General features: G+C 43.8%; 1 protein-coding gene, 2 non-coding genes and 1 pseudogene across 5 annotated transcripts; 2 read left to right on the top strand and 2 right to left on the bottom strand.

Moving 5' to 3' along the window:
- The first annotated feature begins 57,901 nt into the window (after window positions 1-57,901).
- On the top strand, window positions 57,902-58,019 carry LOC126214010 (5S ribosomal RNA; annotated as a pseudogene).
- Window positions 58,020-145,330: 87,311 nt separating this feature from the next.
- Window positions 145,331-1,066,081, bottom strand: LOC126213235 (insulin-like growth factor 2 mRNA-binding protein 1). Of its 3 annotated transcripts, XM_049940885.1 has the most exons (12): window positions 1,065,415-1,066,081; window positions 867,798-867,861; window positions 751,158-751,211; window positions 210,088-210,258; window positions 197,027-197,290; window positions 193,513-193,650; window positions 188,531-188,647; window positions 183,225-183,360; window positions 173,745-173,936; window positions 170,137-170,328; window positions 166,496-166,756; window positions 145,331-153,624 (listed from the first exon to the last, which is right to left on the bottom strand). In XM_049940885.1, exons 1-12 carry the CDS (start codon window positions 1,065,587-1,065,589, stop codon window positions 153,430-153,432), a joined length of 1,959 nt encoding a protein of 652 aa, XP_049796842.1. In that variant the 5' UTR covers window positions 1,065,590-1,066,081; the 3' UTR covers window positions 145,331-153,429. The 3 variants fall into 3 exon arrangements, with proteins under 3 accessions (XP_049796842.1, XP_049796843.1, XP_049796844.1); XM_049940886.1 differs by lacking the exons at window positions 751,158-751,211; window positions 867,798-867,861; window positions 1,065,415-1,066,081 and adding an exon at window positions 398,737-398,997; XM_049940887.1 differs by lacking the exons at window positions 751,158-751,211; window positions 867,798-867,861; window positions 1,065,415-1,066,081 and adding an exon at window positions 218,916-219,210.
- Trnat-ugu (transfer RNA threonine (anticodon UGU)) lies at window positions 483,454-483,528 on the bottom strand. The gene has a single exon. It is a non-coding gene; the product is annotated as a tRNA-Thr (tRNA).
- Trnas-cga (transfer RNA serine (anticodon CGA)) lies at window positions 987,239-987,313 on the top strand. The gene has a single exon. It is a non-coding gene; the product is annotated as a tRNA-Ser (tRNA).
- Window positions 1,066,082-1,092,004: the final 25,923 nt, after the last annotated feature.

The raw sequence follows: 1,092,004 nt of genomic DNA, 5'->3' as shown, positions 1-1,092,004 counted from the left end.
TATGGCACCTATTACATAAACACAACACACACGAAAATAAATATAAAACCAACAATCATCTCACCCCAAAATTATAATCAAAATAACGGGACCAGCGCGGGACATTGGGGGTTTTTGGGTGGGAGCAAACTAAATACAAACAGCTACACACACACACACACACACACACACACACACACCACGATCCCAAGCCACACAAAACGACAGTATAAAAACACCACAAAACTCCCAAATTCCGCTACACTCACAACATCGACAGAAGTCTGTCACTTCCCTTCATCTACATCGCTCAACCGCAATTGTCGATACCACAAAATAAAAACCAACTACTCCAAAAATTATAATCAAGCCGCAACTATCGATTCCACAAAACCAACACGAAAAAAAAACAAAAATTGGAACCAGACACTTCAAATGGCTCTAAGCGCTGTGGGACTTGACATCTGAGGTCATTAGTCCCCTAGATTTAGAACTACTTAAACAGAACTAACCTAAGGACATCACACACATCCATGCCTGATGCAGTATTCGAACCTGTGACCGTAACAGACACGTGGTTCCAGACTGAAACGCCTAGAACCGCTCGGCCACAGCGACCTGCTCGGACACTTTCCTTGACCTACTCAGGTCAACTGCAGCTCACAATACCAAAACACACAGCTACGACGACACATTGGAATCAGACACTTCCCTTGACAGCTGCTCGCGATATCAAAACAGCTACAACACAATGGAATCAAACACTTCCCTCGACTTATAATGTCAATAACAGCTTATGATATCAAAACATTGCTACGACGACAAGTTGGAATCACTCACTTCCCATGAACTATATAGCTGAAATACAACTGATGATGGCAAAAAAATTGAAATCGAGTACTTCCCCTAACATAAATAAATTAACCACAAATGCCGATACCAAAACATCATCCACCAACACATGCAGTAAATAACACCGATCCAACGCATAAAAACCCCACCGAACATTATAACACACGAATAATAGACCCTAAAAAACGACTACTTAACACAAAGAAGTTCTGGCGCCACACACTAGATCAGCCACCCCAATCTCTCACACACACACACACGCACAAGAACCCAAAACCCAGCCAAAACAAACCCACAACTAGCATATTCTGCTTGCATACGCCGCATTTCACTATCTCCACCATAAGCCCAAAAAGTTGCAGAAACTTAATGATGGACAACATGTCCTCCCCCATTTCAGGCCACATACGCACACTATTAAACTTAGAAGTCATATCCATACCTAACAAAATAAGCCAAAAACTGAATTACAAGACTTACCGCGCTACAAACAGCAAACCAATAACATCATTCGACACTGCAAAAACGTGAACACAACGAATAATTAATTCTTAACTCACTGAAACTAATTTCCGTTTTTCTATAACAGTCATGACCTATAAATGCACACTTAAAGAGCGGACACCCAAATGAACCCAGTAAACCAAATAATACACGGACCATACACACACCACCAGAGGACACCACCAACTGCAACAACTACAAACACAACACACTCATAAACTAAACCCCATGCCATCATGACGTCACACACTACAACACCCTTATGTCACGGGTCAAAGCCGACGGGTGGTATCAGACACCTCTGTTGACCCAAATTTTTTTTATTTTGAATTGTTACTTCACAATATTTAGGGTAAGACATAGGTTACTTAATTATTTTATAATAAAACATTATCTTGCCAGTGAACGTCCTCCACTTTATCCAAATATCTACCAAATTTTTCAGTAATATCCACTGCTGTAATACTCGCATCGAGAAATCGCCCCCTTTGCAATGGCGAAAGATCTGTGCTCACTCGATATGTACCTTTTATGAAATTGCCAGTTATATGGTCTTCAGTGGCTACCAATCCACGCAGATAGCTTGCCGGAATTACCTGGATAATTTAGTTGTGCGGCAGACAACAGGTCATGTAATGATATTTCAGGCTCCGTTTGGTATATCTACTACAAATATTTGGATAACATTACAAGGTACAGCAACATTTATTATAGAGTTTTATTTGTTTTTTTCTACAGGTATTTGAATTAGATGAAGACGACAACATCATAGTTATTTTGTGGTATGCTGAAGAATGGGATACAACTCAGAGAACTCGCAGACCAACATTAAACGAGAAGCACATTTCCCGTGTTAAAAAGATGGAAACACGGAGCGATAGCAGCATCCCAGGTGATGAGGAGATGAACTAAAGAAAATGTAAACATCTGGGTCGTGCCCTGTGTAGACTATATAGTATTTTTTTGTGCTTTTAACTTTACTAATGCAGATCATCTGAACTTTCAAAGTTATGTTATTGGCCAGCATAAGAATAAAACAATTTAAACGTAGCTAATGTACCCTTCAATCCATCAGTGTTTTTAACTCACCTTTATCACAATACTAAAGTGAGTGGAAGTATATTTAATCATCAGTAGAGGCAGGTTAATTTGAATAATTCATTAAAGTACAAAAAGGAAATCCTGATTTGTTTACTTTATTTTAATATTTTGCTAACCTCAATGCAAATTCAGTTGACTGGAAGAAAAACACCTATATCCATACACTGTACAGGTAATACAGTGTTGCATTTTCCTTGAGACATGTAGGTGAATTTATAAACAATTAAGTTCCTGTACTCGACACGTTGTCTCTCTCACATGCTTATTTTTAACAGCTTGTGAAACTATCCTGTTGGACATTTGTTCAAAAATGGTTCTAAGCACTATGGGACTTAACATCTGAGGTCATCAGTCCCCTTGGACATTTGTCACCAGGTGTAAAAAAATGCCCTCTGTCATAGCTTTACAACAGTAACTGGTATAAAGATCTGATTTTTACATGTGACAAACTGCTGCTGCATGATTTTCCCATGTGCTCATCACAATAGTAATAAAGAAAAATTCATGATATACTTACAGCAGTATTACCCTTCAAAATAACTTTCATTTCGATGATTAGAAATACTACACTACTGCACGAAAAGGTACTGCTTAGCTACTATGTCTTCAGTAGAAGTGGCTAAAGCATGCAGGCTTACTTGTTATCTAATATTTGTCACAACCGTACGTCTATTTCAGGAAACTTGTATTATTAACAACAGGCTTACTGCAAAATGTTTCTACATCTTAAATGATGTGTAAATGCTTCAACATGAAAGCAGGCACAATATCAAGGTTGACAGAAAAGTGTCACAGATAGGAAATGGGGATAAAGGCAATTAACTGAAAACAAAAATTAAATACAGCATTTTTATTTTTGAAGCACGCAGTAAGATTTATCCCTGAACTGTCAAACAGCTTTAAGCTTTTTATTCAATTTCTGCTTAACCACATTTATTTTATTACAAATGGTGTTTTTCGAATCTCTGGCATACTTGTAATCCAACATTTTTTTAATATATACTCTTCAGGGAAGTGGGCTTTACAAAATGTTGCCCCTTCTGAGAATGTAAAGAGTGGATATAATTTATCTTCCAATTTTTCCAGTTACCCATATTTATCTAAAAATACTTACAACCGACTGTCAACATTTGTTAAAAGGTCATTAGGCTGTTACCTGAATACAGTAATTGTGTTTAACATATCAAATTCCCTAAAACTTGTAAATATATGATCTTCTATGCATGTAGGTGAAATCAGAGTTGTTTTTCAATCATCACAGTTGGTTTCAGGTGTTCCACCCATGTTTTGGAGAATATAACCGAGTATGTATGCCAAGTTTGTCATTCCTTACATCAGCCTCTTAACCACCACTGTCATAACCACCAGCTGCATTGTCAGTACAGAGACTGCATAAAACATTTTCATCTTTTTTAGTGCTGCTTCGAACTGAAAGCTTGTGCAACAACATAATGTTGTTCAGGAAAGAGTCTCACAGACCTGAACACATCTGAGTAAAAACTGTGAATGTGAGGACATCGTAACTTAATAAATCCAGGCAGCGATAGGCAGGTGAGGCCTGAGGACAAGTTGCAGTGTGAGTGGAAGGAAGACGTTGTAATCTCCCATTTCCTTTCTTCTTCCACCCATTGTCCACAGTAAACAATCTCCAGTCCAAGTAATCAAGATTTGAGAGGAGTAAAGATTACAATAAACTTTCAAGTTTACTTAGCTTGTCATGCTGAGATGGCTCCAGTTCTTCTTGTCTATGGATCTGATTCTTGAAGCTGAAAATCTAACATCAAGTCTTCACGGTTGGTTTGAACTGGATAAATCTGAAGATTGTTGCAGAATTTTGTACATAAATATATTTTCCACTGATTTTCTCACATTTTAGTATATCATACAGTATTTTGATTTTTCACATTAACAAAGACAAAATTACATAGTTCACATCTATTATACAAAAATACATCCAATCACATAAGAGGCAAGCTTATAACTTCTGACTCCCACACACTGTGGAAATAACAATATTCCAAAGGGTTTACAATTTTTCTTAACAACTGAATTACTGGTAGTTTTTGTTACCATTATTAATTTTGATTATTATTTCATAAATGACTCCAGAAATAAAAATAGTAAACATTACAGGAGTGTGTAATTAATAAAAGAAATGTTTAGTGTGAAAATAGTTTGTAATTGCAAATCTTTCTAAAAGAAGTAATTTTAACTGTACCTTCAGAAAGAGTACTTACTACTGCTTATAACATTGAAACTAAAATATTTTATAACATAATCCCTTTTCATAAATTTTAGCTTTAAATGTAACATACTGTGCATAAAATTATATATTAAAGTTTTCAGAAAAGCATCTATATCTACATCTATGTGATTACTCTGCTATTCACAATAAAGTGCCGGGCAGAGGGTTCAATGAACCGCCTTCGTGCTGTCTCTCTACCGTTCCACTCTCGAACAGCACAAGGGAAAAATGAGCACTTAAATTTTTCTGTGCAAGCCCTGATTTCTCTTATCTTATTGTGATGATCATTTCTCCCTATGTAGGTGGGGGCCAACAGAATGTTTTCGAAATTGTAGGAGATAATACTGACCTGTTCAAAATTCGAAAAATAATACTGTTGAAGAAAAGTGGAAATGGAAATGAGTGTGTCAGTGGCCAGGAGTTCTCAGTCGGGAAGTTTGGCCGCCAAGTGCATATCTTGTTGAAGGCAACGCCACATTGGGCGACTTGCACGTTGACAATGGGGATGAAATGACGATGACGACAGCTCAACACTCAGTCCTTGAGGGGAGAAAATCTCCCTCTCCAGCCGGGAATCGAACCCAGGCCCCCTGCGTGGCATTCCAATGCACTGACCATTCAGCTAATGGGGCGGACTACAGAAAAGTAATGCTAGAGGATGTCTCATTATAATGTACAACAACACTGTAACTGGGAACAAATTGTGAGGCCAGCACATAAGGTAATTTAGCACAGGGTGGGATTGTAGGAATATGTGTTAGCGGGAAAGCTACTCTGCAAATTATTTTTTAATCCTTTCCACTCCAATTGTTTTGCCAGTCATAGTCTCCCTATGTTTGATATTTTAGCTGGAAAATAGGTTAATGTATTACTGGAAATAATATGGTATTTTAAAATGAGAAAGACCTGAATATGAGCTCTCTTGATGATTTTATTTTCTACCATATTTTACTTGGTATTATGGATGTGTTTTTGGCTATAATTACTTTCTGCATGATACTTTTTTGGAGTGTTCTCCAGGATGGAGTCCAGGCTTCCCCATGCATATCTCACAATAAAAAAAATGGTTTCCTTCCTCCCATTTTTTTTTTTTATTTTGTCTGCTGCAAATGAAACAGCCTTTTGCAGATTTCTTTCTGTTTTGCATTATAAATATCATATTCTTATTCAGCCTCTCCTTAGCATCAGATGATGGTCTTCCTGTCTTCCTTGAATGTCTATTCCTAAGTAAGCGTCTTATCAACTGATCACCTCTTGTGATCATGTTAACTGAATCTTCCATCAGTTCTTGTTAGAACAACATTGATCTTTTGATCAAGTGGTGCCACAGATTTCTTATCTCCTCAATTCTATTCAGTACTTCCTCATTAGTTATGTGATCGACCCATATAATCTTAAGAATTCTTCTGTAACACAACATTTCAAAAGCTTCTATACTCTTTTTATCAAAACTGTTTATCATCCACATTTCACATCTATATGTGGCTACACTACAGACAAATGCCTTCAGAAGAGATTTCCTGACACATTAATATATATTATATTATATTATATATTATATTATATGAATATATCCAGTGTTAACACATTTCTATTCTTCAGAAATGCTTGTCTTGCCATTGCCAGTCTACATTTTATATCCTCTCTACTGCAGAAATAATCAGTTCTTTTGCTGCCCAGAGAGCTACTTTGTCTTATTTTCTAATCTGTTTCCCTTAGCATCACTTGATTTAATTTGACTACATCGAATTATCCTTTTACTGGTTTTGTTGATGTACATTGTATATCCTCCCTTGAAGACATTTTCTATTCCATTCAACTGCTCTATCAAGTTCTTTGCTGTCTCTGACAGAATTACAGTGTCATCAGCAAACCTCAAAGTTTCATTTCTTCTCTCTGAACTTCAATTTCTATTCCAAATTTTCCTTCGGTTTCCTTCACTGCTTGTTCAATGTGAATATTGAACAATATCAGGGATAGGCGACAGCCCTGTCTCATTCCCATTTCAAGCACTGCCTCCCTTTCATGCCCTTTGTCTCTTATAATTGCTGTCTGGTTTTTTTTTGCAGAAGCTGTAAATAGCTCTTTGCTTCCTATATGTTACCACTGCTGCCTTCAGAATTTTGAAGAGCATATTCAAGTCAACACTGTCAAAAGCTTTCTCCAAATCTACAAATGTGATACCTTCTTTTATGGATTCAAAAGAGAAAGATAACCATTGGAGCTGGACAAGCTAGAACGCAATAGTTCTGGTGTAGTAAGCAGCTGAGTACAGTAGCTAAACAATTATTGGTTTACCTAGTTTATACATAGGCAAACAAAGCTATACACAAAACTCATACTTTTTCTTAAAACATTAAAAGCAACAAATTTAAAAATTTAAAATTATCCAAGGTATTCTTTGTAAACAAATAAGCTTAAGTTTAGAAACTTTATCATGTTAGTGCACCATAATGGCCATAGGGACACTGACATGTGAATGACTTAACACTAGTTCAACCAATCCGGTAGTGAGAAAATGAACATTACGGTAGTTACAGAAGAACCAATAACAAAATTTAATTACAATTCACTGAAGCATAACATACACTAAGGAGGCCACACACAAATCAACTTTCCATCAGAATGAAAAATCCCCAAGACTGGCAAAGGTTTGCAGACGTTCGAAATATAGTGCGTACTTCAGTGCAAGATGCTTTCAATAATTTCCACAACAAAATTCTGTCTCAAAATCTGGCAGAAAACCCAAAGAGATTCTGGTCATACATAAAGCACACCAGTGGGAAGACACAATCAATACCATCATTGCATGATAAATATGGTGAAGTAACTGATGACAGTGCCAAAAGCAGCGTTATTAAACACAGTTTTCCAAAACTCCTTCAGCAAAGAAGACGAAGTAAATATTCCTGAATTCCAATCAAGAACAACTGCCTAGATGAGAAACATAGAAATAAATATCCCAGGTGAAGCAGCTTAAATCACTTAATAAAGGCAAGGCTTCCAGTCCAGATTGCACACCAGAGTATGCTGATACAATAGCTTTTTACACTGTAACAGCCGAGATGTTATTGCTTATCGTACATTTCAGATATGTGAAGTGTATAACAGAGATTGTGGTTCATCTTACTATATGTCTACAATGTCGTTCGATCTTAGGACAAGGAATCATCGTAAAGTAAATGAATCAGAGTCTGTGTCTGTATGGGTTAAAGGGGCACTGAGTTGTGCCAAGATTAAAGTTGATGGTGATGTGACATATTACTATAGAAACTGATACAATAGCTCCATATTTAGCAATTATGTACAACCGCTCACTCACAGAAAGATCCGTACCTAAAGACTAGAAAATTGCTCAAGTCACACCAATACCAAAAAATGGAAGTAGGAGTAATCCATTTAATTACAGGCCCATATCACTAATGTTGATATGCAGTAGGGTTTTGGAACATATACTATATTTGAACATTATGAAGTACCATGAAGAAAATGATTTATTGACACATAGTCAGCATGGATTCAGAAAATATCATTCTTGCGAAACATGACTAGCTCTTTATACTCATGAAGTAATGACGGCTATCGACAGGGGATGTCAAATTGATTCCATAGTTTTAGACTTCCAGAAGGCTTTCGACAATGTTACTCACAAGTGTCTTCAAACCAAACTGTGTGCCTATGGAATATCGCCTCAGTTGTGCGACTGGATTCATGATTTCCTGTCAGAAAGGTTACAGTTCATAGTGATAGATGGAAAATCATCAAGTAAAACAGAAGTAATATCTGGCGTTCCTGAAGGAAGTGTTATAGGCCCTTTATTGTTCCTGATCCATATTAATGACATAGGAGAACATCTCAGTAGCCATCTTAGATTGTTTGCAGATGATGCTGTCATTTACCATCTTGTAAAGTCATCAGATGACCATAATGAATTGCAAAATGATTTAGATGAGATACCTGTATGGTGAAAAAAGTGACAATTGACCCCTAATTTAAAAAAAGTGTGAAGTTATTCACATGAGTAGTAAAAGAAATCTGCTAAATTTCGATTGTGCAATAAGTCAGACAAAAATGAAGGCTGTAAATTCAACTAAATAATAGATCTAAAAAGAAAGAAAGTGATGAGACTTACCAAACAAAAGCGCTGGCAGGTCGATAGACACACAAACAAACACAAACATACATACAAAATTCTAGCTTTCGCAACAAACGGTTGCTTCGTCAGGAAAGAGGGAAGGAGAGGGAAAGATGAAAGGAAGTGTGTTTTAAGGGAGAGGGTAAGGAGTCATTCCAATCCCGGGAGCGGAAAGACTTACCTTAGGGGGAAAAAAGGACGGGTATACACTCGCACACACACACATATCCATCCGCATATACACAGACACAAGCAGACATTTGTAAAGGCAATTTGGAATGATCACATAGATAATGTAGTGGGTAGAGCAAACCAAAGACTGAAATCCATTGGCAGAACACTAATAGATGCAACAGGTCTAATAAAGAGACTGCTTACACCACACTTGTCCGCCCTATCCTGGAGTATTGTTGTGCGGTGTGAGATCCGTATCAGGTGAGACTGATGGATGACATCAAAAAAATACATAGTCTGAAGTAGGGGAGATAGTGCCACAGACATGATACATAAATTGGAGTGGAAATCATCAAAACAAAGGCGTTTTTCGTTGCGATGGGATCTTCTCACGGAATTTCATTCACCAGTTTTCTCCTTTGATTGCAAAAACATTCTGTTGGCACCCACCTACATAGGGAGAAAAGATCATCATGATAAAACAAGAGAAATCTTGGGCTCCACAGAAAAATTGAAGTGCTCGTTTTTCCTGCACGACGTTTGAGAGTGGAACAGAAGAGAGACAGCTTGAAGGTGGTTCATTGAACCCTCTGCCACACACTTTATTGTGAATAGCTGAGTAATCACGTAGATGCAGATGTAGTATCAGATACATCAGTACATGGCTTTCTTTACTATAGTCCCAGCTGAAGGACAAACTGTGTAAACAACAAATTATCACTGTCAGTCTTAACCAACTTTACATCCAGTCTGCCTCTTGAATATGAGGCAATTTGAAACAATACAGTTAAACATTGATGGAATTGATTGACAGAAATTAATAAACTCCCTTACATGCAAATTTCGGCCACTGGAACCTGAGAACATGTACCCACAATCATGAAGTGCCTTGAAGCTGACATCACTTCTCTAGAATATCATGTACACAGTTCTACATGATTTACACACCCCAGAAAGTCTGCATCAGAAAGGCATCTGATTAACCACACATACATGTAAATTTGCAGAACACTACAGTCAATGATAATGCCAATGCACTCAGCACAACATCCAATTTGACGTGTCCCAGAGGAAATAGGAAAAATTTTCCCGAGGCTTGCCACCTGAAAACAGTTGAATTTACAGGATGAACCTGCATGTGGCTGGAGTGGAACACAGACAGATGAACTACTGTTCCAGCCAAGCAAATGACCCAGTTCAAATTCCAAACTGAATGCTGATGCCCATCAAAATCAGTAGGAGTGTGAGGCACTAGTTCTGTTGTGCTGCATTCCCTGCCATCTGCCGGCTAAACAGCAACCTCTGGGCTACTGCCCCATCACTCGTACGATGCCTTAGCAATTCCTGCACTTCCCGTGCACAATTAGCATGTGACCAGCTCTCACAACATGGCTTACACTGCCCTCTATCATCCAGACCACAGTCTCCACAGGTCACCCGGTGCACGCTTAAAACCGCTATCCACACCTGGTACCTCTGACCACAGAACAGTTTATTCTTGCATAAAGACGGGCAGACAGCAGAAACTGATATGGTTCGATGTATGCACCTCAGAAGTATGAACTAAAAAATCGTATGACCGTACCAACCTCCCTGCCTTAAAGCAGAGTGTGGGTAGTGTAGGATAGGTCAGGAGTCCACTACATGCAGCAAGCGGCTACACGGGTAGCAGGGGTTGTGTGGTGTGGACTGGGCAGTTTTTTAGGTTAGATGGCCTCGGGCAAGTACAGAAAGGGCAACAGCCTCAAAGGGTGCGGGGCAAAGTCAGGACATGTGGGGACCAAGCAGCAATCGGTATTGTAATTGTAAACTGTCGAAGCTGCATTGGTAAAGTACCGGAACTTCAAGCGCTGATAGAAAGCACCGAAGCTGAAATCGTTATAGGTACAGAAAGCTGGCTGAAGCCAGAGATAAATTCAGCCGAAATTTTTACAAAGGCACAGACAGTGTTTAGAAAGGATAGATTGCATGCAACTGGTGGTGGCATGTTTGTCGCTGTTAGTAGTAGTTTATCCTGTAGTGTAGTAGAAGTGGATAGTTCCTGTGAATTATTATGGGTGGAGGTTACACTCAACAACCGAGCTAGGTTAATAATTGGCTCCTTTTACCGACCTCCCGACTCAGCAGCATTAGTTGCAGAACAACTGAGAGAAAATTTGGAATACATTGCACATAAATTTTCTCAGCATACTATAGTCTTAGGTGGAGATTTCAATTTACCAGATATAGACTGGGACACTCAGATGTTTAAGACAGGTTCTAGGGACAGAGCATCGAGTGACATTATACTAAGTGCACTATCCGAAAATTACCTCGAGCAATTAAACAGAGAACCGACTCGTGGAGATAACATCTTGGACCTACTGATAACAAACAGACCCGAACTTTTATAAAAAAAGGGAGGAAGGTTTATCTGTTTAGCAAGAGTAATAGAAGGCAGATTTCAGACTACCTAACAGATCAAAACGAAAATTTCTGTTCCGACACTGCCAATGTTGAGTGTTTATGGAAAAAGTTTAAGGCAATTGTCAAATGCATTTTAGACAGGTACGTGCCGAGTAAAACTGTGAGGGACGGGAAAAACCCACCGTGGTTCAACAACAAAGTTAGGAAGCTACTGCAAAAGCAAAGAGAGCTTCACTCCAAGTTTAAATGCAGTGAAAACCTCTCAGACAAACAGAACCTAAACAATGTCAAAGTTAGCATAAGGAGGGCTATGTATGAAGTGTTCAGTGAATTCGAAAGTAAAATTCTATGTACCGACTTAACAGAAAATCCTAGGAAGTTCTGGTCTTACGTTAAATCAGTAAGTGGCTCGAAACAGCATATCCAGACACTCCGGGATGATGATGGCATTGAAACAGAGGATGACACGAGTAAAGCTGAAATACTGAACACCTTTTTCCAAAGCTGTTTCACAGAGGAAGACCGCACTGCAGTTCCTTCTCTAAATCCTTGCACAAATGAAAAAAACGGCTGATATCGAAATAAGTGTTCAAGGAATAGAAAAACAACTGGAATCACTCAACAGAGGAAAGTCCACTGGACCTGACGGGATACCAATTCGATTCTACACATAGAGTACGCGAAAGAACTTGCCCCCCTTCTAACAGCCGTGTACCGCAAGTCTCTAGAGGAACGGAAGGTCCCAAATGATTGGAAAAGAGCACAGGTAGTGCCAGTCTTCAAGAAGGGTCGTCGAGCAGATGCGCAAAACTATAGACCTATATCTCTGACGTCGATCTGTTGTAGAATTTTAGAACATGTTTTTTGCTCGCGTACCATGTCGTTTCTGGAAACCCAGAATCTACTCTGTAGGAATCAACATGGATTCCAGAAACAGCGATCGTGTGAGACCCAACTCGCTTTATTTGTTCATGAGACCCAGAAAATATTAGATACACTCTCCCAGGTAGATGCTATTTTCCTTGACTTCCGGTAGGTATTCGATACAGTTCCGCACTGTCACCTGATAAACAAAGTAAGAGCCTATGGAATATCAGACCAGCTGTGTGGCTGGATTGAAGAGTTTTTAGCAAACAGAACACAGCATGTTGTTATCAATGGAGAGACGTCTACAGACGTTAAAGTAACATCTGGCGTGCCACAGGGGACTTGTTATGGGACCATTGCTTTTCACAATATATATAAATGACCTAGTAGATAGTGTCGGAAGTTCCATGCGGCTTTTCGCGGATGATGCTGTAGTATACAGAGAAGTTGCAGCATTAGAAAATTGTAGCGAAATGCAGGAAGATCTGCAGGGGATAGGCACTTGGTGCAGGGAGTGGCAACCGACCCTTAACATAGACAAATGTAATGTATTGCGAATACATAGACTGAAGGATCCTTTATTATATGATAGCAGAACAAACACTGGTAGCAGTTACTTCTGTAAAATATCTGGGAGTATGCGTGCGGAACGATTTGAAGTGGAATGATCATATAAAATTAATTGTTGGTAAGGCAGGTGCCAGGTTGAGATTCATTGGGAGAGTCCTTAGAAAATGTAGGCCATCAACAAAGGAGGTGGCTTACAAAACACTCGTTCGACTTATACTTGAGTATTGTTCATCAGTGTGGGATCCGTACCAGATCGGGTTGACGGAGGAGATAGAGAAGATCCAAAGAAGAGCGGCGCGTTTCATCACAGGGTTATTTGGTGACCATGATAGCGTTACGGAGATGTTTAGCAAACTCAAGTGGCAGACTCTGCAAGAGAAGCGCTCTGCATCGCGGTGTAGCTTGCTGGCCAGGTTTCGAGAGGGTGCGTTTCTGGATGAGGTATGGAATATATTGCTTCCCCCTACTTATACCTCCCGAGGAGATCACGAATGTAAAATTAGAGAGATTCGAGCACGCACGGAGGCTTTCGGACAGTGATTCTTCCCGCGAACCATACGCGACAGGAACAGAAAAGGGAGGTAATGACAGTGGCGCGTAAAGTGCCCTCCGCCACACACCGTTGGGTGGCTTGCGGAGTATAAATGTAGATGTAGATGTAGATGTAGAAGAAGATGGCCACAGAATGGAATTTACATAAGCTTTTACCCTGCCGATGCCGTTTATGTCACCCTGCTTAATCTGGTTCAAATGCTCCCTGCACCAGTGTTTAAGAAGGGTAGTAGGAGTAATCCATCTAACTACAGACCTATATCATTGACGTCGGTTTGCACTATGGTTTTGGAGCATATACTGTATTCAAACATCATGAATCACCTCGAAGGGAACGATCTATTGATACGTAATCAGCACGGTTTCAGAAAACATCGTTCTTGTGCAACGCAGCTAGCTCTTTATTCGCACGAGGTAATGGCCGCTATCGAAAGGGGATCTCAAGTTGATTCCATATTTCTAGATTTTTGGAAAGCTTTTGACACCGTTCCTCACAAGCGACTTCTAATCAAGCTGCGGGCCTATGGGGTATCGTCTCAGTTGTGCGACTGGATTCGTGATTTCCTGTCAGGAAGGTAGCAGTTCGTAGTAATACATGGCAAATCATCGAGTAAAACTGAAGTGATATCAAGTGTTCCCCAGGGAAGCGTCCTGGGACCTCTGCTGTTCCTGATCTATATAAATGACCTGGGTGACAATCTGAGCAGTTCTTTTAGGTTGTTCGCAGATGATGCTGTAATTTACTGTCTAGTAAGGTCATCCGAAGAGTAGTATCAGTTGCAAAGCGATTTAGAAAAGATTGCTGTATGGTGTGGCAGGTGGCAGTTGACGCTAAATAAAGAAAAATGTGAGGTGATCCACACGAGTTCCAAAAGAAATCCGTTGGAATTCGATTACTCGATAAATAGTACAATTCTCGAGGCTGTCAATTGAACTAAGTACCTGGGTGTAAAAATTACGAACAACTTCAGTTGGAAAGACCACATATATAATATTGTGTGGAAGGTGAGCCAAAGGTTGCGTTTCATTGGCAGGACACTTGGAAGATGCAACAAGTCCACTAAGGAGACAGCTTACACTACACTCGTTCGTCCTCTGTTAGAATATTTCTGCGCGGTGTGGGATCCTTACCAGGTGGGATTGACGGAGGACATCAAAAGGGTGCAAAAAAGGGCAGCTCGTATTGTATTATCTCGTAATAGGGGAGAGAGTGTGGCAGATATGATACGCGAGTTGGGATGGAAGTCATTAAAGCAAAGATATTTTTCGTCGCGACGAGATGTATTTACGAAATTTCAGTCACCAACTTTCTCTTCCGAATGCGAAAATATTTTGTTGAGCCCAACCTAGATAGGTAGGAATGATCATCAAAATAAAATAAGAGAAATCGGAGCTCAAACGGAAAGGTTTAGGTGTTCGTTTTTCCCGCGCGCTGTTCGGGAGTGGAATGGTAGAGAGATAGTATGATTGTGGTTCGATGAACCCTCTGCCAAGCACTTAAATGTGAATTGCAGAGTAATCACGTAGATGTAGATGTAGATGTTTCTGAATATTTTCCATGGGGAAGCTGACTGGGGATAAAAGATTCAGCACCTTACTTCTGTGCTCTTACACTGTCACCAAAAATTCTTGATATATGTTACATCCCCAACAGCCACAGATGCTGCATGTCTGCCTCCACTATAATACCATGTTTGCCTTTTATGAGCCATCAGAATATTTTTACAGGCTGCTTCCCATCTCTCGCACAGACTCTTAGGATCGACATAGTCGGCAGCAGATCATTTAGGGACTACAGATTACTTAAGGGTGAATTTATTTCATATTCCAACATCAATTTGGCTGGAGTTGTTTGATGGGACTCACAGTATGCAGTGTTAAAGGCCGAGCTTAACCAGCTCAATGAATGGTCCCACTTATTTTGCAGGAACAGTAAATAATCAAGGCAGATTCCAAATTGTGATCCCTTCAGCAAATGAAAGTTGAGGGTAATATATGCTTAACTCCCGGATTGAAACAAAACCTCCAAAACACACAGGAGGTATATGCTGAGGCATTGTCACTAACCATTTCCTTAGGAGATCCGAAACTTGCAAAGATGGATGCTAACTGCCGGATGCTGGAATTGGTCGTGGTACCTTTACTTGTTAACAACCACACAAACCTAGTAAATGCATCTACAATGACAAACACACATTGATTGCCATTCTTCATGCATGGAAGTGGACCAAGATAATCTATGAATAATTTATCCATTAGTTTAAATTCTTTGGTGTAACATAAAACCCTTTTTTTATACGTGTATCTGGCTTAGCCAACATACACCGCTTGCATTTGGCTACCAAACTCTTTATCTCAGACACCATTCCTTTCCATGTTAGCTGTTCCTTTATTTTAAGTTTGGTCTCATGCACACCCAAATGGCCTCTGCATGATGGAAGTACGTGAAAATGGCAGGCATCAGTTTTCATGGCAGGCAAGTCTTTAACCTGTTGCCATACTTAGTAAGGTAACACAAGAGCTGCTTTTGCAAGGAATAACCTTCCATCTCATGTCCTCTCCTCAATTGCTTGATAACTGGATTTAAGTCCTGGTCTCTTACTTGTTCCTTCCCTAAATCTCCAAACAACTTGGGAAACTTGGTTAAAATAGCCATTGCCACTCCCCCTTGCCGCTCTGCACAGCTTCCACAGGCGGTGGCCCTGAAATAGTCTGGCTTGACCCTTACGTAACAACATCCTCAAACATATGATTCAAGATATCTGCCACCTAATTTTGGGTGCCCCTAATATATTTAACATTGTACTGAAAGGCTGAAATTCAAACTGCCCAGCAGGCTACTCTCTCAGTCATATGCAGCCGTACCAGGATCCAGCTTAAGTTTTGGTTATCTGTTTCTAAATGGAATCTTCTATGCTCAAGATAAAACACCAACTTCTCTAAGGCACATAAAACTGCCAAGGCTTGAAGTTCATGACAGAGTAATGAGTCTCAGGTCTCGATAACACCTTCAAGGCATAAACTACAGGCTTCCCTTCTCCCACTTGATCTTGCAGGAGAATGGCACGATGCCAGAATTAGATGTGTCAGTTTGAATGATAAATGACAAATTGAAATTAGGAATACCCAACACAGGGACATTACTCAAGGCACATTTCAATGCCTCAAATGCTGCTTGCTGGTACTGCCCCCCTTCAAAACTTGTGTCCTTCTGACAAAGTCGGTTCAGGGCAGTAACAATTCGTGGAAAGTTGGGTAGAAATTTACCATTCCAATGAAACGAGGTATGTCTTTTTTGTTCCATGGTCTAGGAAACTTGTAAACTGCCTGCATTCCAGCTTGGATGACCTTCAGCAGACTCAACAGGCCTAGGAAGAAAATTTCTTATGCCCACATGACCTTAGAGGGCTTCACAGTCAATGTAGCTTCCCTAAGACAACTCAAAACTTATGTGAGGTGTTCCAAATGCTCTTGGAAGTCTGAATTGTATACTACTATGTTTTCCACATAACTGAGGATGCATCTAACTTGAGATATCCTAATACCAAATCCTGTGGACAAGCTGAAAGGTACTGATTAAATTCAAAGAGATTATTAACAGGACAAAATACTGTTAACTGCTTAGAATGTTCATCTGAAGGTATCTGATAGTATGCTTGATTTAAATCAAGAACAGTGGAGCTCTTCATCCTGCTAAACAAAGTAAAGCAGTTGTATAGGTCAGGAAGAGGTACTGACTCCAGCGCTACCTTTTTATTCAGATCCCTATAGTCAACTACTGGTCTAGACCCAGAGGCATTAGGCCTAGACATGAGAAAGACAGGTGCTGCATAAGGTGACACAGAGGGCCTAATCACGCCATCTTTTAACAACTGATTGACAATTTTGCTCAATTCCTGCATTTTGGCATGAAAGCCAATAAGACAGCCGTCTCACTGGTATATTATCCATTAATCGGATCTTGTACTGTATTTTATTAGTTACCCCCAACCAACCAGTAAGAACCTGTAGAAACTTCTTCAATAAATAAATTAACTGCTGAGCCTGGTTGGGCAGCAAATGCTGAACATCAAATAGACTTTCTTTAGTTTGAACCTGCCCCACCACAAATGAAACTGGCGAGGACAGAACAGAACCCACTCCTCAGGCCAAAATTTGAAATACAACCCCCCAATGGCATAATCCAGACAGCACTGGGTTCCTTTTAAAACATCACTTCCCTGTATCACTCAGATAGAAAGTCCCCCCACTACAAGAAATTCAACGGGCCAAGAAAACTCCCAATACTAAGTTTACAATGTACCTGACCAAACACCTTCAACATTTCACCCGATACAGACCTACATGCTTTGTTTGTTCCTCATAAGTGTGGCAAACCCACCATTTTTTTATGTCTGTTATAACAATTTAAATCAATTAAGAGTGTCCTACTACCAGAATCTATCAGTATGCACACAGGTTCCCACCCCACTGTGCCACACACAAAGAGGACCTTTGCGGCATTAATAGCACAAACCCTGCGACACCCAAGTGGAGGCCAGCAATAAAAAATCCAAGAGGGGACATTATGTTCATATGCTCCTTACAGGGCTCTCTGCAATCCTTAACTAGATACAGTGAGCGCCCACATTGGAAACACTTATGCTGTGGGTATGTTTCCATACTAGCATTCAGCAAATTTCCTATAATTCCTATGGTTTTCCATCTGGAAGGCATAACTTACTGATGTTTGTCATCACACCATCTCACATCTTCCACATTATTACAACCACCTTATCAAGTTCTGAAAAGTGTTAATGGCTTATTGAAGAACGTGACACAAGACTGATTCCTTTGCGGAACATCAGCAATCACTCTACATAATTGAGCATCCGCCAATGGATATATCTCCTGGAATATCAACCTATGGTTCACTTGCAACATTTTGGCCTGCTCCTGTAATCTGCATGTTAACCACAAGACTTCAGTTATGCTATCAATAGAGCTCACTGACAAAGAGCAAATACCCTGAATGACCAGCAGGGGGGAGTTCGCCAATTTATCTTACTGACTTGACATATTTACTTGTAGGTTAACTTCCCCTACCTCATTACACACATTTCCCCCATCTACTTCACCTTCCTCAGATATGTTAAGAAAGGACTATTGCCGTTGCAAGGCTTGCTCTTAAAACTTAGATATAACTTCCATATTTTTAACATCCTCTTTTACCGAACAGAAATTAATCCTATTGACCACATGATATGCTAGAGCATGCAATCACATGAGCTGGGCACAAGAGGGGAAGAAGCCTTCCAATACCTTCCTGAATGATGGCAAGCAACGACAAACATGCAGCACATGTGGCACTTACCTCCTCAACCATCTGCAACGTGATGTTTACAGGATTCTTCAATACCCCATGCAGCTGCTGGCATTATGCCACAGTCATGGCCTCCTCGGATGCCTGTCTAATCCAGAGCTTGTACTACAAGCAATCCTTGCATAAATACTTCAGACCCAGAACACCTCATTATTCCATATTAAACCAAAGTTGAAACCACAAAAACAGTGAACAGTACCAAAATACAATAAAACACTTCCTTAAAATACTAATACAAATTAGCTAAAACACATCAATATATACATGTGTACAAATTTGTAACCATGCTTTGTGCTAACATTTGATACCTTCTCTTACAGATTCAAAAGAGAAAGGTAACCTTTGAAGCTGCTCAAGCTAGAACCCAATGGTTCTGGTGTGGTAAGTGATTGAGCACAGTAGCAGAACATTTTTTGGTTTACTTAATTTATACAGGCATACAAATGTATACAGAAAATTCATACTTTTTCATAAGTTGGTATCTCTGACCACAGAACAATTTTTCTGTCCCCGAAGGTGCACTGTTGCCAGAAATTGATACAGTTGCATGTATGAATTGCTGAAGTTGTTGTTGTTGTGGTCTTCAGTCCTGAGACTGGTTTGATGCAGCTCTCCATGCTACTCTATCCTGTGCAAGCCTCTTCATCTCCCAGTACCTACTGCAGCCCACATCCTTCTGAATCTGCTTAGTGTATTCATCTCTTGGTCTCCCTCTATGATTTTTACCCTCCAGTACTAAATTGCTGATCCCTTGATGTCTCAGAACATGTCCTACCAAACGATCCCTTTTTCTAGTCAAGTTGTGCCACAAACTCCTCTTCTCCCCAATTCTATTCAATACCCCTCATTAGTTATGTGATCTTCCCATCTAATCTTCAGCATTCTTCTGTAGCACCACATTTCTAAAGCTTCTATTCTCTTCTTGTCTGAACTATTTATTGTCCATGTTTCACTTCCACACGTGGCTACACTCCATACAAATACTTTCAGAAATGACTTCCTGACACTTAAATCAATACTCGTTGTTAACAAATTTCTCCTCTTCAGAAACGCTTTCCTTGCCATTACCAGTCTACATTTTATATCCTCTCTACTTCGACCATCATCAGTTATTTTGCTGCCCAAATAGCAAAACTCCTTTACCACTATAAGTGTCTCATTTCCTAAGCTAATTCCCGCAGCATCACCCGACTTAATTCAACTACATTCCATTATCCTTGTTTTGCTTTTGTTGATGTTCACCTTATACCCTCCTTACAAGACACTGTCCATTCCGTTCAACTGCTCTTCCAAGTCCTTTGCTGTCTCTGACAGAATTACATTGTCATCGGCGAACCTCAATGTTTTTATTTCTTCTCCATGGATTTTAATACCTACTCTGAATTTTTCTTTTGTTTCCTTCACTGCTTGCTCAATATACAGATTGAATAACATCGGGGAGAGGCTACAACCCTGTCTCACTCCCTTCCCAACCACTTCCCTTTCAAGTCCCTCGACTCGTATAACTGCCATCTGGTTTCTGTACAAATTGTAAATAGCCTTTTGCTCCCTGTATTTTACCCCTGCCACCTTCAGAATTTGAAAGAGAGCATTCCAGTCAACATTGTCAAAAGCTTTCTCTAAGTCTACAAATGCTAGAAACGTAGGTTTGCCTTTCCTTAATCTTTCTTCTAAGATAAGTCGTAGGGTCAGTATTGCCTCACATGTTCCAACATTTCTACGGAATCCAAACTGATCTTCCCCGAGGTCCGGTTCTACCAGTTTTTCCATTCGTCTGTAAAGAATTCGCGTTAGTATTTTGCAGCTGTGACTTATTAAAATGATAGTTCGGTAATTTTCACATCTGTCAACACCTGCTTTCTTTGGGATTGGAATTATTATATTCTTCTTGAAGTCTGAGGGAATTTCGCCTGTCTCATACATCTTGCTCACCAGATGGTAGAGTTATGTCAGGACTGGCTCTCCCAAGTCTGTCAGTAGTTCTAATGGAATGTTGTCTGCTCCCGGGGCCTTGTTTCGACTTAGGTCTTTCAGTGCTCTGTCAAACTCTTCATGCAGTATCGTATCTCCCATTTCATCTTCATCTACATCCTCTTCCATTTCCATAATATTTTCCTCAAGAACAACGCCCCTGTATAGACCTTCTATATACTCCTTCCTCCTTTCTGCTTTCCCTTCTTTGCTTAGAACTGGGTTTCCATCTGAGCTCTTGATATTCATACAAGTAGTTCTCTTTTCTCCAAAGGTCTCTTTAATTTTCCTGTAGGCAGTATCTATCTTACCCCTAGTGAGATAAGCCTCTACATCCTTGCATTTGTCCTCTAGCCATCCCTGCTTAGCATTTTTGCACTTCGTGTCGATCTCATTTTTGAGACGTTTGTATTCCTTTTTGCCTGCTTCACTTGCTCCATTTTTATATTTTCTCCTTTCCTTGCTGAAGTATGAACCGAAAATCATACAACCATATCAAAATGCTATAAATGTAGATTTGCTTTTCCTTAACTTATCTTCTAATATAAGTTGCAGTGTCAGTATTGCCTCATGTATTAATACATTTCTCTAGAATCCAAACTGATCTTCCTCAATGTTAGCTTCTACCAGTTTTTCCTTTCTTCTATAAAGAATTCATGTCAACAATATTATGAAAAGGAAAGTTACTACTCACCTTATAGCGGAGATGCCAAGTCGCAGGCAGGCACAACAAAAGACTGCCACAAATAAAGCTATCACACACACACACACACACACACACACACACACACACACACACACACACACACACACACACACACACACACACATGACTGCAGTCTCAGGCAACTGAAACCACACAAGCTAGTATTTTGCAACAACGACAGTTCGATAATTTTCACACCTGTCAGCAAACGCTTTGTTTAGAATTGGAATTACTACATTATTTCACTTATCTCGTACATCTTGGGCACCAGATGGAAGAGTTTTGCCATGGTTGGCTCTCCCAAAGCTATCAGTAGTTCTGATGGAATATTGTCTACTCCCAAGCCACTGTTTCAAACTTAGATCTTTGTCAATTTCTGCTCGCAGTATCATATCTCCCATCTCATGTTCATCTATGTCCACTTTCTTTTCTATAATTTACAATTCCAGCTTCTACAAATTATAAAAATAATTTTGATTTTTCCCACCTTTTGTACTCATTCCTTGTAAATATGTAACAACCACATTTCATGCACATTACATACATACATGTCCAAAGAAACATTACATCATGCTTCTTAATAACACAGGCACAGTTATTTTGAATTTATTCACCAATACTAATTCATCAACTCCCAATAAATACATCCTTCCTGGACGGGAATATATGTAATACGTAAGTTCAGGTTGTGTCACTTGGATGATGACATACAGAGGATTGGATCTGGCTGTGATTTATGCATGGATAGCCAATGCAGTTAAGGCAACCAGTCATGTAAAGTGGGAAATCTGGGTTCTGGTCCCAGTCCAGCACAAATTTTCAATGTCGTCATTCCAATATACGGACAGTGATGGTACGTATTCACAACTGGGAATACATTTTCTGTACTCACATTACTGATCAGTCCTCTCCGCTCCTTCCATACACGCACTGTATATTAAAATAACTGTAGGTTGTTTCTTTCTGTAACCAATGATCAACATTGTTTCAGCACCAAAGAATGTACACAGCACAGCCACTAACCTCTTTGTCAGGGAAAGATGTACCATCTTTCACATATGAACACAGGTCAAGCTGCTTCTCTTTTTCAGATAAGGTGGAAAATTTTTCATACAGGATGTAACAGATTTTGTTGTACTAATTTTTATTTTGTGTAGTTCCCAAGGAAAACATTGTTTTGATATAATAGGAAATGTAAGAAGACACATAACTATTTCCTGAATCACAGGGATGAAATATTTGAAGGACCCACTTAGTAAACTTCATTGTATTATTGCACTTGAACTGTATCCTGGACTTGAAACCAAGTGGGCTTTCATCTAGAGTCACATTTCTTCCTGGAACAAAAGATTAATTTACATTTATTTTCGATACATTCACTAACAAACTCCATATTGCCCATTTTAGTATCATACACCTCTTCATCTAATTATGCCTTCAAATTCAGAGCCATGTTCAATATAACACCAACAACTTTGTCCTTTCTTCTGACAAGACATCTTTCCATAGTGCTACACTCAGTTGTTTCTCACACTGTGTATACATTTGTTGCAATCACAATTTTCCTAATGAAACTGTCAGTGAAAAATAGTTGAAAATATTAACATTGCATTGTTGGATATGCATTTCAAAGAAGAGCAAATCCATGTTGTCAAACAGGGTTTGAGAAACTGATATCATCACTATCATGATATCCGCAGCTCGTGGTCTAGCGGTTAGCATTGGTGCCTCTGTAAAACAGGGTCCCGGGTTTGATTCTCAGCTGGGTTGGGGATTTTTCTCTGCCCAGGGACTGGGTGTTTGTGTTGTTCTCATCATTTCATCATCGTCATCATCATCATCATTTATGACAGTGGTTAGATTGGAATGTGAGAAAATTGGACTGTGTGAAAATTGGGAATTTTTACAGGTGCTGATAACTGCACGGTTGAGTGCCCCACAAACCAGTCATCATCATCATCATCATCATCATCATCATCATCATCATCACTACCATGATAAAGGAGATTTCGCAGTGGTTGTCATATCACATCATGTCAATCTCAGCATCATTGCATCAGGGTGTATTCACACTGTCTATCACGTCATAATTCACTTAACTCAGTGCTGAGTACATAATTCACTTAACTCAGTGCTGAGTACATAATTCACTTAACTCAGTGCTGGGTAGTGAAAGTAAGATTGACTTCCAATGTTAGCAGACAATGATGCCATCCAAACATTCTTTCCAAGAATTTACAATGAAATGAACACCCTTAGCTGCTTACAGGCGTTGACATACATCAACGGGGACAGATGAAAATGTGTGCCCTGACCGGGACTCGAACCCGGGATCTCCTGCTTACATGGCAGACACTCTATCCATCTGAGCCACCGAGGACACAGAGGATAGTGCGACTGTAGGGATTTATCTCTGGCACGCCTCCCGCGAAACCCACACTCTCAACGTATTATCCTGCACTACATTCGTAGTGCCCCTGCCCATTATACTCATTACTCGCGGCGCGTTGATGATTCCCGTAAGAGTTCGGGCACTGTTTGTGCATTCGCACAGAAGAAGAAGATGGTCAAGTGGCTGGTGAGCCTTAACTATATATATACTAAGATGGTATATGTTCTTTCGGACATGTCCGAAAGAACAGATACTATCGGTGACCAAGCAGCTCATTTGAATGAATTTACAATGAAATGAACACCCTTAGCTGCTTACAGGCATTGACATACGTCAACGGGGACAGATGAAAATGTGTGCCCCGACCGGGACTCGAACCCGGGATCTCCTGCTTACATGGCAGACGCTCTATCTATCTGAGCCACCGAGGACACAGAGGATATTGCGACTGCAGGGATATATATATATATATATATATATTTCCCCCTAAGGTAAGTCTTTCCGCTCCCGGGATTGGAATGACTCCTTGCCCTCTCCCTTAAAACCCACATCCTTTCGTCTTTCCCTCTCCTTCCCTCTTTCCTGATGAGGCAGCAGTTTGTTGCGAAAGCTTGAATTTTGTGTGTATATTTGTGTTTGTTTGTGTGTCTATCGACCTGCCAGCGCTTTTGTTTGGTAAGTCTCATCATCTTTCTTTTTAGATATATTAGATATTCTTTTTAGATATATTTTTTCCACGTGGAATGTTTCCCTCTGTTATATATATATATATATATATATATATATATATATATATATATATATATATATATATATATATATATATATATATAAACAAAGATGATGTGACTTACCAAATGAAAGTGCTGGCAGGTCGACAGACACACAAACGAACACAAACATACGCACAAAATTCAAGCTTTCGCAACAAACTGTTGCCTCATCAGGAAAGAGGGAAGGAGAGGGAAAGACGAAAGGATGTCCGGGTTATCTGGATACTTCCCACCAACACCAACGTATCCGAACTCCGGAGATGGGAACTTGCTCTTCAATATATCCTCTCTTCCCGTTACCCACCAGGCCTCAATCTCCGCTAATTTCAAGTTGCCGCCACTCATACCTCACCTGTCAGTCAACATCATCTTTGCCTCTTCACTTCCGCCTCGACTGACATCTCTGCCCAAACTTTAAATATGTCTGCTTGTGTCTGTATATGTGTGGATGGATATGTGTGTGTGTGCGAGTGTATACCTGTCCTTTTTCCCCCTAAGGTAAGTCTTTCCGCTCCCGGGATTGGAATGACTCCTTACCCTCTCCCTTAAAACCCACATTCTTTCGTCTTTCCCTCTCCTTCCCTCTTTCCTGATGAGGCAACAGTTTGTTGCGAAAGCTTGAATTTTGTGTGTATGTTTGTGTTCGTTTGTGTGTCTGTCGACCTGCCAGCACTTTCATTTGGTAAGTCACATCATCTTTGTTTTTAGATATATTTTTCCTACGTGGAATGTTTCCCTCTATTTTATATATATATATATATATATATATATATATATATATATATATATATATATATATATATATAAGGCTCACCAGCCACTTGACCATCTTCTTCTTCTGTGCGGATGCACTAACAGTGCCCAAACTCTTATGGGAATTGGCAACGCGCCGCGAGTAATGAGTATAATGGGCAGGGGCACTACGAATGTAGTGCGGGACAATACGTTGAGAATGTGGGTTTCGCGGGAGGTGTGCCAGAGACAAATCCCTGTAGTCGCACTATCCTCTGTATCGTTGGTGGCTCAGATGGATAGAGCATCTGCCATGTAAGCAGGAGATCCCGGGTTCAAGTCCCGGTCGGGGCACACATTTTCATCTGTCCCCGTTGACGTATGTCAACGCCTGTAAGCAGCTAAGGGAGTTCATTTCATTGTAAATTCATTCTAACGATCTGCTTGGTCACCGATGGTATCTGTTCTTTCGGACATGTCCGAAAGAACAGATACCATCTTAGTATATATTCTTTCCAAGAATGGTATGATGTGATGGTCTGTTGATGACCAGTGCAAATGCCTTCATTTGAAATGCATTGTGGAATGTTTTGATGCACATTACGTGCTAGGTAGTGTGAAGTAACCTTAAACCTGCCAATCACATGTGTTAGGTTGCACATTGTCATCAGCACATTTTCTTCATTACTACTTTCAGATTCACTGCACTTACATTATTACACACAGGAATAGACTCTCCTTTTTCACTCCCATCACTGAACTCTGCTTCATCATCAGTATCTTCCAAAGGCTAGCTCATTATTTCATTGTCACTTAGATGCCTTCTGCCTTCCATTTTAATCCAAGGAAAAACTGCATGGTAAACACAAAATCAATTGCCCACTTTGAAGCACAAAGCCTACTGTAAAACACTGTACAGCTTCTGCTGTCTGTTGGCCAGAGTTGCTATTATGTGACAAAGTGCAGAGAGGAGAAAGAACCAACAGAAATGGTATGTCACACCACATCCAACAGTGGAGCAGCTGTACTTACAAGAAGATCCACCATTAGAGTGGAAACGTTAAAATTTCTTTGTGCACAAGCTATGAGAATCTCTGAAAATTTGAAAGGTATTCATAAAAAAATAGAAATATCAAAAACAATGCAGTGCATGTGGAATTGTAGAATAACTTTTAATTGAGACATCATTTTTTTCACTTTCTTAAAGAATCATTGGGGGCCTTTGCTTGACTGATGGTATCAATGAGGATCATGACCAAATTTCAAAATGAGTGAAACTGAGAATATTGTAAGCACTCTCATTGCTAATGTATAGCATTGGAGTGAAGAAAAAAATGTCTTTGCCTAACAGGCGAATGTCAGGAATACATTAAATTGAAGTAAACATACATTGTGAGTTTTCTGGAACTTAGCACTATTAGTAATTTTCCAGTATCTTTTTGTTACTGTTCTGATTGACATGGGCTATTTACTGACTGTTGTGAGTAGAACTGCTTAGATGAGCATAAATAACACAAGTGAAATTGTGTGCCCTTGTCTCAGCTCAGTGCTTGCCTCAAAGTTTTCAGTTCCACCTGCTGGTGTCTTTATACAACCTAAAGTTTCATCTATACACATTTTAACCAATCTGATTGAATTTGAGATATTTCAGATTCCCACATTATGTTTATGAGTAGCAGTGTATAACATGATATGCTTTTTTTCTAAATATGGGACCAATATGTAGACATCTACATTGAATTCCCATGGCTTATCAGTAATTTGCCTTATAGTGAATTTGCCTTATGTATATCTGTTTCTGTGGAAAACATGTCAGTAGTTCGCATTTAGCTTTCAGTTATGGAGATCAGCATGTTTAACAGGCAAACCAATAGGATTATGTAGGTGACATCAAGAAAGCATTTCCTCCAGCATTTCCTCTGAAGTAATCACACACAATGAGGTCATTTTTTTTTTTAATGAAGGGCATGTAGCTGTTTTCATATCTTCAGGTATGTTTCTGTCTTTCAAATGGTTTCTGTTAAGAGCCCTAGCTCTGATTGCAGATGTGATCCTCAATTTATAATACTTCAGCATATATCTGGACTTCACCGCTAGACTCACAATGTGTTTCTCTTTATTGGCTGGTGTATTTAATTTACTGATGGGGTAGTGACTCGTGCTTCAACTGTTATCTGGTCCTTCAAATGTGAAGTAACACCATGGATCATTACAACTGAGTAGTTGTGAAAAATATGTCTCCCATGTTTTTTGTTTGTGCCTTTTGTTGGTCAGTATTTTTCCAAGTTGATCATTTGTAAACTGGTTCCTTTCAGTGTCTTTCCTGGAATATTATTTTCATATTTTGATACATCTACCTTGTCCTGTGATGCCTGAACTCACACACTGCTTCTGTTGACATATTGTTGCAGTATTTCCTTTTCTCTTGGCTTATAGTTTGTTGTGTTTTCTGGTTTATTATACAGTGTGTCTTATATACTGGTACTGCATTTTTACTTCATCATAAAACAGTTCCTTTCTTAACTACCTGATTCCCCACTTTTTTGTTCTCCAACTCTATTTCTGAGCACTTCATGTTAGACCAAATTTCGTTAGGGTGATTTCTTTTTCTTACAACTTTGTAGGTCACTTCTTGGATACTGTTCTTCTGGTGTCCCCATCTGTTCCTTGTGGGACAGTCTAGTTTTTGTTTGACTACTTTACAATTTTTTGCAAATTTTCCATTTTTTCTTCCACCAACTGTTTAGGTTGTATCTAGCAATTTTAATCTACTTCTATTTTGTTCCCTTTTGAGCTCCATTTTCATTTGTACAATGATTAGCAAACTGTCTGTGTCATGTTCTGCTTCTCTAGAGGTTCTAACATCTTCAATATTGTTTTGAAAACTTCTTTGGATAAATACATGGTCATTCAGTTTCTCTACTTCTCCATCAAGTGATATCCATAATAATAATAATGCAGCCAAATGCTTTGGACAAATAAGCTAGCTTAGCAAGGGTAAGGATAATGAGAGCAGCTGTTCAATTAACAACAAACCTATATAACCAAGTGAGGTAGTGCAGTGGTTTAGCACACTGGACTCACATTCAGGAGGACGACGGTTCAATCCCACGTCTGACCGTCCTGATTTAGGTTTTTTGTGATTTCCCTAAATTGCTGCAGCCAAATGATGGAATAGTTCCTTTGAAAGGGCATGGCCAACTTCCTTCCCCATCCTTCCTTAATCCAATGAGACTGATGACCTCGCAGTTTGATCTCTTCCCCCACACAACCCAACCCAACTCAAACCTATATACAGTAGAGCGTTGATTATCTGAACGTTGGTCAACCGAATGACTGCTTAACCGAACTGTATACTCGCTCGCACCTGTTACTCTCCCACCCTACCGTCCATCATCCCCCCTCACTCCCAAACCAAGTTTCCCACAGTAGTCGCCGCACTGGGCCACTGCTGGCAGAACATTGCTTCTAATAGGGCCTTCAGAAGACACTGCTGACCGACTGAGCCACCAGTCGCTGTGTTTCAACAATCGGCACACTTCTGTCGGCTCGGCACTGGCAGTAGAAGTAGTGGCAGTATCAAAGCTGTTCACAGCAACAGCTGCGCCAGCTTAGAGTTGAGGCGTGCCGCTCCACGCATTTTGAAGGATTGCGCATCCCCGAGAAGAGCTTCTCACGGTTCAAACAGCCACCTTCTGTTCTCTGTTACAACCACTTGTGTGCTGCTGCGTGAAGAAGTCCACTTGACGATACAAAATGCTTAAACGTAAACGTGTTGTCCTTTCTATGAGGGACAAGTACGAGATTATTAAAAGGTTAGAAGAAGGTGAATCTGCAACCACTTTATCCGATGAGTACGAGGTGGGGGAAGTCGACAATTACGGATATAAAAAAACAAAAGAGGGGCGTAGCAAATTTTATTTTTGTTTAATAAACTGTGCCACATACTATATATTCCTACTGAAGTTGCCTTTGTATGTTACTTTGTAATACTAAAAGAGATGACTGTTTTTATGAATAAATTTACTGTACAGTACTTCTTTTTGGCAAATAAACATGTACAGTTCGATTATCCGAACAAACCAGTTTTCCGAACACCCATGTCCCCCAATTACTTCAGATAATCGACGCTCTACTGTAATAAGAAATCATTCATAAATGCAGAACACTGACACTACAACACTGCCTTTATGCTTCGGAACAGCTTTCATTAAATATAGCTAAACAATTATGTGAAATAGAGAGAAGGAAAGACAAAATAAACGGGAAAATAATGGGTCCAAAACATGACACTGGGAATTATAAATAACCTTCCCATGAGACACAGCTTTATCAAAGGCTCCTTCAGTGCTGGGTGGGAGGGTTTCATGCTCCAGTAAAGCTGAGGGCTGTGCTGGAGGTAACATAGCTGCTGGCAGGGTCACACAAGCTGAACAGGCCTTGATAGAGGAGCCAGACATATTATGCATGTGTCATACAGGGCAGCAGGGGCTCTATGGTCATAGGGAAGCCAACCTCCCTAGGGAGTAAATCCCAAGGGAAAATCCTCGTTCTCTAGATGTGGGACCAAAAAACCCCATCTCACAAAATTGAATCATTGCAGATACTGCACATTGGCCTCAGAAGGATATGGATTACATGATGATGACATGGCAAAGAAAAAGTTTAATAAGGAGGAAAATGGACATTGTGCTAATCACCTGGAATGCAAGAACACTTTAGAGACCTGGCAAACTACAGGACATTAAAGAGGAAATGGATAAGAATAAAGTGAAAACAGCTGCACTACAAGAAACACAATGGAAAAGACAGGGACGATTGCATCGGTGGAACATATACCGACGTATAGCAGAGAGCATACAGGCCATCGGGATACTGCCTTTCTTATACACACCTCCGAGAAGGCAAATATAATAACTTTTCAAAGCAAATTAGTAACAGAATGTGTTGTTTGAGCGTTATGGAAAAATTTTTCAGTGTTACAATGATGTGTGTCTAAGCCTCTATGGAGCAATCAGACAAAGATAAGAAGGGTGCATTTCACTCCAAACTGGAGAATGCAATCAGCAAAGTTGAAATGAGGCACCCAGAAGCAAAATGCAGTTAGTGTACTAGAACATTTTTTTCAGGAAATGAAAATAACTTCTTACTTAATTCATATGGCAGATATTCGAAATTCCTTTTCATCATAGATTTATACTTACCTAATTAGTATATTTCTGACAATCCCTGAAATATTTGGCTTTTATTTTGCTAGTTATTACCTAAAATAATTTGTATTCACCAAGTCTTGCTTCTGTTCCCCGGGATCTACAGAGTTATGCTTCTGTAGAGAATGATGTGCATATATCATCATTACATTAAAATAAAAAGACTCCTTAATACTGTTACAAAAGATTTTATGACCAAAACTGAATGTGATTACAAAGTATGTGACATTAAACAATAGTTTGAAAGTAGTTAATACAAAGTATGTGACATTAAACAATAGTTTGAAAGTAGTTAATACATCACAAGCTATCAATTCCTGTCCCGTCCCCTCTAAATTACACTGGCAACTCATTGTCCTCGGACGAATTTCAAAGTCTAAATCTTCATCTGCATTGTTCCCAGCTGTCTGACAATGGATTACATTCTTGTACAAAGCAAGATTTTCGTTTTCTTCCCAAGTGTGCCCGAAATGCTTTTTGAGCAGGAAATCAATATCCCTCACTTTAGCTTCCTTTAAGCCTCTTCCAATTCTGATAACATTTGGCTCCATGGACGAGTAGGCTTTGCCTCCTCTGCATATCCTTCTTCCTTCACCAGCGTCCATTCTATAAGCCACTTAACCTCTTACTAGTGCATTTCCTTGTTTGCTTCTGGTGATCACAACCCGTTTTATAGGGGCAAATCTGAAGTGCCATTGACGAGGTGGCTTAATGACATCAGCAACTACATCCTTCCAACACAGATTGTTGACATCTACTAATTGCAAAACTCTTCCGTGATCTTCAAACACTTCATTGTACTCACCCAGTGAGGTAATGGTGACTTTAGACCTGTGAACCTTTTCTATTCGGCCAAAAATTCTGTCGGGATAGAACACCTTCACTTGTTTCACTTTGACAGGAGCTTCTTGTGTTAGACAATAACACAGCATACCCAACATCATCTGCTTTTTGTTTAGCCCTCCACAACTGTCTGATGTTAGCCGGATGGTATGGATGTCAGTTAGGTCTGTAGATGTTAACCTGTGATGTACACAAGACACAATTTCATTGGATCACTTTGCAAAGTCTGTTTCTTTCCATGTGTATATACATATGTTCTCCTTGTTTTTCCTGGAGCCAGATGGTCCTTGACAGATTGTAAAATTATACACGTACATCTGACGTGTATAATAAGCACTTTGATCTTGCAGTTTAGGCAGTGGAAGGTTTTTCTGGTAGTCAAATGTCAGGGTTATTTCACCATTGTCCTCCACTTTCAGTATATCATAAAAATCATTTGCCTTAGCTTTGTGAGAAAATTACCAAACTATCAGTTTAATAAGTCATGGATGCAAAATACTAACGTGGATTCTTTACAGATGAATGGAAAAACTGGAAGAAGCTGACCTCGGGGAAGATCAGTTTGGATTCCGCAGAAATATTGGAACACGTGAGGCAATACTGACCTTACAATTTATCTTAGAAGAAAGATTAAGGAAAGGCAAACCTACGTTTCTAGCATTTGTAGACTTAGAGAAAGCTTTTGACAATGTTGACTGGAATACTCTCTTTCAAATTCTGAAGGTGGCAGGGGTAAAATACAGGGAGCGAAAGGCTATTTACAATTTGTACAGAACCAGATGGCAGTTATAAGAGTCGAGGGACATGAATGGAAAGCAGTGGTTGGGAAGGGAGTGAGACAGGGTTGTAGCCTCTCCCCGATGTTATTCAATCTGTATATTGAGCAAGCAGTGAAGGAAACAAAAGAAAAATTTGGAGTAGGAATTAAAATCCATGGAGAAGAAATAATAACTTTGAGGTTCGCCGATGACATTGTAATTCTGTCTGAGACAGCAAAGGACTTGGAAGAACATTTGAACGGAATGGATAGTGTCTTGAAAGGAGGATATAAGATGAACATCAACAAAAGCAAAATGAGGATAATGGAATGTAGTCGAATTCAGTCGGGTGATGCTGAGGGAATTAAATTAGGAAATGAGACACTTAAAGTAGTAAATGAGTTTTGCTATTTGGGGAGCAAAATAACTGATGATGGTCGAAGTAGAGAGGATATAAAATGTAGACTGGCAATGGCAAGGAAAGCTTTTCTGAAGAAGAGAAATTTGTTAACAGCGAGTATAGATTTAAGTGTCAGGAAGTCATTTCTGAAAGTATTTGTATGGAGCATAGCCATGTATGGAAGTGAAACATGGACGATAAATATTTTGGACAAGAAGAGAATAGAAGCTTTCAAAATGTGGTGCTACAGAAGAATGCTGAAGATAAGATGGGTAGATCATATAACTAATGAGGAGGTATTGAATAGGATTGGGGAAAAGAGAAGTTTGTGGCACAACTTGACTAGAAGAAGGGATCGATTGGTAGGACATGTTCTGAGGCATCAAGGGATCACCAATTTAGTATTGGAGGGCAGCGTGGATGGTAAAAATCGTAGAGGGAGACCAAAAGATGAATACACTAAACAGATTCAGAAGGATGTAGGTTGCAGTAGGTACTGGGAGATGAAGAAGCTTACACAGGATAGAGTAGCATGGAGAGCTGCATCAAACCAGTCTCAAGACAAGACCACAACAACAACAGCTTTGTGTAAATCAAGTTGTGTTGTCAATTCTTTTTTCTTCACCTCATCTCCAATTGTTCTGGTTAATTGCTTTATGTGTTGTTCTAAACTGATGCACAATGAGCAACAGTCGGTTGCTGGGAAAGTGAAACTGATATTATAATCAGATACAAAAACAGATCTGAAAAACTTGTATGTAACTTTATCCACAGTTTTCTCTGGATCCACATTAAACATTTCCCAAAGCTTTGCAATCGATAATTTACTGGACATGAAGAGTCTCCTGATGTTTTTTTCCATGGCAGTAATGTGATTGCACTGGTTTCAGCTTCTCAATCAACTCCTTAACCTCACCTTGTTTTCCTTGGTAAATATTCACCATTTGGTCTCCACCTCATCTTTCAATTGGAGCTTCTCCTATCTGTGAGTACCGCCTTCAGATTCTTTGTATTCTCGATGCCGATATGCCAAGAACACTAATAAACATCTTTTGGCACAAGCGTAATTGCTGAGTTTGGTTTGCCGCTTTCAGATGGGGCAAATAGTGTCTGATTGAAGTATTTATGTTTTTCCTGGAATCCGTTGCTTCCATCCAACACGTCCACAGAGATTCGACTGATGTGTATATATAGTTATAAACTCGTCCTGTTTAGTTTTGTCTGCAACTTTATAAAAGGCCTGATGTGATCTCCTTACATCCTGCATTGATACTCTTGCACACTGGTATACTGATGAAGCTGCATGCTTGCATTGGGGATGAACTGGAAACCCACTTGTGGAATACCTACCAAAGAACAGTACTAATAAGGAGAAAGCTAGGATAATGCACTAAAAAAAAATCATATGCTGTACTACATTTTCCTAAACAAATGATTATAAAATCAATGGTAAACTGTTCATTCAAGGAAATCATTCCTGTCTGCAGCCATATGAAATGACCATAATTTATATTAACATAAGCCTAAAACATCACAGTGTAACTTACTGTTTACAGCCGCTGCTTTTCAGGCACCCCCGATGGACGCGCTATGAGGCAAACAAACTTCCGGTATCAAACCTGTCTCTTGGACTGCTCCAATGCTAGAGGCCTTCAAGGTTCTGAAGACTTCTTTAGCTCCTGCTGTGACACTAGCCCACCACGACCCCTCGGCTGAGTTATTGATCACTACGGATGGCAGCGACATCACGGTGGGGGCAGTGTCGCAACAATGCAAGGGTGACATGATTTCTCCCCTTCATTTCTTCTCCAAGAAACTATCTACGGCTCAGAGAAAATATTCTACATTCCATAGAGAGCTCCTTTCTGTTCATGAGGCAATCAAACATTTCTGCCCCGACATCGCGGGACGTTTGTTTTTCATCCTCACTGATCACAAACCACTGACAGAAGCATTCTGAAACCCACCTGAGGACCCACCCCTCAATCTTACGCCACTTTGACCTGGTTTCTCAATTCACAATGGACGTCCGTTACATCAAGGGTGCAGATAACGTCACTGTGGATTTCTTCTCACGGATCAGTGCTGTTTCCCACATCGTTGATGTTTCCGATCTGGCCTCCCCACAAGCTTCTGACAAAGATTCTCAGGCTCTCCTACAAGACCCACAAACATCACTCGTTTTCACAAAGGCTAAATTTCCTGGCATTTCCAACGAGTTGTGGTGTGATTCTTCGACCAACACCCTACACCCTTTGCTCTCACCAGGGCTGCGCTGACAAGTTTTCGACGACCTGCATAACCTAGCCCACTCGGACATTCGAGCCACCACAAGTCTCGTGGCAGAATATTTTGTTTGCAAGAATATCAAATGGGACTTTCAAACCTGGGCACGCAGCTGTGTCACTTGCCAGTGCAACAAGATCAGCCACCACACCTCCCCGCCTCTGTGCAAGTTTGACATTGACCTGAGCAGGCCTCTTCCTTCTTCAGAGGGTGATAGATATATCTTATCAACTATCAGCCATTTTTCTCGCTGGGTCGAGGTTGTTCCTCTCCCTAACATTACTGCCGAGACAGTAGCCATGGCTTTCATTGGCTCGTGGATCACTCATTTCAGGTGCTTGACCACTATCACCACCGATCAGGGTCAACACTTCAAATCCTCCCTTTTCACCATCCTCTGCAATATTTGTAATATTAAAAAAAAAAAAAAAAAAAAAAAGCAATGGGTTGGTGGAGAGATGGCACCGCACCCTCAAACGGCCCTTCGATGCTGTGATTGTCTCTGGTCGGAAGCTCTCCCATGGGTGCTACTTGGTCTACCCTCGACCTATAAACCTGACCTATGGGGGACTATATCCGAATTTGTTTTCATGAAGAATCCGGTCCTACCAGGGGAACTTATTCTGCCCCAGGTTAGTGAGGATCTTCTCCCCTTGCCAGATTTCATTAGCCGGATGTGCACTCATGTTTAACATACACGTTTGCACCCACCCATCAGTCACTCACCACCTGAGACTTATGTTCCCACCGCACTTTCTGACTGCTCCCACGTCATGCTGCGTGATGACGCAGTTAGGCAGCCTCTTCAACCTCCTTATCTCGGCCCACACGAGGTCCTGTGGCGGGGGGACACGACTATTGATATCGAGATTGAAGACTGCACACAGACAGTTTCTCTGCATCGCCTGAAACCGGCTTTCGTCAACCCTGTGGTCTCACTTCGCCGCAGTCGGACTCTGCAGATGATCGATCCGTCCGTGATTGAGAACAAAGACGTGCTCCCACCAACCTCACCACCCACTTCTTCTGCCGAATATTGTTTGTCACTGTTCGCTGTTTTCCCAACCTCGCCCCCTGTTTCACACTGCGCAGGTTTCGCACCCTCACCTCCAGTGTCGGAGACACACACACCTACTATCAGTTTGTCCTGCAGTGTGCCGCCATACCGAGTGAAAGATGTTTCTATAGTGATGTTCGATGACCGAGTGCTCATTGTTTTGACTGATACCGAGGTCTCGCCATCGGATGGTCCCTTACACGTCAACATTGCACACGACCTCACACTCCCACTAGAGTGTGACCGAGCATCTCTACGTGCTTTCGTTTCTACGGATGGCTCGATCCACTTAAGGGCCACACACGCCTCCACAATGCCGTCGGCCGCTCCGCCCACTTACTCCTGGGCCGGCCACCGTCTCATCTGGCCACGGTGGCTGACTGACTACGAAGTGGATCTGCCTCTCGTCGCTCTGCCTGCACGACCCACCTCGTTTGAGATGGAAGTACCTGTGGTATGCCTGCCTACGCGCACGATTTCCACCGATGTCAATGCCCGAACACCCTCACCCTTGGACATCTGTAGTACTCAATACTGCAGGGGTGGGGGGGCGCGGGGCGTCGACAGTTCGTATTGACCATGAAACTTAATATGTGTGAACTCTAAGTGCTCTGTCGAGCCTCCATCTTAACTTTACTTTAGTCAGTTCTTTGTTACACTTCATTCTGTACAGACACAGTGTCAAGTGTAAATATACATGAGCTACAACGTATATGGGAATTAAGTTTTCTATATCCCGATTACTGATCACGTTCCCATAGAGGTTCTGAAAGGTACAAGATCTTTGTCCGCCAATTGTGGAAATATGCCACAGAGGAGTTAGGACAAATTAAAACTTATACAATGCACTGAGTTTTAACTAAATTTCACATCTGGGAGAACATTCTGTAATTTAGTGACTGTTTTCAATGATAGACTGGACAGCAAATGCTTACTGCGACAGTAGGATCAGAATATGAAGAGTACTACCTCCAAAAGTTACTGACTTGTACATAGTTTGCTTACACAGTCAACTGTTAGATTTCAAGGACAGGGTTTTAAGAATTTCAGACAGTGACTGTGTTAATTATAAATGTTTGCCATAGATGAACTTTTGTGAACATTTAAGTCTATGTTAGGTTACTGAACTTGAACAATCACATCATAGGACGTAGCCAAGTGTAGTATGTGGCTAACCATTTATCTGTGCATAATTATGGTAGGACATGTTCTGAGGCATCAAGAGATCACCAATTTAGTATTGGAGGGCAGTGTGGAGAGTAAAAATCATAGAGGGAAACCAAGAGACGAATACACTAAACTGGTTCAGAATGATGTAGGTTGCACTAGGTACTGGGAGATGAAGAAGCTTGCACAGGATAGAGTACCAGTCTCAGGACTGAAGACCACATCATCATCATCATCAATTATGATAGATGAGACACAATTTGGCCATAAATTGTAGGTTATTTAGCACCAAAGTGCAATTACAATGTTTAGACTGTAAACTTGGTGTGTACAACATCATTTAAAATAGCCTACTTTAGACTACTAATCTTCAGCCAGATTTAACAGAAGTACAGCTACTGATACAGGTTAATATGGTTCTGCTTCAGACTGTGATCAACACATTCACAAGCAATTCAAAAAACTAATTTTTGAATAAACTTTGCTTCTTTTCAAGTATTCAGACTGGAGTTATGTTCCTTGGCCAAAGATATTTAACAAGCTCCCATCAAACACAAAGCGTGAAAATGGGAATCTTTCCCAAATGATAAAGTAATTGAAAATGTGGCTCATTATTCAGTGCTAAAAGTTATCTGAATATACAGGATGATTTTGATACTTGGATACAAACTGCAGGAAACAGTCCCTGAGAGCATAATGAGCAAAAATGCTCACTGGACATATGAGTATGGCTAGAAAAGCATTCGATGGGAGCTGGAGACCCCAGTTCAGTTTTGCAAAGGGTACTCCATGGGATTTACCCCTTACTTAGCTCATACTAATAATTAACCACTCACCCAGGGCAAAGTCCTGAGTGATGAAAAAAGTGCAGGTTACACCTGTATACAGGATGACTCAGGAAAGGTGTACAACTAACAAGGCATGTCAGGTATACAACAAGGGTTAGTAATCACATAGGAACCGGGCCTCACAAAGACCACTGAGGGCTACTAAATGGCATTGTGGTTGTCACATGCTACAAATGGATGCTCACTACAGGAGATGCTCAAAGTTTTATCCAGGTGCATTTAGACACACCTGACATCAACACCGCATTGAACGGCACACCCTTTCAAAGATACCTGATGTACAGGGTGAGGCAGTGAAACGGCACGATTTCGATAGTGGTTGTCGGGCACGGAGGGGGGTTGCGAGAGTGGGGGAAGTGACCTTGGGCATCTAGAGTGGTGGAAGTTTCAGTAGCCATGGAGCGTTGGTCGAGTGCACAACGTGCATATGCCGTAAAGGCATATTACAAAAACGCGGATAGTGTGGTTGGTGCTCAATGCGCCTTTCGTCGTGAATTCAACCTGCCGCCACGGGCTCCCGTGCCATCAAGGAAAGCCATTCTCCTTTGGGTTAAAACCTTTGAAGCTACTGCTAGCACAACAAAGAAAAGAGGCGGCAGCACAAAAACAATCCGGACACCCGAGAACATTAATCGTGTGTGCGAAGCGTTGGGACGAAGTCCGCAAAAATCCGCGAGACGGCACAGCGCAGAACTTGGTCTCAGCAATCGATCAGTAAGATGGATTTTGAAGAGTGACCTTCACTATCATCCATACAAAATGCAGGTAGTGCAAGCCCTTAAACCTAATGACTACAATAACCGTATACGCTTTTGCCAGTCAATGCTTAACGTTATTGAACGAAATGAAGAAAGAGTGCATAACTTATGGATGAGTGATGAAGCCCACTTTCATCTTAGTGGGTACATAAATAAGCAAAACTTCAGATATTGGTTCTCAGATAACCCGCACGAACTTTGTGAAAAACCTCTCCATTCTGAAAAAGTAACAGTCTGGTGCGCAATGTCATCTCGTGGAATCGTGGGGCCCTATTTTTTTGAAGATGAAGATGGCAACACAGTGACGGTAAACTCTGGATGTTATGCTGACATGTTGACCATTTTTGGTCTGCCTGGAATTGATCGACATGATCCAGATGCTGAAACACTCTTCCAGTAAGATGGTGCAACAAGCCATACTGCTAATGTCTCAATGGAATTGCTCAGACTTGCATTTCCACGACGTCTAATCAGCAGGAATGGCGATTTCCCCTGGCCTGCCCGTTCACCAGATCTGACGGCACCAGACTTTTTTCTTTGGGGCTACCTCAAGTGCAAAGTCTTCCAGGAAAATCCACCAAGAACAAAAGAAGACCTGAAGGAGGAGCGAATTCGACAGGAAATTAACAACATTCCAGTACAGATGCTATGAAATGTCATGGGACAATTTCATCTCAGGCTTAGACAATGTGTGCAAAACCAAGGACGACACCTCACTGACACCATATTTAAAAAATGATTGTTTTTAAGTTAAATCTTTAATTTCCACTCTTGTACTTGAGATCCATGTTCAACTATTATGATTTTACTTGTAAATAAATCTTTGGTGGTTTTACAAAATCGTGCCGTTTCACTGCCTCACCCTGTATCACATAGACATCATGCTGCCACAACAGTCCTGTCCAGCAGATCCCCCTGTGATGTAACAGGTGTTTCATACATGAGGCCCTTCAGAGACACCCCTGAGAAAAGATCGATTGGAGACAGATCGGGTGACCACAGCGGCCATCTGACTGGCTCACCGTGACCAATCCAGAGGCTGGGAAAGGTTGCCTGCAAATGTGTCCTCACCTATCTGCTGTAATGATGGGGATTCATCATGCTGAAATGAAATGCAGCAGCGAATAGGGGTGGGAACATCATTTAGCATGTCTGGAATAGCCTCTCGCAGGAATATGAGATACTTTTAACCGTCAAGTCAGTCTGGGAGAATGTACGGCCCAATTAAACAGTCTCTGATGATGCCAGCCCACATGTTAATGGTAAATTTGTAATGTGAGGCACGTGTATGTGTAGCATGTGGGTTCACACCCACCCACGCATGCAGGCTGTGAAGGTTCATCACACATTTGTTTGAGAATGCAGTCTCATCAGTAAATAGGATACTAACTGTGGAACTTCAGTCTCGTAACTTTAGTGCCTTCTCATGGCAGTTTGAAACCCTGGTTGCTATATGATTACTGATTCTTGTTGTATGCCCATTGTGAGAAGCCATTTTGTAAACATTTTTTTGATTCATCCTGTATAAAAAGGGTAAAAGAACACTTTTGAATACATTATGGGCACAGCAGTGATCAATGTCTTATAAATAATTACTATTAAAAACAGTCTTGATCACGATTTATTTAACAAGGTGACCGGTTTCAACCACTACTGTGGTCATCTTCAGACCATTGAGTAGGAACCTCTTTTTGACCACAGTAGTGGTTGAAACCGGTCACCTTGTTAAATAAATCGTGATCAAGACTGTTTTTAATAGTAATTATTGGTAAAAGAACAGATGTGCAAAATTTCAGATCAATATCCCTAACATTGGTTCACTGCAGAATCCTTGAACATATTCTCAGTTCAAAGATAATAAATTGTCTTGAGAGTGTCAAGCACATGTCCATGAATGAGCATGGTTTTAGAAAGCACCACTCACACATAACTCATCTTGCCCTTTTCTCATATGATATACTGGAAACTATGGTTGAAGGGCAGCAGACAGATTCCATATTTCTAGATTTCCATAAAACATTTGACATGGTGCCCAATGTGAGACTGTTAACAAACGGACAAACATATGGAATAGCCTCCCAGATATTTGACTGGCTCAAAGACTTCTCAAGTAATAGAACACAGCACATTGTTCCCAATGGCAAGTTGAAACGTAACAGTCCATTTACACCCACTTAAAACATACATTTTCCAGATGAATTCGGAATTACACATGCATACAAAATATGTAACTGGTCTAGAAAAAATTATAACTGCAAAAATAACTGTTTTATTTCCTCTACCACAAAGTGCAGAAGCTCTGTAAATGAAGGGAACATTTTCCATGAAGGGAGCCTCAAGTAATTAACGAGATATGTAAATGCATTATTGTAATTATGTATTTGAGAAATTATACTTGAACAGTATCACAAATACAACCCAACAGAGAATTGTACTTGCTGTTCTGGAGTAAACATATGTTTATATATGTATTTTCAGTTTTTATATGTTAATTTTATTTGTTAGTTAATCAAAAAATGATTCTAAACAATGCTGAGGAGTGTGTCTGTATATGTGTGGATGGATATGTGTGTGTGTGTGCCAGTGTATACCCCCCCTTTTTCCCCCCTAAGGTAAGTCTTTCCGCTCCCGGGATTGGAATGACTCCTTACCCTCTCCCCAAAACCCACATCCTTTCGTCTTTCCCTCTCCTTCCCTCTTTCCTGACGAGGCAACAGTTTGTTGCAAAAGCTTGAATTTTGTGTGCATGTTTGTGTTTGTTTGTGTGTCTGTCGACCTGCCAGCACTTTCATTTGGTAAGTCACATCATCTTTGTTTTTAGATATATTTTTCCTACGTGGAATGTTTCCCTATATATATATATATGTGTGTGTGTGTGTGTGTGTGTGTGTGTGTGTGTGTGTGTGTGTGTGTGTGTGTCTGATGTCTTTAAATATGTCTGCTTGTGTCTGTATATGTGTGGATGGATATGTGTGTGCGTGTGCGAGTGTATACCCGTCCTTTTCTCCCCCTAAGGTAAGTCTTTCCGCTCCCGGGATTGGAATGACCCCTTACCAAATGAAAGTGCTGGCAGGTCGACAGACACACAAACAAACACAAACATACACACAAAATTCAAGCTTTCGCAACAAACTGTTGCCTCATCAGGAAAGAGGGAAGGAGAGGGAAAGACGAAAGGATGTGGGTTTTAAGGGAGAGGGTAAGGAGTCATTCCAATCCCGGGAGCGGAAAGACTTACCTTAGGGGGAAAAAAGGATGGGTATACACTCGCACACACACACACACACACACACACACACACACACACACACATATCCATCCACTCATTCCACGTAGGAAAATATATCTAAAAACAAAGATGATGTGACTTACCAAATGAAAGTGCTGGCAGGTCGACAGACACACAAACAAACACAAACATACACACAAAATTCAAGCTTTCGCAACAAACTGTTGCCTCGTCAGGAAAGAGGGAAGGAGAGGGAAAGACGAAAGGATGTGGGTTTTAAGGGAGAGGGTAAGGAGTCATTCCAATCCCGGGAGCGGAAAGACTTACCTTAGGGGGAAAAAAGGACGGGTATACACTCGCACACACACACATATCCATCCACTCATATACAGACCAGTTATGGTTTGGAAGTGGGTTACGTATTATTGAGTATATATAGGCGGGATAAAATTGTATAGTAGATTATGGTAAAAAGGGGAAGGTGAATACAAAGTGAGACTACTGGTAAAAACAGAAAGAGAAAATAAAGAGAAAATAAGACGACAGGAAAGATTTTGAAATGTAACAGCGACAATAACAAACGTAATTGTTGGGTTCAAATTAATGATATGATTATAATAGAGGGAAACATTCCACGTAGGAAAAATATATCCAAAAACAAAGATGATGTGACTTACCAAATGAAAGTGCTGGCAGGTCGACAGACACACAAACAAACACAAACATACACACAAAATTCAAGCTTTCGCAACAAACTGTTGCCTCATCAGGAAAGAGGAAAGGAGAGGGAAAGACGAAAGGATGTGGGTTTTAAGGGAGAGGGTAAGGAGTCATTCCAATCCCGGGAGCGGAAAGACTTACCTTAGGGGGAAAAAAGGACGGGTATACACTCGCACACACACACATATCCATCCACACATATACAGACACAAACAGACATATTTAAAGACAAAGAGTTTGGGCAGAGATGTCAGTCGAGGCGGAAGTGCAGAGGCAAAGATGTTGTTGAATGACAGGTATGAGTGGCGGCAACTTGAAATTAGCGGAGATTGAGGCCTGGTGGGTAACGGGAAGAGAGGATATATTGAAGAGCAAGTTCCCATCTCTGGAGTTCGGATAGGTTGGTGTTGGTGGGAAGTATCCAGATAACCCGGACGGTGTAACACTGTGCCAAGATGTGCTGGCCGTGCACCGAGGCATGTTTAGCCACAGGGTGATCCTCATTACCAACAAACACTGTCTGCCTGTGTCCATTCATGCGAATGGACAGTTTGTTGCTGGTCATTCCCACATAGAATGCATCACAGTATAGGCAGGTCAGTTGGTAAATCACGTGATTGCTTTCACACGTGGCTCTGCCTTTGATCGTGTACACCTTCCGGGTTACAGGACTGGAGTAGGTGGTGGTGGGAGGGTGCACGGGACAGGTTTTACACCGGGGGCAGTTACAAGGATAGGAGCCAGAGGGTAGGGAAGGTGGTTTGGGTATTTCATAGGGATGAACTAACAGGTTACGAAGGTTAGGTGGACGGCGGAAAGACACTCTTGGTGGAGTGGGTAGGATTTCATGAAGGATGGATCTCATTTCAGGGCAGGATTTGAGGAAGTCGTATCCCTGCTGGAGAGCCACATTCAGAGTCTGGTCCGGTCCCGGAAAGTATCCTGTCACAAGTGGGGCACTTTTGTGGTTCTTCTGTGGGAGGTTCTGGGTTTGAGGGGATGAGGAAGTGGCTCTGGTTATTTGCTTCTGTACCAGGTCGGAAGGGTAGTTACGGGATGCGAAAGCTGTTGTCAGGTTGTTGGTGTAATGGTTCAGGGATTCCGGACTGGAGCAGATTCGTTTGCCACGAAGACCTAGGCTGTAGGGAAGGGACTGTTTGATGTGGAATGGGTGGCAGCTGTCATAATGGAGGTACTGTTGCTTGTTGGTGGGTTTGATGTGGACGGACGTGTGAAGTTGGCCATTGGACAGATGGAGGTCAATGTCAAGGAAAGTGGCGTGGGATTTGGAGTAGGACCAGGTGAATCTGATGGAACCAAAGGAGTTGAGGTTGGAGAGGAAATTCTGGAGTTCTTCTTCACTGTGAGTCCAGATCATGAAGATGTCATCAATAAATCTGTACCAAACTTTGGGTTGGCAGACCTGGGTAACCAAGAAAGCTTCCTCTAGGTGACCCATGAATAGGTTGGCGTACGAGGGGGCCATCCTGGTACCCATGGCTGTTCCCTTTAATTGTTGGTATGTCTGGCCTTCAAAAGTGAAGAAGTTGTGGGTCAGGATGAAGCTGGCTAAGGTATTGTATACAGCGTGTCCCATTTATCTTAACCACTCTAAATAACTGTTTGTCCAGATGCAAATTACAAAATGTTTCAAGCAAATGTTCTCTAGCCATCAGGGGGACATCAATCAGCATGATTGCCTTCATTGTAGCTTTGTTTTTTACAAAGATATGAACAGCGGTATGACTTTTTTAAATGGCACCCTGTATTTTTTATTTGGTAATTCATTTTCTCTCTGAAAGACCTATTTTAAAATGTATCACAATGTACGATTCACTGAAACACAACATTTGCTTGAAACATCCATACAATATTTATTGTCAACGGATGGATAAATAAAATTAATTAATTAATTAATTAATTAATTAATTAATTAATTAATTACGTAACACAACACTGACATTGATGCTCCCAGCGTTTAGTGCAGGTACTCGGAGTAATAGAACACATCAACATGCTGACGTTGACAGAGGACAAATGTAAACATAAGTAGAATGCACACCCATCATTGTGTCAACTATTGTCAGTTGAAGAGTTGTGTGAGTAGAATGTACACCAACGAAGAGAAGGTAAGTTAGCAGAACAGTAATTGCAATACTGTTTTCTTATGTGCAGGTACATTTAGTACAGTAGTTTTTTACTTTTAAATACTGTTGTGTAGAGTAGGCATACAGTAAAGGCTGTCCTTCCTACAAACTGCATGACATAACATTTCTTTTATTGTTGTTGTTGAAGGTTGGTGAAATGCTACACAGGCAGCGGAACTGTACAGAGAACAATATCCTGACAAGAACCCACCTTCCCGACGGACGTTTTTCTTGTCTTGTTGTGACGCTTCAGGAAACAGGAAGTTTCAACCTACGACAATGCAATTGTCGTAGCACTCCCACAGATGAAGCTGCCGAAGTTACTGTTCCTGCTTCCGTTGCTATGAATCCACATGTGAGCACATGACACCTTGAACATTGGCATTCCTAAAACCAGTGTACATCGTATTCTTACACGTCACCAGTTCCATCCTTATCGTGTATGCCTACACCAAGAATTGCATGGGAATGATTTCCGTAATCGTGTACAGTTCTGTCAGTGGGCACGGCAGCAAATCCTCGCCAACCCGAACTTCTTCTCCAATGTTCTATTTACTGATGAATGTTCCTCCTCAAACAAAAGACAGGTAAATATGAGGAACGTGCATTATTGGTCCAGCGACAACCCACGATGGCTTAGACAGTGGAACGTCTGCATCAATTGAAAGTTAACATCTGGTGTTGGATGCTTGGTACAACAATTACTGGCCCTTATTTCATCAATGGTAGTCTAAATGTCACAGTGTATACCAACTTCCTCAGATGAATTCTTCCTCCTCTTCTGGCTGAAGTGCCACTAAGAGCCAGAATGCTTATGTGGTACCGAAACAATGGATGTCCAGCACATAATGCCTTGCGTGCACGTGGTGTTCTGAACAGGAGGTATCCTGCCAGATGGATTGGTCGAGGAGGAACAGTTACTTGGCCTGCTAGGTCTCCTGATTCAAATCCTCTGGACATTTTTCTTTGGGGATGTATTAGAGACATTGTCTATCGTGATATTCCAACAACTCCAAAGGACATGCAGAAATGTACCGTGCTTGCTTGTTATTCTCTTTAGCAGGCAATGCTGGAAGCAGTAAGTAATTCTTTCATTCAACGAGTGAACCAGTGTATTGGTGTCCAGGGTCAACACTTTGAGCACCTTTGAATGTTCGACTCCTGAGCAATGGTACAAGAGAGTGAAAGTCAATTTTGTGTTATGTTTTTACTTGGTTTTCATTTGTTTTCTGACAACTCCAGCAAGTGGACCAGTTTATAAGCCCAGGCTCAAAGTCAGTGTTGTTTTATGTAATTAATAACGTTGTGTTTCAGTGTATGGTGCACTGTGATACATTTTTGAATAGGTCTTTAGCAGAGGAAATGAATTACTAAAAAAATACAGGGTGCAATTTAAAAAAGTCATACCGCTGTTCATATCTCTGTAAAAAAAACAAAGCTACAATGAAAGCAATCATGCTGATTTATGTGCCCCAAATGGCTAAAGAACATTTGCTCAAAACATTTTGTAATTTGCATCTGGACAAACAGTTATTTAGGATGGTCAAGATAAATGGGACACCCTGTATATGCAATTTTATTTAATGATTTACCCTCATGATTTATTTGTAATGGTGTGGTTGAGGCTTGTGAAGTCCTGAACTGCATGTATTGCATTTTCTCTAAATTCAGTGATAGGCCATTTGCAAAAAAACTAGTTATTAATTTTTAAGTAAGTATTATTCATTTTCTTCATCTGCTGAACTTAACACCATTAGGTTTCATTATAACACGCTGTTAGCAAAGAGAACTCTTTCTGCTTCTCAAAGATATGATAGAAGGTCACTTTTATACAAGATGATGCAGCTAAGACCTTCACCTCAGGTATTTCCTAACTGTTTGAGGTATTATAATGATATTTTCTCCAAAATAAATTCTGTAGAGTTCCTCATTAAACAACATATGATCTGTTCAAAAAACGTAATGGAATACAGCTGGGTGTCACCATTCACAACTGACCAACTGAGGCAGTTACGCTTTGAATTTGGCACGGTACGCTCCTGACGAAATATCGGTGGTTGTCAACGATGTCACCCACTGCATTCCTGTAAGTTATTTGAACACTGTATAGGCAATGTAAAACTCAGGTCTCACAACATATTGTCTCTTTTTGTAGCTATTTTTCAAATGGAACTATACTAATTTCTTCTGCTAGTATTGTAATTCTAAAAGGGACGAATTCAGTGGTGTTTCACTCTTCAGAACCTGATTAGTGATTCCAGAGATATTACAGTATTTATAACATAGGGTTTATCTGTTTTGAATGTAAAACCAGTTTCTGTCTTACATAGACATTGGTGCTGTGACACTGAGGAGCCAAAGAAACTGCTACACCTGCCTAATATTGTGTAGGTTCCCCGTGAGCACTCAGAAGTGCCACAGCATGACATGGCATGGACTCAACTAATATGTGAAGCAGTGCTGGAAGGAACTGACACAATGAATCCTGGAGAGTTGTCCATAAATCCATAAGAGTATGAGGGGGTGGAGATCTCTTCTGAACAACACTTCACAAGGCATCCCAAATATGCTCAATAATTTCCATGTATGGGGAGTTTGGTGACCAGTGGAAGTATTTAAACCCAGAAGAGTGTTCCTGGACCCACTCTGTAGCAATTCTGGATGTGTGGGGGTGTCGCATTGTTGTGCTCGAATTGTCCATGTCTGTCAGAATGCAGTATGGACATGAATGGATGCAGGTGATAGGACAGGAAGCTTACATACATGTCACCTATCAGACTCACATCTAGACATATCAGGAGTCCCATATCACTCCAAGTGCACATGTCCCACAGGATTACAGAGCCTCCACCAGCTTGAACAGTCCCCTGCAGACATGCAGAGTCCATGGATTCACGAGGTTGTCTCCTTGCCCATAAATGTCCATCCACTCAATAGAATTTGAAACAAGACTCATCCAGCTAGGCGACATGTTCCCAGTCATCAACAGTCCACTATTGCTGTTGACAAGTCCAGGCGATGCATAAAGCTTTGTGTCATGCAGTCGCCAAGGCTAGACAAGTGGGCCTTCAGCTCCAAAAGCCCATATCATTGATGTTTCATTGAATAGTTTGCATACTGACACTTGTTGATAACCCAGCACTGACATCTGAAACAATTTGTGGAAGAGTTGCACCTCTGTCATGTTGAACGATTCTCTTCAGTCATCATTGGTCCCATTTTGCAGGATCTCTTTCTGGCCACAGCAATGTCGGAGATTTGACGTTTTACAGTATTCCTGATATTGACGGTACGCACGTGATATGGTCATACCAGAAAATCCCCACTTATTGTTACCTCAGAGATGCTGTGTCTCATCGCTTATGCACCAACTATTAACACCTCGTTCAAAGTCACTTAAATCTTTATAACCTGCCATTGTACTACCAGTAACCAATCTAATAACTATGCCAGACACTTGTTATCTTATATAGGTGTTGCCAATGACAGCACCATATTCTGCCTGTTTACATATCTCTGTATTTGAATACACATGCCTATACCAGTTCCTTTGGTGCTTCAGTGTATATGTAAGGGATGCACCTAACAGAGCCACATCTAAGAGCACCTGCTAATAAGAGTGGAATAGTGGGGAATAATTAAATCTAAAACTGATACTAACCACACTTGGCTACATGCGGCTGGGCCAACACACCAGCTGGAAGGCAGAGGATGTATCATATAAAGATAGTTCAGGAGTTAACTATGGTAACAAATGGTTCAAATGGCTCTGAGCACTATGCGACATAACTTCTGAGGTCATCAGTCCCCTAGAACTTAGAACTACTTAAACCTAACATCACACACATCCATGCCCGAGGCAGGATTCGAACCTGCGACCGTAGCAGTCGCCCGGTTCCGGACTGAGCACCTAGAACTGCTAGACCACCGCGGCCGGCACTATGGTAACAGTTCAGCTCTTGTTTCTGTCAGAGACTTCAAAGAAAGGTGTGCTTCAAACATGGAATGGGTTTTTAAAGCAACAAATAGCATGTGTATAGTGAAACAGATGATGTTAAATGAAATGAAGTAACTCTTTTTTAATCAAAAACATGTTACAGTATTTACGACTATCGGTAGCACTTGTAAATATGAGTATATAAAAGTAATTAAGGATGCCAATTTGCACCAAATTTGATCCAGTTCAGTTCTACCTGTAACATGCAATATCTATATAAAAAAAGTTGTTACAATTTCTTGTGGCAGAATTAAAATAAAACTATCCCTCACCACCAGTCACACACACCTGTTGATAATAAACAAAGGTGGTATATCACTTTCATAACCTCACCAGGTGTATGAACTAATATTTCATACCAATCTTAGAAAAGTATTATTTGGAAATCTCTTGTTTGATGCCCCATATGATTGTACTTTATATTTATATGCACGCACACACACACACACACACACACACACACACAAACACAGAGGGAACTGCCAAAGAGACAGACTGCAACTCAACAAGAAAATCATGTAAACATATCTACAAATCTTTTTTTTACAGTTAAAAACTGAGATAATGAATTAAAATACAGTAAAAATGACTCCTTTGGATGATTAAAACACAGATCATGATAGTGAATGTGACATAGTGTTCAGACATAATTTTGTTTCTTGTAATTAAAAGAAAAGGATTCAATCTCTGTGAGGTTTTGTTTTCATTTTACTCAAGGAAAAACACACACTCCACTCCTCTCCTCTCCTGAGACAACATTGACTCTGCACTTTTCTGTGGAGTACCAGGCAGCCAGAAAAAAATGTGCAGGAGAAGCCAACAGGTCTGTACTGCAGCTCGCATCTTCCTGCTCCCTGCTCTCAGTGGTATCCGTACCGAGATGGGCTAGCTGCTCGCCATTGCCGACTGCTCCTACCCTCACGCGTGACTCATGCAAGCTACATAGAGTTGGTCATATGCAGAATCCTCGCTAGTACATCTGCTGCAATCTAACATTCTCGCAGAAAAACACGATGTAACTGACGGGCACAGAAGAGTGTGTGACAACTTAGATTGTGGGAACACTTTGTCAAATCAATTACAAAAACACAATATATCTAAGTTACTTATAAAGTAGCCAACAGCCTCACCACAGTGAGAACACCAGTTCCCGTCAGATCACCGAAGTTAAGCACAGTCAGGCTCGCCTAGCACTCGGATGGGTCACTGTCGGATCTGCCGAGTGCTGTTACCGAGCGGGGCATACTCAGCCCTTGTAGGCCAGTTGAGGAGCTACTCGATGGATAAGTATAGTGGAGCCAGTCACGGAAACTGATGACGGCCAGAAGAACGCTGTGCTGACTGTGCCCTTCCGTATCCGCATCTGGTGATGCCTAAGGGCTGAGGATGACGTGGCAGCCGGTCGGTACCGTTGGGTCTTCGAGGCTCGTTCAGACGGCTTCAGTTTCCTAAAGCTGTATGACCTAATTCTCAAAAAAGTCATAAAAACTGCCTTTAGAGATTAGAATACTTCCAGATGCTGTTAAGTATAAAATATATTTCATTTACTGCTGCAGACAACAATGGGTAAAAGAGTAATCGAATAGGAAAGTCACTGACTCAAAACTCACTACCAGCAACTCCCTCCTTGTTTTTATTTTCATTTTAATTCCGTACTCATTGTCAAATGTAAACATTAATCAACAAATATTTAATCATAATTTTTAATAAAAATAAAAACTATTTATTATTATTGGTAATATGAAAATAAATTAAAATTTGTTAAATGTAAAGAGTTTTATTTGTCATTCTGGTCTGAGCTGTTGGATTTAGTGGTCACGTGTGCATGAGGTGTGCATTCTTGTGTCAATGAATGGTGTCTGTTTCTCTTTCTTTTTCTGATGAAGGTTGTGGCTGAAACCTTATGTGTAAGTGTCTTTTAATTGTGCCTGTCTGCAACTTAATGTATCATCTTTATGGTAAGTAGCAATCTATCTTTTCCTGCATTGTTCTTGCATCAGTAATGGTGTTCAATCTCTAGAAATAAAAAAGGTTTTATTTCCTACACAATGTTTCACATTGTACCAAATATTGATTCACAGTGAATATTTGAATTTTTTTATGGAATTAGTGATTAAAAGTAAAAGGATGTGATTTTTGTTTAAGAAATAGGTAAAATTTACATAGTGGACTAACCCATTAATCATGGGAAACACACAACAACATAATGTCAGAATCATGGGAAACATCACTCTCACTGTCATTTGGTTACATTGTGCAGAGCCAGTGTTTTGTTTGATATGTCCCTGTCGCCATGTGACATATGTCATTGTTTGTTTGCAAGTAACATCAATGGTTCCAGTGATCAGTACAACCATTGCAAGCACCTGCGTTACTACACAGAGTTAACCACAGACTTGCCTCGTGCAGTGGCAGTGCAAACAAATGCAGAGATGGCAGACCCATTTGATGTACGGATTAGCCAACACCGATGGTGCCCGTGCTCAACATTTGTACAGGGAGAGATTTCCAGGATGAAGACCCTGGACAGCAAAAAGTATGAAGCCATTGATCATCATCTTAGGGAACACGAGGCATGATACTCACAATTGGGGGAGCCCTAGAAGGATGAGGAAACTGCGTTGGGAGGTGGCCATTCTTCATCCAATTGACGATGACCCCAGTGTCAGTTGAAGAAATGTAGCTGCAACACTGAGTGTTGACCACATGACTGTCTGGCAAATGTTACATGAGGACCAGCCGTATCCGTATCATTTACAGTGTGCGTATGCACTAGCAGCACCTGGTTTTTCTCCACAGGTACTCTTCTGCAAATGGTTTATTCAGTGAAGTGTCTACCCTAATTTTAGTGCAATGGTATTGTTCAAACATGAGGCATCATTCCAACAAGATCAGATTGTCTGGCATGCACAGGCAGATGACAATCCTCACAGAACTGTCAAAGCAAGTCATCTACATCTACATCAATATTCTGCAAACCACTGTATAGTGCATGGTGAAGGGTACCCTGTCCCTGATTAGATTAGATTAGTTTTTCGTTCCATAGATCCGTGCTAAGGAGATCCTCGTGGATGTGGAACATGTTTTTTTTTTTTTTTTTTTTTTTTTTTTTTTTTTTTTTTTTTTTTAAGGAAAAGCTGAAATAACAATACTAATAGTATGAATATATACAATACGTCATTTGTCTCTATTAAAAATTCGTCAATGGAGTAGAAGGAGTTGGCCACTAGTAAGTCTTTCAGGCTCCTTTTAAACTGATCTTTATTTGTAACTAAATTTTTCATGTTTACTGGCAAATTATTGAAGATGAGTGTTCCTGAGTAGTGGACCCCTTTTTGAACTAAAGTAAGTGCTTTTAAGTCCTTGTGCAGATCATTTTTGTTCCTGGTATTGTATGTATGAACTGAGCTGTTTGTTGAAAAAAGAGATATATTATTTAGGACAAATTTCATTGAGGAGTAAATATACTGAGAGGCAGTAGTTAGTATACTCAGTTCTTTGAAGAGGTTTCTACAGGATGTCCGTGAATTTACTCCACAAATAATACGTATTACACGCTTTTGGACTCTGAAAACTTTTGTTTGACTTGAAGAGTTACCCCAAAATATTATACCATATGACATTATGCAATGGAAGTAGGCAAAGTATGCAAGCTTTTAGATTTTTATGTCGCCTATGTCTGCTAACACTCGAATTGCAAATACAGATTTGTTAAGGCGTTTCTGCAGTTCTGTGGTGTGCTCTTCCCAACTGAATTTATTATCAAGTTGTAATCCCAGGAATTTAAGACTGTCAACCTCTTCTATCTGCTCTTCTTCGTATTTTATGCATATGCTAGGTGGAAACCTCTTACAGGTTCTGAATTGCATATAGTGAGTCTTGCAAACAGAGCGAGGGAAAAATGACTGTCCATATGCCTCTCTGTATGAGCCCTAATTTCTCAATCTTATCTTTATGGTCCTGATGCACAATGTGTATAGGTAGCAGTAAAATCATTTGCCATTCAGCTTCAAATGTCGGTTCTGCAAATTTTCTCTAGGGTTTCTTGAGAAGAACTTTGCCTTCCCTCCAGGAATTTCCATTTGAGTTCTGAAAGCATCTCCGTAAGACTTACAAATTGTTCAAACCTACTGGTTACAAATCTAGAAGCCTGCCTCTGAATTGCTTCGACATCTTTCTTCAACCCGACCTGGTACAGATCCCAAACGGCAGTACTCGAGAATAGGCCACACCGGCACCCTGTATGCAGTCTGCTTTACAGGTGAACCACTCATTCCTAAAATTCTCCAAATAAACAAAATTTCAACAATTTTCATTCCCTACCACAGTTCTCACAGGTTTGTTCCATTTCCTACCCCTTTCCAACGTTATGTCGAGATATTTAAACAGCTTGGCTGTATCGAGCAGGACACTAGTAATATTGTAACCAAACATTACAGGTTTGTTCTTCCTACTCATTCCCATTAACTTACATTTTTCCACATTTAGAGCTAGTTGCCATTCATAATATAAACTGGAAATTTTGGCTAAGTCATCTTGTATCTTCCTACAGTCACTCAACTTCAATGTCTTACACACAGCACAGCATCATTAGCAAACTACCACACAGTGCTGTCCACTTTGTCTGCCAAATCCTTTTTGTTTATAGAGATCAACAGTAGTCCTATGACACTTCCTTGGGACACTCCTGATGATACCCTTGTCTCTGATGAACACTTACCGTCATGAACAATATACTTGGTTCTATTATTTAAGAAGTCTTCAAACCACTCACATATCAGTGAACTTATGCCATACGCTTGTTCTACATCTACATCTACATCCATACTCCACAAGCCACCTGACGGTGTGTGGCGGAGGGTACCTTGAGTACCTCTATCGGTTCTCCCTTCTATTCCAGTCTCGTATCGTTCGTGGAAAGAAGGATTGTCAGTATGCTTCTGTGTGGGCTCTAATCTCTCTGATTCTATCCTCACGGGTAGGAGGGAGCAATATACTGCTTGACTCTTCGGTGAAGGTATGTTCTCGAAACTTTAACAAACGCCCGTACTGAGCTACTGAGCGTCTCTCCCGCAGAGTCTTCCACTGGAGTTTATCTCTCATCTCCGTAACGCTTTCGCGATTACTAAATGATCCTGTAACGAAGCGCGCTGCTCTCCGTTGGATCTTCTCTATCTCTTCTATCAACCCTATCTGGTACGGATCCCACACTGCTGAGCAGTATTCGAGCAGTGGGCGAACAAGCGTACTGTAACCTACTTCCTTTGTTTTCGGATTGCATTTCCTTAGGATTCTTCCAATGAATCTCAGTCTGGCATCTGCTTTACCGACGATCAGCTTTATATGATCATTCCATTTTAAATCACTCCTAACGTGTACTCCCAGATAATTTATGGAATTAACTGCTTCCAGTTGCTGACCTGCTATTTTTTAGCTAAATGATATGGGATCTTTCTATGCATTCGCAGCATGTTACACTTGTCTACATTGAGATTCAATTGCCAATCCCTGCACCATGCGTCAATTTGCTGCAGATCCTCCTGCATTTCAGTACAATTCTCCACTGTTACAACCTCTCGATACACCACAGCATCATCCGCAAAAAGCTGCAGTGAACTTCCGATGTCATCCACAAGGTCATTTATGTATATTGTGAATAGCAACGGTCCTACGACACTACCCTGCAGCACACCTGAAATCACTCTTACTTCGGAAGACTTCTCTCCATTGAGAATGACATGCTGTGTTCTGTTATCTAGGAACTCTTCAATCCAATCACACAATTGGTCTGATAGTCCATATGCTCTTACTTTGTTCATTAAACGACTGTGGGGAACTGTATCGAACGCATTGCAGAAGTCAAGAAACACGGCATCTACCTGTGAACCCGTGTCTATGGCCCTCTGAGTCTCATGGATGAATAGTGCGAGCTGGGTTTCGCATGACCGTCTTTTTTGAAACCCATGCTGATTCCTACAGAGTAGATTTCTAGTCTCCAGAAAAGTCATTGTACTCGAACATAATACGTGTTCCAAAATTCTGCAACTGATTGACGTTAGAGATATAGGTCTATAGTTCTGCACATCTTTTCGACGTCCCTTCTTGAAAACGGGGATGACCCGTGCCCTTTTCCAATCCTTTGGAACGCTACGCTCTTCTACTGACCTACGGTACACCGCTGCAAGAAGGGGGGCAAGTTCCTTCGCATACTCTGTGTAAAATAGAACTGGCATCCCATCAAGTCCAGCGTCATTTCCTCTTTTTAGCGATTTTAATTGTTTTTCTATCCCTCTGTCATCTATTTCGATATCTACCATTTTGTCATCTGTGCGACAATCTAGAGAAGGAACTACAGTGCAGTGTTCCTCTGTGAAACAGCTTTGGCAAAAGACATTTAGTATTTCGGCCTTTAGTCTGTCATCCTTCGTTTCAGTACCATTTTGGTCACAGAGTGTCTGGACATTTTGTTTTGATCCACCTACCGCTTTGACATAAGACCAAAATTTCTTAGGATTTTCTGCCATTCCTTCATTAACAGCCTACAATGGCTCACTGTGTCAAGTGCTTTCCATAAACCCACAAAAATGGAATCTGCCTGTTTCCTTCATCCATAGCTTGCAATATATCATGTGAGAAAAGGGCAAGCTGAATTTCGCACGAGCAGTGCTTTCTAAAAGCATACTGTTTCATCGACGTAAGCTTCTTAATCTCAAGAATGTTAAATATATTTGAACTGCATCAAACAGAAGTTAGGGATATTGGTCTATAATTTTGCAGATCCATTCTCTCACCTTTCTTATACAACAAGATTTTTTTGTCAATGTTTGGGCCGGCATTGTTGGTGACTGGTATAGCCTCACTTTCTTCCATCCAGGCTCAACAGACAAAGTTATCATAATCTCATAGAGAATATTCTACCTAAACTGTTAGCAGATGTGACATTAGATGTGCAACAAGACATGTACCTCATGCATGATGGAGCACCTCCTTATTTTAGTCTTAATGTCCATCGGCTTCTAAATAACAAGTTCAATGACAGCCAGATAGGTAGAGATGGACCAATTGGCTGGCCTCCATGCTATCCTGACCTAAACACACTGGACTTTTATTTGTCAGTGCATTTGAAAGCCCTCATGTACAGAACCCCAGTACAAGATGTTCAGAATCTATATGCCCCGTATTATGGAATGCTGTGAAACTGTACCAAATAGTCCAGGGATACATCGGCGCATCCAAGATTCACTATGACAGCAGATTAATGTATGAATCAATGGCCATGGAGAGCGTATTGAACATCTCCAGTGAGAAAGAGTTGCATGTGGTATGCTGGTGCATTCTGTTAGTGAGTTTCCGATGATTAATGAATTGGAGAAAATAAATTGTAACCCATAAACATAGTGTTTCCAGACCCATGTTCATACAATATAATTTCTTTGTTTACGTGTGAGGAATGCATCCTGCAATTTGTGCCATCCATTTTTATTATACCCCATGCATGCCCTCCCATGAATCATGGACATTGCCAGAGTGGGGAGACTTGAGTGCTTCAGCCGTACAGATAGCTGTACCATAGGGGCAACCACAACAGAAGGGTACTTGCTGAGAGGCCAGACAAACATGTGGTTCCTGAAAAGGGGCAGCAGCCTTTTCATTATTTGCAGGGACAAGGTCTGGTTGACTGACTGATATGGTCTTGCAACATCAGCCAACACAGCCTCGCTGTACTGGCATTGCAAATGGATGAAAGCAAGGAGAAACTACAGCCATAATTTTATTTTCACAAGGGCATACAACTCTACTGTAGGGTTTAATAGTGTCGTCATCAGATTCTTTGGGTCAGAGTGTGCAACATTAGATGCTTTAATCAAGTAGGTAGGTTAGATAATTTAAAAAGGGTGAAGCGGGATTGAGCAGGATTGCCATTTACAAGTTAGTGGTGCAGGGGCCAGATTTATTGCTGCGCCTACACACTGCGCCCAGGGTGTAAGACATGGTGACAATAATTGACCAAAAACATGTCCACACAATGAAACCTTTATTTGTGGCGTAGGAATACATACTCAGTTAACAATGTTTTCTAATAACAATTCTGTGCTCTCGCGATCATACGGTCACAATAACTGGCGTTGCACAATGGACTTGCTTGAACACTTTTCCTGGAGGGTGTACACTGCTCAGTGATTGAGCATGTGGTCTGATCAATTAACTGCAGGGTGCGATTTGTGCTTTTACCAGTGGGGGGGATGTCGTAGGGGGTTAGTAGAATTATATATGTTACTAGCTTGGGCCGTGGCATTACGCATGGTTAAACAGCTATTTATAAATAGATGTTAAAGCCGAAACTCACTATTCATGCATATGCTCTATCAGAAAAGCCATCCCTTGTTATATCTTTAAAAAGTACATTATAGGTACAGGTTATTTACAAAATCATCTACATACAGGTATACGAGGGGAATTCAAAAAGTAGAGGCACATTTGTGAAAAGCTGTACTTACTCTGATGACAGAAAACTGAAACATATTAATAGTAAGACTTATTAAAAACTTTGAGTGTTCGGCTCCACAAATTTAAATTATATGTAAAGTTTTATTCCAGTGTGTGGAAAATAAACATCCCAGGTTGGGATGCATAAACTAAAACCAGAGGAGGGGATGGTCTGATGCAGAGGGGGGGAAATCCCCCCCATCCCCCCCTGCAAATCGCGCGCTGATTAACTGTGGGAAGAAGAGTGGATGCTTGAGTGGACAAAACTGATAAACGTCTTCTGACCTGTGCAATGCAATGTACTTTGCAGACACAGCATAATGAGATGGATGAAAAGACAGCGCTGTGTAAATAATCCAGTATGTGCTGTGGCGAGCTCACATTAAGATCAACTCACATGGCCCAGAGAAAGCTGAATCATACATCTGGAGATATGTCTACACGGGCCCATTGCTTAGCTCACACTTATCTCTGCTTTTTTGCATGTGCACATCACACCATTGCCAAAATTTGTCCTTACAGTAAATCCGTGGCCATGCTTGCAGATGCCAGACACTAGCTTGTGCTGGTTGTAGCTATGGCTCACACATTTCTCAGCATGGCTGCCACAATGTGAAAAGATGAATTCAAGTAAAATATAGCAGGAATTAGTTGAGTGTAACAGCATGAAGAGGCCAACGGCCTTGCCGCAGTGGTAACACCGGTTCCCGTCAGATCACCGAAGTTAAGCGCTGTCAGGCTGGGCTAGCACTCGGATGGGTGACCATCCGGTCTGCCGAGCGCTGTTGGCAATCGGGGTGCACTCAGCCCTTGTGAGGTGAACTGAGGAGCTGCTTGACTGGGAAGTAGCGGCTCCGGTCTCGGAAACTGACATACGGCTGGGAGAGCGGTGTGCTGACCACGTGCCCCTCCATATCCACATCCAGTGACGCCTGTGAGCTGAGGATGACACGGCAACCAGTCGGTACCTTTGGGCCTTCATGTCCTGTGCGGGAGGAGGAATGGCATGAAGAACAGTACATCTGTTCGGGTCAGTACAAGGTTATCACTACAAAATCATATAGGAGTAGAGCAGGAGACAGGAGTAGACCTAACAATGAATAAGAAAATGAGAATAGGGGTAAGATAGTATGGACACCACAGTGAATGCATTATCATAGCCGAGATAGACATGAAGCCAATATCAATCACAATAGTGCAAGTTTATATGCCGTCTAGCACTGCAAATGATGAAGAGATTGAATTAATATATGATTAGACAAAGGCAAGTATTCAGACAGTTAAGGGAACTGAAACATTAATTTTGATGGGTGACTGGAATTCAGTCGTAGGGAAAGGAAGAGAGGGAAAAATATTAAAATATGGACAGGGGGAAAGGAATGAAAGAGTAAGCCACCTGGTAGAATTCTGCACAAAGCAAAAGTTAATCATTGCTACCAGTCAGTTTGGAAACAGCAAAAGAAAACTGTGTACATGGAAGAGCCCTGGAGAAACTGGTAGGCTCCAGATTGATTACATAATGGTAGCACAAAGATTTAGAAATCAGGTTTTAAACTGTAAAACAATTCCACAGGTAGCTGTCCACAACCTCTGACCATAATTTATTCACTGTGGCCACACAGCTTGAAGGTGAAAAAATTGCAAAAATGTAGGTAATTAAGGAGATGCGACCTGGATAAAGTGAAGCAACCAGAGGTCATTGAAAGTTTCACGGGGAGCATTAGGCAAAGTTGGAGTGAAACAGGTGAAAGGAAGGAAATAGAAGTTAAATGTATAGCTTTGAGAGATGAGACAGTGAAGGCAGCGGAGGATCATAAAGATAAAAAGGCAAAACCTTGCAGAAATCGCTGCATTAACTGATGAAAGTAAAAAATATAATGATACCGCTAATGAACCAGGTGAAAGAGAATACAAATGTCCAAAAAATGAGATTGCCAAAAAGTGCAGAACGCCTCAGCAGGGATGGTTAGAGTACAAATGCAAGGATGTAGAAGCATGTGTAACTAGGGGAAGGAGAAATGCCACCTATAGAAAACTAAAGAACATATGGAGAAGAAACACACAACTGTATGAATATCAAGAGGTCATATTTCAAACCAGTACTAAGCTAACAAGAGAAAGCTTAAGGGCAGAATGAATGTATAGAGAGTAAAGAGAATAGGAAGCATATGAGAATGCAATGTGAGATACAATACTGTGAGGAGAATTTCACAGAGCACTGGAAGACCTACATTGTAACAAAACCCCTGGAATATATAATATTCCCTCAGAATTACTGAGATCCTTGGGAGAGGATTGCCCCAATTTAATTCTCATACCATTGAAAATATGAATGAAATTACTCTTAATGTCAGTAGTGTTGAGCAACTGCTAAAATTGTTAAAATTGATTAAAGCTCCAGGGCCCGGTGGAATCCCTGTCAGATTCTATACTGAATTTCTGTCTAAGTTAACCCCTCTTTTAACTATGTCATAGACCCTTGATAAAAAAAAAACTGTGCCAAGTTCTTGTAAAAGGCACAGGTCACACAAGTCTATAAGAAGGACACTGGAAGTGATCCACAAAACTGCCGTCCAACATCCTTGACATCGATTTGTGTAGAATCTTAGAACATATTCTGAGCTCAGACATAATGAAGTATCTTGAACAGAATGGCCTCCTTGATGCCAACCAGCCCGGGTTTTGATAACACTGATCATGTAAAGTCCAACTCACATTTTTATCACGTGGCAAACTGAAGGCTTTCAATCGAGACAATCACGTAGATGCTGTATTTCTTGATTTCTGAAAGGCATTTGACTCAGAACCACACCTATGCTTATTGTCAAAAATATGACCATATGGGGTATCAAGCAAAATTTGTGCTGAATTGAGGACTTTTTGATAAGGAGGACAGAGTATGTTATCTCGGATGGAGAGTCATCGTCAGACGTAGAAGTGAGTTTGGATGTGCCCAAGGGAAGTGTGGGGACCCTCACTGTTTATACTGTATATTAATGACCCTGCAGACAATATTAATAGTAAAATTAGCCTTTTTGGTGATGATGCACTTATCTATAATGATATGTGAGTATCTGACAGAAGCTGCATAAGTATTCCGTTAGCTTTTGGTAAGACTTGAAAATGGTGCAGAGACTGGAAACTTGTTCTAAACGTTCAGAAATATAAAATTTTGCACTTCAAAAAAAGAAAATAACATAATGCCCTTTGATTATAACATCAATGACTCACATCGGGCAACTCACACAAATACCATAGGTTCAGTCATGAGTAAAGCAGGTAGTAGTCTTCAGTTTATTGGTAGAATGCTGGAGAAATGGAATCAATCTAAAAAGGAGATTGCTTACAAACAAATCTTTGGAATGAAGACCAAATCATCCTGTGTGTTATAACCTTTAATCACCAATAAATTGCGAGGATATACAAACGTAGAAACACTAGCAAGTTACACGCTAACAATTCCATATCTGTCACTCAACTGCCGTGCCGTGACGTGCGGCCGGTGCCGTTCATAGCTAGGTGGCACTCCCGCGCTCAGCCGAGCTGCGGAGCGCCTCTATCTCCGTGTTCGCGTACTGACGTAGCGGCACTTTTAAATCTCGTGGCACTGTCACAACACTTTTTGCCCCTTGAAAAAAAAAAACACTCACTTGCTTGGAGACACGGACAGTGTGGAGACATCCATGGGCTCTCGGGAGGCCCCGAGAAGATCCCACGGAGAGACACGAGAGTGTGGTCAAAAATATCCAGGACGGAAGCTCGTGCGTGGAACATGCCTCCTGGACGAGATGATGGGTGAAAACTCCGGAGCAGCATCCATAGGCGTCGTGGACCTGGGGGTGTGCTCCAGCGAGATGGGTCCCGGAGAAGGCGGCGTCGCGACTCAGAAGCGGTAGCGACGTCGGCTGCAGCAACACGCACGGAAGATCGGCAGCAGCGACAGGACTGGCCTCTCGGGCGGGTGGAGGCGAAAGAAGGGGCAGCAGCACCGGCGTGGCCACCACTCGTGGGCGCATCTGGTCGTAATAGCGAACAACCGTGCCGTCGTCCGTACGTATTTCACAAAGCCGGCGGCCGCGAAGAGCCTTGACCACCCCTGGAATCCATTTAGGGCGAGATCCATACCCTCGTGCCCACACGTCGGCACCCACCGAGTATTTTCCCGCACTAGGGGACACAGTACAAGGCCTGACAGGGTGAAGCAGGTGCAGTAGAGTGCGCGGTTGGCGGCCGTGCAAGAGTTCAGCAGGGCTGCGATCACCCAGAGGCGTGAAGCGATAAGAACTCAGAAATTGCAACAGAGCGTCATCTGTGGAAAAATCACTAAGGAATTTTTTCATCTGGCTTTTGAAAGTGCGGATAAGGCACTCGACCTCCCCATTCGACTGCAGATGGAAGGGCGGTGCTGTAACATGATGAATCCCTTGTCCAGTACAAGAATCACGGAAGGCCTGCGAAGAGAACTGAGGGCCATTGGCCGTGACAATCGTGGACGGAAGACCTTCTAGCGCAAAGATTTTGGACAAAGCCAGCGCCGTCGCCGCAGTGGTGGGCGACGGACATCAAACAACAGACGGAAACTTCGAGAAGGCATCAATCAACAGTAGCCAATAAGTGCCGAGTAAGGGGCCGGCAAAGTCAGCGTGCACCCGTTCCCACGGCTGCGCCGGATCAGGCCACGGAGAGGGCATAGCACGGGGTGCAGCCAGTTGTTGAGCACACTGACCACACGCAGCGTCCATGTGGGCGATGTCCGAATCAATACCGGGCCAATAACCGTGCCTGCAGGCCAGAGACTTAGTCCGAGAAATCCCCCAATGGCCTTCATGCAATAGTTTGAGAACATCTTTGCGAAGAGAGGCTGGCACCACGACCCGTGGAGATGCGCCATCCGTGGCCAGAAGAACAACACCCTCACGAACAGACAGACGAAGGCGCAAGGCATGGTAGTTGCGAAGGGGGGGATCCGATGCATGGCCCTTGGTCCTGTCCGGCCAACCCCGTTGAACAAAACCGATCACCTGACACAGGACCGGGTCCCGCGCAGTAGCCGACGCGACCTGCGAACCTGTAAGTGGAAAACCCTCAACCGCACGACGTTCTTCCTCATCAATGTGGAAACAGAGTAGTTCATCGCGATCGAAAACCGGGTCGGGGCCCATCGGCAATCGCGACAATGCGTCAGTGTTGGCGTGCTGGGCCGTGGGGCGATAGTGAATCTCATAGTGAAAACGAGACAAGTATAAGGCCCAACGTTGCAGGCGGTGAGTTGCCTGATCCGGTAGCGATGCCGAGGGGCTGAACAGAGAGACCAGCAGCTTGTGGTCGGTGATGAGGTGAAACTTAGAACCATACAAAAAAACGCTGAACTTTTTTAGAGCATAAATGATAGCGAGCGCCTCCTTTTCGATTTGAGAGTAACGCCGTTGGGCATCGTTGAGGGTCTTGGAAGCGTAGGCGATGGGTTGTTCCGACCCATCCTCATACCGATGGGTGAGAACAGCCCCTAGGCCATACTGTGACGCGTCAGTCGCCAGAACCAAGTGCTGACCCGGACGGAATGTGGCAAGACAAGGCGCCGACTGCAAATGCGCCTTCAGGCGGACAAAAGCCTGCTCACACTCGTCGGACCAGCAGAAAGGAACGTTTTTGCGTAACAGCTGATGCAGAGAATGAGCCACCGCCACCTTAGATGGAATGAATTTGTGATAATAAGCAATCTTGCCTAGAAACGCCTGAAGTTCTTTGACCGTAGACGGCCGGGGTAGAGCGGTATTGGCCACAACGTGCTGACGTAGAGGACGTATACCCTCACGGGACAAGTGGAAACCAAGATACACAATGGAGGGTTGGAAGAACTGTGACTTGTCCAGATTGCACTTCAACCCAGCCGAATGTAGAACCCGAAACAGGGAACGCAAATTGCGAAAGTGCTCCTCAGTGGAGGCCCCCGTGACAACAATGTCATCCAGGTAGTTGATGCAGCCGGGAACGGAAGCCGTGAGCTGTTCCAAAAACCACTGAAAAATGGCCGGCACGCTAGCAACGCCAAATGGTAACCGCCGGTACTGATATAACCAACAAGGAGTGTTGATGACGAGAAATTCCTTGGAAGAAGCATCCAACGGCAACTGATGGTACGCCTCCGATAAGTCAAGTTTGGAAAAGAACTGGCCCCCAGCGAGCTTGGTAAATAACTCCTCAGGACGGGGAAGAGGATAAGTGTCAATGAGGCTCTGAGCATTGACAGTGGCTTTAAAATCACCACACAATCGCAGACTCCCATTTGGTTTAGAAACCACCACGATTGGCGATGCCCATTCGCTGGAGGTAACAGGAAGGAGAATCCCTGAAGCTGTTAGCCTGTCTATCTCAGCCTTGACAGGCGCACGCAACGCCATCGGAATAGGGTGTGCCCGGAAAAACTTAGGGCGAGCTGTAGGTTTAAGAGTAATGTGGGCTTCAAAATCCTTGGCACGACCCAGACCAGCAGAGAACACGGAAGAGAATTCAGAACACAATCCATCCAGCTGTTGATACGGAATATCCTCAGATATGAGGTGCACATCATCATCAATGGAGAACCCGAACAACTGGAAAGCATCATAACTGAACAGGTTTTCAGTGCCCGCATGATCCACCACATAAAACGTGAGGGGCCTAACAACAGACTTGTAGGCAGTGGAAGCATCAAACTGACCAACGATAGGAATTTTCTGCTTATTATAAGATCACAGATTTCGCGTAACGGGAGACAAGGGTGGAGAGCCCAACTCCAAATACGTGCGAGAGTTAATGAGAGTTACTGCAGAGCCAGTGTCCACTTGCATGTGAATGTCTTTATCCAGAACACGAACAGTAACAAACAACTTATTCGTTTGAGAAAGCACACAGTTAACATCCATGTCTGATGCCTCGTCCTCACCGACAGGAACTTTAGGGGACTGACACACAGAAGCAATGTGGCCTTTTTTCCTATATGAATTACACGTGGCCCAACGTTTTGGACACGCAGCCCTGTCATGCTGTATGAAACAACGGGGACAAGAAGGAAGTGCGGAACGAACCTGCTTCTGTGGTTGCTGTTTTCGCTGCGAGCGTGGCGGCCCAACACGACATCGTTGAGGCGAGTGAACCGCCGCCACATTGTCGTTCCCCTGCGAAACAGGCAAATCGTCCGTGTCGAAAGTGGTCTGTACAGCACCTACCATGAGTCTATTTGCGCACCAGCAGCATGAGATACTTCAAAAGATTGAGCGATGCTTAGAACTTCCGACAACGATGGGTTTGGCAGTTGTAAGGCACGTTGCCGAACCTCTTTATCAGGAGCAAGCCGTAGAATAGCATCCCTAACCATTGAATCAGCATAAGACTCATGATGAGTGTCCGTGACGAACTGACATTTGCTACTCAGACCGTGTAGTTCCGCCGCCCAAGCCCGGTAAGATTGATGGGGCTGTTTACGACACCGGTAGAACGCCACGCGGGCGGCAACGATGTGGGTGTTTTTTCGGTAATAGTTAGACAATAAGTCACACATTTCTTGGAAGGACAGAGAGGCAGGTTCCCGCAGAGGGGCTAACTGAGATAGTAGCTGATAGATCCGTGGGGAAATCCAAGATAGAAATAACGACTTACACATAGGAGCGTCAACAACGCCGAAAGCCAAGAAGTGTTGCCGCAAACGCTTCTCATAATCCTCCCAGTCTTCAGCGGCCTCTTCATAAGGAGGGAACGGAGGTGGAGAAGAGGAAGACAGACGATGAGTAAGCGATGTCGACAACGCCTGAATAGCAGCCATCATCTGTGTTTGTTGTTCAATGAGCACTTGCAGAAGCTGTTCCATGTTTGCCCCGACACGAACACACAAGTCCACAACTGAGGAAAAAAAATATCCGACCTCGTCGCCAAAAAGTGTTATAACCTTTAATCACTAATAAATTGCGTGGATATACAAACGTAGAAACAATAGCGAGTTACATGCTACCAACTCTGTATCTGTCACTCAACTGCCATGCCGTGACATGCGGCCGGCGCCGTTCATAGCTAAGTGGCACTCCCGCGCTCAGCCGAGCTGCGGAGCGCCTCCATCGCCGTGTTCGCGTACTGACGTAGCGGCACTTTTAAATCTCGTGGCACTGTCACAACACTGTGCATCAAAATATTTGCCAGAGACTTGTTCATTAACTAATTCCTAATCTATCAACACCACCTGATTTAATTCATCTACATTCCATTGTTTTAATTTTGTTGAATTATCCATTATGTTCAGCAGCTCTTTCAGTTCCTTAGCTGTCTCTGGCAGAATTGTAATGTCATTGGCAAACCTCAGAATGTTTATTTCTATTCCCTGAACTTTAATTTGCTTTCCAAGTTTCCCTTCTGGTTTCCTTTGGTTGCCCAATGTACGGACTGAATAATATCAGAGATTGGCTACAACCTTGTCTCACCCCCTTCTCGACTATGGCTTCCCTTTCACGTCCTTCATCTCTCAAGACTACAGCTGGTACAAGTTGAAAATAATATTCTGATTTCTGTTTTTTATCCCCATTGCCTTCAGAATTTAAAAGACTGCAGTCCAGTCAACACTGTCAAAAGATTTTTCTAAGTGTACAAATGCTATAAACATAGGTTAGTCTTTCTTCAACCTATGTTTTATGATAAGCCACAGGATCAGTATTCCCTTTCATTTTCCTTTATTTCTCCAGTACCCAAACTTATTTTCACAAAGGTTGTCCGCTACCAGTTGTTTCAGTCTTCTGTAAATAATTTGTCTCAATATTTTGCGACCATGACTTAAAATGATGTTTAGGAAGTATTCACAGCTGTCAGTATGTGCTGTCCTTAGAACTGGAATTATTAAGTTCTTCCTGAAGTGTCAGAGGGTATTTTGACTGTCTTATATCATATATCTGGTATGTGAGGCAGAATAGTTTTTTCATGGCTGGTTCACCAAAGGATACCAATGGTTCTGACAGGTTATCAACTCCAGCAGCTGTGTTACAACTTAGGCCTTTCAGTGTTCTGTCAAATGCTTCTCACAGTATCATATCTTCCATTTTGTTTTCACCTACTCCTTCTTCCCTTTCTAACCTTGAAGTTAATTTACCTTGTTTAGCCCATCTGTGTATTTCTTTTGTCTTTCAAATTTCTCTTCTTTGGTTTTCTCTCTGAGCTCTTGATACTCATACCTTTTCTCCAAAGGTCTCATTAACTTTTGTGTAAATCGTATGTATCTTTCCCCTAGTTACACATGCTTCTACAGACTTGCATTTGTCCTCTATCCATTCCTGATTAGCCATTTTGCACTTCCCAACAATTTCATGTTTTATAAGTTGCATTCAATTGTTGCCCAATGCTATATCTGTAATTCTCAACAACCTTTCCTTCTTTCAATCTGTCTAGTTTCCATGTCCTTACTTTCCCACCTTTTTGTAATTTCTTCAGTTTTAATCTGCAAAACCAATAAACCATTACCAAAGTCCACATCTGTCCCTGGAAACATCTCATAGTTTAAAATATAATTTCAAACTCTCTGTCTTATCATTATATAATCAATCAGAAATCTTCCAGTATCCCCGGTCCTTTCCATATATACTATCTTCTTTCATAATTCTCAAACAAAATATTAGTGATAATTTAATTATGCTCTGTGGTAAATTCTACCAGATAACTCTGTCTTTCATTCCTTTCCCTCCATTCGGTCTTCTAATAGTTTTCCTACTATTAAATTTCAGTCACTCATCATAATTAAGTTTTTGTCTCCCTTAACTATTTGGATCAATGGAAAGACCCAATTCTGCCTGCTTTGACTCATGGCATAACTGTATTGTGTTGTGTGACATCATTTAGGTCCAGTGTGTTTGAAATGGGTTGCGTTTTCAGAAGGCATGTTGGTGTAAGAGGTTGTGCACTCTAGTGTAGGTTGTTTCTTTGTAAATTATTGATGAGCAATGTTAGTGCAGCACTGGGCTTAGTGTTAGGTTTGTTACTCCATGTTTGTGGAGTTTGTTTTTGTTGCTTTGGCAGTGAGTTGTTTTAATGTCATATTGTAGTGTGTTCCTTTATTTAGGTATTTTCTTTGAGATGTAGGTACCAAAATTTGTTGGCATAGTTTTCTTTGATTTTATGGGTTTGTTAGTGATTGAAGCTCGTATTTAGTAGTTTATAGTAGTAGCTATCATGGAGTGTGTTGGACAGAAATCAAGAACTAAAAGTTTGTGAGTGATGAGAGAATATTACTAATTAATAATCACTAACTGACAGTTCTGCTAGATTTTGATTCTTGGTATCATGACTTTGTTTGACTTTTACAGGTCAATTGAACTTTGTGATACTTGTTTTTATTGTTGTGCTTGCAGTTTTTGAGGAAGAGAGAGGGACAGAGAGAGAGATTTTTTTATTATTTTATATACTTTGTTCAGTTTATTCTGAAGAAATTTTTGTTATTTTTAAGTTTTGTTTGTTTTCAGTTGCATATTTAGCTTGTCCTTGCCCTAAACCCTATACTTCCTATGGTTGTCCCATTAGATTCATTTTATTGTTGGAGTGGAATAGTTTGCATCATTTGGTTCACAGGTACATTTAGTGACATTACAGTCACCATATTGTATATACTGGAAATAGGGTGTCTGCCATTTTTATGACATCACGGGTCAAAGCAGATGAGTGGAATCATACACTTCTGTATTGCCACTGTGCCAATTCACAGTAGCTTACCTGTACTCTCATTTTTGTATTCATTATTAGACTTACTGCTTGTCACCCCTAATTGAATTTTGTTGATAAAGCTGCACTGACATGGCCAGAAATCATCTTCATCCAGCCACCACAGTTCACTAACTAACACTACATCTGATTTCAACCTATCTGGTTCCCTTTGAAATTCTCTAATCTATCTATCTGATGAAGGAATCGTCCACACTTCAATGCATAGAATGGGTTTCTTTCCTCCTGATGACGACACCCTCCTGAGTATTTCCAACCAGAAATCTGAATGGGGGACAATTTTACCCACTGAATATTTTACAAAAGAACGACATCATCATTTAATCATACGATACAGTTGTTTGTCCTTGGAGAATATAATGGCTGTAGTGAAGCTTAAAAATTTCCTAGAGAATTGAATGTTCAAACATATTTTGGGCGTCCAGCCAGTTGACATTGAATTTGTTGCATGATATTTTGACTGAGCACCAGCCAGTCATCTTCAGGTGAACATCTACATTTAGCAGAACCTTCTTTTACTGTTCATTTGCTCAGAGATATAAATTTTTAACTGTAACTTAGAAAACACCAGCAAACAACAATAACCAACTTCACTTTTAATTATTGAAATCTTGCAAAACAGAGGCTACTTGAAGCCATTTTAGAAAGCCTGCAGAAGAACATGAAATGAGTGTTATCTGTGTCCAAAAGTGTACCACAAAAGAGGCAGCACAAATTACAGCTCGTACAATGTAATGAGTTTTATTTAAATTTCACATCTGGGATTCACTCAGTAATGTTGTGACTGTTTTTAATGATGTACTGTGAACTGGTAATTAATCTTGAGAACTCTGTTCATCTTCAATAATGCATTCTGCAAACTGTGAGAATGATTTTGAATTGTTTGTTTTATTTCCAAATTATACTTACTGTCAACATTGTTTCCATTTTAATATGAGTGTCTACTTGAAAGGACAGTGTAACTAGGAAATGTGTTAATAATTTACTTGCCAGACCTTAATAATTTTGCTCAGTGACATCTATGTTAGGTTACTGCACTTGAAGAATCACATTATAGGACAACACAAGAGTGTAGTATGTGGCTTTCCATTTATTTGTGCATATTTTATAGTAAATGAGACTTGACCTGGCGATAAACTGTAGGTTATTTAACATCAAATTGCTATTAAAGTTTTTGAACTGCAAACCTGGTGTAGACATCATCATTTGAAATACCTACTTTTGACAATCACTTTGCAGCCTGATTTGATTGAGGTACAGCTACCAGAGATATATTAGCACAGGCAAACATGGTAATGTTACTGCTTTAAAGAGCTGTACACACAGTTTTTTTGTGACTTCTATTAAATTAAAATACAAATAACCAGCTTTAAAATGGAGGTTTAATATAATCATAACAGCTGATACAGTTGCTCCTACTCTTCATATTAATGGAGCTACGTATATCATCTTCATGACTTTGTTGCCTTAAAATGCCATTTTAAATACTGCGCAAAACCAAAATACCTGTCTTGTAATGTGGAGGTTTGTAGCTTGTTTTTGATCAACTTCAGTTTTGAAAATGACCCTCGACTCCCATTTCTGAGCACAAGTGACAGTTGCTACACAATCCTTGAATATATTCTCAGTTCAATAAAATAAATTTTCCTGAGACCGAGAAGCTTATGTCCACAACTCAGCATCACTTTAGAAAGCACTGCTTGTACAAAACTCATTTTTCCCTTTTCTCACATGCTATACTGCAATCTATGGATGAAAGGCGGCAGGTAGATTTCATATTTCTAGATTTCTGGTAAGCATTTGACACGGTGGCACATTGCACACTGTTAAAGAAGGTAAGAGCATATGGAATAGGTCCACAGATATATGACTTGTTAAGTTACAGAACCCATTATGTTGTCCTTGATGGTGAGTGCTCATCAGAACAAGGATATCATCAGGAGTGCCCCAAGGAGGTGTGATAGGATGCTGTTATCTCTATATATGTAAATGATTTGGCACGCACAGTGGGCAGCAGTCTGTAGTTGTTTGCTGATGATGCTGCAGTGTTCAGTAATGTGTCGAAGTTGAGTGACTGTAGGAGAATAGAAGACGATTTGGACAAAATTTCTACTTTTAGAAAAATGTCAATTAATGTGTATGAGTAGCCAGAACAAACCTGAAATGTTAGGATACAGTATTAGTAGTGTCCTGTTTGACCTAGTCACATCATTTAAATATCTGGGTGTAATCTTGCAAAGCTATTGCTGTGGGATATGTGTGTGAGGATTGTAGTAGGAAAGGCAAATGGTTGACTTTGGTTTATTCAGAGAATTCTAGGAAAGTGTGGTTCATCTGTAAAGAAGACCGCATATAGGACACTGGTGTGACCTATTCCTGAGTACTGCTCGAGTGTTTGGGATCCGTCTCAGTTTGGATTAAAGGATGATGTTGAAGCAATTCAGAGGTGGGCTGCTACATTTGTTACTGGTAGGTTTGACCGACATGCAAGTGTTACGGAGATGTTTCAGGATCTGCAATGGGAATCCCTGGAGGGAAGGTAACATTCTTTTCAAGGAACACTGTTGTTGTTGTTGTGGCCTTCAGTCCTGAGACTGGTTTGATGCAGCTCTCCACGCTACTCTGTCCTGTGCAAGCTTCTTCATCTCCCAGTACGTACTGCAGCCTACATCCCTCTGAATCTGCTTAGTGTATTCATCTCTTGGTCTACCTCTACGATTTTTACCCTCCACACTGCCCTCCAATGCTAAATTTGTGATCCCTTGATGCCTCAAAACATGTCCTACCAACCGATCCCTTCTTCTAGTCAAGTTGTGCCACAAACTTCTCTTCTCCCCAATCCTATTCAATACCTCCTCATTAGTTACGTGATCTACCCACCTTATCTTCAGCATTCTTCTGTAGCACCACATTTCGAAAGCTTCTATTCTCTTCTTGTCCAAACTAGTTATCGTCCATGTTTCACTTCCATACATGGCTACACTCCATACAAATACTTTCAGAAACGACTTCCTGACACTTAAATCTATACCCGATGTTAACAATTTTCTCTTCTTCAGAAACGCTTTCCTTGCCATTGCCAGTCTACATTTTATATCCTCTCTACTTCGACCATCATCAGTTATTTTACTCCCTAAATAGCAAAACTCCTTTACTACTTTAAGTGTCTCATTTCCTAATCTAATTTCCTCAGCATCACCCGATTTAATTTGACTACAATCCATTATCCTCGTTTTGCTTTTGTTGATGTTCATCTTATATCCTTCTTTCAAGACACTGTCCATTCCGTTCAACTGCTCTTCCAAGTCCTTTGCTGTCTCTGACAGAATTACAGTCTCATCGGCAAACCTCAAAGTTTTTACTTCTTCTTCATGAATTTTAATACCTACTCGGAATTTTTCTTTTGTTTCCTTTACTGCTTGCTCAATATACAGATTGAATAACATCGGGGAGAGGCTACAACCCTGTCTCACTCCCTTCCCAACCACTGCTTCCCTTTCATGCTCCTCGACTCTTATAACTGCCATCTGCTTTCTGTACAAATTGTAAATAGCCTTTCGCTCCCTGTATTTTACCCCTGCCACCTTCAGAATTTCAAAGAGAGTATTCCAGTTAACATTGTCAAAAGCTTTCTCTAAGTCTACAAATGCTAGAAATGTAGGTTTGCCTTTTCTTAATCTTTCTTCTAAGATAAGTCGTAAGGTTAGTATTGCCTCACGTGCTCCAACATTTCTACGGAATCCAAACTGATCTTCCCCGAGGTCCGCTTCTACCAATTTTTCCATTCGTCTGTAAAGAATTTGCGTTAGTATTTTGCAGCTGTGACTTATTAAACTGATAGTTCAGTGATTTTCACATCTGTCAACACCTGCTTTCTTTGGGATTGGAATTATTATATTCTTCTTGAAGTCTGAGGGTATTTCGCCTGTCTCATACATCTTGCTCACCAGATGGTAGAGTTTTGTCATGACTGGCTCTCCCAAGGCCATCAGTAGTTCTAATGGAATGTTGTCTACTCCCGGGGCCTTGTTTCGACTCAGGTCTTTCAGTGCTCTGTCAAACTCTTCTCACAGTATCTTATCTCCCATTTCGTCTTCGTCTACATCCTCTTCCATTTCCATAATATTGTCCTCAAGTACATCGCCCTTGTATAAACCCTCTATATACTCCTTCCACCTTTCTGCCTTCCCTTCTTTGCTTAGAACTGGGTTTCCATCTGAGCTCTTGATATTCATACAAGTGGTTCTCTTCTCTCCAAAGGTCTCTTTAATTTTCCTGTAGGCAGTATCTATCTTACCCCTAGTGAGACAAGCCTCTATATCCTTACATTTGTCCTCTAGCCATCCCTGCTTAGCCATTTTGAACTTCCTGTCGATCTCATTTTTGAGACGTTTGTATTCCTTTTTGCCTGCTTCATTCACTGCATTTTTATATCTTCTCCTTTCATCAATTAAATTCAATATTTCTTCTGTTACCCAAGGATTTCTATTAGCCCTCGCCTTTTTACCTACTTGATCATCTGCTGCCTTCACTACTTCATCCCTCAGAGCTACCCATTCTTCTTCTACTGTATTTCTTCCCCCCATTCCTGTCAATTGTTCCCTTATGCTCTCCCTGAAACTCTCTACAACCCCTGGTTTAGTCAGTTTATCCAGGTCCCATCTCCTTAAATTCCCACCTTTTTGCAGTTTCTTCAGTTTCAATCTGCAGTTCATAACCAATAGATTGTGGTCAGAATCCACATCTGCCCCTGGAAATGTCTTACAATTTAAAACCTGGTTCCTAAATCTCTGTCTTACCATTATATAATCTATCTGATACCTTTTAGTATCTCCAGGATTCTTCCAGGTATACAACCTTCTTTTATGATTCTTGAACCAAGTGTTAGCTATGATTAAGTTATGCTCTGCACAAAATTCTACCAGGCGGCTTCCTCTTTCATTTCTTAGCCCCAATCCATATTCACCTACTATGTTTCCTTCTCTCCCTTTTCCTACTGACGAATTCCAGTCACCCATGACTATTAAATTTTCGTCTCCCTTCACCACCTGAATAATTTCTAAGAAAATTTGGAGAGCAGGCTTTTGAGGCTGACTGTTTACAGTTTTCTTTTGCGTGCAACATACATTGCACATAAGGACCATGAAGATCAGATACAAGAAATTGGGATTCATATGGAGATATATAGATAGTCACTTTTTCCTTGCTCTGTTTGCAAGTGGAACAGGAAAGAAATGACTAATAGTGGTACAGGGTACCTTCCACTATTGGTGGCTTGCGGAGTATCGCAAGGTTGAAAGGGCTGGATATTAAGGAAACAATCTTCGACATTTTATGGGCCCCAGTTTGGGTGCAAAAAGACATGGAAGACATCAGTTTTTCATGGAACTTCACTCACTTCTGACACGCCCCCCTCCCAAATTACATTTATCATTTTATTAGGAGTCTCAGCAGTTTTGCCAACTAGGCACTTGGTGAGGTGACACCCAGAATTTGACACAAGCAAGCCTTGGGTTGGACATGTGACTGCCTCTTAAGCCCCATAAATGTTCATCTCCACCAACCTTCTGATGTTTACTTGGTGAATTAAACAGTTAATAATGATTTGTGACAACATTCTCGAATTTAGTTTTTAGTTCACTTACCTTTATTGTTTTAAACACAGTGCAATGAGCTTTTGAGCAGTAATTTTGCCAGGTGGTATAAGTCTGGTGAGCTACTCATATAGTCTATGAGTGCCCACTCAGATAACTAACACCTCGACTGCTGAAGCACGACTGCTGACTGGATGAACAGGATGAATGACATAGCATTTCTGTTGGCTGACTGACAGGGAGCATTACACACTGATTACCAAATGTTGGCTCACAATCAGGAACTGTAGACTTCAACTACTCAGGCACAGCGGACTTCAGCTTTGTGCCTTTATAAAGATTATGTACAGAAGTTATGAAATTGGAAAAGTCAAGACTATCACTTATTAGATATTAAAATAAGGGCAACAGAAGTAAAAAAATACAGAAATGCAATAGGGAGTGAAGTTACTTTGATTAACTCTACACTGCGTAATTAAACACTGGCACTGAGATTTTCAAAGCCTCTCGAGAAATTTCTGAAAAGTTAAATTTTCTTATTAACAAAAATTGTTAACTAACACATTATATTTATTAAAGTGTTCGTTTTTGTAACTAGAATCAACAGCACTACAAAACTGTAACATTGGAATTTTGATACAATCTCATTTTAAAATTTGAACAGTCTGAAATGTGATAACTTTGAGTAACTATAATTTTTAATTGTGCTCAAAAATCAACTCGGTTATACCATCAAGTTTAGAAGCCACTCTGGAATGGACAAGTCCTGTTAAAATTGAAGCAGATTCTTCTTCAGTCATACTTTATCACCATAATTACAAAGGGCCTTGAAACATGCACAGCAAACAAACATGTTGTTGTTGTGGTCTTCAGTCCTGAGACTGGTTTGATGCAGCTCTCCATGCTACTCTATCCTGTGCAAGCTTCTTCATCTCCCAGTACCTACTGCAACCTACATCCTTCTGAATCTGCTTAGTGTATTGATCTCTTGGTCTCCCTCTACGATTTTTACCCTCCACGCTGCCCTCCAATGCTAAATTTGTGATCCCTCGATGCCTCAAAACATGTCCTACCAACCGATCCCTTCTTCTAGTCAAGTTGTGCCACAAACTTCTCTTCTCCCCAATCCTATTCAATACCTCCTCATTAGTTACGTGATCTACCCACCTTATCTTCAGCATTCTTCTGTAGCACCACATTTCGAAAGCTTCTATTCTCTTCTTGTCCAAACTGGTTATCGTCCATGTTTCACTTCCATACATGGCTACACTCCATACAAATACTTTCAGAAACGACTTCCTGACACTTAAATCTATACTCGATGTTAACAAATTTCTCTTCTTCAGAAACGATTTCCTTGCCATTGCCAGTCTACAATTTATATCCTCTCTACTTCGACTATCATCAGTTATTTTACTCCCTAAATAGCAAAACTCCTTTACTACTTTAAGTGTCTCATTTCCTAATCTAATCCCCTCAGCATCACCCGATTTAATTTGACTACATTCCATTATCCTCGTTTTGCTTTTGTTGATGTTCATCTTATATCCTCCTTTCAAGACACTGTCCATTCCGTTCAACTGCTCTTCCAAGTCCTTTGCTGTCTCTGACAGAATTACAATGTCATCGGCGAACCTCAAAGTTTTTACTTCTTCTCCGTGAATTTTAATACCTAATCCGAATTTTTCTTTTGTTTCCTTTACTGCTTGCTCAATATACAGATTGAATAACATCGGGGAGAGGCTACAACCCTGTCTCACTCCCTTCCCAACCACTGCTTCCCTTTCATGCCCCTCGACTCTTATAACTGCCATCTGCTTTCTGTACAAATTGTAAATAGCCTTTCGCTCCCTGTATTTTACCCCTGCCACCTTCAGAATTTCAAAGAGAGTATTCCAGTTAACGTTGTCAAAAGCTTTCTCTAAGTCTACAAATGCTAGAAACGTAGGTTTGCCTTTTCTTAATCTTTCTTCTAAGATAAGTCGTAAGGTTAGTATTGCCTCACGTGTTCCAATATTTCTACGGAATCCAAACTGATCTTCCCTGAGGTCCGCTTCTACCAGTTTTTCCATTCGTCTGTAAAGAATTCGCGTTAGTATTTTGCAGCTGTGACTTATTAAACTGATAGTTCGGTAATTTTCACATCTGTCAACACCTGCTTTCTTTGGTACTGGAATTATTATATTCTTCTTGAAGTCTGAGGGTATTTCGCCTGTCTCATACATCTTGCTCACCAGATGGTAGAGTTTTGTCATGACTGGCTCTCCCAAGGCCATCAGTAGTTCTAATGGAATGTTGTCTACTCCCGGGGCCTTGTTTCGACTCAGGTCTTTCAGTGCTCTGTCAAACTCTTCACGCAGTATCGTATCTCCCATTTCATCTTCATCTACATCCTCTTCCATTTCCATAATATTGTCCTCAAGTATATTGCCCTTGTATAAACCCTCTATATACTCCTTCCACCTTTCTACCTTCCCTTCTTTGCTTAGAACTGGGTTGCCATCTGAGCTCTTGATATTCATACAAGTGGTTTTCTTCTCTCCAAAGGTCTCTTTAATTTTCCTGTAGGCAGTATCTATCTTACCCCTAGTGAGACAAGCCTCTACATCCTTACATTTGTCCTCTAGCCATCCCTGCTTAGCCATTTTGCACTTTCTGTCAATCTCATTTTTGAGACGTTTGTATTCCCTTTTGCCTGCTTCATTTACTGCATTTTTATATTTTCTCCTTTCATCAATTAAATTCAATATTTCTTCTGTTACCCAAGGATTTCTATTAGCCCTCGTCTTCTTACCTACTTGATCCTCTGCTGCCTTCACTACTGCATCCCTCAGAGCTACCCATTCTTCTTCTACTGTATTTCTTTCCCCCATTCCTGTCAATTGTTCCCTTATGCTCTCCCTGAAACTCTCTACAACCTCTGGTTCTTTCAGTTTATCCAGGTCCCATCTCCTTAAATTCCCACCTTTTTGCAGTTTCTTCAGTTTCAATCTGCAGTTCATAACCAATAGATTGTGGTCAGAATCCACATCTGCCCCTGGAAATGTCTTACAATTTAAAACCTGGTTCCTAAATCTCTGTCTTACCATTATATAATCTATCTGATACCTATTAGTATCTCCAGGATTCTTCCAGGTATACAACCTTCTTTTATGATTCTTGAACCAAGTGTTAGCTATGATTAAGTTATGCTCTGTGCAAAATTCTACAAGGCGGCTTCCTCTTTCATTTCTTCCCCCCAATCCATATTCACCTACTATGTTTCCTTCTCTCCCTTTTCCTACTGACGAATTCCAGTCACCCATGACTATTAAATTTTCGTCTCCCTTCACTACCTGAATAATTTCTTTTATCTCGTCATACATTTCATCAATTTCTTCATCATCTGCAGAGCTAGTTGGCATATAAACTTGTACTACTGTAGTAGGCATGGGCTTTGTGTCTATCTTGGCCACAATAATGCGTTCAATATGCTGTTTGTAGTAGCTAACCCGCACTCCTATTTTTTTATTCATCATTAAACCTACTCCTGCATTACCCCTATTTGATTTTGTATTTATAACCCTGTAATCACCTGACCAAAAGTCTTGTTCCTCCTGCCACCGAATTTCACTAATTCCCACTATATCTAACTTTAACCTATCCATTTCCCTTTTTAAATTTTCTAACCTACCTGCCCGATTAAGGGATCTGACATTCCACACTCCGATCCGTAGAATGCCAGTTTTCTTTCTCCTGATAACGACGTCCTCTTGAGTAGTCCCCGCCCAGAGATCCGAATGGGGGACTATTTTACCTCTGGAATATTTTACCCAAGAGGACGCCATCATCATTTAATCATACAGTAAAGCTGCATGTCCTCAGGAAAAATTATGGCTGTAGTTTCCCCTTGCTTTCAGCCGTTTGCAGTACCAGCACAGCAAGGCCGTTTTGGCTAATGTTACAAGGCCAGATCAGTCAATCATCCAGACTGTTGCCCCTGCAACTACTGAAAAGGCTGCTGCCCCTCTTCAGGAACCACATGTTTGTCTGGCCTCTCAACAGATATCCCTCCGTTGTGGTTGCACTTATGGTACGGTCATCTGTATCACTGAGGCACGCAAGCCTCCCCACCAACGGCAAGGTCCATGGTTCATGGGGGAAGCAAACAAACATAATGACAACAAACTGCGAGCTGCAGAAACGAAGTTCTTATGGGCTGTGGCCCAGAAAGCAAGGAAGGATAGGGCAAGAAATGAAAAAATTAGGGAAGATGATGGAGTGTACATATGGAGTCTTTATTAACAGCTGTTGACTGCTGTTTTTAGCTGGTATGGCGATGTTTTTACTGCCTGGGCAACATCTGTTCTAGACTTATTACTGCGTGCAGCTACACCTAACACTGCCACCTTTACAGTCCCCTGTTAGATTGGTGCAGAGATTCAACCTTAAAACTCTTGTGATTTATCTCAGGGTCCTGCTATGCCATGCCCTGTTCTTCCTCAGCAACAAACTTCTTTCTTCTGTCCAGTGGCTATAAAAGAAAACAATGATTCACTACTTAAATAAAATGCAGATTGACTCCAGCTAACTCTCTGTATTGTCACAAACTTTCATATGTGGCTACACATTAGATAGAAACCAACTCATATTGTGTCTCAAAGACCTCCCATTAACCTTTCTATGAATAGTATAAAGCAACAATCACTTATATACATCATACTTGTCTCCCAGAACCAACTCATACCCATTAACCTTTCTATGAATAATATAAAGCAACAATCACTTACATACATCATCTTTGTCTCCCAGAACCAACTCATATTACTGTCTCAAACACCTCCCATTAACCTTTCTATGAATAGTATAAAGCAACAATCACTAATATACATCATATTTGTCTCCCTTGGTGCCAGAGGTCTTCCACGGTATCAGAGCTCCTTCATTCCTCCTAGCTCCATGGCAACTGCAATTGCTCTCCAGCAGGTAGATTTTGCACATGTCAAGTAATAGTTTCTCACAGCATGTGGCCCAATGTTTACAAACTGAGCTGTATATTTGACGTCTCTGATACCTGTGCTTCCACTAATGGCATAGATCGCTCAAGAAGAAGATGAAAAGGGCCTGTCTGAGATGATTTGGTCATGTCAAATAAATGGATGAGTGAAAGATAGTGAGACAGTGATTATTCACAGAAGTGATTGGTAGAAGAATGGTGGGAAGACTGAGGAAGACATTGCTGGACCAAGTAAAGGAAGGTGGTGTAGGAACACAAGGAGTCATTTGGGATACAATCGTGACAGAAGAATGGTATAAGGAGAAAGCACTCATAAACCATACTCAAGTGACTAAAGTAGGAAACCAATGATGATGAAACTGCCCAGAACCAGTAATTACTTCATTCCAGAGTTTTAGTCAACACCAAAACAGTAATGAGTTTCTTATCCTAAGGTACCACAAGAGCTGCTGTTTTGGACTTTATCCCACCTTGGTGTTGTTGTGGTCTTCCATCCAAAGAAAGCATTGGCTACAGCTCTCCACGCTACTCTACCCCATGGGACATCTTCATTGTCAAATAAGTAATGTGACTTACTTACTTCTGAATCGGCTTACTGTATTCATCTCTCGGTCTCACTCCACAATTTTCACCCTCCACACTTCCCACCAATAATAAATTGGTGATCACTTGATGTCCCAAAATGTGTCCTATCAACCAATCATTTCTACTATCCACATTGTGCCACAGATTTCTTTTCTCCCCAGTCTATTCAGTACCTCCTCATTGGCTATCTCATCTACCCACCTCATCTTCAGCATTCTTCTGTAGCACCATAATTCAGAAGCTTCTATTCTCCTCTTATCGAAACTGCTTATTGTCCATGTTTCACTTACATATATCGCTACACTCCATACAAATACTTTCAGAAGAGAACTGCTAACACTTAAATCTATATTTGATGTTCATATATTTCTCTTCTTCAGAAGCGCTTTTCTCGCCATTACCGGTCTACATTTTATATCCTTTCTACTTCTGCCATTATCAGTTATCTTGCTTCCGAAATTACAAAACTCGTCTACTGTTTTAAGTGTCTCATTTTCTATTCTATTACCCCCAGCATTACCTGATTTAATTCAACTACATTGCATCATCTTTTTTTTTCTTTTTTTTTATTGAGGTTTGTCTCATATCCTCCTTTCAAGACACTGCCAGTTCCATTCAACTGCTCTTCCAAGTCCTTTTCCATCTCAAAGAGAATTACAATGTCACTGGCAAACCTCAAAGTTTTTCAGGTTGCCCTCCATAGGGTGGGTGCACGCAATGACTGTGGTTATATTGGGTTAGATAGAGCAGCAATCAGTCGTAGAATTAAGTTGCTTTAATATGACATTTATAGTCAGGTCATTATCAATGCAGTGCACTGCTGACACAGGTCAAAATATGATCTGTGTTGTGACTATAAATGTCATATTAAAGCAACTTAATTCTACGACTGATTGCTGCTCTATCTAACCCTCAAAGTTTTTATTTTTTATTCTTGTCATTTAATTCCTACTCCAAATGTTTCTTTTGTTTTCTTTACTGTTTGATCAACGTACAGATTGAATAACACTGAGGATAGGCTACAACCCTGTCTTACTCCCTTCTCAACCACCACTTCCCTTTCATGCCCCTAGACTCTTATAACTGCCTTCTGGTTCCTGTACGATCTGTAAATAACCTTTTTCTCCCTGTATTTTACCCCTGCTACCTTCAAAATTTCAAAAAGAGTATTCCACTTGACATTTTCCAAAGTTTTCTCTAAGTCTACAAATGCTATAAATGCAGGTTTGCCTTTCCTTAATCCATCTTCTAAGATAAGTTGCAGGGTCAGTGTTGCCTCATGTGTTCCTAAATTTCTCCGGAATCCAAAATGGCCTTCACCAAGGTAGGCTTCTACTAGTTTTTTCAGTTCTACTGTAAGGAATCTATGTTAGTATTTTGCAACCATGACATATTAAACCCCACCTTTACACCACCAAAATGCTGTACTTCATTGTTCACAGGAGTGTCATCTACAATGATGTTGTTTTGACCTTCAGTCTGAACACTGGTTTGATACAGCACTCCAAGCTAGCCTATCCTGTGTAAGCCTATTTGTGTCCAAAGAACAGATGTTGCAACCTACATCCTTCAGAATCGATGACATGGTCTCTCTCTACAATTTTTAACCCACACACATCCATCCATTAGCAGATTGACAATCCCTTGATGTCTCACAATGTGTCCTATCTACAGATCCCTTCTTTTTTCCCCCAACTGAATTCAGTACCTCTTCATACTCACTCAATGGACCCATCTAATCCTCAGCATTTTTCTGTGGCACCACATTTCAAAAGCTTCTATTCTCTTCTCGTCTGAACTGTTCATTGTTTGCATTTCTCTCCCATAAACGACGAAAGGAGAAATATCATCGGTGCTCACTCCCCTGTTCTAAAGATTATGACTCTAAATGTGCAGTGCCTTAAGAACAAATATTGTGAAGTGGAAGTAGCAGTAAGTAACACCCAACCAGATGTCTTGTGTATTACTGAACACTGGTGTAAGGACCATGAAATTAGTAGTATTCATATTAATCCATTTAAACTGGCAAATCATTATAGTGGGAAAATTGCAAAAGGTGGCAGAGCCCCAGTATTTACCTTAGACAAGAGTTAGAATTTAAAAAGAGATGTGAAGCAGAGAACTTAAGTATTGAAAAGTTTTTTGAAGCAGGTGCTGTCCAGCTATGTGGCCTGATGAAAAAGTTATAGTCATAACAGTGTATAGGTCACAATGTGGAAACAAAGAAGTCTTTTTGGTAAATTAGAATTGTTGCTAAATACTTTTTACAAAAAAGAAGCTGTGATTATTCTTTGTGGTGATTTCAATATTAATCTTCTAGTCAACAAAAAAGGCAATTTTTGGACATATTAAAGAGTTTCAACATGTCACCACACATAAACAATTCAACTAGAATAACAAACACCTCCAAAAGCCTCATAGATAACATTTTCTCAAATATGTCAACAACTGATGTAGAGGCAACAAACATAGATTTAGGATTGTCTGACCACAATGCTCTCACCATTGAAATCCCTTTAAGGCCAAAGGAAGATAAAGATGTAAATAATATTTACAAAAGAAACTTCTCTGTGGACATCTGTCATCAGTTCATAAGTATCATAGAAAATGAAAATTGGTTAGATGTTATGAAACAAACAAGCACAGATGAAGCGTATAGTGTATTTGAATTGATTTATATAATGAACTTTGAGATGTGTTTACCAAATAAACTGACCAGAATCAAGTCTACTAGACCCATAAAGTCAAGTTCTTGGATGAGTCTTGGCATTAAGAAATCATGTGAAAACATGAAAAAACTGAATTCAGAGTTGAGGAAGTGTGCAGATACAGATCTTATAGAATATGTAAAAAGATATAGGAAAATATACTGCAGAGTAATTGCAAATGCAAAGTAATGACATGGAAATAAAACAGTCCACAAATAAAACTAAAATAGCATGGGAAATTGTGATAAAAGAAACCAGGGTACCTATCAAAGATAAGGAAATTATTCTAAAAGATGAGGAGAATAAAATGGTAGATAAATATGCCATGCATAATTATATAAATAATTACTTTTTAAATATAGCCTAGACATTAAGCAGGAATTTTGGGGAGCAGATTAAGATGGAAGAACCCAAGGCAGCCAGCAGTATGATGGCAGTTCCAACAAACAAAAAGGAAATTTTAAAAGTGATTAAAAGTCTCAAGTCCAAGATGTCAGCTGAAGTAGATGAGGTGCCAATAATACTAGTAAAGAAAACAGCTAATCAAATAGAGAAACCATTGGCGCACATAGCAAACTTGTCAATGGCTGAGGGCGTGTTTCCACAGAAACTGAAAATTTCTAAAGTCGTTCCCCTGTTGAAATATGGTGATAAGCTTAAAATAGAAAACTATAGACATGTCTCAATTCTCCCAACTTTCTCTAAGGTTTTAGAGATACTAATGAAATATAGAGTCACACATTATCTTAATATACACAATCTGATAAACAGTAATCAGCGTGGATTTCAAGCTGGGAAAAGTACCGAAATAGCTGTACTGAAACACACAAAAGAAATAATCAGTAAATTGGAAGAGGGAAAAACTGTAGTCAGGATAAATCTAGATTTGTCAAAAGCCTTTGACACTGTTGACCACAGAATACTTTTGGAAAAGCTTGAAGCTATAGGTATCAGAGGACTGGTAAAAAAGTGGTTTGAGTCGTATCTGGAAAAGAGGACGCAGGTCGTTGAAGTTACAGCACCAAATATTAACCAAAAAATTAAACTAAGATCAGATGCAAGGGAGGTCACAGTAGGAGTACCCCAAGGAAGTGTATTAGGCCCCTTGCTGTTCCTCATTTACATTAATGATATTCAGGTGTTAGAGAGAAAAGCTAGAATCATGTTATTTGCTGATGATACTAGTTTAATAGTTAGTGATATGAAGCAGTCATTGCACAGTACTGTGGACCATGTCCTACAAGATATACAAAAATGGTTTAGTGCAAACAAGTTAACACTGAATGCAAAAATAAAAACTAATTATCTGCAATATGGAAAAATAAGTGAACATGACGACCTAAATCCCACCATGGGGGAGGGGGGGGGGGGGGGGGGGGGCAAACAACTTAAAAGAGTACAGGTGCAATATTCCTGGGTATGCACATTGATGAGAAGATAAACTGGAAGGACCATGTGGTCAGCTTAGCACTACAACTAAATTCAGCATGTTTTGTACTTAGAATAATTTCAAGAGTTTGTAGTAATGACTGTACCAGATTAGTATATTTTGGCTATTTTCAGTCAATTGCATCCTATGTGATAGTATTCTGGGGAAAAACAAATTGTCGTCTAAATGAGATCTTCAAATTACAAAAACGCACTATTCGGATAATGACCCAGAGTACACCTCAAACACATTGTAGGCCCTTTTTTAAGGCATTGAAAATTTTAACGATTCCATCATTATACATTCTGAAATGTCTGTTGGTGATCAAAAGAAATCAGGACAAAATGAAAACCAATACAGACTACCATAATTACGATACACAGCAATCTAAAGATCTACATCTACATCTACATCCATACTCGGCAAGCCACCTGACGGTGTGTGGCGGAGGATACCCAGAGTACCTCTATCGGTTCTCCCTTCTATCCCAGTCTCGTATTGTATCCTCACGGTCTCTTCGCGAGATATACGTAGGAGGGAGCAATATACTGCTTGACTCTTCGGTGAAGGTATGTTCTTGAAACTTTAACAAAAGCCCGTACCAAGCTACTGAGCATCTCTCCTGCAGAGTCTTCCACTGGAGTTTACCTATCATCTCCGTAACGCTTTCGCGATTACAAAAACGCACTATTCGGATAATGACCCAGAGTACACCTCAAACACATTGTAGGCCCTTTTTTAAGGCATTGAAAATTTTAACGATTCCATCATTATACATTCTGAAATGTCTGTTGGTGATCAAAAGAAATCAGGACAAAATGAAAACCAATACAGACTACCATAATTACGATACACAGCAATCTAAAGATCTACATCTACATCTACATCCATACTCGGCAAGCCACCTGACGGTGTGTGGCGGAGGATACCCAGAGTACCTCTATCGGTTCTCCCTTCTATCCCAGTCTCGTATTGTATCCTCACGGTCTCTTCGCGAGATATACGTAGGAGGGAGCAATATACTGCTTGACTCTTCGGTGAAGGTATGTTCTTGAAACTTTAACAAAAGCCCGTACCAAGCTACTGAGCATCTCTCCTGCAGAGTCTTCCACTGGAGTTTACCTATCATCTCCGTAACGCTTTCGCGATTACAAAAACGCACTATTCGGATAATGACCCAGAGTACACCTCAAACACATTGTAGGCCCTTTTTTAAGGCATTGAAAATTTTAACGATTCCATCATTATACATTCTGAAATGTCTGTTGGTGATCAAAAGAAATCAGGACAAAATGAAAACCAATACAGACTACCATAATTACGATACACAGCAATCTAAAGATCTACATCTACATCTACATCCATACTCGGCAAGCCACCTGACGGTGTGTGGCGGAGGATACCCAGAGTACCTCTATCGGTTCTCCCTTCTATCCCAGTCTCGTATTGTATCCTCACGGTCTCTTCGCGAGATATACGTAGGAGGGAGCAATATACTGCTTGACTCTTCGGTGAAGGTATGTTCTTGAAACTTTAACAAAAGCCCGTACCAAGCTACTGAGCATCTCTCCTGCAGAGTCTTCCACTGGAGTTTACCTATCATCTCCGTAACGCTTTCGCGATTACTAAATGATCCTGTAACGAAGTCTTACATGTATGCTGGAAAATGAGGATAAATTTAAAACTATTATAAAGAATCACATGCTTGACAAACGTTATTACAGTGGAAGTGGATTTCTATGCTCAACTGTATTAGAATATAAAGAACCACATGCTTGACAAACGTTATTACAGCATAAGTGAATATCTCTGCGCAACTGTATAAGAATATATGTCTAAGTTAATGTGGCAAATGAAATTACATCAATGAATATGTCTGTCAAGCATATAAGAAGATTGAGAACCACATGCTTAACAAATGTCACTACAGTGTAAGTGAATAGCTCTGCTCAGCTATATAAGAATATATGATATCATAAATGAAATCACAATATCAAGGAATAGGTCTGTCAAGCACATAAGAAATTATGTTATAAAAACACTTATTAGTTGTCTATTGTATTGAACATAAGATAGATTCATATGAATTCAGCATAGAAAAAAATTTTGTAAGTATATTATATAATTGTTAAAATGTATCCTGACAAATCCTATATCACAAATGTGATCATTGGGATTATAATAAATAAATAAATAAATAAAGGGCTACACTTCAGACAAACACATCCAAAAAAAAGACTTCCTAACTTTCGTAACATTTGAAGTTAACAAATTTCTCTTTTTCAAAAATGCTGCCCTACTGCCCTCTTCATTTTATACCTGCTGTACTTTGACCATCATCAATTATTTTGCAACCCAAACAAAAAGAATCGTCTACCACTTTTAGTGACTCACTTCCTAATTTTATTTTCTCAGCATTACCTGATTTTATTCGAGTACATTTCATTACCCTTCTTTCACTTTTGTTGACATTCGTCTTAAAACAGCATTATCCAGTCTGTCCAACTGCTCTTGCAAGTCCTTTGCCATCTCTGGCAGAATCACAATGTCACAGGCAAACCTTGCTACACAGGTGAGTAGTAGGGAGCAATAAACTGGATGATTAATGTGCAGAATGACTTGTCAACATTTATTACCTAATACTACAAATACTAAGACCCAAAATGCCCATACATAAGTTACATTCTGGCTCAACAGTTCCCATTAATGCAATTAAGACCTGCCCTCAGTGTTTAATAACAAATGCTCATCCACAGCTTACAGGCCATCAGCTAGGGCTGACACTTCTTCAGCACCAAATTAAATACAATACACAGATGGATGCTTTTGCTCACCTGAAAAACAGAACACATTAGAACAGGGCCACTATAGGAAAGCTACAATACCTATACTTAACATGGTATGACGTGAGTGATGGGCAAATTAAATTATTTTCTTTTTACCCACACACATAAGATGTATTAATTTTTTTAATAAGAGAATATTTAGAGGAAAAACTTAGACATAGCAGAGTGGAAGTAATTCCATTTGCTAACATTCTATGCCATTAAATAACAATTTTTTTTCTTTTGATTATTAAACTGCTAGTAGATGTACTTTGTTTGCCAAAAATGTCTGAATTCCTATCTAGGCATTGCTACATTAAAATTCATAGTTTGGAATATTTGAGTGCTGATAATTCCAGTGGCATAGTTATGAAATCAACTCACCAAGCAATAGCAGCAGAACACATGTACAAAGTACTTAAATTTGCAAGCTTTCAGAGCTACAGGCTCCTCCTCCTGGCAGAAGGGTTGAAGGGGTTGAAAAAGGGAGAGTTCAGAAAAGTCACCAGAACACCAGGTCAGAGGAGACTAACCTGATAGGGATCCAAAGCAGATACCTTCCCCGATGGTTTTCATTTACACTTTCTTCAGCGAGCTAGTCTGTAACTGAGATTAAATGACATTGTTGATTTGTGAGTGACACAACCTCCCTCCCTGCCACGTGACTTTCCAGATGCAGTTCTTAGTCTGGCACTTGGCTGCCCCAACTATCTAATCTACATTGAACCTGCTAACAAACACCTACAACAATGTAAAACAAGAAATATAGTCTTCCAAACTACTGTGAAATGTATAATATAAATATTAGATTAAATGGAGAAAAAATTAAAGAAGTAAGCAACACAACATAATTACGAACTTTCATAGATAATGTATACATACAGACTGAAGTGATATATGAAGATTTGTACAGAGACCGATAAGTAAAGTGTCATTTCAGGAAAAGGTTTTGGAATCAGAATGCTTATCTGCGATCCAAAAGGACGAACTATACTACTTGTTGGAACAATATTTGCCAGTTTTCAGTAAACATCCTCGTGTGATTAAAGATTTTGAATACACTATAAAGATGTATCTGCACAAACGATTTTGTCATACACCCTATTCTATACCTTGGACAAAGAAAGAGGTAGTAAGAAAAGAAAACAATAAAATGTTTGAATGGGATATTATTGGGCCCTCAGATTCCGAATTCAGTAATCCCCTCTTGGTGGTAATTAAACCCAATGGTGACATCAGATTGGTGTTAGCCGCATGGGAGATAAACAAGATCATTATACCTGAATCAATATTTGAGTGAGATACTCACTTTTTGCTCTGTTTGTTCCCTCTATGTTTAGCTGTAAGAGCCGGAGGGTATTCCCTAAGTCCTTTGTCAGGTAGTTCTTGACAGAACTGTTTTGCTTCATTGCTATGTATCCTCTAACAGCCTATATCTGTAGACTATTTAGCCGTAACTTAGTTACGTTGCCCGGGGTACACCACTTGGAGGCTAGTCTACTCTGAAATCTGGTAAAGCGGCTGGTTGTGATGGTATATACCCGGAGTTCCTCAAATATGCTGGCCAAGGTGCAGTGCAGTGGGTAACTGCACTGTTTAATGAAATTCTCGCAACAGGAAGACTGCCAAATCTTTTTAAGAAAACTAAAATAATTGCCATCCTGAAACTGTCAAAATCTGGTAACAATCCTGAAGACTATAGACCCATTGCACTTCTAAGTGTCTGCTATAAACTGCTGGAGAGAGTACTCTATAATAGAATTGCACCATCTATCCTGAAACACATTCCTGTAGAACAGGCTGGCTTCAGACGCGACCGCAGTTGTAGCGATCGAGTGCTAGCGTTGGCAACATACATAGAGAAGGGCTTCGAAGACCTGAAGAAAACAATGGCCGTGTTTATTGACCTAACATCAGCATATGATACAGTGTGGCGGAAAGGCTTCTTAAGTTCTTAAGAATAATTCCATGTAAAAGAATTGCACAACTACTCAATAACATGCTGTCCAACAGGAAATTCCAAGTTCACCTAAAAGGTCAAGTAAGCACGGTATACGATTTAAATGACAGACTACCACAAGGATCAGTATTGGCCCCCTTAATTTTCAATTTATATGTCGCCGACTTGCCAGAAACGAAAGCAAGAACATTTATCTATGCTGATGACATAGCCTTGGTGACGCAGGCTAACGATTTTACAACTTCAGAAATGACTCTCACCCAGGATCTGCGAAATCTAGATGAATTTTTTAATGGATGGTGACTCAGAGTAAACAGAAATAAAACTGAATCCTCCACCTTCCATCTGAGTAATAGGCATGCTCACTATAAACCGCAAATTTCCTTTAGAAATCAGTTGCTGTTATATAACCCATTCCCAAAATATCTCGGCGTGATCTTGGATCGTTCGCTAACATATAGAAAACACTTAACTGAAACAGCTTTAAAAATGAGAACCAGAAACAATATATTACACAAACTCTCCGGAACAAGCTGGGGAGCTAAGGCATCAGTACTCAAAACAACTGCCCTCACACTTGTATACTCTGTTGAGGAATAATGCAGCCCAGTACGGCTGAACAGCGCTCATACAGCCATGGTAGATACGCAGCTGAATGTAGCCATGAGAAGCGTATCCGGGACAATAAAATCCACACCCACAGAATGGTTACCTGTTCTGTCTCATATCGCACCACCGAAGTTACGACGTCAAGCAGCGTTGAGAAAGGAATGGGAGAAATGCTCCAAGAACCCCGAGTTACCGCTACACCAGGACTGTGATGCCACTCAAAGGCAACGTCTTAAGTCCAGGAAACCCTCCTGGAGACTTGGAAAAAGGCTTACTTCTGAAGGATTCCGACCAGAAACAGCATGGCGGGAAGAATGGTTCGCAGCCAATCCCGATTCTGCAGGTCTCATTGCTGATCCTACACGAGTCCCTCCTGGATTCCACTTACCTAGGAGGTCGTGGACCACCCTAAATCGCATACGCACCAAGCACGGAAGATGCCAGGACTTGAAGCATAAGTGGGGAATCGCCGAAAGTGCCAAGTGTGACTGCGGACACCAACGACAAACAATAAACCACGTAGTCACATAGTGTCCCCTACGGAAATATGCTGGAACTCTGACCAGCATACATGAGGTCTCTGAGGAAGCAACCTCCTGGCTGGATACTTTAGATACTAACCTATAGTTTTTATTACAACTTGAAGCTCTGTTTGTCAATATTACTGCTTATAAAAACCACATTTTCTCTTTTACATGTAACTCATCCTAGTGTTTTTATCCATATGTATTGATGTGTTGGTGAATGTGCCAACACCTTGTAGATAGAGGAGGCCGAAATGCACGCTATCTAACGCAGATGGGCGTGAATTCTGGAACAGGATAAGTAGTGAATTCTAATAAGAAAAGTATGCAGCTCCTCGAATACTTAACTTTTATTTATCCTTGTTGTGAATACAGCATTCTTGATGAGACATTTCATACGATAACTATCAAACTATGTAAGTCTAATGGCGCCTTGCTAAGTCGTAGCCATTAACTTAGCTGAAGGCTATTCTGTCTCTCGGCAAATGAGAGCAAAGGCTTCGTCCGTACAGTCGCTAGCAACATCGTCGTACAACTGGGGCGAGTTCTCGTACGTCTCTCGAGACCTGCCGTGTGGTGGCGCTCGGTCTGCGATCACACAGTGGCGACACGCAGGTCCGACATGTACTAATGGACCGCGGCCGATTTAAGCTACCACCTAGCAAGTGTGGTGTCTGGCTGTGACACCACATGTATATTATTGATTTATCGATCTAATCTAAGACTTTTATTACCATAAATGAATGTAATCTATTTTAGTTGCAGTATATGCATATTGTGTTACCAGTAACATCATTGCTGTTCAATTCAAGTAATGTATCCTTGATGCCAAACGAAATAATAAAATTATACCTGAACAAACCAGACCTGTAAACTTAGAGGTATTGATACAGAAACTTCATGGTGCCCACTTCTTAACTTCCTTGGGCATACGTAGCTCATATTGGCAAATGAGAATATCAAAAGAAGCTAGAAAATATACTGTGTTCGTTTTTCTACGCCGGAGTTACCAGTTCACAGTCATGCAATTTGTATTGAATATAAGCAGTGGTGTTTTTATATCTGAATTGGATACTGTATTTGGCAGAGACCTTTTCGATGTTGTTGTTGTTGTTATTGTTGTTGTCTTCAGTCCTAAGACTGGTTTGATACAGCTCTCCCTGCTACTCTATCCTGTGCAAACTTCTTCATCTCCCCGTACTTCCTGCAGCCTACATCCTTCTGAATCTGCTTAGTGTATTCATCTCTTGGTCTCCCTCTACGATTTTTTCCCTCCATGCTACCCTACAATACTAAATTGGTGATCCCTTGATTCCTCAGAACATGTCCTACCAACTGATCCCTTCTTCTAGTCAAGTTGTGCCACAAACTCCTCTTCTCCCCAATTCTATTCAATACCCCTCATTAGTTATGTGATCTACCCATCTAATCTTCAGCATTCTTCTGTAGCACCACATTTAGAAAGCTTCTATTCTCTTCTTGTCTAAACTATTTATCATCCATGTTTCACTTCCACACGTGGCTACACTCCATAAAAATACTTTCAGAAACGACTTCCTGGCACTTAATATGCTCAATGTTAACAAATTTCTCTTCTTCAGAAACACTTTCCTTGCCCTTGCCAGTCTACATTTTATATCCTCTCTACTTCAACCATCCTGTTCTGACAGAATTACAATGTCATCGGCAAACCTCAAAGGTTTTATTTCTTCTCCATGGATTTTAATTCCTATTCTGAATTTTTCTTTTGTTTCCTTTACTGCTTGCTCAATATACTAATTGAATAACATCAGGGATATGCTACAACCCTGCCTCACTCACTTGCCAACCACTGCTTCCCTTTCGTGCCCCTTGACTCTCATAACTGCCATCTGGTTTCTGTACAAATTGCAAATAGCCTTTCGCTTCCTGTATTGCCACCTTCAGGATTTGAAAGAGAGTATTCCAGTCAACATTTCAAAAGCTTTCTTTAAATCTACAAATTCTAGAAATGAAGGTGTGCCTTTCCTTAATCTATCTTCTAAGATAAGTCATAGGGTCAGTATTCCCTCACGTGTTCCAATATTTCTATGGAATCCAAACTGATCTTCCCCAAAGTCGGCTTCTACCAGTTTTTCCATCCGTCTGTAAAGAATTCACTTTAGTATTCTGCAGCCGTGACTTATTAAGCTGATAGTTCGGTAATTTTCACATCTGTCAACACCTGCTTTCTTTGGGATTGGAATTATTATATTCTTCTTGAAGTCTGAGGGTATTTCACCTGTCTCGTACATCTTGCTTCCCAGATGATAGCGTTTTATCAGGACTGGTTCTCCCAAGAAAGAGGTAGTAAGAAAAGAAATCAATAAAATGTTAGAATGGGGTATTATTGAGCCCTCAGATTCCGAATTTAGTAATCCCCTCTTGGCAGTAATTAAACACCATGGTCACATCAGATTGGTGTTAGACACAAGATAGATAAACAAGATCATTATACCGGTACAAACCAGTTAGTGTTACGAGGCCAGATCAGTCAATCATCCAGGCTGTTGCCCCTGCAACTACTGAAAAGGCTGCTGCCCCTCTTCAGGAACCACACGTTTGTCTGGCCTCTCAACAGATACTCCTCCATTGTGGTTGTAGCTACGGTACGGCTATCTGTATCGCTGAGGCACGAAAGCCTCCCCTCCGACGGCAAGGTCCATGGTTCATGGGACGGGGAGGGGGGGGGGGATTAAGTTCTGGATAAAGGTACTTTATATGTGGATGATTTATTAAGAACACCTGGATTTATTAAGAAGAGTTTTTGCAAAATCTTTAGAATATGGAGTTACTGTAAATTTGAGCACATCCAAGTTTGCTCATAACCAACTGAAGGGATAAAACCAAATTCTAAAAAGATATCCATATCCGAAGAAAAGAAAAGAATTAAAGTCTTTCATCCACTTGGTTTCTTTTTTTCGACAATTTTTACCCAATCAGCTAGTCAGCCAAGACTGTTATGGCTGTTAAGGAAAAATGTCATTTGGAAGTGGACAACCGAACGCACACAAGCTTTTGATAACACTCGCAATGCGTTGGTCAGTGCTCCACTGTTGCATTATCCAAGACTTGGTCAAGATTTTTATATTGCTGCAGAAACTGGATTAGGTGCCACTTTTTTCCAGATGGACAATCCAAAAGATATCAATCCAATCAGAATAATTGGGTTTGCTAGCAGAACACTTTCTAGCTCTGAACGTGCGTATTGTACTTTCTTGAAGTACTGGCTGTAGTCTGGTCCCTTAGACTGTTATAGAGAAGAAAACCATCAAGATGACATTTGGAAAGTTTTTATTCCGAGTGAATACTTGGAATCAATAATTTGGTATACTCACTTAAAATGGGGTCATTTTGGTTCCGCAAAACTTACAGTCAAATTTGCGCAACACTGTTATCATTCGAATTTGGGACGTTTAGCTACGGATATTCTCAAGAAGTGCAAGATATGTCAGAAGGCAAAACCCGTAATTTACTTTCATAAGATGGGACTACATCTGATAATTCCACAGCAGCCTTTGATGTTGGTGTCCTGTGACATCTGTGGGCTGTGTCCTACGACATGTGGGTGGTTCAGATATGTTTTGGCATTCTATGATGTTTTTTTTCAAAATATGTGAAATTATATCCTTTGAGAAATCTTCATGTGCGACCAATGTTACGCAAATTTATTAACAACTATGTAACTGAGCTTGGTAAACCTACGATGATTCTGACAGATAATGCTGCATATTATACAAGTAAAGTATGGAGAAACACTATGAAAGAACAAGGAATCAAACATATTTACATCTCACGATTTTACCCGTGTGGTAATCCTGTTGCAAGAATATTCCAAGAGCTAAATTAATTCCTACGTACATACATACCGAACCAACATTATTAATGGATCGACTGGATTTATGAATTTAAAAAAGTGTATAATGACTTACCTCACTTATCGACAGGCTATTCACCCAACCAAATAGTATTTGGTAAAAGTAGCTTGCCGGAATGGTTGAAGGAACTACCTCAAGTGGGAGGAAAGAATATCAAGAGAGAAGATATTTTGAAGAAGGTTTATGAAAACCTGAAGCACCAAGCATGATTGAGAAAGGCAACGTTTGATAAAACTGTGAAGAAAGTAGTCACATATGATGTAGGAGAAGAAGTTTTATTGAGAAATCACCAGAAAGCATCAACTAAAAAGAGACTGAATAAAATGTGGCAACATTTGTATACAGGTCCCTATAGGATAATTAAAATACCACATGGGGTGAGCTACATCCTAGCAGATTGCGACACTGACATGTTTAGGGGCTTGTTCCCATACATAGACATTAAGAAACATTATCAATGATGAAAGAGATATGGATTCAAGAAATATATAATAAACCTTTAGGACACTGTTAGTAGAATTCAACCACATGTCAACTGTAACATGTGAAAGTATAATTTCAGAGGAAGAAGAAAAGAAGATGCTGAATATAAGATTATTATGAATAAATAATAAATAAATGGACAGTGAAACAGAATGATTATTCAAGTTTGTAAAAGAAGAACTTCCCCCATGAACCATGGACCTTGCCGTTGGTGGGGAGGCTTGCGTGCCTCAGCAATACAGATGGCCGTACCGTAGGTGCAACCACAACGGAGGGGTATCTGTTGAGAGGCCAGACAAACATGTGGTTCCTGAAGAGGGGCAGCAGCCTTTTCAGTAGTTGCAGGGGCAACAGTCTGGATGATTGACTGATCTGGCCTTGTAACATTAACCAAAACGGCCTTGCTGTGCTGGTACTGCGAACGGCTGAAAGCAAGGGGAAACTACAGCCGTAATTTTTCCCGAGGACATGCAGCTTTACTGTATGATTAAATGATGATGGCGTCCTCTTGGGTAAAATATTCCGGAGGTAAAATAGTCCCCCATTCGGATCTCCGGGCGGGGACTACTCAAGAGGATGTCGTTATCAGGAGAAAGAAAACTGGCATTCTACGGATCGGAGCGTGGAATGTCAGATCCCTTAATCGGGCAGGTAGGTTAGAAAATTTAAAAAGGGAAATGGATAGGTTAAAGTTAGATATAGTGGGAATTAGTGAAGTTCGGTGGCAGGAGGAACAAGACTTTTGGTCAGGTGATTACAGGGTTATAAATACAAAATCAAATAGGGGTAATGCAGGAGTAGGTTTAATAATGAATAAAAAAATAGGAGTGCGGGTTAGCTACTACAAGCAGCATAGTGAACGCATTATTGTGGCCAAGATAGACAGACACAAAGCCCATGCCTACTACAGTAGTACAAGTTTATATGCCAACTAGCTCTGCAGATGATGAAGAAATTGATGAAATGTATGACGAGATAAAAGAAATTATTCAGGTAGTGAAGGGAGACGAAAATTTAATAGTCATGGGTGACTGGAATTCGTCAGTAGGAAAAGGGAGAGAAGGAAACATAGTAGGTGTATATGGATTGGGGGGAAGAAATGAAAGAGGAAGCCGCCTTGTAGAATTTTGCACAGAGCATAACTTAATCATAGCTAACACTTGGTTCAAGAATCATAAAAGAAGGTTGTATACCTGGAAGAATCCTGGAGATACTAATAGGTATCAGATAGATTATATAATGGTAAGACAGAGATTTAGGAACCAGGTTTTAAATTGTAAGACATTTCCAGGGGCAGATGTGGATTCTGACCACAATCTATTGGTTATGAACTGCAGATTGAAACTGAAGAAACTGCAAAAAGGTGGGAATTTAAGGAGATGGGACCTGGATAAACTGAAAGAACCAGAGGTTGTAGAGAGTTTCAGGGAGAGCATAAGGGAACAATTGACAGGAATGGGGGAAAGAAATACAGTAGAAGAAGAATGGGTAGCTCTGAGGGATGAAGTAGTGAAGGCAGCAGAGGATCAAGTAGGTAAAAAGACGAGGGCTAATAGAAATCTTTGGGTAACAGAAGAAATATTGAATTTAATTGATGAAAGGAGAAAATATAAAAATGCAGTAAATGAAGCAGGCAAAAGGGAATACAAACGTCTCAAAAATGAGATCGACAGAAAGTGCAAAATGGCTAAGCAGGGATGGCTAGAGGACAAATGTAAGGATGTAGAGGCTTGTCTCACTAGGGGTAAGATAGATACTGCCTACAGGAAAATTAAAGAGACCTTTGGAGAGAAGAGAACCACTTGTATGAATATCAAGAGCTCAGATGGCAACCCAGTTCTAAGCAAAGAAGGGAAGGCAGAAAGGTGGAAGGAGTATATAGAGGGTTTATACAAGGGCGATGTACTTGAGGACAATATTATGGAAATGGAAGAGGATGTAGATGAAGATGAAATGGGAGATAAGATACTGCGTGAAGAGTTTGACAGAGCACTGAAAGACCTGAGTCGAAACAAGGCCCCGGGAGTAGACAACATTCCATCATAACTACTGACAGCCTTGGGAGAGCCAGTCATGACAAAACTCTACCATCTGGTGAGCAAGATGTATGAGACAGGCGAAATACCCACAGACTTCAAGAAGAATATAATAATTCCAATCCCAAAGAAAGCAGGTGTTGACAGATGTGAAAATTACCGAACTATCAGTTTAATAAGTCACAGCTGCAAAATACTAACGCGAATTCTTTACAGACGAATGGAAAAACTGGTAGAAGCGGACCTCGGGGAAGATCAGTTTGGATTCCGTAGAAATATTGGAACACGTGAGGCAATACTAACCTTACGACTTATCTTAGAAGAAAGATTAAGAAAAGGCAAACGTACGTTTCTAGCATTTGTAGACTTAGAGAAAGCTTTTGACAATGTTGACTGGAATACTCTCTTTCAAATTCTGAAGGTGGCAGGGGTAAAATACAGGGAGCGAAAGGCTATTTACAATTTGTACAGAAACCAGATGGCAGTTATAAGAGTCCAGGGGCATGAAAGGGAAGCAGTGGTTGGGAAAGGAGTGAGACAGGGTTGTAGCCTCTCCCCGATGTTATTCAATCTGTATATTGAGCAAGCAGTAAAGGAAACAAAAGAAAAATTCGGAGTAGGTATTAAAATTCATGGAGAAGAAGTAAAATCTTTGAGGTTCGCCGATGACATTGTAATTCTGTCAGAGACAGCAAAGGACTTGGAAGAGCAGTTGAACGGAATGGACAGTGTCTTGATAGGAGGATATAAGATGAACATCAACAAAAGCAAAACGAGGATAATGGAATGTAGTCAAATTAAATCGGGTGATGCTGAGGGGATTAGATTAGGAAATGAGACACTTAAAGTAGTAAAGGAGTTTTGCTATTTAGGGAGTAAAATAACTGATGATGGTCGAAGTAGAGAGGATATAAAATGTAGACTGGCAATGGCAAGGAAATCGTTTCTCAAGAAGAGAAATTTGTTAACATCGAGTATAGATTTAAGTGTCAGGAAGTCGTTTCTGAAAGTATTTGTATGGAGTGTAGCCATGTATGGAAGTGAAACATGGACGATAACCAGTTTGGACAAGAAGAGAATAGAAGCTTTCGAAATGTGGTGCTACAGAAGAATGCTGAAGGTAAGGTGGGTAGATCACGTAACTAATGAGGAGGTATTGAATAGGATTGGGGAGAAGAGAAGTTTGTGGCACAACTTGACTAGAAGAAGGGATCGGTTGGTAGGACATGTTTTGAGGCATCAAGGGATCACAAATTTAGCATTGGAGGGCAGCGTGGAGGGTAAAAATCGTAGAGGTAGACCAAGAGATGAATACACTAAGCAGATTCAGAGGGATGTAGGCTGCAGTACGTACTGGGAGATGAAGAAGCTTGCACAGGACAGAGTAGCGTGGAGAGCTGCATCAAACCAGTCTCAGGACTGAAGACCACAACAACAACAACATCTATCAGTTGGTATGGAGAAATTGAGATTTGGGGGATTTCTTTATATATTTTTGCGTGATTAAGTCCCGACGCTATGCAAAGCTGTCATTTAGTTACGTGCGAAGTGCGATCTGTTATGTGTTACTTTCCGATAATAAATCATATTTTTTTCTGATTATCGTTAAAATATGATGACGATAAATATTTGAGATCATTTGGAATAATATTTTAATAATTTTGTAGATGACGTGATGTCATTCGTTTACTCTCAGAAAAAAAAAAAAGTGTTGATTGTGCGTTTATGGACGATCAGTGTCGGGATCAGTGATTACGATTCCAGAAATAATTGATTGGGCAAAGTTCAATTGCATACAATCGTGTAGGGCGAATTATGACCTTGAAATTGGTTGTAGATGTATGCAGATCAATTTCGTGACAGGCTAGTAAGCGTTTTGTCGCTATATCAAGACTGCTTTCGCGCCGCCGATGGTTTGCTTTAAACTCGCGAAAGTACAGTTTACGCGAATTCTTAATCATCGTGGAAGGGTAGAATATTTGATGAGCCAATTTCGAGGACGTAAGTTTGGATAGAAAGATCATTTTCAAAATCCAATATAAATCATGTTGATCGAAGTAGCCTAGCAACCCAAAAGCTCATACGTGGTTATCAGCAGAAACAGTGTACTATTTTTCATGCACACATTTGCACTCTACATCGAGGTTTGGATGATTTGTGGACGCGAAATAACCATTTGAAAGCATTTGACTAAATAAAAAGGAAAAATATAAAGAAGTTTATTCGTATATCTTGTTATTTCATGAACAGTGATATTTTCTTATAGTGGCGTAGAGTCAGTCTTACGTATGATTAATATTGAGACAGACTGATCGTAAGTGCTCTCGTTACAAGTCGAGTTTTGGGCCTGATTAAGAGTAGCCGGTTCTTGAAGTCTCAAACTCACCTACCTTGGCCTCACCATTGACCGTCACCTCACCTGGATCCCTCATCTCCGCTCCATCCAATCCAAAGCCCACAACCGCCTCCGACTTCTCAAACTCCTCTCCGGCCGGACATGGGGGTTGCACCCCTCTACCATCCTCCAAACCTACAAATCCTTAATCCGTCCCATCCTCTGTTATGCCAGTCCTGCCTGGATATCTGCCCCCCCCCCAAATTCTATAAGTCCCTCCAGATCCTTGAGCGTCATGCACTCCGCCATGCCTTCCGTATACGCCTCCCGTCCCCCACGCGGATCCTCTATGATCTCATTCCTTTCCCCCATCTGCTCCTATTCCTCGAACATATCCGCATCCTCTACACCTCCCGCCATCTTGAACCCCCTCACCCCCTGGTTGCTCCTCTCCTCTCCGATCCCCGCCCCCTGCCACGTCTTCACCGTTGTGTCCCCCCTACCCTCCATCTCTACACCCTACATCTCCTTCCCCAAGGTGGCTTCCATCAACTCCCGCTCCCGGATGATGCCCTCTCTCCCTCCATTTATCCCTCCTATCAACTCTGATCCTCACTTCCCCTCCTGTCCTCTGTCCTTTTCCCGGGCTCCCTCTCCCCCCCCTTCCATCCTCTTTCTTCGCCACCTCCCCTCTCTTTGCCCCCTTCTCTCTCTCCCGCGTCCTTTTACATTTCCCTCCTCTCATTCCCTCTTGCGCCTGCCCTTCTCCCCCTTTATTAGTCCTCTCCCTCCTTGGTTCCCCCCCCCCTTTTCGTTTTTTTTCCTCTCCTCACTCCTTGTTTTTCCCCCTACTGCAGGCCCCCCCCCCCCACCCACCCATCTGCCTTTGGCTCGGGAGTGTCATCTTTGTGCTGCCACTTTCGTGCAGTGTTCTCCAGTGAGTGTTCTACAGTGCGTGTTTTACAGTGAGTGTTCCGTGTTGTGTTTTTTGGGCCTTGTTGCGAACGGCCATCATACTGTCGCTGGGTGTGCCTTTTATCTCTTGCGAACAGAAACCAGACTGTCGCCGTGTTTTTTAATTGTGTGTCTACTATGTTACTTGTCTGATTCCTGTGTATTTTATCTACATTGCCAACCCCTTTTGCTTTCTGTTTTAACTTTCCGCATTTTTACGCCATTTTACACTTTAAATCACCATTTTATCGCCTGTTTTACCTTGTTTCTTTCTTCTTCCTTTATTTAAAAAAAGTCTGTAGGCTGTAGAGCAACGTAGTAAGCTGCTGCCAGCCCGCCCCCTTCGGGGGGAATTGAAAAAAAGAAAAAAAAAAAAAAAGAAGTCTCAAAGCTTAATTGAAGGATAATAACACACTTAAATAACGCTGCATCGAAACCCACTATCTTTATACTATATTAAGCTAGCTATTCCGGTATCAGGAGATACCGTGGCCGTGTAGCTGTGTGTTGTCGACAACAAATAGGTAAACACTAACATAAACATTTCTCATGCTCTGGTATCTGGAAGAGAAGACAATGACGACATACACGTATACATATACGAACGGTATACGTGGCGCCTTACAATACAACAACACAACGGACGAGAAGGTATATTGGAACCAGAAAACTATGATATTGTGTTCGCGCAAACAAGATAGACACTCGGCACGTTGGCTGATGGGAGCGACGATAAATGGGAAATGACTTTACGGTCGCTCCCATCAGCCAACGTGCCGAGTGTCGGCAACTTTGGTTGCGCGTGTAGTAAGCCTACAGTGTGTAAACAACATTAAGATCTGTAGTCGACATATTAATGAACAGTTACTGTACACTAATTGCGTGAAAATGTAACTTAAAGTGGCAACTGAAATAAGATGTCAAAATTAAGTGGAACGAAATGTTATAATATGACATACCAGATAAGTACTGGACATTTCTGTTTTGCTTACGTCAACAATTGCAGTAAACAGCCTTGAGTTCCATACTTCTGAAAAATGTGAAATTCTGGTAATAGGTAAGTATGCACGGTTAGCTGTTCTCGAGGCAATTACAACGAGCACAGTCGTTTACTAGAAGGCAAGAGTAACACTCATCACACCGCCTAATATTCTGAAAGCCATGCATTCACACATTGATGTAACCTATATATTCTGTCAATAACCTAGATCTATCATATATGATCTAGGTATCAAAAAATTTACTTCAAATTTGTTATTGATTCACGTAAATAGCACGTTCCATCCTATATGTAGTTTATACGTTCATTAGAGCAAGTAAGTTTGAAAACAATCATGTTCGCAACTTACAAGTACATTCATTTTATTGGATAATTTTCTCAATTAAATTTATGATTACAAATGAAAATTATTTCGTATGTTTTCTTCGGCCGTCACGAATATCGAAATGACAATTTATTCTGCTTCTGCAACCAACAGCGCAGCACAGCCTACAGCGCCATAAAGTGGCAGCCGACTCAACTAGCTGTGTTAGCATCGTCACGCTGACAGCTGGTGTGACGTAACGTTTCGTTGTGGAGAACCAGGCTGTCAGGAACTTGCAGGAGGTTTCGAAAACCTCTCGTCTGCCATCTGCTGGTAGCAGTGCGTACTGCTAGCCACCACCGGCTGCTGCTGTTCTCTCGCGTCAATCCTGTGTACTGCGGGGAGCCGGAAGAAAGGGAAATCGTCGCCACCCTCTGCAGCTTTCTGACTACCTGGTCCTTCACAACAAAACCCGACGTAACACAGAGCCCGGAGAAGAAGTGCACAAAAAAGAAGCAATGGTGCTTCTTTTTCCTCGCCTCTTTCATTTCGGATACGCTTTTTCCCCTGTTATTCACAATCGTCAACCGTGCGTTTCAAGGCAGAAACCTGCAGAAACGCATGGAACCCTTTTCAAGGCTAACGTTCATTTTCTTGGTGCCGATCCCAATTTGCGTAATAACAACGGAAATTTCATACGAGTAAATCAGTCCTTTCATTCCGAGTAAATAGCACTTAAAAATACTGGTACTCTTGTTGTGACATTCGAATCGAAGAAGTTCTCTACGCTGCTCTTGCTGTGCGAAGCCTCTTTCTTCATCATCTAATAAACTACTGCAACCCATATTCTTCTGAACCTGATTACTGTATTCATCTTGTAACTCTACCACCCTCTCTTTAATAGAAAATATCCAAAAGTCAAACTGATAGGTCTAAGGGGTATTTCTACTGTAACAAACACAGATTTTAACACTCTGAGTGGTATCGAGATGAGTGGAACTTACGCTATAACGACACATAACCTTTTGTTTTTGTTGCTGCCTCCACTTTGTCGAATTCTTCTTCTGTAATTTCCCTGATTCTGTATTTGCATGCGGAAACTATGTAAATAAAAGATTAGGTGTATATTCAATTTTATCGTCATTTATTTGTTTTCCAGATGATATAGGCAGCATTAACAAAAGACCAACTGTCCAAAGCACATCAAGTCAAAACACTGAGATACAGCGCTGAGACTGCGACAAAAAAACTGGGACAAGGCAGTGCTGCTGCGTTTCTTTACATAGAATTTTAAAAATGAATTTCAAAATAACCCATTATTAATTTGGTACGATTTCGATGCTATAATTAAAATTTACAAAACGTAAAGAATTTGATAACACAGTCGAATATGGTATAAAATACTAAATCGAATGACATAATTTTTATAGTGTCATCTGTGATTTTAAATATGAAAATCACTCTTAACTTCAATTGCAATAATGCCTTTCATATTATTTTAATTTAGTAATTAGTTACAGTCTGGATTTTGTTCCTAACATTTATTGACAGTGCAGAACTCATGCTTTATCTGACTACATACGTAAAACTCACAAATATAGCTTCAAACTATAGAAATAGGAAAGTTGGGTGGTGTAAGCAATGGGGAGTTAATTAGAAGTGTAATTACAAAGAATATTAATTACGAAACAGCACGTAAAAATAAATAACGAATGAAAATACATCGCTTGGTAAGAACTTTTTAAGCTGTTTCACAAAAGTCATGATGTCTGTTACCGATATTGGGTTATTCTATTACCATTTTGTTAATTAGAAGTATTGATTTTTCATGCTAAGGTTTCTGCAGTCTCTAATTATTTACTGTTGAAGAATGATAACTACAATTTTGCGAAATGACGACTAATTTGGCATAGGCACAGATTCTGATTAATGGTGTCAGTCAGTTAACAATTAGGAATGTACTTGGTGACGGAACTGGAATGTTTACCATTTACTTATGTAGACTTTAGGATATATAGAACTATCCGATACCCACTTAACTATACAGATAGTATATGAGATTGAACTGGTATCGTAATGTTAACTTGAAAGTTTGACTGCACCAATATAATCTCACATCCCCTCTCTACGATTTGTACCCCCACACTTCCCAACTACACTGCATTGTTGATCCTGTGATGTTTCAGAATGTGTCGCTACCAACCGATTCCTTCTTTTACTCAATCTGTGTCACAAATTTCTTTTCTCCCCATTTCTGTTCAGTTCCTGCTCATTATTATCGTGATCTACCCGTCCAATCTTCAGCATTCTCCTATAGCACCACATTGTAAATGTTTCAGTTCCATACAAGACCACACTCCAGACGAATACCTCCAGAAAATACTTCCTAAAATTTATATCTGATTTATAAATTTCTCTTGTTCAGAAATGTTTTCTTGCCATTGCCAGTGTACTTTTCATATTCTTTCTGCTTCAGACATCATCAATTATTTTACTGCCCAAATAGCAAACCTTATCTACTACTTTGTTTCCTTTACTGCTTGCTCAATGTTCTGATTGAATAACACCAGGAATACGCTACAACCCTGCCGCACTTCCCCTTCATGCCTGTTATAAATGCCGTCTGGTTTCTGCACAAGTTTTATACATGCTTTCCCTCTCTGTATGTTACCCTTGCTACCTTCATTATTTCAAAGACTGTGTTCCAGCCAACAAAGTAAAAAATTTTCTATAAGTCTACAAAAGGTGTAAAATTAGGTTTTTGTAGGATACGTCATACGGTCAGTATTGCCTCCCATGTCCCTAAATTTCTCTGGAACCCAAACCGATCTTCCTCGAGGTCAGCTTCTACCAGTTTTCCCAGTCTCCTGTAAATGATTCGAGCAAGTTACAAGAAAGGAAAGTGTGAAATTTGTCACTGGGTTATGGTTTCCTTGGTAGAGAGATTCAGACATTTCAGGAAATGATGAAGTTATGTGCAATTATCAGATGTGTTCCATCAGCCAGATCTTGTGACCTTGACATCTGTGTTGACTGTAACTCTCCCCAGACTGCCATATGATTCTGATTCTGGCTTGTGACACAATTTTACAGCTGTAAGATGGCTTCACCATCGGGGAAGACATACATCGATGACTGATGCAGGTGGTCGAAAATAATTTTAAGTGCTCCATCACTGGAATGGTGCCTTTGATACCCACCACAGATACCATAGGAGCTAACGGGAATTTCCGCCACTGCACAATGCTGTCCCCACTGGCCTGCGTCTATGAAACGGTGCATTTTTACGAGGATGGTTTGGTAAGTGTGGTAAATTTTCGTGAAAGAATGGAACATTTTTCTTGCACATTCCTGGCTGGTAAGCTTGTTTATTCCAAAGATCGTATGAACAATTTCGACAATGTACAGCAGACACTTGGTTGTTGACATCTGTGCATCACTATAATTGAACGTGGAGAAAACCGACTTTCGCGCTGTTATAAAATATTTTTATTTGAAGGGTTGGACTGCCGCATGAATCAGAACAGAACTGGGTGAAATTCTCGTGTGATTCTGCACCTTCAATGAAGACCATCTGCTTTTGAATTAATGAATTTAAACATGGCTGAACATGCAGTGAAGACGAAGCATGCTGCAGCCACCCAATTATCACCACAAAGGAAACCAATGACAAAATCGATGATATAGACTGTCAAATAAAAATTCGTGAGATTGCAGGCATCCCAACTGCGCAAGTGCATAATATTCTGCATGGAGAATTGCCTACGAAGAAGGTTTGTACGAGGCGGGTGCTACGATTGTTCATCGTGGAACAAAAGAGTATCCCACACAATATTTCGACACAATGTGTGGCGATGTTTGATTGTCATCCACAAGATTTTTTGCGCTGATTTCTGACTGTTGATGAAACCTGGCTCCACCATTACACACCAGAATCGAAATGACAGTCCAATCAATGGACAACAGCCTCTAAAAGTTGCACCGAAGAAGCCAAAGGCCATTTCGTCAGCCAGATGGCTATTGTTTTTTGGGATTCCCAAGGAATAATCCTCATATATTACTTAGAAAAATGCAGAAACGTAACTGGATTCTATTATGCTTCATTGTTGATTCGTCTGAAACTTGCATTGGCTGAAAGAAGACAAAGGTCGGCATCGAAAATGTGCTCAGTCGTCACGATAACACACATCAGCGATAACAATGGCGAAAGTGCATGAATTGGGCTTTGAATTGATTCCTCATCCATCCTACTGAACAGTCCCAAGTGATTTATTCTTGTTTCCTAATTCTGCAGAGTTCGACATGCTCTATTTTTCAGATGATGTGTGAAAGCTAAAGGATTGCTCGACAATTTGTAGATCCCTCAGAGGAGACTCTGTCGAGAAATAAGGTGAGTTGTTTACGAAACAAACATTTTTTCCTCGTTTTTTTATCAGATTTATTAAACCACCCTCATAGAGCAACAGTTCATTTAGGAGTTGGAGTATCCTGTTATGACTATCGACATAATCTAACAAGAAATGTGGTTCATCTGAGCAGGCAAAACGTTTCCTTCGATTCACGGTCCAATCTTGACAATCCAATGGGCACTGAAATTGTAACTGACAATGTTGTCAGATCAGTATAGGAACATGTAAGGGTCATCTGCTTCAGATCCGCACAATCGACACTATGCTCCAAATAATGTGCTCCGAAACCACTGGCGTTACGCTCTCCCGTCTGATACGCCACATATCGCCGCGTATCCTTCTGTACATCGAGAGCAAGTAACATGTGGCGGGTGTATACCTAGACCTGGAAAAAGCATTTGATTGTGTGCATGTTGACATCCTATGGAACATGGGCATTAGAGGCACTGCTTATGACCTAATAAAGAGTGATATGAGCAATAGAAAACAGTTTGTACTGCTTAAAACGGAAAGTGGTGTCTACAAATCAGAGATCACTTACATAAAATATGTGGTGTTGGGCCCCCTTCTGTTCTTGATGTACATAAATGATATTAAATACTGTACTATAAATTCCAAAATTGTTCTGTATGCCGATGACACATCCATTGTGTGTGAAAAGGCATCATGTGATGAACTAGAGGCCGAGTGTAATAATGTGACAAAAGAAATTGTTCAGTTTTTTAATGAAAGCCACTTAAATGTAAGCACCAGTAAAACGTGTTTGTTGGAGTTAAACAAAAGTAGTTTGAATAATGAAATTAAATTATACGTTGGCAACGAAATGGTAAAGAAAGAGTCTAGTGTAAAATTCCTTGGCATAACAATCCAAAGCAACCTGAAATGGGACACACATATTGACTCCCTAGCAACTAAGTTGTCAAAAAATATATTTGCAATCAGTACTATCAGCAAGTTCTGTAAAGACACTGTAGGTTAGGTTTAGGTTAGTGGTGTTTAACGTCCCGTCGACAACGAGGTCACTAGAGACGGAGCGCAAGCTCGGGTTAGGGAAGGATGGGGAAGGAAATCGGCCGTGCCCTTTCAAAGGAACCATCCCGACATTTGCCTGAAACGATTTAGGGAAATCACGGAAAACCTAAATCAGGATGGCCGGAGACAGGATTGAACCGTCATCCTCCCGAAAGACACTGTAGTTCTAAAGACTGCATACCATGCACTTGTCTCCTCTCACTTCAACTACAGTACTGAAATTTGGGGGGGGGGGGCAACAACCAAAGGTAATCTACATAAGCTACTCATTCTTCGAAAAAGGGGTGTGAGAATAATCTGTGGAACAAAATATAGGGAATCTTGTCGCATTTTGTTTCCAAAAACAGGGGTGTTAACTGTTATAAACACATACATTCTAAAAGCCATATTGCTTGTGAAAAGACTGCACCCAAACACTTATTCAGATTTCCACCAGCACAATACTAGCAAGAAAGAAAGATTTTACATTGGCTGCCACAGAACAGCACTTTACGAAAAGGGGCCTCAGTACACAGGTATACAATTAGCTAATGCACTGCCTAGTGCAGTCATGGCTCTTCCTACAATTAAACTGAAACATCAGCTTCAGAAATTTTTAGTAAAACACCCTTTCTACACATTAGAAGAGTACCATACTTATATGTAGAACAATAAATGCTTTGTGAAATTGAATAGAAATCAGTAAACATCTTATTGTAATTTTGTTGTAAATTAATGACGTATTCAGAAGAATGTGTCTTGTGTATTGTACAAATAACTTTAATCATTACTGTTTCTTTGTACATGTGCAGTGTAGCATTCGATGTTGAATAAAGCTGTTGTTGTTGTTGTTGTTGTGGTCTTCAGTCCTGAGACTGGTTTGATGCAGCTCTCCATGCTACTCTATCCTGTGCAAGCTTCTTCATCTCCCAGTACCTACTGCAACCTACATCCTTCTGAATCTGCTTAGTGTATTCATCTCTTGGTCTCCCCCTACGATTCTTACCCTCCACGATGCCCTCCAATACTAAATTGGTGATCCCTTGATGCCTCAGAACATGTCCTACCAACCAATCCCTTCTTCTGGTCAAGTTGTGCCACAAACTCCTCTTCTCCCCAATCCTACTCAGTACCTCCTCATTAGTTATGTGATCTACCCATCTAATCTTCAGCATTCTTCTGTAGCACCACATTTCGAAAGCTTCTATTCTCTTCTTGTCCAAACTATTTACCGTCCATGAATAAAGCTATTATTATTATTATTATTATTATTACAGACCGGACAAGCCTCTGGCCTCCTCGTTCTGTGATGAGGCACGGACGCCCAACATCTTGTCGCCTACTCATGGTTTTTCTGTCACCTAACCACTTTCTTCGAATTCTCACGACAACATCACAAAAACAGCCGACCAGGTTTGCCATTTCTGAGATACTCGCTCCCAGGCTCTGGGTCACAACAACCCGCCTTCTGTTAAAGTCACTTAGGTCAGAGCATTTGCAGCCTGTTAGTTGCTAGAATGATTCCTCACACATCTCTGCTCTGTTCATTGAGATTGGTACAGGAGGTAAAGAACACCAAAAGAAATATATTTCGATAAGGAAAACAACAGTCTCTGAAGTCAACTTGTAATATGAGAGAGATATGTAAACGTGCATAATAGGGCGCTGCAGTTGGAAAAGCCTATATAGGACAAGTGTCTGGTGCAGTTGTTAGATCGGTTACTGCTGCTAAAACGACGGTTATCAAGATTTATTAAGTGAGTTTGAACGTGATATTATAGTCGGCACTCGAGCGATGGGACACAGCATCTCCGAGGTAGTAATGAAGTGGGGATTTTCCTGTACGACCATTTCACGAGTGTACTGTGAATATCAGGAATCCGTAAAACATCAAATCCCAGACATTGCTGCAGCTGGAAAAAGATCCTGCAAAAATGGGACCAATGACAACTGAAGAGAATCGTTCAGTGTGACAGAAGTCCAACCGTTCTGCAGATTGCTGCAGATTTCAATGCTGACCATTCAATGAAACATCATCAATATGGGCTTTTGGAGCCGAAGGCCCTACCATGTATCCTTGATACCTGCTCAACACAAAGCTTTGTGCCTTGCCTGGGCTCGTCAACACTGACATTCAGCTGTTGATGACTGGAAACATGTAGCCTGGTCCGACAAGTCTCATTTCAAATTGTATCAAGCAGATGGGTGTGAATGGGTATGGAGAAAACCTCATGAATCCATGGACCCTGCATGTCAGCAGGGGCCGTTCAAAATGTTGGAGACTCTGTAATGGTGTGGGGTGTGTGCAGTTGGATATGGGATGCCTGATATGTCTAGATACAAGTCTGAGAGTTGACACATACATAACCATCCTGTTTGATCATCTGCATCCATTCCTGTCCATTGTGCATTCCGAGGGACTTGGGCAATTCCAGTAGGACAATGTGACACCTGATACTCCCAGAATTGCCACAGAGTGGCTCCAAGAACACTCTAACAAATTTAAACACATCCACAGCAACCAAACTCCCCAGACATATCTGGGATGCATTGCAACGCGCTGTTCGGAAGAGATTTCCACTTCTTCATACTCTTATGGATTAGGTTCAAAATTAGTGTTTAAGTGGCAAAAGAAAGTCATAAGGTGCTCAGCACAACTTAGCCCATATGAATCATGTCGAGATTATTTTAAGAAACTAAATATAATGACAGTGCCTGGTCTGTATATTTACAACTGCCTTGTATTCATTAAAGAGAATTTGAGTAAATTTGACTTAAGGAGAACAGTCCATGACCATAACATAAGAAGTGGACATACAATTAATATGCCGTATGCTAGGCTTGCAAAGAGACAAAACAGCTACAAATTTCTTGGTCCTGTCTACTTCAACAAATTACCTGAAAATGCCTACACAGTGCCAGTAAATAAATTTAAAACTAGTCTTTTGAGGTGGATAAAAAGAAAAGTAATTTACTCTGCTCAAGAGTTCCTTGAGCCAATTTCCTTATGAGAATGAATTATAAATTAACTGCAGACTATACATATGCCACATTGTGCTACTATTTTATTACTGTTTCATGTACTAATCATTAGGCCGGCCGTGGTGGTCTAGCGGTTCTAGGCGCGCAGTCCGGAACCACGCGACTGCTACGGTCGCAGGTTCGAATCCTGCCTCGGGCATGGATGTGTGTGATGTCCTTAGGTTAGTTAGGTTTAAGTAGTTCTAAGTTCTAGGGGACTGATGACCAGAGATGTTAAGTCCCATAGCGCTCAGAACCATTTTTTTTACTAATCATTAGTTATCTTTTTGATTATTTGTTTGTCATTCACTGAACTAAGTAGTTCATTTATCTTGTAATTGATCTGTTAGGAAACGTCTTGCTGTTACTGACATTTGCACAAATATGTATTGTATCCATCTTGGATTATTATATTGTAGCTAACAACATTTCTCATGTTGAAGTTTATATTATTATTATTGTTATTATTATTGTGTTAACACTGGCAATACCAATTGCGTGTAAATATCCTCAACAGTGGAATAAAAGATTTGTATTTGTATAGACAGCCCTGCAGGATTTATGGTGTAATTTCCCTCCAGCACTATTTCAGACTTTAGTTGAGTCCATGCCACATCATATTGTAACACTTCTGAAAGCTATCAGGGGCCCCACATGATATTAAGCTCTTACACCAGTTTCTTTGCCTCTTCAGTGTATTATGGAGAATTTTGCTACTGGTGATGATGTAAGCTGTTGTGTTGGTGTTGCTTACTGGGAATCTCTACTGACATTCAAAACTGCTCTGTATACAGATGGTGGACTCTGAGGTCTGCTCAGAAACACGTCGATTCATTTGGTAGCAGCACTGCTTCATGACAATGACGACTGTAGGTGACTGGACTGTACAGTCTTTCACTCGGCATAAACAGACAGAATTACCGCAGCTTCCTGGAATATGTATCCTCAGAACTGATGGAGGATTTACCTTTGAATGTCAGGTACAGGATGGGTCACCAGCCCTTTTCAGAACTGAAAGCAGTCGAGGGATCAGCCGAGGTGGCCCTGTGGCCTGACCATCCAGATCACCTGACCTCACGTGTCTGGACTGTTTTCTCTGGCCCCGTACAAAGTCACAGGTGTAGGTAACACCTGTGGAAACAGTAATAGACCTCAAAACTTCCTGGCAGATTAAAACTGTGTGCTGGACTGAGACTCAAACTCAGGTTCTTTGCCTTTCGTGGGCTTGCTCTACCATCTGAGCTACCCAAGCACAACTCACGCCCTGCCCTGACAGCTTTACGTCTGCCAGTATCTTGTCTCCTACCTTTCAAACATTACAGAAGCCCTCCTGTGAACCTTGCAGAACTAGTATTCCTGAAAGAAAGGATATTGCGGAGACATGGCTTAGCCACATCCAGGGGGTTGTTTTCAGAATGAGATTTTCACTCTGCAGCGGAGTGTGCGCTGATATGAAACTTCCTGGCAGATTAAAACTGTGTGCCAGACCGAGACTCAAACTCAGGACCTTTGCCTTTCATGGGCAAGTGCTCTAACAACTGAGATACCCAAGCATGACTCACGCCCCGTCCTCACAGCCTTACTTCTGCCAGTACCTCATCTCCTACCTTCCAAACTTCGCAGAAGCTCTCCTGCAAACCTTGCAGAACTAGCACTCCTGAAAGAAAGGATATTGTGGAGACATGGCATAGCCACAGCCTGGGGGATGTTCCCAGAATGAGATTTTCACTCTGCAGCAGTGTGTGCACTGATATGAAACTTCCTGGCAGATTAAAACTGTTCCGGACTGAGACTCAAACTCGGGACCTTTGCCTTTGCAACTGCAGAGTGAAAATCTCATTCTGGAAACATCCCCCAGGCTGTGGCTAAGCCATGTCTCTGCAGTATCCTTTCTTTCACGGATGCTAGTTCTGAAAGGTTCGCAGGAGAGCTTCTGTGAAGTTTGGAAGGTAGGAGACGAGGTACTGGCAGAAGTAAGGCTGTGAGTACAGGGTGTGAGTCATGCTTTGGTAGCTCAGTTAGTAGAGCACTTGCCCGCGAAAGGCAAAGGTCCCGAGTTCGAGTCTCGGTCCGGCACGCAGTTTTAATCTGCCAGGAAGTTTCATATCAGCGCACACTCCGCTGCAGAGTGAAAATCTCATTCTGGAAACATCCCCCAGGCTGTGGCTAAGCCATGTCTCCGCAATATCCTTTCTTTCAGGAGTGCTAGTTCTGCAAGTTTCGCAGGAGAGCTTCTGTAAAGTTTGGAAGGTAGGAGACGAGGTACTGGCAGAAGTAAAGCTGTGAGTACCGTGCGTGAGTCGTGCTTCGGTAGCTCAGTTGGTAGAGCACTTGCCCGTGAAAGGCAAAGGTCCCGAGTTCGAGTCTCGGTCCGGCACGCAGTTTTAATCTGCCAGGAAGTTTCATATCAGTACACACTCCGCTGCAGAGTGAAAATCTCATTCAGTAATAGAACTAGTCGCTAGAATTGCCATAGTTTCTGGTACCACTGCATACGTGCCAGGAATCTTCAAATGTAATACAGACAATGGTCTGATGATGTACTATGTGCTATGGTCCTGCATTCCAGCAGTTCTGTGAATCCCACTGCCATAGTTATTATGCTAAACTACCTTGTGTTTAAATTGTCCCATCATAAATTGCTAAATATGTTTTGATGTTCTGTGCTTGTCGTATTAATTTGCATGAATAGTTTCAGAATGCCCTGTGTAGTTTACTTATCACATCATGTGACCAGAAGACCACCAGATGGCGTGCAGCCTTATTGGTACATATACGAGGTAAAAGTTAATAAAGCCAACAAATTGCTGGGACGGGTTCCTGAGTGGAAATGGAGGAAAAATGTCCTATGAATATTTGTTTGTTTGGAAATGGAAGGTGTGTGATCCAGAACACAGTACAGAGCTTCATTGCATCCAGTTCGTACCAGATGTTCGAAGCGGTCTCTGTGCGATTGCAGATGATAGGGATAGTAATGATTGGTCATCTTAATATCCTGTAGAAGCTGGTCTTACAAATCTGGTGTACTCACAGTCCAGCACCTCCTTGCACATTTGTCTGTCTGAAATGATCCGTGATCACACAAATTCCCAGAATGGCTTGATATGTGAGATGTGGTTGGCATCTGTGAGGGCACTTATTTTGGTTTAACCGTGCTACCTCTCGACTGTTTCCAATTGCATGGCCGTACACAAACACCATCTCAGCTTGTTCCCGACACGAATACCGGACAATTCTGCTGCTTACTGTATGATTTGTCAGTCACACAGCCTGTAACATGCAAGGAGTATATGGCACGGGGTCAAAGGACCTTTCATTCATCAGCGCTGTATATCGTGGCATAAATTTTGGCCTGATTCGTTTTGTAAATTATAAATTCCACCTCTGAAGATATTTTTGTATATATTTGATCACTAAAACACTATTTTCCTGATAATTATTATTTTTCATACATTTCACAACATTGATTTTGAACCACGAAAATTAGTAATTGCAATTGCCAAATCAAATGATCCAGGAACTACTTTATGGTAAATATAATATTAATATGCTTCAGTATTCATACAAACAAAAATTCTGTTTTCATTCATAATTTTTCTAATTTTACTGCTGACAATGAGGGCGATATTTCACAAAGATAGGAAGCTGTTAGTTTTCAGATTGTCAAAATTTGCAAACTTTGTTATTAACTTTAGATGTTTCCAGAATGAAACATTCCCCAGGCTGTGGCTAAGCCATGTCCCCGCAGTATCCTGTCTTTCACGAGTGCTAGTTCTGCAAGGTTCGCAGGAGAGCTTCTGTAAAGTTTGGAAGGTAGGAGACAAGATACTGGCAGAAGTGAAGCTGTGAGGATGGGGCATGAGTCGTGCTTGGGTAGCTCAGTTGGTAGAGCACTTGCCCGCGAAAGGCAAAGGTCCCGAGTTCGAGTCTCGGTCCGGCACACAGTTTTAATCTGCCAGGAAGTTTCAACTTTAGAAAAATAAATCTTCACGTAAATAATTATTTCAAGAAAACATTATGCAAGTTAAATCTGAAAAGGAAATTCAAATGAAAATCAGAATAGTACTAAATGGAATGCATTCTGGTTTAGAAGGTACTAAAAGCTATGTACGTAGTGTATTCATAAAAATTTTGCCACCAACTGCATCAGACAGCTCCAGACAGCCTTAGGTATGTACACTTATTTCCCAAGCAACAAAATCTTTCCGAGCAAACATTCTCACTGTTGAAATCAGGCACGGCACTCAATCCCAAAAGACTCTGCGTCAATATCTGTGATCGAAAGTATGCCAATTGGCATCAGGAAGGCATTCACGATTCTTACACAAATGTCATGACATTTCACTTTCCTGTTGGCCAAACCATCGTAATCTACATTTTAATCACAGTCTAACACAGACTGTGGCTGTAGTCACAGTGGCACCATTGTTGGTGGACTCTGCCAATGACCGACATCGGCCAAAGAGGTTGATCTCTTCAAATAAGTATGCTGGAATATAGAGATCACTGGCATGAACGTCCCATGTCTTGTGCCTTTATCTCTAAAGACCTTTTTGCCTCCAACTTTCCTTTGTTTTTATGAGACTAGGTGGAACCAACACCAACGTTAGGAGTGAGAATTGTGTTAATACTGCAGGAAAGAGTATACTATTACACAGCTGTTCCTTATCATGCACCCAGTGTCAGGGATCAAAGGACACCAGGCTAGACAGCAAGGCAAGGAAACTGAGAGTAAAATAGTAGTTGAGAGTCAAAACCCAAGAAGTCGCAATTATGAGGCACCTGTCTCCTCCTATTCCCACCTTATCTGCCACTTGCAGTTAATGCAAAAAGTGTTCTGTAGCTTCTTATAGCTACACACCACTATTCTCACTGGACATAATTACCCCACCAGCCTAGTTCAAAAGCAGATTTTCCAGGCCATCACATTCAATCCTGGTACTGCTGATCCCCCCAAAAACAATTTGTATTATCCTGACCTTGAGTGGATTGATCAGCTACTTTGACAAGGCTATGACGTCCTAAAATCATTCCCTGAAATGAGGTCCATTCTGTCTCAGATTTTTCTCACCACGCCTGGAACAGCTTATCATCACCCTCCTAATCTCCACAGTATCCTTATCAGACCCTACACTCCTGCACCCATCTTCTTACCCCAATGGCGCCCGCGCCTGTGACTGTTCCTGCTGTAAGACTTGCCCCAAGCTCTCTCCTACCACCACCTACACCAGCCCTGTAACTGGCAAAACACATATTACAATGAAATGAACACCCTTAGCTGCTTACAGTCATTGACATACGTCTACGGGGACAGATGAAAATGTGTGCCCCGACCGGGACTCGAACCCGGCATCTCCTGCTTACATGGCAGACGCTCTATCCATCTGAGCCACCGTGGGCACAGAGGATAGTTCGTCTGCAGGGACTTATCACTTGCACGCTCCCCGTGAGGTCCACATTCCCAACATGTCCACACCACTACATTCGTAGTGCGCCTAATAGATGTTTGCCCATCATACTCATTACTCGTGGCAGATTAATCTACCAAGTCCCGTACGAGTTCGGGCATAGCGTGTGCGCTCGCACAAGAAGGTCAATGGCCGGGAAGCCATATTTTAACTATATATATATTACGGTAGTATCTGTTCCCGAAAGAACAGTTACCGTTGATGACAGATACTACCGTAATATATATATAGTTAAAATATGGCTTCCCGGCCATTGACCTTCTTGTGCAAACGCACACGCTATTCCCGAACTCGTAGTGGACTTCGTAGATTAATCTGCCACGAGTAATGAGTATGATGGGCAAACATCTATTAGGTGCACTACGAATGTAGTGGTGTGGACATGTTGGGAATGTGGACCTCACGGGGAGCGTGCAAGGGATAAGTCCCTGCAGACGCACTATCCTCTGTGCCCGCGGTGGCTCAGATGGATAGAGCGTCTGTCGTGTAAGCAGGAGATCCCGGGTTCGAGTCCCGGGCGGGGCACACATTTTCAACATGTCCCCAATGAAGTACATCAACGCCTGTTTGAAGCTAGGGTGTCCATTTAATTATCATTTCATTTCTAGCAAAGCTGCCTGGTCATCAACGGTAACTGTTCTTTCGGGAACAGATACTACCGTAATATATACATATTACCTTACTACAGGCCAATGATCAGCAAGAACAAATCAAATTAAGCATAAGTACTATCAAAAACCAGTTACAAGTTAAACACATTTTGAAGTTGAAGTTATAATAAAACTACAACATATTTCCATTTTCATGAAAGGTAAAATTGTCAAGGCATTAGTCCACCTGCTTAGCTGGATAGTAACGTGCTCGCCTCCCACGTAAGCAGGCCCAGGTTTGATTCCCGGCCGGGTTGGAGATTTTCTCCACTTGGGGACTGAGTGTTGTGTTGTCCTCATCATCATTTCATCATCACCACCAGCATGCAAGTTGTAATGTGGCGTCGACTGAAATAAGACTTGCACTCCGTGGCTGAACTTCCCCGGATGGGGCCTCCTGGCCAACGATGCCAAATGCTCGTTAAGAGATTAGTGAAACTCAGTTAATTTGCAAATATCCTATGTTCCACTGTAAAAGACCTGCTGTCTGAAGGTAGACAATGATGGATGACCGGCAAAGTATGACTTTACCATACACATGTTATATACCTAGTTTTAAAAATATATAGAATTCTACTTGTCATAAAATTCTGTATCTGAAAAATTAGCAATGTATTCCAAGTAGCTTTAATATATTATACAGAACTTAAATGTGTAGCACTCAAAGTATTTACAAACACTGCACAAAACACAATTCTGTGTCCAGAAACAACAAAAAGTGTAGAAAATTGCATAAACTGCTCTCGGCAATCTCTAGAGCACATTTGTTCATGTGATTCCGATATCAACCACTAGACTGAAGTATCAACCATGTGTTCCTAGGTTCATTACTCTCCAGGTGTAGCATTCTTCCCCCCTCCCCCCCCCCCAAAAAAGCATTATTATTTGTTATATAGATTTATAACAAGCACTGCTACTTGCCACATAGCTTACATAACTTTTCCATCCCGATAAACAATCTGTAGAAAGAATGGCTAATGAGACGTGTTTTTCAATTTTCTTTTGAACTGGTAGGGATTCCAAACTTCTTGCTTTATGTTAGGCAGGAGCTTGTCGGCTATGTTACCGCTACAGTATATAACTCATTCTGAATCCTGATTGAGGAGGCAAAGTCTACATGAAAATTATTTTAATGTCTTGTACTGTGACCGCATTCATCACATTTCATTTCCAATTAATTTTAATTATCAGCAACAGAAATCGTTAAGGAAAAAATGTGCTGGGAAGTGAGTATAAGAATTTAAAGATCCTAAAAAAGACTTTAACAAGGTGTACAATTATCTGCTTTACACTACATTCTTATTGTCACTTCAGCTGAATGAACTCTTTGTTTACTTTAGGTGTACTGACCCGATAATACTGTATTACAACAGCAAATAAAAATAAGCAGAACAAACCAACACCCTTGTCTTTAAATCAACACATAGAGAGATGTTTTTAAGGGAATAAAACACTGAACTGAGTTTCTCGATTCGTTTACCTGTGCATTGATTCCATTTTAGCTCATTATGAAAGAATTTTATGTACCGTGTTTCATTTAATGTATGACCATTAATGTTTACTTCTGGTGCTGAAAAGTCATTACTGCTTGTTAGAAACTGCATAATATGAGTCTTTGTGAGGTTAAGACTTAAACCATTTGCTGGGAACTGCTTGTAGGCCTGTTCAGCTGTCATCTTGAACTCTGTTTGTTTCAAACTTTGGATAATTCATTTGCTACAATCCATTCACGATAGTAATAAATGACAGCACGTTGAGCTTTGTGTATTCACTCGGAACAGGAAGAGGGACCCATCCAGGTAGTCGCACGCATTAATGTGCGTCTTCCGGGATTTGTAGAGCCTGGTGGATTAACTAAGAGAACTGGTGTGTGGGCCAGCTCGGATGTAGTTTTTGGGAGGTTTCCCACATGTGACTAATGGTGAGTGAATACTTGGCTGGTACCCACGTCCAGCCTCAGTTACACAATTCGTAAACATTTTTCGGAAAAGTTCTGACACTTTCCACATGGGGTTACACTAGTCGCAGACAGGCGGGCTACACAAATTCCATACCGGTGCGTGCAAGTGATTTTGGAAGGGGGAGAGTGGGGGGAGAGGGACATGTGGTAACAGGATGGGCATCTGGCCAGCCTCTACCACTAACTCTGCAAAATCCAGATCAACGAGCTAACCCTGTGCAGCTAGGAAAAAGAAGAGATTGTGACTGTGGAGAGGGAAGATAAATTCTTTTAACTTACAGTGTTCAGTGATCAGCCTACATTCCACTTAAGTTGAAAATTAAACATGTACGAAGTAAGAATATGGGTAACACAGCAGCTGTGTACCATAGGCAAGTATGAGACAGGCTCTTGTGGTGAACCAAGCGCTGTATCATTTGAGAGATACAGAGGCGAGCGAGTGTGCTGGGATTCACCCCAGTTCACTGCTAGTAGCTTCACGTCAACATAACGCGTCTGTGCATAGCACGTGAGTATTGCACCATAATTAAGAGTGAAATTAAAAGTTAAAGTTGCCTTTTCAGACTTTGTCAACATATGCTTTGGTGTAATAATGTTTAAACTGTCAAGTCTCAGATTGATTAGGTCAATATTTTTACCTAAATACATCGCTTTAAGATAAAAAAATAAGTGGCACTAAATAATAAAGCCAGGAAGCCAGAAATTGGTCACAATGTGCAGATGTATGTCAAAATTAACTGGTACAAGTCTTAACGTGATTAAAGCAATATTTTGGTCAGAATCCACAGTTTTAAGAAAAATTGAAGACGCTAAATATTACACTTAGAAATGTGAAAATTTGTATGACACTTCAGTTCAACATAAAAATAATAACTACGTGACTCCATTAAGCTACCTCTAATAGTTTTTGAGTAATTTACTGAAAACTAAATTTGGAACAAAAACGTCCTTATTTGTAGTAGATTAAGTATCTGTTACATTAATGCTAGAAAGTTTTGGTTATAGCACATGATGAGATCTATTAAATAATACAGCTATAACAAGTTTTAGGGCTTTGATGTTAATAACAACCAATAAAAGGTATCTTAAAGTTGTAGTTCAGAGGTCATGTTCTATTGTCAGTTCCATTCTAAAAATTCTAGAAGGCAAAGTTTTAATGCAGGCAAGCTAAAACTTTTTCTGTGATTTTAACCATCTTATCTACATGCATTCAAAAATTATGAGGATTCTAAATTGATTCATAACATTGTTATTAAATATTGTGTGTCCAAGAAAACAGCCATTTAGTGACTGTTGTCGTGAACAAAGGGCGGATCACAGCAAGTGTTCCCATGGCCATCCGCTGCACCACATATATAAATACAGCCCAAGAGGAAATATGAGGCTTCACTTCACACCCAGCCACCATAAGATCTGCATCAGTCAAATGCCGGAGTGCACACTGCCTCAGATGATGTCCAAGACAAGCTGTTACAAAACACTTATTTTCAGTAATAACAAATAGTGAACAGTATATACAGTTCCACACGGTAAATGAAATGACACCATTAATACATATAGACTTCAATCAGAAATCGGTAGCTAAGCTAGAATATTCAAAATTTCTAGGTGTATGCATTGATGAGGGGTTGAACTGGGGAAAAAAAAAAAAAACACTGAAGATCTGCTGAAACGTTTGAGTTCAGCTACTTATGCTATTAGGGTCATTGCAAATTTTGGCGATATACGTCTCAGTAAATTAGCTTACCGCACCTATTTTCATTCTCTGCTTTCGTATGGCATCATATTCTGGGGTAACTCATCATTGAGTAAAAGAGTGTTCATTTCACAAAAGTGTGTAATCAGAATAATTGCTGGAGCTCACCCAAGATCATCCTGCAGACACTGTAGCCTCACAGTATATACTCGTATATTCACTTATGAAATTTGTTATTAACAATCCAAATGAATTCAAAAGTAATAGCAGTGTACATGGCTACAACACTAGGAGAAAGGATGATCTTCACTACTCAAGGTTAAATCTAACTTTGGCTCAGAAGGGGGTAAATTATGCTGCCACAACAGTCTTTGGTCACTTACCTAATAGATCAAAAGTCTGACAGATAGTCATATAGCACATAAAAGGAAATTAAAAGAATTTCTTAATGGCAACTTCTTTTACTCATTAGATGAATTTTTGGGTATAGTAAGTGGGTAATTTCCCCGACCCCCACAAAAAAAATTAAAAATTTTAAGTGTCATGTAATATTTTGTGTAATGTAATATCTTGTATACACACCTTTTATTAACCTGACACGTTCCACATCATTACGAAGTGTCGTATTCATGATCTATGGAACAAGTACTAATCTAATCTCTAATCTCACAAGGCCTGTACACCATTCTGGATCACTTAGATTTCACAAAAGTAACTGTTACTGTGACACCCATAATGTTAACAAATCCATGTGCCAAGTGGTGACAATTATTTTCCACTTTTTTGGCGAGCATTTATTTTGATTATCAGTAGTCGGGGCGAAAGACAATTTAGTAGGAACTTACCATAGAGGTTGCCTCTGAACTGCTCATAGTGCTGTTTAGGATAGAGAGATTTACTGTCAGTATGGACCTAATGAATATTACAATGTTGTGCATGGGAAACTTTACCAAATATATGTATCAATTAGTACTCAAAATCTTCATTTATGATCATAGTCCTGATCCCGCTGAGCAAATAGAGAATAGAAATATTTCTTTCAGTGGTCTGGACAAGAATGTGGACTTGCAGACTGGGAACTGTAGTCAGTAGGTTCTTCATTGCTTTCTGGCTGACCACAGAAATAGTTACTAGGCTCTTGTAAAAGATGGCCAACAATATTTACAAGAATTCCAATTTCCTCCTATGACTAATGATTTTTAGTATGATGAACAACTTGCAGCCCCACACTTTCCAAAGCTTCCTATGTTTCACACAGTCTACCAGTAAAAAAATTTAAGGCCTTTTTGCAATAGATGATCACAGGAATGGTGTACCTGGACATGTCAGAAATCTGGTATTTTCCACTATAGTGGAAACATGGTGACACTTCCTTTACCTGCATGTAAGACCATTTCTTAACCTCCTCAGGCTTGAGCTTAAATTATGTGAATGAAAAATTTATATTGGTGGTCAATGGGTTGTTTTGGTACAAGATAAAGACTAAAATATTAAACTTAAAAACCTTTTGTAATCCACCAGAATGCTAGGGTATGTAGCATTCACGCTACATCAAGACTCAAATATGTTTTTTTATCCTTGTAATAGCATATCTTCAGGAGCTCCTTTGATGGATTTTATTTATAATGTGACAACTAAAATACATAAATGTATTTATGTAAGCACCACAAAATTTATGTTATTGCATCTGAAAATACAATCATAATTTTTTTATAATTTTGCTACTTTATATGGAACTGCAGAAAACAGGTCCTTTGTCTCTGACAAGGGGAGGCTGCCAATTGTGAAATTCAGATTCGATTCATACTGCGCATAATAAAAGCTCATGGCCAGAGGTGTAATGTGGCAAAGCACCAAGATGCACTTCTCAGCCGTTATCGAGAAAATCGACAGTTAAAAGAAACCGTTGCGGTGAAATACTCTCTACGACTAATAATTTTCTCCAGCGTTGTGGTGCAGCGGTAAGCGCTCGCATTGGTAATCCAAAGGTCGCCGGATCGAATCCCGCGCCATGCAATTTTTTTTATAATTAGTTTTTTGTAATTCAAATACTATTAATGAATTGCTTATGCATGTTGGTGAAGGCGGATCGCTCTCCAATTGTACTGCCTCCATTTTTCCATTTGTTTAACAGGGTGTACCAAAGCTCTCCCGTCCGCACTGATTTTCGACGATGTTATAAGTTGCGCTAGGGACTGCATCCACCTTCTTTCAAAGTTAGCAGGCAACTACGCTAGTTATGCGGCGGCTCGTTTCGGCCCATTCAACATCTGTTCTTCAAGTGTAACGAGCGAGTAATGGAGTTTATATTTCATACCTGCCACAGCAAATTTGTGTTCGTGGGGTCTCTATTCTAGTTCGAACGTTTGACTTACGCTATACGTATTCGTTTCGGAATATCGTTTCTATGTCTTCTGTTAACTATACGTGGTTAACATTATGAAGACAATTAATAACATTTGTGAAATACAACTTTGTTTGCGGAAAATATAATGATGTTCGAAGTCGCCAGTTTTTCCACGACAAATGACTTTCAACAACTTATTATATGCATAATTGTTGCAACTGATTGCCGGGAATTATATACATATATATACATTTGAATTACAAAAAACAAATACTAAAAATAAAAAAAAAAAGGTTGCGTGGCGCGAGATTCGATCCGGATTACGCACCCGAGCGCTTACCGCTGCACCACTATGCTGTAGGAAGTTATTAATCGTAGAGAGTATTTCACCGCAACAGTTTCTTTTAACTGTCGATTTTCTCGACAATGGCTGAGAAGTGCATCTTGGTGCTTTGCCACATTACACCTCTGGCCATGAGCTTTTATTATGCACAGTATGAATCGAATCTGAATTTCACAATTGGCGGCCTCCCCTTGTGAAACAGAGATGTACAAGAGTTGGACAAAAATATGGAAACACTATAAGAATGCATGCTTGGACATAAATGCAGATGCTAGCAGTTTGCAGTGCTGTAACCGACAAAAAAAGAGAACTTTGCAATGTCCTCAACATGTTTAAAGTGTCAGTTGTGGGCAGAACAGTGTTCTGTGTAGTCACGAGTGCATTATCTTGGAGTTAAGTGAATTCGAATATGGGCACACTGTTGATGGTCGTATAGTTGCTGCTTCTGTGACCGAGAGTACCAAAGCATTTGGTGTTTCTGGTGGTCCCATATTACTGATTTATACCAAATTGCTCTGAGCACTATGGGACTTAACATCTGTGGTCATCAGTCCCCTAGAACTTAGAACTACTTAAACCTAACTAACCTAAGGACATCACACACATCCGTGCCCGAGGCAGGATTCGAACCTGCGACCGTAGCAGTCGCGCGGTTCCGGACTGAAGCGCCTAGAACCGCACGGCCACACCGGCCAGCTGATTTATACCACATACGTGGAAAGGAGAAAAGCATTATCCACTAAGCCACAACACTGACAAAAATTTATTTTCTTTGATTGTGACAGACAGCCGTCGAAGATGATTGTGACAAAATAAACACATCAAAAAAAAAGTTTTGCATCACCTCAGTCCCGAGAGTTCCAGAACCTGTACAGAAAATTGGAATAGAGTTCAACATAAACATCGTTTCTGTCCTTTTTATTGCTCTCGAAAACCATACATTGCACGTTGTAGCACTGTACAAGGAGACCTTCAGACGTGGTCCAGATTTCTGTACACACCAATACCTTTAATACGCAGTAGCACATCTTCTCGCTTTGATGCATGTCAGTATTCATCGTGGCGTACTGTTCACAAGTTCATCGAGGCACTGTCGGTCTAGACTGGCCCACTCCTCGACAGCGATTCGGCGTAGATCCCTCACTGTGGTTGGGGGGTCACATCGTCCGTAAGCAGCCCTTTTCAATCTATTCCACGCATTTTCGATAGGGTCCATGTCTGGAGAGCATGCTGGCCACTCTAGTCGAGCGATGTAGTTATCCTGAAGGAAGTCATTTACAAGATGTGCATGATGGGGGTGTGAGTTATCGTCCACGAAGACGAATGCCTTGCCAATATGCTACCAATACAGTTGTACTATCGGTCGGAGGATGGCATCCACGTATCGTACAGCCGTTACGGCGCCTTCTGTCACCACCAGTGGTGTACGTCAGCCCCACATAATGCCACCCCAAAACAGCAGGGAACCTCCACCTGGCTACACTCGCTGGATAGTGTGTCTAAGGTGTTCAGCCTGATCAGGTTGCCCCAAATGCGTCTCCGACGATTGTCCGATTGAAGGCATATGGGACACTCATTGGTGAAGACAATGTGGTGCCAATCCTGAGCGGTCTATTCGGCATGTTGTCGGGCCCATCTGTAGCACACTGCACGGTGTCACGGTTGCGAAGATGGACCTCGCCACAGACGTCGACAGTGAAGTTGCATCGTGCAGCCTATTACGCACAGTTTGAGTCGTAACACGACATCCTGTGGCTGCACGAAAAGCATTATTCGACATGCTGGCATTTCTGTCTGGTTCTTCCGAGCCATAATCCGTAGGTAGTGGTCATCCACTGTAGTAGTAGCCCTTGGGTGACCTGAGTGAGGCACGTCATATCATTGACAGTTTCTGTCTCTCTGTATCTCCTCCACGTCCGAACAACATCACTTTGGTTCACTCCGAGATATGCCTGGACACTTCCCTTGTTGAGAGCCCTTCCTGGCACAAAGTAACAATGCGGATGTAATCAAACCACGGTATTGACTGTCTAGATACGGTTGAACTACAGACGTCACGAGCCGTGAACCTCCTTCCTGGTGGAATGACTGGAATTGATCGGCTGCCGGACCCCCTCCGTGTAATAGGCGCCGCTCGTGCACGGTTGTTTACATGTTTGGGCGGGTTTAGTGACATCTCTGAACAGTCAGAGGGACTGTGCTTGTGATACAATATCCACAGTAAACGTCTGTGTTAGGGAGTTCTGGGAATCAGGCCGATACAAAACTTTTTTTGACGCGTGTATAAGAAGACGACAGCTGTAAAAATCACTGCAGAACTGAATGTCGTACTCACAAACTCTGTCAGCACCAAAACAACATGGAGGGTCATTCAGGAGCAGGAAATTACACGGTGAGCAGGAATTCCTAAAAACACTTATCAGGGATACAAATACCCATAACTAGAAAACATTGTGCTGAAGCATAAAACCCGGACTGCGGAGCAATGGAAGAATGTCACTTTGTCAGACGAGTCCTGTCGCACACTATTTCCAACTTCTGGCCGAGTTTAAATCCCGACAGTAAAATACCGTGGAGGTCGAGTCACGATTTGGGCACCTGTATCACAGTATTCCACGGGCCACACAGTTAAGGACAAGTCACCCTAACCGTCATGCCACATCGTGTCCTGTCCCGTCAGTGGATGTGAAACGGTGGAATCCACACTGGCCACCTCGTCCCGCCCCATACTGTCACATCACGGCACAATTAAAGTCTGTCGGGAAGAAAGTTCTGACGGCCGATGATATCTGTCCGTCGTCGGTCAAGTGAACCCCGAGCTCATTTGTGCCCGATGCTCGGTGTGGTGTCTACGGAAACTGCTTACTGGGTTCGCCAGACAAACATTCGAACAAATCGTATTAATGAGCTTCATTATGAAAAGAAATTTACAAGTTTTATTGTGAAAAGAAATGTACAATGCTTAACTTTTGCAATTACACAGATGTGTCACAAGCAAAGGCCGACATACGAAATAATGAATTTTCTTCAATATGGCAATTCCAAGTCTGTCCTACATATAGAGTACAAGCGAAGTGAATAGAGCTGACGCTGCTATACAAAAAAAGTGCCTAATCTTCAAGCTGTTCTTCAACTGGCATCACCAGTCAGTCTCATCGCTTATGTCCTCTTCACACAGGGGCTGCTCCTCCTGGAGGGAGGTTCAATCGGCGTGCGATTGCCTTACTTCTCACAGCCGTCTCTTCTCTTTAGTTACTGACCGGTACGCCGGCACTCGACTTTACGCTGTAACATTCCTCCCCACCGAAGTGACGGACCGTCTTCAGATAGGGAGCACGACAATGGGAGGAGAGGCAGGAGCGTCGATGCTCAGACGGACCGGAAGCTGCGGTTGCAGAGGACGTCAGACTTCCGGTCGTACCCCGCCGTCCGGCCTTCACTCTTATGGAAACGTCCCCCAGAAGGGCACGTGCCCATCTCCAGAGGCCCATACAAAGATGTAGAAGATAGCACTTGCTGCGAAGTGGGTGGGTCCAGAGGAGGCAGAGGGGACGAAGGCTCCGTCTCCACGGTGTCATCCCGCAGTGTCGTGATGACACCCTCTGGCGGCTGCTGCGGTCGCACTGTCCTCGGGCTCTGTGACTCGGGGGGAAGAGATGCAGAAGGATCGCCGTGCACACGACAGTGGCGACTTTGACTGTGGTGCCAGTGCTGCAATCCGACCGGGCCCGAAACGGGATACACGCACGCATTGAGTCGACGGAGGATCTCGCCTCGTGCCCACCGTCTGTTGCCGCTAAAAAGCCTGAAAAACACAATATCGTGCAGCACGGAGTGATACTTGTGGCCTTCCTTTGGCACAAGATGCTACGGAAGGTGGAGCAGTGTCCGACGGTGGCAGCCGTGAAGCAGTTCTGCCGGTGACGGTCCATCTCGTGGATGCGAACGATAGGAGGTGAGAAACATTTGCAATGCTTGATCCCTGTTGTGTGTGTGGTGCAAAGTTTGGCCGTCTGCTACTTGAAGGTTTGGACAAAATGTTCCACTTCACCATTTGAATGTGGATGGAACGGTGTACTAGTTAAATGCAGTATGCCATTGCATTCACAGAATGTTCCAAATCTGAAACTTCCTGGCAGATTAAAACTGTGTGCCTGACCGAGACTCGAACTCGGGACCTTTGCCTTTCGCGGGAAAGTGCTCTACCATCTGAGCTACCGAAGCACGACTCACGCCCGGTACTCACAGCTTTACTTCTGCCAGTATCACGTCTCCTACCTTCCAAACTTTACAGAAGCTCTCCTGCGAACCTTGCAGAACTAGCACTCCTGAAAGAAAGGATATTGCGGAGGCATGGCTTAGCCACAGCCTGGGGGATATTTCCAGAATGAGATTTTCACTCTGCAGCGGAGTGTGTGCTGATATGAAACTTCCTGGCAGATTAAAACAGTGTGCCCGACCGAGACTCGAACTCGGAACCTGTGCCTTTCGCGGGCAAGTGCTCTACCATCTGAGCTACTGAAGCACGGCTCACGTCCGGTCCTCACAGCTTTACTTCTGCCAGTATCACGTCTCCTACCTTCCAAACTTTACAGAAGCTCTCCTGCGAACCTTGCAGAACTAGCACTCCTGAAAGAAAGGATATGCGGAGACATGGCTTAGCCACAGCCTGGAGCAAGGTTCGCAGGAGAGCTTCTGTAAAGTTTGGAAGGTAGGAGACGTGATACTGGCAGAAGTAAAGCTGTGAGGACCAGGCGTGAGCCGTGCTTCGGTAGCTCAGATGGTAGAGCACTTGCCCACGAAAGGCAAAGGTCCCGAGTTCGAGTCTCGGTCGGGCACACAGTTTTAATCTGCCAGGAAGTTTCATATCAGCGCACACTCCGCTGCAGAGTGAAAATCTCATTCTGTTCCAAATTTGTTTGATGTGAAGTGAGGGCCGTTGTCTGACACTATGAGTTCGTGCAAACCTTCGAGGCAAGAAATAGAGGACAATGCTCGAATTGTTCTACGTGAAATTTCTGAGTTTATTGGCACAGCAAAAGGAAACTCGCTATAAGAGTCGAACACAATCGACCGACAAGTGTTCCGAAAAGGTTCCGCATAGTCTACGTGCACACGCTGCTGTGGTGATTGCAACTTAGGCCGAGCAGAGAATTTTGGTGGCACGACGGACTGATTTTCCGCACATGACACTGTGATGTCATCTGCTCTATTTGGGTATCCGTACAGTGTCCTTGCACTACTTGTTTTGTACGAACAGTCCCCCCAGTGTCCTCGGTGAAGAAACGGCAATGCTTCTTTTTGCAAAGCTTTGGGGATCGACATGCATGTCTGTCCACTGTCATTCTGAACAAGAATCCCACCTCGCTGTACGGCAAGGTTATGCTGGCGTGCAAAATATCGGCACACTCCGGTGTTCTTTCTGCTGTGCAGTGAGCGAGAGCAATGTGTGTGAATGTATTTTAGCAAAACATTCAAATCTCAATCAGTTTCTGTTACCTGTGCAATTTTCCTATAGTTCAGAGGAAAGGTCCGAAGTAATTCAGAATCTCGAGCATTGCTGTGGCAACAAGAAGCAGCAGAAACATCAAAGTCTGCAACAGACTTAATTGGAAGATGTGAAAGTGCATACACATTATCGTGTCGAGCTGTCGGGCAGTACACAATCTCGTACTAGTATTAAGACAACAATACGGCCCATCTTTGCAATTTTTGGGCAGTTCGTACAGGAACCGGCTTCTTCAGATGAAACAAGGGCTGCATTGGCTTGTCATCCGTTACTAAGTAGAATTTTCTGCCATACAAATAGTGCTGGAATTTGGTGACACCGTGCACAATCGCCAATGCCTCTTCCTCTATTTGTGAGTAGTTACACTGAGATTTGGACAATACTTACAGTGTGAAAAAATAGGCCTGTCTTTATCACCAATTCTGTGTGAAAGCAATGCACCGATTCTGTAAGAAGAAGCGTCAACTTGCAACACGACGGGTTTGTTAGGATCAAAGTGAATCAAGCATCGATCACTGGGCAATGCATCTTTAAGTTTTTGAAAATCTCCTTGGCACTCGTCTGTCCAAAGAAAGGGGACATTCTTATGACACAAGCAATGCAATGGATCTGCGGTCTGTGCAGCATTCAGTACGAATCGAATATAATAGTTCATTTTCCCTAAGATTGATACAATTCTGTGACATTGCAAGGAACTGGCAGGTCTCGTATGGCTAACAAATGTGACTGATGAGGATGTACACCTCGACTGTTCATGACACGACCAAAATGCTGTAACTCAGGTTTTAAAAAATCACACTTGTCCAGTCTACACTTTAGTCCTGCATCAGACAACACACAAAACAAAGCATGCAAATTTGCAATGTGTTCTTCAGGTGTACAGCCTGCTATGACAATATCGTCCAAATAGTTTGAATAATTTAATACTTGAGCAGTCAGTTGTTACAAATACCATTGGAAAATGGTGGGTGCAAAAGCACTGCCAAAAGGCAAATGCAAATATTTGAACAAGCCCAAATGAGTGTTCACAACACACATGGCTTGAGATTCTTCATATAGTGGTATCTGAAGATATGTGCTACGCAGATCAGGTTTTGAAATGTTGCCTAATCTGTTCATGGGATCTTTTGGGCATGGCAATGGATAAGTATCAATCACAGTTTGCGGCTTGACTGTAGATTTAAAGTTAACACAGAGGCGAATGTAAACAGAATGTTCGGGGAGCAAAATCAGTGTACTTGCCCATTGACTAGCTTTTATGGGCACAATAGCTCCACTATCTTGCAGTTCTTTAAGTTCAGCAGTGACTTTTTCCCGTAATGTGATGGGAACAGTTCTGACCTGGCAAAGTTTTGGTTGAGCATTGTCTTTCCCAGTAATATGTGCAACAAAGTTATTAGCCTTGTCTAAACCACCAGAAAAGAGTTCAGGGAATTCTTTCAGCAAGCTAGCTACACTGTCTTTGGTATTGAATGCAGTCACTGACAACACATCATCCTGAATTTTAATGCCAAACAAATCAAACAAATCAAGGCTAAATATGTTCTCACAATCGCATGATTGTAGCACAGCGAAAGTCACAGTTCGCGTATGCGAGCGATACATGTCAAGCAAAGTACTTTTTCTGAGAATGGGAATGTTTTGTCCATTTTAAGCCATCAGGTCCATGCTAGTTTTAGACAGGCATGAGAAGCCTAACAGTTCGTATGTTTTACGATTCAGCAATGTAACAGAGGCACCCATGTCCAACTGAAATTTCACACTTTTTACACTAAGATGCAAATGAATGAATAGTTTGTTGGACTGGTGTAGCACTGAAGAAACTGTTCACTTGCTAGTTTTGCTAGTGCCTGCAACAGGCTTTGAATACACTGCATTGATTACATGGGCCTTGTGACTAGGTTTGGGTGAGTGGGCAGAATTCGTATGTTTGTTCTGTTGCTAACATACGGATTGTAGGTGACCTGTCTTTCCGCAAGTGTAACACTGTGCTTGTCTGGACGGGCAATCTCAGCATTTGTGTCGTGAATAGCACCAACGGTATGACTGAATTCTGTTTGCTGTTTAGAGAACTGTTTACGTGGCTCGATGCGTGCATGCTGTTTCTGCCTGCTGGGCCAATTGTAAGCAAGGGACGACTCAACCCGACAAACTGGAGACTGCTCAAATTTATCAGCCACTACGGCACCTGAATCATAATGATCCAGAATTTGCACTACATGCTGGAATGATGGATCAAACTGTTTCAAGTTCTCCCAAGTTTTACATCAGTTGCACAGTACACGATTGCATCATGCAACATCACATCTGAATATAGAGCACCACAAGCACATCTGAATTTGCATTTCCTCGTCATACCCTGCAAATCTGTTACCCACTCACGATAAGTTTGTCCTGACCTTTTCTTGCAATGAAAGAACTGGTACCCAGCTGCTACCACATTCACTTGTTGGTCGTAATAGTTAGAGAATCTACAACCTGACCGTAAGAAAGTTCACTTGGAGTGGCGTTAGGGAACAATTTCTGAATGAGGCGAAAGACGGCACTTCCTACCGTCGACCAAAGGTAATGTGGTTACACAGTACCTGGTACATTGTGAGCAATGATGTGGGCTTCATACTGTTGCAACCACTCAAGCCATTCCTCTTCTTTTTCATTAAACTGGTGAAAAGACAGTATGGCACTCGGAGCTACAGTTGTCTGTGGCAATGCATTTGTGGCTTGAGTGGCGAGTAGCTGCTGAACTGTGTTTACTAGATTAGCGTAATGGTTCACCCTCCTCTAACATTATCTTTTTTTATATAGAAATAACCAATACCAGTACATTCTTGTACAGGTGAACATTATATCAGCTGTCTAACTGAATGAACTTCATATGATTTTGTATACGATGCGTCATGTTTCAAGCTAAAATATGTAAAAAGAAATCAACTTATTAGTACTCCGTACATACAGCTAAAATTACTCTTCTTTTAAAAATATTTGAAATTGCAAAATTTCTGGTATACATAAAATTCATATTATTAATTACACAATCCAACACAAATTATTAAATTTATTTCTGGATTCACCTACAAAATAATGATATATTTTAGTGAAGATTCTTCATTCATAGCAACAGGCAAAGCTTTACCAGTTATTCAGTTATCAAGAACCTGTTAAATCAAAATCTCAGCCACAAGAATATATCCCTAGACACAACAAGACTTGGAGCCAACAACAACAAGATACTGAAGATAAGTAAAAAGTTTTTCTTTTGCATATCTTACGCCTCTTGAAGCTTTTGAAAGTTTTTTAGACAGAGAAGTATAATGGTAATGTGTGAGACGGTAAGATTACAAATGTGGGCGTCAGCCATGATCTGTTGACTGATAATGAAGTTTTGTCTGCTGCAGAAGAAGAAAGGACAATTATTTGTGTATTTTTACATAAAAATGTAAATAAACTTCAATCACTCAATGAAAGAAGACCCTAGAACTGCCCAACATAGTCATATCAACAGTGACGAGATAATATCAACGATGACAGACTGGATCAATTGAAAGAGGACTTAACAGCTACAACAAAGGACATCAGAAAAGATAAGTACAAACCATTTGTAAAATTATTTTCTTTTTTACTGGACTCGTGTGACTGCTAGGAAAATGAAGAGAGACAAGCACAGTGGTGATGAAGTGAAAGCTGGAGGACGTAGCCTAGACATGTTTGAAACAAGTGAAAGTGTAGTCAGCAAAGAAACAGTGAAAAATGAGATTTTGCAGTTGATTTTAGTAAAACTAGAGGAAATGAAGATGGTCATTACTTCACTACAAAGACAATTGTTCTTCAATATAGCTTTAAAAAGAGATGTGAGAATACTCAAACTGGTTCAAAAATGGTTCTGAGCACTATGGGACTTAACTTCTAAGGTCATCAGTCCCCTAGAACTTAGAACTACTTAAACCTAACTAACCTAAGGACATCACACACATCCATGCCCGAGGCAGGATTCGAACCTGCGACCGTAGCGGCCGCGCGGTTCCAGACTGTAGCGCCTTTAACCGCTTGGCCACCCCGGCCGGCTACTCAAACTGGTACCTGCTGGGGTCCTCCAAGAAAGCGAAATTAACGTGCTGGCATATGTAGATGACATAGTGCTCATTGGAAACAGTGAAATAGAGATTAGGCAATTATTCGTGGAGCTTGCAACAGAAGCATAAGACTTGACCTGAAAGTAAATGATGAGAAAATGAAATACATGATAGTTCTAAGATGTGGAGATCAATGGTATAACCAATCACATCTAATAATTGGTGAACACAAATTTGAGCATGTTGAAGAATTCAAATTTCTGGGAGCAGTGATAAATGAACAAAATCAGAGACAGGTAGAAATAAAAGCGAGACTGCAAAATGCTAACCGAGCCTATTATGCAATACAAAATCTCTTAAGATCCAAACTGCTGACTAGGAAAACTAAAATAAAGTTCTATAATACAATCATCAGACCAGTTCTAATCTATGGAGTAGAAACATGGAGCCTAACGAAAACAGAACATCACCATTTACAAGTGTTTGAGAATAAAGTTTATAGAAAAATCTTTGGTCCATACTATGACAATGAATCACAATGCTAGAAGAGAAAAGACAACATAGAAATCCAAGAGCTATTACAACAACCAATGATAGTAAACATAATAAATCTAGAAGACTGCCATGGGCTTGACATCTGATGAGAATGAAAGAAGATCAAATTGTGTTAAGAATATTCAGGGAGAATCCATATGGCAAAAGACTGGGGGCGGGGGGGGGGGGGGGGGGACCCAGGAGTACTTGGTGAAATAAAATTTACTTCATATGCGAAAGATTGGGAATAAATAACTGGCAAGAGGCAGCACAAGTCAGGAGCATCTGGAGGAATCATGTGAGATTGGTACGGGAACTTCGAGTCCCTCAGAAGCCTACTACTACTACAAGGACAATTAAATGACCTAAAAAGTGAAAACAGTGATAAAATGGACAGGGTACAATACCAAACAGACCAACTAAGTAATCAGATTTTGGAGCTAAAAAATGGGTTGTCAGATGGATTACAAAAGTGTGTATGAAAAAGTCGATGTATTAGAAAATATATTTATTGTTTTCAAAAATGAATTAGTTGCACAGTATGCAAATCAGGAGATGAATGTTAATGTGGTCAGAGTTTAACAGAAGGCCATAGAGGATAAAATGGAACAGAACTCTGGTAGTTTAAATTAAAAACTTTTAAATGTTGAAAACAGTTTGCTAACTAATGTAAATGTTTTACACCAAAAAATTTCAGTAGTTCAGGAAAATTGCATTCACAATAATATGTGTGCAAATAATGGTATTGAATGGTCCAACATTCCAATCAAAAGTTTTCTATCAGACAATTTGCATCCAGCAGATTTTCTGCACCACTGTAGAGATAGTTCTGTCAGGCAGAGTGACAACCAAAAGATCAAATTTGTTAAAAGATGTCTAGAATGTGAAGCTCTGTCTTGGGTAAATATAAATTTAAGTCAGAGGGAAACATACTAAAGTTTCAAAAAAAGTTTTTTTAAATAAAGTTTGGTTGGGAGCTGAACAAGGGAGAATTAAAAGTGAATTTTTGAATTGTCCAAATTATAGGAATTGGGATGGTACACTGAAAGAATTTTGTAATAATCAACTTGAAAAATTAGAACACCTTCACAGGCCATTTGATGAAACAACATTGATTGATGCACTAAAAAGGAAATTATGAGAGAGGTTGCAGTGGGATTTAGTACACAGACCTAACGAGTGACTTGAACCATTTTTATGATATTTTGATAGAATGGATAGGTCAGTAGAAAGAACCATGTACCATAACAATCAAAATGATAGAGATCACAATGGTAACAACTACAGAAACAGAGATAGTGGTAATTTCTATCAGGGTCAAAATGGTAACAGAGACAGAAATTTTGAACATCAGCAGAATAGGAACAATAACTATGGGTAGTTTAATAGGAGAAACAATCGTAGAGATACCTATTCAGAAAACGGCAGTCTGCCTCAACGGAGGTCCACAGTTTTTGGGCAAGGAAACATAACAAGTACAGGACCCCCAATTTACACTTACATTTAGACAATAATAACAATATTAATAATGTAGCACAGGTATCTGAAGTTGAACAGAAGGAACATCGGATTTCTCATTTATATTTTGATCAAAAGTTTTGGAATATTATGTTTAATTGCATTGATGTTGGCACTAATCACAAACCAGAATGTGAGAGTAATGAGAATTTTAATGTAGTGTGTACTACCAAAGATCCTAAACACTTTCGTTCTCCAAACGACCTATCGATGTATTCGTTCGATAGTATAGTTTTCCCTAGGCCAGACCCAGCATATAAATACAAATAATATTTACAAAACAAACCAATTCTACATCGACATAAATGCATATATATACAAATAGTAAAACAATTACAATATACAAAGACACAGAAATGTTATATCTTGAGGTAACAAAACAAGAAAAAAAAATTATAGTGCAATAGGTGGAAATAGGAGGATATGCATTTCCGGCGTTACAAATTGATGGAATGAAGTGAAAGATCTAAATAGGAAACGTAATTTTGGCAGTAATATATTTTATGTTCCTTCTGTAATAAGTGATGTTGGTTATGCTATGGAACCGATTCAGCGTATTCACTCTTTACCTGACAACATGTGTAACAAAAGTAATGCTATGATACCAGTAAGGTTGATAAACCCCTGCAAAAGCAGTGTGGATGTAGCATTTCATGGAACTGAAACTGACCTCTTACATGAAGTGCCTAATATCAGAGATGATGATTCACATTTTGGATGTCCTCACATTAAGATTAAGATTGATCGGTGGGAAGGGAACTGTTTGATTGATATAGGTAGCCCAATTTGTGGTATATCTGAACAATTTAGAGACAAGATCCAGTATAGTAAGAATTTTGTGGTAACGCCCATTGTAGGTGTAAAGATAAGAGGAGCTACTGGTAAGCAAAGCAAGTATGTAGAATGCCAAGTACTGTTAACATTTAGTATAGAGGACAAGATATATGAACATGCATGCATAATGATACCTAGCCTAGAACAAAATATTCGCTATGTCTGTAGATTTATAATACTATGTAATTGTGTTTTGTTTGGCATGAATGTAGTATGTAAGATCATGTAATTTCTAGAGATCTATCTTATGGCTGAGTTTAAATCTATCTGTATGTGCATAAGACTAGACATCTGTGTTTTGTTTGTCTGGAAGGAATATTATCTGAGCATATCTGTGTGTATTACCTTATTAGTCCATTCCTTTCATTGCATCTAACTCTGTTTATTAATGTTTCATATGTGAACATTTTTTAATTGCACCTGACATAAATCCCATATAATGGACTGTGATAAATGACTAAGGAGAACATATCTCATGTGAATAAGGTATTGAACAGTGTATTTAGTACACAAAACAATGTTTCAGAATTTGATTTGAATGCTAGACAGGAAGTTACGTATCTGTTGGAGCATGTGATGAGAACTCTAAAGAGGAAGTTGAAAGATGTGGGCAGATCCACTCCCCACACTGCTGTATGGCTGTACCTGCTGGACCAGTCAGCTTATAAGAGATCGTGGGTGCTGGGTAATGTACTCGAGCATATGTCAACTAGATCTGTGTTGTGACTGAATTTGTGAATTATTAGCCAAGAGTGCTAAAGACAGTGTTATTCAGCATAAGCGCATGTAGGGGGCTTGACTTTCCAATACATTATTTAACTTTAAATCAGTATGTGTTTTTTGTTATTTTTATCAATTGTAAATTAATCTTCTAGGTCTTTATGTACATAGGTTAGATTGTATAGACTATTAGCAAATAGTGTGGAAGACATTTACTAGTATGAGCAATATAACAAGATGTATTCATGTCTGCTTTCACACACAGATTTTGGTTCTCGAGCTACTGGATTGCATCATCATTCAAAGCTATTTATGACTATGTTAACCTGTACTTATCCGGAATATTGCAATATTGTATCTGATTGGATCTTGAGATGTAGAAATACTCAAGCTACTGGATTGCGACATCATTCAAAGCTATTTATGACTATGTTAACCTGTACTTATCCGGAATATTGCAATATTGTATCTGATTGGATCTAGAGATGTAGAAATACTCATGCTTAGTTCTGTTTTGGGTGCCCCTAGTCATCGCTACGGTGAGAAGAACCTACATCCATTGACTGAGGCTAGATGCTTCTTACAGTTACTCTTTGCAAATAATCGGACTTATTGATATGATTATGAGCTTTATTCGCTTTGTTGTGTCAAAACATTTTTTGCTGGTTTGTACCCGGTGTGGCTTGGATTCGTGGGTCAGCCCCACATCGTAAACTCGGGCCCTAATAATTTTCCATTAGTTTTTTCTTTCATGAGTCAACATATCCGTAAATACTATGGTTTATATGGCTCATAGATTCCTACTCATGACTGTACCGGGCGTTCTGAGTTTTTCGAGTCGGCTCACTCGTCGTAAACTTAGGCTCTGAAATTTTCTCTCTTCTTTTTTGAAGATTTTGAAGGTTTGATTGTATAGATCTTAACTTAAAGTTCATAAATTCTGATAATTTACATTGTCTCTGTAAGTATTTCTATAGTTTAGTGCTGTATTCTTGTAGTTTTGACCTTGTATTATTTGTCTTGTGACCGTATTTTCTACAGATCTGAATGCTATATCCTTATATATGTATAGATTATGATTTATATAGAAGATGTTTTTCTTATGTTTTCTGTAAAATGTTATGTATTGGATACTTCTATACATCTATCTGCTATCCTGGGCATCATTTTGTACACCGTTTGGCAAATCTTATAGTCTGTCACAAAATATTGTAAACATTCTGTTTCCAAATTTTTTGAGGGGGATATTGTAATGGGTCACCCTCCTCTAACATTATCTTTTGATATATAACCAATACCATGTATACTACGATTCTTGTATAGGTGAACATTACATCGGCTGTCTAACTGAATGAACTTATGTGATGTATATGACGTGTTATGTTTCAAGCTTAAATATGTAAAAAGAAATCAATTTATTAGTACTCTCTACATACAGTTAATATTACTCTTCTTTTAAAAATATTTGAAATTATGGAATTTCTGGCATACTCAAAATTCATATTATTGATTGCACAATCTAACACAAATTATTAAATTTATTTCTAGATTCATCTACAAAACAATGATGTATTTTAGCGAAGATTTTTCTTTACTCAAGAAAGTTTGTAAACTCTTTTGTTTTGTAAAATCTTTGGAATACTGTGAGTGGCGCGGAATATAAGTAGTGGTGGTCGTGCCTCTGATGGAATCAGACATGTTTTTGAGTGTGACACTAATAATGTAATTTATGGTGTGATAGAAGCGAAAATTGTAAAGTAGGTGTGATTTAGAAGAATGGGATAAAACAAAAAGATATTCATAGCAACAGGCAATTCTTCATCACTTATTCAGTTATCAGGAACCTGTTAAACCAAAATCTCAGCCACAAGAATGCACCCCTAGACACAAGACTTGGAGCCAACGACAATGAGATAATGAAGATAAGTAAAAAGTTTTTCTTTTGTATATCTTACACCTCTTGAAGCTTTTGAAAGTTTTATAGACAGAGAAATACAATGGTGATGTGTGGGAGGGTAAGATTACAGTAGCTATCTGCTGCGTCTCAAACTGAAACATCTGTGTTAGCTGTGTTGCATCTATCGCTTGCATCTGTGGCTCCTGAGCAAGGGGTGGGAGAGATGGGTTGCTCATTGTGGAATAGGCAAATGCAATGACAGACATAGCCGAAACACTATAAGAGACATTATTAAAAACATGTAAACACACCCTGTGAAGAAAACACAAGATAGAGTTAAGGCACCAGCAAAATACAAAAGCCTGAGACAAAAGAAAACTGTGACAGCTAGGTTCTGGGTTGTCACTGTGGTATTTGTCCACATTCTCGTCACCAAATACGTGGTGTCTAGGAAACCTGCTTACTCGATTCACTAGACAAGCATTCAAACAAATCATATTAATGAGCTTTATTACAAAAAGAAATTTACAATACTTAACTTTTGCAATTACACAGATGTATTGCAAGCAAAGGGCAACCTATGAAATAATGAATCTTCTTCAGTACATACAATTCCAAGTCTGTGCTACATAGAGAGAGCAAGCAAAGTGAATAGAGTTGTTGCTGCTATACAAGTGCTGCTATTCAACCGGTGTCACCAGTTGGTCGTGGCACTTGTCCTCTTCACATAGGGGCCGCTGCTGTCATCCTGGAGGGCGCTCCGGTCAGCATGCAATTGGCCGACTTCTTCTCACAGCCATCTCTTCTCTATCATTTCCGACTTGCATGCCGGCGCTCGACTTTACGCCACAACACTCAGTCGTACACAGATCTCCCTATTTCTTTTCATTGTGGTTTTTGTGGTTAGTATCAGTTGTTGTTTGTTATAAATTGTTTCGTTTTGTTATTTCTTTTGTTGAAATTCATAATAAATGATGAAAGATTAATGGAAGCAAAGATGCAGCAGTCCGATTTGCACGACAGGAGCTTACTAAATTGCTTGCCCTCTATTGCACTTACAAAGTGGATTTTCATACATACCAGTACAGTATTTAATATTTTACAATGAAATGCATTGCAGTATGGCTGCAACTTGATGTCAGAAAAGTACTGTGTGTAGAACGAGATTGATTAGTAGATGGAATTTATTTGTACATTGCCATACTTTTGAGGTGACTGTTTCACAAAGAAATGAAATCTTAAGACACTAAAAATTGTTTGTTTAAATGCGTGTTTGTGGCAGGCTTATTTATTGTTAAATAGCTCTCTGTATGTGTGTGAAATAGTGTGTGAACAGGCATTAGTAGTCAATATTTATGTGGTTTCACTACCTAAACCAGTACAAATAAGGCACTTGAACTATTAAAAGCGAAATACTAGCTGCAAAGAAAACCTATAAATCTTGAAGAAATAGATACTGAGGGAGATATGACTATCGCACAAAAATTTGCACTGGACTGGCAACTAAACTTAATCGCAAACAGAACAATTTTTTTACAGGATGTGATGCCAGCTCATCACACTGTGTTCCATTTAGTAATTCTGGTTGTCCTTTAGCTCCTTGTATAGTGAGCAAAATTCCCCTTCTGTATGATTAATGACATTTTTTGGATCCACACTTTTGTGTTGTTTTGTATTTCTGGTTTTTTCTTTTCTTTTTTATTTCTTTCTTTCTTCTAACAGACAAGCTATCCCTGCAAGATTCAAACCATTTGAGTCAAGTAAATGACATTTCTGTACAAATGTGGGCTCCAGCATCCACATATATATTAACAAAGACAGAAAACGTAAAATAATAACAGAAACAAGACAATGTTTAATTTTGCTGTTTTAAGGATATCCTTAGATTGACACAAATAATAGTTCTGTTTTATGGGGGTGGAAGTTGTGGCACACACCTAGTTCTAAGAAAGCTCACCGAGAATTATGTGGAAACGCAAATTGTGTAATTTCAATATTTTGTTTGCACGTTCACTGCGACTGACACAAGCACTAGGCTAGTGACTTTTGTCGATGCTTATAGCTGTCAGCAGCAGTGAACATTTATTGTTCTAGGACAGTTATACATTTTTGGAAACAGAAAAATCGCATCTGCAAAATTGTAACATGAATTCTGAAAGGATTTCATTAGTAGGATAATCACACCATACTGTTAAATCGTCATGTAGTTACTTCTGATTGTGGTGGAACCACCAAATGTACAAAGTTTGTGGTCTCTGCCATCAATGTATTTTCATTCCTCGGTGACATCGGTGGCCTCACGAGACTAGGGATAACCAGAATTCTTCGCCAGAGAGGAGGAAGAAAGCCACACGTGAATCTCCGTGTAAGTTGACAGCTGTGTGGCCGATGCCAGCCAGAACAAAACTGCACGAGCTTGTGGAATCAGTGGCAGCAACAGTAGATCCTTGACCCTAATATTATGTGCTGGGGTTGCATGGCAGTGTCTCAATACAGGCACCAAATTGAGGATTTTTCATTGAATTTTGGGCGTGTTCAGATTCTGTAAATAACATTGTGAAGGCATATCATACATGCAGACACAGATGTAAAAGAACTCCCCATTTCTAGTCTGTTTTTCACAGTTTTTTTAGTAAAAATTATCATTGAAAACTCAACAGACACTGTATTCAGAAGTGTGGATATAAATTTTATTTGGAATCTTAACTAATATTTGTGTTGTCATTTTTCCATGACATTTTGCCTCGGCCTAATGGCTTGACCCTGTAAAAAATATTTCCATCGACAGTAAGGTACTAGTATGTGTTGGAGGAATATAGTGTGGTAGCTATCTATTATTTGTATAAAAACATCACCTGCAAAAATTTAAAGAATGAAACCTTATGGATTTATAAGCTTGGGTTTTCAAATTAGAGGCGCTTGCAGGGGGAAATATTGCGAACATCACATGAGCTGGTGTACGTGCTAACACATTGGCTGCAAGAAACTGTATTGTCAATTCTGTTAGAAATGTTATATAAACCAATTATTGCAGTTGTTTGTGCTTACTTCTTTCACACATCACGTTTGGTAAATCCTGTAGTGAAGGTGAACAAGCCAATTTGTTTCACAGATGGAAAAGCCACTGCAGGCTACCTGTCTAATGTACAGTCTGCTTAAAAAAAAAAAAAAAAAAAGTTTCAAAATTTCACAGGACTAAGTCTTCTACACAGATGAAACTAGGAACTTAAGATAAATTTATGGCATATGCATAAGAGACAACAAAGATTTCATTTTGAAAGAGTTGTCTTATTTCACAGGCATATATCTATGAATGCACATACTTTGATAGTTTTTGGAGTTATGTTGTGGATCAAAGTTCTCATTTACCCTCCACCGGAAGCATGACAAACACTGTGACACACAAACTCGTCCTGTGCTTTTGTGAGCACGTGTGGAGTTACTACATTCATTTCTGCTGCTACGCAGTGTTGCTGTTCGTCTGAGGTGGTTGAAGAGGAGGCTCAGAGACTTTCACAAATGCTGAAAACAGCAGTAAAAATCACATACCTGTGAACCCCATAGCACAGATGCGTAGTAGAGGAAGCTTGTCAACTTCATGTGTCCTTGGGTAGCAAATGTGCTGCATCCAACTTCCACTCTTCCTTTTTTCCCCCTTCTAGCCCAGGCAATTAACTAAACGTTTGGCACCTGATGGTAGCATGTACGTATCACTTGTTACTCTTTCCACAAGCTCACAGTATTTTTCTGCACGTTATTGAAGAAAGCTCTTTGTTGTTTGTGCTTACTTCATTCACACATCATGTTTTGTAAATCCTGTAGTAAAGGGGAATAAGCCGATTTGCTTCACAGGTGGAAAAGCCACTGCAGGCTACTTGTGTAATGTACAGTCCGCTAAAAAAAAAAAAAAGTTACCAAATTTCACAGGACTAAGTCTTCTACACAGATGAAGCACAGCTTCTTGAAATAAAGATAACTACTTCTTTTTAGTAATATTGCACTAGAATGAGTTTAGAATGTGCTAATAAAAGTGTGTGGATAATGTCATTGAAATTCAAAACAGCTTCCAGTCACCTTGGAATGGATAAATACATGTGCTGTATCATTTTCAAAGGAATCTTATACCTTTCTTCCAATAAAATAGTGACAAATTCAGGTAACAGTCACAGACCCTTCTCTCCAAAGTAGACTACAAAGAATCAATAATATTGCGATCTGGTGCCCTCGAGTTTGTGCGCTGCAATCCTGGACGATGTGACCTGTGGCACCTAGGGCCCTGTCATCCTGGAACACAGCATCATGACTGGGAAACAAATGTACCATGAGATGGACCCTACAACCAAAATGGTCACATAATCCCTGGAATTAATGTGACATTGCAGACTAAAGGCCAGCTCACACTGGCCATCACGTCACGGAACTGTCATGTCGAGGTGTATTCACACAGTCTGTCACGTCACAGCACATCCAAGTCAATTCAAGTCAACTGATCTCAACTCCCATGGTTTTTACGAGTGACATAGCTCAACTCCGAAGCGGATCCAGATGCACCGGCACATACGCGAGGGATTAGTGCTGCATTCGTATATTTCTGACTGTGTACAGTAAATACGGAAACTTGAACCACGATAAAGTTATTACTACATTCATCCAAACAGGGCAAACTCAGTTATTCTTTTCTTGGCTACCAAAGGACAAACACCTGTAGACACCCATCATCAAATGAAGAATGCTAATGTGCATGGGGCAGCACATCTGTCGAAAACCACTGTTGTGAAATAGTGCTCAAAGGGATGTTGGTGCTTCATAACAATGCATATACCCATATCGCAAATGTCGTACTGTGCATTATCTCAAGTCGGAGACACTCGATCACATGTCCTACTGTCCCGATCGCTTCCCGTGCATTTACCACGCATTCGGTCCCTCAAAAAAGGCCTCAAAGTGTAGATTCCTGTCGGACGAGGATGTGCAGCAGGCAGTTACGCACTTCTTCACAAAGCAGGACACTGTTTTGCCGAATGGGTACCTTCAACCTAGAGTGTTGATGGGACAATTGCCTCAGTGCTTGTGGCAGTTTTGTCCAGTGAGCATGCCAACTCTGGACTGCAAGGCCTTCAAGCAGAAGCTTTTTGATTGCCCTTTATATTTATGTCTGATGGCCAGCAAATACTGTAACAGTTTAACTGTTTGTTTATTGCCACGTTATAACACTTCCATCCATTTGGGCAACACAATACCAATTTGTGGAAACACAGTGAACTGCCTTTCGGTGCAACAAATAGTGCGTAACTAATGTCCAGTCTGAGAGAAATTCTTTGGATTGCTCCTTTGAGAGTCATAGATTATTAATTAGGAAGACGACAGTTCAAAAAAAGTTTTTTATAGAAAACTTCACTTCTGTACATAAAGTCGAAGAACACTCAATGATTTATTGTACAAGAACCAAACTCTGCACAGATATCATACATGTCATTTTGAAGAGAGACCCTGAAAGTATTTTTTCATGTATACTGCCACAGTGTAGTTTGGTAATTTGTCGATAGTCAGCGCTAGGCGCAAACATGGCGACTTCAGGTACGGAGTGAGCATTGTGTGTGTGTTGGAGTTCGACAAAAATAAGTGTGCCACAGTTGTTCAATGGATGTTTGGAACTGAGTACGGCAAGAAGCCACCAACAAAGAAGGACATTTACTTCTGATACAGCAAATTCATTACTACGGGTTGCTTGTGCCCAGCAAAGAGAAGCAGACGTCCCAGTGTGAGTGAAGTGAAGGGGGAGCGTGTACGAGAGACATTAGTAAGGAGTCCAAAGAAATCAGTGTCTCGTGCTGCTCGTGAACTCTAAATGGCTCCAATGACAGTGTGGAAAGTCCTGTGACAGAAGCTGTCTGTGAAACCATTCAAATTGGAGCTAGTGGGGAAGCTCAATGACGATGGCAAAGACAAGCATTTCGAGTTTTGTTCACAGTTGCAACGACAGAATGAGGATGGTGATGGCATTGTTGAGCGCTTAATTATTAGTGACGAAGCCACTTTTCACACTAATGGGAAAGTGAACAGGCATAACTGTCGAATCTGGGGTAAAAAGCATCCACAAGAATACATTGAATACGAGTGTGATTCCCCAGAGGTAAATGTTTTTTGTGCCATGTCATGTCGAAAACTGTACGGGCCATTCTTCTTCGCAGAGAGCACTGTCACTGGATATTCCTACCTAGACATGTTGCAGCAATGGCTGATGCCTCAAATGTAATCGGACTCTCCATTGATCTTTCAGCAGGATGGGGCTCCACCCCATTTACATCGTGAAGTTTTACCTGAACACGGAGCTGCTGCATCGGTGGGTCGGCCGTGCTACAGAAGGGGACAGCTGTTGCACGAAATGGCCTCCCTGATCACCATATCTCATTCCGTGTGACTTTTTTCTGTGGGGACACATTAAAGATCTGGTGTATGTACTGCCTCTACCCTGTGACGTAGCAGAGCTCCGGGAGAGAATACGGGAAGCGACTGCCACAGTCGACGATGCCATGCTGGGATGGGTATGGCAAGGATTCGATTACCGTATTGACGTCTGCCGGGTCACTCGTGGTTTTCATATCGAATGTTTGTAAAAAAAAAACTCAGTTTTTCTTAAAAATGCAGTATCTATGACATCTGTACAATATTTAGTTCTTGTACAATAAATAATTGAAAGTGTTCCTTAGCTTTATGTACATAATGTATTTGTCACTATAGGTCTTGTGTAAAATCTGCTTTCAGTCGACCAACCAGTAGATAAAACCTCTGAAATTTGTTGTGATCACAATTAACTGCAACGAGCTACTGTTAATGTATCTGCAGCAAGCAGCACACAGTTCCGTGGTGTACCCTGTACTGATGATAAAGGAAATAAATATCCTGAATGTGTCTGCCATCACTCTAGATATTTTGTGAATGATGCAGCCTGCATCACTTAATATTTATGTCAGTTTGGCTACTGTCATCATAAGCTCTACAACAGAAATCAAACATAAGAATGAGGTGTTTATTATAAGTTATCAGGCTACAAAATGTAAACGCAAAAATTTTTTTTTAAATGTTCAATCATATTTTGGAAATTTTAAAACAATGTTGGTTACAGTATCAATGAAGCGTATGCTCAAGTTGGGCGTGAATTGTCAACTCTGCTCAAAAAAGTTTTTGAAGATTAAGCACTTGCCTAGAGATGGCACTAGTGTGAGGGCAATGCCTTTACCTTTAGCCCCTTTGCACATCACAATTCAAAAATGACCGTTTTTAAAACTATAAACATTCAAAGCTAGCTAACTAACCATAAACCACAAACCAAATGAATAAAGATGCACATTTAAAAAAAAAAAAAATTCATGCAGCAACAATGTCATGCAGGGTTCATCAGAATTGAAAAATACCAATTAAATTTGTTTTACAGTCATATATATACAACAGCCACCTAAAGTCTGGTATTAAATATCTTGCCTCAACATGTAAACAGGTCCATCTCAACTAGCACTTACACATTTTTGAAAAAAATTTTAGGAAAGTCGACCATGAATGGCCCATTTGCTCTGCTGAATGAACTTATTAAAACATTTTTTCGTCTTTTAATTTCTCACCTCTTCTAGTCTGAGACTGTGTAACAAATACCACTCACCTTTAGGTTCTTTTAATTCCTGAAATAGGTCTTATGGTGACAGTAGCCAAATAAATAATACAATAAGGTAAGTGATATAGGTGACTTTATCCATGAAGTCTTCTGAAACAGCACCTTCACTAATTTGAAACAGATGTTAACGATGACAAATGTGGCAGTATTTCACGAGGCCTGACAATTTCTGTGATTACGACAGAGTTCCTCAGATGAATTATTTGGAGTGAGTTGTTGATACCCCTCCTTGATAATACTAAAAATGAACTGTCCAAACATTGAGCTGAATCAAGCTGTGCAGCTTGTTTATGGTGACAATGAAAAAAGTTCTGAGCTTACTCTCACCATCACAGAAGCTTATAACACCACCATCATTAATGATGATCATTTCCTGAACTGAAATTTCTAAGACTGGTTCAATTAGCCACTGCTTTTTCCACTACGATTGACTGCATTTTTCCACTCTCCTGACATGACTGTCTTAACAGCTTTGTTGGATAAGTGCTTTAACTGCGAGCCAAGTAATTTATTACAATTACTAATGAAAAAATAATCGTCTATTTAGCCCCATATCAATTCAACCAGGTTGAAATGGCAGTGGCAATGAGCCAGTGTGTTTTGCCAGCTATTTCATAACTGGGAAACCGCGGTTTATGGAGAGACATTAATTCCACAAGCTCAAACATTTTAGGATCACCACTTTCTTCTACATTACAGCACACTGTCACAGTTGGCATCTGTCAGTAACAACAGAATGATTGGGAATGGAACAACTGTCAATGGTGTAGGCACGTAACAAGGAAACTCATTTCCCTTTACTGACCTCATAAAGCAATCCCTTAGCAGAGATAGGTCTGTGGAACTTTTCAAGCAAAAATTACATTCAACAAAGTTGCTTTTAACATTATTCAGTATCACACAACAAACAATAGTAATAACAGATGAATTATTAACTAACAGAAACAACCAAACAAAATCTTAGCATGCAATGAACGATCTCTTAGACAACAAGCTGCCTAAGGCACTGTGCCAGGGACAAGTCTGGCAACCCTGTTGTTGCTGCAGCCACGTCTTGTGCGATCAGCCAAATGCATCGAATGCCTCACACTTGCCTCACCACACCACGCCCGTCATAACTGTTGACCCCAAATTAATTTTGAACAGATTATAACTTTTCTTACCATCCATTTGCCAAATAAGATGTTCTGCTTGCTGGAGAGTAAGAAACAGCTACAGACCATTTAGTGTAACACAATTTGACACGATTTTTTAAAGCTAACAGCGAGCTCAATATTTGGTTTGTCCGTACATTTAATTCCATTTAATATCGCCTTCCAGCCTCTGTAAAAATGAATAGAATGCATGTGATACCACCTACAAATGTTGACCGACAGGCAGCACCACAATTTCTTCAGTGTCAGGAAAACTGGCAGGTGGGAAACAGGAGGTGGTACCGGGAAGAAAGTGGCCAGTTGTGAACAATCAAAACATTTGCAAGTTAACTAGAATAATTTAATATTTCTCTTTATGGTAGAAAAAGGAAAAAATGCAGGCGTGTTCAATGGACCACTTGTTTACAATTTTAATACAATATCTATTCAAACTGATTTTAAGATATTTTACTTTTTTAAAATTCCTTTTACAAACTCTCAATCAAACAATCATTCCAGACAAAAGTGTACAGCACCTTTTGTTATAAAAATGTAGCAGGCAGGCAAGAGACTTCCAACACTGTGAAAATTCACACGGGGCGACAGCCGCGAGTTGCCTGTACGAGAGAGCTTCCAGACGAATATGGATAGTCTACGAAGGCTATGGTACATTTCTTGTTGAACCTGATTGTTTAATTGGATGTTACGACACTTTACACTGAAGTATTATAAGATCGGTAAAGAAACCCAGGAGCACGTCTACACAATTTACTGTCAAACATAAAACTTACGTGTACGGTGACATCCAGGTAAGAAAGCTTGGAGGGAACAACATGATATTTAGACACAGATAAAACATTTCCAGATTTGCATTTGAGCAGCAGTACAGAAACAATGTAGATATATCTCAAGATGTGGGCCTCGACAGATCTCCAATTAATTTTCACTCAAATTTCGAATACAATTTTCCAGGTCGCTACACTCTTGCTGCCAGTGTACTCGCTACACAAATCTAATTAAAAATAACTGAGGCACATGCGAGTCCTGCCCCACACGTGCGTAGTCAGGTTTCAAACTTTGTTCTTTACTTGTTCAGCTAACAACCACTTTAAGAAAAAGTTGATAAAAATGACATCACAGCCAAGTTCTTACAGCCTCTTACAACATACTTGCAGGGTCTAACACCCATTACACAAAATTTTACAAAATTCATACTTAAATCCCACTGTCATTCCTCTCACACACTCAGATCATGACACACCTTTTTACCTACGACAGGTCGAGACAGCACCCAACCAGTACGCCAAATCAAAATTGTGCAGCAATGGTTTCTCGGTATACAGAATTGAGGAACAAGGTTCCAAGTACGCAGAAACAAACTGAACAGAGAAATGATTCTAAGCATTTCCGCACACAATTATTTTCAAATATCGGACCCAAACCCTGAGATAACTGTTTCTTTACAAACTGGCTGTCTGGTAAAGCAGACAAACATTCGAGCAATTTCTGAGCAGATAAGCCAGCAAACTGGGGCACGGCAGCAGCTCGCAGACTCCCTGAAGTGTAATGAGGTAGACAGGCAACCTTCCACAAACTGCAGCTCGTGCAAACTAAAGAAAAAGTGCATACGGAGTGCGAAATCTGGAAAATGTGGCACGCAAACTGTGCCCAAATTTCCGTGGAGCGTACAGTTCCACACCTTAAATCAACTGTGCCCAAAACCTTTTGTCATCTGCCGTACAGTCCGATCACGTGTCCTCGACGGAACTGTCGTGCCGGACGTCAGGCACGAAGCGGACCTCACGTCGGAGAGAAACTGTACACAAACGTATTACAATATCAGCTGCCCATAAAGCGCCAGAAGATACACGTTTCAGCTCTCAGACCCCACAGCCAGAAAGCATCTCACAGACCGACGACTATCACAGTCAGCGAGCTCCCACGCCCCGGTCAGCCGGGAATGTGGCCGGAGTCAGCTCGCAAGTATCACATTGAATGGGGCTTCCAAAAAGGCACAACTCGCTTTCCGGCGCGGGTCCGCTCGACCCGAAGAGCAATGGCAGATTCCCCACCCTTCCCAAATGGCCGGTGCGGAATAATCAACGAGAAACAAGAGACCGCAACGGTGGTAAGAGACACGGCGAATTCTGAACTCGCCCTAGTGGCAGCGTCAACACCTCAAAAAATATTTACAGTAAATGCGCCACTCGGGTGAGGCAGAGGGGGCGGGAAGGGAAACTGCAATAGGAAGCTGGGCTTCGAGAAAAATACTGGCACACTTTCGGGCAGCTCCTCGGTTTCGATGACAGACAGTAAACCCACGTGCAGAATTCACGGGATAGAGTGAAAAAAAATTTTTTTTTGCTCAGCCAAAAAGGTGAGCTCAGTGACACGTGCATTTCATCTTGTACAGTATTGATGAAATGGGTTCAAACTAGTATTTGCACCCTCCAAGACTTTACTTTTTATGATCCTGAATATAGGGGAAAAAAAGGGGGGAAATGAAGCACACAGTTGCACTGTTAATACGGAGCTTACATTGTGAGAATTTTTATCACAGGAATCGTTACTGTTAGGGTACAAGAATTGAGAGTACTCTGAAGGGAGTGCTCGACACACACAACTGGCAACACCGAATTTTACAATCTAGCCAGCTGGGGGGTGTGAGAGGGCGAACGGGAGCCCCGAGCACTTTAAATGTGTAACCGCACACATCCTCACCTCACAAATACGATCGTAATGATAAGATTATGTAACACATTAACAGCGCGTAACTGCATGTGTGCAATCGCTGCACACAATACTCTATGGAGGTTTCACGTTAATTTGGGAAACTCGACACAGGGAAAAATTTACTGAAGAAATACATTTTAAGTTTATCGGTACAACTAAAATGCCTTAATTCTGAACTGTAATTACCTGCATATCAAATCCCTGATCTACATAGAATACTAACAGAATTGAGAAAAAGAAATGGCTCATTCTATGGATAATAGCAGTAAATACAAGCATACAAACAGTATTCTGAGTATGGTACATTATGAATACAGCTTTTAAACTTTTGTTGTTTGCGTTACCAATGTGAAAGCATTTTTGTTTTTCTCCGAGTCTACAATTACAAATTTGATTCACCAAACACTACATTCCCAAACGCACTAATATCGTATAATTTTGGAAAATTTTCTATTGCGCTCATAAAACTTGCTCATTTTGATTTGTAGTTCTGGAAGCAACATTAAACAGACAAGATTTCAGAAACAAAATTACATCGATACATTTAAAAATGCCAACAACATAAGAAAAATTTAGTACAGAGGATCAACATCCTTTATTCGTACCAAATAAATTCCAAAGTTTAAAAAAAAATTCTAAATGAGGTAATAGAGGAGAGCTTAGTTCTAAAAAGAACCTGATTTACATTCCTGAGTTAGTTTGTACGAACAGCACCTTACAATATTTCTTTTCGTACATCCTTTCCAATTCTTAACATATTTCAGTATGGCACCTCCAAAATTGCTTGAAAAAGAATGAAAAATACACTGGTGGGTGCGAAAAATTCTAAATAACAAAAACTAAAGCAGATGAATTTTTGTTTCCGAAAATTAATTGTTGCCATAATTGCCCTGGCAGTGGAATGACAGACCAGCACAATCACTAACAAGCATAGCAACTACTAGAGTATTACATTTGCATCTGGAGCTATAAATATATTATTTTTCTTCCAACAATGCCCGTGTCAAAAGCCAGTTCGTTATGCCACTGCCAAATTTTCGACCCTAAGTTACATCAGAAAGAGGAGCATATGAAAATTTTCCTTTACAGCAAACAACAAAACACATTTCTCTATTAACACTTTTATATCTTAAGGAATAAAATCAATCATAAAAAAACGTGCGGGGTACATTGTTTAGTTGAGTGCAAACAAGCAGTTTTGACATTACATTTTCAAAAGGTAAAGAATTCATTTCAACAAAGTCAAAACTGCATGCTTCTTATGTGGACTTTGCTTTACAATTACAATTAACACATATGTAACGAACCAGTTACAGAATATTTGGAAACAAAAACACTAATTAACTGTACCTCGAGAAAGGCTCTTGTCAACCAAAACACGGTCAAATTCGACAAAGCAGCAACTGAACCAGAATTGCTTTTAGTTACATAATCACTTACATTTCTGTTTGAAAAACTGGATACTGCTTTGTTTCACTTTTACTATCAAGTCATCAAATCAATTTGTACCGAACGTACAGCTCGAGGTAGTGTCAATAGTCGCACCCTACACACTAACTAGTAAGGTACACTGTCTCGAAATATTTTCAGAAAAAAGTGGATAACTGAAATAAGTTCACTGAAAACTACACAAAAATACAAAGTGTGCCACAGCAAATTCTGTTCGGGAACATTTTTCGTCTATGGTATTCTTTACTCCAGCTATTGATTACAAAATTATTCCAGCAGAATCTGCCTGCTGTGGAGGCAAAAATATTCTTATTTAAATCTGTACTTATTACCTATGCAAATACCCCACTGACAAAACAACAAAAAGTATATATATATATATATATTTTTTAAAGCGCCCCGTTTGTCACCATCAAAAGCGTGGAAGCTTTCCGAGACGTCTCCGTCATTGTCAATGTAAAACAAGTAATACTTTAGCAAAACTGAAAATGCCGCTCGAAGTAAGTCCTACAAATGAAAAGGCTCGCACACGAAGTGGTTTCGCTTCCGCTCGCACCGAGCTGCGGACGGTCAGAAAAGCGTAGCTACTGGCAGGCACCGAGAACATCTCGCATGAGGTACTGAGAGGCATTTTCCAACGGAAAAGCTCACCTGAGTGGTCATTACACAAGAAAACCGTCAACAAACAAAATATTGTTCTGCTACATATATTCAACAACAGTTATAAGCTAAATATATAATCTTAATATATATATTATGTGTATGTGTGTGTATATAGATATATATTATATTCATCCTCATTATATAAGTACACAGAAAAAATAATCTGTCGATTATTGTACACAAATCTGACCGTCCGATTCTACATACGAGGTGCTGCCCCCAAAACCACTTTACATCTGCGTCTACGGCAGACAAACGGGATGCTTGTTTCGGAGCATTTAACTATTGTATTATTTTATAACCATTAAAGTGATAACTGCTTAAAAGTTCTTTTGCTTTTCCTTTAACAGCTACGGAATATAAATTGAGGTATAAACCACTGAACCCGTCGCCACTAACAGGTGGCACATGGTCTTTGTTAAACATTTTCCACCAGGGGCAAAACAAAGAGGACAGGAACTGAAATGTCAGATGTCGGGAAAAACCTGTCTCGTGTTAACAAATAAAAGAAAAACAGTTGGTGGAAGTAACCGAAAAGCTATCTGAAATGTAGGCAGAAAATGGTTCTCTTTCATACCCTAACAATATTGTTTGGTTCTGTAATGAGCCATGGGTATATAAATGGATAAGGTATAAATGGTTTTTCTTTTAAACTAAGGTACATTCTTCCCCACTGTATTAATATCCTGCAAACAAAGAAAAAGCTTCTATCTCCCTTTTCTCCCCTCCTGTGAAATTCACTTTTAACTATTTATCTATATTAATAATTACTACTATTTTACTTAACCACTGCAGTTTACACATCGGCAATCGATTATAAAGTTCTCATCTCAAAAAAAACTTGCAACGGATCAAGAAAAACAAAGAACAACACTATAATTATTTGAGTTAATGGTTTTTATTCTCTTAACTGTGGCAGGGCAAATATGAAAAACTTAATTCCCAGTCTTTTACTGTTTCATATCGCATTGTCGCCTATGAAGTTAGCATTCCCTTTAACTTTTACATTTTTCTTCGGGGGGGCTGGCTATCATTTCATCTTTTTTTGTTTATTTTTTCTTTTTTCCTCAAATATATTTCTGCTTGTGTTTGTGTGTGTGAATGTATTTATGCACAAATGTGTATACATATACTTGTTCCATCCTGTGTTACTATTTTGCAAAGAGTGCAAGGGTACTGTTTTGTTGATGTAGTTTCATTTCAAACATTGTAAATAGTGCCCACCTGCATTAAAACATATGCCCATGCAAAATGCTATTGCAAAATATTTTCAGTAGTCCTAATCTGGGTCAACTTACAGACATGCTGATGCTCAGTGAAAAAGAAAACAAACTCCCCAGCTTCTTACACTGTTCATGAAGCATCATCGGTCAATAACTGCTTTTTCTTTGTTCTAATTGGCTGTCACTTCCAACTGTGGAGGCTCTTAACTTTTGTACAAACTGGAGACTGGCGTAATTTGAAATGCTATATGGGTAGCTGGAGAGGTGCAACTTTTTTGCTACCAGTTACAAATTTTGAGTGCTGCTCCACAAAGGAAACCGAAGTCCATTTATCTCTGCCATCGCGACAATAGTGAAAAGTGGAACTGTCAACTCGCGTTCGTCGCAGACATTTTCCTTCGCGAATTTTGTAATGCCGTCACTTTTCTGCAACTGGAGAAGGTTTGTATTTCACTGCGTGAAGTCCACTGCCATATCTAATCAGGGGAGGGATCGAATTTTCCCGGGAAAGTATTAGTCGGATGCCAGAAGCCAGTTTTGTCTTTCGTGAACTGTTGAGGCAGTAGTGAATACGAGACAAATGAAGTATTAATGACAGAGCACTAATTTGACACTGCTACGCTGCACAAATGATTTAGTAAAGACGAGTCATTTGCTAATAAACAGCTTTTGCTTTTCCATTCACTCTCCATTTTCCCTTCCGCACACAGTCCAAAAAATTCGGACAATGCCGGCAATTTTTTTATTTAATAATTATTATATTAAAAAATCTAACAAAATTTTTATCCAACAATGTATCAAAAATAAAGACTTTGTTTTAAATAACTTTCAGTTTTTTATAAATGAAAAAGAAATTAAGATCACAATATATTATCACAAATTGTGACCATTATTCTGTCTAAAATGTCATTACTTTTTCATTTTTGTACTAATGAAAGGTGACACAGGTCACATTCCCACCTCCACTTTGAAGTCTGACCTTCCTCGTTTAATTCTCTCTACACCTGTCATTATCCACGTCTCCGTCCGTCGAAAGCATTTCTCCTCCCCCACAACACGCCTCACATTCGGAAGGAGAAACGTGCGTGTCGCCAATAGTGGGTCAAAAGTGTGTGCGCACAGAGCCACCCCTTTTTTTTTAAAGTCCTGTTCGTATAAAAAGTTGAATATGTAAAAAAGAATCTAAGGAAACTAAAAGATTTAAAGTCTCGTCGGGACCGACGGATTACGTTTGCCGCGACCGGAATGACTCTGAGGTATACTTTTCCTCCGCGTCTGGCAGTCCTCGGTCCCAGAGGTACAAAATGCCACAGAGCAAAAATGTCCGAGGCTCCAACGTAGTGAGAAAAACTCTCGTTTCCCTCTAATGCCACAATGGAAATATAACACGGTACCATATACAAAGTAAGGCAGACAGCGGAATTTTAAATCTTCCTAATTTATTTTCCAAATATTCAAAAGGAAGATCGACGGACCAAAGGCAAAGCTTCACCTCCAGATGAAGAAATAGGTCTGTACATCAATTCCAGACTGTCACGGGACACAGAAACACACATCCCGAACACAACAAGAGCGGTTGGCAAAGCACGATTTTGTGACTGGGATAAATTGGTAAAGCCGTAGAGGATGGTTCGAGAGGTGGCACGCCACTGTATATTACCTTTGAGCCCCAAGTCCCATCCTTCCCGTTTCCACTCTCCATTTACCTCGAAGAACAACAGGTAACAGGTAAGCAACATTACCTAACTAAGTCTGCACTCCGGGGCAGGTAGCCGTCCGAGACCGGTGGCGCCACGAAATACAAATATTTAACAGTGAACGTAGCACGCGTCTGCCGGCACGGAAGGGCAACCGGGCCCGGAGTGCAACCGAGCCGAAACATCACGATTCGGTCTGGCAGGGAGAACCCCGCCACAAAAAGGAGTAAAAGAAAACTGCATCAGACGGCCACACCGCCCACTCGATGCGAGGTAAATTGGCAGACGGCGGAGTGGACACCCGGGTCGGACCGGATGGGAAACGGACAGACAGAACGCACTCTCCTGCGGACGGCACCACCCGCACTCCCACTGTAATGTTAACAGGTGCTGACGTCACACTCCTTAAATCACTAATTCAGTTTCAGGAACTCGGGTCGCCGCCACGCCCCCGTGGCGACTCAAAGTCCGTACCCCTCGCACGTCCTCTCCCTCTCCACAGTCGTCGTCTCGTCTTTCTTTGGTATATCACAACACACGTACACAGTCACACGCTGCCTGTCGGCGCGTCCGCGTACATCCCGTCGCTGAGGTATATACGTTGTATCCCCGCCGCCGGCCGACCCCCCCTGGCGACAGCCCGACCCCCCGCCCACGTGGCCCCCGAGGCCGGGGCCGCCACTACTGCTGCTGCTGTTGTTGCTGCTGCTGCGGGGGAGGCTGCTGCTGCTGTTGCTGCGGCGGGGGTGGCGGCCCGTCGCGGCGCTGCCCACCCGGACCCCCGCCCCTCGGGGGCATGCCGCCGCCTCGGGGCTTGCCGCCGGGTACCAGTGGTTGGGCCTGCATCACCATCGCCCGGATGCGGCGCTGAGCCGACTGAAAGAAAGGTACATGTTAGTGGTGTGGAGGAGGGTAGCACTGATACACACCTTTTGTTCTTTAATTTTTAATGAATTGTCATCTTGTCAAATGAAAACTGTGACCTTATAAATGTTTATATAAAAATTTACACCGATATCACCGCATTACTACAGTACTCACACCTCCAGATGTGACGAAGAATCCTTAAACAATTCGATCGGGATACGTAAATTCAAGCTATAACATCACAATATGATATAAAATACAAAATATACCTGAAGTCATTAAGCAGTGTGAGAAACCGTTTCCCAATGTTCAATGTAGGTATAACCCAATTTCACGTATTGTGATGCATCTATTTGTGTATTAATCATGACAACTAAAGATGGGAGACAGTAATGTGAATACCACAGCAATTAAACAACCTCGATGTAATAAATAATTATACACTTTTTCCTACTGACTAAAGACAGTGGCAATGTCCATTGCCGTAAAGTTCACAGAGCAAAATAAATGACTTATTCCCTTCTCATGTATTTACCCACTAAGCTGCACATACTGTTTTTATGTTGAGTTTCTATAGATCCCAAAGCCCTGTAGTCTCACACAAGACCCTTCGTGTCTAACAGTGCAGGAATTGACGAGTCTCCAACACACACACACACACACACACACACACACACACACACACACACACACACGGCTGCTCAGAAAGATGGGACCACTTTAATTAATAATTATTCCACGAAATACAACTTGTACGTGAAAAACCAGCATACGGTGGTAACAATTTTATAGTTTATGAACACTGGTTATAAATGTTGAACTTGATCCCTGAACAAGAAATAAATATAAGGTAGCCAAACTTGTCCCGTATAATCGATACCACCAGTCGTGCAGTTCTGCAGGTCGGCCAGCGGTGTCTGTGGAAGCGGGCCAACTTCACGAGAAAAAGTCAGATGGTGCGATATTGTAACAACTCGGCAGCTGGGATGTAATGGCCTACCTTCTCTTCAAAAATGCAGATGTTGAGGTGCTGATTGGGCAAAGCCCTGTGCTGTCAAAAAATGAAATCTTCCGAGTCTTTGGTACGTTGAGCAAATAGCTGCTTTCTTCAGTTCATCTCACACGCTCTTCTGACACACAGTTGGCCCCCACGCTTTGTCCTTTGCAGACATCTCGTTCACCCAAATTGCTCGAACCAACGGTCACTTAGGTTAGGGCATCAGGGAACTACAGAAAGAGCGTCTGTCTAAAAGGGGGCAGGTAAAACACAGTAAGTTGTAGAAACTATCGGTATTGTAAGTTGCCGTAGCTGTGTTGGAAAAGAACCAGAGCTCCAAGCCCTAATAGAAAGCACTGAGGCTCAAATAATTATACGTACAGAAAACTGGCTGAAGCCAGAAATAAGTTCAGCGGAAATTTTTTCAAACAATCTAACTGTGTTCAGGAAGGATAGACTAAATACAATTGGTGGTGGAGTATTTATTGCTGTCAGAAGTAGCTTGCCTTGTAGTGAAATTGAAGTAGGTAGTTCCTGCAAAATAGTACAGGTGGGAGTACACTATTAATCGGATTGCTCTACCGACCTCCGACTCTGAAGATATAGTTGTTGAACAGTTCAAAGAAAACGCGAACCTCATTTCAAATAGGTACCCCACTCTCACAATTACGGTCGGTGGTTACTTATCAACCCTCGATATGCTGGAAAAATTATATGTTTACAGCCGGCAGCAGACATAAAATGTCGTCTGAACTTGTACTGAATGCTTTCTCAGGAAATTATTTTGAGCAATTAGTTTACGAGCCCACTAAGCATAAATGGTTGCGAACGCATACTTTACCTCTAAGCAACAAATAATCCTGGGAAAATAGTGAGCATCTTGACGAATACAGGGATTAGCAACAACAAGGCAGTAGCTGCTAGGCTAAATACTGTAACTTCTACAACCGTCAAAAAGGAACGCAAAGTATGTCTATCTAAAAAAGCTGATGAAATGCTCTTAACACCATTTTAAGAGGCAGTCTGCACTCCTTCCGATATGATCGTGTAAGCGTAAAAAAGTTGTGCAATGATTTCAAAGAGATAGTATCGACAGCACTCCAGAGATGTATACCACAAATTAATGAGCACGGTACTGATCCCTCATTGTACACAAAAGGGTCAGATCGCTGTTGCAGAAGCAGCAAAAAAAGCATGCCAAATTTAAAAGAACACAAAATCCGCAAGATTGACAAAGTTATGCAGAAGTTCGGAATATAGCGTGTACTTCAATGCGAGATGCTTATAATAATTTCCACAACAAAATTTTGTCTCAAAATCTGGCAGAAAACCCAAAGAGACTCTGGTCATACATAGCACACCAGTGGCAAGACGCAATCAATACCTTCACTGCGCGATAACGGTGAAGTCACTGATGACAGTGCCACTAAAGTAGAGTTATCGAACACGCTTTCCCGGAACTCCTTCGGCAAAGACGACGAAGTAAATATTCCTGAATTCCAATCGGGAACAACTGAGAAATATAGAAATAGATATCCTCGATGTTGCAAAGCGGCTTAAATCACTTAATAAAAGCAAGGCTTCCAGTCCGTACTGTATACCAGTCAGTCACGTACCTCTCCCCGAGTATGCCGATACGATAGCTCCATATTTAACAATTATATACAACCGCTCGCTCACGGAAAGATCCGTATCTGAAGACCGGAAAATTGCTCAAGTCACACCAACACTCAAAAAGGGAAGTAGGAGTAATCCGTTGAATTACAGGCCCGTATCACTAATGTCGATTTGTTTGCAGTAGGGTTTTGGAACATGTACCTCTAAGAAAACGATTTATTGACACGGTCAGCATAGATTCAGAAAATATTGTTTCTGCAAAACTCAACTAGCTCTTTATACTCACTAAGTAACGAGTGCTATTGACACAGGATGCCAAACTGTTTCCGTATTTTTAGATTTCCAGAAGGATTTCTACACCGTTCCTCACACGTGTCTTCTAAGCAAACTGCGTGCCTACGGAATATCACCTCAGTTGTGCGACTAGATTTGTGATATCCTGTCAGAAAAATCACAGTTTCTAGTAATAGACAGAAAGTCGAGTAAAACAAGTATTATCCGGCGTTCCCCAAGGAAGTGTTATAGGCTGTCTGTTGTTCCTGATCTATATTAATGACATAGGATACAATCTCAGTAGCCACCTTAGATTGTTTGGAGATGACACAATCACTTACCGTCTTGTAAAGTCATCAGATAACCAAAACAAACTCCAAAATGATTTAGGTATCTATATGGTGCAAAAAGGGACAACTGACCCTGAATAAAGGAACACGTGAAGTTATTCACGCGAGTACTAAAAGAAATTCGCTATAATTCCATTACGCAATAAGTCACACAAATCTGAAGGGTGTAAATTCAACTAAATACTTAGAGATTACATAGATAATGTTGTAGGTAGAGCCAAGCAAAGACTGCAATTTATTGGTAGAAGGCGCAACAGATCTACTGAAGAGACTGCTTACACCACACTTGTCTGTCCTATTTTGGAGTATCACTCTGTGGCGTGGGATCCACATCGGACGGGACCGACAGATGACATCGAAGTACAAAGAAAGGCAGCTCGTATCATTTTATTGCGAAGTAGGAGAAAGAGAGCCACAGAAACGATACACAAATTGGAGTGGCAACCACTGAAACAAAGGCGTTTTTCGTTGTGACTGGATCTTCACGAAATTACAATCACCAGTTTTCTCCTCCGATTGCAAAAACATTCTGTCGGCACCCACCTACACAGGGAGAAATGCGTATCGCGATAAAATGAGAGACGTCGGGGCTCGCACAGAAAAACTTAAGTGCTCATTTTCCCGTGTGCCATTCGAGAGTTGAACAGTAGAGAGACAGCTCGAAGACGGTTCACTGAACCCTCTGTCGGGCACTTTATTGTGAATGGCAGAGTAATCACGTAGACGTAGATGTGAGAAACAGAATTATAAACAGAATGGCCTCCGCATTAAAGTTGGCGTCTCACTACTTCTGAACTCGAGAACGGAATGCGGCAAAACTTTTAGTGCACGGTAGCTACCTTACTGTCACAAACTGGCTATATGTCGAGGTGAGCCCTCTAGTGGGGGTTTACACAACTGTCAGTGCTCTGGTGGAGGTAACTGAAACATTAGTAGTTCTATTCCACTATGTGCAGCTTAGGCAGTTTTCCAGAGCTTTAGTAAAGGTTCGGAAGTTCATTAGGCAACACACTACTGTACTTTTTATGAGTTTCATAAAAATAAGTAACCTGTGTGCAGTTCCTAAACTAAATACGATTATTTTCAATCTGTCCAGCAACTTTCACTGAAATTAACACCACACAACTAAATCATTCAGAATTCTAACATACAGTTCCAGTGTCAACTTTCACGTCCAGCAGAATTACCACAGACTCGACAAAATAAAGCGTATCTTCTGTGAGTTAACTACCACTAAAACAAAAAGACAATGTGACAGATTAATTTGTGAGCGAAAGCATGGACCTTGAAACAAGACTGAACCAGTTTGCTGTCTTATTTTTCACAGATTATATTAATGCCATTCTTTCCATTTCTGTATCTACTTTTGGACTACAGCTGCACAGTAAATACCGTAATTACTTCACAACAGCACTAGGCAAAGGACAGACTGATACTCACCATACAGACGACACAGTGAGTTTCAGACACGCACAACCGAAAGACGTGTCGCACACTGAGCTTTCGGCAAACGGCTTCTTCGGGAAAGAAAGAACAAACGTGTATTACACGAACGAGCACACCACAGACGTACACGCTCACTAGTCGGAGCTAGCAGTCGTTTGCACGAGGTGTGCTCGCTTGTGTGAATGCGTGTTTTCTGAAGAAGGCTTCGTCTGGAAGCTCAATATCTAACAGTCTTTTCGTTGTGCCTGTCTTCACAATGAAAGCAATCTGTCTTTTCATAATACTATCAACATTTGAACCTGGACTTCCCATTGTTACAATTACTTCACAGAAGGTTTTTCCAACTTTTATCATTCGGACAGTGATTCAGAGGTTCTGCCGATTCCTACGATGTAGTTTGTTTCGTTATGAAATTTTTATTTTACAGAACTTTTTTCCTTCTTCTTCAGAGTACTACACTCATTAAAAACAACCCCACTAAGAAACTTTTGTTGGAACATTTCCCTGTATCGAGTTAAAGATATAGATATCAGTTTTTTCTTAATATGCAATAATTTGGAAGTTATTTTAATTTTAAATTATAACTTCATATACAGGCTGTTAAAGAAAAAATTATTCAATATTTCAGGGAATGACTGTGTGCATCAAAACAAGAAAAATGTATCTTATAACCATGGGTCTAACAAAGCACACAGTCTGAAATATGACCACTTGTTCACACGAACTGCTCAACACGATGTCCATTTCTCTCAATGTACGCCCCTTCCCTTTGGCGTAAGGTCTCTCGTGCTCTTTGCAATTGGCCCGGTCGGTTCTTAATGTGCCGAGATGCACAGAAGACAATTGTGTAGTGTCTGCATACCATTTATTGGAGTGGCACTGACCGAGTGCTTCACGTCTCCTAATAAGAAGTCTAGTGGATTAAGGTCCGGGGAACGAGCAGGCCGAGGTATGGGACCTCCGTAGCCAATCCACCAGTTTTCAAATTTCCCCGTCAGGTGCCGAAGTACAATGCAGAGAAAATGGGCTGGTGTGCCATCACGCACGAACCACGTCTGTAGTCTGTCCTGACATGGCACATCCTCCAGCAAGATTGGCAGTGCATTCTTCAGAAGTGCTGATAATGAGCCCTCGTTGATCTCTGTGGTAGCAGAGATGACCCTAGTAAGAATGCCGATCCGTACACTGATCGAGAACTGATCCCGATGCCTCGTTTGGGGATTGTCATTGGCCCACAGATGCTATTACGGAAATTTATAATGCCACCTCGTGTTAATTGTGCCTCATCAGTAAATAAAATCTTGGAGGCAAATTGTGGATCTGCACCACAGTGACACAAGAACCATTGGCAAAGCTGCACTCTGGCAGGGCGGCCTCGTGTCCTAAAGGCCTGGACATGCCGAACACAGTACAGACGTAACTGCTCACGAAATACTTCCCTGACCAGAAGATGACGAAAACCTTCAGCTGCTGCTATTCGTCGCACACTGGTTCCGAGATTGTTGCCCACTGCACCTAGAACACGCTCCTCCATTTCGGGCATGCAAACTGAACAGGGCCTCCCACTACTTTGTTGGGTGCTACGGGACCTGTTTCCCCGAGATGCTGGAACAATCACCTAACTAGCTTAACAGACGGTATTTTGCATGCCGGATATCGTTCGGTGTACAGGTTACGGGCTCTCAAACTCCATCTGCTAAACCGCAGCAGTAAACCGTGTACGCCACTTCCCTCGTGGAATACAAAGCCTCCATTACTAGGTCGTCTCAAGAGTATCAGCAAGAGAGAAAACATGTTGTAATGTACCACAAAAATCGCAACAACATGCACTTTAAACGTGACCTGTAAGTAGGCCGAACATCACAGTACACAGCCGGAGTTAGTTAGAAATCTACGAGAACGAACATATGTAACTATACTATAGTACAATAGCACTACATAAACGGAACAACTCACTGAAGGCCACAGAGCAAACTAATGTTTACATCAATACTGCACAGTAGGATCCCAGCACGCTCAACCTCGGTACGACACGGAGCTCTGATGCACCGAAGGCATTCGGTATCTGCAACCACACGTTCGTGATGCCTTCCTACCTCACAATATTCCATGCCAGGGGCTGTAATTAACATTAATTATCAGGGAGACATCTGCAGTAGGACAAGCAGTGCATTGACATGGATGAGATCACAAGAGCACTTCCTATGGACACGTGTTCATATGGCATATGTCACAGTGCATGCTTTGTAGGGACCTCAGACGTTTCTATCTTGTTTTGATGAGTATTATCATCCCCAGAAATATTAGATGATTTTTTTAACACCCTGTATAATGCAATAATGATGACTGATACATTCCACTCCAAAAGCATAGGGCCTAAATAATATTTAACAAGGCATACAAATTATCAAGACGTAGAAGAACACACCTCAATCACATCGTAGTGTTATACACTATGAGATACTGATTCCAATATGAACAGGCTCCAATTTGAGACACTTTATAGAGCTCTAAAACACAGTGAGGTGAGAGTTTTTATTGTTAGTAGCAGCAAGTAACATTCGGTACTTGGCACTTTCCACAATTTGTTAAGATTAGGTGAAAACTTTCCGTTAGAGTTCTGCGTAACAATCTTGTGATACCTAATTAATATTGTTGTTTTCAGCATGTAAGGGTTAGGACAAACAACCTATGCATTCATTACTGAATAAATGATTTTTCTGAACCACACCATTATCACAAACAATGAAATTTATTGACACAATGAAATTCCAACAGTAACTGAAATGTTTGGCCAGAACATTAGAAACTGGCACTGGTAAGTTTTGACGGGCATTCCTACCCTGAGTGATTCAAATAGCTACTGAGGGCAGGGTCATGTGTGGGTGGTCGTTACATCACTGTGTGGACGGTGGACAGTTGTCATGCTCGGCAGCAGAGAATGGTCAACAGTTGTAGTGATGCCAACCGGCTGACAGCCCGTGATGTCTTGCAGTGTTGTATTAGGCCAATTTTAATGCTCCCACTACCTATTCTATGGCACTATTTCCAGATAGAAATACAACAGTCTCTGTTCACTTCTGGAAGTCTTGTCGGTTCATTTTATGTAATGTAACGTCAATAAAATAATTATTTTAGAAGTTTAATGTGTGGAGTGTCACATTAGATTTTCAAAACAATTTTTGTATACTAAATTTTGACTAACAGGGGATTTAATGAATGCAACTAATATGGATTATGTAATTTTTAGGGACAATATACAGTAATTCCACACTACTCCACTATAGAATGAAAAACTGTAATTGAAGTGGCTTCACAATTATTTGCAATGAAGTCACTAACAGTGGGGAGCCAAAGTTTACGAAGAAAAATTCAAATTGTAAAGACAGTTTGTGGAAACTGAAATTATTCCCTTCTGTGCGATGTAAGCATTTTGTGCTGTGAAATGCCGTCAGTAATGTTTAATGAGTTACATAGTGTTTTACCTACTATTATTCTGAGTCAATGGGTGCTACAGTACACAATTTGCATCACTAGCATGAGAATGAATAGGAAAGCCACTTTTTTCCACTGAACAGCTGTTATATAGTGATTGTAGCAGCTGATCTACAACCATTACTGAACTTACTCATTCGTAGCCAACACACTGGGTCTCTCAAGTTTCTAATGATGAATTTTTAGTACGTGCTTTAGTGGCTAATCGGTATAGCATCTAACCGTCAACAGAGCTCTGGTTCCGTCTTCCATCAGTTCACTTTTCGTAGTTCACTGTTACACATTACTACTACCCTGTCACCAGAAAATATAAATGTTTCGTTTTCAAACATCAGCAACAGTGAAATTGTTTTTCTGATTATGTTTCAGCTTTCCTAACTATCAGTGCAGAAATATGTTTTCAGTATTTCTCCAATGTAAAGATTTTTGAGCACAATGAGTTATACAAAATACATTGATGTTCAAAATTAAAGCAACAAATGGAAATTTTGTAAGGCTGCATTCATTTTGCCACAAAACAGTGTAAACACATGACAGTAAAGTACAAACAATGTAAAGAATACATAACAACATCAACTGCAACATGAATGATGATGATGATAGCTTTTTCCCCAACAAACGAATTTGCACAAACATTCTGACAACTGGTTAATGTGCTCAATATAGGATGTGACTGCCTTCGGTACCAATACAGGCCTAACAACAGGACTTGCTGTGAATGATGTCATCAATCTCGTATCGAGGCAATAGCGTGCTTTCTTCCGGCATTATATTCCATCAACACGAAGTCTGGGCCCACAGCACCAGTTACAACCGCGCACGAGGTCCCAAGATTTCTTCGCGGTACACGACAGCAGTACAAGCTTGCCGATTCACCTGTACAATTTCCCGAAGAGGTGCGAGTGGTCAACATAATCCCTGTCGACACCATTAGGAACCCGCCTCAATATCAGTCTCTTTCCACGTGCTCCCCAGATGCAAATCCATCGAGTATCCCTCTCCAGATCAAACTGGGACTCTTCTGTGAAAAGAACACTGGCCCAATGTTCGATCATCCGTGTGGCATATTGACAGCTCCGCTCTAGACATTCCCCTCTGTGAAGATGCCAGAGGTAAACAGACAGCAGGTCATCAACAATGAAGGCCACTCTGCTGAAGGTACAACATTTGCCATCAGACAACATGTCCAGGGGATGCTTCAAGGTCAGATGCAGGTTGCAGTAAGGCAGTACCTTCATACCCTTACAGCCAAATAATGATCCACTCTTCCGGATGTCACGTACGGTAGGCCCTGTCCCGGTCTCCGGGATACAGTTTCAGTCTCTATAAACTTTCACCTCACCCGAGAAACAGAAGGATTCGCATTAGCCATCGGGTCACATCAGTTTGTGACTCCTGCTTCAATTCTTCCTATGGCCAGAGCCCGGTAGGCGTCTTCTCTGTGTCGTACTGCACTGTCCGAGACTGTATACACCACAATTGTGGATGTCTTACTGCTCTGCAAAGACTACCCCTTCGATAGGTAACCTGACATCACTGCTGGCACGGTTGTCCGTTGATCAGAATGACATCATCTGTGCAGAACGCAATCTTAACTAAATCTGACAGTTTGTATGATTATATCATGAATTAGACACGGGATGGAAATACGAGTTTGCTGCTATAATTTTGGAAACCAGTAAACATTATGTGGAGACAAAAACTATATTCAGAGATTTGATTAAACTAACTTCTAAGATGAATATTCCTACAGGAAAAACTAAAATTGCTTAAATAAAACAAATCAAAGTATACCTGCAGAATGTCGAGAAAGCTGTAAAAATTGGTGTATGTCTGACATATACACTACTTCACATCACTGTTCACTATACTTCGCATTAAATGTACAGCCACACACGAATGGTGTTTGCTTTAGCTACATACCAAATAACACTTTAAGTACTACTTTGGTGCTGCTTATCAGATCAGTGTCTCGTTATAGCCACTAGGCCACTACTTCAAATTTGTACACCCCACACGCAGTCTGGAAAAATCTTTGTGGCCACCCGATGACTGCCCACCCTCTCCCTATACAGGCTCTGTAACGGTGACAAACCAAAGGGTAAGTGGATTCATTTGTCGGTGTTACGGCTTGCCGCAAAAGCACAGCAGTATACACAAATATTTTTTTCTCCCACTTTACTGAGAAATTTGTTGACAATGAGTCCTCTAGCTGCTGCTGCCAAGTTAGTTTGTTGTCCTTGATCACTAACCTGGTGCTGAGAGTTCTAGGTGTACTTGCTACTACCAAACCCCAACTACTGCAATGTACAAACACGGAACTACACAATTAGATCAAATGGCGTGTACCTTTGTGTGTTACATTTGCAACACCTGTCTGTCTGACAAGGTCAGTGCCCTGTTCGCCTAGCTAGTTGGTTACAGCCAGAAGAGGTAGCCACCACACAGTATGTTTACTTAATCGGCTCCTCAGTATGCAAGCTCCCAAATACCTCACATCAGAGAAACCCCACAATACTGGGAGAGAGGGTTATTTTATGCCCACATTTCGAAAATATTGCAATCGAGTCATGCACTTTATATCTTAAAATTTTTAAAAATGTTTATTTTTAATTAAGTCTTCTATCAAATTCCTTAAGTGTTTGAAATTTTTCAGTTAAACTTGACCCAAATTTTTTTTGTCTTATTAGTAGTGTGACCTTTTACAATGAAATCGTATTCAACAGGTTCTGGTTTAGGACCCTCTTTGAAATGTATGCTGTGAGTAAAAAAAAAATTAACAATTGCTAATGTAATTAGTGTTATTTAAATTTTTTCTGCAGTGGTCACGAAGGCACCCTCGGTACTACATGTTACTGAAAGTGTTAGTATTGCTAAGAGAGTGCTAAAAGGTATTTTCACGTTCTGTATTCTATTTGCACACCAGACGTCAACAGTATGTTGGTAACCCTTTCACTGCTGTGGGTGTACATAAACAACCCCTCAGGTGCTGTGGACACACACACATGCACTGCTTGTATTTCTCCGAGTGTTATGGATGTCTGTACACATCCTGAGCTGCCGACTCGTGAACGAAAAGTTTTGAGTGTTTATAATACGTGTACTCACTGTGTGCTACCATTTGCAAAAGAACCTCGTTTATGAGCTACAATTGTTACAACCACACAATACGCGATGTGCAAGGACGTGAACAGGTGCATCGCATACAACCGTCCTTCGGATATAAAACTCGACAACTATAAATGGAATAAGATATCCTTCTGCTCTCAATTCTAAAGAAAATTTCGACATCTTACCTACATTTCATTCACTGCAATGTGCGAGCTAAAATCAGCCACACGCTAAGATCACACAATGCTTTTTACCTCTGAAATACATTTAAAGTTTTGGGCAACCTTTTATTTAATTTGGTGCAGCGCAGTAACTACAGCATGTAATGTAAAGAAATTCAGTCCTCTATCGAGTGAAAGCATCTGACTGAGATCAAAATTTTTCCCCCGATCTTTTCAAAAAATCAGGTAGTAATTCATATCAGACAGAAAGCTGCCTCTCAACAAAGGCATCAGCATCTGGCAACAAGTACAGCCATAACACAGACCACCACCAGTACAGACTGCAGTGAAGATGTCCATAGCAGCAAAAGGGTTAATATCAGTTAATAACAATCAACGATTGTTCTTTTTACTTTTTTAGAGTGGGCAGAAAGTAAAAATTTGTGTTACTTACAATGCTTTGGTATTGCTAGGGATAAGTACTACTCGTATCGTCGTAATCTAAACAGGTCTCACTTCACTGGTATCCTAGCTATGCCCATTCATAAAAAAAAATAAAATAAAATCTCAAAAATTTCTTTACTGTTGCTGCCCTGCACTCTGCTCACAGTTCAATGCCTTGCAACTTTCAAGAGGCTGAATCATTTTCTTCTTACTCTCACAAAGTTTTATCAATTTTTAGTCCAATCTCCACACCCCGCCCCCCCTTCCCGCCATCCAATGACATGATCTCCCAATTACACTGCGTGCCACTTTCTTTTCCCTAATCTTCGTCAATTGTGATTATTTTATCTCTCCCCCCACCCAAAACAATTGCTCCTCACCTGTCCACTGCTGCTAGCACTCACAATTCATATTCACTTGCCTGAAATTCATATTTATTGTTGTATCTGTCACAAATGACTATCTGTATTACTTATGTTACAGTAATTTCCAAAATGCTGGATTTTTATACAAAATTTTAACACTTAACGAATGCAATATAAAATATAGATTTAAGAGTGTGCCAGACTGACCAAATCTTCTAAGGATAAGTAAAATCATAATACTTTCCTCAACCTCCTCCTCTACACATTCCTCATATATTACCTCCTAAAGACTAATTTCTCATCCATCTCACTTCCAAGAACTTCATTTCACTTGTTCACACCTATCTTTTTTCACATTTTCTGTATTCCAAATTTCTGCAGCATACAAAAAGGAAAGCGTGTACAGTTCACGGGTGAGGTGTAGTGGAAACTACATCACCACACGCCAATCTGGTGCATTAACGGATTGTATTTACACTGCACATACTGGCTATTTAGTCAAATGTGACACGAAGGTCGAGGCTCGTGGCAATTTCTCGAAAACGACAGTGAAAAATTAGCTAATGCACACACAATAAATACGTTACAGCCTACGATGACATTTTCTCCCTGGAAATGTACCTGGACCGAGAAGAAGGGCCCGATGATGTGGACGGAGATCTCGTCGTCCGGGCCAGGTGGCGCGCCGCCGCCGCCCTGCTGCTCCGGCAGCTTCACCACCGAGCCGGTGACGCGCTGCAGCTCGCGCACGTTCTGCCCGCCCTTACCGATGATGCGCCCCACGTGACCCGCAGGCACTAGCAGCTCCACCGTCAGCCGCACGTCGTCCGTGCCCGCCACGAAGCCCTCCTCGCGCATCTTCTCGAAGATGAGGTACTGCGCCTGAGGGACGGGAGCGGGAAAATCGGTCAGGCGTCTGGACAGACTCGGGTCTAAAATTCTGTCCGGTAACCCCGAGAGATAAATCGACAGAGTTAAGTCCGGCAATTTACAGTGTTACAAATATGCAAACGATAAATGCTACACTCTCGTATCAACTGCGGAACACGATCCACTACGTCGATAAGTAAATCGATCCAATAAAACTTAGTACAGTAAGCTATATTATTGTATAATATTATTTACACCACATTTACATATCGAATAATAGATAAACGTGTGTGAAAATTGTGTTTGCACTTAAGTTATGTTCATTCACAATTTGCTACGCATATTTTCAGTTTGTGCAACTGATTGTATCTGCAATAATTGTTGTTACCGATTACTGAAATATTCGTAAATGCTAAATTAAAACTGAATTTTACATAAAATATCACATTGGGTGAGATCGGGACTACACGCCAGGAACTCTCGGCCCTCCCACTTCTGTCGGTGTAATTTCTGCATTACAACATTTGCAATATAGGGACTTGCGTTATTACGAAGAGAGCAGCAGCCTTTGTCACACCAGCTTTTGTTGCCTGCAACAGTGTTTTTAAGGAGCATCAGGTGCTATACGTGAACAGCCAAAGACGAGGCCGGCCTCCCAGATGGGCCGTCATCTCGTGTCGAATCGCGACCGTCACGGAACTTGACGCACCGTTTTACTATATCGGTTTTCGATAGAGGTACTGCCACTGAACACTCTCCAATCTCCGACAGATGTCTACCGGTGTTTGTCATTTGGCAGCCGAGAAAAGAATACCGGCACACCGGACCCATTTGAAAGCTTTTGGTAATAACGTCAACGCAGTTCAGATTTACCGCACACGAATGCTGTGCCAATTGCCAGTCTACATGTCACTACTTACATGCCTGCATCAGTCTCACTACATTGCATATACGCTGCAGCAACAAGCTCAAACAGAAACATTTTGATTTCCCCGTATACTGCCAGATAGTTCTGAATCTCGACATTTTAAATGGCCAGGAAGTCTGACGCCGATGAATTAGTAAACACTAAATACAGTACCGACATCAGTTGATAGGAACACTGTCAACTTAACAGAAGCCGCACTCGGGAAGTGCTGCTTCTGGATGCCCCATCTGATGCTCCTGTCAATTTCTACCTTTCAGGAAGTGTGAGGGAAGCATTTACAGATAGGGCCGGAAGCGTGTGTGGCGAAGCACTACGAAAAAGTCTCGACCCACGGTGGACGACGCTGGCAATGCCTCGGCAGCTGTCTGCGACGGCCCGCTCTGTTGGCAGACTCGTCTCACAGCCAAATGGCAGCTGTGTCTACAGTGACACTGTGCAGGCCACAGACTGCCATAAAATAGGGCACCGTAAATGCACTGGTACTGATAGGTGTCTGAAGTAGCAGTTGTTTTCCTAGAGTGCTACTCGGACAAAAGGACACTGTAGAAATGTCACAGACAACAGCACCCATTTACAGGAAGTTCTTGATGGTAGCCCAGCTCTGTATGGCCTGGAATCTGTCTTGCAGGTGCAATCTTCTGAAGTCAGACAAAGTCCATTTTCATTTAGGCCATTACAGAAATGACCATAAATGGGCTCGAGTACATCCAGTCAACTGCAACAGCGTCTATTACACAGAACCGAAGTTATTTTAACATTGCAACCACTGTGTCGTAGCGTAAAGGGCCCTCAATCTTAAGATTTAACGAGACTTCCCGTGCTGAAATCTGATCGTTACGTCGACTGGTCGGACATTTCTAACTCTGTGGCTTGATGTGCTTCTCAACAGGATGGAGCCACCTCACACGTGGCCAGACAGCCTACAGAAAAGTAAACTGTTCCCAGAATGAATTTTTTGGTTTCCAGCAAAGTGCACACCAATATGACATTTCTAACTCTGTGGCTTGATGTGTTTCTCAACAGGATGGAGCCACCTCACACGTGGCCAGACAGCCTACAGAAAAGTAAACTGTTCCCAGAATGAATTTTTTGGTTTCCAGCAAAGTGCACACCAATATGAAACTTTCTGGTATATTAAAACTGTGCGCTGGGCTGAGATTCAAATTCGAGACCTCTGCTTTTCACCCACAAGTGCTCTGACAGCTACATGAGCACAACTAAAGACATGTCCTTACAGCTTTACTTAGGCCAGTACCTCGTCTACTAAACATCAAAACTTGCAGGAAAACTATTCCTCTAAAGCATTTGTCTGCAGACTGCACAATTTTGAGGAAGGCTAATACCTGTCGGCAGTCTTAATCTATAGACCTTTCAACACGTGACTCCTTTGTATGGGCTAGAACCCTAGCTCAGTTCAATATACTGAAGTGAAAATAGTCAGCATCCCACACGATACAGTGCCACACTACGCAAAACTCAGTGACGAGTTGCTCAAAACATGCGGCAAAATTGACAACATTTAACTTATGACTTTCAACCTTCATTTCTTCCTGATTATTTAAATATCTCCCTTATCCAACAGAGCAAATACCACAGAAGTAAAACTAAAATTAGAATTCAGAATGTAAAAAAGATACATTTTGCACCGTCAAATATTTTAAAGACAAGAAAATGATCTAAGAAAACCAAAATATGTATCTATGAAAGTCACATAATCATTTCTAAAATACGCATGTGAAACCTCGACTCACAGCATGCCGAGGAAACCCTCAAGATATGCAACAGGAAAATAACTGTGCAACTTACTCGTAGATTCAGATGTGTCTAAGATGGGAGCTGCAACGATTATGTGATTTGCTTACATAATGAGATAATTAGAACATGTGTGAAGGCTGCAGTAGAACAGAAGAAGGAAAGAAGATTACAGTTACATCCCCATCATCAGTGCAACTGTTACAGACAGAGCACGAGCTCAGATTGTTTTGGGAATGGAGAAGGAAACTGGCCACACCCATTGCACAGGAAACATCCAGGCATTTTCATGGAGCAATTTAGAGAAATCATGTAAAATCTGAAACTAAGACCAGATGGGGATATCGACCATCATCCTCCCGAATGCAAGAACAGTGTGCACCACCCCACTTTGTCCCCAAAAGATTACCAGGTTTACCAAAAAAGAGATCTCTAGATCGTGTGGGAATGGACCTATAACCTTCCAAAATTTCTTCTTGGAGACAACATGCAATATCAAGCTAGTTTGTCAAAATATTGTCAAATTGGCGGCAAAGAACTTCCGTAGCTTTTAACAACAACTTAACAACAAGCTTTAGCAACAGCTCTTACACACAAAAAACTGATAGATGGGAAATGCATCCAGAATAACTTTTCCCCCACAAGCAATAAAGCACAATGATAATCTATAAACTTCCACTGCTATAACAAAATGCTTTGCAAGCTTACTAACCTTCCACTGAGACTCCGGCGAACCGATGATTGTTACCCTGCGTTCCGTCAGCTGGTCAACCGGTTTGTCATGTTCGAGTGGGGCGATCTTCACAGAGGCACCAGAAAAGCGGATGATGTTGCGGATGTGTGTACCTTTCGTTCCAATGATGGCACCAACAGCATTATTTGGGATGTAAAGGTAAGTTGTTTCCTGCAGAGCAGTAAAAAACATGTCAACTAACTTCTGCACTAAATAATAAGCACCATCCATTGGCGCGCGCACACACACACACACACACACACACACACACACACACACACACACACACACACACACACACACACACACAAACCAACGAAAACGTATAATACATTGACATACAGGTTCATTATATCCATTCCACACAAGGATTGGTTTTCAAATAAAATTGTAAATGAAGGCTTTCACAATGGTTGTCTTAATCGGTGGTGAATCATCTGGGTCATATTGTCATGGTTATTATACCTAGCAATAAATTTTAGATGACCAACTTGCAAAGTGGGATAGCTCAACAAATTGTTATTTTTGACAGGGCAGCAGCAGCATCAAAAATGCAGTAGGCATGCTAATGACGATTTAATGAAGATATAAATACATACTGTATTTACGCGACTATAAGACCGTGGTTTTTCCCAAACTAGTCATTTGAAAAATACGGGGTCGTCTTATATTCGTAGATTTAACTATTACTGCCGAGATAAATGTTTTCACAGTGTTTAATAGATTAATACAGGGGTCATCTAACATTTACAGATAAAACTGGCTACTGACGTTTCACACAAATTTATTTTGAAGGGTTCCGAAAGGTAGAGATCAGCAAACGATACTTTAATTTGAATAGGCTTGAAATTTCCCAATACACAGAATCACTCAAAGTATCTATCTTCTATCAGTCATGTGACATTTGATTAACAGTACTAGTGCAATGGGTGGGTATGTGAGAAATTCTGAACTAGGCACTACAACAATCTAATGCTCTTCTTAAAACATTAACAATCTGGTGAAACAGAAGAAAACCAACTCTCAAACATTTGTTGTCTGAATAGGTTTGCTATTTAAAGTACTCATACAGGTATGGGTACCATATACATTTATGTTGCTTTGCAAGTAAAGGTAACACTCAAAGTTGAAAATATTGTCCTTCAAAACCCATTACACCATTCGGAACCCAAGTTAGTATCTGCATCACAGGTGAAAATTTGGTAGCTGTTCACATATTAGTATATTGGGGGTAAACATTACCAGCATTTAATGAGCTGTAGAACCAGGTGGTAACAGTCAAGCGAAATGAGAAAGAAAATTAATCTAGAATTAACTGTCTAACAAATTAAAATTTCATAAAAGTGATTCCAATTGTTATTGCAAGAATAAATAATAGCAGAAAGACACGATGTGAAGATAATACCAACAGACAGCACTAAATCGCAGGGTGAGCAAAAGATCGAGAATTGGACTCAATTGTGATTGGGGTCCTTTATTTATATATTTGTTGTTGTTGTTACGTATGTCCTGCACCCTACAAGAAACGGACATCCACGTTTGGCTGTCGCTCAAGCACGACACTACAGAAGGCCAGAAGGCGGGCAGTGACACGAACTCAGCCGAGAACTACGAGTGTGGGGATGCGAATGGTGAGTGGGCAGCAAATTTTGTCTGACTGCCACCCGTGGGAATCTATGAAAATACACCACGTTTCAACTGCTGTTTGCCGGAATCAGTTTGTATTCAGAATTGTATCAACTTTAAAACTGGCCGGATACTCGACAATAGCATACCTTTCTGCTCAAGGTGTTAAAAGTCTAGACCGCGGCCAGTGGCATTTTTTCACGTTTCGTGCAGTAATGTTGTCGACACTCACTGAAGTACGTTGCAAAGGTTGAGGGTGTGCCAGCTGCTGGTTCTACACAGCCAATGAGATAGGCAAGCAGACGATGATATGTTGTAACAGAAGACATTTTTAACATTCTCGTATCAGTGCAGGAGTGAAATCCAGTCCCCACCACAACCAAAAATTTAAAAAACAAATAAAACTAAAAAATATCAACATACTTTGAAGAAACAACCAAATATTTTTAACAAAGCTAAGTTTCACAGCTCCCCTGTTGAGATTAAGGTAATGATTAAAAAATGTACTACAGATAGGCTAAACAAAGCTGGCAGTGAAGATAAAAATTAATGCAAACAATTTCTTCTTGTTTATTTTATTTCTCGTTATATTATCAAAACAGTCAACCAATAAATGGCGTAAGTTTAGAATTGGTGTTATGGTAACATTTAGGCAGATCCTTTAGTCAGTAAAAGCATCTAATTTTCATTTGTCAGAATATGTCAGGAAATAAATATTTCTGAAGGAGCTTCTTTATAAAAAGGGGGGTTTGTCTTATACTCAGGGCCATTTTATACTTAGTAAATACATTATTACACTAACTTAAATGAAATTATCACAGGGCATTACCAGTCAGAAGACTCCGTATGGGGTGCTCCGACACTTATTGCAAGATTTTCTGTTTCATGCCAAATCGGCAATTTGTGCACTGATGAAACCGAGAGGAAATAAAATGATTAGGGCAACACAAACACCCACCCAGGAATCAAATCCGACATCCTGCAATCTGGAGGAAGGTGTCAAATGAGAGAGACAAACAGAATTAAAGTAAGTAAACTGTTTATTGTTTCAAAAGTAACTGCCATAACTGTTAACAAATTTATCCCAGTGAGAGAGAAGACGGTCCACACCTAAGCAGAAAAATGTTTGCGGTTGTCTCGGAACCATTAGCGGGCTCACACGTCGCCGAGGTTGTTTCGACTATACTGCAAAAGCTTTGTCAGCGAGCACTTACACATCCTCTATACACTCCCGATTCTCGGAGCCCTGAAGAAAGCAATTCGTGGCCACAGATTTGTTTCGGACGAAGAGGTGCGTACCTGAGTAATTTCATCAGTCTGTAGGCAACCGGAAATATTTTTCTGTAAAAGCACTGACAGTTCTGTTCCACAGTGCAATAAATGTTTTACAGTTACAGTGATTGCTTTTGATATAATAAACAGTAACTTCCTGTTTTACATTTGTCTCTCTCATTTGACTACTACTTATAAATTGACATTACTAATGTAATATGTAAATAACCTGATCAGATAGTTTAGACAAGAAGAGAATAGAAGCTTTCAAAATGTGCTACAGAAGAATGCTGAAGATTATATGGGTGGATCACATAACTAATGAGGAGATAGTGAATAGATTTGGTGAGAAGAGGAATTTGTGGCACAACTTGACTAGAAGAAGGAATCAGTTGGTAGGACATGTTCTGAGGCATCAAGGGATCATGCATTTGGTACTAGAGGGCAGCACGGAGGGTAAAAATCGTACAGGGAGACCAAGATGTGAATAAACTAAGCAGACACTCAAGGATGTAGGTTGCAGTAGGTACTGGGAGATGAAGAAGCTTGCACAGGATAGAGTAGCACGGAGAGCTGCATCGAACCAGTCTCCGGACTGAAGATCACACCAACTAGCAGCGGCTAGGTCGCTTAAGGTTAAGGAGGAGGGACAGATCTCTCATAGCCGAGTACGAGAGAAGCTGACTCACCGTGCCGTCACCGGCCGCTCCGGGCTGGCCCCCCGGCTGGGCAGGCACACCTCCCGGGTACATCGAGGGGTACGGCGCCGGGCCCGAGCCGTACAGTCCCCCGGGGAAGCCGGCACCCCGGGCGCCGTACCCGATGCCACTCGTCGCCATCATCGCCATCGGGTGCAGTCCGGGAAACATCACGCTCTGAGGCTGGAAGTAAGAGTGGGAGTTAAATGCTGGGTCTGACTGGATGTGTTTGGGACACTTTTGAGATAATGCTTCAGACACACAACTGTACCATCTGTAAAATTTGGAGCTCTCTCTTAATACTGACCGCAAAGTCATTCGTTTGACCCATTCCGTAGATCCCTCCGACGAAAACCTTCGGAAATGTGGCACGACTCTAGATATACATTGACGCGAGACGAGGAAATCTTAGAAACTTGGTGTGTACACAATAAACCGTCACTGTGCCACTTTATGTTATTCACACTTATACTACCTAAATGTAGTCGAGTAAACCAGTGTTGCCAAATGCCTAAAAGAAAATACTGCTGGAAGCACCACCACCTAGTGGTTCCGACACCACTCTTTGAAAATTCTCTGCTGATATTGTCAAGACATTTTAAATTAACATGCGAGTACTTTCTGCTCGTGTATACATTAACACGTGAGAAGGTATGTCTTCTTACTAATTCTAGTCAAAATTAGTGCCTCTATCGGAAACTCCCGTACTCTAGCTGTCGATAAATGAAGGAGTGTGACGAATTTCACATACGGGGGAAGTCTGTCAGAAGTTAGGTAAGATCATCATCTGAAGAATTAAGGTTACCTTTATTTTCTATCAATGTTACTTGAAATCACATTCTATTTTTCTCTCAGATATTCATTTAGGCCTTCGTGTGGCAACGAGAGCAGAAGAGCCACGCCCGACATCACGAGCACAGCAGAAATACCGCCGGCCCGTAAATTAGGGAATATTGACGACCCAAATGTACGACAGACAATGTCGACTAAATTGATATTATTTTTAATTGCATTTGTTTTATCAGTTAAATGTCAGACTGTCAAAAATCAGAATTGTCGTATGTTAAGAGGACTAAATTGTGAATTCCATTCATTTTCAACTTGCTGGACTACTCCCTCAGTAGAGTCAAAAATTAACAAATAACAAAGGAGTATCTGTCAGGAGTTGACGTCATATTCTAAATACAGAAGTGTGCGAGTCACAAACTTCTGCACAGTGAGTGACCACTGAATGTCTAATCGCTACCGAGGGAGAAACTTGCTGCTGGGACAACACTACGGACCCGTAGTGAGTCAACGTGCAGAATACCCTGTTATGTAATACAGCTTCTTTCATGTCAGTCTCCATCTGGACATCATCATCTTATTGTGTCAGGTGTTTTCACACCTTTACCACTTCCAACTGAAAATCTTTTATTCCTTCACACACTTCTAAAGTATTGAACTTTCTTATACAAAAGAGCTTCAAATGTTATGTATCATATATTTTAATTTAAACATTTAAGTGAGATACATTTTAGGGAAGGTTTGAAATTATGCTTGGAACTCACGAAGTTTTCTCATTCTCTAATACTGGATGCATGTAGGGTGAATATTTTGCGCACCACGAGTTATGCTGCCTCGACACACACACACACACACACACACACACACACACACACACACACACAGTTACTTGACAGCGCTTGAAATTTTCAAATACCGTTAACAATAATACAAAATAGAGAAAATCAAATTTTTGTTACCCTAAGAGGTGTTAGACAGCCAACCAGCAACTGCATCGGGTTCTGCAGTCACTTAGTAACAGACTAATTTAAGAAAAATGCTACACTGTGATAAAGGCTGCATAGCTGATTTAAGATTTACTTGATTATACTGGCAGTTTTCATGGAAAATCAGTTTTGTTTGTAGGACATTACTACTTCTCAATTAGCTTTATAACACTACCAGTTTCTAAATACGTAAAACTGTTCCAGCCCTAATCTCTATACTGAGGTAATTCGTACAAAGGCCAGTTAATGGGTAATGGTTTTAATTTTCTTTCAAATTGCTATGGCTACCCAATTACTTCATATTAGAAGCCACTTGCAAAACTTCCTGCCAGAATGCATAATATTACTACAAAATATGATATGCACCCCAACCTTCTACCTTCTTCCAAAAATCCACAAACCCAATCATCCCGGCCGCCCCATTGTAGCTGGTTACCAAGCCCCCACAGAACGTATCTCTGCCTACGTAGATCAACACCTTCAACCCATTACATGCAGTCTCCCATCCTTCATCAAAGACACCAACCACTTCCTTGAACGCCTGGAATCCTTACCCAATCTGTTACCCCCGAAAACCATCCTTGTAACCATTGATGCCACTTCCTTATACACAAATATTCCGCACGTCCAGGGCCTCGCTGCGATGGAGCATTTCCTTTCACGCCGATCACCTGCCACCCTACCTAAAACCTCTTTCCTCATTACCTTAGCCAGCTTCATCCTGACCCACAACTTCTTCACTTTTGAAGGCCAGACATACCAACAATTGAAGGGAACAGCCATGGGTACCAGGATCGCCCCCTCGTACGCCAACCTATTCATGGGTCGCTTAGAGGAAGCCTTCTTGGTTACCCAGGTCTGCCAACCCAAAGTTTGGTACAGATTTATTGATGACATCTTCATGATCTGGACTCACAGTGAAGAAGAACTCCAGAATTTCCTCTCCAACCTCAACTCCTTTGGTTCCATCAGATTCACCTGGTCCTACTCCAAATCCCATGCCACTTTCCTTGACGTTGACCTCCACCTGTCCAATGGCCAACTTCACACGTCCGTCCACATCAAACCCACCAACAAGCAACAGTACCTCCATTATGACAGCTGCCACCCATTCCACATCAAACGGTCCCTTCCCTACAGCCTAGGTCTTCGTGGCAAACGAATCTGCTCCAGTCCGGAATCCCTGAAACATTACACCAACAACCTGACGACAGCTTTCGCATCCCGCTACTACCCTCCCGGCCTGGTACAGAAGCAAATAACCAGAGCCACTTCCTCATCCCCTCAAACCCAGAATCCCCCACAGAAGAACCACAAAAGTGCCCCACTTGTGACAGGATACTTTCCGGGACTGGACCAGACTCTGAATGTGGCTCTCCAGCAGGGATACGACTTCCTCAAATCCTGCCCTGAAATGAGATTCATCCTTCATGAAATCCTCCCCACTCCGCCAAGAGTGTCTTTCCGCCGTCCACCTAACCTTCGTAACCTGTTAGTTCATCCCTATGAAATCCCCAAACCACCTTCCCTACCCTCTGGCTCCTATCCTTGTAACCGCCCCCGGTGCAAAACCTGTCCCATGCACCCTCCCACCACCACCTACTCCAGTCCTGTAACCCGGAAGGTGTACACGATCAAAGGCAGAGCCACGTGTGAAAGCACCCACGTGATTTACCAACTGACCTGCCTACACTGTGATGCATTCTATGTGGGAATGACCAGCAACAAACTGTCCATTCGCATGAATGGACACAGGCAGACAGTGTTTGTTGGTAATGAGGATCACCCTGTGGCTAAACATGCCTTGGTGCACAGCCAGCACATCTTGGCACAGTGTTACACCGTCCGGGTTATCTGGATACTTCCCACCAACACCAACCTATCCGAACTCCGGAGATGGGAACTTGCCCTTCAGTATATCCTCTCTTCTCGTTATCCGCCAGGCCTCAATCTCCGCTAATTTCAAGTTGCCGCCACTCGTACCTCACCTGTCTTTCAACAACTTCTTTGCCTCTACTCTTCCACCTCGACTGACATCTCTGCCCAAACTCTTTGTCTTTAAATATGTCTGCTTGTGTCTGTATGTGTGGATGGATATGTGTGTGTGTGTGTGTGAGTGTATACCTGTCCTTTTTTCCCCCCTAAGGTAAGTCTTTCCGCTCCCGGGATTGGAATGACTCCTTATCCTCTCCCTTAAAACCCACATCCTTTCGTCTTTCCCTCTCCTTCCCCTCTTTCCTGATGAGGCAACAGTTTGTTGCGAAAGCTTGAATTTTGTGTGTATATTTGTGTTTGTTTGTGTGTCTATCGACCTGCCAGCACTTTTGTTTGGTAAGTCTCATCATCTTTCTTTTTAGATATGTTACTACAAAACCTAGACAAGGAGCCAAACTAAATTCAAAAATTATTTTCATGTTTCATACCATGTCTATGTAAATTTCTGATGAGCTCAACGAGATTTTTAATACTAGCAACAAAAACTATTAAGGAGTAAATGTAATGAAAAGTGAGTAAGACTTCCAAGATCCTAAAACAGCTTTCTGCGACTTGTATGGTAATCCACTGGAGTGGCTATGCGGGGGAGGGGGATGGCAAACCAGATTTCCCAATTAAAAATTCACTTTTTGCCACCGGAAAGTACATTTTTTTCTGTGTTAAGTGAAAACATACTTTCCTTCAGAGTTGAACACTGAAGGTTTCATCCAACAGACAGCACTTCCCAGCACTTCAGCAAATGAGACCCAGCAAAAATACACATTATGTGAAGATATTTGATGTGCGACAACATTTACACTGCATATTTGCGTATTATGAAACTAGAAACACAAATTCCACCAAATACTGCACAGCAGCTTACGAAGCATCGAAATCACTATTATGACACGCTTTCGTCAGTCAATTACAGCTGATGTAAGATATTCAGGGCACAGGATATGTGATGTACTCAGCAACATCGCTGTTGGATATGTGACGTACTCGATAACATCGCTGTTAAGAAGTGTTAACACACAAATAAGAAAACTTAATGGTTTAAATTAATATGCATACAGTATAGCTCCAAGAAAAGCTAAGGTTTCACATATAATATATTTCTGACAAGCACAATTTCAGATTTCACTGCTGTACACTGAAAATTTCGTGGATTAACTGGCTTCAAAACATGTTCCATCAAGCACTTACTTTTCCATAGAAAGTCCCATTATATGTGAAACTGCTAATGAACTCACTTCACACCATTTTTTTAAGGATAATTATGCTTTTTGCTATCATTATTGCACAATTTGTAAACTATGAAAGAATTAAAACAACAATGAAGAACTAATATGAAAGAATTAAAACAACCATGAAGAACTAACCCCTTTTTAGCTTGTGTTACCCTTTATATCACAGACAAAGATACTACTAAAATTAAGTAGTGAAAAAATTTTTTAATGAGAGTCTAAAGCTCCATAATTTAAGAAATTCATCACACATTCTCACACTTAATATATTTCATCTTGTATAATGGAATTTATTTTTAAAATAATGTTTCCAAAACCACCATTCACAATATTTTCCCAAAACCTGTTAACAGCCCCGCACACAAGCAACGGATCGCAATGAACTGTCACTCGCAATATCGCTCGTCACAACATCCCACAAATGAGCAATCCGCCAAGCAATTGCTATCAATATCATTAGCATTACTGAGTCGAGAAATTCTACTGTGGAAAATGAACTATGTTTCCAGCAGTTGCAGTTGATTTCTGTACGACCAAGAACACTTGCAAAACATAAATTTAAAACAGACTATAAATCTTGGATCTATACGTTACTTTACAGTATATATTACATTCTCCACAATACGTTTCAGCTCTAACTAGTCCTCATTCCTTTTTTATTCGTTAGTCTTATTGTTTAATTGCAATCTATAGACCTACACAATTCACTCTATGTTTCTTTAGAGATGATGTCAACAGCAGCAATAGTGATAACTACATCTCTTGTTATACATTGTATGAAGGAGAACTGGGTTACACAAAATGACACAGGAACTGATTATAACTGTATAATACATGTACACTCAACATTTAAATTAAAATGTCCTTAACATTACAGTAGGTACATATGTCATTTCATTTACAAGTTAAAAGCTTTAATAATGCACGTAATTACTTCATAAATAACACAAATGAGCAGGTTATCATTCCTTCTCCCTTCTCCTTTGAGTCCCCTTACATACACTATGTGATCAAAAGTATCTGGAACGATCTTTGTTTTCTAACCATTTCTCTATAGTACACAGTACATAATACCGTAGAATGTTCGTATCCTTTAACATTTAGTGTTTCCTTAAGCATGCGAAGTAGACGACACTAACCACATAAACCACCCCATACCGTAACATCACCTCCTCCGTACTTCACTGTTAGCATTACGCGCAATGACAGTCGAGGTCCTCCTGGCATTTGGCAAACCCAACCCTTTTCATCACACTGCCACAGGATGTAGAAGCAGTGATCACTCCAAATTGTGTGTTTTCAGTAACTCCGTGTCAATGTCATTCTTTACATCACCCCAAGTCACAGAAATGTGTGGCTTATGTGGAGCTGCTTGACCACTGCACCCTGTTCTTTTTAACTCCTTATGCACAGTCATTGTGCTAGCTGGACTTATAGTAGTACGTTGGAACTCACGAGTGAGTTGTACCACTGATTTCGTGTGATTTTCGATGTTCCGTACCAAAAATCGTTAAAAGTGAAATCCTTACAAGCTCACATTTTTTGTCCATCTGTCTGTCTAGGCTCCTTGTTCCCCTAGAAAAGATAGAGGTATCAAACTGGAATTTACATAAACTACCAAAGTCTACAATCCTTAGGAAGTGTATAAAATTTAAACATCTAAGTCAATGCAAATATATGGCCTTATATGTAACTTTTTTTTATACTCTCATGCTCACTCAAAACCTATCCAAGTAGTTACATATGTGACAAGCCTGGTGGTTTACTAGCAAATCGCACAGAGGTTGTGAGAACTAATCTCAGCCAGGCCACAGATTTTTCATTCTTTGTTTTAACTTAGTCTTCACCTCTCAACAACGAGGAATCACCAGAAACAATATGCGATTTGGATTCCTCATTAAACTGTAGGTTAAACAGTTGGAAACTGGGGTAGCTCAGGGAAACGCAAGTCACCGAAGTGGGATCCAATGAACACTCGCACAGGGCCACTGAGCCGCACAAAATTATTATTCTTGCCATGCCATGACATTATTCATGTCATGGACAGAGTTATTTCAGTTGCCTGAGACTGCAGAGTGTGTGTGTGTGTGTGTGTGTGTGTGTGTGTGTGTGTGTGTGTGTGTGTGTGTGTGTGTGTTTTATTAAGGCCTTGTTGGCCAGAAGTTCAATTTCTAACAGTCTTTTTGTTTTGCCTATATGCGACTCAGCATCTCCGCTATATGGTGACTACTACTGGTGACTTCCAATTCCCACGTCAGTTCTCAGCTACTTATACTTGAGAACATGAAAATTTCGCATTTGCTTTGAATGCAAATATAGATGTGGACTCACCACAAAATTCGAAAACATGAAATTATCTAATAAATCCTATTTTTAGCAAAATTTTATGCAGATAAACTATTTTATCAAAACATAAGCAATTTTCAGGTACCAGTATTGCAGTGCAGTTTGGAAAAATGTGTGTCAGAAGTTGTTGGCAAAAATAAAGAACACACCTGTGCATCAATGCGCAGACACAGTGCACTCTAAGCTCCAGTGCCACATCAGCTGTAGGCGACTGGACCGTGTCTATAATATATACATCACATACGGCAAGGTAGGACACTAGCACGGAACGTAGGATTTAGAACAGAGAAATGTGTACTTTTGTCTGGCAGTTACACATCAAAATTTGGTATAATGTGAACACATTAATGTGGCAATCTTAAAACTGCTGCAGGAATTGGGCCTGAACTACCTCTTTTACAACACTGCCAATGTCGGCAAGCTAATACACAGTAGTTGTTACTGAATACTTTGTATACTCTGCATTGCTTCTCACTCTTCTTTCGAAGTGAGAGAGAGACTACTGCTAGTCCGTAGGAGTCTCATTACAGCAGAATTGACCATACTGCTTTTTCAGGTGCTCAGAACATGGGTCTAGGTTGGCAACACTGATAAGTATGGGTTGAACAGCTATGAATTTCCACAAAAGATGAAGATCTCACAGAAGCAAACATTCCAGTCCAAAATCCATATTATGTAGAGTAAAATCAACTTCTCTCTTCTTGTTATATTCCCGCTCATAACTTTTGACTCAATTTGAATAAAAAGAGAGCAATTTCAATAACAGTAGATGTCACTCTCAATAAAAATAAATGTCATTTTGCCCAAAATAAACATACAATTTCATGTCCCTAAGTTTACTGTTTTTAATAATTGGAGAAAATCTGATATGCATTCTACATTGATCTCTGTTGTGAATATTGTCATTGTCAATTTCTAGGTGGTTGATGTCATACTGAACTACAGTTGGAGACACAAACAATGACAGTCGAGTCTGGACTCTTTTGGGCACCTACATCACGCATTCTCAAACAGCCAAAGAGCATTCAGTAGTGTTCTGAGAGCTCCGTTGTGAATGTCATACCCAATGCAAACACTAAATGCGACCGTAGCAAGTTATATAGTTAAAAGTGAAATCCTTACGAGCTCACATTTTTTGTCCATCTGTCTGTCTAGGCTCCTTGTTCCCCTAGAAAAGATAGAGGTATCAAACTGGAATTTATATAAACTACCAAATTTGTTGTGAGTTGTCATGGGTGATGGTGGTGGTAAACGAAAAATTCTACACAAGCAAGTGAGACAATTCGCACTATGCATGATTACGCCAAGCACAAAGCACATATATGCATGCACCACAACTGTTGCAACAATGCAAGCCCTCAATGTTTCTTGACCTGCACAAACCACCACCATTTGTGGATTGGATTACAGCTGTGTCCACTTGCGTTAAGATGTTAGATGCTCTCCCCCTAGACACTGTTGAAAATCCTTGATGTGAGTTTACAGCTGATCATCCAATCTTTGTACAATGAAGTACTCTAATAATATTTATCAGTATAAGGAGACTATTAATGACCTTGGTCTTCAGTCCAAAGGCTCATTTAATGCATCTCTCCACACTAGCATATCCTCTGCACGTCCCTTCACCTCTGCTTAACTATTGCTCTCTGTATCAACTCAAATGGGCTTATGTTCAAATCATAGTTTTTGTCAGTCCCTCTTCGATGTCTCAAATTAACTGAATGTTTCAGGATGTGTCCTACCAACTGATACCTTCTTTTAGTCAAGTCCTGCAACATGCAATAATGTTCCACTCTCCCAGACCCAATTCAGTAAATCTCTATTAGCTATCCATCTACCCCTCTAAATTTCCATGTTTAACTTTCAATCTCTTCTGTTCCACCACATTTCACAAGCTTCAATTATCCGTACAATTTATTGTGCGTAGATTAAATCAGTCATTTAGTTGTTAGTATACTTTACAGAAACTGCAAGCAGCGGCCACTTCTGCCTGTTAACATACACTGACTCATTTCACGACTCTTTCCACACGCCCGAAGATTTCCTCCATTACAGCATTCAAGCAACACTTGTGTGAGTGAACAAAAGGCTCTTAGATATCTACATTAGGTTCGATTAAATCAGGGACTTACAGCCATCGCCTGCAGGTCGTTCTCGTAGCTCTGCCGCAGTTTGGCGCTGATCATCGCCTCCGCCTTCGACATGTTCTCAATCGTACCCTTCACAGTTATTATCCTCTCCAAGTTGAAGCTGTTTATGTCATTTATGCTGGAAAACAGAAGAAACATCATACATCAGTAAATACAAACTGGAGAAATACTAAAGCAAATCACAGTAAGAAGCCAGCCTAAACATAATATGGAGCTAAACCAAACATTTTCATGAAACTGGCCTAGTGGGAATACTAACAGCACAATGTGGAAATGTTGTGACACTAACAGTTACAATTTAGCAAAATAGGCTCTTCCTTCCTGAAAAGTTAGCATCAAAGTGAACATATACTTATATTTTTCCTGCTTGCAATTTATTTTTGTACAACAATCCTATAAACCTGACATGCACAACAGATGCTATGTCCCAAAATACTAATTATAACAGTTATTAGAACTGTTTCTTGTTCTGTTCACATGTGGAGTGTGAACTTGTCTTCATAAGCCCTACAGGACTATTACGTAGGAGGTCACAGTACATTCCTCCATTTGCCATTTTAAAGATATTCCTTGAAACTTATGTTTTGCTTCTATCTTCAAGTGTCTGCAGTCCAGTTCCTTCAGCATCTCTGTGACACACTCCCACTGGTAATAGAAACCTGTGACCACTTGTGCTGCCCTTCTCTGCCTATGTTCAACATCCCTATTTCATATGGGTCCTACACAGTTGAGCAGTATTCTAGAATGAGTCACATGAGGATTTTTTGCACAATTCATTTTCTAGGCTGGTTGCATTTCTCTAGTATTCTATCAAAGAACCAAAGTCTGCCACCTACTTTACCTACAACTGAGCCTATGTGATAATTCCATTTAATATCCCCACAAACTGTTACACACAAGTATTTGTATGTGCTGACCGATTCCAGCTGTGACTGACTGAAATGGTAGTCATAGGATACTATATTCTTTTTTGTTTTGTGAAGTGCAGAACCTCATATTTCCGAACATACAAAGCAAGTTGCCAGTCTTCATACCACTCTGAAATCTTATCATGATGTGACTGTACATTCGCGCAGCTTCCCCCCCCCCCCCCCCTTCAGAGTAATGCACTGTACGTAACCGCATCATCTGCAGTAAGCCCAGGGTTACGCCCATGAATAGCAAGGGTCTCAACACATGTTCTTGGGGAATGCCTAACATTAACTTCCATACCTGTCAGCAACACTACAATAATGTGTGTCCATTGTACCAAGAAATTCTCAACCCAGTCACAAATTTCACTTAATACCCTTACAATTTTACTCCTACATTTACATCTACATCAACTCCACAAATCACCATGAGGTGCATGGCAAACGCTCCAGTTTTTTAGGCTGTCTTCCTGTTCCACTGAATGCCTTTGTGCCTGTAGTAATTATTCTAATCTTATCTCACAATCTGATTGTACTTCCCAGTATTTTACCAATAAATTAAAGTCTACTGTCTGCTTATTCATGACTGAACCTATGTGATCATTCCATTTCATATCCCTACAAAGTACTATACACAAGTATTTGTATGAGTTGGCCAATCCAACAGTGACTCACTGATATTATACTCACAGGATACTTTTTTCATTCAGCGAAGTGCAAAATTTTACATTTATGAACATTTACAGCAAGTTGCCAATCTCTACACCATGTTTAAATCTTACCAAGATCTGACTGAATATCTATGTAGCTTTTCTCAGATAGTACTTCATTATAGATAACTTCATCTGCAAAAAGCCTGATTTTACTATTAAAATCATTAATATCCAACATGAACAGCAATGGTCCCAACACACTTTCTCAGGGCACACCCGAAGTTACTTACACATCTGACGATGGTTCTCCATAAAAGATAACATGCTGTATCCTCCCCACCAAAAAGTCCTCAATCCAGTTACAAATTACACTTGATACCCCATATGATCATGTTTTTGACATTAAGCACAGGTGTGGTACTGAGTCAAAAGCTTTTTGGTGTTTTTAGTCAAAAGGAATAAACATTTTCAGTTTAAAAATATTTGGGAAATCCATCTTTGAAACACATTTGAAAGGGCATGCCCATTCGATTACACGTTAAAGACAACCTTCAGATTGTACACATTGTCAACAAAGGAAATAACGAATTTGCTTTGATGAACTTTGAATTTACATCCAGAACAGCAGCTCACCATATATCATCCACAATGAGCAACCAAACCTAGCAACCACCAATCATAAAACTTTTGTTATTAAACATTGTGGAAGGGCCAGAAACTTAAGATTTGATAATTCTTTATTTAAATTTGTCACAGTTGTGTGTAATTTATGCTGACCATTCATTTTCAAACCAGACCCGCGCTAAAGGTGCTTATCGAAGCAAAATTCCAATGACGCAATTGCGCAATGTCCACAATGCCCACACAAAACAGTCTTACTAGGTCTGTTCAAAAAATTCCAGAAGTTTGTCCGCAAAATTCTTCTACGCTTACCTTTTACTTATTGTGCATGTCTTCCTCAAAATACTCTCCTCCACAATTGATACACTGCCCCCAACACCATTCCCACTTCTGGAAGGAGTCTTGGTACACCTCTTTCTGGACAGCATGAAGCACCGTCTGCAAATTTTCTTTGGTCTCTTCTATCGTTGCAAATCATCATCCTTTCAACGGGGTTTTCAACTTTGGAAACAAGAAGTAGTCTGCAGGGGCCAGGTATGGAGAGGATGGAGGATGAGGCAGCACACGGATTTCATTTTATGTGTAATAGTCACGCACCAACAGATATGAATGTGCCGGTGCATTATTGTGATGCAAGAGCCACAAATTGTCTCACCACATTTCAGGCCTCTTTTCTCACAGGCATAGAAACACCTTCCGACAGTAGCATTGATTAACAGTTTGTCCCTGTGGCACAAATTCATGATGAACTAATACTTAAAAGTCAAAGGAAACTATCAGCATGGATTCAAAATTTATCCTGACATGAGTTTTTTTTTTCCTTCCTGGCCCACTGTGAACCTTTGTCTCAACATCACAACTATAGACCCAAGTCTCATCATCAATTATGATTCTCTTAAGGAACATTACAAATTGCAAGGCAAAGGTATTTCTGGTCTCAACTCACGAGCCGTGGGACGAACTTGACAGCAACACTGTGCATTACAACATGCTGTGTCAGGATTTCATGGTGATCCAACTGAAATTTTACATTCTTCTGCAATTTTACATTCTTCTCAGACACGCAGTCTTCAATTGGCATGCACAATTTCACCAATGCTCCTGGCACAATCGACATCAGTGGAGGTCGAAGGGTGTCCCGAACGAGGGTCATCTGTAACTTCTGTCCGGCCATCCGTGTGAACCATTCGTAGCATCGAGTACAGATTAATCACTTGTTACCATAGACTTCCTCCATCATTTAGTTTGCTCTGTAAAAGTTTTCTTGATTTTATAGTAAAATTTAATGCAGACACTTTGCTCCTCTAACTCTCAAAATTCATAAACTGTGCACCACTACATTGTACTCAATACAGCACTGAACAATAACACACATACAACAATGAAACTTCCGGCAGTTACACACTGAACACAGGCGTGTGCAAGGATGCCAATTGCATTTTGCTCCAACACACCATTGGCGCAAAATTACAAATGTTCCAGAATTTTTTGAACAGATGTATACATCAGATACACAGTGATCTTATTACATGTTTGATACATTCAGAGGAAACTATTAAACGTATCAAGCATGTAATAAGATTCCTCCATATCTGTTGTATGACTGTTGTGTAGATGTTAAACATGTGTTCAGACTGGAATTTCCCTTTGACAAGCACTTTTAGGGCATGTCTTCTTTGAGAATGAACAGGTATGTGTATGTTAGAAACCAGTAGCCCGTATAAATTACACACTACAGTGGTGAATTTAAATAAAGAATCCTCGAAAAATTCAATTTCTTAATACACATTACTTTATATTACCAGCCCCATTTATGACCATATTTTTAATTTGCTTATATAGCAGATAATGAACTGAATATTGTTCACTTTGAAACAAAACAAAAACTGTCTTTTCCTAACTACCAATAAGAGAATATGTAACACAGCAAAATACACTGACAGTGAATATATTTGCTGCTTTTTTTCCGAATTGGCCTTTGTTTTCTTCATCTGGCTGTATTTAAGTTTTCAACAAATGGTCAGTCTGTTGAAAAGAAGCCGATGAACTGAACACATCTCTGAATTGAGGTCTGCATCTTTTCCCACCCAATTTGATGATCACATAAAATCATCGGAGTATTAATTTCGACCTCTAGTGGCCATTTTCATGACCGTGCCACCCACACTTGAGAACACTACAGTTAGAAATGATAAGCCACTTGGCTATGCTGCGAGTCACGTATAATTTGTTTCTTTTCCTTCACTTTCATCTCCAAAATGATGCTGACTATTATAAATCATAATAAGAACACGTGTCCACGAATCTTAAATGGATCATTTTTAAAATGCCTTACTCTCATTCCACGCGAGCCATAATGCGAAAAGACCTGAATCTGAAAATTCTTTAATCAGCAATTGATGTTCCTGTCATTTTATTACAAATTATACCAATAATTATTTGTTCTCAATACATTTGACATGCTGGTGCTTAGAAACAGCACATATTCTTAGAGTGTAACATATAACATAAAACCCATCGAATATGAGCTTCTGATGAACACGACAAATACAATACCTACTCAAACTTTGTTACTTGTTATTAAATTTTTTGGCCATAAACAATACTGTAAAGACGCTCTCACTTCCAATTTGCACATACGGCACATGTGACCCTTCTGTTCCCAAACGTAAGGAAAATCCTAAATGGCTGTCATTTTACAAGAACATATGAGTTTAAAAAAATGCATAACTGTAAGAGCTAAAAGCTATCCGAAAAACCAAGTTCCTGAAAGTGTTTTAGGGACTGGAAAAATTGCTGTCATACGTGTAGTATCTAATGCGAAGTATTTGGCAGAGAATAATATTGGCACAGACAAATAAACTGTAAAAAAACCTACACTATTAGTATTTTTCTAACAACTTTAATAACGTAGAACAACAAAATTTGTATCTGAATACTCTACTACCTCCGTGGGGGAGAGGCAAGTATCATGACTAATGTTCTGAAATGTCAAAGTGAACTGAGGTTAAAATCCAATGAAAATAATTATCATTAGTAGCAGTACTTGTCATGAAATTTAATTACTGACAAACATCAGAAGGTATAAAGCTCCACAACTCACCTGGAGACGGTAATCTTCGTGTCAGTGTCTTGCATTATTCTCTTGATTGTGTTGCCACCCTTCCCGATGATTCTGCCGATAAGGTTGTTGTGAGCAAGGATTTTCAAAGAAATTTCCCTGCAAATCCAATTCGAACACACAAAAATTAAAACACAGCTAGACTTATTAACACCCAACAGAGTACAGTAAGATCTCAATCTGACATGCTCCGAGATCTGTCCGTGCCGGATATCGAGGTCAGTTTCAAAAATGGGGATATAAGCAGAACCTACAGTTTTAACGTAAAAAATAACTTAATTATTTAAAACTACAGGAAAGAGTACAGTATAAAAAATTGAAAGTATGTATTACTGCTCTGTAAAGACAAAACTGAATCTAAAATCTAAAACCTAATACTGTACTGCTATATTAAATCAGTGTAACACTCAGTTTCAGGAAAGTTCAATATGCATAAATAAGTTTTTGTATGCCAGTTACAAAATAAAGTAAGCAAACCTGATTTTAAAAGATCTAATGCCTTGTGAAAGTAACATATAACCTGTTTATAGCTCTCCCTCTGCGCTCTTAGCACTGAGCCACTTACACAAAACTTCATCTACAGTTTCTAACTTAAGTGTTTTAGCGTTTGCCAAACATCCAGATTTTTAACTGAAGCAGATTGTGATATAAACTTCCTGTGGTTTTTGTTTTTTAATATTGTATGTAGCTGAAGATGCAATATTAAATTCCTCATAATATTGATTCAGTTCTCATCTGTTTCATATATTATGATGTCCAGTTTTTGACACACTGTCAATGTCATATGTGTTATGCCTTCTTAGGGACATTTTTATTCCGTTTGGAAAACATATTCCCTATGCACGTGAACTTTTTCGTCTACTGTAGTCGATCTGACAATCTTACAAGTAGCTGAATAATGATACAATAAAATGAATTTATTAAATAACTACTAAATAAAACCACACAGCACTGATGCAAATTTAATTACTGTAAATTTCGGCCTAGTGAACAAAGAGTCATTAATACTATCACAAAGCTAACAATGCAACTGGCTTATCTTGGCAAGAATATAATCACAAAGGCAGATAATATTGTTACTGACCACACGCCATGCCAAAAATTTCTGATGTTTCTCAAAGGCACCAGACTGTACCGTCAACAGCACTGAACCAAAAAGATGGGAAAATTTCTGACGTGTGCTGGACTATTGCGCCTGCTGGATTATCCACTGCTGTACTATCATAGTTTTACTGTACCACACTGCATGGCACACAAAAATTTTGCAAAATATAGCCCACAAATTTATTTAGAAGTGATTTTATTATATGCCTAAAATATTGTAATCATTAATGAAAGTTAGCATAAACTGCACTGTTTCACACGTGACCTCACTCCGTTCTGCGAAGACAGAGAGACTGTGGCATACTGGGGAAAAGAAGGAAGAGAGAATAGAGATTAATGACCTGTTGAAAATGGGTCGTTACAAGTTCAGATTGATGGACAGGGAAAAGAATCGGGAATGTGCTTTTTGAAAATACTGTAACAGTATTCACCTTAAGCGATTCAGGGAAATTGACAAAAATAAAAATTATTTTGGGTGTGAAGTTAAACATAGGAGAGAGAGGGACACAGAAAGAAACTTGTGAATTGTCAAACAACATGTGATATTGTACACCACACTTTAAAAATAAAGTGTAACTGGAAACAAGATTAATTATAACAAAAACATAGGAGACAGTGACAAGAGAGCAGATCTGTGGAATGAGCTTACTCAAGAATGCAAAAATGGGGTCAGCTTCCAGCAATGGAAGTGCAAGCATCTGATGCAAGAATGTGAGAAAGATGCAAACAACAGGTGGAAACGTGTCAAGACGGTGGAAGTAGAGAGTTCCAACAGCAGATTGGTGATATATCGCTAGATAAAGAAGTGTGGAGATCCACAAAGATGAAGGAAAAGTCAAAACACAATGTGCCGCACGCTAAACCTTTGAATGGTTTAGGCTCTCACCCATGTCCGATATATCTTTACAGAAAATGTAGCTGGTGAGAATGTACTGTGGTTGGAGACAGGAAAAAATCTTTTCATTTTATGAGAAAAATCAGCGTTTTTAGGTCAGATCAGTGTTATTTCTTGCCACATTCTGCTTTTTCTTAGACAAGTTTGGTGCTATTTGTTTCAAATTTCAGTGCTACTTATGAAGTCATATCACATTCAGTTACACAGGAAATGAAATAAAATTTAAGAGCAGGCATATACACGAACCTCAACTTTAAGGAAACAAGAAGTCAAGAGAATCAATACCATCAGATACAAATATTGGTACACTGTCACCCTCACATATATAACTTGATTTGTGTGCTTTTTTGTGAAAATTTGTTGTCCCTAACTACAACAAAAGACTGCTACCATTCAAATCACAATTCTATTGTTTAATAAAACCACTATATTAAAAGAAACGTTTCTATCTATAGAAAACTACAACTTCGCAATCAACACTTCAGTGTGGTACCGAAGTATTTACTCATTACTCTGAAGTAAGATGTAGTATAGAGTAATTCAAACAAAATGTCACACGGATACAGCTGATACAATGCAACCGAAACAAACACAAGGGGCATCCAGAAAGTAAGTCTTCCGACATTGTTTCCTTGAAACTAGACTTACGTAGCCAGGAAAACTGCGAATTGTAACAGATCTATGAGTGATAAACGGTGTGTCTTATTCGTTCTCTCAACACCTGTTAGGTTCGGTCAGTGAGAAGGTTCCGTAATGCACAAAACGCACCACCCGTGAAAATTCATCAGCTCTGTCAGGTCTAGAGGCCAAACATCACGAGCAAAGTGTGTCGGCAGTATAGGTATTTTTCTAAAGACCACCAAATTGTCCACAGTTAAGAACACAGTGGGCAACCATCCCTCGCCAATCACCACCACCCCGCTGAGCTGGTGCGGCAGTGCACCCCCTTCACGATTACGCAAGCTCACCAGCCATTTTCTGGTGATATCGCAATGCTTGTTGCACGAAATTGTCCCTAAGCACCTGCTGTTCAAGAAATTGTGTGCCAGGTGGGTGCCAAAAAACTTGACACTCTAGCATAAAATGAAATGCTTCAGTGCAGCACTGACATTTCTGCAGCGGTATCGTGCAGACAGCGAGTACCCAGTGATTTCCATCTTTTCTTGCACCTCGAGAAATTCCTATTGTCCGGCCAGAGTTTCGACAATGACAAAGGGCAGAAGACAACTGTCACACGCTAGTTCCATTCACAGAAATACAAAAGTTGATTCCATAATATGACAAGGGTCTCACTTCCTCTGCTGACTATGATAAAAAATAGCTCAAACATTGCTCTACCTGTTGCCAATCAAGTTTTCCAAGTAACGATATTGTCTTTAAATGCAGGGAAACTTACTTTTTGGTTGTATCTAACACTCTCATGAGGTGTTAAGCAAAGGTAAGTCCAAAACTAATTTTCTTTCTTTCTACTTCAGACACTGACGAACTCCAGACAATAAATTGGTCTCCGACATTTACTTTTTCTTTGTAGACTTCACGTTTCAGTCACCCTCTCAGATGAAAATGCTCGGATAGTTCGGTGGCCGAGAAACTTCCACATTTCTGCGAATCCACAGACTTCACGTTTCAGTCACCCTCTCAGATGAAAATGCTCGGATAGTTCGGTGGCCGAGAAACTTCCACATTTCTGCGAATCCACCTACTGAGGAACATTAGGTTTACATGACGTGTCACTACGACTAGAATGTGTGATGGCCTCATCACGCTAGTACATTCCCGTCCTTGCAGCCAAAGAAATCTCTTGCATTTATACTGGAATCTCATTTTCAAGAAAGTCTAGACAATATTCCCAAAAACTTAACACCAGATATGAGCAAAAAGCAGTCTTCAAAATGCGTTCCCATAAGCCACACGGGTATGTACCGCCAATGAGAGTTAAGAGCACTATCGATACTGTCAAGAGTGAAAATGGCTTCGACAATCAACAGTACTAACATCCATTATTCAGCAATTTGCAAGTAGTCAATGACAAAATTTCAACTGTCCGCCCTCATCTCCTTTTCAAAGGTCTCTGACTTCTGTAAACTCCCAGGGTAGAGGCCACGCATACAAAAGGCTCGCAATACTTGGGTGTGTCTAACACAGATGTCGACTTCCTGTGTGTGCTTATTGAATGTCTTATACTTCACCTCATCCTGTTCATCTGCACATTCTGTGGGGACTGCACCAGTCACACGGTTTAACAAAAATGAAAGTAAACAGCTCTGAATCTAGTACTCTAATTACAAATAGTCTATTGTATTCTTTACAAAAAGCAGCAATGTAGCCATAACAAAGCCTGTGCACAAATACATCATTCTCAAGGCACATTTAAATGATGCAGTACAATTGGAAAACGAACCACACTCACAATTGAAAATTTCAATTATGTCAACTTTAGCACATTTTCACAACTTCAAAACAAAAATGACAATAAATAAATAAATCTCTAGAACTAGAGGAGCAACATACAAACTAAACTTATCTCTGCAATCCCCTGTATTAATTTAACCAATACAAACGGAACATATGAAATGTTTCATTCTAATTATTCTATGCTACAATGTCCTAAAATATTTACAATTCCTTTGAAATAACCTGAACATTGTTGAGATCTGCTGCACCTTTTCCACATTTTCTGTTTCTCTTGTATATAAGAATAACTAGGAACAGTCTTACTCAAATGAATCTTTATATTTTTTTGACCTAACATATTTCACTTAATTATTTAGCTATTTTCAGCAGTAATATAGTGAAATGTGTTTCTCAAAGGCAAAATATATATATATATATATATATATATATATATATATATATATATATACACACACACACACACACACACACACACACACACACACACACACACACACACACACACACACACACCAGTGAGGAGAATAGAGGAATGTGTTGAAAAACAGACCCTTTGTTGGTGTTGTTGGCTTCCTGCTGCATTACTTCCAAGATCCTCCTGCAGGCGTTTGTGCAGTTCTCCGGGTTGCCGTAGATAGTTATCGCCTTCTCCAGAGAACCAACATTGTCCTTACGGTGAACATCCACGCTATACAACAAACAATGAAGAACAGTTATAACAACATATTATGCACCAACAATTACAAAAAGAAAAAAGAACTGTAATTGGAGGGAGACCAATCTTCCCACACAGTAAACAAATCATTATTTCAATTTCAGATAACACTAACATATCCAATTGCATATGCAGAGCAGTGGAACTGCTTTCAAAAAGGAATAGATACTACAAGACAGCACCCCAACCTGTCACTTAACCCACGAAATTTTAACGTTGCCACAGGACAACACTGGTTTCGAGTAGCCGCTGTACAGACTGTGCAACATTATTATTTAATGGGTACCCATTGTACAGGCACTGACACCCAAAAGATTTCAGTCAGTAGTGTTGCTCTGTCATCCACTGTCTACATACAGTGGATAATGTATGCCAACAGATGGTATGTGACAGAAGCCATTCACACAGGTTTGGTCAGCTCCCTTTTACAAAAATTCTTCACAGATTAAAACTCTTTGCTAATCTGGGACTCAAGCCCACAACCCTTCACAGAGCAGACAATTGCTCTACCGACTGAGCCCTCCTGGCACTTTCCACGACTTGCGCACACAGCTTTACCCCGAATCCTCATTCGATTCCAACTGCACCAAAGGGCAAAAAGTGTTTTTACTACTGCCGAATGGACTGTCACGTAGTTCTGCAACAAACAGGACAAATACATCAGGGAAGGTAACCACACGGACACTGTCGGGCAAAATACTGTCAAATAAGGAATCTACTAAAGTTAAATCACGAGTGCATTCTTTTCTAAGACTCAATACATCTAAAATAATTCTCAGCCTCTTTAGGGGTCTCCTCCAAACTCAGCACAAAACTGTATCAAAACATCTCTACACAGAAGTTGTCAGCGTGTGCCCGTAAGGGCTAATTGGTCACTATCAATATTTTTTGTACTGTACATCATCATTCCCTGACGTTAAGCAATGGCATACCAGATTCAGTACACGAATGGATACAAAGGCACCAGTCACCAGCTCCACAGGTTTATAAGCACACTTACAAGCAAACTGTCGCCAGCGCTCGTTTAATACCCTGTCGCTACTGCTTTGGAGTGCAGTGGAGACTGTGCATGGAACGGATTTGCCAAATTCTCACTAGGTTTCCAGAGGTTTGTGGTACCAGCTGTCTATGCACCGTGTGGAAATGGCACCAGACAGCGCGACAAATGTGTACTGTGTTCGGTGCCCCACAACGATGCTACTGTTACCTCAGAAGACATACTAATAGCAGTAACAGCAACAGCAAAGATGGTCAAAACACTACCACAAGGGACAACATTCTGTTATTCAAAGTTGTCAGGCAGAACTTCACCAACTGCCGTTCAAAATAATGCGGGACTGGAAGAAGCGGATAAAGACGAGAAGATGTCCGTGTAAGGCCAGTTCACGGAGCTGCCTGCCCCTGAAGACAATACGCCTCCGAATGGTACAGTAGGCACCCTCTGAGGGGGCGAGGGGGTAATCCTTACTGTGAGATTCTACATTTGGAAGCCCGTATTACACACGATTAAGTAAAGTATTGCAAATCTGAATTTGAAACTCCTATCACACAAATATTTATACTATCATACATTATATTAATTTAATCGTCTAGTGATCTTGGATTCACACTTTTTTTAAATCTCGGTTTGCTTCAATCTGCAAAAACTTCATTCCTAGAGGTAATGAAGTGAAATCACACTTCAATGCCCTATGCAGGTAACTTTATTTCAATCTAGAAACCAACCATAATTGTAAATGAAAATCATACAGTGAAATAGCTGTGCATATTTTTATTACACGATGATAGTAGTTTGAAATAGCGTACGTAACTAATGGGTGATGCGTGTGCATGGAAAGCTTATTACACAGTTGCTTACAGGACAGGAAGATTTTTGAAGGTGGAGTTTCCTATAAGCATGCTGAACAATGGTTCAAACGAAAAAGTTTCAGTAACAGCAAGTAAAGGAGATTATAGAATCAGCCGGCTGCATATTAAGGTAATTTATACAGAATTAAGAATGCTGCATTAATAAATTCCAACACTGTACTGTAGTTAACAGGGCATTTTATCAAATACCCCAATCCACTACTGTTATTCATAACCACTAGACGACTGTGATGAAAGAAAGGAACAGATACAGTAAACCCCTGCCCGCATCCGTACAGAGGGTGAACTGCAACAAGGGCAGCAGCCGGTGTTCACTTGTTGTGCGAGACTATACATATGCTTTCGCATTCCTAGCCGGCGGTGTCATCAATGGCTCCGAGTAAGAGGGGCGCCGAGAATTTCAATGGGGACCCAAAAATAAATTAATCACTTTTATGTTAAACAGAACTTTGATGTATGGCCTAAGGATAAGACATAGTGTATCAGTAAGTGTTAATGTTGGATGTTTGGTTAAACTACTTTGAGTTTTAATTATTGCGATCTGTCATTGTGAGACTTGAAGACTTTAAATATAGAGAAGTGCAAATACAAGTGAAGTTTATTCAGTGGCTCGAAGTAGCACTCACGATCTGACATTTCAATATAACCCAAAAAGGATCGAAATCCAGAAGAAAAGCAAGTTCATACGAGGCAGTGGGATGGAGTAGCTCGTGCAACAGAATTTCTGAAGGCAGTCATTCGTCAGCAGATTTATAACAGGTAATCCAAAACTGTAAAAATGTAACAAGTGCATACAGTAGCTTAAGTAAGTCGGTAAGAAAAAACCCACATTTCCATTGACGTACACAATGAAGCAGTGGATCCTTCATTGGGCCAAACACACAGAATACTGAAGGAGTGAGATCCGGGCTGTAGGGTGGATCGGGAAGAACAGTGCAATGAAGTTTCATGAGCTGCTCTCGAGTGCACAGACTTCGAGACTGTACACTGTCACGGAGATGGAGAAGTTAGTTTGCATTTTTGTGACAACGAACACACTGAAGTTCGTTTCTTCAGTTTCCTAAGGATAGCACAATACACTTCAGAGTTGATGTTGCACCACAACAGAGCACACCAAACACGGGTTAGCTGTTCAGTAACACAGATATTTTGGGCCAACTCGTCACTGTAGTACAGAGCGTATAATTAGGGGAATATGTGGTGTCCACTGCAGCACAGCTCTCAGATTGCTATTTAAATAGTTTTACATACTGACAAAAGCTTCACAGTTCATTTACACTCTTATGAAGTTTGTTGTAAACAGTCAATTTGGAAACTAGAGTAACATTTGTACACGTAATACTACAAGGAGAAATGACTTACACTACCCACCACTCAGCTTCAGTGCACAACAAAAAGGATTGCAGTGTTCAGGCATCTACTAAGTGCAGCTCGCAATTTAACGGATAACAAAATAACAGTATCTCATTTCCACACTGACCGCGCACGTGTCTGCTGCGTGATCTGGCGGATGGTCGATCCCTGGCGGCCGATGATGGCGCCCACCATGTCGCTCTGCACCAGCATACGCAGCGGGAAGTCCGCCTGGCGACCGCCGCCCCCGGGCCCGCCGGGGCCGCCCCTGCCGCCGCCGCCACCCCCCCTGCCCCCGCGCCCGCCACCGCGGCCCCCTCCCCGCTCCATCGCCAGGTCCGCCCTCAGGGTACAGCCCTGGATCTCGTAACCATTCAGTTGCTGCACAGCTCTGGAACATAACAACAACGGTACGGTCAGTATCCCAGTCGAAAAGTGTCGAGACTGCAATTCTGACACTACAATAAAAATGACCACGTTACTGTAATCTACACACGTCGAGGAGGAGATCGTTTACAATTATTGAAAATTTTTGAAATTATGGAAACTCCAGATTTGAATATCAATGGTGTAGGAAATGACAGATTGCTACTTACCATAAAGATCAAATGATAATTAGCGAACAGGCTTAATTAAAAGACCCTTACACATAAGTTTTGGGGCACAGACTGTCAGAAAAAACAAAGAGACACACACAACTCATTCACACAAGCAAGTACACCTCTAACAAACTCCAAGCTGCCAAGGTTAGTGGTTGTGCGCGCATAAGACGGGTTTGCTTGTGTGAACGAGTGGTGTGTTTTTCTCTTCCCGATGAAGGCTGTGCCCGAAAGCTTGTGTTTAAGTGTCTTAATTATGCCGGTTTGCAAACAGTAACCTCCAATCTATCTTTTCTTACATTTTTAATGATCTTTATAAATCAATAGCTCCACTTCACTTCTGGGACAGCACATATCTAATTTGAAATTTAGACCTCTTAGTGTCAGATGTTTATTATGTCTCATTGCTTGTATGTACCCACACATTAAATGAAGTACAAACACTATCACACTCTTTCAATGCAAGGGTCATTTGTTTTTCAGATTTCAAGCTAGCAGTATTATGAAACTGAGCTGTCCGTAACAAACTTTGATGCTAGAAAGTTAAGCTGACATCACTGTAACGGCTTTAACTGGACAGGCAACAATGCTGTAACACATTTTTAAACATGCACATGCACACACACTTCTCACTTTTTCTGGCAGAATTGTGTTTTTTGTTTGTGTGTTTACAAACAGTGGTTTAAATTACAATATGGAGATATAATGGATTCTCCAGATACAAAATAAAGAACATTCTATTACATAAAAGAACAAAGCTTTTAATAAAGAACTGTCAAACCAGTACTTACTTTCATGACCAGAGCCTAGGTATTTAACTAAGACTTGAGTTACATATTATTAATCCTATGGCATAAACCTTGGAAGGGTCCTATAGTCCCCTGTCATCATCATCTTATTTGCTTCCCAGAGCACATTGCATCCTACAGACTGAGCTATGATTCAATCTAGCCAAAGCCTATTTCTTTCTACAATTTAGAAGCATCATATGGCTGTTATGTTGGTTCTTTTCAAACTTACAAATGTGTCTATAACGCCTTTATAAGTCTTCCATGTTTTTATATGTAACCCAACTCATGACTATGATTCCATAATATGTTTATCCCTTGTTCTCCTATTCCAAAACTCTATGGCATACGTGAGTGAATGAATGTTGGTGTGTTTCATTAGTCTGCTGCAGAGAATCAGCGGTAGCCTTACAGAATGGCCAACCATAGCAATTTTCAGGTAGGGAAAGGGGTTTGTTCTCCTTGTGTGAAAGTTACCGGTGTTAGCTTGGTGGCTGAAGCCTCATCTCTGGGTTTTCCTGGCTGCGGGGTTGGGCGGAAGAAGTTTTAGTGTGAAATGGGCAGTCTGCTTCCAACTCTCCAATGGTCTGCAGCCACTCTTTGAAGAAAGGCGCGTCGATTTAACCGCACGGCACGATGTCTCAGCGAGAGGGGAGCTTTTAGCTTTTGGCCTCGCATTTTCTCTTATAAAGATTGTTTTGCTGTGTCACAGCAAGGAATGCAAGGCTTTTGCAGACTTTCAGTTTGATTCCTAATGCAGTCTTTGGTCCATAAGAAGAATGTAGCACAACGGTGATGCTTATATTGAAGTGATCTCACACAAGAAGTGTGCCCTCGGTTCAGTGTGCGCCTGCTAATGCGTGTCTATACCTTCTAATCTTTTCTGAAACTTGATAATTTTTGCCTCTCTGTGAATTTTCTTAGTTTCATTACTATACGTCCGTTAGAAATCATCAATGTGGGTTAATATTAGAATTTGTTGGCCCTCTGCCATTACCCTTCGTCTATTCAAATGCGTCCCCTGTAAAATGTTAATTGTTTGCAGCTGCGTGGTTTAATGTTGCTAAAATTTGGGCACGGTACTTAGAAACTGTGTTTCCACGAACCACGTGGCCATACGAGTTAACTGTGAGCCTAACTCTCCTGTGGCCCCCCGTCTCTGTCCTAGAGTTTACTTATTGCTCTGAGCTTGGAATATTAAATATATACTGTCCGGATTATTCAGTTGTATTTGTGGTTTGTGATTTCATGTTACGCGTGTGTGCGCGTGTCCTTGTTGATACCGTTTCTCCAAACCGAGGTTCAACTTTACATGCAACCACGATATTCAGATTTACCCTTTTATTTAACCATTTCTCGACACAGCGGAACAAATCTCCTACCTTTGTTGCATGTTGGTGTTGGGACCGTCCTTGCCGTTCTTCGAGTGAATGTGGGACTGAATGTGAGTATTAAACCTTTCCCGTCCCCCTCTAATAACAATAGCGATTCTAAATTAAGAGATTCTGTTGTGAATCGTATAGCGTTTCACAAGCAATCGTACGTAGTTACCAGGTAACAGCAATTATATATGGTGCTTCATATCCATGTCTTAAGAAATAAATAATTTAGTTTCAAGTCTTATCCAGTGTACCGATGTTGTGTCTCCTTTACCTACGCCATTCACTTTTTAGTTTCCTTGTCAGCCCATCCACAGTGTTTCATGCACACAGGTCCAATCATCAGTGTTCTCTTTTTATTTAAAACAAATTCTTTAGACTAGATTCCCCCCCCCCCCCCCCCAGGAATGTTGCTGCAAGCTGCTCTTATTCACAGTTTTCATACCCTTTTAACTTTATTTTAATATTTGAGTCATGTGAACAATCCCTGGATCATACTGATAACTGCATCCCATTTTTTGTGAGCAACATTACAATGAATGTTCTTTTAGGAGTTTCCTTCTTATGGCTAAATTAATTAATTTTCCAACTCAGTCGAACCTCTCGTTTGTAGTGTGGCTATAGTTGGTGGCAACCCAATTTTTTACTTTGATTTTAATGTCAGATAGATTTCCATCTGCATCTGGTTCTTTTAGCCATCTGGATATAGCTCAGGGCTCCACTCATTTCATCAACACCACTTAAGTGCACATCACTTACAGCCAAATAAGGTATTTAAGTAATATCAGTTACCTGAAATAGATGACTGCGTATAACTGTTTCGAGCACTCTTTCTTCTGGCAAAGATGATAAAAGTAGGTAAAATAAAAGCAGCACATTCCAGTCACTTTAACAATGGTTTCTGGAGTTTCACCATTACACCGGGTGGTTATAATTTCAATGCAGCTACTTACAGAGGTCCAGTGTGGGTTGTAATTTTTGTACAGCAGCAAACTTAGAAGATATTCAACCACATTAGTGCAAAACTGATTTACACTGGAGAAAGGAAGTTCCAATTTTGGGACCAAGTGAAAATCTGTAGAGCGCCCACCATATTTGCACCTGCTGGGCAAAATCTGAACTAGCCTAAATCAATTCCGCATTAACGCGCCAGCATTTCTACCAAGTTTTGCTGCCGTATGATAACTACAGCCCATACTGGACTTCCGTGAGTAGTTGCAATTTAATTATAACCACTCAGTATCTTTCATTTAATTTTTCCTAGTAAAAAAAGGAAAAAAAGATTAATAGGCTCCCATCCTAAAGTCAATGCATACATGCCACCAGTAAATATCCCAAGCTTAACCTACTTTACAACAGTATAAGCTACCATATCTAAGATTTCAGGGTTTAGTCGAGGTTTTAAAAATGGAAAACCTTGTTCCTTGGGACAAAGAATCTCAACTTCAAATTTCATAGGTTGATGGTCCTTTACTAGCAAGTAGCACAAGCTCCTTGAACAATTTTTTTAAATACTGAACAGGGACAGCAACCTTATTCAATTTTGCTATTACAGTATTCCATCATTGCACATCATAAGAATTGGGTGCCACAAATTGTTTCTTAGGAAGAAGCTTAAGAGTTGTTCGAGTGTTGTGATTTCATTTTGAAACTGCCTTTGTAAACGTGCTTTGGTTCAGTAGGTGGTCTCCACAGTGCCCCACATCCATAGCCAGCACTTTTACCCTGGGTGGTAAAATCATGCCACTGCACATCAATATTAAAATCAGTCTCGAGACAGCACACATCAAGATTTTTTCTTTTTTCTGTTAGAATGTGCAGCAGGCACTGCAATCTGGAAATCTTGTTTTTAAATTAAGTAATTTTTCTTTGAAAGTGAGAACAGCTTTTACCAGAAAACATTAAACACAATACTGTATTGTTCTAAGCAGTCGGGACTGTCTCATCTTGTACTGCAAATGAATAATGTTCATCAAAAGTTTGGGGAAGTTATGTGTCTTAAGGCAGGGGCGGGCAGGAATTCTGCACGTGTGCGGTGCACATGCACGTGTGCAGTTAACATGTGTTCTGCGTGCACACAGGGGCAAGCTGGCCACCCGTTTCTCTCCACTCCCCCCACCATACCGTCTCTCCGCTTCTTCCTCTGTAATGCGTTTTGTTTCCTGGCCTGCTTTATTGAATGAAGGAATAAGGTTAGTAGGAGTGCTTGAAAGTAATCATCGTTTGAAAGAGTACCTATTACCTACGATACGTTTTATTTAATTATCACAGGTGGAGTTTGCAATACGTTTAATGTCTGGAACAACATTTCTACATACAGACAAACGCAAACAGTTACGCAAATTTTCATTACTGATGTTTGCTCTTAACCGAGACTTATTAATTTTCATAACAGAAAAAAATCTCTCACAAACGTATGTCGAGCCAAACATTGACATTATCTTCGCGGCTTCACGATGGAGACGAGGAAACTTGCTGTGGAAAGTCGTGATAAAAATCTATCACACGTCTTGCCAAAAGGAACCTGTCTCTCAGACGAGAATTACACTGTAGACCAATTAATTCCATTTGCAAACTGGGATGAATATCATCTACAGAAACAGCAGAGTGTCTCGAGAACTATTCAAAACCTTGGGATAAGTAATATATATCCCCAAATCGCTTGAGAAATTCCTCTTTTATTGCACTAAGAACGGCAACATACTGAAATTTATTATAATGGCGTTCAATATTAAACTTCCGCTGACCAGCGAGAATACTGTCACATATTATACATTTCCAATTTTCACGTTTTTGCACAGAGAAAAAATGATTCTCCCATTCCTTTTTAAAAGATAGCAAATCTCCAATTCTCCGTTTCCTTGATTCACTCTGCATTTTCTGGTTATTGAAATTCACTAAGTAGTGGTTGCTTCGCTTCAACGTCCGCAGCTTAGCCTGGAACTACACTGCGGCAACCTGCCGGCTGCCGCCACTGCTCCGTTCGACGATTGCACGCGAGCGGCACACGTGCAGCGCTGTGTGCTCATGAGCCGCGTGCAACGTTTGCCCTCCCCTGTCTTAAGGTATCTTGTATAACCTGATAACTATTTCTATACTAAACATGAACAAACAACAAACAGATATCAATAATTTTCAAAAGCAGCTTCAGTGATGACTGATGCCATCAGAAAGCACGTAAACAACTTCACACGTGCTCAGCAGGTTGAGAGTATCTTTCATACATTTTACATGCATTAATATCTGTACATATTACAATGGATTAACTATCATCAAATGGAAGAACAAAACTTACAAGTGTGTCTGAAAGAACAGACACTTGACCGTCCACAGTTGTACGAAATACTTTTAAATCAATTTGCTGTCTTAGATATAGAATTGCTACCAAATAGTGAGACAAAAAATATGTGCCGAGCGGGAACTCTAACCCCAATTAGTAGTCTCTGATATAAGGACGTAGACTGAGTGACAAGGAATTCTGTGTCAGTCTGGAGAATGTGCACAGATAGCAAAGCAGTTAAGGTGACTGCTCACGATATGTGGGATATCCGGGTTCGGGTCCCGGTTCGGCAGAAATTTTCGTGTGCAATACTGGATAGCAGATCTACACCTAGTACCACTGACGTCAAGGAATTCATAGTCTGCAAAAATGATTTCGAGGTAGAATAAAAACAACAAAAATTCCATACTTGTTAATTGCTGATCATTCCCTGCAGCTGAGCTGCTACAAAAATTCATATTGGTGCAAGTAGTATGAGATTTGAAATCAATTTTCCTTTTTTTCCAAATTTTATCAAAGACAAATTTCTTTTGAGACTAAATAAAAGATGTTTACATCAAAACAAAATATTTGGATTTTCCCCAGATTTATCTCATAGTAATTTTTTTTCCAATTGGACAGAAAATTAAAGCACAGCTGGTAAAGCTTCAATATGATGTCAGAATCACTTCTGTGGCTTCAATAGTTTCGTATTTGTACCACAATCCACTCCCTCAAATATGTGGAAATAAGTTTAGTATAGACAGACCCTCCTGTATTAAAATTGCAAGTTTCAGTCAAACAACAGACCACGGCAGGAAGCTGATCACTAATTACAGGCAGCACAGGTCCTACTGATGGGGTGGCAAGATGAGCCCACACCGTCAGTGCAAGTACAGAGGTAGCGGAAAATTCCAGCTCTACACCACCACCTTTGTGGGCTATTTGGTAACGACCGATGGCTGTGTCGTCGTCCACCAAATGCACCACTCAAATGCAGCTAGGACAGGGTTACTGCGCTACACTCCCGGCAGTTATCAGCTTCGAAATCTCCGGCTAGTTCTCATTCAATTAACTCCTCAATTGCAAGTGGACACAATTCCAGTCCTCCCACTGAGGCAAAATCCGTGACAATACTGGCAATCAATCTATAGCAATCTAACCCTGGTCCTATGTGCAACAATCAGTAGGGACCAGAAAAATTCTCGCTTTGCAGATAATGAAAATATAGAAGCAAATTTTGCCTCAAAATGCAAAATTCCCCGATACACCTTATTTCATAGTGAATTGTTTCAAGATTGACTATATCCAACAAAATAGTTTGAAACTGCATTAACTTATGCAAATAAATATCAGAAATATACACAATTTTCCACTATTGTTATCATCCATCATCCGGTGAAGTCCAATTTGGAAAGAATGTGCACAAACGTGCACGAACACTGTGACATATCGGTGCGCTTGATGCTGTGGTGCTGAACTTACTACAAATGGTCGAATAGTCTGCGTAAGATAATACTACAGGCTAATGGCTCCGAGTGATTGTGAAAGGAGGTACAAATTAGCCATCAAGCTCATAATCATGCTAATCAGTATAAATGATAGTGTACCTTATCTACTGCTTGAGTCACTTAATGTTGCAGTTCTGTGGGAGTTTCACACACATTTGTTTGTTAGCTAAGTCCAAAAACAGGTAAGCCTGGGACACTTCTAATGTGGCAGTCTTAGGTGATGGGTGTTTTGAACTGTGTTCGTGTCAAATATCAACCGAGGTCGGGCCTGGACTACCCCATTTACAATACTCTGCAAACCTCAACAAGCAACTGTGCTGTAGCCAGTACCAAGTGCTGTGTCATTTTGATTCTGACCCTCACAACACCAAAAGGCACCAACCAATCCCTTTGAAAATGCACCAGTCCTAATTCACAAAACCCAAGTGCAGGTTGCTGTACAGCGAGAGGAAGGCGGGGCTAGTTTTTCCGCACCATTAGGCTCTCCTCTGGCTGTCACAGTTCTAGTTCGTTTGCGCTCACAGCCATTTGCCAGTATATAGTATCTGCAGTGTGCACTAAAGCGAATGGGAAACAAAACCTGTCACTTATTTTGACCCCGCCAAAATTTTCCCTTAAGTGCCTCGTCAGTTCTATTCGTATTGTCATTTACAGGTTATACAGTAAAAAAAAAAAAAAAAAAAAAAAAAAAAAAAAAAAAAAAAAAAAAAAAAAAAAAAAAAAAACAGAATGTCGAAATTAATATTCTGCAGATTTTGTAATCCTCAGATTGGGTGGTAAAAGAAAACTAAAGCCAGGAAACACACTAAATCAGAGATGCATTCACTTCACCAGTTCTGCTTTCTCTCCACAGAAAAACAACTTTTTGGTAGTTCAAATACAGCCAAAAGAAGAAAAAGGCCATCTCAAAAAAAATCTTGCAAAAGCAAACATCCCAGCCAAAGTTTGCCATTCAGCACTTTTTAAACAGTAACATAGCATGGAAACTGTTCAATTTTGTGAATCTAATCATTTTGGGCATGGGGGAAAATGCATATATTGATAAAAATATATGTGAATTTTGCCAAAAACAGATGTTACATTTTCCAGACCCTAGCAATCAGACACTCACCACTTAGCTACTGGGGCAAACTAACTGGAAAGAAGCGACTAAGAAATGTCGTTTGAAAATTAACTAGGCGAGGTGCTCCTGTGATCCTACCATTCATTTCCCATCTTACGCCCGTAAGAGGAATGCTTTCCCTCGGCTCGCAACTATGAATCTGTACAGTCATCACAGTGTCATTTCATCGAACTAGCATCACATAGCAACTGCTATCGAACAGATGTCTATTGCCGACATGTTTTGTGTGTTAAGACTGCACTCGGGTCACACAGCTGCGACTTACACATATCGCTCACATACAACAAGTGTGTTCTCACCAATAGTTTGGATAGTACTATTGTACGATCTCGAAAGTCATCGAGAGGCTGTCGTATGACTGAGGGGTTCCGATTTCTGGCAATTTCTGCCCACTGAACACTGGAGAGATGTTACAGTGGAGAAAGAGAGCAAAGATGGTGGAGAGGGATGTTTTGTTTTGTTTGGTTTTAGGGGACAAAAACAACTGGGGCCATAAGCGCCCAAGTCAAAACTATAGAAGAACACGAGGATAGCAAGGAGCTAAAAAATGACGATACATCGATCCCGAGTGATTTAAGATAAGACAACTAAAAACAGGGATTTGCAGAAAGGGCTGAAACACTACATACAGAAACGGAGGTCGAGAACTAAAAATTAAATGACATTCGCCATACTGCTACGGCAGATAAAAAGTAAAATGCAGTCGACTGTCCGTGGGTCGTACGTTAAAACTGCCAATAACTCAAGACAGCAAACCCAAGCAGGAACGTAACTGATTAAGAAATTGGCATTCTGTCAGGAAGTGTCAGGCAGTTAAAACTTGGGCGAGGGAGTGCCACTTAAATGACTATTGTTACAAAGGCAGTTCCCAATAAGCAACCTAGTTAAAATTACCTCCTCCCAGTAAGAGGGTGTAGAAGAGTTAACCCAAGTCACTAGGAGAGGTTTAATAATCTGGAGCTTATTCCCACGAAAGGAGGACCAATGGCAATGTCAAAGTGACACCACCTGCTGACAGACGGCAGCACAGAGATCGTCGGAGGGAATATAGGAATTAGTGGGCTGAGGTACAAGCGACTGCAGCCTCGTTTGCTGGGAGACCGACATCACCGGGAACCCACATAAATATCACAGTGGCTCCATAAAGAGAGAGCAAGTGACAGTTTTCCCGGACCCACTGTACTAAGGGATGTGCGGTGGACAGCGCACAGGGACTTTGAAGGGTGCTGAGAGTGTCAGAGCAGAGGACACAACTGAAAAGCTTTGCCCCCGGATGCAAAGAGCTCGGCTGTAAATACTGAGCAGTGCGCCGGAAGCAGATATCTAAAAACGTCGGCACAAATGACAAAGGCACAAGTGACACCATAGACAATCTGAAAGCCGTCAGTGTACACAAAGGTACTATCGCAAAGTTCCATACGAAGATTGTGAAATTGAAGGCAATAGAGGCTGGAATGGTGTTTTTAGGATGTGAATGGAGGCCGAGGAGAACACGGGTCACCGAACGAAGCCAAGTTTGTGAAGGGTTCACACCCACCGCGAAAGTTGCAGGTAGTGTGAAATTGAGCCACCGGAACAAGTGCTGAAAGCAGACTCCAGTAGGTAACAGAGAAAAGGGATACACCCCATGGAAAGGTATGTGATCTACTGACCCCACAGACAGTACTTCTGCTGTTTTGATTGGCACAACATGCTGTTCAAATAAATAAGAATTCAAGAATAAGCCTCCTGTGCCTTACAGGAAAAACAATGCTTCATTTTTATTAAACCTACATACAAAGTTATTGCATTCCTTAATCTGCATTGAAAAATCTTACATAAAGGCAGTTTTTAGTCATTCTGGCAAGAGTGCAGTATCACTTGGTTGTTTCCATGTGTGTCCTACTGGATTTTTTGACACTGAGCATGCTGTGCATGTCTCCTCTTCAGATAGTCATGCCTGTACAGAGCACACTTATGGAAGGCTCTTATCAGGGAGGTCACATGTTGCTTCTTCCCACAACGAATTTTTTTATGTAAATAATTATTGCAATAAAGACTGCTTCATACAAAATACTTTCAAAGTTAACTAAAAGGTATAAAGTAATTTCTCCTAGCCACATAGATAGTCCTGCATTTTGTGCTTATGAATTTTTCATAGGTATGACAATACCTGCAAAATTTAAAATAAAAATATGGATTGCATGCAATACAATTGATGCACACATAGTTCACCCTAAGTCACTAAAAATTTTTCTGCATCGCACGTGATATGAACTGTTGAGATCTTTCTCAATGACAGCTTCTCATGACCAGGCGCAGTTCTAACTTTAGATCACATGGTCTTCTACATGTGAAATTTTTCAGTCAGTTTCAAGCATTTTGATGAGATTACAATAGGGACATGGTAAAAAGACCTTATAGACAAGAGAGCGACCTAACACAAACAGATCAATATGTGAAGAGACATCTTTCTGGCACAGTTGTTAGATTGCTTATTGCTGCTACAATGGCAGGTTCCCAAGATTTAAGTGAGTTTGAAGGTGGTGTTACAGTTGGCGCATGAATGATGGGACACAGCATCTCCAAGTTAGTGATGAAGTGGGGATTTTCCCATACGACCATTTCATCAGTGTACCACGAGTATCAGGAATCCAGTAAAACATCAAATCTTTGACATCGCTGCTGCTGGAAGAAGGTCCTACAGAAACAGCACCAGTGATGCCTGAAGAGAATCGTTCAACGTGAAAGAAGTGCAATCCTTCTCCAAACTGCTCCAGATTTCAGTTCTGGCCCATCAACAAGTGTCAGCATGTGAACAATTCAATGAAACATCATCGATACGGGCTGTCGGAGCCAAAAGGCCTACTTGTGCAACCTTGACGACTTCACAGAACAAAGCTGTACACTGCACCTGAGCCCATCAACACTGACATTGGACTGTTTTTGACTGGAAACATGTTGCCCGGCCAGACGGGTCTCATTTCAAATTTTAATGAGCAGGGGGACATGTACAGGTATGGAGACAACCACATGAATCCGTGGACCTGCATGTCAGCAGTGGACTGTTCAAGCTGATGGAAACTCTGTAACAGTGTGAGGCGTGTGACAACAAAGAAAAAGCTTCCACATTGGTTTGCTATGGTGATGGTACTTTTGCTATACCACCTCACGGAGAAAAATGGTGTCAAATTCTAAATTTTAAGGGTGACATTTATTCCAAAGTTCACTATGGAAAATGAAAAAGGTCAACTCTCGCACATAAGAACTATAAAAAGAAGCAGTAACATCCTACTTACTGTACACAAGAGCAGCTACCCGTGAAAAACAAATCGGCAGTAACAGATTATACACAGCGAGAGAAAATTCGTTTCCCCAATACTACGTTTTTACCATGTTTCTATGAGTACAGAAAACACACGGATATTCAAAAGCACAAAAACAATTTAACAGCAATGGAGGATCAAAATTATAAAAGTCACTGGTAAGTCAAGCAAAGAGCACCAAATCTTCACCACTACAACAAGCTTGGTAGCAAACGTCAGTGCACTTTGGTCCTAAGTAGTCTGATGACTTTGTGAATTGACTTTTAAACAGATCAGCTTGCTGATATAAAGTCAAAGCTGTTACCAAAGTCTTTATTGCCCCTGATCATATCTCCAGCTGCTGTTGCTGCATCTGGAGGGCACTCAACATGTGATGATCACCACTCTTACACTGAAACTGTGAAGCGGATTGAGCTGCAGCACAAGAAATGAGGATAGTTTGAAACATAAGACTACATATTCTCCCTTGTATTCCTTTTTACATGAACACACCCATTCCTCTGAACGGTAAAATGGAGCAGTCGAGTCAAGGCAGACCATTACGAACAATGATATCTGATCTGGACAGCCGCTACGAGGTAAGTCCAGAAAACAAGATCGGTGGGTCGTAAAGACAGAAACTGGATGAGCCAGTCGTTCTATAACATGTTAAAAGCTTCGACCTGAGAGCTTAGGTAGAAGAGAAGACAAAAAACAAAATTGTGAAACACACGTCACATTCAGCTCATTATCACCTAAAATTGAGGGCAGATATGTTTTTAACCACACTGAACCCTCTTATTATATAAAATGCAGTCAGCTAAAATGTAGTGAGCCATAATCGGCACACCACATGCATCACGAACATGCAGTTCTTCACGACTGAGAAGGAAACCATGGGTCAGGGGAATGTGACATTTGAAGTCTGATTACACAGCATCACCTCTAACTTGTCAGAAAGAGGTACACTGTGGCCTCAGTCCCCTTTATTGAAAGTCTCCAGCACTGGAAGATGAATCACGAGGCAGAAAAACATGCACCAGGCTACATCCTAATGCAAAACAGAAACAACAACGACCTTGCGAAAGCCCGAATTGTACGATAACGTGATAAGACTCGGGAAAAGACTCCCTTCCAAAGGAATCGCCGAACAGAAATCGGTAAATTGTGGACCTGCGAACAACAAAAAAGTAGAAATATACACATATTTTGCAAAGAAATGTTGCAAGTGGCACACATCCTCACCCCTGGGCTTGCTCGTGGGTGTCGTAGGTGACGTGCACGGAGAATGTCGTACCATCCCTCGAGGTGCCCACCTTCTCCAGCTGCTGGACGTTTCCAAAAGGCACGAGCAGAGGCTCCACGTCCTCGAGGCACAGGTGGCCGGGCAGGTTGCTCACCACTACCTTACCAACACTGCAACACACACGAGTGACCAATTAGCAACATCCCGAAAGGTCCTATGAGAAATTTGATGTGTGCTGCAAAATGGATGTAGCTCCCTTTATACAGCTTTTATTAAACAAATACTGCCTTTCTCACTTCCACTGAACTCAACTGATACTAATGGAGCCTCACACAGGGTGACTAACTATACGAAGAACATGTAAATCGGTTATAAACATTTAGATGTCACTAAAGATATTCATACTTATGTTACGACACACTCGATATGCCAGTCATCATAGGCAACGATGTGGCACAGACGAATAGTGACATTCTCCACGACCTGCCGAAGTGTCTCAATATTGATGCACTCTACGACCTCAAGAGTGGTCGTTTTCAACTTGCCAACGGTTATTACTGTACACCTTGTCTTTAACATAGCCCCACAAAAACGAGTCGTGTTTACACAGCCGGAGAATAGGGTGGCCAATCGAGGCCCTTGCCAGTGGCCTCTGGGTACCCAAGAGTCAGAATGCAGTTTCCAAAGTTCTCCTCCAGGACACCAAACACTCTCCTGCTTCGATGGGGTTGAGCTCCGTCTGTCACGAACCGCATCTTGTCGAAATTAAGGTCAATTTGGATAATCGTCTTCCAAAACCTTCATGTGCCGTTTGGTAGTGTCCGTGTTATCGAGGACTACATCACACCGATTATTCGGTGGCTGGACATTGCACACCACAGTCACCCGTTTAGGGTGAAGAGACTTCTTAATCACGAAATAGGGATTCTCAGTCCCCCTAATGCACCAATTTTGCTTACTGACAAACCCATCCAGGTGAAAGTGGGCTTCGGCACTAAACCAAAAAATACTCATTTCCATCATGCCCCACAGCCAGCAGTGCAGTTTCAACATCCTAACACAAACTGTTCAGAATTTTGTTCCCAATTTTATTAAAAGAATTTAGTATGCACAGTTTTCCGCAATCCTGCATATAAAGGTTTTTACTTGTGAATACAACCACAAGGTTCATGTATCTCCAATTATGCCGTTCTAAATTCTGTCCGTTAACTATTCATCAATTCCTCACGTTTCGTCTACAGCCACGAGGTTTAAAAATTTTCTGCATCCTCCCAACAGGAATGCAGTTGGTGTTTGCACCATTTTTGATACAAAATAATATCTTCCACACCAACAGGAATCCTCGTGTAGCCAGAACCAGAATTAGAGAGTCTTTCTCGATCAATATTCTTTCAAAAATTATAGTAATATTTTTCTTAGAACAGAAACAGTAAGCATTAAAAACATTCCATCTACATAATATTTCTCGGTACAAGCTGTTAGCAGTCTGATACGACAAAGAGGTAACTCCGCGAGCTCTTATGGGATGGAGAAATCATTTTCGTAACAATTGTTTTGTTGATTAATGTATACTCCATCCCTCCTCCCTCTCACTGTCTGTTTTTTCTACACTGATAAAGGAGTTTGATAACTTAATAATACCCAAAAGTCAACTTACAGATGTGCCCGTCTGCCATTCAATGCCCCTCTATTTGGTGAACAACCATCTATATTACGAAATGGCTAAAATGATGCAAATTCCCAGTTGCAAGCTTTCTCTCAAACAGCTTTCATGAGCAACTACAATTTTTTCAATGTATCATATAATAGCTGACGAAATTTCGAAAATTTAAAGTACCGTCAATCTACTAATTAAGAGGTATCCTTACATTAAAGACTTAAGTCAAATATTGCTAGAAACACTCTCTCTCTACCGAGTGGCATCAAACAAACATTTATATATAAATTTCAAACCTTTCTGAAACAATTTCTGACTAACACCCCCACAAATCATGGAAAGAGAAAAGTTTACCAACTACTACATTCTTGCTATTGGTGCAGTAAAACTTCAGCTTCAAGCATTACTTCAGTTAGTACAAATCCTATTTGCAACACAGTTTACCAGTGCCCACATATATCACTTAATGCATCTGCTATTACTCTATCCTGGAGTTTTCATTGCCTGATATGTTTACAACTAATACTGTGGTTGTTAATTTTAGAGTTCATCTGAGTTAACCCTTCTCACTGACCAAGATGGAGCATAGCTAATGGCACAAGAGTGTAAGAATACCTGTCTACCTTAAGAGGGTTCTGCAAGATGTTCACTCAATTTTTTACAATATTCATAATGCACACTAAAGAATATTCAGATGTACTGCAGGCAAACACAATGAAAACAATCTAGTGACTGCCCATTAATCTGTAAATTACTTTTGCACATTTGGAATTCCATATATTTGGTTTTAAACGATTAAGAGAAATACGAGAATATGCTCGCGGGCCAAACTGACAAGACAGGGGAATACAGAGATTTTGGGGCAGAAAACTCAAGAATATAGATGGGGCTAAACTGTAATACATTGCTGAAAGCAAATTGCATACCAAACTGTCTACCTTCAACTGACTCTCTGAACAAATTAAGTACATAAAATACAACAACTACCCTATCCCAGAATTGGGCTCATTCTTTACCCAGCTACACAAATGTCCCAAAGAATTCGACACTCTCGAGTGATCTGGGCTTTGCTATATCTCAGTTATGTTTTGACCAATGACACCACTGTTGGCACGAATTTTTTAAACGGAGGTTGTGGTGACTATGTAGCACGTCGTCTCAATAAGGCTTAAAGATAAAGAGTTTGGTTTAGAGTAAGAGAAGCCAATAAATGTGTCAATATTTTTTTTTTTAATTTTGTGCATTCTGTGATACAAGACCAAAGTGCGCTGCTCTTGTCTCATTTGCCAATATTGGAAATCCTTTGATGTCAATTGTTCCCAATTAGATGGTAGTATACATCAGCTAATGAGAACCACAAATCTAAGATACAAATTAATTCCACTTCTTTTCGACACCAGTGGGAAAAGAAACTAAGTGTGCCGACACACTGATCTGTAGCATACCCGAGGACTAGCTTGGGGCGGAATGCGATAATTTTGCCGAGACTTGGTGAAGCCAACTAATCTTAACACAAAAATTCAATTGCCGTGATACATTTGTGTCCAGCTTAGCCCAAAATATATGTTCATCATAGCAATAACATACTTATATGTATCATGCCCGTGGCTCACAATTCAGTGATTAGGCTCACTGCCTTGTTCATGGGGTCCTGGGTTAAAGTCACAGCTGGCTTGGGGATCTCTTCACTTGTGATTAGGCGTCTGTGTTGTCCGAAACATTTCATCTCATCTTCATCAAAGCACGTCTCCAAAATGGCATCAAATAGGAAGAGTTGCACTAAGCACATGAACAATCCCAGGCAGGGTCTCACAGTCAATAAACTCATTTTTGGTATGTCTTACCAATTTTGATGAAAATTAAAACAACGTGGTAAAATTTTGAACCAACAGAACTTTATTTACAAAACTGCATTCTGGGTGACTGCCAACACCTGACTCACAGTTTGTCGTAATCAGTTCCTATCAATTTAATGGTAAGGGTTGTTCACAGCATTGGCATGTGATCCAATGGTCACGAGACACCATATAAGTGCACTTTGACTGTTGCACACCTGTTTCTATTATTTTGGTATTTCATTTTAAAGTAATTTCAATACATTAGAAGCTGTAAATAACACGAACATCCCCACAAAAAATCCCTTTATTCCTCCGTGAGCCTCGATACTAGACGATTAAAACATGTGTGGTTGGACAATGTTATACATGCTTAGTCTTTTTGTTACACTAATGGATTCAATGGAAGTGTCATTGGGCTAACCCGAAGGGCTACAAGGCATTCTCACAATTTCCATTAAATTACAATAACCATTCTGATGTGCATATTTGCGCACAATGGTTCCTCTATACTACAGCTTCAAGACAAAGGGTGAGGAATTGAGAAGGCTTTCTTTTTTTTTATCGAAATTTTCACTAGCAACACAAATACTAATTCTCAGTTTTATAATTAATTCTTTTTAGCATTAAAGACTAACAATTCTTAATACTTGTTTCAATAGTTGTGTGACACATAAAATGAAAGTTATCACATATAAGTCTACTGTTCCATGATGTAAACAATGTCAATGCTGTAAACCTAATAAATCTTTGCCCTAGGGATAAACAGAGTATGGACTTCTGAGAAGGTATATCTTAACCTATACAAATTATAAAAGCTACTTCCTTCCTGCACTTGTGAACTTACGAAATTTCATAGTTCTGCTATACCTTCAAGGGCAGATTCCACACAGTGTGAGATGCAAATGCAAAACTTGGCAAAATATTTGCAAGAACAGAATTGAAAGAACAATGTTCAAAAAATTTATAAAGCACCTTGAAAAAACTACAAGACAGAGCAAAAATTGTGGCAAGGAATAACTGAGGCTACATAGCAACCTTAACATGGGTGCAAGCACCACCATTTTTGGGAGCATTACAGGAAACACGTGGGTAAAAGTAGATTATAAAATAATTAAGGGCAGGAGCCAATTTTAATACAGTGGTCAATGTTATAATCTATATAGAAACTAAAATAACTACGAAGACAATGTACAGAGGCTTCACAAAGAGACTGGCTTGTATCTAGTTATCAGTTTACGCAAGAAACAGAACCACACGTGCCAACCTCACAACACTTTAGTGCACGCAATGGTCTGGGTTGATCTTTTGGGCAGAGTGGGTAAACATGAGTAAAGGTATACAGACAATTTTAAAGCTAAGGCAACCACAGCTAAAGTAATTATACATGATTGATCAACCATTCGTGCAGAGTAATGCAGGTGAGAAAACTTAAATATAAAACTGAATGAGAAGTCCAATATTCCACAATAGGTGTATTTGTTGAAGTCAATTAGAGACACTCACACCTGGTTTCGCAACTTTTAACTTGCATCTTCTGGTGTATATGTCTGTACAGAAATTTTATAAATTAATACCTTAATAATGGGGAAAGAAAGTTATCCACAATCTTTTCAAAGTGCTGATTGAACAGATGTAAATAAGGAAGAAATTATTATGCATCTGGTTAAGAAACTACAGGTGTGGATCACATATGCACAGCCAAGAACAGACCTATTCATTTATAATAAATAAGGTTCATAATTTCATACCAAAAGATGGTTACTTATAATGCTGTCACAAGGTATAGGGAGCAATCACAGAATGCCACAGAGTAACAACTAGCGTGGCTGCAAAGTTCTCAGCCTTCAACTGGTAAAAACCATCATCAGTGATGTCCAGTCTATAAACACAAAGGAATGGAATTAGGAATCTGAAAGTGACTAAAATAGAAGAGAGATTGGAGCTGTCCCATTTAACATGAAACAAATGACACGAACAGGACTGGTGTGTGTTAATACGTTGATGAACTGCCATCACTTGACTGATTAAAACATGTTCCAATGGGCCCATGTCAATTAACGGACAATGTCCCTGGTAAGTGTTATCCAGGAAAATATTGGGTCCTGGAGTGACTGGAGAATAAAAATAAATGCAGTTAATTATGAAAACTAATAAAATTAATGTGTAAAACCACACTGAATAAAATTATTGTTAATGTTTTGCACCCACCACTTATTGAAAGGAAGAAGATTATGCTGTCAGTTGAACTTGCCAGAAGCTGACATGCTTACATGTGTTTCTCACACACCAGCCTAATTCAAGAATCTTTTCTTAAGTTATTGCACAGAAATTAACACACACTTAAAAATAATTATGACTTTAGTCGAGCGATGTGTAAAACTACATTCAAAATATTAATTTATAATAATTTCTGTATACACACCAGAAGATGCAAGTTAAAAGCTGTGGAACTGGTTGTGAGTTTTTAATGCAATAAATACAGCTATTGCAGACAATTGGTCTTTTCCATTCAGTTTTATATATTAATATAATTATCACCTTTGTGTAAACATCTGCATGTTATAGTGTATGAATGATTTATCCGTTTGTAAATGACATACATCAGCTATACCTCAATACTGCAGGCATGAGACTATCTAGGCTGTGTGAGAGGTAGAGATAAGAGAAAACATTCACCAAAGGCTTGTTTGTTACAAAATTTAGGTTTATGTTTACCCTGGAATTTTAGCTTTTATAACAAAAAATGCATTTAATACGGTGAGAACGCAGGCATCAGGCTACGCTACAAATCAATCTGTTACCACGATCTTTACCCCATGTTCACATTTATTGGTTGCTTCAACTCACAACCAAGCAATCGCCTTGCAAATCTGAGACTTCCACCTATGGTGTAAGTCAGATCAGTACACAGTGGGCTGGGGAGTACAGTACTACACTGTAGCCTACCTGCTGTGCTGAGCTACTCAACATACAAGTCACACATATTTGGCAGTTTGTGGTTGATGGCCTCAAAGTCTGCTCTCAAGTTACTGTACAGAACTCAAAATAATTGTGATGTAAGTCAAGTGATAAGCAAAACTGCAACCAACAGACCATACAAGCATATTTTACTGATCATTCTTTATCACTACAAACATTAGATTTTGTGATCTCCAATAAATCACTTCACCTTAGAATCCAATCAAAATGACTTAACAAGGTAGTGCACAGTTAAGCATTCACAGACATAAGAAATCAAAGACTCCATGTTCAAAAGACTTTGCAGTAATTTTTTGATACTGCAGCACTGCAAGATTTTGGCAACAGCTCAATATGAAATGGATAACTTACTGAAACTGGTTGTCTAGCATTGTACACAGCAACAACAATTGCCCAACAGAATTTTATTGAAACACTACATACTAACTGCAGCAGTACACAGAAGCAAGTATTTTTATAGCACCTACATCTATTCTTATTGTCATGCCTCAGGTAAACAGAGACTGATCATTGGTCTCCCACAACAGTGTAAAATTTGCCTTTTTTCCTCAAAAATACTACAAGTGTGTCTCATCTCACCACCATAATAGCACATACAAAGCAAGAGAACACTTCCAATAAATCAACCTACCCCATTTCAAAACACACACACACACACACACACACACACACACACAGGTTGAATGCTATTAGGAGTGTAATGTGATACAAATTTAGCAGCATTCAAGAAAGTCATTTTCTGCCCATCTCCTTCATCAGAAAAATAAGATTTTAATTTCTACCAATCCTAGAGGCTAGTTTGAAGTTTTACGGATAGAATTAATTTAGAATTCGTTATCACTCACAGATCATAAGAAATAATTCTATGGGGGTGGACATGAAGTGTCATTGTCATTCATCAAAGCAGAAGGAAGTAAAACTTCTTAACCACAGCGAGGTTCTGGGAACATTTTAAAGTACCCATATCAAGAATGCCAGTGATTATTAAGTAACAGATTTGTGATAATAGAGCCACAATTACCCACGGGCAATTAAAGAATTATCAAAATCCATAGAACTGAAAAGGCAGTTAATGTATATCTCTTAAACGTATACTACCAGGAAAGGGCTATTTAAAAAGCGAAATAAAGGGCTGGTAAAAAAAGTGCTGCTAACTAAAAATACATGTCATCCCGTTACAATAAGTGAGACTCGCCGCTGTTTTCAAAAACTTAGGACTGACAGTCGCTTCCCTGCAGTCAATGTCTTCTCTTGCTAAATGTTTTCTATAGGAAAACTGTACGCCTGAGATCTGCGATGGAAAACGAGAACATTTCTGAATGTCACCACAAAGGATGGTACGCTGATGTCATTCTTTCAGACTAATGAGAGCCAGCAAAATTTAATGGAGAGCTGACAAGTTTTGGAATTCTGTAGACATAAGTATAAGCATGCACGTTCCATAACTTATGTTTTATTGATGTATTTAACTGATAGTGTGGATGAATGAATAGGACAGCCCCCGGTACAACCCATGCACGATGCCAGTATGAAAAGCAATTAAGGGACACTAGGGCAAAGTGAGGACTGATGAACCGGCATGCCAACTTCCTGTTACGTAACGGCGACGAGTTCCTTGACCTCTAGTTGAATTCCAAAAGATGCCGAATCCATTCAAAGCCCCGCCCATACCCTGACTACCGGCACATTGTATACCTTGCACCACCCGAGGCATTGCCTCTTGCTTCGACTACCATGGTGCATATAAATATATATAAACGATGCTTCATAAACCGTGTCGGCTGTACTTTTACATCGTATAACTATTGCAGGCTGCAAGAGAAAAATCATGAAATGTAATGAGGTCTGCAGATAAGTTACTTCATTGGTGAATTCGCAGGGTTACGTTACGTGGCAATGAAAGAGATGCATTATCAACTCATTAATGCTGCAAAATACGTCAATGACAATTATTAAAAACGACAACGTGCTGCAGGAAATGCATTTTTCGAACGTGACAAAAGACACATGTCCTTCTGAATCAGCGTTTTATGTTCTAAAGCAACAGCATCAAGGTCACGCCCTTTACGTAACGGAATTCTTTCCCGATACCAGATCTCCAGGCACTGAAATTTATGTAAAGTGAAGTGTTTCCATTCAGTTGGCGGAGGCAAATGTCCAAGAGATATAATACAGCATCATTTGCAAAACGAGGCAAAGCTTTCAACATTTCCTGAAACACGCCAGTGGTCTGCTGAACGCTAGATGGCCACGTGACAATCTTACACCAACATGCAACTACACAAATGCCTGTAAAAAATCTTGGCAGTTACCACACGATAACATGCATAAACAACTTAGTCCTCTTAGTTACCGTGAGAACGAATTCCACATCCCGTTTCGTCATCGCCCTCCAAAGAGGTCCGAAGAGAAAAACATAAAAAAGCAGCAGGCACCACGGCGAGATAAAGAAAGAGCCTGGCACCCATACGCACAGTGATGTACAAAAACTAACACAGCACCCAACAAGTGAACACTTTACTGGAAATTTACATCCCCTAAGAATGCTCGTACAAAAACTAAGTGGTGCTGTCGACGTGTAGAAACGGCGAAAAATATAACCTATAGCCGGCAGCAACACAGGACGGAAGGCACTTAGCGAATGGCGTGGCGCCGGCAACGCCGGAAACAAAGAGCATGGAAGGCGCAGACCGACCGCACAACCGAGAAACTCGCGCTGCGCTGGCTTGTGTGCTTTGGAGTGCCGCGGCACTGGGCCAACGCAGCGTTCTAGTAGGGAAGGTAGCCCAAAACGCACCTGGACCGTTTCGGTGGCGATGACTATTCCTTGGAGCGACGGCCCTGCGTCCCGTTCTCTCTTCTGAGCACGTTGCACGCATGCACTCACACACAGTCACACACGCACACACACTTGCACGCCCAGGGTCCTTGCACAACTCCCGCCGCAAAGTCTGAATAGCAGGGCTGCAGGCGGGACAGCCAGACGAGGGGAAGGGGTGTCGGTGGTGGGAGGTGGGGGCAAGGTGCCAGAGTACAACCCCGCCGCGCTGCACACGTCACAAAAGCAGCGTCAGCCGTCTGTCATTGGTGCACCATCCGACCAATCCAAAACGCGCGCGGGAATACAAGTAGCTTTTTTTTTTCGCATTAATGGTATTCCGTATATCGCATTAAAAGTTTCATTAGTACTTGCTAAATTAAGAGCGTGTATCCACTAGCAAGTAAAGTTCTGCTAATCGCATGCCTAAGCGACTTCTGTACGTTCTTTCATGTGAAGCACTCCCAGTTAAGTAGACCGCTAAGGAAATATAACTGTCCACCGCCGACAAGATAGTGTGAAACATATTTACCGATTACTTTGTACTAACAGAAAGGAAAGTTGAATGACAGTACAGATGTCTTTAAATTCTACCGATATTTTCATATTTGCAGAAACATAAATACATTACATTTATAATAAAACTAACAAATGCTGTTTGCAAAAATCGAAGAGTAATTAAAAGATCGGTGATATAGTTTGCCGCATTTTTGTATCCTATTTTCGAATATTTGACTGTACAACAGAAAAGAGATGTTCGAAACTTACATATGTTGCTGTCGGAAAGTTTTTAATCCGAGCAAAGTTCTCTGATTTTACTTCGTTCAATAGTGTCTTTTGATAACTTAAATGTGTACGCCTCTGTAACCACTATTTCACCCAAGCATTTCTTCTTTTCTTAACTGTGCTTTTCGTAACTCACCTAGCGCACGAAGCATGTAGTATCCAGTAGCAGTTAACTTTTACGAGTACTTGTTAAGATGTTTATATTAGAACAAATTCCTGCGCAAATTTACTTCTGCAAGTCGCTTGGGAAGCCGGTGTCTTTTGTCACGTTCGAAAAATGCATTTCCTGCAGCACGTTGTCGTTTTTAATAATTGTCATTGACGAATTTTGCAACATTAATGAGTTGATAATGCATCGCTTTCATTTCCACGTAACGTAACCCTGCGAATACACCAATGAAGTAACTTATCTGCAGACCTCATTACATTTCATGAAGTAAGTGCTTATCGAAGCGTTCTCACTATAGAGCTCCATCGTGAGATAGTCAGGTGGAAGTTTCCAATATCGTGCCTAGAAACCAGATTATCTGTCACTGTTGTCGCATTATTATTATTATTATTATTATTATTATTATTATTATTATTATTATTATTATCAATGAAACACTATTACGCAAAACCAAATTTAATAGAAATTTAAAAAAAAACTAATAAATTTAATGATATTTAATGGAAATAAGTGTTTGGATGAAGAAGTGGGTATAGAGGTATACATCTTAAAGTTTCAAGAAAAGAGAGCTCAGTTCGGGATTTTTTTCCTTTTTTTTGCGTATTTCGGGATTTGTTGCCTCAGAATCTGGTGCAGCATTTTCCAGCGTGTCCTGCCTGACAGCACCATTCTTAAAATCGACCTGCTTCGTATCCCAGAACACTGGAAAGCACTCTACTTTCTGAATTAAGAATTGCATTCTTTCACTGGTTCGGTATTGAACGCACAAAACTTCTGCAAGTTCGAGAGAAACTTCAGTAACAGCCGAGTTCGGAAAGTAAACGCAGCAAGTTGTAACAAACTGTTTTCACTAACTTGTGGAAGATACTTCTGGAAGTTGCCAAAACTAGGGGAAGTCAAATTGCTAGAGGCGTTTCCACGTCAAAGGACTTACAGACTTGCAGAAGTAGCTTCTACAAGTGGCTCGTAGCAGCTTACTAGCTAACGGACACACACATTTACAATTAAACGTGAGCACTTGTAAAGAGCGCTTCTTATCCTATAGCTTGCGCAGACACCAGGCAGAAGTAATAGGAATCGAATAAAATGACAGGGTTCTTGCATATCGCCACCCCTCCCCCTCACATCATTCTAGTTTTACAGTGAGCAAATAGTAATGAGAACTAAAAACAAATATGGAAAGGAAATAAAAGTTCAGGGGGTAGAAACAAAAAATTCGGTATAATGATGGCGTAATTCGGCAATAGACTTGCAAGATCAGTTGAACGGAACAAACAATGTTTTGAAAACAGGTTACGAAACGGTCATCAATAGGTAAAATAAATGTAACGGTGCGTCGTCGAAGTAAATCAGGTGAAGCCGAGGCAATTAGACTGGGAAATGCAGCACTAGAAATAGAGTTTTGCCATTTTAGGAGCAAAATCAATGGCAGTGGGAGATGTAAAGAAGGCATGAAATTTCGGTTGCCAACAACAAAAGCAAAAGAGACATTTGTAAGGTCCAAAAAAATATAGGTTTTAGTATGTCTCTTCTGAACGTATTGGTATGTAGTAGACCAATCTATACTAAAGCGTCAAAGAAACTGATATAGGCATGCGTATTCAAATACAGAGATATGCAACAGGCAGAATACGGCGCTGCGCTCGGCAACGCCTATGCAAGACAAGTGTTTGGCGTAGTTGTTAGTTCGGTTACTGCTGCTACAAAGGCAGATTTAGATGAGTTTGAACGTGACGTTAGAGCCGGCGCACGAGCGGTGGGACACAGCATCTCCGGGGTAGCGATGAAGTACGCTCGTTTTACGAGTGTACCGTGAATATCAGGAATCCGGTAAAACATCAAATCTTCGACATCGCTGAGGCTGGAAAAAGATCCTGCAAGAACGGGACCGACGACGACTAAAGACTAACGTCCAACGTGACAGAAGTGCAACCTTTCCGCAAATTGCTGCAGATTTCAATGCTGGGCCATCAACAAAAGTCAGCGTGCGAACCATTCAACGAAACATCACGGACACGGGCTTTCGGAGTCGAAGGTTCACTCGTGTACCCTTGATGACTGCACGACACAAAGCTTTACACCTCGCCTGGGCCCGTCAACACCCATACTCAAAATGTTCAAATGTGTGTGAAATCTTATGGGACTTAACTGCTAAGGTCATTAGTCCGTAAGCTTACACACTAGTTAACCTAAATTATCCTAAGGACAAACACACACACACCCATGCCCGAGGGAGGACTCGAACCTCCGCCGGGACCAGCCGCACAGTCCATGACTGCAGCGCCTCAGACCGCTCGGCTTATCGCGCGCGGCCAACACCCATACTGGACTCGTTTCAAATTGTATCGAGCGGATGGACGTGTACGGGTATGGAGACAACCTCATGACTCCATGGACCCTGCATGTCAACAGTGGACAGTTCAAGCTGGTGGAGGCTCTGTAATGGTGTGGGGCGTGTGCAGTCGGAGTGGTATGAGACCTCCGATATGTGTAGATACGACTCTGACAGGCGACACGTACGTAAGGATCCTGTCTGATCACCTGCATCCATTCGTGTGCATTGTACATTCCGACGGACTTGGGCAATTCCAGCAGGACAATATGACACCGCACACGTCCACAGTTGCTACAGAATGGCTCCAGGAACACTCTTCTGAGTTTAAACGCTTCCGATGGCCACCAAACTTCGGAGACATGAACATTATTGAGCATATCTGGGATGCCTTGCAACGTACTGTTCAGAAGAGATCTCCACTCCCTCACAATCCCTCCAGCTCGACTACCGAGTCCATGCCACGTCGTATTGCGGCACTTCTGCGTGTCGCGGAGGCCTTACACGACATTAGCCAGGTGTACCAGTTTCTTTAGCTCTCCAGTGTACATTTACAGCCAGTCTTCATTAACCACCACAAGGTGCGTGGAGGCGGGTACCTTGTACCACTACTGGTCGTTTCCTTCCTGTTCCAGTCGCAAATGGAGCGAGAGAAAAACGACTGTCTATAAGTCTCCGTACCAGACCCAATTTCTCATGTCTTGTACTCATGGTGCTTCCATGGAATGTTCGTTGACGGCAGTGGATTCGTTCTGCAGTCGGCTGCAAATGTCAGTTCTCTGTTTCTCAACAGTGTTTCGCGAAACTTAACGTCGTCTTCCTTCCTGGGATTTCTATTTGAGCTCGCGGAACATTTCCGTAATACTCACGTGCTGACCGAACCTAGCGGTAACAAAATTAGCAGCACGCCTCTAAATTGCTTCGTTGTTTTCTTTTAACCCGAGCTGGAGGGGATCCCAAACACTCGAGCAGTATTCAAGAATCGGTCGCTACAAATGAAGTGGCGATTTCCTTTATACATGAGCTACACTTTTCTCCCAATATACCGAACAGCTACTGAGAGTTTGTCGGTGGACTTCTGCTTCGTCTTATAAAGTGCGTTGAAGGCAGCACAGCGTGATCACACGGAAATATTTTTTGTTTGCCGTTGTAAACCTCTACCATGACAGTAATACATCATCCATGAACTAATAATAAGCAACGAGAATGATCAGATGTTTCGCACATGTTAACGGTATTCTGCGCATTACATCCACATGCGCACTCGATTACTTTCAAGAAAATTTATTGTCCTTTTCCTTTTAAATAAAAAGAATTACAAATATAGTGATTGTTCATTTCATTCCCGCCTGATCCATACATCTCGTGTCCCCAATATGACATTTCAGTGCTTTGGCCATTCTCTAAAAAAATACTATTTCCTCTCCTTAGATATTTGTGCTGTCGATCTCTTGAATCCCAGAAAACTGACATCTATATTCTTTCATCGGCAACATTACATAATTTTCAGATCATTCAGTCGCTAACGCAACACATCAACAACAGAAGAAAGCTTTCTATACTGCTAGCACTGAAGCGGAGAGGAAGCGAATTTACTTTGGTGGTGCGCTAAGAGACCGTCAAGCAGCGGAACACGCGGGAAACAAGCAACCGCTCGCTCGCCGAAAGACCGAATCTCAAAACTGAAAAGTTGCACAGGTCACACCAGTATCCAACAAAGGAAATAAGACTAATCCGATGAATTAGATACCTATGTCAGTAAAGTCGATTTGCAGTAGGATTTTGGAACATCATGAATTACGTGGAATAAAACGATTTATTAATACACAGCCAGCACGGATTCAGAACACACCGTTCTTGTGAAACACGAGAAGGGTGAAACTGACAGGGAATCTCTGACTGATTCCATATTTCTTGGTTTCCAGATGGCTTTCGACATCGTCCTAACAAGAGACCTCATTGCGTAGCGATGGAGTATCAGCAGTGATTCGTGATTTTCTGTCAGAAAAGTCGCAGTTCGTGGTAATGGCCGGAAAGGGATTGAGTAAAACAGAAGTAATATCTGGCGTTCGCCAAAGAGGTGTTATAGGCTCTCTGCTGTTCCTAAACAATATAAACGATTTAGGAGGCAATCTGAGCACCCATCTTATATTGTTTTCAGATGAGCTGTTATTTACCGTAAAGTCACTAGAGGATGAAAATCAACTGCGAAATGATTTAGATACGACATCTGCATGGTGCGAAATATGGCGATTGTCTATGAATATTGAAAAGTGTTAAGTCATCCACGAGAGTACTAAAAGTAATCAGCTAAATTTCGGTTACACGATAAATCACCTACATCTAAAGACAATTGGTAAACGGTCCATTTTAACACGCGTAATTTATCACGAAGCAAATACCGTCCGCACTGGCGGAATGTTACGTGATACCACGTACTTATACTTTTCTGACTATTACAGCGCCATCTATCACAAAGCGAAAAAAGTGGTCCAACTAAAACATTCATATTTCTTTACGTACTACACGAATATGTAATAACAAATGGGGGTTCCTATTTTTAAAAAAAACGCAGTTGATATCCGATTGACCTATGGCAGCGCCATCTTGCGGACCGACCATAGCGCCATCTGGTTTCCCCCTTCAAGATAGACAAGTTTCGTCCTTTGTAGTTTTTTCGTTTGACGCTTATTTCGTGAGATATTTGGCCCGGTCACGATCAATGTACCACCCTGTATACAGAACCTGGATGGAGATACCCCTGTTTACTTTGCACTATAACGCTGGAATGTAAATGATGCGCCGGCCGGAGTGGCCGTGCGGTTCTAGGCGCTGCAGTCTGGAGCCGAGCGACCGCTACGGTCGCAGGTTCGAATCCTGCCTCGGGCTTGGATGTGTGTGATGTCCTTAGGTTAGTTAGGTTTAATTAGTTCTAAGTTATAGGCGACTGATGACCTCAGAAGTTAAGTCGCATAGTGCTCAGAGCCATTTGAGCCATTTTGTAAATGATGCGCGTACCTGCCCATGCAGTACACGCTTCGTGCCAATTTGACGTTTGTGGAATGTGAATGGCTAGCAGTAAAAAATTTAACAGGAAATGAGAAAATGGAGCTGAGTTGGTGCTGCCGTGGTGGTCACGGTGCTTGAGCACTGTTTACAGCCACGCGGGGCGTTTCTTGATAAGATAAGCGCCGGGCAGCCAGGTGCTCCTGTCTGTGTGGCTTCTGATGCTCCGGCACTGCCGCACTCAACCAGACTGCTTGCAAAGCGCTTTTCTTCTCATTACTGTTGCACAATCATACAGGGTGTTTCAAAAATGACCGGTATATTTGAAACGGCAATAAAAACTAAACGAGCAGCGATAGAAATACACCGTTTGTTGCAATATCCTTGGGACAACAGTACATTTTCAGGCAGACAAACTTTCGAAATTACAGTAGTTACAATTTTCAACAACAGATGGCGCTGCGGTCTGGGAAACTCTATACTACGATATTTTCCACATATCCACCATGCGTAGCAATAATATGGCGTAGTCTCTGAATGAAATTAACCGAAACCTTTGACAACGTGTCTGGCGGAATGGCTTTACATGCAAATGAGATGTACTGCTTCAGCTGTTCAATTGTTTCTGGATTCTGGCGGTACACCTGGTCTTTCAAGTGTCCCCACAGAAAGAAGTCACAGGGGTTCATGTCTGGCGAATAGGGAGGCCAATCCACGCCGCCTCCTGTATGTTTCGGATAGCCCAAAGCAATCACACGATCATCGAAATATTCATTCAGGAAATTAAAGACGTCGGCCGTGCGATGTGGCCGGGCACCATCTTGCATAAACCACGAGGTGTTCGCAGTGTCGTCTAAGGCAGTTTGTACCGCCACAAATTCACGAAGAATGTCCAGATAGCGTGATGCAGTAATCGTTTCGGATCTGAAAAAAGGGCCAATGATTCCTTTGGAAGACATGGCGGCCCAGACCAGTACTTTTTGAGGATGCAGGGACGATGGGACTGCAACTTGGGGCTTTTCGGTTCCCCATATGCGCCAGTTCTGTTTATTGACGAAGCCGTCCAGGGAAAAATAAGCTTCGTCAGTAAACCAAATGCTGCCCACATGCATATCGCCGTCATCAATCCTGTGCACTATATCGTTAGCGAATGTCTCTCGTGCAGCAATGGTAGCGGCGCTGAGGGGTTGCCGCGTTTGAATTTTGTACGGATAGAGGTGTAAACTCTGGCGCACGAGACGATACGTGGACGTTGGCGTCATTTGGACCGCAGCTGCAACACGGTGAACGGAAACCCGAGGCCGCTGTCGGATCACCTGCTGCACTAGCTGCGCGTTGCCCTCTGTGGTTGCCGTACGCGGTCGCCCTACCTTTCCAGCACGTTCATCCGTCACGTTCCCAGTCCGTTGAAATTTTTCAAACAGATCCTTTATTGTATCGCTTTTCGGTCCTTTGGTTACATTAAACCTCCGTTGAAAACTTCGTCTTGTTGCAACAACACTGTGTTCTAGGCGGTGGAATTCCAACACCAGAAAAATCCTCTGTTCTACAGAATAAACCATGTTGTCTACGGCACACTTGCACGTTGTGAGCAGCACACGCTTACAGCAGAAAGACGACGTACAGAATGGCGCACCCACAGACGGCGTTGTATATCTTTCACATCACTTGCAGCGCCATCTGTTGTTGAAAATTGTAACTACTGTAATTTCGAATGTTTGTCCGCCTGAAAATGTACTGTTGTCCCAAGCATATTGCAACAAACGGTGTATTTCTATCGCTGCTCGTTTAGTTTTTATTGCCGTTTCAAATATACCGGTCATTTTTGAAACACCCTGTAGAACATACACCGGAGTGACAAAAGTCACGTGATACTGTTATGGTCACACTGAAATGACACTGGTATCGCGTACACCTGGTATAAAAAAAGCCATGCGTTGGCGGTGCTGTCATTTGTAATCAGGTTATTCTTGCGAAAAGGTTTCCGATGTGATTATGGCCACACTACGTTAATTAACAGACTTTGATCACGGAATGTTACTTGGAGCTACACCAAATCGGAAATCAGGGAACTCAGTAATCCGAAATACACAGTGTGAACTCTTGCGTTGTCCGTGGTGAGAGGTAATGGCATTCTGGCACAGAGGCTGACATCCTTCACTTAACGACCGAGAGCAGCAGAGTTTGCATAGAGCTGTCAAGTGACTTGGAAGTGCAACAGAGTGTAATGGAAAGATTATAACATGAACGCCAACGAAAGTAAAACAAGATTAATGGAATGTAGAACTGAATAAGGGCGTTCTGAGGGAATTAGATTATGAAATGAGACACTAAAAGTAGAAGGTAAGTTACTCGGTAATTTTTTTTTTTTTTGACACAACTTAACTAAACGAAAGCGCTATAGACAGTTTGCTTCCCTCAGGTAGTACTCGGACGATAGTTATCGTCTGATAGTTACTCGCGAGCACTTTCTGCAGCTGTCTCAGAGAACTGCGAGAGATGATGTCGAAGCGCTTTTTGGATAAGAGAGTGGATTAGGTGGCGGGATCATTTTCAAACATGCAAGAATCTCTCTGCAGAGGCTATGATACATTAAGACGACATTACATACGTTGCTGTAGCTCGACATAACTCTGGCTAAGACTTGTACATCGGACATTTTTTTTATGTTTAGCTGTAACCAACATTTGCGTTGCTGGAAACAGAAAAGTTTGAAAAACTTAAGTTCTCCATTTTTAAAATCTTCATCGGCGGTGGCTAGATACGAAAAAAGTCCGTACTGTGCTCGAAGTTAGCAGTATTTAAATAGTATGCCAGCTTCAGTCACAATTGTGACTTCAACCGAGGTCCAATGCTTTTCACATTCAGAGCCGCCGGCAGCGCACTGCAGGTGAGTTGCGTTCGCACGTGCAGGTGTCTCAGGTGGTTCACAGGTGTCTCGCAGGTCTATGCGCGCTCGCGCACACACACACACACACACACACCGTACAACAGAACTGGTATACACCCTGCATTTTGGTATATGTGAAAACTTACACGACTACATCTACGCTATCAAAATTGATGGACTATTCATATAGAAACTTTAGCATATTTACGGATGCAAACACAGTTTCGGTGCCTATTGAAAATGCTGCCGAACTCACTTTCTTTTCCATGTAGGAAAATGAAGCGATTTTCTTTAGCCGCACTCTTTCAGTTCAGTAGGACCTGAAACCAAACAAAATTATATCGCTGAAACTAGATTGCTTGTGTAAAATGATCACCTTTAATTCGTCTGAAGATACGTTAAGACTTTCTGATAAGGAGCCGTATCGATTTTTGTTTTTTTATCATTCAGCCAAATTTCAAACAGTCAGCGTTGTTACTGAACACCCTATTTCGTAGCAAAATTAATAATACAGTGCAATAAATTAATAAATTTGTTTGGAAGCAATATCATTAAAAAAAAAGAAGAAAAGTAATTCTTGGTAATTTTGTACATTAGCAACGTTCCTAATCGAAACTGTCATCACTTTTATTTTTTTACCGACACTTCGCTGAAATTTACTGTATCGTGCGCATTCATCGCTACAGTAATCACAACGTTTAAATATGAAGTGTAGGAGAAGGAAAGGATGTGGGGAAAAATAGTGACAGCTAGCCGCACGAAAGTTGCAAATTTGTACTAGCACGTCATGATTCCCGCAGCGGTCCGAACGCTATTTGTGCATTCTCGCCGAAGAAAACGTCGAGAAGCCTTACCCTCTTTTTCGGAAATATATACTCACAACCCTGACAACGCCACTAGACGTTTATCGAACATTTGGTCGCGGCGTCTATTTTGCGCAATGGATAACGTGCTTGTCTGTCATCCGAATTAACGTAGGTTACAGTGTCCTATTTGATACATTTTTCCCCTTTTATCACTTCTGTATAACACCACGGCGAATCATAAAGTAAGTTAAACTTCCAAAGTTATGACAATTTATTAAACCACACACGAAGGCAACACGGCTATGACATACAATGTAAGATCACATTTTCTCCAAGAGACATCTCTATTCCCGATGCGTGGAAATCACCTCCTGCGTTATGAAACCACCAGGATACAGCTGCTTTCACCACCTCATCGTTTAGGAATCATCGTCAAACGAGATCCTCTTTTATCTTACCGAACACATGAGAATCGCATGGCGCTCGGTCTGGACTGTATTGCCATTCCTCCCACTCGAATCTGACGTTTCACACGACGAGAGCGGTGTTGCGTTATCGTGTAACAAAATCACACCGGCGCTCAATGTTCCCAGACGCTTTTCTTTAATTGCCTAACACGACCGGTGCAACGCTTGACAATACGAAGCGGAGTTGATTGTCGTGCCTTTCGGCATAAATTTCACGTGAAAACTGCCGGCGTCACCTTTCCTGCTGAATGTTGGACCTCGGCCTTCTTTCGATGTGGTAATGTCGTATGCATCCATTCCACCGATGTTCTCTTTCTTTCGGGGGTGAAGTGGTGGAAACACATTTCGTCCCCTGTGATGATTCGCCGCAGAAACTCGTTGCCCTCCACAGAGTACCGTTCCACAAATGTGACGGCTGGACCCGTTGTCCCTTATGAACGTCCGTGAGCAGCCATGGGACCCATCTGGCACACAGTTTACGATATCCTAGGTGCTAGTGAACAATGTAGATCACACTGCCATACGAAATGTTCACCGTGCTGCCAATTTCCTGCAGTGTTATGCGCCGATCCTCTCTAATGATCACATCCACACGGTGTACGTTTGCAACGGTAGCAGCCGGCAATTGTGACCGAGCGGTTCTAGGCGCTTCAGTACGGGACAGCGCGCCTGCTACGGTCGCATGTTCGAATCCTGCCTCGGGTATGGATGTGTGTGATGTCGTTAGGTTTAAGTAGTTCTAAATCTATGGGACTGATGACCTCAGATGTTGAGTCCCATAGTGCTTAGAGCTATTTGAACCATTTTATAACGCGCATCTCGTGGTCGTGTGGTAGCGTTCTCGCTTCCCACGCCCGGGTTCCCGGGTTCGATTCCCGGCGGGGTCAGGGATTTTCTCTGCCTCGTGATGGCTCGGTGTTGTGCGATGTCCTTAGGTTAGTTAGGTTTAAGTAGTTCTAAGTTCTAGGGGACTGATGACCATAGATGTTAAGTCCCATAGTGCTCAGAGCCATTTTGAACCATTTTATTTGCAACGGTAGTGGACGTTGCGGGTCTGCCTCCACGATACTCGTCAGTGAGATCCCACTTTATAATATCTGAGGAGGTATATCCATAGGAGGTATTAAGTAGAACTGAAGAGAAGAGGAGTTTGTGGCACAACTTGACAAGAAGAAGGGACCGGTTGGTAGGACATGTTCTGAGGCATCAAGGGATCACAAATTTAGCATTGGAGGGCAGCGTGGAGGGTAAAAATCGTAGAGGGACACCAAAAGATGAATACACTAAACACATTCAGAAGGATCTAGGCTGCAGTAGATACTGGGAGATGAAGAAGCTTGCACAGGATAGAGTAGCATGGAGAGCTGCATCAAACCAGTTTCAGGACTGAAGACCACAACAACAACAACAACTTTGTCTGGGCGAGAGACGGCACGCTCACCATATCAAGCAATGATTTCACGATGAATTTCCGTGCAATTGAGCCATTTAGCGCACAGAACTCTGGTCGTTCCATGCACCTCCAATTTGGAGTGAACATCCAGCTGACGCACCATTTAGCCTAGCCTGATCTGCAAACACGACAGGATGGGGTACCCCATCACGCGTCCTATCGGTCGCGTTAGCACTTACGCCGTCGGCACACGGACCGTGCATCCGAACGTTGAGCGTGCCGAGTTTCTGACTTCATAGCGTGGAATAGCCCGTTCGGGAGTCTTTCCGAACGTGCCAGATATTCTGAGCATGCGCCCGAGCGTTGACCAATGAGACGGCACAATGCCACCTACGTCACACGCACGCCGTCTCCGTTCAGTACAGAGTTGTGAGGCGCCATATTGGCATTCATTTCAAGCCTATACGTATATATGCCGTTTCTGAGCACCAGCAATTTGAGAATCACTGGAAAACCCGCTGTTAACTGTGTGATTCGTTCCAATAAAAAAATGAGAAACATCATATTCGTGGCAAAAGGATTATTGTAACTTGCGTATTATGAGAGTATGCTATTTGAAGGCAGCGACACACTGAGGATCCACCCAAAACGCATTGTTCTTGGTACATTTGATATAACTAGATTTCAATTAGTAACATATGTACGATTAAGGTTTTCAGCAAGTGGTAAGATACTATGTTTGCACACAACTACCGTGTTGTCGGTTTCTGTAATGAGTAGCGTCACCGATCCATACCGTGGTTGCTTGTTAAGGCGGTGGTTCGCGTCTGGACACTTCCGAAATTTTTTCCTAACATCTGCGTTTTTATTAGGTTCTGATACTTTGTTATTAGTTTAATACAAGTATATACTTTAACATTTGATGTTATATAAATATAATTTCACCTTTTCTTGAGGGGTGACTTTGTTCGATTGGCTTTATCTACAGGACAGCTTGCGCTACTTGAATAAAGAAAATTTGCTCCTTTTTCTTTTACGCTTCGTAGTTCACATGTTGCAAAGATTCTGCTACTGAGTAGGAACAGTGATCAAGTGAGCTAGGGCTTTTACTAAAATGTGGGAATGACGATATAATGTTTATCTTATGCGGAGAAGTATTCCAAATTTGTACCGCACTGTTTGTAATATAACTTATGTAATGCTGTGCCGCTACTGATTGGACATTATTTCTGAGTGTTCATCAGCACGCTCAACGTTGACGTTCAACAGCACGGTCCGTGTGCAGACGGCTTCACCGTCGCGTGCTACACATTAGCCACGGACACGACAAACAGCATGCTCTCGCGGCGAGCTATAAATCCGTTCACCATGAGAATAAACCTGATGTAAACATTGCATTATGTATTCTTGCGCGTTTGCTGGAATCTCACTGGATTTCCGTTTCACGTGGGACTGCAGCCAAGCCGTCTCGAGTACTGTCAAGTAAGATAATAACGGAGCGTTTTGTGCTCTGCTTTACTTGCGCATCGACGCAGCGATATGCGGGACAACAGCTTTACCGGCGCATTTAACTTGGACAGCACTGGCCGTTCAGGTGGTACAGCTAGCCTGCAGTGGCGTGGCCAGCTGCATTTCACACGTAAAAAGGGAAGAGCGGAGAAGCAATACAGCTTCGAATGCCATTTAACTTTTAAGCAGAATGAAATAATACAGTGCAAATCTCACACAATACGATCCTTAGACGACTAGACGAAAATCGCAACACGTTACCGTTTTTCGCTAACGTATTATTGTAATTAAGGGGCTCCGGAACGCCCTATACTTGCAATGTTAAAATAACGCTTATAAATTACATCTTTCCTCACAAAGTATTTGAGGTAGGAAGTTGAACTTTTTACAGATTATTTATTGTAATATGGGCTACAACTTAACACAGGGATTTTACAAAATTTTAGTTCAGTTATTAAAGATGATTTTTTTTCAATTGTAATGAAAATTCACATTTTTTTGCAATTTTTTATTTATATATTCAAAAATATACAGTTTTTTGGAAAAAGGCTGTGTTAAATTATGCAGAAGGTACTGTGTAACATTTACTGAAAGTTTGAAACAAAACAGCATCATACACACCAAAGTGAAGTGTTTCTATTCCAACAAATACAGTCTTGGGGATTCTCGACCATATAACACTATTTACACTTTCATTGGGGTTTTGAGTTTTTCCGTGAATACACTTTTTCAACAGTTCAGGTGCTGCTAAGTCTCTGAAAATAGGTTTTATCACCTCCATTATTGCATGAGGCAGACTATGCTTATGAGTGTACACTTCACCAGTTAGCAAGTATTTTCTTTCCAACTTTGACTGCTATGGGCAGGTGTACTTGAGAGGTTAGATTCACTCACTTGGTTATCGTCTTTATTGTTTACAGTAATAACACATACCTTTGGCTTTCCAACATTTCTCCTTTTCTTAAAAGCCTTCAGAGGATTTCTAATAACTTTACTTTTACTCATTATTATATTTCAACAAAACAGAGACTCAAGAAACAGAATTAATTACGAATATTTTCGAGATAACGACAGAGTAAATAAACATGAAACAATCGACAATCACACCAGCGATATATATTGAACCATCACAGGTTAGCCACAACACATACTTTATCTCACATCACTAAAATGTACCTGATGAACACGGACGTTAATAATAACACCATTTGACAGCAGTTTAACAGCGCCACAGTGGGTCACGCCCATATAGAACACATTTCAAAAAAAATTTAAAAATAGTTGGTCTTCGGAATTGAATAAATTATATATCTATTAAAAGGTAATAGTCTGCAGATTCAGAAAACGTAAAAAAGTAAAAATTGAACTTTTCATCATTTTGAGCCTTTCCGGAGCCCCTTAACCTCCTTCCTTATCCGATACAGAGAAATACATTTCAGTTCTGAAAGTGTCACCTGCTACGTTGATAACGAGCCTATCGACAACAGAATCCACAAAGTCAACCAGGAGCGGCATTTTCTCTTCTTCTTTTATGACGACCATTCTGTATCCCGGCACCGTTCGGCAGTGACGTGGGAAAAAGCAGTTCCAGCACATGTGGCAGCTTACAGCCTCGTTACTTCTTGGCTTCAGATCAGTTCTGTTGGGTTCATATCGTAATGATACATTAGCGAATGTAAAAATGCAGCGTTTCTACGATGTGTTCGATGCTGTGAAAACGATTGTTTTTCATGTTTCTACCTCTGTGGTAAAAAACGAAGGACATAGTCCTTTTTCATTTTTGCTTTAAAAATTAAATTGTTATGTTTTCTCAATTTCAACAACTTTTATGAACAGTCTTTCATAAAACAAATTAAGAATTTGTATTGGAAATGGAAACGGAAATTTCGCGTGCAATATGTGACTAGAAACAAGAAGTTGCGCATTATTCATAAAAAATGGTCATAAGTTTTATAATTACGAGATATAGTTATTTCAAACTAAACGAGAAAAAGAAAATGATAGCATGTGTTCTGAAACACAGGATGAACAACCTCTGATGTATAACAGTCTATTATGCCACCCACTGCGCTACACTTCCACGGCAAATTTTGTACTCCATTGTATATAACACTGAGAATACTTCAATGCCGATTATCTTCGTAAATTGATGAAAAACATTAAGAACAGCCTATTTGTCGGCACTTCTTAACCGTGTTCCATGTGCGTGTTTCACTACGGAACAGAAAGCAGCCTCAGCCATTTTCACGCTGCAGTGCTGGTAACTGTATTTGAATATCTTGACGTTTTATTTAACGGAACTTAGTAATAAGATGTCTAAAACATAAGTAGGACCTACTTCCAACAGCGCAACAACACCAGTGTATGTGTGTTACGGCTTCTGACCAATCATTGCGTTTGTGTTTCTTTACATCACGTTGAATTATACTGGGACTTTTTGATTCCCCTTCGTATGTCCAAGATGATCTCGTATTTATACGTTCTTTGCTCAGTTGCATTGTTTAAGTCTAGAACTTTCGAAACAGGCCAATTGCTCGTCTTATTCGTGTAGGAGGTCAAAGAGGCGATTTCTTCTCTCGGAAACATGTCACGACCACGAATTAGCCCTCAAAAGTAGCAGTTTCGTGAGTGCTTTCATTTTATGTATGCATGACTACGGCAAAATATCTTATCAAGATGTGGTAGCGTAAAAATTGTGAACCACGGCATAAATTGTGGAGACAATATGATCGCTCAGTACTGACCGACTACCAGCTCTCCCGACAATGCCGGTTTCGAGCGAAGGAGGTTACCGTCTTCACGATAGGTGTCGCAGAGCGTTACTGTAAAGCCCCTATTACGCGATGCGCCTAAACCGTGGATCTATGGTTCAAATGGTTCAAATGGCTCTGAGCACTATGGGACTCAACTGCTGTGGTCATAAGTCCCCTAGAACTTAGAACTACTTAAACCTAACTAACCTAAGGACAGCACACAACACCCAGCCATCACGAGGCAGAGAAAATCCCTGACCCCGCCGGGAATCGAACCCGGGAACCTGGGCGTGGGAAGCGAGAACGCTACCGCACGACCACGAGATGCGGGCGTGGATCTATGCACCAGCGATCCAAGCGTGCATATCTGTAACTATAGTCTGGTTCACGTCGGCCTATTATACCATCCACGCGGGATACACCTGGCGCACATGGGCATTAGACGGTAACAAAGCACGAAACACAAACAGAACTGTCTGATTTCTTGAAAAAAAGTCTTCTTTCTAACGCGCGAAATACAAGGGCAAACGTGAGATATAACGACATTCGCTCAAATTAATCCTGTGAGTTATAGGTTACTATTTCATAAGAAATTGTTTTTTATCATTATCAAATGGTTCAAATGGCTCTGAGCACTATGGGACTCAACTGCTGTGGTCATAAGTCCCCTAGAACTTGGAACTACTTAAACCTAACTAACCTAAGGACAGCACACAACACCCAGCCATCACGAGGCAGAGAAAATCCCTGACCCCGCCGAGAATCGAACCCGGGAACCCGGGCGTGGGAAGCGAGAACGCTACCGCACGACCACGAGATGCGGGCATATCATTATCTATTAAGTAATTGTTATCTCACATGTTGGTGACTACTGTCCTGAATTACAGACTCAACAGTTAGTTTTATACTACGACCCTTGGTTACACGAGAATATGTATATCTAAGTTTACATTTATACAGCATTTTGCACGCGGAGTACCCAGTTGTTTTTGGAGCTACTGCTCTGCCAGTAAATCTTCGGACTGGGGCAGAACGACGACGGAAACGAAAAGCCAGAATTTTGACCCTGGCTGAAAAGAAGGCATGAAGGCAGCGGAATATACTGACTGCTTATGAAAGAACTGAGGCCCAAAGATCCGCAAGAATTTCGGAACTTCGTGAGGATGGACATGGCCTGCTTCGAGAAGCTGCTGCCTGTGATAGAAGATGGACTTAGCAAGTGTAACACAGTCATCAGGGAAGCTGCCTCACCTTCTTTGAAGTTAGAATTAAATCATATGAAACTTCCTGGCAGATTAAAACTGTGTGCCCGACGGAGACTCGAACTCGGGACCTTTGCCTTTCGCGGGCAAGTGCTCTACCACTGAGCTACCGAAGCATGACTCATGACCGGTACTCACAGCTTTACTTCTGCCAGTACCTCGTCTCCTACCTTCCAAACTTTACAGAAGCTCTCCTGCGAACCTTGCAGAACTAGCACTCCTGAAAGAAAGGATATTGCGGAGCCATGGCTTAGCCACAGCCCGGGGGATGTTTCCAGAATGAGATTTTCACTCTGCAGCGGAGTGTGCGCTGATATGAAACTTCCTGGCAGATTAAAACTGTGTGCCCGACGGAGACTCGAACTCGGGACCTTTGCCTTTCGCGGGCAAGTGCTCTACCACTGAGCTACCGAAGCATGACTCATGACCGGTACTCACAGCTTTACTTCTGCCAGTACCTCGTCTCCTACCTTCCAAACTTTACAGAAGCTCTCCTGCGAACCTTGCAGAACTAGCACTCCTGAAAGAAAGGATATTGCGGAGCCATGGCTTAGCCACAGCCCGGGGGATGTTTCCAGAATGAGATTTTCACTCTGCAGCGGAGTGTGCGCTGATATGAAACTTCCTGGCAGATTAAAAGTGTGTGCCCGACCGAGACTCGAACTCGGGACCTTTGCCTTTCGCGGGCAAGTGCTCCCAGGCTGTGGCTAAGCCATGTCTCCGCAATATCCTTTCTTTCAGGAGTGCTAGTTCTGCAAGGTTCGCAGGAGAGCTTCTGTAAAGTTTGGAAGGTAGGAGACGAGGTACTGGCAGAAGTAAAGCTGTGAGTACCGGTCGTGAGTCGTGCTTCGGTAGCTCAGTGGTAGAGCACTTGCCCGCGAAAGGCAAAGGTCCCGAGTTCGAGTCTCGGTCGGGCACACAGTTTCAATCTGCCAGGAAGTTTCACATCAGCGCACACTCCGCTGCAGAGTGAAAATCTCATTCTGGAATTAAATCATATATTTATACGTTTTGTGATCATACCAGCCAAGTCACATAAAATTCCGGTAGATGCCCTGTTATATTGCAGGGTTGTTGGTTTTCTGGCGACTGTGGAATCTTTTAAGTCTGGCTTTTAGCCAGAATCGCACAGCCCCCCCCCCCCCCCCATTTCAAAACTTGGTGTGGATGTACGTACAGCAATTTACAACTCTCTTTAAAGGACGAGTACTTGAAGGTGCGCTTGGGTTATTTTTAGGTGTTTGGAATATATATGTGGCAGTCAGAGTTTTGCAGTCCTCATGTGTCGGACTGGGCGAAACTGCGGTGCCTCCACTGCCAGTTTCTCTTTCCTGGCATGACGAAATACAGCAACAGATGCAATCAAATCAACCATGAACTTTAGTAACCTAAGGCATTACGATAGAAATCGAAAATCACCCTGTAACGTTATATGCATATTATTCAGAAATGAACGATTGTCGACGTAACTTATTATGATACAGCGTGCGTGCGGGTCATACATACACCTTTCCTCCCTGTATGCCTGATTTAAGACGCCTACGCCCCTTTGCTCCATTTCTTTTACGAAGCAATCAATACCAAAAAAAATTCTTTCACAAACAACTAGTATAAAAGTGTCTACTGGACACAAAAAATCCGCAGTTATAAAAAATTACTTAAATCTCGAACCCGATAATCTGAAATAAGCTACCAGCCATCTAACAAAAACCAAATAAAAGTCAGAAAGCACTGTGGTACCCCCTTCTACGCATGCGCGAAATATCGCCACCTAGTGCGCGTCCATCAGAGAGTGGTACCGAAAGTACCCTCCGCCACACACCATTAGGAGTATGATGAAGATGTAGAACTGAGTGTAATGATGACTAGGTCCCGGATTTTAATGACAAGTCATATTTTTTTCTGAACTATAGGGTGAATTTTAGAACAATTTATACACAAATCTAGGCATTTTAGTGTCGAAAAATGTATTTTGATTGTGCATATAAAGTCATAATTAAACAAATTTTAGTAATAGGTCATATGCGGCTAACTTTTAATATAATAGGTCATATTTCCGTCAACTTTTGCCAAAAATGCATATACCGTTTTTCTCGCATCTTACGGGACACACGAATAAGAAGATGAATGTTGCTCACGAGACAATATTTAACGAGCTATTATTAAGATAAACAGATAAATTAGTACACAGCTTTATTTCTCGGGACTAGCAGAAAATCGGTGTACCACAACAGTCGTTTCGCGAACATAAAACATTGTTGCGCAGAGTCGACAATACGCTCTCAGAGCCAACAAAGGCGGCTTCTGCCGTAATAATCCGGGCGCTGATAACCTCGCTGTTGTGCGCCCTAAAACACTAATAATCATCATCCTCATCCGTAATAATCATCGCAGTAACCTGTTTGAATACAGCCTTTGCCTTGTTCAACATGCCTAAAGCAAGGTGCTCCGACAGCGTGAAGTTGCGAGGATATGTTCGAGAATTTGGAAAGAAGTTCTTTAGTACTGATGGGAAAATATTATTTTGTGAAGTGTGCAGAAAAGCGCTTTAATGTGCAACAACACTGTAATACCGAAAAACACAGCAGCTGTGAGAAACGATGTGCTGAAAACAACAGCAGGCAAACGCTGTTATTTGAACACACAGGTCAATCGCCAACCGTGCAATCATTCTGCAAGTATTTGAGTGAGATGATGGTGTCCTGCAACATCCCACTGGAAAAGCCGAAGAATCCACGCTTCAGACGCTTCTTGAAGTACACAACACATTCAGTTCCAGATGGATCTTGTAACATTATGTGATTGCCTTATCATTTTGAATCATTAATTAATCGAGCAGTCGCTCGGCAACAGCTACAGTTAGCAAATAATGTTGCGAGAATGTAAAAGGTGAACGACTTGTGACGTAACTTGTTTATTGTCGAAGCGCCGTCAGAGATGCAGTGAGTTATTGACTTTGAAAACCGCGGCGCGAAAAACGGACAGAAGAAGAACACTTTTACACATTTTTTTTTTTTTTTTATGTACGAGATATTTTGGATGTACAGTTACTCATTCTTCTCTTGTCTCCTGTAACTTGTGTCGGACGCGCATGTCTTGCCGCCGTATTATTATTGTTAAAAATAATAGTTCTAGTGTAAAGTAAATGTGTAATACTAAAAGTGCCTAGCAGTAGATTTATTGTGCGACGTGTATGTGAAAACGTCAAAGGAATTGTTTTTATTACGAGAAGTGCCAGTCAAAACGGCATCCATGTTAAATCCTTCATTGCAGTGTAAGTTCGTCTATTAATTGCCATAAATTCAGAGTTAAATGGAACTGGTGTATGGACTATTCATTTACTATAGAATCTATGTCTCACTTCTTCATGAAATTATTTAATTTTCTATATGTTTCTGCCAAATAGAGAGTTCACAGTCACGAATTCTTTCGTCGAGTTCGGACGGAAGTTGCATGCGGCGAAATATTTTCTCCGCGCCATATTCTACTGGTAAATGCATGATAAACTACGGTCCCTTAGGAAATTCATGTTGAGCTGTCCAAAATAATTATATTTTGAATAGGCATTTACTCTCCTCTGCAATGCAACTTCGACTGATCAGACGATCCAACAAGAAACAGCCGCACACGGTCGGCGTTCGCAAATATGTTTCCACCGCTGATTATAGCTATATGTTACAGCACAAAAGTAGCATATTGTTATAATTAGCGACTACGAACGGGGACATTTATGTCTTGCCGCCGTATTATTATTGTTAAAAATAATAGTTCTAGTGTAAAGTAAATGTGTAATACTAAAAGTGCCTAGCAGTAGATTTATTGTGCGACGTGTATGTGAAAACGTGTACTGTATGTTTATGTATACACATTACGTAAACATATCGTTATAATCTACACTGAGAAAGAACTATTTATCCGTATGCTACAACGATGTGCTCAACAAAATACACGGTTTATTTTTCAGTAGTAAACCATGATTTTATCGATAAAGTATGTTCTCTTTTTTTATGATGGACTTGTGGTAACCCTAGACCAACAGCATCAAAGCAGTCTTTAGACGGAAAAACGCTGCATCGTAATAATCACAGAAATTTCGGGGTTTTGGCGTATTCAGTAAAATAACTGGCGACTAGATTCGAGGAACTAAAATGAAGAGAGGGGTCAATTGCACGTGGTTGTCCGCTTTGCTTAAGCAGAGTTACAGCAGACAGAACGCAATGCGCGCCAACACAGTGCAGCAGGGACGGTTTACTGCGTCCATAAACATATTATTGCTCGACCCGCTACGAAGCGCATCTGGGACAATGCGTCGTTATCACACCTGCCGATATCAGTTTCGCACCACGTGGCGAACTAAGCATTTCTAGATAGTGGAGTGGTTCTGAGCACTATGCGACTTAACTTCTGAGGTCATCGGTCGCCTAGAACTTAGAACTAATTAAACCTGACTAACCTAAGGACATCAAACACATCCATGCCCGAGGCAGGATTCGAACCTGCGACCGTAGCGGTCGCTCGGCTCCAGACTGTAGCGCCTAGAACCGCACGGCCACTCCGGCCGGCATAGTAGAGTGTATCGAATGACCTTGTTCAATTACAACTTGCTTTAGGGACACGCGCAATGGCTCTGGTTCAAAATGGTTCAAATGGCTCTGAGCACTATGGGACTCAACTGCTGTGGTCATAAGTCCCCTAGAACTTAGAACTACTTAAACCTAACTAACCTAAGGACAGCACACAACACCCAGCCATCACGAGGCAGAGAAAATCCCTGACCCCGCCGGGAATCGAACCCGGGAACCCGGGCGTGGGAAGCGAGAACGCTACCGCACGACCACGAGATGCGGGCAATGGCTCTCGTAACTGCACGTTTGTAAGGAAATGCAGAACGACTTACGACAGTATTTCCACTCGGTGTACCGAATACAAACTCTTCTTGACTGTACATGAAAACAAGATAATGACGGTAAGAAAGAGAAAGACCCCGATAGCATCCAATCATCAAGATCTACAGCCTGATATATCGTCTACATCCCCCCGGAGTATACTTACGATGGAATACGAAATGGATGGAGCCAACAGGAGAAATAAGCGGTAGCGGAGGTGGAAGACTTACCGTAAAATACTATTGGAGGATTCTGGTTAAGCGCGGGACAAATGGCTCTGAGCACTATGGGACTCAACTGCTGAGGTTATTAGCCCCCTAGAACTTAGAACTAGTTAAACCTAACTAACCTAAGGACATCACAAACATCCATGCCCGAGGCAGGATTCGAACCTGCGACCGTAGCGGTCTTGCGGTTCCAGACTGCAGTGCCTTTAACCGCACGGCCACGCGGAACATCTATAAAGGAAACTCATCTATACATACAAAAATGAAAAATTGTATTCACAAAATGAAAAAAACGTAAATCCTAGGACTATAATATCAAAGAGTCACTGCTGAAATTAGCCAACTCACACAAATACTTTGGTCTAACACTGTGTAGGGTATGAAATGGAGTGATGACATAGGCTCAGTTGTGCGTAAATCCCGTGGTAGATTTACGTTCATTGGTGGAATACTGGGGAAGTACAATCAATCTGCAATGGGGAATGCTTACAAATCACTCGTGCGAGTCATTCTAGCATATTGCCTAAGTGTGTTGGATCAGTACCAAATAGAACTAACGGGGGATATTGAACGTGTACAGGGAAGGGCAGGACGAACGGTCACAGGTCTGTTTGATGTGTGGGAAAGTCTCACAGAGATACTGAAGAAACGAAAGTGGCAGACTCCTGAAGACAGACACGTAAATTACCGGAGAAGGTCTGCTAACACAGTTTTAAGGACCAGCTTTAATTATGATTTTAGGAATACACTACAGTCCTCCACGTATCTCATTTTGTGTAAGACACCCCTAGTAGGTATCGAAAACTAGGTCAATGTACCGACTGTTTATGTGCAACCGGTTGGCTTTTTAATCCTATTTGTAAAACTTGTCGGTAATTCTAGTAACTGTGGAAAGAGCGTACAAAGTACTCGCCACGTTCTTTTCGAGACAGATACCGGTAATTCACACGCATTTTCAATAGCAAAAACCGCAATTCAATACTCGTCTCCAAGCCCAGAGACGTCATGGCATTCATCGCGCCCAAAGACGTTAAAATAGATTGTAGCCTACTAAGTTTTAATCTGATTTAACCTTTCATCACGCCATGAAGAGAGTCTGATGTTTTCAGCTGGACACACGTGGCAAAGGCTAGAACGTCATATTTTACTTTCGACACGAGCACAGCTGCTCCATATCCTGACTATTGATTTTTAGCAATGTGATTTTACGATTTAGCAACACCTCAGTTCTGATGAAGACACCCGTAGTAGACGTCGAAACCTAGGTCAATGTACCTACCGTTTATATGCAACCGGTTGGCTGTTTAATCCTACGTCGAAACTAGTATAAGGTTGCTGAATAACAGCCGTGTTCAAAACTGGGTGAGAGAAACGTTTTATTACATAAACGGAAAGATTCGCGGTAACATTGAAAATCAATATTACAAACACTCTGCGCAACTTCAAACAAATCCAGCAGACGTAATTCAGTTAACCTTCAATGACTGCGATTAGGCATATATCAGAAAGAAAAACATAAATTTTAGAACAACGTGCTCTGAACAATGCACTGAAAATTGGAAAGACATACACTACATTTGCGAATCATCTCAAACAACAAATCTGCATAAAAACGCCAATAAGCAGTAATAATAATAAATATATAACTGATGCCCACCTACCACCCCCAAATAAGATCTTCAAGCATAAGATACACCACCTTTCTCACTGGAACAAATTATTTCCTCTTCACGACTAAAATTTCCGATAAACTTAAAGCATATGATACGCAACCTTCGTCTTATGGACAAATTATTTACTCTTCATGACTAATATTTGCGATAAAGAATTGGTCCGCTTGTAGTGTTCAACAAAACTGCAACTTCAGTTCGTAGATTCCGAGCTAGATCCCGATTATAATGTTTTTCGTCCTCAGGATGCCACAGATTCCTTTCTTGGGTTAAACTCGCCAGTTTCTAACAGTCCATATATGAGAACATCGGCCGACTCGAACGAAGGAAACAAACTGATTTGAATTTCGCCGATTGACACACGTACTGGCGTACTGCTTTGAAAAGATCTACCCCCTTCGGACGATGTCGGTCGTCGGCGGAATCCCTCGACTTCGTCTGCACTGTGACCGCTGCCTAAAACTGTGACAATACAACATCGCAGGTTGCATATAATAACTGCATTTAAAATTTTAAAATGCTCTCAAAACCAGTTTATTAAGAGGTATAATCTTACGTTAAACGTTTGCAATATGACAGGTCAAATATTACAGTTATAAACGATGTATGTCTTGAGGTAGTGAAGTCACAGCGCGAAAATTACCCGGACTAGAATCATTCAGTGTTTAAGAAAGAGAGCACTTAGCGACTCCTATCGAACCTTACACACCATCTCAAACCTTTTTGAAACTTTGTCTCGTTAACAACCCTCATAAAACAATGACAGGAAAAAGTTTATCACTGTTCACCTTGCATGGCGTTTTTTTTGTTACTTCTGTACTACTAATTTTACTCACAACACAGTATCCACATATACCACTAAATATACCCGCAAATATATATTATTGTACGACGCATAGTTCAGAAGATATGACGTCATGAACACTGAGATGTGTGGAAAACCTTTTACATGCTTAACGTCAAATGTTGTTCAAATGTGTGTGGATTCCTAAGGGACCAAACTGCTGAGGTCATCGGTCCCTGGACTTACACACTACTTACACTAACTTAAACACACACACCCATCCCCGAGGGAGGACTCGAACCTTCGTCGGGAGAGGTAACGTCAAATATTTAACACATTAACTCATTAGTAAAGTAATGGGACGCAGTAACTCTTTTATACATTAGAGTTCCACTGTTTATCAGGAAATCGAGGTTAGGGATGTTCCTTATACTACAAGAAGTTCGAAAGAGCGGTGCTGCAGCTGGTGATGGGGGGGGGGGGCCGTACCGACGGGTCACTAGCGCCTCCCCCCCCCGAATCCCACCCCACCAACACCAAGCTTGGAGTACAGAATTTTTGTTCATCGCATAATGGTTCAAATGGCTCTGAGCACTATGGGACTTAACTGCTGTGGTCATCAGTCCCCTAGAACTTAGAACTACTTAAACCTAACTAACCTAAGGACATCACTCACAGTCATGCCCGAGGCAGGATTCGAACCTGCGACCGTAGCGGTCGCGCGGCTCCAGACTGCAGCGCCCAGAACCGCTCGGCCACTCCGGCCGGCTCATCGCATAATGTTTGCGTTTTAAGTATCAAACTATCTACTTATAACAAATACTGAGTGGATAACCATAGGTTCTCTGGGGTATCATCTTTTTGAGTCACCTACAAAATTAAGTTTTTCTGGCTTGATACGTCTCGAAACTGACCAACAATTTCTTTCAAACATAGCCATTTTAGAGTCATGCTCACTGCTAACTCCTTGGTTTCCATATTTTCGGACGAGGCAGTATGGTCTAAAACAAGAAAAAAGTCCGGTGAATGTGGGCACCAAAATGCATATATCAAGAACTACAGTCACTTGTTGGAAGAGATGTCGTTTCACAGTATCGAAGATGGAAGTGCTCACAGCTCTTAAAGTAAACATTTTATATAGCCAGTTTAATACACATTTTTCTTGTTGTGTCCCAAACGACCTCCTCCGAAAATATGGAAAGCAAAGAGCTTGAAGTATAAGAGATGTGTTTCAGAGACTGAAGTGCTCGTAGCCCTTAAGGTAAACATTTTACAGCCCTAGTTTAGTAGCCTTTTCTTTCTTGTTCTGGTCCGTACTACCACCACTGAAAGTTGCCTACACAGCAGTCTTAGCAACAACAGTCCAGTACGTGTGTTCCACTGTCAGAGGTATCGAACCGTTTGTCACTTATAATTTCCGACTCTGTTGGAGGAGGAGATTAGTGTTTAACGTCCCGTCGACAACGAGGTCATTAGAGACGGAGCACAAGCTCGGATTAAAAAAGGATGGGTAAGGAAATCGGCCGTGCCCTTTCGAAGGAACCATCCCAGCATTTGCCTGAAGTGATCTAGGGAAATCACGGAAAACCTAAATCAGGATGGTCGGACGCGGGATTGAACCGTCGTCCTCCCGAATGCGAGTCCAGTGTGCTAACCACTGCGCCACCTCGCTCGGTCCGACTCTGTTGGATCAGGGTCTCTTACCTCATATTGATACACTTACCCTTCTCCATCATTGCTGAAAGTTTGTAACATCACCCTATATAAGGTATGAATATTGAGCGGGTTTCTCACTCAGAAATCATATTTGACTGTCGCTGAAAGTTTGTAACATCACCCTATATAAGGTATGAATATTGAGCGGGTTTCTCACTCAGAAATCATATTTGACTGTCGGTTGTCTGTGGGAAGTGTTATCCCTCGTTCTCTCCGATGTTTGTGCTCGCGGTGGTCGGAATTCCGCAACAGTCGTGCGTTCATGGAAGCGACGGACTTTTCAACGGCACATTCGACGCCACACAGAATCTCGAAGGTTCCATACGAACAGCGCTGGTGAGGACTGAAAATTCTTTGGTCGGCGGTGCAGGATGGTTCAGCCACGTCCCGTACCGTGAATCAGGAAATGCGAGACAAGTATCATCAGGACACTGGACTCGTATTCGGGAGAACGACGGTTCAGATCCGTGTCCGGCCATCCAGATCTGCACTGAAGAGCCAAAGAAACTGGTATAGACATGCGTATTCAAATACAGAGATGTGTAAACAAGCAGAACACGGCGCTGCGGTCAGCAAGACAAGTGTCTGGCACAGTTGCTAGATCGGTTGCTGCTCCTGCAATGGCATGTTATCAAAATTTAAGTGACTTTGAACGTGGTGTTATAGTCGGCGCACGAACGGTGGGACACAGTATCTCCGAGTTAGGTGTGAAGTGGGGATTTTCCCGTACGACCATTTCACGAGTGTTCCACGAATATCAGAATTCCGGTAAAACATCAAATCTCCGGTAAAACAACGCTGCTGCCGGAAAAAGATCCTGCAAGAACGGGACCAATGATGACTAAAGAGAATCGTTCAACGTGACAGAAATGCAACCCTTCCGCAAATTGCCCCCGATTTCAATGCTGGGACATCAGTAAATGTCAGCGCGCGAACCATTCAACGAAAGATCATCGACATGGGCTTTCGGAGCCCAAGGCCCACTACTGTACCCTTGATGACTGCACGACACAAGGCTTTACGCCTCGTCTGGGCCCGTAAACACTGGCATTGGACTGTTAACGACTGGAAACACGTTGCCTGGTCGGACGGATCACGTTTCAAATTGTATCGGGCGGATGGACGTATACGGTTATGGAGACAACTTCACGAATCCATACACCCTGCATGTCAAGCTGGCGGAGGCTCTGTAATGATGTGGGGCTTGTGCATTTGGAGTGATATGGGACCCCTGATACGTCTAGATACGACTCTGACAGGTGACACGTACGTAAGAATCCTGTCTTATCACCCGCATCCATTCATGACCATTGTGCATTCCGACAATTCCAGCAGGACAAAGCGGCACATCACATGTCCAGAATTGCTACAGAGAGGCTCCAGGAACACTCTTCTGAGTTTAAACACTTCCTCTGGCCACCAAACTCCGCAGATATGAACATTATTTATCTGGGATGCCTTGCAACGTGCTGTTCAGATGGCATCTCCGCCCCCTCGTACCCTTATGGATTTATGGGCAGGCCTGCAGGATTCATGGAGTCAATTCCCTCCAGCACTACTTCACACATTAGTCGAGTCCATGCCACGTCGTGTTGCGGCACTTATGCGTGCTCGCGGGGTCCTACACGATACTAGGCAGGTGTACCAGTTTCTTTGGCTCTTCAGTGTAGGTTTTCTGTGATATCCCTAAATCGCTTTGCCGGGATGGTTCCCTACCAACGGCACGGCCGATTATTTCAACCTCCTTGACACAATCCGAGGTGGGCTCCGACTGTACTGATATCAGTGTCGACGGAACGTTACATCCAATCTTCCCTGCATCCTTCTCCACGGACAGCGCGACCACGTTTGGGACAGCATGGCGACCTCAGTTGCGGCTTGCCACCGACGACTTGTAGCACCACGCCGCCAGACGCGTCCCGTGTCTGCGTGCAGCATCGCAATAGAAAGAACCGTGTGTGGGGGCTGAAATGAGGACACATATTACCAGAATGTATTCGTCATCGCCGTAGGGGCACAGCACGGCGTGACGGCAGCGGAGACCACCTGAGTACACAATACAATCACCTGTCGCCCGCACAGCCTGTAGTGCGAAGTGTAGGCGTCGCATATCTAAAGCCGTCGGCACGCGGGCCGTGCTGTCGAAGTCCACGTTGAGCGTGCTAAGTTCAGCGTGCTGCTGAACGCTCAGAAATGATGCGACTCGTGCCTACGGTACGTGGGCCCCACGTGGTATACGCCACCACAGCGCACTCCAGCGGCAGTTGCGGGATGTTTCTAGTTCGTGAATCACACTGCTTACGAAACGGGCGCACGTAAACTTCCCACTTTAGCTCTATTAAAACGCACATTTCCTCCATCGTCCACGGAAAGGAAAGTACCATGTCCAATCAATAAGGATACAGGCTTATAAAAGTTCCATTACAAACAGTGTGATACAAATTTGCAATACTTCTCCACATAAGATAAACATTATTTCATCATTCCCACATTTTAGTAAAAATCCAAGGTCAGCCTTACTGTTCCTACCCAATAGCACAAGCTTTGCAACATGTGAATTACGAAGCGTAAAAGAAAAAAGAGCAAAATATTTTTACACAAGTAGTAAAATATCTTTATACAAGTAGCGCAAGTTGTCCTATAGATTAAGCCAATCGAACAAAGTCGCCCCTCATAAAAAGGTGAACTTACATTACATAACATCAAATATTACATTAAACTAATAATAAAGTATCAGAACCTAATAAAAACGCAAATGTTAGGAAAAAAATTTGGATGTGTCGAGTCGCGAACCACTGCCCGAGCACGCTACATTATACGATTCAGTGAAGCTACTCAGTTTTTTTTAACTGTACTTCGCTAAACCAACAACGCGCTATTAACACTCAATCATAGCTTGTTACCACTTGCTGAAAACCTTAATCGCATATAGGATACTAATTGAAATTTAATTATAACAAATTGTACCAAGAGCAATGACTTTTGGGTGGATCTTCAGTGTGTCGCTGCCTTAAACTAGCATACTCTCGTAATACGCAAGTTACAAGAATTCTTTTGCCACGAATAAGATGTTTCTCATTACTTTATTGGAACGAATCCCACAGTTAACAACGAGTTTTCCAGTGATTCTCAATTTGCTGGTGCCAAGAAACGGCATATATACGCATAGGCTTGAAATGAATGCCAATATGGCGCCTCACAACTCTGTACTGAAGGGAGACGGCGTGCGTGTGACGTAGGTGGCATTATGCCGTCTCATTGGTCAACGCTCGGACGCACGCTCAGAATATCTGGCATGCTAGATATTGCTCTGCACGTTCGGAAAGACTCCAGAACGTGCTATTCCACGCTATGACGTCGGAAACTCGGCACGCTCAACGTTCGGATGCACGGTCCGTGTGCCGACGGCTTTAGGCTGCGGTCATACAGGGTCTTTCAAAAATGACCGGTATATTTGAAACGGCAATAAAAACTAAACGAGCAGCGATAGAAATACACCGTTTGTTGCAATATGCTTCGGACAACAGTACATTTTCAGGCAGACAAACTTTCGAAATTACAGTAGTTACAATTTTCAATAACAGATGGCGCTGCGGTCTGGGAAACTCTATAGTACGATATTTTCCACATATCCACCATGCGTAGCAATAATATGGCGTAGTCTCTGAATGAAATTACCCGAAACCTTTGACAACGTGTCTGGCGGAATGGCTTCACATGCAGATGAGATGTACTGCTTCAGCTGTTCAATTGTTTCTGGATTCTGGCGGTACACCTGGTCTTTCAAGTGTCCCCACAGAAAGAAGTCACAGGGGTTCATGTCTGGCGAATAGGGAGGCCAATCCACGCCGCCTCCTGTATGTTTCGGATAGCCCAAAGCAATCACACGATCATCGAAATATTCATTCAGGAAATTAAAGACGTCGGCCGTGCGATGTGGCCGGGCACCATCTTGCATAAACCACGAGGTGTTCGCAGTGTCGTCTAAGGCAGTTTGTACCACCACAAATTCACGAAGAATGTCCAGATAGCGTGATGCAGTAATCGTTTCGGATCTGAAAAATGGGCCAATGATTCCTTTGGAAGAAATGGCGGCCCAGACCAGTACTTTTTGAGGATGCAGGGACGATGGGACTGCAACTTGGGGCTTTTCGGTTCCCCATATGCGCCAGTTCTGTTTATTGACGAAGCCGTCCAGGTAAAAATAAGTTTCGTCAGTAAACCAAATGCTGCCCACATGCATATCGCCGTCATCAATCCTGTGCACTATATCGTTAGCGAATATCTCTCGTGCAGCAATGGTAGCGGCGCTGAGGGGTTCCCGCGTTTGAATTTTGTACGGATAGAGGTGTAAACTCTGGCGCACGAGACGATACGTGGACGTTGGCGTCATTTGGACCGCAGCTGCAACACGGCGAACGGAAACCCGAGGCCGCTGTCGGATCACCTGCTGCACTAGCTGCGCGTTGCCCTCTGTGGTTGCCGTACGCGGTCGCCCTACCTTTCCAGCACGTTCATCCGTCACGTTCCCAGTCCGTTGAAATTTTTCAAACAGATCCTTTATTGTATCGCTTTTCGGTCCTTTGGTTACATTAAACCTCCGTTGAAAACTTCGTCTTGTTGCAACAACACTGTGTTCTAGGTGGTGGAATTCCAACACCAGAAAAATCCTCTGTTCTAAGGAATAAACCATGTTGTCTACAGCACACTTGCACGTTGTGAACAGCACACGCTTACAGCAGAAAGACGACGTACAGAATGGCGCACCCACAGACTGCGTTGTCTTCTATATCTTTCACATCACTTGCAGCGCCATCTGTTGTTGAAAATTGTAACTACTGTAATTTCGAAAGTTTGTCTGCCTGAAAATGTACTGTTGTCCCAAGCATATTGCAACAAACGGTGTATTTCTATCGCTGCTCGTTTAGTTTTTATTACCGTTTCAAATATACCGGTCATTTTTGAAACACCCTGTAGTAGTTCCGATATTGGTGGATTCCGCCGATGACCGACATCGGATGGAGACAACCGATCTTTTCAAACCAGTACGCCCCTCAGTGCGGTGTCACACTATGTTATCTCCCGAACGTACAGTCTTCGGGCGACGATCGGTGAAATTCAGATCAGTTTGCTTTCTTCGGTCAAATCGACCGACGTTCTCGCACACGAATACGGGCATGAGAAATTGGTAAGTTCAGACCAAGTAAGAACGAGTTTGCTGCATCCTGAGGATGAAAATATCATAATCGGGTTATACTTCGGAACTATGGACAGAAATCGCACGTTTATTGGAAACGTGAAATAGGCAAAATCTTCATTGGAAATTTTAGGCACAGATTATAAACGCTGGTAAACCTTTCGGAATGTGGAGTCGTGGTCCAAGAAATTCTTCTGTTCCTAAACACTACCTCACACCCCGAAAGGTTTACCAGCAACTGTCATCTGGTCGTGAAAGCCCTTATTCTGTTAATAGATTATAACCTCAAAAAATAATTTGTTCAAGTGAAAAGGATGGCAAATCTTATATGATTATAGCTACTGTAATGGATCTTTTTTTGCGGTAGGTTGTCATTAGCTGACAACAAATTAATATTACTGCTTACCCGCGTTTTATGCCAGTACGGTTTGATTCCGTTGTGGTGTACAGTATGTATTCCCACTTTTGAGTGCTTTAGGTTTTTTTGAGTACCTCATTCTACACTTCATGCTTGTCTTTTACTCGTGTGATAAATGACAGTCATTGAAGGTTAACTGACGTGTGTTGACACAACTTTAAATAAACACGGCGAGAAAAACGTGGTGTCATTTTTTAGTTATTGTCGATTTTTGTGGCATTACTTACACTCCCTATTGTAAAAAGCTATGTTGAAGACCAATATGAAGGTTAATATTCGCAATCATCCGAAATCGTATTCAGTAGAGTTGCTTGCTGGCCGCTTGGGGCGCTGCTATCACTGTGGGTAACAAAAACGAGGTAGAGTATCGCGAGAGTTAACATTTTTGACTGTGACTACTGTCGATGTTCCGATTGTTGCAGTACGTGTTGTATACATAGTTGGACGCTGAAACATCGTAGGTGCACTGGCGGAGTACGCTGAAACAATTAATACTTCTATTTTCTGCCGCCAGGTGAACATACCTCGCTGTAAGCAGTCAGAATGTGGTGCGGGTGCAGGAAAATGGGAGGAACGATGGAACACATCGGTGGCTCCGGTACACTGGATATAGTTACAACATGTGTTCAGTATAGTTTCCCGTCTCACCAAACTGCTGCATCTGGATGCATCCCTGATAGACGCGATCTTTCTCCACAACCAAAAGTTGGTTGGATTTAGGCCGGGGATCTGGAAGGCCACACCTCGAAATTGACCAGAGATGATACCGTCATTACCGAAGGTTGCTCGAAGCACATCTATCACCTGGCAAGCGACATGTAGACTCGCCCATCTGGCATGAAAACAGTGGTGTGGTCACAGCTGCGTTATTGCAAAGCTGGAATCACGTGGTACACAAGGAGGTGTCACTGTACATCTAACAGGCCCACAAGATGTCATCTCCTCGAAGAAAAACGGATCGAGAATGAAGGAGCTTGTGAAACCACACTACACGGTCACATAAGTGGGTGTTCCTGCACAAAATGTGCTAGGGTAGAACCCCGTATGCGACAGTGCTATGCATTTACGGTACCGTGCAGAATAAAATGTGCCTCGTCTGTCCAAAGAATATTCCCCAGCCACATGTCATCCATTTACACGTGTGCCAAGAACGAAGGGCCAAGTCACGGCGCTTTAGCCTGTCTTGTCGCTTCATTTGGTGCAATTCCCGTGACAAAGCTCGAGCACTGGCTGTATAACTTGAGGCATGTGCAGCGCTGTCGGCTCTAGCTACAACTAATTCATCATCAATTGCCATGGAAATGGGACTCCTTCCTCTCCTTGCTGCACCACCTAATTCACCTGTTTCTTCGACTTGCTCGATCGTATTGTTTAGCCCATTTACTGACATGGGGCCTCTGAGTAGCTGTTTCTGTCGGCGCAATGCAGCGCAGCTAGTCCTGCCTTCTCAGGGTACAGTCTTTCTTCTCAATCGCCACAGCGACTTCACAAAAGAAATCAACATGTGTCGCCAAGCGAGTCCAAACAGGAGCATTTCACTGGTATGTATCCATCATTACTCCACTACTTAGACTTCATCAGGCATTGCGCTTACTTAAAAAAGAATGCATCCACAAAGTCTGATTTCTCTTGTTGTTTCTAACTTTTTCTTGTGTTATATAAAAGCAGTAGCACTCACTTCCATTAGCTCGCGTTCTCCTCTCTGTGGCAATTGTGTGATCCAGAGTAAACACTTCTGGCCCGGAATGTATTGGCGCCAACATTGCCGGGCAATAGTGGCCGGTGATGTAGAACATGTGGCTGCAGCTTTAAGTGGTTGGACAATATTATCGGGATATATCTCGGTAATATGCGATCTTTTTGACCCATGTAAACGTGCATTTAGGATTTTCTGTCGAGTAGCTAAAAAGATTTGTATAAGCATTCGAGCAGTTTAGTGTCACGCTCCTCGCGAATGAATTAATTATCCAGCTGTAAACCCAAGAATTTGATGCTGTGTACGTGTGAGTGTGTTTGGGGACGACGGCGCCGGCGTGCGTCGAGTGTGCCAGCGCGGCCCATTTGACTGGCTGAAACACTTGCTTCCCACGAGGCCGGCCCGCGACCCCTGCGCTCATGGCGCGGCGTGTTGCGTAACTTCCGGTCGTCTCGGAGCTGACTCACGCGCCGCCTGTAGCCGACATCGGCGCGTCCTGCCAAGGACGACTGCCTCCGTTTTGCAGGAAAGGCGTGGGCGATTCTGTGTACGGGCTGCGGTGACATATTCGCACCCAGCGAGAGTGTGTCTATATGTAAACAAAAATTGGCGAGTCAGTATTAAAACCTCAGAAGCCACAGGACACCGAGGCCCCTGCAAGTATGAGTGCCAGGTGTCGCATTTTACGGCCGCGTCGGGCCAGATATACAGGGTGTTACAGAAAGGTACGGGCAAACTTTCAGGAAACATTCCTCACACACTAAGAAAGAAAATATGTTATGTGGACATGTGTCCGGAAACGCTTACTTTCCATGTTAGAGCTCATTTTATTACTTCTCTTCAAATCACATTAATCATGGAATGGAAACACACTGCAACAGAACGTACCAGCGTGACTTCAAACACTTTGTTACAGGAAATGTTCAAAATGTCTTCCGTTAGCGAGGATACGTGCATCCACCCTCCGTCGCATGGAATCCCTGATGCGCTGATGAAACCCTGGAGAATGGCGTATTGTATCACAGCCGTCCACAATACGAGCACGAAGAGTCTCTACATTTGGTACCGGGGTTGCGTAGACAACAGCTTTCAAATGCCCCCATAAATGAAAGTCGAGAGGGTTGAGGTCAGGAGAGCGTGGAGGCCACGGAATTGGTCCGCCTCTACCAATCTATCGGTCAACGAATCTGTTGTCGAGAAGCGTAAGAACACTTCGACTGAAATGTGCAGGAGCTCCATCGTGCACGAACCACATGTTGTGTCGTACTTGTAAAGGCACATGTTCTAGCAGCACAGGTAGAGTATCCCGTATGAAGTCATGATAACGTGCTCCATTGAGCGTAGGTGGTAGAACATGGGGCCCAATCGAGACGTCACCAACAATGCCTGCCCAAACGTTCACAGAAAATCTGTGTTGACGACGTGATTGCACAATTGCGTGCGGATTCTCGTCAGCCCACACATGTAGATTGTGAAAATTTACGATTTGATCACGTTGGAATGAAGCCTCATCCGTAAAGAGAACATTTGCACTGAAATGAGGATTGACACATTGTCGGATGAACCATTCGTAGAAGTGTGCCCGTGGAGGCCAATCAGCTGCTGATAGTGCCTGCACACGCTGTACATGGTACGGAAACAACTGGTTCTCCCGTAGCACTCTCCATACAGTGACGTGGTCAACGTTACCTTGTACAGCAGCAACTTCTCTGACGCTGACATTAGGGTTACCGTCAACTGCACGAAGAATTGCTTCGCCCATTGCAAGTGTCCTCGTCGTTCTAGGTCTTCCCCAGTCGCGAGTCACAGGCTGGAATGTTCCGTGCTCCCTAAGACGCCGATCAATTGCTTCGAACGTCTTCCTGTCGGGACACCTTCGTTCTGGAAATCTGTCTCGGTACAAACGTACTGCGCCACGGCTATTGCCCCGTGCTAATCCATACATCAAATGGGCATCTGCCAACTCCGCATTTGTAAACATTGCACTGACTGCAAAACCACGTTCGTGATGAACACTAACCTGTTGATGCTACGTACTGATGTGCTTGATGCTAGTACTGTAGAGCAATGAGTCGCATGTCAACATAAGCACCGAACATTACCGTCCTTCAATTGGGCCAACTGGCGGTGAATCCAGGAAGTACAGTGCATACTGACGAAACTAAAATGAGCTCTAACATGGAAATTAAGCGTTTCTCGACACATGTCCACATAACATATTTTCTTTATTTGTGTGTGAGGAATGCTTCCTGAAAGTTTGGCCGTACCTTTTTGTAACACCCTGTATACAAGTTCGGCATGTCCGTCTTCTGTTAAGCTTTTCAGCGATTAGGTAGATAACGCACAACTACAGGCCCAGTAAACGATCAACCAATTTGTCTAATTTTACTATTTAAGCTAAATATTTGGCCGTGTACGGTGCTGTTTGAAGTGTTTGTCAACATAGCGCGTGTTTGCCAGAAATTTTGAAGGGCGGAAAATATGGCAAGACGGCGAGCGTTGTTTATGTTGATGTATCGTCGCACATGTGTTGTGAAAAGTAGTTTTCTCGCAATTTACCTCAGTATAACGGGAGTTTGCACAACTATGGAAATTGCGATCGATGATAAAAACAAAACAGCACCGTCAGTTACCAAAACGGTAGAGAAGTTCAAATGGCTCTGAGCACTATAGGACTTAACATCTGAGGTCATCAGTCCTCTAGAACTTAGAACTACTTAAACCTAACTAACCTAAGAACATCACACACATCCATGCCCGAGGCAGGATTCGAACCTGCGACCGTAGCAGGCGCGCGGCTCCGGACTGCGCGCCTAGAACCGCGAGACCACCGCGGCCGGCCGGTAGAGAAGTCACAGTAATCCTACCCATATATTGCGCAGGAAGAGGCGAAGAAGCAAATCAATATTCTGCACACAATGTACAAGCATGAGCGCAATAAAATAAAAAAAAAAAAATCTACGTTCCCCACTTCTTCGCGGACGATGTAGGTTATATGTCACCACATTATTTTACTTTAATGAAACGACATTAGAAGACCAAGTAGAAGAGAATAAATTTTTGCATACATGTGCCTTGTTTTCCAATGTGAGGGCGAAGTAACTCTAAACAGGTTGCTGTCCATCCGCAGAAAGTAGATGTAATCGTCAGGTTCTGAGTGTAATACTTTCTTTAACAAGTTTTCATGTGCATATTTCTCATTTTAAAAGCACAGCGCCAGAGTCAATGTTAGAAATGCTTTTATCTTCATTTGTAACCATTCCTACTAGTGTCACAACACAGCATACACGAACAGTGAGATTAAATTAACAAGATTTGTTGGTACGTGCAAGGGATTGTTTGACAAATGCATGGCAAGATAAGAGCAAATTCGACAAACATCTCTGATAGTTTACGATGGTCTTAAAACCTGTTCCAAGCTAACGACGTAAGTGCAAAGAATAATTTTAAGCAGGAAAAAGAACATATATCGTAATAGTTTATAGATATAGCAACTATTGTTATTCTAGGAAAAACGTAAGTAGCAAAATGTCACGAAATTTAAGGAATAAAAAAAAAGTAGGAGGGAAAGAAAGGCGACTCTGTCTTTAAATGCTTTTGGCTAATGAAAACTGGACATGTTATTTCAGGTCACGTAATAATATATGATTTTGTTCGGGATTACTAACGTTGGCAGAATGTTACTTCATACCCATGATGGCAACATCGCAAGGGTGTGCTCTTTCGTAACGCCCAACGGACAAAGGAACGGAATAAGTTGCAAATCGACGCAATCTCAAAAATAATGTTATTGTGCTATTTAGAATCACCCTTTCAAGAACTGTACAAAATACCTTTCAAGAAGAATAACGTTCTTGGCAAAATTGGTTAAAATGAAAAATGTTATGACTTAACGACAGATTATTGTATTTTCCCATGCTCTTCCAAGTCCTTTGCCGTTCCTGACAGAATTATAATGTCGTTGGCAAACCTCAAAGTTTTAGTCCTTTGACTGGACTTCACTAAGTAGAATCATTATAGTACATCAGAAAATACTGCGAAAAAGGGTTTGTTCGTTTAACAAATGTAGTTTTTTAATTAGTAAAAATGTCAAGCTCTTCAAAGGCGTGTAAATGGCGTCTTGCAAATCCTTTGTTGTCTCTGACTGACAGAATTACAATGTCATCCACAAAGCACAAAATTTTTCTCTCTTCTCTCTCTATTTTAATATCCTTTCTAAATTTCTCCTCGGACTCCTTTACCGCTTGCACAAAGTATAGATTCAGTAATATCGGATAGAGGCTGCAACCCTGTCTCATCCCCTTTCTAAACTGTCATTTACTGTCCTTCGACTCTTACGAGTGCAGTCTAGGTTTCTGTACGAGTCGTAAATAACTTTTCGCTCCCTGTATTTTAACACTACTACCTTCAGAATTTCAAAGACTGTATTACAGTCAACATTCTAGAGTGTAGTAGAGAGAATAAATGATTACTACTGAGTGGATACAATTAAACTGAGTGCTGCTGTCTACATACATCACAGGACGCTGAAACATCGTAGGTATGTCCCCTTCGTTATGTCCATTAATTGATGCGCTCGCGGAGTATGCTCAAAAAATAATAGTTCCACTGTCTGCAACCAGGAGAAAATATGGCGCTGTAAGCAGCCATCAATAATATCAATATAGCATCAATAATATGAAATAATGTATTACATAAAACCTGATTTATGTACATTCACCGAGCAGTAATGTGATCTATGCAAATGAGTGTTGTAAACCGATTCTTTCCCCTCTGATGATGTGTGGCGACAATAGCCTGAGATTTCTCATTGCACCTCTGCGTTTTCTGACAAGTTCGTTGCTTTTTAAATGAAAAATATTTAACATTTTTCGCAATTATTGCACAACCGTGGAAATTATTTCATTTGTGATCTCTCTAAGGTACTTTACCATACGTTAATTTTTTTTATTATGAATTTGGCCAGCTATGGACCGCATACAACTTAAGACTTATGGTGTTTCTTTTTCTTCCGTTCTTCCCAGTACTTCTTCATTTTCTCGCCAACTGCTCGTCTCTGCTCATCTGTCCACACTCTTTGGGTCGAGGTTTTGGCGCATCTTCTTCATAGTCTGAGTTTTCTATAAGTAGCCTAAAGTTATTCCTGTCACGTATTATTTCTTCTGTAACACCTATTTTGTTGGCGTCTTTCTTTACTGCTTCTATCCATGCTAGTGTTTTTCAGGTTACTAAGGTAATTAAAAATTTTCTTTGTAATCCGTGTTTCTTCCATTCTTTTTAAATGTCCATAAAATTTTAGCCGTCTCTTCCTCACTGTATCTGTGATCTTTTCTGTATTTTTGTACAGGTCTTCATTTCTCCTTTTAATCCACCTGTTTTCCTTGTTTTTCTCAGGACCTAGAATTTTTCTTAATATTTTTCTCTCTCTTTTTTTTCTAGTTCTCTTAATTCGCCTTTCTTATTCAATGTTAGGCACTCTGATCCATATGTTGCTTGTGTCCTAATAACTGAATTATAATGTTTAATCTTTGCTTGTATGGATATTGACTTCTTATTGTAGTAGTTTTGTGTTAATTTATATGCAAATTCCAACTTTTTTATTCTTTCTTTATTTGTTGTGTTATCCAGTCCATTGGCTTGGATCCATTCCCCCAGGTATTTGAATCTATCAGCTCTTTTAATTTTTCCATACTTTGTTTTCATGAACATTTCTGTATTAGGTTTATGTTCTATATACTCGGTTTTTTCGTAGTATATTTTTAGCCCAGTCTTTTCAGCAATCTCGTGTAACATATCAAGCATAACTGTTGGTCTGTTCGGTTTTCAGTTATCAATGCCATATCATCCGCAAAGGCTAAACATTTTACTTCAAATTTGTTCTTTCCTTGGCCCATGCTTATACCCTTTGTGCCTCTGTTTTTTAATGTGTTTTCCCATGTTTTTACTACTTTATCTAAAACCAAGTTAATGAGAATTGGGGACAGTCCGTCACCTTGTCGAACTCCTGTTTTGATTTTGAATGGTTCAGAAATTTCGCCTTGAAACTTAATTCTTGATGTTGTAACTGTGAGCGTTTGTTCAACAAGTCTTCTGGTGTTTTCATCTATCCCTGATTCATAAAGTATCTGGAATAGTGTTTGTCTGTCAACTGAGTCATAGGCCACGTTAATGTATATCGTGTATTCTTGTTTTCTGCAAAACAAGAAGTGCGCTGTGATTCATGTAGAAAAGTTGATCCATCCAAATACATGCATACCCCGCAGGAGACTACAATACGAAGCGTACCAACACTAACCACTCCCTATGCAATTCCGTTAGCAAATAGAGCGATGGTAAATGGTTTTCTTACTTTACTTTTCTAAACATACTCCCATAATATCTCGCACTGGTCAACATCTTGCACTGTCATTATATTGTTAAAGCATCCTTTTGGATATCCTTGAAAATATTTACTGAGTAAAAAAAAAAAATCAGCAACAGCAACAGCTATTAAATGAACAGTTTCCCATACCAAACCATTTTTCAAGTATTTTTTGATCTGTTATGATGTTATGAAAGGAGGATATTAGATGAACATCAACAAAAGCAAAACGAGGATAATGGAATGTAGTCAAATTAAATCGGATGATGCTGAGGGTATTAGATTAGGAAATGAGGCGCTTAAAGTAGTAAATGAGTTTTGCTATTTGGGGATCAAATGGTCGAAGTAGAGAGGAATAGATCAACACACTAAAAAGATTCAGAAGGATGTAGGTTGCAGTAGGTACTGGGAGATGAAGAACCTTTCACAGGATAGAGTAGCATGGAGAGCTGCCTCAAATCAGTCTTCGGACTGAAGACCACAACAACAGCATCATGATCCTACATTATATCATATGTCGGAGACAAAATACAGAGAGGGAAAGGCTATCTTAAACTTCCACGGTAAACAGATTCCCATTATGGGAGAAGATGATGATGAAAGGAAGGCAGTAGTAACGAAGGGATTGAGACAGGGCGTTAGTTACTCTCCAAGTATAAGTTTGGAAAGGAAATTAAAGTTCACAGAGAAAAATAATTGTTTTGATGTTGGTCGATGAAAGTATCATTTTGTCAGTAACGGCAAAGGGCTTGTAAGAGTAGATGAACGCAATGAATGCTCTCCTGAAAATAAGTTATAAGTCGAATGTCGAACAACAGTAAAACAAACCCCAGAGCTTTACAGAACTCCACTCCTATGTACGTCACATAAAACGTCATATCTCTTCCACTCTGTATCGTACAATGATATAATTTTGCAAATACATATTATACTGCGTGCAAAACGTGTTTCGAATAGACCCAACAGTAAAGAAGTAATAAATTAAAACGTAATGCCTGATGCTGGAGTTTTACTGCGTCAACAGAGAACATATACACACACAAAAAAAGCGTTTGCATCAACTCGGTTCCGAGAGTTCCGGAACCTATACAGAAAGTTGGAATAGAGATCAACATAAACATCATTTCCGTCCTCTTTTATTGCTTATGAAAACCACACATTGCATGTTGTACCACTATACAGCGAGACCTTCAGAGGTGGTGGTCCAGATTGCTGTACACACCGGTACCTCTAATACCCAGTAGCTCATCCTCTTGCATTGATGCATGCCTGTATTCGTCGTTGCATACTATCCACAAGTTCATCGAGGTACTGTTGGTCCAGAATGTCCTCAACGGCGATTCAGCGTAGATCCCTCAGAGAGCTTGGTGGGCCATGTCGTCCATAAACTGCCCTTTTCAATCTATCCCAGGCACGTTCGATAGGGTTTATGTCTCGACAACATGCTAGCCATTCTAGTCGGGCGATGTCGTTATCCTGAAGGAAGTCATTCACAAGATGTGCACGATGGTGGCGCGAATTGTCGTCCACGAATGCATCGCCAATATGCTGCCGATACGGTTGCACTACCGGTCGGAGGTTGGCATTCACGTATCGTACAGCCGTTACGGCGTCTTCCATGACCACCACCGGCGTACGTCGGCCCCACATAATGCCACCTCAAAACATTAGGGAACATCCACCTTGCTGCACTCGCTGGAAAGTGTGGTTCAAATGGCTCTGAGCACTATGGGACTCAACTGCTGTGGTCATCAGTCCCCTAGAACTTAGAACTACTTAAACCTAACTAACCTAAGGACATCACACACACCCATGCCCGAGGCAGGATTCGAACCTGTGACCGTAGCGGTCGTGCGGTTCCAGACTGTAGCGCCCTTAACCGCGCGGCCACTCCGGCCGGCGGGAAAGTGTGTCTAAGGCGTCCAGTCTCCGACGATTGTCTGGTTGAAGGCATATGCAACACTCATCGGTGAAGAGAACGTGATGCCAATCCTGAGCGGTCCATTCAGCATGTTGATTGACCCATCTGTACCGCGCTGCACGGTGTCGTGGTTGCGAAGATGAACCTCGCCAAGGACGTCGGGAGTGAAGTTGCGCATCATGCAACCTATTGCGCACAGTTTGAGTCGTAACACGACGTCCTGTGACTGCACTAAAAGCATTACTCACATCATGGTGGCGTTGCTGTGAGGGTTCCTCCGAGCCATAATCCGTAATTAGCCATCATCCGCTGCAGTAGTAGCTCTTGGGCGACCTCAGCGAGCCAATCATCGGGAGTTCCTGTCTCTCTGTATCTCTTCCATGTCCGAACAACATCGCTTTGGCTCACTCCGAGACGCCTGGACGCTTCCCTTGTTGAGAGCCCTTCCTGGCACAAACTAACAATGCGGATGCTTTCGAACCGCGGTATCGACCGTCTAGGCATGGTTGACCTACAAACACGAGCCGTGTACCTCCTTCCTGACTAGAACTGATCGGCTGTCGGACCCCCTCCGTCTAATAGGCGCTGCTCATGGATTGTTTACGTCTTTGGGCGGGTTTAGTGATATCGCTGAACAGTCAGAGGGACTGTGTCTGTGGTACAATACCCACAGTCAACGTCTAACTGCAGGAGTTCTGGCAACCGGGGTGATCCAAAACTTTTTTTGATGTGTGTAGTGAGCGGTAAACTTTTCTCCATACTTCAATTTGTGAGGGGTTTCTGCGAGAAAAAGATTTGTAAATATTTGAAACTACGCGTTAAGTTTGTTGAAAGTCGCTAAATGCCCTGATTCGCAATTACTGGATGAATATAGTCTGGGAAATTGGCACGCTGAGAGTTAACGGTGCCAAATGCAGACACACTGCTACTAACTTTAATACTTGATTTTATATAATCCATTATGGAGTCGAGGTAGCAGTTGTCGTTATACTGATTATCACTGCTAGCATTCAACCGCGATTCTTATATATATTTTAACAACGCGTTTCAAGAGACAATGCTCTCATCATCAGGTTGTAAAATCTATGTCATGAATTAAACGGACTAAAAAGACCAAATATCATCACCAATAGTGGGGAAGTCCATAGAGTAAAACAGAATTAAAAGTATATTGGACTGTGAGTCCTCGTCTTACATTAAAGTTGTTGACACAAGTCAATGGCCGTCCCATAGCTACCAAATTTTTGTCTGAAGCCTTTTACGCAAGATTATACCTCTTAATGAGTATGTTATGACAGAAATTTAAAATTTTAAATTTGGCCAATGAAATGAAATGTCACGTGGCTATGGCCTCTTGTCGGGTAGACCGGTCGCCTAGTGAAATCTTTTTAGATGCGTCACTTTGGCGACTTGTGTGTACGTGAGGATGATACGATGATGAAGACAACACAACATCCCGTCCCCGAGTGGAGGAAATCTCCCGCCCAGTCGGGAATCGCACCAGGGTCCCTCGCATGGCGTTCTGCCGCGCTGACCACTCAGCTATGGAGGTGGACTAATTTGGCCAATAATTATATGAAATACTGAAAGTCAAATTTTTGTTGCCTTTGGAAGCCGTTAGATAAGGAAACAGCAAATTGCGACCGTACACCGGGTTTGCCCTTTAATAATAACCTCGCTCAGTATCTGAGGTTACGCTCTTGCTTTCACCTTTAATACACATTTCTCGCTTTCTGCGCCTGCTCTTGAAACCCACTGCAGTGGCCGTGCATCTTCCTGCAGAATGACGCGCCTCAGGGCAGAGCGCGAGATGAGGATTTTTTTTATGCGCCCTTTGGCAACCTCCGAGGTCGTCGACCTTGCGGGTTGCGGAGAGCTGTGACGTCGGCGCGGGGAACCCCCCCACCCCGCAACACTCGCGGCGGTCCAGCGCAGCCTCGCCCGCTATCGATTCTCGCCGCGTCGACACCGCGGCGCCACGAAGAGGGGGTGGCGGGGAAGGGTAAAGGACGCAGGGTAGGGGAAGGGAGGGGAAGGCGCATTGATAACGGCGCGCCCGTCTTGCACGTGGCGGGCTGCCGTCTGGCGAGTACGCGGTACGCGCCGGTGCAATATTTACTGCACCGCCTAACTTCAGCTATAGTCACCCAGTTACATACACCGTCCGATCAAAACTGCTCGAACACCCCTATATAATGCGGAATTTACCAGTAGATGTCGGAGGATGCTAAGTTCACCGGACTTGGATATGATGTGACGTCATTATGACGTATACACGCTACATCGAAAACGATAGAAACCGTATATCGACTATTCGACTTTTGTGAACTTTCGAGAGATTGTGACAGGGTAGCGCTGTGCTCTGCGCCATTCGTTTAAATGTGTTTTGCGTTTAAATCGTGTATTGTACTGTGTTTGTGTCCTGTGCGTTGTTTTTTGTTTGCTCGTCTCTAATTATGTGTTCAGCATACGAGAGACGAATGAGAGAAAAGCTTACCACCATGGAATGCTTTGACACTGCATTCAATCATTTCATACGTCAATCAGTACTACACACTAACCTTTGGTTAAGATTACATTGAGAAATCCACTTCCCCTCGTATTTCATCTCCGGTCGACGATTTTTCTTCAACAATGCCTCATATTTTTCTTTTTAAGTTCGAAATGCGATCATTCTACACATCAGTCATTACTGGACACGTCTCTGCGGTCCGAGTGTAAAATTGCTTGGAATTATGGTTGATAAAAGACTATCTTGGGATGGACATATAAATTACTTAGCTAACAAACTTGCACGAGTTCTCTTTCAGCTATATAAATTAAGAAAAAAAAGTCAGCAAGAGTATGCTGTTACAATCTAATATGTACTGACAAGACCAATTGTATGAAACCATTCTAAAATGTTGATAATAAATAAATATTATTTTCGGCGTAAGCATTCAATACAACAATCACACAATCTAATCTGGTCGGGACATAAGAAGACTTCACTTTTTTACGTGATGTTTTCAAGGCCACGGTCAGGAATATTTCTATTAGTATCCAGCTCTTTTATTTTGGCGAAATACATATACGCTGCCACACTGAGCTGTTTTCAGAATCGCACGTGTCAAAACAAACCACTAGCTGACGACAGTTTAGAATCTCGAACGTTCGTAAAAGTCGATAGGTGTCTTAATCGACTATAGCGTATATACGTCATAATGACGTCACATCATATCCAGGTTGGGTGAACTTAGCATCCGCCGTAGATGTAACGAGAGCCGGAAAAGGGGGCGTGGAGCATTGTGTTGTCCGTAAAGAAGCGGTAGCAGCAAAATGGGTTGGTGAGTAAAGCTCAGTGACTCCGAATGTGGACTAGTCATTGGATATCACCTCAGTAGCAGATTCATTACGGACATATCAACCCTTCTAAATGTGCCCAAGTTTACTGTTGATCATGTCATTGCGAAATGAAAACACGAAGCGACAACCATTGCTCAGCCTACACCACGATGACATGACAGACACACAGGGACCGCTGAGCACTCAAGAGAATGGTCGTAAAAAATCGCATTAACTCTTGTGAAAGAATCACTCGTGAGTTCCAAAGAACTACCAGCAGTCCAGCTAGCAAAACGATTCGGAGTTAAAAAGAAAGGAGTACGGTGTTCTAACAGCACCTCACAAGCCACATGTTTCTCTAGTCAAAACTAATAGCCGCCACAGGTGGTGTAAAGAGCGATGCCAATGGACAGTGGCTGACTGTAAATGTGTGAATTGCGGTGATGAATCACCCTAAACCTTGTGGGAACCCGATGTAAGGCTTAGTGGTTTGGCGACTGCCTGGAGTAAGTTACCTGCCATCGTGTGTACCGCCAACAGCGAAGCACACAGATGATTTGTTGTTACGGTATGGGGGTGTTTTTGTGGTTAGCTTGTGGTCTCCTTAATGCACTTAAGAAAAAGCTCAATGCTGAAATATGCGAACACATTTTACAACAATGTGTGTCGAGTACAGTAGAGGAACAGTTCGGAAACGATGCTCGATTGTATCAGAATGACAGTGCATCCAGATATAAAGCGGCATGTGTGAGGCAATCGTTAATGGACAATAACATCCCTGGAATGGAATGGCCTGCTCAGAGTCCCGATCTGAACGCAATGGAACACCATTGGGATGAGTAAATACGACGACTAAGCTCCCAGCATCACTTTCTTCTCTGGCTTCCGTTCTTGAGGATGAATGAGCTGCCATTCCTCCACAGGAACTTTATTGAACGTGTCCCCTGTAGAGTTCAAGCCGTCATAAAAAAGCGAAGGGTTGACACACCCCATAATAATGTCCACTTTTTGTCAGGTTATGAATTACTTCATGTATTTCAAACCTTCTATTCAAGTTCTAAAAATGTGCATTTATATCATGATACGCGTGTTACCACCTTCAGTTGGGACACCTTCGGTTTGTTTACAATTTGTAAAACGGTGACTGTGGCAAAGTCTGATAATTCTAGTGTGTGAAAGCAATTTCAAAACTTGCATAGTGTTTTCCAAAGTGCACACAACAATACACATTTGCAGAAGCTATTAACAAAACACAACGAGCCTCACAAAGCTAAAACAGAAAAGCACTGAATGTGTGAAGAGCCAAAGAAAGTGGTACACCTGCCCAATATCAGGAAGGGTCCCCGCAGGCACGCAAAACTGGCGCAACACGACACAGCATGGACTCGACTAATGTCTTAAGTAGTGCTGGAGGGAACTGACTCCATGAATCCTTAAATCCGTAAGAGTACGAGGGGTTGGAAATCTCTTCTAAACAGTACGTTGCAAGGCATCACAGATAAATAGTGTTCATATCTGCGGAGTTTGGTGGCAGCGGAAGTGTTTAAACTCAGCAGAGTGTTCCTGGAGCCATTCTGTAGCAATTCTGGACGTGTGTGGTGTCGCATTATCAGGCTGGAATTGTCGGAATGCACAATGGACATGAATGGATGTAGGTGATCAGACAGGATGCTTTCGTCGTATCTACACTCCTGGAAATTGAAATAAGAACACCGTGAATTCATTGTCCCAGGAAGGGGAAACTTTATTGACACATTCCTGGGGTCGGATACATCACATGATCACACTGACAGAACCACAGGCACATAGACACAGGCAACAGAGCATGCACAATGTCGGCACTAGTACAGTGTATATCCACCTTTCGCAGCAATGCAGGCTGCTATTCTCCCATGGAGACGATCGTAGAGATGCTGGATGTAGTCCTGTGGAACGGCTTGCCATGCCATTTCCACCTGGCGCCTCAGTTGGACCAGCGTTCGTGCTGGACGTGCAGACCGCGTGAGACGACGCTTCATCCAGTCCCAAACATGCTCAACGGGGGACAGATCCGGAGATCTTGCTGGCCAGGGTAGTTGACTTACACCTTCTAGAGCACGTTGGGTGGCACGGGATACATGCGGACGTGCATTGTCCTGTTGGAACAGCAAGTTCCCTTGCCGGTATAGGAATGGTAGAACGATGGGTTCGACGACGGTTTGGATGTACCGTGCACTATTCAGTGTCCCCTCGACGATCACCAGTGGTGTACGGCCAGTGTAGGAGATCGCTCCCCACACCATGATGCCGGGTGTTGGCCCTGTGTGCCTCGGTCGTATGCAGTCCGGATTGTGGCGCTCACCTGCACGGCGCCAAACACGCATACGACCATCATTGGCACCAAGGCAGAAGCGACTCTCATCGCTGAAGACGACACATTCGTCCCTCCATTCACGCCTGTCGCGACACCACTGGAGGCGGGCTGCACGATGTTGGGGCGTGAGCGGAAGACGGCCTAACGGTGTGCGGGACCGTAGCCCAGCTTCATGGAGACGGTTGCGAATGGTCCTCGCCGATACCCCAGCAGCAACAGTGTCCCTAATTTGCTGGGAAGTGGCGGTGCGGTCCCCTACGGCACTGCGTAGGATCCTACGGTCTTGGCGTGCATCCGTACGTCGCTGCGGTCCGGTCCCAGGTCGACGGGCACGTGCACCTTCCGCCGACCACTGGCGACAACATCGATGTACTGTGGAGACCTCACGCCTCACGTGTTGAGCAATTCGGCGGTACGTCCACCCGGCCTCCCGCATGCCCACTATACGGCCTCGCTCAAAGTCCGTCAACTGCACATACGGTTCACGTCCACGCTGTCGCGGCATGCTACCAGTGTTAAAGACTGCGATGGAGCTCCGTATGCCACGGCAAACTGGCTGACACTGACGGCGGCGGTGCACAAATGCTGCGCAGCTAGCGCCATTCGACGGCCAACACCGCGGTTCCTGGTGTGTCCGCTGTGCCGTGCGTGTGATCATTGCTTGTACAGCCCTCTCGCAGTGTCCGGAGCAAGTATGGTGGGTCTGACACACCGGTGTCAATGTGTTCTTTTTTCCATTTCCAGGAGTGTAGTCGCATCAGGGCTCCATATGACTCCAACTGCACACGCCCCACACCATTACAGAGCCTCCACCAGCTTGAACAGTCCCCTGCTGACATGCAGGGTCCATGGATTCGTGGGTTGTCTCTATCCCCGTACACGTCCATCTGCTCGATACAATTTGAAACGAGACTCTCCCGACGAGGCAACATGTTTCCGGCCATCACCAGTCCAATGTCCGTGTTGACAGGCCCAGACGAGGCGTAAAGCTTTGTCGTGCAGTCAACAAGGTACACGAGTGGGCCTTCGGCTCCGAAAGCCTATATTGTTGATGTTTCGTTGAATGCTTCGCACGGTGACACTTGTTGATGGCCTAGCACTGAAGTCTACAGCAATTTATGGAAGGGTTGCACTTCCATCACGTTGAACGATTCTCTTTAGTCGTCGTTGGTTCCGTTCTTGCAGGACCTTTTTGCGGACGTTGCCATGTCGGAGATTTGATGTTTTACCGGATTCCCCATATTCACGGTACACTCGTGAAATGGTCGCACTAGAAACTACCCACTTCATTGCTAGCTCGGAGATCCTGTGTCCCATCGCTCGTGCGCCGACTATAACTCCACGTTCAAACTCACTTAAATCTTGATAATCTGCCACTGTAGCAGCAGTAACCGATCTAACAACTGCGCCAGACACTTGTTGTCTTATATAGGAGTTGCCGACCGCAGAGCTGTATTCTGCTTGTTTACATATCTCTGTATTTGAATACGCATGGCTATACCAATTTCTTTCGCGCTCCAGTGTATGTACCATCTGAAGATGAGCTGCCAGGCAACTCGAAACCGGTCACGGTTTACCGAAATCCTAACGCCAGTTGTCACATTTTCGCCTAATTTTGCGATCTTCCAGGTAATCGTGTATTCGGCACTGCGGTTTTCGACGTGATTTCACTTTGGCTTGCAGCATTGCAAATTTCCTGACGTAAAACAACAAAACACTGTATAATACATTCTCGGACTTCCTGCAGCTTCAATTCAGAATAAAAGCCTGAGCTTTCGCCGGTTACCTCTATTGCGTTCGTCAGGGCCAGCTGCCTGTCCAAACTGCTGCTGTGGTGGCCTTTTATAGCCCATACACGGCTTCTGATTGGCAGAGAATTACGTAATACCGTTCCAGATGGTGTCAACGTCTGCGCTCGTGGTGCTACCGCTCCCGCTGTAGGGTAAACATTGCGACGAAGAACCCTGTCTCTTCCCTACATCGAGAGCACGCTTTCATGCACCGCTAACATTATATCCGCTGCCACTGTTGACGAAATGGATTCTGTAATTAAAGAGGCTGTAGAAATATGAATGTGTGAGAAGATCTTCAACTGTGAAGGTGGATATAATCTTAGTGGTGCGTGGAAGAGAGATCTCGAGAAGAGCCAGAGATGTTTGTCGCAATTTTTCGCTACGGCGCCACCAGCGCAGACGTTGATGTCTTACGTAATTAGCTACCAATCAGAAGCCGTCCATCTTAGGGCACCACAGTGCAGTTCTGACCGTCAGTTGCTCCTGACGAGGACGATAGAGGTAATCGTCGAAAGCTAGACGTTTTACCCTGAACTGACGCGGCAGAAGTCCGAGAACGTTTTATGTAATAGAGAAACAATCTCTTTTCATTGCAATACCACTGTTTATTTCCTAAAATATGTAGGTGACGGTGTGAAATTTAGCGCTATTCTCGCAATCCGAGCTGAAACTCGGCGATGGGAACGACTGCGAATAGGAAATGTGTTTACAATAGCTCCCATCAGCCAAGGAGCCGAGTGTTATTCTTGATGTCGCGAATAATACACCCTCTGGCAACGAACAATAGTTCCCACCCGTACGGCGTAGAGTCGAACTGCTACATCAGTTAATCAATCGTTGTGACTGGCGAGTGGTAGCGTCCCACTCTCTTGGTAAATGATGACGCGACGATTTCATTGTGTGAAGGCTGAGTAAAATAAACAACAGTGGTGAAATATTTCGTCGTGAAGTGCCGAAGGTAACGCTAAATTAGGCTAAAAAATATCAACTAAATATATAAGAATTATAATTACGAACAACTTAAATTGGAAAAGGACACAGAGAAAAATGCGGGAAATTCAAACCAAAGACTGCGTTTCATTGGCAGAACACTTAGAAAATGTAACAGATCTACTAAGGAGATTGTCTACACTACGCTTTTACGGCCTCCTCGGGAGTACTGCTGGGCGGTGTGGGATCCTTACCAGGTAGGATTAACGGATTACATCGAGAAAGTTCAAAGAAGAGCAGCACGTTTTGTATTATCGCAAAATACGGGAGAGACTGTCGCTGACGTTATGCAGGATTTGGGGTGAACACCACTAACACGACGGCGTCTTCCGTTGCCGCGGAATCTTCTCACGAAATTTCTATCAGCAACTATCCTCCGAACGCGAAAATATTTTTTTGACGCCGACCTCCGAGCGCTGTTCGAGATTGGAATTATTTTGTAGGTGGTTCGATGATAATTCTGGAGGCGCAGAGTACGCATACAGATATAGATGATGTAGATGAATGCCAAACACAGCAATATCTGGGAAAAGTGCATGCTAACGACAACTACACGTGTTAGCGAAAATCAGTCGAAAAGGCGACCACTAATTATGTTTTCAATACAAGTGAATAAAACGAAACGCGTATAGTTACATAAATACACACTATTTTTTAGTATTTTCAAGGATGGACTTGAAATAATCCAAGCAATCATCTACATCTATATGTACACAAGCCACCTGAAACTTTCTGGATCACGGGATCCCAGATTAGATTCTCGGTCGGGTTGAGAATTTTCTCTACCCGGGGACTGGGTGTTCGTGTTGTCCTTATCATTCCACCATCATCATAATTCGTGATAGTGACTAGATTAGACAGTGTGAAAAACTGGACCGTCGAAAAATTGGGACTTTGTACGGGCGCTGACGACCACGCAGTTGAGCGCCCCACAAACCAAACATCATCATCATCATCAACAACATCTTTCCGTGGCGTCGTCACTGTCCCCTTCTCCCGTTCCACTTGCGAATGGTCCGAGGGGAGAACGATTTTTGGTCAGCCTCTCTGTGTAACTGTACTTCATGGATTTCTCTCAAAATATACAGCGTGAACTATATGAAATAAAATCGTCATAACTTCTGAACGGTTTGCATGAGGACAGGGTGGTACGAGATCTGTTAAGACATCACGGAATAACAGCCATGGTACTATAGTGAGCTGCAGAGGACTAAAAGTGTAGAGGAAAACAAATATTTGAATTCATCCAGCAACTAACTGAGAACCTAGGCTGCTACTCTTAGATGAAGAGGTTGGCACAAGACAGGAATTCGTGGTGGGCCTCATCACACCAGTCATAAGACTAATGTGCGTTGTGAACAAGGGCTCTAAAGTGCATACCTTAAGGGCTACAATTACTTGTTCGTCTTCGTTACTGTCAAACACAGCTCTGCAACTGAACAAGTGCTCATATCTCTTAATGTAAACATTTTAAAGTTCACCATTACTACACATTTTGTCTTGCTTTGGTCCATACTACCACCTCTGACAATTTGTCGGTGAAGTGATGTGTCTCTTCTGAGAGTCGTCAGGCGCATTTTCTGTGGTGCTTCGCAAATACTTTAGTTTTGTTTTTGCAGGGTGTAGTTGGAGTCAGCCCAAACAGATACTGCTCATCATGTCTTTCAAGCGACGCCAATTGTTACCGGAAACAATCTGTTTCCGTCACAAAAAATAATCTTTAAAGCGGAATTCGATAGAGCGGTCCCACATTAGACTTGCGCGATGTTCCAGCAGGGACTGGCTCTCCCTGACTACTACAAGCACGGCGCCGCTCACACACAAACCTCCACGAGTCAGACGCTCACATCTGTACCGAACGTGGTATGCCGACAGAGAATCAACCAAAACTCCGACTTGGTTCGTACCATGTGCTGCCGTCCACCAGAACGGGAGTAAAAGTCAATTACAAGTAACATCAGAACTACGCACCTTGAAAGCGTAACTAGAAATCATTAACAGTAATGGATTCCGTGCGTGAGTTGGTAGAGACTGTAATCGTAGTGTCTAGGATACTGGGTTCAAATCCCACTAATGATAGTTGTTTTTAACTGTTTACTCGTGAAATTGTTATATGGGAGAGTGTTTTCCTGACATGTAAAAAGACTTTTCGGATTTTGTAGAAATGTTCTTTTGGCAGTCTGTTTTCGCTTCGTCAGTTGAACGTAGCAAACTTATGGAGTACACTTGTATACAGGGTGGTCCATTGATCGTGACCGGGCCAAATATCTTACGAAATAAGCGTCAAACGAAAAAACTACAAAGAACGAAACTTATCTAGCGTGAGTGGGGAAACCAGATGGCGCTATGGTTGGCCCGCTAGATGGCGCTGCCACAGGTCAAACGGATATCAACTGCGTTTTTTAAAATAGGAACCCCCATTTTTATTACATATTCGTGTAGTACGTGAAGAAATATGAATGTTTAGTTGGACCACTTTTTTCGCTTTGTCATAGATGGCGCTGTAATAGTCACAAACGTAGAAGTACGTGGTACCACGTAACATTCCGCCAGTCCGGACGGTATTTGCTTCGTGATACATTACCCGTGTTAAAATGGACCGTTTACCAATTGTGGAAAAGGTCGATATCGTGTTGATGTATGGCTATTGTGATCAAAATGCCCAACGGGCGTGTGCTATGTATGCTGCTCGGTATCCTGGACGACATCGTCCAAGTGTCCGGACCGTTCGCCGGATAGTTACATTATTTAAGGAAACAGGAAGTGTTCTGCCACATGTGAAACGTCAACCACGACTTGCAACAAATGATTATGTCCAAGTAGGCGTTTTAGCTGCTGTCCAGTGTAGGAAGACTGTGTAAAACACCTGAGCCGTTAAAACTACCATCTAGATGTTTCTCTATTTTTTATTGATCCAGTCTCGAAATGTTACACACTGTAATCTGTAACATGTCCTGCATCGAAAACTGACAGAGTAGATCATACCGAAGGTACCAATCCATATACAATATATGATCAAAAGTATCCGGACACCTGGATGAAAATGACTTACAAGTTCGTGGCGCCTTCCATCGGCAATGCTGGAATTCAATATGTTGTTGGCCCACCCTTAGCCTTGATGACAACTTCCACTCTTGCACGCATACGTTCAATCAGGTGCTGGAAGATTTCTTAGGTAATGGCAGCCTATTCGTCACGGAGTGATGCACTGAGGAGAGGTATCGATGTCGCTCGGTGAGGCCTGGCACGAAATAGGCGTTCCAAAATATCCCAAAGGTGTTCTATAGGATTCAGGTCAGGGCTCTGTGCAGACCAGTCCATTACAGGGATGTTATTGTCGTGTAACCACTCCGCCACAGCCCGTGCATTATGAACAGGTGTTCGATCGCCATCCCCTAATTGCTCTTCAACAGTGGGAAGCCAGAAGGTGCTTAAAACTTCAATGTAGGCCTGTGATGTGATAGTGCAACGCAAAACAAGGGGTGCAAGAAAAAAATGGCTCTGAGCACTATGGGACTTAACATCTATGGTCATCAGTCCCCTAGAACAGAACTACTTAAACCTAACTAACCTAAGGACATCACACAACACCCAGTCATCACGAGGCAGAGAAAATCCCTGACCCAGCAGGGAATCGAACCCGGGACCCCGTGCTCGGGAAGCGAGAACGCTACCGCGGGACCACGAGCTGCGGTCAGGGGTGCAAGATCACTCCATGAAAAACACGACCACACCATAACACCACCCGCTCCGAATTTTGCTGTTGGCACTGCACACGCTGGCAGATGACGTTCACCGGGCATTCGCCATATCCACACCCTCCCATCGGATCGCCACATTGTGTACCGTGATTCGTCACTCCACACAACGTTTTTGCACTGTTCAGTCGTCCAATGTTTACGCTCTTTACGCCAAGCGAGGCGTTACCGGCGTGATGTGTGGCTTGTGAGAAGCCGCTCGACCATGAAATCCCAGTTTTTCTCACCTTCCGCCTAACTGTCACAGTACTTGCAGTGGATCCTTATGTAGTTTGTAACTCCCGTACGATGGTGTGGATAGGTGTCTGCGTATTACACATTACGACCCTCTTCAACTGTCGGCGGACTCTGTCAATCAACAGACGACGTCGGCCTGTACGCTTTTGTACTGTACGTGTCCCTTCACGTTTCCACTTCAGTATCACGTTGGAAACAGTAGGTCTAGGGATGGTTAGTAGTGTGGAAATCTCGCGTACAGACGTATGACGCAAGTGACAACCAATCACCTGACCACGTTCGAAGCGCCCCATTCTGCTCTCTCGCGATGTCTAATGACTATTGAGGTCGCTGATGTGGAGTACCTGGCAGTAGGTGGCAGCACAATGCATTTAATTTTAAAAGCGTATGTCTTTGGGGGTGTGCGGCTACTTTTGATCACATAGTGTAAATAAAAATCAATTGCCACATGTATGAAAGATCATCACTTGAGAAAGGTTGGACCGATATGGTCCGTTGTTCGTAACTGTCAGGACAACGTATTTATGAAAGAAAATTTTTCATAAAACCACCGGAAAAGACGGAAACTTGAATGGTATTTTGAATGAAATTCTCAATGAAAGAAATGTGACGATCAGTTTGACAGTTCTGCTGTTGCATGTTTTCATAACAACAAATTCCGCACTGAATACTGATTATTTGCTTTTTGGTGTTTCCGTGGTAATTTGGTGTGTTGCAAACATTAATTCGATTTTAGTTCGTGGTTTATTTCTTTGGAAAGAGATGCATCTCACTAGAGAGGCGTCCAACATGGATCGGCGTGCGCGCAGAGCAGGACAACTACTTGACCGCTGAGTCAATGAGACTGATGGAGAGCGTACGCTGAGTTTATATGCAAGAATTTCTCAAGCCCGATCCATTACGAGTCCGTAACAATGAATTCCGATATTAAATTTCACAGACATGTTATACACTAAAAATTACTTTCTGTTAAATCGATCGCGAGAAAGAACATGCTAAGCGGTGCTGCATAAATGTGCGGTTTTATTTGCCTTTCTCAGTAATTTTAACAGGATAGCAGTGTTTATGTCTAATATTATAATGTCACCTATTTTAAGATTAAAACCATGCCAAATACTGTCATTACAAGCAACTATCCTCACACATGTAGCAGCTGGAAAGGTCACTCTTATACCGCACGTACTAATTATCCCAACCGATTTAGCCTTTCATTTCGACTGCTATTCCCAATCAAGGGCCCGCATGGATGACAGTAATGTCCCAGAGAGGATTGACGCGGAGACGGATAGAGAAATGGTTCAAATGGCTCTGAGCACTATGGGCACTATGGGACTCAACTGCTGAGGTCATTAGTCCCCTAGAACTTAGAACTAGTTAAACCTAACTAACTTAAGGACATCACACACATCTATGCCCGAGGCAGGATTCGAACCTGCGACCGGAGCGGAGAAATGGATGGAAAGAGGATATGAAGAGAGAGATGAGGGAGGAGGAGATGGATAGCGAGTGTGTGGGATAAGAAATTTACAGGGAGCGGGGGGATGTGACGGACAGAGATAGGGTCGGAGAGTAGGAGTTGTCTGGTAAAAAAAAAAAAAAACTGGTCGCGATGGGTCCATTACGAAAAACTGGACATATCCAATCGCCAGTTTCGTATTTTTGAAGATAACAATTCCTCTTTTCGCAACAGCGTTCTGCCCGCAACCCCCGGCGGCTTCTGGCGGGGTGCCCGCCCTTCACCTGTTGCCGGGGGCTGGACGCGCATGGCCACGCCCCTAGGGGTCCGCGATCGAGCCCCGGTCGCAGCACGCGGCTGCTCGCAATGGCCGCCGATTCCCGCTGTCTGACATTTACGTTCGTACTTCGGTGGCAAAGCGGAGTTCGCAAGGCCTGCCCGCATATCCGAGTGTTCCGGCGAGCAAATATGGACTCACCTTTCTACGCACTCTACGTCTACGTGGAATCTTCAAAAAATACGTTACACGTTAGTATGGCAGGCCAAGTAACTTTTGTTGAATACTGGACTTCAAAGAGAAACAGATACATGGCACTACTTTTCAACATGGCCACCAAGTCTCGGTCGGAACCCCTGCCAACGGTTTCGAGAACAGCTTATGCGAATGTTCTCATCCTTGTAAAATCTCTCCCCCTCGCATGAACCACCTTTGTGACCTTCGTTGACCTTACTGTTACACATCAATAGATTCGTCTCGATAGCCGCTAACAGAAAATAAGTACCAAACTATAGCATCCCATATATATATATATATATATATATATATATATATATATATATATATATATATATATATATATAACGTAGTAGACCTCCATATCTCTGACGCGACCCCACCTAGCAACAAAAATCCAACGTCATACTGTGGCCCCCGTAGTCCCATGCAAAATTTGTTCCACAAACTTTTCAGCTACTATCATACTGTTTTGGAACTATTTATTAGTGCTACATCATCTGCATAGGCGAATCTTGTAATGTTCACATCCTGTAGCTGGATCCCTTGTGGACTGGTTTTAGGAAATTCTCTATCGATCTTCTATAGGACAAGGTTAAATAAAATAGGTGTAATGGCATCCCCTTGCCTCAGTGTACACTGGACTGTAAAAGGGATTTGGATTTGCCAGGGACGCGGTCGAGGAAGGGGGGCGGGGGGTTGATACCAGAAATATCCTCCGCCACACTCCACAAGGTGATATGCGGAGTCCAGAAAAGCAGACACTGGCGAACAAAAACATTATGACAACATACTGTTACCATGTCTGTTCCTTCACAAATGCGTGCGTGTCTGAAGGAACAGATTTTGTAATAATAAGTATTATAGCCTGGCCGGAGAAACGACGATAATACTACCGTTGAAACACCTTTGTCTCATTAACGCTGTTGCGAGAATACAGGCAAAGAAAAATTTTGGAAATTTGTGATAAGTTCCTATGGGACTGCTAAAGTCATCGGTCCCTTTGCTTACACACTACTTAATCTAACTAACTCACGCTAAGGACAACACACACACACACACACACTCACATGCCCGAGGGAGGACTCGAACCTCCGACGTGGGGAGTCGCGCGAACCATGGCAAGACGCTCAGGACCGCACAGCTACGACGCGCAGCAATCCAGGTAAGCTGCGTGCGATGGGCGCGCATACACTGTAGCATATGGAAGTGTGGATAGACCCTGGAAGCGTGCACGGGAAGCCCAGATTGTTAACGCAACCGCCCGCGATAAGCAGGAAATCCGGATTTGAGTCGCGGTCCGGCACAAATTTTCATGTTTCACAAACAGCTATGATTTCCATGCGTAATACAGCTGATGTAAAAAAATTTCGCAATTGCGACAAAATTTCTTATTATGATCACTGCTCAAACGGTTCAAATGGCTCTGAGCACTATGGGACGTAACATTTGAGGTCATCAGTCCCCTAGAACTTAGCGCTACTTAAACCTAACTATCCTAAGGACATCACACACACCCATACCCGAGGCAGGATTCGAACCCACGACCGTAGCGGTCGCGCGGTTCCAGATTGAAACGCCTGGAACCGCTCGGCCACACCGGCCGGCTACGAAATCATCCACAACAGACTTGGGTTTCATAAAGTTTGTGCAAGATGTGTCCCAAAACAACTCACACAGTTACATAAACAAACGCGCTTGAACATCTGCAAAAAAAAAAAAAAAAAAAAAAAAAAATTGCCGGCCGCGGTGGTCTTGCGGTTCTAGGCGCTGCAGTTCGGAACCGTGGGACTGCTACGGTCGCAGGTTCGAATCCTGCCTCGGGCATGGATGTGTGTGATGTCCTTAGGTTAGTTAGGTTTAAGTAGTTCTAAGTTCTAGGGGACTGATGACCTAAGATGTTAAGTCCCATAGTGCTCAGAGCCATTTGAACCATTTGTACCAAAAAAAAAACATTTGGATCTCTATGGTAACGAAGGGGACAACTTCTTAGACAGGATCATTACTGGTGACGAAACATGGATCCATCATTACGAGCCGGAGAGTAAACGCCAGAGTATGGAATGGAAACATCCAAATTCGCCGTGCAAGAAAAAGTTCAGGGCCCAACCACCCGCATGAAAACAGATGCTTGCGGTTTTTTGGGACGCATAAGGTCCAGTACTAGAACATTATGGGGAAAGGAGCACAACAATATACAGTGAGATGTTTACTGGCTGGCTAAAGTCTGCAATGAGAAGCAAACGCCGAGGATTGCTGTCAAAAGGTGTTGTGTTGTTGCACGACAATGGCCGTTCGCACACTGTTGCCCACACTACTGAAACGCCCCAGAAAAAATTCAAGTACTGGATCATCCTCCATATAGTCCCGATCTTGCCCCTTCTGACTACCACTTGTTTGGTCCACTCAAACAGGCATTAACGGGCCGTCGATATGCCTCGGACGAAGCGGTGCATTCCTGGCTCGCAGCTCAACCGAGAACCTTCTTTTATGAGGACATCAAGGAGCTTGTACAACGATGGACCAAATGCGTTGAAACGCAAGCAGAGTATATCGAAAAACGATGTTCTTGTAAGTTTCCTATTTGATTACAATTAAGTTTTATAACTACTTTGCGGATAATAATTAACTTACCCTCGTATTAACTATTTAACACGTTCCACGTTTAATGACTATATGTTTCTGTCTGCACTATGGTATTTTCTAAGTGCTGTGAATTATAGCATACGTGTCGTAATATACGTAATGTAAAATATATACAATGACTGATCAGATGTAAGAACGGCACTGATAGCCCTAATCTTGCCGAATCAAATAAACATAGTCTCCGAAGGGGCAACCTAAACTGTTAATTACCAGTGATTTGTGCCCAAAACCTATTAACTGTGTAACAGGTACTATTTAGCTGCTGAAGTTCGCTGTAACCTGCGAAAGAAGAAAGCAAAACGCGGAATGTGTACGAATGTAAACTTATTTTACTCGAAAGCGTCTACTTAGCATTTCATACGTAGAAGTCTGAACATAGTTAAAGTTAACAAGGTCCCTGGTGTATACGCTGTCCCCTCAGTATTATTGACATCCTTGTTTGAGCCCGTCAAAAGAAAAATACTCCTGTGTGCAAGGTATATCGCCCGCATCTCGTGGTCGTGCGGTAGCGTTCTCGCTTCCCACGCCCGGGTTCAAAAATGGCTCTGAGCACTATGGGACTCAACATCTTAGGTCATAAGTCCCCTAGAACAGAACTACTTAAACCTAACTAACCTAAGGACATCACACACACCCATGCCCGAGGCAGGATTCGAACCTGCGACCGTAGCAGTCCCGCGGTTCCGGACTGCAGCGCCAGAAGGTTCCCGGGTTCGATTCCCGGCGGGGTCAGGGATTTTCTCTGCCTCGTGATGGCTGGGTGTTGTGTGCTGTCCTTAGGTTAGTTAGGTTTAAGTAGTTCTAAGTTCTAGGGGACTTATGACCACAGCAGTTGAGTCCCATAGTGCTCAGAGCCATTTGAACCATTTTGCAAGGTATATCAGACGGGCGCAATGCGCCTAAACTTCAGGAGGAACAGAATAATTCCTGTTCCAAGGAAAGCAGGTGCTGACAGGTAAGAGTATTACCGAACGATCAGTTTAACATGTCGTGGTTGTAAAATAACGAAACGATGTACTTAGAATACTGGAAAAATAGATTGAAGTCAGCCTCGAGTAAGATGAGTTGGGGGGTTCCGGAAAAACGTGGGAACGCGAATGGCACCCAACGACATTCATTAGACAATAGATTCAAGAAAGACAAACCTACGATTATACCATTTGTAGATTTAGAGAAGCTTTTGATGCTGTTGACTGACCTACACTATTTGATTTCATGCCCGAGGCAGGATTCGAACGTGGACCGCAGCAGCAGCGCGGATCCGGACTGAAGAGCCTAGAATCGCTCGGCCACAGCGGCCGGCGATCACTGTTCACCTAGAGATTAACTGCTACCTCGTTGCGTAAAGAAAGTATGCAGGGTGTTCGGAAATTGGTGTTACAAGCGAGTGAGTACATAATATTACGAATAGGAACCTGTCATCCATCGATGCTACAGACCGTCAAAGTTAAAGGCGCTGGCGCCAGTGAAATTATGAAGTTAAAGGCGCTGGCGCCAGTGAAATTATGTGTATACTGGGTTATACCGTGATGGCGTTATAAGCTTTCAAGGATGACGAAAAAGTGCTTATACCTCCTCAAGTATGCATCTTTGAGTCCATGTTTACTACACAAGTTTTGCTTCTTTTGTTTAATACTACCATCTCCGAAAGTTGCCTACCCTATAATCTTAGAAAAAACATTACCGGTACATGTATTCCACTGCCACAGTTACCAGAATGATTTTAGCTTGTAACTTTCACTCGTTCGTCTCCGAACCAGACCCTTACCTCAAATTGATACATTTATTCTTGTCCGTCATCTTTGAAAGTTTGTAACATCACGAAATCACCCTGCATACAGGGTGGACATGAATAAAGCGGACAATCTGCAGGGCCGGATTCCAGATTGGAAATTGAGGAAAAAATATCCTATGAACACGTGCCCGGAAGTGGACGGTGTGCTTGCAACGACAGAAAATCGTCCTGAAACACAGTACAGAATTGCATCCACGTCACAGCAGATGTTCAAAGTGGCCTCCAAGGGTTTGAATGCACGAATTTTCTGTCTAAATGGAGTCATGATCATACAAAAGCCCAAAAAGGGCTTGAAGGCTGTGTAATGCGGTTGGTGTCTGTGAGGCTACTTGATTTGGTATAGCCGAGGTGCCTTTCGACCGTTTCCACTAGAGATGGGCACACTCGTTAATCCTTGAGAACTAGTTCGCTGGTGATCGCTCTTTTTTGGGAACCGTTCATTTTACTCGTTCACCGTTAATTTGTGCTTGGTATACGGCTCCTATGAAAAACCGAAAATTAGTAGCATAGGTGACTCAAGCTGGAACGCGCCAAGAGGAGCCAGTTGCCTCCGACTTGGAGTACAGAGTTTTTGTTCATAACAGAATTCTCACAGGCTTGTAATTTTAGTGATTCTGCAAAACCTCTCGTTTAGCCAACTGTAGCGTTATGTGGCTGACTGCAGTGAAATAATATAAGGTGGTGCACTAAAAACCGGCCCCGAGTATAGAATGCCCGCCAATCACGCAGAATTTGTTGACTGCTACGAGCAGAATAGATAAGCATGTAATAATTAGGCAATGAAGAAATAACAAATAAGCTAATGCAAACAACTTCGAAACAATAGACAACGATTGGTGGGCCAGTCTAGTACTCGGGGCAGATTTTTCGTGCGCCATCCTGTATCACTGAAATGATAATGTAGGAGTTATCACGTTCCCTTTACAAAATGTGACACCGGACACTCGATTATGGAACGCGAACTTCATTCGGTTGTAAGTCAGTCTGCCTTCCATAACAATGAACATGCTCTTTTACCTTGGATCAAAAAAAGAAAATGGCCACTCGTGTGTGTCGTGCCGACTTCCATTGCATGGCCGGCCGAAGTGGCCGTGCGGTTAAAGGCGCTGCAGTCTGGAACCGCAAGACCGCTACGGTCGCAGGTTCGAATCCTGCCTCGGGCATGGATGTTTGTGATGTCCTTAGGTTAGTTAGGTTTAACTAGTTCTAAGTTCTAGGGGACTAATGACCTCAGCAGTTGAGTCCCATAGTGCTCAGAGCCATTTGAACCATTTTTCCATTGCATGTGTAATAAAAAAATCTTGCCTTTTTACAAGTATTTCTTCTGCTGCTTAAAGAAATAGTGAAGTAAGCTGATACGCGGTTTTGTTACCTGATAAGATGTATGTGTTACATACCACGTAATTTTATGTAATTTACGCAATTATAAAATACATTTTAATTACCGGTCATGGACGCTGAATATAATACGAAAAGAACCAGAAGTTCAGAGTTCAAAAACGTTTGAAACTGATCTAGAATGGGCGCGCGCAGCGAACGAAACCGACAACTCGATACTTAACTATGAGCAGTCGGCAATGGAACTGCGACGAGTGGCCACGCGAAAATGGACGAGTCCGGCCGAGCGAGACCGAGACCGAGACCGAAACAGACGGGAACGGGACCGAGGCTGGAACGAGACCGACCGTGATCATTTTGACTGGTCTGGTTGGGACCGATGACCTCAGCAGTTTGGTCCGATAGGAACTTACCACTACCATCACTAGCCACGTTCTAATGAATCATGACCCTTTTTTCTATAAAGTTAACCGATACCATGTAAACCATCGATTCTTGCATAGGTTAAAATTATCTCAACTGTTTCATTAAAAGAATTCATATGATTTTGTGTACGACGTATTATATTTCAGGCTAAAATGAATAAAAAAGAAATTAATGCATTACAATCGATATGTACTAACAGTTAAAACTATATTTCTATTTAGACTAATTGAAATTACACAATTTGTGGCATACTTAAAATTCATATTATTAATTGCACAATCTAACACTAATCATTAAATTTACTTCCGGACTCAGGTATAAAATAATGTTATATCTTGGTGATGATTCTCCTGTTGTAAAGAAAGTTTGTAAAGTCTTTGGAATGTGGTTAGTGCCGCGAAATGTAAGTAATGGTGGGCATGCCTCAGATGTAAACGCACATATTTTGCTAAACTTGTCGACAACAATGTAATTATTGGTTTTTTGAATGTGAAAATTATAAAGTTGATGTGATTTAGAAGAATGGGATAAAATAAAAAGATACTTTCAGCAACAGGCTAATCATCAACAGTTCTTTAGTGCAACAAGAACCCGTCAAGTTAAATCAAAATTTCCAGTAGCAAGAATGTATCCCTGGACAAGACTTTGAGACAGCGACAACGACAACCAGATAATCAAGATAAGTAAAAAAGTTAATATTTTGTAATCTTACTCCTTTCGAAGCTTTTGAAACTAGTGAAGATACCAAGATAGTGAATTTAATAGTGATGTGTGGGAGGGTAAGATGGAAATGTTTGTTTCCCATTGGCGATGCTGTGTTCCGAGAACACAGAGCCCCTATTTACATAGTTCGCACCGTCCAGGACTGGTGTTGTGAGCACGAGAATCAATTTTCGCATCTGCCCTGGCCCCTTCGGTCACCGGATCTCAATATTATTGAGCCTTTGTGGTCTACCTCGGAGAGAAGGGTGTGTGATTTCTGTCCACCTCCATCATCGTTCCCTGAAATTGCCACTATTTCGCAGGAAGAATGGTATAAGATTTCCTCGAATACCGTGCAGGACCTGTATTTATCCATTCCCATACGACTGGAACCTGTTTCCTACACCGATAATGTGTTGAGTCTGGTGTTTCCATATTTTTGTCCACTCCACGTATATTCCAAAGGCGGACCGAGACGCTGTTAAGCAGGCCGTCACAGTCATCGGTGCACGCCGCTGTGGTGGATGTATTCAGCAGAATTCCCGTTTGGAAGTCTGAGAAGTTTCACAGGCCCAGCGGTACACGGTGCAACTCGGCGGGGCTATCAGGTAGCGGTGTATTATTGTAGCTGGCAGCGCCCGTTACGATTTTGGCAAGAGCCGGTTCCCGAATTTCAGACACCCCTCTGCAAGGCGAGCACAATGGAAGACGTTACGGCCGGGCTGCACACTTCAGCCAAATCAAAATTCCCCCACGAGGGGCAGGTTCGTGTTGAGCCAGGCCAGCGAATATGCAGGGTAGCGAATTAGTGGCTAAACAACACTGCGTTCTACATCTACGGCCATTCTCTGCAAACCACTGAGAAGCCCAAGGCAGAGGGTATTTCCCATTCTACCAGTTACTACGACATCCTTCCAGTCCATTCATGAAGGGAGTGCTCCGCTTAAACGCCCACCTGCACGGTGTAATTTGTTTGCATATACACTAAAGAGCTAAAGAAACTGCCACACCTGCCTAATATGGTGTAGGGCCCCCGTGAGCATGCACAGGTGCCGCAAAACGACGTGACATGGACTCGACTAATGTCTCAAACAGTGCTGGAGGGAACTGACGCCATGAATCCTGCGGGACGGCCCATAAACCCGTAACAGTACGAAGGAGATCTAAACAGCAAGTCGCAAGGCATCACAGATATGCTCAATGGAGTTCCTGCCTGGAGAGTTTGGTGGCCAGCAAAAGTGTTTAAACTCAGAAGAGTGTTCCTGGAACCACTATGCAGCAATTCTGGACTGTGGGGTGTCGCGTTGTCCTGCTGGAATTGCACAAGTCCGTCGGAATGCACAATGGGCATGAATGGATGCAGGTGATCAGACAGGATACTTACGTACGTGTCACCTGTCGCAGTCGCATATAGACGTATCAGGGCTCACACATCACTCCAACTGCACACGTCCCACACCATTACAGAGCCTTCACCAGCCTGAACACTCCCCTGCTGACATACAGGATCCGTGGATTCATGAAGTTGTCTCCATACCCGTACACGTCCGTCCGCTCTATACAATTTTAAACGAGACTCGTTGGACCAGGCAACATGTTTCCAGTCATCAACAGTCCAATGTCGGATTTGACAGGCCCCCGCGAGGCGTGAAGTTTGTGTCGTGCAGTCATCAAGGGATACGAGTGGGCCCTCGGATTCGAAAGCCCATGAATGGTTCGCACGCTGACCTCGTTCATGGCCCAGCATCGAAATCTGCGGCAGTTTGCGAAAGCGTTACACTTCTGTCAATTTGAAAGATTCTCATCAGTCGTTGTTTGTCCCGTTCTTGCAGGATGTTTTTCCGGCCGCAGCGATGTCGAAGATTTGATGTTTTACCGGATCCCTGATATTCATGGTACACTCGTGAAATATTCGTACGGGAAAATCTCCAGTTCATCGCTACCCCTGAGACGCTGTGTCCCATCGCTCGTGCACCGACTATGACACCACGTTCAAACTCACTTAAATATTGATAACCTGCTATTGTATCAGCAGTTACCGATCTAACAACTTCGCCAGACACTTATTGTCTTATATTGGCGTTGCCGACCGCAGAGCTGTATTCTGCTTGTTTACCTATCTCTGGAACCGCGTGACCGCTACGGTCGCAGGTTCGAGTCCTTCCTCGGGCATGGATGTGTGTGATGTCCTTAGGTTAGTCATGTTTAAGTAGTTCTAAGTTCTAGGGGACTGATGGCCACAGCAGTTAAGTCCCATAGTGCTCAGAGCCACCTATCTCTGTTAGAGCCACCTATCTCTGTTTGGCTGTGTACCATTTGAATTCGCATGCCTGTACCAGTTTCTTTGGCGCTTCAGCGTACAAGGGGCACTCAAATGAAAACAAGGCAGATGAAAAAAGTGGGTAAAGTGCTTATTATTTCAAAAGTAATCGCAGTAATTGTTAATAGTGTACGTTTGTCCCACTATGAATCAAGACAGCCTTCATGCAAAAATGTTTGCGGTTGCCTACTGAAATATGAGTGTATACAGGCGTCCAAAGCAAATCGACGGCCAGTAATGTATTTCTTCCGGGCACCAAAAATGCGACAAATCGCGTGGGGAGAGATCTGGACCGTATGGAGGACATTTAAGGGCTTCGCAGCGAAACTTCTGCAGCGTAGTCGAAAAAACCTTGGCAGCACGTGGGCGGGCATTATCACGCAACAGTATGATGTTGTCCGCCAAAATTTCGGAGTGTTTGGACTTATGGTGCGCTTCAGTTTTGCTGAGTGTACACGTAACGCTGTGCGTCAAATCTGGCGCCGTGTTTCAGAATCTCAATGAGCAGCGGGCACTTGCAATCAAAGTAAAGCGTTACCGTGGGACAAGAGGATATGGTGTGCTTGTTGTTTCGACAACGCTGCAGAGGTTTCGCTGGGAAGTTCTTATACATCCTCCATACAGTCCACCTCCCGCCCCATGCGATTTACCGAATGTTTGGTGCCCTGTAGGAAGACATTCGTCGCCGTCGAATTGCTAGGTATACAACGAAAACGTTTTTCCACGAAGTCTCAAATGGTTCAAATGGCTCTGAGCACTATGGGACTTAACTTCTGAGGTCATCAGTCCCCTAGAACTTAGAACTACTTAAACCTAACTAACCTAAGGACATCACACACATCCGTGCCCCAGGCAAGATTCGGACCTGCGACCGTAGCGGTCGCGCGGTTCTAGACTGTAGCGCCTAGAACCGCTCGGCCACCCCGGCCGGCTCCCACGAAGGTACTGACCATCTTGTCTCATAGTGGGATAAATGTGTTAACAGTTATGGCGATTACTTTTTAAATAATAAAAGGTTTACATAATTTTTCCCATCCGTCTCGCTTTAATTTGACTGCACCTCATATATAGTCCAAAAAACTTTTAATTCTTCTTTTGTGTGGCAATAGTGCCCGTAGTTGCTTTACAATTCTTGAGGGTATTTTGTTTCTGCCATTACAACTACAAAAATGCGTGATTTTTTTGACCAAGCAATATTGAAACAGATATGCATCTCATAAAAATCAGTAAAGACAGACGCCTTCTTCCTTACCAAGAAAAATTCCACACGCAAAAAGCATTGACACAAAATAAACAGTTTCTCAATGACCAAATAAATATTGGAAACCAGACTATATATCACCGAAGTTAAGCGCTGTCGGGCTGGGCTAGTACTTGGATGGGTGAGCATCCGATCTGCCGAGCGCTGTTGGCAACCGAGGTTCACTCAGCCCTTGTGAGGCAAACTGAGGAGCTACTTGATTGAGAAGTAGCGGCTCCGGTCTCAGAAACTGACATACGGCCGGGAGAGCGGTGTGCTGACCACATATGCCCCTCCTCATCCGCATCAAGTGACGCCTGTAGGCTGAAGATGATTCGGCGGCCGGTCGGTCCCGTTGGGCCTTCCAAGGCCTGTTCGGTCGGGGACTATATAAATAATTGATGAAATTACATGAAAAAGAGAAAAGCCTTTTCCATCCTCGACCCCTTCCCACTCTCCCACAACCCCCCCCCCCCCCCCACTCAGAATTTCATTTCACTTTTTGCCCCACACCATCTTAGCTCACACTCCATCACACTGCTATACACTTATGTCCATTCATCATAGTTTCTCCCTCCCCTATACCGAAAAAAAATTCATCCATAATTACTCCTTCCCTACCCTTATACAGTATTTAAATACACAGAAACATAATTAAATAGAATTACACACATACAATAATAAATAAAAAAGGGTTGTAGGTCCAAGACAAAGCAGTGGAATGGTCATGCTGGCAACATAACAAAACACAAACCACGACACACATTTAGAAGTACGAAAACAAACCGAATACAGTGGTGTGCATAAAAGTGTGTTGTGAAAAACATAAGAAATGCATAGCGCTACAGAACATCTAACTATTAGACCAAAATTATCAGTCTCTAACGCAGAAAAGCAACGATGTGTTAGCAGATGCATTTCCCGAGGTAAGCGAGAAATCAAGCGAAAGTCTTCTTAAGTACAAATCAACATATGCTTAACGAACTGTTTTTTCATCTAAAAGCAAATCAAAATGTGAATAATTTAATTACAGACCACTGATGATGCTTTACCTATACCTCAATAAAGGGAAACGCGTCCGATGAAAAAAATCACCCATTTTTGTAGTTGCAGTGACAGAACAAAAATATCCTCAAGAATAAAAAACTTTTATTTGTGATTACTTCCACTCAAATTCCACTCTCCACATTTGCTGGAGCCCGCCCCACCACACACAATAACACACGCAATAACACACTCGAACAGCAAACGATTACGAAACTAGCGTCCCAAAAAGGCGTTAAAACTTGATCTGCTACCTGCCAGACAGTTTATGTTGTTGGACAAATGATCAAAGATTTTTGTGTTGCTGAATAATGTGCTCCTTTTTGAGCAACTGACAGCTTCGATAACGGATAGGAAAGGTCATTTTTCCGTTCTTCGCTAATTGAGATGGATTCAAAAAATGGTTCAAATGGCTCTGAGCACTATGGGACTCAACATCTTAGGTCATAAGTCCCCTAGAACTTAGAACTAATTAAACCTAACTAACCTAAGGACGTCACACACACCCATGCCCGAGGCAGGATTCGAACCTGCGACCGTAGCAGTCCCGCGGTTCCGGACTGCAGCGCCAGAACCGCTAGACCACCGCGGCCGGCCAGAGATGGATTATTCATAACGAATTTCATTAGCGAATATATGTACTCTGATGGTGCAGTTAAAATATCTAACTCCTTGAATAGGTGCCTACATGACGTCCTTGGGTGAACACCACAAATTATTCTCACTGCTCTTTTTTGTGCAATCAATACTTTGTGTCTAAGTGGCGAGTTACCACAGAAAACTATTCGGTAAGACATTATTGAGTGGAAATACGCAAAGTACGTTAGGACGCTGATCTGTTTATTATCAAGACTAGCGATTATACGAGGAGCGAAAGAAGGAGAACTTAACTGTCTGAGAATCTCAGTGAAATGCTTCTTCCAGTTGTCATCAATGTGAACACCCAGTCTCCTGACCACGTTCGTAGTCCTTGAGTTCCGCAGAGCGTCCCATTCTGTCCTCCCACGATGTCTAATGACTAATAAGTTCGCTGATATGGAGTACCTGGCAGTAGGAGCCAACACAATGCACCTAATATAAAAAACGTATGTTTTTGGGGGTGTCCAGGTAGTTTTGATCACAGCGTGTATGTCCATGAAAACTTTTATGAGTTAAGCTACCATCTGCAACAAAGCGCATATCTGTAGTAACATAGTTTCTTAGAAATATTTTAATGTAATCATGGAAAGACTTTATGTTCACCCTATATTAATGTCCAATGAAGGCGCTTGATAAATAAAAAGGAGAAAAACGCGTGTGGCACAAAAAAGCCTTTTATTTATTTGCGTAGGCGGACCACATCTTCAAGGATATGCAGAAGAACCTTGTTTATCTGGCCCTCACTAGCCCGGGTTTCCGGTTTATCCGCACTAATTCTTTGTTTTCTTTTGATTTTTCTTTTCTTAATGCGAAAAACTGGTGGAGAACAATAAATGTGGATACTGAAGGCAGCTACTGGGGAAACTGAAGAAGAGCGAGAAGGTGTGATTTCTGTATTGAAATCGGTAAATATCGAGGATGCGGTTTTTATAGTCGCATCTTCGTGGGATCAAAAATCAAATGGTTTAAATGGCTCTGAGCACTATGGGACTTAACATCTATGGTCATCAGTCCCCTAGAACTTAGAACTACTTAAACCTAACTAACCTAAGGACATCACACAACACCCAGTCATCACGAGGCAGAGAAACTTCGTGGGATCAAATCGACTCTGAAGTCATGGAAAACGGTATGGCCTGCTATCTACATCTACATCTATACTCCGCGAGCCACCTTACGGTGTGTGGCGGAGGGTACTTATTGTACCACTATCTGATCCCCCCTTCCCTGTTCCATTCACGAATTGTGCGTGGGAAGAACGACTGCTTGTAAGTCTCCGTATTTGCTCTAATTTCTCGGATCTTTTCGTTGTGATCATTACGCGAGATATATGTGGGCGGTAGTAATATGTTGCCCATCTCTTCCCGGAATGTGCTCTCTCGTAATTTCGATAATAAACCTCTCCGTATTGCGTAACGCCTTTCTTGAAGTGTCTGCCACTGGAGCTTGTTCAGCATCTCCGTAACGCTCTCGCGCTGACTAAATGTCCCCATGACGAATCGCGCTGCTTTTCGCTGGATCATGTCTATCTCTTCTATTAATCCAACCTGGTAAGGGTCCCATACTGATGAGCAATACTCAAGAATCGGACGAACAAGCGTTTTGTAAGCTACTTCTTTCGTCGATGAGTCACATTTTCTTAGAATTCTTCCTATGAATCTCAACCTGGCGCCTGCTTTTCCCACTATTTGTTTTATGTGATCATTCCACTTCAGATCGCTCCGGATAGTAACTCCTAAGTATTTTACGGTCGTTACCGCTTCCAATGATTTACCACCTATGGCATAATCGTACTGGAATGGATTTCTGCCCCTATGTATGCGCATTATATTACATTTATCTACATTTAGGGAAAGCTGCCAGCTGTCGCACCATTCATTAATCCTCTGCAGGTCTTCCTGGAGTACGTACGAGTCTTCTGATGTTGCTACTTTCTTGTAGACAACCGTGTCATCTGCAAATAGCCTCACGGAGCTACCGATGTTGTCAACTAAGTCATTTATGTATATTGTAAACAATAAAGGTCCTATCACGCTTCCTTGCGGTACTCCCGAAATTACCTCTACATCTGCAGATTTTGAACCGTTAAGAATGACATGTTGTGTTCTTTCTTCTAGGAAATCCTGAATCCAATCACAAACCTGGTCCGATATTCCGTAAGCACGTATTTTTTTCACTAAACGTAAGTGCGGAACCGTATCAAATGCCTTCCTGAAGTCCAGGAATACGGCATCAATCTGCTCGCCAGTGTCTACGGCACTGTGAATTTCTTGGGCAAATAGGGCGAGCTGGGTTTCACATGATCTCTGTTTGCGGAATCCATGTTGGTTATGATGAAGGAGATTTGTATTATCTAAGAACGTCATAATACGAGAACACAAAACATGTTCCATTATTCTACAACAGATTGACGTAAGTGAAATAGGCCTATAATTATTCGCATCTGATTTATGACCCTTCTTGAAAATGGGAACGACCTGTGCTTTCTTCCAGTCGCTAGGTACTTTACGTTCTTCCAGAGATCTACGATAAATTGCTGATAGAAAGGGGGCAAGTTCTTTAGCATAATCACTGTAGAATCTTAAGGGTATCTCGTCTGGTCCGGATGCTTTTCCGCTACTAAGTGATAGCAGTTGTTTTTCAATTCCGATATCGTTTATTTCAATATTTTCCATTTTGGCGTCCGTGCGACGGCTGAAGTCAGGGACCGTGTTACGATTTTCCGCAGTGAAACAGTTTCGGAACACTGAATTCAGTATTTCTGCCTTTCTTCGGTCGTCCTCTGTTTCGGTGCCATCGTGGTCAACGAGTGACTGAATAGGGGATTTAGATCCGCTTACCGATTTTACATATGACCAAAACTTTTTAGGGTTCTTGTTTAGATTGTTTGCCAATGTTTTATGTTCGAATTCGTTGAATGCTTCTCTCATTGCTCTCTTTACGCTCTTTTTCGCTTCGTTCAGCTTTTCCTTATCAGCTATGATTCGACTACTCTTAAACCTATGGTGAAGCTTTCTTTGTTTCCGTAGTACCTTTCGTACATGATTGTTATACCACGGTGGATCTTTCCCCTCGCTTTGGACCTTAGTCGGTACGAACTTATCTAAGGCGTACTGGACGATGTTTCTGAATTTTTTCCATTTTTGTTCCACATCCTCTTCCTCAGAAATGAACGTTTGATGGTGGTCACTCAGATATTCTGCGATTTGTGCCCTATCACTCTTGTTAAGCAAATAGATTTTCCTTCCTTTCTTGGCATTTCTTATTACACTTGTAGTCATTGATGCAACCACTGACTTATGATCACTGATACCCTCTTCTACATTCACGGAGTCGAAAAGTTCCGGTCTATTTGTTGCTATGAGGTCTAAAACGTTAGCTTCACGAGTTGGTTCTCTAACTATCTGCTCGAAGTAATTCTCGGACAAGGCAGTCAGGATAATGTCACAAGAGTCTCTGTCCCTGGCTCCAGTTCTGATTGTGTGACTATCCCATTCTATACCTGGTAGATTGAAGTCTCCCCCTATTACAATAGTATGATCACGAAACTTCTTCACGACGTTCTGCAGGTTCTCTCTGAGGCGCTCAACTACTACGGTTGCTGATGCAGGTGGCCTATAGAAGCATCCGACTATCATATCTGACCCACCTTTGATACTTAACTTAACCCAGATTATTTCACATTCGCATTCGCTAATAACTTCACTGGATATTATTGAATTCTTTACTGCTATAAATACTCCTCCACCATTGGCGTTTATCCTATCCTTGCGGTATATATTCCATTCTGTGTCTAGGATTTCGTTACTGTTCACTTCCGGTTTTAACCAACTTTCCGTTCCTAATACTATATGCGCACTATTTCCTTCAATAAGAGATACTAATTCAGGAACCTTGCCCTGGATACTCCTGCAGTTTACCAATATTACGTTAACTTTTCCTGTTTTTGGTCTCTGAGGACGGACGTTCTTTATCAACGATGATAATGTTCTCTCTGGTAAGCCGTCAGGTATTTTATCGTTTCGCCCAAGGGGGGGTCCCTCTAACCTAAAAAACCCCCGTGTGCACGCCACACGTACTCTGCTACCCTAGTAGCTGCTTCCGGTGTGTAGTGCACGCCTGACCTGTCTAGGGGGGCCCTACAGTTCTCCACCCAATAACGGAGGTCGATGAATTTGCAACCATTATAGTCGCAGAGTCGTCTGAGCCTCTGGTTTAGACCCTCCACACGGCTCCAAACCAGAGGACCGCGATCGACTCTGGGCACTATGCTGCAGATATTAAGCTCAGCTTGCACTCCGCGTGCGATGCTGGTTGTCTTCACCAAATCAGCCAGCCGCCGGAAGGAACCAAGGATGGCCTCAGAACCCAAGCGGCAGGCGTCATTCGTTCCGACATGTGCTACTATCTCCAGCCGGTCACACCCAGTGCGTTCAATAGCTGCCGGAAGGGCCTCCTCCACATTACGGACGAGACCCCCCGGCAAGCACACCGAGTGCACACTGGCATTCTTCCCCGACCTACCCGCTATTTTCCTGAGGGGCTCCATAACCCGCCTAACGTTGGAGCTCCCTATAACTAATAGGCCCGCCCTCTGTGACTGTCGGGACCTTGCCGGAGAATCGGCCACTGGCCCAACAGGCGAGGCATCCTGTGGTGGCTCGGAAACGATGTCATCACCACTAGGAAGCACCCCGTACCTGTTGGAAAGGGGTAAGGCAGCCGCCACGCGGCCAGATCCCACCTTCGCCTTTCGGCCAGGCACGCGCGAGCCCACCACTGTCCGCCATTCACCCTGGAGTGATGGCTGACCGGTAAGATGCTCACTGCCGGAAGACGCAGCGACATCAGGGGTTCCATGTGATTCCAAGCCCACCGAAGTAGGCATAGGTCTCACCACAGTTGCCCCAACGCCACTACGAGCTGACGCCTGCGCCTCGAGCTCGATGAGCCTAACAGACAAAGCCTCCACCTGTCCCCGAAGAGTGGCCAATTCTCCTTGCGTCCGCTCACAACAACCACAGTCCCTACACATGACTATGTTTACCCTACTCTATACGGTGACAAATTCCCAAGATAATCTTCTGATGAGCTACTCTGATAATCAAGAAACACTCACTGAAATACGAGACGCGAAAACTACGCTAGGTTTTCCCAGAAAAACTATTTAAAAGCTAAGCGCAGCAAATAAGTACAAAAACACTGTTATTGAAATAAAAGGTTCTACCTAGTAAGCACTCGAACACGCAAGAAATTACAAAAATAAACTAGTAATTACACAGATAACTGAAAATAAGTCGCTGCTATTTGTGATTCCACCGCTGAAGTTTGTGGAGTTGTCAATTCCTCGAAGTGTTAGCAAACATTACTGGTTGTCCGGGTGTAGACGATACTGATGTAGTTGCCTGGTTGCAGAATGACAAACATGCTGCTACGGAATGATGGCGAAATCTGTATTGTCGCCCGCCTGTTGTACTACCCCGAGAGACATGGTGAGGTGGGCAACGAAAACTCCAACCGAACGTTTGCAAAATGTCAATGCGATCGTGGTCCTCTCAAAAACCACACTAGTTTGAAACAAAAGAAATTTACACAGTATTTCAGTAAATAACCATGTGTAAACTACAGTAACTATAGAGTTTAACTGCCAAAAAGCGTTTCTTGAGAGTGCCAAAATAAAAAATTAGTATTAAGGAGACCGGAGAGTTTCTGTGCAAGTCGATATTCGTTTATCATTTATCAGCTCATTGCGTACTTCAAGGTCGTGCCAAACACAATCTATAGGTTAGTAGGACTCGTTTACCCGGAAATAATTATTTTCTTCTAGCAGTTTATAATGAAATGGCCACCCAATACCCAGAAAATATACATATATGGCATCGTATGCTTTCTGACCTTCTCAAGGGTACTAACGCAACGGCTGTTAGCAAAGACATTTGTCATGTTTATCCAAATGCACTAACGTTGGTAAGTGCCAAAGGCGAACAACTTTAGACAATGACATTTTAAGGGCAGAAACGGAAGCAAATCCGTATTAGATAACCGAGGAACTGTCAAACACTCTTAACCAACTTTGGTCAGCGATCCAAGAAGATTTGTAGCGGACTGGTAAAGAGAAACAAGCTAACTGACCCACCATATGCAACTTACTGGTACAGCGGCACTATTCAGAAACGCATTTTGATCACTTGTTGACAGGTGAAAAATTACAGCAAAAAACGCAAAAGGCTGTGGCTCTCTCCGAACGAATCGTCACGAGGTACAGTTAACTCATGTTTAGAACCCAAAAAGGCGTTTGAGTGTTTGGTGGGGTATTTGCGGGGACGTTCACTTTGCTCCCGAAACCTGGACATATTGCGAATGCGGCCCTCCACTGTAAACAACTGAATCAAGTACATCGATCTTCAATTGAAAGGCGCCCAGCGACTGTCGACAGAAAAGGCGTTAATCTGCAACAGGATTATGCAAGACCGCACTGCGTAAGACGAGCCCTAGAAAAAAATTAATGAACTGGAATGGAAGGTATAGCCTCACATAGCATACTCATCCGATATTGCGCCATCGCATTTCCGTTTATTCCGATTGCTACGACATTCTCCAAGTGGGAAGAAACTGAAAATGTCCAAAATGCCATTTCCAGAGATTTTTGTCAAAAATCATTTGAATTCTATCGATCCGGCATTGAAAATTTGCAAACTAGACGGCAAAAGGTTGTTGATAACGATTTAAAATAAATATTTGTTAATACTTACCTATTTGAATCTAATGTAGAAAAACGATATTGCTTTATGGTTCCGCTAATACATTCTGGCACATATACATATTTTGCGCGTGTTAGAATATTTCCCGACTAGGCATGTTTTCGGTAATTCGACAACGTCTGGTACCACCTATTCCGGATAAACGAGGTTCTTGTGTAGTAGCGACTGCGATACGACAGCAAACATCACGAAGTCACGAGCGCGTCCATATTTCTGTTCCAAACTTAGTAAAGAGTGAGTTTTGAAGGGTGGCCTACGCCATTTAAAAGGAAAACAAGTTAGTGTGTGCGCGCCGAGGCATGGTACGGGGTGCGGGGTGCGGGGTCTGAGCCGGCCTCACAAAGCGGCCTTTGTGAGCCATTTCGGCAGACCCCCCTCGCCTAACGGAATTCTGGCATCTGCAGCTCCCGAAGCCCGACAATTGTCTGCTCCACGCATATGGGGCCGGCTTCGCTACATCCGCATCCGCTCGCCCAGCCCAACGCGATATATTTCAACACGACAGGAGCAATGGAAACTGTAGACGGCTACAACTTATCACAAATACTCGTTTGCCTTACAAGTCCAACATTCGTCGTTATGACTGTGTCAGTACTTCCACACGTTAAAGTGCTTATTATAAATACTTAAGCATGTTGTTGTTGTTCTGGGCCCGCATCTCGTGGTCGTGCGGTAGCGTTCTCGCTTCCCACGCCCGGGTTCCCGGCTTCGATTCCCGGCGGGGTCAGGGATTTTCTCTGCCTCGTGATGGCTGGGTGTTGTGTGCTGTCCTTAGGTTAGTTAGGTTTAAGTAGTTCTAAGTTCTAGGGGACTGATGACCATAGATGTTAAGTCCCATAGTGCTCAGAGCCATTTTTTGTTGTTCTGGTCTTCAGTCCTAAGACTGGTTTCATGCAGCTCTCCATGCTACTCTATCCTGTGCAAGCTTCTTCATCTCCCAGTACCTACTGCAAACTACATCCTTCTAAATTTGTTTAGTGTATTCATCTCTTGGTCTCCCTCTTCGATTTCTACCCTCCGCGCTGCCCTCAAATACTTAAATTTTTGATCCCTTGATGCCGCAGGACATGTCCTACCAACCGTTCCCTTCTTCTAGTCAAGTTGTGCCACAAATTCCTCTTCTTCCCAATCCTATACAGTACCTCCTCATTAGTTATGTGATCTACCCATCTAATCTTCAACATTCTTCTGTAGCACCACATTTCGAAAGCTTCTATTCTCTTCTTGTCCAAACTATTTATCGTCCATGTTGCACTTCCATACATGGCTACACTCCATACAAATACTTTCAGAAACGACTTACTGACGCTGAAATGTATACTCGATGTTAACAAACTTCTCCTCTTCAGAAACGCTTTCCTTGCCACTGCCAGTCTACATTTTATATCCTCTCTACTTCGAACATCATCAGTTATTTTGCTCCCCAAATAGCAAAACTCATTTACTACTTTAAGCCTCTCATTTCCTAATCTAATACCCTCAGCATCACTCGATTTAATTCGACTACATTCCATTATCCTCTTTTTGCTTTTGTTGATGTTCATCTTATATCCTCCTTTCAAGACACTGTCCATTCCGTTCAACTGCTCTTCCAAGTCTTTTGCTGTCTCTGACAGAATTACAATGTCATCGGCGAACCTCAAAGTTTTAATTTCTTAGCCATGGATTTTAATTCCTACTCCGAACTTTTCTTTTGTTTCCTTTACTGCTCGCTCAATATACAGATTGAGTAACATCGGGGAGAGGCTACAAGCCTGTATCACTCCCTTCCCAATTACTGCTTCCCTTTCATGCCCCTCGACTCTTATAACTGCCATCTGGTTTCTGTACAAATTGTAAATAGCCTTTCGCTCCCTGTATTTTACCCCTGCCACCTTCAGAATTTGAAAGAGAGTATTCTAGTCAACATTGTCAAAAGCTTTCTCTAAGTCTACAAATGCTAGAAACGTAGGTTTGCCTTTCCTTAATCTATTTTCTAAGATAACTCATAGGGTCAGTATTGCCTCACGTGTTCCAACATTTCTATAGAATCCAAACTGATCTTTCCCGAGGTCGGCTTCTACCAGTTTTTCCTTTCGTCTGTAAATAATTCGTGTTAGTATTTTGCAGCCGTGGCTTATTCAACTGATAGTTCGGTAATTTTCACACCTGTTAACTCCTGCTTTCTTTGGGATTAGAATTATTATATTCTTCTTGAAGTCTGAGGGTATTTCGATTGTCTCATAGATCTTGCTCACCAGATGGCACAGTTTTGTCATGGCTGACTCTCCCAAGGCTATCTATCAATAGTTCTAACGGAATGTTGTCTACGCCCGGGGCCTTGTTTCGACTTAGGTCTTTCAGTGCTCTGTCAAACTCTCTATATACTCCTTCCACCTTTCTGCTTTCCCTTTAAGCAAACAACCACTACTATTAGGAACACAATCCATTTGGGGTTTTCGCTGCCTAAGATAACGCTACGCAGGCCCGCACACAGGACTTTTTCGGGGAGGAAACTCGGAAAGCTAATTTTACCTAGCGTGTCCTTTTATATTACAATATAATTACAGATTCGCATTTCTCATAATTATTCCAGTGGCTGGAGATGCTATGGTGACCCTGTTTCTATCTACGGTACAGTTACGTAAAGATGCAAATTACTGAATACGGCCGAGCGGTCTCAGGCGCTGCAGTCACGGACTGTGCGGCTAGTCCCGGCGGAGGTTCGAGTCCTCCCTCGGGCATGTGTGTGTCTGTTTGTCCTTAGGATAATTTAGGTTAGGTGGTGTGTAAGCTTTGGGACTGGTGACCTTAGCAATTAAGTCCCATAAGATTTCACACACATTTTTTTATTGAATGCGCTGGCGTACCAAACTGCCTACTTCATTGATAACATACACACGTTACACCGAACAAGCTGAAAATTTACTTCCAGTAGTTAACTGGACGTTATAGCGTGAGCGATGACAAATCGCTAGTTAAGTGACTATGAGCTAGTGTTTTCGCCTGCTTATGTGGTTTGGGGTGCTCAGTTTGATATGACTGAACAGAGGCTTAAGATCACTCTCGCTTTAACAGGTCCATTCCACTCCACGTGACGCTTTTTTTTCCCTACGTGAAAGGCATCTGTTTACTTTACCCAAGTAACACTAACTTTGGGTCTGATCTGTACTATTCCGAAACAGCCCAGACGCAGCCATGTTGCACGCAAAGTTTTGCTTGTGTGGCTAAGTATGGCACAGAAATACTAGACACAGGAAGCTAATTAGCTCAAACTAATCCTTAAGGCCAAACATTCTGGTGGGGGGGGGGGGGGGGGAGGCTGTGCCCACCGCCCTGCCTGCGGGCCTGATCCAACATAAACATGGACTTCAAAAACAGACAAACTAAAAATATAAAAACAAAAAAAAATTATACGTTAATTGGTGTCTTTAGCAACTCTTACTAAGACCAGACGCGTTTCGGTTTATTTTTAAAGCACGTTCAAGTGGCCTCTCTTACACTTTTGTTTGTTATGATCATTAACAGTTCGCGTGCTTTACTTATTACCATGAACAGTTCTTATTCTCTTCGTTACTCACGATTTCTTTGTTGTTGCTGTTTATTACGTTCTTCTTCGTCTTCCACGTGTATGTGTTGAATTTTTGCACACAGCACGTTCCCTGCACTTAACACATTTACATTTCCGTGTTGGGAAGTGTACCTGTCCTCTTGCCATTTTCCGCTGGTGGTGGGAGCGTCTGCTATCGCTGTCAGTGATTATATTTTCCAAGTGGAGAGAGAGAGAGAGAGAGAGGGAGGGAGGTAGGGGGAGGGGAGAGAGAGAGAGAGAGAGAGAGAGAGAGAGAGAGAGAGAGGGAGAGAAGGAGGGGGAGAGAGAAAGTGTGAAGTATGTGTGTGTGGAAGTGAGAGAGAGAGAGAGACAGAGTATATATATTATTTTTGCTTATTTTTTTATTTATCTATTTTTATCTTAAGGTGGGAGTCTAGGAAGTTGACATTTCGTATCTATTGCGTGTATAAATTATTGCTTTACTACGGTATAGCCGCGCGGGATTAGCCGAGCGGTCTCAGGCGCTGCAGTCATGGACTGTGCGGCTGGTCCTGGCGGAGGTTAGAGTCCTCCCTCGGGCATGGGTGTGTGTGTGTTTGTCCTTAGGATAATGTAGGTTAAGTAGTGTGTAAGCTTAGGGACTGATGACCTTAGCAGTTAAGCCCCATAAGATTTCACACACATTTGAACATTTTTTGAACTACGGTATACTGGTGGATGATCTGGAGTGGGAATACTGCAGAGTGTGTGACTATTTTATGTTATCTATGGGGCTTGCCCTTTCCCAACAATATATTTTATTAGTTCAGACAGCGCCTGGTTGCTGATGTTTGTCTGGTTATTTATTATGTGTTTAGTCTCTATTATTGCTTTTTGAATTTGAAAGTTTTATTGTAGGTGCAGCAGATGTTTCTTGTTTCTCAGTCTGACTATTGTAATGTCCTTTTCTATTGTGGTAGGGTGACGGTTTTCTTGTCTGAGGTGTTCTGATAATGTCGAATGGCTTCTGCTATATTTCCATGACCTTTTGTGTTCCTGAATAACCGTCAGTAACGAAAAGAATAAAAACTGTTCATAGTAATAATGAAAGCTTGCGAACTGTTAATGACCGTAACAAATTATATGAGGGGAAAAAAACATATTGTTACAGTTACCACTTAAAGATTCTTTAAAATAAAGCGAAAGGCTTGTTGCAGTTGCTAAAGGCGGCAATTAACCTATACAAATTGTATATGAGCAACTTCGAAATGCCGGCCAGTGTGGCCGAGCGGTTCTAGGCGATACAGTCTGGAGCCGAGCGACCGCTACGGTCGCAGGTTCGAATCCTGTCTCGGGCATGGATGTGTGTGATGTCCTTAGGTTAGTTAGGTTAAAGTAGTTCTAAGTTCTAGGGGACTGATGACCTCAGATGTTAAGTCCCATAGTGCTCAGAGCCATTTGAACCATTTTTGAACTTCGAAATAAAGAGGACTAAAACAAAGGAGGCAACATGCAAATAAAAATATTTGGACACTACGCCCGCGTTTTACTACAAACATAGCAACAACAGCATCCGCTTATCCATGTTTACCGTCCATCCACCAAAGCGTTCCTTCCCCTAAAGGCTAAACATCTTGCCTCTCCGTACACCGCTGTTTCGTAAACACGTACACGGCCCTGACAAACTGCAGTTTCTGTAAAATTTTCCCAAATACGCTACAGGGGCGATCTTCTTATCCCTTACGGTTTCCTCTTACCGTTTCTTCTTGTCCCTACAACTACGACGATTTATCACTTTTACATCGCACCCGTTATTTACTCCTTTCTGTTTAATAACGTTTAATTCGTTTGATCTATCTGCTCCACTCACTGGAGTATTATTGGTTAAATTCACCAAGCTTGTAAGCCGGGCGTTGTGGCCGAGCGGTTCTAGCCGCTTCAGTCTGGAACCGCGCGACCGCTACGGTCGAAGGTTCGAATCCTGCCTCGGGCATGGATGTGTGTGATCTCTTTAGGTTAGTTAGGTTTAAGTAGTTCTAAGTCCTAGGGGACTGATGACCTCTCAGATGGTAAGTCCCATAGTGCTCAAAGCCATTAGAACCAAGCTTGTAAACACCGCGTCTTCATAAATTTGCGGGTGGAAGAGTGGTTGGGAATCACAACATCTGTTGCGGCTCGCTTTCTGAAAATCTTGATAGCATGCCTCATTACCCCAAGTCCCTAGAACGAAACACAACTATCATATTTTTTCGTGGAATCGTGAAGAGGGCTGTTTACCGCTTTTCGGAAGGAACGCTTTGGTGAATATGTGGTAATACGGAGCAGAGAATCTGGTGTTGCCATTTTTAAAGTAATACGAGTATTTCGTGCTCAGATAATTTTGTTTCTTTTGATACTTTGATCTTGTGTGCAATTGACGTGCATGTTTATGTATGATTAAATTAGGTGTCTGACTCCCGAAAAGCATAGCCGAGGATTACGTTCCAATATTTATAAGCTCCGGTCCTTAAGATGGAAAATATTAGATTTGGCAGTTAGGGTGATTGCAGTCACACAAGTTACGCTGTATCTACTTCATCAGCACTGACACATGAGAAATGCACGCAGTCCAGTTTGCGCCCAGCGTTGCTGGAAATTACACGATCACTAAGTCACGGCCTACCTGCACTCCCAGACTTCTCGTCCAGCCTTTTTCTGTTTTGTTCATCACTTCCATTAGCTCTTCAGTAATATCTACTCTAAGTTTCTTCTTATGATAACGGCTACCTAATGAATGTTTGGTGCTGTTGTATGTATTGTCTTCAAATATCGAAGTCGTCAGAAAATCTCGGACGTATATTCGAAAGAATGAAGTTAAAATTGCTTCCAGAACAACACATACACTCCTCAGCCAGAAGATTGTGACCATCGACCTACTGTAAGTCTGCAGGCTTTCGTGGCCGTTGTCACTGAAGTTAAAATCTTCTGGGTTACTAGGCCGCGTCACGTTTCTTCTAAAATGCAGTAGTGGACACCAAAAGATCCTGAGGAAGATCCCAGCAGAACATTTTAGATGAAACGTGACGCGGCCTAATAACCCAGAAGATTTTAACTTCATCGACCTACTATCGATATAAACCCGTCCAGGTGACAGCAAGGTCACCCGCCGAGGAATGACTGCTAGTCGGACACACGCAAAGTGCATGTAGTATCAGTGGGCGTGCTGACCGTGTGGCCGGCCGCGGTGGACTAGCGGTTCTAGGCGCTCAGCCCGGAACCGCGCGACTGCTACGGTCGCAGGTTCGAATCCTGCCCCGGGCATGGATGTGTGTGATGTCCTTAGGTTTAAGTAGTTCTAAGTTCTAGGGGACTGATGACCATAGATGTTGTCCCATAGTGCTCAGAGCCATTTGAACCTGACCGTGTGTAGAATGAGGAAGGCGCGCGCTCTATCTGAGTTTGGGCGAGAGCAGCTGTGGTGGGCCGGAGGCCACTGCAAGACCTGTCGGGTGTTCGAGGAGTACTGTGATGAGTGTCTTCAACACGTCCAGACGTTTTGAGGTTGGGCGGCCACCACTCCTGTCGGACGTCGAAGGCTGGGCAGAAGGATAAAAGAGGACAGGTGGCAAACTGTGGCGGAACTAACATCAGACTTTAATTCTGGGCAGAGTACAAAAATACAGTGCGCCGAAAATTTCCTAAAGATGGGCCTCCGCAGTCGGCGAAACGTGCGTGTGCCAATGTTAACACCTGCGACTTAAATGGGCACGTGACCTTCAGTACCGGACGTTGCCGCGGTGGCAGAGCCCTTCAAGATCTGATGAACGCGGATGTCTTATTAATTATACCGATGGAAGGTCAAGAATCCCAAGTCTTTCAGGGGAACCGCTCCTCGACATCTGTACTGCGGGACAGAGAAAAGTTGCAGGCGGCTCCGTCTGGGAAACATTCACGCGGGTGTCTGAAGGTCCAGTGGAAAAAAAATGGCTCTGAGCACTATGGGACTCAACTGCTGAGGTCATAAGTCCCCTAGAACTTAGAACTACTTGAACCTAACTAACCTAAGGACATCACACACATCCATGCCCGAGGCAGGATTCGAACCTGCGACCGTAGCAGCTTATTTCTGTGCATACAGAGGCGTCCCTGCTTTTGTACTGTAACTCTTCACGCAGTATCTTATCTCCCATTTCATCTTCATCTACATCCTCTTCCATTTCCATAATATTGTCCTCAGGTACATCGCCCTTAGAACTACTTAAACCTAACTAACCTAAGGACAACACACACATCCATGCCCGAGGCAGGATTCGAACCTGCGACCGTAGCGGTTGCGCGGTTCCAGACTGTAGCGCCAGAACCGCTCGGCCACCAGCGGCCGGCGAAGGTCCAGTGGAGCTCGTGCGAGGCACGACGACCCCAAGGAGTATCGTACATTGGTTGCAGACCACGCACAGTCCTTCACGGCGAACACGTTTCCCGACGGCGGTGGCACTTTTCAACTAGGTAATGCGCCATGCCACAAGGCCAGCAGTGTCACGGAACCCAGTGGCGAGTCCCAATTGATGTGTTGGCCTTCCAACTGGCCAGTCGTGAACCCGATCGAAGACATACGGAATGTGATTGAACATGCCGTCAGAGCTCATCACCCCCTTCCAAGAATTTATGGGCACTGGGAGACTTGTGTGTGCCAAAGAGGTACCAACTCCCTCCAACGACACATCAAGGCCACATTGCTTCCATGTCAGAAGGCGTCACCAGTGTTATTCGCGCCAAAGGTGGACTACCGGCTATTAGGTAGGTGGTCAGAATTTTCTGACTGATCAGCGTAATTTTAAAGAGCGAATGTATCGCAATTTACAACAAAATGAAGATACATATCAGGTTCTGGGGTTACAAAATATCCTGTCGTGATTGTGACATGAGCTAAATTGGTCAAACAAGAAGACGCTTCAACCAATGATTTAAGGAAAGTGCCAATAATATCAACAAAGCTGCATTAGGTCAGCATTCTGTTAAGAAGAAACTTAGCATAGTTGACAGTGAGGAGCGAATGAGAATTAAGCACAGAAAAGAGAAAGGCAGACGACTCGACGTTTTAGAATAACTGGAGATCTACGTTGCAAAAAGAAAGGAGCTAGACAGACTGCTCAATGAGCAAAATGAACTTCTTACTAATGCTTACTTTGACATTTGTAATGATCTGCTCGGCTGATCCAGCTGTTTCAGTTTAGTGCTGTTGTTGACTGTGCCGCCATGTTAGTATTAGTGGATGACCACCAGCGTCCGACATAACGTTGTACAGTATGCCCTGATCCGTATGCACATTGTACTGGATCTAGTTTTTATAACGCTTAAACCCTACTTTTCCCCCGTTTCCTGGCCTTTACGGGGTCGGCATGTCAATTTTGGGATTTGGCGATTTTAGTGGTAGATGCTGATCTGATGCCCTTCCTATGGCCACTATTCGTCCTCTTCCTCCCCCCCCCCCCCCCCACCACCCACCAGTCCGCAATCCCATGACGGAAACTGCGTACCGCACTTGCTCGTTTCTAGGTATCTAGTGGTGTCACACGTGAAAGTGTACAAACCGTTTTTAAATATCTACGAATCGTGCAACTGGGGCGATAGGTCGGAACCAGTCCCGTGGCATTCAGCTAATCGGATGAGGGAAACCGCCTAAAAACCACATCCTTACTGGCCCGGAGCCCCTGCCGGCCGATGTGGCCGAGCGGTTCTAGGCACTACAATCTGGAGCCGCTACGGTCGCAGGTTCGAATCCTGCCTCGGGCATGGATGTGTGTGATGTCCTTAGGTTAGTTAGGTTTAAGTAGTTCTAAGTTCTAGGCGACTGATGACCTCAGCAGTTAAGTCCCATAGTGCTCTGAGCCGCTATGAACCGGAGCCCCTCCCCGAATTCCGGAGGCGGCGTGCTAATGTGTACCGCTACCCGGGGCTTGTGATGCATTCTCCGTCCTAAAATGAAAAATCGTGTATTATATTGTTACCTGAACAGGGTCTTTGTTTGCTATTAAGCTGATTATTTTATGATGCATATTCTGTCCTCTTAAAACATATCTTACTTAATATACAATAGGTTGACGCATAAGTTCGTAACGTTTCTGGTTTGCGTGTTGGTATTCTGGATGCTACATAATTATTTATTGATTGTCACTTTTTTATTTCTACTTCACTGTTGCTATTTGAGTTTACATATTGCAATTTCGTCATTTGCAGACAGTGAGTCAAGCTGTGGACGCTTGAAAATGGAGCGACAAGTGGACACATTCTTCTGTTTGAGTTCAGTAGAGGGGCAACAGCAGCGAAGGCAGCCAGAAGTATTTGCCCCGTGTATGGGTACAGAGCGCGGCAAGAAAACGGTTTTCTCGTTTTATGAAGGATCGTTTTTACATTAAGACTCTCCACGCTCAGGAAGACCTTGGCGGCTTGACGAATGTCGTTAACAACGCATTAATCCACAATGATCTATGTAAGTGTACTCGAGAACTGGCAACTGTGATGAACTGTGATCATTCCAGCGAAGGTTAAACAATCGGGCTTATGGATACCACATGCTCTAAACCAAAATCACAAAAATCAGCGGGTGGCCATTTATGCATCTTTGCTTGCCTGTTTTGTTACTGGTGACGATGGATGGTGCGTTTATGCTGTCGTAAGGAAAGGAATGGTATGGTTGAGTCCGAACGAAGCAGCGACTCCCCGTATAAAAACCAGCGCGCATCCTCAAAAGACAATGTTATCCATCTGGTGGAGCAGCGACGGTTTGGTGTAGTAATAATTGCTTCCCCTAGGTGTAACCATCAATGCTGACATTGATTGTCGACAAATGAGACGTCTTCCAGACGCAATCGGAGAATAACGATCAGGGAGACTGCGTGTAGTGATGTATTCAACGATAAAGCCTGCCAGGCATTCTGCTAGACAGTCGGCGCACGAGAGATGGGACACAGCATCTCCGAGATAACGATTAAGTCCAGATTTTTCAGTACGTACGACCTTTTCAGGAGTGTACCGTGACTATCAGGAATACGTCAAGACATCAAATCTCCGACATCGCTGCGGCCGGAATAAGATCCTGCAAGAACGGGACCAACGACGACTGAAGAGAACCGTTCAACGTGACACGACAGAAGTGCAACCGTTCGCAAATTGCTCCAGATTTGAATGCTGGGCCATCCACAAGTGTCAGCGTCCGAATCATTTAACTCAACAACATCGATATGGGATGAGCCGAAGGCCCACTCATGTACCCTTGATGATTGCACGACACAAAAGCTTTACGCCTCGCCTGAGCCCGTCAACACCAACATTAGACTGTTGATGACTGGAAACATGTTGCCTGGTCAGACGAGTCTCGTTTAAAATTGTATCGAGCAGATGGACGTGTACCGGTATGGAGAAAACATCATGAATCCATGGACTTTACATGTCAGCAGGGGACTGTTCAAGCTGGTCGAGGCTCTGTAATGATGTGGGGCTTTTGCAGTTGGAGTGATATGTGTCCCCTAATACGTCTACATACGACTCCGACAGGTGACACGTACGTAAGCATCGTGTTTGATCACGTGCATCCATTCGTGTCCATTGTGCATTCCGACGAACTTGGGCAATTCCAGCATGACAATGCGACACTCCACAAGTCCAAAATTGCTACAGAATGGGTCCAGGAACACTCTTCTGAGACTAAACACTTCCGCTGGCCACCCGACTCCCCAGACATTATTGAGCATATCTGGGATGCCTTGCAAGTTCCTGTTCAGAAGAGACCCCCTAGTAATCTTACGGATTTATGGACAGCCCTGCATGATTCATGGTCTCAGTTCCCTCCAGCACTATATACTGTATACTATACTGCAGGAATTCTTTCTGTGTACGGTACGTATATTATACTGTAGGAGTTCCTTCTGTGTACGGTACAAGTTCCATCGGGCTACTCGTATTTTATTTGGCAGTTATTTCGTCCGTATGTTTTGTACACCAGTATATGTAGAATCCCAAAGGCATAATGAACCTAAGATTGCCAGATGAAATAAATAAATTCCTAGTATTGAAACGCTACATAGTTAATTACGAGTAACAGGCGCCTGAAACCTATTAACTATTCAACATGTTTCACATTAAGTGACTGTATGTTTCTGTCAAAACTATCGTATTTTTCTAAGTGTAATAGTCTACCTTAGCTGTGAATTATAGTATACGTGTCGTAATATACGTAATGTAAAATATATAGAAAGACTGGTTAGATATAAGAACGGAACTGGTAGCCCCAATCTTGTCGAATTAAACAAATATATTCTTCGTAGGGACGAGCTAAACTATTGAGTAGGGGCACCTGTTTAACAGGTACTATTTAAGTGCGCTTTAAGCTGTGAAACATGAAAGCAGAACGCGGAATGTGTACGAATGTAAACTTAATTTACTCGAAAGCGTCTACTTAGCATTTCATACGTAGACGTCTGAACATAATTAAAGTTAACAAGGTCCCTGGGTAGACGCCGTCCCCTTAGAATTATTGACATCCTTGTTTGAGCCCGTCAAAACAAAAATACTCCTGTGTGCAAGCTATATCAGACGGGCGCAATGCGCCTAAACTTCAGGAGGAACAGAATAATTCCTGTTCCAGGAGAAGAAGGTGCTGACAGGTATGAATATTACCAAACGATCAGTTTAATGTATCGTGTATGTGAAATACCGAAACGATGAACTTACAGAATACTGGAAAAAAAAGTGGAAGTCAACCTCGAGGAAGATCGGTAGGGGAGTTCCGGAGTAATGCGGGAACGGGAATGCACCCAACGACATTCATTAGATAATAGGTTAAAGAAAGACAAACCTACGTTTATATCATTCGTAGATTTAGAGAAAGCTTTTGATGCTGTTGACTGAGCTACACTCTTTGATTTGCTGTTTACTGGGCTACACTCTTTGAAATTATGAACGTAGCAGGGTGCAAATGGTTATCTACGAGGTGCATTCAAGTTCTAAGGCCTCCGATTTTTTTTTCTCTGGACTGGAAAGAGATAGAAACATGCGCATTGTTTTAAAATGAGGCCGCGTTCATTGTCAATACGTCCCAGAGATGGCAGCACTGTACGGCAGATGGAATTTTACCGCCAGCGGCGAGAATGATAACTTTCAAATACTTAAAATGGCGACGTTTACCTTACTTGAACAGCGTGCAATCATTCGTTTTCTGAATTTGCGTGGTGTGAAACCAATTGAAATTCAAGTTGAAGGAGACATGTGGTGACGGAGTTATGGATGTGTCGAAAGTGCGTTCGTTGGTGCGACAGTTTAACGAAGGCAGAACATTGTGTGACAACAAACCGAAACAACCTCGGGCTTGCACAAGCCAGTCTGATGACACGATCGAGAAAGTGGAGAGAATTGTTTTGGGGGATCGCTGAATGACTGTTGAACAGATCACCTCCAGAGTTGGCATTTCTGTGGGTTCTGTGCACACAATTCTGCATGAAGACCTGAAAATTCGAAAAGTGTCATCCAGGTGGGTGCCACGAATGCTGACGGACGACCACACGGCTGCCCGTGTGGCATGTTGCCGAGCAATGTTGACACGCAACGACAGCACGAATGGGACTTTCTTTTCGTCGGTTGTGACAATGGATGAGACGTGGATGCCATTTTTCAATCCAGAAACAAAGCGCCAGTCAGCTCAATGGAAGCACACAGATTCACCGACACCAAAAAAATTTCGGGTAACCGCCAGTGTTGAAAAAATGATGGTGTCCATGTTCTGGGACAGCGAGGGCGTAATCTTTAGCCATTGCGTTCCAAATGGCACTACGGTAACAGGTGCATCCTACGAAAATTCCTTCCTGCACTGCAACAAAAACGTCCGGGAAGGGCTGCGCGTGTGCTGTTTCACCAAGACAACGCACCCCCACTTCGAGCTAATGTTACGCAACAGTTTCTTCGTGATTACAACTTTGAAGTAATTCCTCATGCTCCCTACTCACCTGACATGGCTGCTAGTGACTTTTGGCTTTTTCCAACAATGAAAGACACTCTCCGTGGCCGCACATTCACCAGCCGTGCTGCTATTGCCTCAGCGATTTTCCAGTGGTCAAAACAGACTCCTAAAGAAGCCTTCGCCGCTGCCATGGAATCGTGGCGTCAGCGTTGTGAAAAATGTGTACGTCTGCAGGGCGATTACGTCGAGAAGTAACGCCAGTTTCATCGATTTCGGGTGAGTAGTTAATTAGAAAAAGAATCGGAGGCCTTAGAACTTGAATGCACCTCGTACATCTCGCAGGGAAACCAGACTGCAATTGCAAGAGCCGAAGGACGTCAGAGGGAAGCACTAGTTGGGAAAGGAGTGAAGCAGACTTCAGCCTATCCCCGATTGTCAACAGTATGGACATGGAAGAAACAGCGTACGAAATCAAGGAGGTGTTTGCAGGAGAGAGATCGAGGTGGAGAAGTAAAACCTTTGAGGTTTGCGGATGACGTGGTAATTCTGTTAGAGACGACAAAGGACACGGCATCGGTTGAACGGATTGGATAGAGATTACTAGATGAACATCAATAAAAGTAAAATTAGTGTAATGAATGTAGTCGACTTGAGTCGGGCGATGCTAAGGGAATTAGATGAGGAAATGACGCTAAAAGTAGTCAATGTGTTTTGTAATTTGGACAGAAAACCAGCTGACGATAACTGAGGCAGAGAGAATATAAAATGCAGATTGACAAATTAAGAAAAGAATTACTGAAAAAGAGAAATTCGTTAATACAGAATATAAATTTGAATGTTATGATGTCTTTTCTGAAGGTATTAGCGTGGAATGTAGTCTCGCACGGAAGTGAAATGTGGACAAATGGTTCAAATGGCTCTGAGCACTATGGGACTTAACATCTAAGGTCATCAGTTCTCTAGAACTTAGAACTACTTAAACCTAACTAACCTAAGGACTTCACACACATCCATGCCCGAGGCAGGATTCGAACCTGCGACCGTAGCGGACGCGCGGTTGCAGACTGAAGCGCCAAGAAATGTGGACATTAAGAAATTCAGACGAGAACAGAATAAAAGCTGTCGAAATGTGAAGTTGCAGAAGAATATTATACACTAGATGCACAAAACACAGAACGGGGAGGTACTGAATCAAATAGGGGAAAAAAGAAATTTATGTGAATTTTTTATTTATTGACTTTTAGGGTGATCCCATACAGCTATCTACCTACCTAAAATTTTTAATTTTTAGTACTTCTTAGCATGTTTTAGCTGGTTTACGTATGTCAGATAGAACACTATAAGATGAGATATAACTAATTGGAAACGAAGGTTCTAAATTACAGTAATGTGGTACTCTGTTAGGTCAGTTAATACAAAGCAGGGAGTATAATTTGGGACGACTCGGCTCAACGGAGGAGTCAGTTGATAGCACCCATTCCAATCATGGAATTGTCAGTTTGGTAATGGAGGAAAGCAAGAACCGTAAAAATTGTAGAGGGAGACCAACGGATTAATACTGTAGATGGTTCAAGTGGATGTGTATTACAATAGTTATCAAGAAATTTGCACATGATAGACTAGCATGCATCGAACCAATTTTCGGACTGAAGACAACAGCAATGGGTTCCCGAAGCCTGCCAATTGTTTTATAGATTCTACGTAGGCCGTGAACTGCCCTGGAAACAATGAAACGCAAAAACAGAACACAAGATGTGTATGACCGCTGCACATTTGTAGCGTGTCCTTAACTGCACATACATAGACGTCTGAAAATTATGAATGTCATGAGCCCGAGGCGGCACTTTCACAGCAAGTTCCTCACAGTAGCTTTTGTAGTATGCTGTTTGCTCACAAAGATAACACTGCATTTTGCTGCTTTAGTCGATTATTGATAAATACCCTGACAACTAACTACGAGGGTCGTTCGACAAGTAATGCCCCATATTTTTTTTCTCAGAATGTATTTATTGTTAGGAGTCAGAATTTGGTGACAATATACATCAACATGTCTTGTCCATGTCCTATTTTCCTACGTACTCTCCATCACTTTCTATGCCCGTACGCCAACATTGTGGAAGAGAATGTATTCCCTGCTGGTAAAAGCTCTTGTGCTGTGGGCGTAGACATTTTTTCACTGCATGACTGACACCCTAGTTATCTTCAAGCTGTAGCACCAATTGTTGAGTTGTGATGCGCTGGTCGGTACCATAATGATATCCGCACGATTCAGCATGTCTGGAGCAGTGGCTGTGACAGGACGTCCCAAGCGTGGCTGATCATGGAGATCTGTTTCTGCATTTCCTGAGGCTGTAACTTTCTTTACCCATCATCCAGCTGTACTCCTATCAACTGCAGCATCGCCATACACCGCACACAAACGTTTATGGATGTTCACCACGGATTCTTTTCTGCACACAATAATTCTATAACAGTCCGCTTGCAACGTGAGTCGTATGTAGGCGCCATTTTGACGCTGTACTACGACCCTGCCATCTGCCAGAACTGTTCGCAACTTCAACGGCGCACAGAACAAACATGAAATGTGAAGCGCCAACAAGGACGTTTGTCTATGTATAGTAATAGCTTTTTTTAAAAATGTGGAGCATTACTTATTGAACGACCTGTAAATTTTCTAAAGGTTTTCAGGAATTGCTGCAAACCAGTAACCTTTCGTAATGGTAGAATTATTATTTTCCCATTACCGGTTTAAAGTCGCCCAGCGACTCATGATGAGATGGTAGTTCATAGCATGGTACTGATCGTTGTTTAGCTGCGGCAAGCCAGAAAATAGACGGAAACAATTTAAGTACTGAATGTGGTGATATCATGAAATTATGTTTCCGCCATTTCGTGCCATAGCAAAGCAATGTCGAGAAAAAACAGTTTCTCACCCTGTGCGGGCATCACGGAAATATAGTGCGAGCACAAGGGAGAGTAGACACCAGGACAAATGTAGATTTAGGCCTCTCTTGCAAGCGTTCTCGGGTAGCCGAAGTGGTTAAGGAAAATTCAGGTTCGAGTGCCAGTCCAGCACAAGTTTTCATTTGTTCTAAAATACTCTACACCTGTTGCGTAACCATAATCGAAATTTGCGAGATCATTCATACTTTTGTTTCTTTGCATGGCTATACAAGGGGATTTCAGAAAATAAGTTATATATGTTGTCCCTGCTAAGACCACTGCCCAACAAGAGTGGCGCATTGTCGGAAGAGGATACATGTTCATATTTTTCCTGTAGACAGAGTTCTGTAGTAGTAACAACTGGAAACGTACTCAAAAGTGGAAGTACGTGGGGCAGTACGATTATTGTGGGTAAAACATCTAAACTGTACAAAAAGTCACCGTGACCTTCTTGCGGTGTACGAACCAGATACAACGTCGCGTCCATCCGTAGTGAAATTGTGTCAATAATTTTACCAAGGCCACACAGATGTGGATGGTGCCCATTGGAAAGGAACCCATCGATTTCGTCCACAAACGACAAATTTCAGGCACTCGAGTAAGAACATCTGGCCGAAAAGGGATTTTCCAAGGATGAGGATCACATAGTAGTTCTCGAATGGCACAATGTTCTGACTGTCGTTAACAAAGACTTGAGACTGTGTTGTGTCGTGTATTTGTATCATTTTCAAGACTTGTAATAATGGTTACTTGTCCTAACAAATAAACGTGTAACTTACTTTTTGAAGTCCCCTTGTATATCAATTTTATTTCTTTCCATCTTAATCTTAAGCTTAATAATAACTGATACAAAAAACAAATTAGAATAGATGTCTTTGTCTGTGGAATAACATAACTGTTAAATTAGGTAATCAAGTCGATCACATACCTCCCCAAATTCAGTGCTTATTTGTTTCTGTCTTCTTTCTGTCTCACCACAGTTGCACAACGAGCTCCACACTGCTATGAAATACTATTAAAAATGCACCATTTCATAACGAGTGCTAGGCGACTTGAAATCGGTAATGGGAAAATCAAAATTCTACCATTATGAAAGGCGACTGGTTGCAGTCATATCTGAAAACCCCTTATTTATCACAGTGGACGTGTTCCACGTTCATAACACTTTTCTACAGGACATTACATCTGGGTATTGCAAGAGTACAGGAGTACTCACAAAAGAATCAAACACAATTGGAGCCTCGAACGCGTCACGGCTTCTGTGAGAGAAAGGTGGCTCTGTTTGTGCAGTCGAACGCCTCGACAAGCCCCATTTGACTGCTACCCGAGAAACGAATACGTTACGACTCGACAAGCCCCATTTGACTGCTACCCGAGAAACGAATACGTTACGACTCGACAAGCCCCATTTGACTGCTACCCGAGAAAGGTGCGCGAATAACATCCGGACAGCACGCAGCTACACCAATTAGCCGTGCACCTTGACGGGAATTACAACTTCAGTGAGGATGCACACTATGTCCGAACACTTGCGGGACTCATGTAAAGCTGCGAGCAATCAGTGTAATGGACACTGGACGCTACATGTGTAGTGTGCGACAATTTGAGAATTTGGTTGGACGGGAAGCGCGCGCGGATAGCCGAGGCCCTAACGGCGACCGTTCGCGTAAAGCAGGAAACCCGAATTCTAATGCCGGTCCAACACAAATTTTCACTTGCCGACAAAGAATATAATTTAATGCGCAATTGCGGCTGAGGTCTGTCTTGCCCTTAAATAAAAAAAAAAATTAAAATGAAAAGGCTAACAGCCAAAGATAAAAGAAAAATTAAATACGTAAATAATACATGTTGAAAGGACAGTGGAGCATATTAAAAAGGAGCACTGCACATTCGCTAAAAACCTGAAGAACCTGCACTGCGGAAAGTTATCTTGAGGAGAGGAAAACCAGTGGGTTTTTTGTAGGGAGAAGGGGATGGGTGTAAAGATGGAAATCACGGTATGTGTTCTGATGGATAATGTGAACACAGAAAGAGAAAAAGAGTTTAGTGGTGGGCAGGGCCGTAGAGTCGAGAGGGGAAGGGATTGTGGGAGATGGAGAAGGGAGATGGACGGGGGAGCCATGATGTGAAGTGGGATAGGTGGGCAATTGTAGTTGGTAGTACCTTTAATTAAAAAGCAGCAAAAATGTTTGCAGATAGTATCTATACATGTATGAGAACTGCTCTTCAAATACAAGAGCTTGTAAAATGACAGGATTCAATGCCTTTGCCCCTTGCGTTTCAAAAATTGCAAAATTTTAAGCAGATCTATAGCTTGTTGTCAACATCTACATCTTCATGATTACTTTGCAATTCACACTAAATGCCTGCCACAGGATTCTTCGCACCTTCTTCGTGTCATTTCTCTACCGTTACACTCTCTAACAGTGCGTTGGAGAAAAGAACACTTAAATCTTTCTGTACGAGCTCTGATTTCTCTTATTTTATTACGATGATCATTGCACCCTTTGTAGATTGGCGACAATAAAATATTTTCACATTCAGAGGAGAGAGCTGGTGACTGAAATTTCGTGAAAAGATTTCGCCGCAACGAAAACCGCCTTTGTTTTAATGACTGCCACCTCGAGTCGCGTATCATATCCGCGACATTCTCTCCGCTATTTCGCGATAATACAAAACGAGCTGCCATTCTTTGAACTTTTTCGATGTCTTCCGTCAATCCTTCATGCTACGTAACACACGAGGAGAGGACAGACATGCGTAGTGTAGGCACTATCTTTAGGGGGCCTGTTGCTTCTTCTAAGTGTTTTGCCAATAAAACGCAGTCTTCGTTTCGCTTTCCCCACAACATTTTATTTGCGTTGGTTCCAATTTAAGTTGCTCGTAATTGGAGTACCTAAGTATTTAACCTTTACACTTGCATGAGTCATCGTGTAACTGAAATTTAGGATTCCTTTTAGTACGCACGTGGATTACTTTAAACTTTTCATTATTTAAGAGTCAGCGCCTCTTTTCGCACCACATAAGTGTCTTGTCTAAGTGATTTTGCAATTCGTTTTGATCTTCTGATGACTGAGGGTTGCTCATATTGTCTCCTAAATCGTTTACGTAGATCAGGTGCAGCAGAGGGCCTATAACACTTCCTTTGGGAATGTGAGATATCGCTTCCGTTTCATTCGATGATTTTCTGTAGATTACTACATACCTTTCTGACAGGAACAGTATCCAGCCGCACACATGAGCGATACACCATAGATACGCAACTTGATTAGAAGTGTCTTCTGAGGAAATCTATAAATATGAAATCAATTTGAGATCCCCTGTCGTTAGCAAATATTACTTCGTTCGAATAAGCCAGTCGTATTTCACAAGAACGACATTTTCCGTTACCTTAGAGATAATTCATGAGGTTCCTATACAGTGTATGTTCCATAAACCCACTGCAGATCGACGTCAATGATAAGGGTCTGTAACTCATCGGATTGGCGCTACTTTCCCTCAGGAGTATTGGTGTGATCTGTGCAACTTCCAGTTTTTTGGTATGGATCTTTCGTCGAGCGAGCAGCTGTATATAATTGCTAAGTATGGGGCTATTGTATGAGCATACTTTGAAAGCAACCTAATTGGTATATTATCTGGACCGGAAAACTTGCCTTTAAGTGATTTAAGCTGCTTCGCTACACCGACGATATCTATTTCTAAATAATTCATGTTGGTTAGTCGTAGATTGTGTTCCAAAAATGAACAGCATAGAGACAGAAGTGATGACACTTTCTGCAGGACCTGACCATCATTTTGCAGTTCAATGGTGAATCACGTACAGTGCAAGCTGGTAGCGTTCTCGCTTCCCACGCCCGGGTTCCCGGGTTCGATTCCCGGCGGGGTCAGGGATTTTCTCTGCCTCGTGATGGCTGGGTGTTGTGTGCTGTCCTTAGGTTAGTTAGGTTTAAGTAGTTCTAAGTTCTAGGGGACTTATGACCACAGCAGTTGAGTCCCATAGTGCTCAGAGCCATTTGAACCATTTTCTGCAAGCTGTTACTGATCTGTTTGACTGATGGGGCTGCTAAGTGCTATACCGCCTACTGCACTCCCCTGACTTAAGCCCTCGTGAGTTCAACTAGATTTCTAAACTGAAGGAAACAATTCACGGCATTCGCTTCAGAACTGCTCCAAATTCGTCAAGCAATAGTTCGCGCCGCTCGAACTGTCAATACAACTGGCACTGCTAAGAGTATCCGACGACTTCCACATCGCTGGCAACGGGTTATACACAATGCTGGTGACTACTTTGAATGTCAGTAAAACTTTGAAACACGTATCTATTTTGTACGAGCTGTAAATAAATAGTTACCAACCTCGTATATGTGTAAGCGACTCCATTTCGTCAAAATCTCAACACCGTTCCGACAGAAGCATAATGTCATCGAGGGTTTCGTGAAAACTAGTCCGAAAAGTCGTTCATAAAATGCCTTTTTGATGAAATGCGAGAATTTTCAAAGACTTGAGGGCGGTAGTGGAAAGAGATAACGAGTGACTTTTGGACGCGAGGGGAGCAACAAGTCTATGAGTCAACACGGATGACGCCTCCAGTTTGCTAAGGCCCAACTGAAAGTGGATAACCAGTGCGGGAGTTCATGTAGACATTGTGGCGAAACCACACCGTGGGCCCAAAGTGCTCTAGATCGAAGTCCATGGTTGCAACGCCAACTGCGATTAATCCTTTACATTGCCTGTGCTTCGTGGGAAAAGAGTACGTCCTTTTATTGGCGACAAGGGAATGGTACAAAGTGATCAGCTACCGATTCAGAAATTTTTATATTTATAGATTTGGAAACACGACGTTCAACATGCGCGTTGCCAACTTTGCATACTGTTTTGCTAGCCGATCATTACGAGTAATCAATAGACTCGTGATCTCGCGGTAGCGTTCTCGCTTTCCGAGCACGGAGTCCCGGGTTCGGTTCCCGGCGGGGTCACGGATTTTCACCTGCCTCGAGATGACTGGGTGTGTTGTGTCGTTTTCATCATCATCATCACTCATCCCCATTACGGTCAGCGGAAGGCAACGGCAAACCACCGTCATAAGGACCTTGCCTAGTACGGCGGTGCGGGTCTCCCGCTCTGTCAAGAAGCATGGGACTTCATAATCAATCAATAGACGCTATTCCGGTACCGCTCACTCTCTTACTCTGTCATGCGAGAATCAATAAATATTATATGAGAGGGTATTTCAGGGGGAATACTTAATATTTTAGGAACCGGTAGGTTATCCTACAATAGCCTCACAAACTTTTTATTAAACATTTTAACCTCCGCAGACAGTTATAAGCTGCCATATCATATTTCCCCACCAACATAATTTTGTTGAAATAATCGGCTGTAGTGCTAGCAGCCACATGTTGCTGCTCTATGCTAAGCTCAGCGGACGAAAGATTACTAATAGTCATAAAATGGTAGGTAATGGAAATCTTGAACTCCTTCTGTCTGCGAAAATCTGGTGACTCCAGTAACCAGTACCTCCATTATAAAAGAGAAATTTGAAAGTGCATTGATTTCTCTAATCCGTCAATAATTAGGCTCCTACCACATAATAGTGACACATGTAGCAAAATTACCTGTATCATTTTATACCATGTGTAGAAGTATGAAACCGGAATTTGTTTGCAATACTTACACGTCCGTTGTTTGAAACTGATAAACAATATTTTATTCAAAATAATCTCCATTGCTACTTATACATTTCTCCCATCTCTCCGGCAGGTTATGATTGCAACGCAAAAAAAAAAAATTCTTCTTTTGAAGCGAACCAGTCAGCGAGCCATTTTAGTAAATTTTCATACGAACTGAATTGTTGTTCAGCGAGATTGTGTTCCAGTGATGCAAACAGACGATAATCGGACGGAGCCAAGTCTGGAGAATAAGCCGCATGCCCTACTATTTCCCATCTGAACGCCTCGATTGTTTCCCTGACCCGTTTTGCTGTATGTAATGGGGCGCTATCATGGAGCAACATCGTGTTGCGTTTTTTTTCCATATTCCGGTCGTTTTTCACGTAATGCTCGATTTCACTCGATCATCTGCTGTTGGTAGCGATCGGTGTTAACGGTTTCACCAGGTTTTAGCAGCTCATAATATATGACACCCTTCTGATCCCACCAAACATAGAGCATTGTCCTCTTTCCAAAGCGATTTGGTCTTACAATGTATATAGGTGGTTGGGTTGGATTCACCCACGATTTACGACGCTTAGGATTCTCAAAATATGTCCATTTTTCGTCAGCTGCCACTATTCGATGGAGAAATTTCTTTAGTATCTGGCGAGCAGCATTCCACAAATGGCCTTTCGATTTGCTTGCTGTCTTTCATTCAGTTCATGCGGAACACATTTTCCCACTTTCTGCACCTTTTCCATAGCTTTCAATTGTTCCGCGAGTGCCTGTTGAGTTCGAGTGTCATCTTCATCCAACAAGACCTGCAATCCATTGTCTTGGGACTTTTTCGGTGATTTCCCGCTTGTTGTTTGTCACGTCAAAATCACCGCTTTTGCATTTTTTGAGCCCTCGAAACACTGTGTTTTCCCAAGAGCATGTTTGCCGAAAGCTTCGACAAGCATTCGATGCGATTTTGCAGCAGTTTTCTTCAAATGATAACAGAAAACCAACGCTGTCCGCAAATCGCAGCTCATAGGCACACAACTCAACAAGTTTACGAGTTTGAAACAGATACCGATGTTTGGAACTTGAGTTACTGTGTGTTGACATTCGTCGCCAGTTGTTATAGGAAGCACATGGCGCTTCAGAGGCTGTCTCACGGGCCCTACAATGACGGCTAGCACCATCTATGGGGAAATTCCGGTTTCATACTTCTACAACTGGTATATTGTATACGAAACCGTTTCTGCTTCTCCTGTAAAATATAACAAAATGAAGTTACGACGTTTAAATTACCTACCAACAAGATGCTGCTGTCTGTCTCCCAAGCTCACCAGACTCCTCTAAAAAGAGTAGGTGATAACTGTAGGTAAGGCAAACTCTCGACTGCAGGCGGTCATGGCAGAGTACTGGAGTGTAAAAGACTGTCCGTTGTAATCAACGAGAAAGATCGACGTGACAGAATGGTAGAAAAGAGCCAGCGTGTTTCGAAGTACCCATGACCATACCGTGAATGAAGTATCATAGTTCACGGTGTATCAGCCCATCATACCCCATGTATCTACAAGTAATGGAGTAGTGTAACATCTGCATCTACGTTATTACTCTGCTATTCACAATAAAGAGCTTGGCAGAGTGTTCAATGAACCACCTTCAAACTATCTTTCTGCCGTTCCACTCTCGAATGGAGCGCGGGAAATCGAGCACTTAAAATTTTTCTGTGCAAGCCCTGATTTTTCTTACTTTATCGTGATGATCACTTCTCCCTATATAGGTGGGTGCCAACAGAATGTTTTCACAATCGGAGGAGAAAACTGGTGACTGAAATTTCGTGAGAAGATTCCGTTACAACGAAAAACGCCTTTATTTTAATGGTTGCCACTCCAATTTATGTATCATGTCTGTGGCACTATCTCCCCTATTTCGCGGTAACACAAAACGAGCTGCCCTTCTTTGAACTTTTTCTGTGTCATCCGTCAGCCCCACCTGATGTGGATCCTACAGCGCACAGCAATACTCCAGAACAGGGCGGACAAGCGTGGTGTAGGCAGTCTCTTTAGTAGACCTGTTGCACCTTGTAAATGTTCTGCCAATAAATCGCAGTCTTTGGTTTGCTCTGCCCACAACATTATCTATGTGATCGTTCCAATTTAGGTTATTTGTAATTGTAATCCCTAAGTATTTAGTTGAATTTACAGCCGAGTGTAATGCGTTTGTAAAATATGTTTCATATATGTAGTTACTTCATAATATTAATTGCAACATTTTTTTGTTGTTTTGTTCTAAAAAACGTTTTTTTTTAAATACTGACGAATTATCTTACCTTAACCTACCACCCGCAGCCATGTAAACGTCGTAAGAACAATAGTCGTGAAAAGATCTACATCGATACCCCACAACTCACCTTAAACGAGGTAAAAATTATGTTTCCGTATGAGCCCTAATTTCTCGAATCAACAGAATCGTTCTGCAGTCAGCTTCAAACGCCAGTTCTTTAAATTTTCGTAACAGACTTCCTCTAAAAGAATGTCGTCTTTTCCCCAGGGATTCCCATTTGAGATCTCGAAGCATCTCCACAACACTTTCATGTTCCCAGAACCTACCGGTAAGAAATCTACAAGCACGCGTCTGAACTGCTTCGATGTCTTCCTTTCATCCGACCTGGCACGGATCCCAAACACTCGAGCAGTAGTCAAGAATAGGTCACACTAGTCCTTCACAAGTGACCCACACTTTCGTATTCTCCCCGTAAACGGAAGTCGACCGTCCTCCATTCCTAACACAATTCTCGCTAGCACGTTCCATTCCCTGTCGCTTTGCAACGTTACGCCCAGACTTTTAAACGAGATGACGACATTACTAATGCTGTATCCGAATATTACGGGTTTGTTTTTCCTACTCATTTGCATTATTATACATTTTTCTACATTTAGGACTAGCTGCCATTCATCACAACAAATAGAAATTTTGTCTAACACGGGGAGGCCGCCAATTGTGAAATTCAGATTCGATTCATACTGCGCATAATAAAAGCTCATGGCTAGAGGTGTAATGTGGCAAAGCACCAAGATGCACTTCTCAGCCGTTGTCGAGAAAACCGACAGTTAAAAGAAACCGTTGCGGTAAAATACTCTCTACGATTAATAATTTTCTACAGCGTCGTGGCGCAGCGGTAAGCGCTCGGGTTTGTAATCCGAAGGTCGCCGGATCGAATCTCGCGCCATGCAACCTTTTTTTAGTATTTGTTTTTTGTAATTCAAATATATATATATATATATATATATATATATATATATATATATATATATATATATATAATTCCCGGCAATCAGTTGCAACAGTTATGCATATAATAAGTTGTTGAAAGTCGTTTGTCGTGGAAAAACTGGCGACTTCGAACATCATTATGTTTTCCGCAAATAAAGTTGTATTTCACAAATGTTATTAATTGTCTTCATAATGTTTACCACGTATAGTTAACGGAAGACGTAGAAACGATATTCCGAAACGAATACGTATAGCGTAAATAAAACGTTCGAATTAGAATAGAGACCCCACGAACACAAATTTGCTGTGGCAGGTATGAAATATAAACTCCGTTACTCGCTCGTTACACTTGAAGGACAGATGTTGAATGGGCCGAAACGAGCCGCCGCATAACAGCGTAGTTGCCTGCTAACTTCGAAAGAAGGTAGATGCGGTCCCTAGCGCAACTTATAACATCGACAATCAGTGCGGACGTGAGAGTTTTGGTACACCCTGTTAAACAAACGGAAAAATGGAGGCGGTGCAATTGGAGAGCGATCCGCCTTCATCAACATGCATAAGCAATATATATATATATATATATATATATATATATATATATATATATATATATATATATATATATATATGAATTACAAAAAAACTAATAATGAAAAAAAGTTGCGTGGCGCGGGATTCGATCCGGCGACCTCCGGATTACGAACCCGAGCGCTTACCGCAGCGCCACGACGCTGTAGAAAATTATTAATCGTAGAGAATATTTCACCGCAACGGTTTCTTTTAACTCGATTTTCTCGACAACGGCTGAGAAGTGCATCTTGGTGCTTTGCCACATTACACCTCTGGCCATGAGCTTTTATTATGCGCAGTATGAATCGAATCTGAATTTCACAATTGGCGGCCTCCCCTTGTAAGTCATCTTGTATCCTCCTACAGTCACTCAACTTCGACACCTTGCCGCACACCGAGACTTCATCAGCAAACAACTGCACATTGCTGCTCACCTTGTGCGCCAAATCATTTACGTATATAGAGAACAACAACGGCCCTATAACACGTCCCTGGGGTACTCCTGACTATAACCTCGTCTCTGACGAACACTCGCCGGCGATGAGAACATACTCGGCTCTATTACTTAAGAAGTCTGCGAGCCACTCACATGTCTGTGAACCTATTCCCTATGCTCCTACCTACATGGACAGCCTGAAATGGGACACCGTGTCAGTCGCTTTCCGGAGATCTAGAAATACGGAATTTGGCTGTTTCCGTTCATCCACAGTTCGCAATATATCATGTGAGAAAAGGGCAAGCTGAGTTTCGCACGAGCGATGCTTTTTAAACCATGCCGATTCGTGGACATAAACTTCTCGCTCTAATGCAAATTTATAATATTGGGACTGAGAGAATATTTTCAAGGGTTCTGCACCAAACTGATGTGGGGTATGAGCTTATAATTGTTTGGTTCCGTTATTTTTCCCTTCTTATTCACCTGCACTTTTTTCCAGTCGCTTGGGACTTTTCGCTGGACGAGAGACTCGTGATAAATGAACGCTAGGTAACGGGCCGATGCCGTAGGGTTCAAATGGCTCTGACCACTATGGGACTTAACATCTGAGGTCATCAGTCCCCTAGAACTTAGAACTACTTAAACCTAACTAACCTAAGGACATCACACACATCCGTGCCCGAGGCAGGATTCGAACCTGCGACCGTAGCAGTCGCGCGGTTCCGTACTGCAGCGCCGAGAACCGCTCGGCCACCGCGGCCGGCATGCCGTAGGGTACTCATTGTAAAACCGAACTGGGCTTCCATCCGGACCTGGTGACTTATTTGCTTTCAAATCTTTCAGTTGTTTCTCTACGCCAGGGATGCTTATTACTATGTTGTCCATACGGGAGTCTGTCCGATAGTCAAATGACGGTATGTCTATAACAGTCTCTTGCGTAAACGGTTTCTAGAGTGTGAAATTTAAAACTTCGTCTTTATTTCTGCTATCTTCAACTACCACACCAGACTGGCCAATAAGTGACTGGATGGAAGCCTTAAAACGGTGGCATAAGATCGTAAAAAGGTACTAACAGCGGTCGGAGTGTCGCGAGTTGTCAATGACCAGCAGTTCCTAAACAGATACCAATTGCAGTTGTTAGTGAATGCAGGTCCATCTCGACCGTAACACTCAGAGTCAACTGCACGGAAACCTCGCAAAAGGCCTCTGCTCACAGCGGCGCATAGCTGCGCGTCTTCTGTGCGCCAAATAAGACAGGAACTGGACAGTAGCTACCTGCAGGCGAGTCGCCATTTTGACCCTCTTCAAACCACGTGAGGCGCAGTGAGGCGTTTGTCAACGTGGATTACTGCCACGTCCAACCCGTACGCTGGTTCGATTCCCAATACTGCCACCGAGTTTTCCTTGGTGAGAGAACTAGTACGGGGCGCACTGAGACTCGTGAGACCACGGACTCTGCCGATTGTTAGCGGTTTCACGTCGAGAAACCCAGGAGAGTGGTGTGCTGACCGCACGACCCTCCGTACGGCATTCGAAAAGGCCATTAGCAAAGGATGTCACGATGATCGGTGGTCTGGTCCCTCTATGACCACAACATCGAACTCCCACTCTTCTGTCTAGTGAGACGTTTAACCCCGTAGTGTTTGGGGAGTGTAGGTCAGGTCGGAGTTGCTTCTGTTACGTTTTCCTGGATGTTAAGGACGTTTTGGCATGGTCCGAGATGTTTGGAAAATTCAACATAAAAGTCGGATATTAATATTATTTGCCGCATGTATGAAATATCTTAAGAACGATTCGATAGATTGATTTTTGTCTTGGTTGTTTTCGTAATTGTCAGGACAAGGTTCCTATGAATGAAAAGTTTCGGAAAATCCACCGGAAAAGTCGGAAATTAAAACATGTTATGAAAGATCATCACTCGAGAACAGCTCGACCTTTTGGTTGATTTTTTTGGTTGTGTCCGTAATTATGTATAGGTATGAAAAAGAAAATAATTGCGTTCAATCTGACAATTTATACTATATAGTTCTGCAAGGTCGCAGAAGAGCTTCTGTAAAGTTTGGAAGGTAGGAGACGAGATACTGGCAGAAGTAAAGCTGTGAGTACCGGGCGTGTGTCGTGCTTCGGTAGCTCAGATGGTAGAGCACTTGCCCGCGAAAGGCAAAGGTCCCGAGTTCGAGTCTCGGTCGGGCACACAGTTTTAATCTGCCAGGAAGTTTCATATCAGCGCACACTCCGCTGCAGAGTGAAAATCTGGAAACATCCCCCAGGCTGTGTCTAAGCCATGTCTCCGCAATATCCTTTCTTTCAGGAGTGCTAGTTCTGCAAGGTTCGCAGAAGAGCTTCTGCAAAGTTTGGAAGGTAGGAGACGAGATACTGGCAGAAGTAAAGCTGTGAGTACCGGGCGTGAGTCGTGCTTCGGTAGCTCAGATGGTAGAGCACTTGCCCGCGAAAGGCAAAGGTCCCGAGTTCGAGTCTCGGTCGGGCACACAGTTCTAATCTGCCAGGAAGTTTCATATCAGCGCACACTCCGCTGCAGAGTGAAAATCTCATTCTGGAAACATCCCCCAGGCTGTGGCTAAGCCATGTCTCCGCAATATCCTTTCTTTCAGGAGTGCTAGTTCTGCAAGGTTCGCAGAAGAGCTTCTGCAAAGTTTGGAAGGTAGGAGACGAGATACTGGCAGAAGTAAAGCTGTGAGTACCGGGCGTGAGTCGTGCTTCGGTAGCTCAGATGGTAGAGCTCTTGCCCGCGAAAGGCAAAGGTCCCCAGTTCGAGTCTCGGTCGGGCACACAGTTCTAATCTGCCAGGAAGTTTCATATCAGCGCACACTCCGCTGCAGAGTGAAAATCTCATTCTGGAAACATCCCCCAGGCTGTGGCTAAGCCATGTCTCCGCAATATCCTTTCTTTCAGGAGTGCTAGTTCTGCAAGGTTCGCAGAAGAGCTTCTGCAAAGTTTGGAAGGTAGGAGACGAGATACTGGCAGAAGAAAAGCTGTGAGTACCGGGCGTGAGTCGTGCTTCGCTAGCTCAGATGGTAGAGCACTTGCCCGCGAAAGGCAAAGGTCCCGAGTTCGAGTCTCGGTCGGGCACACAGTTTTAATCTACCAGGAAGTTTTATACTATATATACACTGAAGAGCGAAAGAAACTGGTCAACCTGCCTAATATAGTGTAGGCTCCCGCGAGCAAGCACAAGTGCCGCAACACGACGAACTCGACTAATGTCTGAAGTAGTGCTGGTGGGAGTTGATACCATGAATACTGCAGGGCTGTCCATAAATCCGTAAGAGTACGAGGGGTTGGAGATCTCTTCTCAACAGCGCGTTCCAAGCCACCCAGATATGCTCAAAAATGTTCATATCTGCGGAGCTTGGGGCCAGCGAAAGTGTTTAAACTCAGAAGAGTGTTCCTGGAGCCACTCTGTAGCAATTCTGCACAAGTGGCGTGTCGCGTTGTTGTGCTGGAATTGGCCAAGTCCGTCGGAATGCACAATGTATGCAGGTGATCAGACAGGATGCGTACGTACGTGTCGCCTATCAGAGTCGTATCTAGGCGTATCAGGGGTCCCGTATCACTCCATCTGCACACGCGCCACACCATTACAGAGCCTCCACCAGCTTGGAACAGTCCCCTGCTGGCACGCAGGATCCCTGGATTCATGAGGTTGTCTCCATACCCGTACACGACCATCCACTCGATACAATCTGAAACGAGACTCGTCCGACCAGGTAACATGTTTCCAGTCAACAGTCCAATGTCGGTGTTGGCGGGTCCAGGAAAGGCGTAAGGCTTTGTGTCGTGCAGTCATCGAAGGTAAACGAGTGGGCCTTCGGCTCCGAAAGCCCTTATCAACGATATATCGTTGAATGGTTCGCACACTGACACTTGTTGATGGCCCACTGAAATCTGCAGTCCTGTCACGCTGAACGATTCTCTTCAGTCGTCGTTGGTCCCGGTTTTGCAGGATCTTTTTCCGCACTCGGCGATGTCGGAGATTTGATCTTTTACCAGATTCCTGATATTCCCGGTACATTCGTGAAATGGACGTAAGGAAAAATCTCCACTTCATCGCTACCTCGGAGATGCTGTGTCACATAGCTCGTGAGCTGACTACAACACTATGTTCAAACTCACATAAATCTTGATAAACTGGAATTGTCGCAGCAGTAACCGACCTGACATCTTCGCTAAACACTTGTTGTCTTATAGAGGCGTTTTTTTCTGTTTACTGTCTCTGTATTTGAATATGCAAGCCTATACTAATTTCTTCGGCGCTTCAGCTTTCTTCTTCTTCTTGCGTTACGGCCTCTGTAGGACCACGGGTAGCCACTTCGTGGACTGCATTTTCCTCCTCTTCTCCCAGAACCTCTTCATTCTTTCTGTTCTCCACTCCCGCTCTTCTTCCGAGATCTTCAGTTTCCGTTTCTCCTGGCGGCTCCACTGGTGACATTCTCATCTTTTCCTGTATTCTTCTCTGTCATTGATCTCCGGCATATTTGTCGGTGTGTATTTGTTCCTCCAATTTTCCTTTCCTTCGACCTTGATCTGCAATTCCAACCAGTCCTTCCGAAGTTCAACAATCCACTTGGTTCCTGTCTTTCCCCTTGTCCTACCTGTTGTTTCCCACACTCTCTTCGTCATTCTGTCCATACTCATCCTAACTACATGCCCAGCAAACCTTGCCCTTTTCAGTCTGATTTCCCCGGATATTGTTCGCATGTTCCGGTACAATTCTTCCCTAGGTCTTCGCATCCACCTCTCTCCACCTCTTTTGGGACCTAGTATTTTTCTCAGTATCTTCCTCTCTTCTTTCTCTAGTTGCTGTGCCCCATTTCTTCCTAATGTCATCGTCTCGGCAGCATATAATACTGCATTCCTCACTGTTGCCTTGTAGTGGCTTATCATTGCCTCTGTGGATATATTCTTTTTATTGTATACCTCTCTCGTCATGCAGAAGGCTGACATCTTCTTTATCCTCTCTGTTATTCCCTCCTTGCTCCTGTCCCTTCCTGTTATAAATTCTCCCAGGTATTTAAATTTGTCCACCATTTGCACAGTGCCTTCCGGTGTTTAATGTCTTTGTCTTGTTATAGGCGATCCTCAGTCCCACCTTCCTGGCTACCTTCCTTAAGTTGTCGAGTTGTGTCTTTGCGTCTTCTTCCGTCTCACTTACTATTGCTATGTCATCTGCAAAGGCAGGCAGTCCACTTGAGCCCTGTTGTCCTTTTTGTCCCCCACATGGGTCTTTGGTATTCCCATTTCCTCGTTTATTGCTCTCCACTGCCTGATCACTTCGTCCAGTGCTATATAGAACAACAATGTTGACAATCCATATGTAAATACATATGTAATATATAACGGGGAAGCTGGCCAAGGTGGCCGAGCGGTTCTAGGCGCTACAGTCTGGAACCGTGCGACCGCTACGGTCGCAGGTTCGAATCCTGCCTCGGGCATGGATGTGTGTGATGTCCTTAGTTAGGTTTAAGTAGTTCTAAGTTCTAGGGGACTGATGACCTCAGAAGTTAAGTCCCATAAGTTCTTGAGCGGTTTATTGCTAATTTTTATACTATACTCTAACATACCGACGGACATAGGCTATATTTTTGTCTTATGTACTACATAAGTTACGTTACATGGTCCGCTATGGATGACTAATTTCTTGCCCTGTGTCCTACCGGTAAATTAATATGGCCCAACATCTGTTACATGAGTTAGTGTACGGAGGTCTAGGGCAGATAGTGTATTTTGAGATAAGATTTAAAGAGAAGCAAGCTGCAAGTGCGCGAGGACTTTGTACGAGCTGCATTTATGAACTCACCGTGGCGCCAAGCAGCGATTAAGACCAGCATTTGGACTCACCTGCAACAAATAAAAGCAGAAAGTTAGTTGAGCTAGAGCACGTCCGAATACGAAATGTTATAACAACTCGCATACCGCGAGCACATTAATTCAGCGCGATGCAAAAATATTGTTCAATGTACGTTTATCTGCAGGTAGAGGACTCCCTAAGCCAACGGAGTCGATTGGTGGACATCGCAAGCAGTCTCAACCCTACAGTGGTCACATGGAATTAGAAAAATGGCAACTCCAGCCTTATGTCATGCTACGAGAACCATTCCATGGACACTGGCCACTGCGTCATACTACTGGGATTCAGTGGTCAAGGAAGTTGTGGAAACACAATTAGCAGACAACCTCCTCGACCGAGACGAGGGTTTCCAGCATTCTATTTCTTCACTACCTGTCACTCCAACATATGCCTTCCATAGTAATCAATAATTATCAGGAGAACCAAAATGGATCGGAGCGTGGAATATTATATCCCGTAATCGGGCAGGTAGATTACATAATTTAAAAAGGGAAATGGATAGGTTGAAGTTACATTTAATGGGAATTAGTGAAGTTCGGTGGCTTGAGGGATAGAGCTGCTAGTCAGACGAATACAGGGTTGTAAGTACAAAATTAAATAGGGGCAATGAAGAAGTGGGCTTACTAACCAGTAAGAAAATAGGGATGCGGGTAATTACTGTGAATAGCATAGCGAACGCATTTTCGCAGCCAATATAGACACGAAGCCCACATCCACCACAGGCGTACAAGTTTATATGCCAACTATCTCTGCAAATGATGAAGAGACTGAAGAATATATGATAAGATATAAGAAATGATTCGAAGAGTTAAGAGAGACAAAAATTTAATTGGGATTGGGGACTGGAATTCGATAGTAGGAAAACGAAGAGGAGAAAAAATAGTAGGTGAATATGGTATTGGGGAACATGAACGACAGAGGAAACCGCCTCGTAAAATTTTGCACAGAGCATAATTTAATCATCGCAAACACGTTTTTTCAGAATCATGAAAGAAGGTTGTGTACGTGGAAGAGGCTTGGAGACGCTGGAAGATTTCAGATTGTTTATATAATGGTAAAACAGAGGATTCGGAGCCAGGTTTTAAACTGCAAAACATTTCCAGGAGCAAATGTGGACTCTGACTACAATTTATTGGTTATCAACTGCAGATTAAAATCAAAGAAGTTGCAAAAAGGTGTGAAACTACGACAGTGTGACCTGGATAAGTTGAGAGAACTAGAGGTTATTGAAAATTTCAGAGAGCGCATTAGGCAACGGTTGGCTAGAAGAGGGGGAAGAAAAACAGTAGATGACGAATGCGTAGCTTTAAGAGCTGAAATAGTGAAGGCAGCACAGGATCAAATAGGTAAAAAAACGAGGCCTTGTAGAAATCCTTGGATAACATAGGAGGTACTGGATTTAACTGATGAAAGAAGAAAATAGAAAAATGCAGCAAATGAAGCGGCGAAAGGGAATACAAACGTCTAAAAAATAAAACTGACAGGAAGTGCAAAATGGCTACGCAGAAGTGCCTAGAGTCCAACTGTAGGGATTGAGAAGCATATTTTATTACGGGAAAGACGGACACTGCCTACATGAAAGTTAATGAGGCCTATGGAGATAGTAAGAGCTACTCTATGAATATTGAGGGCTCAAATGGGAAAAAGCTACTCTATGAATATCGAGGGCTCAGATGGGCAAACCAATCCTAAGCAAAGAAGGGAAAGCAGAAGGATGAAAGGAGTATATAGAACGTCTGTAAAAGGGAGATGTATTTGAGGGCAAGTATTACAGAAATGGAAGATAACCTATATGAAGACAAGATGGGAGATACGATAGTGCGAGAAGAATTTGACGGAGCACTGGCAGACCTAAACAGAGCCCTGTTGGGAGACGACCTTCCGTCAAAACTAGTGAGCTTTGGGAGACCCAGCCATGACAAAACTCTTCCATCTGGTGTGCAAGATGTACGAGACCAGTTTAATACCCTCAGACTTCACGAAGAATATAATTCCAATTCCAAAGAAAGCAGATACTGACAGATGTGAATATTACCGAAGTATTGGTTTAATAATTCATTGTTGCAAAATACTATACGAATTAATTACAGGAAAATGGAAAAACTGGTCGAAGCTGGCCTCGGGGAAGATCAGTTTGGATTCCAGAAAAATGTAGGAACATACGTGGCAGTGCTGACTGTACGACTTCTCTTAGAAGAAGCTTTTGACAATGAGGAGTGGAATACTTTCTTTGAAATTCTGGATGAGACAGGGGTAAAATACAGAGAGCGAAAGGCTACTTACAGCTTGTACAGAAACCAGACGGTAGTTATAAGAGTCGAGGGGTATGAAAGGGAAGCAGTGCTTGGGAAGGGAGTGAGATTGAGTTGTAGCTCGTCCCCGATGTTACTCAATCTGTACGCAGAGCAAGCAGTAAATGAAACCAAAGAAAATTTTGGAGAAGCAAATTTCGCGGAGAAGAAATTAAAACTTTGAGGTTTGCCAATGATATTGTAATTTTATCAGAGACAGTAAAGGACGTGGAAAAGCAGTTGAACGGAACTGATAGTGTCTTGAAGATAGAAGATGAACATCAACAAAAGAAAAACAAGGATAATGGAATGTAGTCGAATTAAATCAGGTGATGCTGAGGGAATTCGATTAGGAAACGAGACACTTAAAGTAATAAAGGAGTTTTGCTATTTGGGCAGCAAGACAACTGAAGATGAGCGAAGTAGAGCGGATATAAAATACAGACCCGTAATGGCAAGAAAAGCGTTTCTCAAGAAGCGGAATTTGTTAACATCGACTAGAGACTTACGTGTTACTAAGTCTTTTGTGAAGGTATTTGTCTGGAGTGTAGTCATGTATGGAAGTGAAACATGGATAATAAACAGATTAGACAAGAAGAGAAAAGAATCTTTTGAAACGTGGCACTTCAGAAGGATGTTGAAGACTAGATGAGTAGATAAGTAACTAATGAGGAGGTACTGAACACAACTAGGAAACAAGAAATTTATGGCGCAACTTCACTAAAAGAAGGAATCTATTGATAAAAGACATCAAAGGATCACCAATTTAATACTGGAGGGAAGTGTGGGGAGTCAAAATCGTAGAGGGAGACCAAGAGATGAATGAAGTTCAAATGGTTCAGATGGCTCTGAGCACTATGGGACTTAACATCTGAGGTCATCAGTCCCCTAGAACTTAGAACTACTTAAACCTAACTAACCTAAGGACATTACACACATCCATGCCCGAGACAGGATTCGAACCTGCGACCGTAGCGGTCGCACGGTTCCAGACTGAAGCGCCTAGAACCGCTCGGATGAATGCAGTAAGCACATTCAGAAGGATGTAGGTTGCAGTAGTTATTTGGAGATGAAGTGGCTTGCTGGGGATAGAGCAGAATGGATAGCTGCATCGAACCAGTCTTTGGACTGAAGACCACAACTTTAAAAATGTGTATTTAATGAAAGAAACATAATATAACCTTCTGTTATACATCATTACAAAGAGTATTTAAAAAGGTTTTTTTTTTCACTCAAAAACAAGTTCAGAGATGTTCAATATGGCCCCCTCCAGACACTCGTGCAATATCAACCCGATACTCCAACTCGTTCCACACTCTCTGTAGCATATGAGGCGTAACAGTTTGGATAGCTGCTGTTATTTCTCGTTTCAAATCATCAATGGTGGCTGGGAGAGGTGGCCGAAATACCATATCCTTAACATACCCCCATAAGAAAAAATCGCAGGGGGTAAGATCAGGGCTTCTTGGAGGCCAGTGATGAAGTGCTCTGTCACGGGCTGCCTGGCGGCCGATCCATCGCCTCGGGTAGTTGACGTTCAGGTTTCATAACTAACCTTTTTCGTAGGACTCTCCATACAGTTGATTGTGGAATTTGCAGCTCTCTGCTAGCTCTGCGAGTCGATTTTCCTGGGCTGCGAACAAATGCTTGCTGGATGCGTGCTACATTTTCATCACTCGTTCTCGGCCGTCCAGAACTTTTCCCTTTGCACAAACACCCATTCTCTGTAAACTGTTTATACCAACGTTTAATACACCACCTATCAGGAGGTTTAACACCATACTTCGTTCGAAATGCACGCTGAACAACTGTCGTCGATTCACTTCTGCCGTCCTCAATAACAAAAAAAAAATGGTTCAAATGGCTCTGAGCACTATGGGACTCAACTGCTGTGGTCATCAGTCCCCTAGAACTTAGAACTACTTAAACCTAACTAACCTAAGGACATCACACACACCCATGCCCGAGACAGGATTCGAACCTGCGACCGTAGCAGCAGCGCGGCTCCGGACTGGAGCGCCTAGAACCGCACAGCCACCGCGGCCGGCTACTCAATAACACAAAAAGCTTTCTGTTGAGCGGTCGCCATCTTAGCATCAACTGACGCTGACGCCTAGTCAACAGCGCCTCAAGCGAACAAATGTACAACTAAATGAAACTTTATAGCTCCCTTAATTCGCCGACAGATAGTGCTTAGCTCTGCCTTTTGTCGTTGCAGAGTTTTAAATTCCTAAAGTTGTGGTATTCTTTTTGAATCACCCTGTATAATCAATAGCATTCCGTTAGCACTGTGGATCCGCTAACACAGCGGTAAGTTTGTTATGCTCTTAGACGCATACGTTTTATCTATGAGTGACACTCCTGTTACCATCAGTGTTATCTCTCACGCGTGCACGTTTACTCCACTGCGTATAGAAGAATTTGAAAACTTGCAATCAACTCACCTTGAGAATGGAATATTTTGGAAATTTGTAGTAAGTTCCTATGGGTGCAACTGCTGAGGGCATCGCTCCCTAGGCTTACACACTACTTAATCTAACTTAACTTACGCTAAGGATAACACGCACACCCATGACCGAGGGAGGACTCGAACCTCCGACGGGGCGAGCCGCGCGAACCGTGGCAAGGCGCCCAGAGACTGCGCGGCTGTACCGTTCGGCCTTGAGAATGGCTGAATGTTTGGCAACCGATATATTGTAAGAATATTTAAAAATATCTCGGATGCGCAGCCGAAAAGGTATAGAATATCCGAAACGGCGTTTCCCTATATACGGTAAAGGCAGGATCGTCGTATAAAGTACCAATATACAGGGTGATTCAAAAAGAATACCACAACTTTAAAAATGTGTATTTAATGAAAGAAACATAATATAACCTTCTGTTATACATCATTACAAAGAGTATTTAAAAAGGTTTTTTTTCACTCAAAAACAAGTTCAGAGATGTTCACTATGGCCCCCTCCAGACACTCGAGCAATATCAACCCGATACTCCAACTCGTTCCACACTCTCTGTAGCATATCAGGCGTAACAGTTTGGATAGCTGCTGTTATTTCTCGTTTCAAATCATCAATGGTGGCTGGGAGAGGTGGCCGAAACACCATATCCTTAACATACCCCCATAAGAAAAAATCGCAGGGGGTATCAGGGCTTCTTGGAGGCCAGTGATGAAGTGCTCTGTCACGGGCTGCCTGGCGGCCGATCCATCGCCTCGGGTAGTTGACGTTCAGGTAGTTACGGACAGATAAGTGCCAATGTGGTGGCGCTACATCCTGCTGAAATATGAATTGTTGTGCTTCTTGTTCGAGCTGAGGGAACAGCCAATTCTCTAACATCTCCAGATACTGTAGTCCAGTTACAGTAGCACCTTCGAAGAAAAAGGGACCAAAAACTTTATTGGCTGAAATGGCACAGAAAACGTTCACCTTAGGCGAGTCACGTTCATACTGAGTTGTTTCCCGCGGATTCTTAGTGCCCCGTATACAGACATTGTGACGGTTGACTTTCCCGTTAGTGTGGAAAGTTGCTTCATCACTAAACACAATCTTTGAAACGAAAGATTCATCTGTTTCCATTTGAGCATGGATAAAATCACAGAAATCGATTCTTTTAATCTTATCAGCTGCAGACAGTGCTTGAACCAATTTCAGACGATAAGGTTTCATAACTAACCTTTTTCGTAGGACTCTCCATACAGTCGATTGTGAAATTTGCAGCTCTCTGCTAGCTCTGCGAGTCGATTTTGCTGGGCTGCGAACAAATGCTTGCTGGATGCGTGCTACATTTTCATCACTCGTTCTCGGCCGTCAAGAACTTTTCCCTTTGCACAAACACCCATTCTCTGTAAACTGTTTATACCGACGTTTAATACACCACCTATCAGGAGGTTTAACACCATACTTCGTTCGAAATGCACGCTGAACAACTCGTCGATTCACTTCTGCCGTACTCGATAACACAAAAAGCTTTCTGTTGAGCGGTCGTCATCTTAGCATCAACTGACGCTGACGCCTAGTCAACAGCGCCTCAAGCGAACAAATGTACAACTAAATGAAACTTTATAGCTCCCTTAATTCGCTGACAGATAGTGCTTAGCTCTGCCTTTTGTCGTTGCAGAGTTTTAAATTCCTAAAGTTGTGGTATTCTTTTTGAATCACCCTGTATACTTTTAATAACGAACGATCTTCCTTAAGGGGAATAGGACGTCAAACGGGCCGACTTGGAGTAGGAGAGGCACCACAGGACATTTTAATTTCCACTGCCTATACTTTTACAAATAAATTCATAAAACTTTGTCAGCATGACAAGGAAGGATTCAGGATTCACACTCATAGCAGTGGAACTTAAAAAACATAACAAAATAGCGTTTTAACATGTGAAATTTCATCATTTTTTCACTTACCATTGACTGCATTCGTTGCTATAGGTACACTTCTCTTCCTAAGTAAGAGAGATTCTCGAGTTTTGCACAGCATGCAAACCATACTTACAGGTGTATGAAACTCTAGAATTTATTTAATTCATGAAAAAATGAATGAAATGTTCCATTTTACACTTCATGTTTAGAAAAAAACTCAAATTTTATAGTTAATTATCTCATTTTTACAACAGTTTTTAACAGATTTGGAAAATTCTAGAGTTTTGCCTTAAGGAGTTTGTGTTTAATAAACAGTGCAAAATTCATCGAAGAGTCTCTCTTACTAATGAAGAAAAGTGTACCTATAGCAACAAATGCAGCCAATAGAAAGTGAAAAAATGATGAAATTTCACATGTTAAAAACTTTATTTTCTTATGTTTTTGAACTTCCACTGCTACGAGTGTGAATCCTGAATTCTTCCTGGTCATGCTGACAAATTTTTAAGAATTTATTTGTAAAAGTATAGACAGTGGAAATTAAAATGTCCTGTGGTGCCTCTCCTGCTCCAAGTCGGCCCATTTGATGTCCTACCCCCTTAAAAGATGTGTAGAACTATACTTCCATTATTTGATTATTTTGGTATCAATGAAGCTTTGCAGAGCATCCTTGCGTGTATAGCTATGGGTGAGAACGGGCAGGGGCGGGGGAGCAGCGGAGCTGATCCCCAATACTCAAAAGCCCCCACATCCTACACCCACGGCGAATCCGCTACGGACAAGATTTCTTCAACAGACTGTCGGCCGTGCCACCCACGTTGGACATTGTATGTGGGAGGAAGTGAATGTTGTCCGACTCTTCCCGGAAAGTACTCTCTCGGGATTTCAACAGTAAACCTCTCCGCGACGAACAATTCGTCTGTATTAGTGTCTGCCGCTGAAGTTATTGGAGCGTCTCCGTAACGCTCTCGCGCCGATTAATCGATCCCGTGATGAAATGCATCGCTCTTCTTTCGCCATCATAACGGTCTGAATCTGGGATAGTTTCAGTGAGATGTGGAGGACTGACAGTCAATTCTTCCTCAACAGCCCAAACTAGAAGTGTTGGATGCTGCGGTCTGGATCGATGTTGACGTTCTAACACATCCCAGTGATGTTCCACTGGGTTTAGTTTGGAACTGTGGGCATTCCAGTCCGTTCCGGGAATATTACTGTCCACAAACCATTGTCTCACAGATGCTATTTTTCACAGGATGCCCTGTCATGCCCACGCAGTCATCTCCGAACTGTTCACCTACTGTGTGCAATACACATTTCTGTCGCAATTTTTCATACCCTTCCATATTTAGCTTTTCCTTAAGGGCAATAAGAGGGTGAAATTCTACGCACGAAAACCACCAACATACCGTAACGCCACCTCGTTTGTACTACCCGTGATGGCAGGTAACATTCTCAAGGCATTCGCCAGTCCCGCACCCAAATCCTTCCGTAGGATTGCCACAGGGTAAGCAGTGATTCATCACTCAAAATTACTCGTTTCCAGTCATCCACTGTGCAATGGCGTCTCTCTTTACATCACGTAATGGTGTCCGGATATTTTTGATCAGACAGCGTATCACTGAGGAACAATTTTGGAGGTGATCGCAGTGAAGTAGACAAACAAACAAAAATCTTCCAAACAAATGTTTTTTGACATATCTCCTATACTGTGAGGACGCCACGAGAATATTAATTTTTCCTCCAAAAGAAAAATTTCCTTTACTTTTGAGCACACGTCCTGCATTGTGTAGGCACTAAGAGGAGGCGAGATGTTAAAGGCGCGTGCAGAGGCATATACTATAGACGGTCATTTTTCCAACGCCCGGTACGCAAGCGGGCGCAGACGAAAAACAATAATATCAGTCCGCTTTGCAGTGTGCTGCTCCGCGTGGCGGACGCGTGTTGGTAGTTGGAACGGCCGAGCGTACGACACGCCGCGTCCCACCGTATTGATTTTTTCGCGAGACAGTCTCCCCCCCCCCCCCCTTACCACACTCGACCTGGACGCGCGCGAAAAGCGTGCCCCCACCTCGCCACCTCGGCGCTACCCCCACCACTGCTCCCAGACGTCACGGCGCGCTCGTATTCTCACACACCAACAGCTGGCAAAATTCCCGGGCAAGGAATGCGGCGTGGTGTATTTTACGTCTACCGGCGTACACTGACCAACGCTTCAGCAAATCGCGATGCCCTTCTGTGAACCTGGGACGGACACAGACACCCACAAGGTGAATGCGTGCGAGTTCGTCTCTTTGCTCGGCGTTCCTGAGGCTGTATGCGCGCACTAGGTCAAGTCCGACAAACACAGGGTGGGCACGAAGTTCCGTCACGGCTCTGAAAGACGGACATAATACGACATAGCAAACGTGCAATGCGTTTCCCTTATATTGTTGCAGATTATGTAATATCCGCGAATACACCACTGAAAAGACGTCTCCTATTCGCGGTAGGATTTCTGGATAAGGTTAGACGCAGGCGGGTCACCATAGCGAGTTCAATTGAGAGTCTTCAACCAGGCCGTTGACCCATACAAAATTCATGATTTAAATAATGAAAACTGCATCAGATACTTATTTTCTGCTGCTTAGCACAAAACATTTCGAGAATTTAAAGCTTATGTTCAAGTGTGTTTACATGAATATGCTTCATGATGTCTGCATGTATGATTTTCTGCTCGTTTGCGTCTTTTTGAAGTTAGACTGCAATCGGACAAAATGACTCATTGAGTGTTTTCAAACGGTTATGTTAGAAATGGTATTTTTGTTTGATTACTTACAAATAGTGTGCCTCCTCCATTATACAGAGTATCACACACACACGCAAATCGTCACATACACTCTTCGTTCACAAAACATGCTATAAAGACATTGTGACACTGTGGCGTCACAAAGAATTTGTACACTTTCAGAGTTGTTACAACGTTACTGGATTACATTAAGTAAGGTTGTAAATTATAAAATATATTTTTACAACTATTAACTACTAAATTATGGATTACTTCTTTTTTCTAATGACGAAATGTACATGATTATGAAAGTTGTTAGTTATCACATACAGGACAAACATTTGAATGACACAGTTGCAGTCTTTCCTGAATCATCTAATATGATGAACGAAATTAACAAACCAAATTATTATTTAATAATTGTAATTATTACTATACGAGGGCGTACTGAAAAGCAACACCTCCGAATTTCTTATGCGAAAACTCTTAATGCTTTTTAAATACAACAAACTTTATTAACATTCTGCATCTTTGTTCTTCATGTCTACATTCTGTATTGATTTCTCAACGAAAGACACCCTGGCGACGAACACATTTCACCCAACGAGAGACCAGTTTCAGATACCGTCACTGTAGAATGTTTCACTTTGTGGACGGGACCACGACCTCGCCGCTGCCTGCACTGCTTCATCATTACCAAAGCGAAGTCGTCGAAGCTCGAAGGTACAAATGGCTCTGAGCACTATGGGACTTAACATCTATGGTCATCAGTCCCCTAGAACTTAGAACTACTTAAACCTAACTAACCTAAGGACAGCACACAAGACCCAGCCATCACGAGGCAGAGAAAATCCCTGACCCCGCCGGGAATCGAACCCGGGAACCTGGGCATGGGAAGCGAGAACGCTACCGCACAACCACGAGATGCGGGCGCTCGAAGGTACTCTCCACGTTTTGGAAACAGACAAAAATCGGATGGGGCCAAGTCCGGTCTGTAAGGAAGACGATCGATGATAGTCAACGCAAGCTACCGAACTGTTTAGATGCTGCAGCACTCGTGTGCGTTCTGGCATTGTCGTGCTGAAGGACGAACTCGTCTGCGGTTATAAACTCGATTACAAGACACTGTTTCTGACTCGCCGACATAGTTACACTCTACAATTCGGAGCCCTCTAGAGCGGCAGAGGATTCCAACTTGCGTCAGCGATGCGGGAAAGTTGACGGAGTAACATGCACGACATGTAATACGTCAAACGATATTGAGAACAGAATAAAAAATTCGGAGGTATTACTTTACAGCACGCCCTCGTATTTGTCACGTATTGGTCAAATCCGGGCATTCGACTGCATACAGTCTAGTTTCATTACTGTAACACAGTGCCGTAACTTTTATATTCGAGAAGAGATATATGTCTTACTGTACACATCTTTAGTCAATTAGAAGGCCATTTCTATCTTCCTTGCTCTAAGATTATTTGTCTGCCCTTTACGCCCGTTCTTCTGTATTACCTCACCGAAATAGAGACTATTGACTTTTTTTTCATATACAGTATTCATGAAATTTTGAGCATCTTTTACATTTGTCATGCGTTCTCTATCTGCGTTAGATGCCTGATGGCCCATGATTTTCATATTTCTTTTCAATACGATGATTTTTCTCGTTACCATTACTACGTCTCAGGGCAATAATGCACCCACTGAATTCTAAGATTATTGTTTTCATAGCCCAGACGCACACGGTCATTCACTCCATTCTCGGAATTCTTCTTTCCATTCTCGGATTACATTTTGCGGCAACACAACTGAACAAAATGGAGAATAGGTCAATCTCGTTGTCTTAACACCTCTCAACATCGAAAACTTGACATACTTCTCATAAAAATTTTACTTTACGTGTTGTGTCTATTGGTATTGGCCGTATTGTGGTTCTTGTTTTATCATACGTGCCAAACTCCGTCCACAGGTCGTGGTGGGTCATGAATACCGACCGACCGCCGTGGCAGTACATTGTCCTCGACGGCGAGTGTTCACCGGAGACGAGAGTGTGATAGTCCGCTCTTCTTTTCCGTAGATATAAACGATTTGATGGATGGGGTGGGTCGCAGTCTGCAACTGTTTGCTGCTGAGGCTGTAGTGTACGGGAAGAGTCGCTGTTGAGTAACAGAATTTCTGTTTGGTGTGATGAATGGCAGATTGCTCTAAATGTGGAAACTCCGCCTGATGCCTTCCCAGACGGCGATGGCATTTTCCAGCAGGGCAACTCTCCATCTCACAAGGCCAGAACCGTGCTACAGTAGTTTGGGGAACATGACAGTCAACTCGCGTTGACATCTCGCCGCATCTTCGCCAGATGAAACACATCTTCGACACGACCGAGCACCAGTCGTACGACGACAAACCTCTGGCGCGAAATTCGGCGGGATTGCGTGACCGATGTGTGGACACTGGGTGTCGCACTCAGAACAGCTGAGCCTTGGCTGGAGCGATGGCGTATTAAAGTAAACGTCGACAAGTGCGAAGCAGTTCTGTTCACACGCAGACCGAAACTACTGCGCAAACACCAACACTGTAGACCGATAACACTACATACACGCCCAATACGTTTCCGAGAGAAAGTCAGATACCTTGGTGTCTGGCTGGACCGGAAACTTACATGGGGGGACCACATTGAATACGTTGCCAACCGAGCGCACGCGAGGCTCAAACACCTCTACCCAATGCTCAACAGGGAAAGCACACTGAATAGGAGGGTGTCGAGGTCCTTATACACGACACTGATTAGACCTCTGATGACGTACGCAGCTCCCGTCTGGGGATATGCAGCTCCCACACGACTGCGCCGCCTGCAGATCATACAGAACAAGGTGCTACGAATCATTAGCAATGCTCCACGCTACACACGCACCGTGGATCTTCACCGTGAATACCGCCTTGATACCCTCAAGGAAGTATTCAAGAAACACGCCACACGACTATACAGGAACTCGAGACACTCGAACAATCCGTTCATCCTCACTCTGGGAAACTACGATCACAACCACAGGTGGAAACACAAGCGGCCAAAGACACTGCTTGCTAGGGCATAACCACCTATGGTAAACTAACATACGCAAACAGCGACAAACGTCGGTAAGCCCCTGCATATCAGCAACACTGACTGGCAACTACCAGCTGCTATTAGAGCCGACCAACAGGCCACAGCAGGGACACCGACAAGCTCGCCCACAGACGCACGAACAATCTCCCAACACTCCCTCACACTGTGCCTCCGGTATAGAACCATCGGACACAAGACCGATAACAAAACTAACTGTTGCAGGTTGCAGGACGCTGAACGAGGACTCTGTACCAGCACCCAGCGCCAGCCGCCGAGCAGCACAAACGCACAACGTCAAGGTATCGACATGCATGATACCCACTACTAACAAAGCCTATCCTTGCACAACCTATCGCAGGCAGCAAGACAACCGCTGCTGCTCTTGCCGCCCGACCTAACTTTCGCAGAGCTTTTTTTTTCCCTTGGCTCTTGCCTTGGCACTTTTTTTCCTCTGCCCTTCAAACCGCTACCCTTCGTCAGATTTCGACCAATCTATCTCCAGATGAGCGCGTATTAATGGTTAATCCTAACCAGACGTACGCAAGCATCGCAGTACCCACATCCTGCGACACCTCACTTTAGTGAATACTAACCCTTATGCAGAGATGGCAGTAGACCTTTTGTGTTGGCCATCATGCCGGTGTGGGCGTGGAGGGGCTCCACCTCTTCTTAAAAAAAAAAAAAAAAAACTGGGTGTCGCAACCTGGGTGCCCGCTGTAAAGAGGAAGATTCATTCTGGAACAGTTAGGGAAGTTGCAGTTCGATGAGGAGTCGGAAACTGTGGCATTACAGATGTCGCGCAATTGAGGGAGGAAAATATGGCAGATATCATCCGCCGTAGTGCTGGCATGTTTTGGGAGGCTCTCTCCTCTTTCACTTGTTTTTGAGCTGGGCGCGCCACAAAGGCGCGTCGACTGCCAAGGCTTCTGAGAACAGGCGCCTCGCATCCCTGCAAGCTCTGCCGCACGCCACGCACCTCCCTCCTAGTTATGGAGAACAAAGGCCATTCTCTTACTCCTTTTTCTAGTTGCTAACCGTAAGTGTCGTACAGATAGCACAAGAGAGGACGTTGGCGTTAACAACATATACACTGCCTAACAAAAAATGCAACGCATCCAGACGAAACATGTGGCTGTCAATGTAAGTTCGTACATGTACGCGCCATCGGCGGGTGAACGGCCACCAGAGAGCGTGTTAGCGGGACTGGTAGCGGCTTGAACAACGTCAGATGTTGAGTGATAACTGTGAAAGACTCGGAAACGCCGCGTACTCGCATGAGACAGCGTTATCAGCGTCATTGAAAAGGGCCTCGTTTGTGTGTATCCATTTGGCCATGTTGTCGAATCGAGCGATATCCGGATCTGTGGTGCAGTTGGCCACGGTTGACCGCCAAAAGGCAGGATCGCCATATTGTGCGCCAAGCACATAACAGCCCCACCACATTTGCACTGCCATCCGAGAACACGCAATGTACACATGGCGACAAGCGAAGGTTAGTAAAGATTCGTGCGTCTCTGAAAATATCCATGTGCGAAGCATTGTAATAACTTAGCAAAAAATCTGGCAGAGAACCCCAGAAAATTCTAATATTCCTGAATGATATTCTCACTCTGCAGCGGAGTGTGCGCTGATATGAAACTTCGTGGCAGATTAAAACTGTGTGCCCGACCGAGACTCGAACTCGGGACCTTTGCCTTTCGCGGGCAAGTGCTCTACCAACTGAGCTACCCAAGCACGACTCACGACCCGTCCTCACGGCTCACAGAGCTTCTGTAAAGTTTGGAAGGTAGGAGACGAGGTACTGGCAGAAGTAAAGCTGTGAGGACGCGTGAGTCGTGCTTGGGTAGCTCAGTTGGTAGAACACTTGCCCACGAAAGACAAAGGTCCCGAGTACGAGTCTCGGTCCGGCACACAGTTTTAATCTGCCACGAAGTTTCAATTCTAATCTTATGTGAAATTCCTAAGCGGGTCCAAGGCTCCATCCAGTCCCTTGCTGACCAGTGTGGTGCGGCAGTTGAAGATAGCAAAACGAAAGCTCGAGTTTTAAATTTCGCGTTCAAGAAATAGTTCACGCACAATAATCGTACAAACATGGCGTCATTTCACCATTTGATCGACGCCTGTAAGGATGACATAGTAAGAAGCAACCCTAGCAACTGAAGGGTTTGAAAGCAAATAGGTCACCCCGTCCTTATAGAATCTCAATTCGTTTTACAAAGAGTACTCTACGGTACTGGTCCCTTACCTAGCTTGCATTCATCACGAATCTCTCGCCGAGCGCGAAGTACCAACGGACTGGAAAAAAAGCGCAGGTGATTCGAAGGATAAAGGAACGGACTCGCAACATTACAGACTAATATTCCTAACTTTGGTTTGCTCCAGAATTCTAGAACGTATTCTCACTTCGAATACAATAAATTTACTTGAGACTGAGAAGATTGAGAAGCTTATGTCCGCGAATCAGCATGATTTTAGAAAGCATCGCTCGTGCGAAACACAGCTTGCCCCTTTCTCACATGATATACAGGGTGTTTCAAAATGAATATACGAGTTTTAAGACTGTTCCATTTGTTACATTCAACTTACAATTACAAAAAATGGTTCAAATGGCTCTGAGCACTATGGGACAACATCTGAGGTCATCAGTCCCCTAGAACTTAGAACTACTTAAACCTAACTAACCTAAGGACATCACACACATCCGTGCCCGAGGCAGGATTCGAACCTGCGACCGTAGCGGTCGAGCTGTTCCAAACTGAAGCGCCTAGAACCGCTCGGCCACTACGGCCGGCTACAATTACAAATAATACATCAAATTAAAGAGCAACTCAAACAGTTTTCCTACAAGTGTTAAATGCGAGCAACAATCGCCACACGTCGAATCGATAGGCGAGTTCTTCCCAAACTTCGATCAGCGTGTCTGGAGTAATTTTTGCGGCAACGCTGTTTCTAAAGTCGGGTAGTTCAGTTGGTAGCGGAGACACATACAAGTGATTCTTTACAAAGAGCCAAAGGTAAAAGTCGCATGGCGACAGAGAGTGTGTGAACGTGGAGGTCATGAAGCTCTTGACATCCGGCCCCTTGCGCCACCCAGCGGTCGGGTACAACGTCGTTTAACCAATCCCTTACTGAGGAGTTACGTCAGGGAGGCGGTGCACCATCTTGCTGACAAATGCAGTTCTGTGGTTCAGTTTCTTCCAGCTGAGAAAGACCCATAGTTATAGTGCAGCAAGATAAGAAGCACCACTTACAGTTGCTTCACCGAAAAAGAAACGTCGGTAAACTTTCCGCCGGTATATGACACAAAAAACATACATTTTACGGGTCTCTCTTGCGAATGTACCATCTAGTTGGGATTTACTGACCCCCAGATGTGCACATTATGTGTGTTCACATTTCCAATTAGGTGAAATGTCGATTCATCACCGAGGACGACGCTACCCTGAAAATCTTCGTCGTCATACAGCAACATTTCGTTTGCAAAATTGGCGTGTAAACCGGAGTCTGTAGGTTTTAGAACTTGTAGCAGCTGTAAACAATAAGGATGTAGTTGTAAGCGTCTCCTTGAAAGTCTCCACACAGAAGAACTGGAACTGCTAATTCACGACTAGCCCTCCGAACTGATTTCTTGAGGCCACGCGCGAAAGACTCACTCACTCAATATGTTCTTCAGTCACTCTTGGTCGTTCCATAGTCTTCCCTTCGCGCAGAGGTATACAAACAAAACTGTTTGGGTTGCTCTTTCATTTGATATGTTGTTTATAATTGTAAGTTGAATGTAATAAATGCTACAGAGCCTTAAAACATTTTGAAACGCCCTGTACTGCGAACTATGGATGATGGGCAACAAGCAGATTCCATACTTCTAGATATCCGGAAAGCGTTTGATACAGTGCTCCATAAGGAACAGGTTCACCGATATGTCAGTGACTCGAAGACTTCGTAAGTAAAAGAACGGGCATTGTGATGAAACAACGGCACATCACGGCCATCCTTAGACCTACAAGGCAGTACGAAATACGATCTATGACCGAGGGACACGTGATCAGCATGTGGCCAATTCCTCCAGCCGTTACTGTCTGTACATAGCTCAGCCTCTCATTTGGCGTCACGAGCCTAGTTGGACACCTTTCCAATCCTTTCCTCAGAAAAACCCGTGGAGGTACATAGAATAGAACCCTGGTCCTTCCGCACCGAAGGCGATGACGTTGGCAATTGAGCTACAGAGGCGATATGCTTACTGTAACATACGCAAGGCGAAATACAGGGTGTACATAAAGTCCGGGAACACTTTCAATTATTTATTGCACAAGAACTAAACAATGTACAGATGTCATACATATTGCATTTTGAAGAGATACCCTGAAAGTTTTTTTTTTTTTTTTTTTTTTTTTACAAACATTTGATCTGCGAACCACGAGTGACCCAGCAGACGTCAATACGGTAACCGAATTTTTGCCATACCCGTCCCAGCATGGCATCGTCGACTGTGGCAGTCGCTTCCGTATTCTCTGCCGGAGCTCTGCCACATCACGTGATAGAGGCGATACAAACACCAGATCTTTAATGTGTCCCCACAGGAAAAAGTCACACGGAGGCAGTTCTGGTGATCGTGGAGGCCATTTCATGAAGCAACTGTCCTCTTCTGTAGCACGGCCGATCCACGCTTCACGCACTAGCTCCAATTTGAATGATTTCACAGACAACTTCTGTCGCACGACTTTCCACACTGTCTTTGGAGGCGTTTCGAGTTCACGGGATGCACGACGCACCGATTTCTTTGGACTCATTATGAATGTCTCTCGTACGCGCTCCACATTCACTTCACTCACAATGGGACGTCCGCTTCTCTTTGACGGGCACAAGCAACCCGTCGTAACGAATTTGTTGTGCCAGTGATAAATGGCCTTCCTTGTTGGATTCCGCAACATTACGGTCTCCAGGCTCGCATTTTACAACTAGACCACCAATCCCGACATAGACGTTGTAGCGACAAGATTCTACATATACGCGTTTCGTTAAGTAGAAAATCTTAGTTCACTGAGCTGCATGACACAAACACTCGTCATTAAGTGCGCCGAGCAAATTATTGCAATCGGCAGGAAGTTCAGTACGAAAACAAAGTTTCACAAATGGTTCAAATGGCTCTGAGCACTATGGGACTTCTGAGGTCATCAGTCCCCTAGAACTTCGAACTACTTAAACCTAACTAACCTAAGGACATCACACACATCCATGCCCGAGGCAGGTTTCGAACCTGCGACCGTAGCAGTCGCGTGGTTCCAGACTGTAGCGCCTAGAACCGCTCGGCCACTCCGGCCGGCCAAAAGTTACATAATGCGTACCAGTGTGAGAATATTCAGCTTCGTCCAGAGAAACATTTTCCCATCTTAAAAGGAACGAATGCGTGTCTTTTTCAATCTTGCGTGATAGAAAAGAGCGCATGTCACCCCCGTTTACAAAACATAAAAGTATCAGACGTACAGAATTCTAGCGTATTCTAAGCTCCAACTTTATGACGTACCCGAAAGAAAACAATCTTCTCTCAGTTCTTGACCACGAGTTGTGGAAAAACCGCTCGTGTGCAACATAGCTTGCTGTAGCGATACACGACATCTTGCAAACAGATGCAGGCTGGCGCACTGCCCCGTTTGACCATGTACACGCAGAGTAACCAGTAGGCTGTCACTGCCCCGTTTGACCGTGGAGACGCAGAATAGCGAGTAGCATATCTCAACCTGTTGCAGCAGCGAGTGATGACCGAAACTAATTCAGTTACAGAGGAATCACCTCAAGTAAGCTGTATTGCTAAACGGTACACGGCTCCAGCTGCAGTTTTCAGGGACAACAATTTGACTTTCAGTATTTTACATAATTATTGACTGAATTTAAGTTTTAAAATGCTATCGTAGTCTACTCATTAATAGGTATAGTCTTATGTCAAAAGCTTGGCACAATAAAGCAAGTACTGCGGTTAGAAAGCGTGTATACATCTTCGGGCAGTGTAACTTACGCTGCGCAAAAATACCCAGACTATATTCATCAAATATTGAGACTCACAGTACTTAGCGTCTTGCAACAAACTTTACACATAATTTCAGACCTTTAACAAACTTTTTCTTGCTGACGTCTCCCCCCCCCCCTCCACCCCAAGTACACATAAAATGAAACAAAAAGTTCGATGTCCGCGCAGAACAGCAACATCAGACATGATGGCGCGGCGTATCTTCTTTACTTCTAACTCAATTTGCAACAAAATTTGCGCAGAGTATCCACAAAGGTCTTCTACATCAAGAATAAAATGTAACTCCGGGCATAATTAAGTTGGTAAAAACAAATTTGTCTTGTCTTTCGAGTCACAATAGATACCGTATCTATGATAAATTCAGAATTTTTACTTGATTTTTTTAAAGCAGATATAGACATTTAACTTCATGCTTGAATACTGATTCATTTGAAAAAGGAGACGCTTTTTTTCGCATTTTTTAGATAGTACACGCAATGAGACACAACTTTGGAAAGTTGTGTTGCAAAGCGAAGTATTTTGATAATCGACGGAAAAATATAAGTTCAATAATTTACAGCTATGACGTGGTACGTTTGAAGCTGTTTCCGCGATTAGAAATTTCCACCCGTTTCAAAAACAGTAACAGTATCCCAGCGCTAATAAATATTAAGAACTGATTTTTTATGCTTAAAGACTCTATGTAGATCTGTTACATACGTGAATTTCAGTTTTACAGGATCTTTAAAAGTTTAAAAGTATTTTTCTATCGCCGAGTGAGCATAGTGTTGTGGAAGATGCCTGGAAGACAATACTTCTCGCAACAAGTCGCAACCTTGAAACGCCAGGTGCTAATTAATTTACGCTTGCTGTCTAAGATAAAATAGTTTGCGATTGGCTTGAGTATTTATTGGCATGCAGCACGAAGGATATTACCTCCGATGAACCGTCGTCGACAGACGGAGAAGTAATTTCGCGTGTGCCCCAGGGAAGTTTGTTGGACTGTTGGCTGTTCGTATTGTATGTTAATGACTTTGTACACAATATTAACAGTAATTTCACTATTTTCTCAGATGAGGCACTTATCAATAATGAAGAACAGTATACACATATATTCAGAGGGATCCTGATAAATTTTCCAAGTGTGGCAGAGATTGGCAACTTGACTAAAACGTTCAGAAAAGTAAATTTCGCACACAAAACGAAAAAAACGAACATTGCATCCTTTGACAACTATATAATTGCCTCACTTTTGATGTGGGTCAACTCATTCATACACCTGTTCTTAGTGCAACTATTTGTAGGGATATTAAACGGAACCCGCACGTTGGCTAGGTGTAGGTAATTTTAAGTAATCGTTCTTCCTGCGCTGCACGCGGGAACTGAACGAGAAAAAGTTGTAATTACGGGAACTGTGGGAAGTACCTTCTGTCGTGCACTAAACTGAGGCCTGCGAAGTACGGATGTAGATATATATCGAAGCAAATACATTGTGACGTTAATCACGACTTAGTATGCGAAGCAATGTTCAGTAACTTTAAAGATATGGCACAGCTGAGGATGACAAGACACTATTCCTTTTTGCAAAATTACAAAAAATAATTAAAAGTGACTCACAAAGGGCGCCTGGAGCTGACGTCACGAGGAAGCGCGACAGCCACGGTTCCGCCACTGTGGCGAATAAAACGAGTCGCCGCGGTCAATAACACGGCGGCGGCCGGAGCGCCGCGACCGGGACTCGAAGCCGCTCCTTCGCAGAACGAGAAACGAGTCGGCGCGCTTCCAAGGCGCAGGGCAGTCTCCGCGATTCCCGGAATGCACCCCTCCCCCCATCCCACAAACAAGCCACTTCCGCCACGCACGTCGCACGTGCTGGCACGAAGTAGGACGCCGGCGGCGACGCGCGCGCCATCTGCTCGCAGGCACGCCCACCAGCGGTAGCGCCGTTTCGAAATGCCTGCCGCCAGATGGCAGCATTGTTGCCTACCACCAGCATGGCCGCCCCTTCAGCGTGTTTGTGCATTTGTACGAACTCATCTGCGACAGTATTGATTGCCACTTTCTTTTTTTATTATTATTACAATTTTTTATTACATCGCCTCTCCCAGCCTTATGGATTCATCCGGTGATAAACGAAAAAAGCTGTCTACACCTACCCGGCATCAAACATATCGCGACATCCGCTCCAAACACACAATCTGACGAATCGAATGCGCCGTCATGTTCGCACAGGGGACACTTCCTCTGGACTACGTATGTTGTCACGGCGCGTGGATATTGACTCCGAGCGCGCATCCCCACCGAAACGCTATACTCCGCGCGTTTCCGGTGTCGATAAGGCAGTGTCAACACTTCCTCATTAGTGACGGCCGAGCTTCTGTGTTACCTGAACAATACAGAGAGATAGTAAAGCAAAACATTCTGGACAGCCGATACAAAAAAGAAAAGTCGCAGATACTTTATCTTCTGTCTCTTCACTGCTAGATGTGGCGTTGCTCATCGCTAGCACGTGTTTGCAAGTATTCACGTGTCGAACGCGATTCTACCCCTGCCACAACAAAAGTGTTTGTGTAATACGTGACTTTAGTTTGTGGATGAATAGATTGTGGACAGTTGTCAGAATGAAGTACAGCTGGGACACGGACGGACTCGTTTATTGTATTCTTCTTTTTACTGATTAATAAAGAATAGACAAACATAGCTAAACATTCTAAATTAAAGATAGGCAATTTAGGATAAAAAATAAGTATTCGTCTTCCATACTGAAATGAAACTCTGAACATAGAATGTTATGATTAGTACTTATTAGGTCTTTCTTTTCTCTTCATGATCTCTTGCATTCTCCTTGGCATGGATTTCACCAGAATTAAATTATTTGCACTTAAATGTGATTTGCTGAGTATCCATGTAGGTGTAGAATTTTATGCCATCTCTCTAGTAGAGCGTTCATTAGATTTCTATTGGATTAATGTCTGCGTCGACATACAGCGGGAAGTGCAATTCCACTGCCGCAGCCCTGCATCTGGAGCTGAATGTTTTGGGTCATTACCTTGTGGGAAAATGTTATCCCCAGAAAGACCCAACTTATTCACACTTCCGCATGTATGTGTTTCTAGGATGTTTATGTAAACGACGTGGTTCATAATTCCATCAATAAAACACATATCCTCCAGACCGTTTGCACATGTGCAGCCCCAGACAGATACTAATATTCTTCCATGTATAACTGAGGCTGTTATACTTCTCTCTGCGAATTCACAAGTATTTTTTCTCCACACTATTACTGGCCCACTTAACTCAAAGAGCTCAAATCGATTCTCGTCAGTAAATACAACGTTCTTCCAGAAATCAAACCCATCGGATTCATGTTCTCCTCCAAATCCAACCATCCTCCTTCTGTTGATTTTACTAATGGATGCTTCGCTACGGGCTGTTGGACTTAAGAACCACCGTCATAAAGCTCGTTTCTTGCAGTATGTGCTAAACAGTCTCCCCCTGTGCGCATCTGAACTGCTGTAGCAAGCTTTCGAGAGCTTAGTTTTGGGTTTTTCTTCATTTCGCTGAGTAGCTGGCGTTTTTCCTACTCAGAACGGGGGTAGACTGCTTCGCAATTGGTCTTCGTACGTTCTGTTCTGATTAAACCTGTGTATTATAGTCTTCACCGTACTGGCAGGTCTACAAATAGTTTTTCCGATTTTTTGAAAAGATTTTCAATTTCCAAACAACCTGGTGCAGATTCCTCTCTCTCCTCTTTTCCAGTTTCGAGACGTTTTCGATCCACAAACGAAACGTAAGTATGGAACATCAGTCAATGGTTTTGAAAACATAGAGGGAACTATTGACTAAAGTGGACGAAACACAAACGCACAATGAGAGAAAGAGGGTTTGATTTCTGGAAGAAGATTGTACTTATCGAGAGTCGATTTGAGCTGCTTGAGTCAAATGGGTGAGTAATAGTGCGGAGGAAAAAGGCTTGTGAATTCGAAGAGAGAAATATAACAGCCCCAGTGAAACATGGAGGAGTATCAGTATCTGTCTGGGGCTGTATGTGTGTAAACGGTCTGGAGGATGTGTGTGTTACTGATGGGAATATGAACCACGTGCTTTACAGACCTGGTATGTTGTTTACCAGGCGAATACTGAGGGATGATTTTAAACGACGTGGATTTGTTTGCAAATTAAACAACATATGAACCCAAGCAGCGTTTTATTTGTAAATGTAGGTATAAACCCACGTAAGGAATTAGCTATATTTTTACGATTGTGCTTGTTATATTCTACACGCTATTGTCGGACGAGTACTTTTCCGAGTCACTGTGAGTGCATCATGAAGTGCACATTAGGACCTACACCCACCGTGGCAAAGTGAACTTCTCATTATACACGGTGCTCCACAATTCATGTTACGCTCTTCCACAGGTTGTAGAGGGGACTTAGTAGATTAAATTTTATATAGGACCCATCTTCAGAAATCTCAACCAACGATGCTGCAGAGCGTTAAAGTTATAGGCGCTGGCGCCTGTAAATTTATGTATATGATTCCATAATGATGCTGTAAACTTTTAAGGATGATGGAGAAGGACAAATACACGAATTGGAGGTAAGAGTTCCTGTACCGGAAACGAACAAGTCTAAAGTATTACGCAAGTTCTGATACCGCTGACGGTGGAATACATGTGCTGGTAGTATTGAACCATCTTCGCTTCTGTGAAGGTTCGCAATTTAGAGCCTCGTTGCATTACATTTCCGGATACGTGTTCCTACGTAAGACGTCATCTCTTAAGACCCATCTACAACCTCTAGAAGTCTGTAACATAAATTGTGAAACACCCTGTATCAGTTATTAGTTCATCTTCCCGTTCAGGTATGGAGCACGGGAAAAACGAGTGCGTAAACACCTCGATGGGCGCTGTAAGTTGACTAATCTTTTCTTCGCGATCCGTATGGGGCAGACACGTAAGTGGTAGTTGTATGTCCCCAGATTCTGCACTTAATACCGGTTCTTGAAACTCTGTTAAATGATACTCATGGCATTGTTGGCGACTGTTTACAAGGGCGACACTCTCTCCCAGGGTCAAACAAGCGTGCGAACATTTGTCCTACCGTTTAGTCTTGTATCAGTAACGCCCCCCCCCCCCCCCCCCCCAATGCTCCGGCGCAATCAAACACTGGAGTAGAAAATTCTGGGCTTCTGGGTAGTTTGCCCTCCGTTTCAAGAAAAAAATACATTTTCACGCATCTCAGTGTTTATCACGTCGTATCTCCTGACCTACGTGTCGCCCAATGACGTAATTTTGCAGGTATATTCATTGTTATATGTGGATACCACCTGCAAAATGTGCTGCAAACAGAATTAAGTAGTAAGGAAGTAATAAATTAAAAGGTCATGCCCGAAGATAAAGATTCACAGGGTGAACAGGAATATTTAGTAAGTGGTAATCTTCTTCTCCTTTCATTATTTTGCGAAGCTGTCAAGGAAAAAAAGTTCGAAAAAAGCTGGAAATCATGTAGAAACTTTGTTGGAAGCTGCACAGTGAGTGACGTCACTCTCAAACGCTGAATAAATATACTCTGGGTAATTTGCGCGCCGTGCGTTACGCGCCTCAAGCGTTGCTATCTTTAATACTCGTCTCACTGTGTTAAACCATTAACAAAATAAGGTTACGCATCTCAATGAGTAGATTATAACAGCCTTTAAAATTTTTGAATTCGGTCAGTAATTAAATGAAATAATGAGAATCGAATTTTTTCCTCTGGAATCCGTTAGATAGGCTACGTGCCGTGTGTATTTAGGAGACCGTTTTAGCCGTTTTGTGATACAGATCGTACAGATCCCACGTGGGGTTTGTAAGCAGTCTTCTTTCTAGACTGAGCGTACTTCCCTGCAACTGACGACTGCCATCTAATGTCCTTACGATTCAGCCTACGTGATTTGTCTGAGGCTTAAAAATCGTTACATCCACGTACGCCGGCCGTTGGTGGCCGAGCGGTTCTAGGCGCTTCAGTCTGGAACTACGCGACCCTACGGTCGCAGGTTCGAATCCTGCCTCGGGCATGGATGTGTGTGATGTCCTTACGTTAGTTAAGTTTAAGTAGTTCCAAGTTCTAGGGGACTGATGACCGGAGATGTTAAGTCCCATAATGCTCAGAGCCATTCGAACATCCACGTATTTGTATGAGCTGACCGATTACAACTTATTGATACTGAAGTCGCAGGATACGCTTTTTCGTTCCAAGAAGCACACAGTTTTACATTCACCCGCAGTGCAGCTTTTTTCAGAGAAGTATTTCATTTGAGATAACGGTATCATGTGCGAAAAGTCGGTTACTGTTAATATGGTCTGCCAGGTCATTGACACACAACGTGAACAGTGAGAGTTCCAACATACTTCCCTGGGGCACTCCTCATCCAAGATAACAAGCTGCATCCTCCCTGCCAAGAAATTTCCAGCCGTGTCACAAATTTTGTCTGGTACCCTATACGATCGTACATTCTGTAATAAGCTTACGTTTTCGAAAATTGATAAACATTACATCTTACGGTATACTGAAAATTTTTACTTTTGGACCGTATATTTACAAGTGAATTAAACACAATATTCGTGCCATAAGCGTTTCGCCTTTATTCTTGGTAAGGCCTCTTCAGTGGCCTGGCATATGTACATTCTCTTGTTTTTACTATTTAGTTTTCATTACGGCATATTGAGAATTTTTACTTTTTGGACAGTTTGACAACAACTGATAGACGGTCCAAAAAGTAAAAATTACGAATATATAGCGTAATATTATACGCAACTGAGAAAGACAGGACTACAAAAGTTGTTATTTAGTTTTCATTTTAGGACAATGTAATTAGACGTTCCAAAAGTAAAAATTATCAACATACCGTAATATTGCACGCCGACTGAGGACGAAAGGACTACAAAAGTTGAAAATGTTAAATATTACATGTATCTGACTGCCTTGAGCCGACCTCTGTGACCGAGCGGTTCTAGGCGCTTCAGTCCGGAACCGCGCTGCTGCTACGGTCGCAGATTCGAATCCTGCCTCGGGCGTGGACGTATGTGTGATGTCCTTACGTTACTGAGATTTAAGTAGTTCTAAGTCTAGGGGGCTGATGACGTCAGATGTTAAGTCCTATAGTGCTTAGAGCCATTTGTACCATTTGACTGCCTTGATCCTCGGTTTTCGAATATCATTTGATGAAAGCGCGAGATGAGTTTCACGTGATTGATGTTTTTCGGAATCCATGCTAGTTGCGATGTCATTATTGTGCTATAAAAAAGTTTTGTTGTTCGTTGCGTCCTCTGGAACCCGGGGTAGCCCATTGTGATCGGGAAGGCGAAGGCGAATGTTCGGCTTCGGTTTATTGGGTGAATTCTGGGAAACAGTGTTTCATCTCTAAAGGAGACAGCATATAGGTCGCTGGTGCTACCTATTCTTGAGTACTGCTCGAGCGTTTTGCATCTGCGCCAGGTCGGATTAAAGAAAGATATCGAAGCAATTTGAAACGCGGGTTGCTATATTTGTTACCGGTAGGTTCGAACGATCACGATAGTACTACGGAAATGCTTCGGGAGCTCAAATGGGTATCTCTGTACGGAGGCAACGTTCTTTTCCAGGAACAATATTTGAAGGTGACTACAGAACGATTCTACTGCCGCCAACTTACAGATCGCGTAAGGACCACGAAGATAAGATACGAGAAATCAAAGCTCATACGGAGGCATACAAACAGTCGTTTTCCTTCGCTCTATTTGCGTGTGGAACAGGAAAGGAAATGGCTAGTAAGGGTACCCTCCGCCAAACACCGCACGATGTCTGGCAGAGTATGTAGACGTAGATCCAAAGACTGAGCTTTCTTCTTTTACTCCCCTAACATCTTAATTACTTCTCTTCTTCTCACGCGCTCTTCTCCCGAGATCTGAAGAACTCACTCCTCTTTCCTGCTTCACTGCTGACTATATTTTTTTCCCTCTATTCTTCTCTGTCGTCGCTCTCTGTCGTGTACTTGCTTCTGTATTTTCCTTCTCTTCCAACTTGCTCCCCAATTCCGACCAGTCCTGCCAGAATTCAACAACCCACTTCACTCCTGTCATTCGTCCAGTCCTCCCGTCGTTTCCCGTAACTTTTTCGGCATTCTGTCCGCCCCCGTCAGCGCGGCGACATGCCACGCCAAGGCGCCCGGGTTCGATTCCCGGCTGGGGCAGGAGATTATCTCCGCTCAGGGACTGGGTGTTATGTTGTCATCATCATTTCATCCCCATCTCCGACGCGCAAGTCGCCCAATGTGGTGTCGAATGCGATAAGTACTTGTCTTCGGCGGCAGAACTTCCCCGAATGGGGGACTCCCGGCCCACAATGCCGTACGCTCATATCTTTCTTCGTCATTCTGTCCATATTCTTCCTGATGCCCAATTTCCGGAAAGCGATCGACACAGTTCTTGATTGCAGACAACTAACGAAGGTTGGAGCATGTGGAATAGGTTCACAGATAGGCGAGTAGCTCGAAGACTTCTTAAGTAACAGAACCCAGCACGTTGTCCTGCAGGGCAAGTGTTCATCAGAGTGTGATAGGACCCGCACTGTCTTTTGTATACATGTACGATCTCCTGGATTGGGTGAGCAGCAATCAAATGGTTCAAATGGCTCTGAGCACTATGGGACTCAACTGCTGAGGTTATTAGTCCCCTAGAACTTAGAACTAGTTAAACCTAACTAACCTAAGGACATCACAAACATCCATGCCCGAGGCAGGATTCGAACCTGCGACCGTAGCGGTCTTGCGGTTCCAGACTGCAGCGCCTTTAACCGCACGGCCACTTCGGCCGGCTGAGCAGCAATCTGTGATGTTTGCTGCTGAAACTGTAGTACACAGGAGTGTAGTCGTTGAGTGACTGTAGGTGGATCCAGGAAGAGAATTTCTATTCGGTGTCAAGAACTGCAATTCATTTCTTGTTCTAAATGTAGAAAAATCTAAACTATTGCGCATGAGTACGAAAAACAATCCTGCAATGTTGGAATACAGTACTAGCGGCTTGCTGCTTGACACAGTCACACCGGTTAAATATCTAGGAGGATTCTGGAAAGCGACATGAAATTGAACGAGCATCTAACGTCGGTAGAACGGAAGGTGATTGGTCGACTTCAGTTTATTGGGACAATACTAGGAAATCGTAGTTCATCTGCAATGTAGACCGCATACAGAACACTTGTGCGATCCATTCTTGAGTACTGTTCCAGTGTTTGGGATCCGTACCGGGTCGGATTAGATGAAGATATCGAAGTAATTCGGAAGCATGCAGCTAGATTTGTTACCGGTAGGTTGGATCAGTAAGCGAGTATTACGGAGATGCGCCGTGATCTGAAATGAGAATCTCAGTTTGGATTTTAACGAAGCACTATTGAGAAAGTTTAGAGAACCGGTATTTGCGATAGATTTCAGAATCATCTTACTGCCACCGATATATATCTCGCTAATGGTTGGCAAGAAATGCGGGCTCGTACGTAAGCATATTCACAGTTGTTTTGCGTGCCGAATGGGAAACGGAATGGCCAGTGATGGCATTCTTTTATCTAAATGATGAGCAATGAGCCAGTTTACAGGTTATGTATACATGATTAGTTTTAACTTTAGCACACATTACTTCCCATATCTACTCATCGGGGGTTTAAAGTCACAGTGACGTATCTACAAAATTGGCCATTTTAACACGTCTGCTTCACTACTGTCTTTTATGTTAAAGCTAGGATTTTATGTTAAAGCTAGGATTTTATGTTAAATCTTGGATTCTGAACACACTCCAAGAACCATGAGGCACGCAATTATCAGCAATATGAGTTTGGTGATATGACTGATAGTGTTTCCGCTGCTGCCAAATTTCTCTTGCCTTCATCTCAAAACAACCACTTTATAGATACGACTCTAAACGCCGGCATGCAACTAAAATTAACTACAATCATTTTTTGTACAGGTTACCGCTTTTCAATTAAAATTTGACCTGTCCATTTTCAGACAAGCACCTAATAATTCTCCGAAAAATGTAATTTTCCTGTTCGACAGCGGTCGTGATCTTAAACCTCCTCCGATAGTGCACCGTGTGGTGGCCTGTCCAGTACGTACGTCCCGCAAATTTCGTCCTTTTCTCCTGATATTGTTCTCATGCTCCGGCACAGGTCTCCCTCTTCCTTCTCTAGTTGTTCATCACCATGTCTTTCAACTGTTACCGTCTCGGCCGCACATGGTACTGCATTACGCTCCACCGCCTTGTCATGTCTGACATTTGCATCTGTAGATATAGGGTGTTTCAAGAAAGATAGTAAATATTTTAGTAGGTGGCAGCACAGACTAACTCAAATAAGTCGTCGCACATAACATTAGTCCAACAACGGTGATACTGCTAATCACAGAGATAAGTTGTCATTTCACATGCTGCTACCCTAACTGATATTTATCGATTGTCATTTTTATTAAGAAGTTGCGACTTTATTATTGACTTTACGTAACTGAATTTTAGTATGTGGTTGTGATTGTAATTTGTTGATAAATTCTACTGTAACATTTAAGTATCATCTTACAGTGTTGCGGTATCTAGACTTATTTGAAAACCAGCTCTCAGCATTACTTGAAAAGGTTTCTTGGTTTACAAGGATTGTAAGTACTTCCAGCATGGTGCCCCCCCCCCCCCCCCTGCCACCTCCATATTCTAGTCGCCAGGTGACGATTATCTGAGCCTAAAATTCCCCGGAAGGTGGTGTGGCAGAAATGAATACGTTTCTTGGCCACTAAAATTTAAATGTCGTGTGAATAGGGCCTCCCGTCGGGTAGACCGTTCGCCGGATGCAAGTCTTTTGATTTGACGCCACTTTGGCGACTTGCGCGTCGATCGGGATGAAATGATGATGATTAGGACAACACGACACCCAGTCCCTGAGCGGAGAAAATCTCCGACCCAGCCGGGAATCAAACCCGAGCCCTTAGGATTGAGATTCTGTCGCGCTGACCACTTTTTTTTTCATTTTGTTCGTTGTTAATCGTTGTGTTTGTTCGTTGCGGACGTCACATGACATCCGTTCAAGTTCGTTGTTGATCCTTCCACTCAGTTTTTTTTACTATTCAGATTAAGAACAGTAAAACGTAACCTCCGCCCACAAGCCTTGGCGGGGACCGACCGACCGCCGTGTCATTCTCACTGCATACGGAGTGAGCACACCGCTCTCTCGGCCGTTGTCAGTTTTCGTGACCTGGAGCAGCTGCCTCTCACTCAAATACTGCCTCAGCTCACATCACTACGATTCGATAGAGCGCTACCGTTTTAGTCTTGTGCGATATTCGATTCACCGATATGTATTACCAGGAACTGTTTTATTTTATTTATTTATTCTTATGGTTCCATGCAGCCTAAAATACATGTATATACTATTACTATACATATATAACGAGAATATAGAAAGACAAAACTTCATATAAAACTAACTAAATGTCAATATCTAAGTTCCTAATCCATATAAGAACTGTATTATTAACTTTTCTTTGGTCGCTCCAACTCCTCTGATGGGGACGCAACAGACATCTGGCTGTTCTCACTGCCGTAACGGTGGACTTCTCGAACGGAGTATTTCGTCTTGGTATATCTTCCTGTATGGGTAATTTCAGGTTCTCCTGTAGCTTGCGGTATTCCCTAAACAAGGCGTCGAGTTGCGAGAGGATAGATGTTGCTCATCAGAAGACGCCAATAAATGGGTGATGGTCGGATTGTCCGAGTTATTAACAGCATATTACGGTTCAGTTGGACATCGACGGGAGACTCAAGTCACACAACATTTACATTTATAGGAAGAAATGATTTTAGATTAGATTAGATTAAAAACTTGCTTCACCGCCAGATACTTTATGTTATTGGCCAAATGATGAAGGAACTCTTTTCTCAATTACTGACAGCTTTAGTAATGAGCAATGTGCGTAATAGTCAGATGTTATAGGTCTGGACATTACTCTTTTTCTCAAACTGCGGCACCCTGCAATCACCTCTTATCAACTGAAATGGGGATTGATCTGACCAGCCCACTGTTTCCGGTCGTCTAGGGCGCAACTGATGTTGCCACGAGCCCAGGAGAGGCGCTGCAGGCGATGTCGTGCTGTTAGCAAAGGCACTCGCATCGGTCGTCAGCTGCCGTAGCCCATTAACACCAAATTTGGCCGCACTGTCCTAGCGGATACGTTCGCCGCACAGCCCACGTTGAATTCTGCGTTTATTTTCACGCAGTATTGCTAGCCTGATAGCGCTGACAACTTTATGCAAACACCGCTGCTCTCGGTCGTTCAGTGGAGGCCGTCGGCCACTGCGTTGTCCGTGGTGAGATGTATTTCCTGTAATGTGATAATGTTGTTATCTCGGCACACTCTTGACAATGTGGATCTCGCAATATCCAGTTCCCAAATCATTTCCGAAGTGGAATGTCCCATGCATCTAGCTCCAGCTAAGAGTTAGTTAATTCCTTTCGTGCGGCCACAATTACGTCAGGAACATTTCAAATGGATCACCTGAGTACGAATGACAAAAAAATGGCTCTGAGCACTATGGGACTCAACTGCTGAGGTCATAAGTCCCCTAGAACTTAGAACTACTTAAACCTACCTAACCTAAGGACAACACACACATCCTTGCCCGAGGCAGGATTCGAACCTGCGACCGTAGCGGTCGCGCGGTTCTAGACTGTAGCGCCAGAACCGCTCGGCCATCAACGGCCGGCTACGAATGACAGATCCGCCAATACACTGCCCTCTTATAACTTGCGCACAAGATGCTACTGCCATCTGTATATGTGCATATCACCATCCCGTGACTTTTGTCACCTTTGTGTAATTTAATTTTCAGTATTGGTCGTAATTACTGACCGAATTAAAAATTTAAAATGCTCTCAAAATGTACTCACTATGAGCTACAACCAAATGTTAAGGGTTTAACACAATAAATCAAGTATTAAAACCGGCCGGTGTGGCCGAGCGGTTCTAGGCGCTTCAGTCTGGAACCGCGCGACAGCTACGGTCGAAGGTTCGAATACTGCCTCGGGCATGAATGTGTGTGATGTCCTTAGGTTAGTTACGTTTAAGTAGTTCTAAGTTCTAGGGGACTGATGACCTGAGAAGTTAAGTCCCATAGTCCTCAGAGCCATTTGAACCATTAGAGTGTTATTCTGAAACAGAATAAACCTGATGAAGAAATTGATACAAACAAGAACTTTGCTCTGATGATCGCACCCGGTAAATTCGAAGTTTTAAATGTAATCACGCGGCGTTTATTATGTTGCTTGGTGGTATACTGAAGTGCTCGCGCTCGCACTTCTTCCTTTTTTTCCCGTGGCCTTTATGTCTCACGACAAAACGCCACCTACCGGCGTATTATGCAGTGGCCAGTTTACGAAGTTCGTACTCATAACATGTTGCAATAGGCTCCCAACACTTCCCTATTTGACTACACGCATCAAGAAGCGAGCCAACCATCTCATTTGACTGCCCCATTTGACTACACGCAGCACAGGGGCTGCATAGACCACACCCATAGGCGAGATGCGGCCTATCCCAGCAACGGGTTCGATCTGCCACGCCTATGCGGCCGACGCGCTGCGCTGGCTGACGCACTTAGTGCGACCACAACCGCGGCACGAAAGAGCGTTTCCTTCCGCGTGCTGGGGAACAGTTTTTCTCTAATGTAGACATCACTTGCGTACTATGATACGAGGGGAGCTTCCTTAGACGTTCGATGCACGAGGGAGACGTATAAACTGAGGAGATACCAAAAGAGATATAATAACAAATTTAGCATACAAATAAACCGTTTCTTCTAGTCGTAAGACCCTAACGTGAAAAGTAAAAAGTATGTGCTTTTGTTTCGATAATGAAGTTATAGTGCGATCTCCAGCATGTGACCAGAAGAGAGGAAACGCATATGCCGACCAAAAACGCGAAGATCTATTCCACTGACGATGTCTTAAAGTAAAAGGCGAAACGCGTCTGGAATACATAAAATACACTGTAGCAAGAAAAAGCGGTTTTTATTTACAAAACGAATATTTCCTTGAAGCGTTGTTTATTTGACTCTCAAGCTTGTTACAATTGCGTATTCACGCACGAATGCTTCTCGTGCCTTTTTTATGACATTGTAAATAGTGTGCTGTGTTTACCTGAGCCTACGGGCTCTTTGTTAGGCATATGACTTCAATGGCACCCTTTTTTTTACCCCTTCCTTTTCTCCTCCTTAAACTTATTAGCTATTATGTTAACTATAGTAATGAATATGTACTTTTGATATCACACACGCTGCTCATTGCAATTACGTGCATACAGGACGGCCATGAGCGCTATCTGCCAGAGGCTACCGAAAACTAGTGACTAATCTTCAGCCAGTCGGCGCAAGTTACTAGTTCTGTACGTGGCATACAGGATACGATGCCACATTACGTATATACAGGGTGGTCCATTGATAGAGACCGGGCCAAATATCTCACGAAATAAGCATCAAACGAAAAACTATAAAAAAACGAAACTCGTCTAGCTTGAAGGGGGAAACCAATGGCGCTATGGTTGGCCCGCTAGATGGCGCTGCCATAGGTCAAACGGATATCAACTGCGTTTTTTTAAAAATAGGAACCCCCATTTTTTATTACATATGCGTGTAGTACGTAAAGAAATATATATGTCTTAGTTGGACCACTTTTTTCGCTTTGTGATACATGGCGCTGTAATAGCCACAAACGTGTAAGTACGTGGTATCACGTAACATTCTGCCAGTGCGGACGGTATTTGCTTCGTGATACATTACCCGTGTTGAAATGGACCGTTTACCAATTGCGGGAAACGTTGATATCGTGTTGATGTATGGTTATTGTGATCAAAATGCCCAACGGGCGTGTGCTATGTATGCTGCTCGGTATCCTGGACGACATCATCCAAGTGTCCGGACCGTTCGCTGGATAGTTATGTTACTTAAGGAAACAGAAAGTGTTGAGCCACATGTAAAACGTCAACCACGACCTGCAACAAATGATGATGCCCAAGTAGGCGTCTTAGTTGCTGTCGCGGCTAATCCGCACATCAGTAGCAGACAAATTGCGCGAGAATCGGGAATCTCAAAAACGTCGGTGTTGAGAATGTTGTATCAACGTCGATTGCAGCCGTACCATATTTCTATGCACCCGGTGCTGCATGGCGACGACTTTGAACGTCGTGTACAGTTCTGCCAACGGGCACAAGAGAAATTACGGGACGATGACAGATTTTTTTGCACGCATTCTATTTAGCGACGAAGCGTCATTCACCAGCAGCGGCAACGTAAACCGGCATAATATGCACTATTGGGCTACGAAAAATCCATTATGGCTGCGACAAGTGGAACATCAGCGACCTTGGCGGGTTAATGTATGGTGCGGCATTATGGGAGGAAGGATAATTGGCCCCCATTTTATCGATGGCAATCTAAATGGTGCAATGTATGCTGATTTCCTACGTAATGTTCTACCGATGTTACTACAAGACGTTTCACTGCGTGACAGAATGGCGATGTACTTTCAACATGATGGATGTCCGGTACATAGCTCGCGTGCAGTTGAAGCGGTATTGAATAGCATATTTCATGATTGAATAGCATATTTCATGACAGGTGGATTGGTCGTCGAAGCACCATACCATGGCCCGCACGTTCACCGGATCCGACGTCCCCGGATTACTTTCTGTGGGGAAAGTTGAAGGATATTTGCTATCGTGATCCACCGACAACGCCTGACAATTGTTAATGGATGCGCGAACATTACGGAAGGCGAACTACTCGCTGTTGAGAGGAATGTCGTTACACGTATTGCCATGCATTGAGGTTGACGGACGTCATTTTGGCATTTATTGCATTAATGTGGTATTTACAGGTAATCACGCCGTAACAGCATGCGTTCTCAGAAATGATACGTTTACAAAGTTACATGTATCACATTGGAACAACCGAAATAAAATGTTCAAACATACCTACGTTCTGTATTTTAATTTAAAAAACCTACCTGTTACCAACTGTTCTTCTAAAATTGTGAGCCATATGTTTGTAATACAGCGCCTTCTATCACAAAGCCAAAGAAAATGGTCCAACTAAAACATTCATATTTCTTTACGTACTACACGAGTATGTAATAAAAAATGGGGGTTCCTATTTAAAAAAAACGCAGTTGATATCCGTTTGACCTATGGCAGCGCCATCTAGTGGGTAACTGCTGGTTCCCCCTCCAAGCTAGACAAGTTTCGTTCTTTGTAGTTTTTTCGTTTGACGCTTATTTCGTGAGATATTTGGCCCGGTCACGATCAATGGACCACCTGGTATACAGATATCTCAAGTGGCAGGATCCAATGTGGAATGTGAGATTTTAAAAAGTTACAAGACGAGGCTCTACAGTAGAGAGCTACTACTTTTAAATCATGTGTTTTAGATGGTGATTGTGGATAACACCCACATGTACTAGATAGAGTGAACAACTCCCACATTGGACACAGAAAATGCGATTCCACATGAGTACGCTTCGCTAAAGTTATTAATAAGCAATTCCTGTAATTTTGTTTATTTTAACTATATCGTATCTGTTCTATCTGTTCTCTCACGATGTCGTAATATTTGTTAATAAGTACAATACCTTTTGAAGAATACAGTTTTAAAACCGTATAAACCATGGTCAAGGTTCAATAAACCTGTATTTTTCAACTGGTTGGCTGTTACTCCCAATCCACTGAAGCTAATCCTCGAATGCTACACGCGGTTCCTTAGTATGTAATTCCACATCGACGACTTGAGCGTTGATAAAGATGAGACGAAATGAGGAGAAAAAATAAAATCTATTCCCCGAGAAAATCTCCGATCGGCCTGGAATCGAATCCAGGATCCCGCGATCTACAGGCAGGGACGCTAGCCACTAGATCATGATCTGCGGACGTCTTGGCTGTGGAAGATAGTGGGCCTGTGCCCTCAGCAAGACGAGGGAAACTGCCACATCGCGGAACAGACCATGTCACAAGAGACTCTGCTGGTCGACTCGTGTCTCGCAATGGAAGCATAAACTCGTTGACGCAGTCAGAGGACCCTCTGCCTCTTATCTTCTCCTTTGCAGTTTTCTCAAGGGCAGTGTCGCAGTCAGCGGACCCTCTGCCTCTTATCTTCTCCTTTGCAGTTTTCTCAAGGGCAGTGTCCACAGGGCCAATGGCCTTACCGCAGTGGTAACACTGATTCCTGTCAGATCACCTAAATTAAGCGCTGTCGGGCTGGGCTATTACTTGGATGGGTGACCATCCGCTCTGCCTAGCGCTGTTGGCAAGCGTGGTGCACTCAACCCTTATGAGGCAAACTGAGGAGCTCTGATCTCGTAAACTGACATACGGCTGGGAGAATGGTGTCCTGACCACATGTCATTCCATATCCGCATCCATTACGCTTGTGGGCTCAGGATGATACGGCGGCCGGTCGGTGCCGTTGGATCTTCATGGGCCGTTCCCACGAAGTTTAGTTTTTAGTGTACACAGGACTTTTGCTGCCCTTAAACACAACATTAGCCTGATGATCTGCGAATCTGGCATAATGTTATTCAACATGTGCTGCGGATTCGTTACTATCAAACGTGTCTAGTGGGTATAGGCCTAATGGAGTCGTGACTATAGGTTGTAAATTGCTCAAATGATTCAAATGATTCTGAGCAATATGGGACTTAACTTCTGAGGTCATCAGTCCCCTAGAACTTAGAACTACTTAAACCTAACTAACCTAAGGACATCACACACATCCGTGCCCGAGGCAGGATTCGAACCTGCGACCGTAGCGGTCGCGCGGTTCCAGACTGGAGCGCCTGGAACCGCTCGGCCACACCGTCCGGCTGTAAACTGCTACGAGCATTTCAGTTGTAACACCATTATTAAACAAATACGCCGGTGTATGAATGGGTACACTACTTTTGGGACACACTGTAGACACAAATAGCAGCAGCTCGCTGACCGTTAGCAGATGACGCTATTTGGAAACCCGCGCTAAGCAAACGACGTCATAACGGTATATGGCAAACCACGCGATGAGTAATGTTCATCAGGCCGGACTCGTCAGTGAGATAGTGCGCAACTTCATCATCACTGAATTACGGCTCCAGCCTGACGTACCATTCTCACAAAGCATTGTACGTGTGTCGGTTGCGGGTTTTCGATGGCCTCTCATTCCAATCGCGAAGCAAGTTAAAATCCAGAACATTAATTAGCCACGACCGATACGGCCTGAAGACTCTCTCTTTATAAGGAAATGGACACACATATGTTAGTGACTGAATTCCAGTAGCTGCTATACCTCAAGACCTCATTCTGTAATGACACATGCATAACATTTCAAGGATTTTATTAAAGGCCGGCCAGTGTGGCCGAGCGGTTCTAGGCGCTTCAGTGTGGAACCGCACGACCACTACGGTCGCAGGTTCGAATCCTGCCTCGGGCATGGATGTGTGTGATGTCCTTAGGTTAGTTAGGTTTAAGTAGTTGTAAGTTCTAGGGGACTGATGAAATCAGATATGACCTCCCATAGTGCTCAGGGCTAACCATTTTATTAAAGTACGCATAAGGAAATGTAGTTAATGAAATGAAAAATATACAGAGTAATTCAAAGAGGACTTTACATAATGAGATGTTCACTCTGCAGCGGAGTGTGCGCTGATATGAAACTTCCTGGCAGATTAAAACTGTGTGCCCGACCGAGACTCGAACTCGGGACCTTTGCCTTTCGCGGGCAAGTGCTCTACCATCTGAGCTACCGAAGCACGACTCACGCCCGGTACTCACAGCTTTACTTCTGCCAGTATCTCGTCTCCTATCTTCCAAACTTTACAGAAGCTCTCCTGCGAACTAGCACTCCTGAAAGAAAGGATATTGCGGAGACATGGCTTAGCCACAACCTGGGGGATGTTTCCAGAATGAGATTTTCACTCTGCAGCGGAGTGTGCGCTGATATGAAACTGCAGGGTTCGCAGGAGAGCTTCTGTAGAGTTTGGAAGGTAGGAGACGAGGTATTTACAGAAGCTCTCCTGCGAACTAGCACTCTTGAAAGAAAGGATATTGCGGAGACATGGCTTAGCCACAACCTGGGGGATGTTTCCAGAATGAGATTTTCACTCTGCAGCGGAGTGTGCGCTGATATGAAACTGCAGGGTTCGCAGGAGAGCTTCTGTAGAGTTTGGAAGGTAGGAGACGAGGTATTTACAGAAGCTCTCCTGCGAACTAGCACTCTTGAAAGAAAGGATATTGCGGAGACATGGCTTAGCCACAACCTGGGGGATGTTTCCAGAATGAGATTTTCACTCTGCTGCGGAGTGTGCGCTGATATGAAACTGCAGGGTTCGCAGGAGAGCTTCTGTAGAGTTTGGAAGGTAGGAGACGAGGTATTTACAGAAGCTCTCCTGCGAACTAGCACTCTTGAAAGAAAGGATATTGCGGAGACATGGCTTAGCCACAACCTGGGGGATGTTTCCAGAATGAGATTTTCACTCTGCAGCGGAGTGTGCGCTGATATGAAACTGCAGGGTTCGCAGGAGAGCTTCCGTAGAGTTTGGAAGGTAGGAGACGAGGTACTGGCAGAAGTAGTGAGGACGGGGCGTGAGTCGTGCTTGGGTAGCTCAGTTGGTAGAGCGCTTGCCCGCAGAAGGCAAAGGTCCCGAGTTCGAGTCTCGGTCAGCCACACAGTTTTAATCTGCCAGGAAGTTTCAGGACTTTACATCTTTGGAATGATATAAAATGCATTGAGATAACTTACAGACTCGGTAGATGTGTCATTTTGCAGCAAACAACCTCAAGTTTGATTCACGTAGTGCATTAGTACCCCATTCCGACGCCGGGAGCGTCAGCGTAGTGCACAGTTAAAATGGCTACTTTCACTGGTGCGGAGCGCGCTTGCATTTTGTTTTGGTGTCATGGAACGAACTCTGCAACGTCTGTTCGGAGTAAATTTCGCACTGAACATGGTAAAGAACCTAAAGGAAGCCTACAATTTACTCTTGACACAAGAACTTTGCTGAGACGTTGGTCACACCGACAACGTAAATCATCTTTCTTGTTCACGGAGAAAACTGTCGCTGGTATTGTGTATCTGGCTATGCTTGAAAACTTCTTAATTCCACAGATCTACGAAGATGACGACTTGGGATGGTTTACTACCAGCACCACCTCACGGAAGTTCGAGGTTTCCTCCATAATCGCTTTCAGGTCGGTAGATTGGCTGCGAAGGGCCAATCGTATGGTCACCTCGCTTCCTAAACTCCACTGGATTTCTTTTTCTAGGGTTCCATTGACAGTGTGTATCTTCCTCCCCTACCAAACAATTTGGCGCCCTGAAAAAGAGAATCTACGCTGCCGCTGCACACGTTACGTCCAATTTGCTGCAACGAGTGTGGGAAGGAATTGATTACAGGTGGGATGTTTGCCGCATCATTAATGGTAGTCACACGGAACCGAAATGGCGCACGACACTGTTAAGTGAAAACTGATGTTGTTTGCTACAAAATGACACATCTATCGATTCTGTATGTCATCTCAATAAATTTCTATACTACTCCAAAGTTGTAAAGCCCTTTTTGACTCACCTTGTAGAGGCTACTTGATAAAATCTGCTATATGAGGTGTCCCAGGGGTAATGGTCAGTATTCATGGGTATGACAAGAACGATCATTCGAAGCAGAAAAGTCTAGTAAACATGGGCTCTCAAATGCGTACCTTAACGTCTATGAGTTCTGTTTCACCTTCGACACTGCTAGCTCTTTGCGTTCCATACTTCGAGAAGTGATAATACGGACCAAAACAACGAAAAAATGTCCGGTAAACATGCGCTCTACCGTGCATACGTCAAGAGCTATGTGCATTTGTCCATCTCCACTATCATGAAGCACGTCTATTCAACTGAACAAGTGGTCATAGTTCTTAAGGAACGCATTCTACAGTCAATATTTACTAGACACCTTTTTTGGTCCGTACTACTTCTTCCCAAAATATAGAAAACAAAGGACTGACAGCAGAAAATATTTCTTTCACGATGAAGTGCTCACAGGTAGTATAGTACGGTATGGGCCTTAGAGCCCATGTTTACTACACTTTTTTGCTTCGAATGTTCGTTCTTGTCATATCCTTGAATACTGACCTTTCCTTGTGGGACACACTATGTAGTTTGAGTGAGGGAAAACTATTTTCCTTTCCCAGGTTATTTCGTGGTCTAGTGGTTAGCGTCGAGGCCCCGACATCTCGGGGTCCCGGGATCCATTCCCGGCCGCGTAGGCGATTTTCTTCGTTCGTAGACTGGGTGTCTGCGTTGTCCTGACCATTCCATCCTGCCTTCATCGACGCGGCACGGTGTCAAATGGAGTGACTCGCACCAGGGGGCCAAACAAACCCGGGCAATAATGCCCTATCATTTCATTTCATTACGTAAAAAACCTCTAACATGATAGATAAGCCATGTACTTACAGCTACTACGAACGTAAGCAACGAGAAATAAGGATGTTTAGTGCAATTTTTTTTATTTTAATTGGTGTGATTGAATCAATTCAAATAATAGGTAGATATTCGTACTTGCTTACTTTTCAAGAAATTTATAGTGCTGTTGCTGTTCAATAAAAAATAAATACAAAGCTTGTGCGTACTCAATTCATTCTCGCATGACGGAAGCATCTACTGAATTTATCGTCTTTCTCACGCCTCCAGTTGGACCTTTGAACCCTTGGGCAGTTTACTAACAAATTTATTTCTTCTTCTTCGCAGTTTGATACCTACACTGCGCAAAACTATTAAATCATCACTTTACGAAACACCGTAATTGTTGCTCACTGCGACGTACAAGTTTGAAATTTGGCCGAAAGGTGTGTATAGCCCGCCTCTGTAGTGATGCAAAAACGATGTGATCCTCGGGTTCGGCTACGCTCCAGATAGAAATGTGTCGACATAGGCCATAGCTCAGAAGCTCATGCCAAGTGTAAGGTGAGTTAATGAGGTCACATTGTCACCAAATTTTACCACAATTCACCGTGGACGTGTTGCATGATGGGAAGGTCGTCGCACCCCCTCTTACCCACATTTCACCATTTCTTTTGGCGTCTCTGGGAGGAGGTCAGAACCGCAACACCCAGCGCTGAAATCTGTGGGTAACGAAAACATTTCAGACACGCCAACGCTCAGAATCGACACTAAAAGGCCTCAGGAGATGGCATAGAGGGCGTCAATGAAGCCATCCCTTCTCCTAAGGCCTCGATTCGCATACATTTTGCGGTCGCAACGGACAATTCCCAGAAAGATACTCCTGACGGTCTTGACACTGCCCACACTCCACGGACGCTTCAACTCAGAGCGCATCCTCGACCAGTAATCCCACGAATGTTATCCCACCCATTTGGAGTGCAGTGCGACTCAACGCGAGCCGAAGCAGTAAACAGTGCTTTTGCTGAAACTTCCCGGCAGATTAAAGCTGTGTGCCGGACCGAGACTCGAATTCGGGACCTTTGCCTTCCGCGGGCAAGTGCTCTACCAACTGAGCTACCCAAGTACGACTCACGCCCCGTCCTCACAGCTTTACTTCTGCCAGTACCTTGTCTCCTACCTTCCAAACTTTACAGAAGCTCTCCTGTGAACTAGCACTCCTGAAAGAAAGGATATTGCGGAGACATGGCTTAGCCACAACCTGGGGGATGTTTCCAGAATGAGATTTTCACTCTGCAGCGGAGTGTGCGCTGATATGAAACTGCAGGGTTCGCAGGAGAGCTTCTGTAAAGTTTGGGAGGTAGGAGACGAGGTACTGGCAGAAGTAAAGTTGTGAGGACGGGGCCTGAGTTGTGCTTGGGTAGCTCAGTTGGTAGAGCACTTGCCCGCGTAAGGCAAAGGTCCGGCAACACAGTGTTAATCTGCCAGGAAGTTTCATATCAGCGCACACTCCGCTGCAGAGTGAAAATCTCATTCTAGAGCTTTTGCTTTTTCAGCTCTCCTGTTCACGCCCTCCTAAGGCGTGATCGAGCAGTGGGCGACTTTGATGTGTGAATAAATCGGGAAAGGATCCCTCTAAGACCCGCCAGTTCCTATGGAACCAAACTGCTGAGGTGATCGGTCCCTAGACTTACAAACTACTTAATCTAACTTTAATTTGCGCTAAGGACAACAGACACACCTATGCCCGAGGGAGGACTCGAATCTCCGATAGGTGTAACCGTGCGAACCTTGGCAAAGCGCCTTAGTCCGCGCAAATAGCCAACGTTTCGATAGCTCACAGTGTCAAACAGGAGTTTTAACAGGGTTACGGAAAGTGGCCCGGACAGTGTTTTTCCCGTCCGACGACCGTACAATATGTGGACGTGGCTCGCCACTACGGAGACTGTGTCTGCATACCTGAGGACGATTCGAACTGGTATTACACTGACGTGCGAAACTTAAGGACGAAAGCTGTTCCTACGTTAAGCCTGCCGGGGTGGCTGAGCGGTTCTAGGCGCTACAGTCTGGAACCGCGCGACGGCTACGGTCGCAGGTTCGAATCCTGCCTAGGGCATGGATGTGTGTGATGTCCTTAGGTTAGTTAGGTTTAAGTAGTTCTAAGGGCGATGTACCTGAGGACAATATTATGGAAATGGAAGAGGATGTAGATGAAGATGAAATGGGAGATAAGATACTGCGTGAAGAGTTTGACAGAGCACTGAAAGACCTGAGTCGAAACAAGGCCCCGGGAGTAGACAACATTCCATTAGAACTACTGATGGCCTTGGGAAAGCCAGTCATGACAAAACTCTACCATCTGGTGGGCAAGATGTATGAGACAGGCGAAATACCCACAGACTTCAAGAAGAATATAATAATTCCAATGCCAAAGTAAGCAGGTGTTGACAGATGTGAAAATTACCGAACTATCAGTTTAATAAGTCACAGCTGCAAAACACTAACGCGAATTCTTTACAGACGAATGGAAAGATCAGTTTGGATTCCGTAGAACTGTTGGAACACGTGAGGCAATACTAACCTTACGACTTATCTTAGAAGAAAGATTAAGAAAAGGCGAACCTACGTTTCTAGCATTTGTAGACTTAGAGAAAGCTTTTGACAACGTTAACTGGAATACTCTGTTTCAAATTCTGAAGGTGGCAGGGGTAAAATACAGGGAGCGAAAGGCTATTTACAATTTGTACAGAAACCAGACGGCAGTTATAAGAGTCGAGGGGCATGAAAGGGAAGCAGTGGTTGGGAAGGGAGTGAGACAGTGTTGTAGCCTCTCCCCAATGTTATTCAATCTGTATATTGAGCAAGCAGTAAAGGAAACGAGAGAAAAAAATGGAGTAGGAATTAAAATCCATGGAGAAGAAATAAAAACTTTGAGGTTCGCCGATGACATTGTAATTCTGTCAGAGACAGCAAAGGACCTGGAAGAGGAGCTGAACGGAATGGACAGTGTCTTGAAAGGAGGATATAAGATGAACATCAACAAAAGCAAAACGAGGATAATGGAATGTAGTCAAATTAAATCGGGTGATGCTGAGGGGATTAGATTAGGAAATGAGACACTTAAAGTAGTAAAGGAGTTTTGCTATTTAGGGAGCAAAATAACTGATGATGGTCGAAGTAGAGAGGATATAAAATGTAGACTGGCAATGGCAAGGAAATCGTTTCTGAAGAAGAGAAATTTGTTAACATCGAGTATAGATTTAAGTGTCAGGAAGTCGTTTCTGAAAGTATTTGTATGGAGTGTAGCCATGTATGGAAGTGAAACGTGGACGATAACCAGTTTGGACAAGAAGAGAATAGAAGCTTTCGAAATGTGGTGCTACAGAAGAATGCTGAAGATAAGGTGGGTAGATCACGTAACTAATGAGGAGGTATTGAATAGGATTGGGGAGAAGAGAAGTTTGTGGCACAACTTGACTAGAAGAAGGGATCGGTTGGTAGGACATGTTTTGAGGCATCAAGGGATCACAAATTTAGCATTGGAGGGCAGCGTGGAGGGTAAAAATCGTAGAGGGAGACCAAGAGATGAATACACTAAGCAGATTCAGAAGGATGTAGGTTGCAGTAGGTACTGGAAGATGAAGAAGCTTGCACAGGATAGAGTAGCATGGAGAGCTGCATCAAACCAGTCTCAGGACTGAAGACCACAACAAGTTCTAGGGGACTGATGACCTCAGATGTTAAGTCCCATAGTGCTGAGAGCCATTTGAACCTTCTTTGTTCCTGCGTAACATCAGCGCCGGCACGTCGTCCTGGAACCCCACAGCAGTGATGACTGTGAGACGACGCCAGCCAGTAGTCCGCTGACTAGGGCGACACCACGACAGGAGCGGCACCTATACGAAGAGGATATAAGCGCCGCTGCAGCTAGCCTCACCCGCACTAGAAGAGCCGCATTAGAACGATTTCGTTGCTGCCTATAGATCACGGGGTCCCGGGTTCGATTCCCGGCCGGGTTGGGGATTTTTCTCTGCCCTGGGACTGGGTGTTTATGTCGTCCTCACCATGTCGTGATCATCATCAGTGGCTAGATGGGATTGCGTAACAATTTGTCTGTGTAAACATTGGGAGTTTGTACGGGAGGTGACGACCGCGCAGTTGAGCGCCCCACAAACCAAAAGACCATCATCATCCCCACGATTTAGCCGTGGCTTGTGATCTATATTAATTGCTTGCATGGAAATTGTATATCTAGAAGGACACTGATTATTTGAATGTCGCAATTTGCTTGCGACGCATATTTGTAGAAACGCAAAGTATTGTCCATTTAATTTATTGTAATAAACTCCAATAATAAGATTTGATTGAATGTTGTCTGGCTATCCGAGAAAATAGCTTGCTAGGCACCCTATAGTAGACGAGTGGGCAGGATCCGGCAAACGTAACTTTCGCATGATGTGTCACAATCGAGTAACAGCTCGATGGAACTCGCACCTGACGTAGAAAGAACTGGAACAGTGTAGTAAAGAAGGTAACGGAAAGAAGTACGCAATGGAATGAAAAGCCGCGTGGGATTAGCCGAGCGGTCTAGGCCGCTGCAAAAAATGGCTCTGAGCACTATGGGACTTAACTTCTCAGGTCATCAGTCCCCTAGAACTTAGAACTACTTAAACCTAACTAACATAAGGACATCACACACATCCATGCCCGAGGCAGGATTCGAACCTGCGACCGTAGCGGTCGCGCGGTTCCAGACTGTAGCGCCTAGAACCGCTCGGCCACCCCGGCCGGCAGGGCGCTGCAGTCATGGACTGTGCAGCTGGTCCCGGAGGAGATTCGAGTCCTCCCTCGGGCATGGGTGTGCGTGTTTATTATTAGGATAATTTAGGTTAAGTAGTGTGTAAGCTTAGGGACTGATGACCTTAGCAGTTAAGTCCCATAAGATTTCACACACATTTGAACATTTTATTTGGAATGAAAAAAATTACACTTTTATCTGAAGACAGTCATTATACTAAAGTTATTGCGATTTATGGTGAGCCCCTGGATATTACCAAAGGTGGCACAAGGTTCCGAATAGTGTGTGTGATCACCACAGAACGAACGCATGTTCTGCAACGTGCTCCCATGCTGGCCAAAAGGATGGTAAGGTGTTCTTGTGCTATGGTGTTCTATTCCTCCAACAGTGCGGTTCCCAGATATGTGAGCGGCTCGTAGGTGTTTTGAGTAATAGAAACCAGTACGTTTCCCACGACGGTGAGTGTTCATCAGAGACAACGATACCGTCAGAGGTGCCCAGGGGAGTGTGATGGTACCGCTGCTGTTCTCTATACTCGTAAATGGTTTGGTGGATAGAGTGGGCATCAATCTGCGGCTATTTGCTGCTGACGCTGTGATGCGATCGTTGAATGATTGTAGGAGGTTACAAGATAATTTATACAAAATTTCTAATTGGTGTTGGAACACGTGCGGCAATACTGACCCTACGACTTATCTTAGAAGATAGATCAAGGAAAAGCAAACCTACATTCTAGCATTTGTAGATTTAGAGAAAGCTTTTGACAATGTTGACTGGAATACTCTCTTTAAAATTCGGAAGGTGGCAGGGTCAAATACAGGGAGCGAACGGCTATTTACAATTTCTACAGAAACCAGATGGCAGTTATAAGAGTCGAGGGGCATGAAAGGGAAGCAGTGGTTGGGAAAGGAGTGAGACAGGGTTGTAGCCTCTCCCCGATGTTATTCAATATGTATATTGAGCGAGCAGTAAAGGAAACAAAAGAAAAATTCGGAGTAGGGATTAAAATCCACGGAGAAGAAATAAAAACTTTGAGGTTCGCCGATGACATTGTAATTCTGTCAGGGACCGCTAGGACTTGGAAGAGCAGTTGAACGGAATGGACAGTGTCTTGAAAGGAGGATATATGACGAACATCAACAAATGCAAAACGAGGATAATGGAATGTAGTCGAATTAAGTCGGGTGATGCTGCGGGAATTAGATTAGGAAATGAGACGCTTAAAGTAGTAAATGAGTTTCGCTATTTGGGGAGCAAAATAACTGATGATGGTCGAAGTAAAGAGGATATAAAATGTAGACTGGCAATGGCAAGGAAATCGTCTCTGAAGAAGAGAAATTTATTAACATCGAGTATAGATTTAAGTGTCAGCAAGTCGTTTCTGAAAGTATTTGTAAGGAGTGTAGCCATGTATGGAACTGAAACATGGACGATAAACAGTTTGGACAAGAAGAGAATAGAAGCTTTCGAAATGTGGTGCTACAGAAGAATGCTGAAGATTAGATGGGTAGATCACGTAACTAATGAGGAGGTACTGAATAGAATTGGGAAGAAGAGGAATTTGTGGCACAACTTGACTAGAAGAAGGGATCGGTTGGTAGGACATGTCCTCCGGCATCAAGCGATCACCAAGTTAGTATTGGAGGGCAGTGTGGAGGGAAAAAATCGTAGATGGAGACCAAGAGATGAATACACTAAGCAAATTCAGAAGGATATGATGAATGTCAGAGGGCTCTCAATGTAGAAAAAATGTAAGTTAATGCAGATGAGTAGGAGAAACAAACTCGTAATATTCAAATAACATTGTGCTTGACCCAGTCACGTCTTATAAATATCTAGGCGAACCAGTGCAAAGCGATATGGAATGGAACGAGTATGTACGTGTAGAAGGGAGGTGAATGGTAGGCTTCTGAGAATTTCAGGAAAGTGTGGTTCATCTACAAAGGAGACCGCAACTAGGACACTAGCGCGACCTGTTCTTGAGTACTGCTCGAGTGTTTGGCATAAGCAACAGGTCGAAGTGGCCGTGCGGTTACAGGCGCTGCAGTCTGGAACCGCAAGACCGCTACGGTCGCAGGTTCGAATCCTGCCTCGGGCATGGATGTTTGTGATGTCCTTAGGTTAGTTAGGTTTAACTAGTTCTAAGTTCTATTGGACTAATGACCTCAGCAGTTGAGTCCCGTAGTGCTCAGAGCCATTTTGAACAGGTCGGACTAAAGGAAGACATCGAAGCAATTTAGAGGTGGGCTACTAGATTTATTACCGGTAGGTTCGAACAACACGCAAGCATTATGGAAATGCTTCGAGGATTCAAATAGGAATCCGTGCAGCGATGGCGACTTCGCCGTCCGGAGTGGACGAGTGGTTCTAGGCGCTACAGTCTGTAACCGTGTGACCGCTACGGTCGCAGGTTCGAATCCTGCCCCGGGCACAGATGTGTGTGGTGTTTTTAGGCTAGTTAGGTTTAAGTAGTTCTAAGTTTTAGGGGACTGACGATCTCAGCAGTTAAGTCCCATAGTGCTCAGAGCCATTGGAACCATTTGTAGGTGACTTTTTTTTCCAGCAACAGAAAATTTAGAGACCCGACATTTGAAGCTGAGTGCCGAACGATTCTACTGCCGTCAACATACATTTCACGTAAGGGCCATGAAGACAGGGTAAGGGATACAAGGTTTCCTACGGATATATATAAACAGACGTTTTTCCCTTGCTCTATTTGCGAGTGGGACAGGAAAGGATGTTGTGGCGCAACCTCAAGCGCCGGAACGAAGAGGAGGAGCATAAGACCAGGGAAGGCGGTGAGGAAACGCCAGCCAATAGCCCGCTGAAAGGAGTGAATAAAAGCGCCGCTACTGCCAGCCTCGGCTGCTCAGATCGGACGGTATAGGAACAGTTGTAGCCGGGACTCAGTATCACAGATCAGTTAGCAGTGACGTGCGTCAACTTGCAGGAACTTTGTCTATAGCGACGAACATTACTGTTTGCATGTTACATGCGACACTGATGTAACTCCGAAGTTCAAGCATTGTCAAATCTGTTTTATACAGGGTGGCGCACGAAATGTGTTACCAATTGTTTCTTTCACAATTTACGACGCACATTAGATATCCCGTTGGGATCGCTACAGCAGTACCAGCAGAGCTTGGAAAAACAAACGAGTTACGAAATGGCGTGTAATTCACGATACTGCCGCTAGGGGACTAGTAAGCAGCAATGGCTGACAATGGAAGACTGACGACACAGCAACGATCGGCAATTGTGTTACTTTTTCATGAAACGAAAAGCCTTGTTGTGACTCAGAGGCGTTTTCGACAACAGTTTAACACACGACGGCTCCCTTGCAAGAAGACCATCCACAGGTTGTACGATAAATTTGTACAGGAAGGAACAGTATTGGAAGCGAAGCGACCTCGGCCTAAGCCCGTTTGTTCGCCGGAGAATATTGAAGCGGTACAGAGAAGTCCCGGGAAATCGTGTAGAAAGGCAGCAGTGCAACTGGGAACATACAGACGCTCCGTTCAACGCATTCTTAAAAGTGACCTCCATATGTACCCGTACAAGATGACCTGTGCACAGAAGCTCACTGAAGAACACAAGCAGCAGAGACTACTGTTTGCTCAGTGGGCGGAGGATAGGGAAGAAACTCTCAACAACGTTTGGTTTTCAGACGGGAAGCGTTTTCATTTAGACGGTGTGATTAACGAACAAAATGTACGCTTTTGGGCCACTGAAAACCCACAAGTGCTTCATGAACGACAACATTATGCTCCGAGGATTACAGCGTGGGCAGCAATTTCCAGTCACGGACTTATTGGACCCTTTTTCTTTGAAGAAACTGTGAACAGCGAGCGTTATTTGAGCATGCTTCGCAATAGCTTCATTCCACAGCTTCTTGCTACTGCCTTGCCCTTCGACACGCAGTGGTTCATGCAAGATGGAGCAAGGCCACATACTGCAAACACTGTGTTAGAGTTTTTACACGAGCATTTCGACATGCGGATCGTTTCATTCAGGTTTCCAGGTCGCTTCAATGACTGACAAAATTGGCCCCCCAATAGTCCAGATCTCAATCCGTGTGACTTTTTTCTTTGGGGGTATCTAAAGGAAAAAATTTTCCCGAAACGTCCACGTGATTTAATGGAGCTCAGAAGACTTCTTCTTCAAGCTTGCAGTGAAATTACGGAAGACATGTGCCGTAGAGTAATCACTTATTATTCAGTGTTCGTTTGAAGGAAGTTAGGAAATGGTGGACATATTGAGCATGTGCTGAGTTAGAACAAATCTCCATGGACAGCTCTTCATTGTAGTATATGTTCCTTTCAGATTGTATTGACAATAAAGTTTATACTCAAAAACGAATTGGTAACACATTTCGTGCGCCACCCTGTACGTAGATAACAGCTTGATGGTCGCTGGTGCACGAGGCCGTGCTTCAATACGTCTCCGCAACATGTGTCACATTTGCTCGATGGGATTTAGGTCGAGGGAAGGGGCAGGCCAGTCCATTCGTGTAATATCCTCTCGTTCCTATTGCTCCTCCACCTGCGCTCTTCGAAGCGGTCGTGCAACATGAAAGCAGGGACGAGGTAGAATCTTACGTTCACAGTTTAACACAATAAGTCAAGTATTAAAGTTAGAAAATGTATAGGGGAGAGTTAAGTGCTGACTACGCTCGGAAGTACTAGCATTCGCCATTTCTGGCAGTTGTAGAAAACCGCCATTAGCGGACGCCTTTCTCTTTCCGTCTAGGCTTTTTATAGTTAATTTTCTCCGATGGCGCCCTTCTTGGAGAAATATTTTGAAGAGAAACATTACCTGATAAGAAACAGGTAAGTACGAGGGGCGTTCAGAAAGTAAGCTCCGATCGGTCGCGAAATGGAAACGACTATGAAAATCCGATAAAGCTTTGCACAGATGTGTTGGGTAGTGTCTCTAGTATAACCCCAGTTAGCATCACGTCGCTCTTCTCATTTCTGAGCTCGCAGTGAGTGCGTAAAGATGTCTAGAAAATAGTGTCTGCCGCCAAGTACGAGGGCCTGGCGAGAAATTTCGCCTGGAGCTATGCAGCTAACATTACATAACTGTCGTGCTGTTTCTTCTTCAAGACAATTCTCAGCCGCATTCTGCAGGGGCAATGAAGATGCTCCTGCATCGTTTTCAAATGGAAATGTTCGATTACCCACAATACAGTCCGCAATTGTCTCCCCCTGAGTTTCATCTCTGGTCACATGAACCGCTGTCTTTGAAGACAACATTTTGACACAGACAACGAGGTGTAGGCCAGCGTGGAGAATTGGCGGAAAGCACTGGCGGCTGCCTTCTATGATGAGGCTATTGAAAAGTTGGTACAACGCTATGACAAAAGTCTAAGTCAGAACGGCGACTACGTAGAGAAGTAGCTGAAAGGTGTAGCTAATTGTTACAAGTAAAACATTTCTGATGTTCACTGTGGTTTCAATTTGGCAATCAATCGGAGCTTACTTTCTGAACAGGCCTCGTAATTAATTCGATTCAGAGCGTTTTTCAGTATATTTCAATGTTCGTATGATGAACATAATGTGAATGGTAACTTTCCCACGCCAGGTTTTGCCTATGTATCTCAACCTGACACCCAAACCTCCGGACACTCAGATCGGTACCAAACACTGCGTGTCGAGGGGTATCGTGCCAAATTTTGTCCAACTAGTGCATTAAATCATCAAAATCCCTAGCTCGTTGGAGGACACCGCTCGTAATGCTCTCAGCGTCTCAGCCGGAGAAAGATCCGGCGACCTTTGCTCGCCAGCACGAAGACATGTAGTAGAAAGTCTCGCCGTGTGCGGGCGGGCGTTATCTCGCTGAAATGTAAGCCCAGGACGGCTTGCCATGAAAAGCAACAAAACGGTGACAGCCAAAGGGGACTTCTTTTGAAAAGAAATGGCATTCCAGGGCATCACTCCTGGTTGTCGGCCGTATGGCGGACGACAGTCTTGTTGGTAGCCCACCCCTGTCCGGATGGTCTCCAGGATCTCATTGACTGGAGGAGATTGTCTCCATTAATGAGACCCGCTTCGAACTCAGCCCCGATGTGGCCGGAGATACCAACCTGACTGTTGCCCGTCAACCAAGACTGAACTGGAGTGTCGTTTCTTTTCATAGCAGAGTCTCTTTGGTTGCATTCCGCGGCACCCTTATAGCACAGCGGTAAGACGGCGATATTCTACGCTCCGTTTTGTTACCCTTTATAGGAAACCATCCTGGGCTTACATTTCAGCAAGATAATGCCCGCCCGCACACGGCGAGAGATTCAATTGCTTGTCTTCGTACTTGCCAAACCCTACCTCGGCCAGCAATGTCGCCTGATCTCTCCCCAACAGAGAACGTTCGGTGCATTATGGGGAGGAGCCCTAAAACCGGCTCGGGATTTTGACGAAGTAACGTACCAGTTGGACAGAATTTGGCACGACGTCCCCAAGGAGAACATCCAACAACTATACCAATCAGTACCTAGCCGAATAACTGCTTGCTTATGCGCCGGAGGATCAATGCTTTACTGCCTTGCTAAATCTGTAGAGTTCTTTCTCTCGAACAAATCACCCTACTTATCTGTAATCGTACTCAATTATTTACCTCTACATGTGATCACACATCTACCAATTTCCGATTCGCCGAGCGGTCTAAAGCACCTTGCCACGGATCGCGAGGCCGCTCCAGTCGGAGATTCGAGTCCCCCCTCGGGCACAAGTGTGGCGTAAGTTGGATTAAGTAGTGAACTGATCACAAATTCCCAAAAAATTTCCGTTTCATTCGGATAGGTCCTGAGTGGTGCATCGTCGTTTTTCCTTTTTCATTACAATGAGAAACATATGCACTGTTCTGGGGCAGCATAACTGAATCCGCGCGAATAGCCAGATTATATTCACCCGGTACCGGAAAATGAGAGCATGTAGCGACTTCCAAGGAACTTTGTACATAATTTTAAACTTTTACGAAAATTTTTCTCACTGACACCCCCACAAAATAATGAAAGGAAAAAAAGGTTTATAGCTCACTAAAGTTTTGCTGCATCAGAGTTTTAGTTTCTTATTTGTTGAATGCTGCATCTGCTCGCCACACATTTTGCAAATGTTCAAACGTGTGTGAATTCGTAAGGGACCAAACTGCTGAGGTCATCGGTCCCTAGGCTTATAAACTACTTTAACTTATGCTAAGAACAATACACACACACCCATACCCAAGGGAGCACTCGAACCTCCGGCCATCCGTGACATGGCGCCTCAAACCACGCGTCCACTCCGCGGGCACACATTTTGCAGACAGTATCCAAATACACCACTGAATGTATCTGCAAAATTATATCATTTTACGACACACAGTTGTGGATGTAGGACGTTTTATACACGTATGGCGGACGACAGTCTTGTTGGTACCCCACCTACTCTGTAGGAATCAACATGGGTTTCGAAAAAGACGGTCGTGTGAAACCCAGCTCGCGGTATTCGTCCAGAGGACCATAGACACGGGTTCACAGGTAGATGCCGTGTTTCTTGACTTCCGCAAGGCGTTCGATACAGTTCCCCACAGTCGTTTAATGAACAAAGTAAGAGCATATGGACTATCAGAACAATTGTGTGATTGGATTGAAGAGTTCCTCGATAACAGAAGGCAGCATGTCATTCTCAATGGAGAGAAGTCTGCCGAAGAAAGATTTCAGGTGTGCCGCAGGGGAGTGTCGTAGGACCGTTGCTATTCACAATATACATAAATGACCTTGTGGATAACATCGGAAGTTCACTGAGGCTTTTTGCGGATGATGCTGTGATATATCGAGAGGTTGTAACGATGAAAATTGTACTGAAATGCGGGAGGACATGCAGCGAATTGACGCATGGTGCAGGGAATGGCAATTGAATCTCAATGTAGACTAATGTACTGCGAATACATAGAAAGAAAGATCCCACATCATTTAGCTACAATATAGCAGGTCAGCAACTGGAAGCAGTTAATTCCATAAATTATCTGAGAGTAGGCATTAGGAGTGATTTAAAATGGAATGATCATATAAAGTTGATCGTTGGTAAAGCAGATGCCAGACTGAGATTCATCGGAAGAATCCTAAGGAAATGCAACAAAGGAAGTAGGTTACAGTACGCTTGTTCGCCCACTGCTTGAATACTGCTCGGCAGTGTGGGATCCGTACCAGATAGGGTTGATAGAAGAGATAGAGAAGATCCAACGGAGAGCAGCGCGCTTCGTTACAGGATCATTTAGTAATCGCGAAAGCGTTGCGGAGATGACAGATGAACTCCAGTGGAAGACTCTGCAGGAGAGACGCTCAGTAGCTCGGTACGGGCTTTTGTTGAAGTTTCGAGAACATACCTTCACCGAGGAGTCGAGCAGTATATTGCTCCCTCCTACATATATCTCGCGAAGAGACCATGAGGATAAAATCAGAGATATTAGAGCCGACACAGCATACCGACAATCCTTCTTTGTACGAACAATACGAGACTGGAATAGAAGGGAGAACCGATAGAGGTACTCAAGGTACCCTCCGCCACACACCGTCAGGTGGCTTGCGGAGTATGGATGTAGATGTAGAAACCCCATTCGTTAAAGAATCGAGAGCAAGGAGTTTGCTGGCCAGTTCTACACCGTCTGCCCTATGACGCTCTTTTTTCCGGGTAGCTGATGAAGACACATTTCTTCCGTGGAAAACTCGAGACACAGCAAAGCAAAACTGAGATTTCATAATTACTCGTTGATAGCGAGATGACGCGGCCATCTGCGTGATTCAAACCGGCGTCCCCTTATCTCGCGATAGGCGGACACGCGCGTATCACGACGCCAGCTGCAACTTGAATACACGGCACACATGCAGCCACACGTTTCCCTGTAGCGCATGGGCTCTCAAATCGTCAATCGGTGCAAGTCAACAACCTAACTGCGTGAGGAAGCGACGTCTGCGCCTGCAAGTAGCTCTGCAGCGACCCTGAAGGCACAGGGCGGAAGAATGAAAGAAGTTGGTGTTTTTTCCTTCTTCTTCTTCTTCTTCTTCTTCTTCTGCGACCGCGCCCCATGTGGCCGAAGCGGGTGGGCTGTCAGCGGTGCATGCAACTCAACCCGCTCTTCAGCCATCGGACAAAGAACATTTGACGGAAGAACAAGAAACAGACAGCGGAGATACGAGTATACAGCGTGGTCCATTGATAGTGATCGGGCCAGATATCTCACGAAATAAGCATCAAACGAAAAAACTACAAACAATGAAACTCGTATAGCTTGAAGGGGGAATCCAGATGGCACTATGGTTGGCCCGCTAGATGGCGCTGCCATCGGTCAAAAGGATATTAACTGCGATTTTTTAAATAGGAACCTCCATTTTTTATTACATATTCGTATAGTATGTAAAGAAATATGAATGATTTAGTTGGACCACTTTTTTCGCTTTGGGATAGATGGCGCTCTAACAGTCACAAACGTATAAGTACGTGGTGTCGCGTAACATTCCGCCAGTGCGGTATTTGCTTCGTGATAAAATAGACCGTTTACCAATTGCGGAAAAAGTCGATATCGTGTTGATGTATGGCTGTTGTGATCAAAATGCCCAACGGGCGTGTGCTATGTATGCTGCTCGGTATCCTGGACGACATCATCCAAGTGTCCGGACCGTTCGCCGGACAGTTACGGTATTTAAGGAAACAGGAAGTGTTCAGCCACGTGTGAAACGTCAACCACGACCTGCAACAAATGATGATGCCCAAGTAGGTGTTTTAGTTGCTGTCGCGGCTAATCCGCACATCAGTAGCAGACAAACTGCGCGAGAATCGGGAATCTCAAAAACGTCGGCGTTGAGAATGCTACAACAACATCGATTGCACCCGTACCATATTTCTATGCACCTGGAATTGCATGGCGACGACTTTGAACGTCGTGTACAGTTCTAGTACTGGGCACAAGAGGAATTACGGTACGATGACAGATTTTTTGCACGAGTTCTATTTAGCGACCAAGCGTCATTCACTAACAGCTGTAACGTAAACCGGCATAATATGCACTATTCGCAAACGGAAAATCCACGATGGCTGCGACACGTGGAACATCAGCGACCTTGGCGGGTTAATGTATGGTGCGGCATTATGGGAGGAAGGATAATTGGCCCCCATTTTATCGATGGCAATCTAAATGGTGCAATGTATGCTGATTTCCTACGGAATGTTCTACCGATGTTACTACAAGATGTTTCACTGCATGCTAGAATGGCGATGTACTTCCAACATGATGGATGTCCGGCACATAGCTCGCGTGCGGTTGAAGCGGTATTGAATAGCATATTTCATGACAGTTGGATTGGTCGTCGAAGCACCATACCGTGGCCCACACGTTCACCGGATCTGACGTCCCTGAATTTCTTTCTGTGGGGAAAGTTGAAGGATATTTGCTTTCGTGATCCACTGACAACGCCTGACAACATGCGTCAGCGCATTGTTAATGCATGTGGGAACATTACGAAAGGCGAGCTACTCGCTGTTGAGAGGAATGTCGTTACACGTATTGCCAAATGCGTTGAGATTGACGGACATCATTTTGAGCATTTATTGCATTAATGTGGTATTTACAGGTAATCACACTGTAACAGCATGCGTTCTCAGACATGATAAGTTCACAAAAGTACATGTATCACATTCAAATTTTCTGTTTCTTTATTGTATTTCGATTTCCCCCGAAGTGGGCGGTCTGGTAGCAGCTTAGTATGCCGCTCTTCAGCCTACAGACTTTGTTTAAAAAGGTGAAGATAATATATAATAAAAAAAACAGGCGATAAAGTCGAGGACTTAAAGGGTAACATGGCGAAAAAATCGTGGAACTTAAAACATAGAACAAAGGGATGATGATGCTAATAAAAATACATACGAAGCAGTCACATTCAAACGTACCTACGTTCTTCTTTTAATTTAAAAAACCTACTTGTTACCAACTGTTCCTCTAAAATTGTGAGCCATATGTTTGTGACTACTACAGCGCCATCTATCACAAAGCGAAAAAAGTGGACCAACTAAAACATTCATATTTCTTTACGTACTACACGAATATGTAATAAAAAATTGGGGTTCCTATTTTTAAAAAACGCAGTTGGTATCCGTTTGACCTATGGCAGCGCCATCTAGCGGGTCAACCATAGCGCCATCTGGTTTCCCCCTTCAACCTGACAAGTTTCGTTCTTTGTAGTTTTTTCGTTTGACGTTTATTTCGTGAGATATTTGGCCCGGTCACGATCAATGGACCACCCTGCATACAATGAATTTAAAACTTTTAAAAGGTAATAAGGAGTCAGTTGTTGAAAAGGCAAAGGCCGCCAGGCGAAGAGGTAGGTATGTGTCGATGTAAGGATGGAGGACTGGTACATTGGAGCGATGGGTAGGAGTACCGTTGAGACAGAAGAGGGGGTGGAGTAGAGGGGGAAATTGGTGATACTAATAGCTGTTGGGAGTAAGTGGGTAAAAGGGGGTGGGGAAAGAAAGGCAGATTGTGGGCGATGGGGGGGGGGGTACAGAAATGAGGGGTAGGGGGGAGAGGAAGCTCTGGTAAGGTGGATCGGGTGCGGTGACCTATTGCTGGTAGAATGGGTAAATGTCTAGGCAGAGGTCATGATCTGGGAGGGGGAGGTGGTTGAAGTTTCGTTGGGCGAGCATGTGGAGGGTAGGGGTGGGGGGTCCGATGAAAGTTATCCAAACAAAGTACAGGGTGTATCAAAAAGAGTCATCCGAGTCATCCGTTTGGCACGTCTATATTTCTGAAACTAATACACATATACAATGAATTTTGTTTTTTGATGAACGGGAAACTAAAAAGTTTTTTTTTTCATACGTTTTAGTAGGTGTTCAATATGCCCCCCTTGTGATACATGTCATATGTCAACACGGTATTCAAATTGTTTCCACATTGCAGAGAACATGTCTTAAGAGATACAGCTTCCACAGCTGCTGTTATGCGAAGTCTCAGTTCGTTCACTGTTGTTAACGGAGGCACATAAACAGTCTTTTATGAACCCCCACAAGAAATAATCACATACAGTCAGGTTCGGTGACCTTGGAGGCCAGTAATGTAAGGTTCAATCATTTGGTCCAGTGCGACCGATCCATCGTTCAGCAGTCCTTTGATTTAAAAGTTCCCGTACTTCCAGATGCCAGTGTGGCGGTGCCCCATCCTGTTGGTAAATGAAGTCGTTCGAATCAGTCTCCAACTGTGGGAAAGCATATCGAGATATGTGCTTCCTGTAACAAGTGTTCTCGGCAAAGAAAAATGGACCATGCTCCTTTTCACATGAAATTGCACAAAACAACTTAAATTTTGGAGAGTCTCTCCCATGCTGTACAACTTCAAGTGGTTGTTCCGCACCCCATACTCCCATATTACGACAGTTCACCTTTCCATTTAAATGGAATGTTGTCTCATCACGAAACACTAAGCGTGGGAGAAAACTGTCAACCTCCATCTTGCCAAGAACGAAATTATTGTTAGTTACCTTCACGAAGAGCTTGGAGTAGGTGAATTTTGTACGGTTTCATGTGCAAACGTCGACGCAACACGCGCCAGACGGACATTGGGGTCATGAGCTGTCGAGCTGCACGGCGAACGGATTTGTTGTGAAACTAGGCCCGGCGATTCTCGGAATTACGAGGTGCATTCAAGTTCTAAGGCCTCCGATTTTTTTTTTCTCGGGACTGGAAAGAGATAGAAACATGCGCATTGTTTTAAAATGAGGCTGCATTCATTGTCAATACGTCCCAGAGATGGCAGCACCGTACGGCAGATGGAATTTTACCGACAGCGGCGAGAATGAGAACTGTTTTACTTAAAATGGCGACGTTTTCCTTACTTGAACAGCGTGCAATCATTCGTTTTCTGAATTTGCGTGGTGTGAAACCAATTGAAATTCATCGACAGTTGAAGGAGACATGTGGTGACGGAGTTATGGATGTGTCGAAAGTGCGTTCGTGGGTGCGACAGTTTAACGAAGGCAGAACATCGTGTGACAACAAACCGAAACAACCTCGGGCTCGCACAAGCCGGTCTGACGACACGATCGAGAAAGTGGAAAGAATTGTTTTGGGGGATCGCCGAATGACTGTCGAACAGATCGCCTCCAGAGTTGGCATTTCTGTGGGTTCTGTGCACACAATCCTGCATGACGACCTGAAAATGCGAAAAGTGTCATCCAGGTGGGTGCAACGAATGCTGACGGACGACCACACGGCTGCCCGTGTGGCACGTTGCCGAGCAATGTTGACGCGCAATGACAGCACGAATGGGACTTTCTTTTCGTCGGTTGTGACAATGAATGAGACGTGGATGCCATTTTTCAATCCAGAAACAAAGCGCCAGTCAGCTCAATGGAAGCACACAGATTCACTGACACGAAAAAAATTTCGGGTAACCGCCGGTGCTGAAAAAATGATGGTGTCCATGTTCTGGGACAGCGAGGGTGTAATCCTTACCCATTGCGTTCCAAAGGGCACTACGGTAACAGGTGCATCCTACGAAAATGTTTTGAAGAACAAATTCCTTCCTCCACTGCAACAAAAACGTCCGGGAAGGGCTGCGCGTGTGCTGTTTCACCAAGACAACGCACCCGCACATCGAGCTAACGTTACACAACAGTTTATTCGTGATAACAACTTTGAAATGATTCCTCATGCTCCCTATTCACCTGACCAGGCTCCTAGTGACTTTTGGCTTTTTCCAACAATGAAAGACACTCTCCGTGGCCGCACATTCACCAGCCGCGCTGCTATTGCCTCAGCGATTTTCCAGTGGTCAAAACAGACTCCTAAAGAAGCCTTCGCCGCTACCATAGAATCGTGGCGTCAGCGTTGTGAAAAATGTGTACGTCTGCAGGGCGATTACGTCGAGAAGTAACGCCAGTTTCATCGATTTCGGGTGAGTAGTTAATTAGAAAAAAATCGGAGGCCTTAGAACTTGAATGCACCTCGTATTCCTGCCATCGTCTAATGCCCTGTGCTATAGGACGACCCACACCATGTCTAGTGCGAAAATCACGCTGGACAATTATTACTGACTCGCACTGCGCAAAACATAGAACACAAAACGCTTTCTGTTGTCCCGACACCATTTTTTATTAGAACTGTAGTGGGCGTACACTGCTGCTGCCTAGCGGGAACCGTGTAAAATTCTCTCCAATAGTACATTGTTCACGAACGTATCTCAACTAACATAATAGATGTGATTTTTTAAAAATCGGATGATTCTTTTTGATACACCCTGTATTACAGAGCCATTACTGTTCACAAAATACTGAGAGGAGCTAAAACATTACGATCACCTGCTTAACATTCTGGAGACCAAGCCCGAGCATAACTCAAATTAAAACTTTGTGTTAGAAAGACCGCGCCCGAGTACAACATGGGCCAAGTTTTTTCGGCGCGCGAACCCCAGGTCTCTTGAGAACTGGACTCGTTTCGAATAAGAACAATGTACGAACGTCTCACGACCTACGCGTTGACTGGCGCTGACTTCTGTTGTCAATTTCTAGAATTATTTTCAAAAAAGCATTTGCGAGCGTAGCAGCTGCGGTCGTCAATGGCTGTGCCAATATGGTCGCATTGACGTAATTTCGTGCATGTACTCGTTAGGTTTCGCAGTTTGTTGTGATTCTGCTACAAATCCGTCACGTTTGTTGAATGAGCAAGAAAAATTTGAAGCGCGAGAGGAAGAAATCGTGCAACAACACACCTCGCACATTTTTCTTGGGAGGATCGATACACTTCGTGTCTTCGTTATTTCAAAATTTGTAATCTATCAAAGAACTAGAGTAAATATAAAAAATGAATCTGAAAACTTGGCCTTTTTTTAGTATTATTCTTCAAGACTGATCAGTTAAATTTGGCAAAACACAATGGAATTAATGACAACAGCTGCCAGTGGGCATTGATCTAAATCAATGGGGAAAGTTGAAAATTTGTGCCGGACCAGGATCGAACCAGGGTCTCCTGCTTACCAGACAAATGCCATGCGGACACAGTGATTACTGTAATTGCACGGACTACTCTAGCACGTCTCCCGTCAGACCCTAATTCTCAGCCTGGCCACACACGAGTTACGTAGTGCCCCTTGCCCATACGTGCCAGCAACGCCTTAAATAACGGCATAAATGGCCGCATACCTACGCCCAAGATTCTTCTAAGTGGCCGGTCTCCAATACGTTAATCTACATCTACATCTACATCTATACTCCGCGAGCCACCTTACGGTGTGTGGCGGAGGGTACTTATTGTACCACTATCTGATCCCCCCTTCCCTGTTCCATTCACGAATTGTGCGTGGGAAGAACGACTGCTTGTAAGTCTCCGTATTTGCTCTAATTTCTCGGATCTTTTCGTTGTGATCATTACGCGAGATATATGTGGGCGGTAGTAATATGTTGCCCATCTCTTCCCGGAATGTGCTCTCTCGTAATTTCGATAATAAACCTCTCCGTATTGCGTAACGCCTTTCTTGAAGTGTCCGCCACTGGAGCTTGTTCAGCATCTCCGTAACGCTCTCGCGCTGACTAAATGTCCCCATGACGAATCGCGCTGCTTTTCGCTGGATCATGTCTATCTCTTCTATTAATCCAACCTGGTAAGGGTCCCATACTGATGAGCAATACTCAAGAATCGGACGAACAAGCGTTTTGTAAGCTACTTCTTTCGTCGATGAGTCACATTTTCTTAGAATTCTTCCTATGAATCTCAACCTGGCGCCTGCTTTTCCCACTATTTGTTTTATGTGATCATTCCACTTCAGATCGCTCCGGATAGTAACTCCTAAGTATTTTACGGTCGTTACCGCTTCCAATGATTTACCACCTATGGCATAATCGTACTGGAATGGATTTCTGCCCCTATGTATGCGCATTATATTACATTTATCTACGTTTAGGGAAAGCTGCCAGCTGTCGCACCATTCATTAATCCTCTGCAGGTCTTCCTGGAGTACGTACGAGTCTTCTGATGTTGCTACTTTCTTGTAGACAACCGTGTCATCTGCAAATAGCCTCACGGAGCTACCGATGTTGTCAACTAAGTCATTCATGTATATTGTAAACAATAAAGGTCCTATCACGCTTCCTTGCGGTACTCCCGAAATTACCTCTACATCTGCAGATTTTGAACCGTTAAGAATGACATGTTGTGTTCTTTCTTCTAGGAAATCCTGAATCCAATCACAAACCTGGTCCGATATTCCGTAAGCTCGTATTTTTTTTCACTAAACGTAAGTGCGGAACCGTATCAAATGCCTTCCTGAAGTCCAGGAATACGGCATCAATCTGCTCGCCAGTGTCTACGGCACTGTGAATTTCTTGGACAAATAGGGCGAGCTGAGTTTCACATCATCTCTGTTTGCGGAATCCATGTTGGTTATGATGAAGGAGATTTGTATTATCTAAGAACGTCATAATACGAGAACATAAAACATGTTCCATTATTCTACAAGAGATTGACGTAAGCGAAATAGGCCTATAATTATTCGCATCTGATTTATGACCCTTCTTGAAAATGGGAACGACCTGCGCTTTCTTCCAGTCGCTAGGTACTTTACGTTCTTCCAGAGATCTACGATAAATTGCTGATAGAAAGGGGGCAAGTTCTTTAGCATAATCACTGTAGAATCTTACGGGTATCTCGTCTGGTCCGGATGCTTTTCCGCTACTAAGTGATAGCAGTTGTTTTTCAATTCCGATATCGTTTATTTCAATATTTTCCATTTTGGCGTCCGTGCGACGGCTGAAGTCAGGGACCGTGTTACGATTTTCCGCAGTGAAACAGTTTCGGAACACTGAATTCAGTATTTCTGCCTTTCTTCGGTCGTCCTCTGTTTCGGTGCCATCGTGGTCAACGAGTGACTGAATAGGGGATTTAGATCCGCTTACCGATTTTACATATGACCAAAACTTTTTAGTGTTCTTGTTTAGATTGTTTGCCAATGTTTTATGTTCGAATTCGTTGAATGCTTCTCTCATTGCTCTCTTTACGCTCTTTTTCGCTTCGTTCAGCTTTTCCTTATCAGCTATGATTCGACTACTCTTAAACCTATGATGAAGCTTTCTTTGTTTCCGTAGTACCTTTCGTACATGATTGTTATACCACGGTGGATCTTTCCCCTCGCTTTGGACCTTAGTCGGTACGAACTTATCTAAGGCGTTCATATTTGGAACGCAACTAAGTAGCGATTCTAAGTGGCGTGGACTGAACGGATTCTTGGTAGGTTTATGCCGCCAGATGTCCACGCACAGATCACACATTTCCTGCCTACGTTTTGCAGCAGCGGAGTTGGCCCCCCATAGCGCCCCACTGTGTTCCATCGGGTTCAGATCTGGCGAATTTGGTGGTGAAGGCGTCAACGTGAGTTCACTGCCATTCTTCTTAAATCCTTGTAGCACGATTCCGACCTTGTAGCACGTACAGTTAACTTACTGGAATATGCTATCGTCATCAGAGATGGCGTCAAGCATGATGGGATGCAGGTGATCCGCAATAATATTCGTGTAGTCCACAGACGTCATACCCGCATCCGATGACGCCTACAGGCTCAGGATTACACGGTGGTCGGTCAGTACCGTTAGGGTCTTCCGAAACCTGTCCGGGCGGAGTTTAGTTTCAAGTTTAGTAGTCCACAGATGTGATGATGACGATGATGATCGGTTTGTGGGGCGCTCAACCGCGTGTTCATCAGCGTCCGTACAAAGCCCCAATTTTTTACACAGTCCAATATAGCCGCTGTCACAAATGATGATGAGGAGGAGGACAACACAGACACCCAGTCCCCGGACAGGGCAAAATCCCCTACCCCGCCGTGAATCGAACCCGGGACCCCGTGATCCACAGGCAACAACGCTAACCTCTAGACCACGAGCTGCGGACGACCACAGATGTCTGGTACCTTCGATTCGGGGAGAATCGTGGAACGTACGCCAGCTTACAGCACTGGCCACTACTGTAATTTTCTTGGCTGCTCAGTCGTGTTCCCCGGCCGTGTCATCAGGATTCGCCTTCCCCAGGAATACACTGTTTTTTCCGCAGAACTTCACGCGGTCCTGAAGGCATTGGAGCAGATACGGTTTACTCGGGGCCAACACTTCCTAATTTGCTCTGACTCACTGAGCGCATTACAGTCACTGCAGAACCTGTACCCAGCGGAGAAGCTGGAACAGCTGATTTACGACCAACTGTACATCCTCCAACGACAGGGCAAGCAAGTGTCCTTTTGCTGGGTGCCAGGACATGTGAGCATACGGGGAAATGAACAAGCTGACAGAGCTGCCAAGGACGCCTGCAGGTTACCGGAGGTGACACAATGTTCTATTCCTTTGCAAGGTGTCGTTTCTGTGCTGCGGCGGAAATATATGCAATTGTGGGAGGAGGACTGGCTGGCGGTGAGGGAAAATAAGCTGCGGTTGGTGAAACCCACCATCCAGCCGTGGTGTTCCTCCTGCCGGTCACCTAGGCGTGACGATGTGACCCTTACACGTCTTCGCATAGGGCACTCTCCTCTTACGCATGCCTTCTTACTACGGCGAGAGGAACCCCCTCTGTGTGATGCCTGTGGCGTACGAATCACTGTACGCCACATTTTAGTTGAGTGTGATTTATATCGTTTTGTCAGGGCGGAGGTTAATATTAGTGGGGATCTGCCCTGGATTTTAGCCGATGACGAGGCGAGTGTCAAGAAGTTTTAAGGTACTGTGATGTTTCTGGGCTTCAGCCAAAAATTTTAGGTTGGAATTTTTAGTGTGTTGCCGAGTGGATTACCACTCCTTTTTATTCTTCTAATAGGCCAGTTCCAAACATGTGCTATGTGTTTCATTTTAACCCCTTCCCCTCCGTTCTCTTGCAGTTCTCCTCATTATGTGCTGCTTTCCTCTTTGCTACTGTTGACATGCAAACTGCCTCTGTAGACTTTCACCTATAATTTTAATCCTATTTTTGCATTTGCTGCATTTTAGTGACTCTCGTCCGTTGTTGTTTCCGTTCGGGCGCTAAAGACTACACTGTTGAGCGCCCATAACACCATATCCATCCATCCATCCATCCTTTCCGCCTCCAGATGAGTGTACAGAAACAAGAAGCAAACTTGTGTATCCATGTCCACTGGAGTCGGAATCTTCTTCCTGTCTTCAGGGCTTTGTCTGCTCTGAGTGCTGGATACTGTTGCTGTAGCGCTTACTCCATGGGAAAAGTTTTGAGTCCTGTGCTACCCCTTTCTAAGGTACGTGATTGATTTCCTTGCTATATTTCGGATATCTATGTTACACTATGTGATCAAAAGTATCCGGACACCTGGCTGAAAATGACTTACAAGTTCGTGGTGCCCTTCATCGGTAGTGCTGGAATCTAATATGGTGTTCGCCCATCCTTTGCCTTGATGATAGATTCCACTCTTGCAGGCATACGTTCAATCAGGTGCTGGAAGGTTTTCTGGGGAATGGCAGCCCATTCTTCACGGAGTGCTGCACGGAGGAGAGGTATCGATGTCGGTCGGTGAGGCCTGGCACGAAGTCGGCGTTCCAAAACATCCCAAAAGTATTCCGTAGGATTCAGGTCAGGACTCTGTGCAGGCCAGTCCATTACAGAGATGTTATTGTCGTGCAACCAGTCCGCCACAGGCCGTGCAGTATGAACAGGAGCTCGATCGTGTTGAAAGATGCAATCACCATCCCCGAAATTGCTCTTCAACAGTGGGAAACAAGAAGGTGCTTAAAAAATCAGTGTTGGTCTGTGCTGTGATAGTGCCACGCAAAACAACAAAGGGTGCAAGCCTCCTACATGAAAAACACGACCACACCATAACACCACCGCCTCCGAATTTTACTGTTGGCACTGCACATGCTGGCACATGACGTTCACTGGGGATTGGCCATACCCTCTCTCTGCCATTCGATCGCCACATTATGTACCGTGATTCGTCACTCCACACAACGTTATTCCAATGTTCAGTCGTCCAATGTTTACGCTCCTTACACCAAGCGAGGCGTCGTTTGGCATTAACTGGCGTGACGTGTGGCTTATGAGCAGCCACTGGACAGTGAAATCCAAGTTTTCTCACCTCTCGCCTAACTGTCATAGTACTTGCAATGGATTCTTTTGTGATGGTCTGTATTGATGTCCGCCTATTACACATTACGATCCTCTTCAACTGTCGGCAGTCTCTGTCAGTCAACAGACGAGGTCGGCCTGTACGCTTTTGTGCTCTACATGTCCTTTCACGTTTCCACTTCACTATCACATCGGAGACAGTGGACCTAGGAATGTTTAGGCGTGTGGAAATCTCGCATAGAGACATATGACACAAGTGACACCCAATCACCTGATCACGTTCGAAGTCCGTTAGTTCCACGGAGTGCCCCAATTTGCTACCTCAGTGTCTAATGACTACTGACGTCGCTGACATGTAGCACCTGACAGTGAGTTGCAGCAAAATGCACCTAATATGAAAAACATTCTTGAGGGTGTCCGGATACTTTTGATCACATAGTGTATGTAAGGAATGACATGTGACAAGCGTTTATGGTAATTTCTATAAAAGATCGGACAGCATGAGTAGATCTTACAACATGTTTGTCCTGCAGGACTGGCCAACCGTTTAACTTTCAGTATCGGTTAGCAGTAATTTCCATTTTGAATTTAGTTTCCTACTTCTTTCTTATTTTCAGATTGAAATGGCGGAAAATGAGAAAAACGTAAGAGGAAAATTCAATGAACAGTGCATGAAAATGGCTCTGAGCAGATTATGTCCAACAAAATGACCACGAGGGTCTCAGCTGAAGCGTCTTCAACAATTAGAAAAGAAAGAAATCGCCATTGAAGAGGAGAGATTAAAATCTGAGAAAATCTGAAAAAGAGTCGAAGAAAGCTGAACTGTTGGTAAATAGGGTCACTATGGAAAGCGAATTACAAAGTGGCGAAGAAAGCCAGAATTTACTGGAATAATGATTCAACAGAAGAGACTGAAAAAATGCATTATGTGTCTGGAGTCATTTGAAGAAAACTGGCCGCTGTGTACCAAGTGCTGAGGCTGGGCACATTTTGGATGTAGGGATCAGGAGAATAATCTATATATTTCCAGAGTGAAATTTTCAATATGCAGCGGAGTGTGCGCTGATATGAAACTTCCTGGCCGGTTAAAACTATGGGCCGGGCCGAGACTCGAACTTGTGACCTTTGTTTATCTTTCGCGGGCAAATGCTCTACCCGATGAGCTACCCAAGCACGACTCACAACTCGTGCTAGCCGCCGGCACTGTAGGTCAGCATGTTCGGTCAGAGACCTGGCTAGTCTTTGTGATAAAAAAAAAATGAGTGGAAGGATCGACAACGAACATCAATGGAAGTCATGTGACGTACGCTACAAAAAAAAAAAAAAAAAGGCTGGTAAAGCACTAGCCCGCAAAAGGCCAAGGTTCCGAGTTCGAGTCTCGAACCGGCACACTGTTTTAATCTGCCAGGAGGTTTCACTTTATATATATTACTTAAGACAGCTGTAAAATGTGAACTAAAAGATGATGAATTGAGCTGAAACACTAAAAATAAGTTCCCATGATTACGTGTTCTACACTCCTGGAAATGGAAAAAAGAACACATTGACACCGGTGTGTCGGACCCACCATACTTGCTCCGGACACTGCGAGAGGGCTGTACAAGCAATGATCACACGCACGGCACAGCGGACACACCAGGAACCGCGGTGTTGGCCGTCGAATGGCGCTAGCTGCGCAGCATTTGTGCACCGCCGCCGTCAGTGTCAGCCAGTTTGCCGTGGCATACGGAGCTCCATCGCAGTCTTTAACACTGGTAGCATGCCGCGACAGCGTGGACGTGAACCGTATGTGCAGTTGACGGACTTTGAGCGAGGGCGTATAGTGGGCATGCGGGAGGCCGGGTGGACGTACAGCCGAATTGCTCAACACGTGGGGCGTGAGGTCTCCACAGTACATCGATGTTGTCGCCAGTGGTCGGCGGAAGGTGCACGTGCCCGTCGACCTGGGACCGGACCGCAGCGACGCACGGATGCACGCCAAGACCGTAGGATCCTACGCAGTGCCGTAGGGAACCGCACCGCCACTTCCCAGCAAATTAGGGACACTGTTGCTCCTGGGGTATCGGCGAGGACCATTCGCAACCGTCTCCACGAAGCTGGGCTACGGTCCCGCACACCGTTAGGCCGTCTTCCGCTCACGCCCCAACATCGTGCAGCCCGCCTCCAGTGGTGTCGCGACAGGCGTGAATGGAGGGACGAATGGAGACGTGTCGTCTTCAGCGATGAGAGTCGCTTCTGCCTTGGTGCCAATGATGGTCGTATGCGTGTTTGGCGCCGTGCAGGTGAGCGCCACAATCAGGACTGCATACGACCGAGGCACACAGGGCCAACACCCGGCATCATGGTGTGGGGAGCGATCTCCTACACTGGCCGTACACCACTGGTGATCGTCGAGGGGACACTGAATAGTGCACGGTACATCCAAACCGTCATCGAACCCATCGTTCTACCATTCCTAGACCGGCAAGAACTTGCTGTTCCAACAGGACAATGCACGTCCGCATGTATCCCGTGCCACCCAACGTGCTCTAGAAGGTGTAAGTCAACTACCCTGGCCAGCAAGATCTCCGGATCTGTCCCCCCATTGAGCATGTTTGGGACTGGATGAAGCGTCGTCTCACGCGGTCTGCACGTCCGGCACGAACGCTGGTCCAGCTGAGGCGCCAGGTGGAAATGGCATGGCAAGCCGTTCCACAGGACTACATCCAGCATCTCTACGATCGTCTCCATGGGAGAATAGCAGCCTGCATTGCTGCGAAAGGTGGATATACACTGTACTAGTGCCGACATTGTGCATGCTCTGTTGCCTGTGTCTATGTGCCTGTGGTTCTGTCAGTGTGATCATGTGATGTATCTGACCCCAGGAATGTGTCAATAAAGTTTCCCCTTCCTGGGACAATGAATTCACGGTGTTCTTATTTCAATTTCCAGGAGTGTATTATTATTCAATGAGTGTCAGTGCAGTTATCATTAACAATAGATGTTGTTGTTGTTGTGGTCTTCAGTCCTGAGACTGGTTTGATGCAGCTCTCCATGCTACTCTATCCTGTGCAAGCTTCTTCATCTCCCAGTACCTACTGCAACCTACATCCTTCTGAATCTGCTTAGTGTATTGATCTCTTGGTCTCCCTCTACGATTTTTACCCTCCACGCTGCCCTCCAACGCTAAATTTGTGATCCCTTGATGCCTCAAAACATGTCCTACCAACCGATCCCTTCTTCTAGTCAAGTTGTGCCACAAACTTCTCTTCTCCCCAATCCAATTCAATACCTCCTCATTAGTTACGTGATCTACCCAACTTATCTTCAGCATTCTTCTGTAGCACCACATTTCGAAAGCTTCTATTCTCTTCTTGTCCAAACTGGTTATCGTCCATGTTTCACTTCCATACATGGCTACACTCCATACAAATACTTTCAGAAACGACTTCCTGACACTTAAATCTATACTCGATGTTAACAAATTTCTCTTCTTCAGAAACGATTTCCTTGTCATTGCCAGTCTACATTTTATATCCTCTCTACTTCGACCATGACAAAATCCGACACTGCAAGACACATTCTACAAGATTTGTAATTGTAGCTCATATACTTTCGATATAATTACGTACTATAAATAAAAAGTAAGAATCATTACACTGTGCTATTTACAGAACATCCCTGAGGCGAGAGACTAGTATATCAATATTCCGATCAACTACCACAGTTACAGTTTTCCGGCCGCTCCTGCACGACTCTTCCTGCTACCAAGGTCCCATGGGAGCCCATTTCATAACACAACTTTCGCCGGCCCGTAACGGACGTTTAAGCAACCGTTCACTGGGTGACGGCGTATCCAACCAGGCTACACGTTTCCACTGATCCACGGTACAATCTCGATGCTCCCGCGTCCACCGCAATCGTAATAGACCACTTTGTTAGGCCAGCATGAGAACGTATAGCGTCTGTCCGTAGCAGACCCCGCGCTCAACAACGACCTCCGAAACACTTGCCTCTGTATTTCTGCTAGAAATAATCCGCACTGGGTATAGAATACTTTTTATTAAAAGTCACGACCGGTTTCGCGCCTCCAGAAGATTTCAACTGATTTTTACAAATAATACGGAAAAATACTTTTACAGAGAATCATTATCAATGGTGTAGAAAATAAAGGGATACTGAATGGCAGTAGTTGTGTTTAAACAGTTCTCATAAAGATTTTTTTTAGCAAGTTACCGCCGGAGGATAACTTGCCTTATAGCCACTCCCCATCGTTCACGTCAAGTCGTTAACAAATAGCGAGCTGAAAGCGGTAGTCAATATTTAAAACGGAGGGGATAGCAGAAACTACAAAAGTAAAATCTGGATGAAAACTAAACTATTTCGCGGTATGCACCCAGTAAACAGGAAGAGTCTTACTGCAGCAGGAAGGAGAGTGATTGGCAGCAGGTAAGGCTGTACTGACCGCAATGCAGTGGGGGGAGATATTTACAGGGAATTTGTATTACCACTCACGTTTTATTAGTATTTTACATTTTAACCAGACACTTTCAGTATATTTATAAACTGTATTGGTGAAAGAGAGAATTTATATTATCATTGAGGTTTTATAAATATGGTGCTCTTAAACTGTCCATTTTCAGCATTTTTATAAATGGCACTCAAATTTAGCACATGTACAGCCACCCCACCCCCCACCCCCTTTTTCACACCCTCCCTAGTGATCGTTTTCTTCCTGTAGCCTCTGATGCCATCTGTAAACAGAACACTGAAGAAAATACAAAATTTAGGATAGCAGTTGCAAGAAAATACTTGCTGATAAAGATAAATATGTTTGCATCGAAAATAGATGTGTTAAGTGTTTGGAAGTATTTTCTGAAAGTCGTTGTCTGGAGTGTAACCTCATATGGAAAACGAATGCCACAGACAAGAGGAAAAAGCTTTTGAAAAGTGGTGGCACAGAAGAATGGTGAGACTGGATGCATGGATTAGGTTATTAACGAAGAGCAGCTGAATCGAATGTGGGAGAAACGTGATGGGATATCCTGTAAACATCAAGGAGTAACTAACATGGTAATGGCAAGAAGAATGAGAGGTAAGCCCAAGGTCTGGCTACAATAATCATAGGTATTGCAGAAACATGGATAGATGAAGGGACTTGCTAAGGACAGACTAGCAAGAAAAGCTGCTGCAAACGAGGAATTAGCCTGAAGGCTAGAATAACAACAACAACTGCAATGTGTAAACAAATATCTGGCATCTACTAGAACAACTGAAAAAAAAACAAATTGTGTGGAGAAGAAGCCAGAACTGGAGAAGAAATTAGTTATATTTCGGAAAGTCACTGAAAAGAGTTTCAGCACAACAATATACAGGAAGATATGTTGGAATGTCCAGTCTATTCATGAGATCTGGTATCCCTGATTCCACCTATTCCAAAGCCAAGACAACTTTGTCTGGCAAATGTTTAAAGAGTCCAATCGATAGTTGTGGCAGCTTATCCATTTGTGGCTTGTCATTGGCAGTTATTACTGACGGTTTATAACATTCGCCTCTGCCACAATGTTCTCTATCAAAGGCTCCTGGTTCCATGGAATTAATCCTCCATCGCCGGCCGGAGTGGCCGAGCGGTTCTAGGCGCTACAGTCTGAAACTGCGCGACCGCTAGAAACGCAGGTTAGAATCCTGCCTCGGGCATGGATGTGTGTAATGTCCTTAGGTTAGTTAGGTTTAAGTAGTTCTAAGTTATAGGGGACTGATGACCTCAGAAGTTAAGTCCCATAGTGCTCAGAGCCATTTGAACCAATCCTCCATCTTCAGGCATGTGCCTGGTTATATGTGTAGATTGACTGTGCAATCAGCTCTTGGTAGAATATTTTAAACATTATGAATGAAACAAACACAACACTGGTGTAATATTCCTGAATATTTATTATTTGTTACACAAACCGGTTTCTGTCTGTTACGTTTTCAGCAGTTACAAAGATAAGTATGTGCTGGAGTAACAAGGTGAAACACGAAGTATTACATCACATCCATAAAGGAAGGAAAGTGAACTATCTCGAAATAATGGAAATTCATACACACATGCCCATCAATCCAAGCTTAGTACCCTTACTCGCCACTTCAGACTGCAAATACTACTCATAATCCCATCCACGCCATGTTGTAAATTACCCATATTACTTACACGCCTCATTTTCCTTTATTTTAGTTACTGTACTTTCTTTTATTGTGTTAAAAAAGTACTTTGTTCAGACACAGCTACTTCACTAACCTGCCTAATATCACTATTATATCTTATCTGTTTATAATTTAGGACTTATTAAAGACAAGATTATACTGTCCAACCACAACTTTGGAATTTATCATCGGGGTTTATTGTCAAATTATTTTCTTCTATGCACAACTGTTGGAATTTGTCTATAGTTCATTAGTTAATGTGTCACATATTTCATTTTAGTTAAATAATCTTACATCGCATTTATACTGAAATAATCCCTCTTGTTTTATTCCTAATTCTAACATTAATATTTTTCATAGCTGGAAACAAAGATATTCACAAATAATAAATATTGTAGTATTACACCAGTGTTGTCTGTGTTTCATTCATAATGCATATGTTCATAATTGTTCACAGTGAAATATTTGAGGACGAACGATAATCCGAGTTGCAGCGAATACCCCATTCGACCGGCTCACTTAGCCACCCCATTTAACTGGGCCGCTAAGGAACTCAGCTGCCCCATTCGCTTGGCTCGCGCAGCGGCGTCTCCTACCTTGGCCCTCGTCCGCCGTCGTATCCGTTCGACTCCCGCGACGAGTCGCGATGCTGCTGCTGCTGCTGCAGATGTTGCTGCTGCTGATGTTGTTGCTGATGGTTCTGATGTTGCTCCATCATGGTGATCCCACTGCACGCACGCTCGCCCGCACACACACTCACAGACGCACGCAACGAAACGTAAAACGGGCAGGGGACAACTCAGAAGGTTTGAAACAAAAATATGTCCAGTCGCGCCCAACACTGCCAACAAAAAGAAAATCCAATAAGTTTCTCTCCTACACGTATAGCTAACCACGATGGGTCCACGTGTGCGCAGATGTAGGAAAAACTGTAGCGCTAGAGGAAATTAAACTCCTTTCAGTAGCTCACTTTACAAATATCTGCTCTCAAAAAGTGTGGATTGCATTGCGAACAGTGGTAAGGAGCATTCTGGGAACTACTAGGATGACAGGTAAAGTAACAGACTGATCAGGAATAACCTGCTGTAGAAGGTGTATCCATTGCTGTAATGAAAATGAAATGGAAGTAGGTAGAGTGTATTACCGGATGGACGAATGGTATAGGAGCAATAAGAAACAGAAGAAATGGCCTAGCAGAAGATGACATTACAAAGCATATAGGAACAACACAGCTATGTGCAGCCTATTTGGAGGCGAGTGGGAGAACTGTGTCGACACAGTGCACAACTGTCAACATACAATCAGCTTGGCCTCTGGCTGTCCATTACGAAACCACTGCAATATATCGTCGTAGGGCGCCTCCTACGCAGTGAATGACTACAGGAGGGCAGCCAGCCAATAATAGGACACGCTTGTGCAGCAAAGTCTTGACTGCCCTGTCGACTGCATAACAAGGAGGATCTGAGCGTCTTATAATGCTCACGGTGGAGTACACGGTTATTTACGTTACCTAGCAGAAGAATTCGATTTCATAGGTATGTTCGTTCGAACAGACCGGCTTTATTTTGAATATACACTTTTTGTACACAATATTTGAGTGTTTAGAGAAAACAAAAACATACACGTTATTTATGCGACAAAAATTTTACATGCGCGCTAGCGTTACATGAAGGCTTTGACGCTGGTGACATTAAGAGATGGTGTTTAGACTGGCGTGTGATGAATACTGCTGTGGAATATGTCTCTCTTTGTGGGAGGATGGAGTATTTGGTGTACGAGGCACCGATAGACACTCCACAAGAGCTGCTTACTGCTTGGAGATGCCGGCTGTGCATTAATGGAAACGTACATTTTCACCGACGGCTCTTAAACAATATTTATGACCTGGCAGTTTGAACACCGTCTCCAAACACAACTCGAGTCAAACCTTCACGGACCCAAAGTGACCAAGGTGCGCACTTGTTATACTTTTGTCAGATAATGAATTATATCTTTTTATCTCCTCTAAGCATTCTAAAATTTTGTACATGTAGTTTTTGTTATACCTTATTCATATTTCAGTGATAGAATTCACTGATACAATTGCGATCCTCGGTTAAAGTGAGGAATGGAATGAACAATCTAATGAGCATACACTATGGAATGGGAGTAATCCAAAAACAGGACGAAAGTAATGAGGAGTAGCAGAATTGCGATTAGTGAGAAACCGAAATTCAAAATTGGACACCACGAAGTAAACGAGGGAAGCGATTCTGCTGCCTCGGAAGCAAAATTCCACGAAACAAGGACGACACAAAAAGCATACTCGTACTGGGGAAGAGGGTATTCTTGGCCAGAAGAAGTCTACTAATATCAAACATTGTCCTTAATTTGAGGAAGACATACCTGAGACCGGGTGCGACTGGAGCCTAGCGGCGCATGGTAGTGTAACATGGACTCTGGGAACGTTGGAAAAGAAGCGAACTGAAGCGTTTGAGATGTGGTGCTACAGAAGAATGTTGAATATTATGTGGATATTTGAATACATCCAACAGATAATTGAGGACGTAAATGCCAAAACGACCCTCCTTAAAACGAGAAAACATTTTTTTTCTTTTTTGCCGCGCTCTGTCCAATGGCATTATCCTCCAACACGGCGCAGATGTTTCTGGCTGCCTCCGGCGCTGTCAACACGATTTTTTCACTTGGCACTCCGTTTTCTAACATCGTCGACTCCACGGAGTATATCCAAAAGACAAAATGACAACATGTAAACTCAAACAGCAACAATGAAGTACGAACAAAAAATGGCGATCGATACACAAACCTTTAGCAACCGGAATACATGCAAAACAAAAACGCTACGAACTTATGCACCAACCTAACTGTTGTACAGCAGCGGATTTTTTTTTTTGTGTATACGCAAATGTTACATTTATACACGTTCAGCGTTAACTATCAGTCGCTGCACCACTTATTTATCCTCTGCAGGTCCTTCTGTAAATCGTTACTGTCATCTGGCGCTACATACTTACCGACAACCGCATCATCTGCAAACAGTCTTAAAGAGCCCCGACCTATTTCACTAGATCATTTATATACATTGTAAACAGTAGCGGTCCTGTCACACATCATTGGGGTACTCCCGAGATTCCCTTTACATCTGTCGATTTTGTTCCGTTAAGAGGGACACGTTGAGTTCTCTCTGCAAGGAAGTCTTGAATCCAGTCGCAAATCTGGTCCGATACTCGGTTATCTCGTACGCTTTTTCGATAAATGACAGCGCGGGACAGTCTCAAATTACTACCCGAGGAACACGGCATCAACCTTTGCGCCAATGTCTACAGCGCCGTGGATCTCACGCAGGAACAGAGCGAGTTGAATATCACAAGTTGTCTGTCTGGAGAATCCAACTCGATTTTTATAGAGATTTTACCCATAGTGCATTCATCCACCGTTTGAGAATGAGAGGACTTAGCGACTTCCGACAAAGTTGATAGATGCACTACTGCCCATTAAAATTTCTGCACCACGAAGATGACGTGCTACAGACGCGAAATTTAACCGACAGGAACAAGATGCTGTGATATGCAAATGATTAGCTTTTCAGAGCATTCACACAACGTTGGCGCCGGTGGCGACACCTACAACGCGCTGACGTGAGGGAAGTTTCCCACGGATTTCTCATACACAAACAGCAGTTGACCGGCGTTGCCTCGTGAAACGTTGTTGTCATGCCTCGTGTAAGGAGGAGAAATGCGTACCATCACGTTTCCGACTTTGATAAAGGTCGGATTGTAGCCTATCGCGATTGCTGTTTATCGAATCGCGACATTGCTGCTCGCGTTGGCCGAGATCCAATGACTGTTAGCAGAATATGGAATCGGTGGGTTCAGGAGGGTAATAGGAACGCCGTGCTGGATCCCAACGGCCTCGTATCACTAGCAGTCGAGATGACAGGTATCTTATCCGCACGGCTGTAACGGATCGTGCAGCCACGTCTCGATCCCTGAGTCGACAGATGGGGACATTTGCAATACAACCACCATCTGCACAAATAGTTCGACGACGTTTGCAGCAGCACGGACTATCAGTTCGGAGACCGTGGCTGCGGTTACCCCTGACGCTGCATCACAGACAGAAGCACCTGCGATGGTGTACTCGACGACGAACCTGGGTGCACGAACGGCAAAACGACATTTTTCGGATGAATCCAGGTTCTGTTTACAGCATCACGATGGTCGCATCCGTGTTTGGCGACATCGCGGTGATCACACATTGGAAACGTGTATTCGTCTTCGCCATATTGACGTATCACCCGGCGTTATGATACGAGGTGCCATTGGTTACACGTCTCGATCACCTCTTGTTCCCATTGACGGCACTTTGAACAGAGGACGTTACATTTCAGATGTGTTACGACCCGTGGCTCTACCCTTCATTCGATCCCTGCGAAACCCTACATTTCAGCAGGATAATGCACGACCGCATGTTGCAGGTCCTGTACGGGCCTTTCTGGATACAGAAAGTATTCGACTGCTGCCCTGGCCAGCACATTCTCCAGATCTCTCACCAACTGAAAACGTCTGGTCAATGGTGACCGAGCAACTGGCTCGTCACAATACGCGAGTCACTACTCTCGATACCGAGCGAGGTGGCGCAGTGGTTAGACACTGGACTCGCATTCGGGAGGACGACGGTTCAATCCCGCGTCCGGCCATCCTGATTTAGGTTTTCCGTGATTTCCCTAAATAGCTCCAGGCAAATGCCGGGATGGTTCCTTTCAAAGGGCACGGCCGACTTCCTTCCCCGTCCTTCCATAATCCGATGAGACCGATGACCTCGCTGTCTGGTCTCCTTCCCCAAACCAACCAACCAACTACTCTCGATGAACTGTGGCATCGTGTTGAAGCTGCATGCCATCCGAGCTCTGTTTTACTCAATACCCAGGCGTATCAAGGTCGTTATTACGGCCAGAGGTGGTTGTTCTGGGTATTGATTTCGCAAGATCTATGCAGCCAAACTGCGTGAAAATGTAATCACATGTCAGTTCTAGTATAATATGTTTGTCCAATGAATACCCGTTTATCATCTGCATTTCTTATTGGTGTAGCAATTTTAATGGCCAGTAGTGTAATTTCAAATCTTTTTACGCCGCACAAAATAATGAAAAGCGAACAGTTTATTGCTTACTGAATGTTCCTCGTTTAGGTGCTAAAAGTGCAACATCAATCACGACGTTTTAACATATTTTTTAAAGTAGAGCTGTGAGGTGGAGTCGTGAGTTATGCTTAGGTAGCTCAGTCGGTAGAGCACTTGCCCGCGAAAGGCAAAGGTGTGAGATAGAGTGTCGGTCCAGCACACACTTTAAATCTGCCAAGAAGTTCCATTTCAGCACACATGTCGCTGCAGAGTAAAAATTTCATTCTGGGAACATGTTATTTCTTTACTACTAACTCTATTCACATCAAATTATGCAGACAGTATTCTCATATACGATAGAATGTACCAGCAAAATTATAGCATTGTACGACCAATAGCTCGGGAGATACGACGTTTCATATATGGGGATTCGGTTCTTTAAACAGCGGTGGAGAATTTTACTGCAAATATCGAATGAGGACTGAAGGAGGATAGCACTGATGTAGACGAATAAATATAATTCTTTTCAGAAAACAATATTTCCGGTCTTTTTTTTGTACACACCTCGTATTTGCGGATGTGGATAAGGAACTTATTTTGTGGGCGGGTTATCTCACAATTCTTATTCGCTCAGGCCTCTGAAAATGATGAAGTATCCTCCGCCTTACAGCAGAGGTCGCTCGCGGAGTCTGTAGATGTTATTTCCCGAAAGAGTGAGAAGGCTTCAGTATCAGGTAGCGGGGGGCGAGCTTATCTGGCAGCTATCGCGGAGTCTGCCCTGTTTGCTCTCCTTATCCCGGCACAAACGTTTCGATAGCACTCGCCGGCGATCAACGCTCTTCTCGGGAAATCTCCGGAGCTACTGCGGGCTCGGACACAAACTAATAATCTGCGTCCGCTTTCCCGAGTCTAGCTCCTACGACTGGCTGATGCAGTGTTCCAATACTTCCGGTTAGTCTGCGCAAATAGCGTGCCTGTGAGTATCGTCTCAGTAGCGCGATTGCACCTGTGACTTCCTGTTGGAAATATCGCAGTACGCAGTAACTGAAGGGAAGTCACCGAGTGAAACAGACGACGTATCTGAGGTTCCCCGAGTAAGTGTTGCAGGCCCTCTGCCGTTCCTAATCTACATGAGAAGCCAAAGAAACTGGTACACCAGCCTAAGATCGCGTAGGGCCCCCGCGAGCAGGCAGAAGTGCCGCGACACGACGTGGCATGGACTCGACTAATGTCTGAAGTAGTGCTGGAGGGAACTGACACCAGGAATCCTGCGGAACTGTCCGTAACTCCGTAAGAGAATGAAGGGGTACAGATCTCTTCTGAACAGCACATTGCAAAGCATCCCAGATATGCTCAATAATGGTCGTGTCTGGGGAGTTTGGCGGCCACTCTGTAGCAATTCTGGACGTAGGGGTAGTAACATTGTCCTGCTGGAATTGCCAAAGTCCGTTGGAATGCACAATGGACACGATTGGATGCAGGTGATCAGACAGGATGCTAAGTACGTGTCACCTGTCAGAGTAGTATCTAGACGTAGCACGGGTCCCATATCACTCCAACTGCACACGCCCCACACCATCACAGAGCCTCCACTGGCTTGAACAGTCCGCTGCTGACATGCAGCGTCCATGGCATCGTGAGGTTGTCTCCATGCCCGTACGTGTCCAGCCGCTCGATACAACTTGAAACGAGATTCGTCCGAGCAGGCAACATGTTTCCAGTCATCAACAGTCCAATGACGGTGCTGACGGGCCCAGGCGAGGCGTAAAGCTATGTCTCGTGCAGTCATCAAGGATACACGAGTGGTCCTTCGGCTCCAAAAGCCCATATTGATGATGTTCCGTTCAATGGTTCACACGCTGCCACTTGTTAGCCCAGCATTGAAATCTGCACCAATTTGCGGAAGCGTTGCACTTCTATCACATGGAACGATTCTCTTCAGTCGTCGTTGGTCCCGTTCTTGCAGGATCTTTTTCCGGCCACTGCGATGTCGGAGATTTGATGTTTTGCCGGATTCCTGATATTTACGGTACACTCGTGAAATGGTCGTACGGGAAAATCCCTACTTCAACGCTACCTCGGAGATGCTGTGTCCCATCGCTCGTGCGCCGACTATAACACCACGTTCAAACTCACTTAAATCTTGATAACCTGCCTGTAGCAGCGGTAACCTATCTAACAACTGCGTCACACACTTGTCTTATACAGGCGTTACCGACGGCAGCGCCGTATTCTGCCTGTTTAAATACACTCCTGGAAATGGAAAAAAGAACACATTGACACCGGTGTGTCAGACCCACCATACTTGCTCCGGACACTGCGAGAGGGCTGTACAAGCAATGATCACACGTACGGCACAGCGGACACACCAGGAACCGCGGTGTTGGCTGTCGAATGGCGCTAGCTGAGCAGCATTTGTGCACCGCCGCCGTCAGTGTCAGCCAGTTTGCCGTGGCATACGGAGCTGCATCGCAGTCTTTAACACTGGTAGCATGCCGCGACAGCGTGGACGTGAACCGTATGTGCAGTTGACGGACTTTGGGCATGCGGGAGGCCGGGTGGACGTACCGCCGAATTGCTCAACACGTGGGGCGTGAGGTCTCCACAGTACATCGATGTTGTCGCCAGTGGTCGGCGGAAGGTGCACGTGCCCGTCGACCTGGGACCGGACCGCAGCGACGCACGGATGCACGCCAAGACCGTAGGATCCTACGCAGTGCCGTAGGGGACCGCACCGCCACTTCCCAGCAAATTAGGGACACTGTTGCTCCTGGGGTATCGGCGAGGACCATTCGCAACCGTCTCCATGAAGCTGGGCTACGGTCCCGCACACCGTTAGGCCGTCTTCCGCTCACGCCCCAACATCGTGCAGCCCGCCTCCAGTGGTGTCGCGACAGGCGTGAATGGAGGGACGAATGGAGACGTGTCGTCTTCAGCGATGAGAGTCGCTTCTGCCTGGGTGCCAATGATGGTCGTATGCGTGTTTGGCGCCGTGCAGGTGAGCGCCACAATCAGGACTGCATACGACCGAGGCACACAGGGCCAACACCCGGCATCATGGTGTGGGGAGCGATCTCCTACACTGGCCGTACACCACTGGTGATCGTCGAGGGGACACTGAGTAGTGCACGGTACATCCAAACCGTCATCGAACCCATCGTTCTACCATTCCTAGACCGGCAAGGGAACTTGCTGTTCCAACAGGACAATGCACGTCCGCATGTATCCCGTGCCACCCAACGTGCTCTAGAAGGTGTAAGTCAACTACCCTGGCCAGCAAGATCTCCGGATCTGTCCCCCATTGAGCATGTTTGGGACTGGATGAAGCGTCGTCTCACGCGGTCTGCACGTCCAGCACGAACGCTGGTCCAACTGAGGCGCCAGGTGGAAATGGCATGGCAATCCGTTCCACAGGACTACATCCAGCATCTCTACGATCGTCTCCATGGGAGAATAGCAGCCTGCATTGCTGCGAAAGGTGGATATACACTATACTAGTGCCGACATTGTGCATGCTCTGTTGCCTGTGTCTATGTGCCTGTGGTTCTGTCAGTGTGATCATGTGATGTATCTGACCCCAGGAATGTGTCAATAAAGTTTCCCCTTCCTGGGACAATGAATTCACGGTGTTCCTATTTCAATTTCCAGGAGTGTATGTATTTGAATACGAATGCCTATACCAGTTTCTTTGGCGCTTCAGAGTATATAAACGATTTAGGAGACAATCTGAGCAGCCCTATTAGATTATTAGCAGATGAGTCCGCACCGGTAGCTGAGTGGTCAGCGTGACAGACTATCAATCCTAAGGGCCCGTGTTCGATTCCCGGCTGGGTCGGAAATTTTCTCCGCTCAGGGACTGGGTGTTGTGTTGTCCTAATTATCATCATTTCATCCCCATCGACGCGCAAGCCGCCGAAGTGGCGTCAAATCGAAAGACCTGCACCAGGCGAACGGTCTACCCGACGGGAGGCCCTAGCCACACGACATTTCCATTTCCATTAGCAGATGATTCCGTCCTTTACTTTGTAGTAAAGCCATCAGAAGATTAAAAACAATTTTAAAATGATTTAGGCAAGATTAGACCTGCACCGACAGCCGCGCGCTTTAACACGCCGCTTCTGGGAGGACCCGTCGACCACGGACCAAATCTGTGAATCACAATACACAAAGGAAGAGCTCGATCATTTGAGAAGAAACGACTACTCTGACAAACTAGTAAACAGGGCAGCACATTCTCAAAGATCTGGAGCTGCTGATGAGAAAGAGCCAGCTAGAGTAAAATTTTTCCTTCCATTCGTAAAACCTGTTATCAGTAGAGTACTAAGACAGTACAGTACCAACAAGAAAGGTGCGCGAATATTTGTACACTATAGAAAACTCACCCCCACCGCTTGCCACAGCAGGGGTATAATTAAGTATTCTGTCATGATGATACAGACTTTCAGGGATAATGGAGAAGGGTAAACGTATCAATCTGCGGTAAGAGATCTTGGTCCGAAAACGGCAGAGGCGAAAGGTATAAACTAAAATTGATCTGATGCCTCCGACAGTGAACCTCCTCTGCTGCAAGCTCTTTTGTTTTCCAATTTTTGAGGGGCGGTTGTATAGAACAAGACAAAACTGGGCAGTTGTGCACAGCTTACGAGCTCTGAGCAGTTATTCATCTGTTTTATTGTTAAACACATCTCAGAACAAGTGCTCATAGCTCTTAAGTTACGCACAACGGCCTATGTTTACTGGACATACTACGGACATTCAACCCATTGTTAAAATTCAGATTCCAACAATATAACAAGAACGTCTGCAGTAGAGATGGGCAAAATGAAACACGTAACTGTTTCGAAACAAATGAAACAGTACGATGTAATGTTTCGATACGCTGTTTCGAAACAGTGAAACAGTTTGTGTTTTGTAATCTAATAAGTGAGTTGCTACTCTCATACCGGGCGCCTCCCCAGGTGGCGGATAGGGGAACGCTCATCAGATATGATGGGCACTGAGGAAATAAAATACTCAGGGCGGACCAAAAGTAGCAAAACAAGTCCAGGAGCGACAGTTCCCAGAATGGGCGACTTCCAGGACAGCCAAAATCCACCAAGCGACTGCCTTGGATCAAGCGGCTTGGCGGTCAGCGTCTGTTCACAGATTGTGCGGCTGAATCACCTTCCTCTACAAATCACATTTGTAGTTGTAATCTCGGAGACTTGTCTCCACACAGGAAAGATACATCCTTGAAAGTTCAAAACATGGAAAGTTCTTTTAGTCAAAATTCCCCGCCTGCCAAAATAAGACAGGAAAGATTGCCATCGGATCCGGGGGGCAATCAACCAAAGGAACTTACGGATGAATCGGAGCATCTGAATACACCGAAGCAAACACTGAGAACCAACACCTTTACAAACTTCGCCACGATAAACATAAACTCACTAGCTAAGGTTGGAAAACTCAAAACTCTACTGGACACTGCCATAGAGCAAAGGATAACAATACTCGCCATACAGGAGATGAGAAACACAATGCGGGAACCATACGAATCACAGGGATTCAGAATCTACCAAGGAATCCCTGGAAAGAGAGTAATGAAAAATGTACCACAATTCGGAACAGGTTTCATAGTGAAAAACACAATAATAAATTCTGTCAAGGAGTTCAAGGCCTACACGGATAGAATAGCAACTCTGACCATCAGGTCCGCAAACAAGACGTACACGTTAGTCAACGTGCACGCACCCACAAACGAGAAGAACAGAACTGACCCGAAACATGTAGAGGGATTCTGGAATCTGCTAGACCAAGTCCTCACTAATGTTCCATCAAACCACACTAAAATCGTAATGGGAGACTTCAATGCGCAGATAGGAAGAGAGAAAAGGTTCAGGAACATTGTTGGGGACTGGCCGGCACAAAAGAAAACTAGCACGAATGGCAGAAGATTGATAGAAATTTGCAGAGAACACAGAATGGTGATTAAATCGACCAGATTCAAAAGAAGACCACACAAGAAGAAAACGTGGAAACACACTGATTGGAAAAAGGGCGAATACCAACTTGACCATGTCTGTATGGACAAAGACCATCACAGAGAAATCTACAACGTTAAAGTTCTGAGGGGAAAGGACCTGGGCTCTGATCACTACCTGTCCAAAATAAAAATCAAGATAACACCGGCTGGAAAAAAGAAAAAAAGAACCAACCGGTTGAGACGAACCCACGACCAAGCAAAAATACAAAACAACACACAATACGCAATGAAAACAAACACAGTCCAATCAGACACGGAACTGGAAGAACTGACAGAGAAGTTGAAAACAATAGCCGCAGAAATAGCACAACCCGAAAAGAGAAAAAAACACCAGTGGTGGGACAGAGTGTGTGAGGAGGCAGTCGACAAGAGACATGAAGCGTGGAAGAAATTCCAAAATAACAAAACTGACGAAAATTTTGCAACGCTGACCCAACAAAGGAAAATAACTCAAAGAACGTTAAGAAATAGCAAAAGAAAGTATCATCACGGACTGCTGGACCAAATAGAAGATAGCTTTGCCAAAAACAACTCACGGCAATACTATAGAACATTTAGGGAAAAAACCAAAACCTTTACACCACCAACCCTCATGCTCAAAAACAAAGAAGGAGTAACGGCACACAACGATGAAGAAAATGCCAATATTATGGCGGAAAGCTTCCGAAATCTTCTGAACTGCGAAGACCCGATCAATATACTCGACATAAATACTAACACAGAAGTCAGGACACCGGAAGAGAACATACAAGCACCATCAATATCAGAAGTGGAAATAGCAATTAAACAATTAAAAAACAACAAAGCTAGCGGAGAAGACCAACTAACGGCAGAGCTATGGAAGTACGCCGGAGAAAACGCAGTGGCCAGCCTCCACAAGAACATTCAAAAGATCTGGAAAGAGGAGAAATTACCGACAAGATGGACAACAGCGATAATATGTCCCATCCACAAAAAAGGGAGTAAGACAGACCCAGGCAATTATAGAGGGATCTCCCTACTGGACTGTACGTACAAGATTCTCTCCAAAATAATTTATAACAGGGTCAGAGACCAACTAGAAAAAGAACTGGGAGAGTATCAGGCGGGATTTAGACCGGGAAGAAGCTGCCCAGAACAAATATTAAACCTAAAGCTAATCATCGACTACTACAAATCAAGAAACAAACAACTAGTGATCTCTTTCATCGATTTCCAAAAAGCCTACGACAGCATACATAGAGAATCTTTGAAGAAGATACTGAGAAATTTAGGCTTACACCCCAAACTGATCAAAATGATTGGGCTTACACTGGAGAACACAACCTCTAAAGTCAAATTCAGAGGAGCAACCTCAGACGCGTTCGAAATTAAAACAGGATTAAGACAGGGGGACGGGCTGTCCCCAATTCTGTTTAACTGTGCACTGGAATATCTGATGAGAGAATGGAGGAAGATTAATCCAGAACTAATAAAAGTAGGAACAAAAATCAAAGTAAACTGTTTAGGTTTTGCGGACGACTTAGCGCTATTAGCAAACAACATAAAAGAGGCAAGAACGCAAATTGAGACACTAGAAGAGATAGCTGGGAAAATTGGACTAAAAATCTCGTTCCAAAAGACCAAAATCATGGTCAGGGATCCTCTCTGCGTTGATCACATATCAATTTTCAACACTAAAGTAGAACTGGTGAAAAAATTCAAGTATCTAGGGGAAACAATAACACACAACAATAACGAGAAAATAAACTGGAAAGAAAGAACTGACAAACTGAAGAAGTCTCTATTCACAACTCAGAACATATACAATAAGAGATGCCTATCAACAAAAACCAAAATCAGACATTACCAGACGGTGATTCTCCCGGAAATACAATACGCATGCGAGACAATCTCCGGACCGTATAAAATAGGAGAGATAGAAGCAATAGAAAAAATAGAAAGAAGGATAGTAAGAAAGTGTATAAACAAGAAGAACCTAGTGGAAGGCCAATGGAGAATAATCCCAAACGAAACCGTCTACAAAACAATCACTCCACTAACAGAATTCTTCAGAAGGAAAAGGATATCATTCCTGGGACACATACTGAGAACGGAAGACACTAGACTAGCTAAACGACTGATCGACTTTTATTGGAATAAAAAAATCAAGTCAAACTGGGTGAGAGAAGTGCAGAAGGACATGGAAGAACTAGGAATCTCGAAGGAGGATCTTGTAACAAAATCACAGAAATACAGCGAATGGGTAAAAACAAACACAATAACACTCACGCACAAACCAAGGCAGAGACGAAATGTGGTGTATTCAGAGGAGGAAAGAAAACGAAGATCGGAACGGCTCAAAAAAATATGGGCTAAAAAGAAAGAAGAAACAGCCAAACAAATGAAACGGCTAAGGACGACTACAAGATTTGAACTAAAGTGATCCAATAGGGTCGTAAAAGCAATAAATAAATAAATCTACACATTTTATCATCTTGAATGTCTACTGTATAAGTATGTCCACATAAACATAAATGAGGTGCGAGAGCGCTAATCATACCGCAGAAAGTATGAAACTACCACTTAGACGTCTTGGCAGTTTCGTATTTCCTTCAGCAAATGCGCTGCTTTCGTGACGTGTGACTTTCATACTTTTCAATTGGCTGAGGACAGCCTTAGCTGAAGACAGAAGAACCACCACGAACGGAACTGGAGGTGGGAGCAAACTGCAGAAACAACGGATATGCTACTATGATTCCCACATTCCGTTAGTATGGGTAATGTACCCATCTTGCTAATTTCCACGCACACAAAGGGAATCATTGTGGATAATAGGCAGTGACTATAGACTCACAAATAATGCCAAATAATTCGAATAAATAACAAAATATAACAAAAAAATTGTCTTTCAAGGTGTTTCGAACCGTTACTATAAATTCACCATGCTTCCCAGCCCTTCCCGTTCACCATTACACTATCAGTGATATGTCAAACAGATTGCATGCAATTATACCTACATCAAATTTATGTATATGTCTAATAACTGTCACTCTACGCCCTTTTTTATTCAAAATGTTGTAGGCTTACTTGCGTTTCTTAATATGATTACTGTGGATGACCAGAGAAACGTATGTTATGAAAAAAGTGTAATTTAACTGAATGATTTTCACATATTTATTATTTTGAATGTGAATAGTATACGTTGTTTTATTGTTTGGTTAGTGTTTATAAAGCAGATGTTACGCCATTTCGGAATGGGACAGTCAAATAGAAACGAAGCTTTATTTTCGGATATCTTAAGCTTCATGCTATTGCATGTCAAAAAGATTTCGACACTCTTGAAAGTGTTTCACGAAGTGGTATGTTGTGTTTCAGTACCTGTGCCAAGCCCGAATCTCGTCCGACACAGAACGGAATGAAACATCACTGTTTCGATACAATTAGTCCGTTCCAAGCACAGGTGGACTGAAACAGCCTTATTTTGAAACAACGATACAGTTTCTGTGTCTGGCTCGAGATCGAATCTGGTCCGGTTGTCCGAGACAGGGGCGGAATGAAGCACCACTGTTTCGATACAGTGAACCACAGCCGTTCCGAAACACTGAAACAGTTCCACGTATCGATACACTGTATCGAAACATGGAAACAGTGGCCAAGTCTAGTCTGCAGAGTCGTAACATACAGACATGTTGCGATATTGTGTCATCATTAGCGTCTATCGTGAGGCCACAGGCAGTACTTGCAAAACGACGGACATCGATGTTTCGTTTCGACTGCGTGCTGTCATTGGATTCTTTGTTAAACCGGGAAAGTCTGCTGCAGAAATTCATGACAGCCTTCAACGTGGCTACGGCGATGCCTACTTGGGTGCTAACAGTGTTAGTAGATGAGTGAAGCATTTCGGAGATGGGAAAACGAGTATCCGACATGAGTCTCGTCCGCGAACTGCCTCCACGGAACGGGGTTGCAGTCTGCCTGACTTGCTTGAACGTGGACAAACTGTCTACATGCAGACACTTCGGAAGCTCCGTTCTGCACGGCGCGATAAGCGCTGTGGAAGGAAGATCATCCAGCAGCAGGATAATGCGTGTCCTCACACTGCCTGGAGAGGATCAGAACATTTGTGTGGGAAGCTCTTCCACATCCTCCCTTGGCTCCCTCCAAGTAACATTTCTGTGTTCTGTAAACGAACACCCGCGAGACCAACACTACGAGATAGTGGAGGATATTCAGAAAGCAATGCGTCGGTGTCTTCGTGCAGTTGGAACAGAGTTCTATCCTCACGGTATTTTCAAACTTGCAGAACGATGTGACAAATCAGTCCACACAAATGGAGACTAATTTGAAAACTGAGAAAAAAGTCTGTAGTTTACGATGATATACTTGGTTTCTCTAAAAAATAAATATTTAGATATATAAATCGTTGCTCACTGCTTGCAACGTGATCCTCAAAAAATGGTTCAAATGGCTCTGAGCACTATGGGACTCAACTGCTGTGGTCATAAGTCCCCTAGAACTTAGAACTACTTAAACCTAACTAACCTAAGGACAGCACACAACACCCAGCCATCACGAGGCAGAGAAAATCCCTGACCCCGCCGGGAATCGAACCCGGGAACCCGGGCATGGGAAGCGAGAACGCTACCGCACGACCACGAGATGCGGGCACGTGATCCTCCTATCTTGTTTCGGTTTATACTACCTTCTCCAACAACATGGAAAGTAAACTGGTTGGTCTACTAGAGAAGCACTCTCAGATGTATATTAGAACGATTTCCGGTTAAAGTTTCGACTCGGTCGTTTCCGAACCAGGGTTCCTTACCTGAAACACATACATTTTCCATCATCCATGAAAGCTTGTAAGATAATTACGGAATCACCGTATATAAAATCCCTTGCATTTGCAGCCTGGTGTACATGTAAACTACAATGACGCATTAACACGCGTCTTTAGGAGCATAAGAGCAATTGTTTGGAAAATACGGATAAATCAGCAGCATCAGATCAGCAAATGGCTAGACAACAGATGCAAGGATTTAGAAGCAATTATCACTAGATGAAAGCTAGGTACCGCCCACAGGAAAATTAAAGAGGTCTTTGGAGAAAAGAGAAGCAGTTGTACGAATATCAAGAGCTCAGATGGAAAACCAGTTGTCAGCAAAGAAATGAAAGCTGGAAGGAGTTTACGGAGCGTCTGTACAAGGGAGATGTTCTTGAAGGGAGTATTATAGAAAGGGAAGTGGACGAAAAATGTAGATGAGATGGGAGATATGATACTACGAGAAGAATTTGACAGAGCTCTGAAAGACCTACGACGAAAGAAGGCCCCATGAGTCGACGATATTCCGCCGGAACTACTGATAGCATTGGGAGAGCCAGCCATGACAAAACTCTTCCACATGGTGTACAAGGAGCCAGGTGAAATACCCTCAGACTTAACGAAGAATATAATAATTCTGATTAAAAAAAAAAAAAACAGTTCCTGACAGGTGTGAAAATTACCGAACTATCAATTTAGTGTCATCGTTGCAAAACACTAACACGAATTCTTTACAGAAGAACGGAAAAACTGGTAGAAGCCGGCATCGGGGAAGATCAATTTGCATCCTGGAGAAATGTGGGAACACCCGAGTCAATACTGATCGTACGACTCATCTTAGAAGATAGCTTAAGGAAAGGCTAATCCACGTTTATACCGTTTGCAGACTTAGAGAAAGCTTTTGACAATGTTGCGTGGAATACCCTGTTTGAAATTCTGAAGGGAGAAAGGGTAAAATACAGGCAGCGAGCCGGCCAGAGTGGCCTAGCGTTTCTAGGCACTGCAGTCTGGAACCGCGCGACCGCTACGGTCTCAGGTTCGAATCCTGCCTCGGGCATGGATGTGTGTGATGTCCTTAGGTTAGTTAGGTTTAAGTAGTTCTAAGTTCTAGTGGACTGATGACATCAGCAGTTAAGTCCCATAGTGCTCAGAGCCATTTGACAGGAAGCGAAAGGCTGTTTACAGCTTGTACAGAAACCAGACGACAGTTGTAAGAGTCGAGGGGGATGAAAGGAAAGCAGTGATCGAGAACAGGGTCAGACAGGGTTGTAGCATATCCCAGATGTTATTCAATACGGGCACTAAGCAAGCAGTAAAGGGAACCAACGAAAAATTTGCAGTTGGAATTCAAGTTCAGGGAGAAGAAATACAAACTTTGAGGTTCGCGGATGACACTGTAATTCTATCAAAGACGGCAAAAGACTTGGAGGAGCAGTTGAACGGAACGGACACCGTTTTGAAAGGAGGATATTAAGATGGACATCAGCAAAAGGAATGTAGTTGAATTACATCAGGCGAGGCTGACGGAATTAGATTAGGAAACCAGACACTTAAGAAAGTAAACGGGTTTTACTATTTTATTTCTCTCTACTTCGGCCATTATCAAAATAACTGATAATGGCCGTAGCAGAGAGGAATAAAATATAGACCGGCAGTGGCAAGAAAAGCGCTTTTGAAGTAGAGGAATTTGTTAACTTCGAATATGGACTTGCGTGTTCGGAGGACTTTTCTGAAGGTATTTGTGTGGAGTATAGCCATGTATGTAAGTGAAACATGGGCGATAAACAGTTTAGACAAGAAGAGAATAGAAGCTTCTGAAATGTGGTGTTACAGAAGACTGCTGAAGATTATATGGGTATATCACGTAACTAATAAGGAGGTAGAGAATGGAACCGGGGAGACACGAAATTTGTCGCAGAACTTGACCAAAAGAAGTGAGTGTTGAAAGGGACACATTCAAGACATCATGGGACCACCTGTTCAGCACTGGAGGGGGGGGGGGGGGGGGGCAGGCAAAAATTGTAGAGGGAGACCAAGAAATGAATACACTAAGCAGATTCAGAAGGATGTATGTTGCAGTAGTTATTCGGAGATGAAGAGGCTTCCACGGGATTGAGTTGCGTGGAGAGCTGCATCAAACCAGTCATCGGATTAAAGATCGCAACAACAGATCAGAGTTTGCTTCGTCATTTCCGAGTCACTTCTGCGGCCTACATCCTTGTGAATCTGGTAAGTGTATTCATCTCCCTCTACGATTTTTACCCCCCCCCCCCCACTTCCGTCCAATACTAAACAGGTGATCCCTTGATTTCTTAGAGTGTGCCCTATCGACCAATCCCTTCGTTTGATAAAGTGGTGCCACAAATTTCTTGTCTCTCCAGTTCTATTCGGTGCCTCCCTATTTGTTACGTGATCTACCCATCTAATCTCCAGCAGTCTTCTGTGGCACCACATTTTAAAAGCTTCTATTCTCATCTTGTCTGAACTCCCTTCTCAACCACTGCTTCCCCTACACGACCCTCGACTCTTTATAACTGCCATCTGTTTTCTGTACTAGTCGTAAATAGCCTTTCCCTCCCTATATTTTACCACGGTTACCTTCAGAATTTCAAAAAGAATATTCCAGTTAACATTGTCACAAGCTTTCTCTAAGTCTGCAGAGGCTATAAACGTAGATCTGCATTTCACTATCAAAATATATGACATAAACGGCAGTACGTTTTGATTGCAGTGGCTTAAAAAGCTCAATTTTTATGCACTACCTAGGGACAACAGACCATACTATTTGGCATTAATTTCAACGCGATACCTTTATCGTAACTGAGGAAAACGGGTCTCAACAGATAGGCATACGCATAACAATGTTATCCTCTAGCGGCAGACATACGGACAGCAAAGTCATCCTATAATGGTCCCATTTTTGTCGACTGAGGTACGGGATCCTAAAAATGATGCGCGATGTTCGAAATTCTGAGAAAAAAGGAGTAAGCTGTAGGAAAAGACGGGAAACGTACAATGTGTATAAGAGCCAGGAGCGTACAGTAAGAATGGAAGATCAAGAACAAAGCGTGTAAGACAGCGACGAAGTCTTTCGCCTCTAGTATTCTGTCTATACATCGGATAAGCAATGATGCAAATTTGAGAAACTGATTAAAGTTCAGGGTGAAGGGAATCAGAGACAAGTTTGGCTGATGATGTTATCCTCAGTGAAGGTGAAGAATTAGATAACATATTGAGTGGAACGAACAGTCTGACGAGTACAGAACATGGATTGAGAGTAAGCAGAAGAAAGTCGAAAGTGTCAGGAGTGGCGGAAATGAAGTTAGCGGGTAACTGGACACCAAATTTGGAGACCACGAGGTTGATGAAATGAAGATTTCTGCTAACTAGGAAGCAAAATAAAACATGATGGGCGATGCACGGAGGACATAAATAGCACACTAGCAAAAAATGGCTCTGAGCACTATGGGACTTAACATCTCAGGTCATCAGTCCGCTAGAACTTAGAACTACTTAAGCCTAACTAACCTAAGGACATCACACACATCCATGCCCGAGGCAGGATTCGAACCTGCGACCGTAGCGGTCGCGCGGTTCCAGTCTGAAGCTCCTAGAACCACCAGCGGCCGGCGCACCCTAGCAGAGACAAATATAGCGTTCCTGGGCGAGAGAAACCTACTACTACCAGACACCGGCCTTATTCCGAGGAAGAAATTTCAGAGAATGTATGTATGGAGCACAGTATTATGAATCACGGACGTTGGGGAAACTGGTAAAGAAGAGAATCGAAGTGTTTGAACTGTGGTGCTAGAGGAGGATTTTGAAAATTAGGTTGACTGGGAAGGAATGAGGCGGTTCTCCGCAGAATTGCCCAAGAAAGCAACATACGGAAAGTTGTTAAGGGGAAGGGACGGGAAGATCCGACGCGTGGTAAAATATCGGGGAATAACTTCCACGACACTTGAGGACGACGTAGAGGATAAAAACCGTAGAGGGAGACAGAGACTAGAATACAGCCAACAAATAATTGGGGGCGTAGGATTCAAGTGCTATTCTGAGATAAAGGGTTGGTACAGGTGAGGAAATGAAAATGAATTTTTTTGAAAAAAACTGTAACGATATGTAAATTGTCACGTCCGTCTTGAATGTAGGACAACGCTGAAACCATCACAACACCGGCGAAAAGGCACAATTTCCCGTGACCACCCGTACCCATCCCCGCGGACTGTTGTGCACGGGAGTTACGATTGCAGCCAAGAACGCGCCGGTTTCAACATTCTCGTCCACTGCATTAGTTTTCCCTGGTACGAGTCTGTTTTAACTGTATCGATTTCTGCTATATACGATCCGCAACCTAACATATTTACACAACGTGATGCTGGATAATCGGTGACGTAACCTCACGGAACGTCGACCTTTACATAACGAGGTACTACACTACCGGCGTAAACATGAATGGAAAATTGGACGCCGTACATTACGTGCTGCGGTTTGCCAACCGTATAACGCGAAGGTCGCACGATGCGCCATTTTCTCGTCCACCCGGCAGACGCTGCGCCCTAGCGGAGAACGCACAAATCTCGGCCAGCACAGCGCCGCATCGCGTCCGTATGCGAAAGCTTTGCAGCACCCTCTAAAAAAAAAGAGCAGCTATACAGTGCGTCTTGTCTGGGACCTATTAAACGAATAAGATGTTGCTGCTAATCTAGTTATTTGCAACCTAGGCGTAAATGTCACGTTGGAGAACTAAGGATTTTTTTTTTTTTTTCTTCCAGGGATACGAAGTCTATATTATTAAGCGACTACACCGGAATTCGATACCAGTTGCAGGCAGAAAAAAAATTTCATTTTATTATTTCTGGTGTCAACAGCCCTTTTTCTTAATACATGCTAATCTGCAGGGATGAATTACGTATCGTTAGAAAGGTTTTCTAACCGGCGTCTGATATTGCATACTAATTTTGCGCTAAAATTCACAATTAGTGGAAAATTTTAACATAATAGACTTTTAACTGTCATCATGGATGCCAGTTTCATACCTATATTTCATTAAGTTAACTTATAATCATGAAGTTAACTTATAATCACGAATGAGAGACTCCCTTTTCGTATCATTTTATTACAAATGCCATTTCATTTGTTTTAAAGTAATTATTAGCTGGATAATTTGTACACAGCATTGTCATAGATAGTAATCATAACCTCTGCAGTAGTCCATTCTCTCTGGCCATCTTACAAGCTGACATATCTAAACGAATATACTTTCCGAGACGCCGGCCGGAGTGGCCGAGCGGTCCTAGGCGCTGCAGTCTGGAACCGCGGGACCGCTACGGTCGCAGGTTCGAATCCTGCCTAGGGCATGGATGTGTGTGATATCCTTAGGTTAGTTAGGTTTAAGTAGTTCTACGTTCTAGGGGACTGATGACCTCAGAAGTTAAGTCCCATAGTGCTCAGAGCCATTTGAATTTGAACTTTCCGAAGCGACAAACATATTTGTCAGTGTCCTCCTGAATTGTGATTTATCTGTTGGTTGTTGTTGTTGTGGTCTTCAGTCCTGAGACTGGTTTGATGCAGCTCTCCATGCTACTCTATCCTGTGCAAGCTTCTTCATCTCCCAGTACCTACTGTATCTGTTGGTACAACGACAAAACGTGCTTACATAAAGTACGAAGTGCAGATAATATAGCAAAATATAATCAGAGGCTGTCGTGGCTTAAGTGATACCAGGTAGCAAACGAACACTACGTTACAGGGTATGCATTTCGCATTTATTTGCTTCTTTGTATTTTATATTCGTATTTCTCATTAAACTTTTCTTCAACAACAGATAAATGTAAATATTACGGTAGGAAGCCAGATATTACAAGCAATAATCCATGGAAATGTATACACAACGACGTACCATAATTCATGATTATAATTTGACATAGTTCTGTTCATTTTTAAAGGCGTTTTCTATTCATTTGCACAACTACTCTTATCCCGACAAATACACTTGTTCAAAATACTGTCATTATAAAACTATAAAAGTGCGAAGGTTTCGCACGGGTCCTCTGGTATAGAGTATTGCGCGTGATTATTCACCGAATTTTAAAATTTCGAAATACTGTCATCATCTATTCATTAAGAGGTACATGGACGGCACGCAAATATTCGGACTTCATTATTCCGGTATTTGAGAATGACAGAACCTACAGATTTCCCACAAACGTTTTGAATAATTTCAAACCTTTAAGAAACTTTTACTCTCTGACGTTCCCCACAAAAGGATTAAAGGAAAAAAGTTAATAGCTTACTACGGTTTCGCTGCTCGTACAGGAAAATTCATCGCCTGACATGACGTTTTAATTTATTACTTCTTTACTAGCAACTCTATTGGTAACACGCTTTGCAGATAGTATCCACGGTATCACTGAATCTGCCTGCAAAATTATATCATTATACGACAAATAGTTCGGGAGATATGACCTCATAAACACTGAGGTGAGTGAAAAAATGAGTCATGGATCTTGCCGTTGGTGGGGAGGCTTGCGTGCCTCAGCGATACAGATAGCCGTAACGTAGGTACAACCACAACGGAGGGGTATCTGTTGAGAGGCCAGACATACGTGTGGTTCCTGAAGAGGGGCAGCAGCCTTTTCAGTAGTTGCAGGGGCAATAGTCTGGATGATTGGCTGATCTGGTCTTGTAACACCAACCAAAACAGCTTTGTTATGCTGGTACTGCGAACAGCTGAAAGCAAGGGGAAACTACAGCCGTAATTTTTCCCGAGGACATGCAGCTCTACTGTGTGGTGATAATGAGGTACTGAATAGACTTGGGAAGAAGAGAAATTTGTGGCACAACCTGACTAGAAGAAGGGATAATTGGTACGACACAATCTGAGGCATCAAGGGACCATCAGTTTAGTACTCGAGGAAAGGGTGGGAAGAGAGGGGGGGGGGGGGAGAGAGAGAATTGTAGAAGGATTCAAATGGCTCTGAGCACTATGCGACTTAACTTCTGAGGTCATCAGTCGCCTAGAACTTAGAACTAATTAAACCTAGCTAACCTAAGGAGATCACACACATCCATGCCCGAGGCAGAATTCGAACCTGCGACCGTAGCGGTCGCTCGGTTCCAGACTGTAGCGCCTAGAACCGCACGCCCACACCGGCCGTCAATTGTAGAAGGGGACGAAGAGATGAATGAAGCAAGCAGATTCAGGAGGACGTAGTTTGCAGTAGTTACTCGGAAATGAAAAGGCTTTCACAAGAAAGAGTTGCATGGAGAGCTGCTGTATGGTGCGAAAATTGGCCCCTGATCCTAAATAGCGAAAAGTGTGCCGGCCGCTGTGGCCGAGCGGTTCTAGGCGCTTCAGTCCGGAACCGCGCTGCTGCTACGGGCGCAGGTTCGAATCCTGCCTCAGGCATGGATGTGTGTGATGTCCTTAGGTTAGTCAGGTTTCAGTAGTTCTAAATCTACGGGACTGATGACCTCAGATGTTAAGTCCCGTAGTCCTTAGAGCCATTTTCGAACGAAAAGTGTGAGGTCATCCACATGAGTGCTAAAATGAACCCGTTAAACTTCGGTCACATGATAAATCAGTCAAATCTATGGGCCGTAAATTCAACTAAATACCTAGGAATTATAATTACGAACAACTGAAATTGGAAGGAACACATAGAAAATGCTGTGGGGAAGGCCAACCAAAGGCTGCGTTTTATTGGCAGGACACTTAGAAAATGTAACAGATCTCCAAGAAGACTGCCTATGCTACACTTGTCCTTCCTCTTTTAGAAAACTGCTTCGCGGTGTGTGGGGCTCTTACCAGATAGAACTGACGGAGTACATCGAAACAGTTCAAAGAAGGACAGCACGTTTCGTATTATCGCGAAATAGGGGAGAGATAGTCACTCAAATGATACAGGATTTGGGATGGACATCATTAAAACAAAGGCGTTTTTCGTTGCGGAGGAATCTTCTCACGAAATTCCAATCACCGACTTTCTCCTCCGAATGGGAAAACGTTTTATTGAGGCCGACCTACATAGGGAGAAATGATCCCTACGATAAAATAAGGGAAATCAAAGTTCGTACGGGAAGATATAGGTCTTCGTTCTTTCCACGCGCAATACGAGATTGAAATAATAGAGAATTGTGGAGGTGGTTTGATGAACCCTCTGCCAGGCACTTAAATGTGATTTGCAGAGTATCCGGGTAGATGTAGATGTAGAACCAGTCTTTGGACCGAAGACACCAACAGTAACAGGAAATTTTTCTTCGCTAACGTTCCCCACAAAAAGTTAAAAGGAAACAAGTTTACGCTTACTACGTTTTCGCTGCTCGTACACTAAAATTCAGCATCAAACACGGTTTTACTTTATTACTTCTTTACTAGCAACTCTATTGGCAGAACAGTTTGCAGACAGTATCTACAATACCTCTCTGAATCTGCCTGCACTAGTACATTATTGTACGACAAATAGTTGGGGAGATATGTCCTCATAAACACCGAGATGAGTGAAAAACTTACGTTTGCTTAAAACAGAGCGCAAATTACGCACACTATATGCATCTAGTGTTTCGTAATAAGAGCACTATGGGCTTCCAACAAACTTTAAGCACAATTTGAAACCTTTTCGAAACTATTTCTCGCTTACATGTTAATATCTAACATAATAATTCATTTGCAAAATAATCAGACGTTTGAAGCTCTTTTATACTCGTACATGGGACTACGATTCTTTAGAGGATCGGGGGTTTACTGCTTTTTTCACTAAACACCACTACATGTCGCCACTGAGATATGAAAAATTTTCCAATTCGTTATTTGCTATCGTTAAAACAACTGCTACTCAGAAATTTGCCAAATAATATATTTACAGCGAACGTTAAAAGAAACAATGTTGAAAACGGTGGATATTTCACTTGAAGCTTTTCCTTCGTTAGTTATTTTCTAATTTCTTAAATATTAGCTCAATAACCTTTCCTCGAATTGTTTACTTCAGCCACTGGTTATCAGTCACATTCAGCAATTACTATTTCTCACCGGTTTACAGAATTTTGCGGTAGTCGTAAATACTGTTTCTCACGGGTTTACAGAATTTTGCGGTAGTCGTACTTTCTTCGGCGCTGGATTTCATCAAGGTCGATTAAAATCGGTTGTTCTTTCAAATGATACGCGCAGTATGATTGAATAGTTTTCGAAAGAACAACATGATTTCACACACGACTGCTAAATGCCACCTGCATTTGCTAATTGCCAATTTTAGGTTTTATGCCACTGTTAAGAAGCAGTTGTTAGGTGGCGTGGACGCAAACATAGCAACTGCTGCTTGACAATGGCATAAGAGCCGAAATTGGCAGTTATTAAATGCAAACATCTTCTACGGCCGTGGGTGAAATCTTGTACTTTCGAAAAAATTTATACGACTGCGTTACCTCGCAGAAGAAAAGTAAACGCGGAGGAAGATCTATACTCTCAACTATCTGATACAGGATTCACAAAACTACTTTCAGACTATTTCTCGACCGTTCCACTCTCGAATGACACGCGGGCACATTAAAACATAAATCTTCGTGCGGGCTCTTTCACATTCTGACCAGGCAAGATTCCCCATACCGTAGCGTAAGCAGTATTCTCGCAATAAAAAGTCTTACTTTCACGTTACCTGTAAGTTTTCATTATGATGGGTCCAATTTAAGGTGTTCGTAACAGTAATCCCCTGGTAGTTAGTTCAATCGACAACCTTAAAATTATGTGATTCATAGTGTAAATAATAATTGAAGGAATCTTTTTAGAACTGATGCGGAGAAACTCACTGTTGTTACTGTTCCGGGTCAACTGCCATCTTTCACACCATGCACATACGTTATCTAATTAATTTTGTAATACGTTTTGATCTTGTGAAGGCTTTACTAGACGGTAAACGACACCATCATCTGCAAAAAAAGTTCCTACATCGTTTATAGGGAGAATCGTTTCTATGAACTCCAGATACTACTTTTGTGTCATTCGAAGACCACCTGTCAATCACTACGAACCATGACCTTAGAGACAGGAATTCACGAATCTATATGACTTATCGTGAGTTCATTCGTTTATCGTATCAAATACTACAGTACTTCCGTCTCTGAATGAACATTTCGCTGATGACAGAAAATTCGATTGGGAAAAAGTAACCTTCGCAAATAATGTAACAGGAGACAAAACCGAGATATATTAATACGAGCCGGAAACCGTGCAGCAATAAACTATTTGTATGTTCCAAGAATCAAAAGCAACTAAACTCCTTGGCGAAGCACTTCCGAGAAAGCCATGTCTTCCTCCTTTGATTACGATGGACTTCTGACACTACTTTCGCGGATCGAAAAACAGTTAACGGTGAATTCTTTTGTTACAAGTCAGCGATGAAATCAGGAAAACAAGCGTCATTCTAACCCGCGGCCAAGCACCAGTTACGCGATTGATTATTTGCCGGATAAACAAGGAAAGATTTTATCTTAGAGACGCACACACTGTTTGTAGGTTGAGAAACAGTTTTTGACCAAGACAATAGACACTTATTGTGGCAAATTATGAAAAAAGACTTCCCAACACATCTAATTAAATTCTTTGAAAGCTCTTTTCAAGTAGACCAAAACGATGATCGAAGACTGATGTAACTCGTGTACACAATATGTGGCCTGTCACCAATTCTGTTCGACACCTACGGAGGTCACCTAGTCGGGGCTTGGAAACAAATTATCCTCAACGGAATTAAGATCAACACGGAAAAATGATTTAATACTCTGCCAAACACACATGATTAAATAATAATTCAAGAAAATGAAAACAATTTTCAAAGAGCCATTATCACTAATCTGTTGTCTTCTTTATACAACATGAACATCTCCCCTAACAAAACTAAGGCTATGGAATTCATGGGAAAATCGTGTTTAAGATCTAAAACTATAATAAATAATGTAACACTAGAATCGACCAGCCCGGATAGCCGAGCGCATTAACGCCGCCCTTCCGGGATTCAGAGAGAAGCTCCGGCTCCAGAGCGAATCCGCCCAACGGATCAACAGAGAGGACCTGTGCCCATGTGGTTTTTAGGTGGTTTTCCACATCCGACGACGTGAATAGTGGACTGGTACCTACGATTCGCAGAAAGATGGGGTATGCAGTATCTCGACTGTGACTTAGGACGAAATTTTGACAATGAAATAGACAACGAGATCGTAATTTAACTCATTCTGCCAAACAACTAGAAACACGCTTAAAATTTTTTGCGAGATTGAGAGAGAGAGAGAGAGAGAAACAGATGAAGTTTTACAAAGTCATGGCGATGTCTGCTAGGCTCTGTGAGTCTGAAACCTAGAATCTCACGCAAAAGAGCATGAGCGGGATCTAGACTAACGAAATGAGATTTCCCGGCGGTGGTAAAGAGTGCATTAGACATTAGAAATGAATTACAAGTTGATTCAGTTCACAAAAAAATAGATTTAAACAGAAACAGATGATGGGAACATGTATATGGAATGCACGAAAATAGACTTCCAGAACAAAATCTTGCATACAAAGCTAGAGGGACAAGACAGGTGGGCAGAGTGCGGGAGCGATTTCTGGATCTTGTTGACCGGAAAAGGAGGAATCACGTAATCCACAAAGGAGAAGAAAAAGAAAAAAATAGAATTAATGCTGAAATATCCGAATTCACCTAATGTACGAGGGTCAGTCAATCATTATTTAGTTATATTTTTGTTTATTTTGGTAGCACTGTCGTTTAACGTTGATGACGCATGCTTTGTTTATTTGTTGTTATATCTTTGCTATTTTCAAGCTGCTGGGTTATTTTCGTTTTCGCTGCCGTGCTGTTAATCATGGCTGCTCCACTGTCTATTTGCACCAAAGAAGAGCAACGTTTAGCGATCAATTATTTGTGGTCGGAAGGCGTATCAGGGGCGGAAATTCATCTAAGACTTTCGGTACAGTACGGAAAGAGTGTTTTGCCACAACGGAGTGTCTACGAATGGATTGAAAAATTCCGAAATGGTCGCACAAGTGTTACGCACGATGGAGGAGCCAGACAATCGTTTACCGCCATCAAATGAAGAAACCATTGAGTTTTCACGCGAAATGATTCTCTTAGACAGACGATTAACTATTGACGAAGTGGCACATCGCCTGCAAATTAGTCCCGGTTCTGCCAACGAAATCATCCACAACAGACTTGGATTTCATAAAGTTAGTGCAAGGTGGGTCCCAAAACAGCTCACACAGTTGCATAAACAAACGCGCTTGGACATTTGCAAAAAACATTTGAATCGCTATGGCAACGAAGGGGAAAATCTCTTAGACAGGATCATTACTGGTGGCGAAACATGGGTCCATCATTACGAGTCGGGGAGTAAACGGCAGAGTATGGAATAGAAACATCCAAATTCGCCGTGCAATAAAAAGTTCAAGACTCGACCGTCCGCAGGAAAACTGATACTTAGGTTTTTTGGGACGCACAAGGTCCAGTACTGGAACATTATGGGGAAAGGGGACAACAATAAACAGTGCAGTTCAAAAATGGTTCAAATGGCTCTGAGCACTATGGGACTCAACTTCTGAGGTCATTAGTCCCCTAGAACTTAGAACTAGTTAAACCTAACTAACCTAAGGACATCACAAACATCCACGCCCGAGGCAGGATTCGAACCTGCGACCGTAGCGGTCTTGCGGTTCCAGACTGCAGCGCCTTTAACCGCACGGCCACTTCGGCCGGCAAACAGTGCAGTTACAGTGAGATGCTTACTGCCCGGCTAAAGCCTGCAATTCGAAGCAAACGCCGAGGATTGCTGTCAAAAGGTGTTATGTTGTTGCACGACAATGGCCGTCCACATACTGCTGCCCACACTGCTGAAACGCACCAGAAACTCAAATTTGAAGTACTGTATCATCCTCCATATAGTCCCGATCTTGCTCCTTCTGACTGTCACTTGTTTGGTCCACTCAAACAGGCATTAAGGGGCCGTCGATTCGCCTCGGACGAAGCAGTGAAAGAAGCGGTGCATTCCTGGCTCGCAGCTCAACGGAGAACCTTATTTTATGAGGGCATCAGGAAGCTTGTACAACGATGGACCAAGTGCGTTGAAACGCAAGGGGACTATATCGAAAAACGATGTTCTTGGAAGTTTGCTATTTCATTACAATAAAATTTTATAACTACTTTGCCAATAATAAATGACTTACCCTCGTAACTTCTTTTTGTTTCCTTCAATCCTACAACCTACTGTTTTTATCACCTAAAAATGCAGTCGAATAATTTCAAAAACGTTTGTTTTCCAGATATTCTAGCAGCAGCATAGTGGAGAAAAAGTATCACGTATTGTATTCGAACGCGTGCGACTATGCATACGTTTTGAAGGTGAGCATCTTGAGAAATAATAAAACGATTGGCATAAAACTGTTGTTTCCTTTGTTTTTGTGAAAAGTATAATGGTTATCATTGTAAAAAGATGGATGACTCGTTAACGATTCATGTAGAAAAATACTTTTTAGACAGTTCAAATAGTATCATCACTTCTCCGAGTGAGCCTTTATTTATTAGATGTTTAAACGAGGGCGATGGAATGTAGTCAAATTAAATCACGTGATGCCGCGGAAAATTAGACACTAAGGGTAGTAGATGAGTTTTGCTACTTGTGCAGCAAAATAACTGATGGTAGTCGAAGTAGAGAGGACATTAAATTCAGACTATCAAAAACAAGAAAAGAATTTCTGGAAAGGAAAATGCAAAGGCTCAATCTAGACATAGTAGGGATCACTGAAGTGAAATAAAAATATGACAAGGATTTCTGGTCAGATGAGTATAGGGTAATACCAGCAACAGCCGAAGGTGGTAAACGGGAGTAGGATTCGTTATGAATAGGAAGGTAGGACAGAGATAGGGTTTTTACTATCACAATCGACAACAAACCAACACCGACAACGACAATTCACTTATACATGCGGAAGCCGCAAGCTGAAGATGAAGATAAGAGAAAGTATATGAGGATATTGAAAGGGTAATACAGCGCGCAAAGGAAGATTAAAATCTAACCGTCATGGAGGACATGAATGCAGTGCCATAGGAAGCAATATTGGTCATAACTAAAACAATAATCATACAATGTAAGCTTTCACGGCCGGTATTGTCTTCTGAGGATGTACGTCTGGAGTACAGCATTGTATGGCAGTGAAACATGGACTGTGAGAAAACCGGAACAGAAGAGAATCGAAGCATTTGAGATGTGGTGCTATAGACGAATGTTGAAAATTAGGTGGGCTGATAAGGTAAGGAATGAGGAGGTTCTACGCAGAATCGGAGAGGAAAGGAATATGTGGAAAACACTGATAAGGAGAAGGGACAGGATGATAGGACATCTGCTAAGACATGAGGGAATGACTTCCATGGTACTAGAGGGAGCTGTAGAGGGCGAAAACTGTAGAGGAAGACAGAGACTGGAATACGTCATGCAAATAATTGAGGTTGCAAGTGCTACTCTGAGATGAAGAAGTTAGCACAGCAAAGGAATTCGTGGCGGGCCGCATCAAACCAGTCAGTAGACTGATGACAAAAAAAAAAAAAATTGTCTTCACTTAAAACTTCCGGGCTGGTAGGCCGTGGTCGAAGTATAAAACTCTCTCCTGACGTTTCGTCTCCGACTGCGGGAGACATCCTCGGAGGTAAAGCGGCGAACTGCGAAGAGAACTCGAGGAAGCGCTGATTATACAGACACTACAGAGGGCGCCACTGTCCATCACGTGGCTTCGGCTATGAGATTGTCTCTGGTAATGCCGACATTCTCGATTGAAAGTAATCGATCGTCACGCTTGCGGTGCAACGCTGACATCCAAGTTTTATCCAGTTTAACAACTTCGTCTTTCTTGTTAAAATTATTACGGTGTTTATCAATCTCGATAGCCTCTCTATACAAGTGTGCATAATAATGCGAGGTTTTTGATATGACGCTCATCTCGCTGAATTTTATTTCATGATCACCTTCCTGGTAAACATGTTCCGCTACGGCCAATCTATCCGTGTGACCCAGGCGGCAATTCCTCTTATGTTCAACAAGACGGGTGTTCACACTTCTCTTTATGGAGACTTTTGAACAACGGGCGTTGCAGACTGCCAGTAAGTCACCAGCCAGATGGTATCGCTATGTCGATGACACGTTCGTAGTATGGACACACGGAGCAGAGGAGTTGGATGCCTTCCTGACACATTTAAACAGCATAAATTCGAAAATCCAATTCACTATGGAGACGGAAAGAAATGGGCAATTGAATTTCCTGGATGTGTCTGTGATTAAACGACGGCACGGAACGTTGCGCCATAAGGTGTATAGAAAGGCCACACATACTGATCGTTATCAACACAAAGATTCAAACCACCACCCTAGACAAAAAAAGAGGTGTAATGAAAACTTTGGTAGACAGGGCGTACAAACTTTGTGAACCTGTTTATTTAAAAGATGAGATTGAACATCTACGGTCAACTTTCGTGAAGAATGGCTATTCTAGCAAGAATATAGACCGAGCACTTCGCTCTAGGCAGAGAATCAGGAGTAACGACGAACAACAGTCGCCCAAGGGCAAAGTTTTTCTTCCGTTCATTAGTAAGGTCACAGATCGCACTGGGAAAGTTTTAGGCAAGTATGAGGTGGAAACTGTTTTCAGACCCACAAGGAAAATAAAAGAATTTTTAAGGTCGGCAAAAGATGCACGACACCCTTTGACTACACCGGGGGTATATAAAATTCCTTGTAGTTGTGGACAGGTTTACATCGGTACCACAAAGAGAAGTGTGAACACCCGTCTTGTCGAACATAAGAGGAATTGCCGCCTGGGTCACACGTATAAATCGGTCGTAGCGGAACATGTTTACCAGGAAGGTGATCATGAAATAAAATTCAGCGAGACGAGCGTCATATCAAAAACGTCGCATTATTATGCACACTTGTATAGAGAGGCTATCGAGATTGATAAACACCGTAATAATTTTAACAAGAAAGACGAAGTTGTTAAACTGGATAAAACTTGGATGTTAGCGTTGCACCGCAAGCGTGACGATCGATTACTTTCAATCGTGAATGTCGGCATCACCAGAGACAATCTCATAGCCGACGCCACGTGATGGACAGTGGCGCCCTATGTACTGCTTGTATAATCAGCGCTTCCTCGAGTTCTCTTCGCAGTTCGCCGCTTTACATCCGAGGATGTCTCCCGCAGTCGGAGACGAAACGTCAGGAGAGAGTTTTATACACTCCTGGAAATGGAAAAAATAACACATTGACACTGGTGTGTCAGGCCCACCATACTTGCTCCGGACACTGCGAGAGGGCTGTACAAGCAATGATCACACGCACGGCACAGCGGACACACCAGGAACCGCGGTGTTGGCCGTCAAATGGCGCTAGCTGCGCAGCATTTGTGCACCGCCGCCGTCAGTGTCAGCCAGTTTGCCGTGGCATACGGAGCTCCATCGCAGTCTTCAACACTGGTAGCATGCCGCGACAGCGTGGACGTGAACCGTATGTGCAGTTGACGGACTTTGACCGAGGGCGTATAGTGGGTATGCGGGAGGCCGGGTGGACGTACCGCCGAATTGCTCAACACGTGGGGCGTGAGGTCTCCACAGTACATCGATGTTGTCGCCAGTGGTCGGCGGAAGGTGCACGTGCCCGTCGACCTGGGACCGGACCGCAGCGACGCACGGATGCACGCCAAGACCGTAGGATCCTACGCAGTGCCGTAGGGGACCGCACCGCCACTTCCCAGCAAATTAGGGACACTGTTGCTCCTGGGGTATCGGCGAGGACCATTCGCAACCGTCTCCATGAAGCTGGGCTACGGTCCCGCACACCGTTAGGCCGTCTTCCGCTCACGCCCCAACATCGTGCAGCCCGCCTCCAGTGGTGTCAAAAATGGTTCAAATGGCTCTGAGCACTATGGGACTTAACAGCTATGGTCATCAGTCCCCTAGAACTTAGAACTACTTAAACCTAACTAACCTAAGGACAGCACACAACACCCAGCCATCACGAGGCAGAGAAAATCCCTGACCCCGCCGGGAATCGAACCCGGGAACCCGGGCGTGGGAAGCGAGAACGCTACCGCACGACCACGAGATGCGGGCTCCAGTGGTGTCGCGACAGGCGTGAATGGAGGGACGAATGGAGACGTGTCGTCTTCAGCGATGACAGTCGCTTCTGCCTCGGTGCCAATGATGGTCGTATGCGTGTTTGGCGCCGTGCAGGTGAGCGCCACAATCAGGACTGCATACGACCGAGGCACACAGGGCCAACACCCGGCATCATGGTGTGGGGAGCGATCTCCTACACTGGCCGTACACCACTGGTGATCGTCGAGGGGACACTGAATAGTGCACGGTACATCCAAACCGTCATCGAACCCATCGTTCTACCATTCCTAGACCGGCAAGGGAACTTGCTGTTCCAACAGGACAATGCACGTCCGCATGTATCCCGTGCCACCCAACGTGCTCTAGAAGGTGTAAGTCAACTACCCTGGCCAGCAAGATCTCCGGATCTGTCCCCCATTGAGCATGTTTGGGACTGGATGAAGCGTCGTCTCACGCGGTCTGCACGTCCAGCACGAACGCTGGTCCAACTGAGGCGCCAGGTGGAAATGGCATGGCAAGCCGTTCCACAGGACTACATCCAGCATCTCTACGATCGTCTCCATGGGAGAATAGCAGCCTGCATTGCTGCGAAAGGTGGATATACACTGTACTAGTGCCGACATTGTGCATGCTCTGTTGCCTGTGTCTATGTGCTTGTGGTTCTGTCAGTGTGATCATGTGATGTATCTGACCCCAGGAATGTGTCAATAAAGTTTCCCCTTCCTGGGACAATGAATTCACGGTGTTCTTATTTCAATTTGCAGGAGTGTACTTCGACCACGGCCTATCAGCCCGGAAGTTTTAAGTGAAGAACTAGAAGAGATATGGGCTGATGAGATACGGGCTGAAGATCTGCAGTTCATGAGCTGCATTTTGTTTACAGATGAGGCAGGATTCACTAGAGATGTAGTAAATTACCGGAGTACACACGTGTGCGCAGCTGCAAATCTCCGAGCAGTCTGGGAGGTGAGACAACACGGTCGCTTGCGTGCCAATGTATGGGCAGCAGCTGCTAGTGACACACTCAATGGACCGTACACCTTGCCGGACAGATTAACAGGTGCTGTGTATCAACGATTGCAGCGCGATGAGTTACCAGAGCTGCTGGAGGACGTTACACTTCGAGAAAAACAACGACCGCGGTTTCTGCACGACGGCAGAACCTCATCGCAAGCCGGCCGGGGTGGCCGAGCGGTTCTAGGCGCTTTAGTCTGGAACCGCACGACCGCTACGGTCGCAGGTTCGAATCCTGCCTCGGGCATGGATGTGTGTGATGTCCTTAGGTTAGTTAGGTTTAATTAGTTCTGAGTTCTAGGGGATTAATGACCTCAGAAGTTAAGTCCCATAGTGCTCAGAGCCATTTGAACCTCATCGCAACGTTTCATGTTCAGTTGGTTCGTCGAGAAGTTCCCGCAGAATGGCCACTGTGTTCACCGTTGTATTTCTGGCTGTGGTTTTAAGGTACTGGAGAATTCACGAACCGTTGACAATGTATAGGCGTAACAGGAACGTATGATTAATGCATGTGGCGAAATTCGAATGGAGCCAGGTATGTTTGAAAGAGTGAGTGATTCACTGCGAATAAGGGCTGAAGGATGCATCTGTATGCTTGGTATCCATACGCAGTACTGTCTATAGCGTGTACTTCTATTTAACAGATAGGAGAGATTTACCCATAGCGAAGGATTTTTGTTTCCAGACGTATTATTATAGGAACTCTTCGTTTAGTTTAGAGCAATACTAGTTCTTGTAGGAGTATGTGACACCGTTTTCTAAAACATCCTGCATAAATCGAAGTGTTAGAAAGTCTTTCCTGAAAATATTTATCTGCGGCGCAGTGCTGCGTGGAAGTGGAGAGTGGGTGGTAACAGGTTGGAAAAATGGTTCAAATGGCTCTGAGCACTATGGGACTCAACTGCTGTGGTCATCAGTCCGCTATAACTTAGAACTTCTTAAACCTAACTAACCTAAGGACATCACACACACCCATGCCCGAGGCAGGATTCGAACCTGCGACCGTAGCAGCAGCGCGGCTCCGGACTGGAGCGCCTAGAACCGCACGGCCACCGCGGCCGGCTAAGAGGTTGGAAAAGAAAGAGAATTGAAGCTTTTGTAATGTTGTGCTACAGAAGAACGCTGAAGATTAGATGGGAAGATCATGAACCAGTGGAGAGTCGAATGGAACAGTGCGAAAAAAATCGGGGCACAGTTTGCCAGAAAGAAAGGATAGGTTGATAGGACCCATTCTGATGCATCAAAGGATCGCAAGGTAGGTAATGGAGGAAGGTATGGGGATAACGGGTGGTGGGGTTGGGGTGGGGAAACTATAGAGGAAGATGTGGGCATGAATATCATACGCAGGTTCAAATTGTTGGTTGCAGAGATGAAGAGGTGTCCCACTGAAGACTTTTAACGAAGCCGCGAGCATATGGTATACATTCCCAGATATGTGAGTGGCTCGAAGACTTCTTAAGTGATAGAATCTTGTACGCTGTCCTCGACGGCGAGTGTTCATCAGAGAGTAGAGTATCGTCAGGAGTACCCCAGGGAAGTGTGATAGGACCCCTATTATTTACAATTTATATATATATATATATCATCTGGAACACAGGTGGGCAGCAATCTGCAGCTTGTTGATGATGTGACTGTGTGAGGATGCAAGATGACAGAAAAAATTTCTAGTTGGTGTGAAGCTAGCTCTAAATGCAAACAAAAATGTAATTTAATCCGGATTAGTAGGAAAAACAAACCCGTGATGTTCGGATACAGCATTAGTAGTGTCCAGCTTGACACAGTCACGTCGTGTAAATACACTATGTGATCAAAAGTATCCGGACACCCCCAAAAACATACGTTTTTCATATTAGGTGACCTGTACAGCCACCTACTGCCGACAGTTGAAGAGGGTTGAAATTTGTAATAGGCATACATCTATCCAGACCATCACACAGCAATTCCAAACTGCATCAGCATCCACTGCAAGTACTATGACAGGAGGGAGGCGAGAAAACTTGGATTTCATGGTCGAGCGGCTGCTCATAAGCCACACATGAGGCCGGTAAATGCCAAACGACGCCTCGCTTGATGTAAGGAGCGTAAACATTGGACGATTGAACAGTGGAAAAACGTTGTATGGAGTGACGAATCACGGTACACAACGTGGCGATCCCATGGCAGGGTGTGGGTATGGCGAATCCCCGGTGAACGTCATCTGCCAGCGTGTGTAGTGCCAACAGTAAAATTCGGAGGCGGTGGTGTTATGGTGTGGTCGTGTTTTCCATGGAGGGTCCTCGTTTTCTTTTTTTTTTTTTTCGTGGCACTATCACAGCACAAGTTTTAAGCATCTTCTTGCTTCCCGCTATTGAAGAGCAAATTCGGGGTTGGCGACTGCATCTTACAACACGATCGAGCACCTGTTCATAATGCACGGCCTGTGGTGGAGTGGATACGCAGTAACATCCCTATAATGGATTGGCCTGCACAGATTCCTGACCTAAATCCTATAGAACACCTTTGGGATGTTTAGGAACGCCGACTTCGTGCCAGGCCTCACCGACCGACATCGATATCTCTCCACAGTGCATCACTCCGTGGAGAATGGTCTGCCATTCCCCAGGAAACCTTCCGGCACCTGATTGAATGTATGCCTACGACAGTGGAAGCTGTCATCAATATTGAATTCCGGCATTACCGATGGAGGGCGCCACGACTTGTAAGTCATTTTCAGCCAGGTGTCCGGATACTTTCGATACACATAGGGTCTGGGCCTACTGTTGCGAAGTGACATGAAATGGAACGAGGATTGTGGTAGACTTCAGTTTATTGGGAGCATTTTGAGAAAGAGTGGTTCATCTATAAAGGAGACTGCGTATGTACACTAGTGCAACACATTCTTGAGTGCTGCTCGAGTGTTTGGGAATCGCACCAGGTTGGACAAATGGAAGACTTCGAAGCAAATCAGAGACGGGCTGCTAGATTTGTTACCGACAGGTACGAACAAATCGAACATATTGCGGAGAAGATTTGAGGACTCAAATGGGAATTACTGGCGGGAAGTCGACGTTCTTTCTCTCCAAGGAACACTACTGAGAAAACTTAGAGAACTAGCATTTGAATGAAGAACGATTTTATACTGCTGCAAACATAGATTTTCACGTAAGGAGTAGGAATATAAGATACGAGAAATAAGTGCTCATGCGGAGGCATATAGATAGTTGATTTTTCTCGCTCTGTTTGGGAGCGGAACGGGAGAGGAATTGTCTATTGGTGGCTCAGGGTACCGCACGCCAAGTACTGCACGGTGGCTTGGGGGGTATGTACAGTACTGGCCATTAAAATTGCTACACCACGAAGATGACGTGCTAGAGACGCGAAATTTAACCGTCGAGAAGAAGATGCTGTGATACGCAAATGATTTGCCTTTCAGAGCATTCACACAAGGTTGGCGCCGGTGGCGACACCTACAACGTGCTGACACGAGGAAAGTTTCCGACCGATTTCTCATACACAAACAGCAGTTGACCGGCGTTGCCTGGTGAAACGTTGTTGTGATGCTTCGTGTAACGAGGAGAAATGCGTACCATCACGTTTCCGACTTTGATAAAGGTCGGATTGTAGCTTATCGCGATTGCCTCGTATCACTAGCAGTCGAGATGACAGGCATCTTATCCGCATGGCTGTAACGGATCGTGCAGCCACGTCTCGATCCCCGAGTCAACGGATGCGGATGTTTGCAAGACAACAACCTGCTGCACGAACAGTTCGACGACGTTTGCAGCAGCACGGACTATCAGCTCGGATCCGTGGCTGCGGTTACCCTTGACGCTGCATCACAGACAGGAGCGCCTGCGATGGTGTACTCGATGACGAACCTGGGTGCACGAATGGCAAAACGTCATTTTTTCGGATGAATCCAGGTGCTGTTTCAGCCTCATGACGGTCGCATCCGTGTTTGGCGACATCGCGGCGAACGCACATTGGAAGCGTGTATGCGTCATCGTCATACTAGCGTATCACCCGGCGTGATGGTACGGGGTGCCATTGGTTACACGTCTCGGTCACCTCTCGTTCGCACTGACGGCACTTTGAACAGTGGACGTTACATTTCAGATGTGTTACGACCCGTGGCTCTACCCTTCATTCGATCCCTGCGAAACCCTACATTTCAGCAGGATAATGCACGACCGCACGTTGCAGGTCCTGTACGGGCCTTTCTGGATACAGAAAATGTTCGACTGCTGCCCTGGCTAGCGCATTCTCCAGATCTCTCACCAATTGAAAATGTCTGGTCAATGGTGGCCGAGCAACTGGCTCGTCACAATACGCCAGTCACTACTCTTGATGAACTGTGGTACCATGTTGAAACTGCATGGGCAGCTGTACCTGTACAGGCCATCGATGCTCTGTTTGACTCAATGCCCAGCCGTATGAAGGCCGTTATTACATGTAATCACATGTCAGTTCTAGTATAATATATTTGTCCAATGAATACCGGTTTATCATCTGCATTTCTTCTTGGTGTAGCAATTTTAATGGCCAGTAGTGTATTTTCACGTAAGGACCAGGAAGATAAGATACGAAAAATAAGTGCTCATACGGAGGCATATAGATAGTCGATTTTTCTCGCTCTGTTTGGGAGCGGAACGGGAGAGGAATTGTCTAGTGGTGGTACAGTACGCCAAGTACTGCACGGTGGCTTGGGGAGTATGTACGTAAATGTAGAAGCATCGGATAGAGCAGCGTGGAGCGCTGAAACTTACTAGTCTTCGGACTTCAGATGGGAATGACAACAACAGCAAAAATTCAATGAGAAGTCTGGGAGCGCACTAGAATTCCCCACGTATCATTCCTGGGACCGGGAAGTCGACGTGAGAGTAATTACGCCGCGCAGTGGCGTTTAGTCTGGAATGTGAGATACCGTAACCGTGTGGTACGGTGCTAGGCCCTCCCAGCCATGCACTAGCCAGCGGTTCGTAGAGTACATATTTGTCAGTGCAGTGAGGCACAAGGTCCACAGAACGCTCGGCGGGGGAGGACGCGGCGCAGATAACGGGTTCACCCTTGTTTGCCGCGGGCCGGGTTCCGTTACTGCAGCAGGGGGAAACTGCTGCTCTACAAGCCTGCCGAGTATACCGCAGGAACGGAGGAAAGTCTTAGGGACTGTGCCGAGCTAGTGAGCGGTACGAGACCCGGAGAAGATCCGACGAAGAGCGGCGCGTTTCGTCGCGGAATCGTTTACTTGGCGCGAGAGCGTTACGGAGGGTGTGCGGACATCTGGCAAGATTTTACCTGCTCCGAAGGGTTGGGTCCCTTGCCTCCCCCTCCTCTCCACCCACCGCTCGACCCCTGAACTGCTTTTAGCAACTCCACTTTAGTGGCACTGTCATCAGTAACATTACCGTCGCTGTCGCGCAGTAAAGGTACTTACTGAGCCTTTCCGCTGATTTACTTAACATAGGACCAGAATCTCCTCGGATTTTCCGCCACATTTCTATAGAGAGTTTCGTTGTGGAAACTATTAAATACATCTCGCATTGAAATCCGCACCAAATTTCGAGCCTCGTCTAAATTATACGTGCCTTTTTCGGTGCTCCTGTAGCAGCTTTCTGACGTGTTTTGTGTACCATGGGGGATCAGTTCCGTATTTTATTAATTTATTTGGTATGAATTTAATATGAATTTTCCCTTTTTAAATCGTCAGCAGAGCCTCAACAATACTGATAATTTTAGAAGGGGAAAATGGGCTGAAGGCGTGAATTGAATTTCACAGTATGAAGGGTCTTGGAAAAGGGTAGTCCATGCAAGTGGGTTTGCCGTACTGGTGTGGTGATGTAATAGTTTTCACATCGCCTAATAAGAAGACCTGCGTTCGAGTCCTGGCTCTGGCACAAAATTTAATTTAATTCTTCAGCTTCTATCATTATTGAAGACGAAGTTGATACTCATACATCTTAAGGAAAATGTAATTCCATCAGATTAGTGGATCAACTACCATTACTGTGTTTGTTTTCTGGATGAAATAAGTAATTATTATTTAGACCAAACAATTCAAGGAATCTCTGCTCCTGACCGCACACGAAGAGAGACAAATGCACTTCGGCTAGTCTCGCGAAACTTTCAGAAATCTTCACGCGGGATTCGCCGATTGTCTCCCCACTGTAGAAATGGCTCTGAGCACTATGGGACTTAACTTCTGAGGTCATCAGTCCTCTAGAACTTAGAACTACTTAAACCTAACTAACCTGAGGACATTACACACATCCACGCCCGAGGCAGGATCCGAACCTGCGACCATAGCGGTGGCGCAGTTCCAGACTGAAGCGCCTAGAACCGCTCGGCCACACCGGCCAGCTGTGTTGATCCCTTCGGATGGAGTTTTAAGTTCCTTTAATAGCCGGATGTAATACAGGATTCCCTAATATAGGACACATCGCCACCTCAGTTTTCAGCGTTAGTTGCGGTTCGCGCTGATACGATAACATATGCGACACGGCGTGCTCCAATAGAGGCCTAATGGGCAGTAGCGCATGTTACGCTACATCACCGTGGATCGTAACTACAGTTTCTTCGGTAAAGAGCACACATTGGAAACCATTGTGTCGTCGGCCAGGTGCTGCTGACGAAATTATACAGGGTCAGTAAGAAGGAAAGGTGACAGTGATTCTGAACAAAAAACTTCAAACACATTTAATAACACTTTTGTACGTTTTTCTTGAATAACTCGAAAACCGCACCATCCAGCGAAAACGTGTCGTAGTACAAACTATATTAAATTTCCTACAAAAAAGGTACCATTCATTTTATCTCTTAAACTAATGGTTTGTGCGAAGACAGAGCGAGAATGTTGAAAAACTCTCTCGACGCGCATGCGCTGTAGCTTACGTAGTTTTTGTAGGCCAATTTGAGATAGTTTCCCGATTTGATAGACCACAAGTGTCTCGTATCAAACTGTTCGTTCAAAAATAGCGCTGAGCACTATGGGACTTAACATCTGAGGTCGTCAGATCCCTAGAAGTTAGAACTACTTAAACCTAACAAACCTAAGGACATCACACACATGCATGCCCGAGGCAGGATTCGAACCTGCGACCGTAGCGCTCGCGCGGTTCCAGGTTGAACCACCTAGAACTGCTCTGCCACAACGGCCGGCAACTGTTCGTCTCAACTTGCTACCTCAATATGCTACCTCACATTAGCCTACAAAAACTACGTTAGCTGCAGCGCATGCGCATTGAGCGAGTTTTTCAACATTCTCGCGCTCTTTTCGCACAAACCATTAGTTATAGAGAAAAAAAATTAATAGGACCTTTGCTATCCTGGAGGATGTGGTTTTCGAGTTATTCAAAAACGTACAAAAGTGATATTAAATGAGTTATATCTCGAAAACCATTCAGAATAGGGCATGCGTCCATATGGAGTTTTTTTTTTTGTTCAGAATCACTAATAGTATCACCCCTCAAAGCATGTACCTCTCCTCCTGCCTCACCGTGTATACGACGTCCGAAGTCACGTCTCCCGTGTGCCTGATGTAGTGACAGTTGATAAGATGGAATTCACGTCGATGCAAGATGCGAATGACGCTCGTCCGGCTGATCCAGCATTCCCTGGCTGTACGTCTCGCGTCACCATGCGAACTGATAAGCGTCGTAGGCAGAACAGGTTCTTCAAGTGCTTTGTCAGTTGCAGTTCTCGTCCTCTGTGTGACGTTGAAACTGTCAACACGCACTAGTGACCTCATAATTTGTGCAAGTGCCTGGCGACGATCGGGATACACATCCATATACCGACGTACGCTTTCGACAGCATTTCTTTCACATGCGCCGTATAAAGTAGCAGTTTAATTTCTCCGCATCGGTGTACATGTCTGCATGCCAAGAATGTATCATTGACGTCGGTTTGCAGTAGGGTTTTGGAGCATAAACTGTATTCAAACATTATGAATCACCTCGAAGGGAACGATCTATTGATACGTAATCAGCATGGTTCCAGAAAACATCGTTCTTGTGCAACGCAGCTAGTTCTTTATTCGCACGAAGTAATGGCCGCTATCGACAGGGGATCTCAAGTTGATTCCGTATTTCTAGATTGCCGGAAAGCTTTTGACACCGTTCCTCACAAGCGACTTCTAATCAAGCTGCGGGCCTATGGGGTATCGTCTCAGTTGTGCGACTGGATTCGTGATTTCCTGTCAGGAAGGTCGCAGTTCGTAGTAATAGACGGCAAGTCATCGAGTAAAACTGAAGTGATATCAGGAGTTCCCCAGGGAAGCGTCCTGGGACCTCTGCTTTCCCTGATCTATATAAATGTCCTGGGTGATAATCCGAGCAGTTCTCTTAGGATGTTCGCAGATTATGCTGTAATTTACCGTCTAGTAACGTCATCCGAAGACCAGTATCAGTTGCAGAGCGATTTAGAAAAGATTGCTGTATGGTGTGGCAGGTGGCAGTTGACGCTAAATAACGAAAAGTGTGAGGTAATCCACACGAGTTCCAAAAGAAATCCGTTGGAATTCGATTACTCGATAAATAGTACAATTCTCAAGGCTGTCAATTCAACTAAGTACCTGGGTGTTAAAATTACGTACAACTTCAGTTGGAAAGACCACATAGATAATATTGTGGGGAAGGCGAGCCAAAGGTTGCGTTTCATTGGCAGGACACTTAGAAGATGCAACAAGTCCACTAAAGAGACAGCTTACACTACACTCGTTCGTGCTCTGTTAGAATATTTCTGCGCGGTGTGGGATCCTTACCAGGTGGGATTGACGGAGGACATCGAAAGGGTGCAGAAAAGGGCAGCTCGTTTTGTATTATCGCGTAATAGGGGAGAGAGTGTGGCAGATATGATACGCGAGTTGGGATGGAAGTCATTAAAGCAAAGACGTTTTTCGCCGCGGCGAGATCTATTTACGAAAGTTCAGTCACCAACTTTCTCTTCCGAATGCGAAAATATTTTGTTGAGCCCAACCTACATGGGTAGGAATGATAATTAAAATAAAATAAGAGAAATCAGAGCTCGAACAGAAAGGTTTAGGTGTTCGTTTTTCCCGCGCGCTGTTTGGGAGTGGAATGGTAGAGAGATAGTATGATTGTGGTTCGATGAACCCTCTGCCAAGCACTTAAATGTGAATTGCAGAGATGTAGATGTAGATGTAGATGTTCAGCAGAAGTGACCTATCGACAGGCGACACAATTCGGGACAGTATTTCGGTGCAAACAAGTAAACGGCCGAAAGACATGGCGCGCACGTTAACTCAATGGCTTCCGGGACAGGGAGAGATGGCGGCGGATTAACGAGGAGGAGTCGGTGTACCGAACAGCCGTGTAGCTTTTAAGCGGCTTCCTACATCCTACTAGGTGTATACCGGACTGGTTCCAATGTTCCATCTCAGACAGACGCTACGCAAACATTTAGAACACTTTCTCACACGTGCATACAGGGTTTACTCTATTCGCAGACAGACCCTGCTCCCGTCCTGGGAGGTTGGATGTGTGGATACGAGACTGACTACGTGTTCACTGCTTGGTCTCCTCAAACACTCGACCAAGCAAGAAACCAAACAGTTGAAAGGCTTAATACAACGACGTAGCTAATTCGTCCCGCCTTGCTTGACAATTTTCGAAAATTTCTCGGATTCTATGGCGAAGAGCTCACATTCAAAATTATTAAGCGTTGTATCTCTGTACTCGTCTTATCAAACGCTTTCGGATACTTATCTTATCAAGCGCTTTCGAATGCCGTTAAAAAGTATACAATTCTATTTAAAAATCATACTTACTATCACGATCGATACAAGAGTTAATACTCATTATCGCATAATAAAAAGCACGTGCCCCGTAGCGTAATATCATTTGTCGGAAACTTCCTTTCGATATCTGAAACGGCTACCAAAATAAAACGAGTGTTATATCTTACGTGACTCATCACATATACTTACGCTTTTGCATTTTTTCCTCTCAATTTTAGTAAGGGAGAGCGGACGGGGCAGTGTGCGAGTGAGAGAGCGTGTAATTTTCTGTGTTCCTTATAAAAATTAGAAGATAAAATCCTACACACATACAAGGCGAAGATAAAAACCAGAGGATTAGCAGACATTGATACAGTCATAAAAACAAAATAAAGCACGGTCGCACGAAAACGACGTACACTAGGTGAAAAGCCAGCCTACATATCATGAAAACGAAAATACGCTATGTGATCAAAAGTATTCGGACACCCCGAAAAACATACGTTTTTCATTTTAGGTGCATTGTGCTGCCACCTATTGCCAGGTACTCAAATATCAGCGACCTCAGTAATCATTAGACATTGTGAGAGAGCAGAATGGGGCACTCCGTAGAACTCACGGACTTCAAACGTGGTCAGGGGATTGGGTGTCACTTGTGGCATCTGTACGCGAGATTTCCACACTCCTAAATATCCCTAGGTGCACTTTTTCCGATGTGATAGTGAAGTCCAAACGTGAAGGGACACGTACAGCACAAAAGCGTACAGGCCGACCTCGTCTGTTGACTGACAGAGATAGTTGAAGAGGGTCGTAACGTGTAATAGGCAGACATCTATCTGGACCATCACACAGGAATTCCAAACTGCATCAGGATCCACTGCAAGTACTATGACAGCTAGGCGAGGGATTTCATGGTCGAGCGGATGCTCATAAGCCACACATCTCGTTGGTAAATGCCAAACGACGCCTCGCTTGGTGTAAGGAGCGTAAACATTGAACAGTGGAAAAACATTGTATGGAGTGACGAATCACGGTACACGAAGTGGCGATCCCATGGCAGGGCGTCGGTTTGGCGAATCCCCGGTGAACGTCATCTGCCAGCGTGTGTAGTGCCAACAGTAAAATTCGGAGGCGGTGGTGTTATGGTGTGGTCGTGTTTTCCATGGAGGGTCCTCGTTTTTTCTTTTCTTTTCGTGGCACTATCACAGCACAGGTTTTAAGCATCTTCTTGCTTCCCGCTATTGAAGAGCAAATTCGGGGTTGGCGACTGCATCTTTCAACACGATCGAGCACCTGTTCATAATGCACGGCCTGTGGTGGAGTGGATACGCAGTAACATCCCTATAATGGATTGGCCTGCACAGATTCCTGACCTAAATCCTATAGAACACCTTTGGGATGTTTTAGAACGCCGACTTCGTGCCAGGCCTCACCGACCGACATCGATACCTCTCCTCAATGCAGCACTCCGTAAAGCATGGGCTGCCATTCGCCAAGAAACCTTGCGGCACCTGACTGAACGTATGCCTGCGAGAGCGGAAGCTGTCATCAAGGCTAAGGGTAGGCTAACACTACATTGAATTCCAGCATTACGGATGGAGGGCGCCACGAACTTGTAACGCATTTTCAGCAAGGTTTCCGGATACTTTTGATCACATAGTGTATAGTGTATGTCAGGGAAAAGCAGTTTTCAAAAATCGAACATCTGTGAGCACATGATAACTATTTAGGATCTCGTCTAATAGACTTATAAGAAAAAAAACAAATAGTTATAGTGAACACTGAAGATGCTTTCAAGTAAAGCGAAGCTCGTCGTGCCTAAATAAAACCTTCATTACAGTCGCGAGAAACGGTATAGTGCTACATTACTTGTAAAACTGCGACTGAGAAAGAACGGGCGAGCTGCACGACATTTAAATGTACCGTACTGCGACCCTCTACCGATTGTGAATCGCGGAGCAATCGTGCAGGTGTGGAAGCGGCGTGAAGGCGCTGGCGATCCACTTCCGGCCGGCGAGTAGACGCTACCACGTCTTGAGGCAGGTCTTCCCGGTAGGCGCAGCTGGAAGCGCTGTGGGGAGGCGCGACCGGATCAGCCGAGTGCCGCTCGCTTCATCTCGTATTCCCCTGCACTGGCGCTTAGGAAGCGGAAATTGATATCGTCGTAGGCAAACGTATCGCCAGGACTGCCCCAGGAAGTGTGATATGACTAGGGTGCCAAGATGTCCGGATAAATCCGGACACGTTCAAAAATGGTTCAAATGGCTCTGAGCACTATGGGACTCATCTTCTGAGGTCATCAGTCCCCTAGAACTTAGAACTACTTAAACCTAACTAACCTAAGGACATCACACACATCCGTGCCCGAGGCAGGATTCGAACCTGCGACCGTAGCGGTCCCGCGGTTCGAGACTGTAGTGCCTAGAACCGCTCGGCCACTCCGGCCGGCAATCCGGACATGTCCTCCTTTTTATACGTTTGTCTAGGGTGTGGGCAGATTTTTACGCTGTTCTCATTCTTCGCAAAGTCGACCGTAATAAAATTACACAGGGTTATTCTAAATGATGGACCAATTTTTAAAGCTTCTTATTTGTTCAAGTACAAATCGAAAATAAACAAGCTTTATACCAATGAAAAGAGGAAGTTTCAAAGATTTTTTTCATAATGTTTGGTGTCAGTGTAATAAATTTAATAATTTGTAAACAATTAGTTTTTAATAATTGTTTAATACTTATAAATGTGATAAATGTTATAAACGTTCAATATGGCCATCGTTGGCTGCGCGGCAAACATCGACGCGGTAGCCAAACTCGTCCCACACACGCGAAAGTGTATCTGCTGTTACTGAGTGCACGGCAGCAGTGATCCGGTTCCACAGATCGTTCAGAGTTGTTGATAGAGGCGGGACGTAAACAGCTTCCTTCACACAGCACCGGAAGAAATAGTTGCAGGGTGTAAGATCAGGAGATCTCGGTGGCCAGAAGTGCAGAGCCAGGTCCTCGAGTGCCGCGCGGGATTAGCCGAGCGGTCTTTGGCGCTGATCCCAGCGGAGGTTCGAGTCCTCCCTCGGGCATGGGTGTGTGTGTTTGTCCTTAGGATAATTTAGGTTAAGTAGTGTGTAAGCTTAGGGACTGATGACCTCAGCAGTTAAGTCCCATAAGATTTCACACACATTTGAACATTTGAACAAGGTTCTCGAGTCCCCTGCGACCGAGCCACCACTGAGGAAGGGAGTCATTCAAAAAGCCTCTTACACACGGTGCCAATTGAGCGGGGCTCCATTCTGTTGGAAAATGAAGTCCTGGGAATCTTCCATAACTTGAGGGAACAGCCATTATTCCAACATGTTCAGGTATGTGATTCCCGATACAGTTCTTCCAGCAACTAAAAATGGTCCGTAAACCTTTGTACGGGATACGGCGCAGAACACGTTGATCTTCGGTGAGTCTCTTTCGTGTTGCAATGGTGAATGTGGACTTTTAAAACCTCATATGCGAACATTGTGTCTGTTGACTTGTCCACTAAGGTGGAACGTCGGTTCATCGCTAAAAATTACACGCTGTAAAATGCGTCATCCTCCATCTTTGCCAGCATATAACCACAAAATGCGAGACGCTTCTCTTAGTCATTGGAGCTGAGAGCCTGCACAAGTTGTAATCGGTAGGGCTCGTACAGAATATGCCGTATCAGAACTTTCCGTACAGTTGGTTGGCATATTCAAATGGCTCTGAGCGCTATGGGACTCAACTGCTGAGGTCATAAGTCCCCTAGAACTTAGAACTACTTAAACCTAACTAACCTAAGGACAACACACACATCCATGCCCGAGGCATGATTCGAACCTGCGACCGTAGCGGTCGCGCGGTTCCAGACTGTAGCGCCAGAACCGCTCGGCCACCAGCGGCCGGCTGGTTGGCATATTCCAAGATCTCCACTGACTCCATTGGTACACTTACTGGGGCAGCGCACAAAACTTCCTCGAATCCGTCGGGCATCATCCTCTTGACATACGCGGTCCGCCTGTGCTTTTTCCTTTGCACACACTCCCAGTCTGTTTAAATTGCTTAAATCAACGGCTAATGCTTTCGCGAACTGGTGGTTGAATACCGAATTTGGTACGAAATGCCCGCTGCTCTGCAATTTGCTGCCGGCCGAAGTGGCCGTGCGGTTAAAGGCGCTGTAGTCTGGAACCGCAAGACCGCTTCGGTCGCAGGTTCGAATCCTGCCTCGGGCATGGATGTTTGTGATGTCCTTAGGTTAGTTAGGTTTAAGTAGTTCTAAGTTCTAGGGGACTAATGACCTCAGCAGTTGAGAGTCCCATAGTGCTCAGAGCCATTTGAACCATTTTTTTTTGCAATTTGCTACTCACTTTTCGCGAACTCAAGAACGCAGAAAAACTTGTGCTCCACAGTCGCCACCACACTCACAGCTGACAGTGAAACGGAATGACGGTCCTATTGCCGCGCGAACTCTACTGACCTCTTCTAAAACCAATACCGCCCGCCCGCTGTCGCCCGCCAAGAACTTTGAACATCTGTTTTAATTGGTATAAAGGTTATTCATTTCGGATTTGTAGCTGAATACATAAGAATTTTTGAAAATGGGTGCATCATTTAAAATAACCCCATATTTGCAAATATTCTCCCTCATTTGCTCTTTTCTTAAATTTCTTACCTACAGATTCCAGTACGATCGTAGATTTTATCGATTTTTCACCACTGATCATAAACCGATCCACAACCGAGTGCGAATATCAAATGGTTCAAATGGCTCTGAGCACTATGGGACTCAACTGCTGAGGTCATTAGTCCCCTAGAACTTAGAACTAGTTAAACCTAACTAACCTAAGGACATCACAAACATCCATGCCCGAGGCAGGATTCGAACCTGCGACCGTAGCGGTCTTGCGGTTCCAGACTGCAGCGCCTTTAACCGCACGGCCACTTCGGCCGGCTGTGCGAATATCGATTATTTAAAATTTTCGTTTCGTATTTTCAGTTTCGGATTCACATTGTCTTGGCTTTGCACTGTAGGTCTCATGTCATGTATTTAGTACTAACCTATGAGTGTGATTTGCTGTTTACTGATAATCTTTCCGTTGACTTAGAGTGTGGTTTCCTAAAGAAGTTAAACTTTTTGCTATTGCTGTATCAATCGTGCCACGAATATTTAAAACGATGGTTCTGTATGTTTACTACTTTTCGTGTTTCAAATGGGTGTCTCTTAAAAAAGATAATAACTACAGAGGTGTTGAAAAAACCTTTTGCATTTCCAAGATAAATGTAAAGATTTTGAAAATGAAGATCTAAAATGTTTTGACAAATTCTGTGATTTTAGGCAATTTCTGAAACAATAGTAACTATCCTGAATTTAGTGGGTTATCTTGTAGTAAAAAATGGGCCGAGTATTATTGTTAAACCTAGTCTGTTGATTTTCATTCAGAATTGTTAAAACTTGCCGAATACTTTTTAGGGCAGAATGCAAATGCAAAAAAGAGTATTTTCGCTCGTTACCGACACAGTGGACTAGCGACAGCAACAATCTGAATTCTGAATCTGTTAAAGGCATGTTCGTAATCCAGTATACTTTAAAAGAAATTTCCTGTGTAACTTTTTACAAGAATCTGCTACGAAAGCGTACACTTCTACAAAAAATTGGATCTTCAGAGAAGTGTTGTTCTTAGCATAAGTTAGTGTAAGTAGTGTGTAAGTCTACGGACCGATGACCTCAGCAGTTTGGTTCCTTAGGAATTCACACACATTTGAACATTTTTAGATACGACCGCTCTTATTGTCTATACAGGGTGTTCGGAAATTTCCGTTACAAACTTCTATGACTTGTAGAGAGGAGTGAGCACATAATATTCTAAATAGGAATCGACCTCCGGAGATGTGCCGTTTCCGAGCAGCTACAGTCGTTTGAAAACACGTTTGCTGGGTAGTCACTGTGGAGATGGTCACGCCGGATCGGCTGATGTCATTTGATGTCTGTCCTACCTCCTTGACCTGGTTCGAGCCTCATCCACGTGTCTGTGACTATTAGAGCAACGACAGTTGAGTAAACGTTCACAGTACGCACGGACATGATTCATCCGCAAGGCGAAGCTCACTGTAATGGAAGAGCTGCTCGTCTCGTTTATCATGATCGATCTCCACAACTTCCGACTCCAACGCATACTCTTTTCACCACAATTACGCAACGGCTTCGAGAAAGGGTATCTTCGCCGTCAGTAGACGAGAGCGTAGTGCTCTGAGACACGGCAGAGCCTAACTGGAAGAGACCGTACTGCATCACGTTGAAGAGGAGCCCCTCAACGCGTATATGAGCAATTTCTTTAGCTATTAATGAATAGAACTGTAAAACAAGTTATGTACTGGGCCACGCCTAAACAATTACTTGCATAAGTGGTCGCATTATCAACATGTTTTCAAATGGTTGCAGCACGAATACAGCACGTTTCTGGTCATGGGTTCCAATTCAAAATTTTATCTACACACTCCTCTCTACAAGAAGTTTGGAACGAGAATTTCTGACCACCCTGTATGCATAAACGATCTGACGAACAGGATGAGCAGTAGTGTGTACAGGGTGACAATTATTGATCTATATGGGGAGGCTTGCGTGCCTCAGCGATACAGATGGCCGTACCGTAGGTGCAACCACAACGGAGGGGTATCTGTTGAGAGGCCAGACAAACATGTGGTTCCTGAAGAGGGGCAGCAGCCTTTTCAGTAGTTGCAGGCGCAACAGTCTGGATGATTGACTGATCTGGCCTTGTAACATTAACCAAAACGGCCTTGCTGTGCTGGTACTGCGAACGGCTGAAAGCAAGGGGAAACTACAGCCGTAATTTTTCCCGAGGACATGCAGCTTTACTGTATGATTAAATGATAATGGCGTCCTCTTGGGTAAAATATTCCGGAGGTAAAATAGTCCCCCATTCGGATCTCCGGGCGGGGACTACTCAAGAGGACGTCGTTATCAGGAGAAAGAAAACTGGCATTCTACGGATCGGAGCGCGGAATGTCAGATCCCTTAATCGGGCAGGTAGGTTAGACGACTTATCTTAGAAGAAAGATTAAGAAAAGGCAAACCTACGTTTCTAGCATTTGTAGACTTAGAGAAAGCTTTTGACAACGTTAACTGGAATACTCTCTTTCAAATTCTGAAGATGGCAGGGATAAAATACAGGGAGCGAAAGGCTATTTACAATTTGTACAGAAACCAGATGGCAGTTATAAGAGTCCAGAGGCATGAAAGGGAAGCAGTGGTTGGGAAAGGAGTGAGACAGGGTTGTAGCCTCTCCCCGATGTTATTCAATCTGTATATTGAGCAAGCAGTAAAGGAAACAAAAGAAAAATTCGGAGTAGGTATTAAAATTCATGGAGAAGAAGTAAAAACTTTGAGGTTCGCCGATGACATTGTAATTCTGTCAGAGACAGCAAAAGACTTGGAAGAGCAGTTGAACGGAATGGACAGTGTCTTGAAAGGAGGATATAAGATGAACATCAGCAAAAGCAAAACGAGGATAATGGAATGTAGTCAAATTAAATCGGGTGATGCTGAGGGGATTAGATTAGGAAATGAGACACTTAAAGTAGTAAAGGAGTTTTGCTATTTAGGGAGCAAAATAACTGATGATGGTCGAAGTAGAGAGGATATAAAATGTAGACTGGCAATGGCAAGGAAATCGTTTCTGAAGAAGATAAATTTGTTAACATCGAGTATAGATTTAAGTGTCAGGAAGTCGTTTCTGAAAGCATTTGTATGGAGTGTAGCCATGTATGGATATGAAACATGGACGATAACTAGTTTGGACAAGAAGAGAATAGAAGCTTTCGAAATGTGGTGCTACAGAAGAATGCTGAAGATAAGGTGGGTAGATCACGTAACTAATGAGGAGGTATTGAATAGGATTGGGGAGAAGAGAAGTTTGTGGCACAACTTGACCAGAAGAAGGGATCGGTTGGTAGGACATGTTTTGAGGCATCAAGGGATCACAATTTTAGCATTGGAGGGCAGCGTGGAGGGTAAAAATCGCAGAGGGAGACCAAGAGATCAATACACTAAGCAGATTCAGAAGGATGTAGGTAGCAGTAGGTACTGGGAGATGAACAAGCTTGCACAGGATAGAGTAGCATGGAGAGCTGCATCAAACCAGTCTCAGGACTGAAGACCACAACGACAACAACATGAAAAACAAACGTAAATTAGTTACAAACTACGGCGTGCATATACTTTATTCAGCACGTAAACGTCACTACAGATTTTGGAATTTAGGTTATGACATGTTCGATATGCCTGCCATCATAGACGAATAGCGAAATTCTGCTTGACCCGCTGAAGAGTCGGAACATCGATGCTGCCGATGACCTCCTGAATGGCTGTATGCAGCTCAGCAATGGTTTTGGGGTTTTTGCTGTACACTTGTCTTTAATACAGCCCCACAAAAGGAGTCGCATGTGTTCAGATCCGGAGAAAATGGTGGCCAATCGAGGCCCACGCCAGTACCCTCTGCGTGCCCCAGAACCAGAATGCGGTCCCGAAGGTGCTCCCCAGGGCATCAATCTCCTGCTTCCATGGGGTCGAGCTCCGTCTTGCGTAAACCAAATCTTGTCAAAGTAAGTATCACTTTGGATAATGGGGGTGAAACCATCTTCCAAAACCTTCACGCCATCACGGAATATCGCACCTATCATTCCGTGACTGGACGCTGCACACCACACAGTCACCCGTTGAGGGTGAAGAGACAACTCTATCGCGAAATCCGGATTCTCAGTTCCCCAAATGACCCAACTTTGCTTATTGACGAACCCACCCAAATGAAAGTGGGCTTCGTTGCTAAACCAAACCATACAATGCATACCAATTCCCATCATGCCCCGCGGCCAACCCTGCAGTTTGAACGTCCTAACGCAAACCGTTCAGAATATACGAGGTGTGGCTAGAAAAAAACCGGACTAGTACTGGTGAAACAATAAAACGAATGCAATAAGGCTGAAAGTCGCGTGGCCTGTCACGTGACTCTCGCTCCGCCTACTGCTCGAGTTTCATCTGCCTCCTGCACTCAGTCTGCCCGTGGCGTCTGTTTTAAGTAGTTGACGTTTTGTCTGTGCGTCGGAAAATGTTGAGTGTACAGAAAGAACAGCGTGTTAACATCAAATTTTGTTTCAAACTAGGAAAATCTGCAAGTGAAACGTTTGTAATGTTACAACAAGTGTACGGCGATGATTGTTTACCGCGAACACAAGTGTTTGAGTGGTTTAAACGATTTAAAGATGGCCGCGAAGACACCAGTGATGACACTCGCACTGGCAGACCATTGTCAGCAAAAACTGATGCAAACATTGAAAAAATCGGTAAACTTGTTCGACACGATCGCCGTTTAACAATCAGAGCAGTGTCTGAGTTAACAGGAGTTGACAAGGAAAGTGTTAGGCAGTTCTTCATGAAAGTTTCAACATGAACAAAGTGTGTTCAAAAATGGTTCCAAAGTGTCTCACAATTGAACAGAAGGAACGCCGAAGAATGATTTGTTCTGACATCCTGGAAAACGTTGAAAGTGATCCCACCTTCTTACAAAATGTTATTACTTGCAATGAATCGTGGTTTTTTACTTACGATCCCGAAACTAAACGCCAATCGATGCATTGGAAAACTCCTGGTTCTCCACTACAAAAAAAAGCACGAATGTCAAAATCGAAATTCAAGGCAATGATGATTGTTTTTTTTTTTTGACATCAAAGGGATTGTGCACATTGATTGGCTACCAGAGGGACAAACAGTGAATCAGCATTACTACATTAGCGTCCTGGCTACCCTACGTGAGCGAGTACGGAGAAAACGGAACGATTTGTGGAGAAAAAAGTCATGGATCCTTCACCGAGACAATGCCCCAGCTCACAGTGCGTTGTCAGTGAAGACGTTTTTGGTAAAACACAACATTCCCATCTTAGATCATCCACCCTACTCACCTGATTTGGCCCCCTGTGACTTTTTTCTTTTCCCCAAAGTCAAGTCAGCTTTGAAAGGAACTAGATTTGAGACTGTTGAAGCAGTAAAAGAAAAAGCGACGGAAGTAATGTATGGACTTACCGAAAATGATCTGCAGCATTGCTATGAACAGTGGAAAATTCGTATGGAGCGGTGTAGAGACCGAGGAGGAGAGTACATTGAAGGAGATAACACGAAATTGTAAATAATTGTAAATAAATGTTTTTTCCAGCATCAGTCCGGTTTTTTTCTAGCCGCGCCTCGTATTACGATTTTATTTCATGTAGGTCAACACTTGTCACCCTGTAGAAGGATACAGACACAATTTCAGTGTGGTGAGAAGCACTCAAGTTAATCCAGACGACTAGGATGAAGAATCCTCTAATGCTCGAATAGAATATTAGGCAAAAAGTATTGCGTCACTAAAAAGATCAGCACACAGCCACCACTGCCATACCTAACAAGGTTCAAATGGTTCAAATGGTTCTGAGCACTATGGGACTTAACATCTATGGTCATCAGTCCCCTAGAACTTAGAACTACTTAAACCTAACTAACCTAAGGACATCACACAACACCCAGCCATCACTAGGCAGAGAAAATCCCTGACCCCGCCGGGAATCGAACCCGGGAACCCGGGCGTGGTAAGCGAGAACGCTACCGCACGACAACGAGATGCGGGCACCTAACAAGGTCATGTGATTGGGTGTCACTTGTGTCATACGTCTGTACGCGAGATTTCCACACTCCTAAACTTCCCTAGTTCCACTGTTTCCGATGTGACAGTGAAGTGGAAACGTGAAGGGACGTTTACAGCACAAAAGCGTACAGACCGGCCTCGTCTGTTGACAGAGACCGCCGACAGTTGAAGAGGGTCGTAATGTGCAATGGGCAGACCATCAAACAGGAATTACAAACTGCATCAGGATCCACTGCAAGTACTATGAGAGTTACGCGGGAGGTGAGAAAACTTGGATATCATGACCGAGCGATTGGCCATAAGCCACACATCACGCCGGTTAATGCCAAACGACGCCTTGCTCGGTGTAAGGAGCGTAAACAGTGGGAAAACGTTGTGTGGAGGGACGAATCACGGTACACAATGTACCGTTCAGTTTGGGTAAGGCGAATGCCCGATGAACGTCATCTGCCAGCGTGTGTGGTGCCAACAGTAAAATTCGGAGGCGGTGGTGTTCTGGTGTGGTCGTGTTTTTCATGGAGGGGGCTTGTTGTTTTGCGTGGCACTAGCACAGGCGTACATTGATGTTTTAAGCACCTTCTTGCTTCCCACTGTTGAAGATTAATTCGGGGATGGAGACTGCATCTCTCAACACGATCTAGCACCTGTTGATAATGCACGCCCTTTTTCGGAGTGGTTACACGACAATAACATCCATGGACTAGCCTGCACAGAGACCTGACCTGAATCCTACAGAAAACCTCTGGGATGTTTTGGAGCTCCTACTTCGTGCCAGGCCTCACCGACAGTGCAACACTCCGTGAAGAAAGTGCTGCCATTCCCCAGTAAACCTTCGAGCTCCTGACTGATCGTATGCTACGAGAGTGGAAGCTAAGGGTGGGCCAATACCATATTGAATTCCAGCATTACCGATGGAGGGCGCCACGAACGTGGGAGTCATTTTCAGCAAGGTGTCCGGATACTTTTGATCACGTAGTGTATTGCAGTCATAACTATACAGAACACGGTTCTGACCACGACTGACACCTGCAATGGTTGCCGGTAGCGACTGAGTACATTTTTCTCCAAAGCAGACAACGAACGGTCTATGGTATTATGTCCTAAGGACACTGAACAGGCGCTGTTCGCGATCAACTACAACAGCGCAACCTGCGGGCTTCGCTATCATCTGCATGTATGTTCAAGCGTGCAGTCATCGAAGTGTTCCCATATTTTCGTCCAATCACTGAATCAGATAAATTGCTTACATACACGGTACAACATTGGCGGTCGTATTACGCTTACACTGGGGCAAACCCGATATTACTTCCCATTCTACGGAACATTCAGCGTCCAGTAGAGGGTACCGGGTTCTCTTAAACAAATACTCAGCGAGCAAATCACACATTTAAGAAGATAATCCGTAAAATCGTGTGATGCCAATAGTTGCCGATGTGAAATAGTGTATTGGCTTTCGGAAATTTACTAGGACAGAATCTACACGAAATCGTTCAAATGGCTCTGAGCACTATGGGACTTAACTTCTGAGGTCAACAGTCCCCTAGAACTTAGAACTACTTAAACCTAACTAACCTAAGGACATCACACGCAACCATGCCCGAGGCAGGATTCGAACCTGCGACCGTAGCGGTCGCGCGGTTCCAGACTGGCTAGGCGCTACGCCTAGAACCGCTCGGCCACCCCGGCCGGCAATCTACACATTCACCTGCATCTATCGTTTGGCAGAAGTCACACGAATAAAGCCATGTGTATTTGACACGAGCGATTTTTCCTGAATCCGTGCTCATTCTATGAGATAATCATCTTTTCCTCCAGATATATCGCAAAATACTTGAGCTAAGGGCGTGCTACAGGCTACGGTAACAGACATCTGCGATGAAGGCATACACTTCCGTGCATCCCACCTTTAATCCTTTTTGCAAACAGATGCTGTTTTGCAGTCGCGTGGACCTATTCACTGCGCATCGCACACCGACGGAGCAAAAAAAGAAAGAAAAGTCACAGCTGCGCGGAGTGGTCGCGCCGTTAGAGACGCCATGTCACAAATTGCGCGGCCCCTCCCGCCAGAGGTTCGAATCCTCCCTCGGTCATGGGTGTGTGTGTTGTTCTTAGCATGAGTTAGTTTAAGTAGTGTGTAAGTCTAGGGACAGATGACCACAGCAGTTTGGTCCATTAGGAACACACACAATTTGAACATTTCTTGAAAAAATATCACAGCTCCGAGAAGGAGTTGTGCGATATAAAGTTGGTATGCGTGATTCTGCACCTGAAAGAAGACGTCTGTTCAAATTTCGTGCCAGTCGCATAAGAATGGGGCTAGTATGAGGATGCAAAACAGGCTTGCTTTAAATACGCCATGTAACGGTTGTGAGCGATAGTTATCTTTGGGATCTTTGGGAGGCCGCCAATAGTGAAATTCAGATTCGATTCATACTGCGCATAATAAAAGCTCATGGCCAGAGGTGTAATGTGGCAAAGCACCAAGATGCACTTCTCAGCCGTTGTCGAGAAAATCGACAGTTGAAACCGCTGCGGTGAAATACTCTCAACGACTAATAACTTTCTATAGCGTCGTGGCGCAGCGGTAAGCGCTCGGGTTAGTAATCCAAAGGTCGCCGGATCGAATCTCGCGCCATGCAATTTCCTTTTTTAATTTATTAATGAATTGCTTATGCATGTTGGTGAAGGCGGATCGCTCTCCAATTGTACCGCCTCCATTTTTCCGTTTGTTTAACAGGGTGTACCAAAGCTCTCACGTCCGCACTGATTTTCGACGATGTTATAAGTTGCGCTAGGGACCGCATCTACCTTCTTTCGAAGTTAGCAGGCAACTACGCTGTTATGCGGCGCCTCGTTTCGGCCCATTCAACATCTGTCCTTCAAGTGTAACGAGCGAGTAACGGAGTTTATATTTCATACCTGCCACAGCAAATTTCTGTTTGAGGGGTCTCTATTCTAATTCGAACGTTTCACTTACGTTATACGTGTTCGTTTCGGAATATCGTTTCTACGTCTTCCGTTAACTATACGTGGTTAACATTATGAGGACAATTAATAACATTTATGAAATACAACTTTGTTTGCGGAAAACATAATGATGTTCGAAGTCGCCAGTTTTTCCACGACAAACGACTTTCAACAACTTATTATATGCATAATTGTTGCAACAGATTGCCGGAAATTATATATATATATATATATATATATATATATATATATATATATGTGTGTGTGTGTGTGTGTGTGTGTGTGTGTATACACACATTTGAATTACAAAAAACAAATACTAAAAAAAAGGTTGCATGGCGCGAGATTCGATCCGGCGACCTTCGGATTACGAACCCGAACGCTTACCGCTGCGCTACGACGCTGTAGAATATTGTTAATCGTAGAGAGTATTTCACCGCAGCGGTTTCTTTTAACTGTCGATTTTCTCGACAACGGCTGAGAAGTGCATCTTGGTGCTTTGCCACATTACACCTCTGGCCATGAGCTTTTATTATGCGCAGTATGAATCGAATCTGAATTTCACAATTGGCGGCCTCCCCTTGTAAGTTGATGTTAGTCAATAATGCCTTTAAGAGTTTGAACGAGGTCGAGTAATGGAGCTACGAGAAGTTAGGTATGTTCTTTCGGCGATACAAAGACTTGGCAGGAATATAACCACTGTACATGACTACTGGCAGTGGTGCTCACGGAAATGTACGGTTGCAAGAAGACAGGGCTCCGGACAGCCAAGTGGCACTGCCGACAGGAAAGACAGTCGTGTTCGGCGTACATTTATGGTGCATTGTACTGCGTCCGCAGCAGTAATTCGAGTAGCAGTTAGCACCACAGTTACGCAATGAACCGTTTCAAATCGCATACTTCGAGGACAGCTCCGAGCCAGACGCCCTGCAGCGTGTATTCCACTGACCCTAAACCACCGCCGTTTGCGACTTCAGCGAGAGCTCACTGGAGGGCCGAGTGGAGGTCTGTTTTCCGATGAAAGCTGGTTCTGCCTCGGTGCCGGTGATGCGCATGTGTTGGTTAGAAGGGGGCCAGGTGAGAGCCTGCAACCAACTTGTCTGCAGCCTAGACACACTGGACCTACAGCTGAAGTTATGGACTGGGTTTCGATTTCGTATGACAGAATGAGCTCTCCCGTAACTGCAAATTGGTACGTCAGTTTGGTGATTCGACCTGTCGTGTTGACATCCATGCATTCCAGGGGATGTTTTCCAACAGGATAACGCTCGCCCACCGCTGTTCTAACCCAACATGCTCTAAAGAGTGTCAACATGTTTACTTGGCCTGTTCGATCACCAGATATGCTCCAATCGAGCACATATGAGACATTATCGGACGATATGTCCAGCGTCATCCACAACCAGCGTTAACCGTCCCCCTGAACTGACTGACCATGTGCAGCAGGCTTGGAACTCTATCGCATAAACTGATGTCTGGCGCCTCTAAAACAAAATCCTGGCGTTATTAAAGTACCAGCACTTCAAATTTTCAGTGGCCTTTGTCGCGCTTACGTTAATTTTTGATCTTACAATGTTAATGAATGAATGTTGCCTAGACAAATATATTCCCGAAATTTCATTACTCTACGCTATTATTTCTTGGCGTTGAGATTTTTTCCCGTCAGTGTTTACTCGATGAACGTCAGTCTAAAAAGGTAGCTAGTTCTGCGATGTGAAATGTAATCGTAACTCCGTAAGAGTCTGGAGCCATCTTAGCTGTAATAAGTATTAAAACCAGTAACTGTGAACAGAGTGAGACAGGTTTTTTAGTCTGTCTCCGAAGTTAATCGGTCTGTACATTGAGCAAGGAGTAAAAGAATGCAACGTTGAATTTCCAAAGAAGAGTTAAAGTTCAGGGGGAAGAAACAAAATTTTCAGTTTTTCCGATGACGTTGTAAGGCTGCCAGAGACGACAATGGACCTGGAAAAAATTAAGCAGAATGGATAGTATCTTAAAAAGAAGTTACGAATATTAGCGCAAAGTAAAATGAAAGCAGACGAATATAGCAAAGTTAAACAGGCGATGCTGAGTTAATTAAATTAGGAAATGGGACAGTAAAAGTACTGGATGACTTGTGCCAGGTGGCCAGCAAAATAGCTGACGATGGCCGAAGGAGAGAGAATAGCCGGCCGGGGTGGCCGAGCGGTTCTAGGTGCTACAGTCTGGAACCGCGCGACTGCTACGGTCGCAGGTACAAATCCTGCCTCGGGCATGGATGTGTGTGATGTCGTTAGGTTAGTTGCGTTTAAGCAGTTCTAATTTCTGGGGAACTGATGACCTCAGAAGTTAAGTCCCATAGTGCTCAGAGCCATTTGAACCATTTTGAGAGAGAATACAAAATGAACACTAGCAACAGCAAGAAAGCGTTTCTGAAAAATAGGAGTTTGATAACATTAGATGCATTTGAAGATATGAAATGGAATGACGATATGGCATGACTGAGCGAGAGACTGTGTCTGTGATTGTTTTGGCGCCCGGTGCAAGTCTTTGAATTGGACGCCACTAAGTAGACTTGCGCGTAGATGAACACGAGAAGAAATTATTCGGACAACAGAAATACTCAGCGCCTGGGCGAAGAAAATGTTCGGCCGCCTGGCAATCGAAGCCGGGGACGCCGCTATCTAGCCGCAGCTACGCTCACTACGGGAGCACGAGCAACATACAATCTGAAAGTCTGGAATTTTTTTCTGAAGGTATTTGTCTGGGTGTAGCCTAGTACGGAAGTGGAAAGTGGGCGATAAGCAGCCAGACAAGAAGAGAATTCAGAGAGTTTGGACATTCCCTTCACAAACTTCTAGGACTTGTAGAAGCGAGCGGGTAGATAATATTTTGAATTGGAATCCATGTCCACAAACGTACCGTTTCCGTCCTACAACTGTTTGAAAACATGCACCCACTTTCGTAAGTAACTGATTAGGTGTGACCCATTACATCACTTGTCTTACAATTCCACTCATTAATAACCAAAGAAATTGCTCGTCCATTCGTCGACAGGTTCTCTTCAACGTGATGCAGTACTGAACCTTCCAATTCGGGTAGGCCGCGAGTCCCTGGAGCACCACAGTCCCGCCTGCTGATGGTGAAGGTACTCTTTCTTGTAGCTGTTGCGCAATTGTGGCGATGGAGTCGGACGTTGTGGAGAACGATCTTGATAAAGGCGACGAGCAGCTATTTCATTACCGTGAGCCACGCCTTTCAGAAGGATCATGTCCGTGTATTCTGTGAACGTGTACTCAACAATTGTTGCCCTAACAGTCACAGACACGAGAATGAGGTTCGAACCAGGTCAAAGAGGGACAGACGTCAAATTACATCAGCCGATCCGCCGTAACAACCCTCCACCATGACTGCCCTGTTGCATACCAACCCAGCAAACATATTTTCATACGGCTGTAGCACGGAAATGCTACGTTTCCGAACATGAGTTCCTATTCAAAAGCCGGCCGGAGTGACCGTGCGGTTCTAGGCGCTGCAGTCTGGAGCCGAGCGACCGCTACGGTCGCAGGTTTGAATCCTGCCTCGGGCATGTATATGTGTGATGTCCTTAGGTTAGTTAGCTTTAAGTAGTTCTAAGTTCTAGGGGACTGATGACCTCAGTAGTTAAGTCCCATAGTGCTCAGCCATTTGAACTATTTTTTTGATTTCTCATTTTTCTACAAAACATTTAATTGTGCAACGTTTTATTAACATCAAAATCTGTAACAATCTTTTAAAATATATCGATAATTAAGAATGTGTATTTAACACCAGAATTCTGCGTGTGATATGTAATTAGAAACCAGAAGACGTGCATTTTACTTGATGGAGAAGTATGAGTTAAGTACCACATATTGATAAATTTCTTATTTAAATTATGTGGGTATTCAAACGGAAGGAAAGAAAATTGTTGATAACAACGGGACTCGAACCACCGCCCACTAGCAGGCAACGACGCTACCGATTACGCCACGATTACAAATACAACTAGGTCTCTTACATTTATTACATTTCTCAATAAACATCAACGCTCATTATTCTCTATAATGTTGTGAATAACATTTAGCCGGCCGGACTGGCCGAGCGGCTCTAGGCGCTACAGTCTAGAACAGCGCGACCGCTACGGTCGCAGGTTGGAATCCTGCCTCGGGCATGGATGTGTGTGATGTCCTTAGGTTAGTTAGGTTTAAGTAGTTCTAAGTTCTAGGCAACTGATGACATCAGAAGTTAAGTCGCATAGTGCTTAGAGCCATTTGAACCATTGAACCTATTCAAAATATTATTCACTCGACTATACAATTCCTAGAAGTTTGTAACGGGAATTTCCCAATATCCTGTAGAAGCTTTTCAAATGGAATGTACGCTGACGATTATTTGGTCAGATCGAGTGACTTATGAGGAGATTCTTAATAGAATCGGCAAAAAAAGTACGTTTTGGCAGAAGTTGACTGAAAGAAGGGCTGGTTTGACCAAACAAGCAGGTTCAACTTCAATTTCCTATAATTTGCAGTAGTTAAGCACATCTACGGCCAACGGCCTCGCCGCAGTGGTAACACCGGTTCCCATCAGATCACCGAAGTTAAGCGCTGTCGGGCTGGGCTAGCACTTGGATAACCAATCTATCTGCCGAGCGCTGTTGGCAAGCGGGGTGCACTCAGCCCTTGTGAGGCAAACTGAGGAGCTACTTGATTGAGGAGTAGCTGCTCCGGTCTCGGAAACTGACATACGGCCGGGAGAGCGGTGTGCTGACTACAAGCCCCTCCATATCAGCATCCAGTGGCGCCTATCGGCTGAGGATGACACGGCGACCGGTCGGTACCGTTGGGATTTCATGTCTGTTCGGGAGGAGTTTATTTTTTTAAGCACGTCTACATCCGACCTACCGAATGGTACATGGCGGAGGGTAGCAGTAGAATCGTTCTGCATTCACCTTCAAATGCCGGTTCTCTAAATTTTCTTAATAGTGTTTCGCGAAACGAACGTCACCTTCCCCCCCAGCTATTCCCATTTGAGTTCACTAAGAATCTCCGTAATACTTGCGTATTGATAGAATTTACCGGTAATCCATCTGGCGGCTCGTCTCTGATTTTTTCGATGTTTTGCCGGCCGGGGTGGCCAAGCGGTTAAAGGCGCTTCAGTCTGGAAGCGCGCGACCGCTGCGGTCGCAGGTTCGAATCCTGCCTCGGGCATGGATGTGTGTGATGTCCTTAGGTTAGATAGGTTTACGTAGTTCTAAGTTCTAGGGGACTGATGACCTTAGAAGTTAAGTCCCATAGTGCTCAGAGCCATTTTTTTCTTCGATGTTTTCCCTTAATCCGATCCGGTGTGGATCCCAAACACTCGAGCAGTACTGAAGAATGGGTCGCAGTCAAGTTCCGTGCGTGGTCTCTTTCATAAATGAGGTACACTTTTTTCAAAATCTCCAAAATGGTTCAAATGGCTCTGAGCACTATGGGACTCAACTGCTGAGGTCATTAGTCTCCTAGAACTTAGAACTAGTTAAACCTAAGTAACCTAAGGACATCACAAATATCCATTCCCGAGGCAGGATTCGAACCTGCGACCGTAGCGGTCTTGCGGTTCCAGACTGCAGCGCCTTTAACCGCACGGCCACTTCGGCCGGCTTTCAAAATCTCCCGGTGATTCTCGCTCTTAACCGTGTTCCGTATTACCGCCCTTCTATATTCGCCGTCTCCTTTCCTTCGAGGACCCAAAACTCTTCTGAGAATCCTCTGTTTCACAAGGTTTAGCCTGTTACGTTACCTTTCCTTTCTAGTTCAAACTTTCTGCTGCGTGTAAGGCCTCGTGGTGGATCACTGTCTGGTAATGTATCAGCTTTACATTGAGCGAAATATTCTTCTTATTATATTCACAGCTAGTTTTTATGCTAAATCAGTTTTATTTATTCGTACCCCCATCGCTTCTTTTTCTGCCAGACCAGGTCCTTCTTCGGCATTTAAATCCATCCTGTTTCTGAAATTCCATTATTTTAATGCCATACATTTTAGAACTGTCTAAATGTTTGTCATATACTGTGTGTTCTAGATACAGATCTGTAGACCTGCTTTAGCCGCTTGTTTCTGCAGTTTCGTAGTTTTATTGGCTACCTCTTCCAGTTATTACGACATCACAATATCGTCTGAGAAAGACAATCTACTCGTATTTATTTTTCCTGGCACAGCAGAAGTATTCCACCTACTCGTTTTATTTCTTGTCGCTATTACCCGCTCACTGCCAACATTTACATACATAATGGTAGAGCACTTGCCCGCGAAAGGCAAAGGTCCCGAGTTCGAGTCTCGGTCGGGCACACAGTTTTAATCTGCCAGGAAGTTTCATATCAGCGCTGCAGATTGAAAATCTCATTCTGGAAACATCCCCCAGGCTGTGGCTAAGCCATGTCTCCGCAATATCCTTTCTTTCAGGAGTGCTAGTTCTGCAAGGTTCGCAGGACAGCTTCTGTAAAGTTTGGAAGGTAGGAGACGAGATACTGGCAGAAGTAAAGCTGTGAGACCGGGCGTGAGTCGTGCTTCGGTAGCTCAGCTGGTAGAGCACTTGCCCGCGAAAGACAAAGGTCCCGAGTTCGAGTCTCGGTCGGGCACACAGTTTAATCTGCCAGGAAGTTTCAAGTGCGTGGCGGAGGGTACTCTGTAGCACTAGTAGTCATTTCCTTTCCTTCTCCACCCTCAAACAGAACGTGGGAAAACGACTATCTGTACGCCTCCGTACGAGCCCTAATGTCTCTAATCGTATCTAGATGGTCCTTACGCGAAATGTACGTTGGCGGCAGTACAATCATTCTGCAATCGGCCCCAGATGTCGGTTCTTTAAATTTTCGCAATAGTGCTCCTCGGAAAGAGTTCCCGAAGCATCTTCGTAATACTTGCGTGTTTTTCGAAAGCACCGGTAACAAATCTAGCAGCCTCTTCTCTCTATTGCTTCTATGTCTTCCTTTATCCGACCTGGTACAGATCTCAAACACTCGAATAGTACTCAACAGGAGGTCACAATAGTCTCCCACGTGCGGCTTCCTTTAAGGATGAACCACACTCTCCCAGTATTCTCCCAATAAACAGAATCGATCATTCCCCTTCCCTACTACAATCGTTACATACTGTTTCCGTTTCATATTGCTTTGCAACGTAACGCATAGCTATTTCATTGGCGTGACTGTGTGAACACTACCAATGTAATGTTGGAGCCGGTTAGGGTGGCCGAGCGGTTCTAGGCGCTACAGTCTGGAACCGCGCGACCGCTACAGTCGCAGATTCGAATCCTGCCTCGGGCATGGGTATGTGTGATGTCCTTAGGTTAGTTAGGTTTAAGTAGTTCTAAGTTCTAGGGGACTGATGACCTCAGAAGTTAAGTCCCATAGTGCTCAGAACCATTTGAACCTTTTTTTTTTGTAATGTTGGAACATTACGGGAATCTTTTTCCTACTCATCCGCATTAGGATTCATCTACATCTAGAGCAAACTATCAGTCATCACACAAAACACAAATTTTGTCTAAGTCACTTTGTGTCCTCATACGGTCACTGAACGACATCTTCCCATACACTGCAACGTAATGAATAAACAGCCACAGACTGCGGCTTTTCCTTTCTGTCAGACCTGTTATGTACAGAGAGAGAAAGAGCGATCCTTTCACGCCTTCCTGGGGCACTCCTGACGATAGCCTCGTTTCCATGAACACTCGCTTTCGAGGGCAACGTGCTGGGTTCTAGCCACGCACATGTGGGCATCTAGTCTTTATGATCAGATCTTCGTTAAAAATCTGCAGTGGGCACCGTATCAGATACTTCCGGAAATCTAGGAATATGGAATGCGCCTGCTGCCCTTGAGCCAAAGACAAAAGAACAAGCATAGATGACGAGTGTTGCACAGGGTAGAGAGCTGCACGGAGGCAGTGTCTGGACTGGAGACCACAACAACAACAGCTGTTTTGCAAGTATCGCCAGGGTGTAGGCAGCGGCGCCGTGATGCGGCACTTTCGCTCGGCTATCTGGCGTCTGGCAGCGGACGGCAGCCCCCATCGGCCGGCGAATACCAGGGCGCCGGAATGCAGCCGCGAGGTTTTTTCCGCGAAGCCCGAAACGTGGGCCGCAGAAAAAAATATCGGTCGGGCGGTTCTGGGAAGCTGTGAGAACCGGTTTGGCCGCGGACGCCTCGCTCTAGCTTTGTTCCGCCGCGGCGCCGGCTCGCAGCGGCCGCCGGGCGCCCAGCTCCGCCCACGCACCCACAGGTCCTCATTCTCCACACACTTGTGTTAGCCAAATGCGCTAATTCAGCCTATACTATATTACATTAATTTGTACAGCACGTATGGCTGGGAGTCATTCGAGAGGGTTTTAACCCATCTGTTCGAAATTTCTTGCCAATAGGCGCTACTTCGGAAACTTGGACGCCCATAACTTATGCCAGAAGTCCTCCGGGGGCAAGAGGGCCTGCAGTTTAACGTGCAATCCGAAACGCGTGTCGTTCCTGGCATATATTCACATCACTGAGAGGTGAAGGCTAGCTTAAAGACACATAAATTCCGCTGGCCGCTGTGGCCGAGCGCTCCTAGGTGCTACACTCTGGAACCGCGCGACCACTACGGTCGCAGGTTCGAATCCTGCATCGGGCATGGATGTGTGTGATGTCCTTAGGTTAGTTAGGTTTAAGTAGTTCTACGTCTAGGGGATGTACAGCCATTTGAACCATTTTTTGAAAAATTACGATGTCTGATTCGTATTCGATCCGATGACCTTACGGTCTGCAGGCACTGACTTTACCACTAGGCCACCAAATCTGACTTCAGTTACGTCAAAATTGGGGACTATGGAACAAACCTAGTCAAGGAATTCTGCTACCTTGCAAGCAAAATAACACACAAGGGGGCGAAGCAAATGATGATCACGATAAAATAAGAGAAATCAGAGCTCGCACAAGAAAGTGTAATTGCTCGTTTTTCCCGCGCGCCGCTCGATAGTGGAACGCTAGAGAGACAGCTTAAAGGTGGTTCATTCAACCCTCTGCCGGGCACTTTATTGTGAATAGCGGAGTAATGATGTAGATGTAGATAGAGCGTAAAAAACAAATTAGCTCTAGGAAAGAGCATCATTCCTGGCCAGGAGAAGTCTACTCGTATCAAACATCGGCCTCAATCTGAGGGAGAATTATTTTCAGAAATTATGTTTGAGAACACATTATTGTGCGCAACTGGATCACCGACCCTGGGAAAACAAGAAAAGAAGAGAATCGAAGCGTTTGAAATGTAGAATATTAACATCGCGCAGCCGGCCCGGGTGGCCGAGCGGTTCTAGGCGCTACAGTCTGGAACCGCGAGACAGCTACGGTCGCAGGTTCGAATCCTACCTCGGGCATGGATGTGTGTGATATCCTTAGGTTAGTTCTAAGTTGTAGGGGACTGATGACCTCAGAAGTTAAGTCCCATCGTGCTCAAAGCCATTTGAACCATTTTGAAAATCGCGCAAATTAGGCCGACTTATAAGTACTCTTTCGCCCCTACTGTTCGATCCATACATGGAAGAAGCAATGACGGAAATAAAAGAAAACTTCAAAACAGGAATTAAAATTCAAGGTGGACGCATATCAGTGATAAGATTCGCTAATGACATTGATAACCTCTGTGAAAGTCAAGATGAATTACAGGATCTGCTGAATGGAATGAACAGTCTAACGAGTACGGATTATGGACTGAGAGGAAATCGAAGAAAGGGAAAAGTAAAAGGAGCAGAAATGAGAACAGCGGGAAACTTAGCATCGCGATTGATGATCACAAAGTAGTTGAAGTTAAGGAATTCTGCTATCTAGGCATGAAGGGCGGAGGAAGGAGGATGGCTGGCCAAGAGGAGTTTACTAGTATCAAACCTAAGCCTTCAATTGAGGAATAAGTTTCTGGAGAATGTGCGTTTGGGGCACGGCATTGTATGATAGTGAAACGTGGACTGCGGAAAAACCAGAACAGAAGAGAGTAGAAGCATTTGAAATGTGGTGCTCCAGGAGAAGTCGAGAATTAGGTGGAGTAATAAGGTAAGGAATGAGGAGGGAGAGGACGGTAGGACATCTATTTAGACATCAGGGAATAACTTCCATGGCATTAGAGGAAGCTGTAGGGGGTAAAACCTACAGATTGCAATACATCCAGCAAATAATGGGGCACGTTGGTTGCAAGCGCTATTATGAGATGAAAAAAGAGGAGTTAGTGAGAATTCTGATAACAATAAGGAGGAGGGACACGATGATAGGATATCTGTTAAGACATCAGGGAATGACTTCCACGGTACTAGAGGGAGCTGTGGGGTGTAGAAACTGTAGAGGAAGACACATCCACCAAATGAGTGAGGATGTTGCTGTGAAATGTGTGGTTAACACAAGAGAGGAATTCGCACCTAGCTGCATCGAACCAGTCAGAATATCAATGATTATTAGAAGCGATTTGTCGCCAATAGCGTAATCTAATAATACTGTATCTCTTCGCCTACTTGTGCGCAGTACGTTACATTTATGTACGTCCACGGTCAACCTCCAGTTCCTGCACCGTGGAACTCCCGCAGATCTTCTCGCATTTCCCTACGGTCTTCTCGTGTTGCAAATTTCCCATACACTCTCACTGACCTTCGGAAGTTACCCACAAGATCGCTCACAATATACATAAATTACCACGAGGGTAAGTCGGAAGGTCCACGGCTTTATTTGCGGGTGACGTGATTGTATACGGTAGGAAAGATCCGCAGAGGACCTTCGCTTGGTGCCTGAATTGGCAGTTGAACCTCAAGTTAAAAAATGTAGCGTATTGCGCATACGATCGTGGAAAGACCCATTATCGTGTGATTGCAAGATTGCAGAACAATTTCTGGAATCAGTAACATCCATTAAATATATGGGAGTATGCGTATGGAGTGATCTAAAACGCAACGATGACAAAACTTATCGCAGGTGAGGCAGATGCCGGACTGAGATGCCGAGCTAAGTTAATGCAGTAGGACCGTCTTTTGACCACTGGGTGGAAATGGGAACATGTCTTAGCTCCGCCATCAAAACTGACCATGGAAGGATCTACCGCCGACAACATACTTACACGTAAGGACCGCGCTATGAAAAACATGATCACAACGAAATTAAAAATTTGTGGTAGGGACTATGGGACCAAACTGCTGAGGTCATTGGTCCCCAGACTTACACACTACTGAAGCAAACGTAAACTAACTTACACTAAGGACAACACACACATCCAGCCTGAGGGAGGACTCGAACCTCCGACGGGGGTAGCCGCGCGAACCGTGACAAGGCGCCCAAGACCGCACGGCTACCCCGTGCGGCGATCACAACGGCTATGTTAACGTCACCGTGCATAAAAAGCTGTCTTAGTTCTACAGGTACACACAAGAGTCACTGGTGACGTTACGCTTTCCGACAGAAATGCTTATGCGATTTGGAATCAGGTCTTTCCATTCAATCACATACCTGACAGTAGAAGAAGAATGGGTAGCTTTGAGGGATGAAGTAGTGAAGGCAGCAGAGGATCAAGTAGGTAAAAAGACGAGGGCTAGTAGAAATCCTTGGGTAACAGAAGAAATATTGAATTTAATTGATGAAGGGAGAAAATATAAAAATGCAGTAAATGAAGCAGCCAAAACGAATACAAACGTCTCAAAAATGTGATCGACAGGAAGTGCTAAGCAGGGATGGCTAGAGGACAAATGTAAGGATGTAGATGCTTATCTCACTAGGGGTAAGATAGATACTGCCTACAGGAAAATTAACGAGACCTTTGGAGAAAAGAGAACCACTTGCATGAATATCAAGAGCTCACATGGAAACCAAGCTCTAAGCAAAGAAGGGAAAACAGAAAGGTGCAAGGAGTATATAGAGGGTCTATACGATGTACTTCAAGACAATTTATGGAAATGGAAGAGAATGTAGATTAAGACGAAATGGGAGATACAATACTGCATGAAGAGTTTGACAGAGCACTGAAAGACCTGAGTCGAAACAAGGCCCACGGAGTAGACAACATTCCATTAGAACTAATGACGGCCTTGGGACAGCCAGTCCTGAAAAAACTCTACCATCTGGTGAGCAAGATGTATGAAACAGGCGAAATACCCTCAGACTTCAACAAGAATATAATAATTCCAATCCCAAAGAAAGCAGGTGTTGACATGTGAAAATTACCGAACAATCAGTTTAATAAGTCACAGCTGCAAAATACTGACACCAATTCTTTACAGACGAATGTAAAAACTAGTAGAAGCCGACCTCGGGGATGATCAGTTTGGATTCCGTAGAAATACTAGAACACGTGAGGCAATACTGACCTTACGACTTATCTTAGAAGAAAGACTAAGGAAAGGCAAACCTACGTTTCTAGCATTTGTAGACTTAGAGAAACCTTTTGACAATGTTGATTGGAATACTCTCTTTCAAATTCTGAAGGTGGCAGGGGTAAAATACAGGGACCGAAAGGCTATTTACAATTTGTACAGAAACCAGATGGCAGTTATAAGAGTCGAGGGGCATGAAAGGGAAGCAGCGGTTGGGAAGGGAGTGAGACAGGGTTGTAGCCTGTCCCCGATGTTATTCAATCTGTATATTGAGCAAGCAGTGAAGGAAACAAAAGAAAAATTCGGAGTAGGTATTAAAATTCATGGAGAAGAAATAAAAACTTTGAGGTTCGCCGATGACATTGTAATTCTGTCAGAGACAGCAAAGGACTTGGAAGAGCAGTTGAACGGAATGGACAGTGTCTTGAAAGGAGGATATAAGATGAACATCAACAAAAGCAAAACGAGGATAATGGAATGTAGTCAAATTAAGTCATGTGATGCTGAGGGTATTAGATTAGGAAATGAGACACTTAAAGTAGTAAAGGAGTTTTGCTATTTGGGGAGCAAAATAACTGATGATGGTCGAAGTAGAGAGGATATAAAACGTAGACTGGCAATGGCAAGGAAAGCGTTTCTTAAGAAGAGAAATTTGTTAACATCGAGTATAGATTTAAGTGTCAGGAAGTCATTTCTGAAAGCATTTGTATGGAGTCTAGCCATGTATGGAAGTGAAACATGGACGATAAATAGTTTCGACAAGAAGAGAATAGAAGCTTTCGAAATGTGGTGCTACAGAAGAATGCTGAAGATTAGATGGGTAGATCACATAACTAATGAGGAGGTACTGAATAGGATTGGGGAGAAGAGGAGTTTGTGGCAGAACTTGACCAGAAGAAGGGATCGGTTGGTAGGGCATGTTCTGAGGCATCAAGGGATCAACAATTTAGTATTGGAGGGCAGCGTAGAGGGTAAAAACCGTAGGGGGAGACCAAGAGATGAATACACTAAGCAGATTCAGAAGGATGTAGGTTGCAGTAGGTACTGGGAGATGAAGAAGCTTGCACAGGATAGAGTAGCATGGAGAGCTGCATCAAACCAGTCTCAGGACTGAAGACCACAACAACAACAACCTGCGTTGGATGCTATGGTGATGTCCTTTAATGGTCACAGCCACTAGTGAACCATACTCGTAGCACTCTCATATCTCGAAACGAGTCACTTTCTCGAACCAATCTACTACAGGAAATCTTGTACGTGGTTTTAGATAGTCCCTATGCATCTAGTAACTGCTCATTAGTCTCTCCCCGCCATCCCTGCAAAAATGGTTCAAATGGCTCTGAGTACTATAGGACTTAATTTCTCAGGTCATCAGTCCCCTAGAACTTAGAACTACTTAAACCTAACTAACTTAAAGACATCACACACATCCATGCCCGAGGCAGGATTCGAACCTGAGACCGTAGCGGTCGCGCGGTTCCAGACTGTAGCGTCTAGAACCGCTCGGGCACCCCGGCTGGCGCCACCCCTGCAGCTTCGCGCTAGTGTTCGCTTCAATTTACGTCGGAAATGAAGAGTGCTATATCTGCTACCTTCTACAACCCGTGTAGAAACAGGGTAACCTGAGTTAACGCGACAGAACCGTTTTTCGACCATTCGACGGTAATAGCAACATGTTGTCGTAGCTCGTACGATGTGTAAGGTCAGCGGCAAAACGAAGCCCACAAGGAAAGTAACTTACAAAACCCCTGTCCGACTGATACTCGAATATTGCTCGTTTGTCTGGGATACTTATCAGTTAGAATTGATGGAGCAAATACTGAAGATCCAAAGAAGAGCAGCGCGTTTCGCTACAGATTCATTTAGCAACCGCGCAAGCGCCACAGAGATGATCGGCCAACTCCAGTGGCAATCGCTTTGCATTACGGAATGGTCCGTTGTTCAAAATCCGAGAGCGGAAGTTCCTGGAAGAGAGAGCGAATATATCCCCGTCAGTTCAAAAAGTTTCAAGACTGGTTTAGTAAAAAGACTGAAAAGAGGATGTTTTTATTGCTTCAAGTGTTCCACATAGTCCCTCCCCACTTCAGTAAAATGCACAGGACGTTCATACAACGATTTGAAACTGTCAGTAAAGTCTTTCTTTGGGATGTTGTTCAACTCGCGTGCCGTATTGGCTCGCATGTCGACTATGTCAAAAAAATGGTTCAAATGGCTCTGAGCACTATGGGACTCAACTGCTGAGGTCATTAGTCCCCTAGAACTTAGAACTAGTTAAACCTAACTAACCTAAGGACATCACAAACATCCATGCCCGAGGCAGGATTCGAACCTGCGACCGTAGCGGTCTTGCGGTTCCAGACTGCAGCGCCTTTAACCGCACGGCCACTTCGGCCGGCCTCGACTATGTCGTCAGAAGGTTCATCCTTCATCTGAATTTCTGCAATTTGACGTTTCGTGCTAGTTTCGTATTCGTAACATCAAATTTCGTCACCCCTGATGCCATTTTTCCAGAAAAGATCGGTCCATGTTTTTCAATTCATTCAGCCGCGCGTCGTTGTTTTTGTTCGGGAGTGAAGGTGTGCGGGATGTACTTCGCAGACGCTTTTCTTGTTCAGAATATTCTCGAGTTTGTCTCGAACACATGGTTTACAGAGGACGTTCCACGGCGACTTGTGATACGATAACGTCGACATCCTACGGTCGTAGGTCCGCTACTTTACACTGCCTGCTCAGAAGTGGTGGAATGCACATCTGTTGTTTACACTAGTTATTCCAGTAGTTACTGCGCTGACGTCGCCAGGAATAAAATCCGTCTCGGAACTTTTTGGACGGACGGTGTACTGCTCCCTCTTGCGTGTATATCGCGAATTAATTTTCGCTCTGCAGCTGAGTGTATACTGATTTGAGGCTTCCGAGGTACGAATCCCGGCCCGGCACACAGTTTCTGTTCCGGCGTACCGACAAGCGCCGGAAAGAAGACGAAGATCGCAAGAGCAAAGCAGGCCGTGAGACGACGTTAGCCAATAGCCCGCTGACAAGGACCGCACCACGAGAGGAGCGGCTTCTAGCCGAACAGAATATAAGCGCCGCTGCTGCCAGCCGCGGCCGAATAGTAGTAGCACAGTACTAGACGATCATTAACAGCACAGTATTAGACCGGCAGTACCATCAATAACGTATGATCCATATCAGTTGCTTACATGGACACTGTCAATAGTGAAGAACATTACTTATTTGCATGTCACTCATCCCTTACGACACCGTTGTAAATTCAAAGTGAAGTATTGTCAGTCTTCCTTATTGTAATGAAAACTACTCTACTGGCCATTAAAATTGCTACACCAAGAAGAAATGCAGATGATAAACCGGTATTCATTGGACAAATATATTATACTAGAACTGACATGTGGTCAAATGGCTCTGAGCACTATGGGACTCAACTGCTGAGGTCATTAGTCCCCTAGAACTTAGAACTAGTTAAACCTAACTAACCTAAGGACATCACAAACATCCATGCCCGAGGCAGGATTCGAACCTGCGACCGTAGCGGTCTTGCGGTTCCAGACTGCAGCGCCTTTAACCGCACGGCCACTTCGGCCGGCCAACTGACATGTGATTACATTGCATAGATCCTGAGAAATCAGTACCCAGAACAACAACCTCTGGCCGTAATAACGGCCTTGATACGCCTGGGCTCTGAGTCAAACAGAGCTCGGACGGCGTGTACAGGTACAGCTGCCCATGCAGCTTCAACACGATACCACAGTTCATTAAGAGTAATGACTGGCGTATTGTGACGAGTCAGTTGCTTGGTATCCATTGCCCAGACGTTTTCAATTGGTGAGAGATCTGGAGAATGTGCTGGCCAGGGCAGCAGTCGAACATTTTCTGCATCCAGAAAGGCCCGTACAGGACCTGCAACATGCGGCCGTGCATTATCCTGCTGAAATGTAGTGTTTCGCAGGGATCGAATAAAGGGTAGAGCCACGGGTCGTAACACATTTGAAATGTAACGTCCACTGTTCAAAGTGCCGTCAATGCGAACAAGAGGTGACCGAGACGTGTAACCGATGGCACCCCGTACCATGACGCCGGTAAGGCGATGACAAATACACGCTTCCAATGTGCGTTCACCGCGATGTCGCCAAACACGGATGCGACCATCGTGATGCTGTATACAGAACCTGGATTCATCCGAAAAAATGTTTTGCCATTCGTGCACCCAGGTTCGTCGTCGAGTACACCATCGCAGGCGCTCCTGTCTGTGGTGCAGCGTCAAGGGTAACCGCAGCCACGGTCTCCGAGCTGATAGTCAGTGCTGCTGCAAACGTCGTCGAACTGTTCGTGCAGCAGGTTGTTGTCTTGCAAACGTCCCCATCTGTTGAGTCAGGGATAGAGACGTGGCTGCACGATCCGTTACAGCCATGCGGATAAGATGCCTGTCATCTCGACTGCTAGTGATACAAGGCCGCTAGGATGCAGCACGGCGTTCCGTATTACCCTCGTTAACCCACCGATTCCATATTCTGCTAACAGTCATTCGATCTCGACCAACGCGAGCAGCAATGTCGCGATACGATAGACCGCAATCGCGATAGGTTACAATCCGACCTTTATCAAAGTCGGAAACGTGATGGTACGCATTTCTCCTCCTTAAACGAGGCATCACATCAACGTTTCACCAGGCAACGCCGGTCAACTGCCTTTTGTGTATGAGAAATCGGTTGGAAACTTTCCTCGTGTCAGCACGTTGTAGGTGTCTCCACCGGCGCCAACCTTGTGTGAATGCTCTGAAAAGCTAATCGTTTGCATATCACAGCATCTTCTTCCTGTCGGTTAAATTTCACGTCTGTAGCACGTCAACTTCGTGGTGTAGCAATTTTAATGGCCAGTAGTGTATTATGACTGAGCGCGTAGAATTAATTACTGCACCAATCTCAGTTGAATCTCGCACGGATGAAGAGCCCCCCAGGTGCAATAGGGCGATCGGATAATCTCTGGGGGGCTGCGGCCTATCTACTACACACAAAAGATAAAACAGAACTGCTCGCTAAACTCAGCGTGTGGACGTGTACCTGCACTGGAGATAAAGTACTTAACTCTTAACCGCTTGAAAGTGAAAAGTCTCTCGTTGTCAGTTCCGAAAATCTGAATCATTAGCGAAAGTATCAACGGTAATGCCTCAGGAATGTGCCACTGTTGGTGTGTCGCAAACATCGTATAGGCGTGGCAGATCAAGTTCGTGCCATTACTGGGAGGATATTTGCGGTCAAAGTCTGCACAGACAAATCACGTACTTATTACAAAAATGTTTTGTTCTTTATTATTTTATTTTGGTACGTTTATACACACAAAAAGACACAGTTCTTTCACATAACCTGCCGGCCGGTGTGGCTGTGCGGTTCTGGGCGCGTCAGTCTGGAGCCGCGTCACCGCTGCGGTCGCAGGTTCGAATCCTGCCTCGGGCATGGATGTGTGTGACGTTCTTAGGTTAGTTAGTTTTAAGTAGTTCTAAGTTCTAGGGGACTTATGACCACAGATGTTGAGTCCCATAGTGCTCAGAGCCATCCATCTTTCACATAACCATTACCCTACTGGTTTTTCTTTCACATACTTACTAACCTACACCTTTCAACGTTCATCTATACATGCCACATACGCCACTAACTCTTGTCACCCCATTTTTCTCTCCATTTGTTTATCTTTCTTGATCCTTAATGCATGTGTATTGCCAACGTATGGACACTCCTACAACTTGTAATGTTCACTGACATCCACTAGTCACGACTATACATATTTTATTCCGGAACTTAATGCAGCTCATGTCAAAGATGTTATGTTGCAACCACCTCACACCGCATAGCAGAGGGTACCTTGTACCGCAACTAACCATTTTCTTTCTACACTCCTGGAAATTGAAATAATAACACCGTGAATTCATTGTCCCAGGAAGGGGAAACTTTATTGACACATTCCTGGGGTCAGATACATCACATGATCACACTGACAGAACCACAGGCACATAGACACAGGCAACAGAGCATGCACAATGTCGGCACTAGTACAGTGTATATCCAACTTTCGCAGCAATGCAGGCTGCTATTCTCCCATGGAGACGATCGTAGAGATGCTGGATATAGTCCTGTGGAACGGCTTGCCATGCCATTTCCACCTGGCGCCTCAGTTGGACCAGCGTTCGTGCTGGACGTGCAGACCGCGTGAGACGACGCTTCATCCAGTCCCAAACATGCTCAATGGGGGACAGATCCGGAGATCGTGCTGGCCAGGGTAGTTGACTTACACCTTCTAGAGCACGTTGGGTGGCACGGGATACATGCGGACGTGCATTGTCCTGTTGGAACAGCAAGTTCCCTTGCCGGTCTAGGAATGGTAGAACGATGGGTTCGATGACGGTTTGGATGTACCGTGCACTATTCAGTGTCCCCTCGACGATCACCAGTGGTGTACGGCCAGTGTAGGAGATCGCTCCCCACACCATGATGCCGGGTGTTGGCCCTGTGTGCCTCGGTCGTATGCAGTCCTGATTGTGGCGCTCACCTGCACGGCGCCAAACACGCATACGACCATCATTGGCACCAAGGCAGAAGCGACTCTCATCGCTGAAGACGACACGTCTCCATTCGTCCCTCCATTCACGCCTGTCGCGACACCACTGGAGGCGGGCTGCACGATGTTGGGGCGTGAGCGGAAGACGGCCTAACGGTGTGCGGGACCGTAGCCCAGCTTCATGGAGACGGTTGCGAATGGTCCTCGCCGATACCCCAGGAGCAACAGTGTCCCTAATTTGCTAGGAAGTGGCGGTGCGGTCCCCTACGGCACTGCGTAGGATCCTACGGTCTTGGCGTGCATCCGTGCGTCGCTGCGGTCCGGTCCCAGGTCGACGGGCACGTGCACCTTCCGCCGACCACTGGCGACAACATCGATGTACTGTGGAGACCTCACGCCCCACGTGTTGAGCAATTCGGCGGTACGTCCGCCCGGCCTCCCGCATGCCCACTATACGCCCTCGCTCAAAGTCCGTCAACTGCACATACGGTTCACGTCCACGCAGTCGCGGCATGCTACCAGTGTTAAAGACTGCGATGGAGCTCCGTATGCCACGGCAAACTGGCTGACACTGACGGCGGCGGTGCACAAATGCTGCGCAGCTAGCGCCATTCGACGGCCAACACCGCGGTTCCTGGTGTGTCCGCTGTGCCGTGCGTGTGATCATTGCTTGTCCGGAGCAAGTATGGTGGGTCTGACACACCGGTGTCAGTGTGTTCTTTTTTCCATTTCCAGGAGTGTAGTTGCACCCACATATGTACCCTAAGAGCCGTAATTTCACCAGTCTTCATGGTCCTTAGGCGAAACGAACATTGCCGGCAGTAGAATCGTTTGCCAGGCAGACGCATTCGCCGGTTCTCTAAATGTTTTGCACACTGTTCCGCTAAAAGAAAGACGTCTTCCCACCTGGGATACCCGTACGTCTTCACGGAGCGTTTCCGTAATACTCGCTTGTTGATCGAACCTAAAGGTAACTGATCTAGCGGAACGCCTCTGAATTTGCTTCGATATCTTCCTTTAAACCGATCTGGCGCGAATGCCAGACACTTGAGCAGTTCAAAAATGGTTCAAATGGCTCTGAGCACTATGGGACTTAACTGCTGTGGTCATCAGTCCCGTAGAACTTAGAACTACTTAAACCTAACTAACCTAAGGACATCACACACATCCATGCCCGAGGCAGGATTCGAACCTGCCACCATAGCGGTCGCGCCGTACCAGACTGTAACGCCTAGAACCGCTCGGCCACCCCGGCCGGCACTTGAGCAGGCAGTGTTCGAGGATTGATCGCACTAGTGTTCAACGTGCGGCCACCTTTTAAAGCTAAACAGTCCTCCCAGTAAACCGAAGACAACCATCCGCCTTCCTTACTACCGTTGATTAGGTGCTCGTTCCATTTCATATAGCTTTGTAACGTTAAACTATTTAATGGCAGTGACTATATCAAGCAGTGGCTCACTAATGCTGTTTTCGAACAAAAAAAAAATGGTTCAAATGGCTCTGAGCACTATGGGACTTAACATCTATGGTCACCAGTCCCCTAGAACTTAGAACTACTTAAACCTAACTAACCTAAGGACATCACACAACACCCAGTCATCACGAGGCAGAGAAAATCCCTGACCCCGCCGGGAATCGAACCCGGGAACCCGGGCGTGGGAAGCGAGAACGCTAGCGCACGACCACGAGCTGCGGACTGTTTTCGAACACAACGGGATTGTTTTTCCAACTCATCTGTGTTAACTTTCATGTTTCTATATTTAGAGCTAGCTGCCATTCACCACACTTACTAGAAATTTTGTCTAAGCCATCTTGTATCTTCCTAATGTCACTCAACAACGACACTTTCCCGTACTCCACAGCATTTTCAGCAAAAAGCCGCAGACTGTTGCCCACGCTGACCGTCAGATAATTTATGTATGTACAGAACAAAGGCGACTGTATCACACTTCCCTGGGGAACTCCTGATGACACCTTTGTATTCGAAGAACACTTGCCGTTCAGAATAACGCACTGGTTCTATTACTTGAGAAGTTTTATGGCGGTCACATTTCTGGCAACCTAATCTGTATGCTCGGACCTCCGCTAATAGTCTGCAGTGGGCGCCGTGTCAAACTCTTTCCGGAAGCTAGGAATATGGAATCTGTGAGCTGCCCTTCATCCATGATTGGCAGGATGTCATATGAGAAAAGCGCAACCTGGGTTTCGCACGAGCGGTGGTTTACCTTCAGTGTTTGTTTACTATACAACCAAGCCCACGTAAATACTTGATGTGTGTGTACGTTATCACTATGAACATGTCATGAATACCAAGATCCGCCTTATGGAAGTACCACTTTTCGTCACCTTACGCTAAGATTTCAGTCGGTATTTGCCGGCACAACGTCCATAGCGTCTAGCTGCACATGGTTCAGAGAACAATATTCCTGTATGAAACTTCCTGGCAGATTAAAACTGTGTACCCGACCGAGACTCGAACTCGGGAACTTTGCCTTTCGCGGGCAAGTGCTCTACCAACTGAGCTACCGAAGCACGACTCACGCCCGGTACTCACAGCTTTACTTCTGCCAGTACCTCGTCTCCTACCTTCCAAACTTTACAGAAGCTCTCCTGCGAAACTTGCAGAACTAGCACTCCTGAAAGAAAGGATATTGCGGAGACATGGCTTAGCCACAGCCTGGAGGATGTTTCCAGAATGAGATTTTCACTCTGCAACGGAGTGTGCGCTGATATGAAACTTCCTGGCAGATTAAAACTGTGTACCCGACCGAGGCTCGAACTCGGGAACTTTGCCTTTCGCGGGCAAGTGCTCTACCAACTGAGCTACCGAAGCACGACTCACGCCCGGTACTCACAGCTTTACTTCTGACAGTACCTCGTCTCCTACCTTCCCGAGTTCGAGTCTCGGTCGGGTACACAGTTTTAATCTGCCAGGAAGTTTCATATCAGCGCACACTCCGCTGCAGGGTGAAAATCTCATTCTGGAATATTCCTGTAATACCTCAGTCTAAGGATGAGCCTGCAGTGTCTAAAATATTAGTTAATAAATCGTATTAAATCCAAACGGTAATGAATGGCAGCATGTTCTAAATATGGGAAAATGTGAACTAATGAAGATAAGTAGAGAAGGGGCTCATGTAGTGTCAGAATGGTGTGCTGTTTGGCACAGTCATGTCGATTGAATCGTCCCAAGGCGGCGTGGGGTGAAACGAGCACGTAAGGTCAGCTGTACAGAACGTGAAAGGTCAAGCTCGGTTTATTGGGAGAATTCTTGGGGATTGTAGTTCATCTATAAAGGAGACAGTATACGTAACACTTGTCCTATAACTCCTGGAGTACTGCTCGAGTGTTTGGAATCCCCGGCAGGTCGGATTAAAGAAAGACATGGAAGCAATTCAGAGCAGTTCTGCTAGATCTGTTACAGTCCAGTTCGATCAACAGTGCGAATATTACGTAAATGCTCCGCGAACTCAGCTGGGAATCCTTGGAGGGAAGGAGACAGCACTGAGAAAGTTTAGAGAAGCGGGATTTGCGGCTGACTGCTGAACGATCCTACTGCCGCCAACAAACATCTCGCGTCAGGACTACGAAGCCATGGTACAAGAAATCAGTCATATAGACAGTCGTTTTCCTCTCGTTCCGTTTGCGAGTGGAACAGGAAGGGGAATTACTAGTAGTGCTGCTAGATACCCTGCGCCATGTACCGTATGGTGGCTTACAGGTTATGTATGTACATGTAGATGCACTTAACCCACCAATTACGAAATTGTTACGAAATGTAGAATAGGTGCAGATGAGTATTACACGGTAAGCTTTGAGGAAAGTTTACCAGCCAACCCAACAAAATGATCTACGTGCCTCCGACCTAGCTGTGCGTTTCCGCACGAGTAATACAAAGTACCAGTTCGGCATAACTCCGCACACACCAGGCACGTTGGAATTGCTCTCAATGAGACAGATCCTTTCGGCGAATTCCCGTTGACAAAATCTACGACCTGTTAGGCACAGCACGGCTGGATGTTACACGAAGATCAGCGGCACAGTTTGTGGCCAAACAAGACACTAAGAGGACATACCGAAAACCTAAGGGAAGAGGCTCCGGCTTGTTTACAACTACCCTGTCAGGCGTGAAACACCCCGAATATTCGCATTTTCTCTCACAGGACACTTTTTTTTTTCACTAGCTGCTTATATTTTATGACCCACCGTCTAATTTCTTATGGTGGGTCGTATATTGCCACTTAGCCGCTGTGACTGGGTCCGGGGTCCGCAGTGACTGAAAGTAACACCACACCGGCTCCCGTCCCCACTCACACCGTTGCCCGTGTCCCGCCACGTGGAGGCGGGCTTTGTTTAGATCCATTTGGTAAAAGCCATGGATCAAGGCAGTGAAGTAGATTCAGTACTTCTCCATTTCCGAAAAGCAGTTGACTATGCTTATTTTCCCGGCCGGTGTGGCCGAACGGTTCTAGGGGCTTCAGTCTGAAACCGCGTGACAGCTACGATCGCAGGTTCGAATCCTGCCTCGGGCTTGGATGTGTGTGATGCCCTTAGATTAGTTAGATTTAAGTAGTTCTAAGTTCTAGGGGACTGATGACCTCAGATGTTAAGTCCCATAGTGCTCAGAGTCATTTGAACCATTTATGCTTATTTTAAAAAGTGCGATCCTGTGCCCATTTAGCGAAATGTGTTACCGGATTGAGCATTTCTTGGTTGGGAGGACACAGCATGTGTAGAAGTAACTCCGAGTGTGCTCCAGGGAAGCGTGTTGCGTGCCTTGCCGTTCGTGTTGTATATTGTACCTTGCGGACAATAATAATAGTAACCTGAAGCTTTGCACGGATGCTGGAGTTTTCAGCAATGAAGTACAGTCCGAAGAATTTCAAAGTGGTGCATAGATTGGCAACTTGCTGTAAAAGTTCATAAATGTAAAGTTGTGTACTTCACAAAACGAACCCTATAGTATCAGTGAAGAACAATTGTATTCGGCAAACCCGAACAAATATGTGGGTGTAGCAATTTGTGTGGATATGGAACGATCACATAGGCTCAGTTGTAGGTAAAGCTGACGGCATTAGTAGAATAGGCCTACTAGGGAAATGCAATAAGTCTGCATAGGAGACTGCATACAAGCCACTCTTGTGACCCATCCCAGAATAATGAGTGTGTGGCTTCCGAAGCAAACAGGACTGAAAAGTGATAATGAACATAGATACTCCGCAAGTCACCCGTATGGTGCGTGGCAGAGGGTACCCTGCACCACTACTAGTCATTTCCTTTCCTGTTCCACTCCCAAATAGAGCGAGGAGAAACGACTATCTATATGCCTCCGTATGAGCCCTATTCTTATCTTCATGATCCTTGCACACAATGTATGTTGGCGGCAGTAGAATCGTTCGCTAATCAGCATCAAATGTCGGTTTTCGCAATTTTCTCAATAATGTTTCTCGAAAAGAACGTCGCCTTTTCTTCAGGGATTCCCATTTGAGTTACCGAACCGTCCTCCGTAACACGTGTTGTTCCAACCTAACGGTAACAAATCTAGCAGCCCGCCTCTGAATTGCTTCGATGCCTTCCTTCAATCCGACCTGGTGCGCATCCCAAACACTCGGAACAGTATTCAAGAACAAGTCGCATCAGCGACCTATATGCGGTCTCCTTTACAGGTGAACCACTTTCCTAAAATTCTTCCAATCATTTGAAGTCGACCATTCGCCTTCCCTACCACATGCTCGTTCTATGCCATACCGCTTTGCAACGTTATGGTTCAAATGGCTCTGAGCGCTATGGGAACTTCTGAGGTCATCAGTCCCCTAGAACTTAGAACTACTTAAACCTAACTAGCCTAAGGACATCACACACATGAATGCCTGAGGCAGGATTCGAACCTGCGACCGTAGCGGTCACGCGGTTCCAAACTGAAGCCCTTAGAACCGCACGGCCACACCGGCCGGCTGCAACGTTATGTCCAGATACTTAAACGACGTGACTGAGTCAAGCGGGACACTACTAATGCCCCATCCGAACTGTTTCTACTACTCGCCCGAATTAACTTACATTTTTCACATTTAGAGCTAGCTGACATTCATTACGTGAACTGTAAATTTTATCTAAGTTGTCTTGTCTCTTCCTACAGTCACTCGACTTCGACACCTTACCGTACACCACGGCATCATCAGCAAACAACCGCAAATTACTGCGCATCCTGCTAAAAATGTGTGTGAAATCTTATGGGACTTAACTGCTAAGGTCATCAGTTCCTAAGCTTACACACTACCTAACCTAAATTATCCTAAGGACAAACACACACACCCATGCCCGAGGGAGGACTCGAACCTCCGCCGGGACCAGCCGTACAGTTCCCGACTGCAGCGTCTGAGACCGCTCGGCTAAACCAGCGCGGCCCCATCCTGCTCGCCAAGTCATTTATGTATATCGAGAACAGCAGTGCTATCGCACTTTCCTGGGCAACTTCTGATGATACCCTTGTCTCTGATGAACACTCGCCGTCGAGAACAGCATACTGCGTTCTATTATTTAAGAAGTATTCGAGTCTCTCACATATCTGTAGACTTGTTCCATATCCTCGTACCTTCACTAACAGCCTGCAATGTGGCACCATGTCAAATGCTTCCGGGAAATCTAGAAATATGGAATTGGCCTGTTGCCTTTTATCCCTAGTCCGCAGCATATCATGTGAGAAAAGGGCAAGCTGAGTTTTGCACGAGCGATGCTTTCTAAAGCCTTTCTGAAGCTTCTGTGTCAAGAAAGTTCATTATCTTCGAACTGAGAATAAGTTCAAGCATTCTGCAGCAAACATATACAGAGAAGGGCAGCACGAATTGTCACAGGTTTCTTTGACCAGGGGGAAGGTGTCACGCAGACGGCGAAAAAATTGAACTGGCACGCTCCTGAAGATAGACATAAACTATCCCGACAAAGCATACTTACAAAGATTCAAGTGCCACGATCACTCAATGAAGACACTACTGTTCCCTACGTATGGCTCTCGTATGGACTGCGAAGACAAGATTAGATTGAATACAGCACGGACAGAAGCATTTGGGCAGTCATCTTGTCGTGTCCCTAATGGTTGGTACGGTGGGATGTGCCCTCTGCCATGCACATCACTGTAGTTTGCAGAATACGGATATAGATGCAAAACAGACTGCAAACTGGAGTGACGCGGTACAAAGAGATTCTGAAGCGGCAGGGAGACATTGCTGGAGATGCAACCTGTGAATGTTGACTAATTCAAGATGCTGAATAACTCTAAAGATGGGAGTGCGAGCTTTCTCGGTGAATTTCATTTACGAAATTCTCTCGTGTTATCAGCCGAAACGGAGCGACGTGTTGTCGCAACGCTTCCTCCTTGTCATGTTTAGGAGAAGTCGTGTGAAGATGTCGGCAGATAACACGAGGGGATTTCATCAACCTCTCAAAATGTTAGCAGTGACCTGCACGCCATATGACCTAGTTCCAGCAAATAACTGAGGAATCCACGTGATGTGTACTTATCTTCCTGCGTATCCTGTAAACTTAACGTAGATACATTGCGAATTTGTAAATAACTGTTCTGTATCGTCCAGAACGCGAAAATAATAATAATAATATAAATGATTATGTGCCAAGGAGATCTACGAAAATGTAGATAAAATATCGGTAGTAATTGATACCTCAACCGAATGAATAAGAGTAGGCTGACGAAGAACAAACTGTTGCTGTATTTCTGAAAAGAGATGTTAACAATGGCATGAATTGCAGAAATAAGAAAAGAACTGGAAAAAAATAACATAAAAAATAGGAAATATCAGGAAGTAATCATTTTAAAAACAAAATACTAAATTTATAAGGATTTCAAGACAGAAAAAATCAGAAATAGGAAACAACATAGACAGAAGACAGGGTAAGATTGTATAGGGACAAGATGAAGTCATACTGGAAAAACAAGGAGGAATTCAAGCTGTTACGTGTTCCGAGATGGTCTTTACGAAGATGAAAGAAACGAAATTAGATTGGACGTAATAGGTATCGGAATACTTTTTGGAGAAGCAACACATAAGGCAGGATTTCAGGAAAGAGAGAGGCCAACAAATGGAAAGGAGTGGACGCAGCGATAAAAAGAAAAAAAGAAGCATATCCACACGGCATACTCTAACAAGTTTATTAGAATAAATAAATGTAATGTAATACGCGTAAAAGGATTAAATGGACATATGTCACTTGCCTAAACGACGAGCAATCACGGGATCATTCACAACTGTCAAGTGTCTCACAATTTCTGTCACTATCAATTTAAGGTCGCACAAGGCAAGTAAATATAGCCAGGGAACAAGCAGATGCCAGACTCAAGATTTATTGAAAGAATCGTAAGGAAGTGTTTTCACACGCGACGTAAGTCGGTAATACAAACATCGTTTGCCGGCTGCTGTGGCCGAGCGGTTCTAGGCGCTTCACTCCGGAACCGCGCTGCTGCTGTGGTCGCAGATTCGAATCCTGCCTTGGGCATGGCTGTGTGTGATGTCCTTAAGTTAGTAAGTAGTTCTAAGTCGAGGGGACTGATAGCCTCAGATGTTAAGTCCCATAGTGCTTAGAGCCATTTGAACCAAACATTGTTTCAACGAACAACGAAGTCTTGGGTACCAACCCCCCCCCCCCCCCCCACCCTATCCTGTAAGGAGTCGAAATGATATGAATAAAACAGATCCAGACATGTGATTACCTTACAAATGAGTTAAAGTGTTGAAATATTTGACGTTAAAGATGTACAACCTTTATTATTGATGGCGCACTCACATATATTTTATTGGTTTCATTAATTTCGGATTGTTCATCCATACACTGATGAAAAGTTTAGAAAGAGTCTGAAATTATGATAATTAAATGGACACCCTAGCTGCAAACAGGCGTTGATGTACTTCATTTGGGACATGTTGAAAATGTGTGCCCCGACCGGGACTCGAACCCGGGATCTCCTGCTTACATGGCAGACGCTCTATCCATCTGAGCCACCGCGGGCACAGAGGATAGTGCGTCTGCAGGGACTTATCCCTTGCACGCTCCCCGTGAGATCCACATTCCCAACATGTCCACACCACTACATTCGTAGTGCGCCTAATAGATGTTTGCCCATCATACTCATTACTCGTGGCAGATTAATCTACCAAGTCCCGTACGAGTTCGGGCATAGCGTGTGCGTTCTCGTTAAATTATGTTTAGGGTTTCCTGCAAGTCGCGAAGTGCTTTGATTCTCAAATAATGGATGGATATAGTTTCGGCCATTTGCGCGCAGTGCCTTACGCTGCCTCAAAACGTATACACACTTTCTAAGTGTTAAACCTTTAACACAAGACTTAACCTTTTAATGACGAGACTGTGACAGCTTTTGAAATTTTTAAATCCGATCAATAATTATGTGAAGTACTGAAAACGAAATTTTTGTGACGCCTAAAAACCTTCGTATAGGCAACCTGCAACTGATACAGTGCCTCATACACCGGGTTATCCGTTTAGTGCAGTGGTTTCCAACTTTTCTTGGATCCCTGAGTGCAATCAGAGATTACCTAGTACTCCCCCCCCCCCCACCCTGCCATCTGTTGCCCGCCCCCTCTCCTCCACATTACGGCCAACTTGAGCACCTAACTGTCGAATGAAAGACTTTTCTTGGAACACTTTTATTTTCAAAATGATGAAAGATGAATGATATTTATTTTGTGTGTGTGCGTGTGCGCGCGTGTGTTAAAATGGATAACGAAGGACTTCGTGGTGTATCGAAAGTACTACACCCAACTCCTTCTCGGAAAAGAAAGCTAACTATCAAAATGGTTCAAATGGATCTGAGCACTATGCGACTTAACTTCTGAGGTCATCAGTCGCCTAGAACTAAGAACTAATTAAACCTAACTAACCTAAGGACATCACACACATCCATGCCCGAGGCAGGATTCGAACCTGCGACCGTAGCGGTCGCTCGGTTCCAGACTGTAGCGCCTAGAACCGCACGGCCACCCCGGCCGGCAGGTAACTATCCACAGTGAAGGTAGACAGTCGTTACAAAACATATTCCCCTCTCCATTGCGGCACTTACTTGACTTGCAAACTGCAACTCCATTTAAAATCAAACAAGTTCAGATGTGTCCACTACACTTACTGTTCATAAATCACTTCATTGCTGCACTCCTTAATTCTGAACTGGCACAAATTGGATGAGTTCATGCTGCTGACGCTTTGTGTCTAACCACTATAATAATAATAATAATAAAACTGTGGTTAGGTCTTATGGGACGAAACTGCTGTGTTCATCGGTCCCTAAGCTTACACACTACTTAATCTAACTGCAACTAATTTACGCTAAGGACGACACACGCACACCCATGGACGAGGGAGGACTCGAACCTCCGACGGGATAGCCGCGCGGACCGTGACAAGAGGCCTGAGGCCACGCGGCTACCCCGCGTCCTAAAACTGTGTACAGCACTGTAGAAGCCCTTATGTATTTAGTGCTGTGTCGTGCCGTCAATTAATTCATTTATCTGTTTCGAAGCGAGTGATGAAACAATTTCTGGACTACTGCGGGTATTATGTACAACTTGGAGAAGACATTTTCTCGAGATTTTAGCATTTATTACGTATACGCTTCACTTTTATCATCAGCGATGCACGGGACATACGTGTGTAGTGGGTGGAACCTGTAACCTCCACCGTACTAATGCTACTAATTGAGAAAACGTAATTATTGACAGCTTATTTAATCAACAGAGCCTTACGAAATTGTGATATTAATAATTATCTTTCGAAAAAAAAAATTCGTTTCGTGACTGAAGCAGAATCGGATCGTTTAGCTTTTACCGCTCAGAAAATTTCATTTTACCCCTCGTGTGGTAATTACCCTCAGGTTGTTTCCATGATGATGTTACAAACTTTCAGACCTGACGGAGAAGGATACATGATCAGTTTCAAGTAATTGACCCTAGTCCGGAAACGAACGAGTCGAAAGTTATAAGCGAAAATCGTCTTGATACCTCTGACATTGGTATACACGTACTGTTGTTATCAAGACTGTAGGGTAGGAAAGTTCCTGAGGTGGTAGTACGGACCAAAAGATGAAACTAAGTCCAGTAAATACCGCCTCTAAAATGCGTACCTTTACAGTTATGGGCGCCTGTTCAGTAGAAGAGTTGTGTTTCACAATAGCGAAGCTGAACCATAATGCTCATAGCTCTTAAGCTATACATTTTATAGCCCATGTTTACTAGACTTTTTTGTTGTTTTCGTCCATACTACCACCTCTTAGGCCACAATCTTAGCAGCAACAGTGCCGGTAAATTGTCTTCCGTAGTCAGAAGTATCAGAACAATTTTCAATTATTCCGTACCAGGATCTCTTACAGCAAATCGATACATTTACCCTACTCCACTAACCCAGAGCTGGCCGCGGTGGCCAAGCGGTTCTAGGCGCTTCAGTCGGGAACAGCGCGACTGCTACGGTCGCAGGTTCGAATCCTGCCTCGGTCATAGATGTGTGTGATGTCCTTAGGTTAGTTAGGTTTAAGTAGTTCTAAGTTCTAGGGGACTGATGACCACAGATGTTAAGTCCCATAGTGCCCAGAAAGTTTGCAACATCATCACGGGATGTGTAAAACGACTGTCGATATCCACCTGTACACGAACAAATAATGAATTATGTAATTTCATTTTAGCGAGGTGATAATTAAAACTTTTTGACTACCCCTCCCGCTTCTGGCGTAATGACTGAAAGGCTCAAATAAATGCATGTGTGGTTTGATACAGAGGGCTACTGACAGACCCTTCCCACGTATCACCCGAAATTAGAATACTGTGGACTGTCTGCAACATTGCGCATAATGGCTTGGAGAGCAGAAATACAGATGTGAAATCCAGTTAGCTCCGTTCGTACACCTATAAGGTAGCTCTGTTCGTATACCTACAAGGCAGTACATACCGGCGCTCAGGTTGACGCTGTGTCCCTCGACTTGGGGCCGTTCTATAAAGTTCCGCACAGCTGCCTAGTGAACAAATTACGAGCGTATGCAATATCATACCAACTGTGTAATTGCAATGACAACATAGCTTGTCATTCTCAACGGAGAGAAAAATTGTTCAAATGGCTCTGAGCAATATAGGACTTAACATCTGAGGTCATCAGTCCCCTAGACTTGGAACTACTTAAACCTAACTAACCTAAGGACATCACACACATCCATGCCAGAGGCAGGATTCGAACCTGCGACAGTAGCGGTCGCGCGGTTCCAGACTGAAGCGCCTTGAACCGCTCGGCCACACCGGCCGGCTCAACGGAGAGAAATCTTGAGTCGTAAAAGTTAACTTTGAGCGTATCCCAAGGTAATGTTAAAGGAGCGTTACTTTTCACATTATATATAAATGACGTGATGGGTACTGTCGGGAGTTTCATACGTCTTTTCGTGGACGACGCCGCTAGAAAACTCTAGCGAAATCCGGGAAGACCACCGGAGGACTGACGATTGTTTACTGCGCATAAGCGCACAAAAAAAGCCTTATACGATCACACAATTGCAGAACAATCACCAAAAACTAATCATATCCGTAAAATATGTAGAATTCTGCGTACAGGGCGATTGAAAGTGAAACGACCACTAAAACCAATAAACGGTAAGACATGTGCCAGACTGAGGCGCATTGGAAGAATACTGTTTATGTGTTTCTAACGATGAAAGAGACAAGGTAGGCAGTCATGCTGGTTAATGCCCCCCTGGTTGCTAAACAAAATGTTTTTTTGTTCTAGATACATGGGACATCTTGTATATGACAGACAAAGTGGTCAATAAACAGGCACAGAGAACACCACAGAAACTATAGAGTTTAAAGAAGCCAGCTTCATTATTTTCTGAGTGTTGCTTAGACAAGAAGTACAAAGTACTACGCGCGAAGGGAAAGGCTGCAGAGCTGACTACACTAGAAATGTTAACAATGGAAAACGAATTGTGTCTAATGCCACACTTACTGTAACTTCTACATAGATTAAAACTGATAGCAGGTTCGTAACGATAGTGTCTTCATTCATAAACAAGAGAGTTCAGAAATACCTATTGTTGTGCACGTAACTTCATTCCAGTACTCTGTATGTTCAGTAACAGAGTGAATATTATCCTAATGAGTCCCACGCGTTTGTTCTATACAGATGTAATTACTTCATGCTTAAAATTGTCAACATATGTAACTTTCATAGCTTAAATCGAGAAGCGATAGATTGACATATGTTTATCTTTACTTGGTTGCAGATGTATACTGAAAAACGGGCTTACAACACGAAACCTACGCCGTAAGAGAAGGCGGTTGCAAACGCCTCTTAAAATACTTCATGACACGCAGCTGTCTATTATGTTTTTTATTTACGTCTCATGTCTTGTCATCTCTATACGGTAATGTTATTAGTATAGCCTCTTCGCAATACACAACGTTTCACCAAGAACCCATAAGAATTTTCATAACATTTATGGAACACGTGTATGTTTTTTAATTATTGTATGCTGTATCTGCTTCACACATAAGAATGTTAATGCCGGAAATTTTTAACATACTTCGCACAACATTAGGCGAAGTGTCACCAAAAACGTCATTTTTTTGTATTAAACTTAAGTGTCGCTCTCTGACAGATAGCATAGCCACTGAAAACCGGTAAGGGGAATAGGAACAAAATACTTCCAAAGCATCTGTGGTTCTCTCAACGATACTTAATTCAATAAGAGCCACAATATTTCCTTATTGAGATCTTTGGGACAGCCTTCCTTGACAAAAAAATTCTGCTTACAATTTGTATACAAGATACATGATTCAAATAAAACATCCGCAAATTTCAAAAATAGGGAAGAATTAGAAAGTGAGCAGGTGCTGAAAGATGTGCATATCATCGAGCCATCAGCTTCATAAATCACGGTTGCCATATACTGACACTTAATTATTTCCAGATGAATGGAAAAACTTGTGGAAGAACAGAATACTAATACTACAGAAGATAGGTTAAAGAAGGGCACTCCTTCGTTTATAGCATGTGTAGATTTGGAGAAGCTTCTGACAATGTTAGCTGGACTAAACTCTTTGAAATTCTGAAAGTAGGAGGGATAAAATTTAGCAAGCGAAAGGTTATCTACAACCTGTACTGAATACAGTCTGCAGTTATGAGAGTCGAGGGGCATGAAAGGGAAGCAGTGACTGAGGAGACAGTAAGACAGTGATAATATGTACATTAAGCAAGCGGCAGTAAAGGAAATCGAGGAAGTATTTGGAAAGACAAGAAGCAAAACCTTTGAGATTTGCCGTGGCATTCTAATTTTATTAGTGATGGCAAAGGACTTGGAAGAGAAGTTGAACAGAATGGACAAAGTCTCGAAAGAATTTATAACACGAATATCAACGAAAGGGAAACAAGGACGGTGCAATATGCTAAGTTAAATCAGACGATGCTGGGGGAATTAGCGCAGGAAACGAGTTTTGCTATTTGGGCAGCAAAATAACTGATGGTTGCCGAAGTAGAGAGGTAATATATTTACTCTGGTTACGGCAAGAATAGCATTTCTGAAACTTTTGAAATGCAATGTCACAGAAGGATGCTGCAGAGTAGATAGGTGGACAGGAAACTTATGGAGAGGTACAGAAACGCATTGGGCAGGAAAGATATTTATGGCACGACTTGACTAAAAGAAGATATTGGTTGATAGGGTACGTTCTGCGGTATCAAGAAATCATTCATCTGGTAGCGGAAGGAAGTGTGTGGGGGATGAACATTAAGCAGGTTCAAGTTGGTGTAGGTTGCAAAGTTAATGCAGAGAAGTGGGTTGCGCAGCATAGAGGAGCGCGGAGAAAACCAGTCTTCGGACTGAAGACCGCAACAGTCACAGAGTTCCGTCACGACAGAATAACTTGCGTAGCACTTAAGTACCTCGCAATATCACAACTTCTCTGAAATGTTATTGTCATGTTGCACAAATGAAGCAATCCTCGCCTTGAAAGAGGGGCACACCGATGTGTTGGCTCTGAGCACTATGGGACTCAACTGCTGTGGTTATCAGTCCCCTAGAACTTAGAACTACTTAAACCTAACTAACCTAAGGACATCACACACATCCATGCCCGAGGCAGGATTCGAACCTGCGACCGTAGCAGTCGCACGGTTCCGGACTGCGCGCCTAGAACCGCGAGACCACCGCGGCCGGCGCACACCGATGTGTCCAACCAGCCAAGTGCTAATGCTGAAATTGAACGAAAGAATAATTAACGTAGCAATCGAACACACAAAACGGAAAATAGCATTTGAAGAGAAACACGAGCCAGGAAAACGTGAAAAAACAAAAATATTCGTCACAACTACGGAGTAAAAGGAGGCATGGTCAAGCAAAAGGAGAAAAATCTTGGTCGAACATAAGAAAAAAAATCTGAACTATCGTAAAAGGGTGTTCACTTACTGGAAACTGGCGGGACGATAAAAAAAAAAAAAGAAAAAAAAAGAACTACTACTGTTGCAGCACGCACACGGAACACAAAGGAATGCAATTCAAACACAGAGAAACGGGAAACTGAAAGAATTCGTTACAAGTTATCACCAAGATTAATAAACAAGTACTATTTGCCTTTTTCTCGGCAAAGAAATTACAAATTCAAAAAGTATCCGACAGCTGCAAATAGAAAAGGCTGTACCATATTTAAGAGGAACGACATAAAACCTACTACGAGAAACAGTGTGTTGCAAGGATGACTGATGTATAAACTGGAAGGGATGTATGGTCAAACTGAAGTGCATTAGACACGACTTTGAACACTGTGCCTAAGTGACAATTTAAACTGGGAAAAGTTCTGAAACATCAATAGGACACATACACATCACACTTAGATTTATTTTATCAACGGTACGCCTACTTCATCCACGAACGAGCTTTCTTACCAACTTTTCTCGTCCAACGGATTCCTGAGATTATTCGTCACACTAATACATTTAAGGAGTTATGTTAACAGTAAAGAGAGAGAAAATTCAATGCAGGTCTACGTGTTTCCCTTAGCCTGCGTGAAAGCGTTGGGAGGAGAAATGGAAAATACATTGCGGATTTCATAAAGATCTACCCCAAATTCTTTTCAGATAACCTGCTGCTACGTGAATTATTGCAAATACAAAAATCACACGAAAACAAACTTTGGTATAAAAGTAGTCTATTTAAAATCCTTGAAATTCGGAGGTCGTAATTCCCAAGACGAACCAAGAACAAACAGTGGTATAAAAACAGTATGTTCTAAAATTTTCTTCTATTTACTCTATGTTGAGATCGTAGTTTCAAGGCGTATCAATAAACACGTCTTTCCCTTTCAAAAGCGTTTCAAATCATTTTTCATAATCCCCGTTTTTTGTCCGATTTTGATTTCAAAGAGATGCTTGCTATCTTCCAAGCTACACAAGTTTCTGAGAACAGCCCTGACTCAAGATCAGAAGTCTAACCATCATGTAGGGTATGGTATCAGCAAAACAGGTGCTACGATTCCAGATCTGGTTCAGATCCAGAGCAGTAGCTGTCTGTCCGCGAAAGACAACAAAAGGTTGTTACCGTCTATTCCGTAACTTAAGTGTGTACGATCTACATAATGAAGATCACGAATCAGCTTTGTCTCTCTTAAGAGCGTCACAGAAAAATCACATCTGGGAAGATACGTGAGAGAAAACAAACTGAAGTCCACATGATCCTCCAGAATCAATTCCAAGATGTGACAAGGTAAAATTTACTAATACTCTTCCGATTACTACTGCAGAGACCATAAAAAAAGAACACAGATGCATATAAGCAATCTCTTTCTTACCGCGTTCTACCCATGAACGCGGAAGGAAAAAACGTTCTTGTATGCTATAATAAGCACCTTCGGCCGCTTTCTTTATATGATTGATGGAGTATAGACTCGGACGTACTCATGCAATAATTTTGTCTATCAATTACAAGTACTTCTCAACGAAGCTTATTGGGAGCGCTGTAATTTTACCTGAAGCTCAGAAAAATTGGACTTGGGTGCCTGGGCATAGTCAATGATAAATTGGCTAGCACCATTTCCGAATGCGATAAAGATGAAATTAAATTATTCTGATAAGTCTACGTACCATAGCCACACCTCACAAATTATTTTGAAGAGTACAGTTGTACACAAACGCACATGGAACTGGGATTCACTTAAAGGCACAAGTCAAGGAAGTCCAACACTTCTAACTGTTGATAATTTAAGCGGTCGTTAAGGTTTTAACATAACATGAAAAAACGACTCTCTGCCTCTCACCACGTCACATCTAATGAGGTATAGATCCGGTAGCACAGTGGTTAAGGAACTTGTCCGTTTCAAATTTTTCTCGAACATACTACAATTTCACTAAAATTCCAGGCAAAAATTAGCATTTTAGAGGATGCACATAGTTGCTTCGGCTAGCACCATTCCCGAATGGGATAGAATTGGTCTTCAATTACTCTAGCACGCTTTTGTGCCCACCTCCAAACGACAGTTTTTGCAGAGTACAGCTGCACACAGACCAAATGGAACTGCAATTCTCAAATCAGTTACTTAAAGGCGAAAGTCCGGAAAGCCCAACACCACGAAGCACAGAGATGAGAAGGGTTTTTACTTGAGTGAAGACAGGCGTAGAAAGTATGCACTTAATAACAGCTATTTTGCAAATTAGGCAGCCCGATGCTTCAGCACAGAACACAAGTGTAAGGAAAGAAACCTACAGGTAAACAGCGAGAGAAAAATTGAACGGGGAAACAGCAGCAATCCACGTGCGCAGCGCAACGCTACGCACTTCGCGGCAACCAGAGGTCACCACTGACTCACGGTCTAATGCGCCGCGCCCGCCGGAAGACAACTTCCGAAGTGAAATGGGGCCGCCGGCAGCGGCCACACGTGCGCACACGCGTTCCCAGGTGGCAGCGAACAAAACAAATTACAACTAGAACAATAATCCAGAAGGCGGAGAGCGTGGAGCACTCGCGCTTTACGCACACCAACTTACGCACCTCGCTTCCTACGCAGCACTGAGCGGGCAGTCTCGCGTGGGAAAGAGGAGCGCGTCGACGCTCCGGCAACGCCGCTGCGCCCCCACCACGGCTCCCGTGACGTCACCGGCGTCGCAGGCGTCATTGGCGCGCCAACGATGCGGGGGTGGGGGACCGCGCGGATGGGGCGTGGCCTGGGTTCGCAGCAGCTCGGAGAGGTTATGGTAGGACAGGGAAGCAGGCAGCCACGTGGCCCTGCCCTTTCCTACTGCAGCGCCCGTACGCTACAAGCCTTCTTTCTTCACGCTGCTGAATATTTTCACTGCTACTGGCTACATTTAGGGTTCCCAGCAGACGGAACACAACACGTCGTTCTACATCCATTATCTGCAAACCACTGTGAAGTGCATAGCAGAGAGTACTTCCCATTGTACGAGTAATTAGGGCTTCTTCCCGTTCCATTCACGTATGAATCGCGGGAAGCGTGATTGTTTTGCCTCTGCCTGCTGTAATTATCCTTTGCAATACTTTGTAATCTAGTCACGTATTTTATATTTTCAAATTCACTGTTTATTCTCAGCCTTCTACCAGGTTCCATAAATGTTTTAAGTTTTGCATTTAAACTTAGTTCATAAATTTAGGTCTCAGTAGCATCTGTGACCTTTCACAATGAAAGTCAAATTCAGTATTTTTAGGTTCAGGACCCTATCGACACATCAATATTTCTTTAAAAAGTAACAATAATTTTGGTATTTGTAAAAGTTCAAATGGCTCTGAGCACTGTGCGATTTAACTTCTGAGGTCATCAGTCGCCTAGAACTTAGAACTAATTAAGCCTAACTAACCTAAGGACATCACACACATCCATGCCCGAGGCAGGATTCGAACCTGCGACCGTAGCGGTCGCTCGGCTCCAGACTGTAGCGCCTAGAACCGCACGGCCACTCCGGCCGGCTATTTGTAAGAGTGTGTTAAAATATATTATCAAGTTCGGGACCCTACTTACACATAGTATCTCTTTAAAATGTCGCCGCGCGGGTTTAGCCGAGCGGTCCCAGGCGCTGCAGTCATGGACTGTGCGGCTGGTCCCGGCGGAGGTTCGAATCCTCCCTCGGGCATGGGTGTGTGTGTTTGTCCTTAGGATAATTTAGGTTAAGTAGTGTGTAAGCTTAGGAACTGATGACCTTAGCAGTTAAGTACCATAAGATTTCACACATATTATTTAAAATGTCTCTTGTTCTTACAACCTAACAACTGTTAACAAATTTAGATTTTTCAATATTTTTAGGGTGAGCATGAAGTGTCCCCCCCCACCCCAGTACATTTTGTTGAAAACACGTCGATATTGCAAGGGTTAATTTAATTTCGTCCTCACAATTCCTGTGGGGTCAAATGGTTCAAATGGCTCTGAGCACTATGGGAACTAGTTAAACCTAACTAACCTAAGGACATCACAAACATCCATGCCCGAGGCAGGATTCGAACCTGCGACCGTAGCGGTCTTGCGGTTCCAGACTGCAGCGCCTTTAACCGCACAGCCACTTCGGCCGGCTAACTCCTGTGGGAGCGATAGGTTGCGGGTTTTAGCAAATTCCTATGCTTAGTGTTGTAAGTCCATTTTCTAATACATAACTGATCCCAATGATGAGGACAGAACCAAGCAAAGCCTCTTAGTCTATCGATTCTAGACATAAACTTTAAAAATTACCCTTATTGACAATGCTGATACAATATCTTATGTGGATTTATAGAAGTCATTGTGACAGCAGTTACCGCTATGATTAAATAAACAACGCAGTAAAGCTATGCACATAAATGGATTTTTTTTGTCATTATCTGTTCATGAACAAAGGCACCGAGGTACTTCTCCTATGCAGCGGTTGTAACACTGACTAAAAGAGGCGGATAACTGAACTGATTTCGTTCACTCAACAATAAATGAGCGGGGATAAATCTGGCTTCTTTCATCGCCAACTTCGCGTTTTCTCTGAACCTAGTACAGACCTGACCACCCAGTCTGTCCAATACAGCAACACTGACACTATGGGCAGATGATCTTACAAACCCCGCTTTTCATGATGGCTGGTTTACCTTTTGAATTGCGGAGATATCTGCCTACTGTCTGTGGGTCACAGAAAAGCACAGAGAGAAGTCCTTTGCCTTTCCAATGTTGCTTATCAAAATTTTGAAGTTTTACCTAAAGAAGATAAACTGCACCGTTTCCTTTTCGGTCTATCTACGTTGTTTACTCGATACAGTAGGGGTTTGCCTTGCTTCTTAGGATTTTGTTGAGAATTTTGTCAAGAATGTTGGAATCAGAACCATTATTTGTGGGTGTTGATTCTATTGCTTTGAGTTCCTGGTCATAGTCTTCTTGGGACTTGGGAATAGAAAGGAGACGCTGGATCGTGTCCCGATAAATTTAAAATTTATAGTTGCTATTTTCTACCCGTAAGCTGATGTCTAGGACATCATTGGTGGACCTTTATAACTCTATACTGACCTTTATGTTAGTATGCGACTGATTCATTTTTTCGACGAACTCTGCAGTTGTCTAGTGGAACCTTTCCACATACAGGGAATATCATCGACATGTCTGTACCAATACACACGTTTTACCACAAGAAAATCAGTCTCCCGCTTGTCCATCAACATTTCTGACGTATGAGTGATATAATTGATGGACAATCATCGAGTAAAACAGAAGTGATTTCTGGCATTCCCCAAGGTAGTGCTATAGGGCCTCTGCTGTTCCTTATCCACATAAACGATTCAGGAGACAATCTGAGCACCGGTCTTAGTTTGTTTGCAAATGATGCTATCGTTTATCGTCTACTAAACTCATCATAAGATGAAATAAAGTTGCAAAACGATTTAGAAAAGATATCTGTACGGGCGAAAATTTACAGTTGATCCTAAATAATGAAAAGTGTGAGATTACCCACGTGAGCGCTAAAAGGAATCCGTTAAACTCCGGTTACACGATAAATCAGTCTAGTGTAAAGGCCGTAAATTCAGCTAAATACCTAGCAATTACAATCACGAACCATTTAAATTTGAAAGAACACGTAGAAAATATTGTGGGGAAGGTAAACAAAAGACTGCGTTTCATTGGCAGAACACTTAGAAAATGTGACAGACCCACTAAAGAGACTGCCTGCACTACGCGTGTCCGTCTTCTTTCGGAGTCCTGCTGAGCGATCTGGGATCCTTACCAGATACGATTAATGGTGTCCATAAACAAAGGTCAAAGAAGAGCAGCGCGTTTTGTATTGAAACATCCTGGCAGATTAAAACTGTGTGCCAGACCGAGACTCGAACTCGGGACCTTTGCCTTTCGCGGGCAGTTCACTGTTTCTATATTTTTTTTTCACTTCACAGTCCAGTACATCTTCTTCCTGTTTTCGTGCTTGATCTGCGTTATGTTTTTGACGGGCTGCCCATGGGCTTACTACTAAATCTGAGAGGTTTGCGATGGGGAGTTCTCCTTGTACGTAGATAAGTGACAGCAGGATGTGTTGCTCAAGGAAGCTCAGTCCCTTCTAACGGGGGGTACTCTTAGTAACAAATCAATCAGGGATACGTCAACCCTTCTAAAGCTGCTCCGCTCGAATGACGGTGATGTGATTGTGAAGTGCAAGCACGAAGCAACAGCCACCGCTAAATTGAGAACGGGGAGACCTCGTGTACTGACAGAGACCGTAGGGCATTGCGAACGGTGGCTGTAAAAAATCGCGTGAAATCTACATCTACGCGATTACTCTGCTATTCACAAAGTGCCTGGCAGAGGGTTCAATGAACCACCTTCAAGCTGTCTCTCTACCGTTCCACTCTCGAACGGCGCGCGGGAAAACGAGCGCTTAAATTTTTCTGTGCGAGCCCTGATTTCTCTTCTTTTATCGTGATGATCATTTCTCCCTGTGTAGGTGGGTGCTAACAGAATGTTTTCTCAATCTGAGGAAAAAAACTGGTGATTGAAATTTCATGAAGATCCCCTCGCAACTAAAAACGCCTTCTTTTTAATGATTGCCACTCCAATTCACGTATCATGTCTGTGGCACTATCTCCCCTGTTTCCCGATAATACGAAACGAGACGCCCTTATTTGTACCTTTTCAACGTCATACGTCAGTCCCACTTAATGCGAATCCCAAAATGGTTCAAATGGCTCTGAGCGCTATGTGACTTAACTACTGAGGTCATCCCCTAGAACTTAGAACTACTTAAACCTAACTAACCTACGGACATCATACAAATCCATGCCCGAGGCAGGATACGAACCTGCGACCGTAGCAGCCGCGTGGTTCCGGACTGAATCGCCTAGAACCGCTCGACTACAACGACCGGCGATGCGGATCACACACCACACAGCAATACTCCAGAATAGGGCGAACCCGCGTGGTGTAAGCAGTCTCTTTGGTAGACCTGTCGCACCTTCTAAGTGTTCTGCCATTGAATCGCAGTCTTTGGTTTGCTCTACCCACAACATTATCTACGTGATCATTCCAATTTAGGTTATTTGTAATTGTAATCCCTAAGTATTTACTTGAGTTTACAGCCTTCAGATTTGTGTGACTTATCGCGTAATCGAAATTTAGTGGATTTCTTTTAGTACTCGTGTGAATAACTTCGCACGTTTCTTTATTCAGGGTCAATTGCCCCTTTTCGCACCACACAGATATCTTATCTAAATCATTTCGCAATTCGTCTTGGTCATCTGATGACTTGGTAAATGACAGCATCATCTGCAAACGATCTAGGACGGCTACTAAGATTGTCTCCTACGTCTTTAATATATATCGGGAACAATAGAGGGCCTATAACACTTCCTTGGGGAATGCCGGATATTACTTCTGTTTTACTGGATGACTTTCCTTCTGTTAGTACGAACTGTGACCTTTCTGACAGCACATCACGAATCGAGTCGCACAACTGAGGCGATATTCCGTAGGCACGCAGTTTGGTTAGAAGACGCTTGTGAAGAACGGTGTCGAAAGCCTTCTGGAAATCTGAAAATATGGAATCAATTTGACATCCCTTGTCGATAGCACTCATTACTTCATGAGTATAAAGAGCTAGTTGTGTTTCGCAAAAACGATATTTTATGAATCCGTGCTATGTGTCAATAAATCGTTTTCTTCGAGGTACTTCGTAATGTTCGAATACAGTACATGTTCCAAAACCCTACTGCATATCGACGTTAGTGATACGAGCCTGTAATTCAACGGATTACTGCTATTGCCCTTTTTGGATATTGATGTGACTTGAGAAATTTTCCAGTCTTTAGGTACGGATCTTTCTGTGAGCGAGCGGTTGTATATAATTGCTAAATATGGAGCTATTTTACCAACATACTCTGAGAGGAACCTGACTGGTATACAATTTGGACCAGAAGCTTTGCCTTTATTGAGTGATTTAAGATGCTTTGCGACACCGAGGATATCTTCTATGTTTCTCATCTTGGCAGGTCTTCTTGATTGGAATTCAGGAGGGAATCACTCGTGAACTCCAGAGTGCGAAATGACTGCGTGTAGAGAGTTAAAAGGAATGGGGTACAATGGGAGCAACCACTCATAAGTCACATGCTTTGAAATGTTTCCACGTTAGTCCTTCAACTGATCTTGGAGAGCAATCTCCAGTTTCGATACTACTCTTAACGACTCAAATGTTTGGTACTATGCCTGGAGAGCAAGATGGACGAGACAGTGCGTGATATTACAGCGGCATCTCTCAGTGGCATTTGAACCCCGAAGGAGAATATCTTTTTCACTTTCAAATTCATAACTATGTTCTGTATGTATCTGTGTAGTCCATTATCATGTGTTCATTTCATATCTTTCACGTCCGTACTGTCGTCTGCTAGTACGAATGTGTGGTTTGTCTGTAGCTGGCACTTCGGGCTTTCTTAGCTGCCAAGAGGCATCCTTGAATGTTAAGAGCAGTTTAGCCAACCTTTGTGTAGTTTTGAATACGGCTACGTTACGTCAGAGAGGCATTAGTGGCCAGTGGTCAGCATCAATTGTGAAGTTGGTACAGGTAGAAACCTCTTTACGCTCACTGAACCCTTTCGGTTTTCTGTGACGGGACAGGTTAGTTTTACACTTCACTAGGACGCCGATGAGTGAAGATTCTCTGAATAGTATCTCTACTTGCTAAGTTGAAATGTGTAAGACTAAACTTTGCTCGAGTTTCCAATAGTCGCTCCGGTGCGTGGCATTGATAGCCATACAGCACCAACAAATTCAGTCAGGGAACGGTATTAATGAAATTAGTATTCAATTTATTCCACGAGATCTTTTGTGCAACAGCAATTTGGAGTGGATGTGCGGTGATGCTACGTGATGTACAGTTTTCATTCGTTTCGTGTATCATGTATCAATGCGTCGTGTGCTTTGTAAAATGCTTGAGTTAAATTTTATTTAATTTACCGACAAATTTGTGCTTCCTTCCCACGGACATGGTAGCCCATACTCTGCTCCACCACGTGCGTTTCTTTGTAGAGGCTCCAATTCGATGTGAGCGCCTCTCGGGTTCGAATTGAACCATTTGTTGCGTAGTACAATGTGTCGAGGTTCAAGCGCCAGCGTTCCAAGTAACTGTGTTTCAACTTAATATCCGTATGTGTGTTACTTTTGATGAGGAAATAAATATTAATTATTGCTAAAGTATTTCCTACTACATCTCACAGCCGCATTCCCCTTCCTAGTTAAGATCAGTCAGTTTGCACATCCCCATAATAAAGTATCAATGGAATTTATCATGATTATTGTATATCGAATATACAAGAGTGATATAGTGCCTTGTCTGGCGTCGCACATTTCACTGTGAGGCATGGATGGAAATCGCAAATGGGACACGTTCTAAGTACGCAGCTTACGAAAGAAATTTACGTTAGCGTTATATCCAATAGAGGCAAAGGTGGAAAAATGGGCCCCTGCTGTTATTATGGGCCCCCTACATATTTGGAAGTACAGGCCACGAATTCTAGCGGAGAGCACATGAACCACTAAAACTAGTTGCCAAACTTCACTGTACAGTGCGCAGACGTAGTAGCTGTCATGGTTTGTGAGTAGTTGTGCTGTGAATTTTTTCGCTGTCATCAAAAGTTTGAAAGGTTAGTGTTTACTTGAATAAAACTCAAATTTCTAACATGTTATTAGTAGAACTAAGGTAAGGTACGTATTTGGCTTGCTGTTGGGATACCGTTTTACGTTAATTAACGTCGGTTGCGAACCAAACTAACCGTAGGCAAGATCGATTTTCCCAAGATGGCGAGGGTGGAGTTATGGGCCCCTTTTGCTGCTGGTATTATGGGCCCCGTGAAATCAATCAGATATTGCTACTCTTTATGTTTCAGATGCCTCGAACACATCTTGTTCCCCCAAAAATATCGAAACGGCAATCGTGGGACAAAGCAAATATGGCAAATGCTATTGTAGCTATTAAAGAGAAAAAAATGGGGTTGAAAAAAGCGGTTAAAGTGTACTCTGTCCCTCGTTCTACGCTACAAACGCTTTCCACCGGTTTTACCACAGGGACTTGAGAACGAACTGGTTAAATATCTTCTCATTATGGAATCCAAATTCTACAGCCTTATCAGAAATGACGTCAGGCGCATGGCCTACCAGCTTTGCACAAGAAATAAAAAGTTGGTGTTTCTGTCCCTGATGTTGACGACGCTGTATGTCTATTTTGTAAAGGGATTTTTTCAAAGGACACAAAAGGTGAACTTTGGGTCCAGTGTATAGCCTGTGAGATGTGGGCTCAAAACGAATGCGCTGGATGCGAAAAAGATGCTTATTTGTGTGACTATTGTAAATAGGCTAGGCTTAGGCTGTGAAAATCATCCCACCAGTAGACTAATTAACAATATTCAGAGTGAATCGTTCTTTCATTATACAGAACAATTAAATAAAATTATATTTTTAAAATTTTTGTTTCTTTTTATTTCAAACTACCTTGGGGCCCATATTACCAGCACAAATTCTTGAGGCAACAAAATGCAGAGTATCAGGAAAAAAATAAAATTTTGTTTTAAATATTAAAAAGTTGGACCAAAACATGTCGTAACTATTGCAGGACATACTAGAGATATGTTTTATGTTAATTCCGGGTTCCCGGGTTCGATTCCCGGCGGGGTCAGGGATTTTCTCTGCCTCGTGATGGCTGGGTGTTGTGTGCTGTCCTTAGGTTAGTTAGGTTTAAGTAGTTCTAAGTTCTAGGGGACTTATGACCACAGCAGTTGAGTCCCATAGTGCTCAGAGCCATTTTTTTATGTTAATTTCAGGTGATTATAATAAAAATAAAAGGGGTTATATAAAAAAAAACAGAGTGGGGGCCCATTTATCCACCTTTACCTCTATATACAGTATGTGATAAAAAGTATCCTGACACCCCAGAAAACATATGTTTTTCATATTAGGCGCACTGTGCCGCCACCTACTTCCAGGTACTCCATATCAGCGACCTCAGTAGTCATTAAGTACCGTGAGAGAGCAGAATGAGAAGCTCCACGGAACTCACAGACTTCGGACGTGGTCAGGTGATTGGATGTCACTCGTCTAATACGTCTGCACTCCCAAACATCCCTAGGTCCACTGCTTCTGATGTGATAGTGAAGTGGAAAAATGAAGGGACACGTACAGCACAAAAGCGTACAGGCCGACCTCGTCTGTTGACTGACAGAGACCGCCGACAGTTGGAGAGGGTCGTAATGTGTAATAGGCAGACATCTATCCAGACCATCACACAGAAATTCCAAACTGCATCAGGATCCACTGCAAGTACTATGACAGTTAGGCGGGAGGTGAGAAAACTTGGATTTCAGGGTCGACCGGCTGCTCATAAGCCACACACCACGCCGGTAAATGGCAAACGACGCCTCGCTTGATGTAAGGAGCGTAAACATTGGACGATTGAACAGAAGAAAAACGTTGTGTGGACAGACTAATCACAATACAGAATGTGACGATCCGATGGCAGGATGTGGGTATGGCGAATGCCCGCTGAACGTCATCTGCCAGCGTGTGTGGTGCCAACAGTAAAATTCGGAGGCGGTCGTGTTATGGTGTGGTAGCGTTTTTTTTTTTTTTTTTTTTTTTTTTTTTTTTTTTTTTTTTTTTTTGCGTGGCAGTATCATACCATAGGGCTACATTGATGTTTTAGGCACTTTATTGCTTCCCGCTGTCGAAGAGAATTCGGGGATGGCCATTGCATCTTTCAACACTATCGAGCACCTGTTCATACTGCACGGCCTGTGGGGGAGTGGTTACACAACATCCCTGTAATGGACTGGCCTGCACAGAGTCCTGACCTGAATCCTATAGAATGGTATGTTTTGGAACACCGACTTCGTGCCAGACCTCACCGACGGACAGGCCGGCCGCGGTGATCTAGCGGTTCTGGTGCTGCAGTCCGGAACCGCGGGACTGCTACGGTCGCAGGTTCGAATCCTGCCTCGGGCATGGGTGTGTGTGATGTCCTTAGGTTAGTTAGGTTTAAGTAGTTCTAAGTTCTAGGGGACTTATGACCTAAGATGTTGAGCCCCATAGTGCTCAGAGCCATTTGAACCATCACCGACGGACATAACTGGGCTGCCATTCCCCAATAAACCTTCCTGTACCTGATTCAACCTATGCCTGCAAGTATGGAAGCTGTCGTCAATGCTAAGAATGGGTCAACACCATATTGAATTTCAGCATTACCGATGGAGAGCGCCATGAACTTGTAAGTCAAAAATGGTTCAAATGGCTCTGAGCACTATGGGACTCAACTGCTGTGGTCATTAGTCCCCAAGAACTTAGAACTACTTAAACCTAACTAACCTAAGGACATCACACACATCCATGCCCGAGGCAGGATTCGAACCTGCGACCGTAGCAGTCGCACGGTTCCGGACTGCGCGCCTAGAACCGCGAGACCACCGCGGCCGGCACTTGGAAGTCATTTTCAGCCATGCGTCCGGATACTTTTGATCATATAGTGTAGATTGGTATTTTATTATATCATCAAATGATTTGTGAGGTGGGGCCCTTTTATCAGTCTAATTAATTAATACGTAAATAAATTTGACACACTAATCAGAAATTCTGTTTTTGGTACTTGTTCCAGGCAAGCGAACGTAGGCTGTACGTGCGTAGTCATTGTTGGCATTTAGGAAATCAGAAACGAGATGGTCCTACCAGCACGTTGCAGTAGTAAAAGACGACACGTATCAATCCATTTCTTCTATACTCAGTGCCAAGCGACTCTGGAGGTGTTCTAAAGAGCGACGGCAACGGACAGTGGCGGACTGGAAACGAATGATTTGGACTGCTAAATAATGCTGTACGATGTGATCTGATGGAAGGGCTTGAGCTTGGCGAATGCCTGGAGAACGTATCTCCCACCATGTGTAGTGCCCACAGTGAAGTACTTGGTAGGTGGTGTTACAGTATGGGAGTGTTTTTCGTGTTTGGGGCGTGGTCGCTTCACTGCGCTTGAGGTGACGCTAAACGCTGAAGGTTACGAACACATTTACAGCATTGTGTCCTGCGTACAGCACAGGAGCAGTACGGAGGCGATCACTGATGCATCAGCACAAGAGTGCAACCTGCAGCATCAGCGAGGCAACGGTTTGAGGACAATAACATCCCCGAAATGCACTGTCTTGCTCAGAGTCGTGGTCTGAATCCAATGGAACACCTTTGGGGAGAGTTAGGGCGTCGATTTCTCTCCGGACCCCAGCGTCCGACATGACAACCTTCTCTGGTCTACACTCTTGGCTCCGGAAAGGCTCAAAATCATGAAAAGTTCAATTTTTACTTTCTTGCGTTTTCTGAATCTGCAGACTATTACCTTTTAATAGATATATAATTTATTCAATTCCGAAGACTACAACTATTTTTAATTTTTTTTTGAAATGTGTTCTACATGGGCGTGACCCACTGTGGCGCTGTTAAACTGCTGTCAAATGGTGTTATTATTAACGTCCGTGTTCATCAGGTACATTTTAGTGATGTGAGATAAAGTATGTGTTGTGGCTAACCTGTGATGGTTCAATATATGTCGCTGGTGTGATTGTCGATTGTTTCATGTTTATTTACTCTGTCGTTATCTCGAAAATATTCGTAATTAATTGTGTTTCTTGAGTCTCTGTTTTGTTGAAGTATAATAATGAGTAAAAGTAAAGTTATTAGAAATCCTCTGAAGGCTTTTAAGAAAAGGAGAAATGTTGGAAAGCCAAAGGTATGTGTTATTACTGTAAACAATAAAGACGATGAAAATCCCGAACATAGCTTGTGTCCCAAAGAAGAAGACAGTTGGTGTAAATATAACAAAGGATTGCTATCTGGTGAAGTGTACACTCATAAGCATAGTGTGCCTCATGCAATAATGGAGGTGATAAAACCTATTTTCAGAGACTTAGCAGCACCTGAACTGTTGAAAAAGTGTATTCACGGAAAAACTCGAAACCCCAATGAAAGTGTAAATAGTGTTATATGGTCGAGAATCCTCAAGACTGTATTTGTTGGAATAGAAACACTTCACTTTGGTGTGTATGATGCTGTTGCGACTTTCAATGATGGCAACATTGTAAGGTGCAAGGTATTTAGAAATATGGGAATGAAGATAGGTTCTAACACGGTACGAGCGATGCTTGCTTTAGACAAGCAACGCCTTCGGGCTGCAGACAGGGCTGTAAAGAGTCTAGAAATACAAGCAAGAGTAAACAGGAGGAGGAACAAGAGGAAGTTGGAGGAGGAGTTTACAGAGGATGAAGATAATCCATCCTATGGACCTGGAATGCACTAAAAAGTTAATCCAATCTTTGTCGCTCGATTCCCAAAACTTTTATTTTCTCATACTAATTACATGTTTTCTAAGGATCTTCCAAACATATTTGTTTCAAACTTTCAGTAAATGTTACACAGTACCTCCTGCATAATTTAACACAGCCTTTTTCCAAAAAACTGTATATTTTTGAATATATAAATAAAAAATTGCAAAAAAATGTTGTGAATTTTCATTACAATTGAAAAAAAATCATTTTTAATAACTGAACTAAAATTTTGTAAAATCCCTGTGTTAAGTTGTAGCCCATATTCCAATAAATAATCTGTAAAAAGTTCAACTTCCTACCTCAAATACTTTGTGAGGAAAGATGTAATTTATAAGCGTTATTTTAACATTGCAAGTATAGGGCGTTCCGAAGCCCCTTAAGGAAAAATGAGCTGTCATTCTTCTACACACAATTATTGAACTATATGAAAAGAAACGTAAATTCGTTACAAACTACTGTACGCACATACTTTATTCAACATGTAAACGTCACTACAGATATTCGGATTTAGGTTATGACATGTTCGATATGCCAGCCATCATTGGTATTGATGTGGCGCAGACGAATGGCGAAATTCTGCATGACCCGCTGATGCGTCGCAACATTGATGCGGTCGATGACATACTGAATGACTATTTTCAGCTCAGCAATGATTTTGAGGTTATTGCTGCACGCCTTGTCTTTAATATAGCCGCCCCCTCCCAGAAAAAAGAGTCGCAGAATATGGCGGCCAATCGAGGCCCCCGCCAGTGGCCTCTGGGTACCCCAGAGCCAGAATGCGGTCCCCAAAGTGCTCCTCCAGGACATCACACACTCTCCTGCTTCGATGGGGTCGAGCTCCGCCTCGCATGGACCACGCCTTGCCGAAATCAGGGTCACTGTGCGTAATGGGGTTGAAATCATCTTTCAAAACCTTCACGTACCGTTCGGTAGTGTCTGTGCCATCGAGGAATATCGCACTGGTTATTCCCTGACTGCACACTGCACGCCACGCAGTCACCCGTTGAGGGTGAAGAGACTTCTCGATCGTGAAATGCGGATCTCAATCCCCCAAATGCGCCAATTTTGCTTACTGACGAACCCATTCAAATGAAAGTGGGCTTCGTCGCTAAATCAAACCATAGTCACATCAAAGTCCTGTTCGTCAGTTCTGTGGGCAATAATGTTGGCAAAACAGAACTGCTGTTTCACGATCCTGGGGCTCAATGGCTGATGGGAAGAGATGCAGGTCTTCAACAACAATTTGTAGCAGTGTCTCCCAGTTGATTCCCGCCTGTTGTGCAGCTCGTCTCATCGATTTCCTGGGGCTGGTTTGAAACACAGCGCGTGTCTTCTCGAAGTTTCCAGTCGTTTTCACCCCGACATTGCCAACGCTGTCATCACGAACACTGTCCGCTCTCTCAAACTTGCGAATCAAATTCTTGATTGTTAGCACACTTGTATCGGTTGTCTTCAGCTTGAACTCGATCGTAAACTTCCTTTGAGCCGCAGTTGGGTTGTTACTGCTCGCATAGGAGGCCTTCACAAGAGCTATACGCTCAGGCACGCTGTACTGTGACATTTTCACGTGCAAATGGCCGAGAACATGGCGCGTACACATGCGCATACTAATTGCCATTACGCCCCGCGGCCAACCGTGCAGTTTGAACATCCTAACGCCAAACTTTGAGAAGTTGTGACTTTTATTTCATATAGTTCAATGACTGTCACCCCGTACATCTCAAGGGAAGTGTCCATGGCAGTGTTCAAGCCGTCACAAGGGAGATCTGTAGTGATCATATTAAAAAAAAAAAACCTGTAAATTCCACTTCTTCTGTTTCATACGGCAAATTAAAAAAAGACGAAGTGAAGCGGCCTTTTTCGCATAGCGTGAAAATAAATTTATTCGCCGTCAAAGATGGGATTAGGCCACCTCCAGACTAACCACTGCGAACATCAAACTCTTGCAATATACAAACACGTTTCCGAATGTCAGGCATGGAGGACACTAAAAAGCACATACTCAAATAAAATGTAAGGGATACGCTCTACTCACCACACATGAAATCTCGAAAGTTGAACCTTACCTAGAAAAGAGAAGAAGGGATAATTAGTATCAAAACGAATTGTTATTATTATAGTATGCACCAACTACAACTAATCCAATACACATATAAACAGGAAATGAAACTATTTACACTATATAGATATCAAACGCCCCACATTACAGACGGATGTCGGAAGACTCAATCCACTGAAGCGGCTCGTTGATGTTGCGGGTAAACTCTTGATGCCACGAGGCAAACGTCTGTTACGACACTCATTTACAATGTGGGTCATGGTCTGGACGTCGCCACAGTCACAGTCACACGTACTGTCACTGCCAAAGCCCCACATGTTGAAAGGTCTCTGTTGGATTCCTTTCATGTTAATTTCTTAAATCTGTTGTCATTTACGGCATAAATTCCTGTTCTAAATTTACTGTGGTGTTTCTGACCATCTGGGAGGAGACTGAGCAGTGAAACGTGTTACTTTTACACATAAACAAGAACGATCTGTCACACTACTACACTTTAAAACACAGTTTATATGTAACTCATGTCACACAGTCTCATACGGAACCTACATGGGCTTTCTTTTATATACTGTATATGATAAGATACTGTCATCCCCCTTCCCTTCTGTGTGAGAGGATGAATGAGCAAATGTATTTCTAGTTGCATGCTTGAGGGTAGCAGACAAGCCTGTCTGCTAGAGAACAGTAGGACCAACGTCGGAACAGGTAGCTAAAGAGCAAAGAGGTTTCTATTCTTAGTATGGTCCTGTCCGTCCCTTGTCATGTTGGTATAGGAAGCTGCCTCTCTGGTCACTTCCGTTTTGTATCTGGAAGCACCCTCGGTAGGGGCCCACGGTAGTCTGTCTGCGGCGAGCGTCTGAAGTGGTAAGATCTCCGGCTAAGGGCGTCTCTACTAAGTCCGTAGGACAATGGATTTCTTAAGTTCAGCCTAACTGAAAATTGAATCACCTTTATTTCAGGTTTGGATCTAAAATATCTTATGTTATCTTAAATTGCAACGCAGTGTAATTCGAGTGTGAAGTTCAGAATGTCTTCCAGTAGTTGCTTTGTCACTACTTTGTGAGTAAAGTGGAACCACGTGTTGAAGATCCATAACTCTAACTAAGATTATCAATCTTAAATGTGAATGTGCGTGAAATTATAACGTCTCGTCTTGGCAATATTTTTCAATATAGCAACTTTTCTTTATGTTCAACCCACGTGGGGTGTACTTTGTGAGACCAGTACCACGTGATTATACAATTGTTTGACCCATCAGGTTAATAGTAAGACGATAGTAACCAGTTCGAGGTTTTTCTTTTGTAAATTGCTTTTCGATCTAATTTATTTTTATTATCAGAATTATTGTGGAGTTACACTCTTTGTGTAAACGAAGTTGACCACGTGAAGCATGTGGTGTAAGCATCAAAGTAGCCCTCAGCTATTCTTTTCGGGAAGATTTCACAGAGAGTTAGTACGAATTTAGTATACCAGTGTGTGGTAATTACATGTCGGACAGGATTGCGCTACGAACGTAACTAATTTGGGTGAAAATTGAATCGCTTGGTTGTGGTTAATTTCCTCTTGCACATGTTTCAACGTTCTTCGTGTGTTATTTTATGAATGCAGTGTTGTATGCAGTCTCCCAATCTTGGCTCCATATTTGATGTGTTCCGTAAGATTACAATCTCACATTTTCACAATCCTAAATAAGGCACCAGTTTAGTTATGAATCAAGTTTAATATGCTGAAATTTCAATGATCAATGTTAAAATAAATTTCCAAATATAAACTGATTTATTTCTTTTTATTTAAATTCTCTTTTATATATATATATATATATATATATATATATATATATATATATATATATCACCGGTTGTCGTATGACTATTAAAAGATTATAATTAATGTTAGTCTGGTTGGGAATTTGGTAAGCTAGACTGAATACCTGGTGAAACAGTTGCGCAGTAATGTAAGGTTAACTTCCTCAGATAGCTCACAGCTTTTAACCCGCTTTTATTGTCTATCAGTACCGCTTTCATAGCAAATTAAAGCAACAACGTTACAATGTGCTTGTTATCCGGTATGTGTGAATTCCTAAAGGACCAAACTGCTGAAGTCATCGGTCCCTACATTTGCACACCACTTAAACTAACTTATGCTAAGAACAACACTCACACCCATGCCCGAGGGAGGACTCGAACCTCCGTTACATGGCGCCTCAAACCCCGCGGCTGGTATCTTTAAGATGTACCCACACCTGGTGAATTAGAACCTGGTGAACTAACTAGACTTTCAATTGCGCTATCTGTCGCAGAAGGCACTGCAGCTATAATTTTAACAGCGAACATAAAAAATGCACCAGTATGCCTTCTTATGCATAAACCAATGCATTGCCATAATTAATTTCGTATTAATCTATGACCGAATTGGTTTATAAATGCTGACTAAATTTATTATCTGACCGTGGTAATCACAAAATACGGAAAAAGCTCTACTAATATTATAAATGCGAAAGTGACCGTGTCTCTTACTCTTTCACAACTAACCTGCTCAACAGATTTTGATGAAACTTGGTGTGGAGATAGCTTAAACGCTGAGGAAGAACACAGGCTGCTTTAGAAGGTGTGTAGTACGAGACGTTTATTGATTTGAAGAATATAACGTGAAATATGGGTCAATAATTACTCTTTGAAATATCTATTTACTCTTTGACTGTTGAACTTGGATAATGCTCGTTTCTCAAGAGTTCCCGCAAAACGTGACATTTCGACGTCATACGCAATATCGACGATCGACTGATCGGCTATCGACGTTAGCGTGCGATACGGACCTCTCACAAGGCTTCATGCACGCGTACCGGAGATTTACAAGAAGGAAACCTTATTCTTGGAATGATTTATCATAAATGTTGCCATAATCAAATGTTACACAATGATTTATCGACGGTTGACGCCTTCAAATACGAGTGCTCTTTATTGAGTGAGTTATTATCGTCAATAATTTACAAATTAAGTATGAAATACACTTGTTTTATAATTTGCAGTATGCCGTTTCAGGCAACGGAACATACACGTCACCATTACCATTTAATGTCACTTAATAACGCATCGACGATAATAGCCTTCAAGGCAGAGTATGGTAACCGAAATGGGAGACAAATATCACATGACTAAGTGTCCTGTCCCTCCACATGCTAATATTTTTTCATGTCGAGCGTTGTTAACAAATTCTGGGACTTTCTTATGAATCTAAGACAAATATGTTCTGCAATATTCAATGTTATTGACATTCCATCTGATTTGAGAACAAAGGACGAAACAAATATTTAGCGATTTACATGTGTGCGGTTGGGTAAGAACCTAAGACGACAAAACTGCTGCTACTGAAACAAGCAACAATAAAATTCATATTCTTTCTTGTCACACATATTTCGCTGTTTATTTACGAATATGTGGCGATTTCCGAGTGTGTGGTTAGACGGAAACCTAAGAGAACAGCTTTAAATGCTGCGACTAAAACGAGCTGCAATAAAGTACATATTCTGCCTTTCCACAAATATTTGACTCTGTATTTCGCAATATGTGGCGATTTCCGAGTATGTTGTTCGTCAGGAACCTGTAGACAGGTCAAATTGTTGCGTGTGAATCGAGGAGCGATAACATTCCTATTTTTCCTTGGTACAAAGTTGTGAGCCAATCATGCGGTTGTCGACTTTGCATGTGACGTCAAAATAATCTTTATACATTGTCGAGATAAATGGTTTAAGGTCAAGCTAAATGTGGCACGTAAAATACGTTTTTACGTTGAACGAATGGACGGAAACGGAGTGAGGTGCATCAAAAAATAAAAAAAAATGCATTCTTACGATAAAACTGGAAACTCTCTTTCGAAAATCTAGATTCATTCGGATTTTACGTGCAAAAATACACGTTTTTTGTGAGCTTAAGCACGTCATTTCATTCAAACTCCCGCGGATCGTTTCAAATTTTGTACGAAGGTAGACAATTACAGGCAATAAATGGTCGTTTCGTTGTTTCGTGAAAGCTGCACTCATTGTAACGACATAGTGGTCTCAAGTTGCTATTTCATAGAAAATTTATTTTCGGGCGAAGAAGCTTAAGTTCGTCAATTTACATAGAGAATTGAAAAGTTGATAGTACTATGTAATACATGTATTGTTTCGCAGTTCTTCTGCTGATTTCAGCCAATCGTACTCCTACTTAATTCGGCTTGCTTGTCGCAACATTTCGCGGGAGAGTAAAAGTTGGGAACCAGAATGAAAAATGCCCCCATTGTAGCCCAAAAAAGGCAAATATGTCGATGGTAAGGTAAGGAATGTAAAGGAAAGGAACTAACTTTTCGACTTATCAGGCGGCTTCAAATACATTTACATCAAAACACCTTTACATATTCGGCGATTTTTCACGCGTTAGCAATATTTCCCCAACGCAGTATGCTTTCTTAGCTGTGAGGTGTTGGCACACCTGCGTCTTCCAATTTATGGGCTAAAGTCCCTGATCCTGTGCTCAAAATCCAGAAGGTACGCCAGCCATAGTAAACAATATGACTGAAGAGCATACATATAAAATTTGAAAAAAATTTCTGAAAGGGGGGGGGGGCGATAAAATTTCTGGGGGTGGGTTTGTTCCTGCGGGGTTACTTGACACGCTGCATTATATATTACACGACATGGGTACTAATACTAACAAGTAAAAATGCGCGAATGTGTCAAGATGTTTTGAGTTAAATGTCTTTGAAGCTGCCAGACAAGTCGAAGAACTAGTTCCCTCCTTTTACGTCCCTATCTCTGCCCAGGATATATTCGCCATTTTTTGTGCTGTGATAGAAGCATTTTTGTTTCTGGTGCTTTTAATGTTTAAGTAAAATTTGCGATTCTAAAATGCAGCTGATTAACTGAAGAGACTCCCAACACTACGCTTGTCTGTCCTCTGCAAGAGTACTGCGACGCGTTTTGGGATCCGTACCAGATAGAACTGACGGAGGACACCGTAAAGAACAAAGAAAAGTAGCCTTATTTTGTAATATCGCGAAATAGAGGATAGAGTGCCAGGCATATATTACGAGAGTTGGGACGATGATGATGATGTTTGGTTTGTGGGGAGCTCAACTGCGCGGTCATCAGCGCCCGTTCGCAATTGTTACACAATCCGATCTAGTCACTGTGACGGATGATGATGATGATGACGAAATGTTGAGGACAACACAAACACCCAGTCCCAGGGCAGAGAAAATCCCCAGCCCGGCAGGGAATCGAACACGGGACTCCGTCATCTACGCTAGTTGGGGTGGGAATCATTAATGCAATGGCGTTTTATGTTGCGGCGAGCTGTTTTCACGAAATTTCAATCACCGATTTTCTTCTCCGAATGCAAAATTATTTTCTTGACGCCCATCTACATAGGAAAAAAATGATCATCGAGTTCGCGAGGAAAGATTTAAGCGTTCGTTCCTCGCGCGGGCTGTTCGAGAGTGGAACGGTAGAGAACTAGTCTGAGGGTGGCTCGACGAAGGGTTGGGAGTACCATGGCTAGCTACAAGTATAGCGAAATGGCTGAGATGCATTTGATTTATGGCGCGGCCGACTAATGGACGAGAAGCCGTGAGATTGTATCGTGCGAAATATCCCGATAGAAAGGTGCCGTGCCACAGATTATTCGCCGCCCTGCATCGTCGATTGCCTGAAAATGGCTCATTACATGTACACAACCCGGATGCCGGTCACCAAGGAAGAACACGGACAGTTGCGGCGGAAAAAAGGGTTCCCGAACGGGGTTCAGTAAACGCAGTCAACAAGTACGCGAGATGTATCCTGCGCCACTGATACCCCCAACCCTCCGTCTGGAGCAATGTACACGACAAAGGACTGTATTCGTTTCATTTCCAACGCTTCCGGGTATTGAAATCAATGACTACAACAAGCGCATGTGATTGGCGCGGTGGTTTCTGCAGGATTCCGCTGCAGACCGCAGCTTCGCAGCGAGCGTCGTCTTTGCCGATGAGGCTGCGTTCTCGCTCGAGGGTGTGATGGGCGTTCACAACCTGCATACGTGTGCGGATGTGAAACCGCATGCTGCACGTACGCATGCCTCACAACCCAAATTTAATCTTAAAGTGTGGGTTGGCATCGTAGGAGACTGTTTAATTGGGCGGAACATTCTCCCGACTTAATGGCTAATGGTTCAAATGGCTCTGAGCACTATGGGACTCAACTGCTGTGGTCATAAGTCCCCTAGAACTTAGAACTACTTAAACCTAACTAACCTAAGGACAGCACACAACACCCAGCCATCACGAGGCAGAGAAAATCCCTGACCCCGCCGGGAATCGAACCCGGGAACCCGGGCGTGGGAAGCGAGGACGCTACCGCACGACCACGAGGTGCGGGCTCCCGACTTAATGGTCGCACGTATCTCGTATTCCTGCGTGAGGATCTGTCGGACAATCTGAATGATGTTCCAAGTCTTCAAGACGACGGAACCTTTCCCGGCCACTGGATTGGTCGCGGTGGGCAAGTCACATGGCCATCACGGTCACCCGATATGTCACCAAACCGATGTTTTACAGTGTGGAACTCCGAAGGGCCTCGTGTACGAAACAACTGTAACGGCGCCGGAGGACCTAGTGGGCAAGATCATTGCGGCAGCAGCATGTCTTCGAGACACAGCAGGGATCTAGTCGGGCGCTGTGACCGAGCGGTTCTAGGCGCTTCAGTCCGGAGCCGCACTGCTGCTACGGTCAAAGGTTAGAATCCTGCCTCGGGCATGGATGTGTGTGATGTCCTTAGGTTAGTTAGGTTTCAGTAGTTCAAAGTGTAGGGGACTCATGACCTCAGATGTTAAGTGCCATAGTGAAATTACAATGAAATGAACACCCTTAGCTGCTTACAGGCGTTGACATACGTCAACGGGGACAGATGGAAATGTGTGCCCCGACCGGGACTCGAACCCGGGCTCTCCTGCTTACATGGAAGACGCTCTATCCATCTGTGCCACCGAGGACACAGAGGATAGCGCGACGGCAGGGATTTATCTCTGGCACGCCTCCCGCGAAACCCACATTCTCAACGTATTGTCCCACATTCGGACATGTCCGAAAGAACAGATACCATCTTAGTATATATACAGTTAAGGCTCACCGGCCACTTGGCCATCTTCTTCTTCTGTGCGAATGCACAAACAGTGCCCGAACTCTTACGGGAATCGGCAACGCACCGCGAGTAATGAGTATAATGGGCGGGGGGACTACGAATGTAGTGCTACACCAAGAAGAAATGAAGATGATAAACGGGTATTAATTGGACAAATATATTATACTAGAACTGACATGTGATTACATTTTCACGCATTTTGGCTGCATAGATCCTGAGAAATCAGTACCCAGAACAACCACCTCTGGCCATAATAACGGCCTTGATACGTCTGGGCATTCAGTCAAACAGAGCTCGGATGGCGTGTACAGGTACAGCTGCCCATGCAGCTTCAACACGATACCACAGTTCATCAAGAGTAGTGACTGGCGTATTGTGACGAGCCACTTGCTCGGCCACCATTGAACGGAAATTTTCAGTTGGTGAGAAATCTGGAGAATGTGCTGGCCAGGGCAGCAGTCGAACATTTTCTGTATCCAGAAAAGCCCGTACAGGACCTGCAACATGCGGTCGTGCATTATCCTGCTGAAATGTAGGGTTTCGCAGGCATCGAATGAAGGTTACAGCCATGGGTCGTAACACATCTGAAATGTAACGTCCACTGTTCAAAGTGCCGTCAATTCGAACAAGAGGTGACAGAGACGTGTAACCGATGGCACCCCGTACTACACGCCAGTAGGGCGATGACGAATACACGCTTCCAATGTGCGTTCACCGCGATGTCGCCAAACACGGATGCGACCATCGTGATGCTGTAAACAGAACCTGGATTCATCCGAAAAAATGACGTCTTGCCATTCGCGCACCCAGGTTCGTCGTCGAGTACACCATCGCAGGCGCTCCTGTCTGTGATGCAGCGTCAAGGGTAACCGCAGCCACGGTCTCCGAGATGACAGTCCGTGCTGCTGCAAACGTCGTCGAACTGTTCGTGCAGATGGTTGTTGTCTTGCAAACGTCCCCATCTGTTGACTCAGGGATCGAGACGTGGCTGCACGATCCGTTACAGCCATGCGGATAAGATTCCTGTCATCTCGACTGCTAGTGATACGAGGCCGTTAGGATCCAGCACGGCATTCCGTATTACCCTCCTGACCCCACCGATTCCATATTCTGCTAACAGTCATTGGATCTCGACCAACGCGAGCAGCAATGTCGCGTTACGATAAACGGCAATCGCAATAGGCTAGAATCTGACCTTTATCAAATTCGGAAATGTGATGGTGCGCATTTCTCCTCCTTACACGAGGCATCACAACAACGTTTCACCAGGCAACGCCGGTCGACTGCCGTTTGTGTATGAGAAATCGGTTGGAAACTTTCCTCGTGTCAGCAAGTTGTAGGTGTCTCCACTGGCGCCAACCTTACGTGAATGCTCTGAACAGCTAATCATTTGCATATCACAGCATCTTCTTCCTGTCGGTTAAATTTCGCGTCTGTAGCACGTCATCTTCGTGGTGTAGCAATTTTAATGGCCAGTAGTGTAGTAAATCTTTCTTTGTTTCAGGTCTGACTTGTCCGTCGGGTGCGGAAGGACTTAAAAGTTGCTGCCTAAATTTTTTTAACATCTGGCGCACTTTCATTGTTGAATTGTTGTCCGTAGAAGCGGAAATGGCGTCAGTTCAGGAGAAGACAGAAACTGTGCTTTGGTACACAGAGTTTAAATCCATTGTTATGGTGCAAAGGCAGTTTCGTGGTGTTTGCAGGAAAGCAGCACCAGACACCAAGAGCATAGAAGCGCGGCACAATCGGTTTCTGGAAACTGCAAAGTGGCATGGAGGAGGTCGGCGGGTCTCTGAAGAACAAGTTGAGAGTATCCGCCAAACATCCCAACGAAGTCCACGAAAATCAGTTCGTCAAGCTTCACGAGAACTTCAGGTGCCTCGTGCAACTATTCATAAAGTCCTCAGAAAGCGGTTGCGTCTGTATTCGTACAGTGTGCAGATACTGCTGGCCATAAAGCCTCATGACCAGCAGGGACGATACGAATTTGTATGTGAAATGTTTAACCAAATCGACTGGAATCCTGTGTTCCTGACAAGTGTGATGTTTTCTGAAGAGGCCACATTCTATGTCTCTGGAGCTGTGAACAAGCAAACGTTCGAATCAGGGGGTCGCAGAATACACACAGTCTCACGTGTAAGGAAACAGCCTCCTCTAGCATTACTTGGACAGGTCAGTATTATTTTACCTCATTTTCTGAAAAATTTCATATAATTTTATACACTATATGTTATATTTCAAGGTAAAATTCGTGAAAAGGAATTATTTTATTTTCGTTGTTACAATAGATATGTGCTAGCTCTGAATGCTATGAAATTACGGAATATTTGGTACATTTAAAATTTCTATTATTAATTACGCAACCTAGTACTGTTTATTATGTTTATTTCTGGATTCATTTATAAAATAATAATCTAGTAGAAATCCTTGGGTAACAGAAGAAATATTGAATTTAATTGATGAAAGGAGAAAATATAAAAACGCAGTAAATGAAGCAGGGAAAATGGAATACAAACGTCTCAAAAATGAGATCGACAGGAAGTGCAAAATGACTAAGCAGGGATGGCTAGAGGACAAATGTATGGATGTAGAGGCTTATCTCACTAGGGGTAAGATAGATACTGCCTACAGGAAAATTAAAGAGACCTTTGGAGAAAAGAGAGCCACTTGTATGAATATCAAGAGCTCAGGTGGCAACCCAGTTCTAAGCAAAGAAGGGAAAGCAGAAAGGTGGAAGGAGTATATAGACGGTCTATACAAGGGCGATGTACTTGAGGACAATATTATGGAAATGGAAGAGGATGTAGATGAAGATGAAATGGGAGATACGATACTGCGTGAAGAGTTTGACAGAGCACTGAAAGACCTGAGTCGAAACAAGGCCCCGGGAGTAGACAGCATGAGACAGGCGAAATACCCTCAGTCACAGCTGCAAAATACTAACGTGAATTCTGTACAGACGAATGGAAAAACTGGTAGAAGCCGACCTCGGGGAAGATCAGTTTGTATTCCGCAGAAATGTTGGAAAACGAGAGGCAATACTGACCCTACGACTTATCTTAGAAGCTTGATTAAGGAAAGGCAAACCTACATTTCTGGCATTTGTAGACTTAGAGAAAGCGTTTGACAATGTTGAATGGAATACTCTCTTTCAAATTCTAAAAGTGGCAGGGGTAAAATACAGGGAGCGAAAGGCTATTTACAATTTGTACAGAAACCAGATGGCAGTTATAAGAGTCGAGCGGCATGAAAGCGAAGCAGCGGTTGGTAAGGGAGTGAAACAGGGTTGTAGCCTGTCCCCGATGTTATTCAATCTGTATATTAAGTAAGCAGTGAAGGAAACAAAAGAAAAATTCGGAGTAGGTATTAAAGTCCATGGAGAAATAAAAACGTTGAGGTTCATCGCTGACATTGTAATTCTGTCAGAGACAGCAAAGGACTTGGAAGATCAATTGAACGGAATGGACAGTGTCTTGAAAGGAGGGTATAAGATGAACATCAACAAAAGCAAAACAAGCATAATGGAATGTAGTCGAATTAAGTAGGGTGATGCTGAGGGAATTAGATTAGGAAATGAGACACTTGAAGTAGTAAAGGAGTTTTGCTATTTGGGGAGCAAAAAAACTGATTATGGTCGAAGTAGAGAGGATATAAAATGTAGACTGGCAATGGCAAGGAAAGCGTCTCTGAAGAGGAGAAATTTGTTAACATCGGGTATAGATTTAAGTGTGAGGATGTCGTTTCTGAAAGTATTTGTATGGAGTGTAGCCATGTATGGAAGTGAAACATGGACGATAAATAGTTTGGACAAGAAGAAAATAGAAGCTTTCGAAATGTGGTGCTACAGAAGAATGCTGAAGATCACATGGATAGATCACATAACTAATGAGGAGGTATTGAATAGAATTGGGGAGAGGAGGAGTTTGTGGCACAACTTGACAAGAAGAAGGGACCGGTTGGTAGGACAAGTTCTGAGGCATCAAGGGATCACAAATTTAGCATTGGAAGGCAGCGTGGAGGTTAAAAATCGTAGAGGGAGACCATGAGATGAATACACTAAGCAGATTCCTAAGGATGTAGGTTGCAGTAAGTACTGGGAGATGAAGAAGCTTGCACAGGATAGAGTAGCATGGAGAGCTGCATCAAACCAGTCTCAGGACTGAAGACAACAACAACAACAATCTAAACTAACAGAAATTCATTTGTCAAGAAAAATTGTAAACCCTTTGGAATATTGTTATTATCGCAGAGTGAAGTAGTTGTAAGCATGCCTCTGATGTGGTCGGACGAATTTTTGTACTTTAGGCGAACAATGTAATTTCGGCTTTGTTAATGTGAAAATTCAGAAACGACTGTGATTAGCAAAATGTGACACAATAAATTAATGTAAAAACAAAAATTATGCAACGACATTCTTCAAAATTACTTAGATAAATGGAACCATGAGAACCTAAAATGTGAGAATTTCAGTTTGAAGAATCAGGTCCCCAGACATGAAGAATTGGATCCAACTCTGCGTGAGAAGATAAGTAGAAAGTTTATTGTAAATCTTCCTAAAAGACTTTACCATAGTGGACAGTAGCAACATCAAAAAAAGAGGGGGTAGATTACACAGGGAAAAGGTACGAGATAGCCCGAAAGTGAACGTTTGGAGTGGCCCTATGTGTCACAAGATAACTAGACCAGTCTTCTCTGCTGAAACAACTGTTACAGAAACGATGTATCTAGAGACATGCTGGAGATCTTTGTCCCGTTTGAAGACTTGCAACCAAACCTTTGGTTTCAGCAAGATGGTGCTCCACATCGCTTGTCACTGCATGTTCGGAAAGCTCTAAATCCAACATTTTCAGGACGCTGGATTGGCCGAGCTGCACCCACGTTCTCCTACCGTCACACCGTTGGATTTTTTTCTATTGGGCTACGTCAAGGTCAGCGTATTCGCCACTGCAGTGCGGGACGTTCAAAACCTCCGTACCCGGATTGTAAAAGTCATTGACACCTTTCCTTCGGACACAATGCAGTGGACCCGGATGGAAATTGAAAACAGACTCGACATTCTTTGTGTCACCGCAGTGGCTCACGTGTAAGTATTTGATCTGTTGTAAATTTTTTTTTCAAAACTTATCTTCACATACAACATATTTTTGTGAAAAAAATAAAGTTACTTCGTTTAGTTTTGTATATGGAACGCATTTAAAATAGGGAATTTCGGTGTAGACCCCCTGTTTAATAAAATCTAAGCTAGAAATTTTGAATTAAAGTGCCAAGAAATAAATTCTTCGTTTATATTGTCATATTGTCCGTAGTACCTTTATGATTATTGAAGTGGTATTTTAAATCTGTCATTCCGATTACAAGAAGATTCCTACACTCCTGGAAATTGAAATAAGAACACCGTGAATTCATTGTCCCAGGAAGGGGAAACTTTATTGACACATTCCTGGGGTCAGATACATCACATGATCACACTGACAGAACCACAGGCACATAGACACAGGCAACAGAGCATGCACAATGTCGGCACTAGTACAGTGTATATCCACCTTTCGCAGCAATGCAGGCTGCTATTCTCCCATGGAGACGATCGTAGAGATGCTGGATGTAGTCCTGTGGAACGGCTTGCCATGCCATTTCCACCTGGCGCCTCAGTTGGACCAGCGTTCGTGCTGGACGTGCAGACCGCGTGAGACGACGCTTCATCCAGTCCCAAACATGCTCAATGGGGGACAGATCCGGAGATCTTGCTGGCCAGGGTAGTTGACTTACACCTTCTAGAGCACGTTGGGTGGCACGGGATACATGCGGACGTGCATTGTCCTGTTGGAACAGCAAGTTCCCTTGCCGGTCTAGGAATGGTAGAACGATGGGTTCGATGACGGTTTGGATGTACCGTGCACTATTCAGTGTCCCCTCGACGATCACCAGTGGAGTACGGCCAGTGTAGGAGATCGCTCCCCACACCATGATGCCGGGTGTTGGCCCTGTGTGCCTCGGTCGTATGCAGTCCTGATTGTGGCGCTCACCTGCACGGCGCCAAACACGCATACGACCATCATTGGCACCAAGGCAGAAGCGACTCTCATCGCTGAAGACGACACGTCTCCATTCGTCCCTCCATTCACGCCTGTCGCGACACCACTGGAGGCGGGCTGCACGATGTTGGGGCGTGAGCGGAAGACGGCCTAACGGTGTGCGGGACCGTAGCCCAGCTTCATGGAGACGGTTGCGAATGGTCCTCGCCGATACCCCAGGAGCAACAGTGTCCCTAATTTGCTGGGAAGTGGCGGTGCGGTCCCCTACGGCACTGCGTAGGATCCTACGGTCTTGGCGTGCATCCGTGCGTCGCTGCGGTCCGGTCCCAGGTCGACGGGCACGTGCACCTTCCGCCGACTACTGGCGACAACATCGATGTACTGTGGAGACCTCACGCCCCACGTGTTGAGCAATTCGGCGGTACGTCCACCCGGCCTCCCGCATGCCCACTATACGCCCTCGCTCAAAGTCCGTCAACTGCACATACGGTTCACGTCCACGCTGTCGCGGCATGCTACCAGTGTTAAAGACTGCGATGGAGCTCTGTATGCCACGGCAAACTGGCTGACACTGACGGCGGCGGTGCACAAATGCTGCGCAGCTAGCGCCATTCGACGGCCAACACCGCGGTTCCTGGTGTGTCCGCTGTGCCGTGAGTGTGATCATTGCTTGTACAGCCCTCTCGCAGTGTCCGGAGCAAGTATGGTGGGTCTGACACACCGGTGTCAATGTGTTCTTTTTTCCATTTCCAGGAGTGTATTTTTGTCACCAAACGCGTATCATTTATTGAAATGAAACATCAATGGTCTGTAATGAAACGCATTTATTTGGATTACTTTCTAGATCTAAAATATCGTCATTTTACTTGCAGTATTTTATGTCCGAGTACACACATCAGGAAACGGCATGCACTTACACGTTTTTTTAGGTGTTCTCTCAATTAGCTCCATTATTTTCCGCCTAACCTCACACTGTTTTGCTGATCTGTACATTTACTGATGTGGAAGCAGTAGCGTCAAATGAGGAAATACCTGAAAAACGTGTAAGCAAACGACATTTCCTGATGTTAAAGAAAATCGGACATAAAATAGAGTAAGTAAAACCAACATATTTCGTAACGAGCTGTTTTTATATATAGGCAGCAAACCAAATTGTAAATATGTTTCATTACAGGCTACTGCAGATGCGTCTGGTGAGAAAAAAAAATTTCTTATAGATGCAAAGACGAATATAGAATACCTTCAGTCATTTCAGAAAAGAGAGAGGCGCAGGCTTCATGGAAAAGGTGGAAAAACTGGGGTGAGGGAGCCGGGAGGGGCATAGGGGGGAGGGTTGAACTGAGTAAACCCGTACTATAAAGAGTACCAATGATGATGATGAAGAAGTTGCTTGTATTTGGTTCAAATGGCTCTGAGAATTATGGGACTAAACTTCTGAGGTCATCAGTCCCCTACAACTTAGAACTACTTAAACCTAACTAAACTAAGGACTTCACACACATCCATGCCCGAGGCAGGATTGGAACCTGCGACCGTAGCGGTCGCGCGGTTCCAAACTGTAGCGCCTAGAAACGCTCGGCCACCCCGGCCGGCTTGCGTGTACTGTGTTCATTATTGTATTACATATAACTGTGTCACGTCCATTATTTTACAGGTATTACTGTAGTTAACGAAGGATTAGGAATGTCCTCTTGCTAGCGTGTGGAACATTCACGATTCTCATACGAATGCCCACGATTCTCAATCATATCCATATCTGGCAATCCATTATTTGACCAATTTTGTGCGATTTATCTTTCGACAAATATATGTGTACATAGCGTACAAATCGTACAAGATATATTCTCGCTACTATCGTCCGTACTAACTTCCTACCGACAATATAAATGAGATTAAAAATCCAAAAATGTACTACAATACGCCCTAAAAACATCCCACTGTACAAAGTACTTCCGGCAAGGCACCGTCGCAGCTACTGAGAAACGTCATCTGTGGCCTCTAGCCTTTCGCGCAAGCAGCGCAATGCTGAGTCGGCGGATAAATCACGGAAACCCGCTGATTTACGGTACACACGAATAGGCCCGACTCAACGACACATCTCAGAGACTAATCCGACGGGAGTTCACGTCAGTGGAAAACGACGAGCCTGATATTGACAGGTGGGATCTGTCAGAAATATTCGCGGAACTTGCCAGCTTTTCTGGCCCATCAGAGAACACTCGTGTGTGGCCAGTTATTGACCCATCCCCTAGCGCGCTGTTTACGAAGCAACGGGCCAAGGCACACTCTAACACAAAAAAGATGGACCGCGAATGGGACGGAAATCTATAGATGCGATGTGCATGGACAGAGAAACAAATTATTATAATTTCAGATAAACTGGGCGATTCATTCAAGAGAAGGAGCTTCGCAAGTTGAGCAAGTCAATAGAGCGTTGGCCCAGCTCTAACTCTTTTGCAAGCAGTTATTCGGCTTGGCACTGATTGATAAAATTATTGGATGTCCTCTGAGGGATATCGTGCCAAATTCTGACCAAATGGTGCGTCAGATCGTCAAAATCTCGATCTGATTGGAGGGTGCTGCTCTTAATGATCCAAAGGTTCTCAACTGGGAAGAGATCAGGCGACCATATTGGCAAGGTAGGGTTTGGCGAGCACGAAGACGAGCAGCAGAAACTCCCGCGGTGTCTGGGATGGGCGGGAATTATCTTGCTGAAATGTAAGTTCAGGACGGCTTGTCATGAAGGGCAACAGAACGGGGCGCAGAATAATGTCGAGGCGACTCCACACAAATCTTCGACCAGGAATCTCATTGACTGGAGTAGAATTGTCTTCAGTGATGAGCCTCGCTTGTAATTGAGTCCCACATTCAACAAAACTACATTAAAAAAATATTTTCATGCGTCAAGGTTTCTTATAAAAAAGGTCTTAAGCCACAAATGTAAATAGAAGAGATGCAGAGGTACGGCAGTTTGCAAGAGGTTTCGACTGAGGCAAATTTAATGTCTATGAGTATTTTTTTCTTATCAGTCTCTTAGAAGAAATCCGAATTTTCTTCACAGCCAAATCAGTATATCTCAAACCGTAATTGGTAATGTCATAGCTACTATAAGAATCCCTGATCACTGTATCTCCTTTGGGAATGTTAAATTTGACCATAGGTAAGATTTTCGAGTGAATTAAAGTTCATAATACCAGAACAATATATCAGGATATTCCTTCAGTTCCTAATGTAGAAAAACGAACTATCCCTTTGTTGACTTGTCACTTCGTTTATCATGTATTCACCTTTCCCTCTACTGACGTCGATGACGCCGAACAAGAAATAAACTGAATTGTTATCCAACGAAACACAGTCCGTTGCCGTTCTCGGTAAGTTGCTTCATCGGCCGTCTGATTGCCGATGTCCAGCATAATTTCTGCTCTGTATGACCGCCACACTTGTGAAAATTCCAGGCAGTTTTTGTCCATGTTGAATCCCGCTAGAAAAATCGCATGGTTGAATATACCAAATTCTGATTTATGTAAAAGTCAAGTAGGTAGCCTTTAAAAAATACTTTTCTATGGGGCGAGGGAGGCGAATGACTCCCAGCAGTGCAAACGCAAAACGGAAGGCAGCGTCAACGCCTATGACACAAATTTTTAAAAATCCGACATTATACACTGGCGTGACAAAAGTCATGGGATATATCCAAATATCGTGTCGGACCTCCGTTTCCCCTATATAGTGCAGCAACTCGACGTGGCATTGACTCAACAAGTCGTTGGAAGTCCCTTGCAGAAACACTGGACTACGCTGCCTCTATAGCCGTTCATAACTGCCAAAGTATTGAAGGTGCCGAATCTTGTGACCAAACTGTTCATACGTCCCATAAATGTCCGATGAGAATCATGTCGGATGATCTAGGTGGCCAAACCATTCGCTCGAATTGTCCAGAATGTCCTTCAAACCATTCGGGAATGATTGTGGCCTGTTGACATGTCGCATTGTCATCCACGAAAATTTCGTCGTTGTTAGGAAATATGGCGTCCACGAATGGCTGCAAATGGTCTCTAAGTAGCCGAACGCCCAAATGACCGAGTCCATTCCCTGTAAACATAGCCCACACCACGCTGGAGCCACCACCAGCTCGCACGGTGCCATGTTGACAACTTGGGTCCATGGCTTCGCGTGGTTTGCGCACACTCGAACCCTACCATCAGCTCTTACTGATATCAGGCCACGGTTTTACAGTCGTCTACGGTCCAACGGATATGGTGACGAGCCCAGGAGAGTCGCTGCAGGCGATGTCGTGTTGTTACGAAGGCACCCGCGTCGGTCGTCTGCTGCCATAACCCATTAACGGCAAATTTCGCCGCTCTGTCTTAATGCATACGTTCGCCGTACATTCCACATTGATTTCTGCGGTTATTTCACGCGGTGTTGCTTGTCTGTTAGCACTGACATCTCTAGGCAAAAGCCGCTGCTCTCGGTCGTTAAGTGAAGGCCCCGGCCACTGCGTTATCAAAATGGTACGAATGGCTCTGAGCACTATGGGACTTAATTTCTGAGGTCATCAGTCCCCTAGAACTTAGAACTACTTAAACCTAACTAAAGACATCACACACATCCAAGCCCGAGGCAGGATTCGAACCTGCGACCGTAGCGGTCTCGCGGTTCCAGACTGGAGCGCCTACAACACTGCGTTGTCTGTGGTGAGATACAATGCCGGAAATTTGGCATTCGCGGCGCACTCTTAACGCTGTGGGTCGCGGAATATTGAATTCCTTACGGTTTCCGAAATGGTATGTCCCTTGCGTCTAGCTCCAAATATCTTTCCGCTTTCAAAGTCTGTTAATTTGCTTCGTGCGGCCATAATCACGTCGGAAATCTTTTCACACGAATCACCACAGTACAAATGATAACTCTGCGAATGCACTTCCATTTTATACCTGTGTGCGCGATGTTACCGCCATCTGCATATGTGCATATAGCTATCCCTCTACTTTCGTCACCTCTGTGTAATTCTGACTGACGCCATGTGGGTGCGTGGCTGTTGACAGGCGCTGTGTATGCTACCAGCGCGACCGCTGGAGCATGCGGGTTGCGAACGGTGCTGCGGAAGGCAATCTGCTAAATCCACCCGTCCCGAAATAAGAGCGTAGGACGCGGTTCACAACCGCTACAGATCGCAGCGCAAAGTAGGAGCAACATAGCTTACGGGCGCTAGCTGTGCTCCAAACTGTTTATTACGAGTAATACAATGTCGAACTACAACATTACGGCCATAACTGGACGGACACTGGCAGCAGGCGCACTAAGGAATTACCGCCCCATGCGTAGAATGGCGTTAATACCACAACATAGACGCCTGCGTTTTGAGCGGTGCTGTGACCGACAAGCAAGGATGTACGAGGGTCATTCAGTAAGTAAACAACATTTTGTTTCGACACGTGACCGCCGCAACCCCCCCCCCCCCTTCCCCGTCCACCCACGTTGTCAGTTAAGGACTGACCTCTCTACTCGTTGCTTCAGTTTGGCGGTAGCTTCGACACAATATAGTTGCTTACTGTTTGGATGTGCTACTTTAAAATGTGTAACAAAATTGACCATCCCGCCAAGTGTGAGGTGCGCACTGTTATCCGCGTTTTAAACGTGCAACAACTCCGACACTTCGAAATTTATAGACAGTTAACTGAGGTTTCCGGTAACATGATGAACGAAGCGTCAGTTCGGAAGTGGTGTATCATGTTTAATGGAGGGCAGAGGAGTGTTCACGACGGAGATCGCTCTGGTCAGCGCTCAGTGGTGACTGGCGGACACAAAGCAAGGATTGAAGAAAATACGAGGGCAGTTCAATAAGTAATGCAACACATTTTTTTTCTGAAACAGGGGTTGTTTTATTCAGCATTGAAATACACCATGTTATTCCCCAATCTTTTAGCTACACAACACTATTTTTCAACGTAATCTCCATTCAATGCTACGGCCTTACGCCACCTTGAAATGAGGGCCTGTATGCCTGCACGGTACCATTCCACTGGTCGATGTCGGAGCCAACGTCGTACTGCATCAGTAACTTCTTCATCATCCGCGTAGTGCCTCCCACGGATTGCGTCCTTCATTGGGCCAAACATATGGAAATCCGACGGTGCGAGATCGGGGCTGTAGGGTGCATGAGGAAGAACAGTCCACTGAAGTTTTGTGAGCTCCTCTCGGGTGCGAAGACTTGTGTGAGGTCTTGCGTTGTCATGAAGAAGGAGAAGTTCGTTCAGATTTTTGTGCCTACGAACACGCTGAAGTCGTTTCTTCAATTTCTGAAGAGTAGCACAATACACTTCAGAGTTGATCGTTTGACCATGGGGAAGGACATCGAACAGAATAACCCCTTCAGCGTCCCAGAAGACTGTAACCGTGACTTTACCGGCTGAGGGCACGGCTTTAAACTTTTTCTTGGTAGGGGATTGGGTGTGGCGCCACTTCATTGATTGCCGTTTTGTTTCAGGTTCGAAGTGATGAACCCATGTTTCATCGCCTGTAACAATCTTTGACAAGAAGTTGTCACCCTCAGCCACATGACGAGCAAGCAATTCCGCACAGATGGGTCTCCTTTGCTCTTTACGGTGTTCGGTTAGACAACGAGGGACCCAGCGGGAACAAACCTTTGAATATCCCAACTGGTGAACAATTGTGACAGCACTACCAACGGAGATGTCAAGTGGAGCACTGAGTTGTTTGATGGTGATCCGTCGATCATCTCGAACGAGTGTGTTCGCACGCTCCGCCATTGCAGGAGTCACAGCTGTGCACGGCCGGCCCGCACGCGGGAGATCAGTCTTGCTTGACCTTGCGGCGATGATGACACACGCTTTGCCCAACGACTCACCGTGCTTTTGTCCACTGCCAGATCACCGTAGACATTCTGCAAGCGCCTATGAATATCTGAGATGCCCTGGTTTTCCGCCAAAAGAAACTCGATCACTGCCCGTTGTTTGCAACGCACATCCGTTACAGACGCCATTTTAACAGCTCCGTACAGCGCTGCCACCTGTCGGAAGTCAATGAAACTATACGAGACGAAGCGGGAATGTTTGAAAATATTCCACAAGAAATTTCCGGTTTTTTCAACCAAAATTGGCCGAGAAAAAAAATGTGTTGCATTACTTATTGAACTGCCCTCGTATAAGTTGGCGATTCACAATGAGGGCCCGCACTCATTATTTCCAGACATTTAAAGAACTGTGTTGTATAAAATTTTTAGTGCAGATCTGGGATATAAAACGTATACGACAGGGAGGTTCCTCGAATTTTGTCAAACGAACACAAAATCAAACGAATGGCAGCCGCAATGGCATTTCTCAGTCGCAATAAAAAGGATGGTCTAAATTATTGAATCATCTGGCTATCACATTCCACACCAGAATCAAAGCGCCAATCAACGGAATTGCACCATTTGTAAAACCCAACGAAACAAAATTCTGAGCCCCTGCAAGATAATGGCTACTGTCTTTTCGGGTAATAAGGGGATCCTGCCGAGCGACTGCAGACACTATGTTATCAACAGTATCCGGAGACCCCACCTACTGTCAGGTACCACATATCATTAGACAGCGTGAGAAAGCAGAATGGAGTGCACGCGGAACACACGGACTTCGAACGTGGTTAGGTGATTGGGTGTCCCTTGTGTCATACGTCTGTACGCTAGATTTCCGCACTCCCAAACATCCCTAGGTCCACTGTTTCCGTTGTGATAGTGAAGTAGGAACGTCAAGGGACACGTACAGCACAAAAGCGTACAGGCCGACCTCGTCTGTTGACTGACAGAGACCGCCGACAGTTGAAGAGGGTCGTAATGTGTAATAGGCAGACATCTATCCAGACCGTCACACAGGAATTTCAAACTGCATCATGTTCCACTCCAAGTACTATGACAGTTAGGCGGGAAGTGAGAAAACTTGGATTTCAGGGTCGACCGGCTGCTCATAAGCCACACACCACGCCGGTAAATGGCAAACGACGCGTCGCTTGGTGTAAGAAGCGTAAACATTGAACGATTGAAGAGTGGAAAAACGTTGTGTGGAGAGAGGAATGACGGTACACAATTTGGCGATCCGATGGCACGGTGTGGGTATGGCGAATACCCGATGAACGTTATCTGCCAGCATGTGTAGTGCCAATACTAAAATTCGGAGGCGGCGGTGTTACGGTGTGGTCGTGTTTTTCATGGAGGGGGCTTGTACCCCTTGTTGTTTTGCGTGGCACTATCACATGACACGCCTACATTGTTGTTTTAAGCACCTCCTTGCTTCCCACTGTTGAAAAGCAATTCGGGGATGGTGAGCGCAACTTTCAACACGATCGAGCACCTGTTCATAACTCACGGACTGTGGCGGAGTGGTTACACGACAATAACATCCCTGTAATATTATTGATTGGCGACTCCATAGTGTCCTGTGCACTACGACCAGATAATGGGTATACTTGAAAGGAGAGACAGCATTGGTCGTATATTTTTGTTTATTATCGCAAAATCGATTTTCTGTCACTTAGTGACCATCTTCAGTGCTGCCATATGTAACTTAAATTAGTAAGCACTGGTGTCAATAATGTGATCGCCGTAAGCTTATTGACACCAGTGCTTACTAATTTAAGTTACATATGGCAGCACTGAAGATGGTCACTAAGTGACAGAAAATCGATTTTGCGATAATAAACAAAAATATACGACCAATGCTGTCTCTCCTTTCAAGTATATCCCTGTAGTAGACTGGCCTACACAGAGTCCTGACTAGAATCCAGAGAACACCTTTGGGATGTTTTGAAACGCCGACTTCGTGCCAGGCCTCACCGACCGAAATCGATACCTCTCCTCAGTGCAGCACTCCGTGAAGAATGGGCTGCTCTTCCCCAAGAAGCCTTCCAGCACCTGATTGAACGTATGCCTGCGAGAGTGGAAGCTGTCATCAGGGCTAATTGAATTCCAGCATTACCGGTGGAGGGCGCCACGAACTTGTAAGTTAAGTGTCCGGATACTTTTGATCGCATAGTGTACCTAGAGGCGAGACCATAAATGGAGCGGCCTACTGTTGACGCTTCAACGACTTCGCTGCGCCATTAAAAACAAGCGGCGCGCAGTGCTAACTAGTAGAGGCATCCTTCTTCACGATAATGTACGTCCGCACGCAGCGGGAGTGACACTGGACTTGTTTCGGCGGTTTCAGTGGGAAATGTTTCAACGTCCGCCATTAAGTCGGGACTTTCCCCCAATAGACTGTCACTTATTCCCCAAATTGAATTTTTTTTTTTGTGTAGACAACGCCAAGGAAGTGATGAATGTAAAGAAGCCGATAATCAGTGATTCAACAAGAATGAGATTTTCACTCTGCAGCGGAGTGTGTGCTGATATGAAACTTCCTGGCAGATTAAAACTGTGTGCCCGACCGCGACTCGAACTCGGGACCTTTGCCTTTCACGGGCAAGTGCTCTACCAACTGAGCTACCGAAGCACGACTCACGCCCGTTACTCACAGCTTTACTTCTGCCAGTACCTCGTCTCCTACCTTCCAAACTTTACAGAAGCTCTCCTGCGAACCTTGCAGAACTAGCACTCCTGAAAGAAAGGATATTGCGGAGACATGGCTTAGCCACAGCCTGGGGGATGTTTCCAGAATGAGATTTTCACTCTGCGGCGGAGTGTGCGCTGATATGAAACTTCCTGGCAGATTAAAACTGTGTGCCCGACCGAGACTCGAACTCGGGACCTTTGCCTTTCGCGGGCAAGTGCTCTACCAACTGAGGTTCGCAGGAGAGCTTCTGTAAAGTTTGGAAGGTAGGAGACGAGGTACTGGCAGAAGTAAAGCTGTGAGTACCGGGCGTGAGTCGTGCTTCGGTAGCTCAGTTGGTAGAGCACTTGCCCGCGAAAGGCAAAGGTCCCGAGTTCGAGTCTCGGTCGGGCACACAGTTTTAATCTGCCAGGAAGTTTCAGTGATTCAACAACTTGGGAGCAACTGAGTATGCAAGAGCATAGGAAAGCTGTTAAAACGGTGCAAGTGCGTAAATTTGAGTGATGACTACGTAGAACAGTAGCTTTGGCATCAAAAGGCTTGTAAGTTTTAAATTTTATCATGCAGTAATCAATTTGAGGCGCTGAGAATCATAAGGGCCTAAAGCACATCAGCGTCGATTATGAGGTTTTAGCATTTATTCATGCTTCTGAAATCTGTTGATCTCATGGTGAGTCAGGTTTATCTGTGCTATAGGCCCACATCGTACATATGAAAACTCACGAAAAGCTGTATCAGTGGTTTCTCTGAATTCACTTAGAAGTGGGATCGACGGCGGTGTGCTTTAGGCCCATATGGATCTCAGCGTCTCATCTGTATTCTAGTCAAGTGACCATGTTGGTAGACACAAACGGCACTTTGTGTAGTAGTTGATTGCTTACTGTGCGGGAATTGGCTTTCGTGTGCAGTGTAATCATGAACTATATTCAATCTATTTTAAATGCTAACAGAAAAGTAAAGCTTTGAGGACGGGTCGTGAATCGTGCTTGGGTGGACCAGTCGGTAGAGCAGTGGCCTGCGAAAAGTAAAGGTCCCGAGTTCGAGTTTTGGCCCGGCACACAGATTTAATCTGTCAGGAAGTTTCATATCAGCGCATAGTCCGCTGCGGAGTGAAAATCTCATTATGGGAACAGAAAAGTGAATTACCACGCAAAATTAGCAGCAAATGAACTAGGGCCTCCGAGAACAGATCCTTTGATTGAGTGATGAAATCAAATAAGCGTGGCTAAAAGCGAACATTTAAAAAGGAAGTGTAAAATTAACAACAAGTTGAAGTGTGGGTGCAGCGTAAGAATATCTGATTTTCAGCAAAGAAGTAAATCCGTGAACTAGTACGTCTGTTAGGGATCTTGTGCATTTGTCCAAAAAAATGGAAAAGAACGAAAATTCAATTTACACAAACATGCGAAATAGACAGTTGCTAGAGCTTACACACTATTTCGTTATTGCTCTAAACTGTACTCAATTATGTACAAAACAACAAATTTGCACAAAAACAATTCTTTCTTTTGTCAAATAAGTTACGCATCTTATTATCATTATTACTGTTGTTATTATTACTGGCAGTGGTTGTAGTTGTATAAACTTGTTGATAGCTATTAATATTGTAGTGGCGTAGCAAGACAGCCAAGCCACTCGGAGGTAACCCAAAGGCACGCGTTAAGCTCACGCAGATTGGCGTGAGGTCTGGAACAAGGTAAAGTAAATATCCTATAAAGAAAAGAACGTAGTTCTTGGAATACTTAACTTTAATCCATAATTGGTGAACATCGCTCTTGACGGTACATGTTTTACAGCATCAATAGTGACTGGTAATGGCGCCTTGCTAGGTCGTAGCAAATGACGTAGCTGAAGGCTATGCTAACTATCGTCTCGGCAAATGAGAGCGTATGCAGACAGTGAACCATCGCTAGCAAAGTCGGCTGTACAACTGGGGCGAGTGCCAGGACGTCTCTCTAGACCTGCCGTGTGGCGGCGCTCGGTCTGCGATCACTGACAGTGGCGACACGCGGGTCCGACGTATACTAATGGACCGCGGCCGATTTAAAGGCTACCACCTAGCAAGTGTGGTGTCTGGCGGTGATACCACAAATATCACACTCTCAAGTTTTTCTGACTCTAAAAATTTGAGAACATGCAGAATGTATACTCGCGTGCCGCACTGCATAGTCCCATACCCGAAAACATTCCCAGATCTCCCCCCTGGTAGAGCATGCATGGCACCAGCTTGAAAGTCAACTCCGTCACAGTGCAAGCATCCCGGGTATGACTGAGCAGTCACAACAGTTGTGTTTGCCTCAGGAGAATATGCTAAGGCTTTAGGATACCCTTCCGACCGAATCCGTGTATGCGTCCAGTTCAAAGGGGGTGTACGCTGAACTGGTAACTAGGCTCACACTGCTAGGTTCACTGTAAATTTTACTAGATTTTGCAGACATTGAAATAACATCAGGGACTCATTACAAAACTCCCCCTCACCGGGTGCTTCACTTTTTTTGTCAAATTATGTAGACATCCGAGGTTGGACAAGGACACGGAAACACCAAAAACATTACATATTACCAGGCCTAATGCGGGGTACGTAACAGCATCTAGTCGTCCCGGAATGGATCAACACAGGCCCTGAATCCTTTTCGAGGAAATCTTATACTATCGTTCATGCAAACTAGTGGTACGTTGAGCTAATGATATGGAGGCTTGTACTGATCACGCACGCTTTTCTGCAAAGTAGCCGTGTTAGAAAAGCTCTACGTAAACAAAGAGCACTTTATCTCAGATTCAAGAGAAGTAAACACCTAGCTGACAAACAAAAGCTGAACGAAGCGAAAATGAGCGTAAGGAGAGCAATGAGAGAAGCGTTCAATGATTTTGATTGTCAATCGACCTGAGTAAAAACCCTAAGAGATGGTCGTATGTAAAATCAGTAAGTGGGTCAAAATCATCTATTCATCCTCTCAGCGGCCACACCGGCACCGAAACGGAAGATGACAGAGAGAAGGCCGAAATACTGAATTCGGTCTTTCGAAGTTGTTTCACATCGGAAGATCGTAATATTGTCCCTCCTTTCAATCGTTGTGCGAACGTCGAAATGGCAGTTATTGAGGTAACCGACCGCGGAACTGAAAAGCAGCTACAGTAGTGGAAAGGCGACAGGACCAGATAAGATACCTATAAGATTATGCGAAAGAACTTGCTCCCCTTCTAGCACTAATTTATCGTAGACCGCTTGAGCAACAACTGGAGAAAAGCGCCGGTCATTCTCGTTTTTAAGAAAGGCCGTAAGACAGATCCACACAATTATAGATCTATATCGTTGACGTCAATCCGTTGTAGAATTATGGAACATGTTCTATGCTCAAGAATTATGACTTTCTTGGAAAATGAACATCTCCTCTATAAAAATCTATTTCGCAAACAGAGATCTTGCGAAACTCAGCTCGCTCTGTTCCTCCATCAGATCCACAGCGCGGTGGAAAACGGCGCTAAGGTTGATGCTGTGTTCCTTGATTTCAGTAAGGCATTTGACACCGTCCTGTATTGCCGTTTAATCAAAAAAAATACGAGCTTACGGAGTATCGGAGCAGACCTGAGATTGGGTTCAAGCTTTCTTGCAGACAGGATTCAACACGTCGCTATTAACGGAACTAAATCGACAGATGTAAAGGTAATATCCGGAATACCACAGGGAAGTGTGGTAGGACCGTTCCTGTTTACAGTATATATAAATGATCTAGCAGAAAGCGTCGGACGCTCTTTAAGGCTATTCGCAGATGATGCAGTTGTTTATACCAAAGTAGCAACGCCAGAAGGAGATACGAATTTGCAGAGCGATCTGCAGAGAATTGATGAATGGTGCAGCCTCTGTCAGTCGACCGTGAACGTAAATAAATGTAACAGATTGCGCATGCACAGGAAAAGAAATACACAACTGTACAGCTACACTATTGTTGACAAACAGCTGGAGACAGTGTCTGCCGTAAAGTATCTAGGCGTAACTATCAGAGCGACCTGAAGTGGAATGACCATTTAAAAACAGATATAGGGAAAAGCAGACACCGGAATCAGATTCATCGGAAGAATCTGAAGGAAATGTAGCTCATCCAAGAAAGAAGTAGCTCATAAGGCCCTTGTTCACCGATTCTTGAGTATTATTCAAAAATGTTCAAATGTGTGTGAAATCTTATGGGACTTAACTGCTAAGGTCATCAGTCCCTAAGCTTACGCAATACTTAACCTAAATTATCCTAAGGACAAATACATACATACATACATACATACATACATACACACACACACACACACACACACACACACACACACACACACACATATGTTCGAGGGAGGACTCGAACCTCCGCCGGGGCGAGCCGCATGAGTATTATTCACCTATCTGGGATCCCTATCAGGTAAGACTGATAGAGGAGATACCGAAGATCCAACGAAAATCGGCGCGTTTCGTCACGGGATCGTTTAGCTGGCGAGAGAGCGTTAGGGAGATGCTAAGCAAACTCCACTGGCAGACGTGGCAAGAGAGGCGTTGTGCAGCACAGAGAGATTTACTGTTAAAATTTCGGGACAGCACTTTTCAGGAGGAGTCAGACCACATATTACCCCCCCCCCCTCCCCCACATACATCTGGCGTATTAACCGCCAGGAGGAAATTCGAGCCTATACCGAGGCTTACCGACAATCATTCTTCCTACGCACTATGTTATTAAATCTGTTTATTGAGCAAGCAGTAAAGGAAACAAAAGAAAAATTCGGAGTAGGTATTAAAATTCATGGAGAAGAAGTAAAAACTTTGAGGTTTGCCGATGACATTGTAATTCTATCAGAGACAGCAATGGACTTGGAAGAGCAGTTGAACAGAATGGACAGTGTCTTGAAAGGAGGATATAAGATGAACATCAACAAAAGCAAAACGAGGATAATGGAATGTAGTCATATTAAATCGGGTGATGCTGAGGGAATTAGATTAGGAAATGAGACACTTAAAGTAGTAAAGGAGTTTTGCTATTTAGGGAGTAAAATAACTGATGATGGTCGAAGTAGAGAGGATATAAAATGTAGACTGGCAATGGCAAGGAAAGCGTTTCTGAAGAAGAGAAATTTGTTAACATCGAGTACAGATTTAAGTGTCAGGAAGTCGTTTCTGAAAGTATTTGTATGGAGTGTAGCCATGTATGGAAGTGAAACATGGACGATAAATAGTTTGGACAAGAAGAGAATAGAAGCACAACTTGACTAGAAGAAGGGATCGGTTGGTAGGACATGTTTTGAGGCATCAAGGGATCACAAATTTAGCATTGGAGGGCAGCGTGGAGGGTAAAAATCGTAGAGGGAGACCAAGAGATGAATACACTAAGCAGATTCAGAAGGATGTAGGTTGCAGTAGGTACTGGGAGATGAAGAAGCTTGCACATGATAGAGTAGCATGGAGAGCTGCATGAAACCAGTCTCAGGACTGAAGACCACAACAACAACAACGCACTATTCGCGAGTGGAACAGGGTTGGTACCGAAAATACCGTCCGCCACACACCATTAGGTGGCTTGCGGAGTATGATGTAGACGGAACTAGGCCGCGAAGGCTCAATAATACCTAGATCTGGTGACCGTGGGGGCAGGGGAGACGCGACAATAGATACTCATCCTCGCAAAACCAGTCCTGGAAGATGGGGACTGTGTAAAAGAGGGTCCTGTTGTCTCGGAACACACCACCACGATTGGGGAACAAACACTGTACCATAGCGTGGACTTTACCAGCAGTCGTGTAGCCTTGCAGAGTAGCCACGGGGCCTATGGAATACCAAATGATTACCGAACCCGCGCCATGTCTCACTCTTGGGGTGGAAATTCGGTCAGGAGATGCACACAGTATGAGAACAGACTCGTCCGATCAAAATACTTCCTTCCATGGCTCCATACTCCCAGTTCTGTGGCTTCGGCAGCAGGTTTTCCTCTTACGGGCATTTGCGTCTCTGATGATTAGTTTTGGACTTCAGTTCGCCCTGAAATTTCCTGCTCGTGGAGTTCTTTCCTGCCGGCCGCGGTGGCCGTGCGGTTCTGGCGCTGCAGTCCGGAACCGCGGGACTGCTACGGTCGCAGGTTCGAATCCTGCTTCGGGCATGGGTGTGTGTGATGTCCTTAGGTTAGTTAGGTTTAAGTAGTTCTAAGTTCTAGGGGACTTATGACCTAAGATGTTGAGTCCCATAGTGATCAGAGCCATTTGAACCATTTTTTTTAGTTCTTTCCTATTGTTTCGGTGCTGACAGGGTTCTCACGTGCGACAGTTCCGAGGTGAATTTTGCAGCTGTAGCCTCTTTGTTTTTCGTCACAGTCGTCTTCAATGGTGCCCGTAACAATCACTCGACACGTACTTTCGGACAAGTTGTGAGTTGGCTGATGATGTTTTTCAGCTTTCCACGTATGTGCTATAGATCTTCGATGTTCCGGCGTAACATCAAGCGCGTCAGCCTGGAACGTTACAGCAGAGAGGGATGACACCACGACAGGAGCGGCCCCTATACGGAGAGAATATAAGCGCCGCCCCGCCTAGCCACGGCCGCACTAGAAAACGAGCCCTCATCCAAATACACTCCTGGAAATTGAAATAAGAACACCGTGAATTCATTGTCCCAGGAAGGGGAAACTTTATTGACACATTCCTGGGGTCAGATACATCACATGATCACACTGACAGAACCACAGGCACATAGACACAGGCAACAGAGCATGCACAATGTCGGCACTAGTACAGTGTATATCCACCTTTCGCAGCAATGCAGGCTGCTATTCTCCCATGGAGACGATCGTAGAGATGCTGGATGTAGTCCTGTGGAACGGCTTGCCATGCCATTTCCACCTGGCGCCTCAGTTGGACCAGCGTTCGTGCTGGACGTGCAGACCGCGTGAGACGACGCTTCATCCAGTCCCAAACATGCTCAATGGGGGACAGATCCGGAGATCTTGCTGGCCAGGGTAGTTGACTTTCACCTTCTAGAGCATGTTGGGTGGCACGGGATACATGCGGACGTGCACTGTCCTGTTGGAACAGCAAGTTCCCTTGCCGGTCTAGGAATGGTAGAATGATGGGTTCGATGACGATTTGGATGTACCGTGCACTATTCAGTGTCCCCTCGACGATCACCAGTGGTGTACGGCCAGTGTAGGAGATCGCTCCCCACACCATGATGCCGGGTGTTGGCCCTGTGTGCCTCGGTCGTATGCAGTCCTGATTGTGGCGCTCACCTGCACGGCGCCAAACACGCATACGACCATCATTGGCACCGAGGCAGAAGCGACTCTCATCGCTGAAGACGACACGTCTCCATTCGTCCCTCCATTCACGCCTGTCGCGACACCACTGGAGGCGGGCTGCACGATGTTGGGGCTTGAGCGGAAGACGGCCTAACGGTGTGCGGGACCGTAGCCCAGCTTCATGGAGACGGTTGTGAATGGTCCTCGCCGATACCCCAGGAGCAACAGTGTCCCTAATTTGCTGGGAAGTGGCGGTGCGGTCCCCTACGGCACTGCGTAGGATCCTACGGTCTTGGCGTGCATCCGTGCGTCGCTGCGGTCCGGTCCCAGGTCGACGGGCACGTGCACCTTCCGCCGACCACTGGCGACAACATCGATGTACTGTGGAGACCTCACGCCCCACGTGTTGAGCAATTCGGCGGTACGTCCACCCGGCCTCCCGCATGCCCACTATACGCCCTCGCTCAAAGTCCGTCAACTGCACATACGGTTCACGTCCACGCTGTCGCGGCATGCTACCAGTGTTAAAGACTGCGATGGAGCTCCGTATGCCACGGCAAACTGGCTGACACTGACGACGGCGGTGCACAAATGCTGCGCAGCTAGCGCCATTCGACGGCCAACACCGCGGTTCCTGGTGTGTCCGCTGTGCCGTGCGTGTGATCATTGCTTGTACAGCCCTCTCACAGTGTCCGGAGCAAGTATGGTGGGTCTGACACACCGGTGTCAATGTGTTCTTTTTTCCATTTCCAGGAGTGTATATTATGACTATTAAGGTAAATACATTGTTTGTTCTCTATTAAAATCTTTCATTTGCTAACTATGCCTATCAGTAGTTAGTGTCTCCCGTAGTTTGAATCTTTTATTTAGCTGGCAGTAGTGGCGCTCGCTGTATTGCAGTAGTTCGAGTAAGGAAGATTTGTGTGAGGTAAGTGATTTGTGAAAGGTATAGGTTAATGTTAGTCAGGGCCATTCTTTTGTAGGGATTATTGAAAGTCAGATTGCGTTGCGCTAAAAATATTGTGTGTCAGTTTAAGCACAGTCTTGTATAATTGTTCAAAGGGGACGTTTCACTCTTTGTGAAAACGCAAATTTAAATATTCTTCTTTTAACTTACTGTAATGAACTCCATTAATAAGATTTGCTTGTATTGTTGTCTAGCTTCGCTAAATGGCGCCCTATACTCCGGAACATCATCTCAATCGGGGGCGTCCTGGTCCCGTGGGCCCAAGCTACCAAGTATCTCGGGGCCTGGTTGGATAAGAAGCTTTTCTTCCAGCGCCACGCAGAATACGTCACCAGCAAAGGGTTAAAGGCCTTGTACCCGCTCTTCTCCAGCCGAGGGCTGAACTTAGATACCAAACTCCGGCTGTATCACTCCGTTGTCCTACCCACACTAAGGTATGGTCCCTCTACGTGGGCCACGATTAGTAAGTCCCGGATGCTGCCGCTCCAGCGCCTACGGAATGAAGTTCTCAGGTGGAGTCTTCACGTCCCTCCGCTCACCAGGCTTGTCACTGTGCATGAGGAGACAAATAGGGCCCTTCCTTCTCAAGACGACCATTCGCCGTAAGGCACGCCAACTATACCGTAAAGTGGACGCCCTCCGTGACACGGTCGCAGGACTCCAAACCATCAGCACCACAGCACCGACACCCCGTTCCGCTTCAGTCTGGAACCGCGCGACCGCTACGGTCGCAGGTTCGAATCCTGCCTCGGGCATGGATGTGTGTGATGTGCTTAGGTTAGTTAGGTTTAAGTAGTGCTTAGTTCTAGGGGACTGATGACCTCAGATGTTAAGTCCGATAGTGCTCAGAGCCATTTTTGAACCCGTTCCGCTCACCATCCTGGAGGACTCGGATTCGGGCTATGACTGACGATAGGCCCAATACGACCACGTTTTCTGTCCGTTTTCGTACAGTCACTAGCAGTGGGCTGTTCTCGTCCAGCCACTTCTTTTTTTTTTTTACCATAGAGTTGGCGCATTACTGCACCCCTCCTCCGTACTTCCACCATCGGAGAGTGGCACGGAACTTAAAGTTCCACCGCCACACCTTCAACGTGCTATGCTCGGCTGTTATTCAGCCGTTGTGTTGAGTCCCCTCTCACTTGTTCACCGAGACAGTTGGACCGGATCTGAACCGGTGACGCTGTGTATTAGGAAACTGCCACAAAAAAGTTGTCTAGCTATCCGAGAAAACAGCTTCCTAGGCACCCTATATTACACGAGTGGGCAGGATACGACATTCGATATGGTGCCTTTTTGAAATACCGAATTATTCGGCTTTCTTGTAACGTAAGCACCCGCCATACGAGCTGCCGGCCAGAGTGGCCGAGCGGTTCTAGGCGCTACAGTCTGGAACCGCGCGACCGCTACGGTCGCAGGTTCGAATCCTGTCTCGGGCATGGATGTGTGTGTTGTTCTTAGGTTAGTTAGGTTTAAGTAGTTCTAAGTTCTAGGGGACTGATGACCTCAGAAGTTAAGTCCCATAGTGCTCAGAGCCATTTGAACCATTGAAGAACGATTTACTGACACACAGTCAACACGGATTTAGAAAACATAGTTCTTGTGAAACACAACTAGTTCTTTACTCAAACGAGATATTGAGAGCTATTGACAATGGATTTCAAATTATTCCGAATTTCTAGATTTCTAGAAGGCATTTGATACTGTACCTCACAATAGATTTTTTATCAAGCTACGTTCTTATGGAATATAGTCTCAGTTATGTGACTAGATTCGTGATTTCCTGTCAGACAGGTCACAGTTCGTAGTAACTGACGGAAAGTCATAGAGTAAAACAGAAGTATTTCTAGTATTTCCTATGGTAGCGTTGTAGGCACCCTGCTTTTCCGTATCTATATAAACGATTTTCGTCACAAATTTGAGCAGCCATCTTAGGTTGTTTGCGGATGATGCAGTGGTTTATCGCCTAGTAAAGTTATCAGAAGCTCAAAACCAATTGCACTACGATTTACATAACATATCTATTTAGTGCGAAAATTGCCACTTGATCCAAATAATGAAAAATGTGAGGCCGTACACATAAGTGCTAAACGGAATCCTTTAACTTTGGTTACACGATAAATCGAATATAAAGGCCGTGCGGATGCACTCACATTGCTCAAATTGTTACTGGAATCGGTAGATTGACTGCCGCGAGTAATGAGTATAGTGGGCAGCGGGACTACAAATGTAGTGTGTGGCCGGCCGATGTGGTCGAACGGTTCTAGGCTCTACAGTCTGGAACCGCGCAACCGCTACGGTCCTACATCCTCGGGCATGGATGTGTGTGTTTTACTTAGGTTGGTTAGGTTTAAGTAGTTCTAACAAGGGAACCTCCCCATCGCACCCCCCTCAGATTTAGTTATAAGTTGGTACAGGGATAGGCCTTGAAAAACTAGACAAAGATCAATCGAGAAAACAGGAAGAAGTTGTGTGGAACTATGAAAAAAATGAGCAAAATATACAAACTGAGTAGTCCATGGGCAAGGTAGGCAACATCAAGAAGAGTATCAGCGTTTGAGCGCCGTGGTCCCGTGGTTAGCGTGAGCAGCTGTGGAACGAGAGGTCCTTGGTTCAAATCTTCTCTCGAGTGAAAAGTTTAATTTTTTATTTTCAGATAATTATCAAAGTTCAGGCACTCACACATAATCAACTTCGCTCTCCAAAATTCCAGGACATGTTCAGATTTGCTTTGACATATACAGGAATACAGGATTTGACGGTCTACGCATGGAAACATTTGAAAACGTAAAAAACATATGTTTTGACAGAGCACAGGGAAAACTGTGCGATTGTGAAACTTTTGCATTCATTTGTTGCAGTTTATGTGACAAACTCTTATGTTTTCATCACTTTTTTGGGAGTGATTATCACATCCACAAGAAAACCTAAATCGGGCAAGGTAGAAGAACCTTTTTACCCATTCGCCAAGTGTGCAAGTTAGGTGGGTCGACAACATATTCCTGTCATGTGACGCACATGCCGTCACCAGTGTCGTAAAGAATATATCAGACGTGTTTTCCTGTGGAGGAATCGGTTGACCTATGACCTTGCGATCAAATGTTCTCGGTTCCCATTGGAGAGGCACGTCCTTTCGTCTGCTAATCGCACGGTTTTGCGGTGCGGTCGCAAAACACAGACACTAAACTTATTACAGTGAACAGAGACGTCAATGAATGAACGGACAGATCGTAACTTTGCGAAAATAAAGAAAGTAAAATTTTCACTTGAGGGAGGACTCGAACAAAGGACCTCTCGTTCCGCAGCTGCTCACTCTAACCACGGGACCACTGCGCCCATATGCTAACATTGTCCTTGATGTTGCATATCTTACACATGGATTACTCAGTTTGTATATTTTGCTTATTTTTTCATAGTTCCACACAACTTCTTCCTGTTTTCTCGATTGATCTGTGTTCAGTTTTTCAAGGTCTATCCACTGTGTCAATTTATAGCTAAATCTGAGGGGGGTGCGATGGGGAGGTTCCCTTGTAAGTTCTAGGGGACTGAAATGAAATGAAATGTCGTGTGACGAGGGCCTCCCGTCGGGTAGACCGTTCGCCTGGTGCAAGTCTTTCGATTTGACGCCACTTCGGCGACTTGCGCGTCGATGGGGATGATATGATGATGATTAGGACAACATAACACCCATCCCTGAGCGGAGAAAATCTCCGACCCAGCCGGGGATCGAACCCGGGCCCTTAGGATTGACAGTCTGTCGCGCTGACCACTCAGCTACCGGGGACGGACTAGGGGACTGATGACCTCAGATGTTAAGTCCCATAGTGCTCAGAACCATTGGAACCATACGAGCTCCAATAATTTGCCCCCGTTCGACTTCACTTAGCGCCGACACAATGACTCCTAACTACACAGAACACTTTTTTGATTCAGAGTTATACTTGCAACGTACCGAGGACATTGCACAAGTGCCCTTCGTGGTCAAATAACAGGTGTGTCAGTGGAACCGGCGATTTTGAAACCTCCACCGGTGAAACAAATTTATTCATAGCGATATAAAAGAAATACAACGCGAATTTACAATGCTTAAAATTTAAAATGTCCGTCACTTGAAAATGACATCACGTATGTGGCCGCCATTTTCCTTCACACACATTTTCAGTGTTGACCGGATGTTAGACATCACATATTGCAGGACTGGCGTTGGAATTCGATTATCTTCCTCCAGAATTCGATCCTTCAGATCGTGGGTGGTACGTGGAGCGTCACACAGGAAGATCTGAGATTTCGAATGACCCGAAAGGAAGAAATCACAAACTGAAAGGCTAGGGCATCTTGGAGGCCACGAAATGTCCCCGTTAGGTGAGATGACCAGAAAAAATGTTCTGTGGCGCGTTACTGGAATGATGCGGGGAATGGCATGTGGCTCCGTCTTGTTGGAAGAATGTGTTTACAATTACTGGAAGATAAGCAATTTTCGCACTAGGAAATGCTTCAACGTGTGAACATAGTTTTATAATAGCATTTCCGCGATTGTCTTCAAATAAATGGGGCCCTATGATTCAAAATGATGTTACGCCGCACCACACTATCACTTTCTGGCCGTGAAGTGGCGCCTCCTGAAGCATTTGAGGATTTTCACGTGACCAGTGAAGTTTTGCTTGTTAACAAAGCGTGACACGCAAAAATTGGTCTCGTGGCTCACGATCGGACTGTCCCACAGGCCTAGGTTGCACTTCACGAGTCCCCCGCAAAAGCGTTATCTCTTTGGGAGATCGTCCGTATTCAGTTTTTGTACTATCTGAATGTTGTTTGAGTGGTACTGCAGTCCTTGTGCAATATTCGGCGTACGCTGCGATCCGATATGTCAAGTCGTAGCGCACGCTTGCGTACAGAATGCCTGGAACTTCGGCTGAAGATTTCTTCCACTCTTGCAACACTTTCTGGTGTGAACACACGTTTCTCACTTGCACCCTTCTTTCGCACCGTATTAGCTGTTTCCTCGAAGTTCTGCATCCACACTTTGATTGCATGTACACGCTGCGCGATCGTGTAGCTGTCGTTGTTTTTGCAAAACACCTTCATCCCAAGAGCGCGTTGTTGAGCAGTCCACGACGCCATATCGACTGAACATCGAAATCAGGGTCAATGGCAAAGGTTTGTAGTCCTGACGGCGCATCTCCCGTTTCCTGATTCCTAACATAACGTGCTATTTCCAGCGTCGCCAAATGGCCCGATTCACTGCCGCACCTGCGCAATCTGCAGGCTTAGATGGCATATGCATTTATGTTCAAACATAAATTTCTAGCGGTGTTTCCGTATTTTCGTCAAAACCCTGCGCAATGACACATGTCATTCAATTCGTATCATTTAGACACAAATAAACAGTATCTACTTGGATACTCTGCAAATCAGATTTAAGTGCCTGGCAGAGGGTTCATCGAACCACCTTCACAATTACCGTATTTTTTTTTTTTGGTCATCAGTCTACTGACTGGTTTGATGCGGCCCGCCACGAATTCCTTTCCTGTGCTAACCTCTTCATCTCAGAGTAGCACTTGCAACCTATGTCCTCAATTATTTGCTTGACGTATTCCAATCTCTGTCTTCCTCTACAGTTTTTGCCCTCTACAGCTCCCTCTAGTACCATGTCTTAGCAGATGTCCTGTCATCCTGTCCCTTCTCCTTATCAGTGTTTTCCACATATTCCTTTCCTCTCCGATTCTGCGTAGAACCTCCTCATTCCTTACCTTATCAGTCCATCTAATTTTCAACATTCGTCTATAGCACCACATCTCAAATGCTTCAATTCTCTTCTGTCCCGGTTTTCCCACAGTCCATGTTTCACTACCATACAATGCTGTACTCCAGACGTACATCCTCAGAAATTTCTTCCTCAAATTAAGGCCGGTATTTGATATTAGTAGACTTCTCTTGGCCAGAAATGCCTTTTTTGCCATAGCGAGTCTGCTTTTGATGTCCTCCTTGCTCCGTCCGTCATTGGTTATTTTACTGCCTAGGTAGCAGAATTCCTTAACTTCATTGACTTCTTGACCATCAATCCTGATGTTAAGTTTCTCGCTGTTCTCATTTCTACTACTTCTCATTACCTTCGTATTTCTCCGATTTGCTCTCAAACCATACTGTGTACTCATTAGACTGTTCATTCCGTTCAGCAGATCATTTAATTCTTCTTCTCTTTCACTCAGGATAGCAATGTCATCAGCGAATCGTATCATTGATATCCTTTCACCTTGTATTTTAATTCCACTCCTGAACCTTTCTTTTATTTCCATCATTGCTTCCTCGATGTACAGATTGAAGAGTAGGGCGAAAGGCTACAGCTTTGTCTTACACCCTTCTTAATACGAGCACTTCGTTCTTGATCGTCCACTCTTGGTTGTTGTACATATTGTATATGACCCGTCTCCCCCTATAGCTTACCCCTACTTTTTTCAGAATCTCGGATAGCTTGCACCATTTTATATTGTCGAACGCTTTTTCCAGGTCGCCAAATCCTATGAAACTGTCTTGATTTTTCTTTAGCCTTGCTTCCATTATTAGCCGTAACGTCTGAATTGCCTCTCTCGTCCCTTTACTTTTCCTAAAGCCAAACTGATCGTCACCTAGCGCATTCTCAATTTTCTTTTCCATTCTTCTGTATATTATTCTTGTAAGCAGCTTCGATGCATGAGCTGTTAAGCTGATTGTGCGATAATTCTCGCACTTGTCAGCTCTTGCCGTCTTCCGAATTGTGTATCAAAAACTGTCAAATAAATGCTCTCATATAGAGGACTATTCTCATCTGCTTGGTACTTATATCACTATTTTGATTCAGTCTCGAAATTCACTGACATAACCTTGAAAGATGCGATCGCAAAATACTTATATTTTTAAAACGACCTTACCTGTCGAACGGAATGTGACTTCCTTCCCGCGTCCCTCGGTACGGCCCAATGCTGCAGAACGTTTCACCAGTGTAATAAATAAATCTTTACTAAAAATTATTTTATTAACTGTGACTGAGCGGTTCTAGGCGCTTCAGACAGGAACCGCGCGACCGCTACGGTCGCTGGTTCGAATCCTGCCTCGAGCATGGATGTGTATGAAGTCCTTAGTTTAATTAGGTTTAAGTAGTTCTACGTTCTATGGGACTGATGACCTCAGATGTTAAGTCCCACAGTGCTCAGAGCCATTTGAATCATCTGTTATTAAGATAGAGGTAAACTGAACAGTAACCCAAAAGTCGCCTACAAATGGTTGCCGCTCCGTCTATGACAGGGGCGGGCAGGAATCCTGCATGTGTGCGGTGCACTTGCACCCGTGCAGTTAACAGGTGTTCCGCGTGCACACAGGGGCAAGCTGGCCACCCGCTCCTTCCTCTGTAATGCGTTTTGTTTCCTAGCTTGCTTTATTGAGTGAATGAATAAGGTTAGTAGGAGTGCTTGAAAGAAATCATGGTTTGAAAGAGTACCTATTACCTACGATACGTTGTTTTTTAATTATCACAGGTGGAGTTTACAATACATTTAATATCTGGAACAAAATTTCTGCATACAGACAAACACAAACATATACGTAAATTTTCATCACTGATGTTTGCTCTTAACCGAGACTTATTAATTCAGCAAATGGTTTTCCAGCTCTCGCTATATTAAGCGCAGTATTATAACTTGCACATACCGCTGGGCTATTATTGTTGTCGTCCTGAAAACTTGAAAACAGCGCTCCATAAAATGTTAAATCAGTTAGATGAGAGACATGACGAGAGAAAGTCGCAGATCTCTCGTGACAACAGCAACTACGACAAATTCAAATGGCTCTGAGCACTATGGGACTTAACTGCTGTGGTCATCAGTCCCCTAGAACTTAGAACTACTTAAACCTAACTAACCTAAGGACATCCCACACATCCATGCCCGAGGCAGGATTCGAACCTGCGACCATAGCGGTCGCGCGGTTCCAGACTGTAGTACCTAGAACCGCTCGGCCACTCTGGCCGGCCAACTACGACAGATTCATCCGGTAACGTCAGATCGCTCGTCTTAAGCTCAGTCAATTCCCCATCCGCTCAGAATCCGACAATAAATTGTACTCGTTCTTGTGAAGTTTATTATAATGGCCTTCAATACTAAACTTCCGTTGACCAGCGAGAATACTGCCACATATTAAACATTTCGAATTTTCACGTTTTTGCACAAAGAAAAAATGATTCTCCCATTACTTTTTAAAAGATAGCAAATGTCCACTTCTCCGTTTCTTGAAACACAACGTTCACTACATAGTGCTCGCTTCGCATCAACGTCCGCAGCTTAGCCTGGCACTACACTGCCGCAACCTGCCGGCTGTCGCCACAGCCCCGGTCGACGCCTGCACGCGAGCAGCACACGTGCAGCGCTGTGCGCTCGTCAGCCGCTTGCAACGTTTGCCCGCCCCTGGTCTATGATGTGGTCAATCTAAACGTGCGTTTACACGGTCAATAGGAACTGCATATTGCCGCCATTATAAGCCAGCAATACTGCCGGGCGTCCTACCTGACCACTGCAATTACGACGTACCGGCAGCATTGCTGGCGTCTATTTCCCGCCAACATTTCCGATCCAAAAATAACACGGGCCACAATACTGTCACGAAATAAAAACGGGCTACTGAAAGTGAATGTGGCGCTTCTGCTTATGCATATCACAAGGGGGAAAAATAGTAAGAAAAATGGAAACTGGGAACTGACGACACATTCTTTTTAAGTAGGTGATCTGATTAGGAAACATGAACTGAAGCTGGATACACATGTAATCCAGAATGTTGGAACATAATTTTGAATTTATGATAAAATCGATTGATCAGAGAACTGGTAAGACCAGCAGCAATATGAAAGACTATAACAGCTTACAACCAGAATGGCGGCTAGAAATAAGTTTTAGATGCTGGCGATTCATAAAGAAGTTTGATGAGCCTCTTGAAAGTGTAAGACTACTTGTTGTCGATATGCCTTCTGGTTATAGACGTTCGCGACGCTTTCGTGGAAGGAAAAGAAGAATTCTGAAGTTGGAAACAACAGCCAAACGTTTATGTTAATATTTCATTGGGGTTCCCCAGTGCAATGTGTGAATTATGAATTTCGATAATGCAATATATGTACGGCCAGCCTTATGGGCCTTTTAAAATAACGTGTACGAAAACAGTAATACCAGGCGATACAGCACGAAAGGACGTATTTCCACTGTTTATTACGGACAAAATGTAAGAAAAAAAATGGCTCTGAGCACTATGGGACTCAACTGCTGAGGTCATTAGTCCCCTAGAACTTAGAACTAGTTAAACCTAACTAACCTAACGACATCACAAACATCCATGCCCGAGGCAGGATTCGAACCTGCGACCGTAGCGGTCTTGCGGTTCCAGACTGCAGCGCCTTTAACCGCACGGCCACTTCGGCCGGCAAAATGTAAGACTTAGAAACCCATTGCACATGTCACTGGATAGAGGAACGCCCGAAATTTTGACACAGCTGCGCTGTTGCTTGTTTGTGCGAACATGAAGACCACACCGCACGAGAAATCGTTTTGTGTCTTGGAATTTGCGGGAGGTGAAACCATTGCTCAAGTGCACCGCGCATTCCGCTGTCAATTCAGCAAGAACCCGGCTATGCACAAGCAGATTTATGGCTTGCAAACAAAATTCTCGGAAGTTGGTTGCAAATGCAAAGGGCCACGCACGTCTGATGAAAATGTTGAGCGTAGTACTCGGAAGTCCACAAGATGGGCAGGCCAGGTATTTCAGCTTTCTCAAGCAACGGTGTGGCGTATTCTGAAACGACACTTGCATGTCAGGCCTTATGAGTTACAGTTACGGCGACGATAACAGAAAGTACGCATTTTATATTTCAATCTAGATCTACATCTACGGCTTCAAGCTGTCTCTCTACCATTCCACTCCCGAACAGCATGCAGGAAAAACGAGCACTTAAATTTTTCTGTGCGAGCCCTGATTTCTCTTATTTTATCGCGATGATCATTTCTCCCCGTGTAGGTGGGTGCCAACAGAATGTTTCCGCAATCGGAGGAGAGGACTGGTGACTGAAATTTCATGAGAAGATCCCGTCGCAACGGAGGACGCCTTAGTTTTAATGACTGCCGCTCCACTTCACGTATTATGTCTGTGGCACTATCTCACCTATTTCGCGATAATATTGCACGGCATGGCAGAGGACACTTTTTCTGAGCGACTCATCTTTTCGGACGAGTCGACCTTTCATGTATCGGATGAAGTAAACTGCCACAATATCCTGTTGCCTTCGAACATGAATGAGACTCACCTCAACTGAATGTGTTTTGTGTCGTTTCAGTTGACAAAATTTGTGAACCTTTCTTTTTTGCTAAGGAAACTGTGACAGAAATGTGATATCCGGACATGCTGCAAAAACTCGTTGTTTCCTCAACTTCACGAAAATTACAGTGATTTCGTTTTTAAGCATGACGATCCACCTCACTTTCACGTCGAGGTGCGGCGTTAGCTTAACAAGACCATTACACAACGTTGGATTGGAAGAGATGGACAACAAGAACTTGTTCATTGGCTCTGGCCCCCAAGGTCTCCAGATTTCACACCTTGCGATTTTTTTCTGTGAGGGCACACAAAAGACAGAATCTTCGTCCAACTTATGGCAGCTATCCTTCAAGAGCTAAGAAATCGCATTGCTGAAGCTGTAGAGTCAGTAAACAGGGATCTGCTGATGTGTGTGTGGAATGAAATGGACTATCGTTTCGATGTTTCTCGAGCAAGGTATGGTCCTCGTGTCGAATCTGTGGTATAATGGGTGTGACTTTCAATCTTCCTCTATCCAGTGGCATGCGCACTGTTTTACTATTTCATGGTTTCCCGTAATAAACAACTGAAGTCTGAAACTTCCTGACATATTAAAACTGTGTGCCGGACCGACACTCGAACTCGGGAACTTTGCGTTTCGCGCGCAAGTGCTCTACCATCTGAGCTACCCAAGCACGACTCACGACCATTCCTCACAGCTTCAATTCTGCCAGTATCTCGTCTCCTACCTTCCAAACTTTACAGAAGCTCTCCTGCGAACCTTGCAGAACTAGCACTCCTGAAAGAAAGGATATTGCGGAGACATGGCTTAGCCACAGCCTAGGGGATGTTTCCGGAATGAGATTTTCACTCTGCAGCGGAGTGTGCGCTGATATGAAACTTCCAGGCAGATTAAAATTGTGCACCGGACCGAGACTCGAACTCGGGACCTTTGCCTTTCGCGGGCAAGTGCTCTACCATCATAGTTACCGAAGCACGACTCACGCCCCGTCCTCACAGCTTTACTTCTGCCAGTACCTCGTCTCCTACCTTCCAAACTTTACAGAAGCTCTCCTGTGAACCTTGCAGAACTGGCACTCCTGAAAGAAAGGATATTGCGGAGACATGGCTTAGCCACAGCCTGGGGGATGTTTCCAGAATGAGATTTTCACTCTGCAGCGGAGTGTGCGCTGATATGAAACTTCCTGGCAGATTAAAACTGTGCACCGGACCGAGACTCGAACTCGGGACCTTTGCCTTTCGCGGGCTAATCGTAACTTCCAGAAGTGCTAGTTCTGCAAGGTTCGCAGAAGAGCTTCTGTCAAATTTGGAAGGATGGCGACGAAGTACTGGCAGAATTGAAGCTGTGAGGACGGGTCGTGAGTCGTGCTTGGGCAGCTCAGATGGTAGAGCACTTGCCCGCTAAAGGCGAAGGTCCCTAGTTCGAGTCTCGGTCCGGCACACAGTTTTAATCCGTCAGGAACTTTCATATCAGCGCACACTCGGCTGAAGAGTGAAAATTTCATTCTAGAAACAACCCCCAGGCTGTGGTTAAGCCATGTCGTCGCCATATGTCGGGATACTTTTGATCACATAGTGTATGCCAGTGCAGAAATTTTCGTGTGTTTCAGGTTTCATTCCTATACAGGTCGACATTACAGTGTTTTATACAGTTACGTTTTTTCTCAAATAGTTCGTACTGATTAAGTCTACTTTGCGTGAAATAATTGGTTTGCTAATTTATTTGCTTACGAATGAGATCAGCTTTCGCACACGCAGGATTCTTTTCAGTTTCATATACGTGATGTGGTTTTGAGCTCAGTAGCACATTTAGGTTGTCAGTTCACATTCCCAGGTTTTGTACTTACGATAACACACACAAATAAAGGGTCCTCACTTGCTCCACCAATGGTTTAGTCGTGTGATCACAGGCGATGAATCTTGAATTTTTGAGTACGATGCGAGACAAATCGGGAGAGTGAGGAGTGGCATACTGAGACATCTTCTCGATCGAAAAGAGCTCGAATGAGTAGATCGTGGATCAAACCAAAATTCGCGAGTGGAACAGGGTTGCAGGGATCAGATAGTGGTGCCGAAAGTACCCTCCGCCACACACCATTAGGTGGCTTGCGGAGTATGATGTAGATGCAGTTGAACGCTGATTTGCTTTTTTGACAGTAGGGGTATCGTGCGTGAGGAATTTACTTCTCCAGAACGAACTGTCACGGAAGCGTTTTACGAAAATGTCTCTAAAAAGAGTGAATCGGGTGGGACATTGCGGACAAGTGGACGCGGCATAACAGCGCCTCATGTGACGCGGCCACTACCATCACGAAATTTTTTGCCTCAAACGGCACTCCTGTTGTTTCACAGCGCACCTGTGAGTCCTCCTGACTTTTTCCTCTTCCCGAAATATAAAAATGTCTTAAATGTACGTCATTCTGGGACTCTGGAGAACATTCCACAGAATATGACCGACATTTTAAAGACCCTCTCAGCTGAAGCCTTTCAGCGCTTCTACAAAGACTATCACTACTTTGAAGGGGACTATATCGTCATTTAAAAAGATAAAAACGGTGGTAGATAAAAAATTAAGTCTGATTACTTTTCTCAAACACCTCATATATTTCTGCACGTCTACATTCTTGTCGACTACAAACAGATAGTGTGCTCTACGTTCCCGCACAAAATTTCCAACTGAAGCGAAGTAATATTGATTGGCGACTCCATGGCGTGTTGTGTGCACCACGGCCAAATAGTGGATAGAATTGGAAGGAAAATCAGCATTGGCCGTATTTCGTTGTTTTATTGTCAGCAAAATCGATTTTCGGTCACTTAGTGACCATCCTCAGTGCTGTAGAATACAATTAAATTGGTAGGTACTGGTATCAAGCTACAACCACAAGCTTAGAGGAGTTTATGTGATCGCTCTAAGCTTGTGGTTATAGCTTGATACCAGTGCCTACCAATTTTAATTGTATTCTACAGCACTGAGGATGGTCACTAAGTGATCGAAAATCGATGTTGCTGACAATAAAACAGCAAAATACGGCCAATGCTGATTTTTCTTCCAATTCTATCAAAGTAATATTGTTTCACCTCTCGGTTTACATGACGTGCAGCGCTGAATGTTTGAGAAAGAAGAAGCAATACGAGTGAAAGAAAAGTATTTCCAGACAGGAACAGAGAAAGATGTGGCCCGGCCGCACAAAATATTCTCCACCGTTGTTGGACGACGCCGACAACACCTCAGCCGTATCTCAGCAACTACTTCCAATAGCCGGCGGCTCCACCAGCTACATTTTCACGCCACACTGCAAAATTGCCGTTTGTTGCAGGCGTAATGCTGCAATGTTGACGGCCACAAATTGCCGTAAAATATGGCTCACGTGTAGGTACTTTAAGCCTAATACGTGCGGTAAGTTTCCTCCGGCATGCAGTTCACAGACGCTACCACACCACGGATTTAGAAGTACTGCGGCAAAGCTGGCACCAAAGGTAGTGACAGAAAAGACACAAGTGACAACAACTGGGAACGGAAGTGCGGTCAAGGTTGCCATACCATTTCCTCTGATTCAGCTCTTGCTCCGTCAGATCCGTTTATTCTCGCTACTTCAAAGCCGAGAAGGTGAGCTACGCTTCGGGAAGAGAGTAAAAAGTAAAGAAAAACAGGCTCCCCGCAGCATTCCAGCGCGGCCTTTCCGCCCCGGAAATGCCTGGAAGGCGCGCAAGATGGCGCCAGGCGCCGCGCGCGCCGCCCGCGGCCGCCGGGGGAACTGAAGCCGAGGGGCGTGGCCGAGCACGCGCCGCAACATGGCGCCGGCTATTTCCAATGCACCCCTCCGCGGCGCAGGCGAGGGAAGCGGCCGAAAATACACACCGCCGGCCGCTCCTCTCATCTCGGCTAGCGCACTATTCGCAGTTGGAATAGATATCACATACGTAGCCCGCACGGTACCCAGGGGGAGTGGGGACTCTCTATATTATATTTTTCTACTTTTTTCATCTAGTAACGTTAGGACTAGGGCGATGTACTTGAGCACAATATTATGGAAGTGGAAGAGGATGTAGATGAAAATGAAATGGGAGATACGATATTGCGTGAAGAGTTTGACAGAGCACTGAAAGAACTGAGTCGAAACAAGGCCCCGGGAGTAGACAACATTCCATTAGAACTACTGATGGCCTTGGGAGAGCCAGTCATGACAAAACTCTACCATCTGGTGAGCAAGATGTATGAGACAGGCGAAATACCCTCAGACTTCAAGAAGAATATAATAATTCCAATCCCAAAGAAAGCAGGTGTTGACAGATGTGAAAATTACCGAACTATCAGTTTAATAAGTCACAGCTGCAAAATACTAGCGCGAATTCTTTACAGACGATTGGAAAAACTGGTAGAAGCCGACCTCGGGGAAGATCAGTTTGGATTCCGTAGAAATGTTGGAACACGTGAGGCCATACTGACCCTACGGCTTATCTTACAAGGGAACCTCCCCATCACACCTTCCTCAGATTTAGCTATAAGTTGGAACAGTGGTTAGGCCTTGGAAAACTGAACACAGATCAATCGAGAAAACAGGAAGAAGTTGTGTGGAACTACGAAAAAAATAAACAAAATGTACAAACTGAGTAGTCGTTGCGCAACATAGGCAACAACAAGGAGGCTGACAGTTCAGGAGCGCCGTGGTCCCGTGGTTAGCGTGAGCAGCTGCGAAACGAGAGGTCCTTGATCAAGTCCTCCCTCGAGTGACAAATTTAGTTTCTCTATTTTCGCAAAGTTATGATCTGTCCGTTCGTTCATTGACGTCTCTGTTCACTGTAATAAGTTTAGTGTCTGTGTTTTGCGACCGCACCGCAAAACCGTGCGATTAGTAGACGAAAGGACGTGCCTCTCCAATGGGAACCGAAAACATTTGATCGCAAGGTCATAGGTCAACCGATTCCTCCACAGGAAAACACGTCTGATATATTCTATACGATACTGGAGACGGCATGTGCGTCACATGACAGTAATATGTTGTCGACCCACCTAACTTGTACACTTGGCGAATGGGTGAAAAGATTCTTCTATCTTGCCCGATTTAGGTTTTCTTGTGGATGTGATTATCACTCCCAAAAAAGTGATCGCATCGGACGGACAGATAATAATTGTCTGAAAAGAAAAAATTAAAATTTTCACTCGAGGGAAGTCTTGAACTACGGACCTCTCGTTCAACAGCTGCTCACGCTAACCACAGGACCACGACACTTCTGACCAGACAAGATACTAGAAGGTGAATATAGTTTTCATGGACTACTCAGTTCATGTATTTTGCTTATTTTTTTCATAGTTCGACAGAACTTCTTCCTGTTTTCTCGATTGATCTGTGTTCAGTTTTTCAATGCCTATCCACTCTGCCAACTTACAACTAAATCTGAGGGGGGTGCGATGGGGAGGTTTCCTTGTTAGAAGAAAGATTAAGAAAAGGCAAACCTACGTTTCTAGCATTTGTAGACTTAGCTTTTGACAACGTTAACTGGAATACTCTCTTTCAAATTCTGAAGGTGGCAGGGGTAAAATACAGGGAGCGGAAGGCTATTTACAATTTGTACAGAAACCAGATGGCAGTTATAAGAGTCGAGGGGCATAAAAGGGAAGCAGCGATTGGGAAGGGAGTGAGACAGGGTTTTAGCCTCTCCCCGATGTTATTCAATCTGTATAGTGAGCAAACAGTAAAGGAAAAAAAAAGAAAACTTTGGAGTAGGTATTAAAATCCATGGAGAAGAAATAAAAACTTTGAGGTTCGCCGATGACATCGTAATTCTGTCAGACACAGCAAAGGACTTGGAAGAGCAGTTGAACGGAATGGACAGTGTCTTGAAAGGAGGATATAAGATGAACATCAACAAAAGCAAAACGAGAATAATGGTATGTGGTAAAATGAAGTCGGTTGACGCTGAGGGAATTAGATTAGGAAATGAGACACTTAAAGTAGTAAAGGAGTTTTGCTATTTTGGGAGCAAAATAACTGATGATGGTCGAAGTAGATAGAATATATAATGTAGACTGGCAATGGCAAGGAAAGCGTTTCTGAAGAAGAGAAATTTGTTAACATCGAGTATAGATTTAAGTGTCAGGAAGTCGTTTCTGAAAGTATTTGTATGGAGTGTAGCCACGTATGGAAGTGAAACATGGACGATAAATAGTTTGGACAAGAAGAGAATAGAAGCTTTCGAAATGTGGTGCTACAGAAGAATGCTGAAGATTAGATGGGTAGATCACATAACTAATGAGGAGGTATTGGATTGGGGAGAAGAGGAGTCTGTGGCACAACTTGAGAAGAAGAAGGGACCGGTTGGTAGGGCATGTTCTGAGGCATCAAGGGATCACCAATTTAGTACTGGAGGGCAGCGTGGAGGGTAAAAATCGTAGAGGGAGACCAAGAGATGAATACACTAAGCAGATTCAGAAGGATGTAGGTTGCAGTAGGTACTGGGAGATGAAGAAGCTTGCACAGGATAGAGTAGCATGGAGAGCTGCATCAAACCAGTCTCAGGACTGAAGACCACAACAACAACAACGTTAGGACCATCAGGTCCTAACATCTAACCAGCATTTCTACTTGTCTTGCCATACATTCATTATTATAAGCAAGTCATAAGGTACGTATAATATAAACATTGAAACATTTAGTAATTACCTACGTCTGCACCGAGCGAGGTGGCGCAGTGGTTAGCGCACTGGACTCGCATTCGGGAGGACGACGGTTCAATCCCGTGTCCGGCCATCCTGATTTAGGTTTTCCGTGATTTCCCTAAATCGTTTCAGGCAAATGCCGGGGTGGTTCCTTTGAAAGGGCACGGCCGATTTCCTTCCCCATCCTTCCCTAACCCGAGCTTGTGCTCCAAAGACCTCGTTGTCGACGGGACGTTAAAGAACACTAACCTAACCTAACCTACGTCTGCATACATACTCCGCAAGTCATCATACGCGGCAAGGTGGAGGAGACTTTCTACCCACTGAGTTCCATTCCATCCCAAACGAAGGCAGTCATCCCCTTTCCACTCAAAACAAACATTATTGCTGTAAGGTTCAAAAATGGTTCAAATGGCTCTGAGCACTATGGGACTCAACTGCTGTGGTCATTAGTCCCCTAGAACTTAGAACTACTTAAACCTAACTAACCTATGGACATCACACACACCCATGCCCGAGGCAGGATTCGAACCTGCGACCGTAGCAGTCCCGCGGTTCCGGACTGCAGCGCCAGAACCGCACGGCCACCGCGGCCGGCTATTGCTGTAAGGAAAGACAGCTTGTTCTAAATGCCGAAAAATGTTAAGTTAATGCAGATCAGTAGAAACAGCAATCCCGTAATGTTCATATCAGTATTGATAGTGGTGTTTCTTGATACAGTCTCGCCGATTAAGTATCTAAGCGTAACACTGGCAAGTGATGTGAAATGTAACGAGTGCGTACGGGTTCTAAGAGGGAAGACTTCGGTTTGTTGCGAGAATTTTAGGAAAGTGTGTTTCATCAAGAGAAGGCGTTTAAAACGCTACTGTGACTCCTTCTTGAATACCGCTTTTCGGAGCGCCACCGGGTACGGTTAAAGGAAGATCGGAAGAACTCAAGGCGGGCTGCTAGATTTGTTACCGGTAGGTTAGATCAACACGCAAGAGATGCTTCGGCAACTCAAATGAGAATCCCTGGAGACAAGGCGACGTTATTTTCAAGGAACACCACAGAGAAATTTTAGACAACTGACATTTGCGGGTGACGGCAGAACGATTTTACTGCCGACAACGTATATTTCGCGTGAGAACCACTGAGACAATAATAAGAGAAACCAAGAGGCGTACGGACTAGTCTATTTTCCCTGACTCTGTTTGCAAATAGAACATGAAGTGACTCGTAGTGGTACGAGGTACCCTCCGCCCCGCACCACATCGTACGATCCCTGACTTCTCTTCACCTTCATCTACATGACTGAGCTTTAAACCACACTGCCTGTCACATGGTTCGCTGAGTCTGTATCTACATCCACATCTACATGGATACTCTACAAATCACACTTACGAGGTGTGGCTAGAAAAAAACTGGACTAGTACTGGTGAAACAATAAAACGAATGCAATAAGGCTGAAAGTCGCGTGGCCTGTCACGTGACTCTCGCTCCGCCTACTGCTCGAGTTTCATCTGCCTCCTGCACTCAGTCTGCCCGTGGCGTCTGTTTTAAGTAGCTGACGTTTTGGCTGTGCGTCGGAAAATGTCGAGTGTACAGAAAGAACAGCGTGTTAACATCAAATTTTGTTTCAAACTAGGAAAATCTGCAAGTGAAACGTTTGTAATGTTACAACAAGTGTACGGCGATGATTGTTTATCGCGAACACAAGTGTTTGAGTGGTTTAAACGATTTAAAGATGGCCGCGAAGACACCAGTGATGACACTCGCACTGGCAGACCATTGTCAGCAAAAACTGATGCAAACATTGAAAAAATCGGTAAACTTGTTCGACAAGATCGCCGTTTAACAATCAGAGCAGTGTCTGAGTTAACAGGAGTTTCTAGGATGTCAGAACAAATCATTCTTCGGCGTTCCTTCTGTTCAATTGTGAGACACTTTGGAACCATTTTTGAACACACTTTGTTCATGTTGAAACTTTCATGAAGAATCTGCCTAACACTTTCCATGTCAACTCCTGTTAACTCAGACACTGCTCTGATTGTTAAACGGCGATCTTGTCGAACAAGTTTACCGATTTTTTCAATGTTTGCATCAGTTTTTGCTGACAATGGTCTGCCAGTGCGAGTGTCATCACTGGTGTCTTCGCGGCCATCTTTAAATCGTTTAAACCACTCAAACACTTGTGTTCGCGATAAACAATCATCGCCGTACACTTGTTGTAACATTACAAACGTTTCACTTGCAGATTTTCCTAGTTTGAAACAAAATTTGATGTTAACACGCTGTTCTTTCTGTACACTCAACATTTTCCGACGCATAGACAAAACGTCAACTACTTAAAACAGACGCCACAGGCAGACTGAGTGCAGGAGGCAGATGAAACTCGAGCAGTAGGCGGAGCGAGAGTCACGTGACAGGCCACGCAACTTTCAGCCTTATTGCATTCGTTTTATTGTTTCACCAGTACTAGTCCGGTTTTTTTCTAGCCACACCTCGTATGTGCCTGGCGCAAGGTTCATCGAACCTCCTTCAAAATGTTCTATTATTTCAATATCGAATAGCGCACAGAAAATACGAACACCTATATCTTTCCGTGAGAGCTCTGATTTCCCTTATTTTACTACGAGGGTTGGAGCTTTAATAGTGGCAACTATTTATTTACAGCTCGTACAAAATAGGTACGTGTTTCAAAGTTTTATTGGCCTTCAAAGAAGTCACCAGCATTGTGTATAACCCGCTGCTAGCGATGTGGAAGTCGTAGGATGCTCTTAGCAGTGCCAGTTGTGTTGACAGTGCGAGCGGTGCAGTTTGTTGCCCGACAATTTTGTAGCAGTTTTGAAGCGAATGCCGTGAAGTGTTTCCTTCAGTTTAGAAATCGAGTTGAACTCACGAGGGCTTAAGTCAGGGGGGAGCAGTAGGTGGTACAGCACTTAGCAACCCCATCACCCATCAGTCAAACAAATCAGTAACTGCATGCACTGTACGTGCTTGAGCATTGTCCTTCAAAATGATAGTCAGTTCCTGCAGAAAGTGTCATCACTTATGTCTCTATGCTGTTCATTTTTGCAACACAACCTACGACCAGCTTAGAGAGTTCCGGAACCTGTACAGAAAATTGGAATAGAGATCAACATAAACATCATTTCCGTCCTTTTTTATTGCTTATGAAAACAACACATTGCATGTTGTACCACTATACAGCGAGACCTTCAGAGGTGGTGGTGCAGATTGCTGTATACACCGGTACCTCTAATACCCAGTAGCACATCCTCTTGCATTGATGCATGCCTGTATTCGTCGTGGCATACTATCCACAAGTTCATCGAGGTAGTGTTGGTCCAGAATGTCCTGAACGGCGATTCAGCGTAGATCCCTCAGAGAGCTTGGTGGGACATGTCGTCCATAAACAGCCCTTTTCAATCTATCCCAGGCACGTTCGATAGGGTTTATGTCTCGACAACATGCTAGCCATTCTAGTCGAGCGATGTCGTTATCCTGAAGGAAGTCATTCACAAGATGTGCACGATGGTGGCGCGAATTGTCGTCCATGAAGACGAATGCCTCGCCAATATGCTGCCGATACGGTTGCACTATCGGTCGGAGGATGGCATTCACATATCGTACAGCCGTTACGGCGTCTTCCATGACCACCAGCAGCGTACGTCGGCCCCACATAATGCCTCCCCGAAACATTAGAGAATCTCCACCTTGCTGCACTCGCAGGACAGTGTTCAACCCGTCCAGGTTGCCTCCAAACACATCTCCGACGATTGTCTGGTTGAAGGCATATGCGACACTCATCGGTGACGAGAACGTGATGCCAATCCTGAGCGGTCCATTCGGCGTGTTGTTGGGCCCATCTGTACCGCGCTGCGCGGTGTCGTGGTTGCAAAGATGGACCTCGCCATGGATGTCGGGAGTGATATTGCGCATCATGCAGCCTGCTGCGCACAGTTTGAGTCCTAACACGACGTCCTGTGGCTGCACGAAAAGCATAATTCAACATGGTGGCTCCGAGACATAATCCGTAGATAGCCGTCATCCACTGCAGTAGTAGTCCTTGGGCGGCCTGAGCGAGGCATGTTATCGATAGTTCCTGTCTCTCTGTATCTCCTCCATGCCCGAACAACGTCGCTTTGGTTCAGTACGAGACGCCTGGACATTATTGTTGCCGAGAGGCCTTCCTGGCACAAAGGAACAATACGGATGAGATTGAACCGCGGTATTGATCGTCTAGGCATGGTTGAACTACAGACAACACAGGCCGTGAACCTCCTTCCTGGTGAAATGACTGGAACTGATCGGCTGTCGGAAGCCCTCCGTCTAATAGGCGCTGCTCGTGCATGGTTGTTTACGGCTTTGGGCGGGTTTAGTGACATCTCAGTCAAAGGGACTGTCTGTGATACAATATGCACAGTCAACATCTATCTTCAGGAGTTCTGGGAACCGGGGTGATGTAAAACTTTTTTTGATGTGTGTAGAAGTGGAAATTCTATTGTCTGACGAAGATACGATCCCGCGACCTCTCTGTTTCGCTTTAACGCTAGACCCGACAGAGACAGCGTGAGGCAACAACATGTTAACATGAAATAGATGTTCTTTGTTTTCGCAGATCAAAGCATGGCGTCCCGATATTCCACTGACGAACGAAGGAAGTGGATGGAGGTCTTTCAAACATCGTAAAAGAAAAATCAGAGGCCTGGACCGGATGGGACGCACCAAAGTGCCTGACAATTGGTAGAACCTGCAACAGGTTTGTAACGACGGGGTCCGTTCAAGATGATTGCAAAGGAAACGGCGGTAGGAAGAGATTTGTCCGAACTGAAGCGAATGTCATTCTCGTCCAGAAATCGATAGTAGCCAGCCTAACCATGTCATCGCGGAGACTATTCCTAGAGAGTAACGTTTCTCAAAGGTCAATGGTTAGAATTTTGCGCCGCGCAGATTATGCTGCAGCTCACATGCGCGGACTAGCAAGCACGTGTGAGCGCTGCACAAATTATCTTGGAACTACTGCACATGGAGCCTGACATTCTGAGTTTGTTTTCTGACGAAGCAACAAGTCCAAATGCACATGGTTCACCGAGACTGAATAAATATATGAAAAACATAGGAATTAGAATGGATATAATAGATAGTATAATACTTTTTAGCGACGCTACACAAAAGAGGATTTATGTAAAGAAAGAGGTCCGCAAAAGAGGAAGTGGGTCCAGAAAGAAAAGACACGATTTCTCGAAGGATGAAGGAAGACGAGGAGCAAGGAAAATTGAACAGAAAGAATCCCAACCAAATTTGATTTATCGTACCCCCAAAACGAATATATACTGAAGAACCAAATAAACTGGTACAGCTGCCTAATATCGTGTAAATCCCCCGCGAACATGCAGAAGTGCTGCAGCACGACGTGGCATGGACTCGACTGATGTCTGAAGTAGTGCTAGAGGGAACTGACACCATGAATTCTGCAGGCCTGCCCATAAATCCATAAGAGTATGAGCGGGGAGGAGATCTCTTCTGAAAAACACGTAGCAACGCATCTCAAATATGCTCAATAATATTCATGTCTGGGGAGTTTGGTGGCCAGCAGAAGTGTCTAAACTCAGTGTTCCTGGAGTCACTCTGTAACAGTTCTGGACATGTGGGGTGTCGCATTGTCCTGCTGGAATTGCCCAAGTCCGTCGGAATGCAGAATGGACATGAATGGGTGCAGGTGATCACCAGTCAGAGACGTATCTAGACGCATCAGGAGTGCTATATCACTCAAAATGCAGACGCCTCACACCATTACAGAACCTCCACTAGCCCGACCAGTCCCCTGCCGACATGTTGGGTCCACGGATTCATGAGGTTGTCTCCGTACCCGTACACGTCCACCCGCTCGATACAATTTGAAACGAGACTTGTCCGGCCAGATAACACGTTTCCAGTCACCAACAGTCCATTGTCGGTGTTGACGGGCCCAGGCAACGTGTAAAGCTTCGTGTCGTGCAGTCAGCAAGGGTGCACGAGTGGGCCGAATGCCCATATCGATGATGTTTCGCTGGATGGTTCGCACGCTGACACTTGTTGATGACCCAACACTGAAATATGCAGCAATCTGCGGAAGGGTTGCAGTTCTGTCACGTCGAACGATTCTCTTCAGTCGTGACAGGTATCGTTCTTGCACGACCTTTTTCCGGCCGTAGCGGTGTCGGGGGTCTGATGTTTTAACGGATTCCTGATATTCACGATAGGAAATATGATGCTTTACCATATTCTTGATATTCTCGGTACACTCGTGAAATGTTCGTACGGGAAAATCCGTACTTCACCGCTACCTCGGAGCGCCGACCATAACACCCTGGTTCAAATTCATCTAAATCTTGATAAGCTGCCATTGTAACAGCAGTAACCGATCTGACAACTGCGCCAGACGCTTGTTGTCTTATGCCGACTGCAACGCTGTAGTCTGCCTGTATTTGAATACGCATGCCTATACTACTTTCTTTAGCGCTGCATATATATATATATATATATATATATATATATATATATATATATATATATATATATATATACTGAAAGGAGGCTGTATACATGGAAGAAGCCTGGAGATACTGACAGGTTTCAGATAGATTATATAATGGTAAGACAGAGATTTAGGAACCAGGTTTTAAATTGTAAGACATTTCCTGGGGCAGATGTGGATTCTGACCACAATCTATTGGTTATGAACTGCAGATTGAAACTGAAGAAACTGCAAAAAGGTGGGAATTTAAGGAGATGGGACCTGGATAAACTGAAAGAACCAGAGGTTGTAGAGAGTTTCAGGGAGAGCATAAGGGAACAATTTACAGGAATGGGGGAAAGAAATACCTTAGAAGAAGAATGGGTAGCTCTGAGGGATGAAGTGGTGAAGGCAGCAGACGATCAAGTAGGTAAAAAGACGAGGGCTAATAGAAATCCTTGGGTAACAGAAGAAATATTGAATTTAATTGATGAAAGGAGAAAATATAAAAATGCAGTAAATGAAGCAGGCAAAAAGGAATACAAACGTCTCAAAAATGAAATCGACAGGAAGTGCAAAATGGCTAAGCAGGGATGGCTAGAGGACAAATGTAAGGATGTAGAGGCTTGTCTCACTAGGGGTAAGATAGATACTGCCTACAGGAAAATTAAAGAGACCTTTGGAGAGAAGAGAACCACTTGTATGAATATCAAGAGCTCAGATGGCAACCCAGTTCTAAGCAAAGAAGGGAAGGCAGAAAGGTGGAAGGAGTATATAGAGGGTTTATACAAGGGCGATGTACTTGAGGACAATATTATGGAAATGGAAGAGGATGTAGATGAAGACGAAATGGGAGATAAGATACTGCGTGAAGAGTTTGACAGAGCACTGAAAGACCTGAGTCGAAACAAGGCCCCGGGAGTAGACAACATTCCATTAGAACTACTGATAGCCTCGGGAGAGCCAGTCATGACAAAACTCTACCATCTGGTGAGCACGATGTATGAGACAGGCGAAATACCCTCAGACTTCAAGAAGAATATAATAATTCCAATCCCAAAGAAAGCAGGTGTTGACAGATGTGAAAATTACCGAACTATCAGTTTAATAAGTCACAGCTGCAAAATACTAACGCGAATTCTTTACAGACGAATGGAAAAACTGGTAGAAGCCGACCTAGGGGAAGATCAGTTTGGATTCCGTAGAAATGTTGGAACACGTGAGGCAATACTGACCTTACGACTTATCTTAGAAGAAAGATTAAGAAAAGGCAAACCAACGTTTCTAGCATTTGTAGACTTAGAGAAAGCTTTTGACAATGTTGACTGGAATACTCTCTTTCAAATTCTGAAGGTGGCAGGGGTAAAATACAGGGAGCGAAAGGCTATTTACAATTTGTACAGAAACCAGATAGCAGTTATAAGAGTCGAGGGGCATGAAAGGGAAGCAGTGGTTGGGAAAGGAGTGAGACAGGGTTGTAGCCTCTCCCCGACGTTATTCAATCTGTATATTGAGCAAGCAGTAAAGGAAACAAAAGAAAAATTCGGAGTAGGTATTAAAATTCATGGAGAAGAAGTAAAAACTTTGAGGTTCGCCGATGACATTGTAATTCTGTCAGAGACAGCAAAGGACTTGGAAGAGCAGTTGAACGGAATGGACAGTGTCTTGAAAGGAGGATATAAGATGAACATCAACAAAAGCAAAACAAGGATAATGGAATGTGGTCGAATTAAGTCGGGTGATGCTGAGGGAATTAGATTAGGAAATGAGACACTTAAAGTAGTAAAGGAGTTTTGCTATTTAGGGAGTAAAATAACCGATGATGGTCGAAGTAGAGAGGATATAAAATGTAGACTGGCAATGGCAAGGAAAGCGTTTCTCAAGAAGAGAAATTTATTAACATCGAGTATAGATTTAGGTGTCAGGAAGTCGTTTCTGAAAGTGTTTGTATGGAGTGTAGCCATGTATGGAAGTGAGACATGGACGATAACTAGTTTGGACAAGAAGAGAATAGAAGCTTTCGAAATGTGGTGCTACAGAAGAATGCTGAAGATAAGGTGGGTAGATCACGTAACTAATGAGGAGGTATTGAATAGGATTGGGGAGAAGAGAAGTTTGTGGCACAACTTGACTAGAAGAAGGGATCGGTTGGTAGGACATGTTTTGAGGCATCAAGGGATCACAAATTTAGCATTGGAGGGCAGCGTGGAGGGTAAAAATCGTAGAGGGAGACCAAGAGATGAATACACTAAGCAGATTCAGAAGGATGTAGGTTGCAGTAGGTACTGGGAGATGAAGAAGCTTGCACAGGATAGAGTAGCATGGAGAGCTGCATCAAACCAGTCTCAGGACTGAAGACCACAACAACAACAACAATATATACTGACAAATATGTTAAAAACACGGAAATTAGATTGGTCATTTGGTCATAATGGGTAATAGAATACTTTTTAGAGAAGCTACACAAGAGGAAGGATTTCAGGAAACAAAGACGTCTGCAAAAGGAAGGGAATGGGTCCAGAAAGAAAAGGAATGATACTTTCGAAGGAGCAACGACGATTAATCACGGAGGGCGAGCGTTATCCTGTTGGAAAGCACTCCCAGGAATGCTGTTCATGAATGACAGCACAAGAGACTGAATCACCAGACTGCAGTCAGGGCGTGGGATAGCCACGAGAGTGCTCCTGCTGTCAGACGAAGTCGGACCCCAGAGCGTAATTCTGCGTGTAGGTCCAACGCGTCTAGCACACAGACAGCTTCGTTACAAGGCTCTCAGTTGGTCTCCTTCTAACCGACACGAGAGAGAATCAGGTTTAATCAGAAAGCATAACAGACTTCAGCCATTCCCTCCAATGAGCGTTCGCTTGATACCACTGAAGTAGCAAATGGCGGTGGTTTAGAGTCAGTGGAATGCACGCTACAGGGCGAACTTGATGTAATCGATTTTTACCAGTTCGTTGCATCACAGTGGTGCCAACTGCTTCTGAAATTGCTGCTGCAGGCGCACGAAGATGCGACAGATCCACACGACGAATACGATGCTCTTCCCTCTCAGTAGTGTCCCGGAGTCCTTTTGCGACCGTACATCCCGCGGCGCCCGCTGCCGGCAATCGTGCAGAGTGGCTACATTCCTGGCAAGGCGTTCTGCAGTATCGCGGAAGGAACACTCACCTCCTACTCTATTATGCGGCCTCGTGCAAACTCACTGATTTGTTCATAATGACATCTTTGTCGTCTCAAAGTCATTCTTGACTAACATCAACTCACCACCTGCAGTTTCGAAGGTAACTAACGCTCACTATCGTTATCCTCATAGAGGCGCTACTGCATCCACTCTTATGCCGTTGGCGTGAAACTTGAATTGACACCACATTTCAGATAATACACTGCTGGCCACCGTAAATGCAACACCAAGAAAGACAAGAGGTAGCACAACAAGATCTATTTTGTAGATAACATGTTGACCAAGTATCAAATGATTACGTTTACAGACGTCTGTGACATGTGGTTCCTGCCAGAATCAGTAGCCAGAGTAGCCGCCATTGTTGGAGTTCACCGCTGCCACACGACTCGGCATTGAGTCAAAGAGGCGTTGGATGTGTTCCTGGGGTACAGCAGCCCAAGCAGCTTCCACACGTTGCCAAAGATCATCTGGTGTGGCAGCTGGGGATGTAATCTGGGTCAGTCGTTGAGCAACCGTGGACCACACGTCTTCTATCGGCGAAAGATCCGGAGTGCGAGCCGGCCAGGGAAGCAATTCAATCTGGTTATTGACGAAGAACCTTTGGACAATGCGTGCCACGTGTGGTCGCACATTATCCTGTTGAAATATGGCTGTGGCCGAGCCCTGAAGGTAAGGAAGGACAACTGGCTCCAGCACCTCGGATATGTAGCGCCGGCTATTTAAAGTACTGGCAATGCGTACTAGAGGCGTGCGAGAGTAATATCCAATACCGCCCCATACCATAATACCCGGTGCAAGACCAGTGTGGCGGTGCATAATGCAGCTGTCCAGCATCCTCTCTCCACGGTGTCTCCACACTCGAATCCGACCATCGTGGTGCTGCGGACAGAAGCGTGCCTCGTCAGTAAAGACAACGTCATTCCATTCTGCCGTCCACATCCGTCTGCCATCACACCATTGGCGACGGAGACGTCTGTGGTTCTGCGTCAACGGTAGACGAAGCAATGGACGTCTTGCGGACAGACCACTCTGCTGTAAACGGCGTCGAATGGTACGCGCAGACACTGGATGATGCGCTACAGACGCAATGTGCTTTGCTACGGTTCGGGATGTCACTGAGCGATCCGTCACTGCCATGCGCACAATTTGCCTATCAGCACGTGCAGTGGTGCACCGAGGTGAATGCGATCGACCACGTCGGTCCGTCCTACCCTCCTGCATCCAACGGTCACATATCCGCATTACAGTTGTTTGGTTTCGTCCAACACGACTGGCGATTTCTCTGTATGATAATCCACAATCTCGGTAAGCCACTATCCTTCCTCTGTCGAACTCGGATACTTGATCAAAAGATGTTCGCTGTTGTCTACGAGGCATAACTGATCGTCTTGTGAAACAACCAGAAGGTAAACACACGTGCCGAACGTACACTCGTCGAAATCGCCAAGCCTTAAATGGCGCTATGAGGTGGCGCCACAGGCGCGCGTGATGTGCGTCTGCGCTGAAATTCTAATCAGTTGCATATCTCATCGCTGCAAACCCATGGTGTAAATTTCACTTGATTCGGATGCTTCCTTCAGGGTGTTGCATTTACGGTGGCCAGCAGTGTAGAAACACGGCTACCCACTTTCGTTTATGTCGCAAAACTCCTCGGTGTCGCAACATTTTTTTTTCTGTCGGTATATACAGGGTGTTACAAAAGTGCGCCGACAGACTTCAGACAGATGTGGAAGGTGTCTTGAGCAACAGAACGAAGATAAGAACCCGTGTCCGGAAGCGTCATCCTACGATGTTACCGAGTGTCAAAGTTAAAGGCGCCGTTGCCTGTATGTATGCATGTATACAGGGTGAGTCACCTAACATTACCGCTGGATATATTTCGTAAACCACATCAAATACTGACGAATCGATTCCACAGACCGAACGTGAGGAGAGGGGGCTAGTGTAATTGGTTAATACAAACCATACAAAAATGCACGGAAGTATCTTTTTTAACACAAACCTACGTTTTTTTAAATGGAACCCCATTAGTTTTGTTAGCACATCTGAACATATAAACAAATACGTAATCAGTGCCGTTTATTTCATTGTAAAATGTTAATTACATCCGGAGATATTGTAACCTAAAGTTTACGCTTGAGTACCACTCCTCCGCTGTTCGATCGTGTGTATCGGAGAGCACCGAATTACGTAGGGATCCAAAGGGAACGGTGATGGACCTTAGGTACAGAAGAGACTGGAACAGCACATTACGTCCACATGCTAACACCTTTTTATTGGTGTTTTTCACTGACGCACATGTACATTACCATGAGGGGTGAGGTACACGTACACACGTGGTTTCCGTTTTCGATTACGGAGTGGAATAGAGTGTGTCCCGACATGTCAGGCCAATAGATGTTCAATGTGGTGGCCATCATTTGCTGCACACAATTGCAATCTCTGGCGTACTGAATGTCGTACACGCCGCAGTACATCTGGTGTAATGTCGCCGCAGGCTGCCACAAAACGTTGTTTCATATCCTCTGGGGTTGTAGGCACATCACGGTACAAATGGCTCTGAGCACTATGCGACTTAACTTCTGAGGTCATCAGTCGCCTAGAACTTAGAACTAATTAAACCTAACTAACCTAAGGACATCACACACATCCATGCCCGAGGCAGGATTCGAACCTGCGACCGTAGCGGTCGCTCGGCTCCAGCGCCTAGAACCGCACGGCCACTCCGGCCGGCCATCACGGTACACATTCTCCTTTAACGTACCCCACAGAAAGAAGTCCAGAGGTGTAAGATCAGGAGAACGGGCTGGCCAATTTATGCGTCCTCCACGTCATGGTAATGTACATGTGCGTCAGTGAAAAAGACCAATAAAAAGGTGTTAGCATGTGGACGTAATGTGCTGTTCCAGTCTCTTCTGTACCGTCCCCTTTGGATCCCTACGTAATTCGGTGCTCTCCGATACACACGATCGAACAGCGGAGGAGTGGTACTCATGCGTCAACTTTAGGTTACAATATCTCCGGATGTAATTAAGATTTTACAATGAAACAAACGGCACTGATTACGTATTTGTTTATATGTTCAGATGCGCTAACAAAACTAACGTGGTTCCATTTAAAAAAACGTAGGTTTGTGTTAGAAAACATACTTCCGTGCATTTTTGTATTAACCAATTACACTAGCGCCTCTCCTCACGTTGGGTCTGTGGAATGGATTCGTCAGTATTTGATGTGGTTTACGAAATATATCCAGCGGTAATGTTAGGTGACTCACCCTGTATACAGGGTGGTCAGAAAATGTCTGAAACGCTTGTCGTGATGTTGTAGGGCAGATTGTACTGAGACACAAATGTTAAGAAAAAAATGCGATACGTTGCGCCGTTTCCGAGTTATTTAGCATTGAAGTTAGCCAATCGGGGCGTCGCGCGCTCACATTCAAGCGGCCTGCCAGGGGCGGTGTTACCTAACGAGTGCTTTGTTTGGTTAGCAGAAACTTGAATTCGCGCGCGCAACGACTTGATTGGCTAACTTCGATGATAAATAACTCGAAAACGGCGCAACGTATCGCATTTTTTTTCTTAACATTTATGTCTCAGTACAATCTGCCCTACAACATCACGACAAGCGTTTCAGACATTTTCTGACCACCCTGTGTATACAGGGCGATTCTGTGATGATGTTAGCCGGCCGAAGTGGCAGTGCGGTTAAAGGCGCTGCAGTCTGGAACCGCAAGACCGCTACGGTCGCAGGTTCGAATCCTGCCTCGGGCATGGATGTTTGTGATGTCCTTAGGTTAGTTAGGTTTAACTAGTTCTAAGTTCTAGGGGACTAATGACCTCAGCAGTTGAGTCCCATAGTGCTCAGAGCCATTTGAACCATTTTTGTGATGATGTTACAAGTTTTCAAGGATGTTGGAGAAGATAAACGTATCAATTTTATGTGAGGGACAATGGTCCGCAAACGAATGAGTCGAAAGCTCTAATCGAAAATCGTTCCCATACCTCTGACAGTGGAATACATGTATTGGCACTGTCGTTATTAAGATTGTAGCGTAGGCAACTTGCAGAAATGGAAGTATGGACCAAAACAAGAAAATATGTCCGGAAAACGCGGCATCTAAAATGCATACCTTAAGAGCTGGGAGAACTTCTTCAATGAAAGACATGTGTTTCACAGTAGTGAACATCTACATCTATGTCTACGTGACTACTCTGCTATTCACAATAAAGTGACTGGCGGTGGGTTCAATGAACCACCTTCAAGCTGTCTCTACCGTTCCACTCTTGAACGCCGCGCGGGAGAAACGAGCACTTAAATTTTTTTGTGCTAGCCCTGATTTCTCTTATTTTATCGTGATGATCATTGCTCCCTATGTAGGTGGGTGCCAACAGAATGTTTTCGCAATCGGAGGAGAAAACTGGTGATTGAAATTTCACGAGAAGATCCCGTCGCAACGAAAAACGCCTTTGTTTTAATGATTGTCACTCCAATTCGCTTATCATGTCTGTGGCACTCTCTCGTCTATTTCGCGGTAATACAAAACGAGCTGCCCTTCTTTGAACTTTTTCGATGTCATCCGTCAGTCCCACCTTATGCGCATCACACACCGCACTCCAGAATAGGGCGAACAAGTGTGGTGTAAGCAGACTCTTTAGTGCACCTGCTGCACCTTCTAAGTGTCCTGCCAACGAATCGCAGTCTTTGGTTTGCTCTACCCACAACACTATCTATGTGATGGTTCCAATTTAGGTTATTTGTTATTGTAATTCCTAGGTATTTAGTTGAATTTACAGTCTTCAGATTTGCGTGACTTACCGCGTAATCGAAATTTGCGGATTTCTTTAAGTACTCGTGTGAATAACTTCGCGCTTTTCTTTATTTAGCGCCAAATGCCACTTTTCGCACCATACAGATATCTTATCTGAGTCATTTTGCATTTCGTTTTGGTCATCTAATGGCTTTACAAGACGGCAAATGACAGAACCATCTGCGGACAATCTAGTGACCAGATGAGAGGAAACGCGAGTGCTAAACAAAAACGCATAGAGCTGTAAGTAATCACTTATTTACATAAAAAACTGACTATTTTATAAGCTACAAATAGAACATATCGAAACAAAACTGTATCATTGTAGATCCCACGGAAGATGTCTTAAAATAAAAAAGGCGAAACGCGTCTGGGGGTAATAAAATACAGTGCAGCAAGAAAAGACGGTTTTTCTTTCCAGATCAGATATTTTAAATGTTTGTTAATCATTTCTGTGACTAAAATCGATTTTTTAAAAAAATGTCCTGGCTTCATTGGAAATATCGACCGATGTATCGAAGTATATTTCTCTCGTCTCAATAACATCGATATCTTTTACAAATATATCGCTACAACACACATCGATACTTAAAGTTGTGCATCCCTAGTTTGCAACACAACTTGTTTTTTTAAGGTTGGTTAAAGAAGCTGGAACAGAGATGCCATAAATGTTTTGAGCTCAACCGGGAATATGCTGAGTAAATAAACTTTTCAGGCCCATAACATCGTTTTTTCTCCCTTTTAATACTCACCGATGACGCGAACGTTTACAGAGTTACACTGATATGCGAAGTCCTGTGTGTGCTTCCCTTTTTTGTTAGGCAGTTGACTCTCTTGTACGGAAGAAACATTTCGTAGTATGGTGGGCAGCAGTCTACTCGGCCAGTGGCATACGGCTTCACTGAGGAAGTCGGGTTGCTTCCATTACCCGGAGCCGAGGGCGGCAGCGGGAAGAAACGAGACCGGGAGGAGAAATATTGGTCGTTAACGAAAGGACGCATAATAAATCAACCGCGTCATTACTGGCCGGCACGGCAAAAAAAGGGCTCTCTCCCTCCGCCGCCACGATTTCATTCAGCCGCGGCGCCTCTGTGGTACAGTGTAAGGGCCGCAGAAAACGGTGTGTGCTTACCATTCGTATTCGGACATGATCGAAAGAACACAGCAGCCGTTATGAATTAGGAAACAAAGGAATCACAGACATTGGCTGCGAGAGGGTACTGATTTAAATCAATGGGGAATATGAAAGTTCGTGCCAGAGCGGGATTCGAACCGTTGCTGAAAAAAAATTTTTTTCGGGCATTTAAAGAGCATCTTCCTACCACGTGGCTTTATGTGCCACGCCCACTTTTCTGTCACCCACTGTCAACTCTAAGCCATATGGAGTTGCCATTATTAGCAAAATAGAACGTGTAGGCCATGTACAAAACGTTTGGGAACAAGGCTGAGAAAAATGTTGATATGAGAGGAAAAAAATTAAAAGATGGAAAAATGTTGACCGGACAGGGTCGGTTAACTAAACCTGGAATAGAATACTTGCAGGTATACTACGAGGGCAGTTCAATAAGTAATGCAACACACTTTTTTTCTCGGCCAATTTTGGTTGAAAAAACCGGAAATTTCTTGTGGAATATTTTCAAACATTCCCGCTTCGTCTCGTATAGTTTCACTGACTTCCGACAGGTGGCAGCGCTGTACGGAGCTGTTAAAATGGCGTCTGTAACGGATGTGCGTTGCAAACAACGGGCAGTGATCGAGTTTCTTTTGGCGGAAAACCAGGGCATCTCAGATATTCATAGGCGCTTGCAGAATGTCTACGGTGATCTGGCAGTGGACAAAAGCACGGGGAGTCGTTGGGCAAAGCGTGTGTCATCATCGCCGCAAGGTGAAGCAAGACTGTCTGATCTCCCGCGTGCAATCAATGGAGTGGCGCCACACCCACTCCCCTACCAAGAAAAAGTTTAAAGCCATACCCTCAGCCGGTAAAGTCACGGTTACAGTCTTCTGGGACGCTGAAGGGGTTATTCTGTTCGATGTCCTTCCCCACGGTCAAACGATCAACTTTGAAGTGTATTGTGCTACTCTTCAGAAATTGAAGAAACGACTTCAGCGTGTTCGTAGGCACAAAAATCTGAACGAACTTCTCCTTCCTCATGACAACGCAAGACCTCACACAAGTCTTCGCACCCGAGAGGAGCTCACAAAGCTTCAGTGGACTGTTCTTCCTCGTGCACCCTACAGCCCCGATCTCGCACCGTCGGATTTCCATATGTTTGGCCCAATGAAGGACGCAATCCGTGGGAGGCACTACGCGGATGATGAAGAAGTTATTGATGCAGTACGACGTTGGCTCCGACATCGACCAGTGGAATGGTACCGTGCAGGCATACAGGCCCTCATTTCAAGGTGGCGTAAGGCCGTGGCATTGAATGGAGATTACGTTGAAAAATAGTGTTGTGTAGCTAAAAGATTGGGGAATAACCTGGTGTATTTCAATGCTGAATAAAACAACCCCTGTTTCAGAAAAAAAATGTGTTGCATTACTCATTGAACTGCCCTCGTATGGGCAGGCAATTAGGAGAAATAAAGAAAATCTGGAGGCAATGAAGAGAGATGTTTGGGCCATATTCTTCAATAAGTCCTCTACTGATGATAAGCCATGTCATGATTGTGTTCATCAGGAGAAAATTCGTGGTGCAAATACAATAGGGCGCAGGCAACTGGAGAATCTTATTCTCACCAGCATTCTCTTCCTGGTGCTGTTATTACAGCAAGTAAACCTATTTTCAGAGACTTGGCTCATCCTGACCTTCTAAGGAAATGTCTGCATGGGCAGACACAGAACCCTAATGAATGTTTCAACAGCATAATTTGGAATCGCCTTCCTAAAACTGTATTTGTAGGTATGCATACAATGAAACTAAGAGTTCATGATACGGTTATTACATTCAATTGTGGTAATATTGGAAAGTGTTGGGTACTGAAAAAGCTGGGAATTAATCCTGAGGAAAACATGACCACTGGGGTGCAACATTGCGATAAAATGAGGATAGCCGGTGCAGACAGGTCAGCATCTAATACGGCCAAGAAAGTAAGACAAACATGCAGGGAGGTGAAAGAGAAGCTGGAAGACCTGCTAGAGGCCAGAGAAGGGCCATCATATGCAGCAGAACAGCTTTAATTAACTGTAAGTAACAAATTTCAAAAGGTTTTTCTTTAAAGACAATTTCCCGCAAACTAAAATTTTCAGTACATATGCCCCATTATATCAGAAACTATCACAGATAAATGAATGAAATTTTCAGAGACTCTGCATAACATAAGAAGCCACCTCTGGTACTACATTGATTAATATTCTCCTTTTAGGAAGTTCACAAAAAATATTTTCTGCAGAAAAAACTTAATATTTTTGTTAACAAATTTAAAAAAGTATTTCTTAAAAACTATAAAATGGATAAAGTAGATTTTTAATACAGGTGACTCTATTGGCATCATGTAACATACAGTACAAATATTAAGGTCCTGCATCAAATATCTTTTTCAGAAATGGGTCAAATACTTGCCTAAATTAACATGGTTTAGATAGGCAGAGTGTGGTCCCCTTAACTTGATTTATTCACAGCAACGATATTACAGAGCTTGACCATGTTAAATCATACAATACCATTAAAGTGGAAGTCGTTTGAGAGTAACCAACAGCTGATTGACTACACTTTTAAAGACGTACGAGACATTCATTATTCATTCCATTATTTCTTTGTAAGATCGTAAAGGCTGCAGGAGATGTACAGCTTCAGGCTTCTTCTTACGGAGGACAGCCGTCGATCGGGTGGGTATTGTATGCGCGTGAAGTGTAGCCGCAGCCGTCTACGCTCGCCTTCGCTGCGTGAGAAATCCCACCTCAGGGACTGCTTCAAGTTGGCCTTCTCGAAGGGCGTGTGTATTTGTGTGTATTGAACCGGGGACCTAGAAACGACGGAGAGGCTTCGCCCCTCAGTGATTCACAACACCACAGGCCACAGGAGTCCACCCACCTCACCGCCGACCACACCGAACCCAGGGTTATGGTAGGGTTCGGCCCCCAGTGGACCCCCACCGGGGACGTCTCATACCAGAAGAGTGTAACCCCAATGTTTACGTGGTGTACGCGTATGTGGAGAGGCAGAATAAGGGGAACCAGCCTGCATTCCCCGAGGCAGATGAAAAACTGCCTTAAAAACCATCCACAGGCTGGCCGGCACGCCGGACCTCGGTACTAATCCCCAGGGCGAATTCGTGCCGGGAACTGGCACGCCTTTCCCTCTAGGGAAGCAGCGCGTTAGACCGCGCGGCTAGCCGGGAGGGCTCCTCGAAGGGTAATTTCTTGGTTTTCCGTTTCGTGTCAGATATGTATCCACACTCCGGTTTCCCGAGTATACGTTTCTCTGTTTATCTTCTCAGAAATCTCAGCGTCACGCTCTGAAAGATCCTTTCTCCCAGCTTGGGTGTATCAGAAAATGAAAAGGATATCACATTCACGTAGTGGGTTTCTTCTTTTAATATCCGATTGTTGCGCATGAATGTTATTCGCAACAAATAAACGCAAAGAAAAAATGTTTCAAATGGCTCTGAGCACTATGGGACTTAACAGCTATGGTCATCAGTCCCCTAGAACTTAGAACTACTTAACCCTAACTAACCTAAGGACATCACACAACACCCAGCCATCACGAGGCAGAGAAAATCCCTGACCCCGCCGGGAATCGAACCCGGGAACCCGGGCGTGGGAAGCGAGAACGCTACCGCACGACAACGAGATGCGGGCGCAAAGAAAAGGAAGAAAAGTTGCTTCTTCTGTGATGGTAGCTTCGCACCATTTGGAAATGAAGTTTACTTCGCAGCAATATGCAATCGTCAGTTTAAAATATAGAAAACAAAAGCAAAGAAAAGATGTCCCGCCGGCCGGTGTGGCCGTGCGGTTCTAGGCACTTCAGTCTGGAACCGCGCGACCGCTACGGTCGCAGGTTCGAATCCTGCCTCGGGCATGGATGTGTGTGATGTCCTTAGGTTTAAGTAGTTCTAAGTTCTAGGGGACTGATGACCTCAGAAGTTAAGTCCCATAGTGCTCAGAGACATTTTTGCAAAAATGGTTCAAATGGCTCTGAGCACTATGGGACTTAACTTCTGAGGTCATCAGTCCCCTAGAACTTAGAACTACTTAAACCTAACTAACCTATGGACGTCACACACATCCATGCGTGAGGCAGGAGTCGAATCTGCGACCGTAGCGGTCGCGCGGTTCCAGGCTGAAGCGCCTAGAACCGCTCGGCCACTCCGGCCGGCAGACATTTATTCAAGTAGGTATTTGTGTGAGTTGAGGTACTCAACCGTATATTTTTGAACATTTAAAGCAAGTTGCCAATCACTGCAAAACTTTAAGATCTTATCAAGAGCTAACTGAAAAATTGTTCAGCTTCGTTCAGACTGTACTTCATTCTAGATAGTTGCATCACGTGCGAGAACACTGTGTTTAGTATTAATATCGTCCGCTAAGTCATTAATACACAATAGGAACAAAAATAAATTAAGTGTGGTGAAAACCAGTTGTAATTTTTAGACAAAAGTGATGTATTATTTTTGGATGTGTAATACAGTTTAAGCAGCTTTTGGTTGAATACAAACTATTTCTGCCTGTTTCACGTCAGAAGATCTCTGTAGAACCTCGAGCTATTCTTATCTTAAATGTGTTTGTGTATGTTTATTGTGCTTGTGTGTACTGATATATTACTTGGAGTGTTGCACAACGAGAACAGCAAGGGACCGAAGATACTTACTTCCCTGGGGTATACCCAAAGTTACTTCTACGTCTGTCCATGACTTTCCATCCAAGATGCATCCTCCTGCCTGCCAAGAAATCCTCAATCCAGTCATAGATTTCACCTGATGCCCCACACGATCGTACTTTCGATAATAATCGTACGTGTGGTGCGAGGTCAAATCCTTGGTTTTCAGGAGGTCACATAACAAAAGAGCCAGTTGGCTTTCAAACTAATTATGTTTTCGAAAGTAGAGCTGGTTAGCACAAAGGATGTCGTTCTGCTCAAGATACTTCATTCTGTTTCAGCTCAGAATATGTTCTAATAATCTACAAGAAATGGATGTCAAGGATACTGGACGGTAGTTTTGTGGATCACTTCTGCTATCCTTCTTGTAGATAGGTCTCACCTGTAATTTCATCCAGATACTCCACACGGTTTTTTGTTCCAGGGATCTACGATACATTATCGTTAACAGACTGGTTAACTCAGCCGCAAAATAGGGTACAGAATGTTTCTCAACAACTGGCACTAATACACTATGTGATGAAAAGTATCCGGACACCCGGATGAAAATGACTTACAAGTTCGTGGCGCCATCCATCGGTAACGGTGGAATTTAATATGGTGTTGGCCCACCCTTAGCCTAGACGACAGCTTCCACTCTCGTAGGCATACGTTCAATCAGGAGCTGGAAGGTTTCTTGGGGAAAGGCAGCCTATTCTTCACGGAATGCTGCACTAAGGTGAGGTATCGATGTCGTTCGGTCAGACCTGGCACGAAGTCGGCGTTCCAAAACATCCCAAAGGTGTTCGATAGGGTTCAGGTCAGGACTCTGTGCAGGCGAGTCCATTACAGGGATGTTACTGCGTATCCACTCCGCCACAGGCAGTATGAACAGGTGGTCGACCGTGTTGAAAGATGCAGTCGCCATACCCGAATTGCTCTTCAATAGTGGGAAGCAAGAAGGTGCTTAAAACATCAATGTAGGCATGTGCAGTGATAGTGCCGCTCAAAACAAGAAAGTGTGCGAGCCCCCTCCAAGAAAAACAGGACCACACATTAACACCACCGCCTCCGAATGTCACTGTTTGCACCACACACACTGGCAGATAACGTTCACAGGGCATTCGCTACACCCACACCCCGCCATCGGATCGCCACATTGTGTACCGTGGTTCGTCACTCCACACAACATTTTTCCACTGTTCAATCGTCCATTGCTTACGCTCCTTACACCAAGAGAGGCGTCGTTTGGCATTTACCGGCGTGGTGTGTGGCTTATGAGCAGCCGCTCGACCATGAAATCCAAGTTTTCGCACCTCCCACTTGTCATAGTACTTGCAGTGGATCCTGATGCAGTTTGGAATTCCTGTGTGATGGTCTGGATAGATGACTGCCTATTACACATTATGACGCTCTTCAACTGTCGGCGGTCTCTGTCAGTCAACAGACGAGGTCGGCCTGTACGCTTTTGTGCTGTACGTGTCCCCTCACGTTTCCACTTCACTATCACATCGGAAACAGTGGACCTAAGGTTGGAACTTTCGCGCACAGACATCCAGTCACCTGACCACGTTCGTCCGTGAGTTCCATGGAGTGTCCCATTCTGCTGTCTCATGACGTCTAGTGACTACTGACGTCGCTGATACGGAGTACCTGGCAGTAGGTGGCAGCACAATGCACCTAATATGAAAAACGTATGTTTTTGGGGGTGTCCGGATACTTTTGATCACGTAATCAACATGATGCTTTCTTTGTGTTTCATTGCAGCTGCAAAAGACAGTATTTAACCCATACAACTACTATCTATTTCAGTCATCTTTTCAGTGATACGATGATGAAACTGGGGCAATATTGCTGCGTTCACCACTATAGAAGAACATTTGAAAACGGAGTTAAGGATTTCTGTTTTCACTTTGCTACTTTCAATTTCAGTTCGTGTCTTGTCCACGAGCGTACACTAATTTTGATGGAACTGACAGCTTTACGAACGACCTGAATTTCTTTGAGTTTTGTGAAAGACCTTTCGACAATATTCCGCTACGGTACTCACTGAGGTCTTCACGCATAGTTGCCAAATATGTTTCATGCTGCATGTCTCCAGCTGCAACCCTGTGCTGTCTTTTACACCTATTCCGTAGTAGCCTCTGTTCCTTTATAAATTTACTATCGAACCCTGCAATGCTTCACAGTTGCTAGATATGTATGGGAATCGCATGTTAGAGCATCATCTAACAATTTGAAGTAAATCGCTACGAACTTTTCGAGACTTTCAGAACAACGTTTCCGCTTTATGTATATTATATGGACTGTCAAATTGATTTTTTATTATGAAAACACCTGACAACAGAACCCCCAAAATGAACGCAAAAAATCTTTTATTTTTCTTTTCATGCCGAAAATACCATTACCATCCACTATTACGAACACAAACGAAAAAAATTCAACCAAATCTGTCGGACCGTTCACAAGTGATGGTGTTTTACAACTGATTTTAATTTCAGACATTTCCGCTGGATTTCCAAAGGATTTTCCTTTATACAAACCTTGTCCTAACAATTAAGAACCCAAGAAAGACAAAAGTCAACCATATCCGAAATTTCCTGGCAGATTAAAACTATGTACTGCACCGAAACTCGACCTGCGGACCTTCGCCTTTCACGTACAAGTGCTCTACCGTCTGAGCCACCTAAGCACGACTCACACCACCTCACTGCTTCATTTCCGCCAGAACCTCGTCTCCTACCTTCGAAACTTCACAGAAGCTCACCTGCGAACCTTGCAGAACTAGCACTCCTGAAAGAAAGGATACTGCGGAGACACGGCTTAGCCACAGCCTGGGGGATGTTTCCAGAACGAGATTTTCATTCTGCAGCGGAGTGTGCGCTGATATGAAACTTCTTGGCAGATTAAAAATGTGGTGGTAACCTCAGACGGTAGAGTACTTGCCCACGAAAGGTAAAGGTCCCGAGTTCGGGTCTCCATCCGGCACACAGTTTTAATCTACCCGGAAGTTTCATATCAGCGCACACTCCGCTGCAGAATGAAAGTTTCATTCAGGAGTCAACCACTTCTGTTGAGCCGTTCTTAATTGATGATATTTCATACATGACGAAACTGCCGTAACTATCGGACATTTATGTCGGATTTTCCAAAAATGTTCTTTAATACAATCCTTGTCCTGACAATAACGAAGACACACACACACACACACACACACACACACACACACACAAATCGGTCAAGCCATTTTCAGGTGATGATCTATCATACATGTGGCAATTGGTTTTTATTTATATACATTTACAGTGACTGTATACCTATATAATTATTGTCCGTCTACTACACAATTTTGGAATGAATAAGTTTTTGGTGAACAAAAATCTCCCTCATAGAAATCACCAAGGATTTCGCAAACCAAAATACCATCAAAGTCAGCTCGTTCTGTTCGTCTGGGAGCTCCAGGTCGCCGTAGATAAAGGCGCTCTGGTCCATGCGATTCCTCGATTCCGGAAGCCGTCCGATACAGCTCCCCACTTTCGTTTAGTGAACAAAATACAAGCCTACCAGGCCTGGATTTAGGACTTCCTTGCGCGTAGAAATTGACACACCATTGTAAACGGAACAAAATTACCAAATGTGTAGTTTATGTCAAGAAGCGGCCCGCGAGAGTGTCCGCCTCTGTAGCTGAGTGATTCAGGTTCGATCCCAGGTACTGCTCGGTGGGAGGGCTGGGACGCGGTGCGCTCAACCTCGTCTAGGTCACCAAAACTGACAAAAGGACACGGGCTTAAGGCCTGCGCGGAGGGTATAATAGCTGGCCATAAACTGTTAAATGCAGAAGAAGCAATGTTGGAAACAAAAGGAATGTTCAGGAGTGGATTTACAACTCAAGGTGAAAGGATATCAATGATAAGATTTGCTGATAATATTGCTATACTTAGTGAAAGTGAAGAAGAATTACATTATCTGCTGTATGGAATGAACAATGTAATGAGCACAGAGTATGGACTGACAGTAAATCGAAAAACGACAAAAGTCATAAAAAGCAGCAGAAATGAGTAGAATGAGAAACTTAACATCAGGATTGGTGATCACGAAGTATGTGAAGTTAGGTAATTCTGCTACCTAGGAAGCAAAATAACCAATGATGGACGGCGCAAGGAGGACATCGAAAGCCGACTAGCACTGGCAAAAGGACATTCCTGGCCAAAAGAAGTCTACTAGTATCGTACACAGGCCTTGTGTATTAAACCGGGGACCTAGAAACGACAGCCGGCCGGAGTGGCCGAGCGGTTCTAGGCGCTTCAGTCTGGAACCGCGTGACCGCTACGGTCGCAGGTTCGAATCCTGCCTCGGGCATGGATGTGTGTGATGTCCTTAGGTTAGTTAGGTTTAAGTAGTTCTAAGTTCTAGGGGACTGATGACCATGAATGTTAAGTCCCATAGTGCTCAGAGCCATTTTTTTGGATATGCTCATCGGAACACCTGGACGCTGAAATAAAACATCTAAAGCAGGCTTCCGAGAAACATGGCTATTCAGAGAAAGAGAATTTTGCGATCAAGGAACAAAATACCGAAGGATAAGGATGAACCACAACGACGGAAAAGTACAGTTTCCTTCCTTTTTATTAAAAAAGTAACCGATCAGATCGGTAAGATTTTGCAGAAACATGTCATCAGACTGATCTTTAGAACAAAGAAAAAAATAAGTCAAGTACTCCGATATGTGAAGGATAAACGCCCTCCTCTGTCGACATGTGGTGTATACAAAATTTCGTGTACGTGTGGTAAAGTTTATATTGGAACTACCAAGAGGAGCGTACATAAACGGCTAAAAGAGCACAGAAGTCTTTGCCGACTACGAAAAATAGAGAAATCAGCTGCAGCAGAGCATGCTCTTCAGTTAGGAAGCCACGAAGTGAAGGTTAGTGAAACACAAATTTTATCTACAACGTCTAATTATTATCATCGATTATGTAGAGAAGCCTTTGAAATTTATATGCATCAGGATAATTTTAATAGGAAAGAGGAGGCAATGAAACTTAGCGACGTTTGGACAGCAGCTCTGCAGGATCACTAGACAGATTTATCTTTGACAAGACGACAATTGACAGTTAAGTTTTATCTATGCCAAGGATTATTTCTGCTTATCACGTGTTGCTTTGACCACGCCCCCTGTCCTACAGTATTTATGTCACTGTCGGAGGAGCGCCTCTGAGGATGTCCAGCGCAGTTGTGAAAGAAACAGCAGAACAGAAGGGTTTTCTGGACCACGATCTCACATCCTGAAAGGATTACCAGCAGCTGTGTCAGCCCGTCGTAAAAGCCTTCATTTTATAATCTTCCAATTGACCTTCATCCACAGTTCGCAGTATAGCCTGTCATCTGAGAAAAGGGCAAGCTGGGTCTTGTACAAGCGATGCTTTCTAATATGATGCTGATTCATGGACATAAGGTTCTCGGTCACAAAAAAATTTATTATATTTGAACTGGGAATATGTTCCAAGGATTCTGCAGCAAACCGTAGTTAGGGATCTACATCTACATCTACTTGGATACTCTGCAAATCAGATTTAAGTGCCTGGCAGAGGGTTCATCGAACCACCTTCACAATTATCGTATTTTTTTTTTTTTTTTGGTCATCAGTCTACTGACTGGTTTGATGCGGCCCGCCACGAATTCCTTATTCCTTTCCTGTGCTAACCTCTTCGTCTCAGAGTAGCACTTGCAACCTACGTCCTCAATTATTTGCTTGACGTATTCCAATCTCTGTCTTCCTCTACAGTTTTTGCCCTCTACAGCTCCCTCTAGTACCATGGAAGTCATTCCCTCATGTCTTAGCAGATGTCCTATCATCCTGTCCCTTCTCCTTATCAGTGTTTTCCACATATTCCTTTCCTCTCCGATTCTGCGTAGAACCTCCTCATTCCTTACCTTATCAGTCCACCTAATTTTCAACATTCGTCTATAGCACCACATCTCAAATGCTTCAATTCTGTCCCGGTTTTCCCACAGTCCATGTTTCACTACAATGCTGTACTCCAGACGTACATCCTCAGAAATTTCTTCCTCAAATTAAGGCCGGTATTTGATATTAGTAGACTTCTCTTGGCCAGAAATGCCTTTTTTGCCATAGCGAGTCTGCTTTTGATGTCCTCCTTGCTCCGTCCGTCATTGGTTATTTTACTGCCTAGGTAGCAGCATTCCTTAACTTCATTGACTTCGTGACCATCAATCCTGATGTTAAGTTTCTCGCTGTTCTCATTTCTACTACTTCTCATTACCTTCGTCTTTCTCCGATTTACTCTCAAACCATACTGTGTACTCATTAGACTGTTCATTCCGTTCAGCAGATCATTTAATTCTTCTTCACTTTCACTCAGGATAGCAATGTCATCAGCGAATCGTATCACTGATATCCTTTCACCTTGTATCTTAATTCCACTCCTGAACCTTTCTCTTATTTCCATCATTGCTTCCTCGATGTACAGATTGAAGAGTAGGGGCGAAAGGCTACAGCCTTGTTTTACACCCTTCTTAATACGAGCACTTCGTTCTTGATCGTCCACTCTTATTATTCCCTCTTGGTTGTTGTACATATTGCATATGACCCGTCTCTCCCTATAGCTTACCCCTACTTTTTTCAGAATCTCGAACAGCTTGCACCATTTTATATTGTCGAACGCTTTTTCCAGGTCGACAAATCCTATGAACGTGTCTTGATTTTTCTTTAGCCTTGCTTCCATTATTAGCCGTAACGTCAGAATTGCCTCTCTCGTCCCTTTACTTTTCCTAAAGCCAAACTGACTGTCGCCTAGCGCATTCTCAATTTTCTTTTCCATTCTTCTGTATATTATCCTTGTAAGCAGCTTCGATGCATGAGCTGTTAAGCTGATTGTGCGATAATTCTCGCACTTGTCAGCTCTTGCCGTCTTTGGAATTGTGTGGATGATGCTTTTCCGAAAGTCAGATGGTATGTCGCCAGACTCATATATTCTACACACCAACGTGAATAGTCGTTTTGTTGCCACTTCCCCCAATGATTTTAGAAATTCTGATGGAATGTTATCTATGCCTTCTGCCTTATTTGACTGCAAGTCCTCCAAAGCTCTTTTAAATTCCGATTCTAATACTGGATCCCCTATCTCTTCTAAATCGATTCCTGTTTCTTCTTCTATCACATCAGACAAATCTTCACCCTCATAGAGGCTTTCAATGTATTCTTTCCACCTATCTGCTCTCTCCTCTGCATTTAACAGTGGAATTCCCGTTGCACTCTTAATGTTACCACCGTTGCTTTTAATGTCACCAAAGGTTGTTTTGACTTTCCTGTATGCTGAGTCTGTCATTCCGACAATCATATCTTTTTCGATGTCTTCACATTTTTCCTGCAGCCATTTCGTCCTAGCTTCCCTGCACTTCCTATTTATTTCATTCCTCAGCGACTTGTATTTCAGATTTCGTGATTTTCCCGGAACATGGTTGTACTTCCTCCTTTCATCAATCAACTGAAGTATTTCTTCTGTTACCCATGGTTTCCTCGCAGCTACCTTCTTTGTACCTATGTTTTCCTTCCCAACTTCTGTGATGGCCCTTTTTAGAGATGTCCATTCCTCTTCAACTGTACTGCCTACTGCGCTATTCTTTATTGCTGTATCTATAGCGTTAGAGAACTTCAAACGTATCTCGTCATTCCTTAGTACTTCCGTATCCCACTTCTTTGCGCATTGATTCTTCCTGACTAATGTCTTGAACTTCAGCCTACTCTTCATCACTACTATATTGTGATCTGAGTCTATATCTGCTCCTGGGTACGCCTTACAATCCAGTATCTGATTTCGGAATCTCTGTCTGACCATGATGTAATCTAATTGAAATCTTCCCGTATCTCCCGGCCTTTTCCAAGTATACTTCCTCCTCTTGTGATTCTTGAACAGGGTATTCGCTATTACTAGCTGAAACTTGTTACAGAACTCAATTAGTCTTTTTCCTCTTTCATTCCTCGTCCCAAGCCCATATCCTCCTGTAACCTTTCCTTCTACTCCTTCCCCTACAACTGCATTCCAGTCGCCCATGACTGTTAGATTTTCGTCCCCCTTTACATACTGCATTACCCTTTCAATATCCTCATACACTTTCTCTATCTGTTCATCTTCAGCTTGCGACGTCGGCATGTATACCTGAACTATCGTTGTCGGTGTTGGTCTGCTGTGGATTTTGATTAGAACCACCCGGTCACTGAACTGTTCACAGTAACACACCCTCTGCCCTATCTTCCTATTCATAACGAATCCTATACCTGTTATACCATTTTCTGCTGCTGTTGATATTACCCGATACTCATCTGACCATAAATCCTTGTCTTCCTTCCACTTCACTTCACAGACCCCTACTATATCTAGATTGAGCCTTTGCATTTCCCTTTTCAGATTTTCTAGTTTCCCTACCACGTTCAAGCTTCTGACATTCCACGCCCCAACTCCTTTCGTTGATTATTCAATCTTTTTCTCATGGAACCTCCCCCTTGGCAGTCCCCTCCCGGAGATACGAATGGGGGACTATTCCGGAATCTTTTGCCAATGGAGAGATCATCATGACACTTCTTCAATTACAGGCCACATGTCCTGTGGATACACGTTACGTGTCTTTAATGCAGTGGTTTCCATTGCCTTCTGCATCCTCATGTCGTTGATCATTGCTGATTCTTCCGCCTTTAGGGGCAATTTCCCACCCCTAGGACAAGAGAGTGCCCTGAACCTCTATCCACTCCTCCGCGCTCTTTGACAAGGCCGTTGGCAGAATGAGGCTGACTTCTTATGCCGGAAGACTTCGGCCGCCAATGCAGATTATTTATCAAAATTTAGGCAGTGGCGGGGATCGAACCCGGGACCGAAGGCGTTTTGATTAAGAATCAAAGACGCTACCCCTAGACCACGGGTACATTATTGTATAGCGCGGAAAGAATGAACACTTCTATCTCTCCGTACAAGCTCTGATTTCCTTTATTTTATCGCGGTGATGGTTCCTCCCTATGTAGGTCGGTGTCAACAAAATATTTTCGCATTCGGAGGAGAAAGTTGGTGATTGGAATTTCGTGAGAAGATTCCGTCGCAACGAAAAACGCCTTTCTTTTAATGATGTCCAGCCCAAATCCTGTATCATTTCTGTGACCCTCTCTGCCATATTTCGCGATCACACAAAACGTGCTGCCTTTCTTTGAACTTTTTCGATGTACTCCGTCAGTCCTATCTGGTAAGGATCCCACACCACGGAGCAGCATTCTAAAAGAGGACGGACAAGCGTAGTGTGGGCAGTCTCCGTAGTAGGTCTGTTACATTTTCTAATTGTCCTGCCAATAAAACGCAGTCTTTGGTTAGCCTTCCCCACAACATTTTCTATGTGTTCCTTCCAATTTTCAGTTGTCCGTAATTATAATTCCTAGGTATTTAGTTGAATTTACGGCTTTTAGATTAGACTGATTTATCGTGTAACCGAAGTTTAACGAGTTCCTTTTAGCACTCATGTGGATGACCTCACACTTTTCGTTACTTAGGGTCAACTGCCGCTTTTCGCACCATTCAGATATCTTTTCTAAATCGTTTTTCAGTTTGTTTTGATCTTCTGACGACTTTACTAGTCGATAAACGACAGCGTCATATGAGAACAACCGAAGATGGCTGCTCAGATTGTCTCCAAAATCGTTAATATAGATAAGGAAGAGCAAAGGGCCTATAACACTACGTTGGGGAACGCCAGAAAGCACTTCTGTTTTACTCGATGACTTTCCGTCAATTACTACGAACTGTGACCTCTCTGACAGGAAATCACAAATCCAGTCACATAACTGAGACGATATTCCATAAGCACGCAATTTCACTAAGAGCCGCTTGTGTGGAACAGTGTCATAAGCTTTCCGGAAATCCAGAAATAAGGCATCGATCTGAAATCCCTTCTCAATAGTACTCAACACATCATGTGAATAAAGATCTGGTTGTGTTTCACTGGAACGATGTTTTCTAAACCCATGTTGACTGTGTCAATAGACCGTTTTCTTCGAGGTAATTCATAATGTTCGAACACAATATATGTTCCAAAATCCTGCTGCATATCGACGTTAACGATACGGACCTGTAATTTAGTGGATTACTCCTACTACCGTCCTTGAATATTGGTGTGACCTGTGTAACGGAAAGTTGGATACGGATCTTTCGTCGAGCGAACGGTCGTATATGATTGTTAATGTGGTGTCACCGCCAGACACCACACTTGCTAGGTGGTAGCCTTTAAATCGGCCGCGGTCCATTAGTATACGTCGGACCCGCGTGTCGCCACTGTCAGTGATAGCAGACCGAGCGCCAGCACACGGCAGGTCTAGAGAGACGTCCTGGCACTCGCCCCAGTTGTACAGCCGACGTTCATAGCAGTGGTTCACTGACAAATTACGCTCTCATTTGCCGAGAAGATAGCATAGCCTTCAGCTACGTCATTTGCTACGACCTAGCAAGGCGCCATTACCAGTTATATTGAGCTTATTATAAAACCTGTACCGTCAAGAGCGATGTACACCAATTATGGATTAAAGTTAAGTATTACATCATCTACGTACTTTATTTGCAATTCTCAAGACATTGTCCTGTTCCAGACCTCAAACCAGTCAGCGTGTAATTAAACGCGTGCATTTCGGCCTCCTCTAGCAACACGGTGTTGGCTCTTCTGCCAACACTTCAGTTAAGTATCGAGCTAATGCATCAGCATTCTCAGAAAGGAACCTAACTGGTTTATTGTCTGGACCAGAAGACTTAATTTTATTAAGTGATTGAAGTTGCTTCACTACTCCGAGGATATTTACTTCTACGTTATTCATGCTGGTGTGTAGTTTTGCAGGTCCGCCCCTTTGCTCTTCTTATATACAGATGTCACCTGCGCTTTTTTTCCAATCGCTTGGGACTTTGTGCTGGGTGAGAGGTTCGTGATAAATGCAAGCTAGGTGAACGGACAAAGCCGTAAATTGCTCTTTGTAGAACCGAATTGGGATTCCATCCGGCCCTGGTGACATACACTCCTGGAAATGGAAAAAAGAACACATTGACACCGGTATGTCAGACCCACCATACTTGCTCCGGACACTGCGAGAGGGCTATACAAGCAATGATCACACGCACGGCACAGCGGACACACCAGGAACCGCGGTGTTGGCCGTCGAATGGCGCTAGCTGCGCAGCATTTGTGCACCGCCGCCGTCAGTGTCAGCCAGTTTGCCGTGGCATACGGAGCTCCAGCGCAGTCTTTAACACTGGTAGCATGCCGCGACAGCGTGGACGTGAACCGTATGTGCAGTTGACGGACTTTGAGCGAGGGCGTATAGTGGGCATGCGGGAGGCCGGGTGGACGTACCGCCGAATTGCTCAACACGTGGGGCGTGAGGTCTCCACAGTACATCGATGTTGTCGCCAGTGGTCGGCGGAAGGTGCACGTGCCCGTCGACCTGGGACCGGACCGCAGCGACGCACGGATGCACGCCAAGACCGTAGGATCCTACGCAGTGCCGTAGGGGACCGCACCGCCACTTCCCAGCAAATTAGGGACACTGTTGCTCCTGGGGTATCGGCGAGGACCATTCGCAACCGTCTCCATGAAGCTGGGCTACGGTCCCGCACACCGTTAGGCCGTCTTCCGCTCACGCCCCAACATCGTGCAGCCCGCCTCCAGTGGTGTCGCGACAGGCGTGAATGGAGGGACGAATGGAGACGTGTCGTCTTCAGCGATGAGGGTCGCTTCTGCCTTGGTGCCAATGATGGTCGTATGCGTGTTTGGCGCCGTGCAGGTGAGCGCCACAATCAGGACTGCATACGACCGAGGCACACAGGGCCAACACCCGGCATCATGGTGTGGGGAGCGATCTCCTACACTGGCCGTACACCACTGGTGATCGTCGAGGGGACACTGAATAGTGCACGGTACATCCAAACCGTCATCGAACCCATCGTTCTACCATTCCTAGACCGGCAAGGGAACTTGCTGTTCCAACAGGACAATGCACGTCCGCATGTATCCCGTGCCACCCAACGTGCTCTAGAAGGTGTAAGTCAACTACCCTGGCCAGCAAGATCTCCGGATCTGTCCCCCATTGAGCATGTTTGGGACTGGATGAAGCGTCGTCTCACGCGGTCTGCACGTCCAGCACGAACGCTGGTCCAACTGAGGCGCCAGGTGGAAATGGCATGGCAAGCCGTTCCACAGGACTACATCCAGCATCTCTACGATCGTCTCCATGGGAGAATAGCAGCCTGCATTGCTGCGAAAGGTGGATATACACTGTACTAGTGCCGACATTGTGCATGCTCTGTTGCCTGTGTCTATGTGCCTGTGGTTCTGTCAGTGTGATCATGTGATGTATCTGACCCCAGGAATGTGTCAATAAAGTTTCCCCTTCCTGGGACAATGAATTCACGGTGTTCTTATTTCAATTTCTAACATCTGAGGTCATCAGAACTAAAACCTAAATAAACTAAGGACATGACACACATCCATGCCCGAGGCAGGATTCGAACCTGCGACCGTAGCAACAGCGCGGTTCCAGACTACAGTGCGGTCATCTGTGAATATGTGGACACGCGATGGGGGTGACTGTAGTTTGTGGCCCTCTGCAGCTGTAGATGACTGCTTCCCTTGTCCGTAAAGCCTAGTTTACATGACGAAATTGGGTTGCGGCACTCGTTGCGTGGAATGAGTTGCACGCAACTGGTTTCATATTGTAGCACGGCGACGCCAGTATACACTTCAGTTTCGTCGTTTTGTCGGTCTCTGAGTCGTGTCTGAAATAACAGTTTTGGCAGTTTCACGTCGCACGAGCTGTGATGGAGTTAAAACTCGTTGCGTGGAATCGCTGCATAAGAAAAAAATAAGAAACGTGTTTTGTTTCGTGACTGGATGAAGAAAAGACGTCAGCTCGGATGCTCAGCATCCTTGCTGAATTAATTTGTAATGGAAGACCCAAGAAGTTGTTTTAATTATCTTAGAATGTCACCAGAACTGTTAACGTATCTTCTAAATAGAGTTAATTATGCGATAAGCAATAAAGTTACTGTAATGCATGAAGTACGGCCGCCAGAACTGAAATTACATATCATATTAGATGCATTACAATCTAGAACACTGGGCATGGTATAAGATACGGTTTTAGTTGGTGACGACGTTATTTCATTAACACCAATAATTAGTAACATGAACAATAATAATTATTAACATTATCATCAATAATTACCCGAAGCAGGCCGCATTAAGAAGAGAATGGTTAGAAACTATTCTCTTCAAGATAGGTCTGTACAGCGGCAATATTTCAAAATTCTAACATAGCACTGCAGTGACGTTTTAAATAGATGAATATTGAATAAAGAATGCGGCTTCTTGAATTTGTGTAGCCTACCGTCCTGTCAACAATATTGCTTTACAAAGAGTTGGGCAAATCGAACGATGGGATTTTAGTCTTGTAGACGAAAGAATTGTCACAGCTAGAATTACACTTACTTGTATGTTTCTTAATTCAGTTGCGTACGTGCTCCTAACACAATAAATTTTGCCCTGCAGCACAGATATTGTCAAACCATCTATGTTATGATCGCACATGACGGTCTCAGCAGCAGCAATATGTAGCTTATTTTTGTTATCAGCATCACTGAAAATTCACCGAACACCTATGCAAAGCATGGATGTCCAAAAAGCGAACATCATTCTCATTTCCCCGCTTCATACACTACTGGCCATTAAAATTGCTACATTAAGAAGAAATGAAGACGATAAACGGATGTTCGTTGGACAAATACACTATAACTGACATGTGATTACACTGTCACGCAATTTGGGTGCATAGATCCTGAGAAATCAGTACCCAGAACAACCACCTCTGGCCGTAATAACGGCCTTGATACGCCTGGCCATTGAGTCAAACAGAGCTTGGATGGCGTGTACAGGTACAGCTGCCCATGCAGCTTCAACACGATACCACAGTTCATCAAGAGTAGTGATTGGCGTATTGTGACGAGCCAGTTGCGCGGCCACCATTGACGAGACGTTTTCAATAGGTGAGAGATCTAGAGAATGTGCTGGCAAGGGCAGCAGTGGAATATTGTCTGTATCCAGAAAGGCCCGTACAGGACCTGCAACATGCGGTCGTGCATTATCCTGCTGAAATGTAGGGTTTCACAGGGATTGAATGAAGGGTAGAGCCACGGCTCGTAACACATCTGAAATGTAACGTGCACTGTTCAAAGTGCCGTCAATGCGAACAAGAGGTGACGGAGACGTGTACCAATGACACCCCACACCATCACGCCGGGTGATACGCCAGTATGGCGATGACGAATACACGCTTCCAATGTGCGTTCACCGCGATGTCGCCAAACACGGATGCGACCATCATGATCTATAAACAGAACCTGTATTCATCCGAAAAAATGACGTTTTGCCATTCGTGCACCCTGGTTCGTCGTCGAGTACACCATCGCAGGCGCTCCTGTCTGTGATGCAGCGGAAGGGTAACCGCAGCCACGGTCTCCGAGCTGATAGTCTATGCTGCTGCCAACGTCATCGAACTGTTCGTGCAGATGCTTGTTGTCTTGCAAACGTCCCCATGCTCTGAAGAGCTAATCATTTGCATATCACAGCATCTTCTTCCTGTCGGTTAAATTTCGCGTCTCTAAACTCCGTGGTGTAGTAATTTCATTGGCCAGTAGTGTATTTTAGTTTGTCTACACTCTACGAACACATACAACCTCAAAACTCATGCAACTAGTGTCACGAAAGTTGGAACACTCCGAAAGTGTTTGGTTTCACCAACCAGTTGCGCAAACGCGCGGCGCGCATGCGCAGTGGGCGGTAGTGTCGTCGTGTAAACTAGGCTTAAGATACGAACGCTGCGCCACATCCAGGCGGCGCCGGGTTGGGCCACCGGCCAGTGGCGCAGCCAGCGAGCGAGAAAAAACGCGTGTGAAAGGAGAGCCAGTGCTCCCAGACGCCGGGTAGGGTTTCGGGAGCCACCGAAACTGGACACCGAGCGCGCGGCCGCTGCTGCAACATCTTAACACTGTGGGGTCCGGCGATTACCGAACTGGCCGAAGAGGCATCAGGCGAGACTGCCCTGTTCACACGCTACTCTCCCATCCCGGTGGAAACGTTTCATAAACAACAGAATTCACGCATCGCCTAGCAGACAGACCTACCACAACAAAGGTCAAAAACTAATTATGATTTGCAGTGTTGCTCGCGCTACTAAATATTGCATTTTCGGGCAACAACAAAGTTATATTATGTGGCAGGTGTCATTAGAGCACAGTTAATAAAGTCATTTCTTGAAATAATGGATAAACAAGGCACTCATCTTTTCGTGTTTCGCCGGCCGAAGTGGCCGAGCGGTTCTAGGCGCTTCAGTCTGGAACCGCGCGACCGCTGCGGTCGCAGGTTCGAATCCTGCCTCGGGCATGGATGTGTGTGATGTCCTTAGGTTAGTTAGGTTTAAGTAGTTCTAAGTTGTAGGGGACTGATGACCTCAGAAGTTAAGTCCCATAATGCTCAGAGCCATTTGAACCATTTTTTTTTTTTTCGTGTTTCCCACGCTGGTCTCGTTGTGAAATCGTGGCTCAATCGTCGAAAATCTAGGTAGTGATGATTCCGAGCTCGGATGCAAAGGGGCCTAGGTATTATTCTGCGATATTCAAAAGTTTTATAGGTGTGTTTCACAAACCATTCTTGAAGATTAAACCTTTGGAAGTTAGTACAATGGTGATGTAAAAAAGTAATCAACACTCCGAATTTAAGTTACACTTCTTTTTTATTACTTTTGTTGCAGTATCACGTAACATACAAAACATCACATTATAAAAATACTTGAAAATATCTTCATCACTGTTAAAGTTCACATTTCATAAACTGACTACAATATGCGTCTTTTCAACATGACGACCAAGGCTTAACTCTCTAAGAACCGCTTACGCGCCCAAAAATCAGAGTTACAAATACGACAAAGATTAGAGTGACAAAAGAAAGAATACACATAAGAATAATATCATTGCATTATAAACATATCGATGTATCAAAGCAGCTCTACATTAATGAAATAAAATCTGAATGTTGTCTCAGAAATATGTTAACTACTTTACGGAAACACAGTAGAATATTGCTAGTATCGAGAGGTTCTGGCGCTACAGTCTGGAACCGCGCGACCGCTACGGTCGCAGGTACAAATCCTGCCGGGCATGGATGTGTGTGATGTCCTTAGGTTAGTTAGGTCTAAGTAGTTCTAAGTTCTAGGGGACTTATGACCTCAGCAGTTGAGTCCCATAGTGCTCGGAAAAAAAAAAAAAACGACGCCCAAATACTGCACCATCAGTAACCCCCTCCACCCACGTGTCTTTAAAGAGTCGAATTCCAGTTCATTATTTTGTGAAATGTAACCGAGAAAAAGACTTTAAAAAGTTTGAAATTATGCGTAAAGTTTGTCACTAAGTGCTCTCATTCTCAAACAATGAATAAATATACGAGGGTTACTCTAAAAGAAATGCACACTATGTTTGTAAAAATACAGTTTTCATGCTGCATGTGTGAAAGTTTTACAAAAAAATGGCTCTGAGCACTATGGGACTCAACTGCTGAGGTCATTAGTCCCCTAGAACTTAGAACTAGTTAAACCTAACTAACCTAAGGACATCACAAACATCCATGCCCGAGGCAGGATTCGAACCTGCGACCGTAGCTGTCTTGCGGTTCCAGACTGCAGCGCCTTTAACCGCACGGCCACTTCGGCCGGCGAAAGTTTTCCAGTGTGTAGATACATCCTTCCCGCTTGTTTTCAAACTTAGCTCGACCTGTTCCCGTGAGTGGTGCCGTCACAGCATGTCTTCGAGATGGCTGCTACACTTGATGTGGTGTCACCGCTAGACACCACACTTGCTAGGTGGTAACTTAAATCGGCCGCGGTCCTGTAGTACATGTCGGACCCGCGTGTCGCCACTGTGGGATCGCAAACCTAGCGCCACCACAAGGCAGGTCTCGAGAGACTGAGGAGACCTCGTCCCCAGTTGTACGGACAACATAGCTAGCGATTGGACGTGCTAAGCCTTGCTCTCATTTGCCGAGAGATAGACAGTAGAATAGCCCTCTGCTAAGTTAAATGGCGACCACCTAGCAAGGCGCCATTTGTATCAGTGCCAATAGCTTACGAGTATGCAGGAGAGATGTATTCCAACAAGAGAATAAAGTTAAGTATTAAAAAAGCTACGTATTTTTCTTTAGTGCATTTATAAGTCTCATGTTCCAGACTTCACGCCCGTCTGCGTTAGCCTTGCGTGCCCTATCGGCTACAGCCTTGTGTCTGGGCTGTATGGTCTAGACACAACACTTGACGTTCGTCAGAAGCAACGTGCTGTCACAGAATTTCTGTGCTGTGAAAACGAGACAGTGGGAAACATCCACAAGAGGTTGAAAAAGGTGTACGGAGATGCTGCTGTCGATCGCAGTACAGTTAGTCGCTGGGTGAGCAGGTTACGTGATGAAAGCGGGCACGGCAATATTGAGGATTGTCCTCGCAGCGGCAGGCCTCGTACTGCACACACTCTAGACAATGCGCAGAGAGTTAACGAATTGGTGACTGCTGACAGACGCGTCACAATGAACCAATTGTCACGCTACGTTGGAATAGGGGAAGGAAGTGTTTGCAGAATACTGAAAGTGTTGGCGTTAAAAGAGGTTTGTGCCGGGTCGGTTCCCAGGATGTTGACAGTGGCTCACAAAGAAACAAGAAAAACGGTTTGCAGCGGACTTTTGGAACAGTACGAGAATGGTGGAGATGAATTTCTTGGAAGAATTGTGACAGGTGATGAAACGTGGCTCCATCGTTTTTCACCAGAGACGAAGATGCAATCAATGGAGTGGCATCGTGCAAATTCACCCAACAAAAATTCAAAACCACACCTTCTGCTGGAAAAGTTAGGGCTACGGTGTTTTTCGATTCCGAAGGACTCTTGCTTGTGGACATCTTGCCAAGTGGAACCACCATAAATTCTGATGCATATGTGACGACACTCAAGAAACTTCGAGCTCGACTGAGTCGTGTTCGGCCACATCGGCAAAAGCAGGGTGCTTTGCTGTTGCACGACAATGCACGGCCACGTGTCAGTCAAAAAACCGTGGAAGCGATCACAAAACTCGGATGGACAACACTGAAACACCCGCCTTACAGTCCTGACCTGGCTCTATGTGACTATCATCTCTTTGGGAAACTGAAAGACTCTTTTCGTGGAACAAGGTTTGAAGATGATGACTCCCTTGTGCACGCTGCCAAACAGTGGCCCCAACAGGTTGGTCCAGAGTTTTACCGTGTGGGTATACAGGCGCTGGTTCCAAGATGGCGTAAGGCAGTTGAGAGGTTCAAATGGCTCTGAGCACTATGGGACTTAACATCTATGGTCATCAGTCCCCTAGAACTTAGAACTACTTAAACCTAACTAACCTAAGGACATCACACAACACCCAGTCATCACGAGGCAGAGAAAATCCCTGACCCCGCCGGGAATCGAACCCGGGCGTGAGAAGCGAGAACGCTACCGCACGACCACGAGCTGCGGACGCAGTTAAGAGGGATGGAAATTTTGTGGAGAAATGAAAATATTGTCCCTAAAGGATGTACCTACACACTGTAAAACTTTCAAACATGTAGAATAGAAGATGGATTTAAAAACAAAAAATTGTGTGCATTTCTTTTGGAGTGACCCTCGCAGTTTGGGTAATATGCACGCCTTGAGTTACTCTGCTTCAAGACATATACGAGTACATAGGTTCCATATATGATAAAGAATGTAAGATTATACTCCTTAATGCGTATAACTCTATGAGAGCAATTTAAATCATTAATTTCGGTCAATAACAATATTAAATATTGAAGATCTAATTTTCGTTGCTCTTCCAACTTGTTCGATAGGCAACCCGCCACTGCTTCCTGTAGTTGGTAGTAATTACACATAAGAGCCAAAGAAACTGGTACGATGCTTACGTACGTGTCACCTGTCAGAGCCGTACAAGGGGTCCCATATCACTCCAACTGCACACGCCCCGTACCATTACAGAGCCCCCACATGCTTGAACACTCCCCCACTGACAAGCAGGGTCCATGGATTCATGAGGTTGTCTCCATACCCGTACACGTCCATCCGCTCGATACAATTTTAATCGATACTCGTCCGACCAGGCAACACGTTTCCGGTATCAACAGTCCACTGTCGGTGTTGACGTCCCAAAGCGAGGCGTAAAGCTTCGTGTCGTGCAGTCATCAAAGGTACACGGGTGGGTTTTCGGATCCTAAAGCCCATATCCATTATACAGGGCTATTACAAATGATTGAAGCGATTTCATAAATTCACTGTAGCTCCTTTCACTGACATATGGTCACGACACACTACAGATACGTAGAAAAACTCATAAAGTTTTGTTCGGATGAAGCCGCACTTCAGGTTTCTGCCGCCAGAGCGCTCGAGAGCGCAGTGAGACAAAATGGCGACAGGAGCCGAGAAAGCGTATGTCGTGCTTGAAATGCACTCACATCAGTCAGTCATAACAGTGCAACGACACTTCAGGACGAAGTTCAACAAAGATCCACCAACTGCTAACTCTATTCGGCGATGGTATGCGCAGTTTAAAGCTTCTGGATGCCTCTGTAAGGGGAAATCGACGGGTCGGCCTGCAGTGAGCGAAGAAACGGTTGAACGCGTGCGGGCAAGTTTCACGCTTAGCCCGCGGAAGTCGACGAATAAAGCGAGCAGGCAGCTAAACGTACCACAGCCGACGGTTTGGAAAATCTTACGGAAAAGGCTAAAGCAGAAGCCTTACCGTTTACAATTGCTACAAGCCATGACACCCGATGACAAAGTCAAACGCTTTGAATTTTCGGCGCGGTTGGAACAGCTCGTGAAGAGGATGCGTTCAGTGCGAAACTTGTTTTCAGTGATGAAGCAACATTTTTTTCTTAATGGTGAAGTGAACAGACACAATGTGCGAATCTGGGCGGTAGAGAATCCTCACGCATTCGTGCAGCAAATTCGCAATTCACCAAAAGTTAACGTGTTTTGTGCAATCTCACGGTTTAAAGTTTACGGCCCCTTTTTCTTCTGCGAAAAAACGTTACGGGACACGTGTATCTGGACATGCTGGAAAATTGGCTCATGCCTCAACTGGAGACCGACAGCGCCGACTTCATCTTTCAACAGGATGGTGCTCCACCGCACTTCCATCACGATGTTCGGCATTTCTTAAACAGGAGATTGGAAAACCGATGGATCGGTCGTGGTGGAGATCATGATCAGCAATTAATGTCACGGCCTCCACGCTCTCCCGACTTAACACCATGCGATTTCTTTCTGTGGGGTTATGTGAAAGATCCAGTGTTTAAAACTCCTCTACCAAGAAACGTGCCAGAACTGCGAGCTCGCATCTACGATGCTTTCGAACTCATTGATGGGGACATGCTGCGCCGAGTGTGGGAGGAACTTGATTATCGGCTTGATGTCTGCCGAATCACTAAAGGGGCACATATCGAACATTTGTGAATGCCTAAAAAAACTTTTTGAGTTATTGTATGTGTGTGCAAAGCATTGTGAAAATATCTCAAATAATAGAGTTATTGTAGAGCTGTGAAATCGCTTCAATCATTTGTAATAACCCTGTACTTCGTTGAATGGTTCGCACGCTGACACTTATTGATGGCCCAGCACTGCAATCTCATGCAATTTGCGGAAGGGTTGCGCTTCTGTCACGTTGAACGATTGTCTTCAGGTATCGTTCGTCCCGTTCGTGCAGGCTCTTTTTCCGGCCGCAGCGATGTCGGAGATAATCTCGGTACAGTCAAATTGCCGTACGGGAGAATCCCCACTTCATCGTTACCTCGGGGATGCTGTGTCCCATCGCTGGCGCGCCGACTGTAACACCACGTTCAAACTCACTTAAATCTTGATAACATGTCATTGTAGCAGCAGTATCTGATCTAACAACTGCGCCATACACTTGTTACCTTACGTAGGCGTTGCCGACCGCAGCGCCGTATTCTGCCAGCTATATCTCTGTATTTGAATACGCATGCCTATACCAGTTTCTTTGGCGCTTCAGTGTACGAAGACAAGCAGTTAAAACCTGATCCATCAAAAACAGTAGCATGCGCCTTCCACCTAACAAAACAGACAAGCGAGAGGAAAATTGGCCGGCCGAAGTGGCCGAGCGGTTCTAGGCGCTTCAGTCTGGCACCGCGCGACCGCTACGGTCGCAGGTTCGAATCCTGCCTCGGGCATGGATGTGTGTGATGTCCTTAGGTTAGTTAGGTTTAAGGAGTTCTAAGTTCTAGGGGACTGGTGACCTCAGATGTTAAGTCCCATAGTGCTCAGAGCCATTTGAACCATTTAGAGGAAAATTGCAGGCGCCCTGGGAAGACAAGCAGTCAGAACATAGGACTACAGTAAAACGTTTAGGAGTCATCCGTGATCGAACAAATTAACGTACAGAACCCACTGCCTGAACAGAACCCACTGCCTGAACACCAAAATTATGTTATTAGCAAGAAATAACATCCTCCGAACACTAGCTGGTGCGGCTTGGCGACACAGCCTCGTTTTCTGAGAGCAACAGCCTTAGCGCTCTACCTGCCCTGTCTGTATGGCTCCAGTCATGCCAGATAGACCTACGTTGGCGTTGCTATAAACGGGATCATCACAGGCTGCCTGAGATCAGCTCCACTTCTAAACGCCACAGTCTAACAGGTATCAAACCTGCAAACATCCGCCGTTACTCTACCGCCCAACAGATCAAGCAAAAAAATCTAGAGACCCACTCTTTGAATGGGAATTCATCAGCAACTGCACTCTTTGAATGGGAATTCATCAGCAACTGCCCGACCCAAATAAAGACGAAGTTTCCTCTATACTACAGAAACCCTCACTGAACGACCTTCAGCATTCAGACTAAAGTCCCGGCGTAACCGAGACCGCAGCATCACAGACTGGACGGTGCCGGGTGAGAACTTACGCTCTGGCCGTGAAGAAAGCAGGCCGACATGGAAAACGCTCAACATGGCTAGGTTCTGAAGTCGGCAGGCGTAAGACCAACCTGAAGAAGTGAGCAATTTCGTAATTTCCACGAACGCTAGCAAGTGATATATATACAGGGTGAGCCAGAAGGAAAGGTAGGTGGTTTGACGGGTGACACCATTACTGATTCTGAACTAAAAACTTGATGTGGACATATGACCCATTCTGAATGGTTTCCGAGATGGAACACTTTTAATGCACATTTATATTTATTTTCTGTATTACTCATTGTCATTCGCTGCTTCCTGGACTCGGGTACATGCGCCGGCATCGGATCGAATCCCCCCGGCGGATTAACGACGAGGGCCGGTGTGCTGGCCAGCCTGGATGTAGTTTTTACGCGGTTTTCCACATCCCACTAGGTGAATACCAAGCTGATCCCCACGTTCCGCCTCAGTTACACGGCTAGCAGACATCTGAACACGTTTGCACTATTCCATGGATTACACTAGACACAGACAGTTAAGGTACACTAATCCCGTCTCGGGGGGGAGGGGGGGGGGATACGCGGTGGTGGCAGAAGGGGCATCCGGCCACCCCTTAACCACTAACCTTGCCAAAACCGTTCCTAGCAATGCCGACCCTGCGCCACGCGGGGTAAGCCACCAGTGAAAGAAAGAAATTATTCATTGTCACTGTTTACAATGTACCACAGTAATATAGAGGAAGTTTGAGACGAACATTTCAATACAGGCCGCTTGTGGTCTACCAAGTCGGAAAAGTACCTCAAACTGGCTTACAAAAAGTACCTAACCTGCAGCGCACATGCGTCGCGAGAGATTTTCAATATTCTCGCTATCTCTCCGCGCAAACTGTTTGTCCTGGTCAAAAAATAAATCGGGGCTTTTTTGTAGCAAAAATAATTTAGAATGAGATTTTCACTCTGCAGCGGAGTGTGCGCTGATATGAAACATCCTGGCAGATTAAAACTGTGTGCCCGACCGAGACTCGAACTCGGGACCTTTGCCTTTCGCGGGCAAGTGCTCTACCAACTGAGCTACCGAAGCACGACTCACACGCGGTCCTCACAGCTTTACTTCTGCCAGTATCTCGTCTCCTACCTTCCAAACTTTACAGAAGCTCTCCTGCGAACCTTGCAGAACTATCACTCCTGAAAGAAAGGATACTGCGGAGACATGGCTTAGCCACAGCCTAGGGGATGTTTCCAGAATGAGATTTTCACTCTGCAGCGGAGTGTGCGCTGATATGAAACTTCCTGGCAGATTAAAACAGTGTGCCCGACCGAGACTCGAACTCGGGAGGAGAGCTTCTGTAAAGTTTGGAAGGTAGGAGACGAGATACTGGCAGAAGTAAAGCTGTGAGGAGCGGGCGTGAGTCGTGCTTCGGTAGCTCAGTTGGTAGAGCACTTGCCCGCGAAAGGCAAAGGTCCCGAGTTCGAGTCTCGGTCGGACACACAGTTTTAATCTGCCAGGAAGTTTCAAAAATAATTTACTTTAATTGTGTACTGAGACACGTTTTCGTAGGAGTGTGCGGTTTTCGAGTTATTAAAGAAAAACGTACGAAAGTGAAATTAAATGTGTTCTACCTCGGAAACCATTAGCAACAGGGCATATTTCCATAGGAAGTTTTTGGTTCAGAATCACTAATACTATCGCGTCTCAAAACATGTACCTTTCCTCCTGACTCGCACTGTATATCGAAAGCGCTACTGTCGCAGACCAGTATATCGATTCTAATTACAGCGATGACACGTAATGCTTCGAGCGATATCATTGATACATATGGTGTAAATTAGACCCAATGTTCCAAATGATTCGATTTTTCCTCTTTCTTGACATACAATATGTGAGATAATATCAAATCCTTACCAAATCTATCCCCATCTGCGGGGGACACTTTCAAGAGGGGTCGTAGCGTCACTGAGTGCCCGATTCGCATCTTGACTCGCTACTGACTGCGGCAGAATCCCGTTTGCGCGTGCTCCAGTGCAGTGGCGTGACGTCACATGCTTCGAATGACCGAGCGCAATTGACCATTCTCGACTGCCGTCTTCCGCTGTTGCTACCACACCACGGTGGAAGACATCTTCTTCAGTACCGGGAATTTTACAGCAATCAATAGCGAACCATGGACCTTGCCGTTGGTGGGGAGGCTTGCGTGCCCCATCGACACAGATAGCCGTACCGTAGGTGCAACCACAACGGAGGGGTATCTGTTGAGAGGCCAGACAAACGTGTGGTTCCTGAAGAGGGGCAGCAGCCTTTTCAGTAGTTGCAAGGGCAACAGTCTGGATGATTGACTGATCTAGCCTTGTAACATTAACCAAAACGGCCTTGCTGTGCTGGTACTCCGAATGACTAAAAGCAAGGGGAAACTACAGTCGTAATTTTTCCTGAGGGTATGCAGCTTTACTGTATGGATAAATGATAATGGCGTCCTCTTGGGTAAAATATTCCGGAGGTAAAATAGTCCCCCATTCGGATCTCCGGGCGGGGACTACTCAAGAGGACGTCGTTATCAGGAGAAAGAAAACTGGCATTCTACGGATCGGAGCGTGGAATTTCAGATCCCTTAATCGGGCAGGTAGGTTAGAAAATTTAAAAAGGGAAATGGATAGGTTAAAGTTAGATATAGTGGGAATTAGTGAAGTTCGGTGGCAGGAGGAACAAGACTTTTGGTCAGGTGAATACAGGGTTATAAATACAAAATCAAATAGGGGTAACGCAGGAGTAGGTTTAATAATGAATAAAAAAAATAGGAGTGCGGGTAAGCTACTACAAACAGCATAGTGAACGCATTATTGTGGCCAAGATAGACACAAAGCCCGTGCCTACTACAGTAGTACAAGTTTATATGCCAACTAGCTCTGCAGATGACGAAGAAATTGAAGAAATGTATGACGAGATAAAAGAAATTATTCAGGTAGTGAAGGTAGACGAAAATTTAATAGTCATGGGTGACTGGAATTCGACAGTAGGAAAAGGGAGAGAAGGAAACATAGTAAGTGAACATGGATTGGGGTAAGAAATGAAAGAGGAAGCCGTCTGGTAGAATTTTGCACAGAGCATAACTTAACCATAGCTAACACTTGGTTCAAGAATCATAAAAGAAAGTTGTATACATGGAAGAATCCTAGAGATACTAGAAGGTATCAGATAGATTATATAATGGTAAGACAGAGATTTAGGAACCAGGTTTTAAATTGTAAGACACTTCCAGGGGCAGATGTGGATTCTGACCACAATCTATTGGTTATGAACTGTAGATTAAAACTGAAGAAATTGCAAAAAGGTGGGATTTAAGAAGATGGGACCTGGATAAACTGACAAAACCAGAGGTTGTACAGAGTTTCAGGGACAGCATAAGGGAACAATTGACAAGAATGGGGGAAAGAAATACGGTAGAAGACGAATGGGCAGCTCTGAGAGATGAAGTAGTGAAGGCAGCAGAGAATCAAGTAGGTAAAAAGACGAGGGCTAGTAGAAATCCTTGGGCAACAGAAGAAATATTGAAATTAATTGATGAAAGGAGAAAATATAAAAATGCAGTAAATGAAGCAGGCAAAAAGGAATACAAACGTCTCAAAAATGAGATCGGCAGGAAGTACAAAATGGCTAAGCAGGCATGGCTAGAAGACAAATGTAAGGGTGTAGAGGCTTATCTCACTTGGGGTAAGATAGATACAGCCTACAGGAAAGTTAAAGAGACCTTTGGAGAGAAGAGACCCCTTTGTATGAATATCAAGAGCTCAGATGGCAACCCAGTTCTAAGCAAAGAAGAGAAGGCAGAAAGGTGGAAGGAGTATATAGAGGGTTTATACAAGGGCCATGTACTTGAGGACAATATTATGGAAATGGAAGAGGATGTAGATGAAGATGAAGTGGGAGATACGATACTGCGTGAAGAGTTTGACAGAGCACTGAAAGACCTGAGTCGAAACAAGGCCCCCGGAGTAGACAACATTCCATTAGAACTACTGAGAGCCTTGTGAGAGCCAGTCCTGACAAAACTCTACATCTGGTGAGCAAGATGTACGAGACAGGCGAAATACCCTCAGACTTCAAGAAGAATATAATAATTCCAATCCCAAAGAAAGCAGGTGTTGACAGATGTGAAAATTACCGAACTATCAGTTTAATAAGCCACAGCTGCAAAATACTAACGCGAATTATTTACAGACGAATGGAAAAACAGGTAGAAGCCGACCTCGGGGAAGATCAGTTTGGATTCCGTAGAAATGTTGGAACACGTGAGACAATACTGACCTTACGACTTATCATAGATTAAGGAAAGGCAAACCTACGTTTCTAGCATTTGTAGACTTAGAGAAAGCTTTTGACAATGTTGACTGGAATACTCTCTTTCAAATTCTAAAGGTGGCAGCGGTAAAATACAGGCAGCGAAAGGCTATTTACAATTTGTTTAGAAACCAGAAGGCAGTTATAAGAGTCGAGGGGCATGAAAGGGAAGCAGTGGTTGGGAAAGGAGTGAGACGGGGTTGTAGCCTCTCCTCGATGTTATTCAATCTGTATATTGAGCAAGCAGTAAAGGAAACAAAAGAAAAATTCGGAGTAGGTATTAAAATTCATGGAGAAGAAGTAAAAACTTTGAGGTTCGGCGATGACATTGTAACTCTGTCAGAGACAGCAAAGGACTTGGAAGAGCAGTTGAACGGAATGGACAGTGTCTTGAAAGGAGGATATGAGATGAACATCAACAAAAGCAAAACGAGGATAATGGAATGTAGTCAAATTAAATCGGGTGATGCTGAGGGGATTAGATTAGGTAACGAGACACTTAAAGTAGTAAAGGAGTTTTTCTATTTAGGGAGTAAAATAACTGATGATGGTCGAAGTAGAGAGGATATAAAATGTAGACTGGCAATGGCAAGGAAATCGTTTCTGAAGAAGAGAAATTTGTTAACATAGAGTATAGATTTAAGTGTCAGGAAGTCGTTTCTGAAAGTATTTGTATGGAGTGTAGCCATGAATGGAAGTGAAACATGGACGATAAATAGTTTGGACAAGAAGAGAATAGAAGCTTTCGAAATGTGGTGCTACAGAAAAATGTTGAAGATTAGGTGGGTAGATCACGTAACTAATGAGGAGGTATTGAACAGGATTGGGGAGAAGAGAAGTTTGTGGCACAACTTGACTAGAAGAAGGGATCGGTTGGTAGGACATGTCCTGAGGTATCAAGGGATCACAAATTTAGCATTGGAGGGCAGTGTGGAGGGTAAAAACCGTAGAGGGAGACCAAGAGATCAATACACTAAGCAGATTCAGAAGGATGTAGGTTGCAGTAGGTACTGGGAGATGAAGGAACTTGTACAGGATAGATTAGCATAGAGAGCTGCATCCAACCAGTCTCAGGACTGAAGACCACAACAACAACAACAATAGCGAGTCAGGGTGTGAATCGGGCACTCAAAGAAGCTACAATCCCCCTAGAAAATGTCCTCCACGAAATGGAGACGAAACGTTCGGTTCGGACGTGAAATCCGTTCGACCACGGCGTAGCAGCTAGGCATATTTTGTTAATGGTGGCATTTATGACCGTGAATGTTTACATTTTACAATATTTTTTGTTTGTATTCTGCACTAAGGTGCAGCGGTATGCAGATATACAGATGGCGACAGTATCTCAGACATAAGGCATAAAAGGGCAGTGCATTGGCGGAGCTGTCATTTGTACTGAGGTGATTTGTGTAAAAAGGTCTTGACGTGATTATGGCCGCACGACAGAAATTAAGAGACTTCGGAATGTTAGTTCAAGCTAGATTGGGACATTCCACTTCTAAATCATTAGGGAATTAAATATTTCAAGATCCACAGGGTCAATAGACCGCCTAGAATACCAAATTTTAGGCACTACCTCTCACCACAGACAATGCATTGGCCGACGGCCTTCACTTAACGACCGAGAGCAGCGGCGTTTGCGTAGAGTTGTCAGTGCTAACAGACAAGCAACACTGCGTAAGATCCGCGGGAAAAAACTGTGCGGGACGTACGACAAACGTATCTGTTATGACTGCGCGGCGAAATTTGGCGTTAAAGGGCTATGGCAGCAGACGATCGAGTGCCTTAGCTAGTAGCACGAAATCGCCTGCAGCGCATCTCGTGACCATATGGGTTGGATCCTAGACGACTGGAAAACCGTGGCCCAGTCAGAGGAGTCCCGATTTCAGTTCGGTCCATAATGGTGTGGGCTGTGTTTACATGGAACGGACTGGGTCCTCTGGTCGAAATGGAAATGGTTATGTTCGGATACTTGGAAAACATTTGCAGTTGCTCATTGACTTCATGTTTTCTGAACGACAATGCGCCATGTCACCGGACCACAATTTTTCGCAACTGGTTAGATGAATGTTCTGGACACTTCGAGCGAATGATTTCTTACAAAATAGATTAAGGAAAGGCAAAGCCTTTGACAATGTTGACTGGAATACTCTCTTTCGAATTCTGAAGCTGGCAGAGGTACAATACAGGCAGCGAAAGGCTATTTACAATTTGTTTGGAAACCAGAAGACAGTTATAAGAGTCGAGGGGCATGAAAGGGAAGCAGTGGTTGGGAAGGGAGAGAGACGGGGTTGTAGCCTCTCCTCGATGTTATTCAATCTGTATATTGAGCAAGCAGTAAAGGAAAGAAAAGAAAAATTCGGAGTAGGTATTAAAATCCATGGAGAAGAAATAAAAACTTTGAGGTTCGCCGATGACATTGTAATTCTGTCTAAGACAGCAAAGAACCCAGAAGAGCAGTTGAACGGAATGGACAGTATCTTGAAAGGAGGATATGAGATGAACATCAACAAAAGCAAAACGAGGATAATGGAATGTAGTCGAATTAAGTCGGGCGATGCTGAGGGAATTAGATTAGGAAATGAGACACTTAAAGTAGTAAAGTTTTGCTATTTGGGAAGCAAAATAACTGATGATGGTCGAAGTAGAGAGGATATAAAATGTAGACTGGCAATGGGAAGGAAAGCGTTTCTGAAGAAGATAAATTTGTTAACATCGAGTAAAGATTTAAGTGTCAGGAAGTCGTTTCTGAAAGTATTTGTATGGAGTGTAGGTAGCCATGCATGGAAGTGAAACATGGACGATAAATAGTTTGGACAAGAATAGTGTAGAAGCTTTCCAAATGTGGCGCTACATAAGAATGCTGAAAATTAGTTGGGTAGATCACGTAACTAATGAGGAGGTATCGAATAGAACCGGGGAGAACTGGAGTTTGTGGCACAACTTGACTAGAAGAAGGGATCGGTTGGTAGGACATGTTCTGAGACATCGAGGGATCACCAATTTAGTATTGGAGGACTGCGTGGAGGGTAAAAATCGTAGAGGGAGACCAAGAGATGAATACACTAATCAGATTCAGAAGGATGTAGGCTGCAGTAGGTACTGGGAGATGAAGAAGCTTGCACAGGATAGAGTAGCATGGAGAGCTGCATCAAACCTGTCTCAGCACTGAAGACCACAACAACAACATGAAATACAATCGTCATAGCTTCTGAACGGTTTGCGTCAGGACGTTCAAACTGCACGGATGGCCGCGGGCAGGATGGGAAATAGTATGCACAGTATGGTTTCATTTGGATGGGCTTGTCAATAAGCAAAATTGGCGCATTTTGTGGACAGAATCCGCACTTCTCGATCGAGAAGTCTCTTCACCCTCAACGGGTGTCTGTATGGTGTGCAGTGCCCTGTCACGGAATAAGCGGTGCGATGTTCCTCGATGGCACGGTGACTAACGAACGGCACGTGATGGTTTTGGAAGACGATTTTATCAGTGTTATCCAAAGTAAGTGGTTCATGCAAGACGGAGCTAGACCCTATCGAAGCAGGAGAGTGTTGATGTCCTGAAGAAGCATTTTGGGGACCGCATTCTGGCTCTGGGGTACCCAGAGGCCACTGGCGGGGGCCTCGATTGGCTGTCATATTCTCCGGATCTGAACACATGCGACTCCTTTTGTGGGGCTATATTACAGACAAGGTGTACAGCAATAACCCCACAACCATTGCTGAGCTGAAAACAGCCATTCAGGAGGACATCGACACCATCGATGTTCCGACACTTCAGCGAGTCGTGCAGAATTTCGCTATTTGTCTCCGTCATATCATCGCCAATGGTGGCAGACATATCGAAGATGTCATAACCTAAATCCGAATATCTGTAGTGATGTTTACATGTTGAAAAGTGTGTGCACGCCGTAGTTTGTAACTATGTTGAAAAGTGTGTGCACGCCGTAGTTTGTAACTATTTTACGTTTTTTCCGTCATGTAGCTCAATAATTATCACCTTCAGATGCCGATGAGCTACCGTATGCCGGGCGCTTGTGTTACCTGCCTAAACAGGTGCAGCGGCCGGCGGAGGGGAAAGGCGGGGAAGGAGGGGTGGGGGCAGGCACGCAAGGCACGCCGGGTCGTCGACCCCGCTGGCCCACGTGCGGCCTCTGCGCCTGCGCAAACAGTTGCACGCGCGCTGCACTTCCGCCGGCGACACGGGAGCGAGTCATTACCGCACAGCACCTGTCTCAGCACTCCAGGATGGCCCCATTCTACAGCCGCGGGCTAAGGTTAGCTGCCAAGTTACGATTTACACTGTGTACGGGGAGCTTTCGACCACTGGAAGACTTCTGATCAAATAGGGCAGAAAGGATAGATAACATTCCATCAGAATTTCTAAAATCATTGGGAGAAGTTGCAACAAAACTGCTATTTATCTTGGTGTGTAGAATGTGTGAGTCTGGCGACATACAACCTGAATTTCGGAAAATCATCCACACAATTCCGAAGACTGCAAGAACTGACAAGTGTGATAATCATTGCACGACCAGCTTAACAGCTCATACATCCAAGCTGTTGACAAGAATAATATACGGAAGAATGGAATGAAAACTGAGGGTGAGTCAAGATGGTAATCTGTTTGGTTTTAGGAAATGTAAAGGCACCAGAGAGGTAATTCTGATGTTGTGGTTGATAATGGAAGCAAGACTATAGAAAAATCAAGACACGTTCATAGGATTTGTCGACCTGGAAAACGCGTTCGACAGTGTAAAATGGTGCAAGATGTTCGAAATCCTGAGAAAAGTAGGTTCAAAATGACTGCAAGCACTATGGGACTTAACATCTGAGGTCATCAGCCCCCGACACGTGCACAGGATTTGTCGACCTGGAAAAAGCATTCGACAATGTAAAATAGTGCAAGATGTTCGAAATCCCGAGAAAAGTAGGTTCAAAATGGCTGCAAGCACTATGCGACTTAACATCTGAGGTCATCAGTCCCCTAAACTTAGAACTACTTAAGTCTAACCAACCTAAGGACATCACACACATCAATGTACGAGGCAGGATTCGAACCTGAGATCGTAGCTGCAGCGCGGTTCCGGACTGAAGGGCCTAGAAGCGCTCGGTCATAGCGGCCGGCGAGAAAAATACGGATAAGCTGTAGGGAGAGACGGGAAATATATAATATGTACAAGAGACAAAAGTGAATAATAAGAGTGGACGACTACGAACGATGTACTCGGATTAAAGAGGGTGTAAGACGTGGATGTATACTTTCGCCTCTACTGTTCAATCTGCACATCGAAGAAGCAATGATGGAAATAAAAGAAAGGTTCAGAAGTGGAATTAGAATTCAAGGTGGAAGGATATCAGTAATAAGATTCGATAATGACATTGTTATCTTGAGTGAAAGTGAAGAAGAATCACGTGATCTGCAGAATGAAATGAACAGTCTAATGAATACAGAACATAAATTGAGAGTAAATAGAAGAAAGACGAAGTAATGAGAAGTAGCAGAAATGAGAACAGCGAGAAACTTAGGCCGGCCGCTGTGGCCGAGTGCTTCTAGGCGCTTCAGACGGGAACCGCGCTGCTGCTACGGTCGCAGGTTCGAATTCTGCCTCGGGCATGGATGTGTTCTAAGTCTAGGGAACTGATGACCTCAGTGGTGCTTGCAGCCATTTGAACCATTTTTTGAGAAACTTAACATCAGGATTGATAGTCACGAAGTAGATGAAGTTAAGCAACTGTACTACCTAGGCAGCAACTAACGAATGACCGACGCAGCAAGGAGGACATCGAAAGCAGACTAGCACTGGCTAAAAGGGCATTCCTTGTCAAGAGAAGTCTGCTAATATCTAACATAGGCCTTAATCTGAGGAAGAAGTTTCTGAGAATATATGTACTGTATGGTAGTGAAACATGGACTGTGGGGAAGCGGGAACAGAAGAGAATCGAAGCATTTGAGACGTGGTGCTACAGACGAATGTTGAAAATTAGGTGGACTGATAAGGTAAGGAATGAGGAGGTTCCCATCATAATTGATGGGGAAAGGAATATATGGAAAACTGTGACAGAAGGGACAGGATGATAGGACATTTGTTAAGATATCAGGGAATGATTTCCACGGTAATAGATGGAGCTGTAGAAGGCAAAAACCGTAAGAGAAGACAGAGACTGGAATACATCCAGCAAATAATTGCGGACGCAGGTTGCAAGCGCTACTCTGAGATGAAGCGATTGGCACAGGAGAGGAATTCGTAGCGGGTCGCATCAAACCAGTCAAAAAACGGAGAGATGCGGACACGGAGACTTCACAACACCGGAGACCTCTCGACACTTTGGCTCCTCCCCTGCGAACGTGGCGCAGGTCGAACCACAAGTCTCGGTGATTACTGTGTGTTCTGACGTAACCACAAACGCCGGAACAAAGATGTGGAACGCAAGAGCAGAGAAGGCGGCTAGGATACGCCGATGGTACGCGGAATTGGACCGCGCCGACTGCAAGACGCTCCTGCCAGCCTCAGTCGCTCAGATCGGCACAGGATAGCCAACGGTAGTTATCAGTGACGCGTCAACTTCCAGGATCTTTGGGTACAGCAAGAACTTTACTGTTTTCGTGTCGCCTCTCGCTAGCAAAAGTTGATGATTCTCCAAAAGTTACGTATTGTCAATTGCTTTCTAGAAACAAAACTACTGATGTTATTGTTTGAAATTGTTGTATAGCATTACGAGACCGCTGCATCCCGTAGGCACCCTATTAGCGAGAAGTGGGCAAGACCCACACTTTACTTCCAGAGTTCCTAGGGTGATTTTGAGTATACCAGGTGGTCCACTGATCGTGACCGGGACAAATATCTCACGAAATAAGTGTCAAACGAAAAAACTACAAACAACGGAACTTGTCTAGCTTGAAGGGGGAAACGAGATGGCGCTATGCTTGGCCCGCTAGATGGCGCTGCCATAGGTCAAACGGATATATTTAAATAGGTACCCCCATTTTTTATTACATATTCGTGTAGCACGTAAAGAAATATGAATGTTTCAGTTGGATCACTTTTTTCGCTTTGTGACAGATGCCGCTGTAATAGTCACAAGCATATGGTTCACAATTTTAGACGAACAGTTGGTAACAGCTAGCTTTTTTAAAATCATACTACAGAACGTAGGTACGATAGAACATGTTATTTCGGTTGTTCCAATGTGCTACATGAAACTTATCATTTCTGAAAACGCATGCTGTTACAGTGTGATTATCTGTAAATACCGCATTAATGCAATAAATGCTCAAAATGATGTCCGTCAACCTCAATGCATTTGGCAATAGGTGTAACGATATTCCTCTCAACAGCGAGTAGTTTGCCTTCTGTAATGTTCGCACGTGCATTGGCAATGCGCTGACGCATGTTGTCAGGCGTTGTTGGTGGATCACGATTGCAAATATCCTTCAACTATCCCCACAGAAAGAAATCCGGGGACGTCACATCCGGTGAACGTGCGGGCCACGGTATGGTGCTTCGACGACCAATCCACCTGTCATGAAATTTGCTATTCCATACCGCTTCAACCGCACGCGAGCTATGTGGCGGACATCCGTCATGTTCGAAGTACATCGCCAATCTGTCATGCAGTGAAACATCTTGTAGTAACATCGGTAGAACATTACGTAGGAAATTAGTATACATTGCACCATCTAGACTGCCATCGATAAAATGGGGGTCAATTATCCTTCCTCCCATAATGCCGCACCATACATTAACCGGCCAAAGTCGCTGATGTTCCACTTGTCGCAGCCATCGTGGATTTTCCGTTGCCCAATAGTGCATATTACGCCGGTTTGCGTTACCGCTGTTGGTGAATGAGGCTTCGTCGTTAAATAGAACGCGTGCAAAAAATCTGTCATCGTCCCATAATTTCTCTTGTGTCCAGTGGCAGAACTGTACACGACGTTAAAAGTCGTCGCCAGGCAATTCCTGGTGCATAGAAATACGGTACGGGTGCAATCGATGTTGATGTAGCATTGTCAACACCGACGTTTTTGAGATTCCCGATTCTCGCGCAGTTTGTCTGCTACTGATATGTGGATTAGCAGCCACAGCAGCTAAAACACCTACTTGGGCATCATCATTTGTTGCAGGTCGTAGTTGACGTTTCATATGTGGCTGAACACTTCCTGTTTCCTTAAATAAAGTAACTATCCGTCGAACGGTCCGGACACTTGGATGATGTCGTCCAGGATACCGAGCAGCATACATAGCACACGCCCGTTGGGCATTTTGATCACAATAGCCATACATAAACATGATATCGACCTATTCCGCAATTGTTAAACGGTCGATTTTAACACGGGTAATGTATCACGAAGCAAATACCGGCCGCACTGGCGGAATGTTACATGATACCACGTACTTACACTCCTGGAAATTGAAATAAGAACACCGTGAATTCATTGTCCCAGGAAGGGGAAACTTTATTGACACATTCCTGGGGTCAGATACATCACATGATCACACTGACAGAACCACAGGCACATAGACACAGGCAACAGAGCATGCACAATGTCGGCACTAGTACAGTGTATATCCACCATTCGCAGCAATGCAGGCTGCTATTCTCCCATGGAGACGATCGTAGAGATGCTGGATGTAGTCCTGTGGAACGGCTTGCCATACCATTTCCACCTGGCGCCTCAGTTGGACCAGCGTTCGTGCTGGACGTGCAGACCGCGTGAGACGACGCTTCATCCAGTCCCAAACATGCTCAATGGGGGACAGATCCGGAGATCTTGCTGGCCAGGGTAGTTGACTTACACCTTCTAGAGCACGTTGGGTGGCACGGGATACATGCAGACGTGCATTGTCCTGTTGGAACAGCAAGTTCCCTTGCCGGTCTAGGAATGGTAGAACGATGGGTTCGATGACGGTTTGGATGTACCGTGCACTATTCAGTGTACCCTCGACAATCACCAGTGGTGTACGGCCAGTGTAGGAGATCGCTCCCCACACAATGATGCCGGGTGTTGGCCCTGTGTGCCTCGGTCGTATGCAGTCCTGATTGTGGCGCTCACCTGCACGGCGCCAAACACGCATACGAACATCATTGGCACCAAGGCAGAAGCGACTCTCATCGCTGAAGACGACACGTCTCCATTCGTCCCTCCATTCACGCCTGTCGCGACACCACTGGAGGCGGGCTGCACGATGTTGGGGCGTGAGCGGAAGACGGCCTAACGGTGTGCGGGACCGTAGCCCAGCTTCATGGAGACGGTTGCGAATGGTCCTCGCCGATACCCCAGGAGCAACAGTGTCCCTAATTTGCTGGGAAGTGGCGGTGCGGTCCCCTACGGCACTGCGTAGGATCCTACGGTCTCGGCGTGCATCCGTGCGTCGCTGCGGTCCGGTCCCAGGTCGACGGGCACGTGCACCTTCCGCCGACCACTGGCGACAACACGTGTTGAGCAATTCGGCGGTACGTCCACCCGGCCTCCCGCATGCCCACTATACGCCCTCGCTCAAAGTCCGTCAACTGCACATACGGTTCACGTCCACGCTGTCGCGGCATGCTACCAGTGTTAAAGACTGCGATGGAGCTCCGTATGCCACGGCAAACTGGCTGACACTGACGGCGGCGGTGCACAAATGCTGCGCAGCTAGCGCCATTCGACGGCCAACACCGCGGTTCCTGGTGTGTCCGCTGTGCCGTGCGTGTGATCATTGCTTGTACAGCCCTCTTGCAGTGTCCGGAGCAAGTATGGTGGGTCTGACACACCGGTGTCAATGTGTTCTTTTTTCCATTTCCAGGAGTGTATACGTTTGTGAGTATTACAGCGCCATCTATCACAAAGCGAAACAAGTGGTCCAACTAAAAGTTTCATGAACCGTGAATTTACTTTCAAAACCTTTTCTTAAGAATTTACTTTATTTACTAGCGGTTCCAGTAATGAACCGTGAATTTACTTTATTTACTAGTGATTCATCAAGAACATTAACACATTTAATCACACTATGTGAGCGTGGAAGTAGCTGCCACTGGGTAACTGATGAAAACAAACTAAATTTCTTTCAACAAATGGAAATTTTATTCCTAAAAGTCCTTTTTTCTTTTTTGAAATAGATTTTAAATTATAATCAGAAAGTACGCTCAAAATATGTAGTTACAATTTATTCAGAGGCAGAAACAACAAATTTTGACAGTATGAACTTTCAGGCTGAGAACCTTGCCGCTCCCTTTTGACACGGCCGTAGTCACGACCGCTCACAACAACCTCTGAAAGACTACAGTGGTGCAAATCTGCAACACACCAGATTACTTTCAACTAAACTTTTTAACATCTCACACAAGTACATAAACTATGCACCCCGTAGAAGGGATGGAAATGGTACAAAACACTAACATTAAAAAAAATTAACTTGCCACCGAAGGTGTAACTTGATTTAAAAAAAAAACTCTTACGGTGGGAGGGTGGCAACTTTATAGACTAAAATATACAAACATGCTCTACATTACACATATCGCCTCTCAAGATGATAGGCAAGATAAAAACATATTTGAGGAATTGGTCAGTTACACTTCAAGCAATAAATTCGGTAACACCGAATCCGACAAACATGACAGAGGAAGCTATTAACGTATGGCAGATTGACAGAGAGATTACTGAACAACCCGAACCGCAGGTTGCTCTAACCCGCCCCTACTCCACAAGGGAAAAACGGACCACCCAATTCATAAATAACCACCATCTCGCGGGTGGGCAAACGGAGAAGAACGGTGGGACGACCCCAAAACAAAGCAGCTGGTGACCTCACCAAGAAAACAAGTAGAATTTAACACGTAAATGAAACAACACATCTCCGATCACTTAACTTCTAGTAAACTGCGATTTCTGGCGAAGACCTGGCGCAGCACCCCCAAATGGCTCTCCCGAACCGTCCGCTGCCAGCCGCTTCAACGGACGCAGGAAGGCGCGCCGATCTCCCGTCTCACGGCGTCGCAGCTCGCGCCGGCCAGACCGACGTCGTGGGTTGACTCCTGTTGCTCTCGTGTCGGCCGCGAAGCCACTACCCCTCGCTATACGGCGCGGCCCACTGGACTCACGTGGCGACCTCACACGCGCCGACGCTCAAGGCGGACAAGTCATCTCGAGTCTCAGTGCGCGACCGACCAACCGACCGATCCAACCGCCAATGACCGTTGCCCGAGCAACTCGAGCAGACTGGCGGCCTAACGCGCAGACTCAGATGCAGGAACTCAGCCCCGACAGGGGGACCACTAGCTGAGTTCTGTTACTGGCGGAGTGAAAAGACTCTCATTTGCCGGCTTTAAAGTTTGATCCAAACGACAGACATCTTAGCACTCCGACGACAGACAGACACTAACTACCACACAAATGCGAATGAGAGACAGACCAGCAACTGGTGACGCGAGACTGACCCAGCCTCACTCCGACTGGCGAGCTCATAGCGCCCCTTAAATGAACTTGAACAGGCAACCTTTCCCCTTTTCTACCAGACGGAGACACCGAAGCTGCGATTGCCACAGCGGCGCAACCCCCAGAAACGGAGGGCGACTGCTTCACACTATGCGCTGTGGCACGCTCTTCAAAACTGCAATTTTTTCCACGGCTCAATTCATATTTCTTTACGTAGTACACGAATGTTGTTGTTGTTGTGGTCTTCAGTGTGGCGTCACCGCAAGACACCGCACTTGCTAGGTGGTAGCTTAAATCGGCCGCGGTCCATTAGTACATGTCGGACCCGCGTGTCGCCACTGTCAGGATCGCAGACCGAGCGCCACCACAAGGCAGGTCTCGAGAGACGTACTAGCACTCGCCCCAGTTGTACGACGACTTTGCTAGCGACTAGACTGACGAAGCCTTTCTCTCATTTGCCGAGAGACAGTTAGAATAGCCTTCAGCTAAGTTAATGGCTACGACCTAGCAAGGCGCCATTTGTACCATTGCATGTATCTCAAGATAGTCTCACTTGTATCATCCAGAATGCTGTATACCAAAGGACAATATAAAAGTTAAGTGTTCTAGTAGCTACGTTCTTTTCATTATCACATTCATTACGACTCCTGTTCCAGACTTAACGCCAGACGGCGTGAGTTGACGCGTGCCCTTTCGGCTACTTCACTGTGGACTGGCTGCCTTAACAGTCCACTACATTCAGTCCTGAGACTGGTTTCATGCAGCTCTCCATGCTACTCCATCCTGTGCAAGCTTCTTCATCTCCCAGTACCTACTGCAACCTACATCCTTCTGAATCTGCTTAGTGTATTCATCTCTTGGTCTCCCTCTACGATTTTTACCCTCCACGCTGCCCTCCAATGCTAAATTTGTGATCCCTTGATGCCTCGAAACATGTCCTACCAACCGATCCCTTCTTCTAGCCAAGTTGTGCCACAAACTTCTCTTCTCCCCAATCCTATTCAATACCTCCTCATTAGTTACGTCATCTACCCACCTTATCTTCAACATTCTTCTGTAGCACCACATTTCGAAAGCTTCTATTCTCTTCTTGTCCAAACTAGTTATCGTCCATGTTTCACTTCCATACGTGGCTACACTCCATACAAATACTTTCAGAAACGACTTCCTGACAGTTAAATCTATACCCGATGTTAACAAATTTCTCTTCTTCAGAAACGATTTCCTTGCCATTGCCAGTCTACATTTTATATCCTCTCTACTTCGACCATCATCAGTTATTTTACTCCCTAAATAGCAAAACTCCTTTACTACTTTAAGTGTCTCATTTCCTAATCTAATTCCCTCAGCATCACCCGATTTAATTCGACTACATTCCATTATCCTCGTTTTGCTTTTGTTGATGTTCATCTTATATCCTCCTTTCAAGACACTGTCCATTCCCTTCAACTGCTCTTCCAAGTCCTTTGCTGTCTCTGACAGAATTACAATGTCATCGGCGAACCTCAAAGTTTTTACTTCTTCTCCATGAATTTTAATACCTACTCCAAATTTTTCTTTTGTTTCCTTTACTGCTTGCTCAATATACAGATTGAATAACATCGGGGAGAGGCTACAACCCTGTCTCACTCCTTTCCCAACCACTGCTTCCCTTTCATGCTCCTCGACTCTTATAACTGCCGTCTGGTTTCTGTACAAATTGTAAATAGCCGTTCGTTCCCTGTATTTTACCCCTGCCACCTTCAGAATTTCAAAGAGAGTATTCCAGTTAACATTGTCAAAACCTTTCTCTAAGTCTACAAATGCTAGAAACGTAGGTTTGCCTTTTCTTAATCTTTCTTCTAAGATAAGTCGTAAGGTTAGTATTGCCTCACGTGTTCCAACATTTCTACGGAATCCAAACTGATCTTCCCCGTGGTCGGCTTCTACCAGTTTTTCCATTCGTCTGTAAATAATTCGCGTTAGTATTTTGCAGCTGTGACTTATTAAACTGATAGTTCGGTAATTTTCACATCTGTCAACACCTACTTTCTTTGTGATTGGAATTATTATATTCTTCTTGAAGCCTGAGGGTATTTCGCCTGTCTCATACATCTTGCTCTCCAGATGGTAGAGTTTTGTCATGACTGGCTCTCCCAAGGCCATCAGTAGTTCTAATGGAATGTTGTCTACTCCCGGGGCCTTGTTTGGACTCAGGTCCTTCAGTGCTCTGTCAAACTCTTCACGCAGTACACGAATATGTAATAAAAAATGGGGGTTCCTATTTAAAAAAGAAAACGCAGTTGATATCCGTGTGACCTATGGCAGCGGCATCTAGCGGGCCAACCATAGCGCCATCTGGTTCCGCCCTTCAAGCTAGACGAGTTTCGTCCTTTGTAGTTTTTTCGCTTGACGCTTATTTCGTGAGATATTTGGCCCGGTCACTATCAATGGACCACCCTGTAGAAGTAGTTGCAAATGACCAAGACAGACCTGTTCGCTACAGCGATTACGCTCACCGTAAATTTAGTAAATCTAAATCACCTTATCTTGCGTAGGTGTGCTTACGTGAAAAATCCGATTACAGCAAGGAGAAGATGCTTTAGAATAATGGAAAAGTGTCTGATGTTTATGTGTACATTAAGCCAAAACGCTGCTTTGTGTAGCAGTTGTTATTATTATGATTTTATTTTCATTGGCAATAGGCCTATTTTGGCCAAAGACCATTTTCAAGCACACCCCATACTACGTCGACGCTCTTGCTGTCAGATATCATGCTGGTTTTAAGCAAAGCACAGGCGAAATTTGAGCCGAAATAGGCTTATAGGCAATGAAAGTAAATTCACAATAATAACTACTGCTACACAAACCAGCGTTTTATCTTAATGTACACATAATGTCCTTACAGGACATATATAACGCTGCAGGCCCAGAAGAATTTAAAATGTTGTCTGATGTTTATCTGCATCTGTCGACCCCTCACCGACGCACCTCTAGAAGTTAAGAAGTAAATGTAGATGGCTAAGAATACACGAGACGAAACTAACGCTTTACCTTATATACAGGGTGTTACAAACACGTACGGCCAAGCTTTCAGGAAACATTCCTCACACACAAATAAAGAAAAGATGTTATGTGGACATGTGTCCGGAAACGCTTAATTTCCATGTTAGAGCTCATTTTAGTTTCGTCAGTATGTACTGTACTTCCTCGATTCACCGCCATGATTTCATACGGGATACTCTACCTGTGCTGCTAGAACATGTGCCTTTACAAGTACGACACAACATGTGGTTCATGCACGATGGAGCTCCTGCACATTTCAGTCGAAGTGTTCGTACGCTTCTGAGCAACATATTCGGTGACCGACGGATTGGTAGAGGCGGACCAATTCCGTGGCCTCCACGCTCTCTTGACGTCAACCCTCTTGACTTTCATTTATGGGGGCATTTGACAGATCTTGTCTACGCAACCCCGGTACCAAATGTAGAGACTCTTCGTGCTCGTATTGTGGACGGCTGTGATACAATACGCCATTCTCCAGGGCTGCATCAGCGCATCAGGGATTCCGTGCGACGGAGGGTGGATGCATGTGTCCTCGCAACGGAGGACATTTTGAACATTTCCTGTAACAAAATGTTTGAAGTCACGCTGGTACGTTCTGTTGGTGTGTGTTTCCATTCCATGATTAATGTGATTTGAAGAGAAGTAATAAAATGAACTCTAACATGGAAAGTAAGCGTTTCCGGACACATGTCCACATAACATATTTTCTTTCTTTGTGTGTGAGGAATGTTTCCTGAAAGTTTGCCGTACCTTTTTGTAACACCCTGTACACCTTTATCAGATGTGGAATCTTTCTAACCACCCATCCTTAAAAAAATCGATCAGCCATATACAAAAGAGCTTCAAAGGTCTGATTACTTTACTATTAGTTAATATGTCAATTTCCGCTCCATTTTAATTATGCAAAAGCTACTGTCTCAAAACATCTCAACGTCTATATCGCCTTATGTACGTAACTATGTTTCGTACAATGACATAATTTTGTAACTACATTCAGTGGTATGTGTGGATACTGTCAGCAAACTGGGCTATTAATAGAGTCAGTAGTACGGAAGTTATAAATTATAACGTCGTGACCGATGCTTAGTGGATCACATCCGAAGACGGTATACAGTGTCAAAGTTATAGGTGCCGGCGCCTGGAAATGTATGTGCATTAAGCCGTGGTGATTTTACAGACTTTTAGAAATGATGGAGACGGAACAATGTATCAATTTGAGGTGTCCCCGGTTCGGAAACGAACGAGTCGAAAGGTACAAGCGAAAAACATTCTGATACCTCTACCTCTGTCAGGGGAATACATGTAACGGTACTGTTGCTGCTAACAAGGAAACCTCCCCATCGCACCCCCCCCAGATTTAGTTATAAGTTGGCACAGTGGATAGGCCTTGAAAAACTGAGCATAGATCAATCGAGAAAACAGGAAGAAGTTGTGTGCAACTATGAAAAAAATAAGCAAAATATACAAACTGAGTAGTCCAATAGCAAGATAAGCAACATCAAGGAGAGTTGGCGCTCAAGAGCGCCGTGGTCCCGTGCATAGCGTGAGCAGCTACGGAACGAGAGGTCCTTGGTTCAAGTCTTCCCTCGAGTGAAAAGTTTACTTCCTTTATTTTCGCAAAGTTATGATCTGTCCGTTCGTTCATTGACGTCTCTGTTCACTGTAATAAGTTTAGTGTCTGTGTTTCGCGACCGCACCGCAAAACCGTGCGATTAGTAGACGAAAGGACGTGCCTCTCCAATGGGAACCGAAAACATTTGATCGCAAGGTCATAGGTCAACCGATTCCTCCACAGGAAAACACGTCTGATATATTCTATACGACACTGGTGACGGCATGTGCGTCACATGACAGGAATATGTTGTCGTCCCACCTAAAAAAATGGTTCAAATGGCTCTGAGCACTATGGGACTTAACTGCTGAGGTCATTAGTCCCCTAGAACTTAGAACTAGTTAAACCTAACTAACCTAAGGACATCACAAACATCCATGCCCAAGGCAGGATACGAACCTGCGACCGTAGCGGTCTCGCGGTTCCAGACTGCAGCGCCTTTAACCGCACGGCCACTTCGGCCGGCCGTCCCACCTAACTTGTACACTTGGCGAATGAGTAAAAAGACTCTTCTACCTTGCCCAATTTAGGTTTTCTTGTGGATGTGATAATCACTCCCAAAAAAGTGATGAAAACATAAGAGTTTGTCACATAAACTGCGACAAATGAATGCAACAGTTTCGCAGTTTTCCCTGTGCTCTGTCTAAACATATACACTCCTGGAAATTGAAATAAGAACACCGTGAATTCATTGTCCCAGGAAGGGGAAACTTTATTGACACATTCCTGGGGTCAGATACATCACATGATCACACTGACAGAACCACAGGCACATAGACACAGGCAACAGAGCATGCACAATGTCGGCACTAGTACAGTGTATATCCACCTTTCGCAGCAATGCAGGCTGCTATTCTCCCATGGAGACGATCGTAGAGATGCTGGATGTAGTCCTGTGGAACGGCTTGCCATGCCATTTCCACCTGGCGCCTCAGTTGGACCAGCGTTCGTGCTGGACGTGCATACCGCGTGAGACGACGCTTCATCCAGTCCCAAACGTGCTCAATGGGGGACAGATCCGGAGATCTTGCTGGCCAGGGTAGTTGACTTACACCTTCTAGAGCACGTTGGGTGGCACGGGATATATGCGGACGTGCATTGTCCTGTTGGAACAGCAAGTTCCCTTGCCGGTCTAGGAATGGTAGAACGATGGGTTCGATGACGGTTTGGATGTACCGTGCACTATTCAGTGTCCCCTCGACGATCACCAGTGGTGTACGGCCAGTGTAGGAGATCGCTCCCCACACCATGATGCCGGGTGTTGGCCCTGTGTGCCTCGGTCGTATGCAGTCCTGATTGTGGCGCTCACCTGCACGGCGCCAAACACGCATACGACCATCATTGGCACCAAGGCAGAAGCGACTCCCATCGCTGAAGACGACACGTCTCCATTCGTCCCTCCATTCACGCCTGTCGCGACACCACTGGAGGCGGGCTGCACGATGTTGGGGCGTGAGCGGAAGACGGCCTAACGGTGTGCGGGACCGTAGCCCAGCTTCATGGAGACGGTTGCGAATGGTCCTCGCCGATACCCCAGGAGCAACAGTGTCCCTAATTTGCTGGGAAGTGGCGGTGCGGTCCCCTACGGCACTGCGTAGGATCCTACGGTCTTGGCGTGCATCCGTGCGTCGCTGCGGTCCGGTCCCAGGTCGACGGGCACGTGCACCTTCCGCCGACCACTGGCGACAACATCGATGTACTGTGGAGACCTCACGCCCCACGTGTCGAGCAATTCGGCGGTACGTCCACCCGGCCTCCCGCATGCCCACTATACGCCCTCGCTCAAAGTCCGTCAACTGCACATACGGTTCACGTCCACGCTGTCGCGGCATGTTACTAGTGTTAAAGACTGCGATGGAGCTCCGTATGCCACGGCAAACTGGCTGACACTGACGGCGGCGGTGCACAAATGCTGCGCAGCTAGCGCCATTCGACGGCCAACACCGCGGTTCCTGGTGTGTCCGCTGTGCCGTGCGTGTGATCATTGCTTGTACAGCCCTCTCGCAGTGTCCGGAGCAAGTATGGTGGGTCTGACACACCGGTGTCAGTGCTTTTCTTTTTTCCATTTCCAGGAGTGTATTTTTAAATAAAAATCTCTCGGTGTACATGCCGCGTCAATTCAGGATAAAACTCCAAGCTTTCGACCACTACCTCCGTGGTCGTCTTCAGGGCTAAAACTGACTGTTTTAGCCCTGACGATGACCATGGAGGTAGTGGTCGAAAGCTTGGAGTTTAACCTGAATTGACGCGGCATGTGCACCGAGTGATTTTTACTCAAGAAATACGTCGCGAAAGACTTCGTAGCCATATATTTTTAACGTTTTCAAAATTTTTCGTGTGTAGACCGTCAAATCCTGCATATGTCCAAGCAAATCTGAACATGTCCTGGAATTTTGGAGAGAGAAGTTGATTATCTGTGAGTGCCTGAACTTTGATAATTGTCTAAAAATAAAAAATTAAGCTTTTCACTCGAGGGATGATTTGAATCAAGGACCTCTCGTTCCGCAGCTGCTCACGCTAACCACGGGACCACGGCGCTCCCGAGCGCACACTGTCCTTGATGTTGCCTATCTTAAGCATGGACTACTCAGTTTGTATATTTTGCTTATTTTTTCATAGTTCCACACAACTTCTTCCTGTTTCCTCGATTGATCTGTGTTCAGTTTTTCAAGGCCTATCTACTGTGCCAACTTATAACTAAATCTGAGGGGGGTGCGATGGGAAGGTTCCCTTGTAAGAATGTAGGGCAGCCAATTTTCGGAGGTGGCAGTAAGGACCAAGACAAGAAAAAAATATCCAGTCAACGTGGGTTCTAAAATGCATACGTGAGGAGCTATGAGCAATTCTTCATATTCGCTAGTATGAAGCACATCTCCTCTACTGAAGAGGGGTTCATAGCTCTTATACATTTTAGAGCCCATGTTACTACACATTTTTTTTATTCTCTTGGTCTATACTACCACCTCTGAAAGTTGCCTACCCTACATCTTAGCAACAACAGTGCCGCTACATGTACAAGGTGCATTCAAGTTCTAAGGCCTCCGATTTTTTTTCTAATTAACTACTCACCCGAAATCGATGAAACTGGCGTTACTTTTCGACGTAATCGCCCTGCAGACGTACACATTTTTCACAACGCTGACGCCATGATTCCATGGCAGCGGCGAAGGCTTCTTTAGGAGTCTGTTTTGACCACTGGAAAATCGCTGAGGCAATAGCAGCACGGCTGGTGAATGCGCGGCCACGGAGAGTGTCTTTCATTGTTGGAAAAATTTTCGTAGGATCCACCTGTTACCGTAGTGCCCTTTGGAACGCAATGGGTAAGGATTACGCCCTCGCTGTCCCAGAACATGGACACCATCATTTTTTCAGCACTGGCGGTTACCCGAATTTTTTTTGGTGGCGGTGAATCTGTGTGCTTCCATTGAGATGATTGGCGCTTTGTTTCTGGATTGAAAAATGTCATCCACGTCTCATCCATTGTCACAACCGACGAAAAGAAAGTCCCATTCGTGCTATCGTTGCGCGTCAACATTGCTCGGAAACGTGCCACACGGGCAGCTGTGTGGTCGTCCGTCAGCATTCGTGGCACCCACCTGGATGACACTTTTCGCATCTTCAGGTCGTCATGCAGGGTTGTGTGCACAAAACCCACAGAAATGCCAACTCTGGAGGCGATCTGTTCAACAGTCATGCAGCGATCCCCCAAAACAATTCTCTCCACTTTCTCGATCGTGTCGTCAGACCGGCTCGTGCGAGCCCGAGGTTGTTTCGGTTTGTTGTCACACAATGTTCTGCCTTCGTTAAACTGTCGCACCCACGAACGCACTTTCGACACATCCATAACTCCATCACCACATGTCTCCTTCAACTGTCGATGAATTTCAATTGGTTTCACACCACGCAAATTCAGAAAACGAATGATTGCACGCTGTTCAAGTAAGGAAAACGTCGCCATTTTAAGTATTTAAAACAGTTCTCATTCTCGCCGCTGTCAGTAAAATTCCATCTGTCGTACGGTGCTGCCATCTCTGGGACGTATTGACAATGAACGCAGCCTCATTTTAAAACAATGTGCATGTTTCTATCTCTTTCCAGTCCAGAGAAAAAAAATCGGAGGCCTTAGAACTTTGAATGCACCTCGTATTCCACTGTCAGAAGTACGATTTTCGCTTATAACTTTCGACCGTTTGGTTTCCATTACACGGACCATTACCTCAAATTGATACATTTATCCTTGTTCATCGTCCTTGAGTGTAACAACATCATGAATCACCCTAAACCCATACGTACATGTAGAGGCACCGGCACCTGTAACTTTGACGCTCTGTAGCGTCGTTGGGTGACGTTTGCGGACACGGGTTGCGACGTAAACCTTGATCTATAAAGTCCCCTCTGGAATCTCTAGGAATGTGTAACATGACTTGTGAAGCGCCCTGCATACTATAGCCGAGAGCCGGGCTCACCGACTCAGCCGATCAGTAACGCTAACTCGATTTTACTGTCTGTTGGGAGACGTGAAAACTTTTATGACTGACAAGGGGCACAATGTCAGATATTTGGAGAATGGACGATGGTTGAATAATCTGGCTTCTTTAATTCACATAACTAAATGTATCGCCGACCTAAATCTAAAACTCCAAGGTGAAAATCAAATGTAGAAATCTATGGACAAGTTGAAGCATTTATTAAATTAATAAATTGCAACCAACACTACTTTAAACTAAAAAATTTATCAAACAGTTTTTATTATTCGAGAATCTGATAGGTGAAAGGCAGTTACGTCATTGGGAGACCATGTCTACCAGAAGACGAGAGATACTCATTTTCGACAAAAGTATCTCTGTTGCCAAAAATAAGGGCTGAGTTTGAGGAAACATTTAAAGATTTTGAAAATCTGAAGCCCTGTATGGAAGTGTTCCAAAATCCTTATGAGGGTAAGTCTGAAGAGGCCATGTTACACCTACAGATGGAGTTGACAGCACTTGAAAGTAATGGTAGCCTTAAAAGAGCCTACCATACTTGCCTGCAGCAATATATCAAAGCCGATATCTACGTGTCGATTGTGAGAACATTGAGGATATCTCCGATTCGCAAGATGACAAGATGGTAACAAGGTTGCATGCACACGTTCTTAGTTTGACGAAGACTCGGGCATCCTATTTCACCTGGGCGCGCGGAGTGGCCGCATGGTTTGAGGCATCATGTGACGGATTGCGTGGCCCCTCCTTCCGGAGGTTCGGGTTCTCCCTCGGGCATGGGTGTGTGGTCGTTCTTAGCATAAGTTAGTTAAGTAGTGTGTAAGTCTAGGGACCAATGACCGCAGCAGTTTGACCCCTTAGGAATTCACACACATTTGAACATTTATTTCATCTCGACTCGTCCGTAAATCACACGATCTTAACCCCCACATGGCAACGGCCTTGCCGCAGTGGATACACCGGTTCCCGTCATATCAACGAAGTTAAGCGCTGTCGGGTGTGGCCGGCACTAGGATGGGTGACCATCCGGGCCGCCATGCGCTGTTGCCAATTTTCGAGGTGCACTCAGCCTCGTGAAGCCAATCGAGGAGCCGAATAGTAGCGGCTCCCGTCAAAGAAAACCATCATAACGACCGAGAGAGTGGTGTGCCGACCACACGCGCCTGCTATCCACATCCTCAGCTGAGGGTGACACGGCGGCCGAATGGACCCCATGGGCCACTTGTGGAATGACGACGGAGTGCTAATCCCACAGAAAGTGTCTGAGACTGCTTACAACAGCGGGCGAAGCGCTGGGATTAACCATTCCGTAACTTGATAGTTGTACGGAATTAACCATGGGTGAGAGCTTTCAGGTGGAACTGAAACACCCGAGGAAAGGAATCGGATGTCGAAACTGGATTTTCGTCTTTCACAAACTGTGTTGCTTCTGTACTTGGTGCACAGCGGACTTCCGTTACTCAGAGTCAGTATACATGGCGCGTCGCCTGGCGACAAACAAACGCACAGGCTACCGCGACTGCGACGAGATAAGATAAGCTCACACGCCACAGCGTTGTGGCTGACAAGGGGAACGCCTCCAGAACAGCCTCCCGAAACGTGACGCACTATTCTGGCGTAAAATTTATTTGCGGGGGTTGGACAAAAACATGGTAACACGCCTAGAAATGCATGCTTGAACATGCAATGCTAGCCATTAAAATTGCTACATCACGAAGATAACGTGCCACAGACGCGAAATTTAACCGACAGGAAGAAGATGCTGTGATATGCAAATGATGGCGCCGGTGCCGACACCTACAACGTGCTGACATGAGGAAAGTTTCCAACCGATTTCTCATACACAAGCAGCAGTCGACCGGCGTTGCCTGGTGAAACGTTGTTGTGATGCCTCGTGAGGAGGAGAAACACGTACCATCACGTTTCCGACTTCGATAAAGGTCGGGTTGTAGCCTATCGCGATTACGTTTTATCGTATCGCGACATTGCTGCTCGCGTTGGCCGAGATCCAATGACTGTTAGCAGAATATGGATCGGTGGGTTCAGGAGGGTAATACGGAACGCTATGCTGGATGCCGACGGCCTCGTATCACTAGCAGTCGAGATGACAGGCATCTTATCCGCAAGGCTGTAACGGATCGTGCAGCCACGTCTCGATCGCTGACTCAACAGATGGGGACGTTTGCAAGACAACAACCGTCTGCACGAACAGTTCGACGACGTTTGCAGCAGCATGGACTATCAGCTCGGAGACCCTGGCTGCGGTTACCCTTGACGCTGCATCACAGACAGGAGCGCCTGCGATGGTGTACTCGACGACGCACCTGGGTGCACGAATGGGAAAACGTCATTTTTCGGATGAATCCAGTTTCTGTTTACAGCATCGTGACGGTCACATCTGTGTTTGGCGACATCGCGATGAACGCACATTCGAAACGTGTATTCGTCATCGCCATACTGGCGTATCACCCGGCGTGACGGTATGGGGTGCCATTGATTACACGTCTCGGTCACACCTTGTTCGCATTGACGGCACTTTGAACAGTGGACGTTACATATCAGATGTGTTACGACCCGTGGCTCTACCCTTCATTCGATCCCTGGAAACCCTACATTTCAGCAGGATATCGCACGACCGCATGTTGCAGGTCCTGTATGGGCCTTTCTGGATACAGAAAATGTTCGAATGCTGCCCTGGCTAGCACATTCTCCAGATCTCTTACCAATTGAAAACGTTTGATCAATGGTGGCGGGCAAGTGGCTCGTCACAATAGTCTTCATGAACCATGGTATCGTGTTGAAGCTGCATGGGCAGCTGTACCTGTACACGCCATCCAAGCTCAGATTGACTCAATGCCAAGGCGTACCAAAAACTTGTTCAAGTGGCTCTGAGCACTATGGGACTTAAACCTAACTAACCTAAGGACATCACACACATCTATGCCCCAGGCAGGATTCGAACCTGCGACTGTAGCGGTCGCGCGGTTACAGATTGTAGCGCCTAGAACCGCTCGGCCACACCGGCCGGCGTTATTGAAGAAGATTGAGACGAAAAATAATAAAACGACAGTTGCAAAAGTCACTGCACGACTGAATGTGAACTCAGAAAATTGTCAGCACAAAAACAACATAAGCAGGTAATCGTAGGGCGAGACGGGATTCCAAAACGACACAGCAGTGATGGCAATGCCAGTAACAGGAAAATGTGGTGCCAAAGCCATAAAACGTGGGCTGTGTAGCAATGGAAGAGAGTCGGAAGAGCCTGTTTCACCCTATTGCCAACTTCTGGCCGAGTTTACGTCCCAAGAAACCTGGCGGGATTTCAGTGATGATGATGTTTGGTTTGTGGGGCGGTCAACAGCGCCGTCGTCTGCGCCCGTACAAACTCCCAATTTTTTCACAGACCAATCTTGGCACAGTCACGAATGATGAGGATGATGAGAACAACACAAACACCCAGTCCCTGGGCAGAGAAAACCCCCAACCCGGCCGGGAATCGAACCCCGGACCCCGTGATCCAGAGGTAGCAACGCTAGCCGCTAGACCGCGAGCTGCGGACGATTTCAGTGATGATTTGCGGATCCATATCGTGGATCTACAGAAGAATGCTGTAGATTTGATGGATAGATCACATAACTAATGAGGAGGTAGTGAATAGAATTGGGGAGAAGAGGAGTTTGTGGCTCAACTTGACTAGATGAAGGGATCGGTTGGTAGGACATGTCCTGAGGCATCAAGGGATCATAAATTTAGCATTGGAGGGCAGCGTGGAGGGTAAAAATCGTAGAGGGAGACCAAGAGATGAATACACTAAGCAGATTCAGAAGGATGTAGGTTGCAGTAGGTACTGGGAGATGAAGAAGCTTGCACAGTATAGATTAGCATGGACAGCTGCATCAAATCAGTCTCAGGACTCAAGACCACAACAACAACATCGTGGTATTCCATGTGCCCAATGGTTAGTCTCTAAGGTCACATTACTGTGAAGAATTATGTGACCACTTGGAATGGTCAGCTCCATTGCACGACACAGTGCTTCAACACATTGGTGATGCTGTTTTCTAAGACGATAGGACCCCTGTTCTCACAGCTCGCTTCGTTTGGGACTGATTTTTTTAGCACGACGGTCAGTTGTCGCATCTCAACAGGCCACCACAGTGTCTTTAGTAATGCACTCTGGAGAGAAGGGTGCGTGATCACTATCCAACTGGTTTATAGTTACCTGAATTTGCCACCATTTTGCACGAAGGATGTTATAAACTTGCTTTGATACAGGACCGTATTTATCCATTCCGAGTTGACTGGAAGTTGTTTTCAGTTAGTGTGCCGTGTTTTCGGTGTTCCCATATTTGTGTCCAGGTCCCGTGGGACGACGCGACCCGGACCTATTTGGTCATGGTACGATACTGTAGTGCCAGTGTTATTCTGATGATGATGCACTGCGGTGACCACAACTGTTACGAAACATATCAGATGAATTCGCAATCGCGAATAATGACTATCATCAGCTTGAGAATGGAATGACGACAGTGAAAATTTGTGCCGGATCGGGACTCGAACCCGGATTTCCCGCTTATCACGAGCGGTCACTTTACTATTTGGCTATCCGTGTACCACTAACGGCCATCGTTGACGACATATGAAAGTTTGGGTCTGGCCTTGCTCTTTAATATAGCCCCGCAAAAAGGTGTCGCATGTCTTCATATCGGGACAACATGGCGGTCAATCGAGGCCCATGCCAATGGCCCCTACAGACAGAATGCGGTCCCCAAAGTGCTCCTCCAGAACATCAAAGACTATCCTGCTTCTATGGGATCGACCTCCGTCTTGCATGAGCCATTTCTTTCAAAATCCGGGTCCCTTTGGAAAACGAGGATAAAATCATCTTGCAAAACCTTCACGTAGCATTCGGTAGTCGCTGCGCCATCGAGGAATATCGGAGCCATTGTTCCGTGACTGGACATTGCACACCACACAGTCAGCCGTTGAGGGTGAAGAGACTTCTCGATCGCGAAATGCGGATTCTCAGTCCCCCAAATGCGCTGTACCGTACATTTTCAGGTGCAAATGGCCGACAACAACAAAGCGCTAACACACGCGCATACGAATTCCCATCATGCTCGGCGGCCACGTGCATAGTGCATTCCGATGGGCTTGGGCAATTCCAGCATGACAATGGGACACTCCACACGTCCAGAATTACTACAGAGTGGCTCCAGGAAGACGCTTCTGAGTTTAAATACTTCCGCTGGCGACCAAACTCCCCAGACACGGACATTATTGAGCATATCTGGTACGCCTTGCACCGTGCTGAGATCTCCACCCCTCGTACTCTTAGGATTTATGGACAGTCTTGCAGGATTCATGGTGTCAGTTCCTTCCAGCACTACTTCACACATTAGCCGAGTTCATGCCACGTCGTGTTGCGTACTTCTGCGTGCTCGCAGGGCCCCTAAACGATATTAGGCAAATGTACCAGTTTCTTTGGATTTTCAGTGTTGCAATCACTGTTTGTGGCTATGCGTTGTATTGTTTGTGAGTCTTTTTCATAGCTTCCTTTGCTGAGTGGGATGTTACTTACTCTGCGTGACGTGTGTCGTAGGGCAGCTAATAATTTTTGTAGTCGCAGGATTTCGTCAACCATTTCTACCGGATAAAAATAAAAAAACAGGGAGGTCTTCTTCGGAACCCGGTGTCAAATCGCTGTTTTGATGATGGTGGTGGTGGTGGTGGTGGCGGCAGTTATAAGGGTAAATGCTAGAGGAGCTCCGCGAGTCCGTGAGCAAGATGCGGGAATGAGGCTGGCCCTCCGCTGCGTAGCGGAATGTGGGGGCGGAAGCCGAGGAATGTGCAGCCAAGGTCGCGCTACCTGCGCATCCCGGCCACGGCAGGCCTTGAGCTTTCAGTTTCATTCTCGAAACAGTCCCCCAGGCTGTGACTAAAGCCGCCGGCACACGGGCCCTGAACGTCGAGCGCGCCACGATGCGACTTGTGTATACGGTACGTGGACCCCAACGTGGTATACACGATCGCAACGCGCTGCACCTGTATCTGGCTCGCAAATCGCACTGTTCGTTTACCAAATCAAGGGGGAATAAATTCCAGTATTAGCTCTGTTAAAACGTACTTTCCTCCCTTATCCGTATACTAGTAAGGTGGTTCTGTCTGTGTGTTGTTGTTGTGGTCTTCAGTCCTGAGACTGGTTTGATGCAGCTCTCCACGCTACTCTATCCTCTGCAAGCTTCTTCATCTCCCAGTACCTACTGCAGCCTACATACTTCTGAATCTGCTTAGTCTATTCATCTCTTGGTCTCCCTTTACGATTTTTACCCTCCACGCTGCCCTCCAATGCTAAATTTGTGATCCCTTGATGCCTCAAAACATGTCCTACCATCCGATCCCTTCTTCTAGTCAAGTTGTGCCACAAACTTCTCTTCTCTCCAATCCTATTCAATACCTCCTCATTAGTTACGTGATCTACCCACCTTATCTTCAGCATTCTGTAGCACCACATTTCGAAAGCTTCTATTCTCTTCTTGTCCAAACTGGTTATCGTCCATGTTTCACTTCCATACATGGCTACACTCCATACAAATACTTTCAGAAACGACTTCCTGACACTTAAATCTACAATCGATGTTAACAAATTTCTCTTCTTCAGAAACGATTTCCTTGCCATTGCCAGTCTACATTTTATATCCTCTCTACTTCGACCATCATCAATTATTTTGCTCCCTAAATAGCAAAACTCCTTTACTACTTTAAGTGTCTCATTTCCTAATCTAATCCCCTCAGCATCACCCGATTTAATTTGACTACATTCCATTATCCTCGTTTTGCTTTTGTTGATGTTCATCTTATATCCTCCTTTCAAGACACTGTCCATTCCGTTCAACTGCTCTTCCAAGTCCTTTGCTGTCTCTGACAGAATTACAATGTCATCTGCGAACCTTAAAGTTTTTATTTCTTCTACATGGATTTTAATACCTACTCCGAATTTTTCATTTGTTTCCTTTACTGCTTGCTCAATATACAGATTGAATAACATCGGGGAGAGGCTACAACCCTGTCTCACTCCTTTCCCAACCACTGCTTCCCTTTCATGCTCCTCGACTCTTATAACTGCCATCTGGTTTCTGTACAAATTGTAAATAGCCTTTCGCTCCTTGTATTTTACCCCTGCCACCTTCAGAATTTGAAATAGCTTTCTCTAAGTCTACAAATGCTAGAAACGTAGGTTTGCCTTTTCTTAATCTTTCTTCTAAGATAAGTCGTAAGGTTAGTATTGCCTCACGTGTTCCAATATTTCTACGGAATCCAAACTGATCTTCCCCGAGGTCCGCTTCTACCAGTTTTCCATTCGTCTATAAAGAATTCGCGTTAGTATTTTGCAGCTGTGACTTATTAAACTGATAGTTCGGTAATTTTCACATCTGTCAACGCCTGTTTTCTTTGAGATTGGAATTATTATATTCTTCTTGAAGTCTGTGGGTATTACGACTTACATCTTGCTCACCAGACGGTAGAGTTTTGTCATGACTGGCTCTCCCAAGGCTATCAGTAGTTCTAATGAAATGTTGTCTACTCCCGGGGCCTTGTTTCGACTCAGGTATTTCAGTGCTCTGTCAATCTCTTCACGCTGTATCTTATCTCCCATTTCATCTTCATCTACATCCTCTTCCATTTCCATAATATTGTCCTCAAGTACATGGCCCTTGTATAGATCCTCTATATACTCCTTCCACCTTTCTGCTTTCCCTTCTTTGCTTAGAACTGGGTTGCCATCTGAGCTCTTGATATTCATACAAGTGACTCTCTTTTCTCCAAAGGTCTCTTTAATTTTCCTGTAGGCAGTATCTATCTTACCCCTAGTGAGACAATACATCCTTACATTTGTCCTCTAGCCCTCCCTGCTTTTGCACTTCCTGTCGATCTCATTTTTAAGACGTTTGTATTCCTTTTCGCCTGCTTCATTTACTGCATTTTTATATTTTCTCCTTTCATCACTTAAATTCAATATTTCTTCTGTTACCCAAGGATTTCTATTAGCCCTCGTCTTTTTACCTACTTGATCCTCTGCTGCCTTCACTACTTCATCCCTCAGAGCTACCCATTCTTCTTCTACTGTATTTCTTTCCCCCATTCCTGTCAATTGTTCTCTTATGCTCTCCCTGAAGCTCTCTACAACCTCTGGTTCTTTCAGTTTATCCAGGTCCCATCTCCTTAAATTCCCACCTTTTTGCAGTTTCTTCAGTTTCAATCTGCAGTTCATAACCAATAGATTGTGGTCAGAATCCACATCTGCCCCTGGAAATGCCTTACAATTTAAAACCTGGTTCGTAAATCTCTGTCTTACCATTATATAATCTATCTGATACCTTTTAGTATCTCCAGGATTCTTCCAGGTATACAACCTTCTTTTATGATTCTTGAACCAAGTGTTAGCTATGATTAAGTTATGCTCTGTGCAAAATTCTACAAGTCGGCTTCCTCTTTCATTTCTTCCCCCCAATCCATATTCACCTACTATGTTTCCTTCTCTCCCTTTTCCTACTGACGGATTCCAGTCACCCATGACTATTAAATTTTCGTCTCCCTTCACTACCTGAATAATTTCTTTTATCTCGTCATACATTTCATCAATTTCTTCATTATCTGCAGAGCTAGTTGGCATATAAACTTGTACTACTGTAGTAGGAATGGGCTTGGCCACTATAATGCGTACACTATGCTGTTTGTAGTAGCTTACCCGCACTCCTATTTTTTTACTCATTATCAAACCTACTCCTGCATTACCCCTATTTGATTTTGTATTTATAACCCTGTAATCACCTGACCAAAAGTCTTGTTCCTCCTGCCACCGAACTTCACTAATTACCACTATATCTAACTTTAACCTATCCATTTCCCTTTTTAAATTTTCTAACCTACCTGCCCGATTAAGGGATCTGACATTCCACGCTCCGATCCGTAGAACGCCAGTTTTCTTTCTCCTGATAACGCCGTCCTCTTGAGTATTGCCCGCCCGGAGATCCGAATGGGGGACTATTTTACCTCCGGAATATTTTATCCAAGAGGACGCCATCATCATTTAATCATACAGTAAAGCTGCATGTCTGTAGTACACACAAATAAAAAGTTCAATAACCGCGAAAATATTATAAGGCAAAACGGAAATTACCATGTCCAATCACTAAGGACATTACAAATACTGCGATACAAACTTAGAATAATTCTCCACATAAGGTAAAAGTTATTTCATCATTCTCACTTTTTAGTAAAACCTTAAGATCATTCTTATTTGATCACTGTCCCTACTCAGTAGCAGAATCTCTACACGCGAATTAGAAAACTTTAGAGACAAAAGGGGCAAAATATCTTACTGCATGCTGTGCAGGGTGTCCTGCAGATTAAGCCAATCGAACAAGCTCACTTCTCAAAGGTTTAAATGGCTCTGAGCACTATGGGACTTAACATCTGAGGTCAGCCCCCTAGAACATAGAACTACTTAAACCTAAATAACCTTACGACATCACACACATCCATGCCCGAGGCAGGATTCGAACGTGCGACCGTGACGGTCGCGCGGTTCCAGACTGAAGCGCCTAGAACCGCTCGGCCACAACGCCTGCCTCACTTCTCAAAAAGAGCGCACTTATAATTAAACAACATCGAATATTATAGCATATACGTATACTAATTTAACCTATTAAAAACGAGAAGTTAGAAAAAATATTACATGTAACGGGATACGAACCACCGAGCTCTCAAACATTTCGTCACGAATCTGTGATGCTATTCATTGCGTCTTTTTCTTTATTACGGTAACCACTGCGTCATCTTTTTTTATTTTATTTTTTTTATTTTTAGATAAATTTCAATCTTATTTCAAGGATTGTATACGTTCATGTGTATAATATATACTTCATCTATACATATTTTACACTAGAACTGGATCGATATTGAGTCAAAACACAAAAGCAAAACGAGCAGGTAAGGTAGGAGAGAACAAGGCAAAGCAAATCAGATGGGATACATAATAAAGAAAACAGCTATCATCAGAAAAATGAAATTAACAAACACCTTGTCGACGCAAAACAAGATTCAACCTGTTGGCGAAGAGGTCTCGATATCGAGGCATCTGCAAGCATGTCCAATAGGCCATGGTCATATACTGTATGAGGCTCATGTGATTTTCCCTCTCGCCTTCTACAACATAATGAACGAAGTGTCCCAGGAACCACATAACGGCATGGGTTTTCGACTGCGAAAAGAAGGAAGAATCTGGGCGCAATATGATGTCCGTAGTGTATAAAGTCTCAGAGGATCGAGTAAGGAAGGCCAATTGCGTCCTAATCCAAGACCACTTTGCCACATGACCTCCACAAGTAAAGCGATGTCGTATCGTATCAGTAGACGTACAACAACTGCATAATCCGTGTCGCTAAGCTCACTACGGAAAAATCGCTCTTTCGTTGGGATCAAGTTATTTACTACCTTGTATCAAGAGGACGCTACACGCATCGGCAAAATCGGAAGACTGATATTGCACCAAACTGCCGTCCAGTTTGTTCGTGGCGATCCCTTTTCAACGAGGTTCGGGCAAGGGCCTGCCTTCCAACGAGTCTGTAGGAATTTCATGGTGAGGACGGGTCTCCATAAAATGTCAGCCCCTAAATAGCTCACCACAAGACAGAAGTCACGAATATGTTTTACTTATATTTTATGCGACCAACATCAATAGGGTGCTCAAGACTAGCAGGACGGAAACAGAGAAATAAAGGAGACGTGAATGCGTGAGTTTCTTGAGTTATCGTCAAAATAGTACGACTCACATATAGCACCTGCCTCTTCCTTCGTATATTAGCCAGGCCCAACCCCCCAAAGAACGAGGCTTCGGGACCACCCCATACCATAAGCAAGAGATATGTCTTTTTCATAAGAAACGACCAGACAATTGCTGTGGTTTATTCGCCATCATCGAGGGAGGCGAATAAACCTGAGCCACGTAATAAGCTTTGCATAAGTCATATGTATCCAGTATTCGAACTTTCTGGAGCAGAGTAAGAGAACGCCTTTCATGTTCCAGTATAGCTCCCTGATTTTTTCCGTTACAGACTTCCAGTTGAGCGTCGCCATTTTGAGTGGACAACGAACAATGATGATACCGAAAGATGTATGTCGATCCACTGCAGTAGCCCATGGAACAACGGCGCCATGAAAACCTCGCAAACCTTCATTAAGTAGTGCACCTGAACTCCAACAATAATTATCGGTTACAGCCTTCAGTCGAGGTATCTCCGCAGAATTGCGGAGTAGAACCATCACGTCTCCGCGTATGCACGAACAGCTACAGTCCCTCCGGAAAGCGTCCAACCTTTCAGCTGGGATGCTAGCACCCGAAGTAGGGGCTCCAGAGACAACACAAAGTCACTGACAGCGGGCTTCCTTGAGGCAATCCCCGACGGATATTTATCGGGGCCTCAGCTGGCCTTTAACAACTGCCAAAGCTGGGATATCCGTAAACAGATTTGAGAGCACTCGCCGTGTATCAACAGCAAAACCAACTGCCTCCAGAATCAACAGTAAAACCAACTGCCTCCAGAATCCTAAGCAAAAAGTCGTGATTAACACGATCAAATGCTTTATCGAAGTCTAGGAAAGCAATAGAAGGGGGCTAAAGTGACAACGGTTGTTGGATGTCAGTACCTAGCATATTACTATCGTAAACACTTCAGTCATAGGTATATTACTAATTGAAATTTAGATATGACAAACTGTACCAAGAACAATGCATTTCTAATCGATCCTCAACGGGCCGTTACCTTGAAATGCATACTGTCATAATACACAAGCTACAATATTTCTTTTACAATGAATATGACGTTTCTCGTCATTTCATTACAATGTACGAGGTGCATTCAAGTTCTAAGGCCTCCGATTTTTTTTCTCCGGACTGGAAAGAGATAGAAACATGCTCATTGTATTGAAATGAGGCCGCGTTTATTGTCAATACGTCCCAGAGATGGCAGCACCGTACGGCAGATGGAATTTTACCGACAGCGGCGAGAATGAGAACTGTTTTAAATACTTAAAATGGCGACGTTTTCCTTACTTGAACAGCGTGCAATCATTCGTTTTCTGAATTTGCGTGGTGTGAAACCAATTGAAATTCATCGACAGTTGAAGGAGACATGTGGTGACGGAGTTACGGATGTGTCGAAAGTGCGTTTGTGGGTGCGACAGTTTAATGAAGGCAGAACATCATGTGACAACAAACCGAAACAACCTCGGGCTCGCACAAGCCGGTCTGACGACACAATGGAGAAAGTGGGGAGAATTGTTTTGGGGGATCGCCGAATGACTGTGGAACAGATCGCCTCCAGAGTTGGCATTTCTGTGGGTTCTGTGCACACAAACCTGCACGACGACCTGAAAATGCGAAAAGTGTCATCCAGGTGGGTGCCACAAATGCAGACGGACGACCACACGGCTGCTCGTGTGGCACGTTTCCGAGCAATGTTGACGCGCAACGACAGCACGAATGGGACTTTCTTTTCGTCGGTTATGACAATGGATGCCACTTTTCAATCCAGAAACAAAGCGCCAGTCAGCTCAATGGAAGCACACGGATTCACCGCCACCAAAAAAATTCGGGTAACCGCCAGTGCTGAAAAAATGATGGTGTCCACGTTCTGGGACAGCGAGGGCGTAATCCTTACCCATTGCATTCCAAAGGGCACTACGGTAACAGGTGCATCCTACGAAAATGTTTTGAAGAACAAATTCCTTCCTGCACTGCAACAGAAACGTCCGGGAAGGCCTGCGCGTGTGCTGTTTCACCGAGACAACGGACCCGCACACCGAGCTAACGTTACGCAAAAGTATCTTCGTGATAACAACTTTGAAGTCATTCCTCGTGCTCCATACTCACCGGACTTGGCTCCTAGTGACTTTTGGCTTTTACCAACAATGAAAGACGCTCTCCGTGGCCGCACATTCACCAGCCGTGCTGCTATTGCCTCAGCGATTTTCCAGTGGTCAAGCCCGCATCTCGTGGTCGTGCGGTAGCGTTCTCGCTTCCCACGCCCGGGTTCGATTCCCGGCGGGGTCAGGGATTTTCTCTGCCTCGTGATGGCTGGGTGTTGTGTGCTGTCCTTAGGTTAGTTAGGTTTAAGTAGTTCTAAGTTCTAGGGGACTGATGACCATAGATGTTAAGTCCCATAGTGCTCAGAGCCATTTGAACCAGTGGTCAAAACAGACTCCTAAAGAAGCCTTCGCCGCTGCCACGGAATCGTGGCGTCAGCGTTGTGAAAAATGTGTACGTCTGCAGGGCGATTACATCGAGAAGTAACGCCAGTTTCATCGATTTCGGGTGAGTAGTTAATTAGAAAAAAATCCGAGGCCTTAGAACTTGACTGCACCTCGTATCATACATTTAACGATGGGCTTTCGAGAGCTCCAGAGCCTCCTAACTCTGCACCGAAGGTCGATGGCGTGCATGTGACGTAGCGGCATTCTGCCATCTCATTGGTCAACGTTCAAACGCACGTTCAGAATATCTGACAGGTATTGATCTGCACGTTCGGAAAGACTCCCCAACGTGCTATTCCACGCTATTACGTTAGAAACTCGGCTCGCTCAACGTTCTGATGCACGGTCCGTGTGCTGACGGCTTTAGGCATGTCTACGTCTACGAGTGTTGGAACTTTAATAGTGGCAACTACTTATTTACAACTTACACAAAGTAGATAAACGATTCAATATTTTACCGTCCTTCGAGGGAGTCACCAATAGTGTGTGCCACCGAAGTGGAAAGCTTTGGATTGGCTGAACAGAGCGCAGTCGTGTTGATAGCTCGAGAGGGGCGGTCTACTACCCTACGAATCACTGTAACAATTCTGAAGCGAATGCCATGAAGTGCTTCCATACTCTGCAGCTGTCGGCACACAAAACGTACTGTCGAACGTCACCGCTGAGCGTGCCGATTCAACGTGCTGCTGAACGCTCAGAAACGATGCGGCTTGTGCCTCAACTTGTTATACGCGATCGCAGCGCGCTCAAGCGGCAGTTGTCGGCTGTATCTGGCTCGCACATCACGCTGTTTAAGAAGTGGCCGGGCGTAAAATTCATACGTTAGCTCTATTACAACGTGCATTTGCTCCTTTGTCCATATGCTAGTAATGTTGCTGTGTCTTAGTATAAATAAATAAAAACTTGAAATCCGCGGACATGTTAAACTGAAGAGCCATAGAAACTTGTTCACCTGCCTTTTATCGCGTGCAGCCCACGCGAGCACGCAGAAGTGCAGCAACACGACGTGGCATGGACTCAATTAATGTCTGAAGTAGTGCTGGAGGCAACTAATACCGTGAACCCTACAGCGCTGTCCATAAGTCCGTAAGAGCACCAGGCCAACCTGATTTAGATTTTCCGTGAATTTCCCTAAGTCGCTCCAGGAAAATGCCGGGATGGTTCCTTTGAAAGAGTTCGACTGACTTCCTTCCTTCCATCCTTTTCTAATCCGACGTGACCGATGAACTCGCTTTTTGGTCCCCCCTCCCCAATCAATCAAAACTGTATGGAACGCCTTCTGCAAATGAACAGCACGTTGCAAGGCATCCCATATATGGCCCGTAATGTTCCTGTCTGGGAAGTTTGGTGGCCAGCAGAAGTGTTTAAACTCAGAAAAGTGTTCCTGGAGCCACTCTGTAGCAATTCTGGACATGCTGGGTGTCGCACTGCCCTGCTGAAATTGGCCAAGTAAGTCTGGATGCACAATGGACACGATTGGATGCAGGTGATCAGACAGGACGCTTACGTACGTGTCACCTGTTTGAGTCGTATCCAGACGTATCAGAGGTCCCATATCACTCCAATTGCACACACTCCACACCATTACAGAGCCTCCACTAGCTTGAACAGCCCGTGCTGACATGCAGGGTCCATAGATCCGTGAGGTTGTCTCCATACCCGTACACGCCCATCCGCTCGATACAATTTGAAACGAGACTCGTCCGACCAGGCAACATGTTTCCAGTCTTCAACAGTCCAATGTCGGTGTTGATGGGCCCAGGCGAGGCGTAAAGCTTTGTGTCGCGCAGTCATCAAGGGTACACGAGTAGGCCTTCGGCTCCGAAAGCCCATATCGGTGATGTTTCGTTGAATGGTTCACACGCCGACACTTGTTGATGGCCAAGCACTGGAATCTCAAGCAATTTGCGGAAGGGTTGCACTTCTGTCACATTGACACGTTGGTCCCGTTCTTGCACGATTTTCCTCCGGCTGCAGCGACGTCGGAGATTTGATATTTTACCGGATTCCTGATGTTCACGATACACTCGTGAAATGGTCTTGTATAGGCGTTGCCGACCGCAGCGCCGTATTCTATTCTGTATTTGAATACCCATGCCTTCACCAGTTTCTTTGGCGTTTCAGTGTATAAGCCAAAAAAGGAAATTGCTAGAACATTGACGTATAAAAGTTCAGTTCCATTACAAACAGTGCGTTACACATTCTTACTTGATCACTGTTCCTATTCGGCAACGGAATATTTACAAAACGTGAAATAAGAAACTTAAAACGAATATATTCAAAATATCTTAGTGCAAATGGTGCAACCTGTCTTGTAGATTAAACCAATGAACGAACGAACTCCTCAGAAACAGCGTGGTTATATTTACATAACATCGAACATTATAGAATTTACTTTTTTTAAATTAACAAAAAGGTATCAGAACCTATTAAAAAACTTGAAGACTAGCAATAAAAATATTTTTATGTACTGTGGCCCGAACCAGCGGCACATGAACCGCCGCTTTGCCATTCTGCGGCGGCATTCATTCCATTACATCCATTATAGGGGTATTGTTGTTGTTGTTATGGTCTTCAGTCCTGAGACTGGTTTGATGCAACTCTCCATGTATAGGGGTGTAACGGGTAGATTCTATCCTGAAGACATCGATCATGCAAAATCCAACTCGTACTTTGGATCGAAGCAGTCAGGAAGATACTGTATTTCTTGATTTCCGAAACGCATTTGCAATCAGTCTACTAAGGAGATTGCTTTAAAATCACTCGTGCGACCATTCCTAGAATACTGCTCAAGCGTATGGGACCAGTACCAAATAGGACTAACAGGGGATATTGAACGTAGACACAGAGGGGAACAGCACGAATCGTCAAAGTTTTATCTGATCAGTTGGGGAGTACAACTGAGATGCTGAAGAAACTGAACTGGAAGACTCTTGAAGATAGACGTACGAGGGGCGTTTGAAAAGTCCGTGCAAAGTCCTAGAGGTGGCACCACCGGCTCGTATCATGTTTAGTTAGTAGCATCTTTGGAAAGAACGCACACCAAGTTTCAGCCATATTGGTCTATTTCTTTATGTTTGGCATTCGTGTGAATCAAGAAAGTCGAGTGATTGTCAAAAAATGGACGAAAAAAAGTTTCGTGTGGTGATTAAACATTACTTTATGAAAGGCAAAACGTCTCAGGAGACTAAAGAGAAGTTTGGTAAACATTACGGTGACTCTGCACCTTCGATTAGAACAGTTTATAAGTGGTTTCAAAATTTTCCGAGTGGCCATATGGGCACAAGTGATGCTGAACGTTCTGGACGCCCTGTGGAGGTTACGGCTCCAGAAATCATTGATAAAATCCATGATATGAGGATGGATGACAGAAGAGTTAAGGTGTGTGAGATTGCTAGTGCTGTGAGCATCTCGAATGAATGGGTACATAATATTTTGCATAAACACTTGGACATGAAAAAGCTGTCCACAAGATGGGTTCCGCGAGTGTTCACGCTTGACCAAAAACAGAATCGTGAGAAGTGTTGCAAGGATGGTTTGCAGCTGTTCAGGAAGAATGCGCAGGACTTTAAGCGTCATTTCGTCACGGTGGATGAAACATGGATACATTACTATACTCCTGAGACCAAACAACAATCTAAGCAATGGGTTACCAAGGGGGAATCTGCACCAAAAGAGTCGAAGACCATTCCTTCGATCGGATTTGGGATTCGCAAGGGATAATCCTCATCGACTATCTGGAAAAGGGTAAAACTATTACAGGTGCATATTATTCATCGTTACTGGACCGTTTGAAAACCGAGCTGCAAGAAAAACGCCGGCGATTGGACTGCAAAAAAGTCCTTTTCCATCACGACAATGCACCAGCACACACCTCAGCAGTTGTGCTCTCAAAATTAATGGAAACAGGATTCCAGCTCGTTTCACATCTCCCCTATTCTCCAGACTTGGCTTCCTCGGACTACTATTTTGACCCCAATTTGAAGAAATGGCTGGCGGGACAAAGATTTTATTCAAACGAGGAGGTGATTGCAGCAACTAATAGCTATTTTGCAGACTTGGACAATTCATATTTCTCGGAAGTGATCAACAAATTAGAACAGCGTTGGACAAAATGTATAAGTCTGAAAGGAGACTATGTCGAAAAATAAAAAAGGTTTACCCCAAACACGTAAGTAGTTTTTATTTTTGCACGGACTTATCAAACGTCCCTCGTAAACTATCCCGAGAAAGTCTACTAACGAAGTTTCGAGAACCGGCTTTAAATAGTGATCCTAGAAATATATTTCAATCACCTACGTATCGCTCACATAGAGATCGTGATGATAAGATCAGACTAACTGCTGCACGCACACAGGCATTCAAAAAATCATTCTTCCAGCGCTCTATAAGAGAATGGAACGGGAAGAATCCCTCATAAATGGTACAGTGGGACGTACACTCTACCATGCACTTCATGGAGGTTCGCAATGTATAGGCGTAGATGTAGATGTAGGCGGCAGTGTGGAACTGTATGCACCGAGCGAGGTGGGACAGTGGATATCACTCTGCACTCCCGTTCGGGAGGACAACGGTTCAAAACCGCGTCAGGCCAACCTAATTTAGATTTTCCGTGAATTTCCCTAAGTCGCTCCAGGAAAATGCCGGGATGGTTCCTTTGAAAGAGTTCGACTGACTTCCTTCCATCCATCCCTTTCTAATCCGACGTGACCGATGAACTCGCTTTTTGGTCCCCCCTCCCCAATCAATCAAAACTGTATGGAACGCCTTCTGCAAATGAAGGAACATGGAATCTAGCTGGCTGCCGTTATCTGGGTATCATGGTGGAACAGAGCGAGCTGGGTCACTAGGAGGTGGAATTCGCGCTCAGCTGTGAGAGCAGGCGACACGTGTGTGGGTGTTTTCGCTCTCTTGGAACTGCCAGGTATGCGCCTGCCTCCCCCACTTCTTTCCCGAATCGAAAAGAAGTCGGCAATTTTAAGAAGAATGTGGAAAAAAAAGTGAACAAGTGCAAGGAGGATTCACGCTCTGAGGATTCCGTACAAACGTAATTATGTTCATGGATAGTTGATGGGTCAGTATAAAAATATGTGACGCAAATGCTCTTGTCTTTTGACTGCATTGGCTTAGAAGCATAAATTTTTTACACCGCCAAGGGACTGTAGAACTAAGGGCATGAATAGATGTCAACTTCATACTTAGCCGGCCGCAGTGGCCGAGCGGTTCTAGGCGCTTCAGTCTGGAACCGCGCGACCGCTACGGTCGCAGGTTCGAATCCTGCCTGGGGCATGGATGTGTGTGATGTCCTTAGGTTAATTAGCTTTAAGTAGCTCTAACTTCTAGGGGACTGATGACCTCAGATTTTAAGTCCCATAATGCTCAGAGCCATTTGAACCATTAGCTAACTTCATACTTAGAGCTGTTCCTGACAAAAAGATGTCTTAGCACCAGACGGAGAGACAGTCGAAGGCCAAAGTACTCTAAAAGACAACGGACAATACAGACAGTCTCTTTAGTAGATCTTTGTATTTGTTTTTGATTCGGCTTTCTCAGAACATTCTCTATGTGGTTCTTTTTTTCTTTTCTGTTCGCAATTGTAATTCGTAGGTATTTAATTGAATTTACTGCCTTTGAATTTGGTTGATTTATTGTGCAACTGATGGTTAAACACTTCTACCACTCTTGTGGGTGAACTCACACTTTACATTAGTTGGGGTCAATTGCCAATATTAGCACCATGTTGTCGAAATAAGGCCCCTGAAGTAAACAGCATTCGAACTACTGATAGCCTTGGGAGAGCCAGCCCTGACAAAACTCTACCATCCGGTGACCAACATGTATGAGACAGGCAAAATTCCGTCAGACTTCAAGAGCTATATAGTAATTCCAATACTAAAGGAAGCAGGTGTTGACAGATGTGAAAATTACCGAACTATCAGTTTGATATGTCACGGTTGCAAAATACTGACACGAATTATTTACAGACGACTGGAAAAACTGATAGATGCCGACATTGGGGAAGATCAGTTGGGGTTCCCTACAAATGTGAGGCAATACTAACCCTACGACTTATCTTAGGAGATAGATTAAGGAAACGCGAATCTATGTTTCTAGCTGTAGTGGACTGTTAAGGCAGCCAGTCCACAGTGAAGTAGCCGAAAAGGCACGCGTAAACTCACGCCGTCTTGCGTTAAGTCTGGAACAGGATTCGTAATGAATGTGATAAAGAAAAGAACGTAGCTACTAGAACACTCAACTTTTATATCGTCCTTTGGTATACAGCATTCTTGATGATACAAGTGAGACCATCTTGAGGTACATGCAACGTTACAAATGGTTAATGGCGCCTTGCTAGGTCGTAGCCATTAACTTAGCTGAAGGCTATTCTAACTGTCTCTCGGCAAATGAGAGAAAAGCTTCGTCAGTGTAGTCGCTAGCAAAGTCGTCGTACAACTGGGGCGAGTGCTAGTCCGTCTCTCGAGACCTGCCTTGTGGTGGCGCTCGGTCTGCGATCCTGACAGTGGCGACACGCGGGTCCGACATGTACTAATGGACCGCGGCCGATTTAAAGCTACCACCTAGCAAGTGTGGTGTCTGGCGGTGACACCACACTAGCATTTGTAGACTTAGAGAAAACAGTTGACAATGTTGACTGGAGTAGTCTCTTTCAAATTCTGAAGGTGTCAGGGGCTAAATACAGGGAGCGAAAGGCTATTTACAATTTGTACAGAAACCAGATGACAGTTATATAAGAGTCGAGGGGCATGAAAGGGAAGCAGTGGTTGGGAAGGGAGTGAGACAGGGTTGTAGCCTCTCCCCGATGTTATTCAATTAATGCATTGAGCTAGCACTAAAGGAAACAAAAGAAAAATGTGGAGTAGGAATTAAAATCCATGGAGAACAAATAAAAACTTTGAGATCTGCCGATGACATTGTAACTCTGTCAGAGACAGCAAAGGACCTGGAATTGCAGTTGAACGGAATGGACAGTCTTGAAAGGAGGCCATAAAATGAACACCAACAAAAAGCAAAACGATGATAATGGAATGTAAATTAAATCAGGTGATGCTGAGGGTATCAGATTAGGAAATAAGAAAATAGTAGATGAGTTTTTCTATTTGGGGAGCAAAATAACTAATGATGGTCGAAGTAGCGAGGATATAAAATGTACAGTAGACTGGCAATGGCAAGAAAAGCGTTTCTGAAGAAGAGAAATTGTTAACATGGAGTATAGATTTAAGTGTCAGGAAGTCTTTTCTCAAAGTATTTGTATGGAGTGCACCCACGTATGGATGTGAAACGTGGACGATATATAGTTTGGACAAGAAGAGAATTGGGGAGAAGAGGAATTTGTGGCACAACTTGTCTAGAAGAACATGTTTTGAAGCATCAAGGGATCACCAATTTAGTATTGGAGGGCAGCGTGGGTGGTAAAAGTCGAAGAGGGGGACCAAGAGATGAATACACTAAGTAGATTCATAAGGATGTAGGGTGCAGTAGTTACTTGGAAATGAAGGAGCTTGCACAGGATAGAGTAGCAAGGAGAGCTGCAGCAAACCAGTCTCTGGAATGAAGACCACAACAACACTAATATGTTATCTAAATCGTTTTGCAGTTGGTTTTAATCTTTTGATGTCTTTACTAGACGATACACGACAGCACCATCGACAAAACGAAGTAAGACAGCAGCTCAGATTGTCTCCTAAATGGTTTATTATGATAAGGGACAGCAGAGGGCCTATAACACTACCATGAGGAACGCCACAAATTGTTTCTGTTTTACTCAATGACTGCGAATTGTGACCTCTCTGACAGGAAATAACGAATCCACTCGCATAACTGAGACGATATTCCATAAGCAAGCAACTTGATTACCCGCCACTTGTGAAGTACGGTATCAACAGTCTTCTGGAAATCGAGAAATACGTAATCAACTTGCAATCCCTTGTCGACAGCACTCAACATTTCGTGTGGGTGAAGAGTTAGTTGTGTTTCACCAGAATGAAGTATTCTAAACATGGGTTTAGAAAACGTCGTTCTTGTGAAACACAATAGACCATTCTCTTCAAGGTAACATAATGTTCGAACACAATATATGTTCCAAAATAATAGATGATATACGCCTGCGAGTTAGTAGATTACTCCTGCTGCCTTTCTTGGCTTTGTTGGGAGCATTTTAGGAAACTGGAGCTCATCTATAACGGGGAGAATGTACACAATAGTAGCGCGAACCACTCTCGAATAATGCTTGAGTTTTTGGGATACCCACCATGTAGCATTAAAGGAAAAGAGAAGCAATTTACAAGTGCGCCACTAGATTTATTACTAGTATGTCTTACCAACACGGAATTGTGGCGTGAACTCAAATGATAATTCCCGGACGAAAGACGAAGTTTATGAAATGTTACTGAGAAAGTTTACAACATCACTGATACACTGTAAGAACGAATCCACTGCAGTGAACGTGCATCGCCCGTAAGAGCCGCCAAGGCACGGTAAGTGAAATCAGGGATCCTAAATAAGCTCATAGCGCTTTGTCTGTTAGGTATTATATTTTGGGTAACTCTGCCCATTCTCAAAGGATGGTTTTGGCTCAGAAACGGACAGTTCCAGTGTACGTTCGCGAAGCTCTTGTCGAACCCGTTCACTAGTCTGGGTATTCTGACATTGGCCCCTCTCTCTCTCTCTCTCTCTCTCTCTCTCTCTCTCTCTCTATATATATATATATATATATATATATATATATATATATATATATAATTACAGGGCTATTACAAATGATTGAAGCGATTTCATGAATTCACTGTAGCTCCATTCATTGACATATGGTCATGACACACTAAAGATACGTAGAAAAACTCATAAAGTTTTGTTCGGCTGAAGCCACACTTCAGGTTTCTGCGGCCAGAGCGCTCGAGAGCGCAGTGAGACAAAATGGCGACAGGAGCCGAGAAAGCGTATGTCGTGCTTGAAATGCACTCACATCAGTCAGTCATAACAGTGCAACGACACTTCAGGACGAAGTTCAACAAAGATCCACCAACTGCTAACTCCATTCGGCGATGGTATGCGCAGTTTAAAGCTTCTGGATGCCTCTGTAAGGGGAAATCGACGGGTCTGCCTGCAGTGAGCGAAGAAACGGTTGAACGCGTGCAGGCAAGTTTCACGCGTAGCCCGCGGAAGTCGACGAATAAAGCAAGCAGGCAGCTAAACGTACCACAGCCGACGGTTTGGAAAATCTTACGGAAAAGGCTAAAGCAGAATCCTTACCGTTTACAATTGCTACAAGCCCGACATCCGATGACAAAGTCAAACGCTTTGAATTTTCGGCGCGATTGCAACAGCTCATGGAAGAGAATGCGTTCAGTGCAAAACTTGTTTTCAGTGATGAAGCAACATTTTTTCTTAATGGTGAAGTGAACAGACACAATGTGCGAATCTGGGCGGTAGAGAATCCTCACGCATTCGAGCAGCAAATTAGCAATTCACCAAAAGTTAACGTGTTTTGTGCAATCTCACGGTTTAAAGTTTACGGCCCCTTTTTCTTCTGCGTAAAAAACGTTACAGGACACGTGTATCTGGACATGCTGGAAAATTGGCTCGTGCCACAACTGGAGACCGACAGCGCCGACTTCATCTTTCAACAGGATGGTGCTCCACCGCACTTCCATCATGATGTTCGGCATTTCTTAAACAGGAGATTGGAAAACCGATGGATCGGTCGTGGTGGAGATCACGATCAGCAATTCATGTCATGGCCTCCACGCTCTCCCGACTTAACCCCATGCGATTTCTTTCTGTGGGGTTATGTGAAAGATTCAGTGTTTAAACCTCCTCTACCAAGAAACGTGCCAGAACTGCGAGCTCGCATCAACGATGCTTTCGAACTCATTGATGGGGACATGCTGCGCCGAGTGTGGGAGGAACTCGATTATCGGCTTGATGTCTGCCGAATCACTAAAGGGGCACATATCGAACATTTGTGAATGCCTAAAAAAACTTTTTGTGTTTTTGTATGTGTGTGCAAAGCATTGTGAAAATATCTCAAATAATAAAGTTATTGTAGAGCTGTGAAATCGCTTCAATCATTTGTAATAACCCTATATATATATATATATATATATATATATATATATATATATATATATATATATATATATATATATATCGTCGTTTCTAGTTAACAATGGCAGCTTATTCCCAAGAAGTAGCAGTTAATACTAGGCAGAAATTCAATCTGCATTTGGATCGCACTTTCTTGACTCTAGTTCAGCATACTGCTGCATCCATTTTCAAAAAGACACCAGAAGAATTAAAAACTCTAGCAGTAATACACGCTCTTTCAAATCTAAACTGAAGAACGTTCATCTAATGATTTTTCTGACGTTTCGCCAGCACGAGTGGCTGGCATTGTCAAAGCTTCACCCTCCATTGCCGGTGGTGAACTGGAGCCGAGCTCGCGGGCGCAGACTATATCTACCTGGCGCGCCAACGTCCCTGGGACGTTGGCGCGCCAGGTACATATAGTCTGCGCCCGCGAGCTCGGCTCCAGTTCACCACCGGCAATGGAGGGTGAAGCTTTGACAATGCCAGCCACTCGTGCTGGCGAAACGTCAGAAAAATCATTAGATGAACGTCGGCCGAAGAACCCGAGACAGAAGCCAATAGGCAGTTTGTCAACAAGTGGCCACGAAAGCCTTAACAATTTTGTAAACTGAAGAACTTCCTCATGTGTAACTCCTTCTATTCTGTGAAGGAGTTTCTTGAACAATTAAGCTGTTTCATATGCTATAGTGTTAATTGAGTTTACTTAAACTTCTTGTCTTTTCTTGGATTTATAAGCATTTTATTTTTATCTGTTATTACTTTTATGTTGTAATTTCACGTACTGACATGTTCCAAGACCTTGGAGATTTGATCCTCAGTTTGGTCCTACGAAACTATACATGTAAAATAAAATAATTAAAAAAAAAAAACAGGTAAGGCACTGACTGACAATGGTATAAAGTACCCTACGCCATGCCCCTTACGTTCGCTTGCACATTACGTATGTAGGCGTAATTGTACGTAGGGGACTTGCAAAGTAACGTGGAATCCAGATAGCGTGTAGTTCCTGGCAAGTCTTCAAAGCATTTGAAGTGAAGGTTGGGTTAAAGGCAGACTGCAATATTCCGCGGTGCAACTGGGAATCGAGCCCACGACCTCACCGGTTCCCGGCACAGGCTTTACCAGTAGACTATCAGATCTGACTGGCGATCACGGATTTGGAATTTGAACACTAAACCACACTGTGATGCATAACGAAGTATACAGGGTGTTTCACAACTCACGTGATACACTTAGACGGGTTGTAGACGGGACTTAGTAGATCACGTTTTACATAGGAACCCATGTACGGAAACGTCTTCCAGCGACGCCGCAGGACTCAAAGTTACAGCCACCGGCGCCTGCAAATGTACGTATATACTGGGTGATGCTGTGAGGATGTTACAAAGATGATGGAGAAGGATGAATGTATCAGTTTGAGGTAAGGAGCTCTGTGCCGGAAACGAACGAGTCGAAAGTTAAAAGCGAAAACCGTTTTGGTACCTCTGACAGTGGAATAAAACTATAGATACTGTTGTTGCTAAGACTGAGATCTAAAATGCATACTTTAAAAGCTATGAGCACACTAGATCCTCAGGCACGCATTTTAGAGTCCATGTTTACTGGAAATTTCTTCTTGTCTTGGTCCATACTACCGCCTTTGAAAGTTGCTTACCCTACATTCTTCGCAACAACAGCACTAATACATGTATTCCACTGTCAGAGGTATCCGAACGGTTTTGCTTATAACTTTCGACTCGTTCGTTTTCGGACCAAGCACCCCTACTTCAAATTGATACATTTATTCGTCTCCTTAATCCTTCAAAGTCTGAAACATCATGATAGGTATACACTTGGAGGCGCTGGCTCCTATAACTTCGACGCTCTGTACAGTCGTTGGGTGACGTTTTCCGGACATGGTTTCCTTTGCAAACCTTGACCTACCAAGTACTATCTACAACCTCCAGAAATGTGTAACATGAACTGTGAAACACTGTATATTGCATGTAGTTGGAATTTACAACACTACTCGCCGTTATCACTCATTCTTGAATCTTGTATGCTAGCCTTGCTTATACCGTTACGTGCTATAGTGGTTGTGCAGTGGAGTTGTGCTTTGTGTAGCTTTCTGTGTTTGAAGTGGTCGTCGCCACATCTTGGTGGTCAATAGAACATCTGTCCCTTTCGCTCCAACGTATTCACAGAGGAAAAAAATTCTTGATTGTTCCGTAATGTTCTCGAGCTTCTAGGAACATTCTCATTAAAAATGTTGCAGAATATTTTAGAATGCACTAGAACGCAGCTTGGAAACGGTACGTATATAATTGGTCTGCGCTCTGACAAATTCATCTAATCCGATGGGTTGCGAAACGAAATAAAGACAGAGCAACAACCTACTGAAAAAGTGTATCCACATACGGAAACTACGTATACATAGAATGGTCTTGTGAGCGAACAGTTTAAGCAATAAAAAGTGACGTAGTTGAATGAACAAATCACCGAATACAGAATATTTTACCAGCGCAAGAAAATTCTTAAATTTATTGATGAAATTCTGAACAAAGACGAAGGCGTGTACTTCTCACAAGAATTCCTAAATTCGATATGCCCTTTCAAAAAGGTGTATAACAACAACATACAAACAGACACATTAACCGCAAATGAAAAAGACAAGTCAGTATTCATAACATTCATTCAAACTAACTTATCGTTCAGCTTTGAAAGGTTTCAGTTTGTAAGAGGTTCATTAGGGATTAATTACTATTCGCTAGCGTATTTGGGCAGATGTAATTTCGATGGATTGCTCACGCGCTGCCTGCGATATGGAATATCTGTGCTACAATAGAATCGCAGGTCAGAGCAGTGTTGGCAGTAAGTCGAGTTTAGTAGCTCGCAGAGAGCAGTCGTGTTTTGTAACTCGCACAGAACACTTGAGTTATGGAAGTTCGGGCAGGGCAGTGCAGCGGTTGACTTGTGTTGGGCCTGTCGTGCAAAACGATGGCGGTGCCTGAGCGATGTGGTATGTGGTAAAAAAAATATATATTGTTCTTTGTTGCCGCGCGCATATGTTAATTGCCGCAACTGATTGAACCTCAATTGTAATGTTGAAGTCCCATGTAATTCCTTGCAGAAATGTTTCAATAATAACTTTTGTTCTGAAGAAAACTTTTGCCAGTCATTTATCGGAGTTTAAAGATTTTACGAATTTTTCCTGTGCATACTCATGTTGATTAAGCAAAAGAAAATCAGTTGTTTTCCTGCAAACGAAAATTTAGCGGCCAGCATTGCACTGGGCTGTGCCAAAAATTTCTTATGGGACATCATTATGAGGTACGAATTTTTCAGTTTATTCAGGATGATTTCACAGGGCCATGACGCAGCACTGCTGACGTCAAAACTTATTAATCTCGATATGTTAATGAAAGGCCACATTAAAACTTGAAATTTTATTATTGGAAAGAAATTTTCTATTGGGAACTTAAACGAGATTTTTCTGTTGGGAGGTTACACTAAATGTGAATATTATAATTATTTTTTCTGTTGGGAGTTTACAAGATTAGCATACAGTATGACTAACATAAAGCACAATGACTGGCTGCATTTTAAAGAACCGTGCTCCTCGCACAACCAACTATATAACGTGTTTGTGTACTGGATACTTACAAACTTATTCATCTTTGCATCTGAAAGCAAAACACCAAATAAAGTTATAAGAATATACTTTGAGTAAGTTAGTTGCTATGCAAATGAAATGATTAACTGCACTTTTCCCGACTGAAAAACAAATGAGAAGAGGGGAACAGAAGCTGGTGTATCTCAGCCAGTGTGAAAACATACTTATTTGCAGCCAACGCTGGGATTAGACGATTTTCAGAAGAACCACAGCGAAGATCAAAATCTTGCAACATTTAACATAAACATGTTGCTGATGGTCAGGCAGCTAAGACACGAAAAAACACATACTCAAATAAAATGCAAAAAATGCTCTACTTACCACAAACGAAATCACAAGTCTCGAAACTTACCTGAAAAATAAGAAAAAGATTATTAGTTTCAAAGCAGTTCACCTTCATTATTAATTCGATATTACTGTGTCGCTGAATTTGTGCAGAAAAATTGACTAAATTTACTATGTCGCCTTGGTATGCACAAATTAAGGGAAAAAGTACAAAAATTAAAATAGCAAAGGGAAACACAAAACAGACAATGAAAGTTATTCATAAAGCTATAATAATCATCTCAAAGAACTAGCATTTGCGAATATTTTCGTAAACAATTGTTTTCGAATGTTGCAGAACATTCTTGAATGTTCTAGAGCAAAACTTGGAAACGACACGCATCGAATTAGACCACACACGGGCAAAATTAACCAGTTAGTTGTGAACTGTAGTGAAGACAGAGGAGTAACTCATCGAATACGTGTATCTGCTTACAGACAGAAACTATGCAATCAAAGAATGCTTGAATGAATGAACAAGATTAGCAACAGAAAACGATATAGTTCAACAAACCGACAAGGGTGCCTTCCTCAGCTGTAAACAGGCAAATGGGGCAGTGGAGCGCGTTCGCAAACGTCGAATCGGACACTGGAGTACATTCTTAAGTGTCGAATGGGGCAATGGAGTGCATTTGCAAGCGTCGAATGGGGCAGCTTTACCGTGGCATTTGCTCAGCCTGTGTATAAACGTCGCGATGGATCAACTGGAGCAGACGACAGCGGGACAGCGGCGAGAAAGCGGGGAGCGCAGAGGCGCCAGCCGGCCAGACAGCAGCGGCGCTGCCCACGTGGCGTCGGCGTCGCGACGCGTCAGGAATAGCCGCTCTGTTGTGTCTGGGTTTGCTTCCAAATCGCGCGCCGCACCCGAAATACACACTGCGGCCACCACGGCACCAGGTGAGCGCTGCACGCAGGTAGCAGCCAAAGCTCTGTACAGGCTAGAGGAGGCCGCCATTTTGGGCCCACCGCGCTGCTGCTCACACATTTTCAGCCACAGAATACTGTGTCAGAAGTATGCCGTATTTTAGGATGTGGTAGTATGTACCAAAAAAAGGAACCAAAAATATTCAGTAGATGTATATTGATGAGCTAAACATTATGACCAGCTGCTTAATAGCTAGTATGTCCGTCTTTGGGACCAAATAAACCACTCATCGAGCGTGAAAGGATGCAGGTGGCTTACAGCTGTCAGCGTGTCTTCGATTACTCCCACAGGTTCCATGCAAGCACACGAGAATGCCTCCCATAGCGTAATATTGCTCGCACCAGCCATTCACCTCAATGCCGGCATTTTTGGAGACGACTGTCGATCAAGTTTTACTGTGCTTCTTTCTGCCTCTTTCCGTAGATGCTCACGACAGTAGCACGTGAACATTCGACCAGCTTCGCCGTTTTCGAGGTACTCGTTTACAGGATCTGTGTAATAATAATTGGCCCTTTGTGAAAGTCGTTTCTCTCGACGAATTTCCCCATTTGCAACCTATATCGTAGCTAAGGTGATCCCCCTCCCCTGTCTGCCCCGTTTATATACTTTTTTACCGCCTCACGTGTCCGCAACGCCACCAGGTGGCAGCCAGTGTCGCAGTGGGCAGTGGTCATGACGTTTCGGCTGATCAGTGTACCTACCTTAAGAGCTACGAGCACTTGTTCATCTTCACTACTATGAAACTCATCTTTACTACTGCAAGCTTTTTGCTGTTACGAACGACCTACAAAATGCAGTAAACAAATAAGCACAGCTTTAATCTGACGTTGTACATGGGTACAGCACATTAAAAGAGCTATCATTCCAACAACGTCCGCTGATGTTCGTGCGTGATGGGAGCTCCATCCCAGTATCTCTGAAATGGGCGAGAACACCTCACACAGGCACTTAAAGGGCTATGGATTGGTCGGGGAGCTCGTTCTCGCGAACTTAATCCCTTGGATTTTTGGTTGTAGGGACACTCAAAAATCTTTGGGTTACAGAAGCCCTATTAATGACTACACTACAGAACTGCATCATCAACGCCCATCAGCACATCGTGAGCTCTATGGAGTTTTTCATGGAGTACATGATTCCTTAAGACGTAGGACAGAACAGAAGCATGCCTTACTATGAATGAATGAGCACTTCCCTTAACGATTGTTCGCAAGTGTAGGTCTGAAGTGGTAGCAAGCATATTACACCAGAAGCTCTCTCCTGTTTCACAGTAACAGAATAATGTTTTACCATTAGTCTACTGCCGTTACGAAGATTGCAGTAGAAGATATGTGTTTCAGAGTCGCGAAGATCATCAAGTAGCCATGTTTACTAGAGATTTTTTCCCTTCTTTTCGTCGATACTATCTTCTCTCAAACTATGAAAACTTTTTTTATCATCCTGTATAATGACCTCACGATGGTCTAAGAATCGAAAAGTCGATTTATGACAGAATAAATATAATTCCGCAGAACATTAAGAAGGGTGTCCTATTTAATATTGTTATCAAATTCTGCCAAGCACCGACGGAAATTTGGAAACTTGTGATAAGTTCCTATGGGACCAAACTGCTGAGTTCATCGTTCCCTAGGTTTACACACTTCTTAATGTAACTTAAACTAACTTATGCTAAGGACAACACACACCCCGATGCCCGAGGAAAGAGTCGAACCTCCGAAGGGGAGAGCCACGGCTACCCCGTGCGGCAACCGACGGAAAATTCAGTTTATGTATATACTTTTATTTATGCGAATGTCACTGAAAGCATCTAACAGAAATGTGTGTCAGCAGTACAAAAGGAATTAAAGTCGAGAACAGTCTGGGTCAGAGGAAGAGCGAAAACTAACAGTGTGAGATTAGCAGGTGAGATTGTGAAGGAAGGGGGTGGGGGTGGGGGTGGGGGCGGGGTGAGGGGAGAGAAATCGAAAGGGAGAAGTTTACAATCAGAGAAACAGGTACCGGTAACATGTTGATCAGAAGAGAAAGAGGTGGGATGTAAGAAGAGGCAAACTATGCCGATGATAAAAGATAGAGCTTTCATCTTCTCTTGGGTCTTGAGGCTGGGAGTCGCCTTTTTATACACTTTTTTTGAATGCCAAATTTATTGGTTCCTTAAAATCCAAAATATTTGTTTATTCACTTTTTTCCTTAAGTGCCAATAGATAACTGCCAGTATTTACAGTTTTTAACTGCAACTGGTCGAGTACTACTTGTACTTGAATCCAGAAGCAGAAACCCGCCATAGACATTCTAATTTACACTAGTTTCATTTTGGTAATATCACTGGCCACTGTTCCAGTTTCTAAAAAAATGTGACGATCTAAGGTAAAGATACATTCTAGCAATAGTTAAAATCTACGTGAGGGCTGCAATTATGGGCCCTCGGTAACAATGCATTTCTGCAAAAACAGCGTGTCAATAACACCTTCGATTTCAGAAGTGTTTGCAGTGTAAGTCTTCGTTAATTCGCACAGTTAGGCTAAACAAGGTGAAATTCTAGTACCTGATACACACGACATATTGATGCACTACGATTAAACCATCAACCTCTGCCCCGATATTTAGTTCGTTCAACTCATTCTTGAGTACTGCTCACTTCTATGGAACCTAGTGTGGTTCGACTGACAGAGAAAGTAAAGAAGATTTTAAAAACAGCGCTTTTCGTCTCGGTTTCGTTTGACATGTGTAAAAGCCTCGTATAGATTCTCATCTCATTCCAGTGGAAAACGCGACAAAATTGAGTTATGCATATAAGGGTGTATAAGGGTGTGGTTCACCGTTCACATAAATTCGAGAGTATACGTTCGTGGAAGAGTCAACCTACATTTTACTTCTGACTACGTATGGGATGTACCAGGAGGAATGGTCAACATTCAGGATATGACAGGAACCTTCATTCGAATCATGAAAGCATAGTTAACATGGGCTCTACAAAGAAATACCTTAAGAGCTATGACACTCGTCTCTTCTATTGAACAATTTTTTCTTTATATGGTCCATACCACCTCCTCTCAAAAACAGAAAGCAAAAAGGGCCAATTAAAATCTAATGACGAAGGAAGTCGTCGAAAGTTCGCGATGGTAGCTCTAACGCTGCAAGAGATCCATGAAGAATTTATTCAGAGTACAACAATGTCTCCATCACTTCACCTCAACCACTACTTCTCAATGTCCAACGTAACTTATAGCTCTATTACTTTCGGAATATCAAGGAAAGTACTCCAGTCTTGTCAAAAGCTTTCTTTAAATCTACAACTGCTATAAATGTAGGTTTGGCTTTCTTCAACCTATCACCTAGGAAGAGTCGCAGGGTCAGTACTGCTTCGTGTGTTCCTACATTTCTCCGGAATCCAAACTGATCTTTCCGAGGTCGGCTTCTACCAGTTTTTAAGTTTCTCTGAAAATAATAAGTGTCAGTATTTTGCAACCATGACTTATTAAATTGAAGTAATATTCACACCTGCTAGCATTACCCTTCTTTGGAATTGGAATTATTACATTTTTTACGAACTCTGAACGCATTTCGCCGATCTCATATGGTCTGCACAGCAGATGGAATAGTATTGTCATGGCTTGCTCTCACGAGGATCTCACAAACTGGGAGGGAATGTCTTCTACTACAGGGACCTTGTTCCCGACTTTGGTCTTACAGGCCTCTGTCAAATTCTTCTCGCAGTATCGTATCTCCCGGTTCATCTTCATCTACTTCCTCTTTCCTGTCTGTAACATACCTTGAAGTTCATTTGCCTTGTATAGCCCTCTATATATTCCTTTCATCTTTCAGCCTTCCGTTCTCAGCTTAGTACTGCCTTGCATCTGAGTTCTTGATTTTCAGACAGCTACTTTTCTCCAAAGGCCTCTTTTATTTCCCAGTGACGGCAGCAATCTTTCCCCTCTTTCTAAATCCTTACAGTTCTCGTCTAGCTGTTCCTGTTTCCCAACTGTACTTTCCGTCAATTCATTTGTCAAATGAGCGTATAATCCTTTGCCTGCTTCAAAGTTGCTGCAATTTTATATTTTCTCCTTTCGTGAACTATTCAAAGATTTGTACTAGCTCTTGGCTTTTTACATATGTGATCCTCGGCTGTCTTCACTACTTCATATATCATAGCTATTCACGCATTTTCTATTGTAGCCCTTTCCCCAATTTCAGTCAAATGTTGTCTAATCCTCCCTCTGAAAGATTTGTTTTTGGAGAGGGTCCGACTCGAGCAAAACACAGTTTATATTTATTTTTATTCCACATATATATTTCGATGAAGTTTCAGCATCATCAATGAGTTTTTAATTATCTTCTTGTCACATTCTGTGGATACCCTGAATTTTATGTTATTTAATGCAGTTCTCCTTTTTCACAGTTTGTCGTTTTTGCTGGTTTCCCCATTACCTTCACTGTGAAGACCTGCAGTAAGTAACTTTCGATGTTACTTACTGCAGGCCTTCACAGTGAAGGTAATGGGGAAAGCAGCAAAAATGACAAACTGTGAAACAAAACAACTACTTAACATAACGTAAAATCCAGGGGAAAAAAATGGTTCAAATGGCTCTGAGCACTATGGGACTTAACTTCTGAGGTATGTCAGTCCCATACAACTTTGAACTACTTACGCCTAACTAACCTAAGGACATCACACACATCCATGCCCGAAGCAGGATTCGAAACTGCGTCCGTAGCGGTCGCGCGGTTCCAAACTGTCGCGCCTGGAACCGCTCGGCCACATCGGCCGGCAAAATCCAGGAAAGCCACAGCATGTGGCAACAAGAAGATAATAAAAGACCAACTGACGATGCTGAAACTTCAGCGACACATGTCTGGGGAAATAAAAAAAATAAAATTAAAATTGTGTTTTTCTTAAGGCAGACCCTCCGCAATAACAAATCTATTAGGAAGCAAACACGGACAGAAGAGCTTCAAACTCAAGATTATTGCTCCCTCTGAAAGTGTCAACAACTTCTGCTTTTTTTTTCAATTTATCTACGTCCCTTCTTCTTAATTTGGTAACCTTCTGCATGTAATTCAGTTTTAATCTGCAGTTCATAGCTAATAAATTATAATCAATGTCCATATGCTCCCTTATAAATGGTTTTCACTTTAAAATCTGTTTTCAGAATCTTTATCTTACCATTATGTAATCTTTTTGAAATCTCTTGGTATCTTCAGATCTCTTTCACCTATATAACTTTCTTTCGTGATTCTTAAACCAATCATTAGCCATGTATAAATTATGATCTGTAAAGTATTCTGCCATGCGCCTTCCTCTCTCATTTTTCCCCTCAGTCTTCGTTCGCCTAATATTTTTCCTTCTCTTTCTTTACCTACTATCAAATTACAGTCCCCCTTCGCAATTCAATTTTCGTCCCCCTAATTGACTGAATAATTCCTATGGTCTCATGAGAAATTCTTTGATTCATTTCACCATCTGCGGAGCCAGTTGGCACATAAACTTGTACTACTATGATGGGTGTTGGCTTTGTGTCTACGCTGGCTTCGATAAAATGTTTCCTTTGCTGTTCATAGAATCTCACTCACATTACAATTTTCTTTTTCATTATCATACCTCCTACCGATTAATCCTATTTGATTTGGTATTTACAAACACGTACTGACGTGGCTAGAAGTCCTGTTCTTCCAGTCACGTCATTTCAATAACTGACTAATGTTGCCCATATCGAACATTTAGTCTGTTGCCAGCTATCAAAAAAGTTACATGTATTTTGGTTGTATTGGCGGTCCTTTATTTTGTTAAAAATAGATCAGAGAATTTCTATTACATTTTGTATACCAAGAACTGAATAAAGGTCAGCAAAGCTTTAGAAATATCACATTCTGCTTTTGGTGAGTCTGTCATGAATACAACAAATATTTACGATTGCTATAAGCGTTTCGGAGAAGGCCGTGAAGGCATTGACGGTGACGAGCGACTCATCTCCCCATCACATCATCAACCGATAACACTGTGGAAAAAGAGAGAAGTTATCATGAACGTTCCGCGAATCATAATCAGATACATCACTGATAGTGTTGGCATAGATTTGGTTCGTTTCTCCTGTGTTCTGACCGTGAAAGTGTTACAGCACATTTTGCAGAAATCCTTGGATTTCGAGCAAAAATAGTGATGAATGCTAGTCGTTCAGGAGTGACTAGATGAAGTCAACAACGAACGACTGAAACGTGTCATAACAAGTGAGGAACGTGAGTTTATAAATATGACGTCGAGAATGAGGCCCAGTCGTTCCACTGGGAGCATTCTGGATAGCCAAGACCTAGAAAAGTTGGACAAGTGCGGTCATGAGAAGATTATGTTTGCTGTATTCGATTTCAACGGCGGAATGGACCAAGAGATCGAACAATCAGTAATAAGTATTTCTTTCAGGTTCAACACAGTCTGCTTGAACTAGACCAAAAAAAAAAAAAAATGGGCAGATTTGTGGCGAAACAATTCGTAGTTTCTGCACTACGATAATTTATCTGCCCACACTCCTTTTCTTGTGCGCACATTTTCTTACAGATGAATATCTGCAGCGGTTTATTCCCGGCGGAAAAAATTATTCACGAAATACGGACACACAATGTATGGAACACTGCCCACACAGGTTGACGGGGTGAACTGTACGGAAATTTTGTCTTCGCAGTCGTGAACAGCGATAGCGTTAGATGTAGGTTTATCTTCTATATATTTACATGTACATACAGAATTTAGGAAACTGGTATCTTCGCATTTCGCGGGAATGTGCTCTACCACCGTTTCTTCTTCTTCTTCTTCTTCTTCTTCGTCGTCGTCGTCGTCCTTCTTCTTCGGGGAGATTGATTCCGTGCGGACATCACATGACAGCTCATAGTCTATGGACGAAAACTTTAATCAAGTTATCTTTTAGGGCCCTCTACTTCAGTCGGTAAAAACGGAACCTTACAGTGTCACCTTGTTGTCCGTCTATTAAGACCCCTTTTTCTCAGGAACGGATAGGAGATATCAAATTGAAATTTGAACATTTTTGTCAGACATTTTGATACTTGCAAAATCACTCATCAAAACCTGTAGATGAATTATCTGTATACAGAAACCCAGTTCTAGCATATCCGAAACTTAGCTCTGTTTCTCGCAAACCTTCCATCCTCCATCTCTCAATCCCAGCCGAAATGATTATTTAAAGATAATTTGACCACTGTTGGCAACATAATTATTCCACTTAATATTTTTAACACAACACTTGATTACATAAACCTGCACAGAAGGTAAGCTGTATAAACTTGACAGAAAAGGACTTAGATACCACCTGAAATATACACTCCAATGTATGTATTCATCAATACAATCAAAGATCTCGACAACGTTCTAAAACTTACTCTGAAATAAGAGTCTTGTTTCCTATATGTTCTTTGCACTTCGAAATAACATTTCTGTTCTAGCTACATGCTCTTTTCACCTAATAGTTTCCAGACACTACCTTTGTTTGCAAAATGTAACAGTATGTATGTGATGTACCACTACAGAGAAGAAACTGTGACCAATGGAAATTATTTTAGTTGTTTTATTTTTACACTTATATTTACGTATAGTTTGTAGTCAAAAACAGATTTGTGTAAAATGTCGATAAAGGGTTTAATATCGAGTGCCCTCCTACGCGCGCTGGAATGTGGAGCATGAGGGTGAAAGACAGAGTAAGGCAGGAGGCTTTTGAAATGTTAGAATAGTAGAGGATTTAAAAAAAAAAGTTATATGCGTACGATGAAGAAGAAGCGATACTATTAGGATGGAGAGAGCAAAGACAATTACTGAGTGTAATATAAGACGGAAACGGAAGTCGATAGCATACATATTAAGAAAGAAGGAGGCTATGTGGAAAGGAAGGAGGAGGTTTTAGGTAAAGGATGATGGTGAATGACGCAACAAGCCACAATTACTTTTTAAATGTTTTATTTTAGTGCCATAACCGGTTTCTGGCTATCAAATCCAGGTTCAGGCGTCTAATATTTTTTTGTTGCACAGATGTTTCGACCAACAGAATGTTTGCACACTGCACAAGAATATTCGAGTATTTGGTGCCACTTATTAATTTGCTTCAATAATAAAAATACACTGAGTGCTTGCATTTATTTACGTGAGACACAAAATAGTTGTGTTTACTTACACACAGCCGAGGAGAAAAAAATCAATATTATAAAAACTGTAACTAAAAATAATAGCTGTGCGTCACGAATAATTGTCTGCCTGTACAATAAAAGTAAAGATAGTAACTCACCTGCAGTAATTCATAACCAGCAGCAGAAAAGGAATTATTTGGATACATTCCCTTTTTAGGCGCAATCTCATACCAAACAGACAATCTTTTCTGAAGGAGTTCAAATAAGTTTGCACACCAGTAACACTGCGCAAAGTAACATTATTCACAGCACCGAACCAAAAGCCCAGGACTAGAACAATCAGGAAGTTATAAGATTATTTGTGATAATTGCCCCGATGTTTATCTTCGACAGAAGTTTTAGTATAAGATATCATGAACACATATATGCCTTTAGACTAAAAATTTTAAATAAATCTGCAATAGCCACTCACTTGAATGAGTACGGACAATCTAACATTCATGACAATTTACAGACCTTACATACCACTAATGTAGGCAAAAAAAATTGATCTCTTAGAGGATCTAGAAATATATATTCACACCCACAACTCAAAATACATTCTAAATGAGCAGCTGGAGCTAGCCCATAAAGATTTTCTAAATAATTTCCTTCGGCTGTTCACAGAAATCAGTAGCAAACTGCACTCCTAACAGTCACACAACTGTAGTTTAAGAAATCAGTATATAATTGTGCAAATATAAATTACCATGGCAAACGAATGTGTTGCTGTCATCCCACCCTCCAACTTTGTAATTTTGTATTTCCTATGGCTAACTTATAAACTGTAATGACAATCAAATATCTGTATATATAAATGCGTGCTTTCGCCGGGCCGATGGATTACTGGAAACCAACTCTAAAAAGAAATTATAGCTAAGTATTTTCACTCACTTCTCAACTGCGAGCCTCCGACAGAACAACTACATTTTGAAAAACCCACATCCAATCCCGATTCATATCCACCATCACATAAAGAGGTAAAGGAAATAATGAAGTCTTTGAAGAACAACAAGTCACCAGGGGAAAACGGAATCATAGCAGAAGTATGGAAATTGAATGACAATAATCTCATACAAGCAACCCACAGAATTATATCAAATATTTGGGAAACTGAACAAATGCCTGCAGAGTGGAAATGTGCATTAATTCACCCTCTCCACAAAAAAGGTGCAAAAACCGATCCAAATAATTACAGAAGAATTTCACTGCTCCCTGTAATATACAAAATTCTTTCAAATACCCTGTTAAACAGACTAGAAGAACAAGCAGACCAGTTAATAAGGGAGTATCAGGCAAGGTTTCGCGAAGGTCGATCTTGCATCGAACAGATATGGAACTTATAAACAATTTTGCAAATGAGAAGATGTAGAAATACTGTGGTAACTTTTGTCGATTTTAAAAAGGCTTACAATTCAATAGATAGACAAACATTATTCAGAAGCGACAAGAAAACAAGGTCAGTTATTCAGCAGCCATTAACAGATACAACTCCCAAAGTTAAAGTCATGGGAGAAACGTCAGAAGCATTTCATATCCATACTGGAGTTCGCCAAGGAGATGGAATGCCCACCCTTCTATTTAACATAGTTCTGGAAACAATTGTGAGGACATGGGAAAAGGAAATATAAGGAATTCAGCCTAGGATTAAAAAAGAGCAGACAGTCATGGTGAAGTGTTTGGCTTTCGCGGACGATCTTGCCATTCTAATGAACAATAGAGAGGAAGCCAAACTTGCATTGGAAAAACTACACGAAATCTCACAGAAAACTGGGCTACAAGTCTCCTACGAGAAAACACAGTATATGGAAAACAAACCTGTAGATAATCTCCCCATTACTACTCAATACGGGAAAGTGGGACAAGTTGCCCACTTCAGATATCTGGGAGAGGTAATCCAACCATCAGGACTGAACTCAGTAGCCAATAAAGATAGAATCTCCAGATTACAAAAAGCATATAAGCTCACTTGGAATCACTATAAAAAGAAATCTATTTCTGTCAATGCGAAACTAAGGCATTACAACACAGTAGCCCTACCAGAATCACTTTATGCTGAAGAAACTACAGTGATTCATGGTCATGCGAAGGTCAGAGAGATTGAAAAGCAGGAAAGAAAAATTCAGAGGAAAATATATGGATCAGTGTTTCGGGAAGGAATTTGGATGAAGAGGCCAACTAGAGATATTTACAAAGACGCAGAAACAATAACAGACGCCATAAGAAAGAGAAGGATGAAATTTTTTGGACATATGAGCAGGATGAATAAAAGCAGGCTGACAAGGCAAATCTTTGAGATAATAAACAAGAGCAAAAACAAGACATAGTGGATCGCTGAAACAGAAGAAGACATTAAAGAACTGGGCATCACATAAACAACAGAGAACAGTTTAGGGACATCATAAAGAAACACACTCTTAAACAAGAACATAAGGAGAACAGAACGGGAAAAAGTTGGTCGGAAGAACGCAAGAGAGAACACAGTGAACGTATGAAGAGAATTTGGGAAGAACGAATGGCTCTGAGCACTATGGGACTTAACATCTGAGGTCATCAGTCCCCTAGAACTTAGAACTGCTTAAACTTAACTAACCTAAGAACATCACACACATGCTCGAGGCAGGATTCGAACCCGCAACCATAGTAGTTGCGCGGTTCCAGACTGAAGCGCCTAGAACCACTCGGCCACCGCGGCCGGCGGGAAGAGAGAAGAAGAAATCATGACTACTCTCTTAAAAGAGAATAATCCAAAATAATAAAAAAAATGCGTGCAAATATCTATTGTATAACAATTGGCTTTAAAGTATCTCGTCAATAATTTCCAGTGACAGTAAAAAAAACCTAAAAATTCTGTCTTTTAGCAATAAGTTTATTCTTAAAGTGCAAACATTTTTCTGTCATTAACATATTACATTTTACACATCTCACACATGCTCTTTGCTCTTTCCACATCCTCGGTCAGCATTTAATGAATAATATCTTTGTATCTTCGCTCAGTGATAATCTCTGCATTGTAAACAAAAACACCAAGTGCATAGCACATGTGTGATGGTCAACACTGACATTAAGAATATTATGAAGTGTGCCACAGTAATTTATTTGCAATAATTGAGCTGTGTGGAATTCAACAACATATACATCGAACTTGAAAACCACATGGACCACAACAAAGCAAATCGCCATCTACTGGAACTTATGTAAATGAACACAATTATTTTGCATCACATATACATAAATGCAGCACTTCAGCATATTTCTATTAAGGAAACAACTTATAAAGTGGCGGTAAACACTCAAATATTCTTGTGCAGTGTGGAAGCAGACGACACGCGGTTGGTTAAAGCATATGTGTAACGAAAAAATATTAGCCATCTGAAGACGGGCACAAAGACGTTTATGGCACTAAAATAAAACATTTAAAAAGTATTTGTGGCTAGTTGCGTCATTCATCAACTATCATTAACGGCCGCGGAGTTCACAAGAATCAACACGTACAACAAAACAAAAGAGAATGATGCGCTGATCGGCAGCGTTCACGAGAAAGCGGCGTATCGCCAGGAATCAAAGCGTAGAAAAACGATGAGGGTGTTTATAACAGATGACTACATCACGATCGAAATGTTCGTTCCAAAATGATGATCATGTGTGCATGTTGTACATTAATGACCTGGCAGACTTAATAGTAAGTTTTCGCAGATTATGCAGTTGTCTATATCTCAAAAAGCCTGCACTACTATTCAGCTATAAGTTGATAATATTTCAAATTGGTGCAAATGTTGACAACTTGCCTTAAAAGTTCTGAAATGTAAAATAGTGCACTTCACAAAACGAAAAACAAATGTAGTACTTAGTGATTGCAATATCAAAGTGACATAATTGGAATCGGTCCAGTGATACAAATAACTGGGTGTTAAAGTTTGTAGGGATATGGAACGGAACGATCAGTCATGGGTACAGGACATGGCAGATTTCAGTTGATTGGTAGAATACTGTGGAAATGCCATCAGTCTGCAAAGGAGACTGCTTACAAATCACTCCTCCGCCTCATCCTAGAATATTGCTCAAGAGTACGGGGCTTGTACAAAATAGGACTAACAGGGGATATTGAATATATACAGAAAGGGGCAGCATAAACTGCCACAGGTTTGTTTAACCCATGGGAGAGTGTCGCAGACATGCTAAAGAATCTTAACTGGCTGGCGCTTGAAGGTATACAAGAACTAACCCCAGAAAGCCTACCTACAAAGCGTCAAGAAACGGCTTTAAATTATGAATCTGGAAATATACTCCAATTCCTTACGTATTACTCTCGTGTGCATTAGATTAATTACCGCCTGCTTAGAGGCGTTTAAGTAAGCATATATCAATCGAATCCGAAGAGGTCCTAATAATTGATACAACGTGAAGTACCATCTGCCATAAACTTCGCAGCAGCCTTTTTTTCGGGCGGGGGGGGGGGGGGACGGTGGACGGGGGGGGGGGGGAGAGGGGAGGGGAGTGAGGTGGGGACCCCGACAAAACTACATACGAGTACAACTATCTATATTAAATATTACTACGACGCTATCCCCGAACGTGTTACCAGATACAGCAACAAAATTCGATGTTCAATATTTCGCGCTATCACAAACCGTATTTAAAAATATAATCTATTCGTTAAGAAGTATAATCTCTTTCTTTTTTAGGACAACAACAAATTTTTGGAAAAGACGCCGGAAAGGCTGGAAATTTGGGTTGCATTTTTGTACAAAAAATCAATAAAAGAAATGTGTCGGTCCGTTCTGCTACCACATGTTTCCATAAAAAATGTTACGTTTAGTTTGACAGCTCTACTGCCGCGTGTTTTCATAATAACAACAAATTCCGTATTGAATATTGATATTTCGCGAAAATGATTACAAATGAAAGCGATATGACCATACCCGTATCTTTGATTTCTTGCAAAAGTTGAATTGCTGGCAGTTCATGCTGATTTCGGGCGCTGCAAAAATTTAACTGATTCCAGTTCGTGGTTTGTTGTTTTTGAAAAAATTCCACCAGTCAGATGTCAAAATAACGGTTGGAGTACGCGCAACGCAATTCAACTATATGATCGTCGAGTCATTGAGACTTGGGAAAGACACAGGATGCAAGTCAAATAAGAATTATACAGTAAATGCTTTCTGTTAACCTGGCTGCGAGAAAGTACACGCTAAGCTGTGCTGAAAAAATGTGTGGTTTTGTTCTACTTTTTGCAGTCATTTTTAACGGAAAACAGGAAAGTTCTTTTTATGGCTAGCTTCATAATCCTACCTGTTCGTAGATTAAAACCATGCGAAATGCTGTCATTTAAGCTACTATCCTTACAGATCCAGCAGCTGGAATGGTCTCTCTCGCATCCCATGTACTAATGATTCCAACCGATTTGCCCATTCATTTTGGCTTCTATTGCCAATCAAGGTTACGTTTGCATTAAGGGGGTAGGACGTCAAACGGGGCGACTTGGAGCAACAGAGGCACCACATGACATTTTAATGTCCACTGTCAATACTTTTAGAAATAAATTCATAAAACTTTGTCAGCATGACCAGGAAGCATTCAAGTTTCACACTCATAGTAGTGGAAGTTAAAAAAAAAAAACTTTTTTTTACATGTGAAATTTCATCTTTTTTTTTTTCACTTACTATTCCCTGCATTTGTTGCTATAGGTACACTTTTCTTCATAAGTAAGAGAGATTCTGCGATGAATTTTGTACAGCACACAAACCATACTTACAGGTGTATAAAACTCTAGAATTTATTTAATTTATGAAAAAATAAATGAGGTGTTACATTTTAAACTTCATGTTTAGAAAAAACGTAAAATTTATAGTTAATTATCTCAATTTTTGTCACAGTTTCTTATAAATTTGGAAAATTTTAGAGTTTTGCATTAAGGAGTTTGTGTTTAATAAGCATATCAAGTTTGAAAGTAATAGAATATTTATCTTGGATGTTACATGTACCCAAGAACAGAAATTTATGTTATGCAGAAAATGGCCGTTAAAGTTTATGCTTGTATTTGGCATTCTTTTAGAACTGTCCAGCACCATAAGCAGGTTCTTTTTCATTTTTTAAATCAGGTTTCTTCCTTTTCATATTCCTACGATGCACTCTTTTTGGTTTTATCACCTCCAAAAATGATTTATCTGCTTTCACTACACGCTCGGTGTCTATCGCATACGAAGCTTTGATGCAGTTCACTCCAGGCTTAATTCCCATTTTCTCTATAACATATTTCCCGCTTTGCACAGCATCATTAAAACATGAAACTGCATAATTAACACCAATAGCAAGCGCATTTCTTCCCAAAAAATTGTTTTTAATTGCACATATTCACCACAAAAAACATGAACATATAGCCCTCTTATGCTGAGATTGCTAACAATTGGCAATCGTATTTCACTCGAATAAGTTTTATAGGGCTTATTACTGGAAATCTGTATTACTAAAACGCTATTCCGGAACCCTGTACTTGTAGTTTTCAATATTTCACGTAATTGTTCACTGAATTAAAAAATTTAAAGTGGTATCAAAATATACTCATTAAAAGGTATGATCTTAAGTTAAGAATTTAACACAGTAAGACAATATTAGAATTAGAAAGTGTGTATTTGTCTTCGGGCAGTGTAAATAATGGCGCGCTTATAGCCAGACTGTTATTTATCTAGAATTTGAGATTGAGAGTTCTAAGTTCTAGGGGACTGATGACCTCAGATATTAAGTCCCATAGTGCTCAGAGCCATTTGAACCATTTTTTTTTGTTAGTACATTCGTCCCACTGTGAGGCAAAATGCTTTCATGGAAAACTCTTTGCGGTTGGCTACAGAATCTTGATTGTCCCCAGGCTTCCACCTGTTCGTCCGAAGCAATCGAAGGCCACGAATATCCTTTTTCAGGGCTCCAAAAACATGGAAATCGCGAGAGGAGAGATCTGTACTGTATGGAGGACGTGTAAGGGCTTTCAACGTAAAAACCTTGGCATCACTTGACAGAAAATCCTAGGAAGTTCTGGTCTTACGTTAAATCAGTAAGTGGCTCGAAACAGCATATCCAGACACTCCGGGATGATGATGGCATTGAAACAGAGGATGACACGCGTAAAGCTGAAATACTAAACACCTTTTTCCAAAGCTGTTTCACAGAGGAAGACCGCACTGCAGTTCCTTCTCTAAATCCTCGCACAAACGAAAAAATGGCTGACATCGAAATAAGTGTCCAAGGAATAGAAAAGCAACTGGAATCACTCAACAGAGGAAAGTCCACTGGACCTGACGGGATACCAATTCGATTCTACACAGAGTACGCGAAAGAACTTGCCCCCCTTCTAACAGCCGTGTACCGCAAGTCTCTAGAGGAACGGAGGGTTCCAAATGATTGGAAAAGAGCACAGGTAGTCCCAGTCTTCAAGAAGGGTCGTCGAGCAGATGCGCAAAACTATAGACCTATATCTCTGACGTCGATCTGTTGTAGAATTTTAGAACATGTTTTTTGCTCGAGTATCATGTCGTTTTTGGAAACCCAGAATCTACTATGTAGGAATCAACATGGATTCCGGAAACAGCGATCGTGTGAGACCCAACTCGCGTTATTTGTTCATGAGACCCAGAAAATATTAGATACAGGCTCACAGGTAGATGCTATTTTTCTTGACTTCCGGAAGGCGTTCGATACAGTTCCGCACTGTCGCCTGATAAACAAAGTAAGAGCCTACGGAATATCAGACCAGCTGTGTGGCTGGATTGAAGATTTTTTAGCAAACAGAACACAGCATGTTGTTATCAATGGAGAGACGTCTACAGACGTTAAGGTAACCTCTGGCGTGCCACAGGGGAGTGTTATGGGACCATTGCTTTTCACAATATATATAAATGACCTAGTAGATAGTGTCGGAAGATCCATGCGGCTTTTCGCGGACGATGCTGTAGTATACAGAGAAGTTGCAGCATTAGAAAATTGTAGCGAAATGCAGGAAGATCTGCAGCGGATAGGCACTTGGTGCAGGGAGTGGCAACTGTCCCTTAACATAGACAAATGTAATGTATTGCGAATACATAGAAAGAAGGATCCTTTACTGTATGATTATATGATAGCGGAACAAACACTGGTAGCAGTTACTTCTGTAAAATATCGGGGAGTATGCGTGCGGAACGATTTGAAGTGGAATGATCATATAAAATTAATTGTTGGTAAGGCGGGTACCAGGTTGAGATTCATTGGGAGAGTGCTTAGAAAATGTAGTCCAGCAACAAAGGAGGTGGCTTACAAAACACTCGTTCGACCTATACTTGAGTATTGCTCATCAGTGTGGGATCCGTACCAGATCGGGTTGACGGAGGAGATAGAGAAGATCCAAAGAAGAGCGGCGCGTTTCGTCACAGGGTTATTTGGTAACCGTGATAGCGTTACGGAGATGTTTAATAAACTCAAGTGGCAGACTCTGCAAGAGAGGCGCTCTGCATCGCGGTGTAGCTTGCTCGCCAGGTTTCGAGAGGGTGCGTTTCTGGATGAGGTATCGAGTATATTGCTTCCCCCTACTTATACCTCCCGAGGAGATCACGAATGTAAAATTAGAGAGATTAGAGCGCGCACGGAGGCTTTCAGACAGTCGTTCTTCCCGCGAACCATACGCGACCGGAACAGGAAAGGGAGATAATGACAGTGGCACGTAAAGTGCCCTCCGCCACACACCGTTGGGTGGCTTGCGGAGTATGAATGTAGATGTAGATGTAGTAGCGATCTGTCAACATTCCTGGGCGTTTGCACTTGATGGATTGCTTCAATTTTCGCAATGTGTCCACGTACTGCTGTGCGTTAATTGTGGCTCACTCCTCCAGAAAGTCAATGAACAGCAAGCCCTTCAAGTCAAAGAGAAAAGTTATCGTGGCTTTCCTGGAGCCGGCTTTCCTGCCATGTTGTTATTTGGCAAATGAGTTAATGTCTTAAATATTTCCTTTTAAGCATGCAAACCAGAAAAAGGTTTAGGCAAGTTTTGAAATTATGTATAAAGTTTGCTGGAAGTCGCAGAATGGTCTCATTCTCAAATTCTAGATAAATAACCATCTGGCTATAAGCGCACCATTATTTACACTTCCCGAAGACAAATACACACTTTCTAATTATAATATTGTCTTACTGTGTTAAACTCTTAACATAAGATCATGCCTTTCAATGAGTATATTTTGACACCATTTTAAATTTTTTAATTCGGTGAATAATTACGTGAAATATTGAAAACTGCAAGTACAGTATTCCGGAATAGCGTTTTAGTAATACAGATTTCCAGTAATAAGCCCTATAAAACTTATTCGAGTGAAATACGATTGCCAATTGTTAGCAATCTCAGCATAAGAAGTTTATATGTTCATGTTTTTTGTGGCGAATGTATGCAATTAAGAAGCAGCCAAACGAAAAATAAAACTTTCATCGATGGTGCATGTGGATCATAAAGATTTTCATAAAGAACTGCTACCAGTCGCCCTTTGTGATGGTTCACGGTTCGATTTTTATTATTCCACGACCGGCTTCAAGTCGCCTAGCGACTAGTTAGCAGATCGACACACTATTAACTGTGGTTTCTAGCACTATGGGGGTCGTTGTGTAACTTTGAAAAACAGAAATAATGAAAAAATACGTCATGAATGCGGCAAGGTATCAGGAATTATTTACATCAGAAGGTCGAGATAACTTACACCCATGGATGCCAACAACTGTAAGTAATGCCTTGAAGTCGAACTTCTGACATAAATAATTCCTAATACTTTTTAATTCAATCACCTGCGGATTCTTGGTGAAGTACTGTAAATTAACAAGCGAAAATTTATGTTTTGACTTGCTTGAAATATTTTGTTATGGCTACTGCACAACCTATGTTTAGGGTTATAAGTCTATTTTCAAGTACATTACTTATTCCAAAGATGATAATGCATAAATAAACACGATGATACGTCAAAGATAGTCATCTCAACTTCTTAATGATGTATCGATCCTTGGCTTAATGTAAAATTACTTCAATGACTGAATTGGCTAACTAAATATGGAATTACACAATTCCACAACTACACTAACACGATTACTCCAGGAAGGAAGTAAAACTTTGGTCCTCAATCTACTAGTAGATAAAAAGTTCTAGGGTGATGCAGGTATTTTTAGTAATGTAATTGCTGAATTGTGTACTTCCATATGTAATTTGCCCAGAAAAAAAAGAAGTTGAGATGACTATCTTTGCTTTATCATCATGTTTATCTCTGCATTATCATCATTGGAATCAGTAACGTACTTGAAAATGGGTTTATAACCCGAAACCTAGGTTATGCAGTAACCATAGTAAAATTTGTGAAACAAGGCAAAACACAGTGTTTGTTAACTCCTAATACCATCCCATGGATACTAATAACAGTACGAAATGCCTCCAATTCGACGTTATGATGTAAATAGTTTCTGATATCTTGTTAAACCAATGTTCACTGTTTCATAAACATGGTAAGCCCATGGATGCTAAAAACTGTGAGCAACGCCTTCAAGTCGACCTTCTGATGCATATAATTCCTGATACAGCACCATATTCACTGCCTAGCCACGACTACACGGCGATCCTCACAATGCTACAAACAATCATTAAAAGGGTGTACCATCTGATAACGATTGCTAAGCGACCTGAAACCGGTCTGTTATGAAAAACTGAACCATCAGAAACGGTAACTGATTGCAGCTGTTTCTGAGGACCTTAAATAGTGAGATGTGTCGGAAAATCAGTGCTAACGAATAAATATGTATCTGTAAATATTTTAAATAACAACCGGGACGGAATATGACCAAATTTAACGAATTCCGCAGTTTAAATAATCCAGTGAAACCGTTCTGGAACCTGGAATCGAAACAAAAGCAAATGAAATTAGACGCCAAAATATGGAAACATATCCAAAATATCTACAACAAGAAATTTATCTCCAAGCACACAAAACTAAGGCATTACAATGTAGCAATCAAACCAGAATGACTCTATGGATCAGAAACATGAACAGGAAACAGTTTGAAAAGTTGAGAAAAAGGAACACAAATCCGCAAGACAAATCCTATGCATAAAACCTGTAGACAAACAACAAGAGGTAAATAGGAAATTACACAATACACAAATATCCATAGTGGCATTAGAAAATGCAAGTTAAAATTTTACGGGCACTCTAAAAGCGTGAGTCCAGACAGGCTCACAAAACAAGTAGTCGAAATCAATGACAGCGCGGGTAACGCCGAAACGGACATGATGAAATGGATTTTTGAGATTAAAACTGATCTGAGACTGGCAGGCCGGCCGGTGTGGCCGTGCGGTTGTGGGCACTTCAGTCTGGAACCGCGTGACCACTACGGTCGCAGGTTCGAATCCTGCCTCGGGCATGGATGTGCGTGATGTCCTTAGGTTAGTTAGGTTTAAGTAGTTCTAAGTTCTAGGGGACTGATGACCTCAGATGTCAAGTCCCATTGTGCTCAGAGCCATTTTTTTTTAGACTGGCAGGAATTGCACCAGGTACTGTCCAAACTGCGAAATATTAAGGTAAAAAATTCACAAGTGGCAAGCTCACCAGGAGGAAAAGCCCAAGAGCAACGTGGTCGAAAAGAGCAAGGAAACAAGAAGGAAGAGAATTTTAAGAAATGGACCCAGAGGAAGACAAATGCCCACGTCTAAGCAATATGCGTACTCCTAACATGTGTATTCGCAAATAATAATAAATTAAAAAGCAAACTGGCTAAATAGTTGTGCAGCTAGATGTCAAAATAAATACAAATGAAAAATTCATAATGGTCTGGAGCGTACATATGTATTTTTATTTTTTAATATTATTTATTAGCTAATAAATTCGACTAGTTCTGTGAGTCTGTTGATATGGACATTTACATAGATATTTTGATTATTGGTACTGAATTCTTTCAATATTTTGTATGTTTTTGACTGGTTTAAGTAGATTAGATACAACAGTTTTGCTTGAGTACAGAGTACAGAAGTAAATTTAAGCAGTTAATGCCGATGTAACATGAATCTGTCCACTCCAGTATTTTTCGAAAGTGCTCCTATGAAAGGTCGCTTACAGGAAGTGGATTAAGAAAGGGTTTTATGAGGCCATGTTTACAATGTTTACTACGGTAATGTAACAGTGGTACGGTGGTGCGAACCACTTGGAATTAATTAATTTAGCAGCGCAAGGAGAATGGGAGGAAGAAATATTTTAGAGGCTTAAGACTGAGAACATTGCGTTCGTTGAGGAGCGGCAGCAACAGCGAATGAGTAGAGAGAGAGAGATGGAAGACAGCGGAAAGGGTGACCATCGATATGCAGCGTTCCTTTCTGAAGCATCTGGTTGTGATGGAACATCTGACTGGTTTTAACAACTGGTTGACAAGTCGTTTATTTTTTTTTTGTTGAGTCGATTTTTTTCAATCAAATGAACTATTCTCTGCACCCATGTCAGCTATATAGATGTTCCACTCACTATCCATACCTGAGTGACACGTGACTGACAAATATCTGACAGTCAGGGCAGTTGCGGGGATGTTTTACACGTTTCTGGGTATGAGTTATTTCATTTATATACTTTCTCAGCCTTTTTCGTTATATATGAACCACAACTAGGATTGTCAACTTTTTTAGCGACGAGAAACGTACCTTATTTCAAGGGGAGGTGTATAAAAAGTGATTTCCACAAACTGGTTGTTACCTGCGACTGCCCTCACGTGTAAGTAGTTTTGTTATGAGTGATTATGATCAAGTGAGATACTGTATATTCAATAACATTAGCTATGTGTCTAGCTATTTGGGTAACCAAAGTTGGTGACATGCATCCTGCTTTCCTCCTTCCCAAGATGTACCAACACACAGTGCGTGGCACGTGCAGCATCGCTCCGAGCAGTGCACATACAGGATCATGAGTCTGAGCGTGCATCTATGAATTGTGCTACTGAAGTAACTATACACCATACATTGTGCATATTATGTAAGAAATAGTGTAGCAGTATGGATTAAACACACTTAAGACTGTATAAGCAATGTATTCATTACTTCAAATTGTATCATGTAGCATATATCAACTAACATAAGCATTTTGATAGCTATAATAAAGATCAAAAATCAAAGAGTAAATAGCTTTTTTCAGAGTAAATATTTTTCAGCGATTCGCATTTCTTCAAATCAGCAAGCAACTTTTACTACACACTTTCTAAAATATCCTACAATCTTACTCGGGTTTTCAAGCAGTCTCCATAACAAATTTCATCGAAATCGATTCAGCGGATTAGTCGTGAAAACGTAACAGACATAGTTACTTCCGTATTTATAATATTGGTATCGGTAAAATTTTCAGTTACGATTTTTCATCTGCGATACGATTTAGAAAAAACCTTAAATCAAGATATCTTTCTTTTTTTATTTTCAAGATCCGACTTTGATGAAATGAAGCCTGTAAGATGCCCCAAACTATGGTGAAGTTGCCTGCGAAAACACAATGAAAATTCGTCTAGTAGTTTTGGAGCAGTGTTCTGAAATATACACGAATGTTTTACACATTAATTATTAGTAGACATAAATGAAGTATTTTTCCAAATTTATGTATGTATATTCCTAAAATATAGGAATTTTATACTTCTGGGTTTAAGTATGGATTTCTAGCTTTGCTTTAAAAATGTTACTAACTAGTGCTACACTATAAATTTATCTTTAAATAAATGAACGATTCCTTCTCTATAAAAATGTACTGAAAGTCAGTCTGTCTCTCCCCACAGTTTTGCATCCATCACCGTTATTCTATTTCAGTAAACTCTGAGATGACGTAAGAAGAAAGAACACAAGATACAATTTTTTAAATTCTTTGGTGACTTAATCCCTTGTTTTCACTTGCTTTTTGTGTGTATATACCGACAATTTTTTTCCGAAAAATATTTATCGTCGCATGTCAACTTTCTTTGAACAATTAAACAACCTCGCATACAGCTACACTAGTGTGGGGAACAGCCTAAAAACCGCACTGAAGGCTGGCGGTAAACCCGACAGAAAGACTACAGAATGGCTTCACCTGAAAAGAATGAACGAATAATCCGCTCAAAGTGCAAAATAACAACGGACTGTATCTATTGGTTTCATTCTGTTGCTTCCACAGCCTGGTACCCTCAAAAGGAGTGAGTGAAGAATAACTCAACCAATACAGAAAACAATAACCGAACTGATTAATTTTATTCGTTTGTTTCTATCACTAGCACAGATGAAGAGGTGGACTGAAATTAGTGAGCAATTTACAGTCAGCGTAAAAAGGGTGCTCTTCCAAAGTGTTTTTCAAAAGTATATGTTTGGAAGACTGCATACTGTGAGTGAATCAACTACGGGTTCGATCATGGAGTGTGCTCCAAGGAAGTGTAACAGAGGAACGACAGTACAAAGCACTGCGAATTAATTCATTTATGAGGATATTTTAGTTCCGTCGTTACAGCTACCAGCTACAAGAGAATACGTGTTTTCCTCACCAGACGTGTTTCGCTTTATTGAAGTAAAGCGTAATCAGTGATCTGTAATTAAAAGTATTTACAGTCTGATTTGTTTTTAAGACCGAGAGACAGTTCGTTAACAATTTGTTGGTTTTTACTTTGCTTGGTATCTCGCCTACATCAGGAAGCGCCGTCTGCTAGCATGACCTAGGTTTCTTTTTTCATAAAACACTGACGATAGTAGTCTAACTGTTCACTACTTTTCAGAACTATGCATATTTTACTTTTTATGCAGCACACTTTTCGCACACGACTCTTTACTGTTTATTTCACCACTTCTAAGACTGTTTCGTTTTTTCTAGTGTTGCCAAAGTTGCCACTAATTTGTCTTGTACTTTTTTTTCCTCATGTAGTTTATTATATGTGTGCTACTCTATTTAATTTTGTTGCTGTGGTATTTATAAAAGTAATGAAGTAATAGTGATGGAGTTTTTTTATGGTGAATAGGTGGGGGAGGGAGAACCAGAGATGAATGGACGTAAGTCCATACTAGTGAGATAGATAGTGAGTTGGGAGAAAAGGTGAGTAGCAAGAAATGAAATGAAACTGGGGCAGGAGACGGCGTTTCCTGATGTAGGCGAGAAACCAAACAGAAATTACAGTGAGTAAAGACCAAGTATTTATTAACGAAATGTTTCTTAGTGTTAAAAACAAATCAAATTGTAAATATTTTTAATTACAGATCACTGACGATGTTTTACTTCAATTCAACGAAACGCGTCTGGTGAGAAAAACACGCATTTTCTTTAAGTTATAACGACGGGACAAACATACCCTTAGAAATTGTAAAGCAACGACGGACAATACGGCCACGCAAATGAAGAAATCAATTTAGTAGCGCAAGGAGAATGGAAGGGAGTAATTGTAAAGGGCAAAGACTGGAACTGTGGCGCACATGGAGACGCGCTACATCAAACGAGACGAGAGAGATGGAAGACAGCGGAAAGGGGAGCCTTCGATTCGCGGCGTTGATTCCCGAAGCGGCAGGGGTGGGCAGACGTGGCAACGCCGCAGCGCGGTCGCCCGGCAACGCCGCGGGCCAGGTGCGCCCCTAGCCCTTGGGGCGGCCGCTTGGGGTAGGTTATGCAGGGCGGGGAGGAGCGCATCTAACGGCTCGCCCCATCAGACCGCGGCCCGCCTACCTGCCCGCGACCCAGCCTCACGTACGTGTTTCCGAGAGCTCGGCGCCGCGGCAGGTGCGGCGCGTAGCAGCTGCATGCACCACCCTCGTCTGCATTTCACTCCCAAATTCACGCATTTTATTGCGCGATTCTGAGGCAGTGGCTAGCATACGTCGTCATTCATTTGATATGGGCTGCAGGATAAAACCTCTAGAGGCCGCACTGCTTCCCCACAACCCAGCTTAGGCCCATTCGACACTTGTGCGGCAGTCGTCTAAACGGCGTGCCGCCACGGCAGTTTCACATTGGCTTTAATTTATAGTCATTAAAAAAAAAGCTAACGTGAGTAACTAAGAAATAGATATCCTCGGAGTAGTGAATCAACTTAAATCACTTACTAAAAGCAAGTCTTCCCGCCTAGACTGTATACCAATTAGGTTCCTTTCAGAGTATGCTGATGCAATAGCTCCATACTTAACAATCATACACAGCCGTTCGCTCGACGAAAGATGTGAACCTAAGAGAGGGAAGCTGTACAGGTCACACCATTATTCATGAATGGCAATAGGAGTAACTCAGTAAATTACAAGCCTGTATCATAAACGTCGACATTTGTGAACGTTTATTGTGTTCGAACATTCTCGAAGAGAACGGTCTATTGACACACAGTCAACACAGATTTAAAAACAACAACGTCCTTGTGAAACACAACTAGCTTATAACTCGCACAAAGTGTTGAGTGCTACCGACAAGGGATTTCAAATTGATTCCTTCTTTCTAGGTGTGAAAATTACCGAACTATCAGTTTAATAAGTTATGGTTGCAAAACTACCACGAATTCTTTACAGACCAGTGGAAGCCGACCTCGGAGAAGATCAGTTAGGATTCCCTAGAAATTTTAGAACATGGGAGGCAATCAGTACTGACCCTACGACTTATCTTAGAAGATAGGTTTCTAACATTTCTAGATTTAGAAAAAGCTTTTGACAGGGTCGACTGGCATACTCTCTTTCAAATTCTGAAGGTGGCAGGTGTAAAATACAGGGAGCGAAGGGCTATTTACAATTTGTACAGAAACCAGACAGCATTTATAAGAGTCGAAGGACATGAAAGGGAAGCAGTGATTGAGAAGGGAGAGACAGGGTTGTAGCATATCCCCGTTGTTAGTAAAGTAGTAAATGAGTTTTGCAATTTGGGGAGCAAAATAACTGATGTCGAAGTAAGAGAATGTAAAATGTAGACTGGCTGTGGCAAGGAAATCGTTTCTACAGAAGAGAAATTTTTTAACATGGAGTATAGATTTGTCAGAAAGTCTTTTCTGAAAGTATTTGTATGAAGTGTAGCAACGTACGCAAGTGAAATATGGACGATAAACAGTGTAGACAAGAAGAGAATAGATGCTTTCAAAATCTGGTGCTACAGAAAAATGCTGAAGATTAGATGGGTAGATCACATAACTAATGAAGAGGTAGTGACTAGAATTGGGGAGGAGAGGAATTTGTGGCACAACTTGACTAGAAGAAGGGATCGGTTGGTAGGACATGTTCTAAGACATCAAGGGATCACAAATTTAGTATTGGAGGGAAGCGTGGAGGGTAAAAATCGTAAAGGTAGAACAAGAGATGAATACACTAAGCTGATTCAGAAGGATGTAGATTGCAGTAGTTATTGGGAGATGCACAGGTCTGCACAGGATAGAGTAGCATGGAGAGCTGCATCAAACCACTCTGGACTGAAGACCACAACAACATTTCTATATTTCCAGAAGGCCTTTGCCACCGTGCCTCACAAGCGGCTTCTAAACAAATTGAGTGCTTATGTAATATCGTCTGAGTTATGTGACTGGACTGGAATCCTGATTTTATGTCAGAGAGGTCACAGTTCGTACTAATAGACGGAAAGTCATCGAGGAAAATAAAGGGATTTCTGGCGTTCACCTAGGTATTGTTATAGGCCCTGTACTGTTCCTTATACATCTACATCTACATGGATACTCTGCAAATCACATTTAAGTGTCTGACAGAGGGTTAATCGAACCACCTTCACAATTCTCTATTATTCCAATCTCGTACAGCGCGCGGAAAGAACGAACACCTATATCTTTCCGTACGAGCTCTGATTTCCCTTTTTTTCCGATTTTGGCCGTCTAGGGACCGCGTTAAACAACTATTTTTCAATGTACATTTCTCCTATTGCGCTCCTCCTCTTTTCTCTTCTGCCAATATGTCTTCATCCTCTCCCTTCGGTCTTCTGTCCACACTGTTCCTCCAGTTCTTCTCTTTTTCACTTCAAATCCTTCAAAATGTTGAATTTTGTCTCTCTGATTTCCCTTATTTTATCGTGGTGATCGTTTCTCCGTATGTAGGTCGGTGTCAACAAAATATTTCCGCATTCAAAGGAGAAATCTGGTGATTGGAATTTCGTGAGAAGATTCCGTCGCAACGAAAACCACCTTATCTATGTACACAATTTAGGATACAATCTGAGCACACATCGTAGATCGTTTGCGGACGATAATTTCGTTTATCGTACGGCAAAATCATCATAAAATCAAAACCAGTTGGAAAACAACTTAGATATCTGTATGGTGCGAACATTGGAAATTGACCCTAAGTAATGAAAAGTGTGAGCTCATCCACATGAGTACTAGAAGGAATCCGTTAACCTTCGTTACATGATAAACGAACCAAATCTAAAGGCAGTAAACTCAACGAAATACCTAGTAATTAAAATTACGACCAACATAAATTGGAAAGAAGACATACAAAATGTTGTGGGGAAAACGAACCAAAGACTTCGTTTTATTGGCGGAACACTTAGAAGATCAAATCTACTATGGAGACTGCCTACATTACGCCGTTCTCTTCTGGTGTACTGCCGAACGATGTGGGATCCTTACTACATACAATTAAAGGAGTACATCGAGAAAGTTGAAAGAGGGGCACCACGTTCAGTGCTATCGAGAAATAGAGGAGTGTCACGATACAGGATTTCTTAGTGCGGCGGGATCTTCTCACAAGGTTTCAATCGCCAACTTTGTCCTCCGAATGCGAAAATATTTGTTTTAACGCCGACCTTCGCAGGGAGAACGATCAACACAATAAAATAAAGTAAATCAGAGATCACACGGAAAGATATAGGTGTTCGTTTTTTCTGCACGCTGTTCGAGCGTGGAATAATAAAGAATTATCGTGGTTCGATTAACCCTCCGCCAGCCACTTAACTGTGATTAACAGACTATCCGTGTAAATGTAGATGAGCACAGTGGATTCATCCAATTAAGGTTCAAAGCAACGAATCCAGTGTGCCTCACGTCCCATTTCCAGAGCTCCTTACCGATCGCCAGAAATTCTTCTATTAGAATAAATGCGCACAAGTTGTGCATAAGTTACGTGAATTACATAGCTTTGTGATATCACACCTTGTTCATCACATTTCAGTGTTCACATTCTTCCAGAACTGTGGAATGAGTATATCAACAATTTCAGCAAATAGTGTCACGAGGAACATTGATTACTTCTTGACTTAGCTGGGTCTGTAAACTGGCAGTATTCTAAAAAAGAATTTTTTTCAAATATTATACGGGGTGTTCAAAAAGTCTCTCTGCAGTGCCGTATGATTGTTAGTCACGCGTGCCGTATGATTGTTCGCCTGCCTGGGTTACTTCCTTTTAGTGGTGGGCAGGAAATCGCGTATCTGTTAGAAATCACAGTGACTGAGAAGTCACAGATATCACAGTAGCAACTTTACAGAATCTAACTGCGATTTCAGTCACAGTTAGCAGTCGCAAGTAGTATTTCACATTCAAAGACGTGAGCCATCTATTGGTCGAATTTAGCACTGCTTTCTGCGATTTCAGTGACAAGTCGCAACTAAAAGTCGCAAGTAGCAACTAAAAAGCGCAGTTAGCACTGCCATCTGTTGAGCAAAGTTCATACTACGCTATTCGCTACCAAGCCAGACTGCGATTTCTGTGACGAATCGCAACTAAGAGTCGCAAGTAGCAACTAAAAAGCGCAGTTAACATACTTTTCCTAGTGTCATCTGTTGACCGACGTACGTACTTCGTTATGAGAGCCTTGTGCCTCACGAGATCGATGTGCTGTGTGTGCATATGAAGGGCTTATTTCAATAGTGGTACAAGTCCATTTTTGTTCATTTTGAGATATTCAAGCATATGGCTTCTTGCTAGAGATGAACCCTTATTTATGTTTGTTTGGATCACTAATTTCAGAAGCATTATAGACAGAAAAGTGGAGGTAATGGACTTGTACCACTATTGAAATAAGCCCTTCATATTATATGACGACATGCACATTCAGCATCAGTTATGGTTGGTCAAATACTGCTGTGACTCAATGTATTATATTAATAAGAAGCAACATTGACTTTTTCTCCTGAAAATATCAAGTAACGTAACAAATGTGTTTGATTCTGCTTCCAATATGACAGTTTTGGTTAATACTCCACATGCCTACAGGACTTTGCAATGTTAACACAGAGGAACTCAGAAATCTGTATAAGTGTAGTGAAATGAAAACAGTATTATTGGGTCATATGAATGCCTCACTTTTGTTCCGACACAGTTCAAGACTCGGGATAAAAGTTTTACACCTGGTGTTCTACATGGCAACTTCACACACAAGAACTTTTTGCCGACACTACTACCACCTACATAAGTAAGCTTTTCCTGTGTTACTTTCAAGTAATGCACTTAACCTATTCCTGATTTAAATGGAAGATCTGTCCTTCCCACTTTCATATCAACAGCCTCAAAATGCATATTGTAGACTTTGGGATATGTTACAGGTCAGTGTCACACCCAAGATTGTGGACACGGGGAGGGGGGGGGGGGGGGGCATGTCCTTCTCCAACTAGTGTTTACCAGTAAATAAGTGGCGGAAAATTACGGGTGGGACGGCTTAAACATGTGGAAAATGAGATTTTCATTATTCACTCACTGTATTTAACATTTATTATTCCTTTAAAATCGCACAACAAGTTCAATAAAACACAGTTTAACCACTCATCTGCACACTTATTTCACAATTATGTCACTTTTAAACTGCAAAATCTTCTAAGAGCTGTGTTGAATCTTCACGAGTCTCTCTCAACAGCCTTGATGTGGATAGATACGTACAGCAACCAGTAATCAGAGTCAGAACTGTGTCTGCAAAATCACAAGGATTATTAAACAATTTTTGCTGTCACTAATTACAAGTAATATAATTGACAGAGTAGATTGCTAAAATTTGCTCTAACGAAAGCCACTCAATGGGGTATATTTCACATTTGCAAGAACGATCTCACTGAAGTAATTAAGTCCATCGAAACACTTAGAAACTAACCTCTCATCTGACGAAAACGGTCTAAAGACGCAGTGGCAATTTCTCCAGATCTGTTGACAATGATATTTTGAGTTATCACTTTACTGAGTGACTAAAATGTAGTTCGCGTACCTGTGAACATAACAATTTGGTAGAATTCATTTTATAAACACGAACTATTACGCTACTGTATGGCTACTTACATATTAATTACACTATTAATATTTTCATAGTTGTTTCTTCAATACAAGATTAAAGCCAACGGAAGAACAAACGTAAAACATACTTACCAATGACAGGTTTGTTGAGATGCAATTTTCTGTGTGGACAGATGTAACTTTTTCATACGGTGGTAAGTCGCAGAAATCGCAGGAGTCACAGAAATCGCAGAAGGCGCAGAAATCGCAGAAATCACAGAAGTAGCAGAAGTCGCAGAAATCGCGGAAGTAGCAGAAATAGCAGTGGCGGACGGATACACGACCTAGGTTCCTTAACTGCGACTCTTAACTGCGACAAATCACAGTTAAGAATAACAGATACTGAAAAGTAGCATTCACAGAAATCACTGATATCGGAAAATCGCAGTTTAGCCAATCACTACTCCCCTTCAAGTGGACTCTCCCAACATTCCACTGTTCCGTTTATCTCAGCCAGCGTCAGTTGTATCGTTGGTGTGTGTCGTTACGTGTTGACGTGGACGTTCAAGTTTAGTTCCTTTGTTCGTTTGTTTCGTTTTTGCCATTGTTAAAATGCTAACCTTTGAATAACGTGTGTCTTCAGTCGAACAAGTGTTCAAAGCTGGCGGTAAATTCACAGTTTCAGTTCGTCAAACATTTAATTCAGTTTTCCCGGAGACAACACTCCCACATCGCGATGTTGTGTGAGATTTGACTAACAAATTTGGAAGCACGGGTTCAGTGACAGATGCACCGAGAAGTGGTCGTCCTAGCGTGTTGTCTGAGGATCTACTCGATATTTCCGATAAAATGTCCAGAAGTCCGAACAAGTCAGTAAGAAAACTTGCCCAGGAAATCGATGTTAGTGTCGGAACGGCCAACACAGCTGTAAGGAAAAATTAGAACTTTTCCCATAGAAAGTGACAGTCGTGCAAGAGCTGAAAAATACGAACCGCAAAACACTGATCATGGGAAGAGACTGCATTATTGTCAATGGTTCAAAAATTTCGTTCAACAAAATGGATGTTCTTAATGAAACGTTTTTCACTAATAAGGCGTGGTTTCATTTATCCGGGTACATGAACTGGCTAAATTCTCGTATGTGGAGTACAGCAAATCCATTGTGTATTCATGAGGAACCATTTCATTCTGTGAAAAAAGGAGTTTGGATTGCAATTTCTAGACGTCGGATTGTGGGTCCCATATTTTTCAACAAAACAATAAACGCACAACGCTACTGCAGTGATATTCTGTACCCATTCATAGGCGAACTCGTGTTAAGTGAAATACTGAAGGGTTATTTTCAACAAAATGGTGCAACTGCGCATACAGCTCGCGTTTCAATGTCACTGCTTGCTGATGTTTTTGGTGATCGCATAATTTCACAGGGACTTTGGCCTTCACGATCGCGTGACCTAACACCACCTGACTTTTTCTTCTGGGGTACAACGAAAGCAACTGTCTACAAAAACCGTCCAAAATCCATCGATGAATTGAAAACGGCATTATCCACTTTCACTGCTTCTATTACAGAAGAAATGTTACAGCTTGTGCTTGGAAACATGATTAGACGAATTGAATTGTGTATTGAACAACAGGGGGGACACTTTCAACATTTAATGTAAAAATTTGTAAGTAAACATCAATATTCAATAGCTTAATAACTTGTATTTCACTGAGTTTCATTTCGGTATATTCACTGCGGCATACGGCACGCGCGGCTAACAATCATACGGCACTGCGGAGAGACTTTTTGAACACCCCGTATTACTTCTTTCAGTGGAAACATTTTTGAAAACGTTCACCATCGTCATGTCCTTCCAAGGTTTAAGTGTTGTATTCAGCTGTTCCCGCCGCCACATTTGCACAGAGAACACGCACTTGTCAGGGAGTGTCGAAAAATCCAAAATAGCCCAGATCTTCCTATCCACACCCTCTGAGGGCCTACCCTGGGCCAACAAGGGACTTCATGGATGCGACTAACAGTGCAATCGATTATATTTCTAACCTAGATGTTTGTTTGTGATATTGTAACTGTTTTGTGTGTTATGTACGAGGGCAGTTCAATAAGTAATGCAACACATTTTTTTTCTCGGCCAATTTTGGTTGAAAAAACCGGAAATTTCTTGTGGAATATTTTCAAACATTCCCGCTTCGTCTCGTATAGTTTCATTGACTTCCGACAGGTGGCAGCGCTGTACGGAGCTCTTAAAATGGCGTCTGTAACGGATGTGCGTTGCAAACGACGGGCAGTGATCGAGTTTCTTTTGGCGGAAAACCAGGGCATCTCAGATATTCATAGGCGCTTGCAGAATGTCTACGGTGATCTGGCAGTGGACAAAAGCACGGTGAGTCGTTGGGCAAAGCGTGTGTCATCATCGCCGCAAGGTCAAGCGAGACTGTCTGATCTCCCGCGTGCGGGCCGGCCGTGCACAGCCGTGACTCCTGCAATGGCGGAGCGTGCGAACACACTCGTTCGAGATGATCGACGGATCACCATCAAACAACTCAGTGCTCAACTTGACATCTCTGTTGGTAGTGCTGTCACAATTGTTCACCAGTTGGGATATTCAAAGGTTTGTTCCCGCTGGGTCCCTCGTTGTCTAACTGAACACCGTAAAGAGCAAAGGAGACCCATCTGTGCGGAATTGCTTGCTCGTCATGTGGCTGAGGGTGACAATTCCTTGTCAAAGATTGTTACAGGCGATGAAACATGGGTTCACCACTTCGAACCTGAAACAAAGCGGCAATCAATGGAGTGGCGCCACACCCACTCCCCTACCAAGAAAAAGTTTAAAGCCATACCCTCAGCCAGTAAAGTCACGGTTACAGTCTTCTGGGATGCTGAAGGGGTTATTCTGTTCGATGTCCTTCCCCACGGTCAAACGATCAACTCTGAAGTGTATTGTGCTACTCTTCAGAAATTGAAGAAACGACTTCAGCGTGTTCGTAGGCACAAAAATCAGAACGAACTTCTCCTTCTTTGTGACAACGCAAGACCTCACACAAGTCTTCGCACCCGAGAGGAGCTCACAAAACTTCAGTGGACTGTTCTTCCTCATGCACCCTACAGCCCCGATCTCGCACCGTCGGATTTCCATATGTTTGGCCCAATGAAGGACGCAATCCGTGGGAGGCACTACGCGGATGATGAAGAAGTTATTGATGCAGTACGACGTTGGCTCCGACATCGACCAGTGGAATGGTACCGTGCAGGCATACAGGCCCTCATTTCAAGGTGGCGTAAGGCCGTAGCATTGAATGGAGATTACGTTGAAAAATAGTGTTGTGTAGCTAAAAGATTGGGGAATAACCTGGTGTATTTCAATGCTGAATAAAACAACCGGTGTTTCAGAAAAAAAATGTGTTGCATTACTTATTGAACTGCCCTCGTACTTTTAGATTTTTCATACGTGATTTGTACTTGCCATACGCTAAATAAATAAATTCAGTTTTTTTTTCAGTCTGTTTTCTGTCACTCTCTTAACACGTAGACTGAACAATTTGCTTCCCGCATGTTTTCCTTGTCGTTCCTGTTTTGAAATTCATCATATACATCGACTCACGCATTTATTGTGTAAATCCTGTCCTTGTCATATTAATGAGTTTTGTCCAGTAAAACTGGCCGCTCTTCAATAGAGACATAATTACATATTGTCTATTTCAGAAGCTACTTGTGGAATACGCGAAGATGTTACGGAAAAAAAAGACAAATAACAGTAGAATGAATGAACTTGTGTGCACGCTGTTGTTGCCTCGGAGACTGGCGCGTCTCAGAGATGTGAAGGCGGCCAATGTTCAGTATCGCTTACGCCACACTGACGGCGTCCACTGCTGTGGTTGAGCCCGCCAGTTTCATATCAGTGATTTGTGGGAATGCTACTTTCCGGTAACTGTGATTTTAGTTGCGATTTGTCACAGTTGAAAATCAACGTTTACGAATTCGCAACATGTATCCCTCCGCAACATTAAAATGCGATTACGGCCGTAGTTCTCACATTAGTCAGAAGCAGCACCTAACAGGCACTGGCAAGTGTATCTGCCAACCGGTTTTCTGGTCAGATGATCAGTGTCAATTAAACGGAAGTGATATGTTGTCGCCTGTAAAGTGAGCAAACTATGTATTTCGACATTGTGTCACTGAAGTCATTAAGCGATTTGAAACGGATGATAAACCCCTTATTATCCACCAAACCGCCTAATTTTCTGTCATGGAGTTGTTGATAAAGACTTGATTATGTGTTTTAAGGTTGATGATATGAAAGTAAAAAGAGTGGCTAGTACGGGTATTCCACTTAGAAGCTGACGTCGGGACGATTATGGTGCAGTACTTGGAGAGACACACAAAAGTTTATCTGAGCATTATACAGGGCGTTACAAAAAGGTACGGCCAAACTTTCAGGAAACTTTCCTCACACACAAATAAAGAAAAGATGTTACGTGGACATGTGTCCGGAAACGCTTAATTTCCATGTTAGAGCTCATTTTAGTTTCGTCATTTTGTACTGTACTTCCTCGATTCACCGCCAGTTGGCCCAGTTGAAGGAAGGTAATGTTGACTTCGGTGCTTGTGTTGACATGCGACTCATTGCTCTACAGTACTAGCATCGAGCACATCAGTACGTAGCGTCAACAGGTTAGTGTTCATCACGAAAGTGGTTTTGCGGTCAGTGCAATGTTTACAAATGCGGAGTTGGCAGATGCCCATTTGATGTACGGATTAGCACGGGGCAATAGCCGTGGCGCGGTACGTTTGTATCGAGACAGATTTCCAGAACGAAGGTGTCCCGACAGGAAGACGTTCGAAGCAATTGATCGGCGTCTTAGGGAGCACGGAACATTCCAGCCTGTGACTCGCGACTGGGGAAGATCTAGAACGACGAGGACACCTGCAATGGACGAGGCAATTCTTCGTGCAGTTGACGATAACCCTAATGTCGGCGTCAGAGAAGTTGCTGCTGTACAAGGTAACGTTGACCACGTCACTGTATGGAGAGTGCTACGGGAGAATCAGTTGTTTCCGTACCGTGTGCAGCTGATTGGCCTCCACGGGTACACTTCTGCGAATGGTTCATCCAACAATGTGTCAATCCTCATTTCAGTGCAAATGTTCTCTTTACGGATGAGGCTTCATTCCAACGTGATCAAATTGCAAATTTACACAATCAACATATGCGGGCTGACGAGAATCCGCACGCAATTGTGCAATCACGTCATCGACACAGATTTTCTGTGAACGCTTGGGCAGGCATTGTTGGTGATGTCTCGATTGGGCCCCACGTTCTTCCACCTACGCTCAATGGAGCACGTTATCACGATTTCATACGGGATACTCTACCTGTGCTGCTAGAACACGTGCCTTTACAAGTACGACACAACATGTGGTTCATGCACGATATAGCTCCTGCACATTTCAGTCGAAGTGTTCGTACGCTTCTCAACAACAGATTCGGTGACCGATGGATTAGTAGAGGCGGACCAATTCCGTGGCCTCCACGCTCTCCTGACCTCAACCCTCCTGACTTTCATTTATGGGGCATTTGAAAGCTCTTGTCTACGCAACCCCGGTACCAAATGTGGAGACTCTTCGTGCTCGTATTGTGGACGGCTGTGATACAATACGCCATTCTCCAGGGCTGCATCAGCGCATCAGGGATTCCGTGCGACGGAGGGCGGATGCACGTATCCTCGCTAACAGAGGGCATTTTGAACATTTCCTGTAGCAAAGTGTTTGAAGTCACGCTGGTACGTTCTGTTGCTTGTGTGTTTCCATTCCATGATTAATGTGATGTGAAGAGAAGTAATAAAATGAGCTCTAACATGGAAAGTTAGCGTTTCCGGACACATGTCCTCATAACATATTTTCTTTCTTTGTGTGTGAGGAATGTTTCCTGAAACTCTGGCCGTACCTTTTTGTAACACCCTGTATTGTTAAAAAATATATACCTTTTGTGAATCCACGATCGGTACTGTTAAAAGCTCAGTAAAGGTCAAGTAGTAGATCCCACCTCCTTGCATTTTTCCTAGTTTATCTACAACGTACACCGAAGAGCCAAAGAAACTGGTACATCTACCTAATATCTCGTAGGGCGCCCGCGAGCACGCAGAACTGCCGCAACACGACGCGGCATGCACTCGACTAATGTCTGTAGTAGTGCTCGAGGAAATTAACACCATGAATCCTGCAGGGCTGCCCATAAATCGGTAAGAGTACGACAGTGGTGGAGATTTCTTCTGGACAGCACGTTGAAAGACATCCCAGATATACTCAGTAACGTTCGTGTCTGGTGAGTTTGGTGGCCAGCGGAAGTGTTTAAACTCAGAAGAGTGTTCCTTGAGTCACTCTGTAGCAATTCTGGACGTGTGGGGTGTCACATTGTCCTGCTGGAATTGCTCTAGTCCGTCGGAACGCACAATGGACGTGAATGGATGCAGGTGATCAGACAGGATGCTTACGTACGTGTCACCTGTCGTATCTAGACGTAGCACGGGTAGCATAACACTCCACCAGCACGCGCCCCACACCATAACAGAGCCTCCATTAGCTTGAATAGTCAACTGCTGACATGCAACGTTCATGGATTCGTACACGTCCATCCGTTCGATGCAGTCAGACCTGGCAACATGTTTCCAGGCATCAACAGTCCAATGATCGGCGCAGGCGAGACGTAAAGCATTGTGTCGTGCACTCATCAAGCGTACGCGGGTGGGCCTTCGGCTCCAAAAGCCCATATCGATGATGTTTCGTTGAATGGTTGGTACGCAGACACTCGTTGATGGCTCAGCATTGAAATCTGCAGCAGTTTGTGGAAGGGTTGCACTTCCGTCACGCTGAACGATTCTCTTCAGTCATCATTGGTCTCGTCCTTGTAGGATCTTTTTCCGGCCGCAGCGATGTCGGAGATTTGATGTTGTATAGCATTCCTGTTATTCACGGTACACTCGTGAAATGGTCGTACGGGAAAATCCCCACTTCATCGCTACCTCGGAGATGCTGTATCCCTTCGCTCGTGCGCCGACGTTCAAACTCACTTAAACCTTAATATCCCGCCATTGTAGCAACAGTAACCGATCTAACAACTGCGCCAGACACTTGTTGTCTCGTATAGGCGTTGCCGACCGCAACGCCGTAATCTGCCTGTTTACATATCTCTGTATTTGAATACTCATGCCTACACCAGTTTCATCAGTGCTTTAGTATTTGTGTAAAATATGGAATTACTCATCGGAGCCTTCTCGATTAGCTAATCTACGTTTTCTGAATTTACCTTTCCGTTTTAGTGTTTCTAATGAAAAGTGAATAAGTGCAATTAAACACGGCGGGAACGGAAATGCTACCCTACACTATAGGTTCGTATGTGAACCCAATCTTTATCTGTCATTCATAGTTGTTGGCTCTACCAACTCTGAACCACATCATCAGCTTTTAGTCTAACTTAGACCTTGGGCTACGTTCGCAGCCAATATTTCGAGGGGAGAAGAGGCGGGTGGAAGTGTCCAATCTCACACTCTAGACGAACACGCTATTGCCGCTGTCGGGTAAACCAAAATGCGTAAAATTTTTCTGAGAGCAAATTAGCCACTTCGTTCATTTCTTCGACCACATGTAGGTTACATATCCATACCGTGAGACAAGAGGTTCGTAAAACAAAGTGCGAGCGTAGGTCAAGAGATGGCACACGGTATTGAGTCTTGAGTCCTACTCATATCGAAATCACAGCCAGATACTGGTGAAGTTGTTATTGCGTAAACTTGGGCTGTGGATTATAACAGATACGTGGCCTAGAACGGCTGTCGTGTGCCGTGTGGACTTTGGACGGGGCGGGACTGGGCCGCATTGATATGATAGCCGCCGTGTGGCTGTTCACACCAGGGGAGTGTACACGATGCCGGACGAGTGTGAAATGCGCCTCAAGCTGTGGGCCGAATCATACTTCCGGCACACTAGCATTTCCTCCCATTCCCTGCTCGATTCACGAATGGTGCGTGAATTGAACGAGTATCGATGAACCATCGTATTAGCTCTAATTGCACTGATTTTTCCGTCGTGATCACTGAGGAAGGCAGAAATATTTTGCAAATAAAACAGTTTCTGCGTCAGTCACTTGTTTTATTTTGCCACAACGCATTTCGATGGTTCACACCATCAACTTCAGGTGAAGAATTGTTTATTTACATTACTGAAGTTGGTGAAGAGTATATACGTCTTTTCACAGTCGCAGACCAAGGCCATTGTAGGTTATTTTGCGTCTTTTGCTAATAATAAAAATTGCTTATTTAGGGAAGCCACTTTAGAGGTTAAAAAACATGAAGTGAATTTCATTTACAGGGGACGGTAGAGTTGTAAAAAGTCTGCATACTGTTTCCTAATGTATCTCCTCACCTCTACGCATTACATTTGCATATTGACATGTGCAAAACTCAATAATTATATTAGGTAGTTATATAGACATTTTTTTAAAATGTGAAAGTACTGCAGCATTGGATACAAAAATAGCGATTAAAGGGGTATGTACATAAATATCGCTTCATTTTGTTTTAAAATTTTTTCCAAATCTATTAAAAATTGTGGTAAAAATTGAGACATTTGACTATAAAATTTGAGTTTTTCTAAAAATGAAAGTTAAAATGTAGCAGCTCATTCATTTTTTCATAAGTTAAATAAATTCTACAGTACGGTTCGTATGCTGTGCGACATTCATCGAAGAATCTCTCTTACTTATGAGGAAAAATGTACCTATAGCAACAAATTCAGCTAATAGCAAGGGAAAAAATGATGAAATTTCACACGTAAAAATATTAATTCTATTATGTTTTTGAACTTCCACTGCTATGAGTTCAAATGGTTCAAACGGCTCTGAGCACTATGGGGCTTAACTTCTGAGGTCATCAGTCCCCTGGAACTTAGAACTACTTAAACGTAACTAACCTAAGGACATCCATCACACACATCCATGCCCGAGGCAGGATTCGAACCTGCGACCGTACCTGCGCGGTTCCACTGCTATGAGTGTCAATTCTAAATCCTTTCTGGTTATGCTGACAAAGTTTGATGCAGTGGAAATTTAAACGCCCTGTGGTGCCTCTCCTGCTCCAAGTCGGCCCGTTTGACGTCCTTACCTCCTTGAAGAAAAATAGCAAAGCTGGGGAAGATCAGTTTGGAATTTGATCCTACGACTTATCTTAGAAGACACGGTTAAGGAGAGGCTGATCTACATTTACAGCATTTGTAGGCTTAGAAAAAGCTTTTGACAATGTTGACTGGAATGCTCTCTTTGAAATTCTAAAGCCAGCAGGGGAAAATACAAGGAGCGAAAGGTTGGTTATAACTTTTACCGTAACCAGACGGCAGTTATAAGAGCCCAAGGGCACGGAAGGCAAGCAGTGGTTAAGAGCGGAGTGAGACAGGGTTCTATCTTATCACCGATGTTATTCAATCTGTATATTGAGCGAGCAGTAAAGGAAACCAAAGACAAATTTAGAGTATGAAGTAAAGTTCAGGAACAAGAAATAAAAACTTCGAAGTTTACCGATAACATGTAATCCTCTCAGAGACAGCAAAGGACTTTGAGGAGCAGTTCAATGGAAAGAACGAGGTTTTGAAGGGCTGGTGTAAGATGAAAACAAAGAAAAGCAAAACAAGGACAGTGAAATGCAATCGAATTAAATCTGATGATACTATGGGAATGAGATTAGGAAACGAGACACTTGAAGTACTGGATGAGTTTTGCCATTTGGGCAGCAAAATAGCTGATGATGTCCGAATTAGAGAGGATATAAAACGTAGATTCGCAACGGCAAGAAAAGTTGAAGAAGAGAAGTCAGTTAAAATCGAATAAAGAGTAAGTGTTAGAATTCTTTTCTGAAAGAATTTGTCTGGAGTGCAGCCATGTATAGAAGTGAAACATTGACAATAAACAGTTTACACAAAAACAGAATAGAAGCTTTCGAAATGTAGCGCTATAGAAGAATGTTGAAGATAAGATGGGTCTATCATGCAACAAATGATGAGGTACTGAACAGAATTGGGGAGACAAGAAATTTGTGGCAGAACTTGATCAAAGAATGGCATTGTTGATAGGACACATTCTGAAACATCAAGGGATCACCAGTTTAGTACTGGAGGGAGATGTGAGGAGGGTAAAAATCGTAGAGGGAGACCAAGAGATGAATACACCAAACAGGTTCAGAAGGATGTAGCTTGCAGTAGGTACTGGGAGATGAAGAGGCTCGCACAGGAAGGAGTAGCATGGAGAGCTGCATCAAACCAGTCTTCGGACAGAAGACCACACCAATAACAAGTCAATTCGAACGTTGGCAAATCGTTGGTGCTTCTAAGGTGGGTGCTTCTCTAACGAAGGTAGCCGTAGTGCTTTGTGTTTCAAGAGCCACCCTAAAGATAATTTATACCACAGACAGGGAACGAGCAAAAACATTATCTGCTAAGTCATAACTCGGGCGCAAGTAAAGATTGACAATTACTGAACTGTATGAAATGAAATCGTCATAACATCTGAACGGTTTGCGTTAGGACGTTCAAACTGCGCGGTTGGCCGCGGAGCAAGATGGGCATCAGTATGCGCATGCATGGTTCGGCTTAGCGACGAAGCCCATTTTCATTTGCATAGGTTCGTCAATAAGAAAAATTCGCGCATTTGGGGGACTGAGAATCCGCATTTCGCGACCAAGAAGCCTCTTCACCCTCAACGGGTGACTGTGTGGTGTGCAGTGTCCAGTCACGGAATAATCGCTGCGATATTCCTCGATGGCTCGGTGACTACCGAACGGTGCGTGAAGGTTTTGGAAGACCACATGGAGCTTCCTACGTTATTCGCTAGAATACTCCTTTCGGAGTATGTTGATGCATTAGCTTCATACTTAACAATCATATACAACCGTTCGATAGACGAAAGATCCGTACCCAAGGACTGGAAACTTGCACGCGTCACACCAATATTCAAGAAAGGTAGTAGGAGTAACCCACAAAATTACAGGCCCCTATCATTAACGTCGATATGCAGCAGGACTTTGGAACACATATTGTGTTCGAACATTATGAATTACCTCGAAGAGAACGGTCTGTTGACACACAGTCAACATGTTGTTGTTGTGGTCTTCAATCCTGAGACTGGTTTGATGCAGCTCTCCATGCTACTCTATCCTGTGCAAGCCTCTTCATCTCCCAGTACCCACTGCAACCTACATCCTTCTGAATCTCCTTAGTGTATTCATCTCTTGGTCTCCCTCTACGATTTTTACCCTCCACGCTGCCCTCCAATGCTAAATTTGTGATCCCTTGATGCCTCAGAACATGTCCTACCAACCGATCCCTTCTTCTCGTCAAGTTGTGCCACAAACTCCTCTTCTCCCCAATTCTATTCAATACCTCCTCATTAGTTATGTGATCTACCCATCTAATCTTCAGCATTCTTCTGTAGCACCACATTTCGAAAGCTTCTATTCTCTTCTTGTCTAAACTATTTATCGTCCATGTTTCACTTCCATACATGGCTATACTCCATACAAATACTTTCAGAAACGACTTCCTGACACCTAAATCTATACTCGATGTTAACAAATTTCTCTTCTTCAGAAACGCTTTCCTTGCCGTTGCCAGTCTACATTTTATATCCTCCCTACTTCGACCATCATCAGTTATTTTGCTCCCCAAATAGCAAAACTCCTTTACTACTTTAAGTGTGTCATTTCCTAATCTAATTCCCTCAGCATCACCCGACTTAATTCGACTACATTCCATGATCCTCGTTTTGCTTTTGTTGATGTTCATCTTATATCCTCCTTTCAAGACAATGTCCATTCCAATCAACTGCTCTTCCAAGTCCTTTGCTGTCTCTGACAGCGCCGGCCGAAGTGGCCGTGCGGTTAAAGGCGCTGCAGTCTGGAAGCGCAAGACCGCTACGGTCGCAGGTTCGAATCCTGCCTCGGGCATGGATGTTTGTGATGTCCTTAGGTTAGTTAGGTTTAAGTAGTTCTAAGTTCTAGGGGACTAATGACCTCAGCAGTTGAGTCCCATAGTGCTCAGAGCCATTTTTTTTGTCTCTGACAGAATTACAATGTCATCGGCGAACCGCAAAGTTTTTATTTCTTCTCCATGGATTTTAATACCTACTCCGAATTTTTCTTTTGTTTCCTTTACTGCTTGCTCAATATACAGATTGAATAATATCGGGGAGAGGCTACAACCCTGTCTCACTCCCTTCCCAACCACTGCTTCCCTTTCATGTCCCTCGACTCTTACAACTGCCATCTGGTTTCTGTACAAATTGTAAATAGCCTTTCGGTCCCTGTATTTTACCCCTGCCACCTTTAGAATTTGGAAGAGAGTATTCCCCATGGGTTTAGAAAACATCGTTCCTGTGAAACACGACTAGCTCTTTATTCACGTGAAGTGTTGAGTGCTACTGAAAAGGGATTTCAGATCGATTCCGTATTTCTGGATTTCCGGAAGGCTTTTGGTACCACACAAGTGGCTCATACTGAAATTGCGTGCTTATGGAATATCGTCTCAGTTATGTGACTGGATTTGTGATTCCCTGTCAGAGAGGTCACAGTTCGTTGTAATTGACGGAAAGTCATCGAGTAAAACAGAAGTGATTTCTGGCGTTCCTCAACGTAGTGTTATAGGCCCTTTGCTGTTCCTTATCTATGTAAACGATTTGGGGAACAATCTCAGCAGCCGTCTTTGGTTATTTGCAAATGACGCTGTCGTTTATAGACTAATAAAGTCGTCAGAAGATCAAAACAAACTGGAAAGAAATTTAGAAAAGATATCTGAATGGTGCGAAAAGTGGCTGTTGACCCTAAATGACGAAAAGTGTGAGGTCATCCACATGAGTGCTAAAAGGAACTCGTTAAACTTCGGTTACACGGTAAATCAGTCTAATCTAAAAGCCGTAAATTCAACTAAATCCTAGGTATTACAGTTACGAACAACTTAAATTGGAAGGAACACATAGAAAATGGTGTGGGGAAAGCTAACCAAAGACTGCGTTTTATTGGCAGGAGATTTAGAAAATGTAACAGACCTACAAAGAAGACTACCTACACTACGCTTGTCCGTCCTCTTTTACAATACTTCTGTGCGGTGTGGGATCCTTACCAGATAGGACTGACGGAGTACATCGAAAAAGTTAAAAGAAAGGCAGCACGTTTTGTATCATCGCGAAATACGGGAGAGAGTGTCACACAAATAATACATGATTTGGGCTGGATATCAGTAAAAGAAAGGCGTTTTTCGTTGCGACGGAATCTTCTCACGAAATTCCAATCACCAACTTTCTCCTCTGAATGCGAAAATATTTTGTTGACACCGACCTACATAGGGAGGAACTATCACCACGATAAAATAAGGGAAATTAGAGCTCGTACGGAAAGATATAGGTGTTCATTCTTTCCGCGCGCTTTACGAGACTAGAATAATAGAGAATTGCGAAGGTGGTTCGCCACTTAAATGAGATTTGCAGAGTATCCATGTAGATGTAGTGGCGTCACAAATCAGCCGTTCCATGGATACGTTTACAACCATTTCGGTTTTCCATCTCCATCTACATAACTACTCTGCAATTCACAATTAAGCGCCTGGCAGAAATTTCATCGCACCACATTCAAGCTATTTCTCTACTGTTCCACTCTCCAACAGCGCGGGGAAAAACAAACATTTAAATCTTTGCGTGCGAGCTCTAAGTTATCTTATTACGAAGCTCATTTCTCCCTATGTAAGTGGGCGTCAACAAAATATTTTCACATTCGGAGGAGGTAGTTGATGACTGAAAACTTGTGAAGAGATCGCGCCGCAAAGAAAAACGAATTTGTTTTAATTGTTGCCAACTCAACTCGTGTATCATATCCGTGACACACTTTCCGCTATTTCTCGATAATCAAAAACGAATTGACATTATTTAAACATTTTCGATGTCTTCCGTCAACTCTATCTCATGCGCAGACTAAGCAGCTGTACTGTACCAGAGGACGGATACGCATAGTGTAAGCGGTCTCTTTAGTACACCTGTCACAACTTCTAGATATCTTGTCTAAAGCATTTCGCAATTGGTTTTGATCTTCTGATGACTTTACGAGACGGTAAATGACAGCATCACCTGCAAACAATCTAACTGGGCTTCACAGATTGTCTCCTAAATTTTTTATACAGATTAGGAACATATGAGGTCCTGTAATACTTCCTGGGGAACTCCAGATACACCTTTTGTTTCAGTCGACAATTTTCTGTCAATTACTACGAGCTGTGGTCCTTCGGACACGAAATCACGTATCTAGTGGCACAACTTGTGAGGAATGGTGTGAAAAGCCTTCACGAAACCTAAAAAACTGAATCAATTTGACTTCACCCGCCCATAGCACAGATTACCTAGTGGGAACACAGATATACACTCCTGGAAATGGAAAAAAGAACACATTGACACCGGTGTGTCAGACCCACCATACTTGCTCCGGACACTGCGAGAGGGCTGTACAAGCAATGATCACACGCACGGCACAGCGGACACACCAGGAACCGCGGTGTTGGCCGTCGAATGGCGCTAGCTGCGCAGCATTTGTGCACCGCCGCCGTCAGTGTCAGCCAGTTAGCCGTGGCATACGGAGCTCCATCGCAGTCTTTAACACTGGTAGCATGCCGCGACAGCGTGGACGTGAACCGTATGTGCAGTTGACGGACTTTGAGCGAGGGCGTATAGTGGGCATGCGGGAGGCCGGGTGGACGTACCGCCGAATTGCTCAACACGTGGGGCGTGAGGTCTCCACAGTACATCGATGTTGTCGCCAGTGGTCGGCGGAAGGTGCACGTGCCCGTCGACCTGGGACCGGACCGCAGCGACGCACGGATGCACGCCAAGACCGTAGGAGCCTACGCAATGCCGTAGGGGACCGCACGGCCACTTCCCAGCAAATTAGGGACACTGTTGCTCCTGGGGTATCGGCGAGGACCATTCGCAACCGTCTCCATGAAGCTGGGCTACGGTCCCGCACACCGTTAGGCCGTCTTCCGCTCACGCCCCAACATCGTGCAGCCCGCCTCCAGTGGTGTCGCGACAGGCGTGAATGGAGGGACGAATGGAGACGTGTCGTCTTCAGCGATGAGAGTCGCTTCTGCCTTGGTGCCAATGATGGTCGTATGCGTGTTTGGCGCCGTGCAGGTGAGCGCCACAATCAGGACTGCATACGACCGAGGCACACAGGGCCAACACCCGGCATCATGGTGTGGGGAGCGATCTCCTACACTGGCCGTACACCACTGGTGATCGTCGAGGGGACACTGAATAGTGCACGGTACATCCAAACCGTCATCGAACCCATCGTTCTACCATTCCTAGACCGGCAAGGGAACTTGCTGTTCCAACAGGACAATGCACGTCCGCATGTATCCCGTGCCACACAACGTGCTCTAGAAGGTGTAAGTCAACTACCCTGGCCAGCAAGATCTCCGGATCTGTCCCCCATTGAGCATGTTTGGGACTGGATGAAGCGTCGTCTCACGCGGTCTGCACGTCCAGCACGAACGCTGGTCCAACTGAGGCGCCAGGTGGAAATGGCGTGGCAAGCCGTTCCACAGGACTACATCCAGCATCTCTACGATCGTCTCCATGGGAGAATAGCAGCCTGCATTGCTGCGAAAGGTGGATAAACACTGTACTAGTGCCGACATTGTGCATGCTCTGTTGCCTGTGTCTATGTGCCTGTGGTTCTGTCAGTGTGATCATGTGATGTATGTGACCCCAGGAATGTGTCAATAAAGTTTCCCCTTCCTGGGACAATGAATTCACGGTGTTCTTATTTCAATTTCCAGGAGTGTATTTCTCTACTGTTCCACTCTCCAACAGCGCGGGGAAAAACAAACATTTAAATCTTTGCGTGCGAGCTCTAAGTTATCTTATTACGAAGGTCATTTCTCCCTATGTAAGTGGGCGTCAACAAAATATTTTCGCATTCGGAGGAGGTAGTTGATGACTGAAATTTCGTGAAGAGATCGCGCCGGAAAAAAAAAAAAACGAATTTGTTTTAATTGTTGCCAACTCAACTCGTGTATCATATGCGTGACACACTTTCCCCTATTTCTCGATAATAAAAAACGAATTGACATTACTTAAACATTTTCGATGTCTTCCGTCAACTCCATCTCATGCGGAGACTAAGCAGCTGTACTGTACCAGAGGACGGATACGCATAGTGTAAGCGGTCTCTTTAGTACACCTGTCACAACTTCTAGATATCTTGTCTAAAGCATTTCGCAATTGATCTTCTGATGACTTTACGAGACGGTAAATGACAGCATCATCTGCAAACAATCTAACAGGGCTCCACAGGTTGTATCCTAAATTTTTTATACAGATTAGGAACAGGAACATATGAGGTCCTGTAATACTTCCTTGGGAACCGCAGATACGCCTTTTGTTTCAGTCGACAATTTTCTGTCAATTACTACGAGCTGTGGCCCTTCGGACAGGAAATCACGTATCTAGTGGCACAACTTGTGAGGAATGGTGTGAAAAGCCTTCACGAAAACTAAAAAACTGAATCAATTTGACTTCACCCGCCCATAGCACAGATTACTTAGTGGGAACACAGATATAGTTGTGTTTCACAAGAACAATATTTTTTGATCCGCGTTGGCTATCTGTCAATAAATTGTATCTTCGAGGTGATTCAAAATGTTCCAACACAGTATATTTTCCATATCCTACTTCAAATCGACGTTAGTGACACGGGCCCGAAATTCAACACATCACTCCTATCTCCTTTGTTGAGTGTTGGTGTGACCTGTGCACCTTTCCGGTCTTTATCTACAGATCTGTTGCGCTATCAAATCATGTTCATTCTACACTCCTGGAAATGGAAAAAAGAACACATTGACACCGGTGTGTCAGACCCACCATACTTGCTCCGGACACTGCGAGAGGGCTGTACAAGCAATGATCACACGCACGGCACAGCGGACACACCAGGAACCGCGGTGTTGGCCGTCGAATGGCGCTAGCTGCGCAGCATTTGTGCACCGCCGCCGTCAGTGTCAGCCAGTTTGCCGTGGCATACGGAGCTCCATCGCAGTCTTTAACACTGGTAGCATGCCGCGACAGCGTGGACGTGAACCGTATGTGCAGTGACGGACTTTGAGCGAGGGCGTATAGTGGGCATGCGGGAGGCCGGGTGGACGTACCGCCGAATTGCTCAACAAGTGGGGCGTGAGGTCTCCACAGTACATCGATGTTGTCGCCAGTGGTCGGCGGAAGGTGCACGTGCCCGTCGACCTGGGACCGGACCGCAGCGACGCACGGATGCACGCCAAGACCGTAGGATCCTACGCAGTGCCGTAGGGGACCGCACCGCCACTTCCCAGCAAATTAGGGACACTGTTGCTCCTGGGGTATCGGCGAGGACCATTCGCAACCGTCTCCATGAAGCTGGGCTACGGTCCCGCACACCGTTAGGCCGTCTTCCGCTCACGCCCCAACATCGTGCAGCCCGCCTCCAGTGGTGTCGCGACAGGCGTGAATGGAGGGACGAATGGAGACGTGTCGTCTTCAGCGATGAGAGTCGCTTCTGCCTTGGTGCCAATGATGGTCGTATGCGTGTTTGGCGCCGTGCAGGTGAGCGCCACAATCAGGACTGCATACGACCGAGGCACACAGGGCCAACACCCGGCATCATGGTGTGGGGAGCGATCTCCTACACTGGCCGTACACCACTGGTGATCGTCGAGGGGACACTGAATAGTGCACGGTACATCCAAACCGTCATCGAACCCATCGTTCTACCATTCCTAGACCGGCAAGGGAACTTGCTGTTCCAACAGGACAATGCACGTCCGCATGTATCCCGTGCCACACAACGTGCTCTAGAAGGTGTAAGTCAACTACCCTGGCCAGCAAGATCTCCGGATCTGTCCCCCATTGAGCATGTTTGGGACTGGATGAAGCGTCGTCTCACGCGGTCTGTACGTCCAGCACGAACGCTGGTCCAACTGAGGCGCCAGGTGGAAATGGCATGGCAAGCCGTTCCACAGGACTACATCCAGCATCTCTACGATCGTCTCCATGGGAGAATAGCAGCCTGCATTGCTGCGAAAGGTGGATATACACTGTACTAGTGCCGACATTGTGCATGCTCTGTTGCCTGTGTCTATGTGCCTGTGGTTCTGTCAGTGTGATCATGTGATGTATCTGACCCCAGGAATGTGTCAATAAAGTTTCCCCTTCCTGGGACAATGAATTCACGGTGTTCTTATTTCAATTTCCAGGAGTGTAGTTGTGTTTCACAAGAACAATATTTTTTGATCCGCGTTGGCTATCTGTCAATAAATTGTATCTTCGAGGTGATTCAAAATGTTCCAACACAGTATATATTCCATATCCTACTTCAAATCGACTTTAGTGACACGGGCCCGAAATTCAACACATCACTCCTATCTCCTTTGTTGAGTGTTGGTGTGACCTGTGCACCTTTCCAGTCTTTATCTACAGATCTGTTACGCTATCAAATCATGTTCATTCTATAATTATGTTTTTGCCCTGCTTGTTTAATTCTGGCATTGTCTCCAGAGTCGTAATACATTGAGGTAACAAAAGTCAGGGATACGTTCTATTATTGTGTCGGACCCCCTTTTGCCCCGCATAGTGCAGCAACTCGACGTGGGCCACGCTGCCTCTGTAACCGTCCATAAATGGAAAAGTGTTGCCGACACAGGATTTTGTGCAGGAACTGACCTCTCCATTATGTCCAATAATGTTCGATGGGAATCATCTCGGGCGATCTAAGTAGCCAAATCCTTTGGTCGAACTATACAGAATGTTCGTCAAACCAATCGCCAACAATTATGGCCCGATCACATGAAACATTGTCAGTCACAAACATTCCATCGTCGAATGGCTGCAAATGGTCCCCAAGGAGCCGAGCATGACCATTTCCAGCCAATTACGTGTTAACACAGCTCACACCATTATGGAGACACCAGCAGCTTGCACAGTACCTTGTTGACAACTTGGACGGTAATTTCCAAGAATGATTGCCTATCGAAGTCGCTGAGGGTCCAAACGATACATATCGAACGTGCGATCGTAAATCGATTATGCGACTCTGGTGGCGGGCGTTGTGATCAATTATTTGTGATCGTCATTTTCATCTGTTTTCGGTCATTCTCTTGTTGTTGTTGTTGTTGTGGTCTTCAGTCCTGAGACTGGTTTGATGCAGCTCTCCATGCTACTCTATCCTGTGCAAGCTTCTTCATCTCCCAGTACCTACTGCAACCTATATCCTTCTGAATCTGCTTAGTGTATTCATCTCTTGGTCTCCCTCTACGATTTTTACCCTCCACGCTGCCCTCCAATGCTAAATTTGTGATCACTTGATGCCTCAAAACATGTCCTACCAACCGATCCCTTCTTCTAGTCAAGTTGTGCCACAAACTTCTCTTCTCCCCAATCCTATTCAATACCTCCACATTAGTTACGTGATCTACCCACCTTATCTTCAGCATTCTTCTGTAGCACCACATTTCGAAAGCTTCTATTCTCTTCTTGTCCAAACTAGTTATCGTCCATGTTTCACTTCCATACGTGGCTACACTCCATACAAATACTTTCAGAAACGACTTCCTGACAGTTAAATCTATACCCGATGTTAACAAATTTCTCTTCTTCAGAAACGATTTCCTTGCCATTGCCAGTCTACATTTTATATCCTCTCTACTTCGACCATCATCAGTTATTTTACTCCCTAAATAGCAAAACTCCTTTACTAATTTAAGTGTCTCATTTCCTAATCCAATTCCCTCAGCATCACCCGATTTAATTTGACTACATTCCATTATCCTCGTTTTGCTTTTGTTGATGTTCATCTTATATCCTCCTTTCAAGACACTGTCCATTCCGTGCAACTGCTCTTCCCAGTCCTTTGCTGTCTCTGACAGAATTACAATGTCATCGGCGAACCTCAAAGTTTTTACTTCTTCTCCATGAATTTTAATACCTACTCCGAATTTTTCTTTTGTTTCCTTTACTGCTCGCTCAATATACAGATTGAATAAAATCGGGGAGAGGCTACGACCCCGTCTCACTCCTTTCCCAACCACTGCTTCCCTTTCATGCCCCTCGACTCTTATAACTGCCATCTGGTTTCTGTACAAATTGTAAATAGCCATTCGCTCCCTGTATTTTACCCCTGCCACCTTCAGAATTTGAAAGAGAGTATTCCAGTTAACGTTGTCAAAAGCTTTCTCTAAGTCTACAAATGCTAGAAACGTAGGTTTGCCTTTTCTTAATCTTTCTTCCAAGATAAGTCGTAAGGTTAGTATTGATTCACGTGTTCCAACATTTCTACGGAATCCAAACTAGTCTTCCCCGAAGTCCGCTTCTACCAGTTTTTCCATTCGTCTGTAAAGAATTCGCGTTAGTATTTTGCAGCTGTGACTTATTAAACTGATAGTTCGGTAATTTTCACACATGTCAACACCTGCTTTCTTTGGGATTGGAATTATTATATTCTTCTTGAAGTCTGAGGGTATTTCGCCTGTCTCATACATCTTGCTCACCAGATGGTAGAGTTTTGTCATGACTGGCTCTCCCAAGGCCATCAGTAGTTCCAATGGAATGTTGTCTACTCCGGGGGCCTTGTTTCGACTCAGGTCTTTCAGTGCTCTGTCAAACTCTTCACGCAGTATCTTATCTCCCATTCCATCTTCATCTACATCCTCTTCCATTTCCATAATATTGTCCTCAAGTACATCGCCCTTGTATAAACCCTCTATATACTCCTTCCACCTTTCTGCCTTCCCTTCTTTGCTTAGAACTGGGTTGCCATCTGAGCTCTTGATATTCATGCAAGTGGTTCTCTTCTCTCCAAAGGTCTCTTTAATTTTCCTGTAGGCAGTATCTATCTTACCCCTAGTGAGACAAGCCTCTACATCCTTACATTTGTCCTCTAGCCATCCCTGCTTAGCCATTTTGTACTTCCTGTCGATCTCATTTTTGAGACGTTTGTATTCCTTTTTGCCTGCTTCATTTACTGCATTTTTATATTTTCTCCTTTCATCAATTAAATTCAATATTTCTTCTGTTACCCAAGGATTTCTACTAGCCCTCGTCTTTTTTCGTACTGGATCCTCTGCTGCCTTCACTACTTCATCCCTCAGAGCTAGCCATTCTTCTTCTACTGTATTTCTTTCCCCCATTCCTGTCAATTGTTCCCAATTGCTCTCCCTGAAACTCTCTACAACCTCTGGTTCTTTCGGTTTGTCCAGGTCGCATCTCCATAAATTCCCACCTTTTTGCAGATTCTTCAGTTTCAATCTGCAGTTCATAACCAATAGATTGTGGTCAGAATCCACATCTGCCCCTGGAAATGACTTACAACTTAAAACCTGGTTCCTAAATCTCTTACTTGCTCTAAATTACATACCTCCGCGAATTATTTGTGAGTTGCTAGGGAAACCCAGGCACTTTATGTCGTTAGCGCGTGGGATGTCCGGTGTTCTTCACGTTTCTTCGACGGATTCTCTCACTTGGAGGAATCTAATTCCATGTTTATTCAGTGTAGAAAATTGTTCGACTTTTTGTCGCAAATATGGAGTTCTACTGGACGAGGTAAGAAGGGACTGTGAAGACTGTGATGATGCGACGTATGTGAAACTTCGTAACAACTGTTTCGTTGCTGAAATACCGTTATAACTTCACTGCGGACAGTGGGGAAAACGAACGAGTATCAGGAAGAATAGATGGTTCACCTTTTCCAAATTATCCATCCAGACCACCGTAATGGACTTCCACATGCCGACAACAGCGACGACGAGTAAGGTAAATCATCTCCTTTGCAATTACAAGTATTTTTGTAACACCCTTCTTCTGTCGTTGCTGTAGTGACCAACGTAAACATACTCACAACGCCCGCCACCAGAGTCGCATGATAGATTTACGATGGCACGTTCGATATGCATCATTTGGACCCAGCGACTCGATAGGCAATCATTCTTGGAAATTAACACTCGGACAATGGCTTCGCGAAGTCTGTGCCACACTTGAATCCTACTATCAACTCTTACCAAAGTAAATGGGGAGTCATCTGACCAGGCCACGGTTTTCCAGTCTTCTTGGGATCAATCGATATGATCAGGAGCCCAGGAAACGCGCTGCAAGCGATGTTGCGCTGTTAGCTAAGGCAGTCGCGTCGATCGTCTGCTGTCATAGTCCACTAACGCCAAATTCCACCGCACTGCCCTAACGGATACGTTCGTCGTACGTCCCACATTGCTTTCTGTCGTAATTTCACGCACTGTTGCTTGTCTGTTAACACTGACAAATCTATGCAAACGCCCCTGCTCTCGGTCGTTAAGTGAAGGCTGTCAGCCACTACGTAGTCCATGGTGAGAGGTGATGCCTGAAGTTTGGTATTCTCGGCACACTCTTGACACTGCGGATCTCGAAACATTGATTTCCCTAATGATTTCCTCAATGGAATGTCCTATGCGTCTAGCTCCAACTATCATTCAGTGGTCAGTGTCTGTTACACCGTAATGCGGCCATAATCACGTAGGAAAACTTCTCACATGAATCAGTTGAGTACAAATGACAGCTCCGCCAGAGCACTGCCCTCTTATTTATTGTGTACGCAATCCTTTCCTCATCTGTGTCTGCCTGTTACTACTCCATAGATTTATTCACCCCAGTGTAGTCCCCTATGATGCTTCCACAGTGGAAGACGAAACATTAGACAAATAATTATGCCTTGGACCGCGGCCTAATGCCCATAGCACAAAAATCAGCAAGGACACAAATATTGATGATGAAAGCCTGCTTTGTATATTCTACGTTGTGTTCTGTTTCTAATGAACTTACGTCGTCCTTCCTTCCAGCTATGCCAATAGTTCAACAGATAAAAGCGCCAATTTTATTCCGTTTTCGCCGGAAATTTTGCCGGCAGTGTGCGATAAACAACAACGATAAGTTACAGTACGAAAGCAGGGACGCCTCTGTATGCACAGAAATAACCGTGTGCTATTGCGCGCATAATTGTGGAACAACAACATTAACTGTGCAAATAGTCGCCGCAAATACAACACGACGAAAATGAGGAAATTCGACAGGAAACTGTTCAGCCTGTAACGAATGCGACACGTAAAACAAACAGCTAACTGCCCCTGCCGCAGATCGTCAACGTGGAGTTTTTTTGCCGCAGAGGAAAAGCTAAAAAAGGAAGCAACGTATAAAGTCATGCGTGCCACATGTGGGACTAATTCACAAAAAATAAATACGATAAAAGCTATCGGCTTTGAGAGAGAACAGAGCTTTAGATGAGGTAATACTGAACATACACACACGACATATCGTATGATGCAGCACACCCTAGTTGTCGTTAAATAGGAACATTGTTGCTAGATTGACAGTGACCGCTATAAGAGTCAACTGAAAACACAAACTCTTGTAACCAGTCACATTCATTATTTACCAGTAAGCCCCCGATTATTTAAGCGATCGAACTCCCAAGCATAAAAACAGCTTCAGACATCAGAATACTTTAAATGAGTTAATGTTTCGAATATTTGCCTCGAAGGACATAAGCTAGAAAAATTCAGGAAACGTAGATTTGCTAATCGAGAAGGAGCTCCGACGAGTAATTCCATATTATCCATACATACTAAAGCGCAGAAGAAACTGGTATAGGTATGAGTATTCAAGCCGGCCGTTGTGGCCGAGCGGTTCTAGGCGCTTCATTCCGGAACCGCGCTGCTGCTACGTCGCAGGTTCGAATCCTGAATCGGGCATGGATGTGTCTGACGTCCTCAGATGTTAAGTCCCATAGTGCTTAGAGCCATTTGAACCATTTTTGCCGGCCGCGGTGGTCACGCGGTTCTAGGCGCGCAGTCCGGAACCGTGCGACTGCTACGGTCGCAGGTTCGAATCCTGCCTCGGGCATGGATGTGTGTGATGTCCTTAGGTTAGTTAGGTTTAAGTAGTTCTAAGTTCTAGGGGACTGATGACCACAGCAGTTGAGTCCCATAGTGCTCAGAGCCATTTGAACCATTTTTTGAACCATTTTTGAGTATTCAAATACAGAGATATGAAAACAGGCAGATTACGGCGCTGCGGTCGGCAATGCCTATACGTGATAAGGGTCTGGCGCAGTTGTTAGATCGGTTACTGCTGCTACAATGGCAGGTTATCAAGGATAAAGTGAGTTTGAATGTGGTGCTGCAGTCGGCGCTCGAGCGATGGGACACAGCATCTCCGAGGTAGCGATGAAATGGGGATTTTCTCGTACGAGCATTTCACGATTACAGCGTGAATATCGGGAATCAGGTAAAATATCAAATCTCCGACATCGCTGCAGACGGAAAAAGATCCTGCAAGGACGGGACCAGCAATGACTGAAGAGAATCATTCAACGTGAAAGAAGTTCAACACTTCCGAAAACTGCAGCCGGCCGAAGTGGCCGTGCGGTTAAAGGCGCTGCAGTCTGGAACCGCAAGACCGCTACGGTCGCAGGTTCGAATCCTGCCTCGGGCATGGATGTTTGTGATGTCCTTAGGTTAGTTAGGTTTAACTAGTTCTAAGTTCTAGGGGACTAATGACCTCAGCAGTTGAGTCCCATAGTGCTCAGAGCCATTTGAACCATTTTTTGAACCGAAAACTGCTGCAGATTTCAATGCTGTGTCATCAACAAGTGTCAGCGTGCGATTCATTCAACGACACACCATCGATATGTGCTTTCGGAGCCGAAGGCCCACTCGTGTACCCTTGATAACTGCACGACACGAAGTCGGTCATCAGACTGTTGACGACTGGAAACATGTTGCCTGGTCGAACGAGTCTCGTTTCAAATTTTATCGAGCGGATGGATGTGTCCGGGTATAGAGACAACCTCATAAATCCGTAGACCCTGCATGTCAGCAGGGGACTGTTCAAGTTGGTAGAGGCTCTGTAACGGCATGGTGTGTGTGTAGTTGGAGTGTAATGGGACCCCTGATGCGTCTAGATACAACAGGTGACACGTACGTAATCATCATGTCTGGTCATCTGCACCTATTCATGTCCACTGTGCATTCCGACGGGCTTGGGAAATTCCAGCAGGGCAATGCGACTCAAAAAAAAAGGTTCAAATGGCTCTGAGCACTATGGGACTTAACATCTGAGGTCATCAGTCCCCTAGACTTAGAACTACTTAAACCGAGGAAGGAATCGAACCTGCGACCGTAGCAGTCGTGCGGTTCCGGACTGAAGCGCCTAGAACTGCTCGGCCACAGCGGCCGGCTGCTGAAGGAACATTCTGAGTTTAAACACTTCCGCTGGCCACCGAACTCCCCAGACAAGAACATTATTCAGCATGTCTGGGATGCCTTGCAACGTGCTGTTCACAAGAGATCTCCACCGTCTCGTTCTCTTACGGATTTATGGACAGCCTTGCAGGATTCATGGTGGCAGTTCCCTCCAGCACTACTTCAGACATCAGCCGAGTGCATACCACTCGTCTTGCGGCACCTCTGCGTGCTGGCGGGGGCCCCATACGATATTAGGCAGGTGTACCAGTTTCTTCAGTGTAGCTGTTAAGGTATGCATTTTAGAGCCCATGTTTGCTGGACTTTTTTGCTTCGAATGATCGTTCCTGCCATATCCCCGAATACAGATCATTCCTCGTGAGCTAACCTGTATATTTATATGCATGCTAAATTTTGCAGCGTAATTGTTAGTCTTAACGTTTCTAGCGTGCCGCCTTGATTACTTAAAAGGGTACAAAATATTATGTAATGATTATAAAGAATCCGCCTCGACTGCAAATAGAAACCGGATGTTGACCTAGGTTTCGGCGCGGATAACCACGCCTTCTTCGGAACACACTGACACTACAAACCGCCTAAAAGTTCTCAAAATATTAGTTATGTAATAGTGATGGAGAAGAACGTGTGGCCACTGAAGATATTTCATGTTTCTCTAGCCATGAAACCATAATTCCTCACAATGCCTTGACACTTGCTTGAAAACAGTGTTGCTGAGCTGTGTGTCCCTTGCACTAATTAGATTCTAGACGCCGTTATTTTTCCCTTCATTGTCAACAAAATATGATGTAATACAACGGGAAATGGAGCCTGTGAGCATTGGAGGTACTTTATTCGTACTTTCACATTTATATTTCATATTTTCCGTCAAAGACCTCCAGAAAATATGCGCCATGTGCTCAAATACTGTTTTTTCTTTTTTTTTCGGCTAGACAATGTCACAGGTTAGGCCAAAGATGTTAGGCAACACATGTATCCAACTGTCCACATAAGGCCACCTGATGATAGATGCGACCTGCGAAGCTCGTTCGTGGGAATAAGTAAAAAATGACTGCTAACAATGAGCATGTTTCTAGAAGGAATGTTTCGCCCAGCGGCGGAGTGTGCGCTGATAAGAAACTTTCTGGCAGATCAGAACTGCTAGTCCGACGGGGACTTAAATCCGGGACCTGGTTGTGACGTGTCGTGAGTGATGCTCGGGTTGCTCAGTTGGCAGAGCACACGCCCGCCAAAAGGCAAAAGCTTCCAGGTTCGAGTCCGGGTCCAGCACACAGTTTCGATGAACTTGTTGTTTCGTTTGTGGTCACGATAAATGGTACACCCCCTTACAGTAATAGAGGTTAGACGTGTTCACAACACCCTGCGAAAAGTCTAAAAAAATGGGAAAAGTAGTAATTTATAGAGCCCGCCTCCGCGTTGCTTTGTAGGTTGGGCGCAACTGTGCGGAGAGTCTGGGGCGAAATAATAGAGCAGAGGCGTACAGAGCTCGCTATAAATATGAAAGCGTCTGCGTCAGCAACTGCAGAAAGCTCCGCTAACGGACAGCCAACTTTCCCCGCCATTCCTAAGGCGCTCACCTATGCGAACACACAATTTCAGGACAATGTGTTGCGGTCGTCCAAAGACTGGTATGACGCACTTCTCCACGTTATTCTAGCTTTTATAAGCTTCTTCGTCTCTGCAACCTATATCCATCTGAATTTTCTTAGTGCATTCATGGCTAACTTTCCCTCTACAAATTTTACATCCTCCCCCCCTCCGCCTTCGCACAATTCCCTTCATTATTAAATAGACCAGTGGTTCTCAACCATTTCTGAGACCATTACCCCCGACTGCAATCACATACAGGGTGTTTCAAAAATGACCGGTATATTTGAAACGGCAATAAAAACTAAACGAGCAGCGATAGAAATACACCGTTTGTTGCAATATGCTTGGGACAACAGTACATTTTCAGGCAGACAAACTTTCGAAATTACAGTAGTTACAATTTTCAACAACAGATGGCGCTGCGGTCTGGGAAACTCTATAGTACGATATTTTCCACATATCCACCATGCGTAGCAATAATATGGCGTAGTCTCTGAATGAAATTACCCGAAACCTTTGACAACGTGTCTGGCGGAATGGCTTCACATGCAGATGAGATGTACTGCTTCAGCTGTTCAATTGTTTCTGGATTCCGGCGGTACACCTGGTCTTTCAAGTGTCCCCACAGAAAGAAGTCACAGGGGTTCATGTCTGGCGAATGGGGAGGTCAATCCACGCCGCCTCCTGTATGTTTCGGATAGCCCAAAGCAATCACACGATCATCGAAATATTAATTCAGGAAATTAAAGACGTCGGCCGTGCGATGTGGCCGGGCACCATCTTGCATAAACCACGAGGTGTTCGCAGTGTCGTCTAACGCAGTTTGTACCGCCACAAATTCACGAAGAATGTCCAGATAGCGTGATGCAGTAATCGTTTCGGATCTGAAAAATGGGCCAATGATTCCTTTGGAAGAAATGGCGGCCCAGACCAGTACTTTCTGAGGATGCAGGGACGATGGGACTGCAACGTGGGGCTTTTCGGTTCCCCATATGCGCCAGTTCTGTTTATTGACGAAGCTGTCCAGGTAAAAATAAGCTTCGTCAGTAAACCAAATGCTGCCCACATGCATATCGCCGTCATCAATCCTGTGCACTATATCGTTAGCGAATGTCTCTCGTGCAGCAATGGTAGCGGCGCTGAGGGGTTGCCGCGTTTGAATTTTGTACGGATAGAGGTGTAAACTCTGGCGCACGAGACGATACGTGGACGTTGGCGTCATTTGGACCGCAGCTGCAACACGGCGAACGGAAACCCGAGGCCGCTGTCGGATCACCTGCTGCACTAGCTGCGCGTTGCCCTCTGTGGTTGCCGTACGCGGTCGCCCTACCTTTCCGGCACGTTCATCCGTCACGTTCCCAGTCCGTTGAAATTTTTCAAACAGATCCTTTATTGTATCGCTTTTCGGTCCTTTGGTTACATTAAACCTCCGTTGAAAACTTCGTCTTGTTGCAACAACACTGTGTTCTAGGCGGTGGAATTCCAACACCAGAAAAATCCTCTGTTCTAAGGAATAAACCATGTTGTCTACAGCACACTTGCACGTTGTGAACAGCACACGCTTACAGCAGAAAGACGACGTACAGAATGGCGCACCCACAGACTGCGTTGTCTTCTATATCTTTCACATCACTTGCAGCGCCATCTGTTGTTGAAAATTGTAACTACTGTAATTTCGAAAGTTTGTCCGCCTGAAAATGTACTGTTGTCCCAAGCATATTGCAACAAACGGTGTATTTCTATCGCTGCTCGTTTAGTTTTTATTGCCGTTTCAAATATACCGGTCATTTTTGAAACACCCTGTATGTGCTAGAACACTCCCCCCTCGCCGCATACACACAAAGCCTGTTCCCTCGCATCAGTTACATTAGCATCTAACTAGACTTGATTCAGTTTTTGCAGGTGTTTTTTTAAACTACACACTAATGAATGAGTCCATGACACCACTGGTACAGCCTGACTACCACTCTTTTTAATGATGAAGCAACTGTCAGTGCATCGCGAATGGTTCCTAGAAGTCCTTCGCAGAAAAGAGAGATAACTATCCACATAGATGGTAGACGCTTGCTATAAAACACTCTTCCCCTGCACCACTCCTTTCCCCAGCGACACTTTCTTCATACACGCTGCACCCCCGTTTAAAATCAACCATGTTAAAATGTTCTCACTATGCTTACTATTGGTAAATCAGTTTATTGCTGGAGGCCTTATTTCTGAACTGGCAGAAATTGAAAGACTTCAGGCTGCCAATGCTTTATATCTTACCGCTACAATTAGCAATAATAATAATAATAATAATGCGTAAGCCCTACAGCAGTGTAGTAGCCATTACATAGTTATTGTTGTATTGAACTCTCAGTTAGGTCATTTATTGTTGCAAAATGAATAATGATGCAATTTCTAGTCCATTGCGGGACCTAACTACAACTCGGAGAAACATTTTCATGAAGTATTCAAGGATGTATTGCATTCGTCTCAATTATAGTATCATAAATGCATGGTATGATGTACGTAGTAAGTGAGTAGTGTGTGGACAGTGTGAGAAAGATGACGTTCATACATTTTGTTTCATGAGCTATAACCCACACCATGTCAGGCTTTAATGTTTGACAAAAGATGTAATTATTGATAACTCATGCGAGCAATATTACAATCTTACGAAATAGTGATAATAGTAATGATCTTTTAAAAAGAATTTATTATCTTGACTGAAAAACAACTTAATCCTTTTGCTTTTACCCTCAGAAAATTTAATTTTACCCCGGAGTGGGTGATAACCCCCAGGTTGGGAAGCACTGACGTAGACGATTCCTTTATGGCTCAGAATCTTTCCTATTAATCATTCGTTTTTTTACTGAGATTGTGTCACAAATTAGTTTTCTCCTCTGCTCCATTCAGTACTTCTTCATTGGTTGCCCAGATGTGTGCCGGCAATCATTCAAGGTAGAAAATTTTAGTGACTGAGGGGAAAAAAATCACAAACCGACTACCGCAGTCTAAATTTGGAGAAAACACTCTAGGTCCAGTTTTGTGCAAGAAAATGTCACAGCAACCACTGCTGTAGCACATGACCAGGAGTCAATAAATAGGGTAGAATGTTTCAAATACTGATGAAAACTTGGAATGGAAGAAGAATATTACTGAGTTTCTCAAGCAATTTTGCTCTTCGTACAACTGTTCATCTTGGAAACAAACGTATCAACCTCCTCACATATTTTGCATATTTACAAGCAATAATGTAGTATGGAATAATTTGCTGGGGTAACTTATTACTTAGAAAGAAAGTATTGATTGCACAAAAGCGATCAGTACGAATAATATGTGGTGTCTATACAAGGACGTAGTGTAGGTGCGTATTCAAAGAGCTAGGCATTTTAATTGCGACGTCACAATATACATATTCGCTAATGAAATTCGTGTAAAACAATCCATCACACTTTTAGAAGAACAGTGACTTCTATGCGTACAACACTAGAGGGAAAAGTGACCTTTATTACCCATTGTTAGTCGCTCAGAAAGGAGTTCAGAGCGCAGTAACAAAAATTTTTGTTCATTTACCCAGTAACATAAAATGCCTGACAAGTCACGAAGCGAGTTTTAAAGCTAATTTAAAATCAGACCTCCTACACAACTGCTTCTGTTCCATTGAGGAATTTAGGCCTAAAAGCTGGTAGCAAGTAAAAAAAATTATTAAGTGTAGTTGCATGAGGAGGATTGAAAAGAATAATCTATTCATTCTTGTTAACTCTAATCATGTATACGTATCCGGTAAAATGACTCGTTCCATATCATTTTGATACAAGAATCGTTCAAATGATCCATAGAACATGCAACTAACTAATATAATTAAAAAAAATTCTTCCTACTCAATAAATTTATATTAAATGTTAATGCAAGTCTCTTTTAACGAAGCTTTTCTTCCTATTGTCAATCTTCATTTTATAACCTGCTTACTTCCGCCATCATCCGTAATTCCGCTGCCGAAACTGAAAATTTGTGCTGTTAGTGTCTCATTCCTTAATCTAAGTCCCTCAGCATCGCCTTACTTTATTCGACAACATTCCATTATCCTTGCTTTACTTTTCCTGATGTTCATCTCCTACACTGGTGTCAGGACTTTATCCATTCCATCCAGTCCTCTTCCAAGATCTTTGGTTCTCAGATAGAATTACAGTGCCATCAGCAAACGTTAAAGCGTTGTTTCTTCCGCCTGATTTTTGATTTCCTTTCCAATACGTCCTTGGTTTCTTTTACAGCTTGCTCAATACACATATCGAATAACATCGATGATAGGCTACAACTCTGTCTCGCTTGCTTCCTAGCTATTCTTATCTTGCATTCTTCTAACTGCAGTCTGGTATCAACACACGTTGTAGATAACCTTCTCCTAATTGTATCACTTCCTTGAAAACTTCACACTTTCAAAGAGTGTTTTCCATTTAACGTCGACAAAAGCTGTTTCAAAATTTTCCCAGAGGTACGAGAAGGAAACCGCGACTTAGGAAACGATCAAGAACCACGTAATTTTCAAAAACTAGTGTGTAATAGCAGTTATTTCTAAAATTTTCAATGCCAATTAATGATTTTGTGAAGGTTTACAATTTTGGGAGAAGAAAAAAGTGTAAGGTTTCCAACAGCACCGTTATTCTGGCAGAGACGCCAAATAACTTGAAAGATCTGTTGAAAAAACAGTCTCTTGAAAAGAGATTATAAAGATGATTACAAATAACGGTAAAACCAGGGAGATGACATGTAGACGAATTACGAGGTGCATTCAAGTTCTAAGGCCTCCAATTTTTTTTCTCCGGACTGGAAAGAGATAGAAACATGCGCATTGTTTTAAAATGAGGCCGCGTTCATTGTCAATACGTCCCAGAGATGGCAGCACCGTACGGCAGATGGAATTTTACCGCCAGCGGCGAGAATGAGAACTGTTTTAAATACTTAAAATGGCGACGTTTTCCTTAATTGAACAGCGTGCAATCATTCGTTTTCTGAATTTGCGTGGTGTCAAACCAATTGAAATTCATCGACAGTTGAAGGAGACATGTGGTGACGGAGTTACGGATGTGTCGAAAGTGCATTCGTGGGTGCGACAGTTTAATGAAGGCAGAACATCGTGTGACAACAAACCGAAACAACCTCGGGCTCGCACAAGCCGGTCTGACGACACGATCGAGAAAGTGGGAAGAATTGTTTTGGGGGATCGCCGAATGACTGTCGAACAGATCGCCTCCAGAGTTGGCATTTCTGTGGGTTCTGTGCACACAATCCTGCACGACGACCTGAAAATGCGAAAAGTGTCATCCAGGTGGGTGCCACGAATGCTGACGGACGACCACACAGCTGCCCGTGTGGCACGTTGCCGAGCAATGTTGACGCACAACGACAGCACGAATGGGACTTTCTTTTTGTGGGTTGTGACAATGGATGAGACGTGGATGCCATTTTTCAATCCAGAAACAAAGCGCCAGTCAGCTCAATGGAAGCACACAGATTCACCGCCACCAAAAAAGTTTCGGGTAACCGCCAGTGCTGAAAAACTGATGGTGTCCATGTTCTGGGACAGCGAGGGCGTAATCCTTACCCATTGCTTTCCAAAGGGCACTACGGTAACAGGTGCATCCTACGAAAATGTTTTGAAGAACAAATTCCTTCCTGCACTGCAACAAAAACGTCCGGGAAGGGCTGTGCGTGTGCTGTTTCACCGAGACAACGCACCCGCACATCGAGCTAACGTTACGCAACAGTTTCTTCGTGATAACAACTTTGAAGTGATTCCTCATGCTCCCTACTCACCTGACCTGGCTCCTAGTGACTTTTGGCTTTTTCCAACAATGAAAGACACTCTCCGTGGCCGCACATTCACCAGCCGTGCTGCTATTGCCTCAACGATTTTCCAGTGGTCAAAACAGACTCCTAAAGAAGCCTTCGCCGCTGCCATGGAATCATGGCGTCAGTGTTGTGAACAATGTGTACGTCTAAAGGGCGATTACGTCGAGAAGTAACGCCAGTTTCATCGATTTCGGGTGAGTAGTTAATTAGAAAAAAAAATCGGAGGCCTTAGAACTTGAATGCACCTCGTAAAGCAGGTGCTAAATCACAGTAAGACTCAGTTTTTACAGTTTCTAACACATAAGTCAACAAAATCCGACGTCTTAATTTCACAGAATGGGCGTATGATTAGTGAAACTGAACTGTTCAAATTTCTAGGTGTTCAGATAGATAGTAAACTGTCGTGGAAAGCCCACGTTCAGGATCTTGTTCAAAGACTTAATGCTGCCATTTTTACTATTCGAACGGTATCTGAAGTAAGTGATCGTTCGACACGAAAGTTAGTCTACTTTGCTTATTTTCATTCCTTTATGTCGTATGGAATTATATTTTGGGGTAACACTTCCAGGTCTAAAAGGATATTAACGGCTCAGAAACGGGGAGTTTGGGCAATAAGAGGTGTAACTACTTGTTGATCCTTTTCACTAGTCTGGGTATTTTGACAATGCTGTCGTCACTCGTTAACAATATCAGCTTATTCCCAAGAATAAACAGCTTTCACTCAGGTAATACTCGGCAGGGATCCAACCTGCATTTGGATCAAACTTCCTCGACTCTTGTGCAGAAAGGCGTGCAGTATACTGCTGCACCCGTTTTCAATAAGCTACCACAAGAATTCAGAAATCTTAGCAGTAATCCACGCGCTTTCACATCGACACTGAAGAGTTTCCACATGGGTCACTCCTTCTATTCTGTTGAGTTCCTTAGCTGACTCTTATAGCCGGCCGATGTGGCCGAGCGGTTCTAGGCCCTTGAGTCTGGAACCGTGCGACCGCTACGGTCGCAGGTTCGAATCCTGCCTCGGGCATGGATGTGTGTGATCTCCTTAGGTTAGTTAGGTTTAAGTAGTTCTAAGTTCTAGGGGACTGATGACCTCAGATGTTAAGTCCCATAGTGCTCAGAGCCATTTGAACCATTTTTTGACTCTTATATTGTTGACTGCGTTTACTGAAACTTATGGCTTAACCTTTTTTTTTCGATTCATAAACATTTTATTTTTATCTGTTACTACTTTTATGTTGTAATTTTATGTATTGACACGTTCCATGACCTTAGAGATTTGCTCCTCAATTTGGTCATGCAGAACTTGACGTGTAAATAAATACATAAATGATGAGTTAATTAGGATAGGAAACAATACACTACAACTAGCAGCCGAGTCCTATTTCAGGAGTAAATGTCGAGGGCGTGTTGAAAGGTATCGCCTCCGAATGCTTTATTCTGTTCTCAACATCGGTTGAGGTATTACATGTCATGCATATTACTAGGTCCACTTTCCCGCTCCGCTAACTCAAACTGGAACCGTCTGCCGCTAGAGGGCTCCGGATTGTAACGTTTAACACGGCGGTGTTTAACGTAAACTCTGTCGGTGCGTGAGAAACAGCGTGCTGTAATCGAGTTTTTAACCGCAGAAAGCTTGCTCCCAATTGAAATCCGTAGAAGAATGAAAGTTGTGTACTATAATGATTGTATTGACATCATCAGTGGGCGAGACTGGGTTGTTCGTGCTCGTAATGAAAGGAGTGACGGAGTGGACGGCCGAGTATTGCAACCAACGAGAGTCATCGGAATTCGGGTGATGAACTCATCAGAGAAAATTGTCAGATAACTGTTCTCAGTAAGTGTGCAATATCACGAGAACGTGTACAGGCCATCACTGAAGAACTGCGGTACAGAAAACAGAATAGCCGGCCGCAGTGGCCGTGCGGTTCTAGGCGCTGCAGTCCGGAACCGCGAGACTGCTACGGTCGCAGTTTCGAATCTTGCCTCGGGCATGGACGTGTGTGATGTCCTTAGGTTAGTTAGGTTTAAGTAGTTCTAAGTTCTAGGGGACTGATGACCTAAGATGTTAAGTCCCATAGTGCTCAGAGCCATTTTTTTTGAAAACAGAAAACTGCGTGCCTCCTCGAATGCTCATTTCTGACACGGAACAGAGGGGACTGAGAACCTGTCAACAATTTCTTTTGTGTTTTGGCGTGGGAGTGACAGATTCCTTAACAACACTGTGACACAATTTTGACCCCCAAGATGAGAGAGCATCAATGGAGTTCCGCCACAAAGGATCCCCGACGCCAAAAAAGTTCAGCCCATGCCATCAGCGGGCAAAGTCGTGCTCACAGTGTTCTGGGATGTTCTCGATGTGGTGCATTTGAAACTGATGCCAAAGGGCACCAACATAGACTCTGCTGGTACTGTGAGACTCTCAGGAAACTGGAAGCACGAATTCCAAGAGTTGGTTCACACGTTGAGCACCCTCTCCTTCAGCATGAGAATGCCTGACCACACACGAGGCCGGCCGGAGTGGCTGAGCGGTTCTAGGCGCTTCAGTCAGGAACCGCGCTGCTGCTACGGTCGCAGTTTCGAATCCTGCATCTGGCATGGATGTGTGTGATGTCCTTAGGTTAGTCAGGTTTAAGTAGTTCTAAGTTCTAGGGGACTGATGACCTCAGAAGTTTAAGTCCCATAGTGCTCAGAGCTATTTGAACCATTTTTGAAGCACACACGAGCGGTGCGACATCTGCAACATTCCGGCGCCATGGATCCACTGCCACCATCATCCTCCAAACAGTACCGACTTGGCCCCTTTCGATTTTCATCTTTTTCCAAAACTTCCTCCGAGGACTTCACCTTGATAGCGATGAAAGCACAGGTGAGAGTGTGGCTCCGTCAACAAAGTCGATCATTCTACAGGGGCGGTATCAACAAACTGATCTCTGGGTGGGAGAAATGTGTTGATTGGCCACGGTGACTATGTTGAGAAATAAATATGTAGACACGAAGAATAAAGATGTAGAATGTTAATAAAGTTTTAAGAGTTTTCACATAAACAATTCGGAGGCATTACTTTCACCATGCCCTCGTAACTGACGACAACAAAAGTAAAGAGGATGTAAAATGCACACGGGCAATAGCAAGGAAAGTTTTTCTGAAAGCTATAGATTTGTTAACATTAAATAGAAACTGCAATGTTTGGAAGTGTTTTCTCACAGTACTTATTTGGAATGTAGCCAGATACGGAAGTGAAACATTTACGCAGGAAGCTTTAGAAATGTGGTATAACAGAAGAATGTTGAAGATCAGATAACATATGAATGACACAAACTGGCTAAAATAAGTGCTCGGTTAAAAGGACACACCCTGAGGCTTCAAGAAATCGTGAGTTTGGTACTGGGGAGGGGATTGTAGAGGGAGGTAGGGGGACCAAGACGGGAACACAGTAAGCAGGTCCAAGAACATGTAGGCTCCACTAGTTACGCAGAGATAAAGAGCTTACACAACATAGATTTAGCGTGGAGGGATGTACCAAGTCAGTCCTCGCACAGATCTAATAGTGTAGCCGTCATTTAACAAGGAATATTTTGAAATTCCAAACCTAAGCGGGTGAAATACGGGATACAGGTTTTTTTTTTTTTAAAAAAAAAGTCTCTATTAAGGTAATTTTGAAGCTAGACCTATGAATATTGGCATTTGCATTCTCGGTCAGAAATAAAAAAAAACGTGTTTCGGAATTTTTGGAAATTTAAGCCTATGGGGGTGAAATACTCGATAAAAGCTTTTGTTAAAAATATGTCATTATTAAACAACTAGTAAAGCAACTTCTTTGAACACTGGTATTTCACTTCTGGCTAGGAATATATATATATATATATATATATATATATATATATATATATATATATATATATATAGGGTGTTACAAAAAGGTACGGCCAAACTTTCAGGAAACATTCCTCACACACAAGGAAAGAAAATATGTTATGTGGATATGTGTCCGGAAACGCTTACTTTCCATGTTAGAGCTCATTTTATTACTTCTCTTAAAAAATCACATTAATCATGGAATGGAACACACAGCAACAGAACGTACCAGCGTGATTTCAAACACTTTGTTACAGGAAATGTTCAAAATGTCCTCCGTTAGCGAGGATACGTGCATCCACCCTCCGTCCCACGGAATCCCTGATGCGCTGATGCAGCCCTGGAGAATGGCGTATTGTATCACAGCCGTCCACAATACGAGCACGAAGAGTCTCTACATTTGGTACCGGGGTTGCGTAGACGAGAGCATTCAAATGCCCCCATAAATGAAAGTCAAGAGGGTTGAGGTCAGGAGAGCGTGGAGGCCACGGAATTGGTCCGCCTCTACCAATCCATCGGTCACCGAATCTGTTGTTGAGAAGCGTACGAACACATCGACTGAAATGTGAAGGAGCTCCATCGTGCATGAACCACATGTTGTGTCGTACATGTAAAGGCACATGTTCTAATAGCACAGGTAGAGTATCCCGTATGAAATCATGATAACGTGCTCCATTGAGCGTAGGTGGACGAAACTACAATGAGCTCTAACATGGAAATTAAGCGTTTCCGGACACATGTCCACATAACATCTTTTCTTTATTTGTGTGTGAGGAATGTTTCCTGAAAGTTTGGCCGTACCTTTTTGTAACACCCTGTATATATTTCCGTGTTTTTGGAAATTGAACCACTACGGGGGTGAAATGGAGGATAAGAGTTTTTATGAAAATATTTTATTATGAAAGCATTTTTAGAGTTAAATCTACGAAAATTTAAATTTGACTGCTCAATTAGAAATAAAAAGAACACGTGTTTCACTCTTTTGGAAATTCAACGCCTGTGGCGGTGAAACGAGGGATAAAAGATTTTATGGAAATATTTCACTGCGCAAGCATTTTTCAATCTAAATCTATTAAAATTTGTATTCAGCTTCTATTTTAGAAAGAAAAGATACGCATATCACTGTTTTTCAAAATTCAATCCCTAAGGGGATTAAATAGTGGTGAAATGTTTTATGAAAATATTTCATTCCGAAAGCATTTTTAATGCTAAATCTTTGAAAGCTGGTGTATGGTTTCTCGGCTACAGATGAAAAAATAGATGTTTCATTGTTTTTGGAAATTCTGCCCCTACGGGAGTGAAATATGGTTAGACTGATTCACTGACTCATCATCGCCCAGCCCAACACATGAAGGACAGAAACTTGAAGAAGGTGTGAATCTTATACGGTAGGATGGGGTGGTTTTGAAAATTAGCCTTACACAAACACAATTTGTTCAGTTCTGTATTTGGCCAGACATGTTCCGACACCTATGTGTCATCCTCTGTGGGTCAAATTTTTATTTTGTGTAAAGTATAATATGAAATTTATAATAATTTAACTGTTGTAGGCCTAAGAATTACAATACGTGCAATTTGCTTTGTTTTGTTTAGACGATCACCTTAAAATTGTATCGCTAAATGAACTGCATTATTACACACCAGTTTTTTGTGTGCTTTTTTCGTCGGTTTTTTTTTTGACAGCATGATCTCCAGACCAGATGAGTGGAAACGCAGATCAACAAATCGTAAGTAATTATTTTTTTACATAAAAATCGCGACGTGAACTATTTGATAATCTAAAAATAACAAAACTGTATCGTTATAGATTCCACTGATGATGCCTATAGAACAAAAAAAAGGGCGAAACACGCATGGGGAAAATAAATTAAGTGGCAGCAAGAAAAGGCGGTTTTATTTATTATAAAACAAAGAAGTATTTATAAGCTTGCTGCGGAGGATGGCCACGCAAACAAACTTGTTAAATTTATGAAAATTGGTATTTCACTTCTCGGTTAGATGTAAAGAAATGTTAGGGGATGAAAGTTGGTATAGGAATATCTCCACAACAACACAAAAGGCATGTTTAACAAAAAATTTGGGCTCCAGCTACCAGAATCGCTCTTTGGTCAGAAGCACATTCGTAAACGACAGCTTTGCCAATGCACTGTCCTTTTATACTATGTGTACGCGATACGACTGCCATCTGTATATGTACAGATCGCTATCCTACAAGTTTCGTCACCTCAGTGTAAGGACAGGGGAGGCAATGTGCCTTTTAAACAGAGCTGAGGTACGAATTTCACGCCCGTCCATTTCGCACAGGAGCTGTACGATTAGCGACCCAGATACAGACGACAACTGCCGCGGGAGAGCACTGTGGTCGCGCATACCACGTCGAGACACGCGTACCGCACGCACAAGCCGCGTCGTTTCTGCAATGTTGGCAACTTAGGGGTTTCCCCTCCCCCCCCCCCCGAAACTTAGGGGGAAGATAGATGGAAAGGTTTTTTTTTTTTTTTGTAGGGGCTTCATTTTTACGGGGGGCTTTTGGGGCGACTCTGAAAGACAGAAAGCGCGCGCGAACGACAGTGGTTGAAATCATGGGGACTAGAGCAAAGGAGTGTGCACAGCGTAATCCAGCAGTGGACACGAAATCCGTACCTCTTCTGGCGGCGCTGCGGCCGGCAACATCTAACACGCATATATATGTAGACGATGATGCGACTATGATGGGAGCGGTTTACTCTAGGCAACGGGAAAGAGCTTCGTACCGTGCCATTAAAGCTCAATTACAAGAAGGTGGTATGAGAATTGAAAATATGGTCGGGATTGGAGTCGATGCTGCGAGTGTCATGGTTGGAAAACACAATTCAAATGGTTCAAATGGCTCTGAGAACTATGGGTCATCAGTCCCCTAGAACTTAGAACTACTTAAACCTAACAAACCTAAGGACATCACACACATAAATGCCCGAGGCAGGATTCGAACCTGCGACCGCAGTAGTCGCGCGGTTCTGGACTGAAGCGCCTAGAGCCGCTCTGTCACAGCGGCCGGCAAACACAATTCAGTCACCGCTCTGTTCAAGAATGAAATAGTCAACGTCAATATGTATGATCAGAAGTCGAAATCGGAGCACATTTTTATCAATCCCGAAATATTTTTGTTTCATGTTAAATTAGAAGAATTCATACGGTGCGTTATTTTTTCGATTATCATTATTGTCTTTCAGATTTACTAACCTCGAAGTTAATTAACAAACAGCATTATTAAGTTCTTCAAAAAATGTTCAACCTGAATTATCCTAAAGGACAAACACACACACCCATGCCCGAGGGAGGGCTCGAACCTCCTCCGGGACCAGCCGGACAGTTCAAGACTGCAGCGCCCGAGACCGCTCGGCTAATCCCGCGCGGCTAAGTTTTTCAGATAATGAATCAAACATCCCTACATAAAAATGTCTATTTTTATGTCAAATAACATCATCACAACGCTTAAGAATTAGTCGAAACAATTCGTCACTGTCTGTTTATCATCATAGGGTATTTAGAGTTAGGTTGCATTGTATAAAATACAGCTGTGTAAATAAAATCATCATTTCTTTCACCTGATTGTTTTTTATTAGCCGCACGGGATTAGCCGAGCGGTCTAGGGCGTTGCAGTCATGGACTGTGCGACTAGTCCCAGAGGAGGTTCGAGTCCTCCCTCGGGAATGGATGTGTGTGTTTGTCCTGAGGATAATTTAGGTTAAGTAGTGTGTAAGCTTAGGGACTGGTGACCTTAGCAGTTAAGTCCCGTAAGATTTCACACACATTTGAACTTTTTTTGGTTTTTATTAACAGTTCAATGTTTCTATCAAACACAGATGTCTATTCGAAATTCTAGGGGGTTCGAAGGGAAATTTAGGGGGATTTCGAATGGGTCCTTGGATACCAATTCGATTCTACACAGAGTACGCAAAAGAACTTGCCCCCCTTGTAACAGCCGTGTACCGAAAGTCTCTAGAGGAACGGAAGGTTCCAAATGATTGGAAAGGAGCACATGTAGTCCCAGTCTTCAACAAGGGTCGTCGAGCAGATGCGCAAAACTATAGACCTATATCTCTGACATCGATCTGTTGTAGAATTTTAGAAAATGTTTTTTTGCTCGCGTATCATGTCGTTTCTGGAAACCCAGAATCTACTCAGTAGGAATTAACATGGATTCCGGAAACAGCGATCGTGTGAGACCCAACTCGCTTTATTTGTTCATGAGACCCAGAAAATATTAGATATAGGCTCCCAGGTAGATGCTATTTTCCTTGACTTCCGGTAGGCGTTCGATACAGTTCCGCACTGTCGCCTGATAAACAAAGTAAGAGCCTACGGAATATCAGACCAGCTGTGTGACTGGATTGAAGAGTTTTTAGCAAACAGAACACAGCATGTTGTTATCAATGGAGAGACGTCTACAGACGTTAAAGTAACCTCTGGTGTGCCATATGGGAGTGTTATGGGACCATTGCTTTTCACAATATATATAAATGACGTAGTAGATAGTGTCGGAAGTTCCATGCGGCTTTTCGCGGATGATGCTGTAGTATACAGAGAAGTTGCAGCATTAGAAAATTGTAGCGAAATGCAGGAAGATCTGCAGCGGATAGGCACTTGGTGCAGGGAGTGGCAACTGTCCCTTAACATAGACAAATGTAATGTATTGCGAATACATAGAAAGAAGGATCCTTTATTGTATGATTATATGATAGCGGAACAAACACTGGTAGCAGTTACTTCTGTAAAATATCTGGGAGTATGCGTGCGGAACGATTTGAAGTGGAATGATCATATAAAATTAATTGTTGGTAAGGCGGGTACCAGGTTGAGATTCATTGGGAGAGTGCTTAGAAAATGTAGTCCATCAACAAAGGAGGTGGCTTACAAAACACTCGTTCGACCTATACTTGAGTATTGCTCATCAGTGTGGGATCCGTACCAGATCGGGTTGACTGCGTTTCTGAAGGTCCACTTGAGCAGAACGTTGGAATCGGCACGCTCAACGTTGACGATGGGATGTACGGTCCGCGTGCCGGCGGCATTGGACAGCAGGTGATGGGACAGAATACGTGGAAGCAGGTCTGGGCAGAGTAGTGGGAACCGAGGAAGAGAGCAGGTGTGGCCGGAGCCGGTCTGGTGGACTACGCTCGGCGGGTTGGGGCTGGTTAGCGCGGAGGTCGCCGTATTGTGCGGAGGCCGCGCCAATTTTCCGTTAGAGGTTGCGCTAGGTTGTGCAGACACCGACCCGGCCGGTTTCGCCGGCTCTTCCTCATTGCCGGCACAAAGCGCACGCCCCTCTGCCACCACTGCCATTGTGCGCATCCTTACGACCCTGCTCGCCAACTACTCCATTCCTCGAACCGCCCCCCAAAGAATCACGCTGCGCTTCTACTACCTAGACAGCCCGGCGGGGTAGCCGCTTGGTCTCGGGCGCCTTGACACGGTTCGCGCAGCCCTACCGTCGGAGGTTCGAGTCCTCCCTCGGGCATGTGTGTGTGTGTGTGTGTGTGTGTGTGTGTGTGTGTGTGTTGTCCTTAGCGTAAGTTAGATTAAATAGTGTGTAAGCCTAGGGACTGATGACCTCAGTAGTTTGGTGTCACAGGAACTGAACACCACCACCCAGGCGAGCAAGTAAAGACGACCTAGGCTGTGACTTTACGACACCGGTGATTTCCGTGGTTGTCACTTTTTGGTAACTCCTACTTTTAACTCGGATCTGCACCGTTTAAAATCACAGTTTGCGAATCAGCACGGATATGAAAAGCATCGCTCGTGCGTGACTCACACAGAGACACCACCTGACAGTCGGCTTTTTGTTCAAAATGGTTCAAATGGCTCTGAGCACTATGGGACTTAACTTCCTTGGTCATTAGTCCCCTAGAACTTAGAACTACTTAAACCCAACAAACCTAAGGACATCACACACATCCATGCCCGAGGCAGGATTCGAACCTGCGACCGTAGCGGTCGCGCGGCTCCAGACTGTAGCGCCTAGAACCGCTCGGCCACTCTGGCCGGCCGGCTTTTTGTAATCTTTTATATTAACGGAACGCGAAGTTCAGAACTCAAATATCGATACTGCAAAGTATACGATGCAACTCTCAAAAATTCTCGAGAAAATGGACATTGAAGATTTCCGAGGAACTTTAGTATCACTAAAGATAAACCGAGCTTCACCAACTGCCGCGCAGCTCCCTCAAATGTTCAAATGTGTGTGAAATCTTATGGGACTTAACTGCTAAGGTCATCAGCCCCTAAGCTTACACACTACTTCACCTAAATTATCGTAAGGACAAACACACACACCAATGCCCCAGGGAGGACTCGAACCTCCGCCGGGGCCACCCGCACAGCAGCTTACTCGGTAGTGTTGGAGAGTCATAACTGAATAATCAATGCGTCGCGTGTTCGAATCTACCTACGTCTTTTTTCTTTCATTTCGTTCGCTTCGAATACATACATCATTCAGAAATAAAAGTCCCTCAAATACACAACTGGCCATTAAAATTGCTGCACCAAGAAGAAATGCAGATGATAAACGGGTATTCATTGGACAGATATATTATGCTAGAACTCACATGTGGTTACATTTTCACGCAATTTGGGTGCATTGATCCTGAGAAATCAGTACCCAGAACAACCACTTCGCGCCGCAAACACGGTCTTGATACGCCTGGACATTGAAACAAACAGAGATTGGATGGCGTGTACAGGTACAGCTGCCCATGCAGCTTCAACACGATACCACAGTTCATCAAGAGTAGTGACTGGCGTATTGTGACGAGCCAGTTGCTCGGACACCATTGACCAGACGTTTTCAATTGGTGAGAGATCTGGAGAATGTGCTGGCCAGGGCAGCAGTCGAACATTTTCTGTATCCAGAAAGGACCCTACAGGACTTGCAACATGCGGTCGTGCATTATCTTGCTGAAATGTAGGGTTTCCAAGGGATCGAATGAAGGGTAAAGCCATGGGTCGGAATACATCTGAAATGTAACGTCCACTGTTCAAAGTCCCGTCAATCCGAACAAGAGGTGACCGAGGCGTGTAACCGATAGCACCCCATACCAACACGCTGGGTGATACGCCAGTATGGCGATGACGAATGCACGCTTCCAATATGCGTTCACCGCGATGTCGCCAAACACTGATGCGACCATCATGATGCTGTAAACAGAACCTAGATTCATCCGAAAAAATGATGTTTTGCTATTCGAGCACCCAGGTTCGTCGTCGAGTACACCATCGCAGGCGCTCCTGTCTGTGATGCAGCGTCAAGGGTAATCACAGCCATGGTGTCCGAGCTGATAGTCCATGTTGCTGCAAACATCGTCGAACTGTTCGTGCAGATGGTTGTTGTCTTGCAAACGTCCCCATCTGTTGACTCCGGGATCGAGACGTGGCTGCACGATCCGTTACAGCCATGCGGATAAGATGCCTGTCATCTCGACTTCTAGTGATACGAGGCCGTTGGAATCAAGCACGGCGTTCCGTATTTCCCTCCTGAACCCTTCCCTCCTGAACCCTCCGATTCCATATTCTGCTAGCAGTCATTGGATCTCGACCAACGCGAACAGCAGTGTCGCGTTACGACCTTTATCGAAGTCGGAACCGTGATGGTATGCATTTCTCCTCCTTACAGGAGTCTCACAACAACGTTTACCAGGCAACGCCGGTCAACTGCTGTTTGTGTATGAGAAATCGGTTGGAAACTTTCCTCATGTCAGGACGTTGTAGGTGTCGCCACAGGCGCCAACCTTGTGTGAATGCTCTGAAAAGCTAATCATTTGCATATCACAGCATCTTCTTCCTGTCGGTTAAATTTCGCGTCTGTAACACGTCATCTTCGTGGTGGAGCAATTTTAATGGCCAGTAGTGTACATATACCAAATATCTCATCATCATTTTTTATGAAAAATGAACGTCCTTTTGCTTCTAGTTACATACTGCACACTTTGCAATTATAAATTCTTAATTATCGATATTTTATAACAGATTCTGAACAAAGATTGTTTCGTCTTCTTCTTCTCTCGAATGAGCCAGCTAAGGACCACGATATTCAGCTTTTCAACCTGGAGAGGGACTTGATGTTTGCCCAGTAATCACGCATTCTCTGGGTATGTTTCTCCTTTCTCTCTTTTGTCCAAAGGGCGCCGGACCTTTTTACGGGGTGATCTGAAATCTCTTTGCTTTTAGTATCCTTCTGAGAAGTGCTCGGTTTCTAACGTCAGTTTCAGTTATGTTCAGTTCCTGGATGTCTTTCTTCTATCAGCCACAGTATCACGGTCTTAATTCTCTTCCAGTAGTTGAAAAGTCGGTTGTTCAGTCTTGTTTGGTCCATCCTTGTGATATGTCTGTAGAAAGCGAGACGTCTCTTCCTGGCTACAAAGATTGTTTAAATTAAAAAGCGCGTATAACAAAATTATTAAGGGGGTACGTACATGAAAGCGACAAAAATTGTGAAATTTTTTTATTGGATCTTCATTTACTACATGGTATCGAAATTACAGTTCCTGAATGTTTCGTTCCAATTCCACTCCTAAGTGTGAAAAAAATGATAATTAACAAAAGCTTGCACGGGCCCACGCCCCTTTGTTCTTCTGTATTTCCTCATATTATTTATTCCTGCTGTGTTTTCTTCCAGTTTTATGCAATCAGAATATGGGGACTATTTCGGTGATTAGCAGATCGAGAACGTCTACAATTGTGTGAGAGTGGAAAAATTCAAAATTCTAATAAAAGTTACGACTCTCTGATACGAAAATCACGCCCGGAGACAGATTTTGTTTCCACAACTGCTGATAAAGGTGCAGCGTATGATGCTGGTCGAGTTTTTAAGTGTGCTAATCTTGGCAGACTATGGACTCTATAGAGGCTAGGATTTGGTTCAGGAGCTTTCACGCTGTCGATTTCGATTCTGTTCCACAAATATTTGTAATAAAGGTATATCAAACTTTCTACATAAATATATTCAGTTCGTTCTGACAGATTTTTCAAAAAATGAACATTTTTCTCACCTTGTTGAAAAACTTTGAATTGTTTGTAATTAAAAACGCATAACTTCAATTAGCATAAAAACGTATGTGAGTATCCATATAACATTTCTTAACAATTGTTCCAAATTTAGTTACATTTTCTCGAAAACTTCGGACTTCAAAAGGCTTTGTTTAAAGTATTGCAAATTACGCATACGTCCCCCATAACAATCTTTAATAATAATTAATTTGTAACACTCGACATACTCGGTGATAATTATTGAACTATATGAAATAAACACGTCATAACTCCTGAAACGTTTCCGTTAGTACGTTCAAACTGCACTGTTGGCCGTGGGCCACGATGGTAATTAGTATGCGCAGTATGGTTTTGTTTAGCGACGAAGCCCACTCTCATCTGGACTGGTTCGTCAATAAGCAAAATTGGCGCATTTGGGGGACTGAGAATCCGCATTTCTCGATCGAGAAGTCTCTTCACCCTCAAACTGGTGACTGTGTGGTGTGCAATATCCAGTCACGGAATAATCGGTGAGATATTCCTTGATGACAGGGCGACTACCGAACGGTACGCGTAGGTTTTGGAAGATGATTTCATCCCTATTATCCAAATCAAACTTGATTTCGACAAGAAAGCAGGAGGAGCACTATGGGTCCGAATTCTGGCTCTGTGGTACCCAGAGGCCACTGGCGTGGACCTCGATTGGCCGCCATGTTCTCCAGATGTGAACACATGCGATGGCATTGTCTTGGGCTATATTAAAGACAAGGTGTACATCAATAACCGCAAACCATTGCTGAGCTGAAAACAGCCATTCAGGAGGTCATCGACAGCATCGATCTACATCTACATATACATGGATACTCCGCATATCACATTCAAGTGCCTGGCAGAGGGTTCGTCGAACCGTCTTCACAATTTTCTATTATTCCAATCTCGTATATCGCGCGGAAAGAACGACGAGCTCTAATTTCCCTTATTGTATCGTGGCAATCGTTTGTCTCTATGTAGGTTGGTGTCAACAAAATATTTTCGCATTCGGAGGAGAAAGTTGGTGATTGGAATTTCGTGAGAAGATTCCGTCGTAACGAAATATATATAAATGACCTAGTAGATAGTGTCGGAAGTTCCATGCGGCTTTTCGCGGATGATGCTGTAGTATACAGAGAAGTTGCAGCATTCGAAAATTGCAGCGAAATGCAGGAAGATCTGCAGCGGATAGGCACTTGGTGCAGGGAGTGGCAACTGTCCCCTAACATAGACAAATGTAATGTATTGCGAATACGTAGAAAGAAGGATCCTTTATTGTATGATTATATGATAGCGGAACAAACACTGGTAGCAGTTACTTCTGTAAAATATCTGGGAGTATGCGTGCGGAACGATTTGAAGTGGAATGATCATATAAAATTAATTGTTGGTAAGGCGGGTGCCAGGTTGAGATTCATTGGGAGAGTGCTTAGAAAATGTAGTCCATCAACAAAGGAGGTGGCTTACAAAACACTCGTTCGACCTATACTCGAGTATTGCTCATCAGTGTGGGATCCGTACCAGATCGGGTTGACGGAGGAGATAGAGAAGATCCAAAGAAGAGCGGCGCGTTTCGTCACAGGGTTATTTGGTAACCGTGATAGCGTTACGGAGATGTTTAATAAACTCAAGTGGCAGACTCTGCAAGAGAGGCGCTCTGCATCGCGGTGTAGCTTGCTCGCCAGGTTTCGAGAGGGTGCGTTTCTGGATGAGGTATCGAATATATTGCTTCCCCCTACTTATACCTCCCGAGGAGATCACGAATGTAAAATTAGAGAGATTAGAGCGCGCACGGAGGCTTTCAGACAGTCGTTCTTCCCGCGAACCATACGCGACTGGAACAGGAAAGGGAGGTAATGACAATGGCACGTAAAGTACCCTCCGCCACACACCGTTGTGTGGCTTGCGGAGTATAAATGTAGATGTAGATGTAGATGTAGAAAAACGCCTTTCTTTTAATGATGTTCAGCCCAAATCCTGTATCATTTCTGTGACACTCTCTCCCATATTTCGCGATAATACAAAGCGTGCTGCCCTTCTTTGAACTTTTTCGATGTACTCCGTCAGTCAAATCTGGTAAGGACCCCACACTGCGCAGCAGTATTCTAAAAGAGGACGGACAAGCGTAGTGTAGGCCGTCTCCTTAGTAGATGTTCCGACACTTCAGCAGGTCATGAAAAATTTCGCTATTCGCCTGCGGCACATCATCGCCAATGATGGCAGGCTTATCGAACATGTCATAACCTAAATCTGAATATCTGTAGTGGCGTTTACATGTTGAATAAAGTGTGTTCACGCGGTAGTTTGTAACAAATTTATGTTTTTCATATAGTTGAGTAATTGTCACCTTGTATGAATATGTGGGATCAAGTGCCTTGCGCCGGATAGTATGAAACAAGTGTCATTAAATGTGACACACACATCATCAATACGTCTAAAATGTGATTTATATGCATGGAGCATTAAAGTAATAAAATTGACAGCCTAAGGTGGTTAAAATGGTTTTATCATTTAGATGATACATTGAGGCTATGGCTCCACACATGAAGAAATTAAAGGATAGGAAATACACTACTGCCCATTAAAATTGCTACACCAAGAAGAAATGCAGATGATAAACGGGTATTAATTGGACAAATATATTATACTAGAACTGACATGTGATTACATTTTCACGCTATTTCGGTGCATAGATCCTGAGAAATCAGTACCCAGAACAACCACCTCTGGCTGTAATAACGGCCTTGATATGCCTAGGCATTGAGTCAAACAGAGCTTTGATGGTGTGTACAGGTACAGCTGCGCATGCAGCTTCAACACGATATCACAGTTCATCAAGTGTAGTGACTGGCGTAATGTGACGAGCCAGTTGCTCGGCCACCATTGACCAGACGTTTTCAATTGGTGAGAGATCTGGAGAATGTGCTAGCCAGGGCAGCAGTCGAACATTTTCTGTATCCATAAAGGCCCGTACAGGACCTGCCACATGCGGTCGTGCATTATCTTGCTGAAATGTAGGGCTTCGCAGGGATCGAATGAAGGGTAGAGCCAGGGGTCGTAACACATCTGAAATGCAACGTCCACTGTTCAAAGTGCCGTCAATGCGAACAAGAGGTGACCGAGACGTGTAACCGATGGCATCCCGTACCATCACGCCGGGTAAAAATGGAAATGCCGTGTGGCTAGGGCCTCCCGTCGGGTAGACCGTTCGCCTGGTGCAAGTCTTTCGAGTTGACGCCACTTGGGCGACTTGCGTGTCGATGGGGATGAAATGATGATGAAAGACACACAACACCCAGTCATCACGAGACAGAGAAAATCCCCGGCCCCGCCGGGAATCGAACCCGGGACCCCGTGCGCGGGAAGCGAGAACGCTACCGCAAGACCACGAGCTGCGGACTTCACGCCTGGTGAGACGCCAGTATGGCGATGACGAATACACGCTTCCAATGTGCGTTCACCGCGATGTCGCCAAACACGGATGCGACCATCATGATGCTGTAAACAGAACCTGGATTCATCCGAAACAATGACGTTTTGCCATTCGCGCACCCAGGTCTCCATCTGTTGACTCGGGGATCGAGACGTGGCTGCACGATCCGTTACAGCCTTGTGGATAAGATGCCTGTCATCTCGACTGCTAGTGATACGAGGCCGTTGGCGATCCGTATTACCCTTCTGAACCCACCGATTCCATATTCTGCTAACAGTCATTGGATCTCGACCAACGCGAGCAGCAATGTCGCGATACGATAAACTGCAATCACGATAGGCTACAATCCGACGTTTATCAAAGTCGGAAACGTGATGGTACGCATTTCTCATCCTTACACGAGGCATCACAACAACGTTTCACCAGGCAACGCCGGTCAACTGCTGTTTGTGTATGAGAAATCGGTTGATAACTTTCGTCATGTCAGCGCGTTGTAGGTGTCGCCACCGGCGCCAACCTTGTGTGAATGCTATGAAAAGCTAATCATTTGCATATCACAGAATCTTCTTCCTGTCGGTTAAATTTCGCGTCTGTAGCACGTCATCTTCGTGGTGTAGCAATTTTAATGGCCAGTAGTGTAACTAGTATTGGTGCAAGGAACCATACTTCATATGGCGGTTTGCGGATTATGTATGTAGATGTAGATGAACACCAGACGTATCCAGCAGACCGCTCTGTGATTGCGAAATATAAAAAGGCGAAAGCGGAAGGGCAGCGGGTTTGAAAGCCTTGGGCGCCGTCCCAGGAATAGCTCAGAGGGGAGCCTGCGAGTCTGCCCGGAATAGCAACTTCCTCAGGAAGCTGGTCTGCAGCCGTCTCTCTGCAGGGCGGATCGTAGTTAGCACCCGAAGGCGAACGACAATAGAAGCAGAAATGTTTCAGTAAACACGGCGCAGCATTCCATCCGTTTGTGACAAAACTGGATAGTTAACCGTGCACGTAATGTAAGGGGAATCAAATGAAAACGAGACAGATGAAAAAAAGAAATAAATAAACTGATTATAACTTGAAGAGTAATCGTCACGACTGTGCATACATTTATCCCACTACGTCTACATTTTGGGGGACATGAAAGGTACCTCCACGAAGATTGCAATAAGAGAAGGACAAGAAATTAGTAGCAATCGGATGTACCATTGGCAATGTCAGAAGACGCCGCGAAGCGCGCTGACGGCATATCCTTTGACAACCGGTCTTCATTCACGAGGACACCAGTCTACCTAGGTCTCACTCTGGACAGGGCTCTAACCTACAGGCAGCAATGACTAAAAGTGAAACAGAAAGTCATTGCACGCAGTGGGGTACTTAAGAAGCTGATTGGCAGCAGCTGGGGAGCCAACCTGAACCTCCTAAGGACTTCTGCACTTGCGCTTTGTGTATCAGCGGGTAAGTACGCTACTCCTGTGTGGAACGCTTCAGCTCATGCTAAGAAAGTCGACAATGCGGTCAACGATATTGCAAGGATCATCTTGAAGCCAACACCAGAACAGGAATTGTATCCGATTGTTGGAGTAGCCCCACCAAATATCCGGATGAGAAACAAAGCAGGAGAATGACCGTCGACACCCTCTGTACGGTCATCAGGCGGCAAGATCCCACCTTAAATCCCGCAAGAGTTTCCTTGCTAGGACTGCGCCACTGGAGGGCGCACCACAGACAGTTCTTCTTGCAAGGTGGAAGAACTCACTGCCCGTAGGCGTCTCACCAAAAGAAGAACTAGCTCCTGGCGCAAACCTACAATGCCCCGTATGGAGGTCTTCAACCGCCTAAGGCCGGTATTACACTATCAAATTTCTTTGTCCAATATCTTTGTCCAATATCTTTGTCAAAGATATTTGATAGTGTAATAGGGACTTTGTCAAATGTCGTCCAATATTTGATCAAATCTATGGCCTCTCTGTAGATTTGATCAAAGAAATCGTTTGTCTTCTGTTAACTGCAATGTGACATGTTACCACATGGAGCGCTAGCATCGCTACAGCATTCTGTCGTCTGTAGTGTTTTTATAACCATTGCCGGTAAACACAATTGGTGTGTGCCGAAAACTACAAAATTAATAGAGATGTATGAAGCTGATGAGGCGCTTTACAACGTGAGGCACCCTGAATACAAAAATAGATTAAGAAGATTGGAGACCAGACCTGACCTGACCTAACCTAACCTAACCTAACATAACATAACATAACCCTATCCTGTAGCAAGGAATCGGAGTGTTACAGTGAGCCTGTCTTCTGAAGATGTAGCAGTTCTTGAGTGAATATTGTGCTTTGTGATATGAGGATACACTTCACTGAGCACATACAGAAATGTATACTCATCCATTCTTGAGTAATTAACGTACGAATTGACGTCTTCCACTGTAAGTTCACGTAACAAGTTTTGTTGAATGCTTGTATCGTGTCGTCGTAAAACCCACGGCTTCACCCAGATTAGATTAGTTTTTCGCTCCATAGATCCGTGCTGAGGAGATCCTCGTGGATGTGTAACACAGCAATTTTTTTAAGCTGAAATAACAATACTATGAATAAATACATCATTTGTTTCTATTAAAAATTTCGTCAATGGAGTAGGAAGAGTTGGCCATAGCAAGTCTTTCAGGCTTCTTTTAAACTGATCTTCATTTGTAACTAAATTTTTATGTTTGCTGGCAAATTATTGAAGATGAGTGTTCCTGAGTAATTGACCCCTTTTTGAACTAAAGTAAGTGCTTTTAAGTCCTTGTGCATATCATTTTTGTTCCTGGTATTGTATGTATGAACTGAGTTGTTTGTTGGTAAAAGAGATATATTATTTAGGACAAATTTCATTAAGGAGTAAATATACTGAGAGGCAGTAGTTAGTATACCCAGTTCTTTGAAGAGGTTTCTACAGGACGTCCGTGAATTTACTCCACAAATAATACGTATTACACGCTTTTGGACTCTGAAAACGTTTGTTTGACTTGAAGAGTTACCCCAAAATATTATACCATACGACATTATGGAATAAAAGTAGGCAAAGTACGTAAGATTTTTCATTTTTATGTTGCCTATGTCTGCTAACACTCGAATTGCAAATACAGATTTGTTAAGGCGCTTCTGCAGTTCTGAGGTGTGCTCCTCCCAACTGAATTTATTATCAAGTTGTAATCCCAGGAATTAAAGACTTACAACCTTGTATGTATGCTTCCTTTTTCCCCCACATCTTTTCCGCATGTGCACACAATGTAATTGCGGTACGTGCAACTGCTGCGGTTAATAACAAGTTGTAGTCAGCCATCTTGAACTTTGACGAAAAATTTGATGACAGTGTAATACCCCTTCTAGCGCTACGTCAAAGATCTTTGTCAAATATATTTGATGGAATATTTGATCACATCTTTGATCAAATCCTTGACAAAGAAATTTGATATAGTAATACCGGCCTAAGAGTGGGCGTCCCCCGATGCGAGACCGACCTGAAGAAATGGGGAATCGTTCCAGCGACCGCAGACACCTCTTGCGACTGCGAGGCTGAAGAATATCCAAGCCACCTACTTGTATGCCCCGTCCTAGACAACTCGAGCACAATACAAGATGTTTATTAAGGAAATGAGAAAGCTATCGCAGCTGCTTTTTTTTTATGCTGACAGGACACAGAAATGAATTATCTACTTCTGCATCTACATCTACACCGATAGTCCGCAATCCACTCTACGGCACGTGGTGAAGGGTACCCCGTACCACACCTAGTCATTTCCTTTCCTGTTCCAATGTAAAATAGAACGAGGGAAAGACGACTGTCTATAAGCCACCGTTTGAGCCCTAATTTCTCGTTTCTTTATTGGTTCAAATGGCTCTGAGCACTATGGGACTCAACTGCTGTGGTCATAAGTCCCCTAGAACTTAGAACTACTTAAACCTAACTAACCTAAGGACAGCACACAACACCCAGCCATCACGAGGCAGAGAAAATCCCTGACCCCGCCGGGAATCGAACCCGGGAACCCGGGTGTGGGAAGCGAGAACGCTACCGCACGACCACGGGATGCGGGCGTTTCTTTATTTTCGTGGTCCTTACGCGCAGTTTATGTTCCAGGTAACAGAACCGTTCTGCAGTCAGTTGCAAATGCCAGTTCTCTAAATTTTCTCAATCCCTACAGGGATTCTCACTTGCGTTCCCGAAGCATCTACATAACACTTGGCAGTTGTTCGAACCTACCGGTAACAAATCTAGCAGCCTGCCTCTGAATTTCATCGTTGTCTTCTTTTAATCCATCTTGGTACGGATCCCAAACACCCGAACAATACTCAAGAATAGATCGCACTAGCATCATATATGCGGTCTCCTTTACAGATGAACCAACCTTTCATAGAACTCTCCCAACAAACCGAAGTCAAACATTCGCCTTCCTACCACGATGGTCACATGCTCGTTCTATTTCATATCGCTTTGCAGCATTACGCCCAGATATTTCGACGACGTTACTGCGTCAAGCGGGACGCTACTGCAGCTGTATCCGAAAATTACGGGTTTGTTTTTCCTATTCATCCGCATTAACTCACATTTCTTTACATTTATAGCTGCCATCCATGACAAAAAAGATGGTTCAAATGGCTCTAAGCACTTGAGGTATTGGATGCAAACTCCAGCCTTCGACGCCGACGAACAGCAATCATCATGGGTGTATTAGTAAGAGCAATGTTCTCTGGACAGTCGTTGAGAAGACACTTCTGGCAGACCCTTGGTACATCTGGGCCGTCAGCTGCTCTACGGTTGTACATCAATTCACCCGCACACATCTTCGCAGACGCCGCTCTCCCCTGTCATCTATGGCCTTGGCGCACCACAATCTCCATGTGCGGCATGCTTCAACAACGCCAGCACGCGAACAGTCAACACACTTAGTCGTTCCGGAAATGCTTCCACCTAGGTCCAACAGCCAATGATTGTCCCCCTTTGGACGTCAGATAAGTCGCCCCCTTTCCATAATGCGACAATGACAGCACTGTTTTCCGCGTCCCTTTTTTTTTTTTTTTTTGGTCATCAGTCTACTGACTGGTTTGATGCGGCCCGCCACGAATTCCTTTCCTGTGCTAACCTCTTCATCTCAGAGTAGCACTTGCAACCTACGTCCTCAATTATTTGCTTGACGTATTCCAATCTCTGTCTTCCTCTACAGTTTTTGCCCTCTACAGCTCCCTCTAGTACCATGGAAGTCATTCCCTCATGTCTTAGCAGATGTCCTATCATCCTGTCCCTTCTCCTTATCAGTGTTTTCCACATATTCCTTTCCTCTCCGATTCTGCGTAGAACCTCCTCATTCCTTACCTTATCAGTCCACCTAATTTTCAACATTCGTCTATCTCAAATGCTTCCATTCTCTTCTGTTCCGGTTTCCCCACAGTCCATGTTTCACTACCATACAATACTGTACTCCAGACGTACATCCTCAGAAATTTTTTCCTCAAATTAAGGCCGGTATTTGATATTAGTAGACTTCTCTTGGCCAGTAATGCCTTTTTTGCCATAGCGAGTCTGCTTTTGATGTCCTCCTTGCTCCGTCCGTCATTGGTTATTTTACTGCCTAGGTAGCAGGATTCCTTAACTTCATTGACTTCGCGACCGTCAATCCTGATGTTAAGTTTCTCGCTGTTCTCATTTCTACTACTTCTCATTACCCTCGTCTTTCTCCGATTTACTCTCAAACCATACTGTGTACTCATTAGACTGTTCATTCCGTTCAGCAGATCATTTAATTCTTCTTCACTTTCACTCAGGATAGCAATGTCATCAGCGAATCTTATCATTGATATCCTTTCACCTTGTATTTTAATTCCACTCCTGAACCTTTCTTTTATTTCCATCATTGCTTCCTCGATGTACAGATTGAAGAGTAGGGGCGAAAGGCTACAGCCTTGTCTTACCCCCTTCTTAATACGACCACTTCGTTCTTGATCGTCCACTCTTATTATTCCCTCTTGGTTGTTGTACATATTGTATATGACCCGTCTCTCCCTATAGCTTACCCCTACTTTTTTCAGAATCTCGAACAGCTTGCACCATTTTATATTGTCGAACGCTTTTCCCAGGTCGACAAATCCTATGAAAGTGTCTTGATTTTTCTTTAGCCTTGCTTCCATTATTAGCCGTAACGTCAGAATTGCCTCTCTCGTCCCTTTACTTTTCCTAAAGCCAAACTGATCGTCACCTAGCGCATTCTCAATTTTCTTTTCCATTCTTCTGTATATTATTCTTGTAAGCAGCTTCGATGCATGAGCTGTTAAGCTGATTGTGCGATAATTCTCGTACTTGTCAGCTCTTGCCGTCTTCGGAATTGTGTGGATGATGCTTTTCCGAAAGTCAGATGGTATGTCGCCAGACTCATATATTCTACGCACCAACGTGAATAGTCGTTTTGTTGCCACTTCCCCTAATGATTTTAGAAATTCTGATGGAATGTTATCTATCCCTTCTGCCTTATTCGACCGTAAGTCCTCCAAAGCTCTTTTAAATTCCGATTCTAATACTGGATCCCCTACCTCTTCTAAATCGACTCCTGTTTCTTCTTCTATCACATCAGACAAATCTTCACCCTCATAGAGGCTTTCAATATATACCCTCCACTGCTAGTGCTCCCACCTGCCGTCTGTGAGTGATTACTGCACGTTGTCGTCGGACATCGGCAGGGGTCACTGGATAGTAAACGTTTGTGCGGAAGCCTCAAAGCGCGAATCCTACTTACACTTGACCAATTTTTGTTTTTCTTCATTCCACGTAAGAGGGGATACCAAAGTTCAAAAATGTTGAAATGTGCGTGAAATCTTATGGGACTTAACTGCTGTGGTCATCAGTCCCTAAGCTTACACACTACTTAACCTAAATTATCCTAAGGACAAACACACACACCCATGCCCGAGGGAGGACTCGAACCTCCGCCGGGACCAGCCGCAGAGTCTATGATACCAAAGTTCACTCAAGGATGGCCTTATGATACTATATGCGAATCTATTTTCAATCGAATCATTTGTGACACAGGCCCAATAGCGACTGTCTGTGTCTCATACATAATTCCGTGTCCCTCGGTTAGTGTTCCACCAACGCATAATTCGCACGCTGTAGTAGTCGTCTGTGGCGATAGCGCTCAACACATGTGTCGTGAACGGTGCGAGCTACACTGAAGCGCTAAGAAACTGGTGTAAGCATGCGTATTCAAATACAGAGATATTTAAACAGGCAGAATACGGCGCTGCGGTCGGCAACGCCTATACAGGGTGTTACAAAAAGGTACGGCCAAACTTTCAGGAAACATTCCTAACACAGAAAGAAAATATGTTACGTGGACATGTGTCCGGAAACGCTTACTTTCCATGTTAGAGCTCATTTTATTACTTCTCTTCAAATCACATTAATCATGGAATGGAAACACACAAGCAACAGAACGTACCAGCGTGACTTCAAACACTTTGCTACAGGAAATGTTCAAAATGCCCTCTGTTAGCGAGGATACGTGCATCCACCCTCCGTCGCACGGAATCCCTGATGCAGCCCTGGAGAATGGCGTATTGTATCACAGCCGTCCACAATACGAGCACGAAGAGTCTCTACATTTGGTACCGGGGTTGCGTAGACAAGAGCTTTCAAATGCCCCCATAAATGAAAGTCAAGAGGGTTGAGGTCAGGAGAGCGTGGAGGCCACGGAATTGATCCGCCTCTACCAATCCATCGGTCACCGAATCTGTTGTTGACAAACGTATGAACACTTCGACTGAAATGTGCAGGAGCTCCATCGTGCACGAACCACATGTTGTGTCGTACTTGTAAAGGCAGATGTTCTAGCAGCAGAGGTAGAGTATCCCGTATGAAATCATGATAACGTGCTCCATTGAGCGTAGGTGGACGAAACTAAAATGAGCTCTAACATGGAAATTAAGCGTTTCCGGACACATGTCCAAATAACATCTTTTCTTTATTTGTGTGTGAGGAATGTTTCCTGAAAGTTTGGCCGTGCCTTTTTGTAACACCCTGTATAAGACAACAAGTGTCTGTCTGTTGGCAGGTTATCGAGATTTAAGTGAGATTCAACGTGGTGTTATATTCGCCGCACGAGGGATGGGACACAGCATCTCAGAGGTAGCGATGATGTGGGTTTTCTCTGTACGACCGTTCCACGAGTCTACCGTAAATGTCAGGAGTCCGGTAAAACGTCAAATCTCCGCTATCGCTGCCGGAAAAAGATCCTGGAAGAAAGGGACAAACGACGACTGAAGAGAATCATTCAGCGTGAATGCAACCCTTTCGCATATTGCTACAGGGCCATCAACAAATGTCTGCCTGTTTACCTACCTCTATTTGAATACTCATGCGTACACCTGTTTCTTTGGCGCTTGAAAGTATATGAGACAGCCAAAATACTCTCAGACTTCAGGAAGAATGTACAATTCGAGTTCCGAAGAAAGCAGTTGCTGACAGATGTGAATGTTCAAATGGCTCTAAGCACTATGGGGCTGAACGTCTGAGGTCATCAGTCCTCTAGAATTAGAACTACTCAAACCTATCTAACCTAAGGACACACACACAAACATGCCCGAGGCAGGATTCGAACCTGCGACCGTAGCAGCAGCGCGGTTCCAGACTGAAGCGCCTAGAACCGCTCGGCCACAGAGGCCGGCGGTGTGAATGTTAGCGAACTATCAGTTTTACATGAATTCTTTATACGAGAGTGGCAATACTACTAGAAGCCAACTTCAGAGATCAGTTTGGATTCCGGAGAAATGTCGGCACACCCGAGGCAATACTGACTCTACGGCTTATCTTAGAAGGCAAGACGCTTCGTTTGTCGCATCTGTTGACTTAGAGAGAGATTTTAACAATTTTGACTGGAAACTTCTTGGCAGATTAAAACTGTGTGCTCGACCGAGACTCGAACTCGGGACCTTTGCCTAGCGCGGGCAAGTGCTCTACCAACTGAGCTACCGAAGCACGACTCACGCCCGGTCCTCACAGCTTTACTTCTGCCAGTATCTCGTCTCCTACCTTCCAAACTTTACAGAAGCTCTTCTGCGAACCTTGCAGAACTAGCACTCCTGAAAGAAAGGATACTGCGGAGACATGGCTTAGCCACAGCCTGGGGGATGTTTCCAGAATGAGATTCTCACTCTGCAGCGGAGTGTGCGGTGAGAATCTTATTCTGGAAAGAGAGACCATGACGATAAAATCAGAGAGATTACAGCCCACACAGAAGCATACCGACAATTCTTCTTTCCACGAACAATACGAGACTGGAATAGAAGGGAGAACCGATAGAGGTACTCAAGGTACCCTCCGCCACACACCGTCAGGTGGCTTGCGGAGTATGGATGTAGATGTAGATGTCTTGAAAGGTGCGTATAAAATAAACATCAACAAAAGCAAAACAAGGATACGGAATTAGTTTAGGAAACGAGAGATTTTATGAAGACGAGTTTTACTATTTGGGCAGCAAAATAACTGATGATGGCCGAAGTAGAGAGTACATAAAATATAGCCTGGTATTGAAAAGAAGTGCGTTTTTGAAGAAAAGAGTTTTACGAAGTCTTTCCTGGAAGTATTTGTATGGAGTGTAACCATGTACGGAAGTGAAACATGGATGCCAAACAGTTTAGACAAAAAAAGAATAGAAGCATTTGAAATGTGGTGCTACAGAAGAATGCTTAAGATTACATGGGTAGATCACATAACGAATGAGGAGATACTGAATAGAGTCGGGAGGGGGGGGGGGGGCAAGAAATTTGTTGCACAACTTGACCACAAGAAGGGCTTGGTCGATTGGACACATCGTGAGACATCAAGGGATCACCAGTTTAGTATTGGAGGGTGGCGTGCGTGTGTGTGTGGGGGGGGGGGGGGGGGTAAAAATCGTAGAGGGAGACCAAAAGATGAATACAGTAAGCAGATCCAGAAGGACGTAGGTTGCAGTTGTTATTGGGAGATGAAGGGGCTTGCACTGGGTAGAGTAGCATGGAGAGCTGCATCAAACCAGCCTTCGGACTGAAGACCACAACAATTCGTGAAGTTCAGAACTGATCAACTTATCAAAGCAAAAATGCCGTGTGGCTAGGACCTCCCGTCGGGTACACCGTTCGCCTGGTGCAAGTCTTTCGAGTTGACGCCACTTCGGCAACTTACGTGTCGATGTGTTTGAAATGATGATGATTAGGACAACACAACACCCAGAGCGGAGAAAACCTCCGACCCGGGCCGTTAGGTATGACATTGCGTCGCGCTGACCACTCAGCTACCAGGGGCGGACAACTTATCGAAGTAGTTCTATGCAACTCTGGAAAATTCTCTGGAAAATAGATTCTGAAGTTTTCCGAGCGTCTTTAATACACAAAATCAAGGTCATTTATTCGATGGTCCATGTGACTGTGTGGTAAAATGTGTCCCTGCCATATGGGCAGTCCAGGTTCACTCTCTGAATGCGGTAAATTTTTAAACATAGGTGTCTTATCTAACTTTTCTGAGAAGTGTAAGTCCGCAGCTCGTAGTCGTGCGGTAGCGTTCTCGCTTCCCGCGCCCGGGTTCCCGGGTTCGATTCCCGGCGGGGTTAGGGATTTTGTCTGCCTCGTGATGGCTGGGTGTTGTGTGATGTCCTTAGGTTAGTTAGGTTTAAGTAGTTCTAAGTTCTAGGGGACTGATGACCATAGATGTTAAGTCCCATAGTGCTCAGAACCATTTGAGAAGTGTAAGGTACATAAAGATGAAAAAATTTAATTTTTTCTAATTTAAACTAAATTTTATAAAAGATCGATAATTACGAATTTGTATTTGCAATGAAAACTGCATTTTTGTGTATAACATGTAATTAGACGTGCAGTTTTCATAAATACGCCACGTATGTATGTGTTATTTAGCACACATTTCATGAATGTTGTATTTATATGATGTATGTATTCGAACTAAATGAATAAAAGAAATTATGAACAAAATCAGACTCGGATTGGCGATACAAGATTCGGGCGCTGCTGCTTTTCATGCATCATTTTGCATCTTACGCATCATGGAAATGCTAATAAAATAAATGCTTCTGTTTTAAAACCTACATCGGTCAGAAATCGAACCTACGCTCTCTTCATGGCCCGCGAGAATTCTATCACAAAGCCAACCGACTTTACTTCAGTGTTTTACACGGAGGTGACTAACAGCCATGGTATAGCGATATGCATATATACAGATAGCGGTAGCATCGCCAATGCAAGGTATAAAAGGGGAGTGCATTGGCGGACCTGTCATTTGTACTCAGGTGATTCAGGTGGGAAAGTTCCCCACGTCATTATAGCCGCACGGCGAAATTCAGTAGACTTTGAACGAGGAACAGTACTTCCAGCCAGGCGCAGGGGACATTCCGCCTCGGAAATCGTTAGGGAATTCAGTATTCCGAGATTCAAGGTGTCAAGAATGTGCCAAGAGCACCAAATTTCAGGCATTACCTCTCATCACGGATAATGCAGTGACCGACAGCCTTCACTTAACGACCGAGAGTAGCGGTGTTTGCGTCAGTGCTAACAGACAAGCAACACTGCTTGAAATGATGGTAGAAATGAATGTGGAACTTACGAGGAACGTATCCGTTAGCACAGTGGGGCGACATTTTGTGCTAATGGGCAGCAGACGACCGTCGCCTTTGCTAACAGCACGACATAGCTTGCAGTGCCTCTCCTGGGCTCGTATCGGTTGCACCCTACACAACTGAACAATGGTGGCCCGGTCAGATGAATCCCGATTTCAGCTGGATGGGTTCGAGGGTGGCGCAGACCCCACGAAGCCATGGACCCAGGTTGTCAACACTATGCTAGCTGGTAGTGGCTTCCATAATGGGGTGGGCTGTGTTAACATGTAATGGACAGGGTCCTCTAGTCCAAGTGAACCCATCATTAACTGGAAGTGTTATGTGCGGCTAATTGCAGACCGTTTACAGCTATTCATGGTCTTCATGTTCGTAAACAGTGACGGAATTTTTGTGGATGACAATGCCCCATGTCACCGAGCCACGATTGTTCGCGATTGGTTTCAAGAACGATCTGGACAATTCGAGCGAATGATTTGGCCACCTAGATCCCCCGAGACGTGTCCCTTCGAACATTTATGGGATATAATCGAGAGATTAGTTCGTGCACAAAATCCTGCACTGTCAATATTTTCGCAGATATGAGGAGCTGTATAGGCAGCATGGATCAATATTTCTGCAGTGGATTTCCAACGCTTTGTTGAGTCCATGCCATATCGAGTTACCGTACTACGCGAGGCAAAAGAAGGGCCGACAAGGTATTAGGAGATGTTCCATGACTTTCGTCACTTCAGTGTAAACACGATCGATAAGCAAAGTCGGTTTTCTCGAGCATTTTTGAGAGGTCCATCTAACTGCTTTGGAAACTGATATTTAAGTCCTGAAGTTCGCGACCATAAATATCAAAATATTTTAAAAATCCGATTGTCGTCCAGCCTCCTTTAGAATGACCTCCACACCGTCCAGTTTCGTTAATGACAGGTGTGAGGGTTTCTAGAGAGAGAGAAACGAGGGAGAGCTTTTCTCACGCAGAGCAATCCTTAAATTATTCCTTGCTTGCAACATTGAGAGGTCTTGTAATGACCTCAGCCTTGGGCCTGCTGGAACGTGCCCATGTACACACATCAAACATCGCGGTTCCGAGAGTTCCGAAACCTGTAGAGAAAACTGGAATACAGATCAACATAGACATCATTTCCGCCCTTTCTTTTGCTCACGGAAACCACACAGTGCATGTTGTCCCACCATACAGCGAGACTTTCAGAGGTGGTGGTCCAGATTGCTGTACACACCGGTACCTCTAATACCCAGTAGCACGTACTCTTGCATTCGTCGCGGCATACTATCGACAAGTTCATCAACGCGCTGTTGGTCAAGATTGTCCCCCTCCTCAATGGTGATTCGGCATAGATCACTCAGAGTGGTTGGTGGATCACGTCATCCCTATATAGAGCACTTTTCAAACTATCCCAGGCATGTTCGATAGGGTTCCATTCTAGTCGAGCGATGTCGTTATCCTGAGGGAAGTCATTCTCAAGATGTGCACGATGGGGCGCGAATTGTCGTCTACGAAGACGAATGCTTCGCCAACATGCTGCCGATATGGTTGTACTATCGGTCAGAGGATGGCATTCGCGTACCCTACAGCCGTTACGGCACCTTCCAAGACCACCAGCGGAGTACGTCGGCCCTACATAATGCCACCCCTAAACATCAGGGAACCATCACCTTGCAGCATTCGCTGGACAGTGTGTCTAAAACCGGGTTGCCTCGAAACACGTCTCCGACGATTGTCTGGTTGAAGGCATATGTGACACTCATCGGTGAAGAGAACGTGATACCAATCCTGAGCGGTCCATTCGCCGTGTTCTTGGGCCCATTTGTACCACGCTGCACGGTGTCGTAGTTGCAAAGATGGACCTCGCAGTGGACGTCGGGAGTGAATTTGCGCATCATGCAGCCTACTGAGCACAGTTGGAGTCGTAACACGACGTCCTGTGGCTGTACGAAAAGAATTATTCAACATGGTGGCGTTGCTGTCAGGGTTCCTCCCAGCCATAATTCGTATGTAACGGTCATCCACTGCAGTAGTAGCCCTCCGGTGGCCTGAGCGAGGCATGTCATCGACAGTTCCTATCTCTCTGTATCTCCTCCGTGTCCGAACAACATCGATTTGTTTCACTACGAGACGCCTGGACATTTCCCTTGTTGAGAGCCCTTCCTGGCACAAAGAATGCGGACGCGATGGAACCGCTGTACTGACCGTCTAGACATGGTCGAACTACAGACAGCACGAGCTGTGCACCTCCTTCCTGGTGGAATGACTGGAACTGATCGGCTGTCGGACCCCCCCGCCCCCCCACCCCTCCGTCTAATAGGCGGTGCTCGTGCATGGTTGTTTACATCCTTTGGCGGGTTTAGTGACATCTGTGAAAATGACTGTGTCTGTAATACATTATGCACAGTCAACATCTATCTTCAGCAGTTCTCGGAACCAGGGTGACGCAAAATATTTTTTCATGTGTGTAATTTGTGGGTGTGACGAAACTGCAAAAAGGTGGGAATTTAAGGAGATGGGACCTGGATAAACTGACTAAACCAGAGGTTGTACAGAGTTTCAGGGAGAGCATAAGGGAACAATTGACAGAAATGGGGGAAAGAAATACAGCAGAAGAAGAATGGGTAGCTTTGAGGGATGAAATAGTGAAGTCAGCAGAGGATCAAATAGGTAAAAAGACGAGGGATAGTAGAAACCCTTGGGTAACAGAAGAAATATTGAATTTAATTGATGAAAGGAGAAAATATAAAAATGCAGTAAATAAAGCAGGCAAAAAGGAATACAAACGTGTCAAAAATGGGATCGACAGGAAGTGCAAAATGGCTAAGCAGGGATGGCTAGAGGACAAATGTAAGGATGTAGAGGCTTATCTCACTAGGGGTAAGATAGACACTGCCTACAGGAAAATTAGAGACCTTTGGAGAAAGGAGAACCACTTGCATGAATATCAAGAGCTTTGATGGAAACCCAGTTCTAAGCAAAGAAGGGAAAGCAGAAAGGTGGAAGGAGTATATAGAGGGTCTGTACAAGGGCGATGTACTCAAGGACAATCTTATGGAAATGGAAGAGGATGTAGATGAAGATGAATTGGGAGATATGATACTGCGTGAAGAGTTTGAGAGAGCACTGAAAGACCTGAGTCGAAACAAGGTCCCTGGAGTAGACAACATTCCATTAGAACTACTGACAGCCTTGCGAGAGCCAGTCCTGACAAAACTCTACCATCTGGTGAGCAAGATGTATGAGACAGGCAAAATACCTTCAGACTTCAAGAAGAATATAATAATTCCAATCCCAAAGAAAGCAGGTGTTGATAGATGTGAAAATTACCGAACTATCAGTTTAATAAGTCACAGCTGCAAAATACTAACGCGAATTCTTTACAGACGAATGGAAAAACTGTTAGAAGCCGACCTCGGGGAAGATCAGTTTGGATTCCGTAGAATGTTGGAACACGTGACGCAATACTAACCCTACAACTTATCTTAGAAGCTAGATTAAGGAAAGGCAAACCTACGTTTCTAGCATTTGTAGACTTAGAGAAAGCGTTTGACAATGTTGATTGGAATACTCTCTTTCAAATTCTGAAGGTGGCAGGGCTAAAATACAGGGAGCGAAAGGCTATTTACAATTTGTACAGAAATCAGATGGCAGTTATAAGAGTCGAGGGGCATGAAAGGGAAGCAGTGGTTGGGAAGGGACAGGATTGTAGCCTATCCTCGATGTTAATCAATCTGTATATTGAGCAAGCAATAAAGGAAACAAAAGATAAGTTCAGAGTAGGTATTAAAATCCATGGAGAAGAAATAAAAACTTTGAGGTTCGCCGATGACATTGTAATTCTGTCAGAGACGGCAAAGGAGTTGGAAGAGCAGCTGAACGGAATGGACAGTGTCTTGAAAGGAGGGTATAAGATGAACATCAACAAAAGCAAAACGAGGATCATGGAATTTAGCCGAATTAAGTCGGGTGATGCTCAGGGAATTAGATTAGGAAATGAGACACTTAAAGTAGTAAAGGAGTTTTGCTGTTTGGGGAGCAAAATAACTGATGATGGTCGAAGTAGAGAGGTTATAAAATGTAGACTGGCAATGGCAAGGAAATCGTTTCTGAAGAAGAGAAATTTGTTAAGATCGAGTATTGATTTAAGTGTCAGGAAGTCGTTTCTGAAAGTATTTGTATAGAGTGTAGCCATGTATGGAAGTGAAACATGGACGATAAATAGTTTGGACAAGAAGAGAATAGAAGCTTTAGAAATGTGGTGCTACAGAAGAATGCTGAAGATTAGATGGGTAGACCACATAACTAATGAGGATTATTGAATAGGATTGGGGAGAAGAGAAGTTTGTGGCACAACTTGACTAGAAGAAGGGATCTGTTGGTAGGACATGTTCTGAGGCATCGAGGGATCACCAATTTAGTATTGGAGGGCAGCGTGGAGGGTAAAAATCGCAGAGGGAGACCAAAAATGAATACACTAAGCAGATTCAGAAGGATGTAGGCTGCAGTAGGTACTGGGAGACGAAGAAGCTTTCACAGGATAGAGTAGGATGGAGAGCTGCATCAAACTAGTCTGAGGACTGAAGACCCCAACAACAACAATTTGTGGGTTTCTTGACGAGCACGATTTGTTCTCTTCGCGTTGACTGATCATCAGTTAGACGGGAAAGTTTACGCGGTGACAGGGTTGAGAGTAGTCTGCAGGGGCCCAGCAACCGAGAAGCGGTGCAGCGTAACGGAATTGGGCGATGTCCTGTTGCAGAGCGCGCGGGAAACAAAGCGCAGACCGCCTGCACAGGACCCCCGAAAACTGGTCCGCGCCGCACGCAGCTCAACGAATTACCAAATTGTGGCCCACCTGGCCTCCGAACAAAACCGACTTGTTGGGCCGTTAAGGGAACAGCTCCACATCCTGTCAGCTCATTGTCCGACAGAGCAACTTTCGAACATAATACGTTGCTGTGGCATACCTAGAAGAATGTAATGATTGCACTTCCAAAGAAGGTGGGGGCTGACAGGTGTGAACTTTACCGCGCTATCGACTTAATAAGGCATGCTTACAAAATACTGACACTAAGTAAATACAGAAGAATGGAAACGCAGGCAGAAATCGAACTAGGAGAAAATCAGTTTGGATTTCAGACAATGTGGGAATAAAAGAGAATAGATTGCAAAAAAGGTAAAACGTACGTCTATGGCATTAGTAAAACATACGTCTATGGCATTAGCAGATTTTTTTCACGCTTGCTGGATTCAGAAAATATCCTTCAGTGGTCACGATTGCATTTTATTAATTTTATTGATTCCTACGACACTTCCCGCTAAAGTTGTCACCCGTCTTCAGACCTGTAATTACAACAAAAATTTCATGTAAGGAAATACACTAAAGCGCCAAAAAAACTGGTATAGGCATGCTTATTCAAAAACAGAGATGTGTAAACAGACAGTATACGGCGCTGCGGTCGGCAACGCCTATATAAGACAACAAGTGTCTGGCGCAGTTGCTAAATCCGTTACATCGGTTACTGCTGGTACAGTGGCAGGTTACCAAGATTTAAGTGAAATTGAACGTGGTGTTAAAGTTGACGCACGAGCGATGGGAAACGGTATCTCTGAGGTAACGATAAAGTGGGCATTTTCCCGTACGAACATTTTAGGAGTGCACCGTGAATATCAGGAATCGGGTAAAACATAAAATCTCCGACATCGGTGCGCCCGGAAAAGGATCTTGCATGAACGGTACCAACAACGACTGTAGAGAATCGTTCAACGTGACAGAAGTCTAGTCCTTCCGCAAATTGCTGCAGATTTCAATGCTGGGCCATCAACAAGTGTCAGCATGCGAGCCTTTAACGAAACATCACAGATATGGACTTCGGAGCGAAGGCCCACTCATGTTCCCTTGATGACCGCACAACACAAAGCTTTTTGCTTCGCCTGGGCCCGTCAATAGCAACACCGGACTGTTAATGACTGGAAAAATGTTGCCTCGTTGGACGAGCCTCGTTTCAAATTGTATCGAGCGGATGGTGTACGGGTATGGAGACAACCTCAGGAATCCATGGATCCTGCATGTCAGCAGGGGACTTTTCAAGCTGGTGGAGGCTTTGTAACTGTGTGAGTCGTGTGCAGTTGCAGTGATATGACACCCCTGATACATCTACATACGACTCTAACAGGTGACACGTATGATCACCTGCATCCATTCATGTCCGTTGTGCATTACGACGGACTTGGGCAATTCCAGCAGGACAATGCGACACTCCACACGCCCAGCAATGCTACATAGTCGCTCCAGGAAAACTCTTCAGATTTGAAACACTTCCGCTGCCCTTCAAACTCGTCAGATGTCAACATAATTGAGCATATGTGGGATGCCTTGCAACCTGTTCAGAAGAGATCTCCACCCCTCGTACTGTTACGGATTTATGAACAGCCCTGCAGGATTCATGGTGTCAATTCCCTCCAGCAGTACTTCAGACATAGGTTGACTCATGCCCCGTCGTGTTGCTGCACTTCTACGTGCTCTCGGGGGCCCTACACGATGTTAGGCATGTGTACCAGTTTGTTTGGCTCACTAGTGTATAGTATGATACAAAGTCCCAATACAATAGTTCCTCAAAGTAAATACGATGCGCAATGAAATTAAAGGATCACTTAAACTCGTGATTGTCTCCCATAGCGACGTATAAGTTTGAAATTTGGCACAAAGGTTCCTACAACCTTTCTCTTCAAAAGTGCTAAAGCGTGGCGCCTGTTACGCCGCCCTAAGGCTCAGAGACGCTTCGAGCAGCAACCTGTCGACACCTGCGGAAAAAGGTCACTGCTCAAAAGTTCATGTAAGGTGGGTTAATGATGTCATATTGGCACCAAATTTCACCACAGTTCTGCCCAATGCCGCCATGGACGTGTCACACGATGAGCAGATCGTCGTCTTACACACAGCTTTGAAATCACGCGGAAAACATATCAGACACGTAGCCGCTCGGAATCGGCAAGAAAAGGCCACAGGGGTGGCACAAAGGGCATCAATGAAACCGTCCCTTCCCTTGGGACGTTGATTCCCACGAAGTTTACTGTAGAAAACAGCGACCACTAGCGACCGTTCAAAACCATCCGACGAAATTTGAACGTGATCTGAAGCATCAAAGTGGTTTTATGTTTTTTCAACGCTTCTGTTTAGAATATTTAAAGACCTCCTGTGGCGACATAACACGGGGGCGGGGGCTGAGGAGGGGGGGGGGGTTATTTTATGCTAGATAATCAAGTGCGTGAATAAAATCCCCAAATCGGCAACACCCTCGGTGCCACCCACGCACCTTTGTTGAGCACTTTAAAATTGTCGCTGTCCGAAACTTCAGCACCAGTTTCGCGACCTTCTCTAGTACATGAAGATTGGCAAACCCCACCTAGTGGATTTCGAAGGCCTTACCTAACCACGCAGGTCTTAGAGCAGCAACGAGACTACACCAGTGATCAAAAGTATCTGGACACCTGGCTGAAAATTACTTACAAGTTCGTGGCCCCCTTTTTCATATTAGGTGCATTGTGCTGCCACCTGCTGCCAGCTACTCCATATCACCGACCTCTGTAGGCATTACACATCTTGAGAGAGCACCTGATTGAACGTATGCCTGCGAGAGTGGAAGCCGTCATCAAGGCTAAAGGAGGGCCAACACCATACTTCACGGAGTGCTGCACTGAGGACACGTATCGATGTCGGTCGGCAAGTCCTGGCTTTCCAAAACATCCCAAAAGTGTTCTATAGGATTCAGGTCAGGACTCTGTGCAGGACAGTCCATTACAGGGACCTTATTGTCCGCCACAGGCCGTGCGTTATGAACACAGCACAGATGGTGCTACTGAAAAGGCAGCCTTAGAGGGACCTTTTGCCGCATTATGAACAGGTGCTTGATCGTGTTGAAAGATACAATCGCCATCCCCCAATTGCTCTCCAACAGTGGGAAGCAAGAAGGTACTTCAATGTAGGCCTGCGCTGCGATAGTGCCACGCAAAACAACAAGGGGTGCTAGCCCACTCCATGAAAAACACCGTAACACCACCGCCTCCGAATTTTACTGTTGGCACTACACACGCTGGTAGATGTTCACCGGGCATTCGCCATACCCACACCCTGCCATCGGATCGCCACATTGTGCACCGTGATTCGTCACTCCACACAATGTTTATCCACTGTTCAATCGCTCGATGTTTACGCTCCTTACACCAAGCGACGTGTCGTTTGGTATTTACCGACGTGATGTGTGACTTATGAGCAGCCGCTCGACCACGAAATCCAAGTTTTCTGTCATAGTACTGGCAGTGGATCCTGATGCAATTTGGAATTCCTGTGCAATAGTCAGGATAGATGTCTGCCTATTACACATTACGACCCTCTTCAGCTGTCGGTGGTCTCTGTCAGTCAACAGACGAGGTCGGCCTGTGCGCTTTTGTGCTGTGCGTGCCCCTTCACGTTTCCACTGCACTGTCACATAGGAAACAGTGAACCTAGGGATGTTTAGGACTGTGGAAATCTCGCGTACAGACGAATGACACAAGTGACACGCAATCACCAGACTCCGCGGAGCGCCCCATTCTGCTCTCTCAAGATGTGTAATGCCTACAGAGGTCGCTGATATGGAGTAGCTGGCAGCAGGTGGCAGCACAATGCACCTAATATGAAAAACGTATGTTTTTGGGGATGTCCGGATACTTTTGATCACATAGTGTAGGTGTCAATGCTACCGACAGGTTCAAAGGGCTGAACAAACGTGGTCGCACAGATGGTGCTACTGAACTGGCAGTCTTAGAGGAGCCTTTTGCCGCTTTATACAAGCACATGATAACGTTGCAGCCCCCCGTGAACATGGCATAGGAGGGCGCGAAACAGAAGCGCCGGAAAAGCTTAAAACCTTGTTACTTCAGATCACGTTCAAATTTCGTCGAATGGTTTTGAACGGTCCCTACTGGTTCCACCCTGAATAACGGACCAAAATTTGAGGTCGCACTGCTCTCCAAAGGGGTCATATCACGTTCAGTGTGTTTGCAGCCCCACGTTGTCTTGAGTGTAGGGTTGAATCGACCACGGGGTGGCAACCGTGTCAAACGTTGCGAAGAACGTCATTCTCTTGCACACCACACCATACCGCACTGCAAACCGCGAAATGTGTGTAAATACACGCCGCAAGAGAAGGTGTGGTTTCACTGACGCCTTTAACGCTACCCACCGAAGCTTTTTCATATTCGTTGATCCATTATGGATCGTGGGACGACGGCTGGCATCAACTTCTTGATGCAATAATTTACCAACAGCCGTATGTATTGTAGAAATTTATTTTGTTTTCTTTTATGAACTTCTATGTGCTACCAGTTGCGGCATTATATTGATGCCATCTTCAGGCCCCTGTACAATGAGTGGAAGAAATGTACTATTATGAAAAATATAGAACATACTTTAACAACTGACAGGTATCATGTTAACTATCTAAGTCGCTCAAAAAGACATATCACTAAAACTATATGTAACATTAGGGCACATATGCTTCTGCTTATTCTACAATACATACAGCTGTTGGTAAATTATTGCATCAAGAAGAAGCCTTTTCATGTCCATTTCTACCGGCGGTGTGTCTGAAATGTTTCTCTCGACCACCCACACGTAAACTGCGTGATTTCAGAGCTGGGAGCCGCGGTTCTGCTCCCCGTCACAAACCGCGGTTCTGCTCCCCGTCACAGAAGTGACAAAAGCAGGAGTGAATTATGGGTATGAGGGATGTGACGGTCTGTTCATGGTATGACACGTTCTACATTTACATCTACATTTATACTCCGCAAGCCACCCAAAGGTGTGTGGCGGAGGGCACTTTACGTGTCACTGTCATTACCTCCCTTTCCTGTTCCAGTCGCGTACGGTTCGCGGGAAGAACGACTGCCGGAAAACCTCCGTGCGCGCTCGAATCTCTCTAATTTTACATTCGTGATCTCCTCGGGAGGTATAAGTAGGGGGAAGCAATATATTCGATACCTCATCCAGAAACGCACCCTCTCGAAACCTGGACAGCGAGCTACATCGCGATGCAGAGCGCCTATCTTGCAGAGTTTGCTAAACATCTCCGTAACGCTATCACGCTTACGAAATAACCCTGTGACGAAACGCGCCGCTCTTCTTTGGATCTTCTCTATCTCCTTCGTCAACCCGATCTGGTACGGATCCCACACTGATGGGCAATACTCAAGTATAGGTCGAACGAGTGTTTTGTAAGCCACCTCCTTTGTCGATGGACTACATTTTCTAAGGACTCTCCCAATGAATCTCAACCTGGCACCCACCTTACCGACAATTAATTTTATATGATCATTCCACTTCAAATCGTTCCGTACGCATACTTCCTGATATTTTACAGAAGTAACTGCTACCAGTATTTGTTCCGCTATCATATAATCATACAATGAAGGATCCTTCTTTCTATGTATTCCCAATACATTACATTATGTTAGGGGTCAGTTGCCACTCCCTGCACCAAGTGCCTATCCGCTGCAGAGCTTCCTGCATTTTGCTGCTATTTTCTAATGCTGCAACTTCTCTGTATTCTACAGCATCATCCGCTAAAAGCCGCGTGGAACTTCGACACTAACTACTAGGTCATTTATATATATTGTGAAAAGCAATGGTCCCATAACACTCCCCTGAGGCACGCCAGAGGTTACTTTAACGTCTGTAGACGTCTCTCCATTGAGAACAACATGCTGTGTTCTGTTTGCTAAAAACTCTTCAATCCAGCCACACAGCTGGTCTGATATTCTGTAGGCTTTTACTTTGTTTATTAGGCGACAGTGCGTAACTGTATCGAACGCCTTCCGGAAGTGCTTTAGGCAGAATTGTGAAATTTGGTGTGAATGTGACATCATGAACCCACCTTAAAGTTCACAGGAAACTCTGAGCTGTGGTCTTTTTTTCTTTTCTTTTCTTTTCTTTTTTTCTTTGCGTGTGTCGACACCTTTCTTTTCGAAGCGTCTTCTGCACCACTACAGAGGAAGGTTGCTGACACCTTTGAGCCAAATTTGCGTCGCTGTGGGAGACAGTTACGGCGTTATTGAAAAGTGATCCTTCAATTTTGTTGCGCAGTGTTCATACCACACGATAAAAAATTTTCCGTGTACATTGCTTATAGAACAAAGGTATGATACAAAATGCCAGTGCAATAGTTCCACACAGGGTACAAGAAATTTACGTGTACACTACTGCATTGGCACTTCGTACCATATCATTTTTTCTTGTATAGAAGAAATCTGAAGACTCACCTCCATCCATTTCCGATCTGCTCCACTGGAGACTCTCCGGCACCTGCAGATCCCCTGCAACACACACAACACCCAGTCACTCACACTATTCAGTGACACATGCATCTTTATTATAACACTGGCCAACAAAAACAATAATTTTTTAATGTTTCCTGCACTTCATGAATCTATTCTTACTAATTTTGGGTCGAGGAAAACTAATATGAGAATTAAAAAATTTCCTTAGCTCTAGTTTCTGTCATTCACACTAGGTGGAAGTATTTTACATTAATGGATTAAGAGAAAAAGATAGATTTTAATTACATATTCTAACAACATTGAATGCGTAGTTGAATTTTTTTAAATGGTAGTTACACTTTAAGAGTTGTAAATTGCCGAAATACCTCGCAAATGTTTGGGTCTGTAGAGAATCATATGGTGGCTACGTGAGATCGTCGTCTTTTAGCTTGCTTACTGTAACTGAGTTCCGGAGCATTCCTACACATAGACCAACAGTAATTCGAATGCATTGCTTTATTCCAATTGCCCTAATATCTTTGTTCCATAACAGAAATGTTCTGATGGAATCTTTCTCCGTGTTCATCACTGACTGCTCCACAACTAGGAGGGAAAAAGTCTAATTGGGAATGGAGAAAATGGATTTTAGGGAACATATTGCATCCAAAGTTATGGTATTTTTGTAGGAACACTGTCACCTACTGAGTGTAGTTATCATATCTCTTGTTGCCTAAAAATGCACGAACAACTCCCGTGAAGGCTTCCAGACCTTCTTTTTCTTTCCCCTCCAAAATTTTGTCAAATGAACGATCCTTTAAAAGTTCTCGAATTTGTGGCCCGACAAAAATACCTTCCTTAATTCTTGCATCACTTAATTTGGGAAATTTCTCTCTTATGTACTGAAAATTCCGTTCTTCTTGGTTCGTACCTTTGACAAAATTTTTCATCAACCCAGTTTGATATTCAGGGGTGGAAGAAGAACATATTTTGGGTCCACGAGAGGCTCGGCAACATTTTTCTCCCTAGGGTTAAGATTTCTCTCACGCCAGTCTGCTTTTGCGGTTTCCTATCCCTACTGTCCCACATACATAAGAGACAGAAACGGTTTTTTTTTATCCCAGTTGCATTCCTAAGAGTATGGCAATGACTTTTGTATAACCACAGATATTCCTTTTGTGTTCATGATACTTGATTGAGTCCAAGAGGGCTGTCATGTATGTATATGTCTCCTTCATGTGAACTGCATGACCAACAGGAACAGAAGAAAAATGTTTGCCATTGTGAAGTAACACAGCTTTCAAACTAAGCTTGGAGGATTATTATTTATTTGTAATTTCTGCTACTAGTCACTTTCTTATTTTTTGTTTTATGTTTAGTCTAGCATAATACGGTGCGTTTAGAACATGTTCTGTTCATGATCAGGTGTTTATACATACAGAGAATTTCTCTGTAAGATAAAAAAGTGACTGGCAGGAGAAATTACAAATAAATAATTATCCCCCACAGTCACAGTTCTCAGACATACCCATTATGACCGAAAATAATAAAGCTTCGAGGAGTCTTTCAATAGCATCTAGGGATCATGATTCACATTCAAAAATTAATGCTGCGGCAAACAACAAGATTGTTTTTCTCCTCCACAAAGGAAAGCAGGTCCATGTGACGATTTCTGTACTGTGAGACTGTGACATCACTTTCGAGAACATTCCATTGCTGAAGTCGAGACCCAAGAATTTCTGCCTTCTCCTTTGACAGGTCAATGTCTCTAATGAGATCACTCAATTCCGCTTGACTCGATCTGTGCGGTTTATCATCTTTTCCCACAAAATCAGCGTCACGGGATGTGGAAGGCTTGTTTGGTTCTTTTTCTTCTTCTTGTTCCGCACTGTCTTCATTTTCTACTTCACACACACAATTTTCGGTTGGATTAGGAACTGTAAACTATCTGAATGCGGAGTGTGTCGATTAGCAGATCGAAGATTCGGATACTGAACTGTTCTTCTTTTGTTCCTAGACAATGCTGCCTTTACAGGTGGAATCAAGCAGAAACAGCAGTCATCAGCATGGTTTGTAGGTTCCCACCAAACCATAGGCACAGCAAAAGCCATAGACCCGTTTTTATTTTTCAGCCATTCTCGCAATGTAACTGAACATGCACTGCAACATATATCTGGAGCCCAAGGCTTATCCTGGTCCCCTATTTTCATACCGAAATAATGCAGATAGGTATTCTTCCCAAAGGCGACAGACTTCGTTTCTGTGAGGAAAATTATATTTCACCACAAATGTAACAAAAATCATTCACCTTATTTACACATTTTAGTGGCATTTTTACGAGTTTTGCACTACAAAAGCACTCTCAAACCAGAAATTCTGAATTAATTATAGCACATACTATGTGAAACAACAGCTTAAGAGCATCTGTGTTTTGTTATTCGGCAGGTGTGCCAGCTCCGAAAACAAAATTTTCCCCAAACTGCAAATGTTGACTATAAAAATGAAATGTCACTTTATCTCCAAAGCAAGAGCTAATCTGTTATTTTTACGGAGTTTTTTTAACTCAGCTGATGGAAACACATAATAATTAATTATTTTTGAAACATTTTCATTGTTGGCTAGTGTAATCTGAAACAGCCACACGTACGGTTTAAAAAAGTTTCTTTGAGTCGTACCATTAGAGGTTTCGGATTTCTCATAAACCCAGTATCAGATGGCTCTTACAGATTTACTTGCTTTGCTGCGGGAACCCGTTTTACAGTCTTCATTAGTTTAGTGCAACAGGATAAACAAAAAAGTTTTTCGTTCGAAGCTTGGTAAACTGACGAGATGTCTTTTTTTTTTTTTTTTTTTTTTTTTTTTTTTTTTTACTTCACCGAAATATACAAGAAATGGTCTGAACGTTAATAAAACTAGTAATATGGCGACAGCTGTAGTGGTGTAAGTTGCTGTGAGACGTATTCGTCGGGTACTTGTGTTATACATATTAAAATTTCTAAATTTTGGCACGTGTATTAAGTGAATGCTGTTAAAACCTCGGAAAATTGGTTGAATCGACACCACCCTATGTTTTAAGGCATCATGCATTACTTAACGTATCCGAGCTTTACTTAAGTAACAAGAGCATTAGAATGAAAATTTCACTCTGCAGCGGAGTGTGTGCTGATTTTGAAACTTCCTGGCACATTAAAACTGTGTGTGAATTCGAGTCTCGGTTCGGCACACAGTTTTAATGTGACAGGAAGTTTCAAAATCAGCGCACACTCCGCTACAGAGTGAAAATTTCATTCTAGAACCATCCCCAAGGCTGTGGCTAAGCCATGTCTTCGCAATATCCTTTCTTCCAGTAGTGCTACTCCTGCAAGTTTCGCAGGAAAACTTCTGTGAAGTTTGGAAGGTAGGAGACGAGGTACTGGCGGAATTAAAGCTGTGAGGACGGGACGTGAGTCGTGCTTGGGTAGCTCAGCTGGCAGTCTGCCTTCGGCAGTGACACAGTGCGGACCGTGTTGCCAGCCGGCCGCGCTGTGGTGCGCGCGCCTGTTTGTTTACGCCGGAGCAGCTTCGCGTGTGCGGTGTTGTGAGTCTAGGACGAGATGGCACACTCGTACAGAAAAACGACTTTGAAGTTCAGTTTTGCGACCGACTATACACGACCAAAGGCACACGAGATTGAACGTTTCTTCAGAGAAGAGGTAAAAATCGATCCACAGGAAATCGTGGGAATCAATTTATCGCTCGTTTCAAGCGTCGTCTACGTCAAACTTGTTGACGAGGCTGCTTGCGACAGACTTCTACAACGATCACCGAACGGGTATCGTTTCTGTCATGCCGATGGGAATGTAGGTGCGGTTACAGTCGATCACGCGGGAATGGGGATCCGCACTATACGCGTCTTCGAACTTCCGTTTGAGGTCCCGTCTGAACTTGTTACCGATGCCTTTCGACCATACGGTACAGTTCTATCCCATGTGGCCGAAAAATGGACGAGTTTTACCACGTATCCCGTTTTAAATGGGGTGAGACAAATACGGATAGAACTGCGCAAGCACGTCCCCTCTTATTTGTACATAGGAGGTTGTCGAGCGATTATCATCTATGATGGGCAACCTCGCACTTGCTCGGGGTGCGGGAAAGAAGGTCACGTCCGCTCGGAATGTCTCCAGCGACGTTTAGTGCAAACTCCACGGGTTGACGTTCAGGTGCCACAACAGACGACTGTCTTACCGTTGACCTTTGTGGAAGCCCTGAGAGGCGACGTGAGGGAGATTTCCGATAGGCACCAGCAGCTGCCCCCTATAGAGAACATGGACACCAACGGACTGGAACTCCGACCGTCGGTTCCTCCACAACAGACACAGGACACCACACACGAGATGCAGCTGACGGCCGCTCCAGGCTCATCCGTGGTGGATGCCAGTGCTTCCACCGAGAGCGTGATAGGCCAGGCCCAAGACGGAGGATACGCAACCCACACAGCCGATGCGGAAGCAAGGCAACGGAAACAGCGTTCGCCGAAGAGAAGGAAGAAGCGTCGACTGACTTCTGCTGACGATAGCCATAGTCCCGAGGGGACAGTGGACGACAACGACAGTATCGATCTGAGACCAGTGGATTCCACAGATACCGAGATGACGATGCAGGAACTACACAGCGATGATAACTTGAACTCTCCTTCTGGTGACCGGAAGGCGGAAGTGGAGATGACAACTGTCCAACATCAGAGCGATGACAACGTTACCTCCCATCCTTCGACCTGTTCCGGAAACATGCTGGGGGACTGGGCGCAAGAAATGGACCAACAGGAACAGGATGAAAATACGAACGCGACGATTGAGGATAGTCCTGGCCAGAGGCCGGGAGGGGTCGGGAAATGTTGACCAACTTAGTGTGATGCAGAGCGCCGGGGGTGCAGATGGCCGCTTAATGACACCGCCCTACAACTGATGAACACAAGCCAGGCGTACCGCATTGCCACGATAAACATTAATGGCATACGGACACCGCTTAAAATTCAGATGCTGCAAGATATGTTACGCGCTGCGGACGTGGACATTGTACTCCTACAAGAAGTGCGTTTCACATCGCCGCCAGTGTTCTACGGTTACGAGGCACATTATTCAGTGCACGATGAAAGTGGATGCAGTGTAGCGATTCTCACCAGGGAAGGAATAGGAGTGGAAGACGTCAGGTCTCTCCCTTCGGCACGTGGCATAGCGATCACTGTCGACGGCGTTCGTTTCATCAATTTATACGCACCATCTGGCTCCACAAAACGAAGAGAAAGGGCGACCTTTTACACCGAAGAGATAGCACCGTTGTTCGCTGGACGCTTTGATAACTATATAGTGGGCGGCGACTTTAATTGTGTCGTCGACAAAAAGGACCAAGTACCTCATTATGTGCCATGCATGGAACTGCGTGCGTTGATTACCGAAATGGCGCTTCTGGATACCTGGGAACTGCAGCATGGTGACAGACCGGGTTATACGTTTGTCACGGGACACTCGGCGAGTAGACTTGATAGGGTGTATGTGACACGAGCACTACGGACGGCAATACTGGATGCCGAAATCTGGCCAGCGGCTTTTACGGATCATATGGCGTACGTCTGTACGATTTCACTAACGCGTCAGAATATATGGCGGAGTAAAGGTCACTGGAAAATGAATTGTGCACTTCTACGTGACACTGAATGTCACCGGTCGATAGAGGCGGCCTGGGAGACCTGCGTTCGCCGTCAACGAGCCTACTCCTCGGTTCTCCAGTGGTGGATAAAATGCGCAAAACCAACGTTACGGAGAACGTTGATACGATACGGGCAGGACAAAACGCAGTGGAACCGCACAACGGCTGATTTTTATTTTACAGCCCTGAGGGAGCTGATGACCCAACAACCATCGCCGGAAAGACACACGGCCATGCGCAGGATAAAAGCCAAGTTATTACAGCTGACGAGACTAAGAATGGAAGGTATAATGGTCCGGGCGAGATTGGCGGACACAGTTGCTGCCGAAACCCCCTCCATGCACCACGTGGTACGTGAACGCCAACGACGACGCAGGACATTGATCAGGGAACTAATCTCTGAAACTGGCCAGCAATTTGTGCACCAGCGTGATATTGCGCATGTGTTTACCGACTATTTCCGCCAGTTATATGGACCTGTACATGTGAACCACGAGACACTACATGATGTCATCTCGGAAATGCCAGATAGAGGACCACCACTGGATGCAGAGACTTTCATCACAGCGATAACAGAGGACGAGCTGACAACCGCAATTGCCAGGGGGGCACCGAACAAGTCCCCAGGACAGGACGGCTTCCCAATTGAATTTTACCGCGCCTTTGCATACCTCATGGGACGGACCTGGATTCAGATGTACAACGAACTCCTGTTACCGCAGACTGAGATACCTGTCGAATTCACGGAGGGTATCATCATCCCAATACCCAAACCACGCGGTGGCAGAAATCCAGGAGATTATAGACCACTCACTCTTTTGAACTGCGACTATAAGATTTTCGCGCGCATCCTTGGGGCTCGCCTGCGGTCTTCACTTTCTGATAGACTCCTCATAGATCAAACTTGCCTCGGCGGTAAGAGCAACGTACATACGGCGCTCAGTGACTACCGAGATATCATCGCATTAGCAGCGGCATGCCGCGTGCGTGGGGCACTCGTCTCTATTGACTTCGACCATGCGTTCGACAGAGTGGATCATACGTTTTTGCATGCGGTGATGGGCAGATTGGGAATCCCACAGGCCTTCATCCTAGTGATCATGCGACTGTTACACGGCGTACGATCAAAGGTCTCGGTGAATGGGCGGGGCACTGACTACATTGTTATTTCAAGGTCAGTTCGTCAAGGTTGCCCCCTTTCGATATTTTTGTATGCAATGGCTTTGGAACCCTGTCTATATGGTCTCCGAAGACGGTTGGAGGGACTGCCGTTGCCACAACTGACCTTTCATTGCCGCGCTTATGCTGACGATGTGATGCTGGTGGCACGGACAGGCGAAGAAGTACGTACGGCGTTGGCATGGATACAGCGATATGGGATGGCGGCAGGAAGCGTGCTTAATCTACAAAAATCACGCTGCATGAACGTCGGTCGAGGATTACAACCGGGTGAGGAAGGCCCGCTCATCTTAGTTAAGACCATAAAATGCCTAGGTATTACGTTCCACACGGATGTGCAGCGGACAGCAGCGGATAACTACCGACGCATATTGAAGCTGATGCGGACAATGGTGCTGTTACAGAAATTAAGAGCGTTGGATATGATTCAGAGGGTGACCTATGTTAACGTATACCTAGCACCGAGACTCACTCACGTAGCGCATGTCCTGCCTTTAACTCGCACAATGGCATCACGCATACAAGCAACTTTCGGAACCTACGTGAGTGTGGGACACCTGTTTAAGATCCGATACACAACGCTCACGCTACCACCTGGAGAGGGTGGACTTGGTCTAGTGAACGTGTATGAAAAGGCACGGGCGTTATTCGTAAGTACGATTTTCCGACAGTGGCGCGGTCAATTTCGCAATATCTCGGGTGCGTTAGCCGATGTACTAGCGCCCACTTCAATGCTGCCCCCAGTCAATGTGGGCCATATTTCACCGAAGCTGTCACATTTCAAGTCCTTTTTTTTGGAGCTTAGCTATGTCAGAGGTTCCTTCCCAACAACACGACTACCGACGGCGCGAGACGTATACCAACTCTTACTGCGCCGGTGCCCCAGGAATACCCTGGAAAAGAAGTACCCAGACAAGAACTGGCGACAGATATGGCGCGTTATACGGAACGTTTACCTTCCAACGTCGGTACGCTCAACATGGTATGTGGTGATAAATAGGAAGTACGCAACGAATCAACGGCGGCACGCGATTCATTTGGCGGACACTCCACTATGTTTAGGCTGCGCAACAGTGGACACTGATGAACATCGTTTAGTATGTAGTGGGACGGCTCCAGTGTGGCACTTGGCACAACAGATATTGGCGTTCCTGTTACGCTCCGCCCCTCACACAATTTCATCAGACACATTTTTTTTCCCCCAAGAATCTTATTTCCCGGTCCAAAAAACCAATGCGGTGACATGGGTGCGGGGAATGGTGGTGGGCTACGTATATAACGAATCGGAAAAGGACAAAATTGATTTTTGGCATTTTCTCCTGGATGGACACACGAAGCTGCAACAGCATAAGAAATATAGGCAAGACTTCGCTAATTACTTGCGACTTACATTTACCGACCCGCCGGCCAGATGGGGTGTGACGGGTGAGAGATGAGATAGACGAAGAAGCCGAGATAGACATCGATCACACTTACGGACCCTTAGTTAATTTCGAGAAGACGACCCAGTCTTACCCCAACGTCTGGAGAACGAGTCGATAGATGGCTCTTTTGCTCTATCGAACGTCGGGTCGTGAGCAGGTGTCGCCCCCGACACGTATTTCATTTCATTGCTACAGGAGCATGTTTCTTTTGTATTTGTACTATCCGCAATAGTCTTCATGTCTTTCTTTTGGGCATTTTCAGTTTTATTCATTTCCTTAATTAATTAATTTTCTCATTAGCCACTATTTGTCAACATAGGGACTTTGTAGACACTATTTATGCGATAGTACCACAAAATGTATGTCAGCAACGGTGGTCAGCCTGACATTCGAAAAAAAAAAAACAAATAGAAAAAAAAAGAAAAAAATGGCGTTGCAGTCGTGGACTGTGCGTAAAACAAAAGGTTGGTAGAGCAGTTGCCCGCCAAAAAAAAAAAAAAAAAAAAAAAAAAAAAAAAAAAAAAAAAAAAAAAAAAAAGTGGTAGAGCACTTGCCCGCGAAAAAAAAGAAAAAAAAGAAAAAAACAGTTGGTAGAGCACTTGCCTGCGAAAGGCATCTTAAAAAAAAAAAAAAAGGGTTCGATCCCCGCCACTGCCTAAATAAAATAAAAAAAAATAAAAAAAAAAAAAAAAAAAGCTGGTAGAGCACTTGCCCGCGAAGGCAAAGGTTCCGAGTTCAAATCTCGCTCCGGCACACAGTTTTAGTATGCAAGGAGGTTTCAACAAGAGCATTAGTTTTGAAGACGCTGATGTCGTATTAGGCGCTATGCTTAATAGTTACGTCTCCGATAAGCGATGAAATTAATTTAAAGGCCGAAAAGAAAAAATTAAATTGTATACAATAAATACTAACACGACATTGTGCTGAATGGCCAAGAATTTAGCTCCGGTTACAAACTTCTAGGACTTGTACAGGGGAGTCACTAAATAATGTTATGAATAGGAATCCAAGTCTGGAAATGAACCGCTTCCGTTCTACGACGGTTTCTGTAAAGATCTTTAACTCATTCACTTCTGCTTGAGGAGTTAAATTAGGCGTGACGCAGTACAATTATTAGGTAACAAGTCGAAAGGAAACATAACGGAACATCCATCACTTAAGTACATCTATATTAACACGTACATATGTGTTTACATCATTCCAAAATAAAAAGAACCCAGCGTACTGTACGTACAGAACAGTACTGCTGCATTACAACAGCGGCTCGATGTGGCGACCACGAACGTTGTTACAGACATTGTGCCTATGAAGCACGTTCTGGTACATACTGTCCGTCCCACCTGGTGTCTCTTCAGTTTCCACAGCGGATGCCAGAACTCGTGCCAGCAGATTTGCCTTTGTCTCTGCAGGAGTGTCGTAATTTAAACTTTGCATAAGACCACTCAAGAAGTAGTACACTTCATCCTGTATATACAGAGCGGTCCATTATCGTGACCGGACCAAATATCTCTCGAAATAAGCGTCAAACGAAAAAACTACAAAGAACGAAACTCGTCTAGCTTGAAGGGGGAAACCAGATGGTGGCGCTGCCATAAGTCAAACGGATATCAACTGCGTTTTTTTTAAATAGGAACCCCCATTTTTCATTACATATTCGTGTAGTACGTAAAGAAATATGAATGTTTTAGTTGGACCTCATTTTACGCTTTGTGATAGATGGCGCTGTAATAGTCACAAACATATGGCTCACAATTTTAGACGAACAGTTGGTAACAGATAGGTTTTTTAAATTAAAATACAGAACGTAGGTACGTTTGAACATTTTATTTCGGTTGTTCCAATGTGATGCATGTACCTTTGTGAACTTATAATTCCTGAGAACGCATGCTGTTACAGCGTGATTACCTGTAAATACCACATTAATGCAATAAATGCTCAAAATGATGTCCGTCGACCTCAATGCATTTGGCAATACGTGTAACGACATTCCTCTCAACAGCGAGTAGTTCGCCTTCCGTAATGTTCCCACATGCATTGTCAGGCGTTGTCGATGGATGACGACAGCAAATATCCTTCAACTTTTCCCACAGAAAGAAAGTCGGGGACGTCACATCCGGTGAACGTGCGGGCCACGGTATGGTGCTTCGACGACCAATCCACCTGTCATGAAATATGCTATTCAATACCGCTTCAACCGCACGCGAGCTATGTGCCGGACATCCATCATGTTGGAAGTATATCGCCATTCTGTCATGCAGTGAAACATCTTATAGTAACCGGTAGAACATTACGTAGGAAAGCAGCATATATTGCAGCATTTAGATTGCCATCGATAAAATGGGGGCCAATTATCCTTCCTCCCATAATGCCGCACCATACATTAACCCGCCAAGGTCGCTGATGCTCCACTTGTCGCAGCCATCGTGGATTTTCCGTTTCCCAATAGTGCATATTATGCCGGTTTACGTTACCGCTGTCGGTGAATGACGCTTCGTCGCTAAATAGAACTCGTGCAAAAAATCTGTCATCGTCCCGTAATTCCTCTTGTGCCCAGTACTAGAACTGTACACGACGTTCAAAGTCGTCGCCATGCAATTCCTGGTGCATAGAAATATGGTACGGGTGCAATCGATGTTGTTGTAGCATTCTCAACGCCGACGTTTTTGAGATTCCCGATTCTCGCGCCATTTGTCTGCTACTGATGTGCGGATTAGCAGCGACAGCAGCTAAAACACCTACTCGGGCATCATCATTTGTTGCAGGTCGTGGTTGACGTTTCACATGTGGCCGAAAACTTCCTGTTTCCTTAAATAACGTAACTATCTGGCGAACGGTCCGGTCACTTGGATGATGTCGTCCAGGATACCGAGCAGCATACATAGCACACGCCCGTTGGGCATTTTGATCACAATAGCCATACATAAACACGATATCGACCTTTTCCGCAGTTGGTAAACGGTCCATTTTAACACGGGTAATGTATCACGAAGCAAATACCGTCCGCATTGGCGGAATGTTACATTATACCACGTACTTATACGTTTGTGACTATTACAGCGCCATTTATCACAAAGCGAAAAAAGTGGTCCAAATAAAACATTCATATTGCTTTACGAACTACACGAATATGTAATAAAAAATGGGGGTTCCTATTGAAAAAAACGCAGTTGATATCCGTTTAACCTATGGCAGCCCCATCTAACGGGCCAACCATAGCGCCATCTGGTTTCCCCCTCCAAGCTAGACGAGTTTCGTTCTTTGTAGTTTTTATCGTTTGATGCTTATTTCGTGAGATATTTGTCCCGGTCACTATCAATTGACCACTCTAACAATCAAAAACTTGATTACGCATTCGACTTGGTGCGTGGCTTGGATCGTAATATACGAGGGAACTTTAATAGTGGCAAATATTTATTTACAGCTCATACAAAATAGATATGTGTTTCAAGGTTTTACTGACCTTCATAGTAGTCACCAGCTCGCCATCCGTTTTCTCGTGTGTGCCGTCGTGTTTAGTGTTTAGTGTTCCCCGTCACGCTCCATCGGTCACATGTGCCATCGAAATCATCAGTGTTTGTGCGTCGTGTCAAGAGTTTGTAGTGTGGATTATCGTCGAGTGTGAACGGCTCCATGTTTTGTATTCTATGTCTCCTTTTTTACCCGCCATTATGTAAATTATGAGTATTCTTTCTGTTTTCTTACTGTCTACTCTAAGGCTGAAGAACAGCGTAGAATGTTGCTGCCAGCCTACCTGTTGTTTGTACAGGTATCAAAATTACAATAAAGGAAAAAAAATAGTCACCAGCATTGTATATAACACACTGCCAGCGATGTGGAAGTCTTAGGATACTGTTAGCAGTGCCAGTTGTGTTGACAGTTCGAGCGGCGCGGTCTATTGCCCGACGAATTTGTAGCAGTTCTGAAGCGAATGCCGTGAAGTGTTTCCTTCAGTTTAGAAATCGAGTTGAACTCACGAGGGCTTACGTCAGAGCAGTGCAGTAGGTGGTACAGCACTTAGCAGCCCCATCAGTCAAACAAATCAGTAACAGCTTGCACTGTACGTGCTTGAGCATTGTGCTGCAAAATGATGGTCAGGTCCTGCAGAAAGTGCCATCACTTCTGTCTCTATGGCCTATGCTGTTCATTTTTGGAACACACCTACAACCAGCTGGAATGGTGCGAAAAGTGGCAGTTGACCCTAAATAACGAAATGTGTGAGGTCATCCAAATGAGTGCTTAAAGAAACTCGTTCAACTTCGGTTACATAAATCAGTCTAATCTAAAAGCCGTAAATTCAACTAAATATCTAGATATTACAATTACGAACAATTTAATTTGGAAGGAACACAAAGAAAATGTTGTGGTGAAGGCTAACCAAAGACTGCGTTTTATTGGCAGGACACTTAGAAAATGTAACAGACCTACTAAGGAGACTGCCTACACTACGCTTGTCCTTCCTCTTTTAGAATACTGCTGCGTGGTGTGGGATCCTTACCACATAGGACTGACGGAATGCATCGAAAAAGTTCAAAGAAATGCAGCACGTTTTGTATTATCGCGAAATATGGGAGGGAGTGTCACAGAAATGATACAGGATTTGGGCTGGAAATCATTAAAAGACTGGCGTTTTTCGTTGCGACGGAATCTTCTCACGAAATTCCAATCACCAACTTTCTCCTCCGAATGTGAAAATATTTTGTTGACACCGACCTATATAGGGAGAAACGATCACCAGGATAAAATAAGGGAAATCAGAGCCCGTACGGAAAGCTATAGGTTTCATTCTTTCCGCGCGTTATACGAGATTGGAATAATAGAGAATTGTGAAGGTGGTTCGATGAATCCTCTGCCAGGCACACTCGATGAACCCTCTGCCAGGCACTTAAATGTGATTTGCAGAGTATCTATGTAAATGTAGATGCAGATGTAGATCTGTTGGTGTTGTGTGTTTGCAGTAACTGGCATCAAATCTGCATATCAAACAAAGAAGTCCTACATCGTCCTATCCACATTTGCCACAACACGGGCCATTCATATTCAACTTGCCACTGATATGTCCACTGACAGATTTTTGATCGCCGTGCAACGCTTTGTAGGAAGTATGAGCCTACCAGTCACTGTCTACTCAGACAATGCAGCCAATTCAGAACTGTGAGAGCTTTTCAAAACCTTGCAGCATACTGACGTACAGCTCTACTGTCCCACCATGGAATCACTTGGAAATTCATACCACCATGCGCGGCTTGGTGGGGAGTCTGGTGGGAACGCACGATAGGCTCCGTCAAGCGCTGCTTGAGGAAAGTTCTTGGTCGCTCTCAGGTGGATGAAGAGAGATTGAACACCATCTTGATCAGCATAGAAGGCGCAATAAACTCACGATCTATCGCTCAAGAGGAAAGCGATACTGCAGTGACGCCAGCCTGCTTTCTAAATGGTGGGAAATTAGTAACAATTCCATATGGGCCAGAGCCAGCAACTAGAAGTGACCTTGCCAAGGAGTTCCGACTTCGACAAAACGTCAATGAGGACTACCTCCTGCTGCTAAGACAATACATGAGGTGAAGAGATACCCTTCGCAAAGAAAACCGAGAATTGGAGAGCTTGTTCTGCTCCAAGAAGACAGCAAGCCACCGCATTTGTGGAAGAGCGCTGTGGCGGAAGAAGTGCGGCACGGCAGAGACAATAAAATACGGTGCATCGTCCTCTGCCAGCCAGATGGTGTGAGGATCTATCGACCGGTCCAGGTGGTCATCTCCCTCGAGATGGACCAGGGTGGGGAGGATTTCGGGGAATAAAGACTCTTACGCCATCTGTTGGTGTTGTGTTAAGACTGTAGATTGTGCTGCCCTCTGTAGCCGAGATATAACTTCTTGTCTGTAAATGAACGTTGTGAAAATAAATGTGTGTGAGCAGAAGATTTACTGTGTCGATTCCTTGATTTCACTAATGTGTAGCAACACATCCTAATCTCCTCCCCCCCTCCCTTTGTCCGTTCCTTCCCCCCCCCCCCGGCCCCTCCCACATATCTGACCATCACCTTCCTGCCCTCCTTGTACATCTCTAATCTCACACTCTAAAAAAAATTGTTCAAATGGCTCTGAGCACTATGGGACTTAACATCTATGGTCATCAGTCCCCTAGAGCTTAGAACTACTTAAACCTAACTAACCTAAGGACATCACACAACACCCAATCATTAAGAGGCAGAGAAAATCCCTGACCCCGCCGGGAATCGAACCCGGGAACCCGGGCGCGGGAAGCGAGAACGCTACCGTCTCACACTCTGTCCAATCTCCTTCTTCCTCGTCTCTCTGTCCAGATCCTCTTTCCCCTTCTTTCTATCCATTTCCAACCTCCCCCCCCCCCTCACCTTTTCTCAGTCCATCTCCTGCTCCCCCCTCAATCTGAACTTATTTATTGTTATTACCTACGGAACTCTGATTAGGAATAGAAGTCGAAATTAATGGGTAAATCGGTTGTTATCACTAGTACATAGGACATAAGAGAAATCTTTCCAGCTTCTGGATCTATGAGGATTGTAGCTTCAATGACAGCGTTTCGCATGTTTTAATCTACGTACACGTAGGATTATAAAGTTAGCCAGAAACAGAACATTCCTGTCTTCTGCTAAAAATCACTGCGAAAAGGAAAACAAAACAGCACATTTTCACAGCACAGCTTAGCACGTTCTTTCTGGCAGCCGGTTTAACAGGAAGTGGTTTAGGCTGTGCGTTGTCTGTCAGTCAGTCAGTCAGTTCACCGATAAGGGATTTATCCGACCGAATCTTCCCTAGAATTTGTGTGAACTGAAACAAAAAATTGTCAGCTTGGTCATGTGAAAGGAACTGATGTACTTTGTGTATTCTACAAGGTTCTCGGCCAGATGTCTGTGGCTCTAGTGACGGTGTCAATTGTGGCAATTTGACCTTTCCGCTTGCACAACATAATCCCGGCGGCTAGTCGAAACCTCGAATCATAGCAGTGTTGACAAGCACTGTTCATTGTTCCGAACTCGACGAATGCACTCAAGGCGTAATCGACTGTTGGATCGTGTCTGAATGACAACCGTTCAGTTCGAATTGTTACGATCGGCCGCCTGTTTTGTCGATGTTCCAAATTAACTTGTGCGTAAGCTCCAGCTGACCGAGTCGAACTCAGCTGTATACGTTGTTCCGGAGTCATAATAGATCGCGCTTCAGATACTCTTCTTTCATTTGTCTCCAAACGCTGCCTACACTCTTCGTCATTCTCACTGACTCGAAGATCGTGTGTTGTGCGTACCCCAGCCGTTATGTCGATGCCTCACAGGTTGAATTTTATTTACAAAGAAATAAACCACGAACTGTAATCAACAGAATGTCTGCAACATGCCAAATCACCACGAACTGACATCGTTAGGTCTTTGCAACACACCAAAGATATGATCACCACCGGTGTCACGCATTTTGCCTACGTTAAAATTGACATTCGAGATCGTAATAATATTTATTTGCCGGTTTCTGGTTACCTGTGTACGATTGTGGCATCACGGGAAAACCGAGGAGCCGCAGGCGCTAGCCATAGGGGAACAAAACTTCTGAAGATGGCTTTAACAGAAGCCGAAACCGCTGATTTTAAATATAGCACCAGATCGCCGTACTCCGTGAAAAATGTTGTCTAAATTTATGACACATTTTACCGTCCGTTTTGTCAAAGTTACGAATGATTTTGTGCGTAACCTCCAACTGAGCGAAACACGTCGACTGTTTCCGTGATAGTGGATCGCGCTTGAGAAATTCTTAAACGATTTGCCTCCAAGCGCTGTCTACACTTTTCGTCAGTCTGACTGACTCGACAGTCATGTAGTTGGCCTGCGTTGCGCGTACGACCTATATTTCGACTCCTCACTGGTGGCAAAGAAATAAACCACTGACAGTAACTGAATGTTTGTGGCACACCAAAGATATGATCAGCTCCAATAATACACTGAAACGCCACTTTCAATAGTATTCTTTTCGTAAAATATCAATATTCCTTGCGGAATTTGTTTTCTTATGAAAACACGTGACAGGAGAACTGTCAAACCGAACGTCGCAATTTTTTAATTGAGTTTTTCATTAAAAGATACCATCCAAATTTCATACCTTTAGATGGATTTTGCAAACATTTTCTTTCATATAAAGCTAGCTCTGACAATTACGAACACAACAAAAACCAAGTCAGCCAAATCGGTAGAGGCGTTCTCGAATGATGATCTTTCATACACGCTGCAGTTGATTTTTATTTATACAGGGTGGTCCATCGATAGTGACAGGGCCAAATGTATCACGAAATAAGCGTCAAACGACAAAACTACAAAGAACGAAACTCGTCTAGCTTGAAGGGGGAAACCAGATGGCGCTATGGTAGGCCCGTTACATGGCGCTGTCATAGGTCAAACGGATATCAACTGCGTTTTATTAAATAGGAACCCCCATTTTTTATTAGATATTCGTGTAGTAAGTAATGAAATATGGATGTTTTAGTTCGACCAATATTTTCGCTTTGTGATAGATGGCGCTGTAATAGTCACAAACGTATAAGTACGTGGTACTACGTAACATTCCGCCAGTGCGGACGGTATTTGCTTCGTGATACATTACCCGTGTTAAAATGGACCGTTTACCAATTGCGGAAAAGGTCGATATCGTGTTTATGTATGGCTATTGTGATCAAAATGCTCAACGGGCATGTGCTATGTATGCTGCTCGGTATCCAGGACGACATCATCCAAGTGTCCGGACCGTTCGCCGGAAAGTAACGTTATTTAAGGAAACAGGAAGTGTTCAGCCACGTGTGAAACGTCAACCACGACCTGCAACAAATGATGATGCCCAAGTAGGTGTTTTAGCTCCCGTCGCGGCTAATCCGCACATCAGTAGCACAAAAATTCCGCGAGAAGCGGGAATCTCAAAAACGTCGGTGTTGAGAATGTTACATCAACATCGATTGCACCCGTACCATATTTCTATGCACCAGGAATTGCATAGCGACGACTTTGAACGCCGTGTACAGTTCTGCCACTGGGCACAAGAGAAATTACGGGACGATGACAGATTTTTTCGCACGCGTTCTATTTAGTGACGAAGCGTCATTCACCAACAGCGGTTACGTAAACCGGCATAATGTGCACTATTGGGCTACGGAAAATCCACGATGGCTGCGACAAGTGGAACATCAGCGACCTTGGTGGGTTAATGTATGGTGCGGCATTATGGGAGGAAGGATAATTGGCCCCCATTTTATCGATAGTAATCTAAATGGTGCAAAGTATGCTGATTTCCTACGTAATGTTCTACTGATGTTACTACAAGGTGTTTGCATCACAGATTGGCGATGTACTTTCAACATGATGGATGTCCGGCGCATAGCTCGCGTGCGGCTGAAGCGGTATTGAATAGCATATTTCATGACAAGTGGATTGGTCGTCGAAACACAATACCATGGCCCGCACGTTCACCAGATCTGACGTCCCCGGATTTCTTTCTGTGGGAAAGTTGAAGGATATTTGCTATCGTGATCCGCCGACAACGCCTGACAACATGCGTCAGCGCATTGTCAATGCATGTGCGAACATTACGGAAGGCGAACTACTCGCTGTTGAGAGGAATGTCGTTACACGTATCGCCAAATGCATTGAGGTTGACGGACATCATTTTGAGCATTTATTGCATTAATGTGGTATTTACAGGTAATCACACTGTAACAGCATGCGTTCTCAGAAATGATAAGTTCACAAAGGTACTTGTGTCACATTGGAACAACCGAAATAAATTGTTCAAACGTACCTACGTTCTGTATTTTAATTTAAAAAACCTACGTGTTACCAACTGTTCGTCTACAATTGTGAGCTATCTGTTTGTGACTATTACAGCGTCATCTATCACAAAGCGAAAAAAGTGGTCCAACTAAAACATTCATATTTCTTTACGTTCTACACGAATATGTAATTAAAAATGGGGGTTCGTATTTAAAAAAACGCAGTTGATATCCGTTTGACCTATGGCAGCGCCATCTAGCGGGCCAACCATAGCGCCATCTGGTTCACCCCTTCAAGCTAGACGAGTTTCGTTCTTTGTAGATTTTTCGTTCGACGCTTATTTCGGGAGATATTTGGCCCGGTCATCATCAATGGACCACCGTGTATAGATCTGCATTGGATTGAAATGTTGAGTTGTTACAGAAAATGGGAAGAGCGATTGGTGCTTTGTTAATAACAATGTAGACAGAAACGAGTAACAAACACTCGGCATCAGAAGTGATACAGCACTGCCGAGACAATATGTCCCTGTTGGCCACGTGTCGTGCCTTCACGTGCTCGGCTACGTGCAGCGTGCAAGACTCGCCTCCAGCCGATCTTTATGGTAATTTTTCACTGTCCTCGCCAGGATCCATTGTATTGCAGCGTGGCACCAACAGCGGTTTCGTAATGAATCGCTATGCTTCATTTCTTTTGAAAGATGAAAAATTTGTCTGCTATTTCCATGAAATAATACAAGAAGAAGGAAATTATAGTAACAGTAATAAATTAAAAACTTAACAATTTAGTCACAGTATACAATGAAAAGAGAAAGCAGCTGATCTGCTGCCTGTGTTTACGTAATATGCCATTTACGTAATATGCCTCCTTGTAGCCCTAGAAAACGGACAAATTAATATGAAAAATAGTGTTTTAACCTTGGTTTTCACCCCTTAGCACTATTCGTAACGGCCAGATATTAGTATGATCCCTGAGTATAGCACAGTTTCTAAAAATTATTATCAACAGGAGAACACTGGTGATTTTTTGTAGCATTCAACTACTTATCAGCCGGCAGCTGTGACCGAGCGGTTCTAGGAGCTTCGACCCGGAATCCCGTTGCTGCTACAGTCGCAGGTTTTATTTATTTATTTATTTATTGTTCCGTGGGACCAAATTAAGGAGAAGTCTCCATGGTCATAGAACGAGTCAATACATGAAATTATAACACGATATTAGAAACAGATAAAATGAAATATAAACATATTCAGGTGACAAGTCGTAAGTTTAAATGAAGAAAATCAACAATGTAACACTGGAATTTGCTTAATTTTTTAGCTCTTCCAGGAGCTCCTCGACAGAATAGAAGGAGTGAGCCATGAGGAAACACTTCAGTTTAGTCTTAAAAGAGTTTGGGCTACTGCAAAGATTTTTGAGTTCTTGTGGTAGCTTATTGAAAATGGATGCAGCAGAATACTGCACTCCTTTCTGCACAAGAGTCAAGGAAGTGCATTCTACATGCAGATTTGATTTCTGCCTAGTATTAACTGAGTGAAAGCTGCTAACTCTTGGGAATAGGCTAATATTGCTAACAGCAAACGACATTAAAGAAAATATATACTGTGAGGGCAATGTCAGAATTCCCAGATTTTTGAATAGGGGTCGACAAGAGGTTCTCGAACTTACACCACATATAGCTCGAACAGCCCGTTTTTGAGCCAAAAATGCCTTTTTGAATCAGAAGAATTACCCCAAAAAATAATACCATACGACATAAGCGTATGAAAATATGCGAAGTAGACTACTTTTCGTGTTGAAGTGTCACTTATTTCAGATACTGTTCTAATGGTAAATAAAGCAGCATTTAGCTTCTGAACAAGATCCTGGACATGGGCTTTCCACAACAGCTTACTATCTATCCGAACGCCTAGGAACTTGAACTGTTCCGTCTCGCTTATAATATGCCTATTCTGTCTGATCAAAATATCGGTTCTTCAAAATATCCACGGGTGTGCTGCCGGTCTATAGTGTCCAACGGGCACAATATTTCGGCGATCATACATGTCGCCATCATCAGGTGAACTGACGGACTGAGCTCCTGTGAACGGGCCGGCACGGAGATCTATACGCTATGGTTGCTCAGAGGGAACTGAGCAGCCATAGCGTACGGATCTCCGTGCCGGCACGTTCACAGGAGCTCAGTCCGTCAGTTCACCTGATGATGGCGACATGTATGATCGCCGAAATATTGTGCCCGTTGGACACTGTAGACCGGCAGCACACCCGTGGATATTTTGATTATCAAATACGCCGGGAGAAACTCAAGAATCATATCGGTTCTTGTTGAATTGTGAGTTAGAAACTGTAAAAACTGAGTCTTACTGTGATTTAGCATCAAATTATTTTCCACAAGCCACGAACTTATTTCATGAACTACATTATTTGTTACTGTTTCAATATTACACACAAGATCCTTCACTATCAAGCTGGTGTCATCAGCAAACAGAAATATTTTTGAATCACCTGTAATACTAGAAGGCATATCATTTATATAAATAAGAAACAGCAGTGGCCCCAGCACCGACCCTTGGGGAACGCCCCACTTAACAGTGCCCCATTGGGACTGAACATCACTAACATTCTCAATATTGCGGAGAATTACCCTCTGTTTTCTGTTCTTAAAGTAAGAGGCGAACCAATTGTAAGCTACACCCCTTACTCCATAATGGTCCAACTTCTGCAGTAATATTTTGTGGTCAACACAGTCAAAAGCCTTCGTTAAATCAAAGAAAACACCTAGCGTTCGCAACCTTTTATTTAATCCGTCCAAAACCTCACAGAGAAAAGAGAATATAGCATTTTTAGTTGTTAAACCATTCAGGTTCGAATCCTGCCTTCAGCATGGATGTGTGTGATGTCCTTAGGTTAGTTAGGTTTAAGCAGTTCTAAGTCTAGGGGACTGATGACCTCAGATGTTAAGTCCCATAGCGCTCTGAGCCATTTTTTGAACTACTTATCACATTTCGAGAAGAGCAGCGATAGGTGAACGGCCTTAAGTTTTCTTTTATTTGCCTGTTAACTTTAATATTTTGATTCTTCGCATCTTGAAAGTGAATGAGTGAAAATTTTTCAATCTTTGTTCGATTTCTACGTTTATTACAGGAAATAAATACAGAATGAGTGTCACAACTACTAGCTAGAGTCCCATGTCCTACACGTAGGAAAGAAAGGCCATAAACTCAACCTGCTGGAAGCCCTGGGAGTTAACAAACATCTAGCTCACAGTCCTGATCTAATCCTAAATGACCAGACACAGCTCAACACTTCCCCTCTCCTAAACTTCACGTAATCATCTCAGTTTTTCATTACTTCCAACACTGTCTGTTCCTACACATTCAAATTTTCCTGTATTCATTAAGTTCTTTTATTTTATTGAAATTGTCTATGGCATCCATATAAACTGTAGTTTCAATTCTTAAGGATTTCTTCTAACTGGTACCTGTATTACTTTCCATTGAGCGGCTACACATATTTTATGTAAGTTACTCGTATTTTGCTTAAATAAACTTGTTATTACTATTACAAAATTAATTTCTTTGTAATAGTTGTCACCTCAAATGCTCGAAGTGGCTAATTATTTTTAATAAGCATTTTTTCAGTAATTTGCGCTGCAAGAAGCTCATCTTCCGATGCAGCCTCTGGTCGCCCATTACGCGCCGAAGTGTTAATTTATTTTTCAGTGTTAACAGTAACTGTAAATGCGAGAGATTTCGTTATAAGAACCTTTTTAAATTGCAACAGATAATTAATTTACGTTAAAGTTCACGTTTTTAAACTATACAGATTCCATGAGTTCAGTAAGTTTTATCTTGGCCGCTCCACGGCAACGATCGAAATTCTCTCAAGCATTGCTTTGCAATCAGTAAATAGAAATTAACAAAATTACATTCAACTCAGTTAACGGCAACTATATTTTAGTCATCACGTTCAAAATCTAAAGTTGGTACATGAATAACTGAGGGCCTTCAAGAACCCGTTCCATATTTACTTATGCATGTGATAAGACAAGACAATATCCCTGAGAGAAAGAATCATGCTGATAAATTAAAAATAAAAATATATATGTAAATAATTTCCATTGTACATAACGAATAACTAATGACAACGTCGTCACAAGTGACGTCACACTATGTCATCCATATAAACTGTAGTTTCAATTCTTAAGGCTTTCTTCTAACTAGTACCTGTATTACTTTCCATGTTTAATACCTCTTGTAGTTGTCTCATCAAATATTGTTTTTGTTTTACTTGGTTCATTTACTTAATACAAACTGTTATATAGTCACAGTTTCGAGTATAACGTTAATGTTTTTCCTGCTTGCTCCTTTTGTATTTCTTATTGTTCAGCCTTTTTTACCTTTTAAAACGCAGTACCACCATTTCCTCAAACATTGCATTTCCAGTATGTTCCGTCACACTCCTCCATTTTCCTGCAATTATTCATTTCCGTTAATCTTACTGATATTGCTTAAGTTCCTTATATATTCTGTAGTTATATTAATAATTCTTTCTTCTTTTAATTGGTTAGCGTATCACTCTCCATGTTTTATATCTCCTGAAGTAGACTTGTCAAGTGCTAATTTTAATTTATTTTATTAGTTTTGTTTATCAATAGAGTCCGCCACGATGGCTGGGTGGTCAGCGCGGCTGCCTGTCACGCCAAGGGACCCGGGTTCGATTCCCGGATGGGTCGGAGAATTTCTCCGCTCAGGGACTGGGTGTTATGTTGTCCTCATTATCATTTTATCATCACCAGTGGAAGGCAACGGGAAACCACCACTGGAATCACTTCCCTAGACGCTCATGCAGTCGACCTCTTGACGAGGCTTCCCCCATGACAAGACCTGACGTAAGGCAGAACACGAACTTTTTTTTTTTTTAATAGAAACGGTTATGTGGGCATGCGGTTCCTATTTGTCAAAGCTTTTCCTGTCTACTCGGTTTTTATTTTTATTTTTTAGCCGGCCGAAGTGGCCGCGGGGTTCTGGCGCTGCAGTCTGGAACCGCGAGACCGCTACGGTCGCAGGTTCGAATCCTGCCTCGGGCATGGATGTGTGTGATGTCCTTAGGTTAGTTAGGTTTAACTAGTTCTAAGTTCTAGGGGACTAATGACCTCAGCAGTGGAGTCCCATAGTGCTCAGAGCCATTTGAACCATTTTTTTTTTATTTTTTAAAATTTATTTACTGTTAAAATTTTTTACTTTTTACATTTCATTACCAGGACACTGTCAAAGATGTTGCTTACTGTATGATTCTGCTTCAATGTAAACGTGTAACTTCTCTTCCAATGTTGTATACAAACATTGTAACATCTTTGGTGACAACAGCAAAGCCCGCATCTCGTGGTCGTGCGGTAGCGTTCTCGCTTCCCACGCCCGGGTTCCCGGGTTCGATTCCCGGCGGGGTCAGGGATTTTCTCTGCCTCGTGATGGCTGGGTGTTGTGTGCTGTCCTTAGGTTAGTTAGGTTTAAGTAGTTCTAAGTTCTAGGGGACTTATGACCACAGCAGTTGAGTCCCATAGTGCTCAGAGCCATTTGAACCATTTTTGAACAACAGCAAATGTCTGAAGATGGCCTTGTAAGCCGAAAACCAGTAATCACAATAAAAGTAATACGAGGGTGAGTCAAATGAAAACCTTAAATTTGTAATAACAAATCGAAATTTCCCGCCATTATCCTGTAAGTTTGTAAGCGTGCCACAAACAGCGTGCAGAATGGCCTTTAGGTGGCAGCATACTGCAAATGCACACATATCGTCGCAGTATCAGTATAAAGATGGGCGCCCCACTTGCGACTTGCACCAGGGAAGAACAGCGTTCTGTTATTCGGTTTTTGCATACTCAAGGTGTGGAACCTATTGAAATTCATTAACGAAGGAAGGTTCGGTATGGTGATGCATGTTTGTCACAGCAGCAAGTCTACGAATGGAGTAGGAAGTTCGCAAATGGTGTGACTTCAGTGGAAGATGCTCCTCGTCCATGTCAGGCACAACGAGTTGTGACTCCACAGAACATTGCAGCAGTTGAAGCCATAGTGAAGGAAAACCGCCGAGTGACACTGAATGACACTGCAGCATGTTTACAGATTAGTCACGGGTCAGCGCACCACATTGTGCACGATGTGCTCCAGTTTCACAAAGTGTCTGCAAGATGGGTGCCTCGGCAGCTGACTCCTGAAATGAGAGAACGACGTGTTGATGCTTGTGAAGAACTGCTTCGGCGCTTTGAACGAGAAGGTGATGGCTTCCTTGCAAGATTCGTTACTGGGGACGAAACCTGGGTTCACTTCCACCAACCGGAAACGAAGAGGGCGAGCAAGGAATGGCGCCATTCCTCATCACCAAAACCAAAGAAGTTTCGAACAGAATCATCAGCAGAGAAGGTTATGCTGACTCTCTTTTGGCACCAAAAAGGCGTCATTTTGGAGCATTACATGCCTAGAGGGACCACTGTCACCAGTGCATCATACACAGATCTCCCAAAAATCATCTGCGGCTTGCAATCAAATCAAAGCAGGTCTCCTTTTGCAACATGACAATGCAAGGCCCCACACTGCCCGTACAACAGTTGCAACAATCACAGACCTGCATTTTGAGTGTCTTCCTCATCCACCATACTCACCAGACCTTGCCCCAAGTGATTTCCATATGTTTGGACCACTCAAAGACGCGATGGGAGGAAAGAAGTTCCGTTCTGATGAAGAGGTACGCCACGCGGTGCATGAGTGGTTGCGCGGACTACCAAAACAACTTTTTTCTAAAGGAATTTATGCACTGTGTAAGCGCTGGGGGACTTGCGTTGAGCGTAGGGGAGATTATTTTGGGAAGTGATACAGCTTTGTACCACTTCTGCACAATAAATAATATTTAAAAAATACTTAAGGTTTTCATTTGACTCACCCTCGTACTGTAGAACAAAAGCAAATAGTGCTTCTCATTTATTATAATGTTGTTCTACCAAGAACCCAAGGAAGATTCATTTAACATGAAATAAAAGAAATTAAAAAAATTAATAAAAAGAAAATCAGTTACTTCAGAAACCTGTTGTTTAGAGCGGTTGTAACGGTCAGGTTGGAAATAGAAATGATCGTTTGGCATTGTTGGCCGGGAGGCCCCATGCCGGAGAGTTCGGCCGCCGTATTGCAAGTCCTTGCGGGTCAATGATGAAGGGGACAAACCACCCCGTCCCCTGCCGGGAATCGAACCCGGGCCACTGCGTGGTAGGCGGAAACGCTACCGCTACGTTACGGAGGCGGACAACAGTCAGGTTAACTGGCACGGAAAGCAAACCGAAAAGGTTCTTTCAGCGATAACCGCCATACCTACGCACGACTTAAGCCTATGTGGGTAGCCACCAGCTTCGCCCGGCATGCGGGCAACCCGCAACGCTATAACCAGCTTCCTGAATAACTGCCAAGTACACACTGAAACTTCCTCTGATACAGGACCAGCAGAGAAATGCTCCTATCGGAGCACAAAAAAATTGAATATGTTCCTGTTTGTTAAAACCATTTGATTGAAATTTAGGTACCAGTTGTGACATTCTACAGGGTTATTACAAATGATTGAAGCGATTTCACAGCTCTACAATAACTTTATTATTTGAGATATTTTCACAATGCTTTGCACACACATACAAAAACTCAAAAAGTTTTTTTAGGCATTCACAAATGTTCGATATGTGCCCCTTTAGTGATTCGGCAGACATCAAGCCGATAATCGAGTTCCTCCCACACTCGGCGCAGCATGTCCCCATCAATGAGTTCGAAAGCATCGTTGATGCGAGCTCGCAGTTCTGGCACGTTTCTTGGTAGAGGAGGTTTAAACACTGAATCTTCCACATAACCCCACAGAAAGAAATCGCATGGGGTTAAGTCGGGAGAGCGTGGAGGCCATGACATGAATTGCTGATCGTGATCTCCACCACGACCGATCCATCGGTTTTCCAATCTCCTGTTTAAGAAATTCCGAACATCGTGATGGAAGTGCGGTGGAGCACCATCCTGTTGAAAGATGAAGTCGGCGCTGTCGGTCTCCAGTTGTGGCATGAGCCAATTTTCCAGCATGTCCAGATACACGTGTCCTGTAACGTTTTTTTCGCAGAAGAAAAAGGGGCCGTTAACTTTAAACCGTGAGATTGCACAAAACACGTTAACTTTTGGTGAATTGCGAATTTGCTGCACGAATTCGTGAGGATTCTCTACCGCCCACATTCGCACATTGTGTCTGTTCACTTCACCATTAAGAAAAAATGTTGCTTCATCACTGAAAACAAGTTTCGCACTGAACGCATCCTCTTACATGAGCTGTTGCAACCGCGCCGAAAATTCAAAGCATTTGACTTTGTCATCGGGTGTCAGGGCTTGTAGCAATTGTAAACGGTAAGGCTTCTGCTTTAGCCTTTTCCGTAAGATTTTCCAAACCGTCGGCTGTGGTACGTTTAGCTCCCTGCTTGCTTTATTCGTCGACTTCCGCGGGCTACGCGTGAAACTTGCCCGCACGCGTTCAACCGTTTCTTCGCTCACTGCATGCCGACCCGTCGATTTCCCCTTACAGAGGCATCCAGAAGCTTTAAACTGCGCATACCATCGCCGAATGGAGTTAGCAGTTGGTGGATCTTTGTCGAACTTCCTCCTGAAGTGTCGTTGCACTGTTATGACTGACTGATGTGAGTGCATTTCAAGCACGACATACGCTTTCTCTGCCCTGTCGCCATTTTGTCTCACTGCGCTCTCGAGCGCTCTGGCGGCAGAAACCTGAAGTGCGGCTTCAGCTGAACAAAACTTTATGAGTTTTTCTACGTATCTGTAGTGTGTCGTGACCATATGTCAATGAATGGAGCTACAGTGAATTTATGAAATCGCTTCAATCATTTGTAATAGCCCTGTACATTCTTTAGCACCTTTAAAAACTTTTTCAGTTTTGACATGTGAACATATTCGTGCTTTTTTTTTTAACATGCAACTCACCTACGACTCCCACAAGCTTCTCTGATTGTAACTCACTGACACCCGCTAGTAAATCGCAGTAGGTTGCTCATATCCATTCACTCCTCTTTGCCCTTTCTAAGTCACTCGTTCAGTCCAAATCATTGTCATTATCTCTTTGTGTTTCCCTCTCACTATCTCCTGTGTGACAGCCGCAATCTCCTTCGTTCTGTCCCACTGCATCTACATCTACATTTTTACTCTGCATTTTACAATTAAGTGCGTGGCAAAGGGTTCATAGAACATCTTCAATCTTTTTCTCTACAGTTCCACTCTCTAACAGCGCGCGGGAAAAACAAGCACTTAAATATTACTGTGCGAGCTCTGATTTTTCTTATTTTTTATGATGATCATTTTTTGCTATGTAGGTTGGAGCCAATAGTATATTTTCACATTAGGAGGAGAAAGTTGCTGATTGAAATATCACGAGAAGACTCTGCTGCGACGAAAAACGCCATTGTTTTAATTGCCACTCTAATCCAGACATCATGTCCGTTGCACTCTATCCCCTATTTCGCGATAATACAAATCGGGCTGCCTTTCTTTCAACTCTTTTTCGATGTACTCCGTCAGCCCCACCCGACGCGGATCTCACACTGCACAGCAATACTCCAGAAGAGGACGGACAAGCTTGGTGTACGCAGTCTCTGCAGTCTGTTGCATTTTCTAAGTGTTTTACCAAAAATGTGGATAACTTCATACTTTTCATTATGTAGAGTCAACTGCTACTTTTTGCAACATACAGATATCTTGTCTAAATCATTTTGCAGTTGGTTTTGATTATCTGATGACTTTACAAGACGATAAATGACAGCATTAGCTGTAAAGAATCTAAGAGGTCTGCTCAGATTGTCTCCTACATCCTTTATGTATGTCAGGAACAGCAGAGGCCCTATAACACTTCCTTGGGGAACGTCAGATATTACTTTTATTTTACTCGATCACTTTCCGTCAGTTACTACGGACTGTGACCTAGCTGACTGAAACCCACGAATCCAATCGCACATCTCAGACGATACTCCATAGGCACGCAACATGATTAGAAGTGGTTTTTGAGTAACGGTGTCGAAAGCCTTCTGGAAATTTAAAAATACGTCATCAATTTGACAACCCCTGTCGATAGCACCCATTACGTCGTGAGAATAAAGAGCTACTTCTGTTTCACAAGAACGATTTTTCCTGAATCCGCGCTATTAGTCAATAAACCGTTTTCTTTGAGATAATTCATTATGATCAATCACAGAATATGTTCCATAGCCCTACTGCAAATCGACGTTAGTGATATGGGTCTATAATTCAGAGGATTACTCCTGTTTGCGTATAATTCAATGAGCTAGCGCTTGTATATCGTTGTTAGATATAAGGCTATTGTATCTGCTTGCTCTGAAAGGAACCTGGCGGGTATGCAATCTGGATCGGAAGCCTTGCCTTTATTAAGTGATTTAAGCTGCTTCACTACACCGAGGATATCTACTTCTAGGTTACTCATGTTGGCAGTTGTTGTAGATTCGAATTCAGGAATATTTACTTCGTACTCTTTGGTAAACGAGTTTCGGAAAACCGTGTTTAGTAGCTCTGCTTTAGTGACACTGACATCATTGTCATATCCGTTGTTATCGCGCAGTGAATGTATTGACGCTGGTGTACTTTACATACAACCAGAAATCTTTGGGCTTTTTGCCAGATTTCGCGACAGAATTTCGTTGTGGAAACTACTAAATACATTTCGAATTGAAGTTCCCTCTAAATTACGAGTTTCTGCGTCCTTTTAAATTTGGCACGCTTTATTCGTTGCTTCTGCAAGTGTGTTCTGACCCGTTTAGTGTACTTGGGGGGGGGGGGGGGGGGAGAGCTCAGTGATCAGTACCATCACTTATTAATTTATGTGGTATATTACTCTCAATTGCCATAGACACAATTTATTTAAATTCAAACCACATTTGGTCTACGCTTACGTAGTCATATCAGGAGTGGAGACTGTCTCTTAGATGGGCTTCTAGTGAATTTTTATCTGCGGTGGTGGAGGTGGTAAGATCCTATGGGACCAAACTGCTGAAGTCATCGGTCCTTAGGCTGACACACTACTTAATCTAACTCACGCTAAGGACAACACACACACACCCACGCCCGAGGGAGGACTCGAACCTCCGATGGGGGGAGCCGCGTGAACCGTGGCAAGACGTCCTTAGACCTCGCGACTACCCCCGCGCGGCTTTTTATCTGCTTTTTTAACTAGATGGACTTTGCGTTTATTTTTGGTGGGTTCGGATGTTATGGTATTCACTCGCTACAACTGCCTTGTGTTCGCTAATCCCTGTATCCGTCATGATGCTAATAGGTCAAGTATGTTTTCGCAACCATTTACACGTCGAATGGTCTCCTGAACAAATTGTTCGAAATAATTTTCTGAGAAAAGATTCAGTACAATTTCGTACGACGTTTTATGCCTGTCGCCGGTTATAAACATATGTTTTCCCCAACATGTCGAGGGAAGATTGAAGTCACCACCAACTGAAATTGTATGAGTTGGGTACCTACTTGAAGTGAGACTCACGTTTTCTTTGAACTGTTCAGCAACTGCATCATCTGAATCAGGGGGTCGGTAAAACGAACCAATTATTGCTTTAACCCGTATTAACTCTCAGGAACTATCTACTTCAATTTCAAGGTAAACTACTTCTGACAGCAATAAACACTGCACCACCGAATCTGTCGGCCGACCGAAGTGGCCGAGCGGTTCTAGGCGCTACAGTCTGGAACCGCGCGACCGCTACGGTCGCAGGTTCGAATCCTGCCTCGGGCATGGATGTATGTGATGTCCTTAGGTTAGTTATATTTAAGTAGTTCTAAGTTCTAGGGGCCTGATGACCTCAGAAGTTAAGCCCCATAGTGCTCAGAGCCACTTGAACCATTTGTAATCTGTCTTTTCCGCACACTATTAGGTTCTCTCACTGCCACTGTCTCCCTCTTGCTCTCTCGTACTGCCAGTATCTCATTCCTTCCTTCCTACTGCTGCTGTCTCTTCACATTGTTGCTGTATCTCTTTTCCCCATTGTCGTGGTCATTCTCATTGTCACATATTCTGTCTTTCACTGTTATTAGTTCTCACCCACTTCAACTTGCTCTTCATTCCTACCCTCCTCCCTTAGCACTGTCTCCTTCACTCTATTCCTAACACTGTTCTGTCACTTGCAACTATAGGGTGTCCCAAAAAGAATGACCCGATTTTAAATAGCATTGTTTATTAGGAAGAAGGGCTTAACACCAATAAATTGCATAAAAAGGTGTCTTCTGTCACTGAAGCTACAGCAGCTGATATTCTGGTTTTTAGTTCATCAGTGTCACCAGGTAAGCGAGGAAGGTAAACATATCCCTACAGGAAGAAATCACATGGAGTTAAGTCAGGGGAGCTAGGAGGCTAAGAGTGTAAATCCTGGTCTCGCGGTCCTGTACGCCCTATGGCTTGAGGGCTAAATGACGCTTAACTCACGCCACACTGTCATGTTTTTTTTTGTACTTTATTGTTATTTTAAAACCTGTACAAATCAGGTAGGCTGGCAGCGGCACACTACGCTGCTCTTCAGCCATAGCGTTTTACAATAGTATAAAAACGGAGAATGATAAGGAACAAAGTGACGGGCAAAAGAGAGAGGTCACAGAGACACAAAAAACACGGAGTCATTCACACGTGACGATAACAACACTGAAAACACGTTGGCACGGCGCACAGAACACTGACAAATCCGACGGCACAAGTGAACGTAGTAGTGGGACGGTGGACACCAAAAACACTAAACGACGTCACACACACGAGACACAGAAGGCGATGATCTCCGGCGCGCGAATGTTCACTATGCGTGTGCGAGTCCGGGGACCTGCCAAGAGAGGAGGAGGAGGAAGGGGAGTGGGAGAGCGAGAGGGGAGAGCAGAGATGCCACAGGCAGGGGAGATAGGGGGAGGGAGGAAGGGGGAGGGGAAGCCCGGGGGAGAGGGGAGGAGGGAGGGGGGGAAGGAAAGAGAAGGGAAGGGAAAGGAGGGAGGGAGGGTGCCTAAAGGAAAGGACACAGGAGGTGGGGGGGGATCAAAGTTGATAGGAGGGGTAGATGGAGGGGAGGAGGACATCATCAGGGACGGGGAGCTGGCGGAAGCCACCTTGGGAGAGGGTAAGTAGGGTGGAGAGATGGAGACTGGGTGGGAAGTGGGCATACAGGCGCGGCAGCGGGCGGGGGTGGGAGAGGATCGGGGAGACGAGCGGGTGAGGAGGATCGAGTTTACGGGAGGTGTACAGGATCCGTATCCTTTCAAGGAAAAGGTGGGGGAAGGGGAGGAGATCGTACAGGATCCGCGTAGGGGAGGGGAGACGGATGCGATAGGCGAGGCGGAGAGCATGGCGTTCAAGGATTTGGAGGGATTTATAAAAGGAAGGGAGGGGGTGGAGATCCAAGCCGGATGGGCATAACAAAGGATAGGGCGGATGAGGGATTGATAAGTGTGGAGGATGGTGGAGGGGTCCAGACCCCACGTGCGGCCGGAGAGGAGCTTGAACAGACTGAGTCGGGAGCGTGCCTTGGCTTGGATTGTCCGGAGGTGGGGAGTCCAGGAGAGGCGACGGTCGAGGGTGACGCCAAGGTACTTAAGGGTGGGAGTGAGGGCGATAGGACGGCCATAGATGGTGATGTAGAAATCAAGGAGGCGGAAGGAAGGGGTGGTTTTGCCTACAATGATCGCCTGGGTTTTGGAGGGATTGTCCTTGAGCAACCACTGGTTGCACCAAGCGGTGAACCGGTCAAGATGGGATTGGAGAAGGTGTTGGGAGCGCTGCAGGGTGGGGGCAAGGGCAAGGAAGGCGGTGTCATCGGCAAACTGGAGAAGGTGGACGGGGGGTGACGGCGGCGGCGACACTGTCATGCGCGGTAACGCAAGTTCTCGGCAAGCACGACTCGTAGACTTGCGGGAGCTCCGCTCAAATGCTCGTCGGATTTGTTCCCTGTTTGTTCAGGAACACGTGGCCGGCCAGGACTTTTGCCTTTACAGAGACACCCTGTTTCCTCAAACTGTTTATACCACCGTCGAATGTTCTTTGGTGATCGCTGAACTGCGATCACTGTTTGAGTACGACTAAATTGCGCGGATGCCATATAGCGCGAGACTGGCTACACGCTCCGGGTCAGCGCCCGTAGCGACATCTAGAGGATTTTTTTCTGAAACTCTAGACCCTGCCGATTACATCCAGTGCTGTTTCAGTTACCTAGTGACATTTGCCACAATATTATGACAAGTTAAAATCGGGTCATTCTTTTTGGGACATCTTGTAAGATCCACTGCCACTGTGTCCCTCTCTTTGCCTCCTTCACTCTTTCTGTCCCTCAGCCACTATGTACATCTTCCAGTATTTATTACTTTTCCATCTCTTTGCCACTGTCTTCTTCTCCCTTAGAATAAAAATGCGAGTATGTCTTCACGCGCCAAAATTGTTGGAAAATTTTTTAAAGCTGCTGAGGGCACCGAGCCAAACAAAACCATTACTACCACAGTCTAAACACCTACACATACCTTCTTCTACAGAGCCCGTAAATAAAAGTATACCGCCGCGTTTTTCTGAATAACGGTAGGCACTTTGGTATGCTTTACACTAGAAGATACGCTGTTTCTCGACGGATCGGGCGGTGTGCTAGCTCGCAGCTTCCATCATTGCCACATGATGTCTTTCTGAAGGCCAATTAAATATGGAATACACAACATCCTTGTCTCCTGTTACGCGTTGCATAAGTCAGCTATATGAAAGTGATATTATTCAGTTTCCTAAAGTTGTCCCCTGAACGTTAATAACAACTCTACGCAGTGGCCCGTTACCACTACGCCGCACATGTGTGGTGATGAAGGTTTTTTTCTTATATCACTTATCGCAGCAACGACATATCGTAAGTATCTAGCTTGTTAATTTTTAGTATTACGCAATAAATGCAATGTTTATATGTACACTGACGTGACAGAAGTCATGGGAAACATCTTAATATCGTGTTCGATCATCTTTTTTTCCCGGAGAAGTACAGAAACTCGACACGGCATGAACTCGACAAGTCATTAGCACAGCAGAAATATTGACCCACGCTGCCTCCTCAGCCGCCCGTAATGGCGAAAGTTGCCGGTGTAGGATTTTGTGCGTGAACTGATCTCTCAATTATGTTCGACAAATGTTCGATAGGATTCATCTGGGGCGATCCGGGTGGTCAAATAATTAGCTCGAATTGTCCAGCTGCCAACAGGTGTTGTTGATATACCTCAATGGGGACAGTTGAAAATGTGTGCCCCACCCGGGACACGAACCCGGGATCGCCTGCTTACACGGCAGACGTTCTATCCATCTAAGCCACCGAGGGCACAGAAGATAGCGCGATTGCAGGTACTTATCCCTTGCACGTTTCTCGCGAGACCCACATTCCCAACTGTCCACAAACCGCATTCGTAATGTTCCTAAAGGATATTTGCCCATTCACTCATTACTAGCGCCAACTAAGGTGACGATTCCCGTAAGAGTTCGAGCAATCTTACTATCTTCATACAGTTAGAGGCTACCCGGCCATTGACCTCCTTCTGTGCGAATACGCACACTTTCCCCGAACTCTTACGGGAATCGTCACATTAGGTGGCGCGAGTAATGAGTGAATGGGCAAATATCCTTTAGGAACATTACGGGAATCGTCACATTAGGTGGCACGAGTAATGAGTGAATGGGCAAATATCCTTTAGGAACATTACGGGAATCGTCACATTAGGTGGCGCGAGTAATGAGTGAATGGGCAAATATCCTTTAGGAACATTACGGGAATCGTCACATTAGGTGGCGCGAGTAATGAGTGAATGGGCAAATATCCTTTAGGAACATTACGGGAATCGTCACATTAGGTGGCGCGAGTAATGAGTGAATGGGCAAATATCCTTTAGGAACATTACGGGAATCGTCACATTAGGTGGCGCGAGTAATGAGTGAATGGGCAAATATCCTTTAGGAACATTACGGGAATCGTCACATTAGGTGGCGCGAGTAATGAGTGAATGGGCAAATATCCTTTAGGAACATTACGAATGTAGGTTTTGGACAGTTGGGAATGTGGGTCTCACGGGAAGCATGCAAAGGATAAGTCCCTGCAGTCGCGCTATCCTCTGTGCCCTCGGTGGCTCGGATGGATAGAGCGTCTGCCATGTAAGCAGGCGATCCCGGGTTCGACCTCCGGTCGAGGCACACATTTTCAACTGTCCGCCATTGAGGTATATGAACAACACCTGTCGGCAGCTGAGGGTTTCGATTAATTATCATTTCCTTCTAGAGAAGCTGCATGGTCATTACTGGTATCTGTTCTTTCGGAACAGTTACTGTCTTCATATGTCCAGAATGTTCTTCAAATCAATCGCGAACAACTGTGGCCTAGTGACATGACGTACTATCATCGATAAAAATTCCATCGTTGGTTGGGAACATGAAGTCCACGAATGTAAATGGTCGCCAAGTAGCCGATCATAACCATTTCCAGTCAATGATCGGCGCAAGTGGACCAGTGGACTCAGTCCATTCCATGCAAACACAGCCCACACCATCGTGGCGCCATCACCAGCTTGCACAGTGCCTTGATGACAACTTGCGTCCATGGCTTCGTCGCCTGCGCTACACTCGAAACTTATCGTGAGCTCTTACCAATTGAAATAGCGACTCATCTGAGCAGGACACAACTTTCCAGTAGTCTGGAGCTCCAACCGGAAAGGTCACGAGCCCAGCAGAGGCGCAGCAGGCTATATCGTGCTGTTAGCAAAGGTACTCGCGTCGCTCGTCTGCTGCCACAGCCCATTAACCCAACATTTCGCCACACTGTCCTAACGGATACATTCGTCTTGAGTCCCTTTTGATTTCTGTGGTTATTCCACGTAGTGTTGCTTATCTGTTAGGACCGACAACTGTACACAAACGTCGCTGCCCTCGGTCGTTAAGTGAAGGCCGTCGGCCACTGGGTTGTCCGTGGTGAGAAGTAATGACTGACATCTGGTGCTCTCGGCCCACTCTTCACACCTTGTATCTCGGAATACTGAATCCCTTAACAATTTACGAACTGGAAAGTTCCGTGCGTCTGGCCCCTATACGATTCCTCGTTCCCGTCGTGCGGTCATAATCACCTCGAAAACCTTTTCGCATGAATCGCCTGACTACAAATAACAGTTCTGTCAATGCGCTGCCCTTTTCTACCTCGTGTACGCGATTCTACCGCCATATGTACACTACTGGATATTAAAACTGCTACACTACGAAGATGTGCTACAGACGCGAAATTTAACCGACAGGAAGAAGATGCTGTGATATGCAAATGATTAGTTTTTCAGAGCATTCGGACAAGGTTGGCGCCGGTGGCGACACCTCCAATGAGCTGACATGAGGAAAGTTTCAAACCGATTTCTCATACACAAACAGCAGTTGACCGGCGTTGCCTGGGGAAACGTTGTTGTGATGCCTCGTGTAAGGAGGAGAAATGCGTACCATCACGTTTCCGACTTTGATAAAGGTCGGATTGTAGCTTATCGCGTATGCGGTTTATCGTATCGCGACATTGCTGCTCGCGTTGGTCGAGATCCAAAGACTGTTAGCAGAATATGGAATCGGTGGCTTCAGGAGGGTAATACGGAACGCCGTGCTGGATCCCAACGGCCCCGTATCACTAGCACTCGAGATAACAAGCATCTTATGCGCATGGCTGTAACGGATCGTGCAGCCACGTCTCGATCCGTGAGTCAACAGATGGGGACGTTTGCGAGACAACAACCATCTGCACGAACAGTTCGACGATGTTCGCAGCAGCACGGACTACCAGCTCGGAGACAATCGCTGCGGTTACCCTTGACGCTGCATCACAGACAGGAGCGCCTGCGATGGTGTACTCAACGACGAACCTGGGTGCACGAATGACAAAACGTCATTTTTTCGTATGAATCCAGATTCTGTTTACAGCATCGTGATGGGCGCATCCGTGTTTGGCGACATCGCGGTGAACGCACATTGGAAGCGTGTGTTCGTCATCGCCATACTGGCGTATCACCCGGCGTGATGGTATGGGGTACCATCGGTTATGCGTCTCGGTCACCTCTTGTTCGCATTGACGGCACTTTGAACAGTGGACGTTACATTTCAGATGTGTTACGACCCGTGGCTCTACCCTTCATTCGATCCCTGCGAAACCCTACACGTCAGCAGGATAATGCACGACCGCATGTTGCAGATCCTGTACGGGCCTTTCTCGATACAAAAAATGTTCTACTGCTGCCCTGGCCAGCACATTCTCCAGATCTCTCACCAAATGAAAACGTCTGGTCAATGGTGGCCGAACAAGTGGCTCGCCACAATACGCCAGTCACTACTCTTGATGAACTGTGGTATCGTGTTGAAGCTGCATGGGCAGCTGTACCTGTACACGCCATCCGAGCTCTGTTTGACTCAATGCCCAGGCGTATCAAGGCCGTTATTACGGCCAGACGTGGTTGTTCTGGGTACTGATTTCTCGGGATGTATGCACCCAAATTGCGTGAAAATGTAACCACATGTCAGTTGTAGTATAATATATTTGTCCAATGAATACCCGTTTATCATCTCCATTTCTTCTTGGTGTGCATGTCGCTATCCCATGACTTTTGTCATCTCAGTGTACGAAAGTCATGATATTCAGTTGTCCTCTGTGCATTACTAAGAAATCTACGTAAATTTATCACTATGCCACACGTGACGATAAAAGGCATTTTCCTGCATCTGTTTACGTAGTAACGACATATTGTCAGCAGCCACAAAAGCTTATTATTTGAAAATATTACGAAACAAATGCAATGTTTACCGTACATATAGGTTTTGTAAAACTACAAACGTATGTATTTGTTTGTTTGTTAATCTCATGAGGGTCACAGCAGCTAAGTGGCAGCCGAAGAGATTATCAACCCTCTACGAAATGACGTCGCCGGAACCTTCTATTAGATGGTATGCTCTATTTAAGAAGAAAAACAATGTAAAACTGTTTAGATGGTATGCTCTATTTAAGAAGGAAAACAATGTAAAACTGTTTCAAAACGCATATTACGATGATTACGTTCAGTTCTGAGATAGCCACGTTTGCTGACACTTGATTTATTTGGCAGTAATAAGTACATAGCCTCCTAAAATAAAATGGATTGTGTCTTCAGAAAAGAAGTTAACAGTGTTTATGGAATTAATTATGTTAGTAGAGGCTGAAACCAATTTACTTCCGAGATATGTGTTTGAAGATTTTCTTCTGAACGAAAATTTTAAGATCTATTACGAAGTCAAAGGAAAATTCTATTTATTCCCTGACTAGGCATATAAACTGCGAATACCGAAATATTATTAAAACATACGACCTGACTGAATATATCAATGAAAAGATATTAATTTTCTTATTCAGGAAGTGACTAAAGTGATCAAAAATTACGGAGAAAATAATTCACTTTTTTTTTCTTTGAGAATTAATAACACGCTACCCAGAGATAATTGCACTTGCTGATGTTTGTGTTAAGAGTGATCCTTGGTCGGCATAGTAATAGAAATCATCAGACAGAATCTTTGAATCAAATCAAGTACCGTAAACTGGGACAAATTCGTAACTTTTTGGATAAGATTGTATTTGGCGCCGTACCAAACTTATTAATCATCCAATAGAACACCAGTGCTCTCGTTCCACAGCGAATAACGAACGACAGATTCAGCGTCCATTTTAAGTTTATTCTTTTCTTCCTGGTCTGTGTTAGTGCTTTCTTGTGTCTTATATCACCACAAAGGAAACCATTGACAAAATCCGTGATGTCGAGATGCAAGAACGCCGAGACTGTAGGTATCTCAAATGAGTGACAGCATAATACACTCCTGGAAATGGAAAAAAGAACACATTGACACCGGTGTGTCAGACCCACCATACTTGCTCCGGACACTGCGAGAGGGCTGTACAAGCAATGATCACACGCACGGCACAGCGGACACACCAGGAACCGCGGTGTTGGCCCACCAGGAACCGCGGTGTTGGCCGTCGAATGGCGCTAGCTGCGCAGCATTTGTGCACCGCCGCCGTCAGTGTCAGCCAGTTTGCCGTGGCATACGGAGCTCCATCGCAGTCTTTAACACGGGTAGCATGCCGCGACAACGTGGACGTGAACCGTATGTGCAGTTGACGGACTTTGAGCGAGGGCGTATAGTGGGCATGCGGGAGGCCGGGTGGACGTACCGCCGAATTGCTCAACACGTGGGGCGTGAGGTCTCCACAGTACATCGATGTTGTCGCCAGTGGTCGGCGGAAGGTGCACGTGCCCGTCGACCTGGGACCGGACCGCAGCGACGCACGGATGCACGCCAAGACCGTAGGATCCTACGCAGTGCCGTAGGGGACCGCACCGCCACTTCCCAGCAAATTAGGGACACTGTTGCTCCTGGGGTATCGGCGAGGACCATTCGCAACCGTCTCCATGAAGCTGGGCTACGGTCCCGCACACCGTTAGGCCGTCTTCCGCTCACGCCCCAACATCGTGCAGCCCGCCTCCAGTGGTGTCGCGACAGGCATGAATGGAGGGACGAATGGAGACGTGTCGTCTTCAGCGATGAGAGACGCTTCTGCCTTGGTGCCAATGATGGTCGTATGCGTGTTTGGCGCCGTGCAGGTGAGCGCCACAATCAGGACTGCATACGACCGGGGCACACAGCGCCAACACCCGGCATCATGGTGCGGGGAGCGATCTCCTACACTGGCCGTACACCACTGGTGATCGTCGAGGGGACACTGGATAGTGCACGGTACATCCAAACCGTCATCGAACCCATCGTTCTACCATTCCTAGACCGGTAAGGGAACTTGCTGTTCCAACAGGACAATGCACGTCCGCATGTATCCCGTGCCACCCAACGTGCTCTAGAAAGTGTAAGTCAACTACCCTGGCCAGCAAGATCTCCGGATCTGTCCCCCATTGAGCATGTTTGGGACTGGATGAAGCGTCGTCTCACGCGGTCTGCACGTCCAGCACGAACGCTGGTCCAACTGAGGCGCCAGGTGGAAATGGCATGGCAAGCCGTTCCACAGGACTACATCCAGCATCTCTACGATCGTCTCCATGGGAGAATAGCAGCCTGCATTGCTGCGAAAGGTGGATATACACTGTACTAGTGCCGACATTGTGCATGCTCTGTTGCCTGTGTCTATGTGCCTGTGGTTCTGTCAGTGTGATCATGTGATGTATCTGACCCCAGGAATGTGTCAATAAAGTTTCCCCTTCCTGGGACAATGAATTCACGGTGTTCTTATTTCAATTTCCAGGAGTGTATCATACACGGAACATTACCTAATAAGAAGCTGCGATTGCTCACACTCGATCAAAAGCGCATTCGGCACAATATTTCGACACAATGTCTGGCGATGTTTAATCACAATCCGCAAGACTATTTGCACCAATTTGTGACTGTTGATGAAACCTGGATCGTCATTACACACCAGAGTCAAAACGGCAGTCAAAACAATGGATAGTGTACCGAAAAGGCAGAGACTAGTTTGTCAGCTGGTAAGGTGATGGCCGCTGTTACTTTTCTTTCATTGAATTTCTCATTGCAGAGAAAGAAACTGTGGGGAATATTCACAAACGCTTTTGCAAAGTCTATGGATCATCTGCTACCGACAGAAGTACAGTTAGTCGCTGGGCACGGAGGATGAGGTCATCAGAAAGCGGTTCGGCTGAGCTCCACGATTTGCAGCGGTCGGAGAAACCATCCACACCTGACCTAGCCCCCTCGGGCTCCACCTTTAAAGGATATCATTCGTGGAAGACATTTTGAGGATTATGAGGAGGTGATTCACAGAGTGAAGCACTGGCTCCTGGTACCGACAGGACATACACGCCCTCGTTTCGCGTTGGAGGAAGGCCATAGAACGGGATGGAGCTTACGTAGAAGAATACGTTATGTAGATAAAACACCATTCTTTCGTGTGTGTAATTCTCATTATGTTCAATAAAGAACTGTTGGAGAAAAAAATGCTGTGAATTACTTTCTCGGCAACCCTCGTAAAAAGAAAAGGGATAACTGAAATCTTTTTACGGTTGGTTGCTGACATACATCTAAATTTCTCTCGGAATAATTATATGATAGTTGCTTTCACAGACTTGATTAAAGCATGCGAGAACATCGTCTTGTTAGTTTTAGGGAAAAAATTGAAGAAACTCCAGATTTTAAAACCCCTCGTGCATAACGTTGTAAGATTTCTGAGCAACAGGAGGACAATCATTTTGCTACACGGAAATACACAGGGGCTCAGTCTTGGCTCCCTTATTATTCGATCTCTGTATTGCAGACGTTCATGACCTCTTTGCCAGTGACATCCAAGTATTACAATACGCAAACGACGCACGCATATATTTTTAAGCCAGTATTCTCCAGTCCTGTCATATGAAAATGAACACCGCGCTCTTACGTCTACATGAGCGGTGGACAGAAAGTGGCTTCGAAAACATTGACAGCAAGTCCACTCTTATAATCCTTACCCGCCAGAGGATTCCACCTCCCCAAACAATGCAGACGGGACCTAAAGCTAAATATCTTGAGATATGTATTGATAATAAGCTAAGATGTGCTCCTCACATCCGACATATCATTACCAGATGTGAAAAGGCCTGCAATCACATTACAGCTACGACTGGAGTGTGGTGAGGCTCTGATCACAGGATAGCGATGTCTTTACACCGAACCCTACTAAGGACACACTTTGATTACGGGCACTTACGCTACAGATCAGGATGAGCGCTCCAGAATCGATACTATGCAGAGCAAAGCCTTGCATATACTTACAGGGACGCTCATGTCAACTTCAACCAACGCTTTACTGGGTGGAGCGAATGAAACACCATTAAAGTTGCGACGAATATTTCTCTGCAAGCAATTCTTCCTGCGACTCTATTTTGACAGATATGAGGCCCTTGACAACATCCCACTGTGTGTGCGGCAGATACTGAACAAATAAGCAACTTCCATCCGTCGTGATTGAATATATGAAGATGCAGACATTAAGGCACCGGAAATGGAAAAGTTGTTTTCTACGCACCACAACAGGCCATATGAAACTTCGACTTTGCAGATTGAAGCCAGGACCAGTTCAAGGCGTCAAAACCGGTATTCAACTAACGCAACAGCAGTTGAATTTCTGTCTGACTACCACGATGCGGTTTTTTTTCTTTTTTTTGTCATCAGTCTACTGACTGGTTTGATGCGGCCCGCCACGAATTCCTTTCCTGTGCTAACCTCTTCATCTCAGAGTAGCACTTGCAACCTACGTCCTCAATTATTTGCTTGACGTTTTCCAATCTCTGTCTTCCTCTACAGTTTTTGCCCTCTACAGCTCCCTCTAGTACCATGGAAGTTATTCCCTCATGTCTTAGCAGATGTCCTATCATCCTGTCCCTTCTCCTTATCAGTGTTTTCCACATATTCCTTTCCTCTCCGATTCTGCGTAGAACCTCCTCATTCCTTACCTTATCAGTCCACCTAATTTTCAACATTCGTCTATAGCACCACATCTCAAATGCTTCGATTCTCTTCTGTTCCGGTTTTCCCACAGTCCATGTTTCACTACCATACAATGCTGTACTCCAGACGTACATCCTCAGAAATTTCTTCCTCAAATTAAGGCCGGTATTTGATATTAGTAGACTTCTCTTGGCCAGAAATGCCTTTTTTGCCATAGCGAGTCTGCTTTTGATGTCCTCCTTGCTCCGTCCGTCATTGGTTATTTTACTGCCTAGGTAGCAGAATTCCTTAACTTCATTGACTTCGTAACCATCAATCCTGATGTTAAGTTTCTCGTTGTTCTCAATTCTACTACTTCTCATTACCTTCGTCTTTCTCCGATTTACTCTCAGACCATACTGTGTACTCATTAGACTGTTCATTCCGTTCAGCAGATCATTTAATTCTTCTTCACTTTCACTCAGGATAGCAATGTCATCAGCGAATCGTATCATTGATATCCTTTCACCTTGTATTTTAATTCCACTCCTGAACCTTTCTTTTATTTCCATCATTGCTTCCTCGATGTACAGATTGAAGAGTAGGGGCGAAAGGCTACAGCCTTGTCTTACACCCTTCTTAATACGAGCACTTCGTTCTTGATCGTCCACTCTTATTATTCCCTCTTGGTTGTTGTACATATTGTATATGACCCGTCTCTCCCTACAGCTTACCCATACCTTTTTCAGAATCTCGAACAGCTTGCACCATTTTATATTGTCGAACGCTTTTTCCAGGTCGACAAATCCTATGAACGTGTCTTGATTTTTCTTTAGCCTTGCTTCCATTATTAGCCGTAACGTGAGAATTGCCTCTCTCGTCCCTTTACTTTTCCTAAAGCCAAACTGATCGTCACCTAGCGCATTCTCAATTTTCTTTTCCATTATTCTGTATATTATTCTTGTAAGCAGCTTCGATGCATGAGCTGTTAAGCTGATTGTGCGATAATTGTCGCACGTGTTGCATACAGATGCAACCAAGTCTAGGGAAGGCGTTGGGAGTGCTTATTGGGTACCCGAAACAAACAAGGCCTAGACAAGCTGGATTCACACTCCACTGTTGTGGCAGTGGAAATGATTGCCATTTCGGAAGCCCTACTATTCGTACAGACGTCCACAGTACGAGGGGGGAGGGGGGGGGGAGGGCTCGAAAAGTTTCTAGCCTGACAAATAAAGAATGTCAGAAATTTCATAATACCAATTTATTTTTCAATATAATACCCACGTACACTAATACACCCGCGGGCACGTTCAGATAACTTCTGCAAACCATTCAAATAAAAGATCTTCGATTTCGAGTCCAACCAAGCGTTCACAGCATCAATTACTGCATCATCACTGTCAAATCGTCGTCCATTGAGGTCTTTTTTCAGGTTTGAGAAAAGAAAAATGTCTCATGGAGACAAATCTGGAGATGGTGGCGGGTAATGTAACAATTCGAACCCTCAGTCACGCAGAGTTTCCAGTGTTGCGAGGGCTTTGTGCACCGGTGCGTTGTCCTGATGCAAAAGAACTGTGCGCGCCAGTTTTCCGCGCCTTTGCTTTATCCCTTCTCTCAAATGTCGCAGGAGGGTGCAGTAGTATGATGCATTGCTAGTTACGCCCTTCTGCAAGTATCCCACCTTAATTACCCCTTCTGCATCCCAGAAGACTGATGCCATCACCTTACCGGCTTATTTTTGCACCCAGATATTTTTCGGGATAGGGGATGAAGGATGTTTCCATTGTTGTGACTGTTGTTTTTTCTCAGTATCAAAGTGGTGAACCCAAGTTTCGTCCACTGTAACATACCTTGCAAGAAACCCTTCCTCATCCGCTTCAAATTAGCGAACAATTTCTTTATAGCACCGCGCTTGCTCCCGTCTCTGATCTGTATTCAGATCTTTCGGGACCCACCGAGATGAAACTTTCCGCATTCCCAAAATATGCACAAAAATGTCACGAGCACGCCCATGAGAGATTTTAAATGTGGTTTCAATGTGCTGCAACGTTGTTCGACTATCCTGCAAAATCGTATCGTGAATTACAGCCACTGTTTCTTCGGTGGCAATGGTGACAGGCCTTCCGCTCCTTGGCGCATCTTCCACACTCGTTCTTCCACGTCTGAAGTCGGACACCCGATTTTTCACTGTTGCTTTAGACGGAGCACTATCCGCACGTCTCGCTTCCCACGCCCGGGTTCCCGGGTTCGATTCCCGGCGAGGTCAGGGATTTTCTCTGCCTCGTGATGACTGGGTGTTGTGTGATGTCCTTAGGTTAAGTTAGGTTTAAGTAGTTCTAGAGGACTGATGACCATAGATGTTAAGTCCCATAGTGCTCAGAGCCATTTGAACCATTTTATCCGCACGTCCTCCGCAATTTCCTTGGGCGTCATTCCCTTCAAATGGAGATATTCTATCACAGCACGGTTTTTGAGTCTCTCGACATTCGCCATTTTGCTTATAGTACGGTATACAAATGCATCCTAGGGGCAAGCCGTGGGGCCGTGAAATTTGACTTGCATACCCACAAAGAGCCACCATAAAAGTAGGTGGTGGTGTTTATGCGAGAAATTATGGTAACTATCTCGGGCTAGAAACTTTTCGACCGTCCCTCGTGAACTCTCTGATAGTATGTCAGCCCTACAACTGGTTAGAAACCATGATAACACTTGTACCAACCCCATAGTTGTAGCAAACGTCGACGTTGTGTTTCGGTTGCAGAGGAACTGTCGCAACGTCGGGATGGTATGGATGAAAGGCCATTCTGGGATACCTGGAAAAGAACACGTAGACGCCCTAGCAAAGGAAGCACCTCTATACGGAACTATTAAATATGGTAAACTCAATCTCACAGATTTAATACCTGTGCTCAGAAAGCGGTTGTCATCAGATTGGCAAGAGGACTAGTCGTGGACGTCTAAAATTTAAGGCAGTCACTATGCACTAATTCATCCCACGATTCCAAAAGTATCGTCGTATAATAAGGGACGAACATCAAAGAGCTTCACGTCAGTTAGACCACGGCTGAAATGTAATCATTCGAAGTTCAACAAACACCTACATCGGTTTAACCCAAGCGCCATCAAATGGTTCAAATTGCTCTGAGCACTATGGGACTTAACGTCTATGGTCATCAGTCCCCTAGAACTTAGAACTACTTAAACCTAACTAACCTAAGGACATCACACAACACCCAGTCATCACGAGGCAGAGAAAATCCCTGACCCCGCCGGGAATCGAACCCGGGAAGCCGGGCGTGGGAAGCGAGAACGCTACCGCACGACCACGAGCTGCGGACCCCAAGCGCCATCCCTCTATGTGTTTGTGGAGAGGAAGAAGAACCGAACCACAATTTCTACAATGTTCTCGGAACATGCACCATATAAACGTCCTTGCTCGTAATCTTTAGCATACAACGACGTTGCAACGTATACGCTACTGCTCGAGTTCGTCAACATTCCCAAAATCTAGTTACAGCTCCCTGCGTTGCTATCTAATGCTCGCACTACTTAGAATGCAAGGGGAAGACCAAAGCTCTGTTAACTGACCACTTGCCTACGTGCTACTCTGCAGAATATGTAACGCTCAAATGATGTCACTATGTACCCCCAATGTGTACGAGTCTGAATACAGGTGTAACTATACGAGTGGCTAAAACACACAACTATGATGCTTGTAAACTGTTCTGGTCTCTCTTGATAATAATCATACACTTGCACAAATATGCAGTATCGAGCTAGGTGGTGCAGTGCTTACCACATTGGAATCGCATTCGGGAGGACGACGGTTCAAACCGCATCCGGCCATCCTTACTTAGGTTGTCTGTGGTTTCCCTAAATTGCTTCAGGCAAATGCCGGGATGGTTCCTACGAAAGGGCACGGCCGACTACCTTCCCCGTCCTTCCCTAATCCGACGGAACTGATGACATCGCTATTTGGTCCATTCCCCCAAATCAACCAACCAAATATTCAGTTCTCTATCCGCTACATTTGAAATAATTCTCAAAGGACGTACGAAGAACATTTTATCGTTAATTTAGATATATGGTCATTAATGAGGACTGAAGTGAGAATATCCCAGATGTCTACCAAATGCTACTTCTTTTTATTGTGTTAACAGTCCGATTTTTATAGCGCACTATCAATGTGTATGCTGTGTTCGTATTTGCCTTGTTTACTCATTATCGTATACTCTGTAAACCTTATTTTATGTCGAATCAGTCCTTTGTTTCCAGAATGAGATTTTCACTCTGCAGCGGAGTGTGCGCTGATATGGAACTTCATGGCAGATTAAAACAGTGTGCCAGACCGAGACTCGAACTCGGGACCTTTGCCTTTCGCGGGCAAGTGCTCTACCGACTGAGCTACCCAAGCACGACTCACGCCCCCTCCTCACAGCTTTACTTCTGCCAGTACCTCGTCTCCTACCTTCCAAACTTAACAGAAGCTCTCCTGAGAACCTTGCAGAACTAGCAGTCCTGAAAGAAAGGATATTGCGGAGACATGGCTTAGCCACAGCCTGGGGGATGTTTCCAGAATGAGGTAGTAGAGCACTTGCCCGCGAAAGGCAAAGGTCCCGAGTTCGAGTCTCGGTCTGGCACACAGTTTTAATCTGCCAGGAAGTTTCAGTCCTTTGTTAATCCCACGTTACGTCGTACCGAGGTACGAGCTAAATAATGTCTACCTCATGAAACGTTAAAACCAATTGTAATATGGCATTTCTAGTGATTAGCTCGATGTATGAACAAGTCCCGAAAGCCAACAATGTATCTACTCTCAAAAACGCATGTTTTGAGGCATAATTTGTTTCTGTGGCGTGTCAGAAAACGGGTTTTATTCACATCGGTGCGTTACAGAAACCAACTGACGTCACGGAGGTTGTGGTTTTCATTTTATGCGCTAGGAGCTCTGCTGTCGCATCAGGACGCGACGAACGAGCTTAGGTTAGATTGCGAATCAGGCCTGCGGTTCACCAAAAGTTCCCCATGCCTGTGTAGCAGAGGGTTGTTAGTCGAGCACCACAATCGCGACAAAATGACTCCAAAGGAAAGCCCCACTTCTGCAAGTCGGTGTTGCATCTCGTGGTATTCTAGCATAGTCTGCTGACAGCCTTCCAAGTTGTCCACTTCTATGAATGACCAGGAAGAACTCCGCTTGGAACCATCCTTTTCTCCAAACGTTAACATTTCCCCCTCCACTTTGATATCCTTGCTTGCTGAGGTGTTCCTGTAAGAGCTTTAGTGGTTGCCAGTAAGTTATTAAGGGAGGTTGCCAGTAAGTAATCAAGGAAGGACTCGGGCGAAATTAGAATATAATTAGTGAGGAAATTACTCGATGTACCACAATATAGAACGTACTGCAGAACTATACCGCCATAGCAAGAAAATCATCATGATATAGGGAAAGTAGCCGGCCGGAGTGGCCGAGCGGTTAAAGGCGCTACAGTCTGGAACCGCACGACCGCTACGGTCGCAGGTTCGAATCCTGCCTCGGGCATGGATGTGTGTGTTGTCCTTAGGTTAGTTAGGTTTAAGTAGTTCTAAGTTCTAGGGGACTTATGACCACAGCAGTTGAGTCCCATAGTGCTCAGAGCCATTTGAACCATAGAGAAAGCGGCCCATGGTATCACAGGCAGTGAAATCGTAGATGTTGTCGCGAAGAGTACCTTCCACCATAGGACAAAGACATACGGACACATTCCTGACCCAGACCTTCGGCGGCAGATCTGTAGCTTGTTCAACAATAAGTGGTTCCTGTCGTACCAACGCAGGAGAAGACATTATGCAGCTATAGTACCAAGAATCTCTGCACGACACTGGTACTCCCTCAGTATGTACCACAAGAAATTCATGGTCACAATGTTCCGCCATAGCTTTAAACATATACTAATAGGTATCAGATAGATTATATAATGGTAAGACAGAGATTTAGGAACCAGGTTTTAAATTGTAAGACATTTCCAGGGGCAGATGTGGATTCTGACCACAATCTATTGGTTATGAACTGCAGATTGAAACTGAAGAAATTGCAAAAAGGTGGGAATTTAAGGAGATGGGACCTGGATAAACTGAAAGAACCAGAGGTTGTAGAGAGTTTCAGGGAGAGCATAAGGGAACAATTGACAGGAATGAGGGAAAGAAATACAGTAGAAGAAGAATGGGTAGCTCTGAGGGATGAAGTAGTGAAGGCAGCAGAGGATCGAGTAGGTAAAAAGACGAGGGCTAATAGAAATCCTTGGGTAACAGAAGAAATATTGAATTTAATTGATGAAAGGAGAAACTATAAAAATGCAGTAAATGAAGCAGGCAAAAGGGAATACAAACGTCTCAAAAATGAGATCGACAGAAAGTGCAAAATGGCTAAGCAGGGATGGCTAGAGGACAAATGTAAGGATGTAGAGGCTTGTCTCACTAGGGGTAAGATAGATACTGCCTACAGGAAAATTAAAGAGACCTTTGGAGAGAAGAGAACCACTTGTATGAATATCAAGAGCTCAGATGGCTACCCAGTTCTAAACAAAGAAGGGAAGGCAGAAAGGTGGAAGGAGTATATAGAGGGTTTATACAAGGGCGATGTACTTGAGGACAGTATTATGGAAATGGAAGAGGATGTAGATGAAGATGAAATGCGAGATAAGATACTGCGTGAAGAGTTTGACAGAGCACTGAAAGACCAGAGTCGAAACAAGGCCCCGGCAGTAGACAACATTCCATTAGAACTACTGATGGCCTTGGGAGAGCCAGTCATGACAAAACTCTACCATCTGGTGAGCAAGATGTATGAGACAGGCGAAATACCCTCAGACTTCAAGAAGAATATAATAATTCCAATACCAAAGAAAGCAGGTGTTGACAGATGTGAAAATTACCGAACTATCAGTGTAGTAAGTCACAGCTGCAAAATACTAATGCGAATTCTTTACAGACGAATGGAAAAACTGGTAGAAGCGGACCTCGGGGAAGATCAGTTTGGATTCCGTAGAAATGTTGGAACACGTGAGGCAATACTAACCTTACGACTTATCTTAGAAGAAAGATTAAGAAAAGGCAAACCTACGTTTCTAGCATTTGTAGACTTAGAGAAAGCTTTTGACAACGTTAACTGGAATACTCTCTTTCAAATTCTGAAGGTGGCAGGGGTAAAATACAGGGAGCGAAAGGCTATTTACAATTTGTACAGAAAGCAGATGGCAGTTATAAGAGTCGAGGGGCATGAAAGGGAAGCAGTGGTTGGGAAAGGAGTGAGACAGGGTTGTAGCCTCTCCCCGATGTTATTCAATCTGTATATTGAGCAAGCAGTAAAGGAAACAAAAGAAAAATTCGGAGTAGGTATTAAAATTCATGGAGAAGAAGTAAAAACTTTGAGGTTCGCCGATGACATTGTAATTCTGTCAGAGACAGCAAAGGACTTGGAAGAGCAGTTGAACGGAATGGACAGTGTCTTGAAAGGCGGATATAGGATGAACATCAACAAAAGCAAAACGAGGATAATGGAATGTAGTCAAATTAAATCGGGTGATGCTGAGGGGATTAAATTAGGAAATGAGACACTTAAAGTAGTAAAGAAGTTTTGCTATTTAGGGAGTAAAATAACTGATGATGGTCGAAGTAGAGAGGATATAAAATGTAGACTGGCAATGGCAAGGAAATCGTTTCTGAAGAAGAGAAATTTGTTAACATCGAGTATAGATTTAATTGTCAGGAAGTCGTTTCTGAAAGTATTTGTATGGAGTGTAGCCATGTATGGAAGTGAAACATGGACGATAACCAGTTTGGACAAGAAGAGAATAGAAGCTTTCGAAATGTGGTGCTACAGAACAATGCTGAAGATAAGGTGGGTAGATCACGTAACTAATGAGGAGGTATTGAATAAGATTGGGGAGAAGTTTGTGGCACAACTTGACTAGAAGAAGGGATCGGTTGGTAGGACATGTTTTGAGGCATCGAGGGATCACAAATTTAGCATTGGAGGGCAGCGTGGAGGGTAAAAATCGTAGAGGGAGACCAAGAGATGAATACACTAAACAGATTCAGAAGGATGTAGGTTGCAGTAGGTACTGGGAGATGAAGAAGCTTGCACAGGATAGAGTAGCATGGAGAGCTGCATCAAACCAGTCTCAGGACTGAAGACCACAACAACAACAACGGTTGCAACCGCACCTCTATCGGCAACTGGTCATTGACTCACCCCTATGTGATTGTGGAGCGTATGAGGACATCGGCCACATCATCTTCGGCTGCCCACTGCGAAGCCAAGCGACAACCAGTTTACTATAGTGGTTTGTGCTTCGAGGACAACTTCCAGCCTAGAGATCGGAAAAACCGACCGGTTAAAACTGATACTGGTATTTTAGTTCAAAATAAACGGTATTTTCTGTGTATGTTTAGTCTTGGCTATAACAAGAGTTTTTTTTTATTTTTTACCAATAACCAATTAAAAACTTTAAATATGAACCGGCCCTACCAGTAGTGCTAAAATATTTCGTGTTTAAATGTACCTTTTTTAAAATGGAATAATTTTCATTTGTTCGAAGTACTGCGTTATTACAGAAAATGGGAGAAGCGATCGGTGCTGTGTTAGTAAGAATGCCGACAGAAAGAGCAACAAACACGTGGCATAAGAGTTGGTGCAGGCAACGGCCTGTTGGCCGTGCGTGGTGGCTTAAGGTGCGCGGGTACGCGCAATGTGGAGCACTTACCCCCACCTGGTCTGTATGTTAGTATCTCTCTGTCGTCGCCGGGCACTGTATTGCAGAGTGACACAAACCGTGGTCTGCAAATGTTTATACGAAGTGACGTCGCAATGAAGTATAATGCTTCATTTGATTTAAAAGATTACAGATTCGTCTACAATTTCCATAAAATAATAAAATAAGAAGGTAATTATGGTAACAGTAATAGTTAAAAAACTTAACAATTCATTCATAGTGCACACTAAAAATATAAATAGCTGATCTGCTGCCTGTGTCTTCATTTGTTTCTAGCCCTTGAAAACGGACAAATTAACATGAAAAATAGCGTTCTTCAACGTCAGTTTTCACCCTTTGGCACTGACTGTTCATAAACCCTCCAGATAGTGGTATGATCCTCGAATACAACAAGATTTTTAGGCAGAGTTTCAAAAAATTAGACTCAGTAGGAGAACAGGTGATTTTTTGTAGTATTCAACGAATTATCACTTTTCGAGAGAAGCAGCGAAAGTTGGATGGCCTAAGACTTCTTTTATTTGCCCATTTAATTTAATATTTTGACCCTAGGCATCTTGACAGCGAAAGAGTCAAAATTTTTCAATCTTAGTTCGATTTCTCCATTTATTACAGGAAGTAATAGGAATAAAGGAACCTAAAATCGGTTGTTTTGAACGGTTTTAACAGTCAGGTTAACTGGCGTGGAAAGAACAGATATAATAGAAAACAGGTTGTTTTCAGCGGTAACCGGAATTCCTATTCCCGCCACAATAAAGACACTGATTACAACGAATATCAGTATTTTCTTGGTCTAGCTGGGACAACATTTCATGATGAAGTCTGTAACCACACGTACGCAATTATCTCGCGAATGGCTCGTTAACCGACCGACCTGCAACGATTTTGCTTCTATTAGCGCACAATTTCGCCCGCGTCATTTCACGCTATTAATTATGACACACCATCTAGAAGGTAAACATTAATAAAACTGATAAAATGCAGGGACCTATTCGTGACTGGAAATAGAGGAAAAAAGGTCCTATGAACATCGTGTCCGGAATTGGACGGTGTGCGTCCAACGGCAACAAATCGTCCCGGAAGTCGGAACACAGTACAGAGCTGCATGGCATCCACGTCACAACAAATGTTCAAAGTGGCCTCCAAGGCATGCAGTGCAAGCGCTCACACTTCGCATCATGGGTTGCCGCACTTTTTCGCACGTTCTGGCCTTTCTCCGAATAGCGTCACAAACGTCGTGAACACGCTGTTGAAGGGTCCACACATCCGGAACTGGTTCAGCACACATTACGCTTTTCAGACGCCCGCAAAGGTAAAAATACAGGGGGTATAAGTACGGTGATCTAGCAGACCATGCTACAGGGCTTCCACGTCCTATCCAACGTCTGGTGAAAACGATATTGAAGTGGCGGCGAACTGTAATGTGGAAGTGGGGTGGTGCCCCGTTATGTAGAAACCACGTAATCCGTCGTACTGGCAAAGACACATTCTCAAGAAGCCCAGGCTAAGTTTTCCAGAGAACGCCCTGGTGCGTTCCTCCGTCGAGGTGTTTTGGTATTATAACCGGTCCAAGTATGTGGGCGCGAACAGTCTCTGCCCACACATTGATGCTGAACCGATGTTGAGATGCCTCAATCATTACCTGAGTATTGTCTGTAGTCCACAGATGAGGATTATCCAGATTGGAGACACCAGTTCTGGTAGATACGTCGTCGGTAAAGAGGACTGCTGAGAGAAACCCTTTAATTGTGATGGTACGGTGCAAAAAACTTCGACAAAATCCTTCCCCTAGAGGGAAATCCGCTGCTGATAATTCTTGCACTCGTTGCAGGCGATAGGGATATAGCGCTTGTCATGGAGAATACACATAATCGTGCGAGGGCAGTTCAATAAGTAATGCAACACATTTTTTTTCTGAAACAGGGGTTGTTTTATTCAGCATTGAAATACACCAGGTTATTCCCCAATCTTTTAGCTACACAACACTATTTTTCAAAGTAATCTCCATTCAATGCTACGGCCTTACGCCACCTTGAAATGAGGGCCTGTATGCCTGCACGGTACCATTCCACTGGTCGATGTCGGAGCCAACGTCGTACTGCATCAATAACTTCTTCATCATCCGCGTAGTTCGTCCCACGGATTGCGTCCTTCATTGGGCCAAACATATGGAAATCCGACGGTGCGAGATCGGGGCTGTAGGGTGCATGCGGAAGAACAGTCCACTGAAGTTTTGTGAGCTCCTCTCGGGTGCGAAGACTTGTGTGAGGTCTTGCGTTGTCATGAAGAAGGGGAAGTTCGTTCTGATTTTTGTGCCTACGAACACGCTGAAGTCGTTTCTTCAATTTCTGAAGAGTAGCACAATACACTTCAGAGTTGATCGTTTGACCGTGGGGAAGGACATCGAACAGAATAACCCCTTCAGCGTCCCAGAAGACTGTAACCGTGACTTTACCGGCTGAGGGTATGGCTTTAAACTTTTTCTTGGTAGGGGAGTGGGTGTGGCGCCACTCCATTGATTGCTGTTTTGTTTCAAGTTCGCAATCTTTGACAATAAATTGTCACCCTCAGCCACATGACGAGCAAGCAATTCCGCACAGATAATTCTCCTTTGCTCTTTACGGTGTTCGGTTAGACAACGAGGGACCCAGCGGGAACAAACCTTTGAATATCCCAACTGGTGAACAATTGTGACAGCACTACCAACAGAGATGTCAAGTTGAGCAGTGAGTTGTTTGATGGTGATCCGTCGATCATCTCGAACGAGTGTGTTCGCACGCTCCGCCATTGCAGGAGTCACAGCTGTGCACGGCCGGCCCGCACGCGGGAGATCAGACAGTCTCGCTTGACCTTGCGGCGATGATGACACACGCTTTGCCCAACGACTCACCGTGCTTTTGTCCACTGCCAGATCACCGTAGACATTCTGCAAGCGCCTATGAATATCTGAGATGCCCTGGTTTTCCGCCAAAAGAAACTCGATCACTGCCCGTTGTTTGCAACGCACATCCGTTACAGACGCCATTTTAACAGCTCCGTACAGGGCTGCCACCTGTCGGAAGTCAATGAAACTATACGAGACGAAGCGGGAATGTTTGAAAATATTCCACAAGAAATTTCCGGTTTTTTCAACCAAAATTGGCCGAGAAAAAAAATGTGTTGCATTACTTATTGAACTGCCCTCGTACATTTGCTTGCACCATGTTGGCGGGCCACTTGTCTAGAGCTAGTATTAGGGTTCGTCTCAGTAACCTGTAGAACCCGGTCCTCCAAAATTTGGTGTACGCACAGTCCACCGCCTCGCTGCACGTTCGTCTTTCTGAAAGGAACAATGATCACACAAACGCCCAAGAAAGGGTTGAAATATTATGTGATTTGTTCGGCTGGTTGGTTTGGTATAGCTGTGCTGCCTCTCGACCGTTTCCATCAGTTTGGTCGTACACTAATACCATCTCGGCTTGAATGCAGGACCATTCTGCTAATTACAGTACGCTGCGTCCATCACACAGCCTGCAACACACGAGGAACACAAGGCGCGTGGTCAGCGCCATCTACCGTGACAACGATGCATGTCCTCCATTTCCAATCAGAAGCCCGTCCATGCAGTTTGTCGGTTTTATTAAGATATGAGGTCCATAATAGATTCCTCGTCCTGCATGCAAATAAATGTAAATAAAAAATATAGTTGCTCCATTTGCATGTATTGTTCGAATAATTCAGCCATTGTTTACGTCCCGACATTCACCGTGTATATGCAGACTCACAAGGGAACCTCCCCAACGCACCCTCCTCAGGTTTAGTGATAAGTTGGCACAGGGATAGGCCTAGAATATCACTTGCGAACCGAAACCAGTCTGTCGCCTTGTTTTTTAATTGTGTGTCTACTATGTTACTTGTCTGATTCCTGTGTATTTTATCAACATTGCCAACCCCTTTTGCTTTCTGTTTTAACTTTCCGCATTTTTACGCCATTTTACACTTTAAATCACCATTTTATCGCCTGTTTTTCCTTGTTTCTTTCTTCTTCCTTTTTTAAACAAAAGTCTGTAGGCTGTAGAGCAGCGTAGTAAGCTGCTGCCAGCCCGCCCCCTTCGGGGGGAATTGAAAATCAATAAAGAAAAAAAAAGGCCTTGAAAAACTGAACACAGATCAATCGAGAAAACAGGAAGAAGTTGTGTGGAACTATGAAAAAAAAAAAAGCAAAATATACAAACTGAGTAATCCATCCGCAAGGTAGGCAACATCAAAGAGATAGTGAGCTTACGAGCGCCGTGGTCCCGTGGTTAGCGTGAGCAACTGCGGAACGAGAGGTCCTTGGTTCAAGTCTTCTCTCGAGTTAAAACTTTAATTTTTTATTTTCAGACAATTATCAAAGTTTAGGCACTCACACATAATCAACTTCGCTCTCCAAAATTCAAGGACATGTTCAGATTTGCTTGGACATATGCAGGATTTGACGGTCTACACACGGAAACATTTGAAAACGTAAAAAAAAAACTGTGCGACTGTGAAACTGTTGCATTCATTTGTTGCAGTTTATGTGACAAACTCTTATGTTTTCATCAGTTTTTTGGGAGTGATTGTCACATCCACAAGAAAACCTAAATCGGGCAAGATAGAAGAATCTTTCTACCCATTCGCCAAGTGTGCAAGTTAGGTGGGTCGACAACATATTCTTGTCATGTGACACACATGCCGTCACCAGTGTCGTATAGAATATATCAGACGTGTTTTCCTGTGGAGGAATCGGTTGACCTATGACCTTGCAATCAAATGTTTTCGGTTCCCATTGGAGAGGCACGTCCTTTCGTCTACTAATCGCACGGTTTTGCGGTGCGGTCGCAAAACACAGACACTAAACTTATTACAGTGAACAGAGACGTCAATGAATGAACGGACAGATCGTAACTTTGCGAAAATAAAGAAAGTAAAATTTTCATTCGAGGAAAGACTCGAACCAAGCACCTCTCGTTCCACAGCTGCTCACTCTAACCACGGGACCACGGCGCTCCTCATCTCACTTTCTCCATGATGTTGCCTATCTTGCACTTGGACTACTCATTTCCTATATTTTGCTTATTATTTCATAGTTCCACACAACTTCTTCCTGTTTTCTCGATTGATCTTTCAGTTTTTCAAGGCCTATCGACTTTGTCAATTTATAACTAAATCTGAGGGGGGTGCGATGGGGAGATTCCCTTGTCAGATGTAAGTGCGGGTGTGACCCGGAAGTAGCTATCAGCGTCCGGAGCTACGATCACCGGATGACGCACAGGGGTCACGGCCACCCCCCCCCCCACACACACACACACTCACACGCACGCATGACGCAGGGTTCAAGTCCCGGTCCAGCACAAATTTTCACTGTCGTCATTTCATTATGCAGCTGATGATAGTTCATATTCGCAGCTGCGAATACATTTCATCTAATTGTATCTGGCGTGCTGCTCGAATTTCCACCAGCAACTAACTTCAATGCTAATTAGGTTTGGCAACAAGAGGAATCAATTCTTTTCAATGCTAATTAACTCACAAACGGCGCAATGTTCTGTTTTATATTCGAATGGAAAATCCATTCATAAGTAATTCCAAGTTCACTTAGACTGTAATCGCTGTATCGCTCGTTACTAGCACAACCAAAGATAATGTTTAAACTGTGACTGACATGGAGGTAAAGAAAGAAGATAATTGTCAATACGTCACAAACGTGAAGCCGAGGTCCGCCATCTTATATAGTCCAAAACTTCTCCGCGATGTCTCTGGCGTGGCCATGCCCAATTTCGACCGTTGGGAGTATCTGTGGACTTCTGTTGGCGTATCCCAAAAGGCATCTGATCGGAGACGCAGTTGTTTCATCAAAAATGCCAGCTTGCGTCGTTTATGGGTGTCCTAATCGATCCGATCGTAATGTAAAGTTTAAAGGAATCGCATTTCATTCAAAGTGGAGCCGTTCGGGCAATATTTTCTTTTTTGTAAATGAATTACGGTTGCGCTGTTTACTTTTATTCTTTCCTGTGTTTGTCACTGCCTTCCAACCAGCGAACGCTCCGAAATCTGAGCCACGCTGTATCAACGACGATCGTTGGCGTAACATCTCATGCCCCGTCGATAATTATTCATTGTTCACATTTCCTCCCTCTTTCAAAAAGATTCTGGCTAGAACAGCTGGAGACAGCCCACAGTGCGTGAGTTTTGCGTGTATATACATCTTACATAGCTACTCCGCAAGCTACAACGCGGTGCGTGGCGGAGGGTACCCTGTACCACTACCAGTCATTTCCTTTCCTGTTCCACTCGCAAATAGAACGAGGGAGAAACGTCTGTACGCCTCCGTATTAGCCCCCATTTCTCGTATCTTATTTTCGTGACCCTTACGCACAGTGTATGCTGGATGCAGTACAAACATTCAGCAGCTAGCTTCAAGTGCCAGTCCTCTTAAGTTTTCTCAACAGTGTTCTTCGACAATAAAGTCGTCTTCCTTCAGGGGATTCCTATTTGAGTTCCCGAAGAATCTACGTAACACTTAGGTGCCGTTCGAAACTACCGGTAAGAAATCTAGCAGCCCACCTTTGAATTGCTTCGATGTCTTCCTTCAATCTGACCTGATACGTATCCCAAACAGTCGAGCAGTATTCAAGAACAGGTCACACCAGCGTCCTATATACGGTCTCCTTTACAGATGACCCACACTTTCCCAAAATACTCCCAGTAAACCGAAGTCGACCATTCGCTTTCCCTACCACAGTCCTCATATACTCGTTCCATTTCATATTGCTTTGAAACGTTACACCCAGATGTTTAAACGACGTGACCATGTCAAGTTGCCGGCCGGAGTGGTTCAAATGGCTCTGAGCACTATGGGACTTCACATCTGAGGTCATCAGTCCCCTAGAACTTAGAACTACTTAAACCTAACTAACCTAAGGACATCACACACATCCATGCCCGAGGCAGGATTCGAACCTGCGACCGTAGCAGTCGCGCGGTTCCAGACTGAAGCGCCTGGAACCGCTCGGCCACACCGGCCGGCCCCGGCCGGAGTGGCCGTGCGGTTCTATGCGCTACGGTCTGGAACCGCGAGACCGCTACGGTCACAGGTTCGAATCCTGCCTCGGGCATGGATGTGTGTGATGTCCTCAGGTTAGTTTGGTTTAAGTAGTTCTAAGTTCTAGGGGACTGATGACATCAGAAGTTGAGTCCCATAGTGCTCAGAGCGAGCCATGTCAAGTTGTACACCATTAATGCTGTATCCGAACTTAACAGGTTTGTTTTCCTTACTCATGCGCAATAACTTACTTCTTCCCACGTTTAGAGCAGTCTCCCGTTCAGAATGTGTGTGTGTGTGTGTGTGTGTGTGTGTGTGTGCTTTTCTTCTTTTCTGAAGAAGGCTTTGGCCGAAAATTTATGTGAGCACTCTTTTCGTTCTGCCTGCCTGCTGTTCGGCGTGTGAGAAGCAATGTAACCGCTTCACAGTATAGTTATTCTTCGTAAAATTTGTTGTAAATAATCCACTGCACGTCAACAGGAAGTACGATGTAGGTAATTACAATATCAGAAGAAAAAAAAATTACATTCATTACGCCACATTAAAGTGCACTGGAACACAAACAGGGGTTCACAATGCTGCAACCAAAACTTTTGGTCACTTATCCATTGACATAAAATGCCTGACAGACAGCAAAAGTAAAAGTTTGAAGCAAAACTGAAAACGGCAGCATATCTCGGGTATCTCCTCCTTATACACGTTTATGGGTGTGGTTTCACCGCCAGACACCACACTTGCTAGGTGGTAGCCTTTAAATCGGCCGCGGTCCGTTAGTATACGTCGGACCCGCGTGTCGCCACTATCAGTGGTTGCAGACCGAGCGCCGTCACACGGCAGGTCTAGTCTAGAGAGACTCCCTAGCACTCGCCCCAGCTGTACAGCCGGCTTTGCTAGCGATGGTTCACTGCGTACATGCGCTCTCATTTGCAGAGACGACAGTTTAGCATAGCCTTCAGCTACGTCATTTGCTACGACCTAGCAAAGCGCCATATTCAGTTACTATAATTACTTCAAGAATGTATTCTGAACAGATAATATTGTGAAATGTTACTTGAAATCCGTCTTGATTGCAATTTTTTTTATTCATATGACCGGTTTCGGTTCATTCAGAACCATCTTCAGATCTGTAAAAATAATGATACTAATTTACTATTTCACGGAAGCAAATCTTTTTCATCCTATCTAATCAACATCAAATGTACCAGAACGTACCTGATATTTCAGTTACAGGAGTAACCCGTCCAAATCCAGCAACTTTCACATGCTACGTCACATAAAATTGGTTGGCAGAGTGCACGTCATTTATATTAATTATAACACTATAACCGACAGGTGGCGTCTGGTACATTCGTTACTTTCCATTTGCACGTACAGTATTCAGTAGATCTTTTTTATGTTAAAAATACTCAATTAAAATATGTAGATGTCAAGGTTAAAATCTGTACTTGTCAGAATTAAAAAACAGTAAAATTATCATTTTTATACGATCTAAAAAGCATAGGGCGATTTATATATCTATGGTGCTGGAGTGAATTTGTTTTCCTCTACGGTCTGCTTCCGTGGTTCCCGCCATTTCGGTCCGCTCAGTCGTCTGACGTCCATCGCCGTGGGCAAGAGGGCCGCACAAGAAGAAATTGAAATATACACCCACAAAAATAAAGATCCGGATTTAATGCTCAACGAGCAAAGCGAATTCAATCATAACGCCTATTTTAGCATTTATGACGACCTACTAAGATGACAACTGTTGCGTGTGGAGATCCAGGCCGCGGGGTGAGAGATGGTGCGCGGTGGAGAAGCCGGAAGACGCGTGCAGCGCCTGGCGTCGTTGACGGGGCCCTCCTGTGCGGCCCTCTTGCCCGCGGCGATGGACGTCAGACGACTGAGCGGACCGAAATGGCGTGAACCACGGAAGCAGACCGTAGAGGAAAACAAATTCACTCCAGCACCATAGATATATAAATCGCCCTATGCTTTTTAGATCGTATAAAAATGATAATTTTACTGTTTTTTAATTCTGATAAGTACTGATTGTAACCTTGACATCTACATATTTTAATTAAGTATTTTTAACATAAAAAAAGATCTACTGAATACTGTACGTGCAAATGGAAAGTAACGAATGTACCAGACGCCACCTGTCGGTTATAGTGTTATAATTAATATAAATGACGTGCACTCTGCCAACCAATTTTATGTGACGTAGCATGTGAAAGTTGCTGGATTTGGACGGGTTACTCCTGTAACTGAAATATCAGGTACGTTCTGGTACATTTGATGTTGATTAGATAGGATGAAAAAGATTTGCTTCCGTGAAATAGTAAATTAGTATCATTATTTTTACAGATCTGAAGATGGTTCTGAATGAACCGAAACCGGTCATATGAATAAAAAAATTTGCAATCAAGACGGATTTAAAGTAACATTATAAAATCACTGATTGCTGTTATCCCATAAGACATTATGTCTGTTTTTGCAAATGTTGTGAAACATGTACCGTCAAGGGCGACGTTCATCATTAATGGATTAAAGTTAGCCGGCCGCGGTGGTCTAGCGGTTCTAGGCGCGCAGTTCGGAACCGCACGACTGCTACGGTCGCAGGTTCGAATCCTGCCTCGGGCATGGATGTGTGTGATGTCCTTAGGTTAGTTAGGTTTAAGTAGTTCTAAGTTCTAGGGGACTGATGACCAGAGCAGTTGAGTCCCATAGTGCTCAGAGCCATTTGAACCATTTTTGGATTAAAGTTAAGTATCAAACTAATTACGTCCGCTTTCTGAGTTCTCATTCCTTGTCACGTTCCAGACCTCACGTCAGTATAGTCCTTCCCTCCTCACGCCAGCCTGCGTGAGCTAAAACGCGTGCATTTCGGCCTCCACTCCTAACACGGTGTTGGCTCTTGTGCTAACACAAAAATGGGCCAGCAAAGAACACGTACGTAAGTGTTTTTGCAAACGGGAAAACTGCAGTGTCGTCGTGGGAACAAGACACAGCCAGGGCAAAAGCACCACAGGTGCAAAGATGCGAGCTGGTGCCGGTGCTGTAGAGACTCGCGAGTTCCACCAGCGCTACGGGCGGCGCTGACGATGAAGATATCGACTTCGCCTCGGCCAGTTGCCGGCCAAGTACAATCCGCCAATGACCGGACGACAACGGACAGAAGCCTACCGGAAGACCAAAGACCTTGTAAAAATAACTAGACTCACTTATGGCGCTGCAGTCGCGGGATAATTTGAACCTTCGGCTGGACGCCATTATAGTGGTTGTAGTCTGATGTGTTGTGCAGTATTGTTGTTTATTAGGACCCTGATTCAACGTTGTATATTTGTTGTGGCGTACATACAGTATTTGTTACTCGTAATTCTACTGTCTGTACGTTCCAATCACAAGAAGTACAATGGTGAAGAGTTGTGCAGCGATTAATTGTACAAACAAATTCGAGAAAGGAACGAATATACCATTTCACAGGTATGTGGATATTTTAAGTTGCTTTGTATGTCAGTGCACATACTTATTAAATGATTTTGTAACACGGTATTAGCATAATGTCTGTGCATCTATTTGCAGGTTTCCTTTCTCAAAACCACAGCTGTTACAAAAATGGTTACACGCTGTCAGGAGGCAAGATTTCCGACCGACAGAATACCATTTTATATGTTCTGATCATTTTGAAGAAAGTTGGCTGATCGGTAGTGTTTTCATGGTCTAGGTTAGGTTGAAACTTGATAATTTGGTCGTGAGTTGCCAAAGCACTATGCCATATATAACGCACTTCTCGTCATAAAATCTAAAGCAAGGTTGTTGTTGTTGTTGTGGTCTTCAGTCCTGAGACTGGTTTGATGCAGCTCTCCATGCTACTCTATCCTGTGCAAGCTTCTTCATCTCCCAGTACCTACTGCAACCTACATCCTTCTGAATCTGCTTAGTGTATTCATCTCTTGGTCTCCCCCTACGATTTTTACCCTCCACGCTGCCCTCCGGTACTAAATTGGTGATCCCTTGATGCCTCAGAACATGTCCTACCAACCGATCCCTTCTTCTGGTCAAGTTGTGCCACAAACTCCTCTTCTCCCCAATCCTATTCAGTACCTCCTCATTAGTTATGTGATCTACCCATCTAATCTTCAGCATTCTTCTGTAGCACCACATTTCGAAAGCTTCTATTCTCTTCTTGTCCAAACTATTTACCGTCCATGTTTCACTTCCATACATAGCCACACTCCATACAAATACTTTCAGAAATGACTTCCTGACACTTAAATCTATACTCGATGTTAACAAATTTCTCCTTCTTCAGAAACGCTTTCGTTGCCATTGCCAGTCTACATTTTATATCCTCTCTACTTCGACCATCATCAGTTATTTTGCTCCCCAAATAGCAAAACTCCTTTACTACTTTAACTGTCTCATTTCCTAATCTAATACCCTCAACATCACCCGACTTAATTCGACTACATTCCATTATCCTCGTTTTGCTTTTGTTGATGTTCATCTTATGTCCTCCCTTCAAGACACCATCCATTCCGTTCAACTGCTCTTCCAAGTCCTTTGCTGTCTCTGACAGAATTACAATGTCATCGGCGAACCTCAAAGTTTTTATTTCTTCTCCATGGATTTTAATATCTACTCCGGTAGAGCAAGGTAGAGTCAGAAAATATCTATTAATATAGTGGGCAAATCTTTGAGTATTTTGATGCATTTTGCGTACATCTATCGTAAATGAACTACGAAAAATGCTAGAGGTCCAGTACATAACTTTTAGCAATGGCAGATTCCATGTAGTACGTAAGATAAATTCATAAACAGTGACTATTTGCTGTTTGTTCATAAATTGAAAAATATATTGTAGTAACGTATTTAAATGATGCATTATGTTTGTGACCTAACTCAAGGGAAGGCATTTTATAACCAAAAGCGACGTATAAACATTCGAACTCCGCGCGTCAGTTTACCACTCTAATGGCCGCCGGCCAGCTACTCAATTTGTCCGCTCTTCACAGTCGACCACTCGTGCGGTTGTGGGGGCCTGCGGAAGACAGAAGAGCAGCTCTCGTCCACTTGGTTATAGATCATCATCCAGGGCTGACTTACACAGGGAACGTCGTTTTGCAAATTCTTAGAAATGAACACAAAGTTGTTGTAAATTGCATTTGCTATGTATTGTCAAGTTTTTTTACGATTATCTGCACTTAGCCACCGAGAGCCTTTCTTGTGTTACATTACTTGCAGTGTTGCAGACTTCAATATTCAACTAGTCACAAAGATAAGTTTACCTTTTACCTCATTTGTGTGACTTTTGTTGGAGCGTTGTAGAACCTTCGTTCTCCTGACCCTGGGGCATAGCTGTGTAGTAGTGGTAGGGAGAAATTATCTTAGCTGTACACTGCACCAGAGCCCGCCCGCTTCACGAACTCACAAACCCGGCCTCCACAGCAGTATTGACGAGGCCTTTACAAAACTGGCGACGAGGATTTCCAAAAAACATTAAAAATGATGTCAATACAACCTGAAAGATGAAAATGTAACGAAAAAGAAGCACCACCAGTTCTAGCTTCATTTGCCGTCTGCAGAAATACAGTGAAACTGGAATTAAATGGAGTGCGAAAGCATCCTTTTCGCAGCACTTCCTTCTCTTGGTTATTCGGAATACGTCAACAAAAAACTAGTTACTTAGCAAGGCCAAATGGTATTCATTTAAGCACTGTAATTTTTAGTATTTAAAAAAGTTGCTGCGTACACACGAGAGAAATAACGAACAAGAAGCAATAGTAAACAGTCGCCAGCTAATATTTTGGACTATTTAAGGGGAGCCGGAGGTGCCTATGCTGCCCATGTTAAAATCACTAAGTTTGAGGAACATTTCTGAATAAACTACCAAATAGAAAAATTTGAATTTTTTTTACATATAGAGTGGTTTAGTGTTGCAGTTATGACAGAGGGATTTTGGAGTATCTTTTCTAGTTTCCTTCCAATTATTTTTTTTATTAATGACCCAAATTTTTTTTACAAATAATTGCTTTATAATTAAACTGAAATGAAACTACTGAATATATTGCCAAATGGCTGTGTTACAATGTAAGTTTGACGACTAGGAGTGCTGTATAAAAATTTCATCTCTCTAGCTTGAGTGGATTTTGAGAAGATGTTCCTTATATTCGAAAAATTCTAATTTACGGGAAATGGCTATCAAAGTTTCTCAATACATTCCTGCACTATAGGATGGATTATCAGGGTCTTCTTCTTCATCCTCCAAAACCTCCCTCTTCTGTCTTCTTTTCTGGCCTGTTGTTCCATCATACTTCATATGCCTTTCTCTTCTTTCTGCTCGCCTTATCCTTTCTCTGTCAATATTTCTTAGTGCTCGTACAGTGTTCACCCCAGCTGTAAATCCTAATGCCTTCAGAACTTCACACTTCACACTGTTCCCTCGGTTGTAGGTTGCTATTGCATCATAAATGCCAAAGTGCAGTGTTTTTATGCTTACAAACACCCTTTTAGGAATCACTTTTCAAATCAAATTGTTTACGCTCTCATTAGGATTCTGCGTCTTTCCGTGTAGACATTTGTGTAACAATTCTGGCTGTGCTAAGTCGTGAAAAATATCATCACTGTCACTAACATATTCACGAAATCTGTCACTTCCACCAGTCAGCTTCTTGCTAGAAGATGTCACAGGGCTATGGCCGGTCATGTGTTGCTTAGCAGAAGAACGCACTGTTTCAGTAATTGTAGTATCGCAACTTGGTATTAGTGTTAACTTTCTTTTCCCTACCTTCTTCCTCTTCTTATATACACGGTTACTAAAACGTGGCATCGTAACCAGAACAACGCTTTACACAAGAAGTACAGGGTGATTCAAATAGAACACCACAACTTTAAAAATGTGTATTTAATGAAAGAAACATAATATAACCTTCTGTTATACATCATTACAAAGAGTATTTAAAAAGGTTTTTTTTCACTCAAAAACAAGTTCAGAGATGTTCAATATGGCCCCCTCCAGACACACGAGCAATATCAACCCTATACTCCAACTCGTTCCACACTCTCTGTAGCATATCAGGCGTAACAGTTTGGATAGCTGCTGTTATTTCTCGTTTCAAATCATCAATGGTGGCTGGAAGAGGTGGCCGAAACACCATATCCTTAACATACCCCCATAAGAAAAAATCGCAGGGGGTAAGATCAGGGCTTCTTGGAGGCCAGTGATGAAGTGCTCTGTCACGGGCTGCCTGGCGGCCGATCCAGCGCCTCGGGTAGTTGACGTTCAGGTTTCATAACTAACCTTTTTCGTAGGACTCTCCATACAGTTGAGTGTGGAATTTGCAGCTCTCTGCTAGCTCTGCGAGTCGATTTTCCTTGGCTGCGAACAAATGCTTGCTGGATGCGTGCTACATTTTCATCACTCGTTCTCGGCCGTCCAGAACTTTTCCCTTTGCACAAACACCCATTCACTGTAAACTGTTTTTACCAACGTTTAATACACCACCTATCAGGAGGTTTAACACCATACTTCGTTCGAAATGCACGCTGAACAACTGTCGTCGATTCACTTCTGCCGTACTCAATAACACAAAAAGCTTTCTGTTGAGCGGTCGCCATCTTAGCATCAACTGACGCTGACGCCTAGTCAACAGCGCCTCAAGCGAACAAATGTACAACTAAATGAAACTTTATAGCTCCCTTAATTCGCCGACAGATAGTGCTTAGCTCTGCATTTTGTCGTTGCAGAGTTTTAAATTCCTAAAGTTGTGGTATTCTTTTTGAATCACCCTGTATAATACTACCAACAACAGGCGCAACACTGAACTAATTCGAAACGGTAAACAGCAAAGAGACGATGTTCTGCACTCTTAGCGCTTCATTTGTCACAGAAAACAATGTAGCTAACCCTTGCACACTCGCTGTATGCGTAACATAAGGCGCTGTATGCGTAACAGGCCGAGAAAATCCCAAGCAGTTCGCCAGGAAGTCACGAGAGGGTGTTAGATGCATTCAGCGGCCGCCCATTTCCTCTGCAGGCGTGGGGGAAAATGGTAATAACTCCACTTCTAGGGCGAGTAGAACAATAATTCAAAGTTTACATTAAAGAGGAATGTTCCAATTAATTTTCGGTTGAAAAAAAAAATCGTAATTTTTTGGATTTGACCACCTCCGGCTCCCCTTAAGATGGCGGCAGGCCCCGCCCAGTCTGGCTTCAAAACAACGTACAGCGTAAGTGTACAGCACCATGTCCCTTCTTTTTTTACCTCCGTGGTGACCCATTGGAATGACGTCGCTCACCGAAACCGAGGAGCGATATCGAAGGCTCAAGCTGGCCCGAACTCAACGTCTTTTTTAGGATTAAACCTTCGCACTTTCGATAACTTTTTCCGTATTCTAAGACTCGATTTCAGATTAATTCAGCTCTCGGCGTAACATTCAGAGGCGCTGAAACACGAAGACAAGTCACGGAAGAAACGATATTTTATTCGTTACGTGACCAAAATGAGCACAGATGGGGGGTGTTTGGTTGACTTCTTTCATTTATACTACCTATCTGCTGCAATTGTTATTATTATTAAATTATTATTATTAACTGCAAACCACGAGCAAATAAATGTACAATTAATCATTTGATTCTTACAGTACCTAACTTACAGAAACCAGGCGGCAGATGTAGGAGTCGCTGGGCATGAAAGGGAAACAGTGGTTGAGAAGGGAGTGACTAAGGGTAGTAGCCTATAGCCGATGTTATTCAATCTGTACATTCAACAAGAAGTAAAGGAAACCAAAGACAAATTTGGAGTAGGAATTAAAGTGCCGGGAAAAGAAATTAAAACTTTGAGGTCTGCCAGTGATATTGTAAATCTGTTAGACACAGCAAAGGACTTGGAAGATCAGTCGAAGGGAATGGACAGTGTCTTGAAAGGAGGATGCAAGATGAAAATTCACAGAAGCAAAACAGGGATAATGGAATGTAGTCGAATTAAATCAGTCCATGCTAAAGGAATTAGATTAAGAAAAAAGAGACATTTAAATTAGTCGATGGGTTTTGCTATTTGGGCAGCAAAATGATGATAGCCGAAGTAGAGATAATATAAAACACAGGAAATAAATATATAAATATATATTTATGTATATTTTGCAATATAAATGGCAAGGAGAGCATTTCTGAAGAAATTTGTCAACACAGAATTTTCCGAAAATATATGTCTCAGGTATAGCCATGTATGAAAGTGAAACATGGACGATAAACAGTTTAGACAAAAAGATAATAGAATCTCTTTCGAAATGTGGTGCTACAGAAGAACGTTGAAGATTAAATGGGCAGATCACGTAACTAATAAGGAGGTACTGAACAGACCAGGGGAGATAAGAAATTTGTGGCACAACTTGAACAAAAGAAGGAATCGGTTGATAGAACACATTCTCAGACACCAAGGGATCGACAATTTAGTATTGGAAGGAAGTATGGGGGATAAAACTCGTTGTGGGAGACCAAGAGTTGAATATAGTAAGTAGATTCAGAACGATGTAAGTGCAATAGTTATTCCGAGATTACCAGTCTTCGGCCTGAAGACCACAACAACAACAAAATCAAAGTACATTCTTATAGTTACAGTCGGTATTTTGCTTCTGGCCGCAAAAACGAATACTTTTTTCGACTGTTCAGCACCCTAAGACGCTACATATAGCTGTTCGTATGAGAAACACGATTCATTTAAATTCACTTCGCAAGGACGCAGATTTTGCACCTCTGTCGATAGGAGTACTGTATCCTAATCTTACTGGAAAATAGAACTTTTTAAAGCAGAGTGAGAAGTTGGTTGAAATAAGTGGAATTTGTGGTTTGAATACTGACTTGCCTTTCCCAAACCGCAGCGATGGGTTGCTGATCGGTGATAGCATGGAAAGGCCGACAATCTGGTGGATCGCATGTGGTTCGTGCATGCAACATGGCTGCCCGGCTAGTTAACAGTAACGCGTGACAGTATGGCTACCGGCCTATGACTCGCTTGTCTAGTTACTAAACTTGTGTAGTTTTGTTTCGTTTGACCTTGCTTACACTGAATAAGAACTTAACGTAATAATTTCTAGGGTGAACCACCGTGAAAAGTGACATTGAGGCAGGAGCAGACACCTATTCAGAAGGAACAGAAATGTAAGAACACAGATGCCCTCAGATTTTGGAGTGATTAGGATTTTGATGCTTGTGGTGTAGATACAAGAATTCATGGGAAATTAGAATAACAGTCAGGATATCCTCCATCTGATGATTTAAACTTATTTGTGAAACGACTGCATGCATTTGGTTCTTTAAAAGTTATTTACATAAAATTTATCAAAGTCATCAGTGCCGCTACAGACAAAATTTCCAAGAGACACATCGAGATTTCAAAACCATTATGTAATTATAGTTAAACTACAGGACTAATGATTGAAAAAGGCTAATAAAATGATGAATGAATTATAGTACCACACTTGAAAGGTGTACACAAGCCACATCGCGTCAGCGAAAAATACAGGGCTATTACAAATGATTGAAGCGATTTCATAAATTCACTGTAGCTCCATTCATTGACATATGGTCACGACACACTACAGATACGTAGAAAAACTCATAAAGTTTTGTTCGGCTGAAGCCGCTCTTCAGGTTTCTGCCGCCAGAGCGCTCGAGAGCGCAGTGAGACAAAATGGCGACAGGAGCCGAGAAAGCGTATGTCGTGCTTGAAATGCACTCACATCAGTCAGTCATAACCGTGCAACGACACTTCAGGACGAAGTTCAACAAAGATCCACCAACTGCTAACTCCATTCGGCGATGGTATGCGCAGTTTAAAGCTTCTGGATGCCTCTGTAAGGGGAAATCAACGGGTCGGCATGCAGTGAGCGAAGAAACGGTTGAACGCGTGCAGGCAAGTTTCACGCGTAGCCCGCGGAAGTCGACGAATAAAGCGAGCAGGGAGCTAAACGTACCACAGCCGACGGTTTGGAAAATCTTACGGAAAAGGCTAAAGCAGAAGCCTTACCGTTTACAATTGCTACAAGCCCTGACACCCGATGACAAAGTCAAACGCTTTGAATTTTCGGCGCGGTTGCAACAGCTCGTGGAAGAGGATGCGTTCAGTGCTAAACTTGTTTTCAGTGATGAAGCAACACTTTTTCTTAATGGTGAAGTGAACAGACACAATGTGCGAATCTGGGCGGTAGAAAATCCTCACGCATTCGTGCAGCAAATTCGCAATTCACCAAAAGTTAACGTGTTTTGTGCAATCTCACGGTTTAAAGTTTACGGCCCCTTTTTCTTCTGCGAAAAAAACGTTACAGGACACGTGTATCTGGACATGCTGGAAAATTGGCTCATGCCACAACTGGAGACCGAGAGCGCCGACTTCATCTTTCAACAGGATGGTGCTCCACCGCACTTCCATCATGATGTTCGGCATTTCTTAAACAGGAGATTGGAAAACCGATAGATCGGTCGTGGTGGAGATCATGGTCAGCAATTCATGTCATGGCCTCCACGCTCTCCCGACTTAACCCCGTGCGATTTCTTTCTGTGGGGTTATGTGAAAGATTCAGTGTTTAAACCTCCTCTACCAAGAAACGTGCCAGAACTGCGAGCTCGCATCAACGATGCTTTCCAACTCATTGATGGGGACATGCTGCGCCGAGTGTGAGGGGAACTTGATTATCGGCTTGATGTCTGCCGAATCACATATCGAACATTTGTGAATGCCTAAAAAAACTTTTTGAGTTTTTGTATGTGTGTGCAAAGCATTGTGAAAATATCTCAAATAATAAAGTTGTTGTAGAGCTGTGAAATCGCTTCAATCATTTGTAATAACCCTGTATATTCTCGAGCATAACCTACAGTTCCCAACAAAAGCGCTCCAAAATAAGTTTAATGAATTTCGATCCCTATTTTTTATTTTTAGTTATTTCTGGATTCTTCCGTTACTTCTTAGTACTACAATTCTATACTTTTATTTATTTTGATACAGCAACTGCAACCAGTTTGTTTTCCAGACATCTACATCTACGTCATTATTCTGAAATCCACAATTAATTGCCTGGCAGAGGTTTCCTAGAATGACCTTCAAGCTATTTCTCTACCATTCCTCTCTCGAACAGCGCATTGGAAAAACAAACATTTAAATCTTTCCGTGCGAACTCGGATTTCTCTAATTTTATTAGGACGATCATTTCTCCCTATGTAGGTGGGAGTCAACAACTATCGCATTCGGAGAATAATGTTGGTGACTGAAATATCGTGAAAATATGTCGCCGCAAGAAATACGCCTTTGTTTTAATGATTGCCACCGCAACCACGCGTATCATATCCTTGACGGTCTCTCCCGTATTTATTGATAATATAAAACGAGCTGCCCCTTTGAATTTTTCCGATGTCCTCCGTCAATCCTACCTGCTAACAAGGGAACCTCCCCATCGCACCCCCCCTCAGATTTAGTTATAAGTTGGCACAGTGGATAGGTCTTGAAAAACTGAACACAGATCAATCGAGAAAACAGGAAGAAGTTGTGTGGAACTATGCAAAAAATAAAATATACAAACTGAGTAGTCCATGTGCCAGATAGGCAACATGAAGGATAGTATGAGCTCAGGAGCGCCGCGGTCCCGTGGTTAGCGTGAGCAGCTGCGGAATGTTAGGTCCTTGGTTCAAGTCTTCTCTCGGGTGAAAAGTTTTCTTTCTTTATTTTTGCAAAGTTATGATCTGTCCGTTCGTTCATTGACGTCTCTCTTCACTGCAATAAGTTTAGTGTCTGCGTTTTGCGACCGCACCGCAAAACCGTGCGATTAGTCGACGAAAGGACGTGCCTCTACAATGGGAACCGAAAACATTTGATCGCAAGGTCATAGGTCAACCGATTCCTCCACAGGTAAACACGTCTGATATATTCTATACGACACTGGTGACGGCATGTGCGTCACATGACAGGAATATGTTGTCGACCCACCTAACTTGTACACTTGGCGAATGGGTAAAAAGATTCTTCTACCTTGCCCCATTTAGGTTTTCTTGTGGATGTGATAATCACTCCCAAAAAGTGATGAAAACATAAGCGTTTGTCACATAAACAGAAAATAAAAAGTTAAACTTTTCATCCGAGAAAAGGCTTGAACCAATGACCTCTTGTTCCGCAGCTACTCACGCTAACCACGGGACCACGGCACTCCGGCTCTTGTTCTTTCCTTGTTGTTGCCTATCTTGCTCATGGACTACTCAGTTTTTATATTTTGCTTATTTTTTCATAGTTCCACGCAACTTCTTCCTGTTTTCTCGATTGATGTGTGTTCAGTTTTTCAAGGCCTATCCACTGTGCCAACTTATAACTAAATCTGAGGGGGTGCGATGGGGAGGTTCCCTTGTCAGTTTGTATATTTTGCTTATTTTTTTCATAGTTCCACACAACTTCTTCCCGTTTTCTCGATTGATCTATGTTCAGTTTTTCAAGGCCTATCCACTGTGCCAACTTATAACTAAATCTGAGGGGGTGCGATGGGGAGGTTCCCTTGTAAGGATCCCATACCGCGCATCGGTTGGCCTACTCCAGAAGAGGACGCACAAACGTAGTGTAGGCAGTCTGTTTAGTAGATCTGTTGCACCTTTCAAGTCTTCTGGTTTGGGATATAAAGGGACCAAATTACAGGGTCATCAGTGACTTTTTCCTAAACAAGGCTCAGGGTAAAACAACACCCAAATAAAGTTTGTGAAAGTGAAAGGGGGTAAAGGAATGGGGAACCACACAGAAAGAGAAAACGAAAGAAACGAACCAAAAAGGGAGGAAACGTACACCACAAGGAAAAGTAGAGGAAGGTATTAAAAACCCTAGAGCAGATGGTCTGAGCTGGCTGACCGTAAGAATAAAAGAGATGGGCCAGCCACTCTGCAACACATTAAAATTTCCAGCATAGAAGAAAGGCGAGATGAACACACATAGGGAAAAGACGCACAACAAGGCAAACAGAATGCAAAGAAAGGATGACAGAGAGTTAAATCGGAGGGAGGCCTTGGAAAGAACAGACGCCCACCCTTTGATGGTACGATAAAAAACCCTCGCGCATAAAACGTAAAACTAAATCTGCTGTTGAGGCATTGTCGTCCAGCACCATAGTGGAAGGTTCCATCTTAGGAACAAACAAGCCAAACGGAAACTCCGAGTCATGTGGCAAGGGGAAGAGCTGAAACATACAAACAGCCCAAAATACCTGGGAGTAACATTGCACAGAGCACTTACTTTTAAGCAGCACTGTCACAACACTAAAAAAAGGTCTGTGCCAGGAACAACATACTGCGGAAGCTAACAGGTTCATCGTGGGGAGCTCAACCACACGTTTTGCGCACCACGGGTCTGGTGCTGAGTATCTCAGCAGCGGAATACGCGGCGCCAGTTTGGAGGGACTCTGCTCACACTAAGCAAGTTGACGTCGCCGTAAACGAAACTGTACGTATTGCCACAGGATGCCTCAAACCAACTCCCACAGACATCATTTACCCCATCATAGGCATAGCACCACCGCAGACAAGTAGCCGCCGAGATCGAAAGATCAAAACAAAAGAATGATCCTCGACACCCGATGCATAAGCACCGAAAACAACGTGTCCGGCTGAAATCCCGCAGGGGTTTCATTGAAACTACTGAAGAGCTCGCCACCAAGCCCGCCGCAAGGCGGCTATCTCTTTGGGAAGAAATGGTGCCACACTCCACAATGCAACTACTTGAGGAGGGATCTGCAGGATTTCAACTACCTTTTACAACTTGGAGGTCATTAAACCGGCTGCAAATCAAACCTACACTCCTGGAAATTGAAATAAGAACACCGTGAATTCATTGTCCCAGGAAGGGGAAACTTTATTGACACATTCCTGGGGTCAGATACATCACATGATCACACTGACAGAACCACAGGCACATAGACACAGGCAACAGAGCATGCACAATGTCGGCACTAGTACAGTGTATATCCACCTTTCGCAGCAATGCAGGCTGCTATTCTCCCATGGAGACGATCGTAGAGATGCTGGATGTAGTCCTGTGGAACGGCTTGCCATGCAATTTCCACCTGGCGCCTCAGTTGGACCAGCGTTCGTGCTGGACGTGCAGACCGCGTGAGACGACGCTTCATCCAGTCCCAAACATGCTCAATGGGAGACAGATCCGGAGATCTTGCTGGCCAGGGTAGTTGACTTACACCTTCTAGAGCACGTTGGGTGGCACGGGATACATGCGGACGTGTATTGTCCTGTTGGAACAGCAAGTTCCCTTGCCGGTCTAGGAATGGTAGAACGATGGGTTCGATGACGGTTTGGATGTACCGTGCACTATTCAGTGTCCCCTCGACGATCACCAGTGGTGTACGGCCAGTGTAGGAGATCGCTCCCCACACCATGATGCCGGGTGTTGGCCCTGTGTGCCTCGGTCGTATGCAGTCCTGATTGTGGCGCTCACCTGCACGGCGCCAAACACGCATACGACCATCATTGGCACCAAGGCAGAAGCGACTCTCATCGCTGAAGACGACACGTCTCCATTCGTCCCTCCATTCACGCCTGTCGCGACACCACTGGAGGCGGGCTGCACGATGTTGGGGCGTGAGCGGAAGACGGCCTAACGGTGTGCGGGACCGTAGCCCAGCTTCATGGAGACGGTTGCGAATGGTCCTCGCCGATACCCCAGGAGCAACAGTGTCCCTAATTTGCTGGGAAGTGGCGGTGCGGTCCCCTACGGCACTGCGTAGGATCCTACGGTCTTGGCGTGCATCCGTGCGTCGCTGCGGTCCGGTCCCAGGTCGACGGGCACGTGCACCTTCCGCCGACCACTGGCGACAACATCGATGTACTGTGGAGACCTCACGCCACACGTGTTGAGCAATTCGGCGGTACGTCCACCCGGCCTCCCGCATGCCCACTATACGCCCTCGCTCAAAGTCCGTCAACTGCACATACGGTTCACGTCCACGCTGTCGCGGCATGCTACCAGTGTTAAAGACTGCGATGGAGCTCCGTATGCCACGGCAAACTGGCTGACACTGACGGCGGCGGTGCACAAATGCTGCGCAGCTAGCGCCATTCGACGGCCAACACCGCGGTTCCTGGTGTGTCCGCTGTGCCGTGCGTGTGATCATTGCTTGTACAGCCCTCTCGCTAGCGCCATTCGACGGCCAACACCGCGGTTCCTGGTGTGTCCGCTGTGCCGTGCGTGTGATCATTGCTTGTACAGCCCTCTCGCAGTGTCCGGAGCAAGTATGGTGGGTCTGACACACCGGTGTCAATGTGTTCTTTTTTCCATTTCCAGGAGTGTATTTAAATGGGGTTACAATGATAGCGATAGGTGTGAATGCGGAGCAATACAGGACTTGGAGCACCTACTGATCTGTCCAGATATGTCTATAACATGCACTAAAGATGATATTTTGAAAGTCAATGACACAGCAATCTACGTTGCTAATTACTGGGAAGGGAAGATACAATTGGTGCACCCGGACACGGAAGAAGAAGAAAGAAGGTTGAAAGTCCGCCGCAGAGAGGCTAAAATTGAGCAGTGCAACAAGATGTGACTACAGTCATAGGGGAGCCACAGCGACACCGAGGTGGGTCCTCGCGACGGAGGAGGCGACCGTGTGTTAGCCACGTATGGCCAAAGCGGAGCTGGCACAGGAGAATAGATTCCCTGCGAGTGGCTCTCATGGATGACCGCCACACATCTGTTGTTTCTTTGATAACACAGAGTTTATCTGGTGTTCTGAGGGTGCGCGATTCAGTATCCCAGATTGCGAAAACTTTGCGGCGGAAGACCGATTGAAAATCGTTTACTGGTAGCCTGTTTGGCCAGACGGTCAGCAAGTTAGTTCCCCGGTATCCCGATATGTCCTGGGGTCCAAATAAAGCACTGTTCTCGAGGGCATAAAGAGACTCATGGAGGGCCATTACCAAAGGATATCGAGGGAAGCGCTGGTCGAGAGCTTGTAAGCTGCTTCAGGGGTCACTACAGATGACGAATGACTCACCGGCGCAGGAGCGGATATGCATCTGGTTTACTTTCCCCACAACGTTTTCTATGTTATGGAACCAATTTCAGTTGTTTATCATTGTGCGAGGGGCGTGCAGTACGTAATGCAACACCTTTTTTTCCTCAGCCAATTTCGGTCGAAAAAATGCGGAATTTGTTGTGGGACCTCGTGGAATATTCCCGCTCCAGTCCCTATAGTTTCACGAAGTTCAGATAGGTGGCGGCGCAGCCAACAAAATGGCTTCTATAACGAAGGTGCTTTCCAAGCAAAAAGCTATCACTGAGAACGAGATTTTTTCTGCAGCGGAGTGTGCGCTGATATGAAACTTCCTGGCAGATTAAAACTGTGTGCCGGGCCGAGACTCGAACCTAACCAACACAGGCTGTCAATTTTATTCCTTTAATGCGCCATGCATATAAATTACATTTTAGGCCTATTGATGATGGGTCTGTCACATGTAACAAAACTTGTTTCGTACTATGCGGCGCAAGGCACTTGATCCCACATATTCATACAAGGTGACAATTACTGAACTATATGAAATAACGTAAGTTAGTTACAAACTACTGCGTGGACACACTTTATTCAACATGTTTACGTCACTACAGATATTCGGATTTAGGTTATGACATGTTCGATAAGCCTGCCATCATTGGCGATGATGTGCCGCAGGCGAATAGCGAAATTCTTCATGACCTGCTGAAGTGTCGGAACATCTACTAAGGAGACTGCCTAAACTACGGTTGTCTGTCCTCTTTTAGAATACTGCTGCGCAGTGTGGGATCCTTACCAGATTTGACTGACGGAGTACATCGAAAAAGTTCAAAGAAGGGCAGCACCCTTTGTATTATCGCGAAATATGGGGGAGAGTGTCACAGAAATGATACAGGATTCGGGCTGGAAATCATTAAAAGAAGGGCGTTTTTCGTTGCGACGGAATCTTCTCACGAAATTCCAATCACCAACTTTCTCCTCCGAATGCGAAAATATTTTGTTGACAGCGACCTACGTAGGGAGGGCCCGCATCTCGTGGTCGTGCGGTAGCGTTCTCGCTTCCCACGCCCGGGTTCCCGGGTTCGATTCCCGGCGGGGTCAGGGATTTTCTCTGCCTCGTGATGGCTGGGTGTTGTGTGATGTCCTTAGGTTAGTTAGGTTTAAGTAGTTCTAAGTTCTAGGGGACTGATGACCATAGATGTTAAGTCCCATACTGCTCCGAGCCATTTGAACCATTTTGAACGTAGGGAGGAACGACCGCCACAATAAAATGAGGGAAATCAGAGCTCGTACGGAAAGATATAGGTGTTCATTCTTTCCGCGCGCTACACGAGATTGGAATAATAGAGAACTGTGAGGGTGGTTCGATGAACCGTCTGCCAGGCACATAAATGTGATTTGCAGAGTATCCATGCAGACGTAGATGTAGAATGCCAGATATCACTTCTATTTTGTTCGATTACTTTTCGTCAATCACTACGAACTGTGTTTGTGACTTTTCTGACAGGAAATCACGAGTCTAGTCGCATAACCGAGACGATGCCCACAGCAGACCGTCATGACATAGGGGCATCCGTAACAGTGGTTGAAATCACTGCGACCCGTGGCTCTACAGACTCGTATTCCGTTACGCAGGCACCGTCGCTGATGTGAATAGAGATCGATTCGCAAAGCTGGTACAAGTGTGGGGCTGAGCGCTGGAACCCAGCACCGCGGCGAAGGGGACTCGAGGGGCAGTTTCTTATTGCCGAGCGGGGGCGTACGCAAAAAAAAGGACGGCTGCAGAGGGTGTGCGCCCCATTCAAAGCCACGCTGACCTTCCGCAGACCTGGAAGCCCGCCGAGGATGCTGTGCCCAGGGGTGCCCAACGCGCAGAACGGGACTACAACACAGTACTTTAGAAAGCTGGATTGAAAATAACAGTAGCGGAACGACGGTGAGAAGGGACGGACTAAACTACGATTTTCCGATATCAGTGATATCTGTGAATGCTACTTTTCGGTAACTGCGATTCTTAACTGCGACAAATCGCAGTTAAGGATCACACTTAACGAATTCACAACTTGTATCCCTCCGCTCTTGACAATGTTGACTGGAATACACTCTTTCAAATTCTAAAGGTGGCAGGGGTAAAATACAGGCAGCGAAAGGCTATTTACAATTTGTACAGAAACCAGATGGCAGTTATAAGAGTCGAGGTACATGACAGGGAAGCAGTGGTTGGGAAGGGAGTAAGACAGGGTTGTAGCCTCTCCCCGATGTTATTCAATTTATATATTGAGCAAGCAGTAAAGGAAACAAAAGAAAAATTCGGAGTAGGTATTAAAATCCATGGAGAAGAAATAAAAACTTTGAGGTTCGCCGATGACATTGTAATTCTGTCAGAGACAGCAAAGGACTTGGGAGAGCATAATCATCTTGTGGTGCAGTTCTTCTTGTTGTCTCCGTGCTTGCTAAGAAAATGGGATGAGAAGTTCCGCCTTATGCAAGACACCTTTTTTTTCTCTTGTTTCACCCATACATGTTTCAGCACTTTTGTGCTATCATCAGTGGGTTCATTTTTATTTTAACTGTAAATTTGTTGTTATCATATTAACATTTTCCTCGTTTACAACATTATGTAAAAGTTGCATTTATAACTTAATTGGCATTGGCGAAAAATAACATACCTTACATTATATTATTGTCCTCTTATTTTGGTAGCTGTTATGCTACACAATATACAACATGTCATCTGCAAACAGCAAAACATAATTTATTTTCTATTTGCTATGTATTTACGATTGGAAATAAGACTATCATGTTTTCTTTCTGTAACTTACAGTTTTGAGGTTGTGGTATGTTCGCCAACAAAACAGGAAAACATACCACAACCTCAAAACTGTAAGTTACAGAAAGAAAACATGATAGTCTTATTTCCAATCGTAAATACATAGCAAATAGAAAATAAATTATGTTTTGCTGTTTGCAGATGACATGTTGTATATTGTGTAGCATAACAGCTACCAAAATAAGAGCATAATAATATAATGTAAGGTATGTTATTTTTCGCCAATGCCAATTAAGTTATAAATGCAACTTTTACATAATGTTGTAAACGACGAAAATGTTAATATGATAACAACAAATTTACAGTTAAAATAAAAATGAACCCACTGATGATAGCACAAAAGTGCTGAAACATGTATGGGTGAAACAAGAGAAAAAAAAGGTGTCTTGCATAAGGCGGAACTTCTCATCCCATCTTGGGAGAGCAGTTGAACGGAATGGATGGTGTCTTGAAGGGAGGATATAAGATGAACATCAACAAAAGCAAAACGAGGATAATGGAATGTAGTCGAATTAAGTCGGGTGCTGCTGAGGGAATTAGATTAGGAAATGAAACACTTAAAGTAGTAAAGGAGTTTTGCTATTTGGGGAGCAAAATAAATGATGACGGTCGAAGTAGAGACGATATAAAATGTAGATTGTCAATGGCAAGGAAAGCGTTTCTGAAGAAGAGAAATTTGTTAACATCGAGTATAGATTGAAGTATCAGGAAGTCGTTTCTGAAAGTATTTGTATGGAGTGTAGCCATCTATGGGATTGAAACGTGGACGATAATTAGTTTGGACAAGAAGAGAATAGAAGCTTTCGAAATGTGGGGCTACAGAAGAATGCTGAAGATTAGATGGGTAGATCACATAACTAATGAGGAGCTATTGAGTAGAATTGGGGAGAAGAGGAGTTTGTGTCATAACTTGACTAGAAGAAGGGATCGGTTGGTAGGACATGTTCTGAGGCATCGAGGGATCACCAATTTAGTATTGGAGGGCAGCATACTGGGTAAAAAGTCGTAGAGGGAGACCAAGAGATGAATACGCTAAGCAGATTCAGAAGGACGTAGGCTGCAGTAGGTACTGGGAGATGAAGAAGCTTGCACAGGATACAGTAGCATGGAGAGCTGCATCAAACCAGTCTCACTACTGAAAGACAACAACAACAACAACAACGACTGCTACCAGTGTTTGTTCCGCTATCATTTAATCATACAATAAAGGATCCTTCTTGCTATGTATTCGCAAACATTACATCTGTCTATGTTAAGGATCAGTTGCCACTCCCTCCACCAAGTGCCTATCCACTGCAGAGCTTCCTGCATTTCGCTGCAATTTTCTAATGCTGCAACTTCTCTGTATACTACAGCATCATCCGCGAAAAGCCGCATGGAACTTCCGACACTATCTATCACGTTATGTGACAAGCAAATTTTACTTGAACAGTGATCGTCAAACTGCAGCCCACGGGCCGCGTCAAGAATGAGAAGCACAAGGCGTGCGGCACGAAGCAATCCCAGCGCGGTAATCGCTTCCCGTCGTGGCGTCAAAGTTCCCGCTTTGCGGCATTGTTTTAAGTGAACATAAACAACGTGCATTGTGGTTGGTTTCTACCGTGTTCTTGTGTTGTTCTGTGCTTTAGAAAATTGTGATACGTGAAAAATACCATGGAAAAAAGTTCGTTTGCCTATACTCGGTTGGGTTGGGTTGTTTTGGGGGAAGGAGACCAGACAGCGAGGTCATCGGTCTCATCGGATTAGGGAAGGACGGGGAAGGAAGTCGGCCGTGACCTTTGAGAGGAACCGTCCCGGCATTTGCCTGGAGCGATTTAGGGAAATCACGGAAAACCTAAATCAGGATGGCCGGACGCGGGATTGAACCGTCGTCCCCCCGAACGCATAGTCTGTTCATTATAAGAATAAACCTGATGTAAATATACGCCATGTATTCTTCCGCGTTTGCTTGAATCTCATTGGATTTCTTTTCACGTGGAGCGTGAGCAAAGCTGTGACCAGTACAATCATAAGGATGGGTTTTAGCTGTGTTACACGCACATAGACTGAGCGATAATGCGGGACAACAGCTCTACCAACGCATTAAACTTGGACAGCACTGGCCAGCCAGCTGTCCAACCAACCTGCAATGCTGCGAGCAGTAGCAGTTCAGACGTAAAAAGAGACGGGCAAAGAAACACTATAGCTTTGAATGTCATTTAATTTTTTAAAGAGAATGAAATAATATTCGGAGAAACTTCGGCACTACGGCGCGCTTCTTACAACGGAACCTCCCCATCGCACCCCCCTCAGATTTAGTTATATGTTGGCACAGTGGATAGGCCTTGAAAAACTGAACACATTCAAATCGAGAAAACAGGGAGAAGTTGTGTGGAACTATGAAAAAAATAAGCAAAATAGGCAAACTGAGTAGTCTATTCGCAAGATAGGTAACATGGCGTATGTAAGCTCAGGAGCGCCGTGGTCCCGTGGTTAGCGTGAGCAGCTGCGGAACGAGATGTCCTTGGTTCAAGTCTTCCCTCGAGTGAAAAGTTTACCTCCTTTATTTTCGCAAAGTTATGATCTGTCCGTTCGTTCATAAGTTTAGTTTCTGTGTTTTGCGACCGCACCGCAAAACCGTGCGATTAGTAGACGAAAGGACGTGCCTCTCCAATGGAAACCGAAAACATTTGGTCGCAAGGTCATAGGTCAACCGATTCCTCCACAGGAAAACACGTCTGATATATTCTATACGACACTGGCGACGGCATGTGCGTCACATGACAGGAATATGTTGTCGACCCACCTAACTTGTACACTTGGCGAATGTGTACAAAGATTCTTCTACCTTGCCCGATTTAAGTTTTCTTGTGGATGTGATAATCACTCCCAAAAAAGTGATGAAAACATAAGAGTTTGTCACATTAACTGCAACAAATGAATGCAACAGTTTCACAGTCGCACCGTTTTCCTTGTGCTCTGTCTAAAATATGTTTTTAACGTTTTCAAATTTTTTCCTGCATATGTCCAAGCAAATCTGAACATGTCCTGGAATTTTGGAGAGCGAAGTTGATTATATAAAAAATTAAAGTTCTCAATCAAGGGAAAACTTGAACCAAGGACCTCTCGTTCCGCAGCTCCTCTCGCTAACCACGGGACCACGGTGCTCCTGAGTTACACTCTCCTTGATGTTGCCTATCTTGCGCATTGACTATTCAGTTTATATATTTTGCTTATTTTTTTCATAGTTCCACACAACTTCCTGTTTTCTCGATTGATCTGTGTTCAGTTTTTCAAGGCCTATCCACTGTGCCAACTTATAACCAAATCTGAGCGGGGTGCGATGGGGAGGTTCCCTTGTTAGGTAACCAGATGGAAAGCATGAAATGTACTCGCTCTCACGTGGCAAAGTACTCTAATTACAAACAAGAGTGATCAAAATTTTTAACTAAAACATAGGGTAATTTTTCTGAGCGAGTTGTGTGTAATTCGAAAGCATACTGCAGGGATTCCACCGTACTGTTGAATACTGAAGCCACCGAAGATATTAATTACAGTCATTCGTCTGGTACTCAATTGGCTTCATTGAGGATGTCTGGGAAGTAGGGACGAATGTTAACGTGTTATAGAGCATACATAATTTATTGAAAATGTAATGTTTTTTACAAACACATTAATTTGCTTCTCCCATTTATGTACGAAAAATTTTATCCTCTATACGACCCCAGAAGGCCGCGAGCATTCACAAACACCTGGTGGGATGCCGTTAATAACCCTCTTAATTTAATCCTTCAGTTGTGATATTGTCTATGGTTTGTTCACGTACACTTTTGAGTTGATAAAAAATTCACAAGGCGTAAGTTCGCATGATCTGACTGGCCATTCTTGGTTGCCACGCAGAGAGATAATTTTTTGAAGAAACTTTTCATTTAGCAGAGCAGTCGTTTCACGGGATGCGTGGAAAGTCGCACCATCTTCTAGAAATCAAAAATCGTCATTTTCATCAATAAGAGGAAAAAACGAATTAGAAAGCATGTTTCGGTAACGGTCGGCGTTCATCAACATATTCAAAAAAGTAAGAGACAATCACTCCCCTTTCCAGAACCCACGCCACACAGTCGTCCATTGTGGACGCATCTCATCTTCCACAATCACTCGCGGATTTTCGTTACCCCAATTTCTGCTGCTCTGCTTATTGAAGTACCCACTGAGGGGGAAGTGCGCCTCGTATCAGAAAATTATTCTTTTTGTGAAGTTCTCGTTCTACGCTTGCCGAGTCAATACCCACTGCGCCGGCCGAAGTGGCCGTGCGGTTAAAGGCGCTGCAGTCTGGAACCGCAAGACCGCTACGGTCGCAGGTTCGAATCCTGCCTCGGGCATGGATGTTTGTGATGTCCTTAGGTTAGTTAGGTTTAACTATAGTTCAATTCTTTTATCTTGGCGGCTCGCGCATGCCCGCCCAGACGCGGGAGATTGCTGTGTTGCCAGTTGCAAACGACGCACGCGCCAATAGAAGCAGCGCCATAGTATAGTATAGTTCGCAAACTTACGTTTAGGGGGGAGCGCGCAGTTCATGAAGTAAAGCCACCACGGCTTCATTAACCCTTTCGCTGCTACAGAGACGTGCTCCCCGCATTCCGCTCAGTGCGCGATTTTGTCACTGCTTTGACAGTCTTATCATTCGATTCCACAAAAACTATTTGGCCCAAAAATTAGATTTTTACACATCTTCTTGGCCGATACCTTTCCCCCATAAATGACTTAATTTCGGTTCAACGTTCAACACAGTTATTGTGCAGCATTAAATGTAGTAAACCTTTGTACGAAATTTTGAAGAGTTTGCAGAGGTAAAAGTCTATAGCATATACTTTCCGTATGGTCGATTATAGTTGCCACAATGTTGAGAATGAAATGTGGACAAGACAGCTAAATTTCATATAAAATTTAGTGTATAACAATATATCATTTAATTTAAGTACCAGATAGGTGCCGTATGTAATATTGAGAAATATTCCGTCTTTCCCGACTGTAACAAAAGTTTTATTTACACTGAGCACGTTTGGAATTATTTTAAATAAAGAGACAAAGCACTAGAAATTTAAAAAAATTGCATTCAAACGAATATAATTCGTGAAGTAACGCACTTCGATATTGTTTTTAAATAATGAAAATACTACGCTCCGCACAAGGTTTGAACTCATAACCTTTCGCGTAGAAGCCCACCATTTTGTTCTATATTATTCGTTGCTTTTGTTCGAGGCGGACGTCCGATGACGCCCGTCATTTTGTTCGTTTTCGTTCGTTGTATCTGCTCAGGGCCGACGTCGCAAGACACCTGTTTCATTGCGTCCTTGATCCATTAACTCTTTTTTTTTATTACAGAGGGCAGCAAATCCTCTGACCGAACACGCTGAGCTACCGTGCCGGCTATCACCTTAACCGTTACGCTATCGCAACTCGTCTGACTACAGAGCCCCATGAAGACTAACACATTACGCAAAATACTGACAAACACTGTTGGTATGACTATGAATTACTCACGCTTCGTCGAAGTGCAATAGGAAATAAACAATTACCGCTGTTCTTTATTGCGAAAAAGCGGTTCGTGTGATTGATACAAACACACCTTTCCTTGCTATCACCTGAATTAGGAGTCTTATTTCTTGTTTGGTTTAATTAATTAATAGAATATGAAGCAATTGGTATAAAGAATGCTTTTTCCAAACTTTCTATAAAAGAAAGTCTGCTATCAAGTCATTGCTTTTGTTCTATTACTTTATTTATGACTGAACGTTTCTAAAACTGAAGACACTCGTCCGTGCTCTGCACTGCAGTCGAGATCTGGCAACGTCGTTCTCTGTTCATTGGCAGACTGTGTTTTGTGACGTCAGATGTGCAGAACGAACCTAAACTCGGCCGCCAACATAAATGACGCGCACTTTAGTTCTAAGTTCTAGGGGACTAATGACCTCAGCAGTTGAGTCCCATAGTGCTCAGAGCCATTTGAACCATTTTTTCAATACCCACTGCGTAAGTCGATGTGTCTTCCATGATCTGCAGGCTGCAACTCTCGTGTAAGTTGAATCTTGTACGCGTGCATTTTCAGATCTTTTAAAACGATCTCACGCAGCGAACTTGGTGACAAATTTTTTTGGGTTTACGGTCACATTGTCACGCACGACAGCAATGTTTTCTTGTGCTCGAAAAGAATGCGGTCGTCCTGTTTTCTTAACGTTTGAAACACAAACCGTGGTCTCAAGCTTCCGGATCAACTTCCGAACTGATGATTCGGTTGGAGCAGCATTGCGTCCGAATGTCACAGGCAATTAACGAACGCAAAAAATTTTGGAAATTTGTGGTAAGGTCTTATCGGACCAAACTGCTGAGGTTATCGGTCCCTAAGCTTTCTCACTATTTAATCTAACTTAAACTTACACACGCCCATGCCCGAGGGAGGACTCGAACCTCCGACACGGGGAGCCGCGTTACGAACGGCTGCCATGGGAGTTTCACTCTCTTTGTAATTACTTTTTATCACTTGGATACGTTTGCTCAGTTGTCATCTGCTCCGTGACGAAAATAAACATCAAACAACAATGCTCACCCCACAAAAGCCACCGGGCTTCTCATGGGATAGGTCGAAAACATGAAAAAGCCACGGCTGCCAAGTGTCATATGATAAAATAGCGCAAAATTTAGATTCGTCCTTACTGTCTGGACAACCGGTATCATCGTTCCATTTTAAATAACTCCGTACGCGTAGTTCAAAAATGTTCAAATGTATGTGAGATCTTATGGGACTTAACTGCTAAGGTCATCAGTCCCTAAGCTTACACACTACTTAACCTAAATTATCCTAAGGACAAACACACACACACCCATGCCCGAGGGAGGACTTGAACCTCCGCCGGGACCAGTCGCACAGTCCATGACTGCAGCGCCTGAGACCGCTCGGCTAATCCCGCGCGGCGTACACGTAGACTTAGACATTTTAGAGATATGACAACTTCCTTTCATTTTTCCGCAATCGTGTATCAGAAGATAACGAGTCTTTCTACCTGTTTTGCGCAACAGGTTACGTTTGTTTATACCGATTCTGTGCAAGTCATCCTGCATTTCGCTACAGTTTTGTAGTGTTGCGATTTCTCTGTAGACAACCACATAATCTGCAAAAGGATCACAGAACTTCCGTTGTTATTAAAAATGGTTCAAATGGCTTTGAGCACTATGGGACTTAACCTGTCATCAGTCCCCTAGAACGTAAAACTAGTTAAACCTAACTAACCTAAGGACATCACACACATCCATTCCCGAGGCAGGATTCGAACCTGCGACCGTAGCGGTCGCGCGGTTCCAGACTGTAGTGCCTAGAACCGCTCGGACACCGTCGTTATCCACCAGGTCATTTATATAAGGGGTACTTCAAAATGTTTTCATAAGATGCCAGAAGCGATAGATCACGCCAAGCGGACGACTTTAGTTAAGAGACAAAATGTTGGCTGGCACTTTCCGCGTACGCTAGGCGTCGTTTAGCATTCGTCGCTCCCGGAACAACGATATTGTTGCACCCAAATAGCAGGGTCTACTAACTGGGGTAAATGTACCAAATAATGCGCAGTCCCAAAGAGAGCGCAGCTTGTGTTCCTGACATTTGACTAATCTGATCAGCTCGCCAATGACGTAATTGTGTTCAGAGTGGTATCAGAAACACCTCATAGAAGTTGTGCGAGTGTAAGAATCACTTTTCATCCTTATTGATGTAGTTTTCAAACTCTGTTGCATAAGCTATACAGAGAACACACGAGCAATAGCCGGCCGGTGTGGCCGAGCGGTTCTAAGCGCCTCAGTCTGGAACCGCGAGACTGCTACGGCCGCAGGTTCGAATCCTGCCTCGGGCATGGAAGTGTGTGATGTCCTTAGGTTAGGTTTAAGTAGTTCTAACAAGGGAACCTCCCCATCGCACCCCCCTCAGATTTAGTTATATGTTGGCACAGTGGATAGGCCTTGAAAAACTGAACACAGACCAATCGAGAAAACAGGAAGAGGTTGTATGGAACTATGAAAAACATAAGCAAAATATACAAACTGAGTAGTCCATGCGCAAGATAGGCAACATCAATGAAAATGTAAGTTCAGGAGGGTCGTGGTCCCGTGGTTAGCGTGAACAGCTGCGGAACGAGAGGTCCTCGGTTCAAGTCTTCCCTCGAGTGAAAAATTTACTTTCTTTATTTTCGCAAAGTTATGATCTGTCCATTCGTTCATTGACGTCTCTGTTCACTGTTATAATTTTAGTGTCTGTGTTTTGCGACCGCACCGCAAAACCGTGCGATTAGTAGACGAAAGGAAGTGCCTCTCCAATGGGAACCGAAAACATTTGACGCAAGATCATAGGTCAACCGATTCCTCCACAGGGACAGGAATATGTTGTCGACCCACCTAACCTGTATACTTGGCGAATGGGTAAAAAGATTCTTCTACCTTGCCCGATTTAGGTTCTCTTGTGGATGTGATAATCACTCCCAAAAAAGTGATGAAAACATAAGAGTTTGTCACATAAACTGCAACAAATGAATGCAACAGTTTCAAAGTCGCACAGTTTTCCCTGTGACCTGTCAAAACATATGTTTTGTTTCGATGTTTGTTTAGGTGTAGCGTCCCCATACTACGGCGCAGTTACCTGGCATCGGACGGACGGACAGATAATAATTGTCTGAAAATAAAAAATTAAAATTTTTACACGAGGGAAGACTTGAACGAAGGACATCTCGTTCCGCAGCTGCTCACGCTAACCACGGGACGACGGCGCTCCTGAGTTTAGATTATCATTGATGTTGCATATCTTGCACATGGACTACTCAGTTTGTATATTTTGCTTATTTTTTTCATAGTTCCACACAACTTCTTCCTGTTTTCTCGATTGATCTGTGATCAGTTTTTCAAGGCTTATCTTCTGTGTCAACTTATAACTAAATCTGAGGGGGTGCGATGGGGAGGTTTCCTTGTAAGTTCTAGGGGACTGATGACCTCAGAAGTTAAGTCCCATAGTGCTCAGAGCCGTTTGAACGAGCAATAGTCATTTTGAAAAGCTGGCTTGCAATCCACCATACCGCATCCACGTGTTTTGTAAATGTGACGTATGCTGCCATCTGTTGACTTCGTACGAAAGAACGCGCATATAGCGTCCCCAAAGAGAGCGTGCGTTCTCTTTTGCGTTGGTTGATTTGGAGGAGGGGACAACACAGCGAGGTCGTCGGTCCAATCGGATTGCCGAAGGATGAGGATGGAAGCCGCCCGTGCCGTTTCACAGAACCATCCCGGAATTTGCCTGAAGCGATTTAGGGAAATCAGGGGGCGCTAAATCAGGATGGCTGGACGCGGATTTGAACCTTCATCCTCCCGAATGCGTCACCCCACTCGGTCTCTCTATAGTACACAACTGCGAATGTGAACGTCTTGAGTGCGTTATGGTGACCGAAGGACAGGTTTTGTTTCAGGATGATTTCAAATATGAAAGTCGGACAGGAAGCTCAATGAGGCTAGACGACGAATTAAAATGTAGAAAGAAAAAAGAAAAAAGGTTGCCGCTGCTGTTGGTACGAAGGAGTTTGCTTTAAGGAAATGACTGAAAGCTGTGAGTACGGAACATAGATTTTGGCATTTCCAGAGGCTGGATCCAGAGCACTAAGTGTGGGAGATGGTGGCAGAAAGAGTGCTCTTCATTTGAGGGTTATACTGCGTTCATTTGTGACATTTACTAAATGCATACTCCTTTTGACATGTTTTGCGTACTCTTAAGCGCAGGTGAACGAAACAGTGCGCTTTTTTGCAAAGTACAATAAAGGTATTACCTCTCTGCTGCTGTCGTCTTCTGGACGTGTAGAATTTGTGTTAATATTAAACTAAAACGATTTTGTTTTCCTGGTGATAATAAAGAAACTAACCTAACCTAAACTGGCCATGAAGGCCCAACGCTTCCAACCGGCCGCCGTGTCATCCTCAACCGACCAGCATCACTGGATGCGGATATGTAGGGGCATGTGGTCAGCACACCGCTCTCCCGGTCGCTGCTTCTCAATGAAGCTCCCTCAGTTTGCCTCACAAGGGCTGAGTGTACCCCACTTGCGAACAGCCCTCGGCAGATCGGATGGTCATCCATCCGAGTGCTAGCCCAGTCCGACAGCGCTAACTTCTGTAGTCGGATGAGAAGCGGTGTTACCACGGAGGCAAGGCCGTTGGTTTCCTAATGATAAAAACGTAGATATTTACGGTTATTCCTTAAATACGCTCTCTTAGGAATGATTCCCCTACGTGTGTCACCTACTCCAGTAAATCGATAGTGACTTCCAACAAGCAAAGTATTAAAAAATGAGTGTCTCTAAGCGGAAAATGGTATTTTAGAAGTGAATAAGGTACTTCAATTTTGCTAGACCTATCCCCTATCATACGACGCAGATGAGTACATTATGGGCTCCCCAAACGGCCTATACAGGCTGCATAGTGCCTAAGCCCCGCCCTTTCAGGGTCAAATGGTTCAAATGGCTCTGAGCACTATGGGACAACATCTGTGGTCATAAGTCCCCTATAACTTAGAACTACTTAAACCTAAGGACATCACACACATCCATGCCCGAGGCAGGATTCGAACCTGCGACCGTAGCAGTCGCGCGGTTTCTGACTGAGCGCCTAGAACCGCTAGACCACCGCGGCCGGCCTTTCAGGGTCATAACAAATTATATTCGTCGTAATAAAAACAACTGAACCCAGACGTGCAGCCGGCCGAAGTGGCCGTGCGGTTAAAGGCGCTGCAGTCTGAAACCGCAAGACCTCAGCAGTTGAGTCCCATAGTGCTCAGAGCCATTTGAACCAGACGTGCAAGACGGATTGCGATTATTTTTGGCAGGCAGGTAGGTGGTACGTGTCACTTACCGGTTAATCATCGTTGGTGGAATTGCTTGTGAAGAAGTTGAGTGCAGTCGTGCGATTGTGCGTCACTTGTGAGCGGCTCGTATTGTTGAGTTGTTATAGAAAAGGGGCAGTTTGCATTAGAACAGCGAACTGGTATTCTGAAGTGTTACATAAAGACACGCTTCATCTATAAATGTAGTGAAATGTTTCAACGAAATATGCTGGTAGGAAACTCTTCACGCCGGCCGTTGTGACCGAGCGGTTCTAGGCGCTTCAGTCCGGAACCACGCTGCTGCTACAGGTCGCAGGTTCGAATCCTGCCTCGGGCATGGATGTGTGTGATGTCCTTAGGTTAGTTAGGTTTAAGTAGTTCTATGTTCTAGGAGACTGATGTCCTCAGATGTTAAGTCCCATAGAGCTCAGAGCCATTTCAAACATTTTAAACCACTGGAATGAAGCAATGCTTGAACAGTGCCAAATGGCTCTCAGCACTATGGGACTTAACTTCTGAGGTCATCAGTCCCCTAGAACTTAGAACTATTTAAACCTAACTAACATAAGGACATCACACACATCCATGCCCGTGGCGTGATTCGAGTCTGCGACAGTAGCGGTCGCGCGGTTCCAGACTGTAGCGCCTAGAACCGCTCGGCCAAGTGCCAAATATCAAGAGATCTTTGACTTGATCTATGCAGAATTAACAGATGCGGAGAAGCTGTATTCAGTAAAAATCAAATGGTTCTGAGCACTATGGGACTTAACATCTGAGGTCATCAGTCCCCTAGAACTTAGAACTACTGAAACCTAACTAACCTAAGGACATCACACACATCCATGCCTGAGGCAGGATGCGAACCTGCGACCGTAGCGGTCGCGCGGTTCCAGACTGTAGCGCCTAGAACCGCTCGGCCACACCGTCCGGCAGCTGTATTCACTATTCCTACAAGATGGAGCAAGCGCTCGCACATCCAACCACAGTATGGCCAACATCACCAACGTGTTTCCCGAAGACAGACTTGTCAGTAGAGAGCTATGGCCCCCCAAGGTCCCCGGACTTAACATCACGTGATTTTGTGACTTTTACTTACGGAAGTGCGTGCTGACAATCCTCGCACATTGGGCGATCGTAAACCGTACATTAATAGAGAAATTAACATCATCACGTCACGTCGCAAAAACTCTGCCTATGTTTTGATAAATCGCAGAAAGTGCAGTGTCAAGCGAGCATAGGTCACGAAATCTGCCTATTCACTTCGCCAACGACATATGAGAAAGCACCACAATATCAAAACCATGAGAAGTTGTAGATTGTGTAGCAGAATACGAGGGGGGACCCAAAAGAAACCGTACTCCGAGGGGAAGATCAGTTTGGATTCCGTAGAAATGTTGGAACACCTGAGGTAATACTGACCTTACGACTTATCTTAGAAGAAAGATTAAGAAAAGGCAAACCTACGTTTCTAGCATTTGTAGACTTAGAGAAAGCTTTTGACAATGTTAACTGGAATACTCTCTTTCAAATTCTGAAGGTGGCAGGGGTAAAATAAAGGGAGCGAAGGGCTATTTACAATTTGTACAGAAACCAGATGGCAGTTATAAGAGTCGAGGGGCATGAAAGGGAAGCAGTGGCTGGGAAAGGAGTGAGACAGGGTTGTAGCCTCTCCCCGATGTTATTCAATCTGTATATTGAGCAAGCAGTGAAGGAAACAAAAGAAAAATTCGGAGTAGGTATTAAAATTCATGGAGAAGAAGTAAAAACTTTGAGGTTCGCCGATGACATTGTAATTCTGTCAGAGACAGCAAAGGACTTGGAAGAGCAGTTGAACGGAATGGACAGTGTCTTGAAAGGAGGATATAAGATGAACATCAACAAAAGCAAAACGAGGGTAATGGAATGTAGTCAAATTAAATCGGGTGATGCTGAGGGGATTAGATTAGGAAATGAGACACTTAAAGTAGTAAAGGAGTTTTGCTATTTAGGGAGTAAAATAACTGATGATGGTCGAAGTAGAGAGGATATAAAATGTAGACTGGCAATGGCAAGGAAATCGTTTCTGAAGAAGAGAAATTTGTTAACATCGAGTATAGATTTAAGTGTCAGGAAGTCGTTTCTGAAAGTATTTGTATGGAGTGTAGCCATGTATGGAAGTGAAACATGGACGATAACCAGTTTGGACAAGAAGAGAATAGAAGCTTTCGAAATGTGGTGCTACAGAAGAATGCTGAAGATAAGGTGGGTAGATCACGTAACTAATGAGGAGGTATTGAATAGGATTGGGGAGAAGAGAAGTTTGTGGCACAACTTGACTAGAAGGAGGGATCGGTTGGTAGGACATGTTTTGAGGCATCAAGGGCAGCGTGGAGGGTAAAAATCGTAGAGGGAGACCAAGAGATGAATACACTAAGCAGATTCAGAAGGATGTAGGTTGCAGTAGGTACTGGGAGATGAAGAAGCTTGCACAGGATAGAGTAGCATGGAGAGCTGCATCAAACCAGTCTCAGGACTGAAGAGCACAACAACGACAACAACAAGGGCACTGGACAATATCAAACTTGAAGAGTTCCAAACATGCTTCCAACAGTGGGAAACAGACTTGACAAGTGCATCGCATGTAATGGAAATCAGTCTGGAACCGCGCGACCGCTACAGTCGCAGGTTCAAATCCTGCCTCCGGCATGGATGTGTATGATGTCCTTAGGTTAGTTAGGTTCAAGTAGTTCTAAGTTCTAGGGGACTGATGACCTTAGATGTTAAGTCCCATAGTGCTCAGAGCCATTTGAAACATTTTTTTGTAATGGAAAGTATTTTGAAGGTGACTGAAGTAATTTTGTAAAAAGCTTCATCACTAAATTTTTTATGACAACAATCCGGTTTCTTTTGGGTGCCCCCTCTACTTGTCCAGTAGTATCACGTGAGTTAGAAAATAAAAAAGAACCACAGGACAAAAAGTGATGAAACATGTCTGGGTGAAACAAAACAGAAAAAAGGTGCCAGAATGAGATTTTCACTCTGCAGCGGAGTGTGCGCTGATATGAAACTTCCTGGCAGATTAAAACTGTGTGCCCGACCGAGACTCGAACTCGGGACCTTTGCCTTTCGCGGGCAAGTGCTCTACCATCTGAGCTACCGAAGCACGACTCACGCCCGGTACTCACAGGTACTGGCAGAAGTAAAGCTGTGAGTACCGGGCGTGAGTCGTGCTTCGGTATCTCAGATGGTAGAGCACTTGCCCGCGAAAGGCAAAGGTCCCGAGTTCGAGTCTCGGTCGGGCACACAGTTTTAATCTGCCAGGAAGTTTTAGAAAAAAGATGTCTTGCATAAGACGGAATTCTTCTTCCTATTTCGTAGCACGCACGGACATAATAAGAAGAACTGGAACACCGCAAGATGATTATTTTATGAATTTATTTGTAAAAGTATAGACAGTGGAAATTAAAATGTCCTGCGGTGCCCGTCCTGCTCCGAGACGACGCGTCTGGCGTCCCAGCCCCATTAAAGTAGGAACGGGTGAGCGGCACGCGGCGCTTGACATCTCTGCTGGCGCTTGGTGCGCGAGCGGCCGTTAAGCCGCCCTGTGTTAAGCCCCCCTCACACGGAGCAAGATTCGCTGTAAGTTTCCTTGCTGGCTCGCGCGACGGCTACCTCGCGGGCTCCGTCGTCTGCTAGCGGGCTACCTTGCTGGGAACCTTGTATGATTTCCAGAATAGGTCCGGTGCTATTTTTCTTGTAAGGTTCCCTGCGTGCTACCTGCGTTGGCCAATCATGAGACGTTTCATTTGTGACGTCAGACGTGGAAAGCCTGGGCGGGAAGTCTTTGTTGATAGTCGCTTTTCTGCTGTTGTGAGGTGCAGTAGGAAGTTCTTATAAAAATGGTTCAAATGGCTCTGAGCACTATGGGACTTAACATCTGTGGTCATCAGTCACCTAGAACTTAGAACTACTTAAACTGAACTAACCTAAGGACATCACACACATCCATGCCCGAGGCAGGATTCGAACCTGCGACCGTAGCGGTCACGCGGTTCCAGACTGAAGCGCCTAGAACCGCACGGCCACAACGGTCGGCAAGTTCTTATAATTATTAAATAATGGCGCCGCAGTGGTCCAAGGAAGCGATTGGCTCTGAGCACTAAAGGACTTAACATCTGAGGTCATCGGTCCCCTAGAACTTAGAACTACTTAAACCTAACTAACCTAAGGACATCACACACATCCATGCCCGAGGCAGGATTCGAACCTGCGACCGTAGCAGTCACGCGGTTCCGGACTGTAGCGCCTAGAACCGCACGGCCACCGCGGCCGGCCCGAAGCGATTGAAGCATTGATATGTACTTATAGGGAAGAACAGTGTCTGTACGCCGTGAAAAGCGCAAACTATTATAATAAACACTTGCGTGCAGAAGCACTCGAAAGAGTTGCAAGTGCCGTGTGTCTTGTTCGACCATATACGACGAACAAGGAATGCTGTAGCAAAATGCACAAATTACGTACTCCATTTAAAGTGGAGTAAGCCGTAATTGCCTGACGCATCGCCGTGTCTTTCTTCTGAATCAGAGGCGCAACCATACAAAGCAGTTCTTCAAATACCAATACATCCATTCGTATAAAATTTACAAAGGATGTACGATCTTCTATCCTATAAAATAAAGTCGTATATAACAGTCATTATCGGTATATTTATAAAGTCAAACAGTAATTAAATGGTGATACTTTTCAAACAAAAGCAGGTGTTATGCGAACTAACCTCAACTCCCCTGCAGAGTCTTCCACTGGAGTTTATCTATCATCTCCGTAACGCTTTCGCGATTACTAAATGATCCTGTAACGAAGCGCGCTGCTCTCCGTTGGATCTTCTGTATCTCTTCTATCAACCCTATCTGGTACGGATCCCACACTGCTGAGCAGTATTCAAGCAGTGGGCGAACAAGCGTACTGTAACCTACTTCCTTTGTTTTCGGATTGCATTTCCATAGGATTCTTCCAATGAATCTCAGTCTGGCGTCTGCTTTACCGACGATCAACCTTATATGATCATTCCATTTTAAATCACTCCTAATGCGTACTCCCAGATAATTTATGGAATTAACTGCTTCCAGTTGCTGACCTGCTATTTTGTAGTCAAATGATAAGGGAACTATCTTTCTATGTATTCGCAGCACATTACACTTTTCTACATTGAGATTCAATTGCCATTCCCTGCACCATGCGTCTATTCGCTGCAGATCCTCCTGCATTTCAGTACAATTTTCCATTGTTACAACCTCTCGATACACCACAGCTTTATCTGCAAAAAGCCTCAGTGAACTTCCAGCGTTTCTCCTCTTAATACAGTTTTTCGTCAAATCTTTCTTTCTTCTTCTCTCATTAGCATGCATTTCTGCATCGTTTAGTACCAAAATAGCTAATAATGGCAGTTTGCTCTGAACATCTGTACCTGAAGCAGGCATCTTCGTTCGATACAACATGCAGCCGATCGCAACACAACTAGCTGCCGATCTTGCACCGTGGGAGAGCTTCGACATGGAAGATAGCCGGCTCCCTTCCCTGCAAGCCGGCGAGCATGCACGCCATCTCTCAAACTTGCGGCGAACCTTGCTCCGTGTGAGACGGGCTTAAACTGTTCGATACAACATGCAGCCGATCGCAACACAACTAGCTGCCGATCTTGCACCGTGGGAGAGCTTCGACATGGAAGATAGCCGGCTCCCTTCCCTGCAAGCCGGCAGGCATGCACGCCATCTCGCAAACTTGCGGCGAACCTTGCCCGTGTGAGACGGGCTTTACGCTGGCAGGCAGAACCTCGTGGCAGTGCTACCACATGGTACATACCAGGTGCCGGAGCCCCCACTGCAACCCAGTGCCGTAGGGGACTATAGTCCGATCCACGAACGATGGCGGTTCGCGCACCTCGAGGCACAGACGGGGATTGCATTGTTGACGATTCCAAACAGTTGCGGTACGCGCGCGAGCGTGTTTCCCGCTTGAAGAAAGCGTATATCCTGCAAATTACGTCTCACGCTTGCTTCAGCAGAATTTATCACTTAAGCCGTCGGCACACGGACCGTCCATCCGAACGTTGAGCGCTGAGCGTGCCGAGTTTCTGACGTCATAGCGTGGAACAGCACGTTCGGGAGTCCTTCCGATGCACCCGCCATCTCCCTCCAGCACAGCGTTGTGAGGCGCCATATTGCCATTCATTTCAATGCTATACGCATATATGCCGTTTCTGGGCACCAGCAAATTGAGAATCACTCGAAAACCCGTTGTTAACTGTGTGATTCGTTGCAATAAAATTCGTGGCAAAATTATTATTACAATTTGCGTGTTATGAGAGTATACCATTTGAAGGCAACGACACACTGAGGATCCACCAAAAACGCATTGCTCTTGGTACGATTTGTTAGAATTAAATTTCAATTAGTAACATAGCTACGATTGAGGCTTTTAGCAAGTGGCAACGCGGTGGGATTGGCTGAGCGATGTTTGTTGTCAGTTTTGACATGCCGATGGTTCGCGTCTCGCCACGTCTAATTTTTTTCCCTAACGTTCGCGTAATAGGCGATGCTTTATTATTAGTTTAATATAAGTATATACTATAGTATTTGATGTTACCTAAATATAAGTTCACCTTTCTTTGAGAAGCGAGTTTGTTCGATTGGCTTACTGTAAGGGACAGCTTGAGCTACTTGTACAACGATATTTTGCTCCTTTTTCTTTTACGTTTCGTAATTCACAAGTTGCAACAATTATGCTACTGGGTAGGAACAGTGATCAAGTAAGAATGACCTTAGGGTTTTAATAAAACGTGTGAATAGTGAAATAATGCTTATCTTATGTGGAGAACTATTGCAAATTTGTGTCGCACTGGAATTAGATTTTCACTCTGCAGCAGAGTGTGCGCTGATATGAAACTTCCTGGCAGATTAAAACTGTGTGCCGGACCGAGACTCGAACTCGAGACCTTTGCCTTTCGCGGGCAAGTGCTCTACCAACTGAGCTACCCGAGCACGACTCACGCCCCCGTCCTCACAGCTATACTTCTGCCAGTATCTCGTCTCCTACCTTCCAAACTTTACAGAAGCTCTCCTGCGAACCTGGGGGATATTTCCAGAATGAGATTTTCACTCTGCAGCGGAGTGTGCGCTGATATGAAACTTCCTGGCAGATAAAAACTGTGTGCCGGACCGAGACTCGAACTTGGGACCTTCTGTACAACCTCTTTACAAGGTAGGAGACGAGATACTGGCAGAAGTACAGCTGTGAGGACGGAGCGTGAGTAGTGCTCGGGTAGCTCAAGTGGTAGAGCACTTGCTCGCGAAAGGCCAAGATCCCGAGTGCGAGTCTCGGTCCGGCACACAGTTTTAATCTGCCAGGAAGTTTGTGTAGCACTGTTTGTAATAGGACTTTTATAAGCCTGTGTCCTTACTTATTGGACATGGTACAATCCTTTTCGTCTTAAAACATGTACATGGATATCGATGTTTTTATTTGTGTATATTACATATAGAACAACGCGACTAGCGTTTGGTCAGTGGAGGAAATATACGTTTTGATAGAGTTAATGCGGGAATTTTTCGCGCGGCCGTTTAATAAACAGCGTGAATTACGAAGTAGAAACATCCCGCAAATGCCGCCGGAGTGCATTGTGATCGCATATACCACGTCGGGGCCCACGTACCGTATGCACGAGTCGCATCGTTCCCGAGCGTTCAGCAGCACGTTGAACTCAACACGCTCAACGTCGACGTTCGACAGCACGGTCCGTGTGCCGACGGCTTTACCGCCACCACCAGCGATGACAAATCACGACAAATGGAATAGGTATTGACTAAACAACTCGCTACGATCACGTCTAATGCTCGCATCAGCTACGGCATTAACAGCAGATAGCTGACACCGCTACTGAACGCTCAGTGGCTCCCCCACCCTCACCTATCTTGGCCTCACCATTGACCGTCACGTCACCTGGATCCCTCATCTCCACTCCATCCAATCCAAAGCCCACAACCGCCTCCGACTCCTCACTGGCCGGACATGGGGGTTGCACCCCTCTACCATCCTCCACACCTACAGATCCTTAATCCGTCCCATCCTCTGTTATGCCAGTCCCACCTGGATATCCGCACCCCCTAAATTCTGTAAGTCCCTCCAGATCCTCGAGCTTCATGTACTCCGCCTCGCCTTTCGTATACGCCTCCTGTCCCCCACGCGGATCCTCTATGACCTGATTCCTTTCCCCCGTCTGCTCCTATTCCTCGAAGATATCCACATACTCTACATCTCCCGCCGCCTTGATCCCCCTCACCCTCTGGTTGCTCCTCTCCTCTCCCATACCTGCCCCCTGCCACCTCTTCACTGTTGTGTCCCCCCTGCCCTCCATCTCTACACCCTACATCTCCTTTCCCAAGGCGGCTTCCATCAACTCCCCCTCCCGGATGATGCCCCCTCTCCCTCCAGTTATCCCTCCTATCAACTCTCATCCTCACCCCCTCCTTTCCTCCGTCCTTTTCCTGGGCTCCCTCTCCCCGGCTTCCATCCTCTTTTTTCCCCACCTACCCTCTCTCTGCCCCCCTTCTCTCCCCCGAGTCCTTTTGTATTTCCCTCCTCTCACGTCTGCCCTGCCCCTCCCCCCCCCCTTATGGGTCCTCTCCCTCCTTTGGTTCCCCCCCCTTTCGTTTTTACTCTCCTCTCTTCTTGTTTTTCCCCCTCATCTGTCCAGGTCCACCCCCCCCATCTGCCCTAGGCTATGGTGTGTCCTTTTTGTGCCGATATTTTAGTGCAGTGTTTACAGTGAGTGTTCAGTGTTGTGTGTCTTTTCCAAAGTTTCTGTTCGCAAGAGATATGAAATCACACCCAGCGAATGATGTCCGTTTGCAGGGACATCATTCGCTGGGTGTGATTTCATATCTCTTGCGAACAGAAACCAGACTGTCGCCATGTTTTTTAATTGTCTGTCTACTATGTTACCTATCTGCTTCCTGTGTATTTTATTCGCTTTGCCAACCCTTTGCTTTATGTTTTAACTTTCCACAATTTTCCGCCGTTTCACAATTTAAGTCACCGTTTTATCGCCTGCTTTTATTGTTTCTTAACTTCTTCTTATGTTTTAAAGAGTCTGTAGGCTGCAGAGCAGCGTAATAAGCTGCTGCCAGCCCGCCACCTTGGGGGGGGGGGGGGGAATCGAAATTCAATTAAAAAAAAAAAAAAACGCTCAGTGGCTTTCAGAGAACGCGTGACGTAGGTACGCATGACAAGCCTAAACTCGATCGCCATCGTTCGCAACTTCAAGTATAATATGTGAATGACTGTCATTTTTTTTACACACATCAAAAAAGTTCTGTATCACCCCGGTTCCCAGAACTCCTCAATATAGACATTGACTGTGCATATTTTATCACAGACACAGTCCCTTTGACTGTTCAGAGATGTCACTAAACCCGCCCAAAGATGTAAACAACCATGCATGAGTGAACCGTGTCGTTTGCCGCGGTTCCTGTTTTTCCCTCGGTTTACTCCTGTTTGGAGTTTCCGCGCTTTCCTAGAGGGCGTTGCGTAGCCTCCGCGAGCGCGCTGTTAGCGCTCCCGGTGGAAGGAGGCGCTGTGTGCCGTGCCTAGGGCGTACGAGGAGTCGAGTGTTTGGTCCTGGACGACCGTTCTGCAGTGGGACGCTCGGTCCCTCTGTGCTAAGTCTGGATGCGCCCAAAACCCGGGGCGTGAGGACACAAGAGGCCGAAAATCTGTGGACAACGTTTGGTTTCAGTTCATGGGCTGGGGAAGCTATGAACTCCGTCTGCAGCTGCCAATAACCTCCGGTAGGGGGTGTCGTCACTGAAAGTGAAATTTTTCATCTAGTTAGTGCAACGGTCGTCGTCTGGCGGGGTCAATCTCCCGGTGTTGTGGGAGCTATTAATAACTGTGTGGCAACGTTTATCTGTTTTGAGTTTGTGATCGGAAATTGTCTTGCGTGTGTATTTCTGCCCCCTTACATGATCGTGCATCTGAACGCCACGCTGACTTAAGGCGCGCGTCATAAAGAAAAGGAAAAAAAAAATTTGTTTTGATTTTTGCTCTGGACCTTCTGCAATGCAAGTCGTTGTTTACCCATGGACGGCGTAGGTCACTGTTTCGATAAGCACGTTGTAAAACATTTAAATAACCTTGTACCGTCCGGCGGAGAGAAACAGAGTGAGGTCGCAGGTTCGAATCCTTCCTGGGGCATGGATGTGTGTATGTCCCTGGGTTGGTTAGGTTTCAGTAGTTCTAAGTTCTAGGGGACTGATGACCTCAGAAGGTAAGTCACACAGTGCTCAGAGTTATTTGAACTATTTTTGAAAGAGTGAACTGTAGCCAGTTAATTTTATGGATGTCTGAAACGAGAGATTATGTTAATGTTCGCTAATATCTGTTGTGTTTTAGTACGTAGGCATATTTAACTTTAGTCACTGTCATTGTGTACACAGTCTTGTGTTAAGGAGTTTGGTCCCCGTGGCATTTAAGTGCTCTATTTAGTTATATTTAAGTTAGTGCTAGGGTTTCTATTTGGTATTCCTCCTAGCCACGACTGATGTCGGTTGCTCGGTCTGTCTGAAATGTTGGGCCTATTGGGTAGAGACCGTTGTTGACTTGCGCTCCTCAGTCTCGAATTCCCGTATTGATACTACGGCGGTACTTCTGCCGTAATCTCATTTGCACAAGTTATCAATTCTTGTGAGCACAAATAAAGCTATGTTTGCCTCTGTAATTTTCGTCCGCTGGCCAGCAAGCTTTAGGGTAATAATTAAAAAATCGCCAGCTGGTCTTCGTCCAACTTAGTGACTCTGTTAGATGAGTTCCCTTTCCAGTTCGGGTAAATGTTTCCTCCTCCTGGTGGAGCCATCCTCTGCCCTGAGCCACGCTGGGGTAAGATTTGCCCGAGTGTCTATTGCTGCTCGATGTTCCAGGAGAATGAAGTAAGAGGTTAATTATCTACTCCACCGTTACGTCCAAGAAAGGCGAATTAGAGTAGTTCTGGATAACCTAAGGATTGTACACTATTAAGATAGTTTTAGGTTTGGTGAAATTGTTGTTTGGTAAAATTTAGCTTTCTGTGTCGGTAGTCCGGCGCATTCGACGATCCAACATTGTTATCGAACTGAAAGACTTGGTTTTGATGTATTTGCTGAGACGCGACTTAATTATTTCCTATTGATGTTAATAGCTTTAGATGAATTTTCTTTAATCTGTGGTTATAATTCTTAATGACTGATCGTCCTTAACGGTGTAACACTTAAAGTACGTCTGATTGACCCATATGTTACCTACCGACTTCATTCAGAGACTGAAAGGGTGATCCTTGCTCTAGTTCTATGAGACTTTATTAACCGTTGATCGTTATCATTTATGGTCTTAAATATAAGTTGTTTAAAGGAGTAATCATAGATTCCTATTGTTTATTAAGTAATTCTTAAGTTATATACCAAATATTACGAGTGCAAATATTCTCTCATTGTTACACTTGCGTGTTCTGTGGTTTCAACTGAACGGTGTGACAATAAATGCAAAACCTAAAGTGAAGCGTTGGGGCGAATTAATCCTCTCCCTTATCATTACCTTTAAATATAGCTAATTGTTTGTCGCTTGTTATTGAAATTGGTTGGGAGAATAGTTTATTGACTGACCCTGTAGATAGAGTAAATCAATGAGCAGCACCTACTAGACGGAGGGGGTCCGAAAGCCGATCAGTTCCAGTCGTTCCAACACGAAGGAGGTACACGGCTCGTGTTGTCTGTACTTCAACCCGGGTTCCCGGGTTCGATTCCCGGCGGGATCAGGGATTTTCTCTGCCTCGTGATGACTGGGTGCTGTGTGATGTCCTTAGGTTAGTTAGGTTTAAGTAGTTCTAAGTTCTAGAGGACTGATGACCATAGATGTTAAGTCCCATAGTGCTCAGAGCCATTTGAACCATTTTTTTGTACTTCAACCATGCCTAGACGGTCAATACCGCGCGGTCTCAGGCGCTGCAGTCACGGACTATGCGGCTGGTCCCGGCAGAGGTTCGAGTAGCAGTTAAGTCCCATAAGATTTCACAAACATTTGAACATTTTTTTTTTCAATACCGCGGTTCGATCGCGCCCGCATTGTTACTTTGTGCTAGGAAGGGCTCTCAATAAGTGTCCAGGCGTCTCGGAGTGAACCAAAGCGATGTTGTTCGGACATGAGGCAGAAAGAGAGAGACAGGAACTGTCGATGAGATGCTTCGCTCAGGCCGCCCGTGGGCTACTACTGCAGTGGATGACCGCTACCTACGGATTATGGCTTGGAGGAACCCTGAGAGCAACGCCACCATGTTGAATAATGCTTTTCGTGCAGCCACACGACGTCGTGTTACGACTCTAACTGTGCGCAATAGGCTGCACGATGCGCACAACTTCACTCCCAACGTTCATGGCGAAACCAATCTTTGCAACCAAGACACCGTGCAGCGTGGTACAGATGGGCCCAACAACATGCCGAATGCATCGCTCAGGGTTTGCGTCACGTTCTCTTCACCGATGAGTGTCGCGTATGCCTTCAACCAGACAATCGTCGGAGACGTGTTTGGCGGCAACCCGGTCAGGCTGAACACCTTAGACACACTGTCCAGCGAGTGCAGCAAGGTGGAGGTTCCCTGCTGTTTTGGGGTGGCATTATGTGGGGCCGACGAACGCCGCTGGTGGTCACGGAGGGCGCCGTAACGGCTGTACGATACGTGAATGCCATCTTCCGACCGAAAGTGAAACCATATCGGCAGCATATTGGCGAGGCAGTCGTCTTCATGGACGACAATTCGCGCCCCCGTCGTGCGCATCTTGTGAATGACTTCCTTCAGGATAACGACATCGCTCGACTACAGTGGCCAGCATGTTCTCCAGACATGAACCTTATTGAACATGCCTGGAATACACTCCTGGAAATGGAAAGAAGAACACATTGACACCGGTGTGTCAGACCCACCATACTTGCTTCGGACACTGCGAGAGGGCTGTACAAGCAATGATCACACGCACGGCACAGCGGACACACCAGGAACCGCGGTGTTGGCCGTCGAATGGCGCTACCTGCGCAGCATTTGTGCACCGCCGCCGTCAGTGTCAGCCAGTTTGCCGTGGCATACGGAGCTCCATCGCAGTCTTTAACACTGGTAGCATGCCGCGACAGCGTGGACGTGAACCGTATGTGCAGTTGACGGACTTTGAGCGAGGGCGTATAGTGGGCATGCGGGAGGCCGGGTGGACGTACCGCCGAATTGCTCAACACGTGGGGCGTGAGGTCTCCACAGTACATCGATGTTGTCGCCAGTGGTCGGCGGAAGGTGCACGTGCCCGTCGACCTGGGACCGGACCGCAGCGACGCACGGATGCACGCCAAGACCGTAGGATCCTACGCAGTGCCGTAGGGGACCGCACCGCCACTTCCCAGCAAATTAGGGACACTGTTGCTCCTGGGGTATCGGCGAGGACCATTCGCAACCGTCTTCACGAAGCTGGGCTACGGTCCCGCACACCGTTAGGCCGTCTTCCGCTCACGCCCCAACATCGTACAGCCCGCCTCCAGTGGTGTCGCGACAGGCGTGAATGGAGGGACGAATGGAGACGTGTCGTCTTCAGCGATGAGAGTCGCTTCTGCCTTGGTGCCAATGATGGTCGTATGCGTGTTTGGCGCCGTGCAGGTGAGCGCCACAATCAGGACTGCATACGACCGTGGCACACATGGCCAACACCCGGCATCATGGTGTGGGGAGCGATCTCCTACACTGGCCGTACACCACTGGTGATCGTCGAGGGGACACTGAATAGTGCACGGTACATCCAAACCGTCATCGAACCCATCGTTCTACCATTCCTAGACCGGCAAGGGAACTTGCTGTTCCAACAGGACAATGCACGTCCGCATGTATCCCGTGCCACCCAACGTGCTCTAGAAGGTATAAGTCAACTACCCTGGCCAGCAAGATCTCCGGATCTGTCCCCCATTGAGCATGTTTGGGACTGGATGAAGCGTCGTCTCACGCGGTCTGCACGTCCAGCACGAACGCTGGTCCAACTGAGGCGCCAGGTGGAAATGGCATGGCAAGCCGTTCCACAGGACTACATCCAGCATCTCTACGATCGTCTCCATGGGAGAATAGCAGCCTGCATTGCTGCGAAAGGTGGATATACACTGTACTAGTGCCGACATTGTGCATGCTCTGTTGCATGTGTCTATGTGCCTGTGGTTCTGTCAGTGTGATCATGTGATGTATCTGACCCCAGGAATGTGTCAATAAAGTTTCCCCTTCCTGGGACAATGAATTCACGGTGTTCTTATTTCAATTTCCAGGAGTGTAGATTCAAACCGGCTGTTTATGGACGACGTGACCCACCAACCTCTCAGAGGGATTTACGGGGAATCGCCGTTGTGGAGTGGCACAATCTGGAGCAACAGTGCCTCGATGAACTCGTGGATAGTATGCCACGACAAATACAGGCATGCATCAATGCAAGAGGACGTGCTGCTGAATATTAGAGGTACCGGTGTGTACAGCAAACTGGACCACCACCTCTGAAGGTCTCGCTGAATGGTGGTACAACATGCAATGTGTGGCTTTCGTGAGCAATGAAAAGGGCGGAAATGATGTATATGTTCTCTGTATTCCAATTTTCTGTATAGATTCCTTAACTCTCGGAACCGAGGTGATGCAAAACTTCTTTTGATGTGTGTATCTTAAGAAATTCTCCGTAGTTTTGTGAACACCAAAAAGTTTACTTCGAGGAAAGAGAGCCCTAAATTAGAGGAATTTAAAAGTAGCTGCATATATGACGTCGTCTCCACCTGAAGCAGATAGCTCTGTTAAAAATCAGAATTTGGTTCAAAAATGGTTCAAAAATGGTTCAAATGGCTCTGAGCACTATGGGGCTTAACATCTGAGGTCATCAGTCCCCTAAAACTTAGAACTACGTAAACCTAACTAACCTAAGGACATCACACACATCCATGCCCGAGGCAGGATTCGAACCTGCGACCGTAGCGGTCTCGCGGTTCCAGACTGAAGCGCCTACAACCGCTCAGCCACACCGGCCGGCTAGAATTTTGTTCTCTCACTTGTTTGTCTTTATGACTTTTTAGTCTCTAATGTCGCAGTAACACAACATTATTATGGAAGAACATGGTAGGAGTCAAAATGCAAATGAGAGTTTTTACAACTGCACACGGGAACGGATACCAAAACCTGATGTGGTTTTTTTTTTGTCATCAGTCTACTGACAGGTTTGATGCGGCCCGCCACGAATTCCTTTCCTGTGCTAACGTCTTCATCTCAGAGTAGCACTTGCAACCTACATCCTCAATTATTTGCTTGACGTATTCCAATCTCTGTCTTCCTCTACAGTTTTTGCCCTCTACAGCTCCCTCTAGTACCATGGAAGTCATTCCCTCATGTCTTAGCAGATGTCCTATCATCCTGTCCCTTCTCCTTATCAGTGTTTTCCACATATTCCTGTCCTCTCCGATTCTGCGTAGAACCTCCTCATTCCTTACTAAACACTTTGGGAATAGGTGTGCTGGATTTTCTGCTATGTTTCATCGCTGGCGCAGTGTCAAGGTTTAAGTCTACAGGAATTGATAGGAATGCCTTGTGACTAAATATGCAAAGAACTTTAATTGCCATTGACCGCAGGAGATTCTTCCAAGGAAAGAAATCGGTTTTGGAAGCCACCAAAGGAGCAAGAACAAGAAGAAGTATTCTGAAAAAGAAAAGAGAGGGAGAACAACACCATAAACAAGATAAATATGAATCTGGAATGCATTAGTGAATGCAGGGTACGTAGAAAAACAAGCTTTAACTGGAACTTCCCAGAAGTTCAATTTTTTGCTGTTCTGGTACACTATGATGAAAAACTGTTAAGAGACAAGAGGCCTTACATTTTTTGTACTGTCCTAAAACATATTTCACTAAAAAAACCGACTATTCTTATGACGTAATTTTGAAAATTAAACATTTTTAAAGTAAAAACTATGGGTTAATTACCGAAATTTTTGATAATCATTATTTTTAAAAGGTTTGTACAATAACTAATGGCAGCGATATTTTTTAAAAAAAACTTGATTTAAAGAAATATTGTAAAGAACTTCGAGAAAAATCTCGCTACTACTTTATTTTTTATTTCGAGAGATATGTGCCTATGCTGTAGATAAATAATTAACATGCTTTTTTTCACTTGCAACACAAAACACAATTCCGAAAAAAATGTGTGCCCGAAAACTGTGGTTCGTCCACTACATTGTATCCGAAAGATCTCTAAAAGATACGGGTTTACAACTCTTTGAGCTACGCTTTTAAGAAAACTCGCAAATTTGTCTAAGATTTTCCCTTGTGTTCACGAACCAGTTCCCTTAAGCCGCGTGCATACTAAGACAACGAACGACAGCAAACCACTTCTTGGGCCTATATTTGCTTAGCGTGTACGTGCGGCAAATCGCAACCAAAGAAGCTGTTGGCCTGGGTTGTGGTTCGGGCTGCTGGTGGTAACATCAAAGCGTTGGCGGTGTTGGCCTTGGGGCGCTCGAAGCCGGGACGAGTGTTCGTTGCTTCAGTAGTGATTTGCTGGATCTCTAGAACGAGTGTGTCTGTAGGTTTCTCAGAACAGCCACAAGGCACACTTAGTATGTCCTATTGACCGGTTTCGCTCTTTAATTTAACAAGAGCATCGTCAGAGTCTTTGGAATGTAAAGTTTACTGTAGTTGGCTGTTGCAGAGGAAAACTGGTTAATAAAACATACTGACAAAGAGAGGTCCCCAGTGATGGGATTGAATTTTTGCAATCACCGATGGTGATATGTCAGGATCCCAGGTAACACGTCCTGAAGCCATTCATGAATGCCTGGTGGGTCCTCGTTTACGAGCACAGGACGAAAAATAAAACTTAGCCTGCTACGCTAGAGCATTATAATGAACGCCATTTTTCCGATTCTTGTTGTAGCGTAATGGATAGCATATTAGACTTGTAAACGGCTGGTAGTGGGTTCGAGTCCTGCTACATTTCTTCAGGTTGTTTTCAAATTTTTATCGACGTGACACCCATTATTAGTTTTCCTCCGTTATTTGGTTCAAATGTGATTTTCTTAAAATTTCTAATCCTTTGCTACGTCATTTTAACCACCGTATTACCTTTTTAATTTGTTTTCATTGCTCCACTGGGCTCAAAATCATTGGTGGATTTGCAGTTGCCCATGACAAATTGGTTCCTTTTTTAGTTTCTTGTTTTGCGTTTTCCTCTTGCATTTGTTCTATCTGTGTGTGTGTGCGCGGCATTTAAAATGTGCGACAACCCAATTTCATCAGCCAGCAAATGTCACGATGAAACAAGGGTGGTATTTGACGAAAAAATGACGAGAAATTTCACGAATGCCTTACTCTATGCATTATTCATTTACGAGGAGCGATTTCTTCTTTCTGAAAACCCTGATGTTATAAATGCAAACGCCATAGCGATAGGCGAACGAATCACAGAGGAAGCGATTATTGTTCAGAACGAGGACCTCATTTTAAACAGAGACGCTCATGAAGAGGGATTTTATGATGAGGTAACTCTTTCCATGCTACTATCTGTTAATTTTCGATATTTTTCGTCCGCTATTAACATGAAAAATTTGTTCTTTGCAATGTTTGCTCGACGATGAACACCGACATCCATTCCATTAAAATACAAAACAAAAAAGGTTGCCTTCGCCGAAGCCTATCCCAATTACTCACTGAAAAGTATACAACAAAGTGGTTTCTCTAGTTTGCGCAGAAAAGAATACTTGAGGAAATGGAAACATGGTGTAAAACGTAGAGGAACTAAATTCCGTACGCTGTGTCTAATTGATACGGAAACATTTGAAAAATTTAAGGATACTTGGATGTGACACGAACAACTGACAATGTGTACAGCCGGCCGCGGTGGTCTAGCGGTTCTGGCGCTGCAGTCCGGAACCGCGGGACTGCTGCGGTCGCAGGTTCGAATCCTGCCTCGGGCATGGGTGTGTGTGATGTCCTTAGGTTAGTTAGGTTTAAGTAGTTCTAAGTTCTAGGGGACTTATGACCTACGATGTTGAGTCCCATAGTGCTCAGAGCCACAATGTGTACACTTCAACAATGGGCGATCGCTATCGCCGTTCCGCACCTATCGAAAAACTTTTAATTCTTTTCAAGTGGGAAAGGGCAAACAATTTAAAAATAAAACAGGGAATAAGTTAGAGAAGAGTGACTAAATTCGCTAGTGAAAATGACACATGAAGAAACATTAGAATTACAGTCCAGACCTTGTCACTGATACGGATCAAATGGGTTGCAATTACAAATTAACATATCATCGATCACTGGAGTTTCAGGGATCAAAGACAGTATAGGTGCAAAAGAAAACTTTGGCGAAAGCAACACATTCACATGCAGCACAAAATTCTTCGACATTCACTGGTGAATCGCTACCATGCGGGTTCTTATGTAGGCACGAAGTCGGAAATAAATTCGAACCTAGGGTTTCTAAAGAAATTGAACGTTTGGAGTTAGAATAGGGAATGTGGTCATCACCTGCACAAAATTAGGAAAATTAACGAAAGAACTGTACAGGCTATATGTGCAGTCTGTAATGAAACCACGCGTCAAAGAATTACAAAAAGGTACGGCCAAACTTTCAGGAAACATTCCTCACACACAAAGAAAGAAAATATGTTATGTGGACATGTGTCCGGAAACGCTTACTTTCCATGTTAGAGCTCATTTTATTACTTCTCTTCAAATCACATTAATCATGGAATGGGAACACACAGCAACAGAACGTACCAGCGTGACTTCCAACACTTTGTTACAGGAAATGTTCAAAATGTCCTCCGTTAGCGAGGATACGTGCATCTACCCTCCGTCGCACGGAATCCCTGATGCGCTGATGCAGCCCTGGAGAATGGCGTATTGTATCACAGCCGTCCACAATACGAGCACGAAGCCTCTCTACATTTGGTACCGGGGCTGCGTAGACAAGAGCTTTCAAATGCCCCCATAAATGAAAGTCGAGAGAGTTGAGGTCAGGAGAGCGTGGAGGCCACGGAATTGGTCCGCCTCTACCAATCCGTCGGTCGCCGAATCTGTTGTTGAGAAGCGTACGAACACTTCGACTGAAATGTGCAGGAGCTCCATCGTGCATGAACCACATGTTGTGTCGTATTTGTAAAGGCACATGTTCTAGCAACACAGGTAGAGTATCCCGTATGAAATCGTGATAACGTGCTCCACTGGGCGTAGGTGGAAGAACGTGGGGCCCAATCGAGACATCACCAACAATGCCTGCCCAAGCGTTCACAGAAAATCTGTGTTGATGACGTGATTGCACAATTGCGTGCGGATTCTCGTCAGCCCACACATGTTGACTGTGAAAATTTACAATTTGATCACGTTGGAATGAAGCCTCATCCGTAAAGACAACATTTGCACTGAAATGAGGATTGACTCATTGTCGGATGAACCATTCGCAGAAGTGTACCCGTGGATCCCAATGAGCTGCTGATAGTGCCTGCACACGCTGTACATGGTGCGGAAACAACTGGTTCTCCCGTAGCACTCTCCATACAGTGATGTGGTCAACGTTACCTTGTACAGCAGCAACTTCTCTGGCGCTGACATTAGGGTTATCGTCAACTGCACGAAGAATTGCCTCGTCCATTGCAGGTGTCCTCGTCGTTCTAGGTCTTCCCCAGTCGCGAGTCACAGGCTGGAATGTTTCGTGCTCCCTAAGACGCCGATCAATTGCTTCGAACGTCTTCCTGTCGGGACACCTTCTTTCTGGAAATCTGTCTCGATACAAACGTACCGCGCCACGGCTACTGCCCCGTGCGAATCCATACATCAAATGGGCATCTGCCAACTCCGCATTTGTAAACATTGCACTGACTGCAAAACCACGTTCGTGATGAACACTAACCTGTTGATGCTACGTACTGATGTGTCGCATGTCAACACAAGCACCGAAGTCAACATTACCTTCCTTCAATTGGGCCAACTTGCGGTGAATCGAGGAAGTACAGTACATACTGACGAAACTAAAATGAGCTCTAACATGGAAATTAAGCGTTTCCGGACACATGTCCACATAACATATTTTCTTTCTTTGTGTGTGAGGAATGTTTCCTGAAAGTTTGGCCATACCTTTTTGTAACACCCTGTATATATACTTGTTGATTTATGGAGTAGTTACATTATACGGCGACATCTTTGTGAACAGCGCTTTTTAAGCTGCATGTACTGTGAAAATTATTGGTCCCAAGTATTCTCTCTGTGTTAGCCACGTGACGTATATTTTTATCGTCAGGTGACATATTTTTTAAAAAAAGCTTCAGAGCGCACCTGAATTACTTCAAGATAAAGGCGAAATTGCTTAAGGTGAAGACGTAATCAAAATACTTGTAAATTTTCACTGGATCCTCTGTGCACCATCCTTTCGAAAAATGTTAAGGTATGCCTGGTATGGATCCAAGTTGGGTGATTAAAAGACATTTTTCGTAACGTCAATAATTTTTCGAACTTGATGGAGAAACAATGTTAATGTAGAAGGGTAGCATTTATATTTTGTCCATGGAGCGAAAACACTTTGTATTGTAGATGTTTGTATGACGGTTACACCAAAAAATGTGCATCTCGGAATGAAAAAGAAATTTCTGTGATTGTCGCACAACCAATATGAATACCACGATTTCGTTCTTGATGCCTAGTCGCTTAATCCCTATTTTTAAACTGTTAAATATTACAATTTAAAAATAAAAAATACTTAAAACCAGATGGACAACGATTCCAAATGAAAACAAAAAGAATGACAGGAAGACAATATAACAAATAAGAAGGTTAATACGATTGTTAAAATGACATGGCAAAGAATCAGAAGGTTCAAAAACATTAAATTTGAACCTAATAACAAAAGAATAATAATGGTGGAAAAGACTTACAGCAATGTCAATAATTTGGGCCTACCACCTTCTGCCGGCCGGCGTGGCCGTGCGGTTCTAGGCGCTACAGTCTTGAGCCGAGCGACCGCTACGGTCGCAGGTTCGAATCCTGCCTCGGGCATGAATGTGTGTGATGTCCTTATGTTAGATGTAAGTAGTTCTAAGCTCTAGGCGACTGATGACCTCAGAAGTCAAGTCCCATAGTGCTCAGAGCCATTTGAACCATTTTTTTACCACCTTCTCTACCTTCTGGTGAGCAAGATGTATGAGACAGGCGAAATACCCACAGACTTCAAGAAGAATATAATAATTTCAATCCCAAAGAAAGCAGGTGTTGACAGATGTGAAAATTACCGAACTATCAGTTTAATATGTCACAGCTGCAAAATACTAACGCGAATTCTTTACAGACGAATGGAAAAACTGGTAGAAGCGGACCTCGGGGAAGATCAGTTCTGTAGAAATTTTGGAACACGTGAGGCAATACTAACCTTACGACTTATCTTAGAAGAAAGATTAAGAAAAGGCAAACCTACGTTTCTAGCATTTGTAGACTTAGAGAAAGCTTTTGTCAACGTTAACTGGAATACTCTCTTTCAAATTCTGAAGGTGGCAGGGGTGAAATACAGGGAGCGAAAGGCTATTTACAATTTGTACAGACACCAGATGGCAGTTATAAGAGTCGAGGGGCATGAAAGGGAAGCAGTGGTTGGGAAAGGAGTGAGACAGGGTTGTAGTCTCTCCCCGATGTTATTCAATCTGTATATTGAGCAAGCAGTAAAGGAAACAAAAGAAAAATTCGGAGTAGGTATTAAAATTCATGGAGAAGAAGTAAATAGTTTGAGGTTCGCCGATGACATTGTAATTCTGTCAGAGACAGCAAAGGACTTGGAAGAGCAGTTGGATGGAATGGACAGTGTCTTGAGAGCAGTATATAAGATGAACATCAACAAAAGCAAAACGAAGATAGTGGAATGTAGTAGAATTAAGTCGGGTGATGCTGAGGGAGTTAGATTAGGAAATGAGACAAAGTAGTAAAGGAGTTTTGCTATTTGGGGAGCAAAATAACTGATGATGGTCGAAGTAGAGAGGATATAAAATGTAGACTGGCAATGGCAAGGAAATCGTTTCTGAAGAAGAGAAATTTGTTAACATCGAGTATAGATTTAAGTGTCGGGAAGTCGTTTCTGAAAGTATTTGTATGGAGTGTAGCCATGTATGGAAGTGAAACATGGACGATAACCAGTTTGGACAAGAAGAGAATAGAAGCTTTCGAAATGTGGTGCTACAGAAGAATGCTGAAGATAAGGTGGGTAGATCACGTAACTAATGAGGAGGTATTGAATAGGATTGGGGAGAAGAGGAGTTTGTGGCACAACTTTACTAGAAGAAGGGACCAGTTGGTAGGACATGTTTTGAGGCCTCAAGGGATCACAAATTTAGCATTGGAGGGGAGCGTGGAGGGTAAAAATCGTAGAGGGAGACCAAGAGATGAATACACTAAGCAGATTCAGAAGGATGTAGGTTGCAGTAGGTACTGGGAGATGAAGAAGCTTGCACAGGATAGAGTAGCATGGAGAGCTGCATCAAACCAGTCTCAGGACTGAAGACCACAACAACCGTTTAAGCGGGTAGTATGCTATCCATTACGACAGCAATCTGAAGAGTGGTGTTCATTATAATGCTCTAGATTAGCAGACTAAATTTTGTTTGGTCGTTTCGTTTAATGGCTCTAGTGCACACTACTACACAGATCGTTACAAAAATTCAAGCCCCACCCAAGGGAACTCTCGTTGTGAGTTCGACTTATGGCTGTCCTGAAATAATTTGCACAGTCGCTGTTTCTCCTGCAGGCAATGCCTGCTCTCGCTACGGGTGTCTACTCTTTGTTTGAAAATATCGACGTATGGAGTGGAATGTGGAAAGGGCATTAAAGATGATAAGAGCTTTATCGTAAATGGGTATGTTTGTGGGCTCCTACAAACTCCAATTAAAAAACCAATTTGAAAAGATTAGACGCTTGGCGGGAAATGAGTGAGTCGTTAGAAAGAAATGTGCACGATGTGGAAAACAAAATAGTCTTTACTGACATCTTTTTGCAGTGAAAAAAAAAAAACTGGAAGCTGCCATTAACTCTTTGAAGAGCGTGAATCATTGTAACCCACCACATATATGTAGATGCTTTCAAAGGGCGGTGGTCACAGTGGCCAACCACACATTTTTCTGTTTACCGCCCAGGGGCGGCAGTTCTCTCAACTAACCAATCAATTGTTGACTTTGAGTTTCATTAGATGGCACGAGAATCACAGTGCATTACTTACGACACGAGCTGATATTTCGCGCATGGTTGATGTTGTTCGTGGAAGTTTCATGCATTTCTCTTTGTAGCTCTTCTTCATACGGCTATTTTTAGCAGCAATTCTTTATACACTGAAGCGCCAAAGAAACTGGTATAGGCATGCGTATTCAAATACAGAGACATGTAAACAGGCAAAATATGGGGCTGCGGTCGGCGACGCCTATACTAAGACAAGTGTATGGCGCAGTTGTTAGATCGGTTACTGCTGCTACAATGGCTAGTTATCAAGATTAAAGTGGGTTTCAACGTGGTGTTATAATCGGCGCACGAGCGATGGGACACAGCATCTTCGAGGTAGGGACGAATTGGGGATGTTCCCGCACGATCATTTCACGAGTGCACTGTGAATATAAGGAATCCGGTAAAACATCACATCTCCGACATCGATGCGGCCGGAAAAAACATCCTGCAAGAACGGGACCAATGACGACTGAAGAGAATCGTCCAATGTGACGGAAGTGCAACCCTTCCCGCAAATTGCTGCAGATTTCAGTGCTGGACCATCAACAAGTGTCAGCGTGCGAATCAATCAATGAAACATCATCGATATGGGCTTTCGGAGCCGAAGACCCACTCGTGTACACTTGATGACTGCACGACAGAAAGCTTTACGCCTCGCCTGGTGACCGAGCGAGGTGGCGCAGTGGTTAGCGGTTCAATCCCGCGTCCGGTCATCCTGATTTAGGTTTTCCGTGATTTCCCTAAATCGCTCCAGGCAAATGCCGGGATGGTTCCTTTGAAAGGGCACGGCCGACTTCCTTCCCCATCCTTTCCTAACACTATGAGACCGATAACCTCGCTGTTTGGTCTCTTGCCCCAAACAACCAACCAACCAACCAACCAACCTCGCCTGGGCCTGTCAACATTGACATTGGATTGTTGATGACTGGAAACACGTTGCCAGGTCGAACGAGCCACGGTTCGAATTGTATCGACCGGATGGACGTGTACCGGTATGGAGAAGACCTCATGAATCTATGGACTCTGCATGTCAGCAGGGGAACATTCAAGCTGGTGGAGGCTCTGTAATGTTCTGGGGCTTGTGCAGTTGGAGTGATATGGGGCCCCTGATACGTCTAGATACGACTCTGACATGTGACACGTACGTAAGCGTCCTGTCTGATCACCTGCATCCATTCGTGTCCGTTGTGCATTCCAGCGGACTTGGTCAATTCCAGCAGGACAATTCGACACCCCACACGTCCAGAATTGCCACAGACTGCCTCCAGGAACACTCTTCTGAGTTTAAACACTTCCGTTGGCCACCAAACTCCCCATACATGAACATTATTGAGCATATCCGGGACGCCTTGAAACGTTCAGTTCAGAAGAGATCTCCACCCCCTCACACTCTTACGGATTTATGGACAACCCTGCAAGATTCATGGTGTCAGTTCTTTCCAGCACTGCTTCACTCATTAGTAGAGTCCATGCCACGTCGTGTTGTGGCACTTCTGCTTGCTCACGTGGGTCCTATACGATATTAGGCAGGTGTACCAGTTTCTATGGCTCTTCAGTGTGGATATGATGTGTAGGTGATACGGAGATATTTCGTAATATGCCATGTTCTTTTGTATTATTATAGTATAATACTTCATGAGTTGTTCACAATGTTGCCATGTATCAAACACATATACATATTCTATTTTTTTGTATATCGCAGTTAACGAAGTGTGTGTAGAGTAATAATCATTGAGAATGATACTTTGTATGGTATGGTTGCTAACGTTGGGCCCGCTCGATTTCTCAGAGAATACCGTGAACACACGCACACTAGCAGCTACTTCGTGTACCCAATGTTGCCAGAGATTCGCTATCATAGTGGAGAGTTGTTCCAAGGCGACACAAAGCAACTATGAAAAGTTAAGATTTGCATTAAGTTCTTGTAATTGACTAGTACTCATGATTGAAACGTCATAGTGACACGGTAATGGCGATTAAATTTCCACAGCCATCACTGAAAAGTACAAGCAGCTCACATCATTTTGTCGTATTCGCAATATAAAGTTACGTGCCAGTTGACGGAGACCAGTATTATTCAGCGATGCAGTGTGAGTTCTCTCGAATTTTGTGTAGTCTCGGGCTAATAGGCCACTATGAACAAAATTTAAGTAATGCTTTTCATTTTGATAATCAGTCAAACGTGCCTCCTGTTTTTATTTTCGAAAGCGACGTTTCTAGTTTTAACGTCCTTGGTTATGAATACATATTATTCGGTTTCAGATGCCGATAAAAACACTCCTAAAACAAACAAAAACGATGAAATGCATTGATAGTTATTTAGATGAGTATAGCCATCACACTTTATCCCATTCACGGGAACTTCCTGGCCCAATGAAGGAAACCAGCCTACTAGATTCGACCGCTGACACATGTTTTTACTTTTCAAACATTTCATTAACAGCGAATATTTATGACTTCTGTTTCCGCTATAGTCAAATGAAAAAGATGATGATCAACATACATTGAATATAAAATATTTATCGCAATATCAGAAGATTTTATTACACATTTTCTGTAGGTGGACCATCGATAGCAATCGTTCCCTAAACATGATGGGCGGCCGGTATGGTAATGGCCAAATACCAATAAAAAAAAACTAAAAAATCATATTCAATGTTTACCCGTGACTTATGGCCGCTCATTGTAGTAATGGTTGGCGTCATTTCACAGTGAATTAGCATTTTAACAGTAAGGTGCCTACACACGTAACTGCATGTCTGACCAGCACGCATGATCAAGTGTTTTGCACAAGCATGCACAAACCGCGGATGCGTGTATAAACATCAGTTCTTAAGCGAAATACGTCGAACTCAAGAGGACGGTGCGCTTGCATGATTGGTCCAGCATAGCGACTGATTTTGCAGAGAAGTCGGATTTTCCGCACTGTGCTCAGTACGTTGATAGAAAACTGGCTCATTTGATTCTAACTGTAAATACTCACAGCATTGTTCTACTTAGCACAGCAGACGCAAAATTAAAGACTTTTTTGTGTTGGGTTTCGTCACAAGGGCAGCATATCGCGTCGAGGTGTTCTCGGAATACAGATTCTTTTTTTTTTTTCTTTTCGAAGTAATTGAACATTTGAACGAGACTAAAATAGCAAACACTTCACGAAAACTGCTAAACAGTTTATTTACAGCAGATGATGCTTTTACTTTCAGGACTGATACGCTTACACCATTCTTTTTTTCGTACAGAATTTGAGCCACCATGACATAACACTTCAACCTGGTGAGCAAGATACTCTTATAGGAGACAGGCGAAATACCCTCAGACTTCCAGAAAAATATAATACTTCCAATTCCAAAGAAAGCTGGTGCTGACAGGTGTGAAAATCACCGAACTATCAGTTTAATAAGTCACAGTTGCAAAATACTAACACGAATACTTTACAGAAGAATGAAAAAACTGGTAGAATCTGTCGTCGGGGAAGATCAGTTTGGATTCCGTAGAAATGTTTCGACACGCGAGGCAATACTAACACTAAGACTTATATTACAAGATAGGTTAAGGAAAGGCAACGCATTAGTAGACTTAGAGAAAGCTTTTGACAATGTTGACTGGAATACTCTCTTTCAAATTCTGAAGGTGGCAGGGGTAAAATACAGGGAGCGAAAGGCTATTTACAATTTGTACAGAAAACAGATGGCAGTTATAAGAGTCGAGGGACATGAAAGGGAAGCAGTGATTGGGAAGGGAGTGAGACAGGGTTGTAGCCTCTCCCCGATGTTGTTCAATCTGTATATTGAGCAAGCAGTAAATGAAACAAAAGAAAAATCGCAGTAGGTATTAAAATTCATGGAGAAGAAGTAAAAAGTTTGAGGTTCGCCGATGACATTGTAATTCTGTCAGAGACAGCAAAGGACTTGGAAGAGCAGTTGAACGGAATGGACAGTGTCTTGAAAGGAGGATATAAGATGAACATCAACAAAAGCAAAACGAGGATAATGGGATGTAGTCGAATTAAATCAAGTGTTGCTGAGGGGATTAGATTAGGGAATGAGACAATTGAAGTAGTAGATGAGTATTGCTATTCGGGCAGCGAAATAACTGATAAAGGACGAAGTAGAGAGGACATAAAATGTACATTGCCGATGCAAGGAAAGCGTTTCTGAAGAAGTGAAATTTGTTAACATCAAGTATAGATTTGAGTGTTAAGAGGTGTCTTCTCAAAGTATTTGTATAGAGTGTAGCCGTGCATGGAAGTGAAACATGGCGATAAATAGTTTAGACACGTAGAGAAGCTTTCGAAATGTGGTGCTACAGAAAAAAGCTGAAGTTTAGATGGGTAGATCACGTAACTATTGAGGAGGTACCGAACAGAATTGTGAAGAAGAGGAATTCGTGGCACAACTTGACTAGAAGAAGGGATCGGTTGGTGGGACATATTCTGAGGCATTTGGTATCGGAGGGAAGCGTGGAGAGTAAAAATCGTGAAGGGAGAGCCAGAGATGAATACACTAAGCAGATTCTGAAGAATGTGGGTTGCAGTAGGTACTGGGAGATGAAGAAGCTTGCACAGGATAGTGTGACATGCAGAGCTGCATGAAATCAGTCTCAACTGAACAGCACCGCAACAACAACAACAACAACAACATAGTATTTCGACATCAGTGGATTTATCTTTTTTATTACTGCATCTTCCTGTGCTGCAGGATAAATTGCTTTATATTTGACAAGAAGATATTACGCAGCGGCCTCATTTGTTTTTATCGTCATATCGCTTTTATTTGATATCCCGCCTGAAAGACCGGCTTTCGTAAGTCGGAATGAAATCTTGCAGCGATTCGCGGCTGATATGTTCCAGATCGCTAGATACGATCGCCCACAGCTTACGTATGCTACCTAGCATTAGTACAAACGCACAATCGTGCATACGTTGTATGCTCACGCAAGCATGCAGAATTGATATGCGATCGAGAATCGAGCAGCTTGTACATCCCTCGTAATTGCACACACTCGAGCATGCTTGAGCAAAACTGCTGAACGTGTGTGCTTGTCAAGCACGCAGTTACGTGTGTAGCCTCCTTTAAACACACAAATAACAAAAAATAAAGAGAAAACGTCCGCAGACAAGCACAACAACGAAGACAAGAGAACGAGCAGTCTTTATTGTCCAGAAGGCATGCAGGAAGGAAGTTTATTAACAGCAAGGAGTGAACAACGAGAACAGAAGGAGATGCGTTCGCCGCCGCTCACCTCTTCTTGGCACCGCCGGCCACCGAGGGCTCCACCACCAGCGACGACCCCTGGAAGTTGTAGCCTGCAACACACCACACACGTCCGTCACCAACACTGCATTCTACACTCAAGCGCCAAACAAATTGCTACAGGCATGCGTATTTAAATACAAGGATACGTAAACAGGTAGAATACGGCACTGCGGTGGGCAATGCCTATACAGGGTCATCCATTGATCGTGACTGGGCCAAATATCTCACAAAATAAACATCAAACGAAAAAACTACAAAGAACGAAACTCGTCTAGCTTGAAGGGGGAAACCAGATGGCGCTATGGTGGGCCAGCTGGATGGCGCTGCCATAGGTCAAACGGATATCAACTGCGTTTTTTAAATAAGAACCTCCATTTTTATTACATATTCGTGTAGTACGTAAACAAATACGAATGTTTTAGTTGCACCACTTTTTTCCCTGTGTGACAGATGGCGCTGTAATAGTCACAAACGTATAAGTACGTGATATCACGTAACATTCCGCCAGTGCAGACGGTATTTGCTTCGTGATACATTACCCGTGTTAAAATGGACCGTTTACCAATTGCGGAAAAGGTCGATATCGCGTTGATGTATGGCTATTGTGATCAAAATGCCCAACGGGCGTGTGCTATGTATGTTGCTCGGTATCCTGGACGACATCATCCAAGTGTCCGGACCGTTCGCCAGATAGTTACGTTATTTAAGGAAACAGGAAGTGTTGAGCCACATGTGAAACGTCAACCACGACCTGCAACAAATCATGATGCCCCAGTACGTGTTTTAGCTGCTGTCGCGGCTAGTCCGCGCATCAGTAGCTGACAAATTGCGCGAGAATCCGGAATCTCAAAAACGTCGGTGTTGCGAATGCTACATCAACGTCGATTGCACTCGTACCATCTTTCTATGCACCCAGAATTGCATGGCGATGACTTTGAACGTCGTGTACAGTTCTGTCACTGGGCACAAGAGAAATTACGGGACGATGACAGACTTTTTTCCACACGTTCTATTTAGCGACGAAGCGTCATTCACGAACAGCGGTAACGTAAACCGGCATAATATGCACTATTGAGCAACGGAAAACCCACCATGGCTGCGACAAGTGGATCATCAGCGACCTTGGCGGGTTAATGTATGGTGCGGCATTATGGGAGGAAGGATAATTGGTCCCCACTTTATCGATGGCAGTCTAAATGATGCATTGTATGCTGATTTCCTACGTAATGTTCTACCGATGTTACTACAAGATGTTTCACTGCATGACAGAATGGGGATGTACTTCCAACATGGTGGATGTCCGGCACATAGCTAGCGTGCGGTGGAAGCGGTATTGAATAGCATATTTCATGACAGGTGGATTGATCGTCGAAGAACCATACCGTGGCCCGCGCGTTCACCAGATCTGACGTCCCCGCATTTCTTTCTGTGGGGAAAAGTTGAAAGATATTTGCCATCGTGATCCACCTACAACGACTGACAACATGCGTCAGCACATTGTCAATGCATGTGCGACCATTAGGGAAGGCGAACTACTCGCTCTTGAGAGGAATGTCGTTACACGTATTGGCAAATGCATTGAGGTTGACGGACATCACTTTGAGCATTTATTGCATGAATGTGGTATTTACAGGTAATCACGTTGTAACAGCATGCGTTCTCAGAAATGATAAGTTCACAAAGGTACATGTATCACATTGGAACAACCGAAATAAAATGTTTAAACGTACCTACGTTCTGTATTATAATTAGAAAACCACCTTGTCACGATCAATGGACCACCCTGTAAGAGACAATAAGTGTCTGGTGCAGTTGTTGGATCGGTTACTGCTGCTACAATGCCAGGTTATCAAGATTTAAGTGAGTTTGAACGTGGCGTTGTCGACGCACGAGCGATGGGACACAGCATCTCCGAGGTAGTGATGAAGTGGGGATTTTCCCGTACCGTCATTTCCAGAGAGTACCATGAATGTCTGGAATTCAGTAAAACCAATCTCCATTATCGCTGCAGCCGAAAAAAAAAATGCTGCAGGATCGGGACCAATGACGACTAAAGACAATCGTTCAAAGCGACAGAAGTGCAACCCTTCCGGAAATTGCAGCAGATTTCAATGCTGCGCCACCAACAAGTGTCTGAATGCGAACGAAACATCATCGATATGGGCTTTCGGAGCCCACGGCCCACTCGTGTACCCTTTATGACTTCAATCCTTGCCTGAGCCCGTCAACATCGACATTCGGCTGTTGATGACTGGAAACATGTTGCCTGGTCGGACGAGTCTCGTTTCAAATTGTATCGAGCGGATGGACGTGTACGGCTATGGAGACAACCTCATGAATCCGTGGATCCTGCATATCAGCAGGCGGCTCTTCGAGCTGGTGGAGGCTCTATAATGGGGTGGTGTGCGTGCGGTTGGAGTAATATGGGACCTCTGGTACGTCTAGATATGACTCTACATCTACGTCTACGTGATCACGCTGCTATTCACAATAAAGTGCCTGTCAGAGGGCTCAATGAACCACCTTCAAGCTGTCTCTCTACCGTTCCACTCTCGAAGGGCCCTGGAAAAACGACACTTAAATTTTTCTCTGCGAGCCCTGATTTCTCTATTTTATCGTAATGATCATTTCTCCCTATGTAGATGGGTGCCAACACAATGTTTTCGCAATCGGAGAAGATAACTGGTGACTCAAATTTCGGGATAAGATCCTGTCGCAACGAAAAACACCTTTGTTTTAATGACTGCCACTCGAATTCACGTATCATGTCAGTGGCACTGTCTCGCGTATTTCGCGATAATACAAAACGAGCTGTCTTTCTTTGTACTTTTTCGAAGTCATCCATCGGTCCAACCTGATGCAGATTCCACACCGCACAGCAATACTCCAGAATAGGGCGGACAAGCGTGGTGTAAGCAGTCTCTTTAGTAGACCTGATTCACCTTCTAAGTGTTCTGCCAGTGAATAGCAGTCTTTCGTTTGCTTTACCCACTGCATTATCAATGTGATCGTTCCAATTTAAGTTACTTGTAATTGTAATCCGTAACTATTTAGTTGAATTTACAGCCGTGAGATTTCTCGCGTAATCGAAATTTAGCGGATTTCTTTTAGTACTCATGTGAATACCTTCACACTTTTCATTATTCAGGGTCAATTGCCACTTTCCGCACCATACAGGTATCTAAGTCATTTTGCAATTCGTTTTGGTCATCTGACGACTTTCCAAGACGGTAAATGATAGCATTATCTGCAAACAATCTAAGAGGGCTATCCAAATTGTCTCCCATGTCGTTAATATAGAGCAGGAACAATAGAGGGTCTATAACACTTCCTTAGGGAACGCCGGATATTACTTCTGTTTTACTCGATGATTTTCCGTCTATTACTACGAACTGCGACCTATCCGACAGGAAATCACGAATCCACCCGCGCAAATGCGATACTCCATAGGCACGTAGTTTGGTTAGAAGACGCTTGTGAAGAACAGTGTCGAAAGCCTTCTGGAAATCTAAAAATATGGAATCGATTTGACATCCACTGTCATGAGTATAAAGAGCTAGTTGTGTTTCACAAGAACGATATTTTCTGAATCCGTGCTGACTACGTATCAATAAAGCGTTTTCTTCGAGGTACTTCATAATATTCGAACAAAGTATATGGTCCAAAAACCTAATGCCAATGCACGTTAGTGATAATGTATGTAATTCAGCGGATTACTCCTGTTTTCCTTTTTGGGTATTGGTGTGACTTGAGCAATTTTCTAGTCTTTAGGTACGGATATTTCTTTGAGAGAGCAGTTGTATATAATTGCTAAATATGGAGCTATTCTATCAGCATGCTCTGACTGGTATGCAATCTGGACTGGAGGCCTTGCCTTTATTACGTAAGCTGCTTTGCTACACCGGGGATATTTATTTCTATGTTTCTCATCTTGACAGTTGTTCAGCGCAAGTATCTCTCGAATAAAAATGGATATTGAAAAACGACTTTCGCCGGTGTCAATGTAAGACAGAGGCTCATGAAAATAAATACTATGAGACATTCTAGAACGTACTCAGATATTAGTTTCAACACAAAACATCTTGAAACTTCCTGGCAGATTAAAACTGTGTGCCGGACTGAGACTCGAACTCGGAACCTTTGCCTTTCGCGGGCAAGTGCTCTACCAAAATGGTTCAAATGGCTCTGAGCACTATGGGACTCAACTGCTGAGGTCATTAGTCCCCTAGAACTTAGAACTAGTTAAACCTAACTAACCTAAGGACATCACAAACACCCATGCCCGAGGCAGGATTCGAACCTGCGACCGTAGCGGTCTCGCGGTTCCAGACTGCAGCGCCTTTAACCGCACGGCCACTTCGGCCGGCAGTGCTCTACCAACTGAGCTATCCAAGCACGACTCACGCCCCGTCCTCACAGCTTTACTTCTGCCAGTACCTCGTCTCCTACCTTCCAAACTTTACAGAAGCTCTCCTGCAAACCTTGCAGAACTAGCACTCCTGAAAGAAAGGATAATGCGGAGACATAGCTTAGCTACAGCCTGGAAACAAAACATCATCCCTTTTTTTTAAATGGACATGATGTCATATTTCTTATGCTGTCAATAACATGAAAAATCACTTGGCGTTGGTTGCATCGCAATATGTCAAGTACTTCCCGAGAAATTGCAAAGCGAAGTTGACGCTAGTAATAAATGAAACGCGCCGCTATTGCACATCTCCGTACGCAAGCGCGAAACCCACGTTGCTCATCATCGCGATATGATTCACGTACGTAATCTTAATGTCACTGCTGTCACGAGGGCCGAAAGTATTGATAGTGTTTCCTGCTGCAAACACTGGTATGTAGGGATCACCCTTGCATCCCGGGATATGCAATAGCGACGCTTTTCTTATACTTCAAGCATCGACTCCGCTTTTCAATTTCTCGGGATGTAATTGACGAATTGCGATGCAACCAACGCTATTCTCTTTGTGATTTTTCGTGTTATTGATTGTGTAAGAAATAATATGGGGTGTCCATTAAACAAAAATTTTTTTTAAAAAACCTAAGTTTGTTTTGAAACATATATTTGCTTACATTTTAAAATCTCTCATCGTATTTAATTTTACAAGCCCCTGCTTACACTCATACTCGTGAAAGACGTTTTACAATTGTTGTTGTGGTCCTCAGTCCAGAGACTGGTTTGATGCAGCTCTCCATGCTACTTTACCCTGTGCAAGCTTCTTCATCTCCCAGTACCTACTGCAGCCTACATCCTTCTCAATCTGCTTAGTGTATTCATTTCTCTGTAGCCTACATCCTTCTGAATCTGTTTAGTGTATTCATCTCTTGGTCTCCCTCAACGATTTTTACCCTCCACGCTGCCCTCCAATACTAAATTGGTGATCCCTTGATGCCTCAGAACATGTCCTACCAACCGATCCCTTATTCTAGTCAAGTTGTGCCACAAACTTCTCTTCTCCCCAATCCTATTCAATACCTCGTCATTAGTTATCTGACCTAACCATCTAATCTTCAGCATTCTTCTGTAGCACCACATCTCGAAAGCTTCTGTTCTCTTCTTGCCTAAACTATTTATCGTCCATATTTCACTTCCATACATGGCTACACTCCATACAAATACTTTCGGAAACGACTTCCTGACATTTAAATCTATACGCGATGTGAAAAAAATCTCTTCTTCAGAAACGCTTACCTTTCCATTGCCAGTCTACATTTTATACCCTCTCTACTTCGACCATTATCAGTTATTTTGCTGCCAAAATAGCAAAACTCATTTACTACTTTAAGCGTCTCATTTCCATTCTAATTCTCTCAGCATCACCCGACTTAATTCGACTACGTTCCATTATCCTCGTTTTGCTTTTGTTGATGTTCATCTTATATCCTCCTTTCAAGACACTGTCCATTCCGTTCAACTGCTCTTCCAAGTCCTTTGCTGTCTCTGACAGAATTACAATGTCATCGGCGAACCTCAAAGTTTTTATTTCTTCTCCATGGATTTTAATACCTACTCCTAATTTTTCTTTTGTTTCCTTTACTGCTTGGTCAATATACACATTGAATAACATCGGGATAGGCTACAACCCTGTCTCACTCCCTTCCCAACCTCTGTTTCTCTTTCATGTCCCTCGACTCTTATAACTGCCATCTGGTTTCTGTACAAATTGTAAATAGCCTTTCGCTCCCTGTATTTTACCCATGCCTGTTGTATAAGAGATATCTGTGCTGAAACGTTTAGGTGTGCCACCATGTATGTACGGGTTGGTTCCGTGGTGATGATACAAACTTTCAAGGATGATGGAGAAGTATAAATATATCATTTTGAGGTAAGCGTCCATGTGCCGGAAACGAACGAGTCGAATATTATAAGCGAAAACAGTTGTGATGTTCTGACAGTGGAATACATGTACCGGGACTGTCGTTCCTAAGATTGTAGAGTAGACAACTTGAGGTGGTAGTATGAAGCAAATGTCTAGTAAACATGGCTCTAAATTGCAAACCTTAAGAGATATGAGCGCTTGTTCAAGAGAGATATGTTTCACACTAGCGAAGATGAAACGTCGTCAGTTTATGTTCAAAATGGCTCTGAGCACTATGGGACTTCTGAGGTCATCAGTCCCCTAGAACTTAGAACTACTTAAGCCGAACTAACCTAAGGACATCACACACATCCATGCCCGAGGCAGGATTTGAACCTGCGACCGCAGCGGTCGCGCGGTTCCAGATTGTAGCACCTGGAACCACTCGGCCACCCCGGCCGGCTCAATTGAGGCGTTCATCTCTTATAACACACTCTCTATCCACCACGTCCTGCCCCATCTCTCTGTCCATACCCCTTTCCCCTTCTTTATATCCATTTCCTTCTCCTTTCTCTATTCATCCCCTCCTGCGATATCTCTCTGATCTCATTTATTGTTTCTGCAAACGGAACCTTGATCGGGAATAGCAGTCAAAATTTAAGGATAAATCGTCTGGAATCATCATTGGTACACGGCGTATGAGAGAAAACTTTTCTAGCTGCGGGGCTGTGAGGGTAGTAGCTTTAATGACAGTATTTCGCATGATTTTGAACTACGAACAAGTAGGATTATAAGTTCGCCATAAAAGCATCTTCCCTGTTTTCTGTAGCTGCGTACGCCGACCGATATTTAGACGCCTACTGGCGGAATTGTTTCTTAATTAATAAACCACGAACCGAAATCACCTGAATGTTTGCAACAGACAAAATTACCACGAACTGACATCAGTTCAGTCTTAGCAACACACCAAAGACATGACAACCACCGATTTTGCGGTCTGTTTTTCCGACGTTCCAAATTATGTTGTGCGAAAGCGCCAACTGTGCCAGTCGAACTCCACTGCATGCGCCGTAATGGATCGCGCTTAAGAAATTCTTATTTATTTGATTCCAAACGCTGCCTACGCTCTTTGTCAGTCTCATTGTCGACGATAATACAAATGGCCTGCGTTGCGCATACGCCGCCAGACTAGTCGCATTTTTTCCAAAGAAATAAACCGCGAACTGAAATCAACTGAACGTTTGCAGCACAGTAAGTTACTGCGAACTTACATCAGTTCATTAAATGTATTCGCAATTGCGAATAACAACAACCACAGTTGTAGAATGGAATGATGACAGTGAAAATTCGTACCGGACCTAAACTCGAACCCTGATTTCCCGCTTATCGCGAACGGTCGTCATACCATTTGGCTATACGTGCACGACACACGACCAGACGCATGGCTGACGACATATGGAAGTTTGGTTACGCCGGTATTACACTATCAAATTTCTTTGTCCCATATCTTTCTCAAAGAAATTTGATGGTGTAATAGGGAACTTCGTCAAATATTTGATCAAATCTAGGGCCTTTGATTTGATCAAAGAAGTCGCTAGTCTTCTGTTCACTTCAATGTGACATGTTACCACGTGGAGCGCTAGCATCGCTGCAGCGTTCTGTCATCTGTAGTTTATTTTATCAACATTGCCAGTAATTACAATTGGAGTGTACCGACAACTACAAAATTAATAGAGATGTATGAAGCTAATGAGGCGCTTTACAACGTGAGGCACCCTGAATACAAAAATAGATTAAGATGATTGGAGACCTGATGTGACCTAACCTAATCTAACCTAACATAACCCTCTCTTGTAGCAAGGAATCGGAGTGTTACAGTGAGCCTGTCTTCTGAAGATGTAGCAGTTCTTGAGTGAATATTGTGCTTTGTGATATGAGGATACACTTTACTGAACACATACAGAAATGTATGCTCATCCATTCTTAAGTAATTTTTGTACCACGTGACGTCCTCCACTATAAGCTCACGTAACAAGTTTTTGTTGAATGCTTTTATCGTCTCGTCATAAAACCCACGGCTTCACCCAGGTACGTTTCCTTTTATTCCCCCGCTTCTCTTCTGCATGTGCAATTGTGGTACATGCAACTGCTGCAGTTAATAACAAGTTGTTGTCAGCCATCTTGAACTTTGACGAAAAATATGATGACAGTGTAATACCCCTTCTAGCGCTAAGGCCGGTATTGCACTATCAAATTTCTTTGTGAAAGATTTGATCAAAGATGTGATCCAATATTCCGATATATTTGACAAAGATCTTTGACGTAGCGCTACAAGGGGTATTACACTGCCATCAAATTTTTCGTCAAAGTTCAAGATGGCTGACAACAACTTGTTATTAACCGCAGCAGTTCTACGTACTCCAATTGCATTGTGTGCACATGCGGAAAAGAAGTGGGGGGAAAAATGGAACCATACATACGAGGTTGACAGTCTTAAAAGTCCTGGGATTACAACTTGATAATAAATTCAGTTGGGAGGAGCACACCACAGAACTGCAGAAACGCCTTAACAAATCTGTATTTGCATTTCGAGTGTTAGCAGACATAGGCAACATATAAATGAAAAAGCTTGCATACTTTCATTCCATAATGTCATATGGGATAATATTTTGGGGTAAATCTTGAAGTCAAACAAAAGTTTTCAAGGTCCAAAAGCGTGTAATACGTATTATTTGTGGAGTAAATTCACGGACCTCCTGCAGAAACCTCTTCAAAGAACTGGGTATACTAACTACTGCCTCTCAGTATATTTACTTCTTAATAAAATTTGTCCTAAATAATATATCTCTTTTTCCAACAAACAACTCAGTTCATACATACAATACCAGGAACAAAAACGATCTGCACAAGGACTTAAAAGCACTTACTTTAGTTCAAAAAGGGGTCCACTACTCAGGAACACTCATCTTCAATAATTTGCCAGGAAACATAAAAAATTTAGTTAGAAATAAAGATCAGTTTATCAGTTTAAAAGGAGCCTGAAAGACTTACTACTGGCCAACTCCTTCTACTCCATTGGCGAAATTTGTAATAGAAACAAATGATGTATTTATTCATACTATTAGTATTTTTATTTCGGCTTAAAAAATATCGACATGTTCCACATCCACGAGGATCTCCTCAGCACGGATCTATGGAACGAAAAACTAATCTAATCTGGGTGAAGCCGTGGGTTTTACGACGACACGATAAAAGCATTCAACAAAACTTGTTACGTGAGCTTACGGTGGAAGACGTCAAGTCGTACATCAATTACTTAAGAATGGATGAGCATACATTTCTGTATGTGCTCAATGAAGTGTATCCTCATATCACAAAGCACAATATTCACTTAAGAACTGCTACATCTTCAGAAGACAGGCTCACTGTAACACTCCGATTCCTTGCTACAGGAGAGGGTTATGTTAGGTTAGGTTAGGTTAGGTCTCCAATCTTCTTAATCTATTTTTGTATTCAGGTTGCCTCACGTTGTAAAGCGCCTCATTAGCTTCAGACATCTCTATTAAGTTTGTAGTTGTTGGCACACACCAATTGTATTTACCGGCAATGGTTATAAAAACACTACAGACGACAGAACGCTGCAGCGATGCTAGCGCTCCGCGTGGTAACATATCGCATTGCAGTGAACAGAAGACAAGCGATTTCTTTGATCAAATATACGACCTCGGTCTAGATTTGATCAAATATTGGACGACATTTGTCAAAGATCCCTATTACACTATCAAAAATCTTTGACAAAGATATTGGACAAAGAAATTTGATAGTGTAATACCGGCCTAAGTCAAAGATCTTTGTCAAATAAATTTGACGGAATATTTGATCACATCTTTGATCAAATCTTTGACAAAGAAATTTGATAGTGTAATACCGGCCTTATGGTTGTGAGGCGTGCACGGATAGCCAAATGGTAGTTGTCGGCACGGTAGTTCAGCGTGTTAGGTCAGTGTCACCTGCTCTCTGTGAGTAAACGGATCAACGAAGAACCTGAACGGTTATCACTGGACGTCCGCCCTGAACAAATTCACCGAGCAATATCGAACAAAATGAGATCAAAGAAAAAAGTAAGGCGACCGTTCACGATACGCGGGAAATCCGGATTCGAGTCCTGGTCGGGCACAAATTTTCACTGTCGTCATTCAATTCTACAACTGCTGGTTGTCGTTATTCGCAATTGTAAATACATTTAATATATTTCATAGCGGCTGTAGTCGCCACAGTGCCAGTTCCTTTGGACATGTGTGCATGCATGTCCAAAGCAACTTTGCAACGTAATCAGACATGCAACACACCAAAGATATGATCACCACTGATAATGTATTGAAATATCGCTTTCAATTGTATTACTTTTCGCAAAATATCAACATTTAATGCAGAATTCGTTGTTGTTACGAAAACATGCAACAGCAGAACTGTCAAACTGAACATGTTTTGTTTTTTTGTTATGAAAACATGTGATAGGAAAGCTGCAAACCGACCGTTGCCTTTCTTTCATTGAGATTTTCATACAAAAATACCATCCACATTTCCGACTTTTCAGGTGGATTTTTCAAAAATTTTCTTTCATATAAACCATGTCCTGACAATTACGAACACAAAAAAAGTTAGCCAAGTCGGTCGATCCGTTCTCAAGTGATTATCTTTCATACATGCGGCAGTTGATTTTTATTTACATAGATTTCCATGGTGCGGCCCTGTCTGCAGAAGTAGGTGTTCACTTGCGCAGCTGCGGACCGAGTGAACGCGGCTCGGTACTCGCCACAGCCGCCCGCCTGCGCCACAACCAAGGTTTCCGAGGGCTGGTCACGGAGGGGTGTATCTCCCCGGGCGATTCGTCATCCGCCTCCTTCCGCGCGGGGAAGTTTTAATCTCCCCTCGCAGCTCGCACCAGACCAGTCCTTTCTCTCTCTCGTTTTATTTAGCGTCGGCTCCTTTTGCGCCGCAAAGCCTGCGAGAGCTTTCTTTTTTTTTTCGTTTGTTTACAGCGCGCGGGGCACTGCACGCTTGGCGGGAGTTGCGGTAGAGCATGTCTGCGCGCGCCGGCCAATGGCGGCGCGTGGCGGGGTGGCGCCGCCTCCCCATTGGCTGGCCGCGCCTGCCATTGATGAGAGCGTGGGGGGAGAGGGGGGAACGCCGTCGGCGCCCACCACGAGGGGCGCTAGCGTACGCTACGTGCGACGTTGCCAGTTGTAAAGACGTGAACAACGGTCCCCGCCGACAAACAAGGTCGCCCGCGATATTTCCAGCACAGAGACTACAACACCCACTATCGCACTACGTTACACGCATTTTGCTCTTCATGACACACTATATAACGATGCGTAACCTTCTTCATTTTTCTACTATTATTAATACGGAAATGTGATTCAGTTTTTAACAAATACATTTCTCCTTATCTTATACCCAAATACATTTCGCAGAAGTTTCTCTCACTTGAGTGGGTTCATTTTATTCTCTGTTAAATAACATATATAGTACTTTTTGCACCATAAGATATAACATTTTATTGAGATTGTTGTATCTGATGAATAGTATTAACAGAAAAATCTGTACCTTAGTATCAGATATCGAAGTTTACGAAAAGTATGTACACTCGAGTATCTACATACACCCCCCCCCCCTGCCTGGCCCAACTCACCAATTTACAAAACCCATACCCATTTTTCATCGTAATAACTCCAGCACATTTTCGAAAGCTACCACTCGAAAAAACGATATGAAAGAATAAAACAGCGAATCTTTATTGAAGGCAGAACGTAGTATAATGACAGTAGCGCGTTAGTGTGTTCTACAGGAACACATGTTTTTTGGTCGGTACTTCAGTCTGAATTTATAATTACCTAAAGGAATGCGCACTAGAGATCGCCATAAGCAGAAGCAGTTTCCTTTACTACAGCTTTTGTTGCTGCTACACATGAGGTTGAGGTATCTATTTCGAATACTAACTAAAAACTAACTCCGTCTACAGGCCGCAAGCGACCCATCGGGACCATCCGACCGCCGTATCATCCTCAGGTGAGGATGCGGATAGGAGGGGCATGGGGTCAGCACACCGCTCTCCCGGTCGTTATGACGGTTTTCTTTGACCGGAGCCGCTACTATTCGGTCGAGTAGCTCCTCAATTGGCATCACGAGGCTGAGTGCACCCCGAAAAATGGCAACAGCACGTGGCGGCGGGATGGTGACCCATCCAAGCGCCGGCCACGCCCGACAGCGCTTAACTTCGGTGATCTCACGGGAACCGGTGTAGCCACTGTGGCAAGGCCGTTGCCCCTATTTCGAATACTACGTATTTAAATGCTCTCCGATATAATAGAACTATTTGGAATATATTGTTTATTCTTCAATTACAGAATGTTATGCCAATTAAAATTCTACATATTTTTAAAACTATGTTTAATATGCTGGCAGTTAAACCACTCTTCGTCGGAAGTGTACTATCTTGCACCTCGAAACACAGGGTCTTTTACCGCGAGACATGGGATATCTGCAAATTAAAACAGTTTTGTTAATGGCTTAACAATTTTACCTGTCTTGAAAATGGAAATTTGTGTTACTTTCCAAAAGCTTCAGCTTGAAGATGTATTTAACTTTTAACTGGTTTTGGTAACTTCTGCTGAATTTGATTTCACTGACTAACTGTTGGTGCGTAGTAGAGCAATAATGTAACATATAGACAACTAAATATAGTATGGACAAGATTTTGTAGACTGCAACGTTTATAAATGTTAACAGAGCATTTGCTTCCAGGTACATACGTGACTATGTACCTTGCTTGCAATATTTTTTCTCATTTGGAAAAAATTTACTTTTCCGGAGTAATTTTTGTAACTTCAGAAAATGACCTTAGCACATAAAAAGTTAACGCCATCGTTTAAAAACTCAATAATAAAATGTACTAAACCTCCAGAAGCAAAGGTCTGTAAAGTGATCCACCGTGCAACACTTTTCTCTTCTATAACATAACATTAGGAAAAAAACGAAAGAACGATCATTCCATTTCAACACGTTGGAAAATTATGTAAAATAACACAGAATAAACCCTGATTAGTTGCAGACGACAAACTCGAGAAAAACAGTAATTGTACTGCAAACGCCACACAGCCATTTCAACGTCAACATGTAATGCTAATGTATATATTTTTCCTGTAATATATTTTTCTGTTAATACTTTTATCAATATATATACCATAAACAAGAATTGTTAAATATTATGATGCAAAAATTTCTTTATATGTTATTTGGCAGAGAATAAATGAACCCACTGAAGACGGAGAAACTTCCCCAAAGCCTGTTTTGGGCATTACATCAGGAAGATCTGTGTTTGCTCGAGGCAGAAGCACATTTCCATATTATGTACTAGGAAGCAAACGCAGACAAAAAGAGAGCTTCAGCCACAAGAGACTTTTTTTATTATTATTGTAAGTATCAGTTATCGTTTGCGTTTATCCTTCTATCTAGCGTCAGCCCAGGTTGGGACATTTCTGGTACTTTCGATTTCTGCCATTCTTCTTCTAGTAACCATTTCGTTCCAGTCCACATTCAGTCTTCTCACACTGCTCTTAATCGAGTCAACCAATGTTGCCCTCAAATTTCGCCTCCATCATTCGTTTCGGCATTCTTACACCTTCGATTCTCTTTACACGTCCTAAACATTTCAACCTACTTTTCTCAATTTTTTCTTTCAGTCTTTCTATCCCAGTCTTTCTATCCCAATCTCCTACCTAACAGCTTCATTTCTCTCTCTCTCTCTCTCTCTCTCTCTCTCTCTCTCTCTCTCTCTCTCTCTCTCTCGTTTTCGCTAACATACTTGGACTGGTAGTGGCAAGAAAAGCGTTTATCTAGAAGAGAAATGTGTTAACATCGAATATAAACTGAAGTGTTAGGCAGTCCCTTACGAAGGTGTTTGCCAGGAGCGTAGCCTTGTACGGAAGTAAAACATGGGCAATAAGCAGTGCTAAAGAAAAATATTGAAGATAAAATGGCTAGATCTCCTAATTATTGAGAAGTAGTGAATGGAATTGGGGAGAAAAGAAATTTGTGGGACAACTTCACTCAAAGAAGGGATGGGCTGATAGGACATATTCTGATACATCAAGCGAACTGGACGGAAGTGTACGGCGTAAGATGTGTAGTGGGAGACCAAGAGATGAACAGAGCTAAATGCCGGAAGTGGCTGCAGTAGTTATTCGGAGATGAAGACATTTGCACAGGATAGAGTAGTAGAGAGAGCTGCATCAAGCCAGTCTTCGCACTGAAGACAACAACAACAACATATGTGTGACAAGTGACAACGGGGGGGGGGGGGGGGGAGAAGAGGGGGCAGATTGCTCTCGAATTTCGTATGTCAGATACATCTGAATGGATAGTGTTGAGCGGAAAAAATTTAAAGTTGATACATAATATACACTAATATTTGCAGCTGTTAGTCCTCACTTACTGTTCTAATTACGTTTATTATGTTGATAAGAACAAATAACGTTTTTTGCAACCGATGTTTTTCTTGGTAAAGAGACGAATGGTATTTATTATCATCTTGACGACAAATAACATTCATAAATAATAATTAAGTAAAAATTATTTGGAAAATAATTGTTATAAAATTCGTTGCCAAAAAATGGTAAGAGTCTAGAGATATACAAAAGGCATTTATAACGAAACTTTGTAAGAAAATGAACTCGAAACTGAGACAATACAGTATGCTCATCACACCAGGATCACTTTACAGCCGTGAATCAGGCCCAAAATGAACTGCGGAAGGAATATGCAGAGAAAGAGCAAAAGAGGAAACTCCAAAGTAGAGGGTGTAACAAAAGAATCATTCGGTTTAAAAAAATCATAACTATTATGTTATTTGAGATATGTGCGTGAAAAACGTACTGTTGGAAATAGGCAACTCTCAAGTTTTACATGGATCACGCTAGGTAGCAGCAGTGTGCGCCCACAGAAAACATTTCTTTTCTACATTTTGCGCAGTGCGGGTCAGTAAAAACTGTACATCGTGACTTTCGTACTAGGTATGATGTGGATTCTCCTACAGCACAGAGCATTAGGCTGTGGCATGAGCAATTCCTAGAAACAGGTTATTTGTGTAAAGGCAACGTTAACACATGAAACCATACTAAATTGGGCTACTGCAAGCTCTTCGTGAAGGTGGCAAACAACAAGCTGTGGAGTTCTGTAATTTCGTTCTTGGCAAGATGGAGGATGACAGTTTTCAATTTAGCGACGAGCCGGCCGCGGTGGCCGAGCGGTTCTAGGCGCTTCAGTCCGGAACCGCGTGACTGCTACGGTCGCAGGTTCGAATCCTGCCTCGGGCATGGATGTGTGTGATGTACTTAAGCTAGGTAGGTTTAAGTAGTTCTAAGTTCTAAGGGACTGATGACCTCAGATGTTAAGTCCCATAGTGCTCAGAGCCATTTGAACCATTTAGTGACGAGGCAACATTCCATTTAAATGGAAAGGTGTACCCTTGTACCTGGAAGAATCCTGGAGATACTAATAGGTATCAGATAGATTATATAATGGTAAGACAGAGCTTTAGGAACCAGGTTTTAAATTGTAAGACATTTCCAGGGGCAGATGTGGATTCTGACCACAATCTATTGGTTATGAACTGCAGATTGAAACTGAAGAAACTGCAAAAAGGTGGGAATTTAAGGAGATGGGACCTGGATAATCTGACTAAACCAGAGGTTGTACAGAGTTTCAGGGAGAGCATAAGGGAACAATTGACAGGAATGGGGGAAAGAAATACAGTAGAAGAAGAATGGGTAGCATTGAGGGATGAAGTAGTAAAGGCAGCAGAGGATAAAGTAGGAAAAAAGACGAGGGCTAGTAGAAATCCTTGGGTAACAGAAGAAATATTGAATTTAATTGATGAAAGGAGAAAATATAAAAATGCAATAAATGAAGCAGGCAAAAAGGAATACAAACGTCTCAAAAATGAAATCGACGGGAAGTGCAAAATGGCTAAGCAGGGATGGCTAGAGGACAAATGTAAGGATGTAGAGGCTTATCTCACTAGGGGTAAGATAGATACTGCCTACATGAAAATTAAGAAGACCTTTGGAGACAAGAGAACCACTTGTATGAACATCAAGAGCTCAGATGGAAACCCAGTTCTAAGCAAAGAAGGAAAAGCAGAAAGGTGGAAGGAGTATATAGAGGATCTATACAAGGGCGATGTACCGAGGACAATATTATGGAAATGGAAGAGGATGTAGATGAAGATGAAATGGGAGATATGATACTGCGTGAATAGTTTGACAGAGCACTGAAAGACCTGAGTCGAAACAAGGCCCCGGGAGTAGACAACATTCTATTGGAACTACTGACGGCCTTGGGAGAGCCAGTCCTGACAAAACTCTACCATCTGGTGAGCAACATGTATGAAACAGGCGTAATGCCCTCAGACTTCAAGAAGAATATAATAATTCCAATCCCAAAGAAAGCAGGTGTTGACAGATGTGAAAATTACCTAACAATCAGTTTAATAAGCCACAGCTGCAAAATACTAACGCGAATTCTTTACAGTCGAATGGAAAAACTGGTAGAAGCCGACCTCGGGGAAGATCAGTTTGGATTCCGTAGAAATACTGGAACACGTGAGGCAATACTGACCTTACGACTTATCTTAGAAGAAAGATTAGGGAAAGGCAAACCTACGTTTCTAGCATTTGTAGATTTAGAGAAAGCTTTTGACAATGTTAACTGGAATACTCTCTTTCAAATTCTAAAGGTGGCAGGGGTAAAATACAGGGAGCGTAAGGCTATTTACAATTTGTACAGAAACCAGATGGCAGTTATAAGAGTCGAGGGGCATGAAAGGGAAGCAGTGGTTGGGAAGGGAGTAAGACAGGGTTGTAGCCTCTCCCTGATGTTATTCAATCTGTATATTGAGCAAGCAGTAAAGGAAACAAAAGAAAAATTCGGAGTAGGTATTAAAATCCATGGAGAAGAAATAAAAACTTTGAGGTTCGCCGATGACATTGTAATTCTGTCAGAGACAGCAAAGGACTTGGAAGAGCAGTTGAATGGAATGGACAGTGTCTTGAGAGCAGTATATAAGATGAACATCAACAAAAGCAAAACGAAGATAGTGGAATGTAGTAGAATTAAGTCGGGTGATACTGAGGGAGTTAGATTAGGAAATGAGACACTTAAAGTAGTAAAGGAGTTTTGCTATTTGGGGAGCAAAATAACTGATGATGGTCGAAGTAGAGAGGATATAAAATGTAGACTGGCAATGGCAAGGAAAGCGTTTCTGAAGAAGAGAAATTTGTTAACATCGAGTATAGATTTAAGTGTCAGGAAGTCATTTCTGAAAGTATTTGTATGGAGTGTAGCCATTATGGAAGTGAATCATGGACGATAAATAGTTTGGACAAGAAGAGAATAGAAGCTTTCGAAATGTGGTGCTACAGAAGAATGCTGAAGGTTAGATGGGTAGATCAGATAACTAATGAGGAGGTATTGAATAGGATTGAGGAGAAGAGAAGTTTGTGGCACAACTTGACTAGAATAAGGGATCGGTTGGTAGGACATGTTCTGAGGCATCAAGGGATCACCAATTTAGTATTGGAGGGCAGCGTGGAGGGGAATAAATCGTAGAGGGAGGCCGAGAGACGAATACACTAAGCACATTCAGAAGGATGTAGGTTGCAGTAGGTACTGGGAGATGAAGAAGCTTGCACAGGATAGAGTACCATGGAGAGCTGCATCAAACCAGTCTCAGGACTGAAGACCACAACAACAACAACTGAAGGAAAGTAAAATCTTTCACATAAACTTTGCAGAATCCTATAGGTATCTTATCTGGTCATGACGCCTTTCCACTAATAAGCGATTGTAGTTGTTTTACTATTCCGCGATCGGTTATCTCAATATCCACCATTTCTACGTTCGTACGATGATTGAAAGACGGGACCGTCTTACAGTCCTGCGCGGTGAAACAATTTCGGAAGACCGAATTCAGTATTTTGGCCTACTCTCTCTTATCTTGGATTTCGGTGCCAGTATGGTCACTGAGTGAATGAACAGATGATTTTGACCCACTTACTGATTTTAAATATGACCAATGCCTCTTAGGGTTTTTACTCAGATCGGGTGACATATACTTTCAAAGTCATTGAACGCTTCTCTCATTGCTCTCCTTACGCTCATTTTCGCTTTGTTCTGCTTTTGTTTGTGAGCTAGGTTTTTACTTCTCTTGAATCTGATATGAAGTTCCCTTTTGTTTACGTAGCAGCTTTCTAACACTGGTATTTAACCATGATGGATCTTTCCCATCACTTACGACCTTACTCCGAACATACTTGGCTAGGGCATATTGCATTATTATTTTGTATTTTTTCCATTCACTTTCCACACCTCCGTCCGAATATTTGGTCCTATGTGCTCAGATACTATGAAATTTGTATCCTATTACTCTTGCGAAGTAAAAATATTTTCCTAACTTTCTAAACATTCTTTGTCAGTCCCGTTGTGTTAGATCCTTATAATCTCTGATACCTTCGTCTACGTTAGTTGATCCGATAAGTTCATGTCTGTTTGTGCCAGGAGGTCTAAGACCCTCACGAACTGGTTCTATAACTATCTGCTCAGAGTAATTTTCGGACAAGACATCCAGAACAACGTTCACACGAATCCCTCTCTCTGACACCAATTTTGACAGCACGACAGTCCCAATCTATACCTGGTAAGTTGAAGTAATCCCCTACTGCAATGGTATGATCAGGATAATTATTAACGATTTCTGCAAGTTCTGTTTGAAGAGCTCAAATTGTGTCATAAATTTTGAACTCAAGGCGTTTCACAGCTTCCTCATTTATTATTTGATCTAGCCATCTAATCATTAACATTCTGCGACAGCACCACATTTCAAAAGCTTCTATTCTCATCTTGTTGGAACTGCTTACCGTCCACGTTTCACTTCGCGCAGTGCCACACTCTGTACAAATAGCTTCAGAAAAGACTTCTCAACAATTAAATTTGTGTTAGATGTCAACAGATTTCTCTACTACAGAAATGCTTTTGTTGCTACTGCCAGTAAGCATTTTTTTATCCCCTCTACACTCAACATCATCAGTTATTTTGCGGAGTTTTACTTTCATGTTTCCTAACCTAATTCCCTCAGCATCGCCTAATTTAATTGGGCTACATTCCATTATCTTTGTTTTGCTACTGTTGATGCTCACCTTAAAACCTCTTTTCAAGAGACTACCTATTTTGTTAAATTGTACAACCATTTTTGTACAACATATATAATCGCCGAAACTACCAGAACTCGTGAACCCTTTTTGACATCTGAAAACAGACTAAATATCCGGTATGGATATACTGTGCATATACTTGTCAGCCGTGTTTGCCAACACAACAACGAACAAATCGAGCGAATTAGTGTAATTCAACATGAAAAACTCGTTCCTGTTTGAATGAAACTAGTATGCTACATGATACCAAACTCTTAGTGTGCTTTCACCGAAGGCACTTCTTAAAGTTTCCCTTTGCAGGTCCATTGACTGCACTGTTCTCTACTAATGGTTTAATTATTTACAGATATTCTTCATTTTCTCACTCTTTTAGACGCGCAAATTTTTAGAATTTTGCAAGTGGACTGACGTGCGGTGGTCACACCCGCTTAGTTCCTTTCCCAGCGGTCGCCTGATTTGTCCACTAGAAGACAGATTGCTATTTCTCCACGAGAAATTTTCTGCCGTTTCCCAGCGACATAAATAATCACACCCTCGACAGATCTCCTAACGCGTATTCTCCTCGGCTCGCCGCCCAGCTCGAGTCAAATCTGATTTCTTCGGTAGCGAAGTTCTCCCTCGTTTGCAGGAAGCGTGTCAAGACCGGTTTCGTAGCTACTGAACATTAGTGGCGGATTCCCGAGATCGCTGTAGTTATCAACCCTTGTAATTGTGATCCTCAAGCTATTCTTTTACATAACTAATTTACGGCGAAAATTCGGCTTTTGAGGGCAAGCCGGCCGGAGTGGCCGAGCGGCTCTAGGCGCTACAGTTTGGAACTGCGCGACCGCCACGGTCGCAGGTTCGAATCCTGCCTCGGGCACGGATGTGTATAATGTCATTAGGTTAGTGAGGTTTAAGTAGTTCTAGGGGACTGATGACCATAGATGTTAAGTCCCATAGTGCTCAGAGCCATTTGAACCATTTTGAGAATAAATACGGGATAATAAACCGGTGATTCTGGAAGGGTTACAGACGTTAACCGGAGAATAAGTTTTGACAATGGCAGGAATAGTTACAGAATGACACGTTTGTTTGTTCGAAAAAGGAAGAAGAAGAAACAGAGACATAACACGATTTATAAGGAATAATTGCAAATTTATATAAAATTTTCCTACTACTACTGCTTTTCGATCTCATACTTGAGAAACTGAACCATATGAATGAAATGTGAAACTATTTCGTAAAATAAAACTTGTTGCTTGTAGTAGGTCTAATACCGTATTGCTACTTCGTGAACTATATTGTGTCCTCTTATATGACGTGTCTTACAACTGCTATAATATTAGAAAGGCTTACTTCGTTTTATATGGCAAACAGTGACAAAACAGACGTAATCAAACCGAGAAACCAGTCTTGGGTACTATACTTATTAACAACAGCTTTTTCAGTTTTAGAAAACGACATTTAGACTTTCCATGTATCAAAACGCTTGAGGAACTTTCGCAGAAAGGAAAGTACGCCATGTAAAACTGTAGCAAGATTAGGGAGAAAAAATGCTGGGAGCTAAGGATTGAAGAAATGTGTACTGTCTTGCTCGTCTCTTCTCTTTATTCCTTTCATGTTTCCTATATTTAGTTTGACACACAAACGAGAAAGTTATTAGCTAATAGGCAATAAAGAATGCAAATTTTCTGAAGTGTTCGTATTCTCCCGATCACAAATAGCCCAACCCAGAATTAATTGTGAGTTTTATTTAAGGGGGATAGTATGTCAAACTGGCCGACTGAGCGCAGGAGAGGCACCACAGGACATTTTAATTTCCACTGTCCTGAATATAGGTTTGAGGCTTCCATTACAAAACATACACGTTTGAATGCGACAGAGCAAAATACAGTAAGATGCGACATAAGAATGCTGTGTGAAGAGGCGTGGCACTGCACTTTGGCACACGTTAAGACCAGATGACATGTCTTACATTTACTTAAACATGCACACATCAAAAAAAGTTTCACCCCGGTTCCCAGAACTCCTGAAGATAGACGTTGACAGTGGATACTGTATGACAGAGACAGTCTCTTTGACTGTTCAGAGATGTCACTAAATCCGCCCAAACGTGTAAACAACCATGCCGACAGCCGATCAGTTCCAGTCATTCCACCACGAAGGAGGTACACGGCTCGTGCTGTCTGTAGTTCAACCATGCTAACACGGTCAATACCGCGGTTCGATCGCGTCCGCATTGTTACTTTGTGTCAGAAAGAGCTCTCATCAAGGGAAGTGTCCAGGCGTCTCGGAGGATACCAAAGCGATGTCGTTCGGACGTGGAGGAGATACAGAGTGTTGTGTCGATTCCCTAAGGTCTCGACACAATGAGTGGCTAGGTGCACGCGAAACTAACGCAGACGGGCGTAAATTCTGAAACAGGAGACTGGATGAAAACTATAAAGAAAAGAAGAGAGATTTTAATATACTTAACTTTAATGTAGTCTTGTTCTTGTTGAAATACATCTCTTGCATAGTAGTAAGCAATTAGCAATGATACACATGGCGCCTTGCTAGGTAGTAGCGATGGACTAGCTGAAGGCTATTTAATCTGTCTCTCGGCAAATGAGAGGAATACTTGGTAGGTCTAGTCGCAAGCTATGTCGTCCGTACAACTGGGGCGAGGTCATGTCCGTGTCTTGTGACCTGCCATGTGGTGGCGCTAGGATTGCGAGTACACAGTGGCGACACGCGGGTCCGACATGTACTACAGGACCGCGGCCGATTTAAGTTACCACCTAGCAAGTGTGGTGTCTAGCGGTGACACCACACAGAGAGACAGGAACTGTCGATGACATGCCTCGCTCAGGCCGCCCGAGGGCTACTACTGCAGTGGGTGACCGCTACCTACTGATTATGGTTCGGAGGAACCCTGACAGCAACGCCACCATGTTATGTTGATTAATGCTTTTCGTGCAGCCACAGGACGCTGTGTCACAACTCAAAGTATGCGCAATAGGCTGCATGATGTGCAACTTCACTCCCGACGTCCGTGGCGAGGTCCATGTTTGCAACCACAACACCATGCAACGACATGCCGAATGGACCGCTCACGTTCTCCTCACAGAGAAATGTCGCATATGCCTTTAACCAGACAATCGTTGGGGACGTGTTTGGAGGCAACCCGGTCAGGCTGAACGCCTTAGACACACTGTCCAGCGAGTGCAGCAAGGTGGCGGTTCCCTGCTGTTTTGGGGTGGCATTATGTGGGGCCGACGTACGCCGCTGGTGGTCACGGAAGGCGCCGTAACGGCTGTACGATACGTGACTGTCATTCTCCGACCGATACTGCAACCATATCGGCAGCATATTGGCGAGGCATTCGTCTTTGTGGACGACGATTCGCGTCCCCACCGTGCACATCTTGTGAATGACTTCCTTCAGGATAACGACATCGCTCGACTAGAGTGGCCAGCATGTTCTCCAGATATGAACGCTCTCGAACATGCCTGGGGTAGACTGAAAAGGGCTGTTTATGGACGACGTGACCCACCAACCACTATGAGGGATCTACCCCGAATCGCGGTTGAGGAGTGGGACAATCTGGACCAACAGTGCCTTGATGAACTTGTGGATAGTATGCCACGACGAATACAGGCATGCAAGAGGACGTGCCACTGGGTATTAGAGGTACCAGTGTGTACAGCAGTCTGGACCACGACCTCTGAAGGTCTCGCTGAATGCTGGTACAACATGCAGTGTGTGGTTTTCATGAACAAGAAAAGAGGGCGAAAATGATGTTTATGTTAATCTCTATTCCAATTTTCTGTACAGGTTCCTGAACTCTCGGCATCGAGGTGACGCTAAACTTTTTTTGTTGTGTGTATACAGGGTGAGTCACCTAACGTTACCGCTGGATATACTTCGCAAACCACATCAAATACTGACGAACCGATTCCACAGACCGAACGTGAGGAGAGGGGCTAGTGTAATTGTTTAATACAAACCATACAAAAATGCACGGAAGTATGTTTTTTAACACAACCTACGTTTTTTAAATGGAACCACGTTAGTTTTGTTACCATATCTGAACATATAAACAAATACGTAATCAGTGCCGTTTGTTGCATTGTAAAATGTTAATTACATCCGGAGATATTGTAACCTAAAGTTGACGCTTGTAACATTGTCCTCACTTCATTGCAGAGGTCCAAACAGCTGCAACATACATCGCGTTTCTACAGAATGATCTGCCAACGTTGCTCGAAAATGTCCCGCTGGAAACGCGTCGACGTATGTGGTATCAGCATGATGGTGCACCTGCACATTCCGCAATTAACACTAGGCTGACCCTTGACAGGATGTTCGACGGGCGTTTCATAGGACGTGGAGGACGCATAAATTGGCCAGCCCGTTCTCCTGATCTTACACCTCTGGACTTCTTTCTGTGGGGTACGTTAAAGGAGAATCTGTACCGTGTTGTGGCTACAACCCCAGAGGATATGAAACAACGTATTGTGGCAGGCTGCGGCGACATTACACCAGAAGTACTGCGGCGTGTACGACATTCATTACACCAGAGATTGCAATTGCGTGCAGCAAATGATGGCCACCACATTGAACATCTATTGGCCTGACATGTCGGGACACACTCTATTCCACTCCGTAATTGAAAACGGAAACCACGTGTGTACGTGTACCTCACCCCTCATGGTAATGTACAAGTGCGTCAGTGAAAAAGACCAATAAAAAGGTGTTAGCATGTGGACGTATGTGCTGTTCCAGTCTCTTCTGTACCTAAGGTCCATCACGGTTCTCTTTGGATCCCTACGTCATTCGGTGCTCTCCGATACACACGATCGAACAGCGGAGGAGTGGTACTCAAGCGTCAACTTTAGGTTACAATATCTCCGGATGTAATTAACGTTTTACAATGCAACAAACGGCACTGATTACGTATTTGTTTATATGTTCAGATGTGCTAACAAAACTAACGGGGTTCCATTTAAAAAAACGTAGGTTTGTGTTAAAAAGCATACTTCCGTGCATTTTTTTATGGTTTGTAGTAACCAATTACACTAGCCCCTCTCCTCACGTTCGGTCTGTGGAATGGATTCGTCAGTATTTGATGTGGTTTACGAAATATATCCAGCGGTAATGTTAGGTGACTCACCCTGTATATTTCATGTATCAAACTCTTCAGAAAGAGGTGCGCTACAAAACGAACATTTTTTTACAAATTGAGGTTTTTTTAAATTTTTGACGATCTGAAATGCTCGAGGGCAAGGGGGAAGGGCACTACCAGGTTTTTGCCCCAGTTCGGAAATATCGTAGATCCAGGGCAGCCCGTGGCTCACAAGGCGTGCTGCAGGGGGTGGGTATAAATTCACAAAACACCCGGAACCTCCTTCTTCTGACGTAGTGGGGTAGATAGAGTTGGGAACCACCTACTCGCTCTTCAGTCTTTTTTTATTGGCTTTCGCGACGTGCCCATACAGCCATCTCAACAGCAGAAAGTCAGATTGCAGTTATGACGATGCGAACATAGTCGCTCTTCAGGTTGTAGACCTAAGAAGGAAGGGATTGTAGGGGCACAATCCCTCGCGTTTGTACCGCTCACCTCTGCTCCATCCACCCTGTTGCACTCGTAGATCACAGTTTATACACGTCACTTACGCGTTTGCAGTCTTTCTCGACGTATTGCAATGATGAATTCTTCTCGGGTTATCAGCCGAGTGGTGGCGTCGTCTTGTCGCAACGTTTCGATGAGTTTCGTACCCATCTTCTGCTGGCCAGATAATGATCTACTCCAGAAGATGATGGGCATGAAACTCATCGAAACGTTGCGACAAGCCGGCCAGTGTGGCCGTGCGGTTCTAGGCGCTTCAGTTTGGAACCGCGTGACCGCTACGGTCGCAGGTTCGAATCCTGCCTCGGGCATAGATGCGTGTGATGTCCTTAGGTTAGTCAGGTTTAAGTAGTTGTAAGTTCTAGGGGACTGATGACCACAGATGTTAAGTCCCATAGTGCTCAGAGCCATTTGAACCGTTGCGACAAGACGACGACATCACTCGGCAGATAACCCGAGAAGAATTCATCATCGTCACTTACACGAGGTATACACATTTAAAATTTGCTTTAATACACTTCATTCAATATTAAAAAGCAATTTTATACCATTAAGACACAATTATTAATATTCTGCGGTTTTTCCATCCCCGCAACAGTGAAATAGGCAGCTCTAGAGATAAAATGAATAGGACCTTCTTTTGTAGGGAATGTAAAATTTGTTTTTGAATCATCCGTACTGGCTCAAAAAGCGCGAATGGTACAGGAGCCATACCGAGTAAAGAAATGCATTGATAGAGAAGAACAAGAAATCTAGGAGAGGGCAGAAACAGGGGGGAGAACCTATCAGTTCCTTCCTAACATAAAAGAAAGAACAAGAATGACATACTTTCTTCCTGCCAAGGGAGCTAAACACTACCTGTCGGAAGTGGTCCGCATCCCAGCTACTTATTAAGAATACGACAGCGCACCACAGACACGTGTGGATGTGGAGTAATCAGCACCCCAGATCAAATCGTCTTGGAATGTGCCCGTAGACGAGATGTTACAGAGCAAGGCCGGAACGCATTTGGAACTGCAACAGTCTACAATATAATTAGGAATGAGGACTGTGGCATAAGCTAAACTCGGTGATATCTAATGTACACCGAAGCGCCAAAGAAACCGGTATAGCCATTCGTATTCAAATACAGAGGTATATAAACAGGCAGAATACTGCGCTGCGGTCGGCAACGCCTATATAAGACAAGGGTCTGGCGCAGTTGATAGATCAATGCTGCTACAATGGCAGGTTATCAAGTGTGAGTTTGAACATGGTGTTAGTCGGCGCACGAGCAGTGGGACACAGCACCTCCGAAGTAGCGATGAAGTGGGGATTTTCCCGTACGACCATTTGTGAGTATCAGGAATCCTATCTGCGACATCGCTGCGGTCGGAAAAAGATCCTGCAAGAACGGGACTAACGACGACTGAAGAAAGTCGTTCAACGTGACAGAAGTGCAACCACTCCGCAAATTACTGCAGATTTTAATGCTGGGCCTTCAACAAGTGTCAGCGTGCGAACCATTCAACGAAACATCACCGATATGCGCTTTCGGAGCCGAAGGCCCACTCGTGTACCGTCGATGACTGAACGACACAAAGCTTTACGCCTCGCCTGGGTCCGTCATCACCGACATTGGACTGTTGATGACCGGAAATATGTTACCTGGTCGGACAACTCTGTTTCAAATTGTATTGAGCGGATTGACGAGTTCGGGTATGGAGACAACGTCATGAATCCATGGAGCCTGCATGTGAGCAGGAGACTGTTTAAGCTGGTGGAGGCCCTGTAGTGGTGTGGAGCCTGTGCAGTTGGAGTGATATGGGACCCCTGATACGTCTAGGTACGACTCTGACAGGTGACATGTACGTAAGCTTCCTGTCTGATCACCATTCCGACGGACTTGGGCAATTCCAGCAGGACAATGCGACACCCCACACGTCCAGAATTGCTACAGATTGGCTCCAGGAACACTCTCCTCAGTTTGAACACTTCTTCTGGTCACCAGACTCACCAGACATGAACATTATTGAGCATATCTGGGATGCCTTGCAACGTGCTGTTCTGAAGAGATCTCCACCCCGTCGTATTCTTACGGATTTATAGACGGCCCTGCAGGATTCATGGTGCCAATTCCCTCTAGCACTACTTGAGACATTAGCGTCATCGTGTTGCGTCACTTCCGCGTGTTCGCGGGAGCGTACACGATATTAGGCAGGTGTACAGGTTTGTTTGGCTATTCAGTGTATCAACCTCTGAACTGCAAGCCAACATGACGGAAAGACCGTACATAATGATAACGAGATGCACCACGACGCAACATCCATCTGCAACAACCTCCTGGAAGCAGTGAGGAGATGATGCTCGGGGAGCACCAGGAAGGATTTACGGAGAATGCGCAGCCCCTGTGAATTCTGAGTCGCACCTCTGCACGTCGGGGGCTAACCATCCAGACAAATAAGACTCAGTTTTGTTCTGGTATCAAGCACAGTGATATTAGTTGGTTGACTGATTTGGGAGAGGGGATCAAACAGCGAGGTCATCGGTACCGTCGGATTTGGGAAAGATGGGGAAGGAAGTCGGCCGCGCCCTTTCATAGAAACCATGCCAACATTTGTCTGAAGCGATGATTTAGGGAAATCACGGGAAACCTAATCAGGATGCTCGGACGTCGGTTTGAACCGTCTTCCCCCCGAATGCGAGTCTACTGTGCTAACACTGCGCCACCTCACTCGCATGGTGCAGGGAATGGCAATTGAATCTCAATGTAGACAAGTGTAATGTGCTGCGAATACATAGAAAGATAGATCCCTTATCATTTAGCTACAAAATAGCAGGTCAGCAACTGGAAGCAGTTAATTCCATAAATTATCTGGGAGTACGCATTAGGAGTGATTTAAAATGGAATGACCATATAAAGTTGATCGTCCGTAAAGCAGATGCCAGACTGAGATTCATTGGAAGAATCCTAAGGAAATGCAATCCGAAAAGAAAGGAAGTAGGTTACAGTACGCTTGTTCGCCCACTGCTCGAATACTGCTCAGCAGTGTGGGACCCGTACCAGATAGGGTTGATAGAAGAGATAGAGAAGATCCAACGGAGAGCAGCGCGCTTCGTTACAGGATCATTTAGTAATCGCGAAAGCGTTACGGAGATGATAGATAAACTCCAGTGGAAGACTCTGGAGGAGAGACGCTCAGTAGTTCGGTACGGGCTTTTGTTGAAGTTTCGAGAACATACCTTCACCGAAGAGTCAAGCAGTATATTGCTCCCTCCTACGTATATCTCGCGAAGAGACCGTGAGGATAAAATCAGAGAGATTAGAGCCCACACAGATGCATACCGACAATCCTTCTTTCCACGAACAATACGAGACTGGAACAGAAGGGAGAACTGATAGAAGTACTAAAAAAAAATGGTTCAAATGGCTCTGAGCACTATGGGACTCAACTGCTGTGGTCATTAGTCCCCTAGAACTTAGAACTACTTAAACCTAACTAACCTAAGGACATCACAGACATCCATGCCCGAGGCAGGATTCGAACCTGCGACCGTAGCAGTCGCACGGTTCCTGACTGCGCGCCTAGAACCGCGAGACCACCGCGGCCGGCAGAGGTACTCAAGGCACCCTCCGCCACACACCGTCAGGTGGCTTGCGGAGTATGGATGTAGATGTAGATGTAGATGTTACAGTATTGTAATGTAGTGTAGCATAGTCTGTCTGTAAACTCAAGAGCGAGCAGCGCTTTTGGTGGGGGAAGTGGCCTTTCGCGGAAGAACCCTGCCACCGGCCTACAGGGGCACCCAAAATGTGTTGCCCGTTACCTGTCTAGCGGTGTAGATCGGCATGCAGTGATATACGTCGTTTCTGTTCGTGGGATCTTAGTTGCCAGTGTCAGTCAGTTGACTTTGTGTACTCACGGATATACTTCAATATCCGGAAGTGATGGATAATCGTTCTGCTTTGCAAGAAAATGTGCAGAATACGAAGAAGAGGAGGTACTTGCGGAGTAACGAGCGTTCGATCGCCTCTAACGTTATTACAGCGTATGTTAAGGAGGCGACACAAAATGGACTGTTGGCTAATATTTCCAGTCCCATTCAAAGGGCTACAGCTTATGCAAACGTCAGCCCCGCCACAACAGGACGCATGGTTTACTGGAATCGCCGCGAAGGAAAACTAGCCTGACTCTGCTCATACGCTATAAAGTTTCTTTTCGTAGAAATGTACTACATGGTCGTAGAAGTGTTAAACAGTTTTCGAAGATAAATACAAATGTTGTCCAAAGCAATAAACATCTTTATCACTAGTTGTACAAAATCAGGAATAACTAGAGAACTTCATGGAAAAATCAATTAACTTTTCGCTACTAGAACGTGATTCAATCACGTAAAACCTTTGATGCTTATAGAACAGCACCATTTTAATGTATTCTGTCACTAAAACTCTATTTCGGTTACTATTCACATGATTGACATATCGCTTAAAACATGCGTCCAATAGCTATTCTAAACACCGCTGAAATTCCTTTCCAGGCATGTATACCGAATCTGGACTTCTGTGTAAAAAGCTTGACATATGACGTGCGTTCACACATTAATTTTTATTTTTTGGTAAGAACTTTACTTGTTCATCTACAACAATGTTATCCTCTTCAAAATATTTCCCATTACATGCTATACACTCATGCCAGTGCTTTTTGCAATTCCCGAAACACTTTAGGAACTGTTTCCTCGGGATAGTTCATGGGTCTCTTAACTGTGCATTTTTAATCTCATCCATTCTTGTAAAACCGCTGTCCTTTAAGGCCTGCTTTGAAATATTTATACCACTTGTATGCTCTTGGTTTACTCATAAGAGACGCACCAAAAGCAATATATAACATCTCTAAAAATTTGATACACTTTATTCCATTCTTATAACAAAATTTAGTACTTATTCTCTATTTTTATACAAAACAAATAATAGTTGATGCTACCAAAACACATGCAACCTTTTTGACAGCTGACAGCAGAGTAAATACCCAATATGCATAACATTGTACAGATACTTCTCAGACATGTATACGAAGACAGTGACAAAAAAAGTAGTGCAAATCGAACTAATACAACACACGAAACTATAAATTTCTGGTTACTTTTTAAACACTCTTCGTGCTGCAAGTTTCAATGCAGCCCTCCAAAGAAAACTTCTACCTTCTGGTAGAAACACAAAGTAAGGACAAGCCTCAAATTCTGCAGATTGATTGCACTATATCTGGTTCGTCTTATGAACAAAGGAAAGTACATTAACATGAATAGGCATTCGGTTCTATGTTTGTAGTAGAATCCTGACTTCCGTTCTTATGTTAATATAATTTACTCTATAATGTTTCGAAGAAGCTCGTCTTTTGTATTCATTACGGTTTAAACGCATTTGTCTAAAAATAAACGCAGCAGCCGGGACGTATCTGTACAGGCCGTCGCCACTGATTTAAAGCGCGCGCCGCGCCAGGGCCGGCACTACGTTGTGAAACAGCCTGTAGAAGCGCCCTTTGACGTAGCAGGGTAGGCAGACTGGGGACTCGCTAGCTCGCTCTTCAGTTTACCGACAGACTATATAGTGGCGTCTAGTGTAGTCCAGGACAGTGTATAAGAGCAGCAGCGTGTGTCTTCTGGATCCCGGATGAACAGACATTTGTGCGCCAAATTGCCAAATTATAGTAGCCTTTACAGACTTGTTTTGTTATTATTTTTCTTTTACGTAGATATTCTATGTAGACTTTTTCCTCTCTTAAACAGCATAATGAATAGTTACTTCTAACACATTTGAAATAATTTTAAAACGTTATGCGCTATATTTATCCGAAATCATGTACAACATCCGGTCCAAATGGCTATGAGCACTATGGGACTTAACAGCTGGAGTCATCAGTCCCCTAGAACTTAGAACTACTTAAACCTAACTAACCTAAGGACATCACACACATCCATGCCCGAGGTAGGTTTCGAACCTGCAACCGTAGCGGTCGCGCGGTTCCAGACTCAAGCGCCTAGAACCGCTCGGCCACAACATGCGGTCTGTTCTTCTATATAGATTGCAACCCAAAAGAAAATAGCGAATAAAACAAACAATAAAACAAACAAATTTTTCATCGAATTTAAAAATTTAAAGTGCTTTCATTATCTATTCATTAGTGGATATAATATTATGTTAAAGGCTCAACGTAATAAGCCACGAATTACAGTTGTGAACCGTGCCTATGTTTGGGGGCAGCGGAACTCATGGCGCGTAAATTACCCAGACTATATTCATCCAGTAGTTGAGAATGAGAGCAGTTAGCAACATCCAACAAACTTTAGACACAATTTCAATCCTTTTTGCAACCTTCTCTCACTGACACGCCCACAAAATGATTAAAGGGAAAACAGTTTATCGCTTACTTCACTTTCGGTGTTCGTGCAGTAAAATTTCAGTACAATACACAACGTTTCATCTCCTCTTTACTGCTATCTCTACCAGCAGCATATTTTGCAGACAGTATCCACATATACGACTCAACGCACCTCTAAAATTGTGTCGTTGTGGGACTCACAATTTACGAGATATGACGTTATGAACATTTAGATGTACGAAAAACTAGTTTTTGCTGGAAACGGGGCGCTAGTGACACAGACTATCCTTATGCTGTGCTTGATTATTAAGAGCACTTACCTACACCCAACAAACTTTCAAATAATATATAAAATGTTCTACATTTTTCATTAATATATGTGTGAAGAACCAATAACTAATAAAAACAAAATAATAAGGCCTTTTTTGTTTTCAGCCATAAATTGTTTAAATGCGTAACCCATTTTGTGAAGCCATTGAGGGTTCGAAACTGGTTTATACAGGGTGGTTCCGTAAGAGCGTGTAAAAATTTAACGGGACATAGATGCTCCACTGAATAAACTGAGGCAGGAAACCTAGTGTCGGAGAAGCCAGCTTAAGAAGACAATAGGAATAAAATCACAATACAGTATACTTTTTTATTTAAATTAGTTACAAGCAAAACTGTTTGAAACTTCCTGGCAGATTAAAACTGCTAGTTCTGCTGTAAAGTTTGGAAGGTAGGAGACGAGGTACTGGCAGAAGTAAAGCTGTGAGTACCGGGCGTGAGTCGTGCTTCGGTAGCTCAGTTGGTAGAGCACCTGCCCGCGAAAGGCAAAGGTCCCGAGTTCGAGTCTCGGTCGGGCACACAGTTTTAATCTGCCAGTAAGTTTCGTATCAGCGCACACTCCGCTGCAGAGTGAAAATCTCATTCTGGAAACATCCCCCAGGCTGTGGCTAAGCCATGTCTCCGCAATATCCTTTCTTTCAGGAGTGCTAGTTCTGCAAGGTTCGCAGGAGAGCTTCTGTAAAGTTTGGAAGGTAGGAGACGAGGTACTGGCAGAAGTAAAGCTGTGAGTACCGGGCGTGAGTCGTGCTTCGGTAGCTCAGTTGGTAGAGCACTTGCCCGCGAAAGGCAAAGGTCCCGAGTTCGAGTCTCGGTCGGGCACACAGTTTTAATCTGCCAGTAAGTTTCATATCAGCGCACACTCCGCTGCAGAGTGAAAATCTCATTCTGAAAACTGTTTGAGTTGCTCTTTCATTTGGTGTATTATTTACAATTGTAAGTTGAACGTAATAAATGCTTAAAACCGGTATGTTCTTTTTGAAACACCCTGTATTCTTCTTATTGTAGGTGTTGATAGTTTATATGCTAAGTTCATTTTGTTTATTCGTGCTCCCATTGCTTCTTTTCGGTCAGTCCAATGTCTTTTATTATTTAGTTATAAATTGAAATGCGTTTCTTTCGAATGTTTATTATTACTCTTCCGCATGTTTCCAGAAAGCTTCATCGCCTTACGATCACTCCTTTTTCATGGTGGCCCTCTCAAGTAGCGAAAGTTAATTATAGCCGCTCTGTACAGCGTATTCCAAATCTGTGTGGTCTACCGCCTCTTTTTTCATCGTTGATGGTTAACTGCTAGACAATGCAGGTATTTCGCTGCATTTTCCTGGCGTAGCAGCTTTTCCCGTAGAGACCAACATCGTCCACGAACAGCCTGGGGGCATTCTGTTACAGTTTCACGGTAGGCGTCCCGCGATTTTTCACATTTGCGACTGGTTTGGTGCTCCAGGCTCCCTCCAGAAAGCTGCACGGACGCCAACAAAGCGCGCTGCTGTGTTGCGAAAGCTGCGTTATTCGGGCGAAGCAGGGAAACTTGTTCCCATTGCCTCGCCACGCCGCCAGCACAGACGATATTCCACGCTTCCAGCTGATTGTCTGTCATTATACGAGCAACGCCTATTCGTTCGGCTCTGCCAGACAACCGTACGAAACTGGCGAGAATTTACCGCCTTGTAAGCGGCGTAAATGAGGCACGAATCTTAAAAAGCCCGCCACACCAGTGCGGCGTCACAGTTCTGACCCAGCTGCAACGAGTGTGTAAACACTGATGAGCCAAAACATTATGACCGCCTGCTTAGTCGCTTGTTTGTCTGTCTTTGGAACGAAATACATCACTGATTCTACGTATCAGGGATCCGAAAGTTTCTTACTAGGTTCGTGGAGGTATCTGGCATTAGATGTCTACACACGGTTATGTACAGGGTGTTTCAAAAATGACCGGTATATTTGAAACGGCAATAAAAACTAAACGAGCAGCGATAGAAATAACACCGTTTGTTGCAATATGCTTGGGACAACAGTACATTTTCAGGCGGACAAACTTTCGAAATTACAGTAGTTACAATTTTCAACAACAGATGGCGCTGCAAGTGATGTGAAAGATATAGAAGACAACGCAGTCTGTGGGTGCGCCGTTCTGTACGTCGTCTTTCTGCTGTAAGCGTGTGCTGTTCACAACGTGCAACTGTGCTGTAGACAACATGGTTTATTCCTTAGAACAGAGGATTTTTCTGGTGTTGGAATTCCACCGCCAAGAACACAGTGTTGTTGCAACAAGACGAAGTTTTCAACGGAGGTTTAATGTAACCAAAGGACCGAAAAGCGATACAATAAAGGATCTGTTTGAAAAATTTCAACGGACTGGGAACGTGACGGATGAACGTGCTGGAAAGGTAGGGCGACCGCGTACGGCAACCACAGAGGGCAACGCGCAGCTAGTGCAGCAGGTGATCCGACAGCGGCCTCGGGTTTCCGTTCGCCGTGTTGCAGCTGCGGTCCAAATGACGCCAACGTCCACGTATCGTCTCATGCGCCAGAGTTTACACCTCTATCCGTACAAAATTCAAACGCGGCAACCCCTCAGCGCCGCTACCATTGCTGCACGAGAGACATTTGCTAACGATATAGTGCACAGGATTGATGACGGCGATATGCATGTGGGCAGCATTTGGTTTACTGACGAAGCTTATTTTTACCTGGACGGCTTCGTCAATAAACAGAACTGGCGCATATGGGGAACCGAAAAGCCCCATGTTGCAGTCCCATCGTCCCTGCATCCTCAGAAAGTACTGGTCTGGGCCGCCATTCCTTCCAAAGGAATCATTGACCCATTTTTCAGATCCGAAACTATTACTGCATCACGCTATCTGGACATTCTTCGTGAATTTGTGGCGGTACAAACTGCCTTAGACGACACTGCGAACACCTCGTGGTTTATGCAAGATGGTGCCCGGCCACATCGCACGGCCGACGTCTTTAATTTCCTGAATGAATATTTAGATGATCGTGTGATTGCTTTGCGCTATCCGAAACATACAGGAGGCGGCGTGGATTGGCCTCCCTATTCGCCAGACATGAACCCCTGTGACTTCTTTCTGTGGGGACACTTGAAAGACCAGGTGTACCGCCAGAATCCAGAAACAATTGAACAGCTGAAGCAGTACATCTCATCTGCATGTGAAGCCATTCCGCCAGACACGTTGTCAAAGGTTTCGGGTAATTTCATTCAGAGACTACGCCATATTATTGCTACGCATGGTGGATATGTGGAAAATATCGTACCATAGAGTTTCCCAGACCGCAGCGCCATCTGTTGTTGAAAATTGTAACTACTGTAATTTCGAAAGTTTGTCTGCCTCAAAATGTACTGTTGTCCCAAGCATATTGCAACAAACGGTGTATTTCTATCGCTGCTCGTTTAGTTTTTATTGCCGTTTCAAATATACCGGTCATTTTTGAAACACCCTGTAATTCGCGTAAATAACGGGCAGCTGATTTGAGTACGCGGTGGTGGCGTCCGATAGCGACCCAGATAAGTTTCATACGATTTACGTCAGGTGAATCTGGCAGCAGAGACATCAACGTGAGTTGACTATAATGCTCCACAAACCAATGTAGCACGGTTCTGGCTCCGAGACATAGACAATTATACTGCTGAAAAATGACGAAAGATGACACCGCCATTGGGGAAGACATCGTGCATGAAGGGATGCAGGTGGTTCGTAGCTGTCAGCGTGTCTTCGATTGCTACCACAGGTACCATGCAAGCGCAGCAGAATGACACCAATAGCATAATACTGCTCCCACCAGCCTGCGTCCGTGGCGCACTGTACGTTTCGAGCCACCATTCACCTCGATAACGGCGTTTGTGGAGACGACCAGCGACCTAGCGTAGCAAAAATTTGCTTCGCGAGAAGAGCCGACTCGATTCCATCGCTTGACGGTCGTATCTAAATGGTCCCGTGCCCACTGCAATCTTAATTGTCGATGTCGTTGAGTCAACAGGTGAACACATAGGGGTGGCCTACTGCGGAGCTACAAGTCCAACAACGTACGATGAACGGTGTGCTCCGAAACACTTGTGCGTCTACCAGAATTGTACTCTTTCGGCAGAGATGCCACAGATCACCATCCATTCTACATTAAAGCGCAGACAAGCCTCTGAACCCCACGTTCATCTACATCTACATTTATACTCCGCAAGCCACCCAACGGTGTGTGGCGGAGGGCACTTTACGTGCCACTGTCATTACCTCCCTTTCCTGTTCCAGTTGCGTATGGTTCGCGGGAAGAACGACTGTCTGAAAGCCTCCGTGCGCGCTCTAATCTCTCTAATTTTACATTCGTGATCTCCTAGGGAGGTATAAGTAGGGGGAAGCAATATATTCGCTACCTCATCCAGAAACGCACCCTCTCGAAACCTGGCGAGCAAGCTACACCGCGATGCAGAGCGCCTCTCTTGCAGAGTCTGCCACTTGAGTTTATTAAACATCTCCGTGACGCTATCACGGTTACCAAATAACCCTGTGACGAAACGCGCCGCTCTTCTTTGGATCTTCTCTATCTCCTCCGTCAACCCGATCTGGTACGGATCCCACACTGATGAGCAATACTCAAGTATAGGTCGAACGAGTGTTTTGTAAGCCACCTCCTTTGTTGATGGACTACATTTTCTAAGCACTCTCCCAATGAATCTCAACCCTGTACTCGCCTTACCAACAATTAATTTTATATGATCATTCCACTTCAAATCGTTCCGCATGCATACTCCCAGATATTTTAACAGAAGTAACTGCTACCAGTGTTTGTTCCGCTATCATATAATCATACAATAAAGGATCCTTCTTTCTATGTATTCGCAATACATTACATTTCTCTATGTTAAGGTCAGTTGCCACTCCCTGCTCCAAGTCCTATCCGCTGCAGATCTTCCTGCATTTCGCTACAATTTTCTAATGCTGCAACTTCTCTGTATACTACAGCATCATCCGCGAAAAGCCGCATGGAACTTCCGACACTATCTACTAGGTCATTTATATATATTGTGAAAAGCAATGGTCCCATAACACTCCCCTGTGGCACGCCAGAGGTTACTTTAACGTCTGTAGACGTCTCTCCATTGATAACAACATGCTGTGTTCTGTTTGCTAAAAACTCTTCAATCCAGCCACACAGCTGGTCTGATTTCCGTAGGCTCTTACTTTGTTTATCAGGCGACAGTGCGGAACTGTATCGAACGCCTTCCGGAAGTCAAGGAAAATAGCATCTACCTGGGAGCCTGTATCTAATATTTTCTGGGTCTCATGAACAAATAAAGCGAGTTGGGTCTCACACGATCGCTGTTTCCGGAATCCATGTTGATTCCTACATAGTAGATTCTGGGTTTCCAAAAACATGATACTCGAGCAAAAAACATGTTCTAAAATTCTACAACAGATCGACGTCAGAGATATAGGTATATAGTTTTGCGCATCTGCTCGACGACCCTTCTTGAAGACTGGGACTACCTGTGCTCTTTTCCAATCATTTGGAACGTTCTGTGAAGAGTCGTGGACGTCCACCCATTCAGCGCCTGGTGATAGTCTGTTCTTCTGCCTCGTTCCGTAGATGCTCACGGCAGTAGCACGTGAACATTCAACCACCGTCGCTGTTTTCGGGATACGCCTCCACAGACTCTGCGCAGTAATAACCCACCCTTTGGAAAAGTCGCTTATCTCAGTGGGTTTCCCAATTTGCAGCCCATATCTTCGCTACGGTGATCGCAGGTCCGTGTCTGCTCCTCTTACATGCTTTTATTACCGCGTCATGTATCCGCAACGCCACCAGTCGAATCCATCGTATCAATGGGCAGCGGTCGCAATGTTTTGGCTTATCAGTGGACATCTACACACACATAATCTCTCAGGTTTTCTTGGTGTGTTTGATAATGGCGTGCTTCCGGGTGTTCTGCTCCATCTGCGCACAGTTTTTCGACGATTGACCTACTCGTCTTCTTCATAACTCTAGACTGAGGCGACAAAAGTTACGGAATAGCGATATGCATATACACAGATGGCGATAGTATCGCGTACACGAGGTATAAAAGGGCAATGCAATGACGGAGCTGTCATTTGTACTCGGGTGATTCATATGAAACTGTTTCCGACGTTATCACCGCCGCACGAGGTGAAATAATAGACTATGAACGCGGAATGCTGGTGGAGCTAGACACATGGTATGTTCTATCTCGAAAGTCAATAGGGAATTCATTATTCCGAAATCCACAGTATCAAGAGCTTGCCGAGAATAACAAATTTCAGGCATTACCTCTTACTACGGGCACCGAGCGAGGTGGCGCAGTGGTTAGACACTGGACTCGCATTCGGGAGGACGACGGTTCAATCCCGCGTCCGGCCATCCTGATTTAGGTTTTCCGTGATTTCCCTAAATCGCTCCAGGCAAATGCCGGGATGGTTCCTTTCAAAGGGCACGGCCGACTTCCTTCCCCGTCCTTTCCTAATCCGATGAGACCGATGACCTCGCTGTCTGGTCTCCTTCCCCGAAACAACCAACCAATCTTACTACGGGCAACGCTGTGGCCGACAACCTTCACTTAACGACCGAAAGCAGCGGCGTTTACGTAGAATTGTCAGTGCTAACAGACAAGCAACGGTGCGTGAAATCGCCATAGAAATCAATGCGGGACGTACGACAAACGTATCCGTTAGGAGACTGGCTTTCATGGGCTATGGAAGCAGACTGCCGACGGGAGGGCCATTGCTGACAGCACAACATCGCCTGCAGCGCCTCTCCTAGGCTCGTGACCATATCGGTTGCATTCTAAACGACTGGCGAACTGTAACCTCATCACGTGAGTCCCGATTTTCAGTTGGTAAGAGGCAGACCCCACCAAACCATGGACCCAACTTGTCAACAAGGCACCGGTGGCTCCATAACGGTGTGGACTATGTTTACTTGGAATGGGCTGTGATTTTCGGTCCAGCTGACCCGATTGTTGACTGCAAATGGTCATGTTAGGTTACGTAGAGACCATTTCCAGCCATTCATGGTCTTGATATTCCTAAACAACCGTGAAATTTGTATGGATGACAATGTGGCATGGCACCGAGCCATAGTTGTTCGCAATTGGTGTGAAGAACAGTCTGGACAATTCGAGCGACTGACTTGGGCGTTCAGATAATTTATGGGACATAATCGAGAGGTCAGTTCGTGCACAAAATGCTGCACCGCCAACACTTTCGCAGTTACGGACGGCTGTTGAGGCAGCATTGCTCAGTTTTTCCAGAGGGGCCTTCAAACCACCTTTTGAGTCCACGTCACTTCGAATTGCTGTACTGCGCCGGACAAAATGGCAATATTAGGAGGACATCTCACTATAAAAAGCGGCTGGAGACCAACAATAGTTCACAGTCTGATTCGAGTCCAGAAAGCCTGTACTCACACACTATCTGCTCACAAGGGAACCTCCCCATCGCACCCCCCTCAGATTTAGTTATAAGTTGGCACAGTGGATAGGCCTTGAAAAACTGAACACAGATCAATTGACAAAACAGGAAGAAGTTGTGTGGAACTGTGAAAAAATAAGCAAAATATACAAACTGAGTAGTTCATGGGAAGATAGGCGACATCAAGGACTCTAAGAACACAGGAGCGCCGTGGTCTCGTGGTAACGTGAGCAGCTGCGGAACGAGAGGTCCTTGGTTCAAATCCTCCATCGAGTGAAAAGTTTAATTTTTTTATTTTCAGTTTATGTGACAAACTATTGTGTTTTCACCACTTTTTTGGGAGTGATTATCACATCCACAAGAAAACCTAAATCGGGCAAGGTAGAAGAATCTTTCTACCCATTTGCCAAGTGTGCAAGTTAGGTGGGTCGACAACATATTCCTGTCATGTGACGCACACGCCGTCACCAGTGTCGTATAGAATATATCAGAAGTGTTTTCCTGTGGAGGGATCGGTTGACCTATGACCTTGCGATCAAATGTTTTCTGTTCTTATTGGAGAGAGACGTCCTTTCGTCTACTAATCGCTCGGTTTTGCGGTGCGGTCGCAAAACACAGACACTGAACTTATTACAGTGAACAGAGACGTCAATAAATGAACGGACAGATCGTAACTTTGCTAAAATAAAGAAAGTAAAATTTTCACTCGAGGGAAGACTCGAACCAAGGACCTCTCGTTCTGCAGCTGCTCACTCTAACCACGGGAACACGGTGCTCCTCAGCTGACTTTGTCCTTGATGTTGCCTACGTTGCGCATGGACTACTCAGTTTGTACATTTTGCTTATTTTTTTCATAGTTCCACACACCTTCTTCCTGTTTTCTCGATTGATCTGTGTTCAGTTTTTCAAGGCCTATCCACTGTGCCAACTTATAACTAAATCTGAGGGGGGTGCGATGGGGAGGTTCCCTTGTCAGAAGTATCCGGACACCTCAACATGAAACGGAATTGACGACTGTATGTCACGAGAGTATAAAAGGGAGCGGGGAGTATTATGTTGTCACTAGAACTACAGTAATAGCTGAATCTATCGATCAGGAGGGCTTGCCACTGGATATCAGCTGAATAACACATCCACGAGGGACATTCCAATCCTTCTAAAGCTGCCTAATTCGACCGTCGGTGATGTGATTGTGAATTGGAAACGTGAAGAAACAAGCATAGCTATATCAAGATAAGGCGCTTTCAAGGCGCCGATTCCATCGATTCTTCAGTAATGCTCATCAATATGGGACTTTTACCACGTAGGACACAGAGGAGATCCAATGAAGAACGGGGCGTTTCGACACAGGATCGTTTAGAGGGCGCGAGAGCGTGACAGAGATGTTCAACATTCCCCAGTGGCAGAAGCTGAAAGAGAGGCGTTGTGCATCACGGAGAGGTTTAGTATCGAAGCTTCGAGAGAGTACTTCCGGGAAGAGTCGGACATCGTATTACTGCCTCCCATATACGTCCCGCGAAAAGAGCTAATAGGGAGGCTTACCTACAATCATTCTACCCAGCCACGATTCGCGAATGGAACAGGGAAGGGGTGATCGGTTAATGGCACCACAAGTATTCTCCGCCACACGCCGTCAGGTGACTTACGAAGTCCTGATGTAGGTGTAGGTCCTGCGCCGATGCGGGACAATGGCAAAAGGAAAAGAAGAAAAATTACACTCGGCAACGAACGCGCACTGTTTTATAGTGAGGACTATTTTGTATTATATTCAACTGGTCATTAAACACCTGTGCTTCTCACGCTTATTCAAAGGTAATGACACGGCTAAGCATTCGGGACATAGCATGTGGGAGATGCGAACGCGCAGACATGTGACGGCAACGAAATCACGGGTTCTGGCATTTTCTGAAAATGGTCTATTTTAACACAGGTAATATATCACGAAGCAAATAGCGTCCGCACTGGAGCAATGTTACGTGATACCACGTACTTATACGTTTGCGACTATTACAGCGCCATCTATCACAAAGAAAAAAAGTGTTACAACTAAAACATTCATATTTCTTTACGTACTACACGATTATGTAATAAAAAATGGGGGTTCCAATTTTTTAAAAACGCAGTTGATATCCGTTTGACCTATGGCCGCTGCCAACCATAGCGCCATCTGGTTTCCCCCTTCAAGCTACACAAGTTTCGTTCTTTGCAGTTTTTTTCGTTTGATGCTTATTTCGTGAGATATTTGGCCCTGTCACGATCAGTGAATCTCCCTGTATAAACCAGACGACAGTTATTAGGAATCGACGGCATGAAAGGGGAGCAGTGGTTGAGAAATTGAGTGAAACGGGATTGTAGCCTATCCCTGATGTTATTCAATCTGCACATCGACCAAGCAGTAATGAAAAACAAAGAAAAAATTTGATACGGAATTAAATTTCTGGAAGAAGAAATAAAAACTTTGACGTTTGCCGATGATATTGTAATTTTGCGAAAAACAGCAAACGACTTGGAAGAGCAAGTGAATGGAATAGACAACAGTGTTCTGAATGGGGATGCAGATAGAGACAGAGAGAGAGAGAGCAAAACAAGGCTAATGTTAACGTGAGCACTGATTGAGAGAAGAGTGAGACACGGCTGTAGCCTACCCCCGATGTTATTCAATATGTATACTGAGCAAATAGTAATGGAAACAAAAGTAAAATTTGGAGTAAGAATCAAAGTCCAGGAATAAGAAATAAAAACTTTGAGCTTTGCTGATGATATTGTAATTCTGGCAGAGACAGCAAAAAGCCGGTCTCTGTGACCGAGCGGTTCTAGGCGCTTCAGTCCGGAACCGCGCTGCTGCTACGGTCTCCGGTTCGAATCCTGCCTCGGGCATGGATGTGTATGCTGTCCTTAGGTTAGTTAGGTTTAAGTAGTTCTATGTCTAGGGGACTGATGACCTCAGATGTTAAGTCCCATAGTGCTTGGAGACATTTGAACAGCAAAGGACTTCGAAGAGCACTTGACCGGAATGGACAGTATCTTGAGGATATAAGATGAACATCAACAGAAGTAAACCGAGGATAAAGGAATGTAGTCGAATTCAAAATGGTTCAAATGGCTCTGAGCACTATGGGACTTAACATCTGTGGTCATCAGTCCCCTAGAACTTAGAACTACTTAAACCTAAGGACATCACACACATCCATGCCCGAGGCAGGATTCGAACCTGCGACCGTAGCAGTCGCGCATTTCCGGACTGAGCGCCTCGCGAGACCACCGCGGCCGGCTGTAGTCGAATTAAATCAGGCAGTGCTACGGGAATTAGATTCGGAAATGAGACATTTAAAGTAGCGAACGAGTTTTGCTTTTCGGGTAATAAAATAACTGATGAGGGTCGCAATAGACAGGATATACCATATTGGCTGGAAATAGTAAGAAAAGCATTTCTGAGGAACGGAAATTTGTTGACTTCGAATATAGATTTAAGTGCTAGGTAAAGTTAAAAAAATGGCTCTGAGCACATTCGTTTCTTTTAATCTGTGTAAGGGTGCTGATAACATCGACGTTGAGCGCCCGTAACCTCCAAACACACACACACACACACACACACACACACACACAGACACACACAGTACTTCGGGGTGTGTCATTCAGCGGCTGTAGAGGGGCGGACGAGGTCGAGTTGGTGATGCTTCCTTGTTACGCATCTGCTTGCTTAGGCATGCCTCTTTCTCGATTCGCTCTCTTGTTATTAAGTGCGCTATTGACGTTTCTGGCTGATGTACGGTTTTGACTGGTCTAGCTCTTCGGAAGTGACAGCTCTCACTGTTGACAACTTCGTTCGGTTCAGACGCTGTGCGATGTTTTCTCCCAGTTTGCGAATTTATACCTTTAAACCCGTGGAGCAGTGTACGTTTGGAACAAAAATGGTTCAAATGGGTATGGGCACTATTAGACTTAACATCTGAGGTCATCAGTCCCCTAGAACTTAGAAAAACCTAAGGACATCACACACATCCATGCCCGAGGCAAGATTCGAACCTGCGACCGGAGCGGTCGCGCGGTTCCAGACTAAAGCGCCTAGGGAAAGTTTTCAGCAGGTATTCGTAAGGAGTGTACTTATGTAAACGAAACGTGGACGATAAACAGTTCAGGCAAGAAAAGAATAGAAGCTTTTGAAATGTGGTGCTGCAGAAAAATGCTGAAAATCAGATGGGTAGATCACGTGGTTAATGAGGAGGTACTGAAGAGAGTTGGGGAAAAAAGAAGTTTGTGGCAGAGCTTGACTAACAGAAGGAATCGGTTGGTAGGACACATTCTGAATCAAGGGATCATCAAAATAGTTTTGGAACGAAGTGTGGGGGTAAATACTATTTAGGGAGACCAAGAGATGAATACAGGAAGCAAATTCAGAACAATGTAGGTTGCAGTAGTTATTCGAAGGTGAAAAGGCTTGCACACGATAGAGTAACAGGGAGAACTTCAGCAGACCAGTCTTCGGGCTGAAGACCACAATAAAAACATAGCTTCGGTAGTTGTTATTCGAAGGTGAAAAGACTTGCACACGATAGAGTAACATGGAGAACTTCAGCAAACCAGTCTTCGGGCTGAAGACCACCATAAAAACATAGCTTGGGTAGTTTATGCGCTGTAAGTTACGTTGCCTGAAGACGTATATGCAGTTTCTAACGGCAACACTTGTCTTATTGAGATAAACCTTTGAATAATAATAATAATGTCGTGTGACGAGGGCCTCCCGTCGGGTAGACCGCTCGCCTGGTGCAAGTCTTTCGATTTGACGCCACTTCGGCAACTTGTGCGTCGATGGGGGTGAAATGATTATGATTAGGACAACACAACACCCAGTCCCTGAGCGGAGAAAATCTCCGACCCAGCCGGGAATCAAACCCGGGCCCTTAGGATTGACAGTCCGTCGCGCTTACCACTCAGCTACCGGGGGCGGACGTAAACCTTTGAGAAAGACTATACTAACGATACAAGTTGTGACAGCATTTTAATTTTTTAAATTCCGTCTATAATTGTATGAAATATTGAAAAGCAAGTTTTTGTAATCGCTGACAGCCATTAGATAGACAACTTTCAACTTGAACCGTGCCCCGAGCTAGACGTTTAGGAATATACAGTGTGTTCATAATTCATATCTCCCGCGTGCGGGCCGGCCGTGCACAGCTGCGACTCTTGCAATGGCGGAGCGTGCGAACACACTCGTTCGAGATGATCGACAACTCAGTGCTCAACTTGACATCTCTGTTGGTAGTGCTGTCACAATTGTTCACCAGTTGGGATATTCAAAGGTTTGTTCCCGCTGGGTCCCTCGTTGTCTAACCGAACACCATAAAGAGCAAAGGAGAACCATCTGTGCGGAATTGCTTGCTCGTCATGTGGCTGAGGGTGACAATTTCTTGTCAAAGATTGTTACAGGCGATGAAACATGGGTTCATCACTTCGAACCTGAAACAAAACGGCAATCAATGGAGTGGCGCCACACCCACTCCCCTACCGAGAAAAAGTTTAAAGCCATACCCTCAGCCGGTAAAGTCACGGTTACAGTCTTCTGGGACGCTGAAGGGGTTATTCTGTTCGATGTCCTTCCCCACGGTCAAACGATCAACTCTTGAAGTGTATTGTGCTACTCTTCAGAAATTCAAGAAACGACTTCAGCGTGTTCGTAGGCACAAAAATCAGAACGAACTTCTCCTTCTTCGTGACAACGCAAGACCTCACACAAGTCTTCGCACCCGAGAGGAGCTCACAAAACTTCAGTGGACTGTTCTTCCTCATGCACCCTACAGCCCCGATCTCGCACCGTCGGATTTCCATATGTTTGGCCCAATGAAGGACGCAATCCGTGGGACGCACTACGCGGATGATGAAGAAGTTATTGATGCAGTACGACGTTGGCTCCGACATCGACCAGTGGAATGGTACCGTGCAGGCATACAGGCCCTCATTTCAAGGTGGCGTAAGGCTGTAGCATTGAATGGAGATTACGTTGAAAAATAGTGTTGTGTAGCTAAAAGATCGGGGAATAACCTGGTGTATTTCAATGCTGAATAAAACAACCCCTGTTTCAGAAAAAAAATGTGTTGCATTACTTATTGAACTGCCCTCGTACATGCTTATAGAGGTTGTAGAAGGGACATAGTAGATAAAGTTCTACATGGGAACCCAAGTCCGGAAACGTCACCCAACGATGCCACAGAGCGTCAAAGTAACAGGCTCCGACGCCTCTAAATGTGTGTATACACAGGGGAAGTCCGTCATGATGTTACAAACTTTCGAGGATAATGGAGAAGGATATTCGTATCAATTGGAGGTAAGTGTTCCTGCGTCGGAAACCAACGAGACGATAGCTATACGCAATGAACATCCTGATACTTCTGACGTGAAAAACATGGACTGGTTGCTAAGATTGTATGGTAGGCAACTTTCAGACGTGGGCGTATGGACCAAGAGAATAAAAAATCTCCAGTAAACACGGGCTCTACAATGCGTAACTTATGTGCGATGAGCTCTTGTTGAATAGAGGAAATGTGTTTCACGCTAGCGAACATAAACAAATGCTCATAGCTCCTCTGGTATGCATTTTAGATCCCATTTCTACGACAAATTTTTTATTCTTTTGGTCCACGCAAGCACCTCTGAAAGTTGCATACCCTAAATTGGTAGCAACATCAGTACCGGTACATGTATGCTATTGTCTGAGATACAATAACGGTTTTCGCTTATAACTTTCGATTTTTTCATTTACGGTAGACGAAACATTACCTCAAATTGATACATTTATCATTCTCCGTCATCGTTGAAAGTTTGTATCATCATCACGGAATCCACCTGTGTATACGTACATTTACAGGCGCCGGCGCCTATAACGCCCTTAGCGTCGTTGGATGACATTTCCGGACATGGTTTCCTATGTAAAACTTGACCTTCTAAGTTCCCTCTACAGTCTACACCCTCTAGAAGTCTGTAACATGAATTGTGAAACACCCTATATGTTGCGAAAACTATCAATACCGATCTCGGACGCTCATTATTATTGCGCAATAAATATTAAGCATGAGGTCGCTTCAAAACTGCGACACTTTGATCGGCAGATAGCATTCGATCTCAGATTGGTAAAATGAGCTGCGAATTCAACAGAATTACATTGCACCTTGCTCAAAATGGTGCTGTATGTGCTTAGCGTGTTTGTTTCAAGAAGTTGTATTCTTGCTCGAAGGCCACGTGTAAGGGTAAAAAGTCGGGAGCGGGGCGTTGTTTGCGCCGCGGCACGTGGCGGTTAAGTGGGGCAGCCCACGTGGTAAACACTGGCGCCGCGCAGAAAAAGTCGCTCGTTCTAAGAAAAGCACTGCCAGTCTGCTTCATTAGAGCCGGTAATTAAAGCACACTCCGACCCGCGTACCAGCCTCACACCAACATCTGGCTTCCCTGTCAATGCGCCACACTGAAACAAATAATCGCTCTCTTCTCGCCACGAAACGACGTAGATCAGAGGTCACCACCTCGTCAACGGTGAGGTCATTACAGACGAAACAAGAGATCAGATTCATCAAGGATGCCGAATGAGGTCGCCCTAGCTCAGAGGAACAACAGGGGAGAGCTTCACTGACGAGCTGAAACATCTTCACCACCTCCAGAATGAGATTTTCACTCTGCAGCGGAGTGTGAGCTGATATGAAACTTCCTGGCAGATTAAAACTGTGCGCTGGACCGGGACCCGATCTCGGGACCTTGGCCTATGGCAGGCAAGTGCTCTACCGACTGAGCTACCCTAATACATCTCCCGACTCGTCCTCTGAGCTTCAAGCTCTCCTCTGAGCTTCAAGTTCTCCTCTGAGCTTCAAGTTCCGAGTTCGAGTCTCGGTCCGGCACACAGTTTTAATCTGCCAGGAAGTTTCATCCTCGCCACCTGATAATACCGTGATGCCCCCTATCTGGGACGCAGTATAATAGCGATTCCGCTTAGCATACATTCCACAAGTCGTTGGTTGATTTCGGGGGTATGTGGTATCAGATGTCTATGCACAGTTCATATAATTCCAGATGTATTCCATTGCGTACATGACAGTCGAATTTCGCCTTGAGTTTACTTATCATGCTCCTCAAACCACTGTAGCTCGATTCTGACCTTGTCACACAGATTGTTGTCCTGCTGGAAGATGCCATCGCTGTCAGGTAAGATATACACTCCTGGAAATTGAAATAAGAACACCGTGAATTCATTGTCCCAGGAAGGGGAAACTTTATTGACACATTCCTGGGGTCAGATACATCACATGATCACACTGACAGAACCACAGGCACATAGACACAGGCAACAGAGCATGCACAATGTCGGCACTAGTACAGTGTATATCCACCTTTCGCAGCAATGCAGGCTGCTATTCTCCCATGGAGACGATCGTAGAGATGCTGGATGTAGTCCTGTGGAACGGCTTGCCATGCCATTTCCACCTGGCGCCTCAGTTGCACCAGCGTTCGTGCTGGACGTGCAGACCGCGTGAGACGACGCTTCATCCAGTCCCAAACATGCTCAATGGGGGACAGATCCGGAGATCTTGCTGGCCAGGGTAGTTGACTTACACCTTCTAGAGCACGTTGGGTGGCACGGGATACATGCGGACGTGCATTGTCCTGTTGGAACAGCAAGTTCCCTTGCCGGTCTAGGAATGGTAGAACGATGGGTTCGATGACGGTTTGGATGTAACGTGCACTATTCAGTGTCCCCTCGACGATCACCAGTGGTGTACGGCCAGTGTAGGAGATCGCTCCCCACACCATGATGCCGGGTGTTGGCCCTGTGTGCCTCGGTCGTATGCAGTCCTGATTGTGGCGCTCACCTGCACGGCGCCAAACACGCATACGACCATCATTGGCACCGAGGCAGAAGCGACTCTCATCGCTGAAGACGACACGTCTCCATTCGTCCCTCCATTCACGCCTGTCGCGACACCACTGGAGGCGGGCTGCACGATGTTGGGGCGTGAGCGGAAGACGGCCTAACGGTGTGCGGGACCGTAGCCCAGCTTCATGGAGACGGTTGCGAATGGTCCTCGCCGATACCCCAGGAGCAACAGTGTCCCTAATTTGCTGGGAAGTGGCGGTGCGGTCCCCTACGGCACTGCGTAGGATCCTACGGTCTTGGCGTGCATCCGAGCGTCGCTGCGGTCCGGTCCCAGGTCGACGGGCACGTGCACCTTCCGCCGACCACTGGCGACAACATCGATGTACTGTGGAGACCTCACGCCCCACGTGTTGAGCAATTCGGCGGTACGTCCACCCGGCCTCCCGCATGCCCACTATACGGCCTCGCTCAAAGTCCGTCAACTGCACATACGGTTCACGTCCACGCTGTCGCGGCATGCTACCAGTGTTAAAGACTGCGATGGAGCTCCGTATGCCACGGCAAACTGGCTGACACTGACGGCGGCGGTGCACAAATGCTGCGCAGCTAGCGCCATTCGACGGCCAACACCGCGGTTCCTGGTGTGTCCGCTGTGCCGTGCGTGTGATCATTGCTTGTACAGCCCTCTCGCAGTGTCCGGAGCAAGTATGGTGGGTCTGACACACCGGTGTCAATGTGTTCTTTTTTCCATTTCCAGGAGTGTAGATGAAGAGGAGCAGATTGCAACAACTCGTTTCTGTCAGGGCGCGCGCGGCTTGTGTATGGAAAACAGCCTCATGTTTCCGAAGCGACTCAAGACCCTTGCGTGTTTGATAGCTTAGAAAACTCACATTCTGATATTCTGCCACGCTTACAAGGAAGCATCACACATTAAGAAGAAAAAAGCATACTTCCAAGACATCAGCCCAACAATCGACCTCGTGCAAAAATTTAGTCTATAATTCTGAAAGTACGCAGCTACGATCTTCTGAATGTACAGGTTTTGTACACTGGTTAGGTAGGACATTATGACCACCGACTTACTATCGATATAAACCCTTCCAAGCGATAGCAGCATCACCTGCCATGGAATGACTGCTGGTCAGACACACGCACGGTGCATATAGTATCAGTGAGCGTGCTGTCCGTATGTAGAATGGGGAAGGCGCGACATCTATCTGTGTTTCGCCGCGGGCAGATTGTGATGGCCCGGAGGATCTTCACGACCATTTCAGAAACTGCAAGACTTGTCGGACATTCCAGGAGTGTTGAAGTGTTTACAACACGTGGCGAAACCAAGGTGAAACTACGTCCAGACGTCGTGGGTGTGGACGGCCTCCAGTCATTACAGATGTTGGACGTCGCAGGCTTGGCAAACCGATAAAACTGGACAGGCGGCGAACTGTGCTGGGACTAACATCAGACTTTAATGCTGGGCAGAGCATAAAGTGCACCGAACGCTCCTAGCGAAGGGCCTCCGCAGCCGACGACCATGTGAAAATGTTAACACCACAACATCGGCAACTACGACTGAAATGGGCACGTGACCATCGGCACCTGTGGCCTCTCCATCACACTCCTGAACTTGTGACATGGCGCATTATCTTGTTGAAAAACATTAATGCCGTGGGGTAACACGATTGTCATGAAGGGGTGTACGTGGTCTGCAACGAGTGCACGATACCCCTCGGCCGTCATGGTGTCTTGCACCAGCTCCTCTGGACCTATGGATGCCCACGTGAATGTAGCTCTGAAGATAGTGGAGCCGCCGCCAACTTGTTTCCGTCGCGCAGTATAGCTGTCGTGGAACTGTTGCCCTGGAAGAGAACGGATTCGTGCCCTCCCGGACGACGAATTCGTGCCACCTCATCGGCACGATGAAGAAGGTATCGGGATTCATCAGACCGTGCAACGCTTCGCCACTGCCCCAGAGTCCACTGCCGATGGTTATGTGCCAATTTCAGTCGTAGTTGCCGATGTCGTGTTGTTAACATTGGCACATGAACGAGTGATCGGCTGCGGAGGCCCATCGTTAGGAATGTTTGGTACAATGAGACACTTAAAGAAATAAAGGAGTTTTGCTATTTGGGGAGCAAAATAACTGATGATGGTCGAAGTAGAGAGGATATAAAATGTAGACTGGCAATGACACGGAAAGCGTTTCTGAAGAAGAGAAATTTGTTAACATCGAGTAAAGATTTAAGTGTCAGGAAGTCGTTTCTGAAAGTATTTGTATAGAGTGTAGCCATGTATGGAAGTGAAACATGGACGATAAATAGTTAAATCAAGAAGAGAATAGAAGCTTTCGAAATGTGGTGCTACAGAAGAATGCTGAAGATTAGATGGGTAGATCACATAACTAATGAGGAGGTATTGAACAGAATTGGGGAGAAGAGGAGTTTGTGGCACAAGTTGACTAGAAGAAGGGGTTGGTTGGTAGGACATGTTCTGAGGCATCAAGGAATCACCAATTTAGTCCTGGAGGGCAGCGTGGAGGGTAAAAATCGTAGAGGGAGATCAAGAGATGAATACACTAAACAGATTTAGAAGGATGTAGGTTGCAGTGGGTACTGGGAGATGAAGAACCTTGCACGGGATAGAGTAACATGGAGAGCTGCATCAAACCAGTCTCAGGACTGAAGACAACAACAACAACAACACCATGATCGTCATGAAGGGGTGCATGTCGTCTGCAACCAGCGCACGATACTCTTTGGTCGTCGTGGTGTCCAGGAAGGATTGAATAGGATTGGGGAGAAGAGAAGTTTGTGGCACAACTTGACTAGAAGAAGGGATCGGTTGGTAGGACATGTTCTGAGGCATCAGGGGACTACCAATTTAGTATTGGAGGGCAGCGTGGAGGGTAAAAATCTTAGAGGGAGACCAAGAGATGAATACACTAAACAGATTTAGAAGGATGTAGGTTGCAGTGGGTACTGGGAGATGAAGAAGCTTGCACAGGATAGAGTAGCATGGAGAGCTGCATCAAACCAGTCTCAGGACTGAAGACCACAACAACAACAACAACAACATGATTGTCATGAAGCGGTGTATGTCGTCTGCAACCAGCGCACGATACTCTTTGGCCGTCGTGGTGTCTTGCACCAGCTCCTCGGGACCTATGGATGCCCACGCGAATGTACCTCTGAAGATAGCGGAGCCGCCGCAAACTTGTTTCCGCCGCGCAGTATAGCTGTCGTGGAACTGTTGCCCTGGAAGAGAACGGATTCGTGCCCTCCCGGACGACGAATTCGTGCCATCCCATCGGCACGATGAAGAAGGTATCGGGATTCATCAGACCGTGCAACGCTTCGCCACTGCCCCAGAGTCCACTGCCGATGGTTATGTGCCAATTTCAGTCGTCGTTGCCGATGTCGTGTTGTTAACATTGGCACATGAACGAGTGGTCGGCTGCGGAGGCCCGTCGTTAGGAATGTTTGGTGCAATATGTGGTGTCACCGCCAGACACCACACTTGGTAGGTGGTAGCCTTTAAATCGGCCGCGGTCCGTTAGTATACGTCGGACCCGCGTGTCGCCACTATCAGTGATTGCAGACCGAGCGCCGCCACACGGCAGGTCTAGTCTAGAGAGACTCCCTAGCACTCGCCCCAGTTGTACAGCCGACTTTGCTAGCGATCGTTCAGTGTCTACATACGCTCTGAATTGCCGAGACGATAGTTTAGCATAACCTTCAGCTACGTCATTTGCTACGACCTAGCAAGGCGCCATATTCTTCAAGAATGTATTCTGAACAGATAATATTGTGAATCATGTACCGTCAAGAGCGACGTTCATCATTAATGGATTAAAGTTAAGTATCAAACTAGCTACGCCCGCTTTCTGAATTCCTTGTCATGTTCCAGACCTCACGTCAGTATAGTCCTTCCCTCCTCACGCCATCCTGCGTGAGCTAAAACGCGTGCATTTCGGCCTCCTCTAGTAACACGGTGTTGGCTCTTCTGTCAAGACTGACAATATATGTTCAGACACACTTGTGCTGCCCGCATCTCGTGGTCGTGCGGTAGCGTTCTCGCTTCCCACGCCCGGGTTCCCGGGTTCGATTCCCGGCGGGGTCAGGGATTTTCTCTGCCTCGTGATGGCTGGGTGTTGTGTGCTGTCCTTAGGTTAGTTAGGTTTAAGTAGTTCTAAGTTATAGGGGACTTATGACCACAGCAGTTGAGTCCCATAGTGCTCAGAGCCATTTGAACCAGCCACACTTGTGCTCTACCCGCCGTTAAAGTCTGATGTTAGTCCCTCCGTAGTTCGGCGCCTGTCCTGTTTTACCAGTCTGCCCAGCTCACGAAGTCCGACATCTGTAATGAGAGGTGACCGTCCAACCCCACGAGATCTGGACGTGGTTTCACTCGGTTTTGCCACGTGTTGAAGACATTCACCAAAGCGTTCCTCGAACACCTGACAAGTCGAGGAGTTTCGGAAATGCTCGTGGCCATCACAATTTGTTCTCGGTCAGACCCAGAGCGTGTGCCTTGCCCGTTCCACACAGGGACAGCACACTCAGTGATACTACAGTAGATGCACCATGCATGTGTCTGACCAGCAGTCATTCCTCGCCAGGTAACGCTGTTATCCCGATGCAACGCTCCGCCACTGCCCGAGCGTCCAGGCCCGATGGTCAGTGCCCATTTCAGTCGTCGTTGCGGATGTCGTAGTGGTAACATTGGCACACGCACGGGTCATCGGCTGCGGAGGCCCATCGTTAAGAGTGTTTGGCGCAATGTGTGTTCAGACACACACTGGACACTGGACTCGCATTCGGGAGGACGACGGTTCACTCCCGCGTCCGGCCATCCTGATTTAGGTTTTCCGTGATTTCCCTGAATCGCTCCAGGCATATGCCGGGATGGTTCCTTTGAAAGGGCACGGCCGATTTCCTTCCCCGTCCTTCGCTAATCCAATGAGACCTCGCTGTCTGGTCTCTTTCCCCAAACAACCCAACCCAACCCCACACACTCGAAGTGATTGATAGCAAATCGCGTCGAAGGAGTTATGTCGACAGTACATCGGTGGTCACAATTTTCTGGGTGGTCAGAATATGTGCTTTACGTTGACATCTTAGGTACCCTTTTCGTGAAAACAACGTGTACGCGAGGAAGATTTCAAACTACGCTCGGCAGAAGTGACACCCTCCTCTTCTCTTGCCATCACCATTCCGTGAATAGGTGGTGCTGGAAGTTCCTATAGGACCAAACTGCTGAGGTCATCGGTCCCTGTGCTTACACACTACTTATTCTAACTTACGCTAAGGACAATACACACTACTGACAAGCGAACCTCCCCATCGCACCCCCCTCAGATTTAGTTATAAGTTGGCACAGTGGGTAGGCCTTGAAAAACTGAACACAGATCAACCAAGAAAACAGGAAGAAGTTGTGTGGAACTATGAAAAAAATTAGCAAAATATACAAATTGAGCAGTCGATGTGCAACATAGGCAACACAAAGACACTATGAGATCAGGTGCGCCGCGGTCCCGTGGTTAGCGTGAGCAGCTTTGGAACGGAAGTTCCTCGGTTCAAGTCTCCCTCGAGTGAAAATTTTAATTTCTTTATTTTCGCAGTTATGATCTGTCCGTTCGTTCATGGACGCCTCTGTTCACTGTAATAAGTTTAGTGTCTGTGTTTTGCGACCGCACCACAAAACCGAGCGATTAGTAGGCGAAAGGACGTGCCTCTCCTATGGGAGCCGAAAACATTTTATCGCAAGGTCATAGGTCAACCGATTCCTACACAGGAAAACACATCTGATATATTCTATACGACACTGGTGACGGCATGTGCGTCACATGACAGGAATTTGTTGTCGACCCACCTAACTTGTACACTTGGCGAATGTGTACAAAGATTTTTCTACCTTGCCCGATTTAGGTTTCCTTGTGGATGTGATAATCACTCTCAAAAAAAACGATGAAAACATAAGAGTTTGTCACATAAACTGCAACAAATGAATGCAACAGTTTCACAGTCGCACAGTTTTCCCTGTGCTCTGTCAAAACATATGTTTTTAACGTTTTCAAATTTTTCCGTGTGTAGACCGTCAAATCCTTCATATGTCCAAGCAAATCTGAACATGTCCTGGAATTTTGGAGAGCGAAATTGATTATGTGTGAGTGCCTGAACTTTGATAATTGTCTGAAAATAAAAAATTAAACTTACAACTCGAGGGAAGACTTGAACCATGGACCTCTCGTTCCGCAGCTGCTCACGCTAACCACGAGACTACTGCGCTCCTGAGCTCAGACTATCCTTGATGTTGCCTATCTTCAGCATGAACTACTCAGTTTGTACATTTTGCTTATTTTTTTCATAGTTCCACACAACTTCTTCCTGTTTTCTCGATTGATCTGTGTTCAGTTTTTCAAGGCCTACCCACTGTGCCAACTTATAACTAAATCTGAGGGGGGGTGCGATGGGGAGGTTCCCTTGTGAGATCGCTGATACGGAGTACCTGGCAGTAGGTGGCAGCACGATGCATCGAATATGAAAAACGTATGTTTTTGGGGGTGTCCGGATACTTTTGATCACATAGTGTATAAAAGACAGTGCACTGGTGGTGCTATCATTTGTACTCAGGCGATTCATTCACGATTCCGACGTGGTTACAGGCCGTACGACGGCAATTAACAGATTTTGAACGCCGAATGGTAGTTGGGGCTAGACGCATGAGACATTCCATTTCGGAAATCGTTCGGGAATTCAATCTTCCGAGATTCACAGTGTCTAGAGTGTGCCGAGAATATCAAATTTCAGGAATTACCTCTCATCACGGAGAACGCAGTGTCCGACCGCCTTCACTTAACGACCGAGAACATCGGCGTTTGCGTTGAGATGTCGGTGCTACCAGACAAGCAACACTGGGCGAAATTACCGCAGAAATCAATGCGGGACGTATGACGACCGTATCCGTTAGGATGGTGCGGCAACATTTGGCTTTAATGGGCTATGGCAGCAGACGACCGACGCGAGTACCTTTGGTAACAGCACAACATCGCCACCAGCATCTCCCCAGGGCTCGTTACCATATCGGTTGGACCCTCGACCACTGGAAAACCGTCGCCTGGTCAGATGACTTCCGATTTCAACCGTTTAGTGCTAATGGTAAGGTAGCCTTGGACCTAAGTTGTCAACAACGCACTGCAAGCTGGTGATGGTTCCGTAATGCTATGGGCTGCGTTTACATGGAATGGACGGGGTCCTCTGGTGCAAGTGAACCTATCATTGACTGGAAATGGTTATATTCAGCTACTTGGAGATCACTGGCAGCCATTCCCAAACAAATGGTTCAAATGGCTCTGAGCACTATGGGACTTAACATCTGAGGTCATCAGTCCCCTAGAACTTAGAACTACTTAAGGGGCTCCGGAAAGGCTCAAAATCATGAAAAGTTCAATTTTTACTTTTTTGTGTTTTCTGAATCTGCAGACTATTACCTTTTAATAGATATATAATTCATTCAATTCCGAAGACTACAACTATTTTTAAATTTTTTTTGAAATGTGTTCTACATGGGCGTGACCGACTGTGGCGCTGTTAAACTGCTGTCAAATGGTGTTGTTATTAACGTCCGTGTTCATCAGGTACATTTTAGTGATGTGAGATAAAGTATGTGTTGTGGCTAACCTGTGATGGTTCAATATATATCGCTGGTGTGATTGTCGATTGTTTCATGTTTATTTACTCTGTCGTTATCTCGAAAATATTCGTAATTAATTCTGTTTCTTGAGTCTCTGTTTTGTTGAAGTATAATAATGAGTAAAAGTAAAGTTATTAGAAATCCTCTGAAGGCTTTTAAGAAAAGGAGAAATGTTGGAAAGCCAAAGGTATTTAGAAATATGGGAATGAAGATAGGTTCTAACATGGTACGAGCGATGCTTGCTTTAGACAAGGAACGCCTTCGGGCTGCAGACAGGGCTGTAAAGAGTCTAGAAATACAAGCAAGAGTAAACAGGAGGAGGAACAAGAGGAAGCTGGAGGAGGAGTTTGCAGAGGATGAAGATAATCCATCCTATGGACCTGGAATGCACTAAAAAGTTAATCCAATCTTTGTCGCTCGATTCCCAAAACTTTTATTTTCTCATACTAATTACATGTTTTCTAAGGATCTTCCAAACATATTTGTTTCAAACTTTCAGTAAATGTTACACAGTACCTTCTGCATAATTTAACACAGCCATTTTCCAAAAAACTGTATATTTTTGAATATATAAATAAAAAATTGCAAAAAAATGTTGTGAATTTTCATTACAATTGAAAAAAATCATCTTTAATAACTGAACTAAAATTTTGTAAAATCCCTGTGTTAAGTTGTAGCCCATATTCCAATAAATAATCTGTAAAAAGTTCAACTTCCTACCTCAAATACTTTCTGAGGAAAGATGTAATTTATAAGCGTTATTTTAACATTGCAAGTATAGGGCGTTCCGGAGCCACTTAAACCTAACCAACCTAAGGGCATCACACACATCCATGCCCGAGGCAGGATTCGAACCTGCGACGTAGCGGTCGCGCGGTTCCAAACTGAAGCGCCTAGAACCGCTCGGCCACACCGGCCGGATTGTCCCAAACAACGATAGAATGTTTATGGAGGACAATATGCCATGCCACCAAGCCACAGTTGTTCACAATTTATTTGAAGAACATTCTGGATAATTCTAACGAATGATTTGGCCACCCACATCGCCCGACATGAATCCTATCGAACATTTGAGACATAATCGAGAGGTGAGGTCGTGCACAAATTCCTGCACCGGCAATTATGATCGGCTATAGAGGCAGCATGGTTCAATATTTCTGCAGGGGACTTCCAACGACTTTTTGAGTCAATGCCACGTCGAGTTGGTGCCCTACCACGGACAAATGGAGGTCCGAAACAATATTAGGATGTATCCCATGACTTTGCCACCAAAGTGTATTAATTACGAAAAAGAAACTCCAGTTTCGTATTATCTTATTATAAATATCATTTTATTTTCGTGTATAAACGGCAAACAGCCAATCAGGTGCAAAATGGAAGATTTATTAAGACCCCTTTATCACGGTTTCAACATTTGTAAAAATGTTTTCTTCAGAAGGGAATATTTGAAACTGGATGACCGCGAAGAGAATATAAAAGAAAGCAGGGCTCGAACGGAGGCAAATAAGACAGTCATGTTCCCTTGCTTTGTTTGCGAGTCGATCAGGAAAGGACATGATTCGTAGTGGTACAAGGTACCCCCTGCCACGCACCATCTGGTGGCTTGCGGAATATGTATGTAGATACACTGTTGAGGAAAAATGTGTCATACTGTAAAGACAAATATCAGGAGAAGGCCTGACATCTTCGCCAAGTTGATAGTCGTAGCTTTATTTTTTCGAGGTGATAATGAAATCTTTGTGACTACCCCACGTAATTGGACATGTACAGAATTAAAAATAATTTTGTTTGGCGCAACCTTTTTCGAAAAAAAAAAACATTTCGTTTAAGAAGTCGGTGATTGGCTTATTACTAAAGTTTTGTTTATTTCTTGACCAGTCACTTTTTTATGACACAATCACAACCGATTTCGTGCACAATGCCTACCTTGAAACGGTACAAAAAATAATAAATCTTATATAAAACCTTAAAAAAGGCAACAATATTTTTACTGGTTCTGCTTGTGAAGTAAGTAAAGTACTACTGAAACACATGTGGATCTCACGTAAAAGCGGCATTTGGCGAACAAATGTTCATGTGTTATAAATAATTTTTGGCTCCACTTAGTTTCTGTGTGGTCCTTTCTTTCTTTCTTTACGTATCGAAATGGAACCTTATATGATTATTTTTAAATGCCACACTAGAAACAGTGTTGAGCGCGTTTCTCGTCAATTTACGAGGGGCGGACAGATACATAGCAGCTCTCCCTTTCTTGCAGCTGCTGTTCGGCAGTTTTTTCATACGATACTCGGAGCGCACACCTGGCTAGAGAACAACAGTCGCCAGCGACGCAATATTCCGAGGAATCGATGCGGCTGCTATTCACGCTGCAACTTCTCATCTTCACAATCTCTCCCTGCCCTTCCCCTTTCAGCCCCTCCATCCGTCCATCAATTTTGCATTGCCTACCGGATTGAATGTGAGAGTTCCAAGTTCGCCTCATTGCTATGTGAAAGCGAGAGGCGCAGGACAATTTGTACGCGGTGTCTTGATGCCGGGGAGGGGGGGGGGGGTGAGGTGAGGGGTAAAGGAGGCAGCGTTAGATGGGGCGTAAAGAAATCTTGAGCATTTGACTCGCTACACCTAAATCTAAATATATACTCCGCAACACGTGCGTGGCGAAGGTTACCTTGTACCACAGCTAGTTCCTGTTCATCTACGAGGGCTATCCACAAAGTACATTACGTTTTGGAATTAAAAATAAATAAAGTATTGGAAAATCTTTTATTATATACAGATGAAAGCCACACTTAAATATTACTTTTCTACATAGTTGCCATTTAAATGAGCTTGAAAATTCCTTCGTCGTAAAATTCGGCCGCCTGAGCCTTCAACCACGTGGTTACCTCTTCTTGAAGCTGTGCGTCGTCATCAAAACGCTGCATAGCCAACCACTTCTTCATTGCTGGGAATAAGTGGAAGTCGCTCGGTGCCAGGTCGGGACTGTACGGCGGATGAGGAAACAACTCCCACTTAAAAGATTCGAGAACTTCACGAGTGGCATTTGCCGTGTGGGCCCGGGCGTTGTCGTGAATCGGCAAGATCTTTGAGCCCAACTTTCCCCTGCGCTTGTTTTGTATTGCTCTTCTGAGGTTGTGCAGAGTTTGGCAATACCTTTGAGAGTTTATTGTAGTGCCTCTTTCCAGGAAATCCACAAAAATCACACGTTTTCTGTCCCAAAAGAAGAGGTAACCACGAGGTTGAAGGCGCAGGCTGCCGAATTTTACGACGAAGGAATTTCCAGGCTCGTCCATCGCTACGATAAGTGCCTTAATTTAAATGGCAACTATGTAGAAATGTAGTATTTAAGTGTGGCTTTCATCTGTATATAATAAAAAAATTCCAATACTTTATTTATTTTTAATTCCAAAACGTAATTTACTTTGTGGATAGCCCTCGTATATCTAAATCCATATTCCGCAAGCCACCTGACGGTGTGTGGCGGAGGGTACCTTAAGTACCTCTATCGGGTTTTCCCTTCTATTGCAGTCTCGTATTGTTCGTGGAAGGAAAGATTGTCGCTATGCCTCTGTGCGGGCTCTAATCTCTGATTTTATCCTCATGGTCTCTTCGCAAGATATACGTAGGAGGGAGCAATATACTGCTTGACTCCTCGGTGAAGGTACATTATCGAAACTTCAACAAAAGCCCGCATCGAGCTACTGGGCGTCTCTCTTGCAGAGTCTTCCACTGGAGTTTATCTATCATCTCCTTAACGCTTTCCTGTAACGAAGCGCGCTGCTCTCCGTTGGATCTTCTCTATCTCTTCTATCAACCCTATCTGGTACGGATCCCACAATGATGAGCAGTATTCAAGCAGTGGGCGAACAAGTGTACCGTAACCTACTTCCTTTGTTTTCGAACTCGTAAGTGGCCTCATTTCTCTTACCCTGTCTTCCCGGTCCTCATGCGCAACTGGCAGCGGTAGAATCGTTCTCCAGTCTGATGCAAATGCCGGTTTCTAAATTTTCTCAGTAGCGTTTCGCGAAAAAAAGTCTTCTTCACTCCGAGCATTCCCATTTGAGTTCACGGAACATTTACCTTAACATTCGCTAGTTGATCGGACCTACCGGTAACAAATCTAGCAGTACGCCAATTGCTTCGATGTCTTCCTTTAATCTGACCTTGTGGGGATCCCAAACACTCGAGCAGTACTCAAGAATGGGCCGTGCAATCGTTCTGTCCGCGGAATCCTTTACTCAGGATGTTTCACAATTCATGTTGATTTCTAGAGTTGGTGGAGAGGACTTAGTAGATCAAATTTTACATAGGAAGCCATGTCCGCAAACGTCAGCCAATGATGCAGCAAAGCGTCTGTTTTAGGATGATGGAGAAGGATCCATGTATCAATTTGAGGTAGTGGTCACCGAACCAGGAACGAACGAGTCGAAAGCTACAAGATAAATCATTCTGATACCTCTGACATTGGAATACATGTACCGGTACTGTTGTTGCTAAGATTGTAAGGTAGGAAACTTTCAGAGGCGGCAGTATGTCGAAGAGAATAAAAAATGTCTCGTAAACATGGGCTCCGAAATGTATCCCGGAGGAGCTATGAGAACTTGTTTATCTTCGCTAATGTGAAACACATCTCCTGTGTTAAACAAGTGCTCACAGCTCTTAAGTTATGCATTGTAGAGCCCATATTTACTCGACATTTTTTATTCTCTTGGTCCATTCTACCACCTCCGAAAGTTGCCTACCCTACAATCTTAGATACAACAGTGCCAGAGTTATCAGAAAGGTTTTCAGTTATAACACTCGACTCGTTCGTTTCCGGTACAGCGACCCTTATATCAAATCGATACATTTACCCTTCTCTGCCATCCTAGAAAGTTCGCAACATCAACATCATCGCGGAATCCCCCTGTACATATACATTCATTTACAGGGGTTAGCGCCTGTAACTTTGAGCCCTCGGATGACGTTTCCGGACATATGTTGCTATGAAAGGCTTGATCTACCAAGTCCCCTCTACAACCTCTAGAAGTGTGTAACAAGAATTATGAATCACCCTGTAGATTACATCTACATCTACATCTACATCCATACTCCGCAAGCCACCTGACGGTGTGTGGCGGAGGGTACCCTGAGTACCTCTATCGGTTCTCCCTTCTATTCCAGTCTCGTATTGTTCGTGGAAAGAAGGATTGTCTGTATGCTTCTGTGTGGGCCCTAATCTCTTCTATCAACCCTATCTGGTACGGATCCCACACCGCTGAGCAGTATTCGAGCGGTGGGCGAACAAGCGTACCGTAACCTACTTCCTTTGTTTTCGGATTGCAATTCCTTAGGATTCTTCCAATGAATCTCAGTCTGGCATCTGCTTTACCGACGATCAACTTTATATGGTCATTCCATTTTAAATCACTCCTAATGCGTACTCCCAGATAATTTATGGAATTAACTGCTTCCAGTTGCTGACCTGCTATATTGTAGCTAAATGATAAGGGATCTATCTTTCTATGTATTCGCAGCACATTACACTTGTCTACATTGAGATTCAATTGCAATTCCCTGCACCATGCGTCAATTCGCTGCAGATCCTCCTGCATTTCAGTACAATTTTCCATTGTTACAACCTCTCGATACACCACAGCATCATCTGCAAAAAGCCTCAGTGAACTTCCGATGTCATCCACGAGGTCATTTATGTATATTGTGAACAGCAACGGTCCCATGACACTCCCCTGTGGCACACCTGAAATCACTCTCACTTCGGAAGACTTCTCTCCATTGAGAATGACATGCTGCGTTCTGTTATCTAGGAACTCCTCAATCCAATCACACAATTGGTCTGATAGTCCATATGCTCTTAGTTTGTTCATTAAACGACTGTGGGGAACTGTATCGAACGCCTAAGTGAAGAAACACGGCATCTACCTGTGAACCCGTGTCTATGGCCCTCTGAGTCTCGTGGACGAATAGCGCGAGCTGGGTTTCACACGACCGTCTTTTTCGAAACCTATGCTGATTCCTACAGAGTAGATCTCTAGTCTCCAGGAAAGTCATTATACTCGAACATAATACGTGTTCCAAAATTCTACAACTGATCGACGTTAGAGATATAGGTCTATAGCTCTGCACATCTTTTCGACGTCCCTTCTTGAAAACGGGGATGACCTGTGCCCTTTTCCAATCCTTTGGAACGCTACTCTCTTCTAGAGACCTACGGTACACCACTGCAAGAAGGGGGCCAAGTTCCTTCGCGTACTCTGTGTAAAATCGAACTGGTATCCCATCAGGTCCAGCGGCCTTTCCTCTTTTGAGCGATTTTAATTATTTCTCCATCCCTCTGTCGTCTATTTCGATATCTACCATTTTGTCATCTGTGCGACAATCTAGAGAAGGAACTACAGTGCAGTCTTCCTCTGTGAAACAGCTTTGGAAAAAAACTTTCTTAGAATTCTCCCAATAAACCGCAGTCGACCATACATCTTCCGTACATCCGACCTTACGGATTCGTTCCGTGTCATATCGCATTGCAACTTAAGCCTTGATATTTAATCGACGTGACTGTATCAAGTAGGAAACAACAAATCCTGTATTAGAAGAATACATGGTGTTTTCCCTACACATCTGTGTTAATTTACATTTCTACATACGAGTATTTAAAGCTAGGTGCCATTTATTACACGAAATAGAAATTCCATCCAAGTCATCCTCTATCATCCGCCAGTCGCTCAACGACAATTTCTCGTGGATTACAGCGTCATCAGCAAACAGCTTCAGATTACCGCTCACCCTATCTGTTAAATCATTTACACTCCTGGAAATTGAAATAAGAACACCGTGAATTCATTGTCCCAGGAAGGGGAAACTTTATTGACACCTTCCTGGGGTCAGATACATCACATGATCACACTGACAGAACCACAGGCACATAGACACAGGCAACAGAGCATGCACAATGTCGGCACTAGTACAGTGTATATCCACCTTTCGCAGCAATGCAGGCTGCTATTCTCCCATGGAGACGATCGTAGAGATGCTGGATGTAGTCCTGTGGAACGGCTTGCCATGCCATTTCCACCTGGCGCCTCAGTTGGACCAGCGTTCGTGCTGGACGTGCAGACCGCGTGAGACGACGCTTCATCCAGTCCCAAACATGCTCAATGGGGGACAGATCCGGAGATCTTGCTGGCCAGGGTAGTTGACTTACACCTTCTAGAGCACGTTGGGTGGCACGGGATACATGCGGACGTGCATTGTCCTGTTGGAACAGCAAGTTCCCTTGCCGGTCTAGGAATGGTAGAACGATGGGTTCGATGACGGTTTGGATGTACCGTGCACTATTCAGTGTCCCCTCGACGATCACCAGTGGTGTACGGCCAGTGTAGGAGATCGCTCCCCATACCATGATGCCGGGTGTTGGCCCTGTGTGCCTCGGTCGTATGCAGTCCTGATTGTGGCGCTCACCTGCACGGCGCCAAACACGCATACGACCATCATTGGCACCAAGGCAGAAGCAACTCTCATCGCTGAAGACGACACGTCTCCATTCGTCCCTCCATTCACGCCTGTCGCGACACCACTGGAGGCGGGCTGCACGATGTTGGGGCGTGAGCGGAAGACGGCCTAACGGTGTGCGGGACCGTAGCCCAGCTTCATGGAGACGGTTGCGAATGGTCCTCGCCGATACCCCAGGAGCAGCAGTGTCCCTAATTTGCTGGGAAGTGGCGGTGCGGTCCCCTACGGCACTGCGTAGGATCCTACGGTCTTGGCGTGCATCCGTGCGTCGCTGCGGTCCGGTCCCAGGTCGACGGGCACGTGCGACCACTGGCGACAACATCGATGTACTGTGGAGACCTCACGCCCCACGTGTTGAGCAATTCGGCGGTACGTCCACCCGGCCTCCCGCATGCCCACTATACGCCCTCGCTCAAAGTCCGTCAACTGCACATACGGTTCACGTTCACGCTGTCGCGGCATGCTACCAGTGTTAAAGACTGCGATGGAGCTCCGTATGCCACGGCAAACTGGCTGACACTGACGGCGGCAGTGCACAAATGCTGCGCAGCTAGCGCCATTCGACGGCCAACACCGCGGTTCCTGGTGTGTCCGCTGTGCCGTGCGTGTGATCATTGCTTGTACAGCCCTCTCGCAGTGTCCGGAGCAAGCATGGTGGGTCTGACACACCGGTGTCAATGTGTTCTTTTTTCCATTTCCAAGAGTGTATCTACATAGACAGGGCGGTTCCAGAACATTATTCCACACAATCGAATTATCATTTGGCATCCCCCTCCCCACCCCCTTCTCTCTACATCCTCCTTCACAGACTTACACGTGTGTCAGCTATCGCTACTGATTGTGAAACACACTGTGCACAAACGTAGCATTTTAGCTTGGAGCGCCGAGCGGCCCCTTGCAGAAACCTTATAATTATCTACGAGGGAAACTCAGAAAGTAACGCACAATAATTTTAATATCATGAAGTTTAATAGGAAAAAAACAGAAATGAACTTACACCATTTATCTACTTTTCTACATGGTCACCACTGTCCTTAACAAATTTCTCCCATCCAACTACCAGTTTCAATATGCCCAGTTGGAAGAAGTCCGTTTGGTTGGAGTATAGCCATCTTCGGACGGTCGCAATACGGTGGCCGGCAAGGAATTTCTTCATGGCATCAATCAGTGCATGGTCCGGACTGTACGGTGGATGTTGGAGCATCTCCCACCGAAATCTGACGATTTTCTCATGAAAAGCATCAGTAACATGGGGTCTAGCATTGCCACAAAGAAGTTTGACACCGTCAGCATGAATGTTGTGGCGTTTCTCACGAAGCGCACGACGCAACTTAACCAAAGTTTTAACGTAGGTTGCAGCATTCACAGTGGTCCCGTGTTCAGCAAAGTCCATCAGTAACACACCATGTATATCGCAGAATACTGTCTCAAGCACCTTCCCAGCAGCTTGAGTCACTCTATTTTTTTCGTACTGGGGTAAAAGAAAGTTTCCATTCCACAGCGGCCTGCTCAGTTTCTGGAGTGTGCCGGCCGGTGTGGCCGAGCGGTTCTAGGCGCTTCAGTCTGGAACCGCGTGACCGCTACGGTCGCAGGTTCGAATCCTGCCTCGGGCATGGATGTGTGTGATGTCCTTAGGTTAGTTAGGTTTAAGTAGTTCTAAGTTCTAGGCGACAGATGACCTCAGAAGTTAAGTCCCATAGTGCTCAGAGCCATTTGAACCATTTTTTCTGGAGTGTAGTGCTGTTTACATGTTTAGGTTTGAAGGGATTTTGCTCTACCAGTCACGTATCGATTCTCTACTCGTCAGCTGTTTAAGCCTACACAAGAGGCGTCTGGAAATCAGCTCTTCCAGTTTCTTATTTAGTCAGCCCAATATCTGCTCCTCTTCAGTTAAATATTTCAAAACGGTTCAAACGGCTCTGAGCACTATGGGACTTAACAGCTATGGTCATCAGTCCTCTAGAACTTAGAACTACTTAAACCTAACTAACCTAAGGACATCACACAACACCCAGTCATTACGAGGCAGAGAAAATCCCAGGCCCCGCCGGGAATCGAACCCGGGAACCCGGCCGCGGGAAGCGAGGACGCTACCGCACGACCACGAGCTGCGGACTTAAATATTTCAGCAAGACAGCTTCACTCTCAGTCTAATCTTTCTATCTCTGCTTCACTACACTAAAAGTCACTTGGCCCAGATAAGGTGGAAAATTTTAAAAACAAGACGTAACCTGACAATCCAAGGACGTTTTAAAAACAATTATACACTCCTGGAAATTGAAATAAGAACACCGTGAATTCATTGTCCCAGGAAGGGAAAACTTTATTGAGACATTCCTGGGGTCAGATACATCACATGATCACACTGACAGAACCACAGGCACATAGACACAGGCAACAGAGCATGCACAATGTCGGCACTAGTACAGTGTATATCCACCTTTCGCAGCAATGCAGGCTGCTATTCTCCCATGGAGACGATCGTAGAGATGCTGGATGTAGTCCTGTGGAACGGCTTGCCATGCCATTTCCACCTGGCGCCTCAGTTGGACCAGCGTTCGTGCTGGACGTGCAGACCGCGTGAGACGACGCTTCATCCAGTCCCAAACATGCTCAATGGGGGACAGATCCGGAGATCTTGCTGGCCAGGGTAGTTGACTTACACCTTCTAGAGCACGTTGGGTGGCACGGGATACATGCGGACGTGCATTGTCCTGTTGGAACAGCAAGTTCCCTTGCCGGTCTAGGAATGGTAGAACGATGGGTTCGATGACGGTTTGGATGTACCGTGCACTATTCAGTGTCCCCTCGACGATCACCATTGGTGTACGGCCAGTGTAGGAGATCGCTCCCCACACCATGATGCCGGGTGTTGGCCCTGTGTGCCTCGGTCGTATGCAGTCCTGATTGTGGCGCTCACCTGCACGGCACCAAACACGCATACGACCATCATTGGCACCAAGGCAGAAGCGACTCTCATCGCTGAAGACGACACGTCTCCATTCGTCCCTCCATTCACGCCTGTCGCGACACCACTGGAGGCGGGCTGCACGATGTTGGGGCGTGAGCGGAAGACGGCCTAACGGTGTGCGGGACCGTAGCCCAGCTTCATGGAGACGGTTGCGAATGGTCCTCGCCGATACCCCAGGAGCAACAGTGTCCCTAATTTGCTGGGAAGTGGCGGTGCGGTCCCCTACGGCACTGCGTAGGATCCTACGGTCTTGGCGTGCATCCGTGCGTCGCTGCGGTCCGGTCCCGGGTCGACGGGCACGTGCACCTTCCGCCGACCACTGGCGACAACATCGATGTACTGTGGAGACCTCACGCCCCACGTGTTGAGCAATTCGGCGGTACGTCCACCCGGCCTCCCGCATGCCCACTATACGCCCTCGCTCAAAGTCCGTCAACTGCACATACGGTTGACGTCCACGCTGTCGCGGCATGCTACCAGTGTTAAAGACTGCGATGGAGCTCCGTATGCCACGGCAAACTGGCTGACACTGACGGCGGCGGTGCACAAATGCTGCGCAGCTAGCGCCATTCGACGGCCAACACCGCAGTTCCTGGTGTGTCCGCTGTGCCGTGCGTGTGTTCATTGCTTGTACAGCCCTCTCGCAGTGTCCGGAGCAAGTATGGTGGGTCTGACACACCGGTGTCAATGTGTTCTTTTTTCCATTTCCAGGAGTGTATGTTCACATGGAAGCTAAAAACGATTGTGGAAGAGGAAAGTTAGTAGCTAGAATAGCACTTCCAGAATCGATATTGATTACGTACCATCGAGAAGCGGTACAGCAAAGTCGGTTTACGAAATCTGGTTTTGCCCTTTCTAAACGCCGTGGTAAAGATGCATAGAAAATTGCTTTATGTGATACGTTGAGATAGATCTGCGAAGAAACCACGTCGAGCCCTCTGCATGTCAGGGATATGCTCTCCTCGACTAAACAACAGTTGCCATAAAAGTGGGCAACTTCGTGCGTCAGTATTACTTTTTGACAACAGCGCGTTGGTATTTTTATTGTTAATACTATTAAATCGGATCATCGTTCAACATATAATTGTGTTGCAATGTGTTCTTGCATAGCGATGCCATTAGTGGCTGAGCCTACAGGTGCACGCATCACAAGGCTGGTCACAATGCCATTTTGTTTGCAGATCGAAAAACGTGTTTGTAGATTTTTGAAAACTTTCTGTTAATGCCGATAAATCAGCAGAGCTGACTAACTGAATGTAATTTGATATAAAAAGTTGTGTGTGCAGACTTTTCTGTATAAGAGATAAATATTACAAAAATTTTCTTCAGTCATTGAAAATCGAAAACAGTTGTTTCTGTAGCTTATAGAGGTAATTGGTAACAGATCACATACCTGCAGAAACAAGTGCGACATTTGAAGTTGTAGAAAACAAATCTCATTAGTCAAATTAAGTTCATTTGTGAATGGTTTAGTAAAAAAGACAAGCTTGTATTTCGCATTATAACTATTTCTAAATATAACATACAGTTGCTAAGAATGTTGTCTTAACTGTCTCATGACTGTTTTTTCTCATAATACTGAACTTGTAAGCATGGGTCTAACAGAATGAGATTTTCACTCTGCAGCAGAGTGTGCGCTGATATGAAACTTCCTGGCAGATTAAATCTGTGTGCCCGACCGACACTCGAACTCGGGACCTTGCCTTTCGCGGGCAAGTGCTCTACCAACTGAGCTACCGAAGCACGACTCACGCTCGGTCTCACAGCTTTACTTCTGCCAGTATCTCGTCTCCTACCTTCCAAACTTTGCAGAAGCTCTCCTGCGAACCTCGCAGAGCTTCTGTAAAGCTTGGAAGGTAGGAGACGAGATACTGGCAGAAGTAAAGCTGTGAGACCGGGCGTGAGTCGTGCTTCGGTAGCTCAGTTGGTAGAGCACTTGCCCGCGAAAGGCAAAGGCCCCGAGTTCGAGTCTCGGTCGGGCACACAGTTTTAATCTGCCAGGAAGTTTCATGGGTCTAACAGTGTAACCAATTGACTCAGTTTTTTTTATTTTATTATTATTAAAGAGAGCACGCATCACTGTGACCAAACACGCTGAGCTACCGTCCCGGCAAGCTTGATCTACGATTAACTAAACCAAGCTCTCCCAAAATTGTTACTGATATTATATTTAATTGATGTACGCCCGCATCTCGTGGTCGTGCGGTAGCGTTCTCGCTTCCCACGCCCGGGTTCCCGGGTTCGATTCCCGGCGGGGTCAGGGATTTTCTCTGCCTCGTGATGGCTGGGTGTTGTGTGCTGTCCGTAGATTAGTTAGGTTTAAGTAGTTCTAAGTTCTAGGGGCCTTATGACCACAGCAGTTGAGTCCCATAGTGCTCAGAGCCAATTGATGTACGTCACTGGAGTATTGCTGGAACCACCTGTGCACAGGTTACCCTAGTCGAATGACCTTCCTAACACACACTTCAATTCACACCTTCACCGAGCGAGGTGGCGCAGTGGTTAGCACACTGGACTCGCATTCGGGAGGACGACGGTTCAATCCCGTCTCCAGCCATCCTGATTTAGGTTTTCCGTGATTTCCCTAAATCGTTTCAGGCAATTGCCGGGATGGTTCTATTGAAAGGGCACGGCCAATTTCCTTCCCCATCCTTCCCTAACCCGAGCTTGTGCTCCGTCTCTAATGACCTCGTTGTTGACGGGACGTTAAAAAACACTAACCTAACTAACCAATTCACACCTTGAGCCCACTTTTTCCTCCTTAAATAGAAGATAAAGCTGAGACTCATATGTCTCCAGGTAAATGTTTTTGCTACAAATCATCACCTGCGTCTGAGAAACAGGCCGGATTACTCATTATGTACAAAGCTGTCCAATGTCAAAGAGCCTTGGCAATGGGGAAAATGGGCTGAAGATATGAAATGAACTTAGTGTTAGGGAGGGCATTGGAGTTGTGTAGTCCATACAGCTATGGTAGCCAAAATTCTATGGTGATATAGTGGTTACTTCGTCTGCATAATATGCAGGAAGCCTAGATTCAAGTCTTGTCCATGAAACGGAAATTTTTTCTTAGCATTGAACTCACAATTAAGAAGAAATTTAATTTAAATAAAAAATTGTCCTGGGGGTGGTACAAATTTTAATTCATTGCTTCAGCTTGTATCCTTTTCTTAATGCAGTTTAGTTCTTTATTTTTCCATTCTTATTTTGTTTCAATGACAGGACTTTTATTATTTGCATTTTAAGAAAACTAGAGAAAAGATTCTCAGTAAGTTGGCAAACTTTATGATAAATGTTTTCCTGTGTATTGGTAAAATAAAACTCATAAAACTGAGCAAATTTGTAACGAAAGTTGTAACTGTGTGTCGTAAAGAAACATTACGTCAGCGCAGCTTTTAAAGGATGAATTCTCACTCTACTTTGCCTGACTTAGACATCATGTCACAATGTTGACCTGAGCTGGAGGTAACTTTGCGGCAATTGGTAATCGGTTCTGAATACCTCATTGCGCATAAAAAAAAAAACATTATTGGCATCAAAATTAAAGGGTTTCAGTTATAAAGTTCCATATATGTTGAAATTAAATGTCGCAGTTCATATTTGCATAAGGCTTTGGTTATAAATGTGCCTGAAGAGTCAGAAAGTTGCCCTACAATTCCACGGAGAAATGGATTGGTTAAAATGACGAAACAATTATTGGCAGCAGTAACAAGTAGACTGTTCTCTTGCCAACGTCGTAGGAAGATATGTTGTCTTTAACACCGATGTTACCAAATTTGAAGACTTCGCTATGATACTGAAACATCGATGTCTGAACTATCGACATCGAAGTTTTGTCAGTATCGATGATGACTGGACATCGCCAATCAGAAGTAGCCCAGCCACAAACAGTAGCGTAAGAGTGCTGAGTGACGCGTAACGAAAGCGACAACAGCGCCTGTTTACGGCTGGAGGTATTTGTGAAGGGAGCAAGGAACTGGGCGCTATGCGGCTCTTCCGCATTCTGAGTGCGCGCCGGAAGCTGCGGCAGGGACACGTGGCCCGCACGTGGCGCCCGTCAAGGTCACGGCGCCGCACGTGGCCGACCCGCGCCGATCGAAGCCTCTGCAGTGCCCCATACCACTCCCTGCAGAGGCACTGCCCCACCTAACCAAGTCCTCCCCTGCCTATCACCTAAGAACGACGTCGTTTGTTGCCTTACTTCCGTCATCGATCTATGGCAGCCAAACGTGTAACGAAAGTACCATCACTTGGGTTAAAGTAAACTCTGAGCTCGTCTTATATCACTGCTGTTTACATTGCTAATAGGTATATGCAAGAATAATAAACAGCACACTTACAGCATTTTCGGAAATTCTCAGTAGTGAAGAGCAGAAGAGATTTAGTAAAGGAAGATCTATAACGATGTATTTATTCTCCAACAGGTAATAGAAAAATGACGATACGCAATAAACTTAACATAAAATTTATAGATTGGTTAAAAAATTTGACAATGTCAACAGAAACAAAATCTGGACTATGACGGAAAGCACTGGATATTCCAGTAAATTAGCAAGGCTAATACAAACAATAGTCTATACAAACAATAAAAAATTATAATAAATACTCTTGAAATAAGTACAGAAGAATCTTAATAAATAAAGGAGTACACGGGTGCCCAATAACATCCGCTCCATTAAATATGTCATAAATGACATTATCCTAAACTGGAGTCAATATATGCAGAAAGGTATTCAAATATAAAAGACACCATGATAAATGTTTTACTTGATCTCTTGATACATGCACTGTACTACATGACTTATCTTTGTAAAAATACGATGCTAAGATTTCTAAAATCAAGACTAAAGTCATGGTTTTCTGTATCAAAGACCCAGTCGCACCCATAATCATTCTGAATAGTGTGATTTTAAAACAAGGGTCGTTCTTCACTTATTTGGGATGACAAATTGGCGTAGACAGTAGGAAAGATGTTGATGCAAAATTGACTAGATTTTGATATATTTATGGCATTACTCTTAATATATTTAAAAACTAGACCACAAGAGAAAAGAGAGTAAACTTTTATAGAATGTAGCTCTTTCAGGACTACTCCATGGGAGTGAATGCCGTGTACCTACTAAAATACAAAGTGCAGAAATGAAATTTCCAAGAACGAAAGGCTAATCACGAACAGACTACACAATAAACGAAACAGTGCTGTAAGAACTAAAAGCAGAACCAACTGAAAGCAGAATAACCAAATAACTTAACACCTGGTGTGAACTTCTACAAAGAATGGACTGTAGAGGCTTCCCAAACTAGGGAAGAAGAGATATTGGAACACCTAAGAAGAGACGGACAGACAATTTGTGAAGACGGAGCTCTGCAGAAGAAGACAAAACTATACCGCTAAAATCAAATGGTCACTTCTTGTTAAAAATATTCGCTAAGGTTTCTTGAGCGTAGTCCCAAATCACATCTGCCAAAATAAACACGACAGTCCTGAAAGTATGAGCACAGCGAATACACGATTAAGAGTTAAAAACGTTCACAACCAAGTTCATACATCATATAAAACGCTCTAGTATGTCGGTAAATTCTTAACTTGGTGCTCAACTCAAGGCAGGCTCCCGTTACAAAAAAGAACCGCCAATATATTTCACCAGGTGAAGATGGTTGTATGGTTGTAGCGGCATTCGAAACTTGAATTAAAAATCGGCGGACAAATTTATAACAAAACGTCCACTTTCTGAAGAACTGCGACGGAATCTTCTCACGAAATTCCAAATCACCATCTTTCTCCTCCGAATGCGAAAATATTTTGTTGACATCGACCTGCATAGGGACAAACGATTACCACGTTAAAATAAGGTAAATTAGAGCGTGGTTCGAAGAGCTCCAGGATGAATTCACCGTACACCCCCAGCCACCGAACTCGTTGTATTTAAAGCCAATCGAGAATCTGTGAGATCACCTTTTTGGGTTGTTCGCGCCACAAATCCTCTATTCACGTGGGAAACTCCCCATCGTATCCCCCCCCCCCTCCCCACTACACACCAGATTTTGTGATAAGATGGCACAGTCGATAGCCGTCAGGATCAAGCTTGAAAACAGGAAGAAGAAGTATTGAACTCTGAAAAAAAAAATCAAAACAGTAAACGGTCCAAGCGCAAAAAGTGCAACATCGAGCGCATTTAAACAGTGGTGGTGTCGTGGTGATGTGATTACGGCGTTGGACTGCGAAGAGATAGATCGCTGTTCAAATCTCCATTCTGCCCATTTTCTTTTCCACACATTTATGAACTGCCCGTCTGATCATTGACGTTTCTCTTCGCTGTATTTAAATTTATGTTACTGTCGTGGTGTGACGTGTGTTTGCAACAGTGAGGTGTAGACAAGCGAACTCCAGACTTACGTACACTATGTGATGAAAAGTATCTGGACACCTGGCTGAAAATGACTTACAAGTCGGTAATGCTGGAATTCAATATGGTGTCGGCCCACCCTTAGCCTTCGTGACAGCTTCCACTCTCGCAGGCATACGTTCATTCAGGTGCTGGAAGGTTTCTTGGGGAATGGCAGCTCATTGTTCACGAAGTGCTGCACTGAGGAGAGGTATCGATGTCGGTCGGTGAGGCCTGGCATGAAGTCGGCGTTCCAAAACAACCCAAAGGTGTTCTGTAGGATTCAGGTCAGGACTCTGTGCAGGCCAGTCCATTACAGGGATGTTATTGTCGTGTAACCACTCCGCCACAGGCCGTGCATTATGAACAGGTGCTCGATCGTCTTGAAAGATGCAATCGCCACCCCCGAATTTCTCTTCAACAGATGAAAGCAAGAAGGTACTTCAAACATCAGTGTAGGCCTGTGCTGTGGTAGTGCCACACAACAACAAGGGGTGCAAGCCCCCTCCATGAAAAACAAGACCACACCATAACACCACCACCTCCGAATTTTACTGTTGGCACTAAACACGCTTGCAGATGACGTTCACCGGGCATTCGCCATACCCACACACTGCCATCGGATCGCCACATTGTGTACCGTGATTCGTCACTCCACAGAACGTTTTTCCACTGTTCAATTTTCCAATGTTTACGCTCCTTACAGCAAGCGACGCGTCGTTTGGCATTCACCGGCGTGATGTGTGGCTTATGAGCAGCCGCTCGACCATGAAATCCAAGTTTTCTCACCCCCCGCCTAACTGTCATAATACTTGCAGTGGATCCTGTTGCAGTTTGTAATTCCTCTGTGATGACGTGTCTGCATATTATACATTGCGACCCTGTTCAACTGTCGGCGGGCTGTCAGTCAACAGACGAGGTCGGCCTGTACGCTTTTGTGCTGTACGTGTCCCTTCACGTTTCCACTTCACTACCAAATCGGAAACAGTGGGCCTGGGCATGTTTAGGATAGTCGAAATCTCGCGTACAGACGCAAACACAAGTGACACCCAATCACCTGACCACGTTCGAAGTCCGTGAGTTCCGCGGAGCGCCCCATTCTACTCTCTCGCCATGTCTAATGACTTCAAAAATGGTTCAAATGGCTCTGAGCACTATGGGACTTAACTGCTGAGGTCATCAGTCCCGTAGAACTACTTAAACCTAACTAACCTAAGGACATTACGCACATCCATGCCCGAGGCAGGATTCGAACCTGCGACCGTAGCGGTCGCGCGGTTCCCGACTGTAGCGCCTAGAACCGCTCGGCCACTCCAACCGGCGTCTAATGACTACTGAGGGCGTTGATATGGAGTACCTGGCAGTAGGTGGCTGCAAAATACACCTATTATAAAAAACGTATGTTTTAAGGGGTGTCCGGATCCTTTTGATCACGTAGTGTGCCTTGTTCTACACAAGTACCGTAGGTTATGACTCTTGCATTCCGTTTTGCAAGTTTATATCCTTCTGTTCTTTTGTTGTAACCTAGTTCACATCCGTTTGTTTTCATTTATATGAGACGTCCATGCGGCTTCTCGCTTTCTGTCACTGTTCATCACATTTACTTGCGAAGGTAATACATTCATAGGACGTGACTCATTTTCTATAACCAATGTATCGTATTGCAATTGCCAAGACTACAGTAGGAAGCCGGCATGGGTGGCCGAGCGATTCTGGGCGCTACAGTATGGAACCGCGCGACCGCTACGGTCGCAGGTTCGAATCCTGCCTCGGGCATGGATGTGTGTGGTGTGCTTGGGTTAGTTAGGTTTAATTAGTTCTAAGTTCTAGAGGACTGATGACCTCAGAAGTTTAAGTCCTATAGTGCTCAGAGCCAACAAGGATAACGGAATGTAGCTGAATTAAATCAGGTGATGCTAAAATTATTAGATTAGTAAACGAGAGATTTAAAGTCGTCGATGAGATTCGCTATTTGGGCAGCAAAGTAACCGATGACGGTCGAAGTAGTGAGGACGTAAAATGTAGCAATGGCTAGAAAAGCTTTCTGAAGGACAGAAATTTGTTAACATCGACTATAGATTTAAGGGCTAGGAAGTCTTTTCTGAAGGAGTTTGTCTGGAGTGTAGCTGGGTATAAAAATGGTGACGATGTTTGGTTTGTGGGGCGCTCAACTATGCGATGCCCGTACAAATTCCTAATCTTTCTTTACACAGCCCACTCTCGCCACTTTCACGAATGATGACGAAATGATGAGGACAACACAAACAACCATTCCCCCGGCAGAAAATCCCCAACCCGGCCGGAACCGAACCCGGGACACCGTGATCCAGAGGCAGCAAGACTAGCCACTGGCCACGAGCTGCGCGTTGTAGCCATGTATGGAAGTAAAACATGAATGGTAAATAGTTTGGACAAGAAGAGAACAGAAGCTTTCGAAATGTGGCGCTACAGAATAATGCTGAAGATTGGATGAGTCGATCACGTATCTAATAAGGAGGTATTGAATAGAATTGGGGAGAGAAGTAATTTGTGGCACAACTTGATCAAAAGAAGGAATCAGTTGATACGACACATTCTGAGACGTCAAGGGATGGCCAGTTTAGTATGGAGGGAAGTGGACGTGGTAAAAATCGTAGAGGGAGACCAAGAGATGAATACACTAAGCAGATTCAGAAAGATGTAGGTTGCAGCAGTTATTCGGAGATGATGAGGCTCGCACGAGACAGAGTAGCGTGGAGAGCTGCATCAAACCAGTCTCAGGACTGAAGACCACAACAACAGCAACAACAACAACAACAACGTAAAGTTAAAGACAGTGAAAAATAAGTGCCCAAGACAGACGCAGTATATGTGTCAGGTCAGAAGCATTAAACAAGTACTCAAAGGTGAAAATCTTTGAGAGTGATAAAAGAATCTTTGTGCTGCTTCGTAAGTTTCATGCAATTGTCTTGAATCGATATTTTGCTGCATTCCTGTTCCTGATTGTCAGTATCGAGCCCTACATTGTTGAACAGACACACTATCTGATCAAAAGTAACCGGACACCTGTTATTGGACATTAATTTGGGCGTGTCCACCCGTCGCATTTGTGACAGCTTGAATTCCGCTGTGGACACTAACTGAGATGTGCCCGAGTGTCTGTGGAGGAATGGCAGCCCATTCTTCCTCAAGAGCTGGAGCCAGAGAAGGTAGAGATGGACGCTGGAGTCTGGAGCCAAGACGACATTATAGCTCACCCAACAGGTGTACTATTGGTTTCAGGTCGGCACTCTGGGTAGGCCAGTCCATTTCAGGAACATTACTGTCCACGAGACAGTTACCTCATGAACGCTGTTTTACGACGGGGTGCATTGTCATGCTGAAACTATCATCGCCTCCCAACTGTTACTCTTCTGTACTTTGCACACAATGCAATTAACTGTGCTGATATCCTCCGCACTTAGCGTTTGCGTAAACACAATAAGAGGATCGCATGCTAGCCCGATAAACAGCCGCGTACCATACACAACACTGCCTCTGTTCTGGCGTAGCCACAAGCGCCGGAACGAACTTCCCCGAATGGGGCCTCCCGGCCAACAGTGCCACACACGCGTTTCATTTGGTGCAAGACTGCTGAGACAATATGTCCCTATTAGCCGTGTGTCATGTCTTAAGCCGTGCGTGTATGTGATACCTCCTACTTTATGTGGTAGTTTCTCCCCAGGATTCGAACCTGCGACCGTCGCTCGGTTCCAGACTGTAGCGTCTAGAACCGCTCGGCCACCCCGGTCGGCTCATCACCGAACATCCGTTGTATTGCACAGTGATGCCAACTGTGGTCTGGAGATATTTTTACGATGTGACATGGCACTGAAGCACATGCTTCATTTACCTTAAAAGATTAAAGACTTTTCTGCCGCTGCGCCGGTTAGCCGCTAGGTCTAAGGCGCCTTGTCACGGTCCGCGCGGCTCCCCCCGTCGGAGGTTCGATTCCTTCCTCGGGCATTGGTGTGTGTTGTCCATAGCATAAGTTAGTTTAAGTTAGATCAAGTAGTGTGTAGCCTTAGGGACCGATGACCTCGGCAGTTTGTTCCCATAAGACCTTACCACAAATTTCAAGTTTCCAACTTTTCTGCCATTCCTTTGATACAATAAATGTGGAACGAGGTTAAAATGTTCAAATGTGTGTGAAATCTTATGGGACTTAACTGCAAAGGTCATCAGTCCCTAAGCTTATACAGTACTTAACCTAAATTATCCTAAGGACAAACACACACACCCATGCCCGAGGGAGGACTCGAACCTCCGCCGGGACCAGCCTCACAGTCCATGACTGCAGCGCCTTAGACCGCTCGGCTAATCCCACGCGGCGAACGAGGTTATAATAAAAGTAATAAATTAAATACTAAACAGTTATTTACAATGCAAAATTAAACATGGGAAGTCTCTGATCTGCTGCCAGTGTCCACATAACATGCCTTTATCTGCTTATACCCTTGAAAACGGACAAATTAACATGAAAAGCGGATTTCTTCAACATCAGTTTTCACCCTTTAGCACCGACTATCCATAAAGCGCAAAAGTTGCTATTATCCCTTATTACAACACGAGTTTTGAGCAAAGTTTCAAATAATTGGAATCAATACGAGTAGTACTGTATTCAGCCACTTAACGATTTTTCTTTGTTCGATTTCTACGTTCGTTACAGGAAATAACAGAAACAGAAAACCGATAATCGGTTATTTCAGAAACCAGTTTTTTGGAGCTGTTTTAACAGTCAGTTAAAACTGGCGTCGAAAAAGACCGTTATAACCAAAAAGTGGTTGTTTCAGTGATAACCGCCACCCCAAACTGCACTTCCCCTACCGTGCCGTGGCCCAGCACTACGATGCCCCCACCACTACCATTGGGCCCTCCCCTACCGTACCGAATGCGCAGGCGCGGGCTACATTCACTAGAGCGCCCTCTACCTCACGTGGACACCAAGTACCTGTCATCTTAAAACCGGGTGTATCGTTGGCTCTAGCGCTAACATCATACTACATCCATTATTAGCCGGCCGATGTGGCCGAGCGGTTCTAGGCACTTCAGTCCACAACCGCGCTGCTGCTACGGCCGCAGGTTCGACTCCTGCCTCGGGCATGGATGTGTGCGATGTTCTTAGGTTAGTTAGGTCTAAATAGTTCTAAGTCCAGGGGACTGATGACGTCAGATGTTAAGTCCCATAGTACTCAGAGGCATTTGAACCATTTGAACGCTATACTGGAGTTAGCTTGGGAAGTCATTCGACAGCCGCCTTATTCACCTGATCTTGCGCGATCAGATTTCAACCTTCTCTGCGCTCTGTCGAACAACCTCCGAGGAACTTCCTTTCCGGATGGAATTATTGACCACTAAAGTCTCTTATTATGTGCATCTGTCATCTGTCGTGTTTCTTATGAAAAAACGCTACTAACTTAGCATCAACCGAGTACACACTCAGCAAAAGACTGTGTGAGCGTGGTAGAGAGCACTTCGCACTGTACCAGTTATTTAGGGCTTCTTCCCGTATGGAGCGATAGATACTGCTTAAAGGCCTCTGCGTGCTCTATAATTAGTCAGATGTTCTCTTCGCAGTTCCTGCTGTAGCAGTACGTAGTCGACGGAGGAATATCTCTAGATTGCCACATGATACTGGTTCTTGAAATTTTGCAAGTAAGCTATAATTTATCTGTCAGCTCAGGTTTTCAGCATCTGCGTGGCAGACTCCCACGCGTCAAAGCCTAATCTCTGTATACGTTCATTATTCCTGATAATCCTATTTCGTTGGGTCGCACGCACTTAAGGGATATTGCGGGACTAGTAACACAAGTGTTTTGTTAGCAATGTTATCTGTAGAGTGACTATTTTCGAGTATCCTACCAGTGAATCAATATGCAGAGTGATTCACGAAGATATATAAATATTTTAATATGTTATTTCACAAGTAAAAGTAAAAAGTTCATAATAAACGTAGGTCCGCAAACGTTTAGTTACGGAGTTACGGCTAGTAAAAAATTTTGCCTGACATTTAGCAACTTCGCTGCTATGAAGCCATCGCACAACCGTCCGATGTTAAAGTAAAGCACGATTTCCATTTTGTTGTTATTGGTCTGTTGAGTCTAATAAACCATGTCCGAGACGGGTATGTGCAGCAGTTTTCCAGAACACCCAGAGATTCTGGACAATTCGAGCGAATAGTTTCGCCACACATATCGCCCAACGTGAATCCCACTCAACATGTATGGGGCATATTCGAGAGGTCAGTTCGTGTGCAAAATCCTGCACCGGCAACACTTTCGCAATTATGGACGAGCCGGTCGGCCTGGCCGAGTGGTTCTAGGCGCTTCAGTCTGGAACCGCGCGACTGCTACGGTCGCAGGTTCGAATCCTGCCTCGGGCATGGACGTGTGTGATGTCCTTAGGTTAGTCAGGTATAAGTAGTTCTAAGTGTAGGGGACTGATGACCTCAGAAGTTAAGTCCCATAGTGCTCAGAGCGATTTGAACCATTTGAACATCCGTTATTTATACAGATGGATTCAAGAATAGAGTTGCCATAACTAGTTCGGACCTCGTCGGGACACTCTGAGATAGAGGTGTAGAAATGAAGTAAAAAATTTAATATAATTACTTTTTATTTAAAACACAATTACATGGAACCTGTTGCGGCAGAAGTGCTTGGTACACAATATTTTTCGGAAGATTTCACATTTTCAGCAAGTCTTTTTCCTCTTTTTCGTATTTATAAACTTCCATGTAAGACATCTTGTAGTTAAACTGGCAGTTAAGATTGATTCCACAGTCCCTGGCAGCAGTCGATTTCTTTCATCAGACCACTCCGCCGACATCCGCGAAAATAGTCTTTCCACGGTGGTGTGTGCGGGAATAGAAAACAAATACTGCATAATTTTAGCAGTTGGCATATGCGTTCAGAATTTTCCATTTTCTCAAGAAAAGTAAAGCCATCTTTCTATCACAGAGTTTTTAGACTTCCAATCTTCCTTGCCACGCTTAGTTTCTAAAAAGCTCTTCAGATACACATGTTCCTGAAAATAACTGTTGCCTGAACCCTTCACACCATTTTTAATCAGGTGTATAATAGTGTTTTAAGTCATCGCCCAATTCGGCGTTTCAGATAGCGCCATCCAGTCAAATACTTGTTATTTATGAAAAGAAATAGCCCATGTCTGTAAGTAATCAAGAGCTATTGTGCAGAAAGCCATTGTTTCTTCCTCAAATTTCGAAATCAAATTAATTATTTCTTGGCTAGGGTTCTTATTCTTTAATTTGTTCAAATTCATCTTGGTCTGCATGCCACTAAAACTAGCAATCTTCCTTACATTCAGACATCTTTGAGCGTGGATTAATATATTTCTTATTTCAGTTATCGTGACTTTATTCTTACTTCAGTACTTGAACCAAGCTCATAACAGTATTCTGCAAAATCGGGACAAAATTAACGAAATTTATATTTTCTTAAATTTTTGTAGTGCTCGTGTAGTACTTCTCTCAGTGTACACATTACGGAAAGTGTGCTAGTATTGCTAAGACTGCGCTGAAAGATATTTTCAGGTTCTGTAGTCTACTTATACATCAGTACCTATCTAAAAAAATGTTGTTAATAAAAGTTAACAACAAGTAACTCCTTTTTTGTATTTTTTGTGGCGGGCATAAAGAACAAACACGTAGCATACGCATTATGGAAAATAAAATAGTATGCCTAGGATTAAGCTCAGATATATACACCTACAGTACACCGTGACTATGCTCTTCCCGAGTGTACTACAATGCCTCTGACGTGTAAAACTTAATTTAGAATCAGGAAGCCATGAAGCCATCATCGGTTTTCTTTTTCGAACGAAAACTGGTAAACTACTGTTTGTTTTCGTTGTGCTTCAAGGGAAGTGAATTTGAAAAAAAAAAAAATGTAAATTTGTGGTATGATCTTATGGGACCAAACTGCTTAGGTCATCGGTCCCTAAGCTTATACACTACTTAATCTAACTTACGCTATGAACAACACACACACACCCATGCCCGAGGGAGGATTCGAACCTCTGACGGGGGCAGCCGCGCAGACCGTGTCAACACGCCCTAGATAACGCGGCTATCCCGCGCGGCTGCGAATTTGAGATGAATGACTGGCAAGTGTACAGTTGGACTCGGAATCAATGACGGAATCCGTATTAGACCGTATTCTTTTAGCAGCTAGGCAAGAGTTTAACAAGAAATTGACAGAAAAGTCTGAAGACACTGTTTCGGTAGGGCTCTGTAAAGGTTCGTACCCATCTTGACTGCATATCAACGCCGAAGCCGCAGCCGTACCAATGAATCGGCATAATTTCCCGTGAACAAAGCTGCAGTAACTGCTAAGACTGTAGTATTTCTCGTCGTGTTCGGCAGTGCTAAATTTGCAGCTTAGTGGTGCTGCATACAATGACTGCTGGAAATTCGAGCGAATTTTTTACTGAATAAAATGGTTGTACCAAGATTCTAGGCTGGGAGAAGTGCCCCCTTTTCCTGCCCTGCTCCCCTTGCGGACGCCTGTAGTGTGTACTTTCCTTCATGGTTTTAGCTCGCTATTTTGGTTCAAATTACCTAACGCAAAAGCACAAACTGTATTAATTCTGAACATTTGTTGTAACTACTTATACAGGGTGTTACAAAAAGGTACGGCCAAACTTTCAGGTAACATTCCTCACACACAAAGAAAGAAAATATGTTATGTGGACATGTGTCCGGAAACGCTTACTTTCCATGTTTGAGCTCATTTTATTACTTCTCTTCAAATCACATTAATCATGGAATGGAAACACACACCAACAGAACGTACCAGCGTGACTTCAAACACTTTGTTACAGGGAATGTTCAAAATGTCCTCCGTTAGCGAGGATACGTGCATCCACCCTCCGTCGCATGGATGCGCTGCTGCAGCCCTGGAGAATGGCGTATTGTATCACAGCCGTCCACAATACGAGCACGAAGAGTCTCTACATTTGGTACCGGGGCTGCGTAGACAAGAGCTTTCAAATGCCCCCATAAATGAAAGTCAAGAGGGTTGAGGTCAGGAGAGCGTGGAGACCGTGGAATTGGTCCGCGCCTACCAATCCATCGGTCACCGAATCTGTTGTTGAGAAGCGTACGAACACTTCGACTGAAATGTGCAGGAGCTCCACCGCGCATGAACCACATGTTGTGTCGTACTTGTAAAGGCACATGTTCTAGCAGCACAGGTAGAGTATCCCATATGAAATCATGATAAGTGCTCCATTGAGCGTAGGTGGAAGTACATACTGACGAAACTAAAAAGAGCTCTAACATGGAAATTAAGCGTTTCCGGACACATGTCCGCATAACATCCTTTCTTTATTTTTGTGTGAGAAATGTTTCCTGAAAATTTGGCCGTACCTTTTTGTAACACCCTGTGTATCTCCAGTTAAGAGGATGTTAAGAAATTGTAAAAATTAAGTACTAAAAATTACAAATTGTATGTAAATGGCCAGAGACCTCGAAGCCACTAAATAAATGAAAAGCACATGTCATCTCATGATATCAGTAATAACGTCTCAGTTATTTACTTCCTCAGTTACGCTCATTCATAAAACAACTCTGTTGCTACGGTCCGCTTTCATTTGCGTGGAGACCTCGTTCCATTTTTCATGTCCCACTAACGTATTCAGCCTGATGTCGGTACATTATTCGCGAAGCAGTGTAGCGGTGGCACAGTGCGGAAAAACGGCCCGCGCCTCACACCCCTTGAGTGGTGGCAGCTCGGGACACGTGCGCTTTCCTCTGCAGTGCGTACACGCAGTGCGGTGCTGTCTCCTTGTGCCCCCACCACGCGCAGGGTCACCGCACGTGGCTCTAAGTAGGTCGTCGACGCCGCGGCACACGTGGCCAAGCAACTGCGTGCGGCCCCATCTGACTGCAGCGCCAACTGCGTGCTTGCCCCGTCTGACTGCGCCGCGTCTTACGTAACTCCTGCACTCCAGGCAACGTGCACAACACATACCTTCGATTATGCCTGCACCTTTACAGGTACGTTTATATGAGCCATAAAAAATGCATACTGCCGGAAACAAGTCGAGACAGTGTTGTCCTGGAACATTATGGTCATACGAATGGCAGCCACTTGTAGTTCACCATAACTGGCCACTATTGCCGGGCAATGTTTGCGGCAGTACGTTCCGGGCCAGAAATGTTCAAATGAAATGATCGTATGGCATTGTTAACCGGGAGGCCCCATGCGGGGGAAGTTCGCCCGCCGTATTGCAAGTTCTTTTTTTTAGTTGACGCCACTTCGGCGACTTACGTGCGTCAATGATGATGAAGAACACACAACACCCAGTCATCACGAGGCAGAGAAAATCCCTGACCCCGCCGGGAATCGAACGCGGGAGCCCGTGCGCTGGAAGGGAGAACGCTACCGCAAGACCACGAGCTGCGGACGCCAGAAGTGTTTACACAGGGCCACACTGTTAGCACAAACTGGATGAACGCCAGCTAGTGGAAGTTAGTGCGGCTCTTCTGTTTTTACGCCACATAAGGTTCAAATGGCTCTGAGCACTATGCGACTTGACATCTGAGGTCATCAGTCCCCTAGACTCAGAACTACTTAAACCTAACTAACCCAAGGACATCACACACATCCATGCCCGAGGCAGGGTTCGAACCTGCGACCGTAGCAGCAGCGCGGTTCCGGACTGAAGTGCCTAGAACCGCTCGGCCACACCGGCCGGCACACCACATACAGTATCAAGTTACAAAGAAGAAGAGAAATCGGGCTTTAGAGGTGTGATCTTTTTTTAGTATACGGGGTGCTTCAGAATATTTAACTCCTGAATCGATGCTGTTTCACAATTTTACCAAAATGTCGAAACAAGATTTCGAAAATCTCGTACAAGCAGTTGCTCCAAGAATTGTTAAAGCCTATACGAATACGAGTGTGTATTGTAGTTACAACCCGATGATTGAACGCCCTTCGGTTTTTAGCTACTGGTGATTCGTATATCTTTAAAATTCACTATGAATCAATAACCCTCAGGGAACGCGAAGTATGCAATGCTTTTAAAAGACTGAAAAGATTTCACTAAGGGAAGTTTGAAATAAGAATACAATTTTTATTTTTGCTCATCGGCACACATCAATGATTATGTATCAATTTCTGCTTCAGGTACGTCTCGAGGTAGTAAGAAACTCGTGGCATTAAACGCAAATCATGTGGATGAAGTACCACCTGCGCTTCCATGCCTCCTATGCAACTTCTTTGCCTCGATTTTGGCTTATGTTCGAAGATATCGGAATGTTTTGCAAGCTTCATCAAGCGTGATTCCGGGATCATCGGCAACAGCTGGACAACCGCGTTTTTTTCAGGCTGCAATTTTCGTATGCATCGCTCTGAAAGATTAATAGTTCTTTCCTTTGCCTGCTTTTCCGTCACTGCATTCAACAAACTCACGACAACAAACAACTGCAAAACATATGGCTATATGTACGCGTGTAAACTTTCGAACAAAAGCGAGACGACATTGTTTTGCTCCGACAGCTGACTGCAGCACTGTCGGTGGGAGAAGTAGCAAACAAAAGTGAGAGAGAGAGGGAAGCATTTACAGACAAGGACAGAGATAAATGTGGCCTCGCAATACGAAACATTCTCCACTCGTGGTAGACAGCATCGGCAACTTTTCAGTAATACGTTGCCAGCTATCTGCATCGACCTGTAACGTCACCGATATTGCCCAGCCACACCGCATAATTACCGCCTATTGCAACCACATTGCAGCAGTGTTGATGGCAACGTTATTGCGGTCAAATATTCCATAAAATATGGTCCATCTACAAGCACTTTAAGAAATATCGATGTTGGGAGTTTAAGGGAACCAGCAAAAATAACGAATTTTTTTGTGTTACGTTATAGTCCAGTTATTCGTGAACGACAATATGTACGGTTTTCCTATGCCTGGTGCATATTCATACGGAAGAGACAACATTTTCTAAACAACGACACGCCCTTTGTCTGTCTGTTATCCATTCAGCAATCCGACTACAGTAGACTTTCCTTGCCTTTATTCATTCTTTGATCACTGCTTTTCAAGTAGATCATCCCGCTGCTAAGCGAGTGTAGGTAACAGTCGAACATCAGTTCATCGTTCCATTTACGTTTTACTAGTCCTAGTGATTTGATGGAGACGCTTGATTTCGGAAAGTAATCTTATTGTGTTTATAGTTCCTCAAGGAAGTGTTATAGGCCTTCTACTCTTCCTGATCTATATTAACGACATAAGAGACAATCTGAGTAGCCCCCTTAGATAGTTTGCAATTGATGCTTTCATTTAACGTCTTGTACAGTCATCAGATGACGAAAACGAATTGCAAAATGATTTTGATAAGATATCTGTGTGGTGCGAAAAGTGACAATTGACCCTGAATAAAGAAAAGTGTGAAGTTATTCGCATGAGAACTAAAAGAAATCCGCTAAATTTCGATTACGCGATAAGTCACACAAATCTGAAGGCTGTAAATTCAACTAAATACTTAGGGATTACAATTACAAATAACCTAAACTGGAACGATCACATAGATAATGTTGTGGGTAGAGCCAACCAAAGACTGCGATTCCGTGGCAGAACACGTAGAAGGTGCAACAGATGTACTAAAGAGACTGCTTACACTACACTTGTCCGCCCTATTCTGGAGTATTGCTGTGCGGTGTGGTATCCGCATCAGGTGGGACTGACGGATGATATTGGAAAACTTCAAATAAGGGCAGCGAAATAGGGGATATAGTGCCACAGACATGAAACGTGAATTGGAGTGACAATCATTAAAACAAAGGCGTTTTTCTTTGCGACGGGATCTTCTAATGAAATTTCAGTCACCAGTTTTCTACTCCTATTGCGAAAACATTCTGTTGGTACCCTCCTACGTAGGGAGAAATGATGATCACAATAAAATAATAAGAGAAATCAGGGCTCGCACAGAAAAATTTAACCCCTTACCGCATACTGTGCCAGATATGCCACATACCACTTTTCTCTTTGTCAATCTCATATCTGAGAATATATTTCCAAACTGCATGTTGGGACAGATATGGCATACAGTCAAGAGCAGCTGTGCAGGTAGTGTATGCCATCTGTTGGGAGAGTAAGGAATTACGTGTTATGAATCTTTGCTTTGTGTTGCTAGCTGTTCACATCCAAGTTTGGTTCAAAAATAGTTCAAATGGCTCTGAGCACTATGGGACTTAACATCTGTGGTCATCAGTCCCCTAGAACCTAGAACTACTTAAACCTAACTAACCTAAGGACATCGCACACATCCATGCCCGAGGCAGGATTCGAACCTGCGACCGTAGCGGTCACGCGGCTCCAGACTGAAGCGCCTAGAACCGCACGGCCACACCGGCCAGCCCAAGTTTGGTCACGCAAACAGTTGCATCAGGTACAGTAAACGATTGATTTCAGTGTTTATATTATTTACAGAGGGAAAAGGACCTCTGTGGACAGTTATAATGAGGTAAGTTTATATACACTCCTGGAAATTGAAATAAGAACACCGTGAATTCATTTTCCCAGGAAGGGGAAACTTTATTGACACATTCCTGGGGTCAGATACATCACATGATCACACTGACAGAACCACAGGCACATAGACACAGGCAACAGAGCATGCACAATGTCGGCACTAGTACAGTGTATATCCACCTTTCGCAGCAATGCAGGCTGCTATTCTCCCATGGAGACGATCGTAGAGATGCTGGATGTAGTCCTGTGGAACGGCTTGCCATGCCATTTCCACCTGGCGCCTCAGTTGGACCAGCGTTCGTGCTGGACGTGCAGACCGCGTGAGACGACGCTTCATCCAGTCCCAAACATGCTCAATGGGGGACAGATCCGGAGATCTTGCTGGCCAGGGTAGTTGACTTACACCTTCTAGAGCACGTTGGGTGGCACGGGATACATGCCGACGTGCATTGTCCTGTTGGAACAGCAAGTACCCTTGCCGGTCTAGGAATGGTAGAACGATGGGTTCGATGACGGTTTGGATGTACCGTGCACTATTCAGTGTCCCCTCGACGATCACCAGTGGTGTACGGCCAGTGTAGGAGATCACTCTCCACACCATGATGCCGGGTGTTGGCCCTGTGTGCCTCGGTCGTATGCAGTCCTGATTGTGGCGCTCACCTGCACGGCGCCAAACACGCATACGACCATTATTGGCACCAAGGCAGAAGCGACTCTCATCGCTGAAGACGACACGTCTCCATTCGTCCCTCCATTCACGCCTGTCGCGACACCACTGGAGGCGGGCTGCACGATGTTGGGGCGTGAGCGGAAGACGGCCTAACGGTGTGCGGGACCGTAGCCCAGCTTCATGGAGACGGTTGCGAATGGTCCTCGCCGATACCCCAGGAGCAACAGTGTCCCTAATTTGCTGGGAAGTGGCGGTGCGGTCCCCTACGGCACTGCGTAGGATCCTACGGTCTTGGCGTGCATCCGTGCGTCGCTGCGGTCCGGTCCCAGGTCGACGGGCACGTGCACCTTCCGCCGACCACTGGCGACAACATCGATGTACTGTGGAGACCTCACGCCCCACGTGTTGAGCAATTCGGCGGTTCGTCCACCCGGCCTCCCGCATGCCCACTATACGCCCTCGCTCAAAGTCCGTCAACTGCACATACGGTTCACGTCCACGCTGTCGCGGCATGCTACCAGTGTTAAAGACTGCGATGGAGCTCCGTATGCCACGGCAAACTGGCTGACACTGACGGCGGCGGTGCACAAATGCTGCGCAGCTAGCGCCATTCGACGGCCAACACCGCGGTTCCTGGTGTGTCCGCTGTGCCGTGCGTGTGATCATTGCTTGTACAGCCCTCTCGCAGTGTCCGGAGCAAGTATGGTGGGTCTGACACACCGGTGTCAATGTGTTCTTTTTTCCATTTCCAGGAGTGTATTTGTTCATTAGAATACATATAATATTGAAAAATAGGTCTGTGACGGATATGGCACAACATGCAGCCTTGAAAGCGTAGAGTAAAAATTGAACAATACTTAATCTTTCCTACTAACATATAGCAGTTCGTTTTCTTTCTTTTCAGCTCTGTTACTGCAATGAACGTAAGAAAGTTTTATGGCTCTTCGGCCGCAATAACAGTTATAGAGGACGGAAAAGCTAGTTAGGACCCTGATATGTCAGATGACGAAACATTGTCCATGGGAAAAAACTTGCAAAATGGGCATCTTGTTTTCTGTTCGGAATCAGACAGTGATGATGATATTAGGCTTAAGAGTTATAATACAAAAAATAAAAGTACTGTGATATCAGAAACGGAGTCAGAAACAGAAGACAACAGTGAGATTTGGTCTACTGATGATCGTGACCTTGAAAGCATTCCTCTTGCAGACAGGATGACAGCAATGCAACAAGATTCAAAACCTTCAACTAAGGTGGGGAAACCTACCATACATTGGAAACTAGGACATTTGATTAGAGGGGATGATGAGACGAAATTCGCCGGAAATACTGCTCTTCCTCAGGAAGTATTGGAACTTGACACTCCAGTGGAATATTTCCAGTATTTCTTCACTAAAGACATAGTGCAGTACATAGTCGAACAATCCAATCTGTATTCGATGCAGTGCCGACCCAATAAATTTGTAAATGTTAGTGCTGGAGAAATTGAACAATTTATTGGTACTGCCTTGTTTATGTCAGTCATTCAACTCCCAGCAACAAGACATTATTGGTGCAAATATCTTGGCCACCAATCTGTGGGTGACATAATTAGTTGTAATCGATGGGAAGAAATAAAGCGTTTCATACACTTCTGTGATAACAGTAATCTAGTTCCCACTGGTGAACCCGACCATGACAAACTTTTCAAAATTCGCCCACTGCTAGACCAACTGCGTGAAAGACTGTTGCGAGTACCAAAAGAGGAATTCTTAGCTGTGGATGAACAGATTATTCCAACAAAATGCAGATCTTCACTAAAGCAATACAACCCCAGTAAACCACATAAATGGGGCTTCAATGCTTTTGTCCTCAGTGGAGTGTCAGGCTTCAGCTATGATTATGAAATTTTTGATGGAGCTTAGAGTAATATCATAATACCTGGTGCTATGGATCTAGGAGCTAGCAGCAATGTTGTTGTGCGTCTTACACAAACAGTCCCACGACATGTGAATCACAAGTTACCCTTGGAAGTGTATTTGCACAAGGAAGGTATACAATCACTACGGACAGACCGGTCCAATAGAGTACGTGGTTGCATTTTACCTAAGGAGGCAGCAATGAAGGAGAATGGTCGAGGCAGCATGGAGGAAAAGATAGCAACAGTAGACGGTGTGCAACTGTCAGTAGTCTCCTGGTTTGATAATAAAGTAGTCAATACTTTGTCAACTTACATTGGATGGAAACCAGAAGGCGAGATCAAGATGCTTTTCAGGAAAGAAAAAGAATACAAAATGGAACCTGGTCCACGCTCTGTGATGCCTACATGGGGGGGGGGGTGTCGATCTATTAGATTCTATGCTAGGATATTACAGAATTCAAATCAGATCAAAGAAATGGTACTTGAAGATATTCTTTCATCTAGTTGACTTGGCTTGTGTGAACAGCTGGCTGTTATGGAGAAGAAGAAATACGGACTACATGCCCCTTGTTGATTTCAAGGTCGTAGTAGCAGAGGCCCTCTGTAAAATTGGGAAATCCTTATCCAAGAAACGTGGTAGTCCAAGCAATGAAATACAAAAACAGCTTGACTGCAAGAAGAAGAGAGGCCCTACAGCAGATCTTCCACAGCGTCAGGTGCGACTGGATGGGATACATCACATGCCTATCTGGCTGGAAAACCGTGGTCGTTGCAAGTATCCAGAATGCAAGGGAAAATCCTATATAGCGTGTATGAAGTGCAGTGCGACACTGTGCTTGAATACGGAGAGAAATTGCTTCATCAAGTTTCATAATGAACAGAGAAAAATGGAAACAGAATTTGTGTTATTTTCTCAAAATATGTGTATTGTAATGAATAGAAAGTGTAATTGTTTTATATAAATACAGTTCTGCTAGTTCATGTACGTATCTTATTGTATATTTTCCACATTGTGCATCATCAATCCCAAAACTGGTATCACACGATATTAGTTGTTACTGCATGCTGTCCCATATATGGCACAAACCCTTAATTCTAAAATAACCGCCCCTACATAAGATTTCCTCCCCCCCCCCCCCATGAACCATGGACCTTGCCGTTGGTGGAGAGGCTTGCGTGCCTCAGCGATACAGATGGCCGTACCGTAGGTGCAACCACAACGGAGGGGTATCTGTTGAGAGGCCAGACAAACGTGTGGTTCCTGAAGAGGGTCAGCAGCCTTTTCAGTAGTTGCAAGGGCAACAGTCTGGATGATTGACTGATCTGGCCTTGTAACAATAACCAAAACGGCCTTGCTGTGCTGGTACTGCGAACGGCTGAAAGCAAGGGGAAACTACGGCCGTAATTTTTCCCGAGGGCATGCAGCTTTACTGTATGAAGGATAGAGTAGCATGGAGAGCTGCATCAAACCAGTCTCAGGACTGAAGACCACAACAACAACAACAACATAAGATTTAGAATTTTTTAAGCATTTTTTATGAAATCAGAACATCGAACATAACATGCAACATTTTTTTCAGAAAAATAAAAAAAATCGTGCAATAAGGGGTTAAGTGCTCGTTTTCTCCGCGCGCCGTTCGAGAGAGGAACGGTAGAGAGACGGCTTGCAGGTGGTTCATTGAACCTTCTGCCAGGCACTTTATTCTGAATAGCAGAGTAATCACGTAGACGTAGACGATTCCCTAAGCTGGACTGCAAACTCGATGTCTGTGCGAAAACACTGTTCTCATATGCAGTGATTCGTGCGAGCGAAGGGGTGAAGATCTGAGAGAGACAAGTTAGGGCGCTATGGTGCGTGATAAAAAAAAACTTTCCATCGAAGACGCTGCAGTGTGCGTCTTGTTGCACATGCAGTGTGTGGCCGAGAAGTGTCATGAACAAGGAAGCGCATGACAGTTACGTTATGTGGGCTGCATGAATGCAGGCGGAACCCTTCATACTTGTTAGGAGACACTGCTGATCTAGGCATTTTTAGGTCCTCATGTGCGCTCAGAACTGAAAAGTGATGTGACGCGATAGATGGGTATACTAGAGACACTGAGCAACACATGCGAAAAGCTTCACCAGATTTTCACTGTGGTTTTAATTTTGCAACCGGTCGGAGGTTCAAAAATGGTTCAAATGGCTCTGAGCACTATGGGACTTAACTTCTGAGGTCATCAGTCCCCTAGAACTTAGAACTACTTAAACCTAACTAACCTAAGGACATCACACACATCCATGCCCGAGGCAGGATTCGAACCTGCGACCGTAGCGGTCGCGCGGTTCCAAACTGTAGCGCCTAGAACCGCTTGACCACCCCGGCCGGCGAGGTTCAAAAAGAAATGCCCCTCGTATTATTTCCGTACATATCGAAAACAAGGCAGAATAATACCGAGATAGTTTTGAAGAAACGAGGAAAGTGGTGTGGCCACTTTCGTTCACAGGACTGCTACAAACGAGTAGTCATGTCACACTCTTTGCGCAAAAGGCCCCGAGACATGGTGTAAATATCAGAGACATGGTGTAACTGGTAATGTATTGCGTTAAGTTTTGCTTATTGATATTCCGGTTGCTATGGGTTTATTTATCGACGGTCATTTTTATCACTTTACTATTTGAGTTTACATACTGTCATATTGTCACTTGGAGATAGAGTGTGGAACTGCGATCGATAGAAAATGGAGTGCCATGTCGATAAATCGCTACGTTTCCGGCCTATTCCTCTGTTTGAGTTCAGTAGGGGGGTTGACAGCAACAGAGGGAGCCAGAAACATTTGCATAGATTTTTGGACAACATGGTTATGGAGATGATGCAGCGATTAATGTGATTAATCATTTATTCAAATATAGTCTTAATCGCATTTATAGTTATTATACCGCCAACCGGTTTCAACCCGACGTAGGGGTCATCGTTTGGGCGTTTACACCATTGGTCGCCGTTATGTAGACAGGAGTGACACCACCAGCAGTCGACCAATGGTGTAAACGCCCAGAAGATGACACCTACGTCGGGTTAAAACCGGTTGGCGGTATAATAATAATAAATGCGATTAAGATTGTTTTTGAATAATTCAGAAATATTTGCGCTGTGTATAGGGCTAATGCCATTGGACATTGTACGATAAGAAAATGTTTTTTTCATTTTAAGGAGGATAGTTTTGACATTAGTGAATCTAGAATGAGAATTTCACTCTGCAGCGGAGTGTGCGCTGATATGAAACTTTCTTGGCAGATTAAAACTGTGTGCCGGACCGAGACTCGAACTCGGGACCTTTGCCTTTCGCGGGCAAGTGCTCTACCGACTGAGCTACCCAAGCACGACTCACGCCCAGTCCTCATAGCTTTACTTCTGCCAGTACCTCGTCTCCTACCTTCTCCTGCGAACCTTGCAGAACTACCACACCTTTCTTTTAGTTTCAGGAGTGCTAGTTCTGCATATTTACAACACATCCGCCGGGAAAACTTGAAGGGTCACATTCGTTGTTGACAAGGTTTGTACTTTATTGATGTAGAAGTAAAGAATGTTGTTGTTACGGTCTTCAGTCCTGAGACTGGTTCGATGCAGCTCTCCATGCTACTCTATCCTGTGCAAGATGCTTCATCTCCCAATACATACTGCAACCTCCATCCTTCTCAATCTGCTTAGTGTATTCATCTCTTGGTCTCCCTCTATGATTTTTATCCTGCACGCTACCCTCCAATACTAAATTGGTGATCCCTTGATGCCCCAGAACATGTCCTACCAACCGATCCCTTCTTCTAGTCAAGTTATGCGACAAATTTCGCTTCTCCCCAATTCTATCAATATCTTCTCATTAGTTATGTGGTCTACCCATCTAATCTTCAGCATTCTTTTATAGCACCACATTTCGAAAGCTTCTATTCTCTTCTTGTGTAAACTATTTATCGTCCATGTTTCACTTCGATTCATGGGTACACTCCATACAAATTTCTCTTCTCCAGAAACGCTTTCCTTGTCATTGCCAGTCTACATTTTATATCCTCCCTACTTCGACCTTCGTCATTTATTTTGCTCCCCAAACAGCAAAACTAATCTACTACTTTAAGTGTCTCATTTCCTAATCTAATTCCCTCAGCATCACCCGATTTAATTTCGACTACATTCTATTATCCTCGTTTTGCTTTTGTTGATGTTCATCTTATACCCTCCTTTCAAGACACTGTCCATTCCGCTCAACAGCTCTTCCAGGTCCTTAGCTGTCTCTGACAGAACTACAATGTCGTCGGCGAACCTCAAAGTTTTTATTTCTTCTCCATGGATTTTAATACCTACTCCGAACTTTTCTTTTGTTTCCTTTACTGCTTGCTCAATATACAGATTGAATAGCATCGGGGAGAGGCTACAACCCTGTCTCACTCGCTTCCCAACCACTGCTTCCCTTTCATGTCCCTCGACTCTTATAACTGCCATCTGGTTTCTGTAGAAATTGTATATAGCCTTTCGCTCCCTGTATTTTACCCCTGCCACCATCAGAGTTTGGAAGAGAGCATTTCAGTCAACATTGTCAAAAGCTTTCTATAAGTCTACAAATGCTAGAAACGTAGGTTTGCCTTTCCTTAATATATTTTCTAAGATAAGTCGTAGGGTCAGTATTGCATCACGTGTTCCAACATTTCTACGGAATCCAAACTGACCTTCCCCGAGATCGGCTTCTACCACTTTTTCCATTCGTCTGTAAGGAATTCGTGTTAGTATTTTGCAACCGTGACTTATTAAACTGATAGTTCGGTAATTTTCACATCTGTCAACACCTGCTTTCTTTGGGATTGGAATTATTATATTGTTGAAGTCTGACGGTATTTCGCCTGTAATAAGAATACGGCTTGGTAATATAACCGTATGAATCATATGTCCAATATGAGTGCCGTTTTGGTTTACAACTTCTTCAAGTCGCACACGTGTATTTGTGACGACTCTCCGACACAAATCTGGAATGGGGCGGTATAACTCCACAATGATGGCCCTAAGTTGCACTGCATTTTCGCGTTTTCTGTAGTACACGTTCGCTTTAAGGAACCCCCAAAGGAAGAAATCACAAGGGTTAATGTCCGGGCTGTGGGGCGGCCGCATTCCTCCTCCTGCATAACCTTCTGGAAATCTGACAATGCCCTAAGGCCAAGTCTTTCGTGTAGGAAGCTAGCTCAACGTTGGCAGTATGGGGGCGTGCTCCATCCTGCATGAACCATTGTGTCTGCAATGGAAGACGTGAGGCCACAAGTTGAGGAAAACTGGTTTCGCAAAATGTGTAGATAGCATCGAAGAAGAACGGACCGATGATTCCCTGGCTTGACATCACAACCCACACACACACTTTCTCCCCGTAGGTGGTGTCTTTCGTGTGGATTATTCGCGGAGGTTCGCGTGCCCAGAATCGAACGTTCTGTTTCTTCACAACACCATTCACGTAAAAATAAGCTTCGTTAGAAAACAATGTGTTGCGTAGCACTGCCTCTTGGTCTTGCTCAATTGTCCACCTTGCAAACTGCAGTCTCTGCTCCTTATCTCTCGCAGTAAGCTTACGCGCCACAGTCATGTAATGGATACAAGAGATGGTCTAAACTAAACTAAACTCCACCCCAACAGGCCATGAAGGCCTAAAGGAACGACTGGCCGCCGTGTCATCCTCAGTTCATATGCATCATCACTGGATGTGGATTCGGAGGGGCATGTGGTCAGCACACCGTTCTCCCGGCCGTATATCAGTTTCCGTGATCGGAGCCGCTACTTCTCAATCCAGTAGCTCCTCAAAAAATGTTCAAATGTGTGTGAAATCTTATGGGACTTAACTGCTAACGTCATCAGTCCCTAAGCTTACACACTACTTAACCTAAACTATCCTAAGGACAAACACACACACACCAATGCCCGAGGGAGGACTCATACCTCCGCCGGGACCAGCCACACAGTCCATGACTGTAGCGCCTTAGACCGCTCGAGTAGCTCCTCAGTTTGCCTCACAAGGGCTGAGTGCACCCCGCTTGCCAACAGCGCTCGGCAGACCGGATGGTCACCCATCCAAGTGCTAGCCCAGTCCGACAGCGCTTAACTTCTGTGATCGGGAAGCGGTGTTACCACTGCGGAAAGGCCGTTGGCTCAAGCGATGGTCGGATTGAATAATTCTTTATACAGATCGGCGTGAAATTCTCGACTCGGCGTTGGCTCTTCTTGATGATTTACTCGGACTACGAGTCAAAGCCACTCGGCCGCGAGGGGTAGCCGAGCGGTCTGGGGCGCCTTGTCACGGTTTGCGCGGCTCCCACCTTCGGGGGTTCCAGTCTTCCCTCGGGCAAGGGTGTGTGTGTGTTGTCCTTAGCGTAAATTAGCTTAAGTTCGATTAAGTAGACTGTAAGCTTAGGGACCGATGACCTCAGCAGTTTGGTCCCATAAGACCCTACTCCAAATTTCAAAACCACTCGAACTGCCTCAGCGTTTTGCGACGAACGTACGGTACGCCCATGTGGCCGCTGACACTCCAAAACAGATCCAGTACCTTCAAATTTTTGATGTAATCTGCGTAATGTCTACGGACTGGGAGCCCACCGTGTGCCGCAATGAGCACGAAACCTTTTCTGTTCGTCGCCGCGAACAGTAACACAGTCTTCTCTTTTGTGCGACGGTCAACCGTCCATTGTCCGCCATCGCAGCAAACGGAAATGGGGGACCCACAACGGAAGCGATGAACTCGCAACGACATCTGGCGTAATTTCCGTGAACTGCACCAAGATGAGCGCACAATTAGAAAGCTATTGCCCCAATAGTATATGTGCAGCATCAAAATTCAGTCGGGTGACTTATCGTGCGCCACCCTGCATTAGGGGTCACACGGAGGCCTGCCAGTAATCCTCCAAGCGAACTATTCGCAACTGGGAAACGGGGAAATTGTCTCCGATACACAAAGTACCCTCCACCGGATACCGTAAGGTGGCTTGCGGAGTATAGACGTAGAAACGTAGATAGACCAGGGTAGGACTGGCCCCTGTAAGGGCCCTACCGCACTGGGGTATCACGGAAGGTGTGGTGGCAGAGATGTCAGACAGGAGCATGGGACGCAATGGAGACTCCCGCACCTGGCACCAGATCCTGCCTGCAGGCCTACCCGCCTAAAGTTCTGTATAGGGAAAGTATGGCCAACAAGCCGCTGGTGGTACATTGACTTCTGCAGTATATTTAGCCGTATATATTAAAGAAGTGCACTGAACCGTCTAATGCACTGCTCAAACTGATCAGTAGCTTCAAACGGAACATGTCGGATATTTAGTAACAAAAAATCTCAACAAATTTAAGCTAAATGAGTCGAAAAGCATTTGTTTTGGCAAGCATGAGATTTTCCCTGCTATCCTTCATTAATAGCGAAAGGACATTTTCCAGTTCTTGTTGCCGTGTCGAGTTTGAACACCTGTTTTCGTAATTAGCGTTACATTGGTCCTATCCAATAGTCGGCAGGACAATAGGGGACCAAGGAAAAATCCATCGCTAACTTAAAGCTCTATATCGACTTACTTCTTGTTCAAATGTGTGTGAAATCGTATGGGACTTAACTGCAAAGGTCATCAGTCCCTAAGCTTACACACTACTTAACCTAAACTATCCTAAGGACATACAAACACACCCATGCCCGAGGGAGGACTCGAACCTCCGCCGGGACCAGGCGCACAGCCTGTGACTGCAGCGCCTAAGACCGCTTGGCTAATCCCGCGCGGCTTACTTCTTGTTCCTGCTACTCGGCACTACGAAAATTCGCCCAATATCACTTTTGTTATACGAAATAAAGCATTGGATTCAAATATATATGTACGGTACCCTAGTAAATAGAACTGATAAACGTGCCTATATGATTGCGCGTGTTTTCTACTTTTGTCAGATATATCCCATAAAACTTTCTTTGCAAATTGTTCTATGACATTAGGAGAATGATTACTGAAGTACAAGAGAATACAACATTTTAAAAATGTGTTCGGATAAAACTAGGCCTACGATCAAAAGTAGGCTGCAGGAGACAGGAACAACTGTAATTCGCATTAATACAATGTACATTAGCGGATAGGTTGCAGCAGTAATAACAGTCTCATGGCAACGGTAATGGTTGCTGAACGAAAGGGCATAGGTTCGGTAGATGCCCAGGGCAATTTTTTTTGTACAGCATATTGCATGGCACAAAGTACAATTTATTATTGTGAGTTTCGTAAATATAAATTAAACCGTACAGTCAATGAGGTCAAGCTTTTTACCAGTCATGATAACTTTGTACCGTACCACCCACTATTTTTCGTTTTATGTGCTAATAGTGGCACTTTTATCTCTAAGATTTGTATTTTGTAATTAAATTACCATTAAACTATCCTATTAACTCTTCTGACCTTTTTTTTACTGTTCGAATGGATTGGAAACTACGCAACAGAAATGTAAAAAGCAGAAAAGACAAAAGGCCAGAAATGAATGAAATTAACTGAATGGTTAAGTCGAGTTCCTGCAACCTCGCCCATTGCAACCAATATTCTCCTTCTTGTTGCAACCCTCCCTTCGGAAGGAATTCTGAACAGTTTCCCTTTTCGCCTCGAAACGAACAGCCAAAAGCACAGCACTGAGCCACTGTTGTTGTGGTCTTCAGTCCTGAGACTGGTTTGATGCAGCTCTCCATGCTACTCTATCCTGTGCAAACTTCATCTCCCAGTACCTACTACAGCCTACATCCTTCTGAATCTGCTTGGTGTATTCATCTCTCGGTCTCCCTCTACGATTTTCACCCTCCACGCTGCCCTCCAATGCTAAATTGGTGATCCCTTGATGCCTCAGAAACTGTCCTACCAACCGATCCCTTCTTCTAGTCAAGTTGTGCCACAAACTCCTCTTCTCCCCAATTCTATTCAATACCTCCTCATTAGTTATGTGATCTACCCATCTAATCTTCAGCATTCTTCTGTAGCACCACATTTCGAAAGCTTCTATTCTCTTCTTGTCCAAACTGGTTATCGTCCATGTTTCACTTCCATACATGGCTACACACCATACAAATACTTTCAGAAATGACTTCCTGACACTTAAATCTATACACGATGGTAACAAATTTCTCTTCTTCAGAAACGCTTTCCTTGCCATTGCCAGTCTACATTTTATATCCTCTCTACTTCGACCATCGTCAGTTACTTTGCTCCCCAAATAGCAAAACTCCTTTACTACTTTAAGTGTCTCATTTCCTAACCTAATTCCCTCAGCATCACCCGACTTAATTCGACTACATTCCATTATCCTAGTTTTGCTTTTGTTGATGTTCATCTTATATCCTCCTTTCTAGACGCTATCCATTCCGTTCAACTGCTCTTCCAAGTCCTTTGCTGTCTCCGACAGAATTACAATGTCATCGGTGAACCTCAAGGTGTTTATATCTTCTCCATGGATTTTAATAGCTACTCCGAATTTTTCTTTTGTTTCCTTCACTGCTTGCTCAATATACAGATTGAATAACATCGGGGAGAGGCTACATCCCTGTGTCAGTCCCTTCCCAACCACTGCCTCCCTTTCAAGCCCCTCAACTCTTTATAATTGCCATTTGGTTTCCGTACAAATTGTAAATAGCATTTCGTTCTCTGTATTTTACCCCTGCCACCTTCAGAATCTGAAAGAGAGTATTCCAGTCAACATTGTCAAAAGCTTTCTACTTAAAACTTCAAATATACACAACACTTCCTATGCTTCACATGTAACGCTTGGGCCCACACTGGCTCCTAATGTCAAGTGACGCGCTTTCAGCCAATACTGAACTGCGGACGGCGGCAAAAGAAGGGGTAAAGGATGGCTATACACCCCTTATACAGAGGTTATGTCAGCCTGGTAACACTGCCAGTGGAACACACGACGTCTTGTGGCCGCTGCCGCACCAGAACGCCTTTTGACGCAGAATCTTTTATCTGCGAGATTCAAATGAGATCAGCAACTTGGAACATTCCATCTCCCAACTATTCAAAACCCGAGCTGGAAAAACAGTGTTGGGAATTACGAGGATCATAAATGAAGCTCGGTTCGAAGAATAAACCTCTCCACATTACTATCACGTTCAAACTGCTTACAGTAGCGCGCTTTCTGGACTGTGGCTGGCTGGAGACAGTGGAAATCATCGATCGTCAATTTCCTCACGGCCCGTTCACGATGCTCCACTCCAACCACAAGAGCTTCACACCACAGAAAAAGCACGTTTACTATCCGGGCTATGTAAGTTTTACTCGAAACCTACTTCCAGAGTGAAATAGTACAGCTACATCTCCTGCTGCTGCAAGTGATACTAATGGGCCAGATACATCAGAGACGTCAGAATTATTTTAAGAAAAAGTATGTGAACAAAGTAAACAGGTTTGCCTAAAACATTTGTAAATTTAATTTCAGTTTATATACTGAAACTACATAGAAACTCGTATAGGCACGAGTATTCAAATACAGAGACATGTAAACAGGCAGAATACGGCGCTGCGGTCGGAAGTGCCTATATACACTACTGGCCATGAAAATTGCTACACCAAGAAGAAATGCAGATGATAAACGGGTATTCATTGGGCAAATATATTATACTAGAACTGACATGTGATTACATTTTCACGCAAGTTGAGTGCATAGATCCTGAGACATCAGTACCCAGAACAATCACCCCTGGCCGTAATAACGGCCTTGATACGCCTGCGCATTGAGTCAAACAGAGCTCGGATGGCGTGTACAGGTACAGCTGCCCATTCAGCTTCAACACGATACCACAGTTCATCAAGAGTAGTCACTGGCGTATAGTGACGAGCCAGTTGCTCGGCCACCATTGACTAGACGTTGTCAATTGGAGAGAGATCTGGAGAATGTGCTGGCAGGGCAGCAGTCGAACATTTTCTGTATCCAGAAAAGCCTGTACAGGACCTGCAGCATGCGGTCGTGCATTATCCTGCTGAAATGTAGGGCTTCGCAGGGATCGAATGAAGGGTAGAGCCACGGGTCGTAACACATCTCAAATGTAACGTCCACTGTTCAAAGAGCCGTCAGTGCGAACAAGAGGTGACCGAGACGTATAACCAATGGCACCCCATACCATCACGCCGGGTAACACGCCGGTATGGCGATGACGAATACACGCTTCCAATGTGCGCTCACCGCCATGTCGGCAAACAAGGATGCGAGCATCATGATGCTGTAAACAGAATCTGGATTCATCCGAAAAAATGACGTTTTGCCATTCGTGCACCCAGGTTCGTCGTCGAGTACACCATTGCAGGCACTCCTGTCTGTGATGCAGCGTCAAGGGTAACCGCAGCCACGGTCTCCAAGCTGATAGTCCATGCTGCCGCAAACGTCGTCGGACTGTTCGTGCAGATGTTTGTTGTCTTGCAAACCTCCCCATCTGTTGACTCAGGGATCGAGACGTGGCTACACGATCCGTTACAGCCATGCGGATAAGATGCCTGTCATCTCGACTGCTAGTGATACGAGGCCGTTAGGATCCAGCGCGGCGTTCCGTATTACTCTCCTGAACCCACCGATTCCATATTCTGCTAACAGTAAATGGATCTCGACCAACGCGAGCAGCAATGTCGCGATACGATAAACCGCAATCGCGATAGGCTACAATCCGAAAATTATCAAAGTCGGAAATGTGATGGTACGCATTTCTCCTCCTTACACGAGGCATCACAACAACGTTTCACCAGGCAACGCTGGTCAACTGCTGTTTGTGTATGAGAAATCGGTTGTAAGCTTTCCTCATGCCAGCACGTTGTAGGTGTTGCCACCGGCGCCAACACCGTGTGAATGCTCTGAAAAGCTAATAATTTTCATATCACAGCATCTTGTTCCTGTCGGTTAAATTTCGCGTCTGTAGCATGTCATCTCGTGGTGTAGCAATTTTAATGGCCAGTAGTGTAAGACGACAAGAATCTGGCACAGTTGTTAGATCGATTACTGCTGCTACAATGGCAGGTTATCCGGTTTACGTGAGTTTGAACGTGGTGTTGTCGGCGCACGAGCGATGGGACACAGCATATCCGAGGTAGCGATGGAGTGGGAATTTTCTTTTACGACCACTTCACGAGTACACCGTGAATATCAGGAATCCGGTAAAACATCAAATCTCTGTCATCGCTGCGGCCGGAAAAAATCCTTCAAGAACGGTACTGACAACGACTGAAGAGAACCGTTCAACGTGACAGAAAATGGAACCCATCCGCAAACTGCTGCACATTTCAATGCTGGACCATCAGCAAGTGTCAGCGTGCGAACCATTCAACGAAACATCATCGATATGGGCTTTTGGAGCCGAAGTACTACTCGTGTATTCCCGATGACTGAAAGACACAAACCCTTACACATCGTCTGGGCCCGTCAACACCGACATTGGACTGTTGATGACTGGAAACATGTTGCCTGTTCGGACGAGTCTCGTTTCGAATCGTATCGAGCGGATGAACGTGTACAGGTATGGAGACAACCTCATGAATCCATGGACCCTGCATGTCAGCAGGGGACTGTTCAAGCTGGTGGAGGCTCTGTAATGGTGTGGCCGTGTGCAGTTGGAGTGATATGGGAGCCCTAATACGACTCTGAGAGGTGACACGTACGTAAGCATTCTGTCTGATCACCTCCATCCATTCACGTCCATTGTGCATTCCGACGGACCAGGGCAATTTCAACAGGACAATGCGACACCCACATGTCCAGAATTACTACAGAGTAGCTCCAGGAACACACTTTTGAGTTTATAAACTTCCGCTCGCCACAAAACTCCCCAGACATGATCTGGGATGCCTTGCAACGTGCTTTCAGAAGAGATCCCCACACCCTCGTACTCTTACGTATTTATTTACAGCCCCGCAGGATTCATGGTGTCAGTTCCCTCCAGCACTACTTCAGACATTAGTCGAGTGCATGCCACGTCGAGTTGCGGCACTCCTAAATGGTTCAAATGGCTCTGAGCACTTTCGGACTTAACATCTGAGGTCATCAGTCCCCTAGAACTTAGAACTACTTAAAACTAACAAACCTAAGGACATCACACACATCCATGCCCGAGGCAGGATTCGAACCTGCGACCGTAGCGGTCATGCGTTTGCAGACTGTAGCGCCTAGAACCGCTTGGCCACACCGGCCGGCTTGCAGCACTTCTGCGTGCTCGCGGGGGCCCTTCACGATATTGCCAGTTTCTTTGGCTCGTCAGTGTAATGACGTATTTTTCAAATAAAGACTGACAGGTACTATGTATACTTTACAGTAACAACTAAAACTGTAAATATCACGGCAGACAACAAATAATTAGCTACCGAGTATACAGTCACGAAAAACTTTTCCTCTGGTGATTTACTTTCCTTAAAACAGTGAGATTTTTCCTCGGTCAATCTTGGGAGATCTTCGCTACCTCTTCAAATGAACAGAATGACATCCTCAGGTTACTGGAAAATCTAGCATTTATTTATTAAACCTTTATAAATTGCGTCTAACAACCCATTAATGTCACGAACAGCGACGAAAGGATGTGCCCAGAACTTCTGTTTCTGCGATCCCTTTTCATCTCTAACTTGCACGCAAAGCTTGTAGCTCTTCTACTGAGCGGAGACGTAAGGCCTTTTCTCGCATCTGTGCTGGCGTCTCGTACTGCCAAGCCTGAGCGCTGCCAGATCTGCCGTGACGCTACAGTGTAGTAGGGCCGTGAGCCGTAGCCACAGCGAGGTCGCAAGCAGTCCGGGGGCAAGGGTTCGTAGCCCTGCGCACCCCAGTCACGAGCCAATGGCAGAGCGCGAAGCTGCAGCACCCAAGCTGATTGGCTGCTACAGAGGAGGAGTCCCCCACCCACCACCACCACGTATCCTGCCGCAGTGAGTCTGCGCTATGAGTGGCCTCCCCCTATGTGAGTGCCGACTCGACTACCCCCTTGTCCAACCGGTCGTTCATTCTTATGCCTGCTTCAAACGAAACGGCTCTGAGTCGTAATACAGTTTTTCACTACCCAGACATCTGGTGATGACAGAGAAGGCTGCTTTTTGAAATAATGTAAAAATGCACAGCACAAAAAAGGACGAGTCGCCCTCACGAGAACCTTCGCCGACCGGGGTGGCCGAGCGGTTGAACTTATGAAGTCAATCAATTAAAATAAAGCAAAAGAAGTCATTTCGACATAAACCAAAAGGTTAAATCAGAAAAACGTATATGAAGGAATGGGGCGTTAATTTTAACGTGCCCACACCTTCTTTCCTCCGTCACTTATACATCGTGGAACATCTAAATCCAAACAAGAGTGTGTTCACAAAAAAAGGGAGAATGTCAACTCATCCAACGCCTTGTCGACGAAAAACAAGATACACTGGTGGTGAGCGCCAAAGATGACCTCGGTTTGAGGAAGGCCGGCGTGTACCAGATTCCGTGTCAATGTGGCAAGTCGTATATTGGTCAGACGATGCGTACCGTCGAGGATCGATGCCGTGAACACCAGAGGCACACTCGACTGATGTATCCGAGCAAGTCGGCGGTCGCTGAACATTGTTTGTCGGAAAATCACGCTATGGAGTATGAACGCACGAGGATTCTGGTACAGACGTCGAGATACTGGGACAGCGTTGTTAGAGAGGCCATCGAAATTCGCACCAATGACGACCTCATAAACCGTGACTGTGGCTATAATCTTAGCAAGGCTTGGCAACCAGCGATTGGGTTAATCGAGAGTAAATCGAGCAAATATATAGTTGTGACGACCACGGCGGACAGAGCCATCACACCGACGTCATCTCAGACGCCGTCGCAATCTGTTCCACCGCGCGACCGTGGCGCGGGGCGCGGACGGCGGAGTGAGCGCGCCGCGGGCGGAGGGTATTTAAATCGGCCGCCGCCGCGACCGAACCCAGTTCCCCTTGAGCAGCCATAGTGTACGGATCTCCGTGCCGGCACGTTCACAGGAGCTCAGTCCGTCAGTTCACCTGATGATGGCGACATGTATGATCGCCGAAATATTGTGCCCGTTGGACACTGTAGACCGGCAGTACACCCGTGGATATTTTGATTATCAAATACGCCGGGAGAAACTCAAGAATCACAAGATACAGTATATTAGAAAAAAGTTCAAGATAACGGGGCATCCTGAGCCACGTCCAATGGGCTGTGGCCGTATAGTGGGAAAATGCACACATCTGCATCATATCCACTCACCATCAGGTAGTGCACATAATGTCCAATAAGCCACATGATGGCATTCTTCGATCGGGGAAAGAAGGTTGAATTGGGACGCACGAGAATCTCAACTGAGATAGCCGCCACCGACGTCCTGAGGAGAAAAGCCAGTTGTCGGCGATCTCCAATGGTCATGACCGCAGGAGATCAACCGAATACACAATGTATCAGTTTCATGGCAATTATGGCAACGATCTGTCACATTGAGACCAATACGAAAAAGTCGCACGTTGGTAGGTACAATATCATGAACAACTTGTTACCGCGAGGACGCGACTTCCATCGGGAAAATCGGGAGGCTAATGTTAGACAAAACAATCTTCCAATTCGTTTCTGGCGACAGTACTTCCACAGAGGGAATACCATGAGGAATTCGCCAGCGGCTTAACAGAATTTTTAGGGAGAGATTCGCTTGGGAAAGGATATTTACTCCTAAATAACTGACCTAAAAAAAATTCCTTAACGTGCTGTAGTTCATAACTAATCCTACCAATATCTACTGGAGGTGTTAAACTCGCCGGTATACAGTCATAAAGGCGAGTTGTAAGTGACGGGGGGGAGGGGTGGGGGGTGCGCGTTTATTAAAACGGTGCGAATAAGGCAGAAGCCTTAACCTGAATGTCAGGGAGGCCCAAACCTCCCAGCAGATGGGGGCACGCCATGACCACATAACGCACGCGAAATACAGAGTTACACCAGATAAACCTGTCAGTTAAACGGTGCAACGTGCGGTGCATCATCGCAGGAAGTGGAAAGATTTGTGCAACAAAATAAGGCTTACTTAACACATACGTTTCCATGGCCCGGACCTTATGAGGGAGTGAGAGGGAGCGACGCTCGTGTTCAATGATTGCTCCCTGAATCTTATCCGTGACAGACTTCGAGTTTATCGTGGCCATCTTTAGCGGACAACTGTCAATTATAACACCCAACTATCGATATTGGGTGACCGAAGCCCATGGAATTTCAACAGCGTCAAATCCTCGCAACAGAGTAAGCGACATTTCCGGTCATTAACCCGCCTCCCGTAAGACGGCAAAAGGCATCCAAAACTTGCTTCAGCAGTGGTAAATCATCATGGGTACGGAGAAGAAGCATAACGTCATCAGCATATGCACGAACGGTAAACCTTTCACCCAACAGCGACCAGCCGCCCAAACGAGCAGCTACAGTTCGCAGTAATGGTTCCAGAAACAGCACGTAGAGCGACATAGATAATGGACTCCCTTGAAGGACTCCCTGGCACACCGCGATGGGGGAAGTAAGACGGCCATTTACGTCAATGGACGCCCGGACACCAGTGATTAGAGAGCTAAACAGCCGTCGTGCAGCATCGTTAAAACCAACAGTCGTCAATCCTCGCATAAGGAATCCATGATTAGCGCCGTCGAACGCTTGATGAAAATCAATAAAAAGCAAAGGGCTTGGCACGGGAATGGTGGAAGCAATCGAAATTATATCACGACATTCAGCAACGGGAGTCAAGAGAGTACGACCCGGAAGACAACTTTGATGGCTATTTACCCCTCGCCCCACTATTTTTAATCATAATTGAAGAGGGTTATCGGACGGACCTGATCCACACGCAAACGTCCCGGCTTTTTTGGGGATCAGGACAATTTTAGCAACCTTAAAGCTGGGCGAGAGAAAGCCTCCGTGAAATACTTCATTCACCGTGGAAGTTATCAGGGGCCAAAATCGAAGTTCTTTGGGAGCGCCATCGGGGTCAGGCGATTTGTAGGAGGGAAAACGAGTCACAATATCAAGTATATCATCACGATGGAATTCAGAGAAAAGCTCTTCCTGGAGAGCTGGCGTAACAACACTATCACGGAGGGAGGTGAAATCAACAGACGGTGGACCGTCTGAATGCACTATACTAAAGTTCGGAATAGTACTGGTAAAGTTCACGCATGATATCAGATTGGGAGGACCACTCACGCCCGTCTCGAGAACGAATGGTAGAAAGACACGTCCTTTGAGATCGCTTGTGAAGCCGGAGAAAACGATAGAGAGTGGTCAACTCATCATGTACGATTGAACGAGGCTGGGAACGCAATCGGACACCATCCATTTGCCTACGTTTGAGTTGTAGAATTTTCGCCTTCACACTCCGTAGCAGCTGAGGAGAGCTCCGCCTACCATCCTAAGGGAGCCATGGGTCTGATGATGGTTATGTAAAAATAACCGAAACCGGTTACCTATATCATTGAAACATAAATGGTGTGATCGAGACTGAACTTTAGTCAAAATATAGAACCGTATGAGTTATCTGTATACGCTGTAACTGTTCCTTGCACTTTTTTGAGATGGTTTTGACATCTTCGGAAAAGCCACTTTCGACTACGTTACGAGGTTTTGAAAATGGGACTCGGCCCGAAACTAGTCATCGAGCCAATAAAAAAAGTAAAATTTGCAACTGTGGACTGGTTTTTCATTCCACTTTTATTTTATTGTTCCAGGATTTCGTTTCGATAGTCTTACGCTGCCATCATCTGATCTTACGGAGCTTGTTATAAAATTGCCATGTTACATTACATGAAATCAAAGCATAAAGGATACTTACTCTCTGCGTGTACATGCCTTGATAAAAATCCAGTTGGTGACACGCGCACAGATGATGACATGGACACAGATGACAAAACGGACACAGTTGGTAAAATTCTGTCGTCCACACATGTTGCTGCCGAACATGATTCTCACAAGCTTGCCTCACAATACCACGCTGCCGGCGGAGTGTTAGCGACACCCCGCCAGCAGCGTTGTTTGTTTACTTTCTTATTTACAGCATTCTCCATTACACACTACTTGTAATACTAACTGTATGTATTTTGTGTGTGTGTGTGTGTGTGTGTGTGTGTGTGTTTATGTGTGTTTATGTGAATAGTGTAATGCTTGTGTCGTATGATGATGATGATGATGATGATGATGATGATGTTGATGAGACAAGGGAAGGGCTGAAACCCGGTGCTGGAACATAGCTCACTCCTCGCAAATGGCACCTCGGGGAACGCCAAACTTAACGACCCCATTTGGGGGACGAATCAACATCAACAGAGATGCCCTCGCCGGCCGCGGTGTGTGAATTCCTAAGGACGCCGACCGCGGTGGCCGAGCGGTTCTAGGCGCTTCAGTCCGGAACCGCGCGACTGCTACGGTCACAGGTTCGAGTCCTGCCTCGGGCATGGATGTGTGTGATGTCCTTAGGTTAGTTAGGTTTAAGTAGTTCTGAATTCTAGGGGACCGATGACCACAGATGTTAAGTCCCATAGTGCTGAGAGCCATTTGAAGAGATGCCCTCACTTCAAGAGACATTGCGAAGACGTTTGGCATTTAAATCAGGTTGTTGTTCCCAAGTCTGGTGATCAGGAGCTTTACGCCATCACCTCTCCTCCCCTTGCCGGGAAACACTGGCAGTGAAAATTCTCGCCACCACCAGGATTCGAACCGGCTTCCCCTCGAAGTGGAACACCACCGCAAAACGGGCGTTAGCTGGCAGCATAGTGTTGTGCGGAAAACTTGTGAGAATCGAGTTCGCCACCAACATATGTAGACGATACGAGCATTTTGTCAACTGTATGCATTTTATCAAACGGATTTTCATCGAGATACGTGTACGTGGGGAGCACCTGTTACAGCGATAAGTCAAGCGGCCACGCGCCTTCACGCCGGTCTGGAACGAGAGAGAATAGATGGTGCCAGAAGACGTCAGCCAATCTTACGCTGACTGACCCCTCTCCAGGACGACAACGCGACAGCAGGGGCCCCTATGCGAAGACGACGTAAGCGACGCGCTCGACTGGCCGTGGCCCAGTTGAAGAGCAGCCTCAAGACTTACGACTTGCATAGAAGCGTCAAAGCTCATTACTTTGCTCGTACTGCCTATGGAACACGGACTTAGTATTGTTTATACTGAAGAACATCGCTTATTTTGCATGTCGCCCATTGTCTGCGACGAATCTGTACAATTCACAAAGTTAAGTATTATAACCTTTTCCTTTTGTAATAAAACTCATTAATACGATTTGTTTAATGTTGTCTACGATCCGAGAAAGCAGGTTTCCTAGACACGCCATATTTGACGACTAGGCTGGAATTAACAGTACCTTTTATGCTTTGACTTCATTACATGTAACATGGCAATTTTATAACAAGTTCCAGAAAATCTGATGATGGCGCCATAAAACTGTTGAAACGGTCATCTTCGAACAACAAGAGTGTTTACAGTGCGATCGCGGCATACGAAGTGCGAGTTGGCGATACCATCTCTGGAAGGTCGCTTGAATTTGCACGCGCAAGACCCTGTTTGGCTAAATTCAACGATAATTAGCTCGGAAACCGGGCGAAATATCTAATTTTTCCCTTAGCAGTTACACTGCTGGCCACCGTAAATGCAACACCCTGAAGGAAGCATCCGAATCAAGTGAAATTTACACCATGAGTTTGCAGCGATGAGATATGCAATTGATTAGAATTTCAGCGCAAACGCACATCACGCGCGCCTGTGGCGCCACCTCATAGCGCCATTTAAGGCTTGGCGATTTCGACGAGTGTACGAAATGGTTCAAATGGCTCTGAGCACTATGCGACTTAACTTCTGAGGTTATCAGTCGCCTAGAACTTAGAACTAATTAAACCTAACTAACCTAAGGACATCACACACATCCATGCCCGAGGCAGGATTCGAACCTGCGACCGTAGCGGTCACGCGGTTCCAGACTGAAGCGCCTTTAACCGCACGGCCACACCGGCCGGCGACGAGTGTACGTTCGGCACGTGTGTTTACCTTGTGGTTGTTTCACAAGACGATCAGTTATGCCTCGTAGACAACAGCGAACATCTTTTGATCAAGTATCCGAGTTCGACAGAGGAAGGATAGTGGCTTACCGAGATTGTGGATTATCATACAGAGAAATCGCTAGTCGTGTTGGACGAAATCAAACAACTGTAATGCGGATATGTGACCGTTCGATGCAGGAGGGTAGGACGGACCGACGTGGTCGATCGCATTCACCTCGGTGCACCACTGCACGTGCTGATAGGCAAATTGTGCGCATGGCAGTGACGGATCGCTCAGTGACATCCCGAACCGTAGCAAAGCACATTGCGTCTGTAGCGCATCATCCAGTGTCTGCGCGTACCATTCGACGCCGTTTACAGCAGAGTGGTCTGTCCGCAAGACGTCCATTGCTTCGTCTACCATTGACGCAGAACCACAGACGTCTCCGTCGCCAATGGTGTGATGACAGACGGATGTGGACGGCAGACTGGAATGACGTTGTCTTTACTGACGAGGCACGCTTCTGTCTGCAGCACCACGATGGTCGGATTCGAGTGTGGAGACACCGTAGAGAGAGGATGCTGGACAGCTGCATTATGCACCGCCACACTGGTCTTGCACCGGGTGTTATGGTATGGGGCGGTATTGGATATTACTCTCGCACGCCTCTAGTACGCATTGCCGGTACTTTAAATAGCCGGCGCTACATATCCGAGGTGCTGGAGCCAGTTGTCCTTCCGTACCTTCAGAGCTCGGCCACAGCCATATTTCAACAGGATAATGCGCGACCACACGTGGCACGCATTGTCCAAAGGTTCTTCGTCAATAACCAGATTGAATTGCTTCCCTGGCCGGCTCGCTCTCCGGATCTTTCGCCGATAGAAAACATGTGGTCCATGGTTGCTCAACGAGTGACCCAGATTACATCGCCAGCTGCCACACCAGATGATCTTTGGCAACGTGTGGAAGCTGCTTGGGCTGCTGTACCCCAGGAACACATCCAACGTCTCTTTGACTCAATGCCGAGACGTGTGGCAGCGGTGATCTCCAACAATGGCGGCTACTCTGGCTACTGATTCTGGCAGGAACCACATGTCACAGACGTCTGTAAACGTAATCATTTGATACTTGGTCAACATGTTATCTACAAAATAAATTTTGTTGTGCTACCTCTTGTCTTTCTTGGTGTTGCATTTACGGTGGCCAGCAGTGTATTTCTCATCGCAACGTACCCAACAACGCCCTTGCGAGCTTTTCAGACTGTTCTTGACCACACTGCTGATAAAAGAAGCAGTGGAGGAAATTTGACAGTATTGGCAGGGACGCAGTATGCCCCTGTCCGGAATTTCGGGCCAAACCCTGCGCCACGGAGAGTTAAAAGCCGCCCTTGTTCCTCGTGCGTGCGGGCTCTGCAGTTGGCAGAGCTCCGTGGTCGCTCCGTGACATCTGCCCCCCCCCCCCCCCCCAGCATCCTTAACATAATGGATACATTGTCACGGGGTGATGGGGGAGCGGATGCTGCACCCCCAAATTCGCGGACCCCAGCACGGCCCGTGTAACACAGCGTCCGAGGGCAGATTTTGGGCAGGGGTGGCGACGCCTTTCAGTGCCCTCCTTTATGCTCTGCAAACATTAGTATGGACGGGGAACCGGGGCGGGTAGAACGTGGTGGTGGTGGTAGCGGACTGGGGTGGGGGTGGGGGGTAATCGTCTCCCCCCACCCCAACCACCAGCCCCCTCTCCCACCGCCGGATACTTTAAAGATTCGAACTCCTGCGTATATAACAATTCCAGTCACCTCACCTAATTAACAATCAACATCTACATCTACATGGTTACTCTGAAATACACATTTAAGGGCCTAGCACAGGGTTCATCGAACCACCTTCACAATAATTCTGTATTATTCCATTCTCGAAAAGCGAGCGGAAGAAAACGAACACCTATATCTTTCCGTGCGAGCTCTGATTTCCCTTATTTTATTATGATCACCGTTTCTTCCTATGGATGTCGGCGTCAACAAAATATTTCCGCACTCGCAGGAGAAAGTAAGTGATTAAAATTTCGAGAGAAGATCCCGCCGCAACGGGAAATACCCTCGTTTTAATTATTTCCACTCCAAAACCTGTTGCACGCCCGTGGAGCTCTCTTCCCTATTTCTCAATAATGCAAAACGTGCTGCCGTTTTCTGAACGTTCTCGATGAACTCCATTAATCCTATATGGCTGGGATCCTACACTGCACAACAGTGATCCAAAAGAGGATGAAGAAGCATAGTCTAGGCAATGTCTTCAGTAGATCTCTTGCATCTTCTAAGTGTTCTGCCAATGAAGCGCTGTCTTTGGTTCGCCTTCCCCACAACATTGCCAATTTTCGCACCATACAGATATCTTATCTAAATCGCTTTGCATTTGATTTTGATCTTCTTATGACTTTACTAGATGATAAACGACACCATCAGCTGCAAACAACCTAAGACTGCAGCTCAGATTGTTTCCTAAATCGTTTGTATAGATAAGGAACAGCAAAGGACGAATCCACTCGCATATCCGCGAATTACTAGGAACTGTGACCTCTCTGACAGGAAATCACGAATCCAGTCGGATAACTGAGACAATATTCCACAAGCAGGGAATTACACTCCTGGACATTAAAACTGCTACACCAAGAAGAAATGCAGATGATAAACGGGTATTCATTGGACAAATATATTATACTAGAACTGACATGTGATTACATTTTCACGCAATTTGGGTGCATAGATCCTGAGAAATCAGTACCCAGAACAACCACCTCTGGCCATAATAACGGCCTTGATACGCCTGGGCATTGAGCCAAACAGAGGTTGGATGGCGTGTACAGGTACAGCTGATGCAGCTTCAACACGATACCACAGTTCATCAAGAGTAGTGACTGGCGTATTGTGACGAGCCAGTTGCTCGGACACCATTGACCAGACGTTTTCAATTGGTGAGAGATCTGGAGAATGTGCTGGCCAGGGCAGCAGTCGAACATTTCCTGTATCCAGAAAGGCCGGTACAGGACCTGCAACATGCGGTCGTGAATTATCCTGCTGAAATGTAGGGTTTCGCAGGGATCGAATGAAGGGTAGAGCCACGGGTCGTAACACATCTGAAATGTAACGTCCACTGTTCAAAGTGCCGTCAATGCGAACAAGAGGTGACCGAGACGTGTAACCAATGGCACCCCATAGCATGACGCCGGGTGATACGCCAGTATGGCGATGACGAATACACGCTTCCAATGTGCGTTCACCGCGATGTCAAACACGGATGCGACCATCGTGATGCTGTAAACAGAACCTGGATTCATCCGAAATAACGACGTTTTGCCATTCGTGCACCCAGGTTCGTCGTCGAGTACACCATAGCAGGCGCTCCTGTCTGTGATGCAGCGTCAAGGGTAACCGCAGCCACGGTCTCCGAGCTGATAGTCCGTGCTGCTGCAAACGTCGTCGAACTGTTCGTGCAGATGGTTGCTGTCTTGCAAAAGTCCCCATCTGTTGAGTCAGGGATCGAGACGTGGCTGCACGATCCGTTACATCCATGTGGATAAGATGCCTGACATCTCGACTGCTAGTGATACGAGGCTGTTGGGACTTAGCACGGCGATCCGTATTACCCTCCTGAACCCACCGATTCCATATTCTGCTAACAGTCATTGGATATCGACCAACGCGAGCAGCAATGTCGCGGTACGATAAACCGCAATCGCGATAGGCTACAATCCGACCTTTATCAAAGTCGGAAATGTGATGGTACGCATTTCTCCTCCTTACATGAGGCATCACAACAACTTTTCACCAGGCAACGCCGGTCAACTGCTGTCTGTGTATGAGAAATCAGTTGGAAACTTTCCTCATGTCAGAACGCAGTAGGTGTCGCCACCGGCGCCAACCTTGTGCGAATGCTCTGAAAAGCTAATCATTTGCGTATCACAGCATCTTCTTCCTGTCGGTTAAATTTCGCGTCTGTAGCACGTCATCTTCGTGTTTAATGGCCAGTAGTGTAGTTTACAGGCCACTTGTCATCAGCCTTCTGGTAATCTAGAAATACGAAATGAATTTGAATCCCTAGTTGATAGCACACAACACTTCGTGAGAGTAAAGAGCTAGTTGTGTATCACAAGAACAACGTTTTCTAAATCCGTGTTCAGCGTGTGTCAATATTCTGGTCTCTTCGACGTAATTCATAGTGTTCAAACACAATATATGTTCCAAAATCCTGCTGCATTTCGACGTTAATGACATGGATCTGTAATTTACTGGATTACTCCTATTGCCTTTCTTGAATACTGGTGTGACCTGTGCAAGTTTCAGCCAAATGAGTTAACTTGTCATGTATTTGACGTTAATAATGTAAAATCTTTTTTATGATAGAAGTTGCAAAACCCGAGTTATGCTGATTTTATTAGTTTAGGATCCCGGATTAGTCACTCCTAGACTTATGAAAAAATGTAAACCAAAACTGAAAGTAAAGGAAGCTATGAACTTTTTTCCTCTCATGTTTTTGTGGGGATATGACCGAAAAATATGTTGAAAAGGTTTAAAATTATGTGTAACGTTTGTTGGAAGTCGCTAAGTGTTCTCATTCTCAAATATACAGGGTGTTTCACAAATCATGTCGCACGCCAGTAGAGGATGTACAGGGAACTTAGTAGATCAAGTTTTACATATGAGCCCACGTCCGGAAACGTCATCCAACGAAGATACAGAGCGCCAAAGTTATAGGTGCGGGTGCCTGTGAATGTGTGCACATACAGGAATATTACGTGATGATGTTACAAACTTTGTAAGATGGTGGAGAATGATAAATGTATCAATTGCATATACACCCTAAATTGCTTGCCCCCCTCCCCTGTCTCTGCTCATCACCTCGTCCTCCCTCCCTCTCTCTCTCTCTCTCTCTCTCTCTCTATCTATATATATATATATATATATATATATATATATATATATATATCCCCCAAACCCAACTCCCTGTGCATAACGTCCTCCACCATTTCTCTGACCATCTCCACCTCCCCTTCTCTATGTCCATTTCCGTCTCAATGTTCAGTAGAGTATCGTGTGAAAATTTAAAGTAAATTCGTCAGGATCTTTTCGAGATTTTTGGTAACAATGTTTCCTCTTTTTATTTATGTATGTAACATTTTACATAAATACGTAGCTTATGTCCGTCCCAATGTTCACTACACTATCATACAAAAATTGTAAGTAAATCGGTGAAGAAGTTTTCCAGATTTGTGGTTACAACGTTTTCCCTTTGTATTTACATATGTATTTATATTATATATATATAGCTATCAAACCATGTGTTTTGTTATGAAAACATGTGACAGCAGAACTGTCAAACTGAAAGCAAACAATTTTTTTTATTTCCAGTTGCCTACCAAAAATGCCATTACCACCTACAATTACGGACAAAAAATGGGGTCAACCAGATCGGTCGACGCCTTCTCAAGTGATGATGTTTCACAACTGATTTTAATTTCCTACTTTTCCGGTGGATTTTCCAAAAATTTTCTTTCCTCTAAACCTTGTCCTGACAAAAATCAATCAATTCTGACGAGCCATTCTTAACTGACGATATTTCACACATGTTGCAACTGATATTAATATCCGAATTTGCGTTGGATTTTCCATAATTTTCTTTCACATAAATCTTGTCCTGACGAACACAACAACAAAAAATCAACTAGATCGGTCAAGCAGTTCTCAAGTGATGATCTTTCATATATGTGGCAACTGGTTTTTAAGATATCTTGATAACTTATTGAGAAAATGGGTTATACAGACTCAAACAGAAGGTTGGGAATACGAGCAGAGGAGCATAAAGGCATTTGTGGGTGGAGGAAATAGATGAATCACGTGCAACAAGACATGCCCTGTAGCGGGAAACCGCAGCATAGTGTCAGATACGACAGCGCCTTGCTGGTACGCAGAAGAGGATAGTACAGGAGGCCGCACAGACACGGCACATACAGGGTGATTATAATTAAACTTTCGCTATGTGGGCCAATGTAGAACGAAAACTATTTATCCAATTTTATAGGAATGATATTTAGATAGTGCGCTGCAGGATTTACGTTGCTCGTAGTGTTAGTGTCATGACTTGCCGTTAGGTGCCGGTACTGGTACGCCGACGTAGGGTTGAAACACAAGCATCGGCGTGCATTACAGTTGCAGACAAACAACATGGGTTGGACAAGGTGCGCGGGGCTTTACTCCTAAAGTTGTTTTACCAAAACAACAGTAATAATGCTGCTGCTGTTCGTGAGTATCGATGCATCATAGGAATACGGAGAGGTCCTCTTTCCGCACCAGGGTAGAAGAAGACGATTCGGAAGTTCGAATTAAGTAGCGAACTGGGAAATGATCTGGGTGCTACATAAATAGTTGTAGTTACTGTTGCAACGGCTGAGAATGCCGGATGCAATGTGCGATCTTCAAGCAGTGCTCGAGCTGTCACGACAGCTGAACATTCCATGGTCCAACCCTTCGAAACGGCCGGCCGGAGTGGCCGAGCGGTTCTAGGCGCTACGGTCGCACGTTCGAATCCTGCCTCGGGCATGGTTGTGTGTGCTGTCCTTAGGTTAGTTAGGTTTAAGTAGTTCTAAGTTCTAGGGGACTGATGACCTCAGATGTTAAGTCCAATAGTGCTCAGAGCTATTTGAACCATTTTTGAACCTTCGAAACGTGCTGCGGACAATTGTCAAATGGTATCAGATGATCGTCACATTGAGCTACGTTTGTAGCCTGAAGCGTAAACACGGTACGCAATTAACAAATGTTGTTAACTCTCTTCCTCGCGTCCTTACAAATGTTTCCACAAAGTTTCATTTTCTTACGATCTCTCATTAGGTTTGGGGGGCCCTCTTAAATAGTGAAAGTTTAGCCCCTTACCGCATAATGTGCCAGATATGGCACATACCACTTTTCCCTTTGTCAATCTCATATCTGAGAATATATTTCCAAACTGCATGTTGGGACAGATATGGCATACAGTCAAGAGCAGCTGTGCAAGTAGTGTATACCATCTGTTGGGAGAGTAAGGAATTACGTGTTATGAATCTTCGCTTTGTGTTGCTAGCTGTTTACATCCAAGTTTGGTCACACAAACAGTTGCAATCAGGTACAGTAAACGATTGATTTCAGTGTTTATATTATTTGCAGAGGAAAAAGGACATCTGTGGACAGAGGTAAGTTTATATATTTGTTCATTAGAATACATATAATACTGAAAAATAGGTCTGTGACGGATATGGCACAACATGCAGTCCGGTCCAATCGAGTACGTGGTTGCATTTTACCTAAGGAGGCAGCAATGAAGATGAATGGTCGAGGCAGCATGGAGGAAATGATAGCAACAGTAGATGGTGTGCAACTGTCAGTAGCCTCCTGGTTTGATAATAAAGTAGTCAACACTTCGTCAACTTACATTGGATGCAAACCAGAAGCCCGCATCTCGTGGTCGTGCGGTAGCGTTCTCGCTTCCCACGCCCGGGTTCCCGGGTTCGATTCCCGGCGGGGTCAGGGATTTTCTCTGCCTCGTGATGGCTGGGTGTTGTGTGCTGTCCTTAGGTTAGTTACGTTTAATTAGTTCTAAGTTCTAGGGGACTGATGACCATAGATGTTAAGTCCTATAGTGCTCAGAGCCATTTGAACGATTTTTTTGCAAACCAGAAGGCGAGATCAAGAGGCTTTTCAGGGAGGAAAAAGAATACAAAATGGTACCTTGTCCACACTCTGTGATGATCTACAATGACTACATGGGGGGTGTTGATCTATTAGATTCTATGCTAGGATATTACAGAATTCAAGTCAGATCAAAGAAATGGTACTTGAAGATATTCTTTCATCTAGTTGACTTGGCTTGTATGAACAGCTGGCTGTTATGGAGAAGAAGAAATACGGACTACATGCCCCTTGTTGATTTCAAGGTCGCAGTAGCAGAGGCCCTCTGTAAAACTGGGAAATCCTTATCCAAGAAACGTGGTAGGCCAAGCAATGAAATACAAAAACAGCTTGACTGCAAGAAGAAGAGAGGCCCTACAGCAGATCTTCCACAGCGTCAGGTGCGACTGGATGGGATACATCACATGCCTATCTGGCTGGAAAACCGTGGTCGTTGCAAGTATCCAGAATGCAAGGGAAAATCCTATATAGCGTGTATGAAGTGCAGTACAACATTGTGCTTGAATACGGAGAGAAATTGCTTCATCAAGTTTCATAATGAATAGAGAAAAATGGAAACAGAATGTGTGTTATTTTCTCAAAATGTGTATAATGTAATGAATAGAAAGTGTAATTGCTTTACATAAATACAGTTCTGCTAGTTCATGTACGTATCTTACTGTGTATTTTCCACATTGTGCATCATCAATCCCAAAACTGGTATCACATGCTGTCCCATATATGGCACAAACCCTTTATTCTAACATAACCGCCCCTACATATGATTTAGAATTTTTTAAGCATTTTTTATGAAATCAGAACATGTAACATTTTTTTCAGAAAAATAAAAAAATCATGCAGTAAGGGGTTAATTATATGTTGGGGCGTGAAGTGAAGCGCCGGCACGCCAGTCGTGAACGAGACAGCAGAGAGAACTGTGAGGAAGACTTCAGCCAAATGCACGCTGACCGACCCCTCTTCACGACGACAACGCGACAGCAGCGGCCTCTGTGCGAAGAGAACATAAGCGCCCCAAGTCCACTGGTCGCGGTCCAGTCGAAAGGAAGCTTCAAGACTAGCGACCTGAATAAAAGCGTCAACTCTATTCGCTTGTATTAAGTAATAGAACCCAGTACGTTGTCCTCGATGGTGAGTGTTCATCGGAGGTGAGGGTATCATCTGGAGTGCCCCAGGGTAGGTCCGCTGTTGTTTTCTATCTACATAAATGATCTTTTGAATAGCGTGGATAGCAATGTGCGGCTGTTTGCTGATGATGCTGTGGTGCACGGGAAGGTGTCGTCGTTGAGTGACTGTAGGAGGATACAAGGTGACTTGGACAGGATTTGTGATCGGTGTAAAGGATGGCAGCTAACTCTAAATATAGATAAATGTAAATTAATGCAGATGAATAGGAAAAAGAATCCCGTAATGTTTGAAAACTCCATTAGTAGTGTAGCGCTTGACACAGTCACGTCGATTACATATTTGGGCGTAACATTGCAGAGCGATATGAAGTGGGACAAGCATGTAATGGCAGTTGTGGGGAAGGCGGATAGTCGTCTTCGGTTCATTGGTGGAATTTTGGGAAGATGTGTTTCATCTGTAAAGGAGACCGCTTATAAAACACTAATACGACCTATTCTTGAGTACTGCTCCAGCGTTTGGGTTCCCTATCAGGTCCGATTGAGGGAGGACATAGAAGCAATTCAGAGGCGGGCTGCTACATTTGTTACTGGTAGGTTTGATCATAGCGCGAGTGTTCCGGAAATGCTTCAGGAACTCGGGTGGGAGTCTCTGGAGGAAAGGAGGCGTTCTTTTCGTGAATCACTACTGAGGAAATTTAGAGAACCAGCATTTGAGGCTGACTGCAGTATAATTTTACTGCCGCCAACTTACATTTCGCGGAAAGACCATAAAGATAAGATAAGAGAGATTAGGGTTCGTACAGAGGCATATAGGCAGTCATTTTTCCCTCGTTCTGTTTGGGAGTGGAACAGAGAGAGAAGATGCTAGTTGTGGTACGAGGTACCCTCCGCTACGCACCGTATGTATGTAGATGTATGTAATTGTAGATGTAGATGAAGAACATTGCTTATTTTGCATGTCGCCCTTTGCTCGCGACACATCTGTGTAACACAAAGTATTGTAATTGCTCATTTTGTAATAAAACTCATTAATACTATTTGTTTGAATGTTTAGCGATCTGAGAAAGCAGATTTCCTAGACACCCTATATTCGACGGCTAGCCAGGATTTAACATTATATGTACTCCAGAATGAGATTTTCACTCTGCAGCGGAGTGTGCGCTGATATGAAACTTCCTGGCAGATTAAAACTGTGTCCCCGACCGAGACTCGAACTCGGGTCCCGAGTTCGAGTCTCGGTCGGGGACACAGTTTTAATCTGCCAGGAAGTTTCATATCAGCGCACACTCCGCTGCAGAGTGAAAATCTCATTCTGGAAACATCCCCCAGGCTGTGGCTAAGCCATGTCTCCGCAATATCCTTTCTTTCAGGAGTGCTAGTTCTGCAAGGTTCGCAGGAGAGCTTCTGTAAAGTTTGGAAGGTAGGAGACGAGGTACTGGCAGAAGTAAAGCTGTGAGTACCGGGCGTGAGTCGTGCTTCGGTAGCTCAGTTGGTAGAGCACTTGCCCGCGAAGGCAAAGGTCCCGAGTTCGAGTCTCGGTCGGGCACACAGTTTTAATCTGCCAGGAAGTTTCATATCAGCGCACACTCCGCTGCAGAGTGAAAATCTCATTCTGGAAACATCCCCCAGGCTGTGGCTAAGCCATGTCTCCGCAATATCCTTTCTTTCAGGAGTGCTAGTTCTGCAAGGTTCGCAGGAGAGCTTCTGCAAAGTTTGGAAGGTAGGAGACGAGATACTGGCAGAAGTAAAGCTGTGGGTACCGGGCGTGAGTCGTGCTTCGGTAGCTCAGTTGGTAGAGCACTTGCCCGCGAAAGGCAAAGGTCCCGAGTTCGAGTCTCGGTCGGGGACACAGTTTTAATCTGCCAGGAAGTTTCATTATATATACTTTGTATGTTTCTACACAAACAATTTTAACCGTATGAAGCTCAGTGATACCCGGTGTTTGGATATGAGGAGCAAGTGCAGCAATGATGAGAACATCTGCAAACTGTTGGGCCCACCACGTTAAGGTGACCGGATACAAAAACATGTTTTGTGACCCTTTGAAGGCAGCGCTAGTCACTATACGTAACGCGTCGGTCTGCGAGACACGCCACCGTCTATGCACTGATAAGGGAGGTTCAAGAAAACGTTTACAAAGTGACATGGCACATCGGGCATGCAACAAGGACCATTATTCGTTCAGCCGAGGCTACTAAATGGCATTGCAGTTATTTAGTCGCGTGCTACAAATGGACGCCCACCGCAGGAAAGGCTCACAGTTTTTTCCAGATGCATCGAGACACGCCTGACACCGACGCTGCAGTCAACGGCGCACCCTCTCAAAGATAAATGGTGTATCTCGAAGACATCTTGCTGTCGCAACAATTCTGCCCACTAGGCCCTCTGGCGACGTAACAGGTGTTTCATATACGAGATCCTACAGAGAACCCCACAGGAAAAAATCGATTGGGGACAGGTCTGGTGATCGTAATGGCTGTGCGACTGGCCCTTCGCGACTGCTCCAGCACCTGGGAAAGGCTGCCTGCACATGTGTGCTCACTTTTCTGCTGAAATGCGCGGAGGCTCCGTCGTGCTGAAATCAAGTGCGGCGACGAATAGGCATGGGAACATTATTCAGCAAGTCCGCCAGAATACGAGACAGGTGTGACCATCAAGTCGGTACACGAGATTGCACGGCCCAATTAAACTCTCTCTGACGCTGCCACCCGGCCCAATTAAACTATCTCTAACCCTGCCATCCGAAGCGTGACCGTAGCGCTCTCGTGACGGTTGCGAACCCCGATTCCTTATTGCATGCCCGATGTACCATGTCAGTTTGTAAACTTTTTTTTAACACCCAGTGTAATGATTCATTAGCGTCTTTAAGATTTATAAACAAAACTTCTACGAGTAAGGACTCTAACGAAATGTATAGCATTAGGTCTTAAAAAGGAGGTTGAATCATCTAGAACTTGGTTACCCTTTAAGATTAGTAACGTAATAGGAAGCAGTAGGTATGTTCCGGCGTAACAAGCGCAGGCACGAAGATCAAGAGCGATACAGCAGAGAGGGCTGTGAGACGACGTCAACCAATAGCACGCTTTCTAGGACGTCACCACGACGGGAGCGGCATTTACACGAAAAGAATAAAAGCGACGCGTCGCAACCCGCGGCCGCACTGGAAGAGCCGTGACTTGTGATCCATTTCAGTTACTTGCATGGAAATTGTGTATTTCGACGGACACTGATTATTTGCAAGTCGCCAACTGCTTGCGCCACCACCTCGTACATACACAATTTAAGTATTGTCAATTCAGTTACTGTAATAAACTACATTAATATAATTTGCTTGCCGGCCGCGGTGGCTAAGCGGTTCTAGACGCTTCAGTCCGGAACCGCGCGACTGCTACGGTCACAGGTTCGAATCCTGCCTCGGGCATGGATGTGTGGGATGTCCTTAGGCTTAAGTAGTTCTAAGTTCTAGGGGACTGATGACCACAGATGTTAAGTCCCATAGTGCTCAGAGCCATTTGAACCATTTTTATAATTTGCTTGTATGTTTTCTAGCTATCCGAGAAAACAACTTCCTAGGCACCCTATATTACAGGAGTGGGTGGATCCCACAAGGTGTTAGACAAGTAAATCAGTGCGAAGAACCAGGAAAAAATCAATACAATATCAAAGGTCTTGCAATTTGAAAGTAGGACAATGCGGTTCCATACGACCTATTAGTAACAAGCACTGTTAGAAATAGCTAACATCTAGGTATCGTTTGATAACTACTTGACGAAGATTAGCACATCTCTCACACATAGGGCAACAAGTGCATTTTCCCTTTCTTTTGAGGGGGGGGGGGGGGGGGGGGCCGCTACGGCAGAGTCAGTCTTCTGACTGGTTCCATGCGGCCTCTCCTGCGCTAACCTCTTCATCTCAGAATAGCACTTGCAACCTAAGTCCTCAGTACTTCCTGGATGTAACCCAATTGCTGTCTTCCTGTACAGTTTTTACCCTCTACAGATCCCTCTACTGCCACGAAAGTTATTCCCTGCCCACATTCCTTATCAATCCACGTGATTTTCAACATCCTTCTGTAGAATGAGATTTTCACTCTGCAGCAGAGTGTGCGCTGATATGAAACTTCTTGGCAGATTAAAACTGTGTGCCCGACCGAGACTCGAACTCGGGACCTTTGCCTTTCGCAAGCAAGTGCTCCACCATCTGAGCTACTCAAGCACGACTCACGAGCCGTTCTCACAGCTTCAGTTCTGTCAGTACCTCGTCTCCTGCCTTCCAAACTTCACAGAAGCTCTCCTGCGAACCTTGCAGAACTAGCACTCCTGAAAGAAAGGAGATTGCGGAGACTTAGCTTAGCCACAGCCTGGGGGATGTTTCCAGAATGAGATTTTCACTCTGCAGAGGATTGAGCGCTGATATGAAACTTCCTGGCAGATTAAAACTGTGTGCCGGACCGAGACTCGAACTCGTGATCTTTGCCTTTCGCGAAAGGCAAGGGTCCCGAGTTCGAGTCTCGGTCCGGCACACAGTTTTAATCTGGCAGGAAGTTTCATCCTTCTGTAGTACCACATCTCAAATTATTCTGTTCCCTTCTTTTCCAGTTTTCCCACAGTCCGTGTCTCACTCACGTACAATGCTTCGCTCCAAACATACATTCTCATAAATTTCTTCCTCAAATTGAGACGTATGCTTGATGCTAGTAGACTTCTTTAGGCCAGGAATTCCCTCTTTGTCAGCGTTAGTCTGCTTTTTACGTCCTCCTTACTACTTCTGTCATGTGTTATTTCGCTTCCAAAGTAACAGAATTCCTTCATTTCATTTACTTCGTTGTCACCAGTTTTGATGTTAAGCTTATCGCTATTCTCATTTCTGCTACTCTTCATTACTTCCGTCTTTCTTGGGTTTACCCTAATTCCATATTCTCTTTATCCCATTCAAAAGGTCCTGTAATTCTTCTTTCACTATCACTTAGATTCGCAATGTCATCAACCAAACTTATCATCGATATCGTTTCACCCTGAATCTTAATCTCAGCATTTTCAATAACAAATTAATAAAAACGTAAAGAAGTGAAGAGTAGGGAAAGGGGATCCGGGCACCTATCAGTGGATATATGGGGTGCGCCTCCCGTGCACTTTTATGACGGCCTGAGCTGTGTTGAGGGCACTTTCGATGAGGGATCTGAATGTCTGTGGAGGAATGGCATTCTGAAGAGCCGAAACCAGAGACAGTAGCGATGCTGGACGCCAGGGTTTGGAGCGAAGCCGACGTTCTGATTCATCCCACAGGCGTCCTTTTGGCTTCAGGTTGGGGCTCCAGGCAGGCCAGCCCATTTCAGATCGAAGCTGGACTGCTGGAATTGCTGCAGTATGATCCCAAATATTCTGCTGCCGTTCGTGAAGACTTTAGAGGGTTGTCACGACGTGCATTAGACTTGACCGCTCCCCACACAAAGCAATCGCACTCTGTTAGATCAGGTGACGCGGATGGCCAGCTAGGGCCGTGACCAGACTGATCTTTGTTAACAACTGTCAGGCGTGAAGATTGAAATGTGCTTCAAGGTTCGGCCGACTGTAGGGGCGGTTGCTCCATCCTGTTGGACGTATCTGTAGGTCGTTTCCTCTTCCGTTAATGCTGCCACAAATGGTTTCGATATGGTTTCCACTCGTCCAGGACGCTTTTATTTGCCCCACCCTGTACAAACAGAGACGATGGTCTAAAGGAAACAATAAATAACAAAATCTCCGTGTGAGCTCCAGTCTAATTTCATATTCGCAATAGTTTCGCAAGACGTACGTGGGAGATTGACTCTTCCACACTGATGCTTATAAATTAAGGATAATTACAGAGTGTGGTGCCACACAACGTGGCTCTACACAAAACTGGCGCTAATAGCACAGGCACATATGGAACACACACGACACAGATCTGTAAGTCCACGGTATTGGTGACAAGTTGAGAAAACCGCCCCGAAACACGTATTCTACAAAACGACACTGTTTCCTGCACATGTACCCCGACATCAATATGGGATATGATCACCGTGCACACGTACACAGGCCGCACAACGGGTTGGCATACTCTGGATCAGGTGGTCGAGCAGCTGCTGGGGTATAGCCTCCCATTCTTGCGCCAGTGCCTGTCGGAGCTCCTGAAGCGTCCTACGTGTTTGAAGACGTGTAGCGATACCTCGACCGAGAGCATCCCAGACGTGCTCGATGGGGTTTAGGTCTGGAGAACAGGCAGGCCACTCCATTTTTTCTGTTTCAAGGTACTCCTCCAGGATGGCAGCTCGGTGGGGCCATGCATTACCATCCATCAGGAGGAAGGTGTGGGACCCACTGCACCCCTGAAAAGGCGGACATACTGGTGCAAAATGACGTCCCAATACACCTAACCTGTTAAGAGTTCCTCTGTCAAAGACATGCAGAGGTGTACGTGCACCAATCATAATCCCACCCCACACCATCAAAACACGACCTCCATACTGGTCCCTTTCAAGGACATTAAGGGGTTGTTGGTTCCTGGTTCACGCCAGATGAAAACCTGGCGAGAATCACTGTTCAGACTATACCTGGACTCATCCGTGAACATAACCTGGGACCACTGTTCCGATGACAATGTACTATGTTCTTGACACCGGGCTTTACGGGTTCTCCTGTGTCCAGGGGTCAGTGGAATGCACCGTGTCTCTGTTCAGTCGTCTGTAGAATGTGTGTCTGGAGACAACTGTTCCAGTGGCTGCAGTAAGACCCCGAGGGAGGCTACCTGCAGCACTCCGTGGCCGTCTGCAGGCACTGATGGTGAGATATCGGCCTTCTGGTGGTGTTGTACACTGTGGACGTCCCGTACTGTAGCGCCTGGACACGTTTCCTGTCTGCTGGAATCGTTGCCATAATCTTGAGATCACACTTTGTGGCACACGGAGGGCCCATGCTACGGCCTGCTGTGTTTGACCAGCCTCCAGTCGTCTTAGTATTATACCCCTCATAACGCCATCAATATGTGTTCTTTGAGCCATTTTCAACACACAGTCACAATTAGCACGTCTGAAAACGTCTGCACACTTACTCGCTGCACCGTACTCTGACATGCACCAACACACCACTGTGCATGTGGTCATTTGCACCGCATGGTCATGCCCCGAGGTAATTTAAACCCGCAAACCGACCACCAGAGCGTTGTTTCACCATGTATCAGCATTATCCTTTATTTATGAGGATGAGTGTAGAAACGTATGCTATGGAAATTTTAGCAGTGATTCGTGCCGTGAAACACAATGCCTCTCTTGTAGCGTGTGCCACTGGGGCACCGTGACGCTTTCGTCGTGCATGTGACTACTTCTAGCGATTATTCTGCTCAGACATCTAGATCTTCGGATGAAGTTTTGTCAACATCGAAACCACCAGACGACCAAAAATAGCTAATTGTTCTACGCCCTCCCTGACGGTAATACGTCTTTCAGCAGGATAACTGCCCTTGCCTCAAAGCCAGAAAAACGCTGCAGTATTTTGAACAGCATGATAATATCTCGGCCACCAGATTCGCATGTTCTGGTCCGATATAACATATCTGCGACGCTACCGGGCAAGCTGATGCTGAATGTATTTTGGGACTGCCACGGTGAAGTGGCAACAAGTTACGCTCTACTACTGAAATCTCGTGACGAGGTGTCGGGGGTCTGTCAAGGCGAATCCTCGCGGGAGCTGTCCAAGGAGTGTTTTCGTTCCAAGACAAACCATTCTGCACGCCACAGAGCCACACACGCTGCTTATGTGGGCTACCAAATTTTGGCTCGTCCCTATGTCCTCCTGGCGTATCACCCACTAATTCGAATGAAGAAACCATTCCGTTACAGGTATTTTTAGTATGACGACGAAATTTGTTTACTAATAAATTTGTGTTTGAATAGGTTCTCCATGAGCAAAAACAATTTTCCTTCACTTTTCTACCCAGACAAGCTGAAGTTACAGCATTATCTGCCTTTTCCGTGTAGTAGGAAAAATTTCTTGTTTTTAAGTACTCACAAATTTGTAAACAGAAATTTCTTTTACGCAATCTTTTAACACATGGTGCGGTTTCTGTGGATGTTTGTTCTTTGCGTTACAGCTATTTCATTTCGCAGTTTGTCACTTGCAACCGCAGATGAGTTAACACAGAAAACATTTTTACCTCGAAAATTTACGGCTACAAAAGTTAGAGTCAATGTAGATTGATTCATACAAAGAAGAAGATAGCAACCAGCCACTATTAGTAAAGCTATTTATTTAAGTAAATAGCGCCGTAACCGGTTTCGAACTGACAAGTTCATCATCACATGGCTGTTCACAAGATTCACAAGATGCACTTTACATAATCGTCAGTTTTAGATTTTTATTCTCCTGCTGTAGCGAAATATTGTTGGTGTGTTGGTGCGCTACGGTAGAAAACAATGTTAGAAGCGCCCTATGTGAACATAACTAACCTCCAAACGATGTAATACAGAGTAAACAAATATGTGAGGTTAAGTGGTTATAGTACTTACATCGAAAATTCCGCGAAATTTTGTTGCAAGATTGTATTTTTGAAATATTGAAAAGTATATGCAGCACTTATACGATTTGCATATTACCATATTGTGCAAAGCACTACACGCAAACGCATATACACACACCAAAAAGTATTTGCCACATGTGAATTGACACAAAGGTTGCGGTTTCACAAATACAATAGTGCCAGAGATGTTCTCTCTCAGAGATGTGATATTCAAATCATATAAGTGCTGCATATACTTTGCAATATTTCAAAAATGCAATCCTGCAACAAACTTTCGTGGAATTTTCGATGTAAGTACTATAACCACTTAACCTCACATAATTGTTTACTCCGTATTACATCGTTTGGAGGGTAGTTATGGTCGTTCACATAGGGCGCTTTTCTACCGTAGGACACTAACACAACAAGAATGTTTCCCTACAGTGGGAGAATAAAAATCTAAAACTGACGATTATGTAAAGTGCATCTTGTGAATAGACGTCTGATGATGAAAATGTCAGTTCGAAACCGGTTACGGCGCTATTGTCTTGAATAAATAGCAGTATTAATAGTGGCTGGCTGGTGTCTTCTTCTTTGTAAGAATCAGCCTACATTAATTGTACACAGCCACGGTCTCACCATGTCAGTTTTAGACAAAATAGAATGTCAGTGTGTTGCAATTAAACGTATTTTATTCTCCATGAAAGACTGTGCGTGAAACCAAGCTGACAAACAGTCAAATGTGTTCTGAACGGCAATCTGGAATCTTGTTTTGGCCTTAGACTTTGAAAGGTGTCTGTCTGTCTGTCTCTCTCTCTCTCTCTCTCTCTCTCTCTCTCTCTCTCTCTCACACACACACACACACACACACACACACACTTTCATGTAAAGTAAAATAAGTTAAACTGGAACACACTAACATTTCCACACAAATTTCTGATTAAAAATATCTCTGTATAAAGTTTCTTATACCTGCAAACAAATGCAAATAAACTGTTAAAGAAAAACAAACAAAAAGAAAATATTCATTCATTTCTTGCTCTTTAGCCTGGCCAAATACGCCACAGAAACTGCAGCACGTGTTAACATTTCAAATTAATGAACACTTCACTTAAAAACTGATATTCTATATGTACAGACAGAAACAAGCAATTTTTCCTGATATTTAAGAGAAAGAAAAAAAGCCCACTGACGATGCTATAAATTTCAGCGAAATATTTCCGGGTGAAAAAGAAGGAAAGCAAAGGAAGAAATTTTGTCAAAATGCGGATTTCTGCAAGCAAGGTCTTAGCTAAGTCAGCCTCCTTTGGGAAAATAGTGTCGCACTGAAGTGTTAACATATAGCGAAGTACTGGCACCGTCACCAAGTCTCATAGTGGCAACTTGATTTTTTCGAGGTGATAATCAAAACTTGTTTTAGTAAGGTGCTGAACTTTGTTGTATCTGATCACATTCATGGATAATGAGAGGTTGTGTACCAATGGACAAGTAGCTGCCAAGACGGAAACATCGATAGTCTCAAAACGGATGATTTTGACGTGCATCTTTGTTACTTGCTCTTCTGCCAATTAGGGAGTGCTAGCCACTGGAGCAGTGCAAGCCAATTCCAACGGCTGTCTGCCCCATACCACACCGCGTGAGCCACAAAGGCCAGTGTGTGTGTGTGTGTGTGTGTGCGTGTGAGGAGAAATGCAGCAACTGCGCACTTGAGAGCAGTGCAGTGAGTGTACGTGTGTAAAGGAAAGTTGTACCGCGAGACAATGGCGTTCCCGCGTGAGCGCGTCAGAGGTGCGAAAAAAGAAAAAGGAAAAAGCGGCGTGGAGGCGAGGAGAGTAGAGCTTAAAGCGGACGTGCGCGGCGCTGCGCTGTGCCGCCACCACTTCGATCGATTCACCGGTCGCCGCGACGCCACCCGACGCTGCCGCTGTCGAGCAAAACAAACCGCGCCTTCGTTCTCGGAGCCCCGTATCGCACAGACCGCGCCGGAGTGTACATCTATCTGTCCCATTTGACAGGGAACACTAGCGGTGTCCCATCCGACTGGCGTCATTCTAGCGATATGTCGCATTTGACTGAAATCGTTCTAGCGACGTGTCACATGTGACTGACATCGTTCTAGTGACGTCACCTACTTGCCTGGCGTCATTCAGCAACGAGCCCCATTTAACTGGCATCAACCTAACGATGATAGACACACGCACGTATAACACGAACACGCTAACGCGCCGGTTCCAGGATTCGGGGATGAGAGCCTGCCCTGAATCGAACCCACCTCATGGACTGAAGACAAGTGCTGGTGAGCTGTCCTGCCTGAATGAGGTCTTCAGGTAGTTCCACTCATCTAACTAGGTGAATACCGGGCTGATACCCACTTCCCACCTCAGACACAAGACGCTCTCATACTGGAACTTGATAGTAAGGAGACAAGATACACAGACCCTGTCCCACTGGGAGCGGAAGGGCATCCACTGACCAACCGTCACTAACATTGCCGAAACCCATATAATAATGCCGACTCCGTATAGAAACAGTAAAGGCGGCGAGGAAGACGTCGGCGAGGAGGAGGTAGAAGAAGAAGCAGAAAAGAAAGAAGATTATAGCGACGACACAGGCCACAAATAGGGAAAATAACAGACATGAAAGTGTTAGACAAAGGACTGTGGGAAAGAGAAGCTCGGAAACGAACAACCTACTAGGCTGTTCGCATTCTACTGACTGCAGAATCTGTGGAAATTTGATGGGCAATTTATTTATTTAATCGTGTCTGAGCTACATCTGTAATTAATTAATACGCTATATATGCTAGATTACAAATACAAGTAAATGATAGTTATTCATTCATATATACATTCATGATCTTCACATATTGTAAGTCGTCATTATTGTCTAAAGCGAGGCTCATATCTCTCTCCAGTGTTCGGCACACTTCACTGCGGCGTCGCTGGCCAACCACAGGTCTTGGAAAGTGCATGGGGCCAGCAAAGATGGACAGGTCAGCAGGTGTGTCACGGTTTGTTTTCCTCCACATTGGCAGGGCTCTTCTTCGGCGTATCCCCACTTGATCAGGTTATCCTGTGATCTTCCCATTTGACATCTAAGTCTATTTAGGCTCTTCCAGACTCTCCATTCCAATTGTGATCCAGCAGGAAGTTTTTCTTTAATGTTCCAACTTTTCAGACTGTCTTTATCCAATTTCTGTTTCCACATTGATTCTCTAGTTGTAGACTGACTTTCGGTTAGTGGACATTCAACTTTTATGAAGTCTTTCCTAGATTTAAGTCTTGCCTCCGCTGGCTGATGTGCGTACAGGGGATGTCTTCTATATTCGCACTGCCTGCTTCGTTCGGCCATCGCCAATGTTTGCCGTCTGATCTGTGGGGGGGCTATTCCAGAACACATATAAAGGAGATCACGGTTTGTAGGCTTCAGGCATCCCGTGATTAATTGACATGAGGCATTCAGTGCTGCGTCTAGCTTCTGAGCATGTGTCGATCTTCTCCAGACAGGGCATGCATATTCAGCTGGAGCAAAGCACAATGCCAGGGATGATGCACGTAGAATTTCAGGGTTTGCTCCCCAGTGTGAGTTGGTAAGTTTACGAATTATGCCGTTCCGTGTGTTGACTTTCGCTCTAGTTTTCTCTACGTGTTTCTTGTAAGACAATGTTCGATCTAACGTGACTCCAAGATAAACTGGGTTTGGGCAGTGTTGAAGTTTAACTGACTTCCATTCCAATTGTAATTCCCTGTTTGCTTCTTTGTTGTTTAGATGAAATAAACAAGTCTGCGTCTTTGCTGGATTAGGTCGAAGCTGGTTCCCGTTGTAATATTCAGTTAGTTCTTCTAAGCCATCTGTTAGGTTTCTCTCAATCTGTTTGATAAATCTAGATTGGCATGCAATGGCTACATCATCAGCATAGATAAAGCTTCTTGTCGTCGGTCCAACTGGTTGGTCATTTGTATACAGATTAAAAAGTAGGGGGGACAAAACACTACCTTGTGGGAGCCCGTTCTTCTGGTTCCTCCAGCGACTTCTTTGTTCTTGAAATTCCACATAGTATCTTCTGTTGGAGATCAGTGATCTCACAACTTCAGTAAGGTGGTAGTTTCCCGTCATGATGGGCAATGAACCACGAGTAGGCGACAAGGTGTTGGACGTCGATGCCTCATCACAGAATGCGATAGTCGGAGGCTTTCACACTCTGTAAGGAAAGATAGGCGGCGATCTGGGGCAGATTTAATGGCAGTGTACAATGGTGGTGTAAGCACAAGCGTTTCGAACCACGCCGATTAATGCATGTTATTGAACATGGTGCTCTGCAGCAGACAAGCCCTGTCTATGTGATGACCCAAAGACCTCGTCAATTATGATTGCAGTAGGCATGAAGTAATTGAGATTGGAACGTAGATCAATAGAAACATGTTGCCTGGTCTTTGGCTCACTTTTATTGTATCACCAGGTCGGTACTCATGTAGGAAATGTCGTTATCCACCCAAATACCTGTTCTAGAGGAACTCAGCTGACAGAGAAAGCAGTATGTTGTGGGGGACATTCACCTGGGCTTCCATGAGTCCTGTAGCACTAATCGAATGCACCACGACAACAGTGGAGTATGTGATCATTACTATGGCTCAAATGGTTCAAATGGCTCTGAGCACTATGCGACTTAACTTCTGAGGTCACCAGTCGCCTGGAACTTAGAACTAATTAAACCTAACTAACCTAAGGGCATCACACACATCCATGCTCGAGGCAGGATTCGAACCTGCGACCGTAGTGTCATTACTATGGACCGCCAGCATGCTTTCATGCTCAATGTCTTCTCCGAGTACAATGCATCTTCCACCAGAATAGATGTCTGTATCACCTCTTTGAGGAACGTGAAAGCAACGTGATGTCTCGGTCACCAAATCTGACTGGTCTGAACACGATGGAGGACATCTGGAACACTTTCTGACACCAGCTATGGATCCACAAACCAATGGCTCGCAATTTCAGGGAACTGCATGATGTGAGCGTAGATATCTGGAGCCAAATACCCCCAGAAACTTACAAGACTTGTCCCGTCCCTGCCACGCAGAATCACTGCTGCATTGTATTCTATAGTTGAACCAAGACGCTGTTAAACAGGTACTCATAACGATCTGGCTCACAGTGTATGAGACACGGAATTAAAAAGTGCCTTGTTCAGCACTGCACGCTACACACAGGCATTGGCCTGCCGTAAATACAACAAGACATTTTTCAATTGTAGAATATTTCTTTTTCAGCCAAATCGGGAGCCACGACTTCAGCATACTAATGATTGTATTAAAAGCACTCTCGAACATCATTACACTTCAAACTAACCAAAGAAAATACTAGCATCTCCTTAACTCACTGGTCTCTTTGGAGTGCAGACGATCGCTACCAGATGATCACGCGACCCTCTACCACTCACGCAAATCACGACAGTGAAGTGGTGTGTATGGAACAGTCGGTTGTACAGAACTAGTGCAATAAGATGGGTCGACATGAAGCTATGACAGAATTCCAGGAAGGAGCTATCGCCTTTGAACGTGTCCGTGAACAACTGTGAATGAAGTTTTTTGGTGTACCTGTGTTGACTATCAAACGTGTCTACGTGGAAAGATGGCACCACTCAGGCGTAAGAAAACTAGTCGTAAATACACTCCTGGAAATGGAAAAAAGAACACATTGACACCGGTGTGTCAGACCCACCATACTTGCTCCGGACACTGCGAGAGGGCTGTACAAGCAATGATCACACGCACGGCACAGCGGACACACCAGGAACCGCGGTGTTGGCCGTCGAATGGCGCTAGCTGCGCAGCATTTGTGCACCGCCGCCGTCAGTGTCAGCCAGTTTGCCGTGGCATACGGAGCTCCATCGCAGTCTTTAACACTGGTAGCATGCCGCGACAGCGTGGACGTGAACCGTATGTGCAGTTGACGGACTTTGAGCGAGGGCGTATAGTGGGCATGCGGGAGGCCGGATGGACGTACCGCCGAATTGCTCAACACGTGGGGCGTGAGGTCTCCACAGTACATCGATGTTGTCGCCAGTGGTCGGCGGAAGGTGCACGTGCCCGTCGACCTGGGACCGGACCGCAGCGACGCACGGATGCACGCCAAGACCGTAGGATCCTACGCAGTGCCGTAGGGGACCGCACCGCCACTTCCCAGCAAATTAGGGACACTGTTGCTCCTGGGGTATCGGCGAGGACCATTCGCAACCGTCTCCATGAAGCTGGGCTACGGTCCCGCACACCGTTAGGCCGTCTTCCGCTCACGCCCCAACATCGTGCAGCCCGCCTCCAGTGGTGTCGCGACAGGCGTGAATGGAGGGACGAATGGAGACGTGTCGTCTTCAGCGATGAGAGTCGCTTCTGCCTCGGTGCCAATGATGGTCGTATGCGTGTTTGGCGCCGTGCAGGTGAGCGCCACAATCGGGACTGCATACGACCGAGGCACACAGGGCCAACACCCGGCATCATGGTGTGGGGAGCGATCTCCTACACTGGCCGTACACCACTGGTGATCGTCGAGGGGACACTGAATAGTGCACGGTACATCCAAACCGTCATCGAACCCATCGTTCTACCATTCCTAGACCGGCAAGGGAACTTGCTGTTCCAACAGGACAATGCACGTCCGCATGTATCCCGTGCCACCCAACGTGCTCTAGAAGGTGTAAGTCAACTACCCTGGCCAGCAAGATCTCCGGATCTGTCCCCCATTGAGCATGTTTGGGACTGGATGAAGCGTCGTCTCACGCGGTCTGCACGTCCAGCACGATCGCTGGTCCAACTGAGGCGCCAGGTGGAAATGGCATGGCAAGCCGTTCCACAGGACTACATCCAGCATCTCTACGATCGTCTCCATGGGAGAATAGCAGCCTGCATTGCTGCGAAAGGTGGATATACACTGTACTAGTGCCGACATTGTGCATGCTCTGTTGCCTGTGTCTATGTTCCTGTGGTTCTGTCAGTGTGATCATGTGATGTATCTGACCCCAGGAATGTGTCAATAAAGTTTCCCCTTCCTGGGACAATGAATTCACGGTGTTCTTATTTCAATTTCCAGGAGTGTAGATCCGAACTGGTAGGGACCAGAGAAGAATATTACGCATTGTCAATAGCAGTTGGTTTCAGTCCCGACAGAAATTGATGCTGTCAGTGAATGGAGATCTATATTAAACAATTTGAGGAGCGAAACACTACGAAGAGAACTGCATGAAATGGACATATGGCAGAGGGGAAATCGGGCATTTTTCACAGCAGCAAATAAAGATGCTTGTCATCAGTGGCTCACACAGCTCGCCATTTTGCTTGTTTTCATATGATGCAAAGAGTCGACTGCGCCGAAGACCCAGTGAATCGTATTAACCCACAATGTGTGGAGAGAGTACATTCTCTGACCAAAGTATCGGGATACCACTATATAATGCAGAACTAACCTCTAATAACGTGAGAGACGCATACACCAGGATAAAAGGATGTGGGGAAGATTGTGCTATCACTAGGGAAGCAGTAAATGGAAAATTGGTCGGTCAGGAGATCTCAGTGTCTCAAAGGGTAGACATTCGATATCACACGAGCAACAAATCTATCAAGGACAACCCAAGTCGACTGTCCTCCCCAACACAAACTTCAGTTCATATCTTCAGCATTCTTCCTCCCTTACATTGTCACCATTGCCAGGGCTCTCCGGCATTGGAATAGCACCGCAGCGTTGGATGTAATGTGGAAGTCCTGTACGATAGGTGATCTTATAATTAAATTTTCCCCGAGACATTTAACCCTCATCTTTATCTACGATAGTGATGGAAACAGAGGAAACCAATTACAATTTGTGCCACGTTCGGGACTCGAACCCAGGTCTTCTTGTTTACTAAGCAAAAATGGTAAACCATTACAGCACTGCAGCACTATAGTGAACATGACTGCACGAACCACCCAGGCCGAGTGCCCTCCCCAACACATATTTCAGTTCGTATCTTCCCCTTATTTTCCTCCTTACATTGTCACTATCGTACAAGACTTCCCCATTACGTCCAACGCTGGGGTGTTATTCCTTTGCTGGAGAGCCCTAGCAATAGTGACAATGTAAGGAGGAAAGTATGCTGAAGTTTGTGTCGGGGAAGGCACTCGACCTGCGTAGTTCGTCCAGCAATGTTGACAATAGTGCTGCGGTAGTGTACCGGTTATCATTTCTGCCTAGTAAACAAGGAGACCTGGGTTCGAGTCGCAGCCGTGGCTCTATCAAGGACAGTTCATCCCTTCTGAAGCTGATAAATTGGCTATTGGTGGTATGGTGGCGAAGTGGAATCACTATATATATATATATATATATATATATATATATATATATATAGGGTGTTTCAAAAATGACCGGTATATTTGAAACGGCAATAAAAACTAAACGAGCAGCGATAGAAATACACCGTTTGTTGCAATATGCTTGGGACAACAATACATTTTCAGGCGGTCAAACTTTCGAAATTACAGTAGTTACAATTCTCAATAACAGATGGCGCTGCAAGTGATGTGAAAGATATGGAAGACAACGCAGTCTGTGGGTGCGCCATTCTGTACGTCGTCTTTCTGCTGTAAGCGTGTGCTGTTCACAACATGCAAGTGTGCTGTAGACAACATGGTTCATTCCTTAGAACAGAGGATTTTTCTGGTGTTGGAATTCCACCGCCTAGAACACAGTGTTGTTGCAACAAGACGAAGTTTTCAACGGAGGTTTAATGTAACCAAAGGGCCGAAAAGCGATACAATAAAGGATCTGTTTGAAAAATTTCAACGGACTGGGAACGTGACGGATGAACGTGCTGGAAAGGTAGGGCGACCGCGTACGGCAACCACAGAGGGCAACGCGCAGCTAGTGCAGCAGGTGATCCGACAGCGGCCTCGGGTTTCCGTTCGCCGTGTTGCAGCTGCGGTCCAAATGACGCCAACGTCCACGTATCGTCTCGTGCGCCAGAGTTTACACCTCTATCCGTACAAAATTCAAACGCGGCAACCCCTCAGCGCCGCTACCATTGCTGCACGAGAGACATTCGCTAACGATATAGTGCACAGGATTGATGACGACGATATGCATGTGGGCAGCATTTGGTTTACTGACGAAGCTTATTTTTACCTGGACGGCTTCGTCAATAAACAGAACTGGCGCATATGGGGAACCGAAAAGCCCCACGTTGCAGTCCCATCGTCCCTGCATCCTCAAAAAGTACTGGTCTGGGCCGCCATTTCTTCCAAAGGAATCATTGGCCCATTTTTCAGATCCGAAACGATTACTGCATCACGCTATCTGGACATTCTTCGTGAATTTGTGGCGGTACAAACTGACTTAGACGACACTGCGAACACCTCGTGGTTTATGCAAGATGGTGCCCGGCCACATCGCACGGCCGACGTCTTTAATTTCCTGAATGAATATTTCGATGATCGTGTGATTGCTTTGGGCTATCCGAAACATACAGGAGGCGGCGTGGATTGGCCTCCCTATTCGCCAGACATGAACCCCTGTGACTTCTTTCTGTGGGGACACTTGAAAGACCAGGTGTACCGCCAGAATCCAGAAACAATTGAACAGCTGAAGCAGTACATCTCATCTGCATGTGAAGCCATTCCGCCAGACACGTTGTCAAAGGTTTCGGGTAATTTCATTCAGAGACTACGCCATATTATTGCTACGCATGGTGGATATGTGGAAAATATCGTACTATAGAGTTTCCCCAGACCGCAGCGCCATCTGTTGTTGAAAATTGTAACTACTGTAATTTCGAAAGTTTGTCTGCCTGAAAATGTACTGTTGTCCCAAGCATATTGCAACAAACGGTGTATTTCTATCGCTGCTCGTTTAGTTTTTATTGCCGTTTCAAATATACCGGTCATTTTTGAAACTCCCTGTATATCGTGTGACGAGGGCCTCCCGTCGGGTAGATCGTTCGCCTGGTGCAAGTCTTTCGATTTGACGCCATTTCGGCGACTTGAGCGGGATGAAATGATGATGATTAGGACAACACAACACCCAGTCCCTGAGCGGTGAAAATCTTTGGATTGACAGTCTGTCGCACCGACCACTCAGCCACCGGGGGCGGACAGTGGAACCACTAAGGAACAAAAAATGGTTCAAATGGCTCTGAGCACTATGGGACTTAACTGCTGAAGTCATCAGTCCCCTAGAACTTAGAACTACTTAAACCTAACTAACCTAAGGACATCACACACATCCATGCCCGAGGCAGGATTCGAACCTGCGACCGTAGCGCTCGCGCAGTTCCAGACTGTAGCGCCTAGAACCGCTCGGCCACTCGGCCGGCAAGGAACAACCACAGCTAAACGGGGACCAGGTAGACCTCTCCTACTAATGGAGAGGGAATGCCGAGCATTGTGCAGGGTGGCTGTAAGAAATCGCATGAAATACGTGGAAGGAATCACTCGTAAGTTCCAAAGTGCTACCAGCAGACCACATAGCACAATGCCTGTGCGTAGGAAGTAAAAAGGAATGGGGTACAATGGTCGAGAGCTCCTCATAAGCCACTCATTTCTGTAGCCAATGTTAAGTGATACTTTAGGAGGTGTAAATACAGACACCACTGGTCAGTGCGTAACTGGAAGCGATTTGGAATGAATCGCGAATCTCTTGCCCAACGTAAAGTCCCGAACGACTGGAAAAAAGCGCAGGTGACGCCTGTATGTAAGAAGGGTAGAGGGACGGATCCTCAAAACTACAGACCAATATCCTTAACATCGGTTTGTTGCAGGATAATCGAACATATTCTCAGTTCGAATATAACGAATTTCCTTGAGACAGAAAAGTTGCTGTCCATGCATCAGCACGGCTTTAGAAAGCATCGCTCCTGCGAAACGCAACTCGTCCTCTTTTTCACATGATATCTTGCGAACCATGGATGAAGGGTATCATATTCCTTGACTTCCGGAAAGCGTTTGACTCGGTGCCCCACTGCAGACTCCTAACTAAGGTACGAGCATATGGGATTAGTTCCCAAATATGTGAGTGGCTCGAAGACTTCTTAAGTAATGGAACCCAGTACGTTGTCCTGGATGGTGAGTGTCCATCGGAGGTGAGGGTATCATCTGGAGTGCCCCAGGGAAGTGTGGTAGGTCCGCTGTTGTTTTCTATCTACATAAATGGTCTTTTGGATAGGGTGGATAGCAATGTGCGGCTGTTTGCTGATGATGCTGTGGTGTACGGGAAGGTGTCGTCGTTGAGGGACGGTAGGAGGATACAAGATGACTTGGACAGGACTTGTGATTGGTATAAAGATTGGCAGCTAACTCTAAATATAGATAAATGTTGGTTGGTTGGGTTGGTTGGTTTGGGAAAGGAGACCAGACAGCGAGGTCATCGGTCTCATCGGATTAGGGAAGGATGGGGAAGGAAGTCGGCCGTGCCCTTCGAAAGGAACTATCCCGGCATTTGCCTGGAGCGATTTAGGGAAATCACGGAAAACCTAAATCAGGATGGCCGGACGCGGGATTGAACCGTCGTCCTCACGAATGCGAGTCCAGTGTCTAACCACTGCGCCACCTCGCTCGGTAGATAAATGTAAATTAATGCAGATGAATAGGAAAAAGAATCCCGTAATGTTTGAAAACTCCATTAGTAGTGTAGCGCTTGACACAGTCACGTCGATTACATATTTGGGCGTAACATTGCAGAGTGATATGAAGTGGGACAAGCATGTGATGGCAGTTCTGGGGAAGGTGGATAGTCGTCTTCGGTTCATCGGTAGAATTTTGGGACGAAGTGGTTCATCTGTAAAGGAGACTGCTTACAAAACACTAACACGACCCATTCTTGAGTACTGCTCGAGCGTTTGGGATCCCTATCAGGTCGGATTGAGGGAGGACATAGAAGCAATTCAGAGGCGGGCTGCTAGATTTGTTACTGGTAGGTTTGATAATCACGCGAGTGTTACGGAAATGCTTCAGGAACTCGGGTGGGAGTCTCTGGAGGAAAGGAGGCGCTCTTTTCGTGAATCGCTACTGAGGAAATTTAGAGAACCAGCATTTGAGGCTGACTGCAGTACAATTTTACTGCCGCCAACTTATATTTCGCGGAAAGACCACAAAGATAAGATAAGAGAGATTAGGGCTCGTACAGAGGCATATAGACAGTCATTTTTCCCTCGTTCTGTTTGGGAGTGGAACAGGGAGAGAAGATGCTAGTTGTGGTACGAGGCAGCCTCCACCACGCACCGTATGGTGGATTGCGGAGTATGGATGTAGATGTAGATGTAGGAATCACGCTATATCCTTTGACAATCCGAAGGAAAGATTTGGGTTTATCGAATGCGTGGGTGCATGTAATGCCAACAGTAAAGTAGGGAGAAAGTGGTATTACGACAAGAGCGTGTTTTTCGTCGTTAGGCTGGGGTCCCTTATACCATTTAAAAAAGCTTTAAATACGGGAGATATGACAGAATTTCACAGCATTGTGTACTGCGTACAGGGGAGGAAAATTCAGAGACGGAAATTGTTTGTATCAACATAACAATGCATCCTGTCGTAAACCAGAATCTGTGGGGCTATGGTTTGTGGTCAGTAATATTCCTGAAATGGACCGGCCTACCGAGAGTTCAGATCTGGAACCAATCAAACACATATGGGTTGAGTTAGAAGATGGACTTCGCTCCTGATACCAGTAACCAACGTCACTAACTTCCCTAATTTCAGCTCTCGGAAAAAAAAAAAAAGAATGTGCTGCCATTCCGCCACAGGAGTTCAGACACCTCGCTCGAAAGTGTCCCAAGCAGAGCTGCCGGCGTTGTAAAAGTGAAGGGTGAACACACCCTATGTAAACATCCAGTAATAGGTGACTGGATACTTTTGATAATGATAGTGTTCTTCTGGCAGGATGCGGTTCAGTGATGATTTGGGGGTGTTCTCTTGACTATAGCTTGGGCCCAGTCACTCCAGGTTACTGGGAACATGAACTACGCTAATTCAGCATCCTCTGTTGCCATTTGTTCTACTGTATTAGGGTGAGTATGCTGCGGATATTCTCGTCTTTCAATATGGCAGAAATCTTCTTCTATGAACACTCCGCACCCTATCTGACCTCGTCTGACCCGCAAAATAGACCTGTAGTGTCGGCAGACTTGCCAACACTACGCACACTAATTGAAAGAGGCGGCCAAGATGCACGCGCTAACTCGCGAAGGATGGAGTGAGGTCTGAAACAGGATACGTAATGAATGCTATAAAGAAAAGTACGTAGCTTCTGGACTACTTAACTTTAATCCATCCTTTGTATACATCGTTCTTGATGAGACATCTGGAGATTGTGGCGATACAAGTGAGACTCTTTAGATACAAGCTATCTAAGGCTAATGGCGCCTTGCTAGGTCGTAGCCATGGACTTAGCTGAAGGCTATTCTGTCTCTCGGCAAATGAGAGAAAGGCTTCGTCAGTGTAGTCGCTAGCAACGTCGTCGTACAACTGGGGCGAGTGCTCGTACGTCTCTCGAGACCTGCCGTGTGGTGGCGCTCGGTCTGCGATCACTGCCAGTGGCGACACGCGGGTCCGACACGTACTAATGGACCGCGGCCGATTTAAAGCTACCACCTAGCACGTGTGGTGTCTGGCGGTGACACCACAAGACCTCTCCCAATCCTCTAGAAAACGTCTGTGTTATTTGGAATATGTGAAGGTACGAGATTTTCCAGGTACTTTGTAGCAAAAGCTTGGATAAAAATAATTTCGTTGAGTGGAAGTGAAATCTCGTACTAATTTTGAATACAAATGAACGAGCTTTATTAGCAGAATTATATTCATTTTTGTTATCCGGAATAATCGTTCAGAAAATGAAGTTTTAATTATTATGTAAGAAGATTCATTTGGGGACAAGTCCTGTTTTGCAAATTTTATTAGTTGCATGAGGTATTCTGCCTGGTCTCCGTCCGGTCCAGGAGTGTTGAAGACGTACTTAACAGTCTTGACGGGCAAAATAATCAACGGTGGCAAAGAGTCTTGTACGCCGTCAAGGTATATCAATGACAAGAAGTTTATATTAATAATGTATATATGTATGTACTGAGAAAATGCTTGTTTCTCGTTACCCAGAAGATCTCCTGTAACCAGATATTTATCATCTAATATGTTTTGTATTTAATGCCGCAATAAAAGCTTTTTTTAAGATCGGAGTTGCCAAGTCCTGGTTTTTAGCAAAAATTAAATAATTCTACTGATAAAACAAGGTGGCGGTTCGCAGACTACTCCGAGCTGAAAACACAAAGAGGTAACTTAAGAAATAAGCGAGCCATCGCGAATGCGGAAAACGTACCAACCAACATCCCCGAAGGTTGATAGCTCTGTGGGATCTAATCATTAATGACTAGCTTAAACTGGGTATAGTATATCTAAAGAAACATGTGGACCCTCTTCTTCCCTGAATTGATGCCAATATCAAGACTAGAGCCGGTTTTACACGGGTTATCCGTATGTCTCCAGGGAGTGACTGTGCTATTTTATCAAATGTACCCGAACAACTGTTAGTTGACGTTAACGGGGTGTGTCAACCCTTCACCTTGAACTATGCTGGGACACATCAAATGAGGTATCTGAATGAATGTCTGTAGGCGAATGGCAGCCCTTCTGGTCAACAGCCGAAATCAGAGGTAGTAGTGATGTTGGATGCTGGTGTCTGGAGATAAATCGAAGTTCTGACTCATTCCAAAGCTGTTCATCCGATTCAAATAGGGTCTCTGGACCGCGTGGTCCAGTGCGCCTTGTCATGATTCGCATGGCACACTTTCCCCCCGTCCCATTGGAGGTTCGATTCCCCCTTCGGGCATATGTGTGTGTGTGTGTGTGTGTGTGTGTGTGTGTGTGTGTGTGTAGTCCTTAGTTTAAGTTAGATGCCGGCCGGTGTGGCCGTGCGGTTAAAGGCGCTTCAGTCTGGAACCGCGTGACCGCTACGGTCGCAGGTTCGAATCCTGCCTCGGGCATGGATGTGTGTGATGTCCTTAGGTTAGTTAGGTTTAATTAGTTCTAAGTTCTAGGCGACTGATGACCTCAGCAGTTGAGTCGCATAGTGCTCAGAGCCATTTGAACCATTTTTAAGTTAGATTAAGTTTTGTATAAGCTTAGGGACCGATGACCTCAGCAGTTTGGTCCCATAGGATCTTACCACAAATTTCCAAAATTTCCCTGTCACACTGCTACGATCAGTCAACGTCTCTGAACTATTCCTCTAATGTACGCAGAACGCAATGCTGTGAAATCTGTTCATATCTTTCAGCATTTAGTATTTTCTTAAATCTAATGGTGGGACCCACCTTAAGCACAAAACACACCCCAATAATGTAACACCACCTCGTCCGTATTTCATTGTTCACACCACACATGATGGCAGACGATGTTTTCCAGGCTTTCGTCAAACTCGAACCTTCCCTTCACACTGTACAGCAGGATTCATCACCCCAAATCACTGGAGTCCAGTAATCCATTGTCCAGGGGCGTCACTCTTTACACCACATCAAGCATCGCTTAGCCCTGCCTACAGAAATATGTGGCTTATGTGGAGCTACTCGACTATTGCTAGCGTCTTTTTAACATTATGCAAGACGGACTGCTAGCAGCACTTTCGCACTCGCGGGTTATTCCTTCCGCTGATTTCTTTATCCGTATCCGTATGTATGAGGGCTACATAGTCTTGGTTTAGTTGTGATTGTTCCTTTGTTTCCACTTCACATCACTAAGACTGAACGATGCCAGCTTTAGAGGGGTTGAAATTTCCCTGATGCATTTGATGTCCGTCTGACATGCAATGACTAGTCCACATTTGTACTGGCAGATCCACATCTTGTGACATCTATTGATCAGTTCCGCATTACAAAGATATGTCCAGATACTTTTGATCAAATGGTGTACACTGATACGACAGTAAGTATCACATCCTTACACCGCCCACAAACACGGAGATTTTAGGACCATGTTACATACACTATGTGGTCAAAAGTATTCGGACACCTGGCTGAAAATTACCTACAAGTTCGTGGCGCCCCCCATCGACAATGCCAGAAGTCAATATCGTGTTGGTCCACCCTTAGCCTTGACGATAGCTTCCATTCTCGCAGGCATACGTTCAATCAAGTGCTGGAAAGTTTCTTGGGAAATGGCAACCCATTCTTCACGGAGTGCTGCACTCAGGAGATGTATCGATGTCGGTCGGTGAGGCCTGGCACGAAGTAGGCGTTCCAAAACATTCCAAAATTGTTCTATAGGATTCAGTCCGGACTCTGTCCAGGCCAGACCATCAAGGGACGTAATTGTCGTGTAACCACACCGCCCGAGGCCGTGCTTTATGAACAGGTGCTCGATCGTGTTGAGAGATGCAATCGCCATCCCCGAACTGCTCTTCAACAGTGGGAAGCAATAAGGTGCTTCAAAAATCAATGTAGGCCTGTGCTGTGATAGTGCCACGCAAAGCAACAAGGGGTGCAAGCCCCCAAGGGGTGCAAGCCCCCACCATGAAAAACACGACTACACCATATCACCACCGTCTCCGAATTTTACTGTTAGCATTACACATTCTGGCAGATGACGTTCGCCGAGCATTCGCCACACCCACACCCTGCCATCGGATCGCTACATTGTGCACCGTGATTCGTCATTCCACACAACGTTTTTGCACTGTTCAATCGACCAGTGTTTACGCTCCTTACAGCAAGTGAGGCGTCGTTTGGCATTTACCGGCCTCATGTGTGGCTTATAAGCAGCCGCTCGACCATGAAATACAACTTTTCTCACCTCTCTCGTGTCATAGAAGTTGTAGTGGATCCTGATGCAGTTTAGAATTTCTGTATGACGGTCTGGATAGATGTCAGCCTATTACACATTACGACCCTCTTCAACTGTCGGCGGTCTCTGTCAGTCAACAGACGAGGTCGGCCTGTACGCTTTTGCGCTGTACGTGTCCCTTCACGTTTTCCACTTGACTATCAGATCGGAAAAAATGGACCTAGAGATGTTTAGGAGTGTGGAAATCTCGCGTACGGACGTATGACGCAAGTGACACCTAATCACCTGACCACGTTCGAAGTTCGTGAGTTCCGCGGAGTGCCCCACTCTGCTTTCTCATGATGTTGTTGGAGTGTCCGGATAGTTTTGATCACATAGTGTACCTCAAGATACATAGGGCAGGGTAATAAAACACAAATACACTCCTGGAAATGGAAAAAAGAACACATTGACACCGGTGTGTCAGACCCACCATACTTGCTCCGGACACTGCGAGAGGGCTGTACAAGCAATGATCACACGCACGGCACAGCGGACACACCAGGAACCGCGGTGTTGGCCGTCGAATGGCGCTAGCTGCGCAGCATTTGTGCACCGCCGCCGTCAGTGTCAGCCAGTTTGCCGTGGCATACGGAGCTCCATCGCAGTCTTTAACACTGGTAGCATGCCGCGACAGCGTGGACGTGAACCGTATGTGCAGTTGACGGACTTTGAGCGAGGGCGTATAGTGGGCATGCGGGAGGCCGGGTGGACGTACCGCCGAATTGCTCAACACGTGGGGCGTGAGGTCTCCACAGTACATCGATGTTGTCGCCAGTGGTCGGCGGAAGGTGCACGTGCCCGTCGACCTGGGACCGGACCGCAGCGACGCACGGATGCACGCCAAGACCGTAGGATCCTACGCAGTGCCGTAGGGGACCGCACCGCCACTTCCCAGCAAATTAGGGACACTGTTGCTCCTGGGGTATCGGCGAGGACCATTCGCAACCGTCTCCATGAAGCTGGGCTACGGTCCCGCACACCGTTAGGCCGTCTTCCGCTCACGCCCCAACATCGTGCAGCCCGCCTCCAGTGGTGTCGCGACAGGCGTGAATGGAGGGACGAATGGAGACGTGTCGTCTTCAGCGATGAGAGTCGCTTCTGCCTTGGTGCCAATGATGGTCGTATGCGTGTTTGGCGCCGTGCAGGTGAGCGCCACAATCAGGACTGCATACGACCGAGGCACACAGGGCCAACACCCGGCATCATGGTGTGGGGAGCGATCTCCTACACTGGCCGTACACCACTGGTGATCGTCGAGGGGACACTGAATAGTGCACGGTACATCCAAACCGTCATCGAACCCATCGTTCTACCATTCCTAGACCGGCAAGGGAACTTGCTGTTCCAACAGGACAATGCACGTCCGCATGTATCCCGTGCCACCCAACGTGCTCTAGAAGGTGTAAGTCAACTACCCTGGCCAGCAAGATCTCCGGATCTGTCCCCCATTGAGCATGTTTGGGACTCGATGAAGCGTCGTCTCACGCGGTCTGCACGTCCGGCACGAACGCTGGTCCAACTAAGGCGCCAGGTGGAAATGGCATGGCAAGCCGTTCCACAGGACTACGATCGTCTCCATGGGAGAATAGCAGCCTGCATTGCTGCGAAAGGTGGATATACACTGTACTAGTGCCGACATTGTGCATGCTCTGTTGCCTGTGTCTATGTGCCTGTGGTTCTGTCAGTGTGATCATGTGATGTATCTGACCCCAGGAATGTGTCAATAAAGTTTCCCCTTCCTGGGACAATGAATTCACGGTGTTCTTATTTCAATTTCCAGGAGTGTATTTGGAGTGTATTCAAAACAGCCACATCTGTCACGTCCCGGCAAGGGCCGTATCACCAGCTTGGACAAAGGTATGGCCTGCATAACGCAGTCAGGGCTCTGACGACAATGTGAGCTGTGGTCTACTAACGGCATGAGAGGTAGAATACTAGGATCATTAGTGCAGATGATTCTGGAATGGAGAGAAGTTTTGGTTCAAATGGCACTTAACATCTGAGGTCATCAGTCCCCCAGACTTAGAACTACTTAAACCTAACTCACCTAAGGACATCACACCCATCCATGCCCGAGACAGGATTCGAACCTTCGACCGTAGCGGTCGCGCGGTTCCAGACTGAGTGAATAATGGTGCAAACATTTAAGGACTCAATTCAAAACAATTTATTTCCCACTAGTTCAAACTTTATTGCGAGCGTTGGCTTACTGTGGCTGTATTTGCAAATCAGTGAGCGCACCCCACCACTCTCTATACAGGGTGTTACAAAAAGGTACGGCCAGACTTTCAGGAAACATTCGTCACACACAAAGAAAGAAAATATGTTATGTGGACATGTGTCCGGAGACGCTTACTTTCCATGTTAGTGCTCATTTTATTACTTCTCTTCAAATCACATTAATCATGGAATGGAAACACACAGCAACAGAACGTACCAGCGTGACTTCACTTTGTTACAGGAAATGTTCAAAATGTCCTCCATTAGCGAGGATACGTGCATCCACCCTCCGTCGCACGGAATCCCTGATGCGCTGATGCAGCCCTGAAGAATGGCGTATTATATCACAGCCGTCCACAATGCGAGCACGAAGAGTCTCTACATTTGGTATCGGGGTTGCGTAGGCAAGAGCTGTCAAATACCCCCATAAATGAAAGTCAAGAGGGTTGAGGTCAGGAGAGCGTGGAGGCCACGGAATTGGTCCGTCTCTACCAATCCGTCGGTCACCGAATCTGTTGTTGAGAAGCGTACGAACACTTGGACTGAAATGTGCAGGAGCTCCATCGTGCACGAACCACATGGTGTGTCGTACTTGTAAAGGCACATGTTCTAGCAGCACAGGTAGAGTATACCGTATGAAATCATGATAACGTGCTCCATTGAGCGTAGGTGGACGACGAAACTAAAATGAGCTCTAACATGGAAATTAAGCGTTTCCGGACACATGTCCACATAACATCTTTTCTTTATTTGTGTGTGAGGAATGTTTCCTGAAAGTTTGATCGTACCTTTTTGTAACACCCCGTATTGGCCCTTTCCAGGAACTCTCAGTTTAAGTTCACTATCAGAGGAAAGCACTCTTCTTGCAACTCGTCTCAACAATACACAATCAAATACCTTATCCACAATTGGAGACATGTGCAAGAGAACGCTCGTTCTCTTTGTATTCTGAAAAACAGAAAAAATCAACTATTATGCGTAGTGACTATATGCCCTCGCATAATTTACTCACAATAGGAGAGAAGTGCGAGGCAGCGCTTGCTCTTCTTTATATTCTGACAAACACAAAACATCAGCTATTACTCACTGCGATTGTATGCAATCGGTAGCCTTACAATAGAGGAGAAGGGCGAGACAGTATGTGTTCCTCTTCATATTCCGACTAATAGAGACTGTCAAATACTACTCGTTGCTACTCGAGAGACACGCTATATTGCTTGCAGAAGAAAACTCAAGATAATAACCGTTGCTGGAGACGACTTATCGTAAATTCAGTTGTCCTCCCTTAAATATGTACGCCAACGTCTCAAAGTTTTACTGCAGCATCCAAGTGTGACTTCGAGGCTCGGCAGTGCAACTGCTCCCGACGACTTCCTGATAATGACTCCTCCAACTCATGGTACTAACTTGGCTCTCTATGCTGGAACATTACACAGGAAGATCCGAAATTCCTGTCACTCACCTCTTTTTTGGTCATGATGTATGTCTTTTATTTCTTTTCAGATGGCGGACACCAAAACTTCGAGCGTTTAAGAACGTGTTCTGGCAAGTGCATGAACTCGCACACTCCGGGAAAATTATAACAGATGTGGAATAGGATTTTGCAGCAGGATAGCATAAAGAAGCTCTACCAAAACAAAATTCTTCAGAACAGGATGCATTATGGATGGAAAGAAAGCAGGTCTACTACCAACACGACAACAAACATGTGCAGCAGTGGTAGACTCTGTGATCATAAAATCACTGCGGGAAGATCTGCTCAACTTGGACTTCCAAAAACGACTTTCCTGACACACATGAAAAAAGATCTGCAATTGAAATCTTTTAGGCCAACGTTCGTAAACGACTTGAATGATGAGGACGTGCGGCGAAGATATGAAGCTCACTCAAGATTATGTGTTTGTGACGCTTCCACAGCGGGGCAAAATTTTCTTCTCAAGCGAATGTGTAATTTATCCGTCTTGTCGGAATAAGAGTATTTTTTTTCTGTAGGAAGGAGAACCCACATTATTATGAAGAGTTAGAGAATAATCCCCAACATATTATGATCTGGGCTGCAATGTCCGCCGGCCGAGCGGTTCTAGGCGCTACAGTCTGGAACAGCGCGAACGCTACGGTCGCAGGTTCGAACCTGCCTCGGGCATAGATGTGTGTGATGTCCTTAGGTTAGTTAGGTTTAAGTAGTTCTGAGTTCTAGGGGACTTATGACCTCAGAAGTTAAGTCCCATAGTGCTCAGAGCCATTTGAACCATTCTGCAATGTCCTGTAGACCCCTCATAGAGCCGTATTTGTTTGACGGTGCTGTCAATCGATAGTCTTACTTCCAAATATGGCGTGAATGGTTTATTCCAGGATTCCAGAGAATTTTTGGAAATTTGTGGTAAGTTCCTATGGGACCGAACTGCTGATGTCATCGTTCCCTAGGCTTACATAGTACTTAATCTAACTAAAACTAACTTACGCTAACAGGGGAACCTCCCCATCGCACCCCCCTCAGATTTAGTTATTAATTGACATAGTGGATAGGCCTTGAAAAACTGAACACAGATCAATCGAGAAAACAGGAAGAAGTTGTGTGGAACTATGAAAAAAATAAGCAAAATATACAAACTGAGTAGTCCATGCGCAACGTAGGCAACATCAAGGACAAAGTGAGCTGAGGAGCACCGTGGTCCCGTGGTTAGAGTGAGCAGCTGCGGAACAAGAGGTCCTTGGTTCGAGTCTTCCCTCGAGTGAAAATTTTACTTTCTTTATTTTAGCAAAGTTACGATCTGTCCGTTCATTCATTGACGTCTCTGTTCACTGTAATAAGTTCAGTGTCTGTGTTTTGCCACCGCACCGCAAAACCGTGCGATTAGTAGACGAAAGGACGTGCCTGTCCAATGGGAACCGAAAACATTTGATCGCAAGGTCATAGGTCAACCGATCCCTCCACAGGAAAACACGTCTGATATATTCTATACGACACTGGTGACGGCGTGTGCGTCACATGACAGGAATATGTTGTCGACCCACCTAACTTGCACACTTGGCAAATGGGTAGAAAGATTCTTCTACCTTGCCCGATTTAGGTTTTCTTGTGGATGTGATAATCACTCCCAAAAAAGTGATGAAAACATAAGAGTTTGTCACATAAACTGCAACAAATGAATGCAACAGTTTCAAAGTCGCACAGTTTTCCTTGTGCTCTGTCAAAACATAAGGTTTTTACGTTTTTAAATGTTTCCGTGTGTAGACCGTCAAATCCTGCATACGTCCAAGCAAATCTGAACATGTCCCGGAATTTTGGAGAGCGAAGTTGATTATGTGTGAGTGCCTGAACTGTGATAATTGTCTGAAAATAAAAAAATCAAACTTTTCACTCGAGAGAAGACTTGAACCAAGGACCTCTCGTTCCGTAGTTGCTCACGCTAACCACAGGACCACGGCGCTCGTACGCTGATACTCTCCTTGATGTTGCCTACATTGCACATGGACTACTCAGTTTGTATATTTTGCTTATTTTTTTCATAGTTCCACACAACTTCTTCCTGTTTTCTCGATTGATCTGTGTTCAGTTTTTCAAGGCCTATCCACTGTGTCACCTTATGACTAAATCTGAGGGAGGTGTGATGGGGAGGTTCCCTTGTAAGAACAACACCCACACCCATGCCCGAGGGAGGACTCGAACCTCCGACGGGGGGAGCCGCGCAAAACGTGGCAATGCGTCGCTGACCACGCGGCCAAACGACTCCAGAGACTAAACATTCTTCGTGACAGTCGACTTCTACAAGTTGGAGCTCTTGCCCACTACGCCTTCGGTTTTGAGAATTCTTGCACGCAGTGTTACCTCAGAGGTGGACATGGAGAGGATCAGTGCATCTGACGGCGCTGATCGACGGAGTCCAGATCTGACATCACGCGACAGTTCCCTGTGGGGAATAATTAAGCAACTTGTCGCGAAAAAACGATACCAGACAATTCACGAATTGAAGCAAGCTGTTAGACAGGCATTCGAGGAAATCACACTTCCTACGCTTCGGAAAATTTCACACAGGACCTGGTGCCGTATCATTTTGTATCGCGACTATGATGGTGCTCACACTGATGTTCTGGATCACTAAACAAACTGAACGTAAAGTCACGCATCTGCTATGACATATTCGAAATAAATACATACACAAAAAAGGGGGTGGGGGGGAACAGGACTTTCGGACTGGACAGTCTAGTGATTTTCAGGACTCCTGGGACTCTCTCCCTCGAAGCGTCGCTTCCCCAGGACTTTAACATTTTTCTGCAGCATCGCATTTGAAAAGCTTCTTTCTCTTCTTCTGTAATAATGTTGTTGTTGTTGTTGTGGTCTTCAGTCCTGAGACTGGTTTGATGCAGCTCTCCATGCTACTCTATCCTGTGCAAGCTTCTTCATCTCCCAGTACCTACTGCAACCTACATCCTTCTGAATCTGCTTAGTGTATTGATCTCTTGGTCTCCCTCTACGATTTTTACCCCCCACGCTGCCCTCCAATGCTAAATTTGTGATCCCTTGATGCCTCAAAACATGTCCTACCAACCGATCCCTTCTTCTAGTCAAGTTGTGCCACAAACTTCTCTTCTCCCCAATCCTATTCAATACCTCCTCATTAGTTACGTGATCTACCCACCTTATCTTCAGCATTCTTCTGTAGCACCACATTTCGAAAGCTTCTATTCTCTTCTTGTCCAAACTGGTTATCGTCCATGTTTCACTTCCATACATGGCTACACTCCATACAAATACTTTCAGAAACGACTTCCTGACACTTAAATCTATACTCGATGTTAACAAATTTCTCTTCTTCAGAAACGATTTCCTTGCCATTGCCAGTCTACATTTTATATCCTCTCTACTTCGACCATCATCAGATATTTTACTACCTAAATAGCAAAACCTCTTCACTACTTTAAGTGTCTCATTTCCTAATCTAATCCCCTCAGCATCACCCGATTTAATTTGACTACATTCCATTATCCTCGTTTTGCTTTCGTTGATGTTCATCTTATATCCTCCTTTCAAGACACTGTCCATTCCGTTCAACTGCTCTTCCAAGTCCTTTGCTGTCTCTGACAGAATTACAATGTCATCGGCGAACCTCAAAGTTTTTACTTCTTCTCCATGAATTTTAATACCTACTCCGAATTTTTCTTTTGTTTCCTTTACTGCTTGCTCAATATACAAATTTAATAACATCGGGGAGAGACTACAACCCTGTCTCACTCCTTTCCCAACCACTGCTTCCCTTTCATGCCCCTCGACTCTTATAACTGCCATCTGGTTTCTGTACAAATTGTAAATAGCCTTTCGCTCCCTGTATTTTAGCCCTGCCACCTTCAGAATTTGAAAGAGAGTATTCCAGTTAACGTTGTCAAAAGCTTTATCTAAGTCTACAAATGCTAGAAACGTAGGTTTGCCTTTTCTTAATCTTTCTTCTAAGATACGTCGTAAGGTTAGTATTGCCTCACGTGTTCCAACATTTCTACGGAATCCAAACTGATCTTTCCCGAGGTCCGCTTCTACCAGTTTTTCCATTCGTCTGTAAAGAATTCGCATTAGTATTTTGCAGCTGTGACTTATTTTACTGATAGTTCGGTAATTTTCACATCTGTCAACACCTCCTTTCTTTGGTATTGGAGTTATTATATTCTTCTTGAAGTCTGTAATAATGAGCGTATGGAATTGGTGACCAGGAGACCCCTCGCGAGGCGGTTCGGCCGCCGCTCCACAACTTCTTTAACGCCACTACGGCGACTTGCGAGTGAATGAGGATGGAATGATGATGAAAGACACACAACACCCAGTAATCTCGAGGCAGAGAAAATCCCTGACCCCGCCGGGACTCGAACCCGGGACCCCGTGCGCGGGAAGCGAGAACGCTACCGCAAGACCACGACCCGCGGACTCTTCTTCTGTGAATTATCTTCCACGTTTCACAACGTTCTATACAAACCCATTCAAAATCGACTTCCTTACACATTTTATATTAGATGTTAAAACTTTCTCTTTTCCAGAAATACTTTATTTGCTGTTGGCAATCTGCATTTTAGATTCTCTCTACTATAGCTATCACTGGTTACTTTATTGCCCAAAGAATAAAACTCGGTTACTACTTTTACTCTCCCATCCCCTGATTTAATACCATCTGCATCGTCTGATTTAATTCATCTACATCTCATTACCCATGTTACACTTTTGTTGATGTTCATTTTATAATTTCTCTTGAATGCACTATCCATTCCATAAGAGTGCTGGTAAGCTACTACGAATAACATACTGAGGGCATTACCGCAGCCAAGGGAGACACGATATCACCACAGTAGTTCGATTTTATATGCCTACTAGCCCTGGAGATGACGAAGAGACTGACAGAATCTATGCTGAGATAAAATAAATTATTGAGATTATTAAGGGAGACGAACATTTTTAAGTTTAAAGTCTGTAGTAGAAACAGAAAGCGAAGCAAATATACGAGGGGTGCCCAATAAGCTATGCTTGATTGTTACCATGGTCGATGTCGGAACCAACGGTTTGCTACATCAGTAACATTTCCATTGTCTGTTTACTGCTCCCCGCGGAGTGCATCCTTTATTAAGCCAAACAGACGGCAGTCGAAAGTTGCGAGATCGGAGCTGTAGGGTGGATGAGGCAGAACAGTCCAACGAAGTTGTGTGATCTCCTCTCGGCTGTGGAGATTTATGTGAGGTCTTGCGTTGTACGGAGAAGTTCGTTTGCGTTTTTTGAGGCGAAGACCACATTAAGGCGTTTCTTCAGTTTCCTGAGGGTAGCACAATACACTTCATAGCTGATCGCTGCATCATGAGGGAGGAGTTCCGCAAGACTGTCGCCATGACTTTACCGGTTCAAGGTGCGGCTTTGAATTTTTTCTTCAGAGGAGAGGTGGTATGGTGTGACTTCATGGATTGCCGTTTTATTTCCTGTTCCAAGTGATGAACCCATGTTTAATTGCCTGTGACGGTGTTCGGCAAAAAGTTTTCACGATCAGCTTCTTAACGCGCAAGCAATTCTGCACAGTAGTCCTTCGTTGCTCCTGTTGATCCTCTGTTACGTTGCGAGGAACAAGGTGGGCACTTATCTTGGAGCCTCACAACTGGTGGACGAGTGCTTCAGCACCACGAACACAGACATCCAATTGTGCAACGAGGTGGTTGATTGTGATCCGTCGATCACCTCGAATGAGAGTGTCCGCACGTTCGAACATTGCGTGTGCGGCCGTCCGGCGAGCAGGAGATCGGACATGTTTGCGCGATCTTGTTGCGGTGATGACAGACGCCTCGCCCAACGATTCACTGCGCTTTTGTTCACTGCAAAGACATTCTGCAAGCGCCGATGAATATCTGCGATGCTCTGGTTTTCCGCCAAAGAAACTCCGTGGCAACTCTCCGCTTGGAACGCATCGCCGTTACAGACGCCATTTTGAAGGCTATATATAGTGCCGCAAGGTATCGGAACTCATGGAACTATAGGGGCCGAAGGGGGAAATTCCAAGATGTCGCACAAAATTCCTGGCCGAGAAGCAGATGTGTAGCAGCATTTACGGTATGCCCCTCGTAACAGGACAACAAGGACTGGGGAAAGGAATGAAGGGGAAGCTGCCTGGTAACTTGCTAACATTCGGCTTAAAAGTCATGAAAGATGGTGGTGTATGTGGAAGAGGGTTGGAGACTGGAAACTTCGCCTCTGTAGCAGACTGCTCGATGCCGACTGCCACGTGAGGGACCTGCGTTCGATTCCTGGTGTCATCGGCGATTTTTCCTTTGTGGGAGGACTGGTTCCAAGGTCAAGAAACCAGGAACCGACCGGGAGAGGAGTGTGCTGACAACATGCCGCGCCATACCGCATCCGATGATGTCATTAACGAAAGATGACAGGGCGGCTGGGCAAGCCTCAATGCGGAGGGTGTTGTCCCCCACAAACCTCCCTGATTTCAAGGACCCAGGAGAGAAAAACCACAGTAGATACGACAATGAAAAATTTAGCACAATGAAGAGCATCTCAAAGAATTCATACTCTCGCGTCAGAAGTGCCAACTATCGTCGCCAGAGTGCAGCATGGTCGCATGAAGTGAAAATGGCGACTCCACAGCATCGCGCGCAAGCAGTAGCGTTGTTTGCAGAAACAAAATCGCCGATTACTGTGCAAATAAATTATCGTGGTGTGTCTGAATGTGATCCACCTGATGTGAAAACAATTCAGGAATTCTATGGGAAGTTTGTGGCAACAGGAAGTGTTCTGAAAAATTCTAGCGCTGCACGTTACGGAGCTTCAGAAGAGCCATTGGAGGACATCAGACAAACGTTTCTCAGAAGACCACGTAAGTCAATTCGTCCAGCGTCTAGGCAACGTAACGTAGCTCGATCAACATTGCATCGTATAGGTTACCAGCGTCTTTGTACGTGTGCTTACAAAGTGCAGATACTGCAACATCTGACGCCAAACGACAAACCACGCGACAACAATTTGTTGCGGATATGCTGCAGCGTATTGATACGGATGCCAGCTTCCTGGAAAGATGTTTATTCTTAGATGAGGCAACCTTTCATCTATCAGGAAGGGTTAATAGGCATAATGTTCGGATTTGGCGTTCGCAAAATACGCGCGTTGTCATTGAACATGTTCGTGACAGCCTTAAACTAAACGTCTGGTGCGGGCTAATGCACGACAGGTTTGTTGGACCGTTCTTCTTTGCGCAACAAACAGTGAATGGGTCAGTGTATCTGGACATGTTGGAGCAGTTTGTGTACTCTCAGATACAAGACTTGCAACCCAAAATCATTTTTCAACAAGATGGAGCTCCGCCGCATTGGTCAGCGGCTGTTCGCAAGTTCCTGGGCAGGAAATTTCCCAATCGTAGGATCGGACACGGAGGACCCACTGCCTGGCCACCACGTTCACCCGACATTACGCTGCTTGATTTCTTCATGTGAGGATTTGTGAAGGACCGCGTGTATGAGACCAAAGTGGACGATATTCCTACGTTGCGACATCGTATCACTAATGCGATTGCAACAATAACACAGGACATGTTACAAAGAACTTGGCACGAAACTGAAGATAGACTCGATATTTTTCGTGCTACAAATGTTTCACATGTAGAGGTGTATTGATGATAAATAAATGAACTCTTTGAGATGCTCTACAATGTGGTGCATTTTTCATTGTCGTATCTACTGCGTTTTTTTTCTGGTCTTTGAAATTAGGAAGGTTTGAGTGGGACACCCTATACACGGAATGACAGAGCAGAGAAAGATCTAAGTCGAATCATAGTTCCTGTAGTGGACGATGCTCTCTTAGAATTATTGTTATCTTTGAGAGAACGAAGCCTGACATGACTGTTCCATCTACCGTGCAAGATATAGGGTTGAACCACAAAAATTTCCACCGCAAATATTGCGGAACTCAAATAGTTCAAATGACTCTAAGCACTATGGGACTTAACATCTGAGGTCATCAGTCCCCTAGAACATAGAATTACTTAAACCTAACTAACCTAAGGACATCACACACATCCATCCGAGGCAGGATTCGAACCTGCGACCGTAGCAGCAGCGCGGTTCCAGACTGAAGCACCTAGAATTGCTCGGCCACAGTGCCCGCCCTCAAATGGCTGTAAGCACTATGGGACTGAACATCTGAGTTCATCAGTCCCCTAGACTTAGAACTACTTAAACCTAACTAACCTAAGGACATCACACACATCCATGCCCGACGCAGGATTCGAACCTGCGACCGTAAAGCGGTTCCGGACTGAAGCGCCTAGAACCTCACGGCCGTAGCGGCTGGCTATTGCGGAACTCCCACAGTGTTATTGCTATGCGGTTTTCACAGAATGGATTCGTAGTCAGAGGCTCGTACTGTATTGTAATAATATTTTTAAAAAATGGCACAATGACTGTTGACATTAACAAACTAAAAGTAGTGTAAATTAGAATGTGGTTTCGTTTCAGGATTCTAGTCCGAGTCGTTTACGAGATAGCGTATTTAGAAAAGTTTCCACACCGAACCTGTTTTATGCTATTAAACCTTTGTAGATGCTAGGTTCTATGTTGGCTTACAGTGTGCTTATGTGTTCCTTGAGTGCATTGCGACTTGCTAGTCTGTTAGTGTGTGGCAGTCCAAGCAGTAGCTCGAGTGGGCGATAGAATTGCCAGTGCAGAAAAAGCCGACATGCTCGTGGTTTATGGAGAGCGTAGCAAGAATGCAGAACGGTGTCTGCGCTAGATATCCCAATAGACGTCAACTATCTCGGCAATTATTTACCAACCTCTTCAGCCAGTTACGTGAAAGTGTTAGTGTAACACCTAGACAACGTAACAAAGGGAAAGAACTGACGACAGAAGAGGGGGAAATTAATGTTCTTGCTACTGTTGTAGTTGATCTGCACGTTAGCTCCCGAGCAATCGCACGAGGGAATGGCATGACTCACGCAAGCGTCCTCCGCATTCCCTGTCGACAAAGGTTCCATCCCTATCACATCTCTCTCCATCAAGAGCAGCACAGATACGATTATGAGAATCTGTACACAGGCATTAATACAGGGTATTCCGGATATAACACGTATCTTCTTTAGTGATCAAGCAACATTTGCCGATCATGGCCTGGTAAACCGCCGTATCATGCACTCTTGACAACGCCGTCGGCTTCGTCATGTGGAACGTCAGCGTCCAGGGAGTGTAAACGTGTGGTGTGGGATAGTCAACTATCAGCTCATAGGCCCGCATTTCGTAGACGGAACTCTGAACGCGCACAAGTATCGGAGCCTCCAAGTAGAGCATCTTCCACAAGACGTTCCTGTAGTACAAAGTGTACAACTTTGCTTCCGCGCGCCGGCCGTAGTGGCCGAGCGGTTCTAGGCACTACAGTCTGGAACCACGCGGCCGCTACGGTCGCAGGTTCGAATCCTGCCTCGTGCATGGATGTGTGTGATGTCCTTAGGTTAGTTAGGTTTAAGAAGTTCTAAGTTCTAGGGGACTGATGACCGCAGAAGTTAAGTCCCATAGTGCTCAGAGCCATTTGAACCATTTTTTTTGCTTCCGCGCTTTGCCGTCATGTGGCGACAACGGTAAGTAGCGCTCAAAAGAAAAAGATAGCAGACGACAGGCAGTTAGCTTGGACCTCGGTCAACATAATCTCATTCAAACATTATATGGATATATGGAGATGGTAACTGTTCTTTCGGACATGTCCGAAGGAACAGATACCATCACCATACATACACAACTGGCCATTAAAATTGCTACACCACGAAGATGACTAGCTACAGACGCGAAATTTGACCGACAGGAAGAAGATGCTCTGATCTGATTAGCTTCTCAGAGCATTCACACAAGATTGGCGCCTGTGGTGACACCTACAACGTGCTGACATGAGGAAAGTTTCCAATCGATTTCTCATATACAAACAACAGTTGAACGGCGTTGCTTGGTGAAACGGTGTTGTGATGCCTCGTGTAAGGAGGAGAAATGCGCACCATCACGTTTCCGACTTTGACAAAGGTCGGATTGTAGCCTATCGCGATTGCGGTTTATCGTATCGTGACATTGCTGCTCGCGTTGGTCGAGATCCAATGACTGTTAGGAGAATATGAAATCGGTGGGTTCAGGAGGGTAATACGGAACGTCGTGTTGCATCCCAACGGCCTCGTATCACTAGCAGTCGAGATGACAGGCACCTTATCCGCACGGCTGTAACGGATCGTGCAGCCACGTCTCGATCCCTGAGTCAACAGATGGGGACGTTTGCAAGACAACAACCATCTGCACGAGCAGTTGGACGACGTTTGCAGCAGCACGGACTATCAGCTCTGAGACCACGGCTGCGGTTACCCTCGACGCTGCATCACAGACAGGAGCTCCTGCGATGGTGTACTCGACGACGAACCTGGGTGCACGAATGGCAAAACGTCATTTTTTCTGATGAATCCAGGTTCTGTTTACAGCATCACGATTGTCACATCCGTGTTTGGCGACATTGCGGCGAACGCACGTTGGAAGCGTGTATTCGTCATCGCCATACTGGCGTATCACCCGGCGTGATGGTATGGGGTGCCACTGGTTGCACGTCTCGGTCACCTCTTGTTCGCATTGACGGCACTTTGAACAGTGGACGTTACATTTCAGATGTATTACGACCCGTGGCCTACCCTTCATTCGATCCCTGCGAAACCCTACATTGCCGCGCGGGATTAGCCGAGCGGTCTTAGGCGTTGCAGTCATGGACTGTGCGGCTGGTCCCGGCAGAGGTTCGAGTCCTCCTTCGGGCATGTGTGTGTGTGTTTGTCCTTAGGATAATTTAGGTTAAGTAGTGTGTAAGCTTAGGGACTGATGACCTTAGCAGTTAAGTCCCATAAGATTACACACACACACACACACACACACACACACACACACACACACACACACACACAAACCCTACATTTCAACAGGATAATGCACGACCGCACGTTGAAGGTCCTGTACGGGCCTTTCTGGATACAGAAAATGTTCGACTGCTGCCCTGGCCAGCACATTCTCCAGATCTCCCACCAATTGAAAACGTGTGGTCAGTGGTGGCCGAGCAACTGGCTGGTTACAATACGCCAGTCACTACTCTTGATGAACTGTGTTATCGTCTTGAAGCTGCATGAGCAGCTGTACCTGTACACGCCATCCGAGCACTGTTTGACTCGATGCCCAGGCGTATCGAGGCCGTTATTACGGCCAGATGTGATTGTTCTGGGTACTGATTTCTAAGGATCTATGCACCCAAATTGCGTGAAAATGTAATCACATGTCAGTTCTAGTATAATATATTTGTCTAATGAATACCCGTTTATCATCTGCATTTCTTCTTGGAGTAGCAATTTTAATGGCCAGTAGTGCAGTTAACGCTAACCGGCCATTGACCTTCTTCTTCTGTGCGGATGCACATGCATTGCCCGAGCTCTTACGGGACTCGGTCAGATTGTCTGCCGTGAGTAATGAGTGTAATGGGCAGGGGCACTACGAATGTAGTTTGTGAACATTAAGTTGGGAATGTGGGGCTCACGGATAGCGTGCAAGGGATAAGTCCCTGCAGTCGCACTATCCTTTGTGCCGTTGGTGGCTCAGATGAATAGAGCGTCTGCCATGTAAGCAGGAGATCCCAGGTTCGAGTCCCGGTCGGGGCAGACATTTTCAGCTGTCCCCGTTGATGTAATCAACGCCTGTCGACAGCTTAGGGTCTTGATTTAATTATCATTTCATTCAAATATTAGTCGATTTGCGTCAGCATCATAAAGTTGTTCTTGATTGATAATGTCAGCTTACGAGCCTAATTCTCATCATTTGCGGGAGGTGTTACTTTTTTGTTTCAATATGAAGAAGACAGCGGCTGAGTCTCATCGAATGCTCTCAAGTACGTATGGCAAGGACGTAATTAGTGAAAGAACGGGTCGTGAGTGATTTTAACGTCGTAGACCGGCATAGTGGTGGAATAGAGAATGTTTTCAAAGATGCAGAATTGGAGACATTGCTGAGTGAAAAATCGCGTCAGACTCAAGGAAGGGAAAAAAAAGGTTCGTGTGACTAGGGCCTCCCGACGGGTAGACCGTTCGCGCCGACCGCGGTGGCCGTGCGGTTCTAGGCGCTCCAGTCCGGAGCCGCGCTGCTGCTACGGTCGCAGGTTCTAATCCTGCCTCGGGCATGGGTGTGTGTGATGTCCGTAGGTTAGTTAGGTTTAAGTGGTTCTAAGTTCTAGGGGACTGATGACCACAACAGTTGAGTCCCATAGTGCTCAGAGCCATTTGAAGACCGTTCGCCGGGTGCAACTCTTTCGATATAACGTTACTTTGGCGACTTGCGCGTCGATGGGGATGAAATGATGATGATTAGGACAAGAGAACACCCAATCCCTGAGCGCAGAAATTCTCCGACCCAACCGGGAATCGAACCCGGGCCCTTAGGATTGACATTCTATAGCGCTGACCTCTCAGCTACCGGGGGCGGACTAAACTCAGCCGGCCGCGGTGGCCGAGCGGTTCTAGGCGCTTCAGACCAGAACCGCGCGACTGCTACGGTCGCAGGTTCGAATCCTGCTTCGGGCATGGATGTTTGTGACGTCCTTAGGTTGGTTAGGTTTAAGTAGTTCGAAGTTCTAGGGGACTAATGACCTCAGATGTTAAGTCCCGTAGTGCTCAGAGCCATTTGAACTAAACTCAAGAAGAAGTGGCACGATTAGTGAAAGTGACACAGCAAGCCATCTGAAAACGTTTCAAGGCTGTGGGCACGATTCAGAAAGAAGGAACTTGGGTCCCCTCGCGGTTCTAGGCGCGCAGTCCGGAACCGCGCGACTGCTACGGTCGCAGGTTCGAATCCTGCCTCGGGCATGGGTGTGTGTGATGTCCTTAGGTTAGTTAGGTTTAAGTAGTTCTAGGTTCTAGGGGACTTATGACCTAAGATGCTGAGTCCCATAGTGCTCAGAGCCATTTTTGAACTTGGGTCCCGTGTGAGCTGAAACCGAGAGACGTTTGAATGGCGTTTGTGAACAGTTGTTTCAGAGGTAAAAACGGAAGGGATTTCTGCATTGCATTGTGACCGGGACAAAAAAATGGGTTCACTACGATAACCCTAAACACAAAAAATCATGGGGACATCCCGGCCATGCTTTCACATTGACTGCCAAACTGAATATACACAGCTCCAAGATCACGCTCTGCATTTGGTGGGACCAGCTCACAGCCTCGTGTACTATGAGGTGTTAAAACCAAGTGAAACCATCACAGGTGATCGTTATCGAATGCAATTAATGTGTTTGAGCACAGCAATAAAAGACAAACGGCCGCAATACAGCAAGAGGCACGATAAAGTGATTTTGCAGCACGACAATGCTCGACCCCACGTTGCAAAACGAGACATTGCTATCACCTGTTTAGATCAATGGTGCATGGCATGGCTGACCAACACTTCTGATCTCACGAAGAAGTCACAAATTGGATCGATTCGTGGATCGCTTCAAAAGATGAACCATTTTTTCGATGCGGGATTCGTACATTGCCCGAAAGATGGGAGAAAGTAGTGGCCAGCGATGCAGAATACTCTGAATGATACATATATAACCAATTTGTTTCATTAAAGCCTCAAATGTTGGGGAAAAAACGGCGGAAGCAAAGTTGTACACCTTGTATCAACTTGATGGCTGTCCAGTCCATAGTGCACAAAGTACTACAGAGGGCCGGCCGGTTTGGCCGAGCGGTTCTAGGCGCTTCAGTCTGGAACCGCGCGACCGCTACGGTAGCAGGTTCGAATCCTGCCTCGGGTATGGGTGTGTGTGATATCCTTAGGTTAGTTAGGTTTAAGTAGTTCTAAGTTCTAGGGGACTGATGACCTCAGATGCTAAGTCCCGTAGTGCTCAGAGCCATTTGAACCATTTGAACTCTGGAGGACCTGTACCTTGGCCGGCACGTTCCCCTGACATGACGCCTGTAGTCTTTTTTCTGTGGCGAAAGCTGAAACACGCTGTCTACAAGAACATACCAGCTACACCCGATGATACACTCCTGGAAATTGAAATAAGAACACCGTGAATTCATTCTCCCAGGAAGGGGAAACTTTATTGACACATTCCTGGGGTCAGATACATCACATGATCACACTGACAGAACCACAGGCACATAGACACAGGCAACAGAGCATGCACAATGTCGGCACTAGTACAGTGTATATCCACCTTTCGCAGCAATGCAGGCTGCTATTCTCCCATGGAGACGATCGTAGAGATGCTGGATGTAGTCCTGTGGAACTGCTTGCCATACCATTTCCACCTGGCGCCTCAGTTGGACCAGCGTTCGTGCTGGACGTGCAGACCGCGTGAGACGACGCTTCATCCAGTCCCAAACATGCTCAATGGGGGACAGATCCGGAGATCTTGCTGGCCAGGGTAGTTGACTTACACCTTCTAGAGCACGTTGGGTGGCACGGGATACATGCGGACGTGCATTGTCCTGTTGGAACAGCAAGTTCCCTTGCCGGTCTAGGAATGGTAGAACGATGGGTTCGATGACGGTTTGGATGTACCGTGCACTATTCAGTGTCCCCTCGACGATCACCAGTGGTGTACGGCCAGTGTAGGAGATCGCTCCCCACACCATGATGCCGGGTGTTGGCCCTGTGTGCCTCGGTCGTATGCAGTCCTGATTGTGTCGCTCACCTGCACGGCGCCAAACACGCATACGACCATCATTGGCACCGAGGCAGAAGCGACTCTCATCGCTGAAGACGACACGTCTCCATTCGTCCCTCCATTCACGCCTGTCGCGACACCACTGGAGGCGGGCTGCACGATGTTGGGGCGTGAGCGGAAGACGGCCTAACGGTGTGCGGGACCGTAGCCCAGCTTCATGGAGACGGTTGCGAATGGTCCTCGCCGATACCCCAGGAGCAACAGTGTCCCTAATTTGCTGGGAAGTGGCGGTGCGGTCCCCTACGGCACTGCGTAGGATCCTACGGTCTTGGCGTGCATCCGTGCGTCGCTGCGGTCCGGTCCCAGGTCGACGGGCACGTGCACCTTCCGCCGACCACTGGCGACAACATCGATGTACTGTGGAGACCTCACGCCCCACGTGTTGAGCAATTCGGCGGTACGTCCACCCGGCCTCCCGCATGCCCACTATACGCCCTCGCTCAAAGTCCGTCAACTGCACATACGGTTCACGTCCACGCTGTCGCGGCATGCTACCAGTGTTAAAGACTGCGATGGAGCTCCGTATGCCACGGCAAACTGGCTGACACTGACGGCGGCGGTGCACAAATGCTGCGCAGCTAGCGCCATTCGACGGCCAACACCGCGGTTCCTGGTGTGTCCGCTGTGCCGTGCGTGTGATCATTGCTTGTACAGCCCTCTCGCAGTGTCTGGAGCAAGTATGGTGGGTCTGACACACCGGTGTCAATGTGTTTTTTTTTTCCCATTTCCAGGAGTGTAAGTAACGAAGTATTACTGCAGCCTACTCGAACATCACCGCTGAAATGTTATCAGGTGCAGCAGGCGTTCCGTACCAGACTCGAAGCGTGTATTGACGCTGCCGGTAGCACATTTAGAACACAGCCCGTAATGGTCAACTGTCTCGTTACTGGTAGGAACTTTTCAAAATACGATATCTCGTGAACGACTCGCACTGGAATCCTGCAACAAACGCCACTGACATTCTAATTTACCCTGCTTTCAGTCTGTTGATGTCAATAGACATTGTTCCATTTAAAAAAGTGTATGTTTGCACAAAAAATACTTTGCAAGTATTACTAAACTCTGCTGACTGGCTAACAATGCCAGCGCTGGACTACCAATCCATTCTGTGCAAACTGCGCACCGACATCACATTTCGTTTTCGCAATATTTGCGGTGCAAGTTTTAAGTGATTCGTCTTTTGTAAGAGAGAAGAAATATCCGTAGAAGAATATAATAATTTGTGTTCCGCGCACGGCATCTGCTGACAGGCGTGAATACTACCGAACCATCAGTTTAATAGGTCATTGTTCAAAAATACTGACTCGAATTATTTACAGAAAAAAGGAAAAATTGGTAGCAGTCGATCTTGAGGGAGGCCATCTTAGGTTCCGTGAAACGTAGAAACACGTTAGGCAATACAGACCCAACGAATTAACATAGAAGACAGGCTAACCTACATTTATAACATTTGTAGACTTAGAATAAGCTTGTGGCAATGTTTACGTGGAACACACTTTTTTGAAATTCTGGATGCAACAAGGATAACATAAAAGGAATGATATTACAGGTATATGTACAACTCGTACAGGAACCAGACTGCTCTGTCCGCAGCTCGTGCTCGTGCGGTAGCGTTCTCGCTTCCCGCGCCCGGGTTCGATTCCCGGCGGGGTCAGGGATTTTCTCTGCGTCGTGATGGCTGGGTGTTGTGTGCTGTTATTAGGTTACTTAAGTTTAAGTAGTTCTAAGTTCTAGGGGACTGATGACCATGATGAACCTTTTTTTTTTTTTTTTTTTTTTTTTTTTTTTTTTTTTTTTTTTTTTTTGCAGTTATCTGCCAAAGGGCGTAAAACGGAAGCAGTGGTTAAGAAAATTTTTGAATCAGCACTTTGAGAAAAGAAACTAAGGAGAAATTTGGAAAGGAAAGTAGTGTTCAAAAACACTAAATAAAACTGTGAATTGTGTTGAGGACATTTTAATTCTGCCAGAGACGGCAAAGGATTTGGAAGATCAGCTAAACGGAATGGATAACGTTATAAGATTAATATAAAAAAAGTAAAATAAGGGTAATGGATGCAGCCGAATTAAATTGGACTATACTGAGGGAATTAAGACTAAGGAATGAGGCACTAAAAGTAGTAGATGAGTTTTGGTTTTTCGGCACCGAAATAAACGACGATGGTTGAAGTAGAGAGGATATACATACAAAGAAACCTGGTCGAATCAAGAAAAGCGTTCCAGAAAGAGACACATTTGTTGATATCAAATATAAATTTAAATGTTAGCAACTTTTGTTGGAGGTATTTGCCTCGTGTGTAGCAGTACAGGTGAAAAATGTGAATGATCAGCAACACGAAGAGAAACGTGAAGCTGCAAGAGAATGCTGAAGGTTAGGTGGGTAGGCCGGACAGCTAGTGAATCGATAGCCTGTTTTATTATGGGTAAAGGATGTCATCTGACTGTAGGGAGTCCAGCAGGGCTGTTATCATGTAGAGTATGCGGCAGTTCTTGCAACAGCTGCAAAAATGCAAAACACTTCAGGATAGACAAAAGAAGCGTCCTTCGTGTTCACAACATCAGTTAGCACTGATGGGGACACTTTGAATGTGGCCTCTGAATGTCTGTCGAGTAGCCCATTCTTCTTCAAAAGAAACCAGAGAAGCTAATGATGTCGGACGCTGTGGTGTGGAGCGAATTGGATGTTGTAACTCAAGCCAAAGGTGTTCCTTTCGGTTCATATTGGGACTCTGGTGAACCCGGTCCGTTGCCTGTCTGATGCTCCTTTATGAGAAGGTGCACTGTAATGATGTTACAACCATCGTCTCCAAAATGCTCTTTTACTGTACGCTGTACAGAGCGCTGAAAAATGTGTTCCTATCTTTCCACATTTCGTACTTTCTTAAACTCAGTAAGGAGACCAGTCTCTAACCCCAAACCTAAACACCACTTCATATGTACTTCACTGTTTGCATTGTACATAACGGCAAGTAACGTTCTCCACGTATTCGCTGAACCCATCGGATTGCCGCAGGGTACAGAGTGATTCATGACTCCAAATTACCGTTTCCAGTCACCCACTGTCCATTACCATCCTTCTTTGTAACACCTGAAGCGTCGTTTTCCACAAACTACAGGAAGTGTAGCGTATGAGGAATTACTCGACTGTTGTACCCTTTTCTTTTTAACTCTCTATACACAATAATTGTGCTAGCTAGGCTGCATGTATAACTTTGGACGTCACGAGAGATTCCTTCCGCCGATTTCATGAGATTTTTACATCTGCCCGTCGCGGTCCTGCCCTCTACAATATGGGGTGGCCATGAATTATGGACCTTGCCATTGGTGGGGACGCTTGCATGCCTCAGCGATACAGCTGTACCGTAGGAGCAGCCACAGCGGAGGTGTATCTGTTGAGAGATCAGACAAACATGTGGTTCCTGAAGAGGGGCAGCAGCCTTTTCAGTAGCTGCAGGGGCAACAGCCTGGATCTGGCCTTGTATCATCAACCAAACAGACCTTGCTGTGCTGGTACTGCGAATGGCTGAAAGCAAAGAGTGGCCTTGTATCATCAACCAAACAGACCTTGCTGTGCTGGTACTGCGAATGGCTGAAAGCAAAGAGAAAGTACAGCCTTAACTTTTCGCGAGGGCATCCGGCCCTACTGTATGTTTAAATGGTCATGCCATCCTCTTGGGCAAAGAATCCCGGAGGTAAAATAGTCACCCATTCGGACCTCTGGGCAAGGACAACTCAGCAGGATGTCGTCATCAGTAGAGACAAAACTGGTGTTCTAGAGGTCGGAACTTGTAATGTCAGATCTCTTAAGCGGGAAAGTACGCTAGAAACTTTAAAAATGGGGATGGATAGGTTAAAGTTAGATATAGTGGGAATTAGTGAAGTTCGGTGGAAGGAGGAACAGGACTTCTGATTAGGTGAATACAGGGCTATAAACACAAAATCAAATAGGAGTAACACAGGAGTAGTTCTAATTATGAATAAAAAAAATAGGAGCGCGGATAAGCTGCAACGAACAGCATAGAGAACGCGTTGTAGTAGCGAAGGTACCGGCCGCGGTGGCCGAGCGGTTCTAGGCGCTGCAGTCCGGAACCGCGGGCGGGACTGCTACGGTCGCAGGATCGAATCCTGCCTCGGGCATGGATGTGTGTTATGTCCTTACGTTAGTTAGGTTTAAGTAGTTCTGAGTTCTAGGGGGCTGATGACCTCACATGTTAAGTCCCATAGTGCTCAGAGCCATTTGAACCATTTTTGAGTAGCGAAGGTAAACACTAAGCCAACGCCTACCACAGTAGCAAAAGTTTATATGCCAACTAGCTCCGCAGATGATGAAGAGATTGAAGAAATATATGATAAGATAAAAGAAATTAGTCACTTAAGGAAGGCGAAAATTTAATAGTCATGGGGGATTGGAAGTCGATAGTACGAGAAGGAAAAGTAGTAGGTGAATATGGAATGGGGTTAAGGAATGAAAGAGTCAGTATTTACTACGGCTGAGGAATGAAAGAAGAAGCCGCGTGGTAAATTTTGCACAGAGCATAACTTAATCGTAGCTAAAACTTTGTTTAAGAATTGTGAAGGAAAGTTGCACACGTGGAAGAGACCTGGAGGCGCCGGAAGGATTCAGACTGATTATATGATGGTAAGACATAGATTTCGGAACCATATTTTAAACTGTAAGACATTTCCAGAGGCAAATGTAGACTCTGACCACAATTTATTGGTTATGAAGTATATATTAAAACGGAAGAAACTGCAAAAAGACAAGATTTTAAGGATATGGGACCTGGATAACCTGAAATAATCAGAGGTTGTACACAGTTTTACAAGAAGCGTTAGGGAACGATTGACAACAACAGGGGAAAGGAATACAGTAGAAGAAGAATGGGTAGCATTGAGAGATGAAATGGAGAAGGCAGCACAGGATCAGGTCGGTAAAAAGACGAGGGGTAGTAGAAGCCCTTGTGTAACACAACACATATTGAACCTAACTGATCAAAGGAAAAAATATAAAATTGCAATAAATGAAGCAGGCAAAATGGAATACAAACGTCTCAAAAATGAGAACGACAGGAAGTGCAAAATGGCTAAGCAGGGATGGCTAGAGGACAAATGTAAGGACGTAGAGGCGTATATCACTAGGGGTAAGATAGATACTGCCTACAGGAAAATTAGAGAGACCTTTGTAGAAAAGAGAACTACTTGGATGAATATCAAGAGCTCAGATGGAAATCCAGTTCTAAGCAAAAAAGGGAAAGTAGAAAGGTGGAAAGAATCTACAGAGGGTCTATACAAGGGAAATTTACTTGTGGACAATATTATGTAAATGCAAGAGGATGTAGAAAGAGAAGAGATGGGAAATACGATACTCGGCGGAGAATTTGACACAGCACTGAAAGACTTAAGTCGAAACGAGGCTTCCAGAGTAGACGACATTCCGTTAGAACTACTGATAGCCTTGGGAGAGTCAGTTATGACAGAACTTTTCCGTCTGTTGAGTAAGATGCATCAGACAGACGTAATACTATCAGACTTCGAGAATAATGTAATAATTCCTATCCCAAAGAAGGCAAGTGCTGACACGTATAAAATTACTGAACTATAAGTTTAATAAGTCATGGATGCAAAGTACTAATACGAATTCTTTACAGAATAATGGAAAAACTGGTGAAAGCCACCTCGGGGAAGATCAATTTGGTTTACGGAGAAATGTGGGAACATGTCAGGCATTACTGATCCTACGACTTGTCATAGAAGATAGGTTAAGGAAAGGCAAACCTTCTTTTGCAGCATTTGTAGACATAGAAAAATGCTTTTGACAATGTTGACTGGAATACTCTCTTTCAAATTCTAATGGTGGCAGGGGTAAAAATACAGGGAGCGAAAGGCTATTTACAATTTGTACACAAACCAGATGACAGTTTTTAAGAGTGGAGGGGCATGAAAGGGAAGCAGTAGTTGAGAAGGGAGTGAGTCAGGGTTGTATACTGTTATTGAATCTGTACATTCAGCAAACGGTAAAGGAAACAACAGAAAAATTTGGGGTAGCAATTTAAGTCCAGGAAGAAAAAATAAAAAGTTTGAGGTTTGCAGGTGATATTGTTAAGTCTGCCGGAGACAGCAAAGGACTTGGAAGAGAAGTTGAACGGAGGATGTAAGATGAACATCAACAAAAGTAAAACGAGGATAATGGAATGTTCAAATGGTTCAAGTGGCTCTGAGCACTATGGGACTTAACTGCTGAGGTCATCAGTCCCTTAGAACTTAGAACTACTTAAACCTAACTAACCTAAGGACATCACACACATCCATGCCCGAGGCAGGATTCGAACCTGTGACTGTAGAGGTCGCGCGGTTCCAGACTGAAGCGCCTAGAACCGCTCGGCCACACAGGCCGGCTAATGGAAAGTAGTCGAATTAAATCAGGTGATGCTGAGGGAGTTAGATTAAGAAATGAGACACTTAGAGGAGTTTTGCTTGGGCAGCATTATAACTGATGATGGTCGAATTAGAAAGGACACAAAATACCGGTTGGCAATTGCAAGATAAGGGTTTCTGAAGAAGAGAAATTTGTTAACATCGAGTATAGATTCAAGTGTCAGGAAATCCTTTCTGAAAGTATTTGTATGGAAGTGAAACATGGACGATAAACAGTTGAGACAAGAAGAGAATAGGTTTTGAAATGTGGTGCTACAGAAGAGTGCTGGCGATTAAATGGGTAGGTGACGTAAATAATGAGTAGGTACACAACAGAACTGGGGAGAAAAGAAATTTGTGGCACAACCTGACTAGAAGAAGAGAACAGTTGGTAGGTCACATTCTGAGACATCGACGGATCACCAATTTAGTATTGGAGGGAAGCATGGGGTTTAAAAATGGTACAGGGAGAGCAAGAGATGAATACAGTAAGTAGATCCGGAAGGATGTAGGTTACAGTACTTACTCAGAGATGAAGAGACGTGCACAGGATAGAGTAGCATGGAGAGCTGCATCAAACCAGTCTTCGGTCTAAGGACTATAGCAAAAAAAAAAAAAAAAAAAAAAAAAAAAGGGTTCAAATGGCTCTGAGCACTATGGGACTCAACTGCTGAGGTCATTAGTCCCCTAGAACTTAGAACTAAAACCTAACTAACCTAAGGACATCACAAACATCCATGCCCGAGGCAGGATTCGAACCTGCGACCGTAGCGGTCTTGCGGTTCCAGACTGCAGCGCCTTTAACCGCACGGCCACTTCGGCCGGCCTAGCAATATCAAGAGTCTTGGTTTAACAGCTTACCTGGGTAGCATTATAAGGGTGTAAATGCCCCCGATGGATTTGTAATGTGCGTGACATCCAGTGACTAGTCCACGTTCGAAGTCACAGAGCCTTCATGACCGACCCCCTCAGCTGTTATATTTCTCTGCCGACAACACAATAATCCCAGCTTCTTTTTATAATGACGGATCCGCCTATCGTGTCATCTCTTGGTGAAATATACATTAAGTACGGTGTCCAGGTATTGTGATCAGAAGGTAAAAGGTTTGAGCAGCAATTTTGGAGTACTGCTTGTGGGTTCAGCAAGGTGGTTATATTGTGGTGAACGTCGTGCAAATTATTTCCTGTAGGCCTCCAGTAAGTGTTATTCCGCTGCTCTCGGTAACACACAACAGATCCGGTAAGTCTTATCTCGGCGGCCCGCGTTTCCGCTGCGTGCGGCGTAGACGTCCGGATGCTGCGCCACTCAGCCGACAGCAAGACTGACGAAAGAATCCCACTTTTAAACGCGTTTGTACTTCGCGATATCTAGTCCGCGCATTCAGCTTGAATATGAAGTTCAAACCATCCTCGTCCCGGGAGAAGAAATAAAAACCTTAAGGTATGCCGATGACATTGTAGTTCTGTCAGGGACAGCAAAGGACTTGGAAGAACAGTTGGAGTGGACAGGGTCTTGAAAGGAGGATATAAGATAAACTTCAACAAAATTAAAACAGGGATAATGGAATGTAGTCGAATTATATGAGGTGATGCTGAGGGAATTAGATTAGGAATTGGGACACTTCAAGTAGTAAAGGAGTTTTGCTATTTGGGGAGCAAAATAACTGATAATGGTCGAAGTAGAGAGGATATAAAATGTAGACTAGCAAAGGTAAAGAAAGGGTTTCTGAAGAAGAGTTTGGACTTAAGAGTTAGGAAGTCTTTTCTGAAAGTATTTGTATAGAGTGTAGCCACATATGGAAGTGAAACATGGACGATAAACAGCTTAGACAAGAAGAGAATACAAGCTTTAGAAATGTGGAGCTACAGAAGAATACTGAAGATTAGGTGGGGAGATCACTTAACTAATGAGGAGATGCTGAATGGAGTTCGACAGGAGAGGAATTTGTGGCACAATGTGACTAGAAGAAGGAAACAGTTGGTAGGACATGTTCTGAGGCATCAAGGGATCACCAGTTTAGTATTGGAGGGCAGCGTGGAGGGTAATAATCGTAGAGGGAGACCAAGAGATGAATTCACTAAGCAGATTCAGAAGGATGTAGGTTGCAGTAGTTACTCGGAGATGAAGAGGTTTGCACAGGATAGAATAGCATGGAGAGCTGCATCAAACCAGTTTATGGACTGAAGACCAGAACACAACAAGAGAGAATTTCTACTAGGCTCTGCGTAGGTTTTTCCATCGCAGCAGGTACACATAAAATAGACTTCAGTCATCAATAATACATTCTCCTTCGCTGTTTAAAACAACCTGCAAATGCCGGCGTAACGTTTCGGTCCCACGACTGTAGAAACATTTGGATTTTAGGGGAAGAACTCGGTGAGTCACGTTCGGAGTGCATTTTCATCCGGAAAGAAAGAAACGCAAGATCAGATAAATAAGATGGGTGCTGAATGACTTCCCAAACTCCTGTCAGTCAAGCAGAATCACTTGACGCAGTCTTCCTGGTCGTTGTTCTCGGCCTGTGTCTAGAAGACGTCTCAGTTGTTGACACAATGTTGGCAGTGATGGTTACAACTCGGAGTAGCAATTCCTGGTACACCATATCGTCGCTGTTCTACCAGATGAATAGCCCTATCATTTTTGGATGAAAGCGGATTTCTGCTTTCTTTGCGCTCAATTATTCCCTTCTTTTCCCTACGTTGGCATAAAGACACCAATTATCTTCACTACAATCGGTACATGATAGGAATGATCAGTGTTGTTCACGAGCAAACTGATGACGAGGAATCAGAGATGCTGGAATTCAATATGGTGTTGGCCCATCCTTAGCCTTGATGACAGATTCCACTCTCGCAGGCATACGTTCAATCAGGTACTGGAAGGTTTCTTGGGGAATAGGAACCCATTCTTCACGGAATGCTGCACTGAAGAGAGGTATCGACGTCGGTCGGTGAGGCCTGGCACGAAGTCGGCGTTCCAAATCACCCCAGAGGTGTTCTATAGGATTCAGGTCAGCACTCTGTGCGGGCCAGTCCATTTCGGGGATGTTATCGTCATGTAACTGCTACAAGCCGTGTATTGTGAACAGGTGCTCGATTGTGTTGAAAGATCCTCGAATTGCTATTCAGCAGTGGGAATCAAGGTACTCAAAACATCAATGTAGCTCTGTGCTCTGATAGTGCCACGTAAAACAACAAGGGGTGCAAGGCCCCTCCATGAAACACATGACCACACCATAACACCACCGCTGGCAGATGACGTTCACCGAGCATTCGCCATACCCACACTCTGCCACCGGATAGCCACATTGTGTACCGTGATTCGTCACTCCGCGCAATGTTTTTCCACTGTTCAATCGTCCAATGTTTACGCTCCTTACACCAAGCGAGGTGTAGTTTGGCATTTACCGACGTGATGTGTGGCTTATGAGCAGCCGCTCGACCATGAAATCCAAGTTTTCTCACGTCTCGCCTAACTGTTATAGTACTTGCAGTGGATCCCGAAGCAGATTGGAATTCCTAATTCCTGTGTGATGATCTGGATAGATGTCTGCCTATTACACATTACGACCCTCTTCAACTGTCCATGATCTCTGTCAGTCAACAAACGAGATCAGCCTGTAGTACATATCCCTTCACGTTTTCACTTCACTATTACGTCGGAAACAGTGTACCTAGGGACGTTTAGGAGTGTGGAAATCTTGCGTACAGACGTATGACACAAGTGACACTCAATCATCTGACCACGTTCGAAGTCCGTGAGTTTCGCGGAGCGCCCCATTCTGCTCTCTCACGATGTCTAATGCCTGCTGAGGTCGCTGATATGGAGTACCTGGCAGTAGGTGGTAGCAAAATGCACCTAATATGTAAAACGTAAGTTTTTGGGGTGTCCGGATACTTTTGATCACATAGTGTGTTTACAGGATGAACATTAACATATGTTGTGAAAAGTATTGGTCCTACAACACTCCCTTGGGGCACGCCCGAAGTTACTTTTACGTCTGAAGACTTCTCTCCGTCCAGAGTCACCTGCTGTGTTCTCTTTGTTAGAAACTCTTTAGCTCCATCACGTAGTTGGTCTGATATTCGACACGCTATATTTTGTACACTAGGCGGCAATGCGGAACTATATCAAATGCCCTCCGGAAGTCAAGCAACACGACATCTACCTGGGAGCTGGGTCTCTGGCAGAAGTTAAACAATGCATGCAGCGAACGAAAGATGTGACAGGAATCTAAAGTCGCACCACCAAGCAATAGAGTCAACACTACTGAATTTACGCCCCTGCGAATTGAATTCGGTGGTTAATAATTTCAGGTGCCTTACAGGACTTCTTTCCGTTACTCACTATCACTCCCACAGCACTAAATAACTTTTAGTGTATGGAGCAAGAGTGTACAATCTTCGTGCGTGCTACGCGACAAAAACCACAGTGGTAGCATTTATAAAAGGAGAAGATTTCGGCGATGTTCACTCGAATAGTCTCTTCAGACTTCTTAGGTTACCGTAAATACAATAGGGGAGTGAAAAGTCATCCACAACTTGTGTAGAAACGAAATTGCAGTTATAGGAATCGAAAATATAGTAGATGAGACCAGAGTGAGACAGGATTGTAGCCTCTGCCCGATGTTATTCAATCTCTACACCGAGTAAGCAGTAAACGAAACCAAGGAGAAATTTGCTATGAGAATTAAATTTCAGGGAAACCAAATAAAGCCGGCCGGGATGGCCGAGTGGTTCTAGGCGTTACAGTCTGGAACGGCGCGACCGCTCCGGTCGCAGGTTCGATCCTGCCTCGGGCATGGATGTATGTGATGTCCTTAGGTTTAAGTAGTTCTAAGTTCTAGGGGACTGATGACCTCAGAAGTTAAGTCCCATAGAGCTCAAAGCCATTTGAACCATTTGAAACCAAATAAAAACTTTGCTGTTTGTCGATGATATTGTAATTTTGTGAGATACTTCAAAAGACTTGGAATAGGATTTGAATGGAATGGATAATGTCTTGAAAATAAATTGTAATATGAATATCAACAAAAGTAAAAGACGGGCACTGTAATCTAGTCGAATGAAATCAGGCGATGCTGAGGGAAATAGATTATGAAATGAGACACTAATAAAGGTAGTAAATGAGTTCTGCTATTTGCACAGAAAATAATTAATAATGGCTGAAGTATAAAAGATACAAATGACTGGTAATAGCAAGAAAATCGTTAATTAAAAAGAGGCACATGTCAACATCGAATATAAATTTAAGTGTTAGGATGTCCTTTCTGAAGTTATTTGTCTGGAACGTAGCGTTGTACAGAAGTGAAACATGCATCTTTATCATCACAGATAATAAAGCTTTTCATATATGGTGCTACAGGAGAATGTTGACAGTTAAATGGTTACATCAGACAACCAATAAAGGTAGTGAATATTTAAGGGACAACTTGACCAAAGGAAGGGATAAGTTAGTAAGACACTCATATGGGCATCAAGGAGTCCTCAGGATGGTAATGCAGGTAAGTGTGTGTGTGGGGGTGGGGGTAAAAATTGTAAAGGGAGACCAAAGCATGAGTACTGTAAGCAGGTCCGAGTTGATCTAGGTTCCAGCAGTTATGAAGAGATGGCTGCACAGGGTAGACTAGCATAGAGAGCTGTCTCAAACCAGTCAGCAGGCTGAAGACGACAACAATAACGAGGTGCACAAATACAGTGGAGGCCTAGAGTGTGCATAAAGTTGATGTCAAGCATGAAAACCAAAAATTTTCAACATTTAGGGAAGAATCGTTAACTGCAATGCAAGAAAGGCCCTAAAATTACAAAGAAAAGAAAAACCGACATAAACAGTTTATGAACATCTAACAGCAAGAAATTGCGAAGGGCAGTATTGAACATAAGGTTACAGATTTATTTCTAATAGAAGTCTGCAAAAATTGGAAGCTGAACACAAAAATGTTAACTATCCAAGACTCAAAACCTTTAAATGTTGCTGACAATGTAACTGTTGTTCAAATATTGGATTACCTCCAACTGTACTCGAGATCTTTAGAAAGTGTTCTTTGTGTAAAACACTTGTCTTACTTTCTTTCTACCTAGGACAAATAAATATAGGAGGGGAAAAAAGATTGATGAAAACTTTATAATGGTGTTCACTGTACACTTCAATAGAGAATAAACTGTACAAAGAAATAATAGTCATATGTATCATCAAACAGAAACGACCAAAATGTCAAGCATCTAGGCGAGATAATTCAAGAAAATGAGCTAGAATAATCTACTATAAACGAGAGGATTTACAAAATGGAAAGGGCATACGGAATACCAGAAAATACTTACAGTAAAAATCCATCTGAAGAAATACATGAAATAACACTTTACAACACAGTATTGAAACAAGAATGACTCTTCGTAATCAAATGTATGAATTTCAAAGTCGACAAACTAGAAATCTTAGAGAGAAAGTTCACTTGAAAAGTTTTAGGTCTAATAACAACAAAAGAAGCCCGGAAATGAAGAAGCAACGATGAGATAAATCAAAACACAAAAAATAACAGGAACTATAACAAAAAGACGACAGATATTTGGGACATTTATAATGGATGGATTCCTATGGCCTGACAAATTAGATCAAGTTAGTTTTGGGAAAACCAGGTGGTTCCAAAACAAATAGAAATACACAACATAAAAACGGAAAAAGTAGCAGAAAGAGATGTTTTCAGAAGGTAACTGTTACGTTTAGAAGGATTCCAAGGCAGAAACAGTGACAAAAGAAATGTGAAGAAGTCTGAGAAAGAATAAAGACATGGTGAAAAAGAAATTGTAATGAGACAATCACTATACTATAGTGGTGAGGTTGGAATGTTTACATGTGTACAAGCAGTTAACACTGAACTTCAGGTTCGATGCAACAGAGATACTAGAAATATCCATCGTTAAAATTAAATACAGAATCCAACAGAACTTGATGACGTTTGGAAGAAGACGAGAAACAATGAAGAAATCCAACAAAATGCGCATAAAGTATTGCATATAGTGGCAAAATCGAGGTTTTCTTCTTTGGGAATCTCTACCGATGAAAGAGAACAGGCTATCAGAAAACATCCTGAGGTATCAATGAATTGTCATCTCGGGGTAACGGAAGGCTGTGTGTGTGGGGCAGGGGTGGGGGGTAAAAATTGTAGAGGGAGACAAAGAGATGAATTCAGTAAGCAGATTCAGAAGGATGTAGGTTGCAATAGTTTTTAGGAGAGGAAGAAGCTTTCACAGGATAGAGTAGCATGGAGACCAGCATCAAACCAGTTCTCTGACTGAAGACCACAAAGCAGGAAACAAAACGCAAAAAACGGGAGCAAGATGGACAGAAGAAAGAAAATAAAAACAAGTAAGGTTGTTACATGTTTCTGATTGGTTAATTTTATGACAAAAGAAAAGACAAAGAAACTCTGAGCAAACATGTCTAAGAGTACCACAGCCATTCAAAATTAAAAATATATAATCAGGTACTACAGATGACGGCTTCATATTTTTTCTCTTTAACTGTATAAGTTGTAAGTAAATTTAAGTTATGGAATTCAGTATCCGAAAATATAAAGTTAAACTAGCCATTCTGAGACGAAAGTCGAATGGAATCAAATCAAACTGATTATGTTAAAAAGGTCATTTCACATTTCTTTCTGAAAATCTTCCAGAACTAATTACTGAAACACAGCTTTTAGAAAGGATAGCAAACAGATCTACGGTAAGAATTTGAGCTGAAAAAAATATGTGTCATAAACCACGACGATAAATTCGCATGGAATTAAGTTAGACAGATTAAGCAAGATGGTTTAAATATCTCTGAGGAATCATAGAGGACTACAGATCATAAACAGATACAACAAAACAAACAACCAGCAGAATGCACAGGGCAAATGGCCTAGCAAAAAACAGCTTTTAATAAGTAATACATCTTCAGAAGTACAAAACTAAAGCATAACACTGCAGTAGTTAGTTCACAATGCCTGTATACTTGTGACTTGTAAACCGTATAGACTAAAGTTCCTAGAAAGAGAGGATGGCGTCACAGAATCACCAAAGACTGCTGTGATGTATTTTAATTCACACACAACTAATTCTGTTGAAACGAACATCTTCAAGTCACGTATTAGCGTTACATCGGTTTAAAGAAAGGTTCCCTGAAGTCAAAAACATACTGTTTCCAGTTGCAACATACAATCAATAATTAGAAGGAAAACTGTAAGAAATACATATAAAGGACGAGAAATACAGATAAAAGGTGAGAGAAACAAAGAGGAAATTTACTAAAATATTTATAAAATATCGACATAAAGGCAAGGTGAAAGTAATTATTTTATTTGAAATTCTTACAAACTAAGTGAGAAAAACAGATGAAAATACATTTTTTGGGAAACGGAAAAAAGCAAATGCTTACAAATCGTAAAGAGATCTACAATAGTGTAGCTATTGATTATCGTACATGGAACGAAAAATAGGAGAAATTCCTCTTGAAATTCAATCTTATACTATACCTATTTGTTTTATTTTTGCTTCACACACAGCCATTTTAACACATTAGGTGCTATGTTGCAGTGGGTTTGCAATTTATTCGTCTAATCACAGTAACTAGCGTCTTGTGTGAAAAACTAATTGCAGAACCACTGAATATAGCACATCAAATTTCTGAAACATATATGGGTGAAAGAAAAATAAATGTGAGGCATTGTTTCGGAAGTAAAATAAATGATATTCAGTAATAGGAACTAATAGTCTTAAGAATAAAAAAAATTTACTAATAAAAAATGAGAGATCAACACAATGGTAAAAAGATGGAAGAAAACAAACAACAGATCGGGAATGAAAGGTAAAAACAGGAGAGAAGGGGGGAGGTATGTAGTAAGAATGCGATTATCGTTGGTGTATACAGTACATCAAAAAATGCTAATGTAAAATTCTGAGAAAAAATGCGCTCCAACTCCCGAAATTATAAAAAAACTGTTTTCTCCGAAATATATACACATGAAATAATATCTATTGGAGTTAAGTTGCAGAAATAGAAAAGTATTAATTGTCAGTAAATTAATCGGTCCCTACACAAAAACAATATTTGGAGCAAAAATGTATCAAAATTTCTGAAGCTTGACCAACACATTCATTGATATCATGCACAAGGAACGCTTGTAATAATACGAACAAACAAACAATATGAACAGCAATAGGTTAACAAAGCAGGTTAAGATAATCAGCTCAAACTAGGTTAAGAATAAGCGTCTGAAAAAAAAAAAAACAGAAAACCTATATAACCTATTAACAACATGAATGATACATAAAGAAGCCGCAGAAACTCTTGGATGCCCAGCAGCCATGTACAGAACTTGTCTGAAATAGGCATAAGAACGCAAGAAATTGCAAGGTACACTCATCGTATTTTGGCAGCGTAAGACGGCAAAAAAAGACTAGGTAACAACCATAAATGTGATCTTCGAAAGAAACATATGAAAAAATGAGTACAGCTCATATCGTCTCTTGCAGTCAAAGCCTGAGATTACAGTTTTCCCGTATGTGCTCTGTAACTAAAGCTTTCTTTCACGCCTAAAAGGACAGACCTCAAATACAAACAAGAATTACAGTAATTAACGCGTATAGTGCACACTGCTGTGCTAATACGCGACTAACGCGCAAAAGCATAGAGGATTCGTACTGCCGAAGTAATAACGGAAATGAGCACAGAGTGCAGATAGCTAAGGCAACAACTGATAATTGATGTTCTCACTTCTTAGTCACTCGATGACCAATATCGAACATGGTGTGGAGTGGAGGCGGTGTGCGAACTTGAGTTCGCCACAAGCGGCAAATTGTGACCTACATACACACACACAGGCGCGCGCACACACACACACACACACACACACACACACAAAACCAGCCGCCATATTTGTATGCGGCGTTCTTTCGGCTACAGTCGCGCGCGATCGAATGGGACAGGCTCAAATGGGGCAAGCGGAACGCTTGCTCCGAAAATGCCCCAGCACAGAAAGATTCGTGTAGGAATTCTCCCCTGACAGTAGTAGATGAACAGGGGGGCATCGCTATTTATTTGAAAATAAGCTATTACTTGCACATGCTAGATGAACAGTAGCAAGAGTAGTTGTTTTACACACCCGTCTCCCTATCGTAATGCAAGCACTGTTGTGAATAGCGCCGCGACACTAAAACGTGCGCCTACTGTAAGGAGAAAAAAAGAGTCAGTTACAGCGTACGACTATTGATGAGGCTACACTGTCCAAATCCTCATATGCAATTACCACTTTCTGGCGATGCTAATTCCCAACTATGGAAAGCCACATGAAGCTGCAGCAATTTACAGAAACAAACAATCTAATCGTCTTGCCAGTGATGGGGAGGAAGAGACAGAGAAATGTCAAGTCATAATTACCCAAATAGAGGACAAAAGTAAGGACTTAGAAGCATATTTCACTATGGTAAACTCCAGGAAAAATAAAGAGGTCTTTGGAGAAAAGAGAAGTAGCTGTGTGAACATGAAGAGCTCAGATGTAAATCCGGTCCTAACCAAACAAGGGAAAGCTAAAATGTGGAAGGAATATAGAGAGTGTCTATACAAGGAAGATGCACTTGAAAACTATACTATATAAAGGTAAGAGGACGTAAATGAGGACAGAGCACTGAAAGATCTAAGTAGCAACAAGGCCCCAGAGTAAAAATTGCGGAGGGAGACCAAGAGACGAATACAGTAAGCAGATCCAAAAGAAGGATCCAAAAGGAAGCAAGTTGCAGAAGTTATTTGAGACGAAGAGATTTGCATAGGATAGAGTAGCATGGAGAGCTGCATCAAACCAGTCTTCGAACTGAAGGCCACAACAACAACATCAATTACTCAAATATAGTAAATAGTTTGGGAGGCGATTGTGTAGCTAATTCGAATAAAAAATTCGCGTATAGCAAGTGCCCAATTTTTATTGTTTACATTGATACTGCTGCAGGAATGTAACCCAAATAAATGCTCATAGAACGTGTTATGCAAAACAAAATTATTAAGTTCAAATTTGATTTTAATAAATTCCATCTCCGAGTGAATACACTTTTTCAAGAATGCTTCGCTGTAAATGCTTGGTGTCCTATGACTGATGATTAGTAGATTGCGCCTGTTGTGCTACCCCATCATCTTACTGCGTCACAATTTACTCTCTCATGAAAATGAGCTTCCAGCATTATAGGAAGAGGTTACTTTGGCTAGAAGAATGGGTATGTTCTTCCAGCTTGAGCAGGCCCCTGAATATTTTAGTCGTCGGGTGACACATCATCTAAACCTAACATTCCATGGAAAATAGATAGGCAAAAACGATCATGTTTCTTGTCCACCAAGGTCCCCGGCACCGTACCCTTTCAGATTTCTGCTTGTGGGTATGGCTGAAAGGCTTAGTCTACAAAGGAAAAGGTGACACAAAAGGCGAAGTGATCGTTCGGATTATGAATAGGGTTGCTATCATGAAAGAACGCCAAGGCGACCTCGTAAATGCTACACCTGGTATCGTCAAGAAAATTCGCACCGGCAGTGAAGTCGGAGGAAGGACTTATGAAAACGCAATTTGAACTTAATCATTTGCCTTTCCCTGACAGCTTCTATACTTGTTTAGGTTACATTCTAACATCTGTATGTCTGTAGCCAATAAAAACGATGTAGCTCTGTGACTTACACGTGAAAGAGCTCAATCGAACAATAAAACATTTGAACAGAAATTGTGGACTCGCGTTACAAGAAGTAAATAAAGATTGAACACGTTATATTGAATATTCTATTAATATTAGTCTGTACTACCACCACCCAAAATAATTTCTACCCTGAAACGTCACTTCCGGCAACCCCTACCCTCAAGTTTTTTTAATATTCTGTTGCTGCAAGTGCCAAAACTGTTTAATCACATACTTCCAGAAAGAATAGAACTGGTAGAAGCTTAATTGTGACCGTGATAAAAGACTAATGGCTTTCCAAGTACAGAAAGCAACTGTTTACTCTGTTTTATACATCCTTAATAGTTCCACTCCCGCTATTTAATTTTGACACACGTTCTGCAAATTTCACAGATTTAATTGAAATGAATATATTCCTCGTTCACTGAATACCAAACGCAATTGAAAAGCATGCTGTCAATTTCAGAAAAAGTTGTAATATCACATTTGAGAGGATTTCATTCGAAAATATTGATGTGTCAACGAGGTATAGTCAAAGTGCTAAATTAATAAAAAAATAACGTTACAATTATGCAAAAGTGTGTGGGAGGAAGTGATTTCAAAAGAACTTCGGAAGAGAAATACTGTCTGTTCTTACACGAATGTCAAGTTCAACAAAATTCAATAGAGAAAACGAAAGATTTTCTGTTAATAAGCTACAGTACCGGTAGATACAAGTCAAGCATCTTTGCATACATGATATCGAAGTTGGCAACGTCCGTCTAAATTACTAGTTTTCCAGATATTTCAAACCAAGTAGGAGTTGTCATATGAACAGATAATAAATGTACATCTACTGATCTCCGCAAACGCCGTACGAAACCTTCACAAACGTACATGGTTTTAACAAGTTTGTACTGAACCCCATTCATTTTTTTCTGCAGCCTCCTAAAAACTCCCACACATGCAGTAAAATTAAAACATATCCGAGGTAGCCAATCAGTAAAAGAAATGACAATTCTCAAAAGTTTTAACTACATTAGTAGAATGCAGTTTACTTCTTCGATTTATCTCCTAGTATAGTCGTCAAAAGGAAGAAAACAACTTATCAGTGAAATAATAATAATAACACTTTCTGTAAGCCTTAGTAGACGCCATTATTTCATTATTCCGAGACTGCACATACTTGTTCATTATTTAGGCACCTGTTTCAAAACTCTTCTATTTTGTAATAAATTTCCCAGCCACAAAGCAAAGCAGTTTCTCTCCACCGCATACACTTTCTGCAGAACCATTATAAAATAGGTGACACATGGTACTTTTCGTCATTGCGCACACTAATAACTTTCTTCCAGTTCCATTTATGTGCAAAGCGTGGGTACAGTGACGTGTTTGCTTCTGTACGAGTGGGTTGTTAATAGAATTTTATGTGTGCGGTGTCTCTTCTTTTAGAAACATGTCTGAAAAGAATAGACACCGTTTTGATTTGGCAGCCACTTTGAATCAAGACACAAAGGAAATACAGACATTAGCTGCCACTGGGCATTGATTTATATCAAGGGGCAAGCTGAAAATTTGTGCCAGACCAGGATTCGAACTCGGACCTTCTACTTATTAGGCAGACGCGCTGGCCCCTACCCCATCTGGACACAGTGGTCAGCACGAATTTGCTGACTCCCCTAGTACACCTCCCATCAAAATGGTTCAAATAGCTCTGAGCACTACCTAAGGACATCACACACCTCCATGCCCGACGCAGGATTCGAACCTGCGACCGTAGCCGTCACGCGGTTGCAGACTGAAGCGCCTAGAACCGCTCGGCCACCCAGGCCGGCACAATTTTTGTATTACTTTCTTGTTCGGTTTTAGGAAACCAAACGAAGAAAACGTTTGGTGACACCGTCTTTGGCGGACCCCATGAATTCGAGTGCGCAACAACCTGACTGGCTAACTTTAAGGTTAATTAATTCGGAAAGGGGCAATGCATAGAACTTTTTTCTTAACAATTATTTCTCAACACAGTCTACCCTGCAACACTATTACAACCTTTTCAGACTGAACTTGACCACCCTGTATAGGTAACAGCGTAGTACAGTCAACATCAGATCACTGTAAAAGCAAAAATAAACTAGAGAGTTACAACTTAACGTATCGACTAAGCTAATTATCTTAATCTGAAGTCCTATTTCTGGTCAAGAATCATACTTTGGGCTGCGTAGGGTATTATAAAGATGGCGACAACGAAGAGATGCTTCATAATATGAAATGCAGGCTACATTATGGATCGAAGTAAAAAAAAATGGTTCAAATGGCTCTGAGCACTATGGGACTTAACATCTGAGGTCATCAGTCACCTAGACTTAGAACTACGTAAACCTAAGGACATCACACACATACATGCCCGAGGCAGGATTCGAACCTGCGACAGTAGCAGCCGCGTGGTTCCGGACTGAAGCGCCTAGAACCGCCTCCCATCAAACCCAAATTCTCAACTTATACCACACATGTAGTGCCCCTGCTCATTAGCCTCATTGTTCATGGCATCTTGCCGACTCCCGTAGAGTTCGAGCTTGGTATGCATCTGGACTGAAGGGATCATTGGCCGTCATCGACTGTGTCTGTCCTTGCTAACATGTCCGAAAGAACAATCACCACATACATTATTAGGCGATGACGTCAGAGTAATGAGGCTAATGAATAGGGGCACTGCATCAGTAGTTTGTGGTATAAGTTGAGAACTTAGGTCTGACAGGAAGCGTGCTAGGGTTGTCCATGCAGCTGTGCTGACCCCTGTGTCCAGATGGCGTAGTGGTCAGTGCATCAACCTAATAACAAGGAGATCCAGGATTGAGCACCAGCCTGGTACAAATTTTCAACTTACCTCATCGATATAAATAAATTCCCATTGCCAGTTAATGACTTTAATTCCTCTGTGTCTTATCAGAATGTTACTTGCACGTTGTGCTGGAGTTACGCTGACACATGCTAAAACATAGTCGTCGATCATTAAAAGAAAACAGCTACATGGAATTATCTGATCTGCTTATCGCATGTATCTTCCAAGTGTCTACTGCTTACAGAAAGCAGCAAAGCGAACAGACCTGTCCAGTTTGTGCTGATATTTCTTTACAAGTGAAACTCGTTAACTGGCCAACATGTTTAAGGTCCCACAGTGTTGTGTTTTGTACGGAATCTCTTTCGTAGACGAATCACAATCCACTAGCATTCTATCAGTTCCCCGAAGTCTCTTCCTGCTCACCTTAGTTGATAATCGCGCTTCACATTTCTACAAATTATTTCTACCACCTACTTTCAAAACATTTTGGCTCCCTGACACTACAGTCAAAGACTGTAACATATTTACCTTTAGTGAAGTACACGTTTGGACATTGATAAAAATTAATAGCTCATTGCATAGTCAGATTTTTCTCAAGACGCGCTAAGGCATAAATATTTATTTTACCAGTTGGCACTCCCTAATAATTGTGTCGTCTGCAAAATGTCCAGGATTGCAGACAATAAAAACCCTTCGTCAATAACATACTGAAGGAGTTGTACGACAGAATCGAAAGGTGGGAGACGTGTTTCTACTTATGAAAGATGATGTCAACTCAAAAATCAAGCCATTAGCATAAGAGTGGAGGTAGTAGCGCCACTAACACGGGAACCTCGCCATCGCACCCCCCTCAGATTTAGTTACAAGTTGGCACAATGGATACACCTTGAAAAACTGAACACAGATCAATCGAGAAAACAGGAAGAAGTTATGTGGAACTATGAAAAAAATAAGCAAAATATACAAACTGAGTAGTCCATGCGGAATATAAGCAACATCAAGCGTAATGTGAGCTCAGGAACCCCGTGGTCCCGTGGTTAGCGTGAGCAGTTGTAGAACAAGAGGTCCTTGGTTCAAGACTTCCCCGGCGCGAAAATTTTTCTATCTTTGTTTTCGCAAAGTTATGATCTGTCCGTTCGTTCATTGACGTCTCTGTTCACTGTAACAAGTTTAGTGTCTGTGTTTTGCGGCCGCACCGCAAAACCGTGCGATTAGTAGACGAAAGGACGTGCCTCTCCAATGGGAACCGAAAAAATTTGATCGCAAGGTCATAGTCAACCGATTCCCCCACAGGAAAACACGTCTGATATATTCTATACGACACTGGTGACGGCAAGTGCGTCACATGACAGGAATATGTTGTCGACGCACCTAACTTGTACACTTGGCGAATGGGTAAAAAGGTTCTTCTACCTTGCCCGATTTAGGTTTTGTTGTGGATGTGATAATCACTCTCAAAAAAGTGATCGCATCGGACGGACAGACGGACAGACAATAATTGTCTGAAAATAAAAAATTAAACTTTTAACACGAGGGAAGACTTCAACCAAGAACCTCCCGTTTCGTAGCTGCTTACGCTAACCACGGGACCACGGCGCCCCTGAGCTCACGCTCTCCTTGATGCTGCCTATCTTCCACTTGGACTAGTCAGTTTGTATATTTTGCTTATTTTTTTCATAGTTCCACACAACTTCTTCCTGTTTTCTCGATTGATCTGTGTCCAGTTTTTCAAGGCCTATCCACTGTTCCAACTTATAAGTAAATCGGAGGGGGGTGGGATGGGGAGGTTCCCTTGTAAGAGGATACAAATCTGGTTTCTTTAAATAGACGTCGTAAAGGTCGAGAGCGTCCGAGATTGGACGTGGTGAGCTGATGTTACTCAAGAATGCCTCTAAGGCGGCAAAGGCGCCATTATCAACACCTTACTGAGTTTGAACGAGGTCTTGTAACAGGGCTACAAGAAGCTGGATGTTAGTTCTGCGATACTGTAGAAAGACTTGGCAGGGATGTAGCCACTGTACTTGACTACGGAATATCAGACCAGCTGTGTGGCTGGATTGAAGAGTTTTTAGCAAACAGAACACAGCATGTTGTTCTCAATGGAGAGACGTCTACAGACGTTAAACTAACCTCTGGCGTGCCACAGGGGAGTGTTATGGAACCATTGCTTTTCACAATATATATAAATGACCTAGTAGATAGTGTCGGAAGTTCCGTGCGGCTTTTCGCGGATGATGCTGTAGTATACAGAGAAGTTGCAGCATTAGAAAATTGTAGCGAAATGCAGGAAGATCTGCAGCGGATAGGCACTTGGTGCAGGGAGTGGCAACTGACCCTTAACATAGACAAATGTAATGTATTGCGAATACATAGAAAGAAGGAGCCTTTATTGTATGATTATATGATAGCAGAACAAACACTGGTAGCAGTTACCTCTGTAAAATATCTGGGAGTAAGCGTGCGGAATGATTTGAAGTGGAATGATCATATAAAATTAATTGTCGGTAAGGCGGGTACCAGGTTGAGATTCATTGGGAGAGTCCTTAAAAAATGTAGTCCATCGACAAAGGAGGTGGCTTACAAACACTCGTTCGACCTATACTCGAGTATTGCTCATCAGTGTGGGATCCGTACCAGATCGGGTTGACGGAGGAGATATAGAAGATCCAAAGAAGAGCGGCGCGTTTCGTCACAGGGTTATCTGGTAACCGTGATAGCGTTACGGAGATGTTTAATAAACTCAAGTGGCAGACTCTGCAAGAGAGGCGCTCTGCATCGCGGTGTAGCTTGCTCGCCAGGTTTCGAGAGGGTGCGTTTCTGGATGAGGTATCGAATATATTGCTTCCCCTACTTATATCTCCCGAGGATATCTCGAATGTAAAATTAGAGAGATTCGAGCGCGCACGGAGCTTTTCAGATAGTCGTTCTTCCCGCGAACCATACGCGACTGGAACAGAAAAGGGAGGTAATGACAGTGGCACGTAAAGTGTCCTGCGCCACACACCGTTGGGTGGCTTGCGGAGTATAAATGTAGATGTAGATGTAGACTCCTGGCAGCAAAGGCGACGAGAATGTACGGTCGCAAGAAGACAGGGCTCCTGACGGTCACGTAGCACTACCGACAGGGAAGACTATATTGTTCGGCGTATGGCTCTGGCGCATCGTACTGCATCTGCAACAGCAGTCTGAGCAGTTGGCACCACAGTGACACAACGAACTGTTACAAAACGGTTACTGCAAGGACATCTCAGAGCCAGAGGCCCTGTAGCGCGCATTCCACTGGCCCAAAACCACCGCCATTTGAGACTTACGTAGCGTCAAGCGAGAGCTCACTGGAGGACAGGGTGGTCTGCTGTGTTTTCTGATGAAAGCTGGTTCTGGCTCGGTGCCAGTGATGGCCGTGTGTTGGTTAGGAGGTCAGTTGAGGGCCTGCAACAGATCTGTCGGCATGCTAGACACACTGGACCTACACCTGGAGTTATTGTCTGGGGTCCGATTTCGTATGACAGCAGGAGCACTCTCGTGGTAATCCCAAGCATCTTGACTGCAGATTTGTACGCCAGTATGATGATTCGACCTGTTGTGCTGCCATTCATCAATAGCATTCCAGGGGGCTTTCCCAACACAATAGCTCTCTCCCATATACCACTGTTGTAATCTAGCATACTCTACAGCAGGGCTTCCCAACGTGTGGTCCGCAGACCCCTTAGGGATCCACCGGCTCTTTCTAGGGGGTCCGCGGCCACCTTTCACCAAATCGTGTAAAATAATGAGTACAATTATTGAATAAAAATGTGAAAATCAAATTCATCACTTTTTTTTCGTGTGAAAAACATGTGTACTTTTACTTCAGGTCGTATTCCCAAGCGGCCTTTGCGGTTCCTAAGTGAGAACGCATACACAGTTTAGTGCCAGAGAACGAGGCTTCTCTGATCGACTGCTTCGCAACAATATGGGGGTCGTTTGTGCACCGGCTCACAGCGGTGGATGCGCTGAAACCTTTTACGCATGCGCGGAGCGAGCTTTGTGGACCAATCACAGAGCTCGCTGGCACGTATGCGGCCCCAGGCATCGTTAAATGTTAAACTTGCTTTGTCAGTGCACTACCTATTTCATAAGTCGATTTCTGACGTTTATTACTTCTAACATGGATCCGTGGCTGAAGTCGGGATCATGGAAGAAGGGTGCAGTTTCTCCATCGCCTTCACAACAAGGGAAGTTTTCAGTTGAAATGAACGAGGAGGAAGGACGACCAAAGGAAGGACAATCACAAGAAGCTCCAAAGACTATTGATACTTAGGGGGGAGTGGGGGGCAATGGAAACATGGCACTTGCATTAAGAAACTTTCAGTTCAGTTCCCATGGGTTTCGGTCTGAAATTTAATGTTACTATGCTCTTGACTGACTAGGGGTCCGCCATGTATTTTCGACTGTAGAAGGGGTCCGCCAGCTGAAAAGGTTGGGAAGCGCTGCTCTACAGAGTATACGATATTGCAATGCCTGTGTTATTCCGAATTATGATGTAATGTTCCTTCGAACAAGCATGCATGTCCAAAGGAACAGGCACGGCGGCGACTACACCCGTTATGAGACACATCAAATATAGTCGCAGTTGCGAATATGGACAGCCATCAGCTGTATAATGGAATCACAACAATGAAAATTTGTGCCGGATCGGGACTTGAACCCGGATTTCCCGCTTATAGCGAGTTTTCCCCTTACCCCTTTGTTTTGTTCGTTCTATTTGGTCGTAGCGGACGTCACGTGACATCCGTTGAAGTCCGTTGTTTATCTTTTCACTCAGCTTTTTTAATATTTTTTATTACAGAGAGCACCCAACTATCTGACCAAGCACGATGAGCTACCGTGCCGGCTACCCTTTGGCTGTTGTTGTTGTGGTCTTCAGTCCTGAGACTGGTTTGATGCAGCTCTCCATGCTACTCTATCCTGTGCAAGCTTCTTCATCTCCCAGTACCTACTGCAGCCTACATACTTCTGAATCTGCTTAGTGTATTCATCTCTTGGTCTCCCTCTACGATTTTTACCCTCCACGCTGCCCTCCAATGCTAAATTTGTGATCCCTTGATGCCTCAAAACATGTCCTACCAACCGATCCCTTCTTCTAGTCAAGTTGTGCCACAAACTTCTCTTATCCCCAATCCTATTCAATACCTCCTAATTAGTTATATGATCTACCCACCTTATCTTCAGCATTCTTCTGTAGCACCACATTTCGAAAGCATCTATTCTCTTCTTGTCCAAACTGGTTATCGTCCATGTTTCACTTCCATACATCGCTACACTCCATACAAATACTTTCAGAAACGACTTCCTGACACTTAAATCTATACTCGATGTTAACAAATTTCTCTTCTTCAGAAACGATTTCCTTGCCATTGCCAGTCTACATTTTATATCCTCTCTACTTCGACCATCATGTTATTTTGCTCCCTAAATAGCAAAACTCCTTTACTACTTTAAGTGTCTCATTTCCTAATCTAATTCCCTCAGCATCACCCAATTTAATTTGACTACATTCCATTATCCTCGTTTTGCTTTTGTTGATGTTCATCTTATATCCTCCTTTCAAGACACTGTCCATTCCGTTCAACTGCTCTTCCAAGTCCTTTGCTGTCTCTGACAGAATTACAATGTCATCGGCGAACCTCAAAGTTTTTACTTCTTCTCCATGAATTTTAATACCTACTCCGAATTTTTCTTTTGTTTCCTTTACTGCTTGCTCAATATACAGATTGAATAACATCGGGGAGAGGCTACAACCCTGTCTCACTCCTTTCCCAACCACTGCTTCCCTTTCATGCCCCTCGACTCTTATAACTGCCGTCTGGTTTCTGTAAAAATTGTAAATAGCCTTTCGCTCCCTGTATTTTACCCCTGCCACCTTCAGAATTTGAAAGAGAGTATTCCAGTTAACGTTGTCAAAAGCTTTCTCTAAGTCTACAAATGCTAGAAATGTAGGTTTGCCTTTTCTTAATCTTTCTTCTAAGATAAGTCGTAAGGTTAGTATTGCCTCACGTGTTCCAACATTTCTACGGAATCCAAACTGATCTTCCCCGAGGTACGCTTCTACCAGTTTTTCCATTCGTCTGTAAAGAATTCGCGTTAGTATTTTGCAGCTGTGACTTATTAAACTGATAGTTCGGTAATTTTCACATCTGTCAACGCCTGCTATCCGAGCACAACTCACTACAAGACCTAAACTTCCGTATGTCGTCAACTATGTGTCTACAACCTGTACTCATACATCCACTATGTATATGCCGATACAGGAGAGACATGCATGCATGTCCGAAGGAATTCGCAATAATACAGGCATTGCAATATTGTGTTTATCCGCCGACACCGGACAAGCGACTATCAAATAAAATGTCTCCCCTGTAGGGGAATATACATAATGGATGGGTGAGTACAAGTTGCAGACGCGTGGTTGACAACATATAGAAGTTTAGGTCTGGCCTTGAATGGTGCTCGGATAGCCAAATGGCACGGCGACCGCTCGCGATGAGCGGGAAAGCCGGCTTCCAGTTCCAGTCCGGCACAAATTTTCAGTGTCACCATTCCGTCATATAGCTCATGGTTGTCCATACAGCGAATACATTTCATGTTCTCTACAGAGTGTCGACATGTAGCCTTCCCCTACTCGAAAGCCAGATCATTCTCCAATCGAGCACGTATCAGACGTCATCGGATGGCCGAGCGGTTCTAGGCGCTTCAGTTTCGAACCGCGCTGCAGCGAAGGTCGCAGGTTCGAATCCTGCCTCGGGCATGGATGTGTGTGATGTCCTCTGGTTGGTTAGGTTTAAGTAGTTCTAAGTCCAGGGGACTGATGACCTCAGATGTTAAGTCCCATAGTGCTCAGAGCCATTTGAACCAGTTTGAAATTCATCGCACAACTCCAGCTTCATCCACAAACAGCATTAACCATTCCTCGACCAACCCGAATGCAACGGGCATGGATATTCATTCCAAAAACTGGTATCCGGCACATATACAACACAATGCATGCACGTTATGGCGGTTACGCCGATTATTAATGTGCCAGCATCATACATTTGCAATGGCTTATCTCGCGCTTGCACAACCCGTGATCTTGAAATGTTAATCATGTCCGTGTGTCAACTACACAAATGTATTCCCTAAATTTCATTACTACACATTAATTATTTTTTGGTGTTGCGATTTTCTCGGTCAGAGTATATAAACAGGAACCGTAAACATCACACCTGCTTTGGCCACATCCGAAATTGCTTCTGTACTAGAGCAATGCACCCCATGCAAAATACGTGGGCCTTCCGACCTGTCACAGCCATGCTAGATATCCACTAGGAGCAGTTTTTCTGGTGTACTCAATGGTTGTTGTTGTTGTTGTCGTTGTTGTTGTTGTGGTCTTCAGTCCTGGGACTGGTTTGATGCAGCTCTCCATGCTACTCTATCCTGTGCAAGCTCCTTCATCTCCCAGTACCTACTGCAACCTACATCCTTCTGAATCTGCTTAGCGTATTCATCTCTTGGTCTCCCTCTACGATTTTTACCCTCCAATGCTAAATTTGTGATCCCTTGATGCCTCAAAACACGTCCTACCAACCGATCCCTTCTTCTAGTCAAGTTGTGCCACAAACTTCTCTTCTCCCCAATCCTATTCAATACCTCCTCATTAGTTACGTGATCTACCCACCTTATCTTCAGCATTCTTCTGTAGCACCACATTTCGAAAGCTTCTATTCTCTTCTTGTCCAAACTAGTTATCGTCCATGTTTCACTTCCATACATGGCTACATACAAATACTTTCAGAAACGACTTCCTGACACTGCTATACTCGATGTTAACAAATTTCTCTTCTTCAGAAACGATTTCCTTGACATTGCCAGTCTACATTTTATATCCTCTCTACTTCGACCATCATCAGTTATTTTTACTCCCTAAATAGCAAAACTCCTTTACTACTTTAAGTGCATCATTTCCTAATCTAATTCCCTCACCATCACCCGATTTAATTTGACTACATTCCATTATCCTCGTTTTGCTTTTGTTGATGTTCATCTTATATCCTCCTTTCAAGACACTGTCCATTCCGTTCAACTGCTCTTCCAAGTCCTTTGATGTCTCTGACAGAAATACAATGTCATCGGCGATCCTCAAAGTTTTTACTTCTTCTCCATGAATTTTAATACCTACTCCGAATTTTTCTTTTGTTTCCTTTACTGCTTGCTCAATATACAGATTGAATAACATCGGGGAGCGGCTACAACCCTGTCTCACTCCTTTCCCAATCACTGCTTCTCTTTCATGCCCCTCGACTCTTATGACTGCCATCTGGTTTCTGTACAAATTGTAAATAGTCTTTCGCTCCCTGTATTTTACCCCTGCCACCTTCAGAATTTGAAAGAGAGTATTCCAGTTAACATTATCAAAAGCTTTCTCTAAGTCTACAAATGCTAGAAACGTAGGTTTGCCTTTTCTTAATCTTTCTTCTAAGATGGTATGAATACTGAAAGCAAAATTTCTTGAAAGTTTATAATACACGTCGAAAGTCGTTGGCACCATCTATTCATGGTTATTACAGGTATGTATTACACCGTAAAAGAACTTTATTAGAGATCTTTCGTGAAGGACATTGTATAATATCTTTAAAAGTGTAGTGGAATACTCCGATATTGTTCTGGCTCTAAAACCGATCGGTGGTATGATCAAACTTTCCACAATACTCTGTCCTGTGCAAGCCTCTTCATCTCTGCTAACATCTGCACCATATATTTATTTGAACCTGCTTCCTGTATTCATCTTTTGGTTTCCCCCCACAATTTATACCGTTCACACTTCTCTCCAATATTAAGTTCATGTTTCTTTGATGTCGCAGAAAGTGCCCTGTAAGTCGATCACTTTTTCTAGTCAAATAGTGCCGCAAAGATCTCTTTTCTCCAGTTCGTGTCAGTATCTCTTAATAGTTATCAGATCCAATCTTCAATATTTTTCTGTAGCCCCACATCTCAAAAACTTCTCTTCTCTCCTTCTCTTTGTTTGTTTATCATCCACGTTTCACTTGCACAAAAGCCTACACCCCACACGACCGATTCCAGAAAAGACTTCCTAACGCTTAAATTTATATTCGATGTTGGAAACTTCATTTCTGAGAAAACTTCCTATTCGTACTGATAACACCTCTTTACTTCTCCCGTCGTCCGTTATTTGGTTGCCCACATAGCAAAACTCGTCTACAATTCACGGCAACTCATTCCGTAATTTAATTCGCACAGCATCACCTGATTGAATCGAATTAGATCATAGGTTACTCTTGTCTTAGTTTTGATGATATCGAGTATAGAAGCAAGGGTGTGGTCGTACCTTTTGTAATATATCTGCCAACTTATCGGTTCACACATGTTGAATCGTATTGTAAAACCGTCGACGTGTTGGCCGTCTGAAAGCGCTTGTTGTCAGTACTAGAATATTAACGACCAGTACTGTGACCCCAAAAATAATGTAAGTATTGTTGATGCGTATTGAGCGTGTGAGATCGAGCGCTGACAGTATGACAACATCCTCCGTATAGATGTCTTGACAGAGCTTCATGCGCCAGCCACATGCCATTAGCGTCTCTGTTTATGTTCGCTTTTGTGCTTATCATACCTTAGATTCAATTTTTTAAGTAGTCTTTTAACACAAGATAGTTTGAATAGGGCTATGCATGAGTAGTCATTGCATTTACCACTTTAGGACGGTTATTGGAAGATTCAGTATGCCGTTATTTTCTGAATTAATTTTCAAAAACTGAATTAGCTTGTTAAATTACTCAGCACTGTGGAAAAACGCTTCTACTTAGAAAATTATGCATTATACGAGTATATATATAACGACTAGTAAGAGGTCTGCTAAAGTGATGTCAATCTCACCAGACGATCACCAAGCGTAAAAAAATTTATATTAATCACATAGATGTATCCATGCAGGGCAGATATAATTGCTTCACATGCTGCAGCAACAATTATGCTAATTGCATTTGCTGACTTACCGCACTAAAATTCCTGCATACAAATGACCTACCTGTCGCCATAAACCTCAAAGGTACTCCTAAGCGATCATAGATTGCGACTGGGTCTCTGATTACCGTATTTTGCTTATTTGTTTTATGTCGTATGACTATTAATAACAAGTCGTAGCAAGCAGGACTCACCCGAAAACAGTTTATGAAATCTTTAGAGTCCGTGGTACTGATTTCAATCAGAAAATCAACATGCGACAGGCCTGTATCTTTTTTCAGCCATTCTCGGGCCCATTTACTCTTTCTTGTAGTTTTCTATTCTTTGCCAGGAATCGCTAGTAAAACTGAGGCACACGCCTTCTTCTGGGTGTTCAAAAACTTAAACTTGTGAAATCGCGCTGCCAACTGATAACACTGGTAATTGTATTATTTCTTTATTTTTCAGTCTCAGTTAACACTGACAATTTGGGTGAGTAGGTACTAGTCTCAACTCTTTCCGTTCATTGTCGAACCGTTACCTGATTCGTTCTGATTTGACTAATAATAACATTTATGCACGTTTATCTACTCATAACCAACGTCATACATTCTGCATCTTAATTTAAAAGCTTACTTCACACTAAGAGGATTGTGGCAGAAGTACTTGAGATGCGCCTTTGCCACATTAAGCTAACGGTTGACTTACTGTGATGTAGACGCCTACATGTGTGATGTAGGCCCTTACATCAAGGCACAGAACGTTTCATGTTGGTTATGAGTATCTCAAAATGTACGAATGTCATTATTAATCGTGTAGAAACCACTCAGATAAGAATTCGATATTTAACGGAGTTGTTCGAAACTGGTGACTGTGACCTAAATTGTGAGTGAAACTGAGTGTGGGACAGAAAAACAAGGAAATAATAGAACTGAATACAACTGCGAATTCTTTTAACAACGCAGTTTTGGAATTCCACAAATATTGGCAATATTCCACAAGATTTCGGGATTGCAGCCGGATCTCATCGACTTCTTTCCACGATATTTCGGCTGACAACCTTACAGCCATCTTCAGGCGAGTGTTTGACACCTGAAGATGGCTGTTAGGTTGTCAGCCGAAATATCGTGGAAAGAAGTCGATGAGATCCGGCTGCAATCCCGAAATCTTGTGGAATATTCGATACGCCGGGAAAATTTCAAGAGTCACATTGGCAATATTATTGATTGTGTGTGTGTGTGGGAGGGGGGGGGGGAGAGAGGAGGAGGAGGTCGCTTCACTATATTGAAGCTTCGACAAACTAGTCAATAAATACTGTACGTGCGCAGTCTCTTCACAACATCGTGTGCGAGGAACGCTTTCGCTGAGCGGTGTAAACATCTCAAGAGCACGCACGGAATCTTAGATCACAGATGACACAGACCTCACATGACGTCACTATATTGAAACCAACATGACAGTCAATTGACTGGTAGTGACATACCTTTACAGACAACTTCAGGGATACTGCTCAATTTACTTTTGTCTTAACTATAGTATTTTTGGTGAAAGTTTCTTTATTACAGCGATGAAGTCTTGTTCAGCGTTTGGATGCAACGTAAGGTTATGTGAAAGGAAGTATACTCCGTTACACTGCTAAAGTTTTTTTAAAAACACAAAAAAATTGGCGGACATATTTTTCGAGAGTAAATCAGTGAATTCAGAGGTTGAAGCCAAGGTTACCAAACAGAGGCGTACGGCTTTCTATTTGAGAGTATTTATTTGTGTCTAAATATTAATAACTGGATGATAATGATCATTATATATGTAGCTCGTAAAAGAAAAAGAAAGCTTGGTCCTCATCTCTAAAACTCGATAAATGACTGCGACTTTCGAGACGACACCATGTTAATATCTAATTGACTATAAGAGCTTTCTCTGTAACCATCGTTTTCTAATATATTATGCTTTTTATCTTGATACTGTTTCGGTATCTGTACTGGATTTAAAAAAGTCGTAAAACATTAACAATTCTTGACAGAAATGGATGCTATTTCTTACAAAAGCATAACAAAACATTCCACATGGCCGAGAAATCTAAATGCTTCCTGCTACACCGGTATTTTGTCGTATACTCTTGTGGAATCAGTGAACTATATACATGACTCACAATGCAATAAATAGAGCAACTCAGTGAAGAACTGTGATTCTGCAGTTTGCAAAAAGGAAGAACTATCAATACAGTGTTTCGAACTGTTCGTTACTATTGCATCTGGCCAAATGTATACGCGGTAACCATTGCATTAACACTGAGAATTTAGGAGAAATGAGTGCTACAGTGTGATACTGGACCTCTCTTCTAAGATCTTGGTTTTGGTGACAAGGCTGATACGTAATGCATTCCGATGTAAAGGTTATATTGAAAGGTGATAATTTGGTATCGAGTTGACGAAGCCAACGATTGTTAATTCGAAACGAACATTGTATAACAAACCTGTAACATAGCCTAATGTTTACATTCAGTCCATATTCAAAGCCCTTTTCATAATAAAAACTGAAACTGCAACGTTAATTCAGAAAACGTATATTAGATAATGGATAATTCTCCAACGAGTATTTTGATGCATATTATGAACATATATCGCACACAAACTACGGAAAATACAAGGGAGGTCTACTACGCAACTTTTACCATAAAACTTTTCACATGTATTGCTGAGAAATGCTTCCTAGCAAACTAATATTCTCTATTTTTCTGTGGAAATAGTGAACTAAATGACTCGAAAGAGGGCTGTCAGTACAATATTTCAAACTGTTTGTTACCTTTTCTCCTCGCCAAATGGAAAAAACATCCCCTTTTTCAGGTTGGATAACTGCGGTAGGTTAGGGAATACGGTTACCAAAGTAGCGTCCAATAGAAAGACCTGCACGAGGCTACTGAGCCACACGAAATTATTGTCATTACTGCCGCATTCGAATTTTCTGTATTTATTTTATTCTGCGCAACACCATTTTCCTCCCTTTAGTCCATTTTCAAGCGATTTTCTGCAACTGGAGAACGTGGCATATGCATTAACATGATAGTGTCTTTAAATTTATGTGTTCTATTTGTTTCGGTTCGCACATATGCTGTCTTGTTGGTGTCACACTCGACATTTTAACAAAATTAATAAATTTCGCGCCTTATTAAAATGTCAATCTGTGAAACCAGCAGGATAGCATATGTGTGTACCAAAACAAATACAACGCGGAAATGTAAAGGCAGTCATTTTCAACTGCAGAAAATCGTTTGAAAATACCCTAAACGACAGACATTAGTCGTATACGAATAAAATAAATGCATCTGAAGTACAAAATGCCCCAGTCTTTGGACAAATTTCTTGAGGTGGTGTCCAATGTGAGAATATGCATAGCATTAATATTAGGAAATTTTGAAGAATTTAGGTTAATTTTTAGAACTACATGTGTAATATTTAAGCTTCAAGTCGCTCAACCATTAAAATCTGTGCTTGATTTCAGATATAAATGAAAAAAAAAATGTTAACTGTCGGCTCCCCTTCATATACGGCGCAATGACAGACTGTTGGCTGTTTGCCCTTCGTCACGTGACTATATTGGTTTCAAGCGTTTAACATGGCAGAGATAGGAGCGAGACACTTTCTAAAATCTAGTCAAGATGAGCCCTAAAATGCTTGCTTGAAACGCTACGAGCGCTTCATCATCTTCGATACTGTGAAACAAATCTCTTCTACTGCAAGTTCCTCGCTTTCGATATTTCGAAACGTGGTAGTATGGATCAAAACAAGACAAAAATTGCAAGTAAACATGGGATTTAAAATTTATATTTTAAAAGCTACGAGCATTTATTCACATCCGCTAGTGTGGAAAATATCTCTTCTGCTGAACAACAGCTCACAGCTCTTAAAGTACGCGTTTTAGAGCCCATGTTTGCCAGACATTTTTTGGTTCGTATGATCGCTCCTGTCATATCTCTGAATGTTTACTATCCTTCTTGGGACACTCTGTATGTATTCATGGTCTTTTCCGATTTTGCTACCACATCATCCTATTAGAAAGCATAAAACGAGCTTCTTCGAAACTAGTGCAGAAAACGGGAATAAAAAAGGGAATACTTCTGCTGTATCGTTTTAAAAGTAGTGAGATTAGAACACTGACCAACTGATTAGAAAACTGATTCGCCTTTATTCTCTGCTTTGCAATACATAACATGTTCACAAATTTTACCATTAATAACAATTATTATTATTATTATTATCACTTTATTCTCAGTTGTGTGATACATAACATGTTCACATATATTGTTTTTACTATTACTTGTTTTTGTTATTATTATTATTATTATTATTGCTATGATCAGGTAAAATTTCGTAATCAATCAAGACATGTTACAATATTTTTTAAAAATGTTAAAAACACGACCTATTTTGTAAAGAGTAGGTCTAAAGGAAGCAATAAAATAAGCAAATGTGCTTTAGTCGTACATTCCATTATCATGCAAAACAACGTCGTGAGATGCAGTGGAAATGGATAATTTAGGTCCTATGCTAGCCACGTCCTTTAGTACGTGTATTTCTGGAAATCAATAAAATGAAGTTTCAGAACTACCGCAAAAACACGGCTATATTGCAACTGTGTCGTTAGAAACATAATATGATCCGGACACTGACCAGGCGATTAGAAAATTTATTCGCCAGTTGTGTGATGCGTAACACGTTCACGACTATATATTATTAATATTATGAATGTAAGCATATTATTGTTGCTATTAATATGCTGAGATATAGCTCTGTAATCAATCAAAACATGAAACAATTTTTTGCTGGTTGCTTTGGGGGATTAGGGAAGGAAGGAAGTCAGCCGTGCCCTTTCATAGAAACTATCCCGGCATTTGCCTGAAGCGATTTAGGGAAATCATGGAAAATGAAATCAGGATGGCCTGACGCGGGTTTGAACGGTCGTCTTCCCGAATGCGAAACAGTGTGCGAACCACTGCGCCACCTCGCTAGGTAAACAATTTTTTAAAAAAGTGTTAAAAACGCGTCATATTATATGTACAGGGACAGTAGCTCTAAAGGATTCAATAAAATAAATAAATAGATGTGGTTTACTTATTCATTGCACTGTCAGAAAAATAACATTATGAGATGCAGTAGAAGTCGATAATGTGAAAGGTATGTTAACCACGCCTTTCTGTACGTGTGCGGTATATATATATTCATGGTCAAGCGTAAGCACAAAAAGGGGCGCAGAGAGAGACAAGGAATACTCACCGTTGAGCTTGTCTATGGCGCGGTCCGCCACTGACTGATCCGGACACTCGACGAAAGCGTAGCCGCCCCTTTTGACCAGGATGGTGGAGCACGTGAGGTTATGGTCCTGGAACAGCTGCCTCAAGGTCGCCTCGGACGCATCGGCAGGCAAGTTGCCCACGTAAAGCTTGCTCATCTTCGCCTACTCTTCCTCTGCGTTTACTCTCTTCTGGCAGGTGTGGCAGCGGCACCAGAAACAAACAGGAGACACCGGAGGAGGTGAAAGAGACCAGCTACGTCACAAGTAAACAAACAAACAAAAAAAATTTCGCCGCTCAGCTAGGCACTGTCACAAGAACACACTGCAGTGGAGCACTAATCGTTGTTTCTGTTCCGAAAGATATCCTCTATATTTCGCTACAAAGTCGTTCCGTACAAAAGTACTACAAAAAAACAACGAAACCGCACACTGTAACTGCACATCAGCGGTCGCTACAAAATGACATTCTCACACTAAGGTATAAAAGAAAAGTGTCCGTAAAAAAATATTGTTCCGCGGTAGCAGTAGCGCCGAAGGGGAACACCTCGGCGGAGCTACGACTAAAAAAAATGCCAGGTGGACGCGCAACAACTGCGCAATGTCATCGGGCACTGCGAAAACGTTTGCCGGGCGCGGCGTGTACATCCGCTGTCCTTGCCTCGCTCGCTACTATGGCAGCGGCCCGAGGCAGCGCTCGGCGTTGAAACAGCGGCTCGCGCCGCGCCATTGGTCGGCCTGCGGGTCACGTGACGGCCGGCGATTCCCGCCTACCGGGCCCATTGGGTAGCGGCCGATTAATATTCGGGAGCGCACGCATACGTTTATGCGGGTGCGCGAGGACGCGTACGACAAAAACACGCGCGAGAGGAAGAAGCGGAAGACCGGACCGTCCACAACGGCAAAGCAGTGAGTCGGAACACGGCGTCGCCTACACCGGCATCTGTAATGCGCAAGCTACCTTACGTTGTCTGGTGGTGGGCAGTCGTATCTGGCCGTACGCAAGGAAGTGTTATAAGACCTCTGTTGTTCCTAATCTACAGGGTGATTCAGAAAAACTGACATGACGAATCGGGCACACAACAAGGATCAGTAATCTCACAGGAACCGGATGAAGAGAGAGAGGAGGTCTATGAGCAACTGGTACAACCACTCAACAAGATCCCTAACAAAGAACGGACAATAATTCAAGGAGTCTTCAATGCTCAAATTGGAGACACTACCGAAGACACACGCTTAAAATCTGTGGTTGGGTCTGATGGTCTAAATGACGGAAATGACCGCGGCAGGTACTTATTAGATTTCTGCGTGAGTAACGGCTTCACTGCCTGTAACATTACGTTTCATCATCACCCAAGACGACTGTACACTTGGATAACACCTGGTGACAGATTTAGAAACTAGACTGACATCCTCCTATTGTGAAGATGTTGGAAGACTTCGGTCTTGGACTGTGAAACCTTTGCTGGAGCTGACTATGGAAGAGATCACCATCTGTTGTCCATGAAAATGCGCATTAAGCTCAAATCCACCAAGATCAGAAGACAAAGGCAATTAAAACTCGTAAACAAGGAATCTTTTCGGATATTTGGTGAGCTTGTAAGACCAAAGCTCCACAACATCAGTCTTGATAAAGATGCACCGGCATCACAAACATGGGACCAAGTGAAGGTCATTTCCTCGTCCGACATGAGAACGACGACAAAGTGCAAATCATCACTGGATATCACAGTCCACACTACAACTGATGGAGGCGAGAAGCAACCTGAAGAAAACTGGTGTCCACACTACCCAGGATTAACGGTACCTGTGATGGGATAGAATAACATTATAATCACAATTAAGTACCTGATCCCTTCAAGAAACTCAAAAGCATCACTGGTGAATTAAATCTCCGTGTGTGGGTGGTAGAGGATGAAATGACACTCTATCGAAGACAAGGAAGAAGCTATTGCGACGTGCAAACAGTGCAGTGAAAAGTTGTATTCTGAGATTAACAACAGTACGGGAAGTCAAGCAGTTGAGTAACTTGCACTGGAACCTACAATCTTAAGCAGCGAAATAGGGTCTTAGACATTATATCCACATAACAAAAATGGTTCAAATGGCTCTGAGCACTATGGACTTAACAGCTGACGTCATCAGTCCCCTAGAACTTAGAACTACTTAAACCTAACTAACCTAAGGACATCACACACATCCATGCCCGAGGCAGGATTCGAACCTGCGACAGTAGCGGTCGCGCGGTTCCAGACTGAAGCGCCTAGAACCGCTTGGCCACTCCGGCCGGCTATCCACATAACATGCAGGTTTTGTCGGAGGAAAAGAAACTCGTGAACAGATTGTCAACATACGACAAATAATCGAGAAATTGCGGGAGTTCTATGTTCCTGTCTTCATCTGCTTCCTTGACTAGAGGAACGCCTTTGAGTGTGTTGTCTAGGAAAGCTGTGGCAGGTGCTTGTAGAAATCGGTATCCCACACACTTAACAGCACTCATAAGTCTATACAAAAATTACCTCGCAGCTGTGAAGGCAAGTGCTGGTACGTGTGATTTTTTTCAGTGCATCAAAAGGTGTCACAAGAAGATGTTCTATCCTTCCAACTGAACAACATCTATGCAGAACAAATCATTAGGAATGCTCTTGATGGTTGGACTCAAGGCATCTCGATTAATAAACTTCGATTTACTGATGGCACCGTACTTTTAGCCAGCTTCGAAGATGAACTTTATGAGCTACTAATAAAGTTAAAAGACATGGATTGGACCTCAACCTCAGCTAGTCCAAACTCATGATAACTGATCGAGGAGTACAGGTTCGTTTCACAGGTCGATTAAAGAAACTAGAAGTTGTGCATTCTTTCGTCTGTTTTGGATCAAGCATCCGTGACACTGGAAGCTGTGAAGATAAGAAGACTACTCACGCTATGGCAAGTGGCTACGAAGAAGCTCACCAAGATGTGGCAGAAAAGACCTCTTACGAACACTACAAAAGTCAAACTTGTGAAACACTCATGTTTTCCCTCTTCTTTATGGTTGCGAGACATCTACTTGTACATGGCTACTCTGCACATCATACTTAAGTGCCTGGTAGACGATTTGTCGAATCACCTTCACGCTAATTCTCTATTATTCCACTCTCGAACAGCGCGCGGAAAAAAGAACGCCTATATCTATCCGTGAGAGCTCTGATTTCCCTTATTTTATTATGATGATCGTTTCTCCCTTTGTAGTTCGGTGCCAAAAGAAGATTTTATCATTCGGAGGAGAAAGTCGATGACTGAGATATCGTGAGAAGATCTCGCCACAAGAAAAAACGTCTTCGTTTTCATGATTCCCTCTCCAACTCCTGTATCATGCCCATGAATCTCTCTCCCCTGTTTCTAGATAATACAAAACGTCCTGCACTTCTTTGAACTTTCTCGATGTATCCTGTTAATCCTATCTGGTAAGGATTCTATAACGCGCAGCAGTACCCCAAAAGAAGGCGGACAAGCGTAGTGTATGCAGTCTCTCTAGTAGATCTGTTGCATCTGTTCCGCCAACAAAACGCAATCTTTGGTTTCCCACAACATTTTCTATTTGTTCTTTCCTATTTACATTGTTCGTAATTGTAATTCCTAAGTATTTAGTTGAATATACGGCATTTGGATTTGACTGATTTATCATGTAACCAGCCGGCCGGTGTGGCCGTGCGGTTCTAGGCGCGTCAGTCTGGAACCGCGTGACCGCTACGGTCGGAGGTTCGAATCCTGCCTCGGGCATGGATGTGTATGATGTCCTTTGGTTAGTTAGGTTTAAGTAGTTCTAAGTTCTAGGGGACTGATGACCTCAGCTGGCAAGTCCCATAGTGCTCAGAGCCATTTGAAACATATCATGTAACCAAAGTTTAACGGATTCCTTTTAGCACTCATACGGATGACCTCACATTTTTCATTATTTAGGGTCATTTTCCAACTTTCGCACCGTATAGGTATCTTATCTAAATCGTTTCGAAATTGGATTTGATCTTCTAATGACTTTACTAGGCAATAAGGGACAGCATCATATGCAAACAACCCACGAGGGCTGTTCAGATTGTCTCCTAAATCGTTTATAAAGACAAGGAACATCAGATGCCCTTTAACACTACTTTGGGGAACGCCATAAATCAGTCCTGTTTTAGTCGATGACTTTCCATCAATTTGTCTGTGACATTTCTGAGAGGAAATCACTAACCCAGTCGCATAACTGAGGCGATAGTCCATAAGCTCGCAATTTGATAGCAAGCTGCTTGTGAGGTACGACGTCAAAAGCCTTCTGGAAATCTAGAAATAAGGAATCAATTTGAAATCTCTTGTCGATAGCACTCAACACTTCGTGTGAGTAAACAGCTGGTTGCGTTTCACAAGAAAGATGCTTTCTAGATCCGTGTTGACTGTGTGTCAATAGACCGCTCTCTTCGATGTAATTCGTAATGTTAGAACACAATATATGCTTCAGAACCCTGCTGCATATCGACGTTAATGATATGGGCCTATAATTTATTGGATTACTCCTGTCGCCTTTTTGGAGTATTGGTGTGACCCGTGCAACCTTCCTGTCTTTGGACATGGATCTTTAAAGCCTTAAAGCCAGACCATCGATGCTTTGTTGCTGACGCAGGACGCTACGCATAAAATGGACTGATAGAAGAACAAATGTGACCATTACTGAGCAACTCATTAAGTCCACGCATCTTTCGTGTCAACCAGAAAATTCTCCAATTGTTTGGTCATATAGTGAGAAGAGATGGAGAAATCTTAGAGAAAATGATCGTGGAAGAGAAGATCGAGGTCAAGAGACCGAGGTGAAGAGCAGCGAACAGATGTATAGACCAAATTAAGAAGATCTCTGGTATATCTCTTCAGCAGCCTCTAAGAGAAGCTGGTAACTGTGCAGCCTGGAACGGTTCATGGGATCACGACGCCCAGCAGTGAGCATAATGACCTGTGATGATGGTGGTGATGATTTCAGATTTCCAGAAGGCTTTCGTCACCGCTCCTCACTCGCGACTTCTGATTGAATTGCGAGCCTACAGAGTATCGTCCCATATGTGTGACTAGATTCGTGATTGTCAGAAATATCCCAGTTCGTGATAATTAACGAACAGTCATCGAGTAAAGCAGAAGTAATATTTGGTGTTCCTTAAGGAAGCCCTCTGTTGTTCCTGATCTACACAAACGATTCAGCAGATAATCTGAGAAGCCCACTTAGACTGTTTGCAAATAATGCTGTCATTTACTATCGTGTAAAGATATCAGATGATCAAGTCGAATTGCAGAATAATTTAGACAATATCTGTCTTGTGCAAAAAGTGGCAGTGGACTCTAAATCATGAAAAGTGTGATGTCGTCCACAGGAGCACAAAAAAGAGTGCGCTAAATTCCAGTTACTCGATAAATCACACAAATCTAAACCCTGTAAACTCAACTAAATACTTAGGGATTACTATTACGAATTACTTAAGGGGCTCCGGAAAGGCTCAAAATCATGAAAAGTTCAATTTTTACTTTTTTGCGTTTTCTGAATCTGCAGACTATTACATTTTAATAGATATATAATTTATTCAATTCCGAAGACTACAACTATTTTTAAATTTTTTTTGAAATGTGTTCTACATGGCCGTGACCCACTGTGGCGCTGTTAAACTGTCAAATGGTGTTATTATTAACGTCCGTGTTCATCAGGTACATTTTAGTGATGTGAGATAAAGTATGTGTTGTGGCTAACCTGTGATGGTTCAATATATATCGCTGGTGTGATTGTCGATTGTTTCATGTTTATTTACTCTGTCGTTATCTCGAAAATATTCGTAATTAATTCTGTTTCTTGAGTCTCTGTTTTGTTGAAGTATAATAATGAGTAAAAGTAAAGTTATTAGAAATCCTCTGAAGGCTTTTAAGAAAAGGAGAAATGTTGGAAAGCCAAAGGTATTTAGAAATATGGGAATGAAGATAGGTTCTAACATGGTACGAGCGATGCTTGCTTTAGACAAGGAACGCATTCGGGCTGCAGACAGGGCTGTAAAGAGTCTAGAAATACAAGCAAGAGTAAACAGGAGGAGGAACAAGAGGAAGCTGGAGGAGGAGTTTGCAGAGGATGAAGATAATCCATCCTATGGACCTGGAATGCACTAAAAAATTAATCCAATCTTTGTCGCTCGATTCCCAAAACTTTTATTTTCTCATACTAATTACATGTTTTCTAAGGATCTTCCAAACATATTTGTTTCAAACTTTCAGTAAATGTTACACAGTACCTTATGCATAATTTAACACAGCCTTTTTCCAAAAAACTGTATATTTTTGAATATATAAATAAAAAATTGGAAAAAATGTTGTGAATTTTCATTACAATTGAAAAAAATCATCTTTAATAACTGAACTAAAATTTTGTAAAATCCCTGTGTTAAGTTGTAGCCCATATTCCAATAAATAATCTGTAAAAAGTTCAACTTCCTACCTCAAATACTTTGTGAGGAAAGATGTAATTTATAAGCGTTATTTTAACATTGCAAGTATAGGGCGTTCCGGAGCCCCTTAAATTGGAACTGCCACACAGATAATGTTGTGGGGAAACCAAACCAAAGAAAGACAGCGATTTATCGGCAGAACACTTACTAAATGCAACACGTCTACTAAAGAGACTGCTTACACTACGCTTGTCCGCCCTCTTCTCGATTACTGTTGAGATGTGGAATGCGCACCAGAAAGAATTGACGGAAGACATCGAAGGGATACCGCTTTATAATACCGGAAAATAAGGGATATAGTGCCACGGATCTGATACACGAAGCCGCGCGGGGTAGCCGCGCGGTCTCGGGCGCCTTGTCACGGTTCGCGCGGCTCTCCCCCGTCGGAGGTTCGAGTCCGCCCTCGGGCATGTGATTGTGTGTTGTCCTTAGCGTAAGTTAGTGTAAGTTACAGTCATTAGTGTGTAAGCCTAGGGACCGATGACCTCAGGAGTTTTGTGTCATAGAAACTTACCACAAGTTTCGAAACTGATACACGAATTCGAGTGGCAGTAAATAACATGAAGGCGTTTCTCGCTACGGCAAAACGTCCTGATGAAATTTCAGTCACCAACTTTCTCCTTAGAGTGTGGAAATTGTTGTTGGCATCGACCTACATATGGAAAATGATCATCATAACGAAATGAGAGAAATCTGAGCTCGCACGGAAAAATTTAAATGTTCGTTTTCCCAGCTCGCTCTTCGAGAGCGGGACGGTAGAGAAACAGTTTAAAGGTGGTTCGATAAAACCTCTGCCAGGCACTTAATTGTGAACTACAGACTAATTGTGTAGATGTGTGGATACCGAGGTGGTGCTGCACAATTAAAAATATCTTTCAGCAATTTTTTTGCAAATAATTATATAATTTTGTATTTAGTTTGAATAAAAATGAAACATTATTGGAAAAGATTCCTTAACGGAACTATGTTGATAAAACATGTTGCATGCATTAAACTAAATGTATCTTTGGATTAAATAAATTACGAATTGTGTAAACTTTTTAAAAATATTGACCAAATCTGTTTCTTACTGGTTATAGCAGCAACAGTACACTGGTTTTAGTATGACGTAGAAGGAAGAAGAGAGTTTATTTGCTCCTCGTTGACCATTAATAGTGGTCTCTGACGTACTACGGTTGTGTTGTGAAGTAGGCACTAGAAGTCCGTTGTTCAGCATGAGCGAGCCGTATGAGTGGCAGATGTGTGAACCAATCACGTTGTTGTAACATAATCTGTGACAGCAATAGACATCTGTTGGCTAGAACTCTTTTATTTTATTTAACCTCCCCCCCCCCCCCCAAAAAAAAGTCTTGATTTTTAAAAGAATCCAACATCCGGGTATAAAAAGGTTCAGACGTCTCATTACTTTACGTAGGAGTTAATGTGATAAATATTTGACGTTAAGCATGTAAAAGGAAAAAGTTTCGAAAAGGACTGAAATTATGTTTAAAGTTTGTTTGAAGTCGCTAAACACTCTTTATCATCAAACACCGGATGAGTATAAACTTGGTTATTTGCGCTCCTTTTTAAGAAAACGCTCGATTTTTCACACATTTCAAAGTTAATCATCTCATGTCTCCTGAACTCTGCGGCGGAGTACTGTGGACCAGTATGGCTAAACAGTAGCCATGTGAACAAAATCGATGTTGAACTTAACAATACCATGCGCATTATTTGAAGAACCGTTAGGTCTACACCTAACATATGGCTACCTGTCCTGAGCCATATATCACCCCCAAAAAACGCGACGAGAAGCAGCCTTGGTCAGGGAATACAACAAGATCGAAGCAAACTCAGAATTACCGGTACACATCGATATACCTGATCTGAGTATCAACAGGCTTCGTTTAAGACACCCTCCTCTTGCTCTCGACAGCTTCACTGAGGCTGACATCAACTCTTGGAGAAGAGAATGACTCCAAAATGCCCCAACAACTTGCCACCTAATGTCTTTTGTTGCCGAGGCAGTATCTGTGAGCCGTGGTAAAAATTGCTGTTTTGAAGAGCGCGCCGCAGCGCGTAGTATGAAGCAGTCGCCCTCCGTTTCTGGCGGTGGCGCCGCTGTGGCAATCGCAGCTTTGGTGTCTCCCTCTGCTTTGAAAGGGGAAAGGTTGCCTGTTCACGTGTATTTAAGGGGCGCTGTGAGCTCGACAGTCTGTCACACTCGACCGCCACCTCACCTGGCCTCCCCATCTCTTTACCATCCAAAACAAAGCTCACAACCGCCTCCGCCTCCTGAAACTCCTGTCCGGCCGGACGTGGGGTCTGCATCCTTCCACCATCCTTCACACCTCCAAATCCATGATCCGCCCCATCCTTTGTTATGCCAGCATCGCTTGGATTTCCAGCCCTCCAAATCCTCGAATGCCATGCACTCCGCCTCGCCTTCCGCATCCGCCTTCCGTCCCCCACGCGCATCCTCTACGACCTCATCCCCTTCCCCCACCTTCTCCTTTTCCTTGAACACATCCGCACACTATATATTGTCCGCCGCCTTGATCCCCCTCACCCCCTGGTGTCTCCCTTCCTCTCCACTCCCAACCAGTTGCCGCGCCTTTACCGTTGTGTCCCTCCCTCTCTCCATCTCCACACCCTCCGTCTCCTTTCCCAACACAACTTCCACCATCTACCCCTCCCAGATGATGAGCTTCGCCCTGACATCTACCCTTCCTACCAACTCTAACCCCCTCTTCCTGCCTCCTCCTCAGGGCTCCCTCTCCTCCCCCTCCCTCCTCCTGAGCGGATTCCCCCTCCTACTCCCCCTCCCTCTCTTGTGCCTCCTTTCAGTGTCTCTGCACTCCCTCCTGCCCTGTCTTCCCTCTTCCTCTCCCGCCCCACGTGTCTCCTGCCTCTTCGTGAACCCACGGTTGCCCCTCCTCTCTTCATCCCGCCGCTTCCTCAGCTGCCCCATGCTCTCCCCTCCTTTTCCATCCTGTCTGACCTTTCCCTCGGCAGGTCCCACCTGGTAGTTTTACTCTTCGTTGTGTGTGCTCGAAGTGGATTTTAAGTGTGTTGTTTCGGAGTGTTTTTAATACTGTGGCCAACTTTTAATCTGTGCATTCGCATTCAGTGTCTTCTCTGTGTTTCAAGAATCGCCAACTGTGTTTAACTTTCTGGTGACTTTTGTTTTTTAACTGTCCCCCATGAACGTGTACATGTCCATGTCTTTTTACCTCCATTTTCTCCCCTTACTCTGTTTTATGTTCCCCTTTTTTATCTCCTTATGTATGTATCATTTTATTCTTGTTTTACCGGGTTCGATTCCCGGCGGGGTCAGGGATTTTCTCTGCCTCGTGATGGCTGGGTGTTGTGTGCTGTCCTTAGGTTAGTTAGGTTTAAGTAGTTCTAAGTTCTAGGGGACTGATGACCATAAATGTTAAGTCCCATAGTGCTCAGAGCCATTCTTGTTTTAGTTGTCATGTCTCTCGGCTGAAGAGCGGCGGATTGTGCCGCTGACAGCCCTCCCCTGCCCATATGGGGCAGGGGAATGAAATCACAACAAAGAAAAAAAAAACTCACCAGTCTGGTCCGTTGGTCAGCCGGGTCAGTGTGGGGCAGTCAGTGTCTGTCTGTCGTCCGGAGTGCTAGTGTGTGTTAGGCCGCCAGTCTGCTCGAGTTTGTTCAGGCAACGGCCATTGACCGTCGGATCGATCTGTTGGTCGGTCGCGCACTGAGACACGAGATGACTTGTCCCCCTTGAGCGTCGGCGCACGTGAGGTCGCCACGTGAGTCCAGTGGGCCGCGCCGTATAGCGAGGGGTAGTGGCTTCGCGGCCGACACGAGAGCAGCAGGAGTCAAACCACGACGTCGGTCTGGCCGGCGCGAGCTGCGACGCCGTGAGACGGGAGATCGGCGCGCCTTCCTGCGTCCGTCGAAGCGGCTGGCAGCGGACGGTTCGGGAGAGCGTTTTGGGGATGCTGCGCCGGGTCTTCGCCAGAAATCGAAGTTTTTTAGAAGTTAAGTGATTGGAGATATGTTGTTTCATCTACTTGTTAAATTCTAGTTTTCTTGGTCAGTCTCTCGTCCCCAGCTTGCTCGTTTCTCTCTCGTCCGCATTTGTTAGGCAGTTATTGTCTGTCTGTCGGTCTGCCGTACGTTAATAGTTGCCTCTGCCATGTTTGTCGGATTCGGTGTTAACGAATTTATTGCTTAAGGTGTAAAGGCCGAATTCCTGAAATATGTTTTTATCTTGCCTATCATCTTGAGAGGCGGTAATGTACAGCATGTTTGTACATTTTATGTAGGACTCCTTTTCATGGGTTTTTATTTAAATGGTCATTTTAGTATATAAAGTTGCCACCCTTCCACCGTAAGAGTTTTTTTTTAAAAAAACAAGTTGCACTTTCGGTGGCAAGTAATTTTTTAATGTGAGTGTTTTGTACCATTTCCATGCCTCCTACGGGGTGCATAGTTTATGTGTTTGTGTGAGTTGTTAAAATTTTTAGTTTAAAGTAATCTGGTGTGTTGCAGATTTGCACCAGTGTAGTCTGTCAGAGGTTGTTGTGAGCAGTCGTGACTACGGCGGTGTTAAAAGGGAGCGACAAGGTTCTCAGCCCGAAAGCTCATACTGTCAAAAAAATAAATAAATAAATAAATAAATAAAAAAATAAAAAAATAAAAAATTGTTGTTTCTGCCTCTGAATAAATTGTAGATATTTACAGGGTACTTTCCGATTATAATTTTTAAATCTGTTTTTTTTTTTTTAAAGAATGGGTTTTTAGGGATAAAATTTCCATTTGTTGAAAGAAATCTGTTTTCATCAGTTACTTCCTAGCAACTACTTCCACGCTCACATAGAGTGATTAAATGTTGTAATGTTCTTGACTAATCGCTAGTAAATAATGTAAATTCTTTAAGAAAAGATTTTGAAAGTAAATCCACGGTGCAACCTGGTTTGAGCAGCCCCGCAAGATCTGGTCAACTCTGAACCAACTAAGAATTGGGCATGGAAGACTTGCTGACTCACTCTTCAAATGGGGACTGCTATCTTCGCCAGCCTGTGACTGCGGCGCAACTAAGCAGATCACCCAACACATCAGAGAAGAAAGCAGTGCCAGAGCGTTCAGTGGGGACTTCGAAGAAATTCTCACAGCATCCAAAAATCCATTGAATATGTTGTATCCACGGACCCAACCAACCAACTCGCGCACGCGCGCCCTGACCGTGACATCGCTGGCCACAGTTCCTGTCGCGGCCGTCGGCGTCTCAGGGCGTTACCGCCGACGGAAGAGGTCGCGCCACGGCTGAGCTCGCGTCCGCAGCGCCCTCTGCCTTTTGCACATGAGGAGGAGCGCTGGCCCCGAGACGGACTGTCTGTTGTTGATTGTCTTTTGCTAGCCTTTCGTGGAGTTTATAGCGGAGCCATTGCAGTGTGATATTTGCTATTGTATTCGACTAGGCTCAGTACACGGATTACTCTCGGATATTAGTTGGATTTGTATTGCTGGTGCACGTACCGTCAGAAATAAAGATAAGTTATCTCTTCATTCTAGCTGACACAATTCTTGTCATTAATTACACTCCTGAAAATTGAAATAAGAACACCGTGAATTCATTGTCCCAGGAAGGGGAAACTTTATTGACACATTCCTGGGGTCAGATACATCACATGATCACACTGACAGAACCACAGGCACATAGACACAGGCAACAGAGCATGCATAATATCGGTACTAGTACAGTGTATATCCACCTTTCGCAGCAATGCAGGCTGCTATTCTCCCATGGAGACGATCGTAGAGATGCTGGATGTAGTCCTGTGGAACGGCTTGCCATGCCATTTCCACCTGGCGCCTCAGTTGGACCAGCGTTCGTGCTGGACGTGCAGACCGCGTGAGACGACGCTTCATCCAGTCCCAAACATGCTCAATGGGGGACAGATCCGGAGATCTTGCTGGCCAGGGTAGTTGACTTACACCTTCTAGAGCACGTTGGGTGGCACGGGATACATGCGGACGTGCATTGTCCTGTTGGAACAGCAAGTTCCCTTGCCGGTCTAGGAATGGTAGAACGATGGGTTCGATGACGGTTTGGATGTACCGTGCACTATTCAGTGTCCCCTCGACGATCACCAGTGGTGTACGGCCAGTGTAGGAGATCGCTCCCCACACCATGATGCCGGGTGTTGGCCCTGTGTGCCTCGGTCGTATGCAGTCCTGATTGTGGCGCTCACCTGCACGGCGCCAAACACGCATACGACCATCATTGGCACCAAGGCAGAAGCGACTCTCATCGCTGAAGACGACACGTCCCCATTCGTCCCTCCATTCACGCCTGTCGCGACACCACTGGAGGCGGGCTGCACGATGTTGGGGCGTGAGCGGAAGACGGCCTAACGGTGTGCGGGACCGTAGCCCAGCTTCATGGAGACGGTTGCGAATGGTCCTCGCCGATACCCCAGGAGCAACAGTGTCCCTAATTTGCTGGGAAGTGGCGGTGCGGTCCCCTACGGCACTGCGTAGGATCCTACGGTCTTGGCGTGCATCCGTGCGTCGCTGCGGTCCGGTCCCAGGTCGACGGGCACGTGCACCTTCCGCCGACCACTGGCGACAACATCGATGTACTGTGGAGACCTCACGCCCCACGTGTTGAGCAATTCGGCGGTACGTCCACCCGGCCTCCCGCATGCCCACTATACGCCCTCGCTCAAAGTCCGTCAACTGCACATACGGTTCACGTCCACGCTGTCGCGGCATGCTACCAGTGTTAAAGACTGCGATGGAGCTCCGTATGCCACGGCAAACTGGCTGACAGTGACTGCGGCGGTGCACAAATGCTGCGCAGCTAGCGCCATTCGACGGCCAACACCGCGGTTCCTGGTGTGTCCGCTGTGCCGTGCGTGTGATCATTGCTTGTACAGCCCTCTCGCAGTGTCCGGAGCAAGTATGGTGGGTCTGACACACCGGTGTCAATGTGTTCTTTTTTCCATTTCCAGGAGTGTATTTTTCGGCCAACAGACATAGCTAAATCCTGGTCACTACCCACGCTTTATAAAATTTGTGGTGGCTGCCCCAAAAGTGCCGCCGAGGACCTTGGGTTAGCGAGCCGTCACAAAAGAATATATACAAAGACTACGGTAGATGTTTGTCTGTGAATATATGTAATGAACTATGTAAACTGGCAGAATACGGCGCTGCGGTCGGCAACGCTTATACAGGGTGTCCCAGCTATCTTGTCCACCCAAAATATCTCTGGAACAATAACAGCTATTGGAAAACGACATTCACCGGTATCAATGTACGGCTGGGGCCCATGAATGTACATATTTGGAAACATTCTAAAACGAAAGCATATGTGTTTTTTAACACAAACTTATGTTATTTTAAATGGACCTCCTATATATTTTCTTCAGCAATCCATAGCATGACAAAGCACATACACAATGGCGTTGATTGCATCGCAATATTCCCATTACATCCCGAGATATTAAGATGCGAGGTTGACGCTTGAAACACCCGACATGCGCTGTTAGCGCACGTCCTGAGGCTCAGGCGTGAACCCCATGCTGCCCGTAATCGCGATGTGATTGACATGCGTAATGACACTTCCATACTTATCAAGAGGTCGGAAACGAATAATACGGTCTGCTGCCATCCTGCTGCGATTACAGGCAGCATGGGGTTCACGTCTGAGCCTCAGGACGTGCGCTAGCAGCGCATGTCGGGTGTTTCAAGCGTCAACTTCGCGTCTCAATATCTCGGGATGTAATGGGAATATTGCGATGCAATCAACGCCATTGTGTATGTACTTTGTCATGCTATGGATTGCTGAAGAAAAAATACAGGAGGTCCATTTAAAAAAACATAAGTTTGTGTTAAAAAACACATATGCTTTCATTTTAGAATGTTTCCAAATATGTACATTCATGGGCCCCAGCCCTACATTGATACCGGTGGAAGTCGTTTTCCAATAGCTGTTATTGTTCCAGAGATATTTTGGGTGGACAAGATAGCTGGGACACCCTGTATAAGACATCAAGTGCCTGGCGCACTTGATACATCGGTTACTGTTGCTACAATGGTAGATTATCATGATTTAAGTGAGTTTGAACGTGGTGTTATAGCCGGCACACGGGCGATGGGACACAGCATCTCCGAGGTAGTGATGACGTGGGGATTTTCCCGTAAAACCATTTACGGGTGTACCGTTAATATCAAGAATCCGGTGAAACATCAAATCTCCGACATCGCTGCGGTTGGAAAAAGATCCTGCAAGAACGGGTCCAACGACGACTGAAGAGAGTCGTTCAGCGTGACAGAAATGCAACCCTTCGCATATTGCTGCAGATTTCCATCCTGGCCCACCAACAAGTGTCAGCGTGCGAACCATTCAACGACACATCGTCGATATGGGCTTTCGGAGCCAAAGGACCACCCGTGTATCCTTGATGACTTCACGACTCAAAGCTTTACGCCTCACCTGGCCCCATCAACACCGACATTGGTCTGTTGATGACTGGAAACATGTTGCTTGGTCGGACGAGTCTCGTTTCAAATTGTATCGAGCGGATGGACGTGTACGGGTATGGAGACGACCTCATGAATCCGTGGATCCTGCATGTCAGCAGGGGACTGTTCAAGATGGTGAAGGCTCTGTAATGACATGGGGCGTGTGCAGCCGGAGTGGTATGGGGCCCCTGATACGTCTAGATAAGACAGTGACACGTGACACGTACGTAAGCATCCTATATGATCACCTGCATCCATTCAAGTACATTGCGCAATTTCAGCAGGACAATGCGATACCCCAAACGTTTGGAATTGGCACAGAGTGGCTCCTGGAACACTCTTCTGAGTGTAAAAATTTCCGCTGCCCAACAAACTCGCCAGACATAAACATTATTGAGCATATCTGGGATGCCTTGCAACGTGCAGTTCAGGAGAGATCTCCACCTGCTCGTAGTCTTACCGTTTTATGGACAGCCTCGCGGAATTCATGGTGTGAATTCTCTCCAGCCCTACTTCAGACATTAATGGAGTCTCCTTTAATTACCGTCTATGGTCACAATTTTTTCTGTTTAACAGATTACCGGTTTCGGTCTTTAATGACCATCATCAGATCTGTCTCATAAAATCAAAGTCCTACTGCACTGCAGTCATAGTGGCATAGTCAACTATTAAATGCGGAATCAGCACCAGCATCGTCAAATACATCCAAATCACATCACATGCAAAAGTCATGATTTCGCGACTATGTCGCAGCTTGTGAAATTAATGGAGTCCATGCCATATCGTGTTGCGGCACTTGTGCGACCTCGCGGGAGCCCTACACGATAACAGGCCGGTGTACCAGTTTCTTTGGCTCTTCAGTGTAATAATCTCTTTATTGCAGATCTATAATTCTACCACTATGTGGCTGTCATGAGTGCCAAAAACATAAAAGAATACATAAAAATAAGATACATGCGTGAATCAAAACATATAGTTATAATGGGCGTTCGTAAATTCCCGTCCCAAACTTCCAGTACTTGTACAGGGGCCGGCCGTTGTGGCCGAGCGGTTCTAGGCGCTTCAGTCTGAAACCGCGCGACCGCTACGGTCGCAGGTTAGAATCCTGCCTCGAGCATGGATGTGTGTGATGTCCTTAGGTTAGTTCGGTTTAAGTAGTTCTAAGTTCTAGGGGACTGATGACCTCAGATGTTAAGTCCCATAGTGCTCAGAGCCATTTGAACTTGTAGAGGGGAGTGAGTGCATCATATTTTAAATAGGAACTTATGTCCGAAACCATACCGTTACCATTCTACGACGGTTTCAGTTCAGATGTTTAACTCATTCAGTTCTGTTTGGGGAACTAGATTAGGCGTGAGCCAGTGCATGTATTAGGTAACAATTTGAAACTAAACATAACTTATCATTCATTTATCGTTTAACCACATTTGTTTGTAATGAGATTTAAAAATTCCGTGTTTACTTTACTCCCAAACAAAAAAGAACCATCATACTGTGCGTACAGAAGAAGTACTGATGCACTATAACAGCAGCTCGATGTGGCGACCACCAACGTAATTACAGGCGTTGTACAGGGTGTTTCAAAAATGACCGGTATATTTGAAACGGCAATAAAAACTAAACGAGCAGCGATAGAAATACACCGTTTGTTGCAATATGCTTGGGACAACAGTACATTTTTCAGGCAGACAAACTTTCGAAATTACAGTAGTTACAATTGTCAACAACAGATGGCGCTGCGGTCTGGGAAACTCTATAGTACGATATTTTCCACATATCCACCATGCGTAGCAATAATATGGCGTAGTCTCTGAATGAAATTACCCGAAACCTTTGACAACGTGTCTGGCGGAATGGCTTCACATGCAGATGAGATGTACTGCTTCAGCTGTTCAATTGTTTCTGGATTCTGGCGGTACACCTGGTCTTTCAAGTGTCCCCACAGAAAGACGTCACAGGGGTTCATGTCTGGCGAATAGGGAGGCCAATCCACGCCGCCTCCTGTATGTTTCGGATAGCCCAAAGTAATCACACGATCATCGAAATATTCATTCAGGAAATTAAAGACGTCGGCCGTGCGATGTGGCCGGGCACCGTCTTGCATAAACCACGAGGTGTTCGCAGTGTCGTCTAAGGCAGTTTGTACCGCCACAAATTCACGAAGAATGTCCAGATAGCGTGATGCAGTAATCGTTTCGGATCTGAAAAATGGGCCAATGATTCCTTTGGAAGAAATGGCGGCCTAGACCAGTACTTTTTGAGGATGCAGGGACAATGGGACTGCAACGTGGGGCTTTTCGGTTCCCCATATGCGCCAGTTCTGTTTATTGACGAAGCCGTCCAGGTAAAAATAAGCTTCGTCAGTAAACCAAATGCTGCCCACATGCATATCGCCGTCATCAATACTGTGCACTATATCGTTAGCGAATGTCTCTCGTGCAGCAATGGTAGCGGCGCTGAGGGGTTGCCGCGTTTGAATTTTGTACGGATAGAGGTGTAAACTCTGGCGCACGAGACGATACGTGGACGTTGGCGTCATTTGGACCGCAGCTGCAACACGGCGAACGGAAACCCGAGGCCGCTGTCGGATCACCTGCTGCACTAGCTGCGCGTTGCCCTCTGTGGTTGCCGTACGCGGTCGCCCTACCTTTCCAGCACGTTCATCCGTCACGTTCCCAGTCCGTTGAAAATTTTCAAACAGATCCTTTATTGTATCGCTTTTCGGTCCTTTGGTTACATTAAACCTCCGTTGAAAACTTCGTCTTGTTGCAACAACACTGTGTTCTAGGCGGTGGAATTCCAATACCAGAAAAATCCTCTGTTCTAAGGAATAAACCATGTTGTCTACAGCACACTTGCACGTTGTGAACAGCACACGCTTACAGCAGAAAGACGACGTACAGAATGGCGCACCCACAGACTGCGTTGTCTTCTATATCTTTCACATCACTTGCAGCGCCATCTGTTGTTGAAAATTGTAACTACTGTAATTTCGAAAGTTTGTCCGCCTGAAAATGTACTGTTGTCCCAAGCATACTGCAACAAACGGTGTATTTCTATCGCTGCTCGTTTAGTTTTTATTGCCGTTTCAAATATACCGGTCATTTTTGAAACACCCTGTACATACGAAGCATGTTCTCGTACGGACTCTCCATCCCACCTGGTGCCTCTTCAGTTTCTAGTGCAGCAGCCAGAACTCGCGCCAGCAGATCTTCCTTTGTCTCTACAGGAGTGTCGTAAATAAAAGTTTCCTACGATCCCACAAGACGTAGTCCAGATGAGTTAAATTCGGCGACCTCGGCGGCCACGCGGTTAGTTCGCCTCGGCCTATCCGTCCTTCATAGTATCGTCCGCTGAAATGTCTCCGAACCGCACGTGAGAAGTGAGGTGGTGACCTTCACGCTGAAACCGTATTTCCTGGCCGACATTCAGTGACACAGCTTCCGAGAACGGGTCTAACACGTTTTTGTAGGAAGATGTGTGGTGTCACCGCCAGACACGACACTTGCTAGGTGGTAGCCTTTAAATCGGCCGCGGTCCGTTAGTATACGGCGGACCCGCGTGTCGCCACTGTCAGTGATCGCAGACCGAGCGCCACCACACGGCAGGTCTAGAGAGACGTCCTGGCACTCGCCCCAGTTGTACAGCCGACGTTCATAGCAGTGGTTCACTGACAAATTACGCTCTCATTTGCCGAGACGATAGTTAGCATAGCCTTCAGCTACATTTGCTACGACCTAGCAAGGCGCCATAGCTTTGATAATTAATATTGTGAAGCATGTATCATCAAGAGCGATGTTCTACAAATGTGGATTAAAGTTAAGTATTACAGCAACTGCGTCCATTTTCTAAGTTCTCATTTCCTTTTAACTGTTCCAGACCTCACGCCAATCTGCGTGAGCTTAACGTGTGCCTTTCGGCTTCCTCTCGTTGTGACTTGGCAGTCTTGTTAGGTCACAACAAGATGAAGTACACAGGGCTAGTTAGCTTGAGTGGAAGGCAGTATGGCCCATCTGAATTGAAACGGTCGTAGGACGGAAGCGGTACATTTCCGGACAGGACTGCCCATTATGTAGAGACTCCCCTCCACAAATCCTAGCATTTTGTAACGGGACTTTCTATTTTATCATATATTCTTGCACAAAGCTTATACAATTATGTTTTGAATTATGTATGTGCCTTTTTCTGATGTATTATTACATGTTTTCAGCACTGATAGAAACGACACAGTGGTTGAAATTTAGATCTGTAAGAAACAGATTGCAGTATATTGCAGTATGTTTCTCAAAGCTAAAAATATCTGGCTGTTTTAATCTCAGATCAGGGTTCTAGCAAATAAGAAATCAGACAGAAGACAATACAAGCTAAACAAGCAATCCATGAGCTGAATTCATTCCTCTGATCCAGTCGTTCCCAACCCTTTCTGTGACCATTCCCGTGCAACCAGAAACAACATGTGATCTAAAGTATCCGGACACCCCCAAAAAATACGTTTTTCATATTAGGTGCATTGTGCAGCCACCTAATACCTGGTACTCCATATCAGCGACCTCAGTAGTCATTAGAGATCGTGGGAGAGCAGAATGGGGCGCTCCGCGGAACTCACGGACTTCGAACGCGGTCAGGTGATTCGGTGTCACTTTTGTCATACGTCTGTACGCGAGATTTCCACACTCCTAAACATCCCTAGGTCCACTGTTTCCGTTGTGATAGATGTGGAATCGTGAAGCCACACGTACAGCACAAAATCGTACAGGCCGACCTCGTCTGTTGACTGACAGAGACTGCCGACAGTTGAAGAGGGTCGTAATGTGTAATAGGCAGATCTATCCAGATCATCACACAGGAATTCCAAGCTGCATCAGGATCCACTGCAAGTATTATGACAGTTAGAGGGGAGGTGAGAAAACTTGGATTTCGTGGTCGAGCGGCTGCTCGAAAAGCCACACACCACGCCGGTAAATGCCAAACGACGCCTCGCCCGGTGTAAGGAGCGTAAGGATTGGACGATTGAACAGTAGAAAAACGTCGTGTGGAGTGACTGACTAATCACGGTACACAATGTGGCGAACCGATGGCAGGGTTTGGGTATGGCGAATTCCCGGTGAACGTCATGTGCCAGCGTGTGTAGAGCCAACAGTAAAATTCGGAGGTGGTGGTGTTATGGTGTGGTCGAGTTTTTCATGGAGGGGGCTTGCACCCCAAGTTGTTCTGTGTGGCACTATCACAGCACAGGGCTACACTGATGTTTTAAGTACCTTCTTGCTTCCCACTGTTGAAGAGGATATTCGACGATGGCGACTGCATCTTTCAACACGATCGAGCACCTGTTCATAATGAGCGGCCTGTGGCGGAGTGGTTACACGACAATAACATCTCTGTAATGAACTGGCCTGCACAGAGTCCTGACATGAATGCTATAGAACACCTTTGGGATGTTTTGTAACGCCGACTTTGTGCCAGGCCTTACCAACCGACATCGACACCTCTCCTGGCATTCCCCAAGAATTCTTCCAGCACTTGATTGAACGTATGCCTGCGAGGGAGCTGTGGAAGCTGTCATCAAGGATAAGGGTGGGCCAGCGTCACACTGAATTCCAGCATTACCGATGGAAGGTGTCATTTTGAGCCAGGTGTCCGGATATTTTTGATCCCTCATCACCGTCAACGCCTAACTAAACATCAGTGTGAAATACAGGGTGTTACAAAACGGTACGGCCAAACTTTCAGGAAACATTCCTCACACACAATTAAACAAAAGATGTTATGTGGACATGTGTCCGGAAACGCTTAATTTCCATGTTAGAGCTCATTTTAGTTTCGTCAGTATGTACTGTACTTCCTCGATTCACCGCCATTTGGCCCAATTGAAGGAAGGTAATGTTGACTTCGGTGCTTGTGTTGACATGCGACTCATTGCTCTACAGTACTAGCATCACGCACATCAGTACATAGCATCAACAGGTTAGTGTTCATCACGAACGTAGTTTTGCAGTCAGTGCAATGTTTACAAATGTGGAGTTGGCAGATGCCCATCTGATGTTTGGATTAGCACGGGGCAATAGCCGTGGCGCGGTACGTTTGTATCGAGACAGATTTCCAGAACGAAGGTGTCCGGACAGGAAGACGTTCGAAGCAATTGATCGGCGTCTTAGGGAACACGGAACATTCCAGCCTATGACTCGCGACTGGGGAAGACCTAGAACGACGAGGACACCTGCAATGCACGAGACAATTCTTCGTGCAGTTGACGATAACCCTAATGTCAGCGTCAGAGAAGTTGCTGCTGTACAAGGTAACGTTGACCACGTCACTGTATGGAGAGTGCTACGGGAGAACCAGTTGTTTCCGTACCATGTACAGCGTGTGCAGGCACTATCAGCAGCTGATTGGCCTCCACGGATACACTTCTGCGAATGGTTCATCCGACAATATGACAATCCTCATTTCAGTGCAAATCTCTTTACGGATGAGGCTTCATTCCGACGTGATCAAATTGTAAATTTTCACAATCAACATGTGTGGGCTGACGAGAATCCGCACGCAATTGTGCAATCACGTCGTCAACACAGATTTTCTGTGAACGTTTGGGCAGGCATTGTTGGTGATGTCTCGATTGGGCCCCATGTTCTTCCACCTACGCTCAATGGAGCTCGTTATCATGATTTCATACGGGATACTCTACCTGTGCTGCTAGAACATGTGCTTTTACAAGTACGACACAACATGTGGTTCGTGCACGATGGAGCTCCTGCACATTTCAGTCGAAGTGTTCGTACGCTTCTCAACAACAGATTCGGTGACCGATGGATTGGTAGAGGCGGACCAATTCCGTGGCCTCCACGCTCTCCTGACCTCAACCCTCTTGACTTTCATTTATGGGGGCATTTGAAAGCTCTTGTCTACGCAACCCCGGTACCAAATGTAGAGACTCTTCGTGCTCGTATTGTGGACGGCTGTGATACAATACGCCATTCTCCAGGGCTGCATCAGCGCATCAGGGATTCCATGCGTCGGAGGGTGGATGCACGTGTCCTCGCTAACGGAGGACATTTTGAACATTTCCTGTAACAAAGTGTTTGAAGTCACGCTGGTACGTTCTGTTGCTGTGTGTTTCCATTCCATGATTAATGTGATTTGAAGAGAAGTAATAAACTGAGCTCTAACATGGAAAGTAAGCGTTTCCGGACACATGTCCACATAACATATTTTCTTTCTTTGTGTGTGAGGAATGTTTCCTGAAAGTTTGGCCGTACCTTTTTGTAACACCCTGTAAAATTTTCTTTGTAAAATTTCGTTATGAAGATAATATTTGATCTTTTCTATGCGTTTTATTAAATGACTAATGAATCTATCAGAGAATCGGCATTGCCTGTTTCTAACAGCCTTTTTTTACACCATGACTAGCCGACGTGGCAATGCTTCGCCATCTCTAGACATGTATGGGATTTGCATATGCATCCTAAATTCCTTGTCCCCTCTCTCTGGCCACCTTCTCATTCCTCCTCTCACCCCATCTCTCCCTGCGTAACCTCCTACTCTCTCCCTCCCCCCTCTGTGTCCTTCTCCTCCTCTCCCCTCCCTACATCTGTTTCCGTCTGAATGTTCAGTAGATCATCTTTTCGAGATTTTTGGTAACAACTTTCCCCTTTATTATTACATATATATTTATCTATACAATATATTACAAAAATAAAACAATGGAAAATCCATGATGAATTGTAACAATATTATGAAAAGGAAGTTGCTACTCACAATATAGCGGAGATGTTCAGTCGCAGATAGGCACAACAAAATGTCTGTCACAAATAAAGCTTTCGGCCAGTATGGCCCTCATCAAAAATAGACGACGGAGACACATACATACACACACACACACACACACACACACACACACACACATGGAAACGCAACTCTCACACACGACTGCAATCTCAGGCAACTGAAACCACACTTCCAGTGTATGGGATTGCAGTGTGGTTTCAGTTGCCTGAGATTGCAGTCGTGCGTATGAGTTGAGCTTGCGTGGGTATTTGTGACAGGAGTTGCAGCTTTCCTTTTCATAATAATATTACAAAAATATATAGCCTATGTCAGTCCGGATATTCATTAGAATATCGTTTATGAATCTGAAGTAAATTGTTCATAACTTTTAGAGATTTGTAGTTACTACGCTTCCCCTTTATATATTACATATACAGGGTGATTCACGAAGATACGCAAATATTTTAATATGTTACTCTACAAGTAAAACTACAGAAACAACTTCTTATAAACATAGGTCCACAAATGTTTGGTTACGGAGTTAACGGCTAATAGAAGATTTTGCCTGAAATTCAACAACTCCGCTAATATGAAGCCATCGCAAAACTGTATGAGCTTAAAGTAAAGCACGATTTCCATTGATTTTGTTGTTATTCATCTGGCGAATCTAATAAAACATGTCCCAGAACATCCAGAAAGGCAAATAAGTAATTTCGTAAAATTTTTAATTTATTAATTATTTGGCCCAATTTGTTTTTCAAATTCCAGGCAGCTGCTCAAAGTTTTCAACTGAAGTTGCAGAGAATGTAATTTTGGAACAATGATTGTAATAATGTTAACTAAAACTGTATGAATGTGTCAGATGATCCGCACTAATCTACAAACTACAACAGTTACTATGTGGTTTCACTTAAGCACACTGTTGTTATTATGGTCTTTCACTGAACAATAGAGGAAACTAACTCGTTTCAAGGTTAGGAAACGACTGAAACAACTCGCTAAAGGTTTTCAACAATGACACACACGTTTCTACAGTCTTAATGGAAAGTAAAAAAAATTTCTAGTATAATTAATTACCTTTGCTTTTCTGGATTATCTGGAAAACTGCTGCAGATACACGACAGGGACAAGTTTCTATTAGATACACCAGACCAATAACAACAAGAAAGCGTGCTTTACCTTAGCCTCGTACAGTTTTTCGCTGGCTTCATATTAGCGAAGTTGCTAAATTTCAGGCAAAATCCTTTATTAGCCGTAATTCCGCAACTGAACATTGGTGGACCTATGTTTACATGAACTTTTTTCTTTCGTTTTACTTGTAGAATAACACATTAAAATATTTGCATATCTTCGTGAATCATACTGTATATGTATATATTATATACATTTACAAAAATGTGTAGCCTGTAACTGTCAGAACGTACATTCGAGCGTCGTGTGAAAATTTGTAGTAAATCGATCAAGAACTTTCGAGATTTTCGGTAACAGCGTTTCCCCTTTATATATTACATGTATAGTTATATATTATATATGTAATTCTCAAAGTGATTTTTTTGTTATGGAAACATGTGATAGCTGAACTGTTATACTGAACACAGCTTTTTATTTTCTTTTTCATTCTAAAAATACCATTACCATCCACAATTACGAACACACACATACAAATCAGCTAAATCGACCGAGCCATCCTCAAGTTATGATCTTTCACAACTGATTTCAATTTCCGACCTCTCCGGTGGATTTCCCAAAAAATTTCCTTCTTACAAACGTTGTCCTGAGAACTGTGAACACAACAAAAACAAAAATCAACCAGATCAAGCCGTTCATAACTGATGATATACCTGCGGCAATTGATGTTCGTTTCTGACTTTTGCGACGGATTTTCCAAAAATTTTCTATCATACAAACTTTGTCCTAACAATACGGAACACACCAACAAAAAATCAACCAAATCGGTCAAGCCGTTCTCGGATGATGATCTTTCATACGTGTGGCAACTGATTTTTATTTAAATGGTAATTGATTGATACCCTCAGCTGCCGACAGGTGTTGATATACCTCGATTTTTATTTTTCTAAATGAAGCAGTTCTCAAGTGCATCACGAGTGCTACCTACAACTCCTCCTCAGAAATGAAAGCTAACTCTCCATTTTGAGGTTAGGCATCTTCTACGAAACAAGCTTCCTCCTCACCCATCCTCCCCTAGCGGCACTTGCTTCACCTATACCCTGCACCACCATTTAAAATCAAACAAACTGAAATTTTTACAATTTATGAGGGTGGATTGAAAAGTTTTCGGAATGACCATGAGAGGTCAGCGCTAGCGCAACGAGTTGCTCACGTGATATTCATTGGACTGTTGCCTGTAAACACGTGCCACGTCAGTGCTCTCGAAAGAGAGCTGTGGTGGTGACGTGGCTCTGTAGTTGCTCTAGTGTAATGATTTGCGAAGATGGAAAAAATCGAGATTCGAACAGTGATTAAGTACTTCGTAAAGAAAGGTATGAAAGCAAAGGACATTCATGTCGATTTCCAGAATACACTGGAGGACTCTGCTCCTTCGTATTCAACTGTTGCCAAGTGGACAAATGAATTTAAATTTGGTCGGGAGAGCTTAGATAATGATGCCCGCACTGGTCGGCCAAGATGTGTCACTACTCCAGAAATCATTGCAAAAGTGCGCAAAATGGTCAAGGAGGATCGCCGATTGAAAGTGTGTGAAATTGCTAACGCTTGCCAGATGTCATCTGAAAGGGTGTATCACATTTTAAATGAAGAATTAGAAATGAAAATATTATCTGCAAGCTGGGTGCCGCGACTCTTGACGCTGGATTAAAAACATGTGCCGTCGCCATGGCAAAATTACACGAGCTAAGGCATGAATTATTGCCACACCCGCCTCATCCACCTGATATGGCTCCGTCAGACTTCCATCTCTTCCCAAAACTGAAAATTTTTGATGGTGGATGAAAATTCACTTCAAATGAAGAATTGATAGCCGAAGTTGACAACTATTTTGCAGACGTGAAGGAAACTCATTTTCGAGATGGGATCAAGGCACTGGAACATCGTTAGATCAAGTGGATTAATCTACAAGGAGAACACATTAAAAAATAAAAAAGTTGCAGTGATGTAAGTGCTTTTTGAAAACTGGCATTCTACGGATCGGAGCGTGGAATGTCAGATCCCTTAATCGGGCAGGTAGGTTAGAAAATTTAAAAAGGGAAATGGATAGGTTAAAGTTAGATATAGTGGGAATTAGTGAAGTTCGGTGGCAGGAGGAACAAGACTTTTGGTCAGGTGATTACAGGGTTATAAATACAAAATCAAATAGGGGTAATGCAGGAGTAGGTTTAATAATAAATAAAAATATAGGAGTGCGTGTTAGCTACTACAAACAGCATAGTGAACGCATTATTGTGGCCAAGATAGACACAAAGCCCATGCCTACTACAGTAGTACAAGTTTATATGCCAACTAGCTCTGCAGATGATGAAGAAATTGATGAAATGTATGACGAGATAAAATAAATTATTCAGGTAGTGAAGGGAGACGAAAATTTAATAGTCATGGGTGACTGGAATTCTTCAGTAGGAAAAGGGAGAGAAGGAAACATAGTAGGTGAATATGGATTGGGGGGAAGAAATGAAGGAGGAAGCCGCCTTGTAGAATTTTGCACAGAGCATAACTTAATCATAGCTAACACTTGGTTCAAGAATCATAAAAGAAGGTTGTATACCTGGAAGAATCCTGGAGATACTAATAGGTATCAGATAGATTATATAATGGTAAGACAGAGATTTAGGAACCAGGTTTTAAATTGTAAGAC

The sequence above is a fragment of the Schistocerca nitens genome, chromosome 11 (assembly GCF_023898315.1).
Source record: "Schistocerca nitens isolate TAMUIC-IGC-003100 chromosome 11, iqSchNite1.1, whole genome shotgun sequence".
NCBI lineage: Eukaryota > Metazoa > Arthropoda > Insecta > Orthoptera > Acrididae > Schistocerca > Schistocerca nitens.
Note: the sequence above shows the minus strand (reverse complement) of the source record. Positions and strands in the feature narration are given on the sequence as shown.

What these genes read in the sequence shown, in the direction of transcription:
- LOC126213235 (XM_049940885.1), bottom strand. Translation starts at nt 1,065,589, where the DNA reads ATGAGCAAGCTTTACGTGGGCAACTTGCCTGCCGATGCGTCCGAGGCG. An exon ending in ACGAAGATTACCGTCTCCAG is followed by an intron (nt 183,361 to 188,530) that starts GTGAGTTGTGGA and finishes TCTGTTTTCCAG; the next exon opens with CATAAATGACATAAACAGCT. An exon ending in GGCCCTTCTTCTCGGTCCAG is followed by an intron (nt 153,625 to 166,495) that starts GTACATTTCCAG and finishes CCTTTCTTTCAG; the next exon opens with TCGGCTCAGCGCCGCATCCG.